The sequence below is a fragment of the Lepidochelys kempii genome, chromosome 1 (genome assembly GCF_965140265.1).
Source record: "Lepidochelys kempii isolate rLepKem1 chromosome 1, rLepKem1.hap2, whole genome shotgun sequence".
Lineage (NCBI taxonomy): Eukaryota > Metazoa > Chordata > Testudines > Cheloniidae > Lepidochelys > Lepidochelys kempii.
This window is the reverse complement of record NC_133256.1, coordinates 228,035,044-229,158,644: the sequence shown is the minus strand read 5'-3', so window position 1 is coordinate 229,158,644 and position 1,123,601 is coordinate 228,035,044. Positions and strand designations below refer to the sequence as shown.

General features: G+C 41.8%; 10 protein-coding genes across 45 annotated transcripts; 3 read left to right on the top strand and 7 right to left on the bottom strand.

The window, feature by feature from the left end:
• Positions 1-52,505: 52,505 nt before the first annotated feature.
• Positions 52,506-146,990, bottom strand: ARFGAP3 (ARF GTPase activating protein 3). 4 transcript variants are annotated; one of them, XM_073317157.1, is made up of 17 exons: positions 146,826-146,990; positions 137,314-137,432; positions 136,579-136,651; positions 127,743-127,874; positions 125,166-125,249; positions 119,955-120,036; positions 118,521-118,580; positions 118,241-118,285; positions 115,490-115,536; positions 114,240-114,385; positions 86,136-86,261; positions 83,760-83,879; positions 69,862-69,999; positions 68,360-68,483; positions 68,028-68,118; positions 54,356-54,477; positions 52,506-53,641 (listed from the first exon to the last, which is right to left on the bottom strand). In XM_073317157.1, exons 3-17 carry the CDS (start codon positions 136,603-136,605, stop codon positions 53,624-53,626), a joined length of 1,362 nt encoding a protein of 453 aa, XP_073173258.1. In that variant the 5' UTR covers positions 136,606-136,651; positions 137,314-137,432; positions 146,826-146,990; the 3' UTR covers positions 52,506-53,623. The 4 variants fall into 4 exon arrangements, with proteins under 4 accessions (XP_073173258.1, XP_073173228.1, XP_073173247.1 ...); XM_073317127.1 differs by lacking the exon at positions 146,826-146,990 and adding an exon at positions 146,132-146,324; XM_073317146.1 differs by lacking the exons at positions 69,862-69,999; positions 146,826-146,990 and adding an exon at positions 146,132-146,329.
• A 25,097-nt stretch (positions 146,991-172,087) lies between these two features.
• Positions 172,088-312,545, bottom strand: PACSIN2 (protein kinase C and casein kinase substrate in neurons 2). 10 transcript variants are annotated; one of them, XM_073317067.1, is made up of 12 exons: positions 312,411-312,494; positions 270,861-270,952; positions 222,562-222,685; positions 202,712-202,868; positions 201,135-201,370; positions 200,165-200,320; positions 191,954-192,129; positions 190,486-190,606; positions 180,941-181,065; positions 180,082-180,198; positions 178,954-179,150; positions 172,088-173,870 (listed from the first exon to the last, which is right to left on the bottom strand). In XM_073317067.1, the coding sequence occupies exons 3-12, from the start codon at positions 222,619-222,621 to the stop codon at positions 173,758-173,760; spliced, it is 1,458 nt and encodes a 485-aa protein (XP_073173168.1). In that variant the 5' UTR covers positions 222,622-222,685; positions 270,861-270,952; positions 312,411-312,494; the 3' UTR covers positions 172,088-173,757. The 10 variants fall into 10 exon arrangements, with proteins under 10 accessions (XP_073173168.1, XP_073173186.1, XP_073173155.1 ...); XM_073317085.1 differs by lacking the exon at positions 270,861-270,952 and adding an exon at positions 311,422-311,542 and having other exon boundaries at positions 312,411-312,484; XM_073317054.1 differs by lacking the exon at positions 270,861-270,952 and having other exon boundaries at positions 312,411-312,500.
• Positions 312,546-318,263: 5,718 nt separating this feature from the next.
• TTLL1 (TTL family tubulin polyglutamylase complex subunit L1) lies at positions 318,264-362,508 on the bottom strand. Of its 7 annotated transcripts, none has more exons than XM_073316879.1 (11): positions 362,399-362,508; positions 359,174-359,248; positions 346,395-346,511; positions 342,981-343,189; positions 338,820-339,000; positions 337,289-337,423; positions 336,996-337,104; positions 332,683-332,718; positions 330,043-330,129; positions 328,824-328,987; positions 318,264-327,162 (listed from the first exon to the last, which is right to left on the bottom strand). In XM_073316879.1, the coding sequence occupies exons 2-11, from the start codon at positions 359,200-359,202 to the stop codon at positions 327,033-327,035; spliced, it is 1,197 nt and encodes a 398-aa protein (XP_073172980.1). In that variant the 5' UTR covers positions 359,203-359,248; positions 362,399-362,508; the 3' UTR covers positions 318,264-327,032. The 7 variants fall into 7 exon arrangements, with proteins under 7 accessions (XP_073172980.1, XP_073173010.1, XP_073172998.1 ...); XM_073316909.1 differs by lacking the exon at positions 362,399-362,508 and adding an exon at positions 360,169-360,387 and having other exon boundaries at positions 332,575-332,718; XM_073316897.1 differs by lacking the exon at positions 332,683-332,718.
• A 25,830-nt stretch (positions 362,509-388,338) lies between these two features.
• Positions 388,339-399,888, bottom strand: MCAT (malonyl-CoA-acyl carrier protein transacylase). Its single transcript, XM_073316951.1, has 4 exons — positions 399,287-399,888; positions 391,991-392,078; positions 390,861-391,078; positions 388,339-390,545 (listed from the first exon to the last, which is right to left on the bottom strand). Exons 1-4 carry the CDS (start codon positions 399,824-399,826, stop codon positions 390,123-390,125), a joined length of 1,269 nt encoding a protein of 422 aa, XP_073173052.1. The 5' UTR covers positions 399,827-399,888; the 3' UTR covers positions 388,339-390,122.
• On the top strand, positions 389,029-394,693 carry LOC140900174 (uncharacterized). Its single transcript, XM_073316964.1, has 2 exons — positions 389,029-393,553; positions 394,142-394,693. Exons 1-2 carry the CDS (start codon positions 392,968-392,970, stop codon positions 394,660-394,662), a joined length of 1,107 nt encoding a protein of 368 aa, XP_073173065.1. The 5' UTR covers positions 389,029-392,967; the 3' UTR covers positions 394,663-394,693.
• A 3,261-nt stretch (positions 399,889-403,149) lies between the features above and the next one.
• TSPO (translocator protein) lies at positions 403,150-424,310 on the top strand. 3 transcript variants are annotated; one of them, XM_073316990.1, is made up of 4 exons: positions 403,150-403,312; positions 418,491-418,692; positions 422,800-422,938; positions 424,058-424,310. In XM_073316990.1, the coding sequence occupies exons 2-4, from the start codon at positions 418,511-418,513 to the stop codon at positions 424,229-424,231; spliced, it is 495 nt and encodes a 164-aa protein (XP_073173091.1). In that variant the 5' UTR covers positions 403,150-403,312; positions 418,491-418,510; the 3' UTR covers positions 424,232-424,310. The 3 variants fall into 3 exon arrangements, with proteins under 3 accessions (XP_073173091.1, XP_073173070.1, XP_073173080.1); XM_073316969.1 differs by lacking the exon at positions 403,150-403,312 and adding an exon at positions 403,319-403,421; XM_073316979.1 differs by lacking the exon at positions 403,150-403,312 and adding an exon at positions 403,448-403,834.
• A 2,603-nt stretch (positions 424,311-426,913) lies between these two features.
• TTLL12 (tubulin tyrosine ligase like 12) lies at positions 426,914-493,706 on the bottom strand. Of its 2 annotated transcripts, XM_073316858.1 has the most exons (14): positions 493,436-493,704; positions 476,015-476,190; positions 458,200-458,398; positions 457,001-457,160; positions 456,124-456,257; positions 452,663-452,739; positions 438,727-438,843; positions 438,434-438,628; positions 436,225-436,336; positions 434,167-434,318; positions 433,955-434,036; positions 433,369-433,437; positions 428,738-428,876; positions 426,914-427,653 (listed from the first exon to the last, which is right to left on the bottom strand). In XM_073316858.1, the coding sequence occupies exons 1-14, from the start codon at positions 493,589-493,591 to the stop codon at positions 427,502-427,504; spliced, it is 1,920 nt and encodes a 639-aa protein (XP_073172959.1). In that variant the 5' UTR covers positions 493,592-493,704; the 3' UTR covers positions 426,914-427,501. The 2 variants fall into 2 exon arrangements, with proteins under 2 accessions (XP_073172959.1, XP_073172967.1); XM_073316866.1 differs by lacking the exon at positions 438,434-438,628 and having other exon boundaries at positions 493,436-493,706.
• Positions 493,707-509,091: 15,385 nt separating this feature from the next.
• SCUBE1 (signal peptide, CUB domain and EGF like domain containing 1) lies at positions 509,092-806,548 on the bottom strand. Of its 12 annotated transcripts, none has more exons than XM_073316746.1 (24): positions 806,339-806,548; positions 803,364-803,486; positions 757,571-757,699; positions 723,916-724,050; positions 718,283-718,348; positions 646,680-646,805; positions 635,527-635,643; positions 632,484-632,573; positions 614,233-614,349; positions 589,037-589,159; positions 559,341-559,457; positions 551,858-551,980; positions 547,308-547,427; positions 545,502-545,594; positions 542,932-543,048; positions 540,184-540,342; positions 538,464-538,667; positions 537,219-537,380; positions 533,186-533,353; positions 532,109-532,270; positions 525,804-526,001; positions 519,874-520,026; positions 518,308-518,387; positions 509,092-509,437 (listed from the first exon to the last, which is right to left on the bottom strand). In XM_073316746.1, the coding sequence occupies exons 1-24, from the start codon at positions 806,523-806,525 to the stop codon at positions 509,285-509,287; spliced, it is 3,222 nt and encodes a 1,073-aa protein (XP_073172847.1). In that variant the 5' UTR covers positions 806,526-806,548; the 3' UTR covers positions 509,092-509,284. The 12 variants fall into 12 exon arrangements, with proteins under 12 accessions (XP_073172847.1, XP_073172857.1, XP_073172865.1 ...); XM_073316756.1 differs by having other exon boundaries at positions 540,184-540,321; XM_073316764.1 differs by having other exon boundaries at positions 646,743-646,805.
• Positions 806,549-883,981: 77,433 nt separating this feature from the next.
• Positions 883,982-978,793, top strand: MPPED1 (metallophosphoesterase domain containing 1). Of its 4 annotated transcripts, none has more exons than XM_073316715.1 (8): positions 895,284-895,369; positions 895,682-895,800; positions 898,325-898,600; positions 904,029-904,210; positions 920,850-921,075; positions 948,760-948,875; positions 954,723-954,836; positions 976,491-978,793. In XM_073316715.1, exons 3-8 carry the CDS (start codon positions 898,449-898,451, stop codon positions 976,529-976,531), a joined length of 831 nt encoding a protein of 276 aa, XP_073172816.1. In that variant the 5' UTR covers positions 895,284-895,369; positions 895,682-895,800; positions 898,325-898,448; the 3' UTR covers positions 976,532-978,793. The 4 variants fall into 4 exon arrangements, with proteins under 4 accessions (XP_073172835.1, XP_073172826.1, XP_073172816.1 ...); XM_073316707.1 differs by lacking the exon at positions 976,491-978,793 and adding an exon at positions 958,178-961,173; XM_073316734.1 differs by lacking the exons at positions 895,284-895,369; positions 898,325-898,600; positions 976,491-978,793 and adding exons at positions 883,982-884,052; positions 958,178-961,173.
• Positions 978,794-984,848: 6,055 nt separating this feature from the next.
• Positions 984,849-1,121,791, bottom strand: EFCAB6 (EF-hand calcium binding domain 6). The gene is made up of 29 exons (XM_073316693.1): positions 1,121,650-1,121,791; positions 1,115,891-1,116,111; positions 1,114,320-1,114,408; positions 1,104,954-1,105,020; positions 1,091,546-1,091,682; positions 1,079,717-1,079,835; positions 1,074,787-1,074,959; positions 1,072,723-1,072,871; positions 1,064,412-1,064,532; positions 1,057,837-1,058,007; positions 1,055,572-1,055,643; positions 1,055,264-1,055,424; positions 1,051,627-1,051,794; positions 1,049,013-1,049,184; positions 1,043,970-1,044,084; positions 1,038,593-1,038,726; positions 1,035,833-1,036,068; positions 1,034,009-1,034,105; positions 1,032,851-1,032,969; positions 1,030,734-1,030,961; positions 1,024,969-1,025,124; positions 1,021,354-1,021,549; positions 1,015,338-1,015,526; positions 1,005,931-1,006,143; positions 995,892-996,119; positions 993,191-993,368; positions 992,173-992,357; positions 988,973-989,122; positions 984,849-985,147 (listed from the first exon to the last, which is right to left on the bottom strand). Exons 1-29 carry the CDS (start codon positions 1,121,789-1,121,791, stop codon positions 985,025-985,027), a joined length of 4,509 nt encoding a protein of 1,502 aa, XP_073172794.1. The 3' UTR covers positions 984,849-985,024.
• Positions 1,121,792-1,123,601: the final 1,810 nt, after the last annotated feature.

The window sequence follows — 1,123,601 nt, the reverse complement described above, 5'->3', positions numbered from 1 at the left end:
AGGTTGGCCACTTGAACTAAACTTCTCAATTAGTCTAGTGTGGTTGATGTATCAAAAGTAAATGTAGCTACACCAGCATAAAAGTGCTTATACCAATATAGTTTATTCCTGTTCAGTAATCTAAACTACAAGGGCTGGTCTACGCTTGGAATTTAGGTCAACATAGCTATGGTACTCCAGGTGGTGAAAAACTCACTTTTACATCCATCTAACTGCATCTACACAAGGGGTTTTACCAGTATAACTATGTCAGCAAAAAAAATAAAAATAAAAGAAATCACATCCCTGTCATGTTCATAAGAGTAGACCACACCTTAGGTATATGAATAGTGATCCTGTAAACACTAATCACCTGATAACAACATAGTAATATAAAATATAGTAATTCAATTTGATATCACTGGGCTGAAACATAAAGACAAAGAAATGTTACACACTTCTAAAAAAAAGTGCATGAAGGTTTAATCACAAGAATGATGTGTTCTCATTTATTCCAAGTTATCAGAACAAATTCTATTTGTCAGGTAGATTTAATCCTAAATCCTGAGATCATGAGGATTCCTTGAGTAACAAAGGGGATCAGAATTTGCCTTCTTAATGTTACCAGAGCTGTACCATTAACGATGGAGAAGCTACCACCACTTCATAAACTAAATGCTTGCAGAACTGGGACTGGAACCCTGAATATCCCGTTGCTCTTTTTAATCTGCTATCACACAGCATGCTCTGAAAAATCTAGAGTACCCAATACTGGTCCCACTGCAATCAGTGGTTAAAAAAAACAGGAACAGGATTGAGCCCAAAACTCTCATCAATTCACCTCCCAAAACAATTAACACAATATATTATTAATAACATTGCTTGATCACAACAATTTTTCTTCAACTATGGCCTGCTCTGTAGCTTTTGACAATAAGGAAAGTTTGAAGGGCTAGTAACACAAGTTGCATTGAGCCTGGGGGAGGCAAAAGACCATATCAAATCAGGGTAATTTTTTTTAAATGACCAGTAGCTCAAACTAACATTTGATGAATTTTCTTCAAACGTTGTAGGTTTTGTTTTGTTTTGTCATCAGAGTAAATCTAGTAATTTTTCAGGCCAAACTGATTTTCCAAGCTAAAATTACAGAGGCCAAAAATAGGGCTTCAGAATGGAAACTATTTTCAACCCTCACTCTAGAGAATCTTCCATTTGTGTGGCTGTCTTGGATCTTAGATGACCCCATCACCTTAGTATCCGAGTGCCACTCAAAAATTATGAAGAGTGCACATAAGATGTTTTTCTGTTCCCTCCAGTCAGCAGAACCCAGATTTTGTTTTAATTTTATTTTTGCAGTGCTATTGTATAAAGGCTGGATTTGCATTTTGTTTTGAAGGTGCTAAGATTCACACTCATCCTGATAGTCTCCAGCAGTGATTTCTAGAGTCATAAGAGAGTTATTGATAAAGTTTAGATCCAAAGTCATGCAAATTATGAAAAAATCTCTCAGCCTCAAAAAATTTCAAATCAATCTCCTATTAAAGAGACTGTACCAATTAATTTAGAGCCCCCCCCCCCCAAAAAAGAAGGTGTGCAGTTTGTTAGAAAACATAATTAAAGACACACACTAGAGTCTGAAATGTTTTAAACACAGGTTTTTTGGAACACCTTTTCAGCTGATATTTTCTATACAAGGGCTAAATGGCTTATACAAAGCGGTTAGATTTTTACAATGCGAAAGTGGGGTTTTCTCCCACTTTTCCTTAATTCAAAAATGGCTGGAGAGATTTTCCTGAAATTTTAAACACACATGCACACAAAACCCTAGGGAAACATCTTATATTATCAGCCCAAGAGATTGTGTTTCGTTCTGTTACATAAAAGTGGATCTATATAAGCAAAGGTGATCAGAAAGGCTAAAGTCTGAAACTTGCATGAACACAGTCCTCACGGAGAACTAGTGGGCCAAACTGGAGCTACTCTAGATTTATAACACAAAAATGGAGAACAGAATATGGCCCTAAAGCATGTGATTGGGTTAGTGAAAAAAAATTAAATTAGTGAAATCTGGTGGAATGATCCTGATAACTGGGATGCCAATAGAAATCAGTGCAAGCTAGGAGATACAAAAGGGAAGAGAAGGTGGAAGACGAGAGATACAGCTTTCAAGTATTTACAATGTCAGAGCACTGCATAAGGAGCTGTATTAATTGAGTAGATAATAGTAAAAGCTTATTTTTTGTCACTAAACTAAAATGCAGCAAACAGAGGTGTTTTCTGGGAAGTTGCCGTTTTTACAGTCACTTTTTCTGATATATCTGTTTTATAGCACACCCAAGGTGCATGTATCTGGGCTGATGAATGCACACTTAGTATATTTAGCCACCACCACCATCATAAAGAAATTGGCCCGTTAGCACTGTGCTAATAATCCTCCAAGGAATGACCCAGAAAAAGGGCAGAACCACTTCTGTGTTTAAAAATTCCCCATGTGCCAATTCCACATTCCCAATCAATGAGTGCAAGAGACCATTTGTAAACACTCCCAGCCCATTCCTCCTTTTCTTATAGCTCCCTACTCTGCTCCTTCCTGTCAGCTGGTATGGAAGTTTTGATTTGAACTGGCTTGTGGGTGCAGGACCAGGAGTAGCTCAGAGACACAAGATGACCTTAGCAAGGAGCCTTGGGCAGGGCTGGATTTAGGGGCAAGCAACCTAGGCGACCACCTAGGGTGCCAGGCTTTAGGGGCACTGGGCTTGGGGTGCTGTTTTGTTATTAGCAACAAAAGAGAAAATAGAATTTTTGAAGTAACATGTTTCAGATATTCCATGGGTGGATTCATTTTTCACTAACCTCCTAGAATATGCTGGACCTTTGTAGAATCTCATGGAACCTTCCAGACTTTCTGAGAACTACATTTTAGCTGAACCTCCTAGAATGTTGTCAGCCATGACTTCATGGGTATATAAGGGACAGGGGGTTGCCAGTCAGTCAGTGAGATACAAGAACGAACTGAAGTGAAGTGAGTTTACGATGCCCTGATGGAACTGGTGCAATCAAGTAAAGTCAAGGCCAGAATCTGACACCAGGCTCAATGCCTGGCAAACCAGATCCCTGACTTCAAATTTCTAGTCTCAGTTGTGCTTTGGCATGATAACCTGTTCTAAGTAACATTGTAAGCAAGACAATACAAACTCATTTGATGGACATCACAACCACTACTACTTTGACGAGAAGCTGCTTTGATTTCGTTGTGGCCTACAGAGACAACGGATTTGAAGATGCCATCACTGCTGCCAAAGAAATGGTGGAAACCTTAGGAGTTGAGCCTGTCTTCAAGGAAACTCATATTCGATGGAAGAAGAGGTAGTTGGTTATGAGGGCAGAGACGAGGCGATGGGAAGCTCGGAAGAAAAATTCAAGAGGGAGGTTTTTTGCTCACTCATTGACACTGCTACAGTGTGCACTGAAGAAAGGTTCGGCCAAATGAAGTGCCATGAAAAGAACTGGGAGTTTTTGCATGACCTTAGTAAGCTGCCAGTGGACAGGAAAATACTCTTGAACAATTGTACAGTCCTTCACTGGACACTGACCCATGGGGACTGTTCGAACATCAATGATAACGACCTCTATGTCAAACTGGACAACATCCATCACAGTTTGCTACATGGGAAGCACTCTCCACTCCAAATTCTCCAATTCATTAATCATGAAGAGCTGAAGGAGACTTTTCCTAATGTGTGGATAGCTTTGAGGATTCTGCTCACGCTGCCGGTCACAGTCACAAGTGGTGAGTACAGCTTTTCATTTCAAAGCTCAGGCTCATTAGAACAGATCTTCAATCAACAATGGCTAACAAGAGACCGACATCGCTTACTATTTTACTGCTTGAAAATGCCATTGGCCAGTCTTTGGATCTCTCTGATGCTGTGCTTCAGTTCACGAGGGCAAAGGTGAGAAAAACAACCTTTTGAACTAAAGGACTAGGGTTAACATTCTAAGGCTGTCATCTACTGTAACACTGTTTAATACTGGTCCACCCAATGTTGGTACACAGTTCAGTTTCTTGATGTTAGCACATTTCAGTTAGTCTTAAAATTAAAAAGTTTCTATAAGCTTAGAAGAAACTGTTTTTTTATTTGCTTATATATGTCATGAATAAATACAGATTTACAGATTCTAGCATGAAAATTTATCATCTTATCTGAGAGGAATAAATCATGCATGCAACTCATGCAAAAAAGTTGTGAAATGGGCTACACATGCAATAAAAAATGGGCTATACATTCAAAAGTTTTAAAATGGGGGGGGCACCAAAGATGCTCCTCACCTGATGCACCATTTGGTCTAGGGAGTGGCCCTGGCCTAGGGTCCCCTCAACCAACTACACCGAGGTGAATCTTCATCTTGCCTTAATCTACATTAGGATTTTATAATGTGTTAGCTATTTCATTGCAAAAACACACCTTATTCTCCTAGTGTAATCATGGCCTTGGTGTAGCTTTTCTCTCCCCCACATGTTCCAATCTTTGAACTGCTGGGAGCCATTTGGGCACAGAGTCATAGAGTTGAAGGCCAGAAGGGACCAACAGATCATCTAATTTGACCTCCCGTATATCACAAGCCACCAAACACCACCCAGCCCTTTCCACACCAAGCCCAAACAACCAGAATTAGACCAAAGTACTACAGCCCTCAAGAGATGAAACTATTGTGTGCCACAGGCAGAGAACAGAAGGTTCAAGATGCACTGGTGTTGTCCACTGCCACCAACTCACCGCTGCTCTTTGTGTCTCAGCTGATGGGCTCGAGGTAGCTTGTCACGACATGCATTCAGCTGGCAGGTGGCAGCAGATTCAAAGGTGTCTCAGACCTGCTCTTCCCCCATACACACCTGCCTCTCAGCCTCTGGGATTGAGACCAACAGCATTTTTTAAATAATACATCTCTCCATCTCCGGAGCTGGGGCATGAACTCTTCCCCACCCCACTTCCAGTATGAGCTGGATGTGAGAATGAGACCCTTAACGAATAAAATCTGAGTATCATGTTCCCAGGAAGATTGTATTCCTGTTCAGCCACAATTCAATTGAAATTGGAGAGGATTCATGGCGCAACATTTTCTTGATCTAATTTCTGTGTGTGGGCGGCAGGGATTATCCACGGAATGGTGTTCCTGGCAGCCAGAAATAAGGATGATCAGCCGCTATCCAGACAGGTTTTTTTTAATGAAGAAGTTGGCAGCTATGGATAAAACCTTTTAAAAACATTAACCCAACGTTCTGGGTATTGATTAATATTCGGCACGTAGGGGAGTGTGATAGATTTTGTCCATCAGTGGCAACAAGGATTAAAAATAATTTGTTTACCAAGTAGAGTCTCTTTGATCAAAAATGAAATGAGATAGAGGGGGTATTGCACCAGGTGGACAACCTGGCTATCTTCCCAGAATGCTAGAAAATTATAAACCCCAAAAGGAGAAATATTATTGCACAGAAAGTGCTTTCATGTGGTCAGAACAAAGTCTCTAGTTCTTCTATTCAGTGCAGAACTGTGGTGTAGGGAGGGTCAAAGGTGGCTTTACTCCAACTTTACATCTCCCTTATCATGACTTTGGCAGAGGACGGGAGTAATCCCCAGTGTAAATTAGAGGAGCCCCAAAGGCTACTCAAATTTATATCCTGATGCAAAGTACATTGCGCTGGATTGGTGGTTGATATTTTGATATTAGGAAATCTCATAGCATGCAATGTTGACTAGGCCTCAGCAGCAAACAGTTTTCCTGTGGAACAAGAGTTTTTGAGATTTCAATATTTTGCCACCATCCCGAAATGGGATAAAAAGTCACCATCTCGAAAACTTCTGTGACTTGATAATCCGGAAAAAAAAATCAGAGCAAATCAATCACAATGTTTAGTTTTGATCATTTCAAAATGTTTCATTTTGATTTTGAATTTTAAAAACTTTTTATAGTATAAGGTAAGTAAAAATTTCAAAGCAAAGTCATTTTGAATTAAAAACCAAAACTTTTCATTTGGAAAGTGTCAAAATGGGACATTTCAACAAACCTGAAACTTCTTTTTTCCAAAATTTTCTTTTGAGTTAGGACACTTGTCAAAATCAACCTTCCTAGGCAGTTTCAGTTTCAACAAATGGACATTTTCTGGTGAAAAAAGTATTTTATCACAAAGTTCCTGACCAGTTTTAATATTGATCCTGGCAATCACTGTCTGGAAGGACAAATTTTGTACCAAATGGTCGGGCCCCAGGGCCAGCAATTGCTGACTAAAGTTTATAGTGTAAATGGAAGTTGTAAATGCCTGAAAATCAGCCCCCTAAACATGGTTTTAGGAGCCTAACTTTAGGCCCCTAAGTTCAAAAATTTTGGCTCCAGCTTTTACCAACAGGTTACCACACTGTGGTATATTGCAATGATTCGTACCTCAGACCTGACAATGCAAAATGAAGACAAATGTGATTAAAAACCATGTCTTGACACAACACACTTATCTGGGGAACAAACTTCCGTAAGTGCCCAGGACAAGCCCAAACAATACCTTGCTCTTATATAGAGCTTTGATCATTAGATCCTAAAGCACTTCACAATTTTTAATGTATTTCTCCTCACAACAGCCCTGCAAGGTAGAAAAGTGCTATTATTCCCATTGTAAGGATGAGGAATTGAAGCACAGACCTGCCCATGGTCAGACAGCAAGTCTGTGGTGGAGCAGGGAATTGAAGCCAGTTGCCTAAGTCCCTTGGCTAATGACCTAAACACTGGCCCATCCTTCCTCTCAGGTTTGATTTCTCCTCCAGTGACAGGTTGTCCACTTGTTCCAATACCCCCGCCCCTTTAAATCTGACCAGGTTTTGAGGTGCTCCCACTGACAAGTGATTTTCTTTGTGGGGCTTCATTGCTACCACTGCTTCGTTCAGTCCTTTCTTCATAAACATATGTTGAGTTAATAATATACTTGAACAATGTGACCCGCCAGCTACCGGAGGAAAATAATCTGTCCCACACACAGTCTTTGGAAAGCAAATATCATTAAACTGGAAAGACGTTTTGAGACTAATGGGAAACAAAGGTAACTTAGGGTTTTTTTGTTATGTTACACATAGGCAAACACTCCTAATTGAATCAAGAAAATCCATTTTCAAAAACTGTCTGGATCTTTATCGATTTCCTGCCATCATTTCAAGGTGTACTGCTAATGTACATTCCAGAGAGCATCCAAATGGTTTATTCTTAGCCCTGGAGTTTTAGGGAGCTCAGAGATTTTTCATTAAAATAGTTCTTGTTCATTTGAACTATCTATGAATGCAAAGTGAAAATAATTTGTACCATTTTGAAAATATTATTTGAATAGTTGTATAAACTATAGAATTGGAGAAGATAATTTAGTTGCCAAGATTAATTTGAGAAGCAGAAGCATTCAGCCCTGGAGCAGCTACCACACAGATATACCCTATGTCAGATAGCTCACAAATATCCTGAATCATACATGACAAAAATATTTCACATCTTTATGTATCCCAGAGAGCTTGAGAGTTGTTCGTCCATAGTTACCCTATACAAGAGCTGTTCAACTCTTTAATATAGCTTTGTTTAGCACAAAGATCCAGATCCAGCATAGCACCTAAGTATGTACTTAACTTTGAGCATGTGGTTAGTTCAGTTGACTTCTGTGGAGCTACTTACATTCTTAAAATTAAGCATATGCTTACATGCTTTGCTGGATAGATGCCAAAGTGCTTTATAAACTAAAAATACAGGACTCTCCATTGAAATGCAGCCACCTCTGGGGGGGGGGGAGCACAACAGCTCTTTAAAAGTACACAGCAACTCTATACAATGAAAGAAGGGAAAGAAGAATGCGGTATTGTGTTGAAATGGCAGAGGGAATGTAATTACATTGGGCCCCTCCCCTTCAACAGTTTAAATTAGACCTCCTTAGGGAGAGGTGCGTTTAAGACAGAAACAGGATCTGCAGCCTATTGAGAATCAAATGTAGGGAGAGAACGGTTAGGCAGAAGAAAGACTTTCCTGGGGGCCTTGAATCCTAAAGCTGGGTGGCAGGAAATTATAAGTCTTTTGAAATACTGATGCAAAGTGAGAGCATTTTGCCATCCCAAAATGTGTCCTCTTTGGCTCTCTCCCTCTCCAGGGCCTTTCAACAGCTTTGCTTCCCTGTGGCACCTTTACTTCCCAGTGCCTGTACTGGCTTTCCGAACAGCAGCATCCCTACCTATGACAAAAGTGCTGTTCCAAGCAAGATGGATTTTCTCCAGCTTTCTTCTTTTTGTACTGTCACCGCTGCACCCCTTTCTACGATCTCCCTGTCTTTGTGTCTTGTCATAACATTTCTCTAATCACCCATCGTCTCCTCCTGTTGTGCTTCTGTCTTTTCTTCCCTCTCCGATTTCTCAAACAGTGGCGCCTCAGTCACAAGTCCTGCAGGAGCTGGCCAGGCAGAGTTGGAGCAGCAGTTGGAAAAAGCACTCAAGACCTTGCAAATAAGACTCATGGCAGATCTGTGCTCCAGCTGCGAGAGAGAGAGAGAGAGAGAGAGAGATCCATCATGAATCAGAGGCCAAGTGTAGCAGCACAGGGCTATATCATCAGGACTAATACTCACAAAACAAGCTCACTGCAGCTACTGTCAACATGGAACATCTATCAAGTGTAATTCGGGGGTTATTGGGGAGATGAAATAGGAGTCGTTCCTTTGTGTATTTCCAGCAATGTCCATATTGTTGAGCTTTTCTTGCCTTCAGCACTGTATGGATATTCCGGTTCCTCATTTACCATCTCTTCTGCAGCTGGTTCACTGTTCCCCTGCTAAGTCTTAAGAGTCTTCCATTTATCCTGTGTGTCTTGTGTTGGATGTGTCTTTTTACCCCAACAAATAGAATGCATAGTATTGTCACAGTTCAAAGCAGCTGCACATATTTTCCCTCCGTAAGCCCTTGAGAGCTCCTATTCTTTGCTCCCAGCACCTGAACCTTCACCGCTGATGGGTGGAGAGCTGTATCTCTGTTATGCTTGACCATTTGGGGGTGGTTGTTTTTCAGGCTGCACAGTTCCTTGGCTGTGCCGTGACAGAGGCACTGACTCCCTGACTGGTCCGGGGCTGGAGCACCCATGGAAAAAAAGCAATAGTGGGTGCTCAGCACCCACTGACAGCCCCACAGATCAGATCCTCCTCCTCCTCCCCACAACCCTCCTGCCCACCAGTGGGCCCCCGCCAATCAGCTCCTCCCCTTCCCTCCCAGCACCTCCAGCCTGCCACAATCTGCTATTCAGTGGCACGCAGGAGGCGCTGGTGGGGAGAGGGGGCAAGACGAGGCAGGGGGAGGGGTGGAACAGGGTGGGAAGGGGCAGGGTGTGGGTGGGCCTTGGGGTCAGGGGCGGAGCGGGGGCCGGGCCAGGAGTTAAGCGGGGGCCGAGCACCCCCTGAGGAACTGGGAAAGACGGCACCTCTGTGCTGTGATATCCCCAGCAAGCCTGACTGCCTAAACAGAGCAGCATCCACTCCGCTTTCTCTCCAAAGGATATGATCAGTATAATTACCCACAGTTATAAGTTGCCACACAGCCCTTAGTAGGCAAGCACATTTATTCTTAAGGTGAAAAAGTTACACAGAAAACATTAAAAGAACCTACGTATGTGCTAATAAGCTTACCAGAGATCACCCCTCAACTCCAACAAGGGCTTTGAGCAGTCCTTCAAACCCCACCATGGAGTTTTTCTGTGGTTACAAGTTCACAACAGCCTTAGCTCAGAACTAGCACCCTATGTGTAGGTCAGTCTTTCATGTATACAGCCTGGGCCTTTGATCTTGAGACTCTGGGAACACATAATGAGCAGACATTGCCCCCGCCCCGAAAGGATAGGTTTTTGCAGAACCAGAGATGGAGCATTTGCATTCACCTCCCCCTAGAGGTTCCCCAGGGAAACCACTTGACACTGTTCGTCGCAAAAGTCAATGCTTGTCTGGCCCATTGTTCACCTGTAGTCCTTGGAAGTTTATAGCACTTTCCAGGGATTGCATCCCATCTCCCCCCTAGAGAGATTGCATACAATCCTGACCCACAAAAACACATAATCTGTGCATTTAATACAATGGATACTGCAGGAAATTGCCAGATCTGTCACAAATATACCCTTAAAATTGACCATTTTCTCTATCGGTGGTTTCAGCAGCCTCTGGGTTGATAAGGAACAAACGGCTGGTACGCACAGCAGAGCAACCTGTTTCTCTGAAGTTGTACATTCAGCAAAAAAGGTTGTATCACAGTCCACATATTCATTAGTGATCGAATGAACAGCTGGCTTGGATGCTTGGTACAACAAATGAGAGAGATTGAGACATCCCATCCTGAGCTCTAGCAACGGACCCTTACTCCTCAGCACTACATTAATACCACATGACTGTGCAGCTCCCAGTGCAATGGGGACCCTAAACATGTAGGAAGAGGCAGTTCCTGCCCTGAGGAGCTTATAGTCTGAACAGACAAAAGAATAGGAAAAAGGAAATATTGTTACCCCTTTCAACCTGAGTGGTATGCCAAAAAGTTGAAGTGGCCAGGGTTGCTCCAGTTTGGAGGAGGTATTTCTTTGATGCAATCCTGTTTATATACAAAGAATGTATAAATCCCTATTTCTCTAACTACTGAAGGAATCAAACAACAAGAAACAATCTCCTCACTCACAGTTCCAAGCCCCTTTTCCAGTCAACATTTTAGCCCAAAAGCTCTCTCTCCTTCTTCGCTTTCCTCAGGGCCATGTTCCCAGGGCTCATTCGGACTTTGTCTAGTACTTCCCTGCTGTGCACACGCTCTCTGTCTGTCTCTCTGTGGTATTTTCCCCTGCTTCTCTCGCAAGCACCCAAACCTTCACAAAACAGCTAGGGAAACCTCTCTGTCTAGATTTCCCTCATTTTCGGTGATAACGTGCCTGTGTTTGTGTAGTACTCCTGTTGTTCTAGTGACCTGGTTACAAAAGGAGCTTAATGGCTTCTCTACATTTATGTTCAATGATAGACATATGCTAATTTCAGAGAGGTTTAACCCACTCTGAAACATTATTCCCATCTGACATATGGGGAACCCAGGCACAGATATTAAGTGATGGGCTCAAGGTCACACAGGAAGTGTGTAGCAAAACCAGGATTTGAATCCGGAGCTGCTGAGTCTCAGTCCAGTGGCGAAATTGCAAGACCATCCATTTTGTTCTCACTACAATTTGTGGAAGCACATGCAGAAACAGTTGCATTGCAGCCAGCTCACCTGAGCTTTTCAAAATATGAACTTTTTTCCACATTAGTGCAAAAATTTCCCAGTGATTAGGAAATAATGAGCTGTGCCAGAAAGGGGATGGAAGTGGGAAGAATTGTAGCCTACAGTCACTCAGGCACCACAGTGATTGGCATAGTATAAAAACCTGACTAGATTAGAATGGGGATTGCAATTTTACAGGCACAGGAGGTGCACAGAACTGTTTGTAGAAGTCACAGAAATTAGAAAGGGAATAGGATGACCAGACAGCAAGTGTGAAAAATCGGGACAGGGTGTGGGGGGTAATAGGTGCCTAGGTAAGAAAAAGCCCCAAATAGCAGGACTGTCCCTATAAAATTGGGACATCTGGTCAGCCTAAAAGGGAAAGACCTATGAAATTAGCTAGTTCATCCCAATGCAGGACTATTCAGAAGGACTAAATCTAAGTATTATTATTATATGTTTTCAATTGAGCATTTATTTAGTGCTTTACATATTCACAACTTTGTTCACATGAGCTAATTAATCCTCACAACAACCCTGGTAGGTAGATAAAATGTTGGCAGTACTGTTTCAGTGGGGAAACTGAGGTAGACAGTTGAAGTTATTTTCCCAAGCCCAGACAGCAACTGTGATAGACCTGGGATGAGAACTCAAGACTTCTTGACTCCCAACCCCTTGTGCATCCTTCCTAACCACACTGCCACCTAAGTATCTTTTCCCTCCTAATTTACAAGCACTGAAATGATTGAGTTGTGCATTATTTCAAGTGGAGATGGACCCAAATCAAAAGCCTGGTTCCAAACTCCAGATCTGGGAACTGATCCAATCTGAATGCAAACACAAAATCTGATCATCTTCAAGATGGTTCCAAAGACCATGGATCTGAACACCAGATATGGCACTGTATTTCTTATCTCCAATAGGCTGAACCAAAATCACAGTCACAGTTCAGCTCTAGAGCTGCATTTCAGATCTTGATCAATCTCTAATTGCAAGTGACTATAGTACTTCTGCCTCAGCAGCACAGTGTGAAAAAGGAACAGCTGATATGGGAATAAAGACCCACCATAAAATGTAACGTTTCCAGAGGATTTCCTATTGAAAGTAACTTCTCTATCACAATGAAAATCCCAAAAGATAAGCTGGTTGATCTATAGCCCAGTTCCAAAATAGATTACTGTAAAATGCCTGTTTACTGTGAAAGTGATGAAGCTGAACTGATTTACTGCTTTTGCTACTAGTGGGTTTTGCACTAGTTATTTTTTATTTTGAACATTCCATAAATTGAAGACACAATGTTATTGCAAAACCTTTTAACCCAGATAAGACCATGCCAGCTTCCTCAAAAGTGGTCTCATATTTTACAGGGGGCGTGGGAATGCAGTCTCTGGAGTCTGTAGAACACTGAATATTTTTTAAATTGCTGATTTAAAAATGGGGCTTTCCCCGCAAAATGACGCTAGCTAAGAATGACATCATTCTAACCTAATTGGACTAAGTTGCGTGGCTCCATGGTAGGCTTCACACCTGATTTGTCCAAAGGAATGGTGGAGTTAGTGTAGTCCTCAGGCCATAAGAATCAAGGGTAACGCCTAGAAACCTTAACTTCTGGATCAACAAAGCAGCTGAGGGGAGACTGACGTGCCATAACTCTTTGAGACCAGCCACCTTGAAGGGAGGAAGTCAAGACATCAACAAACTGGCTCTGCCAGCCTTCACCCAGATTCGCTGCATGCAAAGAAGGTCTGCTACCATAGGTGCTGACTCCGTGGGTGCTCCGGGACTGAGCAGGGGTGGGAAGAGGCAGGGCCGGGGGCAGAGGTGGGGTCGAGCACCCAGGGGAAAGCGGGGAAGTCGGCGCCTAGGTTTGCTACCACAAAGCGTTCTGCCAGCAGAGCATCCTCAGCTGGTTCCTTGGCTGCTGTTCCAGCTTCTGCTGCACTAAAGCCCAGAAGACAGTGAGAGCTGAAGAATTTGCTAACCCCACCGTACCTTTAGTAACTTCTTTTTTCTGTTGGTCTCTCTCGCTGGAGATGTCCCTGCCTTTTTAGGGTTGTTTTTTTTTAAGGTGGTAAAAGTGTGGCTGTGTGCATGAGCTCCCATAAAGCCCATACAAGGAAGGCATCAGAAAGAGAGCGCCTCAGATTTAAACAGCTCTAAGTATTGTTTCATAAAATTACTCATTTCAAGTATGTTCTGTGCTTATGTTTAAAAGTCCTGAGAAGCTTGAAATAGCCATTTGTAATTTCTGGTAAACAAGAGTTGTCAAACTTCTCCTTATCAAGAGTGTTCTCCTACACTCTGTGTACAATATCTCTATTAGGAGTGAGAGAAAAGGGTTAGCAACCACCCAAGAATTCTAAGAAGGAAGCTTTATCGTTAGACTTGGCAGAATTCAATTTTTTTAAATAATGTTGATGGCTAATATCAATATGTAGTTCAATTTTTATCAAAATTATGGGAGTGGGTTAGATGATTATTTATGACAATAGCTGTTGAGATTCAAAAAGTTAAAGCTTTATAACCATTAAAAACACCAGTTGTCAACATCACTGTTAAAATATACACAGCAAGTCTTCTTACATCAAACTCTCATAAGTTCTCAAACAACATTTTTTAATTTGCTTTTTAAAAAATTCTGTCATCATTGATGGAAATATTTCTGATCAATCTGTGTGTGTAAAATGAAACAGACATTTACTGTACTGATAAAAAACAAATCTGATCCTTCCAAACCTATTTATAATTAGCTCTGATGTTTGTGTACCATGGTAGGTGTTCAGATACAGGTACTTCTGTCTCTTTGGAGAAGGCTCTTAATTCAGGTATGTGTTTGGGGTCCTGGCAAGGAAAGGGTGCACAGCAACCATGCCTGCCCTGAGCCCCTCCCTTTGGGATCTCTTTGTGTTGGACCCCATCCCCTTGTGAAGCTTCCCAAATACAAAGTTTTCCTTCTTCCAGCCTTGAAGAGACAGTGTTATCTCCTCCCAGGGTAGCAGGAACGACATTCTTTAATGGAGTGCTTTGGATTGGTGAGATCCTCTCGGTTACCCCACTCTCTGTTTCCAAAAGGTCAGCTGGGTGGACTCACCCCTCCAGGAGATCTGACCCCCCAGTCTCCCCTTAAAACCTGATCCACAGGTGAGGGGTCTGGCATTTCAGATGCAGATCCTTCACCCTCCTCCTGGGGAAAAGCCTCCCTACAAAAGGTGGGCAGACCCTCCTGTCCACTGCTTCCTCTAAGCTGTGTGTGCATGCACACAGATCCTAAACCCTGTGCACATGGCGAAACACCACACACACAAAAATTTGCACAGAAGAAATTTTTTGCGCACACGGCTTGTCAAAAATTAGAGGGAACATTGCTCCTGTCCCTCCTCACCTTCCGTCTGGACTTCCCTTTCTGGGCTCCTCTGAGGCAGACACTCCTGTGTTCCCTAAAAGGGAAGGTGACCCTGATTTAGCTGTGGGCTCACGACTACCAACACCCTTCACTGGCCAGCAAAATCCCCCCCACCCCACCCTGTCTTCCACTGAGGTTGGGCTTGCTTCCAGCTACAGAGCCCTTGGGGTCTGCTCCCACTGAAGTGGTCACCAGGACCCCAACTTTCACCCTCGGGACACATGTCTCTGTGCACCCCAGGGCAGGACCTGTCCCCTGCTGACCTGCAACTTCTTGGCAGTCAGCAGCTGGGATGGCCTCCCGGTTACAAGGTGGAGCATCCCGCTCCCCTAGGGAGATGATTACAGGACAGGAGCTGGCTCTATCCAGCCCTTCCCACAAGGACTTGCCTTGAGCCCCAGGGCTACAGGAACTGGTTACAACCATCCCTGCCCCCAAAGCTGCATTCGCCACGGCTACAGAGGCATTAAAGAGATGCTCTCCTATTCCCCCAGCCGTCTATGTGACTTCCTGATTCCTTCTTGCTGCTAACAAAGCCTGGGACAGATTCTGCCACATCGAAGAAATCATTCCCCAGTAGAAACGGTGCAAAACTGTGTGCCACTGCTGTAACAGTTAGGTCAGCCTGCAAATCACCAGTTTCCAGGTGCACCTTACCTAAAGGTGCAAGGACTTTGTAACCTCCCACCAATTCTAATTGTGCCATTTTTCCTGGTAACCAATTCTTTTCCTGGATCAGGTCTCTCCTGACCACAGAAATTTCTGCACCCGTGTCCCTTAAACTTTGGAGCACTTTGCCATTAAGTTTAACAGCATGCATGTGCTCACTGCTTGGTTGTGTACAAACAACCTTTACAAATCCTGTGTGATAAGAGGAGATACCCCTGTGCTCTGAGAAACAGCAGCTTCATGTGTTACCTGCTGTTCCCACTCAGCCAAGGACATTTATTCCTCAGGTGCTCAGTGGACTTACAATGAGAGCACCTTTGGGGCTCCTCTGCTTGTACAGGAGATGTGGGACGAGTAACAGGGAAATGGGGAGGTGAACAGCCAGCCTCCTTTTTCCCAAGGGTAAAATGGTGATTCTGCTTTCCACCCACCCTGTACTCCTCTGCCAGTGGTTTGTGTTTAATTGCAGCTTGTGACTCCTCGTAAGAATCTGCAAACCCAGCTAATTCCCCTGCTGCATTCACCTTGTTGTCCCACAGATACCGTTTTACATCATCACTGCACATATTCAGGAACTGTTCCAGAGGAACCAAATCACACATTTCTTCAAAGCTTGTAATGCCTTCCCCCTCACCCACTTGTCTACCAAATCTCTCATTTCATTTACATAAGCCACATTACTCAATCTAGATCCCCTCTTAAGACTCCTGAATTTAACCCTGTAGGTTTTCAGGTGTAATCTGAAACTGTTTCAAAACCAGTTCCTTAAATTTACCATAGTTTGAAGCACCAGCAATAGGCATCTTATTAAATATGTCCAGAGCTCTCCCAGTCAATTTTGCAACTAAAGTAGTCATTTTTTGATGTTCAGGAATCAGATGGAGAGTACACACTCTCTCAAAGGTGATGAAATATTCGGCAATATCACTGGATTCATCATACTGCGGGAATAATCACTCCCATTTATGCATTTTTGGGGAAATGGAGCCAGCTGCTGAAGGATTTTGTCTCTTCCACTCCATAACAGCCAGTTCATGTTTCTGGGTCTCAATCTGGGCCCGAATTTCTCTGTCTTTTAATTCCAGGGCTAGCTGCCTCTCTTCTTGAGCAGCTTGTTGGGCTAACCTCTGGGCTTCCATGGCTCTTTGGTGAGCAGCTTTCTGTATTTCAATTTGAGCGCGAGTCTGCACCGCCATGGTTTCCCTGGCTACAGCTGCTTCTTTGAGCCTCATTTCTGCCTGCCACATTTGAAACTCGCGGCCCTTTGCCTTTTCTTCTGCTTCCAGTCTGGCCAGCTCTAGTTTTGTAGTTGTCTTGCTGGTAGTCATTTTCCTGCTTTCTTGTGCTTATTTCCCTCACCCGAAATAAACAAACAGAAAATAACAAACCAGTAACCACTTTGTCTGTTCTCCAGCCACCACACTTAAAACTCACTTAAAATCACTACCAGTGTCTCAACGCAATCAGCTGTGCACAGGTCCTGCTCGACTATGCCACTATGACGGGTTCGACCACAGAGATCCCCTTGGGACTGTCACCTGATGTGCTGAAACTACCTCTGAGTCCATTTCCCCTGTCAGCTTGGGACTCCAGAACCCTGTCTTGTTGAGCCAGACTCTGCTCCAACACAGACGCAGGGTCTGAACCACATCCCCAGAGCTGCAAGCTTTAACTGAAAACCATTCAGCAGGTACTCCTATCTCCAGCACCCAGAAACCCAGCTCCCAATGGGCTCCAAACCCAAAATAAATCTGTTTTACTCTGTATAAAGCTTATATAGGGTAAACTAATAAATTGTCCGCTCTCTGTAACACTGATAGAGAGATATGGACAGCTGTTTGCTTCCCCAGATATTAATCACTTACTCTGGGTTAATTAATGAACAAAAGTGATTTTTATTAAGTATAAAAAGTAGGATTTAAGTAGTTTCAAGTAATAATGGACAGAACAAAGTAAGTTACCAAGCAAAATAAAACAAAATACGCAAGGCTAATTTAATACACCAAGGATCTAGTTACAAATACTAACGTCTCACCCTAGATGTTATCTCAGGTACAATCCTTTTCAGACCAACATTGTAGTTTATGGCCTGGGTCCAGCAATCACTCACACCCCCGTAGTTACAGTCCTTTGTTCCAGTTTCTTTCAGGCATCTCTTTGGGGTGGAGAGGCCATCTCTTGAGCCAGCTGAAGACAAAATGGAGAGGCCTTTTATATTCTCTCTCTTGTGGGCGGAAACCCCTTTGTTCTTCTGTGCAAAATCACAGGAACAAGATGGAGTTTGTAGCCACCTGGGCAAGTCACATGTCCATGAATATTTCAGCTTTTTGCAGGCTGACGCAATGGTTTACATGTTAGTTTGAACATTTCCAGGAAAGCTCAGATGTGGATCGGCGTCTCCCAAAGTCCATTGTTAGTTAAGTACTCCCAGTTACTTGAATAGCCCCTTCACAATATGTTGGCCAAACCTCCCTTGTGTGTTTCCTACAGCAAACACTTTAAATACAAGCATAGAGCATATCATAACTTCAGATATAAAAATGATACATGCATACAAATAGGATGAATATATTCAGTAGATCATAACCTTTGCAGAGATATGTTATATGGCATATCTAGCCCAAAGCATATTCCAGTTATGTCATATTTACCCTCATAAGCATATTACCATAAACCTATAGCAATGTCACAGAATGCAATGTAAGAGCCTTCACAGAACACAACAAAAAATAATTGTGCTTCACTATTAAGACACTTAATCAGCTGCAAGTTATAGACTTGACTGACTTTGGTAAAATTCATTAATGAGGATTTATATCTAAATGGACAGTCACCTTCTTAGAATCCTCTTTAGAATATATAAGGATTATTTTTAGAACTAATTTGATGATTAAACTCAGTTGATTGTTTAATTCTAATCCAAAACTGATGCTAACTTGTTGATTTGACCTTGATTTCATAGTTATATTTCTTTATTCAGCTTAACATTAGTAAGAATAGCTTCACTTTGGTGACATGAGTGCAGGCGACTGGACTAGATGACCTCTCGAGATCCCTTCCAGTCCTACGAGTCTATGATTCTATGATGTTTTCTTGACTTTATTTTTTGTTTGTTTAAATGTTTTATTAAAACTTATAAAATTTGTATTGAGTCATGTTTCTTTTAATAAGCGACATGAGTCCAGAATCTTCGAGGACCTTTGTGGACATCAGCCGGTCAGTCTAAAAGCCTGACCTGTTCTCCCTAATCAGCCCATGACTCTCACATCAGATGCTTCTTATAAAGCTGAAGAGACTGCCAGTCCTATGCTAACTCACAATTCACTTGCAAAGACACAGAAATGAAAAGAACAATCTCAATAATGATTCCGAACATTCACTTTTTCTGGCTTCATAGCGAAGAATAGCCAGCGGAGTTAATTAAAACAAAATGCAGCTACAGTTCCACAGCCGTGTCAGCAACATGATCTGTTTGGGGAGAGCTAACTTGCGAAGAGGTGTTTACACCTGCCAAACACTGACAGATGCAATTTTAACAAGCATATTATTTTCCAGGCCTCTTGTCGTATTGACTCTGAATGGGAGTAGAAACTGACTCTTTAAACCACTCAGTAGGAATGCTGCATTTTGCTAGCAGTCTCAGGATACTTCAGAAGTCAAGGGTGCAAAGATATCGTATTTCAGCCCTGATGCATTTAATATGTCTAGCTTTGGGTATATAAATCAATATTGTTAAACAATCCTTCACAAGACACTGTATCATTGATATGTACCCGTGGGCAATATGTTCTGTTTATGGTCCCGATTCTACAGATCCCTGTGCCCAGCCAATTGGACCCTTGTATGCTCAGGGAACCGCACTGTCTTTTATGGGGCTTCATGTGGATGCAGAGGTCCAATTGCCTGCAATAGCTTATATGACTGGAGCCTATGTTTAATCTTAACAGTAGGAACAAAGCATAACATAAGAGGGGAAAAAATTAAAACAACAAAACAGTCTATACCCATGTCTATCTTACCTAGAAGCTTCTTGGCTCCTGATGGAAGTCTAAAAAGGCCTAACTTCTTCAGACATCCCAATGGCATCTGTGTGTGTGTGTGTCAGTCTGAACAGCTTATCAACAACTGCTTGATCTTTGGACACAGTCTTTTTAAATGTTTATAGTTCTTTTGATCAGCTGGCCCCCAGCACTGGCCAAACAATCCTCGTAACCTGGAGCCAGGATCCCCACAGTTAATAGCATTGTCTCTTAACCACCATGGACTGTTTACCAGGTTGTAGCTTACCTTGAGCTATTATTTCACTTCCTGCTAGTTTTTCCAACAATCTGCTCTTAAACTAGTGCAACATACTCATACAGTAAACATCGCGATAACCAGGCCATACATGGTATTCATAAAGTTATTACAGAGCAGTCCCACGTCTGTCATGATAGTGACATACCTTTGTTCTAGGCAATCACCCAAAGCACTGACAAATAGGTGATTACCGGTCAACCTCCTGTCTGAAAAGACCACCCCAAAGTAAGTCCACAGGCACTGAATCAATTTTACTCCACTTCTATCTGAAAGCTCTCTCTGTTAGGCAAAGCTGGTCACTACTTTAGGTTTCACAGTGCACTTAAATATGCCAAGGATGCGTGGAGGTGTCTGAGCAGTATGTGCAGCTGCCTCCGTGGCTCAGCCGGAAAGTGAAATTTGAGCCTTGCAGAGTGGTTTCTGTTGGATGAGAAATCGGCAACACAGAGTCAGGGTGCATTCTTGGTGTTATCTCTTTATTTACAAAAAATACACACAAAGTCCTGTTTCCCTGAATATGGTAGAAACAAAAATAACAAGGATGCATTTCCTTGCTCAGTAAAAACCAAACCAGTCACTCCAGCCAGCCTGAGAAGCATCTTCTTTCTGCCTCTGGTTCTGTTCAGAGTCACACTGCAACTGCCTCTGCCCACTCAAAAAGTGTAGAACAAACACCTAGAATGGGATATCTGGGGAAATTCCTTATAATCCTTAACTTGTGGCTGCACGGCTGACCAGGTAAACCTGGGTCATTAGGGTCACAGTACCCCCTTTTAATGACTCTGGGTGGTTACCTGATGGTTTTCAGCCAAAATGTTTTGATTTTCAGATGTTTTCACCAACATTTTTTAAAATTAAAAGTTGAATTTTTCCATGGGATATTGGGGGGGAACATTTTCCAAACAGCTCTAATTACTGTACATAAGTGATTTGGTTGTTTTTCATACTAGGGATTACATACTATACAAAGTACCCTGACAGACTCTATAAAACAATGAGAAGGGATTATATTAGTAAATAACTTCCCTGTAAGCAGTGTATTACCAAGAGTTAAGAGGATGTTTGACTGTCATAGATCTTCAAAAAATCAGAGGGGTAGCCGTGTTAGTCTGTATTGACAAAAACAATGAGGAGTCCGGTGGCACCTTAAAGACTAACGGATTTATTTGGGCATAAGCTTATGCCCAAATAAATCCGTTAGTCTTTAAGGTGCCACCGGACTCCTCGCTGAGCTTCAAAAATTCCACAGAAATATTTGGCAGTGTATAGCTTAGAAGCAGGCAGATTTAAAACATTCACTTTGACCCACTATAGACTTCAAACACAACTTGTTTTGGTTGCCCAGGGATGCGCAGACATCATTTTTACTAGTCAGGCAAAATGACTCACCAGCCATCTAAATAACTAACCTATATGTTTGAAGTGCCACTTGTACTTTCTCAAGAACTGTGATCATTTATTTCTTTGTCTATATTTTGTGCTGCATTACAATAGTTTCACAATTCACGTGTCTCAAGAGTTGTTTGATTTAAGGCATCATGATATTTCTGGAATAGCGACTAGCTGAATAGTGTTCTGCCCTCCCATCCATGTGTCCAGTTAATGAAGATCAATGCCGAACAATTTTAAAGTAATATGGAAAATTTATGTGTGGGTTTACAAATTGCATTTCTTTCTGTTTCTAATCTTTCCAAGTGAGCCTCCTTCCACTGAACATTAAACCATCTGGAAAATGTCATTCAGCGGGTTATTTCCAATGCAAAGAAGATATGCATAACAAAAGTAAATCATGATGTCATGACTGAGATGAGTTATATAAGGATAGGTCCCGTAGAGACATGATGGTTCTTTAACTATTTAGATCTCTAACTTTGACTAGAAGGTGCACACAATAGCAATATAGCAATACTAACAAGCAGAGATAGAAAAGGATATGTGATGACTGGGGCTAGGGCAATCAGACCTAGTGGTCGGAGCTGGAGTTAGGAGCAGAGCCCAGGCCGCAGCTGGAAGCCTAGCCGAGGGCAGAATCAGAGCTGAGATCAGTAGCCAGGACCAGGAACAAGGTAGGAACCCAAAGGAAAACAGGGAAGCTGGAACCAGAGACGTCTTTGGCAAGCACGTCTCAGGTGAGAAGGCAGGGTCCAATATAGCAGCCAGCCAGGAATTCACCCAATTGCCCTGACAACTTCTTGTGCCTGCTTCAGGCTTAAATAGCACAGCTAGCTCAATCACTGGGGCTGGGCATTCTGCCAATCGGATCCCCCATAGGTGGTGCTAACATTCCATTACCTGCTCGGCCCACCACTTACTAACAAGCTGCCATATGGCAGCTGGGATGTGAAGGTTGTCCGGGTACCCACCGAATCAGGGTCAAGATCTGTTGCTCTTTACAGGACAGAGCGGTAGAAGCCATGGTACCAATCCTACAATATAAAGTGCACCAGATTGTCATGTTTGTCCTCACACACTTCTCCCACAGAATTCCTTATCGACCTGTGCCAGACTTGTTAAGAAGGAAGATTTTCCAAAGGAATTCAGCTGTAGCCCTGGCAAGCATGGAGAAGCTACCCAATGAGGTCCTCACCATGTCTAGAAATGATTATATCATTATTTGTTTCTTTGATTGCAGCACCTAGAGGCTCCATGCCCATCCTGGCTGGGGCTGTACCCACACAAAACAAAAAGTCTGCCCTTGCCCCAAAGACGTCACAATCGCTCTATAAGATGAGAGATCACACACAGGGACAGAGACAGAGGGGAGGGGGACTACAAAGAAACAAAGACAATATTGGTCAACATAGCAGGCAGTGGTTTCAGCACACCAGGTGCCTCCACTGTTGTCAAATTTTTGAGGGGCATAACTGGTGAGCAAAGTATGCCCATTACCGGGGAGTCTTTAAGTGATCTAGGTTTACCTGTAGGCATTCTAGAGCTGTCTTTATTAATTACAGACGCCATCAAACCCTCATCAAACCCCATAACAAGAACAAAGAAAGGGGTCACACAAACAGAATAACTCAAGGCAGCATGTCGCTAATATATATCCACCCTCTCAAATTCCAGAGGTGACACCACTTAAATATGTGATTCGCAGTGTCACTCTAGGGCATGGCAACAATACTGATAAAATGCTACTTTGCATGTCTACTAGTCATATTTTAACGTGCATGTATTTGCTTTGGGAACCATAGAATCGTAGGACTGGAAGGGACCTCGAGAGATCTTTTAGTCCAGTCCCCTGCACTCATGGTAGGACTAAGTATTATCTAGACCATCCCTGACCGGTGTCTGTCTAACCTGTTCTTAACAATCTCCAATGACGGAGATTCCACAACCTCCCTAGGCAATTTATTCCAGTGGTTAACCCCCCTGACAGTTAGGAAGATTTTCCTAATGTGCAACCTGAGCCACCTTTGCTACAGTTTAAGCCCATTGCTTCTTGTCCTATCCTCAGAGGTTGAGAGAACAATTTTTCTCACTCCTCCATGTAACAACCTTTTATTTACTTGAAAATTGTAATGTCCCATCCCCCCTCATGTTTAGTCTCCAGACTAAACAAACCCAATTTTTTCCATCTTCCCTCACAAGTCATGTTTTTGTTGCTCTTCTCTGGACTTTCTCCAGTTTGTCCACATCTTTCTTGAAATGTGGTGCCCAGAACTGAACACAATATTCCAGCTGAGGCCTAATGAGCACAGAATAGAGAGGAAGAATTACTTCTCGTGTCTTCCTTATAACACTCCTGCTAATACAGTGGTTCTCAAACTTTTTTTTGTGTGGACCACTTGAAAATTGCTGAGGGTCTCGGCGGACCACTTAATGATCTTTCCAAATGTTGTTTGTACAGTTAGCGAACTATTGCAAAGTGCTTTGGAAAAAAGCGCTGTATAAAAATAAACTTAATAATAATTAATGTTTTTTTGGTTCTACAAATAAATATGATCTCATATTTTAATATCAGTAGTCTTACCTTTCTAATGCGATGGATGTGCCCTCTCTCCCCCCCCCCAACAGCAGCCCCCAAGGTAGGGCTGGGAAGGAGGAGGGGGTCTCTCCCCGGCAGCTGCAGCCCTGGAGCTGGGGAAAGTTGCCTCTTTCTCTGACCACCGCAGCCCTGCATGTCCCAAATTCCCCCCACCCCCTCTTCTCACCCCACTGCCCCCTCCCACCTACCCCTTATTCCCCCCCAGGCTACCACCTTACCTTACATGTGAATCTTGTCCAGGTTCCAGGCATCTAATTAATGGAGCCACACCTGCACGGCTCCACTAATTAGGTGGGTGGCCTTTCATTTTTTTGTGTGCAGCCGCCCAGGTGTGCATCTTAGAGGGAACTATTTCGCAGACCACCTGATATGGAGCTCGCGGACCACAGTTTGAGAACCTCTGTCCTAGAATGATGTTTGCTTTTTTTGCAACAGTGTTACACTGTTGACTCATACTTAGCTTGTGATCCACTAGATCCCTTTCCGCAGTACTCCTTCCTAGGCAGTCATTTCCCACTTTGTATGTGTGCAACTGATTGTCTCTTCCTAAGTGGAGTACTTTGCATTTGTCCTTATTGAATTTCATCCTATTTACTTCAGACCATTTCTCAGATCATTTTGAATTTTAATCCTATCCTCCAAAGCACTTGCAACCTCTCCCATCTTGGTATAATCTGCAAACTTTATAAGTGTACTCTCTATGCCGTTATCTAAATCATTGAACAGAACTAGTCCCGGAACTGATCCTTGCGGGACCCCATTCGATATGCCTTTCCAGCTTGACTGTGAACTACTGATAACTACTCTCTGGGAATGGTTTTCCAACCAGTTATGCACCCACCTTATAGCTCCTTCTAGGTTGTATTTCCCCAGTTGGTTTATGAGAAGGTCATGTGTGACAGTATCAAAAGTCTTACTAATGGCAAGAAAAACATCTACTGCTTTCCCCCTATCCACAAGACTTGCTACCCTGTCAAAGAAAGCTACTAGGTTGGTTTGACATGATTTGTTCTTGATATATAATGCTGACTGTTACTTATTACCTTATCTTCTAGGTGTCTGCAAATGGATTGCTTAATTATGTGCTCCATTATCTTTCTGGGTACTGATGTTAAGCTGGCTGGTTATAATTCCCTGAGTTGTCCGCATTCCCCTTTTTATAAATGGGCATTATATTTGCTCTTTTTCAGTTCTCTGGAATCTCTCCCGTCTTCCATGACTTTTAGACAATAATCACTAATGGCTCAGACATCTCCTCAGTCAGCTCCTTGAATATTCTAAGATGTATTTTATCCAGCCCTGGTGACTTGAAGACATCTAACTTGTCTATGTAATTTTTAACTTGTTCTTTGCCTATTTTAGCCTCCGATCCTACTTCATCCTCACTGGCGTTCATTAAGTTAGATGTCCAATTGCTACTAAACTTTTTGGTGAAAACAAACAAAAGTCATTTACCACTTCTGCCATTTCCACATTTTCTATTATTGCTTCCCCCAATTGAGTAAAAAGGCCTACCCAGTCCTTGGTCTTCCTCTTGCTTCTAATGTATTTGTAGATTTTTTTTTTGTTACCCTTTATGTTTCCACCTAGTTTAGTTTAGTTTTCTGCCTTGGCCTTTCTAATTTTATCCCTACATGTGTTATTTGCTTATATTCATCCTTTGTAATTTGACCTAGTTTCCACTTTTCGTAGGACTCTTTTTTGAGTTTCAGATCATTGAAGATCTCCTGGGTAAGCCAGGGTGGTCTCTTGCTGTACTTCCTATCTTTCCTGCGTAGTGGGATATTTCCTCTTGTGCCCTTAACAATGTCTCTTTGAAAAACTGTGGCAGTTTTGTTTTGTGTGTGTAATTCTCCCAGAAGTTCACTTGCTATAATGAATTAATGAGATGCAAAATTTCATCTAAAAATTAAACAGGTTGTGAGTAATAGGAAACAGTCACTAAGCAATCCAAAGCCACTACAAAACTCGCCTGGTTTAGGATTTCATTTTAAACTCAAGACTCAGAGCAAGTTCACTGAAAGATTGGCTCCATTTCATACATCTTTTGTACAATCTGGGACAATTCACTGTATTGAATCAAAATCAAGGGAAAATCATGATTTTGTACATTTTTAAAACAAAAAGGGGGTGGAGTATGTAACACACATGAATTGAGAAAAATACTAGTTTGAACCCCTGTAGAGCAAAACTGCCCCAGTTCTATACAGCTCCAGTTATAGACCCTCTAATTCTACATTGCCAGCATGCCCAATACCCACAATGGGATCAGGCCTACAATCTATATGGCTAGTTATTAATGTCATCTAGCTAGCATTAGCTAAACAGTATCAAGATTCTGTATCTTGTATCAAGTATCAAGTAAACATGGATGCAAGATTCTCATTTGGGGAAGAATATGGACAAAAATTTCAAAAGCACCTAAGTGACTTAGGGTATTTAAATCCCATTTTCAAAAGTGGCGTAGGCACTTAGGAGCCTTAAGGTATGTCTACACATACCCTTGATAGCGATAGACACAGGCTAGCGGGGCTCCTGCACTCGCTCTAAAGCTAGCTGTGTACACATTGCTTTGAAGTTGCAGCTCGGGCTCTGGCTCTGAAGCCCACCCCAATCCATTGGCTTCAGAGCCCGAGCCCCAGCCCGAGTCACAACTTCAAAGTGCTGTTTACACAGCTACCTTTAGAGTGAAAGTATGAGCCCACTAAGCCCAAGCCTATCCTCTCAGTTTGGGATGCACACTGCAGGGATTGTGTAGACATATCCTAAATCTCATTGGGATATCCAGTGTCTCCTTTTACAATATATCTTATGGAAGAGAAAATCTATAGGGTTCTCTAGAAATGTACATAACATTTTATTATAAGGTTCTATTTATAAAAGGTTTATGCTTATTAGATGTTATAAGTACGTCATCCATGAGTAGCATGTATTAAAGATGGCGGTCATCCATGGTAATACACAACCTATTGATTTCTTGTACAACACATAATTGTGTCATCATTTATTAAGACATCTGTTAATTATTTGCAAAATATTTATAAGTGGAACTTTAATACATAGTGTGACTGAAATGCACTAGGGTTCCATGCCTGTTGCTCTAAAAACTTGAGGGAAGATTCTTGCTGCCCAGGGATCAGGAAGGCTCATGTGGCTTTAAGTCAGCTTTGTGCCCTCCTGATCTCAGGATGCTCTGGAAGTTGGAGAGGCCCCCAGTATAATTTAGACACTCCTGGCAGTCTAGGTTACAGCAGTCTCCTCAGGATGCCCTGTGGGCCACAGCACAGCCCATAATCTTTGCAGCATTGTGTGCTACAGCCCCGTAAACTATGCCGCTACCGTCCCCAGCCCTGCCATGGCACATTGCCTATGCCAGGACTTGTAAGGCGAATTCCTCAGAGAACAGTGCCAGTGTGAGGGGAATTCTCCCCTGGCTGTTTATGGATTTTTTTAAGCCTCTTTACACACGCTGACCCTTTTACCCTTTTAAATCTTCATCCACTGAAGTTTGTGATCCTTTCTATAGGTTTTCCAAATCTGCCTAGAGCATTCGAAAGCAATGATGTATTCTATAATAGGCTCTATAAAAAGGTTAAAAACCCCTGCAGAAATGATCTCGATTAGTTTTAAGATAAAATTTGACAAATTTATTTATGAATGGGATGGTATGACATGATTGCCTGCCATGGCTTGGTGGCCCAGAGGTTTTCTTTTCCTCCCTCTGCTCCTTCCATCTTTATTGCCCTAACGCACGCTCTAGGTCCCTTCGTTGAGTCTCTCTCACTGAGTTCTCTCACCTCCTCCTCAGATCTCTCTCCCTCAAGGGGCCTCTTCCTGGACTCTCCCACACTTGGCTCCCAACCCTCTCTCCTTCCTTTTCTGTCTTCCCCTTTAATCACCCACAGTCACTGCCTCACTCTCCACTTAGTCTCCAGCCTCATTCCCTTTTGGGATAGGTGTCTCCTATAGCTCTCCTCTTCCCTCTTTCTTTGAGGGTCTCTCTCATTCTCTATACTGTGGGCTGTGAGGGGGAACAGCGTAGAGCTGCATACACTAGTCCTCCACCACTCCAGCACTTGGGGAATTCTCCCTTAGGCTGTTGTGACCCCCCTCGAGCCAGTGTATGCTGCCAGAGAAATTGGGCTGGCAGCCAGAATTTGGCCCATAGAATTTAATAGAGAATGAGTTTCTTTCTATACATTTTCGAACTACCTATAGAATTGTCAGGCAGGAATCTGATTTTCAGTTACTTTCCGTAGGGTGGTCCATAAACCATATGGAAAGGATATTATTTTCTATTAACTTTTACAGGACTGCAGATGTGGAGTCCTTTGTAACTAACAAACCTCTCACAGTGTCAGAGCCAGAAACAGAACCAAGGAGTCCTAGTTCCCAGTTCTTTACTTGTCTATATTTATTCTGTATGTTTCTTTTATTTATGGTGGCAAATTAAAAAAATACTAAGAGAAAGAAGGCTGTTTCCAATTCTCCTGTGATCAAAGAACGGGTGCATATGTTGTTAAACAAATTGAGGCTTGACTGGAAAAGGAAAACTGGTGGGAAAGCCCAGTTGATGCAAATTGGAGCCACTCCACTGACTTTGATAAGTCTGTGACAATTTACATCAGTAGAGAATTTGACCCACTGTTAGGCCAAAATATGCAGACTCCACTCTGAATGCCGATTGTATGTGCTCTTTGGGGCAGGGAAATATTCTGTTCATTGCCATGTACATTACAGTGTTATGTATGGTAAAGGATCATTTAAAAAAAGCAACTCTCTTAAGAAAAAAAAAAGAAGGGGTTCTAAATGCTTATTTGCAAATGGCAGCTTGCTAGGGGACTCCCAAGAAATGTGATCACACACACCTGACTGGATGGGTTCCCCAATGACATTGAAGTGAAAAGGCACCACATCGAATCAAAAAATTAAGCAAGAATATCAGAGCCAAAGCTGTTCTTTTTAACTCTGCCACACCAAGTCTGCACAACCAAAGCAAACTGATGAAAACCGGGAGGGAAATCTTACCTGCTTTTCCACCTTGGTCTCGCATTACAGGAACAGGTTGTCCGGCTGGTTACTTGGAAGGTTATGAGCTAAACTAAGAAGTGGTGAAACAGGTTGGCAGAGAGAGGCTAATTCCAAACTCAGTGAAAACAATGGCCTGAGTACCCCCAGCTGCCTTGGGAACTGTACATGGTGTCAAGTTTTTCTTTCAGGGGCCCCTCCTCATTCTGTCCCTGCAATAAGCAGGTTTCTCATCCCAGTGTGGTATAAAATCTAAACTTAAGCTGTTAATTTTTTGGCTCCATTGAGACACTCAGTTTGTCGATGTAAAAGTGTCAATTTAAAATTCTCACCCACCCCCCCCCTTTTTTTTTCTTTTAAATTGCGGCCAGAGCGTGGGGACTAGTATAGCAACCGGAGAGGCAGCCCACTGCCAGCTCTGGCATATGAAGGTCTAGATTTATCCATGCGACAACTAGCGCACAGGCAGCAGCAGATGCCAATGCAACCCCCCTGGTGTCCTGCTAATGTGCCTCACTCTTGCCCTGGAGCTGCTGATGTAAGGGGACTGTTGCCCCCTTACTAACATTCAGTGGGGGTGTTTTAGTTGCTAGCTCCCAGTACTAAAAAGGGGGAAGGGTTGATGGGGAATCAGGACCCTGAGACTGACAGTCCCCAGGAACAATGGGGAGAGGCCAATGCTCTAGGTCAGCCTGAATGACAGGGCGGGCAGGCTAATCAGGGAGTCAGGAGGCCAGGGAGGTCCCGTCTTCGGTGTGAGCTGGAATTGCCTGGGTCAGACAGAGTGGGGCCGAAAGCAGGGGCCCAAGCTGAGCTGGGAAGCAGAGCTGTGTCGGATCCAGAGGGACCAGAAAAGCAGCCCAGAGAGAGCAGACCCTGTCCTGGGAGCAGAGCTGCAGCCCCAAAGCCAGAGGCACAGCCCAGAGAGAGCAGACTTGCCCTGGGAGCAGAGCTGCAGCAACCAGAGCCAGAGGGGCCAGAAAAGCAGCCCAGGAAGCAGGTCAGTGCTGGGAGCAGAGTCACAGAAGCAGCCTGCAGAGCAGACCTGTCCTGGGAGCAGAGCTGCAGCAACCAGAGCCAGAGGGGCCAGAGAAGCGGCCCAGGGAGCTGGAGGCAGAGCAGCAGCCGCGCTGAGACAGAGTGGTGGAGCTGGGGCTGGAGCAGTCCGGAGCTGGGTGCGGTGAGCAGCTGGGGAGAGCGAGGGGGACCCTGGGGGCCCAGCACAGGGAGACACCTCAGCCAAGAGGCTCTGCAGGCCAGGCTTGGATCGTAACCTCGACAGGGCGGGGGCAACACTGGGAAGAAGGGTCCTACCACTGAGAGCCTGAGAGCGTGTGGCCACCACCAGAGCAAGTGTCTGACCCACAGCATCCCCGCAGCACAGCCAGGGCCTGAGGAGGAAGCCTGGGACCTACAAGGAACAGACTGTGAACTGCCCTGAGATTCCAGAGACACGGTTTGTGACGTTCCCTGCCACCGAGCAGGTTGATGTGTTTCCCTTCACCTTTCCCATTTTTCCTTATGCTTTTTAAAATTAATTGTTGATTAAATAACTTGCATTTGCTTTAAATTGTATGTAATGGTCAGTCGGTGAGAGAAGTGCCCAGTGCAGAGACAGTACCCTGGAGTGGGGACACCCTAGCCCCTGTCCTAGGTGACCACAGCAGGGTTGGGGGTTGAGCCCCCCAGGAATCCTGGGCCCAGCCTTGTTGGAGTTACGAGGACTCTGCAAGACAGGAGAGTGGAAGGGGAGTCCTCAAGGGCAGAGAGGCCTCTGGGTTAAGGAAGTGGGAGCAAGGACTCAGATCCTTTCACTAGCCCACTTCACCGGGGTAGTGCAGAACCCAGGAAATTTCCCCACAATAGCAGGACTATTTCCCCACTTACACTGAGCCAGAGGAAGGAGGAACCGCAAGACAATGGGAGCACAGAACCTCAAGGCTTTCACCACGGTCTTCTCCCATCAAAATAAACTAAATAAACGGTGAAAAAGTCTGGGGGTGAATTAAAAAAAACAAATTGGCTTTTCCTTTTTGTAAAGTGAAAGCAAGAATTTCAGCAAAGCGCAACTGAAATGACAAGAGCAGTGTAGGAGAGAGAATTCACATTTCTGGTGCCAAAAGCCCCTTCTCCAGCAGGTTATGAAAGGCCAGCACTCTCTTTGCATTATCAGTCCATTATCTGTTGGTTGATTATACTCCCCTGAGGAAATGACTCAGTAGACATCGGTAGCTGCTGTAAAACCAGTAGCTTTATATAAATTACAAGTTTTGTGACCTTCACCTATACCACACTCCTCCCCAGTGCTCTGAAATGAAGTCTCATGAACACTAATAATTGAAGTATCTGTTAGAACTGCTAGCTGAAAGTTTCCTATCATACAGGGGGCTGATTGACCCTTTGGCTGGCTTCTCCCTGCAGTTTCTAGATCCAGACGGTGCTGGGGTTCCAGAGACTGAAGCTGGTACTGCAACTTGATGCTGATATCATCAGAGGATTTTCAACAGTGTTGACTATATACAAATGGGCTGTTTGCTTCCATCCCCTCTTGCCCCTTGTCAAGGTTCCTTCCCCACTCTGAACTCTAGGGTACAGATGTGGGGGCCTGCATGAAAGACCCCCTAGGCTTATTCTTACCAGCTTAAGTTAAAAACTTACCCAAGGTACAAACTTTGCCTTGTCCTTGAACAGTATGCTGCCACCACCAAGTGTTTTAAACAAAGAACAGGGAAAGAAACCACTTGGAGACGTCTTCCCCCAAAATATCCCCCCCAAGCCCTACACCCCCTTTCCTGGCGAAGGCTTGATAATAATCCTCACCAATTGGTACAGGTGAACACAGACCCAAACCCTTGGATCTTAAGAACAATGAAAAATCAATCAGGGTCTTAAAAGAAGAATTTTAATTAAAGAAAAGGTAAAAGAATCACCTCTGTAAAATCAGGATGGAAAATACCTTCCAGGGTGATCAGATTCAAAACATAGAGAATCCCTCCAGGCAAAACCTTAAGTTACAAAAAAGACAAAAAACAGGAATATACATTCCTTCCAGCACAGCTTGTTTTACCAGCTATTTAACAAAAGAAAATCTAATGCATTTTCTAGCTAGATTACTTACGAACTTAACAGGATTTGGAAGGCTGCATTCCTGACCTGTTCCTGGCAAAAGCATCACACAGACAGACAGAACCCTTTGTTTCCCCTCCCCCGCCCCTCCAGATTTGAAAGTATCTTGTCCCCTCATTGGTCATTTTGGGTCAGGTGCCAACGAGGTTACCTTAGCTTCTTAACCCTTTACAGGTGAAAGGGTTTTGCCCCTGGCCAGGAGGGATTTTATAGCACTATATACAGAAAGGTGGTTACCCTTCCCTTTATATTTATGACACCCCTCCCTTTGTTTCTTCACCTCAGCTTCACTCCACACCCCTCCTTCAAACCTTCTCACTCTCCCACATAATCTCTCTCTCCTTCAAAATGCCCTTCAGCTAAACTGTGAGAGAGAAGGGTAGACAGACCCCTCCCAACGATACACCTACAAAACACTTTTTTAAAAAAAGAGGAAGAAAAGAAAAATATTGTAGCCCTGACATGACATTTGCCACCAACACATTGTTCACTCCCTGTTCCCCCACCTTGTGTCTGTCTTGTCTATTTAGATTGTGAACTCTTTGGGGTAGGGACTGTCTACTAGTCTATCTTCGTACAGTGCCTGATCTCAGTTGGTCCCTCGGTACTACCATAGAAAACAACATCAATAATCATGGGACAAATCTGGTCCTTGTCAATGGAGTTACACGAGGGATTAATGTCTGGAGGCTCTGAGCCCTGTTTTTCAGTGCTTAATTTGTGCCTCTTTCATTACAAATTAAGCATGGCCTCTTTGACCATGTGTTCAGCAAGAGCATGTGCTGTTGCATTTGTGTTATTATTGGAAAGGTTTGAACTTCCCAACTAGACATTTGGGTAAAGTTCTGGCCCCACTGAAGTAAATGACAAAACTCCCATTAATTTCAACAGGGCCAGATTTCACTGTGTCACTTCAGTCTTCCAAATGGCTACCTAGCATCTGAGTCATGAGTTCTTACACACTTTCCGATTTACTTCCAACAAGCATGTTGCCTCACTAAGCACTTTTTTTTTTTTAAACCTTCCCTTATAACCAAGTTCCTTTCTCTCTTCTTCCCTTGTCATCATTAAGGAGCCTAGTTTGCACATTAAAGCACATTCTCTAAACTGCCTTCATAAAAGATCCTGTATTAAAAGTTTAATTGCCAATGAGATGAATAAAGCACAGGGGAGTTCACCCCTCTTTGCTATTGTTTCAGGGTATGTCTACACTTGTACAATTTCCAGCTTAAGTAGCGATAGCCACACTAGCGCTGATAGAGCTAGCGCAAAATAATAGTGTAGACACAGCAGCAAGAAGGGATAGCCACCCAAGTACATACCCATGGTCTTGGATGGGATTGTACTCAGGGCAGCTAATCCTCATGCTGCCATGGCTACACTTCCATTTTTACCATGCTAGCTTGATCAGAACTAGCACAGCTATGTCTATTTGAGGTGGAAATTGTACCTTCCAGCCCCAGTGTAGGCGTACCTTCAGGTTCTCTGCAGCCTCAAGCAGACATCACGGCATTGGTTACACGCAGTTCATGGTTGGAAAGTCTCTGCAGCCATGAGTGACAGCAATATATTTATTTTTTAAAATGAAAGCTTAGATTATGGAGAAATGGAATAGGTCTTGCAGGCCACCTAAATACTTGATGGAGTTGGAGTTGGGCCATAGACCATGCTTACACTCTTGCACTGTAACTTCTACCTTTTCCTTTAACTGGGGTGAAATCCTCCAGCATGAATTCTGTGACTTATATTAATGGTACTTTCAAATCATAACCATTCCTGTTTTCTTTATTCTCAATTTACGATCTTGAAATCTCCTTTTTATCACTTTGGAGTTACCCAGCCACAAGTCTGAACTTATATGTAATTAGAGATTAATCCAGATAAACTTTAAGCCTTGAAATACAGCAGCCACAGCCGTTGAGCTGGGCCAAAACATGTTGAAAAACACCGGTGGTCTAGCTATACCATTGGAGAACTGACTGTACTGGAGTGATCATTTGGTTTTATTTAATGACAAGATACTTTTGAGATTTACTCTACAGTGTTACCTGTTGTTGAACCTAACTGTCAAACTGAGGCTTGACACGTCTTTCAGCCTGTTAATGCTGAAAACAAACCAGAATTTTAGGACCTGGATATTGATATACGTCTAAGTAAGGCTAGTCATTACTTTGTAAGCGCCACAGATTCATACTTCTCCATATACAAGAACGCGTGCACGCACACACACAGAGTGGATGTGGCTTGTTCACGCTGAACCACAAGGAAACCCAGACCTTCATTATTAACCCCTTTAAGAGCTAATTTGTAGCCTCTCAGTGTGTAAAGCACTGAGAGGTTTCGCTTTCCCAGAACTTCAGATTGGCTCTCAGGAGCCATTGGCTCAGTTCCATAAACAAAGCCATTCCTGATTTCAACAGAGGCGTGTTCAGCATAAAATTCCTCTAGCTGCTCACAATTTGGTTCTCTCTTAACTACGGCCACATCTACATTAGAAAAGATTTGCCAGGATTGCCAACCCAACATAGCTGTAGCAGCAAAGCCTCCTAGTGTATGTAGATGTAACTTATACTGGCCAATAAAAGGGGAGAGGGATTTTGCTGGTATTGTTTATATTGATTTGGCAAGCTAAATAAGTTGTTTGGGGGAAAAGCACTTTTTGTGCCATTATAACTGCATCTACACTTGGGATTTTGCCAGTACAAAAGTGTCACCAAAATAATCCCATCCCTACATTGATATTAGTACACCAGCAAAAGTTTCTAGTGTACATCTGGCATAAGTCAATTTTGCTTTTAAATCTTATTTGTACTAAAAACTGTAGGATCCAATTTGCCTCTTCACAACAACATTAAATTTACCAGCTGGTCCTGACACTTCCCTTATAGTGGCATTCACCCCTGAATCCTCCATCTGTCTAATAATTTCTGCAGAACCACATCATTCTGTTCTTTACTTTTGTTCTCCTTTTCCTGGGGTTGTTGCTTTGCTTCAATCTCTCTTCAAATTACTAAAATGTATGTGGGGATCAGATAGCTGAGTTGTTTGAATCACAGGAACTGGACTCCAACGTAAATACATTTTCTGGGCTCTGTGTATTGCTAATGCATTTAATCTGTCTTTTATCTCTGGAATGTCTTTTAAACTTATTTTCTAATTACATTAAGGATTTGTTTGGATAAGGGGATGGGCATTTCTTTTTAGTCTGTAAGACAAATTTTGATCCAAAAAGATGGGAAGTGATTTTTGCAATCCGGGGTGGTGGTGTGTGTGTGTGTGTTTTTTTTTTTTTTTTTTTTTTACTGACCGCACTGCTCCTCCATTAGAAGTTACTTGGCATTGCTTTGATTCATTAGCGAAAGAGCTGTGTTCTTCTTTCATCTTTTCCATGTTAGATTAATTTTTTCCCTCTGTTTCGGTAGGATTGTCACATACTAACTTTGCATAGATACATCATTGGCTCTGCCACAGAATCCTTGTTTGATGCTGGGCCTCATCCAAAGCCCACTGAAGTCAATGAGAGTCTTTCCATTGGCTTCGGATGAGGCCCTTAATCTCAGTTCTACAAAATGGGAATAATGTTTCCTTTCTCCCACCATTAGTCCTGTCTATATAGATTGTAAGTAGTTTGGGGCAGGGACTGTTAGTTATCTGTGTATGTACTGAATAGCTCAATGGTGTCCCAATCCCAGTTGGGGCTTGTTATCCCTAACTATATCATATTTATTAGAATTTAACATTAATATTTTGATAGCACGTAGAGGCTAACCAGGGCAGGACTTCATCATGATAGGTGCTGCACAAGCATTTGGTTCAGCTGTACGCTGCTCTTAGACACAAGCTACCAGCAGTCATTTAATTATATTTAGTGCTATCTGCTGCATTTAATAGTAAAAATGGACATACAGATCCACATAAGTGTACTTCAAAAATTAGACTCAAATCTGCAATTACACCCAAGTCTGTAGACCTTTATGCCTGCACTGAGCCCCTTTGAAGCCATCAGGTCCTTTATACACAACATGCCCCTGGTGAAACCTGGCATACCAGCTCAGGTGAAAAAGTGGCAGTCACCAGTAGTAGCCTAGGTAGGAAAACTCAGAGAGCCACAAACCATGCTGGGGAAGATGCGTGGCTGTGTGCTATCCACACATGCTAATTACACATTGTGGCATCCTGTGACAGGCGCTGCCATGTGAAGTATTTTGAGCCCTTTGCAGCAGGAGGTGAAAACCACACATCCCAGCTTTCACTGAAGGAGAATGGGAGGTGAGAGCACCCAGCAACTTGCAGAATTGAGCCTTATTTTTACAGGGATCTTCTATGTTTAGGAAACTAAAATAAGCCATAATGAGTTGGTCCTTTCTTTAAATAGCAAGCAATTGACTATGGACTTGTCTGTAGTAACTCAGCAGAGGCATAGGAAATGACTGTGCAATTACATTTTATCAAATTACAGTTCTATATTAATTTTCCAGAATAGCACACATTGTACTGTAGGGTTTTTTTCTCCAACTCTAAAATATTCTCAGGCTACTCCCTCTTGTTTGGAGTTTGCAGATCCTCTGCAGGGCCATTTTGGAGCTTCATGTAGTACTGCCATTATACCAAACAAGAACTTTTCTTGCATTTGGACTTTCCAGACAGGGTTTATATTAGTCTCCAGGGCTTGCCTTCACTTTCCAGTGAGCATATGACCTTTTCAATTCCAGGGAAACCCACTTGCTTCCTGTTTTCTCCTGTTCCCACAAGGCTTGGTGGCAGCCACATCCTATGACGCTTCACTGTCACTTTGCTGGACACTGTGTGTCTGTTTATTCACATTTGCATTTTGCAGGGGATCCACAGAACTCCCTAAAGCAGAGAGGTACAACTCATCCTGCCTTACTTTCTGCAGACTGACTGCTGCTGGGCCCAGATCACACATTTCGCCACTGAGCCTCGCAGCCTTTGAGCAGGACCAGGAAAAAAAGCCCTGAGCACTTAAAGTGATAGCTTACAATTTTAATACAGTTTTCAATACTCCACAGTAAGAGAAGTAGGTGCTAATTGCAGCCATGACAAAAAAATTATAATTTTCTGTCCCCCTAAACCTATGTACCTTTGCAAACCTGACCTAGTTCACTGGTTGGGCCTTTATAATCAATGCCTCTGAAAAGAAAAAGCAAATGTTCCAGCTTTTTAGAAGCAGATCAAAAAAGATCCTTAAAGGAACAAAATTAAAAACACGACATGTATGGAGAGTCTGGCCATCTCCACTGACTGCAAACAGGTACTGTGCCAAACCACAGAAGAAGAGTTGGGCAGACAGTGAAAACACTGATTTACAAATAGGCTTCTTAAATCCAGCAAGTGATTTAAACCATCTGCAGTCAGAGCTCTTTTTATGTTGATTTTCCATGAACATTTAGGCGGCCATACTTTTTGAGCTTTTATTCATGTAAATATAGATGCCTACATTGGAAGTGTTGATGTGGCCACTCCTGTATGTACACTGGCTGACTGGCTCTCTCTCTGTGTGTGTGTGTGTGTGTGTGCGCACGCAGGAGTGACCTGGTGTTAGAAGAAAAGACATGATCAGGAGAGTGAGAAAGCCAATGATTTTGACACAAACAAAACTAAGTGACCTGTTTTCTGTCATGATGCACCATGATGTGGAGAGCGCAGCAGGGTTCATGTGTGGAGCCATCCAACACAGGACTTTTGTACCTAATTTTGTTCTGCTCCAGGTGTGATGTTTTATGGAAGTTATGTAACAAGATCATTTGAATATCTGCAAATAATTTGCATATGCCCATAAATTAAGCTTACTGTCAAGACACCCCTCCCCAGCAGGGGAAGCTGATGCAGATGAATGAATGTCTGAAGGGGTCTGTGGAGGAATTGAGTATGAAGCTATGGGGTGGCTTCTGGACTGTTCGTATTGATGAGAGGTAGCACAGAACTCTGGGGTGAGGGAAGGAGATGTTTGGGCAGCTGTGGGGGCTCCTATAGATTAGAGAGTGCTGAATCTTTTAAGAGAAGAATGTGCTGTGTCTCCTGAGGGACAGGCGGTTCCTGGGATGGATGTTTACTGGGGCGGCTTTATCTTCTGCTGCTGCAGTAGCAGCCTGCTCCCAGTCCTAGGGGCTTGCTTCTGGCTCTGATCCATTAGCGGAGGGAGCAAGAGGAGGATGTGCCACTGCGGCTCTACTGGTTAAAAGACAGAACTCTAGGCAAAGCCCACTGCCCTCCAACATCTCTGCTGGATGGATGAGACATGCAGGAATGTGAGACACTTGGCAGCCCCGAACTTTTGACAAGTATGGAGATTAACACACCCTCCTAAACGCCACTGATGTTAGTAATTCCTGGCTGTGCAAGGAATGCAGGGGAGGGGAAGTTAAGGTGGAGCCATCTTTCTGGCTCTAGAACGTAAGAACAGCCACAGTGGGTCAGACCAAAGGTCCATCTAGCCCAGTATCCTGTCTTCCAATGGTGGCCAATGCCAGGTGCTTCAGAGGGAAAGAACAGAACAGGTAACCATGAAGTGATCCATCCCTTGTCGCCCATTCCCAGCTTCCAATAATCATTCACAGTGTATAGGTAGCCTCCATGCAAACGTCCCTCATCAACTTGCTCAGCCCTGAAGGCCAGGGACCACCTTTCAGAGAGAGAGGGGAATTTTGTCTCCACTTCCATTCAGCCCTCTCCACTGAGGCTGCCAACAAGTATGCAATCAATAGATGAAGCACTCAAGTACAATGGAAATGGGTGTGGTATAAAAAAATCTAGGCTGATTATCCAATTACTTTCATGTAAGCTAGTGCATAGTCTTCAAATAGGAAGAGCTTTCAGTCACCACCAACCCAGCTTGGATTCAAACCAGTGATATGGACTTATTCCATTATTATTCTCATAAATTATCCAGTCCTTAACTGAAAGCCTGATGGTATCTCCACCTCCATATGCTTTCCTAAGAATTGTGCAGCTGTCCAATGAGTCATCTCGTGCGGCAGGGTGGTATTTGCACACTCCATTTAACACGGGATTTTTCCATCGCCACAGGTCAGAGAGCCTAACCTGTCTCATTTACTATAGATTTTCTGCCTCACATTATCACATAAAGACTTGATTGTAAAGTACATTGCGTACATTTCCCCTCTATTAATAGGCATCTTTCTTTCTTCCAGAATAACATTTCCTGTTTTCCTGAGATGTTTTTCTTTAATTGGAACTTCCTTTTCACATAATATGTTTATATTGCATTTCCCAGTTACATAAATATCTCTCAGAATAGACAGTCTGTCATGAGTGGATTCACCTGCTGAACGCCGTAAGCTTTTAACCCCCCCTGGATCCAGGTAATGACTGCCCACTCTTCTAAGGCACACTCTCAGGTGCAGACTTTGTGTCCACCACCCTTCTTGTGTAGTGGAACAATACAGTCTGCCACCTAGACAGTGGAACCAGTGCCTTAGTGCGCCCAAGCCCCCAGTCGCTTAGACACATTCCAGCTAGGTTCCACCTGGTTGTTGGAGCTCTGGTTTCCTAGTTATGCTCTTCAGGGGAAATGTGGCAACATAGGCTTAGCCAAGAAATTTCTTATATACCACCACTTTACTCTTGAGAAGCATAAGAATTACAGATCCATGGATTAATTACAAACTCCCCTCAGTCTGATCACACCCCCTTTTGTAAGTCTCTGGGTTTGGTCCAAGTCCTTCAGGGAGGCAAAGTTCCTCCTTCCTCCACTCCTCCTTTTGGGTTGTCTGTTTTTGGTGATTAAATAGCTTCCTTGACTTAGAGCATTTCTCTTTTTAAAATAGCTTCTGACACCTTTCCTTTTCCTGCTCTTCAGCTGGGCATTTTCCATGCTCCAACCCCTCACTGGCTTCTGGGCAGAGTCATTCAAAGTCAATAGCTCTGCCTGTAGCAACCCCACTGTACCACAAAGGAAGAGCTGTCCAATGCTGATGGCTCTGTCGCTGATCCCCAGATACAGTCTTTGCATGGTGCCAAGTTTCTGGTTTGGAATGAATGCTCGAAGCCACACTAAAGGTTATACTCAAAATAGAGGTTAAAATATAGCAGGTGTTCAGAAACAAAAATGGAGTTAATAAATTGATATAGACATGTCATAATAATGAATTATTTCTAACAAGCCACCTGTAGCCTGTCTGGATTATTTGTCATAGGTTTCACACAGACCCTACCACCAATTTTAAACGGACACAGAAGAGACTATAGTTAATGGGCCAAATTTGTAACTCCATTCAATTGAGTCATACCAGGAATTCATTTGCCTCACTATATATTAAAACATTTATTCTTACTTGTGTTAGTAACAGCATCTTAGATTAAACCAGACACAAGAGAAACATCTAACTTATTTAACACTTTTTATACCGTTTGTTTGCCTCTTTGCATTTCACTCAGTTTGACCATGAAATTAGACTGGTTTCACATTCTGGCTCACGTATACTAACACAGTCTCCAAATTTTTGAAAGTCAAGTACCACTTCAGGAAAATGAAAACAATCCCAGCCTCCTGAGGCTCCTTCATCCCCATCTGTGGAAGAGAGTGCAGGGGACTGACAGTTTGAGGACCACTTGTGATTCTCTGAGACATTTCTGCTGAGGCAACCAACCTGGGTATTCTGAAGCCCTGGAAGATGGAGAGCTATGGTGGGATGTTATGGTGAATCCTCCAAATCCATAGGTGTATGGCTTTCTAATGTAGCAGGGAAGACCTGGCTCCTCCTGTTGATTTAATGCATCATTGTGATGTTATCTGTAAGCACTTGCACTGTGAAGCCCCAAAGGAGAGGCAGAAATGCTTCCCATGCAAATTGCTCCAAGTTCTAGCATGTTGGTGTGGAGGGAGGTGTCAGGAGCCAGCCATTTTCCATGAATCTGAAGCTGATCTGGGTTGCTCTCCACCTTTGAGTGGAGGCACCCATAATTAGAGTCTTTAATGGAAGGGATGTTGGAGAATGGAAGTTCTCTGCATATTTGTTTTGGTTGTGTCAACCAATCTAACAATGACAGGACTTCTATGGGGAAAGATACCTTGTCCATGGTGTGTGTGTTGGGCAGATACTCAGATTTCAGCCACCCTTGCTGTGGAAAAAGTTGAAGTCTGGCATGCTACATGACAGGCACGCACACCACCATGTGTCCCAGAAGACTGATGCAGGTTCTCACTTGCATCGTGGAACAGGCACAGAGCTGTCCTACGACATCTGTCATTGGCTGGGGTCCAGAATCTGGAATCTCTGAGGTAGGTATGCCTTTGGTAGCCTGGAATGTAACACTATCGTTATAAATTCAGTGCTTTGCATCAGCATTAGTGTGGATTTGTCTTTGTTGACTCTGAGGCCCAGAGAAGTGAAGAGCACTGGAGTCTTTTGTATAGAATCTCTGACTTGATGCAGGGCAATCCCTGAATTACCCAGTTGTCCAGATAAGGGTAACCCTAAACCCCTAGTTTCCTTAGATGAACTGCCACGGCAACAAAACCCATGGTAAAATACGCTTGATGCTGTGGTAAAGCCAAAGAGCAGGATTGTATAGTGGTAGTGAGACTGGTCTGAGGCGATCACAACCCAAGCTTCTCTGAAATAAAACAGGCAGTTGCCAAACTGAATAGAAGGGAATGGATCCATAGGTAGTCCAGCCGGACTTTGGACATTCCCGTCAAAATTGTTTCCTGGTTGTCTGTCCCTGGTGCATGGCAGCCAAGGAAGAGGTCAAAGAACATCAGTGGCGAGACTGTTTCCTGCTCCTTGGTGGCCCTGAAGCGCACTGTTGAGGGTAGCATCTTGTATTTGTACAAGGACGGTTGTCGTCTCAGACCTGGAACATACAGATCCAGTGAGCAAAAGGAAAGGAGGACGTGTGGCACATTAGAGACTAACAAATTTATTTGAGCATAAGTTTTTGTGAGCTACAGCTCACTTCATCATTTTCAATAACACCCCTTAATTAATCAAGCCTGACATTTACCATATCTATACTTGTGCTGCCATAATTAAAAAACCTTCTACTCCCTCATTGGCTATATTAAACATTGTCTTAATTAACGGCATAAATACCATTTCAGTAACTATCAATATAGAAAGCATTCTTCCAAAACATACACATTTCATTTAGAACTCCTGTTAAAACCAGTTAGGCCCAAACAGGTTTACAATGACCTGGGGTTATAGCCTAATATATCTCTAACTTGCCTCTTACTGTCTTACTTTATTTCACCCACGATTTAACAGCCCTCATTATTGTCAAAACTAAATTTAGGCCCAAAAACCTGTTCCCTACTTACATTTTAGCACATTTCTATTGAACACGAAAAAACATCACTTTTATACGCTACCTGACACTGGTTTTCTCTATGTCAATGCCAATGGTAAGAAGTTATCCAGTGCAGAGGCAGAGAGCAGTCTGCCCCCTGAGAGTACTGGAGCAGTGCGGAGCGACCATCAGTGCCAATTTCACTTTAGATATACATGGAGCCCTGGAGGAGGACTTTGTCTCCTGACTGAGGGAGATCTGTGCATTCCCTGGCCTCTGGGGCAGTGTTCCTTATGGCTCACTTCCTGAGTTGAGGCCAGAGCAGCAAAGAAGGACTTCTGAGTGTTCCATGAGCTTGGGGTGACATAAAAGATTGCTGGGGCACCAGAGGAGTGTAAGTGACTGGGTGGAGTGGGTCAGTCAAGTTACTTGCCAGGATCTGAAGATAGCCCCTAGAAACATCTGTGTGGGTAAGTCTGCCTTTTCTCTAGCTTTCTGGGTGCACTTTGAGAAGATTTGTACATTGGGCAGCGTATATGTCCTTCTCTAGGCATAAGAGGCATATTGAATGTCTGACACTGATAGGCATTTCCAAGATGAATCCTGTAGACTTGACTTTGGCAATTTAAGCCTGTGGACAGGGGGAAAGGGCAAGTAACCCTTTCAAAGTCCTGAACTTAAGTAAAAGATTTTTTTTTCTTCCTATCAAAGGGTATTAACTAAACTTATCTAAATAACAACAGCTCTAACTAACCTCTCTGCAGGCAAAGAGACATGGATATGGTGGGGTTCTGTCTTGCACCATGGGTAATAAGGAACAGAGAGGTGGTTGAGACTCCCACCCCTTCTGGGAGCCTAGTGTTCTCACCACTGATGTTCTTTGACCTCTTCCTTGGCTGCCATGCACCAGGGACAGACAACCAGGAAACAATTTTGATGGGAACAGGAGCGTAGATGTGGCCCCTGCAGACATTGCTATTCAAAATGAATTCAATCTTGCACGTGTGGGGCACATAATGCACCAAGCCTGGAATCTGTGTGGGCAGGCACTCAAAGAACTTCTATTTTGGGCATAAGCTACCCTTCAGTGCCTTTTTAAACTCTTAACATTAACACATTTTAGGATTTTCCTCTATTAGGCAAAAGATTCATTTATCAACTGCAACAAACAGCCACCTTAGCGTTGCTAAATATAATTACACTAAAAAGAATATGAGCTCTGGGTTCATTTTATCATTTCACATTATAAACCTTATTCTGCTCCCACTAAAGATAAAGGAAGTTTTGCCACTGCCTCGGCCCTGATCCCACTCCCACTGAAGTCAACAGAAGCCTTTCAATTTTCAGTGGAAGTTGGATCAGGCCCTTAAATGGGGCCTACATGTGTTTTCCCTCTGACTTTCACATGACTAATGATGTCTGTTTTCTTCCAGCATGATTTTAGAGTGAGATTTCTAGCAATCCTTTCTGCATTCCAGTGGAACTCTTAATTCCAGAGAATCGGACTTTCAAATGTATTTATAAAAATGCGACAGTGACTTTCAGATTCTGTCAACTCCACTGGGCAAATGAGTATTATTGTTTGAGCACCAGAAGTGCAGTCAGCCCTACTGATACATGTATATAACCCTATGGATGTCCTAGATTAACATTTCTCAAAGTGTGTCCCTGATTCTGAACAGAGCTTTCAAATTGTTCTCTAGAACCTCTGCTTCCTTATATATATATTTATAAAGTTAGTCTATAACTGTTATGGTTGTGACAAAAATCTTTGAAAACATGACCAGCATGTATTTACTGCAACACCTTCCTGAGTTTGCAGAGAGCCCAAAAATATCTCTAGGGTGTCAACTCTCCCATTTATTTTGATAAGTTAAGTCAGATGTCACTGCTGATACTTTGTGTTAACACTGTTACTTATTCCACTGCTCATCAAAACATATATGAAAGGAGAGGAAGTATATTATGAAGATCTAAAATATAGGCCTTTAACATCATCTGGAGAGAAATCCTGTCCCCAATGAAATCAATCAGAGTTGTGCCATTGACTTCAGTGGACTCAGGATTTCACTCATCCAAAGTCGGAAAGGCGAGCGGGAAGAATTGATTTCATTTTCCTGATGAGGGGCTCACCTTCCAAAAGTTTGAGAAACTCAGATTATTTCCTATGTGAGTTGACGTTGCATTTACACTATCTAAAAACTAAGGAATGGGTTAGTACAACTCTGTATGTAGGCAAGTGTTTAATGTGTTAAGCTCTGCAGCAGCAGTTTACTGATGCAGGATCAGATGCTGCAAATTAATACTCCCTTTGCAACCCTTTTAGAGTTGCACCTGCTTATAAAAAGGTCTGAATTTACCCTTTAGTTACTGGTTTCAGAGTAGCTGCCGTGTTAGTCTGTATTCGCAAAAAGAAAAGGAGGACTTGTGGCACCTTAGAGACTTTGTTAGTCTCGAAGGTGCCACAAGTCCTCCTTTTCCTTTAGTTACTGATTTCCATTGCTGCTTTGCATCGACAAGATAGCTTTGCTTTCATCCAATTCCCAGAGTTTTTTTGCACAAAAGACAGAATGGCATAGGGTACCATTAAACATTAGAAAAACCAGCGGCTGAAGATAAAAAGGTAGCATATGCAGGTTACTATTAGAACGTAAATGGAGAATTCTGAATTAGCCACGGTCAGACACAAGATGCATTCTATTCACTTCCATCCGATCAAATTTCTGACCTGTATATCAGAAAGACCACAGATTTTACCAAGGGTTTTTGGACCTTCATGCACTGACATTTTTGTTTTTATTATTTCAAGAGTTATTACAAATTCAGGTAAATTTGATACGAACCAGAGGAAAAGACATGCAAGGCAAACAGTAAATGTTATAAATAGATTATGTCTTACCAGAAAATGAAGCAGAAAGAGATCATCAACATAATGGAAAAAGAGAAGAAAAGCATGTTCATTTTCTTTTGGGAGCTAGTGTACACAGCAAATCAAATTATCAAACTACTATTACATGGGATTGCTGCACACAGTTAAAAATACTTACCACATACCAAACATATTGCCCAACTGATTGAGGGATGGCTTAATTTAACCATCAATGAACCTCTAAAGATTGGATGCTTCCAGTTTATTCAAATTTATCAAATCTTTTGAGAGACCCCTGGTACCCTCCAACTCTCTCTGTCTCTTACCTTTAGTAACAGGCCCCAGATCCCTCCCTGAAATGGACCCCTCCTTGTTCCAGAGATCTGATAATGGCTGGGCTTCCCTGTGCTAGGCCTCATTAGTGTGGAATTAATGTGAGTGCATTCAAGTGCAGCCTTGATTATTTAATACATTTACATTAACTTAACTTCAAAGCCTGTTCTTAAAGACTTTCTCTCCTACCAGTCCTCAAATCAGTACTCGGTGCTTTCAGACTCATGCATTGCACTACAGTATTCCATCACAACAAATGGATTGCAAAAACATGTACCAGCATGCAAACCACACCAAAGTTACATGCATGTAAAGTCATGGGTAGGAGAGTCCCAAAGGATCACAGATCAGCTGGTTCCAAGAAGGATCCTAAGTAGAGCTGGTCAAATACTTTGCACACAGAGGTGTTGTTTTGAAAAATGGCCTTTTTTCAAAAACAAATTTTTTGAAAAAAGCAACTCATAGGTCCCACCTTTTGTAAAATTTTCTTTGACTTTATCAATATTGTTTTCAAAATAAAAAAAACTGTTTAACAAAACTCCATTTTCAGTAAGAGAACTGGTAAATGAAAAATTTAACAATTTCAAAATCTAATGATAAAATTTCAATAAAAATATCGTTAAAATGTGGAAAATTTCACAAAAAATAGAAATTCAGTCTATTTTGAATCCTATAAAATGGAAAAAAATTTGAACTTTTTTTTGCAAATTTTTTTTTGACCAGCTCTAATCCTACATTTAGATACTCATCTAAAGCCAAATATGCCCCATGGCATGGCCCCCCAACAACCACTATTCCCCCTTTTGCTTAATAGGACCATAACTTTCCTTATACCAGTTATATTCTTTGGCAGACCAAATGACCTCCTACCATCTCTAGTGCACCTTTGGTAGGTAGCTTTCAGGGGGGCCCCTGCTCTCTCATCTTACATATAAATGGGGGCATATCTTCCTTCCAGTCTCTTCTGCCTTCTCCCAATTCCCATTGAGTATCCCCACACTTCTTTCCTTTTCACCACATTGTGGTGGCTCCCCCAATCTGGTTCTTTCCTCATTCCTTCCCTACCCTCTGTGGCAGTGCTTCTCCAAATCATCCCTCCTTTGTTCCCCTCCTCCAATGACTCCCTCTCCTTTGGAGGTGACACCACCCTCAGACCTGACTTGACTGCCACCCCAGGAGTCTGTAAAATGCTACCAGCTCCTTCTGAGAGGAACTCTGTGGTCCCCAGCCTCGCCTGTTCTGCTCCTTATTGGCCCGAGAAGGCAAATAGACTGATCTGTAGCATTATTCCCCCCACCCTTTACCTTCTAGTAAAGAGCAGGATGGAGCAACACTGGGGAGGGGCACAGGGAGCAGGCTGCAATACTGACAAACTCCTGAGGATGACTACACACAGCACATACTTGCTTTTGGAAAGCTTGCAAGCCCTCAGAATGGCCTCTAAAATGTTGGGGCTTTGGGTAGTTAGAAGTGCTATGCTGTTGCCACCAAAACCATGAAAGTGAAACTGCATTGATAAGAGGGAGTTAGAGAGTGTAGGCAAGATAGATAGTTCTTAGTGTCACCTGTTGTGTTGAAAAGGGGATGTCTCAGGCCCAACATGGACTAAAATGTAACTAAAACCCTTGTTCACTATTACAACATTAAACAGTTAAGTATGGTCCAGAGCTTGATGTCAAGTTATTGCTGAAAATGGCTTACCCCCATTAAAAATCTTTTATTAAAGACAGAAAAAAAAACCAACAAAAATGAAATGATTTGAAATGTTAAGTATTAAGTAAGGATTTATTTTAACAACATTTTTACCCTTTAGCTGTACAGTCTTTTATAGAGAGAAACACTTGTTTGACAGTCTTTTAGATAGTATTAAAGATGGTATTTACTATCCTTCTTGGTGAAGAATGAAAAGGTTAGTTTAGGTAGTTGGGATTTGTCATTACTTAATTTAATCCTGCTTCCTTGAAGACAAACACATCAAAAGGTGAGAAAAAAGACCTGCAAAGAGAGAAAACAGAGCTTCTGTCTCTGGTGTTAACTTTCACTTGCAACCTTGCTGCTGGAGAAACAAGTCAGAACATGGTCTGATCACCCACTCCAAAACGCAGCAAACTTGAGCCAGCATCAGGCTGTTTTAGGCATTGTTTTTAGCTGCCTCTCTGAACAAAGGCTCATAGCAGTGTTGCAAAAGATGGAGCTATCTTGGCTAGCTAAGCCAGACTCTTTTACAGAAGACATACAGAAAGACATAAAACACATAAAAGAAAAAGAAATAAGGGGAATGGAGGGTGGAAATGACACCCAACGGAAGGGATTACAGCAGAAATGCAAATCTCTCATTCTAGCTGGAGGTGGCAAGGTTGTAGGTTCCCTCTCTCTGACCCGATCCAGTCAAGTTCCTAACTTAGGATCAGGATGATGAAGGCATAATGGATCTCATGGTCCCAGGAGATGGTGCGGGTGGCAGCCATGATCGTAAAGCTGACTCCTTCCAGTCCATGCCCTGCCCACTAAGATAATATCCAAAGAAATAGGGTGGCAACCTTTTAAAATTAACAATGACCAATCAAAACACATTTCAGAGATTTCTAGAACCTTTCATCTCTGTTATACATGGAGCCTTGAAGACCCCTGACTAAAGTTCTAGTAAGTTAAACATGCAGGTTTGCCTCAGTCTGTCTGTCTTCAACTCTTGCTGATTTATACAAAATAGTTTATGAAACAAGCTGTTGGACTCTTGTTACTTTGGACAATACATCAGTGGCTGGATTCCTATAATAGAAGGGCCTCCCCCCCACCACCACTGAAATTAATTTTTGTGAAGTTTTTCCCCCAAAAACAGTATAGAATTTGGGGTGGAGGGAGGCAGGCATGAGGAGAGGAAGGAATAGAGCTGAGGAGAAAAATCTCAGATATTTCAGCTTCTCTTATAGCCAGTTTATGGCTCAGCTCTGGGATAACAGAGGCAAGTGTGGTGCTGAAAAAGTCCTATAAATTTGTATATTGTATGGTTGTGAATTAATTAAGAATGCCAGAGTGCAGAGGGAAATGAAAATGAGAATTTTTATAGTTAGGGAACCTCTGAAAGCCAGAACCCCAAGTATTCTATAATTCTCTTACTATGGAATTTGCTGTAGAATCTATCCTTTGTCACAGTGTTTGGCTCCTTATCTAAATTTCTGTTCATCCATAATTTTTTCTATCCTACAAGGTTGTAAAGAAAATCTTAAAAATGTGACCCCATTGTAAACTGATGCAATGCTGTCTAGTGAATCTGCACAGTATAGAACAATAGCTTCAGAAACATTAACTGACTCATTTATTTCACTAAATGAACTCAAACCTAAAGATGACAATGTATATGTCAGTACTCAAGGCCCTGATTCAGGAAAGCACTTATGCATATGCTGCCTCCAGGAAGGAAGACTGCTGGGGAGAGATGGGGTCCACCTGACCAATAAGGGGAAGACAACTTTGCACACCAACTCACCAGTTTAGTGAAGAGGGCTTTAATCTAGGTTCCAATGGGGAACAAGTGACAAAAGTCCACAGGGAGGTTTAAAAAAGGTGACTTTAACAGAAGGCTAAATATTGGCTGGGGAGGGAGGAGGGAAGGGAGAATTATAATAGGGTCAACAAGAGGAAAAACCCTGGAGGAATCTGCTCAACATCTCAGATGACTGTACACTGTATAAATGCAAGGAGAACGGGGAATAAAGAGGAAGAACTGGACATATTAGTAAATAAGTTAATTATGACTTAATTAGCATCACTGAGACTTTGTGGAATAAATCTCAAGACTGGAATATTGGTATAGAGGGGTATAGCTTGTTCAGGAAAGACAGGCATGGAAAAAGGAAAGGATATGTTGCGTTAGATATCAAGAATATGCACGATGCAGGTGCAACAAAGGCAATTGTCAATCTGAGGCATTAACAGGAGTAGTGTTGTATGCAAGAGAAGGGAAGTAATGGTTCTGCTCTACTCAGCACTGATGAGGCATCATTGGGAGTACTGTGCCCAGTTCTGGGTGCCACACTTTAGGAAAGATGTAGGCAAACTGGAAAGAGTCCACAGGACAGCAACAAAAATGATACAAGTTTTAGAAAAACTAACCTATGAGGAAAGGTTTAAAAAACTGGGCGTGTTTAGTCTTGAGAAAAGGAAACAGAGGGGCCCTGATACCAATCTTCAGGTATACTAAGGGCTGTTATAAAGAGGAGGGAAATCCATTTTTCCTTATGTGCACTGAAGGTAGGACAAGTAGTAATGGGAGATTTACAGTAGATATGAGGAAAAAACTTTCTACCTATAAGGGTAGTTAAGCACTGGAATAGATTTCTACTACACTGCGGGGGGAAGAATCGATCTAAGTTACACAACTTCAGCTACGTGAATAATGTAGCTGAAGTCGCTGTACTTAGATCTACTCACCGTGGTGTCTTCACTGCGGTAAGTCGACTGCTGCCGCTCCCCTGTTGACTCTGCCTGCGCCTCTCATTACGGTGGAGTACAGGAGTTGACAGGAGAGCTCTCAGGGGTCAATTTATCATGTCTAGACTAGACGCGATAGATCGACCCCCGCTGGATCCATCGCTGCCCGCCAATCCGGCGGGTAGTATAGACATACCCTGAGTTGGACAAAGATTCTCTAAAAATACTGAATCTCTATCAGCCCTTTAGACAAGGTTTAGGTAAAATTCCAGGCTTATATTCCAGGTATGGCCAAACTGCGGCTTTTTTACAGGTAAAGAGCGGCTCATGGAATCCCCTTTGTGTCCTCTGCCATTCTCTGCTTACCAGACTAGGGCTGGGGGAGCTTGGGGCTTCTGCCCTGTGGCAGGGCTAGGGACTTCTCCCCTATGAGGAGGAGAGTCTCAGGGCTTTAGCCCTACGCATGGTGCGTGTGTGATGGGGCTCAGAGCTTCAGCCCTGCATGGGGCAGCGGTACGCACCAGGGCTCAGGGCTTCTGCACCCTGGCGCCTCAGTCTGTTAGGTGGAGAATGGGGGGGGGGGGGCATGCATGGGGGGCTCCGGGAAGTACTTCAAGAGAATTTAAGCCCTGGTGAACCCAACGGCATGAGAGTGAGACTGTCAGAGAAGCTCACACATGCACATTATTTCAGGAACTTGCATCATTCTGTATTCAGATATTCTGCAGAATACAGGCTGTATTTACTGTTCAAAGGTCACATTTGTATAGTTTTAGCTTTAAATGTTAATCCTACATTAATTTCGTGGATGACAACGATATCTTCAAATTGTAAGAAATGCAAGGAGAAAACCAAAATATTAAGCCAGAATGGGAAGAAGATTTTGCATTCACGGTTAAAGATGGCAAACCCCTGTGCCTTATCTGCAATGCATCATTCACTAACCACAAAGCGAGCAACTTGAAACATCACTATGAAATGAAACACAATAACTTTTCATCTAAATACCCTCCTGAAACAGAATTAAGGAAAAACAAGCTATCCAAATTAAAATTACGCCTAAAAACAGTCAGACATTACTTTCAGCATTCAGTAAGGAAGCTGACACAATGACCTAAGCTAGTTTTGTTATGTCATGGAATATCGCTCATGCTAAATGTCCATATTGTGAGGAAGAATTTGTTAAGAAGAATATTGCAGAAGTGGTTTCACTTTTAGATCTAAGTAACACAAAACTTCAATGAGTAATAAAGCAAATTCCAATTTCACACCACCCTCTGGAGAGGTGTAGCTCCCCAGATCAGTGCTGATGTTGCAATCAAGATGCAAAATGATCTAAAGAATTCTTTACCATACAGCCTAGCTGTTGACAAATCCACAGATATACAAGATAAACCACAACGAGCAAACAATATTTGTTCACTGTCTTTCTGTGGATGTAATTGTGAAAGAAAAACGCTGGTCTTGGTGGCACTAAAAGAAACAACCTGCGGAGTTGACGTAAAGAATGCACTTGACAAAGCACTGACAAATGCTGACGTACTGCTGGATAAACTTGTCAGTGTTGCAACAGATGGAGCACCTGCAACAGTGGGGGAAAAAGGTAGGACTTACCAGACTCTTGAAAAGCGATCCCAAATATCCAGAGTTTCTCCCTGTTCATTGTATCATCCATCATGAACATCTCGCAGGCAGATACTTCAAGTATGAAAATGTTATAAAAATGATCCTAGAAATTGTCAGTTTCATCTGTTCAAATAGGAAGACTCATCGACAGTTCAAAAATTTAATCGAAGAGCTGGATCTAGACCCACAAGGCCTCTAACTTTAGCAGTAATTAGCCATGGTCTAGTAAGTAGGATGTTAATATTTTTAAAAATGCACGTGTAAAGGTTGTGTGTTTCTTGTGGCTCTCAAACTTCTGAAGATTATTGTATGCATCTCAGAGGGACAGTAAATTTGGCCACCCCTGTTATAATTCCCTCCACAACATTACTGTTTTTTGTTTTGCTTTTTTAACTATCAGGAAGAATGCAAATCAGTTTTCTTCTATGGTATGTTTGCTTTTAAGATAACTGAGGGGTTTTAGTCTAACAGACATTACCTGTAATTTGTTATGGTTACATTTATCCTTATTTATAATTTCTCAGTCTTTTCTACTTGTGATTTGCTCTTTCTACAGAGCACATGAGAGAAAAAAAACGTTCCTCACAATATACATACCAGTCTTCCCAAAGAACCAAGACTGTGAATAATCACTTCATTCATGTAATGACACCTCATCAATACCAATATTTATGCATGGGTGTTTCAAATATGGCATTTCCTTATACAACATGAGGCGGAATTTAGAGAAGCAGTTCAAGTCTTCTGTATCTAGATATCAGGGCTGAAAAAACAACAACACCACTGTCTACTAAAGTAAAGCTATGTAGTTAATCAGGACAAAAGCCCAGCTGTGTTCAGCTCTTATAAAAAATAAAGGATTTTTGGATTAATAAATCAGGATGTATCAGACAGAACAGCAAGTAAAGATTAAATTTGAAGAAGAACTTGAATCAAATTCGGTTAGTTAGATAGGAAATATAGTGTCCAGATGTGTCTAGATTAAAATCTTAATATACAAAGCTACTAGCACTGTAGGTTCCTTCCCCCACTCCAAATCAGTGGGTGTTCTTTATAAACATAGCAAACTGATATGAAATGGCCACTTCACTCTATTTTAATTAAAGACTAATTCCAAACAGCAAGCACAGCATTAGTATAGAAACCAAACATGCATGGTGGACTGGCCTCTTGCATACATGTATGTAAGAAAAATACAACTGATTTCAATGGTTTTTATTAGGCATTAGCAGTTTACAAATTTGAGAGTTGTTTAAGAAATAAAGCTATAGAACAGAATCAGTTGGAAACTCATTTTGGGGGTTTTTTAGATCCACAAAATTTGCAAAATACTTTGTCAGAGGCAAATTCCAGGCTGTCTAAAACACAGCCCCACTATATTTTCTTATTCACATATTTCGTAATTTATCAAAAAACTAAGATTGTTCTAAAAATACCTAACAAAACTAAATAGTCAATTAAACTACTCTATCTGTCCCTATAATTATGTATACTTGAATTTTGTTCATTTTGTACACGATACTGATTGTTTAAGAGCACTTAAGGAGACTATATTGCAATTTTTAATAATTCTCAAAATTATGAATAAATAGATCCCATGACAAAATTAAGTTTGTTACCTTTTTACTTGAGTATTTATATATTTCATACCTCACCCTAAACAAAAGATTTTCTAGAGGAAATAATGCTCTCAAGGTAATATTCCCTTGTCATTTTAATGCTGAACAACATGAATTTCAAGAGTTTCTATTTCATGACAAGCAAAGGTCCAAATCAAGTCCTATATTTTGCTATAATACACTAAATACCATTTCAATGTATGATTTTTTTAACTTAAGATTTCGTTTCTACAAGACACAAAAATGTGAGCAGCCAAACTATGTATACATGTGGCATCTGAGGTTTATGACTACAGATGCAGAGATTCAGATCAGTAAGTCTCATCTTTCCATGTAAGCGCCCTTATATCCACCTTTTTCTTCCCAGCCCCACAGCCAACTGGGGGTGGGGGGGGGGAGGAGGAGAGAGAGAGAGGTATTGTATGTAACACTAAGGACACTGGAAGATACAACACTATAAAGGAACAAAAGCGTAAGTGATGTAACAAGTTACTACAAGGTTTTTGCTACATAAAAATAAAGTGACAGTCCAAAAATTCCAAGAACCAGAAAGTAACATGGTAAACAAAAGTGGCAAAACAACTTGCAAAATATTCTACAGCCTTAAGGCAGCCTTCATTTCAATCAGCAATGTGATCACTGGCATATCTGGAGAGAAATTCTTCTTTAGTGTACTTAAATATGTTGATATGCAACTGGTTAAGAATTATATCGATCCTAGAAAAAAGAACAAAACACTCATGGGCATGTTTTCCACAGCAAGATAAATTAAATATGGTAATATTCATTAAAAGTAAGTGAGGTTTAATTTTTAAAGTCACCACATTTAGAAAATTGGCCAAGATTTTCAAAAATAAGAGCTTAATATTGGGCTCTTGAATTTCAAAAATTTAATCTGAGCTCAATGGGAATTGATGGGCGTTTGGTACTTTTGAAAATCAGGCCTCTTACTTAGGTGCCTAATTATGAATTTAGGATTTTAAGTTTCAGTGTCTATTTTTAAAAATATTGGTCCTTCCATCCAGGGACTCTATGGTACATTTTTCTATCACGTCAATTACAGAGACAAAAGCCTAACAGTTAAATTACTACTAGTTACTCTAAAATGGGATATGAGCAACAAATACGCTTGATACAATGCACGTTCAATTACTATAAGAAAAGGAACATTTTAGTCATTTTTAAGTCTCAACTGTACCCATGGAAACTTCTCTAAGAAAAGTGAATTAATTGGAAAGTCATAAAAAGCTTTAAATATTTTACCATCTGTTATGAAAATTCTCTGACATTTCAGCTACATTATATAAAAACAATCAATCAACTTTTTCCCCCCTAAGGAGTTAACAGGAATCATGTGAATAAATCCTCATGACAAGACTTCAATATCTATCCTGTTATTTTTAATATTTCTTACTTTCCTAATTTACTAACCTGTATAGAAGTCATGACTCCATTAGCAAGAACAGAAAGTTTTCCAGCCACTGATTTCACTCCTTGTTTAAACTGAGCCATATCCGGAGCTGAAGGCAAGACATTTGCAATACTGTAACTTCCTATATAGGGAATAAAAAACATGCAATCGTGATACTGTATTAAAAATAGCATGTTTTGAGAGCTACTATCTACTACATTGAACACCAACCCCATGAATGTCTGCATGTCCATACTAACTAAAGTTCTAAAAATTAAAAGTAACCCTTAGATATAAAACAATTAATCAAATTACTCAGACTCATCTTGCTTTATATTTTCAAATGTCCATTTGAGAATTTGTACATATTCCTACCAAACCTGCTATTTTCTAAAAACATACACTCCACATTCCAAGTTGAGCAATTACACTATGCCAACATATAAGATTCCTCTGCAGTTTCAATTGGATACAAATACTATTAATTTCCTTTCCTAAACTGTTATTTAGCTTTGCTGTGTGTTGTTAAACAGCTCCTGTGTTTTGCTTCAAAGGTGGATGCACTGGTATAGGTGGAATTCCGACACTACCTTTGGGAGGAATTTAGGGTGATGCCGTAGCGATACCTTGTCCCTATGGAATATAGTGTAGGAGGGATCTGCTATCATGGCGGCTAGCTCACCTACCCACGTGGCTGAGGTTATGGCTACCAGGAATGTCACTTTCATTGAGAGGTGGGAGAGGGAGCACGTTGCCAACGGTTCAAAGAGGGGCTTCATGAGGGTGGAGAGGATGAGATTAAGGTCCCACAGAGCTGTAAGCTTCAGTGCTGTCAACAAGAAAGGCTCACAGCATCTAGCAGTCCGTGGTGCACCTCTGGAAATGTCAGAGGACCTAGGTGGTGTCAGTGGGGCCATACTATCCAGGGGGTGCAGAGGCACTGGCAGGAGGGGGCACACACGGGTGAGTGTTCCAGACGCACGGGTACCATGGCAGTTATTGGTACCATCAGATCCCATTTGCACCTAGCCTTACTCTCCACATGTGGAAGCTTGGGCATTGGTCCAGTCGGATCCGTGCACAATATCTCACCCAACTTGGCCTGGCTTGGGGAAGAAACGCTGTGCGCTGGAGCAATCTATGATAGGGATCTGATTTTATGCTCATGACAGTGTTTTTTACTCTAATGTCGGTACTTGTCCTTTGTCTTCAGTACCAACAGACCAGGGGCATAAAGGGTGATCAGAGGGGCTCTCACTGCCAATAATGGTCGCTGTACCGGGGGCTCCATCGGTCCCGGATCAGAACATGCCCTCAGTCTAAAATGGCTTCCTCCATCAAGTACTTATGGAGGCGAAGCCACAATGTGTGTCTTGCCGAGGTAGCAAAGGCACCTCTGGAGTTTGTCACTCACAGATAATGAGTGCAGGCAGGACACAATTTTTAAATCACGGAATCTGGGGCATAGTCCCCAGGTGGAGAATGTTCCCCAAACAGGGAAAGAACTACACTAACATATAGATCACTAAAATGACAATATACAACTATCTGCAACTAGGTACACAGAACAAGGAGTGGTCACTCTCTTAGTAAAATTAAGAGTGTGAAGGAACAGGGGTTTCCAACTCAGGCCGTGCGGCGATTAGAGGGAACCAAAGAGGCGTCAACCCACTGTACCTATTATACCCTCGGCTTGAAGCACAAGGGGATGCATCACGTATGTGTGGGTCAACGGACACTTCTTCCAGACTGAGGTGCATGGCATGCATGCACACCCACATGTGGAATACACATAGGTACCATGACTTGAAGAACTAAACAATTTGCATTTTAGCAGACAACCCCAGAGGGGAATGAGTAGTGGTGTCACCCGTCTTGCAATCTTTCGTGCCTTACAGTAGCTCCCATCTGGGCTGCTCACAAACAGCCTTCCAGCATGCAAGCCACACCTGAGGTGTCTGTGTGTAACGGCAGCCTGCCAGGTACACCTGGGCTCTCACTAGCCTGGGTTATACTGCAGGGTGACCTCAACACACCCCAGTCCCAGATCGTCCCCCAGAAATGTATGTCCTGTACTGCCCAGCCCTGTCCTGGCCAGTACAAATATATTAAATCCATTATTCCTTTACAGAAATAATATGCCAGTTTATTATCTTAAATAGCTATCAGGCACTTCAATTTAAAAACACTGGATTAGATAAAACAGTAAAGCAAACTTAACAACTACAAAGAGAGAGATTTTAAGTGAGGATAAGTAATGAGGTATAAAGTTAGACATGGTTACAAGAAAAATAAAGAGAAAACTCTCACTAGTATCTACTTACAAAACTAACTTAGTTGCAAAGCAAACTTTCTCCAGGCTCCAGCAGATTACTGACCAAACTCGCAGGTCAGGACCCCTCCCCTAGAGTCCAATGGCTGTTTCCTTTTGTCTTCTCAGGTGCGGAGAATGAGGTGGGCAAGGGGGGGGGGAGGGTGTCCCCTTGGGGCATTTGTCCCCCCCCCCTTTTTTTTTTTTTTAAAATAGTTTCAGTCCCCCACTTGAAAAAATATTTCAAGCTGAGACCCAAGAAGACAACAATATGTTTTTTTTCACCTGTTTGAACTTCCTTTGTTTTCCCCTCCTGCTTGATAACTCTGTTTACTGCTTCAAGGCAAATTAAGGCAAGCACACATTGCTTCCTTTGTTTAGGACAGACCTGACTTCTGCCTGGGCAGGGCTGTAGGGTTTGGAACATGTGTTAATAACATCATAGGGGGAATCTTATAACTTCACAAACAATCTTTCCATCCATATTTTAACAGGACAATACGGAACAGCAAATAATGAGTTTTCAAATGATACCTTATAAGGCATACTTTGTACAAAAGATTATTACAATAGTGTGGTAGCATGTAAATACAGGAGTGTATTCTGTCACACTACTTCACAGTTGGAAATAGACTGAGCTGGAGGCATCCTTCAGAATACTCCATTTCAAAGATTCAATGGACTATAAAAGAGAAGGGGACCAAGAAAGAGAAGGTTACTCCCCTTGTGCAATAACTGAGGCTCTTCGAGATGGTTGTCCCTGTGGGTGCTCCATATTAGGTGTCTTGACGCCCTGCACTTGTAATCAGAGATTTGTAGTAGCAGTGCCCCGGTTGGCCGCGCATGCACGGAAGCCATCTCGCGCCGCTCTGAGTGACCACTTAGCATGCGCAGCCAAGCATCCCTCAGTTCTTTCTCTACCCCAGAATCAATGTGAAACTCCAAAGTAGAGGGGAGAAGGGAGGGTAGTGGAGCACCCACAGGGACAACTATCTCAAAGAACCTCAGTTACTGCACAAGGTGAGTAACCTTCTCTTCCTCTTCTAGGAGTGTCCCTGTGGTTGCTCCACTTTAGGTGACTATGAAGCAGTACCCCTCGATGGAAGGAGGGGCTTCGGAGTATTTTTGTTAACAGTGAACAGCACTGAGAGTCCAAACTGAGTGTCGGCAGAGGAACGTAGTTCCAAGGCATAGCGTTTGGTAAACGTGTGGGCCAAAGCCCAGGTAGCTGCCCTGCAAATGTCTACGATGGGTATGTTGTTGAGGAACACTACAGACATGGATAGCGCTCTGGTGGAGTACGCACGAATCCCAGTGGAGCAGGGGTGTTGCTCTGATGACAGAATAGGTGGATACAGCCAGAAATCCATGCAGATAATCTTTGTTTAGAGATGGCCTCACCCTTTGATTGCTCTGCGACCAAAAGAAAGATGGGACAGTTTTCTAAACGTCTTTGTTCTTTCTAAGCAGAAGGTCAGAGCTCTACGGACGTCGAGAGTGTGAAGGGATGCCTCCCCAGTGTTGGCGTGGGGTTTCGGAAAAAACACAGGTAAGTAAATGGGTTGGTTTAAATGAAATGAAGAGGCTACTTTAGGTATAAATTTAGGGTGGTGTCTTAGGATGACTTTGTCTTTATAGAATGTGGTATACGGCGGGTGTGCTATTAGGGCCCCTAGGTCCACTACTGTTCTTGCTGAAGTGATTGCAATAAGGAAGGAGACCTTCATTGATGGATGTAGCAGTGAGCAAGTCGCAAGGAGTTCGAATGGCTTGCCCATGAGGATGTGTAGCATGAGGTTAAGGTCCCATATAGGAGTAGGGTGTTTTAGAGGAGAATAGATGTTGGTCATGCTGTTTAAGAACTGTTTAGTGGTTGGATAAGCAAAGATCGTGGTTCCATCTACCTTAACTTGTAGTGAGGCAATGGCTGCTAAGTGTACCTTTATGGCGCTATTGGAGAGGCCAGCCTTTTTAAGGCCTAATATATAGTCCAGGACTCTGGGTAGAGGGGCAGAATGAGGAGACTTATGATGAGCCTCGCACCAGGTGCAGAAACCTACCCACTTATGAGTGTAAGTCTTGCGTGTGCTCAGTTTGCGACTATTCAAGAGAATATCTTTAACCTCTTCAGAGTAATCCTGATCCAGCCCCATTAGCCATGGAGTAACCAGGCTTTGAGATGGAGAACCGCTAGGCTGGGGTGAATGATGCGGCCAGCCTCCTGTATTAGGAAGTTGTGGAAGGGTTTGAGGAGGTTTCACCGCCATCTGTGTTAGGTATGGGAACCACGTCTGTCTGGGCCATGTGGGCGCAATGAGTATGACCCTGGCCTTGTCCTGTCTGATTCTGTGTAACACCCGGCTTAGTTCCGGGCGGGAACGCGTACATTAGTGGTGCTTCCCATATTGTGAGGAGGGCATCGCCCAGTGAGTGGTGCCTCAGCCCCGCTCAGGAGAATTATTGAGGACATTTTGTATTGTGAGCTGTTGTGAATAAGTCTACAGTAGGAAACCTCCACTGGTTGAATACGGTCACGAGGGTTGGGTAGTCCATCTCCCACTCATGGATTTGTGAGAAGTGTCTGCTCAGATGGTCTTCCATGGTATTCTGAAGTCCTGGCAGGTAAGCTGCAGAAATGTCTATATTGTTGGATATGCACCATAGCCCTAGGTGGAGTGCCTCAATGCAAAAAGGGTATGATCGAGCTCTGCCCTGTTGGTTTATATAAAACATGCAGGCTGTGTTGTCCATGAGGACTTAGATGGTATTGTTGCGGATAAGCGGAAGGAAGTGTTTGCATACTTTTCTAGAATGTTTATATGTAGGTTGGTTTCTGCTGGGGACCAGCGTCCCTGGATGGGGTTGTTGTCCAGATGGGCTCCCCATCCCACTAGGGAGCCATCTGTGGCGATTGTTATAGTGGGAGCTTTTTGTTGGAATGTGACCCCTGAACAGATGTTTTGCAGTTGTATCCACCACTTGAGGGAATCCTCCTCTCTCCGGGGTATAGTGAGCCGTTTGTGAAGGGAATGCTTGTGTGGTATACAGCAGGCGTGGAGCCAGGCCTGTAGGCATCTCAAATGCAGTCGGGCATGTTTGACTACATAAGTTGTAGCAGCCATATGCTCAAGAAGTTGTAAGCAGGCCCTAGCGGACATTTGGGGGCTGTCTGATTGTTATCAGCCTGGTTAGGTTGTGGAATCGTTGTTGGGATAATCTTGCTTGTGCTGCAAGACAGTCGAGATAGGCCCCTATAAACTCTAGCTGTTGGACAGGGACCAAGGTGGACTTTTGAACCTTTATTTGAAACCCTAGGCTGGTGAAGAGGGTTAATCTGTTGTGTTGGTGCTCTTATGATGTAGTCGTCCAAGTATGGGAAGATCATTACCCTTAGCCTGCGGAGGTAAGCTGTGGCGATGGCTAAGACTTTGGAGAATACCTATGGGGCTGTGGACAGGCTGAAGGGTAGTACTTTGTATTGGTAATGTTGATGGCCTAGTGTGAAGCGCAGAAACCGTCAGTGTGCTGGATGAATGGTGATGTGAAAGTAGGCATCCTGTAGGTCAAATCTCCTTTCTCTAATGCTGGAATTATGGTTGCTAGGGTAACCATTTTGAAGGGCTGCATCGTTACAAATTTATTGAGTTTGCGTAGGTCCAGAATGGGTCTCCAGCCCCCATTCTTTTTCTGTGTGAGAAAATAACGGGAATAAAACCCTGTTCCCCTGTGTTGGAGTAGTACTATTTCAACGGCTCCTAGTTACAGGAGATGGTTTATTTCCTGCTGCAACACAGTCTTGTGGGAGGGGTCCCTGAAGAAGGATAGGGAAGGTGGGTGGGTGGGGGAGTAGAAATAAATGGGATAGAGTAACCCTTCTGGCTGATTTCCAGCACCTATTTTTTTGAAGTGATGTTGTTCCAGGCTGGGTAGTGTGGTAGCAGGTGGTCTCCAAAGAGAGTGGATGTTATCTGATAATCTGGCATGGGAGAAGACAGAGGTCTCGAGCCCTTGACCAATACTTCAAATGATTGATGGGATGTTGATGGTTGAGATGTGGCAGGTTGATCCTGGTTATGCCTGCGCCTTGCTTGTGTTTGCTTGCGGCGTTAGTCATATTGTCTTGGGTTGGGAGTACAGGGTGGGATGGAATCTTTGGGTATAAAAATCTGCCGTTTTTTCTTGTTTGGGGGGACGTAAATACCTATTGTCTTCAAGGTGATTCTCGAGTCCTTTAAAGTATGTAGGGATGGATCTGTGGTTTCTGCAAATAATTTTGTCCCTCAAAGGGCAGGACCTCATCTGTGACTTGTACTTCCCTAGGAAGCCCAGAGAGGTGGAGCCATGAAGCTCGACGCATGACCATGGACGTGGTGATGGAACGAGCTGCCGTGTCAGCAGAATCAAGGGAGACCTGCAGTGCTGTTTTGGCAATTAAGGAGCCCTCCACAATGTTAGCTTTGTATTGCTCCTTTGACTCCTCTGGCATTTGTTCAATAAAAGATGTCATTTTATTAAACAAGTTGTAGGTGTATTTCACTAACAGAGTAGTTTGCTATGTGAAATTGCAGTCAGGCTGAGGAACAGGCTTTGTGTTCAAAGAGCTCAAGCCTTTTCCAGTCTTTGTCATAACGGGTGGTTTCTGACTGGTGCTGTTTTCCCCTTTGGTTTACTGCCTCTACGACCAGTGAATTTGGAGTTGGGTGAGTAAATAAGAACTCAGCCCCTTTCGCTGGTACATAATATTTTCTGTCCAAGCGTTTACAGGAGGGTGGGACAGTGGCCGGTGTCTGCCATGCTATCATTGCATTAGAGTAGTGTTAATGGGCAGAGCTATTTTTGTTGATGGGAATGCCTGCAAGATGTCAGTAAGTTTATGCTGAGTCTCTGGCAGCTCTGCTAAAGAGATGTCCAGGGATTCTGTAACTCTTTTGAATAAGTCCTGGAAGGACTTGAAATCAACTCCTGTGATGGGAAGTGATGGGCATAATTGTTTCATCTGGGGACGAGGATGAAATATGGGTGGGGGTGGCAGTGTGACACCTTCAGAATCCTTTTCTGGCTCCTCTCCCTCTTCCTCCTGGGCCTCCAACGGTGGGGGGTTCATGAGTGAAGGGGACCGGGTGGCACTTGATGCTGGTACGTTGGGGAGTTTAAGATTTTGGGCTTTGTAGATGTCCTACTATGGCCAACTGGGTGGCATAACAACAGGAGGTGGTATCCATGGTTGTGCCTGCCAGCTTTGTCCTTGCATAGTTGGTTGTTGGTGAGAGGGTCCTGGTTTTGGGGAGGAATTGCAAGGGGTATAAAGACCTGAATCATTCTCTTTATCCTCATCACTAGATAATGGAGGTGCAGATCTGCTCGGAGTGCCTATTCAGGTTGGTCCTGGTCTGACTGGGGTACCGTTGGTGCCGAAGAGGGATGTTCCCAGCATGGAGGAGATTGCCAGGTCCGCCTGTCCCATGAAGGGTTGCAGTACTGGGAAGCTTGGTGTTGTGGATAGCAGCATAGTATGCTCTGCTGGTGCCGAGGTCTTGTGAGGCTGTGCATATGCAGCAGGTGGCACCATTACGCTAGCTGGTGCCGAGGCGTTCTTCGGCACTGTTGGTGCCGAGCTAGGGAGCTTAGCTTTAGCTCATGCACCTGAGAGCCTGGCTGTATCAGTGCCTTGGCTCCTCGGGATGTCTCGGTACCAGACATTCTTGGTGCCTCTCATCTGAGGTTCTCGGTGACGTCGGTACCGGGGCAGACTTCTTGCCAGGAGATCGCTTCTTCTTAAGGGGATCTTTCTGAGGCGATGACTGTGACCAATGTTTGGTCGCCTTGTTAGATGCAGGGTCCTTAGACACTGTGTGGAGCTCTTGTCTGAGGCTGTTGCTGGAGACCGTTGGCCAGGAGGAGTCCTGGACTCTGGGTCGGAGGCTGGCCTGAGGGATTTCTCCATCATTAATAGTTTTCGTTGGAGGTCCCTGGCTTTCAGTGTCCTGGCATATAATTTCTTGCAGGGTGCACACTTCTGTGGTATATGGGTTTCCCTGAGACAGCATGACCATCCGATACAGTAATAGATAGCCTGCAGGTCAGGCAACGTTTAAAGCCGGGGGAACCAGGCATGCCTGAGATGAAGGTTGCTGTTCAGTCACCATTTGTGGGGGGGGGTGACAAAATAATATTTACCGATTAAAAAAAATTAAGGACAGGAAGACAAAAGAAAACCGTCAAAAGGGATAAACAGAGATGGGAATATAAGCAATTTTACGACCTAGACGGGCGCTCCTTGAAGAAGAACCCCACGTTATCTATCTTTCCCCTAAGACAACAAAGGTGCCAGCCCTTTGACTTTGGAGGACAGATCGTGACCCAGGAATTTGGTCAGCCATCTTGATGGAAACGTGACGAGAATTTTACCTTGTACCTAATCTAGCTTAAATTTTAGTTACTAGAAAGCATTTTATCTTGATTTCTCTTGTAATCATTTCTCACTTTAATTCTTATACTCACTTAAGATCTATCTCTGTAACCAAACTTGTTTTATTTTTAATGCCAACCAGTTCAGTGCTGTGTTTAAACTCAACTCTTTGTTAACTCCAGTTAAAGTAACAAACTGTTGAATACTGGCTCTTTAAAGGAGCAATGGACCTTAACATTCTTCTGGTTGTTCCACGATAAGGTTGGACATTTCAGAACACACATTTTGGGGGAAAACTGGGGCTGGAGAGAGTGTGGCGTTTCCTTACCAGTTGTTAACCAAGACTGGCAGAGACCAGTAGAAATCTGTGGTATTGTAGGCTGGCTCCAGGATCCAAAGTGTTGGACCAGGGTTGTCCAATACATAGAGTGCATACTTGTTGCTGACTGTGAGCGTCCCAGGCAGAAAACCACAGTAGCAAGGCATTGTGAGGCTCTTGGGGTTACATGGTAAAATGTGACAATTCTTCATTGGTCTGGACTGCACCTCAGAATGTGACATCCATTCCAAGACTTTTCTAGTTGTTGGCAGCTCCACATGGTGCTCAATACAAAACAGCTGAACTCTGATTCTTCAAAAGGCATAGTTTTTCAACTGTTTCTTTTACAGGAAAAGTTAGAAGTGATAGGAACAAGACAATCAGGTAGCTCAATCAGAAATTAATGGGTTGATGCTGGTATAGACAACCCAGTGGTTTGGCCCAAAGTGTTACAAAAGGCCACACTGAGACTCGTAGTGATTAAACAAGGAGTGGCAGAAACATACTTCAGAAACACTGTGAGCGAACACTCATAAAACTTTTGAACAATCTGTAAATTCAGTGCATAACAATATCAAACTCAATTAGAGCTTTTAAAAATATTTTTATGGTACTTCAGTTATGGGCTTCACATTACACTAACATAGCTCAAAATACAAAACAAAGTTGCTTGCTACTGTGGCATGTAACTTATAAGGTAAATGCACATTAAATAAGTTATATGCCAAAGTGCAATTTCAAATTTCCTTATCTGTGGATCATGCCTCATCATCATTCCTTATCCTTTTCCTATGGCTGCAAAACACACTCTTTTCTCACTTTTTCACTACAGTGAAATGATACCTTATGGGCAGTAAGGAAAAAGATGCAGTCCTATAAAAGAAACTTTCAGACCATTACGAGTAATGTGGTCAGATATCATCCCTCCAATTTTTTTTATTCTTTCCTCAAGAGAAGAGCTTTTTCCCTACAATCACAATCAAAACAACTATTTTGACTGCTTGCAAAAATTCTTGCTCCTTTTATTCAGCATGAATTTGTCACTATTTTAGACTCTCAAAAGGCAAAAGATGCCAAACTTTCTATTAAAACTACACCCTCATTATCTCTAATGGCAAGTCTACACCATAGCTGTTTTAGTGACCAACCATAATCTGAATTGGTATCTTCCCACCCATAATTTCTAAGACACTAGTGATGCAGGTTGGTATTTAATATTAAAAATTGTTCAGGATAGCAGAACTTATTTGCAGTGAAAGATGCAAAGTCATTTTCAATAATCAGCTTTCTGCACTGCCGTTAAGGTCAGCACTGGCTGTTTCTACAGTGGTATCACCAGACCTGAATTCTGCAGATTCTTTAATCAAACCAACATTGTGATATGAATTCAAGTTTCACTTATACCTGTGAGACCCATCTGAAACAACAGTAGCAAAGACATAACCAAATTTCTGAACTGCCATTTTTACTTTCTTATGAACTTTGTCACTTCAGATATCCTTTGGTCTTCTAATTTTGAAAACCAAATGAATAAAAATGAAAATCCCAAAGAATATAAATAATCCAGATATAATGTAAATTAATATCTTAAGCAACTTAATTTTTCCCATGGCTTTCTGGGAAGCATCTTGCATTTTTGTCAGTAAAACTTCACCATTTAGTGCCATTGACAATCAATAACTTTGAAATTAATTACACTAGAGGCTGTTCTTGTAGCCTTTCCTAGCTCTTATTTTTGTTTTGTAAAAGATGTAGACATTTAACCTGAGATTTTTTTTTACAAGAACAAACACTTTGAAAGTGTTTTACGATAAACCCTAAGTGCTATTCATGAAAGTGAATGTTTGAGTTTAAAAAATGGTGCTTTATTCTGGCAAGGACTCCAGAATTTTTGTAGCTTTTTTTTGCCAATTTCTGAACTTCATACTACCTTCATTTTATAGAGAATCACTGTCTGCGTGCTTCTCAAAGTTAGGCAATTTTCAAAGGATAAGGACACTACCTCTCCACCATAGTTGAGGGATGCATGTGTAACAGACTGACTATTGTGTGAATTAAAAATGGCAGTACAAATCACTACAGTATATCACAGGGCGATACTGGCTCTTTAAGAGGGTGCACTCTGCCTCATCTGCTGACCCAAATGAGCTTTAAAAGAGAGTATCTGGGACTAGAGAGAAGGAGAAACCCAGTGAAGGGGAGTCTGAGTGTGTCAGGCTGAATGCCAGCCAGGAAAGAGGCAGAGAGTACAGACACAGGGCTCTCACACTGCCTGCTCCATGGGAATAGGGACCCCTGGAGAGCTAGGACTGCCAGAGTCCCCTGGGAGGGGAGGAAGTGGGAACCTGGGAGGAACTGTTCTGAAAAGGGGCCTCCAGGTAGAAAAGCCTGGATGGCACTGTTCAGGGAAGCAGTAATCGGGCACAGCAAGACTGCCAGAGTCCCCTGGGAGGGAAGATAATGGGCACCTGAAAGGAAAAGGGGAAAATTCCCCAGGAACTGTAACCCAGGGTGGGTACCGGAACTGTTTTGTTGTTGCGTAAGTTTCTACAATAAAGCTGCCTCAGAGACTGTGGGCATGGCAAGGGATCCATTGTTGGCAGAGGCGAAGCTACTACCTTGTTCCAGTATCTTCCTTCTTTTATTATTTTCTTAGTGATACCAGCCGAAAAGAATCTGTAAAAGCCTATCATCTTTGGCAACAAAATTTCATCTTTATCTGATGCACTTCCTTGAGCGCCATAATCCGTATGAATTTTTCAAGTGGTCAGTAATGAATGCACTCACAGCACATGTATGCTATAGCATCTTCATGAGATGTAATAGTTTGTACTGTACTCAAATATTGGTATCTACAAGACATTTTAAAACAAGATAGTATATTTAAAAGGATTGCTTCAACCTGAATTTGAATCTATTTTTAAAGTGTAAGTTAAAAGTAGTTTCAGACAGTACACCTGCCCCAATCCTTGTTTTACAATCATATTTTTCTATTGTCTTCCCATCCCCTCCCTCCATTGCTGTATAAGACCCTCACATAAACCACACAGAGAACTGATTAGAGGGGGAAACATGAAATTGTCTCCACAAAAAGTGTGGTTAAATGCACAAAAACAAACTGAAAAAAATATTTCCCCTTCTAATTGCTATAGTAATTGTAGACAAACTAACACTAATACTGTAGGTTAAAAATTCAGGGGAAAAATGGTTTTTAAGCTAGTGTCCCCTTAATTTTATATATATATATATATATATATATATATATACACACACACACACACACACAGATACACACACTATACTGAGGATATCAGTAAACTGCCATAGTTCTAAGTTAGTCACTATGGCTTCCTTCCTATCAAGAGTCTTCAAAGTTGCTTGAATTTAGATGCTTTTGACTAAAATTCAATTTGGGAATTTGTGCTAAGTGACACTGCTGCATTAGCCAGTAAATTAACAGTGCATACCTTACTCAGTGAGGCCATTGTAATATCAAATGTGTTTTCACTGGAGCCAAAATGAAGATTTTAAATTGATTTTTTTTTAAATTTTCTACAATTTACTAAGAAACTGAATACTGAATTGTGTGGCTGTTTTTTAAAGTAAAATTAGGATGTTGGGTATCATTCACTTTTCTAGACTATATTTATAATTACTTATAGATTTTTAACTATTCTTCAAACAATTTTTTTAAAAATTACCTCCCTTTCCCCACTGGCTACAGAATTGAAACCCAACTAATTAGAGCACTAAAATGCTCTGATGTCTCATTGTCTTTTATAGCTTCATGCCATGCTACTGACTGGTCAAATACATAACTGGACTAGAATGACCATGTACTAAGGCTGCAACTATGTCTCAGCCTAAATTTCAGCCAATCCAATACCTTCCCTTTTAATCTCTCGCCTTCTCCCCCAACCCTACCTATGACTAACATCACCTGCTACTGCACCTTGCTAATGCAAGCAGGGCAGGGCTGAGATAATATGGACTGGGCTATTGCATAACTTTCTTCACAGAAGCCCAACTAAGCAAGTAATATTGCCTAGTAGTAAGTATCTTGTTAAACACACATATGCCCTAAGGCATTTAAGGAAGAACAATTTCAAATCTAGTAACTACTCTAAGTGTTCTGGGTCTTCCTGAGTCACTTATGATTGCTTTTACTCCCTCAATAATGATTTTATGTTTATGACTTTTATCAAATGTAGAGATTAAAATCTATTTAGTATGATTAAGGTGCCATATAAATCTACCTGTTATCAGAAAATACTGGACCACTTGACTTCCTAATGTTATTTTGTACACATTATCATTTCCCATTGATAAAAGGATTTAATCTTTACAAGTCATAGCCTATTGTTTGCATAGACACATCATAAAATCAGCTTCAAATAATATTAAGTTACTTGCCTTCACGAAGGTTATAAAAATCTTAATTGTGAGTTTCTTTGTATTTTTATAATTAAACTTGCCCCTCTAGTTCTGTGAGTGAATTGTAATAAATGCTAAGCACAGAATGCAGTTTATATATACTTCATCTTGTAGGAAATTGGGAGAGCTAGATTGCTGACACAGTGCAACTGGAAACTAATACTCTTAGTACATTTATACAATGGAGTTTTAGTTTTTCTCATTGCCTTCCTTTAATACCTGCTGGTTGCTTCTTTTGCTCTTCAAACAAGTCGGCTGAACTTATGGAGGAACTTGCAGAAAGTCTCTCTAGACGAGCCCTAGCTTCATACTAGAAAAGAATTAAAAATAAAACATCACTAACAGTATATTGACGTCTTGCTCGTTTACACAGATAAAAATCCATGTGTCTCTGCAAACTCCCCAAAGACAAGCTACTCTCTGACCGTTAGCCAATCAGAGCTACCTACCCTCCCCATTATTAGTAACTGTAACACAATTTTCTAAAGTCATCACAGAATATTTGAGCATCCAAAAATATGTTTATTTTGCATAGAAATTTTTGTACTTACGTCAGTATGGTCTTGCTTTCCAAAATACATATCTGATGAAATAGCTTTGACATTGCCAAATTTTTTTTGTGCCTCATCTGTGCTTAAAGGTGGCTCATATTCAGGTTTACGACGAGATGTAGGCCTAAAAGTTAAAAAAAATGCATTAATGCCTATAAATTATATCTAGTATAACATGATTGAACAGAAAGCAAGATCTCTTTTTAACAAAAAAAAAAAAGTAGTTTTTTATATTTTTTTTTAAATGCAAGTCAATATGAAACAAGGACAACAAGAAATATAAAGAACTTTTCTTTAAAATAATTGATATAGTGGCAGAACCATAATATTTCAGTGATAATTTTATAGGTAGATAGGTAAATACTACTTGACTATAACTTGAACTGAATGAGTTTTGTTGGCTTGAATTAGAAGAACTAATTCAAAAGAGATTTATTCAAAAGCAAGCAAAACTGGTGTCAAGAAGGATTAGATTAATTAATTCAAAAGTTACATTGTAACCCACATTTATGTTAAGCTCTGCCCAAAGCGAACATGTAAAAAAATAATGTTCAAAATGAGAGACTGTTTACAGCAGGTGTAGCCTAGTGGTAGTACAGACGTTCATAATCCTTTGAACCATCATTACCTTCCACATCTCACTGGCAACTAAATTTCTGAATTCTCGACAAAATATAACATTAAAAGAATGTCAAGGTTTCACAAACAAACACTCTAAAGTAAGGAAATGTCAATGTTAAGATTGCATTTTGCTACAGTCCTTAGTTATAGGATCACATTCTGTTATTTTCTAAGAATGGTTATTCATTTAGTATGCAGGTTAGATGGTGTCAATAAATGAAGACGTGCAAAATTAACTTTTAAATAAACTTAAAATCAAAAGCCAAAAAGAAGGCTGCAGACTATAGTTGTCGTTGACTATAAAACTGAAAATATTTCCCCGTGGAAAACAATAAACACTTATTTTAGACCAATTTAAAAAAAAAACAAAAACAAATCTGTTACTTGTAAATATATTAAATAAATTTTAGTCCCAATTGTACAAGTGCATCACTAATTCATTCATTTAGTGTCCAACTTAAATAAAGAATGAGGCAGAAGGTCTACAGAAGAAAAATGGGCAGGGTCAGAAAATAGAAAAAACTAAAAAAATAAAAACAATGTAGGTTTACTTCGTCTTACATTGCAGCTTCTCTTCTGTGCATGTCTTTTGGATTATAAACTCTTTGGGGAATGACTGTCTTGTACACAATGCTGAACACTTAATAAATAGTCAACATGTAATAAGTAGTAATCAATGACAAAAAATTACACAGGGAAACAGAAGAAACTCATGCTACATATGTAAGGAAACCTCAATACTAACTATCAAAGTTTTGGCCAAATCCTGCTAGTCTTAGTCTCACAGGCAGTACCATTTAAGTCATCAGGACTAGTCTCATAAATTAAATGAGCACGTTTAGCTCTTTGTACTGAAGTTAGTACAAGTTATCTCTGTATACCTGTCTGCATAGTCTGTAATTTTTGAAGTTAGAAATGTGTCAGTGTCTCTGTTACTACTCTCTTTCTTCCAAAAGGCATCTGAATTGTCATCCCATTTAGAAAAAGTGCTGCTCCTCAACTCTGCAGAATCAAAGTACCTGAATGAAAAAAGAAAAGTATTGAATAAAATGTCCCATTTCAATTTTATTTCACTAACTCAAAGCACTCCAGCTATTCCGTAATTACTAATGACTGCAAAAGCTAACAGATTAAACTAGGCAAAACTCCTACAAATGGTTACAAATGGTTTTGAAACTTAAGCTAAATATGTTTTGTAAGTATTTCTCCTTATGGAAGAATACATCTTCATCTAAGAAGGTTTTGCAAAATTATTACTCATATGTGTGAAATGTATATATAAATACCGGTACGATATGAAAAGAACTATTACTTGCTCTACAGTAACTGTGGTTCTTTGAGATGTAATCTCTGTGGATCCCCTCGTAGTTGCTCATGCTTAAGACCGGAGTGGGGTTTTTTTGAGGGGGAGGGGGATTGAGGGAGGAATGGAGTTTGAAGAGCAGTGTCCATCAGGTCTACATGTGTGCCCTGTGCCACCTTGTGCTCCCATGAAAGGACACAAAGGGTGGAGCAGCAGCAACCCTCCCTCAGTTGGCTTGAAATGCAAAGCTTTTGCTGTTGAGGACTCCAAAAAATCAGGGACAGAGAGAGAGTTGTGAGATCCACACCGACTACAACATGTCAAAGAATGACAACTACTGTAGGGCAAGTAACTGTTCTTTCTTCTTTCACTATGTGATCGGCGTGGATACCACTGAAGGTGACTGGCAAGCAGTGTCTTCCTTGGACAGTGGGATTGAGTAGTTTCAGCTGTATCAAACAGAGACTGAAGTACTGCTCTCCAATACTTGGCATCCAGATGTGGCTGTGGCATCAGAAGCATCAATTGCTGTCTGTATGGTCATCTTGGCCACTGAGGGTATGTCTAAAATGTAATTAGACACCTGCGGCTGGCCCATGCCAGATCTCTTGGGCTCAGGCAGTGGGGCTGTTTAATTGCAATGTAGACCTCTGGGCTTGGGCTGGAGCCCAGGCTCTAAGACCCTCCCACCCCGCAATTAGCCACATGCTGCTATACGCAAGCACAGGAGTACCACGACATGCCTTGTAGCCCTTGTCCTTCGGGAATACTCTGCTTATACTACCAACATGATTAAAGAGTCCAGACTGGGAAGAGCATAGAAAAACTCAAACCCTGTGGGAGGTACCTCCTCTTAACTTGTTTCCCAGTGGGCTTTATCCTGAACAGTGTCTGCCACATGACCTTGGCCAGGTCCTTCATTATAGGGAAAGCAATTCTGGCTGAACAAGCTGACAATATGTTAAATAGCTTCTAGGATTTCTCAAATATGACTGACATCTCAATTTCTAGAATTTCAGCAATCCTCACAAAGAGCTCCTGGAATGCTTTAAAGTCATCCGGTGATAGTACCAATGCTAACAATACTGCCTTGTCATGTGATGAAGACAAAGGATCCTTTGGCCATGACACAGTGTTGGTGCTGCTCCATCCTTGAATCTGGCTCTCCCTGGTATTCTAGCATAGGTAGTCTGGCCAGGGACGTTGATGGGAATGACCTCTTCCTCAAATCTGGTGGAGACCAATTTCTGGATGCCTGAAATGGTGGGCCCAAGTATCCCCAGTAGGGCCTTGGTGGCATGCAACAGGAATATGGCTGGCTAGCTTGCTAGGTACTGGACAGTCTAATGCCCTTCTTGATGAGCTGGTGGATACTGAACTCTATAAAGTAAATTGAAACCAGTGACCTCAGGAGAAAGGGCTATCCCACTGGAAGACAAGGTGAATGCATGCCCTGAAGATGATGAAGTGGAGTAGAGCTCCTCCATGGGTGGCACTGAAGTATATCGTGTTTTCAGTAACAAAATCTGTACCAGTATGAGTCTCTGCATTAATGTCTGTCTTAGTTCTCGTCAAGGCCTATCCTCTCCAGCAAGTATTGATGTAGAGGGTTGCATCATCATAGCTGGAGGATTCTGTTGCACCATACGCTGCTCCTTCTCCCCAAGCCTCCTAACCGTCCATGACTTGGTGGATTTATCTTCAGAGGCTTTGAAATGCCTGTCCTTATGGGAAGACACCGAGGTCTACATGCAGTCTCTGCCTCTGTGTTCAGTGCAGGCCCCCTCAGCGCCAGGTCTTTACTCAGCGCAGTCTTCCCTGTGGTAGGCTTTGGGGTCACTTGTCTGCTTGACAGAGCACTGGATGAAACCGGCTTGACCTGCTAGCAGAACTTTGAAGCTTGTCTCCTCAGGGTCTGATGAGACCTGTATGGACTGTTCCAAACGATGGAGCTTTAGTCTCACACCTTGCTATTTACATCTTCGTGTAGGATGAACAGGGTTTAAAGCCTGAAGGTTTAAGAAGCCCTGTACAGGGAGTCTGTCTGCAGGGAGTGGCCTACAGGGAATTTGCCTGCAGAGTTCAGTTCGGATAGATGAAGAGTTCATGGCAGTTGATGTAGAAGACTGAAAGTAGTTCTGAAGGTTTTCTTGAAGATGTGCAGGAATTTAGCCTGAGCTAAGAGCTAGCAAGTCGGACAATCATCAGGTGCTAGCTTGCTGTCACACCAGGTAAGAGGGAACTGAGGTAGGATCACAATCACCCTACCATTTATACCCTTGTACAGGAGCACAAGGAGATACAGGGCACATGCATGGCCCCAACAGACACTGCTACTGGGGCGGGGGGGCGGGATGGACCAAAGAACACCCCACAACCCCCTCTCGTATGCACACACGTCTACAGTGGGATTCACACTGACATCTAATTCTAAAGAACTTAAAATAATGGATATTTTGCAGGGCAGAGATTAGAATACCAGTTAGGTGTTTTCAGAAATGTTAAAAACTAAACCAGAGAGCAGATTCTCTGCTGTATAGATTACCACCGCTAAACACAGATGAGAACTGTAAGAAGCCAACTCTTGCTGGTGACCATTCTCACAAACCCATCTCTCTGCCCCTGCCTCCTGCAGCCCTTCAGCAAGAGCACACTCTGGGGAAGGTGGGCCTGCAGAGACCCAAGTTCTCTGTGTCCCAGCTGGGTGGGAGTGGGGAAGCTGCCCAGGGGAGCAGCCGCCTCCACTGACAAGAGTTGCCTCTGGCACCATACACACCAGCCCCACATGTCTCCAGAGATGTTTCCCAGAACCCTCAGGGAGGCTGCGTGGTACAGGGTGCTGATCCCTGCTTCAGCGCCAGCACAAACATCAAAGCAGTGCATCTCACTGCCCTTGGTAACAGCTATTCAGGAGCAACAGCTAGGCGCTGCAGGGAGGGGGTGCTGCTTTGCCCCCGTCCCCAATCTCCACCCATGCTTTGGAGGCTGTCATGAATGCAAAAAAAAATCCACAGGTGGCCGCATTTGAGAAATGTTGCACTAGCGTTTAGGATTTACAATGCAGTATCATATATAAAGTAAATTGCGGGAAGGCAGCAATCCTCAGCAGCACAACAGAGCCCAACGAGTAGCTTGACTCCCACGTCTCCTAATCTATGTCACTCCTACAAAACTCTAAGTTTCTACCCACCACCAGTTTAGAGTGACAGCAGAGCTCCAAGCTCCACGGGCTTAATATCAGTGCATCTTGCAGCCCTTCTGGTTTACCACATCAGCTTCTGAGTTATATGCATCCTACTGTCCTGCTCCCCCAGGATAGGGGGAAGCATATAACTGCAAGAACTGTAGTAGACAACAGTAGAGGCCACATCAAGTCCATCATTTCTTCTTCCCTACTGAGGCTATCAGCCAATTCTCTAGCTTTTAGAGGCTTGGTAGGGACAGGGTACAAGGAACAATGTGAAGCAGTGAGGGGCTGCAACAAAAAGATTAGGAAAAAGAAAAGGAGTACTTGTGGCACCTTAGAGACTAACCAATTTATTTGAGCATGAGCTTTCGTGAGCGACAGCTCACTGTGAGCTGTCGCTCACGAAAGCTCATGCTCAAATAAATTGGTTAGTCTCTAAGGTGCCACAAGTACTCCTTTTCTTTTTGCGAATACAGACTAACACGGCTGTTCCTCTGAAACCTGTCAAAAAGATTAGGGAGAACAGAGAGAAGATGACTCAGAGACTGGCTTGGGAGCGAGGAGCCAAGGATGACAGAGTTCCTAAGTCCCATTTCCTTGCACCCTTAGTCTCCTGCCCTGTGGAGCTTCACAACTGTGCAAAGTATTCTGCTCCTCAACTCCCAATGAATGCCAAATATTTAATGAATAAAACAAAAAAAGACTAAGGGAATGCCCATGTTCTTTGGTACCTTAACTTAATTTCTAGACTTTCAACTGTTTAGATTTGTTTCTTTTTTGAAGACTACAATTTTTGAAAGGATTTTACCCTTATATTACAGATATGTATTGTCGGCCTGATCTCCAGCTAAATTATTTTGTCTTCTGATGTATATTAAGACAACATTAAAATAATCTTCCTCTTTTTCATAGCTATAGCTAAAAACGAAGGAGATTTACTGTGGTAGAAACCTCAAAGTCTAACTGACTGGCTATATTCTCTTTGAAGTGAGAGAGTTTGTACACCAATTTCAATTAAATTTTGCTATTACCATGACTAATACAAAAAACAAACAGCTAGGTCATGATTTATCTTCTAATTATTGAACAAAGATATAAAAACCTCTTCCATAATTCATAATTTGACTGCCAGGGAACTAATGAATAATTTGAGAGCAATTAGAGCTCTTTTCATGGGACAAACAGAAGCATTCAAATGGGTCATGTTTTATTTTACAGCATTGTTGCCAGTGTATTTGGCACCATGCCTGCATTTCTACCACTAGTGATTACATTACAAAGAAGTGACGTTAAAGTCTTTGTGTTTTAATTTGACAGTCTGCAGGTAACTAGGTACAATTTTTCAAAGCCTATTTTTTCCTGTTTCTTTGGCAGCAACCCAATATTTAAGATTTATAAAAGCACTATCTGCTCCTACCTCAATTTATGAACTGTTTCATAGCAATTAAGGCCTTTAGGACTTGCTCTTTTTTTCTCTCCAGTGACAGCAATATCTAGCACACTAAATACGTGCTTTGAACAAAAATGTAACAATACTTTACTTTTTTTTTTTAAACGTACTTTTGAATGGTAAAATATTTTAAAATGTGTACAAATCGGAAAGCTTACCAATATATGAAAGCGATACATCTGAAATATTTGTAAGTTTTCCATGTTTGACAACAAAGATATATAATTAGATTTATTCCAACCAATCTCAGCATTCTAGTGTCAGACTTTAATATGAAGCCTATTGTTAGGTTTGAGAGTTAGTTTACACATGCTAAGAGGACCAATAAGTGAAGAAAGAAAATAAGCTAACATGATGCAGAACTGTAGCCAGCCAGCACCCCCCCCCCCCCCCCCCCTCAGACCAGCATTGCTGGAAACACAGGAGGAAGCAGGAACAGGGCACTTAACATATATTCCAGCACAGCCTTTGAAGCTGTGAAAGCACAGGTGTGCTGCTACAATGTGCCTCTGGGAACAGATACGACGATTAAGCTCACAGCAGGCAGAGGCCCTGTGACAGACATGGCTCTTAGCCCCCAACTAAATAGCATGATGCACACACACCAACATCCTAGTTGGGAAAATATTTACCCTGATAAAAGAAATGTCCAGTAGTCGAAACTTATTGTTTCTCTCCTTTGCAAGTGTAAACTACTCTTGCGAAAGCTGGCGTCACCCCGACAGACCAGCCTCAATTTGGCATAAGAAAGGAGAAAGAGAATAAAGGAGTACAGAGGTATAAGTAGGGGACCTACAGCACCATGATTTTTGAGTGCTTTCACTATCTATCTGCTGGTCAGATAAGTGACAGCCTCCCAAGGCTTCTGCAGCTAAGAGGGTCCCTACGCCTTGTCCCTTATTCGTCTTTCCGCGGAATTGAGTGACCGATCCTGGCTTGGCACCGCTGGAATCGAGAGATGCAAGGAGGGTAAGAAGCACCCACACCTGATCTCCTATCTTTAGTGTACACATATTTTGAAATAGAGCTCTATACTTTGTTTTCTTTCTTTGGGATTGTGGCTTCAGTTTTGTAACTTGTTTGTGTGTGTAACATCTCTACATTTAAATAAGTAGGCACTAGCAATTTTGTAACCACATGATTAGAATCTAGCTTAATAAATTTTTGGTAACCATTTATGCATAAGCCTGACTTGTTTTCTCTGGTTTACTGTAAAGCAGCCAACACAATTAAAGAACCTCAGCCGTTTTGGCTCTAAAGCCTGGCCATTAGGTGAGAGTACTAAGAGCCTAGCGTTGAGTTGTGCCGCCTCCACGGGGCAAACTCTTGGGGCACCTGTCAGTCAATCCTGGCTGCCCGCTGCGAAGGAGCTCTGAGCTCTAGCAGTTAAAGTCACGGGTGTGGAGAGGCTCTTAGTGCTGCCATTGGGGCACCTGTCAGTCAGTATTGACTGCCCGCTGCGAAGGAGCTCTGAGCTCTAGCAGTTAAAGTCACGGGTGGTTAGGACCTTGGGGCATCCGTCAGCCTAGCCCGGGCTGCCCACCGCGAAGGGACAGTGCGTCCTAGCGGTTAAAGTCACGGATGGTATAAACGGGCATAGCTGGCACCTCACCAAACATCCTTGGCCGTCGGCTACAGAAATTGGCGTCACGAACAGGATTGTGATATAGGCTGCACTACAGTAACACAATGAAACCAGTCATGATAAACACCACAGAATTCCCTGAGCTAGAGAAAAGTTTGACCCAAGAGGGATGGGGAAATCCTCTGTGGAGTAAAGAACTGCTGGAGAAATATTGGGGAAAACCAGCAGAGATCTGGCAGCATTTCTGTAACTGGAGAACTGCCTGCAAGATGAAGAAAGGGAAAGGAAAAGGTGCTTGTATATGGCTGCTTACTAACATTTGGCAAGCTGCCTGTAAGGATTATCATAGTCTGGCAATAGAATTTAATAGGCTGCAACAGGAAAGGGACACACTGCGCCAGGAATGCCAGAATTTAGATACCAGAGTAAGAACACTGAATAGGGATATGGAACATCTTCAGAAAAGATTACTTCCCTTAATTGAGAAAGAAGGGATAGAACGAAGGGAAAAGCTGGAGACTAAAACACGCAGTATCAACCGGGCTAAAGTTGAGACTGCTCTCTGGCTAGACCCTGAGGAATGGGATGGAGACATTTGGGATTCAGCAAATGAGTCCCCCTCCTCTGAGGAGGAAGGTCCCTCTGTAAAATTAAGACCAGCTATCACACATCACAAATCAGAAGAACATGAGGAAAATTTGAGTGGGGCAGAGCTAGATGAAGAAGGGGATGACAATTATCCATCCACCTCTTCAAAAACAAAGAAGGGAGGTAAAAAGGGAAAAGGGAGTAAAGCTCCAACACACTTTACCAAAATTACCACCCGCCAATATACTCCCATGGAGTTAAAAACAATCCAGGGAGATTTTGCTAAAAAGCCTGAGGAAGGTATAATAGAGTGGCTGGTCCGCCTCTGGGACACTGGGGGTGGATATATACGCCTGACAGCCCAAGAAACTGAGCGCCTTAACTTAGGTGCAGGAATATTCCTGGAACATTCAGAGGGGAACACCCCTAAAACACTTTGGTCTCTGGCTTGTCAATGGGCAAGAGGAATTTACCCAGCAGACCGAGATGAACCCACAGTAATGCACTGGACCAACATAGATGAGGTAAAAACAGCTCTATTAACTGTGGCTGTCATTAGCATGCTTGGCCAAAACCCTCAAGAGTTAGCCTATGAAAGCCCATGGGAGGGTCAGGTAGATGTAGATGATCTCAGACCCCTGCTTAAGGGAGTTCCGAGTAACCACAGGGCTATGGCACTGTCCCTTAGATCAGAAGCTGCAGCACATAACAGTACCTTTCGGGCACTGCTAAACCTTCTGGTGTCATACTTTAGAGAATTCGGAGACATCAGAGCACTGACAGGCAAAGCTAAGATGCGTTCCCTTCAGGGAAACAAGGGGGCACCATCTAAAGGACATAAAAACAAGCGAGAGCCAACCCAGGAGGAAAAGGAGCTTAGAGCCAAGTTGTGGAGACAATGTCTGGCTTTAGGTTATCCCAGAGATGTGATAAATGGACTGCCCACAGAGCGGCTAAAATTATTAACCACCTTTAAAAGAGCTGACTGGGAGACAACTAATGCTACTCCCAGTGCATCTCTGCAGCTCTCTCCTCTTTCCCCACCTGCAGACACCCGGTATACTCCATTGCTGCAGCAACTACAAGAGTTACCAGAGCAGGGAAACTAGCTTGCGGGGGCCAATCTCCTCTCCTAATAAACCAGCTTAAATCCAAAGAGGAGAAAACAACAGCAAAAGACCCCCGGATACATGTAACTGTAAATGACAAACACATTATTCCTTTCTTAATGGACACAGGGGCTCAAATGTCCATGATTAAGCGAGAAAGTTTTCAGGGCTCGCCACCTACTGGCGGAAAGCAGGTACTTGTTACAGGGGTAAATGGCAGTACCATAACTTACCCATTAGTTAAGATAAAACTGGATATCCCCTTGCAACCCCACCATCAGCCCCGAAAATATGAGGTGATTTTGGGCAATGCCAACATACTGGGCATGGACGTTTTAAGAGGAAAGAAGGGAAGGATTAATGGGGAAAGATGGGCTTTTGGAGTCAGTTCTGTTCCTCATGCCACCCACCTGGAAGAGGAAAGCACTCCCCACTATTCTGTAAACTTACTTAGCTGCGCGCCTGCTCTCCCGCCCTCAACAGTAACAAACACAAAGCAGTATAATGTCCCAGCTGAGGCCATAAGCCCTGTTACTGACCTGATCAAAGATTTGGAACAGCGAGGAATTTTAATTCGTACCCACTCTCGCTTTAATTCTCCTGTGTGGCCCATTAAGAAACCAAATGGCAAATGGAGACTCACTATAGACTATAGGAAGCTAAACAGTAACACTGGACCATTAACTGCAGCAGTCCCTAGCATAACAGATATTGTAAACACCATACAAACCTGGGATAAACCCTGGCTAGCAGTATTAGATGTAAAGGACATGTTCTTCATGGTCCCTTTGCAACCAGCTGACCAGGAAAGATTTGCTTTTACTTGGAAAGGTGTACAATACACTTTTACCCGAATGCCACAAGGGTTTAAACACTCACCCACTATTTGCCATGGGGCACTGGCAAAGGTCCTAGATGACCTTATACTGTCACCCAATGTACAAACTGTGCAATACATTGATGACATCTTAATAGGTGGGAAAACCCCAGAAGAGGTACAGGAGGCTATGAATCAAATCAAAGGAGCACTAGAAGCCCTTAATTTAGAGTTACCAGCTGAGAAATGCCAAGGTCCCTCCCAAGAGATAAAATTCTTAGGTACTGTATGGATGGGAGGTAGGAGGTCTGTGCCTAATGACACTGTGCAAGAGCTAAATCAGGCACCCTCCCCTGAAAGTAAAGATCAATTGAGACAGATTTTGGGAACCCTGGGGTTTTGGAGAAAACATGTACCTGGCTTTGCCATTATAGCCAGACCATTGTACAATTTGTTAAAGAAAAGTGCTGCCTGGGAATGGGCTCCTGCCCATGAGGAAGCCCTCAGGCAACTGATAGGGGAGATACACACCTATCAGGCTCTGGGTCCCATACATCCTGAAGCCCCATTCCATTTGTACCTAACTGTGGGAGCCACTGGAATGTCTTATGCTCTCTGGCAAGAAAGTGACACTGCTCCCAGACGACCAATTCAGTTTGGTTCCAAGTCATGGCAAGGGTCACAGGCTAACTACACGCCTTATGAGAAGGTGCTTCTGGCAGCTTACACAGCCTTGAGAGAAACTGAGGAATTAACTCAGGATAAGGACATCACAATTCACACTCCTCTTCCAATCATTAAACCTATATTGGAAGGGAAAGAGTTACCACCTGGTGTAGCACAAAAGATGACTATCCAAAGATGGGCACTTTACATACACCACAGGGTAGGGAGTGCAGACACTGCACAAAACCCCACTATGATTCAGGAATCCCTATGGAAAGTAGGAATGCCTGATGAATACCGCCTTCCTCCGCAGCAGTCTCCCATTAAGGATGCTGCCCCATTTGATCCTTCTAAGCCTGAGGAAGTATGGTTCACTGATGGCAGTGCCAGGCTGGTAAAAGGAAAATGGAAGGGAAAAGCTGCAGCAGTGCCTGCAGACACCTCTGCAGCAGCCCTAACTGCTGAAATTGATGGGTCAGCACAACTTGCAGAATTGGCTGCAATTAAACTGGCCTGTGAAGCAGGAGCCACCGCAGTATATACGGACTCCTATGCGGTATGGGCAGGTGCCACTCAGTGGATCACTAACTGGAAAAATAACCACTGGGAAATAGGAGGTAAACCAGTCTGGGGACTGGAATACTGGAAGTGGTTATATCAGCATGCCCTGCAAGAACCCCTGTCTATAGGACATGTCTCAGCTCATCAGAAGAATAATACCCCAGCTGCACAGTTAAACAATTTAGCCGATGCAGCTGCCCAGCTCTTTACCACACAAGTAGAATGGGAACGCTTATATTCATGGTTACATGATAATTTAGGACACACAGGAAGTGATGAGTTAGTGCGGCAAGCACATATCAGGCGGTGGCCTATCACCCACAGACAGGCTAGAGACCTGGTGCAAGCCTGCACTATTTGTGCTGAGACTAGAAAACATATAGCAGAAGGACAAAGGTTTGCCAGGCTAAGAGATGGAAAAACACTATGGGCAACCTGGCAGGTCGACTATGTCGGACCACTGCCCACTACAAGGCAGAGGTGGAAATACATCTTGACTGGAGTAGAAATTGTTTCAGGGATTGGTTTTGCATATCCAACCCGATTGGCAACAGGGTTGTCCACAGTTATGGGACTAAACCGCTTAACAGCAATTGTCCCAATGCCTCAAGAAATCCAATCAGATAATGGTTCGCATTTTAAGAATAAACTTGAAAGGGAATGGACCCTTAACCATGGAGTCCAATGGACCTTCCACCTTCCATATCGACCTCAATCTAATGGCATGGTCGAGCGATGGAATGGGTTGCTAAAGAATCACTTGAAGCCTACTGATGGCACATGGGGAGACAGACTGGACGAAGTGGTGCAGAGATTAAACAACAGACAGACTCCTACAGGAAGTCCAATCAGCAGGGGATTCTTCCCTACAGGGAAAGCTATCTCCCCTGCCAGAACACCACTGCACAGTTCCAAGTATGCTCCCAGAGATACTGTTGTGATTAAACACCCAGCCCTGGGAACCTTTACCTGCGTTTTGCACGCCTATAAAGAGAAAGGTGTATGGAGTGCCTTAAATGCTGATAAAAGGCTAATAACCATTACAGAGGCTTGGATCGCATCCAAGACCGGCTGACCATGTGATTTATTGCAGGAATGGTCCCATGGTTCCGAGCAACCTGCCAGCTAACCTGTCAGCAAAATGGACCATGCAGCAGACCTGTTTGATCACTAGAGACTACTATGGACTGTTGATATATTTGCCATTACTTATAATAGCAGGTGTAATTTTTGCTTTTGGTTTTAAAATAAGTTTTTTAGCTAGAACACGACCCACCAGAGATATGTTCCTGCAAGCCCTCATGATCCTTCTGTTGGCTCCAGTCACCTTGGCAATACCAGAACATCCTCTTCGGGGAGCAATCCAAACCATCGCCTCAGCTGCTGGTGCTACAAATTGCTGGATGTGCACCTTGCTAGATTCAACCAATGGACTGGGAATTGAATTTGTACCACTACATGCAGTGGCTGAGAATGGACAAACCTCATGGATGCAATGGTTAGCTCAACACTTGGGATTCTCCCTCTCCCCGTTTTTACATTCGGTTGTGAATACTGTTTTAACCATTTTAATTATTGTAATTGTTTTTTGTGTAACTTTATGTATTATGAAGCGTTTGATTCAAACTGCTCTTTCCTCCACACAAATCAGATACCTAGAGCTAAAAAGGGATCCTACCCAATTCCGCGAACCCTCATCCTCTAATTTGGTTGTTGGGTATTTCTAGATTTCCCCAAGGAGGGCAAGAGGTGCTGGCATCACCGCCACCTTGCAATCTGGGATGTAGTGTGGTGCATCAGGGGGTGGAATGTAGCCAGCCAGCACCCCCCCCCCCCCCCTCAGACCAGCATTGCTGGAAACACAGGAGGAAGCAGGAACAGGGCACTTAACATATATTCCAGCACAGCCTTTGAAGCTGTGAAAGCACAGGTGTGCTGCTACAATGTGCCTCTGGGAACAGATACGACGATTAAGCTCACAGCAGGCAGAGGCCCTGTGACAGACATGGCTCTTAGCCCCAACTAAATAGCATGATGCACACACACCAACATCCTAGTTGGGAAAATATTTACCCTGATAAAAGAAATGTCCAGTAGTCGAAACTTATTGTTTCTCTCCTTTGCAAGTGTAAACTACTCTTGCGAAAGCTGGCGTCACCCCGACAGACCAGCCTCAATTTGGCATAAGAAAGGAGAAAGAGAATAAAGGAGTACAGAGGTATAAGTAGGGGACCTACAGCACCATGATTTTTGAGTGCTTTCACTATCTATCTGCTGGTCAGATAAGTGACAGCCTCCCAAGGCTTCTGCAGCTAAGAGGGTCCCTACGCCTTGTCCCTTATTCGTCTTTCCGCGGAATTGAGTGACCGATCCTGGCTTGGCACCGCTGGAATCGAGAGATGCAAGGAGGGTAAGAAGCACCCACACCTGATCTCCTATCTTTAGTGTACACATATTTTGAAATAGAGCTCTATACTTTGTTTTCTTTCTTTGGGATTGTGGCTTCAGTTTTGTAACTTGTTTGTGTGTGTAACATCTCTACATTTAAATAAGTAGGCACTAGCAATTTTGTAACCACATGATTAGAATCTAGCTTAATAAATTTTTGGTAACCATTTATGCATAAGCCTGACTTGTTTTCTCTGGTTTACTGTAAAGCAGCCAACACAATTAAAGAACCTCAGCCGTTTTGGCTCTAAAGCCTGGCCATTAGGTGAGAGTACTAAGAGCCTAGCGTTGAGTTGTGCCGCCTCCACGGGGCAAACTCTTGGGGCACCTGTCAGTCAATCCTGGCTGCCCGCTGCGAAGGAGCTCTGAGCTCTAGCAGTTAAAGTCACGGGTGTGGAGAGGCTCTTAGTGCTGCCATTGGGGCACCTGTCAGTCAGTATTGACTGCCCACTGCGAAGGAGCTCTGAGCTCTAGCAGTTAAAGTCACGGGTGGTTAGGACCTTGGGGCATCCGTCAGCCTAGCCCGGGCTGCCCGCCGCGAAGGGACAGTGCGTCCTAGCGGTTAAAGTCACGGATGGTATAAACGGGCATAGCTGGCACCTCACCAAACATCCTTGGCCGTCGGCTAACAAGAACCCACTGGACCCAAATGGTACCAAATCAGATTTTCCCATCCCCTACATATGTCAACTGGCTTTGCAAATAAACACACACAAATTAAAAAATAATGCAACATATAAAATAGACCCATCAGCAAGCCCAAGTTAAAATAGATGGGAAAAAAAACCAAAAAACCACAGCACCAATCAGCATAAACAAATATCAACGGTTCCTACCTTCCCGCCCAAAACTCTTCACTTATTAAAATGGTAGAAAGGTTCAAAAATGAAAGTACTATTGATAAACATTTGTCACTGAGATATTAAAATCAACTGTTTTGCAAATTTTCCATTTAAATGAGTTCACTCTAAACCCTAACAGATGCAGAGTTGTGTGCAACACTGCCTTGTCTTGATTTTATATCAATATTTTTACCACATCAAAACAAAAACTTTAATACATTACCTTGAACTAGGGGAAGAAAAATATGAATCATCTTCATCGTATTTTTTTCTTGGTTTTGTAGTTGTGGGTGTTTCTTGTTCTATCGTTTGCATGTCTGAGATTACTGAATGGGAAATGCCACTGTATCAATAAAAAAATAAACAAATAAAAAAAAGCATTAACTAAGTACAACTCTGAACAAGGTCAGCTCCCAGACTACTGCACTGGGCAGCACAGCATGGGGAGGAGGTGACCAACACTCTGTGGAGAAAGAAGTGATTCACGACTATTTAGAAAAGCTGGACGAGCAAAAGTCCATGCATGGGGCCGGATGCACTACACCCAAAGGTGCTAAAGGAGTTGGCGGATGTGATTGCAGAGCCATTGGCCATTATCTTTGAAAACTCATGGCGATCGGGGGAGGTCCCGGCTGGCTGGAAAAAGGCTAATGTAGTGTCAATCTTTAAAAAAGGGAAGGAGGAGAATCCGGGGAACTACAGGCCAGTCAGCCTCACCGCAGTCCCTGGAAAAAATCGTGGAGCAGGTCCTTAAGGAATCTATTTTGAAGCACTTAGAGGAGAGGAAAGCGATCAGGAACAGTCAGCATGGATTCACCAAGGGAAAGTCATGCCTGACTAACTTACTTGCCTTCTATGATGAGATAACTGGCTCTGTGGATGAGGGGAAAGCAGTGGACGTGTTATTCCTTGACTTTGGCAGAGCTTTTGATATGGTCTCCCACAGTATTCTTGCCAGCAAGTTAAAGAAGTATGGGCTGGATGAATGGACAACAAGGTGGATAGAAAACTAGCTAGATCATTGGGCTCAATGGGTAGTGATCAATGGCTCCATGTCTAGTTGGCAGCTGGTATCAAGACAAATTAGAGGACTGGGCCAAAAGAAATCTGAAGAGGTTCAACAAGGACAAGTGCAGAGTCTTGCACTTAGGACGGAAAAATCCCATAGACTGCTACAGACTAGGGGCTGAGTGGCTAGGCAGCAGTTCTGCAGAAAAGGATCTAGGGGTTACAGTGGATGAGAAGCTGGATATGAGTCAACAGTGTGCCCTTGTTGCCAAGAAGGCTAACCGCACTTTGGGCTCTATAAGTCGGAGCAGCAGATTGCCAGCAAACCAAGGGACGTGATTATTCCCCTCTATTCGGCATTGGTGAGGCCTCATCTGGAGTACTGTGTCCAGTTTTGGGCCCCACGCTACAAGAAGGATGTGGAAAAATTGGAAAAAGAGTCCCGCGGAGGGCAACAAAAATGATTAGGGGGCTGGAGCTTATGAGGAGAAGCTGAGGGAACTGGGATTGTTTAGTCTGCAGAAGAGAAGAATGAGCGGGGATTTGATAGATGCTTTCAACTACCTGAACAGGGGTTCCAAAGAGGATGGATCTAGACTGTTCTCAGTGGTAGCAGATAAGAGAACAAGGAGTAATGGTCTCAAGTTGCAGTGGGGGAGGTTTAGGTTGGATATTAGGGAAGACTTTTTCACTAGGAGGGTGGTGAAGCACTGGAATGCGTTACCTAGGGAGGTGGTGGAATCTCCCTCCTTTGAAGTTTTTAATGTCAGGCTTGACAAAGCCTTGTCTGGGATGATTTAGTTGGGGATTGGTCCTGCTTTGAGCAGGGGGTTGGACTAGATCATCTCCTGAGGTCCCTTCCAACCCTGATATTCTATGATTCTAACTCAAGCAAATTGCAACCCTCATTTTTTGAAGATCTCAGGTAACATCCAAAAACCATACTTTTGAATTGTAAAATATTTTAAAATGTGTACGAATTAGAAAGCTTACCAATATAGGACATCCAAAATCTATGAATAATTAAGATTTGGGGACAGAGGGGGAAGCTTTGAAGTCTGCACTGTATATTTTCTAACACTGTCAAGCAAGCTTGTGAACATGCCGGCCATCTCTTCTGATTTTAAAGCTTGCTAAGCCTGCTTTTTTAATGACTCGGAGCTCTGAACAGGAGCTGTGTTCTAAGCTTACAGGATTTGGAGCTCAGTAAAAGCATACCAGCTAGCTCCCGGACAGTCAGCTAACTTGAGAAGAAATTTGGTGGAGAGGCACAATACAATAACCTTTGGGAACATAAAGTCAAACTTCAGTTAGCTGACTGTTTTGGTTAATGTGAGATGCACTGTACATAATATAGGATTTACCATACCAGCAGGCCATAAAGTCCAGTATCCTGCTTTTAAGAATGGCAAATACCAGATTCTTCGGCAATAGATTTAAAAATAGCTCTGGTCAATGATGTATTTTCTATTTCCTTTCTGATCCCTGTGATATTAATTATATTGCCCTCATCAAAACATGCATAAAGTCAAGAGTAAATTTATAGGGCTATATAAAAGCATTTTAATACAGTTTACAGAATTTCACATACCTTCTGTTGCTGCCAAATCCCATGCCAAGTCTTTCTACCTCAGTTTTCTTTTTACCAGCTATATTTAACTTTTCTTCTTTCATTTGAATTTCAAGATCCTTGTAGGCCAATCGTAAAGATGATACACTAAAACAAAAATACACAGATGTATAATAAATGTAAATTACTTCTTAACCCTTTGTTCCCCATCCAGTAACGTTAGTAGGAAAGCAACAGAAAACTCCATTTGATAATAAAGATAATATGGCCAAATTAACACTGCTGTAGGAATCTTTACTTTTGCATTTCCTGATTTATTTTAAGTGCTCAGTATTAATGCATTCAGTTTTTACAATCATTGCAAACATACTATTTTTGGGTAGATAAGGTGGCTAGAGGAGAAAGTCAGGGGACAGAAGGGTCAGCATGAACAGCCAGTGCCTCAACCTGTGTTTAAACATAGATGTACAGGTCAGAGAGTAGGCAATTGTGGACTGTTTCGAATTGTACACCTTTAGACCAGTGGTTTTCAAACTGCGGGTCCCAACCCAGTACTGGGTCACGGAATGTAAGGCACTGGTTTGCAGGGATTCTGGTCAGCACCACCAACTGGGCCATGAAAAGTCCCATTGGCGGTGCTGCCTGGCTAATGAAGGCTAGTCCTTACCTGTTCCAACAACGTGCTGTGCCCCGGAAGTGCCCAGCAGCAGGTCCAGCTCTTAGGCAGAGGGGCCACAGGACTCTGCGTGCTGCCCCGCCCCAAGCACTGGCACTGCACTTCCATTAGCCAGTTCCCAGCCAATGGGAGCTGGGGAGATGGTGCCTGCAGGCAAGAGCCACACAGAGCTGCTTGAGCGCCTCCGCCTAGGAGCCAGACCTGGTGCTGGCCACTTCTGGGGCGCAGCGCAGTCCGCAGTGCCAAGACAGGCAGGAAGCCTGCCTTACCACCTCCGTTGTGCCACTGACCAGGAGCCGCGTGAGGTAAGCCCGCACACCAACCCCCTGCCCCAGCCCTGAGCCCCCCACCAAACCTGGAGCCCCACGCTGCAGCCCTCACCCCTGCACCACAACCCTCTACCCCAGCCCTGAGTCCCTCACGTCCCCCAAAGCCCTCATCCCCAGTTCCGTTGGGTCGCAGGCATCAATTTTCTTCAACTGGGTTGCCAGAAATTTTTTTTAAAACCACTGCTTTAGACTGTTGTATTGTGAAAATTCGATCTACAGTTCTCCTCTGTTAAGTCTGCCCATATGTGTTCCCACCCCAAATTTTTTTTTTTTTTTTTTACCATATGCTCTCATTAAGGAGTGTTTGTATGCCAAGTTTCAAGCATCCAAATATACCAGCATTTGAACATGTTCGAAAAAGTGTTGCCACAAGTATTCTTTACCCTCTGAAATAGACGGGTGAAAATTTTTTCCTCTACATAAAAAGGAAAAAAATTGCTCCTCCCACATCATAGTGGGTGTGGAGGATGGGTGGCCTTGGTTGAACCAGGAAGGGGGAGAGCTCACACCCAGACTTTAGCTTTGCCACTCTTTGCGCCTCAAACTGCATGTGGGAGTGTGCCTGGGGTAGGGGCTTCTCTGCCTCCCATTGGCCACCTGAAAGCAATTAAGGGGGCTAATTGGATCTCATGACTGCCCTCCCCCCATTTAAAGCTTTCCCAGGCAGCCAGGAGCCATCTTGCTGTGATTGCTGCTGCACCCTCACTCCCTTTGAAGTATATATCTCCAGGTATATATATCCAGTTTTATTTCCTGGATGCTATGTCCAAAGGATCACCTGTTTTTAGGATCAAGAAAAAAAAATTCCCCCAAGACGGTAAATTGACAGAATCTGGAAAGTTTTTTGTCCCCCTCGCAGAATTGTGGACATACAGTTTAGGTTAAAAGGAGTAAGAACAGAAATTTAAATATTAGGAAGTAATACAGAAGTGTTTAGTTCATCAAAACTTGCAGGCGATGTCCAGTATGGATAAAGGCTAAAATGAAAGAAGTAAATGAGAACTGGGATGTGTCTGATGGACCTTTTGCTGTAAGGAGATGGAGACATGAAGTCTTCTCAAACTGAGGTCCCTTTTGGTACCCTCTATCCCACATGGGAGGGATGGGGGGTGGTGGCAACAGGATTCAGAAGTGAGATGAGTCCTAGGGGTTAGGCAAAAGAGGATCTACCACAAGTTACTGGTTACATGGTGAGAGCCCTGTAACTCCACACTGGATCCAGTCAAATGCCTGGTATGAGAGAGAGGGTGGAAGTACAGTGCCCCTCCCCACTGTTAAGTTAATAAAGATATCTACCCCGTGTCTGTTTTTCATTCACCACTGTGTCCTGATCAACAAACTCAGCCCTGGTCTACACTAGGACTTTAGGTCGAATTTAGCAACGTTAAATCGATTTAAACCTGCACCCGTCCACACAGTGAAGCCCTTTATTTCGACTTAAAGGGCTCTTAAAATCGATTTCCTTACTCCACCCCTGACCAGTGGATTAGCGCTTAAATCGACGTTCCCGGCTCGAATTTGGGGTACTGTGGACACAATTCGATGGTATTGGCCTCCGGGAGCTATCCCAGAGTGCTCCATTCTGACCGCTCTGGACAGCACTCTCAACTCAGATGCACTGGCCAGGTAGACAGGAAAAGAACCGCGAACTTTTGAATCTCATTTCCTGTTTGGCCAGCGTGGCAAGCTGCAGGTGACCATGCAGAGCTCATCAGCACAAGTGACCATGATGGAGTCCCAGAATCGCAAAAGAGCTCCAGCATGGACCGAACGGGAGGTACGGGATCTGATCGCTGTTTGGGGAGAGGAATCCGTGCTATCAGAACTCCGTTCCAGTTTTCGAAATGCCAAAACCTTTGTGAAAATCTCCCAGGGCATGAAGGACAGAGGCCATAACAGGGACCCGAAGCAGTGCCGCGTGAAACTGAAGGAGCTGAGGCAAGCCTACCAGAAAACCAGAGAGGCGAACAGCCGCTCTGGGTCAGAGCCCCAAACATGCCGCTTCGATGATGAGCTGCATGCCATTTTAGGGGGTTCAGCCACCACTACCCCAGCCGTGTTGTTTGACTCCTTCAATGGAGATGGAGGCAATACGGAAGCAGGTTTTGGGGACGAAGAAGATGATGATGAGGAGGAGGTTGTAGATAGCTCACAGCAAGCAAGCGGAGAAACCGGTTTTCCCGACAGCCAGGAACTGTTTCTCACCCTAGACCTGGAGCCAGTACCCCCCGAACCCACCCAAGGCTGCCTCCTGGACCCAGCAGGCGGAGAAGGGACCTCTGGTGAGTGTACCTTTTAAAATGCTATACATGGTTTAAAAGCAAGCATGTGAAAGGATTACTTTGCCCTGGCATTTGCGGTTCTCCTAGATGTAGTCCTAAAGCCTTTGCAAAAGGTTTCTGGGGAGGGCAGCCTTATTTCGTCCTTCATGGTAGGACACTTTACCACTCCAGGCCAGTAACACGTACTCGGGAATCACTGTAGAACAAAGCATTGCAGTGTATGTTTGCTGGCATTCAACCAAAATCCGTTCTTTATCTCTCTGTGTTATCCTCAGGAGAGTGAGATATAATTCATGGTCACCTGGTTGAAATAGAGTGCTTTTCTTCAGGGACACTCAGAGGTGCCCGTTCCTGCTGTGCTGTTTGCCTGTGGCTGAACAGAAATGTTCGCCGCTGTTAGCCACAGGGAGGGGGGAAGGTTGAGGGGGTAGTCACGCAGTGGGAGGAGGCAAAATGCAACCTTGTAACGAAAGCACATGTGCTATGTATGTAATGTTAACAGCAAGGTTTACCCTGAAAGAGTGTAGCGACTGTTTTATAAAATGTGCCTTTTTAAATACCGCTGTCCCTTTTTTTTTCTCCACCAGCTGCATGTGTTTCAATGATCACAGGATCTTCTCCTTCCCAGAGGCTAGTGAAGCTTAGAAAGAAAAAAAAACGCACTTGCGATGAAATGTTCTCCGAGCTCATGCTGTCCTCCCACACTGACAGAGCACAGACGAATGTGTGGAGGCAAATAATGTCAGAGTGCAGGAAAGCACAAAATGACCGGGAGGAGAGGTGGAGGGCTGAAGAGAGTAAGTGGCGGGCTGAAGACAGGGCTGAAGCTCAAATGTGGTGGCAGCGTGATGAGAGGAGGCAGGATTCAATGCTGAGGCTGCTGCAGGACCAAACCAGAATGCTCCAGTGTATGGTTGAGCTGCAGCAAAGGCAGCTGGAGCACAGACTGCCACTGCTGCCCCTCTGTAACCAACCGCCCTCCTCCCCAAGTTCCATAGCCTCCACACCCAGACGCCCAAGAACGCGGTGGGGGGGCCTCCGGCCAACCAGCCACTCCACCACAGAGGATTGCCCAAAAAAAAGAAGGCTGTCATTCAATAAATTTTAAAGTTGTAAACTTTTAAAGTGCTGTGCTTAAAGTGCTGTGTGGCATTTTCCTTCCTTCCTCCACCACCCCTCCTGGGATACCTTGGTAGTCATCTCCCTATTTGTGTGATGAATGAATAACGAATGCATGACTGTGAAGCAGCAATGACTTTATTGCCTCTGCAAGCGGTGATTAAAGGGAGGAGGGGAGGGTGGTTAGCTTACAGGGAAGTAGAGTGAACCAAGGGGCGGGGGGTTTCATCAAGGAGAAACAAACAGAACTTTCACAGCGTAGCCTGGCCAGTCATGAAACTGGTTTTCAAAGCTTCTCTGATGCGTACCGCGCCCTCCTGTGCTCTTCTAACCGCCCTGGTGTCTGGCTGCGCGTAACCAGCAGCTAGGCGATTTGCCTCAGCCTCCCACCCCGCCATAAACGTCTCCCCCTTACTCTCACAGATATTGTGGAGCACACAGCAAGCAGTAATAACAGTGGGAATATTGGTTTCGCTGAGGTCTAAGCGAGTCAGTAAACTGCGCCAGCGCGCCTTTAAACGTCCAAATGCACATTCTACCACCATTCTGCACTTGCTCAGCCTGTAGTTGAACAGCTCCTGACTACTGTCCAGGCTGCCTGTGTACGGCTTCATGAGCCATGGCATTAAGGGGTAGGCTGGGTCCCCAAGGATACATATAGGCATTTCAACATCCCCAACAGTTATTTTCTGGTCTGGGAATAAAGTCCCTTCCTGCAGCTTTTGAAACAGACCAGAGTTCCTGAAGATGCGAGCGTCATGCACCTTTCCCGGCCATCCCACGTTGATGTTGGTGAAACGTCCCTTGTGATCCACCAGAGCTTGCAGCACTATCGAAAAGTACCCCTTGCGGTTTATGTACTCGGCGGCTTGGTGCTCCGGTGCCAAGATAGGGATATGGGTTCCGTCTATAGCCCCACCACAGTTAGGGAATCCCATTGCAGCAAAGCCATCCACTATGACCTGCACATTTCCCAGGGTCACTACCCTTGATATCAGCAGATCTTTGATTGCGTGAGCTACTTGCATCACAGCAGCCCCCACAGTAGATTTGCCCACTCCAAATTGATTCCCAACTGACCGGTAGCTGTCTGGCGTTGCAAGCTTCCACAGGGCTATCGCCACTCGCTTCTCAACTGTGAGGGCTGCTCTCATCCTGGTATTCATGCGCTTCAGGGCAGGGGAAAGCAAGTCACAAAGTTCCATGAAAGTGCCCTTACGCATGCGAAAGTTTCGCAGCCACTGGGAATCGTCCCAGACCTGCAACACTATGCGGTCCCACCAGTCTGTGCTTGTTTCCCGAGCCCAGAATCGGCGTTCCACAGCATGAACCTGCCCCATTAGCACCATGATGCATGCATTGGCAGGGCCCATGCTTTCAGAGAAATCTGTGTCCATGTCCTGATCACTCACGGGACCGCGCTGACGTCGCCTCCTCGCCCGGTATCGCGTTGCCATGTTCTGGTGCTGCATATACTGCTGGATAATGCGTGTGGTGGTTGATGTGCTCCTAATTGCCAAAATGAGCTCAGCGACCTCCATGCTTGCCTTAGTATGGCGTCCGCACAGAAAAAAGGCACGGAACGATTGTCTGCCGTTGCTCTGACGGAGGGAGGGGCGACTGACGACACGGCTTACAGGGTTGGCTTCAGGGAGCTAAAATCAACAAAGGGCGTGCCTGTACATCAAGGAGTATTTCAGGCAGGACTGCACGGAGGGTTCCAATAAGAAATGGTGCACCAAAGTTATCGTTGTTATTGGAACAAGGAGGTTAGCCTGGCCTCTGATTGATACATGGCTAGATTAACCTCGCTGCGCCTTCTCTGTGAGTGACTGCAGTGTGATCTAGACAGGGGAGGAGGAAAATGAGTACAAAACAAATCTGGTCTATTTCTTGTTCTGACCCACTCCATCTATCCTTTACATCTTTGGCTGGCAGCAGACGGTGCAGAAGGACTGCATGCCATCCACATCTCATGGCTGCTTGGCAGAAGATGGTACAGTACGACTGCTAGCCATCTTCATCTCTTGCCTGCCTGGCATAAGATGGTACAATACGACTGCTAGCAATCCTCATCTCTTGCCTGCCTGGCAGAAGATGGTACAGTACGACTGCTAGCAGTCCGTATCGCCGGCCCGCTCACCATAAGACGGTTCAATAGGACTGCAGGACTAAAGAGAATGACCTGGTCAAGTCACTCCAAATTTAGTCCCTGCGCCCGTGTCTGCCCAGGCGCTCCCAGCCGACGTGGCCAGGAGCACCTCGGACACGACGAGGATGACTACCAATCGTATTGCACCGTCTGCTGCCAGAAGGCAATGGGTTGCTGCTACTGTGCAGCAAAGCCGTACCGCGTCTGCCAGCACCCAGGAGACATAGGGTGACGGTTACCTGAGCTGGCTCCATGCTTGCCGTGGTATGGTGTCTGCACAGGTAACTCATGAAAAAAGGCGCGAAACGATTGTCTGCCCTTGCTTTCACGGAGGGAGGGAGGGAACGGGGGCCTGACGACACGTACCCAGAACCACCCGCGACAATGTTTTAGCCCCATCAGAGTGCTCCATTGTGAGTGCTCTGGACAGCACTCTCAGATGCCCGATTGTTTGCCATTGCTCTGACGCTGGGAGGGGCGCTTACAGGGTTGGCTTCAGGGAGCTAAAAATCAACAAAGGGGGTGGCTTTACATCAAGGAGTATTTCAGGCAGGACTTCACGGAGGGTTCCAATAAGAAATGGTGCACCTAAGTTATCGTTGTTATTGGAACAAGGAGGTTAGCCTGGCCTCTGATTGATACATGGCTAGATTTACCTCGCTGCACCTTCTCTGTAAGTGACTGCAGTGTGATCTAGAAGAATGAGTCCCCTAGACAGGGGAGGGGGGGAAGCAAATCTGGTCTATTTCTTGTTTTGATCCACTCCATCTATCTTACACATCTTTGGCTGGCAGCAGACGGTGCAGAAGGACTGCATGCCATCCACATCTCATGGCTGCTCGGCAGAAGATGGTACAGTACGACTGCTAGCAGTCCGTATCGCCTGCCCGCTCACCATAAGACGGTTCAATAGGACTGACTGCAGGACTAAAGAGAATGACCTGCTCAAGTCCCTCCAAATTTAGTCCCTGCGCCCATGTCTGCCCAGGCGCTCCTGATCGACCTCACAGAGGCGACCAGGAGCACCTCAGACATGACGATGACGGCTACCAGTCGTACTGTACCGTCTGCTGCCACAAGGCAAGGGGTTGCTGCTACTGTGTAGCAATGCCGTACCGCGTCTGCCAGCATCCAGGAGACATAGGGTGATGGTTACCTGAGCGGGCTCCATGCTTGCCGTGGTATGGCGTCTGCACAGGTAACTCAGGAAAAAAGGCGCGAAATGATTGTCTGCCCTTGCTTTCACGGGGGGAGGGAGGGTGGGAACAGGGGCCTGACGATATGTACCCAGAACCACCCGCGACAATGTTTTAGCCCCATCAGGCATTGGGATATCAACCCAGAATTCCAATGGGCAGCGGAGACTGCGGGAACTGTGGGATAGCTACCCACAGTGCAATGCTCCGGAAGTCGACGCTTGCCTCGGTACTGTGGAAGCGCTCCGCCGAGTTAATGCACTTAGAGCATTTTCTGTGGGGACACACACACTCGAATATATAAAACCGATTTCAAAAAAACCGACTTCTATAAATTCGACCTAATTTCGTAGTGTAGACATACCCTCAGTTTTAGGCAGACCAATTAGAGAAAGTTTCAGCCATAATGAAGGAATTTTTCAGGACGTTATAGGTAAAACAGAAAAAAAATTGTTTACAGATAATTTCCTTTCCGCTAGCAGCGTTTCCCACAATTCTTGACATCTTGGCTACTCTCCTCTCTCTGCAGCTCATGGAGGCAAATCAGTGTTGGAGCCATGGGGCCATGTCCCCCTGAGGCCGCTTTATAGAATTATTCCCAAACTGTAACACCTGCATAACATCATTAATAACAAATATTCCAGAGATAATTGCCTGATAATGATTCCACTTAATATTTGACTCGACTCATACGCCATCCAGAGTGGGTAGAACTGTGGGAGACAATGCTAGCAGAAAGGAAATTATCAGAAAGAAATTTTCCATTCTGCAGCTCAGTGTCTCCCACAATTCTTGAAGTCTAGAAAGTAGTGAGCAGCAAACAGATGTAGGGAGGGTTACAAAAAGGTCAGAAATAATAAAATGGTATCCCTCCCCATCTATAATATTTGTTCAAAAAGCAAAATCATAATCCAGGCCATCGTGTGCAGAACCTTTCTGCCAGAAGTATGCCTCTGCAGAGGATACAAAGTCTACCTTGTAGCACTTCATAAATGTGACAGCATTTGACCAGGTGGCCGCCTTACAAATTTCCACTGTGGATGCCTTCGCTCTTTCTGCCCATGAGGTTGCCAGGGATCATGTGGACTGTGCCTGACCCCTCACGGAACCAGAATCTCTGATGCCTTGTACGTTTCCACAACACCTAGCAATAGAGGACTTGGAGGCTCCTAGTCTCTGGCATTTCAGATGGAAGGATACAAATAGGGTACCTGATCTCCTTGTGGACTCTTTCCATTTGAGGTAAATTTTCATAGCCCTTCTGATACCTAAGGACGGTCACCTCTCCAATGTGGGATGCTGTGTCCTTGGACAGAATGAATGTAGAAACACTCCTTGGGAAACTTGGAAAGAAAAGGTCACCTTTAGAATAAACGATACCGGAGTTCTGAGCACCGCTTTGTCCTCATGACACATGCAGTAAGGTTACTGCATAGAGAGCACTGCCAATTCTGACACTCATCTGGCAGACATGATGAATTTCAGAAGACAAGTTTTCAGAGACAAATAAAATGACATTGATTTAAGTGGTTTGAAGGGATGGTCTGTCACAGCTCTCAGTATAAGTCCCACTTGAGAAAAAGAGGTTCAGTTGCCAGTATGGCTAACTGAACATCACACTGCTAAGAACAGACATTTCATATGCAATGGTGCCGGGCTGGAGACCTTTGTCAAAACCTTCTTGCAGAAAATTCAAGATAGCTGGAATTCCAGGACATCTAGGGTGTGCCTCATGTTCCTGGCACGAGCTGCAAAATTTGGCCTAGATAGAGGAGTGCTTTCAAGGTCGATACTCTTCTAGAAGAAAGAAGCATTCTGATGACTGGTGGACAGACTCAGCAATACTAGTGCTTCACTTTCAATAGCCAGGCTGTTAGATGCAGCCAGTTTGGGTCCGGATGAAGCAGAGGACCTTGTGAGAGGACATCTTGTCTCTCTCAGAGCTGTAATGGTGGTCCCAATTTCAGCTCTATCAGGTCCCAAAAACCAGGGTCTCCTAGGCCATTATGAGGTTTCCAGTATTACTGTTGTCTGTTCTTGTTATTTTCTGGACCACCTTCCCTAATAATGGGAAGGGTGGAAACGCACTGAGGAGGTGCTGTAGCCATGTGTGTGATATGGCATCTGTCCCCATGGATCTTGGGTCCAACTTCTCTGGTGAACTACTTTGGATCTCTTGGCAGCCATGTACTTTGCAAAAAGGTCAGTTGAGGGCAGGCCAAACTATTGGACAATTAACTCAAAGACTTCATAATTCAGGCACCACTTCAAACTGTTCACCTTGCATCTGCTGAGCCAGTCTGCCTTCTGGTTTAGGTCTTCCTTTATGTGAACTGGCCTGAGGGAGAGAATGCTCTGCCCACGGCACGATTTTCATTACTTTGGTGTGTAGCCCTGGGCTTCTTGTTCCCTGTTGGTTGTTCACATATGAGACCATGGTTGCACTGTCCGACTTACTCAGAAAAAATGGTTACCTACTTTTCATAACTGTTGTTCTTCGAGATGTGTTGCTCATGTCCATTCCATTCTAGGTGTGTGTATGCCCACATGCACAGTTGTCGGAGATTTTTGCCCTAGCAGTATCTATAGGGTTGGCTGTGGCGCCCTTTGGAGTGCTGCACTCATGCATCGGTATATTAGGCACTGCTGACCCTACGCCCTCTCAGTTCCTTCTTGCCGGCAACTCTGACAGAGGGGTAGGAGGGCGGGTAATGGAATGGACATGAGCAACACATCTTGAAGAACAACCATTATAAAAGGTAGGTAACCATTTTTTCTTCTTTGAGAGCTTGCTCATGTCGATTCCATTCTAGGTTACTCACAAGCAGTATCCCCGGAGGTGGGCTCCGAGTTCATAATCGTGTGGCTTGCAACATTGCTCTACCGAAGCCAGCATAGTCTTGGGCCTGCTGGGTAAGTGTGTAATGAGACGTAAACATGTGGAGAGAAGACTAGGTAAGCGGCTCTGCAGATATTTGGAACAGCACCTGGGCCAGGAAAGCCGCCGATGAGGCTTGCACCCTAGTCAAATGGGAGGTCACAATTGCTGGTAGAGGCCCTTTCGCCAGATCATAGCGGCAGCAGATACAGGCAGTGATCCAGGATGGAATTCTCTGAGTGGACACTGGACGACATTTCATCCTGTCTGCCACCGTGACAAGCAGCTACATTGACTTATGAAACGGCTTGGTCCTTTTGATGTAGAAGGCTAGCGCCCTCTTGATGTCTAGAGTGCAATCTGCACTCCTCCTCCCACCTATAAGGTTTTGGAAAGAAGACTGGTAAATTCATGTCCTGGCCCATATGAAACTGTGAAACTACCATGGGCAGGAAAGCCAGGTGCAGATGCAGCTGAATCTTGTCTTTGTAGAACACTAGATAGGGCAGCTCCAAGGTAAGCACCCTAATCTCAGAGATCCTGAGGGCAGATATTATAGTGACCAGGAATGTAACCTTCCAGGAGAGGAGGAGAAGGGAGCAGGAAGCCAGAAGCTTGAAGGGGGGACCCATGAGTAAGGCTGAGAGTTTGTCACAGAGGTCATGGAAGTCACAGATTCTGTGACTTTCCATGACCTCCGTGACTTCTGCAGCAGCCAGTATGGTGGACCTTGGGGGCTGCCTGAGCAGCTCGGGTGACCCCCAGGGCCAGCCGCACCGACTGATGCTGGGGCAATCTCAGGCCACCGTGTCCCCCACCCCCCCCAGCAGCAGGAGGAATTTGGGTATGGGATGGAGCTCAGGGCTGGGGTGCGGGAGGGGGTTAGGGCTCTGGGTGGTGCTTACTTGGGGGGGAGGTGCTCCCCAGGAGCAGTGACATCGCTCTGCTCCTAGTTGGAGGTGGGGCCAGGCAGCTTTGCATGCTGCCTCCACTTGCAGCTCCCATTGGCTGCAGCTCCCGGGCAGAGGCAGCACACAGAGCTACCTGGGATATCTCCGTCAAGGAGCTGAGCGAGGGGGATGTTGCCATGAAGCCAGATAAGGAGCCTGCCAGCCCCGCCAACTACCCCCCCCAACACCAGCTGGGGGTTCAGGACCACCACCTGCCCCCCAGTACCCACAGCACCTCCCGGGCCACCCCTCTCCCAAGATTTAGTCAGGGATATATAGCACAAGTCACAAACAGGTCATGGGCCATGAATTTTTATCGCCCATGACCTGTCCATGACTTTTACTAAAAATACCCATGACTAAAACGAAGCCTTACCCATGAGCCATGACAGCACAAGATTCAGGTCCCAAGGAAGGACAGGATCCCGGACGTGGGGGTAAAGTCACTCCAGACCCTTCAGAAACCTGACTGTCATGTACTGAGCAAAAACCGACCTGCCTTGGAGAGGAAGATGGAAGGCCAAAATTGCGGCCCAATGGACCTTAACAGATGAAAGAGACAGATCCTGGAGCTTGAGATACAGAAGGTAGTCCAGGTTCAACTGCAATGTGGCCTGCTCGGGACAAATACCTTGGTCCGAGGTCCAGCACGTAAACTGCTTTCATTTGGCCATGTAGGTCACGCTGGTGGAGGGCTTTCTGCTGCCCAACAAGACTTGTTGTACACGGGCCAAGCATTCCTGTTCCTCCGCATTCAACAATGAAGCAGCCAAGTCATCAAGTGCAATGCTGCCAGGTTCGGGTGCAGAAGACTGCCGTGATTCTGGGACACCAGGTCCAGGCAGTGGCCCGCAAGAGCATGCCGAACCAGTGCTGGCACAGCCAAGCCAGCACTATGAGGATAACCTTCGCCTCACGATTTTCATGAGGACTCTGTGGATTAATGGCACTGGACGAAAAGCATATATGAGGGCCCCCGACCATGGGAGCAGAAAGGCATCTGACAGGGAGCCTCCGTCAATCCCCAGAATCAAGCAGAACACGTGGCACTTCCTGTTCTGCCTGGACGCGACAAGTCCACCCAGGGAGTCCCCCACCTCTGGAAGAGGATGCTGACAACATCCAGATGGAGAGGCAATTTGTGGCAAGACCAAAAGGTCCTTCTGAGGTGATCTGCCAGCATGTTCCTGGCCTTGGGGAGGTGCGCAGCTGCAAGATGAATAGCATGCTGAACACAGAAGTCCCATAGCCAGAGAGCTTCTTGGCAAAGGAATGACAAGCAGGCTCCACCTTGCCTGTTGATTTGGAACGTAGCAGTGGTTTTGTCTGTCAGAATCTGAACCACCCGGCCCCTCAGATGAGGCAGGAAATCCTGGCAGGCCAAGCGAGCCGCTCTGAGCTTTCTGACGTTTATGTGGAGGGGGTGATTGTGACTCAACCAACATCACTGCATACTGAGATCACCCAGGTGGGCCCCTCACCACAGGTCTGAGGCATCAGAGACCAAGGTCACCAATGGGTATAGGGCCGCAAACGGGACCCCCTCCAACACCAATACGGGATTCAACGACCATGCGAGGGACAACAGGATGTGGTGCAGTGATTACCATGATTACATGGTTTATATTGTGTCTGTTGGGGGGATGTAGACCAATGCCAGCCACGCCTGTAGAGGCATGAGATGAAGCTGAGCATACCAGACCACATAAGTACAGGCTGCCATGTGGCCCCCCAACCTCAGGCATGCGTGAGCAGTGGTGAGAGGATGGGCTCGGACGTAAGAGATCAGGTCTGTCATGGCTTGGAATCAGACCTTGGGGAGCAAGGCTCTGGTCCAAGTGGGGTCGAGGACTGCCCCAATGAACTCTATGTGATGCACTGGAATTGAAGTATATTTTTCCTCGTTTATTAACGGACCTAGATTGTGACAGATAGACGAACCAGATCGAGGTGCTGTTGCACCTGATCCCGGGAACAGCCCTCACTGAGCCAATAGTCAAGGTACGGATAAATTCAGACAACCCGACGCCTCAGGTAAGTGATAACTGGCTCCATGCACTTCGTAAACTCTCTCGGGGCTGATGAGAGACCAAAGGGCAGTGCTGTGAATTGGAAATGGCACTAGCCCAGTGCAAAACGGAGTAACCATCTGTGTTCTTAGAAGATGGAGATATGGAAATATGGGTCCTTCAAGTCGAGGGCGGCATCCCAGTCTTAGGGTTCTACTCCCGATATTTCCTTTCCCCCTCATTTCCTGAGAGACCTTCTCTACTGCCCCCAGACCTAAGAGGTTCTCTACCTCTTGGGCGAGGAGTTGCTCATGAGAAGGGTCCCTGAAGAGGGATGGGGAAGGGGGATGGGAGGCAGCCGAGAACTGTAAGGTGTTGTTCAGTATCCTGATTATGTGGTCTGCATGGTTGCGAATAACCTCAGACCGTTGGGTACTCAACATAATATCTTTGGGCTACACCCTCAAAATGCCTGTCTCTGGCCCACCTGGTGTCTTGAAGGGCCAGGTTGAGCAGGCGAATGGGAAGTCAAGGGGCAGTGTCCCTTAAACCCCTTGTCTCTGTCCTTTTTCCTCTGCACCGTGCTCTGAACCCGGTGCCGGTGGTTTGTCGAAGGAGTGGTGGGAATACAGAACCAGCATCATCAGCATGTCCCAAAGGTTCCAACAAGGCCATTGAGCAGGCCATTGGCCCTGCTGCCACACCACTGCCATGGATGTTGTGCCAGTTTCTGGTGCCAATGGAGATCCATGCCTTCTTGGCAAGGGGCTGAACTCCAGCTCCGACTTGGACCCCTTCCAGTGACCAAGGTGGGGCTGTGGAAGCCTGTGTTCACCAGCTGACCATTGTCGGAGACCAATGCCTAGAGGGCAGAGATCAGTGTCTGTCCATTGAATGGTACCAGGGCAATGGGAGATCAGTGCCGTGACGACAAGCAGTCCTGCGCTGGTGGGGACCAATGCCTGGGAGATCATCCATGAGATAGGGACCTGCACTGGGGCAGTCTCTAGCAAGAGGCTAGGTAGTACTGAGAGTACAGAGACCGGTGCCTCAATTCCAGCGTTCTATGCCTCATGGAAGGAGAGTGCGGTGACAGAGACCGAGGTTGCGGGGCCGGGGTTCTAGGTTGCAGGGACAGGGACATACGCCTATGATCCAGGGGCTGATGGCACTCCACTGCTCTTTGAGGGAAGTCTCATGGCAGGCCTGCCCTTGGATTGCAGGGCCTTAACCATGTCTGGCACCTGGTGCAGCGTCTGTAGTACTCGCAGGTCCATAAGGTCTTCAGGCGTCAAAGGTCCCAGTAGCAGCCAGGGTCCCCTGCTGCTCCCAGGAGTTGGAAGTGGATCCCTGGTTGGGCTAGGGGGTCCAACCATAGCAATATCCCCTTGCAGCTCTGGGGCAGGCACGTGGCCTGATCTAGGTCCTTTGCCCAGAGCCCCCTTCCCCTCCTTAGATGGGTGCCGGGGAGCCTCTTTTCTTTTGCCACTTTTTGGGCACTGGAGACGGGGAATGGTGCTGGGCGGAGCCTGGTGCCTGCGGAGATGCTCCACACTGATGCCGAGGTGCTGGGAGTGGCTCCGACACCGGACAAAGTGCAGCCTCCATGAGGAGGGCTTTCAAGTGGATATCCCGCTCCTTGCAAATCCTGCATTTGTCCTGTATATGGGATTCCCGCAAGCACTTCAAACAGCTGCTGTGGGGGTCACTAATAAGCATGCATGATGAATATGGTTTGAAGCCCAGAGAACAGGGCATGCCCCACGCTGGGGCAAAGTCCTAGCCGTGACTCTAATAACTAAACTAAGAACTAACACTTAACTAAATGGCTAAGTACCTAAGAACTATATACCAGGAAGATCAACAATGGGCTGTTAACAACCTCTAATGTTCTTGCAATGAAAGATGAGGCGCTCTGACCAACAGTCACGGGCGGTAAGAAGGAAAGGAGAGGGAGTAAGGCCGGCAGCACCTAATATACCAGAGAGTGCCGCTGCCGATCTTATGGATATTTCTAAGGCAAAAATCTCCAACACCACGTGGGTCCACACACACCTTGAATGGAATCTATATGAGCAAGCACTCGAAGATGAACATGGTAGCCCTCAAGGCTGGATGGGAACTTTCACAGCACCAGCTTGAATGCTCTTAGTTCTAGAAGGTTTATCTGGGGACCTTTCCTCCAAATTCCAGATGCCTTGCAACATTTGGAATGCCGGGTGTGCAGCCCATCCCTTTGCAATGGCATTGGTTGTGAGGATCATGGGATCTGGAAGGGATACAGGTGGACACTGGGCAGACCACCATTTTAAGGAGTTGAGCACCTGTGTCAGAACCCTCAGTTGATCTTTCATGCACTCTGGGGAGTTGTCCCATATCTTTAAGATAAAGCCTTGAAGTCAAGTGATGTGTGAATGCACACATGGAGTGATCTCTGTGCACAATACTAGGAGGCCTAGTAGCTGAAGGCTCAGTGTAGTAGTGGGCCTCTTGCAGTTCCAAAACAACGTGAGATCTTGACTCTTCTGATACTTCTCGAGAGATGGCTATATCCTTGGCTACTAAGGTGTATGTCCATTCCCAAATGAGTTATACGGGTGGACCAAATCAAGGAGCTTTTCTTGGTGTTGATAATAAAGCCACAATTCTGCAGAATATAGCTGTGTGTGCTGTTGCTGAGGATCGAACTCTGATTAAAAATGTCATCCAGGAAGTGGTACAGGTGAATCTCCTGTGACTTGAGTCTGGCTATGATTACCACCAAGAGCTTTGTAAAGATACCTGGGGACCAACGACAAGAAAGTCTATTATTGAAAATGCTTCCTGCCATAGGCAAACCTTAGCAATGGCACAGTTTGATCAGGATGCAGAGGTATGCATCTGTCAAATCCACTTATGTCAGAAAATCCCCAGGGACAGGGATGACACCAAACAGGCTGAAACGCTGGTTTCTTCATCAACCTGTTGAACCCTTTGAGCTGTAGAATGGCTCAGATTCTCCCTGTATGCTTCTGAATTATAAAGAGCCTTGAGAATCTTTCTTCAGAGGGAACATGCTCTCTTTCTCCCATATCTAGGGGACAGAAATCTCATTTTGGATTAGACCATTCTTTGCAGGGTCATTCGATATGGCAGACTGGATGAAAAACACATGGAGTGGAGCCCGTGACTTGGGAGTATCCCTGACTCACTGTCTACGTGACCTACTGGCCAATGATTGAAGCAACCCATACCTCCAGGATACTGGAAATCTTGCCTCCAATCTTCAGCTTCAGGCAGAGACCAATGTGGTCTTTGACATAAAGAGGCTTTGGGAGTGACCGGATTCCCTCAGGCCTTTCCTTCTGAGCCACGGTTCCACAGCTTTCCTCTGGAGAACCTGCTGTCTCTTCACGGCTATTTCTGAGAGGATGAAGGCCAGTCTGTCCTTTCTTTTAAAGGCATGGAAGGTACTCTTTAGATCTTTTAGCACTGCCTGCCACTACCTTGTCTAGCTTCTCTCAAAAAGTCAGGGCTCCCGTGAATTTGGTAGAGCACCACACCTGCTTCGCACAGCTATCTACCTTCCAGTGATGGAGCCATAGATGGAACCTGGTCACTGAGTTGGAGGCCATGGCTTTGGCAGAGAATCTCATTGCCTCCATTGAGGCGTCAGCAATGAATGCATTTATCAGGGAAAGTCACGGTGACAGCTATCCTTGAGGGCTCTGAGATCTTCCAGACAGTAGAGAGATATCCTTGCAAATCAAGCAGCTGCCAGGGATGCCCTGAAAGAAGCAGAGGAGGCCTCAAAGACTTTAAAGTAGCTGGTTATGCTATCTGTAATTAAGAATGTGATCAGTCTGTTATAAACTCTGGCCTTCATTTTTCTATCTGTGGGAATCATCAGGAGAGAACTCCCCTTCTGAGGGGATAAACATACCTTTAGCCAGGGATGCCAAGTCAGTGTCAACCTTTAGTATCTCAGTAATTGGGATTTTTGGTTTATGAATCCTATAGAAGCTGAGAGAATTTCTGTTAATCTCATTATCCCATTCATCCCTGACTATATCCTTGAAGGAGTGTAGGGAAATTGCAGCTTCAGGGGAGTATTTAGAGGGGAGAAATTTGCTCAGAGGCTTACTCTCCAGATTATTTCTAAGATTGAATCTGAATAATGGATACAACCTTGCTGCACCTGGCCTTGAATTTCTCAGGGGAAAAAAACAACCTTTACTGAGTCTTTCCCCAATTCTGATTGGAGTCACAGCCTGACAATTCACCATTCTCTGTGAAGGATGAAGTGGAAGAGGAGTCAACAGACTCAGAGTCCTAGATCTTCGACACTTTTTGTTCCCTGTTTTTGCTTTCTTTGATTTTTTAGCTTTTTTAGCTTCCTTAGAGAGCGTACAAACTCCATTGCAGCTTCTGTGAGGCCTTTTGCAGCTAGCCTTGCTGAGGGCCCTAAATCCTCTCGGGAGATCTCTTTCCAAATCCACCCCTGCTGGATCCCATTCCCCCAGGAGAGGAACAACTTCCAGACCCCTTCTGGACAAATTGGGAAGGATGGGGTGTTCCTACAATCCCTACTTCTTTTATCAGGGGACTCAGGACCCATTTTAGGACTTGTGAAGGACAGGATTTGTGACCCTGTAAGTCTGCCCTCTCTGTTCTCCAGAGGCCCCTTGGGACTTACCCCCTGAATCAGCTGACTGGGGTCCCCCTTGTCATCCTTGAAGCCTGTCCCCACTCTGCCCATAGTATCCTAATCCATTTTTTCCCACATCAGAGTCGCAGTTGCTCCAAAGGGTATGGGATCCTACAAACCTGTGCCACCCATAGCCCCAGGACATAGACTTAGGGACATAACACTGGTGCAGTCTGACCACAACTCACCATCTGCTGAGCTTGGAAGGGCAGTTTTACTGATGGAACACCACTTGGATGTCATTTAGTGCTTTTTAGGCTGCTCTAGCATACTTGGAAGGTCAAAAGGAGCCAGGAGGCAGGCACTGCAGCTGAGATGACGGGGGTTCCACTGCCCAGCTAAAAAAACTGGCCTGAAGGGAGAAGGGGTCATTGCTCACCACTGCCACAAGTTTTAACAAAGAGGTCCCCCCCTCCCAGATGTGAAGGCAGGAGCTGTAAAAACTGCCATCTGCTTGCTGTGTTGCCACAGAGGCAGAGAAATGTACAGTAGGCAGGAACGGAGGGGGCATGGCCAGTCCATGCAGCTCCAAAACTCTGATTTGCTTCTGTGAGCAGCGGAGAGGAGAGCAGCCCAGATATCAGGAATTGTGGGAGATGCTGGGCTGCAGAAAAGGGTGTTGTAGTGGGAACAATTGTGCTACCTTAACAACAGTATTTGCTACTGACTAACCCTTTAACCTAAGCAACATATGAAAGTTAGGGTTGCTGTGATAATTCTCCCACGAGTCCAAACTTTTTCATGTAAAATCTCAACGATAAGGTTATCTTAATGTACTTTTCGCATTTCCTGGGAGGAGGAATTATGTAAATGGGGAAGTGTGTGCATATTTCTACTTAAGCATGCAAAGTGAGATTCAAGCAAGTGCACATCCTAATATACGCAAGATCACATTTATACAAACTTGTTTTAGTATACATGTAAATCAAGTAGAACTTTTAAAATTAAACCTTTTTTATTTTTTCCAGAACAAAGGTATTTGAACTAAGAATAAAGTTTCAAAACTTTCTCCTGTATTTTTGTACCCACAAAATGATTTATAGGTGTCAATTAGGATACCTGCCTCTCTAACTGATTCACAACCACAAATCAATTGCACATGTAAAACACCAGTGTAAACTTCACCCACAAAGAAGACAGCCAGCCATCCTTTTGAAAATCTGGATATTATGTGGTGAAAAATATACATTTTTCATACTCAAAGTTACTGATGGAATTTTAGTCCAACTAAATTCAATTCAGGGCTCAGAATCAATACATCTTCTCAACTATCTAGTGTCACTTTTGTGGTGATGTATTCTGATATGACTTCCTGGTAATTGGCATATACACAGAATTTTTAAAAGAGTACTGTCTCTCCAGTATGTGTTCAAAAGCCATCTTCAAAAGGCTGATTCCTTTGCTTGGTTCTGCCTTCTGGCTCTCTTATTTCCACACATAATCATGCTGCCTCCATATTTTTGGATTATACAAACGAAGCAGCAGGATAGCAAGTACTGTTATACCATCAGCAGTTAAGAATGTGATTAGCCTCTGTTTCAAATCCCAGTGCTTAGAAGTTTATAATAAAAACCAACTAAGACAAACCCTCCACAGAAGATCTTAGAATGGAAATGAATTACAAAGTTTTAATCAGATATTTCAGCATGAGGGTTAGATACTGTACGTGCACATTAAGTGTTTTCAATTTCAAAGAGGTTTTTAATATAAATGCATACCAGCCAGTCAGATGCTAAAGAATGCTGACAAGCCATTACAATACTCCATGTTATGTACTCAATTTAACCCCTTACTGCTGATTTAAATAAACCATAATTAGTTGATTAGGACATTCCCTAAAGCAATACAGTGCTGTTAAAGAGTGCCAAAATGCAGAAGTGTGCAATATCTTGCCTCAGCCACGAAGGTAACATTTAAAATCTTGTAGCACAGGTACACTTAAAATAAATGCATATTCAAAAATACTTTTAAAACATATTAGTGGCCCCCTTAAAATTCTTAAGGTACATCAGGGAAATTGTATTCCTGTGGCAATGTGGTTAGCTACAGTAATAGTGTACTCCTTACTATGTACATTTTTAAGGCATAAATGTACATATCCCTGAATATACAGTTATACTGCATCACCTAAAAACACAAAGGGGCAAAGGTCTGATCTTTATACGACTTATAATCTTACACAGATGGATATATTTCTTCAAATAATAAAGAGTGAAAACGTCAAACTACATTTAAAATTATGATTGTGACAAGAAAATTACAGAATGAAATCTTTGAAGTATATTTTCTCAATGAATATATAAAACCTACTAGTTCTAACAGTGAGATATTTACATACATCTCTCAGAGAGAAAACAATCTTAAACATTTGATTACTGTCACTTTCTCTCCACACGTACATTAGCTAAAACTAAAAAGTCAACCTTACCTTAACATTTTAACATTTAAATTTAACTCTTTTTAAAACTGTATATGGACATATATATCCCAGAAAAGTCAATATGCACAAAAGTAAATCTGAAAAAATGGCCAAAAATCACTAAGTTGAAGGTGATCTATAAAGGAAAGCAAGTTTCTTAAGCCTTCATGTACTCCTTTAAGTCTACAATTCACTGAATAAAGTGTTCCATAATGGAAGACATGAAAAAGGTGTATAAATAACAGTCAATAGAAATTAAAGCAGTTATGATAGTTAGGCAAATGGATATATAACAAAAGAAATAAAAAAACTGCATTAGAAGTAAACGTAACCGAAGGGAGCTTTTTCTTGGAATTATCCATTCTGAAGCCATGCATGTTTTTACATGCTGAGAAAACTTTCACTTTTAAAAACATGCATTTTGACTTTTGCAATTATAAATAAAGACTTACTGTTACACCTCTGTGACAGCATTAATGAAACCAAGAAAATAAGAAAAATACGTGTCTTCAAACCAGGGCATATCTTTCAGGCAAGTATATTAAGTTCTTATTAATTCCCCCATTTACAGCAGGCTCTATTATAGGGCAACTGAAACTGGTTGTGCCAAGTTCAATTTGAAACTTCTACTAGACTTTAATTTTTAAAAGACCAACCAACCAAGATTTTAAGGACCGAGCTGAAGAGCACAGTTTATCAAGGATATTTTAGCAACGTCAAACCTTCAGATCTGCTTCTGGTTAAAATAAACAGCATGTTGATGGCTCTGAATAAGTCCACTTATCCACTCTGTTGCAAAGGGCAATAAGAGCAGAAGGACAGAAAGGATTAAAACCCTAGAAATCTTGTACACAAGAGTTTTAAATTATGCACTACATTTAAAAAAGAGTACAGGTTTTTCCTCAAAACTTTTGTGAGTTGAAAGCAATGTTTACATTGTAGCTATTTTATGAAGTCCTATTGAATTTTTCCAAATTTTTAAATTAAACTCAGCAGAGATATTGTTTGGAGCCCCATGTGAGTTAAAGTATATTCATGCTTCTCTAAATTTTGTATGCACTGCCACCTAGAGGTTACAAATCAAAGAGTAAGCATTTTAAGGAAAAAAAAACAGAAGACTTGCCTATAACTGGAGTGAGACAAGATTGCCTACAAAGATCCACATATTTGGGGCATGTGTGTGCACCCCACACTTTTTGCCACAAGTTTCTAGGGGGTTCTGGCCACGAGGGTCACATGTATGCTTCCTCACTGTTTCAAGCTCTTTGGGCCAAAGCCTCAGCCCTGTCCCTCCAATCCTTCCATTACCTAGACTCCACAGAAGTAGAAACTCAGCATGGGTCCTACAGATCTGTGAAGGCAATCATCTAAAGAACCTCATTAACAGATGTGTAGCCTGTTTTCCTTCATTAAGTACCGTCTTCACAGAGTCACACTTGGAGATTGGCAAGCAGTAATACTGGCCCTAAGGAAGAGATAACTAAATAAAAATATAATGAGTCTTCCAAATTCATTATCAAAACTAGAAGACATATACAGAGATTCATGCTTCTTAGTTATGGACAGAGCACCAGGTAGCAGCTCTATTATCTATCCTAGGGATGTTTCTGAGACAAAATTCAGTAGTTGCCTTAAAGATAGTAGAATGTGCCCTAAAGCCCATGGGAGCGAAGAACCAGTGCAAGATGATGATAAGTTTGGAAACAAAGTGATAACACTGTGTGTCTGTCTTCACTAAAACGGTTAGCTCAAGTTATTACACTCAAGTTAACAAAGCTCAAGTCAGAGCTGCCACACTGTGGCATAATACTTGAGCGACACCGAGTGATTGGATTGGCATCTAACAAGTTGTGCTAACTCAAGCTTGTAGCCTGTAGCTGCATCCCCAATGCATTACTAGCTCAAGCATCAGCATTACATGAGCTTCACAACCAATACCCTCTGAAGGTATGTTTATATTGCAGCCAGTAGTAAGCCTCCCAGCCAGGGTCAGGATGGATAAAAATCAATGATAAAAAAAAATTGGATAAAATCAGATTTTTTTGACAAAATGCTTTTTGAGGAAAAAACCTATCTAAAGATAAAGATACATTATAGCTCAAAGATATCTCATTATGGAATAAGGGATTATAAATTCTAATTCTATAGTATGAGACAATATATTCATATAATGTTTAAGAAAAGTTTTGCAAATGAGTTCCAATAGTTCATGGATTAGGGACCCAATTTTATGGGATTCCAGGGGCTTCTGCGTAGATTATTTAGGTTAATCTTTCTATCTACACAATTGGACTCAGTGCTCAGTCTAAAACAGGGGTGGGCAAACTACACCTTGAGGCCAGCTTTGGCCCCACGCCATTTCCAGAAGCAGCCAGCACCACGTCTCTGCAGTCCCTGGAGGGAGTGAGCAGAGGGCTCCGCACGCCCGTCCTCGCCTGCAGGCACTGCCCCCCCTACAGCTCCCGTTGTTCAGGAATGGGGAACTGTAGCCAATGGGAGCTTCGAGGGAGATACCCGCAGGTGAGGGCAGCACAAGGAGCTCTCTGCCCCCACCCGGGGCCACAGGGACGTTGTGCCAGCTGCTTCCGGAAGCAGCACGGGGCCAGGGCAGGCAGGAAGCCTGCTTTAGCAATGCTGCGCATCACTGCCACCCTGGAGCCGCTCCAGGTAAGGGGCGTCGGGCTGGAGCCCACAGCCCAAACCCCTCCTGAACCCCGCACCCCAACCCCCTGCCCTGAGCCCCCTCCTGCACTCCACACCCTTCCCTGCACCCTGTCCTAAGTCCCCTCCAGCACTCCACACCCCTCTTCCACCCCAACCCCTTGCCCTACCCTGAGCCCCTTCCTTCACACCACACCACCTCCCACACTCCAATCCCCTACCCCAGCCCTACATTCATGGTCCTGCATGCAATTTCCCCACCCAGATGTTAAGTTTGCCCACCCCGGTCTAGAAGATACTATCAGAGATGCTTAGTTTTGCAGTTCTCAAACTGTGGATTTGTGTCTCCAGAAACAACATGCTTGTTATAACAGCAAAAATGTGTGTGTGTGTTGATAGACAGACAGTATATAAAGGTAAGAAATAACAGACCTCAACGCTATTGTCCCTCTGCAAATTTGTGTACAGAGTCAATCCCTTACCTCTCTCTAAAAGTGCAAAGTTTCAGAAAGTTCAATAATACAAGATTGTTGGGGGCGGAAAAGTTCTGGACAAGGAGAAGAAGTCTGGAGAGAAATGTGAGAAGGGAGGGACAGGCAGTAGAAACAAAAGTGAAACTGAGCAGAAAAAAAAAGGAGTACTTGTGGCACCTTAGAGACTAACAAATTTATTTGAGCATAAGCTTTCGTGAGCTACAGCTCACTTCATTGGATGCAGCTGTAGCTCAAGAAAGCTTATGCTCAAATAAATTTGTTAGTCTCTAAGGTGCCACAAGTATTCCTTTTCTTTTTGCAAATACAGACTAACACGGCTGCTACTCTGAAACCTGTTTGAGCAGAATATTCCAGAAGTCTTGAGGTCTTTCTGAGCGTAGCCTTCATTGATTTGAGATCTACCATACCATTCTGTTGCTAGAAGGGAAAACCTATAATGGCAACAGGCCATAAAAGAGACCCAGTTTGGCATTATTTTAATGAAGTTCCTCTACCTGTGGGTAAGACAGGCATGCACGTAAAATGAAAAGAGTGCAACAAAGAAATGCAAGGCCCAGTTGCCCAAAACAACCCATGAAACATCATCATGAGAAGTGTTCCTTTTCAGGAGGAAGCTGCATTGAAGATGATGAAAGGAACATGTCTGAACACGCAAGATCTGCAGGTTGGTAAACTTTTTTATTTCATAATTCTTTCTTAAGGACTGCCTGTCTTCCTTCTGGACTATTCTTGAATTTTCATGTTTGACCAAAGAATATAGTGGTTATTCTATATACTATCACTTTAGATGCAGTTGTGATTAAAAATAAATAGCCGAAACAGGCAGAACTTCCTTTTAGAATTTCACCTTTAAAGTAGTACTGAGTGTCTGTGAATGCAATGAGTAATACTAAATGAGCAGTATGGTAATAATAATTAAATAACTGCATTGACTTATTTTGTTTAGGAGAATCCATCCTCAACACATGGGATTCTGAAGACTATCCACCTTCAAGATCACCATCATTTTCTATAGTTTCAGAGTTAGCTGCCAATGATAGTATTTCAGTTACATCATGTATGTCACATAGCCACAGCATATCACCGTTGGCAAAAAGAAAAACAACTCCATCATCCAGAAACTGCCATAGATAAGTTTGTGATAAGAACCAGCAGATTACATAGAGAGGTAATTGATAAAAAATTGCCCGGTTTGTTTATGCAACAAACTCTCCTTTCCGTATGATTGAGAACCCACACTTAATTAACATGGTTCAGTCATTAAGACCAGGATACGGTCCATACAATAGAGCAGATGTCACAGGCAAATTGTATGGATAAAGTGTATGAAAGAGAAATTGAGCAGTGTGCAAAAGGTCTAGAGGGTGAAATTGTTAACCTGAGTCTTGATGGGTGGAGCAATGTCCACAATGATCCTGTTGGATGTGCTTGTGTGACAACAGAAGAAGGGAACGTCTCCCTTACAGAAACAATTGATACATCAGGAAATGCACACAGCAGAATACTTACAAGAAAAAAGTTATAACAAACTGTGAAAAAAAAATTCAAATGTCTAGTACGCAACTTGGTCACAGGCAATGTTGCAAATGTAACCAAGATAAAAAGAAATTTAGAAGAGTCCCAAGCTAATAACATACGGTTGCAGTGCTCATTTGATGCACCTCCTAGCCAAAGACTTCAGTGTTCCAGAAATAAAGGCTAATGTTGTTGAAATTGCAAAATACTTCCATAACAACCACTTTGGAGCAGCTGCTCTGAAAAAAGTGGGAGGAATCAAGCTAACTCTCCCACAAGATGTGCCATGAAACTCAGTAGTGAACTGTTTTGAGCACTATATCAAGAACTGGACTAACCGCATGACAGTTTGTGAACAAAATCGTGAAAAAATAGATGGCACTTTCACAAAGTTCTCAACACTGTGCTAAAGAGAAATGTTGAACACATGCCGAGTACCCTGAAGCCTATTTCTGTAGCCTTGAACAAAATGCAGAGAAATAGCTGTTTTATTGCTGACGCTGTTGAAATTTGGAAGGAACTGAGTGAGATCTTAAAATACAAGCATTAAAAAAAACGAATGGGACAAGCACTATCTCCAGCTCATTTTCTTGCAAATATTCTCAATACTCGGTACCAAGGTCAAACCTTAACTGCTCAAGAAGAGGAGTTGGCTAGGACATGGACATCCAGCAATCATCCCTCCACAATGCCAACTATAATAAACTTCAGAGCTAAGGGTGAACCATTCAAGAAATATGTTTGTTGATGATGTTTTAAAGAAAGTCACACCAATGAACTTGTGAAAGTCACTTAAGCACTTGGATTCAGAGACTGTTGAAGTGATAATCTCACTTTTAACAGCAGTAGCGTCTTTTGCCGGTATAGAAAGATATTTTCTTCCTTTGTTCTAATTTATTCCAAACTGAGAAATCATTTGGGACCTGAAAAAGCAGGAAAGCTTTTTTTCTTTTCCAGATTATGAACAAACAGGAAAATGAAGGTGAAGGTGACTGAGTTAACTGCAGAAGCCAATATTTTAAGTTTCTCATGTTCACCTGGCTGACATTGTCGATTTAATTTTTTTTTAAAATATATTTCATTTCACTATTTTACTTAAACAATTTTAACAAAAACAAACCTGATTTTAAAAAACTTGAATGTTTAACTAAATTCAAATGCTTGTTTTGTTAAAATATTCTATGTTTGCTGTTGAAAAAAAAAAATCCAGAATACATAACGTTGTTTTAGTTAAATAAAACAATTTAAATGTCTGTCTGGTGATGTTCTCCTCCTAATACAGCATGACAAGAAAATCCTTCAAATATTAATGATTAACCTGTTGAATTGGAGATAGTTCACCTCCCAATGACTTCATAAATATCTGCTTCAATTACCTTTGGTAAATTAAATAACCAAAAAAAATCATTCATTTTCCTGATATAGCTGTAAAACTAATCTGAAAAGTTTTCAAAATAAATCACTTAAAAATGTATAGTGTGTACCTTCTAAAATTGAAACCTACATCTATATCTATCTCTGAGTTGTGAAGAATATGTATCAAGGTTATAACATCCAACAGGAATGCACTTTTATGAAGAAATCCATGATTAAATCAAGTCTTCCTGACTAGTGATTTAAATCAAATCTACCCCGGCCAGGGTAGACCTATGCTAGTGGTGTGAGCTGCACACTAAAAATAGCACTGTGGACATCACAGCTCCTGCAGCAACTTGGGCTAGCCTCTCGAGCTCAGACTCAGGGAGTTAAGTGGACTTGAGAGCCCAAGCCACAACAATTATACTGCTATTTTTAGTGTGCTAACTCAAGCTCCATAGATAGATAGTAGTTCCTGTCTATCTATCCACAATGGGAGGTTTGTTTCTAGCTGCAGTGTAAACATACCCTGATGGGACAGCAAGCCTGAGTTTAAAGCACCACTAAAAACTTGAGCTAGAGATTTCTACGTGCGGATGGGAACTGGGTTAGGGATAACACTTGAGATATATCTTGGGCTACACTGCAGCAAAGACAAGCCCTATGTAAGTGGTAATTTGAATTCTGGATGACCCCCATGGGCTACAAACAACCTGGGGAACTCCCAATGGGTTTTTGAAGGAGGGCGCCCTTGGCTCCAGGAAAAGGAGGACTTCATTTTGCAACAGTACATGTTTACTGCTAAATATACAAGTCAACTGCTAAATATATTTAACTTTGTTGAGAATGACCATAAAACTAGAAATAATGAAAGAAAAACATATAGCCATCTGAAATCTGCAGGAAGAAGCTACAGAGGTTTCAACTGGAAAGAACCAAGGGACAGGATGGGTACATAACTCCTTATATAGCTTTGGGTCTCAATGATCATTACCTATGGAATACACATGAGGCAACCCACAGGCAAAAGTATTTTAGAAGGTTCTGATAAAGATATAGGATGTGCCTGACACACTCGATCATGGATTTGTACAGGTAACAGTACTCAAACTATTCCTTGCTTTTAATAGAAGATGAAACAGGAAATGGTGTTTCATTGTATTTCTTCACTATTGCCAAAAAAAGTTTCTCATGTTGTTGGTATTATTTTTAAACACAGCTTTCTGCAAGTTACTTTTCAACTCATATAAGCTACGTTATTTCAGTAAAATACAAACATCAACTGAAGCTTTATTTGCACCAAATAGTACTTGGTGTTATTCAAAATGTTAATAGATAAATCTAACAAAGTAACTGTTGTGTTTTATCTTGTATAAGTATTTCATAAGTAATTCATACTTACAATGGTTCTTCCCTCTCAGTTCTCTTACTGACATGTAGATCTTCCTGTTCCTTCATTTTATCTACAGCTTGTGCTTGCTTTTCAATCTCATTAAAACTCTTGCTGCTCACCTTCTGGGCTCCCAAGCCACCTTTTTTGGCACCAAGCTTTATTTTAAAAAGAAAAAAAAAAAAAGAAAGGCTTTATATCTATAGGTAACTATATTAACTGTCCTATGGTTTAGTATATTTTTGATAAAAGAATCAAGTACTGTACCTGATTCCACAGAATCTGGTATCAGTAATAAAAATTCAGAGTGGAGAAGACCATACAATATGTTCCTAAAAGCTGCTCTCGGCCCCCCTTTGATTTTCAGGAACTTATTTAGTCTCCCAAACAGCAATTACAGCCTGGTGAACATCCTGCAGTTTGTCAGACCTTGTTACTATTGTGATAAATTCTATACTGAACACCATAAAATATAAAGGAGACTCAGTTGTTATTGGGATAGGAGCTTACATGCAATTTCCTAGCTCTCATATATTTAATTTCTCAACCTTAACATTTCATTGTTAGTTTTTGCATTAAATTTATCTGTATCCATTAAAAAAAAACCCTGAAGTACACAGGACAGAAGGCTTTTTTTTTTTTTTTTTGGGGGGGGGGGGGGGAAGGTAAAGCTATTTTTAACATAAAAGTACTGTCATAAAAAGTCTTAGGCCCTGCTCATCTAATTCACTTAATGCAGATATACCTATGAGCCAAAGTACAGCTTAACTGGCTTCAATGGCGGTGCACTTGCATACAGCGATTTGCAGGATTGGGGGCAAATGTTAAATGTAATTGAAACCATGAACGTGATAAAATACATACACAAAGTAAATTCTGCTCTCGGGTATGTATACGAAATGTCTACTGAATTCAGTTAATTGCATATGTACATCCAGATTCAGTAAGTGCTCAGTATTATAGTATGCAATCAGAAAATGACTTATAGATGATAAAGTACTCCACCCTATAATACTACTACTAGTAAACATTGAAACAAATGCATCTGAACAAGAGTTTAGAAGACCATTTTGTTTATAAGGTTGTTGGATATTTTGTCATAGTTCAGATTTTCTTATTTGTTTTAGTGATGCATATTGTTGCTGATACAAAACAGTCATTGCACAAACCACTTAGATAAAAAAATTCTGTATTGCTGCTTAAATACTTTTAAAATTCTAAAAAATGATATAGGCCAAAATATGTATTAATTATAAACTTACCCCCTTTTTCGCTTGATTTTGCTTCTTTTTTATAATGGAGGTGCCCTCTGCAAAAATTAACAACCATTACTTTGGCATATAACTTTACATTTATCCAATACTTGCAGATGCATATTTCCACAATTTAAGTCTTGAATGATAAGTTTTGCAGTTCATTCTGCTGGTTTAGAATACTGCAGTTTCTATATGAAGAAATTAGCTGTATCACTATACTTTAATGTTTGATGTATCTTGTTTTCCTGTTTGTAAGTGTTTACAATTTATGGTTAAATTTTCAAACCTGGGTGCCTAAAATCAGACTCCTAAATAGGAGCAAAGGATTTGTCAAACCGGATCAGACTCAAGGTTCACCTAGTTCAGTATCTTGTCTCTAACAGTGGCCATACATATATAACTCCTGTGGACATCACCAGGTTTTGTGGATGCTCAACCTTTCTGAAAATTAGGTGATTTATAATCTATATTTAAACGCCTTTTTAAACTTACTTTTTTAGAGTGCTCATTTAACTGTTTTTATTTAAGTGCATAAATATCAATTTAGGAATCTAACTTTAGGCACCTAAGGTTTGAAAACTTCAACCATAGTGTTAATACTAAATTTTGAGGTGTGGAAATGAAGTGAAGTTACTTTGCATAACGTCCATCAAATCCCTAAAAAGTAGATTTTTGTTCATAAGACTTTAATAAAACAGTGAAGAAAATTTTGTACTCTTTCACAGTGACTGACACATTAAGCCAAAGCATATAACTTTCATAATAGGAAATTTCAGATTATTCTCACTATAATAATCTGAATTTCCAATGAATGTTTGTGTACACTGTGAAATTTGTTTAAGCTCTAAATTAATTGGAAGCCATCTTACATGACAGAGAATTATAGGCAACAGGTGGTCTTTCAGTGTTCAATATAAATGTAAAGGCATTTATTTTAATTCTGTGGCACATATTCCTTGAAATATGAAAAACATGTACCCTAGGCATACTACTCTTCCTTAAACTTAACTAAGTACTAACAAATAATTTCCAAGTACGAACTGAAACTCACTTTGACCAAAGACTTCAAATCTCAGTATAATAATAGTACCTTCATAATAACTTGCATTTACTGTAAGGACATTGGAGCTGGAGGTGTAATTTACTGCTTGTGTAGATGTCTGAAACTCTAGGTATGCACTCGGACCAGCTAGCCTGTCCTGCTGCTCATGCAGCCGTGGCTATGCTGCTATTTTTAGTGCACTAGTTCAATCAGAACAAGTGCAGGTATGATCTCTCTAGCTCCAGTTATACGTACCCAAAAGATTTAACTTTTGGAAGGTGTGCCATGTTTTATTACATAGTTGCTGTTTCAACGTTTTATTAGCTACAGACCTATCTCCAGCTCCAAATAATGCTGTGAAGATTTTTTTTAATGAAGTTATTTTTGCCTAGTATTTTTCTATGTATAAATCTGCAGCAGAATCTGCACCACTCAATAATGAGGACGCTCAGATATATTTGGATGGGAGGATGAATCTGCCTTTCCTATACTCTAGACTAATTTCCAATTCATAAACAAACCCAACTTTAAAGATACTAGCCTGGATCATCCCTTCCAGGGTTGGGGGAAAAGAATATTGTTTCTGCTGGGGGGATAAGTCACAGGAACAACTCCTGTAAACGAGGCAGACTCAGTGATCCACAAGAGCCAATCCATCCACACAAAACCTAGTGCTTCCGCACTAGCTCAAGCCTCCAGCATCCTCTTCTCTCTCTCCCTGGTAGCATGGTCTATATTATCTTTTTTGCCTAAGCTACATGGGGCTGGACAATGTGTATGCCTCTGGTTGGGCCCCATTCTTCCCCAGCCCCAACCTTCTCAGCATACACTTTCTCCCCACATGCACCCCGGAAATACAGAGAGATTTTAATAGAGAGAGAGATGGGAGTCGGGGGGGAGGGCGGAGAGAGACATGGGGGACGACGACACACAAAGACCTGTGTATGCAGAGTCCTCTCCATGGGTGAACCTAGGAGGAATGATTTGGGCTAGAATTTGTTTGAGTCACTTGCTCTTGTACTATAGCTTTCTACTGCAATACAAGTTTTCTGTAAATATATACTGAATGAAATTTTCCATTTCAAGACGGTCCATTTCAACTAGTAACTTTTCTGTTATTACTGACTTATTTAGCTTTTAAATTCCTTGGTACAAGGACTATGTCTTTATACTTGTGAAGTGCCATGTAAATATAGTATTAAAAATTTTATATAATAATAATTGCTCTACTCTTGACATCAGTATGCCATTTTCACTCAGTATGAAGGGACAGACACTTTCCCCTATGTGAATACCATCATTTTTATAATGACATACTAAAATCATCATAAAAACTATAATATATTTGAGAATATTTTCTTCCATTTCTGAAAAACGGAATTTCTTATGTTTACCTCAAGTAATTACCCTACAACTATTTCATTTATGCTGTAAGATACAGCTCTGCAATGTTGCTTAAATTATGAACTCTACTTGATAAAAATGTATATTACTTTTTCTGCAATAAATTAGAAAATTATTTTAAACTAAAAATTATTGCTGGAAAGAGAGCAAAAATTATGTTCAAGACAGACAGACAAGCCTATTAGTGAAACGTGTGTTTGCTTAATGTAAATAGCAGGCCATGAATCACAGTACAATGCTCTATTCCACCTGTGTGCTTAAGTGTGGAACCTGAAGCAGCCCAACAGGAGGTCTAAAACATTAATGATCACCTTTGTTAGGTGCGATGCCTGCAGCATTTAAATTCAGCAACTCGGCTAAAATGAGAAATAAAAACAAAAAGCACTGAGTAAAAATCACTTTTTAAGTGTCATACATTGTTTAACAGAAACAGCTGTATTAACATGTTATATTACAAGTTAATCTGTTTCAGTAGCCCATGTGCATAAATATTAAAATAAGACTCGCACATTTCTTCCCAACCCAACGTTTTCTTTAACAACATGTACTGGAATAAAATATATTGTTCATCTGTCTGTTTAGGGTCATTACCTAATGCAGCTTTTGGTGAGACACTAAGGCAATCAACACTTGGGCCGTGGTCTGGTTCACCTAAAAATGTAAAAAAAATTGAGAACAAGAGAAGTATGTTTATTAGGATGTTTTGAACAGCTCGTGTATTCAGAAAATATTTTTTTTAAGGTAACTTCCCTGCCCACATTCTTAAACCTGGTTCTCCCTTCATTTCCCTGCAATTTTCTGTATTTGCACAGAGCCATGATAGTGCTTGATGCGCAGGTAAATTTACATTTCTCCTGTAGTAACATTACCAGTGACTCACAAAACAGCAGGTAGAAGGGACATTTTAGTGATATTGAGATAATTTGTATGTGATTGTAACTGCTCAAAATTCCAGTGTCTGTCTTGGACTACAAAACCTGAAAACTAGAAGTCTGAAATATGTTTGGAAGATACAGAAGTAAAAATTAGCAAATTCCAGGGACCAGAGGTTGAAAATTTTGGCTCACGTGTGTTATCGCAAGGATGTAACCAAATATGGGAAAACCAGAATGATACAATCAGGAAAAATGCATTTGAACAGAATTGATTTTAAAACCTATTTAAAACTGGTTCAAGTTAACATGTTTTTCTTGGGCAGCAGGACATGGCATAACAATCCCTTCCCTGTTTACAGCTCTTAGTAGGAAAACAGAAAATGTAATGGCTGGTTCACATAGACCAGACAAACTGAGTTAGCCTGAGCCACTTCTAAATCATATTTAAAGCCAGTTCTGCAAACAAGGTTTAGTTCTCAATATAAATAGTGCTTAAGTCTCTGGCTGAGTTTCAGGTCATTGTCTGCATTCTTAAAATACAGAATTCAGATTTGTAATGGTACAGAACAAAAATCAATATACTTTTTATTTACATAAGCAGAATAGTTTTGTGAATCCACATACAAAACTACACTGGAAAAAAAAAATCTATCCATATATTTCACTTAACAAATGTGAAGTAAAATAAAAATAAAATCTTAGACAATTAATCTGCTACTTGATTTATGATAAGAAGCCCTCGAGTATCCTAGCAACATCAAATTTTAATCTACTAGTAGCCTATGAACTGCTAACTCATAATAAAATATCTTTAAATGTTTAAATACATTATTAAAATGACTTTCTGGTGTAAGACTTACATTATGATTTCAGTAATTCCCAACCTGACCAAGTCTAATGGATCAAAGAGTAAAATCTGGCCCAAGGAGTTTCAAATTAAATTTAAGTGCCTCTAACACTGTACAGTCCTGTACAGCACAGCATGACCCCTCTACACAGTGTTCCCTACCTACCCAAAGGCTTCTTAAATTATTTCCAGCAGAACACAATTACATGGTGAGTAGCTGTTACTGTTATAATAAGTAGCATTAGAAACTAAAATCAACACAGAGGTAAACTTAGTTTATTGTTAATGGAGGATGAACCATACCTTCATTAGATTCTGGAATGATTTCTGAAGAATCCTCCTTCTGAAAAACTGGCTCCGATGATGCCCATTCTGTGCTACTCACCTGCAAGAGGAAAAGGAAGTTACTAAATAAAAATGTACAGAAAATAAAATGCATTAAGTAAAATACAAATAGTATCTGCATTGACTAAGTAAGGCAGTGACTGATCTTAGCACTTTCAGTACGACACATTTTGGGGTAACTGTTGGATTTGATTTCTCATATCGTCGCTACAGTTTTTGTTTAAAAAATTGCCCTCAATTAGTAATTGGTTTTTTTTTTGTTAAATAGGTACAACCATAATATGCAAGCCACATAGGGGAGCAATTAAATTTACCAGAAACAGCTGCTTCTAATGAAGATAAACACTAATGGCCTGATTTTTCCGTAAGGTGCTGGGCATCTGCAATCTCCCATTTATTTCAAAGGGATGGGGGGGGGGAGGTGAGGGTGCTCAGCACTTAAAGATTAGGGTATAATTGTTTTATTATATTTTACAGTACGTCTGTCGTTATTCCACACTGGTTATTCCATTTTGACCAAGATTATATGCTACAGAAAAGCTGCACAGTTTATTTACTGCTCTACTCCCAAACTCTTCCCTTCTCTGTAGTCTTGCATCTCAAACTCTCTTAATGTTTCATTTTGGACATTGAGCTGCCATCTCATCTTTTCCTGGCAACACTCTCTTCTTCTTCGGGATAGAAAATTTCACTATCCTACCCACCAGCAAGGCTTGCAACTTTGGCATAATTTATTATGCTCTCTCCCCAAAATGCACCTGTCACCAACTCCTGCTTTTTCTTCCTTTACAATTCAAATTAATGCTTTCCTACAACCCTATTGTCAAATCGTTGTCAATGCCCTGATTATCTCTTGCAAGGACTACCGCCAACCTGCTCCTCTCTGGAGTCCCTCCTTTACAGGCCATCCAAAAACATTCTGTGAAAAGCATCTCTTTCTCCTGTTCAGACCATGTCACTTCTCTATTTAAATTATTTTACTGGCTTCCACGTCAAATTCCAGGTTCTGGTCCTAAGCTTCAAGGATCTCTACAACTCTACTCCCATCTACAACTCTACTTCATTTCTTGCTCTCTTCTTTGGTTCTGCCCAAGTATTCCTTAGCCCCTTTCTTCCACTCTTGTTTTCACATCATCTTCCATGATAACTTTTATGCTTAGAATTCTTCCACTTATTTTGCAGCCCCAGGAAGTCTTGTCACTAAGATACTGAATCAGAATTCAGGATAGCTAGGTTAAATTCTTGGCTTTGCCACAGAATTCCTGGGTGGTGTTGGGAAAGCAACTTAAACTCTGCCCTAGTTCTCCATCTATGAAATGAGGATATACTTCCATACCTCTCAGAGATATTATAAAGGATAAATGTATTAATGTTTGTGAGACACTCAGGTACTAATGGTGATAAGAACCACAAAATCATGCAGCCAGATACATTTGAATCCCGTCTTAAAAAATTCACAACTTCTGAAAAGCCTTATAAATACAGTAAGAATTCATTTAAAAAATAATTTCAAGTGAAAACTGAGAAAAAATGTAAAAGAATTGCTTTTCATTGAAACTGCACTCTAAGAGCAGTACTGCCCCATTCCTAAGGTTACGATTTAGTCTCAGATATTTTTAGTAAGTCATGTAAGTAAGTTTAGTAAGTAAACTTTAGTAAGTTTTAAAAGTCACGGTCATGTCATGGGCAATAAACAAAAAATCATGGCCCATAACCTGTCCATGACTTATACTAAAAATACCTGTGATTAAATCTTGGGGGAGTGACTGGGAGGAGGGGGGGGGGGTGCTGCTGGGGTGGGATTGGCCAGGGCCAGCGGCAACAGCTTCTGGGGGCCGGAGCAGTGGCTGGTGTGGCTGTCCCTGGGGGGCCACCTGAGCAGCTGGCCCCGCAGTCAGCTGCTTGGGCAGCCCTGGGATCAGGCACACAGGCCCCTGCAGAAGTCACAGTGGTCGCGGAAAGTCACGGAATCAGCGACCTCCGTGATAGACACTGAGCCCTACCCATTACTAACTGCTGACATCTCCCTCTCCTTAAATTCCCCCCAAAATTATACCCAGTGTAGTCTTGTCATTTTCATTGTCATTTTTTAGCTAATGTAGCTAGTAAGCACCCGAGGGTAACTTTTTATTTGCCTGTAAAGCACTGTGCACGCTATTATACTATAACAACTTTAATACCAACGTTAGTAAACTGATAAGGAATGGGTATTTTGCACACCAAGGGCTAGTCTGTCAATACAGAATCACAGAAATATAGGACTGGAAGAACCCTTGGCAGGTCATCTAGTCCAGTCCCCTGCACTGATCTATTCCTAAAAACTTCCAGTGACGGAGATTTCACAACCTCACTAGGTAATTTGTGCCAGTGCCCTTACAGTTAGGAATTGTTTCCTAATGTCTAGCCTAAATCTCCTTTGCTGCAAGTGAAGCCCATTACTTCTTGTCCTGTCCTCAGTCGATAAGGAGAACTTATCACCCTCCTCTTAATAACCAACTTCTATGTATTTGAAGACTGCTACCACATCCCTACACTCAGTCTTTTCTTCTCCAGACAAACCAAACCAAATTGTTTTCAATCTTTCCTCGTATATCATGTTGTCTAGACCTTTAATCATTCTTGTTGCTCTCCTCTGGACTTTCCCCAAATTTGTCCACATCTTTCCCAAAGTGTTGTGCCCAGAGCTGGAGTAAAACTCCAGGTGAGGCCTTATCAGGGCTGAGCAGAGTGAAAGAATTACTTCTCGGGTCTTGCTTCCAACACTTCTGCTAATAGGTCCCAGAATGATGTTCGCTTTTCTTGCAACAGTATTACCTTGTTGATTCATACTTAGTGTGTGATCCACTATAACCTCCAGGTCATTTCTGCCTTTCCTAGCCAGTCATTTCCCATTTTGTATTTGTGCAATTAATTATTCCTTCCTAAGTATAGTACTTTGTATTTGTCCTTATTGAATTTAATCCTATTTATTTCAGATCATTTCTCCAGTTTGTCAAGATCATTTTGAATTCTAATCTTATCCTCCAAAATGCTTGCAACCCCTCCCAGCTTGATATCCTCTGCAAACTTTATAAATGTACTCTCTATGCCATTATCCAAATCATTTTTGAAGATATTGAATAGAACTGAACCCAGGATAGATCCCTGCAGGACCCCACTCTACATGACCTTCCAGCTTGACTGTGAACCACTGATAACTGCTCTCTGAGTACCCTTATCCAACCACCTTATAGAAGGTTCATGTAGGCTATACCTCTCTAATTTGTTTATGAGAAGATCATGTAGAACAATATCAAAAACCTTACTAAAGTTGAGATATCACACCCATTGCTTCTTATCCTACCCACAAGGTTTGTTACCCTGTCAAAGAATGATATTAGGCTGGTCTGACATGATTTGTTCTGACAAGTCCATGTTGACTGTTAATTATGACCTTATTTTCTTCTAGGTTTTTACAAACTCATTATTTGCTCCATTATCTTGCCATACAGAAGTTAAGCTGATGTCTATAATTTCCTGGTTTGTCCTTATCCTTTTTATAGCTAGGTACTATATTTGCCCCTTTCCAGTCCTCTGGAATCTCTCTGATCTTCTACAAGTTCTCTGATGGCTCAGAGTTCTCCTCAGCCAGTTCCTTAAGTATTTGAGGATGTATTTCATCAGGCCTTGCTGACTTGAGCACATCTAACTTGTTTAAATGATTCTTAAGTTGTTCTTTTCCTGTTTTAGCCTGAGATCCTACCCTACTTACACTGATATTTGCTATGGTAGTCATCCAGTCACTGCTAACTTTCTGTGGAAAACTGAAACTGACCATTGCTGTGTTTCTCTTATCATCTTTCTCTCCCCATTGAGAAATATGCTTGAACCTTCTGAAAAGTTCTTTGTCTCTTTGGGCATTCTACTATGGCAATACTTGATGTCGTTTGTAATAATATCAAATTACTACAAATTTAAGATCATAGCTGCTAAAACTGCTTTCTAGTCCAGGCATCTGGATTTTTCTGTTACCATACTGCCCACGCTACTGAAGCTGTAACAACTGAACTGAATGTTGCCTCTATCACTTCTATGTGAAACTGTAGAAAGGTGCATCGGGCACAGAGGAAGTGAGGCAGACTAAGATTCAGCTGAAAACTGAACTAAAATTAAAAGAGAATAGTGACAGCATGAAGTACTCAGAGTAACAGCCATGTTAGTCTGTATTCGCAAAAAGAAAAGGAGTACTTGTGGCACCTTAAAGACTACCCAATTTATTTGAGCATAAGCTTTCATGAGCTACAGCTCACTTCATCGGATGCATACTGTGGAAAGTTTAGAAGATCTTATTATACACACACAAAGCATGAAAAAATACCTCCTCCCACCCCACTCTCCTGCTGGTAATAGCTCATCTAAAGTGATCACTCTCCTTACAATGTGTATGATAATCAAGTTGGGCCATTTCCAGCACAAATCTAGGTTTTCTTCCCCCCCCTCCTTCCCCCCCCCCACACAAAGCAGGAGAGTGAGTTTGTGTGGGGGGGGTGGGGGTGGGGGAGGAGAAATGGCCCACCTTGATTATCATACACATTGTAAGGAGAGTGATCACTTTAGATGAGCTATTACCAGCAGGAGAGTGGGGTGGGAGGAGGTATTTTTTCATGCTTTGGTATGTATATAATAAGATCTTCTAAACTTTCCACAGTATGCATCCGATGAAGTGAGCTGTAGCTCACGAAAGCTTATGCTCAAATAAATTGGTTAGTCTTTAAGGTGCCACAAGTACTCCTTTTCTTTTAGTGTGAAGTACAATACTTTAGCTCTTATAAAGATCAAATAAGTATTCTGGAGATTCTATTTTTTCAGGAAAATTTCCACTTCTAAATATTTGCTAGGAGCTATTGTGCTCTTATTGATTTACCATAAATTTATGGGAAATTTAATCAGTTATAATGTTTTGATCTCATCTGACAAATTTACTGTGACTAAAAGTACAGCATCTATGGATCACAAAATAAATAGGAAAGTAGCTTCAACCCAAACTGTTGTCAGACTAGCATCCTTCCTATAAAAGAGTTGTATTTCACATATTAGTGTCTAACGATCACAAAGTATACATTTAACAACACTGAGACAATAAGCAATTGAAAAGACTAATGTAAGAATTATGTACAGCATATTCCATACCTTCAGAGAAGCATGTGATGCAAAAAAATCCTCCTCTTTGTGTTGGGGTGACACAGGCGGAATTCCACAGCCATCTATCCACAACTAGAAAAAAAAATTATATGATAAGAACTTCAGTTTCCATCTGACATTACACAAATATATTTAAAATTTCTTCCAAATATACAGGACAAAAATGAAACTTTTTTTTAAAACTGGGACTTAAATTGATCTTAGGCACACGGACAATGCGAGATTCATGACACAGCCTTTTATCCCAAAGGCAACATTTCATTTTCCACATGGTCTGCTGTCCCACTCCAATAACTGTCCAAGGCTGGTTCTCTTTTCCTACCCGTTACCTTATATCATAGAACACCAGGGTTGGAAGGGACCTCAGGAGGTCATCTAGTCCAATCCCCTGCTCAAAGCAGGACCTATCCTCAATTTTTGCCCCGGATCCCTAAATGGCCCCCTCAAGGATTGAACTCACTACCCTGGGTTTAGCAGGCCAATGCGCAAACCATTGAGCTATCCCTTCCCCAAAACTGTGCATATTCTCTTCAAATTGAGGAAGGAGCGGACAGGGTAATAAACTTACACTTTTGAATGGTGCAGGATGATACAGTCCTGGGACCCTAGGCTGGGGAGATGGATGGGACTGGCTGGAGCCACTCTATTGCTGGTGCATGAGTGGCTAATCATAGAATATCAGGGTTGGAAGGGACCTTAGGAGGTCATCTAGTCCAACCCCCTGCTCAAAGCAGGACCAATCCCCAATTTTTGCCCCAGATCCCTAAATGGCCCCCTCAAGGATTGAACTCACAACCCTGGGTTTAGCAGGCCAGTGCTCAAACCACTGAGCTATCCCCTGAACCTTTTTAATAAAAACAAGAATTGAAAAAATGTTCTTTTAAGTGTTGATACAGTGCTTTCAAAACCTAATGTGCTAATTATAATGTAATGAAAGTGTAGCATTTGACTGAGATGAACAAACATACTTTGAACTAAATAATAAAAATAGGTTCTAGAGTTTCAACAATTTGTTCATATTCAACATACCTTACATCACATACCTATTATATATGCCATACACTTCTGCATAATTATATGTACAATTTTAAACTGAATTGTTCAAAGGTTCAGAGATACATTGTTTTCCTTAAAGAATTCAGAATCCCAAAAAATTATTTATCATTGTGCAGGTGTAGCTATGCTATATGCAATTTTAAAAAGCCACCAAGTACCTTAAGTAGCAATCTAAGATGATTACAGGAAAGCATAAGGTAATGTTTAAGAAATAACTTTCAGGCTGGATACCTACTGATTTTCCCAAATAAATACATGGGGAGGGAAGTGGTTGTTGTTGTCTTTTAAGCCCACTTGATTTTTAAATGAATCTTTCTTTTCCCACTGTGAAAAGCAGTTTCCCTCCAGACTGTTGAATTCCTCCTGGGGAAAATGCCTCTCTACGACCTTTGTGGACAACAGTTCAAACAACATTTAAACAGCCCTGGAGCTTGATGCAATAAGATAAACCCACTATTTTTTTCCAAATCTCACACAGCTATCTACATTTCCCTCCCTAATATTCCTATTCTGAATCAGAGTATAACAATCAAAACACAAGACAACTGCAAAAAGCCTTCCAAACTTTCTCAATATGGCTTAGCCCTACTTTGAAGGAATCGTCCCACTCACTCCCAAGAACAAGAGGGTGCCAAAGTTTCCATCACATTTAAGGGCTCAATTGGCACGGTTCTGATATTTAACTCCCCACTGATTTTGAAAGAAGGCTGAAGGCTTTTGGCACATTGCAGGACCTTGCAAGTCAGGACTTTAAACCTTTGCCTGCACCCTGGGACAATTGATAAGAAAGTCATTTCTCATGGCAGTTTGAATTTTGTGGACTAGAAAACTAAAACTAGCAGTCTATTCCATAAAGGTCACAGAATAATAAGTTAATAACTTTACTCCTATACTAGCTTAGGCAGGATTTGAACAAGTGACCCAGAGAAAGAAAGTCCCCATATCATTACCAAAGCCAAAATGTATTTTTTTAAGTATGCATTCCATAACCCTTGCTGACCATCCCTTTTTGTACTATTTTCACCTGCTCTATTAACTGATAAGGGTTCAACTCCAGAAGAAGCAACAGACATACACTTTACAAAAAAAATACTGGCACTTTTCCCATTAAAGTTACATAAATTCATAAATGTGCTACTTCGTAACTACAATAATTGTAATTAAAAACAATAAAAATTACATCTTTTTAATGAAATCTGTAAGGTTTTTTCTAGCATTGATAACTATTAACACGGTAGTTAGTACTCATCTAATTAATCCAAAACTGTGGGACAATATTAGCTCACACTTGACTTTTTAGCATTTCCGTCCCTCCCCAACTAACAAGATTAGTTTCAGTACTTCATCTCCTAGCCCCACAGATTCATTGCAATTTGTATTTACTTAGCTACAAAAACAAACACCACTTTTCACATTACATTTTGGCTACTGTTTAGAAATCTAAAATTACTTTGGAGCCAGAAAATCAATTATTTTATATTAAAATGAATGATCTAATGCATTACTTACATCAGTACCATGCCTCCTTGTTGCTTGTGTTGCAAGATATTTAATCTTTTCCCTGTAAAGTTGCGCACCACGACTATTGTACTTGGCATTGGTGTCATTTGTTATACACCCATGTTGTTGAAAAAATGCAGACTATAAAAATAAACAAAAACATGCATATTATGAGAAACAGAATTAAATATTTGTGGGACAGAACGAGGTAATTTTAAATGGTTAGATTCCAAATAATTTTATTTTAAAAATTATTGAAATTATTTATATCTTTTATTGGACCAGCTTCTGTTGGTAAGAGACAACAGAAGTTGGTCCAATAAAAGATATTACCTCACCCACTTTGATTCTCTAATATCTTGGGACCAACATGGCTACAACATCACTACATACAAAAATATTTAGTTCAAAGAAACAAGAAATTATAAGCCAGCTCTCATTACTTATTTCTTTTATTGCCAAATCATGGAAAACCAAAAATCAAAACATGGAATTATTGATAAAGGCTATTCATGAGATTAAAATGGAGTCACATCCCCATAGATAGACATAAGATTTGTAAAAGAACTCCTACAGAACACTATGATTAAAAACCAAGCAACGTAATGGCAGTTATTAACCCTGGCTATTTTATTATTAAAAAATAGAAAAGAAAATATTAAACAAAACAACCCAAATGATCAGAGATTTTAACCGAAGTAACCACTTTCTCTATGTCTCTCTGTGGAGAGCTTTTAGCAGAGATTACACCTTTGACAATACTATCTGTGGAGTATTCTTCATTTAGTTAATTAAGACCAAGGTATATTGTTTCCCAAAATTATTGTGAAACCAGACTTAGTATCTTAGATGCTTAAAAACTATTTGTATAAGGACATAATTGGTTTAAGGGAAGGTTGTCTAGGTTTTATTAATAGCCAGCAAGCTTATAGATGGGCAAAGCAAACAATCTCAATTAAATCCTATGAAACCAAAAGAAATATTGAAATTTGTTACTTTAAGCACCTGTCTTGAGACAGGTCAATTACAAATATTAAGAATCTCAAATCCAGTTAAATCCTACTATTTCTCTGTTTACCAGTGTTAGACTGGTCCTTCTCTCCAGGAACACATAAGAACCATCATACTGGGTCAGACCAAAGGTCCATCCAGCCCAGTATCCTGTCTACCAACAATGGCCAATGCCAGGAGCCCCAGAGGGAGTGAATCTAACGGGTAATGATCAAGTGATCTCTCTCTTGCCATCCATCTCCACCCTCTGACAAACAGAGGTAGGGACATCATTCCTTACCCGTCCTGGCTAATACCCATTAATGGACTTAACTGGATAAATTCATGGAGGTTCTCTTTTCAACCCTGTTATAGTACTAGCCTTCACAACCTCCTCAGGCAAGGAGTTCCACAGGCTGACTGTGCGCTGAGTTAGACATAGTCTAACCATTAGGTGATTAACAGGAGAAAATGTTAGTATCTTGAGTTACAATAGCATTTCCATAGCCCAATAAAATCATTACAAGAATTTCAAATATAATCCCTTTGCAGTGTTTTTTTATTAACTTCTCACCAATCCACATTGAAGTCTTGGGTAGGTTTTCCTTGGGTATGGTTTCTTCTTGAGTCTTTTCTGTTCTTAGCTGTCTGTAGTAGCTTGCTTGTAGAGACGGACAGGATGAGTTGTGGAATGCTTGCCGTTTAAGCAGGGTAGCAGTATGTGTGAGATGGAGGAGGTGCTCACTTCACAGTTTTATACCCTTTCCTTCCTATTTTCATGAAAATTATGGGAAAACATCTCTTTCATGCATGTTTAGATTCAGAGTTGGTTGCTGTCATTCTTTCACTGGCTCAGTACTTTCCTGAGCTGTCCTTAAGAGCCTCTTCATCTTATGAAGATGTAGTTTGTTAATGATATATGCATTACAATTATAATTCTTTCTTGACAGTTGTATCTCTTTTGTCTTTGGGGCAGAAGGGTCTCACAACATCTTTGAAGTTAGAGTTTTAACTCTTCCTTTTTGTTCAATCCATTTTCTGGAGCTAGCACTTCAATTTTATTACAGTTCAACAGAAAATACAATGCTTTCAGAAAGCCCAAACTCTCCTGTTCTTTTATATAAATTTTTTTTGTTTCAAAATAGTTTTTTGAAATTAGTAATTATTTATGTAAAGTCTTTCTAAGAGAGTTATTTAAACAAGTTGTTGATTCTTTGTAACAATTTTTGAAGATTTATTCTTGTCTTCCTGAGTTGCATGAGGGAGTTGCTTGAGCATTACTAATAATTAATTAATTCCCTGTTAATATAAACATTCTATTCTTAAATGATTTCTTACATTAGTAATTAGTTTAGTAAAATCGTTAATTCTATGTTGATATTTAAAGCATGTTACCATTTATAGCAAGGATATTAAGAAATTACATTAGACACTGGCATATTTGCAAGTGTTTTAACTAAACAAAACAATCTGCCACTGCAACATTTAAGAAATAAACATAGGCCTAATCTACACTACACAGTTAGATCAATGTAAGCTGCCTTATGTCAACCTAAAAATGCCTGTATCTACACTACCAGGTCTCTTCTGCCGACGTAACTCACCTGGTACGTCAACTTAATTATTCCATCTCCACAAGAGGCGTAGTGCTTAATTCAATATAGATCGACATGGTGGCAATATAGGCACTGCGTTGCTTACATTGACTTAACTGGCCTCCAGAAGATGTCCCACAATGCTCCGCTGTGACTGCTCTAGTCACCATTCTCAACTCTGCTGCCCACAGTCAGCTACACAGGGAACAGCGCCTCCCCTGTTAAAGGGCCGTGAACTTTTGAATTTCCATTTCCTGTTTGTTTGGCGCAGAGCGCCCGCCTGCCCAGCTGACCATGCTGGCTCCACGTTGGGAGTACACAGGAAGTGATGGATTTTCTGAGTCTGTGGGGAGAAGAGGCTGTACAGGTACAGCTCCGATTCCACCATAGAAATGTAGACATATATGAGCAGATTGCTCAGGACAGGGGGAGAAGGGCTACACCAGGAACACGCAGCAGTGTCACATGAAAATCAAGGAATTGCAGCAGGCATATCAGAAGGCAAGGGAGGTGAACAGTCACTCTGGTGCAGCACTGCAGGCATGCTGTTTTTACACGGAGCTGCATGCTATTCTCAGTGGCAACCACACCACGACACCCAAGAGCTGCATCAAAACTTTGGAGGAGTCGGAGTCCAGGGCCACTGCAGGCAACACTGAGGAGGTGGTCTTGGATAAGGAAGAAGAGGAGGAGAAAGGCAAGCAGAGGGATCCATTGTCCCAAAGAACTAGGAGCTGTTTTTAATCCCAGAGCAGTGCAGCCAGTCACAGCACAGCAGCAGGGACAAGCATGATGCCAGGGAAGGAACCTCTGGTGAGTATCCAATTCCAATTAATATTTTGGGGGTCACATGTTCTAATATGCTATTTTTTATTTTAAAAAAACTAGTTGAGGTAAAGTAGCTATCTGCTTTCCAGTGGCTGTACCAGCAAAGCAGAACTTTGAATTTTCCATATGTTTTGGCCTTAGTGAAGGGAAGAATCAGCTGTGCTCAAAGATTACACAAATGATAGCATTAAATGTTTTTGGTTATTTTCTATCCTAATATTCTAAGAAAATCAAAAGACAAAAATGCAGGTCTTTTTTAAAGAAATGGCAAATACCCAAAAGAATTAGGTTAGTTTTTACTTTTGCTTCTATGTGCTTTACTTTTGTTGGTTAAAGCTCAGTTTTTAAAGTTAAATGAATACAGATGTGGTAAAGGGAAAATATTAAAAATTATCTCTTCAAAATTTGTGTTTTGTCATCTAATACGCAATGCCAAGAACTCTTGTATGCAATTCAATTGGTACCAACAGGGCCCTTGTAAATTCATTATCTATGAGTTAATATGAGTTACTGTCTGAAATTTGCAATACCGTAGCTAATGAACTAAAATTTTTTCGGGTAACTTGTTTTCTGTAATAGCTGAACTCAAATTCTGTTAAATTGCATGGTCATATTTCATATGAAGTTTGTTTTGTTTTTTACCAACTCCTGTTTTGGACTATTATTAATTTTTGCTATTTCTTTACTGCAGTTGCAGTTTAATCTTGAACCTCAGCTACCACAGTGATTTGCTCCCTAGAAATATCTAGGGTAGTTAGAAAATCAGTATAGTCTTCTGAGGTTCTTCTTCCTGGAATAGCTTTTTCAAAACTGTGTGCCTAAAGTCATGCTTGTAACTGTATATTTAGAGGCCTGAATAAATGGCCACGTTTTTCAAAGAGCTGAGCACCCAGAAATTTCCATTAAAGTCACTGGCAGCTGCTAAGTGATGAGTGATCAGCACTTTCAAAAATCAGGCAATTTATTTGGACATTTAAATATGTATTTAGGAGTCTAACTTTAGGGGCACAGTTTTGAAAATCTTGGGCTTAGAGCCGATTACAGTTAAGACTGAAGCACAGTTGCCGGATTTGTTAGCCCATCTAGAAACTCTTACACTCTGTATCCAGCCTTCAGCTATAGTAGGTTGGCAAACATTTCTACCTGTTACTAATATTGCATTATTTATCATCCATAACTGTGCTCTGAAGAAAGTGTCAAAGCTTCAGATTCACCAAACCAAGATCTTTCAAGCAGTTTTGGAATGCACCACTAAAATTTACGTAGGTTGATAGATTAGTTTTCATATTAGAAGAGCTCCACTGTCACCATTCATGAAGTCTGAATGAATAACGATTTTTTTCTTTCCTTTAAGCTTTTATTTTAGTAAGATATTCTGTAATCAGATTTGTTTGTTGAGATGGTGTTTGCATATTCCCATGTATGGAGATAAGTTCAACTAGGCTGGAGAGCATGAGGAAGAGCAGTGCCTATTGGATTATGAGTGTCCTGTATAGCCAAGAACATTCAGTCATGGTTGTAAGAGGCTGTCTGGTCCCCAGCTTTCTCAATTCCTTTCTTTCCATAGTTACTTGCAGGACTAGGGTTCTTTGCAACATGCGTGAAGAGATTTTTCGGAATACTTTTTTAAATTAAAATCTCCTGTTAGCACGTTTGCAGTTGTCATAGTGTTTCATAGATTTTGCACTGTTGCACAGCTAGTTTAGTGGACTAGTTCTATTTTTATTCTGGAGTAAGACCAGAAAAGAGACCAGATTTCAACAGGGATTGTCTTGCTGCAATCAGGGAACCTTTAATGTTAAAACTGTTTAAATTAATTAGTGTGTGTTGAACAGACCTCATTATTAATGCAAAACTGATATTAATATATTGTAACTTTTTAACTTATTAAAACTTGTTTGTATCTTTAGTGAGTATAAAGATATGGATACAAGTAGGTTATAGCCAAAATGCTGGAAAATATAACACCTGTTTGTTTTAGTTATATGACAAAATGTTCAGGACGGTTAAAGGAATTCCAAGAGGTTTCTGCTTTTTGTAACCATGGAGACAGAAACCAAAAGACTGTCTTATCTAGACCAAGAAACCTCCCTTTGTATAACATACCAGCTTGGTACAAATGTAATTCTTATCTCAAGAAAACCAACTATGTAAAAGATTCATGTTTTAGGAAAACACCTAAATTGTAAAGAAGAATGTAGGGTTGTATTAGCAGAGCAATAAATCTAAGTGTAAAGTGATCTTTTTCACCTCCCTTCCACCTGTCCAAAACAAACACACAAAACCAGAACAGCAGCAAAAATTTCGAAGTAAACCTATGCAAAGAATTGAGAAAATATCCTTGTTGAAATTTTATAATTAGTCTAAAAACTTCTCTAGGAAAAATCATGTGTAGTTGAAAATGCTTTAAACCTACGGGCATGTCTACACTACAGACTTAAGTCGACATCCCATCACCGCAGTAATTAAGTCAGCTGTACATGTCCACACCACACTCTGTCAATGGAGTGCATCCTCACTAGCAGCACTTGCATCTATGTAGAGAGCAGTGCACCGTGAGTAGCTATCCCACAGTGCAACTTGCCACAGGGGAGTTTTGGGAAGGGTTTGCAGTGCCTTATGGGACCAAAACATTCTCGCAGGGGTGACTGGAAACATAATTTCCAAGTCCCATAACGCAGTTTTCTCCCTCCTCTGATTTCATCTGCAATCCATAATATTTCACGCCTTTTTTCAAAAGGATGGTCTAGCCGTGCATACGCCATATGCAGAGAAGCATGGACACCGCTCAGCTGTGCACTACCGTGGCGAGCGTTGCAAACACTATATGCCTTATCCTGTGGTTTTTCCAGAGCTGTGAGAACTTCCGCATGGAACATGGCAATGTCCTTCAAGTAGCCCTGAGGGTAGTCATGGAACTAAACAATTCCCAGTTGCTGTTGGCTGTCATGTAGCAGCTGACCACAGTGGAGTACAGGTTCTGGTCCCAGAAAACACGCACTGATTGATGGGATCCCATCATTATGAAGGTATGGGATGATGAGCAGTGGCTGCAGAACTTTCCTATGCGCAAGGCCACTTTCCAGGAATTGTGTGCAGAGCTTACCCCAGCCCTGCAGTGCAGCAACACTACAATGAGACCTTCTCTGACAGTGGAGAAGTCAGTGACGATTGCTGTGTGGAAGCTTGCAACGCCAGACTGCTACCGGTCAGTGGTAAATCAATTTGGAGCTGGTAATTCTGTTGTGGGGGTTGCGGTGATCCAAGTATGTAGGGCCATTAATCACCTTCTGCTAAGAAAGGTAGTGACTCTGGGCAATGTGCAGGACATATTGGATGGTTTTGCCGCAGTGGGGTTCCATAACTGCTGTTGGGCGATAGATGGCATGCATATCCCTATCTGGGCACCAGATCACCTTACCAAAGAGTACATAAACAGAAAGAGATGTTTTTATGTGGTGTTGCATCCACTGGTGGATCACCGGGGGTTTGTTACCGACATCAACATGAGATGATCCAGGAAGGTGTATGACATGTGTGTCTTGAAGAACACAGGTCTCTTCAGAAAGCTGCAAGCAGGGATTTTCTTTCTGGGCCACAAAATCACCACTGGTAACATTGAAATGCCAATAGTGAACCTGGGAGACCCAGCCTACCCCTTACTCCCATGGCTCATGAAATCGGACAACTGGATATTCAACAATATGCTCAGCAAGTGCAGAATGGTGGTTGAATGTGCCTTTGGCTATTTGAAGGGCCGCTGGTGCAGTTTGCTCACTAGGTTAGACCTCAGTGAAAAATATATCCCCATGGTTATAGCTACTTGCTCTGTGAAGCAACCGGAGAGAAGTTTCCACAGGGGTGGGGCCTGGAGGTGGACAGGCTGTCTGCTAATTTTGAGTAGCCAGATATCAGGGCTATAAGAAGAGCTCAGCGTGGAGCAATGTGTCTCAGGGAGGCTTTGAAAACTCATTTTAGTAATGACCCACAGTAACGTGTCCTGCTTTTCTGTATTGTGCCTCCCCATAGTCTGAACCCTGCTGTGACCGCTGTTTTTCTCTCTCATGCACATCTCCCAACCTGGTGCCTCAGTTTCCCTGTCCCTCCTCCTCTTCTCCCCCTCCCCCCCACTTTGAATTAATAAAGATTATTTTGTTTTCAAGACATGGACTGTTATTGCACACATATATAGTATGACGTTCTCCTCTGGTGGCATCTGGACCGGTGATCTGCTAGATCTCTTCAATCCTTGACTCTGGGAGCCAGCCTTCCCCTGCTCTGCTGTGAGAACCCCCACTCCTGGGCTGTTCACGCACAGCCTCTGGCATGTAAGCTGCTCCTTGGATTATGTAACCAAATGACACTAGCTAATATCTCTAGTCTCAGGCAGAACCCTAGGAACCTCCATCTTGCAGTGTCTAGTTATGCCCGTTGGACGCTGAAAGCTTATATTAGTTTGTCAATTCAGTGAAGAAATTGATATGTACCAGGCTTGTTATCCCAAGGGGAAACTCTGAGCTGCTTCAAACCAAACGCACTGGTAGAACAAACAAACAGATTTATTAACTATCAAGATAAATTTTAAGTGATAAGTCAAAACGTAAGTCAGATTTGGTCAAATGAAATAAAAGCAAAATGCATTCTAAGCTTATCTTAACACTTTCAATGTCCTTACAAACTTAGATGCTTCTCACCACAGCCTGGCTGGTTGCTCTTCAGCCAGGCTCTCCTGTTTGATCAGCACTTGGTGTGATGTCTGTAGATGCAGGTAGGAGACAGAGAGAGAGCGCGAGCATGGCAAATGTCTCTCACTTTTATTATGTCCTTTCTTCCCTCTTGGTTTTGCACCCCACTTCATAGTCAGGCGAGCATTACCTCATTGCGGTTCCAAACTGACCAAAGGAAGCTGGGTGACTCCCTCGAGAGTCTAACAGATTCTTTTGTTGCTGCCTAGGCCAGTGTCCTTTGTTCCTGTGAGGCTGGGCTGGGCTTGTCCCGTCCCATACACACCCTGATGAGTTGTGAACTGCCTCTCTGCTCTTGGAGAGTTTTTGCCAGGGCTTATTTTAAGCATGAGGATATCTTTTCTGTGTTTTGCTAGAATTCTAAGAGAGACACATTTATTGATCTTATGCCTTGAAGTCTGTGCAAATCTCTTGAAACAGCATACGTATTGTCATGACCCCATTTCCATATAAACTAGTTTTTTCCCAACACGATGTATAAAGTTTTAGGAGTGCAGCAGTTAATTCATTATTTTAAACTTGAAACACACAAAAAATATACAAATATTCTAGGGGGCTATGGAGTTAACTCCTTCATCCCTGAATGCTTCACTAACACATAAAATGAGCAATGAAGCTAAGTGTTAAGCTGTTAAACATGAAAAGCAAATACTTGAAATAAGAAAAACATTTCTAAGATATACTTACGGCATTAGCATTTCCTCCTACTTGCATGCATCTCAACTGAAACCAAGACCAGTTGGAATCTAATTCCGTAGATCTAAGCAGAGGAAACATTTTAAATGTTATTTTCAAAAACAATTTTAAACATCTTTTAAAAGTTGTTTTAAGAAAAAACTACCAGTTTGTAATAAATATTACAGTTCAAAACTTGGAGGGGTTTTGTGTACAATAATCCACTAACTCAAGGCATGTCTACACTACAAACTTAAGTTGACATACAGCCACTATAGCAATTACTGCGGTTTTTCATGCCCACACTAACCTCCTTCTGTCGGTGGTCACCAGGAGTACCAAGTACCAAGAATCAAAGTACCTCTTTGGCTGTCCATAAAACTCATGTTAGCCTTAGGTAAGGCAGGGTTAGCAAAGAATTTCTCCCAGGACTGTAATTAACTCTTCAGTGTCAAAGGTCTAGTCACAGCTGCACCTGCAAACTACCCTAGTGTAAGATGCAGTTTATACAGACAAAAGAGTGCTCTTGCTAGCATAGCTTATACCAGTTGCCTGAACAAATACAAAGATAATTTTCAGCCAGTAGCATCATGAGATGGATGTGAACCAGTAACTTAGAATGAAAAGCTCATTCCCTCATTAATAAGTGTCCACAATAAAAGCCTCTGAAGAACCACAATGTTGTGACAGAAATACTAGAAACAAATCTTACCACTTATTTAGCATAGAATCATGCTAACTACTTACCGAATGAAACTCAAGTGAACACCAAGTGATCGATGGGTCCCTGAGCAATCGATACAAAGAAAAACACCGTATGTTATGCTTGCCCAGCTAGGATTTTTGGCTCCACAGTCAAAACACACCTAAAAAAGATAAACAAATAAATTAATCAATTCCCACTAAAAGATACTTTTTGACTAATTATCAATACCTATGTAGTGCTTAGCATTTTAAAACTAATTAATCCCCAGATCACAGGTTGACTAGTTTATTTTATATTATCCCTATTTTATAGATGGGGAAACAAACTGAGGTTAAGCAACTTGCCCAACTCTCACAACTAATCAAGAGCAAGCAGAATTAGAATTCTGAAATTCCTGGCTCCTAGTCTGTTCAATCCACTGTCTTCTAAGGAACCCCTAAATTCAATATATTTAATGATAAAGTAGTCACTTCCACTCAAACGAACACTTACTCATTCCATCTATTTAGAATGTAAGCAGCTACATAGATTGTAAAATACTTGGGGATGAGAATTTGTCTTTATGCATACCTGCAGTGCATCTAGCACACTGCTGGCAACATACAAATACATATATTATAGAATCTTAAACATCATCATGTTCTATTTGTTAAAAATATTTGTGAAAAGTGCAACACACTTCCTTGCAATCAACTTATCCTATCAGCCATTTAGTTTTTATATTCTGAAGCTTTTGTGTTTAAAAGAGACAAGCGACATGCGTGTTTAAGAGAATCCATATCAAAATAGCCCAAGAATAAGTCTGTTACAACTCTTTCTATGTTACTAAAAACAAGTGTTTAAGGAATAGCATTTCAAGGACATGCTCTCTCTCCATGGTAATAAGTGATTCAGATAACATGTTTAATACCAACTAGGTCTATTCTCTTCTCAATGAGTTTATATACCATCAGTTAATATTGCTGGTAACTATGTCCTGCATGCTTTCCTTTTCCCCTGTAGATGCAAAGGGTTCCTGACAGCAAAACCAGTATGGTTCTGCTGAACATAGGGAGCATTCTCCCCATGTATTGCATAACCCAGCTCACTGTGGCTCCTAATGTGTTTGTTTGGGAATAGAGCCAGAGGATCTGTTGTTGCCCTTATCCTCTGGTTCCCCATAACATAGGAGTGAGCAGGCAGAAGTGCCATACAGCCACTCTCTTGCCTGAAGGGAGAATCCCTTGCTTCCGTCCAAGTTACGCAGGATTTGGGCCTGTGCATCTTTTCAGGATTTGCATGTAAAAATTAGTTCAGTTTCATATTTCAGCTTTCATGTTTTGTTTCAGTAATCCTGACTTTTATTTTTTGGTGGCTGAAGGAAGTGAACCCTCACACTCAACTTGATGGCATTTCTCTGTCTGTAACATAACTTTTGAACCTCAATTCTAAGATTACAGGGACTGTTCTAAGCACCAGTGGGCATAACTCTGTACAGATTTTGGTGAAAAACAGAAGAGGAATATGGGACACAAACAGAGCCCTTTGCATCTGGTTAGCAAATGCAGCAGCTCCTACCAGCTCAGGAGTATGTCTATAGATAAAGAACTGGTTAATGGCAGCCACAAACACATTCAGCATAATACCCCACACCTCAGCTTGGCCCATCCTTCCAACAGAGTTTACAGTAACACAACCTGAATGACTTGTCTCCGAGACAGAACGTTGTAAAATGGTGGAGGGGACAGGGGTGACAGGGGTGCACCAAAAGCTCATTACAAGGGAATAATAACTGGGGACTCTGGCATGGGGGGGGAAAAGGGGTACGCAGAGCCCCTGGCATGGACAGGAGGAGGAAATGGGGCGGGGGGGAGGAACTTAGAGCCCTTATTATAATGAGGAGAATGGGGGACAATGGTATGGAGAGAGGAGACCCTGGGAAAACACAGAGCTCCTGCCATGGTGGGAAAGGAGGGAAATGTGGAGGCACAGAGAGTCCTTAGCATAGGGGAATGCGGAGTCACAAAAAGCCCTTTGCATTATGGGGGGAGGGGATGGGAGACAATGGCAGGGGGAATGAGACATAGGGAAAACACAGAGCCCCTGGCATGGTGAGGAAGGAGATAATGAGGGGGCAGACACAGACCTGGCTTTAGGGGAGGAGGATTGCAGGGAGTCCCTGAAACAGAGGGAGATGGGAGAGTAGCACACAAAGAACTTGTGGGAGGACTAAATGGAGGAACACAAAAAGCCCTTGATGTGTGCAATGCTCTCAGCCTACAGAAGCGACGAAGTTTACAGCTCTTTTTCCTTTAAAACATTTACTGCAAATAGACTAAGTCCTAATCTACACTTAAAAATCAGACCAACCTAAATACTTTGCTCTGGGCTATGAAAAATTTCGCACCCTGAGTGCCAAAGTTAGGTCAACCTAAGCCTTGCTGTAGAAGCAACTAACTAGACAGAGGAATTCTTCCCTCAACCTAGCTACAGTACTGCCTCTTGGAGAGATGGATTAACTACATCAGTGTAAAAATCCCTTTTGTTGATGTAGGAACTGTCTACTCTACAGCACTATAGCAGCACAGCTGCAGCACTGCAGCTGTTCTGCTATAGAGGCTGTAGTGCAGTTATGCCCTTAATTATGCCACATTATAAAAAAAATCTTGCTATCAACACAGACTTAATGTCCAAAACTCATCCCCTTTCTTTTTTTTTTAATAATTCAAAATTATCATAAAAATTTCAAATATTAGCCTGGACTTCCTTTTAAATTGGCTATTTCCAGACTTTTTCTTGTAAGATCTCCTGTTTCACCACCCCCAATTCCTTCTAACGGAAGGAAAGAAAAAGTTTATACTCTTGGGCTGAAGCTAATAAGACCAACCTGCTTATTTCTAAACATGAGACACCAGAATAGATTTACAGCTCTATTCTGGGTCCTAATCTCTAACAACCTACCCCAGTGAACATAGGAGAAAAATATCTGAATGTCAGTAAGCAGTTATGTTTAAACAAAGTGTTTTAAAAGTTCAACATAATACGTAGTCCAAAATATTCCATTTTTCTATGTGATTTATAAACATTTGTTCTCTTATAGCTTTCTTGATTGCATCATCTTAAAACTGATTGCATCATCTTGTAAATTTGACTATTGCAGTGCATTGAAGTTCATTGTCTTTGCTGGTGCAGGGTCTAGCTCTAAATGAACAGGCCATTTTACTGTGTCCTCTGAGAAAATTCATGTATAATTTGTAAATAGTTGGGTATACAGAAACAATGTATAAAAGCCTCTGAAGGCTTTCTGTGAAGTCTACTATTTTGTAGACACTGCATCTTAGGTATTAGGCACTGTGCACACCACTGTGGTTGCAGAAGTAGAATCGTCCTCCTCATTAAAACAATATTCACATTCATTTTGCTCAGCATTCTGAACTCTTTTTTATTCTCAACTTGCATGGACTGCGACAGGAAATAAATATAAATTTTAATTAGAACTAGCATTTCTGAACTAGTTTATGAAATCACTTCCACCTAAAAATAGAGCAGAGTATTCCCTACACCGTTTTAGGGGCAGACATTTGTCAACTCCCGCAAGGAAAACAGAACCCTGATCCTAGATTCTAGCAGGTAATTAAAGCATAACATCATTCTCAGTTACTTTATTTCAAGTTTTGCTTGTAATCCTGTTTCTACTGCACTGATTTTGGATGTTAAAATGTTTTTTAAAGGAAGCTTTTCTGTTCATCAGCTTAATAGTCATTTCTGAAAAAACAAGCATCAGATAATCAGCATGTTTGCACCAGAGAACAGATAACTCAGATAAACTCTTTAGTGTCTTGCAACACACATTTATTAAACCAGTACTTACACAGTACCATCTCTGTATATATAATGATATATACCACTACCTGATATGGAAATACACTAAACGTAGCCCTAAGAGATTTTGGTGGGTGTGGCACTTAAGGAGTTGAGCAGATTAACTGAATTCAGCACTCATCCCTCCGAGTAATATCTTCCCTAGATATATTAATTTTAAAACAATACAATTAACTTATATATCAAACTACATATAGTGTTGATAAATAATCTATTTTGACTGTTACAAAACTTTTGCTCTCTTCAAATATAGGCAATTAATTATTCTGATCTTTTAGTGACGCATTGACAATGGGAACTGCATTATACACAAAAGTAAAGACAGACCATGCCCTGAAAAACTTACAGTTTAAAGAGATTAGTTATTCCCTAATTTGTAGCATTGAACAGGGACACAAAAATTGACAACACAAACACCAGCTGCTTTGATGTTTTTATAATTTTTGAAAGGTCAGTAAATTAAATCAAATATTTAGCTGAAAGGATTACTTAATTATACAAAAATTTTAAGTAAATAAGACTTAGGGCTACACTAGAAAAATTACAGCGGCACAGCTGTGCCAATGCAGCTGCACCACTGTAAGATTTCTCATGTAGCTGCTCTATGCTGACAAGAGAGAGCTCTCCCATCGACATAAACCACCCCCAAAGAGTGCCAGTAGCTATTACCACTATGCACACTATCACTTATGCCAGCAAAATTTAGGGGAGTGTTTTTTCACACCCCTGAGCGACATAAATGGTAGTGCAGACATGGTGCCATAGCTGTGCTGGTCAGGGGAATGATGAGATGTGATCTATGACCAACATAACCATCAGCAAAAGCCTCTAGTGTAGATGCAGTTTTCCCAGTACAGCTTATTTTGCTCAGGGTTGGGAGGGCTGTAATAAATTATGCCAACAATACCCAAGTTCTTCCCAAATTGCATATTTTAATATTTACAGCAGCAGTACAACCAAAGGACATTAGTAAGAAATATGAAAATACGCAGCTTTTCCAAGTCTTGCACTTCCTCCTCATGTCAGCAAAAAATCAACATGAAAGCAAGTACGGAAAGCTTGGGGGGGTTGGGAGGGAGGGAGAGAGAACAGATAAGGAAATGCCTAGAAAAAGAGGACACAGGACAAGTTGTAACAAAAAATAAAAGAATAAATTAACAAAATTATGTTACCTTTGAAGACTGAAACATTATGCACTTCAACACACACACACACACACACACACAGAGGAAAGTTGTTGGGACAATGAATTGTCATTCTTCCTCCCCTCTCCCCCTTCTTCTCTCTGTCTTTGGAAGTGAATGAGATGCAACGTCACTTGAGTTAACAAAACTTGAGATACTCCTCTTGAGTTAGCCTAACTTGAGTAATTGAGGCCATACAAGAAAATAACATTTCAGCTGCTGCCCTCACTTTCGTGTAGCCCTAAGACTTCTTCTACAGGCATATTTCTAAAAGTTCTTTGCACCAAAGTAAGTTGAGCTGCTCTATAAATTATTTCCCAATGTATTGGGTTAGATTTTGTTTGTCCTTTCTGGGCACATGGGGGGAACTGAGGGTAGGTATTGGAGGACTAGCTGCATTTGAGTGGAGCTAGTCTGTGTCCCAAGACAGAATAGTTGTGTTAGCAGCTAACAAATTGTGCTAATTCAAGCTTTAGTCTATGCCTGACAGACCAGCCAACCTGAGTTAAAAGCACCACTATATACAAGTTGAGGAAGCGTTTGTGGATGGGACTCGAGTTGTAGGGCAAGGCCTCGAAGACAAGGCCTCACCCTCCTCAGCGCATACCAGTTAGGGTGACTATTAGGCCAAAATGTTGAATCATATAGGCCTCAACATATTACTACTGTTTTTCATATAGAATTAAAATGTTATTAGGCACTTTACAAACAGTAACAAGACAGAATCCATGCCTCAGACAGTTCCAGGATACATATGCATTTAATTTTACCTGTCTATTTCAGCGTTCTTCAAAGTTCAGGCCGCGACTCAAAAGGCACTGGGTCGCCTTGCTCAGCGACCCAGCAGCTCTGGTCAGCAATGCCAACCGGGATGTTAAAAGTCCCATCGGCGGTGTTGCCCAGCTAATGCAGGCTAGTGCCTAGCTGCTCCGACACTGCGCTGCACCCCGGAAGCAGCCAGCAGTGGGTCCAGCTTCTAGGCAGGGGGGCCACAGGGCTCCACATCCTGGCCCTGCCCTGAGCACGGTCTCTGCATGCTGGAGGAGGCGGGGGGTGCATGCAGGCGACAGCTGTGTGGACCTGCTGCTGGCCACTTCTGGGGCACAGTATGGACTGCAGTGCCAGGACAGGCAGGAGGCCTGCCTCTGCACCCTGGCTGCGCCACTGACTGGGAGCCACCAGAGGTAAATCCGCACCTTGACCATGTGCCCCCCCCCCAAACTGGAACCTCTTCCTGCACCCCAAACCGCTCATACCCAGCCCCACCCCAGACCTGAACCCCAGCTTCAGCCCTGAACCCCCCCCCCAACCTGGAACCCCTTCATCTCCAGCCCCACCCCACAGCCCTTACCCCTGCATCTCAACCCTCTGCCCTAGCCTTGAGCCCCTCCCACACTCCAAACCCCTCATCGCCAACTCTGTTGGGTCATGGGCATCAAAAATTTTCTTCAACTGGGTCCACAGAAAAAAAAGTTTGAAAACCACTGGTCTATTTTGGTAGGGCCAAAGCATAAAACAATACTTTATGAGAAAACTGTGAAGAATATTCTGAGATTATACTACAAATCATACATCTTTCATATTTGGATTTTTCCTTTCATTAGGTGCAAATGAAGGCCAATGAAATTAGTTGTCATAGTTTTGAAGGGATTCTTAGTGAATAAAGTTTTCTTCATAGTTTATAAAAGCTAACTGAACATCTTAGTGCAAAGGCATCAACAAAATGAAACAATGCTTCAGAACACTGAGGAAACAAAGTGCCGATGGGACAATGGTCCAAGTAATTTGCAATAAGACAACAGCACAATTTATGGACTACAAAAAGAATGATGCCACTTTTATTAATTTCAAGTAGTTTCAGGAAAGAGACCAGATGTTAAATCCACTGCAGTCTAACCATAGCTTCTGTTTTGAAACTTTCTTTGCTTCCATTCCTCACCTGTAAAATAGGGATGATGCTACTTACCCACCTCACACAGGGATTGAGAGGTTTCATTTGTGATTGTCCTGAACATGGGAAGCTCTATCCATAAAGTAACAGCTGTTTGGAAGCAGGGGAAGATTGGGGTGCAAGAGGTTAGAGCACCCTGCTCCCCATACTCACCTCTCCCAGGCTGCATGCTGGTTTCCCTCCCTAGGAGAGGCAACACTCCTTCCTGGTAAATTGGGTTGAAAACATAATGATGGAGCCTGTATTGCCTGCCCCTTCCCAGAAGGAGAGATGGGGGGAAAGGATGTGGGCTAGATCCTAAGTCTCCTCATACTGGGGGGCAGGAGGGTGGAGTAGGGGCAGTGAAGCAGGGGGAGGCTTTGACAAGAGCCCTACTGGGGGTGAGTCACTCAGGGGAGGTTTACAATAACAGGGAAATGATTGAGACATACCCAGAAAATCCTGGGAGGTGACCTGCACCATATGCTGCAGATGAAGGGGAAAAAAAGAACTCCAAGGTCAACTGCCAAGCTAGGCTGGGGGAAAATTCCTTCCGGACCCCACGTGTGATAATCACTTAGACTTTAAGCATGTGAGTAAGAACCAGCCAGCCAAGAACCCGAGGCAGGAGAGAAAGAGATAGAGCATGTCCGGTGCCACCTCAGAGCTCTGATCCTCCCAGTCTAATGTCCCATCTGCAGCCGTGGCCATCCCTCATCCTTCAGAGGAAGGAGATTAAGTATATATATATATATATATATATATATATTATATACACACACACAGTAGAACTTCAGAGTTATGAACCAGAGTTATGAACTGACCAGTCAGCCACACACCTCATTTGGAATTGGAAGTACACAATCAGGCAGCAGCACAGACCAAAAATAAAGCAAATACACAGTTTTAAACAAACTATTAAAAAAAAGTAAAGGGAACATTGAAAAAAATAAATTTGACAAGGTAAGGAAACTGTTTCTGTGCTTGTTTAATTTAAATTAAGATGGTTAAAAGCAGCATTTTTCTTCTGCATAGTAAAGTTTCAAAGCTGTATTAAGTCAATATTCAGTTGTAAGCTTTTGAAAGAACAAGCACAACCTTTTATTCAGAGTTACAAACATTTCAGAGTTAGGAACAACCTCAATTCCTGAGGTGTTGGTAACTCGGAGGTTCGACTGAACATACACACACATTAAATTGGGGGAGGCCAGCCACATCCCTTTTTGACACCAGCCAGAGGCTGACTGAAACCCTGAAGTATGAGCTTTAGGAACATAAGACATAAACCGGAAGTGAACCCTGCCCCCCCACCACACAATCCAATTTATTAGTGCCCGGCTCCCCACTTAAAACTAATCAAATGGTTCCCCCTCCCCGCCTCCGCCTCCCCCTCCCCCACTACTCCCTTTGGGAGGCTGTTCCAGAACCTCACGCCCCCGGTGGTTAGAAACCTTTTTCTAACGTCCAACCTGAGTTTGTTCAGGGCTAGTTCACACTCATTTGTTCTTATGCCAACATCATCCTTTAGCTTATACAGCCCCTCGCCCTCCCTTGTGTTTCCCCTGTAGAGAGCAGCCATCCCTCCGCCCCCGCCAGGCTAAACAAAAGGCTGTTCCTCCGTGATGACAGACCCCCCCGCCCCCCGAGCACGGGTCCTGCAAGGGCTGCCCACAGCAGGCAGGGGGAAGCAATGGTGGGTCGGTGCCAGAGGGGGGAGAGGGGCCCCCCCATGATCCCACTGGCCAGTCACGGCGGGGGGGCGGGGGGGAGAAGGTATCCGCTGGCACCGCCCCCTCCCGCTCCCAACAGTGCGACGTGTCACTAACAAAGTTCAGCTCCCCCCGCCCCTCAGCGCCGGCTCCCGCCCAACCGCGGCCCCGTTACCTTGTTGGTGGGGACGGCGCGGAGCCGCTTGAAGATGGCGACAATGTCCTGCTTGCGGGGCTCGCACATGGCCGGGCCGCGCGGCGGGCCGCTCTCGGCGGCGGCAGGGCAGGAGAGCGAAGGAGCCGCCCGCGCCCGCGCCCGCACCCCACGCACGCAGCACAGGCGGATGGGGCGGGCGCTGAGCGGGCCGGCCCGCGAGGGGCGGGGCCTGGGCGCGCGAGAGCGAGGGGGCGGGGCCTGGGCGCGCGAGAGCGAGGGGGCGGGGCGCTGCGCGGGAAAGCGCCGTCCACGTTCCGCCTGGGCCGGGGGCCGGAGTTGCTCGCGCGCGCCTCGCCCCCGTCTCAAGGCCCGCTAACCGCCACTTTACCCTGCGGCCGAGCGAAGGCGGAGCCAGGGGACTTCGGGCTACACCACGAGACGACGGGGCAGAGGGAGATGGAAACCCCGCCCCCCCAAACCTTTTGGCGCTTCCCGGGGGAGGCTGAGAGGCCTCAGCCGGAGCCGGCCGGAGCCGCCGCGCCGCGTCCCGACTGGCCGTCGTGCGCCCTGGGGGCTTGACAGCCGTTAGTGGCCGCTGCCCCCCGCGCCGTCGCGCCCCGCCCGCCTTCGCTTTGCGCTCGTAGTAGTCGCCGCCCCCCGAACCAGCCATAGCACCGCTCGGAGCTGGAGACCCGAGGCGTCAGGCGCCCACCCCGCAGCCGCTGAGTGTGGTTGGGGGGGGGGGGCAAGTCCCTTCGTCTCAGGCTGCTTCCGTCGCCCCGTCTCCAGCATCTATCCCGCCCCGTCTCCGCGTTCCCGGGCCACTGCGAAGAGACCCTCACGCTCCGCAAAGCCTTCCTGACTCCCCTGCCGCCCGCTGCCAGCAGCGGCTTAAACACCGCACACACGGCCCCGTGGAAGGACGCGAGAGCTGTCAGTTAACGTCCGTGTCATCGTACACACACCGCCCCATGGAAAAATATTCTCATCCCCCACCCTCAGGATTTACAGAGAGGCAAAGAAAAAAGGCGGGCGGAGCCGATACTAAGATTTCATTGAGGGATATTTACTTTGTATATTTTACAAAAAGAAAAGGAGGACTTGTGGCACCTTAGAGACTAACCAATTTATTAGAGCATAAGCTTTCGTGAGCTACAGCTACAGCTCACGAAAGCTTATGCTCTAATAAATTGGTTAGTCTCTAAGGTGCCACAAGTCCTCCTTTTCTTTTTGCGAATACAGACTAACACGGCTGTTACTCTGAAACCTTTGTATATTTTACATAATGGTGATTTCCCCCACCCCATAATTTCACCCCCCTATGAAAATTTAAATGGATCAAAATTATTTTAAAAATTGAATTCTGCCAAACCTGATTATGTATGGTTTCAGAATAGCAGCCGTGTTAGTCTACATCCGCAAAAAAATCAGGAGTACTTGCGGCACCTTAGAGGCTAACAAATTTATTACACCATAAATTTTCGTGAGCTACAGCCCACTTCATCGGATGCATTGAATGGAACATATAGTAAGAAGAAATACATGCACATACAGAGAAGGTGGAATTTGCCATACAAACTGCTAAGAGGCTAATTAGTTAAGATGAGCTATTATCAGCAGGAGGAAAAAAAAACTTTTGTAGTGATAATAAAGATGGCCCACTTAGACAGTTGACAAGAAGGTGTGAGGATACTTAACATAGGGAAATAGATTCAATTTGTATAATGACCCAGCCACTCCCAATCTCTATTCAAACCCAAATTAATGGTATCTAGTTTGCATATTAATTCAAGCGCTGTAATTTCTCGGTGGAGTCTATTTTTGAGGCTTTTCTGTTGCAGAATTGCCACCCTTAAGTCTTTTACTGAGTGGCCAGAGAGGTTGAAGTGTTCTCCTACCGGTTTTTGAATGTTATGGATTCCTGAGGTCAGATTTGTGTCCATTTATTCTTTTGCATAGGGACTGTCTGGTTTGGCCAGTGTACATGGCAGAGGGCATTGCTGGCACATGATGGCATATATCACATTGGTAGATGTGCAGGTGAATGAGCCCCTGATGGCGTGGCTAATGTGATTAGGTCCTATGATGGTGGCAGTTGAATAAATATGTGGACAGAGTGGGCATCGGGCTTTGTTGCACGGATAGGCTCCTGAGTTAGTGTTTTTGTTGTGTGGTGTGTGGTTGCTGGAGACTATTTGCTTCAGGTTTGGGGGGCTGTCTGTAAGCAAGGACGGGCCTGCCTCCCAAGATCTGTGAGAGTGAGGGATCATTTTTCAGGATAGGTTGTAGGTCTTCGATGATGCACTGGAAAGGTTTTAGTTGGGGGCTGAAGGTGATGGCTAGTGGCGTTCTGTTATTTTCTTTGTTGGGCCTGTCCTGTAGTAGGTGACTTCTGGGTACTCTTCTGGCTCTGTCAATCTGTTTCTTCACTTCAGCAGGTGGGTAGTGTAGTTTTAAAAACGCTTGATAGAGATCTTGTAGGTGTTTGTCTCTGTCTGAGGGGTTGGAGCAAATGCAGTTGGATCAGAGCTTGGCTGTAGACAATGGATTGTGTGGTATGGTGTGGTCTGGATGAAAGCTGGAGGCATGTAGGTAAGAATAGCAGTCAGTAGGTTTCTGGCATTGGGTGGTGTTTATGTGACCATCGCTTATTAGCACAGTAGTGTCCAGGAAGTGGATCTCTTGCGTGAACTGGTCTATGCTGAGGTTGATGGTGGGATGGAAATTGTTGAAATCAGAGTGGAATTCCTCAAGGGCTTCTTTTCCATGGGTCCAGATGATGAAGATGTCATCAATGTAGCGCAAGTAGAGTAGGGGCGTTAGGGGACGAGAGCTGAGGAAGCGTTGTTCTAAGTCAGCCATAAAAATGTTGGCATACTGTGGGGCCATGTGGGTACCCATAGCAGTGCCGCTGATTTGAAGGTATACATTGTCCCCAAATGTGAAATAGTTATGGGTGAGGACAAAGTGTAGCCAGACAGCCAGCTCCGCCCCCCCACCTCAGACCAGCATTGCTAGAAACACAGGAGGAAGCCGGAACAGGGCACTTAACATATATTCCAGCACAGCCTTTGAAGCTGTGAAAAGCACAGGTGTGCTGCTACAATGTGCCTCTGGAAGCAGATACAACGATTAAGCTCACAGCAGGCAGAGGCCCTGTGACAGACATAGCTCTTAGCCCCTACTAAATAGCGTGATGCACACACACCAACATCCTAGGTGGGAAAATATTTACCCTGATAAAAGAAATGTCCAGTAGTCGAAACTTATTGTTTCTCTCCCTTGCAAGTGTAAACTACTCTTGCGAAAGCTGGCGTCAACCAGACAGACCAGCCTCAATTTGGCATAAGAAAGGAGAAAGAGAATAAAGGAGTACAGAGGTATAAGTAGGGGACCTACAGCACCATGATTTTTGAAAAAAGAAAAGGAGTACTTGTGGCACCTTAGAGACTAACCAATTTATTTGAGCATAAGCTTTCGTGAGCTACAGCTCACTTCATCGGATGCATACCGTGGAAACTGCAGCAGACTTTATATGTATATATATGTATTTATATGTATATATAAAGTCTGCTGCAGTTTCCACGGTATGCATCCGATGAAGTGAGCTGTAGCTCACGAAAGCTTAGGCTCAAATAAATTGGTTAGTCTCTAAGGTGCCACAAGTACTCCTTTTCTTTTTGCGAATACTAACTAACTACACGGCTGTTACTCTGAAACCCATGATTTTTGAGTGCTTTTCACTATCTATCTGCTGGTCAGATAAGTGACAGCCTCCCAAGGCTTCTGCAGCTAAGAGGGTCCCTAAGCCTTGTCCCTTATTCGTCTTTCCGTGGAATTGAGTGACCGATCCTGGCTTGGCACCGCTGGAATCGAGAGATGCAAGGAGGGTAAGAAGCACCCACACCTGATCTCCTATCTTTAGTGTACACATATTTTGAAATAGAGCTCTATACTTTGTTTTCTTTCTTTGGGATTGTGGCTTCAGTGTTGTAACTTGTTTGTGTGTGTAACATCTCTACATTTAAATAAGTAGGCACTAGCAATTTTGTAACCACATGATTAGAATCTAGCTTAATAAATTTTGGTAACCATTTGTGCATAAGCCTGACTTGTTTTCTCTGGTTTACTGTAAAGCAGCCAACACAATTAAAGAACCTCAGCCGTTTTGGCTCTAAAGCCTGGCCATTAGGTGAGAGTACTAAGAGCCTAGCGTTGAGTTGTGCCGCCTCCACGGGGCAAACTCTTGGGGCACCTGTCAGTCAATCCTGGCTGCCTGCTGCGAAGGAGCTCTGAGCTCGAGCAGTTAAAGTCACGGGTGTGGAGAGGCTCTTAGTGCTGCCATTGGGGCACCTGTCAGTCAGTATTGACTGCCCGCTGCGAAGGAGCTCTGAGCTCTAGCAGTTAAAGTCACGGGTGGTTAGGACCTTGGGGCATCCGTCAGCCTAGCCCGGGCTGCCCGCCGCGAAGGGACAGTGCGTCCTAGTTAAAGTCACGGATGGTATAAACGGGCATAGCTGGCACCTCACCAAACATCCTTGGCCGTCGGCTAACACAAAGTCACAAAGGTCAGCCACCAGGTTTGCCGTGACATTATCGGGGATACTGTTCCTGACGGCTTGTAATTCATCGTTGTGTGGAATGTTGGTGTAGAGGGCTTCTACATCCATAGTGGCCAGGATGGTGTTTTCTGGAAGATCACCGATGGATTGTAGTTTCCTCAGGAAATCAGAGGTGTCTCGAAGATAGCTGGGAGTGCTGGTAGCGTAGGGCCTGAGGAGAGAGTCCACATAGCCAGACAATCCTGTTAGGGTGCCAATGCCACTCAGTTGAAAAGGGGACAGTCTGATGCTGCTCAGAAAGGGGATAGTACCAGGGCTGTGCCGGAGACAGGTAGGGTGACCAGACAGCAAATGTGAAAAATAGGGACAGTGGGTGGGGGGTAATAGGAGCCTATATAAGAAAAAGACTGCAAAATCAGGACTGTCCCTATGAAATCAGGACATCTGGTCACTCTAGAGGCAGGTGGAAGTGGGTGGCTAGAGTTGGCTGGAAGGAAGGAGGCGGCCTGAGGCAGTGAAGAATGCTATTTTTGAGCTGTCCAGATGCTGGAGCATTAGCAAGTGAAGCACCTGTGATGCAGGCGTACATGTGATGGACCTGAGAGCCTACAGGACAGGACAGGGATCTCAACACAGGGGCTTCAATTAGAAGCCTCTGAAATGGTTCTTTACAATTCAGAGAAGAAAAGGCTATATTGCAACAGGAAGAAATTTTAAATAAATCCCACAAGAGGGAGTCTCCTGCCTCAAATCAATGAATGGGTAGGTTTGACAGTTGAAGAAGTTTGTTCATCAGCCCAGCCTGCAAAAGCATTCCTTCAGAGCTATACTAGGTAACCTTAGTACACAGTCAGTCCAGTACAGGACTCAAGTAGCCGTGTTAGTCTGTATCCACAAAAAGAACAAGGAGTCCGGTGGCATCTTAAAGACTAACAGATTTATTTGAGCATAAGCTTTTGTGGGTAAAAACCTCAGTTCTTCAGATGCATGGAGTGAAAGTTACAGATGTAGACATAAATATACTGACACATGAAGAGAAGGGAGTTACCTCACAAGTGGAGAACCAGTGCTGACAGGGCCAATTCGATCAGGGTGGATGTAGACCCCTCCCAACAATAGATGAGGAGGTGTCAATTCCAGGAGAGGCAAAGCTGCTTCTGTAATGAGCCAGCCACTCTCAGTCCCTATTCAAGCCCAAATTAATGGTGTTAAATTTGCAAATGAATTTTAGTTCTGCTGTTTCTCTTTGAAGTGTTTCTGAAGTTTTTTAGTTCAAGTATAGCCACTTTCAAATCCTAGGACATCCTATAACAGATTTGAAATTTATTTGAATATAAGCTTTCGTGGGCTAAAGCCCACTTCATCAGATGCATGCAGTGGAAAATACAGATATATAGATATCTATATAGATACACACACACAGAGCATGAAAAAATAGGGGTTGCCATACCAACCCAGCATGAGAGTTGGTATGGCAACCCCCATTTTTTTATGATCTGGTGAAAGTTCAGCTCAAGTGGTCTGCCAGACTGTTCTGATCACCTGGAAGGTGGGACGCTTTGAAGTGAATCGCATTGGTGATACAAAACTCACAAAGCTGTATCGCCTCTTGGCAGAGACAATCAGATCAGGCCCCTCCCCTGTCGATGTAGAACATAAGTTACATCTAGCAGAGGACATAAAGAGCAATAACCCGAAGAGATTCTTTAAATACATTAGGAGCAAGAGAAAGATGAAGGAAAACATAGTTCCTCTACTTAGTGGGGAAGGAGAACTAATAATTGATGACATCAAGAAAGCTGAGGTTTTAAATGCCTATTTTGCATTAGTCTTCACTAAAAAGGTTAATGGTAACCAGATGTTCACACAAATAACATGAAGAAAGGGGAAGTAATACAAGCCAAAATAGGGAAAGAACAGGTTAAAGAATATTTAGGTAAATTAGATATATTCAAGTTGGCAGGGCCCAATGAAATTCACCAGTAGCTACTTAAGAATTAGCTGAAGCAATTTCAGAACCACTAGCAATTACTGTATCTTTGAGAACTCCTGAAGGATGAGGGAGGTCCCAGAAGACTGGAGAAGGGCAAACATAGTGCCTGTCTTTAAAAAGGGGCACAAAGACCTGGGGAATTACAGACCAGTCAGCCTAACTTCGATACTTGGAAAGATACAGGAACAAATTATTAAACAATTATTTTGTAAGCACCTGGAAGATAATATGGTTATAAGGAATAGCCAATGTGGATTTGTCAAAAACAAATTATGCCAAACCAACCTAATTTATTTCCTTGACAGGATTACTGGCTTAGTGGCTGGGAGATTTTAGTAAAACAAGATGGGTAAAGTAAATATCTTTTATTAGATCAACTTTTGTTGATGGAAGAGAGACGACTTTGAGCTACACACCAGAGCTTTTCTTCACATCTGCCTTTTGACACAGTCCCACATGACATTCTGGTAAGCAAGCTAGGGAAATGTGGTCTACCTGAAGTTACTATAAGGTAACTGGTTGAAAGACCATACTCAAAGAGTAGTTAAAGAGTCACTGGCAAACTAGGAGAACATATCTATTGGGGATCCATGGGGGTCAGTCTGGGGCCACTACTATTTAACGTTTGCACTAATGAGTTGGATAATGGAGTGGACAATATGCTTATAAAATGTGCAGATGACACCAAGCTTTGAGGGGTTGCAAGAACTTTGGAGCACAGGATTAGAATTAAAAGTGATGTTGACAAATTAAAGAATTGGTCTGAATTCAGCAAGGTGAAATTCAATAAAGTAGTGCAAAGTACTTCACTTAGGAAGAAAAAAAGTCAATGCACAACTACAAAATGGGAATAACTGGCTAGATGATTATACTGCTGAAAAAGATCTAGGATTATAATGGATCACAGATTTAGTAAATGAGTTAATTTCTGTTATACAGCTGCAAAAAAGGTTAATATTATTCTGGGGTGTATTAACAGGAGTATTGTATATAAGACACAGGAGGTAACTCCCATTACTTGGCACTTGTGATGCCTCAGCTGAAGTACTTTGTCCAATTCTGGGTACCGCACTTAGGAAAGATGGACAAATTGGAGAGAGTCCAGAGGAAAGCAAAAAAAAATTAAAGCTTAAAAAACGTGACCTGTGAAGAAAGGTTAAATAAACTGGGCATGTTTAGAATTTAGAAAAGATAACATAGATGAAGACTGTTATCAGGTCCCCCCAGAGTTAGGGGCTGTTATATAGAGGGCAATGATCAGTTGTTCTTGTCATATCTTCCATGGACATGCAGAAGTAATGAGCTTATTCTGCAGCAAGGATGATTTAGGTTAAATATTAAGAAAAACTTTCTAAGTACAAGGGTAGTTAAGCTCTGGAATAGGCTTCCAAGGGATGGTGTGGAATCCCCATCATTTGAGGTTTTTAAGAATAGGTTGGAGAAACACTCGTCAGGGATGGGGTAGGTTTCTTGGTCATATCACAGCGCAAGAGGTTGGACTCAATGACTTCTCGAGATCCGTTCCAGGAAGACATTTTTATGATTCTATGAACATTTCTGCTATGTTGTCCATAAAAAAAGTAAATTATTTCACTTGATGTGGGGGAGGAAAGCCTGGCAGGTTAGATGAATGGCTCTTAACTGCCTCACATTTATATGGAGAGACCAGAGACCTTGAGTCTGTAGAACCCCCAGGTAGGCTCTCTAACCTCTAGAAGAAGCATCTGTAACCAGAATCAACGTGGGCTGTGGGGGTGACAAAGGTACATTGGCTGCGTCCATCCACAAGTCCAAGGAGGCTACTCCTGTGGGCACTCAAACTAGCATGTCAGGTTGATGAGGAATCAGGAGGTACACTGAGCTCACTCAGCTCTGCAACTTCCTGAGACAAAGCATGACATGCCAAACATATGTACATGAGGCCATGTACCCCACAAGTCTGAGGCAGTTCCTTATGGTTATGGTTGGATGAGCCTTCAGATCTAATGAAATAGCTAACAGTTTAGAATCTGGTTTGTGGGAGGAAAGCCCAGCCTACTGTGGAATCCAGGACTGTCCCTATAATCTCTATCCTCTGAACAGGGGAGAAGACTGACTTGTCCTTATTGATCAGCAGCCCCAAAACTCTGAAAAGGGATCTGGATCTTGGCCACATTGAATTCTATCTGGACCGACCCTTCACCAAACAGTCTTCCAGGTATGGAAACACATACTCCTAATCTCTTTAGGAACATAGTCACCACTGTCATGAATTTTGTAAATAATGCATGGATAGGCCAAAGGGCAGAACTGTAAACTGATAATGGAATTCACTGACTATAAATCTGAGGAATCCCCTGTGGCTTTGACAGATGGCTGTAGCTCACGAAAGCTTACGCTCAAATACATTTGTTAGTCTCTAAGGTGCCACAAGTCCTCCTTTTCTTTTTGCGGATACAGACTAACACAGCTGCTACTCTGAAATATGAAAATAAGTGTCCTTTAAGTCAAGGACAACATACCAGTCACCAGGAACTAGGGAGGCAATTTCGTCAGAATGACCATAGAAAATGTTATTTTCTTTATCTATTTGTTTAGCTCTCATGAGCCTAATATGGGGTTGAGACCTCCTTTTGCCTTTGGAATAGGGAGTAGTGTGCATAGAACCCTTTTCCTATGGGTAAAGGAGGGACCTCCGCAATAGCTCCCAACAGGACAAGAGGCTGCATCTCCCAAAGGACAAACTCCTTGTCAGAGTGGTCCCTGAAAAGGATGGGGAAGGGTGGTAGAAAGGAGAGAGAGAAAAACTAAGGGTGTATCGCAACTCCACAATGCTTAGGACCCACTGATCTGTGTGAATATGGGTTCAAGCAGGTAGAAAGTAGGATAACTTGTTGGAAAAATCAGGGATAGGAGAAGCTGGCATAAGGCAAACTGGTAAGCTATCCTTTGCAAGGCTGTCAAAAAGACTGCTTAGAATTTCCAGGCTATCTAGATGAGCTTGCTAAAGACCAAAAGTAAGGAGGTCGTAATTTCCTCCTGTGACACTTCCCCTTCCTTCTAGATTGATCAGGATTCCTAGGCATAAAGGAATCATAATGGTGGAATGACTGAAGGCGGAATTGCATCTTTTTAGGGAGCAGAGTATAAATCCTTAAAGACTTCAATGTAGCCCTGGAGTCCTTGAGACTGTGAAGCTGATCAATCTGCTAGGAAAAGAAGGTTGATCCCTCAAATGGGAGATCCTGATAGTCTGTTGGACCTCCTCTGGCAGACCCAGCGATGGAAGCTATGAATATCTGTGAGTTGAGATCACAGATGTCATGGCCCTGGCTGCAGAATCTGCCCCATCCAATGAAGCCTGGAGAGACATCCTAGCTACCAGCTTTCCCTCTTCCACTACTGGCTGAAAGTCTTGCCTGTCATCCTCTGGTAACTTGTCCACCAACTTAACATGGTCCCAGAGGGAGAAATCATATCTACCCAGCAAGGCTTTTGGTTCAGGATATGAAATTGTAGTCCAGTTTTTCAACTTTGAGGTAGAAGCATGCTATAAAAATGCTCAAATCCCATGAGGAGACATGGTACCTCCACTCAGTCCTTTTGGCTGTTGGTGGCAGAAAAGGTGTTTGCCACAAAACCCTTGTGGGTTCCAGAATGTCTTCATTTATGGAGAGAGCTACTCAGGAGGGCCCTGATGATAAATATCCATCAATCTATGTGAGCTCTCCTGAACTACCTCCACCTGTATGTCCAGGGAGGAAGCAACTCTCTTCAACAGGTTCTGATAGGCCCTGTAATCGTTCTGTAGAAGTGAGGACACTCCAGTCATCACAATCTTATGGGTAGGGCCTTAGCAAATTCACAGCTGTGAAAAACACGTCATGGATGCTGAAATCTTATCTCCCCCATGAAATCTGGCAGCTAGCTGGAGGCTCCTACCCACCGCAGGGCTCCAGCTGCTAATCCTGGCCAGAGATGGGGAAGAGACAAAACTTCTTCCCCAGCAGGGGCTGCTCCCAGGGCAGGTCAGACCCACCTCTGGGAACCTCTGGCAGCTCCAGCCATCACCTTCCAGTGCCGGGAGGCTGCGTCTCCAGCCGTTAGCCCTTCGTGCCAGGAGGCTGCTAGGAAACCAGACATATGGTAAACCACCCCCCATGCCCTGCGACCCTCACTTCTTCGCTGCTGCTGGCGGTGGCACTGGGTTTAGAGCTGAATGCCTGGCCAGCAGCCTTCCTCTCTGGCTGCCCAGCTATGAAGGAAGCACCACGGCCAGGAGCAGGGCAGAAGTAAGGATAGCATTCCCACAACCCTCCTACAAAGGCCTTGCAACCCTCCCACCCTGACCGCCTTTGGTTCAGTACCCCCAAAATTACAACATTGTGACATTTCAGATGTATGCATCTGAAAATGTGAAACTGACTCATTTTAAAACCTCCTGGCCATGAAATTAACCAAAATGGACTGTGAATTTGGTAGGGCCCTACTTATGGGTGATGAAGATGAGAAAAGGAGAGGAGGTGGAGGTGGAACTTCCTATAACTCCAAGGGAGGTTCTGCTGAAGCAGTTTGCTCCTGCTCAGTACCCAACTCACAAGCTTCTTCATGCAAACTTTCCTAGCATCTACTTGGGGATCTGGAGGGAGGAAGGTATAGGGAAGATCTGATGGTGGGAGGAAAACCTCATGGGCTGCAAATTGGCCACTTTTAGGGCATTGGACCTCAACCTCTTCCAGATCAAGGATCCGTGACCCTTGAACAACATGGAACCTCTGCCAGATACCAAGAGCGAAAACCCCTTGGTGATGGAGAGTAATGCTTCTTATCTCAGGACTGAGGCACATATGACCTAATCTCGGATTCCAAAGATGAGTCCAAGTCACTGACCAGGGGCACATGGTACCCCTCAGTGCCAAGGAATGCTACCAAGACTCTGAAGATGATGGTAGCAAGGGAAGCATACTGGGCTTGCCTCTGAACAGCACCAAACAAGGAGATGCAGGAGGGTCTGAAACGGCCCACAGTACTGGAAACTGATTTCTACCTGCAGGCAGGTCTAATGCAGACTGAGGGTTTGCGGTACCAGGTGAGATGTCCCCTGTAGTGCTGGAGAGGCCAGAACTAAGCGGCATAGGTCTTAGGGTCTTGCATTGCAGCATATGCCTCAGACATCACTGGTCCGAGAGTTTCCCTTGATGTTGCTGCTGTTGCATCAAAGCGGTCAGTATGGCAGAATGCATCGGTACAACTGCAGTAGTCAGTCTCAATGGCCCAGGCACCAGTGTCAGAGTTGACAACCCTGCATGAGATGCCATTGGCACTGAACTGCGTCTTTTCTAAGGATACTCTATGCTGCTTCGTAGTCTGTTTACTGGTTGATGGTATTGGGATCCTTGATCTCTTGGGAGCGGAGTCCTTTGAAGCACCCTGCCAACGTTTTTTCCTCAGTACTGGAGAAGCAGAGCAGCACCAAGACTCAGTAATGTCTGGAGGGGCACCTCTGACTAAAACAGAAATGCTCAGGGCCTGCTCCGAACAGGAAGGCTTTGGAGGTGGACACAGGGCTGCTTCCATCAGAAGGTGATGGAGTTTCATCTCCCTATCTTTTAGTTTGGGGACTAAAGTTACTACAGATCTGACACCTGTCCCAGAAATGACCCTCACCAAGGCACTTTTGACATAGAGAATGAGGGTCACTCACCAGCACAAATTTTCTGCATCATATGCAAAACTGAAAGCTCAAAGACAGAAGCATTCCCAATTACCAGGTATTGGCACCTAGAACAAGTGGGAATCAACACTCCACTAACTACTGAAAACAACTAAGGAATTAAACTTACACTAAGCTAACTCTGAATAAGTACAAAACTATATACAAGAGGAAAAACAATTTAACTGAAAGGGAAAACTTGCTGAAGCAAGCGAACATGCTCCAACTGCCAAACATGGGCAGTAAGAAGAAAATGAGTGGGGTCAGGGGAGACTCCTCCCTTTATACCATTGTGTAGGAGCATGGAGCAGCAGAAGGTGCATGCTCCAATGGATACCGCTAAGGGAAAAATCTCCAAATCTGGTGCACTGGGTGCTCATGCACCTGAGATTGAATGGAAGAAGAATCAAAATTTGCCATCGGGAAAACCAAAGTATTTCGTTTTGGGTTAGTTCGATCGTAAACTAAATGTTTTGGATTTTTTATACTGACTCTCAAAGTTTGGTTTCAAGTCAGTTCAACATTAAACTGTACAATGGGGATAATGAATGATACTGACTGCCTTTTAAAGCATTTTGAAATCTATGGATGAAAAGTGCTATTGAAGAGCTAGATATTGTTTTCCTATGGTGTTGTATTGCCTCAGGGGAGTTGTTGTTTGGCATCTCATGCCCCAAGTCTTTCCTATAAGATAGGCTTCCTGGCCAGACTACATTTTCCATTATGAAATGTGGTCTCCCTCTGACCAACCTAGGTGCTGCATTCAAGTACCCAAACTACAACTCCCATCAGACAATGCAGCACCATAAGGAGATGCAGTTTAATGTTGAACTGGTCAGTTTTGGGTCAGTTCAACACACTGAAGTATGTTAAAATATCTAAATGTTTCATTTCAGTAGAAAACGCCAAAATGAGATGTTTAATAATTTCTGAATCAAAATGTTTTAGAACTTTTCATTCCCTGAAAATTTTGATATTTCTACTTTTTGTCCCAGTTTAGGTCAGAAACAAATGTGAAAATATCAGAATTTCCCATCTAACAGAAATTCTGATCATAGTTCAGATGTATGTAGGATAAACTCTGTACTGGCAGCATTTGTGCTCACGGAGAGGAGGCTGTGGAGTATCCTACTTGTTACAAAACAAAAGTATTTGGTGCAATCTCATCCATTCCAATGGCAAAATTTGCTCTTTAGAAGCAATTTTATGAGCCTCAGGTATAACTCATCTATCTTAGGTACTTCTTTGTCCCCCCATACCATAGTATCTGAGCTCCTCACAATCTTTAATACATTTATTAATTTATTTATATTCACAACATCCCTGTGAGGTAAGGCAGTTCTATTATCTCCATTTCACAGATAAGGAACTGAAGTACTGAGGGCCAAATACAAATCTTATGCGTGGAAGTCTTCCCATATTTTTCATTGAAACTCCCATGCAATGGGATTTAGATCAGCCCCAGAGAAACTAAGCGTGCCTCAAAATGTGGTCCTATGTGGCTTCCTCAAGGTCATACATGAAGTCTTTGGCAGAGCAGTGAATTGTACCTGGGTCTCCAGAGTCCGAGGTTAGTGCCCTAACCACTGGACCATCCTTCCTCGTCTCTAGCAGGAGTGAGATATTGATTCTGAGCCTGGAGATTATTTTTGAAAAGTTGATAAAGATCTGTTTAGCCATAGGTCACCTACCCAGGCACCAGTTTTGAAGTTTCAGCTACTTTTAAATATTTGGATGAATCAAGTTTTTTTAAATTAAATTTCAAGGTTGACATTAACAGTTGTTACTGAAGATGCCTAAGATGTATTGAATTAAATTTAGTATACAGGTAATGTAGTTACATGCATAAACATAACATGCAGAACAACATTCTTTTCTCACTATAATGTGCAATACTTCTAGGGTGACCAGACAGCAAGTGTGAAAAATCAGGATGGGAGGTAATAGGTGCGTATATAAGACAAAGCCCCAAATATCAGGACTGTCCTATAAAATCAGGACATCTGGTCACCCTAAATACATCCAATTAACACATGCACATCTTGATATGTTATAACAAGAGTTGCCCTTTTGGAGGTATGTCAGTTAAAGAGATATAGCTTAGTGTGCACTATTGGTCCTAAATAGACAGGTGTGAAGGAGACCATTTTGGTTGGAGCAGGGAAGGGCAGGTGGGTCCACCTTGATGAGGATACACTGACCCAAAATTGCCACTGTTCAATCTTGTAACCGCCCCTGCAGCTGTTATTCCAGCTAACTACAGCATGCTAGTGGGTTAGGAGGTGGCTGCCACTACTCCCAACGCAAAGTCCAGTTATTTGGGCATTGTGTAGGGAATGAGATAAATTAATCATTAATATAATTTATAACATATAACTGCAAAATATGTATTATTCAAATGACTTAGTTACCAGTGTAGTAAAGCTATAAATGCACATTACGCATATGCCTTAGCCATGAGCAAAGACATTCCTTATGTTCAGCATTGCATAAGACCAAATAAAATAATCCATATAGCAAAGCATCAATATGATCTTTCTTGCAGCCTTCATAGCAGTAGTTACTGACTAAGCCAGCTCTAATAGAACTTGGTCCATGCACATGATTATTTTGTTAACCCAGCCTTTCTGCACCTGTACAAGCAGACAGTATTGCTAGACCTGTTACAGATTAACCCCATCCTGACATCTTCATACACATCTCCCACTGAAGTCTATAGAAGCTTTGCCTGAAGAATTGAATTGGGTCAGTTATGTTCCAAGGTAGTATTAGCAGATTCATCATGCACCATTTCTGAAAACTACGGCACTTATGTTGCACACAGTTTAATGCAGGGATTCTCGCAACAAAATTTTTGGTGGCTTTAAAGTGGGGCCACCAACTCTTGCTGGTGGCTGCGCTGACACTTTTTCCTAAAATACTTAATTAACTTTAGGAAAAACAAATATATATGCACATACACATGTCCAAATCATTGTAATTTATTGAATCTTTTTGCAGACCCAATAATAAAAATAATGTACAGTTGTCGCTCTTCTTTACAGGACCTAAATAGAATAGAAACACAAATAAGGTGCTCTGCAGGTTCTTGTCTTTTTTGTTATTGCTTCTTTCCCTTTTTTTGGTTGCTTTTTAAAAAAAAACTTGCTAGCTAGTAAATCTGCTGCTGTGAAAAGTGATATTCAACATACAAATATCACTTTTCACAGCAGCAGACTTACTCAGTCCTGGCAAACCCGGGGACAAATTAAGCCTTGGATGGGGAGGTCGGGAAGTGGGGGATGGAGGGGAGAATGCATGATAGGACAGCAGAGGCCAGGGGCAATGGGGGGTGAGCCCCGCAGCCAGGGGTTGGAGCCCCGTGGCCAGAGCCTGCTGCCCACCACCCCAAGGCTGGAGCCCAAGCCTACATCCCCAGGAAGGTGGGGAACTCACTAGCTGCCTCCTCCTCCAGCATTTGTATCTCCAGAGGGGGACAGGGTCCAACTCCTGCTGGTGGCCCTCAGGGAGGGACCACTGCTTTGCCCCCGACCCATCACTGCCCAGGAGGCTGCAAGAAAAGCCCTGGCTGGGATGATTTAACTGGGAATTGGTCCTGCTTTGAGCAGGGGGTTGGACTAGATGACCTGGGGTCCCTTCCAACCCTGACATTCTATGATTCTATGATTCTAAGAAAAGTCCTTGGTGGCCATATTTGAGAAATGCTAATTTAATGCATTAGTTACTGAATTTTAGTGCAATTCATTTAAAACATTTGGTGCTAAATTCTGTGCTGACTTATGATTGGTGCATCCCCATTAGATATCCAGGAATTTATTCCAGAGTCTATTTTAGCTAAAACAAACTTGAGGGTCTAACAAACCTGTGTGAAGCAGAACAGAGCAAAAAACAAGGATGTAAAGACAGAGTGAGATACAAAAAAAAAATGGCAAAAATCCATCCTACCAAATAAAGCTACTTGAGTCAGTAGCACACACGAGGTGTTGACTCAAGGGCAGCCAATTCAAACACTGGGACGTTCAAGAATGGAGATGGAACTGAATCACTGAACTAAGGAATGGGGGAGGGGGCAGGGGGGCAAATTAAAGCAAGACAAAGATGTCTTCCAGCCTACCCTTCCCATTACTTATCACCACAGCCTTCATTCTGAACACTAGACATTTTAATCTAGTTATCCAAAAACCCCAAAGTGAAGCTAAGATGCTTTAAACTTAACAATAAGCACAGCACGCTTCCACTCCTGCATCCCCACTCCCCTGTTTATTGCCATTTATTGTAGTGTTACAATTTAAGGCCCTGAGTCTGAAAACTGTTCCACACAAGCAGCCTGATGCCCAGATAGAACCCTACTGAAGTCAATGAGGCTCTGCATAGGCAGAGAGGACTAGTCACACACAACAGCTCACAGGATCAGGGCCTAAATTAGACTGTAAGCTTCTCAGGGACAGGACTTGTAATGTCTAGTTTGTCAGTAAAGCATCGTGCATTCTTGTGGTGCTGTATAATTATCAGTAACCTCTTGGAATTAAAGTATTTCAAATTTGCATCGTTCCAGCGGCAACACTTACTGATAATCTCAAGGAGTAAGGCCAGGAACAGAGGGCTTTATCCCAAGAGGTGCTGAACACTTGCACAGTGGCTGAATTCCCCTTTCACCACTGCGAGCAGCCCTTCCAGTTCAAGGTTGGAGAAGACTGGTAGTACAGCTTACAGAAGCTTATACTGGCACCTGGGTGCAGTTGTTCTATGGATAAAGAATACTTGACCCGCAGGGAGGGAAGAGGGCAATGACTCCTGCTCGTGCATAGTAACGCAAGTAGAGAGATATGCGTATATGGCATAGACGTAATGATTACTTTTAAGTACAAGTACTGTCTGCTTTGTGAATTTTACATACTTTTGAAAATTTCACTAATTTAGTGTAGAATCAGAATTCACATGGCAAATTGTCAAGTGTGCTAACAATATACACTGGTTTCTACTTCATTGTCAATGTAATTTCAGGTTTATTTGATGAATTGCAACTGAAAAAATCCAACAGTTCACAGCATCGAGGACTGAAATTAATGTGAGTGGTTTTCCATCATGTTTATGACCTCACAGGTAAGAAGAGTCACAAAATACAGTTTCTCTCTACATTTGAGATCATGTAAAAATATACCACATAAGTAGTGAGTGATCGTAACCAATTGAGGAACTGGACCACCTGATATATCAACAGCACAAGGAGCAGTAAGATAAGAAAATCTTAATTCTATCAGTAGTATTGTAGAGACAAAAAGATTCATCATAAATTTTTTCATCTTTTAATATTTTTGGATAAAAATTTTTAAAAAGAGATCGTTTCAACAAATTTCACTCCAAAAGTCATTGACTGGTAGAACCTTAGAGAGATAGCATAATATATAATGTAGAATTTCTCAAAAAATAATAGTTTTCATGACATTTTATGTTAAAAACTGTCAAGGTTTTTGTTTGTTTTGGGGGGCTGATATGGGAGAGAAGGATTTAAACATTTCCCTCCAAGTTTTGATTTGCAGTGCAAAAACTGCAGTATTAATACCTGAAAATGATGACAATTTAGCAGGATAATGTAATTTCAGTGTCCAAGCAGAGTGAAATGCAAGAGGCAGCCAGCCAGTATAAATAGTGAAAAATGCATTTGCAATAATTTTTTAGATCAGTTAAACTAAAATGTTACAATTAGCAAGAAATTCATTTTATTAATTTTTCAAGAAAAATAAGTGTGTGAGAGTTGGCAGCATTCATTCCAAATAGGAGATATTGCTGTGTATACAATACAGTAGTAATGTTTTAATTTAGTGCTATCAGTGAAAGTTTTTAAATGGAGTTATTTTTAAACGGCAACAATCTTTGTGAACTCTTCCTGTTGCTTCTTATTGAACATTACCTCTTGGGCTATTCTTGCTGTTATCAGTGGTAGATGCTATACAAGAAAAAGAAAGGTCAGCTTCCTCAGCACAACATGAATTTTTTTTTAAATTCGGAGTGAATTTAGTGCTTGTAAAGGATGCTGCTACATTGTCAGTTTTAGAAAAGGAAATTCTCTTTGGACAAGCAGCACACCATTGGAAATAGCAGTGGAAGCTTCTCAGATTATCTACCAAACCCTAGACATAGAAAATTAACTACACGCTTGCCCTGTGATGGGATTTCTCTACATCCGTTCAATTTTTGGTCTCATTGCTGAGCTGTCGACAAGATTGCCAATCAGTACCTATTGCAGTGGGGACATCTGTTCTCTAGAAGCAGATCGGAGGACACCAGATTAAATTCACACAGGGCAAAAATACCATATTATGTGACAGCATCCAGCCTATCCAATATGGGAAGCTGTAAACCCACCTGGCACTTTATGTGAAAGCTCAGAGAAAGCAGTATTTGCCACTGTTTGCTACCACCACCTTTGTATTAAATACCCAGAAGGCTTCACTTGCTACAGTGGCACTGTTGCCTCTAACTCAGCGGTTCTCAAACTGTGGGTCGGCACTGCAAGTGGGTCATGACCTCATTTTAATGGGGTTGCTAAAACCAGCGTTAGAAATGCTGGGGCCCAAGGCTGAAGACAAAGCTGAGTCCCACTGGATGGGACTGAAGCCAAACCCTAAGGGCTTCAGACTAGGGCGGTGGGGCTCAGGCTCCGCCTCCTCCCTACTCCCGGGTCATATAGTAATTTTTGTTGTCAGAAGGGGGTCACGATGCAATGAAGTTTGAGAATTGCTGCTCTAACTCATGGTAGGTAGTGGGCTTGACTTTCTGCTGCTTGTTGCTAGACAACAGCACTAAATTTGTCCATTCATCTTTGAGAAAACAGTAGGCAGACAAAAGCAACAGCAAAAGCACATCAAGCACATGAGTGCCAGGATAACTAGCAGCTCTAGGAGCGATGTGTACCAGTGCTGGCGGGCCCAGGCTGGGGCGATGAGGATCACCGCCACCCTGTCTCTGGGCACCTTGAGTAGGACCTTGTGCACCAAGGAGAGCGGGGGGAAGGTGTACATCAAGCCCCCGCTCCATGGGATCACAAACACATCCGTGAGCGAGCCCGGGCTGCAGCCCTGGAATGAGCAGAACTGCGGGTTCTGGTGGCAAACTGGTCTACCCGGGGAAACCGCCACCTACAGAAGAGCGAAAGCACGACGTCCGACCTGAGTGTCCACTTGTGCATGCGGCACAACCTGCTGAGGAAGTCCGCCAGCTTGTTTCGTACCCCCAGGAGATAGGATGCCTCGAGGTGAATTGCATGGGCTATACAAAGATCCCAGAAGAGGAGAGCCTCGCGACAGAGTGGCGAGGAACGAGCCCGGCCCTGTTTGTTTATATAAAACATGGCAGTAGTGTTGTCTGTCAGAACTGTTACGCTGTGACCACTCAGAGTGGCGTGAAAGGTCTGGCAGGCGAGACGAACTGCCCTGAGCTCCTTCACATTGATATGGAGCGACTGCTCTGCTCCGGACCACAACCCCTGCCTCATAAGGTCCCCCAGGTGAGCCCCCAATCCGTGGTCTGATGCGTCTGTCACCAGCGTCAGGTCTTGTTGCGGGGCGGCAAAGGGCATGCTTTCGCAAACCACAGGCTGGGACTGCCACCACAGTAGGGAGTCCAGCACGTCCCTTGGGGCTGTCACTACCAAGTCCAGGGGGTCCCTGCCTGGGCGGTACAGCCGAGCGAGCCATGCATGCAGAGACCTGAGTCTCAGTCTGGCATGCGTGCGTGCATGCTGCCATGTGGCCCAGCAGCCATACGCAGCACCTGGCCGTTGTCGTTGGAAACTGGCGCAGGGAGGCCATTGCTTGCTGGATAGCCTGGAATTGGGATACCAGAAGGCTTGCCCTGGCCTGCACCAGTCCAGGACTACCCCTATGAATTCCACTCTCTGCATGGGTACGAGCGTGGACTTGGGGACATTGACCAGGAGCCCCAGCTTTCGGAACAACCTCAGGGTCACCTCCACATGGCCCCGTACTTCCGCCTTGGATCAGCCTGCCAGGAGCCAGTCATTGAGGTACGGGTACACCCGGATTCTCTGCCTCCGTAAGAAGGCCGCCACCACCACCATGCACTTTGTGAACACCCTTGGGGCAGCGGATAGACTGAACGGGAGAACCGCAAACTGGTGCTGTTCTCGGCCCATGGTATCAGCGGTTTTTACGCTTCGTGCTGGGTGGATGGCGATATGAAAGTACGCGTCCTTCATGTCGAGGGCAGCGTACCAGTCCCCCGGATCCAGGGAAGAGATAATGGTGCCCAGAGAGATCATGCAGAACCGGGCCTTGACCAGGAACTTGTTGAGCCTGTGCAGGTCTAGGAGGGGGTGAAGGCCCCCTTTAGCCTTGGGGATGAGGAAGTACTGGGAGTAGAACCCCTTCCCCCTTAGGCTGTGCGGCACCGCCTCTACCGCCCCCCGGCTCTAGCAGCGAGCAAACTTCCTTTTCTAGGAGGTGCTCGTGAGAGGTGTCCCTGAAGAGGGACGGGGAAGGAGTGGGAGAGGGAGGGAGGAAGGCGAACTGCAGTGAGTACCTGTTCTGCACTTTGTGTAAGACCCAACGGTCTGATGTAATGGTGGACCACGCACAGGAGAAACAGGACAGGCGGTTCAGGAAACAAAGGGACGGATCCGGTGACTGGACTGGTACACTGTCCTCGAGCGCACCTTCAAAAGCCTGGCTTAGTGCCCGGCTGGGGTTTGTGCTAGCCTTGGTTCTGGCCCGGCGCATTATTGTTACTATTATTGTTGCGCCATCAACTGTCATCCCTGCCTCGCCCACGGTAAGGCTCATGCCTATGGCGAGGCTGGTACTGGCATTGAGGGGGAAGCTGCGGCTTAAAGGGCTTCCTCTGGGTCGCCGGGGTGTGCATACCCAGCAACTTAAGCTTAGCTCGCGAATCCTTGAGGCTATATAGCCTCGTGTCTGTCTGGTCCAAGAAGAGCCTGGACCCTTCGAAGGGGAGGTCCTGGAGTGTATTCTGGACCTCAGGCGGCAGGCCTGACTCCTGGAGCCACGCCAAACGCCTCATGACCACCCCGACTCGATTGTTCTAGCTGCCGCATCTGCCGAATTCAGGGCAGCCTGGAGAGAGGTCTTGGCTACTACCTTGCCCTCGTCCCCCAGGGCCGTGAACTCCTGTTGAGAACCTTGCAGGAGTTTGTCCTTAAACTTCCCTACTGCCGCCCAGGAGTTGAAATTGTGCCTGTTGAGGATGGCCTGCAGGTTCACAATCCTCAACTGAAGGCTCCCTGACGAGTACACCTTTCTGCCAAAAAAGTCCAGGCATTTCGCCTCCTTGGCCTTAGGGGCCAGGGCCTGCTGTCCATGGCGCTCCCTTTCGTTTGCCACTGAGGCCACTAGGGAGCATGGACTCGGGTGGCAGAACTCATAGCCCTTAGATGGGGCAAAGTATTTACGCTCCACTCTTTTGGCTGTTGGAGCGCTGGAGGCCAGGGTCTGCCATATAGTCTTATAGTTGGACTGAATGGTCCTAAAGAGTGGGAGCGCTATTCTGGATGGACCTTCGGGGCTCAAAATGTCCACCATGGGGTCCTCCTGCTCAGTCATCTCCTCGGCCTGCAACCCCAAGTTTTGGACGACCCTGCACAGCAATTTCTGGTGGGCTCTATGGTCTACCGGCAGAGGGCCGGACACCTCTGTACCCGCCCCTACCTCCTTGGGGGAAGATGAGGAGGTTAGCTGCTGCTCGACCCCCTCTGGTTGGTCCTCCTGCTCCCCTTCTCCCATGGGAGGGGTCTCTGGCTCAGGCCGAGGCGGAAGTCTAGGGGACAGCATCGGGCTCAGTGCCGGTCTCTCCAGTTTATGCTGTGGGAACGCTGGAGCCTGGATACTGTAGCCTCCAGCACTGTCTGGTGTCAGTGCGGGGTCTGGGACTGCTGCACAGAGTAACTTGCCCTGGACGGGGCCCCTTGGCGCTCCTGATAGGTCCAGGGGGTCCAGAAAGGCCAATGGCCTGGCAGCCCCCATTGGGGTTGCCAGATCCCCTGAGGGTCCCTGCTGTCCGGGGCCTGGTGCGGGTAGCTATAGTGGGAATGAGAGTGGTACCATATCCCTGGGATTGGGACCGGTGCCCGCGTTCCATGGACCGGGACCATCTGCGGGAGTCCTCTGGCGAGGGCCGTCTCAACTCCTCCCGGTGCTGGTCTCCGAGTGGTACTGGAGAGAGGCATGCCCTTTCTGGTGCTTCTTCGTACCGACCCGCTGCCGGTGCGGAAACCTCCTTCTGGGCCGCTGGCAAGTGTAAGTCTGCGGAGTCGGAGCTCGACCGGGACCAACTCCGGGAGCAGTGCCAGGACAGTGTCCTCAAGCGGCACACCATTGCTGGCTTACCCCTCAAGGGCACCAGGGGCATGAGTGCCGGAGGGTTCTCCCCATACAGGAGGGGGCTCACCGCCGACAGCTCAATGAGGTCCTTTGCAGCCTCAAAGGTGCCAGGCATAGAGGGCTGATCCGTTATGCCCTCGAGCCCATCGTCCGCACTGAGCTCACTTAGATCTGGGCTTGGTGAGGCTTGTGCTGCTGGGACTGCTGGTGTTGGCGCCGGTACCACGGCCTTCCTGCTCTTATCGGCGCTCGGGGCCTTTGGAGGCGCCGGCCTCCTGTGCGGGGATCGACCACGACTTCCTTTCGGCTGTACTGGGGGCCGCACTGGGGAGGATGAGTGGTTCTGGGGCCGAGCCTGGCGCTCTGGGGCCAACAGTTTATGGTGCTTAGCTGGTGCCTGGTCTCTCGACGGCTCCAGGGCACTATGCGCCGAGGAACCCTGAGCTGGTGTCAGGTGCTCTGAGCCCAGCGGCTACGAGGCCTCCATCAACAGTTGCTTTAGACGAAAGTCTCTTTCTTTCCTTGTCCTTGGCTTAAACGCCTTGTAAATCCTACACTGTTCAGTTTGATGTCCGTCCCCCAGGCAACAGCCGCGAGTCGTAGGGGTCACTAACTGACATAGGTTTGCGGTACGTGGCGCAAGCCTTGAAGCCGTGGGCCTGTGGCATGCCCCGCAGCCCAGGACGGGTGCTGGAGGCCTCCAAGCACCTAATGACTTAAGTGTCCACAATAGGTATGTTAACGAACTGATGACAGCTACTCTAAAGGCTAAGGGACTGCTCTTCTATGCGCGCGAGAGAGAGATTGTTCCAACGCCGCCACGGATGTTAAGAAGGAACTAGAGGGGGTCGGGCCAGGGTACTAAAAATGCAATTGTTTTTTGTTGTGAGATTGTAAGTAACTTCTTTTGGAGAAGGGGCTATATGCTGGTGTTCTTTCTTTGGTTATCAGTCCTTTGAAGTTTCACATAGGGGACCCATTGTCTGGCTGATTACCTACTCTCAGTCTCTTCAAAGGTTCAAACTGGATTCTCTGAAGAGCAGTAGACAAAGAAAGGAGGTTGGAATAAATAATCTGAGTTTAAACTGACTCATAGCTTTTGTTCCAATCCAGCAAACTGACAGGACCTCCAGTCAAGGGAGGGCCATAATCCTTAGGGAAAGGCTGGAAGGATTTGAGCCCAAGGCCCCATAAAACTGAGTTCTCACCTGAGCAAAGAGTATGATGAACTTGAAACCACAGGGAAACCTCTGGATGGGGTTTTGAAGGACTGCTTCTGCCAGAGCCCATGTTAAATGATTATTGTAAATACTTGTTAGAATTTATGACTAATCTCCTAATGCACATCGAGTCTCATGTAGATTTAAATTTTAAATGTGGTTTTAAAAGTTAAAAAAACATAGTAACAAACCAAACATTTTTCTAGTGTTCAGATTAGCCATAGTTGCAATATATAAATTTCAAAACATAGTTCAGGATTTTGAAAGGAGCTGGTGTTAAGAAAAAAAAAATCTATAAAAGAACTGGGAGTTCTACCTTCATCTCCATTTTAGAGATTGTGGTTTACTGTGGAAGTAAACCATACTGCATAGACCCTCATGAGAAGTGGTCAGATCAAATTTCTCAATATTGCTCTATCAATACAGCTCAGTCTTGACTCTCAATATCTTGCTATGCTCTTAAACAGAGATACACAGTTGACAGTTGTGTGTACCAGGCTGACAAAGGTCTACTAAAAAACAAAAACGAGACCAAATTCATTTCCATTTGAGTTAATCGGAGACTGAATTTCCCACTCAGCAGCATTGCATGGCTGGAGCATAACAAAGGAGAAGAGTCCAAAGTATTTGAAAATAGGACTTGCTTGCTAAATCTTTATGGCCAATACGAACATAATTTTCTGACATGCAATTGTCACCATGGAAAGGTTTTATAGAAAGGAAGTTGGTAATTTTTCTTGCAGCACATTCATTTTTCTGACATCTTTAAACAGGTACAGTGGAAACTCTTTAGTGAGAGGCAGAAAGATCTTGTGGAATGTATTGTCTGAATCTTGAGGTGTTCAACTAACTATTACACAAACACACATCTTGACGGAAAACAACATTAGACATCACCTGTCCTGTAGACATTACGCTCCATATTCTTTATGGAAATATGCTTAGGATATGGATATGACATAACTGGGATGTACTTTATGCAAGATGACTCATGTAAGGTATCACTGGAAAGATGATTTACTGAATGTGTTTATCCAATTTGTATGCATGTATCATTTTTGTATCTGAAGCTGAGAATATTGACCATATCTCTGTATTTCAAATGTGCTACGCTGGATGAGGCCAAACAATGTTAGTGGCTTATTGAAAAAATGTACACAAGGATTACCCCAGAAACTGTGTGCAATAGAAACCTCTCAGAGATAACTCTACACAATGGAAACTGTTTGACATAGGCCAGATAGCTCTATACAATGGGAAATGTTTGACCCAGGTCACAGCAAAAAAGCTTTCCAGCAAGTGGGGGGAAGATATAAAAGAGGGACAATGACAATACCACACCTGAAAACACATGAGGAACAAAGACTGAACTGTGAGAAGTGATGGTCCCAAGCTAAAAACTTCAGCCTGTGTATGAAAACCTGGGAAAGCCAAGGCAACTTATGCCTTAAGAATCTGCCAGCCTGTTTATCACGCAGGGTGAGAATTTGCTAATTTGTATCCTACCGATCTAGAATGTCAAGCTTAGTTTGCATGTTTTGTTTATTTACTCACGTAATCTGCTTTGTTTAACCACTTGAAATCTACCTTTTGTAGTGAATAAACTTATTTTGTTTATTAAACCCAGTTTATGTAACTTCCAACTGGGGGGAGCGGGGGCAAGAAGTTGTGCACATCTCTCTTCACATTGAGGAAGAAGGCGGATTTTTATGAGCTTGCGGTATGCAGATTTTTCTATACAGAGCAAGACAGTATTGTTTTGGGTTTATCTCCCAAAAGGGGTGTGCACGTGAGTGCTGGGGCTGTAGACAGATGTAAAAAGACTGAAGCAATAATTCACCCTCTCCCCTTCTTCTACAAATATGTTTCATTACAAGCTTTTGCCAATACAGTCTAAATTTGGTGCCAGGCTTCCTTCTTTACCAAGGGGACAGGCTTCTGTTCATATCATGCACTAGTTTACGGATTTCGTAGACTCAACACAATTTTGGTTATTCATCTCAAATTGCAGTGAAATGCATAGACTATTTGCTTCACAGCTAAATTTTCATTTTCCACTAGGAAGTAAGAGGTTCATTGTGTATATTTAAGAGATTAACAGATTTTATTAATTTTCTAAAATAGTTTTGAATACAGAGACCAAGACCCCAAATTCTTGACAGTTTTTGTTAAGTCTTTATATTGTGAATGAGCAATTATGCTGGTATATTTTTAATGACAAACATACATACATCCACCTCCTAAGCCTGTACATTTCAACTCATTAGAAATGTTGACTAAATATATCTCTATGATCTCAAAAAGCAAACAGTATAGCTGAAGAACACCTAAAGTGTTTTAATTACATGAAAATAGTTTTCTTAATTTGATTACAGTGTAGCTTCCTAACATAGCATTTTGACTCACCTGATAAGTTTTAGATGATTTTTAAAGACAAAAATCTGCTAGAACATGTATAACCCATTTTTTAAATGTCACAAATATATACTACTTGACACTATTATAACCGAGCTGTAGCTGCAAACAAGATGTAGAAGACTTTACAGTGTTCTGCTACAATAATCCACATAGGGACTACTAAAGCTAATTTATATTTGGAGCCACAATTTGCCAACCAATACAGATTTAGAGTATACTGTTGTATTTACTATATTTCTGAGAATCTGAATCACAGAATACTTGCTCTATGATACAGCACAACTAATAGGGAATAACAATGCAGACTTAAATATGCCTATAATTTAAGTTTTCAAGCAGAGTCTAAATCTAATCAACAGTCAGAAGGCTCGCAAAATTAACAGTAGACATGCTCTTTAAATTTTTTTTGAATATCAAAGTATATATACATATACACAACATAAAGAGCCTCTTAATAAAAAGCAATTTAGTCTATTTTACAGTCTCCTTTGCTTGAAAATTAGTCTTCATACATGTTTAACCTTCCAAATCACTGATAAAATCATTAATAATTTACAGAAGGGTACATTTCTCAGCAAGATGATGACTGAAATAGTTTTAAATATTCTGTTATTTTTGCTTTTTGAATGCGATTTACGATCTATTTGGGAAACTCACATTTAAACGTCAAAATGCATAAATAGCATTCACAATAGAAACCCAACCATAATATATGCAGATATAGCTGCTACAAAACAATCTTCTGTAACAGACATTTATTAAATACAATACTTGTTTGTACAACTTTAATCCATGATGACAGCATGGAAAGATTAACATTACAACATGGAAAGTTCTCATTCACTTGACTGGTGAATCAATCTGTCATAATTTAAGTATTAATTGAAAAATCCAAGCATAAAAAAAAAGGTGCTTACCTACACAGGATTTAAATAAAAAAATACTGCATCTTTCAGACATTGCTAAAAACAAACAGAAAATCAATGACAACAGTCTTCAAAATTCAAGTTGAAAATTACTGAAGGTCACTTAAAATAATTGATTAAATGAAAATTAGGATAAACCCCATACACTGTGGATTAGGGCACCGGAATAGAAAATGCAAAAACCATGGTAATACAGATTAGATAGGAAAGAAGCTAACGAGGAATTTCCTTCTTGTACTATATATTTCAACCTGACCCTTTTGTTTTCCATTGTGTACAAATTGCAATTTTGTTTTCAAATTGCCAATTCTAGCTTTTGTCTCTAAATCACCACAAAGTCAATATCAATCCATCATTCCTTTGCATAAAAAGAAATATATACATTCTATACATCATTCAATTTCCCTCATTGTGAGCAACGTGTTCTGTACTGGCTTACGAAGTTATTATAATACTTCCAGAATCACTTAATCCTTTGTCACTGGATTGCTTCTACATAGTTTGCAGGGTATAAGCCAACTTGTCCATTATCCAGACGTCCTTTGCACCAACCTTGCTCATCTTCATCCTCTGTTTTAGTTAGCTCATCCCCTGCAAAATAAATGTAATGTCCAACAACCATCACCACTTTGGTAGTAACAGAAAATAACGTAATATAAACTCTATCCTTGATACCTACCCTTCTTCCTTACCCACCCCCACCATAAATGCTTCCTAACTCTACTCTTTACCATCACTTTGATTTTAGCAAAAAATATCCCATTTTTATAAACATTCACATATGATATGAAGGCATCCAGTAAGCACTTTAAGATACTTGGATGATAGGAGTTTTATAGAAGTGAAGTATTATAATGCTGACATTTCAAAAAGTTAACACTTTGCTTAACCAAAATGAAAATAAAATTTTAAGAATTACATAAATTAGTATTAACTCCCTACCTTTCTAGAGAGTGTGGATAGAAAAGGTTAATTTTGGGAAGCATAACTGCCTCTACCAAGTCAAAAAATGACGTTTTTTTTACACTAAGGAGATTTACAGCCATTTAATGTACACAGTTTTCCCCTATATATAAAAAATAGCTACAAAGGCATGTAGCAAAAAGCTATACAGCAGGGATTTAGTAATGTGCGCCAAGACATGTTCTCTCTAAAATATACTAGTAGGTTACTGGTATACCTACTGGATATATTGTGAAAAAAAATAAATATCTCCCACCCTACAATAGTATTTTTTACCTCCCCCTTTAAACATAATGGACATTAGGATTTAATTTCTGGTGTTGTGGTCCCAGCTTTACAGTTGGAAGTTGAGACATCTCAAGAAACTTCTATTTCAAATGCTCAGTATAACAAAAGTCTCACGCATTCTAAGACTGTTGCACAAAACCTATAATTCCTTATGGTAGCCATTCTATACCCCTCCGCTACACTCACAGGTCCCGCTGGGAGGTGACCACGTCCACCAGACCGAGCCAGCAGCGCAGCTGGGGCCAGTCCTGGGGTGGGGATCACTCTGGTTCCTCAGGAGCAGTGTGATCAGCCAAGGACGGAGGGGAAGTGGGTCCTGCCTGGGCCGGGCTCCTTCAGGACCCACTTGCCTGGAAAGGCCCAGCCAAGCCCCCTGCACTGCCCCCCCATTGGCCGAGACTGGCTCGGCCTCTGCACCAGTCGCATGCGGCTTGGCCCTGGAGAGGCAGGTGGGGCCCCGCAGGCGGTGGACAGCAGAGACCCCTCAGAGCCAGAGCCACAGCCACACTGGGAAACAGGGCAGAGCCCTGGGACGTGACTCCCAAAAGCCTGTCTGTGCCCACCAGCCCTACAGCCAGCAGCACTGCCCAGACCACATGGCAGAGCCTGGCCGCTGGGCAGTGAGCCCTCTACAGGCAAGCGGGACCTATTGCCTGGGAGCCTCTCATACAGCAAGGCCTGGGCACCTAACTGCCCTGGGAGAGTGGATGGATTAGATAGGTCCGTAATGGGCCCCTTCCAAGTGTAAACCTGGGACTGATGTAAACGATATACTAAACTATAACATGGGTTGTGTCTAATATGCACTTATTTAAGCATCTTTCCTATATGCATATTTAAATGTCTACAAACAGGTTGCATGTCTCCTTTAATGTAGGTAAGTACTATCCACATTTTAAGGATTATTTTCTACTGAGAACAGCAGGGCTAAATAGTTTAACCAAAGTCACACAGCTAGGAATAGAACCCCCAGAATACCTGACTCCAAGGTAACCTCTACATCCTAGTACATAAACATAGCTTCATTTTGCTGTAGACAGGGGCTACTGTGCTAATCCCTTGGAATACAGCACCTATCACTTGTCTGACATATTACCTGCTGTGTCCCAAAGGGATTAGCACATCTCCATGTCAGCTAGGTAAGCAGGAGAAGAGCAGAAGTTGCCACAATCCACTGTGGATGAGTAGCAATTTTTGGCTCCTGTTGATTCCAGGAAGGAATAAATAGGAGCTTGGTCTGTCTTGTTACTGCTGTTCCCCTATCAGGACAGGATTTAAAGCAGACCAGAACACTACTCACTTTTGGTAGCCCCAATTTTTTAAAAATATTGAGAGCTGATTATTGTGATCACAGAGCGTATTTTACCACAGATAAATGGAAAAATGGGACAAAATGAAACATTGGTTTACCAAAGGTAAATTGTGCCAGACTAACCGGATATCTACTTTTCAAAATATATCTAGTTTTTTAGACAAGGGAAATGCAGTAGATGTAATCTGGACTTCAGTAAAACTTTTGATATGGAACAACATGGTAAATTATTAATTAAACTGGAGAAGAATGGGATTAATACAAACACTGTAAAGTGGGTGAAACAATGGCTAAAGAAGAGATGACAATGGGTCGCACTGAAAGCAGAACTGTCAGGCTGGAGGAAAGTTACTAGTGGAGTGCTTCCAGGAGTGACCTTGGGACTGATGTCCTTTAGTATTTTCATTAAGGACTTCAGCACAAAAAGTAGGTGTGGGTAAGAAATCCGCTGATGACACAAACTTAGGAGGCACTGTCTATATAGATGTGCAAGGTCATGCACTTATGACTAATAACAAGAATTCCTGCTGTAAGATGGGGGCTCATTTGGAAATTCCAGAAGAGACAATCTGAGTGAATTAGCTGATCGCAGGATGACTATGAGCCACCAATGTCATGTGGCTGTGAAAAAGACATCTACGATCTTAGGCTGTCTCAGGTGAGATATTTCCAGTAGAGAATGGCCAAGTATTAATGCCATTGTACAAGACACCAGTAGGACCTCATCTGGTCACCCATGTTCAGGAAAGATTAATTCAAATTGGAACAGGTGCAGAGAAGACCTACAAGGTGGATCAGGGGAATGGAGAACCCATGTTATGAGATTAGACTAAAAGAGATTGTTTTATTTAGCCTAGCCAAAAAAAAAAAAAAAAAAAAGATTAAAAAGAAATATGACTGCTCTCTATAAATAAATCAAGGAGATAAATGCCAGAAAGGGAGACTGAGTATTTCAGGTAAAGGGTAATGTCAGTACAAGAACAAAGGGGTATAAACAGGCCATTAATAGATTTAGGCTGAAAATTAGACGAAAGTCCCTAACCATCAGAGGAGTGAAGTTCTGGAACAGCCTCCCAACAGGAGTAGTGTGGGCCAACAACCTAACTAGTTTTAAGATGGAGCTGGATAAGTTTATCAGTGGGGTTATATGATGTAGTTGCCTGTGATAGCAGGTGACTGGACTCCATAACCCAGGTGGTCTTTTCCAGTCCAATGTTTCTATTTTGAATATGCCTTAACACAGCCTTAATTGAATCTGGGGACAAACAGTTTGAAACAGCAGCTCTGAAAACTTCCTGTTTCCCTGGGGGGTGGAGGGGGGTTTAACTAAGGGCCACTGGTTAGTGTCAATATTAACTATTTTATGGCTGCACATTTGAGCAGGAACAACCCAGCTGTGTACTCATTGTATTCACTGTAGTTGAATATAGTAAGGTTTGATTAACTTGAAATTAGAAAAAACAGAAGCTTCCCAAATTTTTAACTTCATCTTGTTATTCCCATTTGTAACCTAATGCCCTAAGTGAGCCATCAGAGAATGAATAAAGGGCCACAAGCAGGCACTGAGGGAAAAAGCAGACACTGAGGGAAGGGGAACAAAGATGGCCAAATCTCATTTTTGCAAGCTGTGATTCTGCATCTTTTTTAGAATCTGCGCACAAGTCAACAGCTATCATCTCAGAGATTCTGACTGAGCTGATTGTGAAAATGCAGATCTGGATGCAGCACCAGCTGTTGGTTTTTACAGCCTGAACTAGTGGCCCTGATACAGTTTCAGCCTGCTACCACCGAAGGCTACTGCTCTTAGGTTCTTCCTACAGCGTTTCAAGCTCTCCACTCCTGTGCTGAACAAATGAGAAATCACCTTGCCAGGCTAGCACAGCTGCAGGAAATACCAGAAAAGAACCCCAGCCAGAGTCAGCAACACCTCCAGCTTGCACCTACCTGCTTAAAGTGCTGCACTGTTAACCAAAGCAAGTGAGCAATTTGTGTGTATTTATGTTGGGGTGAAAGTGGACTAGAACATGTCTCCCACACTGCAGTTCCCTGCAAGTTCAGCTACATTCTCCAACCTTCCTTTTGTTGCTGGGATGGGCTCATGGCTCAGGAGAGGACAGTAGTACCCCAGCAAGCAACGGAGAGATCTGGAGAGAGTATATCCCAGGGATGACCTCAGAGAATAGAGCAGGGGTTCTCAAACGGCATTGCACTGTGACCCCCTTCTGACAACAAAAATTACTACACAACCCCAGGGAGGGCTGAACCCGAAGCCTGAGGGCTTCAGCCCTGGATGGCTGAACCCAAAGTCCGAGCCCCACTGCCCAGGGAAGAAGCCGTTGGGCTTGGGCTTCAGCCCTGGGCTCCAGCAAGTCTAGTACCGGCCCTGGTGACCCCATTAAAAGTCATGATGCACTTTGGGGTTATAACCCATAGTTTGAGAACTGCTGGGATAGAGGGTGACAGAGGAGGATGAGGGAAAACAGTCTTTCCCAACTAGGGGGAAGGGGAAGAAATCTTTCCTAATCTGTGGACATATTTAATATTAAATTTTTAACCTAAAAATATGCTCAGTGGGGAAGCAGGAGGCAAAAATGGTACTTCCAGTTAAAGCTGTTAAAAAAAGATAGAGCAAGCTTCCCCACCCCCCCACCCCCAAAACTTCATGATTCACACTCATCTTGTGATACTTTTTTTTCCACACCAAGTCTTGTGATTTTTGATCTTCCAGGGTTGGCAATTCTGGGGAGACAAAGTGGTGGTAGCAGCAGCAGCCGCCGCCGCCACCCCAATGAAGAAGAGATAATTCATTTCACAATATCCCCCTTCACTTCCAGAAAGCTTCCTTCCCAGCAGCTAGTGCTCCCTGCACCTGCAAGGTATGAAGAGGCACTGCCAACACTTCCAGGATGAAGAGATGTTTGTAGACAGGAGGATGGATCATTTTCAGATAAACCCTCTACTGTAATGTGAGACTCGTTTAGAGCTGAAGTGTTTGTTCGTAAAAATCCCAGTTCTCATGGTACCCAGAAGAGGTGAGAAAGCCATATTCTTCTGGTACTTGCTCATGTTTTCCCCTCTGACAAACATTTTAAGTGAATGAAGTAAACTTACCAGCCTTAAAGCTGAGTTCATCATGCTCTTGGCCTTCATAGTCATACAGTGCTCGTACTCTCACCTCCATGGCAGGGGAGGCATCTTCATCAAATGGGTTTGTGTCTCCATTTGCATCAGTGGAAGAAAACGGATTGCTAGACTCTTCATCAGACCATTCTGTAGGGTAGCTTTGGTTTTTCTCAGAGCTGCTAACACTAAAAGCAATTGAAAATTGTAGTTTACTCTAAAACATTAACTGAGATTACATACATCAGCACCATAATACTAGTCTTATCTAGTTAAGTATAAACTTAATGGTTTATACATTAGAGCCAATGTTTCAAAATTTTATATTTCTAGGGTAGTGTTTCTTAACATGTTTAGGTTGGTGACACTTTAAATAAAGTCAAAACATTTTGCAACTTCCTTATATTTACGATAAAAAAGTAAAAAGTGATAAGTCCATAATATTTGTTTGTTGAGTGACAGGAAAAACTTAACTTTGAAAGATAAGGGTATGCAGAGGTTGTGGGGAAGCAAGATTTTCTTTGCTTTAGATGGTAATAAAATTTTCAGTGCCTCTCAAGTACCAAATTGCTTTTTGTGACCTCCCACGGGTCACAACGCACAAGTTGAGAAACACTGTTCTAGAGCAATACTTTTAGAGCAAGTAGTTTGTTTATAATTAAAGAAAAGGCAACTGTGGAGTGTGCACATGACATTCATACAATATGACACCAGGACTGGTACAATGAAACAGGTAATTGAGAAAGTATTAAGTGGAGAGAAAGTCTTAAAAGTAGACTTGTCCAGTGAGTGCACACACAGCAGCAAAGCTCAGGCAGTAGTTTCACAGTAGACTGTCAGCGTTCACATATTTTAGAACAGTTAAATAGAACAACAAGCAACTGGTAAATTGTGTTACCACTGCCAATAACCTCAGTATAGTTTCAAACCAGAGGAGATGAAGGCAACATGCACAATCTCTGTTAGAAAAAGAAAAGTTAGGTTTACAATGTTGCTTATATGACTTCTCATAAGAACTGCCATGCACAATATGGTGCCTTTGTAGAAACCCAAAATTGGAAACCTTGGATAGAGAAAGAGCAAGTGTGAAAACAATTTAAAAAACTTTCTTTCACCAACTTTTTGATTTTATTGTCCTCCTTTTCACTGACAGTACTCCCCGTATCATCTTCGTCTTCAAAGGGATTGTAACTTGATTGTAATGACTGCACTGTATTACTCGGGACACTAAGATGGCTATTTGGGAGAGAAAAAGCATTAAGGTGACCCTATCTGCTCATGGATTCAAATGTATATGTAATTAGTGTCACACTAAAAATGACCTACCTAGCAGTTATCCTTCTCCAGTCAAGTTACCCTGCTCCAGTCAAGCACATTGCTTGGGTCCCTTAGGACAGTACAGGGGCCCTCAAAAGCACTACATATAAATATTATACACTTAAGTATAATACTTTTTTGTCTCTATGCTGTGAAGGATTTGCAAAGGACTTAAAAATCTTATCAGACTTATCAGAAAGCTCAGTAGATCCCTCAGCGTAACTTGACTATTATAGTAATGAGCTGTCAAAGCAGACAACATTTCTATTTAATATAGTCATTTGCAACTGACTGAACAAATTTTTTTACTTAAATTCACAAAAAGCCACCTAAGAGAAAGTTCAGTTTCAGCTGAAGTTTGATTTCTTCCAATTCGAGGCTGACGGACAGATAAAGGTATGCTGAACACCACAAAAATAAGATAAAACCAAAGTATTCAATGAGCTTGCACAACCCTTTCAGAAAGCTGAAGTTTAAGGGCTTTTCTGTTTGTTACCTAACCGCAGAAATATTGCAAACAACTAAGTCCTGTTCTGAGACAACAGAACCATATTCCCTTTACCTAGGTGAGTAGTGAAATTTCTGACCCGTATCCACCTAATGTACTTCAAGATACCATTCTTTCAGCCTTTGTCTCTCACGGACATAAAAAAAATTCTACCTGCTATGCTTGGTATGCTGCAAAGCCTGATCTCCTGTCTGGTTGACACCAGTTAGAGTCACTCCATCTGAAGCCTTCTTCTTCTCTCTTTTACTGAGAGTACGATTGAAATCTGCAGACCACTCCTGCAAAATGAATGCAAAAGAAGCTAGTAAGAGTTTAAGCTAATCAGCAGCACAATATTTAATGTTGAAATTCAGTTATAGTCAGACAGTTCATCTGTTGCGTATGCAACGAGAACAGAACACTTTAAATATTTCAACTTCATCTTTAGATCGGTTCTCTTCTTTCCCTTGCCATCCACTCAGAGGATGCATCCTTGCTGGAGTCCTGAGGACACCCATGCTTCTCCCAGCCTCTTAAACCATGCCCAGCACTATAAAAGCCACTCAGTATTTAACAACTTTAACCTAAGGCTGTCACTTGAACTAAGGCCAGGCAAGAGGTGGTTGGTGCAATTGATAGGTATTGTGACAAAGCTCTGTCCTTGCCTCTGTGGGTCCCACGTTTCCTGGTGGATTTCGCTAGCCTCAGAGGCTCACTGTGACCCTCCACGTAACCCTTCTTTCTCTAGAGACAAGGGTCAAAGTCTACTGAGCCATTTTCATCATAAGCCAGCAAGGGAGGTGAGGAGAAGTTATCCTTCCTTGCACAGTCTCTGTTGTCTCCCAGTCTCAGTGATTAATCAGGGGGCAAAGGGGGGGGGGGGCGGCGCGCGGAAGAGCCCGGGCCCACCGTCTACTCCGGGCTCCAGCTCAGGGACCCTAATAGTATCAGCTATGGTAGCTGACCTTTTAGAAACATGACATGTACAATTCCCTGGGCTACTTCCCCCACAGCAGCCCTCACTTCCTCAAGCTCCACTTCACCTTTACCTCAGGGCCTCCTTCTTTGTGCCTGATATGGTGTGTGCTACTCAGTCTCTCCAACAGCCCAACTTCCTCCCACAGCTCCTGACATGCACCCCCACCTGAGTAACTGGGAGCCTTTTAACTAGTTTTAGCCAGCCCCTGATTGGCTTCAGGTGTCCCAGTCAACCTAGCATTCTCCCTGCCTTCTGGAAAGTTCTTAATTGGCCCCAGGTGTCTTAATTGACCTGGAGCAGCTTCCACTTCACTTAACCTGGTACTAGGGATTTGCTTAGCCTGGAGTCAATATATCTATCTCCCACTACTTTTCTATAGCCATCTGGCCTTGCCCCGTCACAGTATATATAAGTAAGTTATAGTTTCTGTTCACTGAGTTGTTTTTGGCATATTTTGTTCTGCATACAAATATTGATCCTATGTAAAACTGTTAGTATCGGGGCTCTTTAATCACTTAACAAATCTCAGATTACCTCACTTCCTATTCAGTCACTGGAAAAAATGATTTAAAATATTTTTAGCTGTCTTAATGTGATATTACAGCTGGAAACAAGGAGGAGCCAGCAAACTCTCCTCAGAGAACTAGTGGTTCACAGACCAGTAGAAAACTGCTAACATAAGAACGCCCATATTGGGTCAGACCAAAGGTCCATCTAGCCCAGTATCCTGTCTTCTGACAGCGGCCAATACCAGGTGCTCCAAAGGGAATGAACAGAGCAGGTAATCATCAAGTGATCTGTCCCATCACCCATTCCCAGCTTCTGGCGAACAGAGGCTAGGGACACCATCCCTGCCCATCCTGGCTAATAACCATTGATGGACCTAACCTCCACGAACTTATCTAGTTCTTTTTTTAACCCTGTTCTATACTCCTGAGGGAATTCTGTGCCAAAAAATTAAATATTCTGTGACAAAAAATTTAAATATTCTGCATACAATACTTTAAAATTCTGCATATTTTATTTGTCAAAATAACAATATAATCACACCATTTTCAATTATTTGCTGACAAGTATTTTGAAATAAATTACTAAAATAATTGAAAATGGTGTGATTATATTGTTATTGTGTTTGTGTTATTTTGACAATTAAAATATGCAGAACTTCTCAGAATTTTAAATTTTTTGGTAAAGAATTCCCTAAAGAGTACTAGATGCAATCTGGATGCAGACAGCTCGATGGGGATACGGGTGCAAGGGGGAACCTGGATGCACGGAGGCTCGGTGCAGGGTTCTGGGTGCAGGGGGAATGGGACTGTGCAGCGAAGTCCAGATGAAGGTGGTTAAGAATCAGTGTGTGTGTGTGGGGGGTGTGTCAGAGTACAGCTGGTTGGGGTTCAGTGGGGTGGGTGTCCAGGTGTGGTGGAATCCTGATGCAGGGGGTGAAACTCGACAGGGTGCAGTGTGGGGGGTCTGGGTGTGGGGGGACTCCTGATACGGAGGGGGCTCAGTGGGGGGAGGGGTCCAGGTGCGTGGAGGGGAGGGGTCACTGTACAGGAAGCTGCTCCCTTGTCCACCCAACCTCCGTGCATCCGCACCCAACCCCCCACTGAACCTTCCCCCCCACCCCCAAGCCCCGTGGTGCGGAGCTTCCTGCAGCCAAGGGAAGTTTCTGGGGCTTGATCTGACCGAGCCCCAGTTGCTCCGTGCAGGGAAGGAGGAATGGGTGCTCAGTCTCCTTCCTCCCCCCACCCCCCTGCAGCTGGGACTAACGTCCCTGGGTGACCAGGGCATCCCAAGACCCCCCACCCGCTGCCTGAACAGCCAGGTCTGAGCTGCTGGGGAAGGGTGAGTGAGTACTGATGCAGCTACTCTTTGCTTCCCCACAGAAACCATTCTCTGCAAGGAAGCAAATGGAATCTGTAGGGGGCATTTTTCCACTGTGCCACAGTTGCGCAGAATTTCCCAGAAGTATGTTATAGTCTGGTATGCATATTCTTCTTTTCCAATACCCTCTAGTTTTGACATATGTTTAGCCTACAGTTTTACAGTAGACCTAATCTTTGTTTAATTTTTTTCCTCACCTTGTCTGTTTCTAGTTTTAAGAAAGTTAAAGCCCAGAGGTGGCAGAAGGGAAGGGAGTAGTGCCCCCACAAGGGAAATATTGTGGAGGTTTCTGCCCCTGCATAAACTCGTCTGGAGGGGTTGATGAGAGCAGGACACAGGGGGTGGGGCAACAACTATGAGGCCCAAGATCAGGACCTAGAGAGGCCCGAGCAGCTGTGGTGGGGACTTGGATCAGGCCAGGAAGCAGGACCCAGAAGGGGTTGAACAGCAATTGTGAGGCCCAGGATCGGGTTGGGGAGCAGAGAATGAAACCCAGAGGGGCTGGAATGGGCCAGAAAGCAGGTAGGAACTGCCCCAGGATCCTTCTTCCCAGCATGGAACCATCCCCCTAATCCTCAGTACCTCCCCCTTCCTCTCTCCCCATTCACAGGGAGCTTCCACTCCCAACATTCCTTGCCCCTCCCCCGATGAAGGGAGGGAAATTCACTGTGACTATCAAAACATGGTAGTGCATCAACAGACAATGGAAAACCTTTACCTTTGATACATAAACAAAATAAGGATTAGGAACGTGGCAGCAGAATACCTTTTTAAATTCTCTCTCTAAAAAGTGAGAGCACCAAAATTCTCTTATGGTCAAGCTTATGGGTCTGCAAGGAAACAGTCATTGAAGGATCCATTGCTTATGTGAATCAATACAGCTGTTCTGCACAAATAGCATAAAGATTAAAGCTTTGCCCTGGATATCAGCAAGGAAATTAAGAGTAAAGTGAACCACTGGCAATGTCAGAAGCAATATGCTGGTTTAACTTTTGTGCCAACTGAAGCTTTACATTCTATCTCTCTGCCTCTAAAAATGCCAAACTTTCCCATGATGACTGTATCCACCTGCCAGTAGTCTAAAATTAAGGGAGAAACCACAAAAACAGACACTACAGGTAGTACACAGAGTGCTCTTCCACTGCTACAGAACAGCCAGGCACTGGTAATGTATATAGCTTTCAGGATTTCAGTTTAAAAGATAAGCAGCATGTCAAGAATGATCTGTGGGAAAGTCAACTTGTTAAACAAGTAAACTATCTCAGAAGTGACCTATTGCATGAAATGTGGTGATTTTGCATTTCACTTTAAGTCCTTAAGGTACAACTCCCTAATTTAATATATTTGAGCTATTGCTGCTAAAACCCATTATTTTATATTGTGGCAGAGCTCCAACCTTGTCCCCGTGGATCCTGCATTTCCAGGCAGTTTATGCTAGCCTCAGAGGCTCACTGCGACCCTCCTCATGGCCCTTCTTTCTCTAGGGCTAGGGTTACAGTCTACTGAGCCCTTTTCATCATAAGCCAGCAAGGAGGTTGGTGAGAGAACTCCCACAGTCTCTGTTGTCCCTACAGGCTTAGTCCAAAACAGTTTAGTCCCCTGTCCTGACAGGGGCCTGTCTTCCCATCCCAGGAGGTGTTTCTGTAGTGGCGGGCTGGGGGGAACCTGGGCCCACCCTCTACTCCGGGTTCTGGCCCAGGGACCCTAATGGCAGCAGCTGTTAGCAGCCGACCTTTCACGGCCAGAGGTGCTACATTTCCCTGGGCCACTTCCACACAGCTCTCCCACTTCTCTCTCAACACCATCTTCACCCTTACCTTAGGGCTCTCTTTCCAGTGGCTTGAGGGTGTGTTCATTACCCAGCCCTTCAGCTACACTTCCTCTCCTCTGGCTCTCCTCGGCCTGACTGGAGTGAGCCCTTTTATAGTATCAGAGGGGCCTTAGAGTCAGGTGTTCGCATTAGCTTAATGGCCTCACCTGACTCTCTGCAGGTTAATTGGAGTCATGTGTCAACCCTCGTCTGGAGCAGCCCCTGCTCTGGTCAGTCAGGGAACAGAAAACTGCTTATCCAGTGGCCAGTATATCTGCCTTCTGTTACTCTGTTGTACCCAACTGGCCTGGATCTATCACAATAGCTAGAAAAAAAAATCAGTAAGACTGAAGTTTGATCATGGAACTCCATGATTTTCATGGTTTAAGTATCTCTGTCTCGATATTTTGGAGCGTTTAAAGGCATATGAGTAGGTAGACAGGCAGGCATTAGGGAAGAGTTGAACTGCAAAGTCTGCAAAGTCAATCCTGAATTGAATGTTAATTCAAAGCAGGAATTAAGTGACAACACTGCAGCAATACAAAGGACAAAATGGACAGACTAGGGGAAAATCTTGAATTCACATGGTATTCTATGGTTTCTTCTACATCTCCCACACTTAAGGGTAAAATAAAACTGTTATCCACCTTTTTGTAACTGTTGTTCTTAAAGATATGTTGCTCCTGTCCATTCCATTGTAGGTGTGTGCGTGCCCACGTGCGCAGTCAGAGACTTTTGCCTTAGCAGTATCAGTAGGGCCAGCTGTGGCACCCTCTGGAGTGCTGCGCTATATCCTCCTGGCCGCTGGCCCTATGCCCTCTCAGTTCCCTCTGAGAGGACTCCGGCAGAGGGGCAGGAGGATGGGTAATGAAATGGATGTGAGCAACACATCTCGAAGAACAGTTACATAAAGGTGAGTAGCCATTGTTTCTTCTTCGAGTGCTTGCTCATGTCAATTCCATTGTGGGTGACTCACAAACAGAATCCTCTGAGGTCGGCTCAGAGTTCACAGTCTTGCATATTGGAGCATTGCTCTGCCAAAGCCATCATCATCTTGAGCTTGCTGGGTCAGCGTATAATTAGATGAGAATGTGCGGACGGACGACCAGGTTGCGGCGTGACAAATTTATTGGATAGGCACCTGAGCAAGGAAGGCTGCCGATTACACCTGTGCCTTAGACGAGTGAGCCCTCATGATTGCCAGCGGGGGCACCTTCACCAGCTCGTAACAGTAGTGGATGCAGGCTGTGATCCAAGATGAGATTCTCTGGACAGACACTGGGCAACACCTCATCCTGTCTGCAACAGCAACAAACAATTGTGTTGACCTATGGAACAGCTTGGTTCTATCTATGTAGAAAACCAGCACCCATCTAACGTCCAGGATGCGCAGCCTGCGTTCCTCATCCGTCGCATGAGGCTTTGGACCAAGTACCGGCAAGTATAGGTCTTGACCAGTATGAAACTGGGAAATGACCTTGGGCAGAAAAGCTGGGTGCAGATGCAGCTGGCCCTTGTCCTTATAGAACATATATATATATATATAGAACGTATAAGGCGGCTCTGATGCGAGCGCCCTGATCTCGGACATGCTGTAGGTCGAAGTTATAGCAACCAAGATGACAACCTTCCAGGAGGGAAGCAGGAGAGAGCAGGAAACCAAAGGTTTGAAGAGGGGGACGCATGAGCCTTGACAGAACAAGATTCAGGTCCCAAGGGGCAACCGGGTCCAGGTGCTCCAGATCTTTCAGGAACCGCGCCATCATGGGATGGGCGAAGACCGACCTGTCTTGAAATAGAGGGTGGAACACCAAAATGGCCACCAGGTGTACCCTGACCAAAGATAGCGACAGGTCCTGGATCTTAAAGTGCAGCACATAGTCCAGGATCTCCTGCAGCAGGGCCTCTTCAGCACGAATGTGTCGATCAGAGGCCCAACATGTGACCTGCTTCCACTTCGCCATGTAGGTAGCCATGGTGGAGGGTTTCCTGCTGCCCAGCAGGACCTGTTCGACACCAGCAGAGCACTACCGTTTGTCCATACTTAGCCACGCAGTAGCCAATCTGTCAAGTGCAGCATCGCCAGGTTTGGATTCAGCACATTGCCGTGGTTCTGGGACAGCAGATCCGGCTGAAGAGGCAGCTGCAGTGAGGTGGCTGCCAAAAGACTCAGCAGCATGCCGAACCAATGATGACAAGGCCACGCTGGGGCTATGAGGGTAACAGTTGCTTTGTCTTGCTTCACCTTTAGCAGGGCTTAAAACCCGGAGACCGGGGCATGCCCCGCCTGGGGCAAAGTCCCCACTGGAACACTAATTGAACACTTAACAGCTGCTGAACAACTAACTAACAAATGATTGAACTATTTACAGCTGGAAGCACCAGGCTGAGATATGAGGGGAAAAAAACGCTGACAGCTTGCAAAGCAAGGGACAGAGGCACTCCGACTGACCACCACGGGCCGTAAGAAGGAACTGAAAGGGCGTAGGGCCAGCGGAGCCTGATATACCACGGCATGAGCGCAACACTCCAGAGGACACCACAGGTGACCCGACAAATATCTCTAAGGCAAAAGTCTCCGACGACCACGCATGTGGGCCCACGCACACCTACGATGCAATCAACATGAGCAAGCACTCGAAGAAGCAGCTAGAGTTGGGTTTGTTGTACAAAAAGGAAAAGAACTTAAATAGGCATTCAAATGAAGCGAAGTTTAAAAAATGAATCTGAAAGCTCTGCATGCTGGTATTACCATTGGATTACACCAAGGGTAGTCAATAGGCAGACCGGAGGACAAATCCAGACCTCCAGACACTTTTCAATGGAGGCTGCAGCTGAGCCGGGGCTGGAGTACCCCCCTCAGTCTGTGCCCAGATTGCCCCCGACCCAGACCCCTTGCTCCAGGGACTGACCTGCCACCCCGATTGCCCCCAGCCCCTCACTCCAGGGACCAATACCCCCACCCTGTCCCAATTGCACCCAACCCCTCATTCTGGGGACCGACTCTCTCCCCTCGATGCCTCCTGCTCCCAACTGGACTCCAGAGTCTCCCACCCCGGCCTCGTGTCCTCCCCACCCACCATCCTTCGAGGCCAGTCCCAAGAGCCCTCGCCAGTCCCTCTCCAACCCCAACTGGCCTCTTTCCTTCCCCATTTCTGCCACATCCCAGCCTCCTACTATCTCTCTAGGGCTGGTATCTGGAGTCTCCTTGATCCCTCCCACTTCCCAATGCCTCCTTCCTGTGTCTCTGCTAACCCAGCCCACAAAACAGCATCGCATTACTAGCTGGATCGTAGTCCAATAGCTTCACCTCCTGGTTCTGAGCTCAAAAGAACTCACACACACTCACACCATGCTTTGTTGCCCAGATCCCAGCCCATACCCATTCCTCTTCCCCCCTGCCCCCATTTCTGCTACTTGGCTCAATTGGGGGCACAGAGGAATATTGGGGGGGGGGGGAGCAGCAACACCAGGTGGTGCAGGCCACCCCCATGTGTCCCGTTTTCAGTTTAGGGAAATATGGTCACCCTACTCTTTGGGTGGGGAGCCAACGAGTGATCGGGGAGTTGGGGGGGGCAACTGGGGGGTATGGGAAGGGGAGCTGAATTTTGACCAAGAAATTTGACACTTGACAAAATATAATTGACTACCCCTGGCTTACACAATTAGTAAGCTCTATCAGTCTTAACAAGCAGACATCAATTTGTTTTCAATAGAGAACAAGTTCTTTGAACAACTTTGTATAGATATAAATTGGAAGTTTACAGTACCATAACTTAACAAGGACCATTGCTTTAATCATACTTAATGTGTATGACAACAACATTTATAAATATGACCATAAAATTTTTTACTTACTTCATCCTTGTTGCATGTAAAGAAAAAATTATATTATTCTATTAGAAAAATAATAACTTACATTATATTTGTATCTGCATCTTATATATCAAAAGATCTGGCACAGCACATGCATAAAAAGCAACTGTAGTCATATCATTCAAAACGTCACACCAAGAAACCCAACAGCATAATATTTTTATCTTAAATTTGAGCTTTCCCACCCTCAGTCCACTAGTATCCTGATACCAGCATTTCATCCATGTGGAAACCGCCCCCTCACCCACAAGATATTTAAAAACAAAACAAAAAAGAAATCACCACAACACATTAATAGTGCTAAAATGCATTTTCCCAGGCAGTGATCTCAAGCATGTAGTCTCCAATGTTCCCTTACTGAGGAAAGTGACATTTTAATTCCATCAACTTGGTGCCCCCAAATTAGCTGAAACTTTTTAAAAAGTTCTGCTCCTTCCAATTAAGTATACTTTTAGCACCCATTTTATTTGGGGGAAGATATGTTAACAGCCACTACAAAACAAGTTTATATGGCCAACATCCAGTCCAGATTCCTGCCTTGTGATACGTTACGTGAACTAGTTGCCAGTATAAAAAACAGATAACTAGAAAGATGGAGTAAATTACATAGAAACTTGTCTTCAGGATGCTCTTAATGCTATCTAGTAGCAATTACAGTTTATAGTGAAACTTACTACTGCTTTCTGTATAGGTGTTGGAAACAAGTTAAGTAAAAATAATTCTTGACTTTTACATGAATTTTTAAACACTCAAGTCTTCAATAGGATCAATTTACAAGTGGTTTAGTTATTATGTTTTCTTACAGCAAAGCCCTTGCTTTCTGTACTTCATTTAGCTGCTTGTTGATATTAACAGGATAGGAGTTAAAGTCCAAGTCATAGCACAGAGTATGCAGGATGTTTTATCTGGAAGCGAGAGACAGTTGTGCCAGCAAAAGCATAGTTCACAACAAACTCACCCACAAAAGTGACATATGAATGATTTTAACTATCAGAGCTTTTTACAAGTGTTAGATTCAGTGATCAAAAACTATTAAAAAAATTGAGAAAAATAGGGAGGCAAGGAATATTCAGCTTTTTAAACAAAAAATTACTGTTCCATTAAGGAAAAGAAGGAAAGAAAGTCAAGTATCAAAAAAACAGGTTTTTAAAAGGGGTAAATTCTTACCTCAAATTGAGGCCAATTCATTGACATCCCTGGACCATGATTAGCTCTAAACCACCTCAGATCTTCAATAGCATCTGCGGTTTTGATATTTTGCTCCAATTCACGATAGATATTTTTGTAACTAGAAGACAAATTTGTTTTCTCATTTAACATATATGTTTGCTAGAAATCTGATAAACCCACTAATCAGAATAGAAAAATGTATACTTTTACCATGATTTATATGAGCCAAAACACCATGAGCCAAGATCTACATGAGCCAGAACACCATGATTTACATGAGGACAAATACATCTGTATGAAATTCTTGTGCAAAACTTAGCAATAATGGCAAAATAAAAAGAAAAGCTATATAGCCCAGATATTGAGTTTTTGATAACTCTCAAGGTTGTGTTTGTTTTATTTAAGTCATTTTATGTACCACACTCTGTGTAGCCATTAATCAGTGATCGCAAATTATAAGTGATAAATGTTTACCTGTTTTTGTATGAACTCATTTATAATATTACCTAAAAACCCAGTTATGCAGATTTTCATCCAGCTTGCCTAGTCTAGACTGGAGACTGTTTTTATTATAGTTTTAGTGTAGAATTAATTAATTCTAATGTAAATTATGTTCATAAACATATTTACTAGGAAAATTAAGCTAAACTAGAAAAACCTGAAATGCCAGAAATCTGAAGTATAGTCAATAGGGATATGAATTTTTAATACAAAGAATTAACCCAATAATTGGCCATTATGTTTCCATACAATATATATTTCTCGGCAATGTTGTCAGCAATTAGAGTAATCTGTGCAAGAAAAGAGAAATAGATGAAGTGTAAAAATAGCTTTCAGAACAAAGATATGGGCAAGATCCCAAACAATGGTGGACTCTCTTTAAAACAGTTACCTCACATTTGAATCCATTTCAAATGGAAAATTGTTTCAATATCTCCAGTACTACTTCAGTCTTGTCCCTTTAACAATTAGTTTCAGACATGTTTATGCAGTTATATCTGTGTAGTCTGAGATTAATGAATTCTTGTTTAGCCTGTCAAGAACCAAGTGTTATTTCAAGCCACTAAAAGCATATTTAACTTTCTATTCTGCCATTTTTATATTCTAAACTCTAAAATCTAAATTCTAAATTAAATACTAAAGAGGATTTCCTTTTAATAATTGGCAAGCGTTCACTTCTGAAAACCTTAATTAAGAGTGGAACAATAAAATCTCAAATCACTAAATTTTAAAGCAGGCTACCAGATTAGCATCGTCTTCCCAACATCTGATCCTGGACAAAAGTAATAAATTAAAGAATGGAAATGGCTTAACATTGAATTATGAGAATCTTTAAATTTAATGCCATATAAAAGACACATACTTTAGAAAGACTATTGTAAACTCTAGTTTACTGGATGCACAATATTTCATGGCCACATTAAAGCAATTTTAGCAAGAAATGTTTTAAGTCTTTTAAATTTACCTCACATCATTAGATAAGTCAAGGTGTTTCTGAACTTCTAGTAACACTTCCCGGAAGAAACGCAGACGTTTTTCCTCAAACTGCTGACATTGTTCAAATACCTGCTCCATATTTTCCATATACTGAGGTGTAACATAATCCAGGTCTTTCAGTGATTTTTCATACTTTTCTTTTGTCTGAAAAAGATGCAGTGCAAGTTGTTCTTGTTGTTACTAATTGCCTATAACAAAGGTTCACAGAATGGTGAACTGGTCAATACTGTAACAATCAATATCGAGACTATAATAGGAACATCTGCTTTATTTATCTTAGTAAAGTTAATTTGTTCTAGGTCATGTGTTACGCAACAGCTCAGACTGCCATAAGAGGGGGCAATTTTCATTTGCAAGGTAATGAAATCTTGTAAAAGTATTGAAAGCAATTGAGCTAATGAGAATATGAATCACCTAGGGCTATCTAGATTCCATTTTCTTTAAGCATTTTAAGTACCATATGTAGGAGTTCCAGAGACATCTGTAAAGCAGATGCATTCAGATCACTTGGTGATAAGATCAGGAGACAGCCAAGAAAGAGCAGTTACCTTACAGTAACTATGATTCAAAAAGTGCTGTCCATGTGGTTTCCACTTCTGCTACACATATGCCCAATGCACACAAAATCAGATTATTTTGGCTAGCAGCGTCTGTTGGGGCTGTGGCTGTACTCTGGATGCTCTTGCATGCCACCACCCAAGGACACAAAAGGCAGGCCCAACCATCTCTCAATTCCTTCACTAATACAGAATCCAGATGGTATAGGACTCCATAGCAGGAATGGAGGGTGAGTCATGGAATCCATGCAAGGATGGATCTAATTTAACTATATCATAATAGGATTTAATACAGATCCACGCAAAGACTGTCTAAATGGGTATGTTTCCTGACCTTTAACCCTATCTACAAATGGTATAAAACAGCCCAAGGAAGCTCCTGAAGGGTCTTGTTCTGTCCAGGTAATATAAAAGAGCCCTAGCCACATCAAGGCTGTGCAGCTCAGCTTTCCCTTAGTTTGTGGGGTTTGGGGAAGAAAACTGGCAGAATCTGTTGATTTAAGTACAAATAAAGAAAATTCTGGCAAAAACTTAGAGTGTGGCCTAAATTACTTTGTCTTTGTGAAACATCGTGTGAGGTCGACCAGCCATGTGGAATTTCTTCTATCCTCCAAGCTAATGTTACAGCAACTGAAGAGACACTCTTTATGGATAGATGGTATAAAGAGCAGGTTGCTAGGGCTCAAAGATGGTCCCATTAAACCATCTAATACCATGTTGAGGTCCCAGGAAGGAGGGGATTCCTGAACTGGGAAATACATGAATGAGGCTCTTGAGGAATCTATTCACTATATGGTGAGAAAATAGCATGCAACCCCTGAAACAGGAAGTGATGTGCTGCTATTGCTACCAAACGTACCCTTACAGAGCCAATGGATAGTCCTGAACGCTTTACGAATAGAAGACAGTCCTGAATAGCAGAAATTAGAGCTTCCAAAGGAAGATATTTTCCATTTAGATCAATCTAGTAGAGTGGTTTTTGCTATGCACCGAGATGTTCTGGATTTCAGCTGAACAACTTCTTTCAATGGTAGTTAGCCAGCCAGCATCTACACTATCAGAGGTAAAGATACTTTGTCTGGGTTGCATCTGACCTTCGTTTTGAGAATTGATGTCAGGTAGAACAGGTACTGTGATCACGGACTGTGCTGACAAGTTCATTAGGTTAAAGAACATAACTGTTTGGGCCAACCTGGGACTAGAATGATCATTACTGTTGAAAGTTGCTTGAGTTTCCTCAGACCCTTGGTATTAATGTGATTGGTGGGTAGGTGAACATGATCTCCAGTGCCCATGGGATGAAGAGAAAATCCAACATGGAGCCAGCCCCCCTTTAACCAGAATATGTGGCATTTCTTGTCCTAGTCTGTAGTAAAAAAGATCTATTTTTATATATCCTATGGAAGATGCTTTGCAGGATCAAGTCCTCTACTCAAGGTCATCTGAAAACTGCCTGCTGAGCTGGTTCACCAGGATGTTCTGTAAGCCTGCTAGAGCTACTGGTGCGATTTAGCGTGGAATATGCCTGTTCGAGACTAATGGCTTCTTGGCAGAGGAAGGGGGAGATGACCATGCCACTCCTTTTATATTGACAAAACATTGCTGTCATGTTGTCAGTCATTATTTCAGTAGCTGATTCACATAGCACAGCTACAAACGTTGTGCACGCTAGGCTAATGACTGAGTTCTAACGTTTACTTGGAGGTAAGCTTCTTGGGAAGTTTGGAGGTCTTAAGCATGAAGGTGCGCTCGGTGAGTTTGGCAGATTTTAAATTAATCTGGATGGCTCTAAGTGGAAGGCACCATCTTTCTCGTCTGGTAAGGAAAAAAGATACCGCTGCTCGAAATCAGTTACTCTTCCATTTCCTGCAGGTGTTCATGCTCACTGTCCTGTTCTTAATGGTGCAGGCTGTGAAGCTCTACCAAATGTCCCTCTTGAGTTGACCTATGATATCTTGTAGGAGAGGGAGCTCTTACTCTAGAGAAGGCACTAGAGTGAGACTTCCTAACTGACTGCATACCCTAAGGGCCCAAGTAGGGCAAGACTGCATATTATACGTGTAAGAGGCTGCAAGCCATGAGGGCAGATATTAGGGTAAACGTCCCCCCACAAGGATTCCAGGGTCTGTGTTTATAAAGGAGAATCCTGGATTCCCTCTCAGACCAGTAGGGCTTGTAAGAGTGAAAAAAGTGAATGAACATAAAAATGGACATATGGGTCAGACCAATGGTCCATCTAGCCCAGTAGCCAGTCTTCCGACAGTGGCCAATGCCAGGTGCTTCCGTGGGAATGAGCATAACGGGGCAATTATTGAGTGATCCATCCCACTCTCCAGTCCTGGCAGTCAGAGGTAAGGGACACGCAAAGCACGGGGTTGCATCCCTGACCATCTTGGCTAATAGCCATTGATGGACCTATCCTCCATGAATTTATCTAATTCTTTTTTGAACCCAGTTGTAATTTTGGCTTTCACAACATCCCCGGCAACAAGTTCCACAGGTTGACTGTGCGTTGTGTGAAGACGTACTTCCTTTTGTTTAAAGCTGACCCCTGGTTCTTGTGTTATGTGAAGGGTGTATAGCACTTCCCTATTCACTTTCTCTACACCCTTCATGATTTTATAGACCTCTGTTATATCCCCCTTAGTCGTCTCTTTTTAAGGCTGAACAGCTCGTGTTTTTAATCTCTCCTCATATGGATGCTGTTCCATACCCTTAATCATTTTTGTTGCCCTTTTCTGTACCTTTTCTAATTCTAAAATATCTTTTTTGTGATGGGAGACTGGAACAGCAAGCAGTATTCAAAGCGTGGATTTATACAGTGGCATTACGATATTTTCTCTCAAATGTTTCCTAACATTTGGTTAGCTTTGACTGCCACTGCACACTGAGCGGATGTTTGCAGATAATTATTCACCATGACTCCAAGATCTCTTTTGTGAGTGATACCAGCTAATTTAGATCCCATCATTTTGTATGTATAGTTGGGAGTATGTTTTCTAATGTGCATTACTTTGCATTTATCAACACTGAATTTCACCTGCTACTTTGTTGCCCAGTCACCCATTTTTGTGAGATCTTTTTGTAACTCTTAGCAGTCTGCTTTGGATTCAACTGTCTTGAGTAACTTTCTATCATTTGCAAATGTTGCCACCTCATTATTTACCCCTTTTCCCAGATCATTTATGATTCTGAGTATGTTGAACAGCACTGGTTCAAGTACAGATTCCTGCAGGACACAAATATTTACCTCTCACTATTCTGAAAACTGATCACTTATCCCTATCTTTTGTTTCTTGTCTTTTAACCAGTTACTGATCCATGAGAGGACCTTACCTCTTATCCTAGGACAGCTTACTTTGCTTAAGTTTGGTTTTCTGAAAGTTCAAGTATACTATATCCACTGGATCACCCTTGTCCAAATAGGGTTTATTGACCCCCCTCAAAGAATTCTAATAGATTAATGAGGCATGATTTCCCTTTACAAAAACCACGTTCACTCTTTCCCAACAAATAGTGTTCATCTATGTAGCTGATAATTCTGTTCTTTAGTATAGTTTCAACCAATTTAGTTGGTACTGAAGTTAGGCTTACTGGCCTGTAATTGACAGGATTGCCTCTGGAGTCCTTTTTAAAAAATTAGGATCATATTAACTATCCTCCAGTCATGTGGTGCAGACGCTGATTTAAGTGATAGATTACATACCATAGTTTGTAGTTGTGCAATTTCATATTTGGGTTCCTTCAAAACTCCTGGGTGAATACCATCTTGCCCTGGAGACTCACTATTGTTTAATTTATCATTCTGTTCCAAAAACTCCTCTACTGACACCTCAATAGGGGACAGTTCCTCAGATGTCTTATCTAAAAAGACTGGCTCATGTGTGGAAATTTCCCTCAGATCCTCAGCAATAAAGACCGATGCAAAGAATTCATGCAGCTTCTCCGCAACGGCTTCATCTTTCTTGAATGCTCCTTTAGCATCTTGATTATCCAGTGGCCCCACTGATTGTTTAGCAGGCCTCCTGCTTCTAATGTATTTCATTTTTTTGCTGCTAGTTTCTGAGTCTTTTGCTAGTTGCTCTTCAAATTCTTTTTTGGCCTACCTAATACTTTTACACTCCACTTCTCAGAATTTATGCTCCTTTCTATTTTCCTCAGTAGGATTTAACTTCCATTTTTTAAAGGATTCCTTTTTGCCTCTTACCACTTCTTTTACTTTGTTGTTTTGCTATGGTAGCACTTTTTTGATTCTCTTACTATGCTTTTTAATTTGGGGTATACATTTAGTTTGAGCCTCTACTGTGGTGTTAAAAAGTTTCCATGCCACTTGCAGGCATTTTGTTCTTGTGATTGTTCCTTTTAATTGGCATTTAACTAGCTTCCTCATTTTTGCATAGTTCCCCTTTCTGAAGTTAAATCTCACTGTAGTGGGCTTCTTTGATATCCCCCTCTTCCCCAAAGATATTTAAATTCAATTATATTATGGTCGCTATTACCAAGTGGTTCAGCTTTATGCACCTCTTGACCAAGATCCTGTGCTCCACTGCGGACTAGAAGAACTGCCTCTCCCCTTGTGGGTTCCAGGACTAGCTGCTCAAAGAAGCAATCATTTATGATGTCTAGAAATGTTATCTCTGCAGTCCGTCCTGAGGAGACATGTACCCAGTCAATGTGGAGATAGTTGAAATCCCTCATTATTATTGAGTTTTTAATTATCATAGCCCCTCTAATCTCCCGGACCATTTACCAGTCACCATCACCATCTTGGTCAGGTGGTCAGTAGTATATTCCTGCTGCCATATTCTTCTTATTCAAGCATGGAATTTCTATCCACAAAGATTCTATGGTACAGTTTGATTCATTTAAGATTTTTATTATATTTGATTCTATGCTTTCTTTCACATACAGTGCCACACCCCCTCCAACATAACCTACTCTGTCATTCTTATATATTTTGTGCCCTGGTATTACCGTGTCCATTGATTATCGTCATTCCATCAAGCTTCTGTGATACCTATTATCTCAATATCCTTATTTAATAACAGGCACTCAAGTTCACCCATACTAGTGTTTAGACTTCTAGCATTTGTACATAAGCACTTACAAAATTTGTCACTTTTTAGCTGTCTGCCATTATGCAATGTAATTGAATGTGACTCTTTTGCATTTGACTGTTTCTCTTCAGTTTCTGCCTGTACTTTATCAATTTCTAGCCTTTCCTCTTTACTAGGATATAGACAATCCCCATTAAAAGATCCTCCATTAAGGATGTCTGTCCAAACCGTGTGCTCCTCCACACCCGTCAACTTTCCCCCAGCCCCTAGTTTAAAACCTCATCTACAACATTTTAATTTTACATGTCACCAATCTGGTTCTGTTTTGGTTTAGGTGGAGCCCATCCTTCCTGTATAGGCTCCTACTTTCCCAAAAGGTTCCCCAGTTCTTCACATACCTAAACCCATCCTCAATACACCATCATCTCATCCATGCATTAAGACCCTCCAATTCTGCCTGTGTCTGTCTGACCTATTACGTAGAACTGGAAGAATGTCAGAGAATGCTCCCATGGACGTCCCAGACTTCAGTCTCTGACCTAACAGCCTAAATTTAGCCTCCAGGACCTTTCTCCTACCTTTCTTTATGTCACTGGTGCCTACATGTATAACCACCTGGCTCTTCCCCAAGACTGCACATAAGCCTGTCTAGATGTCTCAAGAGATCCACGATCTTTGCATCCAGCTGGTGAACAACAATTCACCATGTTGTTCTCCTGGTCATCATAAACCCAGCTATCTATATTTCTAATGATCGAATCCCCTGTTACTATTATCTCACTCTTATCAACTGGCGATACCTCCCTACTATGCTGAAAAAGGGAGACTCAACCAAATATTCTTACTCTAAAAGGTGAGCTAACCTCTCTAGTGTCATATGGTGATCTCAGATCCCACCCACAACCTGAACAGTAGAGCTCATTGGTACAGAGGCAAAAGGTAGACAATGAAAGCAAGCTTGATTCTGGCTGTGCAGTCAGCACACAATCACTTGGTACAGAAGGCACAGAAAGTCTGTGCTAGAAGCATCTGCACTGCAGCTGGCAGTCCTGGGTACAGACTGAATCAAAATAGATATACAGGGGTTGGTACCAGGTCAACTGTGGAGTGCTCTTTCAAGAGGTACTGTGGGTACTCTGACTGGTCCAGTGCTGAATATCAGAGAGACCTATTTGAGCCAGAACTGCCTTTTGGCTGCAAGACTTGAGGAGATGTTTGCCTCATTTTACTAGGCCCCTGGGTGGGTGACCTAGGCCTGCGCTCATTAGGAAGACACTGTTCCCACAGCCCCTTTGATGATTGGGTAGACGAGGTCTTAGCTGCTCTATCAGGATTGGTAGTTGAAGTGTTCAATGTCTTAAATAAAGAGAGCCTGGGAGTTTCGAGTAGAGCCTCAGCTCACAGGAGCACTAGATGATGGAGCGTGATCAGGCTTGGTGGGCCCTTCCCCCTCTGATTCAGAAGAAGTTCTCAGAGTGCTCCAGGAGAAAAAGTGAGGTGGGCCTGTCTTGCTGTGTGTCCTTCTAGTAAATAAGCAACAGGCTGAGCACGCATCAGGAATGTGCCTTACACAAAGTCACTCTAATCACAAAAAATTGTGATTACCAAAAACTATATTTTAAAGTTATAAGAGAAACTGACAAGAACCAGCTAAATCAAATCAAGTTAGATCTATCCTTTAAATGTATGGTTCTTTGATCTATCTCTGACTAGGTCTTTGCACCGTACAACTTACAGACATAAAAAAGGAATTCACATAGGTCTGGGAATATTAATTATTTGTCCTTTCAATTCAATGGGAACATATAGGACACTTATTAAAGGTGAGGCTCTGAATATGTACACGAGAACACTTACTACATCTATCTATAATGCTAATAAATCACTACAAGAATGTAATGCTGAGCCCTGGGGGGTCAAGGAAGGGCAAGGCTGCTTTTTCCCCTTCTTGCACCCCATATGGGGAAATCACTCAAAAGAGGGGGAGAAGAAAAAGAGCAGAGAGGATCTGAGTGAGTACAGGATGCCCAAATGGGGCAACTGGTAGGGAAATTTCACAGAAACATTTACTCTTTTTAACATAGCATCAATTTGACCCAATTGCCTTTCATGCACTATTTAACTGTGCTAAAGAGGTACATTCTGCAGTCAAATAAGACAATTTGCATGTTGCAGATAAGCTTTATTACCCCCAGCTCATGGCCCCTCTAAACTGAAAGGGTAAATCAGTCATCACCCCACCCCTAGAACTCCGTTTCTCCCTCCACACTCTGCGATACTGGAAGCAACAGTACTGTGTAAGGCTCATATATTACCATTGTTATTGTTACAAACCTGCCCTTGACACGTGCTGTGGAGAGAGGGTTGTATGTGTTACTAACACTGTGGCTCTGGCACAAGGACCATAATTTAAAATGTGCCCTGCTGCATATAATGAGTTTGTCACTCCAACATTGCACTCGCTTGTCCTGCAGTTCGCTGTGCATACATTCCATACACAGAGATTTGCAAAGTAGCATGCACAGAATGTTAAATGTGAACAGTACACTAGCATGCAGAGTTTACCTTTAGCACATCTTGTTTGCTTTTTTCCACTTTGTCTTGTAATTTCTTAAGTTGTTCTGGATTCAGTGCTGGATCTGCTTTGCTGTTCATTTCTCGGGATATAGCCAGTTTCTCTTCTTTGCATGCTGCATGGTATGCTTTCTTAGCAGCTTCCACCTACAAATGAAGTTTTGAATCTTTCTGTCTGGTACAATTTACAAATAATCAGCAGCAGCTATGTATGAATGAGTAACTTCACTGTCATGAAAAAACTGGCATTTTGTTTGGAAGAACCTTACAATCAGACCCATTGCTATGCTCAAGCAATTTAATCACAATACAATGTAGGAGAACGAGCGTGAGGAAATTAAATATTATAAGATCTGACATTCTCCTTCCATACAAAATAAGTTACTGTCACTCAGTTTAGCTTAATAAACTTACTGAGGAAAGAAAGATTCAGTGATGCCTCTCAGAAAGCCCTGAATAAAATTTTTTGCTTGTGCCTGTGTCTCCCCCGTGAGTCCCCTCCCATACACACCTTTAAATAACAGACACAATGTTCAACCAATCAGTCTCTCCATTTCTCTCAGGATGTTTTTCCTTGAACTCATTTTTCCTGTAGCATGTGCCTCAACTAAGTCCTAAATCCTATATCTGTACAAACAGATGCTGTAAAAGGGCAGAAAAATAGGTTAACTCCACCTTCTCCAGAACTATGCTCAGGTTACTGAGGTTGGAGAGGGTGCAGTGGTTACTGAGAAAATATCAAGAGAAGATTTTTCTTCAGAAGAGGCTCTGAAGCAAAAAGAAAAGGAATACTTGTGGCACCTTAGAGACTAACCAATTTATTTGAGCATAAGCTTTCGTGAGCTACAGCTCAGCAGACATCTAATTGAGAAAGAATCCAGTAGACTGTGTTTTTTCTCACTTTAGTGATTTCTATGAGGTATCAATATACCGACGCACAACATGCAAGCTACTGCTGTACCTCTTTTAGCTTTTTTGCCCAGGGTTTCTGTGCCTTTCTGTATCCATCTTCTGCTTCTTTCGTTTCCTTAAATCCTCCCATCATTTGCTTATGAAAGGCCTCCTTCTGCCAGTTCTTGATCTTTTCAAAGTCCTCATTCATCAGTGCACTTTTTATGTCTAGATGTAATTCACTCACTTTTTCAGCTTCTGACATAACTGCATGCCAAGCCTTTTCTACTGTTCCATACTGTGGACCTAAACACAACAGGACAAATAATTTTCAATAAATCACAACACACAGGACTTTCATCCCTAAAAAGCCATCTCAAGCTATTTGTTGATACTGAGTTCTTATACTGTATTTAGTTGTACATAATCCATAATCCTATTTTTGTATTTTACATCTTAAATTAGAGATTAGTGTATTTTCATGCTTTTTTTAAACATTATGTAATTACAGATTAATAGATTTTAGGTCCAGAACGAACCATTTCGATAATTTAGTCTGACTTTCTGCATAATACAGGCCATAAAATTTAAACCATTAATTCTGACATCAAACTCAATGTGAGGTTGAATTATAGCATATTTTTTAGAAATAAATCTAAGTTTGATTTAAAGATTTGTAGTGACTGCAATCCACCACATCCCTTGGTGAATTATTCCAGAGGCTAATTACCCTCTCTAATAAATAACACCTTTTTTTTCAGTTTCAAGATTCAACTTCTAACCACTGGATCTTATTATGCCTTTGACTGTTAGAAAGACCTCTATCATCAGATATTCTCTTCCCAGGTAGGTTCTTGTAGACCACCATCAATTCCCCTCTTAACCATCTCTTCAATAAGCTAAATAGATTGAGTTCCTTAAGTCTCACCATACAGTATGTTTTTCAGTCCTTCCATCATTTGCTGAACCCTCACCAATTTTTCAAAATTTTTGTGCCTCTATAAACACTATGAAAGAATACAGTATTCGACTAGTGGCCTCATTAGTGCCACATGCAGAGGTAATAACTTCCCTACTTGATGTATTGCTATTTTGATATAATCTTAACAGCCTATTTGATAGACTTCTGTTTATATACTAAAAAACCGTATTTGCTCTTTTGGTCATAGCACCACACTGGGCACTCGTGTTAATTTGTAGTCCACCATGATGCCCAAATCTTCTGTAATTATGTACTAATCACAGTCAAAGCAGCCTTCCTTGAAATTGATTCACAGTCCCTTCACTGCTGATACGCCACCAGAACTGCCACTGACTTCTTAATATTCAACTGCAGTCTCCATAATGTGGGTCTTCTACCACTACTTACCTGAAAAGTTCTCTTGTACTACACATCTATAAGAACCTCTGAGCAAGGAAGGGAAGATTCACTTGTTTTGACATGGAACAAGCAAGCAAGTCACGGGTACAGGAGTGGATGCCTTAATTTAGTTTTGATAACTGTGCTCATCTTTTACAGCAATTGGTGTTTTTGTAAAGAATCCATTAAGAGGCTAAGAAATTCTGTGCACCCTTTCACCTTGTAATCACTAATGTTGCAATGCTCCTTTTGAAACTATTTTCTTCATCTCATGACATTTTGGTTACCTTTTTCCACAAGTTGTTTCCATCTTTTTGCCCATTCTGTAAGCTGCTGAGCATAGGTCTTCTCTATTCTTGCACGTTCATGAATACAGTTCATGAGATCGCTGCAAAGTCTGTGACCATCATCAATTCGCTTTACTGTACGTTTATAATTTCCAACCTAGGAATACAAAAAATATTTAGGAATTGCTACTTGAAAGCTGTGGGCCACAAGAGAGGCAAATCTCCAGTCTATCAGCAATTAATAGAACAGCATGAAAATGGGAACCAAACAGTAAGAATCCACTGTTTATAGCACAAATTTTCAACAGAAAGGGCTAAGTTAACTTAAAAGAAAGTATGAGAAAATTTATCTTTTAAGGAGGAGAGCTGAACATGAGATTTTAATTTCAAGTACCATGTTTTTTTTTACAGAAGACTACAGCGAGCCAATAACATTGTTGCTCAAGGGTCACACTGCATGCTTTCCTGCTAAAAATAGAGTGGTCCACTTTGAAAGTTACACTAAGATAAAAATAGAACCACCAACATACATTAACATCAGCACTTCTGCACTAATAGCATCTAGGACTGTAATAAAATTATAGCCCTTTTGTAATGTAATTATGGCTGCAGTTTAAGTTCGTCACCAGGAGAAATTTTTCTTAAGAACAATTGCTTTACAGTATTATTTGATGTTTGCATAATAAAATATTCTAATTTTTGCCTCCTGATTTTCTACTTTAACCTCAACACAGAAACACAAGATTTTACTTTAACACCCATCACTACGGGGTTCAATAGCCACGTCCTACTTTGCTGTTCAATGTGTTAAAACAAACTGCACCTTTCTGTATTATGGAAACTACAGTTAAGAATGAATGAATACAGGAGCACTATGAAATTTACATTTAGTATGACATTTAAATGAAATCTCCAGGGTGAAGGAGTACATAGTTTAAGAATGCAACATGGAAGAGCTCAACCACTTCAAGTCTGGCAGAGACTCAGAGGACAGGCAGCAGATTTTTAACAGTGAAACAGATTAAAATATGGAGTAAGTAATTAGTTAGCTCTAGAAGGTACTGTAAAGTTCCATTTGGGAAGAAACTGAGAGCCAACACCAGGTCCATTATTAATGTGCAGCCAGTGGAGGAAAAAAAAAAACCACAGGCACTGTAAAGCTTTTGTAAACATTTAAAAACAATTAACAGAATTTGTCCAATCTATAAATATGAGAATTAGTTACTCAACTTGTTTGTCAAAACCACTTAACTGCAAAGGAACACAGAATTTGGTTGTCAGGTGGAGGATGAACTTGTATTCAAGTATTTCATATTAAAACGTATTTGACGTCTTCACATCTAGACACTGTCTGATAGTGATCTGAGGTCCTAAACACATGAAGCTGTTCACCAAATCTTTTAGGTTTACTTTTTACAAAATTTTAGCACATAACTTTGTAAATGACTGAAAACTGAACAAGACAGCAAAGTAACCTATCTGTAAATCCACTTGATTCAGAATAGTTCTACAATCAAATACACGGGTTACTCTAGGTGGAATTTTGTGCCACTGCGCATGCACAGAATTCATATTCCCCGCATATGTCTTTGCTTCCCCGCAGAAAAGTGACTTTCTGACAAGAAGCAAAGGGAAGCTGCATGAGCAGTCACTCACTACTCCCTAGCTGCGCAGGATCATTGTTTCAGGCACCAAAAGCAGCCGTCAGAGAGGTTAATCGCCGCAGGGCTGGAGACACACCAGCCAGTGGCTCCTACCCCGAGCTGGAATCAGACCCACCCCCAGAAACCTCCCAGAGCTGCAGGAAGCTCAGCATCCTCCCCTGCTTCCTGCCCCCATCGCCTCTCAGTTGTGGAGGGCTATGGGGGGTTCTGGATTTATGGGGTGAGGTTTGGTGGGGGTGTCTGGTTATGGGAGGTCCAGATGTATGAAGAGCTGCTCCCCCATCCACTCAACCCCCATACATCTGGACCTCCCATACCCAGACACCCCCTCCAAACCTCACCCCATAAATCCAGAACCCCCCTAGCCCTCCATACCCAAATCCCACGCCACTGAACCTCAAACCCTGCATCTGGACACCGCTGCATCCAGATCCCCTGCCTCTGGACCTCCACCTCTGCACCCAGACCACCCCCCCACTGAGCTTCCTGCACTCAAACCCCCACCCTGATGAGCCCCATCCTGAGCCCCCACATCCAGATCCCCATGCCACTGAGCCCCAATTAGCTGCCACCAGACCCCCACCCCCCAAGCCCCACTCTCCCAGTACCCAGACCCCGCCACTGAGCCCCAACCACTTTCACCTGGAAGCCCCTGCAGAGTCCCATTGCCCCTGCATCTGGACCCCCCCCATGAGCCTCTGTGCATCCAGATCCCCCCACACCTAGATCCCCCCACTGAACTGCCTGCACCCAGACTGTCCCACACACAATCCTCTCACCCCACACCTGGATCCCCCACACTGAGCCCTTCCACACTTGGATCCTGCCTGTTCCATACCTGCTGCATCTGGCCTCACCACTGAGTCCGTGTCCTTGGGGTGGGAGATGGGGAGGCTGCAGGGTGATCTCCCACCTTCATGCAGCCAGTGGCCTGTACTCCCCACTGCCATGATGGAGCCTCTGCATTTATTTATTGACAAATAAAACTTGCAGAATTTTAAAATATTGTGCACAAAATTTTTAATTTTGGCATAGAATTTAATTTTTTGGCACAGAATGCCCTCAGGAGTAACAGGTGTACACGTTTAGAATACTCCTCCCACTTTTAGAAGAAGGGGTTAAACAAAAGCAATTGTTTTCTACATTAAGGTAAAAGGCCACACTTCATTTTCAGCTCATCAATGGCTATGCTGATATTTCATACATAAATATTCTATGCCAAAAATGACAATATTGTTTGACTTTGACAACTAATGCCCTTACAGTAATCTGTTCAGCATTCCTTAATTACTGGGCTATACTCATTTCAGCAAAACAAAGAATGCCAGGTGGCAACTAACCTACTACCCTCTCTCCTCCCAAAAAGACACCTGATCTAGCTTAGCTATACAAAGGTGATTTGTTTTAATCTTGTCAAAGAACAGTGCATTCACTGTTAAATAACTGCTTAACAGGATGTGACAAGCTAGAAATAAAGTCACCACAATCTCAAGTGAGAATGGGCAAAGTGCCCATGCCATACACCTTTCATCCAGTAACAGAGAAATGTTAACATTTCCCTTACTTTCAACAGAAACTGGGAGATGATTCACTTTATACTGACAACTAACAGCAAATATGACTTTACACTAATTACACAAAGTTTAGGTAAATTAAGAAAAAAAACTGAGCAGTACAAAAAGAGATCTTCATCAGACTCTTGATGAAGGAGGAACAGACATATCTGCTCAAAAATTATTCTGGTTCAAGTTCTGCAGCTGAATGCTATCAAAACTGGTTATGCTACCTTCCACCACTAAAGGAAACCTCATATAAGCATCAGTTATTTTTGTGTCTAATTACACATTCTGGGACTTTTATGGCTGTGGAAGTCAGAATATTTTCTTAATACTACAAATTTAAAATTTTTACCAAGATCATAGGATTTAATATACCAATACTTAATAGAACTTGGATGCCTTGTAGTATTCATAATGTAAGACAGAACCTTTTAGTTCTAGGTTTCTGGCCATGTTGGTAATGGCTTAAAATTGCCACTCTCAAACAACCATTCAGAGGCTTATGAAACAAGATGATCTATTATCTTTCAGTTCCTAGTGGATAGGCATCTACCTCACAAAACCCACAATCACGCCCAGAACCCCTGCTGGCTAAGAACTGCATCCATGTTGGAAATGATTTACCATTTATTCCTAGAGATGGTCCCCTACTCCAGCTAGGGGTGGAAGCACATTGGCAAGACAGTGTGGAAAGCTTGCTTTATATTAATTCATTCTGTGGTTAAAATAGGCTATCATTTTCCAGGGCTGTAAAGACAGGTACTTTTCACCAGAGCTCTAAAAGTATAAGAATAAAAAATGCTGACATCGAGAAACTATAAGCTATCCCATTTGATAGATTATTGTGACTTCACTGCCAATTGAAATAAATATATTTGAAAATGTAGAAAAACATCCAAAAATATTTAATAAATTTCAATGGGTATTCTATTGTTTAACAGTGCAATTAAAACTGGGATTAATTGTGATTGTTTTAATCATGATTAATTTTTTTGAGTTAATCGCATTAGTTAACTGAGATTAATCGACAGCCCTAGTTAAAAGTTTAATTGTATTTATGAAAAGGCTCGTGAATGGTGCAATATACACCCTGTGAATCAGCCTGACCCAGGAGTCTAATGGATAAGGAATCTAAGTTCAAAGGTGGGAAAGGGTCTTTTTCTGAGAGATCACAGATTTAGTCCAGGGGTCTCACCCTGATCTGTGTTTACTACTCAGATTCTTAGCAGTGTCAGCACTGACTTCCCTAGACAGGGCCTGATTGGTGGTGGCAGAGTGGAGGAGCTGACTGTGGGCCTGGTGGTGTGAGCACTGGTTTTGCTGGACTAGAGGCAAGCATCTATTTGATCATTACCAAATCTAATGAGATTTCTGAGAATTTAGATTGGGGGTGGCGGGGAACTGTATTGCAAATAAGAGTTCTGGGCCTCAATAAGGCAGGCAATTAATAACTCAGACTCTAAGATCAATCAGATCTCTTATACACTGTTGGGTTTTGCTCATTTTATTTTATGCATATACTGTTGTGTTTTTCCCAACATGTTGTTTGTGGTTTCATATTTCCACAGAACTCCCAAGTCCTGCCAGTGGGGAAGAAACACCAACAAAGGGACAAGAGAGGATTTAAATTTTTAGTTCCAAAATCAGTTACTTTCTGTAACTGGTTCTTTGAGATGTGATGCTGATGTGTATTCCCATGCCTGCCACGGGTGGTGGTGGGGGAGGTGGTGAAAAGAGGAACGGCAGTGAGGGCAGCCAGCTTCAGCAGTGTTACTGAGCATGCTCAGTCCGTGAGAGCATGCTCAGTATAAGCCAAAAAGCAAATCGGGGGGGACGACAAAATAACCCCACATGCCCCCCCCACATCGCCTCTGTAAGCGAGTCTGTGCACACCCCACACACCGGAGCTTTTTGCTTAGCAGTACCCCTAGAGGGGTGGCGCTTGTGCCTCGTGCCTATAGCCCCTCCCCTGGCTGTATGAGGTGGCGCTGCCCCGAACCCCCTCAGTTCCTTTGCACTGAATGTCCAGGGAAAGACTCCAATACAGAGGGAATGTAGCGTGTGTCGTGGAATAACCATCTGCATCACATCTCAGAAGAGTTGCCCCGGGACCTGCAGTGCTCCCAATTGGTCTTATGCGACCTCTTCTTTGGCACCGACAATGGAGAATGATTCCTGTGCTTCTTCAGAGAGACCCCTATCCTGGAACGAGAAGCAGCAGCACTTTCTGAGCCAGAGGGCAATCTGTGGCCTGAGGAAGGCCACAATATCGCGTCAGGCTTCATGGGCTGTTCAAGCAGGTGCTGCTTAAGGCGAACATCCTGCGTTGTCAACCTAAGTCCTCTCTTGAACGTTTACAAACTGAACAGTGCTCTTTAAGGTGGGCTTCGCCAAGGCACAGCAAGCACCACATATGGGGGTCACTGTTAGGAATAGTCACTCCAAATGAAGGGCAATGTTTGAGCCCCAGTGAGGGGAGTATTACCGCTAACACTATACTTAGGGCCCTACCAATTTCATGGCCGTAAAAAACATGTCGTGGACCATGAAATAAGCCCTTCCCTGTGAAATCTGGTTTCCCCCTACTACTAGGAGCACCCCAGGCAAGCAGCTCCTAGCTCCAGCTGGGCTGGGGAGGGACAGAACTTGTCCATCGACTGCACAGCTACTCTCAGGGGGGAGCTCAGACCCTCCACCACCTCTGGGAACCTCCTGCAGCTGAACGAAGCTCCGCGGTTGCTGCCTTCGGAGTCCAGCTCTGAAGGCAGCACAGAAGTGAGGGTGGCAATCCCATGCCCCCCAACAACAGCTTTGCAACCCACCGACAATCCCCCCTTTGAGTCAGGATCCTCACGGTTACAACACTGTGAAATTTCAGATTTAAACATCTGAAAATGTGAAATTTGTCAATTTTCAAATCCTATGGCTGTGAAATTGACCATAATGAAACATGAATTTGGTAGGGTCCTAACTATACTATATGCTATAACTTTTACTCTAACACTATTAACTATGTACAATAAAATTAGGCTGTGACACAGCCAGAAAGGGTTAAGCAACTTACAAGCTAATTGACCCAGATTCAACCTTTAGAGACATATTAGCATATAGTGTTTGGTTTTTTGTGTTTTTACATATATATTGTTAGAACGTAATCAAACAGTTCCTGTCTCTCACTGTATTTTGTTAATTCAGAGATCAAAAGGAGATATTAACATTTAAATCAACTGTGAATGTAGTGATATCACAGTCTCAATTTCTCTTTGAAGTATATATCAAATCACCTGCAAATGGTGGGAGATAGGCAATTGCCTTATGTTAATCCATACAGCTAATTACCGGTGATGTTTAGGAAACAGGTTACTTCAAAGTCACTATTGTTCACCTGAGGACTGCGTGCTGTCAAGAGGATGCCCAAAACTGTAGAAAGGGCTCTTGGGACCGGATCCTTCATCATCTCAAATCTGCTTATGCTTCATCAGGGTAAGTCTGAGCCACAAGACAGAGGTCTCCAATTACATTTTGGATAGTCCTGTTATTGAAAATTGGACAACCTATGGACTAATTCTGAAAGAACTCTTTGCAACTCTAGAGCTCACCATCTCTACTATGAAACTGACCAAAGAACTATATTCATGTCTGTATGTATAATCTTTTAACCAATACACTCCCTCCTTTTTAAAATAAATTTTAGTTTAGTTAATAAGAATTGGCTGTAAGCGTGTATTTGGGTAAGATCTGGAATATTCATTAACTTGGTGGGTAATGTATCCAATCCCTTGGAACTGGTAGAACTTTTTATATGATTAACAAGATTTTCAATAATCCTCACCATATTTGACTTGGCTGTCTGGGAGGATGCCTCAGGCTGGGTTGCTTTAAGGGAACTGTGTTATTGGCTTTTGGGTAACCAAGAAGGTATTGTAGAAGATGTTTTGTTGCTGGCTTGGTAAAGCTAAGTATCACAATAACCACCAGTTTTGGGGATTGTCTGCCTCATTCTTTGCAGTTTGCCCTAATTGAGCAATCTCAGCATGGCACTCCAGGACCCTGGTAACATAGGCTAAGAAGATAAATTCTGAGGTTGTAAAACAACAACCACACAGAGCTCCAACTCCAGCCATTGGGCAATGAGAAGGAACTGAGAGGAGTTGGGGTGGCACCATCTCATGTAGCCAGGGGAAGTGCTACAGGTTCGAGCGTTGCCCCTCTATGAGTACCACTAGGCAGAAGTCTCCAGCTCCGGTGCACGGGGTGCGCACACAACTACTTGGAATACAAGTCTGCATCTACTTGAAGAAACCTGGGAGGTAATAAGCTTTTTAGATAGGGAGCACTATTACTGCTATGACTCCTGATAGAAGGAGTACACTGCATAACAGTGAAAATAAGTGTCTTGCTTATTCTCCAGTCAACAGTCACAAGAGGGACACAGTGACACAGATTGACTTGGGATACAGAATTTCACAGTTCTGAGTCACTGACCCTTCATGTAAGTTAAATGAGTTTCACAGGGCTTGTCTATTTGAACATCTAGTTTGTAAAAAGCTAACGTGAATCTACCCAGCACTAGCCTGCTGCGGACCAACTGTCACGTGGATCCTGCTGACACACAGTAACAGTTTCTTAATGCGCTTTGACCTACTCTAGTTTCAAAGAGGACTAGATCAAAGTACATTAACAAATTGTTACTGCACATCAGCAAGGTCCACAATATAGTTGGTCTGTGGCATGTTAGCATGGGGTAGATTCATACCTTGCTTGCTGTGAACTACATGTTCATGTGGACAAGACCTAATTCTAGTTCTAAAGGACATTCCCCTACCGAAAAGGGTTATCTTAATATATGGCAGCCTTGCTAGCAGTGTCAGAAAGGCAGAGGCTTGACACTGCTTTCAGAATATCTAATATAATAGAGGAATAGACAAATTACAGAAAGAAGTAAGGTGGCTATCTGGCTTTTGTACCCTTTCTTCTGGTAATGTGCAGCTTGCTGGCCACTGATATTTTTTTAATTGTTGTTGAGAAATTTAACTAACTGAATAAATCCTAGAAAAGAGGGAGGAAACAGTTTGACAGTAATATCAGGTTTCGGAGTAACAGCCGTGTTAGTCTGTATTCGTAAAAAGAAAAGGAGGACTTGTGGCACCTTAGAGACTAACCAATTTATTTGAGTAATATCAGTTTGGTCTGGGAAAACTGATTACCTCTCTGAACATTTATTGAAACCATAGAAATGTAAAGCTGGAAGGGACCTCAAGGAGTTCATCAAATCTATCTCCTCACGCCAAGGCACAATATGTTTCTCTTATCAAATTCTTAATGACAAGCAAAGTTCAGTTAGAGAGCACACTAACAAGTTTTGTAAACTCAACTGATTTATAGAAAGTAAACTAATTACTTATTGTTATATTAATTTCCCAAAAAACAAATACATGCTTCTCCTCATCTTAATTTCTGTTGTAAGCAGTCTCTGCCAACTGCAGGAATCCCAGCTGGTAATGTTTTCTACATTTTTGTACATCTCTGCCAGAATTGCCGGGATATGATCTCTCTATTTTTCGCTTGATATTTGAGACAACTATTTTGCCTAAAAAGGCAATTTTTCACTGGATGCTTCCCACGGTTCATAAAAATAAATCCTGAGACGCTTTCACACATTGCAAAAGGCTGCTAACTTTCAGACAAAAAAAATAAATATCTAATTGCTTGTGTCTGTGGGTCATCATTTAGTGCAACTTCTCACCTATTTTTTTAATAAAACTATTTTGGGGTTCTCTTAAAAAATACTTAAGACTGCTGAAAATCAGAAGTCCAAAACACCAATAGAGTTGTCAATGAATGAGACTTGAACTACCTTCCTCTCACAAATAGCAAAATATTTATTTCCACAGAAGTTGTTTAACATGGGTGTAGAGATGTGCAGAATTCTGAACTGTGCTGCTTCTATTTTGACAGCCATCAAATGCCAGTCCTTTTTAAGAAGCATGGTTTTATGCTCTGGCAGACCTGACTATTATTTATGTCAGGGTGGATTGATTTCAATCATGATTATTTAAATTGCTGGTCCTAATCATGAGTACAAAATTTAGTAAATTAATTCACTTTTAAAATTTTGTAATTAATAAGAAAACATATGTTTTCCCCCTTAGACATTTCCTCTTATTCAGGCTCACTGATGCTTGCAGGAAATCTTCAATCTCCATACAACTTTATAAAACAACTATATAGGTAAGACAACAGCATGTCTGCAAAGCACAAGGTATTTATAGATTTCCCAAGACTGAAAACTCTCAGTTTTAATGGGTAAGTACAGTGCACCTGCTAATAGAAAGAAGTTGTTTCTGATTGAGGAAAAAGCAGATTTGCCTATTCCCCTGCATATTCAGAGTCTCAGATTTTCATAGTAGTGTTGCCCTTTTGCCAAGCAACAGCAGAAATTTGGGGCCCTGTGTATCAACTTCCCATTTGATGCAAACATCTCAGAAACTAGAGTCAGGTATTTTCTTAGTGTCATTTGTTTATTTGCAAAATATACAACAGTGCAGTTCTCCTAAACAGCAGTAGGAACAAACCGCACGTAGATATCTGGGATTCCCGCAAAAGAGGCTAAGAAACCAGTGCTTTGTCTCAAGCAGCAACTATTTTGAACCTCTGCCTCTCTCCAGGAATCTAGCAGTCCGATACAGACTACTTCCTTCCAGGGGCCAAAGAAGCTCACGTTTTGACTACTTAACACACAACTTTGTTCCAGCCCTCACCCCAGAAAACCAGGAAATCCCATTAGCGCTGCACTCGCCCTCTGGACCACATGCTCTCTCCAGGTGACTCCTGGCACCAGCCCTCACCCTTTTAGGGCAAAAAAGCTGCAAAATAAAGGACTCAGCTACTCCTACTATTGCACACAAAGGAGACTGCTTTACCTTAATTTTGCCAGTGTTCACCTTTGCATCCATGACCTCCAGTAGCAACGTAACAGGAGTAAAAATGACAGTAAAACATGAACAAAAATTTTGCAGCCAGAAAACAATTTGAAAGGTATACAAGAAAGTGTTCAAATTTACAGAGGCAATACCACATGCAACAACTTCCTGCCAAAGGAGGCACCATAAGAGTCTATGATTATTTATTAAGCCTATGAGAACATTAGTCCTAGGTTATGGGCACCCTTTAACCATCAGTTAAAGACTAAATATAAAAATTATAAAATGCAAAACAAGTAGTACACCCCCCACACAGACAGACACACCCAGTGAGCCTAAGCATATTTATTAAAAAACCCAAGTTCCCAAGAGATCTTCACACCCAGCTCCCTCAGTCTTTCCTAAATGCCTGCTCAAGGAAAAAATGTGCTTCGTAGCATGCTCTCAAGGTAAATAGCCTGAATGTATTTTGGACCACAAGGGAATGATTTCAAGAATAATGCACTACCAGAAGATGCCTCTCTGCTATGTCAAGGGAGTTCCAGCTCAACCGCCTACACTTATCTCAATTGTGGTAGGAGGGAAGAAGAATAGGTAGCTTTGCAACTTCCCAAACCTCCCGATCAAACTACATCTGGAAGCTAATAAGCAGTCAGTGTAGATCACAGACCACATAATCCCCTTAAAGAGGCTGCCATATTCCATGCTAGCCTCAGCCTCCAAATGGATGTAAAATCTAGCCCATGCAGAACGCAATGCACTGTAGAGATGACAAAGGCACAAACCACAGCAGGAAGACCTGCATCCCAAAGAGGTTGCAACTGCCTGACCAAATGCAGATAAAAAGAGCAGTATTGGTCACTGTAATTATTTGCTCATTTAATGCAGCCACAAATATAACTAGACCATGAGGCTACCAAGATCAGTTACAATAACTAGTTCAGAAAATATTAAATAAGGAGCAGCTTTTAGTTTTAAAATTCAACTACACAGAAACCGTTTTGTTCCAGAAATATTAATCTACTCTAGGAGAAGTAAGTATCCAAATGGCTGAAATTAAGTTTTACTTAATCTGTATTAGTTTCTGTATATCATAGAATCATAGAATCTCAGGATTGGAAGGGACCTCAGGAGGTCATCTTGTCCAAGCCCCTGCTCAAAGCAGGACCAGTCCCCAATTTTTGCCCCAGATCCCTAAATGCACCCCCCCAGGATTGAACTCATAACCCTGGGTTTCGCAAGCCAATGCTCAAACCACTGAGCTATCCCCCTCATCCCCCCCAGTACTAGCCTTCTTTGTTCCCCACCCAGAAAAGCAGACCCCTTGGAGACACCCAGGATCCAGCACCATGGAGCACCTGCAGCTCCATGCACCCAGGACATGGGTGGACCTCAGTCCTTTGGGGCCTGGGGCCCAGAACCCTGCAGCAGCGCCCAGCCCAGGTTCACCAAAAATTGTGCATGCTTGAGTGCTTGAAAATCCAGCCCTGAACTCTCGTGACGGGAGTGGGGGGGATCTTGCCCCAAATTACTGCTTGCCCAAGTGCCCCAATCCCAGTGCCCAATAGAGAATAGGGAAAGGTATCAGAAGGGTCCTGGAGATCAAATTTAGGCTGTTAGGTATGTAATTAAAGCCCAGGACCTCCATGGTAGCATTTTCTGAAATGCTTCCAGTTTCACATGCCAGGCCAGTTAGACAGGCAAAACTGCATGGTCTCAATGAGTGGATGAGATGATGGTGAAAGGAAGAAAGGGTTTGGTTCATTAGGAACTGGAGAACCTTTTGGGAAAGGAGAAGCCTCTACAGGAAGGATGGGCTTCACCTAAAGCAAAATGGAGCCAGACTGTTGGCATGTAAAATTAAAAAAATGTGTAGAGGATTTTTAAACAAAGGGATGGAGGAAAGCTGACAGGTGCAGAGGAGCACAGGGTTTGAACAGAGACAGCTCTTAAGGGAGGATCTATTAACAGGGATTCTCTATATCCTAGTAAAGAGGAGAGGATAGAAGTTGATAAAGTACAGGTAGGAACTGAAGAGAAACAGTCAAATGAAAAAGAGCCCCATTTAAATATAACACATGCAAGCAAGCAACTGATTGACAAAACGTACAAGTCCTTATACACAAATGCTATAAGTCTAAATACTAAGACGGGTGAACTAGAGTGTCTGGCATTAAATGAGGATATGGATATAAAAGGCAACAAGGAAACTGGGTGGAATGAGAAGAATCAATGGGACATAATAACACCACAGTACAAAATATACAGTAGACCTTCAGAGTTACAAACTAACCAGCTGACCACACAGCTCATTTGGAATCGGAAGTGTACAATCAGGCAGCAACAGAAAGAAACAAACAAACAAAACAAATACAGTACAGTACAATGTTAAACATAAACTACTAAAAAAGATAAGGGAAAGCAGCATTTTTCTTCTGTAAAGTTTCAAAGCTGTAGAAAATCAATGTACAGTTGTAAACTTTTGAAAGAACTATAACATTTTGTTCAGAGTGATGAACATTTCAAAGTTATAAACAACCTCCATTCCTGAGGTGTTTGTAACTCTGAGGTTCTACGATATTGGAATTACAGTAGATTGCACTAGTAGGGGAGTGGCACTGTATGTGAAAGAAAGCAGAGTGTCAAAAAATAAAAATCTTAAATGAATCAAAAACTGTACCATGGAATCTCTACAGATAGAGATTCTATGCTTGAACAATAAGAATATAGCAATAAGGACTATACTACCAACCACTTGACCAGGATGGTGACAGTGATTGTAAAATGCTCAAGGTGGTAGAGAGGCTACAAAGGCAGAAATCACAATAATTATGGAGCATTTCAACTATCCTCATATTGATGGGTAATAGTACCCACCTCAGAAGGTACGCAGAGATAAAATTTCTAGACATCATCAATGGAGCAGCTTGTCCTGGAACCCACAAGCAGAGACCCAGGTCTTGATTTAGTCCTAAGTGGGTCACAGGATCTGGTGCAAGAGGTAACTAACTATAGCTGAATCACTCAGTAATAGTGACTATAATGCAATTAAATTTAACATATTTGTAGGGAAAAATGCCAAAGAAACCCACCACAATAGCATTTAACTTCAAAAAGGGGAACTTTACAAAAATGAGTCAGTCAGTTAAATGGAAATTAAAAGGAACAGTCATAAGGGTGAAATGCCTGCAAACTGCATGGAGACTATTTAAAAACACCATAATAGAGGCTCAAACTACATGGATACCCCAAATTAAAGAACAGTAGGAAAGCCAAAAAAAATGCTATCATGGATAAATAACAGAATAAAAAGCCGTTTGATGTGAAAAGGCATCCTTTAAAAACTGGAAGTCAAATCCTAGTAAGAAAAACAGAAAGGATCATAAACTCAGGCAAGTCAAGGGTAAAAGTATAATTAGGAAGGCCAAGAAAGAACTTGAAGAGCCAATAGCTAAAGACACAAAAAACTAACAGTAAATTAGTCAGGAAGCCAGACTAGTCAGAAATTTGTCAGAAAACCTGACAGTCAGTGGGACCTATACTGCTAAAGGATCACTCCAGGAAGACATGGCCGTTTTGGAGACACTAAATGAACCCTTTGTTTCAGTCTTCACTGTAGAGGATGTTGGGGAGAGCCCTACACCAAAACCATTCTTTTCAGGTGACAAATCTCAAGAACTATCCCAAACTGAGGTGCCAACAGAGAAGGTTGTCGAACAAACTGGTAAATTAAACAATAGCAAGTCACCAGAACCAGATGGAGAGTCTGGAAGGAACTCAAATATGATATTTCAGAACTATTAAGAGTGGTATGTAACCTATCATCACGTAAATGAACCTCTGTGCCAGATGACTGATGGATCACTAATGTAACACTGATTTTTTTAAAAGGCTCCAGAGACGATTCTGGCAATTAAAGGCTGGTAAGCCTAACTTCAGTACCAGGCAAAGTGGTTGAAAGTATAATAAAAAACACAATCATCAGACACATAGATGAACATGATTTGTTGGGGAAGAGTCAACATGGCTTTTGCAAAGGGAAACTATGCCTCACCAACCTAAATTTTTAAAATTCTTTGATTGCGTCAAACACGTAGACAAGGGTGATCCAGTAGATATAGCATACTTGGATTTTCTGAAAACCTTTGATAATGTCCATCACCAAAGGCTCCTAAGCAAAGTAAGCAAACATGGGATAGGAAGGAAGCTCTTCTCATGGGTCAATACCTGATTAAAAAAACAGAAACAAAGGGTAGGAATAAGTGATCAGTTTTCCAAATGGAGAGAGTTAAATCATGGGGGTCCTGCAAGGATCTGTATTGGGACCTGTGCTGTTCAAAATATTCATAAATGATCTGGAAAAGGGGGTACACAATGAGATGGCAACATTTACAGACAATACAAAATTACTCAAGATAGGCAAGTCTAAAGCAGACTAAAGAGTTACAAAGGGATCTCTCAAAACTGGGTGATTGGGCAACAAAATGGCAGATGAAATTCCATGTTGATAAATGCAAAGTAATGAATATTGAAAAACATAATACCAACTATACATACAAAATGATGGGATCTAAATTAGCTGGTATCACTCATGAAAAGTCTTGGAGTCATTCCAGATAATTCTCTGAAACCATCCACTCAATGTGCAATGGCATTAAAAAACACTAACGTTGGGAATCCTTGGGAAAGGGATGGATAGTAAAACAGTAAATATCATAATGCTGCTATATAAATCCATGGTACACCCACACCTTGAATACTATGTGCAGTTCTGGTCGCCCCATCTCAAAAAAGATATATTAGAATTAGAAAAGCTACAGCGAAAGGCAACAAAAATGATTATGGGTATGGAACAGCTTCCATATGAGGAGAGATTAAAATTACGGGGACTTTTCAGTTTAGAAAAGACAACTAAAGGTGATAGGACAGAGGTCTACAAAATCATGAATGATAGAAAGAAAGTAAACAGGTAAGTGTTATAAAACCTCTCTCTGCAAAAACCAGGGGTCACCCAATGAAATTAATAGGTAGCAGGCACACAGTCCACCAGTGGAATTCATTGCCAGGTGATGTTGTAGAGCCTGAAAGTATAACTGAGTTCAAAAAAAGTATTAGGCAAGTTCAGAGAGGATAAGTCCATCAATGGCTATTAGACAAGTTGGTCAGGTATGCAATCCCAAGCTTCAGGTATCCCTACACCTCCAACTGCCAGAATCTGGGATTGGACAACATGGGATAGATCACTCAAAATTGCCCTGTTCAGTTAATTCCCTCTGAAATATCTGGCCCTGGCCACTGTCAGAAGACAAGCTACTGGGTTACATGGACCATTGGTCTGACCCAGTATGGCTGTTCCTATGTTATGTTCAGTTCCTCTAGAGAAAAAACATCTAAGAGGATGTGCACAATATATCAGATAGTTTTGATTCATATTCTATTCACAGCAGAAGCCTTGCTAAATTCTCATTCGCTCCTGAGATCTCAATGAAGAATTCTTGCATTACTCTTTTAATCAAGCTTTTGCACAGAAACATATTGCCTCCAAATGCTGAAAAGCAAAAGCTTTGAATCCCGATGGCACATAATACCAAAATGGTGGCACTGATTGCTATATGGCTTAATTATTCACTGATTAGCTATAGTCTTGCTTGAACTTATCAGAAGCTAGAATATACACTGAAACATAGTTTAAAATAAAAAGCAGGTGCTGCAAGTAGATTGTGCATAAATGAATAATGGTAAAATAGATTAGGTTCTCTTAAATCTATAGCAAGTTGCAAGGCAAGGAGGTATTGGGGAAGAATCTAAGCAGAAGATCTACAGAGCAAGAGAGAGCACAGCTTTAGGGATACGGATTTCTTTATTCTAATAAAGTTCCTTTCTCCGTGTTAAGAGAAAATGACTGATTCTTTACCATTGTTATGTGACACTGCACACTATCACTTTTTTCAAATATTACTCCTGGGGGAATTCTGTGCCAAAAAATTAAAAATTCTGCATATATTTATCAAAATAACACAATATAACCACATCAGTTTCAATTATTTTGGTAATTTATTGCAAAATACCTGTAAGCAAATATGCCTGTAACAATACAGACCAAAAAAGATTTTGGTAATTTCTTTTGGACAAATAGATTCCTTACTAAGAGTATTAATACAGAATTTTGAGTAATTAATTTAAACTACAACACAGAAACATTATTCCTGTACCTGTCAGAAGCAAGGCAAAAGGCTTGGGGGAGTTAGGGGTAATGGAGAAGCTGAGGAAGAGGGAAGAAGCCTGGAGTGAACCTGGAGGGTCGGTGGATGTGGGTGGGAGAAGTACGGAATGGGTTTTTTGGGGGGAGGGTGGCGGGAGGGATTGTTAGGGAATTGGGGATCCTCCCCCATTCAGACCCTGGCTGACCCCAAGCCTCTCCTATTCAGTCAGGAACATCTGCCGCTGTCCCCGTGTGTCCCTACACCATGCATGTCTCTCTCCTGCCTCCTCCCCCCATTCCCATGTGGCCCTGCAGCCCCCACTCCCGTTCAGCCCCAGCTCAATGATGTCACCCCACTAGATCCTGAGCCCACGTCCCAGTCATCCCCCCGCTAGCCATTCTGAACCCCAGACTGTGACACCTCCTCCCCCCCTCAGCAGCCCTGTGTGCCCCACTCTCTGTCCTAACCTGGCTCTGCAGGCAGGGTGCAATGATGAACTTCAAATTACTCCTTGGGCAATTCTGCGCCACTGAGAATGCACAATTTTTTTCCCTGCAGAAAATACACTGTGCTCAAGTGCTGCAGTTCTGCCTTTTACCCACCAGAGGCCGCTGTGGCACCAGAATAGCCAGCAGCAGGCTGCATTCATGCTGCTGGCTGTTCTGGCGCCACCTACACTGTGTAGTTTGTAAAGAAGCTATGGACCATTCCTGAAGCAAAACAATTCAAAATGAATTTACTGACCTTATGGCAAGGAAGGCACTTGACAACGTATTGCTGTGGCTTGGCAAAGCAAAGTAATATACCGTATAATGTCAGGAGTGCCGTCCGTAAAGTCACTAAAGTCCGTAAAGTGAAAAGATGTCATTTACAGTAAAATTTGTCGGTATCCAAGTAAAGAAACATTTTCTCTCTTTCTGGTCTAGGGATGACTCTCATACACAGTTCTGTTAGGCCTTTTCCAGTAAAGTTTTGAACGAGAATAAAATAAAAAAAAGTGTTACGACTGCTGTGGCCAAGGCTATGACAACAGTGTGAACATGAAAGGAAGAAACAGTGGTGTTCAGGCAAGGACCCTTGCACTGAATCCGAGAGCTTTCTTTGTGCCTTGCGACCGCCATTCCCTCAACCTGGTTGTGTCAGAGGCAGCAGCATCTTTTTTTAGATTGAGTTTCTCTCTTCAGAGTACTGCAAAGGATATACGTCCTGTTTTCAGCATCAACTATCAGGTAGAAGATTCTTACCGGCAATGTTATAAATCTGACTGTGAAGCTGCTAAGTGACACTCGCTGGAGAATCGTACTGACAGGGAAAGGGCAGTGAGGTACCAAGTGACTGAGGTTTACGATGCCCTGATGGACCTGGCGCAATCAAGTAAGGTCGAGGCCGGAATCTGACACCAGGCTCAATGCCTGGCAAACCAGATCCCTGACTTCAAATTTCTAGTCTCAGTTGCGGTTTGGCATGATATCCTGTTCTAAGTAAACACCGTAAGCAAGGCAATACAAACACATTTGATGGACATCATGACCACTACTACTCTGATGAGAAGCTGCCTGGATTTCACTGTGGCCTACAGAGACAATGGATTTGAAGATGCCATCACTGCTGCCAAAGAAATGGTGGAAAACTTAGGAGTTGAGCCTGTCTTCAAGAAAACTCATTCACCGAAAGAAGAGACAGTTTGGTGATGAGGGCAGAGATGAGGTGATGGGAAGCTCAGAAGAAAAATTCAAGAGGGAGGTTTTTTGCTCACTTGTTGACTCTGCTCGAGTGTCCACTAAAGAAAGGTTTGGACAAATGAAGCACCACAAAAAGACTTGGGGTTTTTTATATGACCCTAATAAACTGCTGGCGGACAGGAAAATACTCTTGAACAATTTTCTTGTTGCTCTGAGCAGGTCTGGTACTGCCTTCCTACAATTATCAGAGGCAGTTTGTGCTGTCTGGTCAGGTCTTCAGGGCAGTGGCCAGTCCCAGCCTACTTTGATTGACAAGTCTGGTTTCTGCCTCAAAAGGAGCTGTAAATAAGAGTAGATCCATTGTACTGAAGTAGCAAATTTTTATTGCAAAGCAGATATTCCTTGAGAAGAAAATACTGGACTAGAACTTCCTAAAATAGACAAAAAGCCCATTCAAGATTTTATGCTGTGGTATCCAGAATCTCTCCAAGAGTGAGTGAGGCATTTCAACCACAGAAGTCTTCCAAGAAACTATACAGCAGCTGGTTTGATTGTTGTCCAATAGAAACCTTAACTGGTCAAACTAAGCATTTCCTTGATATCTTATCCAAGAATCAAAATGTAATAACTCTTGCTTGTATATAGGCTTAGAAGGATTAGATTTTTTGATCAGTAAGTGTTAGTAAACATCACTGTACACACACAAACTGATGAAAAAAATATATCCATAAAAAATAATAGAAATTTACAGACAAAGAAAAATGCTCTTTGAGAATTTCTTTAGAGTTTGAGTTAAGGATATTTACTTTGTATATTTTTGACATGTGATGTTACTAATTTGTGTGTTAAACAGTTACAAAGCTTTAATTTTTTAATCTCAATGTCTATGGTCATTAACTTACTATCTGGCCCCCCCATAATTTCCTGCAACTATGAACATTTAAATCGATCAAAATGGGGGAAAATGCTTAAAACCCATAATTTTGTACAACAGTGAAAATTTAAATCAATAAAAATAAGAAAAGCTTAAAAATCAACATTGATATTATCCATTAAGATTAAAAAAGACAAAAATCTAATTTTGCCAAGCCTACTTGTAAATCAAGCATCTAAATCATCAGCTGCCTGATGGGAGATCAGGCCAAAACAAACCAATTAATCTGATAGTGCAAGACCCCAGTTATTATGGAAATATTTGAACATCTTCCCTCACCCATTTGTCTGCTTTGCCATAGATCAGACCCACAAGTACCAGTCACAAAATAAGTACTTGCACCCTAGAACATTGAGCTTACTTCAACATTATTCCAAAGATCTCATTCTAACATATTGTTTCTTACACTTAATTTTAAAATTTTATAACATTAAAATTTCTATTTTATGAAGATCAATATATTCAGTAAATCTTTTTAATACAATTATTTTTACTGCTAAAGACCTAGTTACATTAGCTTTTAAGTATACTCCTTAGGTTTTGTCAACCTCTAGCTACAGAAGAAAGTATTTTACACAGACTTCCTAACAGGGCAGAAAAATTATAAAAATGTACACTGAATCCCATATCCTATTAAAATAGATGGCATTTGTGATCTTGTGTGTCAGCATTTTCAGTTTATAAACTTTTAACTTGACAGAACTGAGCCAAAAATGAAAGGTCACTGCTATCCCAAAGGCTACTTCTAAACTTCAAAATAATCACACATTTTATTTATCTTTAGTTGCCTGTAACTCCATATGTGCATAGAAATCATAGTAATCTATGGAAGAGGTGAGAATTAAAAGGAAACACGGTATCTTATAATAAGAGTGTTCAGGTTACCTCCCAGAAGCTATCACTAGAAACCTCTACTCCAACAGAATCATCATATGATCCAGACATTTCTATGTTTGGAGAGCTTGCAAGTGTTCAGTGTTTTATTATCAGCACCAGATCTTCAAAAAATCTGTAGGAAGGACAAAGAAAACATTAGTAAACATTAAATTTACCCATAATTTGCTATGATTTTGAGTATCCATTTCTTTCATAGACTTTTAGTCTAAAAGTTAAATGTTACGGGAAAATTGTCAATACCCCCTCCAAACCAATATATGCTCAATTACTGCTTACTTATATCCTTACTTCCAGCAACAGCAAACTAAGTATTACATGTTTGACACATCTACATATATTATGAAAGCCATGTCTACACTAAAACGTTAAGTCAACCCAGCAATGTCACTCATGTATATGAAAAATCCACACCACTTAGTTACACAGGGCCGGTCTACACTACCATAGTAAATCAATCTAACTTATACAACTTCAGTTATGTAAATAATGTAACTGAAGTCAATGTAGTTAGATCCACTTACCGCAGTGGCTACACTGTGCTGTGTCAACAGGCGAGCATCCCCTGTCAACTTCCCTTACGCTTCTAGGGAAGGTGGATTACACAAATCAATGGGAGAGTGCTCTCCCATCTATTTAGCACGTCTTCACCAAATCAACACTCACTGCATCGATTGCAGCAGTGCTGATCTACTGGTAAGTGCAGACATGCCCTTAGTTAAGCCGACCCAAGTCCTGATGTAGATAGCCCTAGGTTGATGGAAGAATTCTTCTGTCAAGCTAGCTACTGCCTCTCAGGGAGGTAGATTAACTACAGCAACAGAAGAACTCCTCCCGTTGCTGTATTTAGTGTTGACACTGAACTTCTGCAGTACAGCTGCTATTGTAGTGGTTTAATGTTGAGTGTTTAGTAAGACTTTGTGTTTGTACACAAAGTCTTACTAAACACTCAACATCCCTCCACATCAGCCCCAACATACATAATGTGCCATTTTAGTCTTTCCACTGCTGTACGGCAGGCGCTATAGTTGGTTTGTACATAAGAATTTCAGTGTTTCGACCCAGAGTTTTATTTGAACACTGCTTACCTGGATGTTAATACAACTTCAATCTAGCTAGCAAGGCTCTCTTGACTAACAAAAAACTAGGGAGGACACAGAACAGTAAACTAAGCATAAACTCAGACTCCATAATTAATTCACAATAGCAATAGAAGTTATACTCAAAAATCTTATCTAAATTAAATTTTGTAGACAAATTACAGCTCAATAATTTCAGTTTCTGAATCTTAACGTTCTGTTCTCATTTACAAAAAGGATGGAGAGAAAGGATTGTTTTCTCATACAGCTAGATGACCCATTACAGCCCCAAGGAAGTCACACTGGCAAGTGGGTCAAGGAAATGACCTACTTGTGACCTAGTTAGCCAAGTTTCCAGGCCAGGTTTCCCAAGATTAAATGTTGGCTCATTAACCCTTTCTACCCTAGCAAGTAGGTGCTTCTCCAGCTAAATCCATAAACAGATACAGCACCCATAAATATAAAGCAATTCCCAACTAGCACAGAACAGCAAATGAAGTTTAGCCTGACAGAATTCCTGCCGCTAAGCAATTAATGCTTTTTCACATTCAAGGAAATTTCAGGTTTAAATCCTGATACCAAAGGATTGAGTGGCTTTATATGAATACTTTTGAGGATTTTAAACAAATATTTCACATTTATAAAGGAACCAATGGCTGGAGATGTTGAACCTAGGCTAACTTATCATACATGGCAAAAACATTGTTAAAAGAGCAGCAGCTGTCATCAGACAGTAATGCTGTATTCCCTATAGTGCTCATCCAACAAGTTCTTATATCTAAGAGTGACAAATAAAGACAAGAAAATGGACAATTGTATAAGGACTACTGTTAAGAGACCTTTTTTCATTAAGCGTACCTAACTGACTGAGTTCACTGGAGATCAGAAAATTGTTGAACCCCATCAGAACATAAATTTATACAGAATATAAATTTCAGTAATTTGTTAAGCATGTATTAACCAGTTATGGAAAAATGTAATTTCTTGTTATAAGATTACAGTACCAAACCTGTTAATGGTTAAACAATTTTATACAGGTCACAAGGATCAAGCTTTTTCGGGTGGCTATAAGCACAGATTCCTTCATTACTCCACCTGCAAGCTTCTCCCTCCCTCCCTCCCTTTCAAATATTTTATTAATTTCAAAAGTCAGATACCTTTAATCTGAAAGACAAAGTATATAACAGTTTTTCAGCAATAAGATGTTCTATTTATAAGATGTATCTATTTATATTTATAAATCTCATCTGCCCTATTCAAGGCCACAAAACATGTTGGGATAGAAGAGGAGAACATGCTGAGCCATTACTGAAATTTTCAACTAGAAGATTCTAGACCCAAGAGAAGGAGGTTTAAAAAAAAAAAAAAGTATGTTACCCACAAGACATCAAAAATGAAAAGAGAGCCTCCTCTCTACCCTCAAGACAAAAAAAGATACAATGACATGAGAAGGAAAATGTGATCTTACAAATTTAAGTGATAAGGAGGTTTTATTTGGTTTCCTAAATAAAATAATCTGGATAGTTGAGTTAAATACACTTGCAGTAGATATAAATCAGAAGTTTCCTACTCTCCGGTCACTTCAAGAAGGACCAATATCCCAGTGTAGTTGGTTTAATAGTTTTTCAAAAATCTTTACCTTCCTGTGTGTAAAGGAGTTGTCCTTTATTAATGCACCCATTTTTTTTTTGGTGGAAACTGCCACCAAACAAAAGATATAATAAAATGTATAGCATTCAGTAGCACCCACGTGTTAGGTAGTGCCTACAAGACATACATGAAGACAGCCTCTGCTGCAAAGAGCTCACAGTCTAAGCAGCAGCAACATAAGAGTGGGATAAAATGTACAATCTTTAACTAACACACACACCATTTTCTAATGCTTCTAGGCCAAAATTTGTATGTACCATGTGAAAAACCAATCTTGAGAGAGAAACAATTGTTAATTCCCCTAGCAGCTGAAAATCCTGCACACTGTTGCTTTTGACTGCATTTGTGATACATTTTACCGTATTACAGTGTGTGCTCTTTTGCTACTTAGCACAACACAATGTTTTACAAAATACTAATCACTAAAACTAAAAAAGGTCCATATCTCTTTAGTGGCTTTGCTGATCCTTCACACTCCAGATAAAAGCTGAAGGGAGGGGAATGCATGATGCATGTTCCCTGAGCAGGATAGTTTTGTTTGTAAAGTTCTGTGTAAGGATTTTGTAGGATACCAGATAACTGACTTTAACAGTACTGTTTCTTTCTAAAACATTAAGGGCTCATCTACACTGGCAATTTACAGCACTGCAACCTTCTCACTCACTCAGCTGTGCTCCCAGCGCTGGTATCTATGCCTCTCATGGAGGTGGTTTTTTTAGAGCGCTGTGAGAGCTCTCTCCCAGCACTCTGCTGTGACCACACAAGCCATGTTAAAGTGCTGCCAGGGCAGTGCTTTAGCATTGCCAATGAAGACTAGCCCTTAGTCACTAGCCTTTAGCAAATTCTCTTGAATGAATACCACAATTAAAGTAATTGTTGTATGATCAACCACTGCCTCTGGAGCTAGAAATGCTGCACTTTGAACTCAAGTTTTTTCCCCACATTAGGGTTGCCAATTTTGGTTGGAGATATTCTTGGAGGTTTCATCACATGACAATCTCTAATTAAAGGTTAATCTGTAATTTCTGGAAACTCCAGGGCAATCCTGGAGGGCTGGAAACCCTATTCCACATTCACATGAAAAAGGTGGTGGCCATATAGTGCACAGAAGGAGTTAAAGTATGGATTCAGCAAAGATGCAGATAATCCCAAGCAAAAACAAAAAGATAGTTTAAATAATTCAACTGATTCACAGAACAATATCTAACTCACTGGAGTCTATAGGTACCATAAGGCCATGTCTACACTACGAAAGTACTCAGATTTTACAGAATTCAATTTTTGGGATTGTATAAAGTCGAGTGCATGTGTCCACACTCAGCACATTTATTCGGCAGTGTGCATCCACAGTACCGTGGCAAGCATCGGCATTCCGAGCAGTTCACTGTGGGTAGCTATCCCACAGTCCCTGCTGCCCATTGGAATTCTGCGCTGAACTCCCAATGCCTGATGGGGCCAAAAATTTGTCGCAGGTGGTTATGGGTAAATGTCGTCAGTCAACCCTTCCTCCCTCCGTGAAAGCAACAGCACACAACCATTTCACGCCCTTTTCCCTGGATTGCCTGAGCAGACGCCATAGCACGGCAAGCATGGAGCCTATTCAGCTCACCGCAGCAGTTATGACCATTGTAAACACCTCGCGCATTATGGTGCAGTTTATGCAGAACCAGCACCTGAAAAACCAGGCGAGGAGGCAACGGCAGCGCAGTGATGAGGACATGAACAGAGATTTCTCTAAAACCACAGTCCCCAGCAATTTGGAGACCATGGTGTTACTGGGGCAGACTCATGCCATGGAACACCAATTCTGGGCCCGGGAAACAAGCACACACTGGTGGGACCGCACAGTGTTGCGGGTTTCAGATGATTCCCAGTGGCTCCGAAACTTTTGACTGGTTAAGGGCACTTTCACGGAACTTTGTGACTTGCTTTCCCCTGCCCTGAAGCGCATGAATACCAAGATGAGAGCAGCCCTCACAGTTCACAAGCGAGTGGCAATAGCCCTGCGGAAGCTTGCAATGCCAGACACCTACCGGTCAGTCGAGAATCAATTTGGAGTGGGCAAGTCTACTGTGGGGGTTGCTGTGATGCAAGTATCCAACACAATCATTGAGCTGCTGCTATCAAAGGTAGCGACCCGCTGGGAAATGTGCAGGTCACACTAGATGGCTTTGCTGCAATGGGATTCCCTAACTGTGGTGGAGCAATAGATGGAACACATATCCCTATCTTGGGACTGGACCACCAGGGCAGCCAGTACATAAACTGCAAAGGGTACTTTTCAATGGTGTTGCAAACACTGGTGGATCACAAGGGACATTTCACCGACATCAACATGGGATGGCTGGAAAAGGTTCATGACACTCGCATCTTCAGGAACTCTGGTCTGTTTAAATGGCTGCAGGAAGGGATTTACTTCCCAGACCAGAAAATAACTGTTGGGGATGTTGAAATGCCTGTAGTTATCCTTGGGGACCCAGCCTACCCCTTAATGCCCTGGCTCATGAAGCCGTATACAGGCACCCTGGACAGTAGTAAGGAGCTGTTCAACTATAGGCTGAGCAAGTGCAGAATGGTGGTAGAATGTGTATTTGAACATTTAAAGGGTCGCTGGCGCAGTTTACTGACTCGCTCAGACTTCAGCGAAACCAATATTCCCATTGCTATTGCTGCTTGCTGTGTGCTCCACAATCTCTGTGACAGTAAAAGGGAGACGTTTATGGTGGGGTGGGAGGCTGAGGCTGAATATGTGCAGCCAGACACCAGGGTGGTTAGGAGTGCACAGCAGGAAGCACTGCGCATCAGAGAAGCTTTGAAAACCAGTTTCATGACTGGCCAGGGTACTGTGTGACACTTCTGTTTGTTTCTCCTTGATGAAAACCCGCCCACTTGGTTGCCTCTAAATTCCCTGTAAGCTACCCGCCCTCCCCCCTTCGATCACAGCTTGCTTGCAAAGGAAATAAAGTCACTATTGTTTAAAAAAAACATGTATTCTTTATTAATTGATTATAAAAATAGGGAGATAACTCGCAAGGTAGCCCGGGTGGGGTGTGGGAGGAGGATAGGAGAGAAGGAAAAGGCCACTTTAAAACTTCTTGAACGACAGTCTTCTGTTGCTTGAGCTGTCCATTGGGGTGGAGTGGTTGGGTGCACGGAGCCTCTCCCCCGCGTTCTTGGGCATCTGGGTGAGGAGGCTATGGAACTTGGGGAGGAGGGAGGGCGGTTAAACAGGGGCTGCAGTGGCAGTCTGTGATCCTGCTGCCATTCATGAACCTCCACCAGACGCCAGAGCATGTCCATTTGATCCCACAGTAGCCTCAGTGTTGCCTCATGCCTCCTCTGATCTTCCTGCCACCACCTCTCCTCACCTTCATCAGCCACTTTCCTGTACTCTGCTATTGTGTCCCTCCACACATTCTGCTGAGCTCTGTCAGTGCCGGACGACTGCATGAGCTCAGAGAACATTTCATCGTGCGTGCGTTGTTTCCGCCACCTTATCTGAGATAGCCTTTGGAATGGAAGAGGGAGGCTTGAAACATTTGCAGCTGCTGGAGGAAAAAAAGAGAGAGTGAAGTATTTTAAAAGATACATTTTACAGAACAATAGCTATACTCTTTCACAGCGAACAATACTATTCACATTACATAACATGTGATTTTGGTACAAGGTCGCATTTTGCATCTTATATTGAGTGCCTGTGGCTTTGGTGTTAGAGATCACACATGCAGTGCCAGGCAACAGAATTCGGCTTGCAGGTGGCCATGGTAAGCCATAGTCTTTCGGCTTCTGCAACCTTCATAACAGCAGCGCCCTCCTCTCCCATACCAAGCAAAGCATGTTGAGTTGGCCATTTAGTGCTGCAGTTTTCCTGTTAATGTGCAGCAGCAGAAACCAAACTAACCCCCTCCCCTCATCCAATTCTCTGGGATGATTGCTTTACCCCTCACCCCACCGCGTGGCTGGTATGAGGGAAGATCCCTGCTAGCCAAACACGAACAGTTCAGCATCAATCCCACCCCCCCTCCCCCACAGCGTGGCTAACTGCAGGGAGGATTTCTTTTCAGCCACAGGCAAGCAGCCCAGTAGGAATGGCCACCTCCGAATGTCCCCTTAATTAAATTCCCCTATTTCAACCAGGTTACCATGAACAATATCACTCTCCTGAGGATAACACACGGAGATAAAGAACAGATGTTGCTTGAATGCCAGCAAACACTGGGACCATAATGCTGCCAGGCTTTGCCATGCAATGATACCAAATTACTTGCTACTAGCATGGCATGGTAAAGTGTCCTACCATGGAGGACGGAATAAGGCTGCTCTCCCCAGAAACCTTCTGCAAAAGCTTTTAGAGTACCTCCAGGAGAGCTTCACGGAGATGTCCCTGGAGGATTTCCGCTCCATCCCCAGATACATTAACTGACTTTTCCATTAGCTGTACTGGCCACAAATGCATCCCAAGTCCTCAGTGCTACTTAATCATGAAAAAAACCTCTCTTTTATAACATGTATTATATTTTAAAAGGTACACTCACCAGAGGTCCCTTTTCCGGCTTGGTTGGGCTGGGAGAGTATTTCAGTCAGGGTGATAAAAAGATCCTGGCTGCTGGGGAGAACGGTGTGCTCTCCTCAAGCTCGTCCTCATCTTCCCCTTCCACAAAATCCTCAGGCATGGCAGAGAGTACCCCATCATCGAAGTCCACGGACAGGGGTGGGGTAGTGGTGGCGGCCTCCCCCCCCCCAGAATTGCATGCAGCTCAGCGTAGAAGCAGCATGTCTGGGGCTCTGTCCCTGATCGTCCATTTGATTCTTTGGTTTTCTGGTATGCTTGTCTGAGCTCCTTAAGTTTCACGCGGCACTGTGTTGAGTCCCTGCTGTAGACTCTGTCCCTCATGGCCTCAGAGATTTTTTGAAATGTTTTGGCATTTCGTCTTTTGGAACGTAGTTCTGATAGCATGAATTCCTCTCCCCATACAACGATCAGATCCTGTACCTCCTGTTCGGTCCATGCTGGAGCTCTTTTTCGATTCTGGGACTGCATGGTCACCTGTGCTGATGAGCTCGCCTGGCCAAACAGGAAATGAGATTCAAAAGTTCCCAGGGCTTTTCCTGTACACCTGGCCAGTGCATCCGAGTTGAGAGTGCTGTCCAGAGCAGTCACAATGGTGCACTGTGAGATAGCTCCCAGATGCCAATACCTTCGAATTGCGTCCGCACTAACCCTAATTCGAAATGGCGATGTCGATTTCAGTGCTAATCCCCTCATTGGGGAGGAGAACAGAAATCAGTTTTAAGAGCCCTTTATGTCAAAAAAAATTGCTTTGTTGTGTGGATGGGTGCAGAGTTAATTCGATTTAACGCTGCTAAATCCGACAAACTTGTAGTGTAGAGCAGCCCTTAAACAAGACAGTTTCCCTTTGCTTAATTATTTTAAAGGGAAAATAAATGAAAACAAATATCCTCCCAATTATAAGGACTATGTTTGATTTAAGCATGTCACATGCTCCTCAATATCCAATAGCATTAATCTTTATTCTACTTGTTAGCCTTTTTATACATGATTTTAGAATAAAATATGCAAAGATACATGCCTAAAATGGACCCTCAATCCTTCCAAACACTCCTTATCTTACACATTTTATCTGTTATTTTTCAAAAGGATAAAGTACTATTTATATTTGATGGACAACAGATGCAATCCCTTCTTCCCCCAAGTAACCTTAATAAGCTTAATCAATCAGGGTTGAGCATGACCACACAAATTAAAAACACACCTTTTTTCCTAGTTAGACTCTAAATATAACATCATGAGGGCAATACCATATTTATCTGGGATTGTTTAATATTATTGACAAACTAAAATATAACTTGTTAAATATTATTAGTTTTTCCACATAAAGGACAAATGTCTTTTTTGCACAGTGTCATCTACATATGTAAATGCACAGAGAAAAAAAAAGTGCTGAGTTTTCCAAACAATGCTAACCAAATTAAATAGTAAATATGTACTGTAGTACTTAGATGGATAATCCAGCTAACAGTTCCCTGATAAATCAAATAGAAGTGGGGACAGATCTCTAGTATAAAGATTCAAACAAAAAATGTCCTGGCATAAAGCTGTGTTAATTATGTAGAAAATATTTATCTAGAGAGGTTTTAGAGAAAAATTTGGATATGTTTCAGAACAATGTATTTTGTCAGTCCAAATCGTAATGGACTGCGACAATAGTATGGTCATCTGGGATTGCGTGAAAGACAAAGAAAAACAGTTTCCCATCTTGTGTCATGTTTACTATACTGCAGTTAGAATGGAGTTTTGTTATGGACTGACAATTATCTGTTTATGAGATAAACACAGAATAAGTCAATGTCACTAAAATATAGGTAGTATTGGTAGTTTTTTAAAATAGGAACACACCATGCAAAAGTATTTAACTGAAATTCCCTAAAAAAAGAAAAGAAAGTAGTGATTAGAAGGAATCATTCTGCCAAGAGGTGAACAACAAGTGCCGCTGGGTAAAAGTCCACTTATTTTCCACAAGTGTTCACTTAACTGCAAGCTGAAAATACCTATTTAAAATTCAATATTCCCTTGAAGTTCTGTCACTGATGTTCCAGTGTAACTATTGAAAGTATTGCACCCCTAACATGTATCTAGACCCATCTGTGACATTGCACTCTATATGATTTTATAAAACTATACTAATGAGTGTGAATATAATGTAACTGGAATATGCTTCATGCAAAAGGTCTCTTGTAAGGTATCATTACAAAGCTTATGATCTACTCAGTGTGGTCATCCTATTTGTATAAATGTATCACTCTTGTATCTGAAACTAGAAATATGAACTACAACTCTGAGGTCCTATTGTAGTTATGCAAAGGGGCCATTAATAGTGGTTTGGAATCTTAATGGCTCCCATTAACCGGGACAATTACCTGTAGATGGCTCTGTTTTACTTGTAAGTCTCCTGTATACCTGTGGGCTGACAAGTGGGTAATGGAGTCTTACAGTGACATGTGATCAAGTCACTTGAACTGGAATCCATCTTTAACCTGGTGCTTTTCCATTGAGAAGAGGGGTGGGAACCCAGAAGGACAAAGGATTCCCGCCTTATGCAAAAGATATATAAGTGGGTGGAACAGAACAAAGGGGGCGGCAGTCATGAGAAATCCCCTAGCTACCACCTGAGCTGGAACAAGGGCTGTACCAGGGGAAAGGATTGTGTCCAGACTAGGAAGGCGCCAGTCTGCGAAAGAAACTTACTGAAACATCTGAGGGTGAGATTTTATCTGTATTCAGGATTATTACTGTATTAGACTTAGACTTGCATGTTTTATTTTATTTTGCTTGGTAATTCACTTTGTTCTGTCTGTTACTACTTGGAACCACTTAAACCCTACTTTCTGTATTTAATAAAATCACTTTTTACTTATTAACCCAGAGTATGTATTAATACCTGGGGTGCTAACAGCTGTGCATATCTCTCTATCAGTGTTATAGAGGGTGAACAATTTATGAGTTTACCCTGTATACACATTATACAGGGTAAAACAGATATATTTGGGGTTTGGACCCCATTGGGAGTTGAGCATCTGACTCTTAAAGACAGGAACACTACTTAAGTTGCTTTCAGCTAAGTCTGCAGCTTTGGGGCATGTGGTTCAGGCCCTGGGTCTGTGTTGGAGCAGACTGGCATGTCTGGCTCAATAAGACAGGGTTCTGGAGTCCCAAGCTGGCAGGGAAAGCAGGTGCCAAGACTACTTCTGCCCATCAGTTGGCAGCCCCAAGGGGGTTTCTGCGATCTAACCCGTCACACCATCGTTTACATGCACACAGGTAACATCCCTTGCAAACATATTCCAGTACATAGCTATCATTAAGAAAGATTTTTCTAATATCTAACCCAATTTCCCTTGCTGAAGATTAAGCCCATTACTTCCTGTCCTGTCTTCAGTGAATTGGGAGAAGAATTTGTCACCCTCCTCTTTGTAACAGCCTTCAGATATGTTAAAGACTTATCAGCTCCCCACTCAGTCTTCTTTTCTCAAAGCTAAATGTGCCTTTTTTTTTTTTTTAAACCTTCCCTCGTAAGTCAGGTTTTCTAAACCTTCTATCATTTTTGTAGCTCTCCTCTGGATTCTCTCCAATTTGTCCACATCTCTCTTGACATGTGGCAGCCAATACTTGACACACTACTCCAGTTGAGGCCTCACCAGTGCTGAGAGTGGGGACAATTACCTTCCTTGTCTTACATATGACACTCCCGTTAATACAGCCGAGAATGATAGTATCCTCCCATACAATTGCATCAAATTATTGGCTCACATTCAATTTGCGATCCACTACAACCCCCACATTCTTTTCTACAGTAACACCTAGCCAATTATTCTTCATTTTGCATTTGTGCATCTGATTTTTCTTTACATATAGTACTTTTCAATTGTCTTTATTGCATTTCATCTTGTTGATTACAGACCAGTTCTCCAATTTGTCAAGATTCTTTCAAATTCTAATCCTGTCCTCTTAACTACAACTCCTCCCAGCTTGGTGTCATTTTAAAATTTTACTCCATTTCATTACCTAAGCCATTAAATAGCCTATTTAGTGTTTTTAAAATAAAGCCTTCATACAATGAGCATTGGAGTTTGCTTTGGATTTGAGGAAACCAAAGTCTTTTTAAAATAATTCTATTTTATTGATCACTAATGTTAAAATTGGGGAAAAAAAGGTTCTGTAGTAATGGTGTAATGTCAATTCACCTTCAATTTAAAAAGTTCAGAGTATGTTACTTTAGGACCATTTAAGTTGACAAACTAGTTGGAAAACTGGAAGAGATCAAGGCTGCAATGGAACAATATTTTCTGAATAGATACAGAGAACAGGTGTTTGGGGGGGGGGAGAGAGGGGTTTAAAATAAAACTGCATAAAACAGAAAACTTTTTCCATAAAAGCAAGAAAATAACTGATTCAGGAAATTCTGATTAATTGTAATATTTATATATGCCAGATACTATGCTATGAGAAAGTATGAACAAGCATATTAAGAGAAATATTGTGAAGTCATGGCAACAAATAGCGCAGCAACTCTGGTTGTACAGCACTATTTAAAAATAAACCAAATAATGACATACCAGCATTAAGCTACAATGAGTCATACTGTCCTGTTGAAATACATTTAATAGAACAGCCAGTCCTTTAAACACATTTGTCTTTAGGGCTTGGTTCTTCTCCCCACGCCCCAGAAATTTTTCAAAAGTTTGCACAAGAGAAAAATCTGAACCGTGTCTTTCACACTTTTAGTTTATTTACCCCAAAAAGGAGGGAAATGAAAGTATTTTATTCCTAATTTTTATTCTGTCATTCCAGATTACCAAAAGAGAAAAGATTGATTCTGCATAGATTTTCAACTGTACCTGAAGGCAGAGTCCAAGAGGTTGTCTGGCAAAAAAAGGCCACAGATTTCCCATTTTCAAAGTTAAAATCAGAGTCCCCAGCTCATGGAAAGGTACTAGTCTCTGAATCCTTCTCTAGCACTTCATCTGTTGGATCTGTCTCTGGCTAGCAGGAATGGAAGTTCTCAAATCCTCCATATCTTTCAGGATATGCTCCCTTCCTAAGACTTATGTCTTTGATCCCAAAAAATCTTTGCTGTCACAGGGAGCAGTCACAGCGTCGCCATTCACTCTTTTCCATCGTTTGTTCCTATATAAAGTCCAGCCTCGTCACGTCTTTGCATTCAGCATCCCACCACCTGCACAGGGGTCGCCTTTACGTCAGACTAACCTTGGTTGTGTTTGCATCATTTTCTTTGGGATGCTATCGTCTGTCTTCTGCAGTGTCCCCACCACTGTAATTTTCTAAGTTGTAGCCAATCCCATACCCTGATTTCTGTTTCTTACTTAATTGGTCTTAAAATAATTCCACTTTACACTGGCCATCTTTCAAAACACAAACATACAAACCTTATCTCCACTGCTTCCAGCCTTTTTCGTCTCTCATTTACTGCAGCTGCTTCTTGACCACAGAGTTAAGTACACTGGTTTGATAAAAATATTGTTTTGTACCAAAGTGAAAATTTATCAGTTGATGATTTTGTGAATTTCTTACAGCACTCATAGCTAAGGTACATCTCCTTCTAACCTAACCCTTGGTAGAATCATCAGCACTGATCAAGCTTCCTAAGTACACACAAGATTGTCCCTTTCCCAAGATACAACCACTTTGTCATCTTGGCGTTTACTGTAAGTACAATTCGACTACACCAATTTTCCAAGGTAGCAAAGAGTACCATTAATTCACATCTGCCAGTTGTACGATGTCATCTGCATGAATGAAGAAGCTTAACTCTAGATCACACGTCATGCCCTCCAATTCATCTATTATTTCTTAACGTCCAGTTTAAGAACGTGATGAAAAGTGAGTTAGTTACTCCACATCTCCTTGTTTTACGCCAAACTGACCTAAACAAGTTGCTTAATTTTCTATCAGTTCTTATGGCACTGATGGGAAATAGGAAAATTTTATTTTACTTACTGAAAACTTCCTCTGAACTACAAGATACACAGATGCATTAACTAATGGACTCTCAGCCTACATTTTTATTACAGAAGCAGAACCAGACCAGTCAGTCACTGACAGCAAAGAGAGCAGCCAGAGACAATGAAGAGCCCACCAGCTGAGAGCTTTCAAAAGGTTAATATCAATTGCAGACTGGAACTTTCTAATGAGCTTATATGCAATAAACTGAACTCTTACTGTGAGACTATGAAATATGGGAGACACTTTACGATTGTTAACACCAATATTATAATACTGCAAGGAATCTGACCAGATATGCCATGTAAGGTATCTACGAAAATGCTATAATTTGCCAAATATGATAATCTTGTTTATATGTTTGTATCACCTTTGTATTGTGAGTTAGAGATATGTATGGTATATCTGTATTTCCAGTCTTTGTGCCGTGTTTCTGGGTGATACCCCCAGACAGAATGGCATCAACACTAAGCAGGCTTGATGGCCCATCAAGGGACATCAGTTATACAATGAACCCATTGAAAGGAACTATGGGATACACCTTATGAGTCAGCAAGGCATTTGGTATGCTTATGGACAGAACTCTGAGGGCTTGGCTACACTTACATTTTATAGCGCTCTAACTTGCTGGCTCAGGGGTGTGAAAAATCACACACAGCCGCCCCCGAGCACAGCAAGTCAGAGCGCTTTAAAGCTAGTACGCTCAGAGCTAATCCCCTTGTGGAGGTTGATTACCAGGAGTGCTGGGAGAGCTCCTGGTAATCCACACACGCACTTCAAAGCACTGCCACGGGAGTGCTTCCACGACAGCGCTTTGAAGTTTCCAGCGTCTCCATGCCCTAAGGTTCTTCCATGCCCATGTGCTGTGAAGCTTGTGTCTGGGACACAGGAAATACGAGCCAAACGGTAAAATGAATATAAAGGTCAGCTGCATCATCTCCATTGTCTCTTCACTCCTACTTCTTTCCTCTGGAGTAACTTTTCTACAAATGAAGCTCTGAACAAAGGACTGAATGATCCATCCAAACTGTGGGTATGTTTCAGAAGCACTTTCCTGCTTCCCCTCCTGTGGGTTCTGTTCTGAATCTGAAAAGTTGTCCCCCTTTCTGAAAGATACCAAGTGACTCTCAGAATCATAGAATATCAGGGTTGGAAGGGACCTCAGGAGGTCATCTAGTCCAACCCCCTTCTCAAAGCAGGACCGATCCCCAACTAAATTATCCCAGCCAGGGCTTTGTCAAGACTGACCTTAAAAACTTCTAGGGAAGGAGATTCCACCACCTCTCTAGGTAACACATTCCAGTGTTTGACCACCCTCCTAGTGAAAAAGATTTTCCTAATATCCAACCTAAATCTCCCCCACTGCAACTTGAGACCATTACTCCTTGTTCTGTCATCTGCTACCACTGAGAACAGTCTAGAGCCATCCTCTTTGGAACCCCCTTTCAGGTAGTTGAAAGCAGCTATCAAATCCCCCCTCATTCTTCTCTTCCGCAGACTAAACATCCCCAGTTCCCTCAGCCTCTCCTCATAAGTCATGTTTTCCAGTCCCCTAATCTTTTTTGTTGCCCTCCACTGGACTCTCTTCAATTTTTCCACATCCTTCTTGTAGTGTGGGGCCCAAAACTGGACACAGTACTCCAGATGAGGCCTCACCAATGTCGAATAGAGGGGAACGATCACGTCCCTCCATCTGCTGGCAATGCCCCTACTTATACATCCCAAAATGCCATTGGCCTTCTTGGCAACAAGGGCACACTGTTGACTCATATCCAACTTCTCGTCCACTGTAACCCCTAGGTCCTTTTCTGCAGAACGGCGGCCGAGCCATTCGGTCCCTAGTCTGTAGTGGTGCATCGGATTCTTCCGTCCTAAGTGCAGGACTCTGCACTTGTCCTTGTTGAACCTCATCGGATTTCTTTTGGCCTAATCCCCCAATTTGTCTAGGTCCCTCTGTATCCTATCCCTACCCTCCAGCGTATCTACCACTCCTCCCAGTTTAGTGTCATCTGCAAACTTGCTGAGGGTGCAATCCACACCAACCTCCAGATCATTTATGAAGATATTGAACAAAACCAGCCCCAGGACCGACCTCTGGGGCACTCCACTTGATACCGGCTGCCAACTAGACATGGAGCCATTGATCACTACCCGTTGAGCCCGACAATCTAGCGAGCTTTCTATCCACCTTATAGTCCATTCATCCAGCCCATACTTCTTTAACTTGCTGGCAAGAATACTGTGGGAGACAGTGTCAAAAGCTTTGCTAAAGTCAAGGAACAACACGTCCACTGCTTTCCCTTCATCCACAGAGCCAGTTATCTCGTCATAGAAGGCAATTAGATTAGTCAAGCATGACTTGCCCTTGGTGAATCCATGCTGACTGTTCCTGATCACTTCCCTCTCCTCTAAGTGCTTCAGAATGGATTCCTTGAGGACCTGCTCCATGATTTTTCCAGGGACTGAGGTGAGGCTGACTGGCCTGTCGTTCCCAGGATCCTCCTTCTTCCCTTTTTTAAAGATGGCAAAGATAATGGCCAATGGCTCTGCAATCACATCCGCCAACTCCTTTAGCGCTCTTGGATGCAACGCATCCGGCCCCAAGGACTTGTGCTCGTCCAGTTTTTCTAAATAGTCCCGAACCACTTCTTTCTCCACAGAGGGCTGGTCACCTTCTCCCCATGCTGTGCTGCCCAGTGCAGTAGTCTGGGAGCTGACCTTGTTCGTGAAGGCAGAGGCAAAAAAAGCATTGCGTACATTAGCTTTTTCCACATCCTCTGTCACTAGGTTGCCTCCCTCATTCAGTAAGGGGCCCACACGTTCCTTGACTTTTTTCTTTTTGCTAACATACCTGTAGAAACCTTTCTTGTTACTCTTAACATCTCTTGCTAGCTGCAACTCCAGGTGTGATTTGGCCTTCCTGATTTCACTCCTGCAAACCCAAGCAATATTTTTATAGTCATCCCTGGTCATTTGTCCAATCTTCCACTTCTTGTAAGCTTCTTTTTTGTATTTAAGAGCAGCAAGGATTTCACTGTTAAGCCAAGTTGGTCGCCTGCCATATTTACTATTCTTTCTACACATTGGGATGGTTTGTCCCTGTAACCTCAATAAGGATTCTTTAAAATACAGCCAGCTCTCCTGGACTCCTTTCCCCCTCATGTTATTCTCCCGGGGGATCTTGCCCATCAGTTCCCTGAGGGAGTCAAAGTCTGCTTTTCTGAAGTCCAGGGTCTGTATTCTGCTGCTCTCCTTTCTTCCTTGTGTTAGGATCCTGAACTCGACCATTTCATGGTCACTGCCTCCCAGGTTCCCATCCACTTTTGCTTCCCCTACTAATTCTTCCCGGTTTGTGAGCAGCAGGTCAAGAAGAGCTCTGCCCCTAGTTGGTTCCTCCAGCATTTGCACCAGGAAATTGTCCCCTACATTTTCTAAACACTTCCTGGATTGCCTGTGCACCGCTGTATTGCTCTCCCAGCAGATATCAGGGTGATTGAAGTCTCCCATGAGAACCAGGGCCTGCGATCTAGTAACTTCTGCGAGTTGCCAGAAGAAAGCCTCGTCCACCTCATCCCCCTGGTCTGGTGGTCTATAGTAGACTCCCACCACGACATCACCCTTGTTGCTCACACTTCTAAACTTAATCCAGAAACTCTCAGGTTTTTCTGCAGTTTCATACTTGAGCTCTGAGCAGTCATACTGCTCCCTTACCTACAGTGCAACTCCCCCACCTTTTCTGCCCTTCCTGAACAGCTTATATCCATCCATGACAGTACTCCAGTCATGTGAGTTATCCCACCAAGTCTCTGTTATTCCAATCACATCATAATTCCTTGACTGTGCCAGGACTTCCAGTTCTCCCTGCGTGTTTCCCAGGCTTCGTGCATTTGTCTACAGGCACTTGAGGTAACCTGCTGATTGCCCCTCTTTCTCAGTATGAGGCAGGAGCCCTCCCCTCTCACGCGCTCCTGCTCATGCCTCCTCCCGGTATCCCACTTCCCCACTTACCTCAGGGCTTTGGTCTCCTTCCCCCGGTGAACCTAGTTTAAAGCCCTCCTCACTAGGTTAGCCAGCCTGCTTGTGACGATGCTCTTCCCTCTCTTCGTTAGGTGGAGCCCGTCTCTGCCTAGCACTCCTTCTTGGAACACCATCCCATGGTCAAAGAATCCAAAGCCTTCTCTCCAACACCACCTGCGTAGCCATTCGTTGACTTCCACGATTCGACGGTCTCTACCCAGGCCTTTTCTTTCCATGGGGAGGATGGACGAGAACACCACTTGCACCTCAAACTCCTTTATCCTTCTTCCCAGAGCCACGTAGTCCACAGTGACCCGCTCAAGGTCATTCTTGGCAGTATCATTGGTGTCCACATGAAGAAGAAGGAAGGGGTAGCGATCTGAGGGCTTGATGAGTCTTGGCAGTCTCTACGTCACATTGCGAATCTTAGCTCCTGGCAAGCAGCAGACTTCTGTTTTCCCGGTCAGGGCGGCAGATAGATGACTCAGTCCCCCTGAGGAGAGAGTCCCCGACCACCACCACCCGCCTCCTTCTCTTGGGAGCGGTGGTCGCTCTTGTGCCTGTAAGATGTGGATTTGTGCTTCCTTCTTAGAGTTGCCCCTTCCTGGGGAAATCAAGCACCAGAACACTGACATAGGTGAAGGAGTTTTGGGTCTGTTCCTAGATTTCCTGAGTAGTACAGCCTTTTTGACATATCTTATACATAGCCATACATAATCAACAAAGGAGGCTGTTTCAGAGAAATTGGAAGACTAAAAATGGCTCACTCAGCCATGGCCGTAGCTTACTAAGGTTTGGAAAAACAATGGCATCTCCAAATATATGAAGGTTCAACTGGTGAAAAGCTTAACTTTTCCATAGCAACATATGGATGTGAATCATGGGAAATGAATGCTGCTAACAAGAAAACCGAAGCCTCTGAGATTGGTGCTGTGAAAACTTTTGCATCCCCCTTTGATGGAAAAAAACAACAAATGCTTTTGCTAGAAACATTACTAGAGAGAAGCAGACCCTGCTGTCAGAAATCAACAGGGGCAAACTTATGTATTTTGATCACATCAAGCACAGAGATGTAAATAACCTCAAGCAAGTTACCATGGAAAGAGAGGTGGAATGTCATCCTAGTAGGGAATGACCAGGAAAGAGATGGTTAGATGGTGTGCAGCAGCTCACTCGAGGTCAGCTACTGAGTGCTAAAAGCTAGTGACAGGTCAAGGTGGCTTCCAGAAATTCTACTCGGACGTCACCAGTGTTCAGATATGAATAAATGGATTTTTATTTAGTTTTGTCCTGTGAGAACCTGGGAAAGAAAGCAAGCCAGATGACTGTGTGGACTAGACACTGCACCTCCCTCGTTTTCTCTTTTTCCAGTTTGCCCCAGGGATTCTTGCCATCTGGTGTGACAGGAAGAACCTCTTGCTGGAATCCCCTAACTGAAGAGGAAGCAGTCCAATTCCCCGGACCTGACCCTTCTTTTTGCCTGGTACTAAAACCTTTGCATACATCCCCTGAGATGGAGGCTTTGATTGATTCTGCACAATGGGGGACACTGCTAGAGAAAAACTACTATGCCAGATACAGGTCCATGATGCTAAATTTGAAAAATGAACACTCTTCTGAACCCTACAATGAACTGAGGCTGGTGATGACAAAGCCTCTCAGAGGGATCAGGCTCTGGCCCTGAAGGGGAAAGCATACCCTGGGACTGAGTGCTCGAAGGGAAGCCCCAGAGGAAGGGGGCTGTGGACAGACTGAGGCACCCTCTGTCTGAGCTGACAGCAGGTCGTTGAGAAAATCCCTTGGAGAAGGGAACATCTGTGCTCCGTGCTCCTTGACTACTTCTCCTATGTCCCCTTCAGCCCTCTCCCCCCTCAAGCACTTCTAAGGAGTAGGGAGCACGGGCATAAGAACCTGGACCACAGTTGTAGCCACATACACATGCACCACCATGAAAGGGGAGCGTGTCCCATTCTTTAGAGGGGTCATGTTCCAGTTTTTCCCCTGGTTGTTGGCTCTGAAACCTGCTCCAGGATCCAGTGTTCTTGCTGCTCTGGGTCTGTGTTTACTGATCCTAGTTCAAGAGAGGGACCCTACGAAGGTCCTTGCCCCAGCTGCCTCTACTGTGATGTGAAGGGTTCCTGATCACAGAATATGCAGATACCCATGATAGTGAAGCGTGGGGGGACATGCAGAGTTGCATGCCCCCACCCCCCTGGACTGCTCTGTCACATGGTGTGGTCAGCCCAGCCCCCGCTCTGCGGAGCAGCTGAGCCAGAGCAGGGAGAGGCAGAGGTAGGAGCAGAACCACAGCTGGGAGCTGAGGCAGAAGAACAGCTTGGAGCTGCACTGAGGGGCTGCTTTTTTGGGGGAGGGGGGAAGGAGACGGGATGACGACGACTGCCAGAAGACTGGGCAAGACTCAAGCTGTTCTGGGGTTGTCCCCACACCCACCGTTAGCAGGCACAGGCCATCTAACCCATCTAGGCATTCCAAATGGGCTGGAACAAACAGCATACATCTGTGCTTTTCCCCTTTTTCTTCCCCTTCTCTTCTACGCTGCATTTTTGAGTGTGCAGGGGCTGAGAACAATCCCCAATGGAGTCTCGGCAGTAGGCAAGAACCAGAACCTCAACTTCGCAATGTAGGAGAGGACCAGAAACTACAGAAGGCTAATTGTATAAAATGTTTTTGCTCTGCAACAGGAAGTTTGGTAAACAGTCCTGCAGCTACCAGCTACGGAAGCAGAATGAAAACTGGTACACTCTTCAGGGTATCTCGCAATCAGTAACTAAAAAGTCTGGCTCAGCCTACGCAGCTTCATGTAGACAGAGAGCTCACTGGTTAATGGATCTGTGGATCCTGTATACAAAAGTTAAGGATTCATTACTCTATACCAGTGGGAGGCAACCTGTGGCCTGTCAGGGTAATCTGCTGGTGGGCCGCCAGACCGTTTGTTTACATTTGCTTGGCCACCTGCAGCTCCCAGTGGCCAGAGTTCGCTGTTCCCGGCCAATGGGAGCTGCAGGAAGCGGCGCAGGCCTGGCCACAGCTTCCGCGCTGCTCCGTTTGGCTGGGAACAGCGAACCGCAGCCACTGGGAGCTACAGGCAGCCATGGAAATGTAAACAAATGGTCTGGCGGCCTGCCGCGGATTACCCTGATGGGCCGCATCTGGCCCGCGGGCTGCAGGCTGCCCACCACTGCTCTATATTTACTCCAAGCTTCTCGATGCTGTAAAAAAGTTTCTACTGCTCTACGCCTTAACTACCTTTGCCGTTCATAGTTTTCCCAATTAGCAGTAGTATGAAATGGACATGAATCTCATCAGTGTCACTGTTGTCCACAGGGTTCCCAATATCAGCAGCCAAAATGAAACGTGTCATAAGAAGAGCTGATAGCAACACCAACAGTTAAGTTGCCTAAAACTTCCCATTATAAAGACGCTGTTTTAGTTGTTTATAAATGCCAAACTTCAACAATTCAGGCTGAAATGTCTCCTGGTGGGTGTCTGCCTGAAGGCAAAATGTATTTATTTAAACATTTCAGCTGTTTCTCGGAATGAGATTAAGGAAGAATAAGTTTTGCCCATGTTAAAAAATGTCTTACAACTGTTTCGCTGGAAAACTCTAATCTCTCTGATTTGGAGCAGGGACCAGAAACTTGGCAGAGAATTTTGTCTTCTCAGTGAAAATCCATCCAAATTTGGCTAAATTATAGGCCGGGGGGGGGGGTAAGGGGGATTCAGTATGCGCAGTTAGAGGCTTGTTAGAGTTTAGTAGCTAAATTGTCAGAAGATTCTGTGTCTAATGGGCATGCTCCAGCTCAGGAGCTTCTCCTGGCAATGAGGGCCCTCTGTGGCAACAGGAGTAGGAATTAAATGCAGGGATCCCATCTCTCCTGTGCTTTCAATTCTCCCTTGCTGGTATTAACGAGGAGGGAACCTGACTGGAATTCAATGGGATAAGTCAAGGGAGGGGGGAGGAACAGGGCAGGGAGATGGCACACAGGCACAAGCTGTTGGGAGTAAATATTAGGAGACAGAGAGAGCATTTGGGGTGGACAGGGCAAGAAAGATCTAACCCACTACAGCACCTGTTCAAAAACCTGGAAATAGAACCAAGATTCCAAGTCTCAACATTCCTTTGCCGTCTAGCAAACAGCTGTGAAACCTACTGACAAATTGTGTCTCATCCCCCTCTTGTTACTAGCCCACAAAGGGTAACAGCCTACTACTGATATCAGTTACCTCTGTAGTTGAAGTTGTAGAGGTCTGTACAATAGATCTAAGGATCCAATACTGCTGACGACTCATGTGGGGAGTTAACATCATTGAAATGATATCTTTAGAGTTAGTTTTATTTTAATTTACATCCAAAAAACAATATTACAAGAACATTAAGATTGCAAAAGTCAAGCACTTAAAAAGTTAGAAAGTGCCAGAATGAAGGCTAGCTGTGCAAATGTAATTCAGACCCCTTGTGCTTATGCATTATGACACAGTCTAATTATACGATCATTGGGGGTTTTTCCCTGCCTCATTCAGTGTCCTGGATGCACAGTGCTCAGGAAATGAACGGGGTTGTATAGTGAATGAAGCTGTTGTCTGTAGGATCCCTGCCTCCTTTGTTGCAATAGCTGGAATGTGTGTAGTGAATAGAGCAGACGATTACAGGAAGAGAAAGGATCCTCTTGTGATTTAAGCACTTGAACGATACCCTGGAGAACTGAATCCTGCCATATAGTTCCTATGTGATGCTGGGAAGTTACAGATGCCAAAATTTTCATAGATGGCCACTAACTATTTGTTGCTTATTTTATGGGTGCCCAACTTTAGACACATGGGTCAGGTTTGAAAATGCTTCTGCAACTTCAAGTGAAGTCAATGAGAGTAGTACAGTGAATGTACAAAGTAGTATAAAAATGCTGAGTGTTGGGGAGAGGGCTCAATTCCGTTTTTAACTTTGCCAGCTGTGGGCCATGTTATACGTTTGGACTCCATATTATTCTCAATACGTACCAGGACAGCCACCAATGTCAGCTGGAGATTTGTACAAAAATCAAGGGTAGACTACAGCCTTTATATAGTAACTGAACTATTAGTTATTTGTTCAGTACCATATTGTCAGTGTCATTCAGTGAGAAAGTATTCCCTTCTACAGTCACCATTTCTGCTCTCTTCCTTTCCCATCCTCCTCTTGTTTCTCTTCCTTGTCTCTGCAAATCTCTTTTCTTTCCTCTGACCTTCACCTCCAACCACCTTCCTATTCATCCACAAAGATGATCAGCGGAAATTGTTGAAACAAATCTGATTCATCACTGATGAAAACAAGTCTACTGAGAAGTAGTTTAATTGTACTAAACTTGGACCATATCCTCTACTTCTATACCACAATTCCATGAAAACAAAACCCTCAGTATTTTGCAGCAGACATCAATTTTGTTTATATTTTAACTGACAAATTATGCCAAGACATTCACTGTAACTTAAATTCAAAAGAGATATCTACATAGTTTTCTGTGCAGTTAGAGCAGGGATGGGCAAACGACAGCCCGCGGGCCATATCTGGCCTGTCAGAACTTTTCATCGAGCTCCCGATGGAGAGCAGGGTTAGGGGCTTGCTCCCAGTGTTCCCTCTAATTTTTCCCACCCAGGTGCGGAATGAATTTTGTTATGTGCACCAATATGGAGGTGATGTGCGACACCTCCATGGAGGGGTATGAGGGCTCCAGCTGGCAGTGCAGGCTTTGGAGTGGGGCCGGAGATGAGGGGCTCAGGGCTGGTGCAGGGGGTGAGGGCTCCAGCTGGGGGTGCAGGCTTTGGGTGGGGGCAGGGATAAGGGGCTCAGGGCTGGGGCAGAGGACTGGGTGCAGAAGGTGAGGGCTCTGGCTGGGGATGAGGTGCTATGGACTAGGGCAGAGGGTTGAGTGCAGGCTCCAGCTAGGGGTGTGAGCTCTGGGGTGGGGCCGGGGATGAGGGGTTCGGGGTGCAGGAGGGTGCTCCAGGGCCACGTTGGGGAGAGAAGCCTCCCCCAGTGCTCTCTTCCCACAGCATCACCTGGGCTGGGGGGAGAGAGGCACCTGTCCTCACCACAGGAGCTCTGGGGCTGAAGGATAGCCACTCCTCCCCTGGGCCAGGCCATGCTGCTCCAGCCACACCTGGGCCTGATCTGATCATGGCTGGGTCTGGGCCACTCCGACCACGCCTGGGCTTGGGCCGTTCCAGCCGCAGCAGGTCCAGGCCGCAGGGTGAGCTGGGGTCAGGGAAGGGGCGTCTCTCCCCCAGCAGGTCTTCAGACAGGTTCCCTAAGCACCTGTGCAGCGCTACATAGGCTGCTGCGCCATTGCACAGCTTACAGGGAAATTAGCTTGCCCAGCTTCGGCGCTCCAGCCAAGGAGCAGGGTCGGGGGCCGCTCCGTGCACACATGTCCCAGCTCCGTACAACTCCTGGAAGCGGCAGCATGTCCCCTGCTCTGGCTCCTATGCGTAGGGGCAGCCAGGGGGCTCTGCACGCTGCCCCTAGCATCGCCCCCCACAGCTCCCATTGGCCACGGGAACCATGGCCAACGGGAACTGCCAGGGCAGTGCCTGCGGACAGGGCAGTGCGCAGAATTTCCTGGCCGTGCCTCCACATAGGAGCCGGAGCGGAGATGTGCTAACTGCTTCCAGGAGCTGCCTGAGGTAAGCACCATCTGGAGTCTGCACCCCTGAGATCCCTCCCCCCCGCACTCCAACCCAACCCTGATCCCCCTCCAAACCCCTCAGTCCCAGCCCGGAGCACCCTCCTGCACCTCAAATCCCTCATCCCCAGCCAGAGCCCTCATCCCCGCCCCTGCACCCCAACCCCCAATTTTGTGAGCAACCCCCGCCATACAATTTCTATACCCAGATGTGGCCCTCAAGCCAAAAAGTTTGCCCACCCCTGAGTTAGAGCTATTTTAGAGCAAACACATCAAGGATTATAGCACTGTAAAGTAGCAAATGAGCTCAATTTTCTCCCTTTACAGTGCAACGGATATTTCTGGCACATGTAAAGAAAAACTCAAATATGCATATTTATGTACAGTTACAATGCTGCTTGAGACAACATCTGACCTAGGTGCAACAATTTTAGGAATATTAGGAGTCAACTAATTTTCCATAAAATATCAACCTACATGGTTGACTGATGGCAACACCCTTTAAAATAACAAATTAATGCAGTGCTGTCTGCAAAGGTCAGACTCATTAGCTGAACCACAACAGAACATGGATTGCTAGTGCAGGGGTTCTCAGGACAAATTACTTGGTGGCCTCAGAGTGCGGCCATCAACTCTCGCTGGTGGCCACTCCGACACTTTCCTAAAATACTTAATTAGCTTCAGGAAAAACAAATAGATATGCACATATACACGTCCAAATCATGGTCATTTATTTACTGCTAGCTAGTATGTCAGTTATGAAAACTGATATTAAACATGCAAGTATCACTTTTCACAGCAGACTTACTCAGCCCTGGCAAGCCTGGGAACAAATTAAGCCCTGGTTGGGGAGTCAGGGAAGGTGGGGGAGGCCAGGGGCGATGGGGATGGATGGGTGCCTGAGGGAGGCAGCTGTGGACCAGAGCCTGAAGCTCAGGGGATGGGACCCAGGGACAGAGCCTGAAGCTGGGTGGCTGAAGCCCGGGGCCTGAGCCCCAAACCCCACAGCCAGAGCCTACCACCCCAGGGCTGAAGCCCAAAGCCTGAGCCCCACCACCCCAAGAAGGTGGGAAACTCACCGGCTGCCTGCTCCTCCAGCGTTGTGCCCCAGGTGTACCCAGAGAGGGGCAGGGCCCGGGCCCAACCCCTGCTGGAGGCCCCAGCAACCAACTCCAAAGCAGTGTATCCAGGACCAACTGCGGGGGAGTGGGAGCTGCACTGCTTTTCCCCTCCACCGCCAAATCACAGCCCAGGAGGCTGCGGCCACAAGAAAAGCCACAGTGGCAGCATTTGAGAAACGCTGTGCTAGTGTCTCTTTCAGGCCAATAAGATATCTGAGAGTAGTTAACACTGCCTTCCCACCATTCCTTTAAGCCAGTGTTTCTCAATGAAGTCCATGTACCAGCACCAGTCCCTGAGATCTCTTTGACACAGTTTAGGAAGGCAGCTAGCCAATCCCTGGTATCAAAAAGGTTGAGAAACACTGCTTTACACAATCTCTGCAGTTAACAAGCAGAATCTGATTCTTCATATGAGGAGACAGCAGTCAGGTAAATATTGGAACTAAAATTAAATTAAAAGGTTGAGACCTAAGTTACTTTTACCATATTATAAAAGGCTGTATTTGTTATGTTTTAAAAGCAGATACATTAACTCCCTGGAGTATGTTTGCTGCCTGGTTCCCTGATCAATAACGCTTCTGGTCAAATCAGCAGTTTTTAGTGAAAGCATTACTCAGATGCCCTCAAGGATTCCACTGCAGAACAATCCATGATGCAAAGTCACTTAACGCTCAATATTGAATAAAGAAAAGGAGTACTTGTGGCACCTTAGAGACTAACCAATTTATTTGAGCATAAGCTTTCGTGAGCTACAGCTCACTTCATCGGAGGCATACTGTGGAAAGTACAGAAGATCTTTTTATACACACAAACCATGAAAAAATGGGTGTTTACCACTACAAAAGGTTTTCTCTCCCCCCACCCCACTCTCCTGCTGGTAATAGCTTATCTAAAGTGATCACTCTCCTTACAATGTGTATGATAATCAAGTTGGGCCATTTCCAGCACAAATCCAGGTTTTCTCCCTACCACCCCCCCCCAAAACCCACTCTCCTGTTGGTAATAGCTTACTACATGAAAGTTGCAATATTACAACAGAAAAACCTGAAAACCAGACTCCAGTGAGAGACTGTTGAATTGGAATTCATTTGCAAATTGGATACAATTAACTTAGGCTTGAATACAGACTGGGAGTGGCTAAGTTATTATGCAAGGTAACCTATTTCCCCTTGTTTTTTCCTTCCCCCCCTCCCCCCAGACGTTTTTGTTAAACCCTGGATTTGTGCTGGAAATGGCCCAACTTGATTATCATCCACATTGTAAGGAGAGTGATCACTTTAGATAAGCTATTACCAGCAGGAGAGTGGGGTGGGGGGAAAGAAAACCTTTTGTAGTGGTAAACGCCCATTTTTTCATGGTTTGTGTGTATAAAAAGATCTTCTGTACTTTCCACAGTATGCCTCCGATGAAGTGAGCTGTAGCTCACGAAAGCTTATGCTCAAATAAATTGGTTAGTCTCTAAGGTATCACAAGTACTCCTTTTCTTTTTGCGAATACAGACTAACACGGCTGTTAGTCTTGATTCAATATTGACAGGTTTCAGAGTATCAAACTACTAAACGAGAAGTGTTCTTGTTTATGGGTATGAAATGTCACTATAGATGCTCTGCAAAATTCCAAAATCTAAATGGTTGGGTTTTTTTGTTTGTTTTAACTTTTTATTTCTATGTATCTCAACACACAAAGGTATCAACCAAGTACTGGGAGAGAGAGAAGTTTTCCCCGTCCCTGCCCTCTGTTCCTCCAAGTTTTCCATCTTTGATTTCTCTATCAAATAGTTTCTAGATATGCAAACATAATTACTAGGAATTTGAGAAGTCTGGTGGAGTGTCTCACCCCTAGAGTCCACTTACTGGCTATGCTGCTCTGAAGAATACCGAATGTTGATGTCTACATACTACACAACGCAGTGGCCAGGAAAAAAGGACAGGTAAAAAGTACAGTTAGTTTACTTTCAGGAACATGTATGTATAGTGTTGGACCAAACAAGCATTCCCATTTTATTTGATTAGTGTATAAAAGTAACATTCCTAGGAAGCTGTTTAAAAATAATTTTAATACATTTGACATTGATGACCCAAATATTTTTTTCATGTTTCATCATCAAGCACAATTTCTAGCATACTTCAATTTAATATAGAACATTTCATGGCTAACCTGATTTAAGGTAGTCCGAGACTAATTTTATCATTACAAAGAAACTTTTCCCAAGTCTTTGGTTCAAAAGTATTTTGAAGTGATTCTATGTTTTTGAAGCCTTTCAAAGGCACAGGAACTGTGCTACAGTCTGTTTGCCAGCTAACGGACAAGAATAGCTTGGCAAAAGCAAGCTACAGTACGTTAAGTGTCACGCAGCAGCCTCTAGAAGCTCTCTAAAGCCTGAACGTTAACAAAAAGCAGTGCTACCCCTAAGAGTTCATTGCCTGAAGTTTCATACTCCAGCATTCACAGTCAAGTCTACATCCTATATGTTAGCTATAACTGCTCCCTTCTAGTTTCAGTTTCTAGAAAAAAGCTTAAATTTTAGAAAAAAGGAACAGAAGAGGAGAAAAAATGTAAAGCGTTACAGGTACAGAAAGTTACAAATGTAGAGTAAAAGTTAAAGTCTCCACTAAGCTGCAATCACAGTAGACTGCACAGACTGCAGAGAGTGAGGCCCAAGACCAATACTGAGTAGGTCTACACTGTAATGTAAACCCAGGGTTATAAGAATTTTAGTTTGCAGACATTGGGTTTGTTAACCTAGGGCTTGAATGTCTACCCTCATTTGTAACCCCAGGTTAGGAATTGTTGAACCCTGGGTCCCAACTTGGTGATCCAGGCTCTACACTGCAATGTGCAGGACTGAGTCCAACCACCCATATCCCAGACTTCCTAGAGCCCTCCCAAAAGGGGCCACACTAGCCCTTTGTTTATGGTGCAGTTTGGGAAAACCTGACTGTCCACCAAACTTGACTATCCAGAGGACAAAAAGTCAGACCCTGGGTTTGTGGGATACTTTTGAAGGACTTCCAGAGCACAAGTCCAGTGTGGCGGCATATACACTGCAAAGCAATAATTCTTGAACCCTGGGTCAGGCTTACCTCAGGCTCAGAACTTCCATCACTGTGCAATTCTTGGGACCCTGGGTCCAAGCCCTGAGTTAGCATGATTTGCGTGTAGACAGAAATGGCGTTACGCTTGATCCAGGGTTTGACCTCTGAGCTTACACTGCAGTATAGACTTACCCACTGCCAGCATCAAGCTAGTCCATGCTCCACACATTTCTAGATACAGGGTTTATGGAAAGACACCTTCTTGAGCCAGAGTAGTAAGAGAAGTTACTATGTGGTGGGTTCAATTCCTGCTGTGGACAACATTTGCTTTTGAATTAAGATGTTCATTATGGTTCACAGAATACAGAAAGGAGTATCAAACCTCCTGGCAAATACAACAGGAGTAGGGTTGCCAACCCTCCCAGTTTCGCCGTGAGTCTCCTGGAATCAGGCCCTATCTCCCAGAGGCTACTGCAGCCAAACCGGGAGATTTTGGGTGCTAAGAGTCTGACAGTGCAGTGGGGCTAAGGCAGGCTTCATGACTGCCTTCGCCGCTCCCGGAAGCGGCCGGCACAATCCCTGCTGCCCCTGGGGAGGACAGGGGGTCTCTACACACTGCCCCGAGCATCGAACTCCGCAGCTCCCATTGGCCAGGAATTGCGGCCAATGGGAGCTGTGGGGGCAGCGCCTGCAGGCAGGGGCAGCACACAGAGCTCCCTGCTCCCCTGCAGGAGCTGCTACCAGAGGGATGTGCCATGCACTTTTGGGAGCCACCCATGGTAAGCGCAGCCCCCCTCACCCTCTTCTGCAATCCAACCCCCTCACCCCAGCCCAGAGCCACACCCAAACTCCCTCCCAGAGCCCGCACCCTGCACCCCCTCCTGCACCCACTGCACCCCAACCACCTCCCCAGGCTCAGCCCGGAACCACCTCTTATACTCCGAACCCCTCGGCCCCACCCCCTAGCCCAGAGTCCGCACCCGCTCCTGCACCTCAACCCGCTGCCCAGTAGAAGTCAGTGAGGGTGAGGGAGAGCGAGGGACAGGCTGGAGTGAGTGGAGACAGTGCCTCGCAGAAGGAGCAGGGTTTGGGGAAGGGGCATGAAAGGGGTGGGGCAAGGGTGTTTGGGTTTGTCCAATTAGACAGTTGGAAACCCTAAACAGAAATAACAGGATGAAGTCAGAGGGAATTAGGAGACAACCAGGTCTCCCATCTTGACAGCAACTCTCTTCTGCTGCTATAAAAGAGAAACCATGAAAATAAACAGCCAATCTGTTGGGTAATTAGGTCCAAAATATTAAGTTTCTGTTTTGTTTATATTTAAGTTTTTAAATTAAGGCTTTTTACAAGACTCCCTGCAATGTAATTTTTAAATTTCAAAATGACCATTTTGATTTAAAAAACACTAATATTGCACCTAATGCAAAAGAGCTAGAAAGAAAAGTAAACAAACATTTTTGACCAACCTGAGTGAAATGTAAATAAGTGAAACAGACATCCTAAATAATGAATAGTAATTTGAAATTGTAGTTATTTCTCCATTTCAGTAATCTGAAACATAGGCAACAAGAAAGTTTAAAGCTATTTCCAACTTGTCTTTACCTTTTGTGAAGAGAGTTGGGAATATTTCAGATTATATAATTTTTATAGTCATTCAGCAATATAATTGTGTGTAAAATCAAGAGCATTTTAAATGGACAAAACTTTTGCTAAATAATGATGGTAATTAGAGCTGATTAGTTTCTCCTTTTCCTCTTGTACTCTCACCACCCCAAAAAAACCTGAACACTCACCAGAACACCAGTTATTTCATCCTATATTAAATCTTCACAGAATACCTGCATTTTCCATTCTGGCAGTCAAATGAAAGAGTGGGATGTGTTCACGCAGTATCCAAAGAATTAAGCATTTATATGAATACAGTGTGTGCGTGAGCACAAGCACATGTATAATTAGAAAAGAAAGAATGGACTATTGTCAGTTTAGATGACATACCCATATACTTTCATTTGAGCAATACCCCTCTGACATCTGAAATTTGCTATGAAAATTAGATGTCTATCCCAGACAAGGATTAAAATATTCAAATTACAAGACTGAAAAATTGTACAGAACGTTGCAGTATTGTAGCTCTTTCAAAGATGATCTGCACAGAATTAAACTTTCTTTTATTAAAAAATCCTGGAGGCCTTCTTTAAAAGTTTTGGGATTTTCTAACTGCTTATTTACTTTAGAAATAACAGGTATATCATAACTGTCCTTCCTTGTTTTTGCTGAAGAACTACTGAGAGGTCTCAGGAACAATTTGAGTTTTAGTATCTTAATTGAAGGAGCAGAAGTGTTGAATCTTTAGTGAAGGCTCCTTTTCTTTAAACTATTAGTTGTTGAAGCTAAACATGTTTAAAGAAAGTCCAGTCTGATGAATAATCCCTTCCCATTTCAATTGCCCAACTTTCACTCCCTTGGCTCTTGTGATATTACCCATTTCACTGCTTCTCCTGTCAAAGTCTTCCAACCTGACTGACCTTAATTTCTAACATAAAAAACCAAGCAGAGCTCTTGTGATTGAAACCTTTCAGGCCACATTTATGTCATAAAGCAGCAAAAAGGGGCACAAGACTATTTCTTCCCCCCCACCCAATCAGGTTACCTTTGAAAAGCATGTAATTGTCAGCAATTCTTTCAAGCAACTTGGTATTGAAAGAAATTAAATCAATTTGGTGTCCCGAACATTAACATTCAACTTCTCTGTAGCAGAGTCATTTTAAACAGTGCATATGGAAACTATTATTGAAAATTTGCAAAGTATAAATAATTCTACTATATCTTAAAACTATTAATTTCCAGAAGTATAGAAACCTGGAGTGTATCACTGTGTAATCTTTGTCCCATATCACCGGCTATAAATTAAAGCATGACACTGAGAAATAGCTACACAGTTGATTTAATTGGGATAATTGAAAGGACAGTAAGTTACACAGATGCCCACATATGAAACCTCCTCATAGCAAAAATCTTACTTCAATATAAGTCTACTTACACCAACTTTTATGTAGGCTAAATATTAAAAACTGTTTTCTCAGTGCTTTACTTCCATCTTTCTATGTAGGAAACTCACATTTGAAAGTAGTATTATGGTTTGCACAACAGCCAATGGTATTTGGAAGCATGACGAAGTTATGCTGTTAGCCCCTAAATGGTTGCGTTTTTGGTTTGTTTTTGTTAGGCAGGGAGTGGGGATAAGTAGTAAAGATGGTAGAATAAGAAGGGGACATGCATTTTGTGTATTCCCTAGCAGAAAGGCATGAAACACCATTTACAGCAATCTTGGCAAAGTAACTACTTCTCTAGCTGCAAGAAGAATGACATGAATACACCAAGATTCTATGATTATAGATGGAAACTGGAAAATCGTAATAAAGGTATTGCCCCAGAGATGAAAACTCTTTCAAGATAAGCTGTCATGCAAGGTACTCTGGAATCTGACAGAGCATATATCTGTAAAGTACTTACAAAAATAGAAACAATGCTAAGCAAAAGCATAAATCCACAAATAATATGATCACCATACTGATAAAGTGAAAGAATGTTTCCATGGATTTTAGCTAATACCCTACCCTCTCTTAATAAGGTAGGGTATCATTTTACCAAACTCATTCAGTATTTTTTTCACGCTGCTAGCTAAATATCAGTTCAGCCAAAATAATTTCAAACTATTTGTACAAAGCAGCTGAAACCTGTTCTGAAAAAAATTAAAGCTGTTTAACAATTCATTAAACATGCAGTTTGCATAAGGTCTACCTTAATAAAATGTACACCGTAAGTAACTCACATTTTTCTTTCAGACGCCAAGTTCAGTTGCATAACTTCACAGACCAGCTTCAGTACCTGTCTTTTCCCTACACAGCTCTGTATGACCTCCAGTTCCACAAGCAGAATCTCTCAGAGCTCATTTCATCATTTCCTGTTGGCTGCTGAAATCCTTGTAGCTCAAACTAAGGTCATTCCTTCACATTGCAGTGCTCTCACAGATCTCAGGTTTTTCCACAACCATTCCTGATATTTATGTACCGCAGTAATATGTCGGGACTGCCTTTCCTACATACTATAATAAATCTGAATGTTCATAATGTAAATCTTTCATTCAAAGTATGAATTCACTGAAGACATTTTTAAGTATATGATTAGCCTAGTGAAGAGTTAAAGGAGAAAGTGGAGTTGTTTTTTTTTCTTTCTTTTACTATACCAGTGAAATTGAAACTGTTGTGGTACCAATTTCCACAAATACACATGCACACCCCTAGTTAAGAGTTAGCTATGACGTTTCTATTTTTACAGACTTAAAAAGCTGGATTACTGTGTTTCAGGAAGAGTATGGGGGGGGGTTATAATCACTAATATAATGCTGACATGGAACAGAAGTAGGATAAAGGTAACCAATTTCAAGAAAACTAAATTGTTTCACTTTAAAGTGCAACGAGAGCTTTTGCTTTTTTTTTTTTTTTTTTTAAAGTATAACCATTCAGATAAGTGATTTTTCGTTTAGATTAATTTTATCCCTGAAACCATCCCTAGCAGAAATTTCTTTTCTGTTACTATTAGCGAGGACTGACTGGCATGACATGCCTACAACAGAAGGCTCTGCTTGAAATAACGTAGGTAAACCTAAAAATGAAGAAAGATGAGTAGGTGGGGAAATAATAAGAAATCTGGTCCTCACAGCAACAGAGCAAACTGGAGGAAGTAGGGAGAGAAAGGCAGACACAGACCTTCCTATGTAGTGTGTCATTGGGATTTTTTTCTGAAGGTTAGGACAGGGAATAGAGGTTGTGTCCTCTTCCCATATTTTCTAAGTCCCAGGTTACACTAGAAAAGGCTTCTAGTATAGTTATACTTGCAAAACCTTTTCCTAGTGTAGGCACAGCTTATACCAGCCAAAACAGTTCGGTTATACTGGTTTGCTGAGTGAAATAAGCTATATTGGCATAAGCACTTTTTTGATGATATAACTGCACCCATATATTAGGACTTTTGCTAATACAGAAATGTCATTAAAAGTCACATTCCTAACCAACCTTACTATACTGGCAAAAGATTTAAGTGTAGACCGGCCTAAACACATCTAAATAGGTGTTGAGACTGAGCCCAAGAGAAGAAATTGCAGCTGTCACTGATAGATACCCTTCTGGGACACAAAAGGTCTAACCCTCAAAGATAATGACTGCATAAACCATCAAGGTACACCCACTCTTCAGACACCACACCCATCTCCCAAAAGATATTAAAAGTGCAGTCTAATAGTTATCTTTGTGCTATCAAGCTAATGACTATTTATCATTTAGTACTATTTAGTTACTTTATGCAACTGGAAAGTATTCATTTCCAACCACAATGGTTCAAAAAGATCAGACCTTAAAACAATCACTTCTACCTCTATCCAGCAGAACTTTTTTTGGCAATGGTGCAGAACTTACTGACTCCAGAGCTCAGAGGAATGTAGTTTTCAGTACTATCCGCATGAAAGACACACCTGGCCTTTCTAATTCTTGTTTCATTTAACAAAACAGTGATCTGTTCCTTTTAAATGCATGAACAATGGAGCTTTTTATTCAAACTCTTTCCAAATCAAAATTTGAAAGGTTGAAGCAGGTACTTTAGAATTACAAGAAAACAGAAAATTATTCAGATCTGAGACTAAAAATATTTAAGGACATTCTAGTGCTTAAAATAGATAAGAAAATTATATTTTTAATTAAGTTAACTTTAACCTTTAAGCTAAACACACCAAATTGTTCTTTAGAATCATAGAATATCAGGGTTGGAAGGGACCTCAGGAGGTCATCTAGTCCAACCCTCTGCTCAAAGCAGGACCGGTCCCCAACTAAATCATCCCAGCCAGGGCTTTGTCAAGACTGACCTTAAAAACTTCTAGGGAAGGAGATTCCACCACCTCCCTAGGTAACACATTCCAGTGTTTCACCACCCTCCTAGTGAAAAAGATTTTCCTAATATCCAACCTAAATCTCCCCCACTGCAACTTGAGACCATTACTCCTTGTTCTGTCATCTGCTACCACTGAGAACAGTCTAGAGCCATCCTCTTTGGAACCCCCTTTCAGGTAGTTGAAAGCAGCTATCAAATCCCCCCTCACTCTTCTCTTCCGCAGACTAAACATCCCCAGTTCCCTCAGCCTCTCCTCATAAGTCATGTGTTCCAGTCCCCTAATCTTTTTTGTTGCCCTCCACTGGACTCTTTTCAATTTTTCCACATCCTTCTTGTAGTGTGGGGCCCAAAACTGGACACAGTATTCCAGATGAGGCCTCACCAATGTCAAATAGAGGGGAACAATCACGTCCCTCGATCTGCTAGCAATGCCCCTACTTATACATCTCAAAATGCCATTGGCCTTCCTGGCAACAAGGGCTCACTGTTGACTCATATCCAACTTCTCGTCCACTGTAACCCCTAGGTCCTTTTCTGCAGAACTGTGGCCGAGCCATTCGGTCCCTAGTCTGTAGCGGTGCATCGGATTCTTCCATCCTAAGTGCAGGACTCTGCACTTGTCCTTGTTGAACCTCATCAGATTTCTTTTGGCCCAATCCTCCAATTTGTCTTGGTCCCTCTGTATCCTATCCCTACCCTCCAGCGTATCTACCACTCCTCCCAGTTTAGTGTCATCCGCAAACTTGCTGAGGGTGCAATCCACACCAACCTCCAGATCATTTATGAAGATATTGAACAAAACCGGCCAGGGGACCGACCCCTGGGGCACTCCACTTGATACCAGCTGCCAACTAGACATGGAGCCATTGATCACTACCCGTTGAGCCCGACAATCTAGCCAGCTTTCTATTCACCTTGTAGTCCATTCATCCAGCCCATAATTCTTTGACAGTGTCAAAAGCTTTGCTAAAGTCAAGGAACAACATGTCCACTGCTTTCCCTTCGTCCACAGAGCCAGTTATCTCGTCATAAAAGGCGATTAGATTAGTCAGGCATGACTTGCCCTTGGTGAATCCATGCTGACTGTTCCTGATCACTTCCCTCTCCTCTAAGTGCTTCAGAATGGATTCCTTGAGGACCTGCTCCATGATTTTTCCAGGGACTGAGGTGAGGCTGACTGGCCTGTCGTTCCCAGGATCCTCCTCCTTCCCTTTTTTAAAGATGGGCACTACATTAGCCTTTTTCCAGTCATCTGGGACCTCCCCCGATCGTCATGAGTTTTCAAAGATAATGGCGGATGTGATTGCAGAGCCATTGGCCAACTCCTTTAGTGCTCTCGGATGCAAAGCATCCGGCCCCAGGGACTTGTTACCGTCCAGCTTTTCTAAATAGTCCCAAACCACTTCTTTCTCCACAGAGGGCTGGTCACCACCTCCCCATGCTGTGCCGCCCAGTGCAGTAGTCTGGGAGCTGACCTTGTTCGTGAAGGCAGAGGCAAAAAAAGCATTGCGTACATTAGCTTTTTTCCACATCCTCTGTCACTAGGTTGCCTCCCTCATTCAGTAAGGGGCCCACACGTTCCTTGACTTTCTTTCTTTTGCTAACATACCTGAAGAAACCCTTCTTGTTACTCTTAACATCTCTTGCTAGCTGCAACTCCAGGTGTGATTTGGCCTTCCTGATTTCACTCCTGCAAGCCCGAGCAATATGACAGGATGAGTATAAATATAGATAGTTTACCTTTTGAATCTTATTCACTGCAGATAAAGACAAAGACAAGACAGAGCTTGAAAAGAGACTGCTGAGTGTTGGATCATGTTTGAACTCTGTTCCAATGCTATTCCAACTTAAACCATGGTCCAGATTAGGCCTCCTCATTCACTTTTAATTTTAAGCCCAGCAATTCTCAAAACTGTGGGTCGGGACCCCAAAGTGCCAGAACCAGCATTAGACTTGCTGTGGCCAGGTGGGCTGAAGCAAAAGCCCAAGGTCTTCAGCCTGGGTCATGTAGTAATTTCAGGGGGGTCGCGGTGCACGGAAGTTTGAGAACTACTGTTCTAGCCAATTTCACTTTCAGATTCTCACACTGCAGCATGAGGTTGCCAACACTGTAAGGGGATATTGATTGCTACATGCATTTACAGGGAATTTAAGCATTTATATTTGTGCTGATTTAAACTGAAGACTTCACTGATATTTTTAAATTTTCATGTATTTAGGGTTTTTTTTAAATAAAAAAAATTACTGCATTACTAAATCATAGGTCTGAAAATATCCCTTTAAATACTAATGTCATTAACAAATTCAAAATCTTACAAGTAGTTTAACTAGCAAGTTGAAAGTTTATTCAGGCTTTCTTAAGCCAGTCGCCTTAGCACCAAAGTAGTAAACTAAAATTTTCACAGTGTACAAAAAGGTGTTGCCTTTAGAAACATGGAGTGAGCGGGGGACGAGGCCTCACAGAAGGGCAGGGGTGTTTGCTTTTGTGTGATTAGAAAGTTGGCAACCCTAACTATAGCTTTAATTAAATTAACGTACTAATATGCATTGTTGTAATCCCTACAGTCACCCACCCTCAGAGGAAAAAACGAGACTTACAATTTGAGAAGAAATCAGACACAGAATTACCAGTCCAGGATACAGTGATCTATCTGAGAGTTCACTTTATTTTACCACAGGCCTCTTGTTCTTTTTTGCTTTACTGATTCTGTAGTCAAACAGCAACACGCTGTGCACTATTAACATCAATAATTTATTTGTGTTCCGATGCAACAGGCAACTCAAAGCGGCAGTTACAGTTTGTTTTAATTTCAATTTAAAGTATACTTAGTGAACCACTGGAAAAAAGGTAAATTAAAGGAAAGACGAATGATTTCTGCACCTTCAGGAACAAAGCCATTTTAGAATTAAAAAGATATCAAACTTGAACCTCAAAAGAGGTAATTCAAATCCAACTCCTATAACTAATCAATTAAACCAGACCTACATATTGTTTCCTCCAGCCTTTAATGCAGCCAAGGGAAGAAAAGTTCTCCCTGGGACTGCAGGTTTATATTATACAGTTACTCCAATATTATAATAGGAATTGTCAGACAACCTTAACAGACAGTGCTACCAGCCCCTCCTACAATTATTCAGGTTTTTCTCCTATATTTGTAGAAAAAGTTTGTTAAATTTGAGCTTATATATAAATATATATTATAGTGTATAATATATATTTATGTTATACACTATGTTCTGATGGTGAAGCACTCAACTAGCCTTCATGTACAATCAGCCTTCAGTCTACACCACTTCCTTGCCCTCATTTTTACATGTATGTAAAATAAATCATCTTTTTAAGAGTTCTAAGGCCAAAGCAGCTGAGAGTTTAAAGCTACAATCTGGAGATCCAATAAGAAGACATGGATAATTGGAGTTATTTTTTCAGAATGGCTGACTCTCTATGCCATCCTGCCATGGAAGAAATACTGTGCCAAGGAAAATCTTGATTTCAAGATTTTATTACTTATTGATAATGCACCGGCTCATCCAATCAACCTGGACGACCTGTGCAAAAAAGTCAAAGTTGTCTTTCTGCCACCTAACACCACATCACTCACCCAACCCAGAGACCAAGGAGCCATCGCTGCATTTAGGGCATATTACTTATGCCGTACTTTCAACCAGCTCATCAGAGCCATCAATGGGGAAGGCAAGCCTACGATTCGGCAATTTTGGTGTGACTACAATATCCTCAAGTGCATCGATAACATCAGCAAGTCCTGGGCTGAAGTTACTCAGGCATGCATGAATGGTGTGTGGCGGAAGTTGTGGCCTGAATGTGCCAATGACTTAAAAAGGATTTTAAAATGATGTCCCTGCTATGAAGAAAGAGATCCTTGGCTTGGCCAAGAAAGTAGGTTTTGATGAGCTGGAAGAAGCAGACATTACACAACTTCTGCAATCACACAGAGAAGAGCTAACCAATGAAGATCTGATACAACTAGAGGTGATGAAAGCAATGGAAGAAGAAGGCCAAGAAGTAAAAGAAGAACCAACCCATCAAAACTTGACTGCCAAATGCCTTTCCAAATGATTGAAGCTGGCTTGCAAATCCTTAATGATTACAATCCTGACATGGAACCCAGCTCCAAAGTGATTAGGGGAGTTGGTCATGTAATGAATTGTTATAAAGCAATTTACCACGAAAAAAAAGAAAGCAAAACAATCGCAAGATGTGTTTTTCCGAATTGGGAAAGTTCAGCAAGAACAGCAAGAGGAGCAGCTGCATGATCCACATTCTTCCACCCTTTGACTCTACCACCTCAGCCAAGCTTCACAATCATCATTGCTGAGTACAGTATTAAATTGTTTGTTTAAAATTCTTTTAAAAACTTATACTGTATATGTATATAATGTCTTCTGTCTGGCGAAAAAGATTTCCCTGAAACCTAACTCCCCCATTTACATTAATTCTTATGGGGAAATTGGATTCGCTTAACATCGGTTCACTTAAAGTCGCATTTTTCAAGAACATAACTACAATGTTAAGTGAGGAGTTTGTATACATCTTGGCTCTGCCTCTTCTGGTTCGTGGGACTTCCAGGATGGAATGCTGAGGTCCAAAGTCACATGGGGCAATAAGGCAGCTCAAAAAAGTTGGGGTCCCAGGTACCACTGTTCCCTGAACTGGGATCTGGGAGGGGAATGGCCTCTGGGAGCACTGCTACAGTGGGAAGGAGTTACTGTTGTTCCCAGCAGCTTGTATTGTCCAGGGGCTGCATAATATGGCTGGGGGCTGGTGTGCAATAGGACCTTGCCTATTGCCTTAATAGTAACATGCACTGCAACAGGGCATATTGGTTTTGTATTGCCTCCAGGAGTTACCTCTGAATCTCTTTTTCCATACTATCTTTGGCCATGGCAGTGCCCTTTCCTGACAACTAACATGCTGTCCTTCACCACAGCAACGATCTCCCTGGAAAGCTCCTTATCAGATTCCCCTTGATCCTCAGATACTACCTCCACCTCTACACATTTTTTGCAGGTTTTTTGGGCTATGTAATCATGTCCATGAACACTTCATTGCAAATTTTCCATTTTCTCCCTCTCAGGTTTCACAGCTGCTCCTCCATTAATAAGGGTGTGTACTTTCAGGTTTGGCCAGTGCAGGTGCAGAGGTATTAAAAAAATGACAAGTCGTTATTGTTCATATTCCAGAGAGAGTATAGGATTATTTTTTTACATGCATTTCTTGCTTTACCTCTCTGAGATTTTTCCCACTCTTGGGGGAACCTTGGAGATGTTAAGTGGTATGTGCACAGCGAGTTTTTTCTGTGCAGTCTCTGTTGCATATCTTTGCCATTGTGTCTTGGAGGCTAGGTGGGATTGGGAATTACGTTTCCAGTCTGGGAACAGGGTTGGGAATTATGTTCTCAGTCTGGCTTTGCTGCCCCTTAGAGATCGTTATACGGTGTTGGAGGGTTTATTGGAGTTACTCTGGGGTTGAGCTAGATAGTAATCCTCTCTACATCCCCTTTAGGATGACATTACACTGAGAAGATGAGTGGGAGGCAGAGAATGGCCTTATACAAAAAGGCAAAGGGCAGACCAGCAAGATACACTGAAGTTATGCACCAAGATGTTCCCCCCTACCCCAGGAGTGCTGCAGGAGTGAAGGGGAGTCATAAGGTACACTGGTGGGGATGGCCATGCAGCTATTCCTCAATCTCCAATAAAAACTGAGCAACTTCTCAACCTTATAATTGTCTTTATTTCCCCTGCAGACATGTTGAAAGTGCAGAGAAAAATATATAGGGCTCTGCAATGATGGCCTGAAGCATTCACTGTTACGCATCCGTAAGAATGTATGTTACAGGGCTCAATAAAATCTGCTGCCTTTGGCAGCACTTCAGTGTACTGCCCCCTTCCCTCCTCCCCCCCACCCCCCCCAAAATGCTGCTGAAATTTGGCCCAGCTGCCCCATCATGACAGAGGAGTAGCTGGGACAAATCTGAGTGAGTTGCACCGCAACCTGGTGCACAGGGTTGCCATGCCACTCAAATATGGCCTGCCCACCCAAGATACTTCCTCAGAAATCTGCCACCCTAGGCAGCTTCTTAGCTTGTCTACATCTAGAGCACCCTCTGCACAGGGCATTTACAGGGGAGATACTCTGCAGCTTTACAGGCATGCAACATTGATGTCTACCTCACATAAATGAGAAAACTAATCAAAAACTTTTTTCCCTGTAACCGCAGCTCAATAAACTTTTGCATTTCACTCAAAAACATGTCTTCCTTATTTGAATACGACATGGGAGAGGGTCGAGCAGTGGCTGTCCACCATTTTGAGTCAGCAAACAGCAGCGGTAGTGTTCGCTGAGCAGAACAGCTGAGGGAAGGGGAAAGAAAAATAGTACATGGGCATGTGGTTTACACAGTGTGGGGCTGAAAATGGTAGCTATTGGTGGCTTTAGCAAAAGATGGGGGCAGATTGCCCAATCAGATTAGCCACCATTTTGAAAGGTAAATGAAGGGGTGAATGTTTCCTCCATCAGCCCATGCTGTCCAGAGACCTTGGAGTCGGAAAGACTTCTAGCTCACATCTGCCTACAACGGCTGTGGCCTTGGGGCTCCCAGAACAGAAGCTAGCATGGCTGTACAGCATAATAAATTAAAACTTAAGAAGAAACTTTAAAAATATTAAACTTACATGCTGTGGTCCCCTTCATAGGATCAGTCTCCTCAGTCCCAGTCTGGGTTGCTGCCTGGGACTCAGGGTTGGTTGCTGCAGGGCAGAATTGGGCCTATGTTCTCCTGGCTCACATCAGGGTCCTGAGTCCTAAACAGATCTTAGCTTTCCAGAGAGATCTCTTCACTGGCCTCCTTGTGCCCATCCCCCACATGAGACTTGTTGGCCATCCTGGGAGAGGGTGGGTGCAAAGAGTAGAAAGGAGGGGGTGGAGCACCAACCAGCAAGCTGCACAAGCTGCCTAGGTTGGGTGGTGGTTTAGTTGTATAAAATCCTGTCCAGCTCCTCAATAAATGGACAGGTTACATATCCCCGGACAGATTTTTTTCTTTTTAATTTTTTTCATTATAATGTAGGAGCTCCTGAGCTGTTTAGTCTCTATCTGACACTGTTCAATGCCTGGATCATGGCCACTCAAAGACATCTGCCTAGCTGGCTGGCCACAAGAGCTTCCCACACTGATGCTTTCCCCCGGATGGGAATTAGATCCAGGGTCTCAGCGTGGCTCCAAGCATCTGCTCAGGGCATGTTGTAGGGCATCTGGAGTTTGTCACAGCTATTGAGACAAAACGGAATCCAGAAGCAAATGGACAAAATCTGGCTGTAACCAGCTTATAAACGGGAGAGGGACATCCAAATCAACTTGGCCCCAGAACCACGCTGGACACACAAATAAAAAGACACGTCAGTAATAGTTGACTGCAAAGTAGTATGAGATAGACCTTGGCAGATTGCCAGAGTAGTGGCAGCATTGTATGCACAGGTACAAACCAGACTACCTTGCTTCGCAGCAAAGTCAGTTCACTTGAAAAGCAGACTCCAGAGTTCACAATAAATGCAGAGCTAGTGTACTGCAATGAGCTGCATCATGTGTATGCAAGTGTTCTCAAACCAAATTAACTCAACTCAATTCCATGTAGACAAGCCATAAAACTAGTTAACATTTAGGACTTAACTTGAGTCCAGATTTATACCTAAAATACCTGTATAATTGTCCATCAAATGTGATACAAGCTCCCACCATCTATTTTACAAGTGCTCATGAACTGTTTCAATAACACCATAAAAAGTACTACATTTAACATTTTGAAGTGCACAGAAAATATGCGCCTTGGGATATTTGTTTCAAAAGTAAATTTTGATTTCTGAAAGAACAGTGGCCCTATCACTAATGCAGAGTAACTGAATAAGATCTGCGATGGCCATAAAAAGGGTATATTATACTGCTTAAAAAATTAAACAGTTCATTTTAATGTTAGCGTAGTAACTCAGTTCTCTCTCACTAAATTCCAAATACTTAAAAAACTTAAATTAACGAAAAGGACTTGTCAAGCTAACAGCATTCAGATCTTAAGACAACAGTTTAATGTTCATGCCTTTGGACATTTATATTTCATTGTACGGGGGGGGAGAGGAGGGAAAATAACCGCCCTTCCTTTCCCAATCACTGCCACAGGGCATTGGAACATACGGTATGCTATGTAGCTGTAAATCAAACTTACTTTTTCATACCTGCCCCTGCAATCGTACGTTACAAAAAACTCAGCAACAATGATATACACTACAGTTTCAAACAACTGGGGTCGAACTGTATTGCGTGCTTGATGGACCAGTAAGATTTGGGAAAAGATGGACCAGTAAGATTTGTGCTTTTCTAACAGTAGTTACTCCACCAGATCAAGGAAAAGAAGTGATGGGCTCTGAAAGCCTAAGAATAATGGCTGTGACTCAGGACATTCAAAATGGAGGAAATCTTCCAAACTTGACAGGAAAAATTCCTTTCCCTTCACCACCAGAAAAAGTTTATGGCCTATTCAATTTTTCATTTTATATTAAATGAAATTAGTATAACTTCTGCTAATACTGTCAAAAGAGGGGTTGTTGTCAGGGTGGAAAGCCTTGATTTAAACCATCAACTTTTCCATTTGTACTTCAGTCATTTTATATACGGAGAGGTGCACTCTCATTGGTTAATATAACCATTAAAACATGTTGATTTACAACTAAAAAGAGAGCCTTCACCCTAGATTTTGTACATCTTTTTGCTACCTGGGAGAGTACTCTATAAACTACATATATTTGTTTAATTATATAGCTTAATATTTTCAGATTCTTATTAATTGTACTTTTTAGTATGTTGGAAAATGGTAAATGATATACTGCTTACTTAACTAGATAATTAACTGTTTGCTCATGTTCTATGTCAAGCTGCATTAGTATAGTAACTGCAATTTAAACACACAAAACAACATAAATTTTACAGGTTTTGTTTTTTTAAACAAAACAACCTTAAATGTTTTGGATACAAACTTCAGGTGTTCTTCCATGAGCTGCAGGGTAAGTGCAAGTCTACACTTAAAATGCTGCATCAGCACAGCTGCACTGATACAGCTGTGCTGCTATAGCACTTTAATGAAGTTGCTCTAAGCCGAAGGGAGAGAGCTCTCCTGTCAGCATAGTTAATATTTATGAAGAGGTGGTAGCTATGTCAGCGGGAGACGCTATGCCACTGACATAGCGCCATTCTTCACGCCCCGAACAACTTAGTTATACCAATATGGGTCTGTAGTACGGACCAGACCTAAGTTTTCACAGCTGGTGGAGTCATAAATGTTCATAATTTGAGAACTGAGCCAATCAGAACTCAGGCAGGGAGACATTATAAAATGGGAGTAAGACCACCCAGGTGGGCTCAGTGTATGATCCTGATGAGATACATGATATTGTCTCTTGGAGTCAGAGGCTGGGTCCCAGTGCCTGTGATAACTTTGCCAGTCTCTTGCACCCAGTAGCACACCTCTGGGTTCCTCACAGAATCAAGTCCTAAATACAATACATGACCTATTGTGCTATATTTATAAAGGTTCACTTCGAAAGTTAGAATCCAGGGAAAACTACTTTCTTTATATAGAAAAGTAGACCTTAACTTAACATATTTTATATAGAGCTGTTAAGCGATTAAAAAAAGTAATCGTAATTAATCACACTGTTAAACAATAGAATACTATTTAAATATTTTGGGGTGTTTCCTACATTTTCAAATATATTCATTTCAATTATAACAGAATACACAGTGTGCAATGTTCACTTTATATTTATTTTTGATTACAAGTATTTGCACTGTAAAAAAACAAAATAGTATTTTTCAATTCACCTAATACAAGTACCATAGTGGAATCTTTTTATCATAAAAGTTGAACTTACAAATATAGAATTATGTAAAAAAACTGCATTCAAAAATAAAACAATGTGAAATTTTAGAGTCTACAAGTCCAGTCAGTCCTACTTCTTGTTCAGCCAATCGCTCCGACAAACAAGTTTGTTTACATTTGCAGGAGATAATGCTGCCTGCTTCTGGTTTACAATGTCACCTGAAAGTGAGAACAGGCATTTGCATGACACTGTTATGGCCAATGTTGTAAGATATTTACATGCCAGATGCGCTCAAGATTCATGTCCCTTCATGCTTCAACCACCATTCCAGGCGACATGCATCCATGCTGATAATGGGTTCTGCTCGCTAACAATCCAAAGCAGTGCAGACAGACATGTTCATTTTCATTATCAGAGTCAGATACCACCAGCAGAAGGTTGATTTTCTTTTATGGTGGTTCAGATTCTATAGTTTCCACATCGGAGTGTTGCTCTTTTAAGACTTCTGAAAGCATGCTCCACACCTCGTCCCTCTCAGATTTTGGAAGGCACTTCAGATTCTTAAACCTTAGGTTGAGTGCTGTAGCTATCTTTAGAAATCTCACATTGGTGCCTTCTTTGCGTTTTGTCAGATCTGCAGTGAAAGTGTTCTTAAAATGAACAACATGTGCTAGGTCATCATCTGAGACTGCCAGAACATGAAATATATGGCAGAATGCAGGTAAAACAGAGCAGGTGACATACAATTCTCCCCCAAGGAGTTCAGTGACACATTTAATTAACGCTTTTTTTTTGTGTTTGTTTGTTTGTTTTTTTAAAAAAACAAGCGTCATCAGCATGGAAGCATGACCTCTGGAATGGTGGCCAAAGCATGAAGGGACATACGAATGTTTAGCATATCTGGCATGTAAATACCTTGAAATGCCAGCTACAAAAGCGCCATGCAAATGCCTGTTCTCACTTTCTGGTGACACTGTAAATAAGAAGAGGACAGCATTATCTCCTGTAAGTATAAACAAGCTTGTCTGTCATAGCGATTGGTTGAACAAGTAGGAGGACTGAGTGGACTTGTAGGCTCTGACGTTTTACATTGTTTTGTTTTTGAGTGCAGCTATGTAACAAAAAAAATCTTCGTTTGTAAACTTTCACAACAGAGATTGCACTATAGTACTTGTATGAGGTGAACTGAAAAATACTATTTCTTTTATCACTTTTTACAGGGCAAATATTTGTAATCAAAAATATACTCTGATTTCAGTTACATCACAGAAAACAATATATATGAAAATGTAGAAAATTTCAATTGGTATTCTATTGTTTAATAGTGCAACGATTAAAACTGTGATTAATAGTGATTTTTTAAATTACTCGCACAAGCTAACTGCAGTGAATCGACAGCCCTAATTTTATACTAAATTCAGATTTCATTTCAAACAGGTTTACTTTTAAAAAGAAAGTTATAATTTAAACAAAAATTTAAAAATCCAATTTGAAAAAAAATCAGGTTTTTTTATTGTAAAATATTGATTTTTATTCACCCAGCTGTTTGGCAATTCTATGAAAACCAAATGGCAAACTGGAATAAGGGCGTGCCTGTTGATATGTTAGCTATGGAAACGACAGGAATAAAGGTTTCTCTTATCATATAAAGATCTTTAACTCATTATTCTATTTTGTGTTCCACTAGTCCCCAACACTCTGCTGCTCAATTTTCAAATTTAAAACTCAGTGTATTAATATATTCATATTAATATATTTACAGGTTATTTCTACATAGAAAACAGTACGTAGTTAGAAACAGTGATGTTCATAGTAAATTCCTGAAAACAGAGGGTTGTAGTAAATAGAAGCTTCAAGGAGATTTCAGTAATCACTCACTTTCCTGAAACCATATCAGACCCTATCATAAGAAAAGTTCTATATGAAATTTGATGAAATAGCATTTATTACAATACTCAGAATACAAACATCTCCTTCAACTGTTCCATTCCCAGAAGGGTAAAATTTTCTTACACTTTTCTGTACTAATGCAAATGTCTGGGTACACTTCTCCAATGCCAGCAGAATAAGAAAAATCATTTGAAGTTTGACATCCTCTATCAAAGGGGAGGATAGCTTATTATTAACAGCTGAGACTTTGAAATGACAATTTGAACAATTAGAATGACATGATCAATATTACAGCTAATCCTGTGAGAGAGAGAGAGTGGGCTCTTACTGAAGAACTCAAAAGCCAAGTTAGAGTTACTCTTCGCTGCACCCATGGAATCCCAAAAGAATATCTAAAAAAAACCAAAAAAAAACCCAAAAAACACCCACTACTTGTTTGGACAAAAAGATGAACTGAAGCCCAGGCTACTGTCTTGCATATTTCTTATATAGTGTGACCTCTGCCACTTTGCCTTATAAGAAGACAGCTCTGGTTTGACTGAGGTTTGAAGAATGCCTTCACCGATAATTACTTTACCCACCTAGGTAAAACAGAGGGAAATTACACAGCACTCTAAATAATCATCCAAGCCTTTGGGATATTCTGAAGATGTACCTGAAATTGCCTCTTACATACCTTATTAACACATCATGCATCTGATGAAGTGAGCTGTAGCTCACGAAAGCTTATGCTCAAATAAATTTGTTAGTCTCTAAGGTGCCACAAGTACTCCTTTTCTTCTTCTTAACACATAGGCAGTAAAATATATTCCTTTCCTGCTGCAACAAAACGTAAAACTTTTGTTTAAAGTGAAAGGAAAACCCTTTAGACTGGAAGTCAAGAACTGTTGAGAAAAACCTTTAAGACACTCATGTTTCGCTCTTTACAGGATAGCATCTGCAGCTCTCCCACTCTGTGGATCAGACACTGCTATTTTGCAACTCAACAGTAAAACCTTGAAAACTAGAACAAGATCTGCAGCTACGGTTTACTAGAGGTTTTAGTTGCCCCATATATCTTATCAGAACAAGATTTAACTGGTTATGTACTGAAAAATGTGTTGTGGCCCATTTTATTCCTGATCATTCTCCATGCTAAAGTAGAAAATTGCACAATTAGAATTAGTGTTCAAGTCCTTAACTAGTCCTGTATACAAGAATTCCAATAACTGCACATACAATCAAGCCTTTTATGCCTTAGTGTTTTCTGCACACTGGAGAATATTTAAACTATCCAAATTCCTGACATCCCTAGTTTGAGACTGCATCATGATCTCTCCCATACGAAGTCTAACTACAAGTGCAGAGCGTGATTTCTAGTTTGTCACAGTATATTTGCCCCTTGATAAGGGCAGCTGAAAACCACTTATGTAGTTAGCTTTGTGTCACTAAAAGTTTGTGGGTGACCCACATTTCGTGCACACCTATTCAAATAATTTTCCTAATTATTAGAAATTGGCACAACCAGTTTCATGGTATGTAGTTCACTGAAAAGGCTATGATATTTCTCTCCCCATAGTCTCAAGAGGAAGATTTCTTCCATATATTATTCTGTTGAAGGAAGTTTAAACATTTTCATTATTTGATGGTATGCTTGACTTTGCCTTGAAAATGTAGGAATACAAGTATTAACTCTCATTTCAGACAGCTTATTTACCATTTCCTCTCGGATACTGACCCCATCATTGGGGAAATGCACTGCCCAGGTGAGCTCCAGCCATAAACACTGGTGTTCACTACTATATTTTCCAGACCTGTGGTTCAACCGCAAGCACCTGTCAGATCTATTAATTCCTGTGGAATTCATATTATTTTATGGAAGTGCTTTGATTTTCATATAATCAGGTAAACTGGAATGTCATGTGGAAATCCACTCAGGGTCTAAGCCCCAAAGAGATGCTACCGCATAGCCCAGAGCTCAGACACTGGCAAACAGCTATACACGGAGGGATCACTACATGGCATCTCTTATTTTGAAGATCTTTTAGAAGGAATTCCCCATTTATAGTCAGTTTTTCTCCTTGACAGACTAGAGTTTGTGTTGAAGTTTATTTCTTCCTTCACCCAGTTGTGCTATGAAAATGTGACATTCAAGAAAGTGCTACTCTGCCCAATAATCCAAACACAGAAAATTGTATAGGCACTTTTTCTGCTAAGATTATTGGGGAAAAGATGGGGGTTGGTGAATATTCTTCAGGCTGAGACTCTGAACAGTAGAACTTAGAAGTGACAGGGTTGATTTAGAATTGCAACACAGGATGTATTGACATGACATTAAAATATGCACCCTCAGAATGTGAAAAATCCCCCTTCTCATTCTTATGCCTAGTGAGTGAGGAGGCTTAAATTGCCAATTTCAGCAGCATTTAAGATTTTATTTAAAATGTTATGTTTCTAGCCTTTAAAAATACCTGTTGAATGTAAGCTGATGCAGTGCCATCTGTCTACAGGCTCAGGATGGCCACTTCAGTGCCTTTGCTGCTACTCACAGCTTTCTCAAGCCCTACCAGAATGAAAGTTAAGATTGTCAGTTTCACAGATCCATACCAGGTTCTGAATGCCAGTTGTAAAACAAAACAGGTCTCAATCACTGTGCTATATATAGCACCAACACTGGTCCTACGAATGAGCAGAGTCACCCCACCACCCTCCACAAAACAGTCAGGAGACTATGGGGTAGGAAGAGAAAGCTCTTTCAGCAGATTGGCAAATGGGTGTCTGATGTACCCATTCTTTCCTGAGGAGAGTCCAAGGACAGCAAAATTCTAACACTCCTCTCCCATCCAGCACATGATAGTGCAGGATGGGCTAACTCACCAAGGTATTTACCCTGTATTTAACTACTGAACCCTGCAAACTCATTTTTCATATAGGCTGCTGGATAGTAGATTTAGATATTGGACAATATTCAGAGAAGTCCGCAATCCCAAGAAACCCTGTAGATCCAGAAAGCCCAAATTTTTATCCTGCATTAAGTGAAAGAATTACATATATCAAAAAATTCTACCATAAAGATTGGACGCTGTGTAAGATTAAGAGACTCCAGACAAAATTTAGGGCTTAATAGCCATTTTCAAAAGAGACAGACTTCTAAGTCACTTATAGATTCATAGATTCATAGATTCATAGATATTTAGGTCAGAAGGGACCATTATGATCATCTAGTCTGACCTCCTGCACAATGCAGGCCACAGAATTTCACCCACCACTCCTAAAAAAGACCTCACACCTATATCTGTGCTATTGAAGTCCTCAAATTGTAGTTTGAAGACCTCAAGGAGCAGAGAATCCTCCAGCAAGTGACCCGTGCCCCATGCTACAGAGGAAGGCGAAAAACCTCCAGGGCCTTCCAATCTGCCCTGGAGGAAAATTCCTTCCCGACCCCAAATATGGCGATCAGCTAAACCCTGAGCATATGGGCAAGATTCATCAGCCAGATACTACAGAAAATTCTTTCCCGGGTAACTTGGATCTTACCCCATCTAAAAACCCATCACAGGCCATTGGGCCTATTTACCATGAATATTTAATTACCAAAACCATGTTATCCCATCATACCATCTCCTCCATAAACTTATCGAGTTTAATCTTAAAGCAAGATAGATCTTTTGCCCCCACTACTTCCCTCGGAAGGCTATTCCAAAACTTCACTCCTCTGATGGTTAGAAACCTTCGTCTAATTTCTAATCTAAATTTCCTAGTGGCCAGTTTATATCCATTTGTTCTTGTGTCCACATTGGTATTGAGTTTAAATAATTCCTCTCCCTCTCTGGTATTTATCCCTCTGATATATTTATAGAGAGCAATCATATCTCCCCTCAACCTTCTTTTAGTTAGGCTAAACAAGCCAAGCTCCCTGAGTCTCCTTTCATAAGACAAGTTTTCCATTCCTCGGATCATCCTCGTAGCCCTTCTCTGTACCTGTTCCAGTTTGAATTCATCCTTCTTAAACATGGGAGACCAGAACTGCACACAGTATTCCAGGTGAGGTCTCACCAGTGCCTTATATAACGGTACTAAAACCTCCTTATCCCTACTGGAAATACCTCTCCTGATGCATCCCAAGACGACATTAGCTTTTTTCACAGCCATATCACATTGGCAGCTCATAGTCAACCTATGATCAACCAATACTCCAAGGTCCTTTTCCTCCTCCGTTACTTCTAGTTGATGCGTCCCTAGCTTATAACTAAAATTCTTGTTATTAATCCCTAAATGCATGACCTTACACTTCTCACTATTAAATTTCATCCTATTCCTATTACTCCAGTTTACAAGGTCATCCAGATCCTCCTGTAGGGTATCCCTGTCCTTCTCTAAATTAGCAATACCTCCCAGCTTTGTATCATCTGCAAACTTTATTAGCACACTCCCACTTTTTGTGCCCAGGTCAGTAATAAAAAGATTAAATAAGATTGGTCCCAAAACTGATCCTTGAGGAACTCCACTGGTAACCTCCCTCCAACTTGACAGTTCACCTTTCAGTAGGACCCGTTGTAGTCTCCCCTTTAACCAATTCCCTATCCACCTTTCAATTTTCCTATTGATGCCCATCTTATCCAATTTAACTAATAATTCCCCATGTGGCACAGTATCAAACGCCTTACTAAAATCTAAATAAATTAGATCCACTGCGTTTCCTTTATCTAAAAAATCTGTTACTCTCTCAAAGAAGGAAATCAGGTTGGTTTGGCACGATCTACCTTTTGTAAAACCATGTTGTATTTTGTCCCATTTACCATTGACTTCAATGTCCTTAACTACCTTCTCCTTCAAAATTTTTTCCAAGACCTTGCATACTACAGATGTCAAACTAACAGGCCTATAATTACTTGGATCACTTTTTTTCCCTTTCTTAAAAATAGGAACTATGTTAGCAATTCTCCAATCATATGGTACAACCCCTGAATTTACAGATTCATTAAAAATTCTTGCTAATGGGCTTGCAATTTCTTGTGCCAATTCTTTTAATATTCTTGGATGAAGATTATCTGGGCCCCCCGATTTAGCCCCATTAAGCTGTTTGAGTTTCGCTTCTACCTCAGATATGGTGATGTCTACCTCCATATCCTCATTCCCATTTATCATGCTACCATTATCCCTAAGATCCTCTTTAGTCTTATTAAAGACTGAGGCAAAGTATTTGTTTAGATATTGGGCCATGCCTAGATTATCCTTGACCTCCACTCCATCCTCAGTTTTTAGCGGTCCCACTTCTTCTTTCTTTGTTTTTTTCCTATTTATATGACTATAGAACCTTTTACTATTGGTTTTAATTCCCTTTGCAAGGTCCAACTCTACTTGACTTTTAGCCTGTCTCACTTTATCCCTACATATTCTGACCTCAATAAGGTAGCTTTCCTTACTGATCCCTCCCTTCTTCCACTCCCTATATGCTTTCTGCTTTTTCTTAATTACCTCTCTAAGATGCTTGCTCATCCAGCTTGGTCTACAACTCCTGCCTATGAATTTTTTCCCCTTTCTTGGGATGCAGGCTTCCGATAGCTTCTGCAGCTTTAATTTAAAATAATCCCAGGCCTCCTCTACCTTTAAACCCATAAATTCTTCATTCCAATCCACTTCCCTAACTAATTTCCTTAATTTTTGAAAGTCAGCCCTTTTGAAATCAAAAACCCTAGTTGCAGATTTATTTTTGTTAATCCTTCCATTCAGTTTGAACTGAATTAGCTCATGATCACTTGAGCCAAGATTATCCCCTACAACCATTTCCTCTATGAGATCCTCATTACTCGCCAAGACCAGATCTAAAATGGCATCCCCTCTAGTCGGTTCAGCAACTACTTGTTGAAGGAATCCATCAGCTATCGCATCTAGGAAAATCTGAGCCCTATTATTATTACTAGCACTCATCCTCCAGTCTATATCTGGGAAGTTAAAGTCTCCCATGATCACACAGTTTCCATTAGTATTTACTTTATTAAAAACATTAAAAAGGGCTCTATCCATATCCAAATTAGATCCCGGTGGTCTATAGCACACCCCAAGCACTATCCTAGGGGAGGCTCTAATAGTTTTCTTCCCCAATTTAATTATTGCCCAGACAGACTCAGTCATATCCATTTCATCGCTTCTTATTTCTTTACATTCTATCTCATCATTGATATACAGTGCTACTCCACCACCTTTACCTTTATTTCGGTCTTTCCTAAACAGCACATACCCTTCAATACCTGTAGCCCAGTCATGACTACTATTCCACCAGGTCTCTGTTATACCTATAATATCTGGTTTCACTTCCTGCACCAGTAACTCTAGTTCCTCCATTTTGTTACCTAGGCTCCTTGCATTAGTGTACAAACATCTTAATTTTTGCTGTTTGGCCTCACTCACATTCTGTACCCTATTAGGCACGGTTATTTTACTACCAGTATAACCTATTAGACTTGTATCTACACTGCCCTTCCTCCTACCTACAGCTGTATCCACTCTTACTTCATTTTCTTTCCACTCTATGCTAAATTCTGGCGTGGAGATTACCTGGACATCTCCCAACCATCTCCCCCAAATTCCTAGTTTAAAGCTCTCTTAATCAGTTGTGCCAGCCTCCATCCTAGAAGTCTATTTCCTTCCCTACTCAGATGAAGTCCATCCCGAGAGAACTGTCCTCTATCCATGAATGCCTCCCAATGGCCATACATCCCAAAGCCCTCCTTATAGCACCACTGCCTAAGCCATCTATTGATAGTCATAATCTTGTCACACCTTTGTTGCCCTTCTCTAGGAACAGGCAAAATCCCACTAAAGATCACCTGAGCCTCAATTTCCTTAAGCGTCCTCCCCAGCCTAACATAGTCTCCCTTAATACTGTCCAGTGAGAATCTAGCCGTATCATTTGTTCCCACATGAAGGATAATTAGGGGATTCTTTCCCGCTCCCTTTAGAATCCTTTTTAACCTCAGGTCTACATCCCGTATCTTAGCACCTGGAAGACAGCACACCCTCCTATTTTCTGGATCAGCTCTGGTTACAGGCCGATCTATTCTTCTCAATAAAGAGTCCCCAATCACATAGACCTGCCTTTTCCTAGTGACAGTGCTATTCTCCAGTCTATCCCCTGTTCCCTCTGGCTGCAAGTTTTTTCCATTCCCATTCTCCCTTGTAATCCTTTTTAACCCATCCTGTATCCTCCTGGGGCTCATATTTGGTGTAATCTCCATTAACTCTTCCCCTTTTCCTATAGGACTAACCGCTCTTCTCTTCTTCCTTGCCCTGTCACCTTCAGTGACTACCTGCTGAGCCCCTTCTTCATTTTCCAACTCTGCAAACCTATTCTGAAGCTCTATTTCTCCTTCACTAGCCCGTCTTTTCCTCTGCCTAGTTCTTTTAGTCACATGCTTCCACTGACCACTTTCCTCACCCAGTCTCCCCTCAAAATTCCCTAGTCCTGCTTCCATCTGCAAGTCTGAGCTTTTCCCTTCAGATACCTCATGTCTTTGCTCCATAATCTGCTCAAACCCCTTCCTAAACTCTACCAGACTTTCCACCTGCATCTCCAAACCTCTGATCTTTTCCTCCATCAGCTCTATCAGACGGCATTTCATGCAGACAAAACTCTTACCAGGTGCCCCCTCCAGGATCATGTACATACCACAGCTTCCACATCCAGTCATCTTCATTGTGTCATCTGCTACATGGGTCACTCCCACTGCCACCTCTGAATCTGTCATAGCCTTCCCACCTAAATCCTGTTAATCTGGGAAACACAAACCACACCAAAACACCACCACCCACAGCAAAACCAAACCCCACACAAGCACCACAAGACAAACTCCGCTTTCAAACTCCCACTCAAACTCCCCTGTTTACAGCTCTGTTTGCTAGCTCCTGTGCTGCTGCAGCTGTCTGTGCTGCTGCCTGACTGGCTGCTACCTTTATAGGACCCCTAGTCAGTGAAGCCCCGCCCCCTAATCAGGGCTCAGCTTCTCTTCCAGCACAAAGCCCCTACAAGCCTCTACACATACAAATACTACCAATACAAAGCCAAACAAACACAAATACCTTCTCCTCCAACAGAACTCCCACTCAAACTCCCCTGTTTACAGCTCTGTTTGCTAGCTCCTGTGCTGCTGCAGCTGTCTGTGCTGCTGCCTGACTGGCTGCTACCTTTATAGGACCCCTAGTCAGTGAAGCCCCGCCCCCTAATCAGGGCTCAGCTTCTCTTCCAGCACAAAGCCCCTACAAGCCTCTACACATACAAATACTACCAATACAAAGCCAAACAAACACAAATACCTTCTCCTCCAACAGAACTCCCACTCAAACTCCCCTGTTTACAGCTCTGTTTGCTAGCTCCTGTGCTGCTGCAGCTGTCTGTGCTGCTGCCTGACTGGCTGCTACCTTTATAGGACCCCTAGTCAGTGAAGCCCCGCCCCCTAATCAGGGCTCAGCTTCTCTTCCAGCACAAAGCCCCTACAAGCCTCTACACATACAAATACTACCAATACAAAGCCAAACAAACACAAATACCTTCTCCTCCAACAGAACTCCCACTCAAACTCCCCTGTTTACAGCTCTGTTTGCTAGCTCCTGTGCTGCTGCAGCTGTCTGTGCTGCTGCCTGACTGGCTGCTACCTTTATAGGACCCCTAGTCAGTGAAGCCCCGCCCCCTAATCAGGGCTCAGCTTCTCTTCCAGCACAAAGCCCCTACAAGCCTCTACACATACAAATACTACCAATACAAAGCCAAACAAACACAAATACCTTCTCCTCCAACAGAACTCCCACTCAAACTCCCCTGTTTACAGCTCTGTTTGCTAGCTCCTGTGCTGCTGCAGCTGTCTGTGCTGCTGCCTGACTGGCTGCTACCTTTATAGGACCCCTAGTCAGTGAAGCCCCGCCCCCTAATCAGGGCTCAGCTTCTCTTCCAGCACAAAGCCCCTACAAGCCTCTACACATACAAATACTACCAATACAAAGCCAAACAAACACAAATACCTTCTCCTCCAACAGAACTCCCACTCAAACTCCCCTGTTTACAGCTCTGTTTGCTAGCTCCTGTGCTGCTGCAGCTGTCTGTGCTGCTGCCTGACTGGCTGCTACCTTTATAGGACCCCTAGTCAGTGAAGCCCCGCCCCCTAATCAGGGCTCAGCTTCTCTTCCAGCACAAAGCCCCTACAAGCCTCTACACATACAAATACTACCAATACAAAGCCAAACAAACACAAATACCTTCTCCTCCAACAGAACTCCCACTCAAACTCCCCTGTTTACAGCTCTGTTTGCTAGCTCCTGTGCTGCTGCAGCTGTCTGTGCTGCTGCCTGACTGGCTGCTACCTTTATAGGACCCCTAGTCAGTGAAGCCCCGCCCCCTAATCAGGGCTCAGCTTCTCTTCCAGCACAAAGCCCCTACAAGCCTCTACACATACAAATACTACCAATACAAAGCCAAACAAACACAAATACCTTCTCCTCCAACAGAACTCCCACTCAAACTCCCCTGTTTACAGCTCTGTTTGCTAGCTCCTGTGCTGCTGCAGCTGTCTGTGCTGCTGCCTGACTGGCTGCTACCTTTATAGGACCCCTAGTCAGTGAAGCCCCGCCCCCTAATCAGGGCTCAGCTTCTCTTCCAGCACAAAGCCCCTACAAGCCTCTACACATACAAATACTACCAATACAAAGCCAAACAAACACAAATACCTTCTCCTCCAACAGAACTCCCACTCAAACTCCCCTGTTTACAGCTCTGTTTGCTAGCTCCTGTGCTGCTGCAGCTGTCTGTGCTGCTGCCTGACTGGCTGCTACCTTTATAGGACCCCTAGTCAGTGAAGCCCCGCCCCCTAATCAGGGCTCAGCTTCTCTTCCAGCACAAAGCCCCTACAAGCCTCTACACATACAAATACTACCAATACAAAGCCAAACAAACACAAATACCTTCTCCTCCAACAGAACTCCCACTCAAACTCCCCTGTTTACAGCTCTGTTTGCTAGCTCCTGTGCTGCTGCAGCTGTCTGTGCTGCTGCCTGACTGGCTGCTACCTTTATAGGACCCCTAGTCAGTGAAGCCCCGCCCCCTAATCAGGGCTCAGCTTCTCTTCCAGCACAAAGCCCCTACAAGCCTCTACACATACAAATACTACCAATACAAAGCCAAACAAACACAAATACCTTCTCCTCCAACAGAACTCCCACTCAAACTCCCCTGTTTACAGCTCTGTTTGCTAGCTCCTGTGCTGCTGCAGCTGTCTGTGCTGCTGCCTGACTGGCTGCTACCTTTATAGGACCCCTAGTCAGTGAAGCCCCGCCCCCTAATCAGGGCTCAGCTTCTCTTCCAGCACAAAGCCCCTACAAGCCTCTACACATACAAATACTACCAATACAAAGCCAAACAAACACAAATACCTTCTCCTCCAACAGAACTCCCACTCAAACTCCCCTGTTTACAGCTCTGTTTGCTAGCTCCTGTGCTGCTGCAGCTGTCTGTGCTGCTGCCTGACTGGCTGCTACCTTTATAGGACCCCTAGTCAGTGAAGCCCCGCCCCCTAATCAGGGCTCAGCTTCTCTTCCAGCACAAAGCCCCTACAAGCCTCTACACATACAAATACTACCAATACAAAGCCAAACAAACACAAATACCTTCTCCTCCAACAGAACTCCCACTCAAACTCCCCTGTTTACAGCTCTGTTTGCTAGCTCCTGTGCTGCTGCAGCTGTCTGTGCTGCTGCCTGACTGGCTGCTACCTTTATAGGACCCCTAGTCAGTGAAGCCCCGCCCCCTAATCAGGGCTCAGCTTCTCTTCCAGCACAAAGCCCCTACAAGCCTCTACACATACAAATACTACCAATACAAAGCCAAACAAACACAAATACCTTCTCCTCCAACAGAACTCCCACTCAAACTCCCCTGTTTACAGCTCTGTTTGCTAGCTCCTGTGCTGCTGCAGCTGTCTGTGCTGCTGCCTGACTGGCTGCTACCTTTATAGGACCCCTAGTCAGTGAAGCCCCGCCCCCTAATCAGGGCTCAGCTTCTCTTCCAGCACAAAGCCCCTACAAGCCTCTACACATACAAATACTACCAATACAAAGCCAAACAAACACAAATACCTTCTCCTCCAACAGAACTCCCACTCAAACTCCCCTGTTTACAGCTCTGTTTGCTAGCTCCTGTGCTGCTGCAGCTGTCTGTGCTGCTGCCTGACTGGCTGCTACCTTTATAGGACCCCTAGTCAGTGAAGCCCCGCCCCCTAATCAGGGCTCAGCTTCTCTTCCAGCACAAAGCCCCTACAAGCCTCTACACATACAAATACTACCAATACAAAGCCAAACAAACACAAATACCTTCTCCTCCAACAGAACTCCCACTCAAACTCCCCTGTTTACAGCTCTGTTTGCTAGCTCCTGTGCTGCTGCAGCTGTCTGTGCTGCTGCCTGACTGGCTGCTACCTTTATAGGACCCCTAGTCAGTGAAGCCCCGCCCCCTAATCAGGGCTCAGCTTCTCTTCCAGCACAAAGCCCCTACAAGCCTCTACACATACAAATACTACCAATACAAAGCCAAACAAACACAAATACCTTCTCCTCCAACAGAACTCCCACTCAAACTCCCCTGTTTACAGCTCTGTTTGCTAGCTCCTGTGCTGCTGCAGCTGTCTGTGCTGCTGCCTGACTGGCTGCTACCTTTATAGGACCCCTAGTCAGTGAAGCCCCGCCCCCTAATCAGGGCTCAGCTTCTCTTCCAGCACAAAGCCCCTACAAGCCTCTACACATACAAATACTACCAATACAAAGCCAAACAAACACAAATACCTTCTCCTCCAACAGAACTCCCACTCAAACTCCCCTGTTTACAGCTCTGTTTGCTAGCTCCTGTGCTGCTGCAGCTGTCTGTGCTGCTGCCTGACTGGCTGCTACCTTTATAGGACCCCTAGTCAGTGAAGCCCCGCCCCCTAATCAGGGCTCAGCTTCTCTTCCAGCACAAAGCCCCTACAAGCCTCTACACATACAAATACTACCAATACAAAGCCAAACAAACACAAATACCTTCTCCTCCAACAGAACTCCCACTCAAACTCCCCTGTTTACAGCTCTGTTTGCTAGCTCCTGTGCTGCTGCAGCTGTCTGTGCTGCTGCCTGACTGGCTGCTACCTTTATAGGACCCCTAGTCAGTGAAGCCCCGCCCCCTAATCAGGGCTCAGCTTCTCTTCCAGCACAAAGCCCCTACAAGCCTCTACACATACAAATACTACCAATACAAAGCCAAACAAACACAAATACCTTCTCCTCCAACAGAACTCCCACTCAAACTCCCCTGTTTACAGCTCTGTTTGCTAGCTCCTGTGCTGCTGCAGCTGTCTGTGCTGCTGCCTGACTGGCTGCTACCTTTATAGGACCCCTAGTCAGTGAAGCCCCGCCCCCTAATCAGGGCTCAGCTTCTCTTCCAGCACAAAGCCCCTACACATACAAATACTACCAATACAAAGCCAAACAAACACAAATACCTTCTCCTCCAACAGAACTCCCACTCAAACTCCCCTGTTTACAGCTCTGTTTGCTAGCTCCTGTGCTGCTGCAGCTGTCTGTGCTGCTGCCTGACTGGCTGCTACCTTTATAGGACCCCTAGTCAGTGAAGCCCCGCCCCCTAATCAGGGCTCAGCTTCTCTTCCAGCACAAAGCCCCTACAAGCCTCTACACATACAAATACTACCAATACAAAGCCAAACAAACACAAATACCTTCTCCTCCAACAGAACTCCCACTCAAACTCCCCTGTTTACAGCTCTGTTTGCTAGCTCCTGTGCTGCTGCAGCTGTCTGTGCTGCTGCCTGACTGGCTGCTACCTTTATAGGACCCCTAGTCAGTGAAGCCCCGCCCCCTAATCAGGGCTCAGCTTCTCTTCCAGCACAAAGCCCCTACAAGCCTCTACACATACAAATACTACCAATACAAAGCCAAACAAACACAAATACCTTCTCCTCCAACAGAACTCCCACTCAAACTCCCCTGTTTACAGCTCTGTTTGCTAGCTCCTGTGCTGCTGCAGCTGTCTGCACTTAGAGACTTTTGAAAATTTTACCCTTCTTCAAATTCCCACTTCTACGGTTGTTTCAAGTAACACCCAAGATTACTGTAACTCAGGGGTGACCAACCTGAGCAGGAGCCAGAACTTACCGATTTACATTGCCAAAGAGCCACAGTAATATGTCAGCAACCCTCCAGCAGCTCCCCACACCTGCTCCCAGCGTTTCCCACCCACCAGCAACCCCGCCAATCAGCACCTCCCCCTTCCTTCCTCCCCACACCTCCCGATCAGCTGTTTTGTGGTGCACAGAAGGCTCTGGGGGGGAGGAGCAAGGGCACTGCAGGCTCAGGGGAGGGGATCAGAAGGGTTGGAGGGGGGCAGGGCCTGTGGCAGAGCCAGGGGTTGAGCAGTGAGCACCCCCCGGCACATTGGAAAGCTGGCGGTTGTAGCTCCAGCCCAGGAGTCAGTGCCTATAAAAGAAGCCACATATTAACTTCTGAAGATCCCCATGTGGCTCTGGAGCCACAGGTTGGCTGTAACAGAGGAAAATATATTTCTGTGTTGTTCCAGTGTCAGTTCCTTATTTGTGCAAATATTTTACAAAAACAGGGAACAGAAACCTTTCTGAACAGGAAAATGAACTTAAAGAAAATAAATCAGATGGGGTAGTTGTAGGACTTGAAACAATTTTTTTTCAACTGACATGACTTTACATTTATAGCTTCCCTTTTCAGTATTTCACACCTTCTTTAAGTACAACACTGATCTGTAAAATCCTTTTTATTGAGTGACAAATATATAGAATACATGTCTTGCATTCTTCCCCCCTCTAATACAGATATGACAGCCTGACAGACTTTTCAAGATAATCTCAAATCTGAATATTTAAAATATTTTATGTAAATTCTATAGAATAACCTACTGTTTGCAGAGTCTAATGATCCCAGTTCTGTTATCTGTCTGATAGGAGACCATTGCTATTGAATTTAGTTCTTTCTAGAATACTGGTCCATATGTTAGAGGATACTAGGGAGTGGGACAAAGCAAGTTACACACTATTCTCTCTGAAAGACAACTTTTTCTTTATATAATCTAAAGGTAATTAGTATACGAAAACTTTGGAGTGGGGGATATTAAGCAACCAGCTTTTGGCTACAAAAGAGGCCAACATTTGGTTAGGCAGAGCTGGTAGAGGCTGCCAATGATGAATCAACTGGTAATCCAAGGGGAAGTGGTCCCTTTAAAAAGGAGATGGAAGGGTAGACTGGTGGACTTCTTTGCTCTCCTGGCTACCACCTGCCTCAGCAGACCTCCCCTTGCAATCTCAGAACTAAACCATGACCCATAGTTGAGAAAGAGTCTGGAGTACGGAGGATCTCAGCATTACCTTGAATACCTTCTCTTTAAGCCAAAAGCCCTCTCCTGGTCTTCTACACCCTCCACAACTCTGCAGGAAATGTGGGATATGACGTGTGTAATAAAAGCAGAGTATTGTGGATGCTTCCTGGCCTTGGAGTTCTTGAAAGAATGAACCGTGTTGTATACCTGGGAGGTCAGGACTTCTACTCACGGGACTGAGAACCTATAGAATGTCAATGTCTTGAGGTGCTGCAGTCACTGGTATGCAGCTGCTTCTTCATACAAATCTTCATAGGCCTATGAGACCTGCTCAATTTTTTCCTTTTGGTTTACCTCTGACAATGGTACTGATACTCCATCTGCTGCCTACAAGCAGCTGAACTCTGGTAACCGGTAAGCACCTCAAATGCAAAGCATGATCATCAAAGAGTCCCAAAACACTGTCTACCTGCTTGCAGAGAAGAGCAGTAACCAAACATATGGACTGACACAAAAGATGGATAAAAGAACTAAGAATTCTAAATCAGCAAGCTGTTAAATACTGAAGGTTGTCAATTCAAAAGTGCTCAGTCTTCATATGATGGCAGGAAGGAACAAAAATTAAGATGGTAGAGAAAGGAATTATTAGGAGGATGCAATTTCATGCTAATTAATCATATTCAAGATAAAGAAATATTAAATTCACATTGAAACGACATCACAATTTTTGGAAATTAAAGAATGGTGAAATAAACCTGCATAGTATGATGCAGAATTAAAAAATTAGCAATATTAACCAACAGCAGCTACCAGCCAAACCCTAACTTGAGTCATTTCCCACAGCATGGTAGTATGAAGTTGAGACTATACGTACCTTGAACATTAGGAAAACTTTTTGATGGCAAGGGCATACAGTTTCTTTATTGAGCTAGTTATTACAATTCTTAGAAGAAAAACTAAAAGCATTTGGAAAAAAACTGTAGAGTCCTTGCTAGACAGAGTGGTCCTATCCAACCTTACTCCTAAGCCCACCCTGTGATTTTCACTGAAGCATGACAATCTTACAGACCATTGCTGACACAGTGAGATATGTTCTTGATCAGCACTCCACAGCTAGGTAAAGCTGTTAAAAAAAAAAAATCAGGAAAATTTGGTGAAATATTAGGTTTCATGTTCTTTAAAACCTCCTGAAGCAGCTGGGAATAGGGTGGAGGAAAGAGGGGCTAAAATTTGCACTGAAGCAAGTGAAACCCATGTGCTTTATACTGCAGAATTTGACCTTGTTTGGACCAAAGAAAGGGAGAGAAGCAGTTGGAAATAGTATACATTTTAATTAAAGTACTGTCTGCACATCTGCAGAGTACAGGCCAGGGCAACTCACCTAGAAGGGTCCAGAAATATCAAGAAATAGGGCATGGCAGTTACTAATCATGCTCATGAGCTGTTTCTGAAGCTATATAGGAAAATTTTGGTGTGGGCAATTCACTTGAGAAGTCAAACACCCAGTCATTCTCCAAGAGTTGAGCCAGAGTGCAAGGGGGAACATTATAAAGATAGGTTTCAGAGTAGCAGCCGTGTTAGCCTGTATCCGCAAAAAGAAAAGGAGTACTTGTGGCACCTTAGAGACTAACAAATTTATTTCAGCATAAGCTTTCGTGAGCTACAGCTCACTTCATCGGATGCATTATAAAGATAGGAGTTAAAGACAGCCCTGTGGACTCAATGGCTGTTCCACAAAGGACTGAGACGTAACTTCTGAGAGGGCTGGATCACAATCCCTGTACCAGTTTGGATACAGGTGAGTATTATTCCAGCTTTACTTAGTAGGGAAGCTTTCCTTTAAGATAAATATTTGATCCATCACGGTGTGGTTTATGGACCTAGTGGGAGAGCTGAGGGAGGCGCATGCATTTCCCCTAGTGGCTACAGAGCCTATAGAACTTACATTTAGCTATCAGCTAACTGCTTCAAACTGGGATTATGTCTTAGTTAAAGAGAGAGAATGGGGCAGCATTTAATGAGACAACAGTTTGGTAAATTCTTGCCTGACTTAGCTGGGCCTATTGGGAGAAGATAGTGCCCTGTAGAGTGATGAGCCCCTAGCGAGAGCCAGGAAATGGTTAGTTTACATGATGACCCCAATACCTATGCCACTTTGGATACATGATACAGATATCTGTTTCCCCAGCAACTGGGGACACAGTCAGCTATTAAACCAAGGGCTGTAATGCTGCTATCTGTGGAGATCCCCGGATTGCTTGTTAACAGGTTTCTGAAGAGTCTGAAAGGACTGAGATGCTCTCATTATTCTTAAGCTCTAAGGAGTCCAGATGAAATACATTACACATTATGGTTACCCGAAAAAGATGAGAAGTCATCCAAGAGAAGATCAGAGGGGAATGTGTGCTAAACTATAGAAAATGTTATGTTGCAACCTTGTATTTGAATATGAATATTATATATATATTTTACTAATAGTTTTTATTTAAACATTATTCATAGTATTCCAAAGTACCATTTACAATGTTTTCTGTGTACATTAAGCTGTTTGTTTTACTAAGTCTGTGTCTACACTACCACTTATGTCGGTATAACTTATGTTGCTCAGGGGGTTAGATAAGCCCCCCTCAGTGACAGAAGTTACACCAACTTAAGCACCAGCGTGGACAGCGCTATGTTGGCAGGAGAGCGTCTCCTGCCAACATAGCTGCTGCCGCTCATTGAGGATGGATAATTAAGTTGTCAGGACAGCTCCCCCATCAGTTTAGAGCAGCTACACTAGAGATCTTGCACTGGCACACCTGCATCAGTGCAGGAAGAAGAGGAATGTAATAGTTCTACATAATATTGCCTTGACATCCCCCTATCCTATTAAAAATTCATAAACTCACATAAATAAGCAGGTGGGAGAGAGTGGCAGTGCTTCATAGTCTAGTGGATTAAACCCAGGACCAGAAGCTAGAATATTCCACCTCTGGCACTCACTAATAGTAAAGTGCTGTGTAATTGCTGACTTTCGTTAAGCTTCACAACATCCCTGAGATTTAAAAAAACACCACTACTCCTACTTTTACAGCTAGTGAAACAGAATCAGACAAGTTTCAGAGTAGCAGGCATGTTAGTCTGTATTCGCAAAAAGAAAAGGAGTACTAGTGGCACCTTAATTGGTTAGAATCAGACAGGTTACAGATCAGCAAGGACACAGCAAATAAATATCAGAACCGGGGATTATAACTCCATTCCAACTCCCAATCCACGCTTAATCCTGCAAATCAGCAACTAAAAAGTATTTACACCATGTCTGAATTTAGTTTTGTTTGAAGATGGAGAAACATTAACATATAAAATTGCAAATCACCTTGAGAGGCCCCTTTTAAGTTCTAAAAAAAATGACCAAAAAGTCAGAAGAGATCAGAAATAAACAAATGATTTTTCTCAGAACTCCTAGGCTGATAGCCTAGGCTTTCTAGGCTATCAGTAGAGGAAGGATACAGTACTAATACTGTTTATATCTGACCCTGGACCCACCAACCATTCATTTTTCTAAAGAAAGTCCCTAAGGAGCACCACTACTGCAACTGTCCCCACTAAAAGAAGAAGAACAGAAACTTTGGAAGGACATCACAACTGCTAGGAAAGGAACCCAAGAATGGTCCCAAAGTTTTGGATTGACTTACTGCTTGTCAGTTACAAAAGCAGAGACCACCCAAATCAACAAGTAGTGTACTAAGAGTATAAAGAGATATGCATATGTTCAGGAACTCTAAGTCATTTTTTAATCAAATGAGATTGAACTTTGATTGCACATGCTCGTTTTCCCAAATTTCTAGTCTCTTTCTGCTATAGTAAATAGAGTGATTTATGGTCTTACAAATTCAAAAATGCTTGATTGCAAGAATTTCTGCTTCAACTAGCATGACAAATGCTCCATGAATTGACTCTTCTAAAAAGTAGTCCATCAAAACAAGACATTTAAAAAGTGTCCTGGAGAAACTTATGTACCCCTTGTAGAAATTCAGTTAACAGCTACATTATGCAACTGAACTGAAAATACAGTTAAATGGTTCAAGACCTTTGGTGAAATCCAAGTCCTTCAAGACTAATAAACCAAGAAACTTAATATCTCATCCATTATATATTAAGAAATGTGAAATAAATGTTGTGCATCCACAGTAAGAGTACCTTTACATAAATGACAAGCATCAAGAGTTTCTTAAGGGTTTCAGTGCTACTTCAAGACACAGTGAAAGCTTTCACTCTTTTCTCCTGGAAAAGACACATGAAATCCAGTAAGATCATCACTGTAGTACTAGTAAACTCCCATCCCCACCTCAGTGAAGTATGTGAAAGCCATATTAAGTTTAGTCTAATCTTCCTCATATAATGAATGGTATGGTATTGCTTGCAACACTTCATGTTGTAAACTAGGATGCCAGAAACTAGTCTCTGAAAAAGGTGTATTCAGGCACTAACGATCCCCAGTTTGTATATATTTTTATTTTCTTCCTAGTATAGGTGAAAGAAGAACTATGTTCTCCTCATAAAGTGTACCTACTTTATCTTTTCTTGCATTCATTACTCAAAGCTTGTGATATAGTAACAATGGTTCATATCTAAGACAACCTCAATATATATCCAGTGTTAACATTACACAAATATTCCAACATTTAAAGAATGGTTACTTACTCTACATGCCCTCACAGATTCCAATCTTGGCGCACATGGATCCCATACATGCAAGATTAGATTCTTTTGAACAGCATTGTCCACTGAGGCCTGCGCCTTGGCCACTCTCTCAAAGCAGAGAGCATAACGGATGGAGCAGCTGCAACCCATACTGACTTCTTTTACCATGAAGAATCCCATGAGAATAGGTCTCTGACTAGCAGGGATGGAGGGCAGGTTATGGAATCTGTGTGGACAACGCAGCTCAAAGAATCACAGTTACTGTAGAGCTAGTAACTGTTCTGTCTTTGAATGACTGTTCACACAGATTCCACTCTTGTTGAGTAATAAGAATTGCCCAGGCCCTGGAGGCAGGCAAGAGAAGTCCTACTTAAACAAAGATTGCAGGACCATCCAGCAAGCCTAGCATCTGATCTGGACACTTGAACCAGCAAACACCGAGATCCATGTGGTTGCCCTACATCTCTCTGTTATGGAGATGCCACCCAGACAGGCTGCAGATGCCACCTGAACCCTAGTGAAATGAGCCCGAATTTGTCAAGGGGCTTTTAATTAGCTAAAAATCCACAAGTCTTAATACAGTCCGAGACCCACTTGGACAGCAAGAGAATATGTGCGTGTAGGCATGCACCTGAATGGCTTAGTCCTTTCTAAACAAAAAGGACAACTTTCTCAATATCTAGCATGTGGCATTTTCATTTTTACCTGGGTGAAAAGAATTTAGGGAAGAAAACCAGGGTGTGAATAGATACTGACGGATATGAAAATGACTACCTTGGACAGAAACTTTGGGTGAGGTCTAGGGCAAACTGTCCTTATAAAGGAACATGCAAGGGTGCCTTGTTACGAGGGTCTGGATCTCCCCCTCTTCTCTGGCTGATGTGATGACTACTTGAAAAGCTGTTTTCTTGAAAACATAGTAAAGAACCAGGTAGTAGCCACGGGCTTGAATGGAGAAATCCATCAGTCCAGTGAAAACCAGATTAAATCCCACTAAGGTAAGTTTTCCCACTGGTCAGGGAACCCATGGGAAAGCCGTTTTAGAAGCTTCACTGCCACGGGATGCAAGAAAATGCTGTGGCCTTGGACAGGGGAGTGACTTGCAAAGACAACTCCCAGGTGCATTCTTATGGAATTTAGGGATAATTATGATTATTCTGATAATGTGGAAATCAGAGCTGTCAATGCTGAAAGCTGTTGCTCAATGCCCAGATAAAAAGCCTCTTCCATTTGGTCACGTGCATCAGTCTGGTCAAATGTTTCCTACTTGGTAGCAAGATGTCCTCAACAGAACAGCTTCTCTCTGCATCTGTCATCCAGCCAGGATTCAGGCTGCCCAATGCAAAGATGTCTGGTCTGGCTGCAGGAACTAGCTGCCCTTATGATAGACAGACTGATCATTTAGCCTGACCTGCTTGATCTAATCCTCTTAATCAAGATTCAGTAGACTGGAGAGCAGAAACTGGCCCAGGTGAGTTTGCACATGCCAGGGTGACCACGATAATGTGGCTGGCATCTTTCATCAGCTTTCTCAGTATCCCAAGTATTGTAAAGATGACATATATAAGACCAGGAGCCACAAAATGGGAAAGGCATCTGAGGGCTCATGCCTCCCCTGGAGCAGAATCTCTGGCATTTGTTGTTGCGACATGTTGCAACCATATTCACTTGTGGGAACCCTCATCTGCAAAAGACATTGTGGAAGACTGAACTCTTAAGATACCAATGGTGATTCTCAGATAACTCTGTGCTGAGTATGTCTGCTAAGGTATTCTACCTGCCAGGAAGGTGAAGGGCCACGAATGCTCCCTGATGACAGATATTCCAATTCTAGAGATGTATGGATTCCTGACATAGTGGTGAGGACCTGGCTCCCCTTTGCCTCTCGAAGTAATGAATCTCTGTGGTGCTGTCCACAAACACTTATATTGTCAAACCCTGCACACCAACAAAATTGCTCCGAATTACATGTAGTGAGGTCTCTTGAGGGGGCCATTTCCCTTGAATTCAGAAGTGGGCGAGATGCACCGACAGATATGGCAATTTTTATACAATATCCTGGACAACCCTTATTGAATTAAGTTTAAGTATCTTAGGAGTTCATTAAAAATGTAAATGTTTATATATTATTGTGGGATTGTACATAATGGCTCTAGAGTGGAGACATGACTAAGGTAAACCCTAAGAAGATATGAACTTCAAAAGACTAGTGGAAACAATGTGCCAGACAAGAATGAACTTTTAAAGAAAATGGGTTTTCCAGGGAATCTCTAGAGGGAGGTATACTCAAATGTACCCCCACAGTTATGCAAACCTCAGTCTTTGGAAGCTTCACCTTGAGAAATGGACCTTTGTCTGGCTGATTGATCTGCAAAGACCATGAGTAGGTAAAGACTCAGGCTGTATAAACAGAGAAGCTAAGTTATGCATAGGGGTTCTGTTTCTGAGCAGAACGAGTTATGAACTTGTAACCACAGAGCTCCTGTGTTGGAATTGAAGGAGTGACTCCTACCGGAGCTAGGGTGATCTCTGATAAGCTTATTAACATATGTGTAGGATCTCTTATTGTTGTAATATGTTTTCTCTGTAATGCTTTCACTTTAAGACAGAATGTGCTTGCTTAGGAAAAGCTGTGTCAGACCTTATAACTGGAGAATTACCGTTTGCGCCACTTCTCGCAGCTCCCATTGGCTGGGGACGGCAAACCGCCGCCACAGGGAACTGAGGGGCTCCATGCCTGCAGATGCTCCAGGTAAACAAAACGATATATTTAGATATTCAATTCAATGATTTCATAGAGTTTAAAATCATCAAATTTTGGTGTAGACCCATTTATAAGCCCCTGCTCTTTGATGTGTCACTTTTTTACCAAAAATATTCAGCTCATGAACGAGTATATACAGTATGCTGTTTATAGCCTCTGAGGAGACAGTAAGTAGGCCTGCTTGGGTAATTTACTTGCCGGGAAATTTAAAGCGTAGGCAGGGAACTGTGCAGGAAGGAGAGAGATGCAAGTCTTTGCCCAAGAAAGGTGACAACTGAGGAGCCAGAAACCTAGAGGGGAGTGCCTTGCTAGACCACAGAAGGGAAATACAGCTGTAGTTACCCTAAACTGTGACACTCCACAGCCTTGGGTGGAGACATCTATAACTAGAATCTCTGTTGGTAGCAGTACTGGAAAAGACGTTCCACTGCACACTTGTGTTGAATCCATCCTCAATTTGATGAGGACACTGACACTTTCCAGGGGTACCCAGGGTTGTTAGGCACCTCACTACCACCTGCCCTTCAACATGAGGAAGCCTTGTCTGTGCCTGCGATGGATTAATTTCCCTACACCACCAGCCTCCACCAACATGAACACCGACTTCCATGCCTCTTCTAGCTCTGCTCTCTCTTTACAAGTTAACAATAGGCACACTCTACTGAGTCCTTCAAGCACCCCCTGGAGTGCCCATCCCCAATGCACTGGACACTCAGAATTCCCAGATCTTCTACTACCAAAGGAATAGTATGCACCAGTTTACCACTTACACCTCAGGATCACCACTCTGCTCATCACAGAGCACTTAGACATATTTATAACAAACAGTAGAAGAAGTTTATTTAACAAACAATAGATTTGAGAAGTAGAATTAAAAGAAACAAATGGTTAAATAAAAAATAAAATCATAACATTTTCTAGAGCCTAAACTTAACAAGAAATTCCCATGTCATAAAAAATTAGCTCTCCCAAAGTTTCTCTCCCAGGAGACAGACAGGATGGGACCCTCCATCCATCCATAGCTGGCAGCCTATACCCTTGGTGAAGGATAACGGTGTACTTCTCCACCCCCAGATGTCGTTCAATGATCTACTGTGTTCACTTTTAAACAGGGTAACCCTCCGCTACTTGTTTCTTCCTGTCTAGAATCTCCTCTCAAGTTTTGCAATTATTTGATTAGCATTTTGCTCAGACTGTAGGTAGGTGTTCATTGTGAAGATTACAATATTAAATCTACATATACCCAGATAGATAAGCATCTTCTGCCTGAAAGAAACCCACTTTTCACCTTCTGGCAATCAGCCCCATCTGACAGACCTTAAAAACATAATTTTCAGTATGGGTGTATAACTCCTTACATATTATCCCTACGTACACTTTGAAATTACTATGATGACCAGTGTGACAAGCTTTCAGCAGATGTTAAAAGATACCTTTGGAGAAATATTATATATATACACACAATACTAGACCTTGTAACCCTACACACCCCTCTGCTGGTGGATACCATAAGGTCCCTGTCAGAGACAGGACTTTGAGTGATAGTAACCAACCGATCCACGCTGTGCTTGTTGGGCAGATACACGTATCTCAACCACCCTTGTAAAGGTCAAAGATGCAGTCTGGAATATTGTGTAACATAAGTGCATACTGCCATATGTCCTGTGAATCTGAGAAGACTATTCTGGAGCACTGGGGTGAACATTATGAGGTTGACCACGGTTTGAAGCCTCTACTAAAGTAAATATACTCTTGCCACCTTGGATCTAACATTGTGCCAATTAACTCTATGCTCTGAGTCAACATCCCAAATCTCATCAAAATAGAAGGTTCATTCAAGTGCAGCTCTTCTCTGGCCCTGCTTCTCTCCCACCATCCAGCTCACATCAAAAACCCTCATGTTCACCCTCTATATACAGCCCTTTCCCTCCCACCCCAGGACTTCGAGTCAGCTCCCCCTGCACACCAATAAGTAATGCTACGGAGAAGCCTTGAAGTGATGCTTCAATGTACAGAAGTTGAGGACACTAAGAGGTTAGACTTGTCTTCCTCGGAGGTAAAGGCTCAACAGGAACATCAGATTTGTCCAATGAAAAGTTAGGTTCCTGTTCCACTCTGTGAGGCTGGCAGTACCAAAGGGATAATGCTCTAGCTAGTGGATGTGGTAGGGGAGAATCCTCTTTTCCACAAGGTAGTCTCTTCTGGTGTCAAAAAGGCTCTGAGGAGAACTGGTCCACATAGAAGAGGGGATTATGGATAAGGTTGTGACATTCCCCAAGGTACAATCTGAACTGTTGAACAGTTGTCCCCTCAATTCTCCAATGTGGAGTGCCTTTTACACTGCTTTGCTGTGAGAACCACTCCTTGTCAGTTCACACACAGCCTCTAGCATGCAAAATCATTCCCAACTGAATTACATGAACGCTCTGGCCTGCCATTCACGAATTATATGTAGGGCAACACCAACCAACTCCCAGTCCCAGGCCTTCCCCCAGAAATGTGCATCTTGTACTGCCCAGCTCTCTACTTGACAAGGCAAGCTCATATGAAGTCTGTCACTTCATCAATGGAAAACGATATGCACATACCTTGTTGTCACAAGTGGTGGTTCTTAAACACTTCAATCCAAATAAATTTGTTTTATTTTACCTAAACCAGTGTATTAACTATAGAAATATAAAATTATTACGAGTAATGAGGCATAAAAGTCAGAATTGGTCACAAAGAAAATAAGATAAAATGCAAACTAATACCTAATTTAGCAAGCTAAATGGATTCAGCGCAAAAGGTTTCTCACCACTTGCTCTTTGCAGTCTTTACTAGTTGAAAGCCTTCAGAACAGGACCCCTCCCCCAGTTCAGTGTCTCTTTAGGCATTAAGAAAAGGAGTACTTGTGGCACCTTAGAGACTAACCAATTTATTTGAGCATGAGCTTTCGTGAGCTACAGCTCACTTCATCGGATGCATACCGTGGAAACTGCAGCAGACTTTATATATACATAGAGAATATGAAACAATACCTCCTCCCACCCCACTGTCCTGCTGGTAATAGCTTATCTAAAGTGATCATCAGGTTGGGCCATTTCCAGCACAAATCCAGGTTTTCTCACCCTCCACCCCCCCACACAAATTCACTCTCCTGCTGGTGATAGCCCATCCAAAGTGACAACTCTTTACACAATGTGCATGAGTAATGATAATCATGCACATTGTGTAAAGAGTTGTCACTTTGGATGGGCTATCACCAGCAGGAGAGTGAATTTGTGTGGGGGGGTGGAGGGTGAGAAAACCTGGATTTGTGCTGGAAATGGCCCAACCTGATGATCACTTTAGATAAGCTATTACCAGCAGGACAGTGGGGTGGGAGGAGGTATTGTTTCATATTCTCTATGTATATATAAAGTCTGCTGCAGTTTCCACGGTATGCATCCGATGAAGTGAGCTGTAGCTCACGAAAGCTCATGCTCAAATAAATTGGTTAGTCTCTAAGGTGCCACAAGTACTCCTTTTCTTTCTGCGAATACAGACTAACACGGCTGTTACTCTGAAACCTGTCTTTAGGCATTGTTGCTACCCTGAGCAGACAGGAGTTGAGTAGAAAGGTACAGTATGGAGGAGAGAGGTAGTTTGTGTTGTGTGTGTTCTCTATTCTTACACCATTTCCCCCTCTTTAAAGATTATCTCCAGCTGGGGTTCGGGCAACAGTCAGTCTGTTTACACAGTGGGGGAGGAAGGTGCGTAAACACCCCTCGCCTGTAGTTCTATTATCAGTATGTAAAGTTCTTGCTTGCACCCTTCTTCCTGAAAAAGAATGGCCATTTAACTAGGTGATAATCCACTTGACTTTGTTGACACCTGGCTTGGGAGTTGGTTTGTCTTCTGTTTCTGCGGGGTTGGTTACACTTACGACTTAGAGCGCATTAAAGGAGTCCCAGGCACACTAGCTCACTACCCGTCCACACTGGCAAGGCACATAGAGCGGTCTGACTCCGCGGCTAGAGCGCTCCTAGTACTCCACCTTGGCAAGCAGAATAACATTTTGTGCACCCCAACTAGAGCAATGCTTGTTCTAGCCACTCTGGTCATCATTTTGAACTCTACTGCCCTGCCCTCAGGTGACCAACCCTCAGACCACCCTTTAAATTCTCTGGGAATTTTGAAAATCCCCTTCGCTCAGCCAGGCGTGGAGTGCTCTCAGCGAATCTTTCCAGGTGACCTTGCCTCCACGCGCCAAGCGATCCCCAGTATGAAGCAATGGCAAGGTGCTGGACCTCATCAGTGTTTGGGGGGAGGAAGCTGTCCAGTCCCAGCTGTGCTCGATACCTTTGGGCAGACTAACCTAACTGCCTTCTATGATGAGATTACTGGTTCTGTGGATGAAGGGAAAGCAGTGGATGTATTGTATCTTGACTTTAGCAAAGCTTTTGACACGGTCGCCCACAATATTCTTGTCAGCAAGTTAAAGAAGTATGGGCTGGATAGATGCACTATAAGGTGGGTAGAAAGTTGGCTAGATTGTCGGGCTCAACAGGTAGTGATCAATGGCTCCATGTCTAGTTGACAGCCGGTGTCAAGTGGAGTGCCCCAGGGGTCAGTCCCCTGGCCAGTTTTGTTCAATATCTTCATAAATGATCTGGAGGATGGTGTGGATTGCACTCTCAGCAAATTTGCCGATGATACTAAACTGGGAGGAGTGGTAGATACGCTGGAGGGCAGGGATAGGATACAGAGGGACCTAGACAAATTGGAGGATTGGGCCAAAAGAAATCTGATAAGGTTCAATAAGGGTAAGTGCAGGGTCCTGCACTTAGGACGGAAGAACCCAATGCACAGCTACAGACTAGGGACCGAATGGCTAGGCAGCAGTTCTGCGGAATAGGACCTAGGGGTGACAGTGGACGAGAAGCTGGATATGAGTCAGCAGTGTGCCCTTGTTGCCAAGAAGGCCAATGGCTTTTTGGGATGTATAAGTAGGGGCATAGCGAGCAGATCGAGGGATGTGATTGTCCCCCTCTATTCATCTGGAGTACTGTGTCCAGTTTTGGGCCCCACACTACAAGAAGGATATGGATAAATTGGAAAGAGTCCAGCGAAGGGCAACAAAAATGATTAGGGGTCTGGAACACATGACTTATGAGGAGAGGCTGAGGGAACTGGGATTGTTTAGTCTGCAGAAGAGAAGAATGAGGGGGGATTTGATAGCTGCTTTCCACTACCTGAGAGGTAGTTCCAGAGAGGATGGTTCTAGACTATTCTCAGTGGTGGAAGAGGACAGGACAAGGAGTAATGGTCTCAAGTTGCAGTGGGGGAGGTTTAGGTTGGATATTAGGAAAAACTTTTTCACGAGGAGGGTGGTGAAACACTGGAATGCGTTGCCTAGGGAGGTGGTGGAATCTCCTTCCTTAGAAGTTTTTAAAGTCAGGCTTGACAAAGCCTTGTCTGGGATGATTTAATTGGGGATGGGTCCTGCTTTTGAGCAGGGGGTTGGACTAGATGACCTCCTGAGGTCCCTTCCAACCCTGATATTCTATGATTCTATATCATGGGACATGATGGAAAGGGACCATGACCGGGACGCACTGCAGTGCAGGATTAAAGTGAAGGGGCTGCGGAATGCCTACCATAAAGCCCGTGTGGCAAACAGTTGCTCTAGTGCTGCCCCTGCGACCTGCCATTTCTACAAAGAGCTGGACTCGATACTTGGGGGCGACCCCACCTCCACTCCGAGTACCACCATGGACACTTCAGAGCCCAGTTCAACAAGGCAAAGGCAGGAAGAGGAGCAGCAGCAAAGAGGGAGCGAGGTACCCGAGGCGGAGGAAGACACTCCAGAATCCCGAGCTGCTCTCAAGCCAGGAGGAAGGTAGCCAGTCGTGGCAGCTGGTGCTTGGGGAAGGACAAACACCAGAGAAGGTTCCCAGTAAGCGGAGTTTATTTTGCGAAGGAAGTTATTTGGTGCGGGCTCTTGGGGTGAGGAGGGTTAGGGCCGCATGCATGCCTAGAACGCAGAATAGGGCATTGATGTGCTCTCTCACATCACGGTAATCTGCCTCAGTGATCTCTTCAAAGGTCTCACCCAGAACTTGGACAATGAGCTTGCGCAGGTTTCTCGGGAGAGCCACTGTGGTCCCTGTCTCACTAAGGACAACTTGTCCGCGCCACTGTGCCGTGAGGGGCAGGGCGGACCATTGCTGCACACAGGGCAGAAGCCGCATGGCAGCAGAAGACCCTTTCTTGCTGCCTACTTCACCCTCAGCAAGAAGATATCTTCCAGGATGAACTCCTGTGGAAAATGTGTGGACAGTGTTCAGTATAGGGGCCTCCTGCTGCTGTTGGCTCTCCCCAAGGCACATAAACCCAGAGGACAGTACAGCCGTGAAACAATCAGTCACACTTGACCCTGTGCTTACTCACCATTTTGGGGCTCCCATGGGTTATGTGCGCTCACTTTGGGATGGGAAAATTATGCTATTGTGTAGACTGCTTGTCCTTAAGTTAGGGGGAATCATTGCTCTGACTGACGTGAACAATGCTGCCTCTGTTAAGTGTTGCATTTGCTTTTACAGATGCAACCTTGAGATCTCAGCCGCCCATGTTATCACTGGCCGAAAGACCCCAAAGAATCAGAAAGAGGCCACGTAGAAGCAAGGAAGATATGTTGCATGAAGTAACGCAGCATTCAAGTAATGAAAAATCAAAAAGCGCAGGAGTGGCGGGACAGTGAAAGGGGGATCCGCCAGCAGAATGAGGAGCGCCGTCAGCAAAGCACGGATCAGCTGATAAGCATAATGGAACGCCAAGCAAACTCGATCCAGGCACTCGTAGCCATGCAAGCAGAGCACTACCATGCCCGACCCCCCCATACAGCCCTTGTCCCAGAACTCTTTCTCTTGTGCCCCCATGTCACCTCCAACCCACTTTCCCCAACATCCGGGTTCTTACTACCACCAGCTGCCTCCAACACCTGTAGCTTCACCACCCAGCCTTGATAACTACGACCCTTACCCCTGCACACAACCCCCATCACCATGCAGTATAGCCATCCTGAAGTTCAGCACTCATTGCACAGCACTCCAGACAAGAAGGCTGAGTATGATAACAGGACATACGCAAATCTGTGATTGTACCGTTCCCCACCCCCTTGCCCTTTCTGTTTCCCAAGCAGTTGTGTTCCTTTTCAATAAATGGATTTTTTGGCTTTGAAAACATTCTTTATGCAAAAATATAAAAAATACCCTAGCCCAGGAAAGCAACAGGCACTGCAAGTCAGCATAGCAAACACAGATTCCTACTAACATTGGAACCACTGCACTTCACTCCCGTGCAGGGCACCAAATATTACTGGTGGCTTTCAGCCTCAAATTGCTCCCTCAAGGCATCCCTAATCCTTGCAGCCCCACGCTGGGCCCCTCTAATAGCCCTGTTCTCTGGCTGTACAAATTCAGCCTCCAGGTGTTGAACCGTCGAGTTCCTTGCCTGAGAGAATCATTCACCCTTCCCTTCACAAACGTTATGGAGGGTACAGCACGTGGATATAACTGCGGGGATGCAGTCATCGGCCAGGGCCAGCTTCCTATACAGAGAGCGCCAGTGGCCCTTTAAATGGCCAAAAGCACACTCCACAGTCATTCTGCACCAGCTCAGCCTGTTGTTGAATCTCTTCTTGCTGCTGTCAAGGCTCCCTGTGTAGGTTTCATGAGCCACGGCACTGAAGGGTAAGCGGGGTCTCCAAAGATCACAATGGGCATTTAGACTTCCCCTACAGTGATCTTCTGGTCTGGGAAAAAAAGTCCAGCTTGCAGCTTCCTGAACAGGCCAGTGTTCCAAAAGATGCGTACGTCATGCCCCTCGCAGGCCAGCCTGCGTTAATGTCAATGAAATGCCCACAGTGATCCACAAGCGCCTGGAGAACCATAGAGAAATACCCCTTCCAATTAACATACTCTGAGGCTAGGTGGGCTTGTGCCAGAATTGGAATGTGTGTGCTATCTATCGCCCCTCCGCAGTTTGGGAAACCCATTTGTGCAAAGCCAGCCACAATGTCATGCACATTACCCAGAGTCACAGTTCTTCTGAGCAATATGCGATTAATGGCCCTACAAACTTACATCAACACAATTCCAACGGTCGACTTTCCCACTCTAAACTGGTTAGCGACCAATAGGTAGCTGTCTGGAGTTGCCAGCTTTCAGATTGCAATAGCCACCCACTTCTCCACCGTCAGGGCAGCTCTCAATCTCGTATCCTTGCGCCGCAGGGAGGGGGCACGCTCCTCACACAGTCCCATGCAAGTGGCTTTTCTCATCCGAAAGTTCTGCAGCCACTGCTCCTCATCCCAGACTTGCATGACGATGTGAGCCCACCACTAAGTGCTTGTTTCCCAACCCCAAAAGCGGTGTTCCACGGTGGTGAGCATGTCCATGAGCCTCATATGCGTTACTCGAGTCGATATCATCGGAGCCCTCACTGTCACTTTGGACCATAAGGAATAACTCGACTGCCAAACGTGACATGCTGGCGAGACTCGTCAGCATATTCCTCAGCAGTTCGGGCTCCATTCCCACACACCAAAAGGGAAGACAGAGCGCACGGTACAAAAAACATTGAAAGATGGCGCCAAATGTGGGCGGAAGCACAGGGATTGCTGGGATGTGAACCGATGCATCACTGGGTGCTGGGACAGGACCTAGAATGCCCCGCCCCCACCGCCCCCTTCCCACAAGCCACAGCACCAGAATGGGAAGAGGTGCTCTGTGGGACAGCTGCCCATAATGCACTGCTCCCAATGCCACTGCAAGTGCTGCAAATGTGGCCACACCAGTGCGCTTGCAGCTGTCAGTGTGGACAGACTGCAGCGCTTTCCCTACTGAGCTCTCTGAAGGCAGGTTTCACTCAAAGCGCTCTTCATCTGCAAGTGTAGCCATGCCCTTAGAGGCAGATCTGAATGGTGATCTGTCCTTATATTTATATTCCATACTCTTCTGAGAGGGTTTCTGAGGCTTCATGGTTTTGATCTCTTCTCCAGAGCTCGTGCTCAGAGAGAAACACTGCTCAGTATCTGAGGTTGCTGCACGAGGACAGTCTCCTCAGCCTGGGTATGACGTTATTGACAGAATCTGTAATCATATAGATCACTGTTATATATTTGCAGCAAATATTGTACAAAGGTTGTCATGTGAGGTGTCTATGGGAAGGTTATGATTGGCTCGTTATAATTATGTTACCTGTATATGTGTATCATTTTCATAGTTGAAGTTATGAATAGTGGCTCTATACTGTCTGTATTTCAAACTTATGCTATGTTTCTGGGTGACATCCCAGACAAGTTGGTGTCAGCTCTGCCTAGCCTGCTTGATGGCCCATTAAGAACCATCAGCTGTACGACTGACCCATTGAGAGAAGGCAGAGACACCTTGTGATTCAGCAAGATATGCAGGAACCTGCCTATGGACAGAACTCTAACATTTTTCTATGCCATGTGCTGGATAGCATGTCCTTGGGACAAAAAGCAAAGACCACATGGCAAGAGACTGTAAAAGGCTGATACCCCATCTCCATCTGGTCTTCAATCCTGCTTCTGACCTCTGGAGGGACTTCGCTACAAACTGAAGCTTTGAACAAAGGACTGAATGACCATCCCAGCAGTGGATGTACTCCAGACTTGATTTGAACCTGCAGTTTATTCTATCACTGCTACAAGCCTGAACCAAGAACTATGACATTACTGGTTTCAGAGTAGCAGCCGTGTTAGTCTGTATTCGCAAAAAGAAAAGGAGTATTAGTGGCATCTTAGAAACTAACCAATTTATTTGAGCATAAGCTTTCATGAGCTCACGAAAGCTTATGCTCAAATAAACTGGTTAGTCTCTAAGGTGCCACTAGTATTTCTTTTCTTTATCCAATTACTGTATGTAATTGATTCCATTTAACCAATTCTAGCGCTCATCTGTATCTTTTTCCTTTTATGAATAAACCTTTAGATTCTAAAGGATTGGCAACAGTGTGATGTATAGGCAAGATCTGATTTGTTATACTGACCTGGGTCTGAGGCTTGGTCCTTTGGGATCGAGAGAACCTTTTCTTTTTTACCGGGGCATTGGTTTTCATAACCATTTGTCCCCATAACGAGTGGCACTGGTGATGATTCTGGGAAACTGGAGCGTCTAAGGGAATTGCTCGTGTGACTTATGGTTAGCGAGTGGGGTAAAACCAAAGTCTTCCTCTGTCTGGCTGGTTTGGTTTGCCTTAATGAGTAAAGGAACTTCAGCCTTGGGCTGTAACTGCTGTGCTGTAAGCAATTTGTCCTGAATTGGCACTCTCTGTTGGGTCCCACCAGAACCAGCATCGTTACACTGGGTCTAACTGGGGTCTTCATGGCCTTGTCTCCACAGAGTGTTTCTATATATGGAGCTCTTATCCTTCACAGATTCAGGGAAGAAAGCAACGGCATATGCTGAAATTGGCAGCAACAGTGAGCCTTCCCAAGACAATACTGGTGTTCATCAATGATAGAGCAGGAGCGAGGGCAGGATATACCACTCTTAAACCCCAGGAATCTGGGTATAGCCTCTCTTTGTGGAGAGAATCTTCCCAAGGCAGGAAGGAACTATATTATCCATACAAAAAACACTAAGTCTAATCTTACTAAAAACTATGTATATTTACAGTTTCTGTAACAGAGGAGGATTGTAAAGGAGTCATGGGATTTCAACTCAAACCACGCGGTGGTAAGAAGAAACTGGAAAGGCACTGGCCCACACCATCATTTATGCCCTCAGTTCAAAGGACGAGAATGGCAACTGGGTAGGCGCAGATCAACAGACACTACTTGCTACAAATCTCCAGTCTCAGCTGCATCCATATCTGTGTGTGCAATATGCATAGGGACCAGTGCTCAAAGAAGAGCTGTCCTTTGCACTGGTAGGCTTGAATATAGTCTCCAACTGTTAATGATTAAAAAGAGGAAAATAGAAGAATTTTAATCTGGCATTAACTGAAATCTCAGTGCAATTTTACCTGTGCAGCTGCTAGGGTGCCTTCATAGATTGTTTAGTGTTTACTTGTTTAATACACAGCATTTGTAACATACATAAGACAAGAATACTTAGCAGTAAACACATTCATGCACACAGCTCTTTATTTCTAAAAATCTTTAGCTGTAAACTGTTTGAGGCTTTTTTCCTTTATACTTTGAATTTCATTCAGCTCGGGGGGGGGGGGGGGAAATCACTTGTCAGTTCCGGTTCTCATGCATTAGCACAATACTGGGGTTCCATGAGTACAAGAGGTTTTGCATGCCTTCAGTTTTGTGAGTTTTGGATCTGAACTATTTTCAGCATCCCTTTAGTTTATAGTACAGAGTTAACAACTTTTAACCTGTTATATGGTGCTATGCATTTAAATTCAGTGAAGACCCAATAAATGTATGATAATTCAAAACTTAAAGCAAGTGCGCCTATACATCATCCCTTTAGAATGCAATTCCCATAACATGAGTTGTGGAAGAACAATGGAATTCAGCTATGAGTGTCTCTACTGTATTTATGCAATCTTTACCACTCTGATATGTCCTCAGCAGCATTTGGTATAAAAGCTTTTATTTATTAAGATTTAAATAAACACTTATACAAAAGCTCTAGGCACCCTAATATTTAACTAATCTTACAACGCAATGTACTGTTGGCATTTATACTGTGTGCAATTGGATAATTCAAGTTATTTATCCTTTTAAATTAAACAAAAGCAAGAGTCAAAGATTACATGTATAAAATGACATCAGTAGGCACTTCTACAAAATGTCAATGCCTGTCTACAAATAGCACTATACAAGAGGACAGATATTAGGTAAGAGACATACCCTCAGGTGGATGTTTCAGATATATTTGAAACTATAAAACAGCAAGAAGGAAAAAATAGAAGAGGAGGAAATGGAACAAATAAAAAACTCATTCCAAGTTTCCACTACATTAGCCCATACAATTGGATCCTGCAGATAACAGGCGTTGGACTACACTTCAGCTAGTTGTCACACAGCTCCAGAAAGTGACTTCCACATTACATCACGAGTGCTCATTTTATTTGTGTAGAAATTGGATAGCTTCATTTAACCTTAATTCATTTAGCAGAACACTAACATTCCATTCCTGGTGTAGTTTTGCATTCAATTAATTAGTTGGGGTTGGGGGGTGGGGGGAGAGGAGGGGACCAGTGGTACTGGCAGCATAATTCTTTGGAATCATATTTACAACTTAATGTACAACAGAAAGGATTAGTTTTTTTCCATTAACAAAAGATCATTTATCTCAATCTTCACTGACAGTCCATTCTTTTGGACACTTATTCCCGAAAGTGAGCTATGATAGGTACGAGGCATACAGTATATGAAACTTCTCCTCGCTACACCATAACCATCTTTCAGAAAAATTCAGAAAGCAATTATTTTGGGGTCTAGTAACACATCTGGTGTACATAGTTAATATTGAATATTTACATAGCCCATCAGACTGAAAGTTGTTCTTCGTGAATTTTCAAAGTTAATTTCAAACTCAGATCTAAGTCTTTCATTTTCTTAAAAAAAAATTCTAGGTGACAAGATCATTTATGGTTTCTGCTCTGCAAGAGATGTCCACTCTTCTAACCCTATTGGTAGAGAACATTATCTGCAGCCTCTAACATATTCTCATGCTGGAAGGTGTTAACGGCTGGTCTCATCTACAGATAGTCACAGACCTGGTTAAAGCTGATGGGAGTGCCAAACAGCCATCCTTCAGGTGAAGCAGAAGGACCAATTAAGCTCCTTTTACACAACTGTAGCTGGTAACAGAAGCCACCATCCAAAGCAATGGGCCACATGGCAAGGCCTGATCAGAAGCAGAGCCATGTGAGCCAAGAGGTTCCTCGATTACAAATACAGGGAATAAGGGACTGTTTGCTTCTCTCTCTCTCTCACAGCTTTCGAAACAGCCAAGAAAGCCAGCTGAAAGTGAGAGAAACAGCGAAACAGAATTCCTCGGGGCAAAGAACTCACTGGAGAGGCAAACTTGGAAATTGTGAGCAAGGAAACTGCCTGCTGTTTGTTTCTACTGTGTTAGGAGAAACAGGATTTTGTTTCCTTTTTTTGCAAACAAACAGAATTGCACCAAAGAATATACCCAACTCATCAATTTGTTATACTAACGCAGTCATTCTCAAACTTTTGCACTGGTGACCCCTTTCACATAGCAAGCCTCTAAGTGTGACCCCCCCCCTTATAAATTAAAAATACTTTAAAATATATTTAACACCATTATAAATGCTGGAGGCAAAGCGGAGTTTGGGGTAAAGGCTTACAGCTCATGACCCCCCATGTAATAACCTTGCAACCCCCTGAGGTGTCCCAACCGCCAGTTTTAGAACCCCTCCTAATGGAAACTACCTGGGCAAAGTGGGGAATATTAGCTAACTGCTTTGGCCAGAAGGGTCTTCAGCTGCAGACATATTCCATATCTCTCACATTCTAGAAGGTTAAACTGCTGAAACTGCAGTTAACTGCTTGATTTTTTTTCCATTTGGCAATGTATGCATGTGTGTTTAAATGCCACAAAACTGACCATGTTCTCAAAATATTTTCTTAATACACAAGGATTAAACAGAAGGTCTTGTGTAAAGTAAACGGGGTCCACCCTCTGTCCCTACAGCCAAAACAACTGGTTTCTACTACTGTGAAACAAGAGTGCCATCTCAGCATGGAATGAGATAAGTATCTTGAAAGATAATTCCACCAAGGAACATTCACTCCAAAGATTACCCCACTGTCAACTTGGTGCAGCTGCCATTTCAGGGTTAAATGCAATTTGCTATAGTTTAAATTAGAATTAGATAATGTAAACACAGCTAAAAATAACCCCTTGAAGCTTTTGTTTAGAACCACTTGTGTCCTCTTTCCAGCCCCTAAGACTCTGAAGACAACACTTAAAGATGATTTAAGGACTGAGAATGGCAACATGATATTTAGGTAGTTTATTTTCTGTATTCATTTTAAACAATATTCACATGGATCCATAAAGACAGGCAAAAGTGCCTTAGCCTATCTATACCTATTTGATGGATTTCTTACATCTCCTGACAAGAACAGAGTTATTGCGTTCAGCAGTGACCTAGATATTTGTCAGATTGCTAAGAAGACTCCCATTAGGAGAGAACACTGGAGGCATAATACAGGCATCTCTTTGGTTTTCATCAAATTGATTTGTCCTATGGCTCCTTTTATCACAAGCTGACATTTGTACCCCAAATTTCCCCTTTAGAATTAATATGCCAGGGATCAGAGTAACAGCCGTGTTAGTCTGTATTCGCAAAAAGAAAAGGAGTACTTGTGGCACCTTAGAGACTAACCAATTTATTTGAGCATAAGCTTTCGTGAGCTACAGCTCACTTCATCGGATGCATACTGTGGAAATTGCAGAAGACCAGTCTCTAAGGTGCCACAAGTACTCCTTTTCTTTATGCCAGGGATGTCTGCTCTCCCCTTTATGTTAGCTATAAATTCATTGCCTACAAAAGAGTGAGTTTAAAGGAGTAAAATTGTGGCTGTATTTATTCCTGACATAAGTTACTAACCACATACACCAATGCAAAAATCACATACTTCACTATGTGCCTAGTGACTATACTAACTATGCTCGGAAAGGTACTCTGTACGAACAGTTAAAAGTTATTTTCAGATCCCAGAGGTCATGTTGAATTGACTATATTCTGCTATGGCCCTCCAAAAAGCAGCATGCTGTGACATGAGTTACCAGTTAATGCTCCAGAGGGGTAGCCGTCTGCATCTGTAAAAGCAGCAAAGAGTCCTGTGGCACCTTATAGACTAACAGCCGTACTGGAGCATGAGCTTTCGTGGGTGAATAGCCACTTCGTCAGATGTATTCACCCACGAAAGCTCATGCTCCAATACGTCTGTTAGTCTATAAGGTCCCACAGGACTCTTTGCCGATTTTACAGTTAACGTGGTCATTCCTTTGGGAACTTAGCAAATACTTATCTGCAGTTGGCACAACAGTTAAAAAGCAGTGCAGCATGCTGCTACTCAGCAGACCCAAGTTTAACATAGTACATCAAAGAAACAAGTCAATCAAATTAATAAGTCAGATGCTTGTGCTACTGCCATCACATCAAAGACATGATGATATAGACACAATGAATATCAAGTTACTGCAAATAAATCACTTTGTAGTGAAGATTACAACATCACATTCATTCAATTTCAGGATTAGTAGACATCTTATACTTTGCAGTTAGAGTCCAAAATGATTTCCAGGTATATGGATAGTGATTGTTGTCAGAAGATTTTAAACATGTGTTTTCCAAAGGAGTTTACAATATCACTGATTATCTACGAACCTTGCACATATTCCTGTGGAATCTGTTTTTCCTTTGTTCTGCATCTGCAAGTATATCCCATAAGGAGTGTTGAAAAGAGAAATTAGTTTCAACACTGATCTGCTACATGTAAAATAGGATTGGAACTGTGCTTTGATGTGCTATTTCCATTCCATCTGCTCTCTTCCTCTCCTTTCCTGAAGTAGTGAATAATAAACTAGGTTACCGTACTTTCTTTCCCCTTTTACTATTGCGTAGAGAGCAAAGAGACTTTAGATGCTTTTCTCAATTGCCAGCAGTCCCCTATAAACAGCATGAAAGAGTTAATGCCTTGCATTAAGCTAAAACCAAAAACTCTTCAAGATACAGATTTCCAACACTGTCAAAATATTTATACCATGATCACAAATGTGGTATCTGAGCCAGGGCATTTTTTAAATATTTGCATGATTTAAACTGTTGAACCAATAATCATCACAAAGCCTTAGAAGTATTTTATTTTTTCCTCAGATCTAGCTCAACTATTTACTGTTGAATGTTTACCCATACCTATTTCTATACCCGTTTATCAATAAGGGTTGGGTGCCTCCTCAAATACTGACACATCCTGTGCACTCAATATTATACTATGCCCATGTGCAAATAGCTGACAAAAGCTCAAACAGACAGAATTGCTCAAATTATTTTAAGTGCACACTAAGGAAGGTTTTGCATTTACACACCACAGAAATTCTGTCCTACTGTCCTGATTTTACTCCAACCTTCTCTCGTCAAACATGTCTCCCTGGAGGATATCAGAGAAAAGAATAATGAGATTCAAGATATGGTGATCTTTGCATTACTAACATAGATGCTAAAAAAGGAAAGGAGTACTTGTGGCACCTTAAAGACTAAGGAATTGATTTGAGCATAAGCTTTTGTGAGCTACAGCTCACTTCATCAGGTGCATTCAGTGGAAAATACAGTGGGGAGATTTATATACATAGAGAACATGAAACAATGGGTGTTACCATACACACTGTAACGAGAGTGATCACTTAAGGTGAGCTATTACCAACAGGAGAGCGGGGGGGGGGGGGGGGGGGGTTGGAGGAGGGGAGACGACAAACCTTTTGTAGTGATCAAGGTGGGCCATTTCCAGCAGCTGACAAGAACGTCTGAGGAACAGTGGGGGGTAGAGGGCGGAACAAACAAGGAGAAATAGTTTTACTTTGTGTAATGACCCATCCACTTCCAGTCTCTATTCAAGCCTAAGTTAATTGTATCCAGTTTGCAAATTAATTCCAATACAGCAGTTTCTCATTGGAGTCTGTTTTTGAAGGGTTTTTTTGGTTGAAGAATTGCCACTTTTAGGTCTGTAACTGAGTGACCAAAGAGACTGAAGTGTTCAACTGGTTTTTGAATGTTATAATTCTTGACGTCTGATTTGTGTCCATTTATTCTTTTATGTAGACTGTCCAGTTTGACCAATGTACATAGCAGAAGGGCATTGCTGGCACATGATGGCATATATCACATTGGTAGATGTGCAGGTGAATGAGCCTCTGATAGTGTGGCTGATGTGATTAGGCCCTATGATGGTGTCTCCTGAATAGATATGTGGACACAGTTGGCAACAGCCTTTGTTGCAAGGATAGGTTTCTGGGTTAGAGGTTCTGTTGTGTGGTGTGTGGTTACCGGTGAGAATTTGCTTCAGGTTGGGGGGCTGTCTGTAAGCAAGGACTGGCCTGTCTCCCAAAGTCTGTGAGAGTGATGGGTTGTCCTTCAAGATAGGTTGTAGATCCTTGATGATGCGTTGGAGAGGTTTTAGTTGGGGGCTGAAGGTGATGACTAGTGGCGTTATTTTCTTTGTTGGGCCTATCCTGTAGTAGGTGACTTCTGAGTACTCTTCTGGCTCTGTCAATCTGTTTCTTCACTTCAGCAGGTGGGTATTGTAGTTGTAAGAACGCTTGATAGAGATCTTGTAGGTGTTTGTCTCTGCCTGAGGGGTTGGAGCAAATGCGGTTGTATCGTAGAGCTTGGCTGTAGACAATGGATCATGTGGTGTGGTCTGAATGAAAGCTGGAGGCATGTAGGTAGGAATAGCGGTCAGTACGTTTCCGGTATAGGGTGATCACTCGTTACAGTGTGTATGGTAACACCCATTGTTTCATGTTCTCTATGAATATAAATCTCCCCACTCTATTTTCCACTGAATGCATCCGATGAAGTGAGCTGTAGCTCACGAAAGCTTATGCTCAAATAAATTTGTTAGTCTCTAAGGTGCCACAAGTACTCCTTTTCTTTTTGTGAATACAAACTAACAGGGCTGTTACTCTGAAATAGATCCTAAACATTGTTTTTCACTGAATACCCACAGTAGGTTGTCTGCCTTCTCAAGTTCAACTTCAATCAAAATCATTTATCAATCCTCATGAGCTAATCATCCAGACAACATACACATTTCAGCACAGTATTAAAATCACACAGTTCCACCTGAACAGATTCAGTGTTTAGCTGTATCTCAGTACACAAGTACATCGGTATTGCTATTTCCTGTTCTGTTCCCCTTCATGTGCCAAAAAGAAATTCCTCATGATTTCAAGTTAACCCCAAACTGATAATTTGTTTGAATGGAAAAACTAGTTTAATATTAAACGAAACCTAATAAATAACTGTATCTGTGAAACCATTTCAGCTAAGTACAGCTTTTTAGCATATTAATTTCTGTATGACAAGGAAAGTTTGCTCATTTTCCTCAGTATGCCTATAAATCAAATGAAAAGGAGCACCCTTCAAAGTAAATGCACCAAAGTTTCCCTTTACCCAACACATCTGGGAGTTTAATGCAGCCAGATAAATAGCTCTTGAAAAAATGAGTACAGAAAATAATATTGATTCTTGGAAACTAACCTATTGTGCACTTGAAACTGCACTAATACATAATACACTAGTGTGACCTGTATATTTAATGAGAGTGGAAGACAAGTTTAAAAATTACATTAATGACAGATAGTGTGAGAGGATAACATAATAGATATTGAATAGGACCACTTATTTCATGCAACCTCAGAGGGCATTCTAGGCATCAAACCACTGAAATGTTCTTTAGTTTAAAAAAAAAAACAAAAAAACCACAACCCCGTACCTAAAGTTAGGAATTGAGAAAGTTATTACACAAAAGATTCATCTGAAATAACTGACCAGAGTCTGAAATACATAAAGAAAGTTCTAGCATTCCAACAGCAGAAAATTACTCTGTTTTACTTAGCCCCTGTAAGCTCTCCTGACCATAGGACAATTTTTGGGTGACAGAGGCGCCATGAAGCTTTATGTCACCTCCTCTCAACGGCCAACACAGAAGACATGACATTTAGAGTCAGTGGCAGCTTGTGCCATTTTCAACAACCCAGAATCAGAAGAGAACACAAGTAACTTAAGGACATCTTTGCATACAACCTTCCTGAGCTGAGTCAGTCACTCACAATCTGAAACTACTTTTTCCAAGTACAAGTCCAGTAACCAAGAGACTGAAAACTGTTTTTTTTTTTTAAAAAAAAAACATACTCACGGATAACTACAAGAAATTGTTGCATTATTAGCCAGATTTCTTGAAAGCTTCTACATTAACAAAAGACAGCATTATCATGTCAACATCTAGAATTTTCTATACTTTCATTCTGTGGACCACTTTGTAATTAAGCATCTTCCTCAAGGACTACCTACCTTCCCAAATCTGACCATGGTTCTCAAAATATTTCATTTTATGACAAGAGAACAGTGGTCCATAAACCCAAGCCTGAGAATCACTGGTATAAAAAACAAGCAGAGACACCCTAAGTTGGAAAAGTATTACATTCAGACATTTGCCTGAAAAAGTTATTTCTAGACATTCACAGATCAAATATTTTTCCAGGAAGACCACTGCATAAATTCCTACATTGTATGACACAGCATAAACTGAAAGTCATTATATAAATGTACTTACAGAGTGGAAGTAAACTAAAGACTAAAATAAAAAATAAAATGAGATGTACAATGCTGGAGAGTACTATTGCCACTTACTTGGACAACTGATGAATTATACAGGCCTTCCCAGATACCCAAACACATTTGGCTATAAAAAGCTTTATCATCATCTATGTCCACACGGACATACATCACTAACCAAACACCACCCACACAATTAAAACAATTGTATTTGTTAATTTCAGCATTAGCCATCACAGATACAGATCCTTAGGCCATATGCATTTTTGATAGGAAGGAGCCTCGAGCTGAGAAAAGGAATGCTACCAAAACTTTATTTCAAGACAGGTCTGAAGTGTCTGTCAACCATTAATAGCCTGCTTCACCACAAACTATGTGTGTGTATATGTTGTCTTATTTCTGAAGTATTGCTGCTTGACCTGTGGTATGAAGCTGCATTCCCGAAGCAATCTTTACTTTTAAGTGTGTGTGTTCTAACACCCACTCTTGTTTAAGCTAGTTTAGTCATAACTAGAAGAACATATAATAGATTTTTGTCTCAAAAGAGAATACATTTAAGTCTGATAAGTAATTCTAGACAGACAGTGATAAAGTGTGGTATGGAGGATAAACCAATCATCAAACTTAATATTTAAAAACATAATTAAGAATGCTCTATATGCTGTATGTACAATGTGCATGTTGCCTTATAATTTCAGTTTAAAGATGAGAAATTAAACTAAGGTTTCAGAGTAACAGCCGTGTTAGTCTGTATTCGCAAAAAGAAAAGGAGTACTTGTGGCACCTTAGAGACTAACCAATTTATTTGAGCATAAGCTTTCGTGAGCTACAGCTCACTTCATCGGATGCATACTGTGGAAACTGAATTCCACGGTATGCATCCGATGAAGTGAGCTGTAGCTCACGAAAGCCTATGCTCAAATAAATTGGTTAGTCTCTAAGGTGCCACAAGTACTCCTTTTCTTTAAATTAAACTAAGTCGGTCATGTTTGTTCACACCAAAGAGAGCAAAAAAAACAAGGTTTTACATAGCTTGTCTTAATTATATTAGACTAGTTTAATAAAAAGACCATCAGACAACCTAAGTCATCACAGTATTTTCTCTCATTTCTCAAATACCGCCACCTTCATCAAGAGCTCAATATCAGCAAAACATTAGTACACCTGTTATAACTTTTTTGAACTATTGGCCTTGTATTTTAGTTGGCATAACCTTGCACAGTAGCTGGCCAAGCCCTGATTTATGTTCAAACGAGCACAAAGGAAACTTTCCAAAGGAGAACAAGAGAAAACAGTCCTTATTAGCTACCTTTCAACTAGTCTGTAGATGGGAGTCAGGTCTAGTTCGGAGCACATTAAGAACATTTAACACAGCACTCTGACATGTTTACCAAGCTATGAGGAAAAAGACTCATCAAACTTATTGGACTAATTATAGGCTAAATGAATTTACATCGTAAGTTTAAAATACTTTAATCAGTCTATGATTTTAATCAGAATGGTGGGCCACCAAGAAAGCTGAGTGTTTTAAATTGTGTAAACAAGTAGGTGGGGCCACTTTCACAAGTCTCTGGTCTCCTTTGCTCTTAGAGAGAAAGAGAGAGAGCAAGCGAGCGCACAAGCCCGCAGAGGAAGCATGTATAGACTGGGTATACCAGCTTCTGAATACCTTCAATCAGAGTTAAACCAACTGGCTGGTAAAGACAGATACAGCCAGACAGATACTGTAGATACCAGTCAGTCTCAGTGGGCTCAACCCACTTCCAACAAAGTCAAAAGATGTTTCACGGTGTAGGATGATTCTTCCTGGAAAAAAGGAAAAGGAGCATAGAGGAAGAGGGTGGTGACAGAAGGCAGCACAGCCTAGTTGTGTCATTACCGGTATTCAGAAGACACCACGCACTCTCAAATTCCTCTCACTGGAGAATCACACTTGACTGTTTTATTTGTGGGCTGTCTGGGTAGTGCAGGGATCACAACCAGATACTGCATTAGATTGTCTTAGGATTTGGGGAGCAAGGGAGAGAGCACTTTAGTTTTATGGCTGTTCTCCCCCCTCCCTACCAAATGGCTCACTCAACTTCACCAAGCAGCTCTCACCTTCGCTGGTACAGAATCAGAACCTTCCCAGGGCCATTCTCCTGGCCCCCCTGTCGCCCTGCCCTCCCCAAACTTCCCCAAGGGAAGCTCCACCTTCCTCAGCTCAGCTACCCCAGATTGGGGGCCAGGGAGAGGAATGACCCTGCAACCCTCGTGCTGAACAGAAACAAGCCAGTGGGTCAAAGAAGCAGACACAACGTGCAGCAATAGAACCACCTTCCCCCGCCACCCCCATTCACCACCTCAAACTCCCAGCCCCTTCCCCCACTGCCCCCATTCACCACCTACCTCCCCGCTAAACTCCCAGCTCCTTAGCCCTCCAGCACCTCCCCACCGCCAGTCTGGCACAAGCTGCGCCCCCCATCGAGCTGAGGGGCTGGGTGCCCCCCGCCCCGGGTTGCCCGCCCCCCGCCCCGGGTTGCCCGTTTGGCTGGACCTATTCCCGGGGGCTTCCTCACAGGACACGCCCTTTATTTCCTGGAGACTGCAGGACGCTCCCAGGGGCCCACACCCCGAGCTCCCCACACGAGCCCGGCCGCCAGGTGATACCGGGTCACTGGGCGGCGGCGGCGGCGGGGCCGGCGATTGCCCCTACAGCCCCATCACTCGCCCAATGGAAACCGGGCGGAAGGGGGAGCGCTCACCGGCCCGCCCGGGCCCCGCCCCTCCAGGATGACCCAGCCGGAGAGGGTGGCGGGGCTGCGCAGCCCCCACCTCCTTCCCTCCCGGCAGCGGGGTACGAGTCCCGCCCGGCGGCGCGTCCCTCACCTTCGACGACGGCGGCAGCGGCGACTCCTCGTCTCCTCTGCGGCGACTCGAGGTCGGGCGGGAAGGTCCCTGCTTCGCTCGGCTCCAACCGAACCAACTGCCGCCCACCCCCCTTGCGCCAGCCCGCGAGCCGCGAGCCCCCATTGGCTGCTGCAGAGCGGGCTTCTGATTGGACAAGGAAAGCTACGTCTGAACACGCCTCCCGGTAGCGCAGAAGAGAATCCCATTGCCTCACTCCACTGTCGATCAAAATCACTTCCTCGGCGAAGGGATTTGAGGAAGCGGAGCGAGGGAGGTAGAGCAAGTTGGCGGGTGGTGAGGGGGTGAGGCGGTCAACGTGTCGGTCCTAGGTGCTGAGCTGTCGCTGCTCTCGCCGCTAACGTAAAATAAAAGCTTGCCTTGGCGCGCGTCTGAAGATACGTTACCTGAGGGCAAAGTGCTCAGAAAATGCATACTTTAAAAAATGACATTGCGCTGTTTGCATTAACTAAGTTTATTACAGAATCAATCCATGGCCCAACATTGATAATTCAATATTACTATTTAGATTTTACTAATACTGTTATTAATTCTGTACTTTCTCAGAGACTGGTAACATACAGATCTCAGGGTTAGACCTCACAGAAAAAGAAGCTTTTTCTTTAATTGTGATCATCTCATCAAAATATTACACATTTTTATAGTACTCTTCATGCTAAAAAATCCTAACGCTTTGCCTACCACGCCAATGCAGCCAGCTCTCTCAGATGAACATGGCTGCTCTCTAATGGCACAAAAGTAATACTGCGCAATATTTTAGCATAGGCAGTAAAGAAAAATGTCCTGTCCAATTTAAACTACCGTGGGAACGTAGGAAAGAAAAAATTAATTTTCCTGAACTGGAATTTGATCAAGAATTTAAAAGTGTCAAGGAATTTTTAATGGCTCAGAAAGGTCAAGACCTCAGTTTTGCTTCTCATCCTAAGGATGCCTCCTTCAGTAACAGAGTACCCCTCTTGTCTGACAACCAAAGCCCATAATTAGGGCCCTACCAAATTCAGGGTCCGTTTTGGTCATTTTCACGGTCATAGGATTTAACAAATACTAAATTTCATTATTTCGGCTATTTAAATCTGAACTTCCATGGTGTTGTAATTGTAGGGGCCCTGGCCCAAAAAGGAGTTGTGCGGGGCACGGGTTGCAAGGTCACTGTAGGGGGGGTTGCAGTACTGCTACCCTTACTTCTGTGCTGCTGGTGGTGGAAACAGGGCCTTCAGAACTAGGCAGCTGGAGAGTGGCAGCTGCTGACTGGGAGCCCAGCTCTGAAGACAGAGCTGCCGCCAGCAGCAACACAGAAGTAAGGATGGCATGATATTGACACCCTTACTTTTGCAGAGCTGGGCCCTCAGTCAGCAGCTGCCACACTCTGGTTGTCCACCTCTGAAGGCAGCACAGAAATTAGTGTGGCAACCCCCCTAAAATAACCTTCTGACCCCCCTGCAACTCCCTTTTGGGTCAGGACCCCCAATTTGAGAAATGCTGCTCCCCCCCACCTGTGAAATCTGTATAGTATAGGGGAAAAGCACACACAAGACCAGATTTCACATGGGGAGACTAGATTTCATGGTCCGTGACGTGTTTTTCATGGCTGTGAATTTGGTCGGGCCCTACCCATAATTCACAGAGAATCAAAATGCATGGGCCTTAGTGTTTCTGTCAGTCAACTACATGTGAGATTGAGGTTGTCCTTGAACAAGTCACCTTTACAATAATATTCTTTGGTTATTCCTCTATCACTGGTATGCACTGTACTTGAATAGTATTTACCATTGGTAAAATTCTTCTCCTATCCTGTTCCTGCCCTTGCTAACCTATATATTTTAAACAGGGGAAGAGCATTTCCTCTTAAAGTCCAGCTCAAAGACTACAGTAATCATAATTCCCCCACCGCCCCCCCCCCATCCTATGTTTTCTCTTGTCTCTCATTAGGAGTTCCATGTTTTTAACTCTTTTTTTTCCCCTTAAGTTTTAAAAATTCTCCTCCCACCTTCTGCACTTGCTGCCAGCCTGCCTACAATGTTCTCACATTGCACAGTTTGGGTGGAAGGTAGTAGGAGTAGAGGATCAGCTCCTAGGGCTATGATACAGCTCTAGAGTTCCTTCTTCTATTATGGCAGTTTTTGTCACAAGAGGGAGTATTATAGTCTTCTGTCAATGCATGTGCATAACTCATTAACATAAATTAGAGTTATATTTGTTCTCTGAGAGTGAAATTTATCCTAGTGCAGTAGCACACACACAAGGCACTCTGCAACTTTTAAGCAATGCTTCAGTGAGGAGCGTGTTATGAGGCCTCTGCACTGGGATGAATTTTACCCTCAGAAGATATATCCCCAGAAATATGATTCAGATTCATTACAGTCATAGGACTTCATTTGATATTGGATAGGAAAAGGTCAATGCTTCCGAGTTTAAAAAGAAGTTGATGCTTGCAACTTATTTGCTTACATTCCTTTTTCCATTTTGTTTTATTCCCCTATGGAGACTTTCCCACCGCAGTATGAAATGAAGCTTTGTGTCAATCAGTTAACTTCACATAGAATTACAAACTATTTCACATGATCATAAATTCTATTATTTTCATTTTGCCTGAACACTACCTGAGCTAAAACTCACCTTTACCAAAGCTCTTAGGCCCAGATCCTCTAAGATATTTAGGCACCTAACTCCGATTGATTTCAATGCCAGTTAGGTGCCTAAATACCTTTTGAGGATCTGGGCCTTAAACTTTCCTCATCCTCAACCTCCCTTAGGCACTTGTTTATTTCTTTAGCTGGAATGCATCATCCAAAAATGCTCAAACTTGTTAGAAGATTTAGGAAATAGAATGAACCAGAAACTAACTGTAGTTCACTGGTCCACTCTTGAAGTCCATATTCAGGCACACTGAAGTCAAGGGGAATTTGACCGAGTAAGAACTGTGGGTTTGGGTGGCAAAATAATGGGAATAATTTATTCCTCTGAGACGTGATTATCCACTGCCTTGCACATTCTGAGTCATTTGCACCCGTGCAAAATGAGTAGCAAGTGTATATAAAACACTATCATCTGTGTAAGTCAGAGGATCACTCTAATTTTACACCAATGTTACAATAGTGTAAATGGCTACACAAGGTGCAAAGCTATATAAAATTAGGTCCAGGTTCATTTGCAAAAAAAATTCAGAGCTGACTTTTTAGCTGAAGACGGCAATTCCTTACTCATCTAAAGATCTGTCACTGTGTGTGGACTTGTACATGCCTCATTTCTCCATACACCTGTTTTTATATTGATGGATACACTAAATTGGCCCTCCTGTGTTTTGGTGCAAAAGCAGTATGCCAGTTCCAGTCCTGCAAGCCCTCTGCATATGGAACTCAAATTACTTTAATGTTGCATAGAGGCCTTCCAAGAGTGGGCTCCATGACCCCAATATTGTATGGAACTGAGAATCATAACACAGTGCCAAGCTTGTGATGTCCTGAAGATGCTTTAAAAGGATCAATAAGAATCTTTAGCTGAAGTGTACATAAATGGAATGGAAGAATGAACAGAACTGAATATTTTTAAACAGTTTTATGCTAAAATCTGGATGAAGATTTTTAACACTGCACATTGAGGCTGGTGTGAGATTACACTGTCAAATACAATTATATTTGCATATTTTCCAATATTTCATGTCAATTTCCCATATTTATAATAAGCTCTAAAAATTACAATATAGAAAATAAAGAAAAACAAAAGAATATATAATGTAAAAGGAAAGCAGAAAGAAAGAATCAAGCTACATTGAAAGAAAAAATTAAGACAATTTACATAATGCATCTTAATTTAATATTTGAATGGTTGGTTGCCCTAGTGCACCATATTAAGGATTACTATTTATACTTTAGTTGTGGCTAAGACCCTCTTCTGGTCATAGAATGCCTCCCACTCTTTTTTAAAGAATGACTAGGAAGTCTTTCAGACACCCAAGAAGGCAATACTATAATAATATAATTTTAATTGCACTTTCCCCCATTTTCTTGGGGGTGGTTTGGAAGCAATTAAAATACAGCACTGTTAAAATCATTCAGTGTATATCTTTGATCAGCTTATTGACTTCCACATGAAATTATACTATATTTACATCTGAGAGCAAAATTTGTTTTTACATATGGATATATAGATATATATGTGTGTGCGTGTCTGTGTGCACGTGTGTGTCTATATATATATATATATATATATATATATATATATATATATATAGACACACACACACACACACACACACACGCACCCAGAAGCCCTGATCCTGCAAACACCTATGAACATGCTTTACTTGACTTCAGCAGGACTATTCACAGTAGTAAAGTTAAGCACATGATTAACAATTTTAAGAATTAGGACCATACACATTATACACTCTCATAATCAAATGCTCAAACAATGCACATAAACATTTTCTCAAATAATTTTTTCCCATTCATAAAATGTGAATTTTAGATTAAGAATCTGTTTATATACATATTCAGGCTCAGAGGTCTCCGCTTTTACTGAATGAAGTGAGACTATATCTACACATATTTCTATATCTGCTGCCAGATTGAGTGTTTCCTACCGGACCCTTCTGGCACGATGAGATAAGCTAAAAAGTTCTGCCACTGTAATTATTTATTGAGAGATGCTGATGCATCCATTAATAGTTTAAATAATTTTGACTGGAACAATTAAAAAAATCTAATTTTTCAAATTAAATTATTTTCTGGTGTATTCTAGGCATGAGAAACTAATGGCCGAAATAATAATATTAGTTCACACGCAAATTCATGGTGGACCTTGATTATTCAAGCCTTTTTGAATGGATTTAGTGTATGCTAAATGGTTGCAAATTTGGCCTGGCAAAGGTTAGTTAATCTTTTTTTAAATAGGAGGGCCAAATGCTGATAGCTCACATTGGCCTCCTGGTGGACAATTAAATTTTTGGTGTTGGTATTAGGAACAGAACAGGAAGTTGCCCCAAAACGTCTCTGATTTCCTCTCAACTCTGCATGAGTAGTGGATAGAAACAAACTATTAGCAATACTGTCTAACTATTTTTAAATATACTTTTGTGTCCTTTGATACCTCCCATATGCTCTGTTATGTACAGATGGCTTTCTCTGCATAGAAATTCCACCCAATTCCTTCAGTTGTTGCATGCTGTATAGCTATGTTTTTGTTATTCTTATATTTACATCACTTCAGTAAGAGTCCGTCATAACTACAAAACAGATAATATCTGTAATCTTTTAAAAATTTTAAGATTTCAAACAAGTACCATTTTCTTTAGGGACAATATAGTTGCCTTAGCGTTCATATATACCCACACAGCAAACTCTGAATTGAGAGAGAGAAATGAATTTAGCTCCACTAGACTCAGTTAATTTGACCATTTAAATGGTCAACTTATTTGGAAGAGGCTGTTTGTATATCTATCTTATTTTTTCCAATGTGAAATATTTTGGATCAGTCATTATATACTGTGCCTACTTTTCTAGTGGGTAATTTCCTGTAATGGTACTAGATGGTGATTTATAAATTTATTTTTATATTGATATAAAATATGAAAACAGAATAATCTAAAGAACTGGTGCATCTTGTGTAAGTTACAAAGTATTGTACGTTACAATAGTGGGTCTCAACCTTTCCAGACTGCTGTACCCCTTTCAGGAGTCTGATTTGTCTTGCTTACCCCCAAGTTTCACCTCACTTAAAATTTAAAAAACGACTTGCTTACAAAATCAGCCATAAAAATACAAAAGTGTCACAGCACACTATTACTGAAAAATTGCTTACTTTCTAATTTTTCCCTATATAATTATAAAATAAATCAATTGGAATATAAATACTGTTCTTACATTTCAGTGTATAGTATATAGAGCAGTATAAAGAAGTACTTGTTTGAAATTTTAGTTTGTACTGACTTCATTAGTGCTTTTTCTGTAGTCTGTTGTAAAACTAACAAATATCTATATGAGTTGATGTACCTCCTGAAAGACCTCTGTATACCCCAGGGATACATGTACACCTGGTTGAGAGCCACTGGTTACACCATCATAATAGTTGGGAAAGTCTCAGCTATGGGGTTGATTTGAGAATGGAATTTGCTGGACTTTTTCTGAGTTTGCTCCTACTTCTGTCTTCTTTGTAATTTAATACATACACACATATCAGAAATGCTCAGAGTAATAAATGGGCACCTTTTTACTGTTAGAAATCAAGATGAATAACCTTTCAAATAAATTCATCTAATTCGTTTGAATAAAACAACTACCAAAATCAGTTTTCCTCAACTATATACTTTCTTTTTATTTTGGCAAAAGAGTAATGCAATTATGAGGCTGTTTTTCAGAAACAGCCTCCAGTTCTTCAGGTCAATTAACTGTGGACATCATAAAAACAACCATACTGGATCAGAACAAAGGTCCATCTAGCCCAGTATCCTGTTTTCTGACAGTGGCCAATGCCAGGTGCCCCAGAGGGAATGAACAGAACAGGTAATTATCAGGTGATTCATCCCCTGTTGCCCATTCCCAGCTTCTGGCAAACAAAGGCTAGGGACACCATCCCTGCCCATCCTGGCTAATAGTCATTGATAGACCTATCCTCCATGAATTTATCTAGTTCTTTTTTGAACCCTGTTATACTTTTGGCCTTCACAACATCATCTTGCAAGGAGTTCCACAGGTTGACTGTGCATTGTGTGAAAAAATACTTCCTTTTGTTTGTTTTAAACTTGCTGCCTATTCATTTCATTCGGTGGCCCCTAGTTCTTCTATTATGAGGAGTAAATAACTGTTCCTTATTTACTTTTTCCACACCAGTCATGATTTTATAGACCTCTATCATATTCCTCTTAGTCGTCTCTTTTCCAAGTTGAAAAGTCCCAGTCTTTTTAATCTCTCCTCATACGGCAGCTGTTCCATACCCCTAATCATTTTTGTTTCCCTTTTCTGAAACTTTTCCAATTCCAATATATCTTTTTTTGAGATGGGGCGACCACGTCTGCATGCAGAATTCAAGATGTGGGTATACCATGGATTTACATAGAGGTAATATGATATTTTCTGTCTTATTATCTATCCCTTTCTTAATGATTGCCAACATTCTGTTTGCTTTTTTGACTGCCACTGCACATTGAGTAGATGTTTTCAGAGAACTATCCATAATGAGTCCAAGATATCTTTCTTGAGTTGTAACAGCTAATTTAGACCCCATCATTTTATATATATAGTAGGGATTATGTTTTCTAAGTGCATTACTTTGCATTTATCAACACTGAATTTCACCTGCCATTTTGTTGCCCAGTCACCCAGTTTTCAGAGATCCTTTTGTAGCTCTTTGCAGTTTGCCTGAGACTTAACTATCTTGAGTAGTTATTATGTCAGTACTATAACAGTTAATATTTAAATATCAAACTACCAGATGGCATGAAATTGTTCCCACAACTGTGGAGGCTTAAAAGAGGCTATTTTAAAAATCAGACCCACAATGTAAATTATCTTCTGGTTATACACCCACTTGTGTAAACTGAATGGTGATTGCTTAAGAAGAACTGTTTATAATTACAGAGCATTATTCTCCAGATAGATGAGCCTGATCTGTTGTGTTCCAGTGTTATAGTTTAGCACCGTCTGTCTTCTGTGTAAATATGTGCATTGTTTTTTTAACTCTATAGGAGGAAGCCAGGCAGGAAGGACTAGGGGACATTCTAGGCAGAAGTTCTACTGTGAAGCAGATGGAAAAAGTAAATTTAGGAACAATACTATTTCCCTTATTCTAATAAAGCTCCTAAAGCAGCAGCAGAAAGCTATTCTTTGTGAAAGTTTTATCATCTCCATACTAAAGAATTAATAGAAAGAAACATTAGTGTTGTGTCTAGTAAGTAAATTTCACCTACATATCCAATTCTGGCAATAAATATCCCCTTTATAGATGTAGTTATAATAATTATCCTGCCTGCATTGTGCTTGTCTGTTTAATTATTCATACATTGCTGTCTGTCAGTCCAATAATCACTTGAGCATGTGAAGAGTAGTATTTTAGGGACAGGGAGTTTACCTATTTTAGCTCTGCCTGTCAAGTTATACTAGCTGAAGTCAGAATTTTTGCAGACTGTCTTTCCAATGTATTTGCTCCCCTGGGGCAGCTGCCAAGTCTTGCCAAACTTCTTTGCACAACAGACCACATTTTAGGATTGCTTGGCTGAGTGCAAAGGTTCACTGTACTGGACTAAGGGGCTCCCTGATTGCCACATAATCATCTCTTACTATCAAATGAGAGCATGGTAAGCCTTAGGCTTTTCCCAGTCCAGCTAGAAAAAACTTTCTGGGTGACCTGAGAGTGGCTGTTGTCAGTTTTGTCTTAATTTTAGATTTAGTTAATGAGCAGTACAGGGTTGTGTTCCTTAGGAATAAACAATTTAAAATAAAGGTATGTATATGCCCCCTTTGTTTCCTTCTCCCACTCCTGTTTTGGCCCAGATCTGCAAAAGATATTTAAGCAATGAGAGTTAGACACTTAAATACCCTTGAGGATCTGTGCCTGAGGCCATGTTGTCCTCATACGTGAAACAACGCGCTGTCACGCTCCGTGTACTAGGACTATGTCTACACTAGCACTTGCTGCGGTATAACTTATGTTGCTCGGGACCGTGAAAAAACCACCCCCATGAGCAGGGGCATCCCTAGGGGGGTGCGTAGCCCGGGGCAAATTAGCCTGTATGGGGCCCTACTTAATATTTGTTATACAGGGGAAATCTGGTTAGAGTGAACTTCAAGGGCAGCGGCTGGCGGCAGGTTAAATATTGATAGCGCCCAGCTGTATAATTATGTTATATTATATTGTAGTTCTTTTTTATAATTATAATGAAGTTCATATAATTTAAAAAAAACTCACCGATCACGATCAGTGTCACGCTGCTTACATTCTGAAATCCACCTTCCTGGACTTCCTTGCAGCAAACTCACTTCCCAGGTACATATGGTCTCATTACCCTCAGTGGATTTTTTGAAAATGTAATTACACATTCGCAACACTGAGAGCCCATGTCTCGGGAACTGGGTGGCTCTCGGAGGGCCTATATGTGCCCTGGTGCTGCGGGACCCCAGGACCCTCCAGCATGGAGGAGGGTCTCGGAGATCTGTTTTCTCTGGGGGCTGGGAGGGGGAGGGGAGGCGGAAAAGCAGATGGTTGGAGGATCCCAGTCCCTGGTGGGTGGTACTGTGGGGAGAAGGACCTGAAGGCTGAAGAGCTGAAAGGCAAGGAGGACCCTGAGGCAGGGGAATGATAAGGGCTGACCCTGGCCTTGAGGTGGCATTGGAGGACCCTACCCAGTGCTGGGAGGGGGGAGAAAGGGCAGTGCAAGGGGGAGGTGTGAGGCACTAGGGGGACACCAGTGCTGGACGATGGGTGAGGGACGATGGAGACTACTGGCTGGCACTCATATGTCCTAGGGGGCCCCCTGTGCTGGTGGAGGGTCCCATCGGAAAATGGAAGGGTCTATCCGAGGCAGAAGGGCGGGGTCAGCCTGCCCTGGCACTAGTGGTTAAGGAAGTAACTATGGAACACCAGAGATGGAGTGGTTAAAGTCAGAATTTCCTATCATCACTATAAATTATATACAAAAACCTGTGATCACATTACATTCAGAAACATTTTGAGAAGGTTATGGCTTGTAAAATACAATTTTTCAAAGATACTTCACCACAGCGTTAAAAAACAAATTAAGAATATGCTTTCCGAACAGAAAAGTGAACACAGATGAGAACCAGCCTCAGGCCCAAAATGACAGCTACACTACTAAAACGTCCAGAATATAAACAATATACAGATGTTCTATAACTTTGCTGTGCTCTGTGTGAGAGAATATTATGTGTGACCCAAACACATAAATATAAACTTAGTATACACCATAGGCAAAATCCTGGCTCTTGTGAATTAAATGGCAAAACTCCTATGACTTCAACAGGGCTGCAACTTCACCCAAAGTCAGCAGAGGAAGACAACATGATTGGGAGACATTTATTTATTTTTTTGATTTAAAGAACGCCTAGGTCTGTAACAGGTGAACCCCGAACACCTTCCACCTCTCCCCTTTTTAAAACAAAACAATTACATAAAAACACTCAATGTGAATAGCAGGAATGAACCACTGTTGATTTGTCATCACTGTATCAGGTATAAAACAATTTTTTAAAAAAACAGACAAGAGATAAACCAAATAGAAATGATTTGCACTCCACTGTTTGTCACAGGGATGTGAATTTCAAAGGCAGGAGCCCAAGAAATGACAGCAAGTGCCTTCTAGTTGCACTTAATTGTCACAGGATGATGGAAGTCTTAGAAACAACTATGTCCCAGCTTGGTTAATGCTGAATGTGAATTAATGGAAGTTAAATCTCTAGGAGAGATGTACATTGGGATAAAGTTAGTATGTTACAGATAGATTTAAAAATATTGAGGGAGATGATCATCTCTAAAAGACAAAAAGTGTCCTGGAAATAAGGAATAGGCAAAGCCAAGGCAACAAGGCACATTCTTTACACATAAAAGTGTTAAGGAAGTAACTATGGAACACCAGAGATGCCAACAGTAATAGCATCAGGTAGGAGCCACTTGCATATACAGATTATCATCATCTATCACCTATATTGCAGTAATGCTGAGCTGCCTTAAGCAAGTCAGGGCCCCATGTACAAATGTGCAGCAATATCCTGTCCCTTCCTCAAAGAACTTATTCTTTAGAATGTCAGTGGGATGCCAGAACTGAGCAGCGGCATCACGGGTGTGTTCTGCAGCAAGTCTCTCCGCTTGTAAAAGTAGCACTTGGCCTAGCTATCTGTTGTGCAGTGGCCTGGTCCTCTAAAGGAGTGGTTTTCAACCTGTGGTCTGTGGACCCCACTATGTCTAAGATTTCCAGAGGTCCACATCTCCATTTGACATTTTTTATAAGTCTCCAAATGAAAAAAGGTTGAAAACCACTGCTCTAAATTGTCCGGTAATGAAAATCCAACTTAGCCTGTTACATAAAATTGTTTCTCTATGTCAGCAAGAGTTAGAAAAATAAGACTGGATTAGTCAAAAAAGGAGCCATCTATTGATACCACCCAAGGACGGCATAAGGATCATAACTGGCAAACAAAGGGAGAATGGAATCAGAAATTAATGTGTTGCCAATTAGGACAAATTGGATGACAAAGTAACAAGGGTATGGGCTATTCCACCCATCATGCCCTTTTGGGTGGACTTTGAGAATTAAAATGGCAGTGGACTCCTGGGAAAAGGCAGGCAGGTCTCTGTCCCACTCCAGAGACTGTGCCCTTCATTGGGGACCCTCAGTCATCAGGACACCCAGACCTGCACACAAGTGATGACACCCTGTTATCACTAATGGACCATGAAGGACCCCAGTCTGATGCATGCAAGATCCTGCTGTCTTCCCTTCCCTCATGTTCCTTTCCATCTCCCTCTATGTTACTCATGTCCCCCCGCCTCGGTTTTTCACCTGATCCTGAGACCAACTGCATTGCACAGCACCAGTATGGTGGGATGAGACAGCTCATCCAACTCTGCCCAGCCTGAGAAGGACCAGTAAAGGAGAGGTACTTGACTAGACCACTGAGATGGGATCCCAGACCAGGGAAGTGAGCCAGGGTTCAGAGAAATAGCTGAGGTGGTTTATCTGACAGCTCAAAGCATCTATCTGTGACTGAGATCAACGAAAGCCATACTGTATTTCCCCTACTGCTTTGCTATCCTATCTTCTCCCCTTTAGACTGTCTTGTAAAAAACAGGAAAAGTATGACCATGCAGAGCAGTCCACTTGAAACTTAAGACTAACCATTTCTTTCCCACTAAAAAGGATTGCTTGACAGAATAAGAAACTAATAGTTATTCTCTGTCTAAAAAGGGGCCTTTAATAGGTTTTAAGTGTTTTGCATAACCACTCAATTTCAATATGCTTTGTTTGGGTTTTTATTCTTTTTTCTCGTGTATCCAATAATTTTCCAAACATTTGTATTAATTTTCTAACGCGCTTGCCATGAAATGGTCAATGTTCCTGTACTCCAAACCCCAAATGATGTTTAACTCTTTAATGGTGTACAGTGCCAGGATCATACTATTATCTTTGACTCTAGACCCATTTATTCCACTGCCATTAATACAACATATCCCAGGCCTATTCCTGCTCGTCCACATTAGCTCCATCTTAGAAGCAGGCTTAATAATGTCCCAATGACTCTAGTGTAATAAAACTTCATTATACATAAAGGCAAAGAGTCTGATCTTGACTGCAAACAGTCCGATTTCTCCATACACCATCTTCACCCCATAAAGTCCTCATACAGAAAAAGGGTAATGAGGTAGTACACACAATACATAACAGTGATAGTATTAGCGAGGCTACTGTAATGGAACTATGAGAATGAATGTAGCCAAATGCTACCAGATAGATGCACTGTGCATGGATGGGATGTAGAAAGGGGAGAAAGAGCCAAGAATCACAGTTTGGATGTTCTGAAATTAGAAAAAAAATGGAACTGTAAGATATTAAGAAATCAGCCATGCTGTAAAATACTCCTGTTTACAGCAGTGTAATATTTCCAAATGCCTAAACCATTGCACATTTCCTAGCAACAAGTGCCTAGGAGGTGGAGGAGGAAACATCTGCCCTTAAACAAGTCATCACTAATATGGCATTCAATACCAGAAATCTATTCCAGACATAGGTCTCACCCTGCCAAGACTCAAATGTACAAACAAAACCCAGAATGAGGTACACAACAATACATGAGGGAGCTGGAAATTATGTGGATTTAATTTCTTTATCATGTAAAAAGTACTCCTTAATCTCAGTTCAAGACACAATCTTCTGATGACCTATTACAGTGCTCCTAACGAAAGGGGTGAATTTCCATAACTTTAAAGGACCAGGGATTTGGTGGAAAGACATGCCAAGGTTTGCATTTGACTTTCTATATGTAAACAGAACCTACAACATTAACAATGATTAGAATTGCATATAAAATGTCCCTCATTCATTCTATATAGCTATTAATCCTTTAGGGAGATCCAGGTGCTCAGCAGAGATTTATTATGATAGCTCAAGTACTTTTGGAGATTTCTTTCTCCCGCAAACTTTGGGCTGTATGTTAAAGCAGCTCTGAGTATCTTCTTGATGAGTGCTAAAATTGTGACATCAGAGGTAGCCGCCAATCATACAATTGATTAGTTTATATATATAATATTCTACAAGTTAAAAGACGGCAATCTTTGACTTTTTAACTTATGTCGCTTTATGCTATTTGTAGCTATTGTACCTTCTGACATCAGAGTCATAGGAGATGGCTTATTAAATGCAATGGAATTTTGTTACAGAACATAAAATCTATAAAATACAGACATACCTATGTCTACGCACACATATATAAAGAGCTGTATAGATGCAAGCAAAGATTTACAGGCATCACTGAGCAGCGGGGTTGACATTTATTACAGTATGTTCAAGAGGAAAAGCAGGAAGAAGTTTATTCAGGTATGTCCAAAATCACCTTAGAAGTAAAAATAAATGTCAAATGTGATAACACAGCAACTTGCTATATGAGAGATTCTCCCCTTCCATGTAATTTTAATTCCTGAGGAGTTATAGCTTCAATGCATCTGAAAATCTCAGCATTTTGGGATTTATTTATTTTTAAATCTCAACATTAGCTAAAAATCATTAACTGTGCATTGACAATCACAGCTCAGCAAGGCTTGTATTGTAAATGTTGCCAGAAGAGACTGCACTTGTATCAAGGAATTTAATTGTCATCATGCCAATGTAAACTATACAACAATAATACTCATCACCTCTGACCTTTCTAGATTCTATTTTCAAGATTAATCCTGGAACACAGAGAAATGACACCCTGAGGTCCAAAATTCTATTTTTTCTAGGTTTCCTACAGAACCTATACTCAATCCTGACCACAAATTTTTTACACACTTAATTCATTACAAAGGAGTTAAAACTGTATAATTACAAGTGTAGAGATAGATTACTTACAATATACAGTCTGGAAAACAAAATCTTGCACACCAAACCAGTGGTTCGTTTAAAAATGAATACTTTGAATTAACATCAGATTTCTTAAGAAGGTTCTTTAAGAGAGTTATAAGTGAAAACAGCCATTTGTTGAAAAAATATCCATGGTTCTCAAGTCGGAGTAGTTATGCTTTTAAAAATTTAATGCAATTAATATGTTAATTCTTTACATTACAATTGATTTGCTATAGCCACATGCAGCATAATACTCTTGCAGTAAACTAGTGAGTTTACTATTAGAATAGCTGATTAGATACCTCACGTTACAAAGCCTGTTTCATACAAACCTGTCTCATATTGGTACAAATATTTCTTTGATGTGTTTTGTCCTGTTTCAGAGTTATTAACTCCCATACACAATAGAGAAGGAAGCTGTCCAAAGGAGAGAAAGCTGTCCAAAGCCAGAGTGTTCAGTTCAAAATTTTCTGCCAAGAGTATAGCACTGAGTTTCAGTAAGATATTACTGATTTGATATTAATTTGATTTTGTCACTACTTCCACGTGGTGAGCACAGGCTTTCCTGAATCTCTTGCTCGATTTCCTTTTAGTCCAATGGATTGCCCAGAACGGCTTCTCAAATCACGATCAGCTCCATCACTTTGTGCCAACTCTTCATCATACCTAAAATATAATTATTTTTTCAGTCTCTCAGTCTCCTAATCACTGGACAGCAGAGATCATAAGAATGACCTTTCCTTACATCTTTTTTAATATTTAGCAAAGTATTTTTTTTAAAGTATGGATCCTATTCTATAAACGCTCACCCCACATGAATAGTTCGTTTTAAGATGCAACTCCTCACATAAGTTATTCATGTGAGTAAGTGTTCACAGGATTGAACCCTATGACACTATAATAAAATGAGCCCTATTATACTTCAGTAACTATTTATGAAAAACAGGCACATCATCCTCAGAGTTTCTATTACAGCAGACACAAATAATTGTAGAGCTTGTGAAACTATTTGAGGCATGTACTTCTGCATTTTTTTCTCATCCCTGCGACTAATAGACTTGTGCATAAATAGAAACATTAGCTTGCTGCTTATTCAGTCATGTCACAATCCAGTGTATCAAACACAGAAACAACTGCAACATCAGAAAAGCTGGATTGTGACACAAAGTTAATAGAACTAAGCAAAAAGGGTGGGCTGATTAGATAGTCAAGATATAAGATTCAATCTGAACACAATCTATCAACATCAGAAGTACCCATCAATTTAATGTATTTTTGATATGTATTTTGTGAAGCTTGCCACAGTGACAAGTATCTCTTTAAATGTACAAACTCAGTATGGTCTGAGATAATCCCACTATCCATTGATTTAACAGTTGCTGGAGGCATCCAAAGGCAGAATTTGACTCTAAATATATAAATGTCAATAATCAAAATAAAAAGATACAGCTACAATATTTTTCAGTCAAACAGGATTCCATCTGAACCTATTAACTAATACTAAATGCAGATCATCAGTGTTCATAGCTATCACATAGCTAACATTAATTATAAAGGTATTCTCCAATCTTGCAAACACTTATGTATGTGACTAAATTTACTCACATGCATAAGTATTTGCAGAATTGGGGCCTTAGATAAAATAGATGGCATGAATTAGTGGGTCAGCTAACATACTGTACTACAGTACTATTAATTCCTGACCAGGCTCTCAAACATTTAGCTTTTGAAACTGGTTTCAAATGGAATAGGGAATTTGATTACAAATTCAGCATCCCCCTAAATGCGTAAGCCCATCTCATACATTAAAATAGGGATACTCTTTTTCTAACTTCCCCCTGCATCACACATTCATTATACCAGGTTAAATTCACTGTTAACATCCCATCAATGAATCACAACAGTTGGGTGTTATCATTCCTATGAATTAAGAGAGTTTTAAAAATTTTCTTGGTACATATAATGCATTTAACTGTTACCCATGCCTTATACGCAGTCTAAAATACATACTATATATCTGTTAGATATATCTTTAAGAGTGAAATTCATTTCACCAACATATACCCTGAATAAATCAATGTTTTTAAAGGTGAAGTGCAGGGGCTCACCAGGAAGGGGACATCTACCCACAACTAAGGCCCCAGGCAGGAGTGCAAACCCTTGGAAGCTGCTATTCCAGCCCTAAACATGGTAAATAAGTGATACAGAGCACTTTATATTTTTCCTCCACACCTGGATGAATTTCATCACATCTACATAGTTCTAAATTAATCTTCTCTCTCAAGGAGGACATGTTCATATTTACGTAGGACATTGTTAAAACTTACAAAATCTCATAATTTCCAAGAGCTTCTTTTGGTGGAGATTTATTCCATTTACAGTCTGGAATTTCACCATTAGGCACAGCAATGTTAAGTGTGTCATTAATAAGATTATATTTGAGAATACGATCATTGGCTGTACTGGAGGTAAGAGAAGGGGAAGCATTGACCTATTAAAAACAAAGACATTTCATTTTCAGCAACTTCTTTTTAACTAAAATACGGTCACACAGACAGAACATACAATGATAATGAATTCTACCCTATAAACTAATCATCAGCATTTCAGCATAGAGCCTTTTCTTTGAACAAAACCATTACAAGGAAACAGTGTATTTCCTACAGATTTTATTTTTGAAGTATCATTCATTCTCCTTAGGGTCTTTCCTGACCCTATTCTAATAGCTGTAGATTTTTGTTGGAAGCTATGCTAATCAAGCAGCAGCTGGGGATTTATACCTTTAGTTCACACCAAATAAAGAAGAGGCAAGTTTCTCACTCACTTTGTCCCTTCCTAGCAGTTGTTACATATGGATCTGTGGGGCTCTTTATTTTGGTGTATTGCTTTTTACCTGTATCCCTCCTCTGAACTCCCCATTTTCACACATTTATCTGGCTGGCAAAGAGGGTAAGTCATCTGACAGTTTTTTAAATGTATGCTTAACCATTATGTATACAGATAAGATGTAGGGGAAAAGAATAGGGCAGTGATACATGAGACATGGGGTTTGGACAGGAGTTAACCATACCAGAGTAGTTTATATAATTCATACAATAAATGTATACAACCCTGCATTATTTCAGGCTTATTCTTCTAATATTTGTATTCCCTATTTTCTAGCTTTCCTACAATTTTAAGCTGTGTTTTACATAGTATCTGAGTTTTAGCAGAGTTGGAGTTACACTGCACTGAGCCAGTGCCAATCTTCCAGCTACTGGTGCAGTAGTAAGATTGCTGGCCTTCAGACAGCTCCTGGAGTCCAAGCACATCATGAATGGACCTGGATTTGATTTTTGTTCACCAGACCAGACCAGAGGTTTCTCCTGAATTCTGATATCCTGCAACTCTCACAGCCCATTTTGTTGCCCGTTTTACTTTCCAACACCCTTCCCTAAACACCTTCATCTGGAAAAGGGAAAACTCAAGCTCAGGTTTGAAAGAACAGATGTATACTGTGAAAGGAAACGGTGATAAGGGTTGTTTATAAAATGTACATAACTTTACCTCAATAAGCCATGGCTTAAGCTTGTCATCAATGATAATATCATATCCATAGCACTCAAAGCAGTGTTTATCATTGTTCATTACAGGCTGAAACAAGTTAAGAAGAAATGTATGCATATTAAAGAAGAAAGATTTACTAAGTAACTTGAAAGATTATACATTATTATATTTCTCTACTATTATTTTTCTAGGTATCATGTACAAATATAATACCAATTGTCTATGGCAGTTTTCTTAGTACAAATTTTCTGCTCTGATTTCCCTATACAATAACATTTTACTAATATATTTAGGACTTGTTTTTTATAAAAATGTCATCTTCTCAAGCGGTGTCTGAGTATTATCATACTAATCAGTGTATTAACAGAACATATTTGACTACAGAGCTTTCATTCAGTTTCACCTGTGTATCTTACAGCATCTGGTGAGTATGAAGACAAGAGAGTGTTAAAGGCTTTCAAGCCATACATGAAATTAGAAATATTTTCATTTTTATATATAAAAATATAAATTTACCTAATCATTAACACTTTCACTTTCAAATTAAATACGACTTATCCAAATGTTTATTATAGCATTGTAACGATGCAGCAAAGATGGGAGTTCAACCCCAGTTACTGACTAGATCCTTATATTTAAAATACTTTATCTCTATATCATTATCTTTATCTCAAGTCCACTATGGTCATAAAAACTAAAACAGACTAGGGACTGAGTAATGCTGGGATGGAAATTCTCAAGAAAATCACTCATTTTCCAGCATCAGCTAAGGTCTTAAAGTATGAATGCTTCTCCTGTGCACCACTCACCGGATCATTTAAAGCAGTGGTTCTCAATCCTGGGTTTGAGCATACCCCTGGGGGTACATCAACTCATCTAGATAATTTGCCTCGTCTTACAACAGGCTACATAAAAAGCACTAGCAAAGTCAGTGCAAGCTAAAATTTCATAAAGACAATGACTTGTTTATACTGCTCTATACACTGAAATGTAAGTACAAAATTTATATTCCAATTGATTTATTTGATAATTATATGGTAAAAATGAGAAAGTCAGCAATTTTTCAGTAATAGTGTGCAGCGACGCTTTTGTATTTTTATGTCTGATTTTGTAAGCAAGTAGTTTTTAAGTGAGGTGAAATTTGGGGTACACAAGACAAATCAGATTCCTTAAAAGGGGTACAATAGTCTGGAAAAGTTAAGAACCACTGATTTAAAGAACCCTTTGTAACAGGTCAGTAGAGATGGTTTCCAGAAATTAATATTGAAAGGTTTTCAGTCTTGCAGGGCATAGGGGAAGGAAGGAAAAGCATTTCTCCTGTTAAGTTTAGGAAATAGAAAGGAGCAATGAAGCTATCAGAACACTTCCTCCTCTGTACATTATTTGTTTTCCTTCTGCTCTTCACATTGTTTCTCTTCTCTTTTACAATTCTGTTAATATTGGGATGAGCTGCCTTTTCTTCTAGCACAGGGGTGGTCAACCTGAGCCTGAGAAGGAGCCAGAATTTACCAATGTATATTGCCAAAGAGCCACAGTAATACATCAGCAGCACCCCATCAGCTTCCCCCTGCTCCAGCCCCCAGCACCTCCCTCCCACCTGCTGCAATCAGCTGTTTCGCATGTGCAGGAGGCTGGGGGGTGGGGAGAGAAGCAGTGAGCACATGGCAGGCTCGGGGGAAGGGGCGGAGTGGGGGCAGGGCCTGGGGCAGAGCAGGGGGTTGAGGAATGAGCACCCCCTGGCACATTGGAAAGTTAATGTCTGTAGCTCCAGCCCCGGAGACAGCACCTATGCAAAGAGTTGCATATTAACCTCTAAAGAGCCGCATCGCAGCTCCGGAGCCACAGGTTGGCAACCCCTGTTCTATCATCTAATTTGGCACTTTGGGAAACTGCCTTCTGTAAATGCCTGCAAGTTACCCATATACTATAAAGCTCTGTCAAGCTATTCAGGAGGAAAGGTGAAACATGATGGTGCCACAGTTTTTTGGCATGAGTTTGGGATAACTATATTACTCACAGACCAGAGAGCTGCAAATAAGTTATACAAATTCTCTAAACAAAATGGAAGAAAGAACCTTAACACCCTGGCATTTTGTTTGACAAATTGTCTTCCCAGGTTATTTCCTCCTACGACAAATTTGTTACTACTGAAACACATCATGGCTCTGGGCAGAGCTTAGGGTAATTCACAAGGGCAGTATAAAGTGACTTTAAATGAGAGTAAGAATTTGTGATGGTTTCAGCACCCCAGATATTAATTTACTCATTTAAGATACACACAAACAGCTTGCCCACCCAATCAGGTTTCTCCAAGCACTCTCAGCTTTACAGGGACACTAAGAGGTGACACAGTTTTTAAAAAGAACAAAAAAGGAAGACAGCAGCATGAGAGCATCAGCATTCAAAACAACAATCCAGCAGCAGGAAATGAATTGCTTTAGTTTTTTTCTTTACTGTAAATTTGTTTTCATGATTATTGAAAGTCTGCAGCCATGAGGGCAACACAGGCAGCATTCTATTAACACTACTCACTGCAACAGCCTTCAGCGACTGCACAATTATCCAATGAATTTCATCGAACAGTTTGTTAGTGACCTCCTTTCCACGAGTACTCTCTAGATACAAGCGCAAGTTACTCACTGTCCATTTGCCTCCATGGATATGATTGTAGTCATCCTACAGAGTTAAGGAGTTAATTCAGTCTCATGGAGTTTGCAATTATTCAGCAATTGTATTCTCATCCATACAAACTGACACTTGTTTTTACGTACACGTTTATTTTTTAAAACTACTTTTACTGTATGACATTTTGCAGGCTCTGTAAGGCCCCAATTTTTACTTTGCACTGCCTTCTGTGCAACACAGAACACATTTAAAATCACCTACATCTAATTACATAGCAAGTCACAAAAACAAGTGTTAAAACTTGCCTTGTGGTAATTACAATTACATAAGAACAACAATCAAACAGAAGTTGCATTTTGACAGTAACGATGTAGGAGAGGACACAGGAAATGCAGGTTAGGATTGGAATGACTGGGAGATCAGATTTTCAAGACTGAAAGGAAAGGGTTAGGCTTGGGGAGGGGGTTGTTTCACTGGAGAGGAGGACATGAAGAGTGGTTAATTTAACAATGGTTAAACCACTGTTAAGTGAACCTTTTTAAAAATGTAGCACTGACAGCAAGTTTGAAAGTCTCTGAAACACATGAAATATGACCAGTCATTTCTATTGTGAGTGGTCAGTCTTTTTCCCAGCAGGAAAAAATTTTGATCTAATAGTCAGCACTTACTGGGAGACACCAGCACTAGTCTCAGTCATGAACATACAGAAACAATGACAAGAGTGATCTTTAATTTTTAATTCATAATTTTGATAAAAGTATATCTGGCTACCACAAGAATATTAGACTGTACTGCAACTGTAAATGGAAAAGAAGGCTACTCTGTATTTATCCCACATATTTATCCTTTTAGGAAGCTAACCTGTGAAGCTTTGAAATATATTGTGCTTGAAAGGCAAAGGCGACAAACTGAGGGTACTCCAGAACTGGAAAGCAAGACACACACTAATGAAGCTCCAGAGTAACTGTGACGGTCTGTATCCCTATGTTCACCCTTTTTACAATACAAAATGGATTTTGTACAAAGTATGCCTTGTGAGGTATCATTTGGAAACTCATAATTTGCTGATCATTATTGTCCTGGTAAAATATGTGACAACACTGTATGTAAAGTTATAAGATTCTACTGTATAATATTACTGAGACACGTTCCAAGTTTAGAAAAGCAGACACAAAGCAGTTCCTCAAAGACAAAAGGCAAACTGACACCTCAGCCAAGTGTCAACAAAATCAAATGTAGTATCACCTGTTTAAGTGGCCATTCTTTGGCAGGAAAAAGTGCGTGAGCAAGAAATCTACATTTTGGAAAAGAAACAGCTGGAGGTTCCCATTCCCACAAACCATCTGTTTCCTGAACCTCAGCTGGAGATGATTTTCAAAGAAAAAGAGGACTATAAGAAAAGGGAACAGAGGATCCAAAATACTCCTCCCTTTCTTCTCAGGCATCAACACCACCTGAAGGACAAGGAAATTAACACTGAACTGGGGGGGTGGTCCTGGTAGAAATAAGACTGGTGAAGCATGTGGTGAGAGAAACCTTTGCTTTGAATTCATTTAGCTTTTAAGTTAGATATTCATTGTGTTTTACCTTTTATTTTCTTGTAACCAATTCTGACTCTTATGCCCGATTACTTGTAATCGCTTGAAATCTATGTTTCTGTAGTTAATAAACTTATTTGTTTTATCTAAACCAGTGTGTGTTTGGATTGAAGTGTTTGGGAAACTTCATTTGGGATAGTAAGATTTGTGCATATAATTTCTATTAATGAAATGATGGACTTTACATGAGTTTGTACTGTCCCGTGCTGGGCAGTACAAGACACATATTTCTGGGAGAAAGTCTGGAACTGGGAGTTTGCTGGTGTTGCCTTGAAGTGTAATTGATGAGTGGCTGGCTATAGCACTCATACAATATAGCTGGGAGTGATTTACATGTTGAAGGCGGTGAGAGAGCAGACCAGGAGTGGTTGCTCTCATAGCGAAGCAGTGTAAAAGGCACCCCAGGTTGGAGAATTGAGGGAACACAGCTATCTATCAGTTCAGATTGTACCCTGGGGAATGTTACAGTAACTCTCAGTGTATATTTTTTAGCTTCATAAAGGCTTTTCTCAGAGAGTTTCCAAGAACATTATTTATTTTGTGAGGCTACTAAATTATAAACCACAACATGCCCTGGAAACAAAAATAAAACTTTAGTGGAAGACTGAGTTTACCCATCTGAGAACAAAGCATGAGAAGCCTCTGTATTTATTTATAGGCTTTTCTACAGTGCTTATCTTTGTATGGTCTGAGAACCTGTACAGAATGAAGCATCTGAAATATAGGATTCATACAACTTGCCCCACGAGAAACTTCTTAAGATTCCAAATTCCTGCTAGGGGATGTACATCAAAGCTGCAACCCTGTTCAATCTACACTTTGAGTCCAGAATACCTGTCCTGAAAGACTGAGCAGATGTGACTGGATAGAGTGCTGCATATCATGTGCTGCCTAACAAAGAACATGATAGCAAACTGGACCACACTGTGTTACATATATCTGCCATGAGGCCTACAAGAAAGCTCCAAACAATACTGGCTAGGCAGAGACAGAAGGGATTGCCGTTATTTTGTTTGCGCACACACACACACACACACACACACACAAGTTCAGTGATTTAGCCCCAAATATCCAAGTGTTTATTCATTATTACTGAAGGAGAATTTCCCTTCCCCTTTGTTCCTGTTTTGTTTCACATGCTTGCTTGATATTATCAGAAATTAGATTATAAACTTTTTGAGGGACGGACTATGTCTTCCCATGTGTTTGCACCACCCATAGTACAAAGAGACCACAATCTTGATTGGGAGCATTGAGCACTACTGGAATACTAATACATAATTTAAGTTAAAAGTTAATTTCCCTAGACTTGAACTAAGATTTCAGAGGAAACTCATGACCTTAATCTTGGGATAATTTGGGCACTCATAATAATTTATACAAGAAGCAAGAATCTTGTTCTAGCATTTACCTATCTGATTGATTAAGATCCCTTCCATAGCTACAGAGCTTTCATGTAGCAGAAGAACAGATTTTGACTTGTCTGTGGGCGCTTCAGAGGTGAAAAGGGTTACTTTTCACAGGCTTTGCTCATTCTTTTCAGACTCATTTTCTTGCCAAAAGACGGCAAATCACTCTCAAGGACCCTTTTAGCAGTTTCCACAAAGATCCACTACTCTTTGTGTTGCTTTCTTTATAAGTTGAAAGAAGTGTGTTTTAACAATTTCTGCTGGCCTTTCCTCTCCTAAGTAGACTTTACTACTATTATTCATTCCTCCCTCATTTCTAGGCTGGACTACTCTAATGTACACTACTGGGAGTAGAGCTAACCTTAACAGTAATACAATCCAGCTGATAAGGAATATGGCCTACTTGCTAACCGGGACACGTGTACCTATAACCTACACTCCAATCTCAACCTCATCAGTCTGTTCACTGCCTAGTGCAATGCAGGGTGTCAATTACATATAAAGTTCTAAATAGCTTTGGACCCAGCTACCTCCAAGACCAATTCTCCTTGTGTCCCATCTTATCAGTTAGCTGGCTGGAATGTTTTTGAGAGCTAAGTTCTCAGATGACAAGGAATATTCAGTATTGGGGGGGTGGGGGGGAGAAGAGCATTCATTGGTGAGTGACCTTGTCTTTCAAATTTACTTCTGCTTAGAGCCACTAAAGTCAGAATATAACAATGTTTAATATTTGTATTATTATTACAGTACTCCCCAGAGGCCCTGGTCCGAATCTGAGCCCTGTTGTACTATGCACTGTACAAATACAGTAGAAGAAAGACCTTGCCCTAAAGACTTTACGATTTAAAATACTATATTTAATCTATTTTAAGACATTGTATCAAAAATGTAAAATACAAAATAATCAGGTACAATTTGATTAAGTATTTATTATTGATCATTGGGGTGAGGATATGAGGTACAAAGCTGTACATTTATCTATAGCCACATTTATGGCCACTTAAAAATGCTAGTGCTTAGGTACATTTTTTATCGACTTATCAATACATACACTTTTAACTGTTGCAATTTGAAACTGAAAATATCCACCTTATAGTGCTGCGCTGTGTTCCATCTATTATCTCATGTGTTTTTGAAGTAATATGAATCAATTATGTTTTGCAAATAAAATTCATAACAAATATTTAGCTCAGATGACATAATGAGGAGGAGGAGTGTGAAGAACAGAACAAAATACACAATCACTTATATTCCATTTTTATGCCATTTAAAATAATCCAGTTTTCTATTAAATTAGCATTTTTAAAACTCAAACACTTACCCCATGTTTCTGAATGGCAACATTTGTGAGATGTACAAACATATTATCTAATTCGCTTGTACTTGGTGTATATTTTACTGTGCAAAACCGGCAAAATCCAAGTTTATACCTGAAACAAAAAAGATATTTAATATGTTAAATGCAACTAGAGTTGAGGAAAACAGCAATTTAAAATACTAGATGCTTGGTAAATTTCTCTGTACAATGCGTGCAGAATCTTTTGCCTGAATTACATCTTAACATTTTTTAAAATTTTTTTTTATTTTAAAAGTGAGAAATTAGTTTGATCTTACATGTAACACCTCAGTGGACGATACGTAGACACTAAAACATACAAGCGCAGGTCAAATTTCTTCCCACCAATCAGTAACGGATTGTTGATATAGAGAGAAATTACATAGGCTTCTTTAGAAGATTGAGATACAAACCTAGAAAAAGTACATATTTTATGTTTCAGAACGTATTGATTAAATGTTAAAATGTTTCCCTCCCTTAGAAGCAGTCTCTCAAAAAGTAATGAAGTTCTTACTTTACTAAAATCCTATATCACTCTTCAATTAAGTTTTAATATTATGCTGGTTAATGTGCGCAGGGCACTTGGTTTCACTGTGTACAAAAACGTAGCTAAAACAAATGAGTGAGATTAGCTGTCCATTTAAGTCTTTTACATTTCACTGTTATAAGAAGAGAATTTAGGCTCTGACTCAACAAGCTATTTTATTTAGCAAAACTCTTAAATTCAGACTTGAGTGCGTCACTAATTGGGGCTTTTGCAATTATGTTTATCAGTAGTCAATATTGATGATTTAAACCATCAAGCCACGTTAATGTCAATATCAGTTTGCTTCTTAAATTACCAGTATTTTTCAATAAGATCTGACTGTTATAAGTTCACTACCCCTCCTCTCAGAAATGCGGTCACCAACATTTTTAAACCTGAGGGGAAAAAAGACAACTAAGAAAAAAAAGCACAAAGCAGTTCTTCAGGTTGCTGTTGTATTGGAAGGCTACTTGTCTCTCGGTTACTTTTTTAATCAGAATGGGCTAACAAAAAAGGTAAAGCAATACAGACTTTTCTGTTGGTAGAGCAGCCACATTCCTTCTCTCTGCTGGGTGCGATAGGAGACAAAAACGAGGATCACGGTCCCTTTCCCCAAACTTCTTCCTCTTCTGACTCATTATGAGGATGCTTTATTCCTCTCTCTCACCTCAATGAAAGTCTTAGTTTTTATGACTTCCGTATTCATGAGGCCCAGCTGTTAGCTATGCTCTTTAACTCCCTAATAGGCCGCAGCTAATAGCTCCTCTCTCGCCAGGCCTCTTATTAAAGGCAGTCCATGCAGACTGGGCTTTTTTACTCAGAACAGTGAAGAGTTTCATAGTTCAACTGGGGATGGGGTTGTACAATGTCACACAATCTTCCTCAGGCTGAAAATGAAGTCAGTTACTAGAAGTGAAAGACTTTCCTCTAACTCACAATTCTTCAATGCTGTTAAGCAAAATCATTATTCCAGTCTGCCCATGCAATTTTATTCCTCACATAACTGGGTATACTAACCCTGCACCTTCACAGAAAGCATATTTATATAGTGTAGCTCACTGAATTAGTGCTTGTGCCACATGGCACCAAATGCAATAATTGGCACTAAGAGCTGTTTGAAGCAGGAAGTCATTAAATGAGAAATTGCAACTACAATGAAGTAACGCTAAGTGGTTTGGTGGACGGAAAGAGTTTTCCATTAGTGAATTGATATTAAGCATGCCAGACTGTGATAGAATATTACAAAATACACAAAAATTGGGGGGGAAGGAAGTTAAACTTACGAAGATGTTTTACTGTCTCGAGACCACTTTTTAATTTGAGAGAGTTTATTGATAAGAAATATCCCCTTCCCTTGAGCTTTCCCGCAAGGTTTCATAATCCAGGTGCTGGAAGGATTTTTTCTGAATTCTTCAACAAACAGGTTGTAATCAGCAGGGAGCATAAAGGTGACAGGCACAAAATCTAAATCAGTAAACAAAAAGCAAGATTTAGAACATTAGATCTAGCAAGGATATCAGATGTATACAAGTAAAAATATCTTCGCTGGCTTTCCATTCTTCAGTACAGATTGACTCCTGTGTCCTTGTCTGATCTACCCCCTTTTGATATGAGAGAACATAGTCAGAACTATTAGGTGAAAACCATCTGATCCTGGTGACCACTGCTATTTAATTTAGCAATTTGTTCCAAAACCTCCTCTATTGACACCTCAATCTGGGACAACTTGGAAAAAATGGAACTTGGTGGGTTCTAAAGTGAAAAATCTTGTAAAGGCTTTAAATATTTTGTCCCACGAATAAGAGAAAGCTCTTTTAGTTATGAAATAGTTGGTAAAAAGTTCTAGAATCTCACAGCTAAGTCTCCGCATGAAACCACAAACCTTCCCAACACCCTCTTTCATCCTTCTTCTTTTGATTCTGTAACAACACACCTCTTTTGTCACATCAGGGCTGAGAGTTTCTCTCTCTGCATTGAGAGGGTCTGGAGTAAATCAGTCCCACTCCGGAGGTTTAATACTTCACATTGGTTTATTTATAATATTTACTGTTTAGGCCTTAGGGTTGGCCCAAAGGTTTCTTTAAACAAAAACAGAAAAATTACATTTCCTAACTCCCACTGGCGTACTGCTTCTTCTTTTGCTGGCTACCAATTGCCAGCCACCCTCTCTACCCACTCTGGGCCCAACTATGCTGGGAACCAAGGCCCTCTCTCCAAACAGATATAAAGACTAGATTTTCCCTTATAGGAAAAAGCAGCTCTTTATCCCCTGAATAAACACAACCATTCTGCAGCTTGAGTCTCAACCCTCTTCTCTTTTCACCATTAATGGAAGAGGTTTTTAAAAGCCACAGGCTGCCCTTAATCAGATTCAGGTGTCCATAATTAATCTGAGCTAACCTCTTCCACTTCATAGGGAAAAGGGCTTTAACTATTCTACAACTGATATACCTGCCTTCAACCACACTTCCAGAACTGTGAGGTATAGTTCTGATTAAAAAGTGAGAAAATTCTTAACCTCAATAAAAGGGAAATAATGGCTTTTTGTGACAGTGATTCAGAGTAACTTTTAAAAGGGGCCACCCAAAGTATGTCAATTTAAAATAACATTCACTTTGTTATTAGCACCAATTTAGAAGCTTAAAACATGTGTCTGCAATTGGATTTGTCTTCCTCCATACATGTGAGTAGTGGTATACAAGAGGGGCATATGGTTCAGTACTCTGAGTTTTGGACAGGGAACCAGGAATGCCCAAGCGTTAATCCCAATTATTAACTGCCTCTGAAGCCCTGAGCAAGTTACAGCCTCTTTGCCTCATTTTTTCTATTTGTAGAAGATTCAACCATTAACTTTCAAGGCAATGTTTGAGAAGAGCTTTGAAAATGTAATATACTATAGAATTGTGTGTGTTCTTTTAGTTAGTGTGGTGACTTTTTTTTTTTTTTTACTCGCTTGTTCACACACAAGAACAATATCCTGACTAAGGCTACGTTTATGTCATGGAAGTCATGGAAACCATGACTTCCATGACATCCGTGATATTCTGTGCTTCAGCCCCAGGGACTGCAGGACTCTGGAGCTGGCAGCCAGCAGGACCGTGGCAGGGTTCTAGCGACAGGTGACAGCAGCGACACGAGGTCCCCTGCGAGGTTCCAGCAACAGGTGACAGACTCCTGAGGGGTCCTCGGGGGGGGGGGGGGGGACGCGCTCAGGCTTGTAGCTGGGGGTGTCCCGTTTTTCCTTTGGGAAATATGGTCACCCTGCAGCTCCCAGTCACCGTGGGCAGAGGGGGCCCCCCCTGCAGCTTCCAGCTGCTGCAGGCAAAGGGGGAACCCCATAACTCCCAGCCACCACATTGCAGGGGAAACCATGGAGCAGCAAAAATCACAGACAGATCACGGGCTCCGTGAATTTTTGTTTATTGGCCAGGACCTGTCCATGACTTTTACTAAAATAGCCATGACAAAAATCTTAGCCTTAACCATGACCTACTACCATCAAAATCTTCTGTGCAATTTTTTTTGTTCTCTTCAGTGGCACAAGAAAGGTTTTTTTGGGGCTGCTATATTTTCAGGGGTCAGAGTAGCAGGGGTTAACTAAATAAATTTAGTATACTTAATAAAGTTATGCAAACATCAAAAGGGAATTAAAAACATCTGGGATTTCTTGTTTTCATTTTGCAATTTTACCCACATACTAAATGTTAAATGGCCCCCATTACTTCGCTCCTGACACCCCCCAAACACGAGCCAGATCCCAGTCCTAAAAAAAATGCAAAGCTCCAACTGAATTACCTCCCATCTAGTGATTCAACAGACATCAAGTTTTAGATAGATCCACAAAAGCACCAGAGACGCATCCCAAACTCTGACATCATTAATCATCAACAAAATACAACATCACAGACACTGGGGTGGAGGATCAGCAGTGAAGCAGTAGAGGAGGAGAAAGTTATAGGATAAATAAACAGGTGATGGAGCCTTTTATCCAAGACACTGGTTCAAAAATCCACCAACCAAGGCAGTGTCCTACATTTTACTCCTGGGGGGAATTCTGCATCACTGTGGATGCGCAGAATTCATGGCCCCCACAGATTTCTTTGCTTCCCAGCAGAAAAATGACTTCTGACAGGGAAGCAAAGGGAAGCTGCAAGAGCGGTCATGCACCTCCTCCCCGGCAGTGCGGGCAGTTTGGTTTGGGCACTCAAAGCAGCTGGTAGAAACAAATCACCTCACGGTGGGGGCTGCGAAGTCGTGTGTGTGAGAGAGACACACTGTCTCTCTCGCTCACTATTGTGGCACACTTGGCATGGAGAGGCAGGGCTTTGGGGTGTTTCTGAAGAGGTAGGCGTGGGGCAGGCTCTGTTCCCTCAGGCAGAGCAGAACGTAGCTGCGTGCCTGCTTAGTGAATTCCCCAGGAGTATAAAACAGGTGTAAAAAATGTTAAGGCTCCTTTACATTGCCACAGTGGTACAAAGGAGCCTTACTGTAAAGGACATTATGGCCTTATAAATGCTTATGGTGCTTTAGTGATTAGAACTGGTCTAAAATTTTTGGAATGAAACAATTAATTTCCTATCAAAATGTGCTCCGTTAACTATTTGCTACTGACATTTTCGGAGATGGTCAGTAGACAGTATAAATTGTGAGTTTGAGTCCCCAGCCCTCACTTGTTCTTCAGTAACACTGAGCATATGGCTGCATATATTTGTTGACTAATAACTAGAAGTAAAGGGGCAGTACTAGCTACATTACTATTATACAAAGGGGGTTTGGTGATTTCCTCCAATGCTCCCTACTCCCATTCTCCATTTATTGTATTGTAGCTTAATTAAATTACCAAAAATAACTGAAACCAGCTTGATTATATTATTTTGACAAAAAATTTGCAGAATTTTAAAATATTGCACAGAATTTTTAATTTTTGTTACCATCTGATGGCTGTTTGACTACACAGGAATGGGAACTCAGTTATTGGTTGCAGCCCTGCTACATAATTAGAACCACGACTATAAACGTACCGTTGACAAGATACTAGCAAAGATGCGAAAGCCTGAATGTGGACATTGAATTATGGCACCCTTAAAAATAGTCTTTAAAGAGCAGCACTGAGGCACTTTGACAGGTAATTTGGTGATGCTTGCAATTTCACTGCCCACACCAAACCTATTCTGCAAATAAAAAAAATACGCAATTTTTGTCTCCAAGACTTTCTGACATCTTTGAGCACTAAATTTTCTGAAAGCATCATACTAAAGCTGTGACATGTAAATTTATCTATCTTAGGCAACAATCCCAAACAGATTCCAACATCCAGTACTGCTTTTGTTTAAAGTGCATTAATCTGCAGTTTTATCCTACTATTATCACAAAATAAACTTTTTTCATGTATAATCTATGTGTGGTCAATAACAAGAATGATGCTGGCAGTCAGAAATATATACCTAAATAAATATATTTTCCATTCTCATCTTTCTCTGCAAGAGGACTCCCTTCTTTTTCTAGTTCTTTCCTATATCTCTTGATATTTTTCACCATCAAGTCCTTCCTTGTCAGCTCATAGTGGTTCGGGAAATGGTTGACGATTTGGTCATCAGAAAGCCGGTAACCAGTTTCCACACTGAAAACATTGCGGATGGTTTGTACGCTCATCCTGGAAGGTGAAACAAATATCAGATGATTTCCTCCCAAGCAACAGCATTCAAAAGGACGACAATCAAGTTGTTGTCTCCTTTATTTTTTAATTCCACTTTGGTTAATGTACTGAATTTAGAAGATTAAAAGAGAAAAGGACCAAATATACCATAATGTTAAGGAATACTACTTTTAAGGGAATCTGTGCCCTCTCTCTGTGTTTAACTTTTCTCTTTATAGGATGTATACTTAGGTTATGATTGAAACTTCAGCACATCCTGAATCAATGTTAATGAATCCAGATGAAACCCCTCCAGACAAGACTGCAGGCCTACAGGCACTATTTACTCCTACATCAGTTCTGAAACCAGGGCAGGGACAGAAAGGAATCAATTTGTGCCCATCCTATCCTGGCACTATCAGTGGCCAATCAGTCCTCAACAGGGCTTGGAAATACACAATACATGCTCACACACCATAGCAGCACCTCTCTGGAGCTACTATCTTGTTCTTCAAAATCTCAACTTTCCTTTTCTATAAAAAGAAAAGAAATCTAACCTATGGTTTGAAGGAAACCTCAAAAATATGAATACAATTCAGACATATCTGAGAGTCTGCAAAGAGCCTGGAACAATAGCACTGGGAGGTGTGAACTGCAATATTCATCTCCGTAAGTTGTGGGTCCCACTTTGACATCCACATTGCTAACTATTTCATTCCTCATGTAAGAAAGAAGAGGGAGGGTCACAGATCTGCACCTTTTAATGTGACTGACTATGACAATCAAGGCCCAGACACTCCAACGGGACAAGAGGCCTGAACTCCAAACAGGCAAATGAATCATCTGATTCTATACAATGCTGAGTAAGGTCTTTTATGAAAGTCTGTAATGTTCTAAACTTAATGGTCATTATGAGATCTATATACAGACCATAATGACTTTAAGAATTCACATATACACAAAACGGTGCTTGTGATTTGTAGTGCAATCAGGCAGGGAGGGTCTGCCTCCCCAAACAGAAGAGACTAGCTCCAAGCACCTAATATTGTAGAATCCAGGAAAAGACAAAGGATGGGTCATTAGAGTTAGGCTATGTCTACACTGGCAACTGGACGACAAAACTTTTTTTCTTTCAGGGGTGTTAAAACACACACACACACAATCACACACCCAGAAAGACAAAAGTTTTGCCGACGACAAGACACGAGGGTGAACAGCTCTTTATTGGCAGAAGCACTCTCCTGCTGACAACGCTGTTCGTTGGGGGAGAGGGTACGAGGTGGAAGTTTTTTGTCGGTAGGAGAGCCGACAAACAGTGGCTACACTGTGCGCTTTTTAGTGGCTCAGCTGTAGCAGCACAGTTGTGTCGCTAAAAGCTGTGAGGTGTAGACATAGCTTTAGTGAGAAAACACCGACATCCCAGCTAGAGCTTTCCCACCCTGAATAACCAGAAGTCGCCAAGACAAGAGAACAAAAGAAAAGAAAAAGCCCTTTCAAATAGGAGGCTTGAAACTGAGGTCTCCATTCAGAAGCTAAAGGACAGTCAATTGGCGGTGCTGTCTGTGAAATCGTGGATCCTCTCTATGACACGGAGTATGCTGGGAAACTGTTCAGAGGCAATAGGCAACTTGTGTTAGAAAGTGAAGTTTATCTCATTTGAAAATGTAAAGCCTAAGGTTATAGCTTTACGTTTATTTTCTGTGTCACTTGAATGTGTTTGCTTCCCCTTACAATTTCATCTTTGAATCTCTGATTTTTCTATTAGATAAACTTTTTGTTTATTTGTACCCCAAGCAGGTCTCTGGTGTGGAGTGTGTGCGCCAAAGTAAGCTGGTATCTGGGGGACTGGTTTCTCCCCTTTGGGGGTGATGAACCAAAGGGGAAAAGTCTGAGTGTCTGGTGATTAAGAACTCAGGGTGGACGAATTTGAGGAGACATGGAACCAGAAGGGCTGTTGGGGTCACCCTGCAAAGAGCAATTAGGCTGGTGGAAGCCAAGGTGAGACCTTTATGCTTGAGGGTTGGCTACCAGTGTCACTCTGAGCCATAGCAGCACAGAATTAAAACACCAATAATCAGGGGCGAGGGATTCTTCCTAAAAGTGTGGCGGGGGGAGCATGAGGTATGACCTGGGGGCGGCACCTCGGGATGTGGGAGGGGGTGCGGGCTCTGGGCCCCCAGGTCATGCCTGACGAGCTGCAGCTGGGTCATGGTAAGAGCCACCCGGACAGCTGTGAGGAGATGCGGACCCTCGATCTGCCCTGGCGGGGAGCCTGGGGGTGGGGGCACAGGCTGGGGGCTGCTCTCAGAGGCCCTCTCCCCCCAGGCAGGTGGAAGGTCCACAGTTCCCTGGGATGCATGGGCTACTTTTACCTGGACCAGGCTCCAGCTTCCAGCCTGGCCGGGGGGGGCAGGGTGGGGCCTCGTGGGTTGATGAGGTGCAGGGGGCCGGGCCCATGGCAAAAAGTGGACCTCTGCAGTCATGGGGCAAAAAGGGGGGTTAGTGGGGTACAGATGGTTGTAATAAGAATCTGTAACACACTAATCCCCCTTTTTGCCCCATGAAAGTAGAGGTGTTAATGGGCTACTCTACCTTAAATGGTCCCTTAGTATAGATGCTAACTACTTATGCTAAACAATCAGTTCCATCTTGCATTTAGCTGTGATTCTCAGAGTACCTTCTCCAGACCTGAAGAAGATCTCTGTGTGGCTCAAAAGTCTGTCTCTCTCTCCAACAGAAGTTGGTCCAGTAAAACTAAAAGATATTACCTCACCTTGTCTCTCTAATATCTTGAGACTGACATAGCTAAAACTACACTGTATATGTTTCAGGTGGCAGCCTTTCAAAACAAACAACCTCTCCCCTCCCCCCCCCCAACCCCATGAAACAATCCAAGAAAAAAAAAAACCACACCTACCTCCTAGGCCTCAATCCTGCCACTGGATTACTAGAGACAGACCCATGCACCCATGGGGAGCCCTACTGAGTTCAATGGGGCCTGCACAGGTAGAAGGGTCTCCTCATGCAGATGTAACTGTAGGATCAAGGCCCTGCAGTGCTGCAGAAAACACTGGCAATTTAATGGAGGCATGCTTCCCTCTCAATGTTACAAGACATTAGTGAACATTAACAATAAATCATTAACACTGGTTTTAGTTATGGAAAAGTACATTTGAAAATGTGTCACAAATTGAAAATTATGAGAATTCTTATATGTACTTACCAGTAAAAATTCCAGTCTTCATTTTCTGCCACCTGAATCCATCCTCTCTTTTCAAAGTTATTTATTAGCACGGACTTTTCTATGTCAGTTACCCATTTCACTTTTCCTGCCATTATCCTAAAGAAAAATCAACTTGTAACGTTGTATACTTTCAAGACTGCCTCTCTTTCATTTTGTACTTGATACATAAGAACATAAGAAGGGCCATACTAGATCAGACTAAAGGTCCATCAAGCCCAGGATCCTGTCCTCTGAGAGTAGCCAACGGCAAGTGCCCCAAAGGGAATAAACAAACAGGTAATCATCAAGTGATCCATGCCCTGTTACCCAATCCCAGCTTCTGGCAAACAGAGGCTAGGGACGCCATTCCTGTCCATCCTGGCTAATAGCCATAGATGGACCTATCTTCCATGAATCTATCAAGCTCCCAATACAGACCAGATAAATCCAAATGGGGAAATGAAAGTGTATCCACAGGGTAATTTACCTTTAACTTTTTTTTAGAGGAGGAGGAAGTAAATTCATTCAGCATTTAAGAAAGATGATGGCTGCATTAGCACTAGAGACTGAAGTCCTATATGTATTCCCAGAACAGATATAGCATGGGCAGCAGTAGTTGCAACCCTCTTTCATGCTGCCCTGACAGTGTCTCTCAAATCTCACTTAGGGACTATATTTAGGAATGAGAACGTAATTCAAGTCTCTATGGCCTCTCCAAAACTGCTAACAAGAGTACTGATTAGCATCAGTTGTGTTTGTGACTATCTGTCCACTGAACTGAGACCACCAACTTGCCTTTATCTTGGATAATGTTTACAAAATAAAATTTAGTGCACTGGAAATTTTATCACTTATAGTCAACACTTAAATGAAAATATGTCTCTTTTAAATGGCAGATATTTCATGGCCCACCTTACTCAGCAACTATGAAAACAACAATGTGAGACTATGTAAAGGATTTATGTTGGGAATCCTCTATCAAATATCCACAGCATACTGTAGGACAGAATTTTTTTATTTAATTTCAATATCCCCTTTTTGTTTTTCATATTATTGTTTCTTTATGTCATACAACTGCTGGTTAGCAACTTGCTTCTGGTTGGATACACTGACAAGCAACTCTCAAGAGAGTTAACAATACTAATCTCCCGAGTCAAGGTCCTCACAATGCTTATTGAAGAAGAGCCCTTAAAAACCACACCCTGATGAAACAGTCACTTCCTGTCATCTAGAGCTCACTTCCTATATCTCATTTCTCACATAGCTGCATAACACCCTTCCAATACACAATCAAAAAAAATCTAAGAGACATGTTACAATGAAGTCACTGAAGATCTCAGTGGGTGCAGGCATCTGGCAGAATGGAACTAATTGGAAGAGCATGGTTTAACTATTATGCAAATTAAATTGGCTAGTGGAGCCAAAGATGACCGGTCTTTGTCTTCAACAGGGTTAAGTTATGATACGCAAAACCCCAATGTTGCTATTCAATCCAAAAGTTACTTTTAAAATTGAACTCCGGAGGAGTTGCCTAGTTAGCTCCCCGCATAGCTATTTGAAAAAAATGGAAAATTGCTGACTTGTAATAATAGGTTAAAAAAAACCTCCCGTAATGCTCCTCAGATCAAATGCTACTATTCTGACTAAAACAGACAAGAGTTCTCTCCTGGCTCTGCCTGGGACAACAGGTAAAGGACAAACTCCTGTCATCTGAGAGCCAGAAAAAAAACGTAAAAAACATCTCACACAATGTTCTGCATCTATTCTGGTGTATAAAATAGAGACATCAAAAGGCGAATAACTTAATAAATGAATTGAAGTGTATGATTTTCAAGTGAATCAGAAATTAAAACTTCAAACTCACATTTACTAATGGACCCTCAATTATGCTTTTAATTTTTTACTGAAGATTAAAAAATACAAGGCAGACTTGTGTGAGAGAAAGAGTGATCTTGGGGTCAAGGCACACGGAATAGAACTCATAGATATTAAGGTCAGAAGGGACCATTATGATCATCTAGTCTAACCTCCTGCACAATGCAGGCCACCAAATCTCACCCACCCACCTATGTCTGAGCTATTGAAGTCCTCAAATCATGGTTTAAAGACTTCAAGGTGCAGAAAATCCTCCCGCAAGTGACCCGTGCCCCATCCTACAGAGGAAGGAGAATTCTGTCATCAATTCCCAGCTTTGCTACAGACTTCCTATGGGACCTTGGATAAATTACTTAATTTCTCTGTGGTTCAAGTTCAACCCTCAGAGGAAGTATTATCTCCATTTTATATTTCTCCTACCTTTGTCTGTCTTGTCTATTCAGATTGTAAATTCTTCGGGGCAGGTGCCTCCTTCTACTATCTTAGGTCCTGATCCTGCAAAGGCTTTAAAGGGCTCATTTAACTGAAGGGAAGTCTGTTTTTCATTGTCAGTAAATGACTCACTAATATATGTGATCTCACTGTATTATTAAAAGCGCAAGCATTCAGGGCTTCTCGCCCTTTTCTTCACTTCAAAGTAATCTATTACAAACAAACTAGAGGCACAATAAACTAATTTCTGAAAACCAAAATTAAATACAAAGGAAGCTGGCTGCCACGGCATCTTTTCCACAGGGCCATCTTTTTACTAAAATATTACAACACATCCTATATTTTCTTAATTAACGCATAGGAGATACTGGCCTAGCAAAACAGCTCTACACTACCAGGTGGGAGAGAGAGGTTCTGTTAGTAGTTCTGGTATCTTGCTCCCAAGGAGGTCATGCACTCAGACCTGTGAGGAGCGTCTTCTAGAGATTTTTAAAACTGACTCCTCCAGTCTATTAAACCACAGCAGACTAGTTAGTCCCCTCCCCTGTTTAAACTCTGGGGATATCACCACCTTCCAGGGTAAAAGGTGAATTTCAAAGCTACAGGAGAAATGAACTGTGTTTGTACCCTCCTTTATTGCTTCTACGTGGTGACTAAAGACTACTACAAAGTTTCTTTTTCTGCCTTTTTTTTTTTTAAATAATTAAAACACACACACCTACTCTATCTAGGTACTTAAACAGGCCCTCCTTACTGTAGCATCTGAGTTCTTCACAGATGTAGGTGAATTTATCCTCACAACACAATGATGAGGATGGGAAATATCCCCACCAGGGCAACAGAGAGATTAGGTAACTTTTTGAAGGTGACAGAGGAAGTGTGTGGCAAAGTTAAGCACAGAATTTAACCCCCAGTGTCTAAACCGCAAGACCATCCTTCGTCTCATTTAGGAACATTAAATCTTGATGTCCCTATTTTTAAAGGACTCAAGATCTAATGGGAGGTCAATATTACAAGAGACTCAAATTTAGCACTCAGGATATTTGGATGATTTGATTATCCCAGTAGGATGCATAATTAGACTGTTTAAAGCTTTGTATTTTTTATAATGTATTTACAAATAACGGCAAGCAAAAATATTTTTGTCAACGGGCTACAGTAACTCTGAAAAAGATTATAGGAAAGTAACAACGTATATTCAACAGTATAGGTAATACTTTAAGGCTACAATCAGTATAGGTAATACTTTAAGGCTATAAATTTAATCCAATATCTAATGCTCAGTCTATAGGGATTTATATCCTATATGCCTCTCTCCCTCCTCCACTTCCCCTTCCCTGCAAGTGTGATTAGATCAGTGGTTACCAACCGGTAGATCACGACTGACTGGTTAATCCAGTCGACCATGATCTCCAGATACTAAAAATCCGGCAGCACAGCAGGGCTAAGGCAGGCTCCCTGCCTGCCCTTGCCTCACGCCGCTCCTGAAAGTGGCCAGCACATCCCAGCGGCCCTGGAGGGCTCTGCAGGCACCATCCCTGCAGCTCCCATTGGCCGGGAAGGGGGAACTGCAGGAAATGGGAGCTGCGGGGGCGGTGCCTGCAGGGAGGGGCAGCACACAGAGCCTCATGCCCTCCCCCAAGGTCTGCAGGGACGTGCTGGCCATTTCTGGGAACGGCGCAGGGCCGGAGCAGGCAGGGAGCCTGCCTTAGTCCCGCTGCCCACAGTAAGCACTGCCAACCGGGAGCCCACACCCCAACCCCCTGCCCTGAGCCAGCACCCAAAACCCCCTCGTGCACCCCAAACCCCTTCCTCAGCCCTGAGCCCCCTCCCACAGCCAGCACCCCCTACCCCATCCTGCATTCCAACACTCCGCCCCAGCCCTGAGCCAGCACCCCAAACCCCCTTCCTCAGCCCTGAGCCCCCTCCTGCACCCCAACCCCCTGTCCTAGCCCTGAGCCCTCTCCCGGAGCCAGCACCCCAAACCCCCTTCCTTAGCCCTAGGCCCCCTCCCACACCCCAACCCCCTGAACAATTCTGAGTTCATACTCAAGCAACACCAATCAAAGTTAATATAAAAATCTCACGAAGTCAGTGGAAGTTTGGCCTGCCTAAGAAAACTGCAGGATCATTTTATCTGATACCAGGTATATTTTAAAAGTTCTTAAATATCAAATAAACAGGGGCTGAACAGTAAAAGTTGAACTGCTACATAACAAATGAACTGATGAACAAACAATGAACTGACACATAACAAAATAAAAATATAAGTAAATTAATCGGAACTAGAGAGATCAGTAATCCAGAATGACTAGAAACACATCACATATAAAGTGATAAATATAAACTAGATCAATACAAACTCCATAGGCCCACTCCCACAAGCGTTTACTACTGAACATAGTGTTTGCTACTGAGAGTAGTCCCATTGTCACAATGGAAAAAATCACGGACTAGGAACTCATGGTACTACCAACTCACTTGGTAGTAAGCATTTACAGGGTCAGAGCCCCAAGGAGTACCAGTGTCAAGGCTATGCAGAATTAAATTCTGTATACTTAACCCTGTATTAAAATACATACCATTACACCCATACAATTTTAAAAAATCAGCCCCAAGACATGCAAGTGAGTGGGCCCTTCAGCAGTGTCTATAGACAGACGTGTATTTCAGTGTACACTTCCATAAAGTAGGTCATTTAAGATATATCACGAGTACAGGGTATAGAGTGGCTTGAGACACAGCAATACACGATCAGCGTGACATGGGTGGTCACCACAGCAGCAGTGTAGAGGAGCTGGGGCAGAATCCCCCCTTCTGGCACCCGGGGACAGAGGGATTAGCATGTGGCGGGTTGGGGAAGGCTGAGCTGGGGGAGGCGGGTGTCCCCCCCCAGCGTGGGCGGGGGCTGGTGTGTTGGGGGAGGGGTCCCCCCCCGGGGGGCGGGGGCGTCGCTGCGTGAAGGGTTTTCGAGCACTGGGGCGCGGGGCGCTGAACGGGAGCCGCTGCCCGCCATGGGGGTCCCTCCCCTGCAGGCCCCGCGGGGTCTCCGGCTCTCACCTGCCCGCGGGAGGGGGCTGTTCCCGCCGGGACTCCGGCTGGGGCTCCCCGGCTCCTCCTCACACCCCGCCAGCCGCTCCCATGGCCGCCGCCGCCCCGCTACGGCCCGCGCACCCGCCCGTCCAGTCCCGCGGGCTCCATGCGCCCCCGCTGCCGAGAGGGGCCGGCCGCGAGCATCCCGCGGGGGGGGGAAGCGGGAGCAGCCGCAGCAGGGCCGCCGCCCTTACCGCTTCCGGAGCCACTCCCTGGTAACAGGGGACGCGGCCACCCCGCCGAGGGACACTTCCGGGGGAGGGGCGGCGGCGGCTACTAGAGACCCCCATAACACAGAGCCGGCCACCCCCAATCACTGAGATCCCAGAGACCCCCATACCCGCACAGCCACCCCCAAATTACTGAGACCCCCCCCGAGCCCTGCCCCACAGCACCCCCAACCAGAGACCCCCATACCCCCACAGCCACCCCCAATCACAAATATCCTAGAGACCCCCTGAGCCCTGTCCCACAGCCACCCCCAACCAGAGATCCCCATACCTGCACAGCCACCCCCAAATTACTGAAAGCCCAGACACTCCCTTGGCCCTCCCCACAGCCACCCCCAAATTACTGAGACCCCATAGATTGCTGCCCCACACAGCCATCCCTGAACCACTGAGACCGTCATACCTGAACAACCACGCCCGAACCACTGAAATGACTCCCCCCCCCCCACAACAGCTACCCTTGAACCAACGAGACCCCTGGACCTGCATAGCCACCCCTGAACCATAGAGACCCCAAAGACCCCTGCACCTCACAGCCACCCACTGAACCAGAGACCTCTGACATCTCAGCACTACACAGCCACCCTTCTACACCACTAACACCCTCTGCACTGTGGAGCCCCCAGACCCGTACATCCCTAACAGCCACCCACCCTATTTATTATTTATTATGGAAGCACACACTTACAAGCCACAGTCATGGACAAGGACCCCATTGTGCTAAGCTCCATAAAAATACAGAACAAAAAGACAGTCCTTGCCCCAAAGAGCTTACAATATAAGCATAAGTCATGACAACAGGTGGAGACAGACAGGCAAATGGGGGAGCACAAGAAGACACTATCTGCCAGCATAATAGGCAGCAATCTCAGCACACCAGCTGCCTAAGCTTGTCACATTTTTACAGGCATCAGAGCTAAGAAGAGTTTTAAGGACGGATTTGAAAGAGGAAAATGGGAGAACTCTTTCCAAGCATGAGGGGCAGCATGTGAGAAAGAATGAAAGTGTTTGCTTGTAAAATTAAAAAGCCAGTCACTGTATTACAGAGACCCCTTACAGACACCTTGTCACTGTAGAGAGCTCCTTCCTGCCCCCAGACACCCTCTGCAGTATAGAAATTACTATTCACACACACACTCTACACCCCCATCCCCAGACTTTTACAGCCCTTCCTCCCCCCATGGAAAATAGCAGTATATAATAATGTAATTAAAGACTATACCACAATTATGGTTACAATTTTGTCATGGTTATTTTTAGTAAAAGTCAGAGACAGGTCATGGGCAATAAACAAAAATTCACTGAAGCCTGTGATGTAGCCTATAAGGCTAGCCTGCTTGCTTGACTATATATCTTTTCTTATGAGTTTAACCACTTGTTATATTTTAGGTTTATTATTTGTTATTATAATTAGAGTATTTTGGCTGTTTGTATTTGAGTATTTTAGCTGTAATGCAAGGAACCTACAGTCCACATCCTATCTGTTGAGCTAGGCCAAGTTAGCATACAGATGTTCGAGATAGGTGATGATGAGCTAGAGCATGCAGTATATATGTTTGGAACCTTTAACAGAGAAAAGTGGGCATGTTAAATCAAGTTGGTAGGTAAGGTCACCCAAGTTCATGGCCTTTTTCAGATTTAACAGATACACTACAAAGAACATGGAAACAACCAGTTCGGACAGAAATAACAGAGGTGAGGATGAGCTAATGGTCACTAATGGTTATGAATATGTCATTAATACGTACAAACATGCCATCCTAAAGAGTAAGTGTATCCTAACATTTTTGTGGGTGAGCGAGTTAAGTTTGGATAAGGAAGGAGGGCACCTAGAGCTCAGGCCCTATAAAAGGGGCAACCACCATGCTGGGTAGGTTCAGCTCATTCATTGTTAGTTTGTTTCAAGCAACTGAAATAAAAAGAAAGGCAAGTTGGCAAGTGTCAAATAAAAAATATTAGGGAAGTATTTTTTTAAATGAAGCTTAAGTCCCAAAAGTTTTGTGCAAATTGTTTTCTATTTTCTTCTAAAGATATTGATTTATCTGATTTCTGTTTTCCATTAATACTAAAATTATTATTGGAGTGTTAAGTTCTTCACCTCTCACTCAAGACTTCAAGAACCTGGAACATTGAATTCTCTTGACATGCCAGAGGCAAGACTGGTCTTTTGTCTTTTATCACGGGTAATCAAGGAAGGGTGTGAGTATATTAATTGAAAAGCCTTTATAGTATATAATACCACATGTATTATTAGAACAATATTATTGCGGTTGTAATTGATTATTTGATTACAGTTTCATTACTATTCCATTTATCTCAATAAAAGGCTTTAAGGCTGCATTTTGTTCTCAGCGTGAGTTTCCTTGTCATACATCTCAAGGGTCCCTGTAAATTCTGTGTAGCCTGATTCTGGGACAAGAACCTTATTATCTTCTGATCTGAGTAATTGGCGAGCCTATAACCCGTATTATCTAAATATTATTAGCCTCCCAAAAATCAGGCAATAGTGACCTGTCCCTGACTTTTACTAGAAATAACTGACACAAAATGGGGCTGATGGGGGGTGAGAGCTGGAACCCTGCTGTGGGAGAGGAGGGGGTGGTCCAGCATCCGCTGCAGCTGCACCCTCTGGTGCCCACAGCGGCTTGGAGCTCTGGGGTGACTGCCACCTGTTGCAGCTCAGAGTTCTGGGGTTGGGGCTGGGAGCTCCGGGGTTCCCCTGCTGCCTGCAGTGGCTGAGAGCTCTGGAGTCCCCCTGCCACCCACAGTGGCTCAGAGCTCCAGGGTCCCTGCACAGTGGCTGGCAGCTCCAGAGTCCTCCTGCCGTCTGCGGTGGATTGGAGCTCTGGGTCCGCCAGCCACCCAAGGTGGCAGAGAGCTTTAGGGGCCCCTGCCGCCCGTGGCTGCTCAGAGCTACGGGCCCCCTGCTGTGGCCTGGAGCTGTGGGGACCTCTCGCAACTGCAGCAGCTCGGAGCTCCAGAGCTCTCACCAGCTCCAGCCCCGTTTCCTAGGGTGACCAGATGTCCCGATTTTATAGGGACAGTCCTAATTTTTGGATCTTTTTCTTATATAGGCACCTATTACCCCCCTACCCCCGTCCCAATTTTTTACATTTGCTATCTAGTCACCCTACCATTTCCCCAGCAATGAAGTGGAAAATGTTAGGGAGGTCTCTGGAAGTCACAGAATCTGTGACTTCCGTGACATAATCTTAGCCTTAATCACAGTGTATACACACATGGGGCCAAATTAAGGTTGCACAGGCTGCCTTAATGCTGGCATTTCCTAACTTTTGAGTATTTAACGTTGCAACTTTAATGGCAACTTCTCAACTTTAATGTAGTCTTTTAAATGTAATTTCCTAGAGTTAAAAAAAAAACAGAAAAAAAAAAGAAATTCCATCATGTGGAACTATATCGACACTCACATGGTTCATCAACAGGGCTAGAACTTTCAGATCCACTGCACAGACCTCTGCCTCTTGAGATAACAGAGTAACAGATAGCAGGTTAACATCTTTGGTGTGGGCTAGCACTAGAGAAGGATGGGATGTTTTGCCAGCGTATTTCACAGATATTTGCTGACAACAGAGGTATGGTAAGACTCAGGAATCCTGCGTTCTACTCCAGATACTGAGGGCAGTGTCTAGTGGTTACAAACATTTGTGCCCCAGCCTCTCCACCTTGTCCTTGTTGCAGTCAGCGACCTCATATAGACACCCTCCCAGGCCCCTCAGATTCAAATCCTCATCCCACTCCCTGGCTTCCCCAGGCCCAGCTCCTAGACCTCTGTGCATTTAAGTCAGGCTGTTCATCCACTCCTCCTCATTGTGTAGGCACCAGAAAGGAGTGGAGCAATGAAAGCATAGGAAAGACCGTCCTATTTTTAGTTCCTGTGCCTGGAACCACACCTGTCCCTTGTGGCTAGGAGGATCAATGGCAGAAAGTTCCACTGAGCCCCTGCAGACCTGGGTTAGAACATGCTCAGTACAGACAGAATCTTCAGAGATTTTAGCTGCCAAACTCAAAGAAGCTTCTACTAATCATGTGCAAATTGAGATTTTCAGATGCTCATGATTTGGTCAAATGTGGGTGTATTTTCATGGGAACAGCAAAAATTATATCCCTGACACCAAAGCAACCCCAGCCAAATGTCAAGTCCCGGCTCCAAGGCATGAAGGCGCTACAGCTTCTAAAAATAAAACAGTTTAAGAAAGATTTGAACATGAGCAAAATTATGCATGTTTTCCTTAACCTTGTTCTTAGTAATGGCTGAAGCACTTTTATTGAAATATTAAACAAATAAATAAATTCAGCTTGAGGCAGACACCCTCAATGGCAAATTTCAACCCACGTGGTCAAAGTTCAGCAAATTTAATGCAATTGAAAACATGGTTTTATACTGGAAAGAGGCAGACAAACTTTATTATAGGTGTTACTACATGTGCCTCCTATAATATATAAATTAGATACTGCTTTGTATTATCTGGTATAGAATATTTTACTACTGACATCCATTGTTTGACCATCTTAGAAACATATACTAATTTATATTGCTGTGTTATTCAGCAGTCTATTTCTTTCTTAAACACCTCTTTCTCCTTCTTCAAATTACTCTGGAAATAAGAAAAAGCTAGTTGCTAGAAAGTGAGAGGTTAAGTGGCCCAAGCCTGCTCCAAATGAATGTGATGGCAAAACTCTTATTGATTTTGGTGGAAGCAGGATTGATCCCAGGATTAGCAATTGGCACACTCAGGCATAATATAAAGAATAACACATAGACACTTGCTGACATGAATAGTCAGCTGTGCTATGAGGACCTTGAAAGAAAGATGCCAGAAGATAGGTGAGTCATGCACCTAATAGATTAGCGGCATCAGTGCCAGCATATGGCAAGCAACAGCTATTTTAAGATTAGACACTATATAGTGGAACTCCTTGCAGAATGTCAGAGGAAAGTAAGGAATCTGACCTCCAGTGATAAGGTTAATAGAAAACTAAGTATATGTTTCGTAACAGACTGTAAAGTCCAGAAGAGTTATAGTGGAAATAAAGGGAGAAATAAATGATTAATAGTAATGGATTTAGACAACTGATCACATTTAAAAATAGAATAACCTGACCATAGGTGAAATAAGGTAAACTTTTGCAGTATGCTGGAATGAAACAGCTAGATAGATAACAGCTAAATCCATAAATCAATCTGAATATAATACTTATGCTTTGTATTCAGGTGATAAGGTCAGTTCCAGGGACATAACTATGAAGCAATAATGGAATCTAACTATATGAATTCTTGGAAGAGACTAATAATACTCCACAATTTTTTAGAATCTATGGGACTAAAGCCTACAAAGCCCTATATTTTCTTGCTTGTGTCATATGCAGTGGAAATGACAGGATACAACAGTCATGGGTGGCGAGTATCAAAGGCCAGGGAAGGCTAAGCCTTCCTTGCCTCACGCTGTGGCCCCACCCATGTTCTGCCTCCCCCTCTACCTGAAGCCGGCGGGGGGCTCACTCAACTCCAACTGGCGGCCTAGAGCTCCGGCCTTTCAGTGGCCCAGGGCGGCAGTGGGGCCGTCCCAGTACTGGGGCCAGCAGCTCGGCCCAGCTCTGGGGGGTGGGTTGGGGCTCCAGTGCGTGGGGGTAGGGCCTCAGCTGGAAAAGGCAAGGCCAGTGGACTAGCCTCCCCAAAGAAGTTGGGGGGAGGGGTCACCCACTGCCCGTGACAACAGTAGCTCTAGCAAGGAGTGACAACAGTCATGGAGAGGACCTCCTTTAACCATGAAAAAATATCTACTGTGACAACTGACACAAGTGAGAAAAACTAAATGGATCTGGGGGACTCCACACAGTGGGGGGTCCAGGGCAGCTGCGCAGCAGGAATCCGGGGTCCAGAATCGGGGTCTGGGTTGCTACTGCCCTGCCACCTGGTCCCTGCGGCCCACAATGATAAATAAGTTGAGAACCACTGATATACAACATAGTTGCAATTTACCAATACATTTATTCAACTTTTTATATTATGTACTTTAATTTTTAAAATTATAGTTCAGAATATAGTGTAATTAAGGCCAAACACAGCTTTACCAGGATGCTTATAATTATAAAAAAGTTCTATAGCAGGATCAATGCAATTCTGCAATCACTTATAGATGTGTTTTGCTTTAAGCATGAGTAGTCTCACTGACTTGAATGGGACTACTTATATATTAAAAGTTAAGCATGTGTAAAAATGTTTGCTGGAATGAGGCCTTATGCAGTGCAAAACACAATCAAAATAAGGTTTAAATTATCAGATGATTAAGAGGAGTTTGCCTGTAAAAAAAGCTCAAATAAGTTATTAACAAATTATAGTTTTAAAATAAATAAATAAACTCCCCTTTTAAAATACTTATAAAATACTTTGAACTTTCATAGCACTTTTTATCTGAGGATTGTACTTTGTAAACATTACATATCTCAGTCTCATAACACATCTAAGTGAGACTGAAGGTAAGTATCATACTCATTGTACAGCTGAGTTTCAGAGAAGTTAAGGCCTGATCCAAAGCCCCTTGAATTCTTGAAGGCAATGGAAAGACCACTATCCTGCAACCGATCCTTGGGGTCACTCACTAGGGGTAGGAAAGAAAGCATCTATTATATATTTCTTATTTTCTTTTACATGGAAAAAATGGTTTGTGTAATCTATGGACAGCCTCACTTGATTTAGAATTCAGTATCTATGCCACTGTTTCGCTTTTTTATGTTGTTTACCTTCTGTGCCATAGAGATGATATCATACAATAAATAAAGGGCAAAGTCCTTTTACAGGCATGAATTGATCCAGTCTCCCTATTTGACAGGACAATAAGGCATGGAGCAGTAGTTTTGTTTTGCCTTTTTAATGTTTTTCCTCAAGTGAAACTGTTCACCCTCACTAACCTCAATGAGAAAGGTGTGGGGAGAGTATTCAGGGGTTGATAGCTGGAGTATAGCAAGTAGACTCCATCTTTCTTACATCCTCCTTCAAGTAGGAGAAACATTTTAACTTTTTTACCATATACATAATAGAAGGGACTAGTTGTGGCCTTGTGTTTGGGACCCTGCATGCCTGAGTTCATCTTCTCTTTCCTGCTTAACCTGGAGGGGCAGGAAACTTACCAACAAACTTTCCATCTCCAGTGGACCATATGAAAGCGGATTATCTCTTCCAGGCCTTCCGTTCTGTAAATGCAACTGCAATAAGGAAGGAAACACACCACTAATACCCCTCACAGGTGGGCCCGTTACACATGAAGAAAATCACTGAGAAATGAAACCCATCAATCCATTCGCACTCTGGCAATGTGGGAGAAGGCTTATTTGGAGCCCTAAAGCCAGTCCTGTAGTGACTAGCTAACACAATGTTGAATATGTCCTGTCCTTGTTTACACTGACTGCAAACTTTGGTCAGCATAAGCGGCAAAGAATCCTGTGGCACCTTATAGACTAACAGACGTATTGGAGCAAGAGCTTTCATGGGTGAATACCCACTTCGTTGTGAATACCCATATGCATCCGACAAAGTGGGCATTCACCCACGAAAGCTCATGCTCCAATACGTCTGTTAGTCTATAACACGGCTACCCCTCTGAAGCTTTGATCAGCATGAGTGTTAAACTTGCTAGAGTCAAATTCTAATATAAAATTTTATAGCAAAAATAAGGCCTTTGAGTGTGTATTTATATACAAACACACATAATTTATGAATAATAGTAATCTTTATTACCTCAACAAATTCCACGACTTTTTTTCCACCATGAGAATCATCACCAAAGAAAATGTTAAAATATGTATTCTCATGTTACTTTAATATTCCCTTCTCATGTATTCCTTGATTCCTTATTCTAACACAGCCTCAATCTATCACTAAGCCTTAATGATTTATTTCTGCTCTATTTCCAAAATCTTCTCTTTCCCATTACCAACATACAAATCTTAGGAAAGTCCTTTCAGACTTTGACCTTGAAAATATGACTTTCTTATCCTCTATGAGACCCATCCTTCCATACTCTCTAAGCTGTTCAAAATAAAGTTGGGAACGTAATCAACATCTCCCGACGTTATGGCCCCATTTATCCCTCCTAAAGATCAGTCAGAGACACACTAAAATGTACCTCAGTTGCTTTCTCTTGACACCAGAGAAATTCTTCAGACTCCATTTTGTGCCCCTAGCTTTTATTTTGAATAAGCAAAAGTCACTCCACCATTAGAAGCTGCAGGTCAGATGATAAGGTCAGCAAATCATAGCTCTGAGGTAAACAACGGCAATGAGCATGTGCACTGTGTCTGCAATACTGGCATGCATCCAAGAATGAGGCATTGTTGGCATGCATTCAATCTGATAAGTAGGGCCCTACCAAATACAGGGTCCATTTTGGTCAATTTCACTCTCATAGGATTTTAAAAATCATAAATGTCATGATTTCAGATATTTAAATCTGAAATTTCAGGTGTTGTAATTATAGGGGTCCTGACCCCAAAAGGAGTTGTGGGGGGTGGGTAGCAAGGTTACTGTAGGGGGGTCGGGATTTGTGGTACTGCTACCCTTACTTCTGGGCTGCTGCTGATGGCAGCGCTACTGCCTTCAGAGCTGGGCAGCCAGAGAGTAGCAGCTGCTGGCCAGGAGCCCAGCTCTGAAGGTAAAGCCACTGCCAACAGCAGCACAGACGTAAGGATGGCCTGGTCTGGTATTGCCACCCTTACTTCTGTGCTGCTGCCTGCAGAGCTGGGCCCTCAGTCAGCAGCCGTTGCTATCTGGCCACCCAGCTCTGAAGTCAGCACAGAAGTGAGGGTGGCAACACCATGACCCCCCTAAAATATCCTTGTGACCTCCCCCTGCAACTCCCTTTTGTGTCAGGACCCTCAGTTTGAGAAACACTGGTCTCCCCCCGCGAAATCTGTATAGTATAGGGTAAAATCACACACAAGACCAGATTTCACAGGGGAGACCAGATTTCACTGATCCGTGATGCATTTTCATGGCCATGAATTTGGTAGGGCCCTACTGATAAGAATGTTTGGCAGGGAGCAGGTGCAGAAAAACTCTGGTAAGACAACGAGCATGTGCAGCAAGGATCTGACAGCTGACAGGACAGTATAAAAGGCAGATGGTTAAGTGAGGAGTGGATGAAGAATTCAGAGAGAAGCTAAGCAGGTGAGAGGTAGAGAGCAGTTGAACTGGCAAGAGACTTGAAGAGAGCTGACTGAGAAAGGTAGCTACAACAGCACCAGAAAGCCAACAGGACAGAGTAAGCCTGCCAGAGTAATCATAGTTTAGTATTAATATGTATGAGAGTGTGTTAACTGTAATTTATACATGTAACACACAGCACAATTTAAGAACTCCTGTCAGTGATCTGTTGCACACTGGCCATCTGTAACAGAGTGCGATAACTTAGAATCACTTGGATTGTATGCAATTGCAGTTTGTATGCCCTTTAACTTTAGGGTGACCAAATAGCAAGTGTAAAAAAATCAGGATGGGGTGGGGGCTAATAGGTGCCTGTATGCAAAAGACCCTAAAATTGGGACTGTCCCTATAAAATTGGGACATCTGGTCACCCTATTTAACTTGCAATAAGGGATTTGTGTTTTATTTAGGTTTTTAGATTTATTGTATTAGGGATTGTTCGTTACATTAATGAAAAGATACTTCCTGTGTCAATCACTTATCAAAAGGCTGTATCTTTGTCTCCCAAGTTTTTCCTTCGCTACCCTGGAAATCCATACCTTAGATTAAGGGGGTGATAGGGAGGTTATTCTAGTGGCACACTAAAGCCTGTTTTGGGGGGGTAACAAAACAGGTTAAAAAGTAATCTTCCTTGAGCAATACTATGGAGTATTGTGGAATCCTGTGAAGTGCTGAGCTCCCTCAACCACTTCTGAATTTAGCAGAAGTGTAGGATTGACAGCTGCAAGTATCCAATCCTTGGGCCACAATCCATCACAGCGTTCAAGCACAGGCTTAACTGTAAACAAGCAAGTAGGGCCATAGACTACTCACATGCTTTAAAATTAAGCACCTGTGTTTAAGTGTTTTGCTGGCTCGGGGGGGGGGGTGAGGGGGGTGCTTAATGACTAGCCCTTTGGGAAAAAACCAGGCTGGAGAGTCCCCTCATGTCAAGGTGCTACAATCCCATTTTTGTCGACATTTATTGAAAACAGGAAATCGATCAGAAAAAGCTTCCTCCCCAGTCCCCACTCCGCTCGTCCCTCCAGCCCCGCTCAGGTATCGCTCCTGTTCGTCACCCCAGTTCCTCATCCCTCCGCACACGCCGCTCGGCGCGCCGAGCTCCTCGCAGCCCCGCACCCCTTCCCGCCCCTGCTCCGCGTCGCTATGGGAACCTCTGGGGCAGGCTCCGTGCAAAGGGCAGCCGCTCTCGCCTGCAAGGCTGGCGGTGGGGGGAGAGGTCCGCACCGCTTGGCACGGCCCCGCTCCGGCTCCGGCTCCGGCTGGGCGGGCCGGGCATGGGCAGAAGCACAGAAGGCGCGGGCCGGGGCCGGGGCCGGGGCCGGGCGGCTCGGCGCTCCCACCCAGGGGCGGGCCGGGGAGCCGTGGTTGGGGCGGCGGGAGCAGGGCGGGGCGCGGCGCAGGCTGGGCGGGAGCCGCGGCGAGTCGGCTGCAGGCGCAGCGCGGACAATAGGGGCCGTTCTGCAAGTGACGCTGCGGTGAGTAGGGTGCCCCTGTTTTTAGCTGTCCGCGGGCCAGCCCCGGCCCTGGACGAGCCCGGGACACGGCCCCGGGGGCTCGCGGGGCACTAAGGCTTGTGTGTGTCTCTCTCTCTCTCTGTGTCCGCAGGGCAGCGGTCGCTTCCACGCCGGCCGGCGACGGCAAGCGCAGCTAAGGTAGGGGCGGCGGCGGCACACTTGTTGCGCGGGATGCTGAGGACGTCGCCTCCAAGGCGGCCGGGTGCACGGAGCGGGCTGGGGAGCGCCCCGAGCCTGCAGAGGGGCTCGCTGGCCCGCCCGGCGCGCTGGGGCTGACCAGGGCCGGGGGGTTCAGCCCCTGTTTATTGCCCGCCGCGCTCAGCCTCTGCCTCCGGGCGCTGAGACGTGGAGGGGAAAGAGGCACTGTAACTTGTGGCGGCGCGTTGAGAGATGTGCTCGCTCGCGGCGAGATTTCAGTCCCCTTCCTATTACTTTCTCAGAGGTCTTACTGCTTCTCTTCCCCGGCCTCGCGTGTGCTTGTCCCGAGGTGTAGTGTGCACGCTGTAGCATTACAGGAGGCGATTTTTTATTTTTTTGGTACAATGAGAGAGGGACTACGTAATTTTTGTATACAGCCATAAGCTTTCGTTTTGGTCAAACCTGGGTAGGGTTTGTTTAAAGAAAAAACCAACCAAACTCATTCTTATGAAGTGAGCTGTAGCTCACGAAAGCTTATGCTCAAATAAATTGCAAAAAGAACAGGAGGACTTGTGGCACCTTAGAGACTAACCAATTTATTTGAGCATAAGCTTTCGTGAGCTACAGCTCACTTCATCGGATGCATTGCTGTGGAAAGTGTAGAAGACCTTATTATATACACACAAAGCACACGATGAAGTGAGCTGTAGCTCATGAAAGCTTATGCTCAAATAAATTAGTTAGTCTCTAAGGTGCCACAAGTACTCCTTTCTTATTTTTGAGACACTAGAAACCACACGTCGAAGTGTTTTTTTTTTTTTTTAAACTTTGACGGCAACAACAGAAGAAGCATATCACCTGCCATAACAACTAAAAAGCTTTTAGAGCTTTGATTTTAAAAGGAGGAAGTAGGTATGTTGACCCATATATATAAGACTATATTGTTTCTCTGCTTTTAAGGATCATGTGCATTTCAAAAACATTTCCTCTTGCACTAATTGAGAATCCAGTCCTGCATTTATTTAAATCAAGCAGTATTTTGCAATTGACTGTAATGGGTTCAGAATCAGGTCTTTAGCATATGGAAAATAAATCTCTAAAGGGTAAAAAAAGTAGAGTGAATAACTCATTAGTTGTAACTTGGATGGATCTACTAATTTTAAAAATGCAAAAAGGTATGGAATCCTTTTAGGCAATAAATGTTTATTTTTAAGACCAATAGTGTATGAGGTGGAGGCCTAGATATAATAGTGCTGTGTGGAATGGGGGCCGGGCTGGTGATTTTATTGGATTGTTTACAGCAGGGTTTTAAAAGGGACATGTAGTGTGTATTTTTTTGAAGGGGAAAAAAAAAAGTTTCTTTGGTAGGGATAGTATTTTTTTGTACTCAGCTACTGTAGTCTAGATGTATTCTAAACAAATTACAAAGAAATTACATTTGAGAATTTGTACTTTCTCTCTTATTAAACCAGGAAATAAAATTAAAAGGCCTTTGAAGAAAGACTAAATTTTATAACTAAATTTGTAGGTGATACAGATTGTCCCTGAAAATTTAAGAACATTATTCAATTGCTTTTTCCCTGCCTTCCTCCCCAATTTGTAGAAATGTTTACATATCCTGAGTGCTGAAGTTAGCAATGGCAAGGTTCTTGAGCTAGTGCTAGAATTAATAAATCCATACAATGTTATAAACTCTCAGTCCCTGTTACGAGTACAACTAAAACAATCTTGAGTTAATCCAGGTGGTGCTTTACTAAAGTCAGTGTAAAGAGTTCAGATAAAGTTTAGACCATATCAGAAAGTGCCATTACACAAATGTGGTAAAGACTGATAGCAGTCCTATTATAAACCAGATACACAGGGGTTTAAATTGAAACGTGACTATTAGCCTCAAGCTGAACTGTAATATTTTAAGTCTTATCAGAAACCCTCTTTCCTTTTAGAAAAACAAGACAAAAATGTTCCTCCATCTTTATTCCCTTCACACCACTGACATACGTACAAAAGTGCCATGGGTAATCTTGCATTAAAAGTTTGAGTGTTCCAAAACATTTTTTTGACTCTATATAACAAAAAATAAAAATTACTCAGCCTGTTAGTTGAAGGTGCTTTGTCCCTCTTTATATTAAAAAGCCACTTTAGATATAAACATGATGACAAAGCAAAAATTTAAGAAGATAGTCCACTGCAACTTGGTCAATTTGTTTCCCCAGAACCGTCCTTTAATGATTTTTTTGTACAAATAGTGTCAATGACAGTATCTAAAGGTGACAGAAAAGGCATAATTATGGCTTCAGTCCTGCAAACTCTGCTCACATTACGTAGTAGCTCACTCCACTGGACAATGGGGCTGCTTGCAGAATAAGGTACTGCATAATGGGCTTGATCCTGCTCTGAGTGAAGTCAGTGGTAAAACTTATATTGGTTTCAGTGATACAGGATCAGACCTAAGGTGAATAAGGATGGCAGAAATGGATCCACAGATAATCACATTAAAATCCAACCCTTCCATGAATAAAGGCTGAAATATCGGGCTCTGTGTATTTACCCAAGGAATGTGAACAAATAATATGTAGTTTACCCTCATCTCCTCTCTTAAAAAACAATTACAAAAAATGTTTGATAAAATGGGAGTGTCACATTAGTTGTGACAAACCCACGAAAGCGAGTGAGTTAAGGACACACTGTTATTTCTTATTTTTCTTTCAAAAGTGGTTGTGAGAGAAGGAGAGAACTGTAATCTTTAAAAGTTTTGAATGATTCAGTTCCAAAAGTATTTTATAAAACAATTGGTCTTTCATATGCCATTTCTAACATGTCCAGTCCAACTGAATAAAATGCTGCATTTTTGCTGCTTCAGTTACAGTTTACAACAATTGTGGAAGTGTTGCTTACAGGTCTATGGTAACATGACTTGACATGGTTATGTGATCACTGTTTATTATACCATGCCTAACAAAGTAAACACTGAAGTCTCTAAATCTATTTTTAAATAGGTATGTAGCAAAATACACACTGAAAAACATGTTTCTACTCCATTTGTAGTCTCCAGTACTTCAATGAGGAAAAAAAATGTCAAAATTATTCAAAGTTACAAAGGATTAAGGCCCCAATTCAAAAAGCATCCTTTATTTGAGGGAGGGAGCTTAAACATGTGCTGAGCCTTCTTTGGCTAAGTTAAGTGACAGAAGTTTACGATGTCTAAAGATGGACAGGGCAACCAACACCGTTAATATGAGGAACTTTAACAGCAGTGAATATTGTGCCTAAAGCAAGAGGATACTGTAATGAAAGTCCTGACTACTTCTCTTCCTGTTTGGAAACTCAGGCTGCAGTTACTTCAATTAAGCGATCTCTGCTTGTTTGGTCTTTGGTTTAAGAACCATGTCTCTTGAGATGCTACACATGGTACCGATTTGAATACCATTAGAGAGATGCTTTATAATGCTTTGATTGGCAAAAATGTATAGCAAAGAGTTCCCCAGCAGTTACTACAACAAAAATCTGTTCCTTTTAATGTGATGGTGATAAACTCAAAGAGCTTAGTTTGTTTAGCTTAACAGAGAGAAGGTTAAGGGGTATTTGATTAATCTACACGGGGAACAAATATTTAATAATGGACTCTTCAGTCTAGCAGAGAAAGGCATAACATGATCCAATGGATGGAAGCTGAAGCTAGGCAAATTCAGACTAGAAATAAGGTGTACATTTTTGACAGTCAGAGCTATTAACCATTGCAACAGCTTACCAAGGGTTGTGGTAGATTCTTCATCACTGACAGTTTTTAAATCAAGATTGGTTGTTTTTGTAAACTATCTGCTCTAGGAATTATTTTGAGGAAGTTCTATGGCTTCTATTATATGGGAGGGCAGACTAGATGGTCACAATGGTCCTTTCTGGCCTTGGAATCTATGACTATGTTTTAAAAAACAAACTTTAATGTGAAAGATTCCACCACAATATAACATAAGAAGGATTTCCAAGAACTAATAAACATCAATACAATAGTATTGTGCAGTACATAAGACCCAAAAAGTGAAACTAAGAACTATTTTCATTGTGTGAACTAATGTGTAAAAAGTAAACAGACAGCATAAATGGTGAATAAATTAAACGAGAGTCTCAGTTTTAAAATCTATTTGTAAACAATTTTCTCATCATTTAAATCTAACAGCAGGACGGGAGAATCCCATTGGATCCTATACAAGACGACTATCAAGGGGCTTGACTCTACAAGTTGCTGAATGCTCCAGCTGCAATTCAACCAAGCAGCTAACCACTTTGACTTAAGTGGGATTATTCATATATTTATAGTTAATGGGACTACTCATTTGTTTAAAGTTAAGCACACGTTTAGATGCTTTGCTGGAACCTCGTCAGCATGCTCAGCACCTTAAGGGTGAGCCTGATACTAGTAAAGGTCTGAATTCTTCAGCCCAATCAATAAAAGTGAACCCTGATGCTAGTGTCCAGCAGATGAACTCATTGCAGGAACTTAACATTTGACTGCAGGATCAGGTCCTCAAGTAGTCCAGGATAATATCTCAAATTGATTTGAAAAAATACAGATGTTAGATTTTATAAGAAGCTCAGCTCTATTACATAATAACTGTAGTGAAAATGCAACATAACATTCACAAATATCCATATACAAGGCAAATTTATTTTTTGCGAGTGTCGTTTTTGAACTATTAGCACAAAACTAAAAACAAAAACACCAGAACAAAATATATTATATATATATTTTAGAAGGAATTTATACCCTAATAGAAGAAAATATATGTTCTGCTGCTTTGTGGTCTACCTACCTATTACCAAAATACAAATGTTTTCATGCCTACATTCTACAGCTTGCTTTAAGACAACTTTTGAGGGGGTAGGTTTCAGAGTAGCAGCCGTTTTAGTCTGTATCTGCAGAAAGAAAAGGAGGACTTGAGGCACCTTAGAGACCAACAAATTTATTTGAGCATTTTGTTAGTCTAAGGTGCCACAAGTCCTCCTTTTCTTTTTGAGGGGGTAGTAGTTTTTAAATGTAATCTTAATTAATTTAAAGATTCTTTGCCTTTTGGGGGGAAGTGGGGAAAACAAAACGCAAATTCTGATTTCAAAAGTAACAAGTACTAAAGCAAAATCTTTCTGGATGGAGATAAATAATTATGCTAGTATTGTTCTGAGAGCAAGTAGAACAAAGGAAATATGAAAAGATAGTGATATTTCTGTAATTGTCACAAAATGAAGGAAACTAATTTTTCCTAAAAAGAGGACTAACAAATCCGTCTTTATAAAATTATTTAGGAACAACCAAAAAAAAAAATTACAAAAATGGCAGTCTTGTCAGTGCGGGAATAGCCAATGGTTATTTGTGAGACATTTGGCAAACTATCTTAGCTATTTCTAGGGTGGCCATAACTGTAGCATCTAAGTGCAAAATCAGATAAATGAAATCCTGGCACGATTAAAGCTAGTGCGAGATTTGTCATTGACTGCAGTAGGGCCAGGGTTTCATCCTAAGGCGTCTTGTATGCTTTCAGCAGACACTGTCAACATACTTAAGACCTGCAGTTTAAAAAGCATCAGCAATTTAAAGTCTGCAGCATGGGATTTTTCTTCCAGTATGCAGGTTATCAGTGTTACTTAAGGAGTGGGTTTATCAATGTAATCAACTATTTGATTCATAACAAATTCTGAGGTAAAGGCTTAGTTATACAACTAATTTAATGTAATGGAAATGAAATGAATAAAGTAAATACAATGCATATGTTATAGTCCTAGAAAAATGTGCCTTTAAGAACAATTTGAGGCTGTTTTAAGAACTGTTTGCATTTAAGCTGTGGCCAAGATCACTGAAGTTAAATTGACAGAGAAAATAGCAGGAAGCAAAGGATGAGCAGATTGCTGCATCTGACCTGTTAAGGAATTGAGAATTAATCCTGAAGCCTAACCAGAAAAAATGAATACTGGTCATTTATCCCCGAGTTTTAAGCACTAATAGTACCTAGAGCTTCCTGAAATGTAGTAACTTGGGATTTTAAGAGTACCGTCCAACAGAGAGAGATACTAATGTACTACTTTATCTCTTATGCTAATTAGCACTTAATCCTCTGCCATTCTACAAAAGAGGTGTCCTTTTGTATAGGATTTGTATTTGCAAAGGTGAGCATGACGTCATGTTTTGGAATAGTAGGATATATAGTAGAGACATGTATGCAAACAGCCAAGCCTTTATTTGTTTTCCATTTAAATTTCAGTTTGCATATGCAGCTGGTAGAATCTGAAACAGTTTGAGATATGCCTTGATACCTGAATGTAAAGGAGTAAGAGGTCCCATCCTGCAGTCCTTATTTACATGGGTAGGCACCTGGAAAAGAATTGAACTACACAAGTGAGTAAAAACTGCAGGATTATGCCCCCAAGGGTGCAACTAGATTGGTCAGTCCTAGTATACTATTTTCAGGGCATGTATGTTTTCTCCCCATATAACTGTCTCTAAAATGACTGCACACTCATTATAGCATATCTTTAGTTTCACTTTGTTTTACCAAGACATGGCTCTATTAAAGACAATTTTTAAACTGTTTGGGTTGAAATATCAGGGTGACTGCCTTCTTAAAGGATACTACCAACCACATAATGTAGTCAAATTGAAGAAGAGTTCAAATTAATTTCAGGTCCTAGGTTTGTCCCCAACTGCCCCTGCCACGACCACATTTTCCTATTTTTAAAAGGTGTTTTCCTGTCCCCTTTTGCTGAGTGGATATAGCACAAACAGAGATAACTGACACAAAGTGCTGTCAAATCTACAAAGGAAAGATTTTCCCTCCTATTTCTTCTAACAGTCTTAGATGTTACCTATAACAATAGTAGGTCAAATATTTTAATCAATCAGTGTGATTTTTTTTTTTTTTAAGTTGTGCCCCAGTAAAATTCAGAAGACAGTTCAGATACTCTCTCTGCCAAAGGTGCTATATCATCCAACCATAATTATGTTCATTCAGAGGCATTATACTTAGCCTAGAGTTAGGTATTAAGAATTTAAAAAAATAAATAAATCTGGATTTAAGCCCTGATTCAGCAAAGCACATGTTTAACTTTAAACACATGAAGTTTAACGTCCATGGTCCCATTAAAGTTAAGCATATGCTTTGCTGAATCAGGGCCATGCACAGGAGAATGACCTTTTTGGCATGTATGCTAGTTTGACCAGGTTATTGACCATATAGAGCTTCTACATCCCTCTCTCTCTCTGCAGAGCTGAAAAGGTTAGATAATGTTTAAAGAGATATAGAAGTGTTAAGGTATTCACAACCTACCTACATTCTACAAGTCAAATTCAGTCTCTCTCTTCCACATATATAGCTGGAAAAAAGGAGGGACAAGTGGAGCATCATAGTTATGTCAGTTGCTAGGCTCACCAGAGTCCAAATTCACACTCTGCGGGCTCTCCAGATCGGTTTCAGGAGTGTTCTAGCAAAGGGAGTTGCTCCCTTGCCCAGCTCTCTGTAGGGCTATAGTCGGGAAAGAAAACAGGCCAGAATAATGCTGCTTTTGCAGCATTAATATATATGCCATTTTGCACCCAGTTTTTACATCACTATAGGGCCTGATTTGGCCCAACATTTTCAAAACCAAAAACATTCTGTTAAACTTCTGCTTTGACACTAACTAACCTATTTGTCTTGTATGTCTTCAGCATGTCCGTAGTCCTTGTAAGGCTGCCTCTGACAGGGCACTCCCAACACCATGGAATACTATTATAAATACCCCCTTTGTTAGATCTTCCTTGCTCTAACATTCAGAGAAGTTGGTTGGCAAAAACAGCATACCCGGCTGCAGCTGAATTCTGAACAGCATGACCATATATATATATATATATATATATATATATATATAGACAGTTTCTTTTTTAGCCTGTGGGAGGAAGGTATTATAACAGGTGTGAGGTAACATATGTTGTGCTTTAGGCTTTTGCCATGGTATTGTATGGTTTGTTTACATGTCTGATTTCTGTGGTACATTGTCTTATTATAGGTCATTTTCAGAACTCAGTTTTCATCTCCTACAGATATAGATATTTCCACTGTGTGTCTCTGAATCTGAAACCAACCTCTCTTTCTATTCTAGATATGGGAAAAAATACCCTTTTTAGAGAAGTTTCCTCAACGCACTATTGTTCAGTCCACAGACAGTTATTATAAAAATAGTGATGTGCAGTTTTAATATCAGAGTTTAATACCTGTATATTTCACTCCATATAATAATCCTCTACACCTCCACAGCACCTTTGTCAGAGACTAAGTGCTTGAAAAGCATTAAAAAAGACACTGTCATCTTAAATTTTCAAATGGAAGTGTGATTTTTATCTCTTAGTATTGCAAGAAGCACCGCACTTGAGAGAAAATATTTTCTAGTTTTACAATATGTTTACTTTGCACATTTGAGGGCACTTTTTGGATTGTTAATCAATTTCACTATTTCCCTGTTCAGTCAGTCAGTGCTGACTATTCCTGCGCAGACTACTCATACAGCAGCAGGGGGTAGAAACATTAAAGGTAACTGGCAGGGTGACTTTAGAAACCGATATCATGTAAAACTACTTTTAACTTTTTTTTTTTAAAACGATGACTGGTTAGGAAACTTACCTATCCTGTAAAATAGGATCAGATTTTAATCACTTGTTTTCATTGAGTGATACCTTACTCCCTGAGTAGGCCTATTGAAATAAAGGAATAAGATACTGCTCTTCATGAATAAGGGTGGCAGAATCTAGCTTTAAGTGGTTTGTCCACCATAATGCAACTCAGTAGCGGAGGGGCGGGGTGTGGCGGAACCAAACAACTCAGAACTGCTGACTGCCAGGTCTACTTCTTACTGCCAAGCCATGCTGCCTCTTGGAAATTTGGATACATTTAAAGAAAAAGAAAAAAATTAGAATATGAATAGTTTGGCAAGTACAATGTAAATGATACAAATAAAATTTAATTATTTAGCACAAATAATTGCTATAACTACTTTAATTTGTTGCCATGCATAACTGAGCCATGAAATTCCTTATTTTATATAAAAGATGGTAATCTCATCAAGTTTTCTTAACAGGAAGATTCTTTAGTTTTGTAGAGTCAAATACTATATTATCAGCTTTTCATTGGCAGCTTCCAGTTGTATTTATGGCCATTTATTTATGCAAGAATGTGTATACAATAATTGTTAAATATTTTATATTGTGGTAGTACCCATTAACTACAAGACATTTTCCAAATACTGAGGAAAGACATAGGCCATGTCCCAAAGAGCATACAATCTAAAAAGCAATTGCGTATAAGCAATTCAAATCAATTTTCACATAATTTTATCAGCATTCTGTGAAATTCAAAAACAAGTTAACATGATCAACAACATGACATATCTTTGTCTCACTTAGTTCCATAACTGAATAGTATCTGTGTTATAGTTATTTGGCCCACAGAGATAGAGTGCCTAAAAGGACAAAGGAATCTGGCCTGGGGAAATCCATTTTCACGGCAGACCAACCAAAGGAATTAGTTCTCAAACTAATACAAGATGAAGTAGTTAGGGATTTAAAGATAAGGGAGGGGACAAAAAACTGGGTAGTCCAAAAATATGCCATCCAAAAATGAATTATGTCCTAAAGTCAGCCAAGAAGTTCAGCAGTCGGAGCCCCAAGGACCAAAAGGAAAGCCATCGTAGCCACCTGTAACTACCAAGCAATGACCTAAGAGAGTGAGGTGGTTGCTCAAGTGTTTGCATACTTTCTTAAATTGTCTCATTGCACAGCTTTGTCATCTTACTTTGTAATGGAAGCCAAGTAAAAAACCCACTAATTAATACTACAGTAGAAGTATTATATTTTACTGTAGGTTTCTTGATTGCTGCTTAATAGATCTTCAGTGTTTTTGGTAATCTAGGTAAAGCTACTGAGAAGTACTAAGGGCTTGCTCCTGTCTCTTCTGAAATCCATGGAATTTTGCCATTTACTTTAATGAGGCAGGACCACATTCTACTGCAGGCCCTAATCCTGCAAAGACTTAAGCAGACCAGTAACTGTGCATACAAGTAGTCCTAGAGGGTATATCTACACTACAATTTAAAAACCACCCGTGGCTGGCCCATATGAGCTGACAGGCTGTGGGGATGTTTAACTGCAGTGTGGACAGTCAGGCTCGGTCTGGAGCCTAGGCTCTGGGACCATGTGAGGTGGAAGGATCCCAGAGTTATAGCCCAAATCTGACCATCTACATTTGCAGTTAAACAGCCCTGTAGTCTGAGCCCCACGTGCCTGAGTCAGCTGACACAGGCCAGCTGCTGGTGTTTAATTGCGGTATAGACATGCCCCCTGACTGCTCCTGTGCATAAAATCACTCGTATGCTTTAATCGTTGCAGTACTGAGACTCTGCACTCTGATACTGCAATGAGTTCTTTGTAGCTTGGATTGCAGGATTGGAGCCTTAAGTCCCAGTTCAGGAAGGTATTTAAACATGCGCCTAACTTTAAGCATGTATATAGTCCCATTAAAGTTGGGTGTGCGTTTAGGTAGCTTTCTGAATTGCAGCCTTAGTCAGCTGGAGCGATTTACATGTCTAGGCAGCTCCCTGTAGTAGTGCTGCAAACATTACAGAACGGTATCTTGATGTATGTATAACTTCTTAGTAGTTTCACCTCTCTTTTAATTATGTTCCTATTTCTAGAATATTCTGTTGCAATGAGCTGAAATCAAAAAGCAGTAAGATAAACTGCTTTCTTTTAAAATGTAAGCTACTGAACATACATTGACCATTTTTAGAAGGCTTAAACAAACCAATGGTTCCCTTAGTCTCTGCCTGGCAATGTAGAAATGCTCGAGTCTGAAAGAATAGCTAGCTATTTAAAACAGTATTTGTAACTAAAATGAAAATATTGCACTTAACAACACATTTGAACAGAATGTTAAGGATTTTCTTTCCTTTCCTTTTTCAGAATAAAATATGTCTCAACCAAGAAGAATCCCCAGGCATTTTGTTCTCTCTCATGACCAGAACGGAGTAGCAGTACCAAATGAGGAAATCCAGAATAGACTCTTAACAGTTCCAGACAACACAGAGCAAATGGAGTTTAATATCAGGTATCATATTGTACTAATTCTCCCCTCCCAGACCCACGTACAAAATCCCCATCTGACTAGGAATATTTACTATGCCAAACGATTACTCTGAAAACTCATGAAACACAAAATAAATATGGTTGTAGTGACCTGTAGCACTTAATATTGATCACACAAGACTGTTCTGCACTAGAAGATTTCACCTTTCTATGCAGCATGAAGTCGCAGATGTGGCTGTTCATTAGAAGCCCAGCTGTTGTAACAAGCAGCTGAGGAAGCGATATTTTACAGAGTTCCCTAGCTACCTCTTGTGAGGAGCTGCTTGGGGATAAAGACTTGTTTTTTGTTAAGGCCTTCTGAAATATACTTTGTTTCAGGGGGGTGTTAAGCTGTCTTCCGTGCTTATGAAAATTTCTATATGGTTTATTAGAATAAAACATTCTCTCTCCTCCAAAAAGCAATGGTTTACTGTTGACACGGGTGTTTAGTCTCAGTCTACCTGCTTTTCTGCCATTGATTTAATCCTTCTTTTTGCCTTTGAAACCTCAATCCAAGTTTTACTGAGACTTTTTCCATAATTCTGCCAGTGCAACACCCTTCATAGATTAAATATACAGTAGATATTTACATACCCCAACTAATGAATGTATACCTTTAGCAGAGGGATGTAAAACCATTTTACATATTTCCTGTCAAATTGTCTTTTTAATGTCTATTCATGGATGTGCAGTATTTTCACAGATCCTTCTGGAGCATAAGGGTAGCATAATTTATTTGCTAGACTACACTTGTTTTTCAGAAAACTAGTGTTTGCAGAACTGTCCACAGATAGAAATTCTATTACTGATATTTTGTTGTTCAGACAACACATCAAAATACTGCACAAAATAAGTGCCTGTATTATATCTTGTTTTAAAGCTTACTGAGTTCTGATAGATCGCCAAGGGAAATTAATTTGAGCCCACTGCCCACAAAGAGGTCTGGTGCAGCCCCAGAAGTTGTCTCTGGAAGCTGACGGCAAGACCATCAGTCAATTTCAACTATCATGACTGGTTATAGGTGAAGAGGCAGCCTTTTAAATGACAAAGGGTGGAATTTTCAGAAGTGCCTAAACGATTGAGGACTACAGGTTCCATAGACTTTCAATTGGACTTGGGCTCCTAAGTCATTTTTAGGCACTTCTGAAATTCCTACTCCAAATGCCAAACCATCATGCTTTGCACTTACATTACTTACTCCTTACATAAAAGGTACTCAAGATGCTTTATAAACATGGATTAACAAGATACATATCCATGATTGACTGTGTATCCAAGGACAGGATCGATCATATGTATGCATTTAGACCAAGATTTTTTTAAAAATAGGAGCCTACTTGTAGGCACTCATCTCTATATTTAATGGGGGCTGGCTGAAAGATTTCAAATGGAAATTTCTCCTGTTGGAAAATGGGGCTTCATCGACATCAAAATTTTTCCATGGCAAAAGTTGTTTAATGACCTTAAATTTTGACATGTCCAAATTAAAATTTTCTGAACTTTTTGTTCCAGAAAAAGTTTCGCTATTTCAACTTTTCATTCCTGTTCAGAAAATGTTGAAATATCGCAATTTCCCCAATGACAAAAAGTCTGTTTTTCAATCACCTCTGATAGTTCTATCTAAATAAGTGGCCAGATTCTCAAAAGTGCTGAATACTTAACTCAGAAAAATCAGGCCATTTATTTAGGCACCCAACTATGGATTTAGGAGCCCAATTCTAGGTATCCATTTAAAAAAAAAAAATCTTGGTGCTAAATTTGTAAGTGCCCTACTTGTATGCTTTGTTAGTGAAATAATTAAACAGGTTTGATAATCAGCACTGGTATGTAGTGTTTAACATCTTCAGCGTGCTTTAATCATAATTTTATAACCATTTGTTTTCCTCTTTGACAAACATGTGCTGAATACTTCTTACAGCTCTGCCACCCAAGTTGGCCATCAGCTGGCAGTCATTGGGGATGAATTTAACAGCACATACACTAGGAAGTTAGAGGACATGCTGTTTCTTCTTGCACAGGGGTAAAACATGTTATTGGATATTTTCAGTGTACAGATACTCATTAGTATTAGATTTTCATTAGCTAAATAGACTTGTCATATGCGGTATTTGATAAAGTCAGTGCACTGTAATGAATCACTTTTTTTTCTATTGCATCAACAGATAAAAAATGTACCTCTTATTTACTAGTATTAATGTACGTAGAATATCTAAAAAAGGAAGTTGTCTTGGAGTGTTCTGATTCTGGTATATTTCCAGGGGTAGGGGGGGATAAAGAGTATAATGGTGCCTAATGCAAGTTTTGTTTCCCTTAACTCAATCTGCCTCAATTCACAAGATTAAAACAAAGTATTTTTTTAAACTAGTATTTGAAATTGAGTACCACACTGGCTAGACTATCTTCAGACACATCCTTGAGCAGGAAGAGATCTGTAAGCTGCACCACCCCAAGAAGCTTATGCCTCAGGCACTCCTCAGACACAATTCTGCCTCTTTTCCCCTCTTGCTCCATGACAGGGAAGTAATTGACTGCAGCCCTTGAAAACATGTAGCACACTTGCCCCATCATGCCTGTGCAGCCACTCAGCAGGGTAATTGTTAGATTGCTCAGCTGTACGTTTTAGGGAGGAAGGATGGTCATGTGATTGAGGTGCTGGATTCTCTCCTCCGTGCCATTGCATGCTTCCTTGTGTGATCTTAAGCAAATCCCATTTTCTCTAATCTATAAAATGGAGATAGAAATACTTCCTTACCTGGGGGCATAAATACATTAAGACTGAGGTGATCAGATCCTGTGGTGAAGGGGAACAAATAAGCAGATGGAAGAAGACATGAAGTACAACAAAACCAATAACCTGGGAAGAGGGATAATAGAATTTACTATTTGTGCTAGGGACTTTCCACGGCAGAACATTGAGGGAAACCCATCCCCACCTCTTTACATATTACGGGCAGAACCTCAAGTTTAATTTGTAGAGGGTATTAGATAATACAAGTCTGGTCAGTGTGAGGGGAAAAAACAGCTTTTAATTTTATTTTCTGTTCACAGTTCTTCCTAACTTTTAAAGAATGCTGTGGTAGTTTAGATCTGTTTTAAAACAAATCATTCTTTGTTGTCCCCCCGTCCCCCCCGCTCATTTGTAAATTGAATCTCAGTTAGCAGGATAACTCTCTTATCACACTCTTGTTTTGTGTGTTAGCAGGATGGCTGTGAATGTTTTAAAAATACTCCATATGCATGTTTGGAAAAGTATTATAAAAAGTTTCAGAAGTCTTTTGAACAATGGTTGGACTAAGAGAGTTGTTCCCTGTGGAAGATGGGTAAGCTTTGTTTTATTTTTTTTTACCCTCCCAACTTTGTGTTTTGGGAAAGTGAGTAGTAACAAAAGCAGCAAGTGGAGTTTGTGACTTTGGGTCCTGTCTCCTTTGCATGCCTAACTGACTGAGATGTCAGCAAGTTAAGCATGTAATGTGACTGTGTGATTGGGCCTATTTGTTTAGCCTGTGTTCTTTGCTCAGCCTTTTACTCTGAAAATTCCCTTTGATATAGAAACAGCGCTCTCTCTTTCATATATATCCAAGTGCCTTTAAAGCACTGACTAAATCCTGAGTTTGCAACTGGATCCATGTGGGCAGATCCTTGTGCCTGTCCAGAATCCCATGGACATCGGTGATGCTCTAGAGTTTGTCTGGATTTATTAGTTTGTATAAATAAGGGACTTTTCAGTGTAAAAGGGCGCAATTACTCCTATTCTAGATGAAAGAAGTTGAACTGTTTGTTATATTTGTCTAGTATCTTGAAGAATCCTCAAGTACCTTACAAATTACATACACATCTGATAGTCAAAACTAAAACCCATGAGTCCCAGTTCTCAATCCCTTGCTCCAGCAGCTTGTCTGCTGTCTGTCTTTAATATTAAACTTACTGTTGTGTGTGCAGGTTACCTTTTCTGTGCTACTCCTTGTGATTTTTAATTAAGCTTCTGTTTTTTCCCCCTCCCTACCATGAACAGATTTCTAGGCTTCCTCTTAAGTCCATGTGCCAGAAGTTGATGCCGGCAGCCCTGTTTGTCATCTTATTTTGGTGGACTGTCAGTTATGGATTGCAGAACTAATATAAAGAGTTGCAATAGGAGGTCATTGCTGGACATGGCCATTGTACTTAACACCCAGGAGGTGGCATTTAGTTTGTTTTTTAAAGTGTTGTTAATGAAATCCCTATTATATTTAAAACCTAGGCTAGTGCTGGGTCACTGCTGTTTCATACTTTTTTAAAGAAAAATGTTTAAAATAATATGGGGTTGTTGCTGGATAACTGCCTGAACTGCTAGTTTTGAAATGTGTAAGTCTAGGTGATTAAAGAGTCTGTTTCTGTCTCCTTTATATGCAACATAAATTACCTAAAGTTTTGTGTTTTTTTTTTTTTTAAATGTTGGTTTGGGGAAGGTAGAAGGACTGCTGGTCATCCTTTAACATTTACATTGTAAAACTTATAGCAAAGATTAAAATCGTAAAGATTTTAAATTAAAATGAAAATTGTTGCTTGAAATATTTTTCCAGAGTCAACTATTTCACTTTTTCAAAATGTGGAAAAATATATCTTGTTGTACAGTGGAAGACTGTCATATTATTAAGACAGTACAAAATGTCCTAAGGTCTCAATTTGTCAGCTAAAACTAGCATGTAGAATGACAGTTCATTATAAATTAGAAAGATGAGCTAGGCTAAGGGTAAGTAACTAAATTATCTGAAACTCTGCCTCTTCATGCTAGATCCAATCATGCCTTGGATAGTCTCTTCCCAGTGAGTGTGCAAGGATTCCCTGGTAGGACAGGGAGAGGAATTAAAAGTTTTATATAGTCCAGAGCCTATGATCTTGGAGTGAAATCCTGGGTTCTATAGAGGTCAGTGGGAAAACTCTAACTGAGTTCAGTATGGCCAGGATTTTACCCTCTGAAGGATTTTACCCTGCTGCACCAAGATCCCCAAAATAAAAAATCATGTAAAGGGATTATGAAAGAATCAACTCCTGGGAATTTCTTTTGAAATATATCCTATTCTTTTGGAAGCCACAACTGTTTTGTGAGTGCAATGTATACTAAAACCAATCCAGTTTAGCAAGTTTATTTTTGTTTTCTCCTTCTTTGCAATCAGAGCACAGGTGCTATTAAGGAAATTTTACTGAAATGAATAAGGAAAAGCATACTTACGCCATGGTGGCTGTTCAAGCTTTGATCAGTCATTTGTTACTGTGGTTCACTGAAATTCTAAAATATCTGTCTTTAAAGAAAGTTTACACAGCTGGTGCAGACTAGGAAATTCAATTTGTATCAGATTTCTAAGCATACCAACTCTTCTCAGTCTGAGTCCTGCTAATGCTGTAAATTGTCTAAATTGATCTGGGATCAGTGAAATTTTGGTTCACGAACAAAATGTTCCATACTTTTTGGTTAGGAACTATTTGCTCTATCCTTGTCTTCAGTAAGAGGATTTTGCAATAGATCACAAAGAAAATATTTTAAAGTAAATACTCAGTGGAAGATGGGGAAAAAAAATCCATACTGATTGTTAGTACAGTCTATATTAGAGGAGTTCAGCCTGCAATTTGACACTGTCTTCCTAGCTGAATCATTTCAGCAATATAAAAAGAATAATGGCATTACTTCCTGCTCGCTCTGTACAACTTGCATGGTAGCTACTGTGTACACAGAAGCAGGGGAGTATAGAGGGGTAACTTGTGTTGTCTTTTTTGTGTGAAGACTGCACCTAGAGTGAATGAATTTATGGTTTTAAAACTATTCTATTACATGCGTTCTGCTGCAATCACATGAATGGAGCAACAACCACCAGAGAATTCTGTTTATCAAGTATGAACAATTAAAATTCAAAGAAATAAGGAGAATATCTAATTAAACAGCCACAAGTGGCTGTGGTCGGATTCCAAAAATCATCAGACAATGGCTGTTTTTAAGAAAAGCTTATTAGCAGCATTTTCAGGGGATTATAAACTCAGGTCATTTGGATCTTGAGTGCACCTTTTTGCATCCTGCTTGCCCTCTCCCCTGTGCGGAGGAACTGCACTGGTTTTGATTCCTGTTGTGCTTTGTGTCAGTGCAGGTGGAAGGATGGGAGTATACAACATTAGGAAGTGTCAATTCGGCATCACAGATGTAAGATTCTTACTTAAATATGAAAGTTTTCCATTATCACTGTTTTCCTACCCAGCACAGAAAAATACTAACACACACACTCTTCTTCCCCTTGTTTCATCTTCCAGTAGATGTATGATATGGAATTGCAAATACCTGTGGGCATCCTCTTGCCTGCTTTATGTAGGCAGGCTTTTTGGAATATTTACAAAATGTGTCATGTCAGCCTTATTGATGGGGACAGAATTAAGAGTGCTGATGCTGCTTGTTCTGTTTGTGGAAGTGCAGCAGTCAAAACTTCTGAGATAGTTGTCTCGAGTGGTTTGCTGTGGGCTTGACTGATTTTTGTCTGGTTTAAACCTACTTTACAGAAGATAGATATTAGACCAAAAAAGTGCTTTTCCCTCTAGTTTCTATTTCTCCCTAATTAAGCAGGAACTGCAAGAGTGCAACACACTCAAGCTGAAGACCACACTTCAGTGTTCTGTCTCAGATCAGGTTGTATATTATGTTCTTGCTCTTTGCTTCTAGCATTGGGCACATTTGCTAAGGAAGAATTTTATCATGCTTCCCCTTGATCAAGAGTATTATGTTCACGTTTAAGCCTGCAGTATAAACATACATAAACGCTCATTATGATACAAACTAATATTAAAATTTAGTATTTCAGATTCCTGGAAAACTATTCAATAGAAAAAAAGTGATAGGACTTTAGGGGGTACATCTAAGATGAGATTTGATACTATTTATGGTTTGCTTTAGAAGCACAAAAGCATACTGTGCCATGCTCTGCTCAGCTCTACCTGTCCAGTCTGCTCTTATAAGCAGCCAGGGTGTTGAAGCACACAAGAATTTTCTAGTAAGAAGAGAAACACTAGGCACAGCCACAAAGAAGACTATCATCCCAAATTTCCTCCATAACAGATGGCCTAGGACAAAGTGGAGGTGATATTTTTAACAATGATGCAGTCCACCTTTTGGAAGAAATATGGGTTTTTCAGGACTAGGAGAAATTATTTGAGCTACAATCAGGAGAGGATAGTTGCACTGTAACAAACTACACTACAGTCATTTGTCTTTCAGCTGCAATACAAAATGTTTGCTTTTAAAGTGCATTTATAGGTAGAGACTGGTGTCCTGCCTTCCCCCTCTCATTAGGAACAGTGAGGTCACATGTAATAGATCTTATTTTAGAGGTGAAGACAGCATGGAAACATCACAAAAGAGATGAGACATCAGGTAAAACTAGGTAGGACTCCTCACTTTGTTAAGATTGCAAAAATTCTAACATTACATTGACATGCCTAGTATAGCATGTAAGTCAACCTTTAGAAAACACATAGTCCCCACCTCTTGACCTATTCCAACAAATCTATTACCCGTCTAGTGATCCACTGCATATTTTACTGAATGCTTACTGAAACCATTCGTATCTAAACATTGAACTGACAGTCTACAATAGTAGAAGATAAAGTGCAGAGAGAGGCTTTGTCTGCTTTATTACAGTTAATGTTTACACATGCCAAGAGTGGAATTTATACTGAGAGGTCTGGGCAAAGAGCAATTTCAGACCACAGAAACAACTTCTTAATTTACTCCAGTAATTAGATTGTGGGCCTACTATTTTCAATTTTGCCTTTCAGACGTATTGTGCTCTTGGATTACCATTGGAATTTATTCTTTTAATCTGTATGATATTTTAATGAAGTTACATAGAAATTTAATTTCTTTAACACTGCTTTCTAAACTCTTCAAATATATCTATAATAGATTTATTCACTGTGTGGACTGAGTTTTCTCCTATTACAAGGATGTTAAGATTGAACCACTAAGAAACCAAATTCAGGAGAAGCTTGAGTTAAGGCTGTACAGTTTTGCCTCTTTAATACAGCCTGTAGTTAAATGATCAGACTACTTCCCAATTAATACAGTGTATCCCTATACATTTTTCTACAACCTTAAAGTACATATTGTACAAGCAGAGTGAATAAGGCAAGAATTCATTCTCTGCACATCTTGCATGATGTCTGCAGACTTCCACAACCAGTAACAGTTTATGGAATTGTAAGTTATATAAGAAAAAGTAAACTTGAAGATGAAGTCTTGCATATTGTACTCTTACGTACTGAAGGTTTTCCCTTTATTACTTTATTACATTTTGTCTGCTTATTTTCTTGGTCTCTCTTCTTAGATTGTAAACACTTTGGAGCCGAGACTGTCTTTTCCTTTGCATTTGCCCAGAGCTTTAAACAATGGGTTTGCACTCTTGACTGGGATCTCTAAACATTACGATATACTAGGACTGTTGATTAATCAGTTACCTCATGCAATTAACTAAAATATTGCAGTTAAAAAAAATTGTGATTAATTGCAGTTTTAATCGCACTGTTAAATAGAATACCAATTGAAATTTATTAAATATTTTGGTATTTTTCTACATTTTCAAATATTAGTTTCAATTACAATACAGAATATGAAGTGTACAGTGCTCACTTTATATTTATTAAAAGTATTTGCACTGTAAAAATGAACAAAAGAAACAGTATTTCAGTTCATCCCATACAAGTACTGTAGCGCAATCTCTATCATGAAAGCGCAACTTACAAATATGGATTTTTTTTTTTTTGGTTACGTAACTGCCCTGAAAAAACAATTTAAAACTTTAGAGCCCACAAGTCCACTCAGTCCTACTTCTTGTTCAGCCTATTGCTAAGAGGAACAGGTTTGTTTACATTTACAAGAGATAATGCTGCTCGCTTTATATTTACAATGTTACCTGAAACTGAGAACAGACATTTGCATGGCACTTTTGTAGCTGGCATTTCAAGGTATTTACATGCCAAACGCTTCCATGCTGATAACACTCATTTTAAAAAAAGTGTTAATTAAATTAGTGACTGAACTCCTTGGGGGAGAATTGTATGACTCCTGCGTTGTTTTATCCACATTCCGCCACATATTTCATGCTATAGCAGTCTCGGATGATGACCCAGCATGTTGTTAGTTTTAAGAACACTTTCACTGTAGATTTGACAAAACACAAAGAAGGTACCCATGTGAAATTTCTGAAGAAAACTACAGCACTTGACCCAAGGTTTAAGAATCTGAAGTGCCTTCCAAAGTCTGATCAGGACAGGGTGTGAAGCATGCTTTCAGAAGTCTTAAAAAAGCAACACTCTGATGCAGAAATTACAGAACTTGAACCACCAAAAAAGAAAAATCAACCTTCTGGTGGTAGCATTGAGTCAGATAATGAACATCTGTCAGTCCGCACTGCTTTGGATCATTATCGAGCAGAACCCATCATCAGCATGGACTCATCCTCTGGAATGGTCCCTTAAAGCATGAAAGGACATATGAATCTTTAGTGCATCTGGCACGTAAATATCTTGCAACGCAAGCTACAACAGTGCTAGGAGAACACCTGTTCTCACTTTCAGGTGACATTGTAAACGAGAAGCAGGCAGCATTATCTCCTGTAAATTGTAACCAAACTTGTTTGTCTGAGCGCCTGGCTGAAGTAGGACTGAGTGGACTTGTAGGCTCTAAAGTTTTACATTGCATTCAAAAATAAAAGTTTTTTTTGTATAATCTATATTTCTAAATTTAACTTTCATGATAAAGAGATTGCACTACCATACTTGTATTAGGTGAACTAAAAATTCTATTTTTTACAGTGCAAATATTATATTATAAAGTGAGCAATGTACAGTTTGTATTCTGTGTTGTAACTGAAATCAATATATTTGAAAATGTGGAAAACATCCAAAATATTTTATAAATAGTATACTATTGTTTATCATAGTTTAAAAAAAGTCATGCTTAATTGCTGGACAGCCCTACTGTAGTAAGAGGCCCTGAAACATAAACCCTTGTATCAGCCCTGGTCTGACGCCTAAAGTCTGAACCAAAGTACTTCCAGGCATTGCTAAGCAAAGCTGGACTGTGAGCCAGAGGCAGGCCCTAATTGCAGAACTTGGCAAGAAAAGGGCTCCTAGAAAGCATGCGCTAATGATACAAGTAGTAATAAGAGGAATGTGTGCCAAGATGGCACCTGGACAGCCCGATATGAGGATACTTCACAGATACAACAAGGAACAGCCAGGTGCATCCCAAAGACAGGGTCAAAAGGACAGCATGATGGACAGATCTGTTTGTTTGAACCAACATGATCAAAGGGGGAAGACAGCACCCTAATGAGGCAAGGGGCTGTACCTCAATACGTCAGTAGGGATGAGTCATCTGTCCTGCAACTGTATAAAAGTAGGTCTGGGAGCACATATCTTTGTCCAGCCTAGGGGGCAGTGGAGTGTCCCGTCACTGACTGAGCTGCGTCCATTGCCAGGGGGCACATATTTGTATAAGGTCCTGTAGAGTCTATAGGAAAATATTACTGTGCTTCATTTGACAATAAACCTGGCTGGGTGCCTTCGTATCTTACTAGAGTCTGTGGTCTTTGGGGGTTCTCTTGGGGTCTGCTGTGTCAGCTGTCTGCACAGAGCTGGGGCAGCACACAGAGGGAACACATACGCAGCTGACTTATCATCGAACCAGAGCAGAGCACCTCACTGGTAGCTACCGCCAACACCTACTATATACAAATACATATAGTGGGCAGAGTAAAGTTGAAGGTTATCCAGGAACAGGTAAACACAGCAGCCCTCCAGGAAGCAGTTTGAATTTTTTTAACTTTCAGAAACTTCAGTATCCAAAAGCCCTATACTAGAAGCACTTCCTGTGACAAGAGAAATGCTAGGACTTGCAGCAATCCAGCAGATAACTATCCAGGAATGTAACTGCTTTTAGGTCTCTTAAAGAGTAAAAGTTCTGAAGGGACAGAGCTGCTACAAAATGTTATTTAAGATCTCGGTCTTGATTTCTGACTAAATCTACTGAGTGCCTTGAATCCCCATTCTGTTTCAGGACCACAAAGAATATCAAGTACATTGTAGAGGATTCTTTGACTGTATTGGTTTCTGTGCAACTATTGCAGGAAAATAAATGCCATTACTTATTTTCTTCTCATTTTTCTAGGTTTTCCTTTTTTTTTTTTCAGGTCATAGATATCAATTTTTTGAGGGAGGGGCAAAACCCCAATCTGGCCCTCCAATCAGATAAGTTGTGCTAGCAAAAAGCATGTTTAAATTTGTTAGTAAAGTTTCAACAGTAGTGTACACTGGCCGTCTCCTATATTTGTGCAAATCTTTGTCTTGTCTCCTAGAGGCACTACTTCCCCAGACAGAGGATCTCAGGTTAAACTATATTAATTGCAGAACATCTGGTGGTACTGTCTGCTCTTAACTTTCCTCCCATTCTAAATCTCCCTCTACATAGTCTCATCTCACAAATCTAGACTAGTAGCTCTGCAGAGTAGCTCTTTTTGTGTTGCTTGGTAAAAGAGAGGGACATTATTTGCCACTTCTGCTGTATAGTTTTCCCTATTTTACCATCACATTATTTGAGGTTATCAATGAGCCATTGTGCCCATGTATCAGTTTTCCAGCAACAAAGCAAAAAGGTTTGTCTACCAGTGTTCAAAGCCACTAATAACACTGGAAATCTCAGAGTTTGGAGATAGCGCAACAGTGAACAGTTCTCCCATTACACATAAGATTGGAGGACATGTCTATGTCCATGTATTATAGTAATTTTGTTTTATGAATAGCATTTAAGATTGTAGTCTTCAGTGTGGATTAGAATTTTCATTTTGTAGCAGGAAGAGATTGTGTCTGGGGAGCTGAACCCAGGCCATTATAAACCACATGGCCTCCTTCTGGGCACCCTCATAGCCACAGGGCAACCCTGCAAGTGCCCCCCCACCACCTCGGTTTCCCTTTTGAGTTCCCAGTAACATCACACAAGCTTATCCTCTAGTCAGTTAAGTTTGTTAACAAAACATAGTGCAAGTAATTCATAACAACCTTCTTAAAACATAGTCCATATAACCCCCAGTGCACAGTCCTTAAACCCCTCCTCTTTCCAGCAGGAACCCCCCCAGTCCCTCTACCAGGAGATCATTCTCACCATACTTCAGTGTCTTCCATCATATGCAGGCTCCTTGTCCAGCCTCTTCTATCCCTCTGCAAGCCACCTGAGTCCTTCCAGCTAGAGTACAACCCTGCTCTTCCTAGTTGGAACCCCCCCAAAAACTTCTATGCTGGGAGAGGATCTTTACCAGGGAAGCATTCCTTTATTCCCTTTGGCCCTTTTGCTATTCCCATGCATCCAGCTCTCCAGTACTAGAGATGTCAGCAGTAAGTTTCCCCGCTGCTCCCCTGCGCTCTCAAGCTCTAGCTTATGGCCAGGAGGCAACTCCCACTGCTACTTCCGCTTCCAACACTCTCCAGCCCTAGCCTGGATGACACCAGCCAGCAAACCCCTTTGCTATTCTCTTTACCTTCAGCCTTCTCCCAGGACCCACTTCTGTCTCTAACAGCTGTCTTCTCCTAACTGACTCAGTCAGACTGCTTTGACACCCAACTGACCTTTTATACCCCCTGAGTTGCTGCACTACCCTCTTAATTGGCCCAACTGTGAGCACCTGGACTGAAGAAGAGCACCGAGCCCAGTTTCATTTAAGGGGCCACCTACCCTTTTACAGCCTTCAACAATTGAATAATTCTACCCTTGGAGGCAATGGGGTTTCTATCAGGAGAGCAATTGACTTTTCACTACCCTCAGCCTAACAGCTAATAGAGAGTTGGAGCATGGAACAGCCCTCATGGAAGAGGAGAAAAAAATGTCTCAGACAGTTTTTAAGAGGAACAAGTTCTCTAAGCAAGTTAGCCAGTCCATCACAAGAAATACAAGATACTGTGGAGGAGCACTGTCTTTCCCCAAGTATGCTGACAAAAACCCAAGGCCTCTCAAGAGTGGTGAAGGTGGGGATTGTGTGTTCACGCATTCATTGCTTTGTGTCGTTCTGTAACTCTCCTGTGGTAGCTATGAGTGTTGAAGGAATTTCTGTGCGAACTCTCTGTTGCTTAGTTGACACATGTCCTGAAAAATTAAACTATAAACCAGAGGATGGGGGGGGGGGGGGGGGTCAAGACTCTGGGGAAGGATCCATAAGTGACTTGGGACAGTTAGGAAGCCTCAGCAATGGTCTTGGGTTTCAGCACAGTTACATGGTGGAGTCTCCCATCCAAATAATGGGTTTCAGACAGGAAGCCTGCACCACGTGGGCCTCAGAGTCCATGAGTCAGAAACAGTGACTGGATGTTACCCAGACCCAGCCAGCTTAGATGCATGTGGGATCCAAAGTTTAGATCCAATTAATACAGCCTGGTAACCCTCTAGTACATAGACTCAGGTAGGCTGTGACTTCTGAAACACTGTTTTTAAACTCTTGCATTTTGATGGACTCAGATTAGTCACTTCACCTGCCCATGCCAGAATGGCCCTTGAAAAGCAAGATGTAGCTACAGGAAATCAAAAGACTGATACCACCACCTTGCAGTCAGACCTGAGTACTGATTCAAATCTTCCTGTTCAGGGGCTTTTAGTAGTTCTGCCTTGGAAGAAGAGATGACAATGATGTCCTTAATCTTTGCTGCAGCAGTTGCCACCTTTGGTAACAAGTCTTTTTGTCCTTCAATAACAAACAGAACTTTTTAGTCACTTCATTTGTTTGACTTCAGTGGAGAATTTCTATTCTGCCTTTAATTACAAAGGCTTGCACAGCTTTTTTAATTGATAGAAATACTCACTTGTATGGAGCTTTGCATTTTTTTAAATAAAGCGCCTCTAGATGTTTGGGCTGAATATCCAGGATGATGATTGTTTCAACAGTCTCAAATAGGTGCCATGGAAATAGCTTGGCTTCACCCTTCTCTTCTTCCCCCTAGTTCTGACTCAAGGCTGTGTCATAAGAGCCTCAGGGATAATTACCAGATGAGAATTTGTTCTTTCTTCTCCGATTTTTTTTAAACCTATGTTTTTTCCTATGGGCAGTCTGGTACCGTTTGAGGAAGATAGACACAAACATCTTGTCTTTAATAATAAGCTTCAGAGTCATATTTCCCTATGGCTGTGAGGCTAGACTGAATGAGATGCAGCATCTAAACTCAAAATAATAATCTCTTCTGTTTTTGGATTACATTTAAAACTGCTAACAGATTTGTTGTTTGAGGACTGGATTCTACAGGGGAAGATTAATTCTTAGACACAATATGCTTTATTTTAAATGAATGCTTGTTTGAAGCTGGAGATTCATTAATACATTGAGCAACAAGAAAAGAACCTGTTTCATTTAAGGGCCTAATTCATCAACCATTGGCTAGGAATGCTCCCTAGAGAACCTTGATAGGATCAGTGAGTGGCACTGCATAATCCAATATGCCTTAAGTACAACAATCACCCCATATAGTGGAATGCCATGCAGGGCTAGACGGAAAGTAGAGCCTGCCTCCTTAGTTATGGAGGCAAACAGCCACCCCATAACTTCCATGGGCACCTCCACTAGTTGGCTGAGTAGGTGGAAAGGGGGCCCAAGGCACCATTATTTCACCCACTGTTCAGAGAGAGCCTAGCCCATATACAATATAAGCTTGTAGTCGTACTGATGGGCGCAGAGGCTTCAGTGGGGCTGCTTCAGTTGTTTAACCTGAAGGGAAGGAACTGCACCTAGTATGGCATAGAGGACCAATACGATCTGCTCATCAACTTAGCACACTCCAACCCACAAGTAGAAAGGGAAGATAATTTTACTGTTGCTGTAGAAGGATCTAGCTCTCCTCCTGCACCTGAATTCCTCTCCTATTGCTGTGGCAAAAAACTCAAGATCCTCTATTCAGGGCTGTAGCAGGATGAAGTACATAGAGTATTTTCTAGCACTAACCTTCGAACACTCCTTGCGGCCCCTATTCTAAGCACAGGGGTAAGGAGAAGCTGCAAAGATTTAGTATAGCCATTTTTCTGCTTCCTTAAAAGAGGTTCAAAGGATCAGCTTGGCCCAATAACTAACTAACCGGCTGAGTTGTATGATCTAAAGAAGTGCCACAGACAGGGAACTCAAGCCTATTATTTATACCTATCTGGTGGTAGAGCATTCTGGTAAAGCTTCTGAGAGGGGTGGCACTGGCTATAAGGTGAAAAAGGTCACATCTGCCTCTGGTAACTTAGGAAAGGAAACCCTCTACAATGATCTTGAAACACAGTGAGCACAGAGGAAGGAAAACACTTCCTTCCACAGATGGACTTTGTGTAATTACTACACGGATAGCATTAATTCATGGAGGAAGAGCTTTAGAAATAATGTATTATTAATGCAACCTTAAGAAAAAACTATTTCTAATAATAATTTTCTAATTTATCTGACTCATGGAAAAAAATAAACTTTTCCTGTAGAAATAAAATTTAAAAAAAAAGAAAGAAAAAAGAGAGCATTTCAGTTATTTGTCCCACTGATTAGATACCTTATAAAACAAAACATGGTAGTGACTGAAAGTTGTTATACTCCAATAGTTTATCGAAATTAATTCTTGATCCTAATAAACAGAAGTCCAAAAAAGAAAATAATATTAAAAAGGGCCTGATTCTGCAACTAGATCCAAGCAAAAAGACCTTTGCACATGGACACAACCCTACTGACTTCAACTTAACTCCACATGGGTAAAAGGGCCTGCATATGTGGATTTGCTTGCAGGACCGGGCCCAAATCTAATAGTGAACTGGCATCTTTGTTGGCTGTCTCAGAAATGACAGGTTGAATGGCCGAACCTTAGAAGTGATCCTTCCACGTAAAGTCTGATGCATGCTGGAGCTGTAAGACAGGGAAGGAAACCTTGCATTGCAATTGTGTGTGCTGAGCTCTTCTGGGGATAAGATAAAGAGAGGACTTCAGTCTTCAGGGGTTGTCGTATCTGCCTTTCAGGAGTGATAAAATCATTTAAAATTAAGCGGGGGGCGGGGGGAGGAATCATGTGGATTTTCCTTCAGAACTACATTTCCTCTGCTTCTTCATCTTCTGAAACATCAATATGTTTATACAGCTTCCAAGCCTTTAAATTGCAGTTTCTGAGGATTGCTCCTAGCTGCTTCCCAGGCCCCACTTCATATGTATAAGGAAACTCTACTCCTTGTTTTCTTTCATATATAGCATGCATAGTCTGTTCCCACTTAACAGGTGAAACAAGCTGCTTTACTAACAAACGCTGAATGTGTTTTGAATGCATATATTTTTTGCTATCAACGTTCGAATAGACACAGATGAATGGTTTCTGAATCTCAATTGATTTTAGAACTTCAGCCAAAGGCTCTGTTGCTGGTTCCATGAGTCTTGTGTGAAAAGCACCACTGACTGGAAGCATTTTTGTTCGCTTAAAATAATATTTTCGGGAATTCTCCTGCAAGAATTCCAAAGCCTATAAGAAAAAGAAAAAGCCCTGATTAATATCACTTTGCCCTGAATTCTGTAAAGTAAATAATCTGATTTGTCTGTCTTTCAAAAACACATACTAAATTTATCCTCCCCCAGGGACCTAAATCATGCAGTTCAGAGAAAAGTACTACTTGACCACAACATACAATTGGACATGGACTGCAGAAACCCAAACCATATACTTTGTTGACATATTCACATTGGCCAAAGTTGTGCCAATATTGTTCATCTTCCTACAGATCTATAGGATGGTAAACTATTATTAAAATGTGTTTACATGTTTATTTTGAAGTAATACCTGCAAATGGCCTGCAATGACTCTGCTATCTGGAAACAGGTAATTTGAAACTTCACACACAGGATTTTCTATACCCAATGATTTACAGTGTTCACGAGCTTCGAAGCAGGCAAAGTTGTAATTTGACTCACGTTGACCAATAACTGATAGCATCCCACTTGGGACAGCTTCTGAGGCCTTTTGCATAGCTTCAGCACGCACTTTCACTGCGTACAAGGCTAGAGAGAGAACAAAAATTCTAAATAAGCATAAACTTCAGAAAAAAATGGTTAAGTTCATTAAAATGTTATACTGTAGACAATTAGCAACCTTTCAAAAAAGAACATTAATATAAATTGTGTTTATCCCTCTCATATACACCTCTTTCCTTTACAGAAGTCCAACAGTGAATGCTTCACAATATTTAATTCAAAATAGTTACATATAATTTACATTTCTCAGTGTTTAGAGTCAGTAATCACATGTTCTCCTAAAAATGTGTAGCTTAGCATTTCTAAATTTGCTGAAAGCAAGTTTAAGGCAAAAACTAAAACATTTAACATTGTACTTACAAAATTTTAATTTTCACAAGATATTAAAAATTTTATAAAAATATTAATATAATCCTCTTGTAATGTATTAAATTACAAGTTTCCTAGGCTTATAGTAAATTTAGTTTATTTATAACCAATTATAATCCTCATCAATAATAAATCTAGGAAACTTTTTTTTAGTGTCAACGTCTTAACAGTCTGTCACACAGTGAAACAATTTCTGTATGCTACAACCCAAGTATCTAAAATAGCTATTTAAGCTAGCTTTAAAGTAGGGACTGATTCTGTTCTCACAACTTCATTCCAACTGAGAAAAATGTTTCCTCCACATGCAATAAACTGCAGGATCAGGCTTAAAATATGTTTCTTTTATGACTATGCGTATATAATATGTAATTGTTTTTATTTAAATGTGAAATACTGTATTAAGTGGCTTAAGCAGAAACTGAATTTAGAAATGTATATTCGGAAGGAAAGGAGGTGAAGCAGCAAGGAAAAGTTGTCATAGAGGGGTGTTTTGGAAGAGTTGTATGTGAGTGGAGGGGAAACCACTTTGAAATATGATTCCTAATATATTAGAAATATTCCTTTAAGTACCTTCTGTATAATCTAAGGCTCCAGCAAACACTAGGGCTGCAAACTCTCCAACACTGAACCCAGCGGCTGCAACACAGCTCTCAATGACCTGAAATAATAAAACAACAAATTAGACCATATCAAGATATCCTGAGAAAAACCAAAGCCCAAAATTTCAGAAGCAACCATGTCATTTTTGGATGCCCAACTTTGAACACCTTGCGCTGGTTTTCCAAGGTACTAAGCACATACAGTTCCCATGGACTTCAACTGGAGTGGAGGTCACTCAGCATTAGTAACAGGCACATCATGTTTTGAGTTGGACACTCAAAAAGAGAGACACCTAAAATGAGGTGTCACTTCGGAACATTTAGGCTTACACATGCAGGGCGAGCTCATGGTGACACGATGGACCTGAATGAATGTCTCACAGAGAGGTCCTCGTCAGTGCCGGATTTACATCTTCGGCGCCCCTAGGCACAGCATCTTCACCTCCTCCCCCCCACTTCCCCGCTACAGCTGACCTTTCTGTTGCACACAGTTTGAGAGAAGTAAAAAGAAAAGGAGTACTACTGCATGCATCCGATGAAGTGTGCTGTAGCTGACGAAAGCTTATGCTCAAATATATTTGTTAGTCTCTAAGCCCTGGTCTACACTAGGACGTTAGGTCGAATTTAGCAGCGTTAAATCGATGTAAACCTGCACCCGTCCACACATTGAAGCCCTTTATTTCAACTTAAAGGGCTCTTAAAATCGATTTCCTTACTCCACCCCTGACAAGTGGATTAGCGCTTAAATCGACGTTGCCGGCTCGAATTTGGGGTACTGTGGACAGAATTCGATGGTATTGGCCTCCGGGAGCTATCCCAGAGTGCTCCATTATGACCGCTCTGGACAGCACTCTCAACTCAGATGCACTGGCCAGGTAGACAGGAAAAGAACCGCGAACTTTTGAATCTCATTTCCTGTTTGGCCAGCGTGGCAAGCTGCAGGTGACCATGCAGAGCTCATCAGCACAGGTGACCATGATGGAGTCCCAGAATCGCAAAAGAGCTCCAGCATGGACCGAACGGGAGGTACGGGATCTGATCGCTGTTTGGGGAGAGGAATCCGTGCTATCAGAACTCCGTTCCAGTTTTCGAAATGCCAAAACCTTTGTGAAAATCTCCCAGGGCATGAAGGACAGAGGCCATATCAGGGACCCGAAGCAGTGCCGCGTGAAACTGAAGGAGCTGAGGCAAGCCTACCAGAAAACCAGAGAGGCGAACAGCCGCTCTGGGTCAGAGCCCCAAACATGCCGCTTCTATGATGAGCTGCATGCCATTTTAGGGGGTTCAGCCACCACTACCCCAGCCGTGTTGTTTGACTCCTTCAATGGAGATGGAGGCAATACGGAAGCAGGTTTTGGGGATGAAGAAGAAGATGATGAGGAGGAGGAGGTTGTAGATAGCTCACAGCAAGCAAGCGGAGAAACCGGTTTTCCCGACAGCCAGGAACTGTTTCTCACCCTAGACCTGGAGCCTGTACCCCCCGAACCCACCCAAGGCTACCTCCTGGACCCAGCAGGCGGAAAAGGGACCTCTGGTGAGTGTACCTTTTAAAATATTATACATGGTTTAAAAGCAAGCATGTGAAAGGATTACTTTGCCCTGGCATTTGCGGTTCTCCTAGATGTAGTCCTAAAGCCTTTGCAAAAGGTTTCTGGGGAGGGCAGCCTTATTGCGTCCTTCATGGTAGGACACTTTACCACTCCAGGCCAGTAACACGTACTCGGGAATCATTGTAGAACAAAGCATTGCAGTGTATGTTTGCTGGCATTCAAACAAAATCCGTTCTTTATCTCTCTGTGTTATCCTCAGGAGAGTGAAATATAATTCATGGTCACCTGGTTGAAATAGAGTGCTTTTCTTCAGGGGACACTCAGAGGAACCCATTCCTGCTGGGCTGTTTGCCTGTGGCTAAACAGAAATGTTCCCCGCTGTTAGCCACAGGGAGGGGGGAAGGTTGAGGGGGTAGTCACGCGGTGGGAGGAGGCAAAATGCGACCTTGTAACGAAAGCACATGTGCTATGTATGTAATGTTAACAGCAAGGTTTACCCTGAAAGAGTGTAGCCACTGTTTTATAAAATGTGTCTTTTTAAATACCGCTGTCCCTTTTTTTTTCTCCACCAGCTGCATGTGTTTCAATGATCACAGGATCTTCTCCTTCCCAGAGGCTAGTGAAGCTTAGAAAGAAAAAAAAACACACTCGCGATGAAATGTTCTCCGAGCTCATGCTGTCCTCCCACACTGACAGAGCACAGACGAATGCGTGGAGGCAAATAATGTCAGAGTGCAGGAAAGCACAAAAAGACCGGGAGGAGAGGTGGCGGGCTGAAGAGAGTAAGTGGCGGGCTGAAGAGAGGGCTGAAGCTCAAATGTGGCGGCAGCGTGACGAGAGGAGGCAGGATTCAATGCTGAGGCTGCTGCAGGACCAAACCAGTATGCTCCAGTGTATGGTTGAGCTGCAGCAAAGGCAGCTGGAGCACAGACTGCCACTGCTGCCCCTCTGTAACCAACCGCCCTCCTCCCCAAGTTCCATAGCCTCCACACCCAGACGCCCAAGAACGCGGTGGGGGGGCCTCCGGCCAACCAGCCACTCCACCACAGAGGATTGCCCAAAAAAAAGAAGGCTGTCATTCAATAAATTTTAAAGTTGTAAACTTTTAAAGTGCTGTGCTTAAAGTGCTGTGTGGCATTTTCCTTCCCTCCTCCACTACCCCTCCTGGGCTACCTTGGTAGTCATCCCCCTATTTGTGTGATGAATGAATAAAGAATGCATGAATGTGAAGCAACAATGACTTTATTGCCTCTGCAAGCAGTGATTGAAGGGAGGAGGGGCGGGTGGTTAGCTTACAGGGAAGTAGAGTGAACCAAGGGGCGGGGGGTTTCATCAAGGAGAAACAAACAGAACTTTCACACCGTAGCCTGGCCAGTCATGAAACTGGTTTTCAAAGCTTCTCTGATGCGTACCGCGCCCTCCTGTGCTCTTCTAACCGCCCTGGTGTCTGGCTGCGCGTAACCAGCAGCCAGGCGATTTGCCTCAACCTCCCACCCCACCATAAACGTCTCCCCCTTACTCTCACAGATATTGTGGAGCACACAGCAAGCAGTAATAACAGTGAGAATATTGGTTTCGCTGAGGTCTAAGCGAGTCAGTGAACTGCGCCAGCGCGCCTTTAAACGTCCAAATGCACATTCTACCACCATTCTGCACTTGCTCAGCCTGTAGTTGAACAGCTCCTGACTACTGTCCAGGCTGCCTGTGTACGGCTTCATGAGCCATGGCATTAAGGGGTAGGCTGGGTCCCCAAGGATACATATAGGCATTTCAACATCCCCAACAGTTATTTTCTGGTCTGGGAATAAAGTCCCTTCCTGCAGCTTTTGAAACAGACCAGAGTTCCTGAAGATGCGAGCATCATGCACCTTTCCCGGCCATCCCACATTGATGTTGGTGAAACGTCCCTTGTGATCCACCAGAGCTTGCAGCACTATCGAAAAGTACCCCTTGCGGTTTATGTACTCGGCGGCTTGGTGCTCCGGTGCCAAGATAGGGATATGGGTTCCGTCTATAGCCCCACCACAGTTAGGGAACCCCATTGCAGCAAAGCCATCCACTATGACCTGCACATTTCCCAGGGTCACTACCCTTGATATCAGCAGATCTTTGATTGCGTGGGCTACTTGCATCACAGCAGCCCCCACAGTAGATTTGCCCACTCCAAATTGATTCCCAACTGACCGGTAGCTGTCTGGCGTTGCAAGCTTCCACAGGGCTATCGCCACTCGCTTCTCAACTGTGAGGGCTGCTCTCATCTTGGTATTCATGCCCCTCAGGGCAGGGGAAAGCAAGTCACAAAGTTCCATGAAAGTGCCCTTACGCATGCGAAAGTTTCGCAGCCACTGGGAATCGTCCCAGACCTGCAACACTATGCGGTCCCACCAGTCTGTGCTTGTTTCCCGAGCCCAGAATCGGCGTTCCACAGCATGAACCTGCCCCATTAGCACCATGATGCATGCATTGGCAGGGCCCATGCTTTCAGAGAAATCTGTGTCCATGTCCTGATCACTCACGTGACCGCGCTGACGTCGCCTCCTCGCCCGGTATCGCTTTGCCAGGTTCTGGTGCTGCATATACTGCTGGATAATGCGTGTGGTGTTTAATGTGCTCCTAATTGCCAAAGTGAGCTGAGCGGCCTCCATGCTTGCCTTGGTATGGCGTCCGCACAGAAAAAAGGCGCAGAACGATTGTCTGCCGTTGCTCTGACGGAGGGAGGGGCGACTGACGACACGGCTTTCAGGGTTGGCTTCAGGGAGCTAAAATCAACAAAGTGGGTGTCTTTACATCAAGGAGTATTTCAGGCAGGACTTCACGGAGGGTTCCAATAAGTAATGGTGGACCTAAGTTATCATTCTTATTGGAACAAGGAGGTTAGCCTGGCCTCTGATTGATACATGGCTAGATTTACCTCGCTGCACCTTCTCTGTGAGTGACTGCAGTGTGACCTAGAGGAATGGGTCCCCTAGACAGGGGAGGAGGCAAATGAGTACAAAACAAATCTGGTCTCTTTCTTGTTTTGACCCACTCCATCTATCTTTTACATCTTTGGCTGGCAGCAGACGGTGCAGAAGGACTGCATGCCATCCACATCTCATGGCTGCTCGGCAGAAGATGGTACAGTACGACTGCTAGCAGTCCGTATCGCCTGCCCGCTCACCATAAGACGGTTCAATAGGACTGACTGCAGGACTAAAGAGAATGACCTGGTCAAGTCACTCCAAATTTAGTCCCTGCGCTCATGTCTGCCCAGGCGCTCCTGATCGACCTCACAGAGGCGACCAGGAGCACCTCGGACATGACAATGACGGCTACCAGTCGTACTGTACCGTCTGCTGCCACAAGGCAAGGGGTTGCTGCTACTGTGTAGCAATGCCGTACCGCGTCTGCCAGCACCCAGGAGACATAGGGTGACGGTTACCTAAGCGGGCTCCATGCTTGCAGTGGTATGGCGCCTGCACAGGTAACTCAGGAAAAAAGGCGTGAAATGATTGTCTGCCCTTGCTTTCATGGAGGAAGGGAGGGAACGGGGGCCTGACGATATGTACCCAGAACCACCCGCGACAATGTTTTAGCCCCATCAGGCATTGGGATCTCAACCCAGAATTCCAATGGGCAGCGGAGACTGCGGGAACTGTGGGATAGCTACCCACAGTGCAACGCTCCGGAAGTCGACTCTAGCCTCGGTACTGTGGAAGCGCTCCGCCGAGTTAATGCACTTAATGCACTTAGAGCATTTTCTGTGGGGACACACACACTCGAATATATAAAACCGATTTCTAAAAAACCGACTTCTATAAATTCGACCTTATTCCGTAGTGTAGACATACCCTAAGGTGCCAAAAGTACTCCTTTTTTTTTTGCGGATACAGACTAACATGGCTGCTACTCTGAAACCTTAGAGAAGTAAGGTGCCACTAGAACACCGGCAGGCCAAGAGTCTCCCACAATCAGCCTCCATCTCCAAGAGGCTATTGAAACCAATCCAGGAGATTTAAATAGGCCACTAAAAGTCTGGCAGTGCAATGGGGCTAAGGCAGGCTCCCTACTTACTCTGACTCCACATGGCTCCCGGAAGCGATAGGCACGTTGCTCTGGCTCCTAGGTGCAGGGGCGGCCAGGAGGTCTCTGTGCGCTGCCTAGGGCTGCCAGGTGTCCGGTTTTCAACGGGAATGCCCAGTCAAAAAGTGACCCTGGTGGCTCCTGTCAGCACCGCCAACTGGACCGTTAAAAGTCCAATTGGTAGCACTGCAGGGCTAAGGCAGGCTACCTGTCCTGGCACTGCGCTGCGTCCCGGAAGTGGCCAGCAGGTCCAGCTCCTAGGAAGGGGAACCAGGAAGCTCTGTGTGCTGCCCCCGCCCCGAGCAATGGCTCTGCACTCCCATTGGCCGGGAACTGTGGCCAGGGGGAGGCAGTGCCTACAGGCAAGAGAGTCTCCTAGCCCCCTGGCCTAGCTGGCTGCTTCCAGGGCGCAGCATGGAGCCAGGAGAGGCAGGGAGCCTGCCTTCGCCCTGCTGTCTGGGAGCCACCCGAGGTAAGCCTGCACCCCAACTCTGAGCCCCCCTCCAACCCAGAGCCCTCTCCTGCACCCCAACCCCCTAGCTCAACCCACAGTCCCCTCCCACATTCCAAATCCCTGACCCCCCCAGCCTGGAGCCCCCACCTGTACCCCAAACCCCTCATCCCCAGCTCCACCCCAGAGACCACACTCCCAGCCAGAGCCCTCACCCTCTCCCGCACCTCAACTCCCTGCCCCAGCCAGGAGCCCCCTCCCACACCCTGAACTGCTCATTTCTGGCCCCAACCCAGAGCCTGCATCCCCGTTAGAGCCCTCACCCCATCCCGCACCCCAACCCAGTGAAAGTGAGTGAGGGTGGGGGACAGCGAGCCACAGAGGGAGGGGAAACGTAGTGAGCCGGCAGCAGGATCTTGGGGAAGGGGCAAAGGAGTGGGGCCTTGGGGAAGGGGCAGGCCTAGAGTGTTTGGTTTTGTGTGATTAGAAAGTTGGTGTACCGAGCTCCGACTCCATAGCTCCCATTGGCCGGGAACCACAGCCAATGGGAGCTGCGAGGGCGGTGCCTGCAGGCAGGGGCAGTGCGCAGAGCCATATGCCAACCCTGAACCTAGGAGCTGGACATGCCAATCGCTTCCGGGAGCCACCTGAGGTAAGCCCTGCCCGGCTGGAGCCTGAACCCCTCATCCCCTCCTGCACCCCAGCCCTGAGCCCCCTCCTGCACCCAAACTCCCTCCCAGAGCAGCCTGTACCTCCTCCCGCAGCCTGATGAAAGGAAGGGCGAGTGACAGAGGGAGGGGAGATGGAGTGAGCAGGGGCGAGGCCAGGGTGTTTGGGTTTGTGGGATTAGAGACCCTTGGCAACCCTAAGCATCGCAGCCCCTACTCGGGTGACCCCAGGTAATAAGTGTGAGAAATCTGGACGGGGGGGGGTTAATTGGCACCTATATAAGAAAGAGCCCCCAGTATCGGGACCGTCCCTGTAAAAATCAGGACATCTGGTCACCCTGCCCTAGGCATGATGTGCCTAACTAGAAAGCTGGCCCTGGTCCACCCCACAGGGGTGCACACCCTGGCGGCGGATACCTCCGCCCAGAGAGCGCGGTGCGGGACGCCAGGGCGTCGAGCCCGCACCGGACCGCGGGCCGGGGCACGCCCCAGTCGAGGAGGGCAGCCCGGGGCTGGGCGCCCCCCCGGCCACTCACACTGGGCTGCTGGTGGTTGAGCTTCTCGACGGCGGCCAGGGAGGCGACGAAGAGGGCAGGCTGGCAGTGCAGGGTGCGGTCCAGCTCGGCCGGCGGCCCCCGCAGGCAGAGCGAGAGCAGGTCGTAGCCCAGCACCTTCTCGGCCACCCGGAACATGTCCCTGACGTTGGGGTAGCGCAGGAGCCCCCGGCCCATCCCCACGAACTGGCTGCCCTGGCCGGGGAAGAGCAGCACCGTGCCCTCCTGGGGGGGGGGCCGCCGCCGCCGCCGCCGCGCCGGCTCCTCCTCGCCCGCCACCGAGCTCTGCAGCAGCTCGCTCAGCTTCCCGGCTCGGCCCCCGCCGGGCCACGAGCTGCCCCCGCGCCCGGGGGCTCCGGGGAGGGCGGCGCGCGCTCGGCAGCCGCTCAGCCGCCGCCCCGCCGCGGCCCAGCTGCCCATCGCCGGTCCGGCGAGGGAGGCGAAGCCCCGTCCGGCCCACACCGAAGCCCGCGTTACTACGGCAACCGGACTCAGCCCTGCGCGGCTTTGGCGGCCCCACATGGAGCTCCGGGCGCGCGCCTGAGGCCGGGGGGAAAAGGCTTCCCCGCGCCGGGAAAGAGGAGGCGAGAGAAAGGTTCCGCCCAACTAAAAAGTCCCCCCCCCGTACTCTCTACCCACCGGAGAGCCCCACCGCACACACCGGGAGCAGCCCCTTCCCCCTGTCAAAGGCCACCCCACCCGCACCTCTCCATAACCACACCAGGGCCTGCCTTACGCTCAGTCCCACCTCCTCATTAGTCCCTTCCGCCCGACTTTTCGCTCCTAACAACCAGTGCTTTGCGGGGGGAGGAGTCACAACTCCTGGATCCGGCAATAAAATAACGTAGCAATGGAGCTGAGGGGTGCACTGTGAGCTCTGCCTCACCAAAGTCGTGCTCCCAAATTATAACAGCCCTGTCACTTTTTTCAGGCCACTTTTAAGCACTGTCTGTAACACCACAGGGGCTACCCACTTCCTACACTGAGGGCTGGCCTTGAGCTTAGCTCATGCTCAAATAAATTGGTTAGTCTCTAAGGTGCCACAAGTACTCCTTTTCTTTTTGCGAATACAGACTAACACGGCTGCTACTCTGAAACCTGCTCTTAAACTGTTCCTGTAAATTATTTATTGGAGCAACCTGTTTACCAAGTAACTGCAGAACCTTTACAACATGATTTATTAAAATTCACACTCAGGCTTCAGGCCAGGATGCAACACAGAGAGAGCCCTGTTGGAGGGGTTGCACAGTCTTGTTTTGGACAGAAACCACCACACCACGCTTATAGGGCTTGAGGTCACTGAGTGGCTCTCAGTACTATTGACCACCAAGTGCCAATAGCATGCTATTAAGATGTCTAAGGAGTAAATGGGGTTGCACTTTGTCTGGATCCACTTCTTCCTCTCAGATGGACAGAAAAATGGATTGTAACTGTAACCCTTAACTCAGCTTAATGTAACAGTTTAGGCAAATCTTTTAGTTGGGTTCTGTACCAAAGACATTTACAAATTCAAACAGGCCTACAAAGAGGTACATGGTTGCATACCCCATAACCTAAGGGTTCAAGTAAGCAGACAAACTAAACAGCAAAGAGATCAGATGGAATATGTTACTTTCAATGGGGGGGCTGTTCTAATATATTTGATATTTTTTATCCTGAGAAGAAAATGTAGCTGGAATTATATTCAAATAATTGATAGTCATTACTGAAAATGAAAGCTGAAGAGAGCTACTGTTTTGATCTTCATAATCCTCTGGGATATTCCTATTGTTGATAGGAAATGCAAGGTAGTTTCTTTTTCTTTCCCAGGTATTTATTACATAACCCTTAGGTGTTGTGCCCTTAATATTGGAGGGATTGGATTAGTTTTTTATTGGTGAACTAATGGTTTTCTTTTTTTATGTCTCCTAGGATACAGAGATAGAAGCAGGCAGGATCCCTTTCAGGTGGGCCAGCTAGTCTCCCTCAGCTCCCTCTTCCCTTAATTGATAAATGGGACTGTGGGGAAGGTACTGGATCCTGAGGGAGCAGGTATCATCCACTAGGTGCTGGAACACCACAAGTGTTATACCAGTAAAATAAAAAACATCAGGATCTTTTGTGAATACAAAAAGAATCATAGTAGGCAGTCAGTTATAGCTATAACATTTCATTCAGTTTCACATTCATTCACACATTCGTTCATACACACACATAGGTTCTGCAGCTGCTGTATAGTTACCAGTCCGGAATGTAGCTTGAGTTCGTGGCTTGGGTTTGTAGTTTGTGGCAGCTAACTGGCCAGGAAAGCGGGGCACAAGGAAGAGCGGGGTCTCTGTTGGGCATGCACCGATGCCTTTCCATGTTAGCAGCAGAATGTTACTCTTCAAAGTCTTCCATCTGACCCTCCTTTTTGTAGGCTTTCGTTTGAATCCAGAGTCTATAGGTTACGCTGCCTCTGGGTCCGGTGTGATTGATCACCCTTCAATTGCAGGCATGACTTTCAGCCTAGGACCTGGCTTTGATGTTTCTTCAATTGTACTTTTGTTCTTTTCTTTTGAGGGTGGACTTCTCTTACTTTGTCAGGGCTGTTGTCTGCATCTTCAGCCGTTGGGTGTTTACACTTTATTTCATCAGGACAGGCTGGGGCTGGAGGTTGATTCCATCATCCATACATCCTCATTCACACATCTAAACTAAACTAATAAGATTACAGCAGGGTTTTGCAAAAATGAAGGTTGCAGCAAGCTTTTACAAAATGAAGTGAGCATTTTAAAATGGAATTTGGGACAAGTTAAAATGGAGTTTGAGTTACAATATGGATAAGTGTAAGGAATGACAAACAGTGAGCAGAAGTTACAATGTTGAAACAGTGTAAGTTTCAGTGATTTAAGCAGCAATTGGATTGAAAGTGAAACTCAATTAGCCAGTTATTGGGGTAATCAGTTTTATGAATGAATGTTGTTTCATTCATAAAGCTTTGCTTATGAAGTTATATTAATAAAGTGAACAATTAAAAACAATTTCATTGATGAGTTCTACACAAGGAGATAAGTTGAGATTTACGGGGGGAGGGAGGGTTTGCACATACAAAAGCACTTGTAACGTGCTATAAGTACCATTACAAGTACAGTAGATCCAAAAAAGTTTTCTACCCACTGTAGACTGCACTGGTTCAGTTAGAACCATTTTTGTGCTACTCTAGACTGAAGTGATCCTCCATGTGCAGGTGCATGATACTACTGCCCATCCCTTAGTGACAGCTCAGTGCACACCTCCCATACCATTTCCACACAGACCCAGCAGAAGTCCAGGTTGTACTTGGCTGGTCTTGGCTCAGACTGGCACCCTTCCCTTACATGAATAAAGACCCAGCATATCCTATTAAAAGTAAAACTTGTATATTTTTATTATTTCGACTTTTTTAAAAACTTGGTTTTAAAATAAATTTTCTCCCCATTTTTTTAAACCACCAGGTCTCCTTCTGAAATACGAAATGAAGAGAGGAGAGAACTAGGTCTGGAATAGTAGAAGAGCTACTGCTGCAATCTTCAGCCACAGCAGTCGCTGGAGGGAGTGCTGGGTGTGGACAAGCTGGACCCTTTTACCCTGGATAGCGTGGGCACCTTAAACTATTTCAGAACCAAAGGGGCTCAGTAACTTAGACCATTTAACCTTGGAGCTGTGCGATCCTTTAGGGTAGGCCACTCCTATGAGTGCGCTGAAATTTCAAATACAGTAAACGGCTCTGCAAACTCCTCCGCCTCCTGTCGCAGCGGGAGAGGCTTGAGACAAACAACGACAACAAAAGCCTCACATAATGACTCCCCCAAACCACCCACCCCCTTCCTCCCCCCGTGCGTGCTGGAGCTGGCCCGGGCCGGGCCGCCACCAAAGCATCCAGCTCCGCCCCCGATTGCCATGCCGCCGCCCCTCCTGCGGTTCCCCTGCGCGTAGGAGGGACGCCGCACCCCTGCCGGGTCCCTAGAGCTCTCCTCTGCCTCGCCGAGCTGCGGGCCGCTGCAGCGGGTGAGTCTCTCCCCGGGCATGAGGTTGTGGCGGAGACTCTTCCGTCAGTGGCTCCGGATTAAGGCGCGGGGAGGCGGAAACGGCTAATTTCGAAGGGAAGCAGCTCTCAGTAAGCACAGTTGCCGCAGGAGCAAGGGGAGGGTGTCACCCGTGCAAGTCGATCGGCCTGGCTGTAGCAGCAGGGGTGGAGGGAAATGGCACCTTATACCACACCTCGTGGCCGATGAGACACTGGTAACAGCAAGAGGGCTTAGCCCCAGGGTGCCACGCAGTGCTGGGTTTGGCAACAGGGAGGCCGTCTTCTAGTGTCACATATTGCAGCCAGGATCGGGTCGGCAGGAACAGCAGCACCTGCTTATGTGCATTGCCTAGTAGCGATACAGCCAAGGCGTGGGATTCCTCGCCTCGGCCCAGTCACTCAACCTGTGGTTAGTTCATCTGTAAAACACAGTCCTCGTGACTGCTTCGCAGCAGTGCTGGGAGGCCTCTTTAACGGTGTGTAAAGTACTTGGAGATTCTCAGGTGAGATACACCATAGATGGCAAAGAGTCCTGTGGCACCTTATAGACTAACAGACGTATGGGAGCATAAGCTTTCCTGGGTAAATACCCACTTCCTCGGATGCCTAGATGGGGGGAGTGTAATTATTACTAGCGCTACTTTATTTGCTCCATGTTAGCATAGCTTGGTTATACAGGGTGAACGAGGGAGAGCTGTTGTGATTCTATGCCAAATTTAACATTTACTGTGTGTTTTCTGATCATCTTATGGGAATTGGGGAGAGATCCTTACAATGTGTCTTGCCCTGCACTCACTCCATTGGCAGGTGCAGACCACACTGCTGGGAGCAATGCCCCTTTCAGGGAGGGGAAGGGTGTGTGGGCATGCTCTTACTCCCACAGCCCTCTTTGTAGGGGGCTTCTCTCTCCTGTTCTTTATCCATCCTACAGTGTTGCCCTGCCTGTTATGTACATTTCATTTTCCTGGTTACTGAGTTACAGACTGGAGGTGGCTTCATTTCAGTGCTGGGTTAAATGATTCCGGATAGATACATAGTATAGTTTGAGGGACATGTTGATAATTATTAATACAAATGCTATAAAATGTATGCTAATAATGTTCTTGTTGGATCAACAATTAATTTTTAGGGGCTTGCTGTCATTTGAAGTATTACAGTTAAAATGTTCAGGAAAGTTTCCTTTTCTTTCTCTCTTCTTTATTTTTATATGAACACAACAAGAAAACAGTTGGGAAGGATCACTGGTTCTAGCCAGTGGATGGGAAATACTGCTTAGTAACCTTCCCTTATGTAATACAGGTTTCCACTAGTGGAACTTGGATTGTAGCACCATGGTGGCAGAATACCTCCAGAAGGGGGTTTATAGTAGTGCAAATGCCCACTACTGTGGCACCTGGAGCTGGCCAGCAAAGCACAGAAAGCGGGTGGTGTCAAATAGGGAGAGGATGGGACCAAGGGAGCCAGAATATGCACGGATTCAGCCTTTGGTGCTAAAACCCACAGTAGTTTTAAGCTGCCCTACCACAGTAAAACCTCTGGGGCAGTTTGGCTCCTGTGCCAGCAGCAATGAATCAAGCCCTAGCTAGTGGACTATTGCATGTGTTACTCCTCTTCCCTGTCCCAGTTCCTATCTCATTTGGCTTCATGGGGGCCTTGAATTCCAGCCTCTCAAATCCAGAATTTCATATTGTCAATATTTGCTTTTCCAGGTAGGTCGAGATAGTTTGAGTATGATTTTAAACTAGTGGAGCTTTATTAGAGAGGAAATGCATTACTTAAATTGGTATATGTACTTCAAGCTTATTCTGCCTGTTACCTAAAGGGGAAAAAAAGAGGATGCTTGTTTGTGTTCTCTTGACTGATTATATGTCATGAAATGGAGTGAATTCATGAAAGGCTAAAGTGAAGCACACTTTAGTAAAGTGAGCACCAAATGGAGATATTACAAGAAAAAGAAGTGAAAGTATGCAAACCTGCATTTGCGCTTGTGTAATCATTTGGCGTTGGTTTGGTATTATGAAACATCAAACAGTGAGTCATTTCGTAGAGCAGTTTAATAAAAGGAATGGGGTCATTTAACTCAGTGGAGTGAAAATGAATCGGAATAGCAAGTAATACTGCCAGATCATCTTCTCAGACCAAAGGGTCATCATTATGGGAAAATATTACTCTTCCCCCAGAACCCTCCTCTATGGAATCCCATAATGTGGAATCTCAGTCTTCCCCTCCATCTTATTCAACATCTAAGTGAAGTCATTGGAGGAGTCAGTGAGACAACATGGGCTGAACTGACTAGGGTAGGGGTGGGCAAACTTTTTGGCCCGAGGGCCACATCAGGGTGCGAAACTGTATGGAGGGTTGGGTAGGGAAGGCTGTGCCTCCCCAAACAGCCTGGCCCCCGCCCCCTATATGCCCCCTCCCTCTTCCTGCCCCCTAACTGCCCCCCTCAGAACCCTGACCCATCCAACCCCCCCCCAGCTCCTTGTCCCCTGACCACCCATTCCCAGCACCCCCGGCCCCAGTACCCCCCCATCTACCCCCGCCCATTCCCCATTCCCCCCCCCCAGAACCTCTGCCCCATCCAACCGCTCCCTGTCCCCTGACTATCCCTGGCGTGGCTGTGGGGGAGGGGGTGGAAGCTAGCCTCCCTGGCCAGGAGCTGAAGGGCCAGGCAGGACAGTCCCATGGGCTGAATGTGGCCTGCAGGCCATAGTTTGCACACTTCTGGTATAGGGACACCACCCAGCCCTACGCTTGTTTTTTTTATGAAATATAAACAGCATCTTCTCCCCTTTTTCTCAATGCTGAGTTGAGATAAATTGGATGAAGAGCAACTGGCTAAAGCTGAACCCAAGCCCTACTGAAGCAATGCTGGTGGGAAAAGACAAATGCTTTGAATAACTTGCTTCTCCTATAACATCCCCCATTATCAAGGGCATCTGCTCTCAGGTTGTTAAGTCAATCTGCAGCCTAGGGTTCCTTTTGGACTCCTCACTGCTGTCAAATACCCAAATATCCACAGCAGCAAAAGCTACCTATTTCTGCTTGTGGCTGCCCAAAAGATTATAATTCATCCAATTAGACACAGATCTGGTGATGGTGATTCACATATTAATGACTACCAGGCATGAATAGTACAGCTCAAATCTAGGAATGAAGTATGTCCTGAAAGTGTACGGTTAGTACAAAATGTCACAGAAGTACGTCTACTAAACCAGTGGTTCTCAACCAGGGTGTAGCCTGGGGGTACACAGCGGTCTATCAACTCATCTAGATATTTGCCTAGTTTTACAACAGGCTACATAAAAAGCACTAGCAAAGTCAGTATGAACTACAATTTCATACGGACAATGACTTGTTTATAATGCTCTATCTACTATACACTGAAATTTAAGTACAATATTTATCTTCCAGTTGATTTATTTTATAATTAGATGGTAAAAATGAGAAAGTCAGCAAGTTTTCAGTAAGTGTGATGTGACTCTCTTGTATTTTTATGTCTGATTTTGTAGATTTATAGTGAGGGGAAATTTGGAGGTACTCAAGACAAATCAGACTCCTGAAAGGGGTACTGGAGTCTGGAAAGGTTGAGAGTCTAGGCTTGACAGAATTTAAATTTATTGATAATATTGATGTTTAAGCTTTTTTCAATTTTTATTGATTTACATTTTGTTGTGCAAAATTATGGGTTTTCAGAATTTTTGTTTTTATTGATTGAAATGCTCAGAGTTGCAGAAAATTATGGGGAGGGTTCAGATGATAACTATGGAAATGACAGATTCAAAAAGTTAAAGCATTATAACAGTTAACACATTGTCAATATCACATGTCCAAATATACAAAGTAAATATCATTAAATCAAACTCTAAAGTTCTCAGACAGTATTTTTCTTATTTTATCTATACATTTTGATAGTTTTTTTGTTGTTGGTGTGTACGTACACAGTGAAATCGATGTTTAGTATACTACCAATAAAAATCTAATCCTTCCAAATCTACATATCATATTGCACACATTTTGTCCTTAGATAAATACCACCAACTTAAATTTACAGTGCTGTTTCCTTCTATTGTTACAGATAACATCTAAGGTTATTATAAGTGAGAAAAAACATTTATCTAGATTTGTTTTTTACTTTGTGCATTTTGACAACTCTCTTTGTTTAGGTTTCAGAGTAACAGCCTTGTTAGTCTGTATTCACAAAAAGAAAAGGAGTACTTGTGGCACCTTAGAGACTAACCAATTTATTTGAGCATAAGCTTTCGTGAGCTACAGCTCACTTCATCGGATGCATACTGTGGAAAATACAGATGTTTTTATACACACAAATCATGAAAAAATGGGTGTTTATCACTACAAAAGGTTTTCTCTCCCCCCACCCCACTCTCCTGCTGGTAATAGCTTATGTAAAGTGATCACTCTCCTTACAATGTGTATGATAATTGAGGTGGGCCATTTCCAGCACAAATCCAGGTTTTCTCCCCCCCTCACCCGCCCCCAACAATCCACTCTCCTGTTGGTAATAGCTTTGTAAGGAGAGTGATCACTTTACATAAGCTATTACCAGCAGGAGAGTGGGTTTGTTTGGGGGGGATGTTTGGGGGGGAGAAAACCTGGATTTGTGCTGGAAATGGCCCACCTCAATTATCATACACATTGTAAGGATTTGCATCTGAAGAAGTGAGCTGTAGCTCACGAAAGCTTATGCTCTAATAAATTGGTTAGTCTCTAAGGTGCCACAAGTCCTCCTTTTCTTTTTGCGAATACAGACTAACACGGCTGTTACTCTGAAACCTGTCATTGTAAGGAGAGTGATCACTTTACATAAGCTATTACCAGCAGGAGAGTGGGGTGGGGGGAGAGAAAACCTTTTGTAGTGATAAACACCCATTTTTTCATGATTTGTGTGTATAAAAACATCTTCTGTATTTTCCACAGTATGCATCCAATGAAGTGAGCTGTAGCTCACGAAAGCTTATGCTCAAATAAATTGGTTAGTCTCTGAGGTGCCACAAGTACTCCTTTTCTCTTTGTTTAGTCAGTGTCATGGTTTCTTCTGAGGTATGGCGCTGTAATAGCCACTCCGTAATTAAAACAAACGGGATTCTCATTACTAACCATCCACTCTTCCAGCAAACACCCCAGAAAAAAAACACTCCCTCCTCACCCCTGAGATTTTGCATGCCACATCTCATTCCATGGTAGAATTTCTGGTTCTGTTTTTGGATGCTTGTTTTTTGGAGAGGGAGTGAACAAGAAAAGCAGTTATGAAATTGTGCTGTTGCAAAATATTCCCTGCTGTTGATGTTCTGAAACTATTCCTAATGGTTTTTTTTTCCTCCCTCCAACTCCTCACATCCCCAAAATGGTGAGGCCTACAAACACCAAAACCATTTGTTTTGTTGGCCATGCTGCAAGAAGTGCCCTTTAGTGTTTTTAATTTTAGATGAGGGTAATGTCAGTGGCAAAATTATAAAGATGTATAATCTAAAGATGATGTGAGAAGGTATACATGCCCAGCACAAAGACAGATAAAGAAGGGGTTAGTATATAGCACTCTAAAACAGGGATTTAAAGAGGAGGCAACAAAAGTCGTTCTCTCTTTTCCTCATCTCCCTGAGCTGGAAGGTAACTGGGTCAGGAAACACCCAAGCTAGGAAGAAAGAGGAAGTGGGAAGCTGGCTCTTTTGCATTCACAGAAAGGCTAAACAGTTTACAAAAGACTTTAAAGTTAAGAACCACAGGCACCAGCTTCTAATTTTCCCCGGGGGTGCTCAAACCCTGCTCAGCCCCAGGCCCCACCCCACTTCTTTCCGCCCCACCTCTTCCCTCTTCCTTCCTTCCAGCCCCTCTTGCATGCTGCTGAACAGCTGTTCTAGGACATGCAAGAGACACTGGGAGGGAGGGGGAGGAAGTAGAGGAGCTTGGCTGCCAGTGGGTGCTAAGCACCCCCTAATTTTTTTCCATGGGTGCTCCAGCCCTTGAGCACCCGCAGAGTTGGTGCCTAGGTTAAGAACTATTTACTTTTCCTCTGGGCTGAAGCAAACCATCCCTTCCTTTGTGGTTTGCTCCCTTTCTGCTGTCCTCCCCGCAGCCCTTACTCAGAGAGAAGGGGAAAAGGCTGAAGAAAATCTTGAGTATAGCTTCCCAGGTATTGGGCCATAGGGGAGAAACACCCTGCCTTAAGTGGCAGAATGTTGTATTTTGTTTCTTTTTCCTTATTTCTTCTGGTTCCTGTTGCGATGGCTGGGGTCACTCTAGTGCAGTTACCATGAGTACACAAAATAAATTTAAAGTATAAACTGACCTGCTGCAGCCTAAGGGTGCGCTGCTGCACCTGGCAGAGGTGGGGGGATGAGTGAGTGAGTAGGATACTGGGAGAAATGCCGAGGAGCAGAAGTGCTGGATGGGAAAACATGGGGAGGGACATAGAATCATAAAAATGTAGGGTGGAAAGAGACCTTGAGAAGTCATCAAGTCCAGCCCCCTGTGCTGAGGCAGGACCAAGTAAACCTAGACCATCCCTGACCATCGCATCCACTGTGTTCTTAAAAACCTCCAGTAATGGGGATTCCACAACCTTCTTCAGAAGCCTGTTCCAGAACCTTATTCCCCTTATATTTAGTAAGTTTTCCCTTATATCTAATCCAAATCTCCCTTGCTGCAGATTAGCCCACTGCTTTTTGTTCTACCTTCAGTGGACATGGAGAACAATTGATCACAGTCCTCTTTATAACAGCCCTTAACATATTTCAGGATTGTTATCAGGTCCCCGCTCAGTCTTCTTTTCTTAAGACAAAATATGCAGGGTTTTTTAACCTTTCCTCACAAGTCAGGTTTTCTAAACTTTCTATCATTTTTGTTGCTCTCCTTAGGCCTCTCTCTGATTTGTCCATATCTTTCCTAAAGTGTGGCATCCAGAATGGGACACTACACCAGCTGAGGCCTCACCAGTGCTGAGTAGAGCAGGACACATACCTCCTATGTATTACAAACGATACTAGCCTTTTTCAGAACTGCATCACATTATTGATTCATATTCCATTTGTGACCTCCTATAACTCCCAGATTCTTTTCAGCAGTACTACCCCCGAGCCAGTTATTCCCTACTTGGTAGTTGTACATTTGAATTTCCCCTCCTAAGTGAAGTATTTTGCACTTGTCTTTATTGAATTTCATCTTATTGATTCCAGACCAATTCTCCAAGGTCATTTTGAATTCTAATCCTGTTCTCCAAAATGCTTGCAACCCCTGCCACCTTGGTGTCATCCACAAATTTTATAATGGCTCTCCCCTCTAAGTCATTAAAGAAAATATTGATTAGAACCAGATCCAGGACTGACCATAGTGGGACCCCACTAGATATGTCCTCCCAGTTTGACAGTGAACAACTGATAACTACTCTTTGAGTACAGTCTTTTAACCAGTTGTGCACATGCCTTATAGTAATTTCATCTAGACTACATTTCCCTACTTTGCTTATAAGTTGTCATGTGGGATTGTGTTAAAAGCCTTACAAAAATCAAGATATCTCACCTCTGCTGCTTCTCCCCATCTACAAAGACAGTACCCCCATCAAAGAAGGAAATTAGGTTGGTTTGGCATAATTTGTTCTTGACAAATCCATGCTGGCTATTCCTTATAACCCTATTATCCTTTAGGAGCTTACAAACCGATAGTAGTTGCTCAGGTCCTCTTTGTTCCCCCTTGTAAAGATAGGTACTATCCTTGCCCTTTTCCAGTCCTTTGGGACCCACCCATTGAGTTCTCGAAGATACCTGCTAATGATTCCGAGCTTGCTTCAGCTAGTTCCTTAAGTACCCTAGAATGAATTTCGTCAGGCCCTGGTGACTTGAATACATCTAATTTTTCTAAATATTCTTTAATCTGCTCTTTCCCTATTTTGGTTTGTATTCCTTCCCCCTTGTTGTTAATATCAATTGTGTTTAGAATCTAATCACCATTAATCATTTTAGTGAAGACCTGAAGCAAAATAGGCATTCAAAAACCTTAGCTTTTTTGATGTCATCAGTTATTAGCCCTCTTTCTTCACTAAGTAGCCAACCTATACTTGTCTTTCTCTTGCTCCTAATGTATTTAAAGAACCTTTTCTTATTGCCTTTTCTGTCCCTTGTCTTAGCCTTTCTGATTTTGTCCGTACCTGCTTGTGCTATTCTTTTGTACTCCTCCTTAGCAATTTTTCCATGTTTTCACTTTTTGTAGGATTCCTTTTTGGGCTGGGATAGGGGATATGAAAGGGCAACATAGAGCCATGCTCCTGGTCTCAGAATGGGGAAGCTTTGGGAGAGGCTGGATAATAGTAGGGAATAGAAGATGAGGGATAAGAGCTATAGGGGACCAAGGGTAGGCGTGCAAGGGGAGATACAGGCAACCATGAGAGGTATTTCCCTCTAATGTCCTCTATTTCAAGGTGTACCTTTCCTCCCACCAAGCTCCCCATATCTGCTTTAGACTGGCTAAAGTCTAAGGAAGGGACCCCTGTTTTAGTGATTCTTATCGGGTCCATTATAGCAGGCCTCTCCTTCTATTAACATAATACCATCCCAGGTTAAGCTTTTGGCACTTATTCAAAACAGGGTAAGTCCCAAACAAACAAAAAAAATAATCAAACAAAAAATGAGTATTGTTCAAGTTTAAAGTGTTTCAAGAGAATTCACTTAACACCCACATACCGTTTACAAAGTCCTACAACTACAAAATAATCCCCAACCATTAAGTCTAGAAAATGAATAGTTAAAAGATCCAGCCAGTTTCTCTCTACCATATATAATCTTTCATCCGTCAATATCACCTCAATTAACTTACACCACCCACTGAGCCTTAGCTTTATCATCTAACATTTGCAAAGATATATAAAGATCAAAATAACAAATTTACTTGGAGGTTATAAAATCACTAACCCATTCTACAATATTATTCAGTACAAAAAGGTGACAAACTTAGTTGCTACACCATAGTTAAAAGGTATATACTTTCCAGGTTTAGATACAAAGCTACAAACAGCAAATATCAGTCATTCAAATTATATTAATAAAAATACTTTACCCTACTCTGAGAAGGTCAGATCTGACAGTTTTATATACTCTACAAGTATATTACTTTTTAAATATTTCCTACACATTTAATAAATATTATACATCTAACTGCATATTTCCAGTACAGAACAAATAATGGGGTAAAGTTAAGAGTGGTTGGTGTTATAGGGATTAAAAGTTTTATATGGCAGTGTGGGAACTGGATGGATTCCTCTCTGTTTACTTCCAGGCTTTTGAACTAAAAAAAAAAATTGTAAAGAAAAATGTAACCTTCTAGGTGATGGATGGAATCCCTTGAAACACTTCCAGCCTTAACTTTTTATTTTTTCAACAACGTGATTTACTGAAGAATACTCACCCTGTTAGTCATTTCCCCCTGTTTGTGTGGGTCTTTCGCACAGGAATAAGGATGAGAAAAACATCATACAAAATAGGAAATGTGATTGTTTAACCACAAAATAGGTCGGCAGACTTAAGAGCAGGTGGATTATTAGTTATTAGTATTTGTATTGTGAAGCCACCTAGGAGCCCTAGTCATGGACCAGAACTCCTTATGCTCGGTGCTGTATAACACGGAACACAAGTATAGTGCCTGAATCCACTTTGAACTTTTTTTTTTTTTAAAAAGGAAAACACTCCTTATCAAGCAGCTATTATGAAATGCATTTTGTAAGCTCTATAACTGGTTTCCTCTCTGAAAATAAAGGGAAACTAAAGTAATGCAACTGAAAGCCATTTAATTCCTCTAAAAGTAAAGTCAGAAAAGCTTGGAACTAATGCAGATTCTGCTTTATATGTGATTTGCTTAATTTGTCATGGTGTTAAGAAATCTAGAGCAAAGATGGGGTGTGTGGTAGGAGAACATAGAAGCCTAGAAGTGTAGGTCTGGAAGAGACCTCAATAGGTCATCTAGTCCAGTGCTCTCCACTCAAGTCAGGACTACATAATAACTAGATAATTCCTGACAGGTGTTTGTCTAACCTGTTCTTAAAAGCCTCCAGTGATAGAGATTCCACAACCTCTCTCGGCAATTTATTCCAGTGCTTACACATCTCAGATCTAAGCATCAGCTACTTCTTTATACTCTTGTGTAACAGAAACTCCTACAACTGGAAAACTCATGTAAGGAAAAAGAAAAGGAGTACTTGTGGCACCTTAGAGACTAACCAATTTATTTGAGCATGCATCCGATGAAGTGAGCTGTAGCTCACGAAAGCTCATGCTCAAATAAATTGGTTAGTCTCTAAGGTGCCACAAGTACTCCTTTTTTTTTGCGAATACAGACTAACACGGCTGTTACTCTGAAACCTGTCATCATGTAAGGAAGACACCTAAGAATAAGGTTTTCTGGAATCGGGCCTTTTAATATTTTTCTCCTCTGATCACCACGTTTGAATTTTATGCATTACTTCTTTTTCTTATCACCTCTGTCTGGTTGTACATTGCTCCTCTCTTTCATCCTTGGTTTGTTTCCAAATCTTTCATTTTGTTTCCAGCTCTACTCTTTTTTTCAGGAACAGTGTCTCTGGGAATCCCTCTCCTCCCACTTCCCTCCTTTCACTCACTTGTTCTCGTTTTAAAGGCCCACATGGAGCATTTATGGAGGGCTACATACACATGGCTTCCTAAATCAATCAGTGCTGCTCTTTCACTCAGCCATTGATTTTCATTGGAGATTGGTACCAGTTGCTAATCCCCAGGGATTGAATACCTGAATTATAGTGCTCCCACATCTAGGGATGGTTGTGGTGTAGTTGACAGGGCCTGGAACTGGGAGTTAAGAAACTTAAATTCTAATCTTAATCCTGCAACTGACTTGGTGTGTGTCTTAGAGCAAGTCACAGTACTTCAGTATCCCTTCTGTAAAATAGGCAAGCCTGTCCCTATGGGGGGTGCGGGGCCCAGGGACATAGGCGCCGAGTTTCTATCTGCCAGAGGGTGCTCCCCTTGGCTCTGCCCAGGCCCGGCCCCCACTCCCCCCCTTCCCCCAAGGGCCCACCTGCACACCACCTCTTCCTTGCGCAGTTCCGCCCCTCCCCCAAGCACACTGTGCCCTTGCTCCTCTCCCCTCCCACTCCAGTTCCTCCAGCTGCTGCAAAACTGCTGAACAACAGTAAGCGCTGGGAGGGATGGGGAGGTGCTGGGGGGAAGTTGGTATGGGGACTGCTCCTCACCCCCATCACTTTATCCCCCCACCCGCCTCCTCATGAAGCGTGGGGCCTCCCAAAGCGCAGGGCCCCAGGGTGGTTGCCCCGATTGGCCGTTCCCAAGGGACAGCTCTGAAAATAGGGATAAAGAAGCTTACTAACGCTTGCAAAAAGCTTTGAGTTCTGTTTAAAAAGTGCTATATAATTACTAATTAGTATTACTAGCCCAAAGGGCAGGGCACCCAAATCAATCCAAATTATGTCCTGCCACTCCTGCGGCGCTCCCTTCCTTCTCTCTCGTCCTCCCCCTCTGTTTGTGCACATCTTTCCTCTTCCTGTTTTGTGGATATTTCCTGGTCTTGTGTCTTCCCTCATTTCCTGTTCTCCCTCATTCCACAATGATCCCTGTATTGCAGCTCCTATACATACTGGGCCAGATTCTCCAGTAACTTGTCCTTTGTGTACTCACTTACCGAGGGTGCAAAACGTTACAGCTCTGATCTGATATCATTTTACATCCACTGTACAAGTAACTACAAACTGCAGGGCAGTGGAGAACTGAGCCCCATGTTTCCCCAGCAATGACCATAAGAACAGCAGAGCGATAGGATCACAATCATTTTCACCTTCTTAGTGGACTCCTTCCAAATTACTCTGTAAAAGCAGCAGAGGTATGATCCTCTACAACTACTAGGAAATCCTGTTCCCAGCGGAGCTTGTTGGTCCTGCAGATAGTCACTCCCCTGGGTCCCAGTAGAATTAGATAGTAAAAGTGAGTAGCACTGTGTCACTTTCATGTCGCCAATACTCCTGAGAAGTAGTATGTGCTTCAGCAGAGATACTTCTCCCACAGGGGTATTTAAGAAGAAATAATGCAGGAACGTGCGAACTTGCAATTCTTGTGCTGCATTTAAAACACGACCTGGTAAAAATAAATTTTGAACTCTGCATATAGAATAATATTAGGTAAGAGGCACAACAGCAATACTTGTAGCAACAAACTACACAGGACAGGTTTTTAACTCTCTTCCCAGCTTTCCCTCCTCCATCAAAGACTTAATTGACACTGTTCAGCAGGATGTTTTCTTCTCCCCTCCTCTTGTGCACAGACTTTGGCTCCGATTTCTTCCTTCTTTCCACCTCCAACCCTTCCACTCCCTTCTGTCTCTTATCCATTCCTGGGCATGCACGCTCTCTCCATCTTCTCTTTTATCTTCAAAACATCTTCCCCCCTCTGGCTTCTTTCTCAGGCTAATGGCACATTCTTGTTTACCCACTCATGAAAAAATTCTTCTCTCAATCCCAGCTGCTTTTCCAGTCTATCCGTCCCCCTCCCCATTGCATTTAAAATCCTTGTCTGTATGGCCTACAGCTATTGCCAGGGCTTTCCTTGATCCTCTCCAATCTGGCTTCTGCTCTCACTCATTCATATCATGCTAACCAAGGTCCCTAACAAATCAAAGAGACACATTTCTTTGACTTGCCTCTGAAACAACTAATCACCCCCTGCATCTTTATTTTCTCTCTTTTTAGCACTTTCACAGCTCTGCTTTTTTCCTCTTACTTCACTGACCTTCAGTATCGGTTATTCCTCTGTGTCCCCTCTTCCACTCTCTGTAGCCGTTCTTCAGGATTAGTTTCTTATTTTGTGAGATAAGGTGGGTGAGCTAGTATCTATTATTGGACCAATTTCTGTGGTGAGAGAGATGAGCTTACACAGAGCTCCTCTTCAGGTCTGGGAAACATACTCAATGTCACAGCTAAATACAAGGTGGAATACGTTATTTAGCATAAGTAGTAAACACAAAATTTCAAGGGACCATTCAAAGTGAAGTGTCCTGTTAATACCCCTCCAGTCATAGTGAGAAAAAGAAGGGGGGGGGAGCTGCTGGGAGTGGGGTTGTTAGTGGGTTACACATTGTTGTAAAAAGCCATGAATCCAGTGTCTGTATTCAGTCCATGGTTATTAGTGTCTAGCAAAGTTGCAAATTTAAGCTCCCAGGCTCATCCTTTGAAGGTGTTGTATAGATTTCCTTTGAGGAGGTCTGAGACTCACGTCAGATATAGAGCGATCGTTTCGTGAAAAGTGTTCACCCACAGGTGATAGGGTGTTTTTGTCTTATTTTTCTGGGCGAGTTCATGTGAGAGTGTAGTTGATTGTCTGGTTTCACCCTTATAGTTGTTCTGGGGCATTTAGTGCACTGGATGAGGTACACCACACGTGATAGGCATGTGCACAACTCATGGATCTCGAAAGACATGTTGTAGGAAAGGTTTCTGGCCAATGGGAGATGTAGAGCCGGCACTTGCGGCGGGGGCAGCATGCGGAGCCCCGTGCTCACCCCTACGCCTAGGGGCCAGAGGGAGATGCTGGCAGCTTCCCAAGAGCCATGTGGAGCCGGATAGGCACTCTGCCTGCCCCTTTGGGGGCAGCCAACTGGACTTTTAACGGCCGGAGCTGCCAGGGTCCCTTTTTGACTGGGCATTCCGGTTGAAAACCAGATGCCTGGCAAACCTAGCTGCAGCCCGAGCTTGAATGTCTATACTGCAATTAAAACAGCCCCTTAGCCAGAGCCCTGTGAGCCTGAGGCAGCTGGCGCAGGCCAGCCAAAGGAGTTTAATTACAGTGCAGACATACCCTATTTAAGCTCGAAAACTTGTCTCTCTTACCAATAGAAGTTGGTCCAATAAAATATATTACCTCACCCATCTTTCTCTCTAATATCCTGGGACCAACACAGCTACAACAACGGACTATATCTTACCCTGCGTCACATAAAGCACTGGGCAAGATTATAGTCCTATGCAAATAATAAAAGTAAAGGGTTGCATGCACTTGGCTACTATGCTTTCAAAATCTGTCTTTTCTATTTTATCCTTTTTGGTATGTGTTTAATCCCTTATTTTGGCAACCTATATATGGATTGTATATAGCAGGTGGTTTTTGGCCACAAAACTTGGGGTAGAGCTTTTCCAGCTTATTTATTTACTCTTAATGCTACCTTTGCTTTGCTAATGTAGCTAGGGCAACCAGGCAAGCTTCACCGCCAATGCTTATACCCACTGTTGGCTGGAGGGCTTATATTGGTCCTAAGCCTTGTGCTGACCCTCTGCACCTGGGTGAATTTCACATACACATATTTTCATCCATGAATAAATAAACTGAGGGATAATGCAGTTTGGCACTATGTAAATTGTACTTTTAAAATTTTTTTTTAAGGGTTCTACATCTTGTCACCAAACCGTCCATCTATGTAAAATGCTATGCCAAGAAAACCTAGTAGTGTCACCAATATACAAGCAATTGGGGTAAGAGGTGAATGACTGACATTCATCCAAATATGGGTTTGAGAGTCTCTCTTTTAGGCTTACCAGGCAAGGCACTAATGTCCAACAACTCCCATTGAGCTCAAAGGGAATTATGGATGTTCAGCACCTGACAAGACTGAAGCCTTTTGACTGGAGAGATAAACGTAGAGGGGCAGATCCTCAGCTGGTGTCAATGGAGCTAAAACAATTTACACTAGCTGAGGATCAGCCCCAGAAAATTGAAGAGACTAGTTAAGATGGATGTTTGTTTTTAAACCTGTAACCTCTGCTAAGCAAGCTCAAGGAAGGGGATATGAATGAGTAAGGAAGCAGTGTATTGGGTGCAGTGATTGACTGAATAATTGATCAAGAAATCTTTGTTGGTAGAATCATAAACAATGCATCAGATTAAAACTGCCTATAAAAGAAAAACTGAAAAGAATCCTTGGGGTGTTCCAGCTTGCCTGTGAGCCTGGAGTCTTTAAATTAACTTAAATGGGCTTTAGATCAGGCCCTGGAAGAGGAGTTAAGTAGTACAATAATTATCTCTTAAATAAATCTGTTTAATCTGAAAGTGTTTGGCCAGAGTTTTATTCTAAAAAATTCACTTTGCAAACAAACATTCAGGTGTTTGGGATTTGTTTCAGATTCAGCGTCTGTCTTGGAAATGGTACCGAAGTGGGCCCCGGCTGTTGGTTTCACACTCTTGCCCCATACAGGAGGGTTTTTGGGAGGCATGATAACAAAGAGAGAGATCCCTATATGGTATGAATCTCTTGAGAAGCCATCCTGGCGTCCACCTAACTGGATGTTTGGCCCTGTCTGGGGAACTCTGTATACAGCAATGGGGTATGTCTTTTATGTTGTGTATATACACTTAACTAGTCTGATGGTTGCTTAATGTACAGTAGCAAAGCTGGATTGTTAAAAAGAATCATATTGCATAACGTTAGTTAGCTATGTTATTGCATATATATATGCTACATTAATTTATAAGAGCGACGATGTTGTTTCTGCAATGTTCAACAGGTAAGCACTTGCTTAGGAAACACTGCCCTTTATGTGTATGCACAAGGGAGGTGTATTAAATGCAGGAATTTTTGATTTGCTTCTGACCGCCCCAATAAGAGAAATAGAACTGTGAAGTAATGTGCTGACTAATTGAAAGAGTTTTTTAATCATTTCCGCCCGTATATGTGTCCTCTGACATTTCTAGTTAAAATTAACTGTATTAGTAAATAAATGAGGGATTGAGATTTGGATTGTTCCAGTAAAGAGTAAGTTAAATTTACTGGAATCTATAACCCTTGTCTTATAAAACACTAATAAAAACCTGTGCTTTTAATCTGGGTCACATTATCTGGTACAGTCTGCTGCCCTCTAACTGAATTAGTCTAAAATACTGATGACAGCTTAGGCTATTACTGTCAAATAAATGGGCAATGATGAAAAGGGATGCAATGATGCAAGTGTGTTGGGCCAAATATCAGACCTATTGGTACTTTAAAAGAAAAGCTGAAGCGTAATACAAAAAATATTCTAATCACTCCATCTCATTTTAAAAATAGCTAAACTATTTGTAAAGTAGATTTTTTTCTGGACTGTTTTGTGTGTTTTAGACAGGTATGATCTCCCTCACAAAACTGTCCCAGGAACAGCCCAGCAAGAGAAAGTGCTTTTCTCCCAGCCTCCTTAACTGATGTCACATGAGCGGAGGCCACATTAGGCTATGAGAACTTGCACAATGACCACGCTCCAAAGTGACACTCAGCCCCAGGAATTTGTTTCACATCTTCTTTATGGAGGACTAGCCCTACGCCATGTTTAATACATTTTTGTTCAGCCATAGTTGCATTATCGCAGATCCCTGCAGAAAGTAATTTTTCTTTGAAGCCGAGTTGTCTCTTTCCCCAGGAACCTACTACAGTGCCCAACTCTTCTATAACTCAAATACAATGGAAGGGATTTTCCTCAAATTTGCGCTCTTTTTGCCTATTAAGTCTGGAAAGTTCAGCCCCAAATAGGAAAACTTTTTAGAAAATTAAGAGTAAGTCGTTATGATGAGATGCTACAGATTTCCTTAATTTTAGTGTTCGCTGTTGCAAAATATTGTAGTGAAGCAATATGCATAAAAACAAATGCTGAATCATGTCTCTTCTTGCCTTTACCTTATCACTTAATTTCCACTCACCTTCACTCCTTTCATTTTCTCTCCCTTTTGGTCTTTTCTTCTTTTGTGAAAAACTTCTAGTCTTTTACAGCTCAGTACATAGTGTCCTTCCCTTTCCCCCTCCCCAAGCAAACAGAAAATATCTTTTTGTTATTCTGTTCCCTCCCATGGTTAATGTCCTAATCATACTTATTCTTGATGACAAATCACAATGATCCTAATCCCAGGGGGAGTTAAGTGTTTCTTCTCAGAGCCTCAATCATGCTCAAAACCAGATCACTGTGTTCTGTATACATAACATCACAGAGATTCCTCAGAGTGCCCAACAAATCCAGTTCCTCTATTTGCATTTAACACATACAAAAGAGTCTGGGGATTGTGTCATGGAATACTGGTATTATCTAGCAGAGCTCTAGCACTCCCCAAGAGTTGTGTAACTCAGGGGCTGGCCCTGAACTACACTTTACAAATTTGCCAGAAAATTTAGATCAAGAGCAGAAGCCAAAGTTATATCTGTGTACAAGTGCAATTGCTTATTAAACAACAGTTTCACAAATCATCTGGAAGCTCAATTGTGTCTAGGTGTTTCCTAGTGATGGAGAAATGTGAAACCTTTTTGTTTTTTTAAAAGCATTTGTTTGGGAGGATAGTGATTAAATTGACAGCATATCAAATTGTGCCCTTAGAAAAGGAACAGCCAGCATGCAAGCTTGGGTTATTTACTTCCACATAAAAAAATAAACTTATTCATGCTACATGTGAGTGAATTTGAACTCTGGTAAAGTCATGTGGATGTCTTAGATGCATATCTGCAGCTAAACAATTAAAAATCTATCTTGCTTAAAAATGTGCAGGTGAATTTTTAAGAGTTCAATAATATTTATGCAGCAAAGTCTGCATATGGAGCTCTCCATTGCCCAGCTAGGTGCACAACTCAATTTGCATTCTTACCTATAATGTAGACTTCATCTCAGTATGAAACTACATTGAAACAGCTGGCAAATTACTACCACAAAGGAGCAGACTGTCTTTTGGAATATATACTCAGCTGGCCCTGAAATCAAGTACCCACTAACACTTTAAAGTGAACTACAAAGCAAAAGTAAAAAAGGAGTGGACTTCTGTGCTGAATGATCCAGCTAACCAGGTTGTGGGAGTAGGGTTGCCAACTTTCTAATGGCACAAAACCTAACACCCCTGCCCCACCGCACCCCTTCCCCGAAGCCCTTTCCCCACTTGCTCCATCCCCCCTCCCTCCATCGCTCGCTCTCCCCTATCTTCACTCACTTTCACCAGGCTGGGGCAGGGGGGGTCAGGTGCAGAAGTGGGGTGAGGGCTCTGGGTGGGGATACAGACTTTGGGGTGGGGCCAGGGATGAGGAGTTCGGGGTACAGGATGGGGCTCAGGGCTGGGGCAGGGTGTTGCCGTGTGTGGGCTCCAGGAGGGACTTTGGGTGTGGGAGTGGAAGCGGGGTCCCAGCAGCACTTACCACGGCTCCCAGGAAGCAGTCGCCAGGTCCCTGCAGCCCCTAGGCACATGGGAGGCTCAGCACGCTGCCCCCGCAGCGCTCATTGGTCATGGTTCCCCAGTGCTGACCAGAGCCGCTAGCATCCCTTTTCAACTGGGCATTCAGGTTGAAAATCAGATGCCTGGCAACCCTGTGTGGGAGGCTTTCAGTACACAATAAGCTTGAGCTTCATATCCCTCACCCTTGAGTAATCCTGTCTTACCTTCAGTGAACTAAGAAGTTATCCCAGAATGCACCATTCCATGGCATTAAAAGGGCATGGATTGCAATGAGAATTCTGGTATGTTTGCAATTGCAAAACTGTATTCTGGAAGATCTTCCAGTAACCAGTACCAAGAGGATTTCACTGACAGGAGAAAAGCTCCTCTCTCCTATTCTCTTCACTCTTGATTTCAGAAAGGAGGTGTCAAAAACAATCACTAATGTGGTTATGAAAATATCACTTCTATGCAGACACTACCCAAATTCACCACTGCTCTCTCTCCTCACTTTTTGCCTGTTTCAGCCTTAACTTCTGTTAACTCGTTTAAAAAAAATTAATACCTTAAAAATGACAAGCACTTCATTAAATAGAAGGAGGTGAAGTGACATTTAAATCCAACACTTCACTCTCCAGTTAGGAACCTACTCATTCAACTTGACCCCAGATTATCTCCCAGTTTTGAAAATTTGCCGATATAACTTCTGAAATAACGATCTTTGTACTCCACACAATGAACACTTAGTTACCGAAACTCTTATTAATGTATTCAGTTCATCTAGACTAATGCAATTGCTTCCTTTATAGTCTTCAGGTCTCAACTCAAACTTCTATTTGTCCAAAATGCAGTAGTTCATCTGCTCCCCTATATCCAAGAATGAAAGTAGCCACTGCAAAATTTTTTATTTACTTCTTTTATTGGATGGTTCAGTACCATGTACTCTCTCATTTTGCCTGAATAGCATAGGGGTGTGAAAACCACATATTGAAGGTTCCACAATAAATCAGCACTTCAATTTTGGATTCTAGCCCAAAACTATGACTTATGATACTCCATCCTATTTTCAAAAGTCACTTGGCAGCCTAAGTCTGTTGCAAGTGAATGCACTTAGACTCTTAAGTGACTTTTGAAAATAAGATGGAGACTCCTAAGTCACAGACTTCTTTGAAAAATTTTCTTGCCTTACCTATGAAAGTCACCTAGTTTGCCAAAGTATGTGTTTATAATTATCTACGTATTATATTGTATAATTTGCCAGAGTACTTCATTTTATTCAGATATGGTTCTTACTTGGTATGGAAGGAGTTGGGAGGTTTCAATGAAGAGTCAATGGTTCCACTTGGGCTGTATGCAGGGCAGCTGGCATTAAACTGGGCATGGACTCCCATATTCTTTGGAGCTCACAAAATAGGATGGGTAAGTGTAAAGTAATATTGACATTTAAAGTCTCATCGTATCCTTACATAGTCAGTTACAAGGTACCGACTTTGGAATTTTTTATTCTGAAAATGAACTTTGGTACATATAGAAAGTAACAATTGGCTTAAGTAGCAGATTTTTTAAATTCCCTTGTTACTCATATGGTCATACGAGATTATGCATAATTTATCTACAATGTCATTACATTATTAGCTCTCAATTGTGTGTTTTTCCAACCCTTTGTTAACAGAAGTTATAATTCATGTGACTAAAGTAAATACAGCTATGCCAAGGTAAAGTTCCTAGGGGTCCTTTAGACAAGTTCTTGTGAAAATTCATTTACTATGAGATGACTCGTAATTCAGTGTCAATTTTAGATAGTACTAATTATTCTCTGCTGTCCGGGGGTGGAAGGGGAAGCTAGTCTCTGACATAAACCACCCTATGAACTACTTGGCTGGTCCTTTTACTACACAGCTCTCTTAGATACTTACATGACCCCATTACCATAGTAATGGAGTGCCTTGGAGCCTTTAATGTATTTATCTGCACAGTGCCCCTGTGAGGCCGGGAAGCACTATTATCCCCATTTTACGATGGGGAAATGGGAACACTAACGTGTGTAAGGTCACACAAGAAATCTGCAGCACAGCAGAGATTTGAAGCAGTCTCCTAAATTGCAGGAGACCACCCTATCCACCATCCCTGAAATACTGAAGTAAAGAAATTCAAACACAAAACTTAACTTTTGGAATTTTTGGAGTTATTAATTTAGCATTATTGATGTGAATGCTATGAATTTAAAACATGACATTTCAGGCTGCATGTTGCATTAATTTTAGCTTTTTGCATTTATTCTGTATTTGTATGAAAATGTCTCCAAAGCTAGTTCAGTCCTGTTAAGAGCAAATGATTCCTTTTCCAAACTGATCACCCCACTCTGCACACATTCATGTATCAGCAAGAAGCATTCTAAGTTTTTTTAAGCATGTACTTTCCACTGTGTTTCAGAACTCTTTATAAAAAAGTTTAGTCTGAATTTGTGCAAATATCTACGTACTGTCTTAACAAAACTGCAGCATGTAAAATAACACTAACCACCTTATTTTGTTTCAGGGGTTGGTCAATCTCCTACTCACTAGTGGTGCAGCAACAGCTACAACTGTCACCTGGTACCATGTCAACAAGAGAGCAGCATATTTGATGTTCCCTTATTTAGCTTGGTTAACTTTGGCTTCTGTGCTCAATTACCGCATCTGGAAGGACAATAAAAACAAGAAGCAATCTTAATACAGAATCTTCTGGTAGAAGGTGTCAAGGCGGAAGATTTTTTTATGCATTTCCCCAATAAAATTACAATCCTGTTTTACTATTGCTTGAAGTACTTACTGTATTAGACAGTTAAAAATAGGTCTCGTCTAAATACAGTCAAAGTGGTGTTCATGTCCACATTCAAATGCTGGCTTACTACACAATCCGAATGGAATGTGTGCATGAGTGAATTTAATAGCACAGTCAATGAAGTGGTTTAATCTGCACCCTCTCCTATTGCCCCTGCTGTTGATTACATATAAAAAATAATTTAATGGATAGCATTTTTAACTATTACTGGCAATTAATGTGAATTGGGGGCTGATTATGTCCAGAAATGAAAGTCCATTAATGACTTTCAGACTATTGTTCCTCACATTAATTTACTCAGTATGTGCCTGATCCTTCAGCCTTATACCACTTGGCATAGTGCTTATTCCTGTCAGCTGTTGTACTGACTTCAGTGTCTTGTCTTCAAAGCACTGTGCCTAGAAATGTTTACGATTAGGCCTTATATGGAGGAAGAATTCCCATACTTGTGCATATAAACTTTGAGAGCATAGTATAATTTGCAGCCTGGACCATTATAGTTGAGAGGCAGGGGAAGGTTTCAAACATATTAAACAATAAGGAACTTACTAGTCTTACACCATGGTTTTTTTTTTTAAAAGGGCTAAAGCCAAAAGGATTCTGCAACTAGAAGAAAGCTGCCTCCCCTCCCCATTTCCTTGCCACTGCAACTAGTGTAATTTACTTGGCTAAAAAAATAGACAACAGCAAATCCAAAGCACACAGTCAGGAACTGATGACAGCGCCCAGAGTATATCCAACGAGCACCTGAAGGGGGGGAAAATAAATCACAGAAAGATGAATTAGTGCCTTTAACTTGTTCTGCTTGGAACCTGGATGCTTCACTAGCAGACTGCTAGTATTCTCGTCTACTAGCAGAGCAAGCTGCCTCCCCTGGAGGGATGTCTGGCTGCTGGTGCCCCTTTAGCTGCTTGGAGACAGGTACAAGATGTTTCTGCTGCTTCAAGATTAGTGTTGCAGTCTTAGACCAGAAGGCACAGAGTTGTAAATGGCTGAACTAGAAACAGGAACTTTTTGTACAAGGTACCTGGGACAGGAAGTTTTACCTTTCCTCTACTGCTAGCACATTACTACTTCTTTTATGACCATGCTTCCCAGTTCCCACTTACACTATTAGGATTTAAATCTTCCTCTTTTAACCTGCCCCAGATCCACAGCAATTTCCAGCAGTGACTAATTTTCACTTGCCCTGAAATTGCCTCTCTCCTTTACTGACATGTTTCCTAGGTATATCAAGTAACTTTAAACTAAGCTTCTCAGAAATCAGAACTATTATATGGTAGTGCTTGGCAGACAGTTCTTCAGATTGAACATTAGGAAGATCTGCTTTAAAAAAAAAAAAAGTTCTATGGCATAATCAACCCTTTTCTACATGAAGACTGAAAGATAACTGGTGATATTGCTTGCTTCCTTGATATCAGTGCAAGGCTAGAAGCTATCTATGATTGCTGCAGATTAAGACGGTTTAAAATGGTATCTTTGTACACTTTGCTTAAAATCTGCAATTGGTTAGTTTTTGTTACAATGTTTATCAAAAAAATAAAGCTTAACTAATATCACTTTTTAATGCTATAATACTTCAAGAAATAAATAATGCATGTATACAGTGTAAAACAGGGGTCTCAAACACACGGCCCAGGGGGTTATTTCCTGCGGCCCACCAAGCTCTTCGCACCCCCGGAGTTATTTCCTGTGGCCTGCCAGGCTCCTCTCCTCCCAGTGCACCGAGTCCCTGCTCCTCTGCCTACCTGCAGGCCCTTCCTGCTGCCAAACAGCTGTTTGGCAGCGCTTAGCACTTTTCAGGACGGGTGAAGTGGGGCGGGGCCGGGGGCAGGGTCAGTGATGCTGCCCTCGGGTACGTACTAGTCCTCATGTTGCCCTTGTGGTGATTAGAGTTTGAGATCCGTGATGCAAAACATCCCCAAAGTTTAGCATAAGATGTTGGAGTTTGTTAGGAGACACTTATATCATCTAGGCTGAAGGCCATTAAATTTCACCCAGTTACCTCCATAGTGAGCCCAAGAACTTGTTTGAGAAAAGTGTAACTTGTGTTTGGCTAAAGCAGAATACTAATGTGAACTAGCTGTTCCTCAGCACACACAAACAGTTTAATTTGGCCAGTACTACTTAGGAAGGGGCAAAATTCTGAGCCATAACTCTTGATACAGACATTGCTAAAGATTAAAAGGATACTGTGTTCTTGCATTGTTTACTCAAAATAAAATACTGTTCCAGGTCTTTTCAGACCTTTGGCAATTGTAATGGCCCTTAACCCACCCCTCTGAAGTCCCAATTAGCTCATTATAGTGCAGTTCATTAATTATTCATTTTGGTATCTGAGATCAAATCCTTAGATAGGCAAGACTCCCATTGACCTCAATGAGAATTTTGCCAGATGATATTCAATCTTAACTGCTGTGGCAAAGGAATGAATTGTTTGATATGTGACAGAGAAGCTACAGTTTCCATCTAATTTCAGCATTACCATGCATGCTAAACAGCCCAAAACTACTAGATTGGGATATATTCATAGACCTCATTCAACTTTAAAAAGATGACAGCAGCTCTGAATAGTTTTTGAGAAAGTATAGTGACCTTTAATTGAAAAAAAACTAACTCTCATGTTGCTGCAATACTTTATTACAAACAGGCTTCATAAATGTTCGCTCACTGGAGTTATCAGATGCAACCCTGAAGTAAGATAATTCACATCAATTTGGGGAATAAAGCATTTTAGTGCTTGGAAGATAATGGTATTCCACAGAGAGGAAGAGATGATGTATGACCTCAGACATTTTGATGCAGGAAATTATTTTTCTAATGCAGACACAGAAAACGTGTACAGCACTTCCTGCTATGCAAATTAGGTATACTAGGCTACCTAAGAAACAACAGCTGATTGCTCCAGTTACTATTACACTTTTCTGGGCTTTAATAAGACATTTAAGTCAACACAAGTTGATGATTAGAACTAAACAAGACAAGAAAACACAGACTACTGATTACAAGTGCAGTATATGCCCATTCAACTGATAAAAGTTTTCCTTCATTACCATTTTCGGAAAATAGTCGCATGAGCAGCTCATAGAACTGAGATATAAATATTGCTGTTAAGCAGATCTGTAAAGGAAACAAATAACCAGGTCGAGCCTTCTAGGCCTAAACAATGTAGGTCACATGACAATTATTTGTTTCATCCAGAAATAGGGTGCTGAAGACATCATTAAAAAAGGTAGGGTGGTATTTGCAGGCTCTGTCACAGTCAGGGTTGAAGTTCACCTCCAGGACCTGAGGCTGCATAGTTCTTTTCCCTGAAAAAAGAAAAGAAAACAAAACATTCCATTTTACTACCAGGTACACATGAGACGCTGGGAGCCACCTCCTTTTGCTGTAGTAGAGACCATAGAAAGAGGCTGAAGATGGTCAACTCTTACTACATACCCAGAGAGGGTTTTTTTGAGGCCTACAGTATGAGGTAGTGAGACACCAAACCCATTCCTGGGGCAAATGCCATAATCTGAGGCCTTGTCCATATGAGAAAAAGGGGCACTGGTTTAACTAGATCAGAATTAGTGCGTCTTTCTTATTTAACCACAACGTTGAGATGCACCTTCCAAAAAAGACTGCTTCCCCCTTTATTTTTAGGCAACAAGCCTCCTTTGCTCTTTGTATTGCTCTATTGTTCTCTCTAGTTCACCTGCTACAGAAACAGAGCTGGGTTCCTCAGCTGCAGCACAAAATCTCTCCCCTCCCACTTATGGATTCCAAAGTCAGAAGGGGACATTGTGATCAAGATTCTAGTCTGACCTCCTCTACAGCACAGGCCCCAGAACCTCCCCACTTAGCCCTCTACTTCCTCTCACCCCTAAAATAAGGTCAGGAGGTTGCGTTTCCCTTTTGAATTGCAATAATGTTTGAAGAGTAAGACAAAAAACGTAGATTCTCTTTCCTACCTGTATGATTACAGTGGAATTAAATCATGGGGTTTATAATAATTACTTTTAGTAGAGACTGCTCTCCTTGTATAGGTGTACCACCACCACCACAATAGGAAAGGGTGCTTGCGGTTAGAATTAACCGATCGCTGTAAAGCATTATGCCCACCTATCTTCAAATGTTTACATCAGCATAGCAGAAACAACGGCAGACGAGAGCCAATAAAAAGAATTAGACAGATGCACGGCAGTATCTCCACCATTATTACTACTAACAAGGAGACTGGATTCCACCCTCACACATATACAACCCCACAGACATCAAAACAGTCTGTTTCAGTATAAACATCATGGAGCCCGCCTTGCTGTTTAAAAAAAAAAAAAAAAAAAAAAAAAAAGTAAAAACTTTGAGCAAAAAAACCAAATTTAAAAAACAGAGCGAGAATAAATTCAATCTTACCATCTCTGGTAGTATCCCACTTAAGCATCAGGTCAATGGCATATACTGCTCGCGATGATGGATAATCACAGATGCCAAACGGTGCAGGTTTAGCTGAAGCAGCTTGGAATAATTCAGCAAATGCCTTAAAAATCTCTGCCTATTGCCAAAGAGAAGTCAGTTTCTGAATAAAATGCAAATAGTTGCGAGAACCCCATAAAAGTGATTTTTGTAGGTGAAAGTTTCATTTATGAGTCATCTCAAACTGTAAATGTCATCACAAATGACAAGCCTGCAGACAACAAGAACCTTCAGACTTTCAAAAAAAGGGGTCAAGTTTCTTCAGGAATAATTTAATATTTGTTCCCTCACACCCACCCACATCCATGATTTTCAAAAATAGGGGCCTGAAATTAAGCTTCTAGATTTATATTTTAATGTACCTAATAACTGGTCTGATTTTTTTAAGTGCTGAGCACCCAGAATTTATCTCATTACTATATACTACAGAAAACCCTACAAATAAAAGTAGTATAATGCTGGAATGGAATCCATGTCTATGTCATTTTGTACAGCACTACACTTCTGAAGCTACCTCAGCAGGTGGAGTGCAAATTAAAAAGGAAAGAAAAGGAGTACTTGTGGCACCTTAGAGACTAACCAATTTATTGGAGCATGAGCTTTCGTGAGCTACAGCTCACTTCATCGGATGCATACCGTGGAAACTGCAGAAGACATTATATATACACACAGAGACCATGAACCAATACCTCCTCCCACCCCACTGTCCTGCTGGTAATAGCTTATCTAAAGTGATCATCAAGTTGGGCCATTTCCAGCACAAATCCAGGTTCTCTCACCCTCCGCCCCCCCCCCCCCACAAACTCACTCTCCTGCTGGTAATAGCCCATCCAAAGTGACCACTCTCTTCACAATGTGTATGATGATCAAGGTGGGCCATTTCCTGCACAAATCCCGGTTCTCTCACCCCCTCACCCCCCTCCAAAAACCACACACACAAACTCACTCTCCTGCTGGTAATAGCTCATCCAAAGTGACCACTCTCCCTACAATGTGCATGGTAATCAAGGTGGGCCATTTCCAGCACAAATCCAGGCTCTCTCCCCCTCCCCCGCCCCCCCCCGCCCGGAAACACACACACACACACACAAACTCACTCTCCTGCTGGCAATAGCTCATCCAAACTGACCACTCTCCAAGTTTAAATCCAAGTTTAACCAGAACGTCGGGGGGCGGGGGGGTGTAGGAAAAAACAAGGGGAAATAGGCTACCTTGCATAATGACTTAGCCACTCCTAGTCTCTATTTAAGCCTAAATTAATAGTAAATTAACAGATTGATAGAGCCAGAAGAGTTCCCAGAAGTCACCTACTACAGGACAGGCCTAACAAAGAAAATAACAGAACGCCACTAGCCATCACCTTCAGCCCCCAACTAAAACCCCTCCAAAGCATTATTAAGTATCTACAACCAATCCTGAAGGATGACCCAACACTCTCACAAATCTTGGGAGACAGGCCAGTCCTTGCCTACAGACAGCCCCGCAACCTGAAGCAAATACTCACCAACAACCACACACCACACAACAGAACCACTAACCCAGGAACCTATCCTTGCAACAAAGCCCATTGCCAACTGTGCCCACGTATCTATTCAGGGGACACCATCACAGGGCCTAATCACATCAGCCACACTATCAGAGGCTCGTTCACCTGCACATCCACCAATGTGATATATGCCATCATGTGCCAGCAATGCCCCTCTGCCATGTACGTTGGTCAAACTGGACAGTCTCTACGTAAAAGAATAAATGGACACAAATCAGATGTCAAGAATTATAACATTCATAAACCAGTCGGAGAACACTTCAATCTCTCTGGTCACGCAATCACAGACATGAAGGTCGCTATCTTAAAACAAAAAAACTTCAAATCCAGACTCCAGCAAGAAACTGCTGAATTGGAATTCATTTGCAAATTGGATACTATTAATTTAGGCTTAAATAGAGACTGGGAGTGGCTAAGTCATTATGCAAGGTAGCCTGTTTCCTCTTGTTTTTTCCTACACCCCCCCCCCCCGACATTCTGGTTAAACTTGGATTTAAACTTGTGTATGAGCTATTGCCAGCGGGGGGGGGGGGGGGGGGAGAAGAGGGGTGAGAAAGCCTGGATTTGTGCTGGAAATGGCCCACCTTGATTATCATACACATTGCAGGGAGAGTGGTCACTTTGGATAAGCTATTACCAGCAGGAGAGTGAGTTTGTGTGTGTGGTTTTTGGAGGGGGTGAGGGGGTGAGAGAACCGGGATTTGTGCAGGAAATGGCCCACCTTGATCATCATACACATTGTGAAGAGAGTGGTCACTTTGGATGGGCTATTACCAGCAGGAGAGTGAGTTTGTGTGTGTGTGTGTGGGGGGGGGGCAGAGGGTGAGAAAACCTGGATTTGTGCTGGAAATGGCCCAACTTGATGATCACTTTAGATAAGCTATTACCAGCAGGACAGTGGGGTGGGAGGAGGTATTGTTTCATGGTCTCTGTGTGTATATAATGTCTTCTGCAGTTTCCACGGTATGCATCCGATGAAGTGAGCTATAGCTCACGAAAGCTCATGCTCCAATAAATTGGTTAGTCTCTAAGGTGCCACAAGTACTCCTTTTCTTTTTGCGAATACAGACTAACACGGCTGTTACTCTGAAACCTAAAAAGGAAAGGAAAGTTGTTCTGTGAATACCAACAGTTACAGCTCAGAAGTTTTGGCATCCCGTTGAATCAATCCACTTTTCTCTCACCGTTTTACAAACATACAAAGAAGATTCCAAATTTTAAAAAAAACTGAACAATTTCCAGTCTGAACACACTGTGATGACATTTCTCGATATAATATGGAGACCAAATAAAAGGATGTCAAAGAGTTATGGTACATGGAGTTTTTAATATCCAAGCCACATTAGAGTAAAATATACCTCCTGTAAACATAAAAAAAGTCTAATTCTTGGCACTTTGCCCAGAATACTCCTTGAGGGATACTTTGCCACTGTTTAAAAAAAGGTTTTCCTTTGTGTAATTTTAAGGCTTATCCTACAACTACTCATATACCCTGAATAGCTTTACTTCCGTGAGTAGTTCTAGTGAAATCAACTAAAATCATGAGTAAGTGTCTGCAGGATCAAATGCTTAACCAACCACCTCTGTACTTCCTGGCTCTTGATAAATAGGAAAACAAACTATTGACTAGTTACCTTTGCATTCAATTTCTTCTTTTGAGAGCCACCCACCACCACAAAATAACCCAAGGTGACTGTTTCACAATCCACCCTCTATTCATTTTCATTTGTAGACTTATCACATTTGGAGCTTCTACACAGCTCTATAGTTCAAACATATCTTGGCACTAGGGAATTGGCCATGTTAAAGCACTTTTGTGGTGACAGGACATTTAGGGGTCTCTGCCTTTTATATCAAGCTCAGATAACATGGAATTCTAAACGTATGAAGATTAAGAGTTAGCTTGGACAGCAACTGAAAGTTCAGCCTAAAAGGAAAAATTTTAGTTCAATATGTTTGGCTAAGGGTCTGAGTTATAAGAACAGAGACATTACACTTTTAAACTATTCATTTGCCCTTTGTTCTCTTGTAGTAAAAAATCCCAAAGGCATCGAAATGTAGGCTCTGTGCTAGCCAACTTTATAGCGTAACCACCTCAAGAGCAGGAACCAGAAAGGTGTACTTGGTAAAGTACTCATTTCCATCTGCTATGCCAGAATGGCTAGTGTGTGCATTCACACCCTTCAGAACAGCCTGCTGTGTACTACACTGCAAGAAGGACCTAAATTCTATAACAAGGTCCTTGGAGCTGTTTTGTTAGAGTGCTGCAGATTACAAATTAAGCAGCAGCTTTATGTAGTTAAGAGACTAAATATGAAAATAAATACCAAAACCTCAATCAGTACAGTAGACACTTTCTTATTTTGATATTATTTCCATATCTTGGGGAAGCAGTTTGGGGCTGAGGTCAGCAAAGTTTCTAAATAACTTTGCTTAAAAGTTCAGCAGCGAAAAAAAGTTAACCGTGTTGCTATTGAAATGGTTATCTTTCAATAGCAGCGTTAACCTACTGAAATGGAAGGACTGGTCCACATGTTAAGTAGTACCGTTTCAGGCTTCGTGCAGATTCATGTGGATATATCATTGCAGCCACTGTCTGTTTACAATCCAGGTTTTGCCAGCCTTCATGATTGTGACAAATTAGTGTTTTAAATGAAAGCTTAGAATCTATGCGCCATTCTGCAACTAGGGGTGAGTTCTCCACCAAGCTCTGCAACTTTTTGGAAACATACAGCCTTCTGCTTCCACTGTCTGTCCATCAGCACACCAATTTTGTTCCCAAGCACAGTATACCATGACAACTTTTCATGGAGGAAAACTTAAAACCGTAATATAATAGTAACACAGATGACTGAGCATTTTGTATTTGCAGACTTTAAAATTCTGGGACTACTGGCTTTTGCTGCACTGAAGAGACATTTACTCACTACTCTGGTAAAAAACACCTGAACTTTTGAAAAACACCTGTGCCTAAAAGAAAAATGTAGTGAACATCTTATATGGATAAGAGGGATTGGTGACTTACTTGCACAGTTTTCCAGGAATATTCAGGATATTGCTTCTCAAACAGAGGAATAAATTCATCATAGTGAACCTAAAATAATTTAATGGCATTAGAGATTGGTTTGCTAGATTATTCCCACCAGGAGCCAGGATTTTTTTTTTTTTTTTTTTTTTAAAAAAAGGGCGGAAAAGGAAGGAGTAATGAGTTGCAGAATCTATCAACACACATGGTACAAATCCAAATAAGGTCCTGGGGAATTTCACTGTCTAGAAAGTGCAAAAATGAGAACTATTTGTTCCAAGCTTTTCTACCAGACAGTCCTTTTTACTATGTGGTGAAAACATACACTAAACCATCAGTTTGGCAGTGGTAAGATGTCCTTTTAATACTTTTTACATGGATTTGATTAGAGAGGTAAAATTTGTGCCATAATCTATGACTATTTGCTCTGGATCTGCAATCTGGGAAAATAGCTGCATCAGAACAGGTATAACCTGTCAAGTTTGTTTGGGTGGATATGCATCAGGGCATCTGGTGACAGTCACAGATAAAGGACCAGCATCTTGATTGACTGAAGACATTTGCTTTTCGTGTATCACTTGCTTACCTGTTTTAAGGTTACACCAGAAGCATAGTTCATGACAGTAAAATGCTTCTCATAGTCGTCCAAGTCATCAAGTGAAAATGCGCTAACAAATAAAGGAAAGAGACACTGTTAATTACATAAGATCTTGGAAAGGCAAGGGATCACAATTTAATACTGCTAACTCCTTCACTCCTAGAAAGGAGAAAAAAAAAAAAAAAAAAAAAGGTTATTACCGATTTGAGAACCGCAGCCAAAAAACATCATAAGCATACAGCTTGAGTGGCTTTATGGATCGCAGAAGCACAACGTAACGAATGTCAAATTTAACCATCCCCACATCTTCCCGATGAAACAATACTGGACTCTCAATATACTTAGACACTACCTAAAACAAAAACACAGAGATTGAACACAATTAAACCCTAAGGAATGAGATGCACAGTAGGTGATGACAGAAACAGGTATCAGTGGGTTCGGACAGTCCAAGATATTCTACCAACACACATTAAGCCAAGTTTTCCTTTTTAAAAAGTTCCTCAATATAAGCAACGTAGCCTTTGTTTGTAGCCAAATAGCCTGAGTGCATGCTCTCTTATCAGGTCAGCGTACAGAATTAAAGTACTACCCTCCTCATTCCATTGAAATCTTCTATTTAATTCTCTGCTTACATTATAAACCTTTTCATAAGATTCAATCTAACCCAACATTTGGTCCTCCTCAGATGACCGGACATCTTCCAGTTGTCCAAGGATACTTTTCACCGCCAAAAAAATTCAGGCCCTCACTTGCAATGCAATTATATGGCCATACAAATGGCAGCATAATTGCTTTTACTCTGAAGTCACCTTTACTCCAACTTCTCAGTTCCCTCAGCCCCACGAGCTGGTGTTCATTTATCTAGGGCAGTGGTTCTCAAAGCTGGTCCACCGCTTGTTCAGGGAAAGCCCCTGGCAGGCCGGGCTGGTTTGTTTACCTGCTGTGTCCACAGGTTTGACTGATCGTGGCTCCCATTGGCCGCAGTTTGCCGCTCCAGGCCAATGGGGGCTGCAGGAAGTGGCGCGGGCTGAGGGATGTGCTGGCCGCTGCTTCCTGTGGCTCCCATTGTCCTGGAACGGCAAACCGCGGCCAGTGGGAGCCGCGATTGGCCGAACCTGTGGACGCGGCAGGTAAACAAACCGGCCCAGCCTGCCAGGGGCTTTCCCTGAACAAGTGGCGGGCCAGCTTTAAGACCCACTGATCTAGGGGAAGAGGTGGTGTGTGACAGCTACCAATGAACAAAGTAAGCATGGACGGAGGGGAGATAGTGAGACTTCGGGGTATGGGGTGAGGAACAAGGGCAGCCATCAAGGATGCCATAAAAGTTAAGAATGTCTTGCAGCACATTAGACTGGATCCATAATACCTAGGACCTTGATTATGTTGTTAAAAACACATTTTCCCTTTGTTTACAAGGTGCTTGATAAGATACAAAACATTTTGTTTTGTCTCCTTAACTACACACTGCTTAGTTTTGGTTAACTGGTATAGAAACACAGCTCTAAAACTGCTTTTGAAATAATGGCTAGTTTACAGAAAAACTAAACAGATTTTTTTTTTAAGAAGTATTCTATTAAAAACAACCAAACAAAACAGTCTCACTTTATATATTATCAGCTTTCTCTGAACTAAAGGATGCTGTAATTCTTCATGCATTTTTAATTTGATGTTGGAATTCCAAAAAAGGCACATAGTCCAAAACAGATATTCTATTAAGTCACGGGACATAAAGCTTGTGTGACAGTCTGATGTAAGACCACACACTGTTGGCTTCCTATAAAAAGCCATGTGATGTATCCATCATTGGTGGAAGAAGCATTTTGCGCATATGAACAGTGAGACTGAGAGAAATGATCAACCTGAGGGAAGTAGCAATAACTTTCTTATATTTACAGCCAACAGAAGCTACATGAAAGTGGGAATTCATCTTCTAGATTTCTTACTGAGTAGCATAAAAGGAGCAACACATTTAAGCATTCATTACGGTCAGGGAAAATTTTATTTCTGTCCTAAACAGACAGACATGGTCTACTACAAACAAATAGAAAAATATTCTAACACCGCACAACGCTAAGATTTCAATATGAATTCATCAAGAGTTCACCCTTTTAATGTGCAAATGCTCAGAAACATATACCAGCTATTACAACCTCTTGAATGAAATTATTTTCCCTCTTGTTTATTCTTACAAAGAGCATCAAGTTAAAAAAAACAACCTTGCTTCAAACCAAGTGGGAAGCCTACTTTCCTCTAACCTTTGGGCTACTTTCCCTGTGCCTGATGATGTTGTGAAGATTGTTGGTGATGTGGGTGTCTAGGCTTCTGGCCAAGTTCCATGGTTTGCATATCCAATGATTGTCTTCTCCCCTACAATAAAAAAAACAAACAAACAAAAAAAAAACCTCAGTCAAGGCCACAGCATGTCAGTGCGCACCTCATTTATCTTTACATGTTTTACTGGCCAACCTCCATTCTGAACCACATGCTGATACTGACCGATGCATTACCAATCCGAATGTTCTTTTCGATGCAGCAGGGGAGGGTGCAAGAACCAAGGACTCCTGGATCACAGCTGACATGAGCTAGGATTTTGGGAGCTCTCACTTTCTTTTTCAGCAAGGGCCTACCATACTTCCACTGGTAAAATCCCTTTTTCCTTCATACATACATTACTACATCATAAGTGCTTGTTTGTAGGTCAAGAGCCCATTCTGACCAGGTGATCACAAAGTTTGAGAACATTCTAGGTGGGTGCTTTAAAAATTGTAAATTAGGTTCCTCAAGGCCACCTCTGAGCCAACCAAGTTACATAACAGACAGCTATTCTTTTGGGGACTGAACACTGAACATAGTAATGTGAATCCCTTGCCCAAACGCACCTGTCAAGCTCAGGAGAGCATACCTTCTCCTCGCTCTCTTTCCACTACCTAGATATCTGAAGAGGCTGGACTCTTCAAAAAGCTTTGGACAAAGTAGGAGCGATATGCAGGTCTTTAGTCTGTTCATGCTACTGAGCAATAGCAAGGTGACCCTGGAGGTCCCGTCTTCCCCAATGAATTTGTGAAGGCATGCAGAGAAGGTTCTCTAGGTGATCTGGAAGCCTGCCTGTGGTTAAGTTTTAATACCAGTGTGCAGTACTAGTTTTAGTGAAGGATCTGTGTTTTCACTGAAAGAGTAGATTTTGAAACTCCCTCCCCAACACACACACACACACTCTGGCTTCATGATCACCTCTTGCACATACTTGTTGTTAACCAACAATCAGAATACTACAGGCTAAGAACATACATTTAAAATTTCCCCTCATGGTTAAGTCCATTCAGGAGGTAAAGAAACAGTGTCTTGAGAAGAGAGAGAAGCAGCTAGATGGTTCCAGGATCATCTATCAATCACAACCCCCAGGACAATCAGGGAGCTAACTGGGAGACAAGATAGGGGTTATTTTGGTGAAAGAGCAAGACATCAACTGCCCCCAGTCCCTCACTAAGGGTACGTCTACGCTTTATGGCAGCATGCCGAGTACAGGGACATGTGTAGCTACACACTGCAGTGAAAGGCAAGTGTCCACATTTGTCACTACAGTGTGTAGCTACATGACCCAGTGAAAGGTTCTAGTAGCCAAACCCTTTCCCTGCTGCTGGAGCCTTTCACAGTGGTGGGGAAAGGCTCTGCCAGCAGGACATTAGCCTGCTAAAAATAGCATTGCAGATGAAAGAAGTGCTGATTGGTGTGTAGAGAGCCCTGTGTACAGTATAAAACCTGGGGTTCAGGTGTCTAGGGCATTCTAATCTACTCTGCTTGCCTAAGGCATGCCTCACCATCTACACTGCTATTTTTACCCATGCCAATTGGGCATGGTCTGTTCTGTACACACGGCTGTAAGCGTAGACGTATCCTACCAGACAAATTCCTTGTTACGGTCAGTTCTCCTGGATCCGGAGGAGATTGCTGTGACAGGAAGTGCTTATGAGTAAGGTAACACAGAACGCCTAACGAGAATCAGAGTCTGTTTTCTTTCAGCCTCTCTAAGGGAGTCCAAGGTTAATTCTAAATTTGACTTCCGCTTGGAAATGTGTTTTAACCAAGAAAACTGGGCACAATCACTGCTCTACTTTAAACTGCTTTAAATTGCCATTGGCTCACAGAGAAAGCTATCTGCCCACACAAAAGTTGTAAATCTTCGTACATTTGTAAAATGGAATTTTGCCACTGACTTCAATGGAGTCAATGATTCCACCCTATGTATTTCACAGTATGTCACAATACATATTTTGGAATTAAAACGAATAAGTAAAGCCCACACTTTTCAGATAAAATCCACTAGAACATAAGTGAAATGCAGCTAGTACAAATTAATGGCAGAAGAAGAGCTGTTTAATCCAATTAACCCAAAACATGCACTTGCTGGTACTTGGAGAAAGTTGGTTAGGAAATTGCAAGACAAGCAACAGCAACATGGCCTACCTCCTCTCACGTTGCTGAAAATAGCTGATAAACTGGGGTAATTCTGTGTGAAGGTTAAAAGTACGAGGCAGCCATTTTGGCCCCTCCGTCCCTCCAACTCGTCTAGATATAGATGCTAGACAATCCTTGACTGTCAGGAGATGCTCACATGGAAACTGATTCAACATCACATGGGGCCTCTCTTCACTTAGTTTCCTACAAGAGATGGAGATCACTTAAAAAGACCACTCCATGGAACAGAGCTTTTTATATGGCAGCCAGATAATTTGTACTTGCAAGGAAATAGCTGTCACCTGTAATCTTTGAAGTGGGAAAAGTTGTAGAGGATGTCTGCTTCTCCCTCATCTTCGGTAAACTCAAAACGTGGGTGTTTCAAGTTGTTGAGGATTTGGGGAAGGTCTGTATAGACCCTGGGAGAAAGGAAAAGATACATACATGCTTTGTCAATGAGAGAGCAGTTTCCCCTCTTGAAATCAAAACTAATGGCTATCTTAATAGAAAACATGCAACACAAAAGAACTACACTTGTTAATTGATTCTAAAACGTCAATTTTTTTTTAATTATGCAAACATACTTGATGGTAAATAGAAAGAGCTGAGCACCCTTAGTTCTTATTCAGAGCATCAGGTCTTTATTTTCCACATGCAGAAAAGTCATATTCCAGTGTTTGCCTCATTGCAGCCCTGCTAACGAGGAAGTGAACTTGATCATACAGATTCAGAAGCAGCTCTACAGCATCAAGTAGGGTGGGACACAACAAATCCTCAATGAAGATATTCACATTTAAAGCTATTTTAAAATGTAGCAAAAAACAGTTACAAAGCAAACAAAAACTAAATTATATGTTTTGAGTCTGATACTTTAAGAGTTTCCAACACAAAATCCCAGTTTAAGATTATATGATAGTTTAACAAGCGACCTTGCTATTTAGCAAGTCCAAATAACTCAGCAGCAATGCAATCTGGAGAGAATTTTATGGTGGCTTTGTGGCTTGGAAGGGAGACTAACAGTTCAAGATGTAGAGAAAAAAATATTAAAGAGAAGGAGGAGACAAACAAAATAGTCCAAAATTGCCTTTGCAAACGTTTAGACAAATAGTGTCAACAACAGCTAATCACTTCATCAGAGAACCATCACATTTCATCTCCTCCTCATTTCTACTGGTTCGTGATGCAGAGTCAGGCTATATAGGATTTTGTTCCACCTTTTCTACTGCTATCTAATTAGAGGACACATCAAGGGATGTGTTTTTGCAACTGGACCCCTCATATTCCATTACTGTTAAGGGGGAGAAAAAGACATCCTTCAGAAGAGAAAAATGTCAGATGTTTACACATTGAGGCCAAGTTTTGTGCAACTCCAAGTGTAACATATTATACAAATTATGTTATAAGGTATTTGTACATAATGTTAATATTCAGTTTAAAAAGTTGTGTGAATTTAGTGCAGGTGAAAGGTATCAGCTTGACATCCCTGGTGAACTAAGTCCTCTGTCTACAGGGCTGAAGTAGAGGAAGTTTTACAAACACATGCATGCATCCACCCACCCCCTTCCAGAAGCTTCAACCCCAATCTGGCAGCTTCAGCTAGGGGTAACAGTAATAATACTCTCCCCATGGTCCTTACAGTTCTTAGCCTTTCCTCCAAGTCTGCCAATCAGTGCAAAGCATAGTGGCAAGTTTGATGTGTTTGATGTGGTGGGTACCAAGGCCCACCACACTCATCTCACATTGCGGCCACCAAATATGCATTAGATGGGAACTGCTTCCCTACAGAGCTGGGCTGGATTCAGACTGACGGCTTAACGTTGAAAGGCTTGGTAGTACTTCAGCAATGCCATGAGGCATCCAAATGCTACTTTTATATATACATGGTATACAAAGAGTGATGTGACATTTACAGTCTTTTACCTATGTCAGCACTGCCCAACCTTATTACAAAAAGGGCCACATAAACCTAAGCACAACCTTGTGTGCGCCAAACAGATTTAAAGTCACCTGTATTGATTTATATTTTAAATTCAGCTTGTTTTGTATGTATTTGGATAGAGACCATTTATGTACAGTATTGTCTATTTACACACACTCATGTAAACTAAAATGATGTGAACATGAAAACATTAATCAATCTGCCATTAGTGTTGAAGCAGGCCACAGGCCTTGTAAAATGCTCTGGTGGGACACGTGCGGCCTATGGGCGGCAGTTTGGGCACCCCTGACCTAAATCAAGCTTTGGTAAGTTAGGAAGTGCCAGAACCGAGGTTGCCCAGGCAACCTCAGTTCAGCTGCCGTGTGCCTATCCATTACAGAGTCTTTAATTACATGACCACACATTGTTTTTCCCCCACGTGGCTCATGAGCAAGGTTTGGACCCATGATAAGAACAGGGCCTTCAGTTCCACAGCAAAGATGTCCCTTCCTTGAACTACAGGAGTAAACAGTAGCAGTACTACCTCATTGTCCTTTATGTGAATAAGCCCCTAGAGCACAGTATGGAAACATTTTGCCAGTCTGTTACACAATTATTTGTGGAACAGTACTGGAACATTAGGTATTAGGATTCCTGGGTTCCATTGCCAGTTCTGTGAGAAGAGTGTGCTTTAGTGAGGAGATCAATGGATATAAGCAGCATAGCCAGGCACATAATATGGTGCATTCATTCCGAAAGGCAGCATGGTTGAGACTTGGGTCTGTCGTATTACATAGCTGTGGTCTAGTCACAGCTCTGCCTGAAATAAGGTAATACAGGTTGCACAAGGTTATCTGTAAGACAGGTCAATGATGGTTGCCTGCCTTGGGGTAGGAATATGAGGCCCTCGTTCATAATTAGGGCACGGATATATTAACATCAGACGCTGGAAGAGCTGGGGCTAGGAACTTCATTATATATTTTATAAAGGAAGGAAGGAAGCCAGCCCTGTAGTACACATATTGGAAGGGGCAAACAAAGATCCCAATGTCATAAGTGGAAGTCATTGGCTAAAGTATTTTCTGACGCCACTAGGGGAAGCTATTGCCTTCCTTTGCCCCTCCTACAGCTTGCACTTGCCAGATTTAATTTAAATCTACTTACTTTACAAAATGGTGGGCATCACAGCATGTACCCATGACACTACCATCCACAGCCTCAGCATGGGCATGTGGCTAAATTCTAGCCTAACCAGCAGGAGGAACAGGCCCTAAAAGCTGGGTGTATATCAGATATGGTTTTTCTTCAAAATAAAATCCCTCCTGCAGCTGTAGAAGAGAACCAATGAATGGAAAAAACGGTTACCTACCTTTTCGTAACTGTTGTTCTTCGAGATGTGTTGCTCACATGCATTCCATTCTAGGTGTGTGCGCGTCCACATGCAGAGTCGTTGCAGATTTTTGCCTTAGCGGTATCCAGAGGGTCAGCTGTGGCGTCCCCTTTAGTGCTGTGCTCATGCGTCGGTATATTAGGCGCCGCCAGCCCTATGCCCTCCCAGTTCTTTCTTGCAGGCAACTCCGACAGAGAGGGAGAAAGGGAGGTGATGGAATGGACATGAGCAACACATCTCTAAGAACAACAGTTACGAAAAGGTAGGTAACCATTTATTCTTCACATGCTTGCTTATTCTATTCTAGGTGACTCAAGCAGTAATTTCAGAGGTGGGCTCAGAGTTCACTGTCTTGCGGCTTGCAGCACTGCTCTACTGAAGCCAACATCATCCTGGACCTGCTGGGTAAGCGTGTAATGGGACGCAAATGTGTGGACAGATGACTAGGTGGCCGCCCTACAGATCTCCTGGATAGGCACTTGGCTAGGAAAGTTGCTGAAGAGGCTTGTGCCCTGGTTGAATGGGTGGTAATGATCGCCCAAAGGGGCGCCTTTGCCTGATCGGAGCAGCAGCGAATACAGGGAGTGATCCAAGAAAAAATTCTTTGAGCAGATACTGGATGACCTTTCACGCTGTCGATCACTGCGACAAACAGTTGCGTCTACTTGCAGAATGGCTTGGTCCTTTCAATTTAGAAGGCTAATGCCCTCCTGACATCTAGAGAATGCAACCTATGCTCCTTCTCTGACTTGTGCAGATTTAGAAAAAAAAAAAAAGACAGGTAAGGAAATGTCCTGGCCCGTATGAAACTGTGAGACTACCCTGGGCAGGAAAGCCGGGTGTAGCTGCAGCTGGACCTTGGCTTTGTAAAAGACCGTATAGGGTGGTTTCAAGGTAAGCACCCTAATCTCAGAGACCCTGCGGGCAGATATTATTGCAACCAAGAATGGGACCTTCCAGGAAAGGAGAAGGAGAGAACAGGAAGCCAGAGGCTCTAACAGGGGGGTCCCGGAAGCTGTGACAGAACAAGTTTCAGGTCTGACAGAGGGACTGGGTCCCTGATAGGCGGATAGAGGTGCTCGAGGCCCTTGAGGAACCTGGCAGTCACGTCCTAGGCAAAAACTGACCTACTCTTGAGCAGCAGATAGAAGGCTGAGATAGTGGCCAAGTGGACCTTAATAGATGAAAGGGACAGGCTGGGGAGCTTGATATGTAGAAGGTAGTCCAGGATTAACTGCAGTGAGGCCTGCTCAGGCAGAATGCCTTTATCCGAGGTCCAACAAGCGAACCATTTCCATTTGGCCAGGTAGGTCACTCGGGTGAAGGACTTTCTGTTGCCCAGCAGGACCTGTTAGACACTGGCCGAGCACTCCTGCTCCCCTGCATTTAACCATGCAGTAGCCAAGCCGTCAGGTGCAGCACCACCAGGTTTGGATGCAGAAGCCTGCCGTGGTTTTGGGATAGCAGGTCTGGCTGGAGCAGTAGCTGTAATGGAGCAGCCAGAGAGGGCCCAGCACCGTGCTGAACCAGTGCTGGCGTGGCCACGCCGGCAGTACGAGGATCACATTTGCCCTGTCCTGCTTGAGCTTCATGAGGACTCTGTGAATTAACGGCACGGGAGGGAAGGCGTACATCAGAGCCCCGACCACGGGAGCAGAAAAGCGTCCTACAGGGAGCCTCTGTGAATCCCCAGAATTGAACAGAAAAGTGGCATTTCCTGTTCTGCCTGGATGTGAACAGGTCCACCCAGGGAGTCCCTCACCTCTGGAAGATGAGGCTGACCACTTCTGGACGAAGGGACCCCTCGTGGCAAGACGAGAAGGCCCTACTGAGGCTATCTGCCAAACTGTTTCTGGACCTGGGGTGGGGACAGGGCGTGGTGTGGTGTCATGCAGCTATGAGATGGATATCATGTTGTACACAGCAGTCCAAAAGCTTGGCAAAGGGCAGATGATCTGGCCCCGCCTTGCTTGTTGACATAGAACATAGCAGCTGTATTGTCCCTCCTGACCTGGACCACCGTGCTTTCTATGTGAGGTAGGAAGGCTTGGCAGGTCAAGCGAACCGCTCCGAACTCCCTGACGATGTGTAAGGAGCGATCGTGACTCAACCAATGACCTTGTGTGCTGAGATCGCCCAGGTGGACTCCCCACTCCGGGCCCGACACATCAGAGACGAGGGTCACTGATGGGGATGGAGCCACGAAGTGAACTCCCTCCAACACCAGTGCAGAATTCTGCCACCATATGAGTGATGACAGTATGAGGTCCAGGACCCTGACTACACGGTCAATTCTGTGTCTGTTGGGGATGTAGACCAACACTAGCCACACCTGCAGGGGCCTGAGATTGAGCCGCATGTGCCGGCCCATGTAAGTGCCAGCCACCATGTGGCCCAATTGCAGGCACGCATGAGTGGTGGTAAGAGAGTGGGCTTCCATGCACAAGATCAGGTCTGCCATGGCTCGGAACCAGGTCTCGGGGAGGAAGGTCTGGCCTGAGTAGAGTCGAGGACCATGCCGATGAACTCTATGAGCTGCACTAGAACCAAGGTTGACTTTTTCTCATTTATTAACAGCCCCAAGATGTGACAGATGGAGCAAACCAGATCGAGATGCTGTTGCACCAGATCCCAGGACTGGCCCTTTATTAGCCAGTCGTCGAGATAAGGGTAAATTTGAAGACCTCGACACCTCAAGTAAATGGCCACTGGTGCTATGCACTTTGTGAACACTCTCGGGGCTGACAGGAGACCGAAGGGCAGCACTGTGAATTGGAAATGGTGCTGGCCCAACACAAACTGGAGGAAGTGTCTGTGTCCCAGGAAAATGGAAATATGCGTCCTTCAAGTCCAAGGTGGCGTATCAGTCTCCCAGATCCAGGGTGGGGATCATGGAGACCAGGGATATCATGTAAAACTTCAACTTGTTGAGGCGACTCAGGTCCAGCACCTTTTTACTTTCAGGATTAGGAAGTAGCGGGAGTAGAACCCTTTCCCTTTCATGTCCTAAGGGACCTCCTCCACTGCCCCCAGGTACAGGAGGTTTTCTACCCCTTGAACAAGAAGTTGCTCGTGAGAAGGGTCCCTGAAGAGGGACAGGGAAGGGGGGGTGGGTGGGAGGGTTGGCCACAAACTGCAGGGTGTAATCTGAAGATCTTATGTTGAGCACCCAACAATCTGAGGTCAGCCGTGACCAGGCCAACCGGAAGGGGTGCAGGTGGTTGAGTAGCAGGGTGGATCCTGGGAGGGTACTGGGGTGCCGTCCTCAAGCGCACCCTCAAAAATGCCTGGGTTTCTGGGAGGGCCAGGCTGAGCAGGCGAATGGGAAGACAACGGGTGTCTCCACTTAAACCCCTTTTCTCTATCCTAGCCGGGAGTCCCTCAGGACCTAGACTGGGGAAGCGGAGGAAGATGAAACAGCTTCATATTCCTCAGCAGGCTAAGAAGGCCCAAGGAGTGGAGGGTGGCACGGGAGTCTTTAAGTCCGTAGAGCCTTGCAGCCATGAGCTCGGAGAAGAGCCCCACTCCCTCAATCGGGAGGTCCTGAATGCATCTCCTGGGATAACCCAGAGGACTGTAATCAAGAGCTGCGCCTCATGACCACCGCAGAGGCGACAACCCAGGCTGCTGAGTCCGTGGCACCCCAGGCCATCTGGAAGGCCCTTCTTGCACCACTGTGTCTTCCTCCTCTAAACCGGCAAACTCCTGGGCTCGGTCGTGTGGGAAGGTCTCCTTGAATTTGCTAAGGGAGTCCCAGAGATTAAAATTGTATCTGCCTAACTGGGCCTGGTGGTTAGACACCTGAAATTGCAGGTTGGCTGTTGAATAAATTTTTCTGCCAAACAAGTCCAGTTTCTTGGTGTCTCTGTTTTTCAGCGTGCCACTGACTTGGCTCTGCCTGTCCCTTTCATTAACAGTGGACATGACCCATGACTCCACTGGAGGGTGCGTGTACAGATATTCAAATCCCTTTGCAGGGACGTAGTACTTCTTTTCCACCTTTTTAGAAGTAGGGAGAATGGAAGAGGGGGTCTACAACAGCGATTTGGCAATCTTAAGGACCCTGGGTAGACGGGCAACACGGCCTGGGCTGGGGTGGTGGAGGATATAACATTAAAGAGGTTGGACTCTTTCACCAACTCTTCAATCTCCAAGTTCAATTTGGTAGCCACCCTTTTAAGGAGAACCTGGTGCTCCTTGAAGTCATCGGGGGGACTGCCAATTTGGAGATGACAAAACCGACTGCACCACCAGGGAAGGGGCGGGTTCCCCTTGCCCATCGGGGGATGGCTCCTTAGCTGTTGGAACCTGCTGCTCTGCTCACTGCATCTGTAGTGCCAGATGACCTGCTTGCTCTTTTGCCATCGGGGCTGCTTCGGGCAACAAGGGCCCTAGGAGAAGCCAGGGTCCCTGGCCACTCTTAGGAGTCGGAGATGGATCCCAGGCTGGGCTAGGGGGTCAGACCACAGTGGTACCCCCGTGAAGCTCTGGGGCGGACATGTCCCCTGACAGAGGTCCTTCGCCTGAAGCCCCCTTCCCCTCTGGTGCTGGGCACTCAAGGGGGCACCACAGCTGACCCTAGAGATACTGCTAAGGCAAAAAACTTCGACGACTGTGCATGTGGCTGCGCACACACCTAGAATGGAATTGACACAAGCAAACACTTGAAGAAGAAACTAGGGCTGTTGATTAATAGCAGTTTACTCATGTGATTAACTCACTACCAGATGCGCTAAAGATTCATATGCCCCTTCATGCTTGAACCACCATTCCAAAGGACATGAGTCCATGCTGATGATGGGTTCTGCTCGATAACGATCCAAAGCAGGGAGGACTGACACATGTTCATTTTCATCATCATCTGAGTCAGATGCTACCACCAAAAGGTTGATTTTTCTTTTTTGGTGGTTCAGGTTCTGTAGTTTCTGCATCGGAGTGTTGCTTTTCTAAGACTTCTGAAAGCATGCTCCACACCCCATCCCGATCAGATTTTGGAAGGCACTTCAGATTCTTAAACTTTAGCTTGAGTGCTGTAGCTATCTTTAGAAATCTCACATTGGTACCTTCTTTGCATTTTTGTCAGATCTGCAGTGAAAGTGTTCTTAAAATGAACCGCATATGCTGGGTCATCATCTGACATTGCTATAACATGAAATATATGGCGAAATGCGGGTAAAACAGAGAAGAAGGAGACATACATTTCTCCCCCAAGGAGTTCAGCAACAAATTTAATAATTCTTATTTTTTTTAAATGAGCCTCATCAGCATGGAAGCTTGTCCTCTGGAATGGTGGCTGAAGCATGAAGGGGCATACAAATGTTTAGCATATCTGACACGTAAATACGTTGTAATGCCAACTACAACAGTGCCATGCAAACACCTATTCCCACACTGTAAACAAGAAACGGGCAGCATTATCTTCTGCAAATGTAAACAAACTTGTTTGTCTGAAAGACTGGCTGAACAACAGATGTAGGACTGAGTGGACTTGTAAGCTCTAAAGTTTCACATTGTTTTGTTTTTGGATTGAGGTTTTTTTTTGTAATTCTACATTTGTAAATTCAACTTTCATGATTAAGAGATTGCACTACAGTACTTGTATTAGGTGAATTGAAAAATACTATTTCTTTTGTATTACAGTGCAAATATTTGTAATAAAAAATACAAAGTGACCAGAATACTTTGTATTCTTTGTTGTAACTGGAATAAATATATTTTAAAATGTAGAAAACGCCCAAAAATATTTAAATAAATGGTATTCTATTATCAGCTGCACAATTAATCATGCGATTAATCTTTTTTAATCACTTGAGAGCCCTAATGGAAACCCATCTTGGATCATCCTCCTCCTCCATTTGGTGGCTAATACTGGGCCAAAAGACAAGGCATTTGGACTTCAAAGGGAAGGGGGAACAGGTGCCTGGCCCTTCCAAGTGACAGCTGATGCATTCAGTAAGTCGTCACTCCTAGACAACATTGTGTCAGGCTGGCTAGTCTCCTCTACATTACTTTTTTTTTTTTTTTTTTTTAGCATTTCCAATAAATCTTAATAGACTTCTGCTGCTAGCTGTGCATCAGACATCTGCTCTCCTCAGCAGAGGAGCTGGATGTACTTTTTGCTAATCATTAATTCAATTGACAAGTGGGTCATCTTCTCCCAGCATGGTATCCTATTCATAAATCCATTTCCCATGAGCATTAATTCACATAGGTCTGCATAAGCGCCGCACTGTACTGCATCACAGGGAAATGCAAGTACTGATCTAAATATGGCTATTCTATACTTCTGGTTTAAAGAGTAAGCTCCTCCACCACATACACAATTTAAGAGGAGGTTTAAAAAAAAAAAAAGTCCTCTAAGCACAAAAACTATATCCTTTAAAAAAAAATAAAATAAAAATAACTGTCCAGCTATCAAGGAACACTGTCAAGACAGTTCATAACACTGACCTACATTTACAGACACATGGAAGATATTGCTGTAAGGGATACCACTAACCTAACGTTTATTTTAAAGTCATTCTTGTATCTTTCAGTGAGCACCAGGGCTGCTGAGCCAGCTGGGTGCCTTCACAAAGATGCTTCTATTCACGAAAAAAACTCTCTGCTTTGCCAGGGCTTTTAAGATTAAGAAGACACCAGGGACATTCATACCCCAGCACAATACAGTGTGTCCCCAGTTTGGGCTGGGCCAAAGGACATTCATACTACCAAGGGAGTTGAAAGTCAGGCATCTAACAGTTCATACCCTCTACTCCATTACCCACAGACATATGCACCTTACAACTACCATACACGACAGACTACACAACCACCTCATCTTTAGCCTGTGTAGGGAGGATAGCTTTCCAGTCTCTCCTTTCCCAAACGTAAGTCAACATGGTTTTCCAGAACCATGCAGAAAGGACAGCAGGTGGAAGTCAGGGCCACTGTTGGATACACCGCCACATTCACTCTTGGAGCTTTCACCTATCATTCTGGCAATGGCATGAGCTAAACCATAAGATTCATGAATATATTATCCAACCCAGGAATTACAAGTTGTTCTTAAAAGATGCATACAGCACCACAAGTCCTGTACTACTAAAGCCACACAAAGGAATGGTCCACAGTGTGTTCAAGGGGACTTCTCCCTTTTGACGACAATGATTGCAGGGAGCCTACTAGAGCCAGCAAACTCAAATGAGTCTGTTTCTATTAGTTGCAAAGGAGACAATTCTGCACAAAGAGCAGGACCTTTTCACTCACTTCAAATGTGGAACAGATCAGGTTTTTAAGATGCTGCAGCTCCACCCCACTCCCTAGAAGTCTGAGGACATGCAAAGAAATCGAAAGGCAAAACATTTAAGATTGAAAAGGAAACTTTTATAGGGACAATACATAATTGAACTATAGAGCTCTCTGCCACAAGGTACCATTGAGGACAAGAATGTAACAGGATTTTAAAAAATTAGTCTAATAAACAGTTCATATTACATCAGAGACAAACTTCCAGTACCTCTGGTATATTCTCTAGCTCTCTCACACCAGAAAGTATTACAGCCTCACAATTAATGGCATAACCAATTATTGTGACTTGCAAGACACTTCCCAACGAGCAGGTTTTCTACAAAGGTCCACTAGGGGGTATCTAGCACCTTCCTCTGAAGCATCTGGAACTGGCCAGGGACAGGATACTGGACTAGACAGACCTCCATGACAGTCCTTTCTTCAAATTCAAATTGCATGCGAAGGTAGGTATTAGGATTTGCAAAACCTCTTACTAAAAATGCACAATCTCATTTTGGAGCCTATGATACATGTCTAACTGCAACTGGTCCCTACCAGCCCTACATTTCGATGATTCTAAGTTACATCTGACTGATTTAGAAGCTTTATCATTATCCTTCAAAACCAATAAGGAAAGTAAGCAGCAGCATAGATTTGAGTTTTCTGAATGATTTCCTCCTTACCACCACCAAAACATATCAAAGCCTGCATATTCACATCACAAATCAGGGGGTAGGGAATAAGATTGATTGCATTTTATTATCACATCACAGACCTTCATGGAGACAATTTAATTTGCTCAGTGTCAGTGTTTTGGTCCATATAATGTTGTTGTGCAAACAATGTTGGACCAACACACTGACGCTGAGGAAATTAAATAGTCTCCATGAAGGTCTGTGATGCCAAGAACGGGTCTGGAGTTGAGGGTGAATTGCTACACCTCAAATCCGAAGAGAATGATCAAGACAAAAAATATTTCTTCTGATGACAGCTCTTTCAGCACTTTTGGAAGCTTTAAGGAGGATTGATAGCACTGAAGAGAAATGCTGGAAAAAGATCTTACGACAAAGAGAAAAAGAACAGACCTAACACAAGGGTGTTTTATGTGCCAGAAATTTACGCAACAGCATTGTTTCTGAAATTTGTAACTGTCTTGACAAATAAAAAACCATTGACAATCACCAATGAATAAAATTTTCCCTGTAGAAATAGTTCAAGCTACATAAAACAGTAATCACTAACCTCCCCTTTACAAATATTTGTTCTTTAAGTACTTGTGGCACCTTAGAGACTAACAAATTTATTTGAATGCATCCGATGAAGCAAGTGGTAGCTCACGAAAGCTTATGCTCAAATAAATGTTAGTCTCTAAGGTGTCACAAGTACTCCTTTTCTTTTTGCGAATACATAATAACACGGCTGCTACTCTGAAACCTGTTCTTTAAGTGTTTCCTTTGTTCTACGGTTTTAGAATTTGTTCTGTACATTTGTCACCTCCCCATGCTCTGTGTCCTACCTCTACTTTGAGGCAAGATGACAATGATTCACCTTTTAGAAATTCAGATTGGAAACAGATTTCAGGATATGAACTTTACCCCTCCCTGTACAAAAGGGGCACAGAATGTAAAACTCCAAATTTGGGCTCTGCACGTCCCTCTGCTTTTGCATGCCCACCCGATTTTCCTCCCAGCAACAATCATCAGGGCTTACATGGATACAGAGCTGCCACTGCCTGCAGGCTCTCCAGCCCCGAGATAAACCCACTCCACAGTGTATGAAAGCCACTGAGGTGGGGGAGAAATGTCAATGGCTCAACAAGATATGGATTCTGATTCCTTCTTAGGCTCCCTTGCCCACAACAACATGAAGCAGAGCGCCCACATAGCAGTTCGCAGAGCGGAGAAAGTTCTCTCACATACACACCATGTAGCTGCCTGTCATGCCAACAGGCCTATCCCACCCATGAAATAAGCTGCATCCTACAATTGATTGAAATGTAGAACAGAGACTTTCTGCCTTTGATGGATTGTTATAAGTTATTTTAGATGTTATCTAATGTCAAGAAGAGACCACACCAAGGACTGTGGGGGGGGGGGGGGGGAAGAAGATACAACCACTGGTGATATTCCTTAAGAATGAGAAGTACCAAGGGGAGTACCACAAATGTTGCAAGGCTTTGGATTCCTGCTGTGAATGGCATTTAACTAACATTTACCGTGGGGAAAGAGAGGCGGTGTATGGAAGTTCTAGTAGCGAAAAGACAGCTGGTATACAGAGCAATGTTATTGTTGTCCGTATCCTTGCTATACTTCATATTCTGCCCCTCTAATTTTCACTTGCTGACATGCAGCAGCAATCCCACTGAGAAACAAACTCTTGCTTACCTCTGCAGGTTTTCCAACATGAGAGTTCAACTGTGTCTGGACAACTGAACAACTGGGGGAAGCCCAACTTGAAAAATAGACGCTCTATAATCATCTCTCCTCAGCAAAAAAAAAAAAAAAAAAAAGCTAGCCTATGGATCTGTATAGCAAAACCCCCCAAATAACGGGCTGGGCTTCTAACTGAAGAGATGACAATTCCCATGTTTGTCCTTTAGGTTTGTGCATCCCACTGTATGGCCCATAATTAAGAGATATGCTTATATAACTTACTGAAAAGATCCTTTCACTCTATTGAGGTTGGGTGGCTGGTCTCAAATACTGAAATCATACAAGAAATTTAATGGCAAATCTGTTGCAGAAGCACACGTTATACTGGAGTGGGGGCTATGGCTAAGAGCTATTCCCTCAAGCACCCAATGCCACCATACTTTTTGACCCTGTTCTAAAACCCTATTAAACCACCTTTCACAACCAGGTCCTTCCTCCAGCCCTCCTCTGAAGGATTAGGGCCATTTCTGCCGCTGTTGTACTGAAAGGCATATATCCCAAAGAGAGTTGGAAAAGCAGGAGGGAGGGGTGGAGGGGGGGGAAAATACCTGTATTCTCCCCAAAATTTTGTTGAAATAAAAAAAATATATATTATATATAAAAAAAACTGACCAGCTTTAAACGTGACACTTTGGTAACAGGGGCAACTGAAGAGATCAGAAATGGAATGTGCATGGTCTAATCCAGTGAGACAGCACGGGGAAACTTGTACCACTGCTGCTGTACTTGCTCTGTGAATAGACTGAAGACTTAACATTTTCCCCATGGACATTCAATTCACTAGTTAAAATAAATAAAATATAGAGATCCCCAGCACCAACATGTTGTGCTAAATTCCCTTCATCCTGAAGGTGGCATCTCTTCAAGAATCTAAAACTCAGAGTAAAAATTATAAAGGTGGCAATATCCATTGCTCCTAGACAGATTCCAACCAAGGAACTAGAAAGTCCTGCAGTCAGAATCCCAAGCGTGGATCAAGCACGTAGCTGTATATAATGTCACCTGTGCAGGGGTGCTGGAACAATCTGTATAGTGGGGGTGCTGAGAGCCACTGAACCAAACTGTAAACCCGGTACGTGATGGAAACCACTTCAAGCCAGGGGTTGTGGCAGCACCCCCAGCACCTATGCCAACCTTCCGGAAAGGATAAGCCTCCTATTCAGGTTGTATACATTGCACCTGTCCTGGTCAGGAAGCATTTTAAAGGCATTTTGTTTGTAGATACATACTTGAAAATTTTATTCTTGTCATAAACTGGTGGATTTATAGCCACAGGCAGTTTCTCCTTGTTTTTGTTTAAAATAGCCTAAAAAACAAAAGAAAAAACAAACAAGTTTGTGTTAAATAGAGTGAGAAAACTTGCATCAAACCTCACAATCTTAACGTGTTAAAGGAACATATACAGTAATTTAGGCCAAAATTGAATTGATTTTTTTTTTTTTTAAAAAGTGCATGGAAACAGAGAAGCTGTGAAAAAGAAATAAATTACAAATAAACAAAAATGCAAGAGGTAAAAAATTCAATGGGACGGAAAACAGTGCTTGGGTGTTTTATTAGTGTTGGCATATAGAAGTTTCCCTGAAGCACAAACTCTTCAGAGTTCATCCTTCCTCCTTTCTCCACTCCTATATTTAAATAAATAAAAAAATAAAAAATTAGCATCAGGTTAGATAGAAGTTCCCTTGCACACTTGGCCAATTACATTGTCTTTTAGCAAAAGATAAATTAGAGTCCTAAGGGAGTTTGAGAAAAATTGATTTTTTTTTTTAAAAAGACAGCCAAGGTATAGCTTAACTGCATAAATGATGGTTTAATGTACTGTAAACTGGGGAGGCAGCCAGAATATCAGAAGGCTGTGTTGACCTAACTCTGCTCCTATTAAAATAAATGGGAATTTTATCACTGACTTCAAAGGCATTAGTGGTAGACTAACACGGAGTGCTTTGGAAAACCCCATCCATGACGTCATTGGCATATTTGACTGTAAAATACAAATTGCCACACTCCATTCATTGCAGCAACCTGCATCAAAGGAACTGTGTGGGATATCTGGGATGAGAAGCAAAGGGTCTCTCATGCAACTGGAGCAGTTGCACCTATGAATTAGTTCCTTCGGATACAGTTACAACAGCTCTTGAAAATGGAGATTATACACTGATGCTGTCCCCACATAGGACACTGCTGGGACAGGAAATCTAGTTCAGATACAGGATTCTAATCCTTAAAATTATTGTTGCTGGGGATTCAATTACTTATAATTAAAAGATGCAAACAAAAAGCCTAAACAAGAACCCTACCTATCTATCTCCAAAAGAGACTGGATTGCAGGAATATAAATTACTTCTCGTTTTCACTGCCCAGTGAGAAAGAAGTCTGCATTTTAAATTGTAATCTTCTGCTTTTAAAATACTTCAAAATACTGTTACAGAAATCAAATTACTCAGTGTTAATAATATTCCAGTTTAAGTTTATAGCTTTTTTGTTTACTTTGTTGTACTGTTAGTAGTGGGTAACAGTGAGATGATTAGTGATCCACCAGCCACATGCTTCTGTGTTAGAAGCATCATGTCTGTGACACTCCTATACAAAATATTAAAGCCTTTCAGATCAATGTAAGGGGAAATTGGCCTTCTGATTCAAGACAGGACAGATTATTATTGTAAATTTATGCAGCAGAATTTGAAGGAAACCTCAGTAAAGTAAGATGCCATAAAAGTTTAATGAACTGTAAGTGGTTAGTTACATATTATAAATAAAATATTTTCAAGGTGGAGAAACTGTGAGTGAAGTTAGTTGTAAAAATATTTTTTTATGTAAAATATGAGTTGCAAATGTGCTCAGGGAGGTTTTCAGATATTTTGCACTCATCTCTAAATTTTGCTTGGCTGCATAAAATGGATGGTGTCCTATCTTGGTGTACAGGATGGTCATCAAGCACCCAGAGTTACTTTGCACTGGTATTTCATCAAACTGATTGGTATGAAAATGCAACATGCACTCACGCGGCCTGTGCTTCGGTCAACTGTTCCCATGACAACTCTTGTGGGTACCAGAATGAGACGGAAAAGAGAATAACTGGGATCTAAAGGTCATCTCTCTTGTAAAGATGTACTGCGTTGTCACAGATAAAATGACAACCAGCTGCAAGAAATGCTACTTCTCTAACTTAACCTGATCATTATAAAACCGAATTAAACTGTGCACAGAAATGCCTTATACTGAGCTCAAGGCACATTTGCCCAAAAAAGCAAACATTATCAAAATTAAAAGTGAAATGTTGCTCCTAGTCTCTAAACCAAGAAAATACAGCCCTCCAAAAACAAATACTGTCCCCTCAAAAAAGTCTGACATATGTAATAAGAGACTGAATATTTTTGGTATTTTCATTTGTTTGGGTGGAAACAGACTAATCTGGTTTCTGACTGGTCACTAGTTACCAATATTACTTCCTTTGTTTAATAAATTAGTTTTAAATGCAAAACATACTTTGATAAACTTTTCTTTTTCCTTATCACAGAGATTATGTATCCCCCATATTTAAGGTAGCTTTATTTAATTTAATAATTAAAAAAACCCCACAAACCCAAAACACACACACACTGTTCTGTGCATTTTTAATCGATTTAGTATTTCCATCCAAACTGAACCTGAAAAAGTAAAATATTAATCTAGTAAAAAGATAAACTATATAATTGCTTAAATAAACATACATAGATATAACATATTTTCCTGGTTAGCAAAAAATAGCACCAGATTTAGTGTAAAGGTTATGTTTAGTTGCAAATTAACATTTTTAAATTGTTATTCACCAATAAGATTCAGCCTCTCTTAAATGGGATAAGTTATTTTCTTAAAAGCAGTATAAATGCAAAACATGATTAAAATAAATTATTTCAATCAAAAGTTTCCCAACAGCTGATTTAAACCATGATTAAAATCAATCCACCCTATGACCAATCAACAGTTTCCACAGATGCATAAAAGTTAGGCTCCTGTTTTGGAAAGTCTTGGCACATTTTTTTGCAGCCCTATTGGCCAAAAGAGAACATTCACCTCACACCCTTACAATATAACCAAGTTCTTTGTCACAGCACACAAGCTCAAAAGGGAAGTATTTGTGGGAAAGATAATTGAAAAGCAGAGTCATCATCTTGGAAATGTTGTCCCTGCTGTAGTATTTAATTGGTTTAGAACTGTAACATAAAATGAATAATGAGGCTGGAAATAAGATTTTGTTCCTTGCATACAAAAATTAATCTTCCTATATTACAGGATTGACCAAATATTCTGTAACAATAAATCCAATCGGGACGAACCTATTTAGCAATTTCTCCAACTGCTGAATTAGCATGATGAATTTCACATAATTTGGTTTACAGCATGTCAGAAGCCTTTGAATTAGACTACTCTGTGCCTCTGTTTGGATGGGAGATAGCAAAGGGAACTGCAAGATGTGGCAAGTCACTAATGTTTTAGTTTTAGAACTGCTATATATTTTTATTTCTGGCTTCACTACATCTCCTTTGTCTTATATAGGATTTAAAATTTATATAAGGCAATATTTTAGATTATGAAATCTTAATACTTCATATTGCAGTCAGGAAGAGAAACAAAACCAAAGCAATTCCAGGTTTTAAGCTATCGTCCTAATAAAAGAGACCCTAAAAGCAAAGATTCATTACAATTATACCTGGTAGTGATCTTCTGATGGCTCTGGGGTAGAATAGTTAACATCCAATACCTCAGTAGGCGCCCACGGCAACAACATACACTTCCGGATTAAGCGATCAGTTTCCCCATAGGCATAGTCACGAGTCACTTCCTCTACCGGGGGTGGGAGGGGGGGAAATGGGATATAAAAGTAATTGTAGGGTTGCTAGTCATTTTCCAACAACAATCTTCCCATACCACGTTCATGCAAATGACCTAATTAAACCATAAATTATGTGACAACTGCAATGATTAAAAAAAAAATGTAGTTTGTTAAAATGTGTAATTTAAAAAGTTACTTAGGCTGCTCCCTATGTATGCATTCTGATAGTGTTAGCTATATGTTCAAATCTTAATTTCCCCCCCCCAGGAGCTCTGCCTCATTCAGTGCACAGGACAGATGACGGGCACCAAATTAAGGCTACATGAGCAGTTTTAAATCTGTCATTTCCTTACTTTATTTAAGCTGCGAAGTAAAGCACACAATGTCCCTGTAATGTAGTTTGTGTAATTTTTGTATCCACTGCTGTCTAACAAAAGCAGTTCAGATGGACAATGAAGAGAAACTCTCCAATTCTTTCTAACAACAACAACATTCTTCCTGGGCAGAGGAGGGCCTCCGCATCCTCTTTAATGCGAGTCACGAAGCGAGTGAGAAGTTATATCTATCATATGGTTTTCCATTGAAAAGGTAGAGGTATTAGTGTTTTAAAAGACACACAGGATGTTGGGAGGGTGGGGGTGGTTTAAGTTTATACCAGAATTGTGGTAAGCTAGAATTGGTTTGGTATGTAAATTCAGCTGAGTTCCAAACTTTGGATAAAAACAGATAACTTACTTGATGTACAGACACTTACCACCAGTTTCAAGATCCCTTAATGGCCAGAGAACAGTGTAAGCAATTTGCTGAGGAATGTAAAACAAAGGTGCTGTTGCAAAGGTAGGCTCATCTGAATGCTGAATTCGGGATCCAAATTCATCCATAATATACCAGACAGGAACCTTCTCTTCTGCAGTCTGGGAGGGAGCGGGGAAGAAAGACACCCCTTACACATCATGCTATTAAAAGAATGCCGCAAGAAAGAAGGGGTTAGGGGCTCACGCTAAAGCCATACTACTGTGCTCTGTTTCAACTGACCAAGATTTAACAATTTTCCAGTGAAGAAAGAACTGATGATAGTATGAAAGTTAAGACAATTCTGGATTAGCAGAAAGTGTAGAATAGTAATAATAATACCTAGCTCTCATATAGTGCCTTTCATCAGTTGATCTTGAAGTGCTTTACAAAAGGAGGTCAGTATCATGATCCCCATTTTACAGATGGAGAAACTGAGGCACAGAGAGGTCAAAAGACTTGCACAAGGTCACCCAGCAGGCCAGTGGCCCAACCAAGAATAAAACCCAGATCTCCCGAGTTCCAGTCCCCTGCTCTATCCTCTAGGCCACCCTGCATCCCAGAAGAGTAAGTTTAAAAAAAAAACAACAAAAAACACAACACTTAAAGAAGTGAGTTATCCTAATATTCCCTTTCACAGCTTTGTTTGTCAGCATACTTCATCACAGTATCTATCAGAACACCTACACACATTGTAGTTTACAAACAAACAATGTATGATTACTGACTGCTAACAAACGCACTTAACGCAAGTTTGCTTGCTTAACTGTATGTTGCCTTATTTTGTTATAATAGAGAGTTTATTCTCTTATAAATTAAAGGAAAATGTTTAAGAAAGGAAAAACAGCCAACAGATTTCTCATTCTTCTAACTCCTCTTCTTTGCTGAATGCGCCTCCTTGTTACATGAAACTTGTCATAGTTTAAGAGGGAAACCTTTATGGGTACCCCTTTGTTAAAATGTTGGCAGCTTGTCACTGCTTTTTACAATTGCAAGGCACTTGCTATCCCTCTTCTGAGCAGCAGTCCATTCTTAAATGGCTCAAAAAGGAGTGTTTTTATATTGGAGAGAGACATCTGTATTAGTTATCCATGTATGGGTATGATTAAATACAGGATCCAGCAGAGCAGTTCAATATTCTTGATTAGAGGAGTCACTTACCCCTTGAGACAGCTGGTATGTCTGGTTGTATTTCCACATTTCTTGCAACACCTGCTCAATAGCTCCCTCATCCGCGACCTCTCCATGAAAGTCTATTCCCATGAGGTTTGCCATTCTGTGAAGCAGACCGGGAACGTGCAACAGCTGCTGGCGGGCATGTTCAACACGGTATGTCCAGGCATGGTCGATAAGGAAAATGCTAAGGATAGAATTTTAGTAATGTTACAACAATAAGCTTCTTGTCTACACACATACAAAACAAGATGCATTTGTTGAGAAAAGCCTTCTGCAAGAAAGCACAGCCTAACAGCCAAGTTATTTCTTCACCAAAATGAGTTTTTTTGCATCACTAGAAGTAGGATTATCTTCCTAGTATTCCCTCGGCTGCACTAAGTGTACTTACAGTAACTATGATTTCCATAAAAGGTATGGTTGAAAGTTCAAGTACAGAAAGAGAAACTCAGTTTACAATCCTGGATTTCCTCTGAGGCCTCTGATACACCAACCTGCCTGCCCGCTCTCCCCCAGTCTATAAAATGGAGCGAGCAGTGCTCACCTTCCAACGAGCCTGTGAAGAGTAATTCATGTTTGAAAAAGGAAAGTGTTACATATTAGGTTTGACCGGATTAGATTTTTATTGGTAAATGTCAATTTCACCATATACACACAAACCAACATAAAAAATTTTCATCTAGAATAACTGAAATGTACAGAAAAGCAAAGAAAGAAAAATGTTGCTGAAGAACTTAGTTTGATTTAAGGATATTTATTTTGTATATGTTGACATGTGATACTGACCATCTGTGTTTTAACGGCTATAAACCTTCAACTTTGAGTCCCAGTGTCTAATGTTATTAAATATTGGCTGACCCCCTACTGTCCGGAACACACCACAATGTCCCATTACTGTGAAAATTTCAGTCACTAAAAATAGAACAAAAATGCTTAAAAATAAACACTGATATTATCATTCAAAATTATTTTAAAAAAATTGAATTCTCCCAAGCCTATGCCCACAATTGGAACACATTATTTAATAAACGTATTTGATTGACTGATTATGGAACTACTGAGTAAGAGCACGTTGCTCAAACAACCTCAGACACTACAAAAAGAGAGAAATACAGGAGCACAACTCAATCCCACTTACTAGAAATCTCAGTCTATTTTTATAAGCCGCTCAAGAGTCATGAACATCAAATTCCCACTAGTGTTCAAGTAAATTAGGTGTCCATATCTCATTGATTGCTTTGAAAGTCTTGCTCTAACACCTCAGAAACAACGTGGCATCACCTGACCATCAGTGCCCTCTTTTGGATTGCAGGAAGTTCATCACAAAGGATTAGTAGAATGACTTGTTTTAAAATGGGAAATATTTACGTGCCTTTGGTTAGAACACTCTCTCTCACACTGATCTGGTTTGATTCCTTTCAGAGTTCTACTAAGTAAAGAGATTCTTGAGGAAAACCAAACCAAACATTTAACTCTCACATATAATGCACATTATTGGCTTCTATGTCTCATGTTCCCTGAAAAACAAAAAGCTCTAGCTTTTAAATTAAAAGAAAAAGAGAGAGGTTAGAGGCGGCACTTTAATATCTCACCCTTGGAAACGTAGTTTCAAAACTCTGATTAGGTCACAAATGTGTGAACGTTCTGGTCCCAATCCAGTCACACACAGTTCAACAAGTTGGTAGTTTACACTCAAGAGAAGCACAAGACTATAATAGCTGGGGGGTTTGAATATCAGAATTTAGATGTCTGAGTAAATTTATAAATGTGATGGACTTTTAGTACCTTCCTTCACTATGCGTCTGCCTGCTTGAGCCAGTGTTAGAATTTATAAATACTATTTATAAATACTAACTTTAGAGGAACAACAACGGCAGGTGTTCCCTGACTCCAGGTCAGTGTCCTTACATGGGTGCAGGACTGCGGTGAAGGTGCTCTCCGGCTGCCCAGACAATGCTTAATTTGTGCAGGGCTCACCTTTTTCATTACAAGCCCTGCAGTGCTTAATTATCTACTTGCCCTGAATTGCGGGACTTCATTTTAGAGGTCTTCCTTGGGACAGGTGATTTTCTTTGAAACGTTACTGTGTAAAAACATTAAATCATCCAGAGTTTCTGGCTTAAGTGAAGTGTGATTCTCATTAATTGTGTGCCCAGGTACTGAGAAGGCTCTCTGGGAGGGTGCACTGGGTGCTGGGATAGAACACACGAAACCATGCAACTCGGCTGAGAAGGGGAAAGTTGTGCTTGTGTTGTCTCCACCAATCCAGCAGTTGTACATCTCCATTCTTGGTCAGCTTCGGGGGATACACTGACACTTGCTCATTGTCACTTCCACAAATCGCTATCCAAATCCTCAAAACTCTGTATGTGACTATTTCGTTTCCTTTGGTGATGGCCTCTGTGTAGCTGATGAAAGCAGAATAAGATTAATTGCAAGAATATTTCTCTGCTGCAATGAGACATTCTTCTTGGTCTCTTGATAAACTTCCTGTCTCTCCTCTTCAGTGAAAACTTTCATCCCCTTCATTTATGGGTGCAGAAAAACCACTACTCTGTGCACAGGCTCCATTTCCATGAGACATTGCAAGGCTGGGTTTGGGTTGACAGACTATCTACATCAGTGGTGGAAAAATGGAGATGAGTTTTTGGCCTTTTGTACCAAATGGGCACCATGTGGAGACTGGGCTGTGATGACTGCTCTAGCATATCCGATGGTTCCTTGAAGGGCTGAAGGAACTCTATTAAGGTGCTTAAGGTCTTGTGGTCAATGCTATCAATGAGCTGAGTATCCCCCTTTTCTGTCAGAATTTCATAGATGCTGTTCCACTGCACTGCAATTATCTCCTCCAGGAGTAGTTTGCTGTTCCATTGTGTTGCTATATCTCCTTTTGGAGACTTCTACAGTCTGCTTTGAAGTGCAGATCTCCTGAAGTAACGCGATTTCAGCATGTGTGGATCAGTTTGGTCACTGCTTCCTCTTTCTGTTGCTCAAGTATGGTATTTATAATGTGCACTGAGCAGCTAATTTGCACATAGGACTCGACGGCTGCAACCATGTTCGCTCCCCGGGCCATAACGAAAACCATCGGGTTGGTACTGCTGTGTATATATAAAAAATAAATCTTCTGAGTGCCCAAGAAACAGCAGATCGAATGTTCTCTGCAGTTTTTGGTTTCCTGCTCTCAAACCGAGTCACACAAAGCACCCGCTCCACCATGTTGTGACTGTACGTAACAAACAGTTACTCCCAAATATGCAACCTTTCTGTAATCATCCACAGATCGAGGGTAACCTCCTCCACTCACTGTGCCAAGCATGTTTTTCAGCTCCAGCTTCAGATTTGTTTTCTTTTTTCTTATGCCACAAGTGCAGCATGCAGGGCTAACATTATGGTATGTGCACATGCATCCATCTGACCATATCTGGCACCCACGTTAATCAAACACTGAGAATATGCAAGGAAGCCCTTGCCACGGACTACCTCGAAAGGTCTTACATCTGTTGCTACACACTTCAATAATTCCTGAGTCACACTTGTCTTCATGTGATAATGACACATTGCTTGGTAAATATCTTCAGCAAACTGGATCCTGATGCTGGTCTACATTTATGTTGAATGGTCTACATTATTTATGTTTAAATAATAAATAATGTAGACCAGAATCAGGTTATGTTTAAATAATTTTGAAGTACTGGTTTTATGGCTACTAAAAAGTACAAATTATTTTGCGTGACACATGCAACACATACAGACATAGTATCTCCCTTTTCATTAAAATGGCATCTGAATGCATGCCAAATTGATGATTTGCCTCTCATTTCCCTTCCAACTCTATGCACCAGCACTTAATTTATTTCTTTCCAATTTCTTTCTCCATTGACCACTGGCTTTTCAAATACAGAATGTGGAAACTTTTCTGATGGCAACTGGCAAGGAAGTGCAGAGGGGTGATGCAACAGTGACAATTTCAATTTGAGCTGACGAACCGACAACATGATTAAAAAAAAAAAAAAAGATAAAAGAAAAGTGAACTTTCACCAGTATTAGCTGAATCTGAATAAATGGGGTACATAGGGTGCAAATTGCATGTTACAAGCCATAGAGTGCATGGTACAGAGTGCAGCATACAATTATGTGAATTGCATAAGATACAGAATACTGTGGAGGTAAGGTAGTATATATAGTACAGTAACTCCTCGCATAACGTTGTAGTTATGTTCCTGAAAAATGCAACTTTAAGTGAAACGAAGTTAAGCGAATCCAATTTCCCCATAAGAATTAATGTAAATAGGGAGGGTTAGGTTCCAGGGAAATTTTTTTCACCAGACAAAAGACTATATTTTATTACACACACACAGAGTATAAGTTTTAAACAAACAATTTAATACTGGTACACAGCGATGATGATTGTGAAGCTTGATTGAGGTGGTGAAGTCAGAGGATGGGATACATCGTAGGGGACGCCTTATTGCTAAATGATGAACTAGCAATTGGCTGAACCCCCAAGGGTTAACCCATTGTTGTTAATGTAGCCTCACACTCTACAAGGCAGCAGGAATGGAGGGAGGGGAGACAGCATGGCAGACAGAGACACACCCCCTGTGTGTGTGTGAGAAAGAGAGAGAGAGAGAGATGTGCATTGCTCCTTTAAGTACGTTGACGCCACTCTTAAGTACATTACCTTTTTAAGTTAATTAGCAAGCTGAAACGGTAGCTGCTGACAGGAAGCTCCCTCCGTCCGAGCCCTGTCTTGTGTCCCCCCGCTCGATGGAAGATGGGGTAAGCGGGGTGCAGGAGCAGGGAGACACCCTGACATTAGCCCCCCCCACTCACAGCAAGCAAGAGGCTCCCGGGAGCAACTCCAAGGCAGAAGGCAGGAGCAGCACATGGCAGTGGGGGGAGGGACAGCTGAACTGCCGGCAATTGGTAGCCTGCTGGGCGGCTGCCGCACAGGGAACTTAGGGGAGCGGGGAACTACTAGGGGGGCTGCTGGTCCACCCTGGTTCCAAGCCCTCACCAACTAGCTGCAATGGGCTGCTCTTTCTGCAAGCAGTGGACAAAGCAGGCGGCTGCCAAACGACGTTATAAGGGAGCATTGCGCAACTTTAAATGAGCATGTTCCCTCATTGATCAGTGTCAAATATAAAGGGCAGGGTAACCACCTTTCTGTATACAGTGCTATAAAATCCCTCCTGGCTAGAGGCAAAACCCTTTCACCTGTAAAGGGTTAAGAAGCTAAGATAACCTCGCTGGCACCTGACCCAAATGACCAATAAGAGGACAAGATACTTGCAAATCTGGAGGGGGGGAACAAAGGGTCTGTGTCCCTGTGATGCTTTTGCCAGGAACAGATCAGGAATGCAGCCTCACAACTCCTGTTAAGTTAGTAAGTAATCTAGCTAGAAATGCGATTGATTTCCTTTTGTTTAATGGCTGGTAAAATAAGCTGTGCTGGTTGGAATGTATATTCCTGTTTTTGTAACTTAAGGTTTTGCCTAGAGGGATTCTCTCTGTTTTGAATCTGATTACGCTGTAAGGTATTTACCATCCTGATTTTACAGAAGTGATTCTTTTACCTTTTCTTTAATTAAAATTCTTCTTTTAAAAGAACCTGATTGATTTTTCATTGTTCTTAAGATCTAAGGGCTTGGGTCTCTGTTCACCTGTACCAATTGGTGAGGATTATCATCAAGCCTTCCCTAGGAAAGGGGGCATAGGGCTTGGGGGGATATTTTGTGGGAAGAAGTCTCCAAGTGGGCTCTTTCTCTATGCTTTGTTTAAAACGCTTGGTGGTAGCAGCATACGGTTCAAGGACAAGGCAAAGTTCGTACCCTGGGGAAGGTTTTAACCTAAGCTGGTAAGAATAAGCCTAGGGGGTCTTTCATTCAGGTCCCCACATCTGTACCCGAAAGTTCAGAGTGGGAAAGGAACCTTGACAATCAGCAATGTAACAATGACACAACGTTAACTGGGACGACTTTAAGTGAGGAGTTACTGTACAAAGGTGCCTCATGCAGTCATATAAGCTTTCTGTGCCTCTTGCTACTTATTCTGCTGTGCACCCCGTAAGCATCATTAAAGGAGCCTATCCTGTCAACTCAAGAGTCAGCTCTTGCTCAAATTAGGCCTTCACCGATGCATAGGACAATTTGCATAAGCGTGAGGACTAAAAACTTAGCCCTGAATCTCTCTTGTACTACGGAGATCTCTCATCAGTGGACTTCGTTTCCCTTAGGCAGAAGTGATGGAGTAGATGCTGCATTAAATGGTTTCAGAGTAGCAGTCGTGTTAGTCTGTATCTGCAAAAAGAAAAAAAGGAGTACTTGTGGAACCTTAGAGACTAACAAATTTGAGCACAAGCTTTTGTGATCTACAGCTCACTTCATTGGATGCATGCAGTGGAAAATACAATGGGTAGATTTTATATACACAGAGAACATGAAACAATGGGTGTTACCATACACACTGTAATGAGAGTGATCAGGTAATGTGAGCTATTACCAGCAGGAGAGAAAAAACCTTTTGCAGTGATAATCAAGATGGGCCATTTCCAGCAGTTGACAAGAACATGTGAGGAACAGTGGGGTGGGTGTGTGTGCGAATAAACATGGGGAAGTAATTTTACTTTGTGTAATGACCCATCCACTCCCAGTCTTTATTCAAGCTTAAGTTAATTGTTGCAAGAATAGGTACCTGGGTTAGTGGTTCTGTTGTGTGGTGTGTGGTTGCTGGTGAGAATTTGCTTCAGGTTGGGGAGCAGCTGTCTGTAAGCAAGGACTGGCCTGTCTCCCAAGATCTGTGAGAGTAATGGGTCATCCTTCAGGATAGGTTGTAGATCCTGGATGATGCGTTGGAGAGGTTTTAGTTGGGGGCTGAAGGTGATGGCTAGTGGTGTTCTGTTGTTTTCTTTGTTGGGTCTGTCCTGTAGCAGGTAACTTCTGGGTACTCCTCTGGCTCTGTCAATCTGTTTCTTCACTTCAGCAGGTGGGTATTGTAGTTGTAAGAACGCTTGATAGAGATCTTGTAGGTGTTTGTCTCTGTCTGAAGGGTTGGAGCAAATGTGGTTGTATTGTAGAGCTTGGCTGTAGACAATGGATTGTGTGGTGTGGTCTGGATGAAAGCTGGGAGGTATGTAGGTAGGCATAGTGGTCAGAAGGTTTCCGGTATAGGGTGGTGTTTATATGACCATTGCTTATTAGCACTGTAGTGTCCAGGAAGTGGATCTCTTGTGTGGATTGGTCCAGGCTGAGGTTGATGGTGGGATGGAAGTTGTTGAAATGAGGGTGGAATTCCTCAAGGGCTTCTTTTCCATGGGTCCAGATGACGAAGATGTCATCAATGTAGCGCAAGTAGAGTAGGGGCATTAGGGGATGAGAGCTGAGGAAGCATTGTTCTAAGTCCGCCATAAAATTGTTGGCATACTGTGGGGCCATGCGGGTACCCATAGCAGTGCCGCTGATTTGAAGGTATACATTGTCCCCAAATGTGAAATAGTTATGGGTGAGGATGAAGTCACAAAGGTCAGCCATGAGGTTTGCTGTGACATTATTGGGGATACTGTTCCTGATGGCTTGTAGTCCATCTTTATGTGGAATGTTGGTATAGAGGGCTTCTACATCCATAGTGGCTAGGATGGTGTTTTCAGGAAGATCACCGATGGATTGTAGTTTCCTCAGGAAGTCAGTGGTGTCTCGAAGACAGCTAGGAGTGCTGGTAGCGTAGGGCCTGAGGAGGGAGTCTACATAGCCAGACAATCCTGCTGTCAGTATGCCAATACCTGAGATGATGGGGCATCCAGGATTTCCAGATTTACGGATCTTGGTTAGCAGGCAGAATAGCCCTGCTTGGGTTCTAGGGGTGTGTCTGTGCAGATTTGTTCTTGTACTTTTTCAGGGAGTTGCTTGAGCAGATGGTGTAGTTTCTTTTGGTAACCCTCAGTGCGATCAGAGAGTAATGGCTTGTAGAACGTGGTGTTGGAGAGCTGCCTAGCAGGCTCTTGTTCATATTCCGACCTATTCATGATGACGACAGCACCTCCTTTGTCAGCCTTTTTGATTATGTCGTCAGAGTTGTTTCTGAGGCTGCGGGTGACATTGTGTTCTGCACGGCTGAGGTTATGGGGCAAGTGATGCTGCTTTTCCACAATTTCAGCCCGTACATGTCGGCAGAAGCACTCTATGTAGAAGTCCAGTCTGTTGTTTTGACCTTCAGGAGGAGTCCACCCAGAATCCTTCTTTTTGTAGTGTTGGTAGGAAGGTCTCTGTGGATTAGTATGTTGTTCAGAGGTGTGTTGGAAATATTCTTTGAGTCGGAGATGTTGAAAATAGGATTCTAGGTCACCCCAGAACTGTATCATGTTTGTGGGGGTGGAAGGGCAGAAGGTGAGGCCCTGAGATAGCCCAGCAGAAGCGTCTGTCCTAAAAGTATAGCAGGATAGATTAACAATATTGCTGGGTGGGTTAAGGGAACCACTGTTGTGGCCCCTTGTGGCATGTTGTAGTTTAGTGTCCTTTTTCTTTTGCAGGGAAGCAAAGCGTGTGTTGTAAATGGCTTGTCTAGTTTTTGTAAAGTCCAGCCACGAGAAAGTTTGTGCGGAGGGTTGGGTTTTTTTTGTTTTTTTTTTTTAAAGGAGAATATCCAGTTTTGAGAGCTCATTCTTAATTTTTCCCATTTGCTGTATAGGATGTTGATCAGGCGGTTCCGCAGTTTCTTTGAGTGCGTGTGGCACAATCTGTCAGCACAGTCTGTGTGGTTTGTAGATTGTAATGGATTTTTTACCTTCAGTCCTTTTGGTATGATGTCCACCTGTTTGCATTTGGAAAGGAAGATGATGTCTGTCTGTATCTGTGAGTTTTTTCCATTAAGTTCATGGATTTCCACTCCATAAGGCTAAATTCAGTGCCTTGCATAAGGACAGGTTTCAGAGTAGCAGCCATGAAAGTCTGTATCCGCAACAAGACAAGGAGTACTTGTGGCACCTTCGAGACTAACAAATTTATTTGAGCATAAGCTTCCATGAGCTACAGCTCACTTCACTGGATCCATGCAATGGAAAATCCAGTGGGGAGATTTTATATACACAGAGAACATGAAATAATGGGTGTTACCATACACACTGTAACGAGAGTGATCAGGTAAGGTGAGCTATTACCAGGAGGAGAGAAAAAAAACAAAAACAAAAAAAACTTTTGTCGTGATAATCAAGGTGGACCATTTCCAGCAATTGACAAGAACGTCTGAGGAACAGTAAGGGGAAAAATAAACATGGGGAAATAGTTTTACTTTGTGTAATGACACATCCACTCCCAGACTTTATTCAAGCTTAAGTTAATGGTGTCCAGTTTGCAAATTAATTCCAATTCAGCAGTCTCTCGTTGGAGTCTGTTTCTGAAGGTTTTTTTGTTGAAATTGCCACTTTTAGGTCTGTAATTGAGTGACCAGAGAGATTGAATGGTTTTTGAATGTTATAATTCTTGACGTCTGATTTGTGTCCATTTATTCTTTTACGTAGAGACTGTCCAGTTTGGGTTTCTAGGTTGTATGTTCCCAGTTGCAGAGCTTTGTTGAGATACAAACCTCTCATTACGCCACACTGGCTGTACTTCCACCTCTTCTGGAACTAGAGATCTAAAAAGGCAGGAAGCAGTTGTGTGAAGCACATATGCTCCCAGGTCTACAACTACTGCACTGCCTTTTCATAGCAAGCCCAAACCAAGCCAATCTCATTTTGGAGGCACTGCCCACTGCCAATCACCAAGACAAAAACAAGCCACACACTTCAATGACAAAGCTACAGGCTACTTCATTTAAATGAATGGGCAATTACATACACAAAGAAGCCAATATAGGCTTGCTAAAGCAGAAGCTTCCCCCCTCCAAAGCCCCCAAACAAGCAACAGGGCTTAAAGAAATAAACAGGCAACAGAATTAAATATATGCTTTGCTGGGGGGCTGCCTTGGCAAGTTTAGGCTGCTTCCCCACCTTAGAGATCCTACATTCCCTCTTCCCCTCCCTATCCAGGGAAAGGGGAGGTGATAGCTCAAGACAGGCAGCAAAAGCCCCCATGCTCCTATCTAGGCGTTTTAAGCAGCCAAGCAATTTAGGAAACCTCTCTAGACTTCATTGCCCTATCAGGTCCATTGGAGAGGAAGGCTGCTGCTTCTGCAGCGTAAGTCAGCATGGGGGAAATATAGCCTTTGAGATCCTATATTTAGAGACCTGCGCCATACAAAATTTGCATCCATATTCAATCCACGAGCTGCAAAAATGGCCCACAGATATCCACATTTGCAGCTATCCACAGATATAAAATGGATATCCGTGGATTTGCAGGGCTCTAATGATGAAACTGCTGTGAAGACAACTGTAACTGATCATGGACAACTGTCTGCTATTCATAACAGAACAGAGACTACCAACTAGCTATCCAGTAGTCTCTGCTCCCCAGTTCGTAAATTCTGATTTCTGATCATGCCCTCCTACATTCTAAAGAGAGACAACAGTGATCCTTGCAACCTGTAACACCCAGAGCTTTGGGACACAGTGCTACCTCGCTGCCTCAGCAAGAGTGAGCTGTGTGTCACCTCCCTCCCACACCAGTCTTCCTCACTAGAAAATTCCTCCAGACTCTACCAGTCTTAACCTTTCCTAGGTTCACAGTAACAGTCACTGAATTCCAGCCCCTGAGCTCCATAGAGATGTGTCTCTGCTATGCATAGCCCCATCACTGCACATTCCCAGAAGATATGAAGTTTGTTGCTCCTTTAAAGACTCAATATATTTCAGCTCATTAATTTAATTGGGGGTTGACAAACATTTATTTCAATCACAGTACTGAATTAGTGTATATTAAAAGTTAGACAAGCTTATTAAACAAGAAGTCATAGGTTTCAGTGATACCAAGTTGTAGGGAGCCGCGGTGGCTCCCCTCCGAACCAGAGGGGAAAGAGCCACCCTCTGAGCCTGAGTGGGCAGGGCCAGGCCAAGTTTCCGCCAATCCTCGGAAGGGGAAGGGTGGGACAGGAAGTACAAAGGGCGGGGCCCTCTGCCCAGTGAGGAGAGCACCAGGGAGGGAGACAGACACAGGCTGCTCCCTTGCGATCCTACTGCTGACCCAGGCGAAGCCCTAGGCAAGGAGGAGCCTGACCGGGGGGGGAAGGCGTGTGGCAACCAGGGCTGCCGGCCGCTGAATACCCAGAGGACCTGGAGGGGCTTGACTGCAGCCCGGGCCAGCGTGAGTCCAATACCGAGGGGGAGCGGGGGTGGCCCGCAGCGGAATACTCGGAGGAGCCGGAGCTGCCCGCAGTGGATTACCCGGAGAAGATGGAGGGACCGGAGCGACCTGCCTGAGAGATAACGGGTAGGAAGTAGCCCAGGGGCCCAACTACACTGGGGGGTGGGTGTGTTTGGTCAGCGGGTGCGGATTGCCCTGCTGACCCAGTGGTGGGACCTTCGCCTCCCACCACTGTCAGGGCCCTGGGCTGGAATGCAGTCGAGTTGGGTGGGCCTGCGTTCCCCTACCCGGCGCTCCCCTGCCTGAGGGATGCGCTACTGACTCCGGCCGGCACACCTTCCCGCTAATTCCCCAACGCCTGGGAGGTGGGGCCGAGGCCTGCCATGGAGACCACTGCTCTCCAGCGCCCCTAGGGGCTCGGAGGACCGACTGACGCCTGTCACAAGTGGTGGAGAATGCGGGCAGGCGATCCCAACCCCTGCTGAAAGGGGTGAGTCCGAGGGCGCCTCTGAAGCTCCCCTATTGGAAAGATGGAGATGGAAAGGCTTATCATCAAGTTCCTGACTGAGAGCCAGCAACAGCACCAACTCGTGCAACAGCTGGGCACCCACCAGCAGCAGTTGCTCCAAACCCTGGGGGCCCAGCACCAGGAACAATAAACCCAGTGCTTCCAGCAGCTTGCAACCCTGTGGTCGGGCCATGGTGGCGCTCAACCAGAGCGGGCAGCCACCCCGACCCCTCCCGTCCCACCGAGCCGTCTGGCCAAGATGGGGCCCGAGGATGACCCAGAAGCCTACCTAGTGATCTTCGAGCGGGTGGCCTCAGTGGCTGGTTGGGCGCCTGACCAATGGGCGACACTCCTCGCCCCATATCTGACAGGGCTAGCCCAGAAGGCTTATCGTGGGCTCCCAGATGATAAGGACCGCATTTATGCTTGTGTGAAAGCGGCTATCTTGGATGCCTTCGACATTACCCCGGAAACCTTTTGGCGACTGTTTCGGGAAAAGGTCTACCCACTGGGTGCCAGACCCCGGGCGGTGGCCCAGGAACTGAAGGACGCGGGTACCTGATGGCTCCAACCTGAGCGTCGAACCGCAGCTGAGGTGACAGAACAGGTCATCCTCGAGCAATTCGTGCACATCCTCCCACCCCAGGGGAGGGCTTGGGTGTTAAGGCACCGGCCACAAAGTATGAGCTCAGCTGTCGCGCGTATGGAGGACTTTCTCGAGGCTGAGGCCCCGATAGGACCAGCCACCCGCCCCGCAAACCCTGGACCCAATGCACAGAAACTTGAACGGAGGGGGCCCACCTCCCAAACCAATGCACCCCACCATACCCGACGACCAGAAGGCGGCAGGGCCGAGTTTTCCTGACGGCCCGAGTCAACACCACTCTCCGGCCCTGGACGCTTAACCCGACCACCAAGCCCCAGCCCACTCTGTGGCCCCACTGGTGCCCCCACGCGGCCGGCGTGCCCAGAAGTAGGAACTTGTTTCCGATGTGGCGAGTATGGGCATCTGCAACGGGGCTGTCCGGCAATGGACTGCAACTTTGGCCTGGTGTGCGCCGGGGAGCGAAGGGCCCGTCTGCCCTCTGTGGCCAAACTGACAGCTCCCATGGAAGTCGCCGGGGTCCCCGTGGTGGGTCTAGTCAATTCGGGCTGTGGGTAGACCCTTGTCCGCCAGGCGCTCTTCTCGGACCCCCAGCGGACCGTCGGGGAAGTACGGATTCAGTGCATCCACAGAGATGTAAAATCGTACCCCACGGTGCGGGTCCCCATTACGGTGCATGGAGTAACGCAGTTAATGAATGTGGCGGTGGCGTCATCTCTCGCCTATCCAGTGATCCTGGACCGGGACTGGCCAGACTTCGTCGAGATGCTCCAATCCCTACCCACCAAAGAGGCGTTCGAGGTAGCCCCGCCTGAGAAGAGGACAGGACCTGACTTGAGCTCCGACCCTGGAGCGGAACCAGGCCCCACCCCCGGGCAGGAGGGCCTGGAAATAGCGGGTCCCCCTCCTGACCTGGTAGACTTTAGCTGAGATCAAAGGGAGGATCCTACACTCCGGTTTGCCTACGAGCAGCTGGCCCGGGTGGATGGTGAGGTCGTGGAGGCGCAGCGCACCACCCAGTGGCCCAGGTTTGAACTCAACCACGATCGGCTCTACCGCCTTGACCGAGACCCCCAGACCCAAGAGGTCCGGACCCAACTCGTGGTCCCCCGCATCCATCGTCTGGGTGTCCTGAAGCTTGCACATGACATCCCGGATGCCGGCCATTTAGGGCAGGAAAAAACTGTGGCCAGGGTCCTGGTCAGGTTCTTCTGGCCCAGCGTCCGCCGTGAGGTGAAGGAGTATTGTGCGTCGTGCCCGGACTGCCAACATGCAGCCCCGGCCGGGGTACGGAAGGCCCCCCTGGTCCCGTTACCAGTCGTAGGTGTACCATTTGAGCGGACAGCAATGGACCTGGTCGGGCCTTTCCCAAAAAGCATGGCAGGCCATCAATACATCCTCGTCCTGATGGACTATGCCACCCGCTTCCCGGAGGCCATCCCCTTAAGAAGTATCACTGCCCGCACTATCGCTGCGGAGCTCATGAAGATCTTCGCAAGGGTGGGCCTCCCATGGGAGATACTCACTGATCAAGAGACCAACTTCACATCTAAGCTGTTCCGCCAGGTATGTGCCCTATTGGGGATTAAGAAACTGCAGACCTCGGTCTACCATCCCCAGACTGACGGATTGGTTGGAGCGGTTCAACCGGACCCTGAAGGGGATGTTGCGGTGTTTTCCCCACCCAGGATCTCTGCCAGTGGGACCAGCTGCTCCCTCCTTTACTACTGGCTATTTGAGAAGTCCCACAGGCATCCACGAAGTTCTCCCCATTCGAGCTCCTCTATGGGCGGCGACCCCGCGGGGTGTTGGACCTCTTGAGGGAGACTTGGGAACACAACCCATCCGCAACACAGGGTCTCTCGCAATATGTCTTACAACTGCAGGGGCAGCTGGCGCGGGCGGGCGAGCTTGCGAGGGAGAACTTAAACACCGCCCAAAGAGCCCAGGAGCAACACTACAATCGGAGCGCCCAGGCTCGATCATTCGGACCAGGGGACCGAGTACTCCTCCTGCTCCCCTCGGAGGAATCAAAGCTTTTTGCCCGCTGGCAGGGTCTGTATGAGGTCCTCCGCCAGGTAGGGCCGGTAACTTATGAGATTCGGCAACCTGGTCGCCGTAAGGAAAAGCAGATTTATCATGTGAACCTCTTAAAACCTTGGCAGGACTGGGAAGGGCTCATAGTGGCCCCATATCCCCCCGAACCGGAACTGGGGCCCCAACCACCTGAGGAGTCGGATAATGGTGAACCCCAGCTAGCAGACACACTCACCGTCGAGCAGCAAGAACAGGCACTCTGCTTAGTGAGGGTGTTCCCCAAGACGTTCACCACGAAACCCGGGCGGACTACGCTCACCTACCATGTGATCCAGACGGAACCCAGGGTGGTGGTCCGAGAGACAACCCGGCCATTGCTGAGGCAAATGTGGGAGGCTGTAGAGGAGGAAGTCCAGGCGATGTTGGAGCTGGGTGTTATTGAGCCCTCCCAGAGCCCCGTCATCCTCGTACCAAAGCCCCGTTGTCCTCGTACTGAAGCCCGATGGGAGCCGGCGGTTTTGCATTGCCTTCCAGAGGGTCAACGCCATCTCAAAATTTTACATTTATCTGATGCCCCGTGTCAACGAGCTCCTCGACCGGCTCGGGAAGGCCTGTTTATCACCACTTTAGACCTCACCAAAGGGTACTGGCAGATACCCTTGGACCTGGGGTCCAAGGAGAAGACCGCGTTTGCCACCCCTTCCGGGTTATACCATTTCACCCAGATGCCTTTCGGCCTACATAGGGCCCCGGCAACCTTCCAGCGTTTGATAGACCGGGTGTTCCAACCACACACGAAATATGCGGTGGCCTACCTGGACGATGTGGTCACCTATGGCAATAACTGGGAGGAGCATCTTAACCAACTAGCGGCAGTCCTCTGGGACCTCCGTGCAGCCGGGCTGACAGCCAACCCGAAAAAATGCCGAATCGGGCGGGAGGAAACCACTTACCTGGGGTACACCTTGGGCCGGGGACAGGTCCGCCCCCTCATCGGGAAGGTCCAAGCACTTCAGGAATGTCCGGTGCCGACCACGAAGAGGCAAGTACGTCAATTTTTGGGCTTAGCTGGTTATTACTGGCGGTTTGTGCCCCACTTCGCAAGCATTACAGCCCCGCTAACGGAGCTCTTGACCAAGGACAGTCCCCGCCGGGTGCATTGGTCCAACGAGTGCGAGACGGCCTTTCGAACCATCAAAGAATGGCTGTGTAGCGATCCAATACTCTTCAGCCCCGACTTTCATCGTGACTTTATTGTCCAGACAGATGCCTCAGGCGTTGGGCTTGGGGCGGTCCTCTCACAGGAGGTGGATGGGGAGGAACACCCGATTGTTTACCTCAGTCGGAAGCTGTTCCCCAGAGAACGGAACTACTCCATCGTGGAGAAAGAGGTCCTAGCCGTTAAGTGGGCAGTCGATGCTCTCCGCTACTACTTCCTTGGGGCCCCCTTTATACTGGTTATGGACCACGCACCCCTGAAATGGCTCAATAAGATGAAGGACAATAATGCCAGGCTGATGCGATGGTATCTCACTCTGCAGCCCTATGCCTTCACGATCCACCATCGGGCGGGACGAGACAACGCCAATGCGGATTTCCTATCCCACCTTGGAGAAGGTGGGGACGCCAGCTCCGAAGATCGGGAGCTGGATTTGAGGGGTGGGGTATGTAGGGAGCCAGGGTGGCTCCCCTCCGAATCAGAGGGTAAAGAGCCACCCTCTGAGCCTGAGTGGGCGGGGCCAGGCCAAGTTTCCGCCAATCCCTGGAAGGGGAAGGGTGGGACAGGAAGTAAAGGGCAGGGCCCTCTGCCCAGTGAGGAGAGCACCAGGGAGGGAGACAGACACAGGCTGCTCCCTCGCGATCCTGCTACTGAACCAGGCGAAGACCTGGGCAAGGAGGAGCCTGACCGGGGGGAAGGCCTGTGGCAACCAGGGCTGCCGGCCGCTGAATACCCAGAGGACCTGGAGGGGCCTGACTGCAGCCCGGGCCAGCGTGAGTCCAATACCGAGGGGGAGCGGGGGTGGCCCGCAGCGGAATACCCGAAGGAACCGGAGCTGCCCACAGTGGATTACCCGGAGGAGATGGAGGATCCGGAGCTTCCCGCCTGAGAGAGACCGGGTAGGAAGTAGCCCAGGGGCCCAACTACACTGGGGGGTGGGTGTGTTTGGTCAGCGGGTGCGGATTGCCCCACTGACCCAGCGGCGGGACCTTCGCCTCCCGCCACTGTCAGGGCCCTGGGCTAGAACGCAGTGGAGTTGGGTGGGCCTGCGTTCCCCTACCCCGGCGCTCCCCTGCCTGAGGGGTGCGCTACTGACTCTTGCTGGCGCTCCCCTGCCTGAGGGGCGTGCTACTGACTCTTGCATTCCCCTCAGGCAGGGGAGTGCCGGCTACTGACTCCGGCTGGCACACCTTCCCGCTAATTCCCCAACGCCCGGGAGGTGGGGCCGAGGCCTGCCACGGAGACCATTGCTCTCCATCGCCCCTAGGGGCTCGGAGGACCGACCGATGCCTGTCACACAAGTATAGGGAGTTAAGACAGAAAGGGTTACAAACAAGTAAAAATGCTTTTTCCAATAGCTAAGACCTACATTAATAAGTTAGTCTTTATTCGAGGTAGTTGCTTGAAAAGGAAGACTGAAGAAACAGCTGACTAGCTCTTAGCCAGGATCCTCACACAGTCCAAGATGCTGGCTTTCCTGGTCTCCTCGGGTGAAGGATAACTTAAGGATTTGTTCCCCTCTGCGTATAGTCCAGTAAACCTTTGAAATGCATCCCAAGATGAAGTTGCTTGTCCCTGCTGGGTGTGGGCACCATGCGGTCTGGTGAGACTTCATGCTGTCTCCCCCACCCCCCACCGATGATTTTTACAATGCAATGGTTTCTTTCTGCAATCTTTGATACAGATGAATAGCACACCAAATTTGGCCACACCCTGGCATGAGAGGTTAGGATTTCTCCAAAAAAAAAAAAAAAAAAAAAAAAAGGAAGAGGTTATTTATCAACTCCTCCTGACATTCCTGGTTTAAACATCTTTTGGTCACAGACTTTAAAGTGTAATATCCGTGACTATATGTAATTCCACATATAGCGTTCTCACATACATTTCACAGTGATGTTACTGACCCGTGGGTTATTAAAGGATACCTCACAAGGCTTATATTGTCCAGATATCATTCAAGTAGTGTGTAAGGTATGAATACAGGGGTGTCTAGGATCACACAATCAAATACCATTTGTGAGGCTCATTTTACAAGATGCAGACAGTTCATCTTTCTGAGCATTAAATTCTTCAGTAAAGAATAATTATGGGAAGGCAGTTAAACCAACAAGTTTCAGAACAAGTGACACTTAATCACTTCAGGAGTGAAGGTTATTCAAATAAGGAGATTTGGAATAAATCCGAAGACTAGAACCTACCTATTGGGATTTGCTGCTTGTAGCCCATTCTCATTTGTTACGATAACTTTGTAACAGAGTTCGTTTCCAGGATTTGGTTTCTTTTTCAATTCACCTTCAATTTCTTCATTATCATCTTCTTCCTCCTCCACCTCCTCTACTTGCATTATTCCAAAAAACTCACCAGCATCAAACACCTGAGAATGAAAGCACCATATAACTAGAAGCATTCAGTTGAAGTGGTAGCACTACAATCTATCCTGAAGTTACCTGACATACACAGTCCAACGTTTAGAGGTTCTGGCTAGTCAAGTTTGGCCTGTGATTCAATAAACATTTTGCGTTTGGAAAAGAAGAGGTGGAAAGTCTATTGCACAACTTATTCTTTCCCATTTTGGGGGGGGGGGGGAAGGGGTTATTAAAAAGATCCCTTCGTTTACATTGGCCTGGTCTACACTACAAAGTTAGGTCAACGTAAGCAGCTTTGCGTCAACATAACCGTGCGTGCCTCCCACCGATGTAACTGCCCCATTACAGTAACACCATCTCTCCAACCAGCATTGAGCCATGGTCGATGTGCTTGTGCTGCACTGACCTCAGGATAGACACTTCATTACTTATGTCAACCCTAACAGCCCTCTAGCAGCTGTCCCACAATGCCAGGAGCTGAGTGTTCCAGTTACGGTTGTGAACTCCACTGCCCAAGGGTCATGGAAATCAGAAGACTGCACTCCCCTTTAAAGACCCTTGCCTTTTCCTTGATTGTCCAGCTTGACTACCACAACTAGCAGATCTCCACTGTTGTGTGCAACTGCCCAACTGACTGTGCCAGCTCCATGTTCCCAATGCACTCCAGCGTGGAGTAGACATTGGATCTCCTGGGTCTGTGAGGAGAAGAGGCTGTGCAAACAGCTACTGACCAGCCATAGAAACATGGACATCTATGAGCAGATTGCACAGGGGAATGCAGGAGAAAGGGGTATGACAGGCACGAGCAGCAGTGCCACATGAAAGCAAAGGAATTGCACCAGGTGTATCAGAAGGTCAGGAAGGCCAACAGTCAATCTGATGCTAAGCTGCAGACCAGCTGCTTTTACAAAGAGCTGTATGCCGTATTTTGTGGAGACCCCACTACCATCCCACAGACCACTCCAGGAAGCCCAGGTCACAGGCCCCTGGTATGAACAATGAGCACAAGGAGGAGGATGCGGGACATGCAACTAGGTGGTCCAGCTAGGTCATGAACCAGGATCTGTTTGAGACTCCACTCACTGCAGTCTAGTCAAGCATCAGCGAGCCCACTCCAGAGGAAGGAACCTCGGATAAGTGTGTAAATTTATTTCCCATTAAAGTGATGGCAATCCCAACTTAATAGGACATAGCTATCTACTTGCATTAATTTTCTCGTACCAGAAGAGGAAGTGATACAACAAAAAGAGATAGCACAGTTATCTGCTTTTCATTCTCTGTGGAGATAGGCAGGAGGGTGGGGGGACACCACGGGGAGCAGTTTGTTTATATCCCTTGAATCCTCCTGAGATATCTTGATGCAATTTTCATGGATGCACACTGCAAACTTCCCCCAAAGGTTTCTAGGGAGGGCTGCCTTATTTCTTCCTCCACAGCAGGACACTTTCTGTATACGATAACTTCAGTCAGCGATAACTTCAGCAGGCACCATTGCAGTAAGAAGGCTAGCAGCACATGGGCCCAGGTGACTTTGGGACATCATCAACAGCTGTGCTCTCTTGTGCCTTTGTTTCCCTCTAGAGAGGGACATCAGCTAAAATCACCCCCACTGTGGAAAAGGGTGCCAATATTCAGTGCTATTGCCCTAGACTTATAGTTTCATGCAACCAAGAAATTCCCTCATTTCCCTCACCCTTGGTGGGCTGTACTCACCATGGCTGGAGCTGTGAGTGGTGCCATACACAAGCACTCCAAAGCAGACATGTCAATGAGCATGTCTTGTTTAAAACTTTGTGGGAGCTAAGGAAGGGAGTTCTGAATCTTAAGTTTTGCTTTCCATAGCATTCCACGACAATGTTTTATCTGCAGCTGCTGCCATTGCGGACTTGAGGGTCTTTCCCTTCACACCCATGGAATGCCTGAGCCAGATAAGGAGGAGAATGAAGAGGCTTCAGGATGACATGTTCAATGAGATACTGCAAGACAGTGCTGCATCAGACTGTTAGCAGAGGACCTGGAGGATGAACCTAACCTCCAGATAGCTGGAAGAAAGGAGACAGGAGAAAGGCCTGGGGGTCCCAGCAGGAAAAGAGAGGGAGATGCACCAGGACACAAATGGGCTTCAGCAGCAGCAAACATGGATGCTGCGAACTCTTCTGGACCTACAGGTTCAACAATCATGAGCTTGCCTCCCTTTGCAGTAAATGGTGAACTCCATTATGGCACCTCCTTACACCTACCCTCAATATTCCACCTGGCATCAGGGGTCATATCCCTACCTCTACCACTCCCACACCAGCCCAGGGAGCATTAAGGACCATCACAGCTTCACATACAGCAACCATGACTCTCACAGGTCAGTGTATGTGTAGGTAAAATGGACATGAAAGTTCTTTCCCCTTGTTAAAGTCTGTTCCATTAAAAGCAAAAAAAAAAAAAAAAAACAAGTTGCACAGATTTTTCTTTGTACTGGTTTTATTGCTGTGATGGTCTATATCCATGTATTCAGCCCATGCATACTATTATGATAATCTTTGTACAAGTATGCCTTTGAGGTATCATTTGAAAACTCATAACTCACTGGTCAGTACTGTCCTGTTAACTTACAATGTTGCCCACACATTTTATCAGATTCCACTGTATTGTGTTGCTAAGACATATTCCACGTCTGGGGAGTGGCCACACCAATTCTTCAGAGACAAGACAAGCTGATGCCTCAGCCAGCCATAAGCAAGTCAAATGGACCAATACATGCTTAAGTGGGTATTCAATGGCAAGAAAAGGGACATAGATAAAAAAAAAATCTATTTATTAAAAAGAGCTTGGTGTTCTCGTCCACACAGACGTTTTATCTCTTGAACCTCAGCTGGAGATGCTTCTCGAACAAGGGACAAAACTGTAAGAAGGGAGGGCAGACGCCCCAAATCATTCCTTCCTTTCTCTCTACCTACAGCATCCATGAGACCTGAAGAACAAAAGGCAGCAGCATTGCACTGGGGGAGGGATCCTGACTGAAAGAAGTTCAACCAGTAGAGCTGCTGAAACACATGGAGAGAGAGAGACTTGGCTTTGAATTTATTCTAGTTTAAGTGAGGCATTAGTTGAGTTTTATTTTTCGTGTAACCAATTCTGACTTTTATGCCTCATTACTTATATTCATTTAAAAAAAAAAAATCTATCCTTTTGTACCTAATAAACTTGTTTGATCTAAACCAATGTGTTTGAATTGAAGTGTTTGGGAAACCCCATCTGGAATAACAGGATTTGTGCATCTCATTTTCTATTAATAAAATAATGGACTTTATATGAGCTAGTATTGTCCAGGATAGAGCTGGGCAGTACAAGACATACATTTCTGGGGAAAGTCTGGGACTGGGACTTTGCAGTGTAATTCAAGGGCAGCTGGCTACAGCACTCACACACTATAACTGAGAGTAACGTACATGCTGGAGGTTGTGTGTGCAGACCAGAAGTGGCAGCTCTCATAGCAAAGCAGTGTAAGACAGCTGAGGAGACATAGCTGTTCAACAGTCCAGACTGTACCCTGGGTATGTCAGTTACCGAATAAAATTATATTTTTTAAAATAAATACTTCTTTATTAGTTTACAATATATGCTGCGGAGTGCCTAGCAGTTCTGAAAGAACACTTGTTACAGTGTAACAACTCATACAATCAGGGACAGTAAAATAATCATAAGTGTACAACAAACACCGCAAAATAGGTGGATAGACAGTGTTATATTCTCAGATATACACCAAGCACCACACAACTCTTAACAGGCCCCCAAGCAGCCAGGCCAGGTTGAGCACAGTATGCCACAATGCATTACTGTGGTTCACTGTTAAAGTTCTCTTTCAATGCCTCCCTGGTCTACGTAGATCTGCGTCGAGCTTTTCTAATAGCCTTTGCGTCAACCTGTTCAAACTCAGCAGACACCTGCTCCACCACCACCCTCCACACCGGCAGCAATTTTTCCGCCTTTGCTTCACAGATATTATGCAGGACACAGCAGGGGACTACAACCATTGGAATGTTTTTCCCCCACTGAGATCTAATCTTGTGAGTAAATAAACGTCGGCATCCCATCGATCTACCAAAAGCGCATTCAACTGTCATTCTGCACCTGCTGAGCAGGTAGTTGAATCTTTCCTTGGCGCTGTCGAGGTGGCCAGTATATGGCTTCACGAGCCACGGGAAGGCTAGGTCTCCCAGGATCATTACTGGCATTTGATCACCACCAATGGTAATCTGCTGCTTGGGAAAGAAAGCCCCTGCTTGTAGCTTTCTGAACAGTCCTGTTTTCTTAAAGAGGCGAGCGTCACCCACCTTCTCTTACCAGCCCACATTGATGTCAGTGAAGTGTGCCCAGTAATCCATCAATGCCTCCATAACCACAGAAAAGTAGCCCCTTCTGTTGATGTACTTTGTAGCAAGGTCATCTGGGGCTAAAATAGAGATGTGTACCATCTATTGCCCCACCACAGTTCAGAACCCCACTTCTGCAAATCCATCCACTCGGGCCTGCATATTGCGAGAATCACATCTCTAGACAGCGGGAGACGATTAATAGCCCTGCACAATTCCATGACAACGCCCCCCCCCACAGTGAATTTTTCAACTTCAAAAGGATTTCCCACTGACTGGGAGCAATCTGGCATTGCAAGTTTCCACAGTGCTATCGCCATACTTCTCCACTGTGAGTGCGTCTCTCATTTTGATGTCCCTGCACCGGAAGGCCGGGGTGAGCTTGGCACACAGCTCCAGGAACGTGCGTTGCACATCTGAAAGTTCTGCAGCTACTGCTCGTCCTCCCAAGCCTGCAGCACGATGCGATCCCTCCAGTCAGTGCTCGTTTTTTGGGCCCAGAAGCAGCACCCCACCATCTGCAACTTCTCCATGAATACCACCAACCACCTTGAATTGGTTCTTACTGCGTTCCACACAGATTTGGTTCTTCTTGGCTCAGCAAACACAGTAGGATTGTGCATCCTGTGCTTGAAAAGCTTATGAGAAGAGTGCAAAGCCGTGCAGGCTTCGTGCCTCTGTCAGAGATGGTGGCCAACGAGGAGGGCTGCATACGTTCATCGGATTTTTTTTAAAGGTGCAAAAGTTATGGAATATAAATGACAGTATGGGATGGAGGCAGTTGCATGCTTAGAAGTTGACCCCTGGCTCCCAGTCATGGCTGCGCTACTCGTTTGTCCCACCATGCATTGCCAAAACTTCCCTAAAGACAGTGCATTGTACAAAGGCAGGTTGGACAGTGGGATATCTACCCATGGTGCACTGCACTGTGCAATGATGCAGGCACTCCTGAGGATTATGCACAACACCGACAAAAGGAGCCAAGTGCACGCACACTCAAGCACTACATAAAGCCAGAGCAGTTAAAGCCAAAGTAACTTGCGTTGACCAAAGTTTTTAGTGTGGACATGGCCAGAGACAGGAAGTTTTTGTTCCACAGTCATTAGTAGTTCTGTCCCTTTGTTTACTTATGTCACAAAAAGTCTTTTTAGAAGCTGAAAATACAGGACCAAATTCACTTGTGGTTTAACTTCACTAAACTCAGATTTAAATCTGGCAAGAACCTAGCCTTAAACTGTTTGGGTATAGGATACAAGACCAATCAATGCAATTTGTTCCCTAGCTCTTGATTGTGTTGATGCATATTAGGGATCCTGATTTAGTCCAAGAGGAAATCTGCCTTTACAATCAGCTCTCAAGTGGTAAGAAAGTTTTCAGGTTGGCTTCTTTTTACAAGTTATATTAAAGAAAAATGCATTTTACATTGTAGTTTAACGATGAAATGCACAAGTTTACTCACCCTTGGGCATTCAGAATGATTTCATGCAGTGCTGCTAGTTAATTTCTATGCACTTACCTCTATTTCTATCATCAGAGTTTCTCTGGGGTTTGTTTTCAGTCCTTCCTATCACAGCTGCAGGATCATGATCTAGAGTCTAGACTAATTACATAGGTTATGAGAAGTCTTTTCTGAGATCCTAGCTGATGTGAACTTGTACGTCTGTTGCACAACCATGAAATGTCTCAACTATATCTGCTTTTATAGTTTCCAAGTCTTTTTAAAAAGAAAAAACGTAAGAGATTTCAAATCGGACAGAAACTTAGTACAAAAGCTGCTACTTCTCTAAGCCACTTAGGTCCACAATGTGACCAGACAGGATCAGGCAGATCGTTAGTTCTCTCCACATTGTTTAAGAAGGCATTAGAATTACTTGCACAAAGCTAATCTGATTGAGAAAAAAAAAATGTGGAAAAATACTGAAGAATTATTGGTTTAACATGTCAAGTCTGGAAACAATACCAAGCCCCTAAAAGTCTCACTAATTCTAAGCACTAACAGCTTCCTACCTGAGTGAATTCACTTTAAGTAATCAGTTTTTCTCTGCACCTCACAAACCAGTGTTGCTTCAAGATAATTATTTTTATTAATCCTCCTAGCAGGAGAACTGTGGAAAATCAACTAAGCATCTGTGAAGCAAAACTAGTCAGGAACCATACTTCTACATTCTAGGGTAACCTGCTGTAGCATCAAGTTTACAGCAGAAGGAATAGTGGGTGGGCTGCTACGGAGGAAAGATGGGAAGATGGAAAAATATCTAAGGGTTTTATAGTATAGCCCGTCACTGGAGTATCTGAGCACCATCCATGCAAAAATCAATAGGAACAGCAAAGTCCCTAATGGATTTCATGGAGCCTCCGGCACTTCCGCTTTATGGGGTCAGAACTCTGCTTGGGGTAGGGTTGAGGGATAGGGTGTTAGTGATGTGTTGGCTAGAATTTACATACATACTGCTGGAATAAAGACTACTAGAGTTTTTAAAGCAATATTACTGAAGTTATATTTTAATTAGGAATATATTTGCTGTTACACATTCCAGTGGACACCAGGACCAGAGAGCTAGTAATTTCAGTTTCCCTTTAATGCAGATAATCACTGTTGGAGTTTGGATAGAGATGGAAAATACAGTTGTTTAGCAAAAGGTTGTAACCTTGTTTGACCAGTATTAATAAAATAACAGAAACCCCCAACATACCAACTTTGTGTGTGTATGTATAGGCCAATATTTTGTAGTTCACTGTGTTACTTGTCACTGAGAAGGGATTACATTTCACACTTAACTAAAGCTTTGTTCCTCCTGCTGCAGTTTTCCTTAGACCAGCATTTTCCTGATCTGCTCACTAGCTTACTCCCCAGCTCAATAAACTCACACACTAAACTCGTTGTGAATTAAGAATGAAACCAGCTAACACCCAAAACAACTTTCTTTACATATTTTTTAAAAATTACAAGATATTAAGATGCCTGGAAGTGAACAGTTAAGGGATCCATCCATTTCCCCGCCGCAGTATTATCCCTCATCACTTGCTATCACCAACCCACTCACAGTTAATTTTACATCTGCTTTTTGTTCTACGATTAATAGAAGCTGTTAATGTTCTACTTTGTTTCTTAAATATCAAAAAGGAAAATAACCCCATGGTACATTAAGCAATATAAACATTTAGGTTCTTACATAGTTGAGGCCCCATGTAACCCAGATTCTGTGGCAATGGATGTTGCCACGGAAGCCAACCCTTGCACACCTTTGGCCACTGAAGTCTGCCACAAAAAAATCTAAGCTTTTTGCATTGAAAAAAGAAAAAAAGTTCCTATCCCTCACGGACTTTAAGGCCAGCAGAGATCATCTTGATTACCTAGTCTGGCCGCCTGCACATCACAGGCCACAGAACTTGACCCACCTAATCCTGTAACAGATGCATAACCTCTGGCTGAGATATGGAAGTCCTCTAATCATGATTTAAAGTTAGAGAATCCACCACTTACTTCAGTTAAAACCAGCAAAGGACATGTGCCCCATGCTGCAGAGAACATAAGAATGGCGATACGAGTCAGACCAATGGTGCATCTAATTCAGTATGCTGTCTTCCAATAGTGGCCAATGCCAGGAAGGCAAAAAAAAATAAAAATATCCCAGGGTCTCTGCCAATATGAGCTGGGGGAAAATTCCTTCCCGATCCCAGATATGGTGATCAGTTGGACATTGAGGATGTCAGCAAATCCCACCACCCAAACACCTGGGAAAGAATTCACTGCAGTAACTCAGAGCCCTTCCATCTAGTGTCCCCTCTTTGGCCAACAGATATATTTGCTACTAGCAGTCGCAGATTGCCTACAATAGCATTTGGCCTATCACACCATCCTCCCCTCCATAAACTTATCAAGCTCAGCTCTCAAACCAGTTAGGTTTTTTTGCCTTGACTGTTCTCCTTGGAAGACTGTTCCAGAACTTCACTCATCAGGGTTGGCTTCCGTTGCAACATCCATTGCCACAGAATCTGGGTTACATGGGGCCTCAACTATGTAAGAACCTAAATGTTTATATTGCTTAATGTACCATGGGGTTATTTTCCTTTTTGATATTTAAGAAACAAAGTAGAACATTAACAGCTTCTATTAATCGTAGAACAAAAAGCAGATGTAAAATTAACTGTGAGTGGGTTGGTGATAGCAAGTGATGAGGGATAATACTGCGGCGGGGAAATGGATGGATCCCTTAACTGTTCACTTCCAGGCATCTTAATATCTTGTAATTTTTAAAAAATATGTAAAGAAAGTTGTTTTGGGTGTTAGCTGGTTTCATTTCAGTTAGAAACCATCATCTAATTTCAAGCCTAAACTTGTTGATGGCCAGTTTATTTCCAGGGTTCCCTCCCCGCTCTGAACTCTGGGGTACAGATGTGGGGACCTGCATGAAAGACCCTCTAAGCTTATATTCTACCAGCTGAGGTTAAAAACTTCCCCAAGGCACAAATTCCTTTCCTTGTTCTTGGATGGTACTGCTGCCACCACCAAGTGATTTACACAAAAATTCAGGAAAGGATTACTTGGAGTCCCTATTCCCCCAAAATATCCCCCCAAACCTCTTCACTCCCTTGTCTGGGGAAGCTTGAGAATAATATATGAACCAATTGTCTTTAAGTACAAACTAGACCCTTTATCTTTACGATGCTAAAATCAATCAGGTTCTTAAAGAAGAAATTTTTTTTTTAAATAATAAAAAGTAAAAGAATCACACCTATGAAATCAGGATGGAAGGTAACTTTACAGGGTAACAAAATTTTAAAACACAGAGGACTCCCCTCTAAACTCAGTTTTACAGTTACAAAACACAAAAATAAAACTACCTTTTACCATAGAAATAATTCACAAACAAAAAATAATCTAACACATTTCCTTGCCTTACTTACAATTTTTGTAATCTTAAATAAATCATTTCAGGTATGTTTTTTAAAAAAGAAATGTTGTTTCTGCCTGGTCTCTCTCTCTCTCTCTCTCCCTCCCCCCCCCATCCGGGGAGGGAACAAACAAACAAAAAAGCACAAACAAAACCTCCTCCTCCCACCCCCATTTAAAGTATCTTCTTTCCTTATTGGTCCCTCTGGTCAGGTGCCAACCAGGTTATTTAAGCTTCTTAACCCCTTACAGGTAAAGCGATTCAGTGCAGCTGCAAGGAGGGATTTTATGCTACCCTTATCTTTATGTTTATAACAGCCTCGACTACTCTCCTTGGAAGGCTGTTCCAGAACTTCACTCCTCGGATGGTTGGAAACCATCATCTAATTACAAGCCTAAACTTGCTGATGGCCAGTTTATATCTATTTGTTCTTGTGCCAGCACTGGCCCTCAACTCAAATAACTCCTCTCACTCCCAAGTATTTATCTCTCTTATGTGTTCATGCAAAATAATCGCCTCTCTCCTCAGTCTTTGTTTGGATAGGCTGAACAAGCCAAGCTTCTTAAGTCTCCTCTCATAAGGCAGGTTCTCAATTCCTCTGATCATCTTATTAGCCCTTCTCTGCACCTGTTCAGTCTGGATTCATCTTTCTTAAACATGGGAGACCAGAGCTGAACACAGTATTCCAGATGAGGTCTGACCAGTGCCTTATATAACAGAGCTAACACTTCTCCGTCTCTACTGGAAGTGCCTCGCCTGAAATATCCTAGGACTGTATTATGTTTTTTCCCCCAAGGCTGCATCACATTGGCAGCCCAGTCATGCTGTGATCAACCAATATGCCCAGGTCTCTCTCCTTCACTGTTGTTTCCAACTAAGAAGTCTGCAGTTTATAGCAAAAATCCTTGTTGTTAGTCCCCAAGTACATGACTTTGCACTATTAGATTTCATTCCGTTTCTATTACTCCAGTTTTCAAGGTCATCCAAATGCTTTTGTAGGATATTCCAGTCCTCCTCCATTTTCGTAATACCTTCCAACTTTATGTGCTCTGTAAATTTATTACCACAATCCCACTTTTTGCGTCGTCATTAATAAAGATGTTAAATAAGACTGGCCCCAAGATGGATCCTGGAGGAACTCCACTCGTAACTTCCCTCCAGCCTGACTGTTCACCTTTCAGCATGACCCGTTGAAGTCTCCATATTTGTGAAGATAGCCTTGAACATGGCTCTGAGATGTGTGAATTGCTCCCAAGTGAGGACAGCCAAACTCGACCTCGTTCATATTTTCAAGGTAATCTGCATTCATCACAATTGGGTTTTTAACCTCAGAAAACTAAAGGTGACACTTTTAAGCATTTAACTGAATATTACCTTGGCAGAAACATCTAGTTAACATACTTATCCCACAATTCCAGCCTACTTCCTCATGTAAGCATGCCCCCTAACTGTCCTTTATCCAGCTGCCAAAGCTTCCAGTACCCCTGACAATTTCCATAATGTAGCTGTGCTGTCAACCAACGCAGAAATCTTCAGCATACTGAAAGTGCAGGAGCACTGCACAATACATTCAATAATATCTCAGTGACGAAGCCTGTTAGTACTGGCTGTATTGTTCTTTTTCCTGCTTCATCATAGCCTCAATTTCCAGCTGAAATGAAACGACTGCAAAGATTCTGTTTGCCACAAATGAATGCCCCAAAATCTAGAGGCCTTATCACAGAACCGAAGTTCACCTTGCTATAGAACACACAGGACTTCTTCACAGGGTAGCGGGTGGATAGAACAGCGAAATGATTATAAATACAATTGGATTGCTCTGTTGGGGTTCATAGGCTTATGTAAGTCGTGCAAGTCTGTACTGAACTATACGGTGTAACAACTATATGTGTAACTTTTTTACAGTACAAAAATACTGTGCATTACAATATACTAGAAATGGGATTTTATGATGTCCTAGTAATTTGTTACAGATGTATATAAGATGCAAATTTTAGGAGGGGAAAGGATGAAGTATTATATGGCAGGAGGGAACTGGCAGTCTCCCACATGGGGATGGGAAAATGGTTTATTTCCAAGAGACACTCTTACCTTTTCAGGGAACAATGTTTTGAAGTGTAGAATTTTTGTAATTAAACGTGACATGATTTTTAGCTGCTGGCAGAGCCCACAGGAACACTTCTAAACTCTTTTTAAAGTTTTGTTTGTTTGGGAGATTTCAGGTTTTTTTTAAAAATGAGAAAACCAACAACTTAAGTCCAAACGACATATATGACTCACAGGAGAGGAAACCTACTCCAAAAACATCTTATGAAGACCATTAAAACAGAGCTCCTGCATGTTTCGGCACATCCAACAAAGGTAGGAATGTGTGCGTGTGCACATGTGTTTGAGGGTTGTGTTGGGAAAGAGCTCTATTTGTGTGAATTGTAGAGGTACTGACGGGGAGAGGGGAACTTTTATCTACATTAAAACACTCAAAATTCTATATTGCTAGAAAATTTTAGGCCTTGCTTAAGTTAACATAGAGAAAAGATTCCTTCCACCCAACCAAACACAGGGGACTTTCCCCCCTTCCACTCCATGACTCACTGATTTTCTTTAACTTCTACTCCATGAAGACCCCACAATCCCTTTCAACCACCCTTCCCATGCCTGCCATTTCTCCTGCCCCTCCTACTCCTGCCTCTCTGAGAGCTCCCCATTCTATGTAAGGAAACATAGCTCAGTGTCGCTCTTTTCCCTACATGTCTATCCCAGTCCACTGCCTCTTCAACATAATTCCTTCTGAATTTCTAGCCCTCCCCCAGATGACCTTCGCTCTAGTTCTATGGGAGCAATAGCATCTTTAGCAGTAGATCCTGGTGTCAGCAGCAGGCCAATTTCTCTATATACATTTATTTAAAATGTTGAACATTGCTCGGTGTACAAGCAAACAGAGTAACTTGGACTACAACCATGAGCAAAAGGAACAGAGAAACAAGTACAGCATCCTGCTACCATATGGCAGCTCTCTGCACAAAGCATTTCTCTGCCCTGCCCTAATAGACAAGGAGTCAGGACCAGACATTCTTTAGCAAAACAAAACCAAAAAGCCACAGTCTGATTTTAACAGAACAGTCTGACAGTTTATGAGTTCCTCTTAGCTTCCAGACAAGGCAACCATTTAGCACTCAGAGCCTCTTCACCAGTTTTTTTTGTTTGTTTGTTTTTTAACTGCCTCCTGTTTACATCCTTCCTCTAATAAACTCCTACTTAACTCATTCCTCGGCCTTCCTATCTTGGTGTGAGAGTATGTAAGTCCTATTCCAAGCTATTTTTATTATTCTTTCCACACTCTCTTACACCCATATATGCATTTTTGTACAGGAACAGTTTGCGATAGGAGTGAATATGATAAAAGATTATTATTAAGGCTGCAAAATCAAGCACTCAAAAGTTAGGAGATGCCAAAATTAAGGCTGCCTTTGCAAACTTAATTCAGTCCCATTGTGCACATTTATTAGGATACAGTCTTTAATCACATGAGCACATAAAATTTCCCCCCTCAAGACTCTGTACTGAATGAGGCAGGGGTCTGGGAGCGTGGTGGGGGTGAGAGATAGAATGTGATCACATAAAGACTGAATCATAATTAAGGCTAAGATTTTGTGACTGATATTTTTAGTAAAACTCATGGACAATTCGGGGCAAAAAAATAAAAATTCACAGAAGCCATGACTTGTCCATGAGTTTTACTAAAAATATCCATGACAAAAATGAAAAGGAGGACTTGTGGCACCTTAGAGACTAACCAATTTATTTGAGCACAAGCTTTCGTGAGCTACAGCTCACTTCATCGGACGCATACTGTGGAAAATGTAGAAGTTCTTTTTATACACATAAAGCATGAAAAAATACCTCCCCCCACCCCACTCTCCTGCTGGTAATAGCTTATCTAAAGTGATCTCTCTCCTTACAATGTGTATGATAATCAAGTTGGGCCATTTCCAGCACAAATCCAGGGTTTAACAAGAACGTGGGGGGGTGGTAGGAAAAAACAAGGGGAAATAGGCTACCTTGCATAATGACTTAGCCACTCCCAGTCTCTATTCAAGCCTAAGTTAATTGTATCCAATTTGCAAATGAATTCCAATTCAGCAGCCTCTCGCTGGAGTCTGGATTTGAAGTTTTGTTGTTGTTGACGAAATGGGTGTCTGAGTTCCCACACCGCCTGAAGCGGGCAGCCGTGCAGGGGCTACGGACAGGGGCGTGCAAACTACGGCCCGTGAGCCACACCACGCGGCTCAGCCCAGCTCCAGCGCTCCGGCTAGGGTGCCGGGTCGGGGCCGCTCTGACTCTCCTGCTTGACCTTTTGCTCTGTCCCAGTCCCAGTTCTCTCTCTTTCCCACCCCTGGCTCCTTGCCTCAGTCCCAATCTTCCAGCCCAGCAGTCCTAGTTCCTCCTCCCAGTCCCGCAGCCGATCTCTCTCTCTCCCGACCCTCCCCATCCCACTCTCCTTGTCCAGCCAATCCCAGTCTCCCCTTCCACTGCATCTCCTTGTCACCTCTCCTCCCCTGTCCCACCCGCTGGTTCCTAGCTTATCCAGTCAGTCCTGGTCTCCCTTGTCCAGTCTCCGTGTTGCCTCCCGGAATTCAATAAGGCCAACAACTGCCCCCCAGCCCCAAGTGCTCTTTCCCTCAAGCACTCCCACTCACAGCCTACCCTCCTCCGCTTGCCCTCCCGACCTCAACTCCCAGCCTCTCCACCCAGCTCCCAGCCTCCTTGCCAAGCTAGTCTGTCTCTCTAACTCCCCAGGCAGTTTCTCCCTCCTCCCCCCACCACTTCCAGACTCAGACTCCTTGTCTCAATCTACTCCTTTCACTCCTCAGGTGTGGCTTTTGTCCCCTCTGCATTAGAATCAGACAGACAGCTTCCTCCTCCATTCTGTCTGGGTCCCAGTAAGGGCGTCATCTAGAGCACAGGACAGACTCACTCTCTGCTCTCAGTTCTGGTATCCAGCCCCACCTCGGACCATAGCAGCCACTACCAGGAAATTCCAGCTTCAGCCCTATAGCCCTGGGCTGGAGGGAGCATGCTCAGATGGCACATGCAAAGGCAAGTCTGCACTAGGAGGTATGAGATGCTCAAGTGGGCCCAGTAGAGACAGAATCTTCAGGGATTTAGATGTTAAATTCTTACAAGTGGCTGACGAGCGTGGGTGAAATGCCATTTTGGGGCAGATTTTCCACAGGCCCATCCCCATCATGAAGGCTCATCCCCCACATCCCTGCTCCAAATCATGCTCCAATCACGGAAAAGTCACCTTTTTGTTGTTTTTAACATGGGCCAAAATAAAATAATAATAGTTCTTTGAAACAGATGAACAGTTTGACTAAAATTTTCCACAAAATTTACCATGAGGCAGATACCAGCATGGAAGATTTCAGCCCAAATGTTTAAAGTTTGGCGAAGTCATAAGCAATTTGAAACAGGGTCTTATAATGAGACCTCTGTGGCAACCTTAACAGCAGCAGTGTTATCAGGCTTGCCTATAATATGATCACAATTTCCCCCCCACTAATTCCCCCTAAAACATGTAAATAAATTTCTCCCCAGCAAAGCCAACAAAACTTGCAAATGGGACTCCTAAGCATATGTGTTGTGTATGAAGTCACTCATGTGCAAGTCGTTTCAGGGACAGAATTTTGAGTTTTTAGGCCAAACCATTTTGGACATATGATAAAAACAAAACCAAAAAAAAAGTGACATTTTAAGAAAGTCATCAACAAGAAATTATTTAAATTGCATCATTTTAGAACCTCTTTTTTCTTTGTATTTTTTGAACTTCATAGGAATTTAGTACCCAAGGATAAGATGTGCAGATGAGCTATCAGGCACTAAATTATTTTGGGGGAAATTGTGTAAATAGAATCATAGAATATCAGGGTTGGAAGGGACCCCAGAAGGTCATCTAGTCCAACCCCCTGCTCAAAGCAGGACCAATTCCCAGTTAAATCATCATCAAATGAAGATGAGGTGGATCTCCCACCCCTCCCGGTTTTAAAAAGTCAAGTTAAGCATAAAAAGTTTAAGCTAGTTTCCTATTGTAACTTTGAAGTGGCTACTGCCAGTCTGTAGTAAGAAAACATGAAGGGGGAAAGTCCACTGGTGCAGTGGCAGTACATGTTCCCATAGAGTTCGGTATAGTACTCTAATCTCCAGAGCTAGAGCCAATTCAAAGGATGGCACTTACAGGCTCTCAAGAGAGCTGGATGGAGCTGTTCTTAACCAGAAAGCCAAGTGGGCAAATCTGGAAGTCAAATGGGTTGATAAAGAGAGGGTTTTTTTGTTTGTTTTACAAAAAAAAACCACACCAACCCATGATACGTTAAGGTTACTGAAAACGCCAATATTTAGATACAACAGCTCACTGGTTTTTTAATGACAGGTTTCAGAGTAACAGCCGCATCCGATGAAGTGAGCTGTAGCTCACGAAAGCTCATGCTCAAATAAACTGGTTAGTCTCTAAGGTGCCACAAGTACTCCTTTTGGTTTTTTAATGTCCCCTTTAGTGCCAAGTGCTGGGGGCTACATGATATAGCAAGGCCCTCTCCCCAATGTTCTTTAGATCTCACTTATTGCATAGCACCACCCGTCAGCTTCCAAAACCCCTAAAGCCTTCTATCAATGATTACACGATGTTAGGGATATATTTCCTAGTTATAGCTTACTATTTTAGATTCACAAAACACAGCTGACAAAAAATTCCACTCTCTCCTGCGCTATGGAGCAATAGATCGATTCATACCTTTTTTCAAAACTGCCAGGAAACCTCCTCTGCACAGGTCTATATTTTAAGCTTTCCAAGGACATTGTCTTTGGGTGTTCGTACAGTACCTAGCACATTGGGGGCCACGATCCTTACTCGGGCCTCTACACACAACTGCAATATAAACTAATAATATAGAGAAAGGTTTTAGAGTAACAGCCGTGTTAGTCTGTATTCGCAAAAAGAAAAGGAGGACTTGTGGCACCTTAGAGACTAAGCAATTTATTTGAGCATGAGCTTTTGTGAGCTACAGCTCACTTCATCGGATGCATACTGTAAAAAGATCTTCTACACTTTCCATACACACAAAGCATGAAAAAATACCTCCCCCCACCCCAGCACAAATCCAGGTTCTCTCACCTGCTGGAAATGGCCCAACTTGATAATCATACACTTTGTAAGGAGAGTGGTCACTTTAGATAAGCTATTACCAGCAGGAGAGTGGGGGATATTTGTGTGTATAAAGAGATCTTCTACATTTTCCACAGTATGCATCCGATAAAGTGAGCTGTAGCTCACGAAAGCTTATGCTCAAATAAATTGCTTAGTCTCCAAGGTGCCACAAGTCCTCCTTTTCTTTTTGCGAATATAGAGAAAATACTATTATTTTGTTATGGGCTCTAGGAGCATTTGCTGCGTGGTTTAATATTTTTGGAGTTTTTCCCTTTGTCACGGCCCTCCCCCACCCGCGGCCACCGAAAGCCAAACTATACTGAGGAAGGAAGAATAACTTCAGCTGCATTTCACGTGCTAGAGAGGTTTCATTAGTATTTGGGCAGCATTTTAAAGACACCCAGACCTACAGACTGTGATGAGGCCAAACATCACCATTAGCTTCAGACACTTGTAGAAAGATCCAGAGAAAAGCTCTCCACGCACTCCCTGTCCCTCCCCTAGGATGTAAGGCCAACCGCGCACGACTTCAAAGCGCCCAAGCGAGCCGAGTTTCCTTTCCAAGCCAGCCTGAAGAAGAGAGCGGAGCGGCTCAGCGGGCTCCCCGGGAAACAAAGCGGGGAGAAAAGCCCTTCCAGCCAGGAGATCCTTTAACCGAACACCGGCAGGAAAGTGCCACCCTCGGGGAGCACGTGCAGGCGGCTCCGGCGCCCGCCAGGGATGTTCCCGGGGGACCCCCCACCCCCTCCACGCCCCGGCCCCGGCCCCGGCCCCGCACGGCGCCCACCTCGTTCTCCAGCTTGTGCCGCAGGCGCTCCCAGTAGAGCGGGGGCACCCCCGAGGCGCCCAGCGCCGCTCCGTGCAGGGCCACGAACGCCCGGTGCTCCTCGGGGCGCTCCCCCGCCATGCCGCCGCCGCCGCCTCTGGGGCGTCTCCCTGCCATCGCCCGCGAGCACGACGCCAAAGCCTGCTGGGCGGGGACTCGCTTTAAAGGCACAGGGCTCCCCGCGCCGCTGGCGGGGGCTGGAAATCACCGAGCGCCCGCAGTCCGGGCCCCTGCGCTGCGGGGGGGGGGTGGGGTTTGCAGCGGGGTTATTTCCGCCTCCCCCCTCCCGGAGCAGTGGGCGCGGCGCCCTGTGCGAGTGCCGGGAGAGCCGGGCTGCACCCGGCCGCTGCAGTGGCCCGTTAGCTGGCTGGCAAATAGGCAGCCGGCAAAAAATCACCTCCAGATTTCAACCACACCAGCGTGGCGTGGGCTGGGTTTTTTTTTTTGTTTGTTTGTTTTTTTGGAGGGTGTTTCGGTTTGGCTCGTTACAAAGATAGGGCGCCTGGTGAAATAGGTCCATAGATGCGAATGTCCAAAGATCAGAGGTGTTCGGGGCCAGGATGTTGGTTCAGGGCAGATCTGCCAATGTTTAATACATGAAATGAATTCATTTCAACTCCACTTACAGCCTCTTGCACTGTTTTTTAGACACTTCTCCACAGTCCATATGATGCCAGCCACTCCTTGATCACATTCCAGCAACTTTTTCAAATTATTGTTTGTAATGGGTTTTCCAAAAAGGCCCCCAAAATCCTGCAATCAGCTCCATCTGGAATTCAGTGTAAGCCTGGAGCCGAACTGTAACCAAGGTGAAAAGGAGGACTTGTGGCACCTTAGAGACTAACCAATTTATTTGAGCATAAGCTTCCGTGAGCTACAGCTCACTTCATCGGATGCATTCAGTGGAGATGTTCAGGCCCCTGAATGCATCCAATGAAGTGAGCTGTAGCTCACGGAAGCTTATGCTCAAATAAATTGGTTAGTCTCTAAGGTGCCACAAGTACTCCTTTTCTTTTTGCGAATACAGACTAACACGGCTGCTACTCTGAAACCTGTAACCAAAGTGAAACTGAGTAATCTATTTTCATTGTCCAAACAGAGAGAAACCAGAGAGACACCATCAATGGTATAAAACAAATTTGTTTTTAAAATGATTGTGGAAATACAGAATGTGCTTTTTTAATCTTCACCTCTCACTTTATGGATGTCTCAGTCTACCACTTTGATAGGCAAATTATGTGTTTTTGTTGGCACTTTTTGCAGGGAAGCAAATTCCCAAAGTTTTCAGTTTGTAAGGTGAAATAATTCCTGCTAAATCTGTACATGTTCTTATTTAATATGGGATGGAGCTGCTTAATTCAGTTTTGCTTGAGGCACCATAAACGTTGTGGATGGAATTGACTGCTGTCACTAAGACTCTCCTCAGGCCAGAGCTGTCCACCTTTTTAGGCTCTTCTTGCTGCATGGGAGCTCTTCAGGAGTTGTGGATGCCTTGTATGGCTGCAATCTCCTCTCAATGTGGATTTTCCTTGGATAGAGTATGCACCTATGTCTGCTCCAGCAGGTCAATATACAAGAGGAGATGGAGTCAGGATTGCCAACACTGAGCAGTAAAAATCATAAATCATGAATTTGCTTTAAAATCATGATTTTTCTAAAAAATGTGGGTAGTTTTTGTCTTCTGTCTTCTGTTTTTGCCTTCTGTTTTTTGCGCTATTAGGGGCAAGCTTCCCCCCCCCCCAAAGTGTACACAAACATTTCAGATTCAAGATTCAACATTTAATATACATGAAAAATACAGGCCTCTCAGGTGGATGGTTGGAGGGGACTCTACCTACCCTCTCCTAATCCCTGGGAAGGGGAGCTTCCATGCGTCCTTCCTCATCCCCCTTCCCTATCATTATCCTGTCTCTCTCACTTTTCCACCCAGTCTCAATGACCCCTAACATTCTCCCTCCATAGTCACCCATTCTCTTGTCACCAGTCTACCATCTACATTCCCCACCTCCTGTTGCTCTTTACGTTATCCTTCCTGCTCTCCTCACATTCCCCAGTATCCCTGTCAGTTTCTACCCTGCCTCCCCCCCGCCCATATTCCCTGGCACTCCCTCAGGCCTCCCCCTCCCCCATCCTCTCTACATTCCTCTGTCTCCTCATAGTTTCCTGGCCAGCATCCTCCCCCATAGAGTGGCAGCCTGGCTTTAATCTTACAGAAACAATGGGAGATGGCAGCCATAGTTTGATGCAAGCACTAATGGCAACCCCATAAAGTATTGTGAGCTGCATGATACATTCACAAGGGTTGGCAACTCTGTGGATCTGGCCCTATACTTACTTACCTACCTACCTACAATAATAAAAAGGCGGTATGTCCAAAAGCTCAAGGTACCCCCAGCACCAGTTACAAAATCAAAAATAAACTTACATAGCAGCTTACCCCTGATAGCCAACAGCACTGAATCCTCTACAGAACTTAATACACAAAACTCCTTTACTCCCACATTGATGTAACCTCTCATTAAACCCCATCCCCGTAAATAGATGCACCTTGCAGCATGCTCTGAGAGTGAACAGATCAGGGTCATTTTTAGATCAGATGGAGGAGTTAGTTTCAGAGCTCACAGTGTATGCTGTACCACCCAGCCTCCTCTCAAATGAAGTGGGATTCAACTCGATCACCTCTGCTGATAGCAACTCTGGAGCACTGTGGCACAGGGAGAGAGGTGGTCTCATAAGCAGCAAGGTTCTAGCAGGGCTTTATAGATCCAAGCTAACACCATGAACTCAACCCAGAAACCAATAGGCAGCCAGTGCAGATGATGGGCTACAGATGACCTGCTTAGCAGGCGGGCATCTGCTTACTGCTCTGTCGCATATCTCTGGATTGATTTATGGTGCATCCCTGTGTGGAGCACACTGTGGTAATGGTAATAAAGGCATGGCTCATAGTAGCAAGGTCCATATCTGAAAGAAACAGTAGCAATCTCTTGCCGAGGTGCAGATGGTTAAAAAAAAACATTCCTGGACGCTGCTGCTCTACAATCATCCAGCTGCAGTTGAGGATCCAACTCATTGCTCAGACTGGACACCTGAATGAAAATGATGGGCAAACATTCTTAATCAAAGGGGGATAGGTCATCCTTGCCATATCCTCTGGTTGTTTCCCTCCGCCTACCACCATGAAGGCTTTATTATGAAGGCTATGGCTAAAAACAGCTACAGATTTAAACAGTATGTGATGATTAAATATTCGTATTTCCAGCTTTGATTGCTCCTTGGTTTTGTATCCTGGTGCACTGTTCTCATTTCATCATACATTCTTTTGCTACATATTGTGGGTTAAAAAAATATGGATGCTGTGATTAAAATGTGGAGGACGAATGACAAAGTATCATGGTGACATTGCCTGCCTAGACACTGCATTGTGGTTGTGAAGTTTCGGATGAGCTTTTTGTCTTTTCTGTCTTTGCCTTCAACTCAATACATACGTAGATATATTCTCTCATAGTGCAAAGCATTACTGAGTCATAGCACAATGAACAGTAAACATAACACAAGAGAATCCTTGGTTAGCAATTTTCCTCCACGTTTTGTGGTCTTCGACCTTGAGAAGCATGTCATATCACATCCTGTCCAGTCAGCTGCATTGTCAAACCACATTCACTGCAGGCACTCCCGCTTCTGGCACTTGGCACCAATACGGCTCATCCACTCGCATGTCGTGCAAACTCAAGTTTTCTTTGTCCAATTATCTTGATGATATCTAGTATCTCTCCACTTATATGCTGTAAATCCAGGTGATTTCCTCATGGCTAGTTGTGTGTGAGGGATAGGTAACATGCAGCAATTACCTGTAGCACTCCAGTTTGATTGCAGAAAGCCTCTGAATATCTGAGTTTCCTTAGCATCCATGTCTTGCATGCATATAGCAAGATGCTGAAGACAAGCAATTTCATTTCACAGTGCATGGTAATGCCTTTGCTTCACCAGACCGAGCGTCACTAGAGCAGCAGTTGCAAGTCCAATTGTACGTCAAATCTCTAAATTATGTTAAGGGTCCCTTGCAGTCATAGTACCTAGCTATTTGATGTGCTCAATGCACTCTAATTCTTCCTCAGATTTTGGTAGAAATAGCTTCACTTTTTCAATCAACTTAGATGTCACCATTGTCTTTGTTTTTTTGTGTGATATCTTTAGACTTAACTTTTCTGCTTCTACTGCTACTCTTTCTGACAATTTTGGCACTTCTTATGATGATCCAATTAGATCAATATCATCTGCAAGGCACAAATAACTAATTTTTCATCCAACAGTGGATACACCCTCCTGTGGGTTTTCCATCAGTGGCTCTTCAAATTTCTTCAATATCACAGTTGACAAGAGTCAGTGATAACATGCAGCCCTTCCAAGATACCTATTTTGGGCCTAAACCCAGCTTGTTCTTCAGTCTATCTGCCTAGATGTTAGGCTCAAATCTAGATGCCTACTGTATCGCACTTATACCTGAGGGTACCCTGCCAGTGTTGTACCAATAAAATAAAAACCAGCAGGATCTTATTAAAGGGAAAAAGGCAAAATACCACATTTATTGTGAATACAGAAAGAATCGTAGTAAACAGTTAGTTATAGTTATAACATTCCATTCAATCTCATATTTATTCACACACACACACACACACACACACACACACACACACACACACACAGAGGTTCTGCAAGGTGGTTATCATAGTTACCAGCCTTAGAGTTGCTCATGCCAAGCCACTGGCCAGGTGGCCTGGACATGAGGAGGGAGCAGGGCCTTGTCAGATGCTCATCTGATGCTCCTGGAAGTTGGTTTGCAGAATCAGACCCCAAAGTTCTCACTTTTTAGAGTCTATTTTTATAGGAATTTCTTCCTATGCCAGTCTATGGGAATTGCTTCATCATGCTGTTGCTGAATCAATCAGCAGATAGTACATTCCTGACGGCTCCAAGATGTTATCTTGTTCTTTGGTTCTCCCATTCTTGAGGCTGTTGGGTGGATTCCAGTCTGCCCTCCGGGGGCGGGGGGGTCCTCTGGTTATTTCCACTTGATGCCTTCTTCAGCCGATGGACACTGGATTCTTAGGCTGGCACCTCCCTGATCATTCAGTTATTATCCACACCAAGCATCCATCCACATGCATCCTCTATCTCTATTTTAATCACAATTGTTAATACAAGGAAAGGGTGGGGAGTCTCTGGGTGCTGTTTCTGTTGTTAGAGTATTGCTTTGAGTCTCTCTCTCTGTGAATTGCTTTGAGAACAGACTCTGTCTTAGAATGTACTAACACAATTAGCAGCTTGCAAGTTTCACACATAGAGGGAGAGAAACAGCACCAAAAACCAAGAGACCTCTTAATTAGTAATACCCTGGAATTGAAACTCTGGGGAATCAAACTCATTTGTGATTTTAATACAGAACTTCTTTAATATGATCCAACACCAGATTGCTGGCTGACTGACTGTTGTCTAAAAATAAAAGTAGAGATGGACCTGAATCCAAATGCTGATCCAAACTTCCTTGAGCTTTGGGAAAGTTTGGGTCCAGTTCCAAACTCTGAGGATCATATACATCCTATTAGTATTACCTGCATCACTGTAGCATTTAGAGGCACCACTGAGACTGGGGCCCCATTGTGTTGGATGCTGCACCTACACACAGTAAGACACAGTCCCTGTCCTGAAAACTTTACAGTCTAGACAATACAAATGGTGTGAGAAAAGAAATAGAATTTCATTTTACAGATGGGGAACTAAGGCACAGCAAGACGAAGTATCTTGCCCAAGTTGTATGCAGTGCAGTTTGTAGCCCCGTTGGTCCCAGGATATTAGAGAGACAGGGTGGGTGAGGGAATATATTTTATTGGACCATCCGCTGTTGGTGAGAGAGAGAAGGTTTTGAGCCACAGCGTGTTCTTTTTCAGGTGTGGGAAAGGTACCCTTCTCGGGGCGGCGGATTAACTACGCTGATGGGAGAAGCTTTCCTGTCGGTGTCGTAGTGTCTTTTCTAAAGCTCTACCACAACACAGCTGCACTGGGCACCGAAGGTGCCCCACTCTAGCACTGCATGTGAAGACAAGCTCTAAAAGTTGGGAAAAATATAAACTTGTAAGTCTTGTATTAAAAAATGTTATTTTGTTTTTTCAAAGACTAATTTATTTTGAGGCCAATTCTTTCTCACAGTAAAGGAGTAAATTACAACAAGCATCGGCGAATTACCCATAATAAATTTGCAACTTTCTATGCAGCACCTACTTCTGTCAGTCATGCTCATAATATCTATACCGTTCATAATTTGGTACAACATAAGTAAAATCAATGGAGCAGAATTTTGTCACATGAGAAATTATTCCTGTTGTCAAAATAAACTGCTTGGCATTTATCTATCAGCAGAAAACCATTCATTCTAGTATGTCCACTATCATGAGTCTGCTCTACATGAGATAAATTATTATAATGTTAAAAAAACCCAAACAAAACCCACCACAACCTCCAGCAACTGTATTAATCTGTCTGCAAGCAGCTACTAGGTGACAAAGCTGATGCCTCTTAATAATAATAATCTCTCAATTGATTTAACATCCATTCTTTCAGTCTAGAATAGTACACTACATATATCTGATGGTAGTTTACACCTTTTACAACATCTTTTAATGATCTGTTGATGTTCCTACAGATGCTCTGTTTTCCTATTTCCTTTTCAGTTTACCATCTACTCACCATCTGGGCTATCCATTGATGGGCAATTTGTGTTGGTTCACTAGATTGAAGCTGCATAATGATTATACATGTGACATATCAAAATCAACAACAGTCCCATTGTTTCAGTACGTAAGAATGTTCTATGGAAATGACATTGGGCAAAATCATGTTTTCCTCTGGAATAAAGATTGGAGGGGCTGGGGAACTCTAAGTTTTGACTTTTGGCCTTTCTTCCAAATCATCATGTCAGGGGCAGGAGTGGGATTCCCCTCCTGCTCACTCACCGCTCCATGGAACGGGCAGCAGGTGTGTATGAAAGTCACAGGCCTCCTAAGATCTGGGGTGGATTCCACAGAGGGCCAGCACCTCCATCCCTAAGGAGCCATGCTCATCGACACTCTGCCTGTGTCTGGGCCAACTCATCAGCTGAGGGGAGTCTGAAAATGTAGTGTCGGAATCCACATGAGGTAAACCTGATAGCGTCAGAATTACTTTATGCAAGGAAATTCTAAGGTTGTTGGAGTGGGTGATATGTGGCTCTCCCTTGGCCATGACCGCTACCCACTCCCCCACATCTTCGAAAGTAACCAAAGACCCAAATATGAAAAGAGTAAATGTGGCACATCTGGGGCTTGTTTACCATGGAGAAAACATGGTGGGAACACCTGTCACTACGAGATCCCCACTTGCAGGCTATCTGTAAGAAACAAGTCTGTGATGCTCAACACTAATGAACTCTGCCTGCTGTCTGCGTATCAGAAGCGCCTCATTGTTCACCAGTGCAGATTAGCCAAAGATATAAAAATGACATTATTACAAAAAGTTTTCGCATCCGATTATTCTGTGCATTCGGCCTGCGCCTGCACTGTTTGCCCAGGCACAAGAATGAGAGGAGTAGAGAGCATGTATTCCATTTTACGTTTATTATGAAAGTGATTCTAGCAAAAGTTTTATTACATGCTTCATTTTGAGCTTTGACATATTAAACAAAGCTATTGCTATACAGAGGCAAAGGGAAATGTAGAGTTAGATAAGATACATTTACAACAACATTTGCTACTACTGAATCTGTCAGTTTTGTTAAAATGTCGGTAAAGCTCAGACCACTGTATTTTATTTTCTAAGTATCAAACTTTGTACAGTTATTCACTATCTTTGCTCTAACTAACATGGTACAATTCATATGGAAATAGCTGTTTGTACATAATTTACATAGGTAAAAAACCTTAGCCTCACCAGCAGCAGCTACAAGGATTTAGTTCAAATCATCACTCATGCCCAGTGATCTATAAACAGCAAAACAGTAAACCTTAGCCTCACCAGCAGCAGCTACAAGGATTTAGTTCAAATCATCACTCATGCCCAGTGATCTATAAACAGCAAAACAGTAAACCTTAGCCTCACCAGCAGCAGCTACAAGGATTTAGTTCAAATCATCACTCATGCCCAGTGATCTATAAACAGCAAAACAGTAAACCTTAGCCTCATCAGCAGCAGCTACAAGGATTTAGTTCAAATCATCACTCATGCCCAGTGATCTATAAACAGCAAAACAGTACATAAACCAGTATCATATTACCAGTAATTTTCCCCCCAGGTCTAGCCTAACAGAAGTTCCTGTTAAACATATAAAGGATATAGTTGACTTTAATCAGGCAAAACTCTCACCGATCTTAGTGGCAGTTTTGCCTGATTAAGGACTCCCAGATCAGGACCAATGCGTAGTTTTACCACTTCCACGGCAACCAAGTCACACAGATATAGTGTACTTTTCCTGATCTCTGTACTATACTGGGCATAATGTTCTGAATCCCCTTTTTGTTTCTGGACTTTATTTTTTCCCCTTAATCAAGCTAACGCTTACTTTAACTTACATGTTCTTTATGTTATGAAAACAGTAAGCGCTTCAGAATGGTAATTGATAGTCACTGCTACCACTACTAGCAGGCTATATTGCCCGAGAAAACCTTTGTTATGATCCCAGGGAGACTGCAGGAATAACAGGACTAACCATAGCAATGAATCTTGCAACTGACTAAATGCAACCCGGGCCCTAATGTAACTTTTTAATCATCACATTTCAGTAACCACTGCTGTCAATGCAAACTAGCAGTATTTCCAAGGTATAAAATGCAGAAAAAACATATTTACAAAATAATTTTAATTAAAAAAATGTTAAAAAGAAAAACAAGAAAAAAGACAAGATGTTTCTCATTCATTAAAATAAAATTTTGTTAAACAGAGCTCTTTGTTGTTTTCCTGAATGTGGAAGATTAATTAGAGATAAGTAATTCAGCTGTATTTCTTAGAGTACACATTTCTGGGTATGCTGTGGAAGTATAAAGCTACAGTCACCGAATGAAAACAATGCAAGTGTTAAATTAAAGTTACTCCTTTACTACAGTCATTTAAAATACAATGTACTGAATATTCCTAAAATGCCATAGAATAGAACCTAGAGTTATTGTCTTTAAAAGTAGAATCAGTGCCATACATAAGCAAAAGTTGAAACCCAACTGCAAAAGTTCGTATGTATTTAAACTTATCTCAGCATTCTGAATACAGATGGTTTAAATTATTACATTGAAAGGTGCCACTGTACATTTTTATTGTTGTATATTACACATGAATTTTATAGATTAATAACTAATTGTAGAAACAGAATAAATAAATGAAATAGTAAACTGGAATTGTATATATTCAGATACTTAGATAACAATTCTTTGCCTTAAAGAGTTAATCTTCCTGTACATTTCTGTTCTTAAGGAAAGTGTGATGAGAGAGAGAGAGAGAGAGAGAGAGAGATTGTTTTTGCATCCAAGCCCAAAACTGAGGAATAAGATCATATTATTTTACAGTAATTTCCCTTCTTCCAAAAACAATTCTAGTGGAAGACAAAAGTCTTCCTTTTTTTTTCTCAAGTGCTCACAAATTCTCTCATCCTAGAAAACTATCTAAATAAGTATCAAAAGTCTCAACGTGCTGAGATTCTATAGAACTTTCCCAGTTACTGACATTCCCATCAAATGATAAACTAAAGAAAGAAACAGCAGTTAGACGAAACCATCAGACTAATATGTGTAATCGTATTCGTAGGTCCGGCTCTTTAGCTCCACTGAAGTCAATGGGAGCTTTGCCATTGACTTCAATGGGGTCAGGATTTCATCCCAGATTTTTTTTAAAAGAGCATTAAAAGTTACTCAGAATCCAGACATCAGTAAAGTCAAAGACCAGTTGATGTAGCAGTTCTAGTAGACTATGAATCACAATGCTGCTTTCACTCTTAAAGATTATTTTGAAGATAGCTATCCAGAATAGTTAATCCTGGTTTATTTATAAAAATGGTTGAAATAATAAATTCAAATATGCTGGGTAAATTAACAAGGGAGCCTTTCTAGTTTGGAAGTTTAATTTTGGATAATTTGCCCACATTGGATCAAAATCTCTTCTTTGTAGTCCTACTTGTATGACATAGGACTGAAAAATCAATCGTGCTTATTAGAAGCCATCTAATAAATCAAACTGCAGACTCTCTGAAAACTCTGGGCCCAATTCTCCTCTCGCTTAAGCCAGTGTAAAACAGGAGTAAATGCACTAAGTGAGTGAAGTTACTGTAGTGTAAAATTGGTGTGAGAGAAGAATCAGGGCCAGTGCCTTTTTATAGTTCCTCTCTTCAGTATTGTATCATTCTATATATTACATTCAAAGATTTGCAGAACATTCTTTTGTAGCTCATAGAAATAGCTTTGATCCTGTTTAAATTTCAAGGTTTGGAAGATAGACCTATTTTCCAACAATTGTCTCACCAATGAGGGAAGATTAGCATCCAATGTGGCAGGTGGGATAAATGAACTAAATTACTGAAGAATTTCATGGATGCAGCATATGGCTCTCCCTCTTTCTAAGATTCAGTGTAAGAACAGGATGCTTTTCACTTAAAGCTCCTCAATTCTTTCTGCCAACCCACTTCAGTTGTTAAGGACTCACTAACAGCGTTTTGGATGTACAGTCTGTCAGCCCATGGAGAATAGACTTTTTACGTCATGATTTTCCATGCCTAGAGAAGATATATGACAGAGTTAATAAATAAAAGTACATCATCTTCTGATAGCACAATCATTCCCATAGAAACAGAATTACTGGACATATGCAGCAGGCATAATGTCCAGATCTGGATTCAAAACTTCCTAAAGTTTGGGAAGTTCAAATACAAGGTTTTGCTTCAGACCTGTCAGAGGCTTTGGAACGAGTGGCAAATTACAGAGCCAGCTTCAGATTTAACACTTCCACAAAGTTTGCGGGTGTTCTCGTGGTTTGGGCTCATCTCCAATAATTATACCATAGAGTGCTTTGACTTTACTCTCTGGGGCAAAACAAAACAAAACACAAAGATAAGGCAAAAAGAGAAAAAGTGTTTTAGAGATCGTTTGTGTACAACAGAGGGAGGAATGTAGGGAAAGATGGTAGGATGAAAGAATATATCAAAAGTTAAAAATTCAGTCTTACTGAGTTAGCTCCTCAGCTGGTTTAAATTGTCGTAACTCCATTGAAGGCAATACTCAGCTGAGGATCTGGCCCATTGAATTCAGTGCCCTGTTTCTGGCTGTGCTCAAATGAAACCCACATGCCTACCCCATAACAGTTATTAACAATTAGTAAATGTGATGATTTTGGCATTATTATCAAGCAACTTCTAATTATTGCAGACTACAAGATCACAGAAAATATATTCAGTCTGTCGTTTTTGTGGGAGATGAAGAATATTTAGGGATGATTCATTACCACCTCTCTAAAACAATAAGTGCAGAATTTAGGGTAGGAGGAGAGATTTAAAAAATAAGTGCTACTGGTGTTCAGCTTTTAAACATAAGAACATTTTCAAATTGAACAAAAAAAGGTCATTTGTGGATATGGAATTAGGCCATCACAAATTAATACAGTTTTCAATCGCCCTGTAGTAACACGTGAAGCCATAAATGGGAGATCATTTGCCGCACTAGATATAGATGCAATATTCTCTATTTAGGTAAGTTCTACCATTTTTTTCACACCTGCAACCTGCAATTTTGAATCTCTTATTTTTTGGTATCATGAAGGTGCCTCTCTCGCAAAGAGGGAAGCATTATTAATGTCCTTATTTCTCCCACGTGCTTTGAGTCTCCGAAGTTTGATAGCTTATCGCCACCTACAAAACAAGCCATTTCTTGCTCTACTGCTATTACTGAATGGTGACATGTTCTGACAAACTGCCATAGCAGTCTGTGACTGCTGTTAATGAAAATACAAACATTCACAAATCAGAAGCCCAACTCACATTAATGTGGCACCATATTCTATTTGATGAATGACAGTTTCTGCCAATATGAGTCACCAACTTGGTTTTTCAAAGCCCTCACACAGCTCTGAAATTCATACCATACTTTGGATGGGGATTTTTAATAGCAATTTTCACTTTTATCATGTAAGTGAAATATTATATGCGTTTTTATGAAAACTAGCTTGTATTAACAACAAAAAATCCCAAATCTGCTAAGACAATATTATCTATCACTTGATGCTAACTTTTTTCATTAGAAATTTGCACATCTGCCTGGCACATTTCTACGGGGAAACACAAACATCACATAAAATATATGATTTTCTACATATACAGCACAAGAAACACTCAGTATGTCAGCTATGTACTTGTAATGGCCAAATTGTTCTCTTGGTTACAGCACAGTCAATGACCCAAATTCTACCTTTATTACCTGGGAACAAATCAATGCGTGTTGCACCCATGTAATGGAGGGCATCCTCAGAGCTCGGCCTGGTCTATACTGGGGATTGCAGCAGTTAGTGGCCAGACACCAGAGCAGGTGCATCGGTACAAACCTCTAGTGTAGACAAGTTAAACTGCAATAAGCACCAGTGTAGCGTAGCCATTTTAAGCTGGGGTAAACTGCACCAGTGCAAATCATAGTTTAGCTTGCTTCTGTTAGTGCTTTCCACTAGTGCAGCTATACTGTTGGCTGGCCACCAATGGCTGTGATCAGGGCAACTCCCTAGTGTAGACAAGCCTTTGTCCTGGCTTCATACCAGTTTAACTGAAAGCCCTAAAAGCGTTACTGCACTGAAAAGGGATTCCTGACCTGCAAGGGAAATTACCTTGTGCTGTGTTGCAAAAAAGATCATTTGCCCTGCAGGCCAGTAATATTTTACAGTGTTGTTGAGACCAATCCTGTGAGTTGCTGAATGGGGGTTTTAGGTGCCGTATAGTCTGCATGAGACATTCAGTACTGCGCAGCATTAGACCCAGACTTATTTCCTTAAATTGAGAAATGCAGTTTGAAAGTTCAGAGAACAACGTGCAGCCTTCAGGAAATGATGGTGTTATTTCATTTCTTTAAATTGTGTGTCTTCTTTTGAGAATTTCAGTCAGTTTTCCAATATCTTTAAATTGGATTGCGGTAATGATGACCAATTCAACCATTCTGGATAATCTCTGGGACACCTTTGCAATGTTCACATCACTCTGAAATACTAGTTTCTTTCTAGTTGTCTTTGAGCTTTCAGATTTATGCATGCATATTTGTGATCTATATAGATTCTTGTATGATCCACTGCAATTTATTGTACAAACTATGTATAATTATAAGTATTTCTACTAGCTCCCCCACCCCAACAGTTAGCAAATGGTTTTCCATTCTACAAATGCACTAGGCCTAGCACTGATCATACATCCCTTGGGACACCCATCCTTGGACTCCTACTAGGCAATAGTGATCATTTAAAAAATTAAGTTCACCACCCTTGAGGAAGAGATCTTATAAAAGCTAGCACAGTGACATTCAATTCTGAAAGGAGAATTTTCCTTAAAAAGGAGGAAGCTACTCAAAAAGGCCCTTTAATTAAAAATGAAGAACTTAAAATCAGTCTGGAGACTATTTTCAGCACACTATAACAGAACACACAGGAAAGAAGGCAACTCCCCTCTCCCCCAAACAGCTAAATGGCCAGATTAAAAAAGGGATTAAAACCAAACAGGTATCTTTCAGGAAATGGCAATCCAGCTCAGCTGTAGCCAGGAGAAAGGAACAGAAACTATTGCCGATAAAATGTAAATTGGAATTAAGAAAGCCAAATGGGAGTTTGAAGAGTGATTAGCCAGACATAAAAATATATGCATATAAATTACTGCAAAACATCTTTAAAGTATATATCAGAAGCACAAAGTCTTTGAGAGAATTCATAGGTCTTTTGGATTACCAGGAAGAGAAGGGAGCAGCAGAAGAGCAAAGTTAAATGATGTATTTGCCACAGTCTTCACCACAAGAGATGTCGGGGTGATACCTACTCTCCTTAGATAATAAAAATGGGGTACAAAGGGGAGGGTGGTGAACCTCCCTGGTAAATGAAACAAATCACCAGACCCCAGGCAGTACCCCTCCAAGAGTTCTGAAGAAACTGAAAAATCAAGTGGCTGTGGAGCTAACAAAAATATACAATCTCTCATTAAAATCCACTGTTACGTCAGCGAATTGATGGGGATGACAGGATTCTTGCACCTTCTTGTTGCTGTCAGAAGACGGCCACTAATCTGACATACTATGGCAATTTCTTATGTTCATATGAAGCTAATGGGTGTTTTAGGTGTGAATCTGCTACTCAAGTAAGTGGGAGTTTTGGGTGCCCAAGGCATGCAGGATCCAGCTACTAGGGTATATTTAATTAATTTAAAAATATTTAAAATGGATTGCAAAAATTATTTCTGTTTTTTCCCCTTTAGAAATTTGGCTTATACAAAAGAGGTATATTTCTGTAATGATTTAGAGATGTCAAATCTAATGTAAAAGTTAATTTCTCCTGAAGTCCTATTCATTGCTCCTTTCTCAGGAGTAACTCCCATTGATTTTGACAAAAGGAGTACCTGAATAAGGAGGAAGAATAGGACCACTTGCTGAATGAGATATTGGAAAGTAGTTAGCAAAATAATGAATTTTCACATGAACTAAAATCTCTCATCCTTCCACCGAATAATTTATATTTGACAAGACTGTCTAAGTGAAAGTTATTCTTTTTTTGTATCATAAAATTCAAAGACACTTCAGTTTGGGGTAAACAGAAGTTACAAGCACTTGGAGAAGTTATTTAATCATCTAAGTGAAGTCACAAATAGATACGAGTAAATACTGTGCGTGGGAGTAGAGATTTAAGCCTGAGTAATATTTACAGTAACTAAAGATAATATTACTAATGTACCCACAAATAGAAGTATATATTTATATATTTATATATTGTACTTAATTAGATGCTCTAATAAGGAAAAGAAAAACGGACGACTACTTTTTTTTCTTTGTTTCTCATCCACTCTATTGTAAAAGTCTTCAAAAAGACCCAATGTCATATAAAATTCCATGACTGTATCTGCAGCAGGACAGGTAGTGGTAGACCTTTGAAGAAGGCTACAATAGGGCAGATAAAACAGATAGGGCATGGGATTCAATCTTGTATAATCCATAAAACAAAATTATACATCCATTTCCTTTTTTTCCCCCCCTTTCTTTTTTTGGTTTATACTAGAACAAAGTCTCCACAAAACCACAAATGGGAAATAACAAAATTTAGATTATTTTTGTTTTCTTCTAAAATTTCAAATATAAAGTTCAAGTGCAATTCAAAATCCAAATAGTATTTATGCTACATACTCCTTTCTATCACAAAACAGGTAGTTTGTTTAACCAGGTTGAACAGGTTTCTTCTTTGCTTAGAAGAAAACTATTTTTGCTAGAAAATGAAAAGGCTTAGAAAATATATTTTCTAAAACAAACATTTTCAAATGAAACATGAAGAAACACTAGTGCAGACACAAATTTGGATCTTCAATTAGATGCACTCAAGGATCCACAAGTATTCTTCTTTGAAATAAAAATCCCATTCAGAATATTGGCTTTTAACAATTATAAAACATTATAGTTATTCTTCAGTATATAATTGAAAGTAAAGACTGCCAAAAAATAACCTTCCATTTAGGAAATGTTTCTACTGTGGAGGAAAATACAATATTTGACAGGAAATAACCCCAAATTGAATATCACTAGGAAGCTATTTGTATGGTCGTAGAAATCTGGAAACTTTTGATCGCAATAGCTTTATAAATGATCGTGGGAACATCTCCTTTGACTCTTGTGCTGTGTACTTGAAATAGTTTTGAGGATGTGCCAATACATCAAAGAGGGCTTTGATCAATTTCTTGTCCTAGGAAAGACAAAGTATATGTTAGGCACATATTTTGGTTGTATTAGTTTTTGCACAACTTTTAAAATCAATGTTCACTATGATTTTCTTTGGCAAAAGCTACCATTCGGCAAAGCAGGTTCAGCATGGTCAAGTCCATGTTGCTTGTTGCATATTATACCATAGACAGTTTACAAACTTCTCCATTTTAACATGTGTAATTAGTGCTTATGGTAGGTGCCAGGTTGATGCATTCAAACATCTTGTTAACCACAAAATGGGTGCAATATGGGCAACAGTACTGCAGACTACCTCACACTGATCTTCCAGTATACTCAACCGCTTTCCACTTGTGCCTTCTGTCTGCGTGTAAGAGGGCAGTTTGGTCGCCACATCCTATTCAATCACGGAGTTCTCCAAGTACCTCATCCTGTAAGATGCCCTGAGTCAGTATAGTACTTAGGCATATGTCTAACCTTACACGTGACTAAAGTGAGACAGGGCCTGAGGGACCTCAAATCCCATTGACCAAATCCTTGGAGGACTGGTCCTCCAAAATGCCATTTGTGATTGGTGGTTATTTTGTGATGTCTTCTGTAGGAACAAGGCTGAACTCATCAACTCAACATCTCTTCTAGGCATACAACAATGAACATTGGCCACCAGAGACCTGGCATGATTTGAAGCAGTCCCCAACCCACTCTATATATTGTAATTTCTAAGTCAGTTTTGATCTCGCTCAGGATCTGATCCAACACCCATTGAAGTCAACAGAAATATTCCCAGAGACTTCAACAGACATTGGCTGGGGGCCCGAACACAAGTGTAAATGAGGAGTAATACCAATGCAGTTACACTGGAGTATGATGGGCCCTATATTATTACCCTCATGCAGGACTAATAGGGCACACAAACTGCCACACAAGGCAGGAAGAGGTTAATGGGCTACGAAAGGCCCAACCAGCCCAAATAAAGACATTTGGAGCAGGAGACAGGCTTTCAGGGAGGAGCTTAAAAATAAGAGCCCTGCTCAGTTGGAAGAATCAGACACAGAGAGCAGACGTAGAGCTCTCACTATGGGAGAGGCGGCTAGCTAGGGCCAGGCACTGGGGAAGACTGGTGCCTAGCAGATGTCCCAGAGGAATGGGAAGAGTTTATGTTGCTTCATATTTGTTGCGACTTTGAGTGCCCTGGGAGGGTAGACCTGTAAGAGACCTAACTGGAAGGCTAACTCAGAGGGAGTTGGGGGCTGGATGGAGGAGAGGAAGACCAGCTGGGAAACTGAGGCTGAGTGGCCGTTGCACTATACAATACTGCAAGAGGGTGCTGTGGTCAGAACATGCGATAGCACGTGTTGGAACATGCAGGCCAGTGATCGGCCGCTGGAGATAAGGGGAAATGGAAGCCTGTGAATATTGACTGACACCCCACCCAGTTTGGGTTAATCAGGAAAGATGGAAAAGGTGATATGTCTGCTGGTGATGGTGCAGCAGCAGATAGCTGTGCTACAGTGGTAGCAGGAACAGCAGCAGCAGCAGACCCATTTGTCCTCCTGCGATTTGATGGAGAGCAGGCAGAAACAGAAGGGGGCATGCTTTGCCACTCAGCAGTGGTGGCAGAGGCCCAATTATAGCAACAAGAGTGGTTGTGGAAGCAGCTAGGCCATGGAGTTCTGGGGACTTTGGCTTCTACTGAAAAGAGTAGCTCAGGCTGCCTGGTCCCTGGCCTGGTAAAGTTGGGGGCCAGAGGATGACCTGCAGCCCTTCCTCTGTACCCTTGAATGAGTGGCTGGCAAGAGTCTACTTGTGAAGACCCCATAGCACTATTTCTGATGGGCGAAGCGCAGGCAGCCTACTGAGTGGCAAGTGACGAGTAGGTGGGCTCATATCCTGTGGTGAAGGCTGCCATTGTGGATAGACTGGGATTGACTCCAGAGATGTACTGGCACCATTTCAAGGCTGAACCATTCCTGCATAGAGCATGCCCACAGGCTCAGAGGTTATGGCACTTTGCTGCCTGGTGGTTATGCCCAGATACTAATTCCATACAGAAAATCATGACAGCTGAAGGAGCCAAGTGGCCTGAATGGCCTGGCAGACCAGGAGTGGCTCATCAGGGGAGACCAGAAGAAAGGATATCCCAATCTGGGGAGTTTCAGGGAAGCTCCTGATGGGACAGAGTCCCAAGTAACTTGAAACAGGGGGATACACAGGTTCTAGCAGGGCTGCTCCCGTCAATCCTGCAATCTAGGGAGAGTGCTTCTGTCCTTCTGATGCAGCTAGGCTGGGCATATCAGGAGAGACTGCATGATCACAGGTGTTGGAACTAGGGGTGCTGTGCTACTGCACTCCCTGGCTTGAAGAGATTTCCATCATATACAGGGTCTACAGTTTAGTTCAATAGCTCTCAGCACCCCCACTATACAAACTGTTCCAGCACCCATGTGCCTGATAATGGAGTGTGATTACCTGGGCTGTTATTACAGCCAGCTTTGTGGCCTGGAATCCTTTCTGAATGACACTGGAACCCAGTCATATGTGGTATCTATTGGTCTGGGAAGAGCGTCAATGGAAGGCCTCATAGACTCAGGTTACAGGCATACCCTTGTCCAGGAAAATGGAATGTTGGCAAAGATGATGGACCAGCACCTCCCTGAAAACATCTCATGTGTACATGGCTAGAAGTAGGTCTACCTGTGGCAGAGGCTGAGCTGTGGATACAGGGCTGCAGAGGTCGGCTATATATTGGGGTAATAAAGAACCTTGTGTGGCTGGTGATCTTGGGAAGAGAATGGCGCGTTATCCCAGTTCTGATGTGCAGGAAAGTAGCACAAAAGCTGGCAGAGAGGTAAGGTGTCATGAACCCAGAGCAACAGCCTTTGTGAGTGAGCCAGTGTATTTTTTATTCCTGCTAATACACTTCTTCATATCAGCAGGCAGCTGGCCTCTTTTCATGAAAACAGTTATTATATGTCAGTCACATCATGGGAGTCTCCCATTTTATAGACCTTGCTAGGTCGTAGACTGCACTGGATCTTTCCTTACACCTTCAGCAATGCATTTGGTAGAAAGCGATAGTACACTGTCAGAGAGGATAAGTATATCTGTCCTTTGCAGGTAGGGATCTGGCCTACAAACAACAGTGGAGGATGTCATTCTGTTCTCTTGGCCCACCAGGACTGTGAACAAATGTTCATTGTTGCCTTCTTACTGCAGTTACTTAATTGACACCATCAATTTAAAAATCAGACCTCTCGTCTAACATTGTGTGTTAACACCTCTTCGCAATTCAAGAGAGTCGAAAAAAACCAAAGGGTGAATTTTTGGCCTCACTGAAGTCAGTGGCAAATTTCCCATTGACCTAAATGAAGCCAGGATTTCACCCAGTGTTTTCCCCTGTTTTTTTATTTCCTTTGTTTTGTACATTTGACATTTGCTTTGCCCAAATAGTCAGTTTATTTTCCCTGTTGACATTAAACACAGCAAGCGTTTTATTTTTCAGCCACTACCCTAGTTTTTTCCCTTCTGTAAGAACTCAAGGAAGGTCAAATCTGCAGGCTCCAAGAATGGTTTTGGAAAATCCTGTATGTTGTGGAACTGGTCTGGGTGAGCTGTATTTGCAGGAAAGGCAGGATGATGAGTGGTTGAGCTAGCAGAGAGGAACATTTTGGAAGGGGGACAATGGAAGAGGCCTGGGGATGCAGTCAGGGAGTCCACACCAGTGGGTATTTTAGCAGATCGCACCTTCCAAAAAATCCAAGTTCAGACATCTGCGCATGGACAGGCAAAACTGACATGCACAGGAACCAACACCACCAATTTACAGCAGTGGTTAAAGGTCATAGTGTATCTGATTCAAATTGACCTCACCTGACCTCAGGAGCCTTAACTGGAAGGTGTCACCTGGCACAGTAAGGGTTGCCAACTTTCTATTTGCAGAAGCCAAACAGCCTTGCCCCATTCCCCGCCCTGCCCCTTCCCTGAGGCCACACCCCTGTCCCAGCCCATCTGAGGCCCCACCCCTGCTCACTCCATGCTTATGATATGGATATGGCACAACTGAGATATATTTTATGCAAGATGGGTCTTGTAAGGTATCATTGGAAAGGTTATAATTTACTGAATGTGATTATCCAATTTGTATGCATGTATCATTTCTGTATCTAAAGTTAGGAATATTGGCTATGTAACAATTACAACTGGGTGTGTACTTAGGAAACACCCACCAGAGAACAGACCATCAGCCTTGATTGGCCATTAGGAAGAAACGATAAGACCTTGAAAATACTAATCTCACTCCTTCCTGAGAAGCCTCCTGGGATGTTGCTTTGACACTACAAGGTCATGTGGTCATGTCACCTAGTATTAAACACCACCTTGGACACTGCTGGTACTTTTCCACTGGAAACAAAGGCTTCCCACCTTATGTAAATTCTATTTAAGGCTGGGGAGTAAGGCAAACAGGACTCTTCTCCATTGCCTTCCTGCCCAAGAAGAAAGACAGCTGAAAGTACCTGAAGAGACAAAGGAACTGAGCAGGCAAGGGCTGAGTCCAGACTAAGACAGGAGTCTAGTCTGTAAAGAGAAATAACTGGAACTTTAAGCTACTGAAACTCTGCAACTTGCCTAAAACAACATTTAGGCTGAGAAATTGCTTCTTTAGGATCTTAAGCTTAGTATACGTGTTTTGTTTTATTTGCATGGTAATCTGCTTTGTTCTGTTTTCTATCCCTTATAATCACTTAAAATCTGCCTTTTATACTTAATAACCTTGTTTTTATTTATTATTAAACCCAGTTTGTGCAACTTATAATGGGGGGGGGGCAAGAAGTTGTGCATATCTTCCTCCACATTGAGGGAGGGGGCTAATTTGTAAGCTTACGTTGTATAGATTTCTCTACAGTGCAAGACAGTATTCGTTTGGGTGTACTTTCCAGAGAGAAGCTGCACTTGAGTGCTGGGCAATTTCCTTCACATAGAGAGCTGTTTGTAGACTCTGTGATTCTACAGCTGGTGCATCCCTATTTGTGTGTGTGTGTGCTGCCAGAGGCCAGAGAGCCTAATTAAGCAAAACAGGGAGAGGGAGCCCAGGCTAGTGGAGCAGGCAGGCTCAGTGAAATATCAGTACATCAGGTGGCATCCCGGATAGGGGGCACAACCTGTTGCACCCAACCCTGCTCTGAGGCTCTGCCCCCACTCACTCCATCCCCTCTCTGTCTGTCGCTCACTCTCCTCACCCTTGGGTGGGGGTTGGGGTGTGGGAGGCGGTGAGGACTCCAGCTGGGGGTGCAGGCTCTGGGGTGGGGGTGAAGGAGGGGGCTCCGGGCTGGGGCCGAGGGATTCAGAGTGTGGGAGGGGGCTCAGGGCTGGGGCAGGGGGTGGGGCATTGGAGGGGGTGCAGAGTGCAGGCTCCGGGAGGGAGTTTTGGGGGAGGGTGCAGGCTCTGGCTGGGGTGTAGGCTCTGTGATGGGGCTGGGGATGAGGGGGCTCAGGGCTGGGGCAGAGAGTTGGGATGCAGGAGGGGGTGTGGGCTCTGGGAGGAAGTTTGGGTGTGGATGGGAGTTCAGGGCTGGCGCAGGGGGTTGGGGTGCAGGAGGGAGTTCGGGGTGCAGGCTTGGGTTGGAGCTTACCTCAGGTGGCTCCCGGAAGTGGCTGGCACATCCAGCTTGTAGGTGGAGGGGTCAGGAGGCTCTGCACACTGCCCTCGCCCACAGGTGCTGCCCCCGCAGCTCCCACTGGCTGTGGTTCCCAGCCAATGGGAGCTGTGGAGCTGGCGCTCAGGGCGGGGCAGCACACAAGCTCCCGTGGCCATCCCGAAGCTGGAGGGATGTGCTGGCTGCTTCCCAGGAGCTGTGTGGAGCCAGGGCAGGCAGGGAGCCTGCCATAGACCTGCTGTGCTGCCGAACGGACTTTTAATGGCCCGGTCAGGGGTGCTGACCGGAGCCACCAGGGTCCCTTTTTGACCGGGCATTCTGGTCGAAAACTGGACACCTGGCAACCCTAGGCAAGTCTGTGATCAAATGCACAAGATAGGGAGAATTAACAGGAACAAAAATAAATCAAAGTAGATGGAGGTGACACAAACCGAATTTACTGGTATCTTCAAACTAGTCTTATTAATGTTTGAGAGGTGGCAGTTGTACATGTACAGTGACTGTTTTTAATAAAGCTTCTGTTAATATTTATTGCTTTAAGTCATTGCGAGCAGGTTGTAATATACGAAGATACCTTCAGGGGTGATACAATCATAATAATTAACAAAATGCTTAGTGAAATGGAATTACAGTTTTTGACAGCTTCTAGCAATTTGCCTGGAGAACACAGGGCACGGTTTTGTTAAACGTGTGACAGGGGTTTTTCACCACACCTGTAACAATAGTTTGGCCTTTGCATTCTCTTCCCTTTCTCTGGCATACTAATTCCTGTCACTCCAGGCCATGAATTTACTCTGACAGGTTTTGGTTTTTAAAGCAGAAACACTGAGTTTTGTCTTTTGTTGCTTTGTTTGCTGTGGCTTCCAACCTTTCCTCTTCTACCTTTTAAAAAAACAAATTCACTTTCTTAGCAGTGCGTGCTGTGGGTGAGTCTTTTTGAGACAAGACAACTGTTTGGGTAGATCCTTTTTTTAACATGTATATAAATCTAGCTCCATGACTCATTTAAACAAGTGCCAGATTCACACTGAAGAGTGCTGTTCAAACAATACCTTTCCTTGACAGATTAACTCTTCTACTAATATATTAGTACGTAACTGAGCAGCTCATTTAGGTCTTGATTCAGCAATGTACATAAGCACATGCTCATCTTTAAGCTTGGGAATAGTCCCATTAAAGTCAATGAGACTATTCGTGCTTAAAGTTAGTCACATGCTTAAGTTCTTTGCTGAACTGGAGCCTTAAATAGGTGCTAAACTAGCAGGACGCAGCCAATTCAATCCAATCTGCTTCATGGGCATGGCAAGCCAGACAAGTGTTGCCAAAGTGTATCCAATTGATTTAAAGCTACATGTGACATGTCAGGTGAGCCTCAGACAGGAGTGGTATCAATCCTCTGGGGATGAAAAACGTATAGCTGGTGAAACCAGGCTTTCCATGGCTCACTGGCGATACATTGACAGACAAATGCCTTTTCACAGTTAGTTTCTCAATTAATCCCAAAGGGAGGATTATTGCACAGGGGAAAAAAAAAAAAAGACAGCATTTTTGGAAGGACATTCCTTACATCCAGGATTCTTCCTGAAGCAGAAAGAATGGCATTATCCAGCCAAAACGATACATGATAGAAATTTTTCTAGCTTCCCCTAGGGAGCGTCTGGACATTAGTTTAGGTTAAATCAGACCGTCAGAACCCTCAGAGCATACACCTCATAGTTCCCTGAAAGATGAAGTAAATCATTCCAGCTGGGCCCTGCTGCACTTGCCTGATGGCCTATGTCCATGACAAGCTCTGCCCGAAGGACCTGGTTTTTAAAGCTGCTGAGCCTTCACAGTTCCCGTGGGCTGGAGCTGCAGATATTCAGCACCTTGAAAACCAGATCTTAAGTGTATACAAGCTATACGTTTGCCATGCTGAGGGAGACACTGTTAACCTCTCTCTGCTAGTGACTGTCTACAGTGCATGTGCCACATCACACTGTTTGATAAATCAATGTCTCTGCATCAGCCAGTCAGCAACACTAATGTTCAGTAAAGCACGCAGGAGTCAGGCTGGCTAGAGAGAAGGTTTAGCACTTTTACTCAGTGCACGAGCACTGGGCTTCTGGGCGATACCTAGTCCACACGGGGCTATTTCCACACTACAAGCGAGGACTCGGAGTGCGATTCTCAGCTTGCATCACATACTCTTGCTAGCTGGTTGAGAGCTTGTGCGAGTACAAATCGTGCAGCTGCAGTAGCACGGGCCGCGATGACACAGCTTAGCTGTGCTGAGCATGCATGGTAGCGGCAGCAGTGGGGATTAGCCATGCCCAGTACAGACCCGCCTGAGCCCTGTGGATCCATGTTGAGCATGCACCCGCAGGGTTCAGGCAAATTTGCCCTTGGCATGGCTAAGTCATGCTGCTGCCGCCAGTGCTACCGTGGCTATTTACACTCACGCTAATTCTTACCACAATAGTGCGAGTATGTGAAAATCACACCCCTAGCTCATGGTATAAACACAGCCTGGGCCTGTTGGAAAGCGTCATAAAAGTATTTGCACAGTCACCATCATAGTGACATAACATCAGTTCATTTGTATAGCCACTCCCCTACTGGTATCTTCATACAACCACCAATTCTAAACCCTGTGCAGCACTTCTGTCGTGTCAGGAGGATGGACCCAAACCAAACCATGGGATCCAAACATCCCAACTAACCATTCACAATCTCCCAGGATTTTGAATTTGGGTTGGAATTTTGCAGCTTGGTCCCGTTAACACTTGGGCTCCATTCAGAAGCCAGCTGCGCTGATTGACTAGTGTTATCCACAGAAGGTGCATGTGGGGGGAAGCTCTTTATGGAATATTCTGTTCCTTTGTTCCTGTTGGCAGTTTCATTCTTTTAGTTTAAGTACAAAGATTATACAGACATTAACAAGTCTTTATAAATTGCCTCCTCCTCACCTGTTAATTAGAGCGCTATTGCTAATCTGAATTCCAATATTGTTCATGGCTCTGCATGTGGGGAAGGAAAAACATTGGTGCAGAATTTTGTTCTTAAATGATCACAGTTGGATTTAATAAAAATGCGGAAGCTGTGGAAGTGATAGCTCTAATCCTGACCATGGTGACTGACAGACTCAGTGATGCCAGCTAGCTAGAGTTGGGACTCTTATTTTAGTGCTAACATAGTCTATGTATGTGTCAGGAAACTGAATAGTTGGCCTTGCTTAGCTAAAGGAATGTGGACATACTTTTAGAATTTCTTGATGATTTTCTGATGCATATAATCGTCCATCTCGAACAATGTCTTCTATCAGCTGTTGGTAATCCTCTGAAAAATAAAGAGTGAAGGAGCTGGTAAGCAACAGTTTGTGATACCATCACAGAGGTTAGTTTCCTGACAACTGCTAATTAGCCAGAAAATATTTGAGAAGCAAATTTAGTTTTATACATTCAGTGTTTCCAGTACCACGGCAATTTAATATAATCAACTTAATACTTTGAACTCTATGCTGCCTTCCAACTGAGGTTCTCGCTTTTCTTTATAAATGTTAATTTAGCTTCACAGAACTGTTTATAAGGCAGGTAAGTATTATTATCCACATTTTACAGATAAAGAAACTGTGGCACAGAGATAATAAGTGACTTGTCAAGGTTATATAGGAAGCCAGTGGCCCAGCCAGGAATGGGTTCCATATCTTCTGACTCCCAGTCCTGTGCCTCCAGATCATCTCTCCTTCTTGACCTTTAAATCACCTCCCCTATCCCCAACCTAATTCCAGACTGACTAACAATTCAGAAAATTGCATTAGTGTTTGGGAAAAGAGATGCGCTAACAAAGAAATTCCTCCATACTTTTAAAACAGTGGCATAGCTAGGAGTGGAATTTGGATGGGCCCCGACTTTCAGGCGGACAGGTAATGACAGACTGTGTTAGCTCAGCTTCTCCCTCGACACCACACCCTCTTCCTAGCCCCAGTGCCCCCGGACACAGGGCTTCACCTGCTGAGCTGGGCACGCACATGGGGCAGCTCAGAAAATGGCAAGGCAGAGCTGCCAGAGCATAGCTTTCTGAAGGGTGGGCCCATAGTTCAGTCCTGGATTTCAGGTGTCTGAGTGACTCTCCAGGCTGCTGTGGCAGCACTATGCCCCTGCTCAGATTTGGGTGTGCCTGGATGCTACACCCCTGTTTTAAAAGGAAATTTCCCCTTGAATATATGCTAAAAAGGCATCTTTGACATATTGCCAGATGAAGATCAAGACTTTGGTTAGTTTTATGAGGGTTGCTGGTGATTTTCTTTATTGTATGTTACAAATGAGAGCTGTTTAGTTATTGGAGACTTCAGTTTCCATTGGAATTATTTGTCTATGCTGGCTTTGTTTTCAACAAAGTCATATTTTTAATTATTTTTTTCTTGGGCACCAATAGGTCTTCATAAATGGACTTTCTATAAACAAAGAGCTATTATCAACAGTATTCTCATCATGATAAACAATGATTAACAAAGAGTTTCACTAGCTTTAATGGTAGGAGGCTCAGACTCAAAGAGTTCTGTATATATCTTGTTGGAGTAAGAATAAGAAAAGGTAATAAATTACCAGTATAGACCTAAAAATAAAAAAAGGGAAAAACAAGGAAGAAGACCCAAAACTTTTGATGGTCAGTACTAGAATAATTCACTGAAAAAACAAAAATGAGTCACATCAAGTTCTTTATCCTTCCTGTTTCCCCCCTCCAGTCAGTACAAGATAGATTCAGACACACAGGCTTCTAAATTGAGATATAACACAGAGATGGAAAATGACTGCAGTCTTACCATCGTATGTCACATATGGGACCTGAAATCCTTTGCCACTGTTTCCCTCATTTGATTTGAACTGAATCCATAGCTTTCGTGATCTGGAGGTAAATGCTATTGGTCTCTCATAAGTCTGACATGTTTCATATGTGGTAATTGACGTAGGGGAGGCTAGAAAAATAAATAAATAAATGAAAGACCTTTGTAACATAACCTTCCCTGGAGGTAGAGATGTCAGCTTATAGCACACTCATTCATTCACTCATATTTTCCCTTTAAGAGAGGTGATATTCTTGGGATGGAAGGCATGCCACCATTTTTTGCGTATAAGGGGAAAGCTTCTCTCCAGAAGACTATGGGTAACTCTCCCTTTCTGTCCCAAGGTGGGGTTAGTAGGCAGATAACAGGATGCAACATGAAATTATTATGATTAAAGCTAATAAAAAATGGAATTTCCACCCTGTGGGAAAGTCTGACATTTTGAAATTTATTTTTGACCCAAATCTGGAAGTTGAAATTTTGAAATCTTTTGCGAAACGGAAATTCCAAAATATTTTGCTTCAGAAACATCAAAGCAACCTTAACTAAACATTTTGTTTCAATATCAAAACACTGTGCTATCATATTCAATATTTATGAAGTATTAAATATTAAAGCCAAAATGAAATGGAAAAATCAAAACAAAACACAAACGTCAAAATGAAAATACTCCATTTCAAGCACGAATCATTTAGTAACTTTTCTATCAAAAATTTTGTCAACATTGACATGCTCCTACGGAACATTTTGATTTGAACGCAACAGTTTTTGGTCAGAAAATGCTGTTTCATCAAAAAATTTCCAACTAGATCTAATTATTATTACTTATATGCCAAGCAGATAGGGCCCGTTGTGCTAAACACTATCCACACATATTAGAAAGAGACAGTCCCTGCCCCAAAGAACTCATTCTCGAAGACAAGCTCATAAGACTCCCAACGTTGGTAGTTAGTCTGATGGCACCAGATTGGCCATCACATTAGAGCAAAACATCATCACACTGCAATGCAATTTCAAATTACAACTGACATTTTGGGGAACTAGAAAGGACCCCACAAACACACTAGGAAACAGTGAAAGTGCTTGAGATCCCAGAAATAACATGGCAGACGGCAACCCTAAGGTGAAGCCCAGTGTTTATAAAGTAGGCCTTTTTACCTAGTTTAAAAGTGACCTGTAGAATTCATATCCACAGGGTAATATAGGAAATTACGTTACTGTTCTAAGTTTAAACAAAGAATTAGGTGTTATGGAGCTGATCCAACTCCTACTGAAGTTAGTATTAACGGTCCCATTGACTTCAGAAGGATTTTAATCAGGCCCTAAATGAGTTCCTGGATAGAATCAATGTTAATCTGGAGTTAAGACTGAGCACTTAAGGGAAACAACGTTACAGGGATATTGTAATTATCCCCCAAACAAGTTTTCAAAACCAAGAAATTCAGAGGCAAGGTGAAATGTGAGAGAAAGCCAAACATGCTAAGGTACAGAAATGCACCGTGAAAGCTCCCAGCAGCCTTAATTGTGCCCTGTAGTGATGCTATACAATAACCACACAATAAAGATTAGCATATAAAAGAGTTTAAAATCCTGGATTCGATTAAATTGATTTTAATTACATTCATTTTTTCTTTTTTTATGGAGTCACTACAGAGCAGAGTTAAGACTGTATTCAAAGAATAAGTGCTGTATTCTAATAAAATGGTTGGATTGCTGCTTGAAGAACACAACTCAGTTCAACTTTAACTAAGGAACCATGACCAGCACTTCCATAATAAAAATAGCATGTGAAGTTACATGAGCTAGAATAAACATTTGAAGAACTATTCTCATACTTCTGAGCATAAAAAGATATTTCCTTTCGTATTTTAGTATTGCTGTTCCTGTAGGAGCATTATTGGCAGTGAAGGTTTTTCCCCTCAAGCACCCAGCATTGAATAGTGTTGGAAATAGGATGCAGGACTTGATGGACCATTGGGCTGGTTCTGATGAAGCGGGGGATTTTCTTGTTTTTTCAATGCTTTGCATGCACAGTGTGTGTGACTTAGTTTCCCTGGGTGTTATTTGTTTAATGAGGTGGTGGGAGAGGGCGTTTGTTGTTACAGAGGACCAGCGGTGACCTCCCCTGGCAGTTGGGACCCTGGACAATGGCCTGGAGAATGGATACCTCAGCAACTGGTGACCTGGTGCCTGGGAGGCCCAGCTCGAAAGTCATGATTCAGGCCAGTGGGAGGACAATGGGCTGAGGAAAGAGGACCCCGGTGACCTGACTAGCTGGTTCCACCCAGTGGGGAAACCGAGCATGGATGAGAGGAGAGGCTGAGAGGAGAGGAGGCCCAGGCAGCCTGTTAACCTGGGACAGAAGACAAAGGACAGAGGCGGGGCGTATGGGAAGGTGACATTGGATACTCAGCTGGAAGGAGGGGTTTCTGGATGGGGGAGAGAGAGCAGCCAGAGCCCATCTGGATGCAGGTCAGACCTAGATGTATTGTGTGAGGAAGGTTAGGCCTGAGGCCCTGAGAGTTTCCTATGCTGCCTTCAGATGCTCAATAAACCCCTCTGTTTTATGCTGGCTGAGAGTCACTCCAGTCTCGAAATTGGGGTGGCATTATTCCCTCTGGGAGTGGAGGCCATGGGGGTCCAGAGTGAGTGGACTCCTTGAGGGGGCCCATGGTGAGAGACAGGCGTGCTGAAGGCTCAGAGAGGTGCAGTTCCAGGAGGCGGAGGGGCCTATGGCTTAACCCCTGAGAGAAAGTGGAACCCCGAGAAGGGCTGTCACACTGAAGGGGGTTCCTCCCAGGGACTGTACAGAGCCATGAGAGAACATGAGTCCTGAGTCCATGACACTGGTACGCCAATTGTTTGGCTCTTATAGAATGATCTGGTTAATTATAACTGTGATGTTACACTCTGTATGATTTTATAAAAATATGCTAATGAGTGTGAATATAATGTAACTGGAATTTGCTTCATGCAAAAAGTGTCTTGTAAGGTATGATTACAAAGCTTATAATCTACTGAGTGTGGTCATCCCATTTGTATAAATGTATCACTCATATCTGAAACTAGAAATATGAAATATAACTCTGAAGTCCTATTGTAGTTATGCAAAGTGTGGGCCATTAACAGTGGTTTGGAATTTTGATGGCTCCCAATAACCAGGACAATTACCTGTAGATGGCCCTGTTTCACTTGTAAGTCTTCCTGTATACTTGTGTGCTGGCAAGTGGGTAATGAAGTCTTACAGTGACATGTGATCATGTCACCTGCACTGGAATCCATCTTTAACCTGGTGCTTTTCCATTGAGAAGGAGGGGTGAGAGTCCAGAGGGACAAAGGATTCCCACCTTATGCAAAAGATATATAAGTAGGTGGAACAGAACAAAGGGAGCAGCCATCATGAGAAATCCCTTAGCTACCACCTGAGCTGGAACAAGGGCTGTACCAGGGGAAAGGATTGTGCCCAGATTAGGAAGGTGTCCAGTCTGTGAAAGAAACTTATTGATACATTTCTAAGGGTGAAATTTTATCTGTATTCAGTTTTATTACTGTATTAGACTTAGACTTGCGTGTTTTATTTTATTTTTCTTGGTAATTCACTTTGTTCTGTCTGTTACTACTTGGAACCACTTAAATCCTACTTTCTGTATTTAATAAAATCAATGTTTACTTATTAATTAACCCAGAGTATTATTAATACCTGGTGGCGGGGGCAAACAGCTGTGCATATCTCTCTGTCAGTGTTATAGAAGGTGAACAATTTATGAGTTTACCCTCTATAAACGGATTTATTTAGTGTTTGGATCCCATTGGGAGTTGAGCATCTGAGTGTTAAAGGCAGGAACGCTTCTTAAATTGCTTTCAGCTAAGTCTGCAGCTTTGGGGCATGTGGTTCAGACCCTGGGTCTGTGTTGGAGCAGACTGGCATGTCTGGCTCAGCAAGACAGGGTGCTGGAGTCTCAAGCTGGCAGGGAAAGGAGGGGCAGACACATAAGTTGCCAGTCCCAAGGGGGTTTCTGTGATCCAACCTGTCACAATAACTTCATTCTCTTTAAAAAGAGCAGATAAGAACTCACTTTGTACTAATCCCAGATACAGGACTGTAAATATAAATCCTTAAGTATCAAAAGCTGTTGAACCTATTGTACTAATTAAAATAGACTGTTACTCAATATGGCTGATTTAAAATTCACATCTTTCACACATGGTGCCTCTTAGTGCTTTGTAGAGAGTTAATTAAAAGGTAAACAGAAACTGAAGGCTTAGGGAAAGATTTGAAGAGGGGAAGGCTAGATGACAGTAATCCATTTGTAGTCCCAACTTCAGATGTAGAGAAATTAACTTTGTATGCAGAGACCAAACCAACCCCCACTTTGCTATTTTCAATGAGGGCAATCAGCAAATGGAATGCACAATAAAGACTAGTACATTTTGAGCATGGGATCAGATAGTATATTAGTAGAGTGACTTTCCTCATGGAAGGAGCTTAAAGCACTTCTCAGTCTTTATATATACAAAAAATTTCACACATTACTGAAAAGCGGTGACTTCTAGGTCATCTATGTAACAACACACAGCAATGCCATAGAATAATTTAGAACAGGAAGTGAAGAACTAAAACTAATGTTATTATTATTACTTATTAGTTGTATTGCAGTAACACCTAGAGGCCATATTGTGCAAGGCACTGTACAAACATGTAAGAAACAGACAACCCTGGTCTAAGGCCAGGTCTACAGTACAAACGTACATCGGTATAACTACATCGCTCAGGGATGTGAAAAATCCACACCCCATGAATGACGTAGTTCTAACAGCCTAAGCCCTGGTGTAGACACTGCTGTGTTGATGTGAGAGTTTCTCCTGTTGACATAGCTACCACCTTTCGTAGAGGTGGATTAACTATGCTGACCTGAGAAGCTCTTCCGTCAGTGTAGTAGCATCTTCACTAAAGCCCTACAGCGGTGCAGCTGTGCCATTGCAGTGCTGTACTTGTAGACAAGCCCAAAGTCTGAGATGAGAGACAATGTGCGGATGACACATGTGGGGGACACAAGAGGAGAATGAAATAATCAGCGTATTAAGCAGCAATAATAGCAGAGAATTAAGGGTAGCAGAATTTAAATACTTTCAACATGAATTTAGTCAGAAGACTCTGGGGTTAACATGCCTGCCTTTGCCACTGGATCCTTAATGCCCACAAGAGGCAAACACTTGGGTTTTACGTCTCATCCACAAGGAAATGGCTCAAGAAGCACAATGCCTCATGGCATCATGCTGACTCAGCAATGCTATACGTGATGTCTTCCTGCTAACACACTTCCTGAAGCACCTAAGTACCGGATGGAAACCTCCAAGCCAGTACTGACCAGGCTTGATGCTGCTTGTGATAAGTCTTACAAAATCACAGAGGAGGTGTCATGGCACTTATCTGTAGGCTAAACAGAAGTTCCAGGAAAACTTTAGGAAACATAACAATATTCAGTTAAATTAACAACCTCTTTCTTCATTACTGCACAGATAGAATACTTTGACTGGAAACTTATGAGAATTATTTGAGAGATGATTGGCCAGCTCCTCAGCTGGTGTGAATTGGCATAGCTCCAGTGACTTCCACGGAGCTACCCTGGTTTGCACTGTCTGAGGATCTGGTCAGACAAGACTCCATTATGTGCCTTCTGATTCATCCGAGACACTTTTTGATGATAATTAACACATTGACTTTATTATTAAAGTATTCTGTTTTAGCACTAGCCACAACTTGCTGTTCCAGTTCACTGAAAAGCCCTTGTAATAATGTCAGACCGAGCCGGTGGAAAAATCATTTTTGGACTTTGACCATTACATATGGACATTCCACTCTGACTCTTTGAGGTAAATATTTAAATGGCTCATGACTGGCAACTTACCACTTTTTCTCATTACTAAAACATCACCACACTCATCTTCAATTGGAAGAAATATCTCAGGAACCACAATGAGTATTCGCCTCTTCGGGGGTGGATTTATATTCCAAATGCATTCAACATTAGCTGGGTAATCACCAGGGTAATTGGGAGACTCGATATAGCCGGTATAATCTCCAAGTTCCCCTCCACAATGTTGGTCTATGAAGAAACATACATTAGCATTTGTGCTTTGAAATATCTCTAAGTTGTTTGAATCTGCCACAGACACATCCAAATGCTTCATCGTGGCGTTAGACCTCTGTAAATTAAGTAACTGGCATTTTCTTTGAAAGAATATTGACTGTTCTGAGTCAATTGATCACTGTTTTGCAAACCTTAATCTTAAACCTTGTCTACACATGAAAGTTGAACTGATTTCATAAAGTCAATGTAGACACTGATGTAGTTAAATAGGCACAGTCCCCTTGTGTGGGCACTCAAAGTGGGTTAACAACACTTTGTATCCATTGAGCCGGTGTCTACATATAGATATTGCTCTGGCTGAATTTAAATGGTTTTTAAAACAGACTTAGTTGAACCAATGCAAACCTCTGTGTACACACACTCATTTTAGTTTAAGAGTGCCTCATTTTATTTTAGCTTAAATCTGTTTCTAGTCAATTTAAAATAAATTGACATGTCTGGGTTACTGTGTTGCAAACTAGTGCACTATGATTCACAGCCTGGCTTGCTGTGTAATTACAACCTGTCTGGACAAGTCCTTGATGTATGACCTTAAGCAAATCACTTAACTTCTCTGCAACAGTTTCATCAAGTGCTTACCTGCTTTACAAAGGTGTCGTGTGACTTACTTGTGGCTTACCTGATGTCTGCATAGTACTCTGAGGAAGGCAAATGCTCAGGAATGATTCTTCAGGAATGATACTTCAGTTTCAGTACCTGCAACCCTGGAGCATGAACAATCTTCATTTAACAGGGACCACACAGCCTTTTATGTGAAGTTGGCTAAATTGTGTCAAATCACTGCTTTAGTTAAAATGGTACTATTTTTCATGTAGACAACCACTATCAAGTGATCAAGGAATTGACTTAAGCTAGATCAATATATGGCACTCTTTAAACTGATTTAAAAGTGTCTACACAAGGGGGCTGAATCAATTTAACTACATCAGTTTCTAAACTTGTTTGTGTAGACAGGCCTAACTCATTACAAATACTCTTTAACAGCAACAAAACAACACATAGTATGCACTGGACAGAGTCCAAAACATTGACATCTGCAGTTGCTTGACTTCCTAAATATCTATGGCATTAAATAAATATCCAGGCAGAAGTTGTTCATCATAGTTCTTAGAGTTTTATGAACAGGACAACTCTGAGTTAACATGGCAGTAACTAGGAGGATGCTCAGTCAGAAGTGTCACAATTATAATTCAGTCACCTCCTGTGACTGAAACTTTGTTAAAGGAAGATTGTTCATGCTCCGGGGTTGCAGTTACTGAAACTGAAGTATCATTCCTGAGCATTTTACTTCCTTGAAGTACTATGCAGACATCAAGTAAGCCACAAGTAAGCCACACGACATCTCTGTAAAGTAGGTAAGCACTTGATGAAACTGATTCAGAGAAGTTAAGTGATTTGCTTAAGGTCATACATCAAGGGCTTGTCCAGACAGGTTGTAATTACACAGCAAGCCAGGCTGTGAATCTATAGCGCACTAGCTTGCAACACAGTAACTCGCTGTGTAGATAAATCCTAAATGAGCATCAAAACTGGGATTATGTTTACGAGTCTTGGTTCCCACAGTTTATATCACAGTGCCATTTATTGCAAATGAAGGCTTTTCTCACACTTCTGGCAGCAGTCACTTGGCATATAGTTCTTTCAATGCTGGTAGAACCTCCAGATTCCAAGGTTTCCACCGTGACAGACTGACAGTGTTCTGTAATATACTGAACAAACCTTACGGAATTAAGATAAACTTTATTGAGTTAAGTTAAACCTTCCTGAAGTAGGGTTAATTCCTTTTGGATACATGTATTACAAATGCAATTGTGTATGTTTTATAGAATCATAGGGTTAGAAGGGACCTCAAGGGTCATCTAGTCTAAGATGCAGGATTTGTTGTATCTAAACCATCCAAGACAAATGGTTATCCAGCCTCCTTTTGAAAACCTCCAGTGAAGGAGCTTCCACAACCTCCCTAGGCAATTTGTTCCATTTTCCTACTGTTTTTACAGTTGGGAAGTTTTTCCTAAGATTTAATCTAAATCTGCTGTGCTGTAGTTTGAACCCATTGCCTCTTGTCCTGCCGTCTGTGGCAAGAGAGAACAACTTTTCTCCATTTTTTAAATAGCAGTCTATCATGTCCCCCCTCAATCTCCTCTTTTCCAAACTAAACATTCCCAGCTCCTTTAGCCTTTGCTTATACGTCTTGCATTCCATCCCTTTGATCATCTTTGTTGCTCGTCTCTACAGCCTTTCTATATTATTGTGGCATTGCATGTACCTTCCCTAAAAGGGAGGGGGATGCTAATGTATTTCCTCCAATATCAACCCTTTCAAGTCACTGCCTGTGGAGAGGTATGCATATATTAGATCAGACTTGATTCTCCAGGGACCAACAAACAAAGAAAATACTTTTGAATAAAAGCCTGGAGTTTAACCTGCCTCAGGGCCTTCTTCCTGTTCCAGCAAACAGACATGACCCTGGTCCATGGAGAGTTCAGTCCTTAGGGGAGGTTTGGAAGGACTGGGCCTACTCAGGCCTCAAAACACTGGATGCTTGTTCTGTGCTGAAGCTCTGATAAGTTTATGGAGGAGATGGTATGATGGGATAACATGGTTTTGGTAATTAAATTGGAAGAGGCCCTGGAGGTTTTTCGCCTTCCTCTGTAGCATGGGGCACGGGTCACTTGCTGGAGGATTCCCTGCTTCTTGAAGTCTTTAAACTACGATTTGAGGACTTCAATAGCACAGATATAGGTGTGAGGTTTTTTGCAGGAGAGGTGGGTGAAATTCTGTGGTCTGCGTTGTGCAGGAGATCAGACTAGATGATCATAATGGTCCCTTCTGACCTAAATATCTATGAACCTATGTAACCACAAGGAAACCACTAGGATGGGGGTATTGAAAGACTGCACCTGCGAGAGCCCATGTGAGAATTGGGATGAACTCTGGTAAGCTTATTAGCATGCATATAGGTTCTCCCTTTTTTTTTTTTATAAATATGTTTTCTCTGTAATGCTTTTAACTTTAAGAATAAAGTAGGCTTGCTCAGAAAGAGCTGCATGGTAATTTATTTCTGTAACAATTGCACTGCTTATGCGCCTCTGAAGAGAAGGGAAGCAGGTGTCTAGGGCAACTGGTCTGTGCTGGGAATGAGACAGTGTAGGCAAGGTAACTGTCCAGTCTGGATTGATGTGGGTCAATGCCCAAGAGAGGCAGCAGCTGAGGAGCTAGAAGCTGGGAGTGGGTGCCTTTGCTGAGTGGATCACTGAGTGGAAATACAGCTGCAGTTGCCATGATCTGCACAAATCTATTCTACACCACATCCCTGAAAGGCAAGAGATTAACACAAAATGCTCTCAGACTAGAGCAGTTGCTGCAGTCTCAAGATCACTCATCTCCAGTCCAGTCCTGGCCAGATCAGCACTGCTGGCAGGAACTGTACATTTTAGTGCCAAGTCATAAGAACATAAGAATGGCCATAGTGGGTCAGACCAAAGGTCCATCTAGCCCAGTATCCTGTCTTCCAACAGTGGCCAATGCCAGGTACCCCAGAGGGAATGAACAGAGCAGGTAACCATCAAGTGATCCATCCCCTGTTTCCCATTCCCAGCTTCTGGCAAACAGAGACTAGCGACACCATCCCTGCCCATTCTGGCTAATAGCCATTGATGGATCTATCCTCCATGAACTTATCTAGTTTTTTTTTTAACCCTGTTATAGTCTTGGCCTTCATAACATCCTCTGGCAAGGAGTTCCACAGGTTGACTGTGCGTTTTGTGAAAAAATACTTCCTTTTGTTTTAAACCTGCTGCCTATTCATTTCATTTGGTGGCCCCTAGTTCTTGTGTTATGAGAAGGAGTAAATAACACTTCCTTATTTACTTTCTCCACATCAGTTATGATTTTATAGACCTCTATCATACTCCCACCCCCACTTAGTCGTCTCTTTTCTAAGCAGAAAAGTCCCAGTTTTATTAATCTCTCCTCATACAGCAGCCGTTCCCTACCTCTAGTCTGACAATGACTCCTCTCTATGAGGTTGGGCAAATCACTAACCTGCTTTACCTTCCTTATCTGTGAAGTGTAATAATACTCACCTACCTCACAGCAAGTTCATAAGGGTGTGTTAAAGTTTTTATAGTACTTTGAATATGAAAAGTAATATGTATGTGCTAATTATTATGATGCGGGCCAAACTCGGTTCTTGGATGCATGCACAGGGCCCTACTGATGTCAGATGGAAATGCGCTGTCCATTAGGTGACCATATTTTCATAATTAAAAAGTGGGATACCCTTGTGGTTACATTTTTAGGGTCAGAAGAGACTTACATTTTAGATAAAAGTCCACTTTTTGTTTTATACACGTACTGGTGTTCATATCACCAGCTTTTAACTGAACAGCAAGATGTGCCTGTTTCTTGGAATGGAGTATTTTTTCCACCAGAAATTTGGTGTTCTGAGCAAACATTTTGTATTTATTAAAAAACAACAACAACACCACATACAACCCAATATTCTGATCAATGAAATGAAAAACCGGGACATTTCAAGTGTCCGCATATGAAATAAGCGACTGTCAAAGTCAAACAGACATATGATCTCTTTAGCTACCCAAGCTCAGAGTTTGCTTCTTTGGAGAAAAAGAAAAGGGGGAAAAAGCAACATGCAAAGTAATAGCCTGATCCTGAGATGTATTGAGCATTTTAAATTCCTATTGCAGTCAGGCCCTAAGATCATAATCAGTAAATTACTTAAGCATGTCCCTAATGGGGCTACTTTCATATATTTAAAGTTGGGCATGTATTTAAGTATTTTGCTTAATAACTAGATGCTACATAAGGATCAGAAAGTGGATGGGGAAGAGAGATCAATGCAGAGAGCAAAATTAATCAGATCACTTTATTTTACAGTCGTCATACTACTCCCAGTTCCCGGCAAATATCTAATTTACTCTAACTACATTTGAAATGACCAAGGACATAAAAGATTACACATCATATAATCAGAGTGAAAGCTTATGATAAACATATAAACTAATGCTTAATTTAGAACAGTGGCTCTCAACCTTTCCAGACTACTGTACCCCTTTCAGAAGTCTGATTTGTCTTGTGCACCCTAAGTTTCACCTCACTTAAAAACCATTTGCTTACAAAATCAGACAAAAATACAAAAGTGTCACAGCATACTACCGCTGAAAACTTGCTGACTTTCTCATTTTCACCACATAATTATAAAATAAATCAATTGGAATATAAATATTGTACTTACATTTCAGTGTATAGAGCAGGATAAACAAGTCATTGTTGATATGAAATTTTAGTTTGTACTGACTTTGCTAGTGCTTTTTATGTTGCCCATTGCAAAACTAGGCAAATATCTAGATGACTTGATGTACCCTCAGGGGTAAGTGTTCTTCTGGTTGAGAACCACTGCTTTAGAAGACGTATGTAATCTTAAATGAACACATTAGGGAGTAGCAAAATCTGGTTGCCTAGAAGAAACTGTCTTTAACTAAAGGTCAAATAAAATTGTAGTGGACTCCTTGGGGATACTTTAAAGTGGTAATTTAAGATACCGGTTGTCTATGGTAGGAGATTCTCAGTGCAGATTTCACTGTAGACAAAGATTATCTGGCACTTGCAACATGCAACCAGTGACATGAGTTCATGAATGAGTGACTAACTATTAATGATAGTAACTTAATTTTCAATTATTTTAGCTCTACAGAGACTCACAGGATGAGTCACTGCAAAACTTGCATGATCTGGAAAGTTTATGCAAACTCTATGTTGTTAAATTGTAATCTGTACCATTTCAAATTAAACTGATACAAAGATATTTTATATACATCCAGTGCTTCTTTTCCAGGTTGTGTTTTCAGCGTTTTGATGTTGTTTTCTACCACTGGAAATATTCAGCATCAGCTCTAGTGGTGAGTAGAATTATTTGCTAATGTTAAGCTGCAAAATTCTGGTCTAGCTCTAGATTCTGAACATCCAAAGTCTGGGTTATTCAGATCCAGAGTTTTCATTCAACCACATCCCTAACATACAGGAAAATATGAGGAACTTACTTTTACAGTGTGTAACATTAGTTGAGCCATCAAAATCTGTACTTGTATTCCCAGGGCAGCTAATGCAGTAATTCTGACCAAATTCAGGCTGGTAGGTTCCAACAGGACATCTGATACATCTGTGTGTTGTGGAATTGTAGTAGTGGCCAGGAGAACAATGAACTGTACAGTAGGAAGGTACATTGTTTTTAGCAAGTAACAATTTTAACTGCAGTGGCATCTTCCCTCCTCTCTTTACATACTCTGTAATTTCCATACTCCAAAGTATTTATCAGACAGTTAAACAGAAAGAGTTTAATGCATTTTTCATTTACAATGGACCTTTGATTGGAATCGCGTTCCAAGAACTAAAGCTAAATTCTTACTAATCAAATCAAATATGCTACATTTATTGCCTTTAAACACAGTGATTTACAAATTGGTTGTTTATACCTGAGTTTATAACAAACAGGTTGACAATAGCTGTCTGCAGCAACAACAAAAATGCCTTCTGGAATTGCAGATGAGAGGTTTTGATTACCAGATGTTAGACAGTGCCACAGTATACAATTGAGCAAGCATATAGGTATATAGTCAGACAAACTCCTGCCTCACCATTGTGCCATTTACATGGAAGTTTGCAAACATGTACATGTTGTATATATATCATTTCTCTCTGTCATTTTCATACTCAGTGTTCAATCTCATATCTTCTGTATCATGCATAGTTTTTCAAATTCTTTAAATAAAAATAAAATAAGTAACCCTTGAGGGTCAGATCCTCATCTGATAAAAAAATCAGTCTAGCTCCATGGAAATCAATGCAGCTAGGCTGATTTGCACTAGCTGAGGATCTGGCCCTGAATCTGCATGTCATGCATTCCAAAAAATACTATGTTAACTGCTGAGGACTCAGCAATGTCAGCAGATCATTTCTGGTTTGTAGATTTCCTGACCGTTTAACTCAATAACACAGAGCTGTCTTTTTCTGAAAGTCTTCAAGTTCTTCAGCAATTAAAACTTTGAAGTGAAAGGAGAAATAGTAGAGAAATTACTAAGCAATATATTTTACAAAATGGGAAAAGCTCTGAAATTTACCTTTTGTTTCACAGTCCTGAAACGAAACAGCACCTTCATATTTTGTCACCAGTCCACCGCCACATGGAAAGCAAAGGGTCCTGCCTGGCTCAGGCTGATATGTACCAAGAGAGCACACTCTACAAGGTTTAAAGCCATCTGAAGAAAAATACCCAGGAGAACACTGCCCTAGAAATTGAACATGGTCAATTAGATTATTAAGCCTACCTCTGTGTGCACAATATAAAAAAAAAAATCAGCATTATTTAGCAATGCTTCCTAAAACTTTAAAAATATAACACTAATCCTACCAACTATATAAAATCAATTTCCTCAAAACAATGCCAGTTTCTATGCAAACTCTTTGTTTATCAACATTTCTGTTCGGTCTATAACTCCATTAAGGTATCATTATAAGAGTATTTTGCACTGTTAAAGCACCTTTCATCTTAGAATTTCACAGTGCTTTATAAAAATTAATTAACCCTCACAATACCTCTGTGAGGTAGGCCAGAATTCTTATCTCCATTTGATAGATAGGGAAACAGAGGCAAATAGTAACATGGGACTTGCCAGATTGGATCAGACCGGACGTCCATCTAGACCAGCATCCTATCTCTGACAGTGGCAGCACCATGATGCTTCGAAGGAAGGTGTAAGAAACCCCACATTAGGCATAAGTGAGCTAATCTGCACCCCACATTAGATCTTATTCTGATCTCTAATAGTTAGCATTTGGCTAAAGCCCTGAAGCATGAAGTTTAACATCCCTTTCACAAAGTTTGTTTATAACAATTCTGGATATTCTTGATACCCATATAAATGTCCAGTCCCTTTTTTAACCTTGTTACATTCTTGGCCCCAATGATTTCCTGGGGAATACAGTTTAATGACATGTTGTATGAGAAAGTATTTTGTTTTACTGATTTAGAATTCTCCATCTTTTAATTTTGTTGAATGTCCTCTTGTACTCATGTTATGATACAGAGAGAACAGAAGTTCCTCATCTACCTATATCTTCCTATATCACTCATTATTTTACATACATTTTATCATGTCCCTCATATTTGGCTTCTTTCTAAGGTAAAAAATCCCAGTCTTTGCAATCTCTCTTCATATGAAAGTTTCCCCATGCTCTTAATCATTGTTGTTGCCCTTCTCCTTCAGCAACATCCTTTTTGAGATGCAGTGACCAATACTACAGACAGTATTAAAGTCGAGCCATTGATTTATATAAATTACAATATTCTTCAGCATCCCGTACCTTCTGCAAGCTATCATCTTGTTTGCTTTTTTGATCACAACTGAAGATTGAATAAAGTCTTCAATGAGCTATCATGATGTGTACATGTAAGGTGTATGAGTAGTTTCAATTTTTCCTCCAGGGTGCGGTACTTTGCATTTATTGACACTGAATTTCATTTGACATTGAATTGATCATTCATCTACCATGTTCAGGTCTCTCTAGTTCCTCACATTCCTCTCCAGTCCTGGCTAACCTTAATAATTTAATGTTATCTGCAAATTTTGCTACTTCAGATCATTAATAGATATATTAAATACAGGAGCTAGAGCAGAACCTTGAGGAACCAATCCCCATGATGGGTTTCAGAGTAGCAGCCGTGTTAGTCTGTATTCGCAAAAAGAAAAGGAGTACTAGTGGCACCTTAGAGACTAACCAATTTATTTGAGCATAAGCTTTCGTGAGCTACAGCTCAGCTTATGCTCAAATAAATTGGTTAGTCTCTAAGGTGCCACTAGTACTCCTTTTCTTTTTGCAAATCCCCATGATGAAAATTGATCTTTTAATCCTAGTCTTTTCTCCCAGCCATCTTTTGATCCAGAACAATATTTTGTGTCTCACTTTATGAATACTTGACTTCTTCAGTAACCTCTTGTGCAGGCCCTTACAACAGTCTATTGGAAGGGAAAATAAATTATATTAATATCTTCTTTCCTTTATGCACTACTTTACTGACACGTTCAAAGAATTCTAAGAGGTTAGTGAGATACTCCCATTGACTTCAATGGGACCAGGATTTCACTCTTAGAGTGTCCCCCCCTCAACCCCTGGCTGAAATGCAATTGTACAAGAGGATTATTGTGCCATCAATTTCTGAGAAACGTCGTGATACTGATAGCTTGATGACAATTTTGCTTTGCTTTTTATGATTTTGGGGCTAGGTCCTCTGCTGATGTAAATTGGTATAGGTCCATTGGATTTAATGAGAAGAGGATCTGGCCCTTAGTGTGAAAATTCAGTACTTGTGAAACATGATGGAGTGACAGCCCAGGAGTCTTCCTTTTAGACACAGCAGAGGTACATTCTGAATACCAGCGGTGCCTGCTTTTTGACACAGCCACTAATACTGTGTCTCAGACCTGATCTGGAGACATGATCTATAGGCGTGAAAGAGCTATTCTGTCTCCATGCCTATTCAGTCCTTGGCTTCTTTGCTGAAATTGCCAGTAAAGTAGCCATATCATTAAATCTGTCATAATAATCGACCACCAGCACACCTCCAAATCACATGGAATTACCATCTTTGTTAAGCAGTAGGCATTGGTGTTTAAATAAGGCTAAAATTAGTTCCTTGGGAAATGCCCCACCTAAATAGATTTTCTCATTAAATAGAATGGATTACATTTATGTGAACTGCGCTGTAATTTAACTTCAGAATCACTTGCTTTCTTGCAACTTTAACATAGCTTTATGGTACAATATTCACCCCAAACTTCTAGCATACTTTTTATGCCTATATTGTAAAGACTGGGAGTTGGGGATTTTAGCTCATGCTAATGAGTTACTACAGTAATGCTGTTGAAGCCATGTACAAAAGTACCATTGATTAGAGCTGGCCAGTACATTTTCAGAGAAACATGGTTTCATTGAAATATGCTGTTTCATCAAAGACAAACTATTTCTTGGACATGTATTGATTCTGACAAAGTTTTTGATGGGACTCTCTGGTCACTTCTAGAGAGAGGAGAGATGGGTAAAGAATGGGGAACCTGACTTTTACAATCAGCCAACCTGTGGAACTCCTTACCAGAATGTTGTGAAGGCCAAGATTATAATAGGGTTCAAAAAAGAGCTAAAGTTCATGGAGGATAGGCCCGTCAATGGCTATAAACCAGCATGGGGAGGGATGGTGTCCCTAGCCTCTGTTTGCCAGAAGCTGGGAATGGGAGACAGGAGATGTATTGCTTGATGGTTACCTGTTCTCTTCATTCCTCCTGGGGCACTTGGCATTGGTCACTATCGAAAGATAGGTAGTGGGCTAGATGGACCTTTTATCTGACCCACTATGGCCGTTCTTATGTACATTGTGCTCATCCGTAACGAAATAAAGTAGAGAAAATGGTTTACATTTGTCTTTGAAAACAGTATAATATTTAAAGCTCTTTACAAACTTTAGCCAATTAAACTTCTCAACATCATTTGAAAGAGGTGAATGTTATCACTCCCAGTTTTACAGATGGGGGAATTTCAGCGATGGATGTTGTTACATGCCAGAGATCAGAGAGAAGAACAAACAGGATTAGAACTCATCAGTTTTTCATGCTGAGTGCAGTGCACAGATCACTGCAATGTGTCTTTCTCTGGGGTATGACTGCTGCTGATGACACAGAGGAGCCATAGACTCAGACTTCACCCCACAAAGGATTTCATCAGTATTATCATGCTGTGTACTTATCCCAGCCCAATGTAACCTATCCCTTTGGCTCATAATGTACCATGTCAATGGGCTCTGAGAAGGGAAGGTGTCTCCAGAGTTGCATGCCTGGCCAGAAGCAAAGTGCTCTGCTTGGTCTGCTCATTTGCCTACTACTCCCAAAATGCAGCTCCAGCTCACTTCTACTTGATAGCAATGCTCATGTGTGAACAACTGGAACAAACTGAAAGATTTTTTGGTATTACGTGTAAGTGTATCGAGTTCTTTTCTGTTAGCTTTCCAAGGCAGAATTGTGGAAGGCTTTCACCACTTTTAGCCTCCACACTTTGCTTGTTATTGGATCACACCTACTCCTTTTATAATCAAAGTAAACTCGCCTCCACACTCTGACACATTCCGTGCGCCTGCTATTCCCTGTCCGTCGTTACTTGGGCAAGGTTCACAAGAAAGTTGACCTTCTGTGTCTTGGTATGTTCCTGGTGAGCAAGGAAGGCACTGATTATGTTCTCCACTATAATAGGTTCCCATGCTGCAGGTAACTGAGGAAAGAAAAGCAGAATCTACTTAAGGACCTTCATTTTGATAATGTAGCTTTGCCTTCTTCGATTCACCCCACGATTACCAATGACACTTTGCAGATTTTGGGCCAATGGAACTAGGTCAATCAATGGAACTAGGTCAATTTACAACAGCTGAAAAGATTCATCCTGTATTGTTTAAACCATTAAATGATATTTTACTGCATTTGAACATTTATCAGACATATGCTTCCAAAAGAGTTAACTCAGTTTTAAAAAAATATGTTGTATTTACAGCAAAATGCTCTTTCATAATGGACGGAGAAATAAGTGAATTTTTCATTCATAGTAGATACATGTAAATGGTGATTTTATGGGAGTTGTAGACACAAGATCTACAGTCTGAGGACATGATCAGTTGACATAACGATGTTAAGGATTTCTCCAAAGGCAATGCATCCCATCTCATATTTTATACTTCCTGACAGTGACATGGTTTAACTGGCAACCATTCTAAACACATACATTAATCCACATTTTCCTACTGAAAAAGGATATTTCCTTAAACATTTTATAGCATTAGGTTTATGGGGTAAAGCTTAAGGGGTTGTTAGACTAGAATAGCTAAAATTTTCAACCCAGCCTCTAAATTGTAGTATGTGTGTGTGTGAACCAGGTAATCAGACATCTGTCAAATCCACATTTGCAAATTCTATTCTTTTTGAATGTAAACAACTGGCTGTGTAAAAGTTAACTGAAAAATGTATAGTTGGGTTTTGAAAATTTGACCCAAAGTAACTATAGTGGTGTGGTTAGCAGGAAAAAAAGTTGTATTATTGGTGAATTAGGAACATAGTGCCAAGAACTAGAGTAAAAGGGTTAGCACCAGCATCTGGCTAAAGTCTGGCAACTTGGAAAACAGATAAGCCAGACTATCCTTGTTCCACATAGAATTAGACCAGGGGAACCTGTTTTTGGTTTCTCTAGATTATCTAAGTATCTAACAAATTTACTATATGGCTTACTGTTGACCAGTTAATTTTAAGGGGTTTTTATTTTTGGGTGCTGTTGGTCGAATAGAATTCCAATTTTTCTGGGACTTACCACATTTTCCATCCTGCAGCACTTGCCCTGTACTGCATGCTTCATGTCCTTCAGTAGCCTTAGCTGGCTTATGAGCCACTTCGTACTCTGTCCCAGAAAACTGAATGTAAAATTGCTGTTTGTTAATAGATTTTCTCAATGTTTTGATTGCAGTTTGCAGCTTCTGCTCCATCCTTTTCCGCACACAGTCAAGGTTACAGGTGTCTAGGTGGGAAATAAGAAGAAAACTAGAAGCAACTGAGATTCATGTTTAAGCAGAGTTGCTTAGTAAAAAATTCTCAACCAGCAAAATTCTCTGGTACTTGGTCCACTTCTCTTTATACAGCAAGTTGCAAAAAAGTTGTATTTTTTTCTTTAAATGCTAGCATCAACTGGCTAACTGGCTGAGTTAGCTTTAGGCCGTCTGGAAGGGACAGTCAAGCACTCTGTGCTCTGGCAAACTAAACTTCCCGATCCATAACTGCACATGGAGCTCTGATCTTGCCTCAATCCTCGCATAAAAAGCTTCAAGTTTGGTTCTATTGACTTTCTATAGACAGGGATATAGTAAACACATCACATCAACTGGCAGAGCTAAGCTGGCATCAAGTGTGCATACCCTGCACTGTTATGGGTTATGGCAGTGACTATTGCTACGTGGATTCCTGGAGGTATTAGTAATTGTCCTCCACAGTGTATTTCCAAGGGTTTTATCCAGTTCAGTTCTAAAAGACTCAGATAGTGGGTTCTCCATAACTCTATTTGGAAATGTTAATCCATAGTTTAATAACACTCTGGAATATTGAAATATTTATGATAGCACAAATTTCTATTTGATTTTATATCATGATGAAAAGGAGTACTTGTGGCACCTTAGAGACTAACAAATTTATTTGAGCATAAGCTTTCGTGAGCTACAGCTCACTTCATCAGAAGCATGCAGTGGAAAACACAGTGGGGAGATTTACATACACAAAGAACATGAAACAATGGGTGTTACATTACACACTGTAACAAGAGTGATCAGGTAAGGTGAGCTATTACCAGCAGGAGAGTGGGGAGGAAAAAACCTTTTGTCAAGATAATCAAGGTGGGCCATTTCCAGCAGTTGACAAGAACATGTGAGGAACAGTAGGGGGAGAAATAAACATGGGGAAATAGTTTTACTTTGTGTAATGACACATCCACTCCCAGATGTTAGACCCTGGAGAGCCCTAAACAATTCTCCCCATCCTGAATCTTCTCCACATGGCTGGCACAATGTAGGTATGTTGAAATGCATGATAAAACATGTTTGATTTTCAGACTGGAGTTCAGCAATCTATATTCTAGGAGATGTCTTTGTAGCCGATGGTGTGAGACATCTCCTAAAAGGAAGCAGCAATGAGCCAATACTGTATCAATGAATGTATCTCTCATTAGTAGAGATTAATCCAAATCAAATACGAGGATCTAAATACTGCTGAACTTTGTAGAAGTTTGGCTCCAGATCCAATCTTTGGGCCCATCTGCAGCTATTAGCTGAATTTCATACTGCATTCTAGTCATCCTGACAGCAGAACTTCCACTGAAGTCAATGGAAGTTCTAAGTGGGGATGTGCTGTTCCATTATGGTTTGGGTAATGTGCTTTGTAGACAGGCCTGGTGAAACAGCAGCAGAGAAATACTGGCAACTGCTGATCACAGTGAGGCACTGCTATACAATTTCCCCACAGAACACCAGAAAAGATATTCCACACACCTGAGACTTCCTCAGATTTCATCTCCACTTCAAATTCGGCAGTGATATGGGACACTTCTTTCGATGGTGACTTGCGTCCCCGACGCTTTTTCTTGGAGGAATCACACTTGAGGTTCACAAAGGTCACCTGGCAGTTGTCTGTACAAGGGAATTGACCTCCTTTGCATAACAGAAGTGACATGGAAGAGAAATCAAGTAGCAAGGTAGCAAGTGAAAGCTGGTGTGTGATATTTCAGCTGGGTTAACATTAATGCTCTGGCAGATTTTGTAACATTCCACATGCATTGTTAGACATACCCTTATTTGTGTAATTTTTGCTTTGTGTAAGTGAGGGCAGGAAAAGAAGCCCATACAGCACAGACGATAGAATGGCAATGCTTAGCTGTGTGTTGATACTGTTTGTGTCTTTAATAATGATAATAAATATTTTCCACATACTCTGTCTAAGGCTATGGAAGCTCTTTTCAAACATTAGTTAAAAGTCAATGTTGTTATGCTTAGTTTATTGATGATTAAATTAAGTCAGAGTCTTCACTTGCATAATGTCACATTACAAGAGAGAGGCAGAGCAAAGACCAAATTTAGAAGTATGGCTTCCCACTTGTGTTCTAGCCACTCGGCAACATTGTGATTCTGTTCTAGCCACTTGGCAACATTTATATTGTGATAACCATACGTTATGTTATTCACGTAACTGAAGTAGCATAGCTTAGATCGATTTACCGCAGTAGTGTAGACAAGGCGTCAGTGTCACAGTAGCCTTTCCAGTGCTGTAGTGCACGACTCCACAACACCAAAGCCACCAAAAGTATTTCATTTTGGGTATGGTATTATATTATGTAATCTTATTGTGTAATCATACAATTGGTAGCATTAATTCAAGTCAGACAAAATTAGAGATACAAGGCAAATAGCTAGCAAAGTATAAAGCAAATACAGCCAAGAAAATACACTTACAATATGGGCTGAAAAAGAATTTCTGTGACTTTCAAAATGGTTTTGATAGCCAAACATTATAGAAAGAAAACAACCATCATGACAAAATAGCATTTTAAGCAATAGAATAATTACTTTACTGGTGCTTTGAAAATTAGAGAGAGGAGAATATTTACATTGTAGGTTAACATAAATTATTAAATTAAATGAAAAATAATCTTCAAATCCTATTATATTATTCTATTGTTTTTATTTAGGTTCATGTATGATTTTTTTTTAAATAAGGAAATTCCCAGACAAATCTATGTTAAAAGGGAATTAAGATTGAGAGTACATATCAGTAATTTAGAGTAAAATACATTCCTGGGATGTTGCAATTATACCAAAACTAAGCATTGTAAACCCAGGAAATTCAGAATTAACATATTTGGACTTCTTTTAAATTTAACTGTACGGTATGGAAATACACAATTAGGGCACCCAAACAACCTTAACTCTGCCCTGCAGTGACACTACAAGGAAAAAAGAAAAGAAAAAACCCTAACATATCTTTAAAAATAATTTGCCATAATCTACTCAGGGAAATCTACAAAAAACTCAAATCAGAAGCCTGTAATTGATGTGCAGGTAAAGTCCCAGGTCTATCTGTTGCAAAAGCATTCCAGACTAGGACCTCAATTGATAGGAGTGAAAGGCTATCTAGTTTGTGCAAGGCAAATGCCTGTTTTGACTTTACTTGACATCTCAAAGCTATGCCTTGGTATATGTAATTAAAAATGGTTAGATTTTTTTCACTTAAAACCTCTCTTTTCTGTTCAGCTTTGAAAGAGATGCTCAGGATGAACCTTTTCTGTGTTCCTATTAACAGCCTAGATTATTAAAGTGGAAACAAACAGTTCTCACAATCTACTTGCCATTTCACTATTTATGTTGTTTATTTACTTTTTGTCCTTCACTCTATTTGGGCACTCAGTCTAGAATGGTCAATCTCACTTTTGTATTTAGTCAGCTTCTCTTTCTTGATCCTATACTCACAATCGGATAACAATCCCACTCTACTGAGATTGCAGTTACTACATGGGAATGTTTAAATTATAAGAAAGAAAAACTTTAATTAAAGAATTCATGAAAATATTTATACTCATATCAAGATTTGTAAAAATCAAATGCTCGGACTTCATTTCTGATTTTGCCAAAATTAGAAATTATGTTTAACTCTCTCCACTTTCTTGATTCTTTTTGTAACACCATAGCCTAACGTTCCAGTATAAGGGAAGCAAACTGAAGACTGCATGGTATATTAGATTTATATTATAAGATTTCCTGTGCAGCTGCTGTCTCTAGTGTTTAGGTACAGCCCCCAGCACCATGAGACCCCAATCTTAGCATAATAAAATTAAATTAGTAATAATAATATGTCTTGCTATCATAAATTTTCTTTTAGAAATCTAATTCTAGGAAAGAAAAACAAATTTAGCTGACATGGTGTAATTCCACTTCCCCTTGGCCAGTAGCTACCCATCTCATGGGAATTCTATCACTGATGATGCTAGAAACTTAGCAAGACCACCTGAATTCATGAGATTTCTGCCATTTGGGGCCAATACCTGGCAAAAACAATGAAGTTTTCAGCACTGTCAAATCTAAAACCTAGCCCAATTCAGTTTGAATCTGAATCCTGGTCTGAACCTAACTAAGGTCCAAATCTGTAAACCATAACTTTCTCCATCTGCACAATAATCACAAGTTATTAAAACAAACTAAAAGAACCATTGGTGACTCTCTGCTTATGTGTTATGAGAAATGACATACCTATAACAGCTTGCTTGCCAACGTCTTTAATCTTTTCTTTGCTGCGAGGCCGTAAATGGCACTTTGCATCTTTAATTTTAAAGCGAGCTTTCTGCTTGATTGGTGGGGCTAATGAATCTGTTGAAATAAAATTAAAAGTTATAATTCCTAATGTAGTCTTAAAGGGCCCTGGCACCTATTTTTGAAATGAAGCTGTAGTCTTCTTGCAATATAAAGGAGAGACAGGACTCGAATCTATAACTCTTTATTTACCTTGTGTACATTCTATATGTGACTCTTGCATTCATTTCCATAAAACTACTTTTCCCACAAACAGATAAGAATAGTCTCAGGCTCACAGAGTCTCATCAGCCAATGAGAGTTTGTTCAGTGAGTGTGATTATACCCTGATATTCAGCGAGTGGGCAGAGATCTGAAGAAACTAACTGAACTGGCATTCTTCCTTGCAAGCTTACCTGTGCAGTCTTGGTGGTGTTTGGCTGAATTAATTTCTTACTCAGAATAAAACCAATTGCTGTAATTTTTCTAACTCAACTCCTGACTCCCCAAATTACTGAGGATTTGATTCCAATCTCATTTACGCTAATGTAAAATTAATTAAATGGAGTTACACTGTTGGCAGTTTAAAACTATCCCTTGCCTATATGGCAAAAAGAACTGCCTTTAAGTAGGTTTCAGAGTAGCAGCTGCGTTAGTCTGTATCCGCAAAAAGAAAAGGAGTACTTGTGGCACTTTAGAGACTAACCCATTTATTTGAGCATAAGCTTTCGTGAGCTACAGCTCACTTCATCGGATGCATGCAGTGGAAAATACAGTGGGGAGATTTATATACGGCAGAGAACATGAAACAATGGGTGTTACATTACACACTGTAACAAGAGTGATCGGGTAAGGTGAGCTATTACCAGCAGGAGAGCGGGCGGAGGGAGGGGGGACCTTTTGTCGTGATAATCAAGGTGGGCCATTTCCAGAGTTGACAAGAACGTGTGAGGAACAGTGTGTGTGTGTGTGTGGGGGGGGGAGATAAACATGGGGAAATAGTTTTACTTTGTGTAATGACAAAGCGTATATAAATCTCCCCACTGTATTTTCCACTGCATGCATCCGATGAAGTGAGCTCAAATAAATTTGTTGGTCTCTAAGGTGCCACAAGTGCTCCTTTTCTTTTTGCCTTTAAGTACTTTACTGAAGTCTGTGGCTCGCAAGCTCTATTCTCCCTCTTACACTCAAAACATATCTTGCAGTAGCAGCTGCTGATGTTAAATTTGCAGGACTCTGCAAATGTTGCTACACAACTCAGAATGACTGGAAAATGTAACAGTTCCTTGCCTTTCTAGCAACGATAACTCCCTTTGAACCATATAATTGTAGCTGAAAAACCTAGACCCAATCTCTCTCCTTCCCAGTCAGCACAGACTTCTTCTGATGAAAGCACTAACAGACAACACACTTCGAACCGACGCTAAGTCTCACGCATGCTCAGCAGTGCGCCACCCGCTTTTCCTGTAGCATCCCTTGTGCAACCTATTCGTTATCTACTTTAAATGTCCAATTTACATTTTAAAGGGATATCAGGCTTATCCACCTCCCCTCTGACAGGCAGCTCAGTTTTATTGCTCTGCTTATCCACATCCTACATCAACTAAGCTCATACCCCCACACCTCCCAATATACATTCTGTATACATAAAATCTTTATTTATAAAACTGGAAAATACAACCAGAAGATTAATCAAGTCTCCATTCAAGGAAAATAAGCAGTGAAATATCTAGCATCTTGAAAACTTAACATCAGCAGATGCTTATAGTTAGTTGTCCGATGCTTCCCATGCTAACATCCTGTTTTCAATTGCTTATAACTTAGCTGAACTTTAACCACTGGGGCTGAAATTTTCTATGTGGGATGTCTGCCTCAGACTGGCTTATTTTGAAAAGTTTTAGCAAAAATAGTTCAGCCATTTTGGAGAACAAGATTAGGGAAAAATATATTTGCCCATGTTAAACAAATTTTTACAGCCATTTTGTTGAGAAGCTCTGGCACCTCCATGCTCTGGAGCTGGGATTTAAAATTTAGTGCGAGGGTGGGGGTACACCCTGGTGCCAAGAGTGTGCCTTTTATTGCCCTTGTGAAAATTTGCCCAAATTTGGCCACCTTACAAAATGCAGTTTGCACATGCTCAGTTAGAGACCTGTTAGAATTTGGCAGCTACATTCTCAAAAATTCCATCCTCATGAACATGGTCCAGCCCCTCAAAACTCCTCTATGTCAACTGGACTGTGCATGTGCCATACCCCCCCAACTGACTGAACATATTCCTGCCCAGGATCACAAGAAACAATAGTATGTGATCACGTAGCTAAAGATGGGAATCCTAATGCATATTCATAAGGGGGCCTAAGGGCTTGCACAAACAACCTTAATTCTGGCATTTCCTAACTTTTGAGTGCTCAACTTTCAACCCTAACATTCTTTTAAAATACTTTTTTGGATGTTATTTATAGTTATGTATCTATCAATATCTAGATATATTAGACCTACATGTGCGCACACATGAATTGTGTGGTACCTACCTGCACAACTGGGAAGTGTTGTGTTGCGTTTCTGCTGGGCTTTGCCTTGCTGTACTGGAACTCCACAGCTCAGTGTGTAACTATTCTCTGAATCTGAACAGAAATGAAAACGTGGATGCAGAGTGAGGCATATGCAAAAAATCCTTTCTGACACATTCCCCTCACTCTTCACTAATCAGCACTAACACGCAATTTTTGAATAATCACATCAATTATCTACTTTGTGTGTCTGATTAACATTTGAAAGGGTTGAATGGACTTGGGTTTGCCAAAGTCTACCTGTTTCCTATTGTTGACTACAAACTTTATGTTCTTCTATCACTGGAATTCCACATCTTATACACAAGGGGGGATGCTAACCATGAATCATTTAAGGGCAATGATCAGCAAATACTTTATTGCATTTTTACCTCACAGTCACTGGGCTTTGATAATCTCACTTAATTCATAAATACATTACATGCTTTACTGAGTAATTTTAATTTCAGCATTTTGATGGAACTTTTAAAAGAAAAATATAAAACACGTAGGGCCATAAATAGGGCTTATTCACTGCATGGTCAAAACTGTGCATTTGTGTGCACAAATTAGGTAAAGAGTTTCACCTATCTCTGCTAGACTGATAATAAAACTAGAATCTCTGCACAGCATTTAATAGTACCAAAAGCAAATACAAAAGGACCATATTGTATATAAATCTTTGAAGGGGAGAGAGAAGATATAGGAATAGTTAATATTAAATTAAAAAAAAACCTATGTAGCGAACCGGAATCTGTAGTAAGTGATACAGCAAAATATAGGCAAAAAAGATGAGGTAACTGGTCGTGCATGTATAATTGAGATGCAGCCAGACTAGTTTTGTAACAGTTGATTCTAGCCTCATAGTTGATGTAGCAAATAACACAGTTAAGGATGGGTTTGTTGCCATGCAGTTTATTTTCAGTCTCAAGTGTAGGAAGCCTTCTGCCACAAAACTAGATCTGATAGAGAATGTCCATTTGTTGTATGTGTCTCAGGATAAAGTTAAGGTGAGGTAAGTGCTCTGTTCAGCTATCCCATTGCTCTGCCAAGTCCCTGTGTGAGCAATGAAATTCTTTGCTGTTTGGTCCTGGAGTTTAAGTTGTTCATTATGACCTACAATACCCTAATTAGCCAGGAACTTGCCTGAGACCTCCTTTCTCTCCATGACATATTGCCACTGTTGGGCTGCTGGCAGGGTGTGTGCATGAGGGCCCTGCTTCTTTGGAATTCACTCCCAATCCTTGTCCAACTACCCAACTAGGCTGACTTGAAGGATATAAGGTACAGTCCCTCTTTCTAAGCAGATATCTGGGGAAGGCTGAGGTGGCTCTACTGCTCTTGTGAAGAGCTGGCTGGAATTTGCTGAAATTAATGATTTCGTTTGTTCAAGTTTCCGGAATTTGCTGAATTGATACTTTAATTTAGTCAAGTTTCTCGTTAGCATTGTATCCTAGATAATGCATTAGTCCTTCACAGCCTTTCACTATATTTTAGTACTTCTTTTAGTGGTTTTTCAAATGTCACCTATATTTAATTAAGTAGGGCTCAATCCTGCAATGAGAATTGGGGGTGCTTAGCAAGTCACAGGATCAGGCCCTTAGAACGGGCTGTAACAGTCTTCAATGAACATTTGCACATGTACTTTAATCGGCAAGTAATATTTTCCCCCTTGTATTTGTTCACAGTAAAAACTTAATGAAAGCGTTATGAATACAATAAAAGAAAAAAGAAAACAAGGTCTCCTTATGTGCAGAAGTAGATATGAAAATGCGACATTGTACCAACCTGGAACAAAAAGTGTCTTGGAAGGGCATGACAAAAAGCAGCTCTCTATTCCTCCTGATTTACTACAGATGAGTTGAGCCTTAGGAGCTGGTTTGGCATTTGGGAGGCATTTCACCATCTCTGAGGAAGAAGAAATAAAAAAATATCAGCCTGACAGCCTTAATAGGCTGCTCCCTGGCCACAGCAAACCATCATATTACTAGCAGAGAGAGGCATGAGCACTCATTCATGTCCAAGCATCCCGAAGCTTTGTGTATGCTGGGGGGAGAATATCTGGTATCTGAACTTGGATCTGGACTTAAAGTTTGCGCCTGGCTCATATCTTTATAATAAGCTGAGCCCAAACTCTGCATCAGAAAATCCCCCAATACTGGAATGCTCCAAATCCAGATCTAGATTTTGAAGCTCGGGTGCACTGCTCGTTATTAGAGCAATTCAGTGCAAAATCTAGTCACAGAAGTGGGTGGGTAATAGTATTCATATGAGATCCCTTGCCTTTCTTTCAGTAATATTACCCTATTCATGGTGTACCATGGCTCCCACTGCAACAACAAACAGGGGAGTCACTCTCACTAAAACTTTTTTATTGAAATTCTTGACAGAGTAATGTTTCCCATTTCCCATCTCCAGCTCTCACTGACTATGCTCCCAGCACCTCTTTCTTTTTAATTCCAGCCCTCAACTTCTTCAGCTTGGAACAGAAAACCTCCAAGAGGGCTAAGATGTTTCAGGAAGTACTAGGGGTGAGTCAAGCTTCCCCCTGAACCAATGCCCCAGCACAATGCTTTGAAGAGACACTGTGCTACAGAACGGGACATATTTCAGATGTCACCCAAATAGAAGTTCTGACCACTTCGTATCAGTATAAGTACCCCTGGCACGTGCTTTTAGAGAAGTGTAACTCTTGTGCTCTGGAAGCATGCCAATAAATTGTAATTCCTACCTAAATCCCGCCCCCCAACCCCGCCAGTTTCTTTACAGGAGAAAGGCAGAGTCTTCTGTAGTGTTTAGTTTAATAACTGCTAATTAAAGTTTAATTTGAATAAGGTATTCCTCATTTCCCATCCTGAACTGTTATGCAATTTTACTGTGAGCTGTTGAATAATTTCTGGGATTCAGCGCAGAAGTGACTGCATGTCAGTAATGGATTAAGTGACCCTATTAAAAGATTTAAATTGAAATCCCTTGAGATGGAAGGAACTATTTTAAACATAAATCATTATTATAAATGTAAATTACAGTTATGTGCATTTCTCATCTGTAGCCACTAGGTGTCATCAGTATCCACACCAACGTTATGATACCTAAACACTTTTCTTTTGCTCTCTTTTATAACCTATATTTTGTTTGAACTAAGGAGTTGAAGGGTTGTTAGGCCCTTCTTCAAGCAGATATTAAAGGGTAAAGTGGGTTTTCAAACTACATCAAGTTTTTGTATGGCTAATCTTGCTTAAAATGTACACAAAATCAGCGGGGACATATATGGGTATGTGTACACTGCCATCAGAGTGATGACCGTGGCATGGGTTGGAATACCCATGCTGACATGGCTAAAAATAGCAGTGAAGATACAGCAGCACCAACCCTGATGCAAGCTAGCAATGTGTGTACTCACAGGATCCCTGGTGGGATTGCACAGCTAGCTCTGAAGCCCGTGCTGCTGCATCTTCACTATTATTTTTAACCCTGCTAGCTAGAATAAAGTTAGCACAGGTATATCAACCCGTGCTGCAATCAATGTAGCCCTATGTCTCTGAGGCCACTTTCTCCTGATTAGTTTCCTGACATACCTCATTAGACGGTTCTTGCTTTATAAGATCCCATTGGCTGAACCCTGCTTTCCTTCCTGCTGGTCTCCAACACCGCAACTATACTGCTTTGTGTGCTTTGACACTGTGGGTCTAGAAGTTCACCACATAACAGCAGCGACTGGGAGTTTTGAACTGCAGCATCAAAACCCAATGGAATGACAGCCATGCCAGTCTGGGATCCACCCGTGCTAGTCTGCCAGGTTCAAAACTAAGCAGGGCCCAGATAAAATAGACCAATTAAAATGGATTAGTTGAACAATCTTGGCTGGCTTGTGCTGAGTAAAATGGGACCACGGGTTAGAGCAAGGGTTCTGGGACAGAGTCCAGATATCTGCATTATATTGCTGGCTTCACTGATCTATTTTGTAAATGTTTGTTAGTCCCTTCAACCTCTCTTGATTTCTGAATCTGGAATAAGGGAATAATCATACTTATCTCCCTCACAGGACTGTTTTGATGCTTAATTGAGTAAAGTTTGTAAAACACTGAGATCTCCAGACTGAGAAGATTATAGAATACAAACTGTTACTATTGAGCAAAAGAGGATTCTGTAGTTTGAATGTTCATGAGTTACTTAGCATTCACTATCATTAGATCATCTCATCCTCCACCTCCTGATGCTCATATATTCTCAGGTTGTAACAGTAGTTTATAACATAGTTTTCGCCACACTATGCTGGTAAAAAACAAGGAGATCAGCAGAAAGATTATGCTCATAGTAATCCTTGTTAGAAATATAGGGAAGAGATCTTTGTCCAACAAATAATGATGGACAACATCCGTCAAGAAGAAAATTTTATTTTTAGTCTTCCAACAAGGTATTACAAAGAATAAAGAAAAATTTATGACTATGAAAATACTCTTAACAGAGCCTTTTATTGTGGGAACAATTTTTTTTCTATACAATGAGGGGGAATACAATATAATATATTATTGGTGTAATTATATACTAAATCTCAAAAGATTATCATTCCTGTTGTTAGTTTATGGCTCACTTCTGAGGACTAGTTTGTACAGTGGCAGGGTGACAATTTAGATGATCTAGAAAGAATTTTCCATCTCTAGTTCCTGTAACAATACTTAGCTTTTATACAGCACTTTTCTTCTATACATCAGAAAGAACTTTACAAAGAAAAGTGGGGAAACTGAGGCACAGAATGGTGCGGTGACTTGGCTGTGATCACAGAGAAAGCCAGGGGCAGAGTTGGAAACAGAACACAATCCCCTCATTTCCAGCCCAGTGTTTTATCCACTTGACCAAACTGCCTTCCCTAGATAGATGGGTAGATTCTATAAAGTAAACTTCCTTATCTATTGTTTTATCTGGCTATCAGTACATGCTTGGCAATTATATTAATTCCTAGCAGTTTTAAATCTAAACACAGGTTTGGGTTAAATGATTTCTAAAATGTCAGCTCCATCATTTAAAAAATATAATTCCTATGACATTGGCAGAACGGGGCAGATGACGTCTGTTTTGTATGATAGGGAAATATTGTGGAATGTCAACATGACTTCACTTTGTTATTCTTCAATGTTTTTATTAGCTATCCATCTCTGTGCCTTTTCCTTAGGCACTGCCTGTTTTATAAGCCAGTTGAGTCACTGTACTTGAAGCATGGTGGCATTTCATGCATCAGATATACTGAACTCATATTACGCTTTATTTTAGCCAAAAGGCCAAGGAGCAGTCAGGCAGTTGGGAAGAATCTCTGTTTTCAGAGGTTTCTAGGCTGGCTTCAAAGATCCACTCTGGAATGGAAGTGGGAAGACAAGATCTCAGTGCAGGAGTGATGTCTGGCCATAATCCTGCAAACACGAATGCATGGGAGTAGTCTCGTAGGGAGATTACTCAGAGGAAGTTATACACATGCCTAAGTATTTGTAGTTTGTTCTTTGGTGTGTGTATGTAAATTCTTCTCCTCACAAAGTCTGCTCTGTTATTTTAAATAATAAAAAGTATAACAAAACAAAACAGCCCCAAAGGTCAGACTAGTGTCTCTATGGCTTGTGGCCTCAGGCATTCATGGTCAACCTTTTCTTGGAGAGACTTCCCCTAGGGATAAGAGGAAGTTCAGGCTATGTGTCCATTCCATCACTGACTTCTGTCAATTAATGCTTATTAGTGTTAGCGGTGGTTGCCATTTTGTGATGTGGACATGTCCTTTAGAAACTGATAGGATATAATCAATTGATATCACACAGGCCACTACAGAGCCTTAAATAAAATCAACCTTTAGGGTTATAATGTGCTGCTGTTTTAAACACATGGCAGACCCTGTGGTCCTCACTAAGCCAGAACACTGACTGGAGTAAGTGGGTGTTATGGCTGAATGAGGAGTGCAGGAGCAGGCCCAAATATAGCTATCAGAAGGTGCTCAGGTAAAAAGAGTTTTACCATTGTTAATGATAGGTTAACCTAACAAAACACCACCCACTTCAGAAATATGTAAATCAAATGAAAATACGTTTAAGAGATAGTGCCAGAAGACTTTGTCCCAGCACAGCAGTTTCTGTTGTGTTTAAAATTAGACCCATAATGCTGCAAAACACAAGAAAAAGACCTGGATGTGGCTGTAATAGAAGTTTATCATGCAGTACCTGACTACACACACTGAGTGTCAGACTCCAATGTGGTCCATCAAAAATAGGTTTCTATTTCTGACCTTTCCAAGTTATTGTACCCAAGTGGAAAACGGGCAAGACGCAATCACATGAAAGTAAAAGTTACTTACTTACCAACACAGTCCTTTTTATTCCAGTGTAGCTTCTTTCCAGGTGGACAGACGCACTCATAGCTCCCCATTGTATTAATGCACCCATAGTCGCAGCTACCGTTGTTGATGCTACATTCATCAACATCTGAAAATATATTTAAACAGGTCAGTATAGTATTATACACTATGTAATACATACACATATATTGTGTACTAAACACATACTGCGCATAAGCCCGTATGTCTCTATTATACATGTCATATAGACGTGTATTCATATCATAATTATATATAAATATGTATAATGCAGACAGCAAAACATTTTAGTGCAAAGAATATTTGAGTATCCTTATACAGACACTCACACAGCCCCTAATCCTGCAAAGACGTATGCATGTGCTTAAATTTACCTACTATAACTGGTCACACTAAAATTCATGGAATTACTCACAATACATAAAGCAGATGTGTAACTCACTGCAGGATTGGAACCATAATGCATATTGTACGATACTGATAACTTCAAAGCAGTACATCTCTGTGAGATTTAATTATTTTGACTTATCAGAAAGATACATTATTCATAATGTAAGTGTATAATATAGAGGAACAGAACTTATGTTTTAAAAGATGGATTACGATTAAGGGAGAAAATGCATATTTGATGGGAATGGGTATATTAAGCATAATTTGTTTAGTCTACTGCTCAGATGGTATTAATGAAAAGAAGGAGTCTTGTTATAGCAGGCAAAGCAATTACCAAAAATGTGTCAACTGATATTCCAGTAAAAGGCTTTAAACTTTAGAAATATTTGTTCAGAATTAAGCATTACTTGTTTAATTTACTCAATCAGCGTTTATGTAAGATTTCATTTATATCCTGGAATAATACATAGTAAAAGTATTCAGTGCTGTTGCAGCCATTGCCTGTATGAGCTTGAAAATAGACCCAGCTTTGAAATTAATTCAGTGATCATAATGTATGGTTGTTCCTAGACAGAAAAGTAAGTTTGGTTTTGGCCAGTATAAACCCATTATTCTGCAGTCATAAGGTAGTTAACAGTATATTCAGTGCTGTGTTGCCAACTCTCATGATTTTATTGCAAGTCTTGTGCTATCTGGTGTTTTTCTTCAAGCCCCAGATGTTGGAATCAAGAGACTGCATGAAAATCTTAGCTTTCATTTTTTTTTAAAAAGTAAAGTTTCTAACCTCCATGGTTGTAAAGAAAAGCTGAGAAATATGAAGCAACTATGTCATAGAGGCTTAGAAAAAACAAACAACCCTGTCTCAGGAGATTTTTCTAAATTAATAATTGCATGATTTTGTAGGGCCTGACATAAGATTTTTGAATGTTTGGGGTTGGCAATACTCAAAAGTGAAATGCCAGCTCCCTGGCTCCCTGCCTGCCTGGAAGGCTCTTGTCAGTTTCACTTTTTGCCAGTAAAGCTGAGAAAAGCTTTCCTTGAGGGCTGTGGAGGCTGCACGCCCTGACTCTCTGTTTCTTCCCAGCTTCAGGAACTGGAGGGGCAGAGAGCTCTGGAGTGATCTGACTCACCTGCATGGCAGTGGCTCTCTGCCTTTCTGGCCCTGGAACTGGGGGAAAGGGTGGATGGGGAGTCTGGGCACCCCAGCTCCCTGCATCTCCAGACTGGAACAGGAAGGTTCATGTCAGTTTCACAAAGGAAATTTCACAAAGGAAATGGACAAGATCCTTTCAGGAGAGCAGCTGGGAAGTTGAAAAATTCTGTTTTGGTTCTTCTGAAGTGGAATTTCTCTCAAAACCCTTCCCATGAAAAATTTAATATTTTGGAATTTTGACCCAACTGGGGATGAACATTTTTCAAAAACATTATTTTTTTTTGTGGGAAGGGATTTTTATTTTCTGGCCAGCTCCAAAAAAGACTCCTGGTTTCAAAGGTGCTGGATACTTGTAGCTTTTGTTGACTTCTATAGGCCTACTTGCATGACTAACTACATATCGTGAGGAGGGTTTGCACAGTCAGGCAGTGTCAGATTAAGGGTTATGAAAAATATACACTTTTAGTACAGATGGCCTTTACTGTAACATATGCTTCTAGCAGAGCTCCAGTGAGAGCAATAAGGGTTGTGCATGCGGATGGAGGGCATGCTATGGCCCATAATGCGGTGTGACAAAGCTCTGTCCTTGCCTCTGTGGGTCCTGCGTTTCCTGGTGGATTTTGCTAGCCTCAGAGGCTCACTGTGACCCTCCACATAACCCTTCTCTCTCTAGAGACAAGGGTCACAGTCTACTGAGGCATTTTCATCATAAGCCAGTGAGGGAGGTGAGGAGAAGTTATCCTTCCTCTCTGTTGTCTCCCAGTCTCAGTGATTAATCGGGGGCAAAGGAGGGCCCCGGTCCACCCTCTACTCCAGGCTCCCAGCCCAGGGACCCTAATAGTATCAGCTATGGTAGCTGACCTTTTAGAAACATGACATGTACAATTCCCTGGGCTACTTACCCCAAAGCAGCCCTCACTTCCTCAGGCTCCACTTCACCCTTACCTCAGGGCCTCCTTCCTTGTGCCTGATATGGTGTGTGCTACTCAGTCTCTCCAACAGCCCAACTTCCTCCCACAGCTCCTGACATGCACATCCACCTGACTCACTGGGAGGCTTTTAACTAGTTTTAGCCAGCCCCTGATTGGCTTCAGGTGTCCCAATCAACCTAGCATTCTCCCTGCCTTCTGGAAAGTTCTTAATTGGCCCCAGGTGTCTTAATTGACCTGGAGCAGCTGCCATTTCACTTATCCTGGTACCAGGGATTTGTTTAGCCTGGAGCTAATATATCTATCTCCCACTACTTTTCTATAGCCATCTGGCCTTGCCCCGTCACAGTGGGCACTCCCTTTCATTATTAGATGCTACTAAAGAGAGAGAGAAAAAATAAGACTGAACTAGTTTGGAACAAATAGAATCCTGCCAATTCCCTGCCTCAGATAACACAAATTAAAAAGGTTTCAGAGTAACAGCCGTGTTAGTCTGTATTCGCAAAAAGAAAAGGAGTACTTGTGGTACCTTAGAGACTAACCAATTTATTAGAGCATAAGCTTTCGTGAGCTGTAGCTCACGAAAGCTTATGCTCTAATAAATTGGTTAGTCTCTAAGGTACCACAAGTACTCCTTTTCTTTTTACAAATTAAAAAGTTTATTAAGAACCAAACTTGAATTGAACCTTTTTGAGGTTCTGAAATATTTCCCCCAAGTCGTCTGAACTTTCATTTCTGCTCTGTGACACATAGACTATACGCACCATGATTTATTTATTCTATCATAAACATTCTTCTCCAGGAACAGATTAAACCTAATGACATAGGTCTGAGCTGCAAAGCTCAGCTCCAGATCAGGATCTGAACAAGGGTAGATTCAGATCTGAGATTTTGGTTCTGCCCATTATGGAAATAAGGCCAGCCATGATATTTGGATCTGAAATCAGTCTTGCCCAAAGTTTATGGGTATTTGGATCTAGGGTTTGGGTCATGACCCATCCCTTATTAAAAAACAACTCTTTCAACCAAAACTTTGGAGTCTCCAGACAATATGCATCTCCTCTTCACTCCCTAACTGGCATAGATCCTCACAGCCCTCAGACCTGATCTTGCTTCTACAACTCCTCTCAAGTGGACTTTTCTTCCCAGTTCCTCCGCCCAGATGAACTCCTTGTACTTCTCTCACCCAGTTCCTGGATAGTTTTGCTATCTCATTAATTCACAGCATACATATGCTTTCTCCTCCTAGATAAGTAAGACATGGATATCATAAGTGGAGGTCTCAGTTTAACCCCACAAAAGCTGGGGAATTCAGAATTCAGACAGAAACAATGGGTCAAATTCTGCCTCAGTTACTCCTGTATGTATCAGCTTCAAACTGAGTTGTATGATCATTTAATCAACATCAGAATTTAACCCAATATCTTTGGTTTGCCCCATTATCCATTACCAGTGACAGACCTTGCTAGTAATATGTGGGGGAAAATCTTACATACAGTATTCATGTACCTCAGAATGGTGAACTCTTAGAGCCAGATTCTGCTCTCAGTAACTCCACTGGACTAAATGGACTTATCCTGGTTTTATGCTGATCAGCGTGTGACTGAGAGCAGAATTTGTCTCTGAACACTTTGCTTTTGTGGGTTTAAATTTAGACCCTTAAGATTATCTGAATATGCTTTTGTTTATAGCTTAATACACATTTTACTCAGCTTACACTTTGCATAATGTCAGGGTTCCCTGGCAAAAACACCAAACTCTATTTTCAAACAAAACTTATTAGTTTTAAAGTAAAAAGAATGAATGGAAAATTCCTTTTGAACCTCAGTCTTTTCTAACTTTAATTTAGATTTAAGGCTGTAGGATGGAACGAATGGACTCTCATATATTGTGTGTTTACACTGTATTTTTATAATGCTGATCTGACTAGTTAAAAGCATCATTCAGAAGAAATACACTTAACATGTTCCACAAGAAAAACTATTGTTTTCCTTTGACCAGTATTTTTAAATGTTCAGGTAGGAGACCACAGAAATGCCTTAGAGTATGTCTGTGTTGCAGTTAAAAATCCGCAGCTGGCTTGTGACAGCCAACTCGGGCTCATGGGGCTTGGGCTGCGGGGCTGTTTAACTGCAGTGTAGACTTCCAGGCTTGGGCGGGAGCCCAACTCTAGGACCCTGTGAAGTGGGAGGGTCCCAGAGCTCAGACTGCCATTAAACATACCCGCAGCCTGAGACCCATGAGCCCAAGTCGGCGGGCACAAATCAGCTGCGGGTGTCTAATTGCAGTGTAGACATACCCTCAGAGCGATGGTATGTACTGTGATACAGCTGCTGCGCAGTGGACTTAAATTCAAAAGTGGACATGAAATTCTCCATTCCTGACCATGCTGAGGTTGTTCCTATAGCAAAATTTATACAGTACATGCTATGTGAGGAAAAATGGCCACATGGCTATGATGCTGTCAAAACACCTTGTCAGATGATCTGCCAAATACCACTAGAAATTCCATACCCTGATCCAAATTACCAGCAGTTATGAATTAGATGTAAGAGATAGGTGTGTTTCATTAAGCATGGGACTGGGAATGAGTACACCTGATTTCTAGTCCTGACTCAAGAAACCTTTAGCAAGTCACAGAAGCTATCTGCCTCAGTTTCCCCATATATAAAATGGGGATTCTACTAACTTTTCTAACTCGAAGAGGAGGATTAATTAGATAATGTACGTAAAATGCTTTGGACAATATTTTGAATGTGGACAATATTTTGTAAGTGCTATGCATTAATAGCGAGGGGCAAAGGGCCAGATTTAAATTAACCAACTAATTAAGAATACATTGAAGGTAGTCTGATATAAATGGGGTGTTTTTATTTGTTTAAAAACAACAGAACTATTATATGTAATGATGTAGGTAAGAATACCATCCCTCTCCTATACCTTTGTATGTTGCTTGTCATCTGAGGTCCTGATCCTGCAAATACATGCATGATTCCCATCATGGGTTAAAAAGAGTTAAAGGCCAGTGAGCTATATTTATTACATCTGTGCTGCAAATAATTAGTTGCTTTTCAGACAACAAGGGCAGGACTAAGACGAGTCAGGTGACACTTGGGCCTTATAAAAGGCAGAGAGAGTTCACAGGGATGAGAAAGGCTCCTGGGAAGGGTCTAGAGCTAGGGTCTGCAGGAGACCAGAAGCTCAGGAAGACTCATTCGGAGGGAGCCAGTGCTCAATACTGGAGCAGGGGAGAAGACTCCACAGTAATCCCAGACAGGGGAGTGGGAACAGAATGGAGAAGATGGGCTGATCTGCAGGGACTTTGGGTGTTACTTAGACTTTTTTGTTACACTGAACTAGATGCTTCTCAGCTGGAGGGCTGTGTCATCCACAAAGGCAAATGGTCTTCCGGGGCTGGCTAGGGTGAGGACCCCTGCCAGAAGAAGCTCTGTGATAGAGGATACTTGCAGGAGTGAACATAATTGCTTACAGCAACTTTCCCACTGTGGAAAGCTATCTGCAGTGTTGTTATAGCCATGCTGGTCCCAGGATATTAGAGAGACAATGCACAGGTGTAGTTTGACTGCAATATTGCGGGGGGGGAAGGGGGCAAAGTGCGCATGCACACACGTGTGTATGCTGAAGGCAGTTCCCTTGGCTCACTGGCTCTTTGCCCCCACCTGCAGTGGTACTGGGAAGCCGGTGCTGGGGGGAACAGGCCGGCTTAACGGAGGAGCCCCAGCTGCAGTATCACTGCTCTGGTGCTGCTGCAGCTGCCTCCCTGCTGGGGCTGGGGATGTTGCTGCTGCCGAGGGGATGCCACATGCCGGGCTCCTGCTTCTCCCTGCCCATTCCCATATCCCGTTTCTTTCCCATCCCATCCCCCTTCCTGTCCCCACTGTCCCCTGCCCCATCCCATTCCCTTCTCTTCCTCCTGCCCTATCCCACTGGCTCTACCTCTTTCCCCCAGCCCTTTCCCCACCTCCTATATGCTCCCCCCCCCCCGGGCAGATACTCACATGTACAGGAAGCAGGCAGGCACTAGGATTCAGGAGGAGGCATCCACCTGCCGAGGCAGCGGCCCGTAGCACAGGGGAAAAGCTGGCCCATCCCGCTCCCCGCGAGCCAAAACATGCTGGGGTGGGGGGAGAGGTGCAGCGTGGGAATGACAGAGCCCCCATCCCAGGCAGGCCGAGCAGAGCAAGCCCTGAAGGGCAGCTTGGTGCTCACAGAAATGGGGCAGGGGAAATGGCATATGACCCCATGTGACACCCCCTCACACACACTTTGCCTCTGTGTTTGGGGGCAATATCCCTCCACACCCCGCCAAACTAGGCCCAAGGAGACAAGGTGGGTGAAGTAATATTTTTTACTGGACCAATTTCTGTTGTTAAAGAGACAAGCTTTCAAGCTACACAGAGAAGACTTGAAGAAGAGCTCTGTGTAATCTCGACAGCTTGTCTCTTTCACCAACAGAAGCTGGTCCAATAAAAGATATCACCTCACCCACCTTGTCTCTTTCATGTGGAAGTTAGTCATGGGTGCAAATGGTTGCAGGGTCAGGGCTTTAGGCTGCAAGTTCTTCAGGGAGGGGACAATGTTTTCCTGTGTGCTTGCAAAATGCGGCACACAATGGTGTCACAGTCCTGCACTGTGATCCAGGAGGGAGGACTGTTGTGTCCATGTGGAGGCTCATTGACGTTAGTGAGGCTCCATGGAGATGCAGCAGTCACCTTGCATGGATAACGATGGAGGATGATAGTCTAAATTGGGGCCTTTGGATGCTACGGCAACAGAAATGTTGGATGGTCATTTTTCCAGTTACACTCTTCTCCCAGGAATATCTAGGCAGATTTGAGGCTCCATATTTTTGGTCATACCTGGCTAGGTTTATTTAGCTTTAATCTGATGTCCACAGTCTTTGCAAGGCAAATACCCTTGGCTCAGTAGATGATTACACAAAACAAAAATAAATATGTTAAAATCAGTCTCCAAACCTCCACAGTGTGTCATGCCGTACAGGGTGTAGCCTTTGTGACAGAGACACTCGAAACTTCCTGGGTAGTTGATGCAGGTCTGGTCACAAGTCCTTTCGAATGAGCACTCATCTATATCTGAATTCAGAGCAAATATTTTTAAAAAGTCAGAATGCAGTTATTCCAGATGGATGGAATTTAATTCTCTCAGTCACAGCATCAACATTATTAATAAACTGCCTGAGACATTACAAAGTAAGATCTTAATCAATTATCAGCTTAGTTTTCCTACAGTTTTAGAAAGAGAGGATTCAAGGTACAGGGAGGAAGGAAGGAAAGAACTTTGTAGAATAAAACAGTATGTCTGCAATATACATTTTTCCCCACTAGGTGACACCATTTAACCTCTGATAGCATATCAAACCTCACAAACATGAGATGCATATTCAGATTGTCTCTTCTGTTCTTCATTTTATGAGAGTAATTAACAGCATTGCATGACATTTCTGCTCCATCACAGAGCACACAACAATCAATAAGGAGCAGTAGGCATGATTTTTTTTTAAACAATGCTGAACTGAGCGAAATAAAGATACACTGAATAGAAAGTACCGCAGAAAAGATATTGTGTTATAGACATTTTAAACAGCAACATATGCAGGATGGCAGCGATTTTTCAAGAGTGAATTTCAGAAGCAAATCTATCACCTGGAGTCATGTTTTTTTCCTAAAATCCGGTTTAGAGGAATGTTTTTTAAGTTAAAAGGTCTGTTTAATAAAATGTGCTTGTTTGAAGGTTTTAATTTAAATGAAAGAAAAATAGCATTCCTCCAATGTATTGAAATGTATAGGAATTGGGTGGTGTCCTTTTAAATAGTTTGTGAGCCTGCTGGTAGTCCTCACTGTGTTCTGTGTTTTAGAAACCAGTCAGAAACCAGCAGCAGTGTACATATATGTCACTAGGCATTGTATGTTGTGTCTATGTAGGAACCAGTAAACACCCAAGAATATTAGTGAGCTCAAAAACTGTTTATGGGTATACTACCCAATGCCTATGCACTACAAATATTTATATATTTTGATGTGTAATGGACAGTTCTAGGCCTGCTCTTGCTAACACTTATTCAAGGGCTTATACACAAGGCATGCAAATATGCCCATTGAAATTAAGCATTTATGTAAGTATTTACAGGGTCAGGGTTTTCATGACTGTTTATGACCAAGTTTCTAATGCTATAAAAATTTATATTTCATGTGATATTTATACAACTCTTTCAATGTGTTGAACATATACATGCAAAGATAATGCACAGAAAAATTAACTGAACAAAATAAAAAGTATCCATACAGGTAAATACATAATATAAAGTGAAATACACTTGAGACGTAAGAAGATCTGAAATCCTCATTTGTGCGTGTGTGTGTGTGTGTGAGAGAGAGAGAGAGACACTCTCCCCATAGGTTTCAGAGCAGCAGCCGTGTTAGTCTGTATCCGCAAAAAGAAAAGGAGTACTTGTGGCACTTTAGAGACAAACAAATTTATTTGAGCATAAGCTTTCGTGAGCTACAGCTCACTTGATCCGATGAAGTGAGCTGTAGCTCACGAAAGCTTATGCTCAAATAAATTTGATAGTCTCTAGGGTGCCACAAGTCCTCCTACTCTCCCCATACAATCAAACCAAAAATGGTGATTTCAGGTTTTCCTTTTTCTCATGCATCCTTCATTTTTTGTATTGAGTTTTCTTGTTTGTTTTTTTCCTTAAATGTGTTTGTTTTCTAAAATTATTTTCTTGGGGTTATATTTGTAGCTTTGGGAATATTTAATGATTTGAATATATTTTAAAAATGGCAAACGGTTTTCCCTAAATAAATAATACATTTATAAGTACATTTGGAAGCCACCACTACAGCTGAAGTTTAAAAGAATTAAAATTCAGAAGAAGCCAAATAATACATTTTAGTTTCATTCATGTATGACAGTATCCAGGGTATGGTACCACTGGAAATCCACAAGGACCATTCATAGTTGGCCTCTGACTTACTTTGGAGATCTCTTTTAAAGACAAAACCAAACCAAACAAAAACTCTTCATATTCCTTGATAATGGCCCAATCCTGCACCACTTTTGCCATTAACATAAATGACTGCAGGGTTAAGCCCTACACTCTTTGACACTAATAGGGATTTATACCACTTCTTGACTCAGAAAGCAACAGTTTGCTTACAACAAAAAAATGCTCTCTTAGAATGGGTAAATGATTTCTATTGAATGAAATATCATATCTACTATAGGCTAATAGAGATGTTAAACATTTTTATTGTAACACAAATATATTTTAAAAAGGCAATTTACCCATTTAAATCCAGCACCTTGCCTCCTGCTATACTTCTAATAAATCCTGCCTTTGCTCTTTCTGTGAAGCTGATTGGGATTGAAAACCCTCTATGCAGACTTGTCCCTATTTTAAGAATAACCCCTTTGGTACAGTCTCCTCATTGCTTGACATGGTAGGATGTCCCCATGTTAGGTTATACCCAAGGCTCTGAGTTTTCTGCAACCCCTTGACTACAGAATCACCAGTCGCCTGTGGAATTCAACACTGGCCATAGAAAACGGAAAATATTCACCACTTACTCTGCACTGAAGGAAGCTGTCTGCATGTTAAAGTTAGGATAGTAGAATCTTTTTTCAGCATCTCTCAGACTTTGATACCAGTGCTCTGGGGGGATATGACTGCTGACTCCCAGAAACCCTTTGATACCTTAGCATTGTTGCGCAAATCCATGTCCGCTTCTTCTCTAGAAGAGTGTGCTTAACCTGCATTAACTCCAATAGGTATGAAACATGCGCATCTCAACAGTGATTGAACAATACCCCTTAATGGTGGCAGTGACGTCTAGTGGATCGAGTACTGGACTGGGACTTGGGTGACCTGGGTTCTATTCCCTGTTATGCCATGGGCCTGTTGGGTGACTTTGGGCAAGTCACACCATTTCTCGGTTTCTCAGTTCCCCACCTGTAAAATGGGGATAACGATACTGTCTCCTTTGTAAAATGCTTTGAGATCTAGCGCTACATAAGAGATATATTAGTTGCCAGCAACAGTCATTGAATTGAGCTGCCTCTGGGAAGAGGGCCCAGTTTCATTTAGTTTCATCAACAGAGCTCAAGCCTTGGCAAAATACCGACACAGGTTAGTATGCTGTAGGCAGTTGAGCTCTCATGGACATGGGACAATCAGTGCTCAACATTTTGATCAATGAAGATTTTTGTACCAGAGCAGGGGAAACTGAACAAACAGGCCAGGCTGTATAGGAGCAACTTTCTCACCCCCACCGGAGGGAGAGATTACATGGTCCCTGCCCTCCCCATTCAACCAACTCTAGGGGAGGGGCAGATAGTGGAGATGTCAGAGGAGTGGTCAATACTGTGAGCAAGGGAGAAAGTGAATTTATCCTCTAAAAATCATTTAAACTTTATCTAACTATAAAAAGCTGAGGACTGCACTGGCAGCATCATCACTGTGGGGCATTTTTGTTGAGATACATGCTGAATTTTGTTTAAATTTGGACTCATTATTTATGCTTGCATCGCTTGCTAAAACATTGCAACACAGGGCGTGTGCGCTAGAGATGGGAAAACCAGCAGGGCCAGCATTTCAAAACTGGCTTTCTAAATTGCACTTCCACATGTGGGAAGCTGCTTGCATGAGGGCACCACAACAAGATGCAGTTATATGACCAGTGAGCACAATGGGAATGTGCTTAAGCAGCATCACTTGCCCCATAACCTCAGCTGTGCAGAACACAATGCCATCCACAGCCTCAGAAACAACTCTGACATCATAATCAGAAAGGCTGACAAAGGAGGTGCTGTCGTCATCATGAACAGGTCAGAATATGAACAAGAGGCTCCTAGGCAGCTCTCCAACACCACTCTCTACAAGCCATTACCCTCTGATCCCACTGAGGGTTACCAAAAGAAACTACAGCATTTGCTCAAGAAACTCCCTGAAAAAACACAAGAACAAATCCGCACAGACACACCCCTGGAACCCTGACCAGGGGTATTCTATCTACTACCCAAGATCCATAAACCTGACAATCCTGGAGGCCCCATAATCTCAGGTATTGGCACCCTGACAGCAGGATTATCTGGCTGTGTAGACTCCCTCCTCAGGCCCTACGCTACCAGCACTCCCACTATCTTTGAGACACCACTGACTTCCTGAGGAAACTACAATCCATCGGTGATCTTCCTGAAAACACCATCCTAGCCACTATGGATGTAGAAGCCCTCTACACCAACATTCCACACAAAGATGGACTACAAGCCGTTAGGAACAGTATCCCCGATAATGTCACAGCAAACCTGATGGCTTACCTTTGTGACTTTGTCCTCACCCATAACTATTTCACATTTGGGGACAATGTATACCTTCAAATCAGCGGCACTGCTATGGGTACCCGCATGGCCGCACAGTATGCCAACAATTTTATGGCGGACTTAGAACAACGCTTCCTCAGCTCTCATCCCCTAATGCCCCTACTCTACTTGCGCTACATTGATGATATCTTCATCATCTGGACCCATGGAAAAGAAGCCCTTGAGGAATTCCACCCTGATTTCAACAATTTCCATCCCACCATCAACCTCAGCCTGGACCAATCCACACAAGAGATCCACTTCCTGGACACTACGGTGCTAATAAGCAATGGTCACATAAACGCCACCCTATACCGGAAACCTTCTGACCACTATGCCTACCTACATGCCTCCAGCTTTCATCCAGACCACACCACACAATCCATTGTCTACAGCCAAGCTCTACGATACAACCGCATTTGCTCCAACCCCTCAGACAGAGACAAACACCTACAAGATCTCTATCAAGCGTTCTTACAACTACAATACCCACCTGCTGAAGTGAAGAAACAGATTGACAGAGCCAGAGGAGTACCCAGAAGTTACCTGTTACAGGACAGGCCCAACAAAGAAAACAACAGAACGGCCACTAGCCATCCCCTTCAGCCCCCAACTAAAACCTCTCCAACACATCATCCAGGATCTACAACCTATCCTGAAGGATGACCCATTACTCTCACAGATCTTGGGAGACAGGCCAGTCCTTGCTTACAGACAGCCCCCCAACCTGAAGCAAATTCTCACCAGCAACCACACACCACACAACAGAACCACTAACCCAGGTACCTATTCTTGCAACAAAGCCCATTGCCAACTGTGTCCACATATCTATTCAGGGGACACCATCATAGGGCCTAATCACATCAGCCACACTCTCAGAGGCTCATTCACCTGCACATCTACCAATGTGATATATGCCATCATGTGCCAGCAATGCCCCTCTGCCATGTACATTGGCCAAACTGGACAGTCTCTACATAAAAGAATAAATGGACACAAATCAGATGTCAAGAATTATAACATTCAAAAACCAGTCGGAGAACACTTCGATCTCTTTGGTCACTCAATTACAGACCTAAAAGTGGCAATTCTTCAACAAAAAACCTTCAGAAACAGACTCCAACGAGAGACTGCTGAATTGGAATTAATTTGCAAACTGGATACAATTAACTTAGGCTTGAATAAAGACTGGAAGTGGATGGGTCATTACACAAAGTAAAACTATTTCCCCATGTTTATTCCCCCGCTGTTCCTCAGACATTCTTGTCAACTGCTGGAAAAGGCCCACCTTGATTATCCCACTACAAAAGGTGGTCCCGTCCCCCCCCACGCTCTCGGCTGGTAATAGCTCACCTTACCGGATCACTCTCGTTATAGTTTGTATGGTAACCCCCATTGTTTCATGTTCTCTGTGTATATAAATCTCTCCACTGTATTTTCCACTGAATGCATCCGATGAAGTGAGCTGTAACTCACAAAAGCTTATGCTCAAATCAATTTGTTAGTCTCTAAGGTGCCACAAGTCCTCCTTTTCTTTTTGCGGATACAGACTAACATGGCTGCTGTTCTGAAACCTTCACAGATACAATTTAGTCAGCCATTTGGGGGAATCAGACTCTCGAGCTTCTTGGTTCTTCTAGTGCCTTCCTTTTATTGGATTGTTGGGACATGCTATCCAGGGTGACAGGGCCTTTCCAGTCATCTCCAGAATGCTTGCCAATGATTGCTTGCTAATGGTTCGTCTGAGGGTAGAGAAGACCCAAGGATACTTTTACTTTATTCTCACACATCTGTATTAATCACCTCTTTTATGTTAGCAAGGAGATGGTTTAGTGTTTCACACCTGACTTTCACCATGAGCCCGGGACATTAAATCCTGCTTGGTCTACAGTAGACAATGAATTTGGGCATCTTATCTTGCTCTCTTCTGTACAAAAATCACTGCATGATTTGTCACAGTTTATACTGGGAGCCCAAGATATAAAATAGCAGTGGTGATGCAGGTTGAGACTAAGGTGCATCAGCATTTGATAGTACTGTGTGTATCTCTAACCAGTGCTAATAGCCTCTTATCTTCATGAACATTGAATTTCCCCATGTGAAGTAATGTCCTGCTTAACTTCGAGTGGATTGTACACAATTTCTATTGGCACTTACCACAGCCCAGCAAACTTGGTGGTGAAAGTGAAATTCTATTCCTTTTAGTATCATCTACCTTTATATTTGTTGCCTCCGACCTGATTTTCTAAACATGAAAGCTCCATTCCATAAATGCTTCGTATTTTATTTTTTAAAATATTGTTCCAGCTTTTGCCCTAGAGGGTCATTTTGATTATGTCATAGGTAGATTTACTAATACACTTTTATTTTAGACTAGCAAAATACTCACTGTTAGGCATTTATACCACACTCATGATCATTGTGGTATGCATGAGTGCCTATTTTTAGGGAATTATAAGAGACACCTTCATAGATTGGAGAGAGTTGAGAGAAGAGCCACAAGAATGATCAAAGGATTAGAAAACCTGCCTTATAGCTCAAAGAGCTCATGTTACTTAGCTTAACAAAGAGAAGGTTAAGGGATGACTTGATTGCAGTCTATAAGTATCTACATGAGATACAAATATTTAATAGTGGGCTCTTCAATCCAGCAGAGAAAAGTATATCATCATCCAATGGCTGGAAGTTGAAGCTAGACAAATTCAGATGGGAAATAAGGTGTAAATTTTTCACAATCAGAGTAATTAACCATTGGAACAACTTACAAGGATTGTGGTGGATTCTCCATCACTGACAATTTTAAAATAAAGATTGGATGTTTTTCTAAAAGATCTGCCCTAGGAATTATTTTTGGGAAATTCTGTGGCCTGTGTTATACAGGAGATCAGAGTGGATGATCACAATGATCCATTCTGGTCTTGGAATCTATGAGTTGATTCTTTGAAACTAATCAGGACTATGGGAATAAATTCACCCCTGCTGGCACAGGGCTGGTTCCCCACCACTGCCCTAGCTACAGGGGATATACCAAGGAAGCTCCACTGGTGGAGGTGATTCAGTGCATGTGCTGTTTAAATGCACCCCCTGGCCATGCAAGCTCTGGCTGAAGCCACACATTTGCTGGAGCTCTATTAGCTGGCTGTGGGTCCCATAGTGAAGAGGGGGGCAGTGTGTAGTCTTGCAGTGCTACAAGCCTCCCCGCCTCCAGTCAAAATGTCCATCACCAGGTGCCTGCACCATGGCTGGTCTGACCTCAGGCTGAGTGTAGTCCATGATCTCTAGCATTCCACACTGCAGCCCTTGAGGTGAGTATCCAAACCTTGTAACAGCTTTGCATTCCTTTCCTTTCGCCCATAAGGGATTCAATTCCTAAGTGATTGTACAGTGGATTTATACAGGAGCAGGATTTCACAAGTTTGTGTGGAAATCTGATTATTGCCAATAACAGGTATGTTTTATAATTATTTCTCTGGCCCTTTTATTTCAACTCAGCCTTTGGGGTTTTTTAAATTGTTCTTGTAATTATCCTTGATTTTTGAAATGCTTACATGAACTAAAGGATCTTTTAAACGATCTTTATTTTCCTGAATTTAGTGCTTGTAAATAGGGACCAGGTTGACAGTACTGGAAAGTGAAGTCCTTCATTTATTGCCACAAAAAAGCCTTCCATTTATCGCCAGAAGAAGAAGAAGAGTTACTGCCTGGGCAGAAGTAGTTTCCTGGAGCTTCCTCATACAGCTGAGCCTCAGTGCTAACCTGAAGGAACCACTTCTAGGAGTGAGAGAGTACCTCATTTTCCATGGTCATCCAGTCCTTGGCCTTTCTGCTAAGGCTGTGGGTTTCCAATTACAGTAGCACTAATTGTGCTTGTGGTTTTTTTGATGTGGACACTTGCTCACTTGTGGACTGAGAGCACAGGGCACTGAGAACCCATCAGAGAGTAATGATTTTTGGGCAGCCCAACACTAAGCTGGATTCATACCAGGGTCTTAGAAATGAAAGACTCCTTTCTATATTGCACTACCAGTCCCTGAATTCAGTGCTCTGCATTCAATTAATCAGAACGTATTCTGTTAAATGCAAAACAGGACATTTAAAATAGCATTGGGCTTGAGAGACAAACTGATAAAAATCTAAACATTCAAAGATAAGGTTGAGAAACAACACTGGATTTTCAGATGATTTTGTGCACATGCAAATTGATGTGGAAACACCCGTAACTGCGTCTTAACTGCATTTACCTATGCAAAACTCATTTGGACAGAGACATATGTGTGATTTTGCTGAGTGTAGCTGGGGATGTGGTTGTAGAATGGAACCAATTTAGTGCTCAATCTACTCATACATTTAAAAGAAAATCTAAAAAAATATGTATTTATTTCTTTTATATTCTTTCCTATTATTTTATTTTATAATACTGTATGCCGGAGGTTGGGTGAAACCTCACTGAAGCTAGTGGGCATTACAGCTGCCCCTCATTCAGGATTAATTTAAAAAGCAATTAAGTTGCTTTATGGAATAGATAGCTGAAACAAGAGGAGCCACTGCCCAAAACTCAAGCAACGTGCAAGGCTGGAGCAGGAGTTGAGCCATGTGGTCTGAAGGGTTTTCCCTGGAATCTGAATGCAAATGTGTAAGTCTGGGTACTCTTTAATGGAGCTAAGAGAAAAGAAACATGACAAAAACACAGAGAAGGCATCAAGGAAACCCCAGAGACAGCCAGAGATGCCTTTGTAGCATGACTCTGAGAAAAAGCTAAGAGAGAGAGCTTTTTGGTAGAGTGCTGGCTGGAAAGAGGCTTGGAATTGTGAGCTAAGAAACTGTTTCCTGTTGTCTAATGTCTACTGTGTTCAGGGAAACAAGGGTTTATGTATATTTATTGTAAATAAACAGAATTGCACCAAAGAAATACCTGACTCCATTATCAATTTCTCCTCTTAATGGAAACAACCCATAAGACCCTGAATACCAGCTATCTGCTCTGGTCAAAAGGGGTAACAATATTATAGTAGCATCTGGAGGCCCCAATCACAATCAAGTCTTGAGGGTGCTAGGTGCTGTACAAAGACACTGTTCCTGCCCCAAAGAGCTTACAATCGATCTTCATTTTTGTGGTAAAGTTCTGCATGGATTGTGTGGCTGCTGTCTAAGAAGCTGTGGGGAACATATGAAATGAAAAATTCTCTGGGTTCTGACTGATGGATTAGCAGAGTTTGAATCCCAAACCTAAAGTGATGACACTGACATCATAATGTAACTATCATCATATTAGAACACATCTCAGTGTAATAGAGTCATATCTCAGTACTATCTCACAATATGACATCACGATGATCCTGTCAGTGGCACAGCTGGGGGGGCGGGGGCAGCTGCCGCTCCCCCACTGAGCACAAGTGGCGCCTTGTCAATGTCTTGGCGTCTTTTAAATTTTCTCCTGTTGAGGGAGATCCGAAAAAAGGCGTCACCCACTGCAGAGCTTTTTACTCAGCCAGCGGCGCTCCGGGTCTTGGACGGCACTTCAGCGGCGGGATCTTCACTTGCTCCGGATCTTCAGCAGCAACTCGGTGGCAGGACCTTCAGTGCCGCTGAAGACACCCAGAGCGAGTGAGGGCCTGATGCCGGGGCGCCGCTGGGTGAGTAAAAGCACCGCAGCAGGTGGTGCCTTTTTTTTGGATCGCTCCCCCAGTTCCCTCCACCTGGCTACGCGGCTGGATCCTGTCCTCCAAATGCAAATCCATGCAGTCTGGGTTTATTTTAGCTTTCTCAGACACACCTGGTTTGATTTTTCCCCTGTACTATTTACACAGCCCTAATTCAGGCTCCGCCTACACTTGGAGCTGGGGTGTGATTCCCGATTTGAGTAGACATACTCACACTAGCTTTCATCAAGCTTGTGTGCTAAAAATAGTAGCATAGCCACAGAACCATGGGCAGTGGCAACATGGGCTAGTCTTGCCAAGTACTTACTCATGGAGTCCGGGTGGGTTTGTATTTGGGGAAGCTAGCCTGTGCACTGATTGCTGCTGTGGCTACACTATTATTTTTAGTGCACTAGCTCAAACAAAGCTAGCATGTATCTGCCTTCCATCACTGGGAAGCACCTTCCCAGCTGCAATATAGGCATACCCAGAAAGTACCATACAATTAACTATGTGCTACAGAACACACAGTGTATTCAGATCAACCAAAGCCAAAGCCAATCACAGCTGTCTGTGTTCTGGTCGCATTCCTCACCACCTAATCCAGTGGATCCTTTGAGAAAAAGAGACCTTCCCTTTCCTCATCCACTGCACAGTCTTGCCCTGACTCACATACACTGAACTCCTTGAAAATAATCTGTCAATGCTTTTAAACTAAACCCTGCCCCTTTCTAGACATGCATGTATTTAAAACAGTTACTTTATCTTCCTTCTCCACCCCCCAGTTGCCACCTGGTAGCTGATGCTACCCCCACTATGTTGTCCATTTCACAATCAATCAGAGACTACCTGAAATGGCTGCCAATGGGACATTAGCGAGCCTACAAATCCCAGTCAGAGGGGCTGCTGGAGCAAATGGAAGCCTTACTTTAGGTCAGACTCCCCACTAAAGGATGGCTTGGATTCAGTGTCAGGAAACATATGACCTCACAGCAGACATGACTAGGATCCTCATGATATCACACACTTTCTGACTCAACTTGACCTATCTCTGTCCACAACTCATCAGAGTATCCTCCGATAGGTCACTTAAGAGGGACAATACAATAAAAGACCCAGCATTGCTGTGACTGGATCAGTTGACTTGGACTTTCTGGCTACAGAATTACAATGTAGATAGTTGGGCTCAGGCTAGAGCCCAGGCTCTGAGACCCCATGAGAGGGGAGGATCTCAGAGCCTGGGCCCTAACCCAAACCTGAAAGTCTACGACTGGAGTTTTATAGCCCCATGAGCCCAAGTCAGTTGACCCAGGCTCTGAGACTTGGTGTCACAGGTTTTTTATCGGCATGTAGACATACCCAACAAACCAACAAGATCACCTTTGGGTTTGACAAGGCCACTCTTTAATACAGAAGACCAGCACAGACCAAAAGAAACAGCTTATTGTTATAACTAACTGCTCATTATGTTTCAGAGTCTGCAATAACAAAACCAACGAAGGACGGAGCGAAGGAAGAAGAGATAATAAGACTATTGCTAGATATAAAACCTCTTATTTTATTACTTTCCTGCTGAGTGGGTAAGAACCGGTGAAGGCTGGCATCCTCCTTCCGAAAAACCAAACCTTTAAATGTAATTCAAACACAACACCCCTGTGAGCTTTCTATTGCGTGACTGACTTGCAAACAAGTCCACTCACTTGTTGCTGAGACTTAGCTGTTAATAATGTACTAATGATCTGCAGAAGAAAAATATCTGGCATTAATTACTATACCTTTTATTTGAACTTAAATGTATAAGTAGCTTAGCCACATCTTGCACTTCAAAAACCGGAGCGGGCAACTCTGTCCATTATGACTAACTTCAACTCAGAGTATTTATTTATTTAAGGATTTTATTGCTTTCAGTTAGCTAAGTGATTAGTGAAGACCAAATGCAATGCACTAATCAAAGAATGAAGGACTTTTGAAGGAAATTGATTCTGCTTGCAAGGGGAAATGTGCCTTTTATTACAAATGATTAACTCTGTAAGAATTCAAAACCAGTGGTAAAACAAATAAATACATATAAATTGCAGAACAAACCTTCAAGCTCTACTGCAGGGAGACACAATAAATCATCGGAAACCTGTGACTAATTATATAAATGCCAAAAATTGAGACTGATGTGAAGAAGGGGAAGTTTCCTTTGCAGTTTCAGTGACAGATAGCAAAACAGGATAAAATTGCTATTTTTCAACTTCAAGAATAGGCATTCAGTAGCAGTTAGAGCTGGGTTATGGAGAATACTTGGTTACCATCAACTCAAATAAGTTTTAGATCTGCTGGATTACCCATTATTCAAATGTGTTGCTATGCATCAATTTATCCACAAAATTCACTATCCTTAGCTGGGGGGGCCAACTTCTTAGTTCCCGTTGTTCTGATGAAGCACAGCAACTCCCATTCTGTTGTACAGTCCACTCTATTAACAGGGGATGCAATTGTGAGTGTGCTTTAGTGATAGCTTCACAGCTCCTACACTTGGATCCATGCAGTTACACCTCTGAGTCCATGCAGAACCCTGTGGAATCAAGGGGACTCTGAACAGTCACATGAGTCTGCTCATATAGATCCAGTAGCAGGATCGGTGCCTTTATTTGGATCCCTGCTGTGTCTGTAAGGAATAATAGCATGAAAAATGCAGTGGAAACCTCCTAAGGAGTGTGGAGACAGTCTTTATCTTGTGCTTCCTTCTGGCTCTTGTAATTAATCAAAACTAGGGAATCTCAGGGAAAAAAACCAACAACATAAGACTGATTCTAAGATAATTGGCTGTCTTTTTATTGCTTTCTACATTTTCTTTCTTAATGTTCCCTTTTCCATCCAAGGACTCTCAAGCTACATGGCACAAACTCCCAATGAAAGCAGGCCATGAGAAGGTGCATTATGCCATGGTGTCCTCCATTTAGTGAATGATAGCACCAAGACACACTACACTTACTACATGTCTTATTCTGCCTTGTCTCCTACAATTTTATGTTCATTTTCCTTAATCCCTCAGGTCTCACTTAAAACATCACTCCTGCCCTCCCTAAGAACACCAAACAGTGGATGATGAGTTGAGATGAGAAGCTGGAGGGAAAGAGACCTCTGTCTTGATCCTAAAATGGAATAATTTAGCAAGGATAGGTCAAAGTCTATCACCAGACATAGGTGTGTCTTGATCCAGTGGCTACATCATTTCTCAGGACATCTTTGAAGAGTTTTACTATTAGGATTTCCATGTTTCTTCCTCTGCACTCCTGATAACGTAAGTAATGGAATGTGTTGGTTCTTGAGGTTGAAGGCTCATCAGCAGATCCTCTCTCTTTCAGGCTTTGTTCAGTTACTGTGGTATTGACCCCAAACTTTTGGGGGTGGGACTGTATCTTCTTCTGTGCTTGTACAGAACCAAGTACACTGTTAACACTCTAATACGCTGATCAGCCAATGCTATCATATAGGTGTAAGGGCATTTCAGTGACCCATATCATTGTTGATTGTGTACAATTCTAACTTGAGATGTCCATTTTGTCCCATGAGAATGAAATGAGCAGTTCAGATTCTTCTGAAAGAAAATTGTAAATTATTGGCCTGCATAGGTCCAGTCATCAGTTCTAGTGGGTGTCCAGGGCTGAGAGATGTCAAGCAACCCCTAATAGAGTGGGCTGACACCTGGATTTTGGTATTTCATAGATTTTTAGATTTTAAGGCCAGAGAGACCCTTATGATCATTTAGTCTGACCTTCTTCAGAACACGTGCTGTAGAATTTCACTCAATGATTTAGAATCTGATTCAGAAAAGCTTCCCTATCCATCAAAGGACTTGAGCACATGCTTAAATGCTTTCCTGACTTGGAGCCGGAGTTTTAGTTTTCTGAATCAGTTAATTTTTGAAGTTGTGCTTTGGTATAATCTTTGTCGAAGTAGAGAGTTTAGGTAACCAAGTTTGGTTTGGGTCAATATGCTGAAAATTTAACTTAATAGTGTGCACTGTGTGTCCTGTCCACTCAGAAACCATCAGGTGTCCTCTGACATTTACTGCATATTATTTTGTTGGATCGAAGGTTGTTTCTGCACCTAGAAAAGTTGGTATTCCAAAGAAACAGTTCCCAGGGATGGTTTTTCTGCCTCTTCTAAATCAAATCCCAACTGCAGTTAAATGCCAAAGACAGTACTCATAGTCTGGCTCTTTCATTGGTCACAGGAGCCATATCAGACAGCTCTCTCTTTGATAGTATGGTCCAATTGGACCTGTCTTCTCCTTATCAAAATCATCAACATCAGAGAAATAGTTTACTACCGGTTACCTAGAAGCACCAGCAAAGAGAACAGCAATGGGAAATTCAAGAAACTTCTATTGGTGATAGTCCTTGACATCAAATGGCAACTGCTAGTTTTCTTTATCTCTGTTATGAATCCTTATCAAAAGAGCAGTGGCTGTACCTTTCTGGGAGATATGCTTGGGATTTGAAAGCAAAGGGTTAAGAATCTTGGAACTTGGTGATAAAAATGTAGGTCCAAATCATTTGCTCTCTCTCCAGAATAAATACAAGTCTTTCCTTAGACTCTGTTCCAAGTGACTCCTGTGTGATCTCACATACTAGCAACTTAATGTCCCCTTCTTTTCTTCAGCTTCTTTCCAAAATTGCCCACTTCACTTCTTTCTCCCACAGTGAGCCCACAAGCTCACCATCAGCCACATGCTTCCCTCAGCACTTACTGCTCAGTTACAGACAGAAAAAGGGCTATAAAATACCATCTTAGTGTGGTAAATATCTGCTCCCTATGTGTCTTCCTAAACATACGTAATGAGTTTACTGACCCACACACATTTTTCTTCCTGTCAGCACTGCACAGCCAATATTGCTATAGGTCGGCAAGCAGCGTTCTGTTCTGCTTTTCGCATCATCCACCAAACGACCAGCTCATTTCTGAGTCACCGAAAGCTTTGGGAGTCTGGGAGAACTTTCAAGTGAGTTCTGGGTACTGAGGAAGAATTTATATTTTCAATGGCAACCATAACATTTTGGCAATTTCAATCAGGAAAACGTTGGTGGCTTAGCCGAGGTCTGCATCATTTGAAGATATCTATCGGAGTTTTGCCTGAGTAAAGTCTGCAGGATTTGGCCTGCAGTTTTTAAATGAAATATGATATTACTATTATTATTACTGATAATGCTGTTTGGCAGAAAAAAGGTTTTTATTCTTTCCCCTGTAGCATTATGAAGAATCTGTTTTTATGATGGTTATTTTTAAAAATAACAAATTAACCTATTTAAGAAATCCTGCAATCAAGAGATGAGAGCAACAGATTATCTAGTAAACTGATTAGCTGAAAGGAAATTCATTTGGTCTAATATTTTTAACAGACAGGAAGGAGTAGCTACCTTCCATCTGTACACCTGAGCACATAACCCCAGCACTGTCCCCTCTGAGGAGAACCATGTGGGCAACAGCCCTCAGTGGAATTTCTGAGAGGACCCTTTACAAAGCCCCCAGCATCTTCCAGAGAGAGATTAAAGGAGAGATTAAAAAAAAGCAGCGACAGCTGCCAGCAATAGCAGAGGGTGAGGAGAGGGAACTAGCTGAGCTCCCCATACTCCTGCATGGCCAGGAATTGGGTTGTGTAACTCACCCTGCCTCCCAGCAGCATGAGAGGGTGGTGCCTTTACATCTCCAGCAGCCCTGATGATGTCAGCAATTCGATCAGCCATCCTGTGGAATTGGGGAGTAGGTGGGTAAAGGGTGATGTATTGGGGAGGCTCTGGTGACACCTTCACAGCTCCAGACCATACTTCATAACTGATCAAAGAACGTTCTGCTCTCTGGCACCTGTGTTCTCTCAGAGAGCAGCAGAGATAACAGGAGACCCTGGGGCCATACAGGGGAGAGGAGTTTATGGAGAGAGAGAGGGCCCATCATCTGAGGGACTTCTTAAGAAACTTTATTTTTTTAAAGGAAAGAATTAACAATCAGGTCAAAAGGCTGCTGAGAATGGTTCATATAGAAGGGGAAACAAAACAGATCAATAACTAGATAAAATAATATAAAGTTAATAAGTGAGGCCAGGGTCAAAGGTGTAAAGGGGGCCTGTGGGTAGGAGGGTTGGTCTGATTGGGATTTTTTGAATGATGATTCCAAATCATTTTAAAAGAAAGTATCTAGCTCTGCCCAGTTAGCCTTATGTGCGATCTGATCGCAGTTGCTCTCATCCTTCCTTTCCCCCTTATTGTATGTTCCATGCTAGCCTATCATTAGCTTGTAAAGCTCCTCAAGGAGAGGGATCATGTTTTTCTCTATATTTGTACAGTGCCTAGCATGATGGGGCCCTGATCTTGATGGATGCCTACTGGAATCAAATAATAAATAATAATAATTAATAATAGTGCATTGCTGCCTCTAACAATGCTGCTTATTATAGCTAACCACTCATTTGAAGTCAATAGGAACTGAGGTGAGCTGAGCACCTTGCAGGATTGAGGTCTTCAGAGAAGAACTACACTATCAGTCCAGAATTGTATTGGAAAATCAGAGAAGGGCTAACATAGCTCACATAACTAGGCCAGAGTTAAAACAATATCTTCAAACAGACTGCATCAGAATGACTGTGAACCATCCGTCTGTGGAGCTTTACTCACATGCCCTGCAACCCCCAATCACATGCCTAAGGATCACATTAATTGTTTTACAGCCTTATGGTCAGATTGTCTTGGACTTGTGCTTTTGAAATACAGCATTATATATGGTACCAAAATAAGGACCAGCTTGAGCCAGTTGGCTCACACAGGTATTTTTATGTGTGACCATTGGACACAATACGTTAGAAGCAACACAAAGGATTTCAAGCGATGAGAAGCTACTGGAAGGGTTTGACCTACTGGGATAGTAAGTGAAACAGAGGGAGGGGAAAAAAAAAGGAAACGAGAGACAAAGAAAAAGAAAGAAGCAGTTTTTGTAGAAAAGAAGTCATAAAAATTGGAGACAGAGGTGGAGGGGGGGAGGCTGTATTAATGCTTAAAGTGATTGTGGCCTTTTCAGTAAATTATCCTTGCACTTGGGCTTTCCTGTTCTCTGCTTGTCTGAGTTAACTCTCTCACACCCTTCCCAGCCACCGCCTCCACTAGACGAGGCCTTTGTTACAGTCAGCCTCCTCTATTTATTAATCTATGGGACCCAGTAGGAGGCAATTGGCTCTGACTCCCATTACATTTATCCTCTGACCATTGTTTTGCTAGCACAGTCTAAAATGCAATTAGAGTCAAATGCTTTCCCAACGTTTTTAAGAAAACAAAGTACTTTAATCAAAAACATTGCCAAGATTTTATGAGCAAACATGTATCCCTTTCCAAAATTAATCATTTTCCAAGGCGAAAGCAAGCCGAGTTATCTACTGCCATTATGGCAGTAAACTGCGCTACTACTTCAAGTGCTTGGGGAGAAGAAGCTATAGATCAAGAATGGAAGTGCATTAAAAGAAACTTAAGGCAGGTTTATTTGTTTCCCCACAAACATAAACATGGTATAGTAGCCTGCACTCTTCTCAAGCCACTATTTACACATCAATCCTGTAAGAGCAACTTAACAGCCTAATGATACAAACACAGAAAGGCCTTTACCCTCTGTGTATTGAGCAAGCAATATTCCCTGTGTCCCAGGATACACTTGCTTTATAGACAGATTTCTAAAAGGAGGAAAGGCTTTCTTTACAAAGCAGCCTTCTAATTACTGGAGCAGATCCTACCAGCTTTACGTGGAAGTCAATAGGACTCCTTGCAGGGTAGGTTCTACTCAACTTGAATGAGGGGAGGTAGGGACAGAATCAAGCCTAATGCAATTTAAAATAGCTGGAAGAGCAAATGCTACAACATAAGTAAATTTTCAACTGAAAACTAACAGGTAAAAATTCCCTTTGTCTGCTATAGGCCAGATCCTGCATTCCTTGTTTGCCCGAAGCTCCTGCGGAAGTCAGTGGCAGACTTAGGGTTGCCAACAGTCCCTTTTACAAAGGATGTCCCTTACTTTTTCCTCTCTCTACAACAAGATTAATAAATAATACTAATACTACTACTAATAAATAATAATATCAGGAGGAGGAGTAAGGTGGGGGTGCTAAGAAGACAGTCCCTTATTTTTTAAATACAATGTTGGCAGCCTTAGTGGCAATACACAAGAAGTACAACATTGGGCCCCTCCTTTTATTCTTTGCAGGGAACTGACAACACTTTTTTGCAAATCTGAGCTCCTTGGGTGACCCAGGACACAGAATGACAGGCCACTTGCACGACCTATGAATGGATGGATATGCTGCTTGCTTGCTCGGTCTTGAAGGTGAACAAAAAAAGTTTGTTTGAAAAATACTTTAATTTGTTTTCTTGAGATCCTAAATTAGCAAGAGTCAAATCCTTCCCCCAAGCAGACAAGCTGAGGATCAGACCATATGCAGGGGAGCAGGGGCTGAGAGATGAAGGAATCCTTCTGCCCCACAACACGGACTAGGGGTAAATAGATTTGTGAGGGGTGGATCCACTGGTCCAATGCCTGTCTACTCCCCCACCCCATGACCCCCCACCAAGGACCCCCAGTGCATCAGCCTTTTGGAAACTTCCAGATCTGTGCTGCGGGGTACAGGGATGTGTACCCCTCTGCATGGGCTGCCCAAATCCTCCCCCATCCCTTGCGGTGGAACCACACCAGTACCAGTTTGACACATACACAGGGGATTGTGTGGGGGCAATATTTCCCCCCTCCAGGATCTATGTGTAGTCTTTATGAACATTACGAATACGCTTAATCACTTTCTCCACCATTTGCTTCCCTGCTAAGAGCCGAGTCCAGGGTTCTTTGGTTTCCATCTAATCTAATCCATTCAAAATTCATCACCATAACGTTTGAACATGTGGCAACAACTGATGACATTGCTAAGAGATGAAACCTGCATTCCTTGCTTTAATGATTTGGGATCTTAAAGAGCTTTTATTTGCATTCAAAACAAGCCAAACCAATCCACTCACCCTCAAAAGGTGTACTTATGGGAAAGCTGAAGTATTCTGAGCTCTTCGGAGCTGTCTTTTTACTGCAAGGCTGTACAATGCCTAGCACAATGGGGGCCTGCTCATTGACTGGATTGCATTATACGTGTATAGCAACAACTACCTCACCATACTAAGGTGTACTAAATAACACAATCACTCACCCTCTCTTTAAAACCTCAATGAATTGCAACTCCCAGCACCATTACTGTTTGTGGAAGAATGCTATCACCTTGCTCAAACTATTCTAAGGCTGACTCATATCCCGCTAATTCATTAATACATAACATAACCACTGTTCCCTCTAAGCTGTGTGCATGTGTGCGCACACACGATTCTAAACCCTGCATACATGGCGAAACACTGTGCACACAAAAATTTGCACAGAAGCACAAAAATTTGCACAGAAGAAATTTTTTGCGCACACAGCCTGTCAAAAATTAGAGAGAACATTGAACACAATTCTAGTCCACAACACAACCAGTGGTGCTGGAACATTTTTACAGTGGGGGTGCTGAAAGCCAGTGGTCCCCAAACTTTTTACCTCACACCCCCCTTTACCCCTGTCCATCCCCCCACTCTCCCAGAGCTGGGGCCAGGAGCGGGGCTGTGACTCTGGAAGTGGGGGCTGTGGACAGGGGTAAGGGATGATTTATAATAGTTAGAGATTGGCTAACACCCTGAAATGTGAGGTTTGATATCCCTTCCAAACTAGGGGTCACCTTATTGTGGAGCAGGTGTGCACGTGCTGCAGAGAGGAGGCTTGAAGGACAGGGGAATCTATTTATTTGTTTTCACCTTGAAGCAGAACCACTTTCTCCCAACCAACCACAGCCAACTTGGGAGGTATCATCACTTGGCAAACAACTTATATTGAGTGCACTTACTGGAAATGTTTCCACTTGGTGCCTGGGCCATATATTGCTTGAGGGTCCAATCCTGCAACCCTTGATCTCAAGAGTAAGGACTAAGAATACGAGTTAGGCCCAGTATTGATGATATAAACAGACTGTTCAATCTGCAGGCGGCTCCACTGAGACATTTAAAAAAACAACCTCACACTTGGAACAATCTGGTATGTGCCAAAAGCAAGACATTTAGAAGCGTTTTTATGAGGCGCAGGAATAAAATCTCTCTCGGAAAGACAGCATCCAAATAAGGAGTGAGCTATAATTCGAGGCAGGGAAATAACGTCAATCTTTCTTTTCATTAGGTGGCAGACTTTTGACAAGGGACTCCCAAGAGCCGCTCCAACACATTGCTGAGTCTGACTAGTGCATTTGGCACTTTCACAGCTGAGTCATCATAACTGCGTGCAGCCATTTCAGTGAAATATGCATATAATTAAACAAACTGGGCCAGCCTCTTGGCTGGTTTTTGTACATTAGCCTAACTCTGGTCACTATGTTTTACACCATCTGGGTGCACCGATGGCTAGATTAACGCACAGGCAAATGCATAGGGCCCAGATTTGTGCGTGTGACAATGGAGGGCTGGCCAGACCAAACCCAAGCGGTGCTGTGGCCCTCTGCTCCAGGTTTCAGTGCCCCTTGATCAAATTTAGCACATTTCTCCCGCCATCATAACAGAGGGAGTCTGGCGCTAAACATGAGTGGCGATGCAACCTTGTGTCTTAAGCAGATTCTGTCCATGTACTTACTTAAAAGCGATCGGGCCATGGCCCAGGTGGGCCCCTCCTCCTGCCCCTCAGCTCTAAGACCTATGCAACAAAATCATTTTTTCTAGGCAGGACAGTGTGTCAGGGCAGTTGTTGTTATTCATATTAGAAGCTGGGGCCCAGAAGCTTATGTTTGCCTACGGCTCAGTAATGGGTTAATCTGGCCCTGGATGTACCAGTCATTATATTGTACAATCCACTCTACTCAAGCTGTAACACAAAATAATTATTGTCAGCTTCTTTACTTTAATATCAGTATAACTCTGTTGATTTCAATGGACTTATGCCTGATTTAATTGAGAAGCAGACTCAAGCTCAGTATATTTTCTTCAATAGCTGAAGACCTGAAATGTGCAGCATTTCCTCATGAGTATAGCAAACAAACATGCAGGCTGGGGTAAAAGTCAGACAGAGGGCGTGTAGGTGTTCCAGCTGCTAAGCCCAGTTTCTGTGGAATCCACACCTACTGTGGTATTCCCTTCCCTCCCAAGGGAACAGACTGAGTCTTGAAGACATTCTTACACTCCTCTCCACAGGATGAAGTTTAAACCTGACCACTAGGATCACAGCTCAAACAGGGGTTTGTGTGGGCGGAGGTAAAAATCTATTTCAAATATTTTTTTAAAGAAACAAATAGTATGACTTTCCTCCGGTACCCCTGTGTTGCCCTCCTGTCCGGCCTCAAGGGACTGTGCCACAGTAATATTGCTTACCACATTTCCAGCTAAGAATGAAAGAGGAAGGCTGAGTAAAATGATTATTATTTTACATTTGCTTGTTTTTAAGTTAGGAAAGAGCATCAACATTTTTAATCAGAAACAGGTTCAAATGGTAACTTGGAAGTGATAATTTGCCTGCTCGCATGCTGGTGGAATGACTAACTTGCTTTTTCACTCTGCGAGTCATCTGGCCCTTGCATACACTAGAAAAATTTACCATGCTAAAAACTTATACTAACCTCCTAGAGCACTTTGTATCCACACACAAGTGTGCTCCAGACCATTCAAAATCTTGCAACTGAAAGCTCAGATCAGCGCTTAGGCACTGAAATGCCTGTTTTATACAAATAAGTGAATAGATGGATACAGCCTTATTGGGGATTTAGGTGTCCTATCAATGTGCCATTAATACATAGTGCTTTTGGATCCCACACAATTATTGTGCTTGGAAACGGTACTATTTTTCTTTATCCCGGAATAAGAGGAAGGGTTGTGTTGACAATTCTGTAATGGCATCCTATGTGAAACATTTCTCTGTCAACATACTGAACACAAACCCAGCACATATAGTTCTAATCACGTCAACCTCCCTGAAACTAAAACCACTGACGTTAGAATTTAGCAATCAGGAAAGCTCAGCATCTGATTTAGCTGAATTATTTTAGGATTGGGAGTGTGGATCTATGGTGCAATGGGTTAACACAGAAAGTTTGAAGGCCTAGGTTCAAATCTTATTTAAGAACAAAAGTGAAAATGGATTGGACTGGGCAGGAGGTAGGATGGGAAAATTAATTCTAGTCCTTAATAGATGTCTGTCCAGTACCACATCCCAAAACTATCACACAACTTGGCACAACTGCCATTCTGCTCCGATGCAGCCCACGACAGAATAACAGAGGGTCAGGCCAGGTTTGAGCTGCCCAGCAGGTCAGGATTGTAGTTTGCTGGCAGAGTTCCATAGGGAAACTTGTAAAGCATCTACCCGCCATATGGCTGGCCCTGGACAGTGCCCTTAGTCTCTCCATTTCAGGGCTGTAAATTCTCTTTCATAAATCATGTTGAAGCCGGCATTAGCACTTGCAGGAGGATGCACTTGAGCATCTCAGAGACAGAAATTCAGTAACAAATTAGGCTTAGGAGGGATTAAACCAGTGATTCTCAAACTTTTGTACTGGTGACCCCTTTCACATAGCAAGCCTCTGAGTGCAACTCCCCTCTTATAAATTAAGAACACTTTTTTTTATATATTTAACACCATTATAAATGCTGGAGGCAAAGCAGGATTTGGGGTGGAGGCTGACTGCTCGCAACCCCCCACATAATAACCTCACGGCCCCCCTGAGGGGTCCCGACCCCCAGTTTGAGAACCCCTGGATTAAACAAACCTCAATTATATATCAAAATATACTGGTGGAGATGCTGGTAGTTTTAGTTTCTTCCTTTTTTTCTAAGGAAAGAAAGAAAGAAATTAAAAAACAAAAATCAAAACAAACCCACCAGTCATACTGAGACCTGGAAGCCTTTGCTGGGCAGCTTTGAGGTGATAAAAAAACTGCAGAATGTGGCTTAGGACAGTTACATAGGAGAAAACATCAGTATAATATGAAGATACTGGGCCAAATTCTGCTGTTGGTTACCCTGGGGGTAAACTGGTATCACTGCAATTCTTCTGGGTAAATATCTGGTGTGACTCACAGCAGAATTTGAGACACTGTATTCTAATGACTAATTACAAAAGACGAACAAATCATTACATTCTTTTAAAATCTTGTAAAAAGTAATAAACCAAAAATAATTAACTATCAGTCAACAGGGAGTGCTGTTACCCTATGGGAAAGAATAGGCAGTCTTCTAGAAGCTCCTCTAGCTCTTAATGCCCCCTGCAAATGCAAAGGGTCCAGAGAGGCCTTCCCAGCATTCTCTGAGGTGAAGAGCAGAGGTGTCCAGGTGCCAGATATGCCCTCTCCTTTTACAGAACTAGTCTGTATCAATTCATTTTTTTGGTGATTTGTCCCCCGCCCAGGCTTCATTATGGATAAAACTGTGCTAGTACAAGACCTTTGAACCACTTAAGTCCCATTTAAGCTCTGTTTTGAGGATGTAGGTGGAACAGGAGTGGTGCATAAGCCTTGTGCTGCCCCTCTGCATAGAGGTGAATTTCATCCTATATGAGGGTTCTGTGGTATTTTTTTTGGTAAATATTTATCTGACTAAGGTATTACACATTAATCAATGGATTTTCCCACTAACGGCTCCTTTCCTGAATGTAACTTATGCTCTCTCCCCTTCCACTGCCCCCTCAGAGTATTGGCAAACGTGCACATTGCCTTTCCTTGCAAAAGGCATTGCCTACAGCAGGAAAAGAAAATTGTTATTTATGATAGCATTTTGCACATTTTTCTGGGTGCTTAATGAAGCCTGAACTTCAGTGAAGCAGAGAGAGTGCTTATTGTTGAATTTTTTTCAAGATCACTGCACAACAAACAGAAACTGAATAAGCAATTAAGTTAACTGGCTTTAAACTCATATTGTCCAAGGATTAAGCTAATTAAGGCCATGCTCGTAGGGATTCATGGTAGCTCCAAACAATCTGCTTGCTATTTTGTAGTTGTTGTAGTCTGAAAACGAATCCTGGTTGTTTTCTTGCTATTGATGACACATTACAAATACATGATCTTCTAGTTATTATTTAATATTTCTGTTATGTCAAAGACCCTGATCAAGACTTGGACCTTTTGTGTTAGGTGCTATACAAATACATGCTAAGGCATGTTCCCTGAACTGAAGAATTTCCAACCTCTTAAATTCAAGAGCATTGTTAAAATAACTAGTAATTTATACATATGTCTTCATTGTTAAAAAACAAAACAAAACAAAAAACCCAAACAACTCCTAATTTAAGTTTGATCACTTAAAATAGGGACTCTGGGAAAGCAGCATCTCAGTACAGGACTGTTTGTATCAGAACATGGGTTCTCAAGCCTGGTGGCTGCAGCAGGAGAGGAAACAAAAAAAAAAAAAATCTGTGGTAACATGCATGTGGGGCTGCAGTATGGAAAAGGCTGAGAAGCACTGCCCTAGAAAATCATCAGAGATATACACTGTGTGTTAACAGCAGGTTCATCCCACAACCAGGGCTGAAAATGGTTTGGCCACAAACAAATAAATGCAAACCATTTTCCACATCCATTACATGGTATATCATATGAGTTGCACCGTTTGCTAATGTTGAACTCAACTGGCCTAGTGATCAGCAGGTTTCAAAATGTCTGACACCAATGAATTTTCATTTCATCATGTTAACACACTGTAGGAGGAAATGCATACAGTGTTGTTGTAGCCGTGTTGGTCTTAGGATATTACAGAAACAAGATGGGTGAGGTAATATCTTTTATTGGACCAACTTCTCCTGCCGAGAGAGAGAGGCTTGAAGAAGAGCTTACACAGAGCTCTTATTCAATTACAGCACAGCACATTGGGGCATGCTGCAGTTCACACCCCCATAGTCTGACCTGGGGGATGGCGGCATCTAGATGTAGCTGAGTCTCAGTCCTAATTCCTTAACCATAAGACTGCCTTTCCTACTAGAGAGACACAAAATGGGTGAGGTAATATCTTTTATTGGACCAACTTCTTTTGGTGAGAGAGAGAAAAGCTTACACAGAGCTCTTCTTCAAGCTTTTCTCTCTCTCACCAAAAGAAGTTGGTCCAATAAAAGATATTACCTCACCCATTTTGTGTCTCTATAGTAGGAAAGGCAGTCTTATGGTTAAGGAATTAGGACTGAGACTCAGCTACATCTAGATGCCGCCATCCCCCAGGTCAGACTATGGGGGTGTGAACTGCAGCATGCCCCAATGTGCTGTGCTGTAATTTGCCCGTGTGGACACTGCTGGTGCAAACTAAAACCTCAGGTGTTCTGAGTATATTTTTGCGTGAGGCATTCAGATACTATAGTGATGGGAGCCATATAAACAGATAGAAGCAGGTCAGTTAAAGACGAATCACATTAGGTTTCCCTAATATCTTAAAGCTGGCTCAGGAACCTATAATGAAGAGACTACAAAGAAATGGGGCAAAGTGAGCGAACCTCAGAGTTTCACATTAAGTGCCCTTGACGGAAAAATGTAAATTACTGAGTGATGACAACAATGGAAATAGTAAGGAAAAGCAGCAGCAGCAACAGTTAATTTACATTTTGCATCCGTTAGTCAAAAAAATACTTGTAGCAAGATCTGTACGTCTGCAGGTTTTTCCCCTTCAGCCAGAGGTGGATGAAAGTTTCCTGGGGCCCTGGGCCAGAGCAAGTGGGAGATCCCTCCCCACCACTTCTGCCTGCAGCCCTGCCCCTATTCCACTCCTGCCTGTGGCCCTGTCCACAACCCCACCCCTTTCCACTCCTTTCCTGGGGCCTGCCCCTGTTCCACACAGTGTCCCCCCCAGCCCACCCCACCACTGCAGCTTGCTCGTCTTGCTCCTTTCTGCCACCCCCCTCCACACTTCGGCTCCAAGACTGGAGAAGTTCTGTCCCCATGCCGCGGCGGGGCCGCAGTGGGGAGTGAGAGCTCCACCAGTTGCAGGGTTGGAGCAGGGGTCCGGGTGCTGGGGCTTCCCTCCCCCGTGCTTCTGCGGGGGACCAGGGTTGGGGCGCTGGGGCTTCTCCCGCACTACTTGCCTGGTGCTTCTGCCGGTGTGGGGGGGGTCAGGAGTGGGGGCATCCCCTGCAGCCCCATGGCTTTTGCCGGGGACAGGGTCGGGGGCTGCTGGGGGGGAGGGAGGCTTTCCCAATCTGTGGTTTTGGGTGGAATCAGGAGCCACTGGGGAGGGGGCAGGTTTGGGGGCTTCCCCTGACCTGTCCGCCCAGCAGCTGGGGCTCTGGGCTTCCGTCACCTGGTGGTGGATTTTTTTACAGGGCCCCCCAGTTGACCAGGGATCCTGGGCACGGGCCCTATTGGCCCAATGGCTAATCCACCACTGCTTCTACAGGTACTTCTCTGTAACTAAGAAACTAATACTCATGGACACAATTAGAGCCTGATTCTGTAGCCCTTAATATGGCAAAATTCCCATTCATTTCAATGAGCATTTTGTCTAAGGATTGCAGGATCACTACCTTAATCTGCAGATGAGCCTCTATAATAACCTTCCAAATTAAGGAGCTATCTAAACCAGATGCATTTAGAACAGGACTAAAACCAAAAAAGATACATTGATTCTGAGTAAAACATAGTGCAACAACCATTCCCTTCATGACTGATTCCCAAATCAACTCTTCAAATATACTAATTCATAACTGAAATTATTCTTTCTTTATAAAATGAGATCTTCAGATGGAAGGCAACATTGGACGCAAAATAAAAGTCACAACAATAATCATAATAACCATTAAGTATAGGAAAAATGAATTTAAAAATTGTAAACAACATGAACAACAACATGCTCTTCCATAAATAGAAATTAAAGCTTCGTGATTCACACCGTGGAAGGGCCAAAGCACCCAAAAGAAGCTTCCATGACAGTCACAACAACACTTTTAAGGTTAGCCTTTCCCAGCAATTACCAGAAAAACCAGAAAGATTTATAATGCAACTGTCACCAACCTCAGATCACTTTTTTCTCCAGTGCCTACCATTTAAAGCTATAACCATTTCCACTGACTACATTTTCTCCACAGAGTACAAAACAAAATACAGGTGATTCACACTTCAGTGATTCCTTGATCTCTATTAGCTTCCCTTCATTCATCATCAGCAGTCATACTGATTGCATGAGTTCACCAATTATCTTTTGAAGCACCAGACAGGAGCTAAATAATCACAAATCACTCTCTTCCTCGAAGCAAGCATCATGCTGTTTTGTTGTAATCTGTCTTTAGGGCCTAAATATCTCAGGCATCAAACAGGAAAAAACTTGCTTCTCTCCCATTTCATAATATGATGAATCAAAACTTCTGGGATTGGAGCAACTTCTCTGTCCCAGGAATCCTTTGGACTTGTAGTGATGTACCTGTTACACCAATAGATTAGGAGCAAATTGACATGTCCAGTCAAAGCACTGCCCAGAGGATACAAAGTGCCCCCCACCCCACTTCACCTCAGACCACTGGGAATGAAAAATGTTCATATTTTCAGGCCAGCACTCTGTCTGATCACATGACAGGGAGAAGAATGGTTCAGATATCACTTTTGGAAGGATAGCCAAAACTTGTGTCTTTACACTTTTTAAATTGATTTTAAAATATATTAAGTTTTGGCAAATTACACACAGATCAGCTGTAATATCTAGTACTAATCAATTCTTCTTAGTAACAGTAGATATATTTTTATTTTGTCAAAGTCTAATATCAATTATGCAAACTAAGAGGCTAAAACTAATCCTAATCAATTTAATATTTTTTATTAATTTAAATGTTTAACAGCACTTTAATCACATATATCAGATCAAAAGGGATGTGGATTGAAAAAGCTGTGAGCAAATAAAAGGAGGATTTTAAAATGGGGGAAAAAACCATCACCCCCTTAAATATAGTTTTGTTAATAGCATCCAAAATATAAATGTTCACTATCAACGCCCTCTTTCAGAAACCCAGGCACATGGATAAACCAAACGCAGGTGAACAAGTTCTGACTGTTGAAGTGATGCCTTCGTTTTCCTGTCAGCACCCAAAATATCTCATCATTATTTGTAGGAACATTTAAAACTCCATTTAATAAATCTTTGAATCGTGACCATCAGCTTTATACAAATAAATCCAGTCCTTCTCTTCCTTTGTGCCAGAGCCTGCATAGCAGAAATATGAGGCTTGATTTCTCTCTCAAGTTTTACACTGGTGTAATTACATTGGCTTCAGTGGAGTGACATTCTCTTTAAACCAGGTGAGAGAAGATCCAGACTAATGGGTTTCAAGTATTACTATGAATTACTGTTTTCTATCATGGCTGTTAAATCTATTGCTTTCACCCTAATTGTGTGATGAAGAGAGTCTTCCTTTTAAAAAACTGTTGTCCCTATTTTTAGTGTCTCATTCCACACCTGCCAAACTGTCCTTGTCTGACACAATCCTGCAGTGCTATTCCTGTCTGGTCATGTGGCACAAACTGTGCCAGTCTGTGCTTTGCCCAGCACTAGTCAACTTTGCTGTGACTCCCCTGTGTCTAACCACACAGTTAGGGTGAGGTAGGCTTTCCAGACAGTGGCAGAACCAATGAGATGCAATGGAAAGTCTTTTGAAATTGCTTGTGTATCCTTAAAAACAGTTCTCCCTTCCTTTTGTTGATGAGTAATGGGGAAGTATCAGAAACCCCAAAATAATAATACTGTTTAGTACTATGTATATCCCATTACACATTCCAAACACTATGCAAACATTCACTTAGTAATAGAGATGGGCATCTCCTGAAAAACAATTTCCATGAATATTTCCTTACATTTTTAAATTGCCCTCCCTCTGGCCATGTACATTCACCTTTTCTGTTATCTCCTGGGAACATGTTAGCAGTCAAGTTTCATTTGCACAAATGTTTGCAGAAATTGAATTGTAATGCATGAGTTTGTTGGAAATGGGTATGTGCTCAACTAGTCGAGGAAAAGAAACAATACCATGTGACTCATCTGACCAATGACAATGCATGCAGCAAATAATCAATATAACATATATGAAGTGTATTTTAAATTCTCACAATATCACTGTGAAGTATGTAAGTAAGTCTCATAATCCCCCGTCTGTAAAATCAGGATAAAGACAGAGGCCAGATTCTTATTTCAGTTCCAATACTATAAACCCATTGGCCTACTCTGGATTTAACCCAGTGTAACTGAGATAAATACCAGTCCCAGAAAGGTTATAGGAGTTGCCAAGTGGCACACAGCAAATTAGTGGAGAACTTGGATTAGAACTCAGGGTTCCCTAACCTGTGCTTATTCCACTACACCACACTGATGCTTAGGCTTCTCTTAGACTTACTGCAATTGCATGCCATTCCTATTAGTAGAGACGTTAAAACCTAGACTGGACATAGCATTAGAAATGACACTGTAAAAAAACTCTTGTATCAGCCCCTAGAGAATAGTCACCTAATACGTCTTCGCTGGCTTAAAGTTCTACGATTTGTGATTACAATCTGCAATAGAAATGATTTAAAAACAAACAGATTCATTCAAATTAAAGATTAACTTTATAAAAACAGAATAAAAGAATATTACCTTGGCAGGTTCGTTCATCTGTTAGTAGTTTATAGCCCTTCTGGCAGCTGCATTCAAAGCTACCAACAGTGTTTCGGCAGAAATGGTCACAGCCACCATTGTTTACCAAGCACTCATCAATGTCTGTGAGGAACGGATGGGAAAAGATTAGTTTACTTTCTAGAATAATGATAGGAATATGGGAGCTTGTGCAGTTCCCAACTATACAGCTGTCTGATTAGAAATAATATGTATGCAGTGTTGTTGTAGCTGTGTGAGTCCCAGGAGATTAGAGATACAAGGTGGGTGAGATAATATCTTTTATTGGACCAACTTCTGTTGGTGAGAGAGAGACAAGCTTTTGAGTTATGCACACCTGAAGAAGTGCTCTGTGTAAGTGCCAGATCTTGTCTCTCTCACCAGCAGAAGTTGGTCCAATAAAAGATATTACCTCACCCACCTTGTCTTTCGAAATAATATCACCAAAACATTCCCTCTTCCCACTCTTATTGGCTCTCTAACAGAGGTGAAGGATTGAATGGTCTTGAGACTGAACTACTTCTGTCTCATAGAGGTGGTACCTTTAGATCAATCTGGCTGAGGTACTTTGGTGGAAATAGGCAGGGAAGCATACGCGTCCGCTGCTCAGACATACCTGCTCCTGTGGTTACACAGAAGACTTCAGTCTCCATAGCTGTCGGTTTAGAACCTTTATTAGGAACTAAATTCGCATGAAAAATTTAAAAAATGATTAAAAAATATGGGAGAGACAGGATGAGTGAAGTAATATCTTGTACTGGACAAACCTCCGTTGGTGGAAGGGACAAGTTTTCAGGTTTACACAGAGTTCTTACACAGAGTTGGTCCAATAAAAGGTATTACCTAACCCACCTTGTATCTCTAATATTCTGGGACCAACACATCTACAAGAACACTTAAGAAAATATGTGATTTTTGTCTCTGGTGTAAATACAGGGTCCACTGAATACCATTAGTCCCTATGTCTACCTTTCCTAATTCACTGTTAATGCAGGGCAGACTTTGAATTAGTGCATGTTGTTGTTTGTCGCATGCTTATGTATGCAATATTCCCATTAACTCCATTTGGGAGTCATGTGCATATATGAAGTGCAGGATCAAGTGTGTGTCACTTAAAATAATTACCAAAGTGTTGTGAAGGGCTCTGTCAGAACAGATCTGCTTCCTTTGTCAAGCTGGAAGCTCCACTTCCCTGCCCCAACTTTTCTAAGAAAAGTTTTCTCCCTTCTCCATCCTGTTAAGCCTTGCATAACAGAACCATCATACTTCCCTGAACCTCCATTGCAATATTTGCCATGTTAGCTGTCCTCTCCCAGATTAAGGACTGTGGGTTCACAACTCATTTGAAAACAGCTAATTGTTAAAGAGAACCAAAGAGCAAACTATATATGCCTTTCTTTGAGATTTTATACAACAGGACAGGAGAGGTAATGTTACACACACACACAGTGCAGTATATTCTTCTGTGAAGGAAACAAGACCTGACATGATCTTGGAGAGTGATTTTCCCAGTGATCCAGGAAGCCTCTTACCAGCAAAACTTGGAAACTTTTAGGAATATCAATTGGCCATTTAAAAAACAAATCCTGCTAAGAGCAAGTCTAGGTGTTAAAAGAATGATCACATCGAAATGGAAATCTGCCAAAGATATGAATAGGGCTGTTGAGTGACCTGGTGCAGTTAAAAATAATTACTTTGATATATAGGGGAGAGAGGAAGATTTTGAGGTGATTATTTTTTTAAGAAATGCTTGATTAAATTATTATTAATACATGTAATAAGCAAACAAGTAAATAAATCTTTAAAAAAGACATGTAATTACTGTGAGAATGTAGGGTGGTATTTGTAAGTAGTTATGCCTGCTACTGTGTAATATTTCTGGATATATAGAGCAACAAAATATGACAGCAGAAGAATAACTGAGTTAGAACTTAAACCTGGATCATGTACAGTATAATATAACTTTTAATCAGTGAGAGCCAGATTCTCTCACTCTTTCTCTTAGTAGTACCTTCCTCCAGGTGTAGTCCCACTGGAGACAACAGAGTGAGCTACTATTCAGAGTGAGTAAGGGAGGCAGATGCTTGAACTGCATTTGCAGTTAGAAGAGTTTTCTCATTTGATACTTATATGACAAGTACAAAGGAGGAAGACGTGATCCAGTGGGTTGATACTAAAAACTCTGGGCGTAAGGGTGAGCTTTACTGTGGGCTTGATTCTGAAACGCCATTATTAATGTGGAGTAGTACCTTACATTGCAAGTTGCCCTATTGATTTTAATGGGACTATTCACAGAATGAGATACTACTCAATGGGAATAATGGCAGAATCAATCCTTATGTGATTTTTGGAAGGCTAGTTGAATTCTTTATGCATTGGCAACACACTGATAAAACTGAGTTAAGAGAAGAAACCTTACTTGCATGTTACATGCAAGCTGATCTTTCCAGGTTGAATCAGTGTAAAAAACAACTGGAGTGAGTTCTTTGGCTATACATTTTCAAACTGAGTCCCTGTAGTCAGGTGTCTAAAACAGTAGCTTTAGGCTTCCAAATCTGAAAATGTTGGCCTTTAGCAAAGAGAAACCCTGGACTGAACTTCAGAATATCATGGCCCTAAAGACTGGAGACAGATCCCATTTGATGTCAAATTGTGGCTAAAACAGTCCCATCTTAATAATAACAATAACAATACATCACAAGTCCTACTGATTTATTTCCTCTGCAAGTGCTTGCAGTCTTATTAACAATTCTTTCCAATCCCATTCTGCACAGTTGGGATTGCTTTACAGATCTCGTGATGGAAGACCATCACTGTTCAAGACCAGGTGATCCCAATCATCAAGCTTTCCTAGGGTATATATAACTACAGATTATAAAAATCTCCAAGCCAAGTTAAAAATCTTAGCCAAAAAGGAATTCCTGATTATATGTTAACTATAACACGTCATGTTCTGTACACATAGTAGTTACCCATCATGAAGAAGGTATCTCTTACTCATGGTAAACACACTGATATCTGAGCTGCTACATTGCCCTATACTCTGAGCACATGTACTCTGAATAGGAAATCACTGCTGAGTCTCAGACAACATGGTGGGGTAACTGTGGAGGAGGACTGACTTGTTAATGATGACCATTGTATTTCACCGTGTTTGAAACCAAATTCTAGTAGCATTTAGCTTTTCTTTCAGGGTCTGTGAAGATGATATGGGATCTAACTAAAACTTTCCTGAACTCAGAGAGTCAGATCTTAAGCTGGTGTAATCTGTGTAGCTCCATTGAAAATACAGCTTTTCAAATTTATACCAGCAGAGAATCTGGACCAGGATTTGGGTGAAACAGAGAGAGTCCAAAGAAAGAGAACCTCTCCCTTACCCCCCACATGACTTTGATACTTTTTAAGCCTTTTAGTTGAAATACTGACTGTGGGGGTGAGTTTTTGTGCGGCCTTTCGAAACCAGGACCTTTAAAACACAATGGAGGTCAAAACTGTTAACTGCAAAAACATTCTAAAAAACATAAATAGTGCCATGTCTCTGCTTTCACTGTATTTCTTTCCATGGGCATAACGAGATTGACAAGGCATGTAAAAATTATTTCACTCTATGGAGGGCAGCGCATTCTGCATTTCATTTGAAAGTGAACAGTATCCAACCATATCATGTCTGACTGGTTCATATAAATTGCACCAAGCCTATATCCCCACTATTTTTCTTTCCACAGCAATAAATAACTCTTGTTATGAGGCATGTGAAAATAACAAATGGTCCCGCTTGTGTGAAAGGGTGAGGGCCTCATTTATCTTTAAACCGATTGGTGCCCAACCTCAGTGTGTCCAAGTAGCTGATGTGAATTGCACCACGTCTCCAAAAAATGTCTATTCTTCACTGTATCTTCTATATTCACATAAATCATGGAAAGAAAAAATAATACCTCGTGGAAATTGATCACTAAATGCCCGGCATTTAGGAAAATTCCTGCACTCATTACTCAGTCAAACATCCCAGTGAAGTTAATGGAGCTTTGTCTGAATGAGGACTATCAAACTGCCTTTGATTTTTGCGTGTACCATTTTCAGGTGGTAACAGAGATTACATTCAAGAGGTTTCAGTTCTCTCTCTTTTTCTCTATCCACAGCTTTCTGTTCTGCAGTATCCCAAGGAATGTGAAAATGCAGAAATGGTACACTCTTCCACGGGGGTGGGTACTTAAAGTGCCTTGAAAACTGAAGTGTTTGAAGATTGCTTTGCTCAGACAACCTGCCATTCATTTCAAATATGCAGACTAAGGTGTGTGATGGGTTTAAAATGTATTAATAATGAAACCCTGAAGGCTCTTTTTTTATTGCAGTAAGTCAGCGTCATTAAGTGATTCTTTACTCATCCATGTGATTGACACACCGCAAACGCTGAATTATAGACACTGAGGAACATGCAGCAAGGTAGAAATGGAAAACACACTACAGATAAAAACCACTAGGGCATTAGAATTTACTAGTCAAAGGAATATCAGGTCATATTTATTATTTTGTGGAAGGAGGGGTATAGGCAACAACTTCTGCACTCAAGCTTCTAAATTAAGTCCCATTAGCTCCCGAAGTGTCTCATTTTTTTCCTCTCAATGATTTTTATAAAATTAAAATAAAATAAGATTTTAAAATGTGGTTAATACAAAGGTAGGAAAATCATCTTGAATGATATCATTACCCTTTAGGAGAAATAAATAACTATTAGATTTAGATATAGGCATAGATCAAAACACCTGCATCCAAACAAACCAAACCATTCGAGGATTTTGGACCCAGAAGCAAATTTTACAGGCTACCCCCTATTTCTGTCCTTGGGAACAAACCAAATCCCTGTTTCTTCTGAACACCCCTAAGGTGGGGAAAATTCAGGATTCAGACTCTGCAGCTCAGGCCCATCTCAAACTACATTTTAAAGTTGCAGCTCAAATCCTGCAATTCTTCTGCTAGTGCAGAGCCTACACCCTTTCGGTGCCCCCTCCCGAAGTCAATTAATGAAGGTTCAAGAGTCTGCATATGCGATCCAGGATCAGGGTCTTAATCTTTTGCGAATAGCCCACAATTTTGGTGAATGAATCCAAGTACATTTTTTTAAATGCTCCTTTTCTGTAAACACTTTATAAAGCTCCATCTATTCTCTATAACCCTTACAAACTAATTTTAGATGAACGGAGTGGGGAGAGGAAATACGATTCTGCAATGTAGAATTGCTTTATACATAGGATTGTCCTCAATTGTCTTAGGAACTTAAACTGGGAGTCGGGTGGAAGGGACAGTTTTAAAAAAAGGAACAGAAAACACAAATGTCTTGTGATAAGTTGCATGGCTTCAAATTGACCAGAGGGAACTGTCAGTCATTTATTGTTTTTCTTTTCATGTTTTGTGAAGATGAATGGAGATGACTGGTGCTGTGCCACTAAGATCTGCTCAGCATAATTCATGTAGGTTTGCAAATGTTTGGAAGGTCCTGGTTTGGATCAGATTTGTGTGTGAGTGTGTGCGTGTGTGTGTTTACACTACCAAAAATTTGCCTTGCTATATGCAGAATAAATTGAAAAGTACAGGTTTTTTGGATATCATAGAATTTAAAACTTTACATAAGCTGGTTAAAGGACACTGAAAAGGCAATCAATGTGCAATCACCACTTCTCTCTTAGACAGATACCTGACAACAATTTACAAAGCAAGCTTGTATGCTGGAAGTGAGACTCTTCATTTCAATGGCTGGACAAATATTTGAACTGCATGTGTCTGTCTAACCCTTTACAGTTTTAAAATGCTGTCACACCCAGAAAACAATGTACTCCAAGACCAAGCTCAACTGGTTACAAAAGCTTCACACCCCATGTTACATTGATTAATGACAGATTATCAGGACTAATAAGGCCAATATTAGAATATCCATGATGGGACAGGAGAGGCAGAGAGACAGAAGGGGAAGTGACAGGAGGTACTGATACTCAGTCAGAGGGGGAGGGAACCAATCAGCTTCAGGCTGGAAAGGAGGGTTGCAGGGGTTCCTATTGGATTCTGGGTCCATTTCAGCCCCTCATAAGACTCATAGACTTTAAGGTCAGAAGGGACCATTGTGATCATCTAGTGTGACCTCTTGCACATTGCAGGCCACAGAACCTCGCCCTCTCCTGAAATAGACCCCTAACCTTTGGCTGAGTTACTAAAGTCCTCAAATCATGGTTTAAAGACTTCAAGTTACAGAGGATTCACCATTTACACTAGCTCCCTGCTCCTACACCCTGCAGCATCTGCTCCAGCCCCTCTGGGTCCTGCTCTTGCCTCCCCTCCTCCCTGGGCCCTGCAACATCCACTCTCTCACCCCCTCAGCCCCATGGTATGCATGAGTTTATATGGAGGTGGAGCCCCCACAATATTTCCATTGCAGGGGTGTTACCTCACACTTTCACTGCCCCTGTCCTGGACAATTACATCTAATTTGTCCAGGGAGTGGACTAGCTTACTCATTCTTCCTAACAGTTTCTCTTTTTCCCCATGTCACTGTCATACCATCTCTGTGTGTCAGGCCACATCTACGCTGTAGTGACATAGCTCTGATGCTATAGTTATATGCTGCAGCAATCCCATAGTGTAGATGCAGACTATAGCCATGGAAGGGGTTTTTCCGTCACTGTAGGGACTCCCCCTCCCTGAGTGACGGTAGCTAGGTCAACAGAGCATTCTTCCATTGATCTAGCTGCAGCTATACCATGGCCATGGCAGTTAGGGATGTGGAGTTTTTTATACCCCTCAGTGCTGTAGCTATGTCGACCTAAGTTTTAAGTATAGACCAGACCTTGCTCTCCTGCCTTTAAAAGTTGCCAGTCATTTGAAAATCTTGTTACTACAATTGCCATTGCTGATGTAGATATTAGTCTTCCATACTTCCCAACATCTGAAGAGGCTAAAACAGGACAGGTCCTGCCCCCGTGGGGGGATGAGAGGCTTGTGGGGAGTAGGGGGGTTGGGTGCTGCCCCTGGTGGTGGAGGCAGGTCGTGAAGGGGTAAAGTGCTGCCCCTGGATGGAGGGAAGACCATGGGAGGGGAGTTCCAGAGTGATTCCATCCACACTCACCCTGGAGTGGCAGCTCATGTGGCACCTGTCCCATAGGGTTGGCTGGGCTTGGCTCCCCACTCCAGGTGTTGCGGCCTGGCTCTGGTGCATGGAATTGCCGTGCTGCTCAGGTTTGGCCTGGCTCCCCTGACAGGATGGAAGGGTTTGTGGGTTAACACAAGACAGTCCTGCGAAACATGGGACTGTTGGGAGCTCTGGTCTGCTGATGTGTTCTCTCCTGAGTTGCTCCCACTGAGTGATGATAATGCTTAGCTCTGATATAGCATTTTTCATCAGTAGGCCTCCAAGTGCTTTAGAAAAGAGGCCAATAGCATTATCCCATTTTACAGATTGGGAAACTGAGGCACAGAGAAGTGACGTGATTTGCCCAAGGTCACCCAGCAGACTTGGAAATAGAACCCAGGGCTCCAATCCCATGCACTATCCACTAGGCCACACTGCTTAGGCAGTACATCTGTCACTGGGGCGGAAGGCACAGCTGTGTATTGCACACTTATGTAAAATATACACCAATAAATAAAAATGCATGCAAAATATGACCAGAGTGGCCAATAGTCACGGTATTAAAATTATATGGCAAATAATAGAACTATGCTTAATATATGTATCATCTGACAATATATCTGAAATATATTTAACACATAGGAATTAATGTAAACATATCAACAGCACTGTTCATATTCCATGGGCTATTTTAAATATCAGGAAAAGTGGCTAGTTCTGTAATATTTCAAATAGTGTATGTCCAGTACATTTTATTAGCTCTATAGGGCCAATTTCTGTCCTCAGCCCCAGTGTTGAAACCCTACTGGCTTCGATGGAGTTGCAATGGAATCTAAGTCTGAATTTAGGCTATGCTATTCCTGAAAAACCGCAGGACAGTTGTGGTCTAGGGGATTGCATAGAGTCAGGAGTTATAGTCCCAGTTTTGCTACTGACTTCTACTAAGAATTCGGGTAAGTCACTCAACATCTCACTACCTGAATTACCCCATCTGTAAAATGGAATAATAATATTTGCCTCTTTAAGCTCAAGAGAGACACAGTGGTATATAAGCAGAAAATATTGTATTTTTCCATATGGGTTTCATATGAATTTTACTGATATAATAACCAACGTTTTCCTCTTTCCCACCTCAGTCTTTATGCAATCTCATTACAAGGAATAATCCTTTAGCAAAACTGATTTTTTCCCCTTATTTATCAAAGAATATTACTTTTGAGTCCTCCTCATTTGAAAGTTGATATTGCGCAGTTTAATTTGGATGCAACTTTCTTCATTTCCTATCCCAAAATACTAGTTGATTAGGGCGGTTGCATGCTGTTCAGCAGCTGCTGTGTTTTACCTTGAGATGGCTGCATTTTGGAGGTGGGTTAAGATCTATACGAGCATATTCTGCCTTCAGATACATGCATGCAAGTTCCACTGCTGCACAGGTGAATGTAAATTCAGAATATAGCTCATGGCCTGTAAATTGCTTTACATCTCTCAGGAGGAAATAATACTTGAACGCTTATATAGTGCCTCACCCATCTGATGATAACAAAGGTCAGCATGCTACAAACTTCAATGAATTAAAACTACATAACATTCCTGTGAGCTGGGTAAGTATTGTTATGATAATTTTTACAGATGGGAAAACCAAGATGGGAAGATGATGATGAGTGACTTGCCTAGCATCACACATGGAGTAAAAAACATCCAGAAAAAGAAATAGTCAAGCACATAACCCAGCTTCCTTGATTCCCTTAATGTCCTTCCTTTAACCACATCACTATCTTTTCCCTCCCAAGGAGCTAATTAAGTATAATATATGATAATCATTAGCCACCAAGTAGTAACTTAAAGTTTTTAATTTAATTAGTTTTGTGGGTTTGGTTGTTCAGTAAGGCATTTTCTTAATTACCAAAATTAAAACTAGACCTGTCAGACAAGGATGGACCAAATAAAAGTTAAATCCCTCTCTCCTTGAAAACATGGTGCCCACAAAGCACAGAGTGTTGTGCAAATGTTCTCAGAGCACGGAAAGGTTGAGGCAGGTTTCAACAAATTTCTCTCATGTCACTTTCTCTCTTTTCTTCTGGAAATCTTTGCAATTTCCAGAAGAAACCTGTCTTCAAATACAGATGGTAATCTGTCACACATGGATTTAAGTGTCAGCTCTTTACCTTCAGGACATATCCATTCTGACATTATCCACCAATCAATCAATAAAAAAGCCTGCCAGGCTGCCAAGAGATCAATCACCTTGTAAAACAAACATTATGTACTATTATTTTCTTATTACAGTTAAATTCGATTTATAGAGCACAAAAAGCATCGGAAGTGGAAAACTTAGACATTGTCAACATAGTTAAGGCCCTGAATTCTAATTTTTTGAATGGAGGGATTTACTAAGCCTAATATAAAAAGACAGGATTTTCATTATAAAATTTCATTGAAAACAGTTTATTTTTCTAATAACTTAAAAACATGTCAGTGCAGTGCTGTCAACTCAAATAACCACACTGTTTTTGAGACCTGACAACCACAAAGTGAAATGGACTGGAAAGAGAGTGAAATTAACCTAGAGAGGTTTAATGTCCAACTTGGACACAGTGAGTGAAATGCAAACAACAAACGGTATAAATATTGGAAAGTTCTAAATGTCTAAAATCTAAATGTTACTGATAACACTTGGAGAGGATAACACTTGATAACATAAGAGAGGAGGGATGGGCCAGTGGTTAGGTACTAGTTCCCTCTCTGTAAAATGCGGCTAATTGCACTTCCCTACATTATAGTGGTGTTAGGATGGGTACATTAAAGACTGGGAGGTGCTCTGATGGAATAGTAAGTAGAGAGGTAGACTTGTATGTCAATCTTAAAAACATGGGGCTAATATTGCTAAGCTTACTATTTACTTCTCTGAGGTACTCACATGGCCCCCAATACCATATTATCTCAGTACCCCAGTCTTTAATGTATTTGCATTTCACAGATGGGGAACTGAAGCAGAGAGAAACTAAGTGACTTGTCTGAGGTCACACAGGCAGTCTGTAGCAGAGGAGGGAATTGAATCTGGTTCTAAATTACAGGTTTCAGAGTAACAGCTGTGTTAATCTGTATTCGCAAAAAGAAAAGGAGTACTTGTGGCACCTTAGAGACTAACCAATTTATTTGAGCATAAGCTTTCATGAGCTACTGCTCACTTCATCGGATGCTGTAGCTCACGAAAGCTTATGCTCAAATAAATTGGTTAGTCTCTAAGGTGCCACAAGTACTCCTTTGGTTCTAAATTAGTGTCCTAACCACTGGCCCATTCTTTCTCTCATCTCTAATAAGCAGGATGGCTCACGGTATGCACTAAGCACCATGCATGGTTATAGGATCAGACCCTCAGTTTTTACTAAGGGCAAACTTGAGCAAAACTCCCACTTAAGTCGATGAGAGTTTTGCCTGGGTCAGAACTTAGTGAAAACAAATGGCAGATTTTGCAATTTGCTGCCCCTCCACAGGTCCCAGTGAAATTAATGGACCTCTGTCCAGGTGCACCACAGAGCCTGCATGCATTGAATAGCAGAACTGAGGTCTGAGGAAGCACCTCAGGGTTTAGCCCATTATTTTTTATCTTGACAGAGTTTCTTTAATTTGGGCTATTTTCACTTTTTCTTGAACTGCGATCTGCTGAAGAACACTGTATATTTATTTTGAACAAATGTAGTTACAGAGCTCTGTCTGGAAAGGGTGCTATGATTTTTGTTTGGTTTCATTACATAAGTTTAAAACTAAAACTGAAGCTTTTCTGAAAAATAAAAAATACTTTGCACCATACTGCAGTTCTAGGGCCAAAATCTGCACTGACCTGCACCCCCTAGCAATCCCACTGCAACATCCCCTTTACTATGATCATACTGACAATTGGGGCTGCAGTTTGTTTCCTGGCTACTCCTGTTGAACAGGAACAGTAAAAAGCAGAAAACAACTCTTCACCTGTTCAAATCACTCAGAGATTATAATGAATCACAATCAATCAATCAATAAATCGATCAGGAAACAATTTCCCCCAAAGACGTTTCATAGCTCTTAGTTTAACCTTCAAGGTCCCAACCCTGTTTCTACTGAAGCCAGTTACTTCAGTGGGAGCAGGATCCAGCCACATATAAAAAGTAGCTGTTTTTATGGCAATAAAATAGAAGAATAAAAAAATTATTTTTCAGTCTTGAATATCATTGACTCTGAATAGCTTGCTGCCTTAACCAACCCCCAAACTGCAGAATTGTGGTTGTTGACCCTCAGGGCATTTTATATTGTTGGAGGAATGTGAAGTCTTTTTAACAACTAAAAGGCAAAATATGACTCTCTCAAGCAGTAATTTAAAGGATCTAGTATTTTTAAATGAGACGAACGCAAAGACAAATAACAACCTCAAGCTTCCTTGGAAGCGGAATATTGCCAGTTCATGACAACCAAAAATGTAATAGATATGCTTGCTGTGTGATATGACTGAATAGTTGAAAGTAGGGTGACTAGATAGAAAGTGTGAAAAATCAGGACAGGGAATGGGGAGTAATAGATGCCTATATAAGAAAAAGCCCCAAATATTGGGACTGTCCCTCTAAAATTGGGACATCTGGTCACCCTAGTTGAAAGTTACAAATTAGATGACATCTGATCTGATATTCCATTGTTCCATTGTTTATTGGAAGGTAATTTGGCACACTACATTTGTCTTTTATAGATGGCTCTATACCAGACAAATGGATGGAACATCTTCAATTAAAAAATAAAGGTCTCACCATCAAAAACAAAAGGAAGGGGCAATAGAATCCATACAAGCGTCCAGAAACTAGATCAGTTGACAGGGTCAGTGTTAAGCTTTTGGGATCCCTAGTGAGTTTATGCTCCCAGGTAGTCCATTAGAGATTTTGCCAATATCAGCACTGTCAACAAACTACTTTTCAACCCCGTCCGTCCTTGCCCCTCCCATCCACTCTGCTCTCAAGTTCTGCACTTGGCCTATCTTTTCAGCTAATGAACATTTCCCTTTGTTTTCTGAATCCTGCCAGTTTATCACGTCGCCTCTGCTTGTTGAGCTTCCCACTTATGACAAACATCCACTTCAACCGCAGCTGAAAACAATATCACCCACAATTTCATCTCCCTCTTAGAAAGTTTGGGCCAAATTCTGCTCTTGGTTACGCCAATGCAACACCACTTTCAGCAGAATTCGGCCCAGCCTGTTCCTGTCCAAATGCAAGTCCAAATCCCTTGATCTGATAATCAGGATATCCCCCTGCAATTTAGCTACTTAGTTGCCTGCTCAGATTCAAGGACTATTCCCTATAAATTTAATCTCCACCTCAGTAACCTGGCACCTTGTCCATATTTCTTCTTTTGCTAATATTAACTTGAACATTTTTTACCCCTGACTTCTGTGGACTCCTTTTTATCCCAGACTCTTTTCTACTTTCTACGACTGAAACTACCATATAACTCCATTCTTCCCACATCTCACATCCGACTTGCCCATTTAGAAACTTTCTCAGTTTTTCTGTCCCTCTAGAATCCTCACTACAATGGATGAACTTGTGCTCTCAGAGCAAAAGACAAAATGATGGTGCACCAAAATCTTGTCTGTCATACAGTCTGTAAATGCTATGTAGCCATCTGTAATGCTTCCCTTCTATCTGCAAAACCCGGTATTGATTATTTTGTAATCTACAAAAGCACTGGTAATCATTGTTCATTCTTTCAACTCTATCAGATTCTTTCAACCAATTCCTTCTCTGTTCTTCCCATCACGCAGTGCAGAGAGGTTGCCATATTGGTCTACACCAAAAAGTGCGTCCATGTATGATGGCATCATGGCAGTCAACAACATTACATTTACTACCATTGACTCTCCTCAAATCCCCAAATTTCCAACATCTTTGCCTCACCATGTCTGACCTTACTAACATTATCTGCTTCTCAAAGAAAATCAAACAAACCTCCTTGCACCCTTACCATCTCACCTCACCATGTCTCAAACTCTTTTGTCAGCCTGTCTCTATCAGACTTTACAGTGTGGTCATCACACCACTCCCCAAGAAACCCACCTTTGACCCCCATCAGCACCTACCACCCCACATTCATTTTCCCTTTCTCCTCAAAATACGGGAGAAAAACATTCTCTTATTCTCTCCCAACCAGAGCATTCTTGATTCATTCAGATTGGTCTTCCAACCTCACAGGTGTCTTCAGGGTGGTTAGTGACTCCCAGGTGATCATAGCTCCCTCGCATAACATTATCCACAAAATCCAAACAGCGTTTGACACTACTGACCCCACCATTCTCCTCAGTTGTCCTGCAGATGTCACTAGCTCTCTCCTCACTTGGTTATAGTTCTAATTGCTTTTTGCCTCTAGAGGTCACTATGCCTTGGATGGTAAGGCCCAGATTGTTAAACATAGAAGCCTAAAGTTAGGTTTCTAGTCCATATTTAACTCTTACATAAGTGACCTGATTTTCTAGATCTACTTTTGAAAATTTTGGCCTCAACCACTTGGCCCCCAACACTTCGCTCTGGTCTCAGCTCTGTACACTTCTCTAGATACCTCTTCCCACTTGGGCAACTAATAACTTGAACTTAACTACCACTTTTATACCAGAGTGACTCAATTTCTCATCTCCTTCACATCCTTAACTAACCCTGCCCTTCCCTTTGTCTTATACATGTAGTCTGGCTTTGTACCAAGACAAATACTTGGCAACTAAAATAATTTCAGCTGTATCTCCAGCTTATCAACAGCCTCCTTCAACCCAGACCTTCCTTTCCGATCCATAGACTTGGAGTACCCTTTGTAAGCAAGTGTTCCTTTGTATCTCACATTACTACACTCAGAACCCACATATGCTAATATCTCAACACACTTCTGAATCCCTCATATAAGTATTTGTCATGTAGCACCTTGAGTATTACAAGTCTGTCTTCTATGTCTTGAACAAAAATCACTTAACTTGTTTTTCCAGAACCTCATCCCTATACTCAATCGCCCTAAAAGACTTTCTTTCTCACCCTAAAAGACTTTTGTTTCCAATTCAGAGTTGTTCTCCTCATTCTCAAAGTCCTTCATGGCTATACCCAACCGATTTCCATTGTCTTAGAGTCTTATTTTACCCTTTTTCTGCCACTGCTTTGCCAGTTCTGATCACCAAGAACTCCTCTATTCTCTTCTGTCCTATTTTGGGGGTGGATCCTTGGTGGCAGCTGTAGAATCTATCCACAGAGTTTGCCAACTTCGTTTATCCTTCTTACTCAACTTAAAAATGCAACTCATTCTCTACATCATCTCTTCTACTTCTGACTACAAAGCTGTCACTGGATTCCTCAGAGTGGCATGCTGCTCTCCAACTCCTTTAGTTACTTAACAGCACTGAAAATGGGCAGGAAGGATCTTTCATTGCAGAACAGGTTTCTAAGGAAAATATATTGCTAAAATTTTATAGTCTAGCCGTTATTAAATATATTGGTTGCCAATCCTGATACTTTATATGATACTTTATAAGTATGCTCTCTTTTTCTCCTTCTGTAAGTGCTGTGCCAGTCATTCAAGTAGGCACCTTTTCATTACTGTCCCTTTTCAAATTAGTCTCTTGTTAATTCATTTATTCAAACTCTGGTTTCTTTATGCTTCTGCACTCTGGATCCTTTTGAAGAATGAATTAGTGCTCTTCTAATGTGAATTTATAAAGCAAACCCATTCCTCTTTACACCCTCTGTTCCGTTGCATACAGTTCATGAGGTAAAACTGAATTTAAGATGGTGTTTTGCCATTAAAAGGAAAGAAGGTTTTGAGCCACAAAGTTTATATCCGGATTTCAAGCCCTCTCCACTCCCCCAAAATAGAAAGTTGTTCAAATCTAGGTTTTGGTTCAGCCACAAAATAGCTGTTACAAGATGAATCCAGGCTCTTTAATACAGTTCCTTGTCAAACACGGACAGGTCCAAGGTCTTTATGGTTTTGATTCTTGAATATAATAGTATAGATGTCAGTTGGCTCTCTTGTCAATTTTACAATGGGTTTTTTTTTCTAGTGTTTATATAGTTTACTATTCCATTTGCTTTATTTATTCATTGCTTTTGTATTTTTAAAACTTAGAAATGCAGTGGAACTAAATGAAAGTAAATTCGAGTGCTCTTTAAATTTGATCTCTTTCTCATTATCTTTAGGCACACAAACACACGGGGCTAGATTGTAGTTTGCACACAGCCTTGTGTAGGAGGGGTGATGGAACTGGAGCTGCTCTGTAATAATTTATGAAGACCTTATGTTGACCTGGCTATTAGAACATCTACCGTATGAAAATATTGGTTTAGTTTAATGGGGAAGTGGGGGCTGTAAGGAAAACAACATTCTCCCCCAAGTCTTTACCAAAGATTGGCTTATCTTGAGTCGTTAAGAGACAATGTCCAAACTCTTATATTTGAAGATTCTACCTCCTGAATCCAGCCTTTTGTCCACAGAGGAGTGTAATAGGAAAGTGACAAGTTCTTACAAACTTTCGTAACTATGACATGAGACATGTACCGCTTGTTGTACCTATATTACTGACCTCTTTCCCCTCTTGTATCATCCTGAGTGCTTCTTTCCTGGTCATCTCATTTCAGTTTCTTATTTCATTTACTGCTTATGTTCGTTTCCTCCTGTGTGATATTTTGCTCTTCTATCTCTACCTACTAATATTATCTCTTTTACATATCTCTCGTTACATATTGCATTAACTTCTCTCTGCCTTCCACGTTATTCCAGACCAATGTGCTTGGCTAATATAATGATGGGCAGAGAATAAGACTAAACAGAACAGAAAAGAAACCTCTTCAGAGCCATCCCCTGCTACTTCCTCATTTTATCTCATTTCAAAATAATTATTTGAAAATCAGTGTGAAAGATGCTTGGCTGCTCTTTCTGGGGAGTGAAGTGTCTTATTTATCCATACATCAGGTATATCAAAAACACAAATCCTGCCCTGCCCCACCCCTAGATCAGAGGATAGTTTGCTCTCCATGTCTAATCAGGCTTGCATTCTTGATCAAGGCTGCCAAGGAGGGTGTAAAAGTGGTTACCACTATAGATGACAGGTTTGTGATACAGACACTTGTTTGCTAGGAACTGGACTACTATCAATTCATTTCACAATGATCACCAAACAGCCATCAGGAATGACTTAGGCCCTGATCCTGCAACAGTTACAAACTTGAAGCTTGTGCGTAGTCCTAATTATGTCTATGGAACTACGCATGTGAGTAAGTTTAGCAAATAAAAAAATGTTTGCAGAATTGAGGCTTTGAAGGTGAATGCCAAGATTTTCAAAAGCGACTAGGGAGTCTGAGTGCTTGAATTTTTGGGTGCTCAGTTTGAGATTCTTCAAAAGGCTCCTGATTTTCAGACGGTGCTGAGAACCTGCCTTATGAAAAGCCTTTAAGCTCTCTTAAGTTGGGTACCCAAAAATGGAGGCACCACAAATCATCAGCCAATTTTGAAAACCTTGGTCAAAGTACTCTATAGACGCAGGCCAATTTCTCCATTCAGAGTCCCTGAAACAAGTAGCACACTTTATATGCAGACAATCCTGGAGGGGCTATGTAATGGTTCTAAATGCAAAATTGACCACACCATTCACCATTATACATTAGATCAGGCTACGACAAAGGCTCAGTTTCCCCTATTCTACTCCAAAAATCAAGTTATTGGTACAGTGCGATATATAAGCAGAATTTTTCATAATTTGGTGGTATTTAATAGGATGTACATCATTCTATTCTCACTGAAATGCTGTGGCAATAGAGGAAGGGTATAGTTCAGTATTAGCAGTATGAATAGAACAGTAAGACTTTTATTAGCTGCATTAAGTATTTCATTATTAAAAGATATGCCAAGCAGGTAACTGACTGTCTCAGGAAATATAATTATCAAGGGAAGCCAAGAGAAATGAAGAAAGGCAGAAAGTCACAAATTTGCAGTTGTGTCAGTTCTACCTAGCATTTGCTGCTAAACACATCATCTCTGTGCTTAGTCCTAATGTTCAGGCAGCTATTCATTATGCCTTTCAATTAATTTGAGGTCAGAATATTCCAAAAGACCTTTCCTTCAAATTGCATTACTAGCAAAGCCATTAGGGCTTCACCTCTTTCAGCTATGCCCTTTCACTGTTCCCGAGATCCCTCTTTAAATATCTTGGACCCACCACTGCTTGTAAGTCTGTGATTGACATTTAATAGCACCATGGTACTGCAACTAAAATGGAAGAGGTGATCACCAGCTGTTTCTTTATTTCATTTGTGTTTACTCTTTCAAGCCATTTACTTTTATATGATTTCCCTTTGGGGAGTCCACCTTGAGAGCGCTGATGGCAGAAATCCTTTTTGTTCACTATATATGGTGAGTTTGTAGGACAGAGAAAGCTACATTCTTTGCCTAAATTGACATCTTAGTAAGTGTCTGACAGTCTGATCCAACTTGCTACTTCTATTCAAAGGTCAATGGAAAAAAAGACTCTTTTTGTACCTGCCAAGACCTGAATTCAGAATTCTGTATCCCCCATACAATACTAACACCACGTAACACAGAGCAGTGAGCAGCATTCCTTGCACGACTTTGGGTGTTACTGATATCATTAACTGTTATAGGAGATTCACAGAAATAACTCTCTGAACTCAAGTCTTACCAAGTAAGAAAGAGCCAAACCCTGTCAGGAGAAGTTTTGCCTGAGTAAGGATTTTAGGATGGGGTCCCCAATGAGGAGATCATTTCAACTCATGTTTTAAAATGCACTGATCTGGTGACTTTGTATATGTGTTTCAAAGGCATTTAGCTGCCTAAATATCTTTAAAAATCTGGCCCTATTTGCCACTTACGTCCCATTTAATACACCACGATGCACACTTTAGTGATGCATAATTTTAAGCAGGATCTGTGGATGGGAGTGTATTTTACTCTCTGTGAAATTATACTGGCATGGAGGGTCTTGGAAAACTAATTTAAAAGTTGGATGCTAGGGTAGTCAGGGAACAAGGACCTTAATTCAGCATGGGCAGGTACTTCTGTTGGAAGACCTTGGATGTTCATCTAATCAGGGAATAGAAACAATTTATCTAACCAATCGCATCCAAACCAATACAATTTATACAACCAATATCAGCACTCAAACAAGCAAATATCTGAAGTGCCAAATTAACAATTACACAGTAATCGAGGTCACTGGGAAACAGCAGTTACAACTATTTCTGCTGGCCTTTCCAAGAAAGGAGAGACTGTCTCAAAGTTTCAAATGATTTGATCCGGATTCTCAAGATGTCATTCTAGTATCTTTAGCCAGTTTGATCCAATATAGAGAAAAATATATTTAATAATTTTGACTAATTAATAAACTTGAGGAAATCACAGCTGCTCACAGATATTCTGTGGCCAGACTAAGAAGCCAAACTGGCCAGAGAAAATATTCACTGTGAATTATTCACTTAGTTCTAGTAAGGTCTGAATGAAACAGAGGACGGACTTCAAAATTTGGACTGTACCCTGGTACCAACTTGGTGTCAATTATTATTTTAGATTTATTTATTTTCAGAAAGGATTTCAGTTCAACTTTAAGCAAGACATGACAGCTTTTGCTTAATTTAATCTCAGAAGTACTTTTTGTTGTTTATTCTGTAACAAAAGAAACGCTGCCCTCACAGAAACAATTCAACTCTAAAAATTTAATTCATTTTCACATATTTGCAACCAAAATGATTTCAAGTGCATTATATTATGGCAAGAGGCTTCAATGAAATCCTAACCCCCTCTTTGGGCCTTATCCATAGCCTAACTAAGTCAATGCAAAGACCCCCATTTACTTCAATAGGCTTTGGATCGTGACCTTACACCCTGGATTGAAATCTTTTAATCGGTTTGTATATTCCCCTAGTTTACTTTTAGTTTTGTCACAGAGTCAGCAGGTTACAAAGTAGAGTTGGAGGGCAAAGAGAACAGTTTTCAAACACATCTCCTGCTGATGCTCCCACTGCAGCACATTCAAGTATTTAAACACATTAGTGCCACATTTCTCTGCTGCATCTGAATGCAAAAAGATGGGGGCCTATTTCAAGGAAGTAGAGAGCACATTACATTGCTGGGTAACCATGACAATGAGACAGCAGGATCAAGAAATGTTTGCATAAACAGCATCCAGTCACATAACCCCTGCATAACACCCCTCTAGTTAAACAATATGCCAGAAGGTTAAGAAGGGCTCTTCCTTAGCACATTATAATAAATAAAATGCCCCATCTTTAGTGAGAGACTTGTGGAGGTATTTTATGTCTTTTAAATAAGCATCCACGAAATCACCTGCATCCTGCAAGAATCTATTTGTGAATAGGAATTAATGGTGGCAGATCATCAGCAGGTGTAAACTTGTCATAGCTCCATTGAAGTCAATGACAATTTTTACCAGCGGAGAATCTGCCCTCTGACGATCAGTCTGTCTATGAATTCAAGGTAGCAGGAAATCATTTACACGCTGTAATAAATGTAATTACTATTAGAAAGTAGCTATGGAATGTCGTACAGTTACTTGGCACTTTACAGAACATAGATGGGACATGGCCTGTGCTCCAAAACCCTTACAATCTATTTCTCTTAAGCAAGTTTAAAAAGCTTTTTTCCCTGCCATGTTAGTCCAACAGCTCACAGTGCAGCAGTCTCTGGGTCATACTGTGTGTTTAAGGCATTGGTCTGTTTAGGGGGCAGTGAGGACTTGCACTAATCCAGCGGGAATTTCAGAGCGCACAATTCCTTTGTTAATTTTCTGGTGCCCAGCTGGAGCATACCAGTTGTCCATGCTATAGGACTGTACAGACTGCTTCATCCCTCATAGTGTCCAACCAGTGCAGAGTGGGCCTGTGGCCCTTCCCCTTCTTCCAATTTATGTTCCCAGGGGCACACACGGGGGAAGACTCTGTAATCCACCAAATGCAGTGACAGCAGTTGCTCCTGGCCCTTCTTCAGTGTATGAGTTAGTCAGAAAACCTCCTTCCCACCTTTTCTCCCTCCATCCACTCTGTACCTGCCCAAATACAATTAAGCCCTATATTTTCCCCACTGAGATGGTGGGACCTTACAAATCAATCTATTTTGACTTTTCTCTCCCTGCTCCCCAACAGCTTCTAGTAAATGTGTCTCCTGTTTTGTCAGCTATACATGTTATACATAATGTGATTAAAATGCTAAACATTTATTATTTATAATCTCTTTATATATGTCACTTGGGGAAGATCTGTGGAATGGGCATCCAGTGGGGGAAAGGCTCTCAGAAGCCAACAAATTGTAGAGCCAGGGACCAATTGGCTGTCAATACCTACCACATGGGGGGCCAATAGCCAAGGTGAAAAGAGGTGGCAAGTACTAGGGTACAAGAAGAGTAGCCACTGCATCACTTGATTCCCAGACCATCCTTTCTGCAGCCTCTGCTTTTGAATTTGGTAAGTTACCATGTTAAGCATTATAGGATGTGGTCTGGGATGTTCACAGCATAATGGCCAATGAGATGCCACCAAGCACCCTGCATATAAGGCAGAACCAGCACCAAGCTGGGCCCTGGGTGACCCGATCAAAGTAGAAGGGGGACTGTGCATCACCAAAGCCCAGGAGAAACTGCTAACATGGTGAAATGGCACTAGTGGGGATATTGAGGGTATGGAGATTTCTCAGTCTGACAGGGATTCTGCACTAAGCTGGGGAGGATACATGAGGTTTTTGTCTTTGATACCTGTGGTATAAGCAACATAGCTCTTGATTGAGTAGTTTTGTTTTTTCCTCTCCAAATGTCAAAGCCTGTTCCCATTTTACTCAATAGCAAAACTTCTTTTGATTTCAATGGGAACAGGATTTGGCCCCAAGAGATCAGAGAATGTGATTTTGATCAATTGCTGATCTGTCCAGAGACAGTTCTCGTGCACGTTCTGCCAGGCTGATTTTGATTGACCCTCCTGTATGTCATGCTGAGGAAAATAATAAAACAATTTGGGCTGAAGTTCTATCAAGATACACATGGCACACCCAGTTCTATGCCTCTTTTCCATCAAACCCAGATGGCGCAGCATCTTTGCTTTCCTAGTGCCTGGCAGAGAGCAATACTTAGGCCTTGTCTACACTGCCACTTTACAGGGCTGTAAATGATGTATGTCTGAAAGTTTCAGCACTGTACACACATCATTTTTAAGGTGGGAAGGAACCATTAGATTACACAGTCTGACCTCAGAAATTAACAATAATAAATAAGAAGAATTGCACTGGCTTTAAATAAGATACCAGTATTCTGAAGTTTCAAAAAACTTGTGCTTTAACAGGAAATCTGTTAAAGGACTATCTAGAGATGAACCAAATTTGGCTACTTCCTAACTAGTGATGAGTGAACCTCAAAGAGTTCACAGTTTGGGTGAATACTCCAAAGTTCAGATGCTTCTCTGAAGCCCACTCAAACTTATCCAAACGTCTTTAATCTCAGCAACTATGTTCTGTCAGACTGTATAACTACCATTAGAGATGCAAAAGCAGGCTGAAAATCTCATGAGAACATGCCTTCTTGTGCGATTTCCGGCACTGCTTCTTCTGGCTTAAGGCTGGAAATAGCACATGAAAATGCTCACTCCTGGGACTCTCATGCTCCAAACCCAGATGCACTCGCTCTCTTGGTCTCTCATACATTTTCCAAACATTTCAGAACCTTAAAGACGAATTCACATTTAGGGCTGGCTGGAAAACATGAATTTTGTTTAATGAAAAATTTTGGAGTGTCAAAATTTGTTTTTTTTCTTCATTGGTACAAAAATGATACCTTTTTAAAAGTCTCACAACAAAACAAAAACAAACCCATGAGAGAAACAGCTATAGACTAGACTAGCCAATGGCCTAGTAGTTAGGACACTCACCTGGGATGTGGCAGAACCCAGGTTCAAGTCCCTGCTCTCAATCAGGCAGAGCTCCAAACTACTAGGCTCTAAGTCAGGCTGACTCCCTTCCCTCCTGTTGGAGCTGTTCCATTTTGTATAAATAGGTAAACATTCATTGGGCCAGAGAGAAGGAGACTGATTCTACAGCCAGGTGGTTAGGATGTGGGAGACCTAGGTGAGTGCCCCATCTACTGCTCTGTTGGCTATTCTGGGGTGGGCCTCTTGTTTTCATTTGAACCAGAAATTCCTTTCCGGACTGTTGAAACTGGTAAGTTTCCGTGAAGTTTTGGTTTTGATGAATTGGCATATGCTGACAAAAAAAGTTTTGTTGATGAATTCCCAATCAGGTCTAATCACAGTTAACTCTAGGAATAGGAGAAGGTTGGAATGAGGCCCTGGAGTGGCTTGCTTATCCCTAGTTGACGCAATGGAGCACTGAGAAACCTTTCAAGATGGCTAGTTTGCTACTTACACCCCTACTTTGCTCTCTCAACAGATACTGTTGTATCTTTTCCTTCAATATTTGGACATATCACCCTCTCAAAATAATGTTTCTATGAAAAACCTAATTTGTGGATGCTATGATGTTTGTTGTTGCTGGAGACCCTGTCCCAGTAGGGACAGCATATGATAATTGTGTGGTTCCTGCAGATGCTGTAAAAGGGTCTTACCATACATATGTACTACTGCAGACTCATGGCATATTGAACTGCATGTTTAAGAAATACTTGGCCCAATCAAACCTCTTTGGAAAGAGCAAAGAACTCAAGATGAGTCAAACAAAAAGAGGAAAGGAGAAAACTTGTGTGTGTGTATTTGAAAGACTTTCTTTCTTTGAGGGGGTGCATCATTCTTGTGACTCAGCCACTACACACCTCAATAGAAAGAATACTCAACCCCTGAAAATGCCAGGGGAAAAAAAATCAAATCAAAACATCCCATTGCTGCAGAAACTCAACAACTGAAAAATTTAGTTCACCTTTTTTAAGGCTCTCTCTACTAGCAAGAGGATCCTGGAAGGCAGCAGTGTCATTACCTCTGAAGGAGGCAGTTGGGACAGAGGAAATGTTCTCTTTCACATGCTGAAGCTATAAATCCTAGAATGCAGTTCTGATTTACTCGTGTATAGGGTTGCCTGTGGTTAACTACAAAAGCAGCCCAATTGGCTCATTTTAAAGGAGCTGATCCTGTGTCTACGTAAGTTAACGACAAAGCTCCCATTAACTTCACTGATGCAGAATCAAGCCCTAAATGTCTGCAATATACTACATTAGGCAAACATTCAACGTGGTTAAATCAAAGGTAAAGCATTTTTCTAAAGTTCACAGAATGGTTAAAAATGACTTGATGGATCTTATTAACCATAAAAGTGAATTCCCAGTAGCTGTTTATTTAAAAAATAAAATAAAAAATCGGCAACACCATAAATAACACACATTCTCTTTCTTACATGTTCTCCCCATAAAAATACTGTGAAACAGTTCAGATCTCTGACCCTAGGCTTGAGAATCAATTGGATATTTCATTTTGTTTATCATGCAAATTATAGAGTTGATTATATAAATATTATTTCATTTTAGCCCAGTGGGACAACCTCAAATTGGAAGCCAGCTAAATTTAGAATTCATTTTATTTTACATGATGTAGTTTCAAGTAATAAACATTATGATCAAGTGTAGGTGTATGTTACAATATTAAAATGTCTCCTTTTTCAGCACTCCGTGGAATCACTGTTACTGAACTTCTATGGCTTGAGCTATGCTGCCTGCAAAAATGAACATTTATTTTTATGTGGTTTGAACTGAAATGACTGATTTTTGATGTGTGCTCACCCTTAACTATTAACATTGTGTGCAATGGCAGTTTAAATGTTTGATTTTCCAATAAACATGCAAATGGACTGTTATTTCTGTAAATACTAACAGGATCATGCCCAAGCAGTGGGAGTTTTCAAGTTGGAGCAAGGGGAAACCACAGGTTTTATGTTTATTTTTGTGGGTATTACTATTTTAAGTAACATCAAGGTCTGGATTGGAGATTTTCTGACATTCCTGGCTGCTTCTAAGAAAAAAATAATCTAAACAGCTACTCGGTGAGGTAGGTCAATTTATGCTAAATCACTGAGTGACAACAAAATACTCTTTGTGACACCATTATAGGTAGTGTCCTACTATATATCCATCACCAAGTGTCTGGTGGTTGAGTTCAAAAGAAATATGTATTGAAGTGGAAAAATGGTTTAGGTAGGCCCTGATCTTGCAAAAACGTATGCAACTCTACTCATGTGAGTAGTCCTATTGAGTGGGATTAAGCACATTTGTGTTTGCTGTACCAGGGATTAAAGCTGTAAACCCCTGTCTCCCTAACTAAGAACAAATGTTGATAGAAATATCAGATGTTTCTCCTCCCCGCCTCCCTCCCCCGTGTTTTAATCACACTCATTAGGCTCCAGATCTGAAGACCTTGCTATGATTCTATGAAATTAAACTCCCACTGGAGCAGTGAAAGCTGAGTAAGGCCTACAGTATTTGGCCTTGTATAAATATATTGATATGATGTAATTTTGTCTCGTAATTGGCTAATTGTTTTTGGCAGGAAGTGAGCAGTGAGACGGTCTGTTAATATGCTTCTTAGTGTGGCACAATACTCTGAAGCTATCACTTAGCTTTGATTATTGATTCTAAATCCTTCTCCCCTATTTCTCCTTTGGAAGGGATAACGTATGATTGTTTGTGTGGGTAAATAGTTTCACCAAGGTTTTCAAGTAATTAGCAGTTCTGGGAGCCTCAACTGGTGGACATATTCAAGGGGCCTGATTTCCAAAAAGTACTCACCCTCTGAAAATCAGGCTTCTTTTTTAGGGTTTCTCAAGTTGCCTCCCCAAAATAACTGGCCAGTTTTGAAAATCTTGGCCTCAAACAAACATAGAAATCATTAGAATGCATAATGCAAAATTACTCCTGAGGAAGGAAAAAACGAATAAATTCAAATGCAATTACTACACCAGTAATAGCCTTAATTCTGTGCATTGATTATATATCTGAATATTTACATCTAGTACTGATACCGCTGAAGGCAAATGATGCATTGCAAAGCAAACAGAAGCTGACCTTTGCATGTTTTCCCATCAGGCTGCAGGGTAAATCCAACTGGGCAACTGCAACGTACCCCTGTTGCCGTATCCTTGCAAGTACGATCACAGCCTCCATTATTGACAGCACATGTTTCTGCGGAATGAAAGAGAGAGCGAGAGAGTGTAACAAAACATTCTGGGGGCCATCCACTGTTCTGGGTAATATTAAAAAGTTATAAAAGCAATCTAAGTTGAAGCAAGCTAACTCAGGCAAAGCTCTTAAGATCATCCATGGCCCACATACTTGCTGAATTGGATAGCATTTTCACAAGCAATTATTTCTATCCAAAAAATTAAGTCTATATTGATTATATTTGGTCAGTCCTTTTGAAACATCTTAGACAATAGAATGAATTATTTAATAATGAAAAGGTCAGCTTCAGAAACAAAAGAATGCAATTGCCTTTTAAAACAGAACCAGGGACTGAGTCTGTTTCATATCAGCGGGTCTCTAGCCATGGCTTTTCAAGTTTCATTAAAAAGAGGTCTCATGGTCTAATGAACTTTAAAAAGCAATAGAAAGCAAGGCATAGTGCTGGACTTGGAATTGAGAATTTAAAATCCTTAGTTAAGAAAGAGTTAATGGAAAATGAACTACATACATCACTTTGACAAGAATCTACATGCCCAATCTGTTCTTACTGAACTACAAGCAAAAGGCATCTGGGTTTTGTCCACTTAAAGCTTTTTGCAAATTGAAAGGAGTTTGGAGTGGGTGGGAGGGCATAATTGAGGTCACTGAACCCATTCCAAGCTGTGTCATTGAAATTTCCCAGTGCTTGTAGTATGTAGAATGGTGGCTGGGCAAACATAGGCAAAAGAAAGCTACAATACTTTTTAGCTTTTACAGCAGCCGGCAATGGCTATTAGGTACCGCTCCATGACAAAAAATCTTCAACTTCATCACACACACAAACAAAAAATGCCCGCAGCTATTATGTAAATGAATGAATGGTAATGAAGTTTTTTTTGGTAATGAAGTTGAAGGGTTTTTTGTGTGGAGTGGTACCTATATATGTGCGTATACACACAAACCGCAAGTATTATTGAAATAGATAAAAGGCAAGAGAAATTATTGTCTTTCCTATGATTCATAGAATACAGTGGATGTAAGGATGCCAATTTTATTTGTTGGTCTGAATGGTATATTTATTTGATAAGTATTTATGGCAGACAGAAATAACCAACAACCATATGTAGCTGGCTACTCTGTCTGCAATTACTTTGAGACCACAAGGGAAATATTTCAGTCTTTTACCCAATTTATTTTTCAGTTTCTCCAGTTCAGTTCAGATGAAACTTAAAATAATAAGGTTGTCATTGTTTATCTCGGTCATCCTCATCCTGACCTTCCCTAGAGAGGATTTGTCAAAGTGTACTCAGATTTACTGACTGACTTCTATTGCTACCTATTTGGAGTTTGTGTTACAACTGTACTTTGCAGACATGGTCTGGCAACAGAAAAGTGGATATGCTCATGCTGAATCTCCTTAGTATATTATGTGCCTCAAAATAATTTACACAAAATATAAAACACTTCATCTTTTAATTGACAAGCATTCAAAGCTGTTCTTCAGATGGAACCAGCTGCTGCTTCCCCTGGGAAGAACCTTCATTGACTCTCTGGAAGGCCATCACTGCTTCAGATCAGAAAAAAATCATTTAACTCCTTTTCATTGGCACAAACCTTTATGTCAGTTTTGGAATGTGCTACCGGCATTTATGTGCGTTATGAAACCAGGGACTGGGGGACAGGGAGGTATGCATTAATAGCATGGCACAATTTATAAAATTACTGTATGTACATATATATAAATATACACACATATGTGTGTGTGTGTGTGTGTGTGTATGTAATGTGCCAACATTAATAATGCTATGTGTGGAAACATCTGTAATTGCTAGCAAGAGCACATTATGAACAGACCAATATATCTTTAACAGAAAACGTCCAACAGATGAGGCTGATTCTGTAATCTCTTATCCACAAGCGTAATTTTCACTCACAAGTAGTCAATAATTCAAAGGAACTTCTTGTACGAGTAAAGATTACTCATGCAAGTAAGGACTTGCAGGATCAGGACTTGCCTTGTTTAAGCCATGTAAGTTCCAATAATCATTTTCCTATTTGTCTGGGGGAATTCTTTTATAGGTTTAAATGTTGGTATTTTTATATATATTTCAGAGGGAGGAAATATCAAGTAACTTTAATTCTCAGGATGAGGGACAAAAATCAGGTCACTTAAAAAACTTTTTCACCTAAGATCATTTCTTGGGAGCCCCAGCAGTTTAAAAAGTAAAATGATTTGTCAGGGCAAATAATTAAGGTTAAAAAGCATGAAAAGGTGTTAAAGACATACGTTTGGCATGGCACTGCAGTGAGTTGTAAATCTTATGTTAGATTAACTATGGCATATGAAGAGCCCACATTGCAGTTCATCAACAACAGATGAGCATTACTTAAGCAGCAATATTTCTGCTTTCTGGATGACATCCAGTGAAAATGAATAGACACAACAAACTTTTTCCCCCCTCTGGCATGGATGACTGGATCTATAGGGTAAGGGGCAGTCACTGAACAAGAGTTATTTTGATGTATAAATAGAAGGGATCATGCAAGCTTTTCTTATATTCACAGAGATTTAGTAAAAGGAAGCAAAAAGAACAATGCCCTTCAACATCTCTGAAAGCAGAGCTGACTGTGCCTTTAATAAATGGCAAACTTTAATAGGATGAAGACTCAGGGTAAGAACAGAGAGACTGACAATACCTATAGTAACTGGGGTAATGGGAGCTGTAATGATGAGACTCCTTAAAAAAGATGGCAGGAGAAAAAAATTAGTTAAGGAGAATGTGAAAAGCAGGGTGGTGGTGTGCTGCATTAAATGCTATATGGAATAGAAATGTGTAGGAATGCATATAACATTTAACAAACCTGACAGCACCAGCAACATACCTGTTCTGTTCCAAACACCTTCACACTTTAGATCTGAAATCCAACTTCAGATCTGGATCCAAATAAAAGGCAGAACTAAAACCCTAGATTCAAAGCCACTGCATTTCTTAAGGGGTGTGTGTGTGGGGAGGTGGGTGATGGGGGGAGATGTGGAGGTATGAGACAGAGAGGATTAGGCTGGGGATTCCAAAATCTGGATCAGAATTTTACACCTTGAATCCTTCTGGAGTTCTGTATATTAGATGGCACTGATCAGATGAGCCTTTAGTGTCTGTGCATGACAAGTTCAGCACAGCCATTATCTTCAACGTTTGCTAGGGTTTCAAACTTGATTTGCTCACGTTATGCTGATGTATCTTCTGTTCTATTATGGGGGTGGGAGTGGAAGCCTCACCCCCATTTTAGTGAGAATGCAAAGGAAACACCAAAATCAAACAGTGTTTGGGTAGTCTGCCCCTGGAGAAAATATAATGCAAACAGTTAGGGCATTTCTCTTTGGGTGAAGATAATACTTATTTAGTGACTGTGTAAGATTTTTCAGTGAATTTAAAGCTATGTCCCTACATAAATCCTTTATTGAGTTCCCCAGGTAAAACCCAGATAGATCTAGTGCTCCAGGGAGAATAGCATACAGGGTAGTATGAGGGTGTTTATGTATATAAAGTGCTATGGGGCAAATTGTGTATTCCTTACTCAGGATAATCTCCTACTGCTTAAGGAAAGGATCTCAGATATTGGCTCACTGGAATCCTTAGATAGAATTCAGAGTAACAGCCGTGTTAGTCTGTATTTGCAAAAAGAAAAGGAGTACTTGTGGCACCTTAGAGACTAACCAATTTATTTGAGCATAAGCTTTTGTGAGCTACAGCTCACTTCATCGGATGCATACTGTGGAAAATACAGAAGATGTTTTTATACACACAAACCATGAAAAAATGGGTGTTTATCACTACAAAAGGTTTTCTCTCCCCCCACCCTACTCTCCTGCTGGTAATAGCTTATCTAAAGTGATCACTCTCCTTACAGTGTGTATGATAATCAAGGTGGGCCATTTCCAGCACAAATCCAGGTTTTCCTCACCCCCACCCCTGGATTTGTGCTGGAAATGGCCCACCTTGATTATCATACACACTGTAAGGAGAGTGATCACTTTAGATAAGCTATTACCAGCAGGAGAGTAGGGTGGGGGGAGAGAAAACCTTTTGTAGTGATAAACACCCATTTTTTCATGGTTTGTGTGTATAAAAACATCTTCTGTATTTTCCACAGTATGCATCCGATGAAGTGAGCTGTAGCTCACAAAAGCTTATGCTCAAATAAATTGGTTAGTCTCTAAGGTGCCACAAGTACTCCTTTTCTTTTTTCTTAGATAGAAGGCACTCTAAAAATACAAATCATTATACATATTATATGTCTAGCTCTATTAAAACATTGTTACCTCCAGTTATGTTAAGGAAGATACATGGGTCCTGCAAATCAAGATGTTGTTCTAAAAAGAACAAAGCTGATGCATGATATTGAAAATTCCGTAGTAGCCCATCAACAGTCCTCAAGATATTATTTGAGGTGTCCCATGTGTATCAGATCAATTCTTTCAGTTTAATGAATGCCTTTTCAGTGGCTGAGAGATGTCTACCCTTTTAGGATTGAAAGAGAGGTCCCTTATGTCCAAAACCTGAAGCTCTTGAGCTAAAGGAGAATCTCCAGGATGTGGTGATAGAGTTGTGAAACTTTTAAAAGCAAAACCGACACCAGACAAGGCTCACTTGGGCTTTGGATTTTGTTAAAAGCCTGAGCCTCTGGGCACATTCACCATGGTTTGGGAACCTTTCAGAAAATTTAGTTTTAAGTAAAGGCCTAAACCAAAACCTTGAAGTTCAGCCTCTTGGACCCTTAAATGTAACCCAACCTCATATTCAAATTCAATTTTTGAAAGTGGCTCCTTATTTTATGAGCCCATTCAAAGATCTGAATGTCTCAAAATTTTGTGTGTTCAAAGCCTGGATCCAATTTTTGTGGCCAGATCTCTTCTCTAGAATCAAGGTAATTGGAACTGATTTTATGTTTTTTGTTGACAATCAGGCAAAAATTGGAATTTTTGGCTATTTACTTTGGCAGTTTGGATCCATTTGAACTGAAACTCGGCAAAAAACTTAGGAACTGTGAACCCATATACAGCTGAACTGTGCAAGAAGCTCCATCAAACATGTCGGTAGGTAACATGTTAAGTTTAAATAGCACAGTTTAAGTCCACAGGGCATCCTATTCAACTTTCTATTCAAAGATTGTCAAGATAGAACTCAGATTTACAGTAGGAAGCACTAATTTTCCAGAGACTGGAGCATGGGAATGGAGACCTAGTTTCTTTCCCAGCTTTGCCACTGACTTGCTACGTGACTGTGGGAAAATCACTTGAAGTAGTGCTTATATGGAAACTTTCTGTGCCTCAGTTTCCCCTCTATAAAATGGAAACATTACTTCCCATCATTGTGAAAGAGAGGTGAACTCAAGCCAACACAAAATGTTTTTATATAATTATGAAAAATTAATGTAAACTGATGGTTTGGATTTAAAATTTCTGCTGTGAACCCAGTTACTACATCCTCCTGCTTATATGTCCCCCACCTCAATCCAACAGCCAAGCCATTTGGAATACTATACAGTTTAATACATATAAACTAAAAGATAATTTAAACAATCATATTAATTTTAAACAGGTAAAAAGTTAACAAAGATCCAGTACAATCAGGGGGAAAAAAGAATGAAGTAGAAAGGTAACAAAGGGATCATTGATGAGCTGTCTAAAAAATCCCAAACAAAATAAGCAATTTTGAAAAAAAAAATTAGAAGTATGGGGAGAAGAATAGAGGCAGATTTCAAAGAGGAGTGAGCTCCACCATACATACAATAAAGGTGTGATCTCATACCTCCTACTAGAGGGCTGTATCAGAGGGTAGATAACAGTCAGGAAGAGCCTCACGGAGAAGGTGTTGAATATAGCCAGGACTTCTACTGTTCAGGTTTAAAAAAATGTTAGTGTGAGTTTACAGTCAATCTGCCATTGTATAGGCAGTCAGTGTAAATAATGCTGGGTAGATGTAACATACTCATGCTCTGCAGACTTGTAAAGTAGTGTGCTGCTGTATTTTGAACAAGATACAAGACACAGAGAAGTGTTGTGGGAAGCTGTGTAAGGAGTGAATGACTATAATTGCATCTGGTGTCCAAGAGGGCATATTCAGCTGTTGTGAAGTCATCAGGGACTATTATTTATGTAAGAATTTCACAAACTGAAAATCTCCACTTTCTTAACATGACCAACCCCAGCTCTCTACCAGTGCATGAATTCTCCTGAAGAGCAGGGAGTCAAAGCAAGAGTGAGCTTCCTCACACCAGCGACTTCTACACAGCAGCACGACTTTTCTCTCCAGGATTTAAGACAAGAGAGCTCCGATACACCCACCCAATGCTATTATCCAAGCATTCCTTCAGAACAGAGGCTGAATATGCAGAGTCCAATGAGCAGGACCAGCCGAGTATCATTTGCATACTAATCCGATGATATTGAACATGGTGTTTAGAAATTATCTCACAAAGAGGTCTCATATAAAATGAGCAACATGAAAGGAAAGAACAGATCTTTAAGGGATGTTGAATGTCAAATAACTTATTGCTGACACACAATCGTCTGTCACCTCTGATTATCTTCAAAATATGGCTGGAAAGACTGGCACCCTGTTCTAGATACAACACCAATGTTTCATAATGGCTAGTGCAACAATCCAGGGCTCATATTAAAAAAAACAAATGGCCAGTTAAAACTAAAACCAGAAAAGATCATGATCTTTATGAAGATAGTCTCAAATGAAAATGAAGGCTGGGGCCTACTAAGGATATCATGTTCAAATAGTCTTGGAATTGAACAGCTGTTGCCTTCTTAGTCACTTTCCTCAAAAAGGGAATATTAGTGATTAGAGGGCTTGCCAATAGCCATCCAATATGAAGAGGTGATACCCTGAAGAATGGAAAAACTTTTACATAGTTAAGGATGGTCAGCATCCGCTCTGGCAAACTGAGGCACTGCTAATAACTAATTATACCCCAGCTATACTCCTTGGTTTAAGCACCCATGCTAAGGAAAAGATCAGAACCACAGGGGATGGGCCTCACAGAACCTAAAAAAATCATGGACATCTTCATCAGAAACCGAGTCAATTGACAGCCAGGGGAGCCAATCCATTGGGAATTTGTGGCTCTACAATCAAAAGACCTTTACACTTCCAAGCACCAGTATAATATACAGTATTATGGAACAGAGTAGCTTCCCTTTAAAAGCCTACCTTTCAAAACATAAAGCACAAGGAATGGCATTTTCAAAGGTGCCTAAGGAAGTTAGGAACCCAGCTTCCATTGTAAGTTAATGAGAGTTGAATGCCTAGCTCCCTTAGGCACTTTCAAAAATCTCATCCAGAGAGGATGAGTGACTGGTCTAAAATCATAGAGCAAGTGAGTGAATGAGCTAGGAATAGACCGCAGAAGACCCTTTCCACCCACTAGGAAACACCTTTTGTCCATCTAAATACCAAACAGGTTAGAAGGTTCACTTCTATAGACCACAAGACTTAACACATTGTTCATCCCTTTTATTAACATAAGTTCATCCCTTTTATAGCTGAAATGAGTGCATTTTGCGTCACCATGGTACATGGTGTATTCTAATTTGTACTGATTTTTCATATTTTTAGAGATGAATCAGGAGTGAGATCCCACAGGCAACCCAGGACAACTTGCTTTATCAGTGAGCTACCTGGACAAGTTCATCACTGGTGTAAATGCACTGAAGTCAGTGGAATTACATTAAGGATGAATTTGGACCCTTGACTTTGGAACATTGCAATATTCTGTGAAGAATAACCTATAGGTGGCTACGTTCAAGACATAGTCATCACAGATGCAGCCAATTTGTGCGGTCACTTTTCATGGTATAATCACATATTAAAAATGTATTGTGATAGTGCAATGAAGAGCAGCTAAAAGAAGCTGGAACAAAGAAGGGAATAGTTAAGGACTACGTCCAGTTGGGAATGGGACTGCTGTGAAACGGATTTGTATTCATTAGTTCATTGCATCAGCTAAAAAGGAGATGAAGTAAATTAAAGGCTTTGAAAATACAGCAGAATTAACAGAAGAGAAAACTTCCCCACCCATTGACCTTTACAACTTCCGTTATGGAAAGAACTTTCAAGCTGGACACGAACCATTCCATTCAGATGTCTTTTTTTTTAAATACATCCAAATTTGCCTCCCAATAAACAGCCCCTAATACACTCAACATGGTCCCTATGTAGATAAAAGCTGATGGTAGTGGTTGGTTGTTCCAATACACAAATATCATTAGTGATTTTGCATCACTGACAGAGTGTGTGTATCCCCCACAGTCTTTCTGAGCCTGTGAGGAAATTTTAAGGAGCAGCACTGTATTATATATACAGAAGACTAAAACTCCAATGGAAGGGGATTATCATTTTCCATTATGCTGATGAAAGGATGAGTCCCCAAAGCTCTTATTACAACTTTGTAAGTGGTTTCTTATAGTGAAAGGAGGGATCTTTGCAGCAACATGTGTACATTACGGGAGTAATTCTGGGTATGTCTACAATTTTGCAAAGCGATACTTGAGGAGTGCTGATGAGTGCAATGTGATTGATTAGCTTTCTAAAGCCCTGCAACTGCTTTTGTTGTCTAAAGACATCACCTGAAACAAACAATATAAACCTCATAAGACTGAGATCCTCATAATGCAAAAGATACAACAAATGCCATGTCAGCTATAATTGGTGTCTGGTTTTTAGGGCCATAGCCTAATATATTGCTTGAAGGAGAGAAAAATCAACCCTTATAGAAAAGGATGAATACCTGCAGGGTTTGTGTAAAAAATAAGTTGGTTATCATAGAAATTATTCTAAAAAAACAACATAACTTAATAGAGAATGTCATTTCCATAGAACTCTTGAACTAATGTTTAGAATTCTATAGCAGAGCAATATTTCTCTGTTAAATTCCGCATTGTAATTGGAAATATATATATATTCATTCTATAGTTTTTTATAGATTCTGCTCCCACTGAGATCAGTAGCAAATCAATAAATTTGGTGTAGACTCAGGCTCTTGATTTCTGTAGAACCCAGTAGGTTTCATCCTTATGACATGAGTCCAACAGAGGTATTGGTAGGAACATCTGAGCTGGTGAGAATGGGAGGCAGCCTCCCAAGCCTTTTCCTGTAGAGAAGACCTGACACTGCAGGAAAAAGGGGCAGACCACCTCTTCAATGAAACCACCTGTTCCGGGTGCAAGAGGAGGGGAATGTGTAGCTCAACAGGATCTGCTGCCACAAGTAAGAAGAACCCTTATTAAAAGGGTATAAACTGTTTCGAGGTTGGGTTCAGCCATCCCTAATTATAATATATGCCAGAGACTGAAGGTCAATTCATTTACAGCCCATGTAACTTTTCTTTCCAAAAGACAATTTGTTCCACAACTTTTTTTAAAAAAAGATCATATGAAAGTCCCAAATGTAATAGGCTCCTGTGTGCCTTGTTGCTGTCCAAGGACACTGATCAGGGTTGTGCCTCATTCTGAGGCAGAAAAGGGATGGAAGAGGAGAACTTCAGGGGATGAGGATTCCCTTAGAAGAACTTTTCCTTAAATACTCCAAACCAATTTTGCGTGGTTAAACTGCATAGGCTTGGATGTGTGTGTGTGTATATGTACATACAGTACAACATACTGACTTTTGAACCAGAGCAGAGATCAGTGTAGCTGAGAGGGAGAGGCAATAGTGGATCTAAGCCAGTTTTCCTCATCTACATCCTAAGGCTGGCCAAGGGCCACAATGACCTTAGTGCAAGTTAGAGCAGCCTAAAAAGCAGCCTCTAACTTGAGCCAGCTTGTAATGGCCCAAAAGCCATGACCCCAACAGGATCCAGTAGCGCTGGAACAATTTTTATAGTGGGGGCGCTGAAGGCGAAAACCATGTATTTGGTTTGTTACTACTTCAAGCCAGGGTGTGCGGCAGCACCCCTAGTTTCAGCACTTATGACAGGATCAACAGAATGCAGTGCACTCTGGCCTTGCACCCAACACATATCCTACACCAGGAGGGCCAAGAGGAGCTAACACAGAGCCAATTTTATTCCAGCTTAAGGATTCCTTCATGGAGAAGAAATTCTCAGCTGCTCATTTAGAGCCACTTTAAGGTCCCTTAATGAGCACTGCACCACCAGTTACCATTGCATGGGCCAGTATCTGGCTAATAACGTCCTGAGCCCAATCCTGTCTCACACTAGAATTCGTATAAGACTTGTACAATACAGATGGCGGAGTACAACAATTTCTGGTCAGAGTGATAATCTTAAATTCAGTTGTCTATCAGAGCAAAGGTTCACATGTACAACCTGTATACCAGTCCTAGTCATAGAAAAATGGGCATTCACTCTTAATCCAACTGTCTATACCTTAGCTTGTGTAAAACACAGACCAACATTAGTGTGTTTGTGAGACAAATTATTCCCAAATGAGTGAAGATTAAAGCCACATCTGAAAGGAAACTAAATGCTTGTGCAATTTATACAGAAGTACTAAAAGGCATTTTAAAGTATGCAGAGAGCATTTGTTGTCATAATGCTGCCTCCCCCTTTCTTGCCATTTTTCTTTACTTTCTGCCTTGCTTCTTAGTAGATTTATGTCAGACAGAGCTGACTTAACAGAAGCCAGTCAGCAGGCCTGCACTTGTGGGCAGAGAAAGGAATACGTGAATGGGTAACATTTGAATTTAGGAATTTGGTTTTTAGGTCTTCAAGTGGAACGTCAAGGGGTTGGAGGTTTTGTGTGTATGTACAGATGAACACACACACACATAATTTTATGTGGATATGAAAAATAATGAACAGAGTTTTTTGACACAATATGCACCAAATCCTCTCGAATGGGCTAATCTTAAGAATTCACAGTTAATCTGCATTAACAAAGGGTTATCAAAGTAAAATAGTGTGGTACTAATGTAACTGTTGAGAAGAACTACAAGATGACAACTAGAAATGGAATTTATATGATGTAGAAGGCTAATACTTGGAATCAAATAATAGTTAAGGTTACAAGTGAGAAGAAGTCTGGTGGTTTTATCTTAATCCCTATTTGTACTCTCATAAAGTTCAGCCAATGGACAGTCTCTCCACAGGAAAGAATGATAGTTGTGATGAACTGAGTTATAGTGGGAGAGGCTGGCAGAGTACCTATCTGTAGTGTGCCTTGCTCAGCTATTTGTCCCTCATTTTCAAGAGTACTAAAATTAATTCTCAAAATTACAGACAGAGGAAAAAGGCTGTCTCAAGCCTTCTTATCAAGGGGCAGAATACTAATTAAGACCGACACGTAATGTGAAGTCAAAATGGCTACAACTTTTAGTGACAACAAATACTAGTGGTGCACTTGTGAAGGGTGCTGGAAGAGACATAGTAAATCAGAGAGTTCCTTAAAATGTCCAGGCCAGCGGGCTTATCAGATCTGAGGTTGACTGGCCAGTTCCCTGATTGATAGGTTGCAGGGCTGTTCAGAACCTGGGATCCCTGGCTTGGGCAGAACCTGTGACAGAGATACTTTCATCCTACATCCAACTATGTGGGCATCACTGATGGAAAGCCACCAGGTTATGCAGGTACCCCATATTCCTCCAGCACCTCTGCTGAACACAGTGGGGAAGGCTCCTTTGCTAAACATATGCCGCACTCTGGACACACCACTAGCAGTCTGCTGCTCCAGATGGGGCCAGATGAGGATTTGGGCATGGTAATGCTGGTAATGTCTGCCATTGTGCCACTTGTTTGCAGTGGGCAGTATTTATATTTTGTTAGGAATAGGAGAGTTCCATCTTACCTATTATTAATACTCCAGAATTGTTCTTCTCATAACATATCCACCTACCAATCCAAAAACTGCTGGATATTGGCCGTGTCCAATAGAAACTAGAAGCAAAAGTACATTGACTATGATCCTTTACAAGACAGGCAGATGCTCAGAACCCTAGAAGAAAGTTTTCCTATTTGGAATGAACCCTGATGAGATGGAAGAAAATAAGGGAGAGGAGGAAACTCAAAGGACTATTGGCGAATAGTTATTTTATGAGATTAAATTCTGAAGATATATGAATTTTCTAGTAACACAAAACTATACTATTCTCATTCAAATCACCTTGTACCAATCCTGTAGCAATCAGAAGAAGAATATGAGGGAGAGAACAATACTAACATGTAATCACATGATTGAACATGAGCAAGAAGAAATTGGATGAATTACATATACAGGGAATGAAAAATGTTAGATGGGAAGGAGAACCTGCAGGATCAGTAGACCAATGGTTAAATTTTGCACTGTTCTCTCCCTGATACCCATCTTTTGATTGTTACTTCCCAGCAGTTTCAGGATTGGCAGAAGATTATTTGTATGAAAATGAGAGAAGGATCCCACTTCCACCATCTATTACTTGGTGAAAATGTGGAGACACAACAAGGCTACACCCTTGGAGATCTGCTCCTAGAAAGGCCTGTTTCTCTGCCTTGGGAGTTGCTACAGATCTAATGAAGCACATCTGAGACTCTGGTCCAGATGTTTTATGAACATTAGAGGATTCCCTAGTGGCTGAAATAGTGACTTAAGGAACCTTTTGACCTTTTCATTATAACTGGTGAAGAGAGCTTCTTACCACTTCTTAAGGGTGAAGTCCTATTTAAGTAGAACTTGAGGGGTCTGAACACAACTAGGGAATGTAGAATCATCTCCTTCTGACAGATGGATTGGGGCAGAAGATCATCTGACTTAATATAGAAAAGCAAATTGACATTTGGTACTAGTAACGGTTCTGGAGAAGATCGGAGACCTACCCATCAAGTAAAGGATTGGAGAAAAAGAGTCTTTACAGGAAATAGCATCCAATTCACTAACTCTATGAGCCAAAGTGGTGATAATAATGAAGGAGACTAACAGTTTTTCTATGCTACCCTGCAGTTTGGATGACAGTGGTGTGAACAGCAGCGTGAACCTAAGAGCTGCAGAATTACATTAGTGCAAACTAGGGATCTTTAATTTCATGCCCATATTGTCTAGTTGGGAGCAGTTACAGTACAGCACTTTAGTCCATGCTGCAATTCACACCCTCGTAGTCCAAATTGCAGGGCAATGTAGACATACTCTAATTATCAGATAGTAAAGGAAAACTAACTGCAAAGAATTCAAGGAGAATTTTGGTTACATAGGTAAGAACTGAGGTGAGGTTCCTGGTGGCAATTAGTCTCAATGATGTATATCAAACATTTTGTTGATTGAAGGAAAGAAGAAATATTAGAGTGTATAGCAGTGTTGTTTGGTCTTGTGAGACTGAGTACTCCCAAGCCAAATAATTGCCATTTAAGAGTTGTAACTCAAGCTTTGTTTTAAATCATTGAATAAGAGGTATAGGACAGAGTTGAGGTACATATCTGAAGAGGCACTACTGGCAGAAAGTGAGCCAGACATTTTGGTAGGCCTTCACTGCACCAAAAAATGAAGCATCTTAATGAAGCATCTTGGTCTACACTGGGGGGGAAAGGGGGGGTTGACCTAAGATATGCAACTTCAGCTATGCGAATAGTGTAGCTGAAGTTGGCATATCTTAGGTCGACTTACCTGACTGTGAGGACGGTGGCAAGTAGACCGCTGCCACTCCCCTGTCGACTCTGTTTCCTCCTCTTGCGAGCTGGAGTTCCGAAGTCGATGGGAAGCGTGTTCAGGGATTGATTTATCACGTCTAGATGAGACATGATAAATCGATCCCTGATAGATTGATCACTACCTGCCGATCCGGCGGGTAGTAAAGACCTGCCCTTAAGAGGAATAGTTGAAAATATGAAGCATTAGCCTGTCAATCTCCATTCTGTTAGGGACAGGAAAGTCAGGATCAGGGATCTGGTAGCAGAAGACTGATCAGCTGAGACAGGATGCACAGTTCTGTGATATTCCTTCTGAGGCTAGTAAGGAACCTGCCAAATTTTCTGGGAGATAAACAGAAGATGTGGGCATTGGGGAGGGTGAACATATACTTAAGAGCACAGCCAAGGCAGAAAAGATTCATATTTCAAGATAAGGGATCATTGTGTTTGGAACAATAAACATATTAGGTAAAAAGATGTGAAATAGTATGATGGTCTCTTCCTAAGTGGATAGGATTGAGATGATTTCAAACACAGAGTGCGGAGCTCCTGGTGCCTCCCTAGTGATTTATAGAGACAGTTGCTGTCTGATTGTTGAATTCTGTCAGGATATCTGACATGAAGATCCAAGATATGAAGTGCTGAAGACCCTAGCCCATGGTCCTGAATTGAAGAAAGCTGATGCTTCATCAGGCTTCCCATGTGAACCAGAGGCCCTAGCATGATTGGTTTCCCATGTGTGCATCCCATACCCTGAGATTACCCTCTATCATAATCCTTAGTACACTAGGATATGACATACTTTTGCCTTTTGAGGTTATTCATGATGAGTCACTAGTGGAGAGATCTTTGGACACCAAAGAGCTGAGGAACATGATAATCGGAGAACTCCTCCATCCCAGACCAATACCAGGAACACCTGTAGAGTTCTGTTATGGAGCAGTGCCAGTTGGATTGTGTCCACTAATGCAACCACTAACCCCAGGAGAGGAAGGGCTTCTGATTGAGGGATCCTGGCTCAGCAAACAGTCTCAGACAACTCTGTGATGCCTCTTCTCCCCGATTCTAGTAATAACCCCATGCTTCTGCTCATAAAAAACCTGTGACACAGTTGAATGAGGTTTGGAGTGTACACCAAGGAGTTCTTTTCTCAGTTTACAACAATACTATGGATTTGTAGTACACAGAAGTCTTGATGGAGATAAAGGACACAGGACACAGCAGGCCATCCACCTCATGAAATATTTGTATCTCCTCTTCCTGTTGGGTGGCCCTAGTCCAGGTGCGAGTGAAGAAACTGTCAATGAACTGGATGAATAGGAGTGTGGAGATATGTCTCCTTTAAGTTCACAGAGCAGAGAAAGTCATTCAGTGAAACTTCCTGAATGATGAGGGCAGGAGTCTCCATTCAGAACCTGGTAGTCCACACTGAGGGGATATAGGGGTGAAGGGGTGGGTGGGTAGATATAAAGGATAGTTCAAACTCCCTTGGTCCTCTTAGACACTATGAAAAATTGTGGGGAAAACTCCTAGTGACAGGCTGAATCGACCTGAAGATGAGTAGATTGCAGATTGTTTTAGAAGATCCTGTCTCTTGTCTGCCCTCCAAGGTATAGAGAAAAATATATGTAGCAAGGAAAGAGAATTCTATTAGATTCCCTCTTCATGATGTCTAGCCATTAGAGGGTGACATATAGTCATACTGTGTTAGTATGTATTACAGAAGAACCTAATCTATGTTGCTTCTGAAAGGTAGTGTAGCAAATGGATGAGACCTAATTCTATTATATTGGAGGCCAGGAGTCTATTCCCAGCTCTGCCTGAAGTGACCTTGTGCAAGCTCTCAGTTATCTGTGAAATGGGTTAATGAAATTGCTCCAGGTAGCAGTATAAAGCCTTAGTTCACAATAAGGGTTGTGAAGGAACAGAAATATTAACAGCAGTCAAGGGAAGAGCTGGGACTAGAAATGGTGGTCTCTGGGCTTGCAGTTTAGTGCACTTTTCTCAAAACTACAGGGCACTGTGGGAGGATCTCCCCTGCTTCCTTCCCTTAAATCACATGAAAGTTGGAGCTTTTCCTCTCTTCACAAGACTGCCTGCAGCAGGGGTCAAAATCACAGTAATAAATTTGTGAGAATTGGCAACACTGTGTACTTTCTATAAGGACAGTTTGAAAAGTACCGAAAGAGACAATGGCACTGTAAGCTATTTGGAAAAGTCATTAACTTTGAAAATGCATTGGAATACTATCAAAGACAATCAGAGGTTCCCTGTGTACCAGAAATTGGATAAGAAGCTGCTGCTGCCCTTTCAGACTTGATTTCAGTAGCTATTCAAGTTCTAATGGACAACTTTCCTAAGGATTCTATAGTCTAGCCACTGCATGTATTTCCCATCTTGGACAATATATGTTAATAGAGGAGTTATTGAATGTTTCTGACCACTTATATGACCAGTTGGATTGTTAACCCCTTGCCTCTGCCCACAAAATACTAAATGTTAATGGGAGCCTGATATATTTAATAAGCATACTGATAACCATAACTTTTTTTATTCTGTTTTTTTTTACTCTGGCCAATAGTATAACCTTTTTTAGCCAATAGTATGGATTGTTTTTCAGCTTTGATGATTGGGCTGGTCACTTCTGGACATCAGAAGGCCCAACAGCAATTAGAGTATGTGTGCTCTAATTTTCGAAAGGGCCTAAGGAAGCTATGCACACAATTCTTGCTTTCAGTGGTCATGGGTGCCTAACTCCCTCTTTGAAATCCCTGGCCAAACCATTAACTGTGCCCTAGGATGCTGGATGATCTATACCAGTGGTTTTCAATCGGGATCCACAGACTATTTCTGAGGAATCTGCGAAAGGCTGTCATTTCCATAGAACAGTGGTTTTCGACCAGTGGTCCACGGACCTTTGGGGGTCCACAGACTATGTCTAAGATTTCCAAAAGTGTCCGCACCTTCATCTGAAATATTTTAGGGGTCCGTAAATGAAAAAAAGTTGAAAACCACTGATCTATACAATAACTTATGAAAATCTAAACTGGTTTGTGGGTATTCAATTCATTATTATACAATAAATTACACCTATGGATTGCCTGCTACATCATTTCATTTCAAACTTTTACTACATTGCAAACCTGTAGAAACTCCAGTGGCAATAGGGGAGCAGATAGCTGAGGGATTCAGTAATAGGATACAAAGTATTTTACTTACATATAGCCATTTAATACCATTTTAGATTGATAATGCAAAGCCAGGTGTCAAAATAGCATCAAAACCACTAACAACAATTGGAACAATTATCCTAGTTATCAAGGATTAAATTAGCATAGAAACTGAACAGTTCTCTTGTCCTCTAGAAATGGTCCTTCCAGATCAGGACTCAGGTTCACAGACAGTGCTGAACCTATGAAGTGCTCAGCACCTTTTAGGATTGGGCTGATAATTGCCAGGGAACTGACAGGAAGCTTGTATTGCCAGTTCATATGCTATACCTCTTCTATGGATAAATAAAGAACTCCAGGTTCAAAGACTGGCAATCTGGCACTTTTCACCTGTGTTAAATACACTTAAAATCTAGTGGGGCCATTTTGCATCATGTGAGACAGATCAAAACTGAAAATACAGTCTGACCAACTGCCTGGATTTCTCCAAAGTAGCAGTACAGTTCAGTAATCCATACTCTTCGATGACATTTGTTATGTGAAAAGGAATCTGGCAGAGATCCAGCCACCACAACCTTAAAGAATAACTCAGCAGGAAAAGCAACCAGATTGTTGATTCTGTTCCCATACCATATGCTCCTATGAAAACCAAAAATGCAAGCTCCTTTTTATTTGCAAAAAGAACACCATCATCAATGGTCATATGTATAATATGAACAAGACAGTTTATTAGATGCCTGAGCAATTGATTAGTATCAGAAGAATTATCTTGGTCGTTCTTCTTCCACTCTTTAGCGGATAACCCACAGAAACAAACCATGCACTAATCTTGAGAGAAGATCATATTAAAGCTCACTTATCACAATAGTTTTCAACGTATCAGTGTTAAGGAAATAAATGAATTTCTAGCAATAATATATACATTTCACTCAAAAGTACTGCAAAAAACTTAACTAAGCAAATATAACACCATATATGAAAAAGAGCATCATTTTATATCATCATCCACTTATAAACTAAAGGCAGATCTGACACATGAGATTTTATGTGAACCCTGGATCCACACATACATACACAAATCACACGTAAGAAGTAGTTTGCAAAAGGTCAGTAAAGTTAATGGCAAAAATTTCTTTCAATGCAGAAGAAATTGAACATGAAAACTGCAGGGTTAGGGGAAAAAGTTTACAAATGAGAAATGAAATTGTATGATGGAAGACAAGAACTTAAAAAAGGTGACCTCATAAACATAGATGAAATAAACTAAAAATAAATTTTTAAAAAAAGCAAACAAAAAAAATCCATACACACACACACAGACAAAGTGAGAGCACAACAAAGGAAGTGGAAGAAAAGTGTTACCCATAAGTAGCCGCCGTTTCACCCTCTTGTCCACATCAGCTACTGACGTGGCATTGTACTCAGAACTCTCAATTGCAGCCTCATCCTTCTCTAAAACACAAGTAAGGGACAAACATGGAGCAGTTGGTTAATCAAAAGCCCAATTTTCCGCTGCCTAAGACAGTTTCTTGGCCTGGCACAACCAAAGCCAAGAAGCAAGCCATGAAAGCACTAAATCCCAGTTAGAGAGTTAATTCCACTTGAAACCCCAGAAAAAAATTAAAGGGTGCTTGGGGCAGAAGGGGAAGGAAGAAGAGGAGGAGGAGGAATGATAAATGACAAAGTAATTAACCAGAAAACACACACAAAGCTTGTTTCCTACTAGAGAATGAGACAGCAAACAGGACTGCCCCAGACAGATGTTAGTAATGGAAATTTAAATACAAGGGTTCTAGTTAAACAAACTATTAAAGACAAACTGTAAAGTGATTCAGGCTGATGGTGGGATCAGGATCTGAAAATGGCAGGCTGAGGACAAAGATGAGACAGACACACAGAGCTAAAAGAATCCGGTGATGGAAGGGCATGGGTGCACCATAGTCGTGTACACATTGACAGAGTGTTTAAAAACCAAACAATGCATGCAAATTTAAAAAAAAGGAAAAACCCCAAACCAAAAAACGAACAACAAACCAAACAAACACAAAAAAGATCAATTTGGGCAGTGCTGGTTGCCTGCTTGTCTATGAAACACTACGAGCTAAACATTCAATGCTAGAAAAGATGTTGCAAGAACAGGGTTTAGTAATTTTATAAGCATGCAGTAAGCAAGATGATGTCAGCAAAGGTCATTTTGCAAATAATTTCTGATATCCTATAGGTAAGAGTTTCAATTCAGCATAACAAGGACTTTAGTTGAGTTATGCTTCATTAGAAATACATAGAAACAATCATTCACAAGGGAGGGAAGAGATGAGCAGTAAGTGAAATAAAAATAAAGGTTTCTCATACAGGACAGCAATGGAGAAAGCAGCAGCTGGGTAAATAAAATGATTTATGCAGGGTGGTGGAGTTGCTTTATTAAAAAAGCCAAAACAAAATGCAAGTGGGGACTTTCACATGCAGCAAACATTAAAAAAGAAATAAAAATCAGGCAAACAAAGACAAAATGTGTTAGACAAAGGGTCAAAAAGTATTTATCTGGCATTGCAGAAGTTTGCATTCTTGCAGTGATGCCCAGAATATATACACCACTGAAGACAGCAAACAGTGGAATAATGGAAATGAGAAGGAGGAGGAGAAGGCGGCGGCTGGCAGGTTTGATCTGTGGCAACACTACATGGTTGAGTTGTAACGAGAAGTTTTTAAACAAGTTCTAGATGGGATCAGGCTGCAATAGAGGCTTTTGTTTGAGATACTGTGGGTTTTTTATTGTTCTGTAAATAATTAATGAACGTCAGTTATCAGACAAGACAGGCAATCAGGAACCATCACCAGAAAGCAGGAATAAAAATGTAAAAAATAAATAAAAATTAAAAAGTGTGTTCTAAAAGAAAGAACTACTCAGAGGGAGGAAAATCAACACAAGCAGTAATATGTGACTTACATCGCAGGACCAAAGAATGTAACATGAAGTTGTGTTTGTTACATTACAAAAACGAAAAATTATAGTAATAAAAAAAGCCAGGAGTACATCCTTTTGAACATGATGGACAAATTTAAACATCAACCTGAGGAAATCAATGAACAGTGAACTCTTGCAAATGGGAGCATCAAAAATTTATTTCATGTTCCTCAATAAAACCTGGTATTAGGGCCCTCAATCCTGCAAGCTCTCTGCACATGGAACTCCCATAGACTTCAATAGGAGTTCCTTATGCAGAGGGACTGCAGAACTCAGACCAATATGTTAACAGAAAGTACTGATAGAGAGATCCTAACAGTCCAGGAATAGGTAGTGTATACAGCAAGACATGGTAATTGTTGTACCTTGATAACTTTTCCTTTAGTGAAGGCTACAGCCCTGATCCGGTCATGAGATCTGTGCAATCAGACCCCTTTCCCTATGCTGAGCCCTATCTGAGGTCAATTCCATGAGCTGGCAAGGGGTTTGTCTGAACAGATCTCGCTGCCTATGGGCCTGGTCTCAAGCCCACTGAAGTAATCTGAAAGATTTCTATTGAATTCAGTAGGCTGGGGATCAGGACCTGTATGTTTTCAAATATGGAGAAAGGAGAGAGAAGACTAAGAACTTCCATCTAATTCTGAAAGTATTTAAGCTTATTTCCTATTTTTTGTATTACTTTATACATTTTTGAAACAAACTAATCAATAACAATGTGAAGATGATGAAAACCATTATGGATTTTTAGGTTCTGATTTTGAGAGTAAGAGTGTAAAAAAGGAACATAACCACTGATTAACTTATTGCAAAAAGTTCCTTTTTGTACAAAAACGGATAATATTATGCAAACAATGTACTTTGTAATAATAAATATTTGCATGGCATCACCCAGGATGCTTCACTTCCTGCTAGGCCATTTTCCCATTGACAGTCACACTGGAAGCTTACTCACGATGAGTACTATTATTTTGCTATAAAGCAAAAACAAAAAACCAGGAAAGCAAGCATATTATGGACATTAAATTATCCCCAAATAGAATTTAAAAAATATTAGGATCAAATCCTACTCACCTTACTGATGTGAGAAGTCCCACTGAAATCAATGGACTGCTCATATGAGTATAAAGGGGTAGAGTTGATCCTTGATCCATAGTTACCTTTTGTGCTTTTCAATTTTAAAAGTTATTAAATTCGATTTATAAAAATAGAATTAAAATGACAAAGCAATGACAATGGGATATTTCACAGACAAACATTTACATAAAACAATCATAACTGTATGCTTCTAATCTCTTTGCAAAGTTTGACCCTAACTGTTATGACCAAAACCTACTATTGCACACTCCTCTCAACAATAGTTTTAATCTCCTAGGGTCCACACACACACCAACTCATTCTACCATATTACTAGTAAAAAGTGTGCTTTAGAGAGGTACTTACCGATGCATGTTCGGCCATCTGAGTGCAGGGCATACTTCTGATGACAACCACACACAGGACCAGTATCTGTGTCATCACAGGTGTGTTGGCAGCCTCCATTTCCATAGTTACAGGTTACTAGTTATGCCCAAAATGTATGTGTATATATGAATACATAAATAAAATTACAATGAAACCAATTAGTTTTTGAGGGCCTTTTTAGAATACAGAAGATCAGTTATAAAGCAAGACATTAGACAACACAACATTTTTATTTATGGGTGTTTCCACTCTCCGTTCTTTGCCTGGTCCCCTTTTTTTCCTAACTAACTCCTCCCTCATCCATGTAATTCAAAAAACCCAGAATGTTGCACTTTTTAAAATTCATTCTGTTTGGATTAGTTGTTTTAGCATGAATGACCAGCCAATTTCATCTCCTCCTAAAACGCCATGGTTCATATCCATGATATATATGGCACGAAGAAATGAGCAGTCTACTAATACAGACATATTTTCCAGTCTATAGATAGCATTTTTCTTCTCCTGCTGGGCTTCACTCCATAATTGGAGGAAGCAGTGATCCAGACCGCAAGAGCAAAAATACATCAGTCTTGAAATCTATTCTTTCAAAAACCCTAATCCTCCCAGAATAGAAGAATGTTTAAAAATAAGACAGGAGACCCTTTTTCTATTTTTAAAAGCCTTTTTCTGGGACTACAGTATATTGGCTTCAACTCGGAAGAAGCCTATGGACATTTCACTATCACTTCAGTATATATTTACTAAAATTACTTCTAACAACAAAGAAATTTTCTGAGACAAAATTCTCAAGGTGGGCAGAATTTAGCAATTTTAAAGAATTTCTAATAAAGCAGATTTTGTCTCAGGAGGGAATTTCATTTTTAACTCATAGGACGCTGGCATTTCCCAAATAGTAATCTGGTTATAATGGGCCTGATTCTCCTCCTGTTTTACACCATGTGTAGTCACACACCTGTGCAAAGTGCACACAAAATGAAACAACTGTGATCTGACAGTGTTTTAAACACACTTTCCTGTCATTATACACAAGTCCAAATGTCTACACCAGGGTCAAGATGGAGAAGGATCAGGCCCTTCGTGCATGCATATATTGGAATATATTTTTTTTAAAAAGGATTGGGAAATCAAATGTCTAATTATTTACTTATATCATGAATTATTTCAGAGGGTTTTGGCATGTCTTAATATTATGTCAGTTTAGATACTGAATTCTATTAATCAAAGGAAGCTCTCTGGCACAGATATTTATTTCTAAGCCATCCTAGACTGGTTCTAGAACCACAGTATTCTCTGCCATGTTACATTTAAATATCACCAGGATTTCCCTTGCTAGACAGAGAATTTATAAAGTATCCAATTAGGTAAAGCCAAGATTTTTTCTTTTTTTTTTTTTTAAAGGAACTTAAAGTGAGGCTCTCAAATACAAAAACACCTCTCATTTTCAAAAGTGCAGAGAGTCTTACAGATCCGATTCATCTCAATGATCTCACTTTACTAGTCTCTAAAAAATGGAATATATCTGAATTTTCTGGTATGTAATCACCTGCAAGCAGGAAGAAAAACTTTGCTGTATATAATTATCAGAGGGCTAAAACTAGAGATGGGGCTACACTGAATATTTTAGGCCCAGATTTAAGACACGTAACTCTGATCTCAACAGGAGCTCAACACTTTCGAAAATCAGGCAGATGTCTCAATAAGTGAAGCCTAACTTCAGGCTATTTTTGAAATCTTGCTAGAAGATTCTCAAAAAGAGGGCCTGATTCTCTTCACGTTCACGAGTTTTACACTGACTTCAGTGGAGTCACTCCTGACTCACACTGATGTGAGAAGAGAATCAAATCCAGAATGAGATAGATGCCTGGAATGGAGTCTTCCAATGTGCACATTAAAATGCATAACTGTGGAACTTGATTCTCATTCACTTATACTGTTTTACACCAGTGCAACTCCCTTCACTTTAATAAGAGTTACTCCTGACCTACACTGGTGTAAGGAGAACAGACATGTTTCTACAAAAAGCTACTCTAGAATGATGCAGTTTAAAGTGATTCATGTTGGATTAAATGCCAATTTCCCTGCTCCTCTGCACAGTGAAGTCTCCATTCACCACACAATATCACATTCTGCAAAATCATAAAAATGGTTAAACTGACAGCCCACTAAGTGGGTGGCACAAAATAAAAGTTGAGGTGAGACTTTCAAAAGAGCTGCTTCAGCCTTGGTTTAATTGTCCTTCCAATTGAGTCAACTGGAGTTTAATCATTGTCGCCAGTGTGGGAGCAGAGTTAGGCGAGCACTGAGCACTTTTGAAAATTCAACCCTAGTATTGTTTTTTTAAAAGAATTATTATTAAATCAACTCCAGGCAAAATAAGATCTAATTTTGGAACAATTTACTGGGTTGTGGACAGTGAGCCAAACTCTACTGTCAGTTATACCAGTGTAAATCCATGGTAACATATTTGAGGTCAGTGGAGTTATTCCAGATTTATTCCAGTGGAATTTAAAAGATAAGAAGGATGGTTTAGAGGGTAGACCACTTGGGAAGTCACTAAATTTACCCCAGGCCTCAGTTTCCCAACTGTAAAATGGAAATAATACTTTTGAACCTCGTAGGGTTATTGGGAAGATAAAAATCCATTAATGATTTCAAGATGCTCAGATATTATTGGCGATGAAGGCTATATAACTACATAGATAGAAAAACTTGGCCTAGTGATTTCACAGAGGGAATTTTGGACTGATTTTTTTGTGTCTTTTCCTATATCTGCAAAATAAGCCATGCTGTACAATGAAAAGTATTTCTGATAATTTATTACCCACCTATGTTAGTCTTTAAAGGGGAAACTTGTCAAGGTTGGTCCACAAAAAAATTGACTTTCAGTATCTTAAATAATAAACTTATTCACTATCTCCTGTTGAAAATGTTATGGTGATGGTGGCTGAGGAACCCAGGGCTGCAACAGGAAATTATTTGATTTAGCAAACTAGTAGTATGCTCTAGATTTAACTAGAGATGGGCCTGAACCAAAAAATCCTGGATTTGAATACTCAGATTTTTGGGGGACTTGAAATCTGATCCAGATTCCTATTTTTAGCTTCTCCCTATCTCTTTAGCAACTTGAACCAAAACTCCAAAGCTGGACCACTATGAACTTTGGGGTGTGAAATCCAGTTCTGCATATATATAAATTGAGGCCCATCTCTAGTTTTAACAAAAGGTTGGAGAGTTTTCCTTCTTCATTGAATGGGCTAAATCCTGCTTCCATTCAAGTCAATGGCAAAACTCTGATTGTCTTTATGGGGCCACGATATTACCTCCAAAATCCAGATCTATCCCTTTTTTATAGAAAAGTATTATAGTGAGCTGCCTAAGAAATCCAAACCCGCTTTCTACAAAGAGATTTCTTGTAAACTTCACGATACGGCTACACAAAAGAATAAATTAGAGTTCAGAATGTATGGAAATAAAAATGCACAATAAACTAAGTCAAATGTTTTGACCTACCAACCTTGACAGTGCCCTTTTAACAAATGTAAATCACAGTAGCATACTATACATTACATTATTATGATAAAACAAGTGGATGCAAATTAGTGTCTAATATTTCTCACTAAAGAAAAAGATAAACATTTGTTAGACTTTATGGGCCAGACAGTCTTCTCTCCATAAAGCTGGTGTAAAACTAGAATAACCCTACTGAAGTCACCTTGATAGACATATGTGAATACCAAGAAACTCTAAGAGAGATCAAAATATCTGGCTATATCCCATGAGAACTACGGCATTGTACTAAAACCGGATCATATGCATAGGGTAAGCTGCCACCATTAGAAATAATCGGCCAAATCCTTCCCTGGCTTCTCAATCTATGGAGAATATACATTTTGTGTAATGCATTCTCTGCCACAGGGTTCTCAACAGCAAAGAGCAGCATTTCACAGCGAAGGCCAGGGCAAAGCACTGACAAGTGTTCTTTGCTGCTTCTCTGAGCAGGAGCAATATGCATATCCACCATATGTCCACTGGCACTTCCTGTAGATGGCAGCATATGGGCTAGTCGGCTCCCTAATTCATGCCCCCTTGTGCATCAGCAGAGAATATAATTGAACCCTTAGAGTTTAAAAATGTGATCTTAAAGTTGTAATGCTAATGAGTCATTATTAGAAGTAATGAGCCAGATCCTCAGTTGCGTTGGGACAGCTTTGTGTCACCACTTTCCCAGCACAAAGCTATCCTAAACCTGGCTTACCTGCTCCTGGGAGTGTCACCCCAGTGTAGGGGGGAATCTTCGGGTGATATAGGTACCATAGCTCAGCTCATCCTATGCTCCCTCTCTTCCTGGCTGTCAGCTCAGGGCATGTTGCTAGGGGGAAAGGGGTGTAGCCAGTGTGTCCCTATGCCCCAGTGATCTCTGGCTACCATTAACAGCACCTTAGGGCCACTGGCAGCTGGTGCAACTTTGAGGAGCCATATGGCTCCTCTAAATTGTGCTGGGGGATGGGGGGAGGGGGAGAGAATCAGACCTATTCAGATTAGTTGAGGATCAGGAGAGCACAAAGGTGGCTGAAAGCAAACGGCCACTTTTTCACCTCCATCCTGAGCTACTCTAAGCGGTCCTCAGACACAGTTTCACATATGGGCCAACATTTTAAATTAATATGAAGAATGATGGTTGCCTCAGAAACAACATTTACAATCATGAAAATGAGGAAGAATAGCTCAGAAAATGAGTAACAGATAAAAGCCAGATTAAATTAGACATTAAATACAATAGGGATTTCAAATATATAGCTATATTCCATAGGAAAAAGCTACATTAAAATAACATTATTAAGGTTGCAAGTTCAAACACCAAGGCCTTGTCTACATTACAAAATTTAATTGACCTAAGTTAGGTTGACATACAGCTACCACAGCAATTATTGCAGTGGTTCATGTCTTCTGTTGGTGGTGCAGGTCCTCGCCAGGAGCACTTTCAACAACTTAACTATGTGGGGCACTGACAACTGGAAAACCCCTCCCCCCAGAGGCTGACAGCCAACAGGTAATGTAAGTAATGCAGTGTCTACACAGACACTATGTTGCCCTAACTACATCGATCTAAGTGCTACGCCTCTTGCAGAGGTGGAGTAATTAGGTCAGTATACACGTACACTGTGTACGTATACACATACACCGCTGGGAGCAAAGTTGTAGTGTAGATGCTTACAGAGATAGGTCATGTAAGCTGCCTTACATTGATCTAACTCTAGTGTAGACCAAGCTTTAGAATTCAGCTTGCTTCTGCAACCTTAATTCTGCCTGGTAACTGTATGCCCCCCCAACATTCATTTTGTTCTCTTTTGTGATACCCTTCCCTGGGGACAAGGAGCTTCTGGAAGAAAAAGAAGTGTCTTATGGAAGAAATAGTATCTGATTCTATACAAAGATTGTATCATAATACACACACGAGGTACGGGTAAGGGAGTGCAGAATCAAATGTATGTGTCCAACACTAATTCTGGCATTTCCTAACTTTTTTGAGTGCTTGCTTTTGCAACCTTAATAACATTATTTTAATGTTTAATACATATGTGTGATGAATATCTAAACCAGATCTGATTTGTACACATTTTTGAGCTCTCTCAAGCTACTCAGAATCGAACTGAGAGTGACCTCAAAAATGTATGTTACAAGGATAGTTTAAAGCTTAACACTCTAAAGTGGCTTTAGAATTTAAGCTATTTTAAGGAGTTAGCCAGCTTACCCTCTTAAGCCACATTAACATCTTTGTGTGCCTTATTAGACGGATTTATATTTACAACCTGATCAGATTTTGAACCTAGTATTTAGTATCCAACAATTTAAAAAATATTAGGATAATTACATCCCTATCTATTACCAAATGTGGCTGAAGTGTATGTTATTGCCAAGACACCATGTAATTTTCAATAAGCTAGATCTACATTTTGTAGCCTGGGTGCTGGGAGTTTCTGTAACAGCTGGTGCAGCACATTGGCAATTTGTGGCAGCTTCAGATAAACTAAAAAAAAAAGAAAAAGAGTTTTATATTGAATACAATGTGCAATGAATAAAGCTAGGAGTACAGCATGGCTTTTTTTACTAATATTGATATTAAATTTATTTTAGTCTGCCCCAAATTTTCAACGTTCTGCAGATTTTTGTATTGACAGTACCTAACTGCACCACAACACTCTCAGGGGAAGCTGGAGGGTCCTGGAAGGCGTGGGAGAAGGTTTTGATTTGTAGAGTAAACATATTGGGTTGCATGTTTGAAAGTACTCGTGCACTGGCCTAAGTCTGCTCTCAGTGAAGTCGTTAAAGGTGGGTGCAGGTAAAGTTGTCTATATAGTTAAGGTTGCCCGACACTTTTCATTATAGGACTGTGACCCAGGAACCTGTTGGTGCCAACTGGCAGATGGCACAGAGTGCATAAAGTTTTATAGGGGGTCCCTGGGGTCAGATATATGCATATAATTCACTAAAGGATGACATGTCATGTCTTTACTGAGAGCCAGTAGCCCACTGGTCATCATAATCATGGCAACATGTATGTGCAGATAATATTTAAGGAGTTACGTGCCTGTACTGCAAATTATGTTCTTAAAGCAGGTAACCAAGAGGTGACATGTCTCAGACAGGTTCTTTTCAAGCAAGAGGTAACAGATACTCATCTCTCTGTCTGGTCATGTGCGTATTGGGCATTGTATGTCTCACAATGGATATTTGTTTGCATACTGACCCAAATGGTAATCAAGAGATTGCAAAATCTTCCAGAAAGGAAATTTACAGGAAGAAATAAACAACAGGTGTGGACCTTGTTTACAAACAAAGACAATGGATTATTGGGGTATATCTGGAGGTGCAGAGGTACATCCTGGATCCTTCGCAGAGGAGGCAAACTAAGGAACAGTCTGAATGGGAAAAGAGGATGAATGGATTGTGCTCAATAGAGCACATTTCTCTACAGACCTTGGCAATGAACCCAAGATTCCTGAATTTCAACATTCCTCTGATGTCAGCAAATATCTGTGAAACTCACTGGCAAAGTGTGTGTCTGATGCCACTCTGGTGGGTGGTCCTAAGAGGATGACCACCTACGATTGCTATCAGTTACTCCTTTAGTTCAAATGGCAGAGGTCTGTGTGGTGGATCTAAAGCAGGGGTGGGCAAACTTTTTGGCCTGAGGGCCACATCGGGTTTCCAGAATTGTCTGGAGGGCCAGTTAGGGGAGGCTGTGTCTCCCCAAACAGCCAGGCATGGCCTGGCCCCTGTCTCCTATCCGACCCCCCCCGCTTCTTGCCCCCTTACGGTACCTCTGGGACTCCTACCCCATCTACCACCCTCTGCTCCCTGTCCCCTGAGCACCCCCTGACTCCCCACCCCGACTGCCCCTTGCTGCCCCATCCAACCCCGCTCTCATTCCTGACTTGCTCCCCGGGACCCCTGCCCCATCCAACTACCCTGTTCCCTGGCCTCTGATCGCCCCGGCCCCTATCCACACCCCCTCCCCCGACCACCCCCCCAACTACCCTGCCCTCTATCCAACATCTCCTGCTCCCTGCCCCGTTAGCGCGCTGCCCGGAGCGCCGGGGGCTGGCGGCACTACAGCCATGCTGCCCAGAGCGCTGGGTCAGGCCTTGGCTCTGCAACTGCGCTGCCCGGCCGCCCAGAGCGTTGCACTAGTGGTGCAGTGCACTGAGGTTGCGGGGGAAGGGGGAACAGCAGGGGAGGGGCCGGGGGCGAGCCTCCTGGGCCAGGAGCTCAGGGGCCAGACAGGAGGGTCCCGCGGGCCGGATGTGGCCCGTGGGCCGTAGTTTGCCCACCTCTGATCTAAAGGGTCAACCTGCTGATGACCTGTACAGTGGCAAGTATGATTCCACATGATGGATTTTTTGTTCTTTCGGTCACCATATTTTAAAACCTAGGGCATTACATTTTAAAAAACCTACACTGAAAGTGTGTTTAGGTTGCAAAGTCAAACATTCAGAAACGAGGAAATGCCAGATTTGAGGTTGCTCATGTAACTTAAATTGAGCCTCTTGTGTCTATGTATTATGATATTTTAATTACATAATCACATACTTCTTTTCCCACAGGACCCTGCCCCATTCCATGCACAGGCGGGATCCACTCAGGTGATGAATTCAGGTTGTGCAGTGATGGCTGTGGTTTGTAGAACTCCTGCCTCGTTTGTTGCAGAAGCCGGTAAGTGTGTAATGAGTAGGCAGGGGACTGCAGAAAGAGAAAGGAAGGTCTCATGACTAAGGAAGTTGAATGCCACGCTGAAGAACTGGATTCTATCCCTGCCTCTGCGACAGAGTTCCTATATGATGTTTGGCAAGTCATTACCAAACTTTTCACAGATGGTCACTACTTATGTGTTCCTAATTTTCTGGGTGCCCAACTTGAGAAACATGAGGCTGAGCACTTACAGATGCAAATTAAGTAATTGGGAACTGTACTTGGAACATATTAAGTGCTACAAAGTACCAAGTACTCTAAATCCAGGCCCTGCATGTCTCAAATTGGGCATGCAAAACTGGTGGACACTTTTGACATTACTCTCTGTGTCTCAGATTCCCATCTGTAAAACGGAGCTATAATATCACTTTACCTCACAGAGGTGTGGTGGAGATAAATTCATTAATGTTTGTGAAGCACTCAGATATCACAATGATAAATGACGCAGAAAAGCCCATGAAGAAATGAATAATTCTGTCTTCAGAGCAGGGTTTGTATAATGTGCAGGTCCACACATTGAACTGTGAGGATAAAACAAAATACTCAGTGAGCACCAACCATCTTATGCACTGAATGAGGCAGGAGTTCTGTGGAAAAAAAATCTCTTTGATGGTGTAATTAAAAACTGAATCATAATGCATACACACAAGGGGCTAAATTAGGATGGCATGGGCATTTCCTAAATTTTGAATGCTTGACTTCTCAACCTCAACATTCCTTTAATATAATTTGCACACACACACACACACACACACACACAACTTGACTTGAAGCAGATTTAGGCTAATATAGATTGCTTGCAAAAATGCCATCCAATATGCTTATCCAATTCACCCAGTGTGGGGGAAATCACCTCTTGTTCTACTGCCTCTGTGCCATCCACTCCCAGTTAGCCCTAATATTAAAGGGAAGGTCAGCAGCAGGAAGGGATGTGGCATGTTCTGGTAATCCCTGATCAGCATAAATGGCCTTTAGGGGACTAATATAAGCCAGAATTCTTTAGAGCAACCCCGAGGCTGCTCTAATCTATGATGGTGCCAGAGCTAATGTAGGATGACCAAGGTGTAAATCTCTCTTTTGCAGCTCCTTGACTCAGCTGCACTTAGTGCTGAAAAAGGTGCAGCTCAGGATTCAGCCAATTCATTCAAATGATTGCAATGATGAAACTGTTACAAATATTAACATTTAAATCCTCATTACATTTCAGTATTGGACTTTCATAGAGATAAATGAGCCAGCTCATTCCTCCCAGAGTTACTGTTTCAGGTTGTCTCACTACTCATACAGATATCACTGTATTGGTCTGTTCTCAGTTTACACTCAGAAGGGCTAGAAGTAAAAAGTTATTGTAGGATTCTGAGCACATTTCTGCAGCAAATGGGGATGAGGATTCTGCAACAAATTCTGTGGCTGTTGAAGACTCAGGGCCCCTGGTTAGGGATCTAAAAAATTCACTATAACTCAAACTACATTTTGAACTCTGCAGGGTACTGAATAAATTCAGGTCTTTTGTTCATCTGAATTGTGATGTGCCTAGTAATATGAAACTGGTAGAGGCCCCAATTCTCCTATCACCATCTTCCACCGATGAAGGCTCAAATATTCCACTAGGAACATACAGATATGTGCATACAGGTAATACAAGCATAATTATTAAGTAAAGTTAATCTCCATCTTAAATTCTGATTGCACACAGTCAGCTAACAAAATGTTCACTTTTAAAACACATTTAAAACTCTACTAGAACACTATTTTTTTTTTTACTGTGTGCTCTTATTTTTCCTTAAAATATTGATAAAATGTGCATTAATCTGTGGCACTTCTCAGTGACATTCAAAGATAATCTTTTTCTTTACACTCAGAAAAATATTGCTTATCGCATTTAACGAAGGGAGGGCGCATGAAGAAAGAGGTTAAGGTGGAGCAAAGATCATGGCAAAAATATCACCCTTAAGGGGAAACCAGATGGCCCTTTTTGGCATTTTATTCCATAAAGCATTAAAGAAATGTAACAGCAATTCTTTGTCCCTTGATCCCTTCCAAAACTTCTAGTTAGGGAGGCAAGTTAAGGTATTAGTGCCTAATTGAAGGCCAACTAGAGTCAATAGAAAGACTTCCATTGACTTCAGCAGGCTGTGGATAAGGCTCTTACAGAAGGATCAATTGTCTTACCCTGTATGGAAAATCCTATGCTCCCAATTGCACTGGGTGACATGCTTGTGTTCCATCATCTAAAATATGGTATTCAAGAATGTCATGTATGATATGGCCATGTGCCTTCCTAGTAATGCCAAAGGCAGTAGTCCATGTCAATGCAACCAATACTACTGAAAACCTGTCTTTTAAATATGAAAAGTAGGTGCACTTCATTTTATGGCTCTAATGCTCAATGCCACTTCAAGAGAACATGACTGTCTTGTAAGATAGAATCTTAATGATATGCATTCATTTATAGTGGATATTTTTGCTTTCTAAATACAGTTTGAATTAAGTGCCTCTTCCCCTGCCCATCCCCTTTCCCTGCCCTCTCCCCTCAAAAACAAAACATCTTCTCCCACCTTCCCATTTCCTCTGTTCAAGACGAGAAATGGTGTTGAACTGTAAATTTCAAAGTTGGATCTGAATTGCCCTAGTATTTATTCAGGGGAGTTCAGGTTGAAGGTTTGACATTAGACCAATCTCTTTTGAGGCTGTACTCCTAAAAAAACTTTTCACCCTCCCCCAAATAAGTACTTCACAAAAAGAACACACTTTAATGGTCTTGATAGAGTCTGAATCACCTCTGGCCAAAGCCTAGCTGATTTCTTTATCTCTGGAAAATAATAGCAATGTGGAAAATAAGACATGTTGGGGCATTTGATATTTAGTCTCCATCTACCTACATTTGCAGTCCTTCTGGTTTTTGGCAAGCTCAAAGCCAGGCCTACATTCACAGGCAACCCCACCTTTGGGCGTCTCCCGGCAGATATGTGCACACCCGTGATCTTTGTTCATACAGTTCATACCCTCTGTAAAGAGAGAAAGAGAGAGAGAAAGAGAGAGAGAAAAAACACAAGTACTGAAAAAAATCCCATTGCAGATTAACTCTAATCAATTTCACAGGTCCATTGTTCCATTGTCAGCGTAATTTTTATCTTCCATCTGGAGAGTGTCCCATTAGGCAAATGAATGCTAAAGCAATAAGGGTTTAAAATCAACATATGAGCACCATAAATTACAAAACAAGCATCCACTGGGATCCATTACACCTACACTTCAGACTTATACATCACATTAATGTGGTTATTTTTGTGACTATATAATTTAAAGTTTTTAGTGACAGATTACATGAGTAGGTAAAGAAGCTGCACAGAATTTAAAAAGAAATTAGAACTATCAGAGCCCACTGGAATTTGTATCCTTGCAGCCATATGTATTTTGAACATTTAATAGAATGTAGTGAGTATTGAAACACTTAATCATTTTTGTTCCTTTCCAAGTTTATAACATTAAATGATCTACTTTTCAAGAATCTTTCATGTACTGTAAAAGCTCAAAGAAAAGAGAATACAGTTTTGCAATAAAATGGAGAGGCTGTGAAATTTACACCACAGACTGAAGTTGTGTGCGTTTACACCTATATAAATTCATGTACACCATAGAAGGCCTAGAAGGGGAAGACCTAGTAGTATAGCTCCTTTGGGATGGAGGCAGGGTACCAGGGACCAGAGCCAGTGGAGAGCCATAAGAGGTGCTGCAGGACCCTGTACTTCTTGTGGATTCCTGGGGCCAGATCCTAGTTTTTCACCACATGATGAGGGTTGCAAACCCTGCTTCCCAATGGAAGAATGCAGAAGAAATTCAGAAAGGTCAATCCCATGGAGTTTCCTGGCTCAAAGGTGGTTATCTGAACTGAATGACTAAAGCCACTGCCTTTTTTTTTCTTTTTTCTTTTTGGTAAAAAGTTTTACAATTAGAGGCCCAGGTTTTTGGGTTTTTTGGTCTGTCAAGGTTTCTGAAATTCTCAGAGAGCTATTTTTCAAGTGGTGAATCCACTAAGGATTATGTTTAGGCATTTTATATTTAGTTTTATGCATGGATATTTCTCTCTCTTTTTTATATACTATAAATCTCCTTTCATTCTCTTTCTTTGCCAGAAATTTAGTCATTCTCCAGCAAGCCCACTATTTCATCCTCTCTCTGTGTATAACATATAATGGCATACCAACCATCCTATGATGCTTAAGAGCCAGGGGACACTATGGATCAGCTTTCTTTTTATCATCCTAAGGTGCAAGCATGGGATTTTCAAAAGTCCCTATAGGTGATTTAGACTTTCAACAGGACTTGTGCTTCTAAGGGCTTATCTTCACTTTGCAGTTAACTCGAGTCCCATCCACACACCAATATCCTTAACCTGCGTGTGCTGATGCTTTTAAATCAAGGTGACCAGTGTTTCAGGGGAAACCAGCTAAACCTCAAGTGGGCACAACCTGTCAGCTGCTCACACAATCACTCTAGTGTGGATCTAAGCTACCACCACTCAAGTGCTGCTAGTCCTCCAATACCTTCACACAGTTCCCCCCCACAAGCAGAAAGGACAGACAAGTTCTCCCATGTCCTTTAAAGCCACAAATGTTGTCACCTTTATGATTCTAAAACCTTGCTAAAATACAAAATAACTTTTAGTGGAACATGCATACCGCTGGAGAGTATAATGTATGTTTTACTGTACTGTAATTACATATAGTCACATGCAAACAGAAAGTGAATAAAACATCATAAAGGAATGGTTGTTTTTCTGAATGAGCAGATATAAAAAAACCTGGGAATGGCCTTGATGAAGTGTTTGAGGCAATTTAAAATCTCTTTCCCCCACACTTCCCCAACAAAGGATTTCAGACACAATGTGTCTGACAAACTGCATTCCTACACACTACCCTCTGGTCAGAAAAGGATCTAGGAAAGATAACACATGCCTGATTGAATCACTTTGCTAAGGAAATGAGGAGGAATTAGACAGATGACAGTAGATATTTAATAGCACAGAAGCCTAATGAAGCAAGTGATTATCAGTATTTGCTCTAAGTTACTGAATATCTGCCATTCTTAAAAATCACATTGGGAAGAGCTGAATTGTATATTGCTGGGAATGTACAGGAAAATCTAAGATTAGGATTAATTGCAATTTGTGAACAAAGTGAGATTCAAGGGAGAATTTTATCCAAGAATTAGTGTATATTACTAGAGCATTCAAGGTATTATATTCACTGCATACCAGTAGTTTGTGAACCACTGGAGATATATGAAGCATTTGCTGGGTTTTTGCCGAGTTGATTGTTCACACGGTGCTGGCTCTTTTAGTTTAGGTAGCTAAATCATATTGAACAAAGCTAAAAATACACTAAATACTTTCCTAAAATTAGTTTATCAGTTAGTTGCCACTGGGATGTATGATTGCAAATAGCAGTGGAGATTGTCCAGGCAATTGATTCATGAGTTACTCTCTTCACTAAGATCTGGTCCAAGCTGTGGAAAAGGTTTGAACTAAAAATATATTAATCACTTTCAAAATATTATGTTTCCATACAGAAAGTGAATGATATGTGCCATGAACGGGAGATAAGTCGGCCCATATGGCCATCTCTCTATTATGTTGTGATGGACAACAAAGGTTGAGATCCCCACCCCAGGAACTATATTTTTGTGTTGGATTTAAAGTTTAGCAGCCACCTGACCTGCAGAGTTTATTTGTATTTAAGGGCCAGATTGGGAGAGGTTCTGGCTCACTGCACAAGGACATGGAAGAAGCCTCCCGCACCTTAGAGAGCTCCTTAAGGGCTTTTGGGAGCAGACGCATTGTTTGCTCTGACTTCCCTTGACAACCAGGGAACAGGTTGCCCAAAATAGGAGGAGGAGGAGGAACAGCGAGAAGGTGAGGCCTTGATTCCAGCCACTTCTCTGCACTGGCCTGTATGAATCCTAATGGATGGAGTGAATTGCTCCGCCCCACACACAAAGAGCAGCACTGGCAGAAATCGTGCTGAGCTGCTCTGCACCACCTCCTACATCAAGCTGTAGAACAGCTGCCACAATCTAGCCCTAAGACTTTAGTTTAGGAGACGGAAAGAAACAGGAAAATAGTCATTAAGGAGCAAATCATGATCCCAATGAAGTCAAACGGGAGTTTGCCATTGAATTTAATAAGGCCAAGATTTTATCCTTAATCATCGTAGGCCAAACTGAAGTCAGTGGAAGTGCACTAGCATAAATGAGATCACAGTATGGTCTGATGTGTTGCTCCTTCCTACAACTGAAAAATATATTGTAGAAACGTGGAAGGAATAGAGATAGGAAATACCAAATTAATCCTTCTAGTCCATTTTCCAGCCAATGCAGGATTATACCTACAGTAGTTTTTCTCCAGTCCAGTTTTAAATATCAAAAACAACCAATGGAGCTTTCACTGCTTCCCAACACATTTGCAGGCTTTGTGCCTTTTCCTTGCTTGTATGCAACTTCTCCACTCTGGTTTCGATCATGAAGAGCTGCTTCTTGTTGCTTTTGTTGATTTTTGCAGTGATTTGTGTGTACCAGCTTCCAGAATTTATGAGATCACAGGTCAACTGAAAGGTCACAGTTCACAAGTCAAGTGAAAGACTAAATGCAGATGAAAGAGAATAGTCTGCACACCAAAAGGGCTTCACTTTATTCTCCTATCACTAAAAGGTCCCAGTACTGGAAGGTTCTAGACTTTTCCCTGTCACCTGTAAAATAAAACAATACCTTATTTTCATGTGTGTGTCTTTATTCAGTATAGCTGTTAAATAACTCTACCTGCTGTCTGCCTACAAAATGTATGACATGGTCATTATTTTTCCTGTAAAAGAAAGAAACACCTTTTAGTACAGTGATATACTGCATTAATAAGTAAAATCAACTACATGTGTCCTTCTTCTGAAATTTATATACATAAGGTAAATTCAGAAAAGTAACGAGACACGACCATGACCGATGATGGCTTCTACAAATTTCAACAAGAATTTCAGGGCAAATGTGCTGCTGGTAATGAGAACAGTATCTCCCAATCAACATTTCTGATTCTAGGAATTTCCAGTACTCCAGGTAAGTGTGTACTTAGCGGACTGGAACATAAATGTGGAGCCTGTGCTTTTTGGCAATGTTGGTGGGTAGCAGAATTGTGCTTTTGGTGGATAAAAATGTTGTAATTTAATTTTAAATGTATCTGTTATTAGTATTTTAATCCTGACCTGAGACACCATCACTACCGCACTTCTAGATTTTCCCTGACTTTCAATCATGTCCCTTTGTTTCTATACAGTGGTAGAGGTTGTGATATGAGCTAAAACCTACACAGACACTACCATACTCATTTATGTCTCTGAGATAGAAAAGATTTGGATTTGAGCCTAGAAGTGAGAGGCTAGTGCAGAGGTGAGCAAATAATGGCCCGTGGCCCACATCCGGCCCAGGGGACCGTCCTAACTGGCCCCTGAGCTCCCGGCCGGGGACCCCGGCCCCTCCCCTGCAGCCACGCCGCCATGTGGACGGTGCTCTGGCCTGCCTCTCCTGTTGGGCAGTGCAGCGGCGTGGCTGGCTCCGGCATGGTAAAGGGGCGGGGAGTGCGGGGGTGGGGGGGAGGGTTGGATAAGGGGCAGGGGATCCCGAGGGGCAGTCAGGGGACAGGGAGCAGGGGGAGTAGGATAGGGGGTGGGGTCCCGGGGGGGGCGGTTGGGGCGGGGGTGTGGATAGGAGTCGTGGCTGTCAGGGGACGAGGGTGGGGGGTGGGATTGGATAGGAGGTGGGAGTCCTGGGAGGGGGCAGTCAGGGGTCAAGGAGGGGGGGAGGGGTTGGATGGGTTGGCGGTTCTGAGGGAGGGGGAAAGTGGGAGGCGGTGGATAGGGGGCAGGGGCCAGGCTGTTTGGGGAGGCACAGCCTTTCCTACCCGGCCCTCCATACAGTTGCACAACCCCCATGTGGCCCTCAGGCCAAAAAGTTTGCCCACCCCTGGGCTAGTGTGTTAATCCACACTGCCATTTAGGGCATGTCTACACAACAATTCAACATCTGCGGCTGGCCCAGGTCAGCTGGGATCACAGGGCTCTGGCTTTGGCACTGTAAAATTGTTGTGCCGATGTTCGGGCTCAGCTGGAGCCTGAGTTCTGGGACCCCATAAGGAGGGAGGGTCCCAGAGCCTGGGCTACAGCGCAAGCCCAAACATCTACCCGATCCTACTGACCAGGGCCAGCTGCGGCCCACGCTGCAGGTCTCTTATTCCTCTGTAGGCGCACCCTTAATTATCACAGATCTCTTAACAGCACTATTGCACCAAATGTAAGGCTGATACAATGATCTTTCCATTGTACTACCCCACAAAAATATTGTTAGGTCACTGGCCTTGAAAATGATTAAACCACTCACTGTGACACTCATGTACTGGTCAACTTTTATTTTCATTCACACTCCCTCTTCTTCTTCCTTGCCACTTCCCTACTATGGTCAATGACTTATTTAGCCTTCTTCCAAAATTTGTGATTGCACACCAGGATGTCATGCAGATTGGTCTCTCTGAGGTCCCCTGGTGCAACAAGGTCTTTGGCCTCTCCCTTGTGATCTTCCATCCACAATCAGTGCAAGAGCATCCTACCAGTATAGCTCTTTGGATTTGCCTGCATGAATGTTGCCTTCCTGTCATCACCTTATTAAAGGAGTTCTGCAATGGTTTCACTTCATATTTCATCCTGTATATTCTCACTTGTCTGTCTGCTAACTCCATGGTTTCACCTACTCAGTTATTTTTTGTATGCTGCTTTTCCTTATTCCTAGATAAATCATTCCGATTCAAACACTGACAACTGCATTTTAAAATTCTGCCATAAGAAAGACTGCATAGAATATTGACTATAATGCAGTATCCTGTTCCATGGTAAAGTAGACTATCAGGGCCAATGGGCTTGCATGGAACTGTTGGAATTGAATAATCTGAGCCTCTTTCTCTTTTTATCTAATTAACTTTAGTACCAAGAAAGACAAAAAACTCAATCATGCATTATATTAAAGTTACGTCCATAAATAGCTGTTACAAACAAGTTACATACATGAGTAGTATGTGTTATCGGAGGTTATAAGCACATCAATACAAGATCTTGAAGACGGGGATAAAACAGGATTATAAGCAAAATCACTGGCTTTGTAACTTTGGACTTTGTAACAATCTATAGCAATTGACTAACCATGTATTAAAATAACTATTAATAATTTATTAACCATTAGAAGCTACTTATAAATGTATCCTTAATATAAAGTATAACCAAAACCATCATGGCACTAATGCTGGTTGACATTTTATTTTGTTGTATTTATTTATTTATTTTGCTACTTGTTTCCCAGTTATGCCATTTCATGTTGGTAATGACCTCAGTCTGGGCAGGGGATCCATGTGTGGCTGGCTTTGAAACGGTTACTAATGATAATTAGTAGATTTAGAAGATTGCTGAAAAAAAAAGTTACCCAGTTTTGGCTTTCTGGTTAGGATCAAGTATTTTGTATTGGTTTAATACCAGATACTTCATGGCCCTGATAGCAACTAGGGGCCAGATCCTCACTAGGCACCTGAAGCCAAGTTTTAGGCACCACTGCAATCCACAAAATCCCTGCTTGGCTGACGCCAAAGCTATAGGTGCCTAAACTCACTAACAGCACCCAAAGTTTTGCTGTAAAATTTCCCTAGGTGCCTAAGTTCCTGCCTCTGGGTATGCACACCAGTGCCCCAGGCCAGTGTCCCACTCCTATGTCCTGCCTATGCGTCAGCTTTCACATCAGCTGAAGACAAGCGCCTCTCTGTCTATCTTAACTGTGGGGCCTGATATGGTTTGGTGCTGAGAACATGCCTAACTCAACACAAAATGGCCAGGTAGATTGGGGGCCTCCCTTATAACCTTTAGCTCAGCAGTTAAAGCACTCAGCCAGGAGGTGGGAGACCCCAGTTCAATTTCCTGCTTTGCCTGATGAGAAGGGATCTTCAATTGTTCAAGTGAATGCTGTAGCCACTGGACTCTGGGATATTCTGATGTGGATACCCTGAATCTTTCCTGTTGAAGCCATTCCACCTTAATTAAATAGCAATTGGGCCAGAGACTGAGTGAGAATCATGCTATAGTCCAGTGGGTGGGGCACTCACCTGAGAGGACGGAAACTCCTCTTTTCAAATCCCTTTTTCATATCAGGCAGCAAGGGAAATTGAACTGGATCTCATATCCTGGATGAGGAACCCTAATCACTGGGCTAAAGGAGATAAGGGAGGCAGCCTCCTCCATTTTGTGTGGGTAAGCAGGCACCTAAGCCGTTCTCACAAGGAACAGCTTAAGCGCCTAAGCTGCCTGATTCTAGGAGAGGGGGGTCCTGGCTGTGAATTGCTAGCAGAAACAGGTGCCTCCCCACAGCCCAGATTTAGACACCAAACTTCACAAAGGGGTGAGGTTTAGGACACACACCTCTTGTCAGCATCTCTGACTGGCTAGTTTAAGCAGTGAGCTGCCCTAGTGAGCTGGCTTTTGTGGATCTCATTCTCAGGCACTTGTCTCTTCCCATTCATTGTGTAGATAGCATTAGTGCATAACTCATGCTTTTGTGGATTCCAGTAATTTTCAAGGTACCTAAAAGTTAGGTGTCCCTTTGTGTATCCAGACCTAGATATTTATTTCATCTATTACCTCTGTGACCTATTAGGTTTTTACTCTTATATTCCTAAATATTAGATGGTGTCCAAAACAAAAACATTTCTAAAAAGCTCGTCATTCTTGGTTAGTTTTCCAGTGAGGAGTACCAGAAGAAGGGTGGGTAGGGGGAAGGGGAGATTGAGGGTGCTGGGGGGGAGGTCTACACATATCATGAACACTGTGAAAGAATTTAATAAAGTTCCTGGGGTTCCTGGAGTTGGGGGAACAAATCAAATCAATCCAGGAACACTGACTAGTGAGTATTTTTCAAGAAAGCTTGTCATGCAGACTCCTATATCATGAATGAAAATATACTTACATGAGCATAAACAAGCAGAACAAGTAATTGAATATACAAAATACACAGCTGCAGGTCCAAAATGATTAATGGAATATGGATCTGTTTATTCATGTTGTGAATTTAATTGCTTTTTTGGGGGGCACCCAACTGACCATCCACCTGTTTGACACACTCAACTCAAGAACCTATTATTGAAAATTTGTGCTTAATATTTTCAACCTGAAAATGATGCCCTGAAACAAAACCAACAACTAACCAAACAACAAAATGTCAAAAGACCTATGGTGAAATCCTGTCCCTACTAAAGTCGATGGCAAAACTCTCATAGATTTCAATGGGGCCTGCATTTCATCCCTAATATTTGAGCCATGTAATTTGTTCAGCTCTCCTGGACCCTTCCTTCCCATTTATAAGGGCTTGATTCTGACTGGTGAAGAGCATCTGCAAATCCCATTGTGATCAATGGGATACTTGGGTGTGCTCATCACAAACCAGGATCAGGCCCTGTGTGAGGAAACAAAGGAACACATGGTTTGTTTGTTTGGCAGAAAAGAACAAAGGAGGAATCTAGTTGATTACGCAGGGCCAGCTGACTTCCATTTGATGATCATGACATGATGGGTAATACATCAGGTATAATGCAGCCATTTGAACAGATAAATAGAACTAAATGAGAAATGTTGTGTCAGTATACTAAGAACTATTTAACTATTTCATGCTCTAATATTTTCTTGCATTGTTAGTCAAATCAGTGGGTTCTTTTTCCTTCAAGATTCTCTGAATAAGTTGATTTGTTCCATCTAAAGCTTTTAAAAAAGCTCTACTTGGTTCAGTCAATATATCTACTCAGGGTATGTCTACACTACCCGCTGGATCGGCGGGCAGTGATCGATCCAGTGGGGATCGATTTATCGCGTCCAGTCTAGATGCGATAAATCGACCCCCGAGCACTCTCCCAGTGACTCCTGTACTCCAGCTCCACGAGAGGCGCAGGCGGAGTTGATGGGTGAGCGGCAGCAGCCGACTCACCGCAGTGAAGACACCACGGTAAGTCAATCTAAGTACGTCAACTTCAGCTATGTTATTCACACAGCTGAAGTTGTGTAACTTAGATCAATTCCCCCCGCAGTGTAGACCAAAGCTCAGTTGCAAGGTTTAAAAAAATTATAGAGCAAATGGACTTAAGGAAATACAATCCATCATCACAAAATAGTATAAATCCTGGACATCATACAGGAAAAAAATGGCTTGCACATTACAAAACAAACACATACAAGTTTGTTTAGCAATTACATGTTTAGAAATAAAACATGCTTAGGGTTATCTTCTTCAGCAGACAAGATTGTGGTCTTATGCTTGACAGGATGCTCCTGATCTGAGTGGCAGCCAGAAAAACCACATCTGTCAGCAAGCCATGAAGACAGGTTCTGTCTCAAGATTTAAAAATAGGCATGTGTCAAAAAATACAACTTCATCTTGTCAGCACAAAAGGCAAAGATTTGCAATTCTGCAAAGGTACTGTAGCTGGGGGTGGGGGGAGGGTAAAATAAAATGCAATTTTAAGGATCTTAGAATGCTAAGCATGACTGAGCAAATCCCATTCCGCAGAAAAACAGGTCGGGAAAGGAAACAGGTTCATATCCTCCCACATAAATGAAGGCGACCCCCTTGGGGATCAAGGCCACAGGTTAGCAATGTCTGACTGCACAGGTTCCAATTCAAGCCAATTCAGCAGTGACTTATCACCAGGTGATGGCTGTTGGCAATCTCAGACCAGTTCTCACACCACAATACTGCTAGGAGTTGGTGCCAACTGACACCCTTATCAGTAGTCTTAGTAGAGAGATCTAGTACTGAATTACCCTCTCACACATAGATGTAGTCCATCCAGAGGCAAATTTACCACGGTAGTGCCGGGAAGCTAGGACTGCTGCTGCCAACACTATACCTATTCTGTGAATAAATAGCTGAGTCTCTGGGGCTGCCTATTTGGCACCTTCCAGGAGCGCTAGGCTCACATAAAGAGATTGAAAATAAAATATGGAAACAAACCCCAGAACGGCTGGCTGACTTACGCTACTCTTGTTTAATCTTTAGATTGCAACTTGGTGACCACTCCTTACATGTGATAGCAAGGAGACAAAATGTTTCGCAGGTTATGCACTGTGGGGATTCATTGCTATGTTACTCCACACAAAGGAGGGCTGTAAAGAGAAGTGTCCCAGGATGGGAGAGAAGAAGGACTGTGGGAGAGGTCTGGGGGAGGAATCCAGTTTCTATGTTTGAAAATTTCCCACCCAACTCCTTCCTGATGCGCTGGAGGAGCTGAAGCACCAATGCCTTGGAACATGGTCATGTGGCTCCCTACAGTCCTGTTGCCTTGGCTTCTCAGTACACAAAGCCACAGCACCGTTGGGAGCCATTCGAACTCCAATTGCTGGATGACGCACAGTATTCACAACAAGGCCCAAGGTGCCTCAGGATGGGTACCAAAATCAGGGGTTACTTTTGAAAATTTTATCCTTTGGGTCTAATATCTCAGGCACCTTTGGAAATAGAAAAAGGAGTATCTCTTACTAGGGACCTGGGAACCCTGCCTGCTCTCTCTTTTTCAAAAGGTCTTCTGTACTTATTTCTTATCCTGGAAGACTGCGACATATCAGACATAGAGGAGTTTGGAAAATAGCTTTTTTCCTCCAGTAGGGAAAATTTCACCATTCCATCAAAAAATCATCTCCACCCCCTAAAATGAATCATTTTTAGTTTTCCAATGAAAAAAATGAATTATTTTTTAAGGAAAGTAGACAGTGGCCACAAACATTTTCATTTAGTTGAAATCCCAATTTTCTGTTAAAAAAAAAAGTTTGAAAGGAGAAATTTCAACCAGCCCTAATAAAACTTTAAATCATGACAATCTGATTTGTTTAACAAAAAGGGGAGAGAGATTTTTTTTTTTAAAGAAGAGAGTTCTGTGTTATAATTTCTCTCTCCCTCTGAGGCCTGTACAGCTGGAGTCATGAGACTAAGGCAGCCTTGCTTTGCAGGCAGAGAAATGTGAAAAATAATTCCAATAAAATATTTTAAACCTCAAATATTTCTGGAATAGTTTTTCAGTAAGATAGGTTACACACCCAAAATACATGATACTGCGGTGTGGTATAAATGTTTTAACAGCACTTGCTTGGGATGACCTCCATAACTTATCCCGAACTCACGCCAGTAAAACTTTTATGCCACCTGTCATCATGTAAAAATATATAGTGTGTCTGTGCATAATCAGCACCTTTGAAAACAGGGCTACTTAGTTAGGATCCTTACTCTCAGTCTTGCTTATTTGAATAAGCTGTGAGGCAAATATTTTTTGCAATACAACAGGTTAAAGGAGATTTCTTATTTTAGTTCTTGTTTAGCTTTAACTGACACCGGTTATCACTAATGGAGCCACAAGGGACAGCTGTGGATTGGGAGTGTGCATTTCTCTGTAAATTATTAATGGAAGAGCTATCTTAGCAACATCTGTGTTGCACCGAGAACTTACTCATAATGCATGTCTACTTCTGTAGACAAGAAAACTTCTCCCAGGGCTTTGACTTGCAGATATTCCCTACTAAGGCGTTACATTACCCAAGTCAAACAGTCTCCTATGACCGTACAAATCTATTCCTCAAAAAACTGACTTTAGTGATGTTGTTTCTATGAGATTATTTTTGTATAATAAACAAATACCAAAAGACATTTCTAAGTACTTTGTGTTGATGGCTAGTGAAAGTTTAATAGATGCCATAGATTTTTTCCAAGTTTCCTTTTACATCAACAGCATGAAAAGACATGCCACAAGACACATACATCCTAAGACTAAATTATAGAGAATGTGGATAAGTAACTTACAAATGTGGTGTTGCTTTAGAAAACACCAAGGCTATCCATTGTCCTATGGGTAATGTAGAGCAGAGGCCAAATCGAACCAACTTCTTCCCCCGCAAACTCAAGGGGCTGAAATGGGACCAAGATCTAAGCTTAAACCAGCCTTTAGCCTTGTTTTTTGCAAAACAAACCCCTGACTGCTCAGCTCAAGAAAACCAGCCTTAATTTTGCCTAATTTACAAACCCATGCACGGGCAGCCAGTATCTGGCTGGTGATGGGGATTGGGAGGACAATTCAGTGGCAAAGAAGGAAGGAAGTTGTCCCTTTTAGAAATCTTTCTTGGTCAATAGGTTATCTGTCTCAACCAAAACAAGAGTCACTTTAGCTTTGGTGGCTGAGATACTTCATGGCTTTACAAAGAAGCAAAGGAACTAGTGTCCCACAAATCAGACTTCTTTTTTCTCATGCTCCATTTTGTATCTGCAGTGCCACTCATTTTAATCTGCTTTTGTAATGCCAGATATTTCTGGCGATGGGGAAAGGGAATCTCTTCCTCACTAGGGAAGCAAGAAGTAAACAGACTGAATCTTGGAATCTTGGACAAAATATACCCCTTTAGAGAAGGCCAGCACAACGATGAATTTCACTCCTTGGGTTCAAGATTCATGTGAATGATAGCAAGGGCAGAGGCATTACACTCTCCAAAGAGAGTGAGTCTAGATCCGGTGGGAACATGGCCAGTCCCTCATTCTTTCCCTGCTGATTGACTGACAGCAGTGGGGGAGGGAGGGGGGGAAGGTGGGGAGAGAGAGAGGGAAGGGCATGTAGATCCATTGAGAGAAATTTGGGGGCCTAGTACATCATGTTTGCTGGAGCCCCACTCCCTCTCAGTTTTAATACCAGTTACAGACTTTTAGGGGGCGGGGGTGGCTGGGGAGGGCAGCTCAGGATTCTGGTACAATTGTCTCTCTTTCCCTTCCTCTCATCAGCCTGCATGCTGCATCTTCTAAATTTGCATCTCTCCAACACTGCCTCAGCATCATTCTGCCTCTTTCAAGATTTTGGAAGCAGAATGTCCCTAGCAAATGTCACTCAGGCAATGTCCCTTCAACCCCCCAATCTTCCCTCAGCTACAAGAAATGCTCCAACACTGGTATTTATCACTATGGGGAATTGGTGTACATAGCTCTAATATGGGGATGTGCAACCGACCAAAGTACCCCTTACAAATGCAGCAGTTGAAAACTCTTCAAGAATGTTTAAGGTAGGACCCAAGTCTCTTCCTCTCCCCATACAGAACATCATAAGGCTGGGTCAGATCCTCAGCTACAGTCAAAGAACACACAGCATAAGTTGTGAATGCATGTGCACACACAGGGCTGCCTCTCCTTTTTCTGGATAGGTGTTCCACCTCTGCTCTGCCCCAAGGCCCCGCTCCCACTTCCCCCCTTCTCCCAAGGCCCCACCCTCACTGCATCTCTTCTCATCCCAAGGCCCCGCGCTCACTCCACCTTTTCCCACTCCTGTTCCTGCGCTCCACCCTCTCCCCTAAGTGCACCCTACCCTCACTCTGCCTCTTTCTGCCCCCCCAGCACTGCCCGCTGCCAAACAGCTGATTGGTGGGGCCTGCTGAATAGCAGATTGGCGGGTAACTGGTGGGTGCTGAGCACCCATTTTTTTCTCCCATGGGTGCTCCGGGGCTGGAGCACCCATAGAGTTGGCACCTCTAGAGCAACAAGAGTGATGTAGTGGTGGGAGTTTGCTATAGACCACCGGACCAGGGGGATGAGGTGGATGAGGCTTTCTTCCGGCAGCTCGCAGAAGCTACTAGATCGCACGCCCTGGTTCTCATGGGTGACTTTAATTTTCCTGATATCTGCTGGGAGAGCAATATAGCGGTGCATAGACAATCCAGGAAGTTTTTGGAAAGCGTAGGGGACAATTTCCTGGTGCAAGTGCTAGAGGAGCCAACTAGGGGGGGAGCTTTTCTTGACCTGCTGCTCACAAACCGGGAAGAATTAGTGGGGGAAGCAAAAGTGGATGGGAATCTGGGAGGCAGTGACCATGAGTTGGTTGAGTTCAGGATCCTGACACAGGGAAGAAAGGTAAGCAGCAGGATACGGACCCCGGACTTCAGGAAAACAGACTTCAACTCCCTCAGGGAACAGATGGGTAGGATCCCCTGGGGGACTAACATGAAGGGGAAAGGAGTCCAGGAGAGCTGGCTGTACTTCAAGGAATCCCTGTTGAGGTTACAGGGACAAACCATCCCGATGTGTCGAAAGAATAGTAAATATGGCAGGCGACCAGCTTGGCTTAACGGTGAAATCCTAGCGGATCTTAAACATAAAAAAGAAGCTTACAAGAAGTGGAAGGTTGGACATATGACCAGGGAAGAGTATAAAAATATTGCTCGGGCATGTAGGAATGAAATCAGGAGGGCCAAATCGCACCTGGAGCTGCAGCTAGCAAGAGATGTCAAGAGTAACAAGAAGGGTTTCTTCAGGTATGTTGGCAACAAGAAGAAAGCCAAGGAAAGTGTGGGCCCCTTAATGAATGAGGGAGGCAACCTAGTGACAGAGGATGTTGAAAAAGCTAATGTACTCAATGCTTTTTTTGCCTCTGTCTTCACGAACAAGGTCAGCTCCCAGACTGCTGTGCTGGGCATCACAACATGGGGAATAGATGGCCAGCCCTCTGTGGAGAAAGAGGTGATTAGGGACTATTTAGAAAAGCTGGACGTGCACAAGTCCATGGGGCCGGATGAGTTGCATCCGAGAGTGCTAAAGGAATTGGCGGCTGTGATTGCAGAGCCATTGGCCATTATGTTTGAAAACTGGTGGCGAATGGGGGAAATCCCGGATGACTGGAAAAAGGCTAATGTAGTGCCAATCTTTAAAAAAGGGAAGAAGGAGGATCCTGGGAACTACAGGCCAGTCAGCCTCACCTCAGTCCCCGGAAAAATCATGGAGCAGGTCCTCAAAGAATCAATCCTGAAGCACTTACATGAGAGGAAAGTGATCAGGAACAGTCAGCATGGATTCACCAAGGGAAGGTCATGCCTGACTAATCTAATCGCCTTCTATGATGAGATTACTGGTTCTGTGGATGAAGGGAAAGCAGTGGATGTATTGTTTCTTGACTTTAGCAAAGCTTTTGACACGGTCTCCCACAGTATTCTTGTCAGCAAGTTAAAGAAGTATGGGCTGGATGAATGCACTATAAGGTGGGTAGAAAGTTGGCTAGATTGTCGGGCTCAACAGGTAGTGATCAATGGCTCCATGTCTAGTTGGCAGCCGGTGTCAAGTGGAGTGTCCCAGGGGTCGGTCCTGGGGCCGGTTTTGTTCAATATCTTCATAAATGATCTGGAGGATGGTGTGGATTGCACTCTCAGCAAATTTGCCGATGATACTAAACTGGGAGGAGTGGTAGATACGCTGGAGGGCAGGGATAGGATACAGAGGGACCTAGACAAATTGGAGGATTGGGCCAAAATAAATCTGATGAGGTTCAATGAGGATAAGTGCAGGGTCCTGCACTTAGGACGGAAGAACCCAATGCACAGCTACAGACTAGGGACCGAATGGCTAGGCAGCAGTTCTGTGGAAAAGGACCTAGGGGTGACAGTGGACGAGAAGCTGGATATGAGTCAGCAGTGTGCCCTTGTTGCCAAGAAGGCCAATGGCATTTTGGGATGTATAAGTAGGGGCATAGCGAGCAGATCGAGGGATGTGATCGTCCCCCTCTATTCGACATTGGTGAGGCCTCATCTGGAGTACTGTGTCCAGTTTTGGGCCCCACACTACAAGAAGGATGTGGATAAATTGGAGAGAGTCCAGCGAAGGGCAACAAAAATGATTAGGGGTCTGGAACACATGACTTATGAGGAGAGGCTGAGCGAACTGGGATTGTTTAGTCTGCAGAAGAGAAGAATGAGGGGGGATTTGATAGCTGCTTTCAACTACCTGAGAGGTGGTTCCAGAGAGGATGGTTCTAGACTATTCTCAGTGGTAGAAGAGGACAGGACAAGGAGTAATGGTCTCAAGTTGCAGTGGGGGAAGTTTAGGTTGGATATTAGGAAAAACTTTTTCACTAGGAGGGTGGTGAAACACTGGAATGCGTTACCTAGGGAGGTGATAGAATCTCCTTCCTTAGAAGTTTTTAAGGTCAGGCTTGACAAAGCCCTGGCTGGGATGATTTAATTGGGGATTGGTCCTGCTTTGAGCAGGGGGTTGGATTAGATGACCTCCTGAGGTCCCTTCCAACCCTGATATTCTATGATTCTATGTGTGCATGTACAAAAGTGGCGTAAAGCTCATCTTTGTACTCTCCAAATCCTGGGCTGCTGTGTGTGGAGGCTGGTCCCGCAGGATAGGGTGCTCTAATTTATGCTGCTGCTAACGGTCCAAAGGGCCAAAACACCAGCTAGAGATTGGCACCTTGCCTCTAGCCACACCCTCCCACAGCAGGAGGGAGACCCACCATCACAGCCTCTACACTGGCTCTGCATGACCAAAGGATTCTCCTATAATGGGATGATCCTCCCAGGCCACATATTCTGGTTTTACGGCCAGATCCTGCTGACAGTGCATTGCAAAGTGTCTGAACCTTCCTGGATAATCTGTCTGTTTGCAGCTAATCCTCCCACCCGCAATTTTTTTTTTAAATATATCCTTAGCCATTTCATCAATGTTACAGGGTTTCATTTGTTTTATTTAGAGATGCGTCAAAGAAATGGAGTTCAGCTCAACATCAGATTCAGTTTTTGGGCCAGGTTCAAAGCTCAGGTTTCCAGCTGAATCTGAGGTAGGATCCACATGCAGTGATGCCAAAATCCAGGATTTAAATTTATTTTTGCAAAATTTAAATTAATATCAATATCTTGACTGTTGAAAATCTCATGAAATCAGCTGTTCTTACATGATTTCCACCATCTTGAACTGTATTCAGAAAATAGGTCCCTTCCTATTTTGGATATAACCTGGAACCAAAATTGCCATCACATTTTTGGATCCAGTGAGTTAACTCCCAATTTCCCCAGAATTCAGGGATAAGGAAATGTATTGGATAACAGATTTCAGGCCCATCTCTAGTTTCAATGCTTTACTTTGTTCCTTTAAAGAAATACACCATTTGATGAGTTTTGGAAAAATAAAATAACTCAGCTCAGCACTATGAAATCACAACTGAGCCAAGAGTGAATACAGTGATATTGTGCAAAAGTAGCTTACTATATTTAGTGGGATGTCAACACATGAAGAGAGTGGAATGTTGCATATGAAAGGTAAGCACTTTTGCGAACTGCTATAATTGGGGCCATTAGATTTGCAGTCTAAACTTATTAAGCTGTACAGTACTAGTGTGGGCAAATGCTAAATTAACCAGAGCTAACTATTTCAGTAATTTCAGAAGGTTTGGCCCTTCTCCACTCTCTTCTGCCCCTTGATTGATTATTTAGAGGGTTCTGGTGGTAGAGCTCATAAATTTTCAAAATTCTTTCAAGTTGTTTTTGTTCTTCTGATCAAAGAAATGTTTATGTACCCTTCCCATACTGTGTCTCTTTAAACCATTGGCTTTTTCAAAGTAGTTTTTCTTTAGCACCATAATGTGATGTACACAGAGAGGTAAATGATGTTGGAATCCTTTCTACCCAAAACCAGTGTGTAAATCTTCAGAAAAGCAAAGTTCATGGGTGCATTTAAAAGGGGCACAATCTGTTTGTGCTTAAAAGAAAGTCCCCCTTTTTTGTGTGTGTCCAGAATAACAATGCCAGAATGTGTTATTCTAAAGAACCGTTGCCATGGTGATGCCATCAATAACATAATTTTCTGCATCCTTGTCCTTTAAACACATAAGGAACGCAACAAGCATTGGTAAATGTGAAAAAAGAACAATTACCTTTTCTCTCTCAAAAGCAGAGGAGAGCTTTTTTTCACCTCATCAATAGAAAATTATGTAGAAAGGAATAATAAAGACTGTTACAAGAAGCACCAAGAAGCCTATTAGTGACAAAGACTTTTTTCTTTCCATGAATAATTACAGCTCTTCAAGAAGAAATCAGCCCAGGCTAAGGACCCTTTGCAAGCTTTAGATGGTAAAACAAACATTTGACTATACAAGGATTTCACTTTCATGTACCTTTCCAAGGGAAAAACAAGTAAAACTCCAGAGTGCCAATGGAAGAGAGAAAACCCAGAGAAACATCTGCTGCAATTAGATTTTAAAAACCCTGCACTTTAAAGTAAAAGACTCATATGAAAGCAGTTATGCTCGTGACAGGATCAATAAAAGGGCCAAGCCAGCAGGTACAACTTGTCTGTGGTGGGAAATTCCTGCTCTTTAAATGATATGATAATGGAAAACTATTCTTATTTTGTACCGTGGTGCTAATAAAAATGGGATTCCAACTGAAGTAATGCTACTAAATAGCTATAAAATAATAATACCCATAGTAGAGTTATGTATTTGATTTCATTCAAATTAAAACTTCAAAGATCATAGCAACATGGTAGGTTGTATAGAACTGAGTCATAATTATTAAAGGCGGTCCTTGCTTAAGTAAACACCCTTTTATTGAGGCTACATGAAGCTGCAGACAGCTTTTGAAACCCCTGAAACTTGCAAATGAGGGCATGTCCTGAAACATGAGACCCCCTCCATGTTGGTTTTACAGTCCTGAACATAATATGTAATTGTAGAACATAGGGAAACCTGATTCCCCCCTGCCAACTTATTTAGTGAAGTTTTTTAAAAAAATCTCCTTCCTCTAAAGCATCAGAGATGGCCACAGCTTGAGATGGGACACAGGACAGGGTGAGCAGGTGCTCTACAATGGTACTGAGAATTCTCTGTCTCAGGTGATTAGCTGGCTGGTTCTAGCTCACATGCTCAGGGTCTAACTGATCACCATATGTGGAGTCGGGAAGGAATTTCCCTCCCCACCAGGTCAGAATGGCAGCCATCTCAGAGTTTTTTCGCCTTCCTCTGCGAAATGGGGTGTGAGTCAATTGCCAGGATTATCTGGATACATCTCACTTAATCAGTTCTCTGACACTGCGGGGACCTCAGGCATTGGTGTACCTAGGTCCCTCCTGTTCTCTGCCTGTGGCACACAATAGTCTTGTCTCCTGTGGGCTGTAATACTTTGGTCTAATTTTGGTTGTTGGGTTTAGTGTGTGGGTGCTGGATGGTGTTGATGACCTGTGATATACAGGAGGTCAAATTAGATGATCTGGTCATCCCTTCTGGCTTCAAAGTCTATGACTCTATGAAAGCATTACTCAGTGCTCTACAATATAGTGGAGGTCATCATGCATGCTACTGGCTGCTTACGAGATACAAATGACAGGCCTTCTCTTTCATGATAACTATGGCTACGTCTACATTACGAGCTAGGGATGTGATTCCCAGCTTGGGCTGACATACTCGTGCTAGCTCTCACCTGAGCTACTGTGCTAGAAATACTAGTGCAGCCATGGTTGCATGGGCAGTGGCAGCACGAGCTAGCTGTCCTGAATACATACCCACAGGGTTCAGGCAGGTTTGCGCTCCAGGCAGCTAGCCAGTGCTGCCACTCCCTGTGCTACTGTGGCTACATTACTCTTTTGGGGTGTTAGCTCAGTTGAGAGCTAGAATGAGTACGTCTCCGTGAACTGGGAATTACACCCGTAGCTTGACATAGTTTATGATGTGGGCAGGGGGTAAAGAGGGAGTAGGGAAGATCTGTGGCTTTCTTCTCCCTATAATCGGCCTGGGAGGCAGGAGGAGGGAAGAGAACATGAGCAGGTAAAAGATGATGGGGAGCAACAGGATTTGTGGTGGGAAGCTAGACAAAGATTGAGGTCTAGTACAGGAGTTCCAAGGATCAAACTCAAAGAGGCTCCAAAATTCCTATACCAACCCTAGGGACTGCTAAAAGGCAACATACTCAGATATAAATTGTAAAGTAGGTGATTTCTCTGGTTTGAAAATAACAAATATAACAGAGAGTTAAGTCCTTTGAAAGATGCAACACAGATGAGGAGGTTGTAATTTCAACTCTTCAGACTTTCTGGGGAAGCTTACGAATGACGGATACCAGTACAGCCTCATTTCCAGATGGACTATAGCAAGTCCGGTGCAGTAGGGAACCAGACATTGTCACAAGGCCTGAGTTCTGATCCCAACTCTGCCACTGGCTCATTATGTTATTTGATCTCTCATTGCCTTGGTTTCCCCATCCCTAAAATGGGGATAATAATGCTTTTGTACAGCTCCTTGAGGTCTATGGATGGAAAGGGCGGTGTAATTCCTAAGTAAATAGTACTTACACAACATTTCTAGATATAGAGGACCAAATTCTGTCCTCATATGCAATGGCTCCACTGAAGGCAATGAGATTTCACTAACTGTAGCTGAATTTAGGCCAGAGAATTTAGCATTCACAAATGTTAGTACTAGACTGGTTCTATCTGCTGGGAAAAAGCTTCTGCCCTCTATCTATATTGTTACATATTTAAGCCTCTTTAAGAAAATTGTGTGGAAAAAGCCTTAACTAAGCAGCTAGAATCAGTAAAACTTGTAACAGCTGTTAATCAAATTTCCCAGAAAATTAAAATTATTTAAATCTTTTTCTGTGCATATGGACATTACCCTTCATCCCTGAAATCCTAGGAAGAGAAGAGAAGAAAACCTCTTGGAAGGAAACTTAAACATTCTCTCCCCTTCTGGTTTGCCTGATACTTGTAAAGGAAAAATATTACTATCCACATCTTGTAATTTCATAGCTAGACCAAAGAGGCCAAAAGTTGAACTGCAGTTCCCAGCTTAATGAACCCTTATAGCAACCCACTGTATGAAAGTCAGCATAATGAACCAGTGCGGCTGATGAATTAGTAAGAGACACACAAATGGCCAAGATACTTTTAAAGGCCACTGGATGATTAGATATTGAGAACACATAATTTATGTATTAAGTATTCCAAGTACACAAATATTTTGTTAAGCAACAGTTTCTTAGCTGTTTCAGACACTTTCAGTCTGTCTGGTAGGGCTGTGTTAATCACAGCTGTATGCAGATCACTTCCTTGTGTATTGTGTGTATTTTGTATTATTTAAAGTCTGATCTTCCTCCTACAGGAGAAAGTTTGTGTGTAGACCATGGTGTAGACTTAATCAAGAGCCATTAACTTAATCAAGAGCAGGCAGGAGCCCTTTTTAAAATAATCTGTCTGGATTTTTCTTCTGAGAAAAAGCCCTTTAAAAATAAATAGTTTTATAACACATTTAGCCAGGTAATGTGCTCTGGGATGCTTGCTGTGTTGTCAGTAGAAGGCCACAAAGATTTGAACTTGTGAGTCGTTCCATTGACTTCAAAGGAACTACTGAGGTATGTAAAGTTTAAAAATTGCGTAAGTCTTTGTAAGATTGGAACCTACATTACTGGGATAGGTCTTTTATAAATGAATTAAAAACTGCATTGACAATGTATTTTTTTAAAGACTGGATTCAGAGGATGATAGCAACAGAAGACTCTAGAAGGCAGGTCTGTTTTGTGTACACTGATGGGCAACAAGCCAGGCGCAGATCAGCAGTAATGCTCTACAAGCGTCACAGAGAAGCCTGACCCAAATCTTGGTCCCAATGCCTTGATGACTTTGGGGCCTCCTTTGCATGCCTCCTGCGGGAAGCTGCATAACCTCCTGCTCACTGAAGGCAAATCCAGATCTGAATTTTGCTTATTCTTATTATTTGCTTATATCCTTATTTTTTGCTCTAATATATACCACAAGCATAATTTTTCTTCTGTTCTGCACATTTTAAAAGGAGTCCTTATATAATGGAACACACGGGGGAAAAAAAGTTTCTTTATACAAAAAGAAATGCACTTGGTCCGCAGTTTTCTGTGTTCTCTTTGTTATCAACAAAAATATTTTTGTTTTAATGGGGTCTCTCCCCCCATCACCACCCAGATTTTCCTCCGATTCCACCCTGCAATGAAGTCATATTCCTGTGCTTATGTTATTGGCAAGTAAATAATTTGGATGTCACAAACATATCTGACAACCAGAGAAAAGCTATAGCGCTTTTCATACCTCCTAGAATCACAAAGGATGGAGGTTGGGGAGGAGAGTGGGAATAGTATGGTAAGGGCTAGATGCTTGCCATCTGTGCTTTCATGGGTACTTGTGGTGAGGGTGCTGCTAGCAGCTCTTATTAAACCTTTTCTTGTAACTTGAGCTCTCCTACTACTGGCCTGCTTGCTGATGCACAGCTCAGGAGCAACATCCTCATCACACTACGATATGCCTTCCCTGAGGTCTTCAGCACTAGTCTCCCTGTCTTGTGCTTGGGGAAACACTGGCTGTGACATAACAACTGCTTCTGAGATAGGAGCATTGGTGATAGAGGCCCCTTGCACCCATTCCTTCAGAGCATCAATGGTGATGCCACCATCATTTGGCCATTCAATTGTAAGTTATATGAATGCTTAGGCCAAAGTGGGTATTTATTTTATTTAATGCTAGACATCTAGGGCCTGATCCAACTCTCAGTGAAGTCAATGGAAAAGCTCCAGCTGACTTAAATGGATCTTTAAATGTCACAAATACAGAAAAGCCTCAAGTCTAGAGTTCCCTTGGTGAATGACTACATGAGCCACAACATTTTCTAAGGACTGTAAGACTGAGTGGTTGGAAAGCAAAGAACGTTCAACTGAAATCAGAATGAAATAATGCAATTTTTAATTGCCCAAAGTTTGTTTGTTTATATAATTGTCCAAAGTTTGTTCAAATTTTGTTTGTTTATATATATATATATATATAAACAAAACCCAAGCTCTGTCATCAATACAGTGACACCCAAATGAATTCCCAGATGAAAGTAATCAGGTTAGAAGCTAGTATATTTTTAGGTATAAAAATCTTCTTGCTCAAGGTGCTTTTGAAATCATGTCAACATATAAAGATGCAAAATACACCTTGGCCATTTCACAGGATGTCACCACGTCTTTCACCTACTTTTAATTTTCAGCTGCCTTCTTCCTTGCCTCTAACATCCATATGACCCCCTTCTGAAAGACCACCATAGCAGTTCAATGTGAAAGCTATGCCCAGAATAGATTATCAGAGTTCTACAGTATTCTTCACTAAAACACACTGGATACAGTTCATACTCAAATCATTACAGATAATTTACCCAAAACCAACCTCCCTGAATTATGAAATTATTCTGCTTTATCAGCAATTTTTCAAATATAAATCCTAAAATAAACAAACATCAGCCAAACCCTCACCTTTCTTTATATCTCCAGAATTCTAAAATATAGGCTGCTCCATTTGATTGTTCACAATGATATTGTCTGAAGGCAAAAAAGGAAAGTTGGTGATACCATTCTAAATTTCCCAGTCAGGAGTATCCACTAACATAGTCTAAACACTAATGGCGTTTCACAGAATAAATATTACTTTCAATATGTCAATGGAGAGGTATTCTGAAGATAATTGTATGAGAGAAAATTTGCCTTTATATTGAATTGGAACCAGTGAGGTCTCCATAGTGGCAAAAGTAATAATGTCTCAAAAAAGGAAGCTCTGCATGTTCCTGAAAGCTCAGTTACATCCCTGGCTGTTAATTACAGATTCATCTGCTTTTGTGGCTTCTAATTACTGTTCATCATCATCGCCACCACTCTGAGGAGCATCCTTGAAGGGGTGTATTCCCCTTCCATTTATATCATAAAAATGGCATTATCATTCTCAAAAGATATAATTTAAAAGTTATTACTGGTTTATTTTTTGCCACAGTCTACACACAAACGAATAAGCATTCATTAAAGCTCTACCATTATCACCACTCTTGTTAAGCCTGAGTAGACTTTTATAACATGTCTCCATGAAGAAACTGGCAGGATCCTGGGCAGAGAAGGGAAATGTAAGGGTGTACCAGGGCTGGGGATTGTTTGGACAGAGAGAGAAATGAGAAAGATGGGGGCAGGAATCAACTGTAAAGAAGAGGGTGAAACTGAAATGGAAACCATGGAATCAATGGAGGGGAATGAGGCTGGTGATGGAAGGAAAAGACAGAGGTCCAGGGTAGTCAGTGTTGCACAGTAGATTTTAGAAGGAGTGAGTGATAATGCAGGGAAAACAACATAGAAGCGGGAGCTCAGAGAAGAATTTTAAGGCCATGATTACAGTATGGGCACAATAGCAGCATAGCTATGGTACTGTAACTGTGCCACTGTAACCCCATTGTGTAGACTCAAACTACAGTGACAGAAGGGGCTTTTTCCATCACTGTAGGAACTCCTTCTCCCTGAGCAATAGTAGTTAGGTTGACGGAAGCAATTTTCTGTCCACCTAGCTGCACCTACACTGGAGGTTAGGTTGGCATAGCTATAGCAGTCAGAAGGGTGGATTTTTCACACCCCTGAGTGTCGTAGGTATGTTAACCTAAATTTTAAGTGTAGACCAGGCCTACGATTAAAAGGTCAGAAAGAAAGCAGTACTTGGTGAAGATCAGGTCAAGTGAGTGACTGAGTTAGCTGAATGAGGGAAATGGAGCAAAGATGAAGGACAAGTGAAGACATATAGTGCTGAGGAGATAATTGGGTTTAACTGCTATGTGATGACCCACTATGACAGCAAGAGATTGGGAACAGAGGAAGAATGGACAGTCAGCCATCAAAGTCAAGGAAGGAGAATGACAAAGACTCATCAAATTACAACTATGCAGGTGAAGAGGGAGGAGAAGAAATGGATGGAATGGACTTCAGAGGAGGTGGTGATGTGGGGAGGCAGGGAGAGGGGTTGAATTAACACAACTTCAGACAATTTATAAAGGAGGGCATCTGACATTTTGTTCAAAAATTTTAAGTCTCTCTATTATGTTAGGATTACTTGAATGTCCCTGGAGATCCTGATTTCAGAACAAATGTATTTTTCAGCAACTTCAATTACATTTTCTGGGAAGACTTCATTTCACCAGCTATAATCTTTCAAAACACATAACTTTATAACCAAGCTGCTTGTGCAGTGACATCAGACCAGGAAAATGTTATTAACATTTCTCTGTCACTGGCATAAGTACCATCATTACTGATATTCAATAATACAATGAGACTGGAAACTCTATATCTTCAGGGGCAGATAAACTAGACAGTAACTTAAACTGTGGCACCAACAATAGTTTCAGGCTCCAGTTACTACATGGGATGTGCTCCTTAGCATTTTTAGGGTGCCTATGAAATGAGATTTTGTGTAATAAAAAAGCATGTTTCTTGTTTCACCAGAAAGTATTACTATTTGGGTTATTATGGTCAGAAAAGAAAACAAAAAACAAAAACACACCATGCCACCAAATTGTGGATTTGAAATTTTGCCATTAGGGTTTGGATTATACATCACTTTAATAGCTGTTTCGTGTTGTTTCAATGTATCACTGATGCAGTTATTTTGCTTCAATCATAGAAACAGTAAAGCAGACAAAGATCATGAGTTTAACATTGCCTTTAAATGTTTAACTCCAATATTACGCTAATCCACATCTTTAAAAATTATAGGGTACCATAATCTGAATTATGATCAACATATGCACAAACTCCAGCTACTACAATTGGCCAGCAAAAATACAAAAACACAATGCTTATTTTTGGATGTGCGTGTTTACTGAATTGGAACTGCTACCCTTACTTTGTGTTCTGAACGTGTTCTGCCAAGAAAATGAAGACTATAGGCCAAGCGCCGGGTGCCAGGAAGCAAAATTGGAACAGTCTCTCTCCTCTCCCTGCAAGAGACTCTACAGAAAGCCTTTCTCCTCTTTCTCTATGCCTAAAATCCTTTTGTGCAGCTGCTTTTATACCCTTCTCTGAATCAACTGAGAGAGACAATTTATGGGTCTGGACACATCTGTTAACATGGATTTGTGTTACCACAGTCTACACGACATTTAGCCTCCACCATTAGTGAACCACTTTCTGTTATTTGCACTGCTGCTGCTCTGGTGCTATCCACTTCATGTCTTAAACTTCACAGTCTGAGCAAAAGGATAAAGATCCTCTTTTCCATTTACTATTGTGAAAGCCCATTGGCAGCCACTTGACATTTTTTCTCCAAGATGCTAATTGCCAGATTTCATAACTAGTCAACAAGTCGCAATGTTACTTATGACACTGGTGCTTGTTGTCTGGATCTTTTACACTGTATACACTTTTTTTAAGAATGGCTTCTTTGCAATAAAAGTCAAAAGTTTAAAAATAAAAAGGAATCAACCTGTTGATAACTAAAACTTCTTATAAACATATGGTAATTAAATGGATTTGCATTGATTTATTTTGTTTTGTTAAGATGACATGCAATACCAACAACTTGGCCTTTTTTATTGGAACATTGAGTAATGGAGATTGATAGAAGTTTAGAAAAAATCAAAATTCTTTAAAGGAAGTGTATGCTGTTGCAACATCATTCAGATCCAGAAATTACAATATAACTGGAATAATTACCAGCAATTTTTGATCCAATGTACAGGATCAACATCTCTTACTGTTAATTTTTTCCTATTGAATTAGTGCTCAGAATAGGGCCTCCATTGTTCAAGGCAATAGGCAAACAAACACTTTTAGGAAGACATAGTTCCTGCACTGAATAAGCTATAAACGGGGGTGGGGTGGGGAGGAAGAGATACAATCAAAATATCAAAAATCAATTGAAACTGACAAATTATAAAGCAAGTCAGTCAGCAATCAGTTAATAAACTAATTCAACTGACAGTCAATAGAGACACAACCTGCAGCCAAGTGACTGAGGGAAGCAAGCTGCTAACAGGAAATCAGAATAGTAACTGGGAGGAGATCTGGTGGCAGTTCTGGAAAACTGACGGCCATTAGCAGCCAAACTGATGAAGACTACATAGGTAGGCCTCCCTCCCTGCTGGTAGTGCTGGGGATCATTGTCAGCCAGTCGTTAAGAAAGGAGGAAGGGGAACAAGGCAGCACTCAGCAGAGGCTGTAGAGGTTTTGGTGGGGAGAAAGTGTGGGTTGCATATCTCCTGGGGAAACATACTTTCTACTAGAAGCTATATGCCTCCTACTCAGAGAAGAGAAGCATCACAAACTGCCCATTGTCCTGCTTCAAAGTTCATACTCAAAGTCTATCCTCTGTGAGCATTCCAGACTCTCAGAAAATCCCTTACCTTGGTAATGGTCTCTCTTGGTTAGGACTGAAGTGAATGGTTCAAATGCCATAGCAAAATACTTCCTCAAAAATAGCATGAGTCAGTAAAGTCTAAAGGATGGGATTTTCAAAAGAGCCTAAGTAATTTAGGAGGACAAGTGTTATTGGTGTTCCATGGGACTTGTCCTCCTAAGTTACTTGGGGACTTCTGAAAATCCTACCCCAAATGTATTAAGAATCCTATCCAATACCATTGAAATCAATGGAAAAAATCACACTGAATTTGAGAGATGTTGGGTTGGACCCTAACCTGGCAAGAATCTGACTTCTATGTGAAGAAAGAGACTATATATAATCATTTAAGTTTTAGAATAGTTACATAAAAAGGCATCACCCCATATAAAGATAGCGTAACTTGTTAAGTCGAGGGAAGCAAACATTTTACTACCCTCACCTTCCTGCTCTTCGAACTCTGCTCCAAGTTGTTCAGTTTGTTTGGCCTTTTGCTGGAATATGGAAATTCTGGGTTTGGATCTTGTTGCATCAATGACCTGTCAAAAATGTAATTCCCCTCTCTTCCATATATTGGAAACATGTAGGAATAAGGGAAGAAAAGAAATAAAAGTGTGTGAATATAGTGGGAGAAACCATTTCTGTAAGAAGGACTGGTCTTAACATATCAGCAATATGTCTTTCAGATAGGAAAAGATTTAGGGCATTACTAAGAGGACTGGATAGCTAGTTGTGTTATAGATGGAAAAAGCCCACTGTTGTGGTACATGTTGACAAAAGCAAAAAAAAAAAAAAATTAAGGATGATTTCAAAAAGACTTTACCAAGAAAATGAAAAGACAACTACAAAGGCATGGGTTGCAGCATGAGGACCAAGCCCATAAGCTCATAGGTTTGAATGAGTGGTTAACTATTTGGAAATATACCCAGCCCATAGCAGCAGGAGTTCCTCAAGTTATTGTGTGAATTAGGTAGTCATTATACACAGCTGTGAAACTGCCTATTTACATGTACAAATGGGTTTCCCAACAATTCTGGAGTCTAATTTTGGAAAACTGTCTTTAAATTTCTAACTTACAAAAAAAAACTTCTGATAAACAATAATGGCTTTTTTTAAAAATACAATCAAAGAAAGTAGAAGAGAGATCTTACAGTATTAGGTTTTTCTAATTGTACTACCTGACAGTGCAGGATTATTCTTACAGTGTATTTGCTAGTATTTTGTTCAGTCTAGTTTTAAATGTCAAGCAACAGGGTTTCCATCATTTTTGCCTAGGAGACTATTACACAATCTAGCCACTCTTGTAGTCAGGAAATATTTCCTGATATTTAGCATTCATTTTCCATCAATCCATTTTATTCTATTAGTTCTAGTTATGCCCTTGTGTCTCCTTAAAAATGTCCTCTCACTTACTGGTGTCCTCTCCTTTCAGACCCATATGATCAATTGTTATATCCCCCTTATTTCTCTTTAGGCCTTCAGTTTGTGTGCTTTAGGCTGTGCAAATCCCATGCAGCATTTGAACTTTTTCCTTTTGCTGTATGCAACGTCTCCAGCTGGTCATCAGCTTCTAGCTGCTTTTGTTGATTTTTGCTGCAATTTGTGTCTAGGACTTTCAAGAATTTATGAGATCTCAGGTGAAGTGAAAGGCTAAATTAAGACAAGAATGAGTTGTTTGCACACAAAGAAGCCCCTGCACCAAAAGATTCTTGACTTTCTTTTCTCACATGGTAAACAGAAAAGCAATAAGATGATGCAAACTAAATATATCTGTGTGCTCACAGCCTAAGAAATGTTATTACATAGTATGTAAAAGAAAGCAAAATCTTAAGTTCTAACAAAATGATACTCTGGATTTATATAACTCACTATAACGGGTGTTATTGAAAACCTCAACATGTACTATGAGGCAGAGATTGTAATAAAATGTTATTGCTTAATCTATATGGAGGGTGAATGTTGAGGTTTTTAAAGATGATTCACTGCACACGTAGCCTTTGTAAGTGACAAAGAAGGTGACATCTGACCTATTCATCAATGGAGAGAATTTTATTTACTTTTATATAAACCAACTTTGCCATTCTAGCTGCAGCTTAAAATCCAAACAGCTAAGCAGTTTCTCACTGTCTCAGGAAGGGGTCAAAAGCATCTCTGAAAATATGGCATAATCCAGTAGTGGATTTTATTTTATAAGAGTATGGAAAAACTAATGTGCATTATTATAGCCATGAAGTGACATGAAGAATCATACAGTGTCAGAGACAAAGAGGAAGAACCAGAGAAGAATGTGCCTGAAAAAACCAGGCTTTTTTTACCATTATCCAGGTTGCCTATTGATAACCATGCCTGTTCACCACATTTTCAAAATATTCTGGAACAAGTTTGAAGAAGTTCAGATGACATTGCCAGGAAAATGAGACCCTTGAAATGAGGACACAAACACTGCTTCTCACAGCAAAAAGACGGTTTAGCGATTTCTGGGAAAGAAACAGCAGCCATTTTGTTTGAGCAAAAAGTAAAGCCATTTTTGAGGTGGATTATGGCAGTCATGTTGAAGACACAATTTTTTTTTCAGAGAGAGAAAGTGAAGAACATTAACATTACATCCAAGTAGACCACAGATTATAGCGCCAGAAAGGACCATTGTGATAATCTAATTTGACTTCTTCTATAACACAGACCATAGAACTTCTCTGAATTAATTACTATTTGAACTAGAGTACATCTGTTAGAAAATCATCCTATCTTGATTTAAAAATTGGCAGTGATGGAGAATCCACCATTGCCCTTGGTAACATCCTTCTTGAATGGTGGACATTAGAACTGGACATAATATTTCAGTAGTGGTTGCATGAATGTCATACACAGAGGTAACATAACCTTCCTACTCCATAGTCCTGTTTATGCCTCCAAGGATTGAATTAGCCCTTTTTGCCATAGCACGACACTGGGAGTTCAAGATAAGTTGATTATCTACCACGACCCCCAAATCTTTTTCAAAAATGCTACTTTCCAGGGTAGAGTCTTCCATCCTGTAAGTATGGCCTATGCTCTTTGTTCTTAGATATATAACTTCACATTTGGTCGTATTTAAACACATATTGTTTGCTTGTGTCCTGCTTACAAAGTCATCCAGATTGCTCTGTATCAATGACCTATCCTCTCCATTATTTGCCCTCCCCCACAATCTTTCTCAATAATGACTATGTTTTCTTCCAGGTCATTGATAAAAATGTTAAATGCACAGGCCCAAAAACCGATCCCTGCAAGAGCCTACTATAAACACGCCCACTTGATGATGATTCCTTGTTTACAATTTACATTTTGAGACCTATCATCCAGTTTTCAATCCATTTAATGTGCGCCATGTTAATGCTGTATTGTTCATGGCCCCACCATGCTTTCATTTTATACTTCCATTTCCCTTTCCAGACAGACCTTCCCTCCACTAAATTCCACCCTGGCATCACTATTAGTTATATTATGCATGGGCTGAGTCTGACCCTCCATCTTCAACTCAGTCTAAGCTAACACCCAAGCCAACACTCTGCATTAAAAAAACCCAACCCTTCCACCTTTGGGGTGCACACAGACCAATGGGCCGCTTTTCTCCACGTTAGTAATGTCTTAGGGGACAGTTTTTAATAGTGATTGAAGCAAAATGCGTAAATGAGGTTTGTAGTGATAGTGGCACTATTTTATGGAGATAGCATATGTGGACGATACAATGAAAGCGAAGAGGTGCAGGTGAAACTATCAAATAGGATAGGTTTGCGGATCCAAAGGGCAATTCCCTGTACAGTCCAATACTCGTCCATAGCTGCAAGGCAGTGGAGTCAACAGAGTAATGAGAAGAACCTGTTTGTGAAATGAAATAGAAAAAAATAGGTCCTCTTCTCTTCCTTTAGGACCCAATCCTGCATGGGAATTTTGGGGTGGGCAAAGGACGTTTGGGAGTAGCACTGCGGGATGCACTGGGACACATTCATAGAAGACTGAGTGAATGGCATAACTCCTAGGGGAATACCCCGACATAAATGACTGGTAACACTTTACATTACAGGGAACAAATATACTATTAGTAAGTACATTTTACTTATGTGGTAACTACACCAATTTTACTTGGTAATTATCAGAGGGCTACATAATAATTACATGTCCCTGCAGCTTACTTGGTAATTAATCTTAGTTGGTCCAAAAGTATTTACCATGTATCTGCACTGTGGTTTAGAAGATGAAATAACCATGTATTCTCATGGTACTTATTATGTCTAAACCCTGCTATTATGTGGTGCTATACTTACCATGAATCATTATCAATATGGTCAACATGGATGTTAGTGTTGAGCAATAAAACCCTATGTAGTTTGAGCCTGGCTTCTTAGAACTGGACGAATATTTTTTTAAAAGCCTTAATAAGTCTGAATTTTTAAATGAAGTTTTATTAACTTTATATTTCCCCTTTACATTTCCTTGCAAAGAATATTCTAGCAAAAAATGTACTGGCAGAAGTGTTGGCTGAAACAACAAATTTTAAGTGAGCATTAAAAATTTTTTGCACAAAGCAAAATTTTGAATTTGTAATAGGGAGTATTCACACCACAACCCTAATTTTCAGTTACGCTACTGTAATCAGGCAAACAGAAACAGATGAGATGACCTATATGTGCATTCAAAATATAATTTTGAACATCAAAAAAATCACAACAGACTGTTAATAAACATGCTACAGACTAAATAGCATTCAGAGAATGTGCTTAGCTGAGAGATGGGTCTAGTGTACTAGATTGGAGGTCAGGAGAACTGGCTATGCCATGGATCTGTTGCATTGTCCTAGGGCAAGTCACTTAACCTCTCTGTGCCTCCGCTTCTTCTTTCACCTTTTGTCTACCTCGTCTATTTAGACTAAGATCTTTGGGGCAGGGACAGTTTCTCACCATGTGTTCATAAACCGTCTAGCATAATCTAGGGCCCTAATCTCAGCTGGGGGTCTCTTGGCACTACTGTCGTAATAATAAAATAATAAGGCTTTTAATATTATTATTTAAATAATTTTAACAAAACAATATAATAAAATTGTGATCTGCTCACGGACAATTTGTAGACAGAAAGGGAGGTGAATTCAGTCAAATAATGTATTCTTTATAAATCCTAAACTCATCTCTGTAGCCCTTTGAGAGAATATCACTCTTCCTCTGTAGCACTGCAGATCAAATGTAATACTTTAACTATTTATTTATTAATTATTATTATTTGTATTACAGAAGTGCATCGAAGTTTCATCCAAGATCAGAGCCCCATTGTGCTGGGGTTCTACATGTATATTTTGGAGGCCCTGCCAAAGAGATTGCTAGACATGATTGATATTTTCCATTCAAAAGTTTTTTCCAATGAAAAATAGTATCTGTAAAAAAATACAAAATTTTAATTTTAAAAAATTCTGATTTTTCTACAAAACATCCCCAAAACTGAAAAATGGTGGGTTTTTTTTTTCATTTTTTGCCCTTCTTTTCCACAGTTTTGAATGGCAAAACAGAAAAGACATTAAAGGGAGAGGGAAAGAGCAAAATGCCCTCCCCAAAACTGAAAATAAAAGCACACCTTTTTAAAATTAAAAAATTGGAAAATTAAATAAAAGTCACAAAAATGTGGAGTCAACATTTTCCACAAAACTCACTTATGTTTTTGACCAGCTCTAAAGCTAAATGACTTTGCTAACCATCACTAGAATTGAATATCTGAGTGTTGGTGGCTGGAGACTGAGTGAAGGGACTTCAAGTCTGGAATCCGTGCCCATATAATTTTCTTCTCAGGACTTCAGGACATGATATACATCTCATCTGTTCCATCAGACTTTTGCCTGCTGGGGGGCAAGGTGAGCTGAGGGAAGATATCAAGCTCTTTGGGAGTGGGAATCCATTTGGCTTTGAGACCATTAGAGAGCTGTTTACTCCTTGTATATGCATTTAGAGCTAGTTGGATAAGCACATTTTTATAATTTGAAAATTAACAGATCCTAGTTCCATGCAGAATGCACAGTACTTGTGCCTTACACTGAAACTTTTATTGAAATATTCCCACTGTGGCCTGTTAGAACTGGAGAACTAACTGATTTGTCTGATGCACAAGCAGCAACTCTAAGATCATTCAATGGCAAATGACAAAGGATTGCACAATGTTATGTGTTTTATTTAGAGGTGGGCCAGCACTTGAACTTTTGGTAGGAAAGAAAGTGTTCACATTTAAGTTACCAGGTTCAAATGCACTGTTATAGTCTTGAGCTAGGATTTTCAGATGATTTAATATCCCAGTCTCAGTTCTGGGTAGGATTCAGAACCAGTTTCAAATGTGTTTTATTGAATGGATTGGTTCACATGCAACTGAATTAGAGACTTTGAGAGACTTGTGCTCCTGTTGGCAGGAATCTTGCATATGAGATTTCAGTATCATCAAACCCAAACCTGAACCCAAAATGGACCAGACCACCACCACTTCAGCCCATGCCTAGTTATATTTATGATAATTTGACAGCCATCCATTCCACAAAAAACTACCTTAAAGACTGATTGTTCTCGCCTATCTCCACTCTTTTTTAAGTGGATCTATAGCGAATCCCCAATTGTTTAACCTTCCCCATTTTCACCAAGGCCTTGTAACAGGCTGACATGGTTTGCCTGAAAGATCCCACCCTCTTAGCAGGTATTGATCCTGTCTGGGAAAGAGTTAAGATGGTTCTGCTCAATCAGCGAGGGAGGTGACTTGTTACCACACCTAGATAAAAAGGGAGGTGGGAGTGGCTCTCTGGGGAGAGAGGATCTAGTGCTGTGTAGTCTTGAGGAATGAATCAAATGGAGCAGCCAACCTGGGGTGGTTGGAGCTAATCTTTGTATTAGTTTATTTTTTGTTAATAAAATCAAACTTCTCAAAAGAGAGTAAGCAGTATACACAGTGTGTAGACTAGGTTTGTAAAGCAGGAAGGGAAGGAGTTTGCTCAAAGATTAAATTTCCAATCCTACTATCTCTGCATAGGGCTAAGGAGACTGGCCCTTGGATGCAGTGCTACTATGGTATCCTCCAAATTGAGGTTTGTAAAACAAATTTACTCAGTCCTGCAAGTGATTTTGGCTCCAATTAAATTTTTTTAAAAACAACTTCAATATCATGCTGCCACAGGCAACACCTATTGTTTCCCATATTTGTCCCTGGCTAATTTCAAAAGCATTTGGATGAAGTAAGTTTGGAGCCTCGTCAACTGTTAAAATATTTCGGGTGCTTTTTTCAAATATTAGGATTTTCCAAAAAGACATCCTCTATTTGTTTAGATTTAAATGTATATAAAAATGCTTTAATGTAGCATTTTTTGTCAGTAGATCTCCAAGTGCTTCATGATCTTTAACATATTGAGTCTCAGGTTACCACTGTGAAGTCGGACAAGGCTATCATCCCCACTTCATGGATGGGGAATTGATGCACCAAGAGGCTAAATGACTTGCCCAAGGTCACATAGGAAGTCTATGGCAGAGCAGAGAATTGAACCTGACTATTGCAAGTGATAGATTAGAGCCCTAACCACTTGACCATCCAAACCCAAACACACACCCACTCACCCTTCTCAAGTTGTATTTCCAGCCCAGATACAAAGCATGCTCTTGTAGCTCTCCAAGTTTACCAAACCCCCTTTACCTTCTGGCTTTGGGTATGTCTTGATACTGTCAGATGCAATAGGGTTGTGCTGTATATAATTGCCTTTCATTTTTAACTGTACTCATCATAATTAAGAACTATATATTGTCTTCTGTAAAATAAATAAATATTTTAAAATGAACTTTTAACATTTATATGATCAACGTGTCAGCTATTTGTTATATAATTGCTGTTGAGTTCATGTGAATGCAAATAATTATGTTACATTTGCTGCTTTAACAATATGGTTTTATGAAAAATAAATGACTAATTACTAAAACAAAACCCATTAAAATATTTCTATCAAGGAGGTATATTAGTAAGCATCATTATAATAGCAACACATTTGCAATGTGCTGTGATGTCAAATACTTGGGGAAAAATTGTGGTACCATTGAAGCTAATGGCAAAACTTCCACTAACTTCACTGGGGTCAGGCGTTTGCTCCTGACCTTTTTTAAACTATCCCTGTCTTTTGCCTATAGGGGTTGAAAAGTTTTTTCACCATCTATGCTGTAATCATTAGGATTGCCAGTTTTCTGGTGCTTTATAAAAACTGTACTCTTAAGGCACTATTTCAGCCACACAATTGTGGTGGATTAGGCAGATTCCTATTGATGATGCTCTTTAAATTACTAAAGGAAGTCACTGTTGAGCAAATCAAAGAACTCTCTGCTCCTCCAAGGTCAGGACATTTTTTGAGGTACCTTGCATGATCAACAACAAGACTAGAGACAAGTTCTGACTCCACTCCTGTCATCCTCTACTCCTATTGTTCCTCCCTCCTTCCCTCACCCCTATACTCTACCAACAGAATAATAATTTCCTGCCAGAGGTATACTTTTAGCAGGGGCAATTTGTGTTAGATCATGGTCCATGACCAACCTTGTATTGAACACTGACCACAAAGATTGCAGGTCCCTACATGTGATGCTTGAGCTTCATCTCAATGGAAAGTCACTCATATCAAGATGGAACATTGCATAATGACATTTATGTTCTTTGTGAACCACACTTCTGAAAGTAGAACAACTATGGCTGCAGTCTGCTCCAGTTTTTGCAGGTTAGGGAATGGTCCTCAGGCTCCTGGAAAGTTGCCAGTGCAGCTGTCTGTTGGATAGAGTTCAAATGCTTCTTATTTATAGCTAAACTCTTCTTGTGGGTGATATACGCTGGTTTAGAAGAGAGTCCCAAGTGTGAAAGGAAGTTATTTGCATCTGATCATCCTATCTTAATATGGTACTCACACTTTCCAGAACCCTACCACTGTGAATATGCTGCACTGCATATTAATGTCCTGTGCTTATGAACAGGAAATAGGAGGGTATGCTTGTGATGTTGCCCTCCATATGCTTTATGGAAATATGCTTATGAATATGACATCACTGGAATATGCTTTATGCTAAATACCCCTTGTATGGTATCATTAGAAAGCTTGTAATATATTGAGTGTCTTCATCTTATTTGTTTGCATGTATTATTTCTATGTCTGAAGTTGGGATAATAAGACAAACTTGTATTACTAATGTAAACATACTAAGTGGAAACCATTAAGGGTGCTTCAGAATCAATGAACTGTAAATGGCTCTGTTTACTTGAAAACCTTCCTGTGTAGGTGTGGGCCAGCCCAGGAATAATGGAGGCTGGGGTCTCACAGAACATATGACCATGTCACATGATGCTGGAATCCATCTTAAATCTGGTATTTCTTCATTTAGAAGGAGCGGTGGGGACCCAGAGAGACAAAAGATTCCCGCCTTGTGCCAAAGCTATAAAATGGTGTGGAGCAGAACAAAGGAGGCCAGTCATGAGAAAACCCCTAGTCACCACGTAAGATGGCTGCTGGAACTAACAAGGACCGTACCGGGGAAAGGATTGGTCCCAGACCAGGAAGGAGTCTAGTCTGTGAAAGAAGCTTATTGGAACATCTCTGAGGGTGAAATATTACCTGTAATCAGTTTCTTAATGTATTAGGCTTAGACTTGCGTGTTTTTGCTTTATTTTGCTTGGTAACTTATTTTGTTCTGGGTGTTATTACTTGGAACCACTTAAATCCTACTTTTTATACTTAATAATATCACTTTTTTTATTAGTAAACCCAGAGTAAGTGATTAGTACCTGGGGGAGCAAGCAGCTGTGCATATCTCTCTATCAGTGTTACAGAGGGTGCACAATTTATGAGTTTACCCTGTCTATGCTTTATACAGAGTAAAATGGATTTATTTGGGGTTTGGATCCCATTGGGAGCTGGGTGCCGGAGGCAGGTGACCTGCTAAGCTGTTTTCAATTAAGTCTGCAGCTTTGGGGGTGTGGACTGGACCCTGGGTCTGGGTTCCAGCAGGCTTAACAAAACAGGGTTCTGGAGTCCCACGCTGGCAGGGAAAATGGGCTAAGAGGTAATCTCAGCACATTAGGTGACAGTCCCAAGGGAATCTCTATGACCGAACCTGTCACAATGCTATTTTGAGGGTTTTTTTCTTTCCTATGTACATATGTAGGTCATCTATGTTTTATCTATTTATTTGGAGGATTTTTCCCCTCCACTTTTCCATTGTTAATGAATTTGCTGCAAGTAACACATCAAGGAACAATTGAAAATTTGTGAGTATTTGACAGTTAAGTTTTGGCCACTTAACATAGAATGTAGAAATGGTGTTATCCAAAATCATCTCTATTGTTCATGTGGTGCGGTAATAAAAAATAATTGACGCTATTTTATTGTGCATTTGTTGCTGGGTATCAAGCAATGTACAGAATTGGCTCAGTGGGAAACATTTTCTTTATGACCTCATAAATCTTTTTCATTAAAATCAGAGTTATTTATGCCTAGGACTACCTGTGCTTGCACCAGACCTGGTGGGCCAGCAGAAACCCCTGCCAAGACCACAGGCTAACCCGGATCTCCAGGGATTCCTAGCCAACCGTAAGGAGTGGCTTAAGAAAGCAGTTTTTTGAAGTTAGGTTATGAGTCCCTGTGGGCCCCCTAGCTTATTTTAAAAGGGAAAAATCCCTGCTACCTCTTACCATATACCAATATCCATAAAGCAAGAGGAAATACCTGGAGAAATATTCAGAAACTTATCTTTTTGATATCCCCACTGTGATCCATATTCTTCTGTAGCTTGTGCATGCTACTGTGCATCCATTAAAAAAGTAATCTCTGGATTCTGTCATAAAAGAATATTGTTCTAGTAATGTAATACAATAGGAGACATTGAAAAGGAAATATTTAGAAAATTCTGAGCAAATATTTGTGCTAATGAAGGTTAAGGATTTGGCAGTCCTGGAAACTGTAGCCCTCTATTTATCCACCGTCTAATTTCAATGCAGGCAGCTGGAGTGGAAGCTTCCCTACACTGACCTAAAGAGACCCTCTCTAGGAACAAGAAATAATTCATTCTTTATACGAGCTTGGCCCTGGACCTTTTTCAAGCAAAGGCTGCCAATTCTACTGAATTCATACACAGTGGTTTTATAATATAGACTACGGTCAACTGGGATCTGATCTGAGACCACCTAAGTCATTCCATTAAGAAAACACGTTGTTGTTGAACTAGCGTATTGGGAGTGAAAGGCCAGAGCAGTTATCCACTTCAGTCTATTTCTGCATTTGAAAGGCGGTTGCAAAAGGAAGGGAAAGAGTTTTCAAGCAAGCTGAGTCACACTTAGAAGTCTCACAAATGGCACAATAAAAATTAAGGGGAAGGTCAGGGAGATTTAGAAAATATTTTGGCCCTTAACCTACATGAATGATTAGTCCTTTGAATACCACTATTGCCAGTTTATTATGCTAAATGAACTGCCTTGTGTTATATATGAGTCCTAGGCTTATAGGGACTGATGCAACAGCCATTAAAGTAAATCCAAATAGCCTCATTGACTTCAGTGGGAAATGAATTAGGCCCATGATGAGGAGATGCTATTCATATAGGCCAAGATTTTCAAAAGTGATTCTAGCTTCAATTTTTGGTGCCCTACTTCAGGTTCCTTTAAAGGGGCCTTATTTTCAGAAGGCAGGTGCCCAGTACTTTCTGAAAATACCAGGCACCTGCCTTCTGAAAACAAGGCCTCTTTATAGTGCCTGAGGTTGGATACCCAAAAATGGAGGCCCTCAAAATCACTAGGTTTCAGAGTAGCAGCCATGTTAGTCTGTATTCGCAAAAAAAAAAAGGAGTACTAGTGGCACCTTAGAGACTCTAAGGTGCCACTAGTACTCCTTTTCTTTTTTCAAAATCACTAGTCATTTTTGAAAAGTTTGGCCAAATAATTGCTACTATTTGGGGTCTGATCTTGCCCTTATTCAAGTCAATGACAAAACTCCCATTCAGCAAGAGAAAGCCCTTTGAGACAATCACTTCCGACACTATATTTTCCCTAGCCCTTAGAAACACCTCTTAATTTATTCTCTCCAAGATGTGAACTGAAGGTCCATTGCCCACAAGGTTCAGGAAACTATTTGCATTGCTTAAATCTCTGGCAGGCTGATTTCTAGAAACATCGACCATTGAAAAACATTGGACCTTAATACAGTTTTCTTCTACAAAGCTGGATCCTGCTCAGTTTAAAAGCCAGTGGCAATTTTGCCATTGAATTCAATGGAACAGTAACTGGACTCATAGTATGATTGGATTCACAAGGAATTAGAAAGCATTAGAAAAAAAGATTTTTCTTCTGACTTAGTAAAAGTGTGCATGTTCCCCTTATTAGAAATTTACTTTTTCATTGAAATATACTACCCACTAATCAAATTTAAGCCACTCTTCACTACTTAAATCTCAGAGGCAGATGACTGTACAGTGGGCAAGGTAACTCATGAGAGAAAATGGGAAACCACATATTAGAAGCAACAATTAAAAAATACTAGAAAACTAAATAAAATAAAATTAGTTACTATGGGACTAATCCTGCACCATTAAAGTTAATAAAAGGTTTGCCACTCATTTCCAGGGGTGCAAGATCAAGCCCTATTACAACCTATCACCATATCATGATTTAACCCAATACAATTTTTCATTTATTTTATTTGTTACAACCGAAGCGTAGAGTTTGTCTAGGATTTCAAAAAAGAAAGAATGAAAGAAATTTTTATTTCTGTGGGACTATTCCTATGAGTAAAGTTAAGCATGTGTATAAATGTATCAAGATCAGAACTTAAATCCCCAAGTCATTTTAAATAACTTCTAGTTAATTCTAGAATACACACAAATTGTAAGGGAAAACACTGTAGGGTTTTTCCTCTGCATTTCTTCTTACTTCAGCCCAGATATCCTCAGGTGTTTAACAAGTTCTACCATTTGGATTCCCCCGCCCTCCTCACCCCGTATCAATACAAGGTTGAAAGCTTTGTTATTCAATAATCTAACTGCTTCCTTCTGTCCCACCCCACACATGAATCCATTTAATAGTTTTAGAGAGCAACAGAGCATGAGTGTATAAAATATAAATAAGTGAGGACGACTTTTTGAGGATGATAGTCCGATGGAGATAGAAATACCAAAATGTCAGACATGGAAATATTAGACAGGGACAACACAAGGGAGCTTTAACCAAGAATTAACAACAGTCAAGGAATAGACTGGAAAGAACCAAAACAAATATCAGCATAGTTAGCACTAATGAGGCAGAAACAGTTGCTACACCTTTAAGAAATGAAGGGGAAAAAATTGACCTTCCTGTATTACTCCAAGGTATGTACTACAAAAATAATCGTTTTTAAAAGTAAGTCACCCTGAAGAAGCAGAACTCTGTAAATTATTAACTAGCCTATTTGAAGGGAAGGAAATATGTTCAAAGACTTTTCCAGTTATACTCAATATTTACTTTGAGACATATTTGATGCTGTGTCTAAAGAGACCCTGTTTTTCTCCCCTTTTGGAAATAGCAAGTCTGCCTCTGGTGTCATTATTGTGTGTGTGGAATTAACTTATTACTTCATCATGAGCAGAAAATCTATCATCCACCACAAGCTGATTCTCTAACTCTCAAGCAGGCAAACTCCCATTGCTTTCAGACTCATCATTAACACAAAGCTGAGATCAAAACTGAAAAGAGGGTATCCCTCATTTATTGTAATACAGCTGATTGTCTTCACTGGATGTTTTTAGTTTGCTATCACAGAGAAGTACAAGAAACACTAGTACATGTGGAAAGTTAAAACCATAGGGATTATCTCTTGAAGCATTCCAGTCATGAGCCTAACACAAACTAGGAGAAAAAGCCTAAATTCAACAACTTAATACAACACAGTGGGCCACGTTATACTCACCTTTTCTTATCCTAACCATCCAAGCACATAGTGTGCGACTGTGAGCACAAGGCAGTAGCACTCCAGTGCAAGCATGAGTGGAGGCTACACATGCGTACCTGTAAACTTAAGCACTCCATGTATTCCTTGGCAATCAGTGGAAAAAGGTCATTAGCCCCCTGCATGGGACTCACTTACACTCAACAGTGCAGAGAAAGTAGCATGTGGGTGAAGAATGGGCATGTCTTAAGAGGCATGTGCTCACAATACTCATTATGCACATGAAGCACTTCCTATGTGCTCCCCTCTTTGGCCTTACTCCTGCTTATTGACAGAAGTAATTTGGTGGCCAAGCACCAGCTTGTTTGCTTCCCCTTTACTTCCATCAGCTGCTCTGCACTTCTGAAAACAAGGCCACTTATGTAGGTGCCCAAATATGGACTTGGGAGCTTACCTTTAGGCACCCACATTCAAAAGCCTTGGCCAGTGTTATTTAAGTGGTTAATTGTATAACTAGGATATTTCATTATTTTAAAATTTAGCTCAACATCATTCTCTTTTTATTACATAACATGGGGGTTGGTCTGGTATTTATTTTAGCATTTAAGAGTCAAATTCTGCTTTCAGACAGAGGTGAAACACCCAATGAGGTGAATACTACTCACATATGCTTTATCCTATGCAATGTATTATTATACTCCTGTACTGTCTCATAAATCAGGAATAGCTGTTGGGTTAAATCCTTCCCTTTGTTGCCTGGGTGCTTGAAAAATGGGATGGAAGGGAACAAATAGAGCCCCTTGAGTTCCCTTTCAAGGAGCAAGGCTGGCTCTCTCCACAGCTCTGAAGAGTGCACGAGGGGAGAGGGATAGCTAAGGTACTGGTTAACAACAACATGCCTGTGGGTGCTCAGTCTGCAGTAAAGCCAATGTGTCCAGTTCCTAGCTGACTAGTGCATATTCCATTATTAGAAACAATTGCTAGCCAGGACCACATGCTGCTTCTCTAAACAGGAGCAGACAGCAAGTTCCTCTGGTGCACCATGAGGAATCCTGCCACTGCAATCATAATTTCTGTAACAGAGGACACAGTGGTTACCATCCCTGCTTCCTGCTACTTTATCAGCCAGTTCCGGTTTTATAGCCTAGCCACTTTACCATCATTTACATTGACAAGCCATTGAAATCAGCCGAGTTGTGAACATGATTCCAAGAGCAGAACTGGATCCTTCATGTTTCATTTAATTTTGAAAATGCATTTCTGTTGTTTGATATTTTGCTTTCAGCTCTCATAAGTGAATTCTCCTGAAGTATCAAAGTTCTGGAGAATCTCTTTTCCCCAAACCTCCCTAAAGACCCATGAGGAAAAATCATCTTGTGGTTAAGACCATAGGATAGTGGTCAGGAGGCCTGTGTTCTGTCCCTGGCTATCCCAGAGATTTTTTGGCTGTTTCAGTTCCTTATCTCTAAAAGAGGGATACTATTTCCTTTGTCTCTCTTGTGTATTTAGATTGCAAGTTCCTTAGGACAGGCACGGTTTTTTATGCATGTACAACATATGCATAATGGGGCTAGCATAATGGGGCTCCAATAGGACCTCTAGTGCAACTGTAATAGAAATTAATTATAATTCTCCCACCTGTAGTACCACTAAGGCTGCTTAAATGTATTTGTCTGGCCACAGTATCTGCTGCAAAGTCAGTGCATTGCAATAGAGATTTCAGCCCCTTGTACTCTAGTTAGCACAGCAAAGAACCCTTTTAAGCAGTCTTTGTGGTATAAACAGAAAATAGCATCACCTTGTTCAGTGCCAGCTCCTTTACTGAAATATTCATCACCTATGTGATAGTTATGTGTCTTTCCGAAGTGCAAAATACACAGGCTTTTCAAATGGAGACTCACTATGTTCCATGTTCAAAGCTACATGAAGCAGCATGGATTATTAGCTTGCAGAGATAAAACTGTAATAGATTTTAAAGACATTGCATATTTTTGGTATAATTATGTGTAAACCTTTAAAAAAGAGAGTTAAGTACACCACAGATATGAACATCATTAAATTTAGCAGTGTTAACTATAAATCCAGATCTGATCTTTAATTTTGCAAATAGCCCATAACTTTATAGTGGATTTAAACAAAAGGAGGATCTAAGACACCTCTACCCCGATATAACACGAATTCAGATATAATGCGGTAAAGCAGCCCTCTGGGGGGCGGGGATGCGCGCTCCGGCAGATCAGCACGTAGGCACGTCTGGCTCCGACACGCTGCTCTGAGTGGTGTGTTAAGGGTGCCAGGTCGGGGCCGAGGGTTTGGATAAGGGGCAGAGGGTCTCGGGGGTGGTCAGGGGAGAGGGAGCGTGGGGGGGTTGGATGGTTTGGAGGTTCTGGGCGCGGGGCGGTCAGGGGATGGGGGCATTGGATAGGGTGTGGGAGTCCTGGGGGGCCTGTCAGGGGGCGGGGGGGGTGGATAGGGGTCGGGGCACTCAGGGAACAAGGAGCAGGGGGGTTGGGTCCTGGAGGCGATTAGGGAAGATGGGGTCTTTGGAGGGGGCGGTCAGGGGACAAGGAGCAGGGGGGCAGTTAGGGGACAAAGAGTGGGGGCGGGGTTGGATGGGTCGGGGGTTCTGAGGGGTCAGTCAGGGGGCAGGAAGTGACAATTAATAATGGAAATGCTTGAGGCCAAACCAAGTTCCATATAACGCAGTTTCACCTATAACGCGGTAAGATTTTACTGCATTATATTGAGGTAGAGGTGTACATTGTGAAGTACTGTAAATAATTTTTAAAACACATTAGCCGGTGGTAGTGCAAATGAATGAACACATTATATTTGTCATTTTAAAAATTGTGTTTATTTACTTACTTACAACAGAGCTCCTCCTAAACAGTGCCACTTGCAAGAGTTCTCTAGGTAGCTTGTGTGCTGCTACACGAAATATCTGCAGAGATGAGCTGATATGGTTTGAATGGATACATTTTTAAATAAGCTAAGCATACGACCACATAGCCACTCTTGAAAATGCAGCTGGGAAGCAAACTTTATGTGCAGGACTTCAGAACACAGGGCTTAGCTCAAGTATGACATTCAACTACGTCTTACTTTGCCACTGTGTCCCCATAAACAAGGTGGGCTTATCTTGATAGTGTCAATATCAACGTGTCACTTGCCTAGCTCCTGATCTCTGCTAGCTGTTCTGCTTCCTTCAGTGGTGCAGTAGGTAAGGATATAGCATCTAAATGGTCACTAAATTGAGACTGAAGCATCACTTTCAGATGTACTGCACCTTTTGGGAAGGGGTACTATTAGGAGGGCAGTATTTCAGATACAGGAAGGCAGAAGAGCATTAAACCTGCAGGTAGCTGTCATTCTAGCATTTGCACATCTCAAGAAAAATGTGATGACAATGATGATTTGCCTAACATACAAAAATGTGCTGTGTACCTCAGAAAACACAAGGTGACAGACCCCTGCTGAAAGCGTTTACAATCTAAGGGTGAAATCCTGGCCCCACTGAAGTCAATTGGAATTTTGCCATCAGGATTTTACTCTGAAGCTTAGAGAAAGCTCAACGAGGAAGACAGTAACAATAAAAAGGGTGGGGACAGACTCAGATGGGAGTGGGGGCGGGGGGAGAGAATCACAGGAAGAAAGTGATTTTACTTGGCTAAGTATTCTTAACATTTCAGGCGGGTTTTTTTAAATGCACGCTTTAACCAAATTATACCAAAACAAAACATGCCCATTGCCCCTTGAACCATGGCTAATAACTACAGACATTCAAGAGCTTCAGATCATGTTTTGGGGATGTGCTTAGTTCAAATGAATATTTTTTGTCTTTCAGATAAACTATTTTTAATAATACAAAACAAAGTTTACTCTGGGTATTACTCTGTAGAGGCAGACTTCTGCTCTCACTGAAGTCAATGGCAAAAATCTCATTGATTTTATTGGAAGCAGAATTTAACCCAATGACTGAACAAGCAAACAGACTACAGTTTAAACAGTCCATTTTACACTTTGAGTGTGAGGAAACAGTTTTAAGCATAAATCAATTTCCAGTACTAATGGCAGGTAAGTAATGGAGTTCAGATCCAGAATAAGCTCTGAATCAAAACTTTCTCAATGTTCAAAGGTGTTCAGATGTGGTGTCTTGGTTCTCAATGAGAGAAACTCAAATTGTGAAGTTCAGGTCAGGATCAGAACTCTTCCGAAGACAAGAAGAGTCTGGTTGGATCTGGTGTTCCATTTTGGGTTCATAATTAATTTGACACATTAGTGGAACTTTGGTGTTTGTAAATACCCCAAACTAGTAAAGACCATGCAACAGTGGGCAAAACAATTAATGTGAAAATTAAAACTGCTGTTTATTCTCAAAAATATTCTTTTGATTTACTTAAAAATCTAAACTTTGCTCCTCCTGCCTCTTTTCACTTCTCTTCTCCCCCACTGGCTTGCAGACTTCTCCAGGGTTCTATGGAGAAATTTACACATTCCCTTAAATAAAAAGAGTTTACTGAACTTAAATTGGCAAGGAATTCATTTGTATGTATTTATTTTTACTTTAAAGATTAGTAAGTAGTACCTAGAACCAGGGACAACAACTATTTTTTTAATAATTAAATTAAATTAGTAGTTCCCATACAATTGCATTTTTTCTTTCCATTGTATTTTTTCCTTTCAAATGTTCAATTATCCAATCTAAAAATTCCTAAAAACTACATTTGCGACAGGAAAAGGGAAAACTTGAAATGAGTAAAAATCTTAAGACTTCACATGGTTTTTGTGTTAATTTATTTATTTTACAATATCCTACTCAGTGACCATTTAAAAAACCCATGTTTCTTTCAGTCCTCCCAGTCTTGCTGGATATGACGTTCAGTGTTAGTTAAGAAGTATTAGAGAGATGCATCATCTCCAACTAATATGACAAAATACAGCACGTCTAGATTTCAACTCCTAAAAAGACAATGACTAGCTTCACACAGAACCATACAAATACCATTTTAACTGAAATCTCTCCATCTCTCCTACTTTTAAGATCTGAAAGGTACCAAGCTACGAATTTCCATGAGGACTTTGCAAAACAGTGTTTTGTTAGTGCCCTTCTGTCAGTCTTTGTCTTTCTCTCTCCTCCTTTCACTCTTATCCAGTCTTGTTCTTTACAGTGATACATAGTAGCAATTTAATATCATCTGAAGGAAGCAATATTCTTGAAGTGAGCATAAGAGTTGGAGACATTTCAGCTCAGTCTAGATCTGGCATGACTGTTTTTCAAACGACACATTTATTAAAAACTTTCTATCTGCAATTGTGTCTGCCCTCAGAAAGAAAACAGAAGAGTTCCATTTGTACAATAATAAAATGTCAATTTATACCTGAAGAAAACAAATGATCCAATGCAGAGTTACAAAGAGTAATCTGAAAACTAATTTCTGATTTTCGGATTCAGATGATGAACAGTGAACAGTTCTCTCATGGAGGGTTTGTATTTTATTATTGTATTACAGCTGTCAATCAAAAAGATGCCTTATCCCATTCCTAGTTTGACATTTAAAAGATGAACAAAGAGCCAGACCGGAATAGCAAAGTGGAGTGGGCTGAGGCAGGAGGTGAAATTAAATACCAAGACTTGTGAATCTGACCCATGCCCTTCCTAGCTTGTGGAAAAGTCATGAACAACTGGTGCCACTCCTCACCAAAATAGCCAGTGTATCATGCAGAGAAGGAATCTCCTCTTTCTCTTTCAAACATACAGTAGTCTGACCAACACAGAAGAAACTCACCCTAGAAACACTGGATCTAGCCAACTACTTCCCAACTACTCCCATTTCTGAGCAAACCCACAGAAAACCTAGCCAAAGGCCAACTACTGTCTCATCTAATTGCAGCTAGTATTTTAGACTTGGCACAATCTGGACTCAGCCCAGGACGTGGAACTGAGACTGCTTTAGTGGCCATGATGGATTATTTCCTCCTGTCAATGGATAGAGGGCAGACAAGACAACCATTGTCATCCTTCTGGATCTCTCTGCAAACCTGCCCTCTGCTCTCTGGCTTTCTATAGATTTTAAAATCACTTTCAAAGTCTTGGTCCTTATATCGAAGGAACTCCATGGTCTGGGCCCAGGATATCTAAAAGAGCAACTAAAGCCGCAGGAAGAAGACCATGACAACTCCACTCCTTTGGCACAATGGAATTCTCAACAATAAGAGTAAAGCTTGCCTGTGTGGGAGACAGAGCTTTCTTCAGGGTTGGTCTGAGACTGTGGCATGAACTCCCCTGCAAACTAAGGACTACTACAAACCTTACCTCCATCCACTCCAAGTGCAAGGTGCATTTCTTTGACCTCGCCTCCTCTAATATAAGCACATAGCAGTGTGTGTTTATATATTGTTATATATAAACCCTATCAAAACAAGACACTCCACTACACATGCTTTTCCTGGAGAGGATGAGAGAACAAACAATATATGAAAGATGTTAGTCACTTCTGGAAGACACTCTATACTATAGTGATGAGTAAAGTTTAAGAACCTATCCAGAATAAAATAGGTACTAAAATGGGTTAATGAACTTGGCTTTCACCTCTGGAGATATGGCTTCTCATCCTGGGTCAAGTTCCAGAATGAGGTCTTTCCTCCAGTTCCTGATGCTGGGGAATACCATCCACGTCACAAAAACACTACAGACATTTTACCATGATTGACAGTCTGTGCTCAGAAGAGGCTTCAGGACTATAACAACAGGGATATTGTTACAGCTCAGAGCTGAGAAGCTTTGGAAGCTCTCCAGTGTGCTCTCTTCACAGATAAGAAGATCTTCAAGATCTGCCTGTTCACAGTACTTTTCCTTCATTACCCCCATACTACCCCAAACATAGGATTCAGATGATCAAAGCAAATCAGTACAACTTTTGATGGCATATCAACTACGAATTGGGAAATGGAGGGATGAAGCCTAGACAAAAGAACAACCAAGGAAAGCTAAGATTATCACACGAATCACTCACTACTGGACACTCTTAGACCCTCACTCTTGGCTTATACTCATAAGTCAGTAGCAGAACACTGATTTTGATTGAAAGAGAACGGGAAAGAAAGTGAAACTAAGTTAGTAAAAGCAATGAGGCACCACAGGAGGGTGCTGCATACAGTAACTGTACAGCTCACAGCAGGAACAATTGAGACCAACCCGTTTCTATGCTCTCTGTGGAGCTTTAATGCAGAAAGTAGAAATTTTCCTTCATAGCATCAGAGAGCGAAATGATCTACATGGAAGCAGAGCCATGCCAACCAAAAAGGAGAAAGATTCACTAGTGTTGCTGTGTGTGAAGGGAGGAGCAAGGTACCGATGACACTATCAAACTAGACGCTGTTGAGAGTACAACAAGGTTTCAGAATTAGCTCAACAACTGATTGATTCTATAAAGAGTTTACTATATAAGTATCACTGCAGAATGCTCTGTGACAGTGGGTCACTTTCCTTTATCCCAGAGGTTGTGCTTTGCATGCTTTGTGTGTGTATAGTCTGTAGAGGACCATGGGATTCTTTGGAATAAAGTACCCCCCCCAACACACACACACTTAATATGTATAGATATATTTTATATATGGACACACTTGTGAGTAGACTGCAAGACATACAGCAGTTACTGTATATGGTATAATGCAAATACTGTTACCTCCATTTTCTTAGGCTGTTTTGAGCAATTAATATTTTAAAAATATTTTTCAACCACTGCTCCCCCAGACCTTTCACTAACAGAGTCAGATCCTGTTCCTATGCAGAAACAGATAGGGAGGGGCTAGGAAACTCTGCAAGAAGAATCTTATAGGATTTCTCCAACTTCTCCATTCCCCTATAGAATAAACCAGGGCTCGGCACACAAACCCATGGAGCTTGTGGGCTCAGGATCCCTGCCAGGGAAGCTTTCAAGCAAAGATCCTAAGGAAACAATCCTTGAATTTCTTCTTTCTGACCATCACCTTATTCCCTTTAACATCTCCCCTGCCCATTCTTCCAGCCATTTTCAGAACCCTAAACCATCAACATTTGGCTTCTCTGTCAGGAGCAGGGGGCTCAGAGCTTCACTCTCCATTAGTTCCCTCTTTGACTCCTTTAACTCCACTCTCTCCTTTACCTTGCATTCCTCTGCCCCACTGCCCTCTTTTCCACTGACCACAGGCCTTGCGAATTTCTTCCACTTCATCCTTGCCTCCTTCAGTAATGCCATCTTTTTCAAATAACAGCACTACTGCTCCTTCCTTATCGGCTCCCATACCTACAAATTAATACCTATTTGTCACCTTCACCTTCTTATGTCCCTCTCCTCTTTCCTTGTCCCTCTGTGTCAAGGAACTTGAGAATTTCAAGAAATTCAATTATCCCCCGGCCTCTTATAGTATAGCATCTTCCTTTACATATCACCAACTCTGAGGTTTCTTGGGTACTCTCCCTTGTAGTCCTTCCCATTTATCCATCTGATCACATTCCCTCCTACATGTTTTCCCCCATTGGTCCTCATGGCTCTCTCAATCTCTCCCTATTATCTAGCTCCTTTCTTTTGTACATGCATGTCCTGTCCTCAATATTACTGTTACGATTTATTATGTTTCCAGTAGTATCCATAGCCTGCTCTGCAAAAGAAGGCACAGCCCTCATCCCAAAGTGCTTATATAAATACAGACATAGAAGACAGGCAGAGAGTGTACGTCTACACTGACACCACAGGGGACAACTGCAGCTCAAGTAGACGTATCTGAACTAACTTTAATCTAGCTAGCTCGGATCCTGGATCAGTGAAGCTATGGCAGTATGCGCTGTACATGTCCTCCCAGAGAAATGGAGGGTAGGGATAAAAGGTTCCAAGCAGCTAGCCTGGTGATGACTGGCCATATCCTGATAATACAAAGTTTTAATGACATAACAGTGTTTACTTTCTCATATAAGAAGCATAGACATAAAAAATGCCTGAGCTATACCTGTCTCTACAACAACCATCCCATCTAACTTCCACTCTTCACTTCTATGTATCTTGATAAAGCTTTTTACAATTGCGGAGCTGGTTTCCCCTCGTCCAATCCTTCCTGAATCTACTGCACTGAAATGGCACCCACCCAAGTTTCAAATGACCTCTTCCTGAAAATCCCAAGATCTTCACTCTGTCCTCAATCTTTCAACTTTCTACAGCCTTTGACACCATTTATCACCCTATTCTCCTTGGCTTACCCTGGAGTTTTGTGGCTCTGCCGTTGGTCTTTCTCCTATCTATCCAACTTCTCTTTCAGCATCTGCTTCTCCTCCTCTCTCTAAACAGATATCTCTGGGAGCCCCACAGGGATATGTTACCTTTTCTTTTCCCTCTACACTTTATCCCTGGGTGACCCTATCTGCTGATACAGCTTTGGAGCTCTTCTCTATACCAGTGACTCTCACATAAACACCCCCAGTCCTGCCCTGCTCCCTTCCATCCAGCCCCTCTTACCCCTGTTTCATCTTAGATGACCTGCTGCCAGCTAAGGCTTAAATATGGCTGAAGTTGAGCTACTTATATTCTCCTTAAACCCCCTTATCCTTCTTTTGTCCATTGCTGTTGGTAAAATGAGCCTTCACCTTCAGTATTTAAAGTAGATTAAAATAAGCACGGGAGCTAACAAGTTTTGTCTTTATGTTTGGTGCTATTTTCTTACATCATGTGGTTACAGAATGCACTGATGGGTTGAGAACGGGAAAAAGAAGAAAAAAATAGTATTCAAATGGTGTTCAAGTCCCAAAGCAGGACCACACCCAGCCATGCGAGAGAGAGTATGTGCATGTGAGCACACAGACAGGCACCTATGTACTCATGCTTACAGTTCCAAGAGCAGTTTTAGCAACTAAACAACAATAATCCCTCCCCTTCTAAATTTTCATAGAAATGTCAGAGATGGTCTAGGTATACTTTGTCCTGCCACGGGGCAGGGGGCTGGGCTAAATGACCTCTAGAGCTCCCTTTCAGCCCTACATTTCTTTGATTCTATGATTTTTTCCCAGTGAATTATGGAAAAAAATGTCTGTCCTTCAGGGCACATGGGAGAATTGTGGGAAGGCACTGGAGGACTGTCAGCACTTGAATGGTTTAGCCTGTGTCCTCACGCCAGTTGGAACATTCCTGACAAAATGAAACGTTGAAATATGCTGTTTTGCTGAAGCCAAAATATTTCTCAGAGATGTACTGGTTTTGACAATGTTTTTATAGCCTGGTAATTAGGGCACTGGCCTGGGATGTGACAGACCCAGGTTTAGAGTGATCTGGGATAAAAACTCCAATCTGATTTAGGCACTACAGGGATTTGATCCTAAGTCTCTCACATCCTAGGTCAGTGACCTACCTGCCAGGAGGGACACTGACACAGCTACAACCGAAAACAGAATTATGTCAAAATGTCTGTTTTAGTGAAAACATTTGAAAGATTTCATTTTTGTTCCAATGAGAAACAAAATCAAATTTCAAAACCCGGAAAGCTGTCACAAAATGAACTTGTCATCTCGAGTACCAATCTATCTGGGGTAAGTGACTGGTCTCTTGGAACTGGAAGCAACCTAAATGTGATGTGATCTTTGGTGTAAGAGACCATTTATCACTAAGTCCAGTTTGTCTGGGTGGCAAGATAGACTGGAGACGCTAAGGGGACTATCTCTGACTCCATGGTAAGTCTGCTATAAAGATCCAGGAGTTCACATTTGGTACTGGTTTGGTGAAATCTAATTATAGAACACACCAGCAGTTTGCGGTGTCTGCCCTGTTTGCTGATGCTCTGCCATGAGATAGGCACTCACATTTGTGAGCCACTCCAAATAGTGTGAAACCCTCAACAGAGGTAATTACAATCTGCCTGTATATATTCTCTTTGCAATTTCAGCTGGATATTGTACTCTTTCCTTCCTAATGTACAAGTGGTACATGGTGCTGCTGTGCATAGCTAAACCATTGTTCTATTTGACCTCAAGAGGTCATTGTATTTCAGTGGTGGAGGAAAAGATTCCTGTGCGTAGTTCACATATAAAAGTTTATTAAGGGCCTGATCCTAAGAGTTGCTGAGCTGCTGCAATGCCTACTGGAAGTAAATGTGAGTTGCAGCTACTCAGCACCACTTAGGATAGGATCAAGTATATAAAGAGCTCTGGGATCCTTCAGGATGAAAGGTGCTATATAAAAATGTAAGATAATTATTGCAGAGGCACCAAAGCAAGCAGACAAGACATACCACTGACATTTAAAATACTTACTGTTCTACCAGTCTGTGTAGGAATTCTAAGTTAATGTGTCTAAGTGTGGGAGACGGCACCAAGATGCGAGATGGAAAAAGACTTGGCAGCCCAGAAAATTATGTCAATAAACAATGTGGGACGGATCCAGCAACAGTGCACTCCGGAGTGCTGGGAACCCAGGTACTAACCTCTTTTGGCAGAGCAAGGCCTTGGTTTGAGAAAGCCACCAAATTTAAACAGCGAGTGTTGATAAAGATTAAAAGGGGAAACATTTAAAAAAGAGGACTAGAAATAATTTAGTGAAAGTAGAACTCAGACACTTGCTGCCTCATGAGCAGCATGGCCAAGTCCCTGTGCTCCTGTGGATTGAAAGTTCAACCATAAAGGAGAAAATTTGCCAGGGAGTTCTCCTCTGTTTCCAATGCTACAGCAAGGAATTATGCAACAGATAACCATGAGTTCTGTAAGAAAAGGGCCCAGTATTTCTCATGGTGAAAAGTCAAACTATATTGAATGTCTCACCCCTCCCACCCTTTTGGTCATCTGGCATCTAAATCCAAATTCTAACACTGCCTAATACGAGACACGAAGAAATGTACCCACAAACTGTCATCTTAACATATCAGTGTCCAGGCTGGGAAGGGAGCACGGAGACAGTGGACACCAGAAACATTTCTTCACTGAAGGAAAGAGATGATCAAAAGGCTATTTTAAGGGAATGATAGAGTTAAAGTCACTAACCAAGAGGGCAATTGTCAATTTCACCATAAAGAAACTATGCCATTTGTCATCCTGCTCATGCATTCTATACAAATGCTGGAAATATTAAACACCTGGAAAAGAGGAAAGAGAATGCTCTACTCTGGTATGTATGTTAATTCATTACTGCACTATGGCTCCAATCCAAGAAAACACTTAATCACTTGCTTAACCTTAAGCCTATGGGTAGTCCCAATGACAAAGGCCTGAAAGGTTGGCTGTGCATTAAAGTAAAACATAATGTGGCTACAAAACTCTCCCCTGCCTTCAAAAAAACCCCTTCAGAAACCAAAAAATAAAATGTTATTGATTCCCTTCAGAATTTCTCTCTCTCTCTGCAATTTGCAATCTCTGCAGATTACTTAAATACAAAGGTTTTCTTTTTCTTTTACAGTGAAATAAGCTACAGCCCTTTGGAGATGGAATATGTTATTCGGTTTTCTTGTGAGAAAGAATTTGAATAAAATGCCAGCTTGAGGCAGGTAGGAAGCCTAACACACACAAATCAAATTTCAGGGCTCAAGTCAGAGCGATAATGATAACGTTTGGTGGGAGCATGGCGAAAGGAGAGTGATTTATAGTAATCTAAAAGGCCTTTTGAAGGCAGAGTTGGGGGAGCAGTGACAGGTGCTGCAGAAAAAGACAGATGCAGAGAGGAGAAATCAAACATGTTGCCATGTGCCAGAAGTTGCCTGTTATCAAGAACTGTCCAGACAGTATGGCAAGCAAAAATATTTCAGTGGGTATCAGACTTCCAAAACTTCACTGTTAGAGCAAGCAAGTTAATGAGAAGTGCATTTTTAAGGCAGTTATATTTTAGCTTTAACTTATTTGGGTATTTACCTTCATCAAAATAACCCTCTTGCCTCTGTTCCCCTCATGCCTTGTCCCCCTCTCTCTCACACTCACAGAGCCTTCAGGTGTTTAAGTCTTCCTATGAGACATCAAATTCCACCTTATCCCTCCCACAAAGGGTTGATTTTTTCAGGGGCACCCCATACCATGTCTCAGGTGGAAGCATCTTTATCAGGAGATCCCAGATTATTAATCGTTTAGGTCCAAATTCTAGCACTCTTACTCACACTGAGTACCACCTTAATCTGCAAGTAGTCCCTTAGAAATCGATGAGACTACTTGCCAAGTACTACACTGTGTGAGTAAGAGAGAAGAACCTGGCTCTCTTATAACACTGTAAAGTTGCATGGAACATTATACTCATAGTAAGAAACGTCCCCTGTACAATCTTGACTAAATCACTGTACAACCCTAATGTTCTTGTTCTTTCTCTATGTATTGAGATTTACTTGATGCTGGGTAGATGAGGAAGATCTGGTTATTTAGACTACAAACCCAACTTCTTTGGTGCCAGAATTTTTTTAAATGACTATCTCAGCACCTGCTTATTTCTGTGGCACCCTGCGTATTTATTGTTATACTTGAATAACTATCATTAGTGGTGTTTTAATCATGGGATTGCACTGCAAGTATAAGTTTCAGTAAGGAGTTGTTTTATAACCTAATGATCATATATCAGTTTTTCATTGGCATCTTTTGGCCTCTCTCTCACACTCTTTCTATTGTAGAGCACCAAAAGACACCTTTGTCCTACAGATTACTGCAAAGGATCACAAGGACCATCACCCCCAACAGAGATTTGCTACTGTGGTCCAGATATTAACTGCTCTCAACATCTATAATTCTTCATGACCATGACTGAATCTGGTATTTCCTTAAAATATCAGCTTCTATTCCAGCATAGAATTATTAGAGATGCTGCCTTTCCCCTGCCATTAGAAAACTAGGTGACAAAGGGCCATGGTTATAATTGTCCCAGGAAGTTACATGGCTTTTCAGTAGTGATGTTCTCCCCTTTATTCTTTCTTCCTCTTAACCTCTTATCTTTATAGTCTTGCTAAATTGTGGTTACATTGAAGTTTACTCCCCTCTCCAAAATTCTCACCATACTCGTTTAAAACTTAAATGGTTTGTAGTCTGGCTCTTCTCCAACTGGGACTTTTTGACAAAGAGGAGAGATGGCCTAGTGGTCACAACACTGAAATAGGAATCAGGAGATTCGAGTTCAGTTTTTAGCCCTGTCACAAACTTCCTGCGGGACTCAGGAAAGTCACTTAGGTCCAGATCCTCAAAGGTATCGATGGGTGTTAGGCACCTAAATACCTTTGAGGATTTGGGCCTTAATCTCTCTGTGTTTCACTTCTTCATCTGTAAAATGGAGATAATATTTCCTTTCTCCTACTTTTTGTCAGTCTTGTCTATTTAGAATGTAAGCTCTTCAGGTCAGGGACTGTCTCATACAGTGTGTTTATACAGCACCTAGCATAATGGGGCCTGATCTTGGCTAGGACCTCTAGGTGCTGTAATACAAATAATACTGTAATACCAATAAATAATAATTTTAATTGCATTTAGTTTAGTTTTGCATTCTGTTGTTGTATTAGCTTTTGACAGATGTTCTTCGTCTCTTATGGGCCTGTCCAACTCCCAGAAAGATCAATGGGATACAGACTTTAATGGGAGTTTAATTGGGCCTTAAATCATGTCTCCACTTCAGCCAGAACACTACAGTGTGGGAAGTTAGGGGAAGCATTCTGAAGACCTGGGTTCAAGTTCTCATGCTTTATCAACGCGATCTTATTTCGTAGGCGCCGAAAAAAATAAGTGAGTGCTTAGCACCCACCGGCATCCAACTCCCCTCTCCCCACAGAGCCTCCTGTCCTCTGGTGGTCCCGCCAATCAACTCCTCTTCCTTCCTCCCAGCGTCTTCTGCCCACTGTGATCAGCTGTTTCGCAGCATGCAGGAGGTACTGGGGGGATGGATGGAGGAGCAGGGATGCAGCGTGCCCAAGGGAGGGGGCGGGAAGTGTCGGGGCTGGGATTGGGGCAGGGGTGGGAAGAGGTGGGTTGGGGGCAGTGGCTTGAAGGAAGGGGGCAGGGCCGGGAGCTGAGCGGGTGGTTGAGTACCTCCAGGAAGCCGGTGCCCGTGTCTTATTTCATCCTAACTCCCACTTATGCACCTAACAATTGGCATTCTGTGCTCACAAAACAGGCTGAAAGGTGAACACACAGGATAAATGAGGATGAAGATGAACTGGCAGAACTGCACAGGGAAGATTGCACAGCACCTGCATGTGGTAGACCTGGCTCACAGTAGTCCCTCACTTTCATGAGCTCTGCATAAAGAAATAAAGGAAAAAAGAGCCATGCAACATAACAAAAACTTAGAGTGCAGTAATCATCAGAACAGTCACATGCACAAAGCCTGATTACTACACATACCATGTCTAATACTTCACTATTTACCCAGTTTATTGGCAAAACCAATGGCCTGATTTACAGAGGTGCTGACCTCACAGCTTCCACTGAAGTCAACTGGGAGCTGGGGTGCTCAGAAAATAAGACCATAAGTTTTTACCATTGTCAATAATGTGCAATCAATATTGTTGTGCAAGGATGATGCTGGAAAAAGGGAAAAAATGTTGTTCTTGATATGTAACTCTGCCTCATTCATGTAACATTAACATAATCACCAGTTCAGCTCTGATTCTGGAGACGACTGTTGGCAACATCTGGGATGTTACACAAAGAAAGAAAGAAAATCATACTGCATGTTTTTCTCTGACATCAGGTTATGGTGGCAAGTGGGAAAATCTAGTAAATGTCATCTGGAAGTCACTGGGGAGGATAGATTTGGAACACTAAGATGTCATTTTAATAGAGCCATTTTTCAGACCATAATCACACTTGTGACTTTGACATGCCATGACTGATATAGCTCAGCACAGGAGTATCCCAATACAGTGAGTTATACCAGAAACTAGAATAAAATGATGTCTTTATAGGTGTTTTTATAGGAAATGAAGAAACAAAGCAAGTCTAGCTACACTTGAAAAGATTCTAATCATGTGATATAAAAATAAACCTTAAGCCCTTAAATCCAGAATGGAAAAATATCTCTAAAACTTTAAGATTATATTTTAAAAGAATCATTAACAAAAGAATGCCACATACAGTCACAACTTATACAACTCACAGCCAGCTTTGGTGTGACTCAAAGCTGGATTAAAAACTGGACCCGCAGTATGGAGAATATGAAAGCTTCTTTGATTGCTTGATATCAGAGAGAACACTGTAACAGATTCTGTCACACTGTGGGTATGGACATGTCTACATTTCATCTGGGAATGGGCTTCCCAGCCCGGGATTCACAGACTTGTGCAAGTGGGGTTTGCACTAGCATTCTAAAAATATCTGGGTAGACATTGTGGCTAGGGCTGGAGCACAGGCTCTAAGCCTGGGGAGTTGGGGGTGGGCTTCAGAGTCCAAACTCCAGCCCCAGTGTCTACATAGCTATTTTAGAGCATTGGTGTGAGCTCGACTAGCATGAGTGTGTGGACCCAGGCTGAGAGGGGTCACTCTCAGACGCAGTGTAGACATACCCTAAAGAGAGCAGCAAACAAAGAAAATACAAAGTTTCCCGCTCCCACTAAAGCTCTGCTTTACTGTCTCTCTCCTTTTTTTAATCTATGTACTCAGAATATCTATTGTTAGTCTTTTATTTTATTGCTGCAGTTTGTGTTCTACTCTCTTTCAGGGTTTTTCCATATAGCATTCCACTGAGTTCCTGAAGTCCTCTAGATTCATTCAGAATTCACGAGGCAGACAACTATTCAACTTCTTTAAGACATAGCTCAAAATTGATAGTTAACTATCTCCTTTTGTGAACTCTTGTAAGATTCCATGGAGCAAGGTATCTCAGTTGAGGGTAGCTGAAAATGAACTGTATCTTAGCCAAATGCCAAAAAGATATGCTGATATCTAGGTACCAAACCTTTTCTGAAGTATTTATGGGTAAACAAATTATTCAGCATAAAAGACAGAGACCTAGATTAGCTAGGAAAGTATTTGCTCCCCAAATCCTGTTCTCAGGCAGTTGATTACAGGATTCTTTAATGATATGTTTTCAAAACCTCAATTACAGCAGCATAATCAAGTGTCCATTAGAGAAGCATTTAGGCCAAATTATAGCTCTTCCTGTGGAAGATGAGTGGAGGGCTCTGGAAGCATTATGTCTGGGGAAGCCAGGAGCAGGTACCTGCCTCACTCATAAGAACAGGGGTAGTCAGTGTCACTTCCTGTTCAGCTTGAAAGTTTGTCATTAAGTAGAGTTGACTGCAAAATGGAGGGTTTTTCCTGAAAATTTTTTTTTTGACTTTTTGGAAAACAAATGAAAACCAACCAACCAACCCACCCCCTGCCCCCTGTGACATTTTGGCCAAAAATTGAACTAGTTTGATTCGGAAATGCTCCCATTCTCTACATGCCCATCTCCCTGGTTGGTCTATGTATCCCACGATGCATCACCTCCCCTCTTCAAGATGGGAGACTATGGGGCATCATACAAATCACATGGCCGTGAGACATCGTGGGAGATGAAATCTGGCTGAGGAGCCCTGCTCAGAGACGAGAAAGGGGACATGAGGCAATCAAACTACAACTCCCATGAGGCACAACGGTGGTATAGCCAAATCAAAATACTTCAGTGTTTTGGTGTTCAATTGCTTGACTAAAAATAAAAAATATTGTACAAAGCAAATAATTTTCATGAAAAAATTCATGTAGTCAAAAACCCAATTTTCCCTTGAAAAAAAGTTGTAATGGAAATTTTTTGACCTGACTTTCATTCAGTGGCATGGGTGTGCACTTCATCCCACACAGACATGTCACTTCAGGGTCTGTGCACACTGAAAGCAATACTGACTGGCCTCCTTTCCTACAGTCTTAGGGCCTAATCCTGCAATGTGTTGAGATCCCTCAACCCCCGATAATTTCAATATGAGTTAAGGTTGCTCAACATCTCCAGAAATTGTTCATCATTTGGAAGGACTGAACCCACAGTAAACAAGCACACAAATTTGGAGGGGGAGAAAGGAAGAGAAAGGTGTGGGAATAGGGCTCTTTGCACCATCACCCCTCCAGCTAGAGTGAGTGATAGTCTCTGGAAGTGATGGTGAAGGAGTTGAGAGCACATATGGTGTTCTCATACATCCTCTCATTTGAGGGCAAGGCCCAAGTAGGGAGAGACAGATCCTGGAGATGAATGCACAGCTGGTGTCAATGGGAGGGCTTTGGCTTCCTCAACCATGGGATGCTGTTCTGTAAAGGAGGGCTGCTGGGAACAGATGGGGTCCACCTGACCAAGAAGGGGAAGAACATTTTTGTGCACCGATTCACCAACCTCATGTAATATGGCAATAGGTGCACTGACTCACCAACCAAAAATAGTAAGGCAATAGGAGGGCTTTCAACTACATTCAAAGGGGGCAAGTACTAAAACCACACAGGCAAGCATAAAAAACCTTAACAGAAGGCTAGATGTTCAGAGGGACATGGAAAATTACAAAAGGGTCATAAGAGCAACAAGAGTGAAATCAGTGGGGAAATCTGCTCAACATCTTAGATGTAAAAAGAAAAGGAGTACTTGTGGCACCTTAGAGACTAACTAATTTATTTGAGCATAAGCTTTTGTGAACTACAGCTCACTAAAAGCTTATGCTCAAATAAATTGGTTAGTCTCTAAGATGCCAGAAGTACTCCTTTTCTTTTTGCGAATACAGACTAACACGGCTGTTACTCTGAAACCTACCTTAGATGTATACACACAAATGCAAGGAGCATGGGAATAAACCAGAAGACCTGGAAGAATTAGTACATAAACTAAAATATGACTTTGTCAAGGTTCCTCCCCCACTCTGAACTCTAGGGTACAGATGTGGGGACCTGCATGAAAAAAACCTCCTAAGCTTATCTTTACCAGCTTAGGTCAAAACTTCCCCAAGGTACAAAATTTTCCCCCGTTGTCCTTGGACTGGCCGCTACCACCACCAAACTAATACTGGTTACTGGGGAAGAGCTGTTTGGATGCGTCCTTCCCCCCAAAATACTTCCCAAAACCTTGCACCCCACTTCCTGGACAAGGTTTGGTAAAAAGCCTCACCAATTTGCCTAGGTGACTACAGACCCAGACCCTTGGATCTTAAGAACAATGAACAATCCTCCCAACACTTGCACCCCCCCTTTCCTGGGAAATGTTGGATAAAAAGCCTCACCAATTTGCATAGGTGACCACAGACCCAAACCCTTGGATCTGAGAACAATGAAAAAGCATTCAGTGTTTTACAAGAAGACTTTTAATAAAAAATAGACGTAAATAGAAATAAAGAAATCCCCCCTGTAAAATCAGGATGGTAGATATCTTACAGGGTAATTAGATTCAAAAACATAGAGAACCCCTCTAGGCAAAACCTTAAGTTACAAAAAAGATACACAGACAGAAATAGTTATTCTATTCAGCACAATTCTTTTCTCAGCCATTTAAAGAAATCATAATCTAACACATACCTAGCTAGATTACTTACTAAAAGTTCTAAGACTCCATTCCTGTTCTGTCCCTGGCAAGACCAGCATACAGACAGACACAGACCCTTTGTTTCTCTCCATCCTCCCAGCTTTTGAAAGTATCTTGTCTCCTCATTGGTCATTTTGGTCAGGTGCCAGCGAGGTTACTTTTAGCTTCTTAACCCTTTACAGGTGAGAGGAGCTTTCCCCTGGCCAGGAGGGATTTCAAAGGGGTTTACCCTTCCCTTTATATTTATGACAGACTTAATTGACATAACTGAGACTTGCTGGGGTAAATCTGATGACTGCAATATTGGTACAGAGGGGTATAGCTTGTTCAGGAAGGACAAGCAGGAAAAAAAGAGAAGAGGTGTTGCATTATACATCAAGAATATATACACTTGTTCTGAGGTCCAGATGGAGGTGAGAGGCAGACCAGTTGAAAGTATCTCAGTAAATACAAACGGGGGAAAAGATGGGGTGATGTAGTTGTAGGGTTCTATGATAGATCACCAAACAGGAAAAGGAAGTATATGAGACATGTCTAAAACAAATAACAGAAATATCCAAAACACAAGACCGGATAGTAATGGGGGACTTTAACTACCCAGACATCTATTGGAAAAGTAATATGGCAAAACATAAAATGTCCAGTAAGTTCTTGAAACGTATTAGAGACAATTTTTTGTTTCTGAAAGTGGAGGAAATAACCAGAGAGACAGCCATTTCCAACTTGATTCTGACTAACAAGGAGTAATTGGTTGCACATCTGAAGGTAGAAGGCAGCTTGAGTGAAAGTGATCATGAAATGCTAGGCTGCATGATTACAAAGAAAGGAAGGAGTGAGAGCAGCAGCAGAATAAGGACAATGGATTTCAAAAAGCAAACTTTAACAAACTCAGATAACTGGTAGTTCAGATCCAATGGGAAGAAAATGTAAAGGAAAAGGGAGTTCAGGAGACCTGGTAGTTTCTCCAGGAGACAATATTAAAGGCACAAATGCAAACTATCCCAAAGCAAAGAAAAGACAGGAAGAATAATAAGAGTCTAATATGGCTGCATCAAGAGGTGCTTTACCGACCTGAAAATCAAAAAGAAATCCTACAAAGATTGAAAACATGGACAAACTGCTAATGATGAGTACAAAAGAATAGTACAGGCGTATAGAGACAAAAATCAGAAAGGCTTAGGCATAAAATGAGTTACATCTAGAAACGGACATAAAAGGAAACAAGAAGAAGTTCTTCAATTACATTAAGAGCAAGAGAAAGATGAAGGGAAATATAGGTCTGCTACTTAGTGGGATAGGAGAGCTAATAAATGATAACATCAAGAAAGGTGAGACATTTAATGCCTATTTTGCTTCTGTATAAATACTCAATACAATTAATATTAACACGGGGGAAGGAATAAAAGCCAAAATAGGGACAGAATACGTTAAAGAACATTAGGTAAGTTAGATGTATTCAAGGTGTCAGGGCTTGATGAAATTTATTCTAGGGCAGTAGTTCTTAACCTTTACTGCAGCCTGCACCCCTTGGGTTCTCAAAATATGTTCTCGCACCCCTTATCAAAAATTGTTTAAGTAGGTCAGTTCTTTAAACCTAGATATATTTTTTGTTTGTATATTACAGTAATCGTTAAAAATGTATAATGTTAATAAATACATATGTTTGATGAAACAAAGTAGTTGTACTTATGTGCCTGCGCTTCATTTGTGTTTTCGATGTTTTACCTTCTAAAAAAATCTGGCACATCTCGCACCCCCAGAAAGGGCATCTCGCACCCCAGGGGGGGTGTGCACCCAGGGCCGGCTCTAGGTTTTTTGCCACCCCAAGCCAAGCAAGCAAACAAAACAAACAAACAAAAGAAAAAGGGTGGCCGTTCTTGCTTTGCTAGTGCCTAGAGCTGGTCACTGTTCTAGGGTATTGGCTTCTTCAGCACTGCTATCCATTATCTTTGAGAACTCATGGAAGACATATGAGGTCCCAGAGGAACCAGGGAATTATATATAGATGAGTCAGCCTAACTTTGATACTATTCAATGTTTTCATTAATGACTTGGATTATGGAGTGGAGAGTATGAATATAAAATTTATGGATGATGCCAAGCTGGGAGAGGTTCCAAGCACTTTGGAGGACAGGATTAGAATTCAAAATGACTGACAAATTACAGGATTGGTCTGAAATCAACAAGATGAAATTCCAGTATGTTCTACAGTTAGGATGGAAAAATCAAATGCACATCTACAAAATGGGGAATAATGAGTAAATGATAGTACTGCAGAAAAGGATCTGAGGGCTACAGTAGATCACAAACAAAATATGAATTAACAATGTGATTCAAAAAAGGCTAATATCCTTCAGGGATCTATTAACATGAGTCTCAGATGTAAGACATAAGAAGCAATTGTTCCACTGTACTCAGCACTGATGAGGCATCAGCTGGAGTTCTGTGACCAATTCTGATGCCACACTTTAGGAAAGATGTAGACAAACTGGAGAGAGTACAGAAATTCCATTTTGTGGAAGAGTTCAAATTTTGGTTTTGCTCCAATTAGGAACAACCCCTCCAAAACTTTAACATTCTCTATAAAATTTAAAAAAAGAGGTTGATTAAAATGTTTCATTTTGATTTTGACATTTTATTTTATGTTAAAATCTAATACAAAAATTTAAGAAATTGAAATGAAATGAAAAGTAGATTTGACAGTAAAAATCAGAATGTTTTATTCTGATGTCAACATGAGACTTTCAACATCGTTAGGACTTCTTTTTTCCTCAAGCTAAATTTCAGCAAAATTGACATGATTTCACAAAGCTTTTTGATTTAGACTGAACTACATTCTCTGAATGAAAATTTGTCAAAGTTTTTCTGACCAGCTCCGATTCTCAGTTCTGCCACAGACTTCCTGTGTGACCATGGGCAAGACAATTAACATTTCTCTCTCTAATTTACATGGTCTATAAAATGGGAGATAATACTCCCTATCTTGTAGATGTATTATGACATTTAGGTGGAATTTGTAAAGTACTTTGATGTCATCGGATGAAAGCTGGTATCAGAAGTGCAAATAATTAGCAGAATAGTACTTTGATAGGCAGATCTACTTTACCTTTTGTCAAGAATGCACATTGTAGAATAAATTTGTATTGCTACCTCTCCCAACTTTGTACTTGTAACATTCCATATAAATGTCAGTTTAAATAAATGATTCTTATTACATAAAATATTAATATGGTAACACTGATTATGTGAACATTTGACAAAAATTTTCTCTTTGGAAAGGAGAAGTATGTTTTCTTGGTCTTGACTTGTTTAATACTTTACAGTTTGATGTGGATTGGGGATTGCAGCTATAGCATTATCCCCAGTCCATATTACCTGTTGGGGGAAAAACTGCCAAGACTTGTAAATTGCCCTTGTAACTTGATGCTTGCAGCACATTGTACTAGGTTATATTGGGTTACCTTACTTCTGCTATGATTTAATCAAATATAAATGCACTGGAAAGCTTATAAAGGGGGTACTGTAGATCATGGAGAGGGGAAGGGGTGTTTTTCCCTAGGTAGATGTGTTATGTTGGAGCAGTGGAGGAAACATATTTTCGACAACTACCTATGGGTAGATGAGTGTTGTTGTTGCTGTGTTCTTCCCAGGATAGTAAAGATACAAGGTGGGTGAGGTAATCTCTTATCTGACCATTTGCTGTTGGTGAGAGAGACAAACTTTTGAGCTTACATAGAGCTCTTCTTCAGGTCACCTTGTCTCTCTATGAATAAACAAGTCTTTTGAAGCTGTACAATCAGAAGTAGCAAGGGCACATATTATTGACTACATCAGCTTATTCTTGTTAGTGAGGGTGAAATTAGTTTAGAAAAGAATTAACCTGGACCTTTGACCAGAACTCAGACAATATAGGAAACTTCTCTCCATTATTTTTCATGTGTGCCCAAGTATTTCTGGATTCTAGACAGAAGCAAAAAAGCTTAAATTCCATAAGAGGGTCTTTTCTCTCTACGTCTCTTGCCTAAGCAACAGATTAGTACTGGAATCTCCTAAAAAAGCCCATTTCCTTGAGACTGAGTCCAATTTTTGAGCAAGCAGGAGAGGATAAGACATCTTTACTGCCCAGAAAACATTAAGATGAATAAGATAACAGAGTGTGCAGTTATTCAGGTTAATGCTCATCGCTAGGATGGATGGATGATGGCCTGAAAAGAGATACTGTTATTCATAGGTGCCAACTTACCTAGTTGCTGGGGGTGCTCGACCCCCACTCTGCCCCAGGCCCCACTCCACTCCTTCCTCCAAGCCGCTTCCCCTCCCAACTCTTCCAGTCCCTGCTGTGCCCCCAGGCTCTAGCTCTGACCCAGACTCCGTGTCCCTGGTTCACGACTCCTGTTCCAACCACTAGACCTGACCACCACTGCTCTGACCACCTATGACCTGGTCCATGAAACTGCCATGGTCAGTAGAGAAGAGGAATGTAGCCTGTGCATTCGTCTGTGGCTAATTCAGCTACCTAGTGAAAAATTTAGGGAAAGAAAAACTTGTAAGGGCCACAGTGAATGCTGTAGATGATTTCAACAAGAATTGAAGGAGCTGAATATCTTTCAGGTGGTGTTCAGAGCATCATGGGATTGGGCCTGAATAGTATTTCCCATCAATTTATCCCTCCATCCATTTGAGATACACACCACAATGTATAACACATACAGTATATTTAATATTGTTCTCATTTTGTTACGGTTATGAATGTGAATTTCTTCCAGAGTATTTTAGCTTTGCGTGTCCCCAGATCTTTCTCACCTGAAGTTTCAGTCTGCTGCATTTTAAAAACACTCCAGTTCTTTTATTTTTTATAATGTTGCTGTATTCTGAGCAGACAGTATGAACAAAATATTGGTACACTTCCAGTATTATTGAATGATTGAGTGTGAAGGCCTCCTTTGCATATTTTCTTTTTTAAAAGGTACTGCTTTTCAGTGTGTTTCCCCAATCATGCATACAGTTTTTGATTCTCATCAGTGCTGCTAGTCAGTCAAGAGCTGAGCTACAAACCATTCATTGCATTCTGTGTCACACAGGTGTGGAGAGATTTTTTATTTGACTTACAAATTCCCTTCTCTTTCTGGTGAGCAGTCTGCTTGTCATGCTGCGGCTTGGTGTTTTAAACACCTGCTCTTTCCATGACACACTTCTTGGTATTTCCAGCTTTGTGATTTCCGACAGACTCTTTCCTGTCAGTTCCATCCTCCACCCTGGCAAAATGAACTTGCCTATTGCAACCACAAGAGATAACTACTGTACCTCTAAATGACTTCAGGTTTTGGTTCATTGAGAGAGGAGAAAAGTATATTCTACTCTTCCTTTTAGATTTTATTTAATTTTACAATCATAGAATCATAGGACTGGAAGGGACCGCAAGTGGTCATCTAATCCAGTACCCTGTAGTTATGGCAGGACTAAGTATTATCTAGACCATTCCTTACAGATGTTTGTCTAACCTGCTCTTAAAAATCTCCAATGATGGAGATTCCACAACCTCCCTAGGCAATTTATTCCAGTGGTTAATCACCCTGACAATTAGGAAGATATTCCTAATGTCCAACCTGAGCCACCTTTGCTGCAATTTAAGCCCATTGCTTCTTGTCCTACCCTCAGAGGTTAAGAACAATAATTTTTCTCCCTCCTCCTTGTAACAAACTTTTATGTACTTGAAAACTGTTATGTCCCCTCTCAGTTTTCTCTTCTCCAAACTAAACAAACCCAGTTTTTTCAGTCTTCCTCACAGGTCATGTTTTCTAGACCTTTAATCATTTTTGTTGCTCTTTTCTGGACTTTCTCCAATTTGTCCACATCTTTTCTGAAATGCGGGTCCCAAAACTGGACACAATACTCCAGTTGAGGCATAATCAATGGAGAGTAGAGCGGAAGAATCACTTCTCATGTCTTGCTTACCACACTCCTATTAATACATCCCAGAATGATGTTTGCTTTTTTTTTTTTTTTTTGCAATAGTATTACACGGTTGATTTATATTTAGCTTGTGGTCCACTATGACCCTCAGATCCCTTTCCACAGTACTCCTTCCTAGGCAGTCATTTCCCATTTTGTATGTGTGCAAGCAATGGTTCCTTTCTAAGTGCATTTGATCTTATTGAATTTCATCCAATTTACTTCAGACCATTTCTCCAGATCGTTTTGAGCTTTAACCCTATCCTCTGTAGCACTTGCAACCCCTCCCACCTTGGTATCATCTGCAAACTTTATAAGGGTACTCTCTATGCCATTATCTAAATCATTGATGAAGATATTGAACAGACCTGGACCCGGAACTGATCCCTGTTGGACTGCATTTGATATGCCCTTCCAGCATCACTGTGAACCACTGATAACTACTCTCTGGGAACGATCTTCCAACCAGTTATGCACCTACCTTATAGCAGCTCCATCTAGGTTGTATTTCCCTAGTTTGTTTATGAGAAGGTCATGTGAGACAATATCAAAAGCCTTACTAAACTCAAGATATACCATGTCTACTGCGCCCGCCCCAGCCACAAGGCTTCTTATTCTGCCAAAGAAAGCAATTAGTTTGGTTTGACATGATTTTTTCTTGACAAATCCATGCTGCTTGTTACTTGTCACTTTATCTTCTAAGGACTTGTCTTCACTACCAAGCTAAATCAGCGCCAATGTGATCGATGCAGCAACCGCGATTTAGTGCATCTGGTGAAGACCCATTACCTCAACAGGAAAGCGCTCACCTGTAGACATAATTACTCCACCTCAATGAGAGGTGGAAGCTATGTCAGTGGGAGAGCTTCTTCCACCAACACAGTACAGTGTAGAAACTGCTTTGAGTCGATGTAAGTTACATCGCTCAGGGAGGTGGTTTTTTCACTTTGAGCATTGTAACTTACATTGACTTAAGTGGTAGTGTAGACAAGAGAAGTTTGCAAACTGATTGTTTAATTATTTTCTCCTTTATCTTTCTAGGTACTGAAGTTAAGATGACTGGTTTGTAATTCCCCAGGTTGTTCTTATTTCCATTTTTATAGATGGGCACTATATTTACCCTTTTCCAGTCTTCTGGAATCGCTCCTGTTTTGCATGACTTTTCAAAGATAATCGCTAATGGCTCAGATATCTCCTCAGTCAGCTCCTTGAATATTCCAGGATGTATTTCATCAGGCCCTGCTGACTTGAAGACATCTAACCTGTCTAAGTAATTTTTAACTTGTTCTTTCCTTATCTTAGCCTCTGATCCTATCTCATTTTCACTGGCATTCACAATGTTACACGTGCAATCACTACTAACCTTTCTGGTAAAAACTGAAACAAAAAAGTCATTTAGCACTTCTGCCATTTCCACATTTTCTGTTATTGTTCCTCCCTCTCACCCCACATTGAGTCTTGTTCAAGTATCCATCTGCCTTGATTACTGTTCCAGTCAATCACGGAATATATGTAAGTTAGACTTTTGGCACGCTGACTTCTTGCCAGCTGAGGATTGCAGGCAGTATATTTAACATCCTCTTTAACCTCATTGAAAAAAAGTTTTTGTAATTCTCAGAAGGCCCCTAAAATTCTGGAGTGCTTTGCAAGCCAGCTTCTATAGAGTGCACTAGACGTCAGCCAGAGATTTTGGTGTATCTAGGCCTATAGCTGTTCCTGAATTCTGGGAGATTTGTTTTTTCAGTTGCAGTGAACTCACAACCATTGAGTTTAGCTCACTCTTCAGAATCTTAGGACAAATACCATTGCCAGAAACAAAACAAAGATATCGTGTTGGTAATTCAATACTGGTACTCTTTTTTTTCCTGAGTCAGTACTAAACCAAAGCTCTGGCAAAGTGTTAGGGGGCACTCTCTGGTCTTTCAGAAGACGTGAAATGTCAGACGAAAGTACAGCCTTAGACAGCTCATAGCATTTTTCATGACAGATGGAATGAGAGAGGTACCTGAGTACTCAACCCTGGCTCTGCTACCAACTCCCTCTGATACTTTGGCAAGTCACTTTGGGCTTTCATAAAAACAGACTAAGTTTCTAGTCATCATGGTTGTGGAGGAAAGCTTGAAAACATCAATTGAGTGTAAACTAAAAGGCTCAAAATCCAGAAGATAAATAAAAAGAAACTCAATGATTTTTAAGGAAATTTTGTGATTTTCTTTTAGGCTTATCTAAATGAGTAGGGTTGGCAATATGGTGAAAGGCACTACATAACTTTAACAACCACTACTTTTTTATATGTACCCTACATTTAGATGTTCCTTGCCTCAGAGTTCACAGCTGGAGACAGAAAAAAACAAACACTAGACAAGCCAGGGACAACAATTCAGGGAAAAGAAAGGTGCAAAATTATAAAATAAGGTGCAGCTTAATAAGTTCCAAATGGCAACACTGTTTTCTGTCTGTTGGTTTTTTAATTTTACCAAGGTACTTAAAGGGTTAAAATCAATCCCCTACAACTGGCCAGTGTTTGCTTTTCTATTTAAAAATCACCCTATTAAAGTGGTACATGTTAGTGCAAAGACTATTGAGTTTTCTGCCCTCTCACTAATTATAGAAACATAAAGGATTAAAAAACGTTATGTCTATAGACTACTCTTTATGAATAAGGTGCCTGATGAGTAATTTATTTGTTGGACTCGAGCACTGCACTGAGAAGTCAAGTGGGGGATACTCTCACGCAATGCCCATACAGCAGATGAGAAACCTTACAATCCAAACAGTAGTGACTCTGGCAGGGTATGCACATTTCTACCAAAGCACAATGAGAATTAAAATGGTATTAACATTACTCTTTGTCTCTGTATCCTCCCTCATCAATGCAGTTACAGATAAGCAGTCATATTACTTTATTTACTCAAGAGCTACAGCGCAAATGAAGAGAGGGGTTATTATTATTATCTCTACACTTAGGAACCTTTTCCTAAACCATAACAAAATATTACCTGAGACAATGATGTTTTAATAGACCAAGTATCTGTTATCCAAACATATTGGTGTAGAGGTATTGATTTCATTAAATGATGCCTCACATACAATGATTGTTAACAGAGAAAAGTATTTTAGGATTTCAATTTTAAAATTACAATAGGACAGTCTATTGTTACAAAAGCTGTTCCATGGCACAGGGCACCTGCTCTTAGGATGGTGTGGTCTGGTACATCCAAATAATTTAACAGATTGTACATGTCCAAAGAGCTTTTAGACTTGAGATGAGAATCTCTGATGTTCAAAGTTATGGCAACACAATTATTCAGTTATCCTTACAAATTAATATTCAATACTAATACATTATTTGTGCTTCTATGAAGCCATTCACAGGTGGCTCTCAAACTGATGATATCTCACAAAGACCTTATGCAGTATAATAGTTTGTACATGGTTAAACTATGCTAAAGAGACGTTAAGAACTTGCCCAAGGTCACACACAGTTTCAGCAACAGAGCTGGGAACAGAACATACAAGTCCAACTTGCAGTCCCCACCTGCTCTAACCACTGGGTGGCACTTCTTCCCTAGGGCCCAGGCTTTCCCCTATCTTGCCAATGCAGAATCCTGTTGGAGCTATGAATAAAAATAAATCCAAGGTTTGGGTGGAGAAGAAGAAAAACTGAAGTATAATTTTCTTCTCCTCTGACAATAACGAAGCCAGCAGTTTGAAGAAGTAAGTGAACTTTTAAGATCATGCCTTTCCATACCACAACTGACATCAGGCATCAATCCATCACTTTCCATCAGATCATTCCTAGGCTAGCGCTGCAAAATTAATAAGATTCAACTAAACACAATATTCCTATGGGATAAAGGGAAGTGGACAAGCAACTCCTCATCAAATGGCTTTCAAGTGGTCTAAAAAACCATGGCAACCTCCATCTGAAAGTCTTTTACACAGTTTGACCAACCCCCCCCCCATAATTTTCTGTGTTTTATAGCTCAGTTCCTCTCCATCTGCTTCCTCCCCACCCCTTAAATCTACCTTCCCCAATTATTCCTGCCTTTTTAGTTTGCTTGACACTGCCAGGATAGATCGGGCTTTGGTAATGAATAATTAGCTGATATAATACCATAAGCATAAATATGTCTTGGATAGAGAATCAAGGGTTAAGTTTTTAGAAGACATCTCTTTACATGTGGAATTTGTTGGCTAATTTAAAGAAAAATACATAAAACCATGAAAGCCAAATCTGTATCTGAACAGAAACATCTGATGTTTCCTTTTGGAACACTAAAGAGACAAACTTTAAGGTGGCATGCCTATGATTAAATATTCAATATGTTTTTGTGAGACATTCAAAGGCAGTGACATTTAAGGCTTCCCTTATCACTAAGCTGCATTGCAGGAGACCTAAGTAGTCCAAGTCTTTAACAGGTTTAGAGTATGTGTACATTGCAATCTAATGTGTAACTGCAGCAAGTGTAAACATACCCAAGTTATTTTTTGAGCTAGCTAGATCAAACCTAGCAATAACATCAATAACATAGCTAAACAGGAAGCAGCATGGTGGTCGCCTCTTGAGTACACACTCAGGTCCCCAGTGAGCTCATACAGCCCATGTTGCTGCGGCTTCACTGCGGTTACATGACCTAGATATATCAGAGCTAGCTCAGGTATGTCTACACATGCTGCAGTCACACATCCAGTTGCAGTGTGAACATATCCATAGACACATAATTAAGCTCTGTCTAAGGGCTCGAATACATGGCCCTGCAGTATGAACTAGATGGGTGTGAATTGTAGAGAACGCTAACATGCTATACCGATTGCCCCAGGAAGACCCTGCTGGCATGAACTAAAAGATACCTAGTTTGTGTTAACGTCATCTAGTTTGATATAGTGTAGATGGTGCCAAAAAATACTAATCTTCCCAGGATTTCTGAAGTGCATGCTACTTAAGGGGTTAAACGTATGTTAGGCTAGTAGGTAGCTAATTTTGGTTTCTATTAAAGCCACCAGTTTTTTCTCTTATATAATTTACTATCACCACAGCCTACCAATGCAACTAAGATGCACAATATTTATATGAAAAACCACAAATTTATTTTATGTTCTGTTAAGTTTTGTCCCTCACCATAAGATACTCTTCTTGTTCCTTCTCTTTTCCTTTTGCGTAATAAAGTGTCGAAACCTGGCTTAGCTGCAGGGAAATGAAGTAAATTTTAGGCATAAATAAATGAATCACATTGTACTGGGCATAGTCTATTCCCAAAAGATTTGTGAGGGTAATCCATTGGTCAGCAATGGAGAAAGTAAAATAAAACAAACATTGCAAAATGATTGTCCTGACTTGAACATCAGCCTAACTCCTCCAGTATAAAATTGATACTGCTCTGAGGATAATTTAAGTTGATCTCTCCTGCCCATAAGAAATAATGAGAAAACTTCTGGAAATCATGGAGACCTGCCATCCAGAATACACGGAAGAGGATATTAAACCCCCCTGTTGTGGCTTTTAACCACAGCCCAATGGGAGTGGTGAGTGAAGACACAATGCTCCTAGAGATGTTGAGATGAAGGCAGGCACATATCTCTTTGAATGTTGGGGGAAGTGTATGTGGCAGCAGGCATTCATAGATTCTTAAGTGGGATGTTGCACGCGCTCCCCACTCCCTGATGACTAGTGCAGAAGGGAAAGGGGGCACAGCTCTACCCCTCCTTATTACTTTGGAGAGTGTAATGCTGCTGCCATCCAGTCCATGGCCTCTGTGACAACCTACATGGACCTTGGAATGAGGAGCATAGGTTGCAAGAAGGAAAAGTTTGGAGGAGACACCAGCCCAGGGGTGCTGGAACAATTTGTTATAGTGGGAGTGCTGATGATGGCAACCATGTATTTGATGCTTTTTATTACTATGTCAAGCCAGGGGGTGCGGCAGCACCCGCAACACCTCTCGTTCCAGCACCACTGCACCAGCCAGCATTTGCCCACTGCCCTCCGATGATTTTATTGTATCAGCACTTGGTCACATTTCTCCAGTCTAATATTGCTGCTTATCAGTGTTCCAGGATTACACTGCAGCTGGCTCTACAGTCCTGCTGGAATTGAATTGGTTGTTGATCAAATAGAATAGTTGCAAATATGGCAGTTGAATTTCTGTCAGCCTACTTCTAAAGTGCATGTATGCTGAGAATTTTGGGATATTCAAGAATCACAGTACAGACACTGTCCTCTTCACTGGAAGTCACTATGTCCTCAGTCACTGCATGTCCTGCTGCTTTATATTTCTGCAGCATTGTGACAAAGTGGTTTCATTTCCCACACTCCTTGTACCTTTGTCCATAGGCAAGGCATTTTGTTTCTGCCTTTCATATTGCTTTCCACAGAATAGACACTAGACCATGATATCTGCATATTCAGTCTGTCTCCGTTCTGCTTCCTGGGTTCCATTAGCTTGAGCCTGTGTACTTGTTCTGCTATAGTGACTGTCATTGTGTTGATCTTTTCTCTGTTCACCAAGGGTTGCATTGCTATTTGGAGGCATTTCTCTAGGGTTACATCTGTTGCTCTCCACAGACTCTCCTATAAGCTGAAACCACATGTCCCAGAAAAGATCCCATCTTTAATTAAGGAATCTTTAATGTTTCCAAAGATGCATGTGGATGTTAGAGTTCTCAGCTTTGTAACTATTCCCTCTTCTGCTTCTTTGTTTTGGGTACAACACAAAAAAGCCCCACAGACACATACATACACACACCCCGCCCCCAGTCTTGCACTGTCTACAGTCTTGTTCTGTCTGGGATCATAGTGCTCATCAAACACCTTTATCAGCTGTTCAAATGCTTCCAGCATTATTTATGGCAACAGACTCACTCCTTGTCCTTCTCCCCCCCCCCAAATGAGAAATTTAAAAAACTTTACCTTCATTTTCGCATCTTTATCCCCCAATGTCAGCTCTGTATACAGACTCAGCTCTTGTTTCCATGCTTGTGCAGGGCTTTTTGTCTGGAAATCCAGTATTCCCAGTGGTCTGAGTCCCTCCATGCTGCTTGTTTGCTCTGTTTCTAGCTGCTGCTTTATTTTCTTGTTAATCACACGCTCTTCCTTGCTGTGAGTCTTACTAACAGTATTGCCAACCTCAAATGATCAAAGATCATGAGTCACACCCCCAAAAGTCATGAAACTGCCCCCCAAATCATGAGATTTTTTTTAAAAAGTGTTATATTGAGTTGTTTGGCTGGTCTTTTGAGTTTTGAACTCACCATCCAACCCCATGCAGGTGTGCAACAATTTGTGTTGCCCAGGATCCCAAATTTATTAAGGTGATTTTGAACCCTGCTTCAGGAGCTCTCAGCCCCACATCTGCCTGTCCCCCATCAATTCCACCCCACATCAGTTCAGCCCCCACCCCCACATCTGCTCCTCCTGCAGCTCGTCAGACACCTTTCCCGGGTCTGGGGAGGGAGTGTGCTGCAGGGGGGTTATTTTCTCCCCCTTTCAATATAGGGGAGGCAGCTCCAGAGATTATTCACCTCCTTCTCCTTGCCAGGCCAAGCGTTGCAGCGAGGGAGAGGGGAAGTGCTGTTGCTCACATGAGGGGAAGGGAGAAGAGGGAGTGGAGCTATCCTGAGCTGCTGGGCGTTTTCTGCTTCCTCCTCCCTCTTCTCTGAGGATGATGTCAGCTGCTGGGAGGTAGTGGGGAGAATTCTGCCTGTTTCCTGTAGCAGCTTTGATTGGCTGCTCTTCACCAGGAGGTGGAACTGGTGGGAAAGCAGCCAATCAGAGGGAGGTTTCCCTAGGCAGAGCTGAAATTTGAGAGAGAGCTGGAGTTTCTCACATCACCCTGAGACTGGCTCTCATCCTGGCCAAACTTGCATGACTTGCAAAGAAATCCTAGGAGCTGTCAACACTGCATTAGACTGACCACTGCTATCATATTTTACGTACCACATATTGGCTAATAACATGAGAAGACTCCATCTTCTAAAACTAAACTGGCTGTTTACTAAGAGAGCTATTTACAGAAGTGATGCAACCATAGTGAGCATTCCAGCCACGTGTGCACAGACTGACTTTCTGGTGCCTCTTCCAAACTCTTCCCTCCTGCAACCTTTGCTCTCCCCTCCAAATTCCATGTGGATTGCTACAGCTCTGAATGCCAAATCACTTAAGCATGCACGTAACTTTAAACCACATGAGCCATACTGACACAGCTGAGGTCAGCAGCGACTTTCAAGCTGGACCCCCATTAATATAAATGAGAGAAGGCTGCAGGCTGGGAAATCTCTGTGAGGGCTCAAGAGCTTTGGGGTATATTCTCCCACATCTGACATAGCCCAAATCCAATGCCTTTCCGGGCACATTGCAAAGCTTCTCTTTTTCACCAGACATTTGAAAATGGTGGGAGGAAATGTAAGAATTGTTCAAAATTCAAAATTGTTCAAAATTCAATTTTTGAACTCCTAATTGTTTGAGTGGGGAATGAGCTTTGTTGTGGATTATCTTTAAAGTGTGGCACATACTATGTACTTTTAATTGATATCAAAGGTGCCTGAAATGTATGGATAGGCACCCATTTTAACATTTTTACATAGAAGTCAATGGGAGTAATTGTGTTTAAAATTTACATCCATGCTTAAGTGTTTGGACCGTTGTGCTTGGGTTGTGACTGGAGCCTACATACTGATGCTGGGTGTGGGAAGGGTTGAAGGATCCTTGTTTCCTTCTTCCACTAACCCATGTGCACCCATGTAAGTGTAGACACATTCTAGCACTAAAGAGGTCTCTAGTTAAATACTTTCATAAAAGAATATTTCTTCTCTGTTTTTTCCTGAAGTTTTTATATAGACACCCACAAGTGATACAGACTGAAAATAAACAATATTCCTAAGGTTAACAGCTTATATATTTAATGGAAAGAATCTGATATATTTCTCACCATGCCTGGTTACTGTTTGCACTTCAGCCAGCTTGGACAATGAAAACAGATCACTCAGTTTCATTTCCTGGTTCTAATGTGCTAGCCCAATGTGTTTGTGCTTGGGTTCACAGTGCTACAGAATAAAGTTTACTTTTAAAAAAAAACAGACACTTTATTTTTGAAAAGTCATAGAGCATTTGTGTCATGATACATTTTGTAACTGCCTCTTCCCCTCTTATTTCAGACCCAAAATAATTTGACTGTGTTGCTTTAATTAAATCTTATTTCACACATTCTTTATAAACAAGCTAGCACAAACACACTCACCCCACACATTTTTATTAGGGGTATACCTCAGTCACCCTTTAAATCAGCTTCCCCAGTCCTCCTGCAAACTAAGAATCGTCCTCACCATAAAAACTCACCATTTCCCTCAATAAATCTACTTCATATAAAAATCTTTTGCCTTCAGAATCTCATTTTTCATTTGTTTCATTAGCTTCCATCTCAGATATCTAAATTCCCTTTTATTACAGCTGGGAATTTTTATAATGTGCAAATTGAAATAATGACTGTATTGCAGCACTCTGCAAATGGTTTTCATTAAGCTTCCAGCTACTATTCCTTGCTCTGTTGGATATCTTTGTGTCAGGGTTACTTTATGCTGGACAGAAATTTGAACAATTTATATTGAACAGAACAACTAAAAACCTACTAGATAACTTTTAAAATACATCGGCTGATGGAGCTTAATTGCAGGTTCTCCTCAAAATCAAAGTGCTTTGGTTGCTTTAAACTTGACAATCATTTTAAAATACAGAGAAACTGAGTAATTTTCTGGATTGTACATATTTTTAAAATCAAAAATATTATTTATCTCTGCAATTCTAAGTTTACAAGTACACTGTGAGAAACATGTTTAGAGTTTTAAGAAAGTTCCTCCCGTTAGACTATAAGGTTTTGGTTTTCTGTTAATATAGTGACTAAATTCACATCCTACATTCAGTAGGAACCTCTGGTTAATTACAGTGACTTAAAATAATTCAGACACTTTTTGTATGGCAAGTGGAAATTTAGAGTGGTGATTTTGTTGACCAGACTCATTTTGCTGCTTTGAGACTCACCATCACCTCTTTTTAACTGAGTTTACTAGAATATATTCCCACTACTCTTAGGGTCACCAGAAGTCTGAATGATCACATTAAGAATCCATTTAATTGCAAAGATTTATAGTTGTGTTGCTCTCTTTTTCCCTTTTGCACCCAAGCTTATCTTCTGTATCTGAAATTTACAGGAAAAAGAGAGGAGATTGCTCCAACCAAAATCATCACTAGATTATGACCACAGCTATATGGAAAATCCTTGATTTTACAGATACTGGCGATCAGCAACCAAAAACTCAAGCAAATTCAGTGGGCTTCTGGCAAAAGAAGAGCGTGTATAAATTTTCCAGATAAATTAGCCATTTGTTTCAATGTAAGTTTTGGTACCACAATGCCTAGGGTGGAGGGTTACTATTTTAAATGACCTCTCTGTTCTAATGGTCAGTAGTTTTACATTCCAGATATTACTATTTCATATCAAAATCTTTTTTCCCCTGTCTTACTAATGAATCTACTGCCAGTTTAGACGGCTCCATAATGAATCAGTCAAGATCCTACCAAAAAAACCCACCAACCCATCAAGAGACATATCTCACAGAAATCTATGGATACAATACACTCTCCAACTTCTATAGCACAATGATTTCCAAAGATCTGAGGAGAAAATTATAAAGAACATAGTTTCTGAATGTTTTATCAACATGGTTACTCCACTGAACATGTCTCCAAGACTGAGCACTTACCATTGGAGCGGTGAATACAGGTGTGCTGGTTATCACTCAGGAAAAAACCCTCCTTGCATTGACACTCATAGCTGCCCATTGTGTTCACACAAATCTGTTGGCATCCTCCATTGTTATCCAGACACTCATCAACGTCTAGGGGAAAAAAATGAGAATGTAATATCTACACACAGACTGTATGTTTAAAATAGCAAGCATCAACCAAAAGGCACTCTGTAAATTAATCTAATGCAATTTAAATGGGCACTATTACAGTTAATCCAAATTAATCCATTTAATTCTTTTTCTCACATCACAGGTTTAAAGTTAACATTAAAAGAACTATGGGGGGAGGGCGGATCCAGCTTAAGCCACGATGCATTCTGAGTTGCAAATTGATTTCCAAAGCACGATGAATGTTAACGTTCTAAAGAGCTGTGACCCCATCTGCCAAAAGTAGTGTTGTGCTCTGTCATTCCCTATCCACTTGGAAAGACATACTTCGGGCCTACAGTAATTTCTATCAGGGTAGCAGGCAAACACTAAGGGCATTATTGGGTGAAAAGAGTCTTTATAGAGTTCTGGTCTTGAACAGAACAGCATGCTTCAATTACTGAAGTCATAACCGCCTACTTTGTCCATTTGTTTAATGTTGTTTAATGAAAGGAAGGCTTCTTAAATCTAAATGTTCCATGTCTGTATTGTCATTTTAATAGGCAAATATATAAACCCACAAAGGCAGCATCAGCTACTGGCTGTTTTGAATTCTCCTCTGAGCCCCCCCCCATCACCTCCCTTTGGCATTAAGATTGTTATACTGTTCTGTTTAACAGAGACATGTTTTACCATTAGGAGAACACTGACACTAAGTACTCCTTTTCTTTTTGCGATATACTCAGTGTATCTGACCTGTATTCAACCTTGCAAGCACTCTCATCTTTTGCTCATAAAAGATTGCAGAATATCCCTGTTCCCAGTTAACTCTTTGGAAAATAGAGTCTCTGCCACCCAAGAAACTCACAATTTGTTCCTTTTGTGAGGCATTGCAAACAACCAACCAGATATTTCACAGGAAGTGCCAACATTTCAGAAAGGGACAAAAACTATAAATGCCTCAGCAGGGTTGGCATAGCTACTGCAGTAATTATTTCTTCAGGGAAGCCAATGGTATATGAAATTACCAGACATGTTGCTTAGGCAGGAGATTTGAAATGCTAGAGAAACCTGAATGGTAATTAATGCTGCAATGCAGGGCTGGTTCAGCCATCCCTGCTGAGCCTGATGACCTAAGACCATGGGGATCCACCTATGCGAGTGTGATGTTTACTGCACAAGCTCCAGCACTATATGGGATGGTAAATGCAGGCACAGAGCACTGTAATGAGGATAACTCAAGCTCTAGAGAGTAAGAATGTCTCCTCCTTTATCGTGGACCAGCATGGGAACATGCAGCAAGTTTCCCCCCTCCCTTTTACCAGGAAACTGTGAGGCAATATTCTCCCAAGTTCCCCCCACAAACACCGCCTACCCCTCACCATTCTCAACATGTTATCACTTCCTCTTGTCCCTTTGGGAGACTGAACCTCTTTAGCAGACACATCAGAGCCATTTGAGGAGCACATGAGGAGAGACCATCTGAGCCATTGGAGCTGGGAGGGGAAGGAGCAGTCACATGACTTTGCAAGAGACTGCATGTGCAAGTGAATAGGCCTTGTGGCAATAGTAATGTTAATATTGATACAAATAGCCCTAATTCAGTCTACAGAGTTTGGATTAAATTTCTTCAGAATTATGTATTGGATTGTAGACTCGTTAGCTTAATGCTAACTGGAGAAAAAAAATCTCACTTGATCCATAGACAAAAACAAAATTTTGCTGCGAAGTGAGACGTTTTCCAAGTGTTGCCGTCCATATTTTCACAAAACAACCTGAACAATTGCCTTTCCTTTCTGATGAATAATTTGAAACAAATGCAATATTTTATCAACATGTTTTTCTGCTCTTGACAGTAAAATCTGACAATTTACCTCTTCTGTAATGAGACTGCCTCATTTACCACCAACCCCTACCCTTTGTATCTGAGAGTTAACGTTAACACAGTTCAGATTCTGAAAACAACTGGAGAAATTTCTAATAGCAAAATGCTGTCAGTTACTTGCACCAAAACGAGCTTAGTGGTATGAGCATTGGCCTGCTAAACCCAAAGTTGTGAGTTCAATCCTTGAGGGGGCCATTTAAGGATCTGGGGCAAAAATTGGGGATTGGTCCAGCTTTGAGCAGCGGATTGGACTAGATGATCTCCTGAGGTCCCTTCCAACCCTGATAGTCTATGAGACCATTTGTAAAAAACAAAGACAAAGGAGATGATTTGAGTGAAAGGGAGCAACTGAGCTCTAGAACATGCTTACTCCCATACCATAGGAACCTGTCGCCTGCCCCCACTCTGAGGGTGTGATTGCTCCGTACACTGTGTAGCATTGGTTTGTCTCTCTATCTAGGCTCTCCTTCTCTTGAACCTTTGCCCTAAACTCAGATCAAACTCATTTTAATATCCCAGACTGTGTGTCGGATTAGATAGCTAACTAGATATAGATATAGATGTACATATAACTTTGTTTTGATATCTTGTACTGTGCATTATCAGTTACTGCTGATTGTTCTAGAGACCATAAACTCTCATGTTAGGGCTTGCAACGAGGGGCGGGAGGGAAGGAGGCTGTACCCACTTTTCCTTTATGGCTAAATGAGGTCCCAAACCTATTTTCTGTTATAAGGGTCATGATTTGGCAAAGGTTGAAAGACCCCTGATCTCAGCAGACTGGCTCCACTCCCTGCTGATGGATTGTTTCTTATTCACTGTGTGAGGAATCATTCTCACATGAGCTGATCTCAGGCACCCCATCACAAGCACCTGCTCCAATCCTCCCCACTCCATTGGGAGAGCAGGGAAGATGCCAGTCGGGGAATGAGGGGGCAGAGGAAGGGGGTAGTGGTTTTAGGGTATATGTATTAGGCTACAGTCCCAAATGACTGCTGCTCTAGACCTCTCTACCATAGGCACTACTCTTAAAGGCCTCCAGGAGTATAATCCACAAATGGTCACAGAGTTATGGCTAGAACAGTGGGTAATGCAATGTCCGGAGTGGCACTGTGTAGGCAGTCACTCTAGCTATATGGCAATGGCCAAAGGCAGATTGAGTACCATGCTCTAGACAGGCTCTGCAAAGTGAAGGAGCACATGCAGGGGGTAAGGGATAGCTTTGGGAGGGAAGGAGAGGAAGGAGAACCAGACAGGGAAGAAGTGTGGCAAACTCCAGGAGAGTTTGAAAGAGAGAGAGAGAATTTATGTAAATATGGTAATATATTAAATTCTATAAAAATTTATTCACAACTTCATTTACCTAAACCCAGTGGTGAGCTGGAGCCGGTTCGCACCGGTTTGCTAGAACCGGTTGTTAAATTTAGAAGCCCTTTTAGAACCGGTTGTTCCGCGAGGGATAACCAGTTCTAAAAGGGTTTCTAAATTTAACCTGCCAAAAGTGGCGCCTTAGGTGCCGACTCCATGGGTGCTCCACCCCTGCAGCACCGAAGGGGAAAATTTGGTGGGTGCAGAGCACCACTGGCAGCTCCGCGCCCCACCCCTGGCCCCAGCTCACCTCACCTCTGCTCCGCCTCCTCCCCTGAACGCGCCGCCCCGCCCTGCTTCTCAGCCCCCTCAGGCTTCCCGCGAATCAGCTGTTCGCATGGGAAGCTGGGGCAGACTGGGAAGCAGGCAGCGGCTTCACACTCAGGCTCAGGGAGGTGGAGGTGAGCTGGGATAGGGGGTGCAAGGAGGGCCGCCGGCGCCGCAGCAGGTAACGCGGCGGGGGGGGGAGGGCATGCAGGGGAACTGCTCCTTGCCCCAGCTCACCTCCCCACCCCCGGCCTCAGCGGGAAGCTGCCACCTGCTTCTCAGCCCTCCCAGGCTTCCCGCCAAACAGCTGATTCACGGGAAGCCGCGGGCAGGATGGGGCAGAGAAGCAGAGCAGGGCAGCGCGTTCAGCAGAGGCGGCGGAGCGGAGGTGAGGTGAGCTGGGGCTGAGCGTGGGGTGGGGATCATGGGGGGGTGTCAAGGAATGCGGGGGTGGGGGGTTGGATGGGGCAGGAGTCCCGGGGGGCGGGGGTGGGCAATGACCCCATCGTGGGGTGAGGAGGGAACCCATTGTTAAGATTTTGGCAGCTCATCACTGCCTAAACCCACCAGATATCTAGACCTATAGTTAGCAGGCATGAAGTCATATTTAATAAACCTGTTTAGATTGGACCAGGGGTTCTCAAACTGGGGGTTGGGTCTCCTGAGGGTTATTACATGGGGGGTCGCGAGTTGTCAGTCTCCACCCCAAACCCCGCTTTCCCTCCAGCATTTATAATGGTGTTAAATATATTAAAAAGTATTTTTAATTTATAAGGGGGTTGTACTCAGAGGCTTGCTATGTGAAAGGGGTCATCAGTACAAAAGTTTGAGAACCACTGGATTAGACCTTGTGCATGGTTTGGATTGTGGGTTGAGGTGGAGGAGCGTGTGTGTGTGTGTGTGTGGTCATTACAGCTGATGGAGTATTTTTTAGTAAAACCAACAAACATGCTTCTGGCTTTTCAATTAATGCAGCTGCTAAACCTTTCAAAGCATCCCACCTGTACTGCAACCATGGCTAATTCAGAGTAGTTACCATGTGAAGATGGCACACCTGTTTCAGCCAGTGTCCCCAAGGGTCTCGTTTTGAAAAATAATTCTGATCAACCATACTTTTTCAACACACTCCGGGAAAAAAGCCAGCAATCAAAGGACCTCTAATGTCAACCTATAACGTCAATCCCGTCTGAGACCAAAACCACAAGCTTGCAGTGAAAAGAAATGGAAACAAACTAGGCAGACTGATTGTCAAGGGATGTACATCTACTCCCACCCCATTCTTTTTCCTGGAGACTCTCTTCTCTTCCTTAAGAACATAAGAACAGCCATACTGGGTCAGACCAAAGGTCCATCAAGCCCAGTATCCTGTCCTCTGACAGTGGCCAATGGCAGGTGCCCAAAGGGAATGAACAGACAGGTTATCATCAAGTGATCCATGCCCTGTCACCCAATCCTAGCTTCTGGCAAACAGAGGCTAGGGACACCATTCGTGCCCATCCTGGCTAATAGCCATTGATGGACCTATCTTCCATGAATCTACCTAGCTCCCTTTAGAACCCCGTTATAGTATTGGCCTTCACAACACCCTCTGGCAAGGAGTCCCAGAGGTTGACAGTATGTTGCGTGAAAAAATACTTTCTTGTGTTTGTTTTAAACCTGCTACCTATTAATTTCATTTGGTGGCCCCTTGTTCCTATGTTATGAGAAGGAGTAAATAACACTTCCTTATTTACTTTCTCTATACCACTCATGATTTTATAGACCTCTATCATATCCCCCCTTAGTCGCCTCTTTTCCAAGCTGAAAAGTCCCAGTCTTAGTAATCTCTCCTAATAAGGAAGCCGTTCTATACCCCTAATCATTTTTGTTGTCCTTTTCTGAACCTTTTCCAATTCCAATATATCTTTTTTGAGATGGGGCGACCACATCTGCACACAATATTCAAGCTGTGGGCATACAATGGATTTATATAGAGGCAATATGATATTTTCTATCTTATTATCTACCCCTTTCTTGATGATTCCCAACATTCTGTTCGCTTTTTTGATTGCTGCTGCACATTGAGTGGATGATTTTAGAGAACTATCCACAATGACTCCAAGATCTCTTTCTTGAGTGGTACCAGCTAATTTAGACCCCTCTCGTTGTATATGTATAGTTAGGATCATGTTTTCCAATGTGCATTACTTTGCATTTCTCAATATTAAATTTCATCTGCCATTTTGTTGCCCAGTCACCCAAATTTGTGAGATCCTTCTTTCTGAGTTTCTGCCTTATGGCAACATTATCATACGTGTTTAAGTGACACAGGAGTCAAAGTCTCATTTTCAAAAGCGAGTAAGTCCCATTGACTTTCAGTGAGAGTTAAGCTCCTAAGTCACTGAAGAACTTTTGAAAATTTTACTCTAAAACTTTTTCTTTAAAACTTTTGGAAAATTTTCTGTTCCTTTGGAACTTTTGGAAGCTCAGAATGCAGCTGTTGCCACTGTAGCACTGTGCAGCAGAGAGATGGATTGCTGGTGGCAGTAGTGCAGGACTTCAAGATAGTTTAGCAAAATACAACACCAATTCCGGGGGAGAGGGGCACCTTTTGGCCTTTAAGAGAAATGGGTAGAGAAGTTTGGGCCTTAAAGTCAGTATTTTCTGAATCTCTTTAGTCAGGAAGTTGGTCTGCAAATCTCATGAGAAAAGGCCTTCCTGAGGTGGAAATACTGCGTATAGCCAGTGATGAGCTGCCAAAATCTTAACAACGGGTTCCCTCCTCACCCCATGAGGGGGTCGTTGCCCACCCCCGGCCCCCGGGACTCCTGCCCCATCCAACCTCCCCACGTTCCTTGATGCCCCCCCCGGACCTGTATCCCATCCACCCCCATCCCCTGACTGCCCCCAGAACTGGGCAGGAGGGTCTTGTGGGCCACTGTAGGGGGTGCCCACCCCTAAGAGCCAGAGGCACCTGCCGGGGGGGGCGAGATAGGGAGTCCCGGAGGTGCTTACCTGGGGCGACTCCCAGGAAGCATCCGGCAGGTCCCTCTGGCTCCTAGGGGTGGGGTAGCATAGCTAGGGGGGGAGCAGGGGGAGCCTCTCCCCCTGCTTCCCCTACTGATCACATCAAAAGTGGCGCCTTAGGCACCGACTCCCTGGGTGTTCCGGGGCTGGAGCACCCACGGGGAAAATTTGGTGGGTGCAGAGCACCCACCGGCAGCTCCTCACCCTGCGCCCGGCCCCAGTTCACCTCCGCACCACCTCCGCCTCCTCCCCTGAATGCACCGCCCAGCTCTGCTTCTCCACGCACCCCCTTCCCATGAATCAGCTGTTTGGCGGGAAGCCGGGGAGGGCTGAGAAGCAGGCCGCGGCTTCCTACTCAGGCCAAGGGTGGCGGAGGTGAGCTGAGGCGGGGAGCGGTTCCCCTGCACACCCTCCCCGGGTTACCTGCTGCGGCACGGGCGGCCCTCCTCGCACCCTCCTGCCCCAGCTCACCTCCGCCTCCCTGAGCCTGAGTGTGAAGCCGCCATCTACTTCTCAGCCTGCCCCAGCTTCCCGCGCGAACAGCTGATTCGTGGGAAGCCTGAGGGGCGGAGAAGCAGGGCTGGGCGGTGCGTTCAGGGGAGGAGGCGGAGCAGAGGTGAAGTGAGCTGGGGCCGGGGGTGCGATGGGGAGCTGCCGGTGGGTGCTCTGCACCCACCAAATTTTCCCTTTGGGTGCTCCAGGGTGGAGCACCCATGGAGTCGGCGCCTAAGGCACCACTTTTGGCCAGTTAAATTTAGAAACCCTTTTAGAACCGGTTGTCCGTCACAGAACAACCGGTTCTAAAAGAGCTTCTAAATTTAACAACCGGTTCTAGCGAACTGGTGCGAACCGGCTCCAGCTCACCACTGGTGGTATCCTCTTTCCACCTCCCTGTTCCACTCCTCAAGAGTGCACCAATGTTGTTGTGCAGTAGGCGTCCTGGAAGATCTGATTTCGAAATGACATTGGAGGTATGAAGATTAAATCTGGAAGTGGCTGTGGGAGTTGAGCAAATGGCATTAGGTTAGATGTCTTAGATAGCAGCTCCTGCTGAAATGTTCATATAACAGGTGAGAAGTTTGTTAAGGTAAGAGAATGATGGATCACACCAGCTGATGTGGTTATGAAAGAGCAAGAGGTTTGTAAGTAAAATAATTGCTAGCCACATTTATTGGACCATCTTTACAAAATGGAAAGGTAGGTATTAGGAGCATGAATGAATGAGAAAGGGACATATCTGATTGTGGATGTGCAATAAGCATATCTTCAGGATGAGAGGGAATAGATCTCGCAGAGATTTTAAGAGCATGGCCAAAATTTTCAAGCATATGTACATAAAGCTAGACACCTGAAAAAATCTGGCCTCTGGATTACAAAAGGGAATGTGACAAAAGTGGAAAAGAAACATTGCATTAAAAGGAGAATGAAAACCGATGAGCTCAGCATTTAGACACCACGGTGATAGAAACTTTACACAGAGCATAGATCAGACCAACAGATAACATGCACTTCAGAGGGTGGGGGGAAAAAAGCTACAGCTGTGAATGCTTATTAAAATATAACTTTAAAAACAGAAAGTATGAAAATTGCCAAACAAGTTTTGCAGAAAAAGGGAGAAATAAGAAACACTGATAATTGCATCAGCTGGCAACTCATTAGTAATCTGGTTATTCCATCTTTCATGGATCCTTCTAATTAGGAATAATTATTCTCAATATCAATTTACCTGCAATGGCTCTATGTGGGAACCTGTTTTTCCATTTCTTTTATTCAGTTTCTTTTAATGCTTTTCCTCTTCTTTTGGTGTGTGGAGGCAATTAGATTTAGCTGAAAAGTTTGTCTACATAACACAAATTCTTTAGAAAAGAAAAAATGCATTTACCCCTTCAAGGGTTTCTTTTATCTTAAAAGTGAAAACACATCTCTAAGATGGAGAATAAATTGCACAAATGTATCAATTAACTGTATAGACTGTACGTTCTTTGGAGCTATCTTTTTATTATGAAGGTGTACAGCCGCTAGCTTAATGGGAGCTTGATCCCATGATGTGTCAAACAGTATCCCATCTCCTGTAAATGGTGTCATTTATTGAACTTTAATTATTGGTCTGCTCCACAGTCACTGATGTAATGTAATTGGGTTTTCATTTGCTCTCACAGTCTTTGATGGAAGCACTTGAATGTGGGAGCTTAAAATTCGTTTTCTGGGACTGTTTGTACAAATACATTTGGATTTCTGAAATTTCCATAGAAAATGAAACACAGTAAGGCATAAGTGTGACTGAAGCAGATGCCTTTGAAAAGCAATAACTTGAGGGAAGTTTTTAGTGGTATTTATCTAGTTCTAGTAATAAATCATCATCTCTATTCTAATCAACAAAAAACATCGCTTTTGGAGACTATAAATGCAGCCAGACTGTCTGCTCAACATCCAAGGCTAAGATAACAAACCAGTTTTCCTGAATCGCTCCCAACCTGCTGTGCTAATATTTGGGTTATTCATTATGGTATTTTGTCCTTAAACTGGAATTCCAAGAAAACAATACAATGAAAAAAAAAGTTTATATCCCCCACCCTGATTAAAAAAAAAATCAAATATCTTTCCACTCTCCGCAAATGTAGCTGAAGCCTGTGTTCTGTCACAACAAGGAATAATTTCATTCCCTTCTATGATGTCTGCCCATTTACTGAACAGAAATAAACTGCCTCAATGCTATTATGCCAACAGAGCACATAGGTCAAGCCTGATGATGTCATTTCTTTCTTTCTCATAAACAATCAGGCACCACAATTTGCCCTTTTAAGACATCAAAACACTTTTCACAGCTTTTAGCATTTCCAAAATAAACACTAGAGCTCACTAAAATGACATTTTACTTGAAGCCTCTATACTCTTTTTAATCATCTCTCCTTTTTACACACACACGCATCCCTTGACAACACTGACTGAACAGAACACAATTCCCCAACAGCTTTTCAAAATAAGTTAACCTGCTCTTCTTGCAAAATATTTTAACATTTACTTGAATGGATGTATTTGACACTGCTCCTTTCTACCCATGATGTCCTTTACTACTATTTAGTAAAGGCCAATAGTCTCAAACCTGAGTGCCCTTAATTTAAGGTCCCGAAATTCATATTAGAGGCCCACACATATCTAAATAAAGATAGCATATGCCTGCAGTTCCCTTTGATTTCCATGGGATCTGGTGGTGCCTAGCACTTTTGAAAATGAGACTGCTTCTGTTCAGATGCCTAAGTATGGATTTAGGAGCCTAACTTTAGGCCCTAAGGTTTGAAAATATTGGCCAAACAGTAATCTGTGGACTAAATTATACCAGCTAGGTTCAGCAATATGCTGGGTATGGAATCAGACCAACTCATGGAAAGCTTGAGGAGGGATCATGTGAGCTGCCCAGTCTTCATGTCAGGTCATCTTTTGTGATGGTCTTGCCTCCTTGCTATGTCCCTCGGGCAACTGTTACCTCACACATACACAGAAAGCAGTTCCTATACTTCCCCATAGCTTCTGATTGCTTACACCTTTCTTACATCTGCCCCTAAAGCTCACCCATGCCAGGATCATGAATAATATGGTTGTGTATGTTTTCTCTACTGCTGATGTCACAATATCATATCCATCTATATTCTGTACTTATCTGTCATATCAGGCCTATATTTGACATCAATATGACTTCATTTTGAACAAATTTAAACACAAATCTAAAGGCTTTGATAACAAATCTCTCTGACACAGATTCCCTAACTATAAAGTAGGCATAACAATACTTTGTGCAATCTTCTTATTTAAAATATTAAAAAATAAATACATAACTAGAACCAGCTCCCTCCCCAATTTATCGTTTTTGGGTGGGTATTGACTGGTGCTCGGAGGTCTGGAAGGTCCAGGGGTTACCACACCAGATGTTCAGCCTCTTGCTTCCCTGACCTGGTGGCAGAGATTCCTTTGGTTCCTGCCTTAGACCAGGAATCTTCTGGCCTCCACTTGCATTTCAGCTTCAGCCCTTAAAGAGGTGTGAGAGGGAGACCTGGGCCCTCCCTCTCCACTGGGTCCCAGCCCAGGGCCCTGTGTGAAGCAACACTGTCAGGATCCTCCTGGCAGAAAGTCTAAGTCCACAGCCCTGGGCTACTTCCTATGTCCTTTGGAAGTGACTCTTATAGTCCAAAAGGCTTGCAGTGGCTCTCCTGGAGTGGTGCCCCCTTGTGGACCTTTTGTGCCATCTTGCCCCAGCCTCAGGTCCCTCTGGGAGGGGATGGATGTAAGGCTGGAAGGGGCGTAAATACACAATGCCCTTACAGTCAAATAGTAAAATTCACTCACTTCTGGGTCATCCCCAGACTCCTCACGTGTCTCTCTCTCAGTCAGGGACGCAGTGCTTCTCACCCTGCAGCTCTTCTGGCTGTCCGGGTTGTAGTGAAGCTCCCCTCACATAGAGAGGCAAAGCTACCTCCCACCTCTTTGCCAGTCAGCCCTTAACTGAGCCAGTCTCTGACCTTTTCTTCTCCCTCCTGGCCTGGCATTGGCTGCAGGTATGGGGGAAGGGGCAGCCTTAGCTGAGCCCAGAAACTCCTGCTCCTGTGTGGTTGCTCTACTCCATCACAGTGGGGTTTTCAAAAAACCTAATGTTATTAGTGCTCAGCTCCCAGTTCTGCTGTCAGCGTTATAGTGCCAAAATAGTCAGGACAGCCAGGAGAGGGCTTAGAAAAAGGATTGTCCCAGCCAAAATGGGACGTATTGTTACCCTAGTTAGGGTGAATTGAATTGAACTGAATTGGAATTGAATTGAAACGTTTTGTTTCGGGTCAGTCTGACATTAATCTGTGTTTGCTTGAACGGTCACAAAGCCTCATGGAAGATATAGTTTAGGTGCAAAGTGCCCATTTTCCTTTATGGGCCAGATGGGGGCCTGTTCCATCGAAGAGAATGTGGAGGTGAGGTACCCGAACTACCATTCCCATGAGGAACCATGGCAGCTCAGGCAAACACAGATTAATGGCAAACCAATCTAATTTTTATTCAGTTCAATAAAGTAAAGTGGAATATTTCCACCTGTGAATTTTGAAAAAGGTTGATTTCAATCAGAATTTTTTTGGAACTTTTCTACAAAAAATGTTTATTTCTACTTTTGACCGCATTCAGGATGTTGTGGAAAGCGAGTCACACCATCTGTTTGGTTCAAACAGCATGCAAGGAGAGGGAGACAGAGATGGTCACACGCAGGTGCCACCCTGGTCTCTATCTGCCCTGCCCCTATAATATCAGTCTTATATAAGTCCAAATCCAAGCCAAATGATACATTTCCTTATTAGTTATTTTTCACCACTCAAGCATTATTAATAAAGCCTTACAAGGAGATAACGGAAAGACAGTTTCATAGAATCATAGAATATCAGGGTTGGAAGGGACCTCAGGAGGTCATCTAGTTCAACCCCCTGCTCAAAGCAGGACCAATCCCCAGTTAAATCATCCCAGCCAGGGCTTTGTCAAGCCTGACCTTAAAAACTTCTAAGGAAGGAGATTCTATCACCTCCCTAGGTAACGCATTCCAGTGTTTCACCACCCTCCTAGTGAAAAAGTTTTTCCTAATATCCAACCTAAACCTCCCCCACTGCAACTTGAGACCATTACTCCTTGTCCTGTCCTCTTCTACCACTGAGAATAGTCTAGAACCATCCTCTTTGGAACCACCTCTCAGGTAGTTGAAAGCAGCTATCAAATCCTCCCTCATTCTTCTCTTCTGCAGACTAAACAATCCCAGTTCCCTCAGCCTCTCCTCATAAGTCATGTGTTCCAGACCCCTAATCATTTTTGTTGCCCTTCGCTGGGCTCTCTCCAATTTATCCACATCTTTCTTGTAGTGTGGGGCCCAAAACTGGACACAGTACTCCAAATGAGGCCTCACCAATGTCGAATAGAGGGGGACGATCATCATAATTAGCACTGTGCTGACGCACCTTGTTATTATCAAGATCTGCGGTTTGCTGTGGCAGCATTTTGACTAGGGACTTTTGCAGGGTGGAGGGTGCATATAATGGACAGATAGAGACTCTTCCGGAGGCCCTTTGGTTCTTTTCTAGTTAGAGATTGGCCTAGTCCATTATCTGGGTCAAGTGCCACAGTCCAGCATACGCAAATGCTTTTAGCTTAAGCCAAGTCTTACAGGATACAGGCCTGTAGGCCTCTTGCGTTACAGCTCTTGCATATGTTGCATTTAGTGCATAGACTGTGCCGAAGAATGGGAAGGGGTCAGGTCAACAGTAATTTCCCCCACAAGGATTAAAACAAGTTTCAAAATACCTGTCCAGTGGGGGGAAATTCCGGAATTCCAATTTTGAACCAGCTCTAGTTATTATATTGGCAAAATCCAGTAGCAATGTCCAATATACCATGGAAAGAGTTTTGAATGTGGAAAAACATTTTTTGGTGACAGAGGTGGAAAAGTGAGTTGCCAGTTGTAACACAGGATAGTGGAAAGAACCTGTTTATGGATTTCTTCAATTTACAAACTGTTAAGGGATTTTATTCCAAATAATTTGCCTATTTAAGACATGGTCTGAAAAATGTGTTTGCTTCCTTAATTTACATGTGTGTAAGATTTACACACTGTAAGTACTAAACCAATTATTTATTTCACATTTCAACAGAAGGATGATATACTGGAGATCCAGAGGGCAAGTATGTGCTTTTTAGCAAGTAGGAAAAAGGTATTGACCATTCCCACAGATGAAGCAGCAGCATTGGTAATGCCAAGCAGGAAGAGTGATGATGTTAATTGATATTGGGTTAAACTGAATTTAGAAGCAGAGATTCTTAATAACTGGGCAATCCCAGATGCATTGAAAGAATGTGGCTTTTGATGAAAGACATTTGGGACAGCATGGAAACCATTCCAACCAGGTTTTGTTAGATATATAAGGAGCACTAGATTATACTTTAATGGATTATATGCTCCCCTTCATATCTGCAAGGGAAAGGGAGCAAAAAACCCAGACAATATCCTTGCTGGGAAGTGAGAGTGAATGAGAGGGGGATGCTGTCTCCACAATAAACTGCCTCGTTCCTGCCAACTTCACAAACTCCACACCTGGGGAATTGGTAGCACGAGGACCCATTTTCTCATTCTGTTCAGGTACAACGCTGCATCCCAACAAAGCAAAGTTACAAAGTCCATATTTCTAAAACACACAGGAGGCCAGATCCTCAGCCAGTGTAAACTGTCATAGGTACAGTGGAACTATATCGATTTATGCCAGCTGAGGATCTAGTCCAGAATTTCCAGCCGCCTACATATGAATAACCTGCATAAGAGATTATTCAGGCTACAGGTTGTGACTTAAAAATAAAATCAAGACCTTTCAGGATAAAAGATACTACCTACGTGTTAAAATTTTTTTTTAAATGTAAAATGAGACATCGTTCACTTTAATTGTGCCCTCTGTTACACAGATACATGCTGCTAGAAATCTTGTTAAAACTCCAACTATGTGGCTTTTCCAGCTATCAAGACCTCAGAAAACATTTAATTCAAAAATGCTTCCATAGGTATAAAACATTTAGACACTAATTATGGGTGTGTTGCATTACAAAGTAAATGAACAAGTTTAGCTACCTGTAGTTCTTTCAAAGAGCAGTTGGTGTTGCTATGGTTGATATAATTGAGGGTGTTGTCATCCACTCAGCAGCTAAAAGACACTACAGTAGCATCTGCACCATCCCCTCATGGAAAGTGTTAATGAATTTAATAGGGATGAAAGGAATATGCTAATATAGAAATTGCTCTAAAACGTTTATAGAATTTAACAGATTTATATCTTTCCTATTGGTATCTTGAATCCCATTTGATGAAATTGTACAGCAGGAATATAGTTCTTTATTTAATTTTGTAGGATTTAAAAAAAAACCTAATTAAAAGCTAAGCATTTTCTATTACTATTGTAGGAATTTTCCACAGGTGATTGATTGAAAGATAACAGATTTCAAACCGATAAAATATATTTTTTAAACCAAAACAGATAATTAACCTGCAGAACTCATTGCCATGAGATACCACTGAGTCCACCAGTTTAGTAGATTTTAAACAATGGATTATGTGGATCATGAGAACATCCACAGTTACATAAGACAGGAATAAATATTTACAGGGGACATAAATCACACGGTTCATATATAAGCCAACCTGTAATTGACAGCGGTTAAGAAGAAACACTCCATGGGCAGGTTATTCCAGTATGGGATTTCTTATATCTTCCTCTGAAACATCTGATATTTGTTGTTTTCTGGGACGGAATACTAGACTAGATGAATCATTGTTCTGATCTGGTATTGGCAAATACTATGTTCTTATGTCTGATTGGCCACAGCCAGTTGCTGCCACATCACTCCTTGAAGTATAGTCATGAAGATATCACAGAGTAGTGATTTGGTGCGTACATATTAACTCCAACTTGAGAACTAAAGCTGTGTGAAATTACAGTTGCCATTTACTGGAACCTTCTTACTTTTGGTTCATGTAGACTTGAACCCCTTCAGTTTTTCATTTGAAGTTTTGATTTCAAACTCACTTAAAATGAAACTCAGTCCAGCCCCCCAGTGTTCATGTGATTTCACATCACAGGAATAAGCTTTACATGCTTTCAACATGCAATCATAAATAAACTTGTGAGACTGGGCCTACAGTCACTCAAAATATTCCACTGAAATCAAGGGGAGTCTTTCCAGTAATTTAAAACCTTTGCACTTTATCACATCTTCCAACTGAGAATCTCAAAGCTTTTCACAAACATAAATTAAGACTTGACACTCAAAGGTAAGTATCACACCCATTTAACACAGAAGAAAATTGAATCAGAGAAGATAATGCCCTGACCTTGCAAGGGGTTGCAAGCATAAGAACATGCTGGATTGGGACCTAAGTGCTTTGATGGATTGGGACCAGAGTGCTTAGCATCTTGCAGGATCAAGTGCTAAATGACTTGTGCCCTCAGTCACAAAGCAAGCCCCTGGTACAAAGAATTCAGATTATTCGACTTCCTAACCTGTTCTCAAAGCAAGAGGCCATGTCTTATTCCATAAATCAGTAATGGGATGTACGGCTCAATGTTGCCTGTCATATTAACACTTTTTATTGCATCTCTGCCTAGTTTCAGAAGCAGTTTCTCACTTACCTCTTCAACATAAATGAGAGACAGAGTTAAACAAATGAAGTTTTGCAATGCTTCTAAAGAGCATTAAAAAAAGAGTTGAAATTCCCAGTTGAGTCTAAATATAGCAGCACGTAGATTTTATCATAGTGAATTCGAAGACTTTTTTCTTAATATAGAGCCGAAATGCTATACACAGTGTCATTAGTTTTCTTTTTCTAGTATTTATCTAAAAATGTTTTATAGCTACTTTTATATTGCACTAAGTAAATAATAGAAAAGATTATCAGTCCATATTTATACCATTTCATCCTTGAAAGACTGTACATTTTTTCTTTTGTAAATAATAATGCTTGTGATGACAGTATATTAGGAATACTTACAAAAATCAATTTAAACACAATTTTTGCAGTATCACAGACATTTTTAAAAATCCAGACATATTTAAATAATTTGGGTTATTTTATTTTTAAACCTGCTTTAACACTGAAGAAAAACAGATGTAGAAGCCTTATTAGATCACATATCTCCTATATTATATTGTTTTTAAATGTATACCACAGAGTCCTGGAGTTTTGGAAAGGCATCCCTATTCCCATATCTGCAAAGGGTTATCATATGCTCCCTCAGTTCTCATCTATATAATAAGATTCCAGGAATGTGTGTGTGTCACCAGGGCCAGCTCTAGGTTTTTTGCCGCCTGAAGCAAAAAATTTGCTGCCCCAGGCTCCGAGAGCACAACTGCCCAAGCCAAAAAAAAAAAAAAAAAAAAGGATGGCCAGAATGCCGCCCCTGGAATTGTGCTGCCCCAAGCACATGCTTGCTTTGCTGGTGCCTAGAGCCAGTCCTGTGTATCACTCTGAAGGCTATTATGTCTGTAGCATCAGTGTGAAGATATTGAAACAACTACCAGCACGGTTGAGAGCTCTTTTTGTTCAGAATTTCACCAGATTCAATCGTGACTGAGATTCCCGATTTGTTACCATCCAATCTCAACCCTTTTGAGTTTAAGAATTATACCTGTGCAATGTACAGATTCAGTAAGGCATGTATCTATGTCACAACAAGACCATTGTGATATCAAATGCAACTCAACTAGTCACGAACCTTACTTTACAGCTTATTTACATGCAATAATTTCATGGGTTGTATGAGGGAGACTGCACAGATGGTAGATTACTTGGTCCAGTTGCCTTACCTATGTACCCAACTGCCACCCACACAAATCAACACACAACTCCCAGCACAACTCCCCTAGAAACAAATCAAGACAACCACCCACACAACAACATGAACAGCATAGGCCAGAGATTGTCAAACTTTTTTTGCTGGGATCCCCTTTGAAAATATTTCAGGCTGTAATGACCCTCCTTCCCCCCCCCCAAAAAGTGACGACCTCCCCATACCATGCCACACTTACTTCTCGCTGCTACTGGGCGTAGCACTGCCTGCAGAGCTGGGCACCCAGCCAGCAACCGCTGCTCTCCAGCCACCCAGCTCTGAAAGGCTCGGATTGTCAGCCCCGCGCATTGCTAACAGCCAGAGCCCCAGCATGTGCAGGGGCTGACAGCTCGTGACCCCTCTGTAATAATCTCACAATCCCCAGTTTGAGAACCCGTGGTTTAGGATATCACCAGGTCCAGTCATCAGTGGCCCTGGGAGAACCAGATGGAATGTTGGTGTCCAAGATTCTGTGGCAGTTGGTATGTGACAGTTGATCAGCGGTAACAGGTACATGGGGTAACAAACAGGTGGTTGTGCCTCCAGCAGGGGGCAACTTTGTGCAGAAACTTTGGGGATCATGTACAAACAGCAATGTTGCTCGCTATAACACAGCACAAGGAAACCAGAGCCCCCATTTTCAGCTTTTTTACCTACGTGACTTTATGAATTACACTTGTGTGACAGCATGGGATTTCAGTTACTTGTTTATTTACAGTTATGTATATTCAGATTCTTTCCAGATTTTCCATATATATCAATCTCTGAAGCCCCTTAATCATTTCTTTTTGTTCTTCTCCAAAGTCCTTCCAATTTTTTGAACCATCATTTTGATACTGTCAAGTCCAGAAATACATTTATTTGTTTTTAGATCTTACCTGTAGTCTTCCAAATGCCATATTAAAACGTGTTATGATAATTTTGTCCATATGTTTGTTTTGGTAACATTAAGCTAGAGAATTCCTCCCTTTTAGGATAATGTTATATCATGTAATTGTATATGTTTCCACTGTATAATGCATAGTGAGATACTGCCATTTCTTTGCATAGAAAGGGTCTGATCCAAAGCCCATTTAATCAGTGGAAAGAACCCAACTGACTTCTGTAGGGTTTGGATTAGGCCCAAAGAGTTTGATCTTACAATATGATCCAGTCCTTTATACCTGCACATAGTCCTAGCAAAGTCAGTGGGACTTTACATGGGTGCACGAGTCCACTGTGTGCATCAAATTGCAAGAACAGGGCCCTAGAAAGAGAAATAGAAACCAAGATTCTGGCCTGGGACCTGCTTAACAAGGGTATTTTACTTTATACTTTATATTTTTACTTTATAGTGCTCATCCATTTTAGGACTTGACTAAACAGAGAGTTAGTGACGGCAAGCTGGCGTGTAAATCTATAGTGCTCTAACTGCCATGTTGATCCTACTACCACACACTAGATGTTCTGCAGTGTGCTTTGATCTACTGCAATTAGAACTACAGAACTTTTGAAGTTAGTGAGTGTGGGCATGCTAGTTCACTGTAGATGATGCCCCAGCTTGCTGTACACTAACTCTTTGTTTAGACAAGCCCTTAGAATTTTGCTGCCATACAGCTTCTGGGTTCTTTATTTATGATAGGCTGAGATTATGACTTCCTAGTTGTCACTGACCAAGATTTACTCTATGATTTTTATTATTTCCTCATACCTACAACATTTACAATTGAGCTGACCCAAACTCACTCTCATTTTGGTATTTTTTAGGTCTCGGTGGATGAAAAAAGCAAGCAAATAGTAAATTAACATGCAAAGAAAGATCTGTCACGTCAACACAGGAGGTTAGTTTGGGGTGCCCAAATATTTAAGAGGTGCTCAGAAGGAAAGCTTTAATGTAAAGGCCCATGGGGACTGTCATAAGAAGGAATGTCTTATAGCAAAAGCTCAGGACTCAGAACCTATCTTCAATGAGCTTTAGATCAATGATCCACTAATTTCAGTGTCTTTGGATCAGGCCCCTTAGAATCAGAATTCCTAGCTTTTTCTGTGTGAAACACTGGACAATAATATAGGGAAAAGTGTTCTCTAACTTGGGCTTCCAAGCTTGCTACACCTAGCTCCCAAATTTTTAAAGGTGCTGACCACTTACAGCTCCAACTGATGTCCATGGGATTGCAGCTCTGAAAAGTCAGGCTCCGGGTGGCTCAAGTTGGGCACCCAAACACTCAGGGATCCAAAAATTTGAGCTCTCTAACTTGTCTGTGTCTCAGTTTCCCATATGGTATGCAAAAATGGAGATAATAGTTCCCAATATAGGCTCTGATGCCGTGGGTGCTCCAGGGCTCAAACATCGATCAAAAAAAATCCACAAGGCCAGATTAATCTTTTGTATGCTCTGGTGCCTGGACTGTGGCCCCACCTCCTGCTCCGCTCGTGCTCTGCCCAGAGGCCCCGCCCATACTTAACCTCTTCCCCCTGAGGCCCACCTGCCAGTCGGTCCTGAGTCCCTGCCCCTGCTCGACCTCTTCCCCATGAAGCCCTGCCCATGCTCCCATGGGGGAGCGGACAGAGAGGCGCACCCACCGGCAAAAACAAAAGTCAGCACCTGTGGTTCCCACCCACGGGCTAATGGAGCATGCCTTTAAAAGAGACAGTGTTCATAAGCCATAGATCTTTAGCCATGACAATTTCTTTGGACTTATGGGAAACTCTTATGCCCTGGGATGGGCAAACTACGGCCTGTTGGCCACATCCAGCCCGCCCGCCATTTTAATCCGGCCTTCGAGCTCCCACCAGGGAGTGGGGTCTGGGGCTTGCCCTGCTCCGGTGCTCCAGCTGGGGAGAGAGGTCAGGGGCCATTCCGCACGGCTCCCAGAAGCAGCAGTATGTCCCCCTTCTGGCTCCTACACATAGAGGCAACTAGGGGCCTCCGCTCTGCATGCTGCTCCCAAGCACCATCCCTGCAGCTCCCATTGGCCGGGAACCGCACCCAGTGGGAGCTGCAGGGGCTGCGCCAGAGGATGGGGCAGTGCGCAGAGCCGCTTGGCTCCACCTCTGCATAAGAGCCAGAGAAGGGACATGATGCTGCTCCCGGAAGCCGCTTGAGGTAAGCGCCGCCCCGAGCCTGCACTCCTGAGTCACCAGCCGTGCCCCAACCCCCTGCCCCAGACCTGATCCCCCTCCCACCCTTCGAAACCCTCAGTCCCAGCCCAGAACACCTTCCTACACCCAAACCCCTCCATCCCTACCCCAGCCCCTGCACCCGTAGCCCTAACCCCCACTTGCCCCCCTGCCCCAGCTTTGATCCCCTTACCGCCCTCCAAACCCCTCGGTCCCAGCCCAGCCCAGAGCATGCTCCAACACCCCAAACCCCTCATTCTCACCCCCACCCCAGAGACCGCATCCCCAGCCAGAGCCCTCACCCTCCTGCCTCAATCTGGGGCCCCTCCTGTACCTTGAACTCCTCATTTCTGGCCATACCCCAGAGCCCACATCCCCAGCCAAAACCCTCACCCGCTCCCGCACCCCAGCCCCAATTTCATGAGCATTCATGGCCCGCCATACAAATTTCCGTACCCAGATGTGGCCCTTGGGCCAAAAAATTTGCCCACCCTTGTCTTATGCCCTTTGACCAGAGTCATGCTAATCAAGCCTGAGGTACTCAAAATGCCTCTCTTCAACTTGTTTCGTGAACTAGTACTTCTATTAATAGGGGCACAAACTGTTAACAGATGAAATGTGCCTGGACAACATAGGCCTCAGTCTCAGCAGGGCTATGGTCCGATCACTTTTTGGCCACGTCAAACCTGAGTGGCACTGTGTCTCTGTTTGCCAGATTGCAATGCAACTCACTCTAATTTGGAGGGGGGTAGGTTTATGGAATAGGGGTTCAAGCTGCTGGTGGGGGAAGGGTCACCTGCGAGGGAAAGAGGAGAGTCAGACATGTGTGTGGGCAAATCTATACTCCATCACTTTAAGCGGCACTTTGCAGTCCCTACACAAAATAAACTTTTCCAGACAAGTCAAAGACCTAATGTTTCTGAGGATTTGAATGAAGGGACTCCTGGAACTTTCTATGGTTACCACATGGCCAGTATTAAGAAGTGGATAAGGGAGAAAAACCCTAAAACTTAAAACCAGCCATGAGGCCAAGGGGGGGCAGGAAGGGGAGCAATATCAAAATTAATCCTATAATTATAACATTACATGAACAGGGAGCTTTGAGGCTTAATTCATTAGTATTTGTACAGCACATAGAGATTCATGGATGGAAGATGTAGTATAGGGGTTCTCAAACTGGGGGTTGTGACCCCTCAGGGGGTTACGAGGTTATTACATGGGGGGTCGCAAGCTGTCAGCCTCCACCCCAATGCCTCCAACATTTATAATTGTGTTAAAAATATGAAGAAGTGTTTTTAATTTATAAGGAGGGTCGCACTCAGAGGCTTGCTGTGTGAAAGGAGTCCCCAGTACAAAAGTTTAGAACCACTGGTGTAGTACATGTGGATGACTATTGTTCATTATTAAATTCAGGAAGAGTTATGAAAATAAAGCCATTTAATTCTGTGCATCTGAATACTAAAGGCTCCGGTGTCTTACTTGCGTTTGTCATTGTAACAATTCATTTGAGGCAAAAATCTGAATCAAAGGGGACTAGTGACTGTTTTAAAATGATATAACACTATTAAAATTAAAATTATTTCTCTTAACAAGTAGGAAGCTAGAAATAATTTTGTAAAACATGATATGACTAGGAACTGCTACTTCTAATGTTAGGTTTTGAAAACAGGGCTCAAAAGGTGCCTGTAAAATAAACATACATTCACCTGTTTCCATGCATAGAAACTTTCCATTTGCGTATGCAGATCCGTTACTTGCGCACTTTACTTCAATCTACAATGTGGATTTTTGCTGGTGCACCCATTGCAACTCATTTTGAAAGTCTGGCTTCCTCCTAGACCTCAAACAACTGCCAAGCCCTGAAATCCGTACTCATGCAAAATGCTCGCTGTAAAAGAGTAAGGGCTTTAGTCAATAAAAGCGTGTGGTTTTGTATGTGTTTTAATAAAAATGAAGAGTTATGAAAATAAAGCCATTGGGTTTCTACATCCCTCCTCTGACTGCCAAGAGGTTTCAATCAGATTAGCAACTATGAAAATCTTTAAGAGAATTTATGACTGATAATATCATTAAAGGCATATCTAGTGTATTAGAGGGTGACAGTACCAAATGGTCTGATCCCTACCTGTCACCTAGGTTTAGCAAAGTAGGGGGAGCGCAGCTGGAGGAGGACCAAATGAATGGCCAATCATTCCGTTTCTCTTTAAAATATTTGTGTTTATGAAATGTACAAAGCTTTCCAAAAGTTGTTTAGTTTCACATTTAAAACGTTCAATGTTTTAACAGGAAAAAAATCTATTTGAACTTTTGGGTAATATAAAGAAAAATAAACATCAGTAATAGAAGCATTCATTTGGAGTTCATGTGAGCAACATATTGCATGCAGCTGTCTGAAGAGAGAAGAAAAAATAAAGCTGAATCAAAAGTAAGGCACTGCTCTCTTTAACCATGCCAGTGATTATGCAAGCTTAAATCAATTAGTGTTACAACTTGTCGACATTTCGCATCTGGGAGTATATGAAGTGATTTCTTATATATTTGAAACTACCCTTCTGCTTTACGTTCAGAGACAGATTCAGCCAACCCCATCCCCAGTTTACACCTTCATCCCAACACTGTGGGAGAGGCATCATTTTTTTTTCTAACTGAATTTAAAAGAAATCAAACTAAATAGTAACATTTGATAGACATGCCTGGTCTGTTAAATATACGTATATAGAGATTTCATTCAATTTAATAAAATCACTAGAAATTACATGTCTTGTAATGATGGTCACTCTATAATATGGTAACACCCTGTTAAACAGAAAGATCTGATGACTATTTTCCGGTATAGCTAACTGTTGCAGTGATTGGTTTGTTTCTGATATTTACATGGCAAGAATTTGTAAACTTCTTAAAATAAACAGTTTAAAAAAATCAAATGATCCTTGACAGCAAAGGGAGGGCACTGAAGTGCTGAATGTGAGACGTGCTGAACTGCCATTTTAAAGTTTTATATATATTATCCAATTGAAATTGCAGATTATCATCATCTGGGTTGGAATCAGGCCAGCACACTGGGGCTAGCATCCCAACTTTTAGGAAATGGGCCATTAGCTCCTAAAAGAGCACAAGAAGTTAGGTTCTTGGTTTTATGTCCTGCCCTGAAATGCATTTACACAGAGAGAAAGACACACATGACTTTTTTTGCTGGCCTGTTTCCAACCCAGGTAATAACATTCTGCAATGTCAATTCACTTCCTGTCCCAAAGTGTTGTGCAGTACGACTGTGTATTGTTAAAGATGGCTGCAGTGCAATAGGCGTGGAAGTAACCCCTGTAAAACCACTAATCCCTTATTCATGTCCAAAGGTTGCTATGAGATTTAATTAAAGTTTACAAAACATTCAAATGAAAGATGCTTTAGGAGTACTATTTTTAACAACAACAACAGGGTCATCAAGTTCACATTGTTTACACATCAAGTTCACACTTAGGTTCAAATCCTCAAAGGTGATCAAAGGATATCCTGTGTGGAGATCAGGAGGTCACTTAATCTTTGTGTGCCTCAGTTCCCAATATATTAAAATGTAGAAAATAATACTTCCTTTCTTCACAGGGATGTCATGAGTATAAATCCATTAAGTGTTTGTGAAGTGCTTGGATAGTATAGCAAGATTATAACTAAAATAAATGTATAAATTAACATATTAAAATAAAAATTATTGTCTATATTATCTTGTGTCTTGTTTGGTGGTGGTGAACAACTGTATGACACCTATTTAAGAAGGCTTATTGCCTAGAGAGTTATAAAGAAAATACTACTCCATGAAATATAAACTAATCTTAACATGTTAAGGTGAATGCAATCTGAAAAACAGGAAGTATTTTTGTAATAAAGCAACACTAACTCCTAATAAAAAGGGAATGTTACAGATGATCGCTGGGGGAGGGGGATATGAGTCCAGAGAGCTATGAATATGTTTATTGAGCTATGCAAAGGGCAAAATTAATTCCTGATACAATTCTGTTTTTACACCAGGAATAAATTTGACTCATGATAATTTCCCCAAATGTGGATTCAGTTTAGTTAGTACAAATCAAAGACAGTAATTTCAATTTTTTGTGGGGGGGAGGGGGGACGGGACGGACTGATAATGATATGTTCATAATTCTGCCTCCAGGAGAAGAACATGCAATTTGGAGGTTTTTAAATGCAACAATCAATCCAAATAATGTTTTCTTCCTCCATGTATAACCTATACACATTGTTTTCTTTCCTTATTTTTTCATATTCAGATTAGCGATTGGGAAACAGAAGACTTGGTACAGAGAAACATCAGCTTATCTGTGAGCCACTCTGGCCAAGAAATCTTGCAAAACAGGGCTCTCTCAGCTTCCAATTTCAAATAGACAAGGCATTCTCCTCCATTTTCTATTCTGAAAGCTTTGGTGAATAGCTTTGGAATGGTTAGCTGTGGGTAGCAATAAGAATTGCCCTTACCAAAGTTTTTAGTCATTTTCCTGGCTCAATCTCAGGTTTATACCCCATTCTTATCCTCCTTGAACTCTGCTGCTTTTAACAATGTTCATCACACCTTCCTGCTTGACTATTGTAAAGGTCCTCCTCCTGGTGCTTCTCCTCTCTCTGATCATTCCTAGTGCATCTGAATAGGTAGGCCCTCCTTCTCCACTCTCCATGGTGGTCCCTTTGACCCGCTCCTCTCACTTTATTCCCTTTCTTTAGGTACACACATCCATTCACACAATTTCAACCATCATCTTTCTGATGGCGATTGTCAAATCTGCCTTTTTACTCCTGACTCCTCTTCCTCCATCCAGTCCTGCATCTCAGCCTGAGATCTCCTCCCGTGTATCTCGTTGTCAGTTTAACCTGAACTTTTCTCTAAAATAGTCTCAGTTTACTGTATTCTCTACAGCACCTTTTTTCTCACTGAAGCCCAAAGCATAGAAGTCATCTCTGACTCCACAGAAAAAAACAGAATCCATGTTTAGTGAAGACGAAACACAGAGCTGAGTATCATCCACACAGTGGTGGCAATGCTTCAACCCAGTACCTCTCACAGTCTGTCCCAGCAGCCTCAAATTCATGTGGAGCAGGATACATGACCAGACTAAGTAAGCAGTGCCCTCAGGGCCGGCCCACAACATTTTGGCACCTGAGGCGGGGAGCTCAAATGACGCCCCCATACCCCCTCGCTTGGGCCAAAACTTTGAAAGTTCTCAATTCTGCCTTCTTCCTTTTCTACTCCTCTCACGGTACTGCTCTGCTACCTAGCCCAATAAAGGAGAACTAACACTTAAATGCCTTGTTCAAAAATTTTAAGTAACACTTAACTTTCAAACGCCTGACCAGCAAATGTAACTTTTCTTGTCTGCGTAGTAAACACTGGCATTTTTATCTGTTTGAATAATCAAAGTGGTGCTTTCCGTGCCTTCTTGGTTGCAAAGATTTGAACTGCTTCCTGAAGGTCCACAGTCTGGGCCAGTTCATGCTCTATTGAGATGGTTGCAAGGCTGACCAGCCTCTCCTGTGTCATTGTGGAGCGTAGATGTGTTTTTATTAACTTCAGCTTGGAGAAGCTGCGTTCTCCACTGGCAACTGTTACAGGAAGTGTTAGAAGTATGCACAGAGCAACAAAAGCATTTGGAAAGAGGGTGGTCATCATATTTGTGCACATATATTCCAGAACAGCCTTTGGAGTTGATCCTGCTGAAATGTATCTTGAAACAGCTTTCAGTTCATCACCTAAATTACTCGCATCAATATCACACATGTCATTATGTGTCAACACTGTCTCTAGAGCCCTGCATTGCTGGTATAGGTCTTCTTCAGGTATAGTGAGGAGTTTTGGAATATCATACAATATCCCAAATATACTGCTGTGTTCCTTGAGCTACATGAAACGTTCTTCAACTGACTGTATTGCACAATCTAGCACCTGGTTAAAGAATTCAACTTTAAATTGTTGTTTGGGGTCTCTTATGGGATTATCCTGTGCCTCATAATCAAAATGTCTTCTTCGGTGTCTTCTTCTTGTATTCTTGAATGGGTGGGAAAACAGCTTCAGTGTGAAGTTCCTCTGCCAACTTCTGTGCACTCTTCAGAACTTTTCAGAACTTTTTGCCAGTAAAGAGACTCTGATGCAATCTTCTCTTGATGCTGATCATCTATGGTGGCCTTTAATCTTAGTCTCATCTCAAGCTCTTTCCACCTATGGAATGCTCTCTGCTGATTTGCTGCCTTCCAATGGCATGCTAGATTTTTAGCCAGATTTTTCCAGTCCTTTGTTCCTGTAGAACGCAATGTGGCTGGAACATTAGACTGGAAGAGTTTGCAACAAAAACAGTATGCAGCATTGTAGGTTTTTGAGTACATAAGCCCTGGCCTCTCCACTTTGCCACCATTGGGGATTTCACACCAGTCATGTGTTGGATGGAAACTTCTATTTTCATTGTTTTTGGGGAACATGAAGTTTTTCACTTGCTGTGGCCCATGCAGTACAAGGAAGTCCCTCAGGCTACTGCTCAAGTGGGTCCACAGTCCTGGATCATCTAGACTTAAGGAACTAAACTCAGCAGCAGCTGTTTCTTGCGCCTCCACCACACTCTTCTCTGATCTACACTTTTCTTCAGGAATGTGTATGGTTATATCCATTTGAGATGGAGATATGGATGCTGCAGTAGCTGCCAGGTCACCTGCACTCTAACTGGAAGATCAGGCATCTCCTCACCACTCACATCCTCACTGGGGTCAGAAGGCTCACCGTGAACATTTGTGTTTGTGTATCTCAGGAGAGCTCCTTCCTGCTTAGATAGAAAAGCTTCCTTTGTTTTCTTTCTTTTTCTGAATGCTGCCCCAGAGGGGCGTTTTCTTCTTTCACTCATGACTGCTGTTCTGAGCCAGCTATAGCGGCTCTCAACACTCAATTTAAGGGGACAAATAAGCAGGCTGGTAGCAGGCCCTGAGTGAGAGAAGATATCAGCGTCGTAAGGGCCTAACTGGCTACTACTACTTCAGTTGTCTGCCTGTTCTCCTTCAGTGGGTTCAGGGAAGCAGCAGGAAACAGGAAGCTCCCTGTGAAGCTGGTGTTAATCAGTCCAGGCTCCTAGGGGTGCTAGAGAGGTACATAAGAGGCTCCTCCTCCTCTCTCTCCCTGCAGCTCCTGCTGCTTTCTGTTATTCCCTCTCACCTTTTCCCCTGCCTGCCTGTTATGTCTCTCGTGCCCTCCTTCCTCCAGCACAGCACTCCACCATCTCTGTGCATCTAGCGCAGAGAAAATACATATGCACCAGCAGCAGACACAATTTTCTATACTCTGGGTCCTAGTGGCACGCCCCCGCCCCCCTCCCCCCCCAGTCTGGCACCTGAGGCGGCCGCCTCAGTTCGCCTCATGGTAAGGCCAGCCCTGAGTGGCCTAAGGTTGAGGGTCCCTGAGGAGATAGGGAAATTGCTTATCATCACTATCTGGAATTTCTCAGATGCAAGATCTGGACTACAATAGTACCACCTCATCCAGCCCCAGCAGGGCACTGTAAATGAGTCAACAAACCTCTTTGTCAGTGCTACGAAAGATTGGTATGAGATATAAAATGAGCACAGACATTTTCCTAGAAGACCATTACTAGGAGCAGACCATGCTTTCTTCCTCCCATTCATACAACATTCCAGTGAGGTAGGTGGATAAATATTATTAACCCAATTTTATAGATTGGAAACCACAGAGCAAAACAGTGACAGAGCCGGGATTGGACTGAAAAGCAAGAAACTCTCTCTCTTCCCTGCTAGATTCAAGTCATTCTCGATTTATCATCCTGGATGCTACTCAGAACTCACAGACATGATAGAAAGTAACAACAAATTCTAAAGTCTCTACAACAGCAGCAGCATAGAAATACAAACCTCCCCACACCCATGTTGCACCTTAGTCTGAAATGGAAGAAGCCTTACAGCAGCAGTGCTTTAGCCACCTCCCCACATGCTTAAATCATTGAAATCATGGCAAGGGCTCGTGCAAAGATAGAGGTGTCTAGGCACCAGTCTGATGGTATATAACTGTTTTATCCACAGAGCTACCAGCAGAGTGATCCATCAGACAATACAATTCCCCAAAGAAATCAGCAAATTTTCTAATCAAAATATATAAATAAATTAAGTGCTAAATTCTACCCATACAGGTCCATCATCTTTCAGAATATGATTCTAGGGACCTAATTCAGCAAAGCATTTAAGTTCACACTTAAGTGTATCCCTTCAGCAAAACAATTAATCTGGTGCTTAACTGTAAGTCCCACTGCTGATAATGGGCATTAAGAATATCTTTAGTTGCTTTGCTGAACTGGGCCTGAGATCATATTCTGAATAAATAGTTTTTAAGGGATAAATCCCACCCATTGAAGCTCATGCTGCCATCTCCTATCGATGTTACTGGAGCACTCTGCATATTAAAAAACAGAATTTAATCTTAAAATGTATATCTACTATGGATGATTTATATCTATTGTGGCTCTTAGGCATCAGTCAAAAGGATGATCAATTATTTCAGGGCCTCGGCTAGAGGAAAAAGAATAACTGAAAGTGACAGTATGGTTAAAACTATGAAGGACACGAAATAAAATTAATTTATCAATAAATCAATGGGGGAAAATAAAACTGAAAATAACATCTGGAGAAGTGAGCTAATTGCTTTTAAGAAAAAAGAGCAGTACTTCATAAATGGAAGCAGAAAGCATATTTCATTACTGGTTTCAAATGAAGAATCAAGAAATCTTATTGCAAGAGCCTAAACATTAGCCTTGTATCCACTGAACAGAATTTAGAATAATAATATCCAAAAAGAACTACTGCTACTTCAAGTGATTTCAATACTAAAAGCAGTTATTTTTAGCAAGACAAGGATCTCATCATAGTTTGAATTCCCCATGGTGTCATTTCACATTATATTTGAGAAATTCCTCAATAAAAGTGTCAAATAGAGAGTGAGTTGAACTCCCCAGAGGACAGATTTGGACATTTTCCAGTATAAATTTGTAGCCAAGAAATCTCATCAAAAAAAAAAAAAAAGTTCACTTCATTAGAAAGAAAGAGAAAATGTTTAAATACGAACACAGGAGAAAACACTTAACCCATCAACCTCATCTTGTCTAATTAATTGAGAAAACTCCATCTTTGGCTGCATCTGAAGAAGATTGTGATCATTTTTCTACACTGACTATACTGCAAAGAGATGCAGTGGAGGCTTAGAAAGGAATGTGAACCTTGACAAGTAGGGATGGTTCAAAATTTTGCATGAAGCAAGAGATGTGCGGGTTATGATATAGCTTTCTTCTCAACTGTGACTGGATTATATCCTCTGGTCAGTGGAATTCTAGAGAAGTCAAGTGTAATCCCAAGAGTGCTACACAGTCACATGTGTAGCTTACGGCATCACTGTCGATAAGTCTCATTAAAAATTTAAGAGCAAATGAACTACAACAGGGTGACCTCTGCCTTGTATCCAAGCATATAACTTCTAGTGATGTCAGTGAAACTCTTATGGAAGGGTCCTATTGAATTAAATACAGAAAGAAGAGGCCATGTTTAAACCAACCTATGGAATTTTATAGTAGCAATATCACTATTAAATTCTATAGGATGGTTTACGAATTCTATAGAACAGAAATCATTGCATGTTGAATTCTATAGGATTTAGAATCCTGTTTAGTTTCTATAGAACCTTATTTATTTCATCCTGATCAAGCACTATATGGCTTTTCCAGAAGCGACATGGAGATATGTATAAAAGACATGATATAGTCCCAGACTGGCTATCCTTTGGCTTTGAGATTTGCTGGAAATATCACTTGTACATAAAGCTGAAAAAATATCAGCAAAACAGTTTATTCACTGGTGAGAAACTATTTTGTACAATTTTAATGAAACATTACTGGTTTTTCCTGTTATCCACAAGAACAAGAGGTGGTTTTTGAAAGGAAGGGATGTATGTGTGGAGGAAAAGGGACACACACAACTCTTATTTATTCCAGGGTTGAATTTCTCCATTAGAAAAGAAAGGAAAAATCTCTTTTCTTTGGCAGCAAATAGCCAAAGTTAGCCCAGGCCAAAATTTCCAAAAAGTGATGGAAACCTCAGTTTCACTTGTGCAAATGCAAATGAGTTTGTTGTAGCTCAGTTTGTCCGGGATTTAAGTGCTCATAAACTCAGCTACTAATATTAAGACAGCCAACAATGTCACTCAATAGTTAAAGGCATGTACACTCATCTCAGCTTACGGGAAGTTATGCATAACCTACCCTGTATATAAAAAGATAAGAACGTTCCCCTTTTGATGACTGATGTCCAGTTTCTAAGGGACACAGGCACTTCCCAAAAAGTGTCATCCATGACATGTCATCCACAGGTTAAAGTATGATCCCACGGCATGGCAAGGGTCTTGCACTGCCACTGTCTGGATTGAAGACTTCCATCTCCAGGGCTCACTATTGGGCAAATTTCAACGTCTGTAAATTCGTTTAAAATTTTAAAAGGTGGAAAGGGGAGACTGTTCCCCTAATTTCCTTTTCATTGTGAAAATATAAGATCAGTTATTTTATTGCCACACACCAGCAATCATCCACCAACCCCAATTTTTCAATATGCATTCCAAGGAACATATCCTGTCCTAGCTACGTGGCCCCAAAAGGATGAAGACTTAATCTTAATCCAGTGTCCTAAATATCTATCCTGAGGAGCCCACCTAGTATTATTCCCTCTCCTCCATAGTTCACTGAATCTTCTCTGTGCAGTCAGCTTTGCAGAGGCTTTTGATTGGGATGAAGAGTACCAATTCACAAAATGGAGCATGATCGGGGGGACAGCAACTGAACATGACAAATCTGCAGGAGACTCTTGGTAAATCTTAGGTCAATACTTGAATAATATGTTGGGGAGGACCATGCCCTCTCATAGGAGGCGTGAAGCTACTCTAAGAAACTCCATGAGTTTCAGCACAGTGTTCTATATTATTGTGGGTCATGCCCTCCAAAACATGTGGCTGACCTAAAGTCAATTGAGAAAACCACCAGAAATTTGAACATCTGCACAGTCAACAGAGTTCCGTTCTGTGCTCTGAAGACCCTCCAGATGGGGGTTTTGGCTCAGGCAAGGGAGAGCCATGATCCCAGGACAAGGTAACAGTAACTGTATGGATTGATGGAGACCTTCAGATAAACCCCACAGATCAAATGAATGTGTGTTTATCAGTTCATGCCCCTTGTCTTCTGTTTGTTAGCACACCACGCCCAGCCCCCACCATCGAGAAGATCACTCAGAAATTGAGCTGAAAATAAAACTGGTCGAAAACTGCAAAACAAACAAACCAAAAAAAAATCAATAATCACATACACATTTCCACACACATTCATTTGAATGCCAACTGATTGTGCTATTTGAACATGGTTTGTGTCCTGTTTTATTAGATAGTCATGAACATTAGTATGAATAGTTTTTTATAGACGAAACACCCATGTTCTCATATAATTATTAATTTGACCATCTCTATCTGAAACATATTAATCCAGGAGGGCATGATCTGGCCCAGAAAGCTTTAACCTAAATTTACTGACAGACTTTTAGAATACTGTGAGGAATGGAGGGAAAGTCTAGCGCTATATTTATACATTAGTCTGTTCAGAGCCTTTTAAATTTCTGTTTGTTTTTATGACAGACAAAATTTGGAAGCTCAAGTCAAAAAGCTGTTAATAGGCTGGATGTACAACCCATCTGAACAAATATCACTCCAGTGTGAAAATGAGCAATGTGGGAAATATATGAGCTGCAATATGAAGGAACACCTACCCCAAAATTCTAGTTGTTCCACAGCCTCACCGAGTGCTGAGTGATACTACTGGACAATATTATTTGTTATTCATTACCTGATCTCCCAATTTTCACTACGTAAACAGAGTTTTCAGCTTTAACCAGCCTAAAATGTCAGCTGTACCAGTCAGTGCCTACTACCTACCATACGATTTTACACATACTACCCCATAATGATGTTTCGTCTGTGTCAAAACACTGGTCACTGGAATTTGTGCCTGGGATTTTTGAACAACTCAGTCTATTGCCGATTGTACATGTATGTGCACATGTACTTGTACATGCACAACTGAATGGAAGGAGGAAGCATGGACGCTAGGATTCAGCACAAAGACCTATCATGAAGGTAGGGATGAGGGACTTACAGTAGGAGTCATAAATGTATGTAATGGCACTAAATGTCATATGTACATGTCTTTAATTTACAGAATATAGGAATATACATCTTCGTTCCCAAACCTGTTTGAAAATCAGAAATGGGTATGAACCAAAATCTTGGATCCAAACACCCCTGAACCTTGGGGTGTTTGAAATCCAGATGTGAACCTGCATACACACCTGGCAGCTTATGCCAGTCTCCAATTTAAACACTGGTAACATAGTTATAGTTATAGTCACTTTGGATGGGCTATTACCAGCAGGAGAGTGAGTTTGTGGGGAGGGGGGGCGGAGGGTGAGAAAACCTGGATTTGTGCTGGAAATGGCCCAACTTGATTATCATACACATTGTAAGGAGAGTGATCACTTTAGATAAGCTATTACCAGCAGGAGAGTGGGGTGGGAGGAGGTATTGTTTCATGGTCTCTGTGTATATAATGTCTTCTGCAGTTTTCACAGTATGCATCCGATGAAGTGAGCTGTAGCTCACGAAAGCTTATGCTCAAATAAATTGGTTAGTCTCTAAGGTGCCACAAGTACTCCTTTTCTTTTTGCAAATACAGACTAACACGGCTGTTACTCTGAAACCTATAGTTATAATTGTAACATTGCACAGTTCTACACCCCAGGAATCCTGTACTCTCACCAGACTTGTAGCTTTGATAGTCAAGAACTGGATTAGTCCCTGCCAAGTGTCTACCAGTAATAGTATTGCTTAATTATTATTAATTCTTCTAGTCCCCTAGCAGTTTCATTTTTTTTAAATCACATGAAAGGCCAGTCACGTGGTCCTGCTAATGTACACCACATACTGATACCCTGCTACTGCATTGAAAACTTTAAAACATATGACAATGGGTTGCCTAGTGCTCGAATGGTAGGAGTTGGAGGCAACAGAGAGGGAGAGTTCTCTAAAAAAAGGGAGGAAAATGAAGACAGGTAACTTTTCTGAAGAAAAAAATAACATTCAGCGTAAGTGTGTGGCAGTGGCTTTTTGAATATATATTAGGGATGGACAAATTAGATTTGAATGGATTGAGGGCTAGGAGAAGCAAAGCTTGTCATTCTCAGCCTCAATGAACATATTAAGGGCTTACTCCAAAGCCCATTGGACTCAATGGAAAGATTCCAGTCTATTTCAGTGGGATTTGGATCAGGTCTTAACTGATAATATATGCCTGACTACAGAACTCAGAGAGAAAATATGGCTTGCTAACCACAACTTAACATGTAAAATGCACAAACTGAGTCACTCATCTTCATGACAGTAATTACTTACCAAGACAGTTGTGACCGTCATGAGCCAACATGAACCCATCATAGCATGTACACCTGTAGTTGCCTGGAATGTTGATACACTCATGGACACAACCCCCATTGTAGAAGTCATTTTCACACTCGTCAATGTCTAAAACACAGGAGGGAAAAGGCAATTTTCATTAAAAGATAACCAGGAATTCTGTTTAACATGGACTATGGGTGTCAGCATACAGAAATATTCTCCCTGCTAAATATGTAACATTGAATATACATATATGAATATTATATCATACATTTATGTTACATCTTTTACCCAACTGAGATCTCATAGTGCATTATGGAATGTATACGTAAGGGATTGGCTAGGACTGAATTTCAGCCATCTTGTGGGTGCAATGTAGCAGCCATTCTGTTTCATGAGAACACTTTTTAGGAGGGGCTTGAGGAATAACTATATTCCCTCAGAAACTGAACAGCACAGGGATGAATTTAGGTGGGAAAGCTGGAATTTGCTCAGCAAAGAAACTTTATGAATCTCCATACATATTACACTACCACACAGTACTATTTTATGGCATTAATTCAATATTAAGTGCCCTATCTACCAAAACTGGGGTTGAGATTCCATGTGAACTGAACCGCCATTTTAAAGTGCTCTGTTATTTTGAATTTATAGTAAGAAGGGGGGATGGTCCTGGGGTCAAAACACTGTACAGGGACTCAGGGGATGTGGGTTCCATTCCTGGTTCTGCCACAGACTTCCTGCATGGCCTCGGGGAAGTCATTTAATCCCTGTGCTTCAGTTCCCCTTCTCTAAATTGGGTATAATAGTACTTCCTTTCCCCTGTCCTTTGTCTGTCTTGTATATTTTGAGTCTAAAGCTATTTGGATAGGATCTTTCTGTTACTGTATGCATGCACGCTACTTAGGTCCGATTCTAGGTTTTATTTATTTGTATTACATTATTAATAAAGCTAATGTGGTTCCATAGACAGCTAAACTAGAAAAATTAACAGAGAGAACAGATCTTTTTTTTTGCCTTCTTCTCTCAAGGAGTTCAAGTGACACTATTCAGTTCTACCAACAGGTTAGAGGACTATTTCACTTCCATGTACAAGAAGAACTATATAAAATTAGTACTGGAGCCATAAATTCTACCCATTTTGAAGATAGGGAGTGTCTTTTTCAGGGACTCACTGTTATTCAATGGAATTCACCATGCTGGAGGATAGAAATTTATATCTCCAGAACTGTAGGTAAAACACCAAGGGAGAAAGACCAGTGAATTTAAATCATTTTCTGAAAACTTGAACAAAGGCAGCAAAGTATAGTGATCAGGCTCATTTTGGTCTCTGACTGTGCTTTGAGAAATGCCAACAGATCAGTAATGAGAATCATCATCATTATAACCACTCCATCCTGTGTCCCCAAATAGCTGGTTGATGCACTTGGAATAAACAGTGCCCAGGAAGTTTATTCATAAACAAAAGTCCTAAGCAACTGCAATGGCCAAGTAGGGTATTAAATGTGATTAGGTAGAGCAATGATTCTTTAGTGAGTGGAATATACCAGGAACTCGAACTAGGAGCGTGGTCAGTTATATGAAACCTGTATATTTTTCATTGTATCTACTGTAGTAGTCAAAGTGCTCCCTGTATACAGCTTACTTTACCTTCTCTTAGCTTAAGTCTTATTCCACCTATAAGGCCAATATGTGGCTTTTTTCTGTGATAACTATACAGTTAGTTCAATCTGTTGATTCTGGAATTTCAGCCATCCTTAGCTTGTCAGGCTTTGATAACATTGTGATCCCTTTCCAGATGAACTCAACAACACAAAGCAAAACAAGTGAAACAGAGATATGTTTTAATCCAGTGGTTCTCAACCTTTCCAGACTACTGTACCCCTTTCAGGAATCTGATTTGTCTTGCATATGCCAAGTTTCACCTCACTTAAAAAATACTTGCTTACAAAATCAGACATAAAAATACAAAAGTGTCACAGCACACTATTACTGAAAAATTGCTTACATTCTCATTTTTACAATATAGTCCAATTGATTTATTTTATAATTATATGGTACTTACATTTCAGTGTGATACCTGAGGCTGTTTTTCACTTGTGAGCCTTATCTGAAGCCCAAGCCCCACTGCCCAAGGCTGAAGATTGTAACTTAGCTTTGTCGGGCCCCCTGTGGCGTGAGGCCCTCAGCAATTGCCCTGTTTGCCACCCCCGAATGCCGACTCTGCAATTGTGAACCCCCTAAACCTGTCCCACAACCTTCCTGGGGGGTTGCAATCCCCAGGTTGAGAAACACTGATATAGATGAGTTGAGTATCCCCTGGAAGACTTCTGTATATCCCGAGGGGTAGGCATACAACTTCAATCCATCCATAAATTGTTGAGCTAGATGCAGGAATTACTGGATGACCTACATAGCCTCTTTTATACAGGAGATCAGACTAAATGATCATAACAGACCTTCTGGGCTTAAAATCTATGGATCTAAGAATAAGCATTTTGCTTGTTTATGTCAAGACAAAAAAAATCTCTCACTGGCACCTGAGGGAAGATTTGAGGGGTTGCACACACACAAAAAAAACTGATCTAAGCTATCTCAAGAAGCTTGAGAAGTTGGGCAAACTTTTCAACAAAATTTGCACTTTGAATGAACCACGCAAGTATTGAGTGGAATTGGCTTTCTTAACAAAAAGATTTGTGCAGCCCAGTTTTTAATTCATATATGCCTCCTATGAGAGAGGCGTTGATAGGTTTTGTGTTGCAAGTAAAATGCTAGCCACATTAGAGAGCAAAACCGGTAACACTGCTTCAATGCAAAGACATCGTCATCATAGTAAGGGCCGGTATTGCAGGTTTAGCGATAAGTATATTGCTAGCGACCACTGAGGTTGCATAGGAGATAACTGAACAAAAATGGCTGGCTGATGTGAATTTGTGGGCTCCTCTATTAGAATCTACATTACATTAGTTTCAGAGTGGTAGTCGTGTTAGTCTGTATCAGCAAAAACAACGAGGAGTCCCTGTGGCACCTTGTTTATTCTGAAGTAACACCATTGATTTCAGTGGAATTATACCAGCATAACTGAGAGCAGAAGCTAGCCCATCATTTTCATATTGTAGCTATTACTCTCCAACCATTGACCTTACATGACACCACCTCAGGGGAGCACAAAGCTAATGAGCTCCCCAATGTCCGATTATCCAAAACCTACATGAGCACCTCTTTGGTCAAAGAAGTCAGGCTAGAAATCTCATTTGAATAGACTTGCTTGATTTCCACTGCTTCCTCATTTTGGCCAGAGTGGAAATACCAGGAGAAAAACAGCTGTTCTTTTTGTTTTTCCAGTCCCAGCCCTGGTTAAAGCCATGAAGCACAAAGACACACAAAAATGGAAACAAAACCAAAGGCAAAACCCCCCAAGTGATGGGAAATGTCCTGAATCTCAATGAACTCACTTAGGACTACATTGTCATTGCACTGGACTTCATTCTAGCTAGCTAGCCAGGTATAGGCAAGTGGCTTTCCCACCATGCTTTTTACACAGTTCACACTCTGGAGCTGATCCAAATGCTCCCGCTTCCTCCTTCCCCCCACCCCCACTGGAATTTGCCTTTATCATTAACTTAAATAAGGGTTCAGGGAAGTTCTGTCCACAATGCTAACTTGCACTTGCTATAAGAATATACAATCCTAATACAGGAGAAACTATTCATGATGACATTCAAATTTGGAGTCTACTGATTTTTGGTATTGTCAAAACAGTAGTGAACTGAAATCAATATTTAGTGCCATATTTAAGAAACCAGACTAAAAAGATATCTGAAGTTGTAAAGCAAACTATGGGTATTTTAGGAGCTGTGACTTTATCCTAAAAGTACAGTAGCCCATTTTGTCCCTTATGTTGAAATACCACCTCTAAAATAATTTTGATATCCACATGCTTCAATTCAAAAGCTTGAAGTGTAACCTAGGTATTTGGGAAAGTTCCAGAATTCTGGACATCACTGTATATATTGTGTTAATTTATCAAAATGGGCAAATACGAATTACTAACCTCTGATGAAATGGAAGCTATTCTTAAAATTTGTTGTGTTAGCAAGGTTGACTATAATTCAACTCAGAGGTGGAATCTGTAGCTTTGACTACGCTAGGGAAATAGTTAGAAAGTTTCCCATTGTTGCTAAAACAAGTTCAGCTACACAGAGACTCAACTGTTGAGAGCCCGAACATAGACAAAAAACAGAGCAAATCCAGTTGATGCTGTCACCAGGTTTAACTTGACATGGTATTAAATATGGCACTATCCACAGGAGTCTAGTGTAACACTTTCAAAAGTACCTAAGGGTAAGTCTACACTGCAACATAAACCCAGGCTCAGACTCAGGCTTGAGTCCAACCCCTCCTTTCTGTCTATAGACAAATCTCTCAGACTTGTGCTTGGACCCAAGGACCTAGCACCCTGTGAGAGTGGGAGGTTCAAGCCTGAGTCAAACCGGGACCCGGGGTTTAAGCCCTATTGCTTTACAGTGTAGATGCAGCACCCCCACACTTAGGTCCTGGAAGTTCATCAAAAGTATCCCACAACCCCATGGGCCAACTTCCTTTGTCCTCTCTATCCCAAGAATTGCCAAATGACTCCAGGGAAATGGAAGCAACCTCCCTTCTTGTAGTGCAGCAGCTCATTGAACCAGCAGTTAGCCTTTCCATTTTATTCTGACCGCTAAGCTGCAAACACACTTTTGGAGAACATGGTGTGTTTGCAATGGACACTGACCAGAAGTAGTCTTTTGCAAAGTGCGCTGCTTCATGGTCACAGGAGCACAGCCAGATTTTGTTTACTCTCTGGTGTGAGGCCAGAATTAAAACAGTGGATTTTAGTAAGAGTACCAGGAATGACCATGCACACCAGTGAAGAGTCTTACTGAGTTGGAAATTTACTGGACCCAGAGATCAGTTGAGGGAGTGGATTAAGTGGCTCAAGACCAAATACTGGAAAACCAGGGACCAGAACCACATCTTGGGCAACTCGCTGATATTGTGCCCATTTTATGAGGAGTTTGACTTGGTGCTGGGTACTGCCCCAAGCATGGAGTCAACAGCAGTGCACAATGACTTAGTCAGCTGGGATGGTGACCCATTTGCCCCAGAATTTAGCATGGGGACTGATGGGAACCAGCAGCAGGCACCGAGAGCAGCCACTGAAGTGGAGAGCTTTGCTGCAGAAGCAGCTGGAGGACATTCTGGGCCATACTTGGAGAAGCTTTTTCATGCCCTACCCCTGCACTGAGGAACAGCCTGCTGCGGAACTAGCAACAGAGATGGAAGGGACAGAAGCGCCCTGTAGCCTGGTAGGTTTCTGGCTCCATTTTAATATTTCTGTGCTCCCGCACTGGGATATGTAGACAATAACCCTCTGTGCCTTGTTCTGTTCCAGGCCATTCGAACTCCACTGGCAGAAGCTCTTCCACAGCTCAACCACACTGCAGCAGAAGCCTGGGCCAATGTTCCTTCCCAAGCCATTCCAAGGGGAAGGGTTGCCATGGGGAACTTATGGTTGAAGTTCTGGAGAGGGCCAACAAGCTGGTCCAGTACCAAAGGCAGAGGGACTTATGAGTAGAGGAAAGGCATGGCGAGAGGCAAGCCTCGGGCTGGCTGCTTGAGGACAGGGATTCAGCAGGAGAACAGGCACTTGCTTCACAGTTCTTGGAACAGGAACAGCAGCTAAGGGAAGAGGACAGAGGGCAGCAGAAAACTGTGGGGGCGGCTGCTACCACCAATGACTGCAAATGTACTAACTCCTGTTTCACCCACACTATGCCCTGAATTCCCTCTGCGGTATCTTGTGATGCAGTTCAGAAACAGCTTGCAGAGTAACAGCCGTGTTAGTCTGTATTCGCAAAAAGAAAAGGAGTACTTGTGGCACCTTAGAGACTAACCAATTTATTTGAGCATGAGCTTTCGTGAGCTACAGCTCACTTCATCGGATGCATCAAGAAAGTTTATTGCTAACACTGCACCGCATCACACAATGTGTGTATTTCACACAATAAAGGTAAACATGATCAGGGACAGCTGGCAATTAGTATGCAAATACCATTCCTCAATACAGTTAGCTACATTAATCCATACTTTCATCACTTCCTTATATCAGTCCGTACTGTCACCCAAACACCCCTCTCTGCATTTGGTCAGGTCTTTCATAAATACATTGCATGGCAATCAACTTCCCCCTCAAGAAGTCGAACCCTCCTCCTCCACAATCACATTCATAAAGGTACTATTCTCCCTCTTCCATTGGGTCATGCTAGCCCATTGTGTGGGAGCACAAAGCATCCCTGACTTCTCTTGCCCTGTTGCATCCAGCTCCAGCTGTGGTCGGTGCACTTTCTGATGAAGTGTACAAGTTCGGCAGTCCCTCATAGGTCCATTCAGGGGGAAATGGCTCACCTCTGGCTTCACAAAGATTGTGAAGAGCACAGCAAGCCCGAGTAATGTGCACAGCATTGATGACACTGGAATCCAAATGGGTTTGTAGACCTCTCCAGTGCAGGGGTGCTGAGAGCCATTGAACCAGACTGTAAACCCTGTACGTGAGGGAAACCACTTCAAGCCAGGGAGTGCTGCAGCATCCCCTGCACCCATAGTGCTAGTACTAATGCTCCCATGGGATTTCAATGCACATTCGGCAACCGTTCTACACCTGCTGAGGGTGTAATTAAACCTTCCTTTGCCAGGGCCTCTGATATCAGGGTACGGTTTCATAAGCCAAGGCAAAAGGAGGAGTGCGAGGTCCCCCCAGAATAATGGTGAGGACAGTAACTCCATTCATGACAATGTCATTTGATGGGAATAGTATCTCAGCCTCTCTCTGAAAGTAGACTCCCACTCTGTGAAAAACTCTGGCATCAAGAACTTTTCCAGTACAGTCCATTCTGACATTCATAAATCTGCCTCTGTGGTCCCTGAGGGCCTGCATAACAATGGGGAAGTGCTCTTTGTGGTTTATGTACTCATGGGGAAGTGCTCTTTGTGGTTTATGTACCCATGTGCTCATTGAGGACAGCAAACTATAGACATGAGTCCCATCAATAGCACTCCCATAGTAAGGAAACACCATTCTCTCAAAGCCAGCAATTACTTCAAGAATATCAGTTATGCTGGTCACTTTGGGGTAAACCTGATTGCCTTAGAAACCTCTGCCACCACTTTATCCACAGTCAACTTTCCAACCCCAAACTGCTTGTCAATGGACTTGTAGCAGTCTGGGGTGGTCAGCTTCCAGATGGTTATGGCAACCCGCTTCTGGACTGGCAAGGCTGCCTTCATATGTGTATCTGTACATTGGAGGGTCAGGATAAACCACCCACCAAGCTCCTGAAATGTAGCTTTCTTCATGAGAAAGTTCTGGACCCCCTGCTGGTCACCTCAGGTCTGCAGGATGATGTGGTCCCACCAGACTGTGCTTGTGGCCCTGCTCCAGAAGCACCGGTCTGTGTAGACGGCATCAGTGGCTGCAATGACTGTCATGAGCAGCATCAGCCAGTTCAAGTTTGCTATGACTGTGTCCTCCTCCTCATGCTCCATCATTAGCTGTCAGGTGCCTTCAGTTGGTCAGAAAATTCTACTGAAATGTCCACCAGCATCTCACAGAAGGTCTGCCCGTTTCCTGGCACAGGAGTGAAAGTGCAAGGAAGAAAAGTTCTTCAAATGGCGCCTGCTCCATGTTGCTGGCAGCACACAGACCAAAACGATTGCTCGGGTGGCTGTGTTGGCAGCAGCGGCGTATTAACGCCTAGGCCAACAAGGCCTAGGCCTAGGGCGGCAAAATTGCAGGGGCGGCAAATTTATAATAGCAGCCAGAGCCTGCTTCCCCCAGCGCCGGTTTGCGGCCTCCACCCCTGCCCCGCCCCAACTCCACCCCTTCCCCACCCCCCTTTCCTGCCCCCTCCCTGCTCCTATTGGTCCCCTTCCCCAAATCCCCGCCCCGGCCCTGCTTCCTCTCCTGAGCAAGCCACATTCCCCCACTTCCCCCCTCCTTCGCAAACCTGTTTCGCACACAAGCACTGGCAGGGAGCGGGGAGAAGCAGGACCCGGTGGTGCACTCAGGGGAGGAGGCGGAGGTGGAGCAGAGCTGAGCTGGGGCGGGGAGCTGCTGGCGGGGGCGGCAATTATTTCAGGGCCTCGGGGCAGCAAAATCATTAATCCACCACTGGTTGGCAGGCTGTTCAAAATTCCTCTAGCGTGCAGGGTGAACACTCAAGTTTTCCTACACTGCATCATGATCAAAGGGCTAGAGTGGCAACATTTCTGGAGAATGCCAGGAAGTTTGGCATATGGTTGGTTGGATTCAAGTCTGTGTACCGCAGTGTGGACGTCAGAGCAATGGGTTTGAACCCAGGTTAGAAAATTCTTAACCTGTGATTGACAATCAGCGTAGATGTTCAAGCTCTGGGTTCTTTAACGCAGGGTCGCTGACTAGAGGCCCACTAACTTGGGCTTACACTGCAGTGAAGTGAATTCAGTCACCCTGAATGACTTAGAAGCCTAAATTCAATTTTTAAAAGTGACTTTGGCACTTAGGAGCCTAAATCTCATTGAAAGTGCCTAAGTCACTTTTGAAAACTGGATTTAGACTCTTAAGTCACTTGGAATGCTTTTGAAAATGTTATCCCTTGTCCATATATGGGCTCCCTGTGCTACCCTGATGTTAGCAATAACTCTCAGTAACCTTTGGGAAATTTGTATTAGAAAGTGTGTAATCAAGGCTAAAGAGAGCTCTAAAGAACATTCTAAGACTGACATACTTAGCTAAGAACAATGGGAGAACCTTTACAAAGGGCTGCTAAGAATTAATAGATGTGTCTTCTCTGAAGAAAGAATCTCGGGGCTCTTTTTTCCTCAACACCACTACTAAAACACATCCATCCCTCTTCAACCCCAACACCAAAACTGTTACTAGCACCACAGCCATCTTCTGCCTTTATTATTGTAAACATTTCCTCTCTGATCATTCTTCTCCTCTAGTCTAATAGGAATGTCCTGCTGAAGTCACCCACCTCTTCCAGTGCTCCATCCAGGTTGCTCACTTCTGAAAATCATGTAAAATGAAATCAAATAAAAGCAAAACACACCCAAGAGAGAGAAACAAGCACAAAGCTAGTTCCTGGAGTGTCTCTCCCTAAATTGCCTTTATAACCTAACCATGATGCTATACCACAACATCTCTGCTCCTGCATGTAAGAACCCCCTTATTTCCTCAGTTACCCATCCTTTCCTGGTATATGCAGCCCAGAACATTAAAGACAAGCACATTCAATTGTATGGTTTTATTTGCACTCCCCAAGTTATGCACACAAATGACCAATGTACATACACACAGAGACAGTTATGCATTGAACTGGCCATGTTCAGATCCAAAAACAAAAACACTCAATGTCAGGTATTTTGTGCACATAAAATAGGCACATACAGAAGTAAGTGTTTGCAATTACAGTGACTAGACTGAAAATCTGGCTCTGACTATAAGACACCTTTTCCTGTGCTGCCAAGCTGGAAAGGGACAACCAGAACCCTACAGTAGAGGGGGGAAAAAATCAGATTCACTTTGCTAATGTGTTCATGAGAGATATTTTTAGCTCTTAAAGCAGTTTAAATCTGGATTTTATTTGAGGCAAAAACATCATTTATACCCTTGATGAAATTCCGGTTACAAAAGGTGCAGGGAAAGCTTTAAATCAATATCTGTAGCATTGACAATACCCAACCAAACTCATGTATATGACATCATATACCCTGCAAGCCAGCAATATAAAACGGACCAATATAAAGTGAAGGCACTGTACTAAAAGGAAATAAACTATCCTAATTCGTGACTACATATAATCCACAGTAAACAACCTTCATGGGTGAGATATCACCTCTGTGAAAGAGACGAAACAAAAGTGGAGTGAGGGATTGTACTATAAGACAACATTTCATAGAGTCTATGTTGCTACAACCGTACTGCACTTGTAAATTATGACTTAAATCCACATTGCAGCTACTGCTTGCCACAGATGTCAATTTTCAAATTTATGCAAATATATCACCAGCGTCTCAGCTTAGACATTCTGTCTGTCTCTGAAGTTACTCTTGGATGATCCGTGAGAGCCTCTGTTCATTTTAAAATTGTAAAGGAAAAGATCAATATAAAAACCTGCAGTGGTAAAAAGGAACTAGTACCAGGCTGGATCTGCTGACAAGTATGTGCATTGGTTCAGCTACGAGTTTGGATCAGTTAAATAGCTAAGAGGAAGGATGCCCACAGCTGATTGACAAAGCCACTATGATCTAGAATTCTCAACAGAACCAGCTCTCGTATAAGTACATGCAGACTTGACTGAGCAAAGTTAAATATACCACAAGAACAGATTTTCAATAATTCTGCTTCCAGTTCCAATGGAAACTAAAGACACAGTGATACACAGTAGTTAACAAAAAAGTTTTACAATTTAGAATCTCAAAAAAAGGCTAAGGTAATCAGAGTTTTGAGTAAATGTCAATTCCTGTTTTATTTAATCAGGTTCACTCTGTTGTAATTGTGATGTTTATTGAGCACTAACAACACGCTCAATATCGTACGGACAGAGAAAGACATGGACCTGACCCCAAGGATCTTACACAATCTAACTCCAACAGACTCCATCCCTATTTTTTACCACACTGGTTGACATTCACTAAGCACTTAAATCTCCAAAGACTATCAGGATGCATCTAATGAAATGTACTCTACTGGGTGTATAAGCATAACAGCAGCTCATACAGGGCCTGATCCAAGCCCACTGAAACCAGTGGAAGTCTTTGCATTGACTTCTGTGGGTTTTTGGGTCAGACCCAATCTTATTGTAATTAACACATAACATAAAGGACGGCTTGCCTTTGAAAGCCTTAGAGCCAAATTCAATTTACTGCACTCTGCAGATTTCTGTAGACTGCTGCAAATGAACATATGGCTTGATTTTTATCCTGACAACTATCAAAGGGTAGAGATCCCAATTTCCACATACTGTCTGTGTCTGAACAGTAAACAATGTGTTATCCTGCCCATTTTACATGTGAGGAAACAGACAGAGATTAAATAATGTGCAACAAGCCAGAAGCAAAGCCAAAAACAGAAACTCAGGATTAAGTCCCAGTCCTAGGTCATAACTGTAAGACCAGCCTTCTTCTCTAGTATGGCTCGGTTACGTCTTTGTAACTGCAAGAGTTATACAAATCAAAAAACTGTATGGATGGATGGATAGATTTACTTTTCTTGATCAGACTGTTAAACATGTTGGATAACCTGTTGGGACGATTTGGGACAAACACTTGAACATTTGTACTTCTCATATAAAGTTACACCTTCCTGGAACTAGAAAGCCAATTCTGGATTGAACAGCTGGAACAAAAGCTTATGACTGATAACATCGCACACATTGGTCACATTTTCCAGAAGTGCAAATTTGGCTGGAAACTCACAACCAGAGCAAGATCCCGAAAAGGATAGAAATCTAAACGGGAGTTTAGCCTCAGTTAAGGTTGCAGAATTTGGTGTTGTTCCGCGGATGTTCTCAAGTCATTTGAGATTTGCTGATGAATTGCAAGATTTGGCCTAACCAGAGAAATGAAAAATCAAAATTGAGAATATGTTACAAATTCCACTGATCCCAAAAATCTATTGAAATTTTTGCACTTCAGCAAGTGGACTTTCAGAGAGCAGAGTATTTCCTGTCATGTTCTGAGCCTGAGTATTTATTAATGTATCAAGAGATTTGAGATTCATTTAGATTTTTTTTCCAAACAAAACCATTCCAAAGTGAGGTTAATTTCTGAAAAGACTTTTCCATGGATGGGTTCATACCTTACTTTGAATGGCAAGAAACATTACAGTTTTTTAATTAGATTTGGTTCCTTCCCTCAACCTAAAGAAATAAGATTTTTTCCCCCTATTTTTGCCTCATAACGGTTAATGTTCTTTTGACTGCTGTGGCCTTTGAAATACTATGATCTCATGAATCAGCAAGAAACACATAGTGTGTGTTTTTATTGCTTTCCAGTTATGACGTCTTCAAGATGCTTGTGTCCAAGAAAACTGTAAAGTTTGTTAGCCATTTGGACTGTTCTGAGAGCCAAGGCACAGGGTGACCAGGATGGACTGGGAAGGTCCACAAAAGGAAAGCCTGATGTTTCTCTGTGAGGCCAGAGGAAAGCTGCAACAGGCATTATGATATCTCTAGCATCAGATTGCTTTGATAAAAGCCCATAATAACCCTCCTGTTAGCGATAGCCTCGCTCCACCCTTTTTCTATTGGTGTGTCCAGAGAGAAACAAAAATAATCTAGTTGTTACAGCTTTCTCTAAAATAGGTCACAAAGCCCTATTTTCCAATATTCAAATGGCAATGAAATGAAAGTGCTGCACCAATATAACAGGTCTGATTTGTATACAAATTGTGGTGTTGTAGGGTTTTTTAGTAAACCAGTTCATGTGGTCCTTGGAAAACATGAAACACTTTGTATTGGTTTTATTTGCTTCCTTTTTTTTTCTTTCTTTTTTTTTTTCAGTAATTTGGTGCTATGTTTTATACTCTTGTAGGGCACTTGTAAAAAAAATAAAAGAACTAACGCAAACCAAACTATGGAAGGGTATGCCAAGCTGGTTAAATAAAACAAAAGCACAAACAATGCATTTCTGTCATTACTAAAGAAGTTCTAAAATTAAAGTTGTTATTGTATCTTTTCTCCAAGTATTTCTGATGCATTTGGAAAGCATTTGAAATAGCTGATGATTTACCTCTTGCTGAAAATATTTTCTACTTGCGGAAGCACTGTGTAATGTCTTTGCTCTTCTCCAAAAAATATTGTCTCTAGTTGTTATCTTGTGAGTCATGAATTTTAAGAAAGCTAAAAGGCATCTATTTAAAGACTCATTCTTAAAGAGATCTCTTCTATAGGAGAAACAACAATAGTATTAAAACCTGAGTCTTGCCCGAATACCTCATGATCATAGCAAGTGTGAAGCAAGTTACTTAAAGACATATGGGATAAAGATGCCGCTTTTAGAACTGCCAGACCAAGGAGCCCATGAAGCTTGTGCGTTTGCTTCAGTAGGAAAAGGAGATGGTTAGCAAACGTGTTAGTTTGTGTGGTTTAGATAATACTTAGTCATGTCATGAGTGCAGGTGACTGGACTAGATGACTTCTCAAGGCCCCTTCCAGTCCTATGATCCTGTGTCTTAAACACCACTTAACACCTAACAGAGACAAAAGAGTCAGGTTTAAAAATGTGTTAGCTGGTCATGGTGAATGCTCAGGTGCATGAATGTGTGGCTACTATAGGGGAAGGCTTTTCCAAAACTAACACTTTTTTTAAATGGGAGGTTTGCACAGAGAACAAGCATAAATACAGCTTTTATGTAGTAATTTCAGGTTTATTTATTTGTTTGTTCAGTGCCTTATTGCCATATTCATCTTTCAGTGAGAAAACATGCTCCCCTTTAGCTCCACAGCTATTTCTGCCCTTGGTTTCTCCCAAATCCCTATTCACTTTTTCTATTTCTCTTCCCTATCCTGGTCTTTGGACATCTCCTTTCTTCTTTCCCCTGCAATGCCTTCCCTATAGGAACTCCCAATTTGCACCACAACGGGGTCATTTTCACTCCTTTCCCCCATTTCATCTGCTAAAATGATCAGCAATTAAATATTAGTTTGCAATGTTGATGTAGTCATATTGGTCCCAGAATATGAAGAGACATGGTAGGTGATGTAATATCTTTTACTGAACCAGCTGCTGTTGGTGGAATGTACAAGCTTTCAGGCTTCACAGAGCTCTTTTCAGGTCAAGATTAATCAATTAAATAATTAATGTTAATACTGAAGTATCATCATTGGGCTGTAGAGATGACACTCCAATCAGATTAGTGGGAGACAAGTTACTGTCTTCCTGCAGTAGCTCAGCTGGTTGAGCAGTAGACTATGGGTTCAATTTATATAGCAATCCGTAGGTTGCAGGTTCAATTTCAGCTTGAAGGAACTACTTGCTTTTTCCCCCCATGGATGATAGAATAGGTCCCAGAAAACAGGAGATGGGCTAATGTAGTGCCCATCTTTAAAAAGCTGGGGAAAGGAGGAGCTGGGGAACTATAGACCAGTCAGCCTGACTTCAATACGTGGGAAGCTAATAGAGCAAAGTATAAAAACATTCAATTTGTGAAGACTTGAAGGGTGAAGAGGCAATCATAGCAGCCAGCATGGATTTACCAAGAAAAAATCATGCCAAACCACCTTGATTTCCTTCTTTGACAGGTTAACTGGTTTGGTGGATGGGGGAAAGTGGTGGGCATAATATACCCCGTTTTCAGCAAGGCTTTTGACATAGTCCCACACGACATTCTGTTAAGTAAGCTGGAGGAACGTGGGCTCAGTGGAACTACCATTAAGTGGATACATAATTAGTTAAACAACCACAAAGAATAACTATTAATAGAATGATGTCAGATTGGAGGGAGATCTCAAGTGATGTTCCACAGGGAACTGCTCTGGGCTCGATGTTGTTTAACAGCTTTATTAATGACCTGGGCGATCAAATTTGGAGATGACACAAAGCTGGGGCGGGGAGGGGTTGTCAACACTTTGGAGGATAGAATTAAAATTCAGAGGGATCTTGATTAAATGGAGAACTGGGCTACAGACAACATAATGAAATTCAACAAAGACAAATGCAAGGTGCTACACTTAGGGAAGAAAAATCAAATGCACAAATACAGAATGGGAGACAGTTGGCTTGGCAGCAGCACTGCTGAGAAGGATCTGGGAGTGTAGTGGATTCGAACCTCAATGTGAGTCAGCAATGTGATGCTGTTGCAAGAAAAGCAAATGCAATTTTAGGTTGCATTGACAGAAGCATAGCATGCAAGTTACAAAAGGTGATAGTATCGCTCCACTCAGTGCGGGCTGGGCCTCAGCTGGAGCACTGTGTCCAATTTTGGTCTCCAATGTATAGAAAGGATGTGGAGAAACGGGAAAGAATCCATGGACGAATGACAAAGATGATCAAAGGGATGGAATGCAAGCCATATGAGCAAAAAGTGAAGGAACTGGGTAAATTTAGTTTGGAAAAGACGAAATTAAGGGGGGACATGATAGCAGTCTTCAAATACTTGAAAGGCTGCCATAAAAAAGATGGAGAAAAGTTGCCACAGAGGGCAGGACAAGAGGCAATGGGTTCAAACTACAGCATAGCAGATTTAGATTAAATCTCAGGAAAAACTTCCTAAGTGTAAAAACAATATGACAATGGAACAGACTGCCTAGGGAGGTTATGGAAGCTCCTTCACTGGAGGAGTTCAAAAGGAGGCTGGGTAGCCATCTGTCTTGGATGGTTTAGAAACAACAAATCCTGCATCTTGGCAGGGGTCCTTGTAGTCCCTTCTAACCCTATGATTCTAAGAGAGTTTACCCCTCTGAATCATTGGTTCAAGTTGTTTGCAGACCCAAGCAAACATTATCGCCTCTCTTTATACTTGGTTCATGTTTGGCAATTTCTTTCTGAAGCCATGAAAGTGAAGATGCTGCATAATCTCAACATCACCTGCAGGCCACAAAAATCCCCTCTGTGGGCTGCAGGTTTGACACTCCTGTAATAAATTGAGGTGAGATCAAATAAATGAAATCGACCATCATTAAGACTTGGGAAATTCCAGAGTTGAGTGCTTGATTGCTCACGGCCTTACTGTGGCACTAATGGTAGGGTTTATTTGGCATTCTTTGTCTATAATGCCCATTTATTTTCTAAAAAGACCATTGCAACTATGGTCATAAAAAAACACACAAAAAGTATAGTTCTCTCCTCAGAGGGTGCATATAACTGTCATTAGTGATAATGAGTATTGTGTATGCATAGTGAAGTGAAGACTCACCAGTGCGCCGTCTTGGGCTGGTTGTCTCAGGAATTAGCTCTTCCAGCCCAGAGCGCCCTCTGCCGGCCCGGGTCTCACCTGCCACTGGCCCCTGTGTCCCTCCTGGACCCCGGTGCCCCTCTACATCAGGGTTCTGCCCCCAGCAGTAACCCACAGTCTGGGTCTCCCTACCCAGGGGAGCCCCCAACCCTCTAACCCCATCTTGCCTCAGTGGCTATTGCCAATCACCATCTAGCCCCCGCTCACTAGGGAAGACTGCAGTCTGTAAACCACTCATCATCGTCAAGGCAGGGTTGGACCAGCTGCCTCTGCCTATTCCCAGGCTACCCCTCTGTAGCATCAGTACCTTTCCTGGCCTTTAGCAAGGCCTGCAGCCTGGGGGTTTTCCAGGATGAAGCTCCACAGCTCCTCGGGCCTTCCCCCAGCCCTGCTCCACTCCAGATATCCTTTTCTCCCAGGCAGCCAGTCCTTCTCTCTCAAAAGCTAGAGACTGTGTCTTTTTGAGCTCTTGGCTCACAGCCCTTTTATAGGGCCAGCTGTGGCCTGATTAGGGCGTGGCCCCAGTGGTGGCTGCCTTCCGAATCAGCCTAGCCTATTGGCTCCCAAAAGGGGCTGTTTTAACCCCTTCAGGGCCAGAGTGGGTGACCACCCCGCTACAGTATGTGTGATAGTCACTGTTTTAGCCATCAGAGTGGGGACTGAACAGAGGAGCTCCAATGCTAAAAACTAGAGTGGGTTGGGAATTTTTTTTATTAAATGTTTTTCATTGGAAAATGTTCATCTATCAAAATGGTTTCTCAGGTCCAGGATGGAATTTCTGGTTAAATCAAGAGAAAGAGAGACATCCTGAATAGCCAATAACTTAGAACTTAGAGCATTCACCTGGGATGAGACAGACTCGGGTTCCATTCCCTGTTCCGTCTGATTCAGAGTGGCTCTTGTCTCTCTCTCTCTCTCTGTTTTTCGGTGAAAATTTTCAGTCTAGTTTTCATTCCAATGACAAGCAAAATGTCAGAAATTTAAAATTTTTCACACAATGATATTTTTCTGGCCAGCCCTACTAAAAGCATGAATCTCTTCAGCATGAGCTAAAGAGCCAAGCTCACAAACTGGGAGCACTTACACACCCATATCCTGTGTGAATGCAGCACAGAAAGGGACACATAATACACACTGGCCAGTGAGTTACACATGTGCATTGAGGGGCAAATATAATGCAACATCAGACACATGCATAAAAATGGACGTCTACAATTTCATCTGAACCGCTTGCTACATTCTAAGTCTATTTGGTGTTCATACCAAACTTTTCTAGATCAGCCCAAATTGTTGTTATTCTGCATAAGACATCTTGAACCCCTAATTGGGATTTGTTCATGGTTTGACATTTTTCCTAACTGATATTTAAACAGATTGGCTACAAGTTCTTTGAACTGCAAATGAGATATCAAAATAAAGATGGATACCTGCAGAGCACATAACAGTTTTAGAGTCTGTCTTTATTTAGTAGCTGCAGCACCTGACGAGCTCAAGCAGAGAGACTTCCTGTTCACAAGTCATTATGGATGTGAAACATGACATCTGACAGTACTTCTCCCATCACTGCTAAATCACAACCACTTCCACCACAATTCCCTCTTTTAATTGAAGGGGAAATGTTTGGTTCCATGTCTAATCCAGGAAATGCTTGGAAGACTAATGGAAGCATATTTTGGTGCTTCTTAATTCCCCATGTGATGTGTATGAATCCTGGCAACTGAGGCTTTAGTAAATCACAGCTGAAAGAATAATCTCACATATTCAAACATAGCAAATAAACATAAAAGATTTGGGGTCACCTTCCCACCACCTTAAAAAGAAGATGCATAAGATTATGCAACCAGCTAACTAATATATGTATAACTCACTAACTGTATTAACCTAGAGTCACATGGAATTCCTGATCATGGAATTCGGACATACAAAACATGTCACTCAAACCTCTATCCGTTTTAAAAAGAATCAAAAAGTCATGGATTTTTTTTCTAAAATTAAAGCCCATTTTACCAGCATTGTTTGCTGAACACTAACCTACCATTTTTGGCCTTTGGGTGGGAGCACATAACAGAAAGTTGTAGTTTCTTCTGCATTCCTATAATAAAGAACCAGTGGCTGATCACACACTGTAAAATGGGTAACTCCTATGTACAGTGTATTTCTTGTTTCAGTCTCTGGCAGATTAGTACTACTTAAATTTCATGCCACCCACCCAAGGCCGTGAGTGATACATTATGCCGTATGATATTGGTTAAGTACACGGAACACATGAATGTTATTTGTACTGGTAGCATGACAAAATCTTACTGCAATAACAACTCATTTAATAGTGTGTTGGGGGACAATGCAGTTGTGTTGCCCACTAATACCAGGCCCAGTCACCACGTGACCCAGGAAACAAAAGCTTTGTGTCATCTGTGGCATTCCAATCTTCGCAAATTAATGGTTCACACAGCTGCCCGTCATCATTACCATATGCTAAACAAAATTCTGTCTCACTAGTTCACAGCTGCAAAAGTCTTAATTTATTCAGCCAGAATCAGCCTATACTCAATATAGGTCTGGAAGCTTTAAGTAAGGAAAGCCTTCCATAATTGGGCTTGCAAAGCAGAGACAAGCACTATGCTTCTGGCTGTATTGAAATGACCAGATATTTTAGTTTATTCCGAACACTCAGGACAATAATAGATCTATTAAATTGCACTTAATTGGGAGAGGATTCTGTAAATGAACATGCAAATGAGCAAAGCATGCATTTATTTCTGAATTATTGTACCACCATTATTGCCACAGCTAGCTTTTAAATTAGAGAAAGGTTTACTAATAGCTCACCTTACCCGATCACTCTTGTTAGTCTGTATGGTAACACCCATTGTTTCATGTTCTCTGTGTATTTAAAGTCTCCCCACTATATTTTTCCACTGCATGAATCCAATGAAGTGAGCTGTAGCTCACGACAGCTTATGCTCAAATAAATTGGTTAGTCTCTAATGTGCCACAAGTCCTCCTGTTCTTTTTGTGGATACAGACGAACACGGCTGCTGCTCTGAAATCAGACTCGGTGGGCAACTATAGACAGTCAACCATTTTAACACTTAAAAATGTTGTACTGAAGAAGTGTGTATAAGTATTACTGTAATAAGGACCCAATTAGTCACCTTCAGGGATGGAAAACTGAAGTTCCAATGCTTCTGGTCATTAAAGATCTCAGGGTAGTTTTGACAAGACTTGGAGGTCAAGCCTGATAAAGTGACCAAATTCCAATTTGGGTAATTTTACATTTTACTTATTAAATCTCCTGGTATTTTCTACCTGATAAGGTATTATTTCCTTTCTGTCCTAAATTGTGGTGTCGTGTTGGTGAGCACTGCTTAAAACAGCTATTGTGTGCCAGCCCAGGAGTGGACGTATTTCAGTGGCAGATAAAGTGATATCGGTATATAATTGATCTTGATGTGGCCCAATTTTCAAAAAGGTGCTATTAACGTCAGGGGAGCTGCAGGTGCTCAGCACCTTTTGGAAAAAAAATTGGACAAGTGAAATTATTTTGGGATGAATGATACTATGTATGTTTAAGAAAGTTATCTTCATTAATGGCCTGATCTATTTACTTCAAAGAGAGTTGAGAAGATTAACTTCAACGGAAATTGGTTCAGCTTGTATAAGCCATATGAGCAAAACTTTAAAATCTGGAGATGTGTTGGAGATGTGCTCAGAAATATGTGAGGGCACCCACAAAATGCTGCATTGTATGTGTAATGTGGCAATTTTTTAACATTTGCAAGTTACTTCAGTTTGTGTTCTGTGAAGCTGTTGTAAATTAGGAACCTTTCAATATCAGGTCAATAGATATAGGCATGCAAAAATGCTAAGCCACATATTTGATTGCTTGCTATGCAAGAGCTAAGTATTAGCAAGGTCTCATTTGTTCCGTGATCATGGAATTTACAGTAGAATTCACCCCTTTCTTCAGAAGGGTACGATCATAGGAGAGCTTGTATTTGTAATTAGGGACAAATTCACTTGTTATCCTGTATGATTCAATTTGTTTCTTATTTAGGGCTGAATATTAAGAATTAAAGGAACAAAAGAATTCCTACAGCTCAGATACAGTATTCAGACAACATTGTGCATCTGAAATGACATGCCAGTATTTGCACCCCTAATTTACCGCATTCCACCACCACCCCATTTCAAATGTGGATGGACTTACATAAGCATTATGATTTAATCATGCAGAGAGTTACTCATAGTTCTCGTTTAGATTGCTTACCATGGGATGCTTTTTACAAGCAATTTTAATTTACTATGTATAGATAAGCAAAATACAATAATCTGTATTTTGTCTAAAAGCCTGATTTACTTATATTTAAAAAAACAAACAAAAGCTCTTTAAAAAAAAGGGGCTAGCTGCATGTTCAGTTACCTGTTTGCTCATATAATTACCCTGTTTTCGTGCATGGTTTGTGGATGCTCAGACCATGTGTGAGTATTCAGAGTTGGACACCATTATAAGTAGATCTATATCCCAGTTTTCAGTTAAACTCCATGGTCCCAATCCAGCATGTGTAAGCAGAAAAGCAGCCAGTCAGTAGGACATAATGGCACACAACTGTTGTGCTCTGCTCCTTATTCTTCAAAACCTATGGGGTAAAATCCTGGCTCCATTAAAGTCATTGACAAAACTCTTACTGACTTCAATAGGACAGGATTTCACTCAGGAAATTCAAACTATGCAGATTTCTGGGATTGGACTTGGTATGAGCAGGTGTAGTCAGCATATGCTAGTACCTCTGAACCCTGACCTTACTGCTGACATTTTATGGAGCTATGAACATGGCCAAAGATAGCTAGGATTCAGGCTCAAAACAACACTAACTTTACAATGTTAATGGTGTACCCATTTTAGGTGTGGGGAAACATTGCACAACTCATACCATCGTAAATTGGTCAGTGAGAGTATAAAGGTGAAGATAGCACTTGCTGTCATATAGGTATCAATTACAAAAACATTACAGGGACACAATGGGTAAAATTTTGAAAAGTGCCTAAGAGACTCATCTTAAGTGATCACTCTCCTTACAGTGTGTATGGTAACACCCATTTTTTCATGTTCTGTGTGTATATAAATCTCCTCACTGTATTTTCCACTGAATGCATCCGATGAAGTGAGCTGTAGCTCACGAAAGCTTATGCTCAAATACATTGGTTAGACTCTAAGGTGCCACTAGTACTCCTTTTCTTTTTAAGAGACTTAGGAGTCTAAGTACCACTTTCAAAAATAATTTACGTACAGAGGAGCCCAAATCCCATTGGAAGTCGCTTTTGAAAATGTAACTTACATGCTTTTGAAAATTTTACCCATTTAATTTCAGCATCAAGATTTTCAAAATGCTTAGGGATTTTTGGTGCCTGTCTGGAGTCTCCTTAAAGTGCTGAACTCCCACCCTAGGAAGTTCAGGCTGCTTTAAGGTGTCCAATGTTGGGCACTCAAAAGCACTAACCACTTTTGCAAATCTTGGCCAACACAGCACAGGAAGAGATGACAACCAGCAACAGAATATCAATTGCCGATGTGGGGTAGGGTTACAAGGTTACTCGTTTTCACGTTTTAAGGATTCTCTTAGTTCACTATACATATACAAACATTCATTCTCTTTTATTACATTTGCACAGGAGTGTGGGCGATGAGCTATTTAGAAGCAGCTGGTTTTATAGGACATTTCTATAGGGAGATGTGCTCTGTATCACTTCTGTATGCAACTATATTCCTTTTCCACCTCAAATTCTAACAAAATTTTGGTATTGAAAAGCATATACATCAGTATAAGAGGTGGGTCAAAACCAGAACACTTTATATTTGAACCTAGATTTAGAACACCTTGACCTTGTCTATCTCTAATGGATACAATTTAACAACTGTTATATGTCCATTACTCATGGACCTTAACAAACAAGCTAGACATTAAACAGCAAGTTATAAGAAAGCTCAACATGTGTTCCAAAGATTTAATAACTGAGCTGATGGGCATGGATGCCGACTTCCCTGCTTTTCCCTGGGTGCTCGACCCCCCCCTTTGCCCCCGGCCCCACCCCACTCCACCCCTGCCGCCCCCATTCCAACCCTTTCCCCAAAGTCCCCACCCTAACTCTACCCCCCTCCCTGCCCCTATTCCAACTCCTTCCCCAAATCCCCACCCTTGCCCCACCTCTTCCCTGCCTCCTCCTCTGAGTGCACCATGTTCCTGCTTCTCCCCCTCCACCACAGCATGCTAACGCCACCAAACAGCTGTTTGGTGGCAGCTGGGCGGGAAACACTGGGAGGTAAGCGGAGGAGTGAGGATGCGGCAAGCTCAGGAGTGGGGAGGAGGAGGAGGAAGAAAAGGAGGTGGGGTAGGGAGTGAGGGGAACTTGGCTGCTAATTTTTCCCCTTGGGTACTCCAGCCCTGGAGCACCCACAGAGTCGGCGCCTATGCTGATGGGACTCCTATTCAAGAAGTTCTGCACATCTGTGTGACAAAAACAAATGACTTTCAGTAGATACTTAAAAGCACATGGACGTCTATTAGGCTCAGTGCAAAAGGCAGTGGATCTACACTTAGTTTATGCAAGCAAATTACTCACAGCTGGTATAATTAGGAGTAATGCAAATTAAGATTGAGATACCACCACTTTGTCTAGTAACATTAATGATTACAATGTGTCATGAAAGAAAATCTCTGATATCCAGCAAAAAAGCCACATTCTATTAAAATGTGTTAAGATGAGGACTTGAGTAAAGCAAACCGTTTTCCATGATGTGTTTGTACAGTGCCCAGAACAAGAGGGCCCTTATTCATGACTGGGTCCCTACCTGCTACCCCAATATAAATAATAAATAAGAATATAATCAAAAGATTGGGGCATATTTCCCATAATGATAATACTGCAACGTAATGATCCCTTTATATAGCTAGATCAAAAGCACAACTAAAGAATGAGGGAACTTTTCCATTTATTTCAACAGGCTTTGGATCTGGCCCTTACCGTATATATAAATTTAGGCCCTGATCTCACAAGTAACAGATAGGTCCCTGTGCTTGCATGGGCTCCACTGAAGTCAACAGGGGTCTGCGCACAATTGGGGCCTTAGTTCTCTGATGTCACAGATTTTAGTGGGAGTTTTGTCAGGGTAAGGAGTGAAGCACAGGGTTTTGTCAGGGTAAGGAGTGCAGAATGAAGTCCATAATCAACTGCCTATATACAGTTTGATGTTAAACTAAACGGATTAATGAGTATTATTAGAACTTGTAATTATATACCCAGTAATCCATTGAATTTAAGTGACTGACAAGAGCTCACTTGGGGATATAAAAATGCAGGAAGCTAATATTTATATTAATTCACATGTTAATTTCGTGATTTGTGACTCCAGAAGAGTTCAAAAACAAAGAGCACCAATATTCCTTTAAATTACTGCAGAAAAAGTATTTCCCACTCCCCTGAAAAACAAACACTGACAGCCAAGAAGTGAAACAAAACCAAGTGAAGACATTGTTTTAAATTAAGTGCAATATATCTACAGAAACGGGTAACCATGTTCAGTCTAAACAACTATTATCAAAAGGGCTTCAGTTTTTTAAACAAACCATTTAAGAGAGGCTTACTGTTTTCAGCTGAGGCTGTTTCTGATTACAAAGGAGAGCTTTTAATTAAGATTAGTAAGGCCTAATTCATGATATAATTTGGTTCCTTTAGTTATTAAATGTCTATTAAAACCAAGCAATTAAGGTTAAATGGGTTGAAGCACTTAAAGTGCTCTCCCCTGCCTTAAATAATAGAAAAGAAGAACATATCAATGACTAATTGAGACCAGCAGACATATGTTTCCATCAAGTTTTATACATCCCTGTTGCTCAGAAGCTCATAAAGAAAAATCCATTGGTAAACTAGGTCTTCAGTGGTAAATAATATTGTCCCATATCTGAAGTGTTGCAGTCTATAGTACATGAATTTAAGAGCAAAATATAAAACACAAGTTTTATAATGTTATAAATATAGTATAAGACTTGCTTTCATTATGGGTTTTGCCCTTTAATTTTATATGGTTCAGTAAAGGACAGAATTGGTAAAAATAAAATGCTTTATAAACATATCAAAAGGGGGAAATAGTTCCCAAACAATCAAGTGTAGTTAACCTGTTTCTATTTGACTCAACAGTTGCTTGTATGGGTGTGCATGCACACACGACTAGTTAATGTAGAAACATATGAAGTCTGGGTTCTGGCTTTTATTACTGATATAACACTCCACCTTTTCCAGATTGCTCATAACTTTGTCAAGTAATTCATTTGGGGTTGAAATTGTCCATGCTTGGTCTCAGCTTTGAAGTTAATTTCTTTTGGAAATTTTGAGGAAAACTGGGTCAGCCAGTTTTTGAGGCCTACATCTATAAACAGAAGACACATGCTTTCTGCACACGTTCCAGTCAGGGATTTGTAGGATGACAGCACATCCCAATTTTATAGGGACAGTCCCAATTTTTGGGTCTTTTTCTCACCTGGGCACCTATTACCCCCCCCCCCCACCTCCTGTTCTGATTTTTGACACTTGCTATCTGGTCAGCCTAGGGATTTGGGACACATATTATTTAAAATACTAAAAGTTGGGCCCCAATCGTGCAATCTGACCCACACAGATGAACTCCCATGCTTGTTTGGAGACCCGGAGACTTCAGTAGGACTCTGTGCAGGCATAAATATCTTGCCTGCACAGATCAGATTGCAGGACTGAGACAGGTTGTTAATGAAATCTAAGGAATAAGCTATGCACAAATAAAATCAGTTCAGTAGTTTTGAAGTTATGAACATTGACGATGTTCCTTGTATGCACAGAAGCATTATGGAGACATGTTAGTGCCTTCAGATTTAGGGCTGAGGCAGCTTCCCATTATAAAGATGACTATGACACCTCCTACCCTCATTCCTCCGATCATAGTAACACTCATGCCAGAGTTGCCTAAACATTTCCGTAAAGTCTAATCACAAAATCGATTTGGGGGAATAGGAAGGAAAGAGCTTTCACTTCTTGAAAGTGTTTTTAAATTTCTTCTTTTGGGGCTCAGAATTCCAATATGGCTCAATCTAGAAAATCAATTTTTGCTTTATTCTGGTGGTCTTGGTAAGGACTGTTGCCTTTGACTAGTTTTGAGGGATGGTGAAAGTTATGGATTTACTGCTGTCAGTTTGTTACCTGTATGGTAGCAATTCCATGGGATTCATAAGGCCAACACACCCGCTTTCTCGGGAGTTTAGTAAGTGCAAAAGAGCTTGATGCAGGCTTCCTAAACTGTTAAAACATGCTATAGGAACAGAGTGACTTCTCTGATGTGAGCGAATATGGCAGGTTACCCTACCTATTTCCAATTTATATTATCTAACAAAGTATTTCTACTGTTATAAAGAGACCATAGTAAAGAGAAATAGGGGAACCAAGTTAAAATTTTGGCCTTAACTCTGCTTTTTCTGACTTTAAAAAGCCTGATGTCTCAGCCCTAATGTTGCATTAATAAAGGTTTTGTGCATGGTATTTTAAATAGACAAAACTTGATCCCACGGCCCTTCTGTTTGGGGAAAGCACAGTGAAATCATTTGGAGAACTGCATACAAAAGCCTTCATACCTGATGTAAATAAAACTTGTCAATAAATGATTCCATGAAATTGTATCTATTTGTTGCTACCATCAGCTTTCAGATGTTTTAAATATTTTTACATGTGTATTCTCCATTTGGACTCCATGTTATACCACATAAAGGATTTTATGATTTAGCTGACTCTGTTACTACAGACAGATGCTTCTGTAATGGAATTCTATTTCCCCCATTAAAAAAAGGAAATAAAAGAAATTAAAGCACAAACAAAAGGAGGATCTGAACTATCATGGGTATGTGAGATGCAAAATCACTTTTATAGAGAGCTATAAATGACTCCCTACATAAAGACTTGAGGAAAACATGTCTTTGTGACATGGATGAATTCCAAAATGTAGTCCTCATGTACTTGATCTGTTTATCACCAATATTTACACAATTATAGTTTTTAAAAAAATTGTTAAACTGTACTAAAGATGAATGCCTATGACACAAACTTCATACCTTCTGACTGTGACTATCCATTACCAAAAATATTTACATTCTGAAAGGAGGTGGGGCAGAATTGTAATTTTGATTTACTGTATTGAAGTTGACTATGTACTGAAGTTGATTATGCTCAATCCAGTCATGGCTTCACTTTAATTCTCAGTTGTGCTCCCTCAGGAAATTAAAGCTAATATAGTTTTTTTTCATAAGTAAGATTCCCCCAGTCTATTCACATGTGAGATGTTCATCAGCTTAGGGGGAAAAGGGATTTGGGACACTCATAACTTAAAATCCTGAAAGTTGGACCCCAATCCTGGAATCTGATCCATACAGATGAACTCCCATGCTTGTATGGAGACTCTGACTTCAGTGGCACTCATTGCTGGGTAGGAGATAGATGGTTTTACCTTTCCACTGTCATGTATTCAAGAAGAAATATCCTTTTGTATTCCACATCCCTGGTGTCCTTCAAATCAAGGCTGAAACTTTAAATGGGGGGGGGGGGCGGGGTGCACGTGCCTTTGCCATTTTTCTCTGGACATATGCTACATTAGAGGACTTTTGCCTTGTTTCTCTCTTTGTTTAATTTACATTTCAGTTAGACATCCAGACACCTTTGGGCATGGATTACTCCACTCTCAGGGAAGCTGTAGCACCCTACTTTCTGTGCAGGAGGAGAGAAGAAGAATCGGGGTCTGTGAAAAGTTGGTCATGGGTGAAGGGAAGAGGAAAGTGCATTTATTGCAGGTGCATGAATCACTCCATATCCTCTTTTAACTATAATGAACCTGCTGGCTCACTACTGGGTACTATATTAATCTCTAATGCAACATCTAGCTTGTAGAGGGCTCCATAATCCCACCAAGATAGGGAACAGAACTACCACCAGAGGTCACAGGAAGGCAGAGGGCGCATGGGTGCTGGAGCAATAGGCTGGAGGCAGCAGCCTGAAATCTGATTGCAAAGAGAGGGCCAAGCAGATTGGCAGCTGTGATGAAAGGCTGCAAAACAGCCTGTTTCTGGCAAGAAGGCAAGCAGTAGCTTTGACAGGTGACTGTTTGGGAGTGACTTGCAAAGTGGGGGTCCACATGGACAGGTCCAAACAAGACAGATGAAAGGACTGGGCTCTTGCTGGCAGACCTACAGGTCACTGAACAATTGCCTTCAGGAGAGGGCTGCTGTGGGTGAGTATTTCTGTCAGTAGACTAGAGGAGCCCCACTTTCATAGAATCATAGAAACATACCGCTGGAAGCACCTTCTGAGGTAATCTAGTCCAGGGGTTCTCAAACTTCATTGCACTGCGACCCCCTTCTGACAACAAAAATTACTATATGACCATAGAAGGGGGACCAAAGCCTGAGCCCTGCCATCCTGAGCAGGGGATTGGGGGGGCCAAAGCTCAAGGGCTTCAGCCCCAGGCAGGAGGGGAGGGGCACATAATCTGAGCCCTGCCACTCAGGGCTAAAACCAAAGCCTGAGCCCCACCACACAAGGAGGCTTGGGCTTTGGCCCTGGTCCCCAGCAAATTTAACACCGGCCCTGGTGACCCCATTAAAATGGGGTCACAACCCACTTTGCAGTCCCGACTCACAGTTTGAGAACCGCTGATCTAGTCCATCCCCTGCACTGAGGCAGTACCTATAAACCTAGACATCCCTGACAGGTGTTTGTCCAACCTGTTCTTAAAAACTTCAAGAGACAGGGATTCTACCTCCCTAGGAAGTATATTTCAGAGCTTAATTGCTTTTTAGTTATAAAAGTTTTTCCTAATATCTAACCTAAATCTCCTTTGCTGCAGATTAAGCCCATTACTTCTCGTCCTACCTTCAGTGGATATGGAAAACAACAGACCATCATCTTCTTTATAACACCCCTTAACATATTTGAAGACTGGCAGCAGGTCCACCCTCAATCTTTTTTAATCAACACTAAACATACCCAGGTTTTTTTAGCCTTTCCTCATAGGTCATGTTTTCTAAACCTTTTATTATTTTTGTTGCTCTCCTCTGAAGTCTCTCCAATTTGTCCACATCTTTCTTAAAGTATGGTTTCCAAAAACTGGATGCAATACGTCAGCTGAGGCCTCCCTACTGCCACGTAGAGAGAAAAAATTACCTCTCGTGTCCGTGCCTTAAATACAACACTCCTGTTAATACAGCCCAGAATATTAGCCTTTTTGCACCTGCATCATTTTGCTTCATATTCAATTTGTGACCAATATAACCCCCAGATCCTTTTCAGCAGTATTACCACCTAGCCAGTTATTCCCCATTTTGTATTTATGCACTTGATTTTTTCTTCCTATTTGCAGTAATTGGTACTTGTCTTCATTGAATTTCATCTTGTTATTTTGAGTTCAATTCTACCAAGGTGCTTTTGATTTCTAATCCTATCCTCCAAAATGCTTGTAGCCCCTCCTATCTTGATGGCATACTCTCCATTCTATTATCCAAGTCATTAATGAAAATACTGAACAGTGTAGTACTGGACCCAAGACAGACCCCTGTGGGATCCCACGTCCTCCTAGTTTGACAACGAACCATTGATAATTACTCTTTAAGTACAGTTTTTTAACCATTTGTTCATCCTTTAGAGGAATTTCATCTAGATTAAACACATAAAGAAGGAATGCAAATAGATCTAGAGTACAATTCTACCCCCGCAAAGGAAAATATTGCCAACATCTGCTGAGATATGAAGTCAGATATAAATCCTCAGCCCCCACCTGCACAAAATTGCAGTAAACCATCACCTACTTCAGCAAAGCACTTATGTACCCGCTCAACTTTAAGCACTGAATTATTCCATTGATGTCAACAAGACTATTCACAGGTTCATAATTGAATCTAAGCTCCAACTACCAGATAATCAAATTAGAACAGAAGTATTCCAGTGCGATATCCTTCTGATAAGAACAAGTGGGGGACCATGTATATCATGTAATAGTTCTGTATAACAGGTTTTTCAGTAACACTACTTACAATGGTTTCAGAGTAACAGCCGTGTTAGTCTGTATTTGCAAAAAGAAAAGGAGTACTTGTGGCACCTTAGAGACTAACCAATTTATCTGAGCATAAGCTTTCGTGAACTAAAGCTCAATTCATCGGATGCATTCATTTTTTTCCCTCTCTGTACTGAATGCATCCGATGAAGTGAGCTGTAGCTCACGAAAGCTTATGCTCAAATAAATTGGTTAGTCTCTAAGGTGCCACAAGTCCTCCTTTTCTTTTTACTACTTACAATGAATAATAAATTACTAGGCTCTCACCATTTCAAATTGTATTGGCGGAGGCAGTGAATGAAAATAAATTAAGCCCAATTTTCATGTCAGCACTGAACACAAAGTTTGTTTGTCTAATAAATTGAAAATGCAGGAATCAAAGCAATCTAAGGTCATTTTGTGTATTTAATAATATCTCTGATATTGCCATCAGAGGTTGTGCAATAATGCAATGTCAATATATATGAGAACTTGGTTCATGAATCTGATGTTATTCACAGTCGCAGATCGCATTGACTTCAGTGGAACTACTCCATTGTTTAGTGCTAAGCATGTTTAAGTGTATGCATGATCAGGGCCTTCCCTTATCTCCCCCCCCCCCCCCAAAAATAACCACACACCTCAGAGAGAAAAGCTTTCATCTTTCGCAACTTCCTCTGATGGAGGAGACACTACAGCAGGAAAATATCAAGATGATATCCCCAATTCAGTAAAGCACTTAAAAGGACCTAAGCTTACAAGTTAAGCACATATTTAAGTGCTTTTCTGAATCAGGCATCTGAACAAAATAGCAATACAAAATACCCTGGGGACATATTCCTCCTGCTAGGAGTCCTGGAAGTCCTAAGCGTGTAGGAAACCCTCACAACCTAAATATAGGAAGGGTGGTAGCACCACCTATTTTTAAGGTTGCCTGACATTTACCATAATAAGATCTATAACTTTGCCAAACGTTAAGCATTTGGGTTGTACTTTTGCATGCCAGGTGTCTGCCACATGCTAACAATTTCTGCAAAATTTCAGACAAATTAGTTCAGCCATTTCTGAGAATTAGACTAGGAGAAATAATTTTGCTTGCCCCTATTAAAAAATTCTGGCAACCATTTCTTTAAATAGTGCTAGTGTCCTCAGGCTTGAAGCAGAGACTTGAAATTTGGCCGGGGACTGGCCTGTGTGTCTTTGTGCCTTTTGCCATCCCCATGAAAATCTGTCCCAATTTAGCCAAATAATAAACCTTTGGATAATCTCAGTTTGTGCAAGCTAAATAGAGACGTCTTAGATTTTAGCAGATAAACATCTCCATATATTCCATTCTCAACGAACATGCGTTAGCCTTTCACAGCTTCTGGTGCAGACCAGACTGTGCATGCACCATTCCCTCACAGCTTGTACATACTAGTGCTTACCTCACCATAATTTAGGTCACTCAGGGGTGTGGAAAAGCCACAGTTACATAAATTACACCGACCTAAGCACTGGTGTGGACAGTGGTATGTCAGCAGGAGATGCTCTCCCATTGCCATAGCTACTGCTGCTTGGAGAGGTGGAGTAATTATGCCAGTGGGAGAGCTCTCTCCCGTTGGCATAGAGTGTCTTCACTAGCAGCTACATCGGTACAGCTGTGCCACTGTAGCCATTCTAGTATGGACTAGCCCTCAGGATAACTAAGAACATTCCCTCTAGCTGAGGGCTACGGGGCAAAGCAAGATTTTCCCTGTAGTTCCTGCTCCAGGCTGGGGTGGGACTGCCAGCAGAACTGAGAGCAGAGAAACTGGCTCTCCTGTGCTCTCAGTGACCCTCTCGCTGATGCTCAGGCCACACTGCGGAAGCTGCCCGATTTAAATGCAGAGGGGATGAGAGCCAGCCTGGAGGGAAAGAAAGGAGTAGAATGGGAGAAGGAGTACAGTCAGATTGGGACTAACGTGAGGAGGGACACTGCGACTTGGATCTGGGGTGATGGAAAGGAGGTTGGGATTGGGATGAGGACCCAGGGTTGGGGAAGAGACAGGACTGGGACAGAGTCACAGTGGAGGGGATAGGGCAGAAGCACAAAGGGTCTGACACCATTAGAGCACTCTCCCCCCCCAGAGCCTGGAATCGACCTGAAGATTCCCGAGTCTCACCATTCCTCTTCTGTGACGAAATATCTGTGAAAGCCCCTGGCAAAATGTCTCTCTCATCCATCACTAATGCTGGTCTTCAGATGACGACAATCTATTTATTTATTTCAGTTACTCTGTTAGCTCAAGGGGTGGGGGATCAAAATGTTCCAACCCTGTTGATGATCCATGTGGGTATCAATATAATGCCACATGATGGAATTTCTATTTTTTCCAGTTTCTTTTTTAAAAAGCTAGGAAATTATACACACAAGCTAGAAGAACATTATAAAGGATGCAAAGCAAAGCACTCAAAAAGAAAGATCATCTGTGCATATTCTCTAAGGTTCTCTGATTTTTTTTACATGTGAAAACTAATTTCCACCTTTGATTTAACAGAGTTTCCAGTCCTTTTATATTGATAAAGTCTTCAAAATTAACATCTACGGCTGAAAGTGTAGATATTTCCACTCACAACTTATTCACAAACATAGCCACCGAAGCCAGTCTTCAGGTTCACCAAAGCCCACAGTTAGAGGTCCCCAATCTGGGGAGATTCTCTGAAAGATCCGCATCTGGGAATTATACACATCTCTAACTGCTGTCTGTAATGCTAGGACCCCCACAAGCTCCCTCCTAACCTCAAGATGACAGCCTATGCTGACCTGCAAATGTGGACTATGACCATGATAAGACAGCCACCCAACTGCAGGCAGCCATCAAAGGCTGGCACAAGAAAGGATCAGACCCTGGAAGCATGCGCATACACCCACTCAATAGCATCAATCCCCTAACAGCAGGTAGGAAAAGAGAAGGCCATCTGGGGAGCAGGGAAAGAAGGGACCTGGCCTCCCACTCACCCTGAAGAGTGGCAGTAGCAGCCTCCCATGCACGGAGGAAACATGGAGCCAGATAAAAGAGAATCTTCTCCCCCACCAGCAAAAACTCCTTTTTTTTACGGGTAGGAATGAGGAAAGGAGATGCCTTAGGAAGCAAGAAAGGGAATCCCAGTGAGGACAGAAGCCGGTACTATGGGTATCACCAGTTGAGAGTAAGAAAAGATCTCAAATGGAAGAGAAGATAACAAGAAGGATTTGGGGGGATCCAGAGAAGAGAGAACAGAATACAAGGGAGAGAGATGAAAATGTAAAGAGGGAGAAAAAGAAAGGGAAATAAGATCATGTAACATGAGAGAGAGCAAGGTGCGGGCTAGGGGACAGTTAGGCAGACGAATACTAGAGCCAGTATGAAAGGGAAGGAATGCAAGGAAAGGATATGTTGCTTCGTGTAAAGAGATGGAGAAGAGGAGGGGAAAGAAAACTAAACAGAAAGGAGAAATACAGAAAAATGTTGCTAAGATAGACACAATGTATTAGATATATAAGAAGTGCAATAACAACAAAAAGACAAGACACACAACATTTAGGTTAATGAATTTTACGTATTCTCCCTGCAGACATCTCACACTGCATCTTTGACATTTGGGGAAAGGGATAGCTTTCTTTTAAATACTTATTTTACATCATCCTAGCTGGCTCAGTAATTGGAGGCAGTGACCAGTTATCTGTATTTATATGTGAATAAGTTTCTAGTGTATACAAACAACTATCTGGCAGATGGGGAGCTTAACAGCTATTTACAGAAGTGTCCTTGGAAAAATATTTTTCCATGTTGACAAATAGGTGTAGGGTTGTTGATAAATGAGGCACATTCCCAATCCTGGTATTTGTTTAGAGTATAGTAGAGTATGACAAAATTCATATTCAAGAAGAATAGTTTTGAAAAAATGTTAGGAGAAAATACTTTGTTCAAAGTAAAAAGGGGAGAGTTCCAAACTAGGGTAATGGGGGAGCTGTTCATGGTAGCTCCCATCTGGCAGACCACGGTGGTGCTCTGACATGTAGGAAGAATGGGTTGCGGGCTGGAAAGAGGACCTGAAAATAAATAGAAGGGAGGTACACCCCTTCTATTGTATATACGGTGGAACAGTCAGAATAGCTCAATCCAGAAGAGTAAATTGAAGGTTCAAATGAACCCTGCACAGGAAGGAAAGCGCTGCTCAAAGAATTAAAGGAGCAGCAGGAGAAAAGTTACCATAAGTAGCTGTTTCAGTTGAGCTGCAATGAAGTTCCATTAAGATTCTCAAAAGAGCATTTCCATGCTTAAAGAAAAGGAGTACTTGTGGCACCTTAGAGACTAAAAAATTTATTTGAGCATAAGCTTTCGTGAGCTACAGCTCACTTCATCGGATGCTTGTATGTTCCTTCCAACCTCCAGTAATCTCATGAAATTCCCATGAGATCCATCCCATGGAAAATCTGGGAAGTAGACATTTGTTGAAGTCAGTGCAAGGTAGAAAAAAACAGAATTATTGTGCTCAGATCAGATGGGCAGCTGATCACTCAGGGCTACATTCTCACACACCTACTAATATTGAGTAGTACTTTGGAAGTAGCTGTCATTGAAATCAATGGAGCTGCTCATAGAATAAGGCACTACTCAATGTGAGTAATGATGGGAGAATTTAATACATGGAGGAAAAAGCACCATGAAGTTGGGAAATGATGGAAATATCCCTTCTTCTGTGCTTAACTGACCCACTGCAAATCTATTTGACCAAAATAGACAACAGTTATCTCTGATATAGGGGATCCAGTCTGGCAAGAGAGCCACAATTCTAGGGTGATGCCAGAATTAGACACGCGCTATTAATGACTAATTTGGCAAGTCTAAAGAAGTGGTATACAGTAACGTATCAGAAGACCTGTCACTGTAAACCTACAACTACAGCAACTTCAGTACCCTAGTGTTCCCTAAGGCGCTCAAGATTATTGTACAACCAGCTCAGAAAGGATCAGATCAGTTATTATAGCTTCAACACCAAACTGAGACCAGATTATGAAAGGGTATAGAGACTAAGAAAGCCATAATAAAGGCTATACATTTACGACTGCAACTGCATACTTACAGGGAAAATACACGCTCGGTCTTATCTGCAGCAGATTTTCAAGGCACAGTACGTAGAAAAAGGAAGGAGACAATTTTTAATAACATTTGACCAGAGCTGTTCAGCAACCCAGAGAAAGCCTTTTGGATTGTTTAATTTGCTGGAAGGAGCTGCTGCAGCAGCATATTATGTCTGTATCTGACCAAGCCAAGTATTACCTACAGCAAATGTTTACAGGCAATAACGACAAGGCTATGCAGTGATAATACTGAGGCTGAAATGAGGCAATATTTGGAAGGTCCCAGAGGATGAACCTTGCTTGAGGATATGAGCCTAACCTATTGTAATGAGATGGGTCAACAACCAAAGGGTATTCTCTGGGGCAGAGCCTTTCCAGCAGATTGAAGCAGCCAGCCAGAGCAATCCCAAGGCAGCCAGAAAACACAAAGCATAAACAGGCAAGAAGGAATGTCTAATGTTTCAGAAACTAGAGAACAGCAGCCGTGTTACCACATCAGGTGATGTCATTGGTAAAGATGGTCCAGTACCAAGGATCTGCTGAGACTGGATTGATGGAACAACCTTGAGGTCCTGGGAAAAGACGGCATCATCACTCTATTCAAGGGGGTCCCAGAAGTCATTGCAATGACCCTTCCTTCTGTGGCAGTGAAACACACTATACAGAATGAGGTACCAAAACAGGAGTTGGGAAATGAGAACTCTGAGTGGATCTCTGGATTACCATTGGATTGACCAGTGCAGCTGCGGCTGTCTAGTACCGTATGGATGATATACAGACCTATTTTTAGATGGCATCCTGATGTAGAGCAAGGGTTTTAAGCAGTACATGGAAAATATTTTTAAAAAGTACTTGAGAGATTGCAAGACTAGGGGGTACAATTAAAAATGGTCAGCATGACCACCTCAGAAAAAGAGAAATCTGGTAGCTGGGAAGGTTAATTTCAAGAGAAGGGTATGGAGCTGACACTTGAAATATGGCCACCACCATTCAAAGTCTGAACACAAGAGATCAGAAATATTCCATGAGATACAAAAAGCTAACAGATTTCCTGAGATACTATTAAGGGTTCATTAGGTACTTCTCCAGTTGCTAAATCCTTACTGGGACCATTTTTAAAAGGACCTAATGAACAGAGGAACAAGAAACTTTCCACTTGCTTCCTGCCCAGAAAGCCACCAGGAGGCATTGGAAATGTAGATGAACAGTTTTTCTACCCCATTTGTGACCCAGTCAGAATTCAGCCAAACATTCATTTTAATCATGGTGTTAGCTAACGGGCTAGGGATGTTATTGTATCAGCAGTATGAGGATAAATTGCACATAATAGCCTTTGGGTCACAAACATTGATCCAGGTAGGAATTGTACTGCCACGTGCATTCCAGGAAATCAGAATTCCCTGCTTTGAAGCAGATTCTTACTGAATGGTTTAGGCTCTATCTGTACTGTGCTCCACACTTTTCTGCCATATTGAAAGGCAATGACCATGACAAAGCTAAATGCCTCACGCTACTGATGGGTATCAGATTAAAAGATTTCAATTTCATCATAAGCCTGGGAAAACTCAACATTGATGCAGGTTCTTTCCCTATATATGGATAGCCTATACTTGGGGTTAGTACAATGGCCATGGATGACCAGTAGACAATCCCATCTTGAGGAGAAAGTATACCAGATCCTTATTCCAGATACATCCAGACAGCAATGGGAGATGATCCCCTCCCTGACACCCTTCTTTCAGCCAAGAGGTGCTCAAAGTAACACAGAGCAAGAAACCCTACAGAACACTAAATCCTCACTGAGATGAGTAACTGAATGGAAAGGCAGAAAGTAAGCACTTATTGGACACAAATGGCAGCCGACTCCAGATGTGAGACTCTTGATAAAAGAATGAATCTGATTTAAGATTGAGGAAGAATTCAAACCTCATCCTCCCCCCAAAAAACAAACAAAACATCCATGATGTGCTACCAGAACTCTATAAACTTTTGCGTGGCATTGGATAGGTCCATCTTGGGAATGAATGTGTGTGCTCTTTGAGGCAGGAACTGTCTCATGCACCTGTTTGTACAATGCCTAGTACAATGGAGCTCCAATGTTGGTTGGGGCCTCAAAGTTTCTACTGTGACATGATAAATAAAATTCCATTCAGCACAAGAGCTATTCTATTAGCCACAAATGAAGAACTAGAATATATTAGCAATGTGTCAGTTATTTAATAGGGAAAAATTCAGAAAAAGCCCCCCCTTGCAGAATATTACCACCACTATCCTCTGCTAGCTCATCTGCACTGACATTTATACATTAGAGAGGAGGACTACAAGTACATTGTAGTGTATAATAAATCACACTCAGGTCTGTCCAACAACCAATCAAGTACAACAGCAGCTGACTGACTATTCAGAGACTATTCAGAGTTTTTTGTTATTTCCCTTGGCGGTATGAAGCCACTGAAGCACAGCATGGTTGGTTTGCAGGTAGAAACGCTGTCCCAAGACGTATCGGTGTAGCTTTCCCAGAGCGTACACAATGGAGTTACATTCCTTTTCGGTGATTGACCAGTGGCTTTCCCTCTCAGACAATTTTTTGCTGAGAAACATGAAAGGATGGAATTCTTGATCCAGTCCTTCCTGTATTAAAACTGCTCCCACACCACGGTTGGATGCATCTGTGGTTACTAGGAAAGGTTTGTCAAAGTCTGGGGCCCTAAGCACAGGGTCAGACATGAGTGTCACTTTAAGCTGGTTAAAGGCCTTCTGACACTCTTCAATACACTGAACTGCATTTGGCTGTTTCTTTTTGGTTAGGTCTGTCAGTGGAGCGGCGATTTGGCTGTAGTGCGGTAAAAATCACCTGTAATATCCGGCCAAGCCTAAGAAGGATTGGACCTGTTTCTTTGACTTTGGAACAGGCCACTTTTGATTAGCATTTACTTTGGCCTGTAGGAGATTGATAGTTCCTTGACCCACCTGGTATCCAAGATAAGTCACTCTGTTTAGGCCTAATTGACACTTCTTAGGCTTAACAGTTAGTCATGCCTCCCTTATGCACTCAAAGACTTTTTGTAGATGCTCCAGGTGTTCTGCCCATGAATCAGAAAAGATGGCCACATCGTCAAGGTAGGTGACTGTAGATTCTCCCAATCTTGCTAGGAGACTATCTACAAGTTTTTGGAAAGTGGCAGGTGCATTTCGCAGCCCAAAAGGGAGCACATTAAATTCATACAGCCCTACATGGGTGATGAAGGCTGACCTTTCCTTTGCGGATTCATCCAGCAGTACTTGCCAGTACCCCTTGGTTAAGTCTAAGGTAGAGATGAACTGGGCACATCCCAGTTTCTCCAATAGCTCATCTGTGCGTAGCATTGGATAGTTGTCTGGGAGAGTTAAAGCATTTAGCTTATGGTAGTCCACACAAAAGCGTATCTCCCCATCCAGTTTGGGAACTATAACCACTGGAGATGTCCATGCACTGTTAAAGGGGCGTATTACACCTATCTGTAGCATGTCCTGGCTCTCCCATTCTATCGCAGTTTTGGCTTGAGGAGACACCCGGTAAGGTTGGGTTCTAATTGGGCGAGCATTACCTATGTCATGGAGTGGTATGCCCTTTTGGTCCATCCTGGGGTGGCTGAAAACATCGGTGTGAAGCTAGTGCACAGCTCCTTGATCTGCTGTCGCTGCATACGTCCAAGGGTCATGGAGAGGTTCACCTCTTCCATGCCACCGCACTGTTTCCTTCATAGTAGACACCTTCAGGCCACTCAGCATCATTTCCTCCCTGGGCTGTAAACTGACAAACCTTTAATTCGCTGGAATAAAAGGGCTTCAGAGAATTAACATGGTACACTTTAGGGTTGAGGTGGGGGATGCTATGAGATAGTTAACTGCTCCCAGGTGCTCTTGGACCGTAAATGGCCCTTCCCACGATGCTTCCATCTTATGGGCCTGGGGGGGCCTTCAAGATCATGACCTGGTCCCCTACTTTGAAGGAATGCTCTCTGGCATGTTTATCATATCAGGCCTTTTGCTCTTCCTGAGCATCTGTTAGGTTTTCTCTAGCAAGGGCTGAAGAGTCTTGGAGGGTGTTTTGTAGGTTGTTTACAAAGTCCAGAATGTTAGTTCCTGGAGAATGCGTCAACCTCTCCCATTGCTGCTTCACCAACTGTAATGGCTCCTTAACCTCGTGGCCACACACAAGTTCAAATGGTGAAAACCCTAAACTGGGATGTGGTACAGCTCTGTAGGCAAAGAGCAACTGCTGCAACACTAGGTCCCAATCATTGGAGTGCTCATTTATGAATTTACGTATCATGGCCCCCAAAGTCCCATTAAACTTCTCCACCAGGCCATTTGTTTGATGGTGGTAAGGAGTGGCAACCAAGTGGTTCACCCCATGAGCTTCCCAAAGGCTTTTCATGGTTCCTGCCAGGAAATTAGTTCCCGAATCTGTAAGGATGTCAGAGGGCCAACCTACCCTGGCAAAAATGTCTTAATGCCTGGCACACACTTTTAGCCCTGGTGTGCTTAGAGTTACTGCTTCCAGCCATCACATGGCAAAATCCACGGAAGTCAGTATGTACTGCTTTCCTCTGGGTGTCTTTTTCGGAAAAGGACCCAGAATATCCACAGCTACTCGCTGAAATGGAACCTCAATGATGGGGAGTGGCTGGAGAGGGGCTTTGACCTGGTCTTGGGGTTTTCCCACTCTTTGGCATACCTCACAATACCGGACATAGGTAGAAAGGTCCTTGCCCATTCCCTCCCAGTGGAAGGACTTCCCCAAATGGTCTTTGGTCTTGTTCACCGCAGCAGGCCACTAGGATGATCGTGGGCTAAGCTCAAGAACTTGACCTGGTACTTAGTTGGAAGTACCAACTGTCTTTGAGGATGCCAGTCTTCCTGGTGCCCACCCAAAAGAGTTTCCTTGTATAAAAGTCCTCTTTCTACAACAAACCGGATCGATTAGAAGAACTGAGTGGTGTTGCATTGTTCTGTGCTGCCGTCCAAGCTCCCTGGAGGCTTTCATCTGCTTCCTGCTCGGCCTGGAACTGTTCTCTTGATGCTGGAGACATCAGTTCCTCACTGGGTTGTGGACTTGGGCTTGGTCCCCCTGGAAGTGATGCAGGTGATGCGGGTGTTTCTGTTGACTGTGAACCACTCTCTGCTGGTGCACTATGTTGTGTTTCAGGCTCCGGTTGAGCCTCTTGCGCTGGTTTAGCTGCTGCTGTCAGTGCAAGCTTGGGGGTGCCCTCTGATGTTGGAGTTGCTGATGGGGTTGCAAGCTCTGGATTCAGTGCTGGCAATGGTTCTGGTGCTGGTTGCTCCACCGGGTCCAGTTCTGGGACTGGATCTGGCTGGGTCTCTGCAACTGGATCCACTACTGCTGTTGCAGACGTTGGCATGGGGTCCAATTCCACCACCTCAGTCTGGGTCTCTGGTAACACAGACTGGGCCCTTGTAGAAGGCTCAGGAACAGAGCTATGTGTGAAGGCTTGCTTAGCCTGGCTGTGGGTGACCATTCCCATCCGCTTGGCTAGCTTCACATGGTTGGCCAAGTCTTCCTCCAGCAGCATGGGAATGGGATAATCGTCATAGACTGCAAAAGTCCACATTCCTGACCAGTGGATAGGCAACTTGGCTGTAGGAAAGTCAAAAGAGTTTGACTTGAAGGGTTGCATAGTCACTTGGGCCTCTGGGTTGATGAATTTGAGGTCCACTAGAGATTGGTGGATAGCTGACGCTTGTGCTCCAGAGTCCCTCCACACGATAACCTTCTTCCCGCCCACACTCAAAGTTTTGCTTCACTCTGAGGATATCTGGGAGGCATCTGGGCCTGAGGACCTCTGGTGTGACCCCGGTGCAATGAACTGCAATCTGTTGGGGTTCTTGGGGCAGTTGGCCTTTACATACCCCAGCTCATTACATTTAAAACATCGCCAGCTGACTGGTCACTGGGGCGAGGTGGGTTGCTGGAGAATGGTATGGTCGGACAATAAGGTGTCTGGGATTTTCCTTGGGATGTAGTTGGGGCCTTGGGCTGCCCCCGGTGGTAGGATGTGGTCTCGGGGTGTCCCTTCTGGTATCCACCCAAACTGCGACCATGGTTGTTCCTCTTTGCTACCTCCACCCGTTTTGTTCCAATTTGCCCCACCTCTCTGAAATTCTGGGACTATTCATACTGATCAGCATAAGAAGCAAGACTTTCTGATGAGTCCATTTTCTTATCCCGCAAACACTGTTTTACATCATCATTGGTCATAGTCAGGAACTGCTCCTGGACAACCAAATCACACATTCCTTCAGAGCTAGTTACACCCCTTCCTTTGACCCATTTATCTAACAGATCCTTCATCTGGTTTACATAAGCCACATTACTTAGTCCAGCCCCTCTCTTAAGGGCTCTAAATTTCACTCTATAAGTTTCAGGTGTAATTTGAAATCGCTTCAAAACCAAATCATTGAATTTACCATAGTCAGAAGCATCCTCAATAGGCATCTTGTTGAATATGTCCAGAGCTCTTCCAGTCAATTTTTCTACCAGTGTGGTCATCTTGTGATCTTCAGGAATTGCATAGAAGGTGCACAGTCTCTCAAAGGTGATGAAATATTCATCATACTGTGGACACACTCATTCCCATTTGTGGATTTTTGGGGAGGTGGTGCCAACTGCTGAAGGGCTTTGTCCTTTTAACTTCATTATCTCCAGTTCATGCTTCCTCTCTCTCTTTCCCTCTCTTCCTGAGCATGCTGCCTCTCTTTTTCCTTCTCCTTCCTAGCAGCTTTTTCGCTGGCCACTTGTGCATCAATCTCCATCTGTTTTAATTCCAGTTGTCTTTCATGTTCCTTCTTTCTTTCTTCAGCTTCCAATTTGGTTAAAACTAGTTTCTTTTGGACATCACTTTCCATCATCCTAGCCTCCCTCCGCTTAGCCTAGCCTAACCCGAGAGCTAGAAAGAAAAAAAAAACCTAGCTTATGAATTCCCTTGCTGTAGCTTAACTACTCTGCCCTGAGGCAGAGAAGAAAGAAACAAACAAAAAAAGTGTCCTTTAAAAAAAATCCTCCCTGACTTCAAGCAATCAAAAGAAAAAATATTTTCTTTTTAAAATCCTAAGGTCTGTGCTTCATGTTCAAAATTATCCCACTGTGCCACCACCATATCAGGGTTCCCTCCCCACTCTGAACTCTAGGGTTAAGATGTGGGGACCCACATGAAAGACCCCCTAAGCTTATTTCTACCATCTTAGGTTAAAAACTTCCCCAAGGCACAAATCCTTCCTTGTCCTTGGATGAGTACTGCTGCCACCACCAAGTGAGTTAGACAAAGATTCAGGAAAAGGACCACTTGGAGCTCCTGTTCCCAAAAATATTCCCCCAAGCCCCTTCATCCCCTTTCCTGGGGAAGCTTGAGAATAATCTACCAACCAGATAGGTAAACAAGGTGAGCACAGACCAGACCTTGGGTTTTTAGGACACTAAAACCCAATCAGATTCTTAAAAAACAGAACTTTATTATAAGGAAAAAAAGTAAAAGCACCACCTCTGTAAAATCAGGATGGAAGGTAATTTTACAGGGTAATAACACTTAAAACACAGAGGATTCCCCCCTAGGCAAAACTTCAACGTTACAAAAAACAGGGATAAACCTCCCTCTTAGCACAGGGAAAATTCACAGGCTAAAACAAAAGATAATCTAACGCATTCCCTGCTATTACTTAGTATTTCAGGAATATTAGATGTATCATTTCAGTAGGAGCTGGATTATTTGCTTGGTCTCTCTCTTTGTCTTGGAGAGAACACACACAGAGCACAAAACAAAGCCTTTCCCCTCCCGCCCCAGATTTGAAAGTATCTTCCCCATTGGTCCTTCTGGTCAGGTGCCAACTAGGTTAATTGAACTGATTAACCCCTTACAGGTAAGGGGATTCTGTACCTCTGGCCAAGAGGGATTTTATTTTACTGCATACATAAAGGTTGTTACCCTTCCCTTTATATTTATCACTCACACACACAAACAGAGGATATATGTTTAATGCCATTTTAAAATGTTGAAAGTCACATTTCTATAAAGAAAGGGAGTGGCTTCGGACCATAGAAGAATAAGGCCATAGTTCAGGTACTTATGAGTATTAACATATAATTTAATATTTGGACCCTAGAAGTATATTTTAAACACCTTAACCTGGGTAGTTTGTTCAAAGGGGATGCAAAATTGCAGGCTGGACCAGGGCATAGGAACTGCTCTTTGTGGCTCCTGTCTTCATATCTAGTAGAGCAGCAGGAGCGTGGGTGGGAGCAGAAAATGCCAAACTAGGGAGAACAAAAGAGGGTGAGAGACACAGAGGGATTGGGGGACCTTTCCCCTTTATTGGGAAAACTTGGACAGTCAGAGAAGCCCAGTCCAACCGAGGTTCATGGAAAATCAAAGTTTAGAGGAGCTCTGTGCAGACAAGAGATCCCTACCCAGAGAAATTAAGGATCTGCAGGAAAAGTTACTGTTTCAGTCTAATTGCTAAAAGGTCACTTCAGGTTCTCAAGAGAGTGTTTCTGCACCTGTAAATTTCTTCCAACCCTTTTGTTTATAGAGTAGCAACATATGCACAGATTCCAGCACAAGACACTGGGCTCCACTTTTCCTACAGCAGAAGAGACAAGTATTAACATTAAGATCCTACTTTTTTATTTTAAAATGACTGACTAGATTTTAAAAAGTAAACAAATATCATGGCCAGATTTGTGAGTTTGTATTTTTTGTGTAGACAATGTGGGTGTCAGACCAATTGTATAAATACATAAATCAAGTATGTTTTCAATACCTCCCCTGTCCCCAAAAATGTCATTTCCATTGACTCAAAAAAAAAAAAAATCTAAGGCAGGCCCTCGGAAAAAATGTTACCGTGTACAGTGGAACCCATTTACAATATATTCAACAATTTTAGTGAACTCTATTTATGGTTTATAAATCTTGATTTGTTTCAGTTCATTACAGCATGTGAGCTGCAGTTCCGATTATGGGGAACCCCAGCTTATTGTGTAAAATTTGGTTCAATGGAGAAAGCAACTTCACTATCAGAGGGTTGCCTTGTGTTTTTTGTTTTGTTTTGTTTTTTAGGAAGTTAAGCAATATATATATGATGGTTCTCACTGGCATATGTAACAGACACTTAGTGAGACAACATTATCTTTCAAAATGACCTCTTGTTTTCATAGGTAATAAATTTCAGTAGATCAAAAACCATTTGGAAGAACTCCGATATAAAGAGACAGAATAATTAATTGTTCCAGTTCTGGCTTTGACACTGTAGATATTATTATTTGTCATATTTCACCTGGAGAATTATCTTTGTTATCACAGACATAACAGCATGTATCTTACAAAATAGCTTTCAGGAGTTTGGCTACTGGCAGTATTTGTCTTGTAGTAATGTATTACGTAACAATCAATGCTGTTGCTCTATTTTTCTCTCTGTGGTTTTTGTAAGTTTGACTTGAAGATGCAAAATTAATTTATTCTTGCTGAGTAGCAGACTGGGAGATAGATCTTAGCTCTGCCACTGAGTTGCTGTGTGACCTTATATTAACCTCCCTCTACCTAAGTATACTTATCTATAAAAAAAGCATAATGATGTTCACCCACCTTATCAGGGTCCTGTGGAACTTTATTAATGAATGAGTCTCTCGATCTGTTTGCAAGAAAAAAAACTCTAGCTTCCAACAAACAGCAGTTCAGAGATACTACAGCACCAAGAGGTGGACAGTAAGAATTTATTTCGGTCAATTTAAACCCAAGACAGAAAAATATGACAACCACAAAAATGCTTTATGAGGGTGCTTGAACAAACATTTTGGAAGTCCAGTGAGAATAATATGTGGTTTCAAATTTTTGTGGACTTCAGCAAAGTCATTTTTAGGTCTTTAATCTTTTTAATAGTGTAACAGTATAATAGTATACTGCACTAAACAATTTGAAAAAGTTGCAGACTGCTCTAGAAAAACATACAGATTTGGAAGGGAATTTATAACACTGCTAAGCATCTACAAGTGAAAAAAACAAAAGAAACCCCCTGCATCCTGCAGTGACTATAATATTCATTCTTGCTAACAAAAGAATGATCTCTCTGGTGAAGTACAAAAGACAAGACAGAATGTATAACATTTGAAATATTAATTTATATAATGCCTATCAAAATACCCTACACACTTAGAATGGATTAACTTAAAGACGAAAGTAAAGCCACCATTAAAGTCAGTATAAATACAATAAACCCAATGGCATGCCAAAGGCTCCTTGAAATAAAAAAATGGGCTTTAAAAATGGCTAATTCTATAGCTTTGTACAGATCAAGTAGGGAAAGTGTTCCACAGACCTAGAGATACACGCAATCACTTTATATACACATCATTTCAAGAGCCCCTCAAAGCTTTTGTTTTTTTGCAGTTACAGTCCTTGTCCTATGGAAATCAAGGGCAGAACTTCCACTGACTTCAGTGGGGGCTGGATCAGGCTCTTGGTGAGGTTCCAGAAACTCAGGAAAGTTTATAGTCTCTTGATAACATCAGTAAATCAAATGTAGGATGAGCTGGACAACTGGGTTTCCTACCGAACTGTAATCATTGTAATTCAAAGGGAGAGAGAGAACTTGTCACTTACACAAGAACAAGAGGACACTCAATGAAAATGAAAGGTAGCAAATTCAAAACCAACAAGAGAAAATATTTTTGTCATATGATACACAATGTGCTGTGGAACTCATTATCCCAAGATATCATTGAGCCCAAAAAGCTTATGAGCATGAAATAAAAAACCTTGGATACCTACATGGATAACAAGATCATGCAGAGCTATAATAGCACATATGTAAAAAGGGGCTTTGGAATATATATAAACCTGGACTCTTCAAGGTTTATGCCAATGTCTAACTTTTTGGGTTTCGGGGAAAACCTTCATGGGCAGGTTGGAGAAACAGGTTAGCCCATGACTGCCTACAGTTTTCTGCATCTTCCTCTAAAACATCTGGTATTGGTCACTGCCAGCAATGGGATACTGGAGTACATAGGCCAATGGTTCAGTACAGCATCTTATGTTACTACCTGTCTTTAACTGTGGGGAATTTTAAAGAGAAATAACAACTAGGTCATAAACTGTCTCTCCCATCACTGATTTGTGTGATATGAGAATTAGAAAGGAAGGGCTAGAGATCTATTCCCTCCCTCTCCCCCGTAACCACACTCTGCAGTTCAGGGTCACTGCTTAGTACCAGCCAAAACTGTTTGGAGTGTTCCAGGCTCAGATCCCTCTCCACCAGGGTTATGATCACGTGATTTGAATAGGACCTTTTTAAACACTGAAAACTAAACACCCCCGTGCGCTTCTTGGAACATTTTTGTTTAAAACCGGATTGGCTTTAATAGAAGACGATTCTCCCTGGTTTTATTTTTTAAAGCGGACTGTAGGACTCTATGTTGTTGAAGCAGAACAATTAGCAGAAGCAGCAGGGGATGCTTGCCAATAAACACCAAGATTTGAGGTTAAGCAGCTGTAAATCTACATTAATCGTTTGAGGAATTCAGCTATTTACAGAGCAAACAAATAAGAAGGGGGGGGGGGGAAGAAAGAGGAGCTATCCTTACCTTCACATTGTTTCCCTTCTCCTTTATAACCTGGTTTACAGATGCATTTGTAGGATTTAGGTGTATTTTGACATATTGCATCAATGTGGCAATCGTCTGTCCCTTCGGCACATTCATCAGCATCTGTAATCACAGAATGAACACATGAGAGATATAAGAAGAGATCTCAACAGTGAGAGATCAGAAACCCCTTTACATGGGCACTCCAACTGAAGAAGTTGTTTAGTCGACTGACTTCTGAGTCTCACTATGAACAGAGGGGATTATTTTATTTGGTTATTGTTGCTGCTGTTGTTCTTTTTTACTTGTTTAAAAATATCCCAACCTTTAATTCTCTAAAGCTAGTTTTATTCCTCCACAAAGGCACAAAGGCTCAAAACTCCTTCACATGCATTAGGAATCAAATCAGAAGTTAGAAGTTTTGTATCTACACAGTCTGTAGTGTAGATCTACACTGGAAAAATGTACACACTAATTTCAACCAACTCTATTAGTCTGTCTAATCAAAATAAGAGATGATTTAAGTGACCGGGAAAAGGAAATTTGGATATTGCCAGAAAACATCTCTTTTAATTTAGAAAGACAGATACCTGTTTAAACAAACTACCTTAGCAGGGCAATAAGAAAAATATTTGAAGAGTCAAACTACATTAATCCTTTTTATTAAGGGGCCAAAAAACCCACCCCAAAACAAAAAACAAAAACACACCCAACAATGAATGGGAGAGCATAGGGAACTCCAGAAATTTGTGGGGAGAAGAGTAACCTGCAGTAAAAGTATACATACCCCAAAACTCATTTAATAGAAACTGTATGTTCAACTTCTCTGAACGTTCTCCTTTCAGAGTCTTTAATGATGTGTAGACTTTTAAAACAAGGATACAAGATTCCTTTTTTAAAAAAAGTACCCCCTCCCAATGATGAGCACTAGTTTTCTCCTTAGATTTTTTAAAGGGGGGGGGAATGGGTTGAGAAGAAGGGAATGTTAATGAAGTGAACATATAAAGACAAGCTAACCCTTTTCCCTGACGTTCTGCGGGTGTACATGGGAAAATTTAAAATCCAGTGACAACTACACAAACTTCCTCCTTTCTCCATCTACTGTAGTTGAATGCATGAAGTGACTGTCAGAGAAGAGGCAATGAAGTTGCCAAGGGGGAGGGAAATGACTGACCCTTTGGAAGAATGTCAGTTTCTGTGGGAGATGGGCCCTCCAAAGCCTCAGCGCTAACGGAAGAAAGTGGCCATGGGCTATTGATTGCTGTCTTAATGTCAATAAGGAAAATCCCCCTTAGTGGGAATACACTTCAAATGGATTTCCTCACAATTTAATGCAGTAGGCACATCTGAGGCTCCCTAGCTAGACACACTCACCCACACACGTAGAGGGAGCCCTCTGATCAGGAGTAATATTTTATGATCTGGGTAACAGTTAAAGCACGATAAAGTGAAGTTAGGATTTATGCTTATAAAGTAACGGGAGTAGGGGCGGGGTGGGGCGGGAAGAAGGAATCCAGTGACATCCATGTGCAGTTTGTTTCATGCCAATTAGATTAACAGATCCTCAGAAAAGGTGCAGTAAAGTGAAAACAGTTGTATTGAAATCCTAACGCTAATTGTTTCAGAAATGCTCGCTCAGCCATCTCCAGTGATGAAACAAGGATCCTTCAAAGTCACCGGGGACAGGAGGGGCTATTTGGAGGGAGGCGAATAATCAGATATTGCACACATCAGAGAACTTTGCAAAGAGGGGGAATAAAGGACAGAATTGCTTTCAGGATGCACCTTCACTTTCCTTTAAGAATCTGAACCAGCTAAACAACAAGGAATCTGGATTTTTTTTTAAAGGAATAGGAAGAAAAAAGTTTTTTCCCCCACTCGAAAGCAGAGTATTGTGTCTCCTTGAGAAACGCAGGGCTGTAATCGGGTTCCTTCTTTCTTTCCCTTTCGTTTATTTTAGCTGCTGAGCCAGTTCAGATCTAGCTGTGATTTACGTGAATTCGCTTGGGGAGGGTGGCTGAGGGTATTTTGCTGAGATCAGGCACAGATTCAGTCAAGCACAAAAAGAAGAGAAGATTTTTTTAAAACGCCTTGGTTCATATTTTTGACTCATTAAACTGGCACCCATCTCCCGTCAAGATCAGCAAAAGTGACAGCTGGGCTCTTTATAATGCCGTCAAAAATTTAAACTGCATTGAGCCAAGGGGGACATTTCGCAGCAACCAGAAGATGCCTGGAAGTCAGGCTTGAATGCCAATGAGTCAAACGAAAAAGGCAAAATCAAATATGAGCTTTTCCCCTGCTACTAATTTCACGTTGTCTTTCTTGGGCTACAATAATTTGTACACGGGAGGCGTGCATTTTGCTTCATCAATCCCCTTACATTTTGGGAGAAGCGATTAAAAAAAAAAAACTCCCTCAAGTTTTTTTTAAAAAAAAATCAAACTTCGAGAGCTGTATGCAGCTTTACCAACAAACCAGATAAACCCCCACTGGTTTACAGCATTTCTGTGCAGATTTTACAACGTAGCGAAGTTAATATTTCAAGGGGGGGGGCTATTTAAAAGGTATAAGACAAGTGGAGGGTAATATCAGGTCTTTAGGTTAATGGAAAGACACGGGAAACTTTAAAATATACAATACCTAACCTTTTCCTTGCACAGAACCTAGATTTATTTGCACCACTTATCTATTTTCACAAGCACTTATGGGAAGTAACTTTTAAAAAAAAAAACCTTCCAAAAAGTCTCTTTGAATATAAGAGCATCAAACACAGAGAACAACTCGTCCCCACAGCAACTTTTAAAGCCCTTCGCAATATTAGCAGCAAAATCAAAAGAGGTCTACTCCTCCCTCCTTCCCCACACCTTTATAGAAATAAGAGGGGAGGGAGAAGAAATACAGTCCCTTCATCAGCAATTGCTTTCCACAACCCGCGTCTAAAGAAAGAGGAGTAGGTGAAAGATCTCTCTTACCTGGGACCCCATTGCCTCCCGCAAACCTGCCAGTGTAGAAGAGAGCGAAAAACAAACAAAAGTGCCATGAAAAACAAACAGTCCCCATGATAATGATATGATTCAATGCAGTTGGTGTGTTTCTTTGATAAGAGACGCGCTTGGGACTGGCAGAGGGGAGCCAGAGAAACTGACGCGCTGACAGCATCCCGCTGATTCGCAGAGGGACCCGGAGGGTAGGCGGGACGGACGGGGAGGAATTGCCAATCCCTCCTCGGGCTCTGGAGAGAGGGGAGGGGGAGGTGGAAAGGCAGAAGAGGGGAGGGAATTAAACTCTTCCCAGAGCCTTTTAGGAGAGATTTGTATTCCTCGCCCCCCCCTCCCTCCCCAGCCCTTCGCTCTATTCCCTCACTTGTCCTTGCAACCTTGTACTCGTTCCCACAGGTAAGAAGCACACAGGATAGGGCTGGGGGTGACTGGTTTCATTGCCACGAGTCATTTTTCAATACTAAACACTGGGGACACTCAGTGGAAAGTTCCCCCCGCTTAAATATTCAAGGATCTAATCTGACCCCTTTTCACTTAGATCTGGTGGGAGGGGGGGCTTTTCTTGGTGAAATAACACCCCACACACACACTTCTCTGCCCCCCTCCCCGCCCTTTCGTGCTGTAGAAAGCTTCCCACATCACATCTGCTGCAAGAGTCTCAGGTACGTCGAAAGTCCTTAAGGAGCCTTAAATGTTCTTGTGGCTACTCAGCCTCTGCCCCCTCGGAGGGTTTCAGTGACTCCCTGCATTGCAAAGAAATGGCTCCTCTCAGAGTAAAGGCAGGAGGCTTTGAAGACAGACAGTCCAGCAAACCCAACAGCAGATCTCCTTGACAACCAATAAGAGGGATTCTCCCCCCGCCCCACCACCCTTCCTGGGCTCAGACTAAAAGAAAACTTTTTTTTTTTTGTCCCCTTTGCCTTCCCCAGCCTCATCTAACTCTTAGTGTTGTCTTTTCCACTTGCCTCGGGTCATTACCAGCCACTAGATTTCCATAACATTTTAACAGAATTCTAGGGCTTTAGTACAGACAGAATAGCGAGGAAAACGATCTCGATTTGTTTGACCATCCCAACACAACTGCGAGAGTTTTCTTACCACTGTCGTTTTACAAACTAAGTCCAAACTTCAGGGATTCAGAAACTATGGATTCATGCAGCTCTGTTGCACAGAGGGAAACTGTCACTTGTCTGTTAATGCAGGTAACAAATATAGCTCCCATCTCAAGTCCCCCAAAGGTTGGAGACTCGGAGTTTGTATTTATATTCTACTCTCGACGATTTCCATGCCGTAGAAAACGTTCTCCTTCTCCCCCCACCAAAAAAAATTGATGTAGCTGGATACATTTTGTTCAGATCGTATCAGTTTCACTCTCTCTTCTGCGAAATATTTTGCTTCAAACGCAAACACTGAGAGCAGCTTTCTTTCGAAAAGGGTAATCTGGCAAATGTAAATTTTGAACCACATATTATTTTTTTAAGAAGAATTATGAAATGCTTTAAAGATATATCTTGTTCAAGCTGATTATAAATCAATGTTTTTTACAGATACCTCCCCAGTGAAATACTGGCTACTGTAGACTTGTTTTTCACCATTTGAAATCAAAGTAGAATGCCTTTTAGGTAGAAATAAAATTAACTTTTCACTAGGTTCAGAATTATAAAAACCCCTTTGCTAATCTATTATCAAGTTCTTTCCAATTATATGCATTTGTTTTTAGCACCATATATTTGTTCATAAGAGTAACATCAATATTTTAAAGCCTTATGAAGGAAATAAAGAAAAATCTGTCCCTATCACTTTGTGCATTGTATGAAGTAATGAAATGAAGAATCATTTCTTTCTACTCAAACTAGCTTTTTCTTATAGAAAATGATCTTCTGTCAAACTGCTAATCATTAGTTCAGGAGGCCACCGCATAAAGTTGTTTGATTTCTGAACGTTTACACAGCTTGTTACCTGCTTGGTGGGTTGGTTGGTTTTATTTTTGTTATTACAACCCCTTATTTTTGCGTGAATAGGTTTTGAGATGCACTTGTGAGTTCGTTGCTGAAGTCTTCCCATGGGTACATTGAGCGTTTCTTCTATGCAGGTCCCAAGAGAGACTACCTCATACCTTAGAGCTCCACCTAGTGAATTTTTTGCATGCTGTAGTAGAAGTATTTTAATCTCATTAATAAATAGCTGAATTACTACTGTTTAGTAGATTGCTACCATCACCCTCTAAGCCTGCTGGAAAATACTCTTCTTTTCCAAGAGATTGCAGTAAGAATTTTGCCTGATAAATAAATAAAGGACTGACTAGGTTATCTAGAATGTTAAACCCTTTCCTTTATGAATATTCTAGACTGCTGTTTTCTGAAATTGTCATACTGGATTTCCTTTCTCTTCCTCTTTCATTTTCAATTTCATTTTCATTAGATTACATTTAATTGGGACAAAAGGGCAAATAACATTTGCTTCCCAGCACAGGAAATGACTAGAAATATCCAAGAATGAGACTACATCAACTTTTAAAGTCTTTAATATAGTTGTGGAAAAGTTTCTCAAATCAGCAGAATAATTGTATTTGACTACTGTGGTAGTTACTTTTTCTAGTACACAGAAATATTTTATTTTAAATCCATGCTAATTTGTCACTGGGATTACTTTTTCAGTCTCTCTTTCTCTCTGGCTCAGGTGCTTCACAAACGATATTTCATGCAATTTAAATAATCAGCACTACACTTCTAGAATTGACCATACAGCATTAATGAAATATAATCACAATGATCCCATGATATCCCTCATGGAATACATACAGAGCGGAATGCATGCCAGAGCTGAGAATCCCTCATGGAAGATGCCCTACCGCCAAGGCCTTCTCTTTTAAACTGAATTGCTGATTGCACCTGTGGAATCACTTAAGGAAAGGTGTTTGTACAGAGCCTAGCACAAACGGGCCCTGAGCCTTCACTGAGGTTCTTAGCCACTATCATAATATGAATAATAATGAGATCTTTCAGTTAACCAGAGGTCAATCAACATTGGGTCTTCATATCAGGTGTTCTTTAACTTGCTTTGCATATTGTGGACCACATCTTAATAATGAGGATCTCATGAATCCCCCTGAACCCTTCCTGTCTTGATCACACAGCATACCCCTCCACCTGTTCACAATCATATAACATCCATGTTGCTTATGTGGAAAATTAATATTAGGAATAATGTACTTAAGCTTGTTCTAATGGGATATAGCATGAGGAAACTAGGAGGAACAGCCAGCCCCTTGTGACCAGCCAGCTGTCTGCTTGCAGACCACCAGTAAGTGCTACAGGTACCAATGGAGGTGCACAAATCCACTGCTTTGCACACCACCTGAAAACTTTCTGGTCTCCAGTCCAATTGTTGGCCCGGTGTCAATACACTCCACAAAATCTAAACTCCTTCCCTTAAAAACTATCTAAAGTTTTGCAGGCCTTTTCCATAGGGGGGAAAAAAAGATGCTTGTTTTTTGACTTGTCTCTTTTTAAAAACTTCAACCCAACTTTATGAACATTCACTCTGAAACAGGCTCTTCTAGCAAGGCCAGGGGCGTAAATAAAAGGACAATTTACAAATAATAGACAAAGACTCACAGACTTTAAGGTCAGAAGGGACCATATCTTTCCCAAGATGCAACCTATAGATGTTCACCATTCCAGAAACACTTTTGGAGGGCAGACCGTAGCATTTATGGTATCATCAATTCTTCCACTGTTGATGGCTGACAGTTACAGAGAAAATTTTAAAAAACAGTCTCATGCAGCACAAGGTGGTCTTGTGGCTAGGGCACTGAACTGGGAGTCAGGAGACCTGGCTTCTGTTCCCAGCTCTTCCCCTACCTATTGTATGAATGTGGGCAAGTCACTTCCCGTCTCTGTATTTCAGTTTCCTCTTCCATCCTGGGTCTACTTTGTCTGTTTAGATTGTAAAGCTCTTTATGGCAGAGACTGACTTTCACTATAGGAATGTACAGTGCCTAGCACAAAGGGGCCCTAATCTCAGTTATATCCTCTATTGCAAAATAAATAATAAATCCTCTCATCCCACTCTGTGGTCTGGGCGGCTCTAAATGAAATTGCATGACTCTACTGGGCAGGATAGGGGAGGGAGGCAAATTCCCGGAGTTTGCACAGAGGATGTGTGTACTGCACTTTGACGCAAAGAGGATTTTTCTGCAAAGCGATTGGCATGGTAAATCCGCAGCATAACATTCTGTCGTCCATCTCTCTCATCACACAGGGCGCACTAGCCATGGGGAATGACTGCAGTGAAGTATGTGGATTTGCACCACTGCAGCTTTGAGGAGAATGATTTCTTCCTCCAAAGCCACCAGATGTCTCTTGCACACCACGTGCATTCTAATAGAGACAAGGATTTGGCCCTTTTGCAAGTAACTTCCCACATCTGCACTATCACTGAAGATGTATATCCAAATATGCTTTCTCCCTCACCACCACCACTGTCTCCTGTTTAAGAACTTGATCCAAAGCCTCCTAAACTCAGTGAGTTTTGCCATTTATTTCAGCAGGTTTTGGTTCAGCCCTTTCATTTTCAGGGACGCCATTTATGACATCGGGTACTTTGGGGGGAATTCTGTGCTACTGCGCATGCACAGAATTCATGCCCCCCCGCAGATTTATTTGCTTCCCTGCAGAAAAATGACTTTCTGACAGGGAAGCAAAGGGAAGTCACAAGAACAGTCATGTGACCTTCACCAGCAGCATGTTTCAGATACCCAGGGCAGCCATCAGAGAGGTAAATCACTGTGGGGCAAGGGGTAAACTAGAGAAGACCTGGATGGTGGCTCCTACCCTTGCGCTGGGCTCAGCTGCTAGTCCCTGCTGGGCTGGGGAGGACGGGACTTCCTCTTCCCCTGCACGGCATCCAGGGCCGGGTCAGACCCACCCCCAGATTTCTCTCCCAGCTACAGGAAACTCTGTAAACTCTTTCCCCCCTCCCCGCCGCTTCCTGCACCCATCACTCCTTCACTGCAGGGGGAGGGATCCCTGTACAGGGAGCTGCTTCCCCATCTGCCCAACCCCTGTGCATCCAGATCCCCTCATACCCAGACCCTTCCATGCACTCAGAACCCTCAATAAGCCCACTCCCCCTGCACCTGGAGCACCCCGATGAGCCACCTGCACCCAGATTCCCACCCCATTGAGCTCCAACCAGCTGCATCTGGATCCCCACCCCACTGAGCCCCACTCCCCCAGCATTTGGACCTCCCACTGAGCCCCCCACACCCAGACCCCCCGCTGAGCTCTATCCCACACACACCTACATCCCCTGCTGAGCCCCAACCACCTTCACCTGGACCCCCTCTGCAGAGTCCCATTACTGTTGCACTCAGAACCCCTGAACAAGCCTCTGTGCATCCAGATCTCCCCCCGTACCCAGATCCCTCACTGAGCCACCTGCATCCAGAGAGAACCCTTTCAACCCACACCTGGATCCCCTCACACTAAGCCCTTCCACACTTGGATCCTGTCTTGCTGAGCCTGCCTGCCCACACCTAGTGTACTTAGCACAGAGGGGCAGGGCCCTGGGTTGTTCTGGGGCAGACCTGGTCCTTGCACTGTGTCAGGGTTGGGAGCAGCCTCACTGCTGAGTCCATGTCCCAGGTGGGAGCTGCACAGTGATCTCCCACCTCTGTGCAGCCAGTGGCCAGTGCTCCCCACTGCCATGGTGAAGCCTCCACATTTATTTGACAAATCAAATTTGCAGAATTTTAAAATATTGTGTGCAAAATTTTAATTTTTTTGGCACAGAATTCCCTCAGGAGTAATCAGGGTTTGTGGTGGAAATGAAGGAGATCTCACATCTGCAGTAATCTGACCTCATGCTGCAGAATCAAGCAGCAGAAAAAGACTGGAAAAGAGAAAACCTTTATCATAAAAACAAACAAGGGCCGGATGGAGTTTGACATGGCTCTGACTCTCTTGGCAAAAGCCAGGAATTTTAGGGGAGTTCAGAACAAGGCATGGCTTTTGTAATCCACTGCCCAAGATTCTATCAGACATTTTTACAAGCTTGGCTGCAGTGTCCAGCATAGTGTAATGGAATATTAGAGAGTGATCTGGGTTTTTCCAGTAGTTTAATTTAACTACTTGTAAATTATTTTTATTTCCTAATAAAGGATACTCTGCTTATAATAGTATGACTGACTTTTTGCCGCTCCTTTCCCTATAAATTGTACCTTCAGCTATTTGTTTACCCTGAGTCTTCCCATTTTATTAAAAACAACTACCCTTGATGACAATATGGAATATTTTGCACTTCTCAGGTGCTTGGTTGGGGAGCATACTTGAGACCTTTGAAGCTAGAGCTTACAGACAGAGCAGCATCATGAACTCCAGGCCAGGTTATTGCTTTCCAAGAAAATACATTGTTTAACACATGCCAGCAGTTACCAGACAGTGGTATCCGATAGACCTCAGATGATGAGGTTGAGATGGTGAGATTACATTATGTGACAGAGAGGAGGACACTGCCAGACACGCAGCGGGAAGATGCAGGGGAGATTGGCAGACAAGAAAGTGTCCTGAAGAGTGGACAGTTCACAGAGGCAAAGTTGAATGGGATGCTGAAATGAAACAGGATCCAGTGGAGCTGTCTGAGGCTGGGAGTGAGGTGGCTATGCTTCTTGCAAGAAGGTGTCCAGTGCCATTCTGCAAAGGGTCTGTTTCTGGAGAGTTGAGGCATGAGGAGTCAAGAGAGAATGCATTACAGTAAGTCAAGGCAATAGAAAATTAAGGCACGGATGAAGATTTTATCAGAGATGGTGGCAAAGCAGTGGAGTGGTGACAGAATGTACAAACCTGAGAGATGTGGGAGAAGAGTGTTCTAGGCCAATGAAAGTCCGTGTTGAAGAGAGCATGTTTTTCAGGCAGCTCCATTTGGCCAAGAGAAGTAGTTCTATTTTTCCAACATTTTAGCTGAAGGAAGTTGAGATGAAGCTAAGTTTGCTTGGTCAAAATTGACAAAGAGGAGTTATTACAGCTATTCAAAGAAATGGGAGAAAATCCTGTCCTCAGTTAAAATTAGATAAATCCATCTTAACTCAATTAGAGTCAATGTAATAACATTAAACTGGTGTGGGATCAGGAGTTGGACCCGCATCTCTTTATACCTTCAACAAGTCCTTCCTTGACCAAGGTAACTTATATTCTGTGGCAGTGTGAGCTCTGAGTGCTAACATGGTACAGGTGTTTTTAACATTGTGTTCCTATAGAGTGCAACTCAGTTATTCTGTAGTAAGGATAAGTTATTATGAATACTGGGTGTATCATTTATGTAAAGATGAGTTGTGGTATTGATGTTTTTATGTTTTGTCCTTGTTGTTTTCCACCATTCCTCATGCTTAGGTCTACAATCTTTCTAGATCAATGAGTTTCAAAACATTCAGAGAGAACTGAACGTGTGGGGAGGGGGTTTTATAAATCTATTTTAGTTAATTATAGGTATGAAGGTAAATTAAGTTTTTATAGTTGAGTTAGTTTGGTATTTGAGAGCACCTTGTGTATTCCTCTGTATAGTCAGTAACTTCCCTATTTGTGTGGGTCTTTTGCAAAGTAACAAGGGTGAGGAAAATGTTTTTAAAAATAGGAAAATGATTGCAAACCCCACAAAGGGCCAAGCACAGGACCTGAAAGTAGGAATAGACTTAAGTACACGCAGAAATGTCTGGCTGAATAGGGCTATCTGTGAAACCTTCCAAGTATAAGCCCGATTTTTAAATGTTAAAATGCTAAGCAAGTAATATACATACATGTTAAACTGAATGGTGCTCCCTTTCTTACCCTTATCCACCAAGATCTGCTGTCACTTTTTTGTTGTGTTCTTGAACTAATTTATGCTCTGATCCTCCAAAAACTTAAGCATGTTTATAATGTGTATTGAAGTCAATGGGATTACATATGTGAGTAGAGTTTGCACATATTTATGTGTTCTCAGGGATTTTCATCTCTACTGCCCCACTAATCACTTCCTTGGCTTTGTAATGACCTATTTCTGTCATCTTCCTTGGTCCAGCCCTTTGGCTAAGTCACCTTTTAAGTTCTATTTCCTTCCGAGGTAATAAGAGTCTAACTAAAAATCCAAATAAACATCAAAATTCATGGTTCTTCAGCCTCCCTTGGGCTATGCTGAAGTTCCCTGCTCTTAATCCCTACTCCCAGGTCCTGCAGAGTTCTGATAGCAGGTTTTCCCCACTGCCCCTCTTCCTCTTTCCCCACGCCCGAAACTGCAGCAGCTTCATCCAGGGATGGCCCTACTTCAGCCTACCTTCACCAGACCCTTCCCAGAGAGAATAGGACCCCCTTTCTCTGTTCTCTTGGGTCTCCTCCTTTGGGGGTCTCCTCTCTCCCAAGTCCTCTCTGACCTGCTTACAGCTGAGATCACTAGTTAAGTTCAAGTCACGAGATCTAGGTCAGCTGGGTGATAACTGCTACATCATTGTCAAGGCTGATTTAGATTCCTCTTAACAGACCAGCCACACCCCTTAAAGATACAAGCCCAACGGCTTCTACTGTAAAGACTACAAGGTTAATCTGATGAGAATGGAACAAGATCCTGACTGAGCAGCACTACTGTACAATTGATTGTCATTCGAGGTAGAGATGACTAAGAGGGAAAGGGAGACATAAAAGGGTCAAGAACTCAGAGTCAGAGTTTAAGACCAGAAGGCACCACCGATCATCTAATCTGACCTCTTGTATATCACAGGCCACCAACACCACCCAGCATCTACACGCTAAACTCAACAACTGAAATTAGGCCAAAGTATTACAGCCCACAGAAGACTAAACTATTATGGGCCAGAGGCAAAAAATAGGGGGGAACAAGATGTACCAATGCCCGAGGCCTGTGCAATGGGCCCAGATGATCCTGGCAAGTGACCTGCACCCTCGCTGTAGAAGAAGGTGACGCCCCCCGCAAAGTCACTGCCAATTTGACCTGGGGGAAAATTCCTTCCTGACCCCACAAATGACAATCAGTTAGACCCCGAGCATGTGAACAAGAACCAGCCAGCCAAGCATGTGAGGGAATTCTCAGTATCACCTTAGAGCACCAGCCCTCCCTTGCCTGTGTCCCATCTCTAGTCATGACCATCCTTGACATTTTGGAGGAAGAAAAAAAAACTAAAACCAAACCAACCAACCAAACAAAACCCCCAACAAAAATATATTGGGGGAAAAATCACTTCTTGATCCCTGCAGATGACTGGTTGAAGCTCTGAAGCATGAGCCATTAGGAACATAGCCCATGAGCCAGAAGGGACCCCTAGAGCTGCTCAGTCTTGCCCTCCACCATAACAAGCAATGTCATCATACAGTTGCACTCATAAATTTGTTCAGCTCTCTCTTAAAACTAATTAAGTTGTTTGCCTCCCACAACTCCTATTGGGAGGCTGTTCCTGAACTTCATTCCTGTGTTGGCTAAAACCTTCTAATTTCCAGCCTAAATTCATGCACGGCCAGTTTATACTCATTTGTTCTTGTGCCAACATTGTCCATTAGCTTAAATAGATCTTAACCCTCTGTGGTAGTTACCCTGATGTACTTACAGAAAAAAATCATTTTCCCTTTTGGCCTTCATTTTTTGAGGCTAAACAAGGTGAGCTCTTTTAATTTACTTTCATAAGGTTGGCTCTCCATTCCCCTGATCATCTTAGTAGCTCTTTTCTGCATCTGTTTCAGTTTGAATTCATCTTTCTTGAACATGGGTGACCAGAATTGTACACAGTATTCCAAATGAGGTCTGACCAGTGGCTTGTATAATGGCAATAACACTTCCCTATCTGCACTGGAAATACTTTGCCTAATGCATCCTAGGGTTGCAACAGCCTTTTTCATGGCTGTACCGCATTGGTGGCTCACAGTCATCCTGTGGTTGACCAATGCACCCAGGTCTTTCTTGTCCTCTATCACTTTCATGTGATGAGCCCTCAGTTTATAGCAAAAATTCTTGTTATTAGACACTAAAACTGAACCAATAAAAGACAGTGGTTGATTTTCTATTGCCCAGGAGCTTGTGTAATCATTTACCCCTGTGTAAAGAGGATTTATAATGCTGCCAACCACAATAGTAGTTTTACACCCACTTTCCATAGATATAAGTGAAAAGACAAGGTATAAGGCAACAGAGAATGGGGCCGCTATAATGTGGAAGGGTGTAGAGTAGGGAAAAGAAGGACTCTACATGGGACATGGAATTGCTCTGGAGGAAAAGAACTCCTCTGGTTGTGTAATATGGTCTTTAAAAGGTTTTGGTTATTGTAGATCAGAGGGAGAAGCATTTGAAGCCACCCAGGGCTATTTTTCAACAAGGTGGATTGAGCAAGTTCCTTTAAAAAGGGAAAATCTAATTTCTAAGCCTCAGAATGTTTATAGTGAGCATTAAGCACACTGTTGTGAGCTCTACACAATAATATGTGCTTTTGCTAGTTTAAAAGGGAAGTTAGAGATCGATACAATTTCCACTGATTATATTTTCTTCAGCTGAATGATATGGTCTTGAATCTCTTATCCAGTGTTGAGAGTGGTACAGTCATTATAGAGTTTTAATAGAAGATGGTACAAATGAAACAGTACCCATAAAAGTAAAGCTTACAGCAATAGGAAAATATGCCCATCAGTTTTGTTTTGGAAAATGAAATAAAAATTCACTGGAGTTAAGTCCAACCTATCTTTAATGTGAACATCTAATTTAAGACACTCTTCAAATACAAATTATCCCATTTATTGGGCAGGAGACCCTCCCAACCCAAGTCTTTGCTCAGGCTTGAATTCCCTCAGGGCTCCTTCACATGGTCCCAGTCAGTTCCCAGAATCTCAAGCCTTGACCTTAGGTTTCCATAACCCCTCCGCAGACAACTCTTCAAAACAAGACACCCACAGATCTTCGCCCGCTGTGCCAGGTTTTCCCTGAGTCCTTTTCCAGAGGTCCTCTTCTTGGTCTAGCAGTAGTTCCAGTCGGTCAAATCACTCCCTCAGCTATATGGGGGTCACACCTCTTCCTGGCAGTCGCCAGCCCACACTCCAGCTTCTTTCCGAGCCCCTCTCAGGCTCCTTTTCTACACTCTGCCACAAGGAACCTACCAGCCACAGCCCTCCCAGTGAAGCAAATAGCCACACCACTACATCATCTTCTTTCTGAAAGGTTACCTCTTTTAGATTCCAGAAAGCATGTCTATCAGTCACCTGCTTCCAGTCGCATGCTCTCAGAATCCTTGTCATTGAAGAGGCCAAGACCCATAACTGACAAGCTTTGCCCTTAAAAGCACAGCTTGCTCCATTACACCATCCTATAGGTTTTGTTTTTTAAAACCAGCCTGCGGAGTTCTATAGTAGTGATCATTCTCTTCTAAATTCTATTGGATACTTTGAAGAACCTGTAGAAAAGCTGCCATTTTCTATTAAATGCTGTAGGACTTTTCCATGAGGGCTACTACTGGTCCATGAAAGGGCAGCTGGCATTACTGCACCAAACTGCATGTCTTATAGCTGAAGCTCAGACAAACTCCATTATGAACAGGTAGCTACAGATTCAGATGCTGTGATATGGAAAGTGAGCATCTTAGTGATATCAGCTTGGATTAAGTGAAAAGTCCTCAGGAGCCCTTGAGGCAAAGGAGGGAGAATGGGCAAAATCCTGCTCACATTATTATTAATTATTAGTTATTTGTATTACCATAGTGCCTAGGAGCCCCAGTCATGGCCCAGGACCCCACTGTGCTTGGTGCTGTACAAACACAGACCAAAAAGAGAATCCCTGTTCCAAAGAGTTTACAATTGAAGTATAAGACAAAAGGCAACAGACAGACAATGAGGCAATATTGTTTATTTAGACAAGACAGTCACAGGGTGGGAGAAAGTGTAGAACCCACAAGCAGAGTGAACAAAGTGATGGTGACAAATGTCATGTTAGGACCACAATAATTTTTTTTGCAGGTTGGGTTTACTTAGGATGAGATCAATGAAAAGAAAAGAAAAGAAAAGAAAAGAAAAGAAAAGAAAAGAAAAGAAAAGAAAAGAAAAGGGATGGGGGGAAGAGGAGGAGAGTGGAGAAGAGGGTAAGAGGGGCAGGTATGGAGTGAAGTTGAGGTGAAGAGACTGTGAGGGAGTGGGAGGGTTGGACCAAACAGCCAATCACCCCAGGTCAGAGAAGTTTGTGCAGTTATGACTGGAATGTCCAAAGGTGAAAATGGTGCTTGCTTGGGCTGCTTGTGTTCCTACAGGTTGGAGTCTCTGGCTGGTTGCTCGCTGAAGTTCTCCCCCAGGGTCACATGGCAGGGGTTGGGGGAGGACAGGAGAGGCATGACCTGTATCCTAGGTTCCCCAAGTGTGTGTGAGTGGGGTGCCTTCCCTGCACTGTTATAGGTCCAGTGGGGTTCTAAGGGGAGGAGCAGCCCCAGCTGGGCCCCATTTTCCCCATTCCCCTCCAGTGTAACAGTCCCTGTTTTGGCTGCTTCTCTTCCTACCAGCTTTAGTCATGTAGATTATCCTATTCAAATTAATGGGACTATCCATGTGAACAAACTGGGCAGGATTTGGTCTAATGATTAATATTTTCCATTTCATGCTACACTAAACATACATTAATGATATGGTCTCTGTCTCATTGTATCCTAATAGCAAATGTGCAGTTGGTGTTTACAGGAGGGCTGTGATTTCCTCGACCATGGGATGCTGTTCCAGGAAGGAGGACTGTTGGTAAAAGATGGAGTCCACCTGACCAAGAAGAGGAAGAGCATCTTGGGACATCAACCTAGCAAGGAGGGCTTTAAACTAGGTTCAAAAGGAAAAAGTGAAGAGACCACACGTAAGTATAAAATAAATTGACCGTGACACAGGGCTGGAAAATTACAATAGGGTCACAGGAGCAATGAGAGGGAAAACAGTGGAGGAAATCTGCTCAATATCTGAGGTATCCATACACAAATGCAAGGAGTATGGGGAATAAACCTGAAGAACTGGATGTCTTAGTACACAAACTAAATTACGACTTACTTGGCATCACAGAGATTGGGTGGGATACATCTCATGACTATAATATTAGTATAGAGGGGTATATCTTATTCAGGAGGGCCAATCAGGGAAAAAAAGGGTGGTGGTGTTCCATTGTATATCAAGAATGTATACACTTGTTCTGAGGTCCAGAAGGAGGTCAGAGGCAGACCAATTGAAAGTCTCTGGGTAAATATAAAAGAAGAAAAAATAGGGATAACATCATGCTAGGGGTCTACTATAGTCCACCAAATCAGGAAAAGGAGGTGGATAAGGCATTTCTAGAACAAACAACAAAAATAGACAAAACACGAGCCCTGGCAGTAATGGGGGACTTTAATTACCCAGACATCTGCTGGAAAAATAATATGGCGAAATGCAAAATGCCTGCTAAGTTCTCAGAATGTGTTGGGGACAACTTCTTGTTTTAGAAGGTAGAGGAAGTAACCAGGGGGACAGCCATTTCAGACTTGATTCTGACTAACAAGTAATTGGTTACAAATCTGAAGGTGGAAGGCAGCTTGAGTGGAAGTGATCGTGAAATGATAAGCTTAATGATGAAGAAAGGAAGGAGTGAGAGGAGCAGAATAAGGACAATGGACTTCAAAAAAGTAGACTTTAATAAATGCAGAGAACTGGTAGGTAAGGTTTCACTGGAAGAAATTGAAGGGAAAAGGAGTTCAGGAGAGCAGGCAATAATATAAGCACAATAATATAGAGACAATAATATAAGCACAACAGCAAACTATCCCTTGGGAAAGATAGGAAGATTAAAGAGGCCAATATGGCTCCATCAGGTGCTCTTTAATGGCCTGAAAATCAAAAAGGAATATTACAAAAAGTGGACAAATTGCTACGGAGTACAAAAGAATAGTGCAAGCCTGTAGAGACAAAATCAGAAAGGCTAAGGCACAAAAGATTTATACCTAGCAAAGAACATAAAAAGGCAATTAGAAGAGGTTATATAAATACATTAAAAGCAAGAGAAAGAAAATAAAATGTAGGTACACCACTTAGCAGGGAAGGAGAGCTAATAACAGATGATACCAAGACAGTTCAGGTGTTTAATTCCTATTTTACTTCTCTCTTCACTAAAAAATATTAATTGTGACCAGATACTTAACACAATATTAACAAGTGAGAAGGAAAACAAGTCACAATAGGGAAAGAATGAGTTAAAGAATATTTAGATGAGTTAGATGTATTCAATTTGGCGAGACCTGACTAAATTCACCCTAAGGTTCTTAAGGAACTAACTGAAGCAATTTTGAAACCATTAGCTATTATCTTTGAGCAGTCCTGGAGGATGGATGAGGTCTCAGAGTACGGAAGAAGGGCAAATTTACTTTATATCTTTAAAAAGGGGAAGAAGAGGACTTATGGAATTACAGACCAGCAGGGCTGTCCCTAGGGGGGCATGGGGTGCAGGGCCCAGGACAACCCCACCCCCACTCCACCCCACCCCTTCCCCCAAGCCACCGCCCAGCCTCTTCAAACCCCTGCTCCACCCCCACCCCGCCCCTTCCCCCAAGCCCCTGCTCCCGCCCCACCTCTTCCTGCCCCTGCTCCTCCTCCACCCCACCCCCATTCCACCCCTTCCCCTAAGCCCCCACTCCTGCCCCTGCTCCACCCCCACTTCACCCCTTCCCCCCAATCCCCCACCCTGCCTCTTCCCGCCCCTGCTTCGCCCCCTCCCCACTCCTTCCCCCAAGCCCCCCCCCACCATTTCCCACCCCTGCTCCGCCCCCTCCCCGCCCCCATTCCTTCTCTTTCCGGCTTCCGCCTCCTCCCCCCGAGCCATGCCAGGAACTGGTGAAGTAGAGCGGGGTGGGCTGGGTTGCTTGACACTGCTGGCGCCAGGCCCCCCGCTAACCCCCCCGGGCTGCCCTGGACCCCGTGTCCCCCTGAAGCATGGGGCCCTCAAAAGCATGGAACCTGGGGGAGGGGTTGCCCCGATCTGCTCTGCAGACCAGTCAGCCTAACTTTGATACCTGGAAAGATACTGTAATAAATTATTAAACAATTAACTTTAAGCACCTAGAGGAAAATAGATCGATAAATAATAGCCAACATAGATTTGTCAAGAACAAATCATGTCAAACCAACCTAATTTCCTTCTTTGGCAGGGTTACCGGCCTACTAAATAGTAGGAGAAAAAGTAGATGTGAAAGATCTTGATTTTAGTAAGACATCTGACACAGTCCCACGTGACAGTCTTATAAGCAAACTAGGGAAATGTGGTCTAGATGAAATTACTATAAAGTGGGTGCACAACTGGTTGAAAAATCATGCTCAAAAAACAGTTATAAATGGTTCACTTTCAACCTGTGAGGATGTATCTTGTGGGATCCCACAGTGGTCTGTTCTCCATCTGGTTTTATTCAATATTTTCATTAATGACTTGGATAATGGAGTGGAAAGTATATTTATAAGATTTGCACCATATTTCCAACTATGACACCAAGCTGGGAAGGATTACAAGTACTTTGGAGGATAGGATTAGAATTCAAAAGGACTTTGATAAATTGGAGAATTGGTCTAAACCAGGGATCTCAAACTCAAATCACCACGAGGGTCACATGAGGACTAGTACATTGGCCTGAGGGCTGCATCACTGACTCCTTTTAATATGAAGGTACAAAAGCCCGCCCCCCCACTGCCCTTGGCCCCACACTCCACCCCTTCCATGAGGCCCCGCCCCTGCCCCACCCCAATTCCAACCCTTTCCCCAAAGTCCCCAACTCCACCCCCTCCCTGCCCCTATTCCAACCCCTTCCCCAAATCCCCGCCTCTTCTCCACCTCCTCCCCTAAGCGTGCAGCTCCCCGCTCCTTCCCCCTCCCTCCTAGAAAGTGCTAAGCACCGCCAAACAGCTGTTTGGAAGTGGGAAGCGCCTGGAGGTAGGCAAAGGAGCAGGGACGTGGTGTGCTGAAGGTTGGGGTGGCGGGTGAGGGGAGCTTGGCGACCGCAGGAAATAATTCTGGGGGGGTGGGGGGAGTTTGGCAGGCCGCAGGAAATAACCCCACAGGCCGCGTGTTTGAGACCCCTGGTCTAAAAATCAACAGGATAAAATTCATTAAAGACAAGAGCAAAGTACTGGACTTCAGAAGAAAAAGTCAAATGCACAGCTACAAAATGGGGAATAATTATTTAGGAAGTAATACTGCAGAAAAGGATATGGGGGTTGTAGTGGATCACAAATTGAATATGAGCCAACAATCTGATGCAGCTGCAAAAAAAAAAAAAAAGAAAAGAAAAAAAGCAAGCTAATATTATTCTGGGATGTATTAACCAACGTGTCATATGCAAGACACAAGGGGTAATTGTCCCACTCTACTCAGCACTGGTGAGGCCTTAGCTGGAATATTATGTCCACACTTCAGGAAAGATGTGGATGAATTGGAGAAAGTTCAGAGGAGAACTTCAAAAATGATAAAAGGTTTAGAAAACCTGACTTATAAGGAAAAGGTTAAAAGAACTGGGCATGTTTAGTTTTAAGAAAAGATGACTGAGGGGGAATCTGATAACAATGTTGAAATATGTTAAGGGCTGTTATAAAGAGGACTGTGATCAATTGTTATCCATATCCACTGAAGGAAGGACAAGTAGTACTCAGCTTAATCTCCAGCAAAAGAAATTTAGATTAGATATTAGGAAAAGCCTGTGTAATCCCCATTTTTGGAGATTTTTAAGAACAATTTATACAAACTTCACTCAGGGGGGGCTAGGTAGTCTTGGCCCTGCCTCAGCATGGGGGGAGAGATTAGATGGCCTCTCAAGGTCCCTTCCATTTATAAAGTTCTATTAGCATAAGTTTTGTATAGTGTTAGGGCTTGATTTTTTTAATATACGTATTATACTATATTATATTATTGAAGATTGTTGACCTATGAAAGTGGCTAGACAAAACTTATTCACAGAAGTGTGTTCAGACCAAGCTTCATGCATCAGGAAAACAGCAGACTAGATCTGCTTTTAAAATATGGTAAGTAAAGCCTATCTTGGCAGCCCTGAAAATCCGCCACTGCCAAATTCTGACCATACTTGAATGACTTATCTAAAGATCAGTTAAAATAAATTTTAATATATTCCAAAGGCATAATTATAGTATAGATTCACAAGGGCAACATGGATCCCATCCAACTTCTATTCAAGACAATGGAAAGAATCCCATTGATTTCAGAGAGGTTGGATCAGGCCTTAGTTGAAAAATCACATTTGTAGAAAGATAAGCACCAGAACTGCAGATGGTAACTGTAGTCCATTGAGGGGAGTAGCTCCTCCCCCTCCAGGTGTGTGGGTGGCCAATCCACCCCACTATGTCTCCGTGGGTCGCCTGACATGGGGGAATCAGCGGGGTGATGGGAGACATGAGCTTGAGCCTGTGGTCAGGGCTGAACAATAAACACAGTTACGGAGCCCCAGCCCCTGGTCAGGGCGGGGCAGCAAAGAGTCTCACACTCAGGCCTGTACTCAGGCGGGGCAGCAAACAGTCGGGCCTCCGAGCTCTGGCGAAGGGCCAACAAGAGCAGGCTTCTTGCCTAAGATAAGGGGAGACTGCCACCCCCACCTCACGGGGGGACGCCGGCGCACCCACTCCACTGCGTCCCGGCCCAGGGCCCTAGCAGTGGCGGAGCGCTCTGCCACGGAGTCAGCGGGGATCCTGACCGTAACACGCTGACTCGCTCACTGTCAGCGTTGCAGCCAGATCAGGATTGGCTACCCCGGGCCACTTCCCAACTCCCCCTCAGGGTGTACCTGGCTCTGCAGAGGGTCGTCCTGGTTGTCAGGGAAGAAGGCCTCCGTCAGAGCTTGCAGCTCCTCTGTGTCTGTAAGTGGCCCTGGCGGTCCTGGCCAGTCCTCAGCTGCCTTGGGGTCTGCAGCGGTTTCACAGCTCGGGAGCTCACAGGAGGTGCCTGGCTCCTCCGGCGGCTGCCTCCCAACTGAGGTCTACGGCCTGCCTTTTGTACTTCCGGTCCCGCCCACTGACTTCTGGCGGGAGGGCTAAGTGTGGCGTGGCTCTGCCCACCAGGGTTCAGTGAGGGACTCCTCCCACTCCAGGTCTGTGGGCGGCCAATCCACCCCACTACAACGACACACACATGGATTTGCTGGACGTTCAGACTCTGCCTTGAACTTTGTACCATGGGTTTATCTCTCATTGGCATGTGAGAGAGAAACCCATGGTCACCCCATCACATTCTCTTCTGATGAAACATGGCACTGCAGGAGCTCCCTGCCTCAGTTTTCAAGGTGTGGCCGCCTGTTTGGAGCAGAGTAGCCCATGCCATGAGCTCAGCAACCGTCTTCAAATATTAACAAACTCAGAATTTGTCTGTCTGCTCCTTTAAATTAATACACATAAAACACAACTGCTAGTCACTGTGATTTAAGCCAAGGCCCTGGGGTTCTGAGTTAGTCCTGGGGCACTGCTCTCCTACCCCAGCCTCACCTAACACTTCCCCGGAGTGGCTGCTGGCAAGCCTTCTTAACTGGCCAGCTGGCTCTAAATTGGTTGATGTCTCCTTCCTGGCCTTTCTATGCCTCTGGTGGACTAAGTTTTGTTGGCAGCTCAGCTTGAACAGGTTTTCCTTAAGCCTCCAGCAGAAAAAGCCAGATAGACCCTTTCACATACATCTTTCTGTGAAGCAGATAGAAATTGGTCAACATTGCCTTTAGCGCACACACCTAAATATTTGCCAATTTTACAGAATATATGGTGATATCCCACCCTCCGTGCACATCTCTCTCAGTTTAGTCTTAGACGACAAGCATGAATGTTCATATAGAACCAAGATTTTCCACTACTTTGCACTCTCTGTATAGTAAACAGACTCAGGCCACAATAGATTTAAGTTGATACAAAGATTTGGATCATGCTCTCAAACATGTGTACTAAAAGTGTAAAACCCTGTCAATTCCATATGGTAATATTTTGTTTTGTTTTCTTTATAAATGACTATTCAGGGCACAGGACAAGAGAGTGTTAGGCTCATAGTATTGGCTTGGAAATCTTGCTCCTGCCTATTCTAGTACAATATTCAATATAGTTTAGATCTGTGAGGACACATTGCCAATATGTTCAGATTGTTAGCTGTAGCTCATGAAAGCTTATGCTCAAATAAATTGGTTAGTCTCTAAGGTGCCACAAGTACTCCTTTTCTTTTTGCGAATACAGACTAACATGGCTGTTACTCTGAAACATGGCTATGACAGAGGTTCACAAACTGTGTGGCGCGCCCCCTAGTGGGGTGCAGAGGAACATTCAGGGTGGCGCAGCCAGCCTGGGCCAGCCAGCACAGAGGGTGGGCAGGGAGTGCCACCCAGCCCTGCCCCACCCCCAGCTTTGCTCCAGCCTCGACCCCAGCTGCGGCCCCAGCTCCCAGCCCCACGCCTGGTCCCATCCCCAGCCTCGGCATGGCTCCGCACCTGGCCGGAGGCCTGGCTGCTGACCCCATTGTGGCCTGGCTGCAGTTCTTCTCCCGCCCCTTCCCGCAGCCTCGGCCCTTGGCCACGGCTCCATCCCTGGTCCCACTCCTGGCCCCAGACCCACCCCCAGCTGCGGTCTCAGCCTCAATTCCCTTACCCCTATCTGCATTCCACACCCCCTCGAAGCCGTAGCCCCGTTCCTGGCCCTGGCTCCAGGGAGGAGGGGGCAGGGGCATGCAAACAGGGGTAAGGGGGGGCATGACCCTCAAAAGTTTGGGAACCGCTAGGCTGTGGGCAAGCAGCTAGTGTGCTGTGACCCCTGCTTATCTGGCTGATCACAATCGTCTCCGTGTTACCTTGTGCTCCTGCCATCTGCCCGTCATATCCACCAGTTGTCTCTTGTACTAAACCTAGAATGTATATGCTCTTTTGGGCGGGGTACTGGAACAATTTGTATAGTGGAGGTGCTGAGAGCCATTTGACCAAACTGTAAACCCTGTATATAATGGAAACCACTTGAAGCCAGGGGGTGCAGCAGTACCTCTAGTTCCAGCACCTATGCTTTTGGGCAGGGAGTATCTTTTTGCTATGTTTGTACAGTGCCTAGCACAATAGAGCTCTGCCTTCTAGGTACAAACACTACATAAATAATAATAATCATAATCCAGACTGGGAACTGACATGGTGTTGCTAAATATTGATTTGCACAGAAGACTATGATGACTTCAAAGGGTCCATCACTTGCAACTTTTACAATTATTTCTGGATAGGTAGAGAAAAGAAGGGGATGAGATGTAAATAAAATCAATTTTTAAAAACGATGACAATTGCACGTATGCTGAAGTGACAAAGACTGACTCGTCAAAGAGAAAAATAAAGATTGAATCTTCATCTTTAACTTGCTTCAGCTTACTTTTTAACTTACATTGTGTTTACTTTCTAGTAGTAGTAATGGTAATAATGGTTTGCAGTTGTAGTCGGCCTGGGCATCTTCAGCTCCCATTTTAACATCCGTGCAATTTGTGGGTGCCCATACTTCGGAAATCAGAATACTGTAGCTTCTTCTACCCAGTGATTAAAATTAATGAATTAGGCTCCATTACAGTGAATATGGATTATTGTTCCCATTTAAAGATAGTGAAAGTGAGGTGCCGAGAAATTACATGATTTCCCAATGTCACACAGGAAGTCTCTGATACAGCTGGAAACAGAACCCAGGGCCAATGTTTCCAGTGATTTTGGATGCCTTCATGAAACACCATAAATGGGCATAACTCAGAGTGAGTGCTCAAAGCATGGTTGAAAAACAGACCCTTCTGAAATGTCTCCAATTGGACACCCAAAATCACTGGTCACCTTTGGAAATCTTGGTCCAGATTTTCTGATTTCCAGTCCCAAATGGGTGATATTGCCAAACATGTGTGCTCTACTGCCAAGCACAATGGGAGCTAATTAAAGGCAGTGTTTCAGTCCCAATCACCAGAAATCTAAAAATGCATCCTTAATGTTCTTTAAACACTGTTTTGTTTTTTAATCTGTTCAGCTGACCTTAAATACATTATTTTTCAGGCAAGGAGTTTGGATAAATCCTGTGTTTGAAGAACAGTTATGCTCCAAGAAATCCTTTTGCTCAATGTACAGTAATTACAACAGTTTCTATAAATATAAATTGTTTTACAGACAAAGACAGACATTACAGTCTGTTCTAGTTTACACTGAAATTAAGCCAGCCAATTTCTCATGCCAGCAATACAATAATCATGATGATAGTATTATTTCAGTTTGTGAAAGCCAAACTCCAATGTGCTACAACTTAGAACCAAGCATTATATAAAATTGAACAAAAGACAAATAATACTAAAGGAAATGAATACTAATAAAATGCAATATTTACATTTCTTTCTTGGGTTCATATATAAGCTGGGCGTAAATAAGAAATTGTATGTTCAGCTATAGTTTCTTCCCTTTTTTTTATTACTTCAGAAATGGGACTTTGCAGACAAAGATATTGTGGGAAAGAACATTTCTGATGCAAGGATGCAGATTGTAGGGAGGGGGAAGGAAAATGGGGCTCTGACCAATTAAAAGTTTTAGGAAAGAAAGGAGAATCAATTAAAAATGCCAGAGGGAAGGGACTGCTTGTTGGGGTGGGGGGCGGGGCGTGTTGTGGAGAAGAGGTTTTGACTAATCTGAACTACAGGGAATAACCATGTTCTACAAGGCCCAGAGTGGAGGATGAAAATAAGTTGTATTAATATCAACATAGTCTTGGGAAAATAGGAAAACTGATGCAGCATGGATAATACTGAACTAAGCTTTCAGTAGGCTGAATAAACAAGCAAGATTAATGAGTTAGTGTTTGTAGAGCACTTTGAAGATGAAAAGCACTGTATAAAGTGCTATGTGTTATTATTAAGATACCCAAGGCAGCCGCCCTTCAGACTGAGCTGCTGGATTATTAGTCCTATTGATCTAGCACTACATTATTTTTAACAAACAGCAAACCCAGTAGTTTCTCAATATGATGCAGTCCCTGAAAATGCAATATTTACAAAAGAAATATATTGGAACTTTTTTCCAGACTTTTTTATTTTGGTAAGTTTCTAGACTGAGATAATGATCAAAGAGACAAAAATGACATTGTCAAATGTATCCTTTGACTGTAACTGTAATTTAAAGGCATACTTCCACCCTCACCCCCCCACCCCGCACCCCCCCTCCAGCCAACACACACAGAGATTCCAGGCCAGTTATTTATTTGGCTCTCTCCTCTCCCCCATAAGAACAGATTTTTGAAGTCGGCCAACGAAACATGTTTTATTTAAGGACTATATTCCTAGAGCAATGGATTCTTTGGAGACCTAAGGGCTGCAGAGCACTTCATTAGTTCCACATAATGAAAGAATGGTGCAATTGAAGGAGGTCTCTAAGGGAGAATGGCGTGAAAATTAGAGACCCGTCTGCTCACTTGCAAATAAAAAAAAATTGTGGATTTGCTAAATAAAGCACACCGTCTCCATTCAACCCACTGAGAAAGGGTCCCCACTCAATCCTCTTACCATTGACAATATAATAAGACCGGAGGGACGTTTTTGAAGTAGATCTGCACATTCCACATTTGGATTGAGGGGCAATGGACTGTTTAAATTGCTATTTACATTTCCAGCTGTTTTACCAGTGATTTGCCCAACTTAATAGCTCTTTAAGCTTTTAAACAAGAAAATAGCTATTCTCACGATTCAAAGAAGAAACCATGGTTATTTCAGACTGCCTCTATTGTAAAAGGCTTAGACCCCTCTGTCTTTATATATGCCCCTCTCTTTATAGTACTTCCCTTTTCCATCCCTTCCTAGTTTCTAAATCTTCTTCCACTTTTTTAGGTTTTTTTTTTTTAACATTATATATTTTTAGCAACATAAGGAGTCCTTAACGATACTGCTGATTCAAGGAAAGTCCATACAGGCAGCCACCAAGGTTCCCAAGAGAGGCCCAAGTTAGCCAGAAAATTAGATTGGAGTGTATAATCTTCTGCTAGTTATTGGAGACTTTAGCCTGCATTAACCAAATGCTCTACAACTATTGAGAAATGTAGATTCATTTACTCACATAGCTCTGGGGGTGGATAAAACTGAGTCGTGTGCGGAGGCAACTGTTTTCTGCTTCTTTTTGGGGGGGGGGGGGTGATGGAGGTTGGCAGATAAAAACAAAACCGAGATGAAAGGTTAAAAAAAAGGGGGGGGGGTGGGAGGAGTTGATTTCGTAGTGGATTTATAAAACGCTGTAATTATTCACTTACAATTTGCTGCCTTAATCTAATGCCAGTAAACTGTTAATTCCTGGACCAAAACACCCTCAAACTTTGCGTCGATCAAAGCTTTAGATTTTTCCTTTTATTAACTCTAAATGTCTCCTGTGTTGACAGAACTTTGCGACACTTTATTTAGATAGCAGGACAAACAACGTTTAAACCCTTGCAAAAAGCGTTAGCAGCAGTTCTTATTAAAACTTTCAAAGCCAATACTGTTCACTTAAGCTCTTAAGGTACACTGACTGGAAAATGTCAACTATATTACAGGCCCAAATTTTAACCTATGTTCAAAATGACTGGGAAAAGAATTGCAAATAGGCATGATGTTAAATATCTTTTTTTTAAAAGTACAGCTTCACTTTAGACAGTTAACAGTACCTCCCCATCAAACTGACAGATTATTTTTTGTACAACTTGCAAAACACATTTTGTGTTCCTGTTACTATCATTTTAGCTGCTGACAGATAATCACTTATGATGTAGAGGTACAAAGATGGTTTGCATGATGAGACCCTATGTGCATTAAGACCACTGTCATTGTGTAAAAACAGCCATGGAACTGGAATATCATCTTCATTCAGAACAGAAGATAAAAATCAATGGGCCTGATTCACTAAGGTACTGTATTGTTTGGAAGGGAATTCCAATGGTGTCAAACTGGAGTTTATGCAGGGATGAATCTGACACAGTGTTTTCCCCCAGATGGAAAAGGACAACATTTACTTGGAACAAATTCAACGTTCTAAGAAAATTAGAAAGAACTAGTAAAAAAAAAAAAATCTGCAAAAAAGTCAAAATTTTGACCACTCTACAAGCTGATTGAAAACAACAAAACATTTTTGCAAAAACTATTGAAAATTCTCAGCCAGCTTTGCTGTTAATCTTAAAAGTAAAACTAATTATTTAATCATACTAGAGTAAGACTATTCCATTGAAAAAATATTTAGTTTGACAAGTCCAGCACTGCTGATTCATAGATTAATGGATTCCAAGGACAGAAAGGGGCACTGTGATCATCTAGTCTGACCTTCTTCATAACACAAGCCATAGAACTTCCACAAAATAATTCCTAGAACAGATCTTTAGAAAAACATCTAATTTTGATTAAAAAATTGCCAGTGATGGAGAATCCACCACATCCTTAGCAAATTGTTCCAATGATTAATTTAAAACTTTAAACCTTATTTGCAGCGTGAATGTGTCTAAGCTTCAACTTCCAGCCATTGGATTGTGTTATTCTTTTGTCTGCTAGACTGAAGAGCCAATTATCAAATATCTGTTCCCCATCTAGGTACTTTATGAATTGTGATCAAGTCATTTCTTAACCTTCTCTTTATTGAGCTACATACGTTAAGCTCCTTGAGTCGATCACTACAAAGTATATTATCTAATTCTTTAATCATTCTCCTGGCTCTTCGCTGAACCCTCTTGGATTTATCAACATCCTTCTTGAATTGTGGACACTAGACCTAGACACATTATTCCAGCTGCCATCACATCAGTGCTAAATTCAGAGGTAAAAAATCTCTTTACTCCTACTTGAGATTCCGCTACTTATGCATCCAAGGATTGCATTACCCTTTTGGCCACAGCATGATGCTGGGACCTCATGTTCATCTGATTGATTACTCACTACAACCTCAACTCTTTTTCAGAGTCACTGCGTTCCAGGATAGAGTCCCCCATACCGTAAGGCCTACATTTTTTTGTTCCTTAATGTATATATGTATATGTAAACATATAGTTTGCTTGCACCCAGTTTACGATACAATCCAGATTGCTCTGTATCAGTAACATGTCCTCTTCATTATTTAACACTCTTCCAGTTTTTGTGTCATTTGCAAACTAGATTGGTGATGATTTTATGTTTTCTTCCAGGTCATTGATAAACCTTGAATAGCATAAGGCCAAAAACTAATCCTTGCAGGATTTCCACTAGAAACACACTCACTCACTGATTATTCCCCATTTACCATTACATTTTGAGACCTATCAGTTAGCCCAGTTTTTAATTAATTTAATGTGCATCATATTAATTTTATATGGGTCTATTTTTTTTAATCAAAATTCAAAATGTCAAGATTAAGGTTACTGGTGAAAATATACATCTGTCTGCTTGAATATAAGACATCTGTTGGCTTGAAATTTTTTTTCCTAAAAATAATATCAAAATACTTAGGAATGGCGTGAAAAAAGTTCAAGGCACCTTATAGGAGACACTTAGCGTCTCTCAGTAATCATCCCATAAAGAAGATGCAACTTTCTACCCAATACATCTGCATTTTAGTGGGGTGTAAAATTGTCCCATATTCTGCAGAGGCAACAGAGAGCAATAGTTGGAGTGGAAGACTGTGAGTCTGATCTTGTTCACATCTCTTCAGATGAGTTGCTCTGTGTGTTTAAGTAAGTCAATTAACCTCTTTGAGCCTTAGTTTCTCCATATGTAAAATGTGGGATAAGACCCATCTTTTTAAAGTGCTTAGAGATTCTTGGTTGAAAATCGCCACCATGTATGAATGCAAAGAATCAACAGATAGATAGGTGCAAACCAAAGGCTGAACAGGGTGATAACACTTACCTTGTTATGGTGTAAGGCATGTCTAATATAAGCAAATTTCTTCTGGCATAGGGCAGAATCCACACCATGAAGGCCCTGATCCAGTAAACACTTACGTGCATAATTAATTTTACTATGAATAATCCCATTGAAATCAGCAGACTCCTCAGAGTAGTAAAGGTAAGCACAAGTGTGTTTTCTGGATCAGAGCCCAACCCAGTACCCTGTGCTGAAGGTCTCCTCTGCTGGAGATACATACTAACGGTAAACCATACTGACGAGCATGTAATATGGATGGCAGGCTTTGTGCTAGCTGGACTGTGAAACAGCCACGATTCTTCTGCAAACCACATATGCTTTAATAGTTGCATGTTCCCTGGGGTGGTAGGCTGCCATAACCACCAGTTCCCTCTAGTGTATCCTGGCTAAATGCTTTTTGGCAAACTTCATGCTGGGCTTGAGCCTGCTCCATTAAAATAAATGGGAGTTTTTCCACTGACTTCAGTGGGAGCAAGATCAATCCTGTCCTCCACTGCAGCTTGCATGAACATTTGTTACCACTTTCATCCTTTGTTCTTTTTGAGTAGTGGTAGCAAGTAGCCCACTATTTATTGTTTTCAAAGGACTTGCATTGCATGCACAATGGCTCCTGTAGCTGTGTATTTTTCTACATCCTTTGTAGTTATTTGGAAAAATGAGTTGGCACCAACCAGCTGAAAATTAGGCCTTACAAGCATGTGTCCAAGGTGTGGCTTCACACACAGTTTGGATGACTGCACAGCACAGAGATTCTGAAAAAGGGCTTCAGAATGCTAGCTAAGCTGTTTTGCCCTCGTTAGCACTGCCTCTTCCACCCCCTCATTCCAGTCTCTATAGGCCTGAGAACTGGTGAGGCACCACTCCGCTGGTTTGTGCTCTGTTGTCTTTTAGCACTTCTGTTACTTATAATACTATTAACAGTTCTGCTAGCCAGCCTAAACCACTGAACTATTATATTTGCTCTGGTGGGATCCAGCAGATGCCAGATCCTCATATCCTAGATACCAGAGATCTGCAAGAGAAAATATTAGGGGTTTTATAAATTACACAGAAAACACACAGATGTACACACTGTAGACAAGTGAAAATGAAGAAACGCCACAACCAAAACTACAATTTGCGCTGCATGGCTCTAAGGCCCACTCAACTTTCCCCATCCCTCCTGTGAACCTGGTACCATTGCCACATGGGGAATGGCTTGACTGCAGGGAGGCACCCGCTTCTTATGGATCTTGGCCCTCATTGGACCCATCTCTAGATTCTAGAAGAAGGCACCAGAGAGGAGGGAAGAAAAAGAAATCAGCTGTAATTATGGCCTGAATTCACACTGTGGTACACAACTGCTAGAAAAAGAAGAACATATTAATAAATATTGTAACAGTTAAAAACAAGGTGCTCACCACTTGGAGCACTTCCCCCACACGACATGGTAGAGGTCATCATTGCACATGTCTGGCCTCTAGGCCCAGAGGTAGTCAAGGCAATGATGGCGAGCAGCTGCCACGGTCATCTGGCATTGTTAGGGCATAGCCTCTCTGCAGGTCCAGCATCTCTCAGTCCCCTCAGACATGTACTCAGCAAAGGAGAATCAATAACTGGAAAATACTATTTGGACTAACATAGAAGTGTAGCAGGTGCACCTGCTACGCTGCTATTAAAATGCCTATTCTCCCTATTGATTCTTTTATATAGTCGCCTTAGGCCAATTTTCAAGAACTCTGTGTCATTTAGGTTCCACATGTCCAGCTGTGTAGCCCCATCCCCACCAGTCACACTAACACATCCTAATGGTTCATTAGCATGTGCTGATACACTTAAAATATGGCAAGTGCTCCTACAAGCGTGCAGAACAAAATGTGCCAGGCAAAAGGTACGTGAATGCAGCTGTCTGTCTGTCTGACTCCAGTGGTTTCCCCTCATTGTTTTCTGTACGTCTCCTTCATTCACCTCAAACCATACAGGTATAGCTTTGCTGCTCCCGTTCCCATATATCCCTCCGTGCCCTGCTATCCGCTGCTTGTTTTGAACTGAAATGAAAAGCCCTGAAGGTAGTGGAGGGCTGATTGGAGACTACCTGCATCTATGCCTGCTGCTTTGCTCATCACTGAATCACTTGTCTAAGTCACTCTAAATACACGCCTTGCAAACCAGAAAATAGATGTGGCATATCAGCTTCTGAAGGCAGGCCCATCACAATGCAGCCTCTTTGCATTCACCCATTCTTCAGCATGCCCACTCTGTACACTCCTTTTGGAGGCCCCATATTCACCAATCTGCCGCTTACACCTGAAAATATTAGCACATACAGAAACGGTCACCAATGCAAACTTTTGAAAATCTTTTTTTAGAATCCTTTGTGATGGAAGGTGCTAGCTAAACAAAGGTGCTGGGAAGATTAATACTGTTCATACTGTTATGGTGGGAGTCACCAGATGGCACTGTTACATACAGTTTTGCAAGTTATTCTTTTTAGTATATAAGCCCTTTGAAGAAATGCTGTATTGTTAGTGTCATGCTGTACTTTTGTTTGGGAATAGCTCTAGCAAGCAGCAAGGGAGTTTGCTCTCTGCTTTAGCCTCTCTAACTAGAGTAAGTATTTGAGGCAGAATTGCTTCCTGGAACCAGGCATTAGTGTTTTAGCTGACATTCCTTTGGCTGTTTGTGACCACCTCTGTTCAAGGACTGGTATAAATAGTGTAAAATAAACAAGTAGCAGTAAGAATAAACCTATACTTTGCATCACATATTTCTCCTACAATGGGAGGTCAACCTGCAAGACCCCAATATCTGCTACTGCTCAGCAAAGGGCAACAATACATTATAGCTCCTTTAGTTCCAAACAAAATAATAATTTGTCTGCTTTGTAGAAAACAAATAGGCCAGAATCCCAGCTGATATTAACTGGCATTGTACCTCTGAAGTCTGATTTACGGCAACTGATACCAATAGAATACTTGATTAAACAAGCAGTCTGGGCACCTGCAGCCAAGCAATTTTGCAGTAATGAACAAAACTTTTATTACGATCTTATTGGAATCAATAAGTCAATAAATAGTCTTCACTTGATTTAGGTGCTAAATAAGCACAGCTGAGGCAAAATTCTCCATTTCCCTATAACTTTTAGCATCTCCTTTCCCCTTTTTATGTCAGAATTTAATGAAGAAGCTCTGAAGCATGGTGCCATTATATTATTGTCACGCACACTGATAATGCTGCTAGGGTTATGAGTCTACCAGGTTTCTGTGATAAAACCTGCTCTCAAGATTTTATATCACACATATTTCAAACTGCAGCTAGCTATATAGTTTTTACAAGGAGCTGCCAGCCCCAGTGTGAATTTTTGTCAAAATTAAATTAAAAATGGATTTGATTAATTCAACCTGTCAATTTTTCAGGGTTTCTGAAACTATTTTTTGTAACTTCTTACATAAAAAGACAGTTTTGAAGAACACAATTTCACAGCAAGTTTTTAAAGACTAATTGCTAATTTTTAAGGGGGGGAAGCAGGGCCAGTGGGCTTTCTGTGGTAGGTGATCTTTATGATAACCGAGTCTGACTTCCTGAATAACACAGGCCTTAGAAAAATAATAATCAACATTTAAAGCCCCCTAACTTCTAGGCTGAATTGGCACATATCTTTTAGAAAGTTATTTGATCTCATTGATGGGAGCATTTTGAAATATGTCACAGGGAAGCACTGTGACCTAGTGGTTGGAATAGGAGAGAGGAAGTTAGGACTTCAGGAACCTTATTCCTGATTCTGCCACTAACGTACTGTGTGTTCTTGGGCAAATCACTTCACTTATTGTTTTCTCCATTATTCCATCTTCTACAAAGAGGAAAATAATATTTAAATAGCTCACAGAGGAGTTGTGAGGCTTAATAAAGTAAGTGTTCTAGGAATGCTTTGAAGTCCTCAGATGAAAGATGTATTGTAAAAGTTAAAATTTGATACTACATATTCAAATCTGAAAACCAATTCCTTTTCAGAATGTATTCTCTCTCTGAATCAATGCCATGTAATCACCTACTAGTAACTGTGTAGTAAATCTAGTGTAATAAACTGTGCAATAAATCATGTTACTTGAAGTACCATTTCTCCTGCTCTCTTCTCTTGACTATTTTAAAATGCAGTGGTGTAAAACTTGGTTTGCTTCTTTTCTTTTGGCTTGTAACATTTCATGAAACAAAAAGGTGTGGTTCATTAGAGCCATATTTTGCACTGATTTAAATTACAGTACTCACAGAGTAAAGTATATATATACTCATCTAACTATATAAGAGTGGCAGAATTTAGCTACCTAGAGCAATTGCTACCTATTTAAAAAAAGTTAAGTATCTTTGAAATTAATGGGACATTTTGTACCCTAGATTCTACTAAGAACTTGGCCACAGCAGGCCTTGGTAATAATGCTTTGTATTGACAGAAAAGTGCACCTACCAACTCCATAAACCTTACTACATACAATTCCATTGGAAATGTTTGCGCCAGTGGTGTTTTTAAATTGATTTTTACAATTAAACACCAACTGTGTTCCATAATACTTAATATTAGCCACATCATGTTTTGGGAGCTTGCAGAATAACTCTCTACAATATAATGGGACAGATCCTCCGTTGGTGTTGTGACAGAACAGGATATGTCTGTATCAGATTATGAATTGCATTTTGTACTAGCTATTGAACACAGGGCTAACTGTGCCCCAGTGCAGCCTATTGTGCGGCATTCCAGAGAGTTGTCCAGACCCGGCATTTGCCACCTCACTGAAGCACTGTCACAGAGAAACCATCAAGACTGTAATCTGGGGCCATCAACTTTGCCTTTCACCTACTGGCCAATCACATTTTTTCTACACAGGGGTTTGCAGGAGCTATATGCATGACTCGGGAGGAAGGAAGGAGGAAGGATGCAGTCAGTATAGAATTTTGTGCACTTGCTAAAGAATTTCTGATCCAGGTTAAAACATAGACCTTTATTATTACTATTTTTATATAGATGTAGGGCCTGATCCTCAGCAGGTGTAAATCAGCATAGCTCTATTGACTAGAGCAATGCTCGGTTACATACATCTGTTATAACTTGGCCCAACACCCTTCTGTACAGTCACCAGTCTGTTGTGATTGGATCAATTGCTGGGTCCCACATGCTTCCAACCCCACTGGGTCGGGTAGGGTTGAGAATTGGAGTGTCCCAGTGGAGCACATGGCAAAGAAACAGGGTCTCTATTTCAGGGAGGGGCCCTTGCAAGGGGCCAACCATTGTCACACATTGGGAGGACATGCAGGAGAGAAAGGGCTGAAGAAATTCTGACCAGCCTGGAATGCTTCTGAACCACAGGCTCACAGGAGGGGTGAGCTCAGACTAAGGGAGAGTGTGTCTCACAACTTCGATGTTTTTTTTTAAAAAACAGTATGTCTTGAGTGCTTTAAGAGTAAAGTTTCTGTGGTCATGAGACTTATTTGCTGAGCCTCGGTTCCTTGCAATATGTTGTCTCAGAATACGTTAAACTAGAAGCCCAAACTTCCCACAGCCTAGGTGGAACTCTGAGGGAGCATGTGTAAATGACTGGGGGGCTCAGAACATCTGAGACACTGGTTTCAGGGGCTAAGACAGCTAGACAGCAATATCCCATGTCTCAAGGAAGGGCATCAGATAAGAGGTCAGAGCCCGGGTGCATACCCTAAGGTCCCAGAGCCAGAATCAGTGATTAGACTCGGACTCAACCCAACCGAGACCCAGTGGGGTTGGAAGCATGTGGGACCCAGCTACAGGGTCCAATCAAAACAGACCAGTGACTATACGGAGAGCTCCTGGGCCAGGTTATAACACATGTATGTAATCTAGAATTGCTCTAGTCCAGTGGATCCCAAACTTGTTGCACCACTTGTGCAGGGAAAGCCCCTGCCGGGCCGGGCCGGTTTCTTTACCTGCCACGTCCGCAGGTTCGGCCAATTGCGGCTCCCAGTGGCCGCGGTTCGCGGCTCCAGGCCAATGGGAGCTGCTGGAAGCGGCAGCCAGTACGTCTCTCGGCCCGCGCCAGCAGCTCCCATTGGCCTGGAGCAGCGAACCGCAGCCACTGGGAACCGCGATCGGCCAAACCTGCAGACGCGGCAGCTAAACAAACCAGCCCGGCCCGGCAGAGGCTTTCCCTGCACAAGCGGCAGAACATGTTTGGGAACCACTGCTCTAGTCAACAGAGCCATGCTGATTTACACTTGCTGAGGATCTGGCCCTACATCTACATAATAAAATAAAATAATAATAATGGTCTATGCTTTAACCTAGATCAGAAATTTTTTTAGTGAGTGTAGGAAATTCCATACTGACTGCAGTCCTCGTTCATTTTGTCACTTTGCTGCAGCACTTACAACAATTCTACTTGATTCCACCCAGTAATTTTAGGGAGAATTCAAAGCCACCAGTTGGAGTTCTTACAGTAAAAACATGGAGAAATTCCACTAAAGGGCTCTCTCTCTTTTCCTGTGTAGGTGCAAAATGTTTTGTATTCAGATAATGTCTCTTTTCTGGAAAGGGATGAATGCAATTTTTTTTGCAACCAGCTGGTACTGATGAATCTTGGCACATTTTAGAGCATGCTACAAAGCAGTTTCATGCAGTTGGGGCTGGCTGATTATTTTCCATTGAAATATTTTCCCCCTCCAACAGAAAATTGAGTTTTCAACAAAATAATGTTGTGGAAACTATTTGCTTCAAAATTTTTCAGTTTTTCATCAACCCCAGCCCCCAATGAATTTTTTTGAACAAAATGTGAAACTGTTGAGGTGTTCAATAGTTTTGAGGTTTTTCAATATAAAAACCAACATTCTACAGGGGGGAGAGTCAGGACGATATTTCTGACCAGCTCTACATATGGCCTTGAAGCATGTTTGCTCTTGCACATATATCCTTTGCACTGGTTCATTTGTATCAGCAGGGCAACAATGCCACATTTCAGACATAATTTATTAAGGATTTTTGGAAACCTAAATTGTTTGATACAGTCAACTGTCTCCTTATCAGAAAGGTATACAAGATGAGCCATTAACAAAAAAATAGAGAAAACTGAATAATCTTAGGAGAAAGGAACTATCCAGAAGAGAATGTGCTGTGACATAATCTGCCACCAAATCCCTTCTATTCTGCGCTTCTCCAATCTGATCACTGTGTTTGTATGTTGTATGTCTTTCCCCTGAATTCTTTGCCAGCCTTGTCTAGTGAGACTTCAAACTCTTCAGGGCAGGGACTACTCATGTATGTTTGTATGAGGCCTAGCACAAGTGGTCCCAATCCTGATTGGGACATCTAGGTGCAACTGTAATATCACTATCAGAGGCCATGTTAGTCTGTATCCACAAAAACAAAGAGGAGTCCGGTGCACCTTAAAGACTAACAGATTTATTTGGGCATAAGCTTTCGTGAGTAAAAAGCCCACTTCTTCAGATGCATGGAGTGAAAATTACAGATACAGGAATAGATATAGATTCATAGACACTAAGGTCAGAAGGGACCATTATGATCATCTAGTCCGACCTCCTGCACAACGCAGGCCACAGAATCTCACCCTTCCACTCCTGCGAAAAACCTCTCACCTATGTCTGAGCTATTGAAGTCCTCAAATCGTGGTTTAAAGACTTCAAGGAGCAGAGAATCCTCCAGCAAGTGACCCGTGACCCATGTTACAGAGGAAGGCGAAAAACCTCCAGGGCCTCTTCCAATCTGCCCTGGAGGAAAATTCCTTCCCGACCCCACATATGGCGATCGGCTAAACCCTGAGCATATGGGCAAGATTCACCAGCCAGATACTACAGAAAATTCTTTCCTGGGTTACTCAGATCCCACCCTATCTAACATCCCATCACAGGCCATTAGGCCTATTTACCATGAATATTTAAAGATCAATTAATTACCAAAATCATGTTATCGCATCATACCATCTCCTCCATAAACTTATCGAGTTTAATCTTAAAGCCAGATAGGTCTTTTGCCCCCAATGCTTCCCTTGGAAGGCTATTCCAAAACTTCACTCCTCTGATGGTTAGAAACCTTCGTCTAATTTCAAGTCTAAACTTCCCAATGACCAGTTTATATCCATTTGTTCTTGTGTCCACATTGGTACTGAGCTTAACTAATTCCTCTCCCTCTTTGGTATTTATCGCTCTGATATATTTATAGTAAGCAATCATATCTCCCCTCAACCTTCTTTTAGTTAGGCTAAACAAGCCAAGCTCCTTGAGTCTCCTTTCATAAGACAAGTTTTCCATTCCTCGGATCATCCTAGTAGCCCTTCTCTGTACCTGTTCCAGTTTGAATTCATCCTTCTTAAACATGGGAGACCAGAACTGCACACAGTATTCCAGGTGAGGTCTCACCAGTGCCTTGTATAACGGTACTAAAACCTCCTTATCTCTCCTGGAAATACCTCGCCTGATGCATCCCAAGACCGCATTAGCTTTTTTCACGGCCATATCACATTGGCAGCTCATAGTCATCCTCTGATCAACCAATACTCCAAGGTCCTTCTCCTCCTCCTTTACTTCTAATTGATGCGTTCCCAGCTTATAACTAAAATTCTTGTTATTAATCCCTAAGTATATAACCTTACACTTTTCACTATTAAATTTCATCCTCTTACTATTACTCCAGTTTACAAGGTCATCCAGATCCTCCTGTATGATATCCCTGTCCTTCTCTAAATTGGCAATACCTCCCAGCTTTGTATCATCTGCAAAGTTTATTAGCACACTCCCACTTTTTGTGCCGAGGTCAGTAATAAAAAGATTAAATAAGATTGGTCCCAAAACTGATCCTTGAGGAACTCCACTGGTAACCTCCCTCCAGCCTGACAGTCCACCTTTCAGTAGGACCCCTTGTAGTCTCCCCTTTAACCAATTCCTTATCCACCTTTCAATTTTCATATTGATCCCCATCTTTTCCAATTTAACTAATAATTCCCCATGTGGCATGGTATCAAACGCCTTACTGAAATCTAGGTAAATTAGATCCACTGCGTTTCCTTTGTCTAAAAAAATCTGTTACTTTCTCAAAGAAGGAGATCAGGTTGGTTTGGCACGATCTACCTTTTGTAAAACCATGTTGTATTTTGTCCCATTTACCATTGACCTCAATGTCCTTAACTACTTTCTCCTTCAAATTTTTTTTCAAGACCTTGCATACTACAGATGTCAAACTAACAGGCCTGTAGTTACCCGGATCACTTTTTTTCCCTTTCTTAAAAATAGGAAATATGTTAGCAATTCTCCAATCATATGGTACAATCCCTGAGTTTACAGATTCATTAAAAATTCTTGCAAATGGGCTTGCAATTTCAGGTGCCAATTCCTTTAATATTCTTGGATGAAGATTATCTGGGCTCCCCAATTTAGTCCCATTAAGCTGCTTGAGTTTTGCTTCTACCTCAGATATGGTAATATCTACCTCCATATCCTCATTCCCATTTGTCATGCTACCATTATCCCTAAGATCCTCTTTAGCCTTATTAAAGACTGAGGCTAAGTATTTGTTTAGATATTGGGCCATGCCTAGATTATTCTTGACCTCCACTCCATCCTCAGTGTTTAGCGGTCCCACTTCTTTCTTTCTTTTCTTCTTATTTATATGGCTATAGAACCTTTTACTATTGGTTTTAATTCCCTTTGCAAGGTCCAACTCTACTTGACTTTTAGCCTGTCTCACTTTATCCCTACAGGTTCTGACCTCAATAAGTAGCTTTCCTTGCTGATCCTTCCCATCTTCCACTCCCTGTATGCTTTCTGCTTTTTCTTAATCACCTCTCTGAGATTCTTGCTCATCCAGCTTGGTCTACAACTCCTGCCTATGAATTTTTTCTCCTTTCTTGGGATGCAGGCTTCCGATAGCATCTGCAGCTTTGATTTAAAGTAATCTCAGATCTCCTCTACCTTTAGAGCCATAAGTTCTTCAGTCCAATCCACTTCCCTAACTAATTTCCTTAATTTTTGAAAGCCAGACCTTTTGAAATCAAAAACCCTACTTGCAGATTTATTTTTCTTAATCCTTCCGTTCAGTTTGAACTGAATTAGCTCATGATCACTTGAACCAAGATTATCCCCTGCAACCATTTCTTCTATGAGGTCCTCACTACTCACCAAAACCAAATCTAAAATGGCATCCCCTCTAGTCGGTTCAGCAACTACTTGATGAAGGAATCCATCAGCTATCGCATCTAGGAAAATCTGAGCCCTATTATTATTGCTAGCACTTGTCCTCCAGTCTATATCTGGGAAGTTAAAGTCTTCCATGATCACGCAGTTTCCATTAGTATTTACTTTATTAAAAACATTAAAGAGGGCTCTATCCATATCCAAATTAGATCCCGGCAGTCTATAGCACACCCCAAGCACTATCCCAGGGGAGGCTCTAATAGTTTTCTTCCCCAATGTAATTTTTGCCCAGACGGACTCTGTCTTAGCCATTCCATCGCTTCTTATTTCTTTACATTCTACCTCATCGTTGATATACAGTGCTACTCCACCACCTTTACCTTTATTTCTGTCTTTCCTAAACAGCACGTACCCTTCAATACCTGTAGTCCAGTCATGACGACTACTCCACCATGTTTCTGTTATCCCTATAATATCTGGTTTCACTTCCTGCACCAGTAGCTCTCGTTCCTCCATTTTGTTACCTAGGCTCCTCGCATTGGTGTACAAACATCTTAATTTTTGCTGTTTGGCCTCGCTCACATTCTGTACCTTATTAGGCACGGTCATTCTACAGCCAGTATAACCTATTAAACTGGTATCCACACTGCCCTTCCTCCTTATATACATTCTCCTACCCACGGCTGTATCCTTTCTTACTTCTTTACTGGAACATGAGAGGAGGAAGTTACCTTACAAGTGGAGAACCAGTGTTGGCAAGACCAATTCAGTCAGGGTAGATGTGGTCCACTCCCAATAGTTGATGAGGAGGTGTCAATGCCAAGAGAGGGAAAATTGCTTTTGTAGTGAAGCAGCCACTCCCAGTCCCTATTCAAACCCAAATTAATGGTGTTAGGTTTGCAAATGAATTATAGCTCTACAGTTTCTCTTTGAAGTCTGTTTTTGAAGGTTTTTTGTTGAAGGATGGCTACTTTTAAATCTGTTATTGAATGTCCAGGGAGATTGAAGTGTTCTCCTACTGGCTTTTGTATGTTGTCTGATTTGTGTCCATTTATTCTTTTATGTGGAGACTGTCTGGTTTGGCCAATGTACAGGGCAGAGGGGCATCGCTGGCACATGATGGCATATATCACAAATTATAGATGTGCAGGTGAATGAGCCTCTGATGGTGTGGCTGATGTGGTTGGGTCCTATGATGGTGCTGCTAGAGTAGATATGGGGACAGAGTAGGCAACGGGCTTTGTTACAGGGATTGGTTTCTGAGTTAGTGTTTCTGTGGTGTGGTGTGTAGTTGCTGGTGAGTATTTGCTTCAGGTTGGGGGTTTATCTGTAAGCGAGGACTGGCCTGTCTCCCCTGGTCTGTGAGAGTAAGGGATCATTTTCCAGGATAGGTTGTAGATCACTGATGATGTGCTGGAGAGGTTTTAGCTGGGGGCTGTACATGATGGCTTGCGGTGTTCTGTTATTTTCCTTGTTGGGCCTGTCCTGCAGTAGGTGACTTCTGGGTACCTGTCTCGCTCTGTCAATCTGTTTCCTCACTTCCTCAGGTGGGTATTGTAATTTTAAGAATGCTTGATAGAGATCTCGTAGGTGTTTGTTTCTGTCTGGGAGATTGGAGCAAATGCAGTTGTATCTTAGGACTTGGCTGCAGACAATTGATCGTGTGATGTGTCCTAGATGGAAGCCTGAGGCATGTAGGTAAGTATAGTGGTCAGTATAAGTAATGTTAAGGTCTTGTTCATATTGTTTCAACTAATCCTAGTACCAGCTTTTTTAAAATATGCTGGTTGCAAGCATAGTTTCATGTATAGTAGGGAAAGAGCATTAAGCTTTTTATATTAGCAATGGACCCAAGCCAAAAAACAGATCTTAGTACAGCTGAACTATTGGGAAGTTTAGTTTCAGATTTGAATTTTGAAGCTGGCTTCTATTTCTGTAATGGACCAACACCTTCAGACTTTGGAGAAGTTCTGGTCAGTATCTGGATCCAATATCTGCAGCTCAGGACTCATCTCCCATTTCTATTAAGCCATTTTACATCTATGGTTTTGAGACAAGAAGTTCAGTCAGACAGTACACGTCTCTTGCAATAAAATGTACTGAATGTATTAATCCTATTGCAAATGTAGCTTTCTTCTACTGGCACCAGAGTTTGGGCAAGTTTCAAGCAAGCTGTAATTAGGCAATGGTACGATTCCAATCGGGATTTTCCTGAATTAACCGGATTCTTATTTTGATGCTTTCAAGTATGCCTGGAATCTCTTGCTACTCCAAGTGTTGCCTAAACCAGATTATTCAAGATGGCCCATTTTCCATAAACCCAATTTATATTTGCATCTGCAATCCATTCCTTATTATAAATTGCATGGCAGGTTATTTCAGAAGGGTCATGTTCTATGCTACCCTAGATGCTGCCAAAGGATCCAAACCATTTGCAGTTCCAGCTCAGCCTTTATTTGCATGACAGGCCAACTGCCTGACAGAAACAAAATATTCACTGGTTTCTAGGGATGGCTGCCTTATTTCTTCCTCTGTGATTGGACACTTTCCCATACCACTCCATGATGAGTTTGGCTGGCACCATTGCAGCAAACAAGCTAGAGACATACGGGGCCCAGGTGGCTTCAGGATGCCAGCACCAGATGTGCTCTCTGTGCCTTTGTTATCTTCAGTGCCAATATTCAGTGCCATTGCCCTATATATGTACCCTTGGAATAGGGACTGAAATTTTATTGTTTCATGCAACCAACAATCTTAATGCCCTCCTCCTAACCTACCCTGCTGCGCCTGGCAGGCCATATTCACCATGGGTGAGATTGGAGATCGGTGCTATGCAGAGGCTCTCCAAAGCTGAAGTGTTAATAAGCATGGCTTATTTAAAACTTTATGGGAATAAGGGAAGGGAGTTCTGAAACTTATCCTTCACTTTCCGTTGTGGCTGTAAATTCAATGATACATCTGTCTGTTTTGTCTGTAGCTGTTGCAGTCTTGAGGGGTGCCTCTCCACACCCTCAGAACACTGGACGCAGATGAAGAGGAGAAAGAAGAGGACTAGGGAGGATATGTTTAGTGAGATCCTGCAAAACCAGTGCTGCACCAGATCACAAACAAGGGACCTGGGGGGTTGACATGGCAGACAGGATGGAGAGAGACAGAGAGGACAGGAGAAACTGAAGAGAGAAATGCACCAGGACATAGTGGGCACACCAGGACAGCCAGCACACACAAATGCTACAGATTCTACTTGACCTACAGGTCTGGCAATCACCAGACTTGCCACCCTTTGCAGTCCCCGGAAAACTCAATAGTGGCTGCTCCCTCTACTCCTCAACGTTTTACGAGGCATCATAGATCACATCCCTACCACAACCACTCCACTCTGGAGAACAGTTAGGACAATCGCAACTTCACAAACACCGACTGTGCCTCTCACAGGTCAGTGTATGCGTAGCCAAAATGAACTGCATTTGTGCATTAAATGGACAGAAATGTTAGCTGCCTTTCTAATTCTGAAGTTCCCTTTAGTTAATTTAGGTTAGACATTTGTGTTGCATTGTTCTTTTTAATTTTTTGCACGGTTTTATTCCACTCAATAAAATTCTATTTTTTGAAAATAAAGACATCTTTATTAGTTCACTCCATATACTGCAGAAAGGCATAGTGGTACTCAAAGCACTCAGTACTTGTAAGTGTACAGCACTACAGAACTTAAAGGTTCAACAAAGTACCCAGTCATATGTGTAAATGTTAACAACAAGCACCACATAAGTCATAGGTTCCGACACACACTGTAGTTATTATAATTGTATCGCATAATTCATATGTTCATTAAAAGACCGTGTCATATTTCTCAATGTACACTGAGCAATACACAATTTTTAACAGCTCACAAAACCCTACGGGCCAGAGCACAGTCAAGCACAGCACAGTAATATGACTGATCATTTGAGTGCTCTTTCAAAGATTCCCAGAGCCACAGAGCTCCATGCTGAGCTCTTGTAATGGCCCTTGTGTCTGGCTATTCAAAATCAGCAGACAGCTGCTGCCCTCTCTCTCTCTCTCCCCTCCCCTGCCTTTGCTTCACAGATATTATGCAGGACACAGCAGGCAGCTATAACCATTGGGATACTTTTCTCACTGAGATCCAATCTTGTGAGTAAACACCGCTAATCTACAACCTTGTGATTAAACACCACCACCATCCCTTCAATCTACCGAAAGCACATTTGACTGTCATTCTGCACCTGCTGAGCTGCTAGTTGAATCTTTCCTTGGTGCTGTCAAGTTGGCCAGTGTATGGCTTCATGAGCCAGGGGAGGAAGGGATAGGCTGGGCCCCCAGGATCACTACTGGCTTTTCAATCTCACCAGTGATAATCTGCCAGTTGGAAAAGAATGTCCCTGCTTACAGTTTTCTGAACAGTCCTGTGTTCTTAAAGATGTGAGCATTGTGAACCTTCCCCGACCAGCCCACATTGATATTGGTGAAACATCCCTAGTGATCCAGGAAGCCTATAAACCAGAAAAAAACAGGCAAGAGCTCTTTGGGAGGCTTTTTCTTAAGCATCTCATAGATTGTAATTACATTCACTAAGGTTGAGTGTAGTTGGGCACCAGATCTTAAATAACATAAGGAATGATCATTTCTCAAATGGCGGTCTCCCATTTACAGCCATATCAGCAGGCATTAAAACTTTAAAAACTTTGACCATGGCTAACCTTACAACAATATCTTCTGGTAGAGTTAAGAACTAGAACATAATAGAATATACAAGCCAAGTTCTTCCCTCAGTGACACCTTTGCAGCTACCTTGCTGCTTTCAGCGAAGCTGTGGAGGTGTCAAAGGTGGCAGAATTTGGTCCAGTAACTTGAATTTGGTAAAAAAATTCTGATGGGTGACTTCCATGCAGTCCTCCCATGCATTGTAAATTGCCAAATCAGGGCCTTATTTACTACCTCATTTTAGTATATACACCAAGCTAGAGGCCCTGATTATGCTGCTGTTGATTTCAGTGACAAAATTCTTATTGACTTGAGAGCCCAAGGCGCCCAGACTCCTGAATCAGGCTATGTCAGAGTCCTACACTTAGTCTCTTGTAACGTACAGAAGATTTGTAACATTTTATCCAACCCCCTTCTTCCATCCATTTCCGGTTTTAAAAATGTGCAAGAAAACTTCAGTGACTAAATTCACTACACAGAGCAATTGGACTTAAGAGCTCTGTAAGCGCCTTTGAAAAATCAAGAGATCCTGTTTTCACCAGCTAAATCACACATTTATGTTTTCATATATTGGAGCTGCTTCTTTGCATCTTTCTGAAAATGGACTGACTTTAAATTGATTTGCTAGTCTAACCACATTTATCTCCAAAGAAAAAGGGATCTGTGGAAACATTTAGTAAGCAAGTAAATGGAACAGTTAATAACTCATTTCATATGTTCTTAAACATTCTCTGCCCCCCACACTTTCTCTCCTAAAGAGAGAGAAGCATGAAAAGAAGAATTACAAGGGATTTGATTGCTTCTATTTTTTTTATTCTGTCTAATAATATGAGAAAGGGTTGTTTGATTAAATTAATGGCAGCTAAATGAGGACACAAAAGGAAATTTACACTCAGTGGAGTTCATTGTCATGAAAGGGTCACAGAGTCAAATATTGGAGCTTGAAGGCCTGGATAATTTTATGATCCCTGATACCATTATAGTTATACAACTTAGGGCAGATCTACACTAGAAGCACTACATCGGCACAGCTCTATGCCGACTGGAGAGCGCTCTCCCATCAGCATAATCACTCCACCTCTGCAAGAGGCAGAAGCTCTCCTGCCAACATGGCGCCTGTGTGGACAGTGCTTAGGTCGCTGTAACTTGTGTTGCTCGGGGGGGAGGGTGTCTTTTTCACATCCCTTCGCGATGTAAATTAGATCAACTTAAGTGTAAACCTGCCCTTAGTAAGAAAAAGGTAATCAGATCTCATGCTTGAGGCTGCCAGCTGAGTTCTACAGGCCTGAGAGGAGTATTTCCTTCACCCATTTGCAGCATTAGTTAGGTATTGGCGAGATAAATTTACTCAACCTCCTTGGAAGCATCATGTAGTGGAATCTGCTAGATACAGGATATCTGACATGATGGGTCATTGAATTGATCCAGTATGGTAAATTCTGCATTCCAGGAAAGTTTGGGGGTTTTTAGGCTAGTCTTGCTGACTAGCCTACTTGTTATTTCCTTTCGTACCAGTAGAAGAAACAAAGCTGAAAGCTCTCTCACAAACTGCAATTAATTCAGTACCCGGAGCCTGATGCCACATGATGGAATTGGGCAAAATGGCCTTCTCTCCCTGAAGGTCTCACATTCACACATCACTATTGGCCCAAGTGAGGTTGATTACAAGTGCAGAGTGCCAGAAACTGCCCCCCAAATCCCATTCTTTACCAGATTCTGTAAGCACTGCACTAATAAATGACAAACATATATGTCATTCCTGTCATCTGGAAAGATCCCAAAGTGCTGTACAGACTGTATATAGAAATCACTTCACCTGCCACTGAAATGTGGTGTCATCTGAAGCGAAATGAAGGCCGAAGATGTGAAATATATCTCAGCTAACTGAAAGACGGACAGAATGTAATTACCCGAGTTGGAACCCTGGCCCCCTGCAGCCCCTCTTACTCTTGCAGAAAGCGCCATGGAAACTTTAATAACTACAAATTGTCAGGACTTTGGTTCCACATCTTACCTCTGAAACAGTCACCTTTCCTCACCTTTAATTGCAATAGCATTTCACTTAACTGTCAGGAAAAGGACTTTTAATGATGACACCAATGCCTAATAAATGACAAAGAGCACAGTAGCAAAAAATAAGTGTGGTAATTTATTATCTATCTCAGGTACCAATATGGTCCCTCTCACCATAATATCTGAGCACCTCACAACCTTTAATGCATTTATTTTCACAACTCCCCTTTAAGGTAGGAATTACCCCCACTTTACAGATGGGGAACTGAGACAGAGAGAGACTAACGTTCACTATGTACCCAGCAGTTTATCTTCAAGGCCAGTACTAAAGATTTTGGTGCCCCAGGTACTCTGCTTTCAGCTATCACAATGGTGGATTGGGGTCAGGAGGTGACAATTGACTGGAACTTGGTGGAGCTGCTTCGGGTTTCTGCTGCCTGCTGGCATGGGAAATGGCCCAGAATGGCAGGACACCCTCTCCCAAAAGCTGTGCTGGTGCCATGGCCAGGCTTGAGTTTTACTGTCCCTGTAGTTCAAAGCAGCTTCTCACCTTGGGAATGGAGGAAATGCAGTGATCCAGGCCTTGGCTAGGTTATGCCTCCTGTGAGGAGAGGCAGTGGCAAACCAAAACAGTGGAGATACCTTAAATTTTAAGCTTTATAAAGGAAAAACCCAGAAATTTGGCAGGAACAATAATATAATAGTATGATTCTATTACTTATATTCTATTATTCTATTGTTTATATAATATAAATAATACAAAGTAACGTCAAATACTTGCTCAGGAAAATAATAAACTGTAAATTACCATCACAATACAAGATGTTTTTCAACAACATACTGTGCCACCCCAAGAGGGAATCAACCCCTCCTCTCCCTGGCTGCGAAGTCCAGCTTCACCCAACATGGCTTTGTGGAGCTCCTTTGGTTCGATGTTGCAATGACCGCACCTCTTTCCAATAGCTCCACCCGTGAACACCAGTCCTCAGCCAGAGGGACCCAACCATTCCCCGGGTGCCCAAACTGTATTCCCTCTCTCAGTGTCCCAGTGGTCCAGCTCACGGGTCATATGCTCGATGCCTCTCGCAGCCAGTCCTTGCACACTGCCCTTCAAGGCCCAGCTTCCTCTCCCCAGCAAATCCCCTTTTTATCCCAGCACTGTCTTTTTTCACATTCTTCTCTAACTGCCTTCCAAATGCCCCCTTCGGTGGGATTCTAAGCCCCTTCCCCACTCAAGCTGCCCTCTCATTGGCTTTCTCTCCGCCCTCCTGCCCCACCCCCAAAGAGCATTCTACGCTGCTGCTTCACATTACACCTCACGTTACACCTCTTGGTCAAAACTGCAGCAGGTACTAGTGCCAGGGACAGAGTTACTACAGAAACCCTTTTAAAGGGGGCTAGCGCCATGCTGGTGTGGGGGGAGGACAGCCAAGTTAGCAGTTCCCCCTACAGAATAAGCTGCTTGATTCTGGTCCTGCTCAATTTAAAATATGTTTTGGGAGAGTGGCTGACTAATGCTTTGGGAGTGGGATCTAGTATCTTTCCCCTCTGGATCACCAGTACTTTTTTGCCCTGGTCAATTAAGACTGAAAGTTACTTAAGGCTGTTCACTGGCCTGGGGGAAATGAATGTGGTGGTTTCAGGCCAGTCGTCAGTACTAAAACTGGTCAACATTTCTTTTTTCTTTCTTTCTTTTTTTTTGGGGGGGGGGGTAGGAGGAGGAAATGTCCTTTTGATTAAATATATTTCTGTCAAAAAATTGTGCTTTCATAAAAAATACTGAAACCTATTTTGTTTAAAGAGACAAATTTGGTGGTTTGGTTGTTGAAAAGTAAAAGTATTTTGGTTTTTTGATAAAAGCCCAAAACTTTTTTTTTTTTTAAAGAAAAGTTTGTTTTTACCAAAATTTTACAGGAAAAAGAAGAATATCTTCTGATCAGCTATACGTGGTAGACAAGTAACAAAACCAGTACTATAGCTAGGGAGAGCAGCCTCAGTACAGAGGCCATGAAGAAAATGAGATGGAATTCACATTTTTCTTTCTTAGAGGTGAACTTCAAGGTCAGACAGATCAACTGAAGACCTACATGGAAGAAGCTTGCGCTGCTTCTGGCCACGATATTCTTGTTCTATAGATAAATCTAGCAGCTTTTATAAGCACTAAATCCTCTTACATTTTTTAAGAATAAAAAAATGGAAATTTGTCACCCATCGGGTTAAATTTATCCTTTGAAGATACATTTAAGTTAAAATCTGATTGACTTAAGTGAATCACAAAGCTTAAATTCTTCAGTCTGTATATTTTATGGCATATTTAAGGCAGCTCTCACCTTGGTTTTTAGTGTGCTGCTTTTACAATTTAGGGGATCCCATGAAATATTGAACGGAGCTGGGGTCATGCAGACTTAAGAAGAAAGTCTTCGGAAACTTTTAACACTGAACAGCTCACACATATTCGTAGCGTTCAGGCCTTCAAATGCAAGTTTCAGGAAATTAGAATTGTTTTCCTCTCATGGGTGATAAAGCCCAGAAAACAAGGTTTCACAATGGAAAAGCTGACAGAAGTTTCACTATATTGTCTAAAACGAAACACTGTGATTTTTAGTTTCCAATCAAATGTATATTTCTTTAAAATTCTGCTCTTATGTAACTTGTAAATCATTTGGGTGACAGCTCACTAGGAAATATGAGGCTAATGTTGAGCTTTCTCTTAGCAGGGGAGGAAAGGGGAGCAGGGGAAGGAGCTTTTTTCTGAACTAAACAATTTTAAAATCTCTTATCCAAACAATATACATGCTGGATGAAAATATTCTTAAAATATAAGCTATGAATTTTTAGCAAGCAAGCGAATTGAAGTAGGCTGCTGCCTCCTTGTGGAATTCTGTAAATGTCCATCTGGAATTTCCTCTATACCCAGAATTGAAATGCATCAGCATGTTCTAGTCAAACTCTATTTAAAAATATTCATGTCTTCTGTTCAATTAAAAATCGGAACAATGCACCACAACAGACAAGCTGAAGTGTAATAGACACAAACTTAGATGCATTAGCAATCAGCAAGAAAAAAAAATCTGTTAAGCTCCAATCCTGAGCCCATGTGCTATCAATTGTGATATCAGAACCTAAATTTCAGAGCACCCCCCCCATGACCAGGTAGGATTTACTAATCTCCATCATTGCTGGGATAAAACTGATTCATATGTAGTTATAGTCCATCAAAAATTGCAGAAGAAAGTATTCTTTTTATGGAGCTAATGGGTTGCACTAAACAAATTCACAGTTCCAAAGTAATTTCCAGAGAACTTGCCATATAAACAGGACTTTAAGAAAAAGTTTTTTCTCTCAAATCAAATAATACTGTCTTTTTGTAGATTACTAATAACAAAAGATTTAAGTCAGTCAATCAGGACACGCTGCAATGTCAACGGCTGAAGTGGACTGAAAATATTGCTAGAGAAAGTACTGCTACACTCCCTGCAGCACATTATTTAACTGTATTACTAAGGATGGGTTCATTTTTCATACCCAAAGTCCTCCATTGGAAGCTTGAACTGATTCCACACTGGTGAAGAATTATAAAATATTCTTGTTATTCATGTGACTATTCAGCTCCCCATTAAGAATTACACACTTCCAGCCTCTCTATTTTCAGGACAATATGCTGATTAGTGCTTTATAAATACCAAAGGGACACATCACAGCCTTCTAAATCTATATTCCCCATGCCTAGGTCTCCACCACTCTGCAAGGAATGGGAGGCTTGACTGCATGTATGACACCATTTCCTCCCCATTCAACTGGGTCTACACTGGGGAATAGGGTGGAGTCTAGGTGAGCAAGGGACAGGAGTACATTACCAGTTCTCTGGTCTCCCAAACATACCCAGGAAAAATAATACAATACCAGGCAGTATCACCTTTCCTGTGAAGCTCACTCAGCAATCCTTATATGCAGGTCAGTCCATAATAATACAGACCCAGCGAAGCTATGCTGCCAGGGAACTGGGGTTGGGCTAGGAGTGTGTGACAGAAAATGCCCATGTTCTCACCCTACACACTATTGTAATATTTTTTGTACGAGTCATACCTTATAAATATCATTTGAAAACTCATAATTTGCTGGTCAGTATTGTCCTGATAAAATGTGTGTGGCAACATTGTATGTGAAGTTATAAGATTTCCCTGTATGATGCTATTAACACATGTTCCAAATCCCACAGCTCTGCCCAAACAGAAGTCAGCAAACAGGTCTGTCCTAGACAAAGGAATGTGTGTCTGCCTTAATTTGCATTTAAGCAGTAAACAGCATCATCAAGCTGGGAGGGATACAAAGAAAGCTCAAACAGGTGAGAAAAAGCCAGCAGGGAACATCCTTCCAGATAGGCACAATGTCTCCTACTGCCCAGCTATAAATATTTTTCAAACGGGAACTGAAAATAGAAAAAGGAGGGACAAACACCCCAAAGTACTCCCCCATCTTCCTGCCTATCACATTAATTGTACCTGAAGAGATAAAGGAAGCATTTGTTGGACTCTGGGGGACCAGTCCAGACGTACAGAGTTTGGCCAGTAAGACTGCTTAAAGCATGTGATGAGAATCTTTGCTTGAATCTAATATAGTCTGTTAAGTTACCTTTATTTTCCTTGTAACCATTTCTGACCTTTATGCCTCATTATTGGTACTCATTTAAAATCTCTCTCTTTGTAATTAATAAACTCGTTTTTACTGTTTTATCTAATCCAGTGTGTTTAAACTGAAGTGTCTAAATATCTACTGGAGATAAGTCGATGTCATTTTATTCCCTTTAAGGAATAATGGACTTAAAATATTTGTACTGTCTAGGAGAGGGCTGGCAGTACAGGACATACATTTCTGGGGGAAATCTGGCACTGAGGGTACGTTGGAGTCATCCTGCAGAATAACCCAGGCTGGTGAGAGCCGGAGCATAACTCAAGTGTGGCTGGCAGGCTGCAGTCAGACACATGTGGCTTGCATGATAGAAGGCTGTTTGTGAGTGGCCCAGGTGGGAGCTACTTCAGCAACGCACTTAGGTTGCAGGGCAGAGGTGACATCGCTACTTATTAGTCTGGATTGTACCCTGCTATGTCACAGGGTGTCCACCACAGGCAAAAGCCAGTGCAGGGCACAGGGCCTCTACAGAGAGGTTCTGACCTTCCACAGATCCCTCTGATGTACCAGGTTTGGGAGCAGGCCCCAAAGCCATTATTGCAGGCAGTGGAACTTCCACCCCCAAGCTGATGTGGAAGAATTTCCATAAGGAATTCCTTATGGAGATTTCCACAGAGCTCCCACAAGAGGGCACAATCTGGCCCGTAGATAAACAGCACAGGTCAACCAACATAAGGTAATGCCACTAAGCATAACCAAGAAACCCCAACATAATCTGATACCAAGTTAAGTTCTTCCCTGCTTTACAGATGGAAAAGCATTAAAGGGGCAATGACCCAAAGCTTTGGAGTATGACCTTCATGGGCTAACTGCACCTCCATTCCAGAGGTCATTCAGGAGAGGCTGTATATTGCTTCACACTGCCAGAGAGAGAAACAAATGAGTATGAGATAAGTTTCATTCTGGATGACTTCAAGAGTAAAAGAAAGAAAAGGGGATCTAACAGTATAAGAAAAAAATCCTGAGAAGGGACAAGTTCCAAATATTTCTTATGAAAGAAAAGCCACCCAGGTTTGTGAAGTCCTCAGAAACCTGTCCCCAAATAAAGTTTAAAAAACCCCAGTTGGTAGGAGTACAACACAGAGTAGCACAAAACATAGAAGTAACCAATCCTTCAGAAGCATCTTCCTTTGTAAATACTTGGCCCCCTATTGTGTCACTGGAATAAGGGCAACAAGAGCCAGAGATGACTACATCCACTAAAAGTCAGTAGCACTGGGTTGTCTTATTTATAGAAACTATTTTCCAGCATACCTTTCTGGGATGGCCTTTTAGACATTGCAGAGGCAAACAGATGAAGCCTTAAAGTAGCCATTTTGTAACTGTCTGATTGCCACAAATTCCTTTGTTTCAGCTGGTAAGTATTACCTCCTGTTATGCTCCCTTTACCTCCCCTAGTTTTCTCTTTCCTATGTATGGGAAGATGGACCATTCTCCTAATGCTTTAGTCTCTTATCCGCAAGTCTGCAATTAGAGTCACTTCCACCCAATAATACAGAAATTTCACTACCTATAAACCAACCTCACCATGGATCACCTCTTCAAAAAAAAAAAAACCAACTGAAAAATTAGGTATAAACAGCTGGGTACCGAATGTACACAATATGAGTGTATTTTAGGGCAGCAACTCAGTAGAAAACACTCCCAAATCACTAATGGATTGTATCACACCATTTGGAGACCACTGTGTATGTAGTGCCATTCTTTTCTAGTCCATTTTAATGGGTGTGCTCATGGTGATGTACCTATTGGAGCTGGTTGGATTTTTTGTCCCCACATAAAGCTTTGATGAAAACAAAATTTCATTTTCATCGGTCTTTTGCAGAAATTTTTGACTTTTAATTGAAAAACGCTTCAGTTCTTCATAGACCTAGTGCTGTCAACACGGTGACTTAGGTTGGCTAAACTACAATGCTCAGGATATGGATTTTTTATACCCAAGTGATGTAGTTAAACTGACCTAATTTTCTTAGTGTAGACCAGGCCTTAGTTATTTGAGGGCAGAGGGTCCCAGTGGTGGGGAATGACAGAGAAGTTCTCCAAAGCACTTTCCTCCTCAAGTTACAATCACTTCTTTCTTGCCTAGGTTCACAGTAGCTCATCTTCATTCAGGGCCTAACTGAGTAAGCTGGTAGATGGTGCTGCTTATGTTTGACATCATGGAGATGTAGAGCCAGGTGTCCTCTGCATACTGCTGGCTTTCCTGTCTGCTGTTGTACTGTCTGGGCTTCACACAGATGTCGAATATAATGGGAAAGAGGACTAAGACTGGTCAGCCTTTGCAGATGAGGGTTTTAAAGGTGGAACAATACTTAACGAGAACAATTCTCTGAGTTTGGTCTGGTTCTATTCAGCAAGCACTTGAGCATGAGCTTACGTCCACTGATGGACAGTTGAACTGGGGCTTCTGAGAAAGGACTTGAACTATTTATAGGCATTTCTATTCATCCCTGCAGCCTGTTGGATACAGAACAAGAGTATTTTGTGATCAGCAGTGCAAATACCAGAGAGAGATCCCGCAAGACAAGTTTGGTGGAGGTCAGCCACCAGAGCAACAATGTCTCTGTACCATGCCCTGGGCTGAAACGGTTGCCACCTCTAAAAAGTACAAAAAAATAGAATATCCGGGATGACCCTGAGCCCATAAAACTGGAAAGCTGGCATTGTCAGGGCTGGATTAGCCCAGGGGCTTTAGGGGCTGCCGCCCAAAGGCTTTAGAGGCTGCAGCCCAGGGGCTTGGGCTAAGGGGGGCTCCGGCGCAGCAGGGCCCAGGCAGGCTGCCTGCATGCTGTGGCCCCACGCTGCTCTTGGAAGTGGCTGGCTGCTGGCATGTCTCTGCAGCTGCTAGCAGGGGGTGGGGGAGGTGGCTCTGCATGCTGCCCGCAGCTCCCATTGGCCAGTTCCCAGCCAATGGGAGCTGCGGTGGTGGCACTTGAGGGCACGGGCAGCACATGGAGACATGCTGTCCCCCTCCCCGCAGGGGCGTACAGAGACATGCCAGCAGCCGGCCGCTTCTGGGAGCAGCATAAGGCTATGGCAGGCAGCCTGCCTGAGCCCTGCTGCGCTGCTGTCTGGGAGCCACCTGTGGTAAGCACCTCCTGGTCGGAGACTCTACCTTACACCCCTTCCTATACCCCAACCCCCTGCCTCAGGTCAAAACCCCCTCCTGCACCAAATTTCCTCCCAGAGCCCACATCCCTCACTCTCTCCTGCACCCCAACACTCTGCCCCAGCTTGGAGCCCCTTCCTGCACCCAAACTCCCTCCCAGAAAGAAACTAATATAACAGCTGTTCTAAGGTAAGTAGTAAGGTATTTTGAATTAACTTAACTATATTCTACATGTTTTAAGACTGAAATGTAACCACAGAATGGCTTTATGTTCATTAAAAGGCAAGTTTAGTATAGGGTTAATAGCCTCGATGCCATGATTGTGATAATTTTGTTTTAAATTAGGAAAAATACTTGTATACAGGGGCCCCACAAAATCTAATCACGTTGGGCCCACAGGAGAGTTAATCCAGCCCTGGGCATTGTATACTGAGAACCCTTATAGATTTCTTGGGACAACTATCTCAATCAAGGGTTGATCCTGGGAAAATCTGGACAGGTGGCAACCCTGACTGAAGCCCTATTGAGAGGGATCCAGGAGGTATTAGAGACTCTTTTGATAGCTTCTTGATTGGGTTGCTTAGAAAAGCAAGGTTAGACATTAGGCAATAGTCTGCTAGGTTTCTAAAAGTTAAGTTTCTTTAATAGTGGTTGCACTATTACATGTTTTAGGCATTGACAAGCTCTATAAGTAGAAATGCCATGCACTTTCCTCAATGGGCAGGGGAACTTGGGCCCACAGTGAAAGGGAGCGGTCTCAGGACAAAGGGAGGGAGACACTTGCTGAGGGACCAGGTAGCTGCTCCTCCTAGGAGTCTCTGGCACCCATTGGCCAGGTGGGGGAGACATGCTGATTGGCCAGCATTCCTCAGGTTCTGGGATTTAACCTGGAGCGAGGGCCATGTGGAGCCTCCTTCGGCTCCATTCCAGCAGCCCCATCCTACCCACCTGAACTAGGAATGGGAATTTGGCCTCACAGATGCTGTGGATCTAGCCAATTGCCCATTTGGTGGTCAGGAAGGAATATTTTCCTCCTATGGGCCAATCAGCAGTGGATCAGGGAGTTTTTCACCTTCAAGCCACAGTGGGTTAAGTAGGAATGTGCTTAGTACCTAACTGAGCTACTGGGGTGGAGTTGTTCATTTGTTGCAACTTGTGGCTGGTTTCCAGGGGGGTTAAAAAGATAACATGAACTGTTCCTAAAGGAAAAAGACTTGGGATTTTGGTGACGGACCTTGGACTCATGGGTGAGACCTTTTGGGCTTTGAGGACTGAAGTCCCTCACCCCGGTGTACCTTTGTCCCCCTCATGGGGGGGGGGGCGAGGAGGGGAGGCTATTAGGACTCAGAGAGAAATGAATCCTGGGTGGTAGGCTGAGGAGAGCTATGGGTTATCTGGTAAGGCTTCTGTCCTCATTTTGCCATTGTGTCCACGTGAATTCTTAGTGTTCTCTGTTTTTCTTACCTCCAAGGAAAGGCAGAGGCCAGAGACGTGGGTAGTAGCTTTAAATGCTGGTGTTTCTGAGATTATTTCTTGTGTAAATGGTCCGTATTCTTGGAAGGAGGGCATTTTGTTTTGAGCCCTCAGTGTTTCCCATGAAGTCATCCTGGATGCAGGCAACCTACTTTGTGAAATTATAGCTTCTTGTACAAAGAGTTGCCTCCTTCACAGCAGTGACATAAGTTTTTCAGGAACTCCCTGTGAAAATTTAAAGGACTAGCAGGGATTTTGAAGAAATTCTGGCAATTCCCTCTACCATCCAACTTCCTTCTGGCAAGGGTCTGAATCATTACAACATGAATTGAAGACTAGTCTACGTGTGCACGATGAAATAATCTAAGCTTTTTATGAAGCCATTAGACCTACATATAGGTATAATATATTCCAAGTATTCAATTCATTCACCAAAATCCAAACAGAAGTTAAAGACTCCTTGAAAGAGTGACATTTCCTTTCTGTCAATGAATGAGCAAAAAAGCAAGCAGAGAGTCTACTTCTGTTTACATGGTTCACTTCTGTTTACATGGATCAGAAATTAATTTGCTTAATTTAAAGTTAATATAGTCAAGATTTATGCTAATTGAGGGAACAAGTCAGCTGAAGGGGGGAACGGAGCTATCTGAGGCAGTCAGCTGAAGAAGAGAGAGGAAAGACACTTGCACAGAAGCCTTTAAAGGTATAATGATGTTCAGTTCTCCCCTTTCCTCTCCTCTAGCCGAAGGGAAGCTAATGGCTCAGTTTCCTTCTTCAGCTAGCTGTGCAGTAAACTTTGGAAGACATCTGGTTAAGACTTCTGGTTAATCAGAGTTCAGATAATCTTAGTTCTACTGACCCTCAAAGACAGTTGTGGTAAATGGAGGATTAGAACCAGAGCTGTGCAACATTTTTGCAACAAGACACAAAACCATGAGAAACTTGCTGCGCGCTAGATCCTGTTACAAGCTCAAACATGAGCCTAGGCTTACTGAAAAGTCTGACCCTCTCAAAGTGAAGCCTGACAGAGACTTAGGGGTTTTGCAACAAAACTGTGAGTAACCTGGCAGTTCTTGCTGAGTTACACTTTGAGCTTTCTGGATCTGTGTGAACCTGAAACTTTATAGTGACATTTGGAAGGGGAAAATGGGAGTGGCGGGAAAACTGTGTAAACTGAAACTGAAGAAAACATTTGCAGAAATGCTGGCAAAGCTGAACAGTTGAGTTTTGTATACCTCTGATTAGAACCATATTGTCCCTCTTTGGCAGAATTCAGGGCTCCCAAAAAGTGAGCATGTATTCCAGCCAACTGAAATGAAAGCGTGGATATAGTCCTCCGATCTGCATACTGATCAGAATGCTCCTGGACATAAAAATCCACAAAGAGAGATAATATATAGACAGCTCTCCCCTCCATGCCCAGAGCAGGGTATCTTAATGAAATGGCTTCCATTACCCAACTGCACTTGCTGCTGTACAGTTTAGCTTGCAATATTTATTTTGCTTTCTACAGTAAAAAGAGGTGCTTATCCAAACAATTTAGGTTCTTCTGACATACTTAAAATACAGTAACTGCAAAAAAAAGTAACAGCAATAATAACCAGGCTGCACAAAAATAAACCCCACTTCCTCTAAATATCACCTCCAATTATATTTGCTTCATCAGGAACCCCAAGATGATATTTTTTGCAGTTTCCTGAAGATAAGCAGATTTGAGGTCTTGGCAGAAGCACATTCCGAAGGGACACCCACACAGAATGAACTGCCAGTAGCCCCCTTTCATTTATGCTGGGTGGAATTCACCTCAATTGCCCTGCTGATCTCAGCTGTGCCAGTATGGCAAAGGGAGAGTGGCAGCCTCTTGGGTAGGAATGCAAGAGCCACCTTTCACAGCGAGCCACAGGTGTGACTAGTTGAATACAACTCAAGTGCTTATGTTGATTATTGCAAACTACTTGAATGTAACATATCTGGGGGCGTGATCTCTTAAAGGCTGATCCTGCATACTTTACTTGGAAAAGTTCTCGCTGATGTGAACATCTAACCTGAGGGTGGATTCCAGGATCGAGCCCAGGAATCTTAACTAGGCCTATATGCAGACTGCAGAACCTGTCACTAGGTGGTGCAATTTTCCACAACACACACAGCAGATCTAGCAGACAGCCTTATTTTAACAACAGGGGACTGCTAGGCCAACTTTAGCACTACAAAGATGTCACATAAAGACATTGTGGCTTCTAACAGACTTTCTTGCAAATGTATCATATCCTTCAGCTAATATAAATATATGCCAATTTTAATTCATTCGTGGTACTATAAAGTACATTTAGGGTATACACATTAAAACGTATATGCAGGAGACCAAAGAATACAATCCTGAATGTGTAATGTCAATAAATGCATTATTACTGTTTGCCTACAGCTTTAAGAAGCCTTTCATGGCATTGGTTATATTTATTTATCATTAAAAACAACCAGTATGTTTAGCCTACCTGAAGATTTTTCACTTCAATCAATTGTTTTGTAACAAATAAAGGATCTATACACGAGTAAAGGCTGCAGGATTTTATCTAATGTAAATTAAATGAGAGATCCATTTCTAAATTTACCCATATTTCTTTTAGTTATGTATTACTTGTTATTTCATAGTACCCCAAAGTGTGCTAGGTGCTTCACAGATAATAGTATTTTTAAAATGTCTTGATATTCAAGCATCCCAGAAATGATAGCTTCAGCTCCGAAGTGGCAATTTGAATTCAATCTGTCTGTTCTTTCTGCATTAAAGTAGCTAAATACAGCCACTGTCATTGTTTTAGAATAGGAAGAGGAAGATAAAGAGATAATTATGCTTTTTAATTTTAATTGTGTGTTATTTTAATTTATGTTGACTAAAAGAAAAAATGAAGAGACTGCATGAACAATGTATAAATTTGTCTAGAATTCCATCACTCTAAAAAGAAATGGTTTAAGATTGATTGAAGAAGCCTATGTATTTTACAGAACTCTGTTCAATCCTTGTAGCTTTAGGAATTCAAAAGCAAAAATGCACCTTATTGCCAATTTGCTCTTTGTTCTGTTCAGGGAAGGAGGGTAGATATTGATGTTCAAATTTTCAAATGTGTACAATTTAGATGCACACTTCTCCATCTGTAAATATGCAAGATAAAATTATGTGCATGTATATAAGGTATACACACTGACAACCCCACCTTGTATGTGTGTATGCAGGAATTTGTGTGTCTACACTGGGCACTTGTGAAAATGCCTGTTTGAAAATATGGATCCTATTCTTTTGTGTGCATGGGTGTATTAATTATAAAACAATAAAATAATAATAAAAGCTTCTGAGTCCTGGTAGCACTTGACTTAAATCTACCAGTTTTGCCTGAGATTGGGATTGTAGTTAATAGTAAATGGCAGTAACATGTGAAGTGAACTAGAAATATTTTCCACACATGAATATATGAAACAATACAAAGTAAACTACAACCAAGGCAGAAAACAATGTGAGTATTAAGGTCTGCACTCAAGCACAGATCCAAACAATACAGTGATATGCAGCTCTAAAGTCACAGTTGCATTAGAAGTAATATATCACAGCTTATAGTTGGAGTGTTTCATATGATTTTTAAAATAATTATTCACATGATTTTACACTATTTTTGCGGAATATTAATATATTAATTCTTAACTCAAAATAAAATGAACTATCTTAGGTGCTTTTAATGCACCCCTTACTATTATATTATTAATAATAATTTCCATTTCGGGCCTGATCCTACTCCTGCTGAGGTTCATGGATTTCGGCGGGAGCAGAATTAGGCTCCTCCATAGCACCTTACTTCCAAAGATAAGCAAGGATGTTAATTAAACATCACAGCATCTTTAGAGACAGCCTCTCTGTACCCAAGTGATTTGCTCAAGGTCATGCAGTGAGTGCCAGAGCTGAGGCAGGTCTCCAAAAGCCTGACTTCCAGCCCCCTGCCAGACTCTCTAGGCAACGCTCCCTCCCCAAATCAGTATTGTGATAGGTTTGTTTGCTCTAGAGAACTATTGTGTCTGTATCTAACTTCAATGAGCAGAACAAATCAAAGCCCCATCCTCCTACCAAAAGCGTACAATTTACAAAACTATATTTTGTAAAGCTTAACACAATTAGTTGCACTCTCCTTCATGCTCTGCCAAACTCACGGTTCCAGTGAGTCTTCTTTTATTTCGTGATACCTTTAAAAGTCTGTTTCTCTCTTTAATTAAATAATAGTGTCTTTGTTTATGGAAATGTTTAGTCTCAGCTGCAGTGATTAAATATACAAACTTCCTCACTTTTCTCTATTTTCATACCACTTGAGGGTAGAATTCTCTCAGCCTGATTGGAGGTTCAAAAGGTCATGACTCCTATTTCATCCATCTGTTTGGATACGTCTACACATGCTAAAACACATGCTAAAACAGAATGTAGCTGTGGCAGTATGAATGGTGGGAGGGGCTAGCTGCCCCAAGTGCTGTGCCCATCAGACACTAAATATATACGCAGGCAGCTAGCTCCTTGTGCTGCTCATGATGTTGTGGCTACATTCTCTTTTTAAGTGTACTAGCTCGATGAGAAGGTCTCCTCAAACTGAGAATCACACCCCCAGCTCAAAGTGTAGCTATACCCATCGTGTAACCCATTAGTGGCGTGTCACAGGTTCCCCTCAGAGCCCTATCCACAGAGGATCTGAGGCCATTCCAGCCCCACTTTGTCTCTCTAGCACAAGCTGTAACAACTCATGCTTTTAGCTCTGGTGGCCTCAGGTTCAATTCTCAATGTTTTGGCCAAGGTGGTAGCCATCACATTAGCACAAAAAATAATGATAAAGAAAACTGTTTCGGTATGCGACCAAAAAACAAGGACAGTAAAATTACTAAGGAGTATATAAACGGGGCTAAACACTAGATAAAGTATGAGTTTTCAGCCACATTGAGAAAATTCCTCCAAAGAATATAAAAAGGTCAGGTAAAATCAGAAACAAGGTATCAAGATTCTCACTTATACATAAATATGTAGCCCATGTTATGGCAGAAGGATGTTTTTGTAAGAAAATGAAGAATAAGTTAGAGTGGCATCCTTTTATTACTTATTTATAATACTTTGCCCCAAAGACCTCAAAGAACTTTACACACATTTATTATTAAATCTAGACAACTAATGCTGGCTGACATTTTTGTTCAATATTGTTTTTGATGAAAAATTACCATTTTTCATATAGAAAAATGTTGAAAGACTTTTTTTCCCCAAAATGTTGTGATCCCCCCTCCCCCACAAAAAATTCAGTATTGCCAGTTCAAAGTGTTCATAAACAAGATTGGCTTAAAAATCATGAGATTTTTAAAAATAAGTTTTGGATTCTTTTTATTTACCTTCTTCATGGAGTAATAGTAATAGGATGAAATTTAATAGTGAGAAGTGTAAGGTTATGCATTTAGGGATTAATAAGAATTTTAGTTATAAGCTGGGGATGCATCAATTAGAAGTAACAGAGGAGTAGAAGGACCTCGAAGTTCATAGAATATCAGGGTTGGAAGGGACCTCAGGAGGTCATCTAGTCCAACCCCCTGCTCAAAGCAGGACCGATCCCCGACTAAATCATCCCAGCCAGGGCTTTGTCAATCCTGACCTTAAAAACTTCTAGGGAAGGAGATTCCACCACCTCCCTAGGTAACGCATTCCACTGTTTCACCACCGTCGTCGTGAAAAAGTTTTTCCTAATATCCAACCTAAATCTCCCCCACTGCAACTTGAGACCATTATTCCTTGTCCTTGTTGGTTGATCAGAGGATGACTATGAGCCGCCAATGTGATATGGCCGTGAAAAAAGCTAATGCGGTCTTGGGATGCATCAGGCGAGGTATTTCCAGTAGAGATAAGGAGGTTTTAGTACCGTTATACAAGGCACTGGTGAGACCTCACCTGGAATACTATGTGCAGTTCTGGTCTCCCATGTTTAAGAAGGATGAATTCAAACTGGAACAGGTACAGAGAAGGGCTACTAGGATGATCCGAGGAATGGAAAACTTGTCTTATGAGAGGAGACTCAAGGAGCTTGGCTTGTTTAGCCTAACTAAAAGAAGGTTGAGGGGAGATATGATTGCTTACTATAAATATATCAGAGGGATAAATACCGGAGAGGGAGAGGAATTATTTAAGCTCAGTACCAATGTGGACACAAGAACAAATGGATATAAATTGGCCATTGGGAAGTTTAGACTTGAAATTAGACGAAGGTTTCTAACCATCAGAGGAGTGAAGTTTTGGAATAGCCTTCCAAGGGAAGCATTGGGGGCAAAAGACCTATCTGGCTTTAAGATTAAACTCGATAAGTTTATGGAGGAGATGGTATGATGCGATAACATGATTTTGGTAATTAATTGATCTTTAAATATTCATGGTAAATAGGCCTAATGGCCTGTGATGGGATGTTAGATAGGGTGGGATCTGAGTTACTACAGAAAATTCTTTCCTGGGTATCTGGCTGGTGAATCTTGCCCATATGCTCAGGGTTTAGCCGATCGCCATATTTGGGGTCGGGAAGGAATTTTCCTCCAGGGCAGATTGGAAGAGGCCCTGGAGGTTTTTCGCCTTCCTCTGTAACATGGGTCACGGGTCACTTGCTGGAGGATTCTCTGCTCCTTGAAGTCTTTAAACCACGATTTTGAGGACTTCAATAGCTCAGACATAGGTGAGAGGTTTTTCGCAGGAGTGGGTGGGTGAGATTCTGTGGCCTGCATTGTGCAGGAGGTCGGACTAGATGATCATAATGGTCCCTTCTGACCTTAGTATCTATGAATCTATTTTGAGCTGTTAGAGTTGGCATTTTTAAGTTTCTCTCCACAAAGCAAGAAGGCTAGAAACTTATCATTTTAAAAATGAAAATTGAGATTATCATGTAATCACGCTTCCAAGAGCTGAGGCTTTTAAAAAAAGTGCAAGATGTCATGAAATTTGAGATACCATTACGAGATTTAGCAAAACTGAGGATTCTACCTATGTGGGCAGTTCCTCAGGTTGTGCAGAGCTACCATCAAAGCTCTCATGTCACCTTCCTTCCAAGCCATTGGTGTAGGAGGCATGGCTGGGGGATGGGACAGGATATGGATAGAGTGTCCTTCCCGTACCCTGGTAATCTCTGGCTGCTAGAACATCCAGTTGGGGCTGTTGGTAGCTTGTGTCAATTTTCACACCTCTCAGGCGTGATTTTATTTACCAGGTGGACTTACGTGGTAGTTGGAGGTTCCCTCAATTGGGCCAGAGGGATATAATGGGCATCTTTGCTCCACACCACTGACCACTAGTAAACAATCTAGCCCAAAATCCTTTTCCAGTTAACTCATTTCATAAATTGCCCAGTAACTTAGCAAAATGATCAAAAGGACCAGTGTTGCTGGGTGAACTGGGTAACCATTATTCAGAAGTAATTAATAGTTTTTTTGATTTGGAAACAGTGCTAAGTTCTCTTTTTTAATTCACTATATTTCTCTCTCCAGTGAATGCAGCCATGCCATTACAAGAAAGACTGCTTTGATGTTTACCTGAGCTAAAAGAATACTATTCCTCAATCTTATCATAGAAGACAAGTAATAATTAGGAAAAAAAATACTGTGTGAAGAAAAAGGATAACAACAAAGACAGTATTGCATCTGTTGTTAAAATACTGAGATAAAATAAGACTAGACTTATACCATCCCAGTTTTCTTTACAAATGGCATGGATTTAAGACTTTGATTAATCTCTTGTTTGGCTTTATCACTGGCTCTTTAAAGAATATTCTTGCCAGGCCATGTTCTGGAAAACAAGGCTTTTTTAAAAAAATCCTACCATAACAAAATTAAAACAACAAAGGTATCTCTGAATGCACCTTTTAATAATACAAGTATCAAACATATCAAATGTAATGTACTGTCGTGTATGCCTCTCTCCAGATGAAGACTTCAAAGGTTGTGCTTTGACCTAGGGCAAGTTTGTTGGGGGCGGAGACAGGGGGAATATTTTCTGGAGAAGTAGCATGATCCAGAGGATAAAACACTGGACTGGGTATCAGGAGACCTGGGTTCAATTCCTGGCTCTGACATGTAATCAGACATTTTACCCTTCTGTGCCTCTGTTTCTCTCCTCCCACCCCTTTGTCTATCTAGAATGTGAGCTCTCACTATGTGTATGCACAGCGCCTAGAGCAATGGAGCCCCAATCTTCTTTGAGGCCTCTAAGCACTACTACAATACAAATAAATAATAAAAAGCTTATTCTGCACCCAACCCAAGGAGAATCTCAAAAACCACTGTACGAGAATGCAAAACAACTCTTTACCCATTCCTTTTTTGTTCTGCCAAAACCACAAACAAAGCAAAAATAAAGGTAAAAATAGCTTTTAGCTTTACATTCCTAGTAGAACTTTGATGGCAACCACAAACAATGGATTATATATATACACACACTTTTCTTTCCAGCTAATAAAATAAACCATTCATTCCTTTCCAACAGACTATATATTCTAAACATATTTCATGTACATTTTAAAATACTGGTTATTTCCCCAATCACATTAATTTCCTTTTTAAAAAGCTACAGTAAATAAACCTAATAGTACCTTGGAACTCCTATGGTACCTTTCATCCAAAGATCTCAAAGCACTTACCACACATTTATTAATTTAGCATCACAGCTGTAAGTAGTAGATTAGCATTACTATCTTTATTTTTCATGTAGGTAAGCTGAGGCACAGAATGGTTATATGACTTTTAACAAATCACTGGGAGTATTAACACTGATTTAAGAATGCATCGTTGGTAGAGGTGGGCATAGAACTCTGGAGTCCTGACTCACAGCCCCTTGCATAACACTGGCTCCCTTAGCAGGTTTATAGAATTTAAAAAAATCAGGGTAAGGATAAGTGCTGTTGTTTTTTCACGTGACAGTGTAGAGCTCTGGGAAGTAATGAAACAAAATTAAGCACAGGCATAAAGAAAAATGTAAATAATTAAACAAATTAAGGAGCTATCAATTATCTCCTGTTACACAGAGTTCAGCATGAATTGTGTCTATAAAAAATTCTCTGTTAAAGCAACACTTTAGAGAATTTTAATTCATAGTGTGAACTATTTTCTGGCAAACAAAATTTGTTCTGTGAATGTGTGTTCTTTAAAGGTTTATTTTGTCACCTCTTCTCCTAGATTTACTATTATTGTAGTCTCTCAAAGGTCACAGTCAGGACCATCTCCCCACTGTGTTGGGCACTTCAGAAATGCTCAGGAAGGGACAGTCCTTGCCCCAGAGAGCTTATACTCTCTCCCTCCCACAAACTTGCCTCCTTCTTAAACCCAATATTGGAAATGCTAATCTCTTTATTTTCCATATTTGTCCAAAGCTAGATCTGGAATTAATTACAGCCACTCGCAGTTAAATCCAAACAACATGAAGGTTACAGTATATGAGTAGACCTTTGTTGTGTCTTACATTGGATCCTATTACTAGCTGTGAATTTTGATGTACTTACATTTTAACTCAAGCTCATAATTAGAAAATGGAAGGTTTTATAATGTAATTATCATTTCATGCAAATGACGGAAACTACTCAAGTCTTTTTCCCTTCCGAAGAAATGCTGTTACTTATGGGTTTTTTTTCTTCTGTCGCTGAGCCCCCAGTTCACGACTTTGAAATGATTTACATCAGAGATACTTAATGATTCTTCCTATTTCCAGATACATTACCCTTGTACCCCTTTTGCTTTGTGGTTTGAGTAATGCCCAAGTTTCCACATCTGAAGTGAGTCTCATGTTTCTCTTTTCTTTTTGTTCAGTCTTTGTTTATAAAGTGCCCAAAATTATTGGCAAATTGATTCAAACCACATGAGCCCAGGAGAACCTTTACAGAGTGTCCAATTGCTGCATTTAGACATGCTATTAAGGCACCCGCATTTCTAAATTGGACTCTCATGTATCAATTAGTATTTTTTGAGCATTGACAGTATGCTTCACTTTGTACAAAACAGAGGCAGAGATGAATTCCGCCATAAGAAACTTTTGTTCTAAAATTCAAGTTTCTTTCTAAATATATGCAACTATACTTTCAATTATATAGCACCGAGTTGCTGAAACCCTTTATTGTACCAACTGTTGGAGAGTCTTGAGAGCATTTTGCATACAAAATTTTACGCATGCTAATAAGAAATACCAATTCCTTTGCATTTCTATTATTTATTCTTTCTGTAGGTGGTGTTTTAGACAAATAAAGAGACAGGTTCCTGCTCTAAGGATCTTGCAGTCTGAGGACTTGATCCTGTAAATATTTATTAGCAAACGTAGGCTTACTTCCATGAGTAACTTCATTGAAGCAAGCACTATGCCTAGTAGATTTATAGTCGTGAAGACACAGCACAGCCAAGGATGGCAAACAAAGGAAGATGGTGGGGGTTGGGAAACTGCAAGCATTGCAACTGTAGAAGAATATATACACATATTGTTAATTCCTTTTTTCCTTTTGGAAGTACTCTACTTTAAAGTAGCAAAGTCCAGCTACAGTGAATATTAGTAGAGGTTAGTCCAGCGGAGTGAATATTAGTCCAGCAGAGTGAATATTAGTAGAGGTTGTTGGAAGGCTAACGGAAAGAAGTGTTTTGAGGAAGGATTTGAAGGCAAATAAGGTATGGCATGGGATCAAGGAGAATATTCTAGGCACAGGCATGATTTAAGAAAAGTTGCAGAGACCAGCAGAGGAGTGACAAGCCATACTGCTCTGGCAGAACACCGGGTGTGAGCTGGGGACTAACTCGGAGATGATATATAGGAAGGCACAGAGCTGGTATTGCTCTGAAGGTAAGAATGAAGAGTTTAAATCTGATGTGGAATGAGAAGAAGCCAATGCAGAGATTCAAAGGTGAGGTGTGGGTGATTGGAGGAGTAACACCACTGGAGTGGTGAGCAAGAAAAATGACATTTGCTGAATCGCTGTGGATAGATTGGAGAGGAAAGATGTAAGAATCCTGAAGGTCAAAGAGGAATAGGTTGTCATAGTTAAAGCAAGAGGTGAGCTTGGTAAGAACCAGTATTTTAGCAACAGAGATGAAGAAGAAAGGACTTATTGTGGAGAACTTCTAGAGAAATAAACAAATATCTAGCTGTAGCCTGGATGTGGTGGGGAAAAGAAAAGGCAGTTCGGGCATGACTTTCAAGTTGTGAGCCTGTATGGCTAGTTTGGTATCTGTTTATCTGACAGTCTCTCTGTCTGTGGGTTCATATCCTAATCATGATCAGCAGAGGCATCTATGCCACCTCAGGTTAAATGGGAGGAAGTAGTTCGTAGAGTGTTCTTTATGACAAATGCACCCTTAAGTCAAAGAGATTTGTTAATCTTCTTTTAGGCATGACAAACCCCACCTTTGTTCATGGTCACTTGGGGTTGGGGAAGGGTTGATTTGAGGGGTTTAGATGTAGGTAGATGGGCATCTGCTTGAATTTGTGTATTGAATCCAGTAACTTGAATTTCTGTACTTATTGCTGCTATTTAAGGGGTATGAAATTTGGTGCAATAAAATTCGACAGAAATCAATATGCAAACAAAAAGATGAGAGTGGTGGAACTATCAGCTTTGACAACAAAGGGAGACAGAGGCTTTTGGGGAAAAGTTGAAGATACGGAGTTCCATTTTAGCTCAATTTGGTATGAGCTGGTAACTAGACATCCAGGATGGACGTTCAAACAAACAGTTATAGATGCTAGACTGATAGCAGGGGGAAAGGTCAGGGGAATGTGAGGTAGATATGGGAGCCATTGGCAAAGAGGTGGCAATTAAAGCCATGGGAGTGAATGAGGTAATCCAGTAAAAGAGCGTATAGGAAAAACAGGAGGGAGACCAAGGACCCAGAATGACACCTGGGATGGAGAGGAACCACTGAGTAAGAAGATAAAAGAGCATTCAGGAAGAAGGGACGATAATCAATCAAACCCAATACCAAGAAAGTCCAGGGAGGAGAGGGTCAAAGAGGAGTAAAATGCTGTCTCTTCTGAAGACTGCAGCAAGATCAGGGAGAATTAGGACAGAGAGCGAGCTCCTTGCTCTTGACCAGAAGCAGGACATTAGTAGGTCTCAGCAGAGTGGAAGGGATGGAAGCCATATTGCATAGGATATCTGAACCAGAGCAGTGAAAACTGAGGCAGGAAGAGAAGACTGCATGTTCAAGACACTTGGGACTGCAGAGGGAATGAAAGATAAAAGAGTGAAAAAAGGTGGGAAGTGACAAGGTTGATGCAAAACCTAGATTAGAATGGGGAACACGTCAGAATAATAAGGGCTCATTTTTAGGTATAATTTGCAGCAACGTAAGAGCAACATTTGTCTGTAGAGCAATTCTTCAAACAAAAATAAAAGCCAAAACAACATTTTTCAGTTTTACTTCAATGGCACAAATCATATTTCCCCCTTGCCCTCTCCCTTGAAGTAATTATTCATTTGTGAAACTATACAAGGTCAGGTATGAGAAAAGTGTAACGGTTAAAAACTGATGCACTGGGTTTGCTGTTAAAAGACATACAATTTTGAGACTGTTAAGGGCATTCAGTAGGTGTTGTAAGCATTTTCTCTTGTAGTACAATATAAATAACAATAGCTTACCCACCCACATGCAGTACATTTAACATGTGTTGAAGACAAATTGATTAAATAAATTCTCTTGTCATGGAAAATAGTGAGAACAACATGTTGATGACATTGAAACCATAAAAGATTATATTTCGAAATGTTCCAACATCTTTGACACATTAGTTCTGTGATTCCAACATCACTGGCATGAGATTCCTATTTTTCAAGCTTAATAGTATCCTCTTCCATGTTTTTTCTTACAACGTAAACAAAAATGTTCCTATTTTGGACTTTTCTGTGTTGTCTATCCCAATTACACAACCTTAGTGTGTGGGGTCCAGTTTTGCCTGTACCTGTGTTTTTCCCCTGCCTACTTTAAGATGACAAAAGCCATTCTTTGTGTGTCCAAAAAATGAATAAATATTTTCATCCCCAGGGTAGTCTTGCAGGCAAGTTACACATAAATACATAACACTAGCCTTGGTCTGAAAATGGGATCTTCCACTTTATGAAGGACAATCACTCACTAATACTGCCTGTCATACTTGGGAGGAGCTTCCCTCATGAACATCCACAAAGCTACCTTATTGTCCTCCTTAAAACTCTCCTTTGCCATAATGCCTACAAAAAACCTGACAACAGCTAGGGAATTGGTATGATGAAACTATTGACTCTCATGCTGATCATTGTTGCCTGGTTTCTTGGTACTCCCCTATCTGTATCTACCTGCTGTCTCATCTTCTACTTACTTTTTAAGCTCATTGGGGCATGTTTTTGTTCTGTATTTGCCCAGCACTTAGAGCAATGGATCCTGATCCATGACTGAGGCTCCTAAGCAGTACCACAATACAACTAATAATAATACTAATGCCCTTGTTTATTTTAACAAGCCACAAAAGCGGTCTAGTAAGCTTGTATGTAGAGCTGTGTAAAACCCACTTAATTCAGTGTGAGTGGGTTTTGCAATCTTAAACCAGTGGATTTTTTTGTACCCATCTTAGCTCTGTTGGGTTTGCTTGGCATTTCAGATTCACATAGAACCAAAATTATAGGATCAACCCATATGAACCCCAGATACATGCAACTGGTGAGTTTTGCCACAATTGCTTTTTCAATCCTCAGCTATTCACTTTTCTTCTAGCAGGCCCCAGAACTCCCACCTCTTACCTTTGAAGTATGTTGAGAGGGTTCAGGTGGAGCGACTTCAATCCTTTTCCTGTTCCAACCTGTTCATAAAAGGACAGCTACTCCGTCTTTCTCCCTACCTTACACACAGAAGTTCAGGGAACACAAAGTGGCTTGGCTTAGGGTTTTATTGTGGGCCTCCCATATAACTACATACCTGTGTGAGGAAAGGACATCCTGTGTAAGTCAAAGGGAGCTACTGAACGCTCAGCACTTTCAAGGTCAGGCAGCTGCCTCAATAGGAATTTAGGGCCCTGATTTTAGGCTCCTATTTTTTTTTTTTTTTTAAGTCTCTGCCTGTGTCAATAGTGTAAACTATAGTTAAGCCTTTAGCCTTCACGTGTGTGGAAACACTATGCAGACAGAATGAAAGCCACAGAAAAAGCTGGAAGAAAAGCAGTACAAAGATTTTAAAGTTCTTGATTAAAACCCTGGCTATCAATGGGAGCTTTGCTATTGAGCTCAATGGGGCCAGGATTTCAGAGTTTGAGTTGGGGCAATGAGCTGAGATAATCACTTGATAGGGATTAAATGCAACCATATGATACATGTAGCTTGGCACAACGACTTCTGCAACTGCCAGAATGCACTGGGATTGAGTGGCCAGTTTCCTCTTCTGGTCTATGAGTTGTGAATGTGAACAGGGACAATATCTGGTGCTTCTAATATACATTATTTTTTTTAAATGTCTAAAAGACTTGCCTGCTCATTTATCTAGGTCTTCTTAAAATATATCTTGTGCCCATAACGTATCTGCACTTACTATAGATAGTGGCTGTGAGCTGATATCCTCTACCAGGAATATGAAAGATCTGCACTGTCTGGGAAAATTTGCCCCTGAGTTTTGTAGAGAGCTTATTTATTCCCAGACAGGATTTTTTTTTTTTTTTACATATAGGGTAAAATCCTGCTGGTGTGTTGGGAGAGGTTCAAAGGAAGGATTCTCTTCCCTTTCTCTCCCACTGCACCCTGCTCACAGTGCAGGCATCCAACACAGCATTACCCTGATTACTGGAAGGGGGAAGCTGGCTATCTTAGCTGGTGGTGTTCCACAGTTGTAATGGGAGCAGGTGGGAAGGGGGAAAGGAAGAAGCAGACAGCAGCTGCCTTTAGCAGCAGCCTCTAGGGGATTTAGAGGACCACAAGTTGCTCCTTTTTGGAGCAATAGTAAGAGTGTGACTAAACATGTTACCTGAATCATGCTACCACTATGATGGCTCCTAGTCCTACTCAGCTGCTATCCCTCTCTACTTATCTTATTGTATGTCATGTTTCTCCTTGTGGTAGCTAAGCTCCTCTGCCTGGGTACCTGTAGTTAAAGCACGAGATTCTTAGGTCAGTGATTCTCAGACTGGTTCACAAAGCAACGGCAGGTTTCAGAATAGCAGCCGTGTTAGTCTGTATCCGCAAAAAGAACAGGAGTACTTGTGGCACCTTAGAGACTAACAAATTTATTAGAGCATAAGCTTTCGTGAGCTACAGCCCACTTCATCGGATGCATAGAATGGAACATATAGTAAGAAGAAATATATACACATACAGATAAGTTGGAAGTTGCCATTCAAACTGTGAGAGGCTAATTAGTTAAGATGAACTATTATCAGCAGGAGAAAAAAACATTTGTAGTGATAATCAAGATGGCCCATTGAGACAGTTGACAAGAAGCTGTGAGGATACTTAACAAGGGGAAATAAATTCAATATGGGTAATGACCCAGCCACTCCCAGTCTCTATTCAAACCCAAGTTAATGGAATCTAGTTTGCATATTAATTCAAGTTCAGCAGTTTCTCTCATTGGAGTCTGTTTTTGAAGCTTTTCTGTTGCAAAATTGCCATCCTTAAGTCTTTTACTGAGTGGCCAGAGAGGTTGAAGTGTTCTCCTACCGGTTTTTGAATGTTCTGATTCCTGATGTCAGATGTGTGTCCATTTATTCTTTTGGATAGAGACTGTCCGGTTTGGCCAATGTACATGGCAGAGGGGCATTGCTGGCACATGATGGCATATATCACATTGGTAGATGTGCAGGTGAACGAGCCCCTGATGGTGTGGCTAATGTGATTAGGTCCTGTGATGGTGTCACTTGAATAAATATGTGGACAGAGTTGGCATCAGGCTTTGTTGCAAGGATAGGTTCCTGGGTTAGTGTTTTTGTTGTGTGGTTGCTGGAAAGTATTTGCTTCAGGTTGGGGGGCTGTCTGTAAGCGAGGACTGGCCTGTCTCCCAAGATCTGTGAGGGATCATTTTTCAGGATAGGTTGTAAATCTGATGATGCGCTGGAGAGGTTTTAGTTGGGGGCTGAAGGTGATAGCTAGTGAAGGCGTTCTGTTATTTTCTTTGTTGGGCCTGTCCTGTATTAGGTGACTTCTGGGTACTCTTCTGGCTCTGTCAATCTGTTTTTTCACTTCAGCAGGTGGGTATTGTAGTTTTAAGAATGCTTGATAGAGATCTTGTAGGTGTTTGTCTCTGTCTGAGGGATTGGAGCAAATGCGGCTGTATCATAGAGCTTGGCTGTAGACAATGGATAGTGTGGTGTGTCCTGGATGGAAGCTGGAGGCATGTAGGTAAGTATAGTGGTCAGTAGGTTTCCGGTATAGGGTGGTGTTTATGTGACCATTGCTTATTAGCAAAGTAGTGTCCAGGAAATGGACCGCTTGTGTGGATTGGTCTAGGCTGAGGTCGATGGTGGGATGGAAATTGTTGAAATCATGGTGGAATTCCTCAAGGGCTTCTTTTCCATGGGTCCAGATGATGAAGATGTCATCAATGTAATGCAAGTAGAGTAGGGGCGTTAGGGGACAAGAGCTAAGGAAGCGTTGTTCTAAGTCAACAGCAGGTGCCATAGAAAGCTCCTTTTGTCAAACTGATGAAGAACCTATCAGTCCTCAAGCAGCCATTCTTCTGTCTACATGTAGCCTACTCCAGAATTCTTAAAACAAGATTTGTTTTTTTAAAAGTGAATGTGTAAAGCAAGGCTCACATACTATGGTCTGCATACCTTTCTTGGGTTCCCCACAAATACACAGAATCACACAGCACATGCAACATTCCCTTTCCGGAATATTAACAAAACATCATTCAAATCTCCCAGGCTTCTTCCACAAATGCCACACTTTCTTTCTAAGACTCTCTCTTTCCTATGGTCTTTCCCAGCAGAGACTTCTACTCTTGCTCCCTGCATGCACCTACTAGGAGTTCCACCTGGGTAGGACAATGGGGTCCTCCATAGCCTGACCCTAGGCCTCTTCTCCACCCGTGGAGGCTCCTTTTTATAGGAAGTGTCAACTTAGGGCTGCAATCAATCACTTGACTTGAGCCACTGGGAAATTTTGTGACATGTATATTAAATTATATCTTGTGAAAAACAAAAGGCACAAGGATAAGATGTATTTAAGATATTTTTGAAGTCTGATGATGAGGTATCTGTTTATTATTATTTCAAAAAGTCTCCAACTACTCAGTTAGCAACACTTCCCACTTATACAGTGCCTTTTATAGGAGGATCTCAAAAAGCCTTTACAATCACCGATTGATTCACAACACCAGTGAAGTAGGGTATTATAATTATACCCATTTTACAGATGGTGGGGGGAAAGGTAGAGATGTTAAGGTCAAAACTGGGTGGCCATTCTTGGAAATTTTGTCTTTAATGATTTGCCCAAAAAGTCACACAATAAATTAGTAGCAGAGCCATGAACAGAAGAGAGTAGTCTTAACTCAGCCTTTTGCTCTAATCTCAAGACAGGCATTCCCTTATCTGTGAGTTTCCTGGTCATGATGGGTTAATATGACTATATTGTGTGCTTCTGTGGTTTAATTGTTATGTTATTAGGGTAAGTAAAATAAAGCTGCAGCTTTTCTTTTGCCATATTAGTGCAGTTTAATTACATTTGGGAAAGGCGAAGAGGAGAGTGGGAGCTTGCCAGCATTAATGCTGTCTGTCATTCACAGTCCATTGATGACAAGGAGTTGAAAGCTTGGCAGTTACTCTCGTAATCAGCAACCTGGCTGATGACGAATGGAAAAGATTATGTGAACTATCCAAAAAGGGGCTGGGGGAAGTTCTCCAAAGAAAAAACAAAAGAACAAAGGGGGAGGAGGGACCCAAATCCAACACTAAGCCCTTTGTATACACTTTACATGAAAGACACTCCACAAAATAGTTGTAGTATTCAGTGAAAAATTCCATTAGAAACTATAGCTAATGTAGGATCCACTTTCCTAAAAATACAAGTACAAATATTTACAGTTGATGGTTGCTAAAAGTAATTTGGAAATATACATTTTTTCTAACTGAAGAATATATCATATTGATGAAAAATACAACTTGCCAATAATACGGATGGTCTTGCCTCATTTTTATTTTTCATTGCATTAGCAGAGGAATCTATAGAGCCTTTCAAAAATATAGCTCCTGGTTTTCTGAGATGAGAATGAATACTGTTATTTCCTTTCATTAATAATGACACAAAATAGGCAACCATCTGCTGCTCCGGGTACCTCCGCCGTTATTTTAAATAATACAAAAAGCCCACAGCAAAGCTCAAGAAAAACTCCAGCAAGACATAACCCCCTACAAAACCCCCTGGAGAGGATTTTGTCCACCAAAAGTCTGTGCCTGATTAATAATCACCCTCATCAAACCCTGTGTTAATGGGGTTTGTCTGGGTAAATGAGGAGGAGAATAGATTCCACTGTGGTTGTGGCTTATCAGGTACAGTGGATGATTTGGGATTTTTCTGCTTCATTTGTCAAAATCTAAGTGTAATAATACTTGGCCATCCCCTTTTACTGCACCTTGTAAAAGTGTCAGCCACCTCTCATGTGCCACTTCTTGGCCTGGGTTGTCTTTGTGCCACCCTTCCTTAGTTTTTCCTCCACGCAAGCTTCTGAAACACTCCACAAAGGTTTATGTCCAATAACACCACTGTTTCTTGGGATCTCAATTCTTACTTTATGTTATCTTCCACTTCAACTCCAAGCTGGGCACAGTCCCTCCTCCCTGAAAGCCTGCCTTCCTTCTTACCCAGCACTTGTTAGACTGGAGTTCAACCTTCTCCACAAGTGTCTGCTGCTATCTTCCCCTAGCTGACCCAAGGCCCTAGAAAGAGCTTCCTTACTCTCTTAAGTATCTGCAGGAACTATCACCACACATTTGTAGTGCCTTGTCCTTCCAAGGCTTTTCGTTATCTATGATAGGCCTGACTGGGTCCCCTGACCTTCATTCTCCCTACCTGGGGCAGCGAGTTAAGCTTTTCATAGGTGGACTGAAGCCCATCTCCTGGTAAGAGGACAGCCATCCTGTGACACACCTCCATGATAAAAATCGTGCTTGCTTGTTGGAGGTGCTGTCATGTAGTTACTACGGATACCGAGTATTCCAGACAACTTTATATAATTGTTCTGTGGGATCCTAGATGCATGCCATTCAATTTGTAGCACAGATTATTTTTTCTTGTACTTGGTTAGGCAGGAGGCCTTACAATACTCACAATTACTGTACCACTGTTACTTAGAAATAAGTGCCTGATTATGTATAATTGTTTTATGTAGATCATATGCTACTCAGGTACCATGTCACCTGTTGTGTCTTGTACAATGCCAGAGACAGAATTGGAGCAGAAATAACACACGGGTTTTCAATTGTAACGATTAGCAGCTGAGGTCAATTTGATGTTTATGAGTGGATAATGTTGGTTGTGCCAGACTTTGTAAAGGGAAATTCTGTATCATACAATGGAAGGGATATAATACTACTATCTACAGTTCATGGATACCTATTTAGAATCCAGTCTATCTGGATCTTCATACTACATGGAGTGTAAGTACTAGGACAGATGGAACAGAAGTCCCATTAGTTGAAAAAGGCAGTCCAAGTTTTCAGTGGAGCAGCCTACAATAATGAGAATGAGGCGACTTCCAAATTTAGTGTATGGTATTGACTATATATTTATTATAACACTTTCCAAATATTATATATAAGAGATCTCCTTAGAAATTCTTGTGGAATATTTTAGCCACTCTGCAAACCTTTTTATAAATCTACCAGTATAAAAAAAAACTCCAGGGTAATCTTCCATATTTTTGTGACAGTGGTATTCTCCTGCTGCCTAGAAAACACTCCCTTAATTACTATAAGATGACGAGGGATATTCATTATGATTCACTGAAGGTTAATGTGATAAAAAGTTACAAAATACAGCCCCGGTTCTCGAAGTTGATGCACACAGATGGGTCCTGGTGCCTGCACTGAGCCTGTCTGCATGGTTCAGCTTGCAGGACTGGGGAATACCAGTTTAGCAGTGAATAGGTAGATGTTTGAGATCATCAGACAAGGAAAATATTTTGGAAAAATGTTTGTGTGCATTTTCCATCAAAATCTCATTTTCACTGACATTTTCTGACCTGTTCTCTAGTACTTACATTCTGCTTCAGTGAAACTTTCCAATCAATTTACTGAATGATCTGCTTGGAGTTTTCATTGCAAGACAGGTAAAATACTAAGCAAAGAAAGTCTGTATTGCATACCTGTCAGTCTCCCTATCTCGCAACATGGGCACAAAACTGCTCAAAGGGACAACTGTTTCCTCATTCTGCCTCTCCACTGCTCCCCAAATGTGACTCTACAGATCTCAAAAGTCATGATTTTTTCATTCTCCATGTAGTGCTTTCCAAACATCCTCTTATGGAAAATCCCTATAGAATGTAATGGGGATGAAGTGAATAGGGTTCTATAGAATTTATTTTCAAAAAACAACATAAAATATATTCAGAATTACAATTTCTAAATATTTCTTAGCTGTCCAATAGAATTCTATAGCAATTTGTGATTCTCTAATACAAAAACAAAGAAAAGGTATTTAATCAAATATAAAATGATGTTAGGATTGTTCCCTATCGTCCCATCTGTTCCATCATTTCCTGCAAACATCACCTCATCTTAATCTCTCTCCATTTGCCTTCCTGTGCAATATGGGTAGGCCTTCATTATTACATTAGTCGTAGTTTGGACAGGAGTTATACCAGGAGACCTCAGACATCACACCTTGCACAACAGGGAACGCTCATGTTTGTTGTATGTTTCAGTTGTGTCTCCCTTTCTCCACACTGTGTCCTCAAGAAGCTAAGTCCTCTTTCTGCTGGCTCTTCTCCAGAATATGCCACTCCAGCCATCTGATTAGATTTGATCCCTACACTGGCTAATCACCATGGCATTAGACAGTGAGAAGAGGGAGGGGTCTGCACATAAGCCACCACCAGTGAGCTCAGACAGAGAGACGACTACAGCGTCTTCAGTTCAGTAGTCTTTAAATTGCAAGAGAATCCAGCAGCACGACTGGACAAAGACAGAAAAATTGCTCTGACACCAGATGTTCCACTCAGTGTGGGGACAACTGAAAGGCAGCCAGAACATTTTGATCTACAGTTAAAAATTAGTGTTAGAAAATGAAGACTTGTTAACTCCCATCATCTCTTATTTTATGACTGACCCAAATCAAAATACTTTCAAGCTTGACTATGGTTTTGTTGACACGAAAGAATGATCCCATACACTCTTAAACAAAGGATGCAACTATAAGAATGCTGCTTTTGGTGGGACACAACTGAGAGTACCAATTCAGGACAAATTGCCTAGAGCAGGGCAGTCACAGCCCCAGGCTGGTGGTTCTCCACCTCTAAGGCACACCAAACCAGCCAAACAGAGAGGACTTCGGTCTCACCCCAGTGGCTAACCATAAGTCATACAAGCAATTCCCTTAGACACGCCAGTTTTCCAGTATCAACACCAGTGCCACTCATTATGGGGACGAATGGTTATGACCCAGTAAAAGAAAAAGGTTCTCTCAATCCCAAAGGACCAAGCCCCAGACCCACATCAATATACAAGTGAGATCTTACCCACAAATCACACTGTTGCCAATCCTTTAGAATCTAAATTCTAAAGGTTTATTTAGAGAAAGAAAGAAATACAAATGAGAGTTAAAATTGGTTAAATGGAATCAATTACATACAGTAATGGCAAAGTTCTTGGTTCAGGCTTGTAGCAGTTATACAATAAACTGCAGGTTCATATCAAGTCTCTGGAGTACATCCACAGCTGGGATGGGTCATTCAGTCCTTTGCTTAGAGCTTCAGTTTGCAGCAAGTTTCCTCCAGAAGTAAGAAACAGGATTGAAGACAAAATGGAGGGGTTTCCAGGGTATTTTATATTCTTTGCCCTGTGGAAGGACACCCCTTTGTTCTTACTGTGGAAAATCCCACCAGCAAGATGGAGTTTGGAGTCACATGGTCAAGTCACATGTCCATGCATGACTCAGTTTGCAGGCAGCAGCCATTGCTCACATAGTATCTTGAACATTCCCAGGAAGACTTCTTATGTGGATTGGAGTCTCCCAAGGTCCATTGTCAGTTAAGTGTTTCTTGATTGGGCACTCAATTTGAAAATTCCTTTCTCAAGAAGCTGACCAAATGCTTCACTAATGCTATTCACAAACACACTGAGATACAAGTACATAGCCAATATTCATAACTTCAACTACAAAAATGATACACACGTACAGATAGCATAATTATAACCATCAAATCATAACCTCTTCATAGGCACCTCACACAACAACCTTTGTACAATATTCGCTGCAAATATATGACAGTGGTTGCAACAATGATCTATATGGTCACAGATCATGTCAATAACATCACAGCAACAAATATAGCTTTTTGTTTGGTTTTGATCCATTAAGTGTCAATATCTGGCAGATACCAAATCTGAAACTGGATATGACAGCAACTTTACAGGGAGGGAGCTGGTTGGCAGAAGGGGATTATGTGGCTGAGGAAGCAAAAGAGATGTGCAGTCGGTGAAGGATTTAGGGATGTGGAAGTGGGTGGAGGCAGAGAGGGTAGCAGAAAAGTGGTGGGTTGCAGATCCCGGAAGCACCACTGGCTACCCACATTTGACTACAGACTGTCATTCATCACTGTACTAATACTCCTGTATCCCATTCTGCAATGGCCCTTTGGTGACAGAAGCCTGCACTCTGTTTACTTCATAAATATCCTTACTGATTATAAGGCAATGAACTAAATAAAACTATACATAAAATATTGTCAATTAACAAAATAGACAACCCAGCCAGAAAAAACAACTTTACAAAAATAAAGTGATGCACTGCTCCACCACTTCTCTCTCCATCCCTGCTGATCTTATTAACTTCTTGTTTTGCACAACTGTTTTCCTTTAGATAAGTACATCTTTCTGTATCACATTAAATTCTTCAGTTTTTGTCTTTTGCTGCATAAATAACATGTCCATATGTTGCAATTTCTGCTGTCAATAATAATTATTTAAAAATAGGATATAAAAGCTTCTCCACCTTCAAGGATCAATCTCTTTGCATAACCAAGGGCAATTGCAGCTCATTTTTTAAAAAGCTTTGTAGCCTCATGAATTAAATTTAAAATCATATAGCAAATGTATACGTAAATGACTTATTGGGTAACAGATGATTCTAGAATATTTCTAGAGCTTTTGACCATAATTTTCTATTAGGATATTAATAATAGATAATGATACTTAGAACTTGTATAGAACTTTTTCTAAATATCTTAGTGTCTTTCAAAAAGGTACACATTACTCATATTTTACAGATGTGGAAATGGAGCAACCAAATACCCAAAGATTTTCAAAAATGGATGTCTAAAGTAAGTCTCTGAAGTTCATATTTAGCGATCTAAACAGGTGGCCTGACTGTCAAGAACTGAGCACCCAACAGTTCTCAGGACGCGCTCAGCACTCTTGAAAATCTGCCCACTTCTTTACTTAGGAAAGAACTATTTTAAAAATTTTAGCCCCAATATTTACTAATTATTCCCACATAGCTACCACACATCATTGTCCAGTAGGCCACATTTGAACCAGTGCACAGGTGTCCAATGTATCCTTGGAGGGGTTTGAATTATTTCAGCTTAGAATTACAGTAGAATTTAAGAGTTACGAACACCTCAGGAATGGAGGTTGTTCATAACTATGAAATATGTTATAGTTGTTCTTTCAAAAACTTAAAACTGAACATTGACTTAATACAACTTTGAAACTTTACTATGCAGAAGAAAAATGCTGCTTTTAACCATCTTAATTTAAATGAAACAAGCACGGACAGTTTCCTTACCTTGTCAATTTTTTTACCTTTCCCTTTATTTTTTTAATAGTTTACATTTAACACAGTACTGTACTGTATTTGAGGGGTTTTTTTTGTTTTGTTTGCGTGTTTGTTTTTTTCTCTGCTGCTGCCTGATTGCATACTTCTGGTTCCAAATGAGGTGTGTGATTGACTGGTCAATTCATAACTCCGAGGTTTTATTGTACTAGAACAGTAGTTCTCAAACTGTTGTACTGGTGACCCCTTTCACATAGCAAGCATCTGTGTGCTACCCTCTCCCTTTTAAATTAAAAACACTTCTTTACATATTTAACACCAGTATAAATGCTGGAGGCAAAGTGGGGATTGAGGTGGAGGCTGACAGCTCACGCCCCCCATGTAATAACCTCGTGACCCCCTGAAGGGTCCCAACCCCATTTGAGAACCCCTGTACTAGAAGATTGTATATCACAGCCCTTCATATGTTTATAATAATTAGTCTCTCCTCTATGTATTCATTTAACTTTCATGCTCTCTAGCTATAATATCATATGATAGGATCATTAATATATCATAGTGTGTTCCTGGCCTGATTTTGAAACTAGCAGGAGCTGTGCATGTTCAGTACCTTTGAAAGCCACGACACTAGCAGTCTGGGGCAGAGACCTTGTCTCATCTTGTTCAGTGGTACATTAATACATATTTTATATTTTGTATAGCGTCTTTCCCCCCCAAGAACTGCTAAGTGCCTCTCGGGAACATAGTCACCCCTAAGGTGGCAAGATAGCAACTATTCTACTTGGCTCATCCCAGCAAAGGAGGGAAATTTTGGCCAAAGATACCAGGGGAAATCCCAGTGTTCATATGCCTCTTACTTTTTTAAAATGTCATGAAAGGAGCACTGGATATTTTTGCACTTGCCGGAGCTGATAGCAGGTCCTTTTTAGTCTTGAATAAGTGTCAGATCATCATCCTAAATCTGCACAAAGGGCATGTGTGTGGGGAGGTGGGGGAGCTCTATTCATTCCCTCCGAAGGGACTGGCCACTGTCCGAAGAGGATTCTGGGAGAGATGGACCATTGGTCTCACCCAGTATGGACGTTCTTATGGGATCGGGTGGGAATTCTGGCCCTAGTCAATGCCCAGGGACCACCCAGCGCAGGGTTGCAGGGAGAAGCAGGGCTCAGACAGTCCCAGCGTGGGACAGGACTCCTGAGAAAGTCCCCAACAACACAGAGGGCGTCAGGGGATTCCCACTCCCTAAGGCCCCCCAAGCCCAGCCAGAGAGAGGGGCACTGGGACACAGGGTTCCCCTTCCCACCCGTAAACCAGTGGCACCACGGAGCTGGGAGTGGGAGCTCCCCAGCTCCTGTGATCACCAAAAGCAGCCCAAGGGTGGGGGCCCCTCATGCAGGAGGAGGCCGGGGGCGGGGGGCCTGAGAGCCCCAAACCATCCCATCACCACACCAGGTGGGAAGGGAGGGGGCTCTGACTCTCCCTCCATCCGGAGCACAGGGGCCGAGCAGTGGCCACCCCCCAGTCTCCCGCGCTGCAGCGGGGAGAGGCGGGCTGGCGCGGGGGGCAGCCGGCAGCCGGGGAGGCGGCGCGGGAAGGGAGGGGGGAATCCCCGGCCCCCCCAAAGGAAGAGCGGGAGGGGAGGCTGGGCTGCCGGAGAAGGAGACGGTGGCTTATAAAATAATAATAATAAATGCTGCCTCTTCACAGCAGCCCTGGTGGGGAGGGTAAGTCTCGGGGGGAGCACCTCCCCCCTCCAGGGGCGGGGGCGGATCCTTGCAGCCCCCTCTACGCGTGCGGCGCTGGGGGGGGGGGGCTTCGCCGCAGCGCTATTCCCCCCGGTGCAAGGCGGCTGGCCGGGGGCAGCCAGGCGCCAAGGCTCCGGCTCCCTCCCGGGGTGGGGAGCCGGGCTGGGGTGGGGGGCTCGGTGCGCCGCCGCGCGAGCGTCTGGAAACTCCCCCCCCCCCCCCCCCCCAAGCGCGTCAGGGGCTGGCTTCTCCCAACCAGGCTGCCCCGTGGGCTGCTCCGGGCTCCCTTCAAACACACGAACAATTGCCCCAGAGCTAGCGCGGGAGGAGGGAGGGAGGCAGCCGGCCGGGGGGGGGAAGGGCTGCTCGGCGCTTCCCGGCCCGGGAGAGGAAGAGGAGGAGGACGAAGAGGAGGGAAAGCAGCTGCAATCCTCTCGGCTCCCCTTCCCCTGCCTCAGCGCGGCTCTGCTGCTGCTGCTTGGCTGCTGCTGGGCTGGTGGAAAGGGCTGGCTGAAGGTAAGGACTGGCACTCTGCGCGCTGAGAAGGGCTCGCTCGCTCTCTGGGTTGCCCTGGATCCAGAGGGGTTGCGAGGAGCCCTTCCCACCTGTGCTCCAGTCTCCTAATGTCACCTTGGAAGTTACTTTTTGTTTGCAGAGTTCCCGTGGAGGCTCCTCAGGGCAGCCTGGGCATTGCACCACCTCTCCTCTGGAGACAGAGACATTGGGGTGGGGCTGGACTTCGCTGGGAAGTGGCGCTTTAGGGGGGCCTTTCAGGGTCATTTTCTTCACCCCATTTTCAAATACCACCAGCCGCCCGCTGCAGAACTCCCCAGATTTCATGGCACTGCTCACTTTGTTTGTGCCCTCACCTTTGAGTGGCAAAACGAAGGGGTGGGGGAGGTTGAATTGTTTCCTTTGTGGTGGGAGAGGCTTTAGTGACCTTCCAAAGTTTTGTTCCAGCAGGAAACCGTTCTATAAGTTTTTCAGAAATTAGGCTGTTTCTGGTATCATCTATTATGTTAGATGGTTGTGGTTTGGTTTACAATCTTACACGCTATATTCTTTTATGGGGGGGGAGACAGAAAAAATGGACATTTGGATGTTGTTTAGCTACTTGTGGCTTCATTAATAACTGTATTTTATATGTTGCAATTGTACATAACTTTATTGACTGCATATAGCATAGTCACTATAGGACACGGTGTATGTGTACATTATATATAAAATTAAATCAGGAAAATAAAAAATTGGTTTAAATAAATTATACTGTCTTCTAAGATTTAAAACATTCCATCACTGCTTGGCAAGAAGATCAATAGTTGAGGATGCACTTGCTATACACAATCCTGTCTTCGCTACGCCATAGTTAAAAAGGGTCTACTAATGATTATACCATTAATATTCTTTTCCAACTTCAGTAAAAGTTAGATAAATGTAACAAGTGATTAATTTATAATATGGTCTAAAACAGTTTTTGGTATTGTGGATAAATCAATAACTAATCAAGATTATTAAACTATGAAAGGGGCTACTGCTGACATGTACTAACAGTATTTCCAAAGGATTTTATTATGTATTTTAAATACAAGTTTGCATCCTAAATTTATGTACCCAAAATAGGCTTTTGACTCCTATGAGAAGAATATATCTTTTGAGAAAAGTATTTAAGGGGCCATTATATCCTGCAGTGGAGTACTAGCTTGTAATAAGAACCATGAATAATAAACTGTGTTTCATGGTGCCAGACACACTGGCAGTGTGTTGCATGCATAATACTTTTTGAATTGTTATTTTACCTATGGATTTTCTTGGCATTCTTATATGTATTATAAATGCATTAATTGATGGACACACATTAGTTATGGTGTAATTCAGCCATGGATTTATTGGGTATTATCTGGCTTTGCTGTTGTGATTTATTTAATTTGTCTCAGAGGGCAAAAAATCTTGATTGAGCACCCTTGTAATTTTTATCTTTCTGTGAGTGTACACTATATATACATACACCATTCCCTCGTTAGGTTTTATTAGAAGTAGAATAACCATTTTAAAAAAATGCCTACATGAGTTCACACATAGAAAAATGCCCATTTTCAAGATATACAAATGTGCTTGATAGATTAGAGCAAATCTATAATACATGTTTTAGAACCTTCCATTAAGATGCGATTTTAAAAATATTTGAAATGGTGTTATAAACATATGAAAATGCAAATACGTGTATAAAGTTGACACTCTAGTCTTATTTACACAGGTTGTGCTTTTTTATTTAACTCTGCATGTTCAGTGTGGGAGCTATTGGTATCAGTGTAAAAAGGGCTAGAGGTCTGAAAGCACACAACCTTTCTGGACGGTTCAGCCTCTTGAGAGAAATAGTTCCCCTAACAGTGTGGTTTTGTAGGAATATCTGTTGTGATATGCTGAGGAGTTTCTCTCAAAAGTCACAAAATAATTGTGTGCTCCTACTCCTGTGGAAATCATTGGGAACAGAATTGGGCTCTGTGTTCCAAATTGGACTCACCCGAGTAGTTCCACTGGTTTTGGCCCTCGTATTTCAGTAGAAGATACGGAGTTATGTGAAGAAGTCACTATGGGCACAGTTCTGTAACACTGAAGTCAATAGGAGTTTAGCCGTTGAATTATACAGGAAAAAGATTAAACCCTGTGATACCAGATTACTATTTAATCCATTTATCAAAACAGTTCCTGTTTTCAGACAGGTGAATCAATAATAAATAGTAAACAAAGAAAAACTGTACTCCATTTATCAAAACAGGTCCTGTTTCCAGACAAACAAAACAATAACAATTAGTGAACAAAGAAAAATAGTGTATAGTGAGAATTTTAATACTGAGAACATTAATAGCAATGTTCATCCAAATTATTAGCAATAATAATAAAAAAGAAATCATAAAGGTCATTTTTCAGACCTTGCTTTGACAGAAGCTAAGGATGAAGGGCCGGATTCAGAGGCGATACGTAAGGTAGCGTAAATGAGACTCCCTTACACATATTGTACTGACACTGGTGTCAGAACTGGAAGAGACAGAACGTGATTATGTTAAAGTAGGGTGAGGGCTACTTGCGTGTTCTGGACCTTATACTGTTAGACTCTGAATGGAGTGCACACATGAATAGAGTTGGGTGTAACTACAATAGAATAGAGTTGGGTGTAAGTTGGGTGTACTGACTGAGTACAAGGTGATCTTGCACCACTCTATACATTATCTCTGAATATGATATGGAGTTTTTATGTTAACCCTCAATATTCTGGATTATGTCTATCAGAAATGTTAAGCATGCATCCGATGAAGTGAGCTGTAGCTCACAAAAGCTTACGCTCAAATAAATTTTTTAGTCTCTAAGGTGCCACAAGGACTCCTTTTCCTTTGCGGATACAGGCTAACATGGCTGCTACTCTGAAACCAAGCATTTTTTTGTGCATACAGGAGCGGGAGTTCTCAAAGTTCATTTTCTCCTCTTTATTCCCTGTCAAAAGCCCATGCTTTGGATCTAATGTTCTTCTAGGTAAAATAGTTGTGAATTTACTGCTTGTGAAAGGTGATAAGAGTGGAAATGGAGTCCTGCAACTGTTTCTGTGTAGAACAGATACCGTATGGACAGTAGCAGAACTGTTCTGCTAATGAATATCCAACTGGTGCTGCAGGGACCACTTTAGAGGGGTAAAGGAGTTTATTCTTTATGTCTATTCACTCCTTGACCTCCTTGTTGAAATTGTCAGCAAATGTGCCAGATGTGATGTTCGTACTACCAACTAACCCTCACTATGTAACTTCCAGTAACAGCTAATCTGGAATGGATTCATTACACTGACTACATGTAAAATGCTTAATTTCCCCATTCAGTCACTGAATTCAGTGACTTCACTGGGAGCAGGATTGGGCCCTTAATGTTCTTTCAACATACGCTATTGTATTTAATTACATAGGTACTTATTAGAATCAATATGGTAAGGATGGGTCAGGATATCCATTAAAATGCCTATTTTTAGGAGTATTGGTCTGTATATTTCAGCTGTAAATATTTGCTCTGATTGAAGCTTGTCTTGTATTTTTTTAGCTTATGAATTATTATTAATAACAAGGTTACTGTTACTGGCAAATATATTTTTAAAAGCTACTTTTTCTGCAGAATCTTTTCTTCCTGACCTCCTACCCCAATTCTTCTCTATAGGCCTAGTCCAACTCCTCTTAAGGCCAATGAAAGTCTTACTATTCAGCCAGAGACTGAATCTAGCAGAGCAGCTGCAGAAGCAGTGGTCAACGGACACAGATATTTTCTACAGTTTTGACAGGATTTTCTCTGGCCTGTGCTGATTGGCTGTTTGCTCCACCCTCCTCCAGTTTCTTCACCTCAGTGTTACTCCATGCTTGCCTATCTTACCTTCCATCCCTTCCTTCTTCTCACCTGCTCTGTCCCTGTAACCTCTCTCCCTTCCCATGCCTTCTCTGTAACAGCTAATCCCTTCCTATCCACTCCCCTTTCCCCCGACCCATGTAAAAGAACTAATGTGGCATTGCTGACTAAGCTTTTTGGGGAAGGGACTGTTTACTGCTCTATGTTTGTACAGTGCCTAGCACAATGTGGCCCTGATCTGAGTTGGTTCCTAGGTAGTGCTATAATAAACATAATTATTATTAATAATTAATAATACCAGTGACTTCAGTGGATGCCCAAACACACAAGTTCTACTTACTGGTTCTACAGTCATAAACTAATAAATTCTTTTCTCAGAATTATATATAGCGCCTGGTCTTGAGAGTCCTTTCTTACATAAGTAGCCCCATTAACGTCAGTGGGACTTGTCATTCCTCACTTGAGGAAGAAGTTGCGGGTTTGGATTGCTACTCAGCCATGCTGGTACACATAAGGAATATACAAAACAGCCACCTAAATTTCAGCTTCATTTTGTTACACTTGTGTATTTGTATTTGTATCAATGCAGCTCAGCTTCCTTAGATGCATTCACTGCGGGTTTCCTCCATGCATAGCTCTCTCCTCTCTGACATGGAAGGCAAGAGGGCTCAGCTGCATCTGCATCCTCCCCTCTCCTGTGGGCCTTATGGAGGGCACCATGTGAATCTGGAGTTTGTTCAGAGGGAAAGGGGGAGGACTGGGAGGAGCCCAGAAGCTGATACACATTTTGTCCAGCCCAAGGAGGCTTTCTGGAGAAGATAATAGGGTCTGAGCCCATAATATATTTTCCCTGGTAGAAGTCCTGTAGTGCAGCTCCTGTGTAAACACAGGGTCTTTGTACGGATGGCTGTGGCTTCCAGCAGATCCCTGGGGATCTGGCACATTTGGGCTTTTTCTATAGGAAAATCCTGATACCTCATTCCTTTCACCCCTAATAGAGATGATATGAGGGGATTTCTGTGGAGATTTTCTCCTTCCAAAGGTTTTACCGCTGGAGGGGATGACCTGGCTCAGTGGTTGATAGGGCAGTGCGCTTTATCTTCAGTACAGGTCTTATTTACCTATCAGTACAGAGAAATGCTATGTTTTAAAAAAGCATTGTTTCATTTTAGATCATTTTTAAAAAAATACTGCCAGCACCTTAGGTTATTAACCTGAGAATTTTAAAATTCTACTTTACTTTTCCCCGTTTAAACTCTGTTCTTACTTTTTTGCATTTCACTCACTTTGAGCAGTAGAAATAGACTGGTCAGTTTTACTTTCTAATTCTCTTGCACGAACACAATGCTGCAGTGTTTGGGTTGTCAACACTGAATTTGAATGCTTAAATACAAACAAATTTAAATGAACACTTAAAAATTATAGCATTTCTATTAATAGCAGGCTTTGTAACATTCCTGCCTTAATTTTGGTGTGAGGGAGATAGGTGAAACTACCAGATAAAGTCTCTTCAATGGCTTATGGGTGCCATATTCTACCCTCAGATATGTGCGCACAACTTAGTGGAACAAGTTTTGCTTGCTTTACTTTGTAAGTAGTCCCACTGAAGTCAGTTATGTTACTTGTGTGAATAAGGCAAACAGGGTTTGGCCCATTGGGAATTGTATATATGTATGTTCAGAGGCCAGGATTTGACCAACTGTGCATCATATAACCCACATGATGCAGTGTCTGGATGAAGACTATCAAAGAATGCCTGAGAACAGAGCTTTTCAACTGTGAGTTTAAACCAGACATCCCAAGTACTAGTTTGTTGCATGTATGTTTTAATACTTACTTGTAAATTTCTCAAATATAAAATATTTTGTTTTTTAAACATACCTTAATTGCTGGATAAAATGACAGACCAAATTTCAGAGTGAAGTGTAGAATTAAATAATCACAGTACTAAATTGCTGATGCTTTCATGGCTTTTATACATTTACAGTTATTTTTTCTTTAAACTGAGTATTGACTTGGTTTATCATTTTTCTTTAATTCATATCCTTAACTTCCAGTAATAATATCATGAAGTTTGATGAATATTAGGAGAGGAAAAAGAGATTCTTAAGAGTAGTGGAAGAGCTTTGCAGCTTTTATGTATGTATATAAAATTTTCTTGACTAGACTTAACTTACATAGATTAGCTACTGCTAATTTATTTTGGGATTAATATAAACAACCTTAAACCAAAACTGTTTTTTTTCTGAAAGAGGACTTGGTTTATCCCGTAAGAAAATGTGGCCACTTTAATACCTTACCCAAGTATGATATGCTGGATAAATTTAGTCAAGATCTAATGTAGGATTATAATAATTTAGTCTCAATAAACGTCTTCTCTTTGCTCAGTACATTTGTGTATGCAAACACTGTAATATTCTTATCTCCAAGATGTGCTGGGTGCTCATGATATATTGTAAAATAGAGCCTCTTCAGGGTCTGAAGAGGAAACAGAAGTATTATTGTGCTGCATTTGTATTTTAGAATGAAAAGTATAAGTGAGCAAGTACTTGTGTACCCCAGGACATGATCCAGTAAGTTGTACTGTTAATAATTTAAAAATGAAACAAATTTTTGTAAAATGAAGAACAAGCAACTACAATTTTGTGGGCGTTGGAATAAGAGAATTAGAAAGCGCGATCATGTAGTCATAATTCAAAATGATATATACTGAAAGGCTTCTGAGCGGTAAACGTATTAAATCAGTACAGCTATTAGATTACTTAGGTGAAGTATTTTAATATTCAGTGTATTCTGACTGCATTCATCTTCCTTCCTTGTCTGCCTGTCTGTCCACAGGACTGTCCAGAATTGTGGCATACAATAAGTAAAATATTTCTATTGATGAAATTCAGTAGAAATAGGCAAGGAGGCATAGTTTAAAAAGGAGACAGACTTTAATGTATCTTATTTCCTCCTTTTATATCTATTTACAATATGCATACAATCTTTTTTGTGACAGTTTCACCCAACAATTGCTTCGGTGCTCTTTAAAACTAAAATAATGACAATAACTTACTTGTATGTGTGATCAGTGGAGGAAAACTAATTTGAAGAAAATTAATTTCAGTAAAAGATTTTTTTTACCCAGTATATGACAGGTAGTTATAAGCAGCAAGACATAATGTTGGGGTTTTTTTTTGTTTTGTAAGTAAGGGGGAAAGAATTTGAATTTTTAAAAAACGGCTGAGGTAGTTTCAGTTAAAGTGAAATAAGAGGTCTCATTGAGTCACCAAAGCACATTTTTCCACATTATAAATCAGACATTACTCAAAGCAGTTCAGATCTGTGGAAACAAATTATAGGCTTGATGAAATGGTAAATCCTGTTAGATCATGAGGATGACATCACGCCAATAAACTATCAAAATCCACCATTGAGAAGTGACGTTTAAAAAGAGGGATGCTAGAGATCTATTTCAGTTAGACATGCTCCTGAATCAAAGGACTTTGAGTCTAAGGCCTGGCCTACAGTTAAAATTTAGGTTGACGTAGCTGTGATGCTCAGGGGAGTAAAAAGTCCACATCCTGAGCAATGTAGCTATGCCAACCTAACCACCAGTGTAGATAGAGTTAGGTCAATGGAAGAATGCTTTTGTCGACCTAGTTACCGTAGGTTGGGGAGATGGTGTACCTGCACCCCTTCTGTTGGTGTACACTGCATCTATACCACAGGATTAAGCCAGCATAGCTACAGTTATATCCTAAGGGATCAGAGCATAGAAGTATATGCTCTGATTGACAGTTGAGGATTGTGAAACCTGTGATGAGAGCAATTTCTAAATTTTTACACTATACAACTTTTGTGCCATCTCATGACTTCTCAGTGGCATTTCCAGTGGAGAGATATCCTTGTTACAAAAAATCACCATAATTAGCACCCTTCTTAGCAGTTACACCAAATTGGTCATAGAATGAATGGGAATGGTGTCTGAACTACCCTTCTTACCCTCAAGAAGGGGTCTCTCCAAGCAGGCTTGAGACACAAACGGGGTTCAGGGAAGCTTGCAGAGGACTTCAGTGTGCAAGGCTGTCACCCTGGCACCTTTCAGCAGCACTAAGCTGACATCTTAAAAAGTTAATGGTGCCATTTAATGTAGTGCTTCTGTACCTAAAATGGGGTTAGGTTTCTAAATAGAACTTTTAGATCACTAATTCATAACATAGAAATCTTTGGGGAGCTTGCAGGGGGAGGAAAACACCTTAAATGACACTACAGATTATAACTTAAATATCCCCAAGGAATCTATTCTCCTTTCAGCATTCTTTCTTAACTGTCATTGACACTAATGGCAGGTACATAACGCATTCACATTGGGAAAAGTAGACTTTTAAGTGCATATTTCAGTGCTACACATTATAGTCTTAGTTCAGAAAATGTACATTTTAAAAAGTTCCCTAAATATGCATTTATACAACAAACTACTGGCTCACAGGGAGTACTTGAGGCCTAATGGTTCCAGAAGTACATTTGTACAGTACATGATCAACCTCAACAGCTACCAGCCTCTAATGGCCATTTAATCAAGCTACCTTTGTTTTAAAGTCCATAAATAGGCTGAGAACATTTGATCTCTTATTTTAAGGTAAATTCAAACCAGCCAGAAGAGACTGTTCAGTAGTCGTGATTTGCCAGCATTTTTGTCATCATTTGTCTTAGCAAACAAACAAACAAGAACATATTCCTTTGAAGCAGTTTTTAATTGCAAACTTTCCTGTAGAAGAACATCTATCCAGTTCCTGGTGGCAGAACTGAGAGCAGCAAAATGATCCTATTTACCAGTTTATGTCAGGATTATGTAAACATTATAAGTTAGAGGGAAAACCTATTAGAGCATCCAGCCTGTTTCCCACATTAAATGAAATAATTGTTTCTTTACTGATAGCACTAGATTCCTTTAATGCTGGGCTATCTCCATCAACCCATCCCTTGTTTAAAACAAAAACAGAGTATTTTAGAATAATGGATTCAAATGCTACATCTTACAGTAGTGTTACTGTGATAATTGGCACTCTTACTGTAGAACACTCTGTGGCACTGGATTTTTCTAAAAATAAGGTTTTTGCTTTCTTATCTCAAGTAACTTGCTTCTATTCCTGAGACAAACTCAATGAGAGCAGTTTTGCCTGCAGTGCAGAGGAAGATTTGAACTCTCCACCAAGCACTATTGAGTTTATTTACTCCATCAAAGATGTATTTGCACCATAAGCAGCCACACTGTATTACTGTACTATCTATCATGAACTCTCATACACTTCTTTAAGAGAACGTATTGTGTTTCTAAGCACCTCTTTCCCTGAAATATGTGGGCTTCACTGTTTTAAAGCTGAATGGAAATGCCTTAATCTCCTCTCCGTTTGCTACTGCACTTTCTTTCTCAATTGCATCCCCGAATCCCAGTTCTTCAGACTCTCCATGAACAAACTCTAGCCTACCTCACATATCTTCTCTCTGTCTATACTGTTCCCACTCATCTGCCACTGGCCTTGTCTCTCTTGCTCTTCACCTTACCTCACTACTGTTGGTGCAAGAGCTGCAACTGCTCCACTGCTGCTCTTATGATCTGGAATAGCCATCATATGTTTCTCTGCCTCATGGACTTTTCATGTATTTGCAAAGCTTATCTCACAATACATCTCTTCTTCACACTTTTTACTTCTTAATTTCTATCGTCTGCTTATGTTATTTTAACAACCTACCAGTAAGTATTATTTAAGATGACAACTACTGTACTTAAGCCATGGTGCATTTGGATCCAGGCTCTTGTCCAGTAGCTGGGAAGGTTATGAGAATGCCTCAAAACAGATGTTTGTCATGGGACTGACAAAAAATAGGTGGTAGTGGGGACTGTAGCACAGAGAACAGAGTAAGTTAGTTGAGGAACAATGGACAGGGAAAGATAGGAATTGGAGGAAGAACAAAAGGCAGAACAAGAATCAGAGTGGGGATGGGGGAAGGGAGATTAAAGTGAAATGTTGGTTTGCAATGGAAAAAGTGAAGGAGAGAGAGGTTAAATTAAACAAAGGAAAGATAACTCATGCAAAGGATGGACTGGAATTATTTTGTTTGGTACCTATACAAGAGAATATTGGGATGACATTAAGAAAGGAAAATTTTAGGGCTGAAAAAACAAAATCAGGAAAACTCCATACAATGAGTTCTGTAAGGCCCCAGTTCAGCACGGGATTTAAGAATGTGCCTAATTTCAAATAGATGAGTTGTCCCATTGCAGAATAATCTCCGAGTGGAAGTGGTGGAATTCCTATTGAAGGCAGTGGGAAGACATCCATTTAGTACAGTGGTTTTGGATCAGACCTTTGGGGACATTTAAAAGTAAACTGGATAAAGTCCTAGAAAAATAATTATGCAGAGAACATTCCTACACTGGTAAGAAGATGGATAGATCATTTAATAGAATCATAAATGTTGGAGATTGAAAAAGAACTAACATCCAGGATTGTGATTTTTATTTTAATATTCATATTCATGAAACCTTTTTTACATTTCTCTGTATCTCCCTGGCAGCCATCCCATAGCTCCATAAGTCTGGGGGAAGAGAGTGGTTAGCATGTGTTGATGTGAGGATTTGAGTCTTAGTGCTGTATGTTAGTAGTGTTGGGCATGTGATTTTAAAACTTACATGGTACAGCTGCAGGTAATTATTTTCCTACTGCATGTCACACCCTGTTCTGGGTTATGGGGGAAATTTCAAATTATTTTTAAAAAATCTTAAGGAATGTTGCAAAGGAAAATAAGGGGGAGTGACTAGTGTCAGTTTGGATAGCAGTCAGGCTGGAGGGAGACAGCTTGTTCTATCAGTCACCAAGAATGTTAGCAACCAGCCAGCCACTTATTCAGCAAGGCATCAAGAGAGTGAAAGGTAAGGATTAAAGACATTTGTGTATGTTGCTGACAGTAGCTTCATCTGTTGAATTAATATTGTTAGTTATGTACTGTGGTTATATTTTTCTGATTTCTGTTTAGGACTAGTTGTTCATGTGATTGCTAGCTATTTTTTTTTGAGGGTAAGATCCAGCTTTTTGGTTCCCTTTCCTATCCTGGACAATTTGTATGTCTCCAGGGTGGACAATGTATGGCTGTCACTTGGTAGAGGGCTCAGTAGTGCTATGAGAACACAGTTTTTTCCTCTCAAGTGAGACATACTGGCTTCTCATTTTCTGCCTGTTTACAGGGTGACCATCATGCTGAGTGTCTCTGGCTAGCATCCATGCAGGCTGGCTTAGTGCTGTGATTCACAGGCTCTCCCATGTGTGAAGACACTGGATCCTCACTTATGAAAACCCTTCTACAGTAAGTGCTATCAGAGCAGTATATTTGGTACACTTTTCTCAGTGTTTGGGAACAAAGTATAATGAATTCTACCAAAAGCAGCTAATGTTAGTGGAATTAGCAAGTGCTATTGTCCACCTTGTCCAGCGAGGAGGAAGTAGTTAATGCATCTAACTCAGAATGAGGATTCCTGATGTCTAGGACTGGTTCTGCCAATGATTCTCTATGTGACCTTAGGTAAATCATTCAGGCCAGGATTTTCAAAAATAGGAGCCTAAAGTTAAGCATATTTAGCCATATTTTCAAAAGTTCTGAGCACCCAGCAGCTCTCACTAAGGTCAGTGGAGCTTTTGGATGCTCAGCAATTTTCAGGATCAGGCAGGTACTTAAATATCGATTTAGGAGCCCAACTTTAGGCTCCTAATTTTGAAAATATTTGTCTCAGCTTCACTGTAACCTTGGGTTAGCCATTTGTAAAATGGGGGAAAATTTTACACACTGCACCAGGGTCTGGTTGAAACTTAATGCTTTATAAAATATTGCAAGACCCTTTTGTAGACACTTTGGAATTTCAAATTACTAACTGTACTGAATTTAATTCTAAAAATCACCATTTATATTAGTTTACTTCAAACAGATGTCTGTTTATTCAGAGCAGCTGGTCCAATATAAAATCTCTGACTTTGACATGCATGGTCCATATGAACTTTTTTGAAAATGCACCATTTTGCATACAGTGCTTCTAGGACAAGACCTCATATCTGCCATTTTAATCTTTTAGGACTTGTTTATACTACTGGGACTCTACTAGCTGCCATAACCCCATAGTGTAGACACAGCCTACAGTGACAGGTAGCATTCTTCCATTGATCTAGTTGCATCTACACTAGGAGTTAGGTCAGCATAGCTATGGCGCTCAGGCGTGTGAATTTTTCCCTTTCTTGGGCAACGTAGCTAAGTCAGCCTAAATTTTAAGTGTAGGTCAGGCCTTATTTCTTAAGTCCAAAAATGTGTACTCTGTTATTCTTACAAGGATCATTCTTCTCTTCCCTCCTCCTGCTTTCAAGCGCTTCCATTCTGCTGCCTGCTCCATAACATGCACACAGCATCTGAGAGTGTTTAAAATCCAAAATTTGCTTGGCTGTTTTTCTACTATTTCCTTACCACTCATTTCTAATGGAGTCAAGAAGAAATATGCTCTTTTTCTTAAATTCTCAGGCTATGTCCCTGTAGGTTGGTAATGACAGCAAGTTATCATTTTACAGCCATGTAATGAAATGAACTAGAGGTCTCATCCCAGTTTCACAGAAGACAAACTTCCACCTTACAAAAACTAATTCCAGATTTGGCACCCTGGTAGGCAGTCTTAATAGCTAGGCAAAGGACTAGTGATTACCGACCATGAACTGCCTTCCTATCATGTTTGGAGGTGGTTCCATTAGAGTGGAACTGAGATACATTGACCATGTCTGTGAGATACTTGCAGAACCACTGCCCAGAGACTGTATATATTCAATGATAACTATTTTATAATGTGAATATGGTAAAATTAGTTCCTTTGATACAAAGTATTTTTTCAATAAGTAAACAAAAACTAACAATTTCATAAAAGAGCCTTACTTTTATTACCAGTCATGAAATAGTTTATTAAAACTGGGAGAGGGGGGAAGGCGACGGGATAGACAAAAAGCTAATTTAATTTACTTTCTGCTATTTTCAGTGGTTACTTTTAGCATTTCAGTCAGTTTCACTTCCCAAACAATCATTGCTGTTGTTCTAGGGTTGGATACATAGTGAGGAGTATCCAAAATGGTTTCAATTGATTTTCTTTTTAAAACTTAATGAAAACATTTTTATTGGTATAAGGCTGTGAAACACCCCATTTTCCAATGAATCCTCTATTTGGGGCCTAAACTAACTCACAGTAGGATATGAGGTGTGATAGTGGAGCAGTAGCACTTTAAGCTTTCATATCTGCACTAGGAGACCCTTTAGAAATTATTACAAAGCCAGGCATAATATAATGAAATGTGAATGGGAAACCCATTTTGATACCCATTTCTTATCTCAAGGGAGCTTGACCACACATACCTTTCATGAATGCCACAGCACTACTGAAAAACAGGCCTTAAACTGGTGATTTTTAATTAACTTAAAAATGTGTTGCATTTTAGTCATTCAGAGACAGTCAATTGAACATTTTTGAAGGGGGCTATGATATAAATATTCACTAATACAATGGCTGGGGGAGTAAATAATTGTGTTGACACAACCTTAAAATTGACATACCAATACTGCATGGTGCTAAATTTGTGTTTAAAAGTCTTAACTATTTGAACATGTTGCGCCATGTGTTCTTTTGCAAGTGTCCCTCCCCTGCAAACTCAGACTAAAATATATTCATCGAGTTACTGAGTTGGAAAGATTTGTAATGAGTTCTTTGAGCTGTAAATGTTCCCCCACGCCCTTTAAATCTTCATCTGACATTAAATAAAGCAAATACAAAACAGATTAACTGTCAAACGGTTATGCTCCATCTCTTCAGTCTGCTTTTAGGTTTCAGAAGGGGAGCACGTTGATGAGGTAAGGAGACAACATGGTCTTCTTCCGTCGATGTAGAAAGATAGCACAGATGATTGTCTGAAAAAGCTGTACTGCACAGTGCAAGCATGGCTTTCGCCCAGTCGCACATTATGGCCGCTAGAAGGCATCAACACAGTAGACTCATAATTGAAGTGGATGAGTACAGCTCAAACCCCACACAGGCGTTCACGTTCTACAACATTAACCAGGGACGTTTTCAGCCCCCACATGTGCAAATGTAAGTATTATAGTTTTGTTATTGCTCTAACACAGCCTTCAGAATTGTTATTGCCTTGTCAATGTCGTATTTGATGGACCAGTCAGAAAGAATTCAGAGAACAATGTTTTGCTGTCTTTCTAATAATAATTACTGATACAATTCAGTCCATTGGGGAAGTATAGGTACTTTTTTAAAGGATAGAAGAGGAATCACTATGCTAGCACAATTTGGCCTTTATAAAAAGAAAAAAACAACAAGGAATGTAATTAATCTAAGAGGTTTCATATAGATAATATTTTCCACAGTTTTAGAAGCATTCATCAGCTTTTTGAACTCGTATTCTCAACTTGAATCACATGTAAATAGCTGTTGAAATACCAAGACTGTATTCAGAATAAACATTCTCCTTTTGCTCGGTTAGCTGTATTACCGCTTTGTACTACCAAAAAGAAAAAAAAAGACAGCAACAAATAAAATAGTGCGGGTACCCATCCAACAGCCTACTTTAATACCAGTGTGTGAAAGATATGGAGTGCTTAAAGAGTAATTAAAATAATGTGTTTGTTTTTGACTTTTTATATATAATGATGACATCAGTAAAGTTAACTGTTCTAAATGGTGATTTACTTTTAATGTCAAGTGTAGGATCATAATTACAAAATAAAACCTGCCATAAAGTTGAGAGCCAGAAGGGAGAGCAAAACTGTTAAGCCATTACAAGTAAACTAAGTATATAAATCCATTGCAAAATATTTTATAGGAAATAAAAATGTAACGTATTTTATTCTATTCTTTAAAAAGAGAATCAATCTTATATTTTGATCAGAGAACTGATTTTCATTTAAAAAAAACTTTAGCAGGACTGAATAAATTGGCTTAGTTTCATCCACTACATTTAATACATTTTGGTGATTTCTAAACATAGGGAATGATTCATTTAAAAAAAAAACGTGAGTGGATGGTATGTATCTTTTCATTGATATTTTACATGCAAATTGTGGTACAAATTGTACACCATAGAAAGGAAACCTGAAGGCTAATGTGGACACATGCCTGCATGTGGGCGGAGTTAGAATATAACTCTCTGGAGCAGGTTTTTGTTATATATGCCAATTACAATAGGGTCCTGACCCCTAGCTGGGGCTTTTAGGTAGTGTCCCGATACAAATAACGAATAAAACAAATATAATATCTGCATCAGGGAACATCTTTTGTTTGCAGAGCTGGCAAATGGTAACAGAAAACAAAAACAAAAAAATTGATTCACAAATATTTTGGCAAACAGAAGTGCCAAGTTCAGATCTCTGAGATTTGTGGGGCATATTATTCATTATATGTGTGTATTCAGACAGCCGCTGGGCATTCATGAATACGTTTGCCAATCCCAAAAGTTGCGTATATGAGTTTTCGTCACAAAATTTGGGTTCGAAATTAGTTATTCATTATTGGCCATTTGCTACTCATTATTCTCTTGTTTAATGTTGCGGTCACCCAGCCAGTGAGTGAATACAATAGCATGTGACTTTGGTGATCCACCACACAACACAGTGAATACTCTAAAGGGAGCAGTTCACAAACAAGCCAGTCTCTGAAAATTGTTCCCCAAAAGTGTTCAACACTCATGAATAATTAATGCATTTGAAAAACGTTCATGCAAACCAGAAAATGTGCTAAGTTGTAACAAATAATATTTATAACAGTAGTTTGACCAACTCTATTTGTCTAGACAGTAGAAATCTTGAAGAATTTTTGTGAATACCTACAGTATTTATATTGTTCTTGGCTTTTACAAATTAACAGAATGGTGAGAAATGTAATGTTGCATCTCCTTTATGCCCATAAATATTATGAGTGAAATCCTGGCCCCATTGAAATCAATAGTAGTTGTTCCATTGACTTCAGCAGGGTCAGGATTTCACCTTATTAGTGACTTATATGCTTCAAAATCCCTAGTTTAGTGATGTTGCAAGTAATAACAAATAAACCCAATATAAACTTACTCACCCCCAAACTTTCCATAAATGCTTTTCTCCTCAGTGCTTTTGGCTCTCCTCCAAAGTGCTTCTGACTTCAGCCTTACAGCTAGTACACAGTTTTTCTGGTGCTCAGTGCTGTCTTACACTCCCTGTCTTACCTTAACTACACCATCCAGGAGTATTCCCAACCTCTCACAGCATTTTCCTGGCTCCATCTTTGTCTTTCTTGTTCCTCCGTTGCGAGGTGCTTTGGATTGCTACAGTTGGCAAATGTATTTTATTATGATAATTGTCATCTACTGTTTGTTAAGCACTGATATTGCAATCAGAGCTGTAGAAGACATAAATCGTGACAGTCGTCCCCTGAAGATTTAAGGTCTTGATCCTGGCTGTATGCAGGCAAACCTCTGCTTCTGTATGAAACTTCTTTGAAGCCCTGTGTATATACCAACCTCCAGCAACAACTGTTGTCCTGAAATTTTAGCTTTGCTTTTCAATTTATATGCTATTTAAACAAAACATATAGATCGTAAGGGCCTCATTCTTCTCTTTCCCTTACTCACAGTGCAAACAGTTCATTGGACATCAGTGGGGCTACTCAGGGCGTCAGGTGTTGCTCAAGGACATCAGTCTCAGGCCTTAAGAAATTGTGTCCTACAATACAATTAAATGTGTTTATGTGAAACCTGACATACTTTTGCACTGTTGTACTGCAAAAGCAATTCACACATCCTTAATGTGTGCATATTTTTGTGACACTGTGATCTGTATTTCATTTATTTATCATATTTATTTATATCTGATACATTTTTTGGCCCTTTGTACAAGGTTTTAAAGCAATACATACCTTGGCTGACCAGTGTGAATCAGGAAAATGCTTCCCACAAAATAAAATTCTAAATTGTGCATAAGGAAAAGCGTACGTATTGCGTGCTGCATACCTTGCCGTTTTAAGTCTGTTGTGTTTTCATTCAACTTCAGAGGAGGACCATGTGAAATTTAGGTTATGATTTGATGCACAAGTTACTGCTGTTCACCTTGGCTTTGTTCCAGTGATAGGCAAGAGGGAAGAGGCATATTTAAGGGATGCACTTTATGACCTACACTGAAAACCCAGCAATGTAAATTCATATCAGCACATTTTATTTATTTTGTACAAATGCATGAGAACCCTGGGAAAGGTACATTATTTTTCTGGCTACCTTCTTCTGCAGTTCAGAAGTATCCATAATTTAAAACTGCATAACGGAGAGTTAGGGATGGGGAGAGCAAAAGTTTGGAAGTCAGGGATGTAAGACCTCAAGTTTCTGCTTTTGTGCATGTTTCATGCTCCAACTTTTGGCCTCGCTTCCGGTCACTTTTTGTTGAAAAATTGACAAGAGGTGTGAAACTTTAGGAAGCTTGGGCTTAATACTTCCTGCTGTACAGCATTCGAATTAAATAGTTATTACTCCCTGGATTTAGTAAAGTGGAAAAAAAAACTTTTGAAAAGTTATGACTTTTGCTAGAACCTGCCCATAGATGTAATGATTTTAAAAAAGACATACCCGCCCCCAAAAAAGTATAGAAAAATAGTATAACAAAGAGAATTTGCTCATACATTAGCTTTTTAATGTGTTTTATAAATGGTAAAGTGAGAATTTTTGTAAGTATTGTTTAATAATTTGAACAGGACTCTCTCTATTCCTGGTTGTCTCACTAATGTCTACTACTGACTACATGAACTTATCAGGTCACATAACATCCATGCCTCGGTTTGCTCATCTGTAAAATGGATATAATTCTTATCTGTCCCATGTTGTGAAGATTAACTTATGTTTGTAAAACAATTTGAGATCCTCTGAAAGCTTTTCCCATAAACACCAAAGTGTTAGCATTAATAATGCTAACATTATTAGGGGGGATATGGTAGAGGTATATAAAATCATGAGTGGTGTGGTGAAAGTGAATAAGGAAAAGTTATTTACTTGCTCCCATAATATAAGAACTAGGGGCCACCAAATGAAATTAATGGGTAGCAGATTTAAAACAAATAAAAGGAAGTTCTTCACTCAGTGCACAGTCAACCTGTGGAACTCCTTGCCTGAGGAGGTTGTGAAGGCTAGGACTATAACAGGGTTTAAAAGAGAGCTGGATAAATTAATGGAGGTTAAGTCCATTAATGGCTATTAGCCAGGATGGGTAGGGAACGGTGTACCTAGCCTCTGTTTGTCAGAAGGTGGAGATGGATGGCAGGAGAGATATCACTAGATCATTACCTGTTAGGTTCACTCCCTCTGGGGCACCTGGCATTGGCCACTGTCGGTAGACAGGATACTGGGCTGGATGGACCTTTGGTCTGACCCAGTATGGCCATTCTTATGTTCTTATAATAATAAAGATCTATAACTTTAATTTTTCCTAATTAAATTTTTTAAATTGAGCCAAGAGGAAAGCAGATCAGATGGGGAAAGATCCAAATTATACATAACAATGAACTAAATTAATGTTCTTAGTCATTTAAGACAAATGTTTACAAAACTAAATTGTTCATATAAAACTATAATTCTGTCTGAGATTTTACTGATATTAATAAAGCTCTTGGATTTCTGTTTTTTTCCACCAAAATTACCCCCACTGAAATTGCAGCTATGGTACAGTTACACATACATACTTCTATATATTGTAATGAAATGTGTTGAGGGTGAAGGAATTTAATGAGTTGCAAATAAGTATATTTCATGCAGCAGATTTGTGTTCTCTGCCTTCCTTACCTAAATCATGAGGCAGCTTCATAAAAGTGGGTCAAATCATTTCTTTTCCTCAGTTTTGAGTCTTGAAATTGGGCACTATACAATGCAGCACCACCCCTTACTGCATCTGATTTACTTAGTATAATTAAGCCCAGAGAGTTACCACAATTGTCCTGACAATAGTAAGGTTAGAATGTGCATTTGCAGCAGCTGTCAGTAGAGTTCTTATCTGCTGGTGCATTAACACACTGAACCATATCTCCAAAAATGCTTTAATTAAATTTGTTGGAATTTTATAACCTGCAGAAAAAATACGATTTGGAAAATGCATTTAAATGTATTTATATATGTGATAAAATGCTTCTCTCAATATAGTGTGCAATCTTATCTAAACGATGAACACAGGATGGTATTCTTATTTTGAAATTGGAAATGCCTTTGTTTTATTTGTAAGTGTCTGAAATATGACAATAACATTGAAACAATCCCTTTTCCATAATCTCTTTCAACTAATAGGTGTACCCAGACAATATTTAAAGCACTATGATGTGAACTCCAAAATTCTTAAACCTCCTATTAATTCTGTGAGTTTCTTCTAATAAGTGACTTTCACCACACAGATCCAGAATACGTCATCTTTAGTAACACTGAAAACTGTATTGGAATTGCAAAGTAAATACTAAAAAGGTTATGTAGTCAACTCTATTTCATAACCTTCTCATGATGCGTTTCCCATAGGGTGGATCCTGTGCCCCATGATGCCCCCAAACCTCCAGGATATACCCGATTTGTCTGTATTTCTGACACTCACTCAAGAACTGATCCAATCCAAATGCCCTATGGAGATGTTTTAATACATGCTGGTGACTTCACTGAACTGGGACTTCCTAGCGAAGTTAAAAAATTCAATGAATGGTTAGGTAAGTATCAGATTAGCTGCCATTTTGGAAGTAAACGTGATTTTATGAATGTATTAACCCTCTCTGCCTCCTAGTAAAACATCGTGCACTCAGGAATGATGAATATTAATTTAGCTTTGTGTTTGAATGGTAATATTTAGAATTTGGATTTTTAAAAATATTATGCTCTTTCCAGCTGAGCAAATGAGATTCATGTTATCATTCATCCATTCTGCCTTTCTACTCTTAAGCGGGGGAAAATGTACAATAAACAACTTTTGGCACTAGTTGCAATTTAAGTCACTGGGCCTTTTATGATTTGCATAAGAACTCTTACATACATTGTTATGGCTTTCCCTCCCCATAAAAAGTTGTGGTGAGAAAAGCATTTGTCTGTTTAACCCTGGAGGCTGATAGTTTTTCTGTCTGAGGCTCAGCTGCACCACAGCGATGAATTCTAAACAAAGCAAAACGCATGTCTGTGGTTGCTGTCTTGGATGTGGCAGACCAGATGTAGATGCCTTCTGTAGGCAACTGTTGGCATTGATCGCTGAAATTCCGTTCCACTGGGCAGGCAAGTGGTGATTTACATGCACTTCTACAATGTTATGTATGTGCTTAAAAAAAAAATTACAGTGGAAATTAGAGTTCGCTGCTTCCAGAGAAAATCATGGTCTGTGTTCCTCTTGTGCTGGTGCTCTGATTTAGCATAAACACGGATTTTTGTTTCTGATATTTATCAAAAATTTTTGGGTCGGGTGAGTGGCTTTAAAAAAAGTACATGAAGTACACATTTTAAGGGGCTGGGCTTTTTTCTTTAATTTATATTTTCCTGTGTTTTCCTGTCTTCGTAACTACTTACTATGGCATTTCCCACTGTGGGATTGGCTAGGAATCAGGCACAAAGCTGACAGAAGCAAGGAAACTGAGATGCAATAAGAAAAATGTCAGGCCTTTCTAGTTCAAAAAAATATTTACAAGCAAACCTGTACCCTAATTTTGGCAGGCTCATGCTAATATTGATTTGACTCTGGAAGCCCAATAATATGTCTAACAAAATAGTTAAGAAAAAAAAAGTTAACAATGCAGTAAGGTGGAAACATACACACAAAAGCATTGTCATTTGCAGTGAAATCTGTAACAGTACCTTCCACTCACTCTTTCTGTGCCCAGGCATTACAGGACAATAGGACACTCTTACAACACTAAGCAATGTTCAGTTCCACTCTGAGTCTTCACACTATATTGCAATAACGTACAAACATTAGTGCACAAAAACCGTTCCAAACCCCATGTTTATCTGTTGTAAACAAAATCAATATTTACCCAGTAGTGTGGAAGGGAAGCGATATTAGAGCATTGTTAGTCAGCAGAGAAAGGGACTGCATGTCTGAGTTGCTGCTGAGCTCCTGTCTACCTGACAGGCTGCCTGGCCTCCTACATGATACTGCCCCAGCTGTGAACAGCAGAAGTCCTCAAGCTGAAATCCCCTCAGTTTATAGGTTATAGGTGAGGGAGTTGTTGGCAGAGCCTTCTTCATGATGGCCTCGTGAATGGAATTGTTTTTCTCCTTGCTCCAAAATAGTCTGAGAATTTGCTGATCATTAAGGCTTGCTGCCAGGCTGATCTCTCTGAATGGTCACTTGGAGAGGATTGAGGTGTGTGGGGCATGGGATTTCAAGCTATAGGGTTTTTTTGGAGGGTGGGGGGGGTTGGTTGTTGGATTCCTAAGGAGTGGTGCCCTTTTGTGTAGTCTGGTATGAGAATGTTTTGCTCGTTATGCTTATAATAGTTGTTTGTTGTTGAAGGGACTGGTGTTGTTTTTTCTGGATTTATATTTTAAATCTCTGTCAAGCTGTCTAGAGCATTTGAATAGGTGGGTGTTTCTATGTGTTTAATTTAAATAAATAAATAAAGTAAAAAACACATCCATTTTCTTTGAAAACCTGCTGTACTTTACCTTCCTTATTGACTAATGCATCTAGAACCATTAGAGCTTCTTCCATTCGCCAGCCACCTCCTTCTCTTCCTCTTCCCTCTTTGCCTGGGATCTTGCTAATTTTTCCCCCCCAAAAAATATAAAAAAATTGACACCATCTGGCAAGAGCGTTTACCCTCTCGGACATCCTTTCCTGCTCACTCCCAGACTGCATTCTCTCCTTCATCCTAGTCTCAGCTCTCCCTTTCCTCTCCCTTTACCTTCATTCTCTCTATTTTGGCTCTATCCCCTCAGCCTTCAAATATACGACAGTTTCCTCTATCCTTAGAAGGCCTTCCCTTGCTCACCTGCTTTTCAAACTACAGCCCCGTGTCCCACCTTCTCTTCATGTCCACATTTCTTGTGTGCGGTGCTGGCTGCCACTCTTCCATTTCTTCTTCTCTCATACTCTTTTGGATCCCTGGCATTTCGGTTTCTGCCTATATCCTCCTCTCAAGCTTTCCGAGATCACCTGACCAAATTCTGTGGCTGCTTCTCCATTTTCCTTTTTCTCCACATCAAATTCAGGCTCCCTGTCTTTGATGTCAAGTATATTTTACTTTAAAAGCGCTGACTTTAATAGAACTTAAGCGAATGCTTAAAGTTGAACATGTGCTTAGGTGCTATGCAAAATAGGGCAGACCTAAAGCCCTTTCTCTCTTTCTTCAAGCTTGTTTTTTTTTCTTTTTCTGATACTGTTACCTCTGTTATTTTCCTCTCTTTGGCCCAGTCTCTTCCGTGAGCTCATTTTTCTTGAAACACTCTGAGCCCAAAGTGCATTTGGATTTCAGAAGGTTCCGAATTTGAAATACCGTAGATGGTGTCATGGGGACACAAGACCATTGAGCTTTCGGATGCCATCATAAGGAATGGGTTGGAAGAAAACTTGAGATTATGCTATATTTTCAATGTGCCCCACACACTGATGTCACTTTAAGCATTTGAAAATAATCCAGAGCCCTTCTGCCTAGATATTATTCATCAATATATAATGCAGGATGGTTAAGTTGGATCTTATTCTTGAATACTGGGGACACGCTGTGCTGTGGTTATCCCCTGCACTCAGTCCTCTCACTATTTTTATTTTATTAATTTATTTTTATCTGGCACCCAAAAATGCATGAGGCGCTTTATAGAACAAACACAAAAACATCGTCTCTGTCCTAGTGCAGCCATCAAATTAGACGTGCAGCTCTCCCCCCCACCCATTGCATTCTTTAATGATGGTATTGGAAAATATCTGTGTAGTTTGCTCCAGCCTGCATGAATATTTCCAAATGTTATATACTCCAAGGCTCTAGAGCACAACATGGCTCTGAGTTACACTTATGACATTTGAGCTAAATGTTCAATCTGACGCTCCAGTTCTACACCCACTTGTGTGAGTGTGTATGTGGAGCATTGTGATCTTGTGTGTAGACGCAGAAGATTATTTAATTATGCTGCACATTTTCTAATGTTCCTAGCTTCATTATTTCTGAATGAAATTACCTTAAATATGTCAAAGGCATTCTTCTTCTTTGAGGAATAAGTTCATGCCAAATTTGAAATAAAGCTTAGAGTTACAGTGCAAAAATGAAACACACCTGGAACATTTAATTGGTGACAACCGCCATTTTGTTCTTATTTTCAAATCTCAAAAATGGAGAAGCAGAATTTTATCAAACTTCTCAACACAAATTCACTTCAGGGCTGTGATTTCCCATATGAAATTTTACCACAAAGGGTCAAATTTTTCTCACTGAAAATTGACATTACCTGAAAATAGTTTTGGAATGAAAATGCCCATTTGAACAGAATTATACTAATATTCTACATTGCTATAATTATACACTGTTGATGATTGTTATAGCATTGCTGTTTATATAAAAATCAGCTAATTTTGATCACTAGTCAGTATCCCTGTTGTTTTAAGATACAAATCTTCATTAAAGAAAACAATCTTAGTGTCAGGTCCTTTCTAAAATGGAAACTTCTGCAGTGATGGTAGATGTTTTCCTTCTTGTTTTAACAGGTATATTTTAGGGTGCAGTAATAGTCATATTTAAGACAGCTTTAAGTGGTGGCAAAGAAGAAAGAAATTCATCCGTCTTGAGCAGCAAAAGAAATTAGAATTTACAAAGTGTACTCTTGCCATTTTGACCATCAGTAATTATACTATTTTTATGTTAATGTAGAAACCTCTTGAAAGGGGTGCTTAAGTACTAATTATCTATTTACAAAAGAATGGCTTTGGAAATGCAGTGAGAAACACTGAGCTGTATAGGGATTTAGAACAGATGTCATTTTAAAAAGACTAAGCATACCAAAAAAAAAAAGTTGGTTTTCATTGCACTTCTTTAACATACAGTATCCCAGATTCTTGGCTACAATTGAGGAGCACACAGCATAGGTCAGGAGAGAAGGGTGCAAAGATGAATTTATAGTCTCTCACAGGTCTGGGCTGCCTGTGCAGGGCCAGTCCTCTGGCCTAACTTAGGGCAGCCTGAGGACTTCTGTAAATTACATGAGCTGCCAGTAGCCTCAAGGGTCAACAAGGCAGTTGGGGATCACCAGAGTGTAAGGAAGCTGAGCTAGATCACTTTCTTCCACCCACACCTCCTGTCCTGGCAGTGGGGAGCATATGATGTAGGTGCTGCTATATTAGAGGATCTCCCCCGCTGCGCTAGTCATCCTCCCAAGGCTGGCTGCACCGACTTAGGGCCATTTGTACCACTGCAGTTTGAAATGTGGGTCAGTGTCCATTCCACAGCCGTGGTATTGCTAAAGTCAAAATTATGATTCCTCCTGTTGTAGGAACCGCGGAATGACTCCTATTTCCATAATACCCCAATGACACGGCTTCCCCCTACCCCTTTTTGTCTAAAAATTAGTTCTATCATTACAAACTGTGGGTCTGATTCTGGCCTCATAAGTTTTACCCCAGTGTTTAACTGTTGGCTTTAGTGGAGTTTTTCTTGAAGGCAGTGGGGTCTGGAGACATAAAGGCAGGATTGGGAGGCAAGAGGTACAGAATCTAATTCTGACATGGCTGTGACCTTTGGCTAGTATTTTCACTAAGGGAGGTAGGCACCCAAATCCCATCCCATAGGAACTGGGCACCTAACTCCGTTAGACACCTTTGAAAATCACAGGCTCTGTCTTGTTCCCCATTTGTAAAATAGGGACAATAATACCTAGCCATATGCCTCACAGAGATGTTAATTAGTGACTGTTTATACAGTGCTTGGAACATATACCATAACGCATTATACATAAATGTAAAACATTATTATTTGTGGTGTGCATATACTGACATAGTACCAACCCCTTTGTAGTCTTCCCATTGAGAAGATGAGCTGTTGGGGACACTGAGGATTATTTTGCAGGATCTGAATTGGAGTCAGTATCAAGTTGTGATGAAATCCCTGTAGTAAGTGTGAAGTGATTTTTTTACTGTTACTTTTTTATACAGTTCTCTGTGTCCTGTCCTTTCTTTGTCCCTCAGATATATACGTTATTTTAAAAGGTAAAAAAAAAGTTCCTGTAGAATTTTTTCATCCCCATTAAGAATTTTTAAGGTTGTTTTTAATGGTAGAATCAGGAATAGAATTTCATACTATAGCTTAAATATAAAGAGAAAACTCTTACAGACTAAAATTCATCCAGTGGCTTAGGGGCTGAACTATGCTGCACAATGACTCCTGTACGCAGGAGGGCAGTACATTGGTTCTGCATAGACAGAGGTGGTTTAAAGCAGGAACAAAGGATCTGCAAATGAAGGTCCTAGACTAGAAGGCGATCCATTTTCCTTTAGAAATACATTTGTTCAATTACTGAACATGTAACAGAGTATCCTGGAATATATGCTTGAATATTAGCAGATTTTTTTTCTAACATATGTTCCTAGTTTTATTTATCTATATCTATGTATTTAAAGAATTCCCATTTTGCAAATGTAGCGGTGAAAAATAGTGTATTTATTTGTTATTTTAGTGTTTGATTTAATTGCTGACTTTTATGTTGCAGAAATGGCTAGATCTAACAGTTTACAAATGACTTAAGGAGGAGTGTTGATTTACAATGTTATTCAAGATTATACACCATACAAAAAAGTATGTTAATGTAAATTTCCCAGACATCAGCCAAGTGTTTAAACACAGAACTGTCAAAGAGATGCTAAAAAAGCAATCTGAGACTGTTATACAGTCTTTTTACTATATCACTCACTGCTATATTCTAAAAGGTTGAAATGAGAGGGGGGAAACATTAAGTGGGCATTTATATGATTGTCACTGCTTTTAGAGAATACTAAAAATGCTGCTTAGCACAATACCCAGAGACAAGCAAAGCACAGCTGCTGTTAGGAGTTTGCATATATCTTGTTGAAGTTGCATGGGGATGCAATTGTAAGTCTGTGTGTTTTGTTAAATAAAGTGGGTAAATGGTAAAGACTCCTTACTTTTTAGTACAAGAGAAGTCTGGAGTGTAAAAGGTATGCATTTGCTTTTGGATTATTTGCAGTATTTTATCTAATTTAAGAAGCAAAAAGCATTGCCAAAGGATGATTCACCTTTAAATACTTATACAAAGTCCATTTACAGATAACTCTGAGACAGTGAAATAGAAACTGAAAGTCCCAGGGTTTTTTAGTATTTTCTGATATGCAGTCTGTATTTCAAGTGACAGTGAACCTGCACTTCAGGTAATTCTTTAAAAATTATCTTCCCTATAAAAGGGGCCCACTGTGGTTTGAAAATTGGGAATTGCTATAATAATTTTGTATTGGCACATAAAAAATTTGAAGTTCAGTTGATTTCCTTAATTAGTAATCTACTGTAATGAAAGAAAGAAACAAAAATATTACTAGTTAAATATATATACACACACACAGTAGAACCTCAGAGTTACGAACACCAAAATTATGAACTGACCGGTCAACCATATACCTCATTTGGAACTGGAAGTACATAATCAGGCAGCAGCAGAGACCGAAAAAAAAAAAGCAGCAAATACAGTATAGTACTGCATTAAATGTAAACTATTAAAAAAGGGAAAGTTTGAAAAAGATTTGACAAGGAACGGAAACTGTTTCTTTGCTTGTTTCACTTAAATTGAAATGGTTAAAAGCAGCATTTTTCTTCTGCATAGTAAAGTTTCAAAGCTGTATTAAATCAATGTTCAGTTGTAAACTTTTGAAAGAACAATCACAATGTTTTGTTCAGAGTTATGAACATTTCAGAGTTACAAACAACCTCCATTCCTGAGGTGTTTGTAACTCTGAGGTTCTATTCTATTACCAAGGCTATTATATATTTTTTGCACTAAGTGAACAAAGAATAAGATACTTTTTGATGAACATTTGCCAGAACTGGAAAACAAGTGTATTTACTTGAGACAATGTGTAAAGGTCATTTGAGGGGTCCGGGGGGGGGGAGGGGGAGTGTGACCGTTTTTTTTCAACTACACATGAATCCAATAGGATCACCCAGATTTTTAAGTACCAAGTCCCCATAGTCTAATAGGAAAGTTTGTGGTAATATCTATTTATAAAAAGTTCTTCTCTTATAGAAGCTGCTTGGCTTAGGTCCAGGCCAGTGTTCCTCCAACATATTTTTGGGTGTAGGGGGGGAAGGAAGAAATGAGAAAAACAGGGAGGGAAAGAGAGGGGAGGAGGGGAATAGGGAACTGTTGAGTTCTTATCCCCACCATCAACTAGTGACATTGCAAGTGGCTGGGGGAAAAGGAAGAATTGAGCCCCACCTTCCAGGGTGGGAGGCCCTGGAAGTGGCCTGGGGAGAAGGTGCTCCAGAGCCCAGTAGCTGAAATTAGAACGGTTTGAAATTCAAAATTTCCATTTTACATAAAATTTCAACATTTCAGAATTTGTTTTAATTCCAAATTTGATTAAAACCAAATATTGTGGATATTTAGTGAACAGAAAATTCTGAAAAAAATTGTTTTGAAAATTTCATTTAAGAAAAAATTAAAAATTTAATTTCAAAACAAAATTTTGAATTTTTTCTTACATTTTTTTCCCAGTGGGAAATTTGTCAGAAATTAATATAATTTCACACACACAAGTTGGTTTAATTGAAACAGTATTTTCAGATGGAAAACTGTTTTGATAAAGGCCATGTTTATATGTACAGCACTGCCATGGGGGAGCTGAATCAATATAGCTGCGCTGCTGCAGCACGTGTGGTGAAGACGCTCTGTGCTGATAGAAGAGCGCTCTCCCACTGGCATAAAAAAACCACCTCCGCGAGAGGCAGAAGCTAAGTCAGCAGGAGCTCTTCCGCTGACATTGCGCTGTGTACACGAGCACTTATGCCGGTGTAACTTATGTTGCTCTGGGGGGTGAGGGGGAGGGTAGTTTATTCAGGCCCCTGAGTGATATAAATTATGCCAACATAGGCTGTACTGTAGACATAGCCTAAAATTTTGCTACCAGCTCTAGCTAGAATTTTCCCTGCACAGTATATTGTGTTTTCCAGCAGGGGGCAGCTACACATGTGCATCTTCGGGGGGAGTCTGAGAGTTTTGCAGACCAGAATAAGCAGTCATAAGAATATATAATTTCCCAAAATTCCAGACTTCCTTCTTTTCCTTTAGCATTAAATACATCTGTAAGCCACACCAGACATGTGTATGTTACGTTATGGCATTCCTGAATGGCATATCTGTTTCTTATGTGTTCTCAGATGCCTTATACTCTCAATGGGAGCTATAGTTTGTACTGGATCCATATGCAGAATTCCCATGAGAGCAGTATATGGTCTCAAATTTGTTTGCACACACACAGCTAGCTCCCTTTCCATCCCAGGTCTGCTGCTTCCCTGTTAGCAGAGCCAAACACTAATACCAATGTTTTTAAAAGCAACTAGGTATACGAGAAACTTTTACTGCACTAAAAGAAAAGGAGTACTTGTGGCACCTTAGAGACTAACCAATTTATTTGAGCATAAGCTTTCATGAGCTACAGCTCACTTTGTCGGATGCATACTGTGGAAACTGCAGAAGACGTTATATACACAGAGACCATGAAACAATACCTCCTCCCACCCTACTCTCCTGCTGGTAATAGCTTATCTAAAGTGATCACTCTCCTTATAATGTGTATGATAATCAAGTTGGGTCATTTCCAGCACAAATCCAGGTTTTCTCACCCTCAACCCCCCTCCCCCCCCCACAAACTCACTCTCCTGCTGGTAATAGCCCATCCAAAGTGACCACTCTCCTTACAATGTGTATGAAAATCAAGGTGGGCCATTTCCAGCACAAATCCAGGGTTTAACAAGAATGTTGGGGGGGGGCAGGAAAAAACAAGGGTAAATAGGCTACCTTGCATAATGACTTAGCCACTCCCAGTCTCTATTTAAGCCTAAATTAATAGTGTCCAATTTGCAAATGAATTCCAATTCAGCAGTTTCTCGCTGGAGTCTGGATTTGAAGTTTCTTTGTTTTAAGATAGCGACCTTCATGTCTGTAATTGCGTGACCAGAGAGATTGAAGTGTTCTCCGACTGGTTTATGAATGTTATAATTCTTGACATCTGATTTGTGTCCATTTATTCTTTTACGTAGAGACTGTCCAGTTTGACCAATGTACATGGCAGAGGGGCATTGCTGGCACATGATGGCATATATCACATTGGTGGATGTGCAGGTGAACGAGCCTCTGATAGTGCGGCTGATGTTATTAGGCCCTGTGATGGTGTCCCCTGAATAGATATGTGGGCACAGTTGGCAACGGGCTTTGTTGCAAGGATAGGTTCCTGGGTTAGTGGTTCTGTTGTGTGGTATGTGGTTGTTGGTGAGTATTTGCTTCAGGTTGGGGGGCTGTCTGTAGGCAAGGACTGGCCTGTCTCCCAAGATTTGTGAGAGTGTTGGGTCATCCTTCAGGATAGGTTGTAGATCCTTAATAATGCGTTGGAGGGGTTTTAGTTGGGGGCTGAAGGTGACGGCTAGTGGCGTTGTGTCATTTTCTTTGTTAGGCCTGTCCTGTAGTAGGTGACTTCTGGGAACCCTTCTGGCTCAATCTGTTTCTTCACTTCCGCAGGTGGGTATTGTAGTTGTAAGAAAGCTTGACAGAGATCTTGTAGGTGTTTGTCTCTGTCTGAGGGGTTGGAGCAAATGCGGTTGTATCGCAGAGCTTGGCTGTAGACGATGGATCGTGTGGTGTGGTCAGGGTGAAAGCTGGAGGCATGTAGGTAGGAATAGCGGTCAGTAGGTTTCCGGTATAGGGTGGTGTTTATGTGACCATTGTTTATTAGCACTGTAGTGTCCAGGAAGTGGATCTCTTGTGTGGACTGGACCAGGCTGAGGTTGATGGTGGGATGGAAATTGTTGAAATCATGGTGGAATTCCTCAAGGGCTTCTTTTCCATGGGTCCAGATGATGAAGATGTCATCAATATAGCGCAAGTAGAGTAGGGGCATTAGGGGACGAGAGCTGAGGAAGCGTTGTTCTAAATCAACCATAAAAGTGTTGGCATACTGTGGGGCCATGCGGGTACCCATAGCAGTGCCGCTGAACTGAAGGTATACATTGTCCCCAAATGTAAAATAGTTATGGGTAAGGACAAAGTCACAAAGTTCAGCCACCAGGTTAGCTGTGACATTATCGGGGATAGTGTTCTTGACGGCTTGTAGTCCATCTTTGTGTGGAATGTTGGTGTAGAGGGCTTCTACATCCATACTGGCCAGGATGGTGTTATCAGGAAGATCACCGATGGATTGTAGTTTCCTCAGGAAGTCAGTGGTGTCTCGAAGGTAGCTGGGAGTGCTGGTAGTGTAGGGCCTGAGGAGGGAGTCTACATAGCCAGACAATCCTGCTGTCATGGTGCCAAAGCCTGAGATGATGGGGCGCCCAGGATTTCCAGGTTTATGGATCTTAGGTAGTAGATAGAATGTCCCAGGTCGGGGTTCCAGGGGTGTGTCTGTGCGGATTTGATCTTGTGCTTTTTCAGGAAGTTTCTTGAGCAAATGCTGCAGTTGCTTTTGGTAACTCTCAGTGGGATCATAGGGTAATGGCTTGTAGAAGGTGGTGTTGGAGAGCTGCCGAGCAGCCTCTTGTTCATATTCCGACCTATTCATGATGACAACAGCACCTCCTTTGATTATCATACACATTGTAAAGAGAGTGGTCACGTTGGATGGGCTATTACCAGCAGGAGAGTGAGTTTGTGTGTGGGGGGACAGAGGGTGAGAAAACCTGGATTTGTGCTGGAAATGGCCCAACTTGATTATCATACACATTATAAGGAGAGTGATCACTTTAGATAAGCTATTACCAGCAGGAGAGTGGGGTGGGAGGAGGTATTGTTTCATGGTCTCTGTGTATATAATGTCTTCTGCAGTTTCCACAGTATGCATCCGATGAAGTGAGCTGTAGCTCACAAAAGCTTATGCTCAAATAAATTGGTTAGTCTCTAAGGTGCCACAAGTACTCCTTTTCTTTTTGCGAATACAGACTAACACGGCTGTTACTCTGAAACCTGTCATTACTGCACTAAGTAGAATGTATAATTTCTTCCTATTAAATTGCTTCTCTGCAGTGGAGTTATTTTGTTAGAGAATACATTCAATGACAATAACTTTTCAACGTGCTTTCCTCAAATGTTGCATCTCTGATTGTGACATTAATATAAACTCATTTACATCAGTTATTGGTGAAAATAGTAAAAAGGCTGTGTAATGACATAATGAATCAGGTTCTGCCGCATCGTGGGGGGATAGACTGGAGGACCTCTTGAAATCCCTTCCACCCCTACGTTGCTATGATTCATCAAAGCTTTTAAAATTTCAGAAAATTCCATGCAGAATTGTCAATATATTTAAGATAAAGATTAATTTCCAAATGATCTGTTGGTCAAATGAGAAATAGTACTCATAATTTTCAGTAGGAATTATTCTGATTATCAGCATTTCAGGTTTTTAAAAATTCTTTCTTTGTTGTTTTCCAGATAACCCTCATATATAATATATAACTACATAAAAATAACAACAGTCCAGGAAAATAACCATGTAACAAAAAATCCATCCAAAGATTTTAGGGGCTTGCTTCAGGATAATCTAAGTACTAAACATATGTAGGCAAGAAAGTTGCTGATTTAATGTAATGGTTACTGTGTAAATATATTGCCCATGAGTGATCTTTGATGTTTGCCAAGAGCTCAGACTTGCAGTATAGGGCATTCAAGAGGCACTCAGTACGTCACAGGGTTGAGGTCATGTTGCCTGATTCTGTTCCTACTAAAATCAATGGGCATTTTGCCATTGACTTCGAAGATAGGAGCATCAGACCCACAGGGCAGAGAAATTCGTACAGTGCTCTGAAAATAGCATAGGGCTGTGAGAAAATCTCTGTATCTGCAGTAAACTGAGCACTGTTGTGTAGTGAGCATGATAAGATCAAGGCAGAAAGGAACCACAGTAATAAAGTACCATATTCTGCAGCCCTGAGAATGGTCCAGTGCTTCTGTTTGTCGCAGATTATATCCACATTCCTATGGATTCAACCCTAATCAATCAGATACAAATTAAGACCCTGATTTTTTCAAAGACTTATGCATGTACTTAAATTTACACCTTGTGAGTAGTCAGTATGACAAGTTAAGCATGTTCATAAGTCTTTGCAGGATCAGAATTTAAAGATTTTGTTAGAAGGTAACAAAAATGTGGAAAAAAAACCTGCCAAAAATCAGCTATTTTTGCTGTTTTCTAAACAATGGCCCTCTTAATTTAAGTGAAAAGAGGGTTTGAAGGGTGCCGGGGCAGTGAGGTGGAGATAAGCAGGGGAAATAGATTTAGCAAGTTCCAGCTTGGTATGGAATGAAAGAAAGAAAGAAAGCTGAGCTGCAAACTCATCAAAAACAGAGCTGTTAATTGAAAAGCTGACAGACCTGTAACTACAGCAGAGCTTCTGGCCGCCACTATAATAAATGTAACTGTACGTTTAGAGTAATTTGCTAATTTGCCTAAGTAACACCCACAGACAGCAACATGACATAAATACATTAGCGGAAGCAACAACTATAACCAGCTCATACAGATTCTTGGCTAGTAGATGGATGGATCAGATGAGCTGGAAAAGAGTTAGAAAATAGAATAGAAATGGAATTGTTAACAAAACTATGGCATGCAATTTTTTCGATATTTGTCAAAGGCAATGGTATTGCTGTATCATACTTGTGAATGCCTAGACATACTGTAATACTTATGTTACATTGTCAGCCTGTGTGTGAATGTGATATATGGACATGTGTTAGACATTCTGCAGAATGTTAAGCGCTTCAGATTTGGAAATAAAAATATTTTAATTTAAAAAAATGCTTAAAATAACTAATTGACTCTCCAGCATTCATCATCTAAATGTACCAGAAAATCATAAATCAGAAAACTGTTTCTGCTAAGGAATCTGCCATTGGGGAATTGCATTTATGGTCCACAGGAAAGAATTGAATATTGGTATAATATTAACATAAAAACAGAGTACAAAACTTATTCTTAATGTTAGCTCAGCATTCCAAAATGTACCGAAACTCAACATCCTGGTATCCTATTTTTAAATTTGCCCAAAGAAACAGGTGATACTAAGTGTAAATGCTGATTTTTCTTAAAAAAATAAAATAAAAATCCTATTGGTAATGGGCTATTGACTCAGAGCAGAAGTTCAATAGGAGCATGCCATCAGTATGATGTGTAGCTGTGTTGGCTATGGGTATTTGAACATGGTGAGCCTCCTCCGTATGTTTTCACTGCTATTTCCTGCACTAAGGAGCAAATCCTGCTCCCAGTACCGTGTTTATGGAAGGCTATGCTGCAGAACTGGTACAGCTCTGCTGTTCAGGCTTGAAGAGTCGGCACATAAGGTGTACATGCCATAGCTCTGTGGGACACCCAGCATATCACTATGAAGTAAGAATGTATCATCTCATAGGTGAGGGGATGATGGATCTGCCATTGGTCATCAGGTAGTGCACTGTTTCTGGTCATCTCCCTCTCCCTCCCTGCTGATATAGCTCAGAGGCTGGTATTGCAGCCACGGAGCAGCTTCACTGTCAGTCCATGACCTGGAGGGGAAGAATCTTTCTATCCCTAATCTCTGAGGTGACGCTTTGTGTTCAGGAGTGGACTTGTGGCTATAAGTGCTTATTTCACCCAGTGCATCCACCCCACTTCAGTGCCTGTGTAGATAGGGCAAGCATATGGGATATGTTCTGCAGGGTACTCATGTGTGCATTTGTGCTTACAGAGCACTCAGTGTTGCATTATTTTCTAGCGCCTCTTCTGTGTTTTGCTAGCATCCTTATATTGCTGGTGTGATGGTGCTGCCTGTGGGAGCCAGCTGAGGTCACTCAATCAGGGTGAACTGCAAACAGAACAGGGCAAACAAATCCCAAACGCTGGTGGATATTCCAATACTTAGATTTACCAAGCCAGAACAAAACAGCTTCTATAGCACCTCCCTGGTTACTCAGAACTCCAAATAATGCAGTTCCCTTAAAGTACCCAGCCTCAGGCCTCCATCCAGACACACATGTCAAACATATGATGATAAATTCTGAAAATCTTATTTCATTATATAAAAGAAAAGATTCTCCTGACCCCAAAGGACCAAGCCCCAGACCCAGGTCAAATAATAACTTAGATCTTACCCCAAATACATGCTTATAATCAATTCTTATTGACTAAACTAAAATTTATGAAAAAAGAAAAGAGAGAGTGTGTTGGTTAAAAGATCAATGTACATACAGACTTGAGCTCAATTCTTGAGGTTCAGATACATAGCAGAGATGAGCTTGTAGTTGCCAAAAGTCCTTTTAGAAATAGTCGATAGGTGACAGTTTAATGTCCATATTCAGGGTGACTCCAGTCAGTGACTGGGGATCTCAATCCTTATGGCTTAAGGTTTCCCCCTCTTGAAACCCAAAGCAGATTTGAGATGAAGAAGGATCGTGTCCCAAGGTTTTTATACATTTCCAGCAGCCTTTTGGCCTTAGAATACAGTAGGCTTGACTTTCCTTCTTCCAAACATCCTGGCAATTAGCACAGGATAATTTATCCATTAAACAGTTTGGATACAGCTTATCACAACCTTCAAAGAGACATAGACAATAATAAGTCCCATAAAGAGAAGGAGTACTTGTGGCACCTTAGAGACTAACAGATTTATTTGAGCATGTAGCTCACGAAAGCTTATGCTCAAATAAATTTGTTAGTCTCTAAGGTGCCACAAGTACTCCTTTTCTTTTTGCGAATACAGACTAACACGGCTGCTACTCTGAAATAAATTCCATGTGGACGCATTTTATTCCTCAGTCCTACCCATGCCAACTTTTATGCCACTTTATTTAGACGTGGTGATTTGTATCACCCGTTACTCTTGGTCTGAACTGGGCTCAGAGTTATCAGTGAAGTTTTAAATAATGTTACCTTGTCAGATTTTTTTGGGGATTAAAAACCACTAGGTTTCTGTGGATTTAGTTAACTACCATGCATTTGCAGTGAAGTCATCCCCTCCCCCCAAAACTACCGTCACTAGCAGAAAAGCAATGTTAGGTCCTGCCCATATTCTGGCTGGAAGCAGCCTTATTCAGTGTTTTCCTCTTCCTTATGTATCTTTTAGTCTCCTCTCTGTCCTCTGTAGACACATTCCAAAGGTTTGTGTTAGGGTCCCTGAGGTGGTCCTTGCTTTCAAGTACAGGGTCCAGCTGATAATCACTTGGAGTCAGGTAGGAATTTTTCTGTTGTAGTGCGGCTGCTCAGGAGTGTTTGTGTGAGAGAGAGTTTGTGGGCAGAGGAATTAGGGGTTCTTGCTGTCCTGTGGTATATGCTGTAAGGATCAGCACTCAGAGCTAGTTGCAGAGGATAATATTGAACACTCTTCACTGTGTATGAGGAGTTCACTGCTTTGACTGATATCTTGTTAGCATTCTTCATTTGCAAGCACTCACAAAATTTTCCTAGTAGGCAGAAGTTTTCTACGTTACATTGATCTTAGCTTTTTGCAATTTTATTGTTGCAGCTTTGAGGGCAAGTGTCCCCCCTGTGGTTGTTTTAACCCCTTTCCCAAAACTTGGACAGAGGTTTGAAAATGGGTAGGGCTAAAAGCTATGGGGGAAGGCAAATCAGACACAGATACAAAGGATCCCAATAGGTAAGCCTGAGCCCTATCTTGGTTGAAGGTTTGGCTTCTGGATTGTGGCAAAGGAGGTCTATTAGTCTGGCAGAAGCTTTGGACATGTAAGGCCTCTTTACCATGAAATGATATTTAAGAATTAGCAGGTTGCAGGAAATTTAGAGGTGGTGTTTTTTTAATAAGGATTATGATCAGTGGCTTTTATACCCACACACTTGTCTGAGAGTTTTATTGTGATCATGACAAGTGGAAGCTGTAACCAATGGTAAGTAAATACCGTGCATAGGTATGCATAATTTTTAAAAAATATTAAAGAGTTAAGGCAGAGTCATCACACTACTTCCATGTATATTAAGAGTCAAATTCTGCTATTGGAAAGGTGCATGTCACTACCATTGAAGTCAATGGTAGTTATGTTCACACATCTCAGGGCAGAATTTGGTTGTTTCAGATGTGTAAGAATGTTGTGTGGTACTGTTTTGTGTGTGTTTGTTTCTTTTATTCAGTTTTCAGAAACTGAAATATAACTGAGGTTTGTTGTTGTTTTTCACTATTTTAGGTAGCCTGCCATATGAATACAAGATTGTGATAGCAGGAAATCATGAATTGACCTTTGACCAAGAGTTCATGGCAGACTTAATCAAGCAGGACTTTTACTATTTTCCCTCTGTGTCTAAGCTGAAACCAGAGAGCTATGAAAATGTGCAGTCTCTTCTAACAAATTGCATCTATCTTCAAGATTCTGAAGTGACGGTGAGGGGGTTCAGAATATATGGATCTCCTTGGTAAGCAGCTCTTTAACATAAATAAATAAAATTATAGCATTGATTACTACCACACCAGCCATTTCATGCCCTTCAGTCATATTTGGATTAGTGTGTGAATAAAAGAGTAATATTCAGTTTTATAAACTTTTTTATTTTTTTGTAGCTCATCTTTCCTTTGGCAAAATATCTGACTATAAGAGTATGTGGATCATTAAATCAATGAGACAAAGATAAGATAATGTATCCTTTAGACACTCATTCAAGAGCGAGCCATTTAAATATTCCATATAGCTTTAACTTGGTATGTGGAAAGAATATACAATTTAACAAGTTTACATTATTACAGTTTAATTTGAGTGCATTGCAAATATGTCTTTTGAGTTTTTCCTTTGATATTGAAAGCTCACTATTTTAGATATATTGTCATTCAGTGAAGAGAAAATATATTATTTCTTTTTCTCTCTCTCTTAGTTTACTATGAGTTGCTCATAATGTTATTTATGTTATAACATCCTCAGAATGTTATTTTCTTTTATATATTAATACCCTTCATCAAGATGCAGTTTAGGTTCTGGAATAATGTTGGCTTTTATAGTAACCCATCAGTGGCTAACCAGTACTTTAGCTTTCTATCTGCTGTACCTTCTGAGGCCACTTGGTACTTTTTTGTGATAAAAAGGAGAAAACTCTGGTCCAGTGGCTTCCAAAGGACTGGGCCTTACCACTTCATCTAAAGAAGAAATTCTCCATTGGGTTGCAGGCTGAACTCTACAGGGGGTCCCTCTGTGTCTCATTGGTAGATAAGTAAAATGAAATTTGCTCTTCTGTTACTGAAGTTGTAAATCTGTTATATTTCATGAACACTGTATGCATATTTAAAGGAAATTAATATTCTATTTAAAAGGTAGGTTTTCAGGGAATATGTTTTCATCCTTTTGAAACCACATCAGGCTGGAGTGTAGCAAACAAGTTGTCAGACCTGATGCGTATACCCAGTGTGGATTCTCACAGTGTGAATAAACTGTGAAATCTATTGGAAACTTTTTTTTAATGAAAATTGGCATTTTCCCATTTGGTTGCTTGAGCTGGGTGTTAATTTTTCCCAAGCTTATTATTCTGCATTTATCTATATTAAAATCTCATCCCACTTAAATACGCCCATCTCTCTCAGCTTTCCAGATATTTCTTTATTTTCAACCTACCCACCTGCTGTGTTGAAGCTTAATTTAATCCTGTGTCTCCTGTACATTCAATCAATGTACAATTTACTTTGTTTTCCAAATTATTCAGGAAGATATAAAATTATTCAGTCACAATGTAAAATTTTGGAGTATGCCACTTGCCACCTCTTTCCAGTTTGATATTTAAGTTTAAGTACAGTAACTACGCTCTGTTTTCAGTGTGGCTGGCAATTTAGTATTTTCACTACAATAATCCTAATCAGTCACCATATTTCCAAAGTTAGTATTAATTTTTCAGCAATAATGTACTAAAAGTCTCATTAAAAGACATATATATTTAAATTTAATTTATTTATGAAATAACTAAGTAGAGGCTCAAGGAAACCATTTGAACTTCCTGTGCCTATGCAAATCTGTGAAAGTTTCCTGGGGACATCTTTGCCTACCAAGGAACATGAAATGTTACAGTTAAATTAAATCTATTGTTTTCATTTGTCCACTAAACCTGTAATTTTGCTCAATTTCTGTGTGCTATCAGGTTTGTCTGGCTTGACTTGTTCTTTACGAATCTGTGGTGCTTCCCATTCATTCTGTTACTCTCTTCTAAGTACTTAGGTACTAATTTATTCTAAAGATAGTTCTGAATTGTAGTGTTAGAACTGGATCAAAACTTCCTCATTGTTTGACAGTGTTGAGATTCAAGAAGTTGGTTCAGCTAAAGGATAAGCTGGCAAAATTTAACTGAAGATCTGTGCTGCCTTATACAAAAGGTCAGAGTTTCCTGGTGGTGGAACTTCAGCCAGGAGGCTGGGTTACAGTGGGGCAAAGTGACTACAACCTCATTTTTGGGGACATGACAAAAATTCAGTGCAACAGAGCATCAACAATTGGTGTTGCTGCCCAAAATGGGGCATAGTCCATGTGCCTAGGAGTCCTCTGATTCAATACCTGTCTGGAGACTAGTGGTGCAAGCAGATTTTAACTCTTACCGGTACAGTACCGACCCCCCAACCCTGACCCCCCCCTTGTAGTGGGGCAGCTGCCCCACTCCAGAAGAGCAGGGGTTAAAAGCAGCCCTTTGAGAGGGCTGTGGCTGGGACCCAATTAGAAAAGGGATTAAGAGCAGCTGAGGGAGGTTGGCTGGCTAGGACCTAGCTGCCTAGGAGCACAGGGTGCCTGAAGCAGAGCAGTGCTGGAGAAGGGAAAGAGGAACTGGGGAGCTCCAGCCTGGCAACTCCCCAGGCTGAGGCCTTGTTAAAGGCCTAAGGAGGCACTGGGGCTGCAGAGGCAGCTGGTGCAACCCCCTTGCCAATGATGAGTGGCCATCACAGACTGCAGTTTGCCCCAGGGAAAGTGGGCTAGCTGATGACTGGCAGTAGCCACTGAGGCAAGGAGCCGGTGCCCTGCATCGGCAGCTCCTCTGGCGCAGCTGTACCATCCCCAGCCCTGTCCTCTGGCGGGGCTGTACAGACAGGAGACACAGCTGCGTAGAAAGGCTGGGGGTGATACAGCTGCGCCAGAGGAGCTGCTGGCCTGAGGTGCTGACTCCTGGGAGTGGCAGCCCCACATTCTGCTCCTTTCACTGCTACAGTTCTCAGAAAAGCCCTACAGTTCAGCAGATACCAATTTCTTTCCACGGATATCCGCATCCACGGATAAATTTGTATCCGCACAGGGCTATACAATTCAGTCTTGAAAATGTGTCTTAATGGTACGGCCTACCTGACTGTACCAGCTTACTTGCAGCACTGCTGGAGACTCTCCCACTGTAAGAGTGTCCATGGAATTGTGAAGGGAATTAAAGCTGCCCTCCCACACCCCACACTGCCTCGTTCCCATAGGAGTGACTCTCCCCTGGGAGCAAGGATCTTTGCTGGCAAGGTGCTTTTTCTGTTGTAATATAAGCCTCACTGCACTAACTGCTGAATTAGACCCAATGTCTTGCTTATGTTGTTTCAGCTGAACATTGTTTGTTTGTTTGTTTTATGGAATGCTAATTACAGTTTCCATGCTGATATTCCAGTCAAGTAAAAATCACTCTTGATTACGCAACCAGAATGGCACATGCGGTAGAAACTAAACCAAACCAACCCCACAATAAGCAGAGAAGCAGTGTGAGTTAAACTTGAACCATGTGTCTGGATTTCAAAAGTGATGAATAATTTAATGAGTAATAATTATGAATGTTAGTTAACTTTTAACTATTTTATTCCTATTTTTAAACTTTATGCATTCTGACCTGGAACCTTTGTCACAGACTTTCTGGGAAATTAATCTCAATCCCTTTATACAAAATAGGAATTATGATCTCAAAAGAATGATAGGAGGCTAGTGAAAGCTTTCCTTGGATTTTTTTTCTTGTCTTGCACCACAATACTCCATGTTCCTGATAGTCCCCAAAGACCTCATTGTTACCTTAAAATAGTTCCTAAAACTTTCCCGCAGAGCTCCACAAGAAAGCTGAGTAGTTTCTTGCTGAGTCTCCTAACACACTTTCTTTCAATAATGCCAGCTCTTGAGATTATGTATATAAATTAGCTTTTAAAATGGTTTGGTTATCTCTCTCCCAATTAATGTTCCCATGTGCTGGTTAGGGATATATGTTGTCTAATTCTGAAAAACCCTCACAAGAAATCTTTATCAGTTATTATTCTGAATATAGATGGACTAAATTACTCGTTTTTCATTCTACTTAATCTAATTGAAGGAGGCATTGCCTAGTGGTTAGAAGTGGGACTGAGTGTCAGTACTCTCCTGGGTTTCTGTTCCTGGCTCTATCACTGACCCTGTGCCTCCATTAGAACTAATCTAAAAATGAGTATAAATCACAGCGACCATACATCTCTGAGGTAGGTGAGGCTAATTCATGTTTGCAAAGAACTTGGAGAACCTCAGATGTAAGGTGCTAGAGAAATGCAATTTTTTGTTGTTGTTGTTTACATTATACATATCCTCCAGTGTACAAGTTGAAGTTGTTTTAGTTACAAAGTAAAGCGAGAAAGGTGGATTGGTTTGCTTATCTTGCTTGTCTCCCAAAGCCTTTCAGCCGGTACCGCTTGTGGGTGGCTAATATTTTTAGTTGCACTTGTGTACTATCATCTGACCTCCAATATAATCTAAAAGACAATCACTTTGTCTAATTACAAAGAAAATAAAACACTATCCCGCTCTCCTCAAAATTAGTGACAAAACTCCCATTGACTTCAAGGTGCAAGATTGGGTTCTTAATCACTAACCCAAAATTTTAACACCCTTTGATATTCGATTATTGTGAATTATATTTAACAGGAAACAACATCTTGAAACAGATCATGATGTAAAGTACAATAGTTACCATTAAAAAGTCAACATTTACCACACACTGATAATCTTAGAATAGGTAATAAGTGTGTGTCAGATGCGGCTGGATATTGTTGACTTTTAGAAGGCTAGCATCAGAGATGTGAAAAAAGACTTTGCTTCTAACTTCAGTTAGAAAGTATTGCAAATCAGTAAATTTCAGAGTTATAAGATAGTATACGTTTCATAGTTTAAACTTTCTCAAAATAGCCAGAAATAAACTAATTGCTAAATTAACCCAAATTGTTTAAGTATAAAACCTATGTGGTGATAGTTATGATTTCTGAAACTTTCAAAGGATGAAGCAGTTCTTTCAATGTTTTATTTTTATTGTTTTTATTTAAGGACCCCAATTATGGGTCTAGACCTCATTGTGCAAGGCCCTATACAATCTTTAACAAAAAAATCCCTGCCCCAGAGACCTTGTGATTTTTGTGTCAGATAGGATACAGCAGGTGAACAACACAGATAAATGGGTTGGAGAAATTGGGATGAGATGACAATAAAATAGTTTAGCATAAAAGCAGAAGGTCTTCCTTGCATCATCAAACTGGAATTCTCCTGAGTGTTACTCCTAGGAGGGCATTGCCCACTGAAACATATAACAGACCCAATCACTGAATGGGTACATTGAAACAATGAATCCTATTAAGAGCTATCTTAGAAAAGTGTGTGTGTGTCATAGATTACATATAAAAAATGTACTGTAAGGTGCTGGCTTGTCCCCAGCACACAAAGGACTGTCTGCCACAGCCGGAGGCTCTTTTGCAGGCAGTTTTATTTCTCAAACATACACAAAAACCTGTTGAACATAGTTTCTCAGCCCACTGTGGGCTGTGGCTCCCTGATGATTTTTTCCCTTTACCTCTCTCAATTTCTGATGTTTCAGGGCCCATGACAGGGTTAATTGAGCCTACCCTCCCAGGGCTCTGTCCCTGGATCCCCTTTCCCCCAGCAGGTTCCTACTGCCTCTTCTCCCAGGGCACTCTGCCAGCCACTCTCAGGGAATTTCCTGCTGTTCCTGCTCCCACTACCTGGCCTCCTGGCTTCTAGCCTGTCTCCACAGTGCCAAGGAACAGACAACAGGAGCTCCAGGTCATGTATCTCTGCTCCTTTCCTGACTGCATCTCAGGCATGACTCACCCATGCTCTGCCCAGGTGCCTTCTCTTATATGTGGGGGTCAGCTGACCAGTCTTAGATGCACTGGCCACTTCCCTCTTAAAGGGCTGGTGCCACCCTGTGACACTTACACTAAAAGAATATTAATTGTGCAAAGGCAAGTGCTCAAGTATTAGGAAATTCCAAAATTAAGGTTGCCTGAGCAACCTGTATTCAACCCATTGTGTATATGCATTGTGTACTCCTGGGGGAATTCTGCGCCCACTGCAAATGCACAGAATTCAAGTCCCCCACAATTCTATTTTTTCTGCAGAAAATACATTCTTCCGGAGAGATGCTGCAGTTATATACCTTTTGCCCAACAGGGGCTGCCAGCTCACTGGCAGTAGTAGCCAGCGGTCAGCTCTGTTACTCACAGCACCCTGCCTATGGGGCCAAGTTAGGAGGCACGGGATAGGGAAGGACAGACAGAGCAGGTCACATGGGACTGCTGGGGGTGTCACAGACTGGGGTTCAGAAGGGCTAGTCGGGGGGACAGACTGGTGCAGGGGCTGAATGGGAATAAGGGTGCAAGGCCACAGGGGGGCAGGAGGTAGCTGAATGGGGTGCAGGGATACATGGGGATTGAGGGGGTGCAGGGCTGCCTGGAGGTAGGGGGGTGGCTGAGTGGGGGGTGCAGGGACACATGGGGACGGGGCAGATGTGCCTGACTGAATGGGAGAGGCTAGGGGTCATCCAGGATCTGCACGGGGGAGGCTCCCCAACTCCCGAACAGTCCCTCCTCCCCTCAAAAAACATGTTCCATACTTCTCCCAACAACCCTCCAGGTTCACTCCCAGGCTCCTTCCCAGAAATTATTTCCCTCTCTCTCAGCTCCTCCATTACCCCTGACTCCCCCAAGCCTTTGCATTGCTTCTGAGGGATGTAGGAAATAAGTTTCTGTTAGGGCTATCAAGTGGTTAAAAAAATTAATTGCACTGTTAAACAATAATAGAATACCATTTAGTTAAATATTTTTGGATGTTTTCTACATTTTTAAATATATTGATTTCAATTACAACACAGAATACAAAGTGTACAGTGCTCACTTTATATTTATTTTTGATAACAAGAATTTGCACTGTAAAAAACAAAAGAAATAGTATTTTTCAATTCTCCTAACACAAGTAATGGAGTGCAATCTCTATCATGAAAGTTGAACTTACAAATGTAGAATTATGTACAAAAAATAACTGCATTCAAAAATAAAACAATGTAAAAATTTAGAGCCTACAAGTCCACTCCGTCCTACTTCAGCCAATTGCTCAGAGAAACAAATTTAATTACTATTTGCAGGAGATAATACTGACCGCTTCTTGTTTACAAGGTCACCTGAAAGTGAGAACAGGTGTTCACGTGGCACTGTTGTAGCTGGCGTCACAAGATATTTACGTGCCAGTTGTGCTAAAGATTCGTATGTCCCTTCATGCTTCAACCACCATTCCAGGAGTCATGCATCCATGCTGATGATGGGTTCTACTGGATAACAATCCAAAGCAGAGCGGACCGATGCATGTTCATTTTCATTATCTGAGTCAGATGCCACCAGCAGAAGGTTGGATTGTTTTTTTTTTTTTTTGGTGGCTCAGGTTCTGTAGTTTCCCCATCGGACTGTTGCTCTTTTAAGACTTCTGAAAGCATGCTCCACACTAAAGCATGCTCTCAGATTTTGGACGGCACTTCAGATTCTTAAACCTTGGGTTGAGTGCTGTAGCTATTTTTAGAAATCTCACATTGGTACCTTCTTTGCATTTTGTCATATCTGCTGTGAAAGTGTTCTTAAAATGAACAACATATGCTGGGTTATCATCTACGACTGCTATAACATGAAATATATGGCAGAGTGTGGGTAAAACAGAGCAGGAGACATACAATTCTCCCCACAAGGAGTTCAGTCACAAATTTAATTAACACATTATTTTTTTTAATGAGCATCAGCATGGAAGCATGTCCTCAGGAATGGTGGCTGAAGTATGAAGGGGCATATGAATGTTTAGCATATTTGGCATGTAAATACCTTGCAATGCCGGCTACAAAAGTGCCGTGCAAAGTCCTGTTCTCACTTTCAGGTGACATTGTAAATAAGAAGCAGGCAGCATTATCTCCCGTAAAAGTAAACAAACTTGTTTGTCTTAGCAATTGGCTGAACAAGAAGTAGGACTGAGTGGACTTGTAGGCTCTAAAGTTTTACATTGTTTTCTTTTTGAGTGCAGTTATGCAACAACAAAAAATCTACATTTGTAAATTACACTTTCATGATAAAGAGTGCACTACAGTACCTGTATGAGATGAATTGAAAAACACTATCTTATTTTTACAGTGCAAATATTTGTAATCAAAAATAATAATATAAAGTGAGCACTGTACACTTTGTATTCTGTATTGTAATAAAAATCAGTATATTTGAAAATGTAGAGAAACATCCAAAAATATTTAATAAATTTCAGTTGGTATTCTATTCTTTAACAGAGCGATTAATCACAATTAATTCTTTTGAGTTAATCGCGTGAGTTAACTGCAATTAATCGACAGCCCTAGTTTCTGGTATTGTAGTTTAAATGAATCATTACTCAAAGCTCTGTATTAATATGCCAAGTAAGGAAGCTATTTGTCAAAAAACAGTTCTTGACTCTTTTTTGTTGTCTGTATTGTTACAGACATACTTACTGACAGGTATTTTGAAATAAATTACTGAAATAATTGAAACTGGCGTGATTATATTGTGTTATTTTGACAAATATGCAGAATTTTTGAGAATTTAAAAATACTGTGTGCACAATTTATAATTTTTGGTGCAGAATTTGTGATTTTTATTTGGCAAAGAATTACCCCAGGAGTAATTATGATGCCATCTTTAATTAGATGATCGCATACTATTTTTTTTTCTAGAGAGCCCCAGCTTCATTCAGTGCACAGGATAGATGATGATCACTGAGTGAAGTAGCTGTTTGGTATTTCTTTATATCCTCATCATTCCTGAAATTTGTGGTCCCTGCCTTATTTACCACACACCAAACAAACTCAACATTGAAAACAGAATTTACTGGGTGTTTCTATGGCATTTGTCGCCATAGCATCTGAGTGTTTCAGAATCGTTGATTAATTTCTCTTCACAATGCCTTATATATACCCCATTTTTTGAGAGAAATTAAGGCCAAATTTTTCAAAAATGTCCACTGATTTCTGGTGCCTCAGTGATCAGGCACCCAACTTGAGACACTTAAGGTCTGATTGTTAAGAATACCTTTTTTATATATAATATATATATAAACAAAGCTGTTTTGCAGACATTAATTAATCCTCAGAATATCCTTGAGAGGTTGGTGTGTATGTACTATGTCCTTTTAACAGCAAGGGGAAACTGGTTTGTGCTGGGCTGGTATAAGGGGGAGCAGAGACCTCCACCTGCATGGCCACTTTGTCAGTATCATCCTCTTCCCCGATATGATTCTTAAGTGGTGAGGAGGCCTTCCACTGGGTCTCATATCAGGAAAATGTTGCCCTTACTGTGTTTACTTGGATGAATTGCCTTGTCTCCACTACAGAAGCACCATGTGAAAATAAACAGCTCCACTGGTGACTGTAGGTTTTCATGTCAACATGAACAAATCTTGATCTACCCTTGCATGCATGATCTTGCATGTTGTTGTAGCTGCTTCTCTGCTGTACAGGATTGCAGTGGTATGAGAGTGTAATGTGTCTTGAGCTACATAGACCATAAATAAGGCTATGATTTAGTCACGGGTATTTTTAGTAAAAGTCATAGACAAGTCATGGGCAATAAACAAAAATTCACGGCCATGACCTGTCCATGACTTATACCAAAAATACTTGATTAAATCTTGGGGGGCGAAGGAGCGCTGGAGGACCATGGGGGGGGGGCAGGGAGCTGCTGCTGAGAGGGGGTGGTCCGAGGGGGCCACTGCTGGGGGCAGGGTGCCCGGGGACGGCGGACCAGGGTCGTAGACAGCAGCTGCTCTGGCTGGCCTGGGGACTACTGCCCGGGGCTGCTCCGGCCAGCTGGCTGGGGACCACTGCCTGGGGCTGCAGACTGCAGCTGCTCCAGCCACCCTTGGACGGCTGGTGTGGCTGTCCTGGGGGCCAGCTGCTGGGGCAGCTGTGTGGTCAGCTACCCTGGCCCTTGCAGAAGTCACGGAGGTCGCAGAAAGTCATGGAATCCATGACTTCCGTGACAGATACAGAGCCCTAACTATAAATAAATTTTCCTGTTTTTATAAGAGATTTCCTCTCTCTTCAGTGCCATCCCTTCCCTTAAAAGTGTGCTTATCCCTTGCAGAATACTTGTAATTTAGTTAAAGGTGCTTTTGTGGATTATATGGTGGTTTTTCCTTGAGAACACAATGGATGAGCACACCATTCTCTGTTCATGTATTGTATAATTAGTGGGTGAGTAGCATCAGGCTGGATATTGCCTGAATCAGTAATAATAGAATCAAAGACTCATAGAAATGTAGGGCTGGAAGGGACTCAGGAGGTTCTCTAGTCCTTCCTCTCTGTGCTGAGGCAGGATTAAGTATCCTAAAGGACCACTTCCAGCCCTCTCTGTCTCTCTTGCTCTTTCTCAAATCAGAAGCTGTTTATAGATGAGAAGTGTTATGCCCATGCCCTCACTATTTCCACTACGCTGCCATTGCCACAACGCTGTGGTATAAAGCTTCCCCCTAGATTAAAACAATACTGTGTGCAGCCTAAGTGCGTGTTTCCCTCCTTTGGAAAACGTAGGATTTGACACACGTATCAGACCATTCATCACTGAGGTCCCACCTTTGGCAATGCTTGATCCATCAGAAGAGGAGAAATGTCAAAAAACAACACCACCAACCCATAAACTAACAGCCAACAATACCACAAGCACTAAAACCTCAGAAAGTCCCAGATCAGTTGCGCAATGCTGTAAATGGGTCATAAAGGAACATTTTTGTCCTCACCCAGACATGCAGCGTGGCAGAAAAGAGTTCTTTATGGCTGGGTCAGGACACATTCCCCTGTGGAAAATGGGGGGGAAATTATTATTATTAAATGTGAGAGTTTCATTAGTCGGAATGAGATATTGCTCTGGATAGCCTGAAGCAGCCCTCAGCATGGGATTCTCCGCAGCAGTGGTGACCTGAAGGGTGGATTTTTGCTTGCGTAGGAATTGTTTGCAGGGGGCTATCCTTGTGAAATGATTCCTCATTTTCCTTTTGGCAGCATTTAAATTTTTCGAGTGTTTATTGTTCCTATTCCCTCCTGTATCCTTTTGTTCCAGGCCATCTGTAACTTCAGAAGCTTTCATTACCCCTGTGGGGAGGGTGGGAGGCGAAGTTTACTTTCACCTAGGAAGTCCTTCACAAGCATTTGATCTGCAATGAGAGATGCCTATCCATTTTGGACTTCAATTTTTTCTTCTCTCTCCCCCAAGCCTCTAATGCACATTGACTGGATAAGGCCGCACCGATTTTCAGGAAGCAACACAGCTCTTGTACAATCTCCCATTGTTCATGGGAAAGGGTTTTTGTTCTGGTAATGGGCATTCAGTGGCACATAAGTTAATAACCTGTAGGTCAAGTTCCTCTGCTGTGCTTAGTAAAGCCCGGGAGTGTGGTGTGACTGATCCCTGCCATAAAACAGAGCAGTCTTCAGGCTGCTTTACTTTACGTCAGCTGTCAGACTGGCACAAAAATCACCTTAACACAGGGGAAAATCTGGCCACTAATGATCAAAATCCCAACTCCACTTCAGTATTTGTAATGTTGAATTTGCAATTCTTGTCCTAGCTGTTACTGTTCCTCTTGATTCAATTTACCTATGATGTAATATTGAGAGCCAAGTCCTGCTTGGCTTATTCAGGCTAACTATTTATTCCATTGTAGTCCTGAGTTTGTAGCTCTGATTGTTGTGTGGGATTCTGCTACATCCATTCAGGGAGGGGAATGGTAACTTTGGTTATACAGTTAGTAATCGTTTAGGTAAAAATGGCAAAGTGTCAAATTAGTCCAGCTTGCTTTTGCTTCACACCCTTCTGCAACCTGAGTCTCCATTTTGGTGCCTTCTGTCTTTCCTCTCCACCTTACCAAACACAGTTATCAAAGTTTTTCATTCCTCACTGGGCTCGGTCTCCAGCGGTAAAATAGTGTAACAAAGATTTATAGGTTCATTTCATGAGAGGGACACGCTTTCATTTTGCCAGTGATGAATCATCTAATGTTTGTTTTGCCAGGCCTTGTACAAATCTTTACAGTCACGGAGGTGCACATCAATTAAAATGAAATTGTATTAAAATCCAAGATTTACTCCATATAACATACCATGTTAAATATTAGTCGTCTCCTCCTCCCTCTGTTGGGAGCAACAATATTAGACGGTAAATGTCAGACTCCTATTTCTAAAATTCAAACAAAATACTTAAATTGCCGTTCTGCTTCAAAGGGTCAGTCTACATTGCACCTGGTGCATGCCTGCCAGCCTGGGTAGACAGACACATGCGAGCCTGCTTGAGCTAATGGGCTAAAAATACCCATGTGGATGTTGCAGCTTGGGGTAGCAACCTGAGTACAAGCCCACTTGACCCTGTGGGTCCAAGCTTTGGGGGTCGGGGGACTAGCCCACACCACCACCTATCCACATGGCTATATTTAGCTTGAGCGAAGCTGGGGCGTATCTGTCTACCTGGCTGGGAGGCACGGTCCCAGCTGAGGCACAGACACACACAAAGTGATCTGAGAAAACCTCTTTCCTGTATTTCTTTATGTTCTGTCTCTCCCACCCACACCCATGCATAAATGGGCTCTCCATCCTGTGGACTGGGGCAGAATGGCACAGAAGCTGCTAAACAAAAAAAGGAGATTTTCATCTTATGTTACATCTCCCTTCCCCACCTTCAGTTCTTCAGCAGTTTAGAATAGGGGTAATCAGAGCAGAATTACCTCTGTACTGTTACCTTAAGCAAAAAGAAAATTGCAATTTAAAATTCCTGCAGATCTCAGTTTAATTAAGTTTTTAAGCTAGTTGCATGTTTTAATGTCTAGCTCTGGCAGTGCCTGTTACAGGATGCTGGGTTTTGATAGCTCAGATATTTTTTTTAAAAAGATGAATGTTCTGTGTTGTTAAAAGCCATGGGATTGGAGCAGTTTCTTAACCAATCCATTGGAGGTATGCAATATAATGAGTAATTTAGGCAAACTGACATGCTTCTCCAGGAAAATGAAAATCATGAGTGTGAATAATAGACTCCCCTAGTTATTGAAAATTGAGGCATATCATATATACTGGTGTTTTGGGGAAAGGTTTGACATCTTAAGCCTGATACGGCTGTAGCATTATGGTGAGAATGCTGGAGATGTTTTATTTCAGGTGTTCAGTAAATGGAACATGTGACAGATGCATAAAGAATAGGAACATTTTTAGAAAAGAGAAAACAAAATTGATCATCCTGGTAAAAGATATTAATTATAGTCTGGGGCAAGTAAAACCAGGTTTAATTGCAGCTGTTCTCAAACTGGGGTCTGCAGACCCCTGGGGGTTAGCAAGGGTACTCCAGGGGGTCCACAAGTCATGTCCGGGGCTGCCAACTCCTCCCCCTCCCTCCCAATGCCTCCTGCACACTGTTGAACAGCTATTTAGCGGTGTGCAGGAGGTGGTGGGAGGGAGTGTAAGGAGCAGGGACAGGGTGTGCTCTGGAGAGGGGGCGGAAATAGGTGGGGAAGAGGAGGAGCAGGGGTGGGGTGGAAAGAGGTGGGGGGGAGGGCCTTGGGGGAAGCGGTGGAGTGGGGGCTGAGCACCCCCAGGGAAAATTAGAAGCTGGCTTGGAGGTTCATGAAAAATTTTAACTCAAAATTGGGGTCCTCAGGTTGCTAAAGTTTGAGAACTGCTGTTTTAATGGAATGCTGGAGTGATTTTTTTTTCCTATTCTGTACTTATCAGAAACTATATTCCATTTTTGGAAAGTGCTGTTTCTAAAAATGCTTAGAACCATAACACTATAGTTTAATTTGCAACATCTGGAAGATCATACGAATGGTACTTCCTGCAAAAATGATTTTGATGAGCTATTAAATTCAGATGTTCAGGTTTTTTCATATTGAATAACACTTGAAATGTAAAAGATTCTCAAATGGCAGAAAGCAAGACTTGAGAAGTGCTTGTAGCTTGTATTTATAACTGTGTAAACTAACAAACAAGTTTTTGCCTGAATCTGTTTCTTTGGCTAACAGAATATTGCTTAAAATGAATTCATTTTGAGTAGCAAAACTTTTTGGAAAACATTTTCATGATAACTTGGAAATAACTTGGAAATGTAGGAAATACAGGACCTATCTTACAAAAACTATGCACATGAGTTCCTTAACTGATGTGAGTAGTTCCACTGAACTCAGGATAGGATCCTTAATTTGTACTGTAGTATTCAGTCAAGTGACTGATGTATAGTGGGAAAAATTGCTTTTACAGTGCTGGAAAAAGGAAGTAAAACAAAAATCTGAACTCCCATTACTCAAGATTAGTCTTCCATTACATGTTAAATGAACATAAGTCGAGTATTGGCATATAGTTTTGATATACACTGTGATTGTATATGTGTAATACTGTACATACCATAGCTCACATATGTAATGGAGATAAATTGCAGAACCATATGATAAATCACTTTTATCATGCACTCTTGAGCACTTTAGCTGCACTCTGCCCACTATTATATTTCCCCCAGGATTTATTATAACAGTTCAAGCCTGTGGGAATACCTGCTGTTTATTTTTAATAAATATTTATTATGTGGGAATACCTGCCACAAGATATTTCCTCCCAAATAAGATTTCTCTCCAAAATTACAGTAGTCCAAGGCCCAGAATGGGTAATTCTCAGTACGGGAACAGTGAAAAGAGTGAGTTAAACCACCTTGCAGATTACATACCCACATGTACCTGTATTATAGATAGGGATTGATGCTTCACTGTGCTGCACATTGTGGAGTCATTTACATATGTGCAAAGTGAGTTGAAATTGTTAAAAATCTGAATGGTAGCATTTTATACCCACTTTACAGCTACAAATGACTGCACAAAGTGCAAGTCAGTGGAGAATTGTGTGTGTGTGTACATACTGTATATCTCTATATAGTTACATCATTTATAGGAATTTTCAGAGCATGTTTTGTGGGTGCTAAAATTATTTTGTTTATTGTAATATCTTTGTCCACATTGGGTAACTTTAATATTCTGTAAGATTTTTCTATGAATGAAATTTGCATTTCGTTACTACAGTACAAATATCTTTAGTTTTAATTAAATTTGAGGATAGTAGAAAATATAGTACCCTGATTTAATTAGTTTAGGGGGGAAATATCCTTTCTTGGATAATAATTGTTATTTGTATAGTGTATTTGGGCAAAGTAGTTCAATTTCAGTTCCTCAAAAGAAATAACTGACTCTTCAGATCCAGTAAACTAGTCCACTTTGGATTCAGCTAGTTTTTAATTTAAGACCGACAGAATAAGAGACCTGTAATTTCACTACAGGGAATGCTTCACTTTCACGCAGTTCATAAACCACAAGAGTGAAACAGCAATACCCAAGAGCAGTTTTCTCTTTTCTTTTTCACATTTACTTAAAAGTTTAATTTTGTGAGCAAGAGCTGATTAAGTGTTTTTATTTTTGCATTAACAAAAGAACTTCCATCTACCAATGGCCCATCTGCAGTCAGGTCTCCAGTCTCTGACAGCAGCTACTGCAGGATGTTTCAGAGGAAGATGTAAACCCCCCACATAATGCCAGCCTTAATCTACTGTGCTTTGTCTTTAGTTGGGAACAGTGGAGCCCTCTGGCAATATTCCAAGTAAGGAAAACACAAACAGAGAACTGGTTTGCAGACACACCACTCCTGGGAGCAGATCCTCAGCTGGTGTAAATTGTCTTAGCTCCATTGACTTTGATGGAGCTATAAAGATTTACCCTTGCTGAGGATTGCTTCTAATTCACCACCACCACTGCCTTGTTCCCAACAGCTTGTATACATCTCCTTAGATTCAGGCACAATAGATGCACACACTTGGTGACTAGATGGTAATTTTACAATCCGCCCTAAGTAAAAGGCAGTGCTTAGCTGCACCACCGCATAAGCCCACCAAGGAACAAATTCTGATGCACCATATACCAATTCTTTCCCTGCTCTCCCTTGCTCTGCATGAGGGGAACATTAGTCCATCCCTTCCTGTGGAGCCAATAAGCAGAGCAACAGTTCTATATTGTAACAGAGTGACTGTGCTGCCTGGGTCTGCCTATGTGGGGCACATCCACAGACAGTCCCTGAAAGGTGTGGCTCCTCCCGAGAAGGGTTCCTGACCCTGCGAGTAACCCTGAGAGGAAGGGCGGGGGGAGGGGTGTTTCCGGGTGGGGGAGAAGATGAAGGTTTTTGGAGTCAGTAGCATCAGCCCCTGGAGGGGAACAGTAACGATTACATGTTCTTCTGTTACTGAGCTCATGCCTGTGTCATCATTCTGGGGACTGCCTGCTTGTGCTAATGCCCAAGAACGAGACAACGATATCATAAAGCATCCTGTGGGGCTTTTAAAATAAATTTTTGATAACATTTAAATCCGTTATTGTTAGCAGCCTCTTCCCTGGCCAAGACACTAGAATATCTGAAGTTCTGTTGCAAAGCATTATGGGCCAGATCCTCACCTGGTTGGTATCACAAAGCTCCGCCAAAGTGAATGGAACTGTCTGATTTACACCAGGTGAAGGACTTGCACATATGTTTCTTTTTCAGAAGGATATGTCAGAATTCCCAGCCAGCGGAGCTGAACATCCTCGTGTACTTTATAATAATCTTATCTCAAGCCATAAAATGCAGGTATAGAAAGTTACTGTAGCAATGAGTTTGCACTGCCATAGTTAAGGGTGAATTTAAGATTCCAGGAAATTATTAACAGCGCTGTTTTTAGTTCAGTTCAGGTGGCAACTTGGCACACAAGGTGTCAGCATAGGAGCCTTTTTTTTTTTAACAAGAAATAAGTTCAGCTGTTAAATTATACATGTTAAAAATAATATACTTTATACATATATAGACGGACTAGGTATTTATTGGTTTGGAAGCATTTTTGTGCTCATTTAACTCAAAATGGGTTTGACTTTTATAAAAAAACTAAAATTGGCAGGGAGCAGGTCCATATGGGCTAATTACTCCTGGAATTTTGAAAGAAATGTAAATCTGGTGAGATTTACATTTTTCTAAACTGAAAAGTGGCTCCTATTCAGGCCTTTTTTGTGGATTTTGAATGCACTTAAACTTGTTTTGTCTTATTCCAAAGTCCATGAAAGTTTCACAAGTACTTTGAGCTTTATAGCCACAGAGGCTAATCTTTATTTGAGGTGACATTTCCTCTCTGTGGATAAAATTCACCCTTGTAACACAGGCCAGCACAAGGCCTAGGCATTACTTAAATAAATGGGACTTCAGTCGTCATTTTATGGCCCTCTGCACAGGGTTGAGTTTCACGTTGTGATAGATGCCTCATTAAGCGTCTCCCCCACCTGCCCTTCACCAGAACAGAGTCTCTTCTTCAGCTCGATTGCCACACAAAGGACAAGAGAAGCCCTTGAGAATAAGGTCAGGGAGGTCTACAGTAGACTTCTTTAAAGAGACCACAACCCTACTCCGTGAGACCTCCACATGGGGAAGGAGGCCATTTCTTTTAGCAGTGAAGAAAAAAATCTTTGAAAGGGTCCATGCATGGATGAACTTTGATTTGATCTTCCTTTGCTGATTGGCTCATTCCTGAGGAGCTCTACACCTAAAACAAGATGGTAACTCCCCAGTGGACCATGGGACCTCAAAAAATAGTGCTGCTCCAATTTTCATGCTTTTGTTTCCCTTTGCTACTGTGCTGCTATGGAAATGATCCCATAGGAAACTGCCCTTTCGCTGTGTATAGCCCCAAGGACCTGGCTGCACTCTTATATTGGGATTAACCCTCTGGAGATGAGAAACTGAGGAAACAATTCCTAAAATTTCAGGAAATAAGCTTCTTAGTCCTATGCTCAGTCCAATGCACGGTGTTTTGTCACTAAGTAGTAGGGTGACCAGATAGCAAGTGTGAAAAATCAGGACACGTTTTTTTCCCGGAGGGGTATAATTGCATATCTAAGACAAAGCCCCTAATATCAGGATGGTCCCCTTAGTAGTGTGAGCAGACATCCCGATATTAAGTAGTGATAGGATTTTATTTTTATTGTTGAATTTCTTTGCTTCTTAGTCCAGTTCATCATTAAAGTTTGAGTGGGTTTTTTTGTTTTGTTTTTTTAGCATCAGCTCGGAGATTTCCATTTGGCTTCCAGCAGAATGAAAGAATCTACTTCCATTGGTATTGGCTTGTTTTGAAAATCAGCATTTCAGGAATTTTTCTCCTTGCCTGTTATCCTGCGTTTTCTTGGCATGGAGATAAAATAGCTTTCATTTTATTTTTCATTGTTTTATAACAGATTTCATGTTTAGAAATGATCAATTCATAATAGTCGCTATTCAGTCTCTTTCTTCTTTCCTGTCAGAGATGTCTGAAGTCCTTCACTAAACAAAAGATAAATGATTTCATGTGTAACTAGAAATGGAAAAAATAATTACTGACAAAGGGCCCTACTCCAATTTTTGGACTGCTTTCCTTTCCTTTCCTTTCCTTTTTTTTTTTCTAAATTAGTTGTAGTGAAAGGTGCAGAAATAACAGCCCTGGATACTGTAGATTTTTATCCATTGAGCATGTATAGCAAAAACAGAGGTATCGCAAGCTTCTCCACAATGGGAAAAAGATACTGCTGTGGCTAAGGCACTAGACTGGTACTCAGGAAATCTAACCTGAATTCTTTGCTTCACCACCGATTTCCTTGTGGCATTGGGCAAGTCACTTTCTCTCCGTTTCAGATCCCCCTTTTTAAAATGGGGATGATAGTGTTTTCTTACTTCATAGGGGTGTTATGAGGATATATTGCAAACACAGAAGTATAGGAGTTGCAATACCAGATGACATCAATTGACATCAATTCCAGTATCTTGAATCCAGCCGTGGCCAGAGCCAGCTGCGTCAGAGGAAGGTACAGGAAACCCTGCAGGAGGTAGTTATGGAATAACCTACCCCCAGGAAATTCCCTTTCTAAAGTATACCAGTTAAAGATTGGTTTATGCCCTGAAGCATGAAGGTTTAATCTCTTTCAATGATCTTGTTGCTTTAATCCTTTCTGTTGTAATTCTAGATGTTCTTGGTAGACATATAAATGCCCAATCTTTTTGAATATTGCTGACCTCTTGGCCTCTGACATCTTGTGGCAGTGAGTTCCACAGGCCAATCATGCATTGTGTAGAAAAACTATTTCCTTATTAGTTTTACATGTGCTGCCTTTCAGTTTCATTTAATGGTCTGTTCTTGAATTTGTAGTGAATTGTGATAGTGAATATAAGTGACTGATCTACTTTCTCAATACAATGAACTCTTTTGTATACCCCTATCATCTCCCCGTTTATAGATCTCCTTTTAAATGTAAACAGTCCCAGTCTTTTCAACTGGTCTCATGTGCACATTTTTCTGTGTTTCCAATCATTCTCGTCTCCCATCTCTGAACCCCATTTATTTCTATTTGCTAAACCCTGTTCAAGAAGGAAAGGAAGGAGTGAGAGCAGCAGAATAATAATGAATTTTTTAAAAAGCTGACTTCAACAAACTCAAAGAACTGGTACCTAAGGTCTCATAGGAAGAAAATCTAAGGGGAAAAAAAAGAGTTCAGTAGAGCTGGCAGTTTTGGAGGGAGACAATATTACAGGCATAACTGCAAACTATCCCAGTGCAAAGGAAAGATAGGAAAAAGAGGCCAATTTGGTTCCGTTACTTGATCTTTAATGACCTGAAAATCAAAAGGGAATCCTAGTACAAGTGAAATATGGAGTAATTGCTAAGGAGGAGTACAAAAATAATAACACAAGCATAAAGGGACAAAATCAGGAAGGCTAAGGCACAAAATGAGTTACACCTAATAAGGGACATAAAAGGCAATAAGAAGAGGCTCTTTAAATACCTTTGGAGCAAGAGAAAGATTAAGGAACTTGTTGGTCCTCTATTTAACAGGGAAGGAAGAGCTAATAACTGATGACATCAAGAAGGCTGAGGTACTTAACACCCATTTTGTTTCAGTCTTCACTAAAAAGGTCAATGATGACCAGCTACTCAGCACAATATTAACAAAAAGGGAGAAGGAATGCAAGCCAAAATAGGGGAAAGAACAGGTTGAAGAATATTTAGATAAATTAGATGTATTCAAGTAGGCAGGGCTGATATCCTGGGAATATTAAGGAACTATCTGAAGCAATCTCGGAACTGTTAGGAATTATCTTTTAGAATCCATGGATGATGGGTGTGGTCCCAGAGGACCAGAGAAGGGCAAACATAGTGCCTGTCTTTAAACGGGGAAACAGAGAGGACTCAGGAAATTATAGTCCAGTCAGCTTAACTTCAATACCTGGAAAGATAACTTATTCTAGTATTAAACAATCAGTTTGTAAGCACCTAGAGGATAATAGGGTTTGAAGGAATAGTCAGCATGGATTTGTCAAGAACAAACTGTGCCAAACTAACCTAATTTACTACTTTGGCAGGGTTACTGGCCTAGTGGATAGGGGAAGCAGTATATGTCATATATCTTGATTTTAGTAAGGCTTTTGACATAGTCCTACATGCCATTTTCATAAGCAAACTAGGGAAATGCAGTCTAGATGAAATTACTGTAAGGTGGGTTGAAAACAACTGGTTGAAAACGATATTCAGAGAGCAGTTATCAATGGCTCACTGTCAGACTAGATGTGTGTATCTCGTGGGGTCCCAGAGGGGCCTGCCCTGGGTCTTGTGGTGTTCAGCATTTTCATTAATGACTGGGGAAATGTAGTAGAGAGAATGCTTATAAAATTTATGCATGAAACCAAGCTGGGAGGGGTTGGAAGCACTTTGGAGGACAGGTTTAGAATTCAAAATGACCTTGACAAATCAGAGAATTGATCTGAAACCAACAAGATAAAATTAAATAAGGACAAGTGCAATCTACTACATCTAGGAAGGAAAAATCAAATGCATGAATACAAACTAGGGCATAACTAGCTAGGCGGTAGTACTGCTGAAAAAGACAGTGAATCAAATATTGAATGAATCAACATTGATGCAATTCCTAAATAGGTTAATATTATTCTGGGGTATGTTAAAAGGAGTATCATATGGGAGGTGATTGCTCTACTTTACTTGGCACTGGTTAGGCCTCAGCTGGAGTAGTGTGTCCAGTTCTGGGCACTACAATATAGGAAAGTTATGAACAAAGTGGACGGAGTCCAGAGGAGAGTAACAAAACGATTAAAGATTTAGAAAACCTGACCTAGAGGAAAAGTTAAAAAAACAAGGCATGTTTAGTATTGAGAAAATACAACTGAGGAGGGACCTTGTAACTTCTTGAAATACATTAAGGGCTGTTATAAAGAGGACTGTGATCAGTTGTCTCCATGTCCACTGAAGGTAGGACAAGAAGTAATGGGCTTAATCTGCAGCAAGGGAGATTTAGGTTAGATATTAGGAAATAGTTTCTAACTAAATAGAATAGCTTCCTGGGGAAGTAATGGAAGCCCCATTGCTTGGCACATTTACAATGAGACTAGACAAAATACTAAAAAATGTCCTGTTGGGAAAATCCTGCATGGGTTCCTAAGGGATGGACTTAATGGCCTGAAGCAGTCTTTTCCAGCTCTATCTTCAGTTCTTGGCCTGTTGGCTGCAATTTTGGCAACAAGGATGTTAATTGTACATCGTACACCCATATTCCTTGACTTGTACTTTTTGCGAATATGGCTGAGGCATGTATGGGCCAATCTTTTAATGTTCAAGATATTCAGTTGTATAATTATATATAGGAGTGGAGCTGAGTGGACTGACTTTGAGCAATTAATTTTCCTAATGAGTTTCTGTATGAAGATGGCTAATACCTCCTTGTTCATTTACAACAGAGAAATACCAGTTCTGCGCAGGAGATCAATCTGAGTAACACTTCACTGTGATCCTTTTAAATATCTATCATAAGCAAAGAGAAAACTAGAACAATCTCTTGCTTGAATGGGACACAGAAATGCCTGTCAGTCAAGAAGAGAGATCATCATAGCAGAAATTTTAGCACATTTTGTTGTTGCTTGTGCAGTGTACTCAAGACACTACTCATTGATAAATAGTATTCTGCAATGGTAGAAAGCACAAGTGTCACTGTGAGGGTGCAGGACTCACCCCTGCGGCGGCACCTGCTGGTCATTGAGAATTAGCTCTTTTCCAGCCTGGAGCGCCTTCTGCAGGCCGCTGATCCACACAGCTCCGGCCCCCATGTCCCTCACAGTCCCTGGTGCCCCTTTCTCTGGGCAGTACCCCACACTCTGCCTCTGGGTCTCCCCTTCCTGGGGAATCCCCAACCCACTATCCCCACCTTGCCTCAGTCTGGGCTACTGCCAGTCATCACCAAGCCCCTACTTGCTGGGGCAGACAGCAGTGTAAAGGCCACTCATCATAGGCAAGGGGGTTCAGACCTGCTGCCTTCCTCTGTCTCCCAGTCCCTCTATGGGCCTTGAACCAGGCCCTACAGCCTGGGGAGCTGCCAGCCTGAAGCATCCCCCGCTCAGCCTGCTCCTTCCCCAGTACTGCGCTAACCTCAGTACCCAGGCAGACCCTGCTCTCTCCCAGCCTGGAGAGAGACTACTTGGGCCTCTGGCTCACAGCCTTTTTATACAGGGCAGCTGGGGCCTGATTGGGGCATGGCCCAGCTGCGGCTGCTTCCCCAATCAGCCATCCCCAGCCACAGCCCTCTCCAGGGCTGCTTTTAACCCGTTCTATTTTAGGAGTGGGGTAGCCACCCCACTACAGTCACCCATACATCTTTGTAGACACTGGGTCTGATCCTAAAACCCTTACCCGTGTGAGTAGTCCTATTGAAGTCATTGAGACCAGTGGTGTAACTTAACAGCCACAGATTTGGGCTTAATTGACTGCACATTCTTGATTAAGCTACTGCAGTAAAATTTGCAGTCCCCAAGTTCTTAAAATGTACCAGCCTGTCAGGAGTTATGGGGTCATGCGATAAATTGGAATGTTTTTTTAATTGCCTACTAATTCTGGAGATGTTCACGTGTAACTGACCTGCAGTGATCGTGGTTTTTATGTTTAGCTAGTAAGTGTAGATGAAGGTAGTAATGGGTCCGTCTAGTTAAGCAGTTAAATGAAAGCCACAAAGAAACACATTTCAGTCTCTCACTTCTTCTGGTGGGAGAATACATATATATTGCTTGGTTTGCCCACTCCGGTACCCTCTTTGTGTATCCCCTACCCATTAATACGTCTGCTAAGCAATTTGAGATGTATACCATTATAAGAACACAAACCCTCAATTCTCATATAAATTACAAGTCAGATCTATGTAATGCATCACAGCCCTGTACAGTAAATTACATGTAAAACTAAGTTATGCCCCATTTAAGTGACAGAAGAACAGAATAGAACACTCAAACTGCACTGTTCCTCTTTCCAATGGTGGTTGAGTAAAAGAACAAACAGTGATAAATAGTTAAGGGAGTAATGTGTTTGACCACTTTTTTAATGCCACTTTTCTCTGCTATTATGTTAACAGAAATGCACACTTCAAAGAAAACTAAAGTGCCAATGATAGCTAAAAAGATCATTTATAGGAGGCTAACATGATTTAATTAGAGTTTATTTGAAGGTTACTATAGGAGTGCAGAAAGATGTTAAGGGGTTAACCTATAAGAGATTACATTGTAGTCAGTGTTCTGTTAAAGTTTGAATTAATTTTTCCCATGGGTTTTTCACATTCTAATTTTCAACTAAATGAGACATCTGTTTCAGAAAAGGAAAATTTGCTATGGTTGTCATAGCAACCATCATTCTGTAAGAAAATTATTCCAATGGTTTCTTTAGAACAGACACAGAAATTCAGTATAGAAAGCAACATCCGATTGCTAGCACAAATTTTGAGAATCCAGACATTTTAGTACGTAAGATGAGTTGACCTGTAAAACTTGTTCATGTGTTTTTAACATAAGCTTAATTGTGCAGTAAACATATTCACTTGCAATATACTTTTCTCCCTACAGCCTTATATGTAGTCAGTCATTTTTCTGTCATAATAATAAAAGCACTGAATTTCAATAAGATATCGAGAGACATATGCTGTTTGCTATAGGAAGGCAAAACCTAAATCAAAGTACACTGTTAATCATGGGTACTTGGTTCCTAACATTAAGTACATTAATGGTATAGGTGTTTAATTGCCAGATACATTTTTTGCACCTTTCTTTTCTAGAACCAGCAGATTTTCCTCCTTAAGTATATTAATGTAAAATAGATAGTCATGTGAACTATTTTATAAAGAAGTTATACTTTCACTGAGTAAACACTAAGAAAAGCGATCCAAAAAAGCATCAGATCTTAACTCTATAACTTTGCTTCCACATTCTATGATGGATGGAAATATTAAACAAAGTTGTCTTTACATGATTTCCAGGTCAGAAAGTTGTTGGTGTGTATATGGGTAGCGTTTGGTTTTTTTTCTGCACAGAAACTTTGATGGATGTTTTGTAATAACATTTCACAAGAAGGGACGTGAGGATTTATAAAATCCCTCTGCACATAAAAATTATTTTACTTTTGTGTGGTTTCAGCATTGAAGTGTATGAATTTATTTAATGTAAAGAATACTAACATTATGCACTGAATCCTTTCATATTTTATCCAGAAATATTTCAGACATTTCTGTCATTCCTGGGATTGTCATAAAAGATAGCATAATGGCAAATCACACAAGTTCTAACATTTCCTAGTCACAGAAGAACAGCTCCAGCATGCATAACTCACCAAACCTTAACTCAAGCAAATATGCACTGCAGCGACGAAGTGAGAGAGGAAAGGGGGACAGTATTCCTTGTCTAAATAAACTGTAGATCATGCCTATTCAGAATGAAAAACACACTTAAAAAAAAGTGAGTATGTATATAATGGGCCTAGTAGAGGCAGGCAAACCACTGGGATTTTACACTTATATATGTGATCCATAAGCCTACAGATTTCAGTGGGATCAACTAGACACTGTCAAGTTCTTTGACAGTTGAGGTGTTTTTTTGTTTGTTTTTATGAATGCTCCAGTATAGCTTTCAAATTTTTTCTATACTGATTTCTTACCTTTTCTCTTTGGCAAATATTGGTGGTTTTTTCCTCTCCATTCATTTCTCAGGGAGCACAGCAGCTGTGTTACATTTTGCTTCCTGTTTGTGCACCACACTCATTGATGATCTCTGTAGAGCATGGGAATAGGAGGCCTGATCCAGTGCCCACTGAAGTCAGTGGAAAAACTCCCACCAACTCCAAAGGGTATTGGTTAGGGCCTGCGTGAGGAGGGGTGGGAGAAAAATGTCTCAGGAACATTTCAGGTCTGTTGGAAACTGAAGTGTGAATTGTCACATTTCCCCCTTTTTCCGTATTCGTTTTTTGCAAGTGAAGTTTTGTTCATATAAATGTGTGTGGAAAACTAGTTTTGGGCCTGCAGCTAAACGTTATTTGTTGACTAAATAAAATGTGTGGCGTGTGAGACCAGAATACCCGCCATTTTAGGATTTCCTTTGTGGCGCTAGGGAAGGAAGACTACTGGCATTTGTGATTTGGGCTGCAGCCTTTTTTTTTTTTTCCTCTCCCCCCCACCCCGCCAAAGAAATAAGCCAAAACTCTGTAAGCTCTCTATGGTACTTACATCATCTCCATTACTATAATAGATGAGCAGCTCACAATCCTTATTATATTTATCCTCACAACACTTCTGTAAGGTAAGGAAACTTATCGTCGTCATCTTCACCAAGTTCACACAGGAACTCTGTGCCAGAGCAGGGAATTGAACCTGGCCTTCCAGTTAGTACCCTAACCACTGGAGCATCCTTCTTCTCACTGGATAAATGAGACAGCCTTCATTTATAGAGGCAGTTGACTCCAGTCTTCTCGCAGTTGGGGGAACTATGCAGGCTGTCTGCAAGGCAAGGGAGAGAGTGACTTAACATAAGACAGCCAAATTGATCTTTACCTGTAAATAAGGCTGCAGAGATCACTGCTAGCTTATTCTGCAATAGGCCACTGAATAGATGCAGAGTTACCATCCCAGAAATGGGGGGTCAGGAGCCATGTACCTTAGAGTGACATGCTACTCTTCCTGGGGGGACAGCACCCCATAAGGAAAAAGCCGCTGAAAGGTAAAAGCTCATCAGAAAACTCTGATCCGAAACTCACTGTTCTATGCCTGATTCTCCCTTCGGTACGTAGAGCGGCCCAGCCAACCCTTACCCTTGTCAGCGTGTCTCCTGCTACCTTGCTGCCATTAGTTTTCTTTCGTGCACTCATCCTCTGTCTCCCACCACAGGGACTGGAGTGACCCAAGAGAGAGATAGTGGTGGTCACAGCTGCAACAGTAGTAACTTCCAGTTAGGTTTTCACACAGAAGCCTAACAGTTAGCCAGGAGAACAGGCCATGCAGATCCAGGATATGGAGTCTTAGCTTGACACCTCCCTCAATCAATACTGCAGAGCCCCAACACTTTGGCTCTAGAGAAATTGGGCGTCTGACCTGTGGGAAGGAGGGGGAACTTCCCTCAGAAGCTCTGCTTGTTAGAGGGCTCTTCTACTACAGTTTGCTTCCTCTTCTAGGATAGCCTGTGTCCCTTTATTTCTCTTAGCATGCAGTGTTTTTCAGTTGTTTTCAGCATACACGTCTAACAGCATTCCGAAAGAAGATGTGAAAAATATATGATCATGAAGATTGCAGACAACGTGTTAATTTCTGAAGTGGTAGTCAAGCATCAGTAACGGAAGAGGAAGAATAATAGCTTCATGAGCATTCTCTTTTGTCTTTGCCATACATGATGCAAAGAGTAGTTCAGAGAATTTGTTTAAATGAAATCTCGCTTTTTCATTTTGATGCAGTGAGGGAGTGGAAAGCTTTCTTCAGCAAAGTAAGATCTGAAGGAAAACTCTGGTTGATGTGTACATATTCATAAACACTAAGGCTGCAATTATCATAAACCTTATTCAATCACAGCCCATTTGTTGTTCTCCGGATATGGCCAGAAGACCAGTCAGTCAATTAAAAATAAATAAATAAATAAAAACCAACCCAAAACTAGTCCCACATTTCATGACTTGTAGCATCACCAGCAAGTCATAATTTGCCATGGTGATATTACTATGAAGTATAGCTTTTTAATCAATGGGATTGCATACACAAATGAATTATATTCTGGCTGCCTCTGTTATAATCCCACCACTTACTAATGAGCTGTTCCATAAATAATGTGTTTTTTAAAAAAAAAACCCTAAAATAAATTCTCATCGGCTACTAAATCTTGAATATGTAAAATTTTATAAACCATTAATGTGGTGGATGACGAGGGAAAATGTGCAGTATATAAGAATTTAATAAACATGTTTGTTCTGGTGTGAGGCTTCCAAAGTTAACCAAACATAATACAGATTATAGCCACAACCCTGTAATTGGAACTGTATGTATGAAGGGTTCTGCCTAGACCTATTCAATTGTAAGATCAGGACCAAAGTGGGAAGAAGGCCATGCTATAATATAATACACACACACTCCAGAGTGGTGGTCCAATAGATAGAGTGGAACTCCAGGTATAGTACTATGTAGGGTACTTCAGCTTCTACAGTTGCCTCTCAATCTGATTAGAAGAATGCAATAAATATTTTACAAGATATTGTCTATTTAAACTGATAAGCTTGTTGATTTCCCACACATATTGAATAATGATGGTTGTATGCAGATATGGTGTCATTGTACGTAGGGGGAAGGAAAGTAATGCTATTTGTGTCCCCAAATTCCTTAACAGAAGAGAATCCGTCTCCATTTTTTAATTAGATGACCAGTGCATATGAGTAGCATTGAAGACATTCTCCTTCTCTTTTGGCAGGCAACCTTGGTTTTATGGCTGGGGCTTTAATCTTCCACGAGGCCAAGCACTATTAGAGAAATGGAACCTTATTCCAGATGGAATAGATATTCTTATAACACATGGACCACCTCTTGGTAAGAAAACATTAACACTTTGAGTTACATATTTCAAATAATGATATAGTAACTGTGTGCTGTTTTCAGACACGGGGTGAAATCCTGGCCCCAGGGAACTCAAAAGCAAAGCTTCTCTGGATTGAATTGGAGCCAGGATTTCATCACAGGGTTTCTAATCGCTATTACCTAAACTCAGCGAGGGATGTGAAATATTTTGCCTTAATATACACTATAAAGAAACAATGGCCCTGATTCACTGAGGCATCTAGCATTCCAGTTTCATGCCAATGTAACTCCACTGAAATCAATAGAGCTACACCAGTGTCAAAACTGGAGTGACACAGTGATGAATCAGGCCTAATATACTTACACAATTTGGAGGTCTAATCCTGCGTTCCTTGCCCACTCAAAGCTTCCTTTGAAATAACTGAGGAGAGTTGACTGGACAAGGAATGGAGGATCAGGCCCTAAGTTTTTACATATTGTTTCCCCACCACCTTTTTAGGGTAGCATTCCCCTCCATCCAATATCCAGCATTGATTTCTCCATTCTTTCATCATGAGTTGCCACCTCTGCTTTCTTCTCTGCAGACATGTGTAGGCCAACAAGAACCATTTTTACATTTTCATCTTACAAATATTAATGTGAGATAAAATATATCTTTATAGAAGTAGAGGGCTTATTATGTTTCCTGATAATAGTTATCTGACCTTGATTATGGAAATAAAATATTAACAGAAATCTTTTTGGCCCTGATTCAGAAAAGCATTTAAACACATTCTTAACTGTAAACACATGCTCAAAACTTATTAATTTAATCATTTAATCATGATAAAGTAAAATTCATGCTTAAGTGCTCTGCTGAATTGGACTTTTAAACTTACTTAGAATTCCTTTCAGTCCACAATTTCACTAAGTGCTAAAATCCTCCCTCCTACCACTCTTTCCCCTTCTCTTTCAAAATTTTCATTTAGAGTATGTAAAGTGTTTTGGTTTTCACAGGAACAAAATGATTTTGCTTTAAGTGTTTCACTGAAGCTTTGGGGAAAGGGGTTTCTTCTTTGTAAATCTTTGTTCTCCCTATAAGAATGTGTGTTTAATCAATTGCATAACGCACTTCCGGCCATCAGATTTATTCTGTATATGGACTTGGATCTTAAAAATTGGTAACAGCCATTCATCCCTCAGTGCTTGCAGGGCTGGAGCTGTTAGTCCTAAACATTTAGCAGAGGAGATAATTCAAAATCCCAAATGGATTGGTGGCCTAATGGTTAGTGTTGGATTTTTGGTGGACCCGTTTATAAGTCCAGATAAAACAATTGACAATTGAAAACATTTGAAATACTTTGACTTTTATTCTTAAATCCCCAAACTTCCATCTGATTAGTCATGAAAAAAACCTGTCCTTTGTCAATTCCAAAGAATGTCCACATATCCAGTGTTCGTAATTCACTTATCAACTAGTCTGAGTATTTATCCTATTTTGTTTTTTATCTTCAACCATCCTCCATGGCTTTTCTTAGAAATGTTGCATATTACTTTGCTTTATTTTCCTGGTGTCTTGTCTATATTAATGTATCTATGGACAGCTCATGTTCCGCGCTGAATGGTCTGCAACCCTTTTGTGAATCGGATCAAAATATTGCTCTGCCTAACATGTTATTTACTTTTCTGCAGCAGCCTCTCTGTGGCACTCCAAAGGAAAGTGACAACCTTCTCAGCGTATTGCACCTAGCTTTTTATTAGGCTGTGCATGGGTGGGTTAGAAACAGAATTCCTTTCTGACCTTCACAGGCAATTATTTTAACCTGGAAGTTGATTACTGTTATCCTGGTCTTAGACTGCATAACTACAAATGTTATTCATGATCATAAAAGCATCCAATGCTCTTGCAAATTCAGCCACACAATTTAGATGACTTCCTGTGACACTATGACTAGAATGCTGCAAAAAGGAGCATTTCCTTTTACTGGTTTTAAATGTATTTCCCTTTAATTTACAGCTTCTGTTAGATCACTGTCAGGTTTGCATGGGGTATCGACAAGTGACCCAGCAAGAGCTGCTATTGCCATGTCTGCAGTGCCAGCAGTGATTCTCACGTTATGTTAGGTTTAGAGACTCCCGTAATAGGTGGTGTCTGTCTGTTTAATGACTCAGAGGACAACTACCCTCTTCTGTATGTGGTCCAGGAGAGTGTGCTGCCATGAGGCCTCTCAGGTTGAGTCTTGTTACTGATTATATCCCTCTTTTGAGCTGGTGCCTCATGAAATCATGTCCTTCTTTCTTCTCCCCTCTTCTTTTTCTCTTACCTGTAGGTCTTAATTCTGCCCACCATCTACTTTTCTCTTCTCCCTATTCATCCCCTCCCTGCAGCAGAACAAATACCCTCCTGATCAACTTATGTTACAGAACTACAGAGATAAATTGGTGGGATTTTAAACGTGCCAAAGTGATTCAGGAGCACAAGTCCCATTGACTTTGAACAGAATTGGTGCTTCTATGTCACTTAGGCACTTCTGAAAATCCTACTCAGAGTCACTATTCTTCATTATTTGTAGCGTAGAAGTGCCTAGATGCCACAATCAGGAATTGTGCTCCCCCTTGTGCCAGGCACCGTACACAAATAATGAGAAGACAGTTCCCCAAGAGTTTACATTTATCTGCAGTCGTACTCAGCCATGTTAATGAGGATATACCAAATATTCCTGTGTCACAATACATAGCAGTGTGAGAGACTCTTACCTTTGATTAGGTCATATTGGAAATACAGTAAATATACTATAGCAAAAATAAGTTTCTTTTGAATAGGTATTAATTTCATTTTTTAAAAAGTCAGTTTCCAAGCATGTAAAGAACTAAGTTCAGGATTCTTTGGCTTCTTATCAAGAATTCTTTCCTTTTCTTCATTTCTTTCTTTTTCTTTAAGTGGATTTCGTTAAGTCTTTATCTGTAGCTGTCTGCATGATTGTCTGTGACAAAGATTTATACTTTCCTGACAGTTGCAGAAACCTGTTTCAAATAACCAAACATAAAAAAATCCCTAAGATGAACTCTAATTGTTAGCTAGGTGTAATCAATTATTCTTAGTTTGTGTAGTCAGGTTTATATAATAAGCAGCAAACATATGGGAAGGATTCAGAAGGGCGATAATGCATGTAAACAAAAACATGTTCAACATAAATAATGCTTAATTTAATGGAGAAGTTAATTTCATGAATTTTTGTTTTGTAAAGTTTTTGAAGTGGAAATACCTTTGCCTTCATGTTCACCACAGACGTTTTGACAATTAACTGTTTCAAATCATTGAAATAACAAAAGCCTGGGTTATAATCTGTTTGGTATGAAAAAGAGATTGAACTGGATTCTGAAAGATACAATTTCTGAACTCACTTTGACGTGTTAAGGAACTGCTGTTGTTTCCTGGAATAAATTTTAAACAGCCATAGAGGACAAAAGTGACTAGCAGAGTCAAATATCAGAGTTTAATGAGGATCATCTGTGTCTGTAATTAAGCTGCATGCAACTGGATTTTCTGTAAAGATCTATACACCAAAGACCTGGGATAACATTTTCAAAAGTACCCTCTCTCAAACAGGACTTAGGCACTTAAAAGCATAGATTCTATTGACTTTCAAGGAGACAGACTTCTTAGTGCCTTAGTCACTCTAAAAATGGGACTTTTGAACCTAAGTCATTTACGCATTTTAGAAAATGTTACCCTTAGTCACAAAACCCTAAAATATACTGAGACCAATTTTTAAAAAAAGGCACCGAAATGCAAACATGTGGGTTGTCCAAGTTTGCCCTTAGGTTGGTATATATCCATTTTGCATGCAGTGCACTCTTCCAACCAAGTGCTCCATTTCTGGTCTCATTGAAGTAAATGGCTTAACTCCTTGTTAGCCATGTTGGATCAGGCCCTCCGTACAATAATTTGAAAACTGAGTCCGGTGCGTGTAAATTCCTATCCTCTTAGCCCTGTATATATGCAATATATCACAACATCCTTCAAATGTACGTGCAAACAGAAGGATAAATAAATCTAAAGAATAGTACAAAATTGTATATGTTTTAGGTCTCCCAAATTGGAGTGGCAACATCTTATGATAGTGGCAGAGATGTGGCAGCACAAAACAATTAGATCATTCCAAACCAACAGAAATTAACTAAATTATTCCAATATGCACTGCAGAATAGTGTTTCCCTGCACAGCTCTGGACTCTTTGCTCTTCCATCTTTCACACAGATATACGGGAGATGATGTGTTCACTTGCAAACAGTCACGCTTCAAATGTCACATCCTGGTAAGGTTACACTAGTCGCTTTGAAGGGAAATGCCATGATTTAGTGAACAATTAGCATCCTTTCTGAGATTATGTTCGTTTATAAATACAATTTGATGTCCAGACTGGGCATTTAGGTTTTCATTGTAAAAAAACTTTAACAAAAACCCTGCATCCCATGCAACAGTCACACATGCATGCCTCTGCAAAGGGGCCTGCAGAGACTTTGGGAGGAGGTACAGTGATCCTGGCAGTTGCATGAGACTTTCCAAAAGCAACAAGGCGAGGGCTGGATTATGGCCCCACTATCCTTTTGTGTTGGCCAGTAGAGATCAGCTGCTGAATGCTGGAGTTTCTGCCCTAGCATGTGCTCCCACAGGCTCTTCAGGAATTCAGACTGGGTCAGCCACAATGCCTCCAGGGATTCCTGCTGCAGTGTGGTCTCTGCTCGTTCCCCTACCTAACATGGGCCCATGTTCAAAGCTGCCATAGTCCTGGATATTTAAAAAGAAGATAATTTTAGTCAAATTTCCAGCCTCCAGCCCAACTAAGACCATCATCTGGAGCCAGATCCTTGTCCCATCAGGTCAATGGAAAGTCCCAATGACTTAACTGGGAGTTAGATCAATCTCCTGGTGGTGCAGATGTGGGTACAGTTTTTAGTATCATTTTAACACTTTGGTGCCATTAATAAAAGAGTATTTTCAGTGCTCTCTGTTCGGATTTGCTGTTATTTCTGCTTTATGAAGTAGATGATAGGACTGGTAAAAAAAAAAAAAAACACACACAACTTTTTTTTTTCATGTAAAGTTGGGTTTTCAACTAAATGTAACCTTAACAAAGTGCCTGCTTTCCTCGAAATTTTTTGATTTTTTTCATACAGGCAAAACCAAAACCAAAAAATTGAAAACAATACCATTTTTGTTTTTTCTTTTTATTAAAAAGTCAACATTTTCTAGGAGGAAAGAAAAATATTTTTACAAGCAGCTGTAGTAGGCAATCATTTTAATGTATGAACATGGAAATATCTAATCCTCAATGCCAGTATGTTTTGGATTAATAATTAGCAACATCAAAGTCATGACATAAGTTAAGATCAAAATATTTAGTGCTTAAAGTTAGAACCTGAATCTCGATTGAAAAGCCTAAATGTGGGTTTAGAGGCCTAGCATTAGGCACTTAGTTTTGAACATTCTTCTCTAAGCTTCTTAAACTGTAGCGGGGATGGAGTGTTTGCCTTAAATAGAACAAATATGGTTTAATTAGTTTTAATTTAAATCTCTTGCAAGGATCTTTTCTTTAAAAAAGAAATATTGGCAAGAATAACTCTAATCCCATCCCTTTGGATCAACTATTTTTTCATTCCTCAAATATTTTTCATTCCCCCTCCACTGAGCAATGAAGATGTTCATTTTAATAGATTATTCTGTGGCATATTAAAATCTAAGAAACTAAGACACATTAAAATCCAGGAATGATTTTGCGTACTCCAGGTATAAAGTTTCACAGACAATGTGAGTCCTTTCTCTCTCCTTTTAAATCTATGTTTATAAATCTTTCTTCTTCTTCTTCTTCTTCCAAGGTTTTCTAGACTGGGTTCCTAAGAAAATGCAGAGGGTAGGATGTGTTGAGCTGCTGAACACAGTCCAGAGACGGATACAGCCAAGGCTTCATGTTTTTGGACATATCCATGAAGGTCAGCAAGCTTATCTCTCTCTGATTTTTAAAACCAACTGCGCCCAAGTCACTGCACAGTATGGCCAACATGTTCAAATTTGAGTTGCTAAAGATAGGCACCTAAATTAATGGACACTTCTGAAAGTCAGGCCACTTGTTTAGGTGAATAAAATGCATATAAGTGTCTAACATCCAAATTTGAATATTTGGGCCTCAGCATCTGTTTCCATATCTGTGAAATGGGGATTATACTACTGCTCCATATGAGCTACTGATCCAGTTGGTTCAAAACAAGGGTAGAGGTCTACTAGGTGACTACAAGTTAGGATTACTGGGTTCTATTTGTGGCTCTTTACTGAATTACTCTGTGACTTTGGGGAAATCTTGTAACCTCTTGGCATCTCCCTTTCTCTCTCTGTAAAATCCGTAGGGATTTCTAAGGCTTAATTACTGAGATCCTGGGTTAGAAGGGTCTAAATAAATACAAAGCTAAAATGAGGCTCCATAAAACTCTAGAGGTTCCTCCCACTCTTCATCCTAATACATGGTACATGCACAAATTATCTCCTCATCAGCTAGGTCAAGATTCCCCAGCAATCTGAAACACTGTAGTTTCTTCAGAGCGTTTGTCTGAGTGTTTGTCTCAGAGCACTAGGGAGCCCTCTCACTGGCTCTGTGGGGGTAAGATTTTTTTTTTTTAACCAGGTTAAATGTTCAGTGCACAAACCCACCTAGGGTGTCCTGTCAACCATTTGGCTTTCAATTGGGAAAATGAATTCCCTTCTTATAAATCATTAAATGGGATCAGGCTTGCTCCCATTCAAGTCAATGGTAGTGGGATCATATTTACAATCAAAGAAAAGGGGAAAGAATGCGTCTTATGGTGTTTACTCATATCTTGCAAGGTGTATGGCCTGGAGGTACAATCACTGCCGCCTAGTCCTTGCAACGAACTCTCACTAGGTGATTTCTAAAGTGCTGTCAAATGCACAGAGTAAACAAATTGAATGACTCCTCTCTAGACCTCTTTCAGGTACAGCAGTCTTAGAGGTTACTTATAAGACTGTGTGTGAACAATTTTCAGACAAAACCTGTTCTAAAATTGATATTATCCCTTTAGTTTATTATAGGCCAAGTAAGTTTAAACTTGGTGTAAGTGACCTGTTGTAAGCTCCTGTGAGGTAAATAGAGTTGCATCTGCTTACCCCATGTCTGCATTTTGGCTCATCAAAGAAAAAACGTTGACTCACAGAATGATAAATTATTTCAGTTACCACTGCAGTCGCAGTAAGTAGCAGAGTTAAGAGACAGGGAGTTCTTGTAAACTATCATAATTCAGAGAAAACAAATGGGAAACTGCAAAGCCTGTTTTGCTGTGGGATGGTAAAACTCCTCAGAGAAGAATTCCCAAGTAAGTTCTCACAGACAGCCTCTGCAAACGAATGTGCTCTTTGCAAAGTGAGTGCATGGTATGAACAGATGATATCTCCCCTGACTAAACACAGCTACATCTACAGCAGTCATCTACTAAATATCCAGGAGGAATAAAGAACTGACTGTTCCTCCCCACTTCCTCCTCTGAACTGCTGCTACTGCCAAAAATGTCTCACCTGTCACCATACTTGCTGCTGCTCCACCAGTCACAGTGACAGGCAGCCCTACAGTAACGTCATCTAAAATCCTACTTCCCATGCTCCTGCCAAGGCTCAGGTGGGGTGGTCATACAGGAGTCTCCATGTTAGGGTGGGAAGGAATGAAAAGTGCAATATTATAAATCTTGCACAAACATTAACATTTTAGCAACCGGTACCATGGTGATTGGGTGTTTTAAAACCATGGAGAGGGAGAGAGAACATTCTGAAACTTCCCCTCGCAATGTTAACTGTGCAATTCACATTTATGTTCTGTGGTTCATGTTTCACAACAGACGACTGTTCTGTGGCAAACCACAAATGATTGGGAGAAATCTCTGTGACAGGAAGCTGACGGTTTTCATCCTTGCTAAAGTCCTCTTCTTGTAAGGTTTCCCATGAGCGGTTGGTTGGACCCACAGTTCGTAGCATTAAGTGTGTGGGCTTTTAAAAGAAAGTAAAAGAATCTGCAGTTCTTTCATGGCGTTCCTGAACCAAGGGAGTGTACATAGGTCTGACTCAATCCCCACTGAAGTCTATGAAGCCTCCCTGCCTCCGAGCCTCCCCGCCCCACTAGACAGACTCCCACTAGCTTGGCTTGAGCGAGCACCTAAAAACAGCAGTGTGGATGATATGGCTGCAGTGGACGTTCAACCCGTCAAGCGAGCTCAGACTCACCGCTACGTGAGCTGCAGCGGTGACACTGCTGTGTGTAGGGCGCTAACGTGAGCCCCACTAGTGCAACTGTGTACCTGGCTCGCTCCCCGCTGCTGTCTAGACATGCCGTGGGAGTGTTGCCATGGACTTCAATGGGAGCTCAGTCAGGCACGTAAGTAACTGCATAAACATGCCTAGAACTTCTCTGGTAGATTTAAGTGTACACCGACACGTTGGATCCAATCAAGTTCCCACTGAAGCGATTTGGAATGTCACCATTAACTTTGCTGGCAGTAGGATAGCGCCCATTAAAGACAGTTTCTAGTGAGCACAGAGTTTTCAGATATTCAGACCTTTAAATCAAACCCAGTTTTTTCATGCTAAGCCATGGTATATCTATATCCATGCCAAGTTGCAGATTTCATGCTTCTGCTGGGTTTGCTGAAGCCCAGTTGATTTTTTTTTCTTTTCATAAGTGATTAGAATTCTTTTGTAATGGAAAAATTATGTTCACTTTTCCATATGTCCAAAAATGTTTGAAGGGATTTCACTCAACATTTCTAAAAAAAAAAAAAAAAAAAAAAATCTTTGAGCAGAAACCAAGCCTGGGAAATATCAGCCCCAAAAGGTGACGGTTTCGACACGTTCTGAATGTGAGATTTCCAAGAAATCAGGGATTTGAGTGTGGTAAAAGCCTGAAATACAGTCTAGCTCCCACCCTCTTCAAAAACTGGAGGGAGAATATTTTTTAAAAGTGATTTTCAAAGAGAAATATTGAAGTTACTAAACTTTTTTGTGAAGACCTCACATTTCAGTGGCTATAATCTCACGCTACGTGTACACTCTGGAGAGTCCTCTTTGGCTTTCTTTTACAATCTAAAAGGGTGCTCAAATTCTTCTGTTACACAAGTATTATTACTACTCTCATGGAAGCTTCACTAGTATGACAGAGAGCAGAATATGGCCCTGTTAAATCCTTGAGAGTATGGATGTAGCACTATTCAGTACCACTTCCATTTGTGGCACTATATAAGTGAATAATAGTAGTAACTAGAACTTGTTTTCTTTGTAGGCTATGGGGTAATGGCTGATGGAACTACTACCTATGTGAATGCATCAGTGTGCACTGTGAATTACCAGCCTCTCAATCCACCTATAGTTATTGACTTACCTACTCCAAGGAACACATGATTGTTATAGGAATTTAATGATGTACCTATCACACAAGCAGTTTTCTATTGCTGACTAAGAAACATGATAAAGAACTGTTCAATGAAGAAGCGAAGACCCTTTATTTTTTTTCTTTTAATTCTTCACAACCAAATTTGAGTGATGAAAATGAATGGGAAGAAAGACATTTTAGTGCCAATATCTGCCGGAAGCTGATTAAGCATTAAATTTAAAATTTCAACATTAAAATACTTGTGAATACACAAAAGTGAATGCATTCCACATATATATCGAGTAGGGAGTTGGGGTTTTTTTTTTATCAACCATATATTGAACTTATTAAAAGTATAAAGTCTTTTCAAAGGCGTGTTTCTTAAAGAATGTTTACAGTTTAAACGTGAATGTTTAGACTAGGATTTAACCATTTAAAACATTTTCCAATGAGTATTTGGTAAAAATCAAATGATGTTGATATTTTTGCTGAATAATATGGCAAATATGAAAAGAGTCTACACAAGTACTGTGTTGAACCAGTTAAAAGAAGCCAGTTGTTGTTGCAAATCCTTCTGAAGTCTGTGCCCTTGCATGCTTTCAAAGGCAATTCAGGTGAAGGTCCTAATCACTGTTCTGTAATGCAATCGCAACACATCTGGCATTACAGATGGAAGGGGAAATGGTGCATACTGCCAGCGTGTGGGAAACAGCTGAACGTTCTAGAAAGGAGATGGTGTTAAAGGCAGTACAAACTCAGGCATTTGTAAGCTCTGAAAAATGTCATTTCCCATTTTTTCTTTAAAAAGATCCATGTGGTTTAACATGAGAGCTGATGTGTGATTGGATTTAAAGTAAAATAGGAAACCTGTGATGTTCAGATGTGGTTTTAAAAGGTAGCCTAGCGGGACTGTTCGGTTTAAAGAACTGATAAAGGGATGGACAGCGTATCATAAGGCCACTGCTTTGAATCTGGCCCAGATTGGGAATGATTAACAGTCTGAGCTAATTCATCCCTGGGTTAATGCCCCTGACTTTGATGGAGTTACCCCAAGGATGAGTTTTATAGAATATCAGGGTTGGAAGGGACCTCAGGAGGTCATCTAGTCCAACCCCCTGCTCAAAGCAGGACCGATCCCCAACTAAATCATCCCAGCCAGGGCTTTGTCAAGCCTGACCTTAAAAACTTCTAAGGAAGGAGATTCCACCACCTCCCTAGGTAACGCATTCCAGTGCTTCACCCCCCTTCTAGTGAAAAAGTTTTTCCTAATATCCAACCTCCCGCACTGCAGCTTGAGACCATTACTCCTTGGCCCTTTACCTTCTAATAGTTGTTCAGCAGCACAGGTGAAATGAGTGACGAGCTCACTGCAGTTCGTCTAGCACAGGTGTCCACATCACAAGCCCCATCATGGCTATTTGCCCCCTTCTGGACAGTGGTAGTAGAGACCAAGGACTAAATGAGCCCAGGAGACTGAAATCTTTTCTAACCCCCTATATACAGCCTATCCAGATGTGAGAACTAGCACTGCTCATGCTCCGCATCCATGGATTCACAGAGGAGTTGAGTCGGCAGAGTTTTCATTCCAGCACTTTACACTAGCCTGAAAATTCACTTTAAAAAGCAAACCATGAAGTATTTTAACCTCCAAAATATGTCCTAAAGGAAAAGGGGCCTCTGTCCTGCCCTAACCCAATTTCTCCAACTTCCAAGAAAGCAAAAGGAGACCTCTTGCCTTAACTGCCATTATCTAGGTATGATACTTTGGATATGGATTTTCAGAATTGTGGTACTAACAGGATCTATGTGTTAAATAACCTTCACACACATTAGGCAAAGCTCATGGGTGAGACATTCAGACACTGATGCTAGAGAAAAAAAAACCATGCATGGACCCAGTGCATTTGCAGAGCCCACATTTTCACACACAGATTATGTAATTGTACATGTTAGTGCCCTTTTGCACACACACTTGCTCAATATGAAGACATAAATGTGAGCTTTGGATGTAGCAGCTCTATGTGCTATATTTGCATGCACAACTAGGGCCGCTATTTCTGAAAGCTTGCGCCTCAAAATCAAATCTGGGAGGGACACTAGGTTCATTTCCAATGCTTCACATGTGCAAAAACTCTTCCCCCACCTGGTGCTGGGAAGCATTAAGTTTGAGCCTAGTAACTTCATCCAAACTGGTATATCCAAAAACATGACATGCCACAAATCTCTCATTTCTTGTAAGCTGTTTGGTGAATTAGGACCTAAAATGGTTTGCTGCTCTTTGCTGAAACTAAAAAGCAAACAGTGGGCCCCATCCTGTAACCCGGTCTTATGTGAATGGTTTATGTGCACATGAGTGGGCTGCAGTAGATTTCCATGGGACTATTTTTGCAAGAACTATTTGTGGAAGGGTTGTAGGATCAGGCCACATCAGCGAGGCTGGAAGTTAATAACCTATTACTGATTTCCACCATCATTGGGAAGAAAAACGATACTGTGTCGTTAGACTACAAGTGTCTTAACCAGTCACAATTCAAGTATTTTATGAAACAAGGGTGGCAGGAAACTGGCTGTATGTTAAAGAAGTCTGAAATGTTTACATTCACTCTCGGCACTTGTTACCAGAATGTTAAGGGGGGGAGCTTTTATTAGCTGCAACAACATTTCTATTCAGAATTCTATTCAACATTCAGAAAATATGCTCTTAAAAACCAATTTTTCCTAAGGTATCTTCAAAATACTGTGTATTTTATGTGAAAAAATTATTTGAAAGCAGCTGTTACTTTAAAAGTTATCATTAAAAGACTTGCGGTATGAAAGCTTAAAGGTTATTTAATCATTTTGGCATAACTTGATGTTGTAATTATTTTGTCAAGCATGTTAGACAAATAAAATCTTAAAAAAACAAATTCTGTTTACATCTATCAGACATTCCATTTGGCATGGTAGTAAAATATTTACTGTAAAATACAACACATCTGCCCTTTATTTTAGGAGCCAAAGCGCTCCGTACTGTGGCTCAGTTACCATACAAACCTAAAAGCTACTGGTGGGATATCAGCTGGACTTGAAGGTGTTAAGCCTTGTGCATAATTGTGTACCAAACAATCCTGCAATAGCTGCCATTGCAAGGACGTCTGTGCACACTGGCTTAGCAAAAGAGGCACTCTTTACTGCCTCCAGTTTAATAGAGACTTCCTTGCCTTAGGGCAAAAAATAAAGAATCAGTTGGAACCAATGGTTGCAACAAGAGAAAAATAACTGCTTCATGTAATTAAAGATCCCCACGGATGGAATATATGAAATGCTTCTATGACCCAATATGGTGTTTTAGGAAAAGCTAATGTGGCTAATTTAGCAAAAATAGCTTTGGAAACTTTTGATTGTGGGGCCCATAACGAGGATGTGGGTAAAATCTTTTGAGGAATGTATGAGTGTTGGAGATATTTGAGTGTATCGTCAGTATGGCCCTCAAAGAGGAGATTAAGAAAGGTGCGCTCCCCTTTTTTTTAACTCCATTCCAAAGTATTAATTACTTAGGAAAGATTCTACATAGCTCCAGTTTTGAGAATGCGTGAGGGTTTTTTTTAAAAAAGAAGGTAAGAATGTTTAGCACCTCCATCAAGGCAATGGTTTGTGCTCCCTTTGTTAACTTACACTGGTAGTTAATCAGCTAACATCACTCCCAGAGCTGTGCTGATGTCTCTTCGTACTTTGTGAAGGAATGCATGCTTTACCATAAGTCGGCAGAGTTGTTAAATACTGTGGTTAATTTCAGTTCCTTTCCAAACATGGAAAGGGTATGGGGGAAAATATCACTATGGGCTAATGGATAAGGACAAAAGCGATGTAAAGACTTGCTCATCCCCAGGATTATGAGAGTGTTTTAACAACTAATGACTTGGGAGAACAGGAAGGGTTTGGCTGCCAGGAAAGAAAGTTAGTTGAGACTCTGCAACCAGGCCCAGTGTGACCTGCTTTCCCCCATCCCCAGCCTCCCTAGGAATACACCTTCCTTCTGTCACCCACTTATCCTTGATGCTCGTTCTTGACATATATCAAGCCTGGGAACCAGATGTAAGAAGATGGTTCTCAACAGAAATTGAAGCCGAAGACCCGGAGAAACTGTTGCAGACCCCAAACTACTGTTTGGAGAAGTGAGGCTGATGTCAAGAAATGGTAGCTAGAGCAGTGATGCTCTAGACCTGCTGGGTTGGGCCTTGAAGGTGTCAGACAATTTTGGGACTCAGTGGAATGGGCAGGAAAGCAGAAAGGACTAGCCAGATAGCAGTGGGCTTGTTTGACTCAAGGGAAAAGGAAGGAGGCAGAGGTATAGAACGTGAAGAAACATTGGAATTGTGCAGAACAATGGTCCAGCCCATCCAGGATCCTATCTCTGGCAATTGTCATTAGCAAATGGTTCAGAAGCACATGCAAGAAACCCCTTAGTGAGCAATTCTGGAATAACCTGCTGATGGGGAAGTTTCTTCATTACCCTCATCAATTAGTGGTTGATCTGAGAATTTAGTATTTCTTCTGAAAAATATATGAAGCCTTATGTAACCATGGCTGATCTTAACATCTAGACAAATGCCTAGTCTGTCCCTGAAGCCTACTAAGATCTTAGACTCAAAGAGATCTTGGAGCAGTGAGTTGCTGTCACGGAGTCACAGGCTCAGTGCTCTAGAACTCTCTGAATGAAGTCAGGCAGGACTCTAGGGTAGTCTCTCCCCCTGCAGGGCACACTCACCAGGGCAAGCTGCCTTGGCTCCAGCACCTCCTGGGTCTGACCTCTGAGCATTTAGCACCCCTGTTTGCACCATGAGCTCCCTGCAGTGAGTCCACTGGGATGGGACACCTGGGGAAGCCTTACACACTCCCTGAAAGGGGCCCTGCACCCCACCTCTGCAGTTAGCAGTGACTCTTCGCCAGCTTGGCAAATAGACGGGTTTAGTAGTTGTCAGGAACACAGTGTAGAACAGACCTTGTTAGCACAGAAATTAGGAACATTCAGCAAAATCCATCTTGGGGAGATCCAGAGCCCAGGGCTCCCCCGGCCCCGAATCCCAAACCAGGAGACTGACTTGCTTCTAACCACCCAGCCTCAGTAACGCCCAGCTGCCCCTCCTACATGCTTTGTCTCTTTCCCGGGCAAACCGGTCACCTGTTCTCCCCCCTCTTTGTTCTCCAATACTTTTGGCTGGCTGGCTGGCTCCTTGCAGAGGACGGGCTCTGGCCATCAGCTGCCAGCATACAGAATGTCAGCCATTCTCTGTGTCCAGGCAGCCACTCAGCAGTCACACCTGCCCCTAGGAGTCTCTGCAATTGTCACACAGCCTTACCTCACCACCTAGATACTTGTGCAACACATAGGGGAAACTGAGGCGCACACATAGTATTTAGAGAAAACGTTAAGAACATCCCACTTTGTCACAATTCCATGGGCTAATTATACACTGGGTGTTTTAAAAAGAAAAAGAGTATTACCTTGTATCCATTTAAATTAGCTACCCCCTCAGTTTCATTGAATGTCCTCTTGTTCTTGTATGAAGAGCGAGCATAAACAGCAGCACTGATTTACCTTCTTTATGCAATTCATTATTTCACATGCCTGGATCATGTCATCTCTTATTCATCTAGTATATAAATTATACAAGTTACAATCTATTCAATCTTTTTCTATAAGGAAGTGTCTCTCTACCAGTACACATTTTTGTTGTCCACCTCTGAACCCCTCTATTCCTGGTATATCCTGAGAGTGAAGTAGGTAGGCAGATTGCTGTATTTCAGATTAGGGTGTACCATTCATTTATATCATGAAATTAGAATATTTTCCATATGATTTTCTATCCTGTTTTTATACACTTTTACATTTTGTTTGATATTTTTAACTGCTGCTGCTCGCTGAGCAGAGGGTTTCATTTAACTGTCTATAATGATTTCCAGGTCTTTTTGTTTGAGAGGTGACATTTAATCTAGAATCCAGCAAAGTGCACAAGTATTTCAAATTACTTCTTTCAGTGTGCATTTTTTAGCATTTGTCAACATGAAATTCCCTTTGCCATCATGCTGCATATTTCATGTACCATGTGCTAGGTGAAAATATGAAAGCAGGGCTGGATTTAGGGGCCAGGGGGTGCTGAGCTTTTGTTAGCAACAAAAATGAAAATAGAATGTTTGAAGTAACGTTACAGGTATTACGTATTCGTTTCACCCCATCCTCCTAGAATGTTCTGGACCTTTGTAGAATCTTGTGGAACCTTCCTGACTTTCTGAGAACTACATTTTCCTCCAATCTTCTGGAATGTTGTCAGCCATGCCCTTGCCAGTATATGAGACACTGACACATGGTGAGTGTTCGGACATCAAAGACCTCTATGTCAAATTGGACAAAATCAGTCATATTTTGCCACACAGGAAGCAGTCTCCACTCCAAGTTCTCCAATTCGTTCCTGATGAAGAGCTGAAGGAGACTTTTCCTAATGTGTGGGTAGCTTTGATGAATCTGCTCACGCTGCTGGTCACAGTCACGATTGGTGAGCACAGCTTTTCGAAGTTCAGGCTCATTAGAATGTATCTTCGATCGACAATGGCAAACAAGAGACCGACATCGTTTTCTATTTTATCACTTGAAAATGCCATTGGCCAGTCTTTGGATCTCTGACGCTGTGCTTTGGTTTGTGAGGGAAAAGGCAAGAAAAGCGACCTTTTGAACTACAGGACTAGGGTTAACAGTCTAAGGCTGTCACCTACGGTAACACTGTTTAATACTGGTCCACCCAATGTTGGTGCAGAGTTCAATTTCTTGATGTTACAACATTTCAGTTATTCTTCAAATTAAAAAGTTTCTATAAGCTTAGCGGAAACAATTTTTTAAATTTGCTTATAAATGAATACATGAATAAATACCTATTTACAGAGTCTAGCATGCAAATTTATCATCTTATACGACAGAGATAAATCATGCATTCAAATCGTTCATCAAAGTCATGAAGTGGGCTACAAATGGCATAAAAAATAAGGTATTCAGAAGTTGAACAAATGGGAGGGAGTACCATTTGCTCTAGGGTGGTCCTGCATGAAAGGACTCCATGCTTGTAAAATTAAGCTGGCTCTTTTATCAGAAGAACTATTGACAGAGATGCTGCAACTATAGCTAGCATTCTAGCCTTGTGCACACAGACTGACTTCCTGCCTCCAAATTCTTTTTTCCTGCAACCTGTGCTCCTCCCTACAAGTTCCATGTATATTACTGTATCTCTCCTTTTACCATTTTTTGCTGTTGTACTTTTTTGTGCTAGCATTTGCTGACATGCTGGGACTGGAGATTACTAGTACAAAGCCCGCTATAGGGACATGGCCTTTACCACCAGCCTATTGGCCTCATATTCCTTCAAGTGTGCATGTCTTTGAAACAGTCTCCTATTTCTTGTTTGTGTTGGTGGTGGTGGAGGACTTGCTTCCATCCTATTGCTGCCTTCATTCTGTTGGGTGGCATCCTGTAGTTCATAGACCTTTTTTCTTCTGACAGTCCTACACCAGGACATCTGATGGCTGAGGCTTTTGCTATGTCTTCCTGGGTCCTGACCTTGGCCCCATCTCTCTGAATGTGTCAGCTGCCTGCTACGACTCTGCGGTTTTCTTCAGTTATGTCTCTAACACCATCCTGAGTCTGTAGCTGCCTCACCTGGCCTGTGCCCCACTGCAGCTTAGATTGTTGCCTTTTGCCATTGCTTTGTATGTCTATTTGATGGCTGGACCCAGACCTGCTCCCCTGTGTGTGTAGTGGCCTCAGGTCCTTGGCTCCTTTGCCGCTTAGCTTGGTATTATCTTCACTATCTCTGTGTTCTGTCCATCATTCCTCTAGCTGGACTGCAGCAGACCCTCAGGGAAGCGGAGTCTTGAGACTCTGGCCCATCTTTCCCTGTGCTGGGCCCTTGGGAGGGTGTATTGCAGTGGTTCAATATTGCCAGCTAGTGATCCCTTCCTGTCTGTTTTACCTTTGCAATTAGTCTTCTTGGCTGTCTTTACTGCCAATTCTGCCTTCCTGTTGCTTTGTGGGCACTCAGAGGAAGCTGCCTTGTTCTCAGATTCCCATTTGGTCCTAAATCATTTGAATCTTGCTGCAGTGTTTTGTGGCCCATTGTCTGAGCATAGCCTGTCGGTTACGTTGGATCTTGCAAAATTTGCCTTCACTTTTCCTGAGCATAGTTCTTGCCTCTAGCTAGTCAACCTCCCAGAAACTGGAGTAGAAATCTACTAAGCAAAAGCTATTTTGAAGCAGCACGAAGAAGCCATTCTTGAGTGCATCCAAATGACTACAACACTTGCTGAGACTCCAGAGCTATGATGTGCAGATGAGCTCCTGCGCAGGAAAGTCACTTCAGCAGGGCCTGCCTTCCAGCCTATAGCATGGGTGGCTCTGTAGAACAAGAGTTAGAGTCTATCAACATTTCTGCACTAGCTCCGTATCGCTCACGGGAGGCTCCAGGGAAGCCAACACGCGCTGAGCAGGATGAGGGGCTACAGGCACCAAAACAGTTCCTACTCCAGGTTTGGCCACATCACAAGGCGCAAAAGGCTAGTTGAGCACAGACATGGATCGGCATGAGGTGAGCCAAGAGTGTAGTGCCCAACAACAGAGACTCTTTACAAGCTCATGAAATCCCAACCCGGCTCAGGAAAAGGTTTTCTTCACTTTTATGATGGGAACTACGTGATCACATCCACCTTGTGCCCAAGGGAGAACTGATGGAATTATTCCGTTCCAAAGATCACAGCTCCGGCTCGCTCCTTTTCTATCTGAGCCAATCCCCTTTCTGTGTCCGTCAGGGATCTAGTAGCACATGCTATGGGCTGCTGGCTTTGCATCAGTGCTGCTGCTTCTGAGGCTTCACTCTGTAGCTACACCACAGGGTTGTAAACCGTTAGGACTGGTGCTGCGCTGTGTTTCCTGTAAGCTGCGCGGATGGGCGGCTGCCTAAGAGATTCAAGTGCCATGCAGTTGATTAGCAGAGCGCACACAGTCATCCGGAAGCATGTGTTCAGGTGCCCCTCCCCCTGCTGCTTTGCAGCCACATTGCTCCTGCAGCTGCTCCCAGGACCCTCCTGCTGGCTGTGCAGAGCAGGGAGATCGGGGGGGACTGATGTCAGGGTGTCCCCATCCCCCCGCCCCTGTACCCCATCTCCACAGAGCAGGGGAGAGGGAACAGCCTGGCTCAGGACTCAGAGCTGCTGCGGTCTGAGGGCTGAACGACTTGGGGGTGGTGAGTGAGTGCCTTTCTTAAAAGAGACAGTGCATAGTCTCTGAGACTTCCCTAGCAGCCAGCTCACACAGTCTCTGTCTCACACTCTCTCTCTCTTTTTCTCCCTCCCCGACAGGGCTCAGGACGGAGCAGGAGAGCTTTCAGTGAGTGTGTACAGCATCACTCAGAAACTTCCCCAGCAGCCAGCACACACACTGTCTCTGTGTCTCTCTCACATACACACACTCTTTGGGTCACACACACACAGAGTCTCTTTCACACTCACCTCCCAACACATACTTGAAATAACTGTTGTTGTTACTTCCTGCAATGCACATATATTCTCTGTAATTTTATTCTTTCAAAGTGTGTTATTTTAGCGCTTTGACTGGTCTATGCATTTCATAATTTTTATTTCTCTTACACTTAAATTTAATTTTTTGAGTAGGGAGTTCTAAAATGCCTAACCTTTCCTGGCTGGAGTAATTATCCTTATGGTAACTTTTAAAAAATATATATTATAGCTAGGTTTTTTGTTTCTACTGGTGGTGCACATCCGCACGCACCTCGGTGCACGTAACAAAATGTATTCCACGCATGGATGGAAAAAACTAGAGGGAACACCGGTGCTGCACTTATATTCTTTACTCTTTCAAATGCCTTTTCTTGGGTGTTTGACTATTCCTAGTCAGTGTTACTGGGTGTGAACTGTTCCGAGGGTTCGCAGGTGTCTGATTAGAGTGTTCAGAATCTGGAACGAGAGTTGGCCATCCCTATAAATTGCTGAACTCCCTTCGCGTCTTTGTTCTGGGCATTTCCCTAAAGACTCAATTTCTCAGGGTCCAGCTGGAGTCCCTCAGAAGTCAACAGATTTCTGAGGCAGTGGACTTCAGTTCACCTCTACTTCAGATTGTCTACATTCAGACTAATATTCTGCTCACAGCTCCCATTTAAAAGTTGCCCCAGCTTGGTATCATGGTCCTGTATTGCTTCTTTTTTGACATCTCTTTCTCCTACAATAAGTATGTTCTCAGCTACAGTTCTGATGCCTGGAAATTCCTCTTGTGCCCACTGGAACACCTCTGGGGCTGGACTGATGCTCAGAGGCATTCATATCCAGTTGTTCTGCCAGAAGATGTGACAAAGGTTGTCAAATGGCTGGATAGCTCATCTTGCTCAATATGCCAGACCCCATTCTTGACATCACAAACAGTGACCACTTTTGCCCTGGATAAATTGGGTAGTATGTTCTTAATCACTGGTAATGACTTCTTTTCAATGCTCTGTTCAGTGCCTTTTGGTCTATGAGGATTGTTCATGTTATCGGCAGGTTTTCCCAGTACTATTAGGCTTCTTATCCATTCTGCACTAGTTTCTATGGTTGTAATGATGTCTCTTCTTTGCAGACTCGCCAGTTCCTTCTTCAGCAGTTCCAGCAGGGCTAATGGAACTCTACGTTCTGGTAGGCTCACAGGCTGGGGGGGGGAGGGGCTACTTCTAACTTCACTTGCCCTCTAGGTGTCCATCTCCTCAAAATATGTCCTTATATTCTGGACATGGCCCATGGTGACTGTTCTCCCTTCTCTCACGTTCAGGATATTGTGGTACCATACTACTATCAAATGCATAGCTTGCATTGGCCCTGCTGCCTACTATAAACTCCAGGTGATAATGTCTCTTGTTTCATGGGTTTCTTACTGACAGCTTGCATTTGCCCACTGGCCTCAGAATGGTTTTATCGTACATCACCAGCACCTGGTCATATTTCTCCAGTCTAATATTGCTAATTATCATTGTTTGCTGGGATTGCATTGCAGCTGACTCCACAATCCATCTGGGACTGAACTGGCTGTTGATATAATAGCATCGTTGCAAATATACTATTTGAATGGCTGGCAGCCTTCATTTAGCAGTGCATGTATATTAAGCATCTCCGGATCTGACAGCTCACTGCAGATATCCTGGTCTTCATTGGAAATCTTCACATCCTCAGTCATTGTGTGAACTGCTGCTTGTTTCTTTGAGGGGTAGCTGCACCACTGGAACATAAAATACTGCTACCCATAAGATGGGCATTCCTTTTTCTGCCTTTAGTGTTGCTTTCCACAGAGCATACACCGTACCATAATGCCTGTATTCTCACTCAGTCTCTGCCCTGCTTCTTGGATTCCTTTAGCTTGAGCCTATGTTCTTGTTCTGCATTATCAGCTGTTATGGTTTTGATCCAGTTCAGCTGCCCTTGCCATTTGGAGGCATTTCTCCAGGGCGAGCTCTGTTCCTCTCAACCATCTCTTCTGTAAGATAAAAATCCTCTCTCTAATAAGGGAATCTTTAATGTTTCCAACGTTACATGTAGATGGAAGAGTCCTCAGCTCTGTAATGAAAGTATCTCTTCTTCGGCTTTTTGGTTTGGGGTAAGAATACCAGTTTTCTGTTTACAGTCTCATTCTGTCTGGGGGGACAGAACTCATGAAATACTTTTATCAGCCATTCCATTGTTTTGGGCATTATTCCTGGTAACAGAGTCTCACTTATTGTCCTTCGTTTTCTCTTATCTCCCATGGTCAGCTCTGTATATCGATTCAATTCTTGCTTCCATGCATGTGCAAGGTGTTTTGTCTGAAAATCCAGCATTCCCAGTGTCTGTCTCTCTCCATGCTGCTTTTTTGCTCTCTTTCTAGGTGTTTTGTTTGTTACTACACTGTCCCTTGCTGTAGATCTCACTAGACTGACAGCCACCACCTTCCATAGTACTATATGCTAGGTAATAACATGAAAGGACTCGTAAAATAGTTCTTTATTAAGAGAACTATTTTCAGAGATGTTGTATCTGAAGTAGCATTCTAGCCATGTACACAAAGACTGACTTCCTGGTGCCTCCTCCAAACTCTTCCCTCCTGCAACCTGTGCTCCTCCCTTCAGGTTCCATGGTGGTTGGCACATTGCCCATTCATCTAGTTTTGTTTGGACCCTCTGAAGTCTTCACTAACATCAAACATTTTATGTCACCTTCAGGTTTAGCCAACTATCCATTCATCTCCTTTAATACCTGTATTAAACAACTCCTGGGCCCAGTATAGAAAGTTGGGAGGCATTCCAGTGTTAGCCTTTGGCTGTGTTCTAAGTTGACCATTTACTTCTACTCTTTGTTTTCTGTATCTTTGCCAATCTCTAACTGATGACAGTACTTTGGCCTCTCCCCTCATGAATTGCCCCTTTTGCAAGGGACTTTGTCAAAACCTTTGCAAATGTCCACATAATTATATAAACCAGGCCTCTCTTACCCACTACTTTTTGGACATGCTCAAAAAAATTGAGTAGATTGAAAAGGCAGGATTTTCCTTTACAGAAACTATGCAGCCCTGGGAGGGTTAAAACTGTGCACATGGTAGTTAACCCCACTTAATATCAGCTAAGCTAATGGAACACTGTTTCCATGCACCAAACCATTTTGCACTAATCCAGTGCAATCGTGCCTGCTTAACATTAACTGACAAGCTGTTTCCTGTCAGCTGAAAATAACAGATTTCTTGCTCACAGAGAACTTAGTGTCAGTTATTGCATGCGGTGATGCAATGGCTTTTTTTCCAGCCTAATTGCATGGTTTATGTAGAACAATGATGGGAATTAATGACATGGGCAGGTCGGGGTGGGTATTTCACTTACTAGCATTACAGAGGGTTTTTTTAAAAATGCTTTCTGCTTTGTTGATATTAATGTGCAGCTTGGGGAAGGTGAGCTCACTTATGGGAAAATCCTGGAGAATATAAAAATGCTGCAACAAACTTAATATTAACATTAAGCTGATGCCTGTATCAAAAGGAAAGGAATAATTAAAAAAAAAAAAAAGAAGTAAGGCTCTGATCCTCAGGAACAGCCAAGTACCAGTCAGTGCTGGACCAAAGGAGAAGAAAGCCAAACATGCCTTATGTCACCTTTACACCAGTTCAGCTCCAGCACACTTAGAGCAGCCTCAGGGCTACTCAGATGGGGGGTTGTTTGGCCAAGTGGGAATCAGCCATTGTGCAGCAGCAGCCTGGCAAGCCTCGTGCTTGTGACCACCCCCTCAACAGACCTCCTACCCCAGGGGCTGTAAATGGAAACAGCGAAGCACTACAACAGAGGTCCACCACCACAGTGTAGACGGGTCATAGCAGGGACTAGGATCTAGCCACTAGAAATGGAAATGTGTCATCTTAGATTACAATGGGAACATGTAGGCGGGCCTGTGTGGGTATGCTGGAGCCTAAATTTTCCCGCAGTTGCACTGGGGTAAATGTGGGATCAATCCATTGGCCACCCTAGGTTTATAGCTGGGTTACCTGAATGTGCACTTGGGTCCTGTGATTAAAAAAAAACAAAAAACAAAACAATCCAGCATATGACCAAACAGATAAATTACTACATCACTTCCATTTTCCATTTCAGCTAAATAGCAGTGTCTCCACAGATACAAGCAATGAACACAACAAATTGGTAGGCTCCAGCCTTGCCTTGCCTTCCAGCTGCACGGCATTAAGTCTTGCCTTTTATGTGCGGATTGAAAAGTCAGTTTAAAAGAATATTCTAATCTAAAGCACATAATATGCCACCCCAGTAGGTTGATGCTGTTGTAACTCAGGGTTTCATAGACTTTGCAAACTTTACCTCCCACCAAAACACCTTGGGCCAGATACCTCAGAACCAGTGAAGTTAACCAGCATAAAGCAGTCTAACTGCAGTAGGGAATCACACCCATGTTTGTATTTATTGCATTGTTTTGTAGCACATTTGCATAGCACAGTCACTGTGACTGACATCTGCTGCCTGATTTTAAACCAAATGAACAGCTACTTTTAAAGGCTGTCAGAGGCAGACTGTTTTCCTTTTGTCACAGACTTCTCTGCTCAGCACATCCCAGGCCTTCTTGTCACTGTCCGTCACCTTGTACAGCTACCAGCATGACTCACACTGCATTGCAGAGAGTGCAATAATGCAGTGACCTGCCCTCTCCATTACCGGCCATTCAACAGCTTTGAGCGATGGAACCTGAATCGTTCACAACCCATGGCTCAAGTTCCTCCTTGGTGTATCTCCACTGACGTCACACCTTTGACAAACTCAGGCCTCCGCTTCTGAGTATGTCACAAGCTAATGCAGGCAGTACGTGCTGCAGGTTTACGAAAACCTCTGGTTGAACTAAAACCACAAAGCACCTCTCCTAGGCAATGAGAAGTTACAAAGCAAAGGCCACAAAGACGACTGAATGTACTCACAACCTGCAGGATCATGAACGCGTTCACCAGTGGGTCTTACCACACGGGCTGTAGGCACGTGGCCAGAGCCACACTGGGAAAGAGAATCTGGTATTTATGCAGACAAAAGCTTCAGTCTCAAACCCTCCCATGAGGCATCACGGCCAGTTCACTCAGCAGCCGCCCCCCCACCAGTGTCAGCACAAACGGCACTGCCCAAACTGGCCCCTACAATCAGCAGATTGCACACCTGTGACGGCAGCTCCCCAACTCCTTAGCACTGCTGGAACACACAAAGTGAGGGACCACACATCATTCCTGTTGCCAAGACATTGCCTTTTTCGCTGCTAAGGTCTCCAGACAGCTACCCCCAGTGTGTAATTTCCCCATGTTTGGCTTTCTTGGAAAAATACACATTTATTTTAATGACACTGGGCATATTAAGCATAATCATTTCAATACGATTGTACTCCTACAGCTCATTCATTTCAAAATGTCAGAATTTACATCAGGCTCAACTTGTGGAAAGAAGCAGGGATTTGTGGTGGGTTATTCCCGGCTGCACAGCTATAGGTGCCATGCTCTGTGAAATGTGTTCAGGATGAAATGACACTGAGAAACACTAGCGAGTGGAAGGATGTAACTAAGATCATGGGTAATGGTTTGCGAAAATGGCTCCGTGGGGCTGAATAACAATAGTTCATGTCACATGCTTACTCTTAAAGTTAGGTTTAGTGTGTTTAAAAAGTCCAATTTACTTCTTTGGCAATCAGTTGAAAAGCTCTTGGTAACTTAATTATGGTATCGGTCATCATTTAAAACAGGAAAGCTGTTATTACATTACGCTCATGAACAGTGCCAAGGAGATTTTTAGAAAAATACCTGCCTTCTAAAAAGATTACTGAATGTTTAAATAGGGGGTGTGGTGTCTAGAAAGCATGGGAGCTGTATTGTCCCCAAAACACTGTACATGAATGCAAATCTATATTTTTTGTAAACATTTAAAAAAGAATTATAGGCCAGATGCCCCAATCATAATGATGGGGAAGAAAACTACGTCTAAGTTTCAGGCCTGCTCTCAGACAGCTACAACAGACTGCCAGTTGGAGATCTTGGAGGGCTGTGCTCTCTATCCATGCCCCTCCATCTTCTGGCCATGCCACTAGCCCAGCCAGGAAGTTCCCCTACCCCTGGAATGCGGGGAGGTGGCATAGAGTGGCACCGATTCTTACCTTCCAGCACACAGAGGATTCCCCAGTGTCAGCGGACCACCCAGCTGCTGTCCATAAAGCTGGACATACTGCACCCTCATAGATTTCCTGGGACCGCTACCTCGGAAAAGGATGATCGTGGGAAAACCTGGCCAGATAGCAACCTTAAGTGAGGGGCAAGGATGTGGGATTGGTTTGGAGTGCAATTTATACCTATACAGGGCCAGCACAAGGCTATGTCCACTTTAGTCACACTTAAGCCATGTTTGACCAGTACAATTGATGCAGTTATTTAAAAGACAATTTGGGTTCTTTGTGGATGGGATGAAAGATGGTGCTCCGCTATTAGTCACTATCATTTGTTCTCTTTCTGCTGTCCCAAAATACAGAGCCTGACCACTTGGGGAGGGTGCAAAGGACTGGCACAGGGGCGAAGAGATGCGGACAGACCAGAATCTTGGTTTTCTTTTCTTTTCTTTTAATCACTAGCTGTTATGGTTGCAAACCAAACCCTCAAGATGAGTGTAGTCAATGCAGCAATGTATACCTGAGTTTACAGAGAGCCTGACCCAAGGCCTCCAAGGTGTGAACTGCCCCCCTTCATTTCAATGCATGCTAACTCAGATGCCAATGTGATTCATCCTATGTGTAACAGTAGTGCCTCTGGACCAACCAAGATCCAGGATCGAACTGTACAAACAGAAACTAGTAGATAGTCGCTGCCCTGAAAAATGTCAGTCCTGTGAACCATTTCACTGCTCATCAACAGCATGTACGAATGGAGAGGAAGTGTCACATTATCAAGATCTTCACCATCTATTCTGGACCTACATCAATAAGCTCATCCATCCCACTAACAGACTGCGGGTCACATTAATGTGGCCACTTACCCATTACAACAAATCACTTTCCAAATTTACAATAGTATTATAGAACACGGACGTTTTGTTTCAGTTTTAAACAATAACATTGCATGTCTCCAACAATTCTTAACTCACAAACATTTAAGGACAAATTTTATTATGATGCTAAGGTTTGGGTAGGCCTTTAGTGAAAAGTTTGCAAGGGTTGTGCAATGGTTTCATATTTTAAGGTGAGGGAGGGGTCAGCTTTCTAAAGTCTGAGCAGCAGCAAAAGCTAATGATGCTGTTCCCACAGTTATGCTGAGGTGAGTCACCGATCCAGTGGTGCAAGCAAGCAGATTGTGCTAGGGCTAAAGCTATGGAAAGTTTTTGTTAAGTCAAAGCAGCCATATTAAATCCAGCTCAAAATCAATATTCGCTCGATGGAAAAATTGACAAAACTGGTGGGATAAAAAAAAAAAAGGAAATTCCAAACTTGAGTTTCATATAATAGTAGTAATAATAAAAAAAAAATCACAAATCCAAGACTAACAAAGTGTATAAACCAAATGACTTGACAGAACTGGCTGTTACATTGTTTTCTGCTTTTTGGCTCCATTTCTGTTTCTAAGCTAAAAATGATAGTGTCCTTTTAAGTGCACTATTGTCTTGATAGTCACCACATCCACATTATTAACAGTGGTTGTGGTCTATAATTGTGTGGTTAACCTCTAAAATTGTCTAACTCAGTTCATCAGAGAAATCACAGCCCACACACAGTCAAAAATAAGAAAGAGAAGTGTCTTTTTGTTAGTAAGGAAAATAAGGCAATTTTCCTGAAAATAGTTCTTTTTAGCTTCAAAGGCACCCACTTTTCTAGACATCACATAGTGTAAACCAGTATTTAGCATCAGTTTCTAGTCCTGTGTCCTGCACTCACAAGTAGTCCTGCTGAAGACTGTGGAACTATTCCCATGAGTAAGGGCTACTCCTGTCAGTGAAGCTGCAAGGTTTGGCTCTTGGTGATTGCCGGTTTTATGGCCCAAGTTTGCACAAATGCTAACACAACCTAAAGGCTCCCTCTATACTTAGTAAACCACTGAGCCTGCTTATAACTCCTTATAACTTGTAACTCCATGGACTTCAATGGAGAGTTTTTTCAGTATACATAAGGTATGCGAAAGCAGAATCAAACCTATTGTGAAGAAAAATACATTGTGTGACATCTTGGTCCCACTGAAGTCAATGGAAGTTTTGCCATTGAGTTCAGTGATGCCAGGATTTCATCCAAGGACTTTGGCCCAGATCCTCAGAGATATCTAGGCACTTAGCTTCCATTGATTTAATGGGAGTCAAGTGCCTAAATACATTTGAGAATGTGGTCTTTTAAGCCCAGCGTGTAATAAACTGTACATACTCAGCCACTGTGTTGGCTTTTCCGACTGGAGGTTAAGCAACTTTTAGGAACTTTTTCAATAATAGCTCCGTTTCTCTCTGCAAACTTTCGTTTTCTAATTGTGGTTGGATAACTCGAGAGCTATTTGACATACTGGAGCATTGCTTCTCCTGGCAAAGCAGGGAAATGGCATTCTTTCTAGAAGAAAATACTCTGATCATTTTTTAATGAAAGACTGTGTCTCATTATGCCTGAAGATACGCTACCTGCTAGTTTTATTTTTGTTGCTGTTTTCCAGAAGGCATTTTAGCCATCCAAAGGAACAGATCTTCAAAGTGAAAAATCAACTCTGCAGCATGGCCCGGATGAGCACCCTCATGTTAATCAAGGAGATGAGGTTTTATGTTTTTAAGAGAGTCAGACAGGTGAGGTGTTGGTTTTTGTTTGGTTAAACAGTGGCATTTTGATTTAGCCTTTGATGGAAAACAAGTGACATCAACAGTTGGATACTAGCTGTATAACAAGGAAAAAGATTCATTCTATTGAGCAGAATTCTGTTTTAGAAGTTATTCAGTGATTCCTTAAAGTAGTCGATGGCCTTTGATAAGTAATATGGTACCTCAATCTGCACTATTCCCTATGGACACTATGTATAGGAAATATTGTATACTGAAATAAACTTAGTAAGGGTCTGATTTAAAGCCCTTTAAAGTTAATTGGAATCTCTCAACTTATTTCACTGGGTTTTGCATCAGGCACTTACTTACCAAAAACAAAACTGGAAAGTTTTTAAGGGTGACCATTGTAGATCAATCTATTCCCCCACCCAAACCCCAAGGTACTTCAAACCACTAAGCAAAATGTTCTCTTACCTAACCATGTCATTTTACACCCTGACAGGCAATTAAAATGCAAATTAAAAATGGTAATTAGAACAGTTTCAACATCTAGTCTAATGTCTGAGATTAAAAAGATGGGAACTGAGTATAGGGTACAGAGAAAGATGCATTGTTCCTGAGGTAAAATCAGCTTTCCCTTCTTGTGCTAGTTTGAGCAGAAAGAGCAGCTACTTTCTGAGAAACGGATTTCAACAGAAAGAAAATCAAATTTGTGGGCCTGATTCCAATCTCAGATGTATTGGGGTAAACCCACTGAAGTCAATGGAGTTACAGTACATTGATGTTTTAATGAGATCAGAATCAAGCCCCATAAACATATTTTCACTGAAAGTGGGTGTGAAAGCATATTTACAGCACAACTGCATATTGTGTTATCTTATTTTTTCATAGTTTATTTTTTATTGTAACCAATCTCTAAGTGTGGTAATAAGACAATACTAGATAAAGCAAAACTCAAAACACATTGGACTGCAGCCACTGGACACATGATCCATATAACTGAAGGAGCAAGGTATAGAAATCCTGCCAGACCTTAACCTCCAGAATTGACAATGCTACATCTAAACAAGAAAGGAAGAGACCACTGACAGCTATCAAGCAATGACAAGATAAGACTGAAATGCAAGGTCAAGACAGAGTGTTAGACTTTAAAAGCAATAGGAACCAGGGACTAGATCTCTGTCAAAATCGCGAAGTGGAGGTCCTTGACACATATGGCTGAATTCAGCTTTGATGTACCTAACACTACTGAGTTCAAAAGAGTCGTGTCAGGGATGAATTTGGCCAGCCTGGTGGTAAGCAGTGAATCTCTCCCTCTGGATGTATTTTTCACACCAAAGTGAGATGGCTAGTGTTGTCAGTCATCAGAGGAGGTGCCACTTCCTCAAGTAATAGCAATGAAAAATAGGCATTTCCGACTGCTTGTTTTGAGTAGCCTTATGGCAGCTCATCCCTTAAAAGGGAACACCCTAATGGCATAATCTCCACCTGGTCTCACATGAGGCTGTTCCCTGTCACCCTTTACTCAGTGCTGTGATCACTACACACAAGCTAGCTCTCTGTTGCTCTACAGAAAGGGAAGCGGTGCCTGGGAAGGCAGTAGCAAGAGATGCAAGAAAGATACCAAAAATCCCCTGCTTTCCCTTAACCTGAGGCAGATTAACTAATCCTGGCTGTAGAACCCAGACACTCCCTTTACAGGCAAATAGTTTTCCATGTAGAAATATAATTTTCTTACGGCATTGCCAGCCTCTCTATACACGGAGGTGTGCACACTCAGGGCACACTCAGCAACATGAATTAATGCTTAAAAAAGGAGAAAGTATTTGCCTTTTACATTGTAAAAGTAAGCTGTCTGGTTCACTCCCTCGCAAACCTGGCTTTAAAAACCAGAGAGCTCTGCAATGGGCCAGCCAAGGCTGCAGTACCATAGTGCTGGCTGGCAGGAAATCAAGGAGTGCAGCACTCTCTGTCCCTGGTATGCTTTCTGCAAGTTTCTTGTTCTTTTCGGGAATCAAGGCTGCTGTCATTGGTCCCATGATGAACATTGCTGGGATGGGCGGGGGCGTGCACTGGGAGCAGGTTGTGTGTACATTTTAGGTTGGAAATAATAAATCTTGTGTGTTTATCTTGATTTCTCTTCTGATTTTTGATCTCTGGGTTTAACAACACTGCCATTAGCCAACGGGGCATCAGTGCTATGGATCCATCCCCAGCCAGCCGCCTAATTGGCTGATGCTGCAAACAGGCTCACTAATTGGCAAATTCAGACCAAATCAATCTAGTATCCACTTGGCTCCTGCTACATAGCATTTAAAACACACCCAGTACCTTGCAAAGAAACCATAACACTGCAAGAGGATTTCACCAGCTAGCTGAGCCATCCACTTAAATTCTGAACTAACGATAATCCATTATGGGACAACGAAGACTCAAGCTCTTTGATGGTTCTGTATATATGCACACGTTAGCAGCTTGCTTTCTAAATCAGGTTAAATATGCAGCAGTTCCACGAAAAGCTGACCTCAATACTTGTTGATATTAACTGGGTTTTGTTTTTGTTGTCCCTGTCTTTCTATTCCTATTTAAAACTACCTGCATCCAAAGATGGAATCTGCTTGAACAGTGCTAACAGTGCATGGGTGCTTCTGGAACTGTGAGGAGGTTGTTTTTACAGCTGCTTGAGCAACATGTTATACCTGATTATTTGAAGATGACGATATTTGTATTGTTGCTACGAATTCATGCCAAGCATAATTTTGGGGCGTTGTGAAGACATCATATTTGCATATTTTAAGTATTGATATAATACAACATTCCTTTTATGTCTTTTTTCACAGCATAATAATGCTAATTCTATTGCATGACAGCTTTTGGCATAGAAAAATTTAGAAACTCAAAGATTTTCTTTAAAAATTTTTTTTTTATTTGATTTTCAGTCTGCAGTATTTGGCGCTTTCTTTACAACTTGTGACCCAATGTAGATCAGGCAGCTAAAACCAGTAATTGTGTATATATTAGCTCACCTCAGTACTTTAATCAAACAGAATTGAAATGGCGGTGTTCCAGCTACAAGATTTTAACATGCTGTATCTCCTTCTCTGTCCTTATAAGGCAGGCTTCAGGCTAAGCCTTTAGAATTAAAATTAAATAAAAGCTAATGCGGTAAGAGAGAAATGGGTGATCAGCATGGATTGTGTGAATTCCCTTCTCCTGCTTTTTCCCCATCCCCAATTTCCTATTTCCCTTCTATCAGCCCAGAAAACCATCCTTGCTTGCCTATATTTTCCTTCAGGTAGCCTTCCTATCGTTCACTAAGGTACTGGTCTAAAAGAAGGACGCAGAAGCCCCATATCCATCTAAAAATAATAGCCATTAAAACTATTCCCTTGCTGCTCAGGCCCCTATTTATAATAGCAGCAACCTGGCCTGAGGTCAGGGTTTATAAAGAAGCAGAGCCGTGCAGGTAAACTTGAGGAAGTGCTAATGAGGAACAGATGTTTACAGTTAAAATTCTTGATTTAAAGGCTCCCTTGAGTCAGGAAAAGCAAAAGGCAGGGGAATGCAAAGCTCAGCTTGGCAGGCTAGTTAGGAAACCTGGCTGAGGGTGATACTGCACCGCTGGACTCTTACTGTGTGTGAAATTCACTACTGGGCAGGATGATGGCTATGTTCCCACTTAGAGCTGCATAGGCCTTAAAAATGCTTAGTTTGTGTAAACTGATGTAATTCCATTGGCTTTAACAGAGCAATAGTGATATACACTTGCTGAGAATCTGACTCCTTGTACTGTCGGCTAACAGAGGGGTGAATTTTCCCTTGTGAGAGCAGATGACTATTGAGCACACTCAGCCCTTGAATCTATATTTGGGGTTTGGTTTATTGAAGTATATCTAAATACATTTTCCTCCTCTGTAGTAGTCTTGAATAAGCAGAGACCAATCCCCTTCAGATGCTCCAATGCATGAGTCTTTTCTCTGCATTTGATGCCTCAGCCTGTATTTAGCTGATAGCAGAACCCATCGGGAGGTATCTGGTGGATGGATGAGTAGTTTAACAATGGTCTGACTACTCTCCTTTGCACTGGTTATGATTTCAGTCACTTCAGCCTCCTTCAGATAATTTGTGAAATCAAAATGAGGAAAAATTAAAACCCACATTGATATTAAAACTGTATTGCAGAGCTGGTACATTCACCTGCTGGCTGGAGAAAGGAATTCCTATCAGTTTCTAGCACACCTTCTCTGTCCAGTTCGAGAGCAGCAGAGAGAGACTACAGCAAGTCGTCTTGGATGGTCTAGGAAGGGACTCAGTGTGGAAGAGTCAAACTCTGTGCATAGGGCCTGGAAATTTTAAAATCTTCTATTTGCTTTAAACCTGAATTGCAGCTTCATGTTCTTCCTGGACAAGCCTCAAAGGCTCTGTCCATCCAAGCCTTTCCTTTTTTGAAAGTCTCCTGCCCTTGGACCAGCAGCGGTGCAGTATTAGTACAGACTGGTGCCATGTTAGCTAGGCCTGTCTGAGCAAGGCTAGACATCATGGGGGTGAAAACACCAGCAGCTGCCTGAGCTTGGGCTACACTGACATTCGCAGATTTGCTGCCAGGTGGAGCTGCACCTGCAACGGTGGGAGATTTCCAAAAAGATCCTGGAGTACACAAGTCCAAAAGGGGCTGTCAAAGAGCACATCAGCCCCACTAACTGAAATGGGCATCGTTGACTTACCTTAAGCACTTCAGAGCACTTAGCGCATCATGGTTTCTTCATCCAATCAGATGCTGGATGGCCATCCATTGCAAGGTAAATATTACAGGCTAGACTGTGACTTGGACCATGTGCCCAAGCAAGTATGAGTAAGAACCCTACCATGCCTATGCAGATTACCTGGGTGGGTGCAAATGCAGCTACTCACCTGCTTATTCCCTCACTAGAGAAGGAAAACTGGGAGGGAAGGGGAAGGGAATGGGTGGAGCCTTTGTTCCATACCTTCCAATCACTCATGAGAGTGAGTGGTGCAACACAGAGAGCAGGGCAGGAGGTGGTAGTTGACTATTGGTATAGGCCATCACAAGTTCCTATCCACCGAAGAGCAAGGGAGGAACAGAGGGAATTGTGCCGTAGATGCTCTTCTAAGGCACAGCTACAGTCAGACTCAAGCCCTAAAACTTCAGCCTACAAACTGGTTTGTATTTTATAGAGGAGTATACTTAAAAAAAACTCATTACAATGGACAAGCTACTCTGGCTGGCTGAAACATACCTCGGTAAGTCAATACGGCAGGTCTGTAACAGCACTGGGAGCAATCGGTGTAGCATTATCAGGCCAGTACTGGTGCTGTTAGAGTGACAGCTGATGGCCTAAAAGAAGTAAAGCTATTGTAACAGGCACAGGATCAATGTCCTTCTGCTTTGAAAATAAATTTCTGAGCTTCGCCTTGACATTTATTTTCATAACTGCTTCAGCTTTGCCTCAGCATTTACATGTAGCAGCAGGAGACCATCATCACAGGATAGTGTTCAATTTCATTGACATTATCTATCTCTTAGCGAAAACAAATGGAATCGGTGCCAGCCAATCATTGCTGAATGACTGACCATTGTTTACTGATAACAGTTGCAAAAAAACATCAAAGAAAGCAAACCCTCTTCTATCGCAAAGTTTATGTATGTAGCAGTTTACCCAGATTATTTCAAAATGCTGGCAGTGGAAATTCAGTTTGTTTTTGAGGTTGGATAAACAGTTGGCAAATGCCATCCATGCCTTTAAGAACTCACTAAAAAAACCAGCATGATTTGATTTGTTTTTACAGCAAAAAGATTGTTCTTTAATCCCTTTGGAGTTGTTGAGTCTGATTTTCCTGCCAGTAGCACTAATGAAAAATATACTGGCATAAAGTGTCAAGAAATCCTGAGACGCCCCCTCCCGGAGCCATTTCTCCCAAAGACAACACAGATCCTGAGATGATTGGAAGCAAGGAGATGAATCCTGTCTCCGACATGAATCACAGTAGCTGCGCTGCATGCCATAATGTAGCAAAGAGATGGAAATGTTCGTATTGCTTTTGATCTAAAATCGGACCAAATTATCACACTCCCATCATAGGAACTCGAAAGAAAATTTACTGAACTTCTAGGTTTTTTTCTTTTCTTATTAGTAAGTAATATATCAATAAAGAAACATCCCTACTTCCAAAAGAATTATGTCAAGTTTTGATTTTTATTATATTTTGTTTAGGTATATTCCAAATAGTAAGTTTGGTGAAAATTAATTCTTTTACAACTGCAAACAGCATAGAAATAACAGAACTCAGTATGGGTATATTGCATTTGAATTTCATTGACTGATGTACATTAAGTGTGGAAAATATTCATAAAAAAGGAATGTCTTGAGCAGTTTTCAGAATAAAATTAAACATAAAAAGGTGAAATGGATTTTAGATTTTTTTATTTATGTGAATCCGTATAAATTACCTGTAAATGGAACTTGGAACTTTTGCACATTGGGTTGGTAGAAGAGAACCCCTTACATCATTCTAGTCATATACCTAAGCACTAAATGCAGTTCTGATGTATGGATTTATATGTGGCAAATACTTTTCAAAGAAAATGTAACAAAGCATCCTTTGTGTTACTATTTCAAGTGTATCAATTTTCAAGTATAATTCCTTGTGTATATATAACAAGTGTTCCTGAAGTGTGTATGATAAACAAAATACAGATCATATTGACATTAGAGATCAAGAACCAAAATCACCAAAGCCCAACAACCCCAAGTCTCATTAACACTTTTTATTTAAAATCCACCAAACATCTTCTTTGAAGTTTCAAATGAGAGTAAGTATTTCCTCAGATAAGGCCTGTTTCAAAGCCCATTAAAGTCAGTGGGAATCTTTCAGCTGACTTCAACAGTCTTCAGATCAGACCCATAGTAATGGCTGGCAAGTTCACCAGCAATAAGAAAGAGAAATTGTTTGGATGTGCATTATTCCCAGTTAGTAGTTACTCTGCTTTGTATTGAAGTCTTTGATGCTACTTTACCAGCTTCTTTTAAGATGTTGCTATAAATGCATGAAAAATGTTAGGTATAGAACATGTTTGCACCTTTTATGCCTTCATTCAAACATCCTACCACAGATCACTTTCTAGACAATGACTGTGAAGAGACTCACTTATAAATGTAGAACTTGTTCTTTGAGATGTTTCTTTCCCTTTTTTAAAAAATTATTTTTGATTTGAAGGAAAGCAAAGAAACATGGAAAACAACCACATATCGTGGTGACATAGAGCTCTTCAGTAAATCAGTGAAAAGGACTGGGCGGCAGAGAACACATCCAAGATGCCACAAAGAGATGTACTGATCTAATGGTTACTGAGAGAATGTACCCATTTGAGTCTTGATAGAAGCCCAGAAAACAGAACCTGCTTATCATAAGTTCATTGCTTACCAAAGAGATTGGCAGTCAAAATAATTATCTTTTAATTTCGCTTTTAAAATCTACATATACCATAGACACACTAGCTGTGTCTTGGCATGTTATCCTTTTTCCATTTAAACCTTTTCCCATAATTTTCTAATAGGTGCTCAAACTATTCACTTTTGCAAAACCAATAAATCTAACTGGATTTTTTACTTTTAGTGCACTATATATTATAAAAAATAATTTATCCATAAAAATAAACCTCAAGGTTAATATGAGGAGACACACGTTAGTGGTAATACACTTCCACATTTGCAGTGACAAATACAATAGTGAATAGCGAATTAGCTTTTTCTAATTTTATTTTTAACTTCCATTTGTATGTTATAATATGGAAAAATTATGGAGAAAGGTTTCAGTGGAAAAAGATGCCATGTTAAGGCACAGCTAGTGTATCTGTTCAGAGTAGAGTAGCTGTTCCATGTCAACATATAAAGCTACTGGAGAGATAAATATGTCACTGCATAATCAAGTGGAGGGGGGGGCGGGGGGAAGACAGATTGTAAAGCAGACAATTTTCTAATAATGAAGGATAATATAATTTTCCAAATGTATTATTTCTATTATCTTATAAAAGTGAATAGTAGGCCTTTCAAACCTTTTTACTGAAATTAAAAAAGGGGTTTTAATTAATAAAACTCTTTAATTAGAAAAAAGATTTTTCTTAAATGTATTTCTTTTGCAGATGCCTGTAAGGTCTTAAGAATCATTACTATAACAACTTTAAGTGGTATCATTTTTCTCAGATAAATGGATTATGTGACTATTAATAGTTCTGCCATGTAGATTTCCTCTACAATCTGTGGCCACTGTATTTGTCAGAATTGTAAGTATTTTGAGATTGCTGATGCAAGAAAGGCTGTAGTTGGTTAATTTATTAATTAGAAATCAGAAATTATAAATCAGTCATTAGCTCTGTTATCTGTAGTTTCTTGCATTTGATGACACCTTCCATTTCCTACTGCAGGAATGCCCGGAGGAAATCATTATAGGAAATTTTTGAAGATAATGTTTTATCATAAAATTCCAAAATGTGAAAAAACTCTTCCTCAGTCAGGTTGATGTGATACTGACGCAGCACCTGCAAAATACACAGAATGTCATAAAATCATAGAGAGGCAGGGCTGGAAGGAACCTCAAGAAGTCATCTACTCCATCTCCCTGGGCTCAGGGAGGATTAAGTTTGCCTAGACCATCCCTGACAGGTGTTTGTCTGCACTTAAAAACCTCCAGCGATGAGGATTCTACAATTTCCTAACACCCACATTGCTCACGTGAAGTTAGGAGCCAAGGGTGAAATTCAGTGCTGGGCTCAGGGCTCGCACAGGCCAATGCACCACGTAAGTCTCTCTCATAAACCCTTTGCAAAACTGCCTGAGGGTTCAGCCCCACGGTCTCAAATTTCATAAAAATCTGTGAAGACCAGAATCTTCCTGTTGCCTCCCAGCTTTCCTGTGCCAGCATAGGTACCCTGGCGGCTGCTCCTGAATCCTCCCTTGGGTAGTGATTTATTGTACGTTGGCCCAAGCAGCAATTGCTCTCAGAAGCTCTGCAGGGATCCAGTTGATGGTGCCATTGAGAATAGCTAGCAGCCTACCCACTTTCTCACCACAGGTGGAGATTGAATTACATAATACACCCACGAGAGGGCTTCCACATGAGCAGATGATGCTAACCACTGTGGTTTCTCCCTTTGCACCCTCCTTAGGGGATCAGGGTCCTCCAAACCTGAAGAAGCAGAAGGAACAATCCAGTCCAATAGATCTACTCGCTCCACCTGTGAGAACCCTTATGTATGTGGTGATATGCATTTCTAAAGGGGCACTGAGTGCCGTAATTCTCCTAAGAGCAACATTAAGAGTTCTTTCCTTAAACTTTAATGAGAGCACTACTGACCAGGTGGTACTTGATGTGACAGACATTAAGAGCCAGATTTTTAAAGGTATGGAGGTGCCTAAAGCGCAAACAGGTGGACAGTGGGATTTTCAGAAGAACTTAAGTGCCCAATTCCCATTGAGTTCGATGATTGTTAGGTGCCTAGGTGATTTGAAAATCCAACTAGGCATCTATCTGCATCTTTAGACACCTAAATACTTTTAAAAAACTGGCCCTTAATGCCTTTGACACCAAGGCTAAAGAGATGTTTATTTCTTAGTATTACTTTTAGTTTAAGGTGCTTCTAAAGCATACATCCTGCAGGGTACCTGTAGGTGCTGTCCACTGGCTCTGCAATAGGTTGTTTTCCAGCAGGATCTCCCCCAGCACCTGACATCTTCTGATCTGGGTAACTCCTTTTGTACTTTACTGGTTGCCACTGATTTTATGTGAAACTCAGATAAGTCTGAGCCAAGCCAGTATCTGAAATCACTATACTGCTGGTATTAGAGTAGCCACATATACGTATGTGTGTCTACTTCAGTGCTTATGCGGAGCACTGGTATCAAAAGTGGTCAGCCTGTTCGCTCCTCCCTTTCATATATCTCCCAGCCTTGAGAACTACAAGAGTGCTGATAGCAGAGAGCTTTTCCCTCCTGTAAGTTATCCACATACCTCTCTGCTCACTTCTTTTATCTTACATCATCTCACTTCAATCACTCCTCACTGCAACCCCATTTCTGATTTCTCCCTTCTTTGGGGGGTAATTTGACTGTCTTAGCAAAACATTGCCTGGCTCAATGCGTATCGTTTAATACATATAAATGCACTTCTATTGCTTATGCTGCAGTTAATTCTTGACCTCATGAAATCAACTGTCATCTAAGGAGCCGCTGAAGCCAAATACTTGCCGAGCACAGTCTGTTATGCAACACATTTATTTTTTGTCTGTAATACCTTAAGGAAAACTTTTTAAGAGTAGCACTTACGTATTGCAGGGGAAAAATCAACTTCCCTAGTAGATCCTATCACAGAAATGGGGTGGTTTCATTTTTCTCTTAATGTAAATAAATTGTTTGAGATAGAGCGGCTTGAGTTAAAAAGTTATTACCAAATGCTTGACAAACTTGACATTACACAAAATTTTTAAAAAATACAGTGGGCCAGATCCTCACCCCTACTGCAGTAGCTATACACTCCTGAGATAGTACAAAGCAACCAGAAAGCTACTCTCCTATAGGGGAAACCTCAGGCCTAAAGCTGACATAGCTCTATGTATCTTGCTCCCCAACCTTCATGTAGTGGCATGTCTGAAGAACATATATGTGGTAAGGCTGGACCACACCTTGCTCTAACTGAGCCCAGCCCATTAGAGCAATTTCTATGGGACCTCTGCCCTTAGGTCTTCAGTTTGCTTTAAGTTACACCTGGGGATGTTTTGGCTCCTGGCAGCCTCAGGAAGTGGGGAGCTGAACGATGGCTAACTGCCTGGTGCAGCTGAGGACTGACCCATTATTTTACCAAATGTTTGAAGTGGCAAAGACAGCAGGTGGAGAAGGTCAGTGGTATCTCATTTGGACTCAAGGTTAATTAAACAGCTTCATGCATCTTTTTTTTTTTATCCTTGCAACATGACTGGTGAATGGAGGTAGTTCCCATAGTTCATATTATGAGTTTGATTTCTATTTACAGAAATGTCAAGGATCTTGAAACAAGAAGTAAAATGTATGCTAAGCAGCAATCAAACTCCCCAGCAGTGTGAATCCCGGAGTACAGCACTAATCCCTGGCCTCACAGTGCTATAAGGCACTGAAGGTGGGGAGCAGCCTTGAAGACACTGAAATTGGTGTGGTTCTGCTGTTTGGCAAGGTGCTGGATCTAAGAAGCCCATGCAGAGGATACATATCCCTATGTAGCACAGATCTGTGTTCCACTGGCAAGCACAGGGGCAGAAAGAGAGGATAGAGTCATTCCACCTATACAAGGGTGTCTGGCCCCTGTAAGTGAAGCAGATCCAGTGGCCTTGTGCCAGAACAGGTGCTCCCAGTTTGGCCACTTAAAGGGCTGTGGCAGCACTCGGGAGCAATAAAAGACCAGTGAGAAAGAGGTAGATAGGAGAAGTCAGGAGAGTGGTAGTTTCTAGAAAAGCTCTAGTGAATAGAAGACTCTCAGTAGGCCCTCTTGGGAAGGAGAAAGGAATTATTAGGAAGCTACTGGAGAGGCTAACCTGCTGACTCTCAAGACAGGCAGAGCCAGTGCTAGGAGACCTGACCAGGGCTGAGGTCTAGGAAGCCAGTGGAGGGGCTACCTAGCTGTCTGTCCTGAGCCAGGGAAGGCTGGAGGGGGATGAAGGCTAAGAGCAGTAGAGGGTGATACTTAAAGGCTCTTGGAGCCAGAGAACGGAAGCCCCAGGGCCAGAGAGGGCTGTGCTGGAGAGCTGGGGTGTGCTGAGGGGTCCTGATGCTGTATTTAATGTATAGCCTGGATTACTGTGTTGGGATTATGTGTGTGGAGTTTTCTTCTGTAATAAACTAACCCACAAGGGCTATTTGCACTAAAAAAGACTCTCTGGACTGTTTGCGGGGGACTTGAAGGGGAAACTGAGACAGGTGTACCTGTCAAACTGTGGCCTGCAACAGGATGGTACTCCAGCTGGGCTGTCTTATGATAAGGAGGAGTACACAAGGCTACTCCCCGCTTCATAAGTGAACATACCAGCTCATCCTGAGGCTGTAGTAGTGGCTGCAGAGAGGCGTGGTAGAAAGGATTTCTCCTCATCAGCCTGCTCCCCTCTCTCCCTCTTGAGCTTGTAAAGAACTCTTTTCTCAGTTCTGGTGTGAAAGAAGTTATGCGCTTGCATATGCATTGGAAAGAGGGTGATTGCCATTATTATTAGTACTCAGTATTAATGTCACAGCAAATAAATCTGCAAATGTATAGTTGACATGATTTTGGAAACTGTTTCAGTAAGGTTATTTAGAGACTTTTTGGTTTTCAGTTTGTTAGTTTTAGATTAGTAAATGCAATTTACCTGCCTGAAATCCTGAACACTTAACAGCCCGCTCCCACTTTCATCATAGGATTTAAACGTTCGTCTCATCGGTCTCCAGCAGTGCAAGATCTGGGGTTGAATTCTTAGCATTGCATTGAAGAATGTCAGGCTCTGTGGTCCAGGACTCCTCTAGCAAAGTGGGATGGTTGGGGGAGAAAGATGGGCATTTGTTAATATAAAGAGCATGGTAGAGGAGTGCAGGCATATGCTGAAATGTAAAGGTGTTACAGTGAAATTCTGATTGTACCAAAGACTGACTGTACCCTTGAGTGGTGCAGAATAAATGCTATTAGATTCTCTTCACCTTCTAATATTCTTCAGCAAGTGAAGTTGAAACACTTAAGCACTGTTAAAGCCCAAAATTTGTGTGTGTTTGTAAAATTAATGTAATTCTTTATCAGATTATATATATATATTTAAACAAAGGCCTCTGCTTTTATACACATTACAGAGAAGCAGCAATTAAAGTCACACAACTGCTCCCCTTCCAAGCCTCTGTTTTCAGTTACTTATAACTCTTTGGAAAATTCACTGTTCAGGTTGCAAGTTTTCATATTCAAATTTTGCCTGAAGGTAGCTAAATTCATCAGCCAAGCACAGCAGGAGGGTAAAAAAGAATACTTGCCCCATTATATAATATTTCTTGTAACCAGGTTCTGAACAGTTCTATAGTTGGGGCAGGACAGTCAAAATCTAGTATGGGAATAACTGGGAGAGAATTTATTGCCTCTTGTTGTTTTTTACTTTGGTAGGGGCTGCTGTTTGCCCTCCACCCAGCTGTTATTCCAGCCAGTGTGCAGGGTTGGAGACCACAGTTGCTTTATGCAGGCTGCACAGGGTACTGGAAACTCCAGTTCTACCACAGCATGCAGTAAGTGCACAGACAGCACTGTACAGCTGGTGCAATGCCCTGAGCACTGAGGGTGAAATTCACCTTAATCTCAGGAAGTCTAAAGCTAAGGAAGGATTTGCTGTCCCATCACGACTAACTCAGCTGCCTAATGTAAATTTACGTCAACTATCGTGAGGGCCCCTGTGGACCGTTTACAGTATAAAGAGAGCCCTTCACCCTGGCTGTGGGACCCAGACTGTTCTCTATAGCTCAGTGTCTGCATGTCTCCACAGAAGCTAAAGGCCCAGCTTCTCACAGATTCCAAGGCCAGAAGGGACCATGGTGATCATCAGTCTGATCTCCTGCATAACAGGCAATAGATAATAATTCCTTTTGAACTAGACCATACTTTATTTTTATTTTTAAATCCACTGTTGATTTTAAAATGGCCAGTGATACAGTATCCACCACAACTGTTGGTAAATTGTGCCAATGGCTAATGTGGGGTTAATGTGGGGTTAACCTTGCTGTTGAAACTGACCCCATCCCATTCTGTGGCAAAATCTGTGCATTATCCTCACTTAAAAATGTACACCTTCTTTCCAGTCTGAAGTGTCTAGCTTCAACTTGCAGCCATTGGATGGTGTCATACCTTTCGCAGCTAGACTGACGAGCCTATTATCAAATATTTATTCCTCATGTAGGTTCTTCTTTGTTAAGCTAAATAAAGTGAACTCCTTGAATCTATCATTATAAGGCATGTTTCCTAGTCCTTTAATCATTCTCATGGCTTTTCTCTGAACCCTCTCCAATGTATCAATATGCTTCTTGAATTGTGAACACCACACCTGGACACGGCATTCTAGCAGTGGTCACACCAGTGCCAAATGCAAGGTCATTTTACCTCTTTTACTCCTCCTCCTTGATATTCCCCAGTGTATACATCCAAGGATTTCATTAGTCCTTTCGGCCATAGCATTGCACTGAGAGCTCATTTTCAACTGATTATCCACCCCCCTCACCCCAAAACTTTTTCAGAATAACTGCTTTTGAGGACAGTGTCTCCCATCTTGAAAATATGACCTACATTCTTAAATTGTTCCTCAATGTATACTTTTACATTTAGCCATATTAAAAAACTCAGATTGTTTGCTTAAGCCCAGTTTACCAACCAATTCAGGTCACTCTATTATTGACCTGTCCTCTTCATTATTTATAATTCCTGAGTCTCTGTGTTGCCTGCAAACTTTATTTGGCTTTTGAGAAAAGGGGGGGGGGTTGAGAGCCACAGGGTATTTTTATTATTGCTCCTGTCATGCAAAGGGTTTTATTTTATTTTTATTATGCCTATTGGTATGAATTTGTATACAGTGGAACAATCTCTTATAAAAATGTTATTGTGAAAATTACTTCATGTAAAGGTGTCCAGAACATGGTATGGGCACTTCATTATACTTTATAAACTTAAATGAATAAATAGAAAATGATACTAGACAAGAGCTCAAATTATGGCTCTTTCCATCCCAAGCTCTGAGACAGAATTTCACAGTATCAAATCTGTGCATAAAGGGAACTTCAGGTGAAAAATCTGAAATTGTCTGAAGCAAAATCTGATAGTTTTGCCTTAATTTCCATACTGATAATGAATGATTGATAGTTCCTATGAAGCCAGATATGCCAGGGGGTGCCATTGCAGGTTAAACTGCCTGTAACTTTCCTGCTGGGGATGCCCAGCTGGGAACAGCTAGGTTCTATGCATCTCTCTTCCCTGTATCTGGTACAAGGGGCACGCTAGAAGCATGTGTGCTGGTGCTGGGGATGCAGGTCATGAAGAGTAGACAGAGTGCAATGCACACTGGCTATCCCCAGTTGGCAGATTGTCCTTAAAAGACCATTGACAAGAGGCACAGATTACAGCTGCTCTCTGGCTGGGCTGGGGCTGAAGCAGACTCTGGGAGTAACCAGCTTCCTGACAGTCCACCCCCCCTACTTTCTGTTGCCTTCAGACAGAATCTAACCCTGAAACTCATCAGCCCAGACTGTCTTCCTCTAGGCCTTTCTTATACCTCTCAACACATTTTTTGAAGTTTATAGATATGGTCAATTGCTGATAATTAATCAAACTGTATCTAGATTGTACTATGAACCAGATACATAGGGCCTGATTCTGCAGATGCTCCGACTAAAGTAAATACCACATGAATAAAATAAGTCAACTGAAGTCACTGGACTCCATGGAAAGTCACTGGGATTCTATGCATACAATGACTACAGGCTCAAGCCCTAAAATACTCTGTTTCTGCATCAGAAACTGTCCACAAATAGCTAGACAAACCCATGAATGTACCGATATTCGTGGCTTCTGAATGATCATCCTTTGTAGCAATGAACTTTCTTGTGGTTTCATTAATAGGACACAGCTTTGGAGAAAGTCGCAGTATGCAAATTTGTCATTGTTCTTAATGTCATATTTTGTTGCTATTTGGCTAATCTCTTCTTTACTTAAATCCAAACTGAACTTCTCTGCAATGGCTGAAAGAAACACAGAAATAACAAATGATAGTCAATTTGCCATCCTTGCAAATAGGTGACTTTTGTTTTAAAATAAAAATTGGATTGACTAGTTATTAGGTATATGTTGACAGGCCACCAGTTCCAGTGACTGTCACATAAATGCATTATCTGGATCCTGCTATACATAGGGGTGGAGGAAACAATTCACATTTAGCAGGATAACAGGTAAGTGATAAAAACTTTAAAGACAATGCAAGAAATAAGTCCAATATGCGTTGAGCTGTAACTGTTCCTATACAAATGGTATACGAATCTATATGCTATTATTTAGGCCAAAAGTCTGTCCTGTCCATGCAGATACCCTGATTGGGGAAAGAGGGCACAGAGAATTGTCCTCCCACGACTCCGTAGCAGAAGAGCAGCATACCTATCTAAGAATGAAATTCTGCTCCCATTGAAATATATAAAAGTCTTGTCATTGACTTCAAGAGGACCACTTGAGGGAGCGCTAGGAAAAACATCCGGGGCCTGTACTTACTATCGCTCCCCAGCACCACAAGGGAATATTCTGCTGGGGAGTGTGGCCAGTCTTCCAGTACATATGCTATGCTATGTTACAAACACCACCTAAAACCATGCTCTCCCTTTCAAATGAGCAGCAAAGCCTGCCGAGCAGTGCATTCCCCCAAACCGCACTTGAGCAATTCTGCATTACAATAGCATAATAGAACCTGGATCACTCACGCAGCTGATACCACTTGCTAAGGGCAGGGTTATCCCATAGATTGGCACCTAGAAAAAAACTGGAGCACATTTTAACATGAGAACACAATTTTCAGATGGCAACAAACCTAAGAAATCGGATGTTGAGATTTCTCCTAGCCGGTCAACATCCTTCTCTCTACAGTCTTTCAGTATTTCTCTCCAGGAATGTTGAATGATCTTTCTTATTTTATTTTCTATTGGTTCGCAGTTCAGTAAAGGTGGGGACCATGCCATTGCAGTACGAGGCCGGCTGGACATTGGAGTCTAAAGTAACAGACAAATTTGAATATTTATGTAGACAAAACACTAAAAGAAATCCCAGTTCTAGTGCTTCATAACTTTAGCATACCTCACTGTTTGCAGCATCCTTATTTATGATCTGATTTGTGTCAGCATTAAAGTAAAAATGCTTCTACTTTGAGGAACATATTAGTAGGCTGGAAATTGATCTACCTTGAATCTACCGAGTGTTTTTCTGTCTGTAATTTCTTGAGTCTGCTTAACTCATAGCTCAGTTGTATATATTCCCCCCTTGAACCCATTGTTCCTTAACTGGCAGATATATTTGTTTTAAAAATGTCATTTGATGTCTATCTCACAATAAATAGATCGATGCACAAGTTCTTGGATAGTGACAATTTAAAGCAAGTATACTAATTTGCTTACTATAAATTTTAACAGTAAGTGAAAGAACCTTATAATTAGGCTTGAAAGTATTCGATTTTTATCAGTAAATGTCAGTAAACAACGATTTCATCATATACACATAACCCAACAAAAATATTTTATAGATTATAGCTGAAATTTACAGACAGGCAAAGTAAGAAAAATACTGCTTAAGAATTTAATACAGTTTGATATAAGAATATTTATTTTGTATTTCGACATGTAGTGTTTATGTTTTAATGGTTATAAAACTAACTTTTAAAATCTCAATATCTACTGTCATTAAATAACTGCTGTCTGCCCCACCTTGTATGTTCTCCCTGTAATTTCCTGCAACTATGAACATCTAAATTAATAGATGTCAAAAATGCTTAAAAATAAACATCAATATTATGTCAAAATTATAAAAAAAAAAACCCTGAATTCTGCCAAGCCTACCTAAAATATGGTCATATATTCCCCTCCCTTTAGGCAGCATGGAGAGGAACAGTAAAACCCCATTACAAGAGAAAAGGATTGGAAGGGTGCAGAGCAAGTTCCCTGTATATTCTCCAACCATCTCTTTCCCTTCACAGATCACCACAGGGGAGTTCTCCTCAGAAGCAGAAGAGGGAGAAGGGGAACAATTATTCTTTGTAGTAGGTTCCTTACTCAGTAGAATTTATGATTCATTCTGAGAATAAGGAGGGATTAAGCATGGGCTTGTGAGCCCTCAGCCTTTAGCAGTATAGTGTGTGCTGCACTGACATTTGTGAAGGGAGCCAGAGTATAATGCAATATTCACTGGGTCTTTGCTGTGTATTCTTGCAGATCTCAGGCTTACATCATAAATCTTGGCCATGATCCCCACACCAATTTTATGCACAGCCACGATGGCACTTCTAGGGAGATGAGTGGTGATAAGTGGGGATGTTCAAGAGATGTGCATTTTGGGGGGCCTCTGCTCCTCTTCTATGATCTTTCTGGGTCCAGCTCATAAGCTAAAGAGGAAAGTTCCGTTGACTTCAGTGAGAATTGGATCAATCCCTTGGTCATAAATGAAGCATGTGACCAACTGTCAGGCCTCTCCGATGGAACAACTTACAGATAGTACAATAATCAAGTTCACAACTGGCCAATGCTTTTAGACTTACCAACTGTGGGAAATTTGTTGCATCTTTAAGTCTATTCAATTGGCTAGTGTTTTTTCAACAGCTAACCATCTAAGTATAGTCAGCAGTAATATGAATCATTTTTTCCAAGCACTGAAGAATTTATAAGTTGCTGACTAGAAGAATATACAGCCAAGAGATTCAAACTGTCAGGAGGAATACTGGCTAACTCTTTCATTCTTTCTCCTTTTAAGATTTTCATAATCTTCTATGAAAGTTAGTGCTTGGGAGAGATGCCAGAGAGATATTCCGGGAGACTGCAGTCCTGGAAAGCTGGAAAAACTCACCTATACTGCCCTGTCAAGGTGCTTCTAACCAAAATGGGAGATGGGGCCTGGTTAGTCCCTCAGTCCATTCAGTCTTTGGCCTCTGTGCTGAGTCTGAAGAGAAGGCTGCCAATTATGATGGTAGATTTTGTGACCCAGGTAAACATGTACCAAAAACTGGACTCAGACAACCAATACATTTCCTAGAGACTGCCTAGCAGCTATCAGAGGGTAATAACTTTTGGTCAATACTAGCTTGGGCTGGTGACCTATGGTAAAAATCTTACATTTTTTATGTTGCTTTTTCAGCAGCTGAGCTTTTATGGCTGGGCCTATTCACTTTGTTCCCACAAAGGTGACTGTCCTATGTTAAATAACAGGTATTTATTTACAATATGACTCATTTGTGAGTTCGTAAGACAATGGCCAAGATCCTCAGCAGGTATAAACAGCATAACGCCATTGGTTTCAGTTGAGCTACACAGTTTATACCTACAGAGGATCAAGTCCATTTTTTTTATCATCCCAAATTCTCTGCAAAGTGCCAAAGCTTTTCTCAACAGACATTTGGGCCTGATCTGATGCCCAGTGAAGTCATTTTCATTTTTCATATTTTCATTTACTTCTATTGGTATTGGATCAGGCCCTTAATAAACCTAGAAAAGTGAAAACCTAGAAAAGTCCTTAAGTGATCAAACACCTACTTTTACTTGACCTAAAGGAGAAGATGCTGTCTTGGGACGTGAAGGCTGAGAAGGTAACCGTGACCCAGGCTCAGCAGGGGTAGCGGGCTTGGAAGAAAATGCAGCATTGTTCGTGGCTGGAGTATCTGATGGCATTGTCACTACTTCGGAATTGAACTTCTTCAAAAAATCACAGTACTTCAGTTTTCCATTGGCATCAGCAGGCACTGTATTCCAGAGGTTTTCAAACTAATGGAGAAGCAAAAGACCATTTTTGTAAACGTTAGCTGGAAAAGTATATTGCATACTCAGACTGTTACAGAAAATGTTGAAAGGAAAATGAGAAAGTGACTTGGAATGACAGGAATCCTAGGGCCCAATTTAATAAAAAAAATTACAGCTTCTCTGTAGAAGTCAGTGTAAGTCTGGGAAAACAATGAAAAAGGGATTTTGTAGGACATTTTTTAATTGAACTGGACCCTTAGTGAGCTGTTTAAGACCATTAAACCTTCTGATTAGACACAGTGACTGTGCTACAGTATATAAGAATGCTTTAACAGAAAATGTAAATCAAATGCATGGTGCACCTGCATCCTGTCTAAGTACCATGAAGCAAGTTTCTCATTCTACCAGGTGCACCTCAATTCTACTAACATCTCAATAGGCTGTTCAGATTTTTCAGTTATTGTATTTGCATCTACAATTTTGTTTCACTCTGAGGGCAAAAATGTCTCCTCACAAAACTTAAATGAATGCTGTAGGAAAACTTTACAGCAGTTTACAGCCTTATATAGGTAAAATACAGTGTCATGAACTGCATCGGTATAATACACACTATTATTTCAGAAGAGATGGGGCCAGATTATGGTACCCTTATCATAGGTCCTGGAACTAGGGGTGCTGGGGGTGCTGTTGCACCTCCCAGCTTGAAGTGGTTTCCATCATATACAGGGTTTACAATTTGGTTCAGTGGCTCTCAGCACCACCACTATACCAATTATTCCAGCACCCCTGAGCCTTATTATTCATTCTGAATAGCACGTCACTGCATGAATGGTCCCATTGATTCCAATGGGATTACTAGTAGAGTAAGTTAGTTGAACTACCTCACTATTCCAGACTTGTCTATTTCTGTCAAAACTAAAATTTCAGCCTGTCTTTCTCTCATGAATGTCTAGCCATCAGCTCAGGCTCACCATAGCTAAAACAGAACTCTTGATCTTTTACCTCATAGACTCACCCATCTCCTTTCCTGATCACCATGGATAACACCATTATCCTGACAGTCACTGAGGCCCACAACCTGGGTGCCATCTTTGACTTGGACCTCTCTCTAGATCCTTACATCCAGGCTATATCTACATCTTGCAGATTCTCTCTGAATATCATCTCTAACAGATAGTCTTTCCTATCCATCCACACACACTCTTGTCCATCTCACCCCTTGATTACTGCAACAAACTTCTCCCTGGCATTGACCAATGAAATCTTGCCCTGCTCATATTCATTCAGAATGCTGCTGCAAAGGTCATGTTCCTAGCCTGTCACTTTGCGCCTTCCCACTGGTTCTGTCTTTTCTACCATACCAAACAAAAGCTATTTGTCTTCACTTTGAAGGCCCTTCACCCCACCCATCTTCTCTCATTCACTATCGAGACATCACACCTGCCTTTGATAGACCCATTATGTCAACATCCATGGTCCATTTGTTAAATTTTCAAACAGGCACCTTGTGGTTTCTCCCGTGCTGCCCCATATATTAAGTGGAGCTCCCCATAAACAGCTGCAAAACTATCCTTAAAACTTTCCATTTCTGTGATGCTGACCAAAAAAAAAATAAATAACGGGCTGCTGGTATGCTGATACCACTGCCTTGCATGCTGACCAATACCATCTCATGGTTTCCTTGTATTCTCTGGTCTATCTGCATTCATCTGTTGTCTCTTGTCTTATACTCAGATTGCAACCTCTTTGCGGCAGGGCTCTTTTTGTTCTCTGATCAGACCCCAAGCTATGAGACCAATGGGATCTGATCCATGACTAAGGCTCCTAGGTACTACCACAATCAAATAATAATAAAGAATCTGGCCCAATGGCAACATACAGAATTCTAAGGACCAGACTGCACTAAACTTATCCACACTGAATAGTACTTTATGCCACAAGTAGTTCTGTTAACTTAAATGGGACTACTCATGGTATAAAACACTAAACAATGTAAGTAAGGGTATCACACTTCACAGTCAAATGAGTCACACTAAACCATGCTTCAGTAGGCAGTAACACTCCTTTTAAGGCCTTCATTTCTGATTTTTTTTCTACATATAATCAAATTGTGAACCTTAAACTACTCTTGACTTAAATCTTTTTTTCAGCAGTGCTTTACAAACATTAAATATTACAGCCACTTTTGGGATGGCATATAGCAACAGTTGAGTTCAAGAAGAGAAGAAGAATGTTCATACAATGGAAACTGCAGAAAAGGAGGGAGAGAGTTTTAGGTAGGTACACTATAAATACCTGACTGGAATTTGGCAAGAGCACCATGGCTAACCCCTCTACTTTTACAAAAAGGTCCATGACAACAGAGTCTTGATTTTTCCATTGCCTCATGAAGAATGACCATACCACGTGAAACTTATTTTTAATATGAAATACTCCATCTATAGTGTTACGCGGATTCCAGCTGAGCCTTTCTAATAGTAATTAAAAATTGGGCATCATCCAGAAAGGGATAAAGGTAACTTCCTTTGTGTCCCTATCCTGGCTATGACCATTAGTAACACTTGAGTAAAGACTTTGAGCAATAACAGCCTTAACAGCAGGGTCTTGTGTTAGGAGCAGAGATTGCTGTATACAGATTGGAAAGATCTGCCATGGCAATGTCATATAGATATATATAAGCATGCCTTTGCAGTGCCTTTCAATATTAAAATATCACCTGGAGAGACAGAGCTTGATTCTTTCTTACATAATATCTGGCAGTATAAAGGGGCCTTTGTATAAATGAGAATCAGGCCCACTCTGCTAGTTGTTTTAGGCATGGCAGAATTTCCATCCCAATATTTTTATTTTGTCATCTGCTTATTGAGCCTTTTTAGCTGTAAAACACTCCCACTCCCCCTTGACTGCTTTTTTACTCTAAAGACTATGGAATCCAAGCTGGAGGTTTCTTCAGCTGGAGAGGGGAGGTTTTTTGCTCCGAAAAAGGGAAAGTGAAATACTTCATACCTTGATACTGGGCACTGCCCATTCTCCCTCCCAACCTAGGGTCTGGTTTTAGGCCCATTCTTTAACTGTCATGTTGAGTGTTTTACTTGGAATGAAGAAGTGTTTGGGGTTTTCTGTCAGGACTTTCCTCTGGGGTTGATGTTCCAGGCTCATTTCATAAGTTATGTTAATTTTATATCCTTCTAGTTTTTTTAAATCAAAATGTTGTCCAGGGCTCAGTCAAATGCCTCGCCAAAATCCAAGTATTACATCAACACTATTACTTTTGTCATCCAAACTTGATATTACAAGTTGTTTCACAGAATGTATTTCCCATAAACTCATGTTGATTGGCATTAATTATATTACCCTCCTTTAATTCTTTATTAATTCAATCTTGTATCAGCTGCTCCATTATCTTGCCCAGAATCAATGTCAGACTGACAGGCCTATAATTAATGCAAAGGTTTTGTCACAGATATTTTTAGTAAGAGTCACGGACAGGTCAGGGCAATAAAGAAAAATTCACAGAAGCTGTGATCTGTCCATGACTTTTACTAAAAATATCTGTGACAAAATGGGGATCTGCAGGGCAGCTGCACAGCAGCTAGGAGCTGTGGGGGGGTCCCCACCGCCTGCAGCAGCTGGGGGCTGAAGGGTACCTCTGCTGCCCGCAGCTCCAAGGGGTCCCCCCACCAGCTGCGGCGGCCAGGAGCTTCTGGGTACCTCCTACAGCTCCGGGGACCCGCAGTGGCCGGGAACGAGGTGGTTCTCCTACCATCTGTGGCTTCAGAGAGCTTTCATAGATTCATAGATTCATAGATATTTAGGTCAGAAGGGACCATTATGATCATCTAGTCTGACCTCCTGCACAATGCAGGCCACAGAACTTCACCCACCACTCCTAAAAAAGACCTCACACCTATATCTGTGCTATTGAAGTCCTCAAATTGTAGTTTGAAGACCTCAAGGAGCAGAGAATCCTCCAGCAAGTGACCCATGCCCCATGCTACAGAGGAAGGCGAAAAACCTCCAGGGCCTTCCAATCTGCCCTGGAGGAAAATTCCTTCCCGACCCCAAATATGGCGATCAGCTAAACCCTGAGCATATGGGCAAGATTCATCAGCCAGATACTACAGAAAATTCTTTCCCGGGTAACTTGGATCTTACCCCATCTAAAAACCCATCACAGGCCATTGGGCCTATTTACCATGAATATTTAATTACCAAAACCATGTTATCCCATCATACCATCTCCTCCATAAACTTATCGAGTTTAATCTTAAAGCAAGATAGATCTTTTGCCCCCACTACTTCCCTCGGAAGGCTATTCCAAAACTTCACTCCTCTGATGGTTAGAAACCTTCGTCTAATTTCTAATCTAAATTTCCTAGTGGCCAGTTTATATCCATTTGTTCTTGTGTCCACATTGGTACTGAGTTTAAATAATTCCTCTCCCTCTCTGGTATTTATCCCTCTGATATATTTATAGAGAGCAATCATATCTCCCCTCAACCTTCTTTTAGTTAGGCTAAACAAGCCAAGCTCCCTGAGTCTCCTTTCATAAGACAAGTTTTCCATTCCTCGGATCATCCTAGTAGCCCTTCTCTGTACCTGTTCCAGTTTGAATTCATCCTTCTTAAACATGGGAGACCAGAACTGCACACAGTATTCCAGGTGAGGTCTCACCAGTGCCTTATATAACGGTACTAAAACCTCCTTATCCCTACTGGAAATACCTCTCCTGATGCATCCCAAGACGACATTAGCTTTTTTCACAGCCATATCACATTGGCAGCTCATAGTCTACCTATGATCAACCAATACTCCAAGGTCCTTTTCCTCCTCCGTTACTTCTAGTTGATGCGTCCCTAGCTTATAACTAAAATTCTTGTTATTAATCCCTAAATGCATGACCTTACACTTCTCACTATTAAATTTCATCCTATTCCTATTACTCCAGTTTACAAGGTCATCCAGATCCTCCTGTAGGGTATCCCTGTCCTTCTCTAAATTAGCAATACCTCCCAGCTTTGTATCATCTGCAAACTTTATTAGCACACTCCCACTTTTTGTGCCCAGGTCAGTAATAAAAAGATTAAATAAGATTGGTCCCAAAACTGATCCTTGAGGAACTCCACTGGTAACCTCCCTCCAACTTGACAGTTCACCTTTCAGTAGGACCCGTTGTAGTCTCCCCTTTAACCAATTCCCTATCCACCTTTCAATTTTCCTATTGATGCCCATCTTATCCAATTTAACTAATAATTCCCCATGTGGCACAGTATCAAACGCCTTACTAAAATCTAAATAAATTAGATCCACTGCGTTATCCTTTATTCTTTAGCTTGTGGCACCTTGCAGCTCCCTGCCCCCATGGGCAGCAGGGAACCCCCAGGCTCCTGGACCATCACAGGCTGAAGTCACAGAGGTTGTTGGAAGTCACGGAATCCGTGACTTCCACAACCTCTGTGACTAAATTGTAGCCTTACATACAATTACCCAGGTCGTCCCATTTATACCTTTTAAATACTGGCAGAATATTAGGTTTCTTCCAGTCTTCCCCATTGTTCCATTGATTGTTATCTGGATGATAGTTACCTGCTGATTCAAACATGTCGAACGTTAGTAACTGCTGTTTAACATCCTCCTGAGATGGAATGAAAAGTGTTCTCATATGATATGACTACATCATCTGGTTTTTTTTCTCATATACAGAAGAGAAATATTTATTCAACACTTCTGCTTTTTCTGCATTATTATTGATCATTCTACCATTTCCATCTATTAAGGACTGATACCATAGTTGGGATTCTTTTTGTCCCTAATATACTTAAAAACCGTTTTAGTGTCATCAACTCTGTATTAGCCATAGATATCTCCTTGTGTCCCTTTGCTTTCCTTTTCAATTTTCTATAATTCCTAGCTTCTGATTTATGTTCATTACTATCAAGTTCCCCTTTCTTTCATTTATAAGATATTATTTCCTCCACTGTTGGATTGTGGCTTTTGGAGCATCTAGTAAAGTGTCCTTAAACAATTCCCTCTTATCATTCACATTTTTCTGCTTAAATTCTTCCTCCCAGCTGATTTGGCTCACGATTGTTTTCAGCTTTGTGAAATTGGATCCTTTAAAGCACCAAGTAGAGATAGCTCTGATCTGGACTTTATTCTGTTTGCACATTATAAGTATGATCAAGTCATGATCACTCATACTTAACCTACCATTAATTTTTAGTTCTGTGATCAGTTCCTCTTTATCTGTCAAGACAAGGTTTAATACAGAATCCCCCCCTTTTTGAGTTAGGAAATTGTCATCTATAACATTTAGAAACTCCAAGGATGTTTTAGTACAGGAGGTATGAAACCTCCAGCATATGTTACTCTACCTGAAGTCCCTCAAGTTCACACAGCTTTTTTCACTATACATTATAGATAAGTGTATGAGAAGTCAGTTATCCTGTTTCCTAGTCTCATCTGGTGGTTTGTAGCAGACACCAACTCATAGCCATCTTGTGCTTTATCTGTAGGACATTAATCCATAAGCATTTAAGACAATTTCTTCTGAGTTACCAGTGACATGGAAACAGGTAATGCCATTGTTGACATAAAGAGCCACTCCTCCTCCCATTTTGCCCACTCAATCCTTCCTAAATAGGTTATAATCATTATTTTAACATTCCAATCATCCAAGTCATCCCACTAGACTTCAATAGTACCAACTAGATTAAATTTATGCCATAGGGCCACAGTCTTGGCCACAGTTTGGAGTCCAGCTGTGAAATGCAGGGACTTGGAAATCCACAGATGTATCTGCTATGAAAAAAGTCAATCAGGACATTTTGTAGAAAGCAGTGAGGAATTCTTTATAGTTTGGAGGATCCACATTTTTTCAGGGTGTCGCATCATGACATGGCTGCTCTTGTGAAGCAGGAAGGTTGGACAGCTGCTGAGCTGCTGAAATCTCAGCTCAGGCTGCCTTCTATTTTTCTATCCACCCTGCCTTTGGAGCAGAAATCCCATTCTGACAGAATAACAATAACTCCAGCCAAGGAAGCTGCAGCACTATCCACATTTGGTTTAGCAGATACAGAATCTGGGAGGAGGGCGAGGGGCTGGATTCCATTGTCTCAGCACTGCAGGCTAATCAGAGTCATTCTTGCCTAATTCAAGCTGCAGTCAGGGCATAAAAAGCTCCACTGAGGCTGCAGCTGATCCAGTGGGAACTTTAGAAATGTAGCTGAGCAGTGGAAGAAATTTCCTAGAGAGAAGCCCCAAACCACTGTCACTTCCTTAGCCCCAGGAGGATGAGAGACCAAACAGCTGCTGAGAAAGAAGATTAGTTGCTTAGCAACCAGCCAGCAACTAACTCTTACGCCTGCCTCTGTTGTTATTTATTATTTGTGTTATTGTAATGCCTGGGAGCTCCAGTCGTGGCTCAGGATCCCATTGTGCTAGGCACTGGACAAACACAGAACAAAAAGACAGTCCCTGTCCCAAAGAATTTACAATCTAAAGTCTATGACAAGAGATAACAGATGGATACAGATAGATCAACAGTACAAGAAAACAATCAGTCTGAAAGAAGCAGCAACAGAAAACTGCAAGTACCTGCAGTCCCTTCATGCTGCATGACAGCAGGATAAAGAGCACCAGTTTCAACTTCAGAGAACCAAGGAACCAAGGGCACCCCAAGCAGAAGGAACCCAGAGCAAAATGTCACACTACCCCCCAGCCAATGCACCTCAGCTGAGGGGACTGAAGATCAGACATAGCAGCATATCCCATCTGCAAGGAACCCTTGACCAGATGTCACTGAAAACACAGGCTCAGGGACCTGTATGACCAGGAAAATGGCCAGTAACTGGACAGTTTTCTGTTTACAAATCACTTATTTCATGGGGAACATCAGTACAATCCAAAGAAGAATCTGCAGCAGTGTCCATCCAGAAGAGGTTAGAATGGAGCTGCTGAACTGTGCCAATAAGTCTTGGTATTCGAAGACTTTCAACTTTTATTTGCCTTCCCCCTGATTGTTAGTTTTCCCCCTGCTTTGAATTTGTTTTTAGGATGCTAAGGGGAGCATGGAAACCAAAGCCACCAGCTTGCTGACTGATGCTGGTGAAGCCTCCTCTGGAAGCTCAGTCAGACAGTAATGTTATTAACACAAGTAAATGACAGAAGACACTTATGAAGACTCCAATAAAGAAAATGAAGGAGTCCTTGTGTACCACTGCCAGACATCATGGATGAATTCCCACAGTTCCCTCTAGGAGCTGATCTCTTAGCCAGTGCCTACAGAAGTAATCTGAATACTCTTGAGTCATTCTCAAGAACAAGAAATATGGTTATTCAACATATGTGAATATGAAGAGTCAGAGAACTGAAAAAATTGCAAGGAATGCAGCTGTCTATGAAGTGGGTGAACTATAGTTACCTTGGCAACAGTAAGTCAGTGCAGCACATGGACCTATGGAATATATTTCTGAATCAGGGGCTATCGAAAGCACATCTTGCACCTGAAAAAATATTCACTGAAGCAGTCAAGCAAATGTTGGAAAATACAGTGGCCAAGAGGGTATCTGTCCAAGAGAAAAACACCTGATGGCAAACAAAAATCACAAATGATAAAAGGACTTTTACAGATTTCTCTGTTGATATGGAAGTACAGGAATTTAATGGAATCAAGATGGGATAAGCTCTTCAGTCAAATTGTGTGCAGATTTTGCTAGGGAGCAGGGCAGAAACTTGCCACTCGAGCAGAAACTCCTGGAGTCCTTGTGGCTCAGACAGATACAATGTATTCAGTGTCCCTTGGAAAGCAAGGCTGTTATGCCAGCCTTGCAGAGGATGTAATCTCTGTCTCTGCATGACAAAGTCAACTCAGCTAACCTGTATGATGGCTGATGTGGGAACAGCAGTACACCTGGACTTGAGAAGTCCTTGGCTCAGGGAGATATAAAGACTACTACTGTATCCAGACACTGCACAGGGCACAAGGATGGAGGACTTCTTGCATCCTCTCCCATCTTGTGCACCAGTGTACAGTGCAGACCTAATAAAGTCCTTTGAATAAAACACTTACAGCCAGATCCTCAGCTGGTATAAAATGATCTAGCTCCATTGACTTAACTGGAGCTATGCCTCTTTACATCAGCTGAGAATCTGACCCTTAGACCAAGCTGTTTTGACTTCCAACCTGGCTTGCAGGATCTGACACATAGAAAGCTTTACAAATAGTCAGAAGATGCAAAAGAAAAAAGTAGACTTGGAGCTCAATTTTCCCTTCATATAAATGGGTGTAACTTCCACTTAAGTCAATAGGAGTTGTGACCATATATTTTAGGGCAAAATTGGACCCATGGGACCAAGTTCTGCTTTCAGCTACATGTGTGCAATTCCCACTGACTTCAATGAAAGCTGCACTGTGTATCTGAGAACAGAATTTAACCAGTAGAGATCCTGTTGAGGCACCAGAAATGAATGGTTATGCAACAAAGACAGAGAGAATCCTCATCAGGACTGTAGGCCTAAGAGTGTGGCTAAAGATTTGTGCAACTGAAATGTGAATGTATTCTGCTGGTACACTAGTGTAGGACGTACTACATACTGCTTACCTTTAGAGAGCTTGCAATTATTGTAGTTCACACACATACTCAGATAATATTGAAAAAGCAATCCCTCATACGTGCAGCAATAAATATTCATGAAATAATGTTCTCCAATTCTTTTTGTTTTGCACCGAAAATATCAGGTTACTTGCATATACACACTAGCATGTGTACGCACATCCCTATACTCTATGCCAATTTAGTTAGATGTACACTTAAATAATCAATACTTTTCGTACTTGTTCGTCTGTCAGAAGCAGAAAGTGACGGTTGCAAATACCCCGGAAGTCCTCTTTTGATACTGTATTAACTTTCTCACAATCGATATCTTTGAACTCTTGTGCAATGGTATTAAAGCGAGCAGTCACTACTTCTTGTATACGCGTAAGGATTTCTTTCTTTGACAGCTCCTGAGAAGATTTAGGCTGAGCGACTTTCTGCCCTTCCTCAGTCTAGACAGAACATACACACAAAATCAGTGATGGATTCACAGAATAAATTATAAATCGTGGTGTGGCCTTCAGCCAGTCATAGTGGGGAAAGTCGATGGAGAAGGCAGCCTTATAGTTCAATCTACTCCAAGTAATGCCGGCATATACCATGAAAGAGAAAAAGGGTCGTGTTAAAAAGAAAAAAATCTAAATTGACATAACATCAAGGGTGAAACTTAAGCCAATAAAAGCAAAGAAATTCATTTTGCTTTTACAGAGGTCTAAAAAATGTCTGAGCTTAAGGTAGCATGTCCCTCAACCTCTGATGGAGGTGCCACTGGCTACAAATTACAACATCCCATTATGAATTCTAAACATTCTTAATACTTTATCTTGGAAAAAGTAACCTATAAACTTGAAACCATGTCTGCTGTAAAAAACTGGTCAAAAAATGGTATATTGCAAAATAACCCTCAATAGAGTTTTCATCTTGTATTTATCATTGTATTTATTACTGTATGCTTTTGTGGGCAAACTATGGCTCAGATCCTTAGTTAATGGAGCTATACTGGTTGACATCAGCTGAGGATCTGGCCCCCACTGAAATCGAGTGATAAAATACAAGCTTAAAACTTTTTATGTAACCATGGAATCTTTTAAACATAGTCCTAAAATCAAAATTTGCTATCAGATGAGCTGCAGAACGCTTTGCTGGTCATTTGAGCACTAGGACACAAGCATTTTCATCCATTACAAGCCTAGACAGCAATCTCAGCCGCTCCCACATATCTTATTGAAAAGTATTCTTCCCACAAAATAATATAACAATGTCTTTTGTTGTAGTAACTGACAGACCAATCTTGACCCCAATTGTCATGGATCTCTAGGGCACGTAAGACCCCCAAACTGTGTAAACTGTACAATGGGATGCTCGATGTTAGTAAAAGTTAGCTCAATGTGCAAAGTTCATTGCCTCATTGGTTAGGGTTAGGGTGAAAACCGATGAAGTGAGCTGTAGCTCATGAAAGCTTATGCTCAAATAAATTTGTTAGTCTCTAAGGTGCCACAAGTCCTCCTTTTTGTTTTGGTGAAAAGACACTGTCTTTGGCCCATACAGATCCTTTAAGGTTCCCCCAGATTCCTTTAAGAAAGACAGTGAAGAGCCCATGTCTTTCCGGATGTCGGAGAGGTATTGTGCATGCTCAGCACCTTCCTAGCATCTGATAGCCATTTGAGACTCTCATGTGGGCCCTGCTACTCCAGTATCTAGGAAAGAATTTGGCAGCCTATGTAAGTGCTTCATGGGTGCCCTAGAGAGGTGCTTCCTCCTTAGGAGTTTCTGTGGCTGTAGAATCCATGCAATCTGCAGAGCTCCTAGGTCCAGGCTTGGGCTCTGAAATCCTAGAGGAGGTCCGTGAAGCAAACTGCAATTAATACTGGCAAATCAGTATAAAAAATAGTACTTGTTCCTATCTAGCACTTTTTATGAATGATCCAAAAGCATATAACTGATATGAACTACGCTGCACAGCTGCTCTCTGAGGCAGATTAATAGCTGTTGTTATCCCCTTTTACACAACTGGGTAAACTCCGTTACAGAAAGGTTAAGAGACTTACTGAAATCACACAAGTTAGTGGCAGAGCTAGGAAAAGTATCCAGGAGTCCTGACTCCCAGTCCAATTTTTTAAGCATTGGACTACAACTCCACTGTATAAAGCTTTCAGAGGTGTTCAAGGTGGGACAATGAGATGTATGTTGTAGATTGTCACAGCTGGTGCATTAAGGTGTAACTTTTTCAGATTTTCCAGTTGTCAGTGGGAGCTTTGCAAACAGATCTAGTAGCCATCTTTTTTGTTGCTGTTATTCTAATTTTCCTTAACATTAAGATGGATCAAGTCTTATGTAAAACAAAATTAAATGAAAGTTCTTGAAATAAATAAGGAAAGCTAGACCTCCAAAAAGTGTCATTCTCTCAAACACTCCCGAGCAGTTAGATTTTTATTAATAATGTCCTTTGCCTTATTACAATAATTAAAAACAGAAGTGCAGTGCTTTGCAGTTTTCAGAATGTTTTCGAAACCTAGAAAGATCTATTGTACAATGCCTGGCAGTCTTCATTCCGTAACTGCAGCATGGGCTCGATTCAGTGTCTGCATGCATAATTCCACTTCTCATATTTCTTCTCTTAATAATACAGCTGTAATTCTTATCCTGCAGGTACATTTTATGTAAAGTGTGGTTAATACTGAAAAGTGTTATTTGCAGTTGAAGATAGTGGTGTCTTTTCTGATTAGGTGACAGGTTTCTTGTAGTTATGGAAGAAACATATTTTCTTTTCCATTCAGTTATAATGATCATGTGAGAAGTGACAAGGAAACTAGAGCACAAGACCAAAAGCCATCTGTTTCTTTTTTTGGTATTTAGTATTGCTTAGAGTAGCAAAACTTGTACTTTTAAACTTATAAATGTATAAAATAAAATACTAACATTTAACATATTTTTAAGAAATGTCCTTGAATTAAAAATGGAAGTGTTCATAATAGCTTTTTTTTATATTAACCGTACTTGCTAGCATAGCTATAGTAAAGACAGTTGCCATTTGTGTTATGAAAATCCTGCTTTCAAGAGTTTAGAAATTGCACTGGGTTGAAGCTTAGCATGTAATCCTGAAAACAAAGTATTTCCTTTTCAAAAATAATTTAATTATTTTAAACATAACTCCATATTTTGTAGTCGCTGAAACTGAATTTATAAAGAGGACTTGGCTTCATTAAAAACTGAAGTTTTCTGCTGCTTTTTAGAGGTAAAATTTGAAAGCGTTGAATATGGTTTTAGCTGCACAGTTTTAATTAATTTTAACTTTTTGAAAACGTAACTCTTTGGCAGCAAAATGGACTTCTGTATTCTGTTGTTCATAAATAAATAACAAAACACAGCAGTTATTTACTCTGAAAACTGGCTACTCCAAATACACAATGTTTGGTGGGTTTTATTACTATGCATTAGTCTTCCACTATATCTACCACACAGTGTAGATTTTCAGCTTGCAGAATGCTACTGATCTGAATAGGAGTTTAGATATAGTAATATGTACCAGGGTTAAGAGTGTGTCAGATTTGAAAATGATACACTGAAAACGAAAGTTTTGTGCGTCTCATACACTTGTTTTGAGCACAGTTGCACTGACACGCACCCACGCATTCCATCTCAGCAATGTTTAGATGCACTATTATTAGTATGGAAGATCAGATAAAAAAGAAACACAACCATTATACAAGAGACTTTAAAATAGGGGAAATATTTTACTATGGGCCCAATTCTGCCCTCCATTACAGTAAATGTCTACAATTGCTTTTTAAATTAATGAGATTTACACACAATCAGCTGAGTGCCTAAAATGTTTTTACAAAAGAAGAACATATTCATAGATTTGGACTGATCAGCCCTTACCTCATTCCTCATCCTCTCATAGATGTGTCACTGAATACCTCTCTCACCTGAGGTCAGAGTTCTTATAAGTTTAACTAAAATAACTATGGAATTAAATAACAATATTAGTCAAATTCTACTCGTAATCAATTTTCAAAGCATTTACTGTGGGCTAGATCATGTCACAATGATCTGCATCTGTAAAAGGAGGGGGATCAGCAACCTCCACTATGTTTTTGACCACTAAGGGTTATCTAGAGGTTCAGGTTAAGAATATGGAGGTGTTGGGCAGACAGGGGGTGAAGTTGTAGGTAGGGGGAAGATGAGCTTTGCCTCACTTAGCAGCTTGTAGGAATGCCACAGGAATGTTAATGCAGCCTGAGATTGTACTAACTCTCCTACAGTGGCCTCTCAGCACTGGAGAACCCCCTGGCTCTTCAAGGAGGTCTGGGGGAGTGGAGACTGCCACAATGAAGATAAACCTTGTGAGTGTCAATGTTGCCAGGAAAGGAAGCCCAGAGCCAGTGGAGCAGCTAATTGCAGAAGCCCTGGCCTGTTGGGGGTAGCAGGGAAGAATTCTGTCTTCCTAAGCACTACACAGGTCCTCTGAACAAGGGCTATTGCCTAGGGCTTTGCACAGAGGTCAAGGTCATTTGGTCACAAAACAATATCTGAACTAACATGACAGATGAGATGGTTCTCAAATCTCATACATTTGTGTTTATGTATGCATAGGATTAATATACCTGTTTCACCACTCCATTAACCTCTTGTTATACTGGTGTAACTACCAAAATACACCAACATAAAACCACTTTAAAAAAGTGGGTTTGTCCAGAGACAGTTTTTATAGCTGTGCAACTCTTCCCTCCGGATCCTCCCTCTCTTCTCCAGCATTTCTCTGTCTCCTGTCTCTGACTGTTGTGAACCCTGATTGTTGCCCCTGAATCTCCCTTTCTAGCTTTTTCATAACCTCTCTCCTCTTCTTTAAGTTTTCCTGCCTTCTGGGTAGTGAAATCTCTTATGCAGACCCTGTCAGTCACCTCCACCTGTCCTGGAATCCTCAAGGCCCAATATTCTGCTGGCCAACTTTAAAAGGGCCATCAAGGTAAGAGTGGTGAACTTTTAGAAATCTTCCATACAGGTAAAAACACTGAATGAGATGAAGGCTAGATGGACCTTTGATCTGATCCAGTATGGCCGTTCTTATGTATGTTTTCACTTTTCCTCCCTGAAAATCACTTTACTAGTTCAGCAGATCCTTGTATATTTTATCCAAGGCTTGATCTTGGTCAAATGCAGCTCCCATGAGCTAAATCCTGAGTGGTGCATTACTCCCTTCTTCTAATGTAGGGGAGCTCCAGCCTGGCCCTATTAGCCCTGAGGCTGGCAGGCCCTAACCCTATCCTCAGCTGCTCCATGGTTTAGACTAGTGGTTCTCAACCCACTGCCTGCAGGCGGCCCAATCAGCACACAGCTGTGGCCCGTGTGTCATCCTCAGGGCTGTAAGGGCTGTAGGGTGGGGTGGAAGGGGCACTTGCCCCAGGCACAGAGCCAGCATGAGGGTGCAAAAATTGGGTGATGCAGGATTGGACCCCGCATCAGCGCCCTCCCCTAGCAGGATCAGGCCCACCAACATCAGCCCTCCCCCAGCAGCATTGGCAGGAGGCCAGCGTGCTCAGTGCCCCCACACCCTGCTGGTCCAGTGACCCCGGCTGGAGCAGGCTCCCAGCACTAGGACTGCAGCAGCAGGGGAGCAGGGTGGGCTGCAGCCAAGGTAGGGAACCAGCGCGCGAGGGGAGGGAGGTACAGGGGGCTAGGGCCATAGGGGGTCAGGGAGGGGGGCAGGTGACTGGGATCGCAGGGAGATGGGAGTAGCTGGTGCATGTGGGACAGATTCGGGGCCAGGGGGGGGACGGGACTGGTGGCAGTCTCTGGATGGGGGAATTAGATACTGGGGCAAAGTTCCTGGATGGAGGGGTTGAGTGCTGGGAGGCAGTCCTTGGGAGGGCAGTTGCTGGGGGGCAGTCCCTGGGTGGGGGGACTGGATCCTAGATGGGGCAGTCCCGAGGTGGGCTGTTCTGCCATGGATAAGGTACCCTGTCTCTGCAGGGCAGGCATGTGTGCCAGTCCAGTGTTGGGGGGTCTGGATGCTGGGGGGACAATCCCAGGGGGGTTGGGTGATACGGGGTATTCCCTGGCTAGGGGGTCATTCTGAGGAAGGGCTGGGAGACAGTTTCTGGCTGGGGGGGTTGGAGGGGCTGAGTGCCTGGGGGCAGTCTCTGGCTGGGGAGATGGCACACCACACTGTGCAGGGCTCCCATCTTTGCGGGCAGACTCTGCAGCCATGCTCTCCGGGCGCTCAGCCCAGCTGCTCCACCAGCAGCAGTGCGGAAGTGAGGGTGGCAATACACCATGCCCTGCCACCCTGGCAGCAAATTAATTAATTTTAAATGTTTTTGGTAGACATTTGCCAGTGTTGAAATCAAAGGTACTATATCGATTTGAATCATGTTGCTGTCATATAACAAATACGAAACCTTTTTTTTTTTTTTTGGGGTAGATGTACAGGTAATATACATATTGTGTGGATACAGCTCACGTAACACATAGAGAGCTACGTATGTGCCCACAGTGGTAAATAGCCCAGTGGCCTGGGCACTTTACTAAAGGCCCTAAGATGTGTTCTTCATGGGTTAGCAGTATCACAACATAAAATGTGGTCCCTTTCTCAGCTCTTACTGTACCACCAGCTAGCTCACTTTTAGATCGCTGCTTTGTAATATCAGAGGTAAATGACCCAACCAGAATTCTCTCTCACCTCCTCATCTTTATCCCACTCCAGTCATAGCGTTTAAAATGCTTTACATTTCTTTAATCTTATTTTTGACAGTATACTCATGCACCTCTACAGAAAACTCTGATTCAGTTGACATCTCATTCATCTAAATCAGATCAGACCGACTGTAGTTTGTATTATAGAGAATCAATCAGAATATAAGTCTCATTAGCTTACATCAAAACCATCCAAAGACCCTAACAATGAATACAATTTTGAAATAATTTCCCCAAGATGGTCTCACCTCCTCTTATTCAGCAGTTTTCTAAGCAGAAGATATAGCTTAAACCTGTATAGCTGCTGGGCTTGTAAATATTTGCCTTTGTGGTGGAGGGTTTTATTTATGAGGTGCCATTTGAGACAAAAGTCATCCCAGGCCCATATTTTACTAGTTCAGTAAATTTTCCATACTCTAATGATCAAGCTGAATACTTCACTAGTTACTTTTGCATATGTTTCAGTGATCAAGGTGTATAACATAATGATCAGACTTCATAATGTGATTGAATGAGTTGCAAACCTCATTAATTTAGCTAAATGCTTTACAAGTCAAAATTATTGCATATTTGGAAGAGGTGAATAGTTTAATGACCAGCCTCCCCTTGCAACTTGTGCTCCAGCCCAGATATGAGTGTGGGCCCACAATGGGATGAAATTGCAAAGGAATAGAATTTTCATTTGAACTCAAATTGAAAACATCAGATTTGATGGGATCTAGAAGCTGACCTGATACTATGGATCTGGTTCATATTTCTTTTAAACAAAATTCTCCCGTCTGGCGAGATTTGGAATTTTACTGATGGTTTTATCTCATCTATCCCACACACAGCACATTCAAGAGCCAGGAGAGTATTGATTCACTGAGAAAAAAATGCTGTTCAAACAGAAGCAATTTAAGGTTTAATCTTGTGAAATACCAAGCACCTCCAGCAAGATATTGAGCATCTTATTTCCTGCTGAAGTAAGTGGCTTAGCAACTTCCAGGAGTTACTCAGCATCTTGAAAGATTCAGCACTAAAGAAGTTTCTGATGCAGTCTCTTCTTATGGGCCTGATCCTGTGAGGTCCTGAGCTTTTTCAACATGACTTAAGGAGGGTGGCACCTTGGAGGCTCAAGATATACCAGAAACAACACTAGGTATCAAAAATAGTTATCTAATGTTAAAGCTTGCTAAAGGATGATTATTGCTGCATACGAACACACTCATAAAACAAATACATTATTGGGTCTGGACTAATGGAGTTGTGAATAAGGTATTTTAATTCTATGCATACATGAACACAAATGTATCAAATCTGAGAACCAAATAGTCTATCATGTTAGTTAGGATATCATTATGATGAAAATGTAAATATTTAAAAATCTTATTTTTTTAAAGAACTGTAATTAAAACTACTTTTACTCTACCCGTACTTAACTAGGCTTTTCCTGCTATTATGAACAGTGTAACAGACACAGTACTATAAATGTAAATGCTAAATTTACAGACAGTAAATGTATTTCAAGCCATCCTATTAAACTATGGACACAGCTGCACTTATAATAAACCCTAGAGTGAATCTAAATATTCCTATTGATAAGTGACATATACATATTACAAACATTTTGAAGCTGTTTGTGGGTTCTCCTTTGTTTGAAAATTGCAGTCCTTTTCTTCCTCTTAAGAAAGAGCCTAATCCTGCTATTCTTTAATGCCTAACAGACTTTTTGATTTGGAATATAAACAGACACGAAGTAGAAATCTCATTGGTTTTTCAGTTGCTACATTATGACATAATATTTAATTACCATATAGTTCTGTGTGGATTTGTTTTGCACAACATTCTATTATTGCCATGGTAATAAAATAAAAGGCTTTTTATATGGTTTTCCATTGGATGACAATTTTTTTTCATTCTATTGTCCTGCAAGCATATATTTTGCCAATGAAACAGTCGCTGCTTTTTAAGGCATAAGATGCAAGTTATTCTATTTTTTTCAAGGACTACTATATTAACTGATACAAATAGTTTTTGATTCTCTTGGCCAAATTTAGAAGTGAACTGCAAGGGGGGATAATTTAGCCTCCCTTGCACTCAGTTAGATTTATTTACACCCATTTATCATTGTGTAAGGGAGTCTATGGTAGGACATGCAAAGCAACTGGAAGAAGGTGTAGGAATGTGTAAATTAAATAGAATGGAAACCTCTGTCTACCATCTTACCTGCTCTTACTTCCTACATCTGGGTGGGGGCAGGGAGGTTCCAAATTGTTAAGTGGGTGTGAGTGTAAATCTAAGGTCCTCATCCTACGTCTGTGTAGAGTCCCATCAACTTCAGTGGGAGTCCAAGTGGCTGTAAGCATCAGATAACACAACTGGGCCACAATTAAATGTAAGTGAATCTTAAGTAAGCCTAGAGTGAGGCTAAGTTTGTGTAACACACTCTTTGAGGGTGTTGGAAGAAGTAGTAAATTTCACCAATTGAGACTTCCTCTGTACTTAATCAAACTCACCTCTGAATTTGGCCCTCTGTGGTGTATACATACCACTCCCATTTTAATACATTTGTTCAGAGCAGAACATTGGATTAATGACTGAAAAAATGAATGAATTAAATAAGCTTGTTCAAGATCCAAAATCAGTCATCTTTCTGTAGTTCCCTATTCTTACTAGTTACCCTATTCTAGCAAAGTCCTCTGTTCCCATGGAGTAATTTGCAGAATCAGTGCCATAATTTGCTAATTCTAATGAATGTTCTTTCTTATGAGAGACCCTATTCACTTGTCCTTACTCATTGCTTACTCAACAGAAATTCCCAACATCCCATTGACTGCAAGAGACATTCAAAGGGAGAAGTTGCACCTTACGATTTATTTAGAATTAGCATGCTTATTGAATTCATTCATTTTAAGGCATTTGAGTTCATTTTTAAAAAAACAGCTTACAGCTTGGTAGCTAGACTTACCTCTAAGAGGAGATTAATATTTTTCATGAAAGATTTCCAGTCTACTGTATGATTTTCATAAATCCTTAGCTTCTTGAGTAGGTGCCTGAATTGCCTATCCGATAGTTTAAAGCAGAAATGGTCAAGTACCTGGCGGAATTCCAGTGCTTTAACTGTCCCAGTGCCTTCTTTATCAAACAGAGAAAATGCCTGAGAAAGCAAAAAGGAATGTTTCTTAAAAAACACTGACTCTTTCAGAAGTGATTTCTCTTTAGCATGGCCATTACTGGGTGGCTACATAGATAAAGATATATGTATAGATAAAGGCATATGTGACATGTTCCTCTTTTAGCTACAGGTATTTTAGATTTGAAGAAATGAAAGAAGTTTACTGAAGCCCCACTGGAAATGAAAAGTTTATCATTGTCTTGAAATCCAAAAAGTTTAAAAATCAACCAAATTTATCCTATATTTTTGTGTATTAAATAAATAATTGTTTCTCCAATCAATAGAATCTTCCAAAAAATAAGCATTCAGTGAGAACAGATAGACATTTTATATTTGATTGCTTGGATGCCCAAATATACAGACCAGGTACAGGTTAATATGAATTCCTCTAAGCCAAACAAGAAAGGATACAAATAAAAATGTTTGAGACATCCACCCCCTGTAGAGTGCCCCCATAGAGAAAATTTGAGTTGGCTATGCATACTAGTTTGTTTTCTTTCTCCCAGCAGATGGAAACTTTTGACTAGATAAGCTAATGTTGCTTTTTTCCCATTCTCCCCCCTCCAAAGCACTCTCTGGGAAAGATCTCCATTCTCAGTATCTCTTGGAGATGCAGAGGTCAACCTGTGAGCAAATAACCTCTCATCTTGGTTCCCACATTCTTGCTCTTCCAGGTATTAGGGTTGCCATCTGTCAAGGTTTTCCTAAGTTCATTCCTTTTTTGAAGATAACTGTCCTGGGAAATCTGGAAGGGTGCTCATTACACACTGCCATCTGTCCAGTTTTATGGGCACAGGATCTTCTCGGATGTTCCAGTTTTTTGTACTTCAGAGATGGCAACCGCATGAGTTCCCGAAGATTCTTTCCACAGGAAATGTATTAGACTGAATTCTGCTTCTGGAGCGGACACTGAAGAGAGTGCAAAGGACCAGAAGAGGTATCGAATTCTGTAAGCAACTGGTGCAGTGAGAGTGAATACTGGAGTACAGGGGAGCCAGTGTGTGTGGCAGGGTATGCCCACTGTGACTCCACCGAACTAACAACCACTTAACCAACTTTATCTCTGCCCCCTTGTTTTGTTTTACAATAAAAATATGCAGTTGAATATATAAACAGTGATTTTACATATGTAAATATTTTGTACAAATTTGACAAGAATACAGTCCGAGTCAAAGTTCTATAGGTTCTTTCAGGATGTGATGTTTTGGTTTAGTAAAATAATTTTATGAATAGAATTTCATAAAATGACTTTACAAGATGGTATTTTTAACTGGACTGTACTGTGTAGCAAATAACAGGTTTTTTTTATAAAATCATGCTGTACTATATTTTAATGTTGGAATACACTGGAAATAGATCCCTTGAATAGGAAATGGGATTCTATGAATTCCTAGCAACTTATTTTGATCTTTGCCTATACTTATGAGAAATTTTAGGGGCAAAAATAAAGTTGGGTTGGGCAGAGTGAGCCAGGTAAGCCAAAAGTGATTGGGGAATGATTACATGGCAACGAGGACTCCGCTGACACCCTTCTGTATTCATTTTCAGACTTTTCAATGGTTGTGTTTTGTTGGCGATGTAGAATTTTTTTGAAAACTGTATGATAATTTTGGAAAGTTAGCTAAATTCTGCTGAACCACACTTTTGACCTCCCCTCTTTCTAATGAAGGTTTTCCTTTTGAGGCCAGGTGGATTAGTATCTCTTATTACACATGCAGCAGCAACCCTGACTTTGAAAGTGACTGCACTAAAAGCAGAAGCAAAGGAAGACTATTCTATTCTTCCACATCAAAGGAAATGGGAAAAGATTTTGCCTCTCCACAAGTCCACCTAGGACATGTTGGACAAGGGGTGATTCTCCAAGGATAAAAAGTCTCAATCCCTTAAATTATTTTAGCTGTCCTGTAGCATCCTAAAAGACAAGACAGATGCCTTATTCAAACCCAAAATGTAGATTCTCAAATCACAAAATCGAAACATTACATTCTCAGTAGACAGAACAATGACCCCCAAAGACCTCATGGATTAAAAAGTGGATATTGCCCTTAACAGGACACATAGTGGGAATCATTAAAAAGTTAACAAATTCTATACCAGGCTATTGAAACTACTGCAATACTTCCTATATTAATAATGTTCAGTGCAGTAAGGCATTTATACCTTACCATGAGAAATGCTTACTACTTAAATGTGACCATTGTATGAGAGCCCTGGTTTGCTAAACAGTATATGGGATCTACAGTAATGAGGGCTGCCCCTACAAAAAATTAAAGGGTCAAGGCAGACCTAAATGGAACTCACCTTTAAGGAAACTGTGCCCCTTTTGATACTGGATCTCACTTTTCCTCTATGACATCACCAGTGCTGTCCTCTTTAGAAGCATGTGTCATCAAGGGTGATGTCGTGGTGGGAGTCCGCTATAGACCACCAGACTAGGGGGATGAGGTGGACAAGGCTTTCTTCCGGCGACTAACAGAAGTTACTAGATCACAGGCCCTGGTTCTCATGGGAGACATCAATCACCCTGATATCTGCTGGGAGAGCAATACAGCGGTGCACAGACAATCCAAGATGTTTTTGGAAAGTATAGGGGACAATTTCCTGGAGGAACCAACTAGGGGCAGAGCTCTTCTTGACCTGCTGCTTACAAACCGGAAAGAATTAGTAGGGGAAGCAAAAGTGGATGGGAACCCCAGAGGCAGTGACCATGAGATGGTCGAGTTCAGGATCCTGACACAAGGAAGAAAGGAGAGCAGCAGAATATGGACCCTGGACTTCAGAAAAACAGACTTTGACTCCCTTAGGGAACTGACGGGCAGGATCCCCTGGGAGAATAACATGAGGGGGAAAGGAGTCCAGGAGAGCTGGCTGTATTTTAAAAAATCCTTATTGAGGTTACGGGAACAAACCATCCCAATGTGTAGAAAGAATAGTAAATATGGCAGACGACCAGGTTGGCTTAACAGTGAAATCCTTGCTGATCTTAAACACAAAAAAGAAGCTTACAAGAAGTAGAAGATTGGACAAATGACCAGGGAGGAGTATAAAAATATTGCTCAGGCATGCAGGCGTGAAATTAGGAAGGCCAAATCACACCTGGAGTTGCAGCTAGCAAGAGATGTTAAGAGTAACAAGAAGGGTTTCTTCAGGTATGTTGGCAACAAGAAGAAAGTCAAGGAAAGTATGGGCCCCTTATTGAATGAGGGAGGCAACCTAGTACCAGAGAATGTGGAAAAAGCTAATGTACTCAATGCTTTTTTTGCCTCTGTCTTCACGAACAAGGTCAGCTCCCAGACTACTGCACTGGGCAGCACAGCATGGGGAGGAGGTGACCAGCCCTCTGTGGAAAAAGAAGTGGTTTGAGACTATTTAGAAAAGCTGGATGAGCACAAGTCCGTGGGGGCCGGATGCACGGCATCCGAGAGTGCTAAAGGAGTTGGCGGATGTGATTGCAGAGCCATTGGACATTATCTTTGAAAACTCATGACGATCGGGGAAGGTCCTGGACGACTGGAAAAAGGCTAATGTAGTGCCCATCTTTAAAAAAGGGAAGAATGAGGATCCGGGGAATTACAAGCCAGTCAGCTTCACCTCAGTCCCTGGAAAAATCATGGAGCAGGTCCTCAAGGAATCCATTCTGAAGCACTTAGAGGAGAGGAAAGTGATCAGGAACAGTCAGCATGGATTCACCAAGGGCAAGTCATGCCTGACTAATCTAATTGCCTTCAATGATGAGATAACTGGCTCTGTGGATGCGGGGAAAGCAGTGGACATGTTATTCCTTGACTTTAGCAAAGCTTTTGATACGGTCTCCCACAGTATTCTTGCCAGAAAGTTAAAGAAGTATGGGCGGGATGAATGGACTATACGGTGGATAGAAAGCTAGGTAGATCATCGAGCTCAACAGGTAGTGATCAATGGCTCCATTTCTAGATGGCAGCCGGTATCAAGTGGAGTGCCCCAAGGGTCAGTCCTGGGGCCAGTTTTGTTCAATATCTTCATTAATGATCTGGAGGATGGTGTGGACTGCACCCTTAGCAAGTTTGCAGATGACACTAAACTGGGAGGAGTGGTAGATACGCTGGAGGGTAGGGATAGGATACAGAGGGACCTAGACAAATTAGAAGATTGGGCCAAAAGAAATCTGATGAGGTTCAACAAGGACAACTACAGAGTCCTGCACTTAGGAGGAAGAATCCCATGCACCGCTACAGACTAATGACTGAATGGCTAGGCAGCAGTTCTGCAGAAAAGGACCTAAGGGCTACAGTGGACGAGAAGCTGGATATGAGTCAATTGTGTGCTCTTGTTGCCAAGAAGGCTTAACGGCATTTTGGGCTGTATTAGTAGGGGCATTGCCAGCAGAACAAGGGACGTGATCGTTCCCCTCTATTCGACATTGGTGAGACCTCATCTGGAGTACTGTGTCCAGTTTTGGGCCCCACACTACAAGAAGAATGTGGAAAAACTGGAAAGCGTCCAGCGGAGGCAACAAAAATGATTAGGGGACTGGAACACATGACATACGAGGAGAGGCTGAGGGAACAGGGATTGTTTAGTCTGCAGAAGAGAAGAATGAGGAGGGATTTGATAGCTGCTTTCAACTACCTGAACGGGGGTTCCAAAGAGGATGGATCTAGACTGTTCTCAGTGGTAGCAAATGACAGAACAAGGAGTAATGGTCTCAAGTTGCAGTGGGGGAGGTTTAGGTTGGATATTAGGAAAAACTTTTTCACTAGGAGGGTGGTGAAGCACTGGAATGTGTTACCTAGGGAGGTGGTGGAATCTCCTTCCTTTGAGGTTTTTAAGGTCAGGCTTGACAAAGCCCTGGCTGGGATGATTTAGTTGGGGATTGGTCCTGCTTTGAGCAGGGGGTTGGACTAGATGACCTCCTGAGGTCCCTTCCAACCCTGATATTCTATGATTTCTCACAGCATATCAGTGTCCATTAGCCCTGTGGTTGTGGGTTGGGATAAGCAAGTTTCCTCCAAAGTCTGTCTGATTGTTCTTGCCTATGCTTAAGACTGATTCTAGCATGATCCCATTGGACACTAAGAACTTTGAGAGAGAATCCATTTGGCTGCAGGTTTTTGGTAGATTCAGGCATAATTATAATAATTATACAATAACGTATGCACTTTTCATCCACAGAATCTCAAAATGCTATATAATGGTGGATAGAGATTATTAATGGGGAAATTGAAGCACAATCGGTTTAAGTGATTTGTCCAAAGTCTCACAGAGAGTCAAGAGCAGAGCTGTCAACAGAACTCCTCTGGATTCTTTGTCAAGTGTTCAACCCTGCCTCCCTGGGATGACCTGCGTAACTCAAGTGTAGCATGGCCCATCTCAACTCACGCTGGTAAAACCAAAATGCTCCACCACAGCATCGTATATTCCCTATATGTAATAACTCACAACTTGGGGAAACCATGCACTATGCACTCTCCTCCCAGTTATTTGGAAGAGTTTTGCTCCAAAGATGTCTAACACACAATTTACATGCACCTAATTAATTTGGTGGGGGCTCTAAGATCCTGTTTTCCCCTTTTACTCACCAACTTCTATTCTCACACGGCCATACACTGCAGTGACTTGTCACTGCTATGTCATGTAACCACCACAGGTTGATGCTACAAAGTGCTTTCTCTGGTGGGGGCCGACCATGCTACTTTTATACTTATCCCTGCTCTTGCTGGCCTGGCATTGGGGAACCCTATTTAGCAGCAGAAATGCTTCTAGACAGCTAGGCTAGCCCCAGCCAGGCATAAAGAAATGAAATGAAATGTTATGTCCACATGTAACCTACCTTGTATAACAAATCATAAGAAGATGTAACTATTTCTTTTATCTTAATTAGGGTCTTTTCTAAGCTGAGCATTGCAAAGCTTGCAGGTGGTGCAGCATGCTTTTGTCTCTGCTGGTATTTAGATGCTCTGCCATCATCAATCGCTCTCAGGAAATCAAAATAAGAGAGCTTGCTGTCATGAATACTGATTCCTAAGCTAAGAGAAAAAGCAGAATAGTATATCAACATTTTGTAAAAAAAAGTATATCTGCTACTACAATTGCTACTAAATAATAATTATTATTTGTCTTGTGGTAGTGCCTAGGAGACCCAGGTATGGGTCAGGACCCCATTGTGGTACGTGCTATATGAACCCAGACCAAAAAAGATAGTCCCTGCCCCAATTTTGCACTTTGCATAGTGCCTTTCATTCCAGGATCTAAAAGAGCTGTTAAAGTATAACATGAATCTCACAATATCCAAGGAAGTTTTGCTATTACAGATAAGGAAACTGAGGCAAAGAGAGATTACTGGACTGACTTTTAAAAGTGCTGAGTCCCTGAAGTTCCTATGGGCTTCCGTGAGAGTTGTGGCTGCTCAGCATCTCTGAAAATCAAAGCCTAAGGTATGTCTACACTGCCGGTGGGAGGGAGCCTCCCAGTCTAGGTACACAGACTTGTGCTAGCTCAGCTCAAGCTGGGGCGCTAAAGATAGCACTGTGGGCACTGAGCCGCTAGCAAAGACTCAGGATAGCCACCCAAACTCGGACAAAGGGGGTCAGGTGGGCTTGAGAGCCTGAACCACTTCCCAAGCCGCGAAGTCCACACTGCTGCTTTTAGTATGCTAGCTTGCTGCCAGCTGCAGTGTAGACATATCCTAAGTGACTTCCCCAAAATCACAGTGTGCCAGCTGCAGATGGAACCCAGAGTTCTGACTCCAGGTCTCCTGCTATAACCAGTGGATAAACTGCCTTCTATTCATCACATGGTAGGAAACAAAATCAATTTCCATACAAAGCTTTTCTTGAGTTTATAATTGAAGGGCTCGACTGTCCTCTGCATTTGAGCTCCACTGGGCACAGGGTGGCAGGCTATCAGGGAACAATTGTACAGCTCCTGATCCTGCACCAGCCTGGCTTTGGTATCCATGAGAGCAACATAATGGCTGCTCTAACCTAAGCCATGAGCATAAGGTGTCTGGGGGATGTGGAGGACTCATGTAATGACGTTCCCCTTCACTATGCCTCTGATACATGCCCTTCCTCCCTTGGCGCATCCACTGAGTTGAAGGGTGGTATGTCTGACCCAGCAGATGCCATCTCCAACCAGTGAAGAGTTCCCCTCCACAAGGGGAATTTGCTGCTAAGCTTTCATTGTCAGGTTACACTGGAGAGTCTGGCCTGAAGTCTCTCAAATCTCCTCTCAGACCTTTTAAATATCTGCTTGCCAAGTGTAATATCTGGTAGATCACAGAGACTATGGAGTTTTGTACTTCATCATATAAGAAATTCAGTGAGCTGCACATCTAAATGTAGATAGCTCCAGGTATAAACAGTGAATACATTTTTGCGTCAAATATCAGCCTGGGGAAAAAGGAGTTCTAACATACGATTTTGAGGTTTTTTTGCAGAGGACTTTGTTACAAAACCAAATTCATTTTTACTCAAGGATGTTTCACCACATAAGATGAGAATTAAGTCATGATTTACATACGGAGAGAAACTGCAAAAATAAGGGTTGTTAGTACAGGAAGTAGAAGAGTCGGAGGGGGGAGGACTGAAATTAATTATTAATTATTATTTATTTATTTATTCCACTGCCCCATCAGACAAGAACATTTAATTAAATGATGTCAAGTAGATTTAAAACAATCAGAGAAAAGACTTCAGACTTGTGTGGTCAACCTGTGGAATTCATTACCACAGTAAACCATAGCATCAAAGGGCAGATTCTGCTCACAGCTACCCCAGTGGAAATTCAGTGCAGTCAGCTTATGGAATTACCATCAAAAGTCAGTCAGAGAGACTCTGATAATTTAACCTGGTGCAATCCATTGGCTCCATTGGAATTATTCCAGATTTACACTGGGGTAATTGAGATCAGGATCTGGCTCAGAGACTGTACATGGAGTTTTAATAGGCCAAGATAATTTTATGACCAGTAATCACATTTGTAGACACTGAATGCATGCTTTGATAGAGGTAAGCAAATCTCATACCACAGGGGCCAGGGAGGACTTTTTCTGTCCTGCATTCCGCATTGCACACTTGGCTAAGGATATGATGCTAAAATGTGCTCTGAAGCATCAAGAACTTGCCAGTGCCAGAGTGGATTGCCCTATGGTCTGACCCAGCATGGCAAATCTTATATTCCGTATGTGAAAGTGAATTACTGTAATGTACTTTTGTCATCTTTTTTCACAGTAAATCACTGAGGACCACTGCCTATGCCACCAATCACCAGAATATCCACTTACTAGAATGTCTAATTAATGAGGAGAGCCAGTTAAACAAAAAGGAAGCTTTATGAAAAGAGACTGGAACAGAAATTAACCATAGACCCAATATCTGTTACTAAGAAAAATACATTCAAGAGTCCTGATTTTGTGTCTTGCAGCTGCACAGCACTCCCACAGATTACCAATGTCAAGCTGGCTCCAATACTGGAGACACCGTGGAAAAGGAAATAATCAACACCATTTCAGCAGAGAAATAAATTGCCAAGTTGGTATTAAAATTTTAGTAGTAAAACCAAATGCAAATGCTAATCTACTCTGTATTATTTAGAAAAGTCTATTTTGGATCTAGAAAGGAACAATCTGCACAAAATTACAATGAATGGAGGTGTTTATCATCAAGAGGTCTTTGAAGAAGAAACAAGCAGAAGATTCTTATTAGGGTTTCCATTCATAAAAAGTTGATCACTCAACAAAAGGTGAACTGAGAAAAGATTTTGTAATTTCTTTTTAAAGAGTCTGGTCTAACAGTGTTATGAGAACATAAAGCAGTGCCACATAGGGATGTCACTTCTGGGGCTTGTGAAGTGCAGAAAGCTATGGATATTTTCTACTAGATTAGGTCCTTTGTGTTCTATAGACCTTATAAAAGAGATTCTATTTCTTGATATTACTTGATGATATTAAGACACAACACAGAATGTATGCCTTTGCATAGCAGTAGCATTTGAAAATTAATACTTTTTAGCCTGATATGATTCAATTTCTGCTTTTGCAGGGGTCCCCCAACCCCCGCATTCTTTTTTGTTTAATTAAATAAAACTAATAATTTAAATACAAATTTTAACATACACTAAAAAACTGACCTATTTTCAGATCTGCTTAATTTCCTCAAATAATCAGCTTGATTTCAAAAGCATTTAAGTTGTTACAACACTAATGTTATGAGGAAGACAGAATAAATTAATCTGTTTTTAATTTTATCTAAAAAGCAATTTCCATCTTACTTATCCTCAGAACCAACCCTGATCAAGCATAGCGCTTCAGCACATGGGCACCTTTAAGCATGTGTGTAATTGCATAGGTTTTAATAAGACTACTTATTTTCTCAAAGTGAAGCGCATATTTAAGTCCTTTATTGGCTTGGGACAAGAGAGAGACCTATGACACAATCATAAAAACCTGTTTAGAAGATTGTTGAACTGTTCATCATCAAGATAATAATTGAATTCTTGCAGCATCCTACATAGGTCATCTACTGTTATATAGCCATCTTTATTTTTATCCAGTTTATAAAAGGCCTTGTTGAAGTCTTGGAAGTAGTCCCTAAATTTATCCCTGAAAGAGAGCAGATGTTTGTTTTAGTTCTCCTGTTAAATATTAGAAAAAGATAAATACAAATATACAAAAATAAAAGGCAGAGCAAGAATCTCGGTTTACTTGCATTTGTTAACTTGGTATCATTTGTCCAAAGAGTGAAACAAAAATTATTAGGATGTCTAATTTTCCAAAACCACTTTGAAATTTTCTCAAGCAATTGCAGAGATAAGCCACCCAGATATATGTGTACAAATGACATTTGGATTTGTAAATCAATTAGTTAGAAGGTTTAACTACCTGCTTTTGACCATTCAAAATTAAAGATACAAAATCTAGATCGCTCTTTGAAAACTTGGCCCTAAAGAAGATATACAATGTTTAATATAGCTGTTATGACAATTGACTTCCAACAAATTACCCTCTGCAATATTGGGCTGATAAAACTTTAACAAGAACAGAAAGTCTTGCTGTTTAATTGAAATTATTATATCAGAGCAAGAACTATACTATTTGAGGGCCAGATCGAAAACTGACGGAAGTCAATGGAAAAACTCCCAGTGATTTCAATGGGCTTTGGATGAATCCATTAGAGCTGCTATCAGGTATTTAAAATATCATCTGTTTCTTCACAGATTAATTAATTCAGACCCAAGACTCTTTTCTCCAGCCCCCATTTATTTTGTCATTTTTATCCCAGAGAAGTTGGGGATCTTTTGAATACCTTTTGGAGCCCCAGGCATCACCCCTTGCTTTCCCTTTACTCTTAGTTTAACACCAACCTGTCCATACTTTACTGCTGCCTCCACAACCTATCACTGCAACTCAACTGGCTGGAGGAGTCACTAAAGATTAATGCAAGGTTTAAAATAAATGAGAATTATGACCAGATGTAGATTATGAAACACGGATCAGGCATGTAGGGTCAGAAAGTGATGGGCTCTTACACAGATGCATGGAACGAGAGCACAAGGAGCCGTTCCCCTCTTGCTTGACACTTCTTAAGGGCCAGCCACAACTGCAGACTGGATGAAGGAGGTGGGGGCATGGTCTACTTCTCCATACTGGTCTTCAAAGCAAGACAGGTGCATCAGAGAATCCTTTAGGCTGTTGCCACCTGCTAATATGGCCTACACACCCTCAAAAGCACCAGGGTGCTCAGTGAGGAATCCCTCCCCATGAGACAGTGCGGCTCCACACTGCCCACAAGGAAAGGCTATACTTTAAAGGCACCATAAGGCCCTTAATCTATCACAGCAGCAGCATTATTTTAGAATCCTTCACAGGGGTATGTTACATTCCAACCCATGCTGCTAAATGATAGCTCTTCATCACCACTATTATCTTCCACTTAAACCTTCAAAATGAAAGTAAAGGAAGACGTAAAATCAAAACAGCTTTTGAGATTCATATTTTTAGAAAATTGAGGCATTCATCATTTCTTGGACTGAGTAATGGTTTCCAAGCAGTAATTATTCCACTTGCAGCAGTAAATATGTGCACTGAGTAAATGAGGATTTAAACTATGGATTCAGCTATGCTGCCAAAAAATAATCTTGTCTTGCAAATGTTTTGTATTTCTCTTGAAGAGCTGGAGAGCTGCTGCTCAATGTCTGTTTCTAATTTGGGGTATTTGTTCCTGTGAGTTAAAACAAAACCAAAAAAAATTATATATCCAGCCTTATATTTTGAATGTTAAGATGCTCAGAGTCACAGTTTTACTGTGTCTAATCACAGGGCATAAAACTGCTACAAAGAATTTAGGGTGAAATTCACAACACTTGAGGAAAGCCAGAGTAAATGGGCTGTGTAAACTAGCCTGAGCCAGACTTGGACAGATGGAAGGAATGCATTTCCCAACTCCCAGGGAGTGAAGTAAGGGCCAGGACCATTGCATACCATCTGTGTTGGATTTTGTAGCCACTGGAACCACTAAATCCTGTAGCCATTGGATCTGGCCTCCCTCCATCTTCAAACATCTTTATGCTGACCAACATGGTGGAATGGGCATGGTACCCAGCTCTGCTGCTCATGACCCTCTCATGAAGGGAAACATTGGTGGTTCTGCTGGATAACTGCCTTCCATTGTGTCTATGCACACAATGGACTTAATTCTTAAAGCCATGACTCCAACCTCTGGCTCAAAAGACACTTACAGCCTTCCTATGTAAAACTTGAGGAGTCCAAGGGTCTGGGTTCAACTCCTCTTGCACTGCTTGCTTTCAGAAAGAGCAAACTGAATGTGAAGGACCAGTGGGTGTGCAGAGCAAACAGACTGGAATTGCTACTGGAGGATAACTCCTGGCAGTCAGGAAGTGGGCAAGGAAAGAGACAGCGAATAAGGTCATAGTCAATTAAATTAACAGGTGTGAAATTCAAGGCTGACAAAAGGAAATACTTTTTCACACTGCTTGTGATTGAACTGTGGAACTCATTGCACATAGGGAGTCACTGAGGCCAAGAACATAACAAGATTCAAAAAGCGATTGGACATTTATATGGGTATCAAGAATATCCAGAGTTATAATAATTAATAACAAAAATTGTAGAAGGGATATTACACCTCATGCTTCAGGTCTTAAGCCAATCTCTAACTATTAGAGACTGGGATAAAATCTAATGAGGGAGGGGCCACTAACATCTTCCTCTGAAGCATCTGGACCCAGATCCACGAAGATATTTAGCTGCCAAAACTCCAGATTTAGGCACCACTGCAACCCCCAAAACTGGCGTTTGGCTGCTGCCTGACCCAATGGACAGCTAAACTTGCTCAGCACCTAAAAGTTTGCAGTAACGGTTCCCCAGGAGCCTATGTTTCTGCCTCTAGACGTGCATACTGTTGCCTCACGCTAGGCATCTGGATGCCTATCTCCTGCCTAAGCTCCACAGCAATCCATGAACTGGGGAGAAATAGATGAGATAACCAGAGGAGCACCTGTGGGCCCAAACAAATAGGTGTGCTCAGAGGCTACCTGCCAGATCAGAAAATCTGGCTTGATGATGAAGTGGTCCCCACCTTACAACTTTGATCTCGGTGGTTAGAGCATTCATGCAGGATGTGGGAGACCCAGGTCCAATCCACCCTCTGCCTAAAAAGAGAAAGGATTTAAGCACTAACCACAAGGCTATAGGATATAGCCCTCAGTCTCTCCTGTTGAAGCTCTTCCACTGTGTATGAATAATTAAAGAGTCAAAGGACAAGGGGAGTGGACTCTAAGGGCATGTCTACACTACGAAGTTAGGTTGATTTTATAGAAGCCGATCTTTAGTAAGCAATTTTATACAGTTGATCATGTGTGTCCTCACTAAGCGCATTAGGTCGGCAGAGTGTGTCCTCAATACCGTGGCTAGCATCAACTCACAGGGTGGTGCACTCTGGGTAGCTATCTCACAGTCCCCGCTGCCCTTTGGAATTCTGGGTTAAGCTCCCAATGCCTGATGAGGCAAAAACATTGTCGCAGCTGGGTTTGGATACATGTTGTCAGTCTCCCCTCACTCCCTCCTTGAAAGCAACGGCAAACAATCGTTTCACGCCTTTTTTCCTGGGTTACCCGTGCAGACGCCATAGCATGGCAAGCATGGAGCCCGGTCAGCTGCACACTGCTTTCATGAACACTGTAAATATGTCGTGCATTATCCTGCAGTATGTGCAGAACTTAGCTAGGAGCCATCAGCACGAGGAAGATTGTGGGGAAGACATGGACACGGACACAGATGTTCCTGAAAGTACGGGATGTGGTAACTGGGATATCATGGCGGCATTGGGGCAGGTTGATACAGTGGAACACCGATTCTGGGCACAGCAAACAAGCACAGATTGGTGGGACCGCATACTGTTGTAGTATGGGATGATTCCCAGTGGCTGCAAAACTTTCACATGCGTAAGGCCACTTTCATGAAACTTTGTGAGTCCCACCCTGAAGGGCAGGAATACGAAGATGAGATCTGCCCTGACAGTTGAGAAGTGAGTGGCGATAGCCCTGTGCAAGCTTGCAACGCCTGACTGCTATCGGTCAGTCAGGAATTAATTCGGAGTGGGCAAATCTACCATGGGGGCTGCTGTGATCCAATTAGCCAAGGCAATCAATAACCTTCTGGAACTGTAAGAGGGCAACAGGATTCTCCTGTTGCCTCACTCTGTTAACGGTACTGGAACTCTACAGGGAGCTGCAGGTTAATTACTTCAGACTCACTGGGGCAAATGGGGATCATTAGAGTCTCCTCTGAGTCCAAGGGAGATGGGAATAGCCTCCTCCAGTAGAGAGAGCTAAAACCTGAGATGGTCTTGTCCTGAGAGAAGGAGTCCGGAGAAGACTTTGGTGGCACTAAAGGAAGCTTAGGCTATGGCTACGCTAAAGAGCTTGCAGCAGCACAGTGCACTGATGCAGCCGCACCGCTGTAGCACAACTAGTGCAGATGCTCGAAGCCGACAGGAGAGAACTCTCCCATCACTTAATTATCTCAGCCCCTGCAAGCAGCGGTAACTCTCCCGCCAACGTAGCACTGTCCAGACCGGCGCTGAGGTCAATGTAACTTATGTCGTTCGGAGGGTGGCTTATTTACACCCCTGAGCGACATAACTTATACCGATGTAAGCTGCAGTGTGTCCAGAGCCTTAGGAGCAGCAGCCCAGAGGAAAAGAAAGACTTAGTTGGCAGTAAGGGAATCCTCTGAGCAGTCAAACCAGGGAAGATGGCATTCATTTACTTTACCTTTTTGTTTGTCAGCCAGATCTCCCAGGACAGATGTCTTATCTCTGAGGACGTAGAGTTTGTTTGAAATTACGTGGGGACTCCACCAGTTTAGAGAGAAGATGTTTGTTGTTTGCTTCTCTTATATAGGACCAGATTTTGGACTCTGCTAGGGCAGTTTTGTGTGGCTGCTCCAGAGACACAACCCTGCCATAATTTTACTTTAACAAATGTATAGATTCCAAGGCCAGAAAGGATGAGTGTGATCATCCTCCTGTGTAACACAGGCCATAGAACATCCCTAGAATAATTGCTAGAGCAGATCTTCTAGGAAAACATCTAATCTTGATTTTAAAATTGCCAGGGGTGGAGGATTCCCAGTAGCATAGCAGCTCTTATGCTTTCCACCCACCTCCATGCACTGGGCATGGTAATCAGAAAGGGTTTGTGACTAAGGTGTCCTCATGCCCCACTGATCCCAGGTACCAGAAATGCCCCTTTGGGTCAGAAACAGCTGGGTGTACATTAAATCTGCCCTGAGGCTGCTCTAATTTTTACTGGGACAGGCCTACTCCCAGTCACTTCTATGATCAGAGAACTGCAAAGGAGGCTTGGTTTAAAGCTACCTTTGCTCTTCTCCCCCAGTTTATGTCAATAGTAGTTCTGACACAGCCCAGGATTGGGGCCATAAACTCTACAAAATGAATGACATACTTCCAGGGAGAATATTTTAGAATTGCCTCAAACAACTCAATGAGTCAAACTTATCCCCACTGAAATCAATTGAGTTACACTGGGTATAAATTTGGCCCAGTATCTAGTAGGATTTATCTTCAGAGAAGGTTTGTAAATACATATATGTATGCTTAGCATTACTTTTTACCACAGTAACGATAAACACAGCATGAAAGTTATTCACTTCACTGATAAATAACTTACTTGATCTGCTTTTTAATCTCACTGACATGTAGGGCTTTAGTTTGCTGTTTCTGCTGCTCTTCCATCTCCAAATGCTTCTTTTGCTGATTACTGTAATGCTCCATCAAACTTGCATAATTGTCTTCCACAATATGTCTGCTTAGTCCAGTGTGAGCGGGTGCAAACTCTAACCCCAATTTCTGTAGAAATTCTTGATGAGTAAGGTAGCCTTTTGCAACTGTATCATACCTTTTAAAAGAAATATTCTTTTAAAATGAAATATTCATATATTCATCACTGCAAGGCATTACCATAAATTTTTCAAAATGCCTAAGTCACTTAGCCGCTAAAGTCTCATTGATTTTCAGCCCTTATAGATGACATGCCAAAAGCGTGTAAGAGTGACTTTCAATGGGACTTGGGGTACATCTACACACTGCAAAAAATCTCCTACAACAGTGAGTCTCAGAGCCTGGGTCAACTGCCTCTGGCTTACACTACAGGACTGAAAATGGCAGTGCAGACAATCCCACTGAGCTGTGAAATCCAGAAAGTGGGGTGTGTCTCAGAACCCAGGCTCCAGCCCAAGAGGTGAGAATGTTTACACTGCTATTTTTAGCCCTGTAGCGCGAGCCCCATGAGCATGAGTCGGTTGACCCTGGCTCAGAGACTGACTGCTGCAGGGCTTTTTTTCCAGTGTAGGAACCCTTAGGCACTTTTGAAAATTCTACCCTAAGGAGAAAGTTGACTGAAATATTATCTACCTCATAGTGCCTTATTTTTAGGTGCCTGACTTGAGATACAGAACGGCTGACTTTCAAGAGGTGCTGACCACTGATTTCAATAGGAGTTGTGACACTTCTAAAAATCAGGCCCTAAATGTTAAGCCACTCTTAAAAAATCTGGGCCTCACTGTATTAAAACTGTTTATGCCTTTTTAGATAGAGACCTTGCTGTAAGTGTGCTCCGTGCAACCCCTTCTTTCTCGAGTGCACCCATGCAGGGAAAAGCCTAATTTAGGCTTAGTTGTTATTCCAATTCCTTTATTCTACATACAGTCACAGAAGGTAAATAAAAGATTTTATATCCTATAAATGCGTGGTGGCTGGGAATGAAGTTATGCAGCAGATGACTGAATGGAAGGGACATATTGTAGTGTGGCATGACATCCATAAGGAATAAGAATAGAAAGTAAAATGTAATGAAGTAGAAAATAGTTCAGAGATGAATCAGTGCTAGGAAATAAACCATATAGTTAATGCAGTTTGAAACCAAGACACCATACACCTGAGCCTTATACCATAGAGAGTCTGAGTTTTTAAAGACTTATAATGAAGGTGGATTTTATACAATGTCACATGCATCTGACATTCTTCTGTTTCAGACACAATTTACAGCACTACTACTCTCAGCTGAAATAGGGCTAGTGTTTTTCCCTCCTTCACAACAAATTACTTGTCTATAAAAATGTATCATGGTATTACTCACAATTTTTACACAGCATGAAACAATCTTACTTTTCCTTGTTATGTGTTTGCTACATATCATATTTCTTTCCAGTGAATCATTTTTATTTCAGCTGAAAATTTTGTGAGTGAATTTAATCTCATGAAAAGAAGCAGCTGATAGCATTGACTTCAGACACACCTATAGTACAGACAAGCTTCCTTCAAAGAGCTCTGCCAATGCACCTCCAGTCTGACCTGAAACACTCCTGCTGTTCCAGTCCTAAGCCTCCCTGCAACTGACTGCCAACTAGGAAGAACTGGTGGGCATCTGTGTATATAAATAAGGTCCTAGCAGAAAACCAAATTACTTCACTTGCAATCCAAGTCATCATCAGAGATGAAAGGGTAGCTCAAATTAAAGGGGGCAGGCAATACCATTAAACCCAATAGAAGTTAGACTCACTGACTTCATTGAGAACTGATTAGGCATTTACCTTATTTTGTTAGTGATCTTAGTGTAATAAAAGGCTGTATTTTGGAACACGGCATCATGATGAGCTGATATCAACATAATAAAATAAGTCTCCCTTAGAAAGTAAACAATTGTAATTCACTGTCCTCGATAAGATTCCTGTGTCAGGTTAAATACATATGTTGTTGCTGAAGAACTAATATTTAGAGCCACCTTACCTTGCCCAAAGCTTTTCAAATTCTTTTGGGGTGATTGGAATGGCGAATCTGAACAAGACAGCTCTCAAATCCTCTGGCTGCACAATTCCATTGCCTTCACTATCAAACTCACGGAAAGTCTAGAATTTAAGAAACTTTTAATAATAAGAGCCAACAGGCTTTACAAAATACTTGATCTCTTCATACGCAATAATAGGAATTAGGGAAGAATGAAAAAACATACGAAGATGAATTCCATTTTTAACGAGTTTTTGGGCCTGATTATCAGCCTTCACTGTGTGCATGGATCTCTTGGTGAAGTAACACATATGTATGCTGGCGATGTGTTTTGCACATGAAACTTCTATCACCTATGTACACTGGGGTTTGAGCATTAAAAGTGTGCATACAGGTGTGGGTATGCACGAACCTTGATGCATAGAGGTGGAAAGTACAGACTGAAAATCCACACTGAGGTGTCCAATTCTGCAGATGCTGGCTCCAGCTTGTTGTGCTATAAACTAATATAAAGCATTCTTTAGTTGCAGCTGTGCATGCTCATCTTGCAAATTTTAAGTAGCAGCAGTATGGACTCATTTACTGAAATTTTATAACAATGTAATGAAATAACAAAGTTTATTCTCCCCATTCATCTTTTTCTCAATCCACGACTATCTGCCCTTCACTATCCTCAGAGTATACAATAATTGGTTCAGATACATGAAATTTTAATTATTTAGTTTTTATTAAGATTGTTTATAAGTTTCTCTTTATATAGTTATTGGTATTTTGGCACAGACTAATTGCCTTAATGAGGACTGTATTGTGAGTGCAATTTTCTGTGTGCATGTACAGTGCCTAGCACAATGGATCCCGTGATCCATCATTGGGGCCTCTTGATACTATTACAATACATATATTTAATAATAAAGAATAAGAAATAACAGTAGTAATATAAAGAAAATTTTAGAAACAATTCTAATAGCAACTACTAAATAATTAAAATTTTAAAAATCAAATGCTCCAGCACTTTAGTTTTATACATATAAGTTTTTATCATTAATGAGCTATTTTACAAATGCCTTTTTTGAATATTTATATAATCTGAAGATCGAGATTGCATAATGTTCTAAAATCCATTAGTGCAGCTTACTTATTTAATGAAAATGTTTTTCTTACCCTTGCTAGGTCATGCCATCTGGTCTGTGCTTTGATAACAAGATAGTAATGAGCCTGATCACAAGCTAGTTCTGCATCCGGTATTGTCTGTTTTGGTCTCAGAAAGAAAAATAAAATAATAACTAACAGTGTTCTACATTTAATAGAATCTTTAATCTCTCACAAGTTTGTGGAGGTTTTTTTTATTTTTTGTTTTAGTTTCTAAGAAACCCTTAAAGGCTATTATTTCACATCTGTGTAAACTTAATTCTTTAAATACTATCTTATTTCCCCAGCTGCAAGTTAGGGAAGACATCTTAAATTTTGTAATTCCCTGTTTATTTTCAGATCAGTGTTGTTCAACTTGCCTCCAGACTTAATAGCAAACACGGATCATTTATCCAGCTAGAAGGAAATGTTAACTATCTTAGAAACAAAAACAATTTAGTCACATATCACAAGACCTGGAGTGACTCCAATAAAGGTATTCCTGATTTACTTCAGTAATTTAGATCAGACCCACTGAATCTACAAAGTTGGTAACTTTAGAGCAGGGGTGGGCAAACTTTTTGGCCTAAGGGCCACATCGAGGTTGAGAAACTGTATGGAGGGCTAGGTAGGGAAGGCTGTGCCTCCCCAAACAGCCTGGACCCCACCCCCTATCCACCCCTACCACTTCCTGCCCCCTGACTGCCCCCCTCAGAACCCCTGACCCATCCAATGCCCCTCCCACTCCTTGTGCCCTGACTGCTCCCTCCCAGGACCCCCCGCCTCTAACTGCCCCACCAGGACCCCACCCCCATCCAACCCCCACTGCTCCATGTCCCCTGACTGCCCCCACCCCCAGAACCTCTGCCCCATCTAACCGCTCCCCGTCCCCTGACTGCCCCCTGGAACTCCCCCTCCCGCCCCCTTACCATGCCGCTCAGAGCGGCAGGACCGACTTATTGGAAAGCCTGGGAGGTGGGTGGGCGCAAGCCCGTGTGGCGGCGTACCTATGGGGAAGGGGGGACAGCAGGGGAGGGGCTGGGGGCGAGCCTCCCCAGCTGGGAACTCAGGGGCCGGGCAGGATGGGCTGGATGTGATCCACGGGCCATAGTTTGCCCACCTCTGCTTTAGAGAGGCAGACTTATATAACATTCTACTTCATACCACTGGTAATTGGATTTCCATTATGCGAAACTACTGACCAATTAAATGATATAAAGAGTTAACTGGAAAGTTTCAACGTATTTTCACCTCCTCTCCAATGAGGGTCCAGTTTTGGGTGCCACACTTTCAAAAACATATAGACAAATTGGAGAAAATCCAAAGGACAGCAACCAAAATGATAAAGGTTTAGAAAACCTGACCTATGAGGACAGGTTAAAAAATGGGTATATTTCGTTTTGAGAAAAGAAGACTTGCATGGGGGGAACCAGATAACAGTCTGGAAATATGTTAAGAGCTGTTATAAAGAGGACAGTGACCAGTTGTTCTCCATTCTTACTGAAGGTCGGACAAGAAATAATTAACTTAATCTGCAGCAAAGGACATTTAAGTTAGATATTAGGAAAAACTTTCTAACTATATGGATATTTAAGAACCGGAATAGGTTCCCAAGGGAGATTGTGAAATCCCCATTATTTTTAAGAACAGGTTAGGCAAACACTAAACAAACTGTTTTAAAGAAAAGGTTACTTAAATGCCTGTCAGGGATGGTCTAGGTATATTTGGCCCTGCCTCAGCACATAGGGAGAACTAGATGACCTCTTAAGGTTCCTTCCAGCCCTACATTTCTATGATTTTAACTTCTATAAATGTATACGATCAGTATAGATACTATAACATTGCTGTCCTTCTTACTTGTGAGATGGATTCAGCCAAGGATGTGCCTCTTTTGTTTCTTGGGTCTGGAAAAGTTGAAGGAATTCCTGGTAATTTAATGTAGAGTTCAGGTTCATGCCCAATATACCAAGCAGGCGTGAGTACTCCTCATCTCTAAGGATGAACACAAAGCTCTCCAGGAGGCGTCGAAAATCAAGCATGTTGATTATACCATCACGGTTACTATCTGTTTTATGGAAGGCAGAGTAGGTGTCCTAACAAAGAATATTTAACTGAATGTCAATGCTTGAACTTTCAGATAAAACACATTAGTTACACATTTCAAAATACAAACACTGAATTCATTATGGATTTATTTTGACAACAGGCAAAATATGGCAAGGCAGTTTGATGGTATACAACACCTATAACACCTCCTTACTAGACTCTACATTGTCAACCTACTTCACATATAAAGCTAATGTAAAATCTTCTATCATTGTCCCTAAATGAACTGAAGTCCTATCTCCCCTCATTACAAACAAGTACTGAACTGATGCAAAACCACTTGGCAGCCAATCTGCAAGCCTTCTACACATATGGCCATTGGATCCTGGCTCCCATCAACTCTATAATGATAAAACACCTTATTTCTATGTTTTTTGTTACATACTTAGACGAAACCATTATGAGAAGAGACCTTTCAAAAATGAATGTCCCTCCAGAACGGTTTCCCTCCATTAAAATGCGGAAAAAAAAATCAGAGTGAATTTAGAAGTGATACGTTTTCAGAAATAATTTATTATAGAATGGCCAGCTTTGCCACAGAGCGCTTTAGTTGGTCTAAACATACAAATATTGGTGTATTTATTGGTGTATTAGTCGTGCCAGGAACATAGATAGAACTGAATTCAGCCAAAGGATAATGATTAAATATTCTTTTGTTTTGCAATTGCTAAAAAAATGATAAATTTCTCTTATTCTATACATGTCTATGTTAGGATTTCAACTGATAAATGTTAATGATAATCATTTAACAAAATGTAGAAAAGTAATGACAGGTTTCAGAGTAACAGCCGTGTTAGTCTGTCTTTGCAAAAAGAAAAGGAGTACTTGTGGCACCTTAGAGACTAACCAATTTATTTGAGCATTGTGCTGGAAATGGCCCAACTTAATGATCACTTTAGATAAGCTATTACCAGCAGGAGAGTGAGTTTGTGTGTGTATGGGGGTGGCGGGGTGAGAAAACCTGGATTTGTGCTGGAAATGGCCCACCTTGATTATCATGCACATTGTAGGGAGAGTGGTCACTTTTGATAAGCTATTACCAGCAGGAGAGTGAGTTTGTGTGTGTGGTTTTTTGGAGGGGGGTGAGAGAACCTGGATTTGTGCTGGAAATGACCCACCTTGATTATCATACACATTGTGAAGAGAGTGGTCACTTTGGATGGGCTATTACCAGCAGGAGAGTGAGTTTGTGTGTGGGGAGGGGGGGGGCGAAGGGTGAGAAAACCTGGATTTGTGCTGGAAATGGCCCAACTTGATGATCACTTTAGATAAGCTATTACCAGCAGGACAGTGGGGTGGGAGGGGGTATTGTTTCATGGTCTCTGTGTGTATATAATGTCTACTGCAGTTTCCACGGTATGCATCCGATGAAGTGAGCTGTAGCTCACGAAAGCTCATGCTCAAATAAATTGGTTAGTCTCTAAGGTGCCACAAGTACTCCTTTTCTTTTTGTAGAAAAGTAAGTAATTCTTACCGCAATAATACCATGACGGTGGGACAGACGCTAGGCTGGTATAAATGAGCACAGCTCCATTGTTTTTTGCCTATATACACATCAACAGAAAATCTGATTTGGCCCAGTAATTCTGTGCTGTTGTCACAATATCTTGTCTATATTCAGTGGCTGGCCATGAGAATAGCCCTACATTCCTATCATGGCAGCAGCCAGCTCTTGATTGCATCAAGTCCTATCAAGAGGATACAATGCTGTGTTGCCATTGGTCAGTGCACCAGCCAATCATGGTGGGCTCCTATCCCACAGGGGCACTTTTCACCAATTCACCTTTGTATTTTAATGTCATTTTAATAATAAGCTGTATTATTTCAATTCCTTTTGAGACCAGTGCTTTCTTCCAGGACCTCTAGATTTTTACTGGTGCCATCTCTGGAAAAATCTGCTTTCTTGCTTAAGGGCACTGCATTGCTCATTGAAATCTTTAGGCATCATGGATCTGATCTTGCAAATCTTTTCTTCTGTTAGCAATCACACTAATGGGGCTACTCAAGTGTTTAAGAAGTGCAGAAGAGCTGTTTACTTTTGTTGAAATGTAAATAAATATTTTCTTAAACTGTGGCTATAGCTGAAAAAGAGGGTATGTAAAAAACTGCTTTTATTTTCCCAACAAAAAAGTTTTTTATTTGTAGCAGTGCTAAATCAATATAGATATGGAAGATTCATCTGGACTTTGTTCTTTGTGGACCATCAACATGTCAGTTCTGATTCTGGTTGCACAGTCTTTACTACTAGTGACAATAAAAGAATTGGAAAAAATATTTTGGGTTTCAGATCCCAGGAAGAGTTTGCAGGGATAGCAATTAGAAAATCAGCTTTTGAATTGTAAACTGAGTATGTTTGCTCTGGAAGTCACTGAAAGAGAATAAACATTGAACCCCAATATCTTTTTTATAGAGTCTCTTTTCTGACAACTCCACTTAAAAATACCTTTTAACAAATATTTTTAACATAACTAGCTATATTGTCAAAAGCAATCAACAGTTGCATTTATTTACCCCATATGCTTCCATCAGCTTATCATTAAATTGACTTAGACATTCTTCAGCAGTCATGTAGTGAAATTTAGTGCTATTTACTCGGTGGTTTGGACTGCAATATAATGTAGCTCCTGGTCCATTCAATCTGGGATCTGAAATAATTAAATCAGAGTAAAGCAATCTGTGACTTGAATATCTTTTTCTATGGTATTAAACATACTGGACCAATGGAGTTGTCTTATTTATTTATCATATACATTGTTTTAAAAAATCCTATCACATTCTTTAGGCTTCACACATTACATACTTCGATAGTTGAATATAGTATTAGTAAATGTCCCTCTGATTTACAGAAATTGCCTCAGCTCCTGCTTTGCACCATGTGAAAGCAAAAACAAAAGCAAAAGCAAAAAACTCCAGGCCCCTGTGGGTAAGCTCTAGTGCAGAAGGCACAGTTGAGGTGGAACTTTTTGTTATCGTTGTTTTTTGCTTTTACTTTAGCCTTCTCTGGTTCCTGAGTGTTGCGCCGAATGAGGATGGTATGAGACTGGAGAAGGAGAGGATGGAGTCCAGGAGAGCTGTGACTGGTCTAGACGGGCACTGGAAGGTGTAGGTTCCATCTCAGGTTGACAGAGCCATACGACCTGGCATTGAGCTAGCGCGCTAAAAACAACAGTAGAGCTGTGGCAGTGCAAGTGTTGGGAAGGGCTACCTGCCTCAAGTACATACTTAGGGGTTGCATTCAGGGCGGCTAGCCTGTCTAGTTGCTCCTGCTCCAACGGCTACACTTCTGTTTTTAGCAGCATGCTAGCTCGATTGGAACTAGCATGGGTATGTTTACCTGACCTGGAAATTACACCTTCCAGGTCCAGTCCACACATACTCTGACATACCCTGCGTGAGAAGGAACACAGATTCTGCATTGCTGTAGACAGAGCCACAGAAATGCGTTACAGGTTTCAGAGTAACAGCCGTGTTAATCTGTATTCGCAAAAAGAACAGGAGGACTTGTGGCACCTTAGAGACTAACACATTTGTTTGAGCATAAGCTTTGGTGAGCTACAGCTCACTTCATCGGATGCATTCAGTGGACTGCACATCTCCACTGAATGTCCACTGAATGCATCCGATGAAGTGAGCTGTAGCTCACGAAAGCTTATGCTCAAATAAATTTGTTAGTCTCTAAGGTGCCACAAGTCCTCCTTTTCTTTTTGCAAAATGTATTAGTGACCCATCTTCAACTGCACCACCACTGCCCACTCACTGCACACTAACCCAACTCCTTTGAAGTCATTCTAACATACCCAAACCTTCAGTAGCTTCAAACAGCCACCAGCAACTAAATAAATCTGCCAGCAAAATATTTCTTCCTTCTCAGCCCAACTGTGGAATTTCACCCCCAAAATTACCCCACCTGAGGACCAGGGCAGGTGAGATTCAATCCTGCACAAGTGCCAGTTTTTCTCTGTTTATAATCTCACAGACCTGCAAGATCACGAACAGGAGATTGCTAGCTTCCTGGGGGGGACACTACATTTGCTTCTAGTCCTGGAAGGGCCATGATATTTTTAGGCAATAGAAAATCTATTTTGAGTCACTGTTACAGGTTATTACAGCTCCTTCTGTTCCCTGTGCAGCTGGACTCATGGTAACTAAGGTATCTGGTTTATGAGAGAGAGAGAAATGAAAAATAGTTTAAATAACATGTTTTAACTCTCTAAAGCATTTTAAAAATAGTTTTCCTGGAACATTAGTGGCATATACAGAATAGATGGCAGTGCAGTGAAGTGGAAAGGTTTTATTGGCACTTGTTTTGGAGAACAAACTCTTGTTAATTAAACCTTCCCATACCATGCTGTCATGTATTCTCTCTCTCTAGATATAGATACACACTGTCATCATAAATACACTATGTATAACTGAACAGATATTTATATAATTTAATTTTGCAATATTTTTTTCCTCATGTTGATAGGCATATATGTGTGTGTGTAAGGGACTGATCCTGTAACCCTTACTCATATGAATAAACCCATTAAAGTAAAAAGGATTGCACACAAGTGGGGTGTTGCAGGATCACAACCTATAGGTTTTGGCCTTTCAGAGTCATGAAACCAGAAGACCCAATGATACAAAGGTAGTTCACCCAGTAGATTAAATACTGTAGCAGATCTGTAGGTTCATCATCATCCATATCTTCAACAAATTCCTCATGTTTTACAATTTCAAAGTATTTTTGTTTTACTTCAACTTTAAAAATGAGATAAACCTATACAGAAAAATGTACCTCCTGACATTTCTTCCCCTCAGAATTTTTCTTATTAATCAGTTAAATAAACAGAACCTCCCAACAGAGTACTTCTTTTCTTTTTAAAATATATTTGTACTTTAACCCACTGAGACACAGACATGAGGACAAAAATAACTCGGAAATATCAAAAACACTATCCTTCCCTCACCCAAACAAAGAAACCATCAAAAGCCATCCATTGTGGGCCTTTCTGGTTCTTCGACTTGGACCTCTCAAGGTCCCTTCCAGCCCTACATTTAGATGATTCTCATTTTTATCCCCTACTTCCCCCTGCTTTATACACATCCAGTTTTTTGGGATCTGATTCTGCACTGTTCATTCAGGCAACATTCCTATTGAAGTGATCATCTCACTAAAGTCAATGGGAGTTTTACTTACATAAAGGAAGTAGAATAATGCCAGATATCAACAGTATTTCTAACTGCAAGTGCTCAAAACACAAGAATCTTTCCCCCCCCCAAATTCATGAGATTGACTTAAAATCATATTTTAATAAAATAATAATTTCATTTTTTCTCTGCCTTCCATTTTTTTAAATCTCTATGTCAAATCTGGGTAATTTTCCTCTGCAACTATGATGATTGGTAACTTTAAAAAAAAATGAAAGTAGAGACTCACAACTCCTAGGAACTGGGGCTTTAAGAAAAAGCCCAAATACCACAAAACTCCTGATTAAATCACTGCAACACTGCTCTCGAGAATATGTCCAGTTTTACTTTGATCGTATTGATGTTACCTTGCTTTCAGGCATATTTTACTAGGCTCTTTGAGACAGTATAAGATGTTTTGATGGACAGATGGTTGGTCAAGGTCAAAATTATGAATGTTAGGGCAGATACAAGGAATGCCTTAATACTGCATCGGCCAGCTACAAGTCAATTCTTCCCCTTCACCTATATCTAAAGCCAGGTGAAATAATGGCAACTGCTAGCAGTGCAGAAATCAGAACTGTACAACTTTGAGAAAAAAGATCAAAAGAGTCATAATACAGAAGGTGAAACAGACCCCACAGCAGTCAATGGCAAAACTCCCATTGACTTCAGTGGGGTTAGGATTTCACCCAGAAAATCTGGAACTAAAGTAGAAAAGTAACAGAAAAATATATAAAGGAAAGTTGGAATGAGTTATTGCCTATGACACTCACATTTCACCTATGGCTCCTGGATCTAACTGTTGCCTGGGAAAATGAACTATGATTGTTTCTTGCCTCTTAAGGACCAGATTCTGCTACCCTTGCTCACGTTGCCCTGAAATCAATCTGACTGCAGATGGAGTGAGATTGGTACTACTCACCAAGAGTCAGGATGACAGTATGTAGATATTCACCTTGCCTATCTCCCTAAGAAAAGCCAATTGCAAAGAATAGCAACAAAAATCAAGCTAAAAAATGGGAAGCTAGTGATCCTAGCAGGACACATCATAAGGTTATTGTAGGGGGGTCGCAGTATTGGCATCCTTACTTCTGCGCTGCCTTCAGAGCTGGGTGGCCGGAGAGCGGTGGCTGTTGGTGGAGGACCGAGGTCTGAAGGCAGCAGCGCAGAAGGGTGGCAATAGTGAGACCCCCCTACAATAACCCTGCAACTCCCCCAACCCCCTTTTAAGTCAGGACCCTTAGAGTTACAAGAGTGAAATTTCAGATTTAGACAGCTGAAATCATAAAATTTAAGATTTTTAAAATCCTCTGACTGTGAAATTGACCAAAATGGACTGTTAATTTGGTAGGGCCCTAATAATGAATGATTATTAATAATATTACTGATAAACACACTTTTTACATTAAATAATAAACTTTAAATTTGGACAGAACAAAAACTATACAAAACCAGTCCAAATATAGCATCACCCAGCTCCACTGCCTGTGTCAATTTAGATGAAAGTTTGTTAAAGTTTGTTCCTGAGCTGAGAACATTTATTATAGGTGAGGTACATTATAACCCCCAACAGGTAATACTGAAACCAATGACTGATATAATCCTCGCCTACACTTTACTGATTTATTGAGATGCGCATGAAAAATAAGAAGAGTTGCCTCTCCAAGGTTCAGGGCACCCCTACAATAAAACAAATGAAATTAAACTCCTGCAGACTCCGCATTCTGCTTCCTACTACAATTCTGATTTCCCTCAACAGTCCACTTCTGCAGCAGCTTCTGCGTATACATGTGCCTTGCAGCATGCACTGAAGGTGAACAGATTTCGGCTATCACAGATCAGGGGGAAGCCTGTTCAAGAGTGGAGTGTTTTTCATGGAGCACCCTCTACTTCCAATCTCCTTTCGTTTAAATGAAGGGGGATCCAGCTGAAGCACCTCTGCTGATCACAACAGTGGCACTATGGCAGGAGAGGAGAGGAAGTCTCTCAAGTAGCAAAGTCCCAAGCCATTTATGTCTTTATAAATTAAAAGCAATACCTTCAATTCAATCCACAAACCAAAAGATAGCAGTGCAAGATCATGGAGCACCAGGGATATGTGCTGTCACTGAGAAGCACCACTTAATATGCAAGCCACTATATTTTGCACCAGTTTACGTTTTCAGGTTGACCTGAAGTGTACCTCCACGTAGAGCAGATTGCAGTAATCCAGTCTTGAAGTGACAAAGGAATGGATCATGGTACAAAATTCCATATCTGAAAGAATTGGTTGCAATCTTTTGGCCAGGCTCAAGTGGTAAAAAAGACTTCTTGGACCATGCTTCTGTAAAATCATCCAGCAGCAACTGGGTTGCCAATACTACAGCTCTTAGGATTCAGAGCTCAACTAATGGATACTGGGACCCACCCTCAATCAAAGGGGGAGAGATCAGCCTTATCTGGGGTTGCTGTCCACACCCGACAATTATCATCTCAGTCCTATCTGTACTGAACTTTAACCAGCTCACCCTCATTCATGTTCCAGTCTCACTCACATACTGGGTTAGATGATCAACAGCTTGGCTGGATCAGGAGTGACAGGGATATGTAGCATCCTGACAACAACACAGCCTATATCTTCTCAATTACCCTCCTAATGACCCTATACAACATTGAGAGAGAAAAGTCAATGAAAGGTTTGTTTTATGTAAGATTGTCATTAATGTTCATCTACCTTCAAATACTGCTACAAAATCAAGATAACTCAGCCCTCCATTTGGGAATGCTAATTTCTCAGTCAGTAAATTAAACTGGCTATCATCCATTGGCATCCCAAGATCTTCCAACACCTGTCAAAGTGAAAAAACAAAACAAAAGGGAAATAAGAAAATGTTTGTTCCTTACATGCCATCCTTTCAAATAAAATGTCTGGGCTCCTAGGTGTACATTTTCAAAGGACTGTATGGGGTTTTGATTATATAGCTAAACCTCGATAGGTCTGAAAATTTACCTATTCTCTTCATATGTATGGTAACCATGGCTTATATAGAATTGAAATTATAGTGATTAGATATAAATTTAATAAGAGGAACCACATTCTTCAGCAAGTGAGAGTTCCCAGACCATATACCATCCAAGTACTCATGAAGCCTGAACCTGCCTAGCTTATGAGATCTGATAGTAGCACAAATGGCTGCAGTTATATGATTATTTTTGTTCTTTATTCTTTGTGTACTAGCAACCCTTAAAAGAGCCATCCATAGTCTGTAGGGTGTCAGAAGAACAGTGAGGTTAGTAAAACAGTCAATTAAGGGCTTTCAGTATTATACCAAAACCTTAAATCCAACTTTCACACAGACAGCTAATGCAAAGAAAAAAGCAGCAGGTAGGTGGAGTTCCCTCTGCCTACCACTAATGTTAATCATGCTGTTGCATTAGCTGCAGGCAACAAAACAAAACACATTGCAGTAATCCAAAGCCAATGTCCCAAAGGTATGTTGCACAGATCAGCATGTGGGAGGTAAGGCTTCAATTTTATTCTTAATTCATGTATTAATTATTAATTATTATTATTAACAATAAGACAAAAAATAACATTTTACAATTACTTAGCACCTCTCATTTCAGAGCACTTCTGCAATGCACACACAGAATCCACCTCTCAGAAGAGGAGAGCAGCCCGATGAAGAAGTGCACAGCATTCTGCACACTGATGAGAGATGAAATTTTTACTGGCAAACCAAGGAAAACCTAGTCTTATAAGAAGTCCTAAGGGAGCTGTACTGCCATTTTTTAAAGGTCTCATTGCCATGGTAAATCCTGTTTTCACCACAGCTGTCTCCCCCTGCTCTTCCGAATCAGCATCTGGATAAAGACAATGTGCAGACTCTGCCCACACTAGCAGTCGGAAGCACCTCCTCTTCTAATTGTAGGAGGCCCAAGGAAATTCCCCCAACACAGGCACTGCATGTGCATGTCTCAGAGCAGGGACATGCTAGGGCAAAGTCAGGAGCAGGAGGGAGTAGGGCCACAGAGCTATGAGGGTTCCAGGCAGCATAGAATCATAGAATCACAGAATATCAGGGTTGGAAGGGACCCCTGAAGGTCATCTAGTCCAACCCCCTGCTCGAAGCAGGACCAATTCCCAGTTAAATCATCCCAGCCAGGGCTTTGTCAAGCCTGACCTTAAAAACCTCTAAGGAAGGAGATTCTACCACCTCCCTAGGTAACGCATTCCAGTGTTTCACCACCCTCTTAGTGAAAAAGTTTTTCCTAATATCCAATCTAAACCTCCCCCACTGCAACTTGAGACCATTACTCCTCGTTCTGTCATCTGCTATCATTGAGAACAGTCTAGAGCCATCCTCTTTGGAACCCCCTTTCAGGTAGTTGAAAGCAGCTATCAAATCCCCCCTCATTCTTCTCTTCTGCAGGCTAAACAATCCCAGCTCCCTCAGCCTCTCCTCATAAGTCATGTGTTCTAGACCCCTAATCATTTTTGTTGCCCTTCGCTGGACCCTCTCCAATTTATCCACATCCTTCTTGTAGTGTGGGGCCCAAAACTGGACACAGTACTCCAGATGAGGCCTCACCAATGTCGAATAGAGGGGAACGATCACGTCCCTCAATCTGCTCGCTATGCCCCTACTTATACATCTCAAAATGCCATTGGCCTTCTTAGCAACAAGGGCACACTGCTGACTCATATCCAGCTTCTTGTCCACTGTCACCCCTAGGTCCTTTTCCGCAGAACTGCTGCCTAGCCATTCGGTCCCTAGTCTGTAGCTGTGCATTGGGTTCTTCCGTCCTAAGTGCAGGACCCTGCACTTATCCTTATTGAACCTCATCAGATTTCTTTTGGCCCAATCCTCCAATTTGTCTAGGTCCTTCTGTATCCTATCCCTCCCCTCCAGCGTATCTACCACTCCTCCCAGTTTAGTATCATCCGCAAATTTGCTGAGAGTGCAAACCACACCATCCTCCAGATCATTTATGAAGATATTGAACAAAACTGGCCCCAGGACCGACCCTTGGGGCACTCCACTTGATACCGGCTGCCAACTACACATGGAGCCATTGATCACTACCCGTTGAGCCCGACAATCTAGCCAGCTTTCTACCCACCTTATAGTGCATTCATCCAGCCCATACTTCCTTAACTTGCTGACAAGAATACTGTGGGAGACTGTGTCAAAAGCTTTGCTAAAGTCAAGAAACAACACATCCACTGCTTTCCCTTCATCCACAGAACCAGTAATCTCATCATAAAAAGCGATTAGATTAGTCAGGCATGACCTTCCCTTGGTGAATCCATGCTGACTGTTCCTGATCACTTTCCTCTCATGTAAGTGCTTCAGGATTGATTCTTTGAGGACCTGCTCCATGATTTTTCCAGGGACTGAGGTGAGGCTGACTGGCCTGTAGTTCCCAGGATCCTCCTTCTTCCCTTTTTTAAAGATTGGCACTACATTAGCCTTTTTCCAGTCATCCGGGACTTCCCCGGTTCGCCACGAGTTTTCAAAGATAATGGCCAATGGCTCTGCAATCACAGCCGCCAATTCCTGACAAGGGGCAGTTCAGGACAGGCTGTTAGAGCAACCCACTGGCTGGCTGTTGTGCTGGCAGCTGTTTTGTCTCCCAAGCCAGCCCTGCACGTGAAGAGTTCAAAGGTGGCATAAAGCCATCTTGGTCCGCCCTCCCTAAGGCTTCTCAGTGGTACAGCACAAAATTTCACCCTACATTTTTATTCACATTAATAATCAGTACATTATTGTATGTGTATGGTGTTTATCCATTAAGCCTCATTGCAGCACAGTATTTTAGAATCTGCATACACAGCACTAATACTTGGAGTATTATGATCTGGAATGGAATAGCATGGGAAGCAACAGTGCAAGATTCCCTGGATCACTTCATCAATGTACTTCAAATCTGACCTGAAGATGAGAAGGGACTTCAGCTTCTATAACCATAAAATTGTTTTTATGTGCTTAATGTACTTATACAATGACACATAGCAGTGGCCTGAATGACCAGCAGCCAGCTTGGTCTTCACTTCAGAGAGGGTTAAAATTTTAACAAGCAGGACCAGCACTGGAATTTTTGGTTTGCCTACAATGTTTTGCTGCCTTTCTCCACCCAAAGGTACTCAGTTTCTCTCAACTATGATGTGATCACACCATAATGCATGGGGCATAAGGATTTTGGAGACGGCTAACTAAAAAAAATTTTTGGGAAGCACCTCAGATGCAACTAACTCATTTTACAGAGAAGGTGTGTGGTAGGTTGGAGTCTGGTTCTATAAATTCCCCAGCCACCTGCTGCAGAGATGGAGTCTAGCAGCATGTTCTTTTTGACATTAGAAATCAGTTTGGGTTTTCCAGGCAATCTCTGCAAGAAAAGTTTCAGAGTAACAGCCGCGTTAGTCTGTATTCGCAAAAAGAAAAGGAGTACTTGTGGCACCTTAGAGACTAACCAATTTATCTGAGCATAAGCTTTCATGAGCTACAGCTCACTTCATCGGATCCACAGTATGCATCCGATAAAGTGAGCTGTAGCTCATGAAAGCTTATGCTCAAATAAATTGGTTAGTCTCTAAGGTGCCACAAGTACTCCTTCTGCAAGAAAAGAGACTAGAAATTGACTTTTTTTTTCTTTTGAAATTGTCATAAATATAAAGGGAAGGGTAAACCCCTTTGAAATCCCTCCTGGCCAGGGGAAAGCTCCTCTCACCTGTAAAGGGTTAAGAAGCTAAGGTAACCTCGCTGGCACCTGACCAAAATGACCAATGAGGAGACAAGATACTTTCAAAAGCTGGGAGGAGGGAGAGAAACAAAGGGTCTGTGTGTCTGTCTATATTCTGTCTTTGCCAGGGATAGACCAGGAATGGAGTCTTAGAACTTTTAGTAAGTAATCTAGCTAGGTACATGTTAGATTATGATTTCTTTAAATGGCTGAGAAAAGAACTGTGCTGAATAGAATAACTATTTCTGTCTGTGTATCTTTTTTGTAACTTAAGGTTTTGCCTAGAGGGGTTCTCTATGTTTTGAATCTAATTACCCTGTAAGGTATCTACCATCCTGATTTTACAGAGGGGATTTCTTTATTTCTATTTACTTCTATTTTTATTAAAAGTCTTCTTGTAAGAAAACTGAATGCTTTTTCATTGTTCTCAGATCCAAGGGTTTGGGTCTGTGGTCACCTATGCAAATTGGTGAGGCTTTTTATCCAACATTTCCCAGGAAAGGGGGGGTGCAAGTGTTGGGAGGATTGTTCATTGTTCTTAAGATCCAAGGGTCTGGGTCTGTAGTCACCTAGGCAAATTGGTGAGGCTTTTTACCAAACCTTGTCCAGGAAGTGGGGTGCAAAGTTTTGGGAAGTATTTTGGGGGGAAAGACATGTCCAAACAGCTCTTCCCCAGTAACCAGTATTAGTTTGGGGGTGGTAGCAGCCAATCCAAGGACAAAGGGTGGAATATTTTGTACCTTGGGGAAGTTTTGACCTAAGCTGGTAAAGATAAGCTTAGGAGGTTTTTCATGCAGGTCCCCACATCTGTACCCTAGAGTTCAGAGTGCGGGAGGAACCTTGACAGAAATGAAAGCTGATTCTTCCTTATGCTATTAACAAGCAGCTCATGTGAGCATGCTCCAGCTCATTCATAACTGAAACAGCCCTGGAGACTTGGCTGTAGGTGTGTGAATAGGCACCACTATAAAACGATAAATCACCTTCCAGGAAAAACAAAAAGATAAATAAAAACACCAAGCATTTCTCCTACCTTCCGGAAATCATCTTTACTAATTTTTCCATTTGGTTGCTTGTTGTAGGCAAGAAAGCTGTCTTTAATAGTTGCTTCCTGTTGTATCACACTGTCCTGGAGCCTTTCAATTACTTCATCAACAGTTCTATTCTTGGTATGCTTATTGGCCTGATCTTCAATCTGTTTCATTCTAAAATTGAAAGACTGCGCATGAAAACAAGTCATTTGTGTTTTCTACTTTAAAACTTTTGATTCAATAATTAACTGGATTATTTTAACAATAAACAGGACAATAACACCAGAAATATTCTTTTTGTGCCTACACAAAGTTATATTTAGCACAAATTAAGGCCCATGCAGATTCCAAGGGCCATACTGTGCAATCGGGTGTTAAGTAGAAACCTGATGTTTGTAAAAACTGATTGCATGATATTGCCACAGGCTATTTATTTTTGAAGTGGAGACCATTCACATCCAAATATGGGAGCTGATTACCAGTTCATTTTGGATCTTCAGATTTCCCAGCCTCTGGGGAGCCACTTTTACCCATTAACATTTTTAACCACCATCATGGGACCCAATCCAATCCCCCAAAAAGTCAATGGGAGTCTTTCTGATTGACTTTAAAGAGAGATGAATCAGGCTAATGTTGTCTTACCAGCTGCTGGAAAGGTGTAACAATTGGCGGCCCTTGGAAATGGCATCAGCGATATTCTGTATATCTGCCCATAGGATGTGGTCATATAACATCATGATTCACAGCTTCCCACTCCTAGTAACCCAAATAAGCCACCTCCACTATTTTTCCTTTACATGCAAAGAGTGGATTAGCATATCCTTTCTCAATCCATAAAAGAAAAATCCCCAGACATAGACTATATAACCCTCCCTTTGAAATACTACAATCTTCATCAGCAAACTATTAAAATAACTTGTGATTAAATATGCAATAACTTTTGAACATAGAGAAGATGTACAATAAAAGTGTGTGTAATATGTCCCGGTTGCATCCATTTCGCATTTGTTATGGATTTACTATTGTCCATGAAAAAGTAAGTTAACACAATTATTTTTGTTAAGTCTGAAAGCATATATTTCTGTATGAGCAAAATGCAGAATATTCAGCAGTCTAATTTTTTACAGATTTATTAAGTATATTTTATAGTACTCCCTTAACTTGATAATAACCTTAAAATTTTAACTTCTAGCACTAAAATATTTTAATGAAACACTTTCATTAACTGCTTTTAAATAAAGTATCACTAGTAGTTCACATAGAAAATTAACTCTAACATGTCTGAAATTCTGAAATGCATAATGGTGAAAGTAAAGATGAGTGACTTTGCTGATAAGCAAGGCTCTCTGATGATGTACTCTATAATCTTTGACAGGTTTCAGAGTAGCAGCCGTGTTAGTCTGTATTCGCAAAAAGAAAAGGAGGACTTGTGGCACCTTAGAGACTAACCAATTTATTTGAGCAATGCATCCGATAAAGTGAGCTGTAGCTCACGAAAGCTTATGCTCAAATAAATTCGTTAGTCTCTAAGGTGCCACAAGTCCTCCTTTTCTTTCTATAATCTTTGCTTTTCATCTACCACCAGGACTAGAATCCAGCTCTCCTAAATTCCAGGTGTGTGCCTTTTCCACAGAGCCACGCTGCTTCAAGCATGTCTTGTTATCCCCAAACCCTAGGAATGGCTCACTGTACTTAGCAGACAGGGCTGGAGAGAAGCAAGTATTGTCCCCACTAACACACAGTTGAATAGCCACAATCTGAATTAACTTTCCCATAGTCCTTCCTTACTGGTGAACCCCCTTTAAGGGATGTAGCCCAGGGATTAGCAACATTTAGGGAGCCCATTGGAGTTGTGCTGTAAGTGAGCAGCTGCAGAGCCACTGAAGGCTCAGAGCCAGTGTGGAAACCAAGGATCCTGGAGATCCATCCAAGATCTCAGAAGATTCATAGTTTTTAGGCTGAACCCACATTTTTTGTGGAGAAATATACCCCACCCCATTATGGAAGATTTTACTGGCTCTTGTACAGGTATTTCCACATAGACCAAAGCTTCAAGTAACTGAAGAGAAGTTGAATCGATGATTCAAATATCCTCATAGCTTGAGTGCAAAAAGGCATGCACTAATGCTATAGACTGAGAAGCCTTGCACACAGAAGCTACAACCATCAGAATCAAATCAGTCTTGATTTGTGGAGCTCTGAGAATGCCCAACCCCAAAAGATGAAGTCTCAACGATTCCCTGGAGATTCATAGTCTATACTTTAGATGCTGTGTAGAAAAAACAAACAAACCCCGAGAGCCTTGCATATCAGCAAAGTCACTGATGACTTGGTGGGATGTACCCCTTTTGTAACATGTGAAGTTAGCTCAGCAGTTCTTACTTGAGTCCAAAAGATTTTGATAAATAAACCATACATTTGCTCTTCTGATACAATACTTTGGAGGTCAGATTACTTAGGAATTATGCATAGATCCCGAGCTCTGCATAAGATAACACTTAGCATTTCACATATAGAGCAAATGTTCAGTCTTTTTGGAAATTTCCTTTATAATGGTATCAATATTTTTAAAATTTAATAGAGAATCATCCGTATTAATAAAGCATTGCTCAGTACCTTTCTGAAAGTTCTGTTTGTCTTTTTTCTTCTCTCTGTTGACTTCCCTTTGAGATCTGTGTGCTAATACCAGTTAAGTCACCAGGTAAAACAGCAACTCCTAAGCTCTCCAAAAGCATTCTGTAAAGGATCCCATCAGAAGAAATATCCTGAAATTTATGGCATAGCCTAGATAAAATAAAGAACTGAAATTAATGTGCACAGATGGGAATAAGGCACAATATGCATATTTTAAGGCAAAGATTACCAAAATAATGAACTTCCTTCCCAGAGCGAGACAGTGTGTGTCCAGTCGTTAGAGAAGGAGACTGGGGTCACTCTACCATTGACTCACGGGGTGATCTCTCTGTTTTACTCATCTGTGAAATAGGGAAACTAAGACCCAGCTCATAGAGCTCAGTTTAGCTTTATGAGACAACTCATGTCTGTAAAGCTTTTGGGGATTCTTAGATGAAAGAATGGAAGGGAATGGAAGTGCATTATACTGTGAATCTGCAGCACTCTGTTTAGTCTACAAAATCATTATTTTTCCCCATTTAGACTTTTATTTAAAAACAAAAACAAACAAACATGTGATACAAAATGACTTGTAACTTAAGATATAACACCCCCTCAAGCAAGCACCCTCCTTGTGATAAATCCACATCAAAACTTTCTTTTATTTTAATAAATCTAATCTGCTACCCTAAATCAATAACAGGAGTGGAGGGGAGGGGGCAGTGGGAGAGGATTGTGGAGAGAAAAGGGAGTCACCATGTTGTAACACCATCCAACCAGCTCCATTCAAAGAAGTTTATCCTGCACATAGAAAATGAAACTCAGACACAAACACTAAGGAACAACATCTGCCTTGGAAATGTAATCTAAAAAAGGCTTCCAAATGTCCTTTAAAATTGTCCCTTCTCTTCCTCAGTCTGAATGTCATCTCCCAGGAAGCCATCTGGGACAGGCATGCCAACCATTCTGCCTCAATAAAAGCAGCATTGTCCTCAAGTGCCTCAGGATGAGTCACATCAGTGCCAAAAGCCCAATTATAACTGAAGCCCCCAACAGCAGGAGTATCATTTAAAATCAATAAGACTGATGTGGACGAAACACTGGAATTCAGAATGTAATTTATTCTCTTCATCACCCTTGCTCAAAAACCTAGTGTAATGCAACATCCCCAAAGCATCTGAGTTAAATCCCCAGCCTGGTTATGACAACTTCGACACAGATTTGACAGTCATATGTCCAATTTGTGCATGTTTAAAGGAGTCAATTATATTTTACTTATTATTTTAAAATACTGCATCCCTAACCACTTTAGAGCTGTGAATGAACAGTGCCATCCACTGTTTCTCTGCGTAATCTTTTCCCACAATATTTTCCCAGGATGGTCTTAAATAACATATAACATATAAATCTCCATTTGAAAAATGAGTGTATTGGTGGCCTGATGTGAGTAAAAGCATCTTTTTTAAAAGAATAAGGCCCAAGTCTGGTAGAATATAAGGTGAACAGCAAATCATTTGCAAAGCAAGTTTTTATCCATGGATTTCAAATTTAATCAATCCCCATTTCTTATTTAGCCCTTAAAACAAAACAAATAAAACCAATCAAATAAGGCTTCAATAGCAATAATACCTTGTTGAATATAAAACCTGCATTCATTTTAACCTCAGAATTGAATTTCATCTTTGGAGTGATGAGATGCTCCTGGATATATATATATCTTAGCAAAGGCCCGGATTCAGGATAGCCCTCAAGCACGTGCTTAAGTGCTGTCCTGAAAAGAGATGCTTTCCAGAACCAGGAACAAAGTGTGGGCTGAGTGAGAGTTCATACTCCATGCCTGTGTTTGCTGCACAAATATATTTAAACTATCCATAGCTAGCAAAACTGGATATCCTTAGAAAGTGGAATTTATGCAGCTTGTACAAAGGCCTCATGAATACCCTCCACAATGGAAGTCAAACACTGTTGTCAGGTATACATTGCGTCGTGTTGTGTCAGGTCCTATCAGGTCATTGCAAAATCATCCCATCTAATACTTCTAAAAAGTCTGATCTTGCAAAGCTCTGAGCTTTCTAGCCCCAATCCAACAAGCACATAAGCATGTGCTCAATTTAGGCCCTGTTAGCAGCCCCATCCTCTAAGCATGTAAGTAGTCCCCTTGAATGGGACTGGTACCATACTAAAACACTTTTTATGTTCATTGTTGGATCACAGTCATAGTGCTCAGCACCTTTCAGGATGAATCATTCAGGGCTTAGTCCTGTATCCACTGAAGACAATGGCAAAATATCCCTTGACTGAAATGGTGGTGGATTAGATCCTAATGATCATGTTTTTTCTGGTTTTCTTTTCTGAGCTTTCCCTCCCCAACATCTTTTTCTCACACAAGATATTGAAACTTCAAGTAGAAATCATTTTAGAATTTAAATTGGTTGTAATTCTGGACTCCACCCTAAGCACAGCTCTCTCATTGTCACAAATAATGGTTGAAAATAATGGTAAAAACATTATCTAGAGAAGTGTGTGAATGATAAGAACCAGTTATCCAATACTCAAAGGATAATTAATTGCTCATGATCAGTGATCAATGTGTATATATTATACAACACTGAGGCATAAAACTGACTGATGACAAAAAAGATATTTTTAATACAGTGTGCAGGGAATTAGGTGCCCAACTCCTATTAACCCCATGCATGGCACCCAGTTTTCTCTACAACATTCACAAAAAGGAAAACGGATACAGTGGAATTTTATCTCAGTGATCACACTTGTACTCGTTCATATTTCAAGATCAAAATTATTTTCTAAAAGCCATTTCCTATTGATGCTGTTGTGTTTGCTCCTCACTTATACAGATCATCAGGACACTGGGTGACAAGGTTCAGGCTGGCATGGATTTCTTTGATTTTCCTATGATGTTTTGAAAGGTAGGAAAGAATCCCACATCTTTTGGAGAATCACAGGGCTGCAGATAAAGAATGTTACAGCTTGTAGGAGAGCAAATTAGAGCCAATTAGAGCCTGACTGACATGCCATGGCAATAAAATGCCTAATACAATCCTCTCCTCTTTTACAAGATATAGATTTTGATTCCATACACATATGTGATTTGGGATGTTCATTGTTTTTTAGATTGAGATGTAGTTAGCAATTGGCCAATGATCAAAATGAGAGTTGACTATGTCAGGTCCCAGTTTACAAGGGTTCTCCTAAAATCAAGGCACTCGTTCATTACAACAAGATACTACTGTAGAAGGTTACAACAAGATAATATGGGCGGTTATAATCATTTCCATTTGGAAACAGTGAATACTTTTTTTAAAGATAAATTTTCCATCACACCCAATTTTCACTTTGAAGAATGGGCTTGTTTTACCTTTTTAAATTATCCTTTGAACCATACGACCCCAATCTTGCCAGTGTTTCATTAATGGAACTTCCACAGAAATAAAGAGGAGATCTGCAAGTTGATCACTTGCAGAATAGGGGTCACTGACTGGCCTGGTGGCATTTTATTTTCTCTAAAGCTTAAGGCAAATTGAAGTATCCCGGGATTCAAAACACTACTTTTTTAGAAAAATATGGAGAGAAAGTTAATAAAGTTACGTAAATTAATAGTCAGATGCCAGCAGCTTACTTTGTAAATTGTTCATCGGACAAAGAGGGACAATATATCTGTACAATTTTTCTTAGCTGATTTCTGCTAATAATGCCTGTACATTTAGGATCACAGGTCTGCAAAGCCCTGTGGAAGTCTTTCCAATTTTCCATGATTTTATCCGAAAGAATGTCTTCCACCTAAAATGCAAATATATCAATCATTGAAATAAAAAGTGTCCGTGAGGTTACATTGCCATATGTCAGTAATCAGATAGTAAAAATTAAATAAATCCCTTAATTACAGAAAATCAACACTTACTGAAGATAAACCTCATTATTACTTACAGTATCCCAAGCTAGAACAAGAGAAGGTGACTTCTTAATTTCCTTTGTTCCATTAAGCCATTTATGACCCATCTAATTTAAAAAAAATGTTATTTGTATTAAAACTTTTTAGCACACTGTTTCCTAAATAGTGTACAATGTCAGCCAATGCATATATTCTCAAGGGTCTGTTTGAAAGTGTGGCTCTAATCTGAAAAGTGACTATGCAAAAATGGCACTTTACTACACTCATCTGCTCCTTTTGTGAATTAAAAGTCACAGCTACTGACTTTGATAACAAAACAACCTAGTACTGCTGGTTACCCTCCAAAGTAAAAGTCACTAAGACTGACAGATGAGCTGTAAGTTGGGTAGCTGTCTCTGAGGGGATAATTTGAAGACAATAGGATGGCACAGGTGAATGTGAGTGCAAAATCTGGTTCACAGAACGTAGATCAGGTTCAGTTTGTGGCACTGGCAGTTAGAATAAAAGCATCTTTTTTCTTATAAGCTGAGTTCATTCAATGCGAGAACTACTGAGTTGCAACAGACACACAGAATCTTATTTTTCCAGAGTAATTGGGGTCAATACTCAGATCCAGCTGAGCTCTGTTCAGTGCAAAATCCAAGGGGAGACAAAGGTGCCTTTATGCCATTTTCAGATGCCCCAGTCCTGGGGGCAGCGAGGAGCTGGTTTGCTTGTTGGGGCCCAGCTTGGTTCCCAGCACTACTAGCATCTGCCTCAGAGCTGCTTTGACTTTCATCTGGCTGCAAGAGTTGCCATGGGGCCATTCCTTCAGTCAGAGAATGATAGAGCACCCCAGCATTCTAGAAAACCTCCCCTTCCTCTGGGCGTGCCCCAAAGAATTCCCCTATGCCACAGAGTGGGCAGGAGAGAGTGTTACAGAGCCGGCTATGCCAGCTTTACACCACCAAGGGAATGTGTGGGTGGAGCCTTTGTATTTGGCAAGGCTGGCTTTGCAGCTGCTTTGCACCAACAGATTGGCCCAACAGAGGCCAGAATCTGGCCCACTCTTCCGAGCAGAATCACACTTCAAGTGTGAAATCCTAGCTAGCATGATTATCTCTGGTTATCAGCTGGTATCTTATCCCAGGGTGGCCATGATCCCTGTTGCTCTGTGTTTCTCTAGCCTGCCCTTCTTTGTGCTAAAATTTATTTTATTTAGAACATTAAGTAGGCAGTAGAATATCAACTCTAAAATGAACCCAAATAAGTTAACTTGAGCATCCAAATTCATTTGCATAACGCATTAGTATTTGCACTTTTCCCCTCTGACATGTCAGTTTTATAATTATCAAAATGTGTCCCAGACTCTCAGCGTGACCATTATTCAATTCAAGAATAGGTAGAAGGGACATGAACTGATGAATCAAATGTAACTATTGTTGGAGCCATCAGAACAGGATGCAGCCTATTTCAGTTCTACATCAAAGCTTTTCTCAAAGCAATACACACCATTCAAGAGTATTCAGTAGGAATCTCTTTTTGTGCATCTAGTGCATCTCTTGACACTGCCGGGTCCTTTGATTCTTTCCAACTACACTAACTACACCAGCTAAAGACAAAAACTAAATAAAGATTTATTCAGATGACACACTAATGTGAACCTAAAAGTGATCTAATAAAAATATTATGAACAGCTCCAATATAATAAAGCAGTTATGAAAACTATAGATTAGACTAGTTCTGAGTATAATTCAGTAAGCAAAAAAAGAAACTGACATACTGACTAGATATTCCGGTCAGAAGATACAGGATATAACCTCACTATATGTATGGTAGTGGTTCTAAAGGAAGATATTAAAAGATGACTACAAAACTCCAAAAATTTCTAAGTCATATTTATAAAAACACACAATCAATGGGTATTGTAAGTCTCAGAACCTATGTTTTATTATCTAGTATAAATAGATAGAGCTCTTCTGCAAAATATCTGCAAAACAGTTTTGATGATTGAAAGCTGGAAAGAGATACTTCCATCCCACACCTGCTACACACATGTACATGAACTTGCGATTACATTCCAGAGGGAGTTTCCAGAAACATGAGGTAACTGTGAAATTTGTTCTCAACCCCTGCTTCAGAGGCAAAAGAATCCAAGAGTGTGAATTATGTAAGAGTTTTACACTGCTGAAAAGCATATGCATTCACTAACTTAGATGAAGATTGTTCAGAGCTTAGGGTTTTATTAAGAATTGTCCTGACACCTTGCTATAGACATTACAAAAAAGAAAATCCTTAGAAAAGTATTGATAAACACTTACTAGAGATTCCTTTTCTTCAAACAAGTCTAAAAATTTATGGTAGCTGAGGTACCCAGTGTGTTCTGGATCAATTATCTTGATTAGGTCTTGGAAGTCCTTGTCACTTATTCGAAATAGGATGCAGTCCAAAATGCGACGAAGCTCATTTCTTGTGATCTTTCCATCTTGTTTCTAAAACAAATGTTCATGTATGTGTAAAACAGAGTGAACAAATTTACTAAAAGACAATGTCTATTTTAAACCACTGTTCTGAACCTCTAGGTCACACAACCCATAGTGACTGAAAGCTTTTACTATTGGTTAGCTTTTTGATAGTCTAATCAGTGGTTCTCAACCTATTTACTACTGTGGGCCGCATATGCAGCTCTCTGTGTGTTATGTGGGCTGCATCCACACAATATGTATACTACCTGTATGGTCTTGAAGATGTCACATGGGCCACAGCTGTGTGCTGATTGGGCTGCCAGCATCCCGCAGCCTATGGGTTGAGAACCCCCAGTTTACATAATGTGAATCTGGTGGTCTCAGTCCAGTTCCCAGTGGACAAGAGGATACACCACAAATGAGCCCTTGTTGGCAGTCACAGCAGAGGGACTAAGGTTATAGAAATTGAACGATCCTCTTACACTAAAAGTCGTACCCTAAGTTCAGGTTTGTAGTATGTTGGTGGAGCAGTATTAGGAAGCTTACGCTATAGCTGCCTGTCTGGGACCTGTTCTGTGGAGAAACAGACAAAAGTCTTTGGTCTCCAAGATTGTTAATTCAGCACCTTTCTGCAAAAATTAAATTGATGATTTATGTTATGTAAGCATATATAAACATAAACACACACACACGGAGACTTTTTTTAAATAAAAAGGATGTTTTTGTTACTTCCCACCAGCTCTGTTATCCTACAGTGACTTGATGCTACCACTGGCCCCATCCATTGCCTTGGTGAAGAAGGGGAGTCCTTTAAAGGCTATTTGTGACTGGAATGAATTCCCACACTGCTCTCAGCACAGAACATACATATACACACACCCTGGGTTAGTGTCCCAAATTCACCCCCTATCAGGGGATTTCTTTTATTCTTAATATCAGAACAATAAAATACAAACTCCAACCTAAGCTTTTTTCTTGAGCTTATCTTTTCCTAGGGTTTTTTCCTCCTTGATCTCTCTGTCTTTGCACCTAGGTCTCTCTGCCTTGCCTGAGTGCTAGGCCTCTCACATGCCTGAGAGTAATGCTAAGTCTTTTATATTCCTGGGTTGGAGCTAATAGGAACCATTGGGTCTGACAGTGAGAGTGACTTAGTAGAAATAATTCCGCATTTCTATACAGAGTCCCAGCATGTGGCACTCTTCATACTATCATACAAATGTGCACTTTTTAAAGCATCTTATGCAATAAACAATGGAATAGGTTTATACAACAGTACTATTATATTTGTGTTGTTACATTTAAGGCACGATTTTTGTTTCAGTCCCCATGACATATCCATAAGGTTTGAGGGAGAGTTTTAAATAGAGGTTAGTCTGTTTTTATCACAGTCTGTTAGATCTTAGAATTTTATATTTTTGCTTGGACTTTTATTTTATTTTTATACTTTGCTTCCCTTAAAAAAAACTGGTGGAAAAAAGAAGAAATGTAAGGAATAAATGCCTGGGAACAATAAAAAAAAATTAATGGTAAACAGTTTCTCCAGTGATTCATTCCTGCCTAAGCACAAGACAAATATTTTGCTGCTCATAAACCTCACACCAAGAAAAATTCTGTTTCCCTTTAGTCCCCTATAGAGATCCAGGTTGGCAGTAGTAATATACAGGATGAGCAATTATTTACTTTATCAGTTGGTTTGGGAAACACTTTGAAGTTTTGTAATCAAAAGATAATGGTCTTGTGAAACTGCTTTTCTGCCATCTGAATTTTCTTTAGAGACTGTTGTCAGTGCATTAAATCATATGGAAAAGAAACTTGATAATATATCTCCCTTAGTGAATGAGTTAAGAAATTTGGTACAGGAGCTACAAAAATTAGTTCTACTTTACATAAAAATATGTACCATATCAGTGGAAGCATTTTCTCCACAAAGCTTAAACACATACTGTGGTTAAAGATATCTTGTTTTTTAGTCATTACTTTGATAATATTGAAAAAATAATATAAATTATATTAGCCTTCAATCAGTGAACTTTTTGATTTTAGGTGTCAAATAAACAATCTCTAAAATGTTTTCATTTATGAGCTAGATTGTCAGCTGGTGTAAATTAGCATAGCTCCACTGACCTCACTGGGGCTGCACTGATTTATAGCAGCTGAAAATCTGTATGTATCTCTATATGTGTAACAGTTTTGGATGTTAGGGATTAAGCTGTTCCTCCTGCAACCAGAGTTCTCTTTCTGTTTTCTCAACCATCGGTATCTGTGTAAATAATTTCATTCATTGATGACCAGTACAACAAAGTGCATAAGCATGTGCTTCAGTTCATGGTTAAGTGCTTTGCTGAATCAGGGCCCAATGCTAGTATGTGTTATTATTATCTACTGCAATGGAGGAAACTAAACTCTCTTCTTTGTAAATTGCTAGGTGAATTCTTTCTTTTGTAGTGATTGTGTGTGTATATATACAAAATCACTACAAAAGAAAGAATTCGCCTAGCAATATATACACACACAAACGAATATATACGCACACAAACATATATGTAAAAACAACGAGGAGTACTTGTGGCACCTTAGAGACTAACAAATTTATTTGGGCATAAGCTTTTGTGGGCTAAAACCCACTTCATCAGATGCATGGAGTGGAAAATACAGTAGGCAAATATATATACACAGTAGATGAAAAGATGGGAGTTGCCTTACCAAGTTGGGGGGTCAGTGCTAACAAGACAATTCCATTCAAGTGGAAGTGGGTTATTCTCAACAGCAGAATACCAAGTGAGGAAAAATCACTTTTGCAGTGGTGCAGGTGAACGAGTCCCTGATGGTGTGGCTGATGTGGTTAGGTCCTATGATGATGTTCCTTGAATAGATATGTGGACAGAGTTGACAACAAACCCAATGGGGCTTGTTCACCTGCACATCTACCAATGTGATATATGCCATCATGTGCCAGCAATGCCCCTCTGCCATGTACATTGGCCAAACCAGACAGTTTCTACGCAAAAGAATAAATGGACACAAATCAGATGTCAAGAATTATAACATTCAAAAACCAGTCAGAGAACACTTCAATCTCCCTGGACACTCAATAAAAGACTTAAAAGTGGCAATTCTTCAACAACAAAGACTTCAAAAACAGACTCCAATGAGAAACTGCAGAACTGGAATTAATTTGCAAACTGGACACCATCAAATTAGGCCCGAATAAAGACTGGGAGTGCATGGTCACTACAAAAACTAATTTCCCCCTCCTGTTACTCAAACCTTCTTGTCAACTGTTTGAAATGGGCCACCCTGACTACTTTAGCCTCATTACCACTACAAAAGTGATTTTTTCCTCCCTTGGCATTCTGCTGTTGAGAATAGCCCACTTCCACTTTAATTGAATTATCTCATTAGCACTGACCCCCCATTTGGTAAGGCAACTCCCATCTTTTCATCTATTGTGTATATATACTTGCCTACTGTATTTTCCACTCCATGCATCTGATGAAGTGGGTTTTAGCCCATGAAAGCTTATGCCCAAATAAATTTGTTAGTCTCTAAGGTGCCACAAGTACTCCTCGTTGTTTTTGCTGATACAGACTAACACAGCTACCACTCTGAAACAAATGTGTGTGTGTGTGTAATTTATACTGCAGAGTGGGAAAGAGCAATTTTTATGTAATTATATTAGAAAAGAATTGTGATATATTATCTATATAAAAATTTGTAATAAAAAATGCCAGCAGTACCTCTGAAGATATGCCCAGTGCTCATTTTGCTTGTGTCAACCAGACTGAAAGCTTTAATTTTTTCAGTCTATTATTTGCTCATCCAATCCAAAAATATAGACTGTACAATTTAAGAAGAGCAATCTGTAGCAAATCAAAGTATTAAAAAATTCCATCTGTCCACTAAAGGAATGATCACAGAGCCCAGTGTATGGATCATATATATCATGACATTCCATCAAAAATGACAAGAATGCTTTTTTTAACATAGTTCAGTACATCATGAAAGCCATAGAATAGAATAGACTGACAGTTCTTTATTAAGAGTGCATTCATTCTAGAGCTAGACATAAAAAGAATGCCCAAATTCTGTTCAAAAAATCAGATTAAAATATTGCTGCAAATAAAGTGAGTGATGCAATGGAGTGATCCTGGTCAATCTCACAGGTCTGACATTATACATCTGTCAGATTATAGACCACAAACAAATTTTTTACAAGTTCCACATTTTCTATTTATATTGTATAGCATGGTGCTGTGACAATGACTCCGTAGTTGCGGTTCTATCTTACTTTACATTATCATACTGATTTTAATCCCTTCCCTCACTTCACTAAAATGCAATAATTCCGCCTATAATTTCTCATGTGTGGTCATGTGCCAAGGGGTATTTATTTATTTAAGTTTGGGAATAACTGGATAAGGCAGTTGAGAAGTTGCATATTTGCATTTGTTAAATTTTCCAAACTTCTTTGAAACATTTTCCAGAATGGCTTGGTATAGAATTTGAGTCTGCAAACAATTATGCATGTCTTTAATGTCAATTACAGTCTAATGGGTGTAATATTAAGCATGTGCATAAATCTTTGCAGGATCAGCAAGTAATTTTGGAGCTAGCTACCGTTCTTTTGAACCTATGACAACTTCAGGAGCACCCTGAGATGTTTATAAATTCCATAGGCTGTCTGGTTTCATGGGTAGCTGGAAAACACTTTAGTTTCTTTTCTTGGGCCTTGATGTCTTCAGGGGACTTCATTTAGGAGACTTCTACACACAGCTTGCACTGCTTGCCCAGAGATGCTTCACATTCTATCCTTTTTAAAAGGGTTTTACAAATAAAAGTAATGCTCTTGAAAGATCCCAGACTGAATTTCTAAATTTATCCACACAACAGGAAATGCAGCAACATGGAACTCTGGAAGTCTGAGATGGACTTCTTAAGTTTGCACTTTAGCAATCCTTTAAGCAACTGGGACACAACAGACAATCAATACTAAAAACTAACATAAACAATGTGGAGATTAACAAAAACAGTACAGCAACATACTAAAATTGTTCTAACAATAGAAATGCACTACAATTTGTGGAACTTAATTGCACATAAGTTTACAAGATGAAAAAAGAACAACAAAATAAAATATAATTAACTCAACTGAAAGCTTAAAAACTATATAGAGTATATGGAATAAGTGTACGGAGAGTTTCCAACCCCAAATATAAAAAAAAATGAATGATACTTAAAAAAAAAAAAATCAAAACATTTCCACCTCTGGCTTTTCATGGGGAAGGGGACAATTTAGCCTCATGTATGTAATATTCCCCTCCTATTTATAGGACTTGATTAATAAAGAATTGAAGTAGGGTAATATAATTAATGCCAGGCAAGATGGGTGTTTGGAAAAAATAGATCTTGTCAAGTGAACTTGATATCTTTTTAATGACATTTTGATTAAGAGACAAGAATGATATAAAATTGAATATGGCACACAGTAAATGGATTAAAAATTGGCTAACTAACAGGTTTTAAAATGTAATTGTAAATAGGGAATCACTATCAAGGGTCTGTGTTTCCAGTAGGGTCCTGCGAGAAATTGGTTGCTGGCCCCAAGTTACAAAAAAAATTTTATCAATAACCTAGAAGAAAACAAAATCATCACTGATAAGTTTGTAAATGACACAAAGATTGGGGGAGTGGTAAATTACTGATACAGAGAGATCTGAATCGCTTGGTAAACTAGGCACCAGCAAACAATGTGTTTCAATACAGCCAAATGTCAAGTCATTCATGTAGGAACAAAAAATGCAGGCCGTACAAACAAGATGGGACTTTGCCATGAGCCCTGTGTATGGGGCAGCATGTTGTTGTGTTGCCCCCAGGAGTAGCCTAGGAAGCAGATTGTGACTCAGCCACAATCTACCTCCCAGTTTCCTCCTTCTCTGGTGGGAACATGGCCTTGTATCTGGCATAGCAAACATCCTTTGGCACGCTTTCAAAGCTGCGCTGCCTGGCATATTGTGAGGATGGATTGTTAGGAGTTGAGGGTGGGGCAAAGTCAGATTTAGGACAAGAGGGTAGCAAGAGGGAAGTGGCAGCTGGATCAGAGCTTGAGTCTTGGTGAAGCACATTTGTTCCAGCACTTGCTATGAGTGTATGTGGTCATAGCTTTTTTTATTAGGGTGGAGAATAGAAGGCAAGGGAAGGCAGCAACACCTGAAAGCAAGTGATTCATTGACGGAAGGTATAGGATGTTTGGGAGAAGGTTAGGAAACCAGATGAAGGGAAAGACTTGCTTGGCAGGAGGGTTAGGATCTGAGAGGTTGCTGGGTACTTGTCAAGAGGGTAGCTTGAGAGGTTAAAAACTCCATCAATCTCTGAATGTGTTAACTCATCCACAGAATCTCAGCATTGTAAGAGTTAAAAATAAGGTCTCTTACTGTATCAATCATGAGAAATGCCTGCTTCAGTGATGGATATGCATTTTGGATGTGTCTGTGCAGCTTTAGAAGGACACTGTCACTTGAGAAAGCTTCATCCATTCCTCTGATTGGGTTTACTCTACAACAGGAAAACATGGTTGACACAATGTTCTCATCTCTCATCCTCTTCAGGGTAGGGAGAAAATGTAAACTCATTAAGGCCAAAATCTTAGTCGGACTCAAAAATATGCTTAGACATTTATATGGATAATAAGAATATCCCCAAAAGACTACTTGAAGTAAATTTAATCAACGATTATTTCAGTGGACATAATTTCCCATCAAGTTCAAGTACACCTTGAACAAAAAAATGTAATCCCCTACTTACCTGTGTTTTTTTCTTATAGGAAGTGTCTGTCCATTTTCATATGTCACAGGGTCCTGAAATTTCTCTAAAAATTGATGCCAAGCAATTTTACCTGTGGCTTTAAATCCAAATCTGGTCAAACAAAAATGTAAGAACTGTTTTAAAAGACTTCCTTTTGTAAACACTGCTATAACTACATTTTCCAGAGAGAATTTTGGCTTGTGACGGAAATTTATGCAATCTTGTCTGAGTTTGCATAGCTTAAAATTTTACAAAAAGTATGTGGCAAATTTCAATGATAAAACAAGTTGGGCCAAATTCCCTTCTGAGTTTCACCAGTCTAACTGAAGAAAGAACTAGACCTGATCAGATGGTTCCGGTTTTATCCAAACTGAAAACCCTTAAATTTAGAAGTGTTAGAATGCATTTATAAGGCATTAACGGCCAGATTCTGTCAACTTCACTCATGTTGAGTAGTATTTTACTCTGTGAATAATCCCTTTGAAATCAACGAGGGCTTGATTTTGCTCCCATTCAAGTCAGTGGCATAGCTCCCATTTAACTTCAATGGTGCAGGATGAAGACTTAAGTGTGGCAAAACACGTTCCTAAATTAGATAGTGTCTTTTAAGCACTGTTACAAACTTATTTTGCAAAAATGTGATGACTCACTGCCTTACTCATTTCAGCAAACTTTTAAATATCTATTCCTGAAGCCTCTTAGAATGGTGTTATGCTGTGTTTAGAGCATGACTATCAGGGTGAGGTTTAAACAACAATAAAATGTAATAAGGAGTTAACAGGACAACAAATGATGGAAAGACTTTTGTGGAGCTCCCACAAAAAACTCCATCCTCAGAAGTTCATTAAGTTTATCAAGCTCAGCCAGTGAAATTCCAAGTTGGAAGAATTACACCATCAAAACAATCATTCATTGGCTGATCAAAACCTGAGGGTAGAACAGTTTTTCTATGAGGTTCTTCTTAAAGCTGACTTTTTTCAAAATTAACCCACTTACAGGTGACATACACACCACAGCTCACTGGCTTGAGGGAAAGTTTATTAAAAAAACTGGGGGAAATAGTTTCATAATCATAATATTTGTCTGAAACCAATAATCACATATGAAATAACAGATAAATAATATCTTTAAATAAAGATAAATAAATAAAGATAAATAATATCTTTAAAATTAAGACCCAGACAACTGATATTTTCAACCCCTAACTGAGATCTTTCCCACATGAAATTTCTGTGGTTCTACTAAATCACTCAAAAGTACACTGTAGGGAACAATTCTGCATTGGAAACAAGCAAACAGATTGATCTTGGTCTGCATCATTGTCCCCGAGATCCTCACAAACAGAGGCCCTTTCCATGTGTGTGACTACCCCCTTCTTCAGCTACCTCAACAGCACCTCAGAGGGTAACTGCCATGGTGCCAGGGAGCTGGGGAGAGCACAGCATGGCTACTAGGGGCCAGAGCTGATGCAGCAGTACAGGACATCAGCATGGATCCCTGAGGATCCACACAGTTTGTCGGCAGACTCCATTTTCTGCAGGATAGAGAATTTCCACCCCAATTAGATGATGTAGTAGAATCATTACAAAATGATCATCACTAAGATTGTCTCCCACAAAGCCTCCTCCCTTGGGTTTTATCATGGGAGGGGATGAATAAGATCCAAGACATACTTAGCACCTGGAACTCCCACACACCTCAATGGGAACTGCACATGCTCAGCACTTCTCAGTACTGGGCTCTGCCTGACAACACCTGTCTTTTCCATCCTTAATTTTCATGGGTCAAATCCAGAAATCTTACATATGCAAAACACTCATTGAATTCACTGGGAATAAAACCTGAGTGAAGGCTTCAGGATTTTGTATTCCAAAGCAATTCTATGTCTAGTAGGAAATAGTTAGTTCTTATATAGCACTTTTCATCCACAGGTCTCAAAGTGCTTTACAAAGAAGATAAGGGGAAGTTACTCATCTTTGAGATGTGTTACCCTAAGGGTGCTCTGCTGTAGGTGTGTCTGCGCCCCTGTACCTCTAACTGGAGATGTAGATAGCAGTGTCCATTCAGCCATTTGAGCTATCCACTACCCTCTTAAAAAGGTCTTGAAAGTATCTAAAATCATCAGCTGGTGATAGAGGAGGGGGCATCGTAGTCTCATCTGGTGATGATGAGGAAATGTTTGCCTCCATTTTGAGCCTTTCCCCCTGTCCCTCAAAAGTTTTCTCCTCTGGTTCTGGGGTTCTGGACACCGAAGCCGTAGGAGAAAGTCTGGTGGACTCTCTATGAGAGACACTGGATGCTTGAGGAGTGTAGGGTCTGTATATTGCACAAGGATCCCAATATGGCCACTGGGGTGGGGGAAGGGTATGCTTGGGGGCCCTGTTGATATTGGGCACCATAAGGAGCTTGGGAGGAGAACTATGATGCCACATCCTGCAGTTTGCTATCCCAGGCCTCACTAGAGAGCAGGGGGTGTGGTAGGGCAACGGGGAAGACTCCCGTGCCGGGCGAAGACTCAGTGAGGTGGTCCCAGTACCAAAAAGAGGAGCCTCCAGTGCATCAAGTACATGGAGGTCTCGAGTGCCAGAATTCCAGCAGTACCAACCGATTCGGTGCCATTGGCGGTATCAGGGGGGGAGGGGGATCTCGCCCATACCGGTCACTTTGGTGCTGGATGAGGTGTTGATGATGGTACTGATGGAGCACTGCATACTCAGCAGAATGCCTTCTCAGCAGAGTGCTTACTCCTGTCCTTGTCCCTCGGTGCCATTGACTTGGTGCCCAGGACCATTGGATACGTAGGCTTGTCAATGATACCTGAGCTGAGACTGTCTTGGTGCCAATGGTACCGAGGACATGACGCATGCTGGAGATCATTTGCAGCTATCTTGGGGCTCACTGTGGGGAGTTCCCACTACCTTTTATGACAATTTATGAGAGGGGTCAGTGGTTTGTTTCTTCAACCCACAGTCTTTGGATGTTGAGGGCTGTGGGGAAGACTCTGGTCTGCCAAGTGACTTGTGGTGCAGATCCAGAGAGGGTTGGAGAGCTACCTCCATGAAGATGACCTTCTGCCTGAGCTCTCTATCCTTATGGGATCTGGGACGGAGTTGCTGGCAAAGATCATACTTTTGTTGAATGTGGCCTTACCTGAGGCAGTGTGTGCACTGGAAGTGCTTGTCTCCAACGGGGATCACCTCTTTGCAAGAGAGGCACTTCCTGAAGTCTGGTGAACTGGGCATAACCTGTTGGGGGAAGGGTCCCCAACGAGGAAAAAACAGGAGGAAAAGATAAAGTTTCTCTCTCTCTTTTTTTTTTTTTAGGGAGAAAAGATAAGAAAAGAGAAAAAAAATCTTACAACTAGAACTACAACTAAGTACTAGGAGGCTAACTAACTACAGAAATGCAAAATCAAAAGTAATGGCCCTCAGAGACTGCGAATAGCTCTGTCTCTAGCTAGGGGCAGTGGAGAAGAAACTGCGGCGCAGCACAACGAGCGAGAGAGCGCGCGTGTGCGGTCCTAACGGACACTGATCCGATCAGCAACGCAGGGATGTCAGCACAGCTACACTGCATCACCCACAGGGACACGACTCAAAGAAGAAGAAGAAGTTTATGTTACAGATGGGAAACTGAAGCACAGAGAGGTAAAGCAACTTGCCCAAGGTCACCCAGCAGGCCAGTGGCAGAGCTAGGAACAGAACCCAGGTCTCCAGAGTCCCAGTATAGTGTTCTATCCAGTGGGCCTTATATATTAAACTAATTTTGTTTTTAAAATGTTCATAATTTTACAGGACTTTCAGAAATTCATCTTCCATTATATCCTCTTTTAATTACCTAGAATATAAATATTATAAAAAGAGGGACATTGTTTGATGAAGATTGTAATAGCATGCGTATTGGGCAAAACCAGATGATTTATGGTCTATTAGTCATCCAGTACAAAATGCCATATATTTAAGAGTGTTTAAGAATTTTTAAGCACCATTGCCTAGCATCTGGGATCTTTACAAAAATATTAAATCATGGAAATCAGACACTAAGCTAACCAAAAAGGATAGCTTAAAACTACAATCACTGTTGTCAGGACCAGGAAATATCGGCAACCAAATTGCCCTGACTCTTTCAAACAGATATTAAGTTCACTGAAAGCCTGACCAAGTAAGCATGGTTTCCATCATGACTTAAGTGAAGGCTGCCAAATGGGGGTCTGGCATCTCACAAGAGGACCAAGTTGCATAAGAGAAAGCCTCACATTGGGAAACTGCTCACTCTAGTCATGGAACGTTTGGTTTTTGGAACAGACAACAAGAGTATCCTTCACTCATACTTCTCCACCTGTCAAGGAACATGCATGGCAAAGACCCAAAATAAACCTAAGACAAAAAAATATTACTCATGCAGGAAAGTTAAAATGTGGTGGGATTCCTTTGTTCAGCATAAATAGCTCTGCCTGTAATCTTGGTTCCATTCATTTTTGTTTCTGATGCAAAGGAGTTTCAAAAGGAAAAATGATGGGACACCGAATTTGTGTGAAATGGAGAGAATTTGGGACTAACATTACTGATATCCTTTGAAATTAAGTAAATATGAATGGTGTATCTACAATATATTTGATCTGGCTTCAAGGGGACATATTGTGAGAGATGAGTTCTTAGGTAACAGGGTCCTTTACTGTTCAGGGGTGAAATTCTAGCCCCATTAAAGTCAATAACAAAAACACCATTGAAATCAATTGACTCAGGATTTCACTCCTGAGGTTTAAGACTTGCAGATATCTAGAACAATCATAAAACACTGTCATGTGTTCTTACCTATAAATAGTTCCCTGCCCCATCTAATGTGGGCAATAGTGATGGGGTGTCCACCCCACAAAAGGCCTGAGCAGATTAAAAAGGGACAATTAAATGTATATGCTTCACCAAAAGAGCCAGGGACAGATAAAGTCTAACTGAAGATGAAGCCCAGCTGGGCTGGGGCAAGCTGGGCTTGTACAAAGCCAGGAAGTTGAGAGCAAGAAGCAGGTCAGGGATGAGCTCTGTGGTCACTCTCTAGAGAGAAAGGGAATTGGCCAGGGACGAGGAGGAATTCTGGGAGGAAAGTAAGCCCTGAGATCCTGCCCTGAACTACAGAGTCAGGCAAGAAACCAAGTGTGAAGGAGTAGCCACTGGGAGGAAAGGAAGCTCAAGTTGGCAAATCCAGAAATGAGCCAGGAGATACAGAAGTGAGGTAGGAAGGAGCCCAGGAAAATATCAACAGGGTCTGAGATTGACTAGACCGTGGTTGCGAGGCATAGGGTCCCCCAGCTGGAATCCGGAGTAATGAGTGGGCCTGGGTTACCCAGCCAGCCACTGGGAAAATGGCCCTGGACCTGGACTTAGACCAGAAAACTGCCTGGCAGGGCATATGGATAGCTTGCCCACTGGGACTTTAACCCCCAAAAGGGGAAGCCTAAATAGTGACTTAGTCCTCTGGCCAGGTCATGAAGAGCGAGCAACCCACAAAGAGAGAAAGCCCATGAAGTGATCAACCAATAGAATGGGGGGCTAGACCAGGCAAGAGCTGATCCCCAGACCTAGTCACAAGTTGTCCCAGTAGTGAGTGAACCATGTTACAACGATATTTAAATATCATTTTAATCTTTACGTCATACAACATTCCCTATTAGTTATTGTTGTATTCATTATCAGCCTACATGAAGCCATATGTACATTAGTACAGCCACATAACTACGAGAAAGCTCTGTGGTTGTTTTCACACTGGTGCATCTTTTGAATTACTTTATCTGAGAAATATCACCTGAAAGATATGGTATATGTAGGGTGGAATATTTCTGTTTATAGCATCATTAAAGTGACACTATATTTTGTCAATGTCTAGAGAAAACTCCAATGAAAAAATGCATGTAGAAATCTTTCCATTATGTGCTTATGTTTAAGAGCAAGATTTACTTTAAGATTTAAAACTCGTGAGTGACATGAACTGAAGAAACTATGATAGCAATATTTTTTGACAAAGTAATAGTTGATCATTGTTATATCACATTGTGAATGACTAGAAGCAAATCAGATTTATCTGTTGAATGCACAAAATAATGTAGTTACTGCAGATGATACTCTCATACAGCACCTGCTGATATAAAATGTATATCTGCAGTGAGACCTTTAAAGTTAACTAGTGCATACAAGAAAAAAAAAATCCAACTAATTATTTTCATGGATGATCTTACTTTCACACAAATGAGTTTAAATATATAAACTATGTTATGAAATCTTTAAATAGTAACACATGATCTGGTTCCTGCTTTGCTCACATGGTAAGAACTGACTTGTGTGCCTTGTGTGCCTATTTAAGACTCTCGCAATCTCTGTCTTTGTTAAAGAGCTCGTTAAAAAGTTAAGTTGTTGTTCTCCCCTTCCTCTTTGATTTGTCCATATGCTCTTAGTATTGCTGCCTGTGAATATAGGCTATCTTCTGCCTATTTTCCTCTTGCGGGTTTGGTCTCTGTGTATAAGGGTGGGTCCAGATTGAACCAAAATACCGAAGAATGTCCATATTCTGGCTTTAAATGGGAAATGTGGGTTTGGGGAGTTGGCTAGCAACATTTGAACTCAAATCAGGTCCAAAGAAATTAGATTTTGAAAAATTTCCTTTAACCTAACTCAGGTGCCTAAGGGCAGGCTGTGTCCCAAAAATCCTTTTCTATCCAAATATCACTGCTATATCATGCTTATCACAGTATCTGAATTCTGGCCATAATGCTGCAGTGTCTGGTTAACCTGAACTAGTACCTGGGTTTTAATCTAGGAGCTGGCCTGATTTGCCCTTCTCTCAGTCCAGTTCAGGTTCTAGTTTTGCAATGCCCCTCCAAATTCAGAAGAGTTTTATCTTAATTTAATTTAAATTCAGTTGTCCAGAAGTGACATCACTACATCATCTAGCTCCCCAGTGTTCCTATAGTTAATCCTATAGTGATTACTGATGACCACTACATAGTCAAAGTGGTTAGCATTAGTAAGTTTCGTTGAAGGTATGCTGTACTTCATACTTTCATTTAACCCTTTAAACAGAAGTACCTTTAAAAAGTGCAAGCTTGAAGCACACAAACATGGTAATAAAGTGGTAATACTGGTCAAATTGCTCTTCCAGTAATTCACCCCATCCCTTGTTTCTGGGGTAAAATAAGTAGCATGTTAGTTTTACATTTAAAAGTAAGTTTCAAATGCCCTTTGCCAAGTTGTAGCCCAGCCAAGATCAAAATCTTTCTCAGGAACCAGCAGTCACCAGCCCCTCAGTCAACACAGGTAACTGCCATTGGTGTCAAGGTACTATCATACTGCCCTCAATCCACAGTGGTTGTCCTAAATTTGACTAAGACCTATAAGTAAAATGTATGCTCTTCAGGGCAGAGACTGTCTTCAGTTGTTTTCTTATATAAGGCTGACCACATAGTTAATGTTTAACAAAGAAATAATTAATAAAAATAATAATAATATTTAGTAATAATTATCTGAATCTAAAAGGCATTTTGGAAAAAAAGAAATTTTGAAATTTAAGTATTAGGTTTTGAACATGCCCAGGATTAAACTTTAGTTATTTTTTAGTTATGATGATTTTTATGCAGTAAATTCCTCTTAAAGTACCAGTATTTACTTCAATGAAAGCGCGTACCCTTCCCACTAGGAAACTAAATATAAAATGACATACAAATAGAAGTAAGGCCATTCTGAGTGAAGGCTATCACTCTATTGTGCCTGGCTAGCTAACTGCAGCAAACATGGCCCTCTAGCTAGTTCAATCAGATTTTACATTACGTTCCATACATGCTGCAACACAGGCACAAATGAGGCAAATTAACAAAGGAAGTCACAAAAAGCAATAATCAAGTTATGAAGTTGCAATGTTAAAAAATGTCTCTAAAGAAAACAATATGACGCTTACCTACTCATTAGCTCTTGAAAAGTTCCATTTGGTAATGGAAATATAAAGCCATTTATGACTGACTTTAAGTAATCCAAAGACACAAATCCACTCTGACTAACATCAAATGCTCTGAAGGCTTTTTCAATGTCCTGATAGGCTGAGTGCAGCTGAAATGAATACAATTTATAGTGTTTTGTTCAGAAAAATCAAGCTCATGAAGTTTTAAAAACAATAATGTATTTTTACAAGACCTTTTAAAGTGTTCTTCTTTGTAAACTGATCAAATAGGTTACCATGGCAAGCTCTGACTGTCAGATGTTTGATTAATAGGCTCACTACAAAACAGTATTTCCCAATCACAGAGACTCAAGTGACAAGGCAGACAAGTTTCTCACAGAAATATAGCACATATAATACCAGGGTTGGAAGGGACCCTCAGGAGGTCATCTAGTCCAACCCCCTGCTCAAAGCAGGGCCTATCCCCAATTTTTGCCCCATATGGTCCCCTCAAGGATTGAGCTCACAACCCTGGGTTTAGCAAGCCAATGCTCAAACCACTGAGCTATCCCTCCCCCAGGGATAATAACTCTACCTCAACATTCAGGGCTAAAAATATTGGTGGATCTGCCTGTTTGAGACATCTGTTTTAATATACTTTTAAAGACATCCCTAGTATAACTTAGTACCAAGCTCCTCTTTATTAAAATGGATCATAATGAATGCTAGAAAAAATGTTAGAAGAAACAGAATGGTTATTATACCTGTTATATAAACATATTGCCCATTTCTTTGGTTATTCTTTTAGTTCATGGGCTGTTACAAAGAAACTAGGGGAGTGCGGTTTTGCTTATGGGACTTACTGCAAATTTCAGTAAGGATAATAGAACAGCAGGAAGATTGGTTTCATTCACCAAAAGTTCAGTCAGTACTGTTTGTTGAATAATACAAACATTCCTTGGGCTTTCCATCACCCTTTTTGGTGCTTTACACTACCTTTTTCTAACCTGTTTACTGCTAAATGAAAACTGCAGACATCACAGGGCAGAGATAATGTATGGTGAGACCTCAAGAAGTCCAAAACAAATATCATGGGCTGATAGGGTTTACAGGGTGATGAGATGTACCCAGCCACCAACCCAGGCCTCAATCTGTGTGGCTCTGGAGGACCTACCCTGACTTCAGAATCAAGAACTAAAGGGGAAAGAAGGTCAGGTGATGTCCCTGCAGCCTTAGTGCCTGCTGACCTCCAGCCTACTAGAACTCTCCAATCACTTCAAGGCTGAGGAAGTACAGTTATAGGATTGTACGGCTAGATTTGTACTAAAACACTAACTCTGGTCCATAGTCCCGTCCCCTTACTTTCTCTATAGCCTTCTGAGAAAGGAGGGAGGTTCTTGAGGTTAAAGGACAGAACCGACTGTCAGGAGATTTGGATTCTATTCCTCTATCCACAAAATAGGTAGAACATACATATGGAATTGGCGGTGCAAGATCCTCCATGTTGTCCCTCTACCGTGCTCTAGAAGGATCCCCTCAAGGCATAAGGAGTTAACTCCTTCTCCATGCCCCTTCTCCATGCCCTTAACCTCTGTTCAAACTTCCAGCATGGGTGCCATTTATGAGCTTCACACATATCGAACAAGGGACTGCACTTAGGCCACTAGCTTATTTCATGAGCCTCATGAAATAATTACCAAATGATGACAACTTTTAAACATTACTGAGCTGGGTTGGGATTCAGTCAAGTGATCTAACAGTGAGAAGTGATAGATTCACATATGATTTGCCTGACCCATCGAGTTTCAATATTTTTATTTTGTTTTAGTCTAGAAAAATGGTGCTTTCCTAGGTATTTATATATATTTTTAAAGCTATGAACCTGGCAAACAAGATATGAAACCTTTAGAAAGTGCAATGAAAAACAAACTGTCATTTCTATTAAGGGCTTTTTAAAAAACAGCACAAATATTATTAATTTATATGTTGAACACCAAAACTTTCTGTGTAATCTCCTCTCTGTGTGATGCCTGGCTCAACCTCTCCATATTTCAGAGCATTCAGACACATTAAGGACTCCCTTACCTTTTTCCTAAAAGCCATCTCAATGTCATCTAGTGTGCATTCTATCACACTACACTCAGCTGGTGAAGTCTGTAGTGACAGCTTATTCTGTTTTGGCATCTTCTCTTGTGTCTCCTGCCAGTTCGGTACTGGTAAGGAAAACTTCATTTTAGCAAAGTCACTGCTATTGTCACCTTCAAAGAAATAAAAGTAACTGGATTTCTTTTTGAAGACCATTTCTTGTTAAATCATGAGAGAAGTCTTTATGGAAAACATTAAAATAAGCCCAAAATACAATTGATTTGTATTTCTCAGACTGGATTTCTAGGGAAGAATAATAGGTACAAAGCTTAGCATTTATAATAGTGCTTTTTATCTTCACTTTTCTTTAGGAGAATTAATTCATGTAGCTTACAATCTTAACAAATACTCTTATTAGCATGTAATATCACAGAGTATTCTGATAGTTTTATCTCTTTACCAATATTGTTACAGAGTAATTAGGCCCCTGAAAACACATTTTCAGTATATGTATGACAACCCACCCACCAATCTCGGACAGCTAACCTTGAAAGACACTGGTTTCTCTTGACTGCTCCCTTTGTTTTTCACATATTCCTAAATTTGTGCTCTTTCATATTGCCCACAGCCCTTGAAAGAGCCTTTAGTTAATATATGCCAAGTGCCCTCCCCATCAAAAAACTTTCCTGTGAAGCATTCAAGCTAGAATAATCACCATCCCACTTTCTGCTTTCTCTGAACTATATTGTGCTCTATATTATCCACACTGTTCTTTTAGAATGTAAATTCTTCAAGGCAAGAGCTCTGGTATATGTCTGGCATAATTTGATCATTGTATAGAATCCAAGCGTGATCACTGTGCTAGACCGGACCCAGATTTTGACACCCTTTCTCACACTGAGTAGCATCTTACTTCTGGAGTACTCCATTTCAATAGGACAACTCATGAAGTAAGGTGCTATTCAACATCAGCAAAAAAAGTATCAGAATCTGGCCATAAATAAATAAAAGTGACAACTGTTAATACTCGTGTAATGCTTTTCATCGGTAGGCCTGGTCAACTCACAAAGTCGCACCTGATTGATCAAGGGCATGTTTTTAAATCGATTTAATTAAACTGGTGCAAAAAGCTATGTGGACCCTCTTAATTCAATTTAAAACAGGTTTATAGCAGTTTTTCTTGTGAGGTCGGTGATATAAATCAGTTTTGAACCAGTGGAAGTGCCCACAAGGCTTAACTAAATTTTTTTTAAAACCTTTTCAAACTGGTTTAGCCAAATCAGTTTTTACATCATTTGTATGTAGACAAGACCTTGAGCCTCAAAGCACATTACAAAGGGGGTAAGTATATTTATCCACATGTTATAGATGGGGAACCTGACAAACAGAAGTTAAGATCCTTGTCAAAGATCACCCAGTGAGTCAGTGTGGTAAAAAGGTGTTTAAGGAACAGGTTAAAAGGGAGACTATGACAGGTCATACTGAAAGTTGAACTGTTAGGCTGGAGGGAGGTTACTAGTGGAGTTCCTCAGGGATCTGTCTTGGGACCAATCTTATTTAACATTTTCCTTAATTACCTGGGCACAATAAGTGGGAGTGTTTTAATAAAATTTGAAGATGACACAAAGTTGGGAGGTTTTCTCAATATAGAGGAGGACCAAAATATCACACAAGAAAATCTGGATGACCATGACAACTGGAATAACAGAAACAGATGAAATTTAATAGTGCAAAGCGCAAGGTCATGCACTTAGGAACTAATAATAAGAACTTTTGCTGTCTGCTGGGGATGCATCGGTTGGAAGAGACAGAGGAGGAGAAAGGCTTGGATGTATTGGTCAATCACAGAATGACTATGAGTTGCCAACATGATGCAGCAGTGAAAAAGATTAATGCAATCTGAGGCTGCATCAGGCGAGGTATTTCCAGTAGAGACAGGGAAGTGTTATTATCATTGTATGAGGCACTGGTGAGACCTCATTTGTAATAGTGTGTGCAATTCTGATCTCCCATATTTAAGAAAGATGAATCCAAACTGGAACATGCGCAAAGGAGGGCTACTAGGAAGATCAGTGGAATGGAAACGCTACCTTACGAGAGGAGACTTAAGGAGCTTGACTTGTTTAGCCTAACAAAACAAAGACTGAGGGGAGATATGATTGCTGTCCATAAAGACATCAGAAGGAGAAACACCAGGGAAGGAGAGGACTTATTTAACTTAAGGCCAATTTGGACACAAGAACAAATGGATACAAACTGACCATCAATAAATTTAGGCTTGAAGTTAGACAAAGGTTTCTAACGATTGGAGGAGTGAAGTCCTGGAACAGCCTTCCAAGGACAGTAGGGGAGGCAAAAACCCAACCTGTTTCAAGGCTGAGCTTGATAAGTTTATGGAGGGGATGGTTTGATGAGTTTATCTACAATGGGATATGGCCCATCTGTGACTGTTAGTAGCAAATATCTCCATTGGCCAAAGATGGGATGCTAGATGGGGAGTTACTACAGAGAACTTTCCCAGGTGTCCGGTTGGTGCATCTTGCCCACATGCCCAGGGTCTAAATGATCACATTTGAGGTTGGGAAGGAATTTTTCCCCAGCTCAGATTAGCTGGTGGGGGGGGTTCACTTTCCTCTGCAGCATGGGGCACGGATCACTTGCTGATTTGAACTAGAGTAAATGGTGCATTCTCTGTAACTTCAAGTCTTTAAATCAAGATTTGAGAACTTCACTAACTCAGTCAGCGGTGACTGACCTATTACAGGAATGGGTGGGTGAGGTTCTGTGGCCTGCAGTGTGCAGGCGGTCAGACTAGATGATCATGATAGTCTCTTCTCCCTTAAAGTCTGTGAATGACAGAGTGGGAGGTGAAAATCCAGGTCTCCTGACTCACAGACTTGTGCTTTATCCATTGACCCATCTTCTTCCCTAATAAGAGTAGGATTTTGTGAGCTTGCCCATTCGAGTTCCCCGTTGCTGAATAAAACCATTATATAATAGGAGGAGCTGTGGAACAAACAGCCTGATGACACTGGCCATCAGAATTTCAATTTGGCCATAATTGTAATCCTATATCAGTATAGAGCTAAATAGACCAGAGGAATTTCTGCCTTATTAAGAAAAGGAGTACTTGTGACACCTTAGAGACTAACAAAGAAGTGAGCTGTAGCTCACGAAAGCTTATGCTCAAATAAATTTGTTAATCTCTAAGGTGCCACAAGTACTCCCTTTCTTTTTGCAAATACAGACTAATGCGGCTGCTACTCTGAAACCTGCCTTATTAAGAGTACTACATATTTTTCAGGCTTCAGACATAGATACGTATTATAACATTACCACGTGTGATAATAATTCTGATTCTACTGAGAGCCTCTTGCAAGGTGTTTGATATGCTCAACTGACGTCAGTGGGAGTTGAGGGTGTTCAGCTACTTTCAGCACCAGGCCCAATTTAATTAACCACTCCAGTGCACCATCTTCAATGTCTCTTCTCTCACTACATCCACCCTTCTCCTCCTTTTATCTTTCTAGTTTACCCATTCTGATCTCTACCCTAAATACTGCCCTATGTTTACTAGGTGAATGGGTTTATCTAAGATAATGTTCACCTTTACAACTGCTTTGTTGATCAAAGCAGAGTGGGATTTGACTTTGGAGCACCAGCTTTGGTTATGATGTCAGTTGGCCACACTATGTAAAAAACCAAGCGCTTAGCAGCTGTGGTTATTTTACCAATTATTTTCTAAGCTATTTTATTTTGTAATATTTCATAAACTTTACATCATTCTGTGTACACACAACCCTGTTTCAGAATGAAGAGGGGGAAAATACAATTAAATAAAAAAAGATTCTAATGGTATGATTTTCAGAAGTGCAGAGCATCCACTGAAGTCAATAGGAACAGCCTGTACTCAGCACCTTTGAAAATCAGGCTATCCATTTAATGTTGGTTTAAAAATAAGTCCCACTACCCAATGGAAGACTTTTTGTCAGGCAGTGGATCAGTTCAGTACTATGACTGTTGGCTGGGCTTTTCTAGACAACTGTGAAAGGTTAATTTGTTCTTTTGTGACTCTTTGTGAAGTATTAAGTCTGAATAGTAGAAATGAAAGGCGCAATGTTTCAAGTTGGTAGGCTCAAAATTTAGCTTACGGTCTTTTCTTCAGGTTGCAAAGTCTGTGTAATTCTTTATTGGCTTTTTTTCCTCTGGTATTATGTTTAAATGCTATTTTTTTTAAACAAAGAGAAATGAAAACTCACTTGGCAGAAAGACCAGCACTTGCAAGTAACCCTACAACAACAAACCCAGCTGCATACATCATGTAGAAAAATAGGTTTTTAAAGAAACAGATTTTAGTTCCAAGCTTCTAAGGGTTTAATGCAAACATAATAATTATTTTTAAATTATAAAAAAAAACATACTGACAGTGTCCTTTTCTTAAAATGCATTCAAAAGTCCGTAGACTCTGATATACATTATGGGACATATTTTCAAAAATGAAGGCCAGAAGGTGATGCACAAAAAACATGACTGAATGTGCAGCCCTTTGATTGTACATACAACTACAGTAAGCACAGTACTCCAATAGCTATTTGTACATGAACTCTTAAAATCTGAAGGCATAATTGCAACAAATAAGCTTCAACTGTGACTATACTTTTTACACATGCACTTGGGTGTCACTTTTTGAACCCTTGGCCCTATGAGCAGTGTTGATACACTGTGGATGAGCTTTTCAAACCACTCTAAGAGAGACCATCCCCTAAATGGCACATAGTTGTCTTAGGCTTCTTTGAAAATTTCAGACTAAAGTTGCCATGTAAGGGCCCGATCTAACTCCCATTGATTTCAGCAGGAGTAGAATCAGGCCCCAAGTGAAAACTTCGCTTTCCCAAAGCCTACACTATACATTCTCCTTATGAGCACCTACCTAGGCATTGGTTTTCTGTTGCATTTTTCTTAATTGTACCCATATGTATACCAAGGTTCTTCAGAAATTCTTTATAATCCAATGTATTCGTTTTACCAACACAGGAATGATTCCACAGTCTGGAAAAAAAAGCAACTCCTTTCAGTGAACAACATTATTCTCTGTCAAATCTGTAGTGAAACATTGGAAAATAAACATATATGATCTTTACAGAATATTATGTAAAAATTAAGAGAGGGAAGGTGGTATTTTTTGCATATACACATTGTATTATTTCCCCCCAGAATTTATATATGTGGTGTGTGAGTCATCTGCATACTATTACTCAATGCCACACTACCATGTGATTTGGCTGACCAGATACCTGATATAAATGTTAATAGATGTGCACAGAAATTAGTTCAATTACATAAGAAAACTATGGAAATTCTTAATCAAAGCCTAGTGTAATCTATGGCAAATGGAACCTAAATTCTATTACAATGTGCCTGGGTTTTGCAGCAGTCAGATCCAAAGCCTGCAGCAGCTTTATTTGAATTAAAATTTTGAATTTTTTATTGAATTAAATGTGGAAATGAATGTTACAATTAGAACCATATCCCCGGTGTAATTTATTTTTATATTAAATTTTCCAGTCTGAGAAACAATTTGGGATTGGGATGAGCATATTTGCTAAATATTTGTACTAATCAATGGTGAAATAGTTAATAGAATGAACAGTTAGGTTGTCCTCTTTAGATTTAAGTCAACCCATTGAAATCAATGGGTAGTTCACACCTTTCGAACTATGGTTTCAGGTTGGCTGAAGGTTTGTGTGAGACAACACATACTTGATGTTTCCAAGTTTATCTTCCTAATCACTAAAAATATGTAATTTTTTTAAATGAAAGCGGAGATTTTTGTAGTACAATTCAGAGATGCATAGAGTTTAAGGCCTAAATATACCACTAGATCATCTAGTCTGACCTCCTGTATATCACAGGCCAGTTGTCCCTGTATTGAAACCAATAACTTGTGGTAGACTAAAGCATATCTTCCCAAAAGGCATCCAGTCTTGATCTGAAGACAACAAAAAATGACAAATCCACCACTTTGCTTGGTAGTTTGTTCCCATGGTTAATCACACTCATGGTTAAAACTTTGTGCCTAATTTCTCATTTGAATTCCTCCGGCTTCAGCTTCCAGTCACTGGTTCTTCTTATGCCCTTCTCCATTAAATTAAAGAGCCTGTACTATTCTCTCCCTGTGGAGAGAGACTCTAAATGAAGTCACCCCTCAATCTCCTTTTTGATAAGCAACTTGGGCAAGTCACTTAACCGCCTTTTACCTCAGTTTCCCCATCTATAAAGGTGGGATATAGTGCCTACATACCCAAAGGAATAACTAGTTAATATTTGTACAGTGGTTCAAAATCTGTAAAGCATGACAGAAAAACTTATTAATAATAACATGGATAGGCCATCTTCCAATTTGAAGCAAACTTCCCTGTACAAATTCAAAATAAAGGAAATACTTCACAAACATTGTGTGACTGGCTTATTTGAACACTGACAGTCCAATCATGACAAGAAAAGCCATGTTAAAGATCAGGTTAATGCTATATCTTGGTATAAATGACATGTCACTCATGATATATCTGTTTGCAATTCATACTTTTTTGGAGCTCAGTTTTTGTAACATTCAAATACTGTTAAACCCAGATATACACAAATTATCAAAAATGAACACTTCACTCATTATCTACCACTAAAAACAAAAGTGACAGTTTTCATCAACACATGGATGCTCCAATTTCTAACACCTGAAAAGCTCCATCCCCCATAAGCTGTATTGTTACTGATATCAGGCAGTGTCTGGTGATTGAACAAGAAGGCTTTTTCTGGATTTTCATATGTCAAAGTTAAAAAATCAATTCCGTCAACCCAAAAATGGAACAACACCACTAATTATTTGTTCAGAACATCATTATGCATTACAAGCTGCTCTTAGCATTGAACCATTAAAAGGGAACCGAAAAACCCAAGCCGTAAGTGTGGATCAGAATCATATGCTGCATGCTTTATCACTACCTTAGGTTACTATGAAAAGGACATGGTGCAGCTTGAAGATATAGTAAATAGAGAGTGAGCTTTTCTTTACAGCATCCACAAACAATGGTGCAAATCCTGCTCCCACTGAAATCAACAGGACTTTTGCCATTGGCTTCACTGGAAGTAGAACTGATCCTTGTATTTACTGAAGGAATTAAATAATGAAACATTCATTCCTGGGTCGGGGGAAACCATGTTTATAGACTTTAAAACAAGAATTCTTGAGCAGAATCATCCTGATGGATAGACTGCTTTTAAAATTGAAATCACTAAGTGGCATTCCTTTTTATTCCAGTCTCCATGTGGAAAAGTAATAAATAGCCTCACTGATGTTTACCGTATTGTGATATTTATAGTACAGTACTCAGAATTATTTACATAACTTCTTTGATCCTAAAGGTACTATGTTATACTAGTTACTCATAACTGCAGTGGTGGTGATGCTGGAAATGAAAAAAATAGATTAGATTAGAATGGATAGATAAAATAGGGTGGCAATCCACTGATGCACAGCACAATGAACATACTGTACTCAGAAATGTTTTCCAAGGACACAAGGGCAAACCCATACTTAAACAAAAAGTGCCATCTTTAAAGGCAGGAGTTCTCAAACTGGGGGTTGGGACCCCTCGGGGGTTGCGAGGTTATTACATGGGGGGTCGTGAGCTGTCAGCCTCCACCTTAAACCCTGCTTTGCATCCAGCATTTATAATGGTATTAAATATACTAAAAAGTGTTTTTAATGTATAAGGAGGGTCGCACTCAGAGGTTTGCTATGTGAAAGGGGTCAACAGTACAAAAGTTTGAGAACTACTGTTTAAAGGGATCTGTTTGCTGTGCCTTGTATGTAGTAATATTTCAGGTTACTACAACTGAAAGATGTCAGCTGACAAATAAAACACCTGTATTATTTGTGTGTTTACTTTGTATATTTGACAGCACCATGTGTAGTCACTTTCACTGTTTCCCCTGTATTCTCAGTAATCCAAAGCCAGTTAAAGTCAATGGAAAGTCATTGTCTTAAATGGGCTTTGGATCAGACCCCTAATTAAATCCTGATGTTGCAAACACACGTGTGCTTAATTTTGAGCAAATAAATCCCAAATCAGGAAAGCACTAAGGCCCTGACCCTTAAACATTTATGCACATGCATAACTTTAATACTATCATTGATGTAATGGGATTTAAGCATGTGTTTAAGCATCCTTCCTGAATATGAATGCTTTTTCTGAATCAGAGCCATGAGTAGTCCCATTGAAATCAACAGGACTACTGACTTCCTTAAAGGTAAGCCTGTTCCTAAGGGTTACTAAGGGTCTGGCCTGGAGTTATTTTTCCACTATTGAAAAGACCTTTACACAAACATGAACAAGGGAGCAAAAATATCCTTGTACACATTTTAAAGTGTGCATTTTTTTAAAATTTCAGCACATTATTTAAAGAACACCCAATCACTCCCTACCCTTTTAAAAAAATTAGCCAGTTACAGAAGATTCAAATTAAATGTAATGTGGACATAAGGCAGTGCTGATTTTCTAAATATCAAAATGTTGTCATTACTAGAATTATTTTGTTATTTTTCTACTTTCTATTTTTAACAAATATGAATGCTATTTTGTCATTATAATTAAAAAAAAAACAAATGTACCCATTATTCTTTCCAGCCCATTGTTTAAGAACATTTCACTTTTTACATAAAGATTTGCTCTGAAATGCTGACAAGGAAAATAACCTTGAGTTATTTGCTGCATAACTGCCAGATGAGTACACTAAAAGTGCCAGGGGACAACTTCATCTCGAGCATCTGACTCTTAAGAAAAATCTTCTATGTGTGGTATTTAAGAATTGGTACTGTATCTGCCCACTACCCTTCCTATAATATCTGAGCACCCCTTCCACAATATATGAGAAGAGATTGCCTTGTTCTCAGACAAATCCAGGATACCAATGAGAGAGTCAAGGTCCATTGCTTTTTGTTAAAATAGCCATTCCAAAACAGGGAAGTGTCAGCACTGATGAGAGGCTTGGATGAGTTTAAAGTCCACTAGGACCATTGGACTGTATAACTGTGAAAGCCTGAAGGTCTAAGTACTGGGTACAGGAGAATGGTATTTGTCAGGTAGGCATAAAGATCTATGGATGGGAGGGAGAAAGCTAGGGACCATTCTTTCCAGGCAAGATTGTGCCGGCACAGATCAACTGGGAGCTGGTTTGCCTTTTTTTGTGAGAGGACAAGACTTCAGAGCTGCCAGACTTTTTCTCTCATTGACAGGTACTTAGTATCATTTCAACTATACTACAAACTACTGACTTGTCTATCTAGAGTAGGTCTGGCCTATCTGAGAGAAAGTTCCTGAGGCTAAATAGTGTCCTTCACACGGCTCTTGGATCTCATGCATTTATATGGAGCCTGATCATTGACTATGACCATTTTCCCAAAAGCACACAGCTCCTTTTGTGTCTCCCACCCTAAAGACTGACATTTGTGGTCAGAGAAAGCCCTCTTTATAATTATAGTCCTGATCCAAAGACCCTTAAAGTCAAGGGAGAGATTCAACACGGTCCCAGAACACCACAAGAGAAGATTTGTCTTGGGCAGAAATATTTATCAATCACTCCAAACCAAATATTCAATGGGCTTGGGCTTGAATCAGAAACAGCTGCAGAGTTCTGAGCGCAGAGTAGACATGAACACAGGAAACTACCTTGAAGGAGAACACCAGAAGGCAAAGTAGCAGTAGACTCCAGTAGAAGGGACAACACTGAAGACACAGAAACACCTGTATAGCCGTCTTTTCATTCTAAGTTGGTCTGGAAGTTATCTCTCCGGTTGACTAGGCTCTGCTGTAGTTTAGAACAAATTCCAGAGACAAAAAGGATGGTAAGAGCCAGGAGCCTGTTAACTGGGAGTATTGGAAAAAGTTTCAGGTCCTCCAAAGCAAAACTTCAGAACTAGTCTGTTCTGACAAATGCAGCCTTCATCTGAAAAACCCATGCCATTTAAATCTATATTGCCCAGAGCTATTAAAGCGATACAGTGTAGCAGCCAATTGAGAATCTAATGTTTTAGTTCCTCTATGGGTTCATGTCACTGAAAGTGAGGCTCCTAATATCTAAGGAAACATCACTGGGAACCTCAGGAACAGAAGCCAATTTAAACTAGACTAGCAGTACAGAGGATACTGGTTTCTTTTTAATGCAGCTGGCTTTTTAGGCTCTTTAGTGAGGCAGGATCTTCCATCTAGGCTCTGGCTTTAACAAATTAGGAATGAAAAAACAGGAAGAAGAGAGGGAGGAATGATAATATTCTTAAAGAAAAGAAGACCTCTCGGCCTACCTGATCTCAGACCCTGGAATGCTAAAGAAGAGTGAAAGTTGCCCATGGACTTTAGTTAGGGGGTGGCTGTGGATTTTTGGTGGGGACCTCCACAGATAATTGCTCCGAGACTTGGACTGTTAGGCAAAGAAATATAGGAAGTGCAGCTTTTGGTGTCTTGCCACAAGAGTTACATTTGCTCAGTTTCCTGCTAGCCTTTTCTAGTTTCTCAGCTGTTATCACCTCTCATGGAAAAACCTTTTTAGTTTTTTATTTTATTTTTTTGGAGCAGCCTAGCTAGTCATTGAAATTTCTGGAATGTGAAAGTGGAGGCATTTCACTTGTGCTGATCACTCCTGGGAAGTCAGAAAATGACTAAGGCACTCAGGAGATACATGAGAACACCTGGACTTTGCCATTTTATTTGTTGCCCTTTCCTATTTACCTATGATGTTATACGCAAAAGCCCATTAATAAGTGAACTAAGTTTATGCACTTGGATAATATTCACTTAAGACATGCTGGGTCAGGGGAAGGGTGATTTATGAGGATGGAGTATTGTGGTGGAGATAGAGAACCAGATTTACTGGCATGTCTATTCCTTTGTGCTGCCCTGGTGCTGCAAACAACCATAAACCCATCTTAACTAGAGCAGTGCAAAACTGCTGGTGTAGCAGTGAATCTGGCCCATGATTTTAATTGCCCTCAAAAAGTTAAAGCTTTCTCATCCCTGGAACAAGGCACTAATAGCTTTCCCTCAATGCACTATCATCATTAATGATGTCACCCATGTACTTTCAGTGGAGAATAGACTCCAAGATGCTTAATGGTCCATCCTAATAAGGAATTCAGGTACAGTTTGGTTACATATAAAATCTCTCAAGTTTAACAGGTTTCTTTAAGAGAACGTAACTGTAGTTTTGTGATTTTTACTAAGCAAGATAGGATGAAAGCAATTTTTAAAAGAAGTAATTCATTATTTCTGATCTTCTGTTCTCCAATATAAAGGTGAATCTGTATCATTATTTTATATGTTAAGCTTCAGAAGTTTTATCTGAAACATCGTCATTGTTGAACATTTAAAAAAAAACCCAAATAAAAATCTGTGATCTTTTTTATTATTCAGTACTTATGGAGATCTAGTAACATTTTTTATAGATTTACTACCTTTCAGATTTCAGTGCCAAACACAAGCTTTATTGTCAAATAAAGCATTGTTTTGTTTGTTGATTGCTGGCTTTAGAAGAGTATTGCTTCTGTTCTATAATTGCATGTACAAAATTATTTAATTGGTTTTGTTGGGATGTAATTCTGGAGAATGTCCCAGCCAGAAAAGATATAAAAATTGAAACAGTAAGCCCAACCAGCAAAGACAGGCTAAAAATTATTTTGGAGGTTGCTTGTGGTGGGGACAGGGGGACCAACAACAAAAGAACGGCCCATCCTAATTTGTTTAATTTTCCTTTAGGCCCTTATCCAACAGAAAACAGCCTCCAAGATTGCTGCTGACAAAAGCTCCATGGACCTTATGGCGTATGCATCCGTGAAAGCAGTTCCAAATTCCAAGAGGATATATTGGAAACTGCCATGTGGTAAACACACAGCTAGATTCTCCTCTGTTCGTGGTGTTAATTATACCTACCTCCACCAGCTGACATTCCTGAATTCCAGGGGCAATTCACCTGCCCTCTTTCAAAATTTCCACCGAAGAGGAGCAGCTTTAAATCACAGCCAGGGCTCCACAGGAGTCCACAAGCAAAGAATGGTAAAGAGATGCACGGAATTAGTGTATCCTCCAGTTGCCTTGGATGCCCATCCTCCTGGGGCAGTTTAGCCCACCTTAGGACTGCAGGCACTGCCTTTTGAAGACCCCCAGTAGAATAGAGGCAGTGGCCACTTTTCACTTCCACACCTGCCCTCTGACAGAGGTACCTCTGCTAGGGTTTATGACAGTAAAAGCTGGCAGGGACCCTGGAATCATAATGCCAAAAGTATCAAGTGGACATTTAATTAATACTTAGCACTTACAGGGCAGAGGGTATTATATTTTAAACTCCTGTACAATCATTAATTAATCAATCCTCATATCACCCCAGTGAGGTAAGTATAATTATCCCCTTATACAGGCGGGGAAACTAAGCACAGAAAGGTTAAGTGATTTGCCTGAGGTTACCAAGCAAATCAGTGCTGATCTGGGATTACTCAGTGTTCCTGAATCAAAGACCCACGCTCTGTCTGCTGACTCATATTCCCTTTCTAACTACCCCCTTCCCAGAGACAGAATCTGTGTTTCCAGCTCACTTAATTACCATGCTTGGCAATCAGGCTTAGGGCATGATATCAAAGCTCCAAGCTTTCCCTGACATCCCAATGGGGAGAGTATGTTCTATCCTGCTTGAATAACCTTCTGAAGAGGACTCATAGTTCAAATATCTCCCAGGACTCAGCCAAGGAAAGCAAGAGGATTGAGCAAAAGATTGTTTTTTTCACCTCCAGTGACTGGAGCAAAGAAGGCCACTCCATTGCTCATCTCTTCTCTCCCTAGAACAGGTTCAGATGGGTCTCACTGTTATCACCATTCAGCATGTAATCAGGGTGGGGTGAGAAGGCACCAGCAGTACCATTCCTGGAACTGGTGTGAAGGGGGGAAGGAATGTCTCATCAGACAATCTTTTGGAGATCAAGACAAAGAGGTTCTACCCCAAAAACACCAATCTCCCTAAAAAAAAAAAGGAATACTTGTGGCACCTTAGAGACTAACAAATCTATTTGAGCATAAGCTTTCGTGAGCTACAGCTCACTTCATCAGATGCATGCAGTGAAAAATACAGTGGGGAGATTTTATAGGCACAGAGAACATGAAACAATGGGTGTTACCATACACACTATAACAAGAGTGATCAGGTAAGGTGAGCTATTACCTGCAGGAGAGGAAAAACAAACAAACAAAAAAAAACCTTTTGTAGTGATAATCAAGGTAGGCCATTTCTAGCAGTTGACAAGAACATGTGAGGAACAGTTGGGGGAGGGGGAATAAACAAGGGGAAATAGTTTTACTTTGTGTAATGACACATCCACTCCCAGTCTTTATTCAAGCCTAATGTAATGGTGTCCAGTTTGCACATTTAATTCCAATTCAGCAGTCTCTCACTGGAGTCTGTTTTTGAAGCTTTTTTGTTGAAGAATTGCAACTTTTAGGTCTGTAATCAAGTGACCAGAGAGATTGAAGTGTTCTCTGACTGGTTTTTGAATGTTATAATGCCTGACGTCTGATTTGTGTCCATTTATTCTTTTACGTAGAGACTGTTCGGTTTGGCCAATGTACATGGCAGAGGGGTATTGCTGGCACGTGATGGCATATATCACATTGGTAGATGTGCAGGTGAATGAGCCTCTGATAGTGTGGCTGATGTGATTAGGCCCTATAATGGTGTCTCCTGAATAGATATGTGGACACAGTTGGCAACAGGCTTTGTTGCAAGGATAGGTTGCTGGGTTAGTGGTTTTGTTGTGTGGTGTGTGGCTGCTGGTGAGAATTTGCTTCAGGTTGGGGGGCTGTCTGTAAGCAAGGACTGGCCTGTCTCCCAAGATCTGATGAGTTGTCCTTCAGGATAGGTTGTAGATTCTTGATGATGCATTGGAGAGGTTTTAGTGGGGGGCTGAAGGTGATGGCTAGTGGCGTTCTGTTATTTTCTTTGTTGGGCCTGTCCTGTAGGTAACTTCTGGGTATTCTTCTGGCTCTGTCAATCTGTTTCTTCACTTCAGCAGGTGGCTATTGTAGTTGTAAAAACATTTGATAGAGATCTTGTAGGTGTTTGTCTCTGTCTGAGGGTTGGAGCAAATGCGGTTGTATCATAGAGATTGGCTATAGACAATGGATCGTGTGGTGTTGTCTGGATGAAAGCTGGAGGCATGTAGGTAAGTATAGCGGTCAGTAGGTTTCCGGTATAGGGTGGCGTTTATGTGGCCATCACTTATTAGCGCCGTAGTGTCCAGGAAGTGGATCTCTTGTGTGGACTGGTCCAGGCTGAGGTTGATGGTGGGATGGAAATTGTTGAAATCATGGTGGAATTCCTCAAGGGCTTCTTTTCCATGGGTCCATATCATTAAGATGTCATCAATGCTGTTCAGAGGTGTGTTGGAAATACTCCTTGAGTCGGAGACGTCGAAAATAGGATTCTAGGTCACCACAGAACTGTATCATGTTCATGGGGGTGAAGGGGCAGAAGGAGAGGTCCCGAGATAGGACAGATTCTTCTGCGGGGCTAAGAGTATGTCTGGATAGATTAACAATATTGCTGGGTGGATTAAGGGAACCACTGTTGTGGCCCCTTGTGGCATGTAGTAGTTTAGATAGTTTAGTGTCCTTTTTCTTTTGTAGAGAAGCAAAGTGTGTGTTGTAAATGGCTTGTCTAGTTTTTGTAAAGGCCAGCCATGAGGAAGTTTGTGTGGAGGGTTGGCTTTTTATGAGAGTATCCAGTTTTGAGAGCTCATTCTTAATCTTTCCCCGTTTGCTGTATAGGATGTTGATCAGGTGGTACTGCAGTTTCTTTGAGAGTGTGTGGCACAATCTGTCAGCATAGTCTGTGTGGTATGTAGATTGTAATGGATTTTTTACCTTCAGTCCTTTTGGTATGATGTCCATCTGTTTGCATTTGGAAAGGAAGATGATGTCTGTCTGTATCTGTACGAGTTTTTTCATGAAGTTGATGGATTTCCGCTCCATACGGCTAAATTCAGTGCCTTGCACAATGACAGGTTTCAGAGTAGCAGCCATGTTAGTCTGTATCCGCAAAAAGAAAAGGAGTACTTGTGGCACTTTAGCGACTAACCAATTTATTTGAGCATAAGCTTTCATGAGCTACAGCTCACTTCATCGGATGCATACAGTGGAAAATACAGTGGGGAGATTTTATAGACACAGAGAACATGAAACAATGGGAGTTACCATACACACTGTAACGAGAGTGATCAGGTAAGGTGCACTATTACCAGCAGGAAAGGGGGAAAAAAAACAAAACCTTTTGTAGTGATCATCAAGGTGGGCCATTTCCAGCAGTTGACAAGAACATGTGAGGAACAGTAGCGGGGGGAAAATAAACATGGGGAAATAGTTTTATTTTGTGTAATGACACATCCACTCCCAGTCTTTAGACAAGCCTAATGTAATGGTGTCCAGTTTGCACATTTAATTCCAATTCAGCAGTCTCTCGTTGGAGTCTGTTTTTGAAGTTTTTTTGTTGAAGAATTGCAACTTTTGGGTCTGTAATCAAGTGACCAGAGAGATTGCCAACTGTGTCTACATATCTATTCAGGGGACACCATCATAGGGCGTAATCACATCAGCCACACTATCAGAGGCTCGTTCACCTGCACATCCACCTGTGTGATATATGCCAGCATGTGCCAGCAATGTCCCTCTGCCATGTACATTGGCCAAACCGAACAGTCTCTACGTAAAAGAATAAATGGACACAAATCAGACGTCAGGAACTATAACATTCAAAAACCAGTCGGACAATACTTCAGTCTCTCTGGTCACTCGATTACAGACCCAAAAGTTGCAATTCTTCAACAAAAGAACTTCAAAAACAGACTCCAGTGAGAGACTGCTGAATTGGAATTAAATGTGCAAACTGGACACCATTACATTAGGCTTGAATAAAGACTGGGAGTGGATGTGTCATTACACAAAGTAAAACTATTTCCCCTTGTTTATTCCCTCCAACCCTGCACTGTTCCTCACACGTTCTTGTCAACTGCTGGAAATGGCCCACCTTGATTATCATTACAAAAAGTGTTTGATTTTTTTTTCTCTCCTGCTGGTAATAGCTCACCTTACCTGATCACTCTCGTTACAGTGTGTATGGTAACTCCCATTGTTTCATGTTCTCTGTGTCTATAAAATCTCCCCACTGTATTTTCCACTGCATGCATCTGATGAAGTGAGCTGTAGCTCACAAAAGCTTATGCTCAAATACATTTGTTAGTCTCTAAGATGCCACAAGTACTCCCTTTCTTTTTGCAGATACAGACTAACACAGCTGCGACTCTGAAACCAATCTCTTTGAGACTGTGTGGATGAGACCCCCATTCCCACCCATAACAATCAAGCTGCTTGAAGCTAGGAGGAGTTCAGATGCTATGACCCATTCCTTTAGGAACCAGACAATGGAATTACTACCTCCCTCAGAGTATAGGAAGTTTCAGAGGCTGCAGTGTGCATCTGGGTGATTAAAGGGATAGGTCCATAATATGGAGCAAGGCTCTTGGCAGCCAGCCAGCTTTTATCCTAATAAGTCAGCCTATTGCCAAGCCACTCTCCAGAATCTGACAGCCTGTGCAGTTCAGAAGGCCACATAGGCCCCTTAACTTATTAATTTCAAGAAACATACAGAAATCTTTGACTATTTCCTTACTTACTTTTCATACTCTGCATCCTTCATCTTGAAACAACTGATCTCAAGAATCCGTCTTAGCTCATGCCGCTGTATTTGTCCTGTTCGGTTATAGTCAAAAAGTCTACAGGTCTTGAGGATGCTTTTCAAATTCTTTGAAATCTATAAATGACAAATGATCAAATTAACAAGAAACAAACACTGATGCAACCTGAAACACAGGCACTGGACAGCTTTGCTAATATAAAAAATGACATTTTATACCTTTTCCAACAATGCAAAAAAAACAACTTTTTGAGCACAGTGTTACAAAATGACTAGAAGACATGAACACTGTGCAGTTATTGAATGTTTTAAAGGCAATTTCCTCAGTAAATGGTGTTGGTAAAGTTAAAAAACTTTTAGGCAAAGTAATGAGTTTCAAATACAACTCATTCCTTTTAAGCAGTAGATAAAAGACATCTTCCTCCAATGACTGAAACCTAGAGATTTGCCAGAAACCAAATACTGCATGATTGTGGCAGATCTGCTTGACACTAGTATTTATGTTTATTAGAAATCAACAAATGATTAGTGTTCTTCATAAAGTGGAGTGAATCTCTTTTTTATTCACTTCAAATATTTACCAAAAATAAGGGGGTATGTTTGAGGGTGAAAAAAGAAAACATGGGGTTTTGCTAGTGAAGGTGGTGACATTTGCAACTGCAGCCCTTTCCTCTGTCCCTGCTGAAAATCTGTGCAAATTCTGAACCTGAAAATGTAGTCATATATTAAAACATGACATTGTGGGGTGCCAAGCTTACTGTTTTTCAATTACTTCTATGTCGAATTTTGCTCAGTTTACAAGTAAGAAAGTTTTCTTAAAAATACTGCTTTTTTTAACTACTGTTCCTAAAAATTCAAGCTGGGAAATGAAAGTCAAGTTGTGTACTTTCTGGTTCACACAACAGGAGCAACAATATAGATTCTACAACTGGAACTAAGTTGCTTGTTCTGATGATGGTACATGAGCCAGAATAGAATCCTATAGGCTATGCACTGCTAGCAGGAGTATAAAGTAGCAAAACCTTGGGTGAAATCCTGCTCCCACTGAAGTCAATAGGAGCTTTGCCATTGTGAACTCCTTATTCCCACTGCTGAGCAGTTAATCCCATGAGTACTTTCTTTGACTGCAATGGCACAATCTATGGTTATACCTGCCCACCAATGTAAGTAATGGGCCCACAATCTAATCCAAAGTAAGCAGAATTGAGGCAAACAGTCAGGTTATCACTGGTCCTTGGCAGGTGTGCACAGGCCAGGATGATGGAAGGGGGCAATTTTTTGTTTTGGATGGAGACAAGGAGGAGGGAAAGCTGGTTTTATTCATAAAAATTGCCTTTTGCTACTATGAACAGTTAAGACAACACAATAAAGTTATAATATAAACAGGATTGGCAAAAATCCAGAAATTTCCCAGTTTCACTGGACTGGGAAAACATTTCCACACATCTAGTCCCACACAACCACAAGGTTTTCATGAGAAAGGCTGTTTATTAACATTTGATATCTTTTGGTAATCAGATTTTGTTAAAGAGGGTCACTGTATGGTCAAAGAATCAAGCTTTAAATACTTCAATCCCCCCAGAATCAGAGATTCATTTCCCAGAAGTTTGAACTTAACCCTACATTCTTATAAGTCAAATTGAGTGCCATGCAGTTTACTACTGTGGCACTCTGTACCTCCAAGCAGCACCCTAGAACCGCCATATCCACCACTGTCATATAATCATGATCTGTTTTGTACAGTGTATGCCTTGTGAGGTATCATTTTAAAGGTCATGATCTGCTGAAACCTGTTCTGTCAAAATATGTATATCATTAGGGTTTATGAAGTGATGAGATTTTGCTGTATGGTTGTTATTGAAATATGTTGTAAATTTGGGAGTCATACATTGTTAGTTCTCCAGTGACAACAAAGCTGGTGATCCACACCCAGGCTGCCATCAAACCACCATTAATCAGCAGGTGAGTTGTAAACAAGGAATTTACAATTCTGTAAGAGAAACACCACACAATGGGAATTGCGCAACCCTGTGACTCAGGAAGCCCAACCAGGCATGCCTGGGTTAGTTTCTTTCCAGGGACATGGATTAAGAGTATAAAATAAGGGTCAGTGGCATCATGAGGGCACCTTTCTCCTCCCCACCTACACTGAAAGCAAAAGAATGCTGGGAAAACAAAGACCTGAACTGAGGAGACTGGTCCCAGGCTTAAAGGGAAAGCCTGTGTATTAAGGACTGTAACCTACCTGCAACATCCAGTAGGGTGAGAAAAACTGCTTGATACAAATATTGTTCCGCCTAATAAAGTCTAGGATTTAGACTGCATGCTTACCTTTTATTTTCTTTGGTAACTATCTCTGACTTCTTGTGCCTACCACTTATAATCACTTAAAATTGATCTTTCTGTAGTTAATAAACCTGTTTTATATTTTATCTAAACCAGAGCGTTTTGGCTGAAGTGCTTGGGAAATCTCAGCTCAGGTTACAAAGGCTAGCGTGTATCCTCTCCACATCGAGGGAGGGGCAGATTGGGTAATGAACATGTACAAGTCAGGCTTCTGACTAGGGCAAGACAGTTACTGTTCTGGGCTGCAAGGCTGGGGGCTTGGGAGATTTGCTGGTGCCTTTCTCTGTGTGATTCGTGAGTGGCTCAGGGAGCATTCATGCAATTTAGCTGGATGTGGGGCTGTTGTACTGAGTGATAACAGCACCTGGGGGGTTTGCTGCTTGTCACTAGCAAAGCATTGCGAGAGAGAGCCTGTGCTCGAGAAAGAGCCTGGGCTGGAGAGATAAGAGCATAACAGTTCCCCAGTACCCCAGGGATCCTGTCACAACTACATAAAGATATTTCAGCTGATCATTGAACATGATCAGCTTCTTTCAACATTAGAAACGTTAGTCCTGTTTGTTCTCAATAGACATTAATGAGCCAATCACACTTTACATTACAGTAGGACCTTGTCTTGGTGCCTGGCCATATTGTCCTCTCTTACTACTGTTGCGTGTCAGTTGGCTACTACGTTCCACCCCAGAAGTAACTGCATTTCAGCAGTGTTACAAGAAGGTAGTTTGTGTAGCACTGGTGGATCCCTCAGGGTCAAAAGGCAGTTATTGGAGTTGTCATAAATATAAAGGGAAGGGTAAACGCCTTTAAAAACCCTCCTGGCCAGAGGAAAAATCCTCTCACCTGTAAAGGGTTAAGAAGCTAAAGGTAACCTCGCTGGCACCTGACCAAAATGACCAATGAGGAGACAAGATACTTTCAAAAGCTGGGAGGAGGGAGAGAAACAAAGGGTCTGTGTCTGTCTATATGCTGCTTTTGCCGGGGATAGAACAGGAATGGAGTCTTAGAACTTTTAGTAAGTAATCTAGCTAGGTATGCGTTAGATTATGATTTCTTTAAATGGCTGAGAAAAGAACTGTGCTGAATAGAATAACTATTTCTGTCTGTGTGTCTTTTTTGTAACTTAAGGTTGTGCCTAGAGGGATTCTCTATGTTTTGAATCTAATTACCCTGTAAGGTATCTACCATCCTGATTTTACAGGGGTGATTCCTTTACTTCTATTTACTTCTATTTCTATTAAAAGTCTTCTTGTAAGAAAACTGAATGCTTTTTCATTGTTCTCAGATCCAAGGGTTTGGGTCTGTGGTCACCTATGCAAATTGGTGAGGATTTTTACCAAACCTTTCCCAGGAAGTGGGGTGCAAGGGTTGGGAGGATTTTGCGGGGTAAGACGTGTCCAAACTACGTTTCCCAGTAAACCCAGTTAGAGTTTGGTGGTGGCAGTGGATATTCCAAGGACAAAGGATAAAATTAATTTGTACCTTGGGGAAGTTTTAACCTAAGATGGTAAAAGTAAGCTTAGGAGGTTTTCATGCAGGTCCCCACATCTGTACCCTAGAGTTCAGAGTGGGGGAGGAACCTTGACAGGAGTACTAGGTGTTTAAAGTATTTTCTTACACTTTGATGTGTAAAGAAAATTCAGTGCAAATCACATCCAGCACCAGACACAGGGAGTTCTAAATACAGTTTTTATGCAGACCACAGATTATCCTGCAAAGACTGAAGTACTCTACCTCCAAATACAAGGCTACCCACCTAACAGTATTTTGCTAGCAACATAATTATTAATGATCCCCATACTTCCTTCAACATATGCATTCCAAAGAGAGCCTGCACCCATGGATCTGAACTTGTGGGGTACCACCTGCATAATATTCTCCTTCCTGCTCCCTTATTCTGTGGAATCCTCTCTGCATGGAGAACACAGTTTCACTTCTGAATGTTTGACAGGGCAAGCAGAGGAAGGTGGAGAGGGTTCACTGGTTTGCACTGCATCACTGCATTCTCCCCACCCCAAACCCTCCGATTCTGTCTATACTAACTTACACAGTCTTCCCCCCTGTGTGGTGTAGAACAACCCTTAAAGGGGTTTCAGGGGATTCCACAGGACAAGTGAGCCCCTTGTAGCACAATTCATAGAGAGATCATGTTGTTCAAGGGAGGCAAAGTGCTGGAGTGAGGAGGCAAGAGACCTCTGTGCAGATTTGCTGAGATTCCCTTGCATAGCTTGGGGGATATAGGGAGGGAAGAGTCTGAAACCCATGGCTTCTGCAGGTAGCAAAAGCTGCTCCCTGCTTGTAAGAGAATCTGAAGGAAATTCTGCAAGTGCAAACTAACAGTTGCTGCTCCTCTTTAGAGCAAACACCCTAGTAATGTAGGGAGTACAGCAAGTACTGAAATATTTATTTGAAGTAAAAATGGCAAAAATTTAAGGGTCGCAACTGTTCATTCTACAGAACTCTATGCTGAGGAATGAGGCAATGGCAGGACTGGGATTTAAATCCAAGTCTCCTGACTGCCAGCCCACTGTTCAAACCAGCAGAACATTCCACCTCTCTCATTTTAGTGAAAACGTGTCAAACATCCCACCGCCACGTTGTCATTCCTGGGGGTAAAAGAATGAGAAGTCACTTGTGCCTTTAAGGCACGGCCTGCAGCAGGGAATAGCTTGGAAGTACACTGCCTCTGCAGCAGTCACCAGAGAAGCACAGCTTGTGCATTATACGTTTACAGGGTGCAAGATGTGCTTTCCTTCACAAAAGGCAAAGTCTGCTGGTCTGTACAGGGCAAGAAAGGGAGAAAGGCCATAACCCATCCATTTCCACAGCCCTTCTGGGGAAGCTACCATTGCTGGACTGAAGCAATCCTGGCTCCTGGCATCCTCTTTCCCTCAGCCTGCACACACAGGCAGAAATTCTCACATTCTACCCTGGAATGGGCTTGGAGAATGAACCACCTTCTCATCCCTAACGGATGGCTTCTCCAGAGCAGGGTACCAGGTATACAGGAAAGGCAGGGTGAGCAAGCTTTCACAGCCAGAGCTCAATCTGGTGCCTGTACTGCAGACAAACAGAAAACTTCAGCCTGCAAGGCCGTCAATCCAGCACATTTCATGCATACTTTTTTTTTTGCTTTGTTTAAAGAAAAAGGAAAAATAAATGCATGAAAAAATATTCCTTGTGCAATAAACACATCAATGCTCATTTTCCATATATTCTACTTTGGGCCATTTTGTGTAAAATCTTTAATTAAAGTTTTTCTTTGAAATTGTCATCATCAAACCAGAAGAAAGAAAGTAAAAAACAGAAGGACACAGCTGTGCATATATGAAGTGCTATTCAGTACCAAATGAATTGGAACAAAATAAGTATCGTGACTGTTATGCTCTTAGTTTTGGCTCTGTATTCTCAGTAGCACAGTCTAACTTGTCACTTTATATTGATTCCATCTGTTTACACTCTGCAGAGTATTGGCTTCCTATGGTGAACATTTCCTATTTACCAGCTGGTAGAGATAGGCCAAATCAGATAGAAAAGAATTAGACTATTTTCAGAGCCTCATAAACATAAAATCAAAAATTTGTGGGGGAAGGGAAGTAGGAAAGTGGGGAGTGAGGACGAGATACTGGGCCTAATTCTCATTTTACACTAAGGCCCTTTATACATTCTAGCTATTTAGAGGGCCCTTAAAATTGGTGTAATATATTTATGCGCACTTTAAGGCCTTTTTACACCACCACATTTTACGGGAGTGTAAAGGCGGCTTAGTGTAAATGAGAAACAGGCTCAGTATGTTGCTTACCTTTAAAGAGACACTAGCAGTTTAGGTCCAGAACTAAGGATTAGTTTGTATGAATACTTATGCACAAACATCTCCATACAACAGCTAGAAGTGAAATGCCGAAATGTAAACCCTGATGCATAAGTGCATTATGGAGCCATCATTGTATCCTCACAACCCTTCTTACAAATTTGCTTTTCCTAGTGGTTGATTCTCTTCTTTTTCTGCTTTTCCGAGGTGGTTTCAACCCCATAGCCGATAACTCCTTGTTGGATCAACCAGGCAAGGTACTAACAAGCTTCAACAGGACTTTATTTTCAAAGTGGAAACCTCTTTACCAAGCTGCTGCTGCACCCTCTGTAGCTTTCTCCCAGCCTCTCAACTCTTCCCCCCTCCTTCCTGTTTCCTGTCCTTTCAGACTCCCAACAGCCAGTGCTCCCAATTCTAATAATTACAAGAAACATCTAAACACCACATTCCCTCCTCTCTTAAGAAACTCTCCCAATTAAAATAAACATTATTGTTCTAACCACAGGAACAAATATGAAACAAGACACTATACTGTTGGCAGAAATATTACACTGAAAACACTGTAGGTACTACATAACATAGTCTCTAGTCCACACAGGTGGTCATCTGGGTTTGACAGGCCATCTCTCAAGCCCCAGTTCCAGTGCAATGTCTTGTTGTGTTGGTACATCCAATGCAGACTGGGTGTTGGCATAATCTCCTCTTGGTGCATATGCAGGTACAAGATAAGAAGCATTCCATACCCGCCCATCAGAAAGTCGATAGGTGTAAGATCCCTTCTTCTCTATGATTTTAAGAGGAGCTGTGAATTTATGGTCCCCTTTGCGTAAAATTCCAGGTTTTCATATTCTAACAAAGGAACCACACTCAAACTTTGGTTCCTTAGCACCCCGCCGCTTGTCTGTGAAAGCCTTAGACTTTGCTTGGTTCTGTTCAACTGTTTTTCTCACATCATCCTCTGCCTTTAACAATCCAGCAATGTTCAGTTTAGTATTCATCTGTTTCCCATGCAGTAACTCTGTGGGTGATCTTTGCATTGTGACATGTTGTGTAGCCTGGTATGCTTGCAAGAAATCAGTAGTGAAGGGTATCCACAATCGCCCTTCCAGTTTAGCCATTTGCAAACTCTTTCAAACTTCTGTTGAACCATTCAATTTCCCCATTGGCTTGAGGGTAATATTGGGATGACCTTCTGTGTAAAATGTTCCTCTGTGCTCGAAAAGTTTCAATTTCCAGGGAACTAAATTGACTACCATTATCTGAAACCAGTTCTTTGGGGTTACCTTCCTTGCTAAAAACTGAAGAGAGGAGCTTAATTACTGTAGCAGAAGAGATTTGCGATGTAAATGCTACCTCAGGCCATTTACTGAAATAGTCTATTAAAGTGATGGCATAACGGCAGTCAATTGGAGCAGTATCAAAGGATCCTACAATGTCAATCACCACTTTTTCCCATGCAGATTCAGGAAGAGAAACAGGCTGTAATGGAGGGGTACATGTCACTGCTGTCTTATCATGCATTTGGCAAGTGACACAGGATTTTATGAGTACTTCAGTTTGAGAGTCCATCCCTGACCACCAATACAGATCCCGTAGTCATTGTTTGGTTCGGACAATTCCTTGATGAGTATCGTGTGCCAGGTTATGAGTTTTGACTGTAATTCTTCTGGCACAAGGAGCGGGTGTGTACCTCGTCGCAAAACGGCCATCAAACAAAGAAAGTTCACCCCAAACTCTAAAATAAGGCAGCAAAACTGGGTCAAGGTTTTTAGGGTGACTGGGTCGTTTCTTTGTCAAAAATTCCCATAGTTTTTGTTGAATTGGACACGCTGAACAAGCAGCTTGAAATTGTTCTCTTGTAACTGCAGTGAGAGTGCTTGTAATAAGTGCAACCACTACATCCTCATCCTCCGGTGGACCATCTGGTGAAGGCAAAGGCAGGCGAGAAAGGCAATCAGCGACCATATTTTGGTTTCCAGGCTTACATTCCAGTTCATAATTGAAAGAGAGTAGTCTTGCAGACCATCGAGCAATATGATATCCTGCTCTTCCCAGTCCTTTCATGGGGAGCAACGTCGTCAAAGGGCTGTGGTCTGTGCGCAACTTGAACGTGTGGCCCAACAGGTAAGTTCCCCATTTTCCAGTAGCCCAGACACAAGCAAGTGCTTCTTTTTCGACTGTAGAATATTTTCTCTCAGCATTACTTAGTGTCCTTGAAGCAAATGCAACAGTCCTCTCTGTGTTGTCCTCATGCAGTTGTGGGAGAACAGCCCCAAGTCCATAATCAGAAGCATTAGTAGTTACAATTGTGGGCAATGCAGGACTGAATAGTGCAAGTATTGCACTATGTACAATAAGTCTTTCTGGTGCATCCGTTGTCCACACTAAGGTTGAACTTCTCCATAGTAATTCCCGTAACAGTTCAATGACAGAAGCATAATTGGGAATGAATTTTGCATACCAGGAGATAAGACCCAAGAAGGAACGCAAGGTTTGCAAATCTGTTGGAGGAGGAGCATTTGAAATTGCCAGGATATGATCTGGATCAGGTTTTAGTCCAGCCTGTGAAATTGTATGCCCCAGAATTTCACCTATTGGACCAGAATTGGACCTATTGCGCTGGATGCCTGGTATGCTGATGCAGTTTAGTACAGGCTGCAGGTTATTGTCATGCTCCTCAGAAGTATTTCCAAACATGATAATATCATCCAGATAGCACTGAACTCCATGTTGATTCTTCAGAATCAATGACATCATTTTTTAAAAGGCACTTGGGGCAGATGCGAGACAGTATGGAACATATTTAAAACAAAATAGTCCCTCATGTGTAATAAATGCTGTGAAGTCTCTGCTATCTTCATGCAACATAACCTGGTGGTATGCGCTCTGCAAATCAAGAGTGGAAAACATCTTTGCTCCACGGAGTTCTGCAAACATTTCTTCTATGTGAGGAAGAGGATGACTGTCAATCACAATTGCTTTATTTGGCTCCCTTAAGTCCACACAAAGGCGAATGCCTCCACCCTTCTTCTGCGTCACTACTATAGGTGAAACTCATTCCGAGAAGTTGATCTCTTCAATAATGTCCTTTCAATAAAGTTTGCTAAGTTCCTCTGAAACAGCTTCCCTGACTGAAAATGGTAAGCACCGTAACTTCTGTCATACAGGCATCACATTATTCTGCATTTTAACTTTATGCAAAATCCCATAAGCACAGCCGAGTTTCTCCTCAACCTGGTGTTGGGTCCCAGCTGAAACTGGTGAGTGTACCACAAGAGTGCTTTGCTGAGGAAGATCAACTCGTCCATTAACTACCCTGAGATTTAAAGCAGCCAATAAATCTCTGCCAAAGATAGGAGTGCCTTTGTGGACAATGTAGAACTCTGCAGTTACACAGCAATCGCCAAAAGTAATTCTTACTGGCAGGGAGCCATGTACTGGAATATGGTTTTTCAAATAGCACACCAAGTGAAGTTTGGGTTCAGTAAGAGGCACATCTTTAAAGTAATGCAGATAGATGGAATCAGGTAGTATAGATACTGCTGAGCCAGTGTCCAACATTAGCTGAATAGAGTGTGGTTTGCCTGAGGGTATGGCAGAAACGTTTACAGTGTACTTTATCTGTTCTGGAATATGTGCAGTAGTGACTTTGTCCACGCTCAGCACAGTAACATCTGGTATTGTAACTGCATGCACCTGTTGATTAAACGGGCTACTGCGACATACTTTAGCAAAATGTCCAATCTTTTTACAATGATTGCACTGAGCTACTTTTGCCGGACATCCTGTATAGCTTACAAGGTGTTGTGGGGATCCACAGCGAAAACATGCTTTTACTGTATTTTGAATTTGCTGATTCGGTGGTTTTTCATTAGTTTTCCTCTTGCCATTGTGTGTCTGCAGTGGTAGTGAACTTTTCTGCAAAGCAGTCACAGTCTGGACTGTGCCTCCTGTATCTATGCTCCTTATTTTGGCTTCAGCTGTAGCTGACTCAATCTGAGTAGCAATGGTTATTGTTTTTTCTAGTGTAAGTTGTGGTTCTAAAAGTAAGCGTTCTCTTACATGAAGCATGGTTGTTTTCTCAGTGAGCTGGTCTCTAATCATCTCATCTGCCACATTCCCAAAGTCACAAATTACAATCAGACTCCTCAGTGAAGCAATATGCTGCATTAAAGTTTCCCCTGGTTTCTGCTCACACTGCAAAATCTGAAGTGATTAGCTACTACATTCACTTTTGGCACAAAAAAATTCTTTAATGCAGTCTCATATTTATCATCTGCAAGGGGAAAAGTGTAAAATATACGCTGCCCTTCTGCTCCAAAGCAGTGGATTAGCAGAGCACGCTTTCTTACTTCAGAAATCTCTGTAGCACTGATTGCAAGCAGATAAGTCTCAGACATATGGATCCAGGTAGTAAAAGCAATTGGAGGCTCACCTGGGCTTTGCAGAAAGGGTGCAGGTGGGTTCAGAGGCAGAAGATCCATCCTCATTGCCAAAATGTTGTATCAACCAGGCAAGGTACTAACAAGCTTCAACAGGACTTTATTTTCAAAGTGGAAACCTCTTTACCAAGCTGCTGCTGCACCCTCTGTAGCTTTCTCCCAGCCTCTCGACTCCTCCCCGCTCCTTCCTGTTTCTTGTCCTTTCAGACTCCCAACAACCAGTGCTCCCAAATCTAATAATTATAAGCAACATCTAAACACCACACTCCTCAGGTGAGTATTTTTGCTGCTTTTGTTAAAAGCTGTTTCAGGTGACCAGTCTTACCTGAATCTAACTTTTTTTTTAATGTTTGGAGACACTTCACTGTTTGAATCAATATTTCCTTCCTTGCTTTTTTGTGCTTTTGTATAAAGTAATCAAGGAGAAAATCCTGCCCCTGACTCCGAGACTACGGAGGCTCTCTTAGCAGCAAACCCACTGAACTTTCATTGTGCAAAGGGACCACTTTCCCTTTGAGCAGTGCTTTGACCCTCTGTATTCTCAGGATTTGGGTACAAGGGATGAGCACCCCTGTGGGGCACAGAGCCCTGCTCTGCTGGAGCACTCAGTGCAGTAGCATGCAGGCAGTGCACCCTCTAGTCTTCCCCTTCCCATAGTGAGGGGAGTACAGAAAGGACTACACAGGCTGCTCCAGCCATTGGGCTGTCTTAACTTCTTCAGATTGGCTCTTAAGCCACTCGCTAAATAGACGGAGATGATTCATTTTGTTCATCTTTATATACATCTGCTTAGCATCTGGCCAGCTTCTTGCACTGAGTGCTGTATTTAGGATGTGCCACAAAAAATCCAGAATGTAATGGCCATTCTCCCCATACAGTATTACTTCCCTCCCATGTTTTCACCAGCTCTTCTGATAGTGGTCTACTGCAAAACTGTTATTGCAAGTGGCTAGAAAGAAAATAATCCCATGTTCAGATCTAGCTTCATAGCTTTGATCATGCATTTGAAATATTCCAAATCTTTTCCTAGCTTTTCTTTGCATTTCTAAATATTTAAGAATTATTATGAAGGTGGCTAGGCTTACTTATGGAAAATAAAAGTGGTGATTGTTATGTCACAAAATCACTTGGACTAGACGGGACATCAAGTGGGTCATGTAGTCCATCCTCTTGTACTGTAGCTGCATGTATTTCATTATAACAACACTGTTCACTTCTATAGAACCTTCCATCTGAATATCTCAAACTGTTTTACAAGCATGAATGAGTTCAACCCTTGTGAGGTGAGAATTATTATCCTCTCTTTTACAGTTAAAGAAAAAATGGCATTAAGACCCAATTTTTAGAAATGTGTGTGCACAAATTCCCACACAATCACAGTAATTGATACAAACATGTCCCTGTTAAATGGATGAAGGGCATATATGGAGGAGCAGAGTAAAGTTTGGTTTGGGAATAATCAATGTGCCATTTTATAGGTGAATATTTATTTAAGAGATTGTATGAATACTAAGTGTATCTGAACATTTATTTATTTCGCTGGTTAATTTCCATACATTGAAATGCTTGGTGGTTTTAATTAAAATTTTCCTGGAATATATATGTAGCAGTAACCTTACTTTTAAATTGATAGCAGTTTCTATTAATATACTTGAATATACATATCACCTCTGTTTCAGAATTCCTTAAAAAAATAACACAGAACCTGGGAAATTAAGTGTACCAGAACCCTAATTAGGACTTTGGGGGATATTTTCAATTAATAAATTCCATAATAAGAAGATATCTAAGCTGATTCTTTTGTGATATGACATACTCAACATGAAAATGTAAATGTTACTCTCCAGTTAGTTGCATATAGCCAAATGAATAAAAGCTATGACATTAATAATAAACTATATTCAGCTATGATTGATAGGCTTTTCTGCAGTGAGGAAAGATTGTCTTGGGTACAATCTGTCCTAACAGCTCTGCGATATGTTAATATTTTACTCAGACTAGAGAAAAAGATATATTCAGATGTCCACCATATAAGAGGGGTACATGGGCTGAGGATGTTACTGCAGCCTTGAGGTTGCAACAGAAGCTGTAAAATAGGAAGGATTTTATTGTCTCCTCCCAATATATGTGCCAAGCCTGTGCCAATCAGTGTAGGGAGCAGGATTTGCACAAGGTTATGTCCTAGGATGCTTTTTTGCTTACATGAAAATCTTGGGGTGAGGTGGGACATGATACATAATGCTCCAGAGGGCATAGAACATTCTTCTGGTGAGCTCTGTGCCATGGCAAATATTTTCTATGATACGGTATCTCTGGTTGGCTTAACTGATGTCCAAGTATAATAAAAGATTACTACATTGATGTTGGATATTTTTTACTCCATCAGAGAAAAATCTATCTTACACATAGCCATTCCACTATTACCTGAATTATCAGAAGAAGGTACTAGAGTTTTTTCCACACAACATGGAGTCCAGAGATCTTAGGCTGGATAGTTCACAGCCTGTCCCCTTGTGTCGCTGTTTACTTTCATGCAAAGTGAATGGCCTAAAATGCTGTTTTTCTGACTTGGTATCTTTTTTTTTTTTACAACTCTGCACAAATTTTACTGATTACCCAAGATGCACTAAAGTGAAGAATCAGGCCCCTTAAATGAATCCAGCCCCGTTATTCAAGCCAGCAACATCTAGAACTGAGAGTACCAGTACCATTTATGTAATGCCAGAACTTAACTTATAAAGTAAATAACCATTTTAGCAATCAGTTTCTGGTACTATCCACCCCTACGGTACCTTTTCCTTTAAGAGGGACTCCAGCTGACTTAATGTCATGGTTTGGCTGTCTTGGCTATCATTCCATCTAAAAATAAACAATATTAGCAAAAGGATTAGACATAAGGCAAATGCATTACATTACTGTTGTAGACCAACAATGGCCCAATTATTGATATCAGTGAGAGTTTTACCTAAGTATGGAATGAGTAAAGACTGCAGGAATGGGCCTCCACACTGATCCTGCACAGGGCTCTGGGCCTGGCTGCATTGCACTGCTCCACTGGCACAAAGTAGTCCTGAATCTGGTGGATCAAGCTCCCAGATGATCTCCCCGTGCAAGTGGATTCTTGAGCAATGTAGAGACATTGTAGCTCCTACACCTTGCACCTGACAATGTGGAGGAAGAGGCTGGAGGACAATAGCATAGCTTCCCAGTGCCTAAGCAATCCCCAGCTGTTATAACAGCCCATTGGGACCATTGGCAGCTGATACTGATATGTGGCTGGGGCAGGGAACAAGACTGACACACACAGGAGTCCTAGAATCAGGTGAGCACAAAGGACATCTCTGTACCTCAATGCCCAGCTGCATTGAGTGCTCCTCAGCCATAAATGAGGATCTAGCCCTTTGCATTTATATAATCATTGTCAATGATCTTTTAACATGTGAGGTCTTTTAGAAAAAGAATGGCCAAACTTTCACCCATTTACTTACATCAAAATCACAGACCAAGTCATTTTCACAATTAACAATTAACAAATTTTATTTTTCTCAATGGATCCAACAGATTCTAAATTCCTGTTTTCCCAGGCTCTTCCCCTAACTAAGGGCTTGACCCTGCAAATACTTATGCAAGAAAGTACTCAGGTGTGTATTTGCAGGATCAAGTGCTAAAGACCAAATTCTGCCCTGACTTACAGCCTACTGGGTTCATTGAGATTGTGTGGGCTTTAAATCAAGGCAGAAACCAGCCCTAAGCTCCCTCTTACAAAATTTTCTCTGGAAAAACAGCACCTGCAGTGCCCTCCTGTGGAAAACTCCTGTAAGTGAAGCTACAGCTATCCCACATTTAGTTTTCTTCACAACATTTTCTGATTTACATTGCATGTAGTTTTAATACAAGTCTACAAGTATTTGGCCGGTCAAAATGCAGCATTTTCTAATTATAGGTTTGATTCTGTTCCCTTTCACCAGTATAAACCAAGAGTTTATGAACTAAACTCATTCGGATTCCATGCGGAAGTGAGAGGAAAATCAGGCCCCACATGTTTAACCTATTCATTATTTTTTCCATGATATAAAAAGGGATTAATCTTTCATTTTGAGCATGAGCCTTCATTCTCTATTTAATTAGTTTTTGCTAATTAATCACAATCCCTTGTTTCTCTGGAAGAAAGCAGCCTTAAATTCCCTCCTCCCATTTTCTGCCTCCCTTCCTCTCCTCCTCTCCCTTCCTCCTGCTTCCTTTCAGTGGACTACTCCCACTGTTGTTTCCCCTTCATTCTCTGGGAGGTTAGTTAACTTTACACTTGACGGTAAAAGAGCTGGGTCAGAATCTGTAGAATAATTTCTAAGGCAACTGTCTGTCAGAGCCTGGATCATCTGCTCCCACAGTCAAACCTGCAGGAGAGGGAATCTATGAAAGGAAATCTCCATGAGGATCCCATTGCAGAGACCTTACCCTGTCATCCCAAAAGGGAGGGGGAATTAGGGGGGAAAGGGAGGAGGTTAAATTATATCATGCTTTTGGAGCAAAGCTACTAGGTAAATGTAGGATTCGTTTTACAGTATAATGTACAGTATGGTACTCAGAGAATGCTTTGCATTATATAGTACCTCTCAGATGTCCCTCATGTGACGGGAAGGCACCCATTTTAATCCCAAAGTTACCTACCTACCACACAAAATTGGTACCTCCACACTTTTATTGCTGAAAGTGATTTACATCAGAAGTAAAGAAGGATTTAAAAGTGAAGCTCCAGAGAGGAGAAAGTTACTCACCTTGTGCAGTAACTGAGGTTCTTCAAGAGTTGTCCCTGTGAATGCTCCACGCCAGGTGAAGGTATGTCCCTGTGCCTTTGCTCGGAGAGTTTTGCAGCATGTCCATATAGGTCGTGCACACATGGTGCCTATTTTGCATGCCGTTGGCGCCTCAATAGTGCACGCATGACCCAGACTCCTCAGTTCCTTCTCTACCACGGAGCCTACTCCAAACTCCAAAGTAGAGGAGAGGAGGGTGGGCAGTGGAGCACCCACAGGGACACTCATCTAGAAGAACCTCAGTTACTGTACAAGGTGAGTAACTGTCTCTTCAAGAGAGAGAGATGTCCCTGTAGGTGCTCCACTCTAGGTGACTGAAGAGCAGTGCCCACCTAGGATGGTAGTGGCTTCGGAGTTGGTAAAATAGCTGTTGATAGTACAGCTCAGCCAAGTTGAGTATCCACCTGAGGACCTTGCATAACAGCATAATGTTTAGCAAAGATGTGTTCAGAGGCCCAGGTGGCAGCTTTGCAAATGTCTATAAGAGGAACATTGCTTAGAAATGCCACTGATGTCAATATTGATATGGAAGAGTGCATCTTGATTCCCATTGGAGGTTGTGTGCCTCTTAATTGATGACATAGTTGAATGCAGCCAGATATCCATTTAGATGTTCTTTGAGTGGATATAGAGTTACCCTTAGAGCATTCTGCAATAGAGATAAAAGGTTTCTGTGAGACTCTAAATGGCTTGGTCCTATCGAGGTAAAAAGACAATACTCTCCGAACATCAATGTGTGCATTTTGGCTTCAAAAGTGTTGGCGTGTGGTTTAGGAAAGAAAGTTGGTAGTTGACTGGTTGATTGATGTGAAGGATGAATGTACTTTGGGAAGGAATTTGGGATGGGTTGGCAAAGTGACTCTATCTTTAAAAAAGATAGTATATGGTAGGTCTGCCATCAGTACCCTGATTTCTCCCACACGTCTAGATGATGTGATTGCTATCAGAAATGCCACTTTCATGGACAGGTGTAGTAGGGAGTAGGTTACTAAAGGTTTGAACGGTTTATGCATCAGGACCAAGCTTTTTGTTAGGACCAAGCTTAAGTCCCATGGTTGCTTGGGTGGTCTCACGTCCAGACAGAGAGTTTGGATACCCTTAAAGAATTGCTTTGTGATAGGGTGAGCAAAGATTGTAGTGTCACCAATTTTTTGGTGGAAGGTAGCGATAGCTGTAAGATGCACCTTTACTGAGCTGAGGGAAACACCAGATTGTTTCAGTTCCAGGAGGTAGTCCAATATCATTGGAAGAGGTGCAAATGTTGCAATGGTTTGTCTGGTGGAACACCATGTCGTAAATTTCCTTCATTTGTGGAGATAGATGCTATGTCTAGTATGTTTGCTACTTTGTAGCAGCACTCTCTGGACCTACTCAGAGCAATTTAACTCATCATTAGAGAACCATGCCTTGAGATGTAGCATGGGTTAATACGTCTATCTGTAGAGGGAGTGTGATTGGGGTATGTCCAGACATCTGTGTTACGTACAGATACCACGCTTGTCTCGGCTATGTGGGGGCTATTAAGATTACCGTGGCCCTCTTGATCCTTCTCTTCAGCACCACTCTGGTTAGTAATGGTATCGGTGGGAACGTGTATAGAAGGTCTGAGTTCCAATTGATCATGAACGCATTCCCCCATCAATTCCTCAGACTGGACCTGGAGCTGAATTTGGGGCATTTCATGTTGTGTGCTGTCGTGAATAGGTCCATTTGTGGGTAACCCCAAGTTCGGAATATGTCTTCCAAGATGGCATTGTTTAACTCCCATTCGTGATTGAGGAGAAAACATCTGCTGGGTTCATCTGCCATGGTGTTATGGCATCCAGGTAGGTAGGAAGCTGAGATAGGGATATTGTGCTGGATGCACCAATTCCAGAGTCTCATAGCCTCAGCACATAGTGAATGCAATCAGGCTCCCCCTTGTCTGTTAATGTAAAACATACAGGCGATGTTGCCACTCATTACTCTGATGTTTGGGTTTCTTATGAGTGGCAGGAAGTGGAGGCAGGCATTGCGAAGTTCTGGCAGGTTTATGTGTAGCCTTGTCTCTGTTGTGGACCATAGTCCCTGAACTGTGTGATGTTGGATGTGTGCTCCCCATCTGATAAGGGATGCAGCCATTGTGATCATAAGCGATGGAGAATCTTGTGTGAATGGGATACCCAAGAACAGATTGTGTGATGGAGTCCACCAGGTTAGTGAATCCTTGACCTTGGGGGCATACTTAATCGTATGTTAACCTGTGTTTGGTTGGTCTGTAAATGGTTGCTAGCCAGCCTTGTAGACAGGGCATGTAGGCAGCGCTACAAACATGAATGCCGCCACGTGGCCCAGTAGTTGTAGGCATTTGTGGTCAGTGATCTGTGGACTGTTCCGAACTGTGGATCGGAGTGTCTTTATAGTGTTGAATCTCTCTTGTGGAAGTGATGCCATTGCCACCCTCGAATCAAAGTGAGTGCCAATGAACTCCAGTTGTTGAGTTGGTTTTATTGTAGATTTGTTTATGTTTATTTGTAGGCCAAGACTCTGGAAACAGTGTGTGGTCGTTTGAGTTAATTGAATGGTGTCCGATGGGGTGCGTGACTTTAGGAGACAGTCGTCCAGGTAAGGAAAAATTATTATTTCTTGTTTTCTCAAGTGCGCCATTACTACCATGAGAATCTTTGAGAAAACATGAGGCTCTGTTGACAGGCCGAAAGGTACAACCTTGTACTGGTAGTGGTCTGTGCCCAAAGTAAACCTCAGAAAATGTCTGTGGGCAGGGTGTACAGTGACATGAAAATAAGCATCCTGCAGGTGGAGGGCTGAAAACCAGTCCCTCTGCTCCAGTGCTGGTATTACTATTGTTAAGGTAACCATCCTGAATCTTTGCTTTTTCACGAACTTGTTCAATTGCCTGAGATCAAGGATGGGTTACCACCCCCCACTTTTCTTTTGTGTTAAAAAACAGTGGGAGTAAAACCCCTTCCCTCTGTGTTGAGCAGGACAGTCTCCACTGCCCCTCTTCTACCTCTTGGCGAAGCAATTTATCGTGAGAGAGGTCCCTGAAAAGGGACAAGGAGGGGGTGGGAAAGGAGTATAGACAAGAAAGGAATGGTATAGCCAATCGGATGACTTCTAGGGCCCATTTGTTTTTGGTGCTTGCCACCCAATTGGCATCGAAGGGGAGCAAATGGTCTCCAAAGAGCTGGATGGTTGGTGGAAGCTCTGGAATGGGTGAAAGGTCTTCTAGACCCTCTACCAAGACTTCAGATTTGCTTATTTGAGGAAGGTGGTTGGGACGTTGCTGGTAGTGGAGGGCGTTGTCGTTGTGGTCTCTGTCTCTGTCATTGTTACCGCTGTTCATTGTATAACCTTTGATGTTGCTGTGTGTATGCCAGCTATCTAGGGTACTGATACGGTTGATACGTGTATTGTTTCCTTCTTGTGGCAGGTGTATGGACACCAAGGGACCGAACGGTGGCCTGTGAATCCTTCATGGTGTGCAGCACTTCATTTGTTTTGGCTGAAAACAATTTTTCTCCATCAAAAGGGACATCTTTGACAGTATTTTGTGGCTCCCGGGGGAATGACGAAGAACTGAAGCAGGAGGCTCAGCGCATGACTACGTCTATAGTGGTGGACCTGGCGGCCATGTCAGCGGTATCCAGTGAGGACTATAGAGCCATGTGTGAGATCACCTGCCCTTCAGAGACCAGAGCTTTGAATTGTTATCTCTTTTCCTCATGAATGTCATTAATAAATTCCATAAATTTACCATAATTCTTGTGGTCATACTTGGGAAGTAATGCTGCATAATTCACCACTCTGAATTGTGGCGTAGATGAAGAGTATACTTTGCAGCTGAATAGGTCCAATCTCTTACTCTCCTTATTGGAGGGAGTGGACCGAAAATGTTGTTTACTCCTTTGGTTGGCCATTTCCACTACCAGCGAATTGGGTGCTGGGTGTGTGAAAAGAAATTCAGATCCCTTGGAGGGAACGTAATATTTTCGGTCTGCCCTTTTGCAGATTGGGGGTATTGTGGCTGAAATTTACCACACCGTCTAGGCAGGTTCCATGATAGCTCCATTGATTGGTAATGCTATCTTGGAGGAGGCCGATGTCTGTAAGATATCAGTTAACTCATGCTGAGTTTCCGGCACTTCCACCAGAGCGATCTTAAGCTCGTTAGCCTCTCTTTTGAATAAGTCCTGAAAGTGGGTAAAATAGTCTGCTGTGGTTGGTGGTGGAGGCAAAATAGCCTCGTCTCATGAGAAAGATGAGTTGTTATTGGTTGGCGAGGTGTCACGAGCAGTGCCCTCTATCTGTTGTACCATGGGCTCCTCTCATGTTTCCAATGCTACAGACCATGAAGGTGGAGGTGGAGATCTGGTGTCATCCCTACGTGGACTGGGGCAGCTGCTATGGTGTCTTCTATAAGACTTCCAGGGACTCCAGTATGGCCAATGACCTGGGAAGGGCATGGTGGTCCCATCCATGGGTGGCCATACCAAGGTGGTACATCATAAGAATATGAGGACCGTGATCTTAATAGTCCGGTAGCAATAAGTGTCTTAATCAGGGAAGAATGGTGTTGGGAGAATGCCTCTTCAATCTCAACATCTTCATGTCTGGAAAACTGTGATGGTATCAGAGACAGCTGACGATGCAGTACTGACGGTCCCAGTGAGACATTCGGTGCCCAATAAAGGAGATTCTGGAGTTGGGGAGACCAACAGATCTTTCTGATGCATGAAAAGCCACTGTGCCGAGAGCATCGGTGCCAAGGGGCAGGGTGCCAATTGTACCAGTACTCAAGTAACTTGTGCCAGCACCTTCACACTGAGCACATTAGTCTGCAGCACAGGAATAGGAGCGGTTGTCAGTACCATCTCCTTTGGCGCTATTGACGGTGCCATGGTGGAGGCAGGCAGCTTAAAGCTATTAGCCTCGGCACTGGAGCAGGGGGTACTGACGGCGGCCGCTGCATGGACCGTGCCGGAGGTGCCTGGAGCATTATAGGTGCTGAGCTGTGGAGCAGTCGGCACCGATTTGGTCGATGACCATTTTGAGGTGATGTCCTCTCTATGAGGCTAGGAAGCTGGCTGCTATTTTGCCATTTTTTTGTCCCTAGGGAACAATGGTGTTGAGGAGACTGGTGACCTCTGCCGAGAAAAGGGTTCCTGCCCAGGGTTGGAGGCTGGTCTGAGGGCCTTTTCCATGAGGATGAGTTTAAGCCTCAGGTCCCCATCTTTTCGTGCCCTAGCCTTCAGTTTATTACAATGGGCACATTTCTGGGGAATGTGGGATTCCCCCAGGCAACAGACACATTGAGAGTGTCCATCTGAGATAGGCATCGCCTCTTTGTGCATCTTTTAAAACCCGGTGCACCAGGCATTTTCTAACTACTACTAACTGCACTATGGGATGTAAAATAATTTCTTTGTTTACAGGGGCTGTAAGTCTAACAACTGAAACTTATCTGACTAAACTAACCTAAAACTAACCCAATTTATTAATTTATATAATCTGTCTAATTGGAAAATGAAGGTTTTCAACAGGACTGCTGAGCTCCATCTCAGGCCGGGGACAGTAGAGAAGGAACTGAGGCGTCTGGGTCATTCACGAGCTATTGAGATGCCAATGGCATGTGAGGCAGGCACCACGCATGCGTGACCCATACAGGCACTGCTGCAAAACTCTCCAAACAAAGACGCAGGGATGCATCTTCACCTGGAGTGAAGGACCCACAGCTACATCTCTCAAAGAAGAACGTTATTTACATTGAAGGAATGAATCCCACAGCATTTTAACTTTCCTGCCGGAATAATGTTTGTGAGTCCCTCAGATTGTGTCTTTGTAAGACACGGCATCCTGCAAGTTGAGTGATATGTTTTGAGTATCCCTAAAAAATGTGAGCCTCCGCTCACATCTAACTTCTCATATACTCACTTACACTTACTACTAGTTCACAGAATATACCAATTAGGCTTGAAGCTCTATATGTTTACATTACAAGATCAATGGCCTGACAGACACCTCCCCAGAGACAAACACCTACAAGATCTCTATCAAGCATTCTTACAACTACAGTACCCATCTGCTGAAGTGAAGAAACAGACTGACAGAGCCAGAAGAGTACCCAGAGGTTACCTACTACAGGACAGGCCCAACAAAGAAAATAACAGAACGCCACTAGCCATCACCTTCAGCCCCCAACTAAAACCTCTCCAACGCACCATCAAGGATCTACAACCTATCCTGAAGGATGACCCATCACTCTCACAGATCTTGGGAGACAGGCCAGTCCTTGCTTACAGACAGCCCTTCAACCTGTAGCAAATACTCACCAGCAACCACATACCACACAACAGAACCACTAACCCGGGAACCTATCCTTGCTACAAAGCCCGTTGCCAAGTGTGTCCACATATCTATTCAGGGGACACCATCATAGGGCGTAATCACATCAGCCACACTATCAGAGGCTCGTTCACCTGCACATCTACCAATGTGATATATGCCATCATGTGCCAGCAATTCCCTTCTGCCATGTACATTGGTCAAACTGGACAGTCTCTACGTAAAAGAATAAATGGACACAAGTCAGATGTCAAGAATTATAACATTCATAAACCAGTCGGAGAACACTTCAATCTCTCTGGTCACTCAATTACAGACCTAAAAGTCGCACTATTACAACAAAAAGACTTCAAAAACAGACTCCAATGAGAGACTGCTGAATTGGAATTAATTTGCAAATTGGATACAATTAAAACTTAGGCTTGAATAGAGACTGGGAGTGGATGGGTCATCGCACAAAGTAAAACTATTTCCCCATGTTTATTCCCACCCCACACTGTTCCTCAGACGTTCTTGTCAACTGCTGGAAATGGCCCACCTTGATTACCACTACAAAAGGTTCCGTCCCCCCCTCTCCTGCTGGTATTAGCTCATCTTAAGTGATCACCCTCATTACATTGTGTATGGTAACACCCATTGCTTCATGTTCTCTGTGTATATAAATCTCCGCACTGTATTTTCCACTGAATGCATCCAATGAAGTGAGCTGTAGCTTACTAAAGCCAATGCTCAAATAAATTTGTTAGTCTCTAAGGTGCCACAAGTACTCCTTTCCCTTCAGTGATCATATAAGATCCAATGGCAACTACACCAATTGTTTATATGGAAAAGCGACATTGGAAAAGTACTTAATGTATCTGGAGCCGTTTGTAACACAATGTAACAGCTGGAAACAAAGGGAGCTAGAACCACTTAACCAGCCTGCTCTCTGCAGACTGCTAGCAAGTGATCCATTAGTACAGTTGGGAACAATGGGATTATGTAATAAGAAGCTCTTACCTTCTTTGCATATTGGTACTTTTGGCAACCCTAGTGAACTTTGCCAGGAAGTCAAGATATGGTACAGTAACTTTGCTAGTCATCGGAATCTATATTTCAATAAAAAGAGTGTTAGATAAATGGATTTCTAGATAAATCCTGTAATGAAATCTCATGGGACTAAAAAAAACCATTCACTTCCATTATTAGTTAATTACTTTATTAAAACACAAAAATAATCTCCTCTGATAACCTCTCTTTTGTTGCATGTACTGCATGTCATTTCTTCTCACCTTTGTTTAGGCTCGAGTATAGTATCAATGTATATCTGATAAATCCTCCAGCAAGAGGCTATATCCTACACTTACAAGTGACAAGGATCCCTAACCCTATGATCTTCTGTGTCCATGTGTAAAAATATATCTCATCTAATCTAACCTGTGAGACAATCTTTCCCTGTGTACCACATTCATATGTAAGGTATTTCCACATATTGATGCACATATTGCTTGTGGATCCACATATTTCTTATTTGAAAATTCAGCACTGTTTTCAGTTAAAATGTAAGTAATTAGGGTCCTTGATTATACCAGAGACCAATATTTTTAAAATGTGAAGATAACACCTTGTAACAGCACAACATACATGAAAATCAAACATCAAGCATGTTGGAAAGGATATAAAACCTAAAATCTGTGAAACCTTTGGACAGAAAGTCACGGCCGCAGGGGCCAGAACTGGAACTCCAGAGGGCCAAAAATCTGTCTTCTCTTACTCATTAGCATAATAAACAGTGGGGGAGAAGGGTAAGTATGTTGAAAGCAACTAGAAACAATGGCTTGGAGGTGTGTGGTATAACTCTTTGCAGTTCCCCTTCATTTTTAAATGTTGTTGTACCACAGTTAAGTTACTAAACTGAAAAAATGAGAACTTTACAGAGCTGATACCAGAAAGCAGACCCCATGGACAAAGAAGTTAAGATTTTCAAAGTTGCCTAGAGGAGTTAGCCACACAATTCCATTTGAAGTTAATGGACATTGTATAGCTATCCCCTGGTGGGTTTTGAAAATCTCAACCAGTGTATACAGCTAGTGGTCTTTAAAGAATATATTCCACCCTAGCTATGGCTTAAAGGTGGTGAACAGACAACAATCCTTCCTCCCAATTATTCATTATTTTACAGTGCTCAAAAGTGTGCTAAGCTCCTTACAATATAAATGAGAACATGTTCCACCACGACTCAAAGGGTTTTCAATCTGATCTTTCTCCAGGAATAAGACTGCATAATTTGATTAATTATCACAAAAGCTACTTATGCATTGTAACTTCTTCAGACACTGGGAGCAATAATGCAGACAGAATCCTTTAAAAGAAATACTAACGGCCAAATCTAGTTCATTTTACTCACATAAGTAATTCTACTGTCTTCACTAGAACTACTCAAATAAGGCAAGAAGGATTTGGCCCCATCTATCATCATTTTGATAAAACAAGACCTGCTCCTGCTCCCACTGAAATCGAGAGGAAATTCTGCCATTGACGTGGATAAAAACAGCCCCCAAGTGATTATACACATCTATAACATAGCATACCTGTGCCAGCACAGAATCAAACTGTGCTTGTGTCAGAGGAAAAAGAAAGATTTCAATCACTCTCCTGAATTCGCCTTTTGTGACTGTTAGGGTGTGATCAATGTCAATTGTCTGAAATGCTTTTTTAAGTTCACCTTCTTTTTCAGCTGTCCTTTTAAGTAAAATCTGCTCAATGTCTGAGGAGGACAGTGTGGGATCTGGGACAGAGCGCACAGACGTAGCTGTAAAACATATCAGACAGTTACCATACACTCTTAAACCTGGCAAAATCAAATGTGAGGTTTTTTTGCTGAGAATTCAACATAAATCAATCCATCTTCAGAGATATCACTGTAAATTAATTAACATTTGTGCAGCACTTTGAGGATCAAAAGCAATATAAAAGTGCTAAGTAGTATTAAGAAAATTCCCAACTCTTTCTTTATAACATTATAGCCAAGACACAGGTTAACTTGGAAGATACTCTAAAAGAGCTGGTAAAGTTACAAAGTAAAACATATGTAAAGTAACTCACAATATATTTGTCCATCCCATCCTCACTAGCACTCTCCCTTCAGACTACAGCAGGAACAAAAAGACCTTGAATGTCTTTGCTTTGTATCATTTAAATGCTTTATTCAGTTATCAAACTCCTTAGTGAAGTCATCTGCCAATGATGTGTCAGCACCAATTGTTTGTGTGCAGACTCCTTTGCAGATAAGCATGTTACCATACAACAGCCAGCTTGCTGTAAAAACACCCATGGAAAAGGAGGGCTGGAGAACTGGACAGCATGGTGACAAATCGTGTAATCCCTACTCAAGCAAATTCCCCTTGACTTCAATTAGAGCTTTGACTGAGTAAGAACAGAATAAGGACCACAAGATTTGGTCTGATATTTCTCCTGCATTTATAGGGCCAAATTCAGGCATCGATACTAATGTAATACTTCCTTTGAAGACAATAGGAGCTGAGCACCCTAATCTAAACATTGAAGTTAGTTGTGCATTTACATTTTTCCGTATTTTTGAGGCAAGTCCTGCCATCAATTTGTACACAATATTTCAGTTGTCTTCAATGGCAGAATATGGCCCTTTATATTATTTACACTTTACTGCAGTTTCTCCTCCACACATCTCCTCTGTGACAGAGTGCTGAGAACCAGCAGCTGAACTAGCACTCTGGTCACTATAAATCTAATTAGTTCCCCTGAAGAGGGCCTGATTGAGGGAAGGGATGGCTAATTACCAGATCAGCCTGGATTGGGAAAGACCTAAGGAGCTAATTTGCCCATTAACTGAAAGAGTAGAAAAGAAGCACAGGAAAGCCATGCAAGGGAAAAGATGAGAGAGAGAGAAAGAAAAGCTAGCTAACCAACCAGGCCAGAGTAAAGGGAGATCTCTGCATGGGGAGATCTTTTCCCCCTCTCATGTTTGTAAAATACTGTAAATAAGAATTTCTGCACTGGACTGTAAGAGGATGGTGGTTAATAAAACACAAATAAAGTACACAGCAGGGGTTACAGACCAGGGGTGTGAGAGCCATTTATATGAGAAGACAAGAACTGAGGGCTGTGCCCTGTCTCAAGTGGGGACTTGTCCTGGAGCTGCCTTATCTGTACTGAGAGAGAACCTGATGGGGGAGCCAGTGCAAAGGTTCAGCAGTCCAGGCAATGGAAGAGACATTGCAATGGCTCGTAGAACAGCAGAAGGAGATACAGAAGACCCTATAGAGAAGACCCTCCATCACCTGGAGAAACAGTGCATGCTTGCTTGCCTGGCAAGCTGAGCAACAGAAAAGCCTACAGAACTTTATTCGAGACCAAGCCCATGCGCAGCAGCAGCAGATAATGTTGTGAGTCCTGCAGCGGGGAACAGTAACCAGACACAGGTGATAGGTGTCTGTAAGATGGGCCCTGCAAATGATCCTGATGCATTCTTGGTCAAGTTCAGACAACCTATATGGCTGTAAGGCCAGGTCTACACTACAGACCTATATCAGTATAACTACCTCACTCAGGGGTATGAAAAATCCACTCCCCTGAGCAACAGAGTTATACCAACCTAACGCCTCATGTAGCCAGCTCTATGTCTGTAGGACAGCTTCTCCTGTCAACATAGCTCCTGCCTCTTGGGGAGGTGGATTAACTATGCTGATGGGAGAAGTTCTCTCATGGGGGTAGCAGCATCTTCACTTAAATACTATAGTGGCCCATCAGTGCAGCTGCGTCGATGCAGTGTTTTAAGTGTAGACCTGCCCTAAGTAATGAGCAAGCATGGGACTATGATGTGATTAAGGCAGTCATCCTAGATCAGGTGGACTTATCCACAAAAAAGTTCCCTGCAAAAGTTTTGGGCCACTAGATCAGTGGTTCTCAAACATTTGTACTGGCAACCCTTTTCACATAGCAAGCCTTTGAGTGTGATCCCCCTTAAAAATTAAAAACACATTTTTATATATTTACCACCATTATAAATGCTGGAGGCAAAGTGGGGTTGGGGTGAAGGCTGACAGCTCACGACCCCCAATATAATACCCTTGCAATCCCCTGAGGGGTCCTGACCCCCAGTTTGAGAATCCCTGCACTAGATGGACCTGGGGGAGGTTACAAGCCTAGGCATTTCCCCAGAAACTGACAGACTGGCTACCAGCTGGTCAAGGCCAGACATTCAGATTGCAGGTGACATCATGGATGCAGTAATTCTAAAACAGTTAGAAATCACAGAATCATAGAATATCAGGGTTGGAAGGGACCTCAGGAGGTCATCTAGTCCAACCCCCTGCTCAAAGCAGGACCAATCCTCAACTAAATCATCCCAGCCAGGGCTTTGTCAAGCCTGACCTTAAAAACCTCAAAGGAAGGAGATTCCACCACCTCCCTAGGTAACCCATTCCAGTGCTTCACCACCCTCCTAGTGAAAAAGTTTTTCTTAATATCCAACCTAAACCTCCCCCACTGCAACTTGAGACCATTACTCCTTGTTCTGTCATCTGCTACCCCTGAGAACAGTCTAGATCCATCCTCTTTGGAACCCCCTTTCAGGTAGTTGAAAACAGCTATCAAATCCACCCTCATTCTTCTCTTCTGCAGACTAAACAATCCCAGTTCCCTCAACCTCTCCTCATAAGTCATATGTTCCAGTCCCCTAATCATTTTTGTTGCCCTCTGCTGGACGCTTTCCAATTTTTCCACATCCTTCTTGTAGTGTGGGGCCCAAAACTGGACACAGTATTCCAGATGAGACCTCACCAATGTCAAATAGAGGGGAATGATCACATCCCTCAATCTGCTGTCAGTGCTCTTACTTATACAGTGCAAAATGCCATTAGCCTTCTGGGGAACAAGGGCACACTGTTGACTCATATCCGGCTTCTCGTCCACTGTAACCTTTTCTACAGAACTGCTGCCTAGCCATTCGGTCCCTAGTCTGTAGCGGTGCATGGGATTCTTCCGTCCTAAGTGCAGGACTCTGCACTTGTCCTTGTTGAACCACTGTAACCCCTGAAGAGAATCCCTAAGATCACCTGATTATGGGTCAGGAGGCATCTGCTGATCACTCTAGATTTTGTGGTCAAGCTCATGGAAGAGTACATGAAGGTGGACATTCCCAGGAAAGAGGGTTGGCAGTTTAAGGGACCAGATCCGGGGAGGAGGGTTGGAGAAACCCAATCTGGAAAGGTCACAGAGAAGAAGAGGGAAGAACCTAGGGGGACTCCAGCTGGGACTTGGGGTATTGTCTGTTATCTGTGTGGACACCAAGGACACATAAAAAGAGACTGCCCTGATACACAATGGGGGTTTTCAGAGTTCTGCAGTTGGACAGGGACTCTTGGACATGGAAGGAAAAAGAAACTATCTATGGTTTCTGTAAAGGTGGGGAGAAGGTGTCAAAGGGGTCCAAAGTGGACACTGCCTCAGACTGTTCACTGGTAAAACAGGAATTGGTGAAGCCCCACTGGATGCTCCTGGGAGCAAGGCTGTGGCTTGAATGCGTCCATGGTGATACGACACTTTGCCTTCCGGCTGATGGACCCCTGGAGGTGCAGGGAAAGCTTAGATGGAAACGGGCTGGGGTAGTGCACATGCTGTCCCACCCCAACATAGGAGCCACGGACTGCAGCTCCTCCCACTAGGGAGGAGAAAGAATAAAACATTTGGGGAAGCAAAAGGAGAAGCTAGACTTAGAGGGGTTGGAAAACACTAGACAAGGGAACACAAACCATGGGGACAGCAAAGAAAAGGGAGGCCTCCTAAAGAAAGAGGGGGAGAAAGAAGAAAACACAGAATTAGCCTTGTGCAGTTAGGAGAACCCGAACTTACTGACAGGGGTTGGGTAGTTATTGGAATCCCCCTCACCCGAACGTCAGGAGGAGGGACCCCAGGAGCCATTCGGAGGTGTTGGAGAATTAGAGACTCTGGGTAACCGGAAGGGTGAGGGGTGCCAATGGGTCCTGCCACAAAACAAGGGGGGCAAGAGTGGGGAGAGTATTCCACAAGGTTGCCCCTGATGTGAAGACCTATGGGCTGAGACAGAATTATGGGGGCATCTCCCACCCAAGAAATGTGATTTTTCAGGTAGAGAATGGCTGGACTCCATAAAGGGACCCGAGAGGAACACCCTGGGGGTGAAAGACTCCAGGAGAGTAGCACCTCCAGTAAAGGAGGGAGAGCCCATGGAAGGAAAAACTTTTCCACCAATCAAGGGGGAAAGGTGTGACAGAGTGCTGAGAACCAGCAGCTGAATCAGCACTCTGGTCACTGTAAATCCAATTAGTTCCCCAGGAGAGGGCCTGATTAAGGGGTTTCTTGCACATATCATTAACAGTAATCAGTTCTGACAAAGGAAAGTTGAGCATACAAATTCACAGTGCGACTCCACTGAAATCAGTGGAGCTGTGTCAATTTATGCCAAGAGTGAATTTACCCCTTAAATTAAAACTTCATGGCAAGGAAGAAGGAAAAAAGGCATGAACTGTGAATCAGGAAGCCTTAAACACCAGTAACGCTCAATGTTTCATTCTTGCAAATGAGATATTCACAGCTGTATTATCAATTTTTATTTCATTTAGTGATTCATAAATCTTACCAGTATAAAATATGCATATGCTCTTTCAGGGGTAAGCATATAATAATTATGGCATAACAGGATATACATGAAATCTCTGACATTGTCAATAGTACATACCTAGCAGCTTTAAGATCAAGGGCTAGATGGTTGCCCAGAGTAGTGGGGAAAAAGACCCTGTTCCCCAAGTGCCTGTGCAACTGCAATAAACCTGCCTGGACTGCAGCTCTGGGTGCAGGGATGGGGAAGAAAGCAGGAGCTGTGCTCCTAATACCCCTTTCCCTCTCTACACGTAAGTGGGTAGGGAGGGGATTGGACAAGAAAGGGCCATGGTTCCATCCCTCCTATGCATCACCCAGTACAGCTGGATAGATGCATCCTGTGTGTGTGTCTGTGTGAGTATAGGGAATGGGTAGGGAGAGTACGATGCACCCTGTAAAAGGCTGTAGCAAATTACTCCCCTAAGAGTGTAAGAGGGGAACACTGGAGACATTGTGCATCAGACAACCCTCTGAGGCACTGTGCATCTTGGAGCAGTGCAGCTTGCTCTGGACTGTGTCAAACAGCACAGTCTAGGCCTAAGTGAATAACACAACTGAGGTGGCCAAGAAGGCAATGCCAGATTCAGGCTGCATTTGTCTTGTGGACAATACGGGGATTTCAGTTTAAAATCCTGTTGCTTATAAAAACTAGAACTCGACAATCTCTACGTACATGAGGCCGATTTCATTGCGCTTTGCCTGCTTCTGCATGATGATGCTCTGCCTGGTGTAGACTGTGGTCTTGCAGTAAATCTGATTCCATGAGAGTAGGGGCGTAAGCCACTGAAGTCTTCTGCACTCACCACTCTGGCCATGGTCCCTTGGGAATTTAAAAACACAATTATGACACTACTTTAGAACCTAGGACACAAAAGGAAACAATTTGACTGGTGGCAGTATCAAGAAGCATAAAAGTTGACTTAATGAAAAGAGGCCCAAGTTGCTGTTCAAGATTCTGACTGACAGAGAATCAAATCTGACCAAGCAGATGTGGGACTCTTTTAAATTGTGCATTGGAAGTTAATTAAAGTTTGTCCTATGTGGGCACTTTCAAATTTGTGTTTCAGAGCAGAAAATATAAATAGACTAAATCATGTCTCAAATAATAAATAATTAGCTATCTGAATTTTTTAAATGGCATTAAGTTATCTTGAAGGTTATGTTTATTAAAAGACTAAAAATAAAAACATTTGCTTGCTTCTTTTTAGCTTTTTTCTACAAGCAATAATATACTTCAAGATGAACAGTTTTAAATAATTACAGTTCTTGGGGGTTTGATATATATTATTGCTAAAGGAGAATGCAAAAACTGTGCATTATACAGTACATTAATGACTGCTTTATTTACAAGTGTTAGATTTTCTGGTGAGGAAACTTGAGGCAAATTACACAACAAGCAAAAACAGCAAGGTGGACTTCTGAAAAAAAAATGGTGCTTTTGTCTCCTAGACAGTGCTCAAACTGTGATGGTATAATGTGACATATTATATGTATTTCTCTAAAGCATACTGGGACATTTGGCTCCATCCATCTGAAATAGCTGTATGTTTTCAGTGCCAATAGAATCAAAGATTCTAAAACAACACCACTGTTCAACCCTTTCAGCACTGTTCCTTGATCATTATTTATAAAACTTCAGCTATTTTTCCCATAGACATTGGATCACATTTATCTTTAGTGGAATTCTATTGGTATCAGTGAAGTTACACCAAGGATGAACTTGACCCCAGGTTACATTTTCAAAGACCCTGTCTCCCTTTTTTTTTTTTTTTTTTTTTGTTCAGGAGTAGTTTGCACCCAGAAAGTTTGCACTCTACTCAAATGAATGACAGGAACAAGTTAGAACACTCGTGCCTCTAGCTTCCTGATCTCTGCCCATGATCAGCTATTTAGAGGCAAAAATACTCCTTGTTGTGTCTGCAAAGGAATTGCAAATGGCCCCTGAATTTCAATTACAGGTGCAAAATGAAGGTACAAATTTTGGAAATGCAAATAGCATTCACAGTAAAGGAGGCTGTCTTTTTGAAAATGTGGCCCATTTAGAAAAAATAACTGTGGGCATATTCCTAAATCTAGGCTAAGCCATCCTTATGCACAACCAAGCAGAAGTGACAGAACAAGCACAAGACGTTACTCCTATAGGGAAAAAAAAAGTACTGTACATCATTTCACTAAATAGATAGGGGAATTGGAAGTAACACAAAAGGGTTGAGGCTTGAATGGCCTACAGGCTAGGATTATTCAAAGAAAAGATAATTTGATAATTAGGTGAATTTATTTCCATGTTTCAGAGCAGGAATTAAACACATCTTTTCCTGAGCAGACCATCCCCACCATTTCCCAGACAGCAAACTAATTGTCCAAACTGTACAGAAGCAGTTTTTGGCTAGTATCCTGCCTCTATAGCCATCAACAAAAGAAAAATTAGCTCCAAGCAAAATGTTGCTTCTTTCTTCACCCTTCAGGTGGAAAATATCTTTCTTCTCCATTTGCTCCAAGACCTAACATCACCACCTGAGCAACCAAATGTCTGACACACTTCCAGCAGCTGCCATGAAATCTCCACTCCTTTAAACTGTAGATAAGTAGGGTCTGGTTCCCAGGAGGTCATGGAGCTCAATACAC

What these genes read in the sequence shown, in the direction of transcription:
- SCUBE1 (XM_073316746.1), bottom strand. Translation starts at nt 806,525, where the DNA reads ATGCTGTCAGCGCGTCAGTTTCTCTGGCTCCCCTCTGCCAGTCCCAAG. An exon ending in AACAAGAAGAGTATCTTATG is followed by an intron (nt 646,806 to 718,282) that starts GTGAGGGACAAA and finishes CTCTCTTTACAG; the next exon opens with AGGGTATGAACTGTATGAAC. An exon ending in CAAGACACTTTTTGTTCCAG is followed by an intron (nt 545,595 to 547,307) that starts GTTGGTACAATG and finishes ATTTCTGTTCAG; the next exon opens with ATTCAGAGAATAGTTACACA.
- LOC140900174 (XM_073316964.1), top strand. Translation starts at nt 392,968, where the DNA reads ATGCAGAGCTCATCAGCACAGGTGACCATGATGGAGTCCCAGAATCGC. An exon ending in AGGCGGAAAAGGGACCTCTG is followed by an intron (nt 393,554 to 394,141) that starts GTGAGTGTACCT and finishes TTTCTCCACCAG; the next exon opens with CTGCATGTGTTTCAATGATC.
- TTLL12 (XM_073316858.1), bottom strand. Translation starts at nt 493,591, where the DNA reads ATGGCAGGGAGACGCCCCAGAGGCGGCGGCGGCGGCATGGCGGGGGAG. An exon ending in GGCACAAGCTGGAGAACGAG is followed by an intron (nt 476,191 to 493,435) that starts GTGGGCGCCGTG and finishes TTTCATTCTCAG; the next exon opens with GTGTTTGATGCTGGTGAGTT. An exon ending in CTGGTGTAACCTTAAAACAG is followed by an intron (nt 433,438 to 433,954) that starts GTAAGCAAGTGA and finishes AAATTATTTTAG; the next exon opens with GTTCACTATGATGAATTTAT.
- EFCAB6 (XM_073316693.1), bottom strand. Translation starts at nt 1,121,791, where the DNA reads ATGGCCAGAGTGGTGAGTGCAGAAGACTTCAGTGGCTTACGCCCCTAC. An exon ending in CAAACAGAACTTTCAGAAAG is followed by an intron (nt 1,049,185 to 1,051,626) that starts GTACTGAGCAAT and finishes TTTCAATTTTAG; the next exon opens with AATGAAACAGATTGAAGATC. An exon ending in GTAAAGATGATTTCCGGAAG is followed by an intron (nt 1,044,085 to 1,049,012) that starts GTAGGAGAAATG and finishes TCACTTTGACAG; the next exon opens with GTGTTGGAAGATCTTGGGAT.
- PACSIN2 (XM_073317054.1), bottom strand. Translation starts at nt 222,621, where the DNA reads ATGTCTGGATCATATGATGATTCTGTTGGAGTAGAGGTTTCTAGTGAT. An exon ending in GCAAACAAGATGTGCTAAAG is followed by an intron (nt 192,130 to 200,164) that starts GTAAACTCTGCA and finishes CATCTTTTTCAG; the next exon opens with ACAAAAGAAAAGTATGAAAA. An exon ending in TGAATTGGCCTCAATTTGAG is followed by an intron (nt 181,066 to 190,485) that starts GTAAGAATTTAC and finishes TTCATTTTGCAG; the next exon opens with GAGTGGTCTGCAGATTTCAA.
- MCAT (XM_073316951.1), bottom strand. Translation starts at nt 399,826, where the DNA reads ATGTGGGGCCGCCAAAGCCGCGCAGGGCTGAGTCCGGTTGCCGTAGTA. An exon ending in TCAACCACCAGCAGCCCAGT is followed by an intron (nt 392,079 to 399,286) that starts GTGAGTGGCCGG and finishes TTATTATTTCAG; the next exon opens with GTCATTGAGAGCTGTGTTGC. An exon ending in TCATTGCAGGCCATTTGCAG is followed by an intron (nt 390,546 to 390,860) that starts GTATTACTTCAA and finishes TTTTTCTTATAG; the next exon opens with GCTTTGGAATTCTTGCAGGA.
- ARFGAP3 (XM_073317127.1), bottom strand. Translation starts at nt 146,200, where the DNA reads ATGTGCGAGCCCCGCAAGCAGGACATTGTCGCCATCTTCAAGCGGCTC. An exon ending in AAAATCAAGCGAAAAAGGGG is followed by an intron (nt 114,386 to 115,489) that starts GTAAGTTTATAA and finishes TTTAAAATAAAG; the next exon opens with CTTGGTGCCAAAAAAGGTGG. An exon ending in ACTGAGAGGGAAGAACCATT is followed by an intron (nt 86,262 to 114,239) that starts GTAAGTATGAAT and finishes TTTTTGTTTTAG; the next exon opens with TGTATCATCTTTACGATTGG.
- TSPO (XM_073316990.1), top strand. Translation starts at nt 418,511, where the DNA reads ATGGTACCGAAGTGGGCCCCGGCTGTTGGTTTCACACTCTTGCCCCAT. An exon ending in ACTCTGTATACAGCAATGGG is followed by an intron (nt 418,693 to 422,799) that starts GTATGTCTTTTA and finishes CATTTTATTCAG; the next exon opens with ATATGGTTCTTACTTGGTAT. An exon ending in GAGCTCACAAAATAGGATGG is followed by an intron (nt 422,939 to 424,057) that starts GTAAGTGTAAAG and finishes ATTTTGTTTCAG; the next exon opens with GGGTTGGTCAATCTCCTACT.
- TTLL1 (XM_073316909.1), bottom strand. Translation starts at nt 359,202, where the DNA reads ATGGTCCACTGGAGATGGAAAGTTTGTTG. An exon ending in TTGCCATTCAGAAACATGGG is followed by an intron (nt 332,719 to 336,995) that starts GTAAGTGTTTGA and finishes TTAACTCTGTAG; the next exon opens with GATGACTACAATCATATCCA. An exon ending in CTTGGAAATTATGAGATTTT is followed by an intron (nt 327,163 to 328,823) that starts GTAAGTTTTAAC and finishes ATTATATTTTAG; the next exon opens with GTATGATGAAGAGTTGGCAC.
- MPPED1 (XM_073316707.1), top strand. Translation starts at nt 898,449, where the DNA reads ATGGCTTTCGCCCAGTCGCACATTATGGCCGCTAGAAGGCATCAACAC. An exon ending in AAAATTCAATGAATGGTTAG is followed by an intron (nt 904,211 to 920,849) that starts GTAAGTATCAGA and finishes TCACTATTTTAG; the next exon opens with GTAGCCTGCCATATGAATAC. An exon ending in AACACATGGACCACCTCTTG is followed by an intron (nt 948,876 to 954,722) that starts GTAAGAAAACAT and finishes TCTTCTTCCAAG; the next exon opens with GTTTTCTAGACTGGGTTCCT.